Source organism: Temnothorax nylanderi, unplaced genomic scaffold (genome assembly GCF_030848795.1).
Source record: "Temnothorax nylanderi isolate EJ_2023f unplaced genomic scaffold, tnyl_v1.0 TNYL_tig0003_pilon, whole genome shotgun sequence".
NCBI lineage: Eukaryota > Metazoa > Arthropoda > Insecta > Hymenoptera > Formicidae > Temnothorax > Temnothorax nylanderi.
Genome location: NW_027249065.1, coordinates 1,042,075 through 2,195,507, shown reverse-complemented (window position 1 = coordinate 2,195,507; position 1,153,433 = coordinate 1,042,075). Strand labels below are relative to the sequence as shown.

Sequence of the window (1,153,433 nt, the reverse complement as noted above, 5' to 3'; positions counted from 1 at the left end):
GCCACTCACGCCGGCTGCGCGATTTTTCAACATTCGACACGATCCAGAACTCGCGCGCGGATTTCGCGCGCATTTATTTTTACTTCCACTCCGACGAGCACATGCAATACGCGCGGGCATGCAGAAATATTGTGTTGCGTCGGACTGCGATTAACGGCTGCTACGTAAGCAGTAATACGTGTATTATTGATGCGGCAAGTATCGTCGATTGATTAATAAACATGGCTTTGCAGGGAAAACGATTATTAATTTATAACCCCCACGGGAAGACGACAAGAAACCAATTACGTCCGCTGAATTTTTCCACGCTCCGGGATACGTTTTCCGAACTGGCGAAATAAATTAATCGGCCGCGCGCGCGCGCGAGTTTTTTGCGCTATTGAGAGGAAAGGAATGTACCGTCGGGGCGAAGCTCGAAGATGTATACCTTAAGTCATAACCGACGAAGTCGATATATAGAGATACTCGACAACTCCGGTTCTTACGGAGGCGGGTACGAGGCAATGAGCGGCGATGCACAATACGCAACAAGAACGGTAATCCGACTAACTTTTAAGTGACACTCCGCTCTTTTGCTCTAAATTGGCTCTGAGCAATTACGCTCCGAGAACTCCTTAATGAAACCGGGAGTGGGAATGCACGGAGAACTATTGAAATACAAACGTCGATTAAGCAATAGGACTATTTAAGTGCATCTCGCTCTCGACCTACATCGATCAAGATCAAGAGGGCTGACCCGGTTCGGCTCGACCGTCAATGAACGTACTCTCAGCATAAATTCCCTTCATCTTCGATCGTACGTTTATTCTCAGCCATTGTCCGGTCATCGGGACGTTCAAGTGGGAAAAGAAACGATAAAAGCATTGGAGAATGAAAAATGTAAGCGTGATCCTCGGGACGAGCTATCGTATTCCTTCCGGACGGCAATCGACGTAACTCTCCGCGCTCGAGAAAGACGCTCGACGTCCCGCGATCGTCACAGTGATAAGAAGCATCTTATCATGGCGTCATGTATCATATTTTTCTCGAATTTATTGTTCCCCCACATGCCCCCCCTTATGGATACTCCAATCCCTCCTCTCCGACAGTTCTCGTCGCACTGGACCCTAAGACGGCCGTTCGCGCCGCTCGGTATAGGATCGCTGACGGACGGACAGACGCGCGAGATCGGTAGAGGATACCGGAGACACGGAGGACGCCGCGACGCTGCGCGTCCCGCAGAATCACGATCCGCACTGGTACGCCATCGAGCGTTAGAGAAACTTCAGCAACCCTCCGACACATCCCGGCTCCCCACTCTTTCACTCACCGACCGAGTCGTATACACGTGCGGGGGCACACGCCTGTGTGAGTAAATTCGTACGTGCCACGCGTGGGCGTGTGCGTAGCCCCATCCGTTCGTGTACGAGCGACAGGAATACCCACACCGACGTAGACGCCATTCCAACGACGGTTCTCCAGCGATAGACTTCGCGCGCGCACACAGGGTTGGTCGAGGGGTATACGATCGGGTGCGCGAGCGCACCAGGGGCTAGCTCCCTTCCTCCATCGCTACCCTCCACCGCCACCACTACCGGCACATCGACACGCTTTCCGTCTTTCTCTCAAGCCCGACCGAACTGCGCGCGACCATCCCTTTTGCGCGCGCGGTGTTTTCTCCCTCATACCTTCTCTATCTTCCTTTTTCCTCCTTTTTTGTTCTTCGGGGAGAAGGACCTGCATGTGCCACATGACAATTTCGGATGAAAACATCGTCGAGTGGCTACTAATCCGTTCAACGATGGGGGGAGGGGATGCGGCAAGTAGCGGAGACCCGCTATCGGGCCGGTAACAAGCACGCAAACATCCTCAGGTTGAAAAGGCGACTCTAAACGACGTAGCTCTCCGGATATTTGAAACCGAGAAGAAAGCCGTCTCCTTCGACTTGGCCGGCGCGAAGTCGGTGAGCGACGACACGCCGGTCCACACCGGTGGTCGCCAGTATTCCGCGGCTGATTATCTACCGATGAGAATAAACGCGGGCGACAGTGATAAATTGATAATGACACGTCGACTCTTGAACCGCGATGCACACGGGCCATGTATCCCATGAGGTCGGGAATTACGCGGGCAAGACTTTACATCCGAGCGGAATAACAAGCGCAATAACGATAATAATAAATCAAATTTATCGCGCGACAAAGGCGAAGAATTTGTTAACTGAAGAGACAAAAAGCGAGAGAGAGAGAGAGAGAGAAGGAGAGAGAGAGAGAAAGCGAGAGAGAGAGAGAGAGAGAAGGAGAGAACGAGAGATGGCGAGGGGAAGAAGAAACGTAGGGAAATAAATCGTTCTCTCGCGGAACGTAGCAGCGGGCCTGGCTAACCGGTTACGATACGGGAAGCGCGGGATGTGCGCCGTGGTCGCGCATGCTGCTGGCACGGCGAATAAAACGAGAATAATTCGAGCGCTATTGGATAACGTATCGCGATGCCGAGATGGAGAACGAAGAGCGCGTACAGCCGCGCTCCATAGCGCGAGCCGTAGCTAGGAAATTGGAACTCTGGCTCGTCCACGGGAGTCGGAGCGAGGTCACGCTAGGGCCACCTAATCCAATGTTTTACAGGTTTACTGATTGCGGTAGAGTGCTGTACGACGCGACGCGGCCCTCGAGAGAGACAGGCGGACCCCCCGACCCTTTCCGACCTCGCTTCGATCTCATCCCGTTTCATTTACCCTCCTCGATGGCATCCTACCTGCATCATCCCCCTCCCCCTCGTCCCCATCTTCATCGTTCTGTCTCGCGCGCGGACGCTGCCCTAATTCTTCGACAAATAAACGCATCATTGGGCAGCCGTAGATTTACCAATCAAACCGATGCCTGCTTCCATACAGGACAGCGGAAACTCGATGCGGAAGCCGTGCGGAAGCCCGCACACGATTCGGAATAGCAATGAAAACAGACCTTTAAATCTGCCCGTATCTCGCTCGACATCCTCTACTACGTCTCGCCGTGATTCCCGATCGCCCGGATCTTTTTGGTCGGTCAACGTTCCATTAGTGACTCTACGATACGACCTGGATTCTCTTTTTCAATGAACTCATTAACATAAAGACACACACACACCTAATGCGTTACTGATTCAAATGCAAATTTGCACTGCTCAAGAAGCGAAATTGAAGTCAAAGAATTCTTTATCGAGTTTTTTTTACAGAAATCGAGATAAGAACGGGTCGATAGTAATGGAATAGCTAACAAATAATTAATCCGATATTATATTGATATTATCGAAATTCCTAATTAAATATCACGTGATGGATATTACATTGTGTAGTAATATTCTTCGCATCTGATGAAATATTATAAAGATACGTTTTTCTATATTCATAGATTGGAATACTTCGTTATTTTCTTAAATGCATCGCGTCGTCGCGTCTGCCATTGATCCCGTAACTTCTAATTCAAGAAGAGCAATATATTACTTTAGTCGTTATCTCTCTTTCTTTCTCCCTGCCTTTTGCTCTCGCACCGAACGATATTCCCTTCCATCAAACGCTCCACTGCGTACGCGGAACATCTCGCATCAAAGATTATTAACGAACGCCATCGGTGAAAGAGACGCGCTTCGTTAAACCCATCGTGTTCATTAATCCGATCGCGAGGGAGGTACGTGCGAGAGTTTATAATAAAACTCTTCTCCGGACAGGAGAAGCGGGGACTTCCATACAGGATAAGTGGCGGAATCTCGTTTCTATAAATTGAAAGTATCGAAAAAAGTGGAACAACGCGGGAACGCAAAAAGAAGAGAACGATAATGGCCGCTTCTTGCATCGCGCTGAACGCTGCGTTAAGTTCGCGGGTAGACGGGTGGCGGATAGATGGGATGGATAGATGGAGAGATGGATAGATGGATGGATGAATGGATGGCCGAACGGACGGCCTGGACGGACGGACGAATGTCCTTGCGCTATCGATTACAAGGATGGCTTGCGCGACAGACAAGGAAAGAGCGGTAAAGTGATGCAGACAAATGGTAATGTCATTACTTTTATCTCGGTGGTGGCGAAATACAGGCCGAGAAACGCGAGTACTTCGTCTAGAATGAAAGGGAGGAAATTATAACGCGCAGACACGAGGACGAGAATACGTGAAACCAAAATGTAATTATATATAACATAATTGATCCCAAGTTAGAAGATTACATTTAATTAGAGTATCGGATTGTATCGAATTTCTATAAATAATTTCCTATTGCACTTCTGAATAATATCGCTTTTAATGGCGAATATATATTTAGGAAAAGGATAACTTATATTCTTGGAGAGTGTTTTCTTTTCGAAAGAAATTTGATTTATAAATACGTAACGAGTGTTTATTTATTTCGGGTAATTACGGGCCATTTTTGCAACGAGGCAGGTATTAATGCTATGTTCATTTTAAAGGAGAAGAACTAGAGTTGTATATCATTTTGATGTCTCGCGGTTTCTCCTGATATGCAAAAATGATAGATCCCAGTGCGGCGGTTTACCCAAAGGGCAAAGAATAATATGCGGTTGGAATATATTATGAGCCGCGAAAAAAGCTTATAAAGCAAATCCTAAAAGACTCCATTGAATAACCTGCGAGAAGTCTCAAATAAACCACTTATAGTTATTATCGTAAATAATTTATAAAACGTTCACCATATGCTCGTTATTATAACGATGTCACACACAATACATCGGTAATAAATTTTCACTATTGTTAAAATATATAATCTTTCTCTAAAGCTCATTTTAAATGATCTATACTTTGCGTCAAAATTCAGGATAGAATTTTACTTATATAATACTTATATATTTTGTAGTATATATGTGCATATATATGCTCGAACATATATTTTAAATATATGTGTATTATGATGCTTTAAATTGTCTGTTGTCAAAATGTTTTTGCAGAGTATAAAATTATAGGTAATTAATATCTTGTCACGAATTATAGATTATCTAAAGCCGATTTCAAATGCTAATATAATAATGATTTCTATTATAAATGCTGTATTCTTCTTTTTTTACATTCTTTAAACAATTCTATTATTTCGTCTGCATCACGTATTGGTTTTCTTGATCTATCTGGCGAGATAATTATACAACTTATGAATAATTGATTACACAAATTATCACGAACAGAATCGAGGTCCTCTATTAATAATTGATATCGAGTATACGATTTGTATCACCTAATTGGATATGTTAATCGTATTTAGCCAACTGCATGAATATTGAAAAGACTACATTCGGTTAATGACACGTTTACATCGTTATTTATTTACGCGTTGTATTAAAAAGCCTGACGTTAATAATATGTCCGGAAGAGCAACGGTTTATTAATGCCCGTATAATGGGAGGCCGCCGCCGTGTACACACGCGCACACATTGGGTGTCTATAAATTATTTATAAAATTAACCGCATCGGTCCGTGTAGCGATCTCCTAAAATCCCCATGACGCGAGCGTTTCAGAGGATGTTGGGATCTCCAGATCTGCTCTCGGATCTGCTCCCGACCGGAAGCACGTCCTAAGACGATCGTCGCCCATGTACCGGGGCCGGATTAGGTTATTTAGGTTCCCCTCATAAACGTGAAACCAATTCATCCCCTTTTGTTACAGCACGCTGTCTAACCGCAAAACATAGTTTTTCACTATAAATTATTTCTTATGCATAATATCAGTGGAGGAATAAACGCAAGATTTTAAATAACATCGCATATTCAGGAATCAATAAAAGTTATTATGGAAATACCATATTCAATCAAATAACTATATGCTTCTTTTCACTAAATTTTTATATCCAAATCTGAACGCGTGAGTGTGTGTCTATGTATGAAAGAAAGATTGCTGCAATTTTATCATTTTAAATTTTAAAAGATAAAATTTCTTTCTGAAGACATCTTTTCAAAAACTGCAACAGTTTTTATGAACAAAAAAGATAAAATTTAAAGTGATCAGCAGTTGCAAATATTCCTGTGCATAAAACTATTTTTAAAATATATCGAGTAACGAAAATTTAAACAAGAGGTTAAATTTGTTTGCTCATTAGCGGGATACAGTTCATCCCTTATCGTTAACGAGGAAGTCATAGTATGTTCGTGCGTTGATTGGCAGTGCAACGAATTCGTTTATTGATTTGTTCAGCTTGCACTCCCAATATCAATATCGATATTTAATTGCGTCAATTATTTTATGCGGCATTCAGTTTGTGCAAAGGCGTACAAATTTTTTTTGTTTGTTTCTCAAACCTCTCACAAATTCCGGTTTGTTGATCACGCATTCGTTAATGAGCGGGTAAAAAACATAAAATGCCGAATCGTTATTTGTTGTCCGCGCGCACAGTTTTTTTCCTCCTGGTAGCAACAAGCATATCCTCGAGCAAAACAATTTATTCGCGCACGTAAAATAAAATGGACAATCCGTGGGTTTGGACGCCGCGAAACGCGGATACTTGCACCGATGCGTGCCAGCTACAAATAGTTTTTCATCACCGCATTCTACACGACAGACACTACGCTAATATACGCGACTTCAAAATCAATATAAAAAATTTGCACATAACTTTTAAATTGTTGCTGAGAGAAGAGCTTTCGCTTGTCATATCGCGAAAACTCTTCCGCTCGTAACAACTGCTTTCCTTGTGACAGTTGAGACTTCCGCTCTTTCACTCGTTGTCATGTGTCATTTTCTTCTGTTTTCCTATATCGACTGTTTTTAATTTATATACAAAAGTATACTTAACATACTGTGGCAATGGATAATTGGGCGTTCGATAGATTCGCTGCATCAATAACATCGTACCATTTTGGCGCAACAAATAGACGGGCAATTACCGATGCACCGATGCATTGAAACCTAACAAGAACCGGCCGGGGCCGATTCGTATTGCCAATTCATTCGCTCGTGGAGCTTCGCTCGTACGAATGGACGAATGAACGAATGAACGAACGAACGAGAGATCGGAGAGAAAGGTCGGCCAAGGGGTTCTCCGAAGCTATGTAAACTGCGGAAACGTGCAAATAAGTAACCCACAGCTCTCTCGCGGAGGTAGCGGCCGGGGGCTTCGCTCTCCAATAAATTGTTCTCAGGTCGGAGGTTAGCGCTATTTCGAAGGATGAATGTGCACTAATATGCGCGCGTGAATAACTCGGCGAAAGTTTTCCGTGCGTCGTGGGAAAAATTTTCTCGTAAACGCCCGGCCCGATCCGGGAGGAGGTTAGATGAAGTACTACTGACGAAACGTTACGAGTCTCTCCGGAGAACGGATTTTCGAAACGGAAAGTTACTCTCTATTTAAAATATATCTTTGCGTCATAATTAAGTATAACGTTCATTATTATATCATCCGCTAATCCTTTCAATTATTTTACAGAAAAAGAATTTTACTCAATTTTGCAAAAAAATATGAAGTACGGAACGGAAGATATAAGACGGCAAAAATAATAATTTTGAAAATTATTTAATTTTCTCGGCATTGGACAACTTTAATTTTTTTGGTTTTTTTCTATTTTTAATTATATATTCATATATATTTTTTTCATTTAGATTTTATTACAAATAAGAACAAATATTTATGCTATAATCGTTTAAATGGGACAATATCAATTTGGATGAAATAAAATAATAGAAAATATTACATCATGTATATAAATATGAAATAAACGATGTTTTGAAAATTGCGCATTCGATACGTATGTCTCTAACAACTTTAAAATATAATTTCAGTTATTTTGAAACTCAATATGCCATGATAACACAATAAAGTCGAGAGGATTAATACAATTATAAATAATATAATGATACTGTTGAATTCACGATTTTATGTTTGCAGGAGCAGTATAAATTGAGTTTGGATTTTGCAGTTAATTGAATCGTTCCCATAAGTTATCGCGGATTATATAGATGGATATGTGCATCGTAATCTCATAAAAATTTGTCAACGTGGAACAGCGGAAAGATCACGATATTTTCCTCGCTCGTAATGGTTAACGATGTCTGGCAAGGCAACAAAACGCCGCGTAATCTACGGGACAATACGATCGGGTAAAATTTAATTTCGCGAAAGAGAATTCTTCCCGCCGACGCGTCGCGCCGCGCCGTTGCGCGCTACATGGCGAAGGGTCGGCGAACGGAAGCGCAGATCTAAGAAGATAAAGGGTGTTCCCGTTGAAAGCGATGTTTGAAACGTAGTTAATAAAATCGCATGAATATTCAACGTCGCGGAAATCGAAGTCCCGCGGGATCGAAACAAAAAGGTCGACGCATATTTGCCGTTACAAGCTCTCCTGCCGCCCCGGAAAATTGAACTTTCAGAATCCGCATGGATCATTTTTTGCCCGCTTCGCCCGTGGGGCGATTCTCAAATTGGACTTTCGCGATGAAATTTTTCCACCACGCCGAGAAGCCAGCCCCATGATCGCTTTCATAAATATCGCTCTCAACGGCAGATTTTCTCTAAATTGCGCTAATAAATTCACGGCAAAATTAAATAATGCGAGATTAAATTCTCAATTAATGATCGCTTGTAATTAATTCCTTGTAACTAATCTATACTTATTCGAAGATAACATCAAATCGATTATTTTTAATAAAGTGAAGTTAATACTGGGCACTGAAAATATAACGTGGTTATTGATAAGTAACTCAAGTCTTTAGTTACTGTTCATTAGCCGTATTCTATAGTTCACATCTCGCAAGTAATTCAACCGTGACATTAATGCAATTTTATCGATCGACTGCTTTTAACATGTTTTGACTAATTGATGTAATTTTTCTACCACGGTTCCAATTTCAACCTTCATGTTCTCTCGATTATACACCTATGATCATGTAATCAAATTACACACCAACCTTCTAATTCGAAACTCATTTCATTTGAGGCTTTTTGTCCACCCAATTATGAAGCATCTATCTATATGGTTTAACGGAGAGCATGAGAGAAATAACTTTGATTTATCTTTTTTTACATCGCTGAAGATGGCTCAAAACGGAATCGAAACATCCGTATTATTGTACATTATTAATTACAATTAAATATAGTTATATTCTGATTACTCACGCACCAACAACCGCATTGTACTCTCAATACCCGCAGTATTAACTCTACTTTGTACTTTGATTTTATTATTGAGAGTCCTTTGTTAATTTTTCTTTTTATTCGATCACATTTGTCACGTCTCCCCTTGTGTGCTTCATTAATATATTTCCATTTTTTTAATACATATATATTTTTATATGTTCCAGCGTTACAAAATAATATTTAAAAATTAAATTTTACTCAATTGTATTATCCTCTAGATTACGCAGCGTATTGTTTAAAATTTTTCCACTGTATATGATTTATATTAAATATAAATATGATGTATTGAATATTGCAATGTATAAGCGAAACATAATAAAACATTAAATAATTTATTATACATTTTACACACCAAATCAATCGAATGTTTTTCAATAAATTTCAAATGTTTTTGAAACCAAATCAGACGTATTATAATCAATTAAATATTTTTATGCTGCAAGGTATGAATATCGAAATTTCTGATTCAGGTTAGACTCAGTTAAGTATATTGTTTGCAACCAACATTAATTCGCGACCGATTTACACGGGATCGTTTGACATGAGAGGTAATGGGTGGTAACAATGACGTGTCAAAAGTGTCGAATTATAAATTAACCGACGGGATCGTAAGCTGAAAGAAACTTCAGTCCGTTACTCATTGGAACGTTCAATATTCAATATACCGGTCGGTGACGTTCAGCGAAACATGACATCAGATCAGAATAATGGGCCTTCCAAATAATAAATTTTATTTCTATTTATTGTCAATTTGAATTTTTCATGTTCTCTATACATATCTTTACGAAATGTATTCAAGAGATTATCGGAATTATTTTTTATAAATATTAAGAATTTTATGTTATACACTAAAAGTATTTTCTCATTAGTGTGTGAATATCTCTGACATAAAATTGATACCTAAACTCTGAGAAAATCCATCCGAAAAATTCTTTTGTTTCGATGCGACGAAATATTTATCGGATCTTATACCATTTTATTTTCGTGGTATAAAATCAAATTATCATGACGGATGGGTTATAAGAGATTAAGGTAAAATTAGTTTATATTGTATGGATAAATATAAATAATATTCATTAGCGCGTTCTTTTTAATAAATTAATATTATGGCAAATACATTTTGTCCTATATTTGTCATAGATGTATTCAAAATATCTCTGAATATTGGAACTTTTTCTACTAACATACGTAATATTTAATTCGGGGAAGAGATGTGAAGATTAAATGCAGACCACAAATTTTATTAAAAAGATATTTGAAAAAAGAAAGAAAAAATAAATTAGCATCTTTATCAAATATTAATTAATTAATATTTACAATTTTTACATTACGTAATGTTACATTTCGTAATGTAACATAATGAGCTCAATTTTATAATAATTTATGTAACAAATGCATTCATAATTGATACACGATTGTATCTAGGATTCAATATTGATCTTAATCTGTTTAAACCCATCCATTTTGAAGTAATGGATCTATGTTATATTTATATGTTACTGTTAACTTGATAAATATGTAAATCTAGTTGCATTATATCTCATCCAATTATTATATTGTAGATCCATTATCTTAATTGAAAATAAAAGATAATTTGTCACTTACAGGTACAGTGCGCAACAGCGGACGTGTAACTGCATCGTAGCTACGTTGATCTGTAAAATAAAAATATATTTCAGTTATTAGGTAAGTACTCTAAGTTGTTAATTAAAATTTTAATAAAAAAGTTATTGCGTGTATCGAATTTTTCTATTCACTTTAAATAGAAATATTTATTAAAATAATTTATATCGTCCAAGAAAAATTATTTTACATCATAGAATTGTTGGAAAAACTTCGTAAATTTACAATATCTGATTCTTGTACAAATAAAAGATCAAGATTTAAGTATTTCAAATTTTATAAAGAATAAAACACCAAAAACATTTTCTGTGCATTATATTGCACAATGATGCGATATGATGATACGACATATGTCCGTTATGGAAGTAAGTGATTAATCCCACGCAAGAAAATAACAAATGATAAAATAAAATATTACCTTAAGGTTGCTCCGCCGTTGCCTGATGCCTCCCCGGGCCTCCTCCTCCTCTCAGACTCCGATTGAACACTCACTCCCGAAAACTTAGTTATTAAAATATGATAATTGCGCGCGACACTGTACGGCACTCCCGAAAATATTAAAAATCTTAATTAGTTAAAATGCGATGAATTGACCGCGATTCACTTATATTTCCAATATCGTTGAAAATAGACATAATGTTCAAATCCTCTATGAATCTTTCGCTGAAGTTATAAAACAAACTATGGTAATCTGTAACATATAAATATAATATTCAAATTATGCGATGTTCAACATAATTCATATTTTATAAAATAATTATTACATTTATTAAATTTTTTATTTATCCATTAGACAGATATAAAAAATTATATAACTTCTTTAAAGAAAATATTTTTTGTGAATATAAGCGCGTTTAAAATTTAATATAATAAATAAAATAAAAACATCTATAATTCTAAAATAATTGAAAATAATAAAATTAAATGTACCGAAATATGCTTGATTATATCGATCTATATAAAATATATACTATAAATATTTTATTAACTTTTGTAAAAGAGTATCTTGTAAAATAAAATATCTCTAAAATATTTTATTTACGTTATACAATGTTTCGTAGATAAAAATTTAATTCTTGTATATAATTAATCTAAATAAACGTAAATTTTGAGCGTGTTAAAATACTTGATGTTTTAACATGTATGTATTTTAGATTATATGTATTTTATTTTATTTTTTATTTTAAATATATATTTTTAATACACTCTAAAATATTTTGGATTATTTTGCAAGATATTTAACACGTTTAGTAAAACAGTAATAATATTAAATATCATAATAATTTAAATACTTTAAAATAATATAAAATATTTTGTACACGGAAAGAACGGTTTTGCTGAAATATATAAAGATCCGGCCAGATACAGATCTGAAAATGATTATGTTGGACCAACAAAATATTTATGTAGGACACTCAAGTATGATGATAATGCTGCAAAAAGTTTTGACATTCTAGCAATCAACTTGAGCGTTCAATGTAATTATTTAAATGGCCCCACATAATTATTTTCTAAACTGTATTTAGCTAATTTATAGATACTTCGACCGTTCTCTGCGTGTATTAATGGTAAATTTTTCATCAAGCAGAATAAGGTTCATTAGGCACAACTGTGTTCCTAAAGCTTCATTAAGCTTGTAAGAACTTCCAAAAATTAAATTGCGAACTTTAAAGTATTAAAATTTTGCAATGCCGTTGTCTCTCGTTTGATCGAGTTAATTATTTCGAAGTCAAATTTAACGAACTCTATTAAATATTTGTAACAGTTCTAAATGGATAGAATAAAATGGATAGAATAAAATTCATATCTTTATTTAATAAGTGAAACTAGACTGAATCTTTCAGTAAATTAGAGAAGATGCCATTTTCGGTCGAGCTGGTTCTTAGCCTAATAATAGTATATCTGTATAAATTTTGTATACTTTTTTCCAATTCATTGTTAGTAAAGTGAACGCCGATTATTTGTCAGTCTTAAAACACAGTTTCTTGTTGGAACGTTAAATCTATTATTTCTATATTTGTCACTAAATACATAAGTTATCTAAGAAAGTCATTTATATATTAGTCTTCGTGATAAATGTATCTCCATAAAGAGATTGTGAATTGATTTATTGTTTAATTAATGCATTAACATCTAATTATAACGATGAAGTTTAGGATATGTAAACTACACGCATTAATGAAAATGCAAATACAGTAAATAAATGCCTTTGCATAAATACGGTAAATTTATGCAAAGTGTGTAAAATATAGAGAAAAATTCGGTATCGTGCAAAGAAATATGGAGAACGCATAAAATGAGCTGTAGTATAATGTCTCATTCTTGCTCATATCCTAATTGTATCATTAATATATACATTCTTTTCTTTGAGGAAAGATATATTTAAAAATATGAAAATTTCACATTGTAATTATATAAAAATGTTATTGTCTACGTAAAAATTAAATGTAATTTCTCTTAAAAAAAGACACTTTATTTTTAATTAATTTTATATGAATTTTGCTGTCAGTTACCTGAAATTTTAGACTATTAATCAAGCTTTTTACAAATTAATTCTTTTATAATTTAAAGAATTAAAATGTATCGATCTTTTGTGTTTTATTCATATTCACCATATATCCACTTTTTTAAATAGCCTGTTGTTATAATACAGCAAGTACTTCACATTCTAAATTATGAAAATAAAAGAATATATCTCAGGTTACGGATTAATTATCAAATTCAATTTTTCATATCTATTACTTGTGTACATTCGAATTTTCGAGGAAAAATATATTATAAACAAGAGCATTTTTACATATAGTACATAATTCATTTATTAAGATGAAATATAGAATAATATCTATTACGTGTGGTATTTTATTATTTATCAAGTTAATAGGCATCGTACCGCGTACCGCATACAAAACAATTTTTATACAAAACAATTATTAGGTGTAATTTAATGAATATATTTTGCATGATGCCAGATTACATTATCAAAAATTAATGAAATTTATCGTTGTGTGTGCTTAAATATAAAAATCAAAGTTACTTTTAAATAATTTATTTTTCAATTAATTATAATTAAGAAACCCATTATGGAATTATTTATATGGTACGTTTACAATATTATATGTATGCTGATTGCAATATCAATTACAAATAATTCTAACAGTTATTCAAAGAACAAAGAACGGAAGAGTTTATTGACGAGATGAATGAACTTACCGACCGTATTCGTCCAATCTCGCCGGCACTACATTCAAGTTGACATCCTGAAGGACTGCTCCGAAGACCCGCGTCGATCAGGGAAACGCGGCTAATTACGAACACGCGCGAAATTATTAATAACGAACGCTCGACATTCCCCGGCTTTCGACACTACCGACACTCGCTCGCGATTCATACTTACCTCGGTATTCCGTATTCCCAATTCTCAACATTCTCCACTTTCGACATTTCCGTTCTGCGACACTCGATATTCCTTCGCACGATTCACATTTCGCTGCAGTTTCGATCGCTACTGATTCGATGTATTCACCGCAGGACTGTAACACATGATGATGACCAATCGTACGATTTCATTACACATGTAGATCGAATAACGTGAAACGGCCGAAAGGAAATTCCGACGTCGCACGTCGGGACGCAGTAGTGATGGGGTTATGGGTATATCGGGAGAGAGAGAGAGACACGCTTAATTACAATCGCGCATACCAATTGATACCGCGATCACTTTACGTAGTATCTGCCGCCGCTCGGTATGAGAGAATACACGAGACTGACACCGCACCGCATTCGACCGGCTATTGTATATATACGAGTGTTATGACGCGAGTATCGAACTATCGAGTACTCGGCGACCTTCGATCGAGAGTTGGATCGCGCCGGCCGGCTCGGCGGGTGACAACATTCAAAATACGCACACCTCATTACAAAACACAGCGCGCGATACACCGTATTTCATTGTTCTCTAATATCTTTTACGTTTGTTTCAAAATCCGCGGTTATTCCTCTGCGTGTAGTCGATGCCGAAAATAGCCAATAAAGCATGACATCGCGCACACTTTCGGAATTCTTTTCTTTAATATCTCTAAGTTTCTTTGAAAACTATAATACTGCAAGAAATAGCGTGTGTCGAGAAATATACGATTAGTTACAAAACGCTGCATACGGCACGATATTCTCCATCATTTAATATTTTAACGTTCATTTCGAAATCTGCGAAATTTCGAAAATATCACTTTTTAAAAAACCATCAAAAAATATGTAATTGGTTACGAAGCACGATGATATTATACACATACGTTCGCAAAATACTTTATGTATAGCTTTCAGTCTAAATTTCTTATTTTCTTCTAAATTTAATCAATTTAATTGAATAAATTTATTACATTTAGAATAACTAAAAAATCTTCTAAATTTATTTAAAAATCTGCGATGCGATGATTTCAAAGCACCAACGATATATATATTGGTATATATATAACGATATATTATATATCTAATTAAAAGTTCTTCGTTTTTAGATGGCCGACAACAGGGATGGAGGAGATTTCGGAGCTCGTCGAGAAACGAGCTGGAGCCGCTCCTAAGGAACTAACCAAAAGTACAGTTCTGGACACAATCGCCACTCTCTCACGAAGGGACGGGAGTCGACGGGAAGCTCGAAGGACACTTTCAATCTGCGTTCCGATTTACGACGTCAAAATTCCCTTCGTTTATTCGCTCCGCAAAAGACACATTTGCGAGAGATAATTTCGACGGTGTATATCACATATCTTGTTTTGTAATTGAATGAATATTTTCGGTTGACCGTTTCCCGGTATATTGTTGCGCGATGCCAAAGGTCGGCGGCGTAAACATGGCCTCGACACGTTGTTGGTCGTACGCGCCATAAAGTCGCACGAGCAATGCGAGCACATCAGTCTCGTTTTGACTCTCGTCAAGTCAAGTGTCGAATGTCACAATGATCGCGAAGACGATCGTTTAGCGCAGGTAATTATGTAACTGTGTAAAAGTGATTTCATATCGTTCTACGTCCTACGAGAAAAGAGCCATGGAGAACCGCGGATTGATTAAGTAAGCAATTGACCTGATAATTGGTACGTAATATTACATATTACGTGTGTTATATTAAGCTTTTAGCTGTCACTTATAGATATTTGCTGCAAAAGCGAATATGATTAATATGAATTTAAAGAACAATGAAATCAGCCAAGACACTTCTCGCGAATAATTTATATGTGGTGCCATTATTTTAATTTGTATAGAAATAAATTACAGTATAGAAATGAAAAGGCAGCGCGATCGGCTGCGAATTATTCAAACAAGATACATTCAAATATTGTCATTGCATATCACAGTGCATTTCTATTTTATTGACAATTCCACGAGAGCTTTATATCCTAGCTAAAAGGTTAATAAATATTGAATCCAAAAAATTATACTGGTTATATAAACATTTTTGATACTGGTTATTTTAAAAATTACTGTATCAAGAAATTGTTAAATGTGCGAATAAATTTTTAATGATTCTCCGAGATTCGCGTTTTCCTGCGATTTGCGTTTCTGTGAAAGCTGCATATCGTCGAAAAAGTTTGAAATATTACTGAATATTAATATGAACACGTTTAATATAGTGATATTACATTTTTGAAAAATAAAATTGGCAATGCCTACGCGTCTCGACACTGATTCGCGGCGCGAAATAACAATTCTATCGTATAAATAATAATAAATCATATGCCTGAGATTCGTACACGACGCATTGCCTCGATAATTTTCGTTAATTTTTATCATGCTAGACCTCGCGCTTTAAACGGAAAAAAAATCGAAACAGAATACATATCGTGACAACTATATATTTATATTGTTATATTTATACTGGTACATTGTCATTTCATATCAGTGCAACGTGACGCAAAATAAATAACATAACTTAGATAATACTCAAAACATTTCGCTTCCTCCGGATATTCCTATTCCCGGAGGTCGTTACTGACGCTAAAAAGACACTGGCTTCTTACCATTATCCGTGTCGCGTTGCAATTGCAATCGACATTTCCGACACTATCGCCGTTAAGTTCGCGCTTTCAAATCACTTTTTACGGGTAAAAGTCACGAGAGAAAACGCGCGGATTTTTGATACAGCCTTACGCTACACTACTGCTACAGATTCGCGACGCGAAATGGCCGGCTATCGCCAACGACGCCAACGCCAACGTCAAGTATCGTTCGCGTGCGACGCGTCGCGCCAAAACTTCCCTCGTTATACGTTCGCGCGCCGCGCTCGGAAATCTCCACCGTTTAGAGCTCGCTTTCCAGATACGATCGAAATGAGACACTTTCCTGCAACTTATTACATTTAATATCACCCTGCCACTCGATATTAACGCGACGCGGCGCGAAATACGCATCGCAGCTCGGACCGCGTTACATTATGCAGCTCATGAGCTCAGACTGCGCCGCAGATTCCGTCGCGCCGCTCGAATGATCGTTGCAAACGCTAAGAAGACGCGGCTACTCACGACTGTCCGTCGTACCGCGCGTTAGAGTTGCATTCCCGATACTCCCCCGACGTCTTTTTTACCTGCAAGTCACTTTTTACGGGTAAAACCGCGAAAAACGCGCGGACCGACTACTCGCCGCCGGTATACGCGAGCGAGAGACTCAGCGACGCGTAATGGCGGCTGAGCCGTTGAGCGGCTATCGCGTGAAGTATCGTTCGCGTGCGACGCGGCGACGCGCCGCCAACTTTACTCGGTACATCCGTGCCCGCGCTCGGAATAACCCTCTAGTCTACCGTTTACAGCTCGCTTCCCAGATACGCCCGAAACTAGATATTTATTGCAACCTATTGCACTTAATACTACTATTGCCGTTATTATATTGTAATAATGCCGCTAATATTGCTCGATGTGAATGCGACACGGCGAGATCGGCATCTCACAGTTCCAGATCTCGCTTTGAAAAATATATTTAAGAACGCTGAAAATAATAATGCGGCTACTCACGATAACCCCGGAGTTACAATCTACACCTCCGACGTCCGCTTTTACCTCGCCGATACATTTTAAAATTACGGAGCGACTTCGGTACCGATCTGGCGTCCGGGGACTCGCAGCTCGCAGCGCGAAATGGCGGCGAAAAGCGCGCGAAGCTATCGTCCGATTGCGCGCGTTCGGAAACTCTTAAGGCCGGTTCTACAATCAGTCGGAATGCAGCCGATGGTCCAATGAGAGAATTTCTTTTTCAAAAACAAATTTTCCTCATTGGATCATCGGCTACGTTTCTCGACATCCGACTCCGACATACGACTGATTGTAGAACCGGCCTTTATCATTTAAGACTCGCACCTCTCAGGCGTGATCGGAACAGAATATTTGTAACTTATCACATATATTATTGTTAATAATATCCGATATCAGCGCGATGTGACGCGGAGATGGACGTCGCGGCTTAAATTATGTCACCGACGAGACATTATTAACGATCTATACGTACATTTCCTTAATTAATTTCAAATTAATTAATTTCCCCTCCCGGGAACCTTGAATGTAATAGATCACAGACATTGCAGACTGCTTGAAATGGATCTGACATAAATATCTAAATGATTAACCTACAATGCAGTATTAATGATTATGCAGTTATAATCGCGATGATTTATGATTATCCGGATGTTTCGCAGATAAACGTGTACAAGCGCAAAAAATATTACATGTATCTCCGCAAAATCGCATTTTCGTTTTCATAGTTTTCAGTCGCATGGATGATCGGCCATGGATGAAAGCTATGAAATGCAGTTTCAAAAATAAATGTACAATATTCTTGCGTCCTACGTACGGGTATCTATTACTACGTTTACGCGAGCGTTACTTCTGTAGTAACTTACGTTATATCACTCGTTTACGCGGAGTAAATTATCGCAAGTTACTACAAAATCCCGTTTACGCGAAGGAATTATCGTAAGTTACTACAAAAGTAACGCTCGCGTAAACGTAGTACCTATATGAAGCATCGAAAATAATGATGAATCGTAAAATTGCCCCTGTATTACAAGCCGATCATTCAAATATCGATAGTCATGCGTATCGCCGTAAATCTTTAATCAACATCTCGTCGGTGATCGCGTTATTTTACATCGCGCTGCTCGAATAGTGAAAACATGCGGCTATTTACGATAATCCGACACGCGGTGACGGCTTTTAGCCGTTTTCAGCCGCAAGTCGCCTGTCACAAAAAAAATGTACGAAAAAACATATGGAACGATCGCGACCCGTTTCGGCGCTATAACTGGCCGCGGCGACGCGTAATGGCGGCCATCGCGCAACGCACCGTCCGATTCCGATTCGCGCGTCACGGCAAACATTTGTATTTGCATTATCACCGTTCGCAAATGCGCATGCAGCCGCATTAATTGATCGCGCTTATCGTCCCGGTTATCGCCGAGACTCGTCATTAATCGCGAACAGTAAAATCTACGAAGGAGAGGGAGGAGCGATTTTGTGCAATTGAAGAACGCGCTGCAGCAACTTCACGCCGACGCGACGCGACGTCGCCAATCGACTTTCGAGCATTCGAGCGCGCATGTTTGCCTCTGCAAATTGCATCTTGCGTCTGCCGATGACCGCGACCTGAAATTTTCAAAAATACGATATTATGGCTAACAGATTATCGCTACTTACATCTTGATGAGTACGAGATCGTCTGATATTCTCAATGGCAAAATCAGTCGATCGGGTTAAAAGCGCGTATCTCGATTATTCATTTTATCTATCGCCATTTTGGATGAAGGATGAATTGCCTTTTGAAATATAAATTGCATAAATATAATCACATTTATATACCAAATTTATATATCATTGTCTAGATTTATATATGTTATTAAATATTATAATATTATATATTATTAAATTTATATATTCATATAATTCATGCATCAAATTACTATCGTTGTCAGACAATTACAATGGCGGTTCCAAAGTACATTAACTTGAGGTGTAAGTTAGCCGTCGCGCAGATTTAATCTCGGGCGATAACATTCGTCAGCACACCGTCGCGTCGTCTCGCGCTGTATATCCCCCGTTCGACTTTATCGCCATCAAACACACTTCTTTTCTTTTTATCTTTCCCGTCGATCGGCCAAAAGAGCTTTCAGCTCGAAAACGCAGTGAATCAACATGGAGTCGATGGGTCACGATCAGGCCGTGAGAGAGGATTCCTCGATATATTAGACATCGGCTACCGGCGATCGACCATTTTGATGCACGACGGCGCTTCTTTGCTTGCGAAACAAACAGAGGCAATTTAGAGATCCTCCGCGAGACTGGATAGACTCGACAGAGAGACCGATTCTATATTCTCCCGTCCGCCGTTTTCCTCTTCTCCTTTCCTTCTCCTTCCACTTGGCTCCATCCGACCTAATCCCAATCGCCCTCCGTCCCTTTCTTTACGTTTTCTTCACGTCCGGTCTCTCTCTCTGAGATTCCTCCCATTAACCCACTGCTACTGTCCGAATTTACTTCTCGCATTTTTATAGAGATCCGGCTAGATCTCGCGTTTTTCAGCGAAGAAATTAGAAAAGAGAGGCGGATTCCTAAATATCTCGCGACTGTCGTGAATTAATGTTTATCTAATTGCAAGTCAGACTCGAGTCTGATCGCGCGAGGCTGATTAAAGCGTTGTCACACGTAGACAAAACCGCAGATTGTAGTTTCAATAATTCAGCACGCGTGCGAACGAAAACGCAGCAGCGCAAACATAAAGCGCATAAAAGCGTGATCCCACATACATAGATTGGCTTACTAGATTTTTCCCGCTTTTAAGAAAATAACCACTGAGAAAGGAGCACCGGTTCGGAATGGCTTTTCTACGCGCGACATCCCCCCGTTTGCTTTTTTTTTTTTTCACGAAAAATATAAGCACCAGCACCATTTTGCCGCGCGTTTAAGCTCGCGCCGGCTTACACCTCGAAATGTGGAATCCTGTGCGTAACAACGTCCGTTCTGGCGCGACGCCTTTCTTTTTTCGTCTCTCGTTCGCGGTTACCTAAAAGTAGCATAAACACTCGGGCGACCATTTAATTAGACTTCTGGCCCGAAACCCACCTTCGCTCGTAATTAAATTCATCGACCGTCGTCGTCGTAGTCGTCATCCTCTCGGAAGCCGTGGATAAATAATCCGGTCACGCGAGTCCATGCGTACCGCAAGAATCCCATCATGCCGGTTATCCAGAACATCAAGAGCCACAGCATTCTCTGCAACATAATTTTTAACACCAAACTGAGACGCCAAACTAATATCCCAGGTAGCAAGCACTCGTCATTTTGACGTCAAATGACGTCAAAAGACGTCAAAATGACAGACTTTTGACGTCAATTGACGTCAAAATGACGAGTCTTGCTACCTGGGATGATTTGTACGTGTACATAACGAGAACGCGAAAGACAAACGTGGCAATGAGATTCGAGCAGGGCTATTCGATTTATCTTGAATTTCATCCAATTTTCTATACCAACCGTTGTAAATTTCGATAGATTTGTCAGACTTGAATAAACATATTAGACTTCAGCAATTTAAACGATTCCAATTTAATAGCGCGATGTCGACCGTGGAGTGGTAATATTTTTTTTTTTTTTATTGCGTGTCCGGTATTGCGCATTTTACGCCGTGATTTAATTAATCGAAACCTCGTAAAACATCTGAAAGGGTACACAGAATGGAACGTAATTCAACGATTGCTTTACAAAGTTTACAGTCAAAAAAGGGGAGGGAGGGAGGGTTCGTTTAAACTGGTTGTCCGCGAGTTCTATATCGAGTAGGTGCGATATTTCATTTTGTTGTAAACGTTGTGCGGTGCGGAACCACATTTCCTGATTACGCGTATAATGGCGCGCGATTCGAACACGGCGTGAAACATTCGCGGTCGTCCCCCCCCCCCTCGATTCGCGGCGACGATTTGAGCGAGGAGATCGAGAGCGGAGAGACCGCCGTTTCCCTCGTAGAAATATTGTACGTAATAACGTGTCGCCCGAATTCTATCCGTGCTGCGCACGTCAGAGAGACGCGTACAAAGGGGGGGGGGGGGGCCAACGCGAATACACACAAAGCGGGAGAAGCTCGCGTCTCGCGACTCAAAGCGATCCCGCGATATTTCGCGGCACCATTTCGCCGCCACCGCCGCCGCCCGGATACATATGTAGGGACAATTTCGACGAATTTATATGCTAATTCGTCGTGCTCGCCGGGATTAACTTGCTGTTCTAGTTAACCATCGCGAATCCGTGAGCTCGGCCAAGTTGCCGCCCCCCTTGCGCTCCGCCGCGCCGGGCGCGCGACAAAGTCGCGCCTCGCAAACGAGTGACGTAAACACGACGGTCGTCGTGGTTACTCGTCGCACGAAATTCCGGCTCCGTCAATTGGACAAATCCGATCCCGGATGTCCCTTTTGCTGGCATCCGTCCCTTTCGAGCCGTTCCTTTCTGTCCAGACTTTCGATCCGGGGAGCGCCAGAGATTCGCATACCGCTCGCAATTAGGGGAAACGACCCCGAATCCCTCAGGAATTTTTCCCTTTTCTCCCTTTTTCTCAGGGAGAATGTCAAAGAAGCATGAAAAATATTAAAGAAGTCAACACAATACTTGCGTAGCTTGGACAAATTTGAATAAAATAAAAGAAAGACACGAATCAATCAGTTCAGAATAATCGCATAAAATAACGCTTTAAAAAGAGTCATAAATATAGACGTCGCGTGAATCTTTCGCTCGGCAAAACAATTAATCATAATTCTGCGATAATTATCTGAACAACCGAGATGTTAATCTCTCGTCAATCAACTTTTCAGCGTTAGCAATCATCGCGTTCTACGTGGCGGAACGTGAAAATGATCTACATCTACGTGATAAAAAAGCGACAGATGGAAAAGATACTTTATTGCTTCGACGTGTTTGCACGCGTCGAACGATATTAACGATTCCGATAAAAGACTTATTTCCCATAGGTTTTTTGTGGACGCGCTAAATATTTGAGCGGGGAAAAGCGTGTGATTCGAAGCGTTGCCGTGAATTAGGAGATACTCATTCCGGCTTTACAAAAGAAAGATCTTCTCTCCGAATCGCCTCTACATTACGTGTACATAAGCCTCGCAATACAATTTATTTGCGCATAAGAAAGTGATTTATTTCGAGAGAAAATAATGCGACAACATAAACTTCTTAAACGCATCGAAGGAGTCATGATGACATAGTGATGTAGAAATGGCATTAAAGTGATCTTTAATAGTCTAATCATTCTAATCATTTTAGAGTCATTTTGATACCATTTTGGCATTATGACTTTTTGTTCTGCTTGGACAATGCGTTGCGGTAACCTATCGCATAATTCTTCAAGCATTTGAATCTATACGCGATTATAATCGGCAAACTACAGTTTTGGGTGTCTCCGCAAATTTCTCCGAGTATTAAAAATTCCAAATACTAAAATATTAAATAATGTATCTAAATTCTTTAATATAAATTCTTATATATAAATAATGAAAATTCTTTCATTCATGTTAGACCAGTCGATTCAACGAAATTAAGGACAAATATTCATTCATTCATTTGCGAGAAGTTTAGACTACAAGGAATTAAATTAATTAACGATCATGAAATTTCAATCATCGGCGGACGCTTGCAATTTTCACGCAAAAGCGCGGTTCTGTCGAATCGCTCGCTCGGCTTGATGCATTTTACAACGCTCGCAAATATATTCGTCATCTCGTGGTGGCAAATCGTCGCTGAAAATAATTCGCGGCTGAAGCTCTCAATCAGCAGAGTTCGCCACGGATGCGATACCGCAGCCGTCATCTACCGTCGTATTTTCAGACGAGCCTCGGAGATACCCGTAGCATTTGTCGGTATCACAGAGGAACACCTAGCGTCCTCGATAATGACGTTAATGATAAGAAACGTAACGATAAAGCGTGATTAAATTTCCGACAGCAGTCCAATTTTGAAAATACAAATAATACAAAAAGCAGGCTCGCAATAAATTCACGCTTTATCGATTCACCGAAGAACGGAGTCGATATTTATGTCCTCGACCTATTATGTTCACGAGAAATTTGACGAGTTTCATTAGAGTCAACATATAATTCTAAATGCATAGATATATAGTTTTAAAAAAATGGATGAGCGCTGCGCGAAACAATTTCTCGAGAATCGTTCGACGACGCGCCGCGCCGCCGTGACTGAGGAATTGAGGAACGGCTGAGGAGGGAGATGCATGAAGACACCCGAAACCCCCGAAGTCTCGTGGAGACTTGTACTGTCGATTTTATTAGAGTCTACATCCAATAACAAAAATATATCGTCGTGAGAAGCGAAATTGAAGGTGGGATCACGCATTCCCGCCTCGCCGAACGTACAATAGCCACTGAAAGCGACTGAAACCTTCTTTTTCCCCTGTCAGCGTTCAAAACACAGGGGCGTTATCCTTCGCGTACAAGAAAAGCTCGTCGAACACGCAACGACGCGATATTTCACGTATTTAGTCGCGAATTTCATGATCGGGCCGATAATCTTCCAACGGATAATTTCTAATAACATTGCACATATAGACCTTTTATCGCTAATTCTACTTTATCAGGAGTGAACAGACACGTAAAACCGACCCCCGACAGCGGGAGAAAGGGGGAACGTGGCGATTTAAATATCATACGCGTAACGTTCCTATTTTGCAACAATAAAAACTCCCTGATACACGCCAGAACTTTTTTTTTACACATAATCGACACGCGATTACGTGCAATTACTCAATCGCACTCCCCTTTCTCCCTCTCGTTTTCCCCAAGAAACAATTGCTTTTGTTCTATCAGGAGAAAGTGTGCTCTTGCGATCGCTCATGGCAGATCTTTGTATTTGCAGTTTCACCAGCGCTTGTATGTGCGATATTTTATGATTTCGTTCTCGAGAGGAGAATTATATCTGGCATGCGACATACTTTAATTGGACGTCATCGGAAAAACCGTTGAATACACTCGGATAATTTTGCAATTATACTTTGCCCGCGACAACGCGACGCAAAGCAAACATAATACAGCTTCGCAATATCAATTAAGAAAAGTACAAAAAGGGAAAGAGAGCTCGCTGTTTCTTATTGATTAAATTTCCTCAAATTGTTCTTTTATACGTAAAAAGGATGGTTGAAGATAATGCGAACGTTCGCAAATTGCCTTCGCATTATACAGTAAAAATACAGTTTGCTTGATCTACGTATTATTTATTGGCTAAAAAAAAAACATTCACAATAATCTAAGATCTATTAAAGACGTAAGAAACAAGCTGTGGCACAACAATGTTTTCAACGTCGATTTTACCTTTTCATGGTGACGCGCTACTTAACAAATATAAGACTTTTAATCGTATATCTTATTATATCCGCTTTATAGAGCCTTTTAGCATATAACGTAGTTCGACGCGATAAGTTACAAAAATATAAGGTTCAATTACGTATAGAAATTTAGCGTAATACCAACAAATCACCTCCCCTGGGAAAAAACTCGAAGTGTAACTCTCCTTCCCACCTCGCAAGACTTTTTTGAGCGTTTCCGGCACACGATAAAATACACGTTTAATAATACACGCTGAATAAAAATAAATAATACGCTGAAAAATAAAATGGTACAAATCGGCACAATGTTATCCTAAAGAATTGCATACTGTAAGAGCCGAAAGAAAAAAAACACGGAAAAAACTAGTAGAGACGCTCGATCTCAGCTTATGTAAATGAATCACGTAACTGTAAAGCGTATTTAGATTGTTATAAGGGGGAAAAAAGAATACTCGTTACTACGCAATACAGTAATTCAATGCAGGTACGTTTAGTACGATTAATTCGCATTAATGCACACTTGCGGTAGAATCTTGGGCGATTGAATTCTGCACGCAGAGACAATTAACGCACGCGGTTGTTCCGTAAATTCTATGTAATTTCTAAACTAGCTTAACGAAACCATCCTGAGAATGGGATTGAAGTTATTAAAGAATCTCGTTCGAATAATAATCCGAATGGATCAGTAAATATCGGCCTTATCCTCACGCTCTTCGCGTTATTAACCAAAATCACACAGTGGAATCCCGATTTTAGAATCACTATGTACTGTGATGCGCGAGTGAACTCCAAAGTTAACTCCGAAAATGCATCGCCAGAGTCAAGGCAAACCGCGTTGAACGCCGGTGGAACGACTCGACACAAACGTCAACTCCTAATTTTATATCTCTCCTCCCGCGTCTCATGCATTTAGAGCATAATAATGCAATAAATAGCATCGCGTTTAGTCCGAGACGGATAAAAGTAGCAATGACGGCATGGCAAATACGTGCAACGTTCAACGCGGTTATAACTTAGCTCTCCTTCTACAACGGCGATATGTACTGGTATATACTGAACGTTAAAGAAGTTTCCATCATAAATTTTCCATCATTTCACAAAATTACCGACTTAAGAATTCTCAATCGACTCATCAACATACATTCCGCTATCTTACAATTCAAATATCGCTTAAGCGTCTTATTTTTGTTTCCCTCATCGGGAAGTTTGTGATTGTTAAAGAAAGTAGCTCCAAAAATAGTCGCTCGAAACGCACAGCGTACCATAGAAAGTTTCTATTATACATTACCGGTAACAATATAAAGCGTTTTATTCTAACAATTGTCGATAAAATTAACAGCATAGAAATTCTATGGGAAATATATATAAACGATATTCTCATAGCATAGCGAAAGTTCGAGCCGATAAAACGCTTTGTCGAGGCGGATTAAGAAACTGACTTTATAGCGCAATGAACGATATATTACTCTATAATCACATAGCTTTTGAAAGGCAGTACCGACGGTTCTCTGCTGTAAAAGCTGGTCACTTCCTACCATGAATACGAATCAGGTTGTAAGTGCGAGCAGGAACTATATGTAGAACAACGTGATTATTTGTCATAGATATATTCCGGAAAGATCTCATTTAGCGAAAAGTTAAAAAATGACATCACACGGAATATTCAATGCTAGAGAGTGAATATCGTAATATCTCTTTGGTGTGTATATTTTTACGTACGTACAATCTCGTCAGTTTTACACAAAAGAATTCTATGCCCTTCAAAGCGTAATTATCATGGTTCTATATTGAGAGAACGGTTGTCGGAACGTGTTGCTATTATTAGTAAATCGATAAAATGTAAAAACGATCGACGATGAATTCCCAGCATGGCTCTATGTCGTGGGTCCAACTCCGTCGTGCGTACTTCTACTGTTTCTTTTTTTTTCGAATCTACAAATGCACACTTCACACAAAGCGGTCTTTTAATTACATCTGTTGTTATTCCGCATATATGCTATTCCTATAGTCTGTCTCTTACTCACAAATATTTGTTCTTTCATATTCGTACTTACTCCCATTCGCACATTTATACACACGCACACAATTACCGCACACTAATATGCTCGCACAACATCCTTACACGTACATCACATTCACTTTGCACACTTGCTCTTTAAGGAATATACCCATTATTCACGAGTAACGCTATACAACTGTGTAATAATTTAAAGAAATGTATTATATATATGTATGAAGATTTTCGCGGAGCCATAGCAAGAGGTAGGACGACAGTTGTAGATCGTACCTTCGATATGAACTAGTGATAAATTGAACTGACAATGCACACTGATCACACAAGTAATTAATCGTTGTCCAGTTTTCCTATTTTACATGTGAATAGTAGTGTCGTAAACCTTCGACAAGTTATAATTAAATGTATTTTGCAACTGCAATAACCAATAATGGGTTTGTGCTTGAAAAAGTAATGTATTACTGAACGTAACATACGTTTGTGATAACACTGTGTTAAAATTTTATTTACGGACATGACACACGTAACTGATTTATTATCCTTTACGTCAAGCGCAATATTATATTGCAATCACAAAACATGCCCATTCTATAAATATTTATTACAAGTACAAATAAAGCCCAGTAAAATCGATTCAAACGGTAATTTGCATTATTTAAAGTTTTGTTTAAATGCCATGTAGCACATTCTTCTATTTCTATATGTCGATTAAGTACATCTAATAATGTAACATCATTGAATGACAAATGTTTATTGAAATTACAAAATAGAGTAAATCTAATCTATTCGTCTTAAACAAAAAAAGCCTTAATCGAAAAAAGCTACAATTAATCTACCCCCTCAACTATTTTGATATAGGTATCATTTCAGCTTACGGAAAAGAGCAAAAAAAGAATGATTATTTAAATCTTTCACTGACGATAATCAACTAAAATTCCGGTTATTTATTGATCGACTTGCTTATTCTACGATTCGATCTAATGTATATAGACATATTCCAGAGCATGCATTGTGGAATAGTTCAATAATAACTAGTATCGGGTATAGAAAAAAAAACCAACGATATTACTATACGAGCAAATAAACATCGGAAAAATATCGATATATAGACTATTCACTGATGAAATTTGGACCACTGAATTAATAGTTGCTAGAACAATCGGTTAGTAGAGCATTGGTCAAGTTACACAAAAGTGATTCCGAAGTTACGATGCATATCAAAGGAAATTTTCATTACTGCCCATGCTAATTACTGCCCATGCTATTTCCCGCCTTTTAATTTTTTTGTGCTCGACTATGTACCACCATAATTATTGAGATTATTAATCTCTAATTGTTTATACACAAGTATACAGTCGCCACTAAAATAATTAAGAACACATTCTTTTTATAGATAATATTTAAAAGATTATTTCTATGACTAAAAATTATAGTTATTAAAATGTTACCTTTATTTATTCTAATAAAATGTTAATACAATTTCCTATATTGTTGCGGAAATAACATTTTAATAACTATTATCATTATTCTGTGTAGAAATAAAAAACTTGAAGATATTATCTGCGAGGAAAAAAGAAAGCGTTTTAACTATTTTGATGCCGGTTAAACATTTTTTTTTATATGTAATAAATTATCATTTTAGTGCGCACATTTTTCTCCTTTTTCTGTTTTTTCTTCTACGTATAGCTAGAACGTCTCCGAATTATAATTCAAATTATTTGCTAATTATCTAGTAATTTTCTTAGTTGCTAAGCCGCGCACGAATAATAAAGGAAGTAGGTATCGACATAGCAATGATAACAGTAGCAATGATAACAGTATCAAGGCAGTTTTGTGTCGGTCGACTAGTTTTGCGCGTCTAATCGAACGGCAACTCATCGGACCAATCGGAATCGTCGGAATCTGAGAAGAAAGAAGGGATATCTTCAAAATCGAGATACATCCAACGAGATTCGTCCCTTTCCTCGAAGAAATCCCACAAGATTAGTTGCTGTAAATAGGGTAAAGCCGCTCTTTCACGTTCTGCGTATATATACAGAGAGTGCAAAGTATGTAAAGTATGTGTAAACGGATGTAGCTCGACTGCGCTCGACAAGAGAATTCTATATCGTTCGTTCCGACGACATTTTAAGTGAAACGCGCTTATCCGTGATCAAAACAAATATATTTTGACAAATTGTAAGTAAAACTCACATGCAGGATGTCGATATCGGTGTCACTGGTGTTGCGCCTCTGTCGAACCGGTGGACCCACGTCTTTCTTAGTCCCGTCCGGAAGTGCGTGAAGATAGAAACATTTATTACCGAACGGACACTTGCCGCGACCCTTGTTGAAGTACTTGCAATCCTTGGTGCTGTAAAAAAAAATATGACGAATTAAAAGGCGCTGAAACAAAGATATGATTATCGATCATCTCGTACCTCAAGGCGCCTTTATAATCTCTTATTAACTTTTCCTTCTCCTCCTTTGTGTCCACCCAGTACATACTAGGACAAACGAAATCTGAGGGAATACGACACTCTGGGCATGCCCTTATGATTTTGTTGTCGAACTGTTTGGCCTGGCGCCATTTTCTGATGCAAGTTAGGCAGAAGCAGTGATTGCAATTCGGCAATATACCGAATCTCTGTTCTCGCGAGGCTTTTTCCATTATTGTCTCGAAACAAACGCCGCAAGATTTCTCTTTACTGCGTTGAATGGCGAAAGATAATTCCATATCTGCTTCATGTTGTTTCACGCAAGCCTGTATAAAAATTAAAATTCAAATGTTATTCACGTGAACCATCCCGCATATCTTAATTTCAACAAAAAATATATAAGAAATATAGTTAAATAATTGTTTAATTTGCCTCTGATCTCTATCTTACGCAAACATTAAGGTAAACATATGAAATAAAGCATAGAATACTCAAGTTAATGCAATGTAATTAATAAGTTAACGACAAAGAAGTGGCCTTACATTTATATGTTTCTTCCTCAATTCTTCATTGTGTGGGTGAAGGGCCGCGCGGCTACATAAATCGCAAATGTCACCGTGTAGATATGTGCAGTTTGAATTTCTACAGATTCCAGTTGCCTCCGCATATGGACACAGAGGATCTGAAGGGCTCGAAGCTTGACCAGCTGGATTAACGGCTTGGGCGTATGAGACTGGCATCGACGTACTTGGAGATGTTCCCGAAGCAGATGACATACCGTCTATAGACGATGATCCAGCGACCGGAGACCCAATCGTAGGTACAAACTCAGGTGCCTTGACCCATTCTTCAGCGGTACGTTTGTTAGCTTTTCTATAATTACAGGTCATTATAAGTATGATTCAGCTAAACGCACGAGTCAACAACGTTATAACTGGATACCCGAACTTACTTATTTCTCGAACAGTTTGCTGTGTGGTGACCACCCGAGGCAGAGTTTTCCGTTGCGTTTGTTTGCGTGGCACTGCTGTCCGCGGTACCTGAGACGTGGCGGAAACGGCACTGACTACCGAACTTACACATACCCTGTTTGAAGAAGCGACAAGTGACAATATAAGCAGAGTTATGCGTCGACGTTGCCTCGTTGATACTTGCATTTGCATCATTTCTATTCCCTTGCACATGCCGATACCGGCAGTTACTCCCATCTCGACAAAAGCCATTCTTGAAGTACCTGAAACGAAAGCACGGTGATTCGCGACGGTGAAGAGAACAGGGTAGACATGTGGCCGTGGGCGCGGTGCTTGCGAGAAACACCCGTCGCGTTTGAAATCGTCGCGAGATTCGTAACGACACAGAGAGATGGGGGATATCCGCCGAGCGTCAATATTTATATTATTGTGTTCGAGGGTCGGGATCGAACGTTGCTGTTCCGTAACGTGCGTTCACGGCTAACCTCTCCATCTCGGTGTACGTAAATCTCGCTCGCGACGACATCCTCCCGCGGGGGCATCTTCCCGCGAAAGACGCGACGCGCGAAACGCCCGTCGCGGTCCCTTACCGGCAAACAGAATTCTGCACCCAACAGTCGGCCATTTTCTCGCTTCTTCTCCGCCGTAACGATGATCGACGACGCGTCGTTGCCGTCGTTCCTTGGATGATGAGCGCTCTCTGCGAAGAGGGAGAAAGAAAGAGACAGAGAGAGGGAGGATGGGGGAGAGAGAGAGAGAGAGAGAAAGAGAGAGAAGTACTTTCGGGACAGGCCGGATTCCGGTTCCTGCGATCGCGAGTGCCGCCTCGACGAGCACGACCGGAGATCAGCCCGCAACACACCCTCGAGTACAAAGAGGCACGCTCGATTTCGCGCGCCGCGCAATAAACACACCTCGAGAACGCGCGACGTATATGTCCTGAACACGAGTAGGTCGGGTACGTCCGCGCGCGCGCGCGGACACAGACGTCCGTCCGTCGGTCCTTCTTTCCGGTCCGCTCCGCGGTTCGCCTTCCCCGACTCGCTCCGCTTCGTGACACGCGTGTCACCGCGCGCTGTAAACGTCACGCGGGTCACGCATCACCTTGCGCCTCGGCTCGAGTGCCCGTTCCTCCTTTCCCGCTGCTTCCCCGTCGCTGTCGCCCTCGCCGTCGCGATGTATCCCGACGTATCCCGCTGCGGACGACCGGCTCTATCGACTCGCTCTATCCTCGCCTTTGCTCCTCTCCTCGATCCTCGTCCGCCTCGCGGCGTGAAATTTCCCTCTCGGAGCCGCGCGCGAGCACAGGTCCCGACCGTTTTTTGTCTCTCTGCCGGCGGTGACGCAATCCTCGTTATCCTCGTCGCCGGCGGACAAGAGTAAGATGCGGAGACTCGCGCGCTTCTACAACACAGTTATTTAAGTTGTTGATCCCGTACAAGCGACACTGTGTGGCGAAGAAGCACCGTCGTTCCCGAGCGGATCGTCGAGCGCTCGTCTCGACGGAGCGGTACCCACCTGACTGGCTCGCGACTCGCGACCTCGCGACACTCAACAGTCGCGACTGACCCCCGCTGCCCCGCTTTCCTCAGACCTCAGACGCGGGATCCCCTCATCGCACTCTCCCGTACATCGAGTCTCGTGGCTGCGAAACGGATCGGCGGAAACGCAAGACGCGCGCGACACCCACCGCGGTATTCGCGTATTTCGCGTGCGAAGTCTGCGAACACCTCGGCGCTCAAGAGCGGTCATTGAACTCGACCGAGCCGCCCTGGCTCGCTCGTCGGCACGCTCTCGCGTTTCCACGTATTCGAGCGTTAAAAGTCGTAATCGAACACGCTCACGCCCGCGCCGTTCGTTGTCGTCGCCGATGTCGCTCGTTATCGGCTCGGAGATCGTAAAGGAGGATCGTTTTCGCGTTTCGCGTAGAGAAACTCGACGGCTTCGGTTGGGATCCGCGATAACGCCGTGAAGTCGGGCGCACGCCGCGGTTCGATCGTCCAATCGCAGCGTCAGATCGCGTCCCCGCGGCGGCCTCCTTTCGCGGCGATTCGTTCGCTCGAATTGTTCTTTCCGACGTTCGAAACGACAAGTAAATCGGGACTGCTGGGTTTTATTTCGAAAATCACGCGCTTGGAATGACAAAGGATATTCTGTAGATATTCTGTATTTCTGTAAATATTCTTCTCTGAATTGAATGATATTTTTGACAAGATATTTCTTCAGAATAGATAGGATCTGGAAAAATGGAAAGAATTTTGGAAAATCGACGAAGAAACAAAATCGATGTACATGTCTAACAACGAAAAGTTCCATTGTTGATTTTTTCCCTTCAATTTAGCATTTTTTTTTTATTTGCGGTATTACTTTCGAAAACAGTCTGTCAATCATCCATCAAGAATCTGAAGATAATCTAACATTAAAAAATGTGGCACGTATTCGTTGCCAAAATGGCGGCGGTGCGTGTGTTAAGCCCGTGTGACACTACGTATCGCGGACGCGGATCGGATTGGGATTACGGATCGCGGATCGGAGTTCAGCCAATCACAGATGAGCTGCTCGTCTATGATTGGCTAGATTACGATCCGCGATCCGCAATCTCAATCCAATCCGCGTCCGCGATACGTAGTGTGACACGAGCTATACGGCTCTGTGATTGGTTCATAACATCTTGAGATTTGTACTTAAAGGTCGGCAGGAGTCACGGTGGAGACCTCTGTCGGGTTGGGTTAGCTGCGAGTCCGTATTTTATTTATTATAAATTTTTAAGAGCAAAAATGCAAAATCGGGCTCTTTAGCTGACTGCATTATTATATAAAGAGTATATAAAAAAAAATTCACGAATCTATGTACTTAACTTATTTTATAAGAAATCTGGATATATTATATTACGAATCCGTAATTCGACATGTCGGCCGGCCGGAATTACGGATTCGTAATATCCAGATTTCTCATAAAATAAGTTACATAGATTCGTCAATTTTTCTTTATATACTCTTTATATAGATAATGCAGTCAGCTATATAAAGAGCCCGATTTTGCATTTTTGCTCTTAAAAATTTATAATAAATGAAATACGGAGTTAAAGTGCAGTTTAAAGTGCACTTAGTGCATAAAGTGCACCGGAGTTCGGCCGTCACTCCTGCCGACCCTTAAAAGACAGTCTTATAAATATAAGATCCGACTATAAATATCGGCTTTAGTGCCACTGGAAAAAAAAAATATATATATATATACGTTAGTGTGTATGTGAGACTCGGCTGGATGATACCAAACATTTCGCACATGTACGTAGTTTAAAAATAAAACCGAATATTTAGCTCATTGATTTTCTAATTCCGAAATTGCAATTGTGAAAATTGTGGAAAGATGACGCTTGATTATTGTTGTATTCCGACATGCCGAAAAACAAGAAAAGATGGTGTTCATTTATTTAAGTAAGTAGAATGCAATATTATTTATGATAAATATTCGAGTTTCGTAATGTATCAAGGTTAATGTTGCTAATCAGAAATTGCAAATATTTCAGATTTCCTTGGCATCGTCTGGATATTCTCAAAATGTGGCTCAATGCCATTGGAATGAATTTAAAACTGACTAATGAATTAAAACTAACGAGGGATCACGTACTCTGTAGTGCTCATTTCGTAGCTGCAGATTGTACGATAAACGACGCGCGGGTGTGTTTAAAAAGCAATGCTGTGCCTTCAAGATTTTTGCCTTCTGCTCCTGTCGATACTCCTGTTTCTGCAGACGTCACTACTCCTAACAATAAAATTAAGCCTGATACTACTTCTTCCATTAAGTCTGGCACTACATCTTCGATTGAGCCTGGTGCTACTCCTGCTCCTACCTCTGCTACAATTATACGTGCAATTCCGCAGAAAATTATACTAAAACCGAAAGAAAATGACTCAACATTTTTCGCTTTAATTCCATCGCCGAGTACAAGAGAATCTGCCAGTACAAGTGCTGCTGTTGATATCAACATGCCAAAGTCAAGAAAAGTCGTGGACCGTCCGCTTTTACGTTTGAAGAAACAGAAAATAAATATGTATGTCCCAAAGCAGTACGTATATTTGATCTCGTACGTTCAGCTGTTTTGCTGTTTAAGTTTAAATGTTGCTGTATGTATATCCTTTCACTCGGGTGTACACCGGCGTCGTTCTGTCTTTGTTCAATTTTTAGTAAGTAACAAAGATAGAAACGATTAAACGATGCAGTTCGCATCCGAGTAAAGTTTTCGAACGCAGCCCTGACGATCCTGACTCTGATGCGTATCGTCGCCATTTTATTGTAAGGTCACGGCCGAGGCCGGAAATCCGGCCGGTCTCACAGCTCACGACTCCTCGGTGGCGAAGTTCGCGATCTAGCAGTGGTATAGGAATTTGTGCGGCGCGCCGAGCGCCGACTCTCGATAATTTCGTTTCGAACGTAATCGCGCGCTGCCCTTCATGGCCTTCATTCATCGTGTATGATCGCCGTAGTCAACGGCGTCGCGTCCGCGTCTCGCGTCACTTCGCCGTGTTTCCCGGCGAAGAAGCAGCGTACGTCCGTCTTACGAATGGACGCGCGGTATCGTCCGATACGCGACGCATCCGCGGCGCTTCGTCCCGTTGGAGTCTGAGATAACGACGACGTCGACGACCGACCCAGTAGCAGGTAGGGGAAACATTGAGGTTTGTTCGCGTCGCATGCCCCACCATGCTCCTAATCACTCCAACGCGCTCCAAAAACTCATCTGCTCCAATAGCCACCTTTTATCCGTGATCCCAAGTGCTCTTGGTTTTTATTGGAGTATGCGACGCGAACAAACCTATGGCGACGCGAGCACGGCTCTCGCCTAACCTAGACGTCACCCGCGTACGAGCTCGACGGGCTGTTGATATCGGGTTCATTCACGTATCTACTGATACGTTTTCGCTCACTTTCCTGCTCGTTTCGAGGATTACCCTCTCGGTGCACTGCTCGTCTTTAGTAGACAACAAATTTCTCCAAGATTCCTTGCGCTGTTTCGTGTTCACGTTCTTTTTCATAAAAGACATTAGCAAATAATATAACAAGAATGTGTATTGTGAGACGAATATTAATTTTGTAGTCAATTACAGTGTAAGATTTCTGCTTTAAGCGATGTAAAAAAATGATAAAAAGCTGTATTTTATTATTAAAATATATCTTGTGCATTTCTAGATATCCAAAGGATAAGCCAAAAGTGATAATGGATTCCACGGATGGTCCATTATCTTCGGACGACGCTGCCGTTGCATCTCAGTCGGAAGCTGTGAGCATTTCCGAAGATAAAGATAATACTGAAAGCTGCATCGAAGAGGAAAATAAAGAATCTGATCAACCACAGTTTAATAAAGATATTACAGAGGTGCACGATGAAACGGATGAAGGGGAAACTATAATAGCTTGTGAGAAAGATAAAGATATTACAGAAGTGCGCGATGAAACGGAAAAAGAAGAAACTACAATAGCCTGTGAGAAAGATGAAGATATTACAGAAGTGCGCAATGAAACGGAAAAAGAAGAAACTACAATAGCCTATGAGAAAGATGAAGATATTGCAGAAGTGGGCGATGAAACGGGAAAAGAAGAAACTACAATAGCCTGTGAGGAAGATAAGGATATTACAGAAGTGCACGATGAAACGGAAAAAGAAGAAACTACAATAGCCTGTGAGAAAGACTCGACTGTATCAAATATAGAAGCGAATGATTCTGTTGTATGTTTAGAAACCATCGAAGGAGACAATAATGCCGAAGTTGAAATAGCATTGCCTGAGAATGACAGTAAGACTGTAACAGTCGAAGAAAGTAATGCAGTTGAAAGTTCCTGCAAAGAGGATGCAGCGGTTCATGTAGATACAGAAGCAACAGAGCTGGATATATCTAACTTAACGGAAAAGGGCGCGGCGGTTCACGTAGATGCGGAAGCAACGGAGCTAGATACATCTAATTTAACAGAAAAGGACGCAGCGGTTCACGTAGATGCGGAAGCAACGGAGCTAGATATATCTAATTTAACGGAAAAGGGCGACACAGAACATTCGTTGACTCACGAAGATTCGTGTAAAGTTCCAGATGATAGTGACGGTGCGACTGTAAATGATGTCGCGAAATCCACCAACGACAATGTTACTGCGGACGAGTCCGAAACGTCATCTAAAGAAAAAACTAAAGATAGTGATATCCCAGATGAGTCGAGTAGTAACGCGGATGACGTGCAAATATCGCAGGGAGAAGCTGCGAAGAAGATAGATTCGGAATCCTCGGACAGTAATTTAGATAATCCCGAGAAGGATCCGTCCGAGAAGAACATCGAGCTCGAAAACACGGAGTTTATACAATTCTCTCATGACAAACAAGACGATTCCCAGATTGAGGGCCAGTCTATGGACGCGGAGGATCCGTTCGGCGGTGACAATCTTGCGTCCGAAAACGTGGAACAGGCGGAAATCGACGGTCTTGCCGAAAACGAGCTCAGTTTTAAAAAGTTATACGAACAAGGTGATAATTTGCAGGATGCGGTAAATGCTAGAAATAACGATTGTAATGAGAAGCTTAGCGTCGATTCCGCGTTAAACGATTCGAAGGATGCCGACGTCGATAAAGCCATGGACAATATTGCTGAAACATCGAGTAATGCACAACCTACCATTGATTCTCTCGAAAATACCTCAATGGACATTGATCTTCCGGGTACTAGTACGTCAGAGACAGGAATGGGAAATATATCTTCCACAAAATCACCCGGTGAACAAGATGAGCAGCCGAAGAAGAATATCGAAGAAATTACACCGATGGAAACGGACGAGGAGCAGACCGACGTATTGCCGGGACAAGATGACGAATTGTGCATTATCCCAGACAGCATGAAAGTAATAATACCGAATAAATCAGGTAAAACGGTAGAAGGCGATCAAAGCGAATCTGCACTTGCCAAAGATTCTAAATGCGAGGAAAAGTCACAGAAATGTAGCAAATCTAATTCCGAGCTTGAGAAGGATACTTTACCGGATGAATCCAAATCGGCAACTACGGAAAATGAAAATGAAGGAGAAAGTGCCGTAAAGCAGAAAGTGACTGTTCAAGATGAGCACGAGTCAACGACAGAAAACTCAATGCCAGCAACGGATGTTATTAATATCGATGACGAGTCGAAAAATTCAGAAGTTGAAGAGATTAGTAATAAAGATGTATGTAAGCAGTGCGGTGAAGAACGAGCATGCAAAATTCGGGTGAAACTCGGTACGGAACATTATCTTGTATGCTCGAAAACGTGTAAGGCATTATTTAAGGCAGCCCATCATAATAAAGCAATCGATATGCCGAGCCAAGGAGACAACTCTAAACAAGAGAAGCGTTGTGCGAGTTGTTTATCAGTTATAGAAGCAAATGACGAACGAAATCTTTCCTGGGAAACAATGGAATTCTGCAACGAGGAATGTTTGGGAAAGTTCCAACGGAAATACGGAAGTTTCTGTAAAAATTGTAGCGGTACAGTTCAAGCTGTGAGTTTAGGGAAATACTGCGTGAGATTCGGTTGTGACGTGAGGCAGTTTTGTTGCTCATCGTGTTTAGAGGAATTCAAAAAGGGTTTAAAAGTCTGCAGCTACTGTCAAAAAGACATAAGTTTTAGCACAGATGGCTTCCTTGCACCAGTCGGGGAAAAAGGACAGTTTAAAGACTTTTGTACCCAAGACTGTATGGAAAAATATTCGAAATTGAATTCTACCGTACCGCCAGCTACGGAAAAAAAGCCGTGCAGTGTCTGTCAGGAGGTAAAAGACAATTTTTCTGATCCTTATTCTTTAAATGTATTATGGATAATTTTTTAATATGATTTGTTTTTCTCATAGGAAAAGCTCGTACACTGCGAAGTTCAAATATACAATAGCACTCCAGTAGCTATATGCAGCGAACCCTGTTTCGCTGCATTTAAGTTTGTGAAACAAGTCAAACCTGAGCAATGCTCTACCTGCAAGAAATTTTTTGAATTACCAAATAAGCAAAATTTCATTGTATTTTATGAGAATGAGCCTCATACATTTTGTAACAAGACGTGCTTGAATATATTTATTATAACGAATAGGAAAATAGTTCCGTGTAACTGGTGCAAAGTAAAGAAGTATAACTTTGATATGATCAAGAAGGAATTAAAAACGGGACAAACCCTGATGATGTGCAGCTTAAATTGTTTGACGCTGTATCAGGTATAATATTTCATTACTTAAATTAATATATAACAACATGTGGAAGGTACAAATTTGTTATTTCTCTCGCAGGTTTCCATTAACGCAGTATCTGCAAAACGAATTAGCTGTGATTTATGCAAGGAATATTCCTTAGCGCATTATCATCTCACAATGTCAGATGCAACAATACGTAATTTTTGTTCGTACAACTGCGTCATGAATTTCCAAGCACAATACACTAAGTCACCTATAACTATACCGTCGAGCGACGATCCCGTGCCTACAGGCACGCCCAAGAAGACCACGTTACCACAGAGAAGTACGAATAAGCCTGTTCCCAGCGAGATGCAAAGTAAGAAGAAAACTATGCCGGTTATCTCCTCAGTAACGAGCCTAGCCTCGATAGGAAATGGACAAGCGAGTCCGACGTCGCAGCAAAGCAGTATGGTAATACCTGCGAACGCGAATCAAACGACGAAGATGGTCTACAAGCCACAAGTCATTACCAGACCGCCTAGTCCAGTAAAAGTGCACAACAAGATGACTCAGTGCAAGCCATTGGTGCATACGAAAGGAGTTTCTGTGCGTCCTCATCCTTGCACAAAGTCGACACAGACGACCGAAAAAGTTCAACAGGTGCTTGTACCTATACCAGTGCCAATTTACGTTCCGTTTCCAATGCATATGTATAGCATGCCTTTCCCAGTTCCAATACCTTTTCCATTGCCCATACCCGTTCCGCTGTTTATACCCACTACGAGAAATAGCGCTAAGGGAATTATGAAAGATATCAAGAAAATACAAGAGAAGATACCGGCCGATCCGTACGAAGCCGAACTCCTTATGATGGCCGAGATGGTAGCTACCGAAAAGAAGGCCAACGACAGCGATTCGGACTCAGTGGACGATAGGTAAGTGAATTAATATTGTTTACAAATCGCTTAAGTGACAAGCATCCTCAATGTTTAATAGCACCGCCTTATTTCTGCACGATATAAATAAATTTAAAATATAAGAAAATACATCAATACAAATTAATATCAAGCTGATAATCCATTCGGCGATCAAAGATATAAAATTGATTTGTCCTATGTTATACAAATCATATTTATTTCTTAAAAATTTTATTTCTCTTTATCTCACGCACCAAAAGCATATATTTTTGTTTAGGGAAGGTGACACAGCTGATCAAGACAATTTACATAGTGATGGTTTCAGTCCGGAAGCGGTTGATACCAGTAACACGTTCGGAGAAGACATGTTGCAAATGGCGTTAAAAATGGCCACGGAAGAATTAGACGAGCCAGCAGTCGATTTGGAAGCTGCCTTGACGCCGAACACGATTACAGCTACGCAGGCACCGTCGCAACCAGAGAACACTTTAGACAACGACGGTATGTGATATAGAAATGATTTAACGCGCGATGTATATGTATTAATAATTATGATATGTGATATTGAACTGTACATTGACGCGCACCGAGAACCACGCTCCAGTCGTGCCGATCTTAATATCAAACCTCGCATCTTTGATCACTTATTTGTTACTAAGTATGGTCACAACAACCACTGGACGAACAATACTCCATATCAATCTCACGCGTACGAGCTTACATCGGTGCCCCAAAAAGAGGAAGCGTTGCTACAAGGGTTCCATATAATCGCAAAAGATTAAACTACTTGCAAAAAGTCGTTAAATTACTTCTAAAAATCGATTTTAATTTCGACTATTGTAATTTGAATTTACTAACGATGAACCTTGTTATCGTATGTATTATCGTGGGAATTAATTTAAATTTAACTTTGACCATTGTTGATCGGACTGTTCTAGCGCTTCATTTATCTTTTTCATTTGTTGTTATTCCAACGCTTCAAATGTGACCTCCAACATTATATATTCTTTTGATGTATCATTATTTGACGTAAAATTTTTAAGCTCTGAGGAAGACCAAGTAAAATCGAAACGTAAACCTATTAAATAAATAAATAAATAAATTCATCCAACTTAAAAAAAAACATCCTATAATTTGCTCGAAAATTAGCCGTAACCATATACTTAGCTGTTGCTTCAGACGAGCGTTAATATCCTCTCTTTATTATTAATAAATATGTTTATCGTCCACTGTTAAAATTGAAATTATTCCTAACAATTCATACTTTTTTCAGTGCAATCGGACCGATTAATGGTTGCTTCTAGAGGAAGGAAACGTGTGATGCCATACAAGCCGCGAGCAACACCAACTAAACGAATGAGACGCGTCTCTGGTACAAATGACATGCCATTAATGCCACCACCGGAGTCACAGCCACCCCCGCAACCGCGCATTATGGAGCCGATGGAAAAACCTGACGCTAATATGGCGTTAAAATATACATTTGGCGTAAATGCGTGGAGGCAATGGGTTCGTAACTGCTTCCGTTTATATATACAACAACGAGACGGAAATATTTACCATGGATAAATTTTAAAAATATATAGGTAATAGGAAAGAATGCCGAATTAGAAAAACAAATAACACCAATGAGGAAGATAAAGTTGTTCAAGACAGATCTCTTACAACTTACCGCGGACGAGTTAAATTATTCTCTATGCCTCTTTGTGAAGGAAGTAAGGAAACCGAATGGTGCGGAGTATGCTCCCGATACAATATATTATCTTTGCCTAGGTAAATCAACTTTTGCACGATACGAGAGTCAGTGATTACAATTAGTCAGATATGTCCTTCATATACCTTTGTTTTAGTCTCAAATATTTTTTCATGAATTTGTTTCAGGAATACAGCAGTATCTATTTGAGAATAACAGGATCGATAACATATTCACGGATTCGTATTACGAGAAATTTACAGATTGCCTAAATGAAGTAGCGAAAAAGTTCTCCGTGCTGTACAACGACGCCCGTAAGTATGTCTTATCACTCGTCGTTGTGACCGCAAACTTTATTCTCACCATTTTGTCTTTTCAAACGTCATATCATCTGTTTTACAGAATACATCGTGACCAGGGTGGAGGAGGAACACTTATGGGAATGCAAACAATTAGGTGCCCATTCTCCGCATGTTCTGTTAAGCACGCTTATGTTCTTTAACACGAAACATTTCAATCTTGTGGTAAGTGAAAGTCCATTGAAATCGACTAATAAAAGTCATATAACTCGTTATCGTTAATATTTTATTTCAATACTAATAAATATGAGTGCTCATCGATATCTTTTAGACGGTGGAGGAACATATGCAACTTTCCTTTTCTCATATTATGAAGCATTGGAAGCGCAATCCAGCAGCTCAACCTACGGCAGTAGCAGGGAAAGTTCCTGGCTCAAGAAACGTCCTTCTGAGATTTTATCCGCCACAATCAGCTCTTGGTTAGTTATAATCTATCTATATGTTGTACTGTTGTACACCATAAAAATTTTACACTATCAACGCTAATTTATCGATATAAATTAATCTATTGGTTTTTTTAAGAAGCTAATTCAAGAAAAAAGAAAGTGTATGAACAACAAGAAAATGAGGAGAATCCATTGAGATGCCCTGTTAAATTATACGAATTCTATTTGTCGAAATGGTATGTATACATGTTATGACTAAACAAACATAAAATTTAATTTATTACGTCAGTTTTGATACTGTGTACTACTATCTTGCACTTGAAATATTTCAGCCCGGAAAGCGTTAAGACGCGAAATGACGTCTTCTATCTACTGCCAGAACGCAGCTGCGTACCAGACAGTCCGGTATGGTACTCGACATCGCCCCTCGCAAAGGAACAGCTCATCAAAATGTTACATCGTATTAAAATGGTTAAAGAAATTAATGTAGCTTTACTAACGAGTTAATTTCACCTATTGCAATGATCTCTTATGTCGTTAAGCCAATAATTAAAGAAAAGCAAAAGAAAGATTGATCTATTTTAACACTTTGACTGCCATCCGAAAATTTAAATTTAACTTTGGACTCAGCAATATTCCCCCCGACAATCTGTATATTTAATTGTAAAAGAACTCTTGCGGGTACGAATTAAATTTTGTTCTTAGCATGTCTGCATGGTGAATTTTGCCTATTGAAATATGGATGAAATGCATGCATATATATATATACAAAGTGTTAAAATGGTGCAGAAGAGTGGCTACTACAAAAATGAAACGATGCGATACAATATTGAATATAGAATTAGAGTTTTCCAGTTTCTATTGTATATTTTTCACTTCCCAATACAAAGAAACTTATTGATCATTAAAGTTTTTGAAATTGTGAAAAATAATACACATTATTTAAGCTTTATCCACGAAACACAAGTAACAACGCAGAAAATCCATTTATCTATTGTTGTTCTTATGTTTAATTCTATATATCTTTGTTAAAAAGAATTCAATTGTGAAATCCTAATTTTTTTATAATGATTACAATTGTATGATAGATGCTAATGGAAAGGATATCATTACAGAGATACAGAATTGTAACAAAAAAAAAACAAATATATTTATTTATTTCGTTCTATTTCCTTACATAGACTGAAAAATGCTGTACCCAATCAAAAGCTCATCCAGTTTTCTGTGGACGTATGAACGCGCGCTTATGTTTTTGTCTACGTCTGGTAACTTCCATTTCATGTAACTTTGTATACACTTCATTAAATATTTCGTTCTGATCCTCCTCGGGAATGGTTTCCCTAAATAAAAAGATGTAAATTAGAACGAATAATCTTAAAGACGTGAAGTATTAAAAGATGTTTTTGCTTTCTTACCGATATCTTTTCATTAGATCGTACTTCTCCCAGGGCTTTTCTGCAGCCTTGGCTTTTCTAACACGTCTTTCATTAAGTAGATGATCAAGCTCTGTTATACCTTTCAGCTCTTGACGTTCCCATTTCTCTAACCATGGACGAGGATTGAGCTCCACTTTGATCTCACTTACAGGTATCGATGCACCTTCTGGCAGATATTCCGGTTCCATGTCGAAAGGGAAGGTACTGTATTCTGCCGGTGCATCTCGCAGGTATCTTAGATGTGGATCCAAACTTTTCTCAAGCCTAAATATTTGTCGCAATTAGTACCATCGACACAAGAGAAACGATTCAAGACAATGTATGTAAAACAAAAACTATATTTACTTGAGACACTCTATCTTCTGTATCGCAGGATCGTATAGCTCGTAAAGCACTTCGATTCCTTGATGATCAACTACGTTTCTCAGCAAGCACGTGGCTCTCAATCCCCATCCTGCTCTCTCGATGCATATGCCAACAAACTTGTTGACCTTTCCAGGAGCGTGCGGTTCAGAATAAGTCACAGCTAATATGGAACCGACATAAAATTCGGGTATCGCTATATGCGTGCGCCTTGCTAGCATATCCATGCGCTCCAGCTTTTCTCGGAGTGTGTTACGATACTTGGGGTCAGGGTCCGGTAGAAATTCTGGGTAAATGAATCGATATCTGTCTGGGATCGTTTTCTTCTGCTCAACGTTTTGTTCTGGTATCTTTTTGTTATTTTGCGCTTCTTGTATCGAATCTTGAGCGGCCGTGGAGGAATTTCCCCTAACTGCATGACCTGAAAAGCAGACTTATGTAGTCTCAATAATTAAAAATTTTACATATATTTTAAGGAGACAATATCAAAATCTGCTTTGATATGAACAACCAGATAAAAGTGATGTTAATCTAATATAACCTACGTAGTACTTTCGTCGTTCGCAGACCGCCATAACCGCGAGAGAATATCCTTGAAATTACAACCATTGCTTTAATCTTCTATTATTATTCTTATTAAAGTCATTTAAACATCAAACATGTATACAACTTTCTCCGTGTAGAGAATTCAACTCTAATCTCGTAACCAAAGGGTGAAACTCGGTAACGGCACAGTATACCAATACGTTCAATTGTTCACTCAACCCAACTCAACCTTTTTTTATGGTTTGCGCCGATCCGTACTGCGCATCGACATTATTTTGACGGGGACCAATCAGAGGATTTTTGTATGTGTGGTAGTGCAAAGCAGTGCAAAGCCGGTATGACGCCATATACTACGTTTACGCGAGCTTTACTTCTGTTCTGTAGTAACTTACGATAAATCACTCGTTTACGCGAAGTAAATTGTCGTAAGTTACTACAAAATCCCGTTTACGCGAAGAAAAATCCTGTTTACGCGAAGGAATTATCGTAAGTTACTACAGAAGTAAAGCTCGCGTAAACGTAGTGTATCATATTTTTCTGTCATGTTTTATTTTTAAAACGGAATTGCTCTGATTGGCTAATCTCCAGGTGGGGGCTCTCAAGATGAGGTATTAGCCAATCAAAGGAATTACCGTTTTAATTCCGTTCCGCTATTTCTTTCTCCATGGGGATGCACCCTTAAGCCCCTTGCACAATAGACGACAGCGATTAGGGTAACTGAGCGCTCACTGAGCTGCTTTTTCCGCTCTTCTGGCTTCTGGCTGCGCCGCTGCACTTAGATGAGCTAGGCTAGAATCAGTGGTTATGTTTTCCGAGCGTCTGAAAAATGCTAGAAAGCGCAGAAAGATAAAAGTGATCCAAGATTGAATGCGAACGTGAGTTTCTTTGTTTTATCTCTGTAATTACGACATAGACTGAAAATACCGTAACATGTAGTATAAATAACCGATAATAACTATTACATACACAGAATAACATAATTGCGAGTACACGCCTGTTGGAGATCCGCGGGAGTCCTTTGAGGTCACACGACGACACGATGAAGAGATCGCACTCGCGAAGAGACGAGGAGGAGAGCGATGAACGTTATCGCAAGCGCAGGGACGACAAGCGTGGCGACGATCATAAGGAATCCAGGCATAACGGCGATCACCGGAGTTCCAAGCACCACGATGATCACAGGAGTTCCAGGCGCAACGACGAGCGCAGAAGTTCCAGGCGGGACGACGATCACCGGAGTTCTAGACGTAACGACGACCACAGGAATTCCAGGCGCGATGACGATCACCGGAGCGCCCGACGCGACGATCACAGAGATCGTAGGTACAACGAGGATCGTGAAGATCCCAGGGACAGCGACGTCGAAGCGAATGGAACACGGAAAGCCTCGCCGCGGGAGAAGATTGGCAACAGGTACTACGGGGAACCGGATAAACCGCGAGAGAACCCGGAGGACGCCAAGCAGAAGCGAACGGTCGATCTTCTGACCTCGAGGACCGGAGGCGCGTACATTCCGCCTGCCAAATTGCGAATGCTCCAAGCGGAGATCACCGACAAATCGGGAGCCGCTTACCAGCGTATCGCTTGGGAAGCATTGAAGAAGTCGATCCACGGATACATCAATAAAGTTAACACCAGCAACATCGGGATCATAACGCGGGAGCTGCTACACGAGAACATCGTACGCGGTAGAGGTTTGTTGGCGCGGTCCATCATTCAGGCGCAAGCCGCGTCTCCGACGTTCACTCCAGTTTACGCGGCACTGACGTCCGTAATCAATTCCAAGTTCCCGAATATAGGCGAGTTGGTGCTGCAGCGACTCGTTCTGCAATTTAAACGTGGATTTAAGAGGAACGATAAACCTTTGTGCATATCTTCGGGTACTTTTATAGCGCATTTAGTTAACCAACGTGTGGCCTACGAGATTATCGCCTTGGAAATTTTGACTCTGCTGCTGGAAACGCCGACGGACGATTCTGTCGAGGTAGCCATAGCGTTTCTAAAAGAATGCGGTATGAAGCTGACGGAGGTGTCGCGAAGAGGCATCGAGGCTATCTTCGAGATGCTGAGGAATATCCTGCACGAGGGACAGTTGGACAAGCGAGTCCAGTACATGATAGAAGTTATGTTCCAGATCAGGAAGGATGGATTTAAGGATCACGAGGCTGTGCCTGAGGAGTTGGATCTCGTGGAGGAAGACAATCAAATCACGCATTTAATAAGATTGGACGACAAGCTGGATGCACAAGATATATTAAACGTGTTTAAGTTTGACCCGGACTATCTTGCCTCTGAAGAGAAGTACAAGCAGTTGTGCAAAGAGATTCTCGGCTCGGACGTCAGTGAATCGGAAGGCGACGACGAGGAGGGAGAAGAGGAAAGCTCGGACAACGATAGCGGCGCGGAACAGGCTGAGGGAAAGGAAGGGCTGATACTCGACAACACGGAAACAAATCTGACCGCGCTTCGACGAACTATATACCTGACGATACACTCTTCGCTTGATTTTGAAGAGTGTGCGCATAAATTGATGAAAATGCAACTGAAACCCGGACAGGAGATCGAGCTATGTCACATGTTTTTGGACTGTTGCGCGGAGATGCGGACGTATGAGAAGTTCTTCGGCCTCCTGGCCGGTCGGTTTTGCGCAATAAACAAAATGTACGTTACGCCCTTCGAGCAAATCTTTAAGGATTCGTACAGCACGATACACCGCCTCGACACCAACAAGCTGCGGAATGTGTCAAAATTTTTCGCTCACTTACTGTTTACGGACTCCATATCGTGGAGCGTACTTTCGTGCATAAAGTTGAACGAAGAAGACACCACGAGTTCAAACAGGATTTTTATCAAAATTTTGTTTCAGGAGCTCTCTGAATATATGGGTCTCGCAAAGCTAAATGAACGAGTTAAAGATGTGACGTTGCAGTTTGCGTTCGAAGGACTGTTTCCCAGGGACGATCCAAAGAACACCCGTTTCGCAATAAATTTCTTTACGTCAATCGGTTTGGGTGGTTTGACGGACGACTTGAGAGAACATTTGAAGTCCCATCCAAAGCCAGTTGCTGTGCCCGCATTACCTGCCAAGGTAGAAGAGCCCTCAAGCTCCGACCACGAGTCTACCAGCTCATCATCCAGCTCAAGCTCGTCTAGTTCGTCGTCAACCGATTCTTCGTCTTCGTCATCGGAGGATGAAGATCTGGCAAAGAAGAAGAAGAAGAAGAAGAAGAATGTGCAGCATAAACGAAAAGAAAAGAAATCTAACTCAAAGAAGGAAAATCAGAAGGAGGAGAAAGCGCAAAGTAAGAAGAAGAAAAGCAAGACAAGGGATAAATAAAACAGATAGGAATTAAGTAGTATAAATATAATAAATCCTTTTTTTTATAAGTTAAATGTATGATAAATATCTATATATATATATATATTCTGTACACACACACACACACACACACACAAATTATATTCTACGTCTATACAAATTCTTTAAACTTCCAAGTAAGCGGGAATAATAAATCAAGATACAATATTTATTCTACTTGTATACTTTTTATTATTCGATAAAGATTACATTTAAGATTAGCTCTGGTTTCTTTAATTAATAATTTAATTACGTGTAGGAAAGCTACTTCTATCGTTCTCATCATTTTATTATATTCTGTGATGTTTCAATATTTCCAGAAGACGGGGCGAGAAGCGCCTGTGCATTTCCAAATAATTTTCTCGGAATTTAGCTAACGATCTTTATCGTTTTCACGACGCGCTAAGGACGGCGAACCGAGCTGGCTGCTCCCCGGAAAATGTGGAGAGCGCGTCATCGTCAAAGTCGACACCGGAGCCTCGTGCCGTCCCTGACAATGAACACAAGATGGCAACGATACCAAGAGCGCGCACGCCGTCGACCGCGCCTCCACGTCGTCGCTCGCGGATGCGTGTGCGGCATTGCCCACCGCCGTGGCTGCGAGTGTGTGAGTAACGCGCGGGGAGGTACGCCAGCTATTTTGACGGGAAGGTCACATGACTAGACGGCTGTCGGCGTCCGATTCACACAGACGCGTGCCGCCGACCGCGCGTCGTAACCGAGCTATGCGCCTTGCGGCCTACGGCCTACGTCGGACCGCGCGCGCGTGTGTGTGTGTGTGTGTGTGTGTGTGGGGATTGGTACACACGCGTATGACGCGCACACACCTGCTTTTCTCGGGCGTCGCGCGACGCGGCGAGGGGGCCGCAGGGGTCTGGCCAGGACCGTGGAACGGAGACAGAGAGAAATTCGTAATGGGTGATAAAGTTAAAATTGTTCTCTCATATCTGGTCTCCGCATTTTCTTATTGTTTATTATATTTTTAGATGTCGGTATGTGTCACGGCTTTGATGAAATCCTCTTTAGCGCGGAAGTCCTGGAAGTCCTAGATTAGATCAAATCCTTATCTGCCTTCTATCACTACATCCTCATCCTGGACCAAGCTGAGACAATAGTCCGAGTGCTCCAAGCAGGCTTCTTCCTCCTATCCTAAATACCAGATCCTCGTACGCGACCCATGTGTCGTAGGCGTTGTAGCTGTAGGAACAAAGCATGAGGCGACAGAAAAACGCCCGTAGGGACCAAGATCGCGAGGAGCACCGGTATATAATTCATGACAATTAAAATAAAATAATACGAGCGTTTCGCGTGGATCGTACACGGCGATGTAGTAACATCAGTCTGTTGTTTTCTTACTCCGGCACTGTTCGCGACAGGCGCGGTGGTGCGCAGTAGGTGGCCGGTTGTCGCGAGAAGGGGGAAGAAAAGGGAGGAGTGGCCGACGTCGTCTTCGTCGTCTTCGTCGCCGCCGCGGCGACGGCGGCGGCGGCGGCGGCCGCGATGCTCGTAGAGGGGAACGAGACAGGCATGCCGAGTTTACGGTGATTCTTTACCACCGAGCGGACGCGTGCGCGCGGCCGAGCGGAGCTCGCGGCACGCACACCAAGAGGCCTGCGTGCAGAAACGCGCGCGTGCACGTACCGGGTGCTCTGAGAAGTTAACGTAGGATTCTAATAGAAGGTTTGTCCGCGTCGCATGCCCCACCATGCTCCTGATCACTCCAACGCGCTCCAAAAACTCATCTGCTCCAATCGCCACCTTTTATCCGTGATCCAAGATCCAAGTGCTCTCGGTGTTTATTGGAGTATGCGACGCGAACAAACCTAGAGAGACCGCGATCGAGGATTCAAAAGGAGGGAAACCTCGAAAGAGCTATGTTCTTGTGTAAAGCGATCGGAGACCAGCTCTACGTTGGTCCGTCAGGTGGACGACGAATCCTTATCCTCTTCCGATCTCAAAACTATCTCAAATACAATTTGAACGATATTTAACGTCGGAAAGAAATGCAAAGAGACTTAAAAAGGTATCATGTTGCAGGCGAGCGTCAGTAAAGTAAGAGGCAAGTCTGCAAGCTACTTTCTCGCCACGCGGTACATGGAGCCGGTTGAACGCTGCACGTGTACGTGCGAAAAGCGTGCCCGTACGTGCGCACGCACACAGCCAGAAAGCGAGAGTGTGCGCGTGTATTCTGCATGAGAGGAGACAGTCTCTCAAGGGCTCCGCCGTCCGCCGTCTCCGGCTCTCGTCTCGTGTTTACGCGGTCGCGCGCGCATGTGTACAGCACAGCCGCGGACACATCGCCGAGGGAGTGAGAAAGATAGAGAGAGAGAGAGAGAGAGGGAGAGAAGGAGAAAGAGCAAAAAACGCGTGGAGAAGGGCCCCTCCGCTCGCGCGTCAGGGCAAAAAAGACTTCGCGGAGCGGGAAGGCGGGAACGGGATAGAAAGAGAGGCACGAGAGACTGAACATCCACACGGTCGTCGTCCACGAAAGCGCGGCGAGCGAGGAGGAGCGTGCGTGAAAAGCGTACGCATATATCGCGGAGGCCTGCCGTTGTCTCGTTAGCGTCTGTGCACGAGGAGAAACAGAGAGAAAGACAGAGAAGAGGGAGAGAGAAGGAGAGACAGAAAAATATTCGCGTCGCAGCTCGTGCGTGCGTGCGTGCGTGCTTGCACTCCCATCGGCGGATGGTCCATCGGTTTCCACGTCGTCGCCCGGGAACGGAATCGTCGTCATCGGCTCCTCTCGCGGCGCGGTAAGAAATATGCGTGCTCCCGCTGCGAGTGTCGGCTACCCGTCGTCGTCTCGTCCACGATCATACGGATCATACGGTGCGTGCTCCGCCACCGCTACCGCCGCCACCGCCGCCGCCGTCGCCGTCGCCGCCGCCGCCACCGCCGCCGCCGCCGCCGCCGCCGCCGTCGTCGCCGTCGTCGCGATCGATACGCCATTGCGTCGCGACGTGCCGACGGGTAAATCGCTCGTCTGACGATGCCAGTCGTGCTGGTGGTCGCGCTCCAGTGATGCGATAATATTTCGCCGGACGTCGGACGTATCATCGCCGACATCCTCGTTGTTGTTGGCCGCGCGCGCGGTGGCGCGGCGTCCCGATAGCGATCGTCGGCGACGCCAGTAGCGACGACGAGGAGACGAGGAGGTGGAGGAGGAAGAGGAAGGAGGTGGGCTCGCGTTTGGCGCGCGGCGGGGAATCGGGGGAATGTCGTCGACGGGACGGCCGACGCTGATAACGTGCACCATCCGCGACATCAGCAGTGCGCCGTGCCGTGGTGATGTGTGACGGACAGAGAGATGATAAATAGAAGCGCGCGCGCGTGTCTGCCTGCGCGAGTACAGTGAGCAACGTGAGCGACGATAAATAGACAGCAGACATATACATTATATATATTGCACATATAGTGTGTGTGTGCGTGTGTGTGTGTATATAAAACATGTGCCATTTCGTTGTCCGTAGATTGCGTTCGATAAGACTGTGAGACTTGGCCCCCCGCCCCGCTATGGATCGTTGGCCCGCCGTATCCGTGACCGTGCTGCTTTCGTCGCGCATCGAATTCGCGGCTGCGAGAACGTCGCGTTGAAAACCGCCGTCGCCGCCGTAGGAGGAAGAGGAGGAGGAGGAGGAGGAGGAGGAGGAGGAGCTGGTGGTGGTAGAGAAGAAGAAGAAGACGACAACGCGAGAGACGACGACGAAGTGGAGGAGGAAGAGGGCAGTAGGAGAGAACGAGAGGGGAGTTCGCGACAGAAACGGAGGGAACTCGCGAGGAGGAGGCTCTCTCGTTCGGAGGACGGCGCTCGCTGCGTACGATCTCCGCGTTAACGCGCTTTTCTGCCCGCGAAAGCGCGCGCGAGGGAGAGAAGCAGAGAGAGAGAGAGAGAGAGAGAGAGGACCGCGGACAAAGGGGACGAGAGAGACGGACGGCGAGAGCGGCTAGCGGCTTTATCATGTTGTACGTGGAAGTGGTGGCATCGCGGGATCGCGGGTCGCGGCGGTAGTCGCATCGTTGTCTTCGTCGGCGACGCGTAATGCTGCCGCGGCGGGAGGGGCGAACATAGGGAGGAAGGAAGGACGCGCGAACGGGTTATACGCGTGTAACTCGGCCTCTCGTGCCGGACGAGAGCGGAGTGAGCGAGAGTGCGTGCGTGCGAGCGAGCGAGCGAGAAGAAGAGAGAGAGTGAGAGAAAAGACAGAAAGAGAACGACCGAGGAGGGGGGGGGCCTCGTAGCGCGGGTTAGAGTACCCCGTTCGGCACGGAGAGGATGGACCCGTGTCTGTCTCGCGGCGCGACACGTCGATCCGCGAGCGAGCGCGAGGAACGTGGTGGAGGCCGCGCTGCTACGACGACCACGACGACGACGACGACGACGGCGACGACGCGCTGGGACCGAGTAACATGGAAGTGGAATCGCGAGGAAGCCGAGTTGTTGTCGCGCCAGTTGTGCTAGTGCCCGGTCCTGCTGTCTTGACATCCGCGACATAAATAAATTGCCGGATGGTCCGAGTGTAATACGGAATATATTGTGTACATCAACTACGTAAATACAAAGCGATATCGAATGTGCTGACTGTGCTGTGAGAGATCCGTCACCGTGCAGCGCGTGTTGGAGCATACGGTTGGAGTGGCGGTTGATATCGTTGCCCGCGCTCGTGCTCCGTTCCTCCCGTCGTCGTCCTCTTCCTCTGGGGGGAACACGCTTCTCGGATACGCGCGCACAATGGAGACGCTATTGCCCGGCAGTACCGCCGCCGGCCAGTCGTACAGTCCGCAGTTGAAGACCGTCCTCAAGACCTATCAGCTGTCGGCCGTCAAGAGCCTGCAGGGTCCCAGCTCGGCCCTGCTGGGCATGGACTGTAAGGCCCTGCTGCACGAGCAACAGTCAGCGACCTCGTGCTTCTCGCCACCCGCCGTCAGTCGTCAGGCGGCGGCGGCGGCAGCGGCGGCAGCGGCGGCGGCGGCCAACTGCGGCCTGGAGTCACCCGCGGAGTCGCAACCGCCCAAGAGCGTAGTCGAGAAGGAGGTTCGCGAGACGTCGGCGGCGCGCACGTTGACGCCCGTCCCGAAGGCGCCCCGCTCGTTCGAGGACTCGGACGAGGACCGTCCCGCGGCGGCGGCGGACCGTCCGAAGGTCGGCTGCGAGAAGCGCGAGCTCGAGTTTCAGATACCGATACTCACGGCGCCGGATCAGAGCTGCTCCGAGAGGTGCGAGACGATCCTCGAGGGCGAGAGGATCTCGTGCTTCGTGGTGGGCGGCGAGAGGAGATTGTGCCTGCCGCAGATACTGAACACGGTGCTGCAGGAGTTCTCCCTGCAGCAGATCAATCAGGTGTGCGACGAGCTCCAGATCTATTGTTCGCGCTGCACCCGGGACCAGCTCGAGGAGCTCAAGCACTCGGGCATCCTGCCGCGCAACGCGCCGTCCTGCGGTCTCATCACCCAAACCGACGCCGAGAGGCTCGTCAGTGCTTTGCTGTTACGGACAGAGTCCTGCGATCCCACCCAGATCGGCCCGGCGCCGGACTGTCTCGATAAGAAAACGTGTAAGAACGAGGAGGAGGAGGAGACGATTGTTAAGTTCAAAGTGTATCACGAATGTTTCGGCAAGTGCAAGGGCATTTTCGATCCGAAGCTATTCGAGACGGACAACTCTGTGTGCATCGAGTGTCTGGAGTGTGGCTATCAGTTTTCTCCCCAACGCTTCGTGAGACACGCTCACAGATCTCTGGAGAACCGCACCTGCCACTGGGGTTTCGATTCCGCCAACTGGCGGTCGTATCTGTTGCTCTCCCGTGATCAACAACACTACAACAAATCGCTCAGCCTCTTTCGGGAGCTGAAGGAAAGGCATCTTGTGTTAAACTCCAAGCGAAAGCTAGAGGTATTATCACTCAATGTGTTTTCTCTTTAAAAATAAGATGATAAATTTTGATGTTGACAAATGTGTGTATGTTTAAAGCGGCGAACACAAAATTAAACATAACGTCGCTTAATATATCTGGAGAGTATATGGACCCAAATATCTATTTTAGCTGCGACACGAGCACGAGAGATTGATTAAGCGCACAAAGAAGGACATAGGGAAGGACGACTGTGCTGGAATCTACAATGGCAACGGTTTGGCGATGTACCATCCTGTATCCCAAATCGCCACTGATTCCTACTTGCAGATGCAATGGGCGGTTTTCGAGCTCGCTGCCAGAGGCGCAGCTTTTCAACCTTGGAATGCTACGGGCAATTGCAAGCACAGGGACAAGTAAGTATGGCGATCGCATCGCCACAATTCTAGCTACATAGCGAGAATTTTTCGATTATTTAGAACTCTCGCTTTAGAAGCACATATATACACGTACATCCTCGCGTATTCTTAACAGCCGCGCACTCATATAGTAAAACCTGTTAGCGCGGAGAGGTAAACAATTGTAACGATTCTCGGAATAATCTAATATATTGTAATTAATTCTAATTTTTTTTTCACATTTGGTTGTTTCGTTAATGCACCTACATATGTTTTATCCGTTTATCGCATACATCAAATTCTTAGATCTTCGTAGCTCGGTCAACAGACTACACTGACAATCAGCTGAGTGAACAATCATCGATATCGTTGCTCGGAGAGTTTTCAAAACGTTTTAGAAAGATTCCGAAAGTCAGGTCAGATTCTACGAAAAGCAGAATCCGCGCAACCGATTCCGGGGAATGAGAATTCGATCGGCGAATGGAAACGACGTGAATAATCATGCTCTAATTTTATAAAATGAACGCTACATTGACAGATCAGACAAAGAACTTTACTCTCTCGTTCGGAGTCCGACATCACATTCTATATCACGTGAAATAAGTATCGTAAGACCGTCATACACAGTTTTGCATTGTTTTATGTGAGACATAGAGACCATATAATTAAAATAAAAATTGGTTTTGTTAACAGTTCATCGTTGGTGCCTGCTTATCTCAGTCGAGGTCCACCCGTACTGCAGCATCCCGAGCGAGTCATCCCGCTTTCGGAGTGTGAGCGTTTCGAGCCGCATTTCCAACCTAATGTGGCGTTGGCGCCTATACCGGCACCCGCACAAATAAGTCAGATACCGCCACCCTCGTCTGTTCATCAGCAACGACGGCATCATCACGAACATCGTCGTCACAGTCATCGCTCTTCGAGTCCCACATGTGAGAAACAGGAGCTGTTGTCGTCCGCCAGTGTTAAGATAGAGAAAACGTCGCCGAGTCAAGCGCCGGCTATTGGTTCTTATCCTCTGTACTATATGTCTGATGAAAATCAGAAGGAGGCGGCGCTGCCAAAGGACAGAAAGGAGAAGGAAGGCGAGGAGGAGGAGAGCAGCGCGGCGGTGACATCGTCCACTGTAAGCGTGGAACCTACACCGCTGGCGGCCTCCTCCGAAGTCGGGACCTCCTCGCCGTCGGAAAGCGATTCCGACACGGATGGTGCCGCAGCGGCGGATCTCGAGGAACGTTTGAAGGCACTGGACGTGCCGCAGGACGTGATAGAGCTGGCGCATCGCGTGGCGTTGGAGAACGCGCAGCTGCGACATCACCGGCGATCGGATGCTCGTGAAATCTCGAAGCTACGCAGTCAACTGCACATGCAGAAATTACAGCAGCAGCAGCAGCAGCAGCAGCAGGAATCCACTGCCGTCGTCGTCGACGATGAAAGTCAAGACAAGAAGGAGGATGCGACAGGGACGACGGCGACGGCGCCGCGTTCCAGCGCGGCCGACAGCACCGAGGGCGGCAACGAGGAGACTGACGCTGCTGCGAGTTTACCATCGAACAATAAAGAGTCTGAGCCCGCCAGCGTAGCGACTAATAACGAGTCGGATCAGTGATTAGGATAACGCGGAAGTTATTTAACACACATACACCCACAACTGCTCAGCGATTACCGCGACGACGCTCATCCGTTGGCCGAATAAGCATGCACTGAGTTTAGTTACGTTAGGTACATATATATATATATATATACATATATATTTACGATTCTAAACTAAACGATAAACTGTCTAGGTTTATGTGATACGCGACAAGCCTTTAAACGTTATCGCAGATAATTCGGAGTTTTTACTAGGTAAGTAAAACACGCGCTGTCCAACTCAAAACATCGGGCTGATGGAGTCCTCGCGCTTCATACTCATATCTCGTGAAATTCGAACCGAGCGACCGACCAACCACTGTCAGCGACGATAGCTTGCCTTCCATGTCTGTCGATAGCTACGCGCGATACGTCCACTTCCTGTTTGCATTTTAGCGTTCCGCGGATAACGAAAAAAAAAAAAAAATGATACACGTCCTTTTCCGAAATGAATTTCGACTTGTCGAGTCTATGGTGCCGCGAAGACAAACGTGTTGCTCCGTTGACATTTCGTCTCCCAACCATGGGTGATGTTAGCGGATTTGATGAAAGAGTGATACTCCCGGTGGGAGATGTGGCAAACCGATACCACGAGTTGGACAGCGACGTCAGGTATACTTGTATCGGTCGATTTTTTTATTAAAATCGAATGTAGATATTGTATTATATCGAAACAGGGGGGGTAGATTTAATGGATTACACCGCGCCAATAAAACGATTACATTTAAAGGGTATTATGATGAGACATTTCGTATATATTAAATATATACGAAGTGTAAAGAAAGATTTTTACTATATAATTCTGATTCTTGAACATGTGAGTGATAAGAAAGAGTGAGAGAGAAAGAATGTGCGTATGCGTGCGAGAGATTTCTAGTGAGAATGAATTTAGATTGCTTCCCATTCACATCTTGGTAGTCATGATCGCATAATTGTAAATACATTGTGGCATCATAGGTGTATGTTTATAACTAATTACAGTATCATGACGAAATAATGTTAAAGTACAAAAAACCTAGGTGCTATATTGTTATTCTAGGTATGCTGTAAGCATAAACCTGGGTGTGTTCCAGCAGCTCGTACTACATTGTAATTGCCCAGAACGTTATATACACGTTCCAAAACCGACTCGCTACGACTAAAAATCTTGTGATTAACGCGTATAACTAGGATCTGCTTTTTTATTCGACGAAAAAGCTCGGTCCAAGCCTAATCACGTCAATAAGAAAGTGAGGAGGGAAAAAGAAATTTGCGTTTTTTTAAATTATTTATTTGGTACCTACAGTAGGACCATAACTCGAATCATCGTTGATAATAACGTATTTTCGATTGTTTCTTGAATTTTCAAGTATTTACGTGATTATCGAATCGTTTAATTTATTAATGGCATAAGAAAAGTGATTTATACACAATAAGTCACTATAAACGGATCGTCGACGATCGTATAGTCATGTTGTTTTTTTCTCTTTTTTCAAAAATGTTCTAAATATTTTCTTAAAAATGTATATGCTTTTTTTTTTCGGGATCGCGGCTAAAAGCGTAACGGGAATTCTATTGATCGAATCGTACGTGTGGACACGTACTGTATATAATTTCTGTTGACTACAATGTTTTGTTATTAATATATGATATTTTTACGAAGATTCGCAGCTGGAGAACCCACATCTTTAATATATATATATATTTATTTTGTACATATATTATTGTTGATACATATCATTTTAGTTGTATTTAATATATATATATATGAAAAATGGTCCTACTGTGAGAGAGAGAACGGGAGATGGGCAGAAAATGTTGGCCGTGCTGAGATAGCGTTTCCAGTTTTGTCAACATCGAAAAATTACCTAAAGAGAGAAATATCTTAAAGCGGAGAGAGGAAGACGCTATCAGCTCTGGCCGCGATTTCTGTGTGTCTCTCGAGTTTTTAGCAGAGACCGAGTGTTAAATTATGTTGGACATAATTTGTCTGTATGTGGATTGATTTTTTTTTATTTCTATACAGATTCGAGAATTGATTGTTGGGACTGACGACACACACAGAAAGAAAGAAAGCACAGATTATTTTTCCTGCATGAGAATACTCCATATATATACGAAAATGTCCGTGTGTATCAAATTATATTATACGCAACAATATAAAGGGAGAAATAGATTTTTTTAATATATTCATACGAAGTATATATATTGAAGCATGAACAAACAAGCAAGATATTATATGCACGTGTAAAAGAGGATGTAGATACAGAAAAGAAAATACATATATACGAGATATTATATACGCAAGAGGGGTAAGTTTTATTACGGACTCTATGTTGTCATTTATTGCACATACAATCGAGAAATGCGTGATAGAGATGTTTGCCTTTTTATCCCTCATTATTTCTTTTTCTCTTTACTATATTACGCTATACTTTTATTTTGTCGTCCGAATATTTTGACGGAGTTCCCAGTGACACGATATAACAATCTTCGATTTAAATTAGACTTATCACTCGAATATATTTGTAAAAGTGGGTGTACACGAGCGAGCGATTGGCGAAGGTAAAACTTTGTGGAAATTTCAAAGATGTTCATCATACATAATGCAAACGGAACGGTTTGTTAACGTTGGTTTCGCGTTCGGACTGATTAAAGTAAGACGTTACGTCAAAGGAGGTGCTAAAGAAATTTAAAATCCTCACTCTTTCGCTGTTATTCGTTCGGCCTGTACCCACCTTAAAGGTGTAATCTTGATTTTACACTGACTGAAATTTTCTTTTCGAGATATAATTGCTTTACGTGTGCCCAAGTGCAGGATACGAGAAACTGACACGGGGATGGTATGATGGGCACGCACGTCCGTTTATACACGTCCCCCGCGGTCAGCGATATGATAGCTACGACAACCGCAAACCGTATACACTTGCATTATATTTCCATTGTGTAGCAAAACATGATGATTAAATACATGATTGCGTATCGAAAACATACACGCGTATATACACGCATATGCCGAGACTGCTTCGAAGATCTCTTATCGTACATGACATTTGTCTTTTCTCTTTATCTCTTTTCTCTTGTTTTTAAATATAGCTACGGCAGTGCCAGTAATTCTTCATCGGGAAATTTAAAAAAAAAAAAGGAAAAATTGGGGACGAGAAGCAGCGAGAAATTGATCATGCGTTTCCATGCTCATAGGAAAGAGAGAACGAGAAAAAGAAATGAACTCACCGCGGGTACTCGATTCTGAATGATGTGATTTGGAGTAAATGTTAGATTTTCAAAGCAATCTGTTAATATAAAGCTGACGATGTATGAGGTAATCGCGACGATGTAGAATAGAATACATTCATTATATATACATATATATATATATATAAATATATGCCCTATGTAACATTCGGTCAATATACATAAGATACGTTACATTATGTGTAATGTTACAGTAAGATAAGCATCCCACCTAAGGTATAAAAGAATGTAATAGTCTATGTTTTTCATACACACGTACATACATACACACACTCAGTTTATCGTAGAGTTTACCTAGGACGTAAAGAGTAAAAGATAATTCGTAATACCTAAATAATCATATAATACAGATCGGTTTTCGAATATACGTTTGAAGTCTGCGTATAATAAAAAGAAAAGGGAAAGAGGCGAATTTCGGTTTCGGCGAATCGTGTAAACTGCCATGACTTAAAAAATGTATTTCACTTTCGCAGGGACGATGTATTTTCATTTTCGTGACGGAAATATATAACTGACAAATTACAAAAAGAGAAATGGAGAGTACGTACGTACGATGCCCGATTCCAGGAGAGGGGAAGAAAGGGGATATATATATTAATTGGATCGCGTTACGCGGGCGATATTCGACATGCGTCTTGAATATATAATATATAATTATGACACGCAAAAACGCACGATATGTCGAAACATTGCTGACACCCGTTTGACCAGCGAGCTCCCGGGAGCAGACGTCGGAAGTGATTTTTATCGTACGCTTCGCTAATATTATCTCTGTTGTTATTATATGTTTAGTCTGACTTTCGAAACACGGTTTTGTAAAGTGCTAGCTGATACGACCTACACGTGTGCGTGCGTGTGTGTACCTCCTCGTATACCTATATATCTCGCTTCGCGATATAGTTTGCCGATTAGAAAAATCTCATCTCCCCCCGGCACATTCGTCGAAATCGCGCGGATTTTCGTCCAATCCGTCGGCGCCGATGACGCGCGTGTTATCGGCGATATCATTATCGTCGAATGTACGGCGCGCGCGTACACGTGCCCGACGTATACATGTACATGTACCTTGTCGTTCTATTTTCGACTTATTGCGAAAACAAGAGAATCGTAAAGGCGAGATCGCGCGCCCGTTCGATACAGAGAGACGTGGTATTGTGCACGCACACGCGTACGCGCACGCCGAGGAGGAAAATAAGCTATTTGAATAGACGATAAGGCGTATATGAGCGTTTGTGCGATAACAAAATAAACAGGCTGATGCGGAATATCGTTGTGTAGCGCGAAGGCGAGGACTTCGCTCCGCGACGCGCCGCCGTATATCTAAACTGCAACTTAGCGGAAATTCCAATAGCGACAAATAGTGACCTATAATCGGCGATATAATCTGTAAACGCGACAACACGAAATCTCTGCATTCTATGCGTTCTGCTCGGAAAAGCAATCCCGTATCCGCGCGCTGGTTACAGCCATTTCAGACTTCATAAATGTCCGCGAGAACGTCTTCTCGAGCGTACGAGATTTTTTCAAGATGTTTAGATATTCTCCCGAATGTCCTCGATCTTTGAGACGATCGTTCAAACATTCTCTGGGCGTCTTAATTTTTTAAGGCGCCGTTTAAACATCCTTTAGATGTTCTAAATTTTTTAGATATCGTTTAGCCGTCTTTCGGGCGTTTTAAAATTTTTCAACGCCTTTTAGATACCTTTTAAATATTCTTTAGAAACGTCCTAAATTTTGGAGGCGTTGTTTAGACACTTTGTAGACATTCTAAATTTTTAAAGTTATTTAATCACCTTTTTACGACGTTGTCTAGACAATTTTTTTGTCGTTTGGGTACGAGACGCTGTTGTCTGATATTGTTATCGTAAATTTATTTAACGGTGGAAATAGCGGAAATTATTTAATAAACGCACCAAGAACGCGTCGCGCGAGCTCCAAGAAGGCAGAAGGAAAGCTAACGAGATTTTTTTTGTACGCAGTATAGTTTATTTTTTCTCAATTTTTATATATATTTATATATAAAAGTTAAGAAAATCTCTCTATATATATATATATATATATTACAAAAATATATATTATATTGTAATGTATAATATATATTATAAAAAATATATATTCTCTTTTATTTATTGCATCGATCCGCGAAGAATTGTGTCGAGCATTAGAGTAAAAAGAATATCTCGCGACTGCGCTAGGATTTATAATTCTTAAGAACTCCAACGTGTCATTGAACTACACACAACAAAGTGCAATACGAAAGTACAAAGTCTGACCTCCTGTTCTCTCGAATTTTATAAATCCCCCTCCCACGGAGAGGGAGAGAGAAGACGAAGAAAGAAGAAGAAACGAAGAGAAATCGATCGATCGCTCCTCTTTAAAGTGTTCTACGCCCTCCGCGGTTGTAAGGACCGCGAGGGCATAATAAATTAGCGACGACGAGCGCCCCCCGGCTCTCTTTCGCGGCTTATACGAGATCTTATCCAATCGTGATCGTATCTGTGCACCGCGATAAATTTACCCCGATAATACAGTGGAACTTCATTTTATAAGAGCCCGGCCCGCTCGTTCTCGAAGTTTCGTCTTCGCCGTGGATATGTAGTTGCGCTGTATTATTTAAAAAAATAGGGACGATTTTGTACCGAATCGATTTTGTACCTATTTCACAGCCATACATATTACACACCACACACACACACACACACACACACACACACATACATGCACACACATACACGTACAAACGATCCTTCGTAAAAATCTCGCGATTTCTGTACGCCTGAAGCATACGAGTAGTATATATATAGAAGCATTTCTACGGTCTCATATTAACCGAAGTTAACGTTAATGGTACCTAAAGTAGTCGATCCGCAAATCTAATGACTAAATATTCGGCACAATTACGACATAATAACTGTACATATATATACGAATATTTTCCAGAAAGAGAAGACGAAAAACCAAGTAATACCCGCAATTGTTAAGCATAAGTCAGAAGAGCTCTGTTATATAGACAAGAACGAATATACCACCGTCGTTTATATTAATTGAATACAATAAAAGCAAGTTTCGAGCAAAATCTTCGTATGTTTTACCCTGTGTCGTCGCCCGTTGCTCTTCGAAATTTCATTTTAGTTCAATGAAAATGACATTCAAATTTCTTATATTATTTCGTTATATAATAAGATAGTAAACCCTTTCGTTAAACAAGAAATTTAATTGGAAAAAGATAATTATTAGGTACTTAGCCGTACTTATTATTTCCAGGTAGCAGGACGCCGTTTAAACGCGTCTTAATTACGTATTGTTGACGTTAGAGACGTCATTAAGAGTTATTAATACGTCATTTGACGTGACTCTGCTAACTGGGTTGCTTTCTATTTTTCATTTCTTTTTATTACATTATCTTATTCTTTATTCAGATATATTTAAAGAAATGCTACTAAATATTTGAATATACGAAAGACGATTTTTACAGCAAGATCATTTATTCTAAATAAAATCTTTATTTTTCACTAGGATTATAATTATTCCATTTCGAATTACGCTTTATATAGTATATGTATTTACGTAGCTTTTCTCTTTGTCTACGCCAATTAAGGAAGGAGGTTAGACGAGAGTTGCGAAACACGTGGCTCTCGATGCCGTCCAAAAATCGTCGAAGTTATCAGGAGAACAGAAAGGGCGAGGAGGTTACGAGAGGTGGCACGAGTCAGGTCCGATTCAAATTTCGCGCCCTCTAGGGAACTATAATTCGGAAGAGGTGAAGTGAGCTGCAAATCCGAATTTTGAGATTTTGAGGTTGGTTAACGTGACATTGGAGACGATCGAGGGCAACTTCAGTAGGAGCGCGGAGAGATTCGAATCGAATTTTATTCCTGCCACCTCTCGCATAACCTCCTCGCTCATCCTGTTATCCTGATAACTCCGGCGATTTTTCGAAGCTCGAGAGACACGTGTTCACAGCCTCCCTCGCTTAACCTCTTTGTCTTGGAATGAGAGAAAGAGAAAGAGAAGGAGAGGGAGTGAAAGGGAGAGAATTGAGAGAGATGAGTGGAGATAAATTTACATAAATGCAGGTATTCTAAAGCGCAGTTCATCTTTTTCCTTCCAATGTGGAGTGAAAAAGATAAACTCTGCTGAACAAGCGCAGAGCCAGTTCGGTAATAGAAAACAGACCCAAAGATAAAATGACATAATAGATATTTATCTTCTTGCATGTCTACATTTTCTAGGCTCTCCGAGTAAAAATCTAACCAGAACAGCCGAGTCAGTCGAAAATTATAGACTTTACAACGTCTGCTACAAATTTTTTTCAGTAGAAAAATTGTGGTTTTGATGCAGAACTTATGTGGAATATTGTCGGTGGAATTACAGCGAGAGTTATTGACGGCGGATTGACAGCGAAGATCAAGTAAAACAATTTAATTAACGGATTAACGGCAGAAATCTAGCAGTATGCGCGTTCAACGGATACTCTCGTTTGCAAGCTCATAGCTGGTAAGCTATAGTTATAATAAACTTATTATGCGAAGTAGATACCACTTTTTATTCGAATCTGCTTTCTACCTGTTGCAATTTGCTTGGGACTTATCAGTGTCTATATTTTTCTTACGAAGATGTCTATTTACAAATTAAAGGCAAAGCAAAAGGAAAATAAAAGAGTAAACTAAAAGAAAAGCATATTGCAGCCATTCTTGAACAATATAAAGATAAGATTCTTTTAAAGCAAATTCCTTGTTATTACCAATTTATATTTTCATTTTTATCTCTATCATTTACATATAAATTATTATTATTATTCCATTTGCCCCTATATACTAACGAGAGTACGTATTATATTTTTAGTGCCCACAATATCTTCAGGTCGTTTATCTGATGTGAGTCTTCTCTGGTCTTCTCAAGTCTCAAGGAGTATATGCTATGCTCAGCATAGTGTCGATCTCGTCCGAGTCATGAAAATTTAACGGGAACCGGCCACGGGTCTCATATCATCATCCCGTAGCGCTCTCTACCTGCCGTGTCCAGGATTAATTCGCGATTGTGGTGTCCTGGGCCCCTGAGGACCCGTGAGAACCCGACGGTGAACGGAAGGGAACGCGGAGAGCGCGTCCGATCGCCGTTGCGGAAGGTGTGTGCCTCGGTTCCAGCGCGGTCGCGTGACGGCCAGATTTCAGTTTCAACCTGAGACATTCTCCTCCCTCGGCACCGCGTCCTTCCGCGTGGATCTCCTCAGTGTAACACATACATATATACATATATATAATATATATATATATATATATATACAGCCGCGGCGAGAGATCGGACGCGCGCATTCCGCAGGAGGCGGATGGTCGCCGCGTTGGAGATGTGAGAATTTTCGGAGCGAGCTCCGTGAACGACCCGCAGAATGGCCTTTCTGTGCCCTGTACGCATACGTCGCGGAAAGAAGAAGAAACGTAAGTGAACGAGTCGCAGAAAGAGAGCGAGAGAAAGAGCAAGCGAGACGGAGAGTGAAGGGAAGACCGAGGGCATGGCAGTTCGGTCGCGAGGGCCAGTTGTCACATTCGGCCCGATCACCTGTTGCTCGGGACCGGTTATGCAGCTTCGGCCACGCCGTATAGCCTCCGCGAAGAGCGAGCCGGGCCGAGTTCATGCACCGATTACGCGCGACTTCCGATTTTTCTCTCCGTCGGAAAATGCGAGATCGCCTCCACGAAAAAGCGTCTATTTTAAAGTCGATTGCTATTACTGTCGCTTTTCCGAAGTGCGCCTTGTAAAAGCAATTTTCACATCGTGATTGAAATAATTTTTGTTGCTGTGTCTTGCAAGCATACGTCAGAAATAATTCTTCTCGTAATCTTAAGGATCCTTCTTTCTCTCTTTCAGATATAATTTTATTATTTAAAAAATTGTATGAAATTTTGTAAAATTCTTAGCGGCATCAATTTTATTTTATTTTTAAGTTGTATGTAAATTTACTTGCATTTATGATAAATTGCTAATTCCAAATAGCCGGAACACACAACTTTAATTTGGAGAAAGACTGTGGGACGGGAGGCACGGGACTTGGTTTGGGCACCAGAGTGCCATTGCCGCCTGGTCGGATAACTGGAAGCGCGAGCATTGAGACCCTTGTGAGGGTCGGCATTGAAAAGGAGAATGGACTCTCTCCGGACAGTAAAATGGTCATTGTGCATGACTTTACCCCCTGCGTGGACGATGAACTTCAAGTCAAAAGGGGCCAGGTCAGCGATTAATTTACAGAATTGTTCTCTTCTTTGTTAAATCACGTATTACAAGCTGTGTGCTATTTGTATACTTACAACACACGTAGCAATTTCTATAATACATGCAATTTTTTCACCTCACCTTTGCCCACATAAAAAATTATACAATCGCAAACGATAAAAACGAAACGATGTATTCGTTAGAAAAAAAAAAAGATAGTACTAATATCGGAACCTTTACGTTTCAGGTAGTAAACGTGCTTTACAGGGAAAACGATTGGGTGTACGTAATAGCGGCTGACACGCGTATGGAGGGCTTCGTGCCGCACTCGTATTGCGCCCCGTACACGTCGCAGCTGGCGGAATTGACGCTGGCCAGTTTGAACAACGTGAAGAAGAAGCTGCCGCGGTCCAGCGAAAACGAATGCGATCTTCTCAGCACGGGCCGTCTGCAGGAGACGCAACAGACCGATACCGGATCAGCCTCGGATTGCGAGAGCTACGCGCGAAATAACATCACCACCGCGGATGTCAACGTCAATCGCTCTAACATCACGCAGTCCCAGAATTCCATACAGACTATATCATCCCAGCCGGACGTACATCCCTTCTTCAAGGTAGTTGACTGGCCGAAGTACTATAAAAATGCCTAACGCCCAATTTAATATATCTCTCTCTCTCCGAGCGTTAAAAATATAAATCCGGATCCTCAATTAAAATTCGTATCTTCCCGATATTAAAAATTTTTAATTTTTTTGAATAAAGTATTGATGGTTGTGAATTAGGAATTCATTATGGCACTCGTTAATCTTGTTTGACGAAGACTCATCAGCGAGAAATTCTACTGTGCGTCCCGCAGGATCCATCAGCCGGAAGATACATCGTTCTTTACACGTTCGTGGCGCGGGACGAGAACGACCTCAGCGTTGAGAGGGGCGAATTCGTGACCGTGCTGAATCGCGACGATCCAGATTGGTTCTGGGTGCTCCGACATTGCGACGGCAACGAGGGTTTCGTACCGTCCGGTTTCGTTTATCCTGGTCACGTTCTTAATTCTTACGCCACCACAATGGCCACCACTGCCACTACAAATACAGCGTCCGCAGAGGCTCACAGTCCAGGTTGGCTCTTTATTGAATCATCGAAAAATAAATCTTGGAAAGATTTGCTAGGATATACATATAGATCAATGATAGACTTCGATGGAGTTTTGTAGGAGTTCTAGTAGGACTACAATTGTTATCGATTTTCCATAATTTCCATTATCGACTTGTATTAACAATATCCATCTTGCAGGCAAAGGTACGGGGGGCAATATACCGGGAGGCGAGTCATTGCAGCAAAAAGGAGTGCGAGATTTCCGGGACGAGACGACCGGCACGGAATTAGTGGTGCTTTACGATTACAAGGCGCAGGCGCCGGATGATCTATCGGTGAAACGGGCCGATTGGATATATGCAGATCTGGGAAATCAAACGGTGGACGGCTGGCTTTGGGCTTACGCGCCCAAGACTCGCAAGTACGGTTTCATTCCCAAAGCGTACGCGCGACCCCCTGCTATGACTAGTTTATAATTCGGACTGTTAGAAAAGGGAAAAAAACTTGCCTTTACTGCTTCCAGTAAGTTCGCAATACCATCCTTTTATCTATTGTATGTCATCAAGTATATGTAAAGAGCGAGAAAATTAATATTTTATTTAAATACCTACGACCAATGAGATTTCTGACCGGATGATGCGAAAAGTAAGGTGAATTTAGGCTAATGGAGGATATTTTTAAGAAATAAACGAGAGATTGCGCGTAATACGAAACGCAACGTTAGGTCTTTCATTCACTTTACCCATTTTTCCTGCATGTTCCTTGCAATTTATATTGGACGGGCTTACATTTTTTCAAGACAGTTACTTAAGACACAAGGATATATACGTGTTAACAAGTTTAGTGCACAATAACATTTACATTGAGACTGGTACAGCCGGAAGTGATATGGCTGATCAATCCCTCGTGGAGAACTATACAGTCGCCAGCTAAGAAGACGTCACGTGGACATTGGGCGGCTCTCAGGGAGGTCACAGGGCCCGTGTACGTAAGCGATCGGAATCCCCCGTTTTCGATGCTGTCGACGGCCTGTCAGTTAAACCATTCAAATGTCATTATCCATCTTTAAGCATTGATACGACGTCTTCGTCTTACGCGCGCGAATCGATCTAACGTATACCTGGATGCTACATCGAAGTCTGTCAGCTGTATCGCCGACGTCTAATCCCGCTACCCAGGCGATGATCATGTCTTTCTCACCCTGACCTTCTCCGCCGGCGTGCACTTCCTTGCAACACGCGTAATTACGACTGCTGTGCAAACGCGCTGCCAACACCGGCAGAGGCAACCGATTCCGATACTTGGGATTTATTTGAATGCCACCGAACAGTCTCGCTGAGGAATCTCTTATTGTTATAGAAATTTCTGCGATTAGTGATTGACTTAGGCGCTTTTATAATCAATATTAATCGCGAATATTATACGTTTATCGTCTTTCTTTTTTAATTTTAAATCAATCGAAAACCAATTCTTTGTACATTTTTTATTTAAAAAAAAATCATTTGTTTTAGGAAATATGTATATCGAATGCACCATCTCTGTGCAATGTTTATACGACGATATTTTTACTAACGAGAGCTTTCCGGACACCAGTAAGAGAGCTAGACATCGACTGGAATTGCAAGAGAGAGCTCCGTAGCTGACGATGAGCGTGCTCTCGGCGCCGGGCTCAACGCTGAGAATAGGCACCTCGGGATGGTCGAAGAGGAAGTGATGGGTGAGCGCTGAGAAGGCGACGTTCACCGAGCAGTCTAGGCGTGGGCAACGTATGGGTCTACGGGAGCAGTCGACGGAGGAACTTTTGACCTTAATCTCGGAAGTGTATCGATCCGCTGCGCTATTTCTCCTCGTCATCAGATCGCAATAACTGTGTTGCTGTTGGCACTGTCTTTCGCAGCTTTTCGTTTCCTCCTCCCGTCGCGAATTGCCTCGATCGCGACCGGCGACGTACGAAACGTCCGATTCGCAGTCTAAAGTCTCGTTATTCGCCTCGACGGGCGTCGTCTTATTGAAGTTGCAAGTCCACTGATCGCGACGCGGGTTGCACGTCCTCAAACGTATGCGATCGCCGCGATCGTTGCCTCTGCCCTGGAAGAAACTCGCGTGCGATCTTTGAGGCTGAGGCGGCTCCGTATCTATAAAGGGATATATCTTTCTTTTTAGGAAATGTTTAGTTTTTTTTTCAAAAATCTAACGACAATTAAGCGCATGTTTGGCGACCGTCTTGCGCTGATTAATTAGATATCGTCACTTGATTCATTATTTAGAAATGTTATGATATTCTAAAGATTTTTTCTTATTTTTTTTATAACATTGATTCTTCTTGCAACGCAGGAAGAAATAAGTACTGGCTGCAAGACTATTTGATTAAAGGTATAATTTTTTTAAAGAGACTAAAGAGACTGTTGTGTGTATGACGTTGATAGGAAGTTGAATAGAATATTTTCTCTATGAAAATCTTACAACTTTCTCTTACAACCTTTAGGTTTCTACATCTAATGATAGTTAAGATGGACATTTTATCGACCTGTTTGGATTGAAAAGTTTCGTACGCAACGTTGACACAACAAATAGCCCTCGGACCAGCGTGGATCCTGCTCAGAATCGGTGACGCTTCCTCCGAGATTCGCGTCGTCGATGATAATGTGACAAATCGCGCACTGCCCAATCTGCCCAGCTTCCTGCTCGTTTTCGTTCGCTTCTTCTTTTTCTTGGTTTGTATCTACTTTCTGAACTTTTGTATCTTCCTCCTCACTCCGGTCTTCGTCGACTCTCCGTTCTTCATCTTCCGCCTCATCCTCCGTAGCCTCGCTAGAGATTTCCTTTCTTTTCTGCACTCTGCTTTCGTTATCCGAATACTTTCGAACGAGATGAAGATAATTTAATCCCTACAATTCGATAGATGGAGATAAATTAATTCCTACGATATTTCTTTTTATCTCAAATGATAAGCGTTAATTTGGTAATTGTTGGTATATTCAAGCAAACAGAATCATTAATCTCGATTTGAACTCACAGTATTAATTACCGCAAATAAATTTATCAAAATAATTATTAATTTTATGTACAGTTAATATCGGTAAATAATTCTTTTGCAAAAAATAGGCTAGTCTCTCTATACTTTACAGAATTTACTTCTGATGTTAAAGGGAACTGTGTTCGTAATTATGATTGATTGAAAAATATGTTGGCATATTTGCAAAAAAATCTGTTAAAATTGAGGATCTACAATCTCCCTTATCGAGTGAATTCTGTGATAACCGATTGCGATTTGCGTCTTTGTTCGCAGTCTCGTGCGTACAGATATCACATGCCTTGCGGTGATTATTTATCACGTGGCCGTCGGCTTTGGCGGTTCTATAATCAACCCTCTCGTCCGTTTCTTCGCGAAGCATCTTCGGCCGCTCTTATCACAATTTTGATAACCTTTCGTCGATGACGCGTGTCTCCGCGATCGGCCGATCTTCGCCACGAGCGTCTGTTCGCGTGATGTGCAAAATTGTAATTTCCGGTGTCTGAAACTCGACTTGCGTCTACAAAACATATAATCTTTATGAATGCGCTTCTTTCTCTTGCATAAAATTATTGATTATTTTATATTTAGCAATGATCACACATTTCTCCTCGTGACTTCGTTATTTTCAACACATTACGTATCTTTATAATTAAACTCTTAATTAGAGCTAAAATTAATACCCACTTAATACTAATTGAAAAATTATAGTTTTATTATCCGTACTCGCTATTGTATTCTCAGATAACGTCGCTAATGGCCCCAAATTAGCCAAACAATTTGTCATAAAGCATTATTGCTTATCACTGAGCTTACCCAGATCCAACGAGCTAATTTTCTCTCCTTGACAATTACTGCGGAATTTAAAAGAGATTATTAAGATATTATAGGGGCGAGATATTGTAGACGGACTTTTTTGGATTTCCGAAGTGACTCGTGATGCAATGATCTATTTGACGACCGATTGAACTCCAATTGACAAGCGTTCTTAATTTCGCTGTAATTTAGTTCAAGAGAATTTACACTCGTCAGAGCCAGAAAATGCTCGATACGCCACGGTATTTAGATCAGATGTATAAGGCCATCTTGACGTTTCTCGGAACAAAGAAGAAACAAGCCGCAATGATATCTGCCGCAATATCGCTATAAGAAAATTCGACTCATCGTGCTTTCCTCCTGCGGGTCTTAAAAATCGTTCAGCCTTAACTTATATAGAAGTCTTGTTTTTTTACACTGGAAAAACGATACGCGATATAAAGCCATTGACCTTTAGCTTTCGTGCTCGTTGCTACAATCGATGCGTTCTGCCTCGATATTTATCTGCATGTTTGTGCGAAATATGTCCGATATGTAGATATCGGTTATCTATGATACAGCTCTCTTGAATTTATGAATTAACAGCAGGCCGATAATCGTCGCCGAAGCCTTTACATTGCGATCGTAAAAAAGCAGCGTATCTCGCAAAATTTAAAGTTTTTTTTTAATATACTAAATACCGCGAGAGTAATCGGTCGCGTGAATAAGGTACACATGGATGCTTGTTAAGAAACACGTGTTTTATTAAAAATGCACATATTAAAAGATTAGAAAATAGTAAACGATACGATGCGTACATCGCCTGGTCGATTTTTAACAGCAGGTAATATGCCTAATTGGGACTGAGCGGGTAGATTTATATTTAATTAATCCGTGCTGATACCTCAATGATCACATATTTTGATCGCAATGCTGTGATTACGTTTAGTTTCAATACAAGTATTAATAGTTAACTTAATACCTAACTAAAATCCGATTTGTATAATACATATCATTAATTAACGTTGCAGCATACATTCAATAACTAGCTGCTGTATAATCTACAGCAAAGCTACAGAAATGTCTTTCGTAACTCTTTGAAAACGCGAAATTGTTTCAGAATGTCGTTAGTTACGTTGCTACAACGTTTCATTCCTGCACGTTTCATTCATTTCCGAACTTCTTGTGAACGACAATAACAATTCTATACTTACACACGTGGTTAAACGCAGAAATCACTTATCGGTAAGTGATACGATATTTTATCATATTCTTGTACTTATTTCTTAACATTGCCCGTCTTCGCCTCCGGACAATCGTTGACCAACTTTTGCCTCACGTTCGCCAATCTCTCCGCGCTGATCGCCTGTATATTGCCCAGACGAGTGTTGTCCAGCAGCGTCTTCAGGTTTTGTTTACTGTCCAAATTGATCATGCTGCTACTCTTGCTTCTGAGCGCCGCTGATAACGCGGACGTTTGTCCGAAGAGCGATAGTAACGGTAACTCTTTAATACTGGCGGTATTACTCGCGATCTTTTTGGAAATAGAACCTTTGTCGAGCTGGTCCGCGCTCCCGGTATCCAAGGATCTGGCGGACGATATTAATAGGTTCTTTCGTTTTATCGGACTGGAATTGGCACTGCATGACGCACTCTTTTGCGGAATACTAGAGCTAGATCGTGATTGCAAGAATGCGACATCGCCCTGCGAGTTCGTCGAGTGTTGGCTGACGCCGGGAGACGCTGCGACGTGACGTCCCGATGAACTAGATTCCGCAGGCAGGAACTCGATATTAGAAACTTGCGCGATACGTAAATTCGCAAGTTGTACGTGGCTCTTATTGGCTAAAGTATCGTTCGTATTACTATGTCTATCTCTTCCCGGTTCCTCCCTCGTAGCATCCACGTCGGCATTGTTAGGGGCGTTAATGTCCCAGCTGCTCTGTGTTTTCCTATCCTTAATATTGAATTGAGAGATTCTGTTTGGCACGTATTTCGATATACCTGCGCTTCCCGCTTTCTCGGTGATCCTATTCTCGAAATTAGACGTACCTCTATTCACTGGACTACTGTTCAATGATTTCGAAGTATTGCTCTTTAAAGCGAGCGCCGACGCGCCGCGTAACGCCGTCGTCGAATCGATCGTCGAGCCCGATTTGAGCAAGTTCGATCTGCTAAATCTGTCCCTTTCGAAAGTCCCCGGATTTCCAGTCGATCTTGAAAAATGATTTAAATTACGCGTTTTAGACAGTTCGACTCCAGATAAAGGATCGTAGCACGTCCCGTTCACGGTGTTGACTTCAATCGTGTCAGATCGCAGATCGGAAGAACTTTGTGCATTGCGCTCCTCGACATGTAACGAATTCTCGATCGACAAGCGATTCAATTTTTCCACACTGGCTTGCAACTCGAGCTCCCATTGCGTGAACTTGCTCTCGCTGCCGTCGACGGATCTCTTGTCAAGATGTTCCGCATCATTCTTCGTCGAACAAGACTTCTGTAAATTTTAGATAATGGCGATAGAAAACGACAATTTTAATGCTTTGCACGAGATTAATCTTCATATATTTTACTCACTTCGATATCGTGCAGTTTTTCGTTGTTCCCGTTTTCGTTATATCTAATGGGAGATATTTTGTGACTGTCGGAATCATTAAACTCGTTCTTATACTTCTGGCGTGTGTCTGAACCAATGAGCTCGGCACCGACGCCAGGTTCTCGCGGTCCATTAGCCACGATATCTAAAATACAAATATTTATATTTACCAAAAAAAAAAAGAAGAAACTTTTATTTCATATATTTCTAAAATATATTTCACCCTACCGTAATCTCTTCGTTGCTGGTGTATCTGATTACTAATTTCTTCCAACGTCCGGAGACTCGTTGCATAATTACGTTTGGCTTCCTTAACAGCTTGCTGCAGGTACTCTACTCTGTCCTTCTGCGTCGCCAGCATCTGATCGCACTGGGTCTTCACCTCAAAGTACGGTCTCGCTTTTATTATTGCATTTCGATGCTTCTCCTCCAAATGCAATAGCCTTTTCTCGGCGTCGTGGAACAGCATCGCCCGTCTGTGATGTTCTCGACCGCACTCCGCCTTTTGATTGTCCGCGTCCATGACCTCGATAAAAAACATTATTTAATTTTATTTGCTATTATTTTTCTTGACGAATGATAAATTACTTAACGTGGAACAAAAATGAATAAATAAAATATAGGATATTTTTATCGTTCTAAATGTTTCGCAATACTTTCAAAATTACACGGTCACCGTGCTGTGCGTTCTAACTCTTATACTTACTTTAATAGTAGCATGATTGAGCATATCCTGCCATGCCTGGTCAAAATTCCACTCATGCTGATGAGACATGAATCGCGCTTCGGCCAGGGCGACTGTTTCCTTCGCCGCTGCGTGAATTTCGCTGGCTCTTTGAAATAGCTGCGCCTGCTGCTGACACTGCACCTGTAAATTGCAAGAGGAAATGTTTCATTGCTTCACTTACATAACAGTTTGGTTAATTGTAATTCAAATCGCTTAATGCAAAACTGGTGTTAATTTATAATGGCAGGTTACCTTAAACATGAAATGTTATGTTCAAACAATAAGATAATTATAAATTTCTCACCGTTATACGTATAAATCATATAAATGTATCAAAATTCATTAATGAGCTGTATTAAAATAAATAATATAAATAAGTTACAACTTTCGGTATATATTGAATTTATAAAGCTTTACTTTAATTACAAGCGCGATCCATTAAATCAGCACGAGAGGAATTTCAATCGGGCATAGCAGGATATGCTCATTCACGTCGCTATTAAAGCAAGCATCAGAGTAGAACGCGCAGCGTGTGGTAATCTCGCCATGCGTTCAATAGCAGTTCTCTTTGAGAGCATTGTGAAACATTTGAAGCCATTGAAAACATTTACTGAATTTACTAAAATTCTACATAACTCAATATATACATTTTTATACTATTATTTTGTGACACAATAAAATCAGATTTGAGACTAGACTCTCTACCTGAGCTTGATGAGCCATCTCCAGTGCTTCGTAATAACATCTTGCCTTTTCAATGCAGCTAGTGCCCAGTTTATCCGTAATTTCTTTCAGCCTCCTTGTTGTATCCGAAAGGAGCTGCCCAAAAGCAGTGTGGGCTTCCTAAAAATTAATTAAGATTAAATAAATATTGCAAATATATACACTGTTCATCCTGTACATTACAAACAAAATAAAATACTATTTCTTACATCCAATTCAGTCTCCAGCTTATTAATATTGTCTGCTGCATTGTTCAAGTTCTCCAACTCGATCTAGAAAACAAATTTATCCTATAAGATGTTATTTTATATACTTTATACATAATTTACATAATTTAAAGTACCAAAATGAGATCATGTCAAATACAAACTCTTCTAAATTTTTCTACTTAAAATTTACATCGTATGCTATGAGCTTTAAAGCTTTAAAGATCGCTACTTAATTACTGTCATTTATTTTAATTTGTAATTTCAATATACGAAAAGGCAATTATAACACTATATATCTAAATTAAGAATTAAATTATTTCGTTACAGAGAATAGAAAATTTCTAGTCATTTATTTCTCTTTTTTAGATTCTTCCACAGGAAAAATGAAACAAAGGAGGGAGGAGCGTCTCGAGAGATAGAACTTTTCCCCAATTGAATTTCACTTACAATTAGAATTTAAATTATATATTGTACTATAGCTTTTAGAATTCAAGTTCACTATTTAATTACTGTCATTTATTTCAACTCGTAATTCCAGTATATAAAAAGAAAGGTATTACTTATTCATGCTGTACCTCTAAATTAAATTATTTCATTACAGAGAAGAGAATACTTGTTTACGTTCACGTCATTTATTTCTTTCTTTAGATATTATACTACAGAAAAAATGAAACCAAGGTCCTCCTACGCGCCTCGAGTCTCGAGCTAGACTCTTCCCTGAATTGAATTTCACATGCACTAATTAGAATTTAAATTACCGTTCTTTATTTCGATTCTAATTCCAGTACATGAAAACAAAGACGTTATTTCACGCTATACCTAAATTAAATTGATATCTTTTCAATAAATAAATTCTTTCATTACAGAGAAGAGAATATTTTTACCCATTTATGTTTACATCATTTATTTCTCGTTTTTAGATGTAATATCCCCAGGAAAAATGAAACCAAGGAGGAACGTATTTCGAGAGATAGGACCCTGCCCCGATTGAATCTCACTTCCTCGCAAAACAACGGCTCCGTTGCTCCGTTCATCGGCAGGTGACAGGCGCGATTAGGTCATTCGCGAGCGAGCGCATCTCGCGTCTCTCAGCCACGTCCGTCCGCGCGAAGGAAGGAAAGTGAAAGCAAAGTGGGACAATGTACCAGGCGGTGTTAGGCACTGCGACCGCGACCGCGGCGACGGGACGGGACGGGACCTAACCTAAAACGCCACGGGCCGCACGGGCGTGGACCGCGGGCGCGCGGGAACGGGGTACCGAGGAGACCGAAGCGGAACGCGGGAGGCGTCTCCCGAGAGCGTCGTCTCACCTGGATGCGCGGGTCCAGCGCGGCCTCGGCGTCCTCCGCGACGTCCATATCTCCATCCGGCGGCTGGCGCGGGCGGCATTTAACGCTGGCGCGACGTCGAGGCGCGACGTGTCAACTCATGATCGCCGAGCCGCGAAATCCCGTCCCGCGTCGGAAGTCGGAAGTCTCCTCTCTCCCTCTCTCTCTCTCTCTTTCTGCCGCGGGTCTTCCTCGAGCTGCGACCTGCGACGCGGATGTGTTTACATCCCGCGACAGTCACCGCCCTCGCGAACACTGGCAGCCTTCGAGACCGAGACACCGAGACACTCGCGCGCGTTAACGAGCGGAACGCGGAACACGCACGACGCGACGGGAGTCTCTAGGCCTAGGCTCTCTCTAGGCGCGGACGGGAACGAGAACGTGGAGGGAGCAACCGAGAACGAATCGACGCGACTCGCGTCTGAACGTGCTGGCGAGGAATGCGGAGTGATGCGGAGATAAGCGTATTAGCGTACCGCTGACGCATCTCGATGATGAATTCTACATTCTACACCCGCATCATCATATCATAATGGAATCGCGCCTCGGTCACCCCCCCCCCCCCCACCCCGTCGATTGGACCGTCCCGTCCCGTAGTTTCCGATGGAATTCGCGAGCCGGGTGTCCACTGCGACGGGAGATCCAGCGGACGGCTAAGTACGCGCGAGAGTCGATTCGAGGAGTTTAGTTTAGAAGGGGATCGATTGTACTCTCCAGACATCGGCGGAGTTATCAGGGGAACATATGTTCGCTAAGCTCGGAGCATTAGCGGGGAACACCGATTCAAATACGTTAGGGTGACTCCAAACTTCGAGCTCCGCGACTCCGACTCCGATTAACTTGCGTTCATTTCTATAGTATTTCTATAGGTTTTTATCTTTTTCTAGTTCTGCGAATAATCAAAGTTAATTTTTATTGGAAGAAATGGACATTAACCGGTTTACTTTACTTTTTATTTTATTTTTCTAGTTCTGAGAATTTTATGTCTATTTCTACCAATGCAGATTAACTTTAATCTCGGTTTAACTTACTTTTTATCTCTCTCTCTCTCTCTAGTCCTGAGAATTAGAAACAGATTAAAAGGAAATTAAAATTAATTTATATTGGTAGAAGTAAAAATTAGAAACTTTAATTTTAACTGGCGATTAACTTATCAAGTAATACTTGTCTCGTTAACGTGACTGGAATTGTTTATTTATCGTTCGACATGTGGGAAGAGTAATCAGGTCAGAAGGTAACGAATTGGAAATTTTACTGCAAAAACGATTAGTTGAATTAATCGCTGATTAATTTCTTAAACTAAATAATACTCGTATCATTTTGTTGACCCGAAAAGAATTATTAATGTTTCCTTGTTTAACATATAGAACGAAAGATTGGATCAGAAACAATGAACAAATTATATAATTTTGTTTTAGGTAATTCTGCCGGTCAAATTAGTCGCCGATCAATTTAACCGGGATTTAAATCGACTCAAAGTTGCCCTGATCTGAAAAGTAAGGCGTGAATTTTGGAGGAAAACGTACAATCTTTCCCATTATTACAGAGCAACAAGAGGTTAACTTCCCGATTATACGTAAATTAGGGAAAATCATTTGGGAGAGAGATGAAAGTGGATGAAAAAGAAAGATTTTCTTTTCCCCTCGCAAACGCGCGGAAAACGTGGCAAGTGGCGTCATCTGGCACGAAGCCCGCGCACCAGCGACGACCGCGCGGCTCGCGCCGCGAGAGCGGCGAGAGTCGGTGGTCGGTGGGCCAACAAACATGGCGTCTGCCAAGTAACAACGCTCCACGCCGCGTAACGAGTGCCTTACGGTTTTTAGGTTCATGTTACCGCGTCGCCACGCGCGTCACTCCGCGTTCCGCGCCAGCGAGCCGTTTTCCACGTTTTTCTACGTGTAGAGCTCCCCACCCGAGTCTCTCCCGGGGAGATTTCACTCGGCGACGACAAGGTGCGTGCAACTAGTGCATCGCGACGGCGACGGCGGTGGCGGCGGCGGCGGCGGCGGCGACGGCGGCGGCGGCGGTGGTTCGCGACGGCGGTTTATCGCGGTGAGTCACAGAGACACTTGTACGTGCGTGCGAGCCGTCGCGGCTCCCGCTAATTGACAGCGGAAGGCGGGACACGATTGTCACGGATCCGCGGGCTAACCGGGGCGTGCGCGAAAAGAAGAGAGCTGGCGGCCGAGCGTCGGCCGACCGGTGACGATTTCTCGCTCTCTCTCTCTCTCTCTCCGCGTTCCGCGACTCTCCGTCGTCGCACTCCCTTTCTTTCGTGTGATTACCCAATTTCCCAGTCGTTTTTCTTGACCGCCCGACCGCGAGTGGCACGACAAAGCGGCCCCCCGAGTCGGAGGTGCCGCGCGCGTCGACTTCACTTCCGCGGAAGAGTTGGGTTCTTCGCATCGTTATACCATATCCGGATTATCAGCGGTTTTTTACGGTGATACTTGCATTTTTTTTTTACGTCATTGGTTCCGATAATCGCGACACGATAAGCCCGATGTGATCTTTGCCTGAGTTTTCTGTACTAAAATTGTTTGGTTGGATTATTATACTTTCAGAGTAGGAGACCATTGTTTCGAAAATGCCTACACAGACGGCAGAGAACGATGACATTCGAGTGAAAATTAAATACAATGGGTAATGCATGTTGTTATAAAAACTGTTTTATGGTTTGTCTTTAATTTTAAAAAGTTGATGTTTAATTTCTCACAAGTTTCAAGTCACTTATTTATTGTTATTGTGATCTAAAATTGTGTATCATATCCGTAACAAAATTAGTCAATATAAATATATTGAATTAATTTAAAGAAAGATAAATAAAGAGCTGATACTGAAGATGTCAATTGGGATTATGCAAATCAAAGAAAAACAATGATTTTAAGACATATGTGTGACGTGACATTTTTCCTGCATTAGGGATGTACATATCATGTACATCACTCCCGGGATTTCGGTGGACGCCCTGCGCGAGGAGATGCGAACGATATGCAGCTTCGGTACGGAGCAGTTCACGATGAAATGGGTGGACGACGAGGGCGACCCGTGCAGGATCGCCTCGCAGCAGGAATTGGATGAGGCGCTGAGGCTGTACGAGCTCGAGAAGGACACGGAAATAATCATACACGGTCAGTCAGGCTGTTTACGTTTGAGCAACTGAATGTTTTTTCGCCAATCGTGTCCCGCATGTTGCTTTGATTTTAGCGACGCATTAAACCGTTCAAAGGCTGCGCGTTGCGCCCGACGATAATCGCTTGCATGTCTGCACTTACATAATTAGGAGGAGTGGAGGACCGTACTCGTGATTCATGCACGTAGAATCAGCGCCCGGGTAGGGAAGGGCGCAATACATATATGTATGCGACAAAATAGGCTCGTCGGTTAATGTCCACCGATGTCTTTAATACTCCACGTTAATGGCCGCGCTGTTTAGATAAGAAGCCGTCCATAAATTACGCATAACCGATATATCTTGGCCGTGCATATTAGCGGTGGCGTGCTAAGTGCACGCTATGCAGGCGCTCCTACGAGCCCCGAGTATCGATACGCGCCGCGGATAACGGTATGTATGTACGTACGCCTCGATGCTCGCCTTATCGGTGGTTTATCGTCGATACGAGTCGGCGATTAACGGCGAAACAGCTTCATCGGCGTCTAATCGTAGCGCCGGTGTTTATTCGGTGTACGCATCGATCGATTCGACGCGCGATTTCCTCAAGGATGACAACATTCTCGGGCCGCGCGTGTTGCGTGCCCACGAGGATTCTATGCAGTCAGAGCGGCGTGTGATATGAAATTAGAAATTCATCAGCTCCGAGACTTCCCGAGATAATTCGATACGGATCTCATTTGTGCGACGGCAAGATGCTTCTTGGAAGGGGGAGCGTATCGTGATCGCGCATACATTTCCGGTCGGAAGAACTTGGCCCTCCCTGGCGTCTTCTTTCGCTCCTCTCCGCGCGACTTTAATGACGATCGAACCTCTTTGATAAGTACGAAACAAACCCTTCGAGCCCCGAAGATTAATGCTTCAAAGAAAAAACCAACTCCCTACACCGAATATACCTCCTTATTTTTGAACGAGATGGAATTAATTCGCGGTGTAAGAGGATCGTCGAAATTATCGATCGCGGACTTTCCAGAAAAAGATAATGAGGAACTGCAACTAATTAAAATACTCGATCTTGAAGGATTACAGAGTCAGGTTCAATATATTGTTCCCATAAATAACTCCCTTATTAAGCGTAGCTTAACGAGATTGCATCCTCTTTTCTGGAGCCTCGTGAAAAACCAATAATTTCCTAATGAAAACGTGACTCGGTACACGTGAACCTTATTCGGTACATGTACAATAATCGGACATCGTCGCACGATATCGACGGAATCTCGGTTTCTCGATGCATATAACGCGCGTCAATCTTTACAAATATGTACGTTAGCGCGGTATCGGTCGCAGTGGTAGCGGTGACTGCACGCTGTCACGAAAGAACGAGGAAGAATCGACAGGGCAGTGACCGAAGGAAATGCAGGATAATAACTCAAAGAGACGAACAGTCAACGATCAAAGTGAAAAATGGAAGAAAGCAAGAAAAATAGAGCAAAGGACAAAGTAGAATAGAGTGTATTGCATGTCGTGGGACGGAATGGTCCTCTTGGAATCCTACGTAAAAGCAGAAAGACACAAAGAGCAGAGAAATCGTTGAGACAGGAAGAAAATGGAGTTAACGAAAAGGACGTGAAACATGTACATAATATATTATAAGGCTGCGAGAGGCGCAAAGTTTACTTGAAAACGGTGACAAGAAGAATCGCCGGATAATCAGCGAGCAAACAGCAAAGGTATAAAAGAGGAGGAAGGGTGTTCGCGCGGGAGAGAAAGAGGTAGAGCTTGGGAGAGGCAGAAACTCGTGGGTGGATATAGGCGGGGGTGTAGGTCCGACACCAACGGGGGACGACGCGACGGGGGGATACATGTATCACCTCCACCTCGGCGCGATCCGCGTTTGCGCGATTCGGTCGGTAGCGTGCGCCGGGCGGCGGCGGCGACGGCGGTGGCGGTTAACGCATCTCGCCGCGGCGGTAGTCGATATCCTTGCACGGACCGATCAGCAAGGGCGCAACGCACACGTCACGCCGTCGCGCTACCGTCGACGCGAATCTGGCTGTGAGATCCCGAGATCTCGGGTCGCCGCAGGCGGGAGGAAAGAGTGTCGCGGGAAGAGGAAGTCAAGCCGGGGATCGGCCGCGGAGTTGCAGAGAACTCCCCTTCGTGACTAGCTAGCCTAGCCCACGAAGAAGGGGTTGCGTCATCGTGCGCCTCGACTACGGCGGCGATACTCGACTACGGTGGTTGTCGGCTCGCTTGGCTCGCTACACCGCGAGTGGAGAGAGGTCGCAAAAGAGGCGGTAAACTAGCATTGATCGAGGCTGGTGATTCGTCGCATGCTCATCCCGGCGGCTCCTGTAAGAGGTCGACGGCGGTGAAGGAGAAAGAGACGAAACGGGAGAAAGAAGGGAAGAACGGGGCAAGGGTGAAGGGGCGAGGCGAGGCGGTAAGGTAATCGGTATATACACATATATAGAGAAAGAGAGAGAAAGCGGGACAGAGAGCCGCGAAAACAGAGAGGCGAGGCGAGGCGATCGCGCGCGGTTGGAGTGAACAAAAGGGAATATACGTTACCGCGGCGATCGAGCAAGGCGAGGCAAGCACGGCTGGACTCGCTGCGGAATGGCGTGGGGCTACTGGAGCGCGACCACCGTCAGCGACCGGGGTCGGTCACCTCGCCGCGAGAAGGACAAACAGCATCAGAGCCTGCATCAGCATCAGCCGCCGTCGCAGCAGCAGCAGCAGCAGCAGCAGGCGCAGCAACAAATGCACCAGACGGAGCTGTCCGCGCAGAGCACTTACGCCAGCGTGCAGGAGCGAGAGCTCAGCGTGACCGGGCCCGGCATCGGGGTCGCGTCGGAGGAACCACCCTGCAGCATGATGATCCAGGGTGGTTCCTTCTATTCGTACTCGGCGGCGACAGCGGCCGCCGCGGCCGCCGCCGTGAGCCGGCGTATCTCGACCGTCGTCGAGGGTAGCGGCGGCGGCGGCGGCCCGTCCTCCATCACCTCTACCGGCATCCAGGTGTTGCCGCGGGAGCGCCACGTGAAACCCGGCACCAGCACGCATCCGCCGTCGCCGGGCAGCGGCGACTCGGCCGAGTACGAGCAGCCGCTCGTCGGTCACCTGCGCTCCGCCGACATCTCGCCGCCCCCCATCCTCATCGGTAGTCCGCCGCATCACCATCAATATTATCATCACCTCCATCACGACGACATTTTAGCGCAGCCCGGCACCTCGTCCAGGCCGACGAAGCTGCTCCAGTGCCCGCCGGACGCCGTCGAGGGTATGGACGAGCTGTCCGAGGCTGAACTTGAGGAAGTCGCGGCGAACGCCGAGCTGATCTACGGCATCGGGCCCACCGCGACGTGCCGGGTACACGGGCCGGGCAGCCAGCAGCCGCTGCCGCTGTCGCTGCCGCCGGAGTCCGCGCTCTCGATGACGTCGCTGCTCGACGTTGACCACGCGGGCCCGTCGCAGTTCCAGTTCAACGAGATCACCTGGGGTAGGTGCAACCGTGGGGAGGATACGTTTGAGGAGGAAGAGCACGTCTCTGGCGCGCGACCAGCTTCGCTCTCCTCCTCCTCCTCCTCCTCCTCCTCCACCTTCTCTTCCCCCTCGTGTTTCTTTGATCCAGCCCGTGATCTAGGTCAAAGTCTACCCGCCTGTCTACCGCTTGCCAAGATAATACTCGGCCACTCGGTTCTTGTGAGGGTGCGATTGCGTCCGGTGCATCTCGCTCGATGCGCCGGACGCGACGCCCAGAAAAACGCGTGTCTTCCGGCCGCCGCGCCGCATGATTCGCGGGTCTCTCGGCCGCCCTCCTTTCGGCCGGCTTTGGCGTTTGTTGACGGAAATCGTCGTGGCCCTCGAGAGAGACGTTTAGCGCATTGCAGTAATATAAAACTCTAAGTCGGTCACGTGAATTAATTATCGCGGCTTTGTCCTCGCTAAAAGTAAGGGTTGTGGTTGGTAATAGTTGCTGTCGAGTTGTCGCTCGGTTTAGTGCATCTTTTTTTTCCTTGTCGGGTATGATGGATGGAGAAACTTTTTTCCACGCTATATCAAATTTATTCCGCTTACACATACCGCGCTTTATCCGATCGCATTTTAATTGATGACATAATTCACATTTTCCACCTTTCGCATTAATTTCGCAGAATAATCGTAATAAATGTAGTCGGCAAGGTCCATCGGCTCTTCAAATACGTTCGTATTTTTTTTTTAATCTATAAATGTATTATGCATCTCGTCGTTGTTGTTTTATGATAGTTCACTCTTTGCGGCAGGTTAAGCGACAAAGGCGATTATCATCGGCGTTGCTTTGACGATAAATTTCATCTCTTTCTTTTCTAGCTCGCACAATCGAGGGCAACGAATGCATCGTTGTCCAGTATATTTAATTTAGAGCGTGAATTAGAACTCGGCCGCGTATCGACGCCCATCAGCTCACACGGCGATCCAGTTACGTGGAGGGTTCGAAGTTTCAAGTACGATCTTCGGTGTTGCCTTCTCTATAGCGCGTATATGCGCCGGTGCACTTATGCACTTACCATTATAGATCCATGCTTCTAGGATACCACGCATCGTCGTCGTCGTCGTCGTCGTCGTCGTCGTCGTCGTCGTGGTCGTAGTACGTGCACCCCGCATACAGCTCATTGCACGTATTCCCCCACGTTAGGGGTGAGTGTACATCGCATCGTCTTTATCGCCCGTGTCATCGATCCCCCTCCGCGATAATTAGTCCATGAATATTTCAAGGAATTGCGCTCACCTCTCGCGCCGTTGTGCACCTCGTTCCGGCATCGTCGATACGTGTCCGCGGTGAGAGCCGCGGTTCTCTCTCTCTCTCTCTCTTCCGTAACAAACGATTCGATTACATATATTGTACCAACGGGAGAGCACCGATGGCCTCGTTAGCGGACCCGCGATCGTATGACACGCGTCGTATCCACGCAGTCGTCGCGACTGCATCTCGTCTCGTATTCATGGATAGAGATCCTACAAAGAGTCATTTTAGCAAGACGAGCTAATAAATCCAGCCGATAGATACCCTGTCAAATTTAGTATTTAACGGATTTGATTTTCATAATTTAGACATTATAATTTTTGATGGCCTAATTGGCGTAATAGACTGATTATAAATTGATTTAAATCTCCGTTCTAAATGAATTAATACATCCGTTCCGCCCGTATAAATCTACATTATTCATTTATACATTTATTTGACCTGTGCACTTCAAATAGACGGGATCGATTTAAATTTATTTAGTCTCTTTTTGATAAATCTATTAACGAATTCGTGGTATTGATGTTCCATAGGTCTATTGTTCGTCAACCTACATCCATCGAGTATCGTTCGAGCAGAGAATCTATTCTGAAGGTCTGCACGATCGGCGCATTTTGCCTGTGTGATCGAGGCATGTGTCTCCAGATAAAAAAAACCTTTTGTCCGCTCTCTCGTTGTGACCTTCGGTAACGATTTTTTCGGCCTCTTACCTTCGGCCATTCAGTCTTTCTCTCAAATCTCGTCGCGAACCGCGATACATCAGCTGACTTAGCCGCCTAGGCTGGCTGGGTGGCCGCTTTAAAGCGTTAAAGCGAATAATGCGGAACAATTGGCGGAATAATGCGGCTTTAATTTTATTCCATTCATTAGCTGCGCCAACTTTCATTTCTTTCCTAGATTCTGTGTTTCATAAAGCATTACTCTGCCCAACGACACGCGACGCAATACACTTAATTGTATATTTAATCATCCTTCTGCTATACGTTACTGGGATTGTTCTGATAAAGGGCTTGTGCCTTCACTCGTCCTTCGCTAATTAGAATTTATACGGCGTTTGTGTGTGACTGCTCCTGGGGCGGAGGATTAAGCCGTCGCGAGTAACGAGATTAAAAACGTCCGCGGGAAAACGTCCCAGGACCTTCGGCTCTCGTCCGGAAGGTTTTCCACGCGCGCGCGGCTTGGTCGACTTCGCGGTTTTATCGGCGCAAAAGTTGCGAGGAAATTTAATCGCAATACGCGCCGTCTCGCTCGCGATAAAGTGATAACGCGGCGCTCGATGGCACGGATAGAATTCAGTGTTACTCGTTATCTGACCGTAACCGGAGCGATACCGAGTAGGACACACGGCAGCCAGTACGCACAGTATGTTGGACAACGAGCAGCGAATCTCGATCGGGTTCCGGTACTCGAATTGCTTCCCGTGTAAGTTCGCATTCGACCCTATCGTCGAGATCCCGACGTATTCCACCTAGACGGGATGAAGGCGGGAGTGGCGTCGATCGACGACTCGGCGTCTCGTCGGCGAATTAAATACGCAGTCTTAAATCATTGATCGCTTTGATATTAAGAAGTATGATTTCGCAGAATTTCTTCCTCCATATTTCTGGCTCAGCTTCGCTATTAATTATTAACGTAGCTCTATTCAGGCCATATCTCAGATATCGTGTGTCATAATCCATTAATCTTGCGGGACTTTTTTAAATTTAATCTCTTTTCATCAAATGTATGACGGGACGACACAGGAAATGGGAATTACTGTTTAACCGGACACGGTATAGAAAACTCCCAGATTCATTTCCATCGTATCTCTCGAAATTTCGTTTCGACGAAAGCCGGGGAGAGGAAATGTCACGTTTTGTGTCAGCAAAACGAACGTGAATTCTTTCTGTTCTGTTACAGTTTTTCCGAACGTGCCGCCCGCCCCCGGGATGCCGTGCCAGGGAGAAGACAGTGAGTGTTTACTGTTCATTGGAAACGTCTCAGCCATCTTCGCCGAGTCGCGCAGCTTCTCGCTTGCGCTCGATATATAGCATATTAGCGTACTAGCCAGCGAGTTCTAATTAACCGTCCGGTGGAAAGAAACGATTAGCGCGCGATAATAGACAGACACCCGTATGCGTAACTCCGTTACGTGCGGAAGCTGAAGAGCCGTAGAAGAAACATCCATTTCTCGCTCTCGACACCCCGCTCTCCACCAAAGCTCTCCCTTCGATACGTTTTTCAATCACAATCTTCATCGACATCAACGCCTGCGTTACACATCGAAAAAACCCCCAAGGCTCCCGATTCTCCGGTACAGTTACAAAAGATTGAACTTATAAATTGATTTTTTTGCGCATCACGATTTATATTCGATAAAGGACTCACAAGATATGTCTTCTTAATTTGTGAATTAACGGATAACAGTAAACTTTGATTAGTTGTAAGATCTATTTTTGCTGGAAATGTAGAATACGTCAAAATTAAATTACATTATAATATTAAAAAATAATTGAATTAATTTTGCTTTTTAATGGAAGATAAGAAAGGAAAAGAAATTGCGCCATTTATGAATATTGCTTATTCAATGTAGCCATGTAGCTGTAGCGAGGAACCAGAAACCTTAAGACACACTCGTTCCTTACAATGTACAGTCGCTCGATAATCGTCGAATGGCTACCAGCGATTCTATCGATGTCACGACAATCTGAAGAAACCTGGAAATCACCGCGTCAGAATGACTAGAACAAGCTTTTGCTTTGAGTCGCATGACTCAAGAGTGGGAATAGTCTAGTCCTCGTCGATTCTTTCTCAGGTCCCTGGCATCCGAAGCCGATATTCGTCGGTCACTCGTGGATAAAGCATGAATCAAATCCCGATCAATCGTAACTCTTTTCCGAATCCTTTAGAGTAGTAAGAACAAACTTGCCATAATTTCGGAGCGCGTTTTCACCGTCGACACAGCATGAGACACATTTCGCACGAAATATTGTTGTTTCCCGTTCGCATCGACTCGCTTCGTTCGTTCCCGGTGAAGCCGGCACGTCGTTCGATAACGCAATCGGTCGCGACCGGACGAAAGGAGAGAGGATGGTGGCGTGAAATCAATTTGCGAAGTTACCCGACGATATTCGACGACGAAACCTTATTATCAAAATAAAATTCCTGAACACACATACTGAAATCGAAGACTTTATATGGATAATATAAGCCTGCTATTACTCGTGTTACGAGATATTATGTAAGCGTCTTTATAAAGCGCAGAGAAAATATTTATCTTCGAAACTTGAAGCTGTATTTAGAGAGAACGGTTAAAGTTTCATTGTTTTTTCTTGGTAATAGATCAGTCACAAAATAATTCAATTAATTACTATGGAGATTAATATTAGTAGTTCAATTAATAATTGATTAGATGATGCTAAGACTAATTGGATTTGCATTATATAATGAGGTTTCATCGTCGTTTCGGTACGGAATGGATGGATCGCGGAAGTCGATCGCGGCGAATTCGATCGATCAAGTTGGTGCTTTCCATCATTTATGACATTTATGTTATTTCATTTTCCGAAGGAAGCATCTACAGACGTGGCGCTCGTAGATGGAGGAAGCTGTACCGAGTGAATGGCCATATTTTTCAGGCGAAACGATTTAACCGGGTAAGCATCATTCCATGTAATTATCATTGCAGAATCTTTACTTTATTCATCGCCCCTGTTTCTCCCCTTCGCCTCGTTCACCTCCTTCATGCACAATCTTTGCGAAAGTAGATCTGTCGCAGGTGTGACGCGGCCGGCGAAACCGACGTTGTGTGCAGAGCTCTCTCGTAGAGCACTTCCAACACTCTAAAACTTGCTGGCTAGTGACTTCGTCGTCGACGAAGGGAACAGAAGGGAGCGTCGCTCTCTGTCTTTTCTCCCTCTTTCTCTTCCTCTCTCTTTCTTTCTTACTATGTTGCTGGAAATGCAAAGTTGCCATCCTTACAAGACTGTGCTCACGCACGAACTCTCTCGATCTTGCTTCGCGCGTAATCCACCTGTTTTGTTCATCCCCTTCCTTCCTCCAGTATACTTTACTTTGCCCGAGCGCTTTCGGAGGAGCACTCGCTGCGTCTAAGACCGGATACTTAAACATAATTACCATTTGTTTCGACTCAGACTTCGGTCCTAGGACGTTTTAAAGCCGTAGCATTGCGTGCGTTATCGCTGCGTCGGTTTGACTTGCAGAAGGCCTCCTGCGCGTTCTGCCAGGATCGGATCTGGGGTCTCGGGCGGCAGGGATTCAAGTGCATCCAATGCAAACTACTCGTGCACAAAAAATGCCACAAGGTGGTACGCATGCCATGCCTGAGTCTGCAGCAGCAACAGCAACAGCAGCAGCAGGGCGCAGAGTCGCAGACAATCGACAGAAACGGCGACCAACAGCTTGATCCGTATCCGTGCGTCCCAACGACTCATCTCGAGGATGAGATCACGGGATCAACGATCATCGAGGAGCATTCGCGCGATCGTAAGATAACTTCAATATATTGATTACACGTTGTTCAATATTTTTTATAGCCAATGATAAATTATAATTTTCTGCAAAGATATTGTTGCAATAAGATTAATATTGAGTGCAAGGACATAATTAATTCATACTACTCTGTGTATTAAATAATATATTTTACGTATTTTTTAGTAAATATACTCAAAGGCGCATTCCTTTTATATCTGATTTATATTTATATTAGAAGACATCTTTTTAACTATTAATTTTTCTATACTACTGTATTTTCTTTACGCTATTAATATACTTTTCATACATTTACGATTTTACAGGAATCGGACATGAGGAAGGGGAAGAACTGCCTTTGGATACATTGAACGAGGGCGATATTTCGAACGATATGCAACGGCAGTACTCATTAAACGACTTCGAGCTGATCAGGGTGATCGGTCGTGGTTCCTACGCGAAGGTCTTGATGGTGGAGCTGAAGCGTACCAAGAGGATTTACGCCATGAAGGTAATCAAGAAGTCTCTGGTGACAGACGATGAGGACATCGATTGGGTGCAGACCGAGAAACACGTATTCGAGACAGCTTCAAATCATCCCTTTTTGGTGGGCCTGCACTCCTGCTTCCAGACGCCTTCGCGTCTGTTCTTCGTAATCGAATTCGTGCGTGGTGGCGATCTCATGTTCCATATGCAAAGACAGCGCCGTCTTCCCGAAGATCACGCGCGGTTTTACGTGGCTGAGATCAGTCTGGCATTAAACTTCCTACATGAAAAGGGTAAAACAATCTCCTCTTTTTTTCTGAACAAATTGGTAAGGGATGGAACGTATAATTGAGTTCGATAATCGTTCACTTTCAGGTATTATATATAGAGATTTGAAACTGGACAACGTACTACTTGATCACGAAGGACATGTTAAGCTTACGGATTATGGAATGTGTAAAGAGGGCATTCGGGAAGGCGACAACACCGGCACCTTCTGCGGCACTCCCAATTACATTGCTCCCGAGATTCTACGTGGCGAGGAATACAGTTTCTCAGTAGATTGGTGGGCTCTGGGAGTTCTACTGTATGAAATGTTGGCAGGCCGTAGTCCCTTCGACCTCACTGGTGCGGCCGAGGACCCAGACAAGAACACTGAGGATTTCCTATTTCAAGTTATTCTGGAGAAGACCATACGTATACCGCGATCCTTATCTGTTAAGGCTGCGTCTGTCCTTAAAGGATTCCTTTGCAAGGATCCCGCGGAAAGGTTGGGTTGTGGGAAGAGACCTTCTGGTTTCCTCGACATTGTCGCTCATCCCTTCTTTAAAGCGATCGATTGGGAAATGGTAAGTATCGTCTTGACGTAGATGCAAAAGTTTACATATTTAAAAAATACGAGTCTTGTTAACGATATCTTTCTTTTAATTTCGCAGCTGGAGCAGAAACAAGTTACGCCGCCTTACAAGCCACGTTTGGATTCCGATCGTGATCTCGCGAACTTCCCGCCTGAATTTACGGATGAGGAAGTGCGTTTGACTCCGGATGATCCGTAAGTTATTACAGAGTTCTCTAAATTTATGCGATTTAAAAATTTAAAGTTTAATTAATGAGAAAAGATTTGTATAAAGATTTATGTGAAGTTGCTTTACTTTATTGCGTCGTCAAGTAAATTTTGAACGCAATGTTCATGCAAGAAAATTTTCAGGAAACAAATTGAGAAGATCGACCAGAGTGAATTCGATGGTTTTGAGTATGTGAATCCTCTATTAATGTCACTGGAGGACTGCGTGTGACAAGAGCCACTTTTCATTGTGCATCGTCACAATCAAGATCAGCAGCAGCAGCAGCAGCAGTATCAGCTGCAGCAGTGCTACATGTACGAGTTGCAAGACAGACTCGCGAAACTTCGTATCGATCCCATATTCCCCGTTGTCGGCTCAAGCAATCAAGGTTATCACAATAACGTATTTCTAATGACGTACTCGGAGGAGAATGAGAACGACAATAATTATAACGAGCATCATCGGCTGTCGCCGCCCTACCCCTTCCGATACGAAAGCCCGGTGCTCTCTCGTTCTAAACAACGCCGGTCTGCTTACAGCCCAGGCAATAATAACGCGATCGTTAGCAATTACGATGAGAACGACTATGATGATATGGAGGATGAGAATCCGCGGAAAGGTCTCCTGAAACAGATATTTTGCCTTCCATTAAATTAAAGCTCGATCCGAGCTTTCTTTTTTAAAGAGAATAAGGTTGCCTCCGATTCGATTACTCGATATGCATTTTTGTAGAAATAGCTCGAGACCTACAATATCGTCGGACATAAACGTCCCGTGTAGTTACATAGTATTAAAAAATACGGAAAATATTTAATTCAACTTACACACAATTAAATATATATAGTATATATATATATATATATATATATATACATATATCTATCGTTAAGTTAACTGTTCTCTTTCACACATGGTGCTGCGAATAGACATGTTGATGGGTAACGTTACTTTCCGCAGCCTTTAGTTGGTAAACTAAAGGTGAAAACGTACCTGAGTGCTTTGATCAATTTTGTAGGTACTTTTACAGTACCGTTTCTTTTGCGCAGCGGATTGATATTTCCAAAGTATTACGTGATTAATCATTCCTTTCTCTACTATAATTAAAAAAAAAGGTCAGACACATTCTAACTGTATGATCATTCCAAACAATATTATGAGTTTATAGATTAGTTACATTGTGGAAAAGTCATAATACCAAACGTAGTAATAGCCTCTTCTCTTTTTCGTTGAATAGCTCTTACATGTACATTTTCACTGAAACTCGCGAATAAAAGATAATGCAGATAGTAATTATATCGAGACATTGCTTTTATACGGACATTCCTATTAAATCGATAGTCGTTAACACTGTTCACTTTATGGATCGAAGGACCATCGCGTATTGTAGCAACAGTTGTGAATTTCAAGCATTTCTTTTCTCATCGAGAAATTGTACCCGCTGTTAGGATAATACGCAGTAACAATAATTTTCTATGGAAACGTGGTTTTTTACTTGTAGGAACGTATTCTGGAAATATTTTTTACTCCGCAACAGTTGTATTTACACGTTTATCTGATAGTGTACTCCTCGTCCAAGTGTGAGAGAGTATACCGATTTCCTATAGCGTGATTAGGACAATTTTTATAGTTTTTCAAAGTAATATCGAGTAAACTTACAACTGGACAGTTGGAGTACTAAAGACTAGTTTACCTTCTTATTGTTAAAGTTACATAGAGATCATCGTGCACAGTATTCCCTGGATATTTATAAATTCTAATGAATAACACGTGCAGTGTCCGCTCTAACTTTATTCTAAACTAATCGCAAACAAATTTCGAAGCGTATTACGTCACAAGTATTAACCGTAGAAGTATTGAGCCTGAGAGCCGCGTGGGACATTTTGCTAGATTAATATATGACCCGTAAAGTTAACGAGTAAGAGAATTGAACGATAAAAGACGTTTTACGTTACGACGAAACGCGGAATTAAATTATACGTAGACGAGAATACATTGTATGTACATTAGAATTACTGCGCATGGTTTTTGTTCCGGTGATTTATAACGACGACTGCTATTAGAAAACGTTAAAAGAGAAAGATTTTCACAGAGTGACAACTGCGAAGATCGATATGTGGAGTTATCGTAAATGTGAAAAGTATTTAATGTAGGGGTGTCACACGAAAAAGTATTAACGAGACGAAAAGTATATACCAAATTCACATCACGTAAAAGAGAGAGATGTAATTAAATCTCATAGTTCTCTCCGGCTTCTCTCGAACGTATGCGAGTACGGTAAAATAACTTAGTTCCGATATTAGAGCTATCTTAAAAAAAAAACAATCGATGTTACACGATACTCTGCCCGACGTAAATGCGGTGACGTTTATATAAAGAAGAAAGTATCATGTAACTTGCGTTAGAGAGAATATGGTGCCAACACTCAACATCTTAATCGAATCGAACGTACCGCGTTGCAGAACTCACGTGATTTTTTTTTAGCGACGAACCACACTATTTTATCTTTGTGTTAGTTATCTTTTTCCGTAAGAACGTGTGGTATACATAGAAAACTTCATACATGAATTCCTATTGTAACATAGCGAATGAATTGAATATCGTGTTATCCGCTGTAAACTTAATTGTTGCAAAGGCTGCTATTATTTTATATAAACTACGGCGATCCGCTATTTTTTATAGGGACGAGTCGGACGACGAATCCAGGGGAGATAACTATAAAAGTATTCTAAATAAGGAGATCCTTAACGCTGATGGTATTGAACAGTATATTACAGTATATGGTATGGCAATGATATATATATATATATATATATTCACATACTGTTAATTTTCGGCACCATATACTGCAATTAATTATTTAAGAGCTGCTTAAGTATTGTTATATATAAAAATCTCTATATCTTCTGGCGCGAATATTGTCTTTCCACGAACGGAGCACGGTGTTTTTCGCAACAATCGATATCGTTGGACAACGGAAGGATATGGAAAAACACAAGTGGTGTTGTATCACCTGTGATCAATTGATTGCGCGTCATACCGAGCTCCGTTTACAAGTTTATAATATGCGGCACAGTGATGCAGAATCGCATGGAATATATTCCATACTTTGTATCGTATTTTATATTCTTTTTAAACGACCATACAGAGCGAGTCCTAGGAAAGAGTACCGAGACTTGCATCGTTTAGGCTTTATCATCATTGATTGTGAAACTTTCCACGCATTTGTATGCTTTTTGTTGTAGGAATTTATGAAATGTTATATAGCTATTTATATTCGGATACCCGAGGGTCTCGGATACTTAGACGAATGAAGAGATACGTATTCCATAAAGAGATATACGCGTATTATATATATATATACATTTAAGTTAGTGCTACTCAATTTAATTGAATCCAATATGTCGTCGAGAGAGAAGTTATGCGGATTTTCTGCACATCCGAGCCTCGGATATCCTAAATACGTTCCGAAAGTACGGGGAAGGAATCAGATCCACGCGAGCAGATATTGTATGAAATATAAATTTAGGAGAGTAGTATAAGAGAGTCAATCATCTTCGTACTTCCTGGTATGTGCGATCTTTTTATATATCATGCGCGTGTGCATGAAAGAAGGAAGAAAAAAAGAATCAACGTTTTATGAGTAAGAATTTATTACTGATTAACGTCAGATTTATTGGGTGATACATTCTTTCAGATCTAATTTTTACAGACATTTCCAGGAATTGAGAGTCTTGCTTTTCATTTTGTTCTTCTTTGCCATTTATCAATTTAACTGATGGATTTGAATATACACACTGGAGTTCTAAGATAATGATGAAATTTTTCTGTACTACCGCATAGCGTGATTTTCGGATTCTTATATATATATCCTAATCTTTCTTTGATACAATTTTATAATTTCTCATTATGCAATATAACGTAAAAATGACAGCTTCCTTTATCGTTCTCTTGATTATTTTCTTAGAACGTACCGCTATGCGTACTTAACGTGTACATAATATATTTATGCATGTACATAGTGTCAAAAAAATACAGGTACGTGTACTGATATAATATAACAGAAAAGTTTACGAGAAAATATATATATCGGAGCTGTAGGTATTTGTAATATATTAATTAACTATGAAAACCGACAGTGACATTTATAGTACAATAATTTCGAACACGCATCACTCCTAATGCTCAGTTAGTCTATCGTATGATTATGTGAATTTATAGTAAACGTAATCTATACGATCTGCCTTCTTTCTAATAAATCTTCCATATTCACGTTTCTTATCTTTGCTTTACGTACTTTGCTCCGGATTAATTAATTCACATTTGATTGCAATACACGTGTTCTCTATTTATATTGCAAGTACAATATTGCTTGATCGTATTTTATGGACGTAACTTCATTGAAAGAAAATATTTTAACGTATATACATATATGTATTATCTTCGCTGAAGAAAATATTAAAATTCTATACATAATTCTAACGTATTATTTCTGCTTGTAACTCGGCGATATTGAGACTGTTTTTATTTCAATGTTGAAAAGAACGATACAGTAAGATGATTATTATAATTAAAATTATATATATATATATAATATTTATAGATAAAATTGACGAGTGGTTGCATTTAATTGTTATAGAGTACAAGATATCAAAAAGCAGAAGGGACGCTTATACTTTAGGATTTGTTACACGATCTAAATGAGAATATAAATTAACAAGGTGCATTCTCTGTCCTCGCAGACAGGCCAGGAGAAATGTCTCAACGGAGTGGGCGGACATTAATTAAGTGTGTCTCGTTTCGCAGAATTAACGAGAATCGATTGTACGCGTGCCTTCCCTCGTCCACGACGACAAAGTGCCGCGCGTATGTTATCGACGTATTAACGATGGCCTCATAATTATTACTGAGTAATTGCCGAGTATATTTAAAATTGTATACGTTTATTATACATATATATTGCCGTTGATAGTATTTTTATAAGGCTTGACTTGCGTTTTCCGGACGGGAATATTATATTGCTTCTCAAATGCATTCTGTGTGCATCCATGCGAACGCATGACGGGCTACCTCCCCCATGACTGTAGCCACGATTATATCTCCGTGGATCCACGAGGATATGTGATTCTGTTCCTTTAAAGTGTTATGAATAAAGCAATCCCTATGTGCAAAGGAATTAATCAGTTACCTTTCGCTCCACCACAAAAACGCGACTTTGCTTTGCTTGCTTTTCGTGCATAAAAAAGTATAATTTTTTTTATCAAGGAGACTATTCTATTCTTCGTTCTTTTTTTTTTTAACGTAATATCTTTTGCCTTTTATATATCAACGATTTATATTTCTATTTCACTTGCACTTTTTAAGAGCGATATCTGTTAAAAGAATTTGCAATTTATTAGCAAGATAGAAGATGCTCTAAAAACCAGCGGTACATCTAAAAGATTCCAAAAACTTCTCTTCCCGCTTTGTACAAAAGTAATTCACTTTATTTCAATCGAGGATGTCAATTTCGCGTGGTGGTGGAGAAGAGGTACACGTTAGTTTTAATTCTATTGTATCTATTGAGATATGTAGCCTTGACGTTTGCAAACTCTATATCGTGAAATTAATCTCGTTAAAATAAAAATGTCAAATTATAATTGTTGCGACACTTGAGGCGACACGACCTCAGAGGAATTGTATTACCGAACCGGATAAACGATTACTCGATTATATCGGTACATTTTACAGTTATTACGGTAATGTTATCGGAGATTTATGTGTTGTCGAATTTTATAGAAACTAAATTGTAATCAAGAGTGTGTTTTTATTGCGAAAGATAGATATGTCGTTTTAGGTGAACCTCGAGTGGCCAACAACATGAGCTCAAGTATCGATTATGGTTTATGGCGCAATTTTTCATCGGCATACAATCATGCAGGCGTAACGATGCGCGTGCCTCGACGCGGTGAAGTCCTCTGTTTATTCGCTGTTGTGATAAATGGGGCTTCGCCACGACCGTAGGCGATTCATAATTTTCATACGAATCACGCGGGAAGCTTCCCGATCTATCCATCCGATCTATTCTAACATAAACTAATACATATCATGCGACATACAACTATGTACATTATTATTACATCTACATTATACAGGGCCAGTTCTGCGAGCGACTTTTCAGTGTGACTAATTCACTTTTCATTCCGATCCAAATATAGGATTAAAATAAAAAGGGACAGATTGAAGCACATTTTCGGTTCCAAATTTATTTAAACTTTGCATAAAGTGTCAGAGCGATTTTAGTCGTCCAAAGTTATCATCTCGTATTTGATCATGAAACTCGCAAACTGGCTCGTTCATATTCCCGCATGGGTAACTTAAGAAGTTATGCTAAACGATTAAAGTGTAAGTTAGCATAGGCTACATTATAACTAATTACGCGTGTATAGTGAAATAAATCAGGATCGATCGCTTAAAAGCATCAGCCGCAAGAAGCGAAAATTCTGTTCGGCGTCTATTTCTTTCAGGATAGACATGTTACGCTTCGATAGGACAGTTTTCAAAGCGGATAAGATATCTTCCCGGGCGATGCTCAAGTGCGATTAAAGGAAAAGGAGTATAGGTTTGTAATTATACCGACGGCTGGATGCGATCGCGATGAATTGTAATCGCGAATGTAGTTTCTTACGCAGTGATCGCAAACTGATTACGATGGAGTTTGTATAAATGTACATAGGGCGACATTATAATCGAGATGAGAAGTAAGCGAAGTCACTTTACGTTTAGTGACCCAGTGAACTTGATGCAACGCTGCATCTCTGACGCAGCGGGAGTGAAATTAACCAAGTACAGACTATATATGTAAACGCAACGTATTATATGATGATAATACTAATAATATAACAACAATAAATTAGATCGATTCATTATACGCACTTGTAACTTTCTGTCGGAAAAGATATTTTTTTTTCTTAGCCCAAAAAAGGGTGATGTTATTGATATTGGGCCAGCAGTTGCAGAATAGGCAGTGACACCAATTGCACACAAGACTTTCCCCATATGAAATCGTAATGATTGAAGTTGGCGCTAACGGGAGTCTTGTAATGGAACACGAGGTTGTTGAGTCTCGCAGACAAGAGTTCTACGTCCTAAAATGAGAATTTAATCACAGAGAAAGGATGATTAATTTTAACGAATTTTAATATATAAATTTTAGAAAGAGAGAAATTAACATTTAAAACTAGTTTCTACAAAATTTGATTAAATTCAATTCAATTTTTAGAAAAAGAACATGTTCTAATTTGGCATACCTTCGTAGTTGCTAGCCAATCGTTATCGCTACTGAAAAGAACGATCGGCGCTGTGATTCTTTCCAATTGATAGTCCGGCGGCGTCGTTGAATTGTATATCCGAAGATTTTTGTCGACGCTACCGTAGTCGTATTGTCTAAAACATCCTGAAACATTTTTTAAAGTTTACTCCGATTATTCATTATAATATATAATGTAGCACGTCTCAGCATATTTATAATTTTTCTTCTCTTTGTACAATTATGTTGTGATGTTACCTGGATTAATATATCCTTGACCATAATGCACGAGTTGTTTCCAAGAAGCTCCAGCGGGCACGTGGCCTATGATAACCGTCAGGTAGTCCTATCGCAACGAAGGAAGTTCGATCAATAACGCGAATAAAGAGGAAGAAGCGTTACAGGGAATCGAACACGTTATTTACTCTTACCGTGTTCAATTCCGCACGACTGAATCCGGTGATCAGAAACAGGATATTGCTGCAAATGACTTGCGTGGACGCCCCTCTCTGGCAGAATAGGTTCGACACGAATTTTCCCCATTCGGTCCGCGAGCGGAATTCTGGATAGCCGAAAGTCTCGCCGACCCACTGTAAAAGAAATAAAAGGGATCGTCGTCGCGAATTCAATCTCGCGATCGATCGAATGCTCCGATGAACGGATCTCTCACCACGCCGAAGTACGTCAATTTGGCGAGTTTCTTGATCGGTCCGCGAATGTTACCGCTGTAGGCTGCGGGCGCCAGGCCGATCATCAGAATGATTTTCGAATTGTACTCGGGCTTTTCTGACGCCATCACGAAAAACTGCGTCGTACCTTCCGAATGACCGACATAATAGATCCTCTCGTGTCCCGTCGCGTGTAAAATGTAATCGATCATCGCGGGAAGATCGTAGATACCAAGTTCGTGGTAACTGAAATATATACAAGTTTGCAATAATCTTCCTTATTTTTAATTTTTTAAATCTTTTTGTATTGAAAAAAATATTTCTTAAAAAAGTATAAAAGTACAACTTGTGACTCTTACATTATTTAACATTATTTTCTAGTTCGATTAGGGCTGCGGTCCACTTGACACTACAAATGCTTTGAAGCGTTCTTCTTCTCTTTCTTTCTTCATTAAAAGAAAGGAGAAGAGGAATACTTCGAAGCATTTGTAGCGTCAAGTGGGCCGCAGCCTAGATATCTAATATCAGATTTCTCACTTGAACTATAAAAGATAAAGCTAAACGTCACGAACATCGTAGCTATACAGTGCAGCGAGTTTTATGTGATTAACATTCTTCTGGTATTTCATGATGAAATTGCCACCAGCGCTTTATAACATTTCAGCTACCTGAAGTCCCAGAAAGCTCGATCTGTCAGCGACAACGAAGTGTGGTTTCTCGAGTAAACGTTGCCCCGGTTATTTCCAAGCCACACATCGTAACCCGCATCTGCTAATATGTACGCTAAAAGAAGTCCTTTGTTTTTATTACCTTATCGAGAGCGAATGTCATAATAAGCTTTACACTGATACCAGTACTATTTTTCACAGCTCTAAAACTAAGTAAGGATCTACCTAAGGACTTTCCAGGACCCATAAGGACCCAATCAGCAGAACTACCTGCTAGACCGTGTACCAAGAGTATCGGTGTTCTTATCCTGAATTTCGCTTCCTCCTCGTCGTCCTGGCCGCGCGGTATTCGATGCAGCTGAAGAGTGTAGCCGTCCTTCGCAACGATATCGTGAATCTCCAAGGGATATCCATATTTCGTCACCAGTTCCGGCTGCTCGACACACAAAAGAATGTATGTTTATTTGTTGAACGGCAAATTGTTGACATCAATTAAACTCCTCCGCTTTTACTTCGCGCGCATCAATTAGACAGTCAATAAGAATTTCAACAAGAGTGGGATTTCAGAAAATGATCGAGAGATCCTCCAAGAGACGTGTCGCTCCTCTTGAGCGTTATTTACTCTCGTTATTTTCTTTTCTCCAAGAACGCATCTATAAATGCCGAGATAAACGCGACGAAATAAGGAGAGGGTAATTGCGCAAGCTGTCTTTAACATTTAAGATCCATTCTTGCGGCGCGCTTCATTATGTCACAACGATCATGCCTGCGCGAAGAAGGTCGTAAAGGAGCGACACTCACCGTCGTGAGCCCGATGTCGGGATTGTCGTCGGGCTTGACGAACGCGTTCGCCAGCGAGAAGCAGCAGCAGCTCAGGACGATCGTCGCGACGAAGATCCGGCGTCGTCGGTCCATCGTCGACGGCAATGCGGCGCGGCGGCGGCGGCGTACGTCTGACAAAGAGCCGAAAATCTCGCTCACGTCGACATTTTATAGGGTATCGCGGGCGCGACGTGCAGGCGAGATCCACGCCGCGCGATAACGCCGCGATGTCTGCGCTCGCTCGCTTCCATCCTCCGCGTTCGCGACCCTCGATCCGAGGAACCTCGAGGCCCTCACCCGACACCCATTGGAGAAATGGAAAGTAACTTCGCACGTTAAATTAGTGGATATGGATGCGATTTTCCCGAGCTTCGCCGATATCGCGCGGAATCGACGAATGTCTTCAAGGTCGAGAGACTTCACGTCGAGAAGATCGGCTTCGATTCCTTGAGAAAATTGCCGCAGATCGCCGGCTCAAAACGCTAAAATATCAAACGATAAATGTCAAGCCAGAAAATGGTGAAGATTAAACATTTAAAAACCAAAAAAGTAAAAATGTCACGTCAGAAGATTAAACATTTAAATGCCATCAGATAATCTCATATATTCGGATAAGATTAGATCTTTTGAAAGACCTGAAAAATTTATCTGAAGAGATTCGTGGAGCGTATTTGATTTAACGTAGTTGTCCTTAATTGCGTTATTTGACTCTAGATCCTTTTATTTCAATCCTTTACCAAAGCCGCCAATAGAAGTGAGAAATTATATTAAGTTCCGCGAACCTGTAAAATGACGTTGCAGGTAAACTAGGATTAGGATGTGAAAAATGCAATAATAATTTAAAAATATAGGAATAACAGATATCATAACAATATAAAACGTTATAAGTTTAAATATAAAATAAATGTATTCTAATATGTATTATTCTATAATATTATAATATATAATATAATATAGGTATATCACGCTATATCATTTTATTTCGTACAATGTACTGAAATATCTCGGTATTTACGTAAACACGTCTCTCATTCCAAAAAATTGCACAAGAGGTTAGGCGAGACCTGGAACACGTGTTCTCGATACCTTCGAAAAATCGTCGAAGTTAACAGGAGAACAGGAGTCGCCAGGAGGTCAGCGGACGATTGTCCGATTCGAAATTCCCGCCCGGGAGGGGGGGGACAATCAAACTGAAATGAGTTGCGAATTCAGATTTCAAGAGCTAAGTTCGCGATATTAGGAGCGCATGATACGCGGGAGATAAAATAGCGGAAAATTTGAATGGGATTTGATTTACATCTCGAACTGGCGCGGCGAAAAGAGAGAAGTTCGCGAGCGCGCTTTTTAATGAGTAAAATTATGTAATCGTAACGCGAAATTGTATAATTAGCAAGTCAATTTTAATTCCTCATGAAAGCTTCGATAGAATTGAACAATTGTTATTAATTCAGAAGTTTAAACGAAGAATTAAGTGCCGACATCTTCTGATCAAATTTAAAAAACAAAAGGAACGTAATAATCGTCTCATTACTGCGAGACGATTTTAATAATAATTGTAACACAAAACGTAATAATTGAGTTTGGAATGAATCTTAATTAAGTAGTACTACGTTTACGCGAGCGTTACTTCTGTAGTAACTTACGATAATTCACTCGTTTACGCGGAGTAAATTATCGTAAGTTACTACAAAATCCCGTTTACGCGAAGAAATGATCGTAATTAAGTTTTACTACAGAAGTAACGCTCGCGTAAACGTAGTATAGGAATAATTTGTTCTTAAAAGATAATATTAATAGCTATGTGAAGGCTCTATAATTAAAAAATATTAAATAATATAAATATAAGTATTTCGGACATCCGCGGCGTCGCGCGGCTCGCCCGCCGCGTTAACTGGAGCATGCACGATTTTAATGCTCAAGTTTTGAAGGTAAACACGCGGCACTTCACCGAATCGGCGATCTCCTTATCTTCGGCGCGGCGTATTACGAAAGCGGCTGTTCACAACTAGGCCGTTGTGACGCGACGCAAGGTCGATTTCGTCAGCCCCGCGACTCTAATAACCTCGCGGAAGAAATTGGGTGGAAAGAGATTTTACACCGTGCCGCGGCTCTTTCTTTTACCGCTCCGATAAAAGGAGTCCGCGGTGTCGGGCTAATCTCGGGGATTGAGCAAGCGTAAAATCCGCGATGCCATCGCGCAAATCCCTGTCTCTCTATGATTTGTCAATCGTTCAACAAAAGCCGTCGAATAATTGCGCGTATCACTAAATTATTTTAATAAAATATATATATTTCTCGTTGCGATATATATATGATAAAATATTCATAATAAATTAAAAGTCACATAACTTATTAGAGTAAAAAAAAATTGGTAAAAACAATTACTCAACTTTCTCAGAAATTTTCTAAGAATTTCTCATGTTTTAGATTTATACAAAATTATGAAAAAATGAGTAAAATTTTTCAGAAATAATTGGATGAGGAATTTCAGTAACTGTGTATAAAAATTTCTGATAAATTGCGCGGATTTTTTCATATTTATTCAGATTTTTACAAAGATGCGTTGGTAGGAAAAATCTGAAATATTTTATTATTACTTTGTCTGATGAGTTATTTAAATATTTAATCTCCACATTTTCTTATCTGACTTTCTTTTTTAATTTTTCAGCGCTTTGAGCTGGAACTGGCGGAAATTTTCACAAAGAATTACAGCCCTTTGTAATAATAATAAAAATTAACTTAATCGGCGATTAATTCAACCAGTAGAATAGCTATTATAGAAACAAAATTTCTAACTATATAATTTATCTCTGATTTAATCTTTCCTCTCGTGTCGAACAACGAAAAATTAAAAAGAACAGTCTAAAGCAATTAAGTTTCTAACTACATAATTTGGATAAATTTTATGATCAAAATCTTCTATTAAACAAGAAAAATTAATAATATCTGTCCACATTAATATTTAATTAGTACTAATTACTTAATAATATCAAGTATTACAGATATCTTGAAAGAAACCTAATTATTGCCGATTAAATTAATCGAAGTCATCCTTATCCATGATTCTCTGAAGGGTACAGTTAAACGCCTTCTAGTTCCTCGGTCTCGTCGCGAGATGACCGTAGCCTCGGCGCAACGCGGAGCATTCGGAGAGCGCAAAGTGCGAAACGCTGGGTATTTAAAAATGGCGAGGCCCTCGGTGTTGTTGTGCATTATCAGCGCGGCGAGATTAAAGAGCGTTATTGAGTGTACACGTCCGCTGATATAAGCACTGTCGTCTCGCCGCGTCTCGTCGCTTCATCAGAAAGAACCATGGTTACCCCCGTTGTCATTTGCGTTACGTCGTTGGCTGTTGTGAGCCTGGGAATTGTTATGGACTGGACCTGCATCCAGTGTTGTTGCCTCTACATTGTATTAACTTGTTCCTGTTTGCTTGTCGGCCCGTTAATCATGATACTGATCAACATAGCTCTGTCGCCCAAGCACCAGACTGGTACTGGCGCCGTTAGAACTGTCGCAGAGCTGGACGCCTTCCATAACATGTTAATGGTACGGTGGCAAAGCCATAATGTATCGCTATAACACCTGTTATCATCGTTCGCTCACTGATTGTCGCCGCCTTTCAGAAAGGATACGAGCCCAAGTCGGCCAACAGTAGGAAGCACACGCGTTACCCTGTTGTCTTCACTCGTCTGGTGGATGGTGCCCTGCAGAATCTCTTGGATTTGACTTTTCAGGACTTCGTCGGCTATTGGTTGAACGATCTGGCTTTCGGCTCGGAACAGCTGATAGATAATATGAAGCAGGATGTGTGGGGCGCGATACAGAGCCTGCACGATCGCTTGTCGCGTGTCGATCACACTAAATTAGTGGTCTGCAATATAGTGAATAAGCTCACCTTTCACTTCGAGAAGATCAGGATAGCTCAAGCAGCTTCGTAAGCGTCTCTTTTCAATGGCTGGTGTTCGAGGAACAGGGCAGAGAAGCAACCTGATTTATTTGTCGCATTTAGGTCGGAGGGAGAAGACCCCGTATTTATTTTGTCGGCACATTTGATGTCGCCTGTCGCTGAGCTGGAATATTTAAGGAAGATCAGCGAACTTTGCATCCTGTTTTTGTTACCGCGCAGTTACTCCCTTTCTCCAGTAAAGTTTCTCTTAAGAGAAATTCTCACGTGCAAAAGTAAACATTGTCATTTCTTCACGAAGATACGTGATTTTAATTAAACAATTTAACTTATATTTCTCTTATTCATTTCAGTTTTAAAACCGGCAATAGATTTAATCACGGATCCCGATTACATCAATCAGAAGATCCTGACGTACATCGATCAACAGCAGCTCGCCGAAGCGATGCACAGGAAAACGTACGAATACGCGGAATCATTCGAGGATTTTATTCGTATGGTCAAGAGCACCAGGGATCTAGAGGTTCTCAGACATATCAGATATAATATCGTTACCGAGATCATGCAAGCCACCACGGTGCAAAACGTGAAACGAGCCCAAGGTTTGGATCTTGAAAATAACGCGCTCGGCAACTCCGATGCCATTCGAGCGAGAAAACTGAAGAGGTACATCAGCCAACTGACATACGCTAAAAATACGTGCGAGTGTCACATGCAGACGTTGGGATGGGATGGATATCCTCGCCAGGTTGCGTTGAAAAAAAAACAAAAAACTATTCTTCACGCGAATTACGGTGGCGCGACAATACTTCGTAATCATATCTTTCAGGATACAGAGATCTGCGACGCTGCTGAGATCATGGAAGGCAGGATATTTCCGCTGCAAGCGTGTCTAGATAACGTGACCGGTCGACGATATCTGTCTCAGTTTCTGGAGCAGGTCGCTAGTCAAGGATTGATCGGTTATTGGGCGGCGGTACAAGAATTACGCGGCGCAGAACGGTCCAGTTGGCATCAATTGGGAGCCGAGATCTTTTACACTTACATCAGATCACCCACCGCCGAGATCAAGGTGGATAAAAACGTACGAAAGCGGATGGAGGCCTTTTTGCTGGGCGATACGGGACCCAGTGTATTTTACGAGGTCCAAGACGACGTCGTTAGGACGCTTCAGGAAAAGTATTATCCGTCGTTTCTCGTTAGCGAGCAATATAAAACCATGCAGGAGGCATTACTCAATGAAAGAGCGGAAGGTCAGTATACATTAAATTAGATTTTATTTAGCGAAAAATTTATTTTAATTTTAACTGGGGTATTGAATAATTCAGAAACATGATTTTATATATTGCGAACGATATATTTATCAATTTTTGTGGTACAGGTTTAGTTGAAGACCGCGAGATCGTTGACGGCACATTGTCAGAATCCTCGACCTTGCTCGTCGGTGAACGATCAAATTACGCTCGTAGCAAACTAGATCAACTGCACGAAAAATTGAACAATAAGATGCAGGCATTGCAGGCGCTTAAATCCTCTCTCAAGCCCGAAAGCAAAGTGCTCAGTATATTAGCGAAAGAGGTCGAATGGCTGCAAGGTGAAAAGCGACAGTTGGAGGCGCATTTAAATCATACGGAAATGTGGGCTGAACATCTAGGTCATTGGAGAGCCGACGTACAGAGCGCAGGGGTAATATAGTGTGAAATTTTTCTCCACATATATTTACAGAAGGCTTTCCTTATGATTTTCTTATTGAATAGATGCCCGATAACGGGGATCCTCCGCAATTTGTACTGGTTGTCCACATGGCAGAGGATGACGAAAATGATGAAAGCATATCCAGCGGATGGGTGGTGTTGAGAAAACTGCAGGACTTTCAAGATCTTCACAGGAAATTACGTCAGTTATGTCCTAACGTTAAAAGCCTGGACCTACCGTCGCAGCCTTTGAAGTTTTTCGGAAAATCCGACAAGAGCACACTCGACAAAGCCAGGATGCAGATACAAAAATATTTAAATGTATGTCCTTGATTGAATGTGAATCTGGATTGTTTTATTAACGCAGTTCACCTCATCTATTGATTCTTGCAGTTTGTCTTGGAGGACGAGAGGCTTAATCAAAGTGAGGCATTGTATGCCTTTCTCAGTCCAAGCTCGGAGCACCTTAAAGCCGTGGTGGCACCATGTCCCAAGAAATCTCGCTTTTCTTTGTCCACGTTATTCAAAACGTACGCGTCACTAATTTCGTCGCATAACCATTGATCTATTTGCTGACTCTGTAAATCTCCATGGCAGATCTGTCGGTAGCAACGAGGTACGCGACAAAGAAGATGAAGAGGATTATTCGTTGTTATTGGACGATAGCGAGACGGGCCGTACCGGCACAGACACCTATCTGAATGCCAGCAAGGATGCGATCGCGGAACCGTTGTACACGCTTCTCGGAGAAGTTTTCGATTTAAGAGGAGTATTTCGTTGGCTCAGACGGTCTCTCATCACCTTCGTACAAATTACTTACGGACGTACTATAAATAGGTAAAAATATCGCGTGTGCAAAACTCTATTCGCCTTATAACATTTTTAGAATTTCTTTCTCTTTACTTTATTTTGTATAAATAGCTATCCATTTCAATTTTTTAATATTTTATAATTTAATAAGACAATATAGAGATATTTTTCAAGATGAGATTAATATATCATTGATTTGCAGACAAATCAGAGATACCGTTGCATGGGTGTTTTCTGAGCCAATGCTCCATTATTACATACAACTGTTTACGAGATCGTGGTGGCCGAACGGGCAGCTCGTGTCCGAGACAGTTCTTCGCACCGACGAGGAAAAGTTGAAGACGCGAGGCGAGGCGCGCAGGCAATTTCTTAACAATGTACCTGAAGTATTGACGAATCTAGTGGGAGCGCAAAGTGCTCAACGTGGCGCGATTAAAGTTTTCGATTCCCTGCAGAACGTGAATCTGAATAAACAGCTATTTTACGTGAGTCAATCTACTTGTAATCGTTTCATTTCGAAGTGTATGTATGTGTGTATGTAGGTATATAGAGATCTTTTTACACTTTTTTTTTTACTGATTCCTCTTTTTTTACAGGATATATTTGAAGTATTAATGTACGAAGTATTTCCAGAACTGCAGCATAAACAATGTTCCTTAGCGAAATAAAGTATCAATGTGATATACAATGAATACGCAACCCCGTTTCATTCCTTTTAGCGGATCTTACACTACGTAATTTCCAAACGCAATGAAATTATAGATCCAAAAGTAAATAGCGATTACGAGTAAAAAGAACATTGAGAAAGATACGTACGTACATGCTTCTAACGCGGATAACATACAATAAACTACACGCTTTATTAACAAACATTCCTAAATATATCATTTCTTTACAATCGAAATGTTTTTGCGAGAAACGTAACAAATGGGTATATATCATAGTGCACATCTCGCAAAATTAGTTCGAATATTGCCTATATCACATAATATTTACGACAAACGAGTAATAACTTAAAGCACTTTATAGTTACCGCAAAATTGATACGAATACATCGCTGTATATTTATAAAAATGCTATTAAAATCTATTTAAACGCGATAATATTCATGTAATTGGATGAAAGTCAAAGTACTGACCAGATTAACGTTATTAGGGTAGAAATATTAACTCCATGCGTCTGTTTCGTTAATTTTAATCTTCATATAAGGATATAAAGTATAAACAATTGAGCGCACATAATTTGCAGTTTCAATATTACGATGTATCTCCTGCCGCTGTAATACATGTTTGATAGATTCTAATAATACAGAAATATCGTATATAAACAATTTTCTTCTTGCAATAAGGAAATGTATATGTATAACAATATGAAGTACCTATATCTGTCGCTTTACGAAAAAAACATTACATATCCGAAAAAACATTACTTTGGCTGGATAAATGTAATATTTAAACAACATACGTATATGTATATTATTTAAATAATAGACATATATATGTATTATTTAAGTATTTAAAGAATATACAACCAACAAGAGATGGATACAAAAGTAAAGTAATTAGAAATAAAGTAATGGACGTATATAAATCTTGATAAGGGCAATTATTTGTTTTATAAATATAACACCTTTATCATGCTAACATTTGGGTTCGCGCTTATGAATATCGATTTTACGGTAACTATAGCGATAAAGTACAAATTCTGTAAGTAGACATGTGCTACTGACATTCAAATTCGAGAAATATGCTCATACATTGGCGATACTGATAAACATAGGGCGAACAAGCGACAGAGATACGCATTAGATACATAAACATATCAATACAGACTTATAATTCTTTTACGACTAAAAATAGCGATCGTCACAATATTATTAGTAGTTAACATAGTCAAACGCAACGAGAATCGCAATTGATCGCGATTTCGCAGTCATATCTGAGGAAATACAAATGATCTATCTGCTTGTACTGTGCAATACTGCTAAATTTTTGGTAACGTGTTGACTAGATACAAGCAATTTTGAGGAATAGAAAGAGTATTCCCGAGTTATATAGGAACGGAGGAAGTAGTAGTAGTATATAGAAAACTTGATCTATATTCAGAGAATCGATCCACCGTTCGGTGATCTCTTCTTCTCTCTTCTTCTATCTGCTATGTAACTTTTTATAATGTACTTTCTTTAACAATACTTAAAGACCAATCTAAAAACGTTAAAATGCGGGAAACTGTAAATATGTTTATAAATGGTACTTAGCATAAGTAATGAATATGTTTTGTCTTTATACAGGGTTGCGTCTGTGTCCATTCGAATCACAGTATATCCCGATGGCAATAATATTCCGTTGACTAGGCGAACCTTGTTCTTGATCACTTTTGCTGAAGTATAAAGGAGACTGTGATAACCTAGTAATTCTTTTTGATATACTTTTTTGATTATTTAAAAATTTACAATTTTTGAAAAGAGCGCGTCTTAATTTTCTTCTTTACCGATCTATCTTCACTCAAAATTCATGTCTCTAGGGTCATCCTAAAAAATAACGAATGTTTGCTTCAATTAAATCAATTATATTCAGGAGATGTTACTTCTTGGAATTCTTGTGTGAGCGTGAAATTTTAGACGTACACAATTGTGCAAAATTGCATTGCGCAATTATGTATGTCTAAAATTTCTTAGCTGCTAATCTACTTCACGAGTGGCTGTAATAATTACCTCCATCAAGCGAAAGCGATTTTTGAAACGCGAAAGACGGGGATAATCTTGAACAATTTTTCGACAATAAACTTGAAATTTCATTTTTGTGTCTTTCTGAAAATTGCTTGGCTGTAGATTCATCCGCCTTTCGATATATATTCCAAATGTGTGGATAAATTAAATCATTGTATTTAACGAATTTATAAAGTAAAAGTGGCAAATATTCTTTAAAGCATTCCAAGCAAACACAGTGCACTTGAGGACACATTTTTATATATAATAAAAATGATAGCTCATCGACAAATAAAAAATTTTTATCTTCGCCTTTAGGTAACTTCCCTTTATTACGGACTGTATGAGTGAAAATAGATAGATAATACATATCAAGTCCGTAGACTGTTGCAGCAGCAATTATATTGTAATTAAAGCATAAAATATTTGAAATTGCTAGCTCGTATTTATCTAATCCAATGCAGCTTGTGTTTTCTCTGTTTTCGTTCTGCATTATAACCTACGAAAAAAAAGAAAAAAAAATATAAGTATTACATTCAAAAGTACCATGCCTTTTGAAATAAAGTTTTATAAACACTACCAACAGCTAAAATGACATAAAATTTCAGTGCATCCAAACTTTTTTGTATACAAATTTTTTAAGAAATCAGAAAAAGGTATACTTAAAAATTAGAAGATGTAATCAGTAAAAAAAAATACTTACGAAATAGCCCAATAATGATTGTTTCTAGACGAAAATTAAATGATTGTACAGGACATGTACTTAGATTGTAAACAAGTAGCGACTGAAGCAATGTCATCAAGCAGCCAAACTCAAGACTTTTTAACGTCAGGAAGATAAACAGCATGTTCCAAGATATATGTCCCTAGGCGTAATAGTCTCCTCTATACGTCTAGAAAAAACTTATTTCTCCTCTTCTTTTTACTTGGCAGTGAACTCGGGCCAATAATTTATATAATAACGGTGCGTTAATCCTTCGAACAATCTATCGAGCCACATCGGTAATCCATCTAAAAGGTTGTCCTGATATAAAATGTTACTTCCGCCCTGTAACATACGCAAAATTGTTTGTCAATGTGAATTAGCTGCTAAAAATGAGGAAAATTCCTAACGTATTGTCATATACCTCGTCTTGAGATAGATCGGATTCGTTGGAACTATCAAAACCGATAAAAGCGCCTGCTTCCGGATCCTCAGGTCTTCGGGTAAGTTGTCTGGTCATCTTTTCCATACGCTATAATATAATACAATTGTTTGACTTCCAGATAATGTAGCTTTAGCGTCAAGGTATTCGAATACACACCTTAGAACCTTTACCCTTAGCACATTCTGGATGTTTGGCATGGTACATGCAGAAATACTTTCGGTGTCCGTTTAAAGACAGAACCGTGCCGACGCAGTTCTTGGCATTTATATTTAATTCCATTTCCTCGTGTAAAGTGAGAGATAATATTTCTTTATACCAATCGAGACCCCTTTCTAATGACATATGTGCGAACATAAGCGTCTTATTCTTTCTGAGAATGAAAAACGATTTACAATGACGACTCTCCTTTTGTGTGTACTTTGTTACATTATTAATTTTGATATGTAAAATTTCATATAATTATTATCGTATGCAGTATAAAATACTAAATGAAATAGAAAATGCTAATAAACAGCGCATACCTATAAGGCCACACAGCTTTATGAAAAGCTGGTAATAACTTTAATCGGGTTTGGGCGTCAACCAGCAGAATGATGGTTCGACATCCTGGTTTTAAAAGTCGAATTAATCCGTTGTATGTCTGCGCGCGTAATTCGTGCAATCGTAGTTGCGGCTGCGGTGGAAGCGGCTTGCCCTTGCACTGGGGACGTTTAGCCTGGACACTTGCTTCTTCTAATTTACTAGATATAAAAAGCAGAACAAATTCATGTATAAACATTTTAACAAATTGATATAATACGCATGATATTTCTTCGCACCATCAATTTTACATGTATATAATTAATGTACATGCTTCGAGCGGCTAGTAATTATTTGTTACTTGGCAAAATTATTTGATGGTTTACTAGTGCTTGATCTTGAAATGAATTCATGCGATGATTTAAATAAGAAATCAGAAATGTATTATATTACTCCGTATTTCAATTATACTCACACTAGGTACGACATTCCATACCCTGCAACTCCTATTAGCATGAGGGTCACTAGTACCGATATCAAAGGCAAAATTTGCTCTTTCGTCAGATTATCGGATATATAATCTACTGCTAATAATGCCCTTCCTATCAATCTGTCTACAGTACCCTGCAAAAGTGTATTGAATTTATAACATGGCATATTAATAATTTGCAGATCACAAAGGATATTATGATTACTGTGGATACATGCCTGTGCGTGTTCATCTGCCAATTCTCCTACGACAGCAGCGTATGGTAAAGCTTCGGTGGCGCGTAACAGCCTTTGTATAGTTTTCTCTAAATGTCTACGCGTCTCATTCCATATACGATCGTCCTGAACGACCTCAACCCACCCGTGAGGAAGCCACTCGTACTTCAAGTGATTGGCATCTCGTCTCCATATAATGACGATATGTAATAAAGGCTCCAGTGGACTGCCTTCACCAGTCGATAGTGCTGATACAAACTCAGGTTGCGTATCTTTGAATACGTATGCGTACCTGACCCGTTCCGTGCTGTAAATATTATTAAATAAAATATTTGAGAAACATACATATAGAAATTAATCATATATCTCGACTAAAAACTATATTATACTTAACCAAGATAAATTATTGATATTTTATGATTGTATTAAAATAAAAATTTACTATATAGACAATACCTATAAGAAGACTCTAATGCTGCTTGTCTAAATTTATGCCTAGCCACGTCGTGCAGAGTACTACTCTGCTGCGATATTAAAACGGCGCACAGTCGCTTCTGCGGCCTCAGCCATTCAGGCGGGCATATAGAATCCAGCATAGCTTGATTTGAAAGTCTCGGTAATACGAGGAATTTATTGTTAGCGATAACATTATGCATGGTTTCGCTGGAAATGTCCTTCATACTAACAGACGCCATAGGTTTCTCAGAATTCTCGTTGAAGAGCAGTAAGGTATCTAGTTCTCCAGAGATTTTGTATTTTGACGTTATGTTCTCAGTCTCCGGTATGCCAATCTATAAAGTATATTAAAATTAATGATTAAGAAATAACTTGAGACTTAACATTGATTATAATATTACAAGTTATTTACCTGGACAAAGCCGAAAGCTACTCGATCTCTGTGGTAAAAAGACGTAAGCAAATATCGCAAGCGGATAAAGTCTCTCTTCTCAAATATCAAAGCGCGTATTCGATTATCCGTCCAGCCCGACAGGAAATTGTCTACGTTGGTATCACTAATAGTACTTATTAATTTATATGGTAGTCTATTTCGTACAAATTCTGCAAACAAACAGATTTATCAGTCCCGAGACTTTGTAGACCGAGATAGGGAACAAGAGACGAAGCATATGACATCTTAAAACGTACCAACAACTTTCTGAATGCTAAACAGAGATTCTTTGAAGACACTAGTACGACCATCCACGGTAACGACGAGACAGGGAACGGAATGGATACCGAGTCTTCTCGCCAAAGTGGGCTCCTTGTTGGCATGCGCCGTAACCAAGCCGAGTCCCAATGGCTCCAACTCGTCGATCAATCGCCTCCAAGTAGACTCCGCTTGCAGACACATGAAGCACCAGTCGGAGTAAAACAAGATTAAATACGGCATACGGTAAGTCTTGGGTACTATCACGTTCTCGAACGATCTGCAATTTGCGAGGTATTTAATGCGACATTCGCAACGACAGGTCATCGTTTCGCGCGAGGGGAACATACCGATATGTGATGCTCATTTTATGGAACAGCGTGATGTCTCTCTTTTGATACTGGAACTTAAAATTACCGGTAAACAATTCTTCCCATGGATCGAGAACATTGAAGTGACTGTCGTCTCTCCTTTGCCTGGGGATACTTTCCTCCGTAATTCCATGATAATCAAACTTTCTCCTTCTTTCCGGATCTGTCAAAAGCTGAACAATTGGATGCGACAGTTAAAAATCTTCCCTCGTAACTGCTCCTTTTGCATTGTTTTATACAAAATATAGTTTACCTCGTAAGCTTTTGTTATTTCTACAAACTTATCCTCAGCCATCGGGTGATCAGTTTTATCTGGATGCCTGAGAGAAAATTGCGTGACATTTATTCGTACAGAGATGTCTTTTATACTTAGAAAGGACACTTTATATAGATTCTAGACACAGAGGTACGCCACTCACCATTCCTTGACGAGGTGCTTGTACGCCTTCCGGATGTCCTGCACCGTCGCATGCCTCGACACGCCCAGTATCTTGTACGGATCACCCAGGGATTCGCTGGCGATCACCGACGGTGTCAACTGGAGGGCGGCGATGAGGCTCAGCAGCAGGAAGGCGTGTTTCATCAACGAGGCGACTCGCGCAACGTCGCCGCGGGTCTGTCGCTCGCCCGTCATCGAGGAATCAATCGACATCATCATTTCGCGACGCGCAACGGTGGGGCACTCCTCGTGTGTGGGCACTGGCGTGCGAGCCTACCTCTCGCCGAATTGTCACGGGCGCGCGTGACCCGTTAACCGTTTCCCCTTTACTCCTGGCTGCCGCTCGCGCTCACGCCGCGCTCGGGATCAGCGGACATACTTCGCGCGCGGACCGTCGGCGTCGTCTACCTGTCGTCCTCGCGCGGACCGCGGAGCGTCACGTCGCTACCGATACCGTCGACGGGGAAGCCTCTCACATCAACACTCCCCGGGCTACGGCCGCCGCCATGTTGCTGCGCCGGAGCGGACAAGGCATATCGAAGGCGATACATATGGCAGTGCTGTTAAATCGCGGGACCCCCCCACCACTCGAGATGCGGAATGCCACTATTATTATTATACAGCGCATTGCATTATTGCATATAATGCATATATTCGTGTAACCGAAGCCGAAGCTCGCCGAAGCGAGCTTTTCAATTTTTTTATCTCAACTTTATGCGCTAGCTTTTAAGGTATTTACTTTTTAGATCGCACAAGATCCCCCTCGGAGGTACAGGCGATTCACAAACGGCACGGAGCCGGCGAGTTCTCATGTAGTGTAGCCTCCGGCGAATCAACGCCGGACTCGCCGGTTGTTTTTCTCGTCGCGTTCGCGAAAGTTTCAGCGCGTGCTTGCGGCCTGCTGGTTTCAAAGTGTTCAAACTCCTCCATGACAACATTGACAACCTCGTGTCGGCTCGACGCGGGCCGGCTCCTGGTTTAACCACTGCGTCGAACGTCACGGTATTTTGTTCCGCGCGCGTCACGATGTCACATCTGTGAGTTACGCTGTAATCATTACGATCTTTATCCGCGGCATGGTTAATTGTTTGGCTCGTAGCACACGTGATCTCCGTGTATTATCTCTGCGTTCGTTTTCTTTAAGGTGCGACTTCGATGGGACTCCGATTGTGTCAATGAGCGAAAGTTAATTCAACCGGCAGAATTGCTGGCAGCAAAATTTCTAACTACACAGTTTAATCTTTTTTTTTTTTCTCATTGAAGCAAAAGATCCGTAAATTCTGTCCATATCGACAAAATGAAAGTATGGTATTACTTGGCAAGTTAATCGCGTTAAGTTAATTCGGAGTTTGGTCGGAGTTACTCTTTTCGTATCGAATTCTCAGCTTTTCTCTTCCTTCAAATTTAGATTGAATATATATATGTACTAAACGCGAATATACATGAATACTAATTTTATTTATACATTAGTGACAGAAATAGATGCGCCAAACATTACGCCTTGTCATCTCGCTCCAACGTGGTTATGGACAGCTGAAGCATATTTCAGACAATCACGGAATAATCTCGAAAGAATTACAAATACCCATGAGAGAAGAGGAGATAAGAGGAATCTGTAGAGATAGCTCTGCTTCTCACAATAGCCGAAGGTCAGATTCGACAAACACAAATAGTTCAAAAGTACATACATACATGTCGAATGAGCCTGTAACACTGACGTCAATGTGTGTATTATAAGATTGCAAGGTAATGAAGATAATTACTAGTAATAATTTATCGTGGTAATTAGTATTGTGATAGTAATTCAATATTAATTTCTTGACACTTAGCATGACGTCGAAAACTATATGCGTCGCTCAAGAAGGACCTGCGAATGCCTTAGCTCTTAATAAAGATAACAACCAGGTTGTGATAGCCGGTCGCAATGGTGCGTACATTAGCTTTACACTAGCTTGAAATAAGTGGATATGCTATAAAATAATTAAATGATACATATTATTTATTACAATCTGATTGAAATAGATTGTAATAGGTATAACAGTACCAATTAATTAATATTATTGCTGTATTATGTATGAGAATTATATCGCGGTAATATTTTATTGCAGTTTTCAAAATATTTACATTGCTGGAGGACAGATTTGAAGAAGCCTGTAATCTTCGCGTGGGAAAAAATCTAAATCTGAATTTTTCCTGCAACGATGTTGCCTGGAATCTTAATGATGGTAATTCAATTGTTGTGACTATAATTTATATATTTTAAAATATCACATTTATATTGAATTTTATATTAAACAATTAATGATATTGCAAAAGATATACAAATACCTGAATTTTTCCTTATATCAAATCCTTGTGCATGTACTTAGTTTAACTACTTTTCTGTATGTCACACTTATATATTAACGTAATTTATCAGATTATTTTATATTACAATATTACATTAATTTATAGATCATATACTTGCGACTGCAGCAACAAACGGTGCAGTCGTCTTGTGGAACCTGAATAGGCAGTCTCGATCGAAACAGGATCATGTATTTGTAGATCACAAGAGAACCGTGAATAAAGTAAGCTTTCATATGACAGAACCAATGTGGTTGATATCTGGCTCGCAAGACGGTACAATGAAATGCTTTGATTTGCGAATAAAAGAAGCTATCAAAACTTTTTATAGGTAAAGCTATCTAAACTTTTGTAGGTGAGCTGCATGAATTCATGTTGTAGCACAGGCAATCTACACAACTAGTATATATGATAAAAAAATCTGTTTTTTTTGTTTCTTAAGATTTGTTTGACTTGAATAAAAAGACTTTATTTAATTTGATAGATAGTTATTATATAATTATATATTCGTGTCTGTAGTAACACAGAATCTGTGAGAGATGTTCAATTTTGTCCACAACAACCTCATACTTTTGCTGCTGTGTCTGAAAACGGTCATGTACAACAATGGGATATGAGAAAACCAGACCGTTACTTTCAGCATTTTACGGCACATAGCGGCCCGATATTTGCTTGCGACTGGCATCCAGAAGCTACTTGGCTTGCTACAGCATCCAGAGACAAAACTATCAAAGTATTTAATTTTCTACATATTAATGTGAATTTTTGTGTGAAATATGTAATTACAATCGTACATTCACATCGCTCTAACTTTACAGGTTTGGGATTTATCGGGTAAACCAAGTTGTGATTACACTATACACACTATAGCGTCTGTGGGACGTATAAAATGGAGACCTCAGAAAAAGTATCACATAGCCAGCTGTGCTCTAGTCGTTGATTGTAGCATAAATGTATGGGATATTCGTAGACCGTATATCCCATTCGCAAGTTTCAATGAGCATAAGGATGTTCCTACAGGTGTGGCATGGAGAGGCAACCCGCAGTCGTTTCTATCAACAAGCAGAGTAATACTGTCAACCACATTATTTGCTTTTTTATTACGTATGCAGTACGATTTTCATACTTATGCTTTCACTCTATTATAGGATTGTACTTTATATCATCATGTTTTTGACGATGCAGTAAGGCCGGCCAGTAAAGCAAATCCACAGAGTGTTGCAATAAATCTAAAACATGATATTACATGCGCTTCTAAAGTGAAATATGAACCAGCAAGTATCGCAAGACAGCTAAGTAATTTAATGAGGTGAATGTTTTTGTTATATACAAAGGAGTTGATTTTTTTAATTTTAATTTTATTTAGATTTGTTATATACCTGTTCTTTTGCAGGAGAACGCCTGTAACAAATGATGATACCTTTTGCATGGCTTCGAGTGTAATGCATAGATTTCGTGGATGCGTACGCGAACCGAATTGGTTTAAGATAGCCGCAGAAAATTATTTGCTTTCTGGAAATTTAAGTGAAGCCTGTGATCATAATGCACGTGTCGCATACGACTTTGGCAATTACGTTGTAAGAAGATACCTATATTTTCACAAATATATTGCACAATAGATAATATGTATATACAATAATTTCAATGTGCTTAATAATAATATTTATACAGGTTAGCAAAGCATGGCAAGTCTTAAAGATTATGTATACAGATCCGTTCGAGATACTTCAAAAGAGTGCACCGACTGCGCCTAAAGAAGATATAGCTAATACGTCGAATATAGTACCAGGGGTAACAAAGAGTTCTGGTATGGAACAATCAAATGCGAGTAAACAATCAAGTAAGTATAAGCGGAAATATCATGAACGACATATTAATATCCTGCTATTATATCACATTACTTCTATAAATTTGTTATTTTTCTCAGGTCACGAACAGGACGCGAAATCACTTCAAGGGGAAAATCCTACTGGCGTTGCTAGTGGCGGTGACGATGAAACTGAAACAGAAACAGAAGTGCCGGAGAATCAAAATATCATGGGACCATCGACTAATACGACAACTGTTCTGCCAAGGTACTATTACAATATCCTCACTGTCGCATAAATCCCAGAGTCATATTGTGCGCGCGTATGCCGAGAATAATTGATTTCTGTTGGTGTAATTAGAGCACTTGACATTATCTAATTACAGGAGACCGTTGCTCAGCGATATACCTTCAACATCGCGAGGCGACTTTATCTTCGGCGAAACTGAATATGAACCCGTGTCTTTGGAACATCCTGGCGAAAGTAGGCAAACTGTGATGCGTATGGAGGATGACGAGTGGACTAAGGAATTGCAGAAGGAAGCTTTTCCTTTACGGCACGAGATCAAGGATCGGTCTCCGCCTCCAGAGCAATTCCCCAACCATCCGCCTGATCTCAATGAGAATTCAGCTTCCGTTATAGTTGAAGATCAACCTCAGTTAGTAGTTCCAGTTCTACCTAAGCCTTTACCCTTTGATTTTACATCTCTCGTTCTGGACGGACTGCGCTTTCACACGGCAATAAGAGACGTACAGACGACGGTATCGATGCTTATCGTCTTAGGAGAAATAAGGAAAAAATTAAATATTCCCGTAGCTTTGCAAGAACATTGGATATTAGAATACTTGGACATGCTCGGAAAATTTAAGCTCTGGCATGTAGCTACACAGGTTTGTTCATAATTAGAGAATCCATTATATTATTACTTTACAACGACATTTTTTACTATATTTTGCAGAAATTATTGTTGAAATTTTGTTCTTTTAATTATTGCAATGAGATGAACATTTCTTTTTTGATACTTTTTACTCATAAATACATAAACAGATTTAATAAAGAATTTTATTTACAGATAATACAATTGGCGTGGATCCCTTCTATATCGCAATTGAATCAACAGTCGACTACGATACATGCATGTTGCGTAGCATGCACAAAATCATTGCAACGATCTGCATGGTTATGCGATCATTGTCATACGCCCGAACATGCTCTGTGTTCCCTTTGCAATCAGGTAAGAGGAATTTAACTCTTCTCATTTAAGCTCGTGAAATAATTTATATTTATTTAGAGTGAAATAAACTGAAATAAATACATAAAAAATTACAATGTATGAAATTACTTTTATCAAATGCGAAATATTTTATTTTGCTTTTATACAATACTTTTTACTCTATGCAATCGTTCATGTATATGAATCCTTCCCGAAAAATTTGATTGATTTATTATATGAAATATATATAATAATCTATATATATAATAAAAAAAGAAAAAAAATCAATGTAAAGTTAATCATAAATTTTTCTATCATTCATAACATCATAATTGTGTTATGATAATTGATTATAATTAATCTGAAAATTAATTGCATGTGATTACAATAAAATAATTCTAGTATAAAAGATAAGAATAAAATTGTTATTTTCGATTGCGGTTATTTTCATTATGATTAATTTTATAATATTTTTCGCGCAGGTGGTACGTGGTATCTATGTGTGGTGTCAAGGTTGTGCACATGGAGGCCATATAAATCATATGAGGGAGTGGTTTAATAACAATCGACAATGTCCTACTGGTTGTGGACATCTTTGTGAATACAACTGAGGAAATACGTCGACATTCGTTATAAATATTAAAATTGAATAATTTTAAATAAAGTACTACAATATAAGGATATCGTGACATATGAACACAGCAGAAAGAAACCCTGTATAAATTAAATTTATATAATAAGATATTATTTAGATACATTCTTTTGAAATTATATGTACATATATAGATATTTGTATATCTTATTTATCATTTCCCTAAACATTTTTTTTTATTTAATTCACGTAAATATATTTTACTAGTAATTCCGACCCGGCCTTCATCCCGCGTATACCTCTTAAATGTGGTCGGAGAGAAACAAAACAAAATTTTGATAAATATTCTGTTGGCACTCTCTCTTGGTGTCTTCCTCGTTCATTTTATATACAAAGCATTTTATATACAATGCATTTTATATAAAAATATTTGGATTAATTAGTAATATATTTTAGAGACATGTGAATACTGTGTAAATTTTTTAACTAATAAATGTCAGAATAAAAGAATTTGTGTAAACTTTTTAGTTATTTTAAATCTTTATTATATACCGATCGGTTTTGCGGCATCAAAAAATATATGTGACGCCGTTCGAACAAAATAGGTATTCAAAGATTCGTAATATTCGTATAGCACGATACACCGTCTCGACACCAACAAGCTGCGGAATGTGTTGAAATTCTTCGTACATTTGTTATGTACAAACTCCATAAAAAGCATACTTTCCTGTATAAAACTATCCTCGAGTTCCTCTTATAAGCGGTCTAAATACGACTAAAGGTAATAATCCATTATACAAATAACTTTCTTTGAATTAACTTTATCTTCCTCTCTTTCTCATTATAAGCAGCGAAACAAACGTCTGTGAACCAGCATTCGAATATGCGTCTTTTGATCCTCTAAGAAAGCGTAAAATTTATCAGGAAAACATGATGAGCGAGGAGGTTGCAAGAGATGGCACAATTAAATTTGATTTAAATTTCGCGCCTTTTAGATATCAAAGGTTTTATTGTTATCGGCGGTCGGTGAAGTAGATGATAAACTTATCGACCAGCCTATAATTACCAACGCGGTCTTAAGCGCGCCAAATGTAAATTGCGCGACTTCTTGTAACCTCCTCACTCGTCATATTTTTCTAATAACTTTTACGATTTTTCGAAGGTATCGAGACACGTGTTGCGCAACTCTCGTTTAGCTTCTTAGCCTAATCATCTCGGAGAAAGAATAAAAGTGTGAAAATGAAAAAGATCGTTAGATAAATTCCGAGAAAATTATTTAGAAACGCACACAGGCGCTTCTCGCAGTCTTCTGGAAATATTAAAACATCACAGAATGTAATAAAATGATGAGAACGACAGAAATAGCTTTCCTATGTAATTAAATTATTAACCAAAAAAACCAACCAGAGCTAATCTTAAATGTAATCTTTATCGAATAATAAAAAGTATACAAGTAGAATAAATATTGTGTGTGTGTGCGCGCGCGCGCGTGTGTGAGTGTGTGTACAGAATAGATATTTATCATACATTTAACTTATAAAAAAAGGATTTATTATATTTATATATACTACTTTCTTCGCGGGATTTTGTAGTAACTTACGATAATTTACTCCGCGTAAACGAGTGAATTATCGTAAGTTACTACAGAAGTAACGCTCGCGTAAACGTAGTAATTGTCAGTAATTAATTAAATATTGTAGCGATCGATTTCTCCTCTCGCTCCGTTCTCAAACCGCATATAGGATCCTATTGACTTATAGTGAGGATTTCTGTTAGAATATGCTGACTAACTTGTAGATTCAATTCAATTATTGCTTTGTCCATGAATAATTACTTTTTTTATGGCTCGGACTCGACTAAAAAAGTTTTGTCTATTTGTTTCTTCTCTCTCGTGCCCCTCTCTGATGACTCTCTCCTACTCTCATTCTTCCTGTTTCACTCTATCCTGTTAACTTCCTAAATTGTTACAATTCCTAACAAGCAGAGATTTAATTGATATATTATTCGCTGTGTGCGGAGAGACTAGTGCCGCCGCGATTCAAATGCAATTATGAAAAGAAGTAATTGATGAAAAATATAATTATGAAAAAAATGATGAAAATGAAAGTGATTTTTAACATAAAATTTAGAAAAATTTAGAAAAATTACAATTAAATACTACGCTGAAAAAATATATTGAGCTTTCTTTTATAAAGCAAAAAAAAATGTTTCCGCCCGGGATCGAACCGGGGACCTTCCGCGTGTTAGGCGGATGTGATAACCACTACACCACGGAAACTGATTGAGAGGACTGCTCTACTTGTAGCCTATTAAGTACACAGGTATATAAAATTTTAGCAAATTGTTTTCATTGTTTCCAAATTATGCTAAAATAAACTAATGTTAAATATTATTAATATCAATTGTCTTTCAATCTCTCTCTCTCTACGTCACAATTGGAATTTACCTAACATTGAACAAGTACTTGATAAAAGTTTTCTTATTAGCTGTTAATGTACAATCTTATTACCAAATTGCTAAAAGTTATTTCTAGAATTGTTAAAAATTACTTCTACAATTTAAGTCTTCCATGCAATTTTACAATTTTTATAATTTAAGTCTTACATGATTTATTTGGAGGTGATAAAAGCGGCGTAGTACTTTGAATTCTCGAATAATGCATCTCTCGATAGCGAAATATTATTTATTCAAGTATTATATAGCGGTTTACAATTTTAATGGAAATAATTAATGATGAGCAGCAGCTGCTTTCCTCATCTGTACTAGGATATTTCCAAGTTCCTCCCGCTTCCTCTTGGCACGGATGTGTGTACCCAACTAGAAAACAAAAAAAAATTGGGAATCTTTATTTTCCACCTTCTAAAAAAGTTTCGACGTTTTCTTGCTTGGCAATACTGATTCCTTCTGAAGCAGATGAGAAAATGTCAGGATCTTTTAGATCCTGTCACTACACATTTTTTACTTTTAGCTTATTACACAGGTATGTAAAATTTTGGTAAATTGTGTTTCCAAATTATGCTCAAATAAACTAACATTAAATATTCTCAATATCGATTGTCTTTCAATCTCTCTCTACGTCACAATTGGCATTTACTTAATATTAAACAAGTACTTGATAAAATAGTTTTCTTGTTAGCTATTAATGTACAAACAATCTTATATTACCAAATTGCTAAACTATCAACTATTCCATTAATCAAATATTCCATTGATCTATAAAGTAGAACGCAAAGCGTTACAAAATTATATGACATTATATTCCTGAAATCTGCTAATGGTCTGAAACTCGTGAGAAGACATTTACCCGTCTCTTCAAGAATTTCAAGGCGCGTTTATCCTTCGACACCTTCAACAACTCCATGGCACGCTTTTCGTAAGGGGCATGTCCTGTGACCTCCCGGATCAGGTCCCGCACGAACTTGCTGTGCTTGGTCTGCTTCTGCAGTGAGAAATTACGAATGGATTATAACACATGTAAGAGAAAGGATAAACATCGTGACGTTTCGTGCAGTAAATCACGGTGTACCGTCTCATTAATCGACACATCATATGCACAATAACAATGAGAAAGGTTATAACTTTCCACCCACCCCTTTTAGCCTGGACGGTCGCAGACAGACGGTCTTCTCCTTCTCGGATTTGCTTTTAGCCACGCGGATCTTCGTCGTTTTGTGACCCTTGTCGAGGCCGACGGCCAACTCGTATCTCGGAGCCATCCTGCGGACAGATATCGGGTCTTTTAGGTTATTTCACGCACGATGCTCGTTTAACGTAAACGTGCGCGAGTCGCGTCTGAATATAACAAATTGCAAATTCAACTTGAATGCCAGAACGAATACGTCGCTAGAATTTCTTTGATCGCGAACGGATTGCAGCAATATTTCGAGATTCGAAATTTTGCTAACCTTAGCGACGAACGTCCACGTTGAGAAAGATCAAAGAAGCTTTCGCCTTCTTCTCGCTCTTATACGCGCGCATGCGCGGCACAAGGCTCTAAATCGACGCTGATCTGCGTAGATTGACGGAAAAGCAGGACGACGAAATATAATGCTAATTTCATGCTATAATAATTTGCAAATTTGATGATAAGCCATTAAACAATTACATCAATTTCTATAGTATCAAATTTTTGAAATTAAAAAAATTATAATGTATTCTGAAAATCGCGCCGCAAATAAAATATCGCATTTCCGTTTCCGGTAAGATGCGCTCTAGCCATAGCGGGATTAGCTCCAAGGCCTCCAAGCTCCAACTCTTCGTCTTCGTTGGCGATTTATAACCTCAAATTGATCTCGAGAGTCTCGAGACACGTGTTTCCGAATAAAAGGACCGGCGGAAAGAGTGAAACATCCTGCGTCTTCCCGAAGGGAAGATATTTATTAAAAGAGAAGGGAGAAGAAGAATACGTTGCCTTTCTATATAACGCAGGGTGCAATAAACTAAAAACAAAATGGTTTTGTACAATTTCAAGAAAATCGCGGTTGTCCCAACTGCGAAGGTTAGTTACATATGTCGTTTTATATATTTATGTTATAATATTTTATTTTATCCTTGCCTCGCGGATGGACTTCCGTCCAATATAGTGTTTTACATTATTCTCTTATACATTTTACTCAACTGCAACTTATTTTACATTTATGTTTGCTTTTACCTTAACAGCTACATGCATTTTTCTTTAACATTATAATAATATTTTTATATGTTATGATACCTCTTTTCACAAAACTGACTCTTGCCCCCTTTGTTGTAGGACTTCATCGACATAATCTTGTCGAAGACACAACGGAAGACACCGACTGTTATTCACAAGAATTATAAGATCACAAGGATACGCGCTTTCTACACGCGGAAGGTGAAATTCACTCAACAGAACTTCCACGATAGATTGTCCCAGATAATACAAGAGTTTCCCAAGCTGGACGATGTCCATCCGTTCTATGCTGACTTAATGAACGTCCTGTACGATAAGGACCACTATAAGCTAGCTCTTGGACAGATAAATACCGCTAGGCACTTAATTGACAAGTAAGAAAACAACGATTTGTACGCAATGCGCAAATAACAAGATTTATACAAGATATGTTTTATGATTACAGTGTAGCAAAGGATTACGTTCGTCTCTTGAAGTATGGAGACTCGTTATATCGGTGTAAGCAACTGAAGAAAGCTGCCCTGGGCCGAATGGCCACCATTATGAAAAGACAAGCGGCCAATTTAACGTATCTTGAGCAAGTTCGTCAACACTTGGCTCGTCTGCCAAGTATAGATCCGTACACGCGCACAATAATTATATGCGGGTTCCCAAACGTGGGCAAGAGCAGTTTCATTAACAAAGTAAGTGATACGTGATGATAATTTTATGATTATGAGTAATATTTGATGTAATTCCACTCGATAGATCACTCGAGCCGACGTCGAGGTTCAACCGTATGCGTTCACGACGAAATCTTTGTACGTGGGGCATACCGACTATAAGTACTTGAGATGGCAAGTGATTGACACACCTGGAATATTGGATCACCCACTGGAAGAGAGAAACGTCATAGAAATGCAGGCGGTGACTGCTCTCGCTCACTTGCGAGCCGCTGTGCTTTACTTCTGCGACTTGTCAGAGCAGTGCGGTCATACCTTGGAGCAACAGGTGAGCTATGGAATACAATGTAACATTTGTGAGTTTAAACATAATATTATAATAATATTATAAACCCTGTTTTGTCCATGTATAGGTAAAACTTTTCGAATCCATAAAGCCTTTATTCACGAACAAGCCTTTGATAATAGTCTTGAACAAAATGGATATTGTACGTTTGGATGAGTTATCCCCGGAGAAAAGGGCTGTTTTGAAGCCGCTCGAGGACGATGCGAATGTGCCTGTGCTAGAAATGAGCACCGTCACCGATTTTGGGGTGATGGAAGTGAAATTGGAGGCTTGCGAGCGACTTCTGGCCTACAGAGTCGATCAAAAGTTCAAGACTAAAAAGGTTAGTTAAGTTTTTGGTTATAAAGTAGTTAATTCAAAAATCCTTTAATGTTGAAAAATTCGACACGCTGTCGTAATGCACGATTTGTAATAATTACAGGTGGAAGGGCTTCTTAACCGATTGCACATTGCACAACCGAGAAGAGTAGATCCTAATCGCGTGCCGTGTATCCCGGAGAGCGTTCTGAAGAAGAGGCAGGCTGCCGCGGAGAAAGCTGAGAGAAAACGCAAATTGGAAAGGGAGATAGAGGAGGAAATGGGAGACGATTATGTGCTTGATTTGAAGAAAAATTACGATATCGAAGGAGATCAGAAATATGATGTTATTCCGGAAATGTGGGAGGGTCACAACGTCGCGGATTACATAGACCCAGACATATTCGAAGTAATTGCAAACTTTACTTTATAGAATTGCGCGAGACTGCCATGGCAAAACGTGTTTCTATGCCGTTCTTCCGTTTTCAGAAATTGAATCAACTGGAAAGGGAGGAGCAGTTGAGGGAAGAGGCTGGCCTTTACGATTATAAGGTGCCGGAATTGTCGGAGACGATGCGCGAGATTAAAGAGCTAGCGAAGCAGATTCGCGAGAAGAAGTTCGTCATGAAGGACGAGGCGCGAATAGTGAAGGCTTCCACGAAGCCGATTATGCCGCGTACAGCCGCCGCCAGGACCCGTGACCGATCGGCCGTGAAGCTGAAGGAGCAGATGGAAGATCTAGGCGTGGATATGGAAGATACCGAAAACGTGAGTATCGCGTATATAATCTGAGTGTCCTCTCAGATCAGAGAAAATGGTTCAGGACAATTTTTCACATTTGTTAACTCAGTCACCGTTGTATTTTGGAGTATTACATATTATTTTATATTCCGTATCATAACTAGGCGCACTTCAAACGAACGAGAGCACGGTCCAGATCGCGGTCAGAACCATCTAGGAAACGCATGCGTGTGGAATCGTCACAGTCGCGTGCTCGCAGTGTCTCGAAACCGCCGCGAGATGAGATGGGTGTTAAAGATGTTGTGGTAAGTCAGAGATATATAATTATTTGAAACAGCTTCAGTGCAACGATGATCCAATCTACATCTCTAGGTTTTAAAAAATTTAATCTTAAATTGAAAAAATCAAATTTAGGTACATTAATTTACTCAAAAAGTGGACATTGTGCAGAATCCCTCATTTTAACTGTTTTCTAATTTGTGTGAAAGAATATCACACCTATTCGCGCAATAAATGGAAACGTAACATTATTCTCGTATTTATTGCAGATGAAGACGAAACTGAAAAACATCGCAAACAAGGCACAAAAGAAGAAGATAGCCAAGAAGGGTCTCAAGGGCGAGGGCGATCGTTTTATCGGCAACAAGATGCCGAAGCATTTATTCTCCGGCAAAAGAGGAATCGGCAAAACATCCAGGAGATAAAGTTTTCATTTATATCTTACACGTTACTTATACTTCTTCGGTTTTGTATCGTATATACGTCTGTGTATATAAAAAGAAACCATCATCTTTGGAAATGTAATTTTCAATCCAGATTGTGTTCGAGGTACTATATCGAATGTTACATTAACCGACGCTCGGATAACTGTCGCTAACCGATTTATATTTGATTTATGATCAATAATGCGATTGTAGTTTGTGAATGAAACTCGCGTTTCGCGTGTCTATTGAAGGAGACTGCGGAGAACGCTTTTCCGTTTCTCCGTCGTTATCAGCTGCTAAACAAGCATCTTTGACAATAGTATTTTTGTGACGGCCCAGCGTGGCATGAATGTGCGTGGTTGCATAATGCACACAAGGTAACCTTCGAACTCGAACGGGGTAAGCAGCGGCGTCACGCTCAATGAAACTTTATTGCTGTCGTAGCGAGATAACCCCTCGCGCCGATGGTAGATTTCACATTACGTTCTATTCATAAAATCACGACACTCGATTCGACTCAAAGTGTCGATTTTGTAGTTGTACGATTCTAATTTTAAAACATTTACATAATGTTTTACGAAGTTACAATTACATAAATAATAAAAGTGATAGAATATTAGTGAATTCAACTCTTAAACTGGACTTTGCTTTAATTTCATTACTCTAAATATTATTGAACCTTAATTGATAAGATATCGAATTAAAAACTTTAAAAATTGTGGAAAGTTTTCTTTGGAATTTTCACTGAAGATAATTATTCTAAGTTTACATGATTTTTTTCCATTATGATTTAGTCAAATACCAGTTTAAAGTGATAAGAAATAGAAAAAGTGAACGAGCTTTTTTATCGAAAACTATTAGAAATTATGTGTAACGATCATTGATTAGCGCAAATTTTGTATTGGACGTTTATTAGCTTTTTGGACTTCCGAAGGTTTCGAGTCGCCAATGATAGAAATTAATACAGGAATGTAAGAAAAAAATCTGTTTATATTTTGTAAAAATGTGTTTTGAAATTCGCGCCGTTTCGGACCTAAGTTTGCATTACTTCTTCGAAATCGTGTTCTCCTAATATCCTGAATTTAGCTACTGAATTTAAATATCTGAATTTGCATCTCCAAAGAGCGGGATATTTGAATCGCATTTAAGTTCGTTAACCTCTTGTCGCGACGTGCTCCTCTAATAATTTTGACGATTTCTCGAGTAACGAAGGACGCATGTTCCAATTCTATCTCTTGTCGACGCAGCAGTAGATTCACAGGAAGCTATAAACTAATGAAATTTACGAGAAATTTCACTAGTTGGTTAAACAAATGAGCTAATTTATGAAAATTTAAAATATATCCCAAATATATTGTTGAGATTTTCAGAAACGCTTCTTTAGGAAAAAAGAGGATAATAGAAAAGCCATCTTGTATTGTTTACCTATGAAGTTACAATAAAAATAAATAATATCTTAAAATCGTTAAAACGGATCCTTTACCCTAACACAATTTTATTTGTGACTTTATTTTATTAAGGTATCGATTCAAAATTTAAAAAAATTGTGAGAAGCAACGGTTTCCCTTAGTAGAAGATTTCTCCTAATTGTTTTCAAATTTATCTAGGTACCAACGGGCGGTAGGAGATGAAAGAAAAATAAGCGCGTCTGTTTTTTTTTATTGAAAACTGATAGATCATATATTTAAGACTTCGCTATAAATGGATCTCCAACATCAGATAAGTTGACAGTAATTAAGACGGACAGGAGTAACGATGGTAAAAGGGCGTCGCCGTGGGTGATTAATTAGATTATAATTTACAATAGTGCGCGATCATAAATTTCTATACAATTTGACATATCGGCGCGCTAGTAATACATTTTCTCATCTCGATCTTGTTGCGCGCTCGATAAATATACGATACACGATTATTTCATAGATAAAATGCGAATATATTATTATTTCACAGATAGAGCTTGAAATATGTTTACACATGCATGGAGATTAGCGTGCGGCGGCGGCCATCGATCGGCGGCGAATATCGCAGAAAACGCAATTTTATAATTTTTGCAACGACGCAACACGTGCTCGCGATCGTTAGACTGCATTCGCGGGGGGTGGGGGGGGGGGGAATCGAGAGATTTTACGGGGCGCTCGGAGATTCTAGTCGTAATACTCTATAGGAACTAACAAAACCTCGATACAAAACAAAAGGTTCGGTAAGAGCGAAGACTTTAGCTTGTGTCACAAATTACGTTAATAGACATCGACCAGCTCGTTTCGCGGGAGCTTACGCGACGGTAATAAATTAACAGATAGGGGGTATGCGTTATAGATACACGATGACATTATGGCGTTTCGTACGGGGAGGGAGACGCTCGCCCGGCTAAAAAGAAACGGATCTCGAACGCAATCGTCGTTGCCCATCGACGATCCGCTTCCTTTCAATCGGACCCGGAGAATGTCCTAATATTAAATATCGATCGCTATGTAATAAGGAATATAACGTGACAAGTAAATATCGTTAGTATCACAGTCGATGCGAGACCCTGTGCGAGCCGCAGGGTCTGAGTGTTCGGTGATGCCTCGGATCGTCCGAATCATATACCAAAAGAAAAAAGAGAGAGAGAGGAGTAATGGAAGTCTGAAGGAATCGCGGAAATGCACGAAAATCCTAAAGTCGCTCGAACGACCGTACATTTTGTTTACTTTCGTCATTATCAGTATATTCATTATTAGTAGTATCTTAACGCGATTATGTCGCGGCATCACCGAACCGCAATTCGGACGATTCTTTGGTGAGTCCTCGGTAGACTGTTTCGTTCTCTCTTCTTTCTTTCTTCTTCTTCTTCTTTCACGAGCAGGCGCACTCCAGCACCTGGATATTCTTCCAGTAGGACACCTTCAGCTGCGTCGAGTCGTTCTCGTCGAAGTAGACGATCATCAGCTGGTCGAGCTTGCTGGGCGCGCAGCACGGCTTGGGCACCCGCTTTCGGTCCTCCTTCCACAGCAGGCTCTGCAGCAGGGCGTGATGGTGCGCCGGGTTGTAGCGGGGCGGGCAACGGCCCTTGCAGTAGCCGGCGTCGAAGCCCTTCGGGTACACGATGAACTCGAAGCCCTTCAGGTCCTTGAACATCACCGTCAGCTCGTGCCGGCAGCACTTCTTGTTGTTGTCGCCCTTGCACTTGCTGCGTCGGCCCTTGTGCAGCGGCATCAGCTCCTCGGGGGTGGATCTCTTCCTCCTGCCGGGCTCCGACGTGGCGAACACGTTCAACGCCGCCTGGGATACCTCGCGCCGCGTCGGCCGGCCGTCGTGGAGGAACTCCAGCTCGAGCCCGTGGTTCTCCAGGCCGTGCTCGAGCCAGCTCGCGGCCGCCTCGGTGGTGTCCAGCTCCAGCCATCGGCTGGAGCCCGTCGTCGGCTCGGATCCCTGCGGGATCCCGCGCCGCAGCAGGAGACGCCGGGAGACCGGCGTGCGGAGATAGACCAGCGCCTCGAGATCGCGCGGACGTCTGTGGTCGCCTTCGAGGAGGAATCTCAGGGACGCGTGATCGACCGTGACGTCCTCCGTCTTGCCGGAAATCGCCACGGGGAAGTACAGGGAGTGACGGTGGTGCTCTCCCCTCCGGCTGAAGCCGAGGCTCGATTTGTTCCCCGGATGCTCTGTAATGAGAAAAAGACGCGGAGACACGCCGATTAGTATTGTATATCGTTACGTAAACCGAGAAGCCGTGAATGGAAGTCGGAAAATTCGCGTCGTAGCGTCATTGCTTCTAAACCAGGCGAATGACGAATTTTTGTGCCATTAGCCAAATTCTTACGATATATAATTCTAATTGCGCATTACGCTAGAAAATGTGTAAACGCTATTATATAGATGCGAATTATTATAAAATGATAAATTGTCTTTGACACTTATCGAGAGAAGACATTAACGTTATTAGTAGAATGTAATGCATCGTGTAATAATATAGTACCGTGTAATGGCAATATCGCCTCGGCAAAATGTAATTAATCAGCAGAGAATGTTGCGCGTTACGCAACATTCGCCATCGAAGCGCGATGCCTGAAACGAATGGAGGATAACAGATTGCAGTCTTCGCGTATTATAATAATTGGCGCGGGGGGAAAAACTCTGGTTCCGTTTAGGTGGCAATTGAATTCTCGCAACAATGACACGGAAGGCCGCGCAAGAGTTTTGCTCGTAATCGTGACTCAGTTTCGCTTCGTCATCGTTGTCAACGTGTGGCGTTTTGTGCCACCGCGCCACACACTTATATATACCTCGAGAGATTTACAGATTATATTCACGGTAAATTTAGAGCCCACCGCGGGCAACAGCTCGGCCATTGTCTACCAGAACGGACCTTTCCGTGACCCTTACACAAAACCAGACCACCGAAAAAGAAACGTGAACCGATTTAAATTCAAGTCGATGCCTCGATGTTGACATACGAGACGACGCTTTAGCACCGGCATTTATCGCTCTAATTTCCTCTTCCGCAAACAAAACAAACCAAAGAATTCTTCACATTTTTACGATGTTTTTCAGAAAAAAAAATTTTTTCCTCGAGAATCACGCTTAATATTGAATTTTTAATTAAAATAAAATATTGTGACGACGACAATAAATAAGTGATAATCTTGTAATACAATAATATATTATATTAATATATTAATATATTTAAAAAAAATTTTTAAATGTGATGCAAAATAAGACACGGTTGATAATTCGTGCGATCGTAGTTGCTCTCGCGTCCGAGATAAATTTCGACGGAGCCGGGAGGCGATTGACGAGGGAGTAGCCAAACGGAAACCGCATGTTGTGTCGCGGGGTTGCTTTTTAAAAGTCGCATTACATAAATGACAGGAACTGCTGAATTCCCGAGCGACGCGCGCTGTCACAATTGTCTCACGCGTATTTACGGGTGTGCAGATGCACGCGCGTCGCGTTCCGCGGCCGCGCCGCGCCGGGCCGCGACGAGCATTCCTGCGAACGGAATGGAAGATCTGCTGTTATACTCGCCTACGCGAAAACATTGGCAGAAGGATTTTCGCGAATCGCGAACCACCGCCGGATACTCGTCGCGCATAAACAAACACGGGCCCGCGATCTGAGTCACGGAACGGTATTCGGCCTTCCGACAAAATCGGCCGCGGCGCGCGAGACCCACGAAACAACCCGGAGATATATGCTTCGGAGATGATTTTAGGCGAGCCCTGAATTAAATCCCCTTCCGACGCTCGCGCGACGCAGCGCTCGACTCGACGAAAAAAAAAAAACAAATCTGTAACAATCTACACAGAAATAAAGAAATGTCAGATCAAGACTTATATACTCGTATATACGCAATAATCTATAATCTTGAAATGAGATATATTGCGTTAAACGAACGTCACTTGCTTCAATGAAAACATTTATATAGTTCAACCAAGAAAAAAAAAAGATTAAAAAGTTGAAATTCTTATAAGATTTATAGATTGTTGCGTATACACGAATATATAAGTCTTGACTTGACACTTCTTTTTCTTTCTGTGTAATAGCTATCTAATAGCGATCTAATCTATACCTTTAAATATAAAAATAACAATTCAGTTGTTTGTTAGATTTGTTCCGATAATATTCCTCCGCTTCCGCTCCGCGCGGGACTCTTATTCCGCGAGGAATTCGGCGTGCTTTGAATTTCGATTTAACGATGACGATCTGCCTCATTCCAAGAAGTAAAAAAAAAACAGAAAGAAGAAGAAAATGTCATTTTTTTATCCGCGATACATCACTTCTTCTCGAGATATTGCCGGGGAGAATTGGTCGCAAGCCAATATCGTAATACCCCCCCGAACGAACGTAATAACGAGACCGCTCAAAGGGAGGATTTAGAATTTGTAAATCGCTCGTTTCAGCGGCAGTAAAAGTCACACTCGAGGAGGGCGCGAGAATCTGTGGGAGGGAGATAAATTCTTCGGAGAGAAAAAGAGAAAGAGAGAGAGAGAGACAGAGAATCATCCTCGGCTTCGGTTGCCGGGGAACTGGGGGGCATGCATCCTCTCGCCTCTCTCCGTTCCTCCTTTTCACTCTCGGCGCTGATTAAGTCTTATATTTATGGGGCCCGCGAGGCTCCTCCAGGAAAACTCTCGCGTGGCCATTAATTTATCCACGACGGCATCGGCCGGCCACACACCGTTTTTCCCGAGCCTGTCGCGGCGCGTTCGAGTGGTTGGTCGCCGGTATTAAGAATGCCGCGATGATAATTACGAGGATTCGGGCAGGAAGAACGCTCCGTTAGGGACGAAAGGGTCTCGAGTGTATCCTGCGAGAGAAAGGGAGCGCGACGAACTTTCCCAGGACAAGGGGGGGGGGGGCGGCGATACGCCACATTTTCATCCGAAATAATTCCACGGGCGCATTATCGTGCTTTATCATCTGGTTTATCTGGTCGCCACTTAGATTTACAGCTGTAGCGATTAGGAGTTATCTCGATAACGGGGGGAATACGAGAAAGGAAAGGCGGAAACAAAGGACCCGAGTGAGGGCTCCATTTGATTTATCTCGAGAGGCACACGTGTAATGTGGCTAAACTGTAGCTCGACAATTTCTCTCTCACGTGAAACTCTTTAAATAAGCCGCGAGAATAGACGATCGACGGCATGCTGAGAGAGAGAGAGAGAGAGAGAGAGAGAGAGAGAGAGAGAGAGAGAGAGAGAGAATTGTGGAAAACAATGTTTATCCCCCATCGGGATTCGCATTCCGCGCAAAATTTCGAACGATCGGTCGGCGACACTTCTTTCCACACAGAAAAAAAGAAGTGTCAAATCAAGACTTATATGCTCGTACGTTCGTAACAATCTATTATCTTGGAAATAAGATTATATTGCGTTAAACGAAGGAAACTTGCTCGAATGATGAATGAAGTCATTTATATAATTTAACCGAGAAAAGAAAGTTGAAATAAAGAGTTGACATTCTTACAGGAACATTATAGATTGTTGTATATACGTTTTGATTTAACCCTTCTTTCTTTCTTCTCTCTCGTCGCTCGATCGCATTTTAATCGAGACACGTACGACAACGTGGTTATTCAGCGACGATAATTATGCGTGTAAAAGTGTCGAGAAATTGGGCGGTGGGAGAGCGAAGGTCCGAGCCTCTCCATGCTTCGCCGCGTGCTCAGAATGCGTCACTGATTAGCGCTCTTATTTATGGGACGTCGCACACGGGAGAGAGGGCATCACGAAGAGGGAGCAGACTGCGTCCGACTCCCCCCTTGAAGAAAATTCGTGAGACCCGAGCGACTTTTAGAGCCCCGGACATTATTTCCCGGTTATCACGTTCCTCGTATAATTCACCCGACGACAGGCCAACGCACCGGCGTCATTTCACGTTCGGTGAAATCGTATATTTTCAACTTTTCTCCTTACCCCCCCTCTCTCTCTCTCTTTCTGTTTGTTTCTCGTGGCGCCACGGGGTCCTCTGCTTTTAGAGCGAGAGCAATACTTAATCCTTCGTCCACCCCCGAGTGTATTTCTGCAAATAGATCCACATCTATTTCTCGCAGGTTTTCTCGCGTGATTGGATGAAAAATAAGATCTTGTAAACGTTTGATACACACGCGGAGTATCCGCAGAAAACCGGGTGTTTTCTTGTTATAGATTCTTCTGCCAATTTGCGGTCAACCTTTTCCTTCGCGAAAGAGGCGAGGAAGAGGATCATTATTTGCCGTAATTTTATATCTTTGTAATTACATCTGACAAATCAAAATTCTCTGTATAGAGTTCGCATAAAATTAAATAATAATTGCAGCTCTATCATAGATGATGGAATCATAGATGATGGAACTACTATTCTAAAATAAATTTTTACAGAAATGTCTTCAATATCAATCATCGATTCCAGCTCAACCGAGGATTGCATAATCGGAATAATTATGAGCATCTGATTTTGGAACCATATATAAAATACAAAAAATTATGCAAAAGATCTGTTTTTATATAAATAATAATTAAATTAATTACGCTACTCGGAATGCGGATCTTCGATTAATGTAGATTTACATTTACATGTCTCCATATCGCATGTGTGTGTGTGTGTGTTGCATGTGTCGATTGGCGAGCTGAGCTTCTCGGATCGATCGATCTCTTCAGTCACTCCGGAGAGACATTTCCCAGCGATCACGTTCGTCGAATAACCACGACGTACGTGCATCTCGCGTGTTCCGGTGAAATCGCTTGGGTTTGTTTTTTCGAGCTACGGCGCAAAGATCTACTTTTAGAGAGGGGCGGTAAGATACTTTTAGAGTTTGCGTTTGTGATGCATGTCGCGCGAATGGCGAGGCGGCACGATAACTTCGTTATGCGAGAACAAACATCACGATCAACAGCGATCGTGCGCCAGCTACTATAATCCACTGCCCAATTACAGTCCACTAATTACACGTAAACATCTGTACGATACGAATTCCGATATCGGACTTGTTTCTTTCTCGATTATTCGTCCATTGACACGACGTCGCATACATTTATAACTTTTTCGCAGTGGCATTGCCACTTAAGAATTTGCAACTTGAAAATTTATCGTTGCATGGACCGTATTTTACAATCTTTCTTTTTGGTCATTATAAATTGATGTAATTTGAAGCTTATATGACCAAAACCCATGGTCGAAACGTCTTGACAATTAATCCGACCAAAACCAATGGTCAAATTGTCACGACAATGATAGTCAATTGTTGTCGATTATAAAATAGAGTCTTTCTCGTTAATCAATTATTGGCGGGACAAAAATATACTTCTCTGTTACAATCTTTCATTGTGGCGTTTGATTATAATTAGCTCTCATTCCCTGTAGTTTCGCGTCATATTCCAAAATAAATTACACGTGACTATATCTGAATGATGAAAGCGTCAAAATCACGTTTATCGTTACTCCATTACTTTCGTTAACTCCCCCGGGATCAGGAATTTCAGGCGCGCGAAAAGCGATCGCAAATGCGCGAGAGGTGCGCGAACACAAGGCACCCATTCCGCGAAAGATTCCTCAGGTAATGGATTTCTATATCCGGGGGATTACGCGCGCGCGCGCGCGTTTTTCCCGAGAATCAATTTTCGGAGCACCTGTGGAGAACGGGACGCCGCCGCGCGCCGCGCGCCGCGCGCCGCAGATGCGCGGATCCCGCGGACGCACGTCCCGCGCGTGACGCGCCTGACGCACCGCGGAGCGGTTTCGTTCAATCAACCTCGGCCTCGCGCGGCGATGAATCGCGACAGCCGAAGACGGGTCCCGTTTGGCGGTTGACCAGATATCGGCGCAAAATAACCGGCCGATAAAGCGCCCAGGAATCCGCGGCATCCGGACCATCTCTGCGGTAATGATCTCCGCTCACGCCGCGCGAGCGAGGCGTGGCGAGGGCGGGCGCGTGTGTTGCCCCACGCGTATACGGGCACCCTCGTCACCCGACGAGAATTCGCGGGTGACGACGGGGGAGCGACGGGGGGAGAAGAACCGCGGACGCTATTATACCCCAAATAACATCCCGCGCGCACGCGGGTGCGGCCGTCAATCGCGGCCGCGGTCGGCGTGCCGCGCTTATTATAGACCCTATCGCACCATCACACGGCGGCACGCACCCGAAAATAGACGCCGCGTGCCGCGATTTACGCGCAGGTGACCCTTCCGTTGGACGCGGAACTTCTCCGAAATCGCGCCCCGGAACTGGGATCGGATCAACAGCGTCGTTAAGGCGAGTTAACTTGGGAGACGCGCGTGCCAAACGCGAGGACACGTAATCGAGGAACGATTCGCGATTGAGGTCCCGAGAGCTCTTCGAGAGATAGAATCGAAGACGGCACGTCTCCTGCCCGCGAGATTTCCGAATCATCGAGGATCAGCGATCCCGTTTGACGATGCCGCGTGATACCCTGCACTGTTAAATTCGTAGGGTATAAGTAAACTGACAAATACGTATGTATACATTTATTCAGAATTAGTCTAAAATCATAATAGTACCAATAAACACGTGTTGAAAAATTGTAGGGATAAACAGTACAGTTGTTGGGTACTCTACAATGATTGGCCACAGCTTAAAAAACTGAAGATTATAAAGAAATACTATTAAAATGTTTTTAATTACAAAAAACAATAATTATAATATTTTTATATTTATACTGTTTACCCCTATCATTCTACCATGGTAGAGTTTTAAACTTTACTTGGGGTCTCGGAGACCCCAGAGTGTATACCTAGGATTAACTAAAACAATGTTAATTTAACTAAACCAATAGAGTTATTAATACTATTTTGTGTTAAAATAATAAATTTCGACACGCGTGGTAGTTAGAAAAAAAAAACAAAATGTTATCTAACTCAAGGTATTGATTTAAATTTCATCCTTTGATATTTAACAGTGTACACGAGATCTATAAGACAAGCTGTCTTCAGATTCGAAGATAAGCTGAAGAGATATGTCAATCTGATAGGTTGGAATTACAGAGATAACTTAGGATTCTGATTCTCTCTCTCGATTAACACAAATTAGTCGAACAAGTCGATGAGGCGGCTTAATCACTCTGCCGTGTTACTGGCGTAATGCGACGCGCAACAAATAAGCTAGGCGATGATACGGCGCGTATTTTCAGACTAGAAAATCCGAAATTAGCCCAATCGATCTGACATGCCGTAATATTCCGAGGAATAACCGACGGCATCTGCATTTTGTTGCCCCACATTTAGCCGGCGTCACTCTCCGTAGAATGGCCGAAATGGTTCCACATTTCAGAGCTTATGCTTGAACATCGATAATCGGAGGATAATCGGCTCCATAAATTTAAAATTCCCATAAATTCAAGCTCGGGCTTAATCTCTCTCTCTCTCTCTCTCTCTCTCTCTCTCTCTCTCTCTCTCTCTCTCTCTCTTCTGTTTTACATTCACGTGCATCATTCGGGTTATAATGATCGCGATTAATAAGTACTCAGAGTATCTCGGGGTAATTGAAATAAATCCCGAGCGACGGCGGTTCAAGAGGTTGGAGCGCAGAGGAAAAAAGGGTCGGAACCGTGGAGGAGGGCAGAAAGGCAGTCCACCTCTTCACGATCCCTCGCGTATCGGCGCGGTATCCTCGCAACCGACGTCTCGCGGATAAAGCAAGGCAGACTACTTCTTGTTCCCGCGCGGTGCGTCTCTGCCCCGGCGCGATTCGTTCTTATTGCATTCGGAAACTCGTCGTTCGGCATTCCGCCGCGGTCGGAATTTCTATTTCATAATAACAGCCGTGCACACACGACGACGGGGAGAGGCCAGCTATCAAGAGAGAGACCGTCCTCCTCCTCCTCCTCCTCCTCTTTCTCCTCATCCTCTTCTTCTTCCTCTGCTTTGCGCACCTCTAGCCCGCTGCCGGTGTATAGACAAGTACCCACTTCAGACTGGTTTCGACTCGACGGGACGGACTCGAGCCCACTCGCTGTGTACGTGTACATACATATAAGTACGTGTTGTGTGCGGGCCGTACCACCCGGCGTAAAACCGCGCGCACACCGCGGTGGTCGCCGGCCGTCCCGTCCCATCCCATTCTGTCCCGTCCAGATGTGCGTGCCGACTTTTATCTCTTTGACCCACTATTTTCAGGGCGGCCGTAATTGAGCGGAGTCGCGCGCGCCGACGAGCCGCCGCCGGGATTCATTAGCTGGATCCACGTCTTAATTTGTCGGCGCGGACGGACCTGCGTCGCTTGGATTTCGCGAATCTGGCACGAGCCGATCGCCCGAGATGATTGACACGGGCGAGTGAGCGATCGTCTTACATCGCGAATGAACCGAAGGACTCGACGAAAGAATAATTTAATCGAGATTCGGGTGTATTGATCCTGAAGCCATGCGGAAATTGGAGATTAATTTATTGCTAATTATCACCGCGCGTTGCGTCACGCGATTAATTTGCCTCTGCGATTATTATTAATCTTATTATAAATTTAGATGATATAAGGAATCGCTTGGCGCTAAATAAAAGAATACTATTAACACTTACGTTGATAAAATAACAACTTGGAAAACGAAATCTCCCTGTTCCTTAATAATAGTTTCGAACAGTTCTTAAAACATCTGCGCTACGATCACATCTCGAAGCTGGTCTCTATTATAGGGTAAGTGACTTACAAATCGCGTATAAATAAAAAAGAAATAATATACGCGGACCAAGCCGTGGTCAGTTTGGTTTCGGGGTCGACAACCTCCGGCAAGCATTCTAAATGTTACACATCCTCGCGTATCGACCACCTCGATTGCGAGACGTCGTCGTCGGAACCCGGACGACGCGGACGGAGCCTTTCAGCGCGTTATTAAACTACCGCTCTCGCTCTTCGCAAAGTATTCTATGAGTCGGCCAAGTATTTTTCCTCGCACTCGGCGGCGCGCGCCGCGAGAGAGAGAAATTAGGCGGACGGCCAATAATAGCGCGTATATTTTCCTATCCTTGAAGAAACACGCTTTTAGATCTCGCTTCCGGCAAGCTTCTCTCTCCTCCTGCCGCGAGGGGATCCCCCGTTGCGAGCGCGCGATCGATCGATCGCGTTCCGATCTCGACGGCGAATACGCCGAACCGCCGATCCCCGTTTCCGCGAAACTTTCGCACCTCTTGGTGACCGACGATGCGAAACGCGGGACGAACCGTGAGCTCGCGGAAAAATCTCTCGCGGCGCGAGTTCGTCGACACGGGAAAGGTAAATACGTCGCGCGGTGCCGCGCGTTTCTCTCTCGCCGCGGCGAGGAGACGTCCCGTTTCAGCTCGGCTCGTTTTCCTTCCTCGAGGCGCGACTTTAATTGTCCATCCTTGAACGATCGATCGCCGGCGTCGCCTCTCGCGCGAGAGTGCCGCGCCGCGACGCGGCGCGGGCGCGGTGAAACCGAAACGGCCGCGCCGGGACTTTGAATGCGCGCCGTCGCTCGCGCTGAGCCGCGCGGTGACGTATCGACAGGCCGCGGCGGAAGACTGCATCGTTACACCTTCCTCCCGTCCCAACCCCGTTTTCTGCATTTGTTTTTGTTGGATACGCTGCGTGCCGCGAATGTGTTGTGCGCGCGCGGAGGTTTTTCGCACGCAATCGCGCGCGCGCGCGCACGGAGACCTAATTCGCGGAAGAAGCGGAAGAACGCGGTGTTCCGAGACTCTAAGATTAATCTAATTCTAAGATCAATCAATCGACGATTACGTATCCACTTGGTTTTACCTGGAAACCGTGAAATCACGTGATTAGAAACGATCCTCGCGCCAAGGATCTCGTGATCTTAGTGATTTACGGTCGCGCTGGAAAATCGCTCCCTATATCTATTGTATATTTTTACATTTAATTTGTTAAATGTTACGTTCGCGGTAATTACTCAAGAAATAAACGACGGTAGGATTATCGAGGCATACATAAGTTCGCGGGAAACAAGAGTACAAATAATCTCGCTTCCGCGAAAAGTGGCACGGCTGCGCGAATCCGACTTCCAGTTCGAGAGGTGGGAGTTAAAAGGTTGATCTTACCAGCGGCTTGGAATACATGGAGGTCCCGTCGCATTCTTAACTTCTTCTGCCCGTCGTGCGACAGCTGCATTTGTTTCAGGTACTCTCTGTGCGCTCTCTCGTACTCGGCCTGGCTCACGTTCGCCTGGAAGCAAAACGCCATAATGGCTTCCTTAAAGCCTCATCATCGGCTCAGAAACGGTACGCTTACGTAACGTTGCGTGTATAATAGCGGCGGGACAATTACAACGCACATATACGGCGCGAATAAGGAGTAACTACCGGAAGCGCGTTCTCGCTTCTTGGAACCTTTGATAGAAATTTATAGATGCGTCTGCGTTCGACGTTCTTGCCATTTCAAACGCGAACAAAAAGGCCGACAATGATTTCTTCAGCATCAATATAATATAATATAATGTAATATCCAAATAATAGACAATTTCAATAAACTTATACGTGCAGCTTATTAAAATTATCAAATATAACTTGTTTTAATTTTCAAGCTAAGACAAAACGTATTCGCGCGAAATGTTGATCTTTCAGAACGACATTCAGATTTCTCTCAGTAAAAGACTCTTCTTTGTCGAGAAAGAGCCTCAAGAGCCAGCCTCTTCGCGGAATTCAAAGATTAAAGGTAAATAATGGGAACCCCTCGCCGTGGTCCATTGCCAATTGTCACCCAAGATCGAGATTTCAGCTACCCCCCCGAGAGCGCGAAGCGCGCTTCACGAGGTCGCCTGAATTCGCCGGGTAAACTTTCGGTCCGTTTAATTGATTCCCGGATACGTCGAACTCGAGAGCGATAATTACTTCGCGGACGTGACATCGAAATTATCTAATTTTCAGGGGTCACGACGCCGCCGCGCTCCTCGGCCCGGTTAAATAACGACCCTTTTCTCGCCTCTCTCTCTTTCTCTCTCTCTTTCCTTTTTGCCGCCGTCCCATCCCTCGCGTTTTTTCTAGCCGCGTCTCGCCTTGCCCGATTCTTTCCTCGTTGCTGCCGCGTTCCTTCTCGGTCGGCTTCCTTGAGCCCACTCCCGGGCAGTCCCGGCTACTGTTTCACGATGACGAAACAACCGGCGAACCGCCCTTTTCCCTTCCCCGCTACCGCGATGAGAAAGACCAGACGACGACGAGCCGGCGCTCGCAAAATTAGCTCGTTGAGGCCGCGACCACTGGCGCGGTTCAACAGACGGAGGATAATGGACCACTAGAGGGTGTGAGAACTTCTCGTCCGCGCCGGGTTCAGAGCCCCGGATTCTACCGTAGGAAATTATCTACCTTATGAAGTGCGGTACTTAAGAGCCGCAATTTATCATTCTGTAATACGTGCGTATTATTATTACACAATTTTTGCATCGAAGACTCCTTCGATATTATCTTTTGCACAAAAATGAATATGTTAATTAGGATATCATTACAAATCTTTAATTTGGCAACTCGAGATTTCTATTTGGAAAAAGTCATCTGTACGCAGAGCCAGATGTAGCTAGATTGAATTAGTAAAAGCGAGTAAAATATGCTCGGAATAAAAAAAAACATCGAAAAAGTATCATATCGAAGTTTTTATATATGTTCTTTCTTTCTTCTTTATTACTTTATTATTTCAGCTTATGCTAAGAAGTAGACTTGATTTACAAGAATATCCTCATCACCCTCATATCTTCCGTTTTTATGCACGTTGAATCAGATCCCAGCGCAAAAAAGGCGTTATAAATATTACATGTTGGATTTACCGAATCACTTCCTTGTGCATTAAATTAAATCGCTCTTGGCTACCGTGCGTGATCTAATCATTCTAAATCGTCACGTTATCGCGGAATCTCCAGGACGAGACGCACCTCGGTCGCTGCACCAAGCGCAGAACTGCGTCGTCGTCGTCGTCGTCGTCGTCGTCGCCGACGGCGGCTTGCCATGCCATGCGGCGGCGGTGGCGGCGGCGGGCAACCGGAAGTGGCGCCGTCGAAGCGAGCAGGGGACGACGATGAATCATCGCGCGCGATCCGCGAAGAGACGCGTCGCGACTCGACGCCTCCGCAGTCCTTTTTTACAGTCACTTAACCGCTTGAGAATCGTTTAACCGCGCACGGCCCGGTTCCGGTCGCGGGATTGGCGCGCGAAAACAAATTTGTGGACCGCCCCGCGATCTCTCGCACGCGGGCGAGCGCGCGCCGCGCGCGGGAGCCGAGAATTGCGACGCGGAGCGAGCGAGCGAGTGAGTCACGAGAGAATCACGCCTCCTCCTCCTCCTCGACGACCCTAATTTTTTCAATTATTACAAATCGCCGAATTAATTTCCGCGATTGTCGCGAATCCCGACTGTCGCAAACTCGAATTCCCTCGCCGCCCTCGGGGGACGGAAGAAGCGGGAGCTACATATTTCTAATCGCTATCGATCTCGCGTATTGTATGCTAATGTCGCGGCCACCGCGGAACGCGCGCGTTGAAATATTAATCGCGTTGCCCGGTTTTGAGGGAAAGAGAGAAAAGAAATATATAATTATACAATATAACGGCGATTTACACGTGTCGCACGTCACATTAAGTCGAGCCTCTGCCGTTCGTCGTCGGCCGACACACGTGACACACATAAATCCGTTACGGCCCGGCCCGGCCGTCACGTCGATACTCTGCTGCCGCGAACTTTATGCTAATATTAACGCCCACGCGGAATTTCTGTCACTGTCGCGACGATTAGGGAAATCGGTATAACGAGTGATATAACGTTTCTTATCGCGCGGTAAAGTTCGAAATCACACGGCTCGAAGTCGGGGGACGTCGCCGTGTCGTGAGAACGTGGGAGTTGCGCGATCTGTCTCGTTATAAGTAATGATAATAAATAAGGCATTCGCGTTACGAGCGTAGAAAGCGCATTCTTGCCGACTGGTTGTATTTTAGACGAGAAATGTCCGCTCGGACTTGAGTTTTATACTCGCGAATCACGATAAATCCTCGGGGAATAATCCAATCTATATCGTGGTTTTTTTTTAATGTTCGATATCAAGTACGCATAAGAATTTTTCCCCTTCGATCGTTTGTAACTATTAGCGCCTCGAAATTATTCCAATCGAGAAGAAGCTGGACTATGAATTACGCGACGATTACGTGAACGTGCATCAGAAATTACATTTATCCGCTACGAGTTGCAATTTGCTGTATTATATTGCAAATGCCCGCGAGTTAACGTTAATAGGTACGCGATAGCGTTAATAGACTCTTGCTGGCCCTCTGACGTTGTGCAACGTTATCAATGCCATTTCTCACGTTTATGCAAACGTACATGTCCGCAACGTGACGCGAGGGACGAGCTTTCAAAAGGCGCGCGTATCTCCCGAGGAGATAAATTTTTATGTGCACTCTCGAACGACTTCTTGTACTTAACGGGGGCGGTCAATTGATCGTTTTGAACACGTGTGTTTAGCCGAGAATTGTGCAGAGCCTCGAGAGAATCCTCGAAGATACGCGATTCCCTACTCGGAATGCACGCATTGTGCATCGCGCGCGGTTTCTCCTCCTACGCGTCCTGTGGAGAGACGAATTTTGACGTTCGGATTTATTTATTTTGCATCTTCGTGCACATTCGCAAAATGAATGCATCTCGCGCGAGGCGTCTCTGGCTGGCGCGCCGCGCGCCGGTTCGCTGTCCTTCGGCTGCACTCGAACACAGGAGCCAGAAGCGCAGGTCTCAATTTTGTGCAACAAGTATGTCCCGGATGTCTTCAATTGCCGGGGCCTTCCGATTGCCGTATACGGCCAATGACAGATATCCGGATGCCCGGATAATGAACGTTTCAGCGGCGCGCCGAACGCCTCGGATGCAACGGATAATCGTAATGAGAGAGATACGGCCGCGGCGCGGTGATGCGTGTGTGTCTCGCGTTAGCAGTAAAACGATTATAGGCTATTTATACTGTTAATAAGGATGATCGTAAAGCGCGGCCGGAACCTCGCACTTCTGCCGGTGAAAAAGAATGCCGTGATTTCGATGAGCTTAGGGCAGTCGAACCTAATTCGTCCGATGATAATTCAAGTATCTGTGCAGCTTCATAAAAAGGATAAACAATAATATTTTTGTACTATGTAAGAAAATTAATTTGTATCTTGTAAAAAGGTAAATTATTCTTCTTTCGTAAGCACACCGGAAAAAAGAAGTGCCAAATCAAAACTTAATATATATTCAAATTAACTTAACGTTTTCATTGTTTCGTGTATACCTAACTTGATCGAATTACACATATAAAATGACTTCATTCAAGCAAGTTTTCTTCGTTTATAACGCAGTATAATTTTACTTCAAGATTTCCACGTTGAAACTAAAGATACTTTCAAATCAAGAATACGCTTTTTCTTGCGCAGAATCCAGGTCAGAAGAATTCGAGGCGCGTCGCCGAGATTTATTTATCGCGATTAATAACGATCACACAATAACAGTTATTACGATCGTAATAACGGTAATAAACGAGGGTCCTTCTCCGCTCTGTCCGCGTTCTTAATTATCCTTTATCTCATCTCGGTATCGGCGTTATTTAATCACTCGTCGTCGCGAGTCCTTCCACCGACGTCATGAAAACTGCGTGAGAAATTTTCACGCGGCCTCACGCGTTTACGCTTTATACGAGAACGCAGTCGGCGTGGCGTAATGCCGCGCGTCAATTTCCTCTTTTTTTTCCCCTCTCCTCTGTCTTGTACGCCCGCGTGTCGGAGAATGTACGAGGTATATATGACGTTTTGAGAATAAAACACGAAGGTAAAATGCAGCGCGCCGCGCCGTGCGATCGGCCGTGAAGGGATTAACGCGTCGCGCATTCCCGGGCTTCTATACGCGTGGCTGTTCGTCGTCGTCGAAAGCTTTCTCTTAAAATTTAACCTAATCATAAATCTCGTTAGCTTCGATTCTCTCTCTCTCTCTCTCTCTCTCTCTCTCTCTCTCTCTCTCTCTCTCTCTCTCTCAAACCGTGCGATCGCCGCGTTTATTGTCGCCCTTTATCGCCGATCCGCCTTTTGAATCATTTCCTCGGCATCGGGTTTTCGAGCTCGAGAGTCGAACGAAGGTGTCGAGCTGACAAGCGCATTACGGTTTATTGTACCGTATCGAAATAACGTACATTTTGTTAGGGAGTCATTAAACCGAAAACTGTGAGATCTCCGCGAGACGTCTTTACAATGCGACGATCGGTGACAACACGTTTGCCATGTTTATTCTTTCAGATTATAAATATTTAATTATGCAAAGTAGTGCAGTATTTACCTTCCTAAGCTAATAAATACTTCTTTCGAGGTATATATTTTTTTTTTAAATAGAAGTACCAGTCGAATAGTATTTCTCTGCTATAAATAAAATTTTGATTGACTAATTATATTATGCACATAAATTATATTATATGAATTTATAAATAATATAATAAAATATATTATCCTAATTAAAAGGTCTTTAAAGAAATATCTGTTAACAAAGGGGATGGTTTAATAATTCGACCCAACTGGTTAAGTCGAATTAAACCATCTCCTTTGTTAATTATTACTGTCGAAGAAAAAGACCACAAATATCTGTTAATTCGACGGCGGCTCGAGCCGGTTAATAGATTCGTTCATCGCGGGGTTATCGAAAGAGAGAGAGAGAGAGAGAGAGAGAGAAAGAGATATCAATAAAGATCGTGGCACAAGGTTTTCTCGCGGTGCACTAAGCCGCGCTGTGTAAATAACGGTTTAGGATCGTTAAGTTCTTCCCCAAACACCTTCTCCGTTCGTCCGTAAAGCGTGGAAATTTATTCGTCGGGGCCCTGTTTATTGGGACGGACTAAATCTCTCGATTCGTTCACAGATTTTTGGTTCTTACAGAATCCTTGAGAGCACCGATCGATTATTCCTCGCGCGATCTCTATCGCTCGGCGCTCGATAAAAGACAGATTTATTTGCGCCTCCCGCGGAAATTATCTCGCATACGAATCACGCAATTACGCTACGCAATTACGTAAGTATTATTTAGCGTAGTCCTGCTGCGCGCGAAATCGCCCGAATGATAACCGGGCACGGCTCCGGCCGGCGGATTTCGCAACTTTCTCGATGACTCGCGATATCCTGGGCCCCGTGCTTTACCGAGCACGACGACGACGACGACGACGGGATCGAGAAAAGCGTATCCATAGTTAATTTAGAACGGTCCATAGTTAATTTAGAAATCTGTGAGGCGCGGCAATTGCCCAAGTGCTCCCGATAAATCCGACGGAGCTGTCATCGAATTATCGCCCGCAGAAATCCCATAAATATCCCGATACTCGCCTCACAAACATGCCAGGCTTTATCTTTCGGAAATTTATGCGTTCCGCGGCCGAACGTGAGCCGCGTGAGATTCGAACGGACGATCGCACGTCGGCGTCGTATCAACGCGGCAATAATAACACAACGTTGCGTTACAACATAACATTGCGTTATTGAATTTCTTTCTTTTTTTTTTCGAGGACCAAAACTCATCGGACAAACAAGGCCCGCGTCAAATTGCGCGAGAGGAGATTATTTTTAAAAATTATTATTAAATTGATTTACATTTATTTCATTAACGTACTCGTTTCTCTCTTCGTCGTTATCGGGCGTGTTTCCCGCGCCACTTCATTAACGCAAAATTTATTACCTTAACGCGCGGCTCTTATTATCGAATGTGTAATCGCGTCTTGCGTATGATACCGCCGGTTTGGTATTACCCGGACGCACTTGACGTCCGTCCGACGCACCGAGCGACGTGCTAAAATTAAACGCATTTTTCCTTCAACAACATTGCGCGCCTGACGTTCGTAAATTCCAAACAAAGTACGCACCAAGATCACGGGGGACGTCTGTCTTAATGAGGTACGTTACACAACGTGCGGAGAGTGAGTCCGCGCGCGGCAGCGAGGAGGATCATGATAAATTACGATACGATACGACGCACGCCGCCGACGCGACGGACGCTTGGTAACTGGTAACTGGAAACAATTAACGGCCTAACGCGATTGACCGGTTTACTTGTCCGGCCGCGTCGCGCCGCGCCGCGCCGCGCCGCGCCGCGCCGGATGGAAGAGAGACGAGGCGAAATCGCGGGACAATCTGTACCAGAGATACGATTATGCGGGTTCCCACGATTCAATCTCTCGCCGGTTAACTGATTTGCCGCGCGCGCGCGCAGCTCTCTGCACTCTCTCGCCTTAATCACGGAACTGCGTCAAGGTTCCCCCGGACCGGATTTTACATCGTAGCTTCGCGGCTCCGGCCGGGCCGGCGACACCGCCTGCTCTTCGGCGGAGAATAATAAACATCGCATACTAAACTGTCGACGGTCTTTTAATCCGTGAAATTTAAACGGTGGCGTTCGCCCCCCGAGCGAGGAAATCAACGAGGCGCTCGCCCGCGCGCATTTCGACAGATAACAATGATATACGAGGCAAAATATTTTCTTAGGATGCCACCAAGTACCTCGTTACCCGCGCCTCTAAAGTGAAGTTTTCTATTTGTATATCTTATGCCCCTCTATTATCCGCATTATCTCGCCGTTTGATCCTCGCTTGACCGAAGTAATCCGTCATATAGTCTCTATATCCGCGCGCGTGACTTTTCCTATTTCCTGCTTTAGCGCTTGACAACCGAATTGACGTATTCAGCGTTCGTCATCAATTTTATTTTTATTCGATGTTCCTCTTCCTTCTGACACAGCGAGAGTTGCATCTAGTCATAAATAGATGTAAGGTGTGGATGGATGAGTGAGGATAAGAAAAGAATGTAAACCAAGTCCCTTCTTGGCTGTAAACGCTGAAGTAATAAATTCTATTCTTATTCTATTCCTCTTCCTTCTTTTACGGTATGTTTCGACCACAATTAGCACAATAATAATATACTGTATGCGCGCCATGTTACGTAATCTGCCTTGTAAATATCTGTAACTCGGTTTAGTTTTAGTCTTTTTCATATTGCAATTTTCTATTTTTATATTTTATATAGTTCTTTTCTAGCTTGAACGTTATCTATAGTTTTAATTTTATTGATTATGACATAATCCCTTTTATATTATTTTGTGTCGGCTGAAGAAGAACATCCTTGTCTTGCAAGTTTATTGTCCCTTGAATTGTCCACTTTGCTTTGCAAATACGAACCTGACCTTAGTTCATTAACTTGTAAATAATACAGGGTGTGGCATAAAGTCCGAATTTTGAGGACGAGGATGCGATGACGGAAAATGCGATGACGACAGATGATCTCGAATGGGCGGACCCTCTTTTTAGAGAATGGCCGAGCACGCGGATACATCCGGCACCCCCTCGTCGCGCCTCGCTCAGATTTCACGAGGCGAATCACGATTGGAATTTCCCAGCGACATTCGGATCTCACCTGCGGCTAAAAGTCACTCCTCGATCGGTCCAACTCCGCGGCGAAATCTTACTCATCACCCGGGATAACTTTCGAATCAACCGGGATACGCGCGATACACCTCTTACATTGTGACGGATCGCGCGAGCGTAAACCGGAATTTTATAATAGACGATATGAATTTTTCGGAGAAAGCGGCGCGGCGATTTTAATAAATTCGACGAGCGGCCGTTATTTACGGCGCGGTATTAATTCGCGGTCGTTATTTATGGTCGCCAACGTCGACGAGCGAGAAAAATTTACGTTAGCAACGCGCCGCGCGTAACGTATAATTATGAACATTCCATAGAGCGAATGATTGGCGAGAAATATAATTTAGAAATGATGATAATATTGAACGAGTCGCGGATGCGCGCGATCGCGAGCGCAGAAAGCTTCCTGAAGGCGGAATGCTCCGTGAGAGGTTTCAAAGAGGAGCGCGGATTACTTTCGCAAACTCGATGTCTCGAAGATTAGCGGGCGAATAAAAGAAAAATAAACGACGTCGCTCGATTTCCCAAAAGTACTTGAATTTGCATACTCAGATTTATACATGAGGTCCGCGAAACATTTCCATATTAATCGGGGGCGGTGAAAAATTGTGAGGCGCGACGTTAACAAAGTTCGGACTCGCCTGAATTGAATGGGACTAAATTTGGAGTAGCTACGACGCGCGCGCGCGTCGTGGAGCGATCATAAATCTTGCCATTCATCAATCCCTCGAGAAGAAACACGAGTATTAAACTCTCAACAGTACCAGAGGCGGCTTTGCAATCAATAATCGATCGGCGGGGAAAGAATTAATCACGCGCCGCGCGCGCGCGAGCATCGAAAGCCGTATAGGTATGCAAATCGCCGGAGATCGAATTTGAGGTCAGACGACAAATCGCCGCGAGCGGCGAGATTAAAGCCACCACCAGTGGGTTTATTCGCTAAAATTCGCTCGAAACTAATCGACGCTCGTATGACATCACCGTTCGCGAACGATGCCTCCATCATATTTTTTTTTTTTTTTTTTTAGGAGCGAAATCATTGGATTTTTGAGTCATTGGAGGCTCGTCATCGCTCGCGCGACGTACGCCGCGTGTGCATTTATTTATTATCTCTCCGCTTTTAGAAACACGCCGCGCAGAATTACGTGAACGATCTACATCTTGGGGATTGCGTCACCATGAGAATTGCCCGTCGGAGGCGAGGGAAGAAGTTAAGGCCCGCGATTGCGACACCCCGCGCGCCGCGCCGCGTTGACATACCGATCGCCGAGCGAGATCCGTCAAGTATTTCGCACCTCGAATACCATTGTGTCCCCGTCAGACTTCGTTTCGGGCCGTATTTGACGAGGTGAAATGGGCGTGCTTTTTCCTATACGCACGTGTCGCACGCGAGCACGCATACTGACGGCGTGAGAACGCACAACACGCCCGTCGTTGGGTAACGCTTGGTACTCAAAGCCCAAAGGTTAATCCTTTCGCGGAATCGTACACGATGTAACTGCCTGATACGCGTCTGCAGGATGCTGAATTGTTGTAATCCTTGATAGGCAATCGCGGCGTATCATGTAATTCTTGATAATGTCATGTGTGACATTTATGCGCGCGCGCGCGGGCGCGGAGACTTCCTCGCAGCAAGCGTTTCGACGTCTAACGGCGCCGAGGTGACAGTCGGTTGCATTAAATCTTTTACTTTGTCATTTGACTTCGCTGAACCTTTTCTGCGTGAATAAATATACCCCGCACACACACACACACACACACAGCATTCCCTCTCACCTCGCATTAATATACATCCCGCGGTGCACTCGTACAACTTTCGTAACAGGCGGTTTGATGAAAAGAGAAATTACATTAATATTCAAGTATTTGTATATTTATACGTGCTGCAATATATATTTTCCCAGGCGAAGTTACATATGCTCGACTTAGATATCAGCTCGATAGCTATACGCGCGACACCGCGAAACGCGTGTGTCTCTCATCAGTAAAGTTCGAGTTCATCTCATCTCGCAATTTCTCGGCGTCGCACGGTGCGGCAGATGGCAACTGCAGGCTGTGCGGTCTCGCCGGCTTTCACGTTTCACAATAGAAAGACGAGAGCGACGTCGCCGTCGTCGTCGTCGTTGTCGTCGCGCGGAACTGGTTGGCCGTGTATTAAATATCACCGAGTGCCGTTGCCACGCACGCACGCACGCACGCACGCGGCCTGCACAGGTATATGCACGCGGGAATGCGTGTACCAGCCGCGACGGCCGACGCGACGCGCACGTGGACGCTCCGGCCTCCGAGCTCTCGTCGTCGCTTTTATTATCGGCGAGAGCACCGGGAGCACCGGCGCGGCGCGGCGCGGCGTGGCATGGCCCGCCAGCGGCACGCACGTGCTCGTGCATGCGTGAGCGAAAGTGGGGCAAGAAGACGGACCACCCACGCGTGTGTCCTAACGCCGCACCGGTCCGACGCGAATACGCGTCGATAGTCCTGACAAGCCGCCCCGCGCCGCCCGCGTCGATTTGTTGACAGACTTTCATTGTCTCTCGTTGTTTCGGAAACGTTTTACCGCGCGCGTTTACTTTTGTGAATGAATCCGGGGCGAAAACCGCTCCGGATTCATTCCCGCGAAATGTTACGTTACTCTATGTACCCCGGCATTAAGCTTTTAATGTAACCGTTAGATTCGCGCTTCTGAAAAAGAGCGAATGATAAATTCTTCGATTCGAAGTCCGATGGCCAGATGCTTGAGGATTATAAATACATTTATAATCTCGGTAAAAATTGCCTATCACGTTTCCATGTCTTTTAATTTAATTAATAATTAATACTTGTAATCGCTGGCATTTGAATAAAAGAAATATTATTGACCGCGGGGAAAACCAACTTTCTTTTTTTCTTCCTTTTTAAGAGAGCTTGAAATACATCGTTTCATAATGCAGCATATTTTTGCGCTTTCTATAAATATCCAAGACGCCTACGCTCGATGTAGGAAGTCCTACCTGACTATAAATATCACTAACTATACGTAATGTAATTCTGGCCGACAGCGTCGACTTGAATTGTACGAATTCCGTCCCAATATCGATTGAGAACATTTGACAGCATCGAGATAATTCTATCTAAAGCCGGAGTAACCACGTGGATGCGTGACACCTGTTGCATGTGGAAGAGCAGCAAATATCGCGTCAGTGTGTTATATCTTCAATAATGTATACAAATTGTCGAGCAGTTGTAAAGTTATATTTCTCATTATTATCTTTATCTTATTGTTGGCAAATGTCTGAAAAATTTATGTCTAAAAAGAATCAATATCGAGATGTTAAACCACCACAGTTAAAATAATAAGGCATTTCCCCTAATCAGAGATAAATAATATAAAACTGGAAGGAATATGATAATAAAAAATAATTTTCAGGAGCTTCCACCGAAAATAGCAATAATCGGAAACTTTAGCTCATTAAAAAAATTAATCTTCAGAGGGAGGTTTCGTCTTACATCGAAACGGTCCATTAATCGCCTGACGTGGGAGAGATTCGCGTCATCTCGGGACGGAAGAGCGAGAGAATTCGGAGCGGGCGGAACGCGCCGCGCCGCGGCCGCTCCGCTTTCGCCTTTAATGCGCGCGTTCGGCAGCGCGCGCACGAAAGGCCGCGTGGAATAAAACGTCCAGGATTGGATAATGACAAGCCGCATCGCGGTGTAATTTCGCAGGAGGCGAGGACTATACTCCGGTCTGTCGACACACTCGACACATGCTACCGCCGCCGCGCCGCCGCCGCCGCCATGGCCGGGGCCCCAAGGAACGTCATTAAGCACGATGACGTACCGGGTCGCCACCGCCGCGACTTTCCCGCCGCGCAATAACACTGTTAATAATCGAAAAAAAAGAAAAGGAAAGAAAGAGGTTTTATCCTTTCGACCCCCTCGCGCCCGAGAAAGTTGCACACTCAATGGATGTAATTAGGGTAATCGCGGCGGTGTCGTTGGATGTTAATTGAAGGCCTTAACGCGCGAGAGTGGATCGAGCCCCGCCAATTTGTAAAACGATTGTGTTAGCAACACCGATCTCGGGAAATTTTAATTATCAAAGACATATTTATCGCCCCCCTGAAATCTCCGCCGTCACGACCGACGCGACCATGGCTCGTTCCCACAAATTCCTAGCCTGCATTAGAATCAATCAGACGCATTGAAGTAAACGAGGCTGATTACGGTGTCCGCAACCTCGACTTATTTCGACGATGCTCAATCAACTCCGCCGCCGCTCGCACACTCTCGGGCTTCGAAGGGCAGGACGGCGACACGCTGATGTCCAGGCTTGAAGAAATTACCGTCGGTGCGCGTTCCTGATTTATCATAGTTATCGCTCGCATCGCGCGCGCGCGAGAGTCACAGTTAGCCACGAAAAGGCGTTAGTTAATTGCGTCGTCTCTCTCTCTCGCCGGGCAACCTGCCGGTTTTCCCCTCCCCGAGCGTCTTCCCCGGAATGCGGTCCACGCTGGACCGCGAGCTGGAGAGGCGCCTAGGCGTATTCCTTGACACACTTAATTACGCGATGGGGATCTAACGACGCGACATGGATCCCCGGGCCTTTGTCTCCGCCACCAGCCCGGAGTGTAACGAGCGACTTCTCGCGTCTCCGCTTCTTTTTACCTCCGCCGGTCGGTCGACGGTGTGCGACACGTTGCGCCGGGGTGCATTTGCAGAACAAAAGCCGCCTATGCGTCAGCAGCGAGCCCTTCGAGACGGCGTTCGAGCGAAACGACGTGGAAGCGACGCGACGAGACGAGACGAGACGAGAGAGAGGCCAAGGAAGTCTCGACGGAGGTCGAACTTCTGTTCATTCTTTCTTCCACCTCCTGCTTTTCTCTCTCTCTCTCTCTCTCTCTCTTTCTCTTCTCATGCAGCTCATTATGCTCCTTTTAGCGAACGCGCGCGCCTTTTCGCCGAGCCGGCGACCGCTTCGGTCGCAATTTCACAGACCCGAGATGAACGGGACACGCGACGTGTCCCCGCGATTCAAAGAATGAGACAATGTCTGAAAGTGTATCCTCTCGAATTCCCAGCGTCCCGAATAGATCAATTTCAAAAGCAGAATGACGCAACGTCTCGAGGTGTTTAATCCTGAGACCGCAAGAATGGAGCGAAGCTCCGGAAATATATCTTCTTAAAGGATGCTATTATCCCGAGATATTTAATCTGAAATTCACGAGAGAGCGTAACAATGTGTCCTAAAATTACATGTATTATCGAGATGCTGTCATCTCGCAGCGTTCGATCACGGAATCACGAAGGAATGGGGTCAACGATGGACTGGAAATACATTCGGAAAGTGTCACTCTGAGGGCTCTGAAGCACATATCTAAACGTCTCCCGCGAGTCTAATACACGCGTCTCGGCCTCTCGTTCAACTCGCGCAATCTTCAACGCAACGTTGTACAGCATCGCGCGACGCTTCTTCTCGAAATTGAACTTTCTCCCGAGGCGCACAGTTAACTCGCTCGGGTCTTTCCTCTTATTTTTTCAGGGCTCCGGAGGGGCCCCGTCCTTAAACGGATGCGGTTTCAATGGGACGTAAATCAACGGCTCGCGAGGTACGAGGTACGAGCGGGTAACGTGGCAGAACTCGCCGTGCCACGTAATAGAGACGAGATGAGGCCGGTCCGTACAACGAAGATAAAGATCGCGCGCGCGTATAATCCGCCGCGGCACGACGGACGGCAACGGCGTTATCTGCGACAGGAACTGCATTCGGTCGTAACACTGTTTACCCGGGTCGGCAGGTCGGCACTCGACAAAGGGACACGGCGATTATTAGCCGCGTCTAGGCAAACAGCGCGCATATATGTGCCAGATCGCGAGTTCTCGTGGATATACGCGCGCCGCGCCGTCGTCGTGCGAGATTTTCGAAAGCCGGAAGGATCTCCTCTGACGAAATGCTCTTCGCGTGAAGATTAGGCGATTCTCAGCGGAGCAAAAACGCGAAAGCCGGAACCGGGAAGAGCGGCTGTCCTTCGCGAGAAGTCGAGAGAGTTTTCCTGAGAGGCTGCGACTTTTGAAACTTTAAATTTAAACACTCGCTCGAGAGATCTCCCATATACACAATATAAATGTAATATGCATATATTAACAAAGTGCGCGAATAATATATGAGGCGGAATGGAACGAAATAAATTGAAATGCCCGCGTGAGAGATGTGTGCGACGCGATATAAAAGAAGGCAAAAAAAGAAATAAGCGAGATCGAGGGATTAAGCGGGCTCCCCAGGCTTCCCAGGCGCGTTTTCGTTTCGTGCGGAGCGTTTTACGAGACTAATGATCTGGACGACCACGCGACGTGTCACGCGTCTCCCCCTGGAACGGGCATTGTCGTGCTTTTTCATCGCGCTCTCCGGACAGCCTCGCGTTTTCAGCCCCGCGCGAACGCGGGTGCCTCTATACGTGCGGAGAAGCTAATACCTTTTTTCAGCCCGGCGCCGATGGTCAACGAACCTGAGGGCTCTCTCTCTCTCCCCCTCTCCCCCTTTCTCCTTCTCGCCGCGAAGGTCCGCGTACTGCTCCCGTGTACTTTCGCGTGCGGACGTTAAGGTACGTTTCCCGTCTGATTTACGGGCGATCTATAAATACCGGTGGTACACCGCGGCGTACGCGAATCAATGGGGGTACTCCAACGTACACGCGGGTTTGGCGCTCCGCGGCCGCGAGGACGCCTGGATTTATACCACCTGACTTACCCTTGAAGAGTTTTGGTGCGGGAATACACCGCGTTAATAATTCGCGAAGTCTATTTTCGTACGGTTATGACGCTCGCCCGAGACTAACTCCGATCAAGGAAATCTTTAGCCATGCCTTTTTCTCTCTCTGTCTCGCGGGCGTAATTTTAATCTATAGGCGATATCGCGCTGTAAGCCCATTCGATCCGGACGATTTAAATATAGCTTACACGCACGTACGACAAGTAGATGTGTCTTAACTTGGTACTTATCAAACAAATTTTGTTTCACAAATAAGGGACGTAGAAGCGAACTCTCGATCATTTCCAGAACTTGTGAAAAAATCTCCCCGTGGATCGTATGAATTTCTGTCGTTACGAAAGCGATATAAAAAAGAAACACGAAACTCGTGATAAGGTCGCCGGTAAAGTTCGACTGTCCTCTGGCTAGAAAGCCGACATTTTATTCGAGTAATCTCGACAACGCGTCGTCCTCGATCAACGAACTCGAAGGCGCGAATGAGCGCGACGCGTCGTCACCGCGTCCGCATTTGTCTCTTATCGCCTCTGTAATAATTTAGGATTTATCGACTTTTTTTCACCGCCGAGACGCGGATCGTCGATACGCACAAGGCGAGGCTCCCACTTTTTTTTTGCAAGATCGATTTTATGTAGCCTGGCAATAGCGTTCAACCAACCGCTTTTGAACACTGTTTCTAGATCGTTTCGTTCGAACTTTGTTGATTTTTCTTTATCCAAAAATTCTGTCGGACGCCATTTCCTTTCTCGATCTTTAAATGTCTGTTATCAAGATTAAAATTACAAAATCGTAGAATAATTGAAATTCCTTTGAATCAGAGCCCACTTCGGTGTAAAATAGGATTTCGATATCTACGCGCAGCTCTAAAACTTATTTCGCAAAAGTGTCGTGAGCTTCGTCAGGTTTTTAATTTAAAAAAAATTTTATTGCCCGATTTTTATTCATGAAAAAATTCGAGCTATTGAAATAATCCGCGACTTATAAAAGTGCGAGGAATTTGGAACGCCTTATACATCGGTGATATTTTTGCATCGATTTATGATACTTAAACGCAACGCTACCTAAACGCAATGCCGCGCGAAGTGTTTTCGCAATAGGTACACTATATATTCTCGTCATTCGTTCTCTCTTCTTATATCATTCACACTGACGGAACTAACGGAAAGTATCATAATTGCAAATTTTCGGGAGAAATATTTCCGTTTTACTCTTTTCGTGCTTCTCTTCAAAAGATGTTCTGTCACAGAAAAAAAACAAGTGTCCAATCAAAACTTATATATTCACATATACGCAACAATCTATAATCTTCTTGTAAGAACTTCAACTTTTCATTTCAAGTTCTCTTTCTCGGTTCAACTATATAAATGACTTCATTCAAGCAAGTTTTCTTCATTTTACGCGATATAATCTCATTTCAAGATTATAGATTGTTTGTGTATATACGAGTGTATATAAGTGTTGATTTGACACTTCTTTTTTTTCTGTATATCGGTGACTGCGAGTTACGATAATTTTGCAGTCGCACCGGATGCTGCTCGACAAGGCCTACCTTCGAAGGATCAGGTATTCTCTGGAGCCCGAGGCCTTGTACGATGCTCCTCCTGATGATCTCCAGTTCGTCGTCACCGAGGCCGTTCCTCGCCGGCATCGTCAGCTCCTCTTCTTCGACGCCGCTCTCGAGGACCGACGACGACGGCGGCGCGGCCAGCACCGCGTCGCAGAGCAGGCTCGTCGCGAGTATTCCCAGCAGAAGAGCTCGCTGGACGAGGCCGATACTCGGCAACCTCCAGCGCGTGCCGGTCCTGGTTCGCCACGCCAGTCCGCCAGGATCGATTTTCGCGGGAAATCGCGACGTGCTTCCTCGGGATACCGTCTCCCCGACGAGAACGCACGGCCGCTTCTCGCGCGAGGATTCGACGATACTAATCTCGATCAGCCTGGCAGGATCGGTCCGAGGGTTCTCCGCGTTGACTCCGCTGTCGATCGGTTCGCCGATCTCGCGGACGACTGTCGACGATCCGCCGTTCACGTTACTCGTGACGTTGCTGTTTGAGGTACGTCCGTTGCACGTGGAAAAGTTCGTGGTGCCGATAAGTGGAATCTCGAGAAATCGATCTCGGTCATCCCGTCCTGTCGTAATACTATCCACCGCGCTACGGAATATCTGTTCGGAACCCGCGACGGGAGACCCGTCGCGATCCAACAAGGCGACATCAGCTTGCCGATTCTGTCGCTCGACGAACGACGGGCGTCCGGCGACGAGGTCGGCGCGCGTTACTCGCTCGCGGGCTCGCCTGCGCCGCGCGGGAAACACGGTCGCGTCGATCGAGACGCAACAAGTGCGGCGGTCGTCGTCGCCGGCGATCCTGACGTTCCAAAGTCCTGCCGAGTTCGTCAGGTCGCGAGCGCAACGATCGTGGCCGATAATATCGGTCCTGGGCGATCCGCTGGGGTCGCGAACCGTCACCCGCGCGGCCTCGCTCCTACTTCCCGCGTGCCACGTATTTCTGCGCGGTCGCGCGATCGCGGCATCCCGACGCCTCCGGCGCGCTACGAGATCGGTACGGGCGTCGCCGATCGGGTGCCGCGCCGCGTCAACGATCCCCGTGCGCCTCCGCGCGTATTCCTCTTCCCTCGACGAGCGCCCGCATGTCGACGCGATAAGAAATCGATGATCGCGATCGGCGGCAGCGCTGGATCGCGCCTCCGCACCACCGATTACCGCCGCCGCCGTTGTCGTCGTCGTCGTCGTCGTCGTCGCTCTGTTCTCCTCCTGACCGTCCGCCCTTGCGTTAGTGATACCACTTGGAGGGATTATTGGGAACTTGCCCATAGCCAGAGGGACCACGACCTCGTGGCCGGTCTCACGCCGGCTGCTCGACCGTCGGATGCGCGAGGTGCCGCTTTAAAGGCTTCCGCTGGATGACTCGTGGAGCGAAATATTCGTCCCGGACGAATTCTTCGACGAGACAAACAATATTCCCGGAACCAGTTGGTTCCAGCTGATACCAGTTACTCTTCCGCGTTCACGGCGATCTCTCTCCGCGCGTGTCGTCCTCAGGCGACACGTCCGCGAGAGAAATAGAGAGAGAACGCCGGATCTTGTTTCGCTGGCGCGCGATCGAGCAAGGTCTCCCCGATCGATCTCTCAGGAGCGCGCCGCGAGACGGAGATCGGAGCCGGATGTCCAACGGGGAAACTTCACGTCGTGCTTCCTCTTCCCGTTGACGAACGGCGACGTCATCGCGCAAGACGTTGTCGAGCTCGATTGATCGGACGGAGCAATTAATCCGTGGTGTAATTAATCGCGGGCGCGGGTTTTTCCAATTTTCCGATTTTTGCCGCCGAAGACTTCGCGTGGGAGATCGAAGACGAGCTAAAACACTTCTTCGAGTCTTTCTCTCTCTCTCTGGCTACTGACGTCGTCTCTCTTCTTCCTTTCTCTCCCTCGGCCGCAGGAGGAGGGAAGGAGAGCACGAGGAGACCCGTATCGTACGAGTGCCGCGTGTCGACTGCTCGCCGCTATGATATCGCGTGTGCTTGTATATATCCAGCGAGTCCGCTCCCGCCGCGCGGCGCGCCGCGCGATGCGCGCGCGAGGAAGAGCGAGCGAGAGCGCCCGGGGGAGCGAGCGAGCTGAGCTCAGCCGAGCCGAGCCGAACCGAGCATTCGAAGGTGTCGTCGAATGGGGTGAATAGAGGAGCCGCGTTTTCCACGTAGAGTAGAACAGGCGACGCGCGTAGGGCGTCCCGATCTCTCCGATCATCCGCAATCCCGCGATTCCTGGGAGACGTTCAAAGGACATCCGGATGTCACTTCGAAGATAACGACTATGAAGAGATAAATGCACTCGATAAAACGTACTTATAATATAAATATGTATGAATTCATGTAACATTCTCTTTGGAGAAGATGATGATTATCCCCTATCGTTAAAATAATTAATTATATATAATTTTGTACAGAATTTTAAATAAAATGTAATATTTCTCCATGTAAATTTATGTGTGTACAAAAAGTTACTCCTTTATTATCAAAATTTTAGGCGGCGCATAAAATTGGAGCTTGTCAAAAAGTACACATGTTTCTTAAATCGATTCTAGCAACACTTGTTCATCTCGTATAAAGCGAGTACGAAGGACTGTTGAGAATGTGTAAGATTTGACGATTCGATTCCGGTCGTCGAATCCCATCTTGAGATATCCGGTGGCAAGTCCGTCTCCATTCGCGTCTCGAGTGTCCCTCCGTTTCTTTTTTTCGTTCCCTCTCGCGATCGCAGAAACTCGTCTCCTCGCGGCGGGCCGGGTAAAGGGCCGGCGCTTCTCGGAATTTCGTACACCGACTGCCCAGCGGTCAAACGTGGTAGCCGACAAGCAAGATCCGAGAGAACGACTCGAGCGAGGGAACTCTTCTGCTTTCTTCCGTTTCTACCTTTCTTCTTTCCTGTCGAATCTCCTGTTCTCCCGTCGTCGCGTTGTCTCATCTTCTACGGCCTCTTTGTCCTGGACTTTTCTTCTTGTACCTTTCTTCTTCGCTGGATTATCGCCATTCCGAATTCCTTCTTTCACCTCTTTATCTCCGTTGAGACGCTAACTGTCCCGCTTTCACGATAAAAAAAGGATCTGCGCCAAATTTAGGTTTAGATCGTTGATCAAATTTCGATTCCTTTGGACTCGCCAGAGTTGTTAAGAGCTACGTACCTTCTGGCGCGTCGCGACGCTTTTAAGTGCATCGGCGTTTAAATTTCAATTACGCGAGACGAAGTATAATAAGGCGAACGAACCCGCCATCGTCCTCTCTCTTCGCGTAATTGTTCAATATATGTTCACCATTTGAAGTCTAATTACGAGGCGCGATCGGGAGGAGGAGCGAAGACGGAGAGAGTTCCGAAAGTGGAAATCAAAGCGGAAAACTGACGGGGCGACTCGCCCCGGCGAGCGTATACAAGGAGGTGCGGGATAGGAATTATACATCCGCGTTGACCTCCGACCCGCGATTATTCCAATCGCGTAACCCCGCGCGCGCGTCCGCGCGCCTTCGATTTTCTCGTTAACGTCCCACTTAGCGTTTCTTCCGGTGATAACGAACGCCAGGTCGCAGCCCCGGGCTTTCGTCAGGTTCTGCCGCACTTATCTTCCGCGACAACGCCGTTTTTTTTTCTATTAAAGTCTATACAGAGCTCCGTCGACGGGATGTCGTCGTCTCGCGACATCTCGATTCTCGCGTTTCTAACTAAGATCCAAGATCTTGCGGAGGTGATTTCGCAAATCGGCGATTTCTCCGTGGGATGTGACAGACGTAGATCGAAACGAGATTCCGCTCGGAAGGGGTTAACGCGAACTTTCGCTCTCCCGAAAAGACCCGTAACGTTAACGACCTCGCTGAAAAAGCTGCACTTTTAACGCGATACAAAAATCGTAAATATAGTCCGCAGCGAGTTTCCGCGAGGATGCATCTTGCCTCGATTCTCACACTGGACGAATCGAGAGGTTAAATAAATAAGTCTGAAATTTCTTTTACAGTCCGCTTTCCACAAAGATGCCCGATCGAAAGGCGGGTTTTATTCCGAGGCGAGTCTCGCGGGCTTTCGCCTGTACGGCGGACGCATCGTGCCGTCCAGGTTGTTAATCAGCGAGAAAGTCAGCGGGAAAATCAATCATAAAAAAGAGCACCGACGGAATCGATCGGCGTGCGAGGACGTGACGATCCGGGCTTTACGCGCGTCCTTCCCAACGGGGGTCGAAGTTTCCTCTCACGTGTGCGACGGCAGGGGCTGGTGATACCGGGGGGTGGCGATTCTCTATAGCCTTCTATCTTGCCCTCCCTCTGTCCCTCCGCCAGGTACACACCAGGTCGAACTAAACGAAAGCGTGACCGCGACGGAATCCCCGAATGAAGTCACCTCCCGGAAATCGCCGATCGATGCCGGGGCTACGGTCGCGCGAGCGCGATACGTGCGAGTCCCTCGCCCTTTTTCGCGGAAACGGTGCGATTTTCGCATGATAATACGTTAATCTCGGTGCATTAGCGAGATTCCGGATAATAGTCCGGGATAATACGTCGCCGAGGAGTGCCGTGGGGACTCCTCGCGATCTCCGTGGAAATCCCCGCAGAGGTAGACAATAAAATCTCGTACTCGCGCGAGCGAGTGTAAAAACTTAATCACCGTCGCCGACGATTTCGCCGAACTCGCTCGTTTTACCTTAATTACCCTCTCTTTCTCTCTCTCTCTCTCGTATGTGATATAATATTTATAACAATTCTCCGAGGGACTGTCCGTTACGGATATCGGATCTGAGATGCACGTGTCTTTCTTCCAGCGGAACGTAAAGCTGATTCCACACAGTTTCACGCGATGATCGATCGCGCTGTAGTGGAACGTTTTTCCCTTTACATAAATAATTCACGCTTATAAAATCTTTCAAGATGATCCAATTAATAAGTAAACATTTTAGAAAGAATGTTATTTAAAAAATCGCAATTAAGAGCATATATTGAATTCTATTTTTGACGATTTTTGGATTTGTATGTATATTAGATCCTTATTAAGATTTAATTGACTTGCATCATTAATCCAATTTTTTTTTGTCAAAAATATTCATATTTGTCAATCAAAAAACCATTGTTTCCATCTTAGAAAAAACTTCGCAAATATAATATGAATCAATACTATTAATTAAACAATCTAAAACTCTATTTTGATTGATTTAATATCAATTTAGTGTATAACATATCTTTAATTCTTATTTAATAATCTTCAACATATGTAAAATATTCGCAGGCGTTATCAGACGGATTTCTTTTACAAGGATCCCGAATATATACACACGAATACGCTGAATAGAGGCTGCTTCACGCACCTTAAGACGTTCGTGACGTCTACAAGCCGATCGCAGGTGTGAGAGCGGTTTAACGGCGAGACGGGTCCGGCCGGTGCTCCGCTCGTAAGGAAGACATCAGGAATGCACGATCACGACTATGTACGAGCGTCCGTGTGCGCGTGTATGTAGGGTCTCCGCTCGAGAGTGTGTGCGCGCGCGCCTCGTCAGCGTTGCGGTGAGAAAGGTCTCTCCTACGCGACGGAGGGTAGTTAGGTAGGTAGGTAGGAGATCCTCGACCGCAAATATGTCATAACTCACGCCGACCTCGTCGGGTGAGTACTTACACCCGGTGCACCGGTATGCACGTCGTCGTCGTCGTCGTCAGGCAGGGACACCGGGCCGCTTCTCGGAAGTAGGCGCAGCGGCGGATTGACACGTCTGACATGACGCCGCTGTTATCCGTGAGCCGTAATGCGGTAACGCGAACGTTAGAATAATGAATGGGGACCCGGTGGTACCCGAAAGGCGCTGACGCTTTCCGAGGAAGCATTAGCCGATGGAACCCGAATCTCGACTGCGACAATGACACATGCCCGCGATTACACGTGTGAGGTAGCAGTAACGTTATTTGTATCGGAAGTCGACAAAGAGATGTACTTAATTAATTAAATTATAAATAAACACGGTAAAATATATTTAAATATAATATAACTAGAAATAGGAAAATATAAAAATCGTTGCAGGTACTATATGTTCTTAATTACAACATTTGTTTGGTTTCTGGAACATTCGAGTGTAATGCAATATTAATGAATATTAACAGCGTAACTTTCTATTCTTGATCCAAACATCTATTCTTGAGAGTCACGCGAGGAATGATGTTTTGCTTCTGCATCCGATAATGCAAAATATTATCTCGCGGGTGGGGGGGAGGGGGAAGAGGGGGGAGGAAACTAAGCAGGAAAACAGGAAACTTATCGCCGCGTGTTTTGCGACGGAGATAAAACCATCGGCTCGTGGGAAAATATTCTCGGGAGCTGCTTTATACCGGAACCGTCAAATTAATAAAAAGCAGAGAGGAGGGCAGAAAAAAAAGGGAGGAGGAATACGGGTCGTTACATTTTCTGCCGACGGTAATTCGCCTGCGATCCTATGACGCATTTTACGGGGAAACCTGCGGATTCGCGGAACGGGCGGATAATGAGCGTGAAGAGTAATCGCACTCAGGTAGGTGGACAAAGAACGGCCGCTCCGATGTTGCGGCACTGTTACTGTCATACTTCACTACCCCCGCGTATTTCCGCGTCTCCCAGGATATTCCTCCGCGTGTCCTCTTAACTCTCTCCTAAATTAAAACACACGATCCCCGGACGCGTTGCCGCGTCCCACATAAATTTCGCCAGAAACGTCAGCGAAAACTAACGCGGTGGAAACGATACAATTAATAATAGTTTACGGATACTGCAATGTACTGTTATATATGTGTAGTATATTATACATATATTATATCACATTATAATACATTTAGATATTTTTTAAAAATATACCTTCCGTGAAGAATGCTCCATTTCTTTGCAGAAGAGATATTAATTTCAGTTATAATTATAAGTGGTGAGTGTACTGGCCAAAAATCGTTAAAATTCGCTCCACATCTTCGGGCGCAAATGTCGGAGTGGTATCGCAGATATCAGCCTCGATCTCCGCTTTTTCGACACCGCGGCTTACGAACTTCACCTGTCGCGTTATCTTCTCATCGTCGCATTATATTTCACGTTAACGGCGTGCGAAAGGGACCAGGGACGATTATCTCGAATTCTTTGGAACAAAGACAGATCAGGAAAAATGCTTTATCTGCGAAACGTTCTCGGATTATTAAGTCGCGGTACCGTTAAGTGGAAAGTGGAGGCAAATTGCCGTAAATTATCCGCAGATTAGTATCGCAGATATTATTCGTAGATTTACACAAAACACCTTTACAAATTTACATTTCCCAAAGTTTCGTGCTTACGTTGTACGTCATATTCTCCCCGATCACGTTTCATAAAGACGCTCCGCGCATTTCTAACAAAACAGTATTATATCTCTCTCTTGTTAAATCACTTAAGTAAATACGTACATCGATTTTGTATGTATCAAGCTTTTCGTCAGGTAATTTTAAAACGTGAAACATATAATTTTCCTGTAATTATTTTTTATATAAGTTGACATTAATCCCGGCTCAATTTTATGTGAAAGATACAATTCCATTGCGATTCTTCTTTTCAATATTAATCCCGATAATTCAATTTTCCTCCTCAATATTTCATTCAAGTTTCAAACTACATTATTTACTTAACTCAAGGTGTGACTTCTATCTCTCGCTTTTACAGTTCTGTGAATTCCGTTCTAAAAACCCACGACTTTCTCCGCGGCGAGAAGTTAAGGTCCTGCGAATCTCCGTTCCGGGAACTGCGTTCTACCGATTACCGCGAATCCCAGTTCCTACGAGAGCCGGTGTTCTCCCCATGCTGCCCGAGCAGCATCCGTGACACGCTGCACCTCGTTGCGCTTGAGGCCTTGGCGACCTTCGGCTAGGGTTGGCTGTCCGGAGGTCGCGGACACGGCGACGGAGAAAAGAGACGGAATAGAGATAGAGAGAGGGAGAGTGCATGTATGGAAGAGGTGGTATCGGAGAATCGGGCGCCGTGTGTGGGTCTCGGTTACGTGGGGTCGCGTGGGCGTCCGTGTGCACGTATACCCGCGCGCTTCCGACGGTTTCTCAGAAGTCGCGATCGCTTACGAGGTAAAGGTAAGGTTGCATGATTCACGAGCTACGTGACCTACAGTTACGTCCCCCACCCCCCGCTCCTTTTCTTTCTTCGGCCGGGGTGCATGCGTCCGCGAGCGCGCGTAAGCGCACACACACACACACACACACACACGGACACGGACACGGGGCCCTCGATATGTAACATCGCGGATGGCGAAGTGAGCTCTGATGCTGCCATACAATAACGTCCCGTTAATGTCCCGTAATGCCCCGTAATGTGGCCGCTGACTAAGCCAATTTCGCCGACACGCAGCTCCGGCGTTTGCCCAGCGGGGGGATAGGTAGGTAGGTAGGTGGGTGGGTGGGCTCCTCTCTCGTTCTCGCGATCGCGATCGCGCGCGTCCGCGTTTATGCGCACTGGTACGCCGCTCGGCTCATTCCCCATCACGGAATCGCCTCTAATTGGACTTCCAGGTAAGTCACCTGCGTCCATAGGAGTGCCCCGGGAACGATCCATCGGCTGCCACCTACGCTTCGTCATGATTCCTATCTCTCTTTCGCCGTTCGATCAACCCCGAACGCGGAGGTGGGCTCTAGCGAAAGAGATATATGAAAGTCTAGAGCTAACATTATGTCATAGTTCTAACATTATGATTATTAGATATGACGAAGCTCTTATATCTACAGTCATCAATATATTAATAACAATATAATCATTAGTATAATATTTTTCATGAGTAGAAATCTATTCGGCAGCATCTATGTGAATGTTTTATATATACGTTAAAGATTAAATATGTAGAATTAAAGATTATTTAATTGATGATCACGGATATTGTATTTGTAAAGTTTCTTCCAAAATTACATTAATTATTAATATATCTCAATCCATTAAATTAAAGTGTCTAAAGGTTCTCCCGAATAAATCAGATAAATAAAAAGAGACAATAAGAGCCAGACGCGGTAATTGGTGCGCAATAATTTATATTCTCAGTCAATACATAAAATTGATATTTTGACCCTTTTTTGAGTCAACTTCAGCGCAATATTGATAAGTTAAACGCGAATTACATCAGTCGAGGTTCAACGCAGTCAAATTTGATAAAATTATAAAACAAATTTATTGGTGCCATGCGGTCTTTCATAACGCAGAGTGTATGCTCCGACGAAAATCAAGCATTTTCGAAATGATACTCCCAATATTTATCTGACTAATCTATTAATATATTTATTAATGTCATATTACTAACAAATTTGCATTAATATATTAATAATCATGCGTTAATTAAAAATTGCTAATTATAGCACGTTAATCTAATTATCTTTATTTCAATAATAAAATATAGTTACTTATTTCATATTAATTTTAACAATATTGCGGTGAAAATGTTGTTTCTGTGTGAATACGTTCTCAAAACGGCGGAGATCGCTCGGGGACTAAACGGGACCAAGGAATCCCGACGAGGAAATCGCGTGGTAATCGGTCCCAGCGGAAGGAAGAGCAACGCCGTAGGGAAGCCACGCCGCGCAACCGGAAGTCGGCGGGACTGCTGGGCGAGATGCGAGTATCGGGATTTCATGGTGACAAGAGGCACGGCGAATGTCGGTGGATTACTAAAAATAAAGAAGCCCCTTCCCGATGAAGTAACGAACACGATCCCGGCCGGCCTCGAAGTCTTCATGAGAAGCCGCCGTAAAAAATTATTATCGGGATGCATGCTATTGCAACGTTTTTTCGTAACCGAGAAACTGATTTCCGCGCAGGAGTTGTCAAAAAATTTAGTGACGCCAAGAAAATAAAATCGGATCTTCTAATTCCGTGCCGTTGTTCCTACCTCGTTTGATTTATTCGCTATATCCTACCTACTTTTTGCAGGCTTTATAAATTGATCCGTTTCTCGATTAGCTTCTTCCTAGAATTTAATTAGCTTTCTTTAATAATTTTTAAATAAAATTTCTGTGAATTTCTCTTGATATCTGTAAAATCATAGAAGTAAGAGTTAACTTGAATAGCGATCTAATTTTATTATTGCAAAACGGAGAGATCATCTCGTCGCGAGCGCGTGCCATAAAACCGCGCCAAGTACCGCTGCGGCGACCCTTTCAAACGCCTTGCTGAAAGGGTCGCGTAAAATTGCACGCATCGTGCATATATATATATATATATATATATATGCACGATGCGTCGCCGGGAAAGAGATCGAGCCACTACCGCATCGAGCACCGGGGCCTGTCATCGTAAACTGGTTCTCAATGAGATTGCAATTGATCCGTTTCTCGATTAGCTTCTTCCTAGAATTTAATTAGCTTTCTTTAATAATTTTTAAATAAAATTTCTGTGAATTTCTCCTGATATCTGTAAAATCATAGAAGTAAGAGTTAACTTGAATAGCGATCAAATTTTATTATTGCAAAACGGAGAGATCATCTCGTCGCGAGCGCGTGCCATAAAACCGCGCCAAGTACCGCTGCGGCGACCCTTTCAAACGCCTTGCTGAAAGGGTCGCGTAAAATTGCACGCATCGTGCATATATATATATATGTATATATATATATGCACGATGCGTCGCCGGGAAAGAGATCGAGCCACTACCGCATCGAGCACCGGGGCCTGTCATCGTAAACTGGTTCTCAATGAGATTGCAATTGATCCGTTTCTCGATTAGCTTCTTCCTAGAATTTAATTATTGTAGTTTTCTTTAGTAATTTTTTAATAAAATTTCTGAGAATTTCTCCTGATATCTGTAAAATCATAGAGGTAAGAGTTAACTTGAATAGCGATCTAATTTTATTATTGCAAAACGGAGAGATCATCTCGTCGCGAGCGCGTTAATAGTGCCATAAAACCATATTCTAACTTCCATTACATGTTCACATATAATATAATAAGTTTAACGCGGAAATTAATGAAATGAGTCGCGCCTCTTCCAGGAAACGTATTTTCCCCTTATATCTATAACACACTTTCCTCCTATACGTGAACGTATACAGGCACGTATACACGTATGATCGAATGTGTCCGCGATTTCACGGTTACACGCCCCCGCGCATCGGAAGATCGATGTAACCCCGTTTCAGTTTGAGTAAACTATATGACCATGCCGACCTGTCGGCCTTTTATTACGTCGCGTCCGCGTCCCAGATCGGTGAAGGGACGCCACAATTCGCCGCCCTTCTCCCTTCGCGATCTCTCGCGAGAGCCTCAGACGTCGCGCGATGCAGAAAGCCGACAATTATCCTCGAGGCGGGGCCCCGCGCGGAGATCGGTCGATTCGTTAATAAGCTGCGGGCTCGGCGGGCGATACACCGGAATAATTCCACCTCGTTAACGAGGCGCGTATAGTCGTTAATTAAACAATAACGGCCTTTCAGATTCCCGATCACGTACACGGCGGCGCGGCGGCGCGGCGGCGCGGCGGCGCGGCGGCGCGGCGGCCGGAGATCGCAAAAGAACGCAACCGCGAGGTACTCGGGTTTGACTCGACCTCGTGATATTACGCGTCGAGAGAAACATGAGAGGCGAAACTTCCTTCGCGCGGCCTCTCGTTCCCATTATGCGAGGGAATCCCATTAGAGATGATAAAGAAAAATAAGCTTTTTAATTTAGAACGAGTCCCTCGAACCTCGAACGGAGTCGTGGATCGCGCGCCCGCGGGCCGGCTCATGAATATTTATCTATCGCCCACAGACGGGAATTTGTCGCGATCAATTTCCTCTGGCGTGGATTAATTAGGGACTAATTCGGGGACCTGAGAGGCGCGCAAACGTGATAATCGGGATAAATAAAGTTCAACGCGTTGTGCGTGCGTGCGTGCGTGCGGCGAACGCGCGCGGTCGCTCGAGATCGGCGACCGCGTGATTGCGAAACAATGAGATTAGAATGTATGTTTTGCGTCTGCTTTACGTGCGCCTTGTGTGCACATTCGCTTATTAAACACAACCGACAATTACCCCCCCTGCAAAACAATCGATCAATCCGCTCGTTAACAAGCCTACCGCGCTCAGGTATGAGAGAGAGGAGAGAAAGAGAGAGAGAAAGCCGCCGGATTAATAATTCCTCGTAATTTTGCCGAAAGGTTATCGAGCATTAACTACTTTTTTAAACATGAATATTCATCCGTAAAGGTCATCTCGCATAAATTCGAAAGGATGTAACGATCAGAAATGATTTAAAGACGTTTACAAGGATTGCTTAGCGATCACAGTGGCGCCCTTAACGAGGCCTCTTCGCCTTCATCAGATAATAATTGTTCAATAAATCGCAACAATCTAAAAAGCAGATTGAGATCGGACATTAAATTGAAGCGAAATTATTTTTTATCGCTTCTCCTTAAAAAATATGTCGAGGTCTTCAAAGTCTTGCAGTTTCCTTTGGTCACGCGTGAAAATGCAGCTTCAATTATCTCCGAAACATTATCTAAACAAGCTCTCTCTACATTATTGTCCTGGTTTCTCCGCGCTCTCACGTGTTTTACACTTGTGTAAGAGTATCGCGCGGGTACAATCTGAAAACTGCTGGACGCATAACGCGAGAAGGCAGAGAGATACCGCGAAAATATAACTGCAAGACGAGACGTTGCTGTACGTGACTCGCGTAGTCACGATAAAGAGGCTGCGCTTCATATATTATGCGACGATGCGGGACGCTGCCAGGTTGTCGGGGCCGTGGAGCACAGTAGATTGTCCGGTTTATTGAAAACTTCCTAGGCTGCCTCTCTGCACGCGTCCAGCGGACGGCCGCGTGTGCCGAAAGTTCAGCTTCTATCGTATTCGTAATATGTGATAAGCGTGACAGCACCCGGAAAAACCCGCTCGTGTCGCTAACTATATCACCTTCGGGCGTGACTTCGCTAACCGTGCTTTGGATTATGCTTTCAAATGTAATAAAAAAAGAGTTCATATATATATATATATATATATAAATAAAATTTCCTTATTACATTTATATTTTTTCCTTATTATACATTTATATTTTTTCCTTATTACATTTATATTCTTTCCTTATTATTTTTATATTTTTTTCCTTATTACATTTACATTATTACGCGGTACATATGTATATTATGTGTATCGCGGACGAGATAAACTTATAAAATACATTTATAAAAATTATTTTGAAACTTATAAAATACATTTTGATTTCTTAACAGGGTGTATCACCCTGCTCTCGCTAAACGCTCTTGCTTTTTCTGTAACAAATGGCCTGCCTATGATCATTACTGACATATTAGTAATTATTTTTTTTTAATACATGAATCATAACAAAATAATTTTTGTGCTTGCATTACTACGGAGGATTATGATTCTCAGCGCGTGACCTTTACGTGCCTTACGAACGATGAAAATGAGCGAATCAGTTCCTGGAGAACGAATTCTTCGTTCGAAGTATCGGCCGGCCCGCGTGAGTCAAGCTCCCCTTCGCGCGCGTCCGTTTAGCGGACGGATTACTCATCTAATCGGGACAATCGTGAACTTTATCATCGCGCCGGGCAGCGCGTAAGCCTAATCAATTTCATGCGCTTGAAAAGCCGCGCGTGCGAATTTTCGGAACCCGCGTGAGCACGGCCGCTCCGCGAACCGCACGCGGGAATCGCGGAACAATGCGTTGGTCGGCTATTACGGGCCAACCAGCTGGACAACCAGCGTGATATAGCTCGTGAAGGATATGTCAGATTCTCTTTTAAAGTCTCTCGCGAATTATATTGATCAAAAGATTCGGCTGGTCCCGGATAGGCACAATCATTGAATTTTATTTTGTTCATAATCACTTAATTATAATCGCTTATATCTAACATTTGATTTACTTATATTTAACATTGCTTAGATTATATTTTTAGTTGTTCCTTTCTCACGCAGTATGTAGTATATACTATATATTACATACTTTAATGAGATAATATTAGTATATTAAAATCCCATTAAAATTATAAAATTGTTATGTGTCCAGCGGTAAAATAGCTCATATTATTAACATATAACAATCGTCATTTAAAATATCATATGAATTACGAATACGCGTAATAGAAACGAGGATCACCACTCCAATACGCCGGGGATGTATTTGTCGATCAATTTCTCGTAGTAGGGCCACAGTTTCTCGATGTCCGGAACGGCGCCGCTCTTAGTATAAAGATCAAATTTGCTGTAAAATTTTTTGCGAATTAATCATCGATGTAGCTTTTTAAGCTTTTTAAGCTTTACAATATGATATAATTTATATTCAAATTTGATTACAAATTAGGTAATTGTTATATAATTTGTGATAATTTAATATAACGAGTTTAATGTGGAGCTAGTAATTTTTTATCTTTCTCTCATATTCTATTGCAATCTAAATTATTTATATTTTAACTTACTTAAATTCTGTGATCCATTTCAACATGTCTATATCTTCCTGGGTACAAAAGTGCATGTAGTCGCCGCTGGCGTGCCAGGGGTAAAAGGAATGGTAACGAATCATAGCCAGAGCCTCCTTCGGCAATTTGCTCTTGTTGTGTATGAGTAAACGGTACATGTATTCGTCATGGCCCCATGACATCATCAGATTGGTTATTCCGCACTGAGGTTTGTACATGCCGTATTTTGTACTGCAACAAAAATATCCTCCTATGTAGGTGCAATAATCTAAGTACAATTGTTTAGTTACGACATATTCAGATTATCTCTGCACTCTCTTCGCCGCTCTAAAAGACTATAAATTCTACGATCAGCTCTGCATTAGAATTTTTCTTAAAATAATAAATGTATGTTATAAAATGTATTTTCCTTACTCACATAAATACACATCACGAGTCACGAACTTTGAAAAAATAATACCTTTTTTATATTAGATCTTTTTATAATATCTTTTTTAATAACAGAAATTTCCGTTATCAAGAGGAAAAACTAAGAAAACTGGGACGTACTTGTAACGAGGGTCTTTGCCATCGGGATTATTGTCAAAGCTCGTCGCTCTGTGAACGATGGAATCGCCCCAGGCACAACCGACGGGGAATGTGTCACCCACCACCGCCCACTGGGGTTCTCCGTGAAATGCCATCACCTGCAATGTACAATAATTTGTTACTTGATTATAATAATATATTTATTGTTAACGTACCCATCTGAACCCAACAAATGGGGTAGCCATAAAATTGTAAAAAGAAATGAAAGAACAAGTTTGGAAATATACTGGAAACTGGAAACAGTAACCAAGTCTGCTATAAAGACGTTAAACAATAATAAACCGAAAATAGAATCGTGGAATTTTAAGATGTGTGTACACTAGATGGGTATTACAAAAAAAGGAAAGGATGCAAAAAATATTGTATAAAATTCGTTGGGATTTTTAAAAGAAAAAATGTAATAAAGGAGGCAGGTAGGGAAAGCTCAGGGGGACATACCACGGTTTGGCTAGGAAAAGACCGTGATTGACCGTGTCGAATGCTGTTTTAAAGTCAAGAACAATAGCGAGCTAGATCCCCTAGATCAGGGATTTAGAAAACGAACTCTCTTAACAGCATTCAGCTGTCTGAAGCATATTGTGCTCAAAGAATTAGGAGGGTAATAAAAGAGAAATGGGACGAAAAAGGGAAAACGAGAGTCTTAGAAATTAGAAAAACAATGGATTGTTTTCAAGAGGATAAAAATATTATATAGCGTTCAATTCACAAATTATTTAGAAAGAATAGAATCTTTTACTTTACATTATTTCGAAAGACAAAATTTTTTTGGACATCCTGCTTTTTTGAAGCGTACCCGAATAAGTTATTAAAATAAATCATTTATCGTATGTATTCTCCATATGTATTCTCACAGTTTTATATTTATATCTATTCGATGAATTCTCTTGGAGCTTTATATTTCGTCTCACCTTGCCGAGATCGTGAATTAACCCGGTAAGATGGAACCAGTCCAGGTCCGGATGCTCCTCTCTGATGGATTCCGCAGTTTGGAACGCGTGAACGATATTAGGCAGGTTCGTGTCCGGATCACTCTCGTCCACGAGATCGTTCAGTTTGAACAGGGCTTCTTTCACCGTCATTTTGGCTTTATCAAACTGAAGCCAATATTTCATGCGAGCTGTCGGAAAAAAAAGTGATTCCTTCACTCTCTTACCTTATCCTCATCTTTCTAATTATATCCGGAGCAATGCAAATAAATGAGATTATACAAATTCATTGTCAATTGTTTAAATTATGTGGAGATGAACTCTCACTTGTTGATGTAAATTATCTTTTTAACTGTTCTAACTAGTTCTATCTATTTATCGCCAAATATAATTATATATAATTACATATAATTTTTTGTTTTGACTAACATTTGACGAAGTCAACGGTTTGATTGGTGTGCATCTTTAAGTAGGTTTTGCGGACACGTTCCTTGATGGGATCGTCGAAATCTTCATCGAAATTGCGGAATTGACTTTTCAGCTTCCCGTCGTATATTGGCTCAGGTCGAAGCTGCTCCGATGGGTCCAGCAGCGCAACATGGCCACGGCTTTGTTGCTGTAGGAAATTAAATGTTTAACAATCCATAAAGAAATCTTGTTTTCGATTACTTCCTATTGAAAAATTATCGTTTAAAGAATTATTGCGTTTAAAGAATTATCACGTATTTTGTGTGACTCTTTTTTTTATTGAAATTGCAACACGAAGAAATTCTCAAGACACGTCTTTATTATTTTATATGTATATATATAATCTACTTTACAATTATATATTTATAAAATTGTATTCTCCATATTTTACAGTTATACTTAAAAAATTAGATTTTTAAGTATTCCTGCTTTTGACGTCTAGAGACGTCATTAAAACGTCATTTAACGTCACTGTGCTACTAGGGTAATAAGTCACCTAGTTTTGCGCTATTAAATATACTTTATTATACTTACGAATAAAACGGAACGAACATTGATAAAAATTCATGTTAATGAAGTGCTTTTCCTATTCGCATGAAGAAATCTATGGATTTAGTTAGATTAATGACCCAGTTAGATTAATAGTTACAAAAATGTTATGTAAAAGTTTCCATATATACCTTCAAGTGAAGAATGAAATAAATAATACATCCTTCATTGAATATCCTTCGCAATATATTTTTTGCCTTATGATCATGTAATGGTTCTCATTTATTATACGTATCTGTGTGTGTAATAAAAATTATAAAAATTGTAAAAATTAAAAGAATTTTAAAAATGACGTTGCAACATTCGATGCTTTTTTACTACACAAATATATGAGGTGGGACAAGAAATCGGCACTTTTCTGAGATTAATTGAAATACTGCGTTTTCTTTGTATCGCTTTATTCTGTACAAAAATAAATTACTTGAAAAGAAAGATTTTTCAGATCTAAATTTATATGACCTTTTTTATCCCTAAAAATGTAGAATGCGCTCCTAAAAGTTTATAACTATATGTTTCAACAACACTCAGTATTCGTAGGATATTCAAATTCATAATGTTTTTTTGGTGATTACGAGGTGTATCGTGAGAGATTGTGAAAAAGAATCCATTGATATGAAAATATCTGTCTTCACTGTGCGTCAATGCTTATCTATCTACATATACAACGGACTACATATTTGTGGAAATTTTCCATATGAGATTTGTGACGCGATCAAATTGTGATTAACTAATATGTATTGTGCAATAGTGCATTATCGGTCTCTCTTTCTAACATATCTTGGTTCGGGTCGCGAATTATGAAGCACGTGTGTCGCGCGAATTTCATAACATCTGTAAAACGAATCCTGTCTGAAAGAGAAGAAATTTCGCGTCTGCACGACAATTTTTTAATTACAAATTTAAAAAGGAGGTTTATTTGTTTAACAATAATTCCCACCAATTTACATGAAAAAGCAATACAGAGCGACACAATAAAATTGTTAAATGTTAGAAATAAGATAATAATTTGGTCGACTGTGTATATAAGCAAATGTAACGAAGAATAATTTATGAAATAATTGCTAAGATTTTTCGCAAAGTAATTTTACTCGCGTTATATTATTAAATCTTGAGTTTTCCGAAATTTTCTCAGAAACAAAGTCGGGATATATACTTACAACTGTCGTGGCGGACATTCCGTAGCTGTTTACCGTTCACTGGCGAAAATGCAACTGCCGTCTGTCTTACCCTGGATAGAACTCCGAGTTAACTTATAAAGTCGAAGACAATTCACCCTTGATCCCCGCATCGCCTGATGGTGGTGGTGATGATGGCAGTGGTGGTGGTCTCTGTCTGGTGGTGGTAGTGCATGCCACGGTCACACAAGCACAATGGTGTCGAATCACATCACCGCTGCCTATCGCACCCTCCCCTCTCCCTATTCCACAATTCCGGACTATTGTAAACACGAGTACCGCAAACGGAATGGATTACTATCAATTTTTATCTGATACCGCAATTTACAACGCGTTTAAATTGGTTCAGCGCGACCTGCGTTTGATGTCACGCGATAAAAATTGTTAAAGGAGCGCTTTCAGATTCTGGCAAAATTTCCAGAGTGCAATCAATTCAAGAGCTTTCTTAGAAAAGTAAATGCATTAAAAACAAAATGTGGCAATTATCGCGATAATGTAGAAATTGGACCGAAACCGATGTTGAAGGATATATCACTTATCGTCAGACGTGAATGACGCTCTTTGTGCAACGAAAGAAATCATGGCGCGGCTCTATGAGCGCTTTGAAAAAAAATTTACGATTGGGATTTCTTTATTTTAGCGATTTGTTTTCAATGAATGTCTTGTTCATATTCGCGTCTGTGCGACAGATACGCTCGGCGATTGCGAAAAGCGGCGAATTTCACAATAACGAGAGAGAAATAATATAATATAATAATATATTATAATAACGATATTCTAAAAAGCAAGCGGAAGTAAATGATAAATAAAGAAAGCGCTTTAGAATGCCTGATAATTTTTAATAGCTTCGACTAGCTCTCTCTTCTCTTTTTAAAGATCGCAGAACAAAATAAAACAATGAAACAAATAGACGCCAATAATAGCACACCTAAAAATAAATTTCTAAATTGTCTACTGATAAATCGGCCATGTGTAACACTGACGCACATTATAAATAGTTCGTTAAACCGCGTTAAACCGGATTGGCTTGCCGTGATGATCGGTTGACACGCGGCGCAACCGACGTGCGAATGATGTCAAATATATAATATAATTGTTACCATTTCGCGGCAAATGGATTCAATTGCCGCGCGTTTATGGGTTGCGCGTGTTGCATTCGGATCGGTTAAGGATTCGGCCGCCGCGTGAAAATGCGAAATGACGCGATGATGATAAAAAAAAAAAAAAAAAACGATAGCGTCAGCATTCCACCATTCGAGAAATAGTATTTGCAACGTGCTCGGTGCGTGGAAATATCCAATTCGATAACCTTTGATATTGCATATAATGTCACCAGCCTCACACGATCAAGAAATTTTTTCACCACACATTCGTATTATATTATCGCAATTTTTGCAAATCATCATAACATTCACAACCTTGTTTTTTTTAAACATATTTGTCTTGAAATAATAATATTTTTCATGTGCAACCTATTTCACATAGTGTCAAAAATTGATTTTGGAAAATAAAGGAATTTTTGTACAATATATATATATATATGTATATATAAAACATTGAATACATATAAAGCTCAATTTTTTATCGGACATCTTATCCCTCCAAACCTTTCCTTTTATATACATATGAATAGTTGGAAGAAATTCGGGGACAGGAATTCGGTAAATAGTTGAGCTCACAGATAAATAAGCAATTTCGAAAAATGATATCGGAAGAATGCGTAATGGAAAACAGAGAGATACACGTGTAAAAGGCGCGAGAGGTAGACTACAAACACACAAACATTGAAAAATTAAAGAGTAAATTTTTCATGTTTCTTGATGACAAAAGGTGTATCAAATTTGTCACAATACGCGATTATAATATATGTTATCTGTAATAGCATATATGTATATATACAACATTTCTTGATGTAATCTTATTTAAATAAAGCGAGGAGACATCAAGGCGAGCTGGAGTCCGAGTGGCTCGTATTGCTTTCCCGCCGTCCTGAATTGTGTCGGTGTCTGTGCGAGGGACTGCGCGAACGGGATCTGTGCCGCGAGGATGATTTCTTGCTCTTCTTGGATCTGTGCGAACGGGAGGAACTCGAGCTGTCGTAATTACTGAAACATACATGTGCAGTTCACATTTAAACAGACGAAATACTTTTAACAAGATTTTAGGTCATAAATCAAGAATTAAATAACGCAATTTAAAAGATAATATTTTAAAAGCGTGACTATAAGTGTAACTACAAACTTAGCAATAAATTATTTTAACAGAATGCAAGTTAAAGATAAAATTTAGCTGTAAGCAAATAATAATGTAACGTAATTACAATGGGTACGCATCTCTAAATAAAAATTAAAATTTTGAACTTTATGCTGTTATTTTTACTGCACCCAATTTTACAATAAAATAACTTCAATTACCTTCGATGAGAACTTTTCTTTTTCTTGTGCTTTTTGTGCAGCTTGTGCCGGTCCGTGCGACTTCCGCTCCGACTTCTAGAACGTTGTCGCGATCTCTTGCCGCTCAGGTCCGCGCCTTTCAATCGATCCATCAGGGAATTACCGCACATCTTCGTATCTTGCGAAGATTTGTCTTTATTATCCTCGAGGGACGGCGATGGCAGCGAGTGTATCTCGTCCGAATCGTCCTTTCGGGAATTTGGATTCACCGTGGTAGAACCGGTCTTGAGTGCTGGCGTTTGGATATGGCTGAGAAATATAGCAGCTCTCTTTTTTCTCTCGAGTTGCAACTGTCGTTCCCTGGAAAGTAATTTATCCCGCGCGGCCGCTGCCAGCTTATCCTTGATCCTGTCCTCCTGCGCCTGTTTATGCCTGATCTCTTTTTGACAATCCTCGAGTATATCGTCCGTCAAATCCACCAACTCTTTGTCATCGCTCTTCGGTTTCTTCTCCGATTTCGGTGGGTCTTTGTCCCCAATGGCAATCGAAAAATTCGGATCGGCTGTGCTGTCTTCGGGCGAACCGGGCTTGGAATTAGCATCCTTTTTGTCACTCTCCATCTCTTCGTCGCTCTCTTCCAATGGTAAAGCATTCCTCTTCTCGATTACTGGGCTCTCTCCATCTTTTGGTTTTTTGATGGAGAATGATACAGTGGTGATCTGTTTCGCCGATCCCGTGCTCTGCTTCACCTTCGTGTCGCCGCCGTTCTTCTTCTTCGCCTGTATCATTCTCACTCGCTTCTGCACCTCCTCCATTCGTTGTTGCTTCTTCTGCAGTTCCTCCAGCTTTTTCTGCTTCTCTTCCTGTGGTTCCTGCTTCTGCAATAACTGTTCTTCTGTCAACACCTTCGGATTTATCGCACCCTCGTACACCGTCAGCTTGTGCGCGTAGTAACCATGGTACTGATGCGACAACTCCAAGAAATTGAATCTAGAATCCCCCTTGTTCTTGACAATTGTCTCAAAATCGCGTCCATTCTTCGCCACGTAACTTGCCATCTTGTCGATGATGACCTGAACTTCCGCTGGTGGCACGATAAAAGATGGCCTGCTCAATGGTTTTTGGGCAGGTATCCCATACGGTACCAACGGCGTAGGTGTCTCCTTGGACGATACGGTTTGCGCCGTGGCCGTATCGTTTAGCATGGTTGGCATGACGAGTTGCGAGGGCGATTGCATTTGTCCATTTGACCCGTATATAACTGGACCATGTGAGTACTGCATGGGCGTAGGATAAGGAGGATAACTCTGAAAAAAGACATTGTAATGTAATGAAGAACAATGCAAATAATAAATCTAGGACTCTCGGTAATAAAATCAATAAAGTGGGGTTGCAATTTAGGCAATTGAGAGGGCAATGCGGTTATTAATGTGTAAACTTACAAGTTATAATTTACATAATAAACAGTTGCAAAATAAACGTTCTGTTGAACCTTTATTTAATAATTTACAAAGTTAATGAGGGACGTTTCGGCTCTGTTTTGAATCATCTTCAGCGTAGTCAAAACATTAAAAAATACAGTTACGTAATATGAATTTTTTCGCGTTCTCCCATTTGATCAATAGTTAATTTGATCAATAGTTTGATCAATAAGTTGCTTTGAAATTGAAGCGTTACATTGCATGTTGGTAGTTAGTTGACTAAATAATCCCTATCTATAATGTGATAATCAACAAGGAGATAAAGATACGGATATAAGTAAATCAAATTTAACTCACCATTCAGTCATAGGAGCGCGAAGGTTTAAAGACATGGAATACGAATGACATAATTTGTCACAGAATAATACATAATTGTCAAATTACGTGCCAAAGTTTAAAACAGATGTTAAGTCTATAGACGGTTATCGAATAATACTGATGTTACAGAGAATGAAGGTATCAATACCAGATGTGAAATAAGTCATTATAAATACAAGTCAAAAGTAATAAAACGAAATAAATAAACAAAGAGTTGAATTGGTAAACCCCACTTTATGAAAATAATATTAAAATGTTCTTCGATGTATCCTGCTATTAACATGATACTAGAATTATACCTGTGGTGGCACTGGGTGATAGTATCCAGCGGACGGCATTGCCTGCATCGTCGGGTCTAACGCTTGCGGTACCTTGGACGGTGGTGGTTTCCCTGTGATCTTGTTCACGAGCATGGAGTACGCGCAATCCGCCGACGGCTTATATTGTATACTTGGTATACTAGGTGCCTATAAACGGAAAGAATTTTCTTATAGTTCTGCATTTAGCTTATTTTAAATTAAATATCCTCTACGGTATCCATCCATTAAAGTAAAACTGGAAATATAATATATCCGGGATGCTATTATAGCTACGTTATATCTACAAACGCAAACTTTAGAAGAATAATTTAAAAAGATATCAGAAAAATATTTCAAAAAGCATATTTTTTAAAAATATATGATAAATTGTGATTGCAAATATTTAGATATAAAAAAAATCATGAATTTAATAATTGTATTATAACTTAAAAATTTGATTCTATTCACTTCATCATTTCTCTATTAATAACAAAGTGATAAATAATGCGTTTAATGAATTTTTTTGTAATATCGTCAATATATCGCACGCACGCGGAAGGAATTAAATAGAGTTTTAAATAGTGCAATAAATGAATAAATAAAAATATATGAGAATAGGTCCAATGCATACCAGAATCAGCCCTGGAAGCAGAAATATTTAACACATAAATTAGTGTTGCAGAGTAATATTAACGTTTCATCCTATTGTGATCCGTGTGAATATCGAGATCGCCATTCTTAAAAATAATTCAGTGTGGTCCAGCTAGGGATCTTCATATTTTGAATTACCCCGAATGCAAAATTCTTCTGCACGAGAGCGCACGAGGACCGCTTATGCATTTTTAAGAACAGATTAATGTACAGCGTGCAAAGTGACAAAATGTACCGTGTGAAACGTACCGCTTCGATCTTGGTAAGCGACGACGCGAGACTTGGATGCAGGTACGGTTCGTCATCTTGGTCAGACTCTTCCTCAGGTTCTAGCATTGAAAAAAAAAAAGGATAACGATGAGACATCACGCACACATCTCAAGATCATTAAGGTAGATTATGCATAGGTTACCAATTAGAGTATTAACAAAAATTTATGGCAATACTTACGGCAAGAAAAACTAAGTAGAATCAAAGTAGGTGTGGGTAATCAAATCCTGCTTTATGTCGCTTCAATTACTTCAACTCAACTTCAATATAATTACTATAAGGCATCGCTTGTTATAGAAAATGATATGCATACCAGATTCTTCTTTCTCAGGTTGCTTTTCGGGATTATATTTTCCACTCTTGATAGCATCGAGGACATATTTGTAATACTGATGGAGCGGCTCGTCTATCGATAGGAACGCAAACTGCGGATTGTTTGCCTGTTTCGTCTTTATCAAGATTTCCAACTGGCTTCCGTGTTGACTTATAAACAGCGCCGTTTTCATTATAATGGCATTCAGTTTCTGCGTTTCCGGCTAAACATTCGAAAAATTGACGTTATCTAATCACATTATCTAATATCTACAAATACAAAAAACAAATACAAAACGACATCTTACCAGGACCATTCCCTCGGGAAATGGTTCCAGTTCGGGAGGTGCCACGAATGCCTGATCTTCCTCTTGAGAGCCCTCCGATTGTTTCGGACTCTGAGACTCTTCGCCGGAAGCTTTATGACCATTTTCATCTTCATTGTAATTATATCCCACTTGATTGTACGAAGATTCGGAGTCCAGTGCTTGATGCAACCTCTTTATCTCCTCTTCTGCAATGCGAATTCGCGATTAAACTCTGGTAATGTGCACAAAAAGTACAATCAAAACGTTTTCGGGAAAGAGGATACGTTACCATGATTCATGGACTCCTCCGCGTCGTTGTTGTAAAGGGACCGATACCGCTCCTCGTCACAGAGTTGCTCTACTTTCAGTTCTTCCTCGGTAAGTATCGTCCGCTGATCGAAACCACCCGATGGTGGCTCGTGAATCCGTAAGTCAGCCAGAGCCCCTCGTCCATCGTATCTATACACATACAATACAACCGTTAGAGGAGGAAGACGATATCGTTTTAGGTGTTTTGATGTACAAGTTGGCCACGGCATCTGGAAATATTAAGTCAAGCAGTAAGTCCCACCAGAGCGATTTCTCTGAAATAGAACAGAGCTAAATAGAGGACGCCTCGAGTAACGTTTCTACCTGTTCTTGCTTTTTCATCAAAATATCAACATACCGCGATAACATCGACAAGTATTTTACATATATATATATATATAACCATTTTAAGTAACAATTATCTCGTTACCGTTAATTTCTAAATTACAGCATTACATTCGATTATGTTTATTTTAAAATTTACAGATACATATTTTGTCTTGTTACATTTACACGTTGTATACGTTATATCGTCGATGCAGATTAATTTGAACATACATGTGCACGTGGAGAAGAGCATGAAAGTCCATACAACTATATAAGCTTGCGAGTAAAAGTAACAACGGCCTGCGCGCCGCCCCGAGGCAAAGCCGAGTCTAATGTGCCAAATACATACCGTGCTGAGCGGTCGTATAAATACCTACAACCGTCAGCCTTGCCCGTTTGTCTCTCAACGCCGTGTCTCACCTTGCTGCTGCACAGACGGCCAGCCACAAGCGTCACGTCTCACCAGAGCACCCGCGTGCAGAGCGCGTAAATCGCGCTGCCACACACTGCGCGTTTCACAGCCGAGAGAGAGAGAGATAGAACACCTGCGGAAGCCTTAAACAGTCTCCAGTTTGCTTATCCAGAGATTAACGATGAGAAGGGGGACCCCGCTTGTTTTTCGCTTCTAAATGCAGTACTTGGTTTTGATTTTTTTTTTTTAATTCGGTTTCCGAATTTTGTGGTCTTTTTTTTTTTTGGTTTGTTTGTTTGCGGTCGAGGTCAGTCGTACTTTACGTTTTTCGTCGTCGGGGAAACGTAAAAACGGTGCGTGGTCATTATGCATGAGAACAAATATCCTAGATGAGAAATTTGTCTAGGTTAGAGAAACGGACCTGTCTATCCTCAACGTGTTATCGCCCATCCATGGTATCAAATGCTTTCCCTGATCAATCATTTTCGCCTTGTCATCATCGCGAAATAATTTGCAGCTATATCCGAACACCAACAGCTCCTGCGGTTCCTCGTCGCTATTCTTTTTACGCAGAATCCCCGAGTCTACCATCCACCGTTGGCTTTTCGACGACGCCATTTTCCCGACTGCTCCGACTCCGCTTCTCCGCTACTCCGCTCGACGGTCGCCGCGTATATATAAGCTTGGTAAAGCAAGAGAGAGAAGAGGAGGAAGGGAAGGGGAACGTGATGAATCGTCCCCGCTTCCGGGATGCGCGCGCGTCTAGACTCTGGAACGCAAGGGAAGTTCTCGCATTCATGGATATCCGTCGTGTTCAAACTTCGCGCCGTTTGGAGGAATCCGACGATTATCGCTTCGAAATCATGCCTGCCTAATATCCGGGAGTTGGTCGCCAGATTTATAAATATTTGAATTCGCGAGCTCACTTCGGTCGGGTTCACATTTCGCCAAATTCCTCCGCGAATTGAATTTCTTTCCTTTTGCATCCCTCCTCTCTTTGATTAACAGTTTAATTACCGTGTAATTCTTTTTAATTGACACAACTTGCCGTACTGTTAATTAAATATGCTGCAACGAATCGATAATGTAATCCGGATATTCGACAGCGAAGACATACAATCGTGTACAACTTCAAGCGGAACATTTTATTCCGCGCGCCTTTCAATTCCGCGTGAAGTTGGTGACGAATCATCGAGCAACCGCGCGAAACGTCAAGTTCACGTAAAACTTTTTATACACGGAGAGAATTTTCTCTTAATAAAATTTATCCTGAAATCATGGTAGAGTTGTGGGACATGTACCATCAAGAATTTTATGCGAGCTATCCCAAGTTTGTGGTAAATTTAAGGATAAAATATAACAAAAAATTCTCTCCGTGACCCGTGTATTTTCTTTTTTTTATAAACTTCGGAAAAATGCGACTGCAGGCCCTGCAGGCGGCGAGCAATTCGAATCGCCCGCCACGGCGCTGGCGACGCGCGGCCGCGCGGGGGCGCCCCGATCGATGCTGAGTTGCCGATGATCGCGCGCTTATTTATCGCACGGCATTTCGTTACGGGCGACTTTTATCCGCGATAAACGACGCATTACGCGCCCGCGGATCATCACGCACGACGGCGTGCGCGTCCGCGCACGATTGGCCGCGCGGCTCCACCGCGTTATACCCCCTCAGTAACGTTATGGAATGCGCGACGGACGGCTACCGTGTTACGCGGCTCCATTATATATGTCCTGTGCGCGGCTCCGCACGATGCCCGGCCGTAGAGGCACGCCAACGGACCGGAATACGTGCGGAATACGACGCGGCGGCCGCGGCCTCGAGGTATCGCCGCCCGACACCGGGCACGGTGTTACGCGCCCCTGCCGACGATCATCGCCGTGCTGCTGCTGCTGCTGCTGCACCTGCCGGCCGTCGCCGTTGTACGTCGATCGCGCGTCGTGCCCCCGTGTCATTTTTCGCCGCCGCCGTCGCCGTCGGTAGCACGTCGTATACGTGGCAACAGAGCGAGTGCGTGGCCGCTGCCGTGCGAGCGCTGCGTGTGCTCCTCCCCGTGGGTGTCGCTTCCTAGTCGCGACGGGATCATCCCCGAGGGATCCCCGATTCGGCGCGGCACACCGAAGGAATCGAGCGAGGCCAGCGAGGGGAAACGTTTCACCGCGTGGGCCCCCTCCTCCTCCCCCCCGCCCCTCCCCCACCACCTAACGTTCGCGCGTGGCCGTGCGCCGTGCGAACGGGGAACGTCGCCCGTGTTCAACGCGACGCGACGGGGACCAGGGACGAGGAACGGGGACGGGACGCGAAGCGACGCCGCGGAAGTCCCCCACGGACGATCGGAGGTGCCCGGAGCACGTTGCACCGCCGACAGTGAGACACACTCGGCGTAGTCGCTCACCCCGGTGTTGGGTGAGCTACGCTCGTCCCTCGGCGCGCGCGAGAGCTGCCATTGAAGGCGCCCCCCCGTCCTGGAAAGAGGCGCGTCGCGCCGATCCACGAACTCGCGGAATCGCGGGGCCCAGAGCGCGGTCGAGCGCGTCGCCGGAGGATACCCAGCTGCGCACGCGACGTCGTCCAGGAGCCAGGGGTGCAGAGCCCCCTTCGTCCCGCGGCGAGGATAGCTCGGTGGGAATTTAATGGTGTAAGTTTGCCCGTTGCCCACTGGCTTCTGGTGTTACACACCAGACATCGTCTACCGCGCTTCTGCCGTCCGCTTCTGGCATCCGGGGTGACCTGACGCTCGCGCAAAGGCGCGAATATACTTTTCTGAGCTCGCGCCGCGATAAATAAAATAGGATAGTGGTATAAAAATATAAAAAAAAATTTATTCAAAGGAAACGAAGTGTACTGTCGCTCGGTAACACTGTACGTGCGGGTAACGAGTCTTAATTAAAATTATATAAGGTTGATCCGTTTGCTATACAAGCTAAACTATAAAGTAATCATCGGCCGAAGGACGAGCAAGAAGTGAACTTAGGTATTAAATACCTACTCGTTAAATAAAGAAGAAGAAAATTAAGAGACGTACAATAACTGAACGTTTCGACTGTACCAAGTCTTTCATCAGTGGTGAATTATTTAAATATTTAATAGCGAACGTTGAATTTTGTTACACGATGTATCTAGGTTTGATATAAAAACTCGGAGTACAAGTCTTAATAATAGGTCTGTTTTTTATTGCTGAATTAGTGTACGCTCTCTGTAGTTAAAGTGAATTAGGTATATGTTTGCAATTTGGCGAAAGCGAGAAGGGAAGTTCTAGTGCAGCTCAGCGGAGCAATAAATGGAGTAATAAAAAACAGACCTCATTTCATCTTTCTCTTGTTTACAAATCTCAACGCAAATATTTATATGACTTCTCATAATAGGTATTCCCGATGGACCTCATCCGCTGACTACAATGGGCTGACGCAGAAAATGCAAGTGACTCGTGGGTACTCGGATGCTCCTCCCTCTCGGCGTCACCTACACGAGAGAGCTAACTTGACGAGTTAATGGTCGACTTGACGTTAATGGTGCATCTATCGTTGTTGTCCTCCCGTCAACGTAATGGAGGAGCCGGTTAAGAAGAAGCAGCGTATCGAGATTAGCGCGGGGGCCAAGAACGGGCTCGCCGACGTCGAGGAGTTGCAGAGGAACCTCCTCGCGCGATGTCTGTGCCATATGCCGGAGAGCAGTCTGCGCAAGCCGTTCACCAACTTCACGGTCGAGGAGACCGACGGTAGCATCCGTTACGCCGTGCTGTCCGACTGGGACACGGATCAGATTCTGGAGTATCTGAGCGCCCTGCAGCTGCTGTTCGACCTGGCCATCAGGCAGAACGCGAAGAATGTCATGTGCAAACGGGTGGCGGACGTCTGCGAGGCGGTGGCGCGGAACGAGCACGGCATCGTCGATCAGATCGTCGACCTGTCCTACACGACCAACAAGTTCGTGTCGTACGCGGCGAGTCGCGTGCTCGCGTCGTTCTTCATCGTCGCGCGGGACAACGTGGAGGCCGCCTGGCTGGAGAGGCTCACGCAATCCTTGGTCAACAGCCACTCGCCCAGCCAGATGTTGTTCACCCTGGACGTGGTCAAGCGAGTGGTCGAGCATAAAGACTGTAGTGTACACCCGTTGGAGGAGGGCGAGACGTCTGTGCCGCCGCCGGGCTGCAACACCCTCGTCATCACCGACTTCGACAGCACGACGGTCAAGGCGATGTGCGTGAAGGCGCTCGAGTCCAAGTGGACAATTCTCGTGTCCAAGTTCAATGACATTCTCGCGGCGTACACGCCGCAGCACGCGTCCGTGGTCATCACGTTCCTGCACCTGTGGGAGACCGTCATCTCGGTGAAAGCCAATCTTTCCGTCATCGACACCAAACCTTTCTACTCGCAGCTCAACAATCTCGTCCTGTTACTGAACGCCAATGTGCCGGGCGTGATCTGGCGACACTTGCTCGGGCTCTTCAACGAAGTGCTGTGCTACGGCAGCACCCTGGCGCTGCAGGATGTCCTACCGGACGAACCGTGCTCCCTGGCGCACCTCATCGTCCGCGCCGTCAAGGACTGGCGTCTGCTCGACGCGTTGCCGTACCGTCACGGTTCCGGTAGGTTCGGCGGCGGCACCGGCGAGGGCGATCGTCCTCTGCTGCAGAAGATGGTGCTGCTAGTGCTGAAGAGCGTCGCCGTGACAGTGCGGGAGACGCGCAGCGACTCCAGCGACTCGTCCCTCGGCTCCGAGGCCGAGGATCTCGACGAGGACATGGCGGTGATCGAGAGGAGCATCCGCGAGGTACTACGTCAGCTGGATCAGTGCGTGAAAGCATTGATGCCCTTCCATCCGGAGATGCCGCTGTCGCAATGGGTCGTGCAGATGTTCCACGACCAGGACGACTTCTTGATCGAGGGTATGGTCTGCTGTCTGGACGTCGCCGTGGGCTTATTCTATCGCGGCCCGCCCCAGAACGATCTGGGCCAGATGCTCAGCCCCACATTGACCTTTGTGCAATTCATCCGCGCCGTGTCACATGATCCGGATGTTCTGCTGGATCTGTTGGTCAGCAACGAGACCTGCTTCCTGCTGTATCTCCTGCGATTCCTCAAGTACATTAGGCGTAACTGGCTCGAGTTCGTCAGGTGTTGCGGCCGCGAGTTGGACGACACTATGACGGTACTGATAAGACTACGGTTGGCCATCGATCGGCTGGTGTCCAAGAACCTGTTCCCGTACAACATTAGTCCGGTTCATCGTTTACTCGAGAAATGCGAGTCCTTCTACGAGGGTAATGTGGAGAACGGTAACAACCTCGTGTAAGATAAGAAAAAAAAAGAACGTTCGGAGAGACTCGAAATGGTCATCAAGTGTGTACAAATTGTATGAACGTCAGTTACTCTCCGAGCTTAGCTAGATTTTGCCATGTGTAAAATATCACGTGTAGTGTACAGATCGCCGCATACCGTCCCGCATAGCGGCTGGACTGACTCCGCCGATCCCGTCTTCTTGAAAAAAAAAACTCAGAAGGACGAAACGCGTTTCTTATTTATTAGTCTTTAGCGAAATTTTTCAATATAGCTGGAATTGCAAGATGGAGAAATTTCCATTCGTTCACGGAATCAGTCGAGTTTTGAGAGTTGTACAATCGCGATCGAATCGGAGTAGAGTACAAAAAGAAAGGAAGACAGGGAAATTCGCGTTGATCGTCTCAAAACAAAACTGCATTCGTGTGGTGCTAATGAATTATGTTTCTGCCAAAGCACCAGAGAGCATACATATTGATGTATACCACTAGTGTAATATTTATATGTATACTTCGAGAGCTATTTGTACAATTTCCAGTCATATCTGTAAATGTAACTTTATTGTATTTTGATAAAATACCTGAGAAAAACTGTACATATATTTTACAAGCACATCGGAGCCGACTTTGCAATACCGAGTTTTAGCTGGGTGAAGTTACATATTCTTCCGATAATTCTGGAGAAAATTGAAAAAGAAAAATTTTATTACGGATTAGCCTTGCATAAATTATAATGAAGCAAATAAGGAAGACGTAGGAAATTATGTTGTCGTCAGATCAGGTACTCGTACAGTAAAAAGAGGTTTCGTAGCGTCAGTTACAAAGAATTTACTTTTAGACTTGCGGTTAGCATTTTGATACTACATTATGGACGAAAAATCATATCTCTTTGTGACATTGAAATTCTAAGTGGAAGAAAAGACACGATGCAGTTATCCGCAGTTGTTTCCGAGATTTCTGATGAAACGTAACTGTAAATAGTGACATTAACAACACTATACAACGCGCGCTACGTATTCAACATAAGATTTCCTTCTGTAAGTAATGTAATACACTAAAATTCTCACGTTTTTACTTTTATAATTGTGGTGTTCAATTTAATTCAATCTCCCCCTGTGATTGAGCGCCGTTCTCACGATTCTACATTCTAGACTCCACATTCTCGCGGGAAGATCAGATTTGGTGGCAGCTGGAAGATATTTCTTCTCCTTATATATATATTTTTTTTCAATCAAATATTTATTATCATCTTTCCCAAACGCAAGTCAAATACAATTGCCATTATCGAGACTTACGATTATAATGTAGCCCGGCAGATTGTCAGTGATGCCCCGCGATTAATCGCGCAAAGTGTCCGATACATTGATTAGAGCGACGTAACGCGCTTATCTCACCGGGACAAACCGTCCGGATATCTCCTTTTTTGTTTCTCTCCTCCTTTTATCTTAGAAAGACCCATTAGAATTAAGTTCGTAACTTTAGCCTTCCTTGGCTTATCTCCTTTTTTTTAATAAAATTACGCTACTCTCTATTTAGAATTTGCAAATATAGCTCTAATTATTTAAAATGTTCGATCGGAGCGCGATCGAGGAATTTTGTGTCGAGATGGACATCTTCCAGAAACACAAAAATTTTCTTACTAAATATTTATATTTGCGTATTAAATCATTATTTATATACCTCTGTACTTCGTCAATAAATCACTATTTCACAGCATCATATTCCCATTTAAAACGAAAACTTAGCGGTACCGTATGGTTAAGTTTTTTCCCCCTCTTTTTATAAATTAAACATTTAATTGCGATCTCTCTCACTTTCTCTATCTCTCTTCGGTTTGAAATGTCGCTTCGCTCGAAGTCGGTAAAACTATCGCATATTATACATTGATGTACGAAACTACACTAAACTGTACATACCTCGGTAAAGTTTTACTTGGCGCGGAACGGTAAAATGTCCACTGCTTTACTGTAACTGCAGCAAAAGTTAGTTCAACAAGCTCCACTAAATTAACAACAGAATCTAAGTTACGTAGCCCATTATTAGCGTGTAGTATTCAACAGTGTGGATCATTTATCGCATTTTATCTCCCCCTCTCTCTCTTTTTTCCTCTCTGCGTTTACTGTCTTGTTCGCTTTCTTTATTCGTTGCTATACGTATTCTCGCACTATCGATATAATAAACCGCTAATCGTCCGTAGCATACAATGAAGCATTCTTTCTCTGTACACGTTATTTAAATGAAAAATGTTCAATGTTCGTCGCGGCAAAAGCGGTTCAAGCGATTTACGTAACGACACATGCGCGAGGCATCAAGAAAATTAAAACGTATGCGAGTATCGTTAGAGACAGTCTTTCTTTCGTCACGAAAACATAGCGGACTATCATCCACGCAATCCCCGACGGTCTGCAGTGTCTACGCACGAGTATAATCTGCATCCGAGAAAGAAATCCCATCTCCTAAGTTTAAAATTATCGACTAATTTATTTTACCCGAGAATAGGTACGTTATATATCCGGACAATTCAAGGAGGCGATTAAAACGATTATGCAAGAAGAAAATGCAATTTGCGTTGGCTCGTCTAACATTCGCGCATGAACGTGTACGAACATGTGTTACACAAAAAGCCGCACGAGAAATACAAAGGACATAATAATTTCCGCACGTGTCGCACTTATTATCTCATTGCTACGCATATATATAATATATGTACTTATTTTGTTTCGACTATATGCCTATCGGTGCATATGAGGGTTACACTCAACGCTTTATTGCACTCTTACATCGAGCCGCCTCATCTTTTTTTTCTAAATGGGAAATCAAATGTACAAGCAATAAAATCTCACTACGGAAAAGGGTTTCGGAGCCGTGATATTTACTAAATTTAATTAAAATCAAGTCCCAAGTTTGCGTTCTCGTAAGGAACGATCTAAAAAAAGATACCTGCGGATTTAATTAAGGGAGAGTGTTCTTTGTGTGTGATAGAGATTATTATATTAAACAACACGCGCGCCCACGTATATGTATATCGTATAACGGCGAAATACAATCAGACCATCACGCGATCTCTCTACTACCCAGAAGCCTTTATACGCTCTACAGCAAAAGCAACGACTTTCTCTCGCGCGCTCTCTCTCTCTCTTCAGTCGCTTCACGTTTAGCCTTAGTAATTTAATTCCGCTCGGCTAAACCGATGAAAACTCTCGTCACTCCGGTATTAAGTAGTCGGATGATATGAGCTAATTAGCGCTGCGTCCACCGGCTCCATGCATGACGGACAGGTCAACGAGCGCAGCAACCAGTCGTCGATGCAGATCGCGTGGTAGGTGTGCATGCAAGGTAGATAACGCACTTCCTCGCCCACTAGCAGCTCCATCATGCATATCACGCACTCGCCCTTCTTCGCACCGTCGTACTCGCGCATCGGCAAGTGCTGTATCAGTCCTATACGCTTTGCAATCCTCACTTGTTGCTCCTCCTCGCTCAACCCGGCCGAGCCGGTGCTCTGCACCAGATTGACTCCGATCCCATGGCCGATGTTCAAGTTGGTGGACTGCAAATGACGTTCCCTCGTAGCGATCGACGGATAATAAGCCGCTTGCTGTGGAACATTGAAAAATCAATTAGTATTCAATCGTGCCGTTTTCTTCCGCGTCGCTTGCGGATCCTTGGAACTTGCAAAAGTACGTCAATATGTTTGTTTGCTTTTCAGAATTCTCTGTTTTGTTAGATGCCACGACTAAAATAAAAATTGACAAGTGAATATTTCTGAGATTAATCATCCTTTATCACTGATGAAAGCAATTGTAAAAAAAATACCGCATTAGACAGAATAAAATCGACACGGTTAATTGGCTCATTGTCAAAGTGCATCATAAGAAATCTGTCGTAAGAAGTCTTTCGCGCTACGGTTAATTACAGCCTCGGTGTTCGAGAAATCAGGGTCTAAATGTATTCAAATAAACAAGAAATGAAAGAAACGGGCAAAGGAAAGAGATCGTAGGAAGATTATAGAAGATTGCGATATAGCTTGGATTTCGGGCGACAAGGCAACAACGACGATAAGACAGCAATGGCGATGTACGTGAATTACGTTGTAGGGGATCGGCGGCCCGAGGCCCTCCTGCGAGGATCCGCTCGCGGACACGTTGGGCTCGGGATTGTTGCTCAGGAGGGTGGTATTGTCCTGTTGGTTGCCAGCGGTGCGCTTCAAACAGTTGCCCATGGTTCTCTCTTTCTCTCTCTCTCTCTCTCACTTTCTCTGTCTCTCACTAGCTAGCGGCGAGCTGTCAGCTTTGCAGGTCGCTCGCGCGTCGCATCCGCGCGTCTACCCCGATCCCGCTTTCCCGTTCCGCGCGAGCGATTACAGGATCCCGTGCGGACGCGGCAGCGACGGCGGCAGCGCGACAGCGACCGTGCTCCTTGTTGCCATTTCACCTGGACCGTCGCTCTCCGCGGAGCTCGTCGACTCGCGAGAGCAGCACGGGCGACGCTCGGCCAACGCGATCAAGATAACAACCGATGCCGTCGCAGTAGCCCGAGTAGCCGTCCAAACGCAGCCGTCACATACCCCTCGGTGCCCCTCACTAGCCCAGCAGCACTACAGCACTAGGCAGCAGCCGAGTCGTCACTCGTCACTACCAGCTGAGCGTCGCTATGATGCGCGGAGCCACGGCAGGTGACTCGTCCGCGCACAATGGCAGCAGGCAGAGCGGAAGTTGGTCGATTACGACGTGTATCGCCCCCGACTCGATTTCCTCGATTCTACCTCCGCTTTATTTGCGCGACAAAATTTGCGATTTCCTAGCCGTTCCTCTTTCTCCTGCGATCTCTCCGTCGACGTTGCGTTCACGCTGCTGTCTGAAACGAGAAAACGCTGGAAGAGAGGAGGGAAAGTGCAGTCAGGTTGAATCTCCGCGCTATACGCGGAGGTCTCACGATGCCGCGCGTCGACGGGCGGCCTCACCTGGGTTCCTGCATGGGTATCCCTAATCACGTCGGAGCGCGATAGCGAGTCATACTCCATGAGAAGGCACTTTCGAGCTCGCCCGACATTCTCGGGACGGATAGTAGCGGGATATCGCGACGCGTCGCGCGTCCCGACGGCGCGGCGCCTCGCTGCGATTGACGCTTCTCGCACCTGAAACAGGCGCGTGAGAGAGAGAGAGAGAGAGAATGCCGCTCTGAATCTCGCAGAAGGAAAAACAAGGCGAACACGTCACCGCGACGAAGAGATCGCAATCAGTCTTTGGGTTCGTGATTGTTTGTCATTTTATCTCCCGATCCGTCCTCTTTGTTATTCCTTTTGCATCTTTGGTGCATCACCTCCCCGCGTGACCGCGCTTTTGAAATTGGCAGCTCAAGTTTAGCTCGATGTGCTTCTGATACCATTCCGGCGTTCCGCTTCCTCGAATTCTTGTGTTCCGCGCGGCGAGAAGCGGCCGATTATCTTATTTTGCGTCTAATTAGACTAATGGATACTTCAAGATTTGTGCTGATTATCTTGTTAGATGATTTTTACCTATAGATATTATTATATATATGTAATATTAACACAGATAAATATAAATCTCTATTAGTATAAGGAGTATATAAATACATGATTATTAGATATAATAATTATATCATTTAGATAAAAATATTACCGTTTTATGTTTACTAACGCGTCATTGTTCTTAACTTTGTGCAAAAGCGCGAGAGGTGCAGAAACTCTGGGAATATCAATTCTGGACACTCCAAAGTGTGGATTTGTCGTTCGCAGAAATCGATTCGCAAAAGTGCACGGAAAGAATTATCTTTCAAAATTCGCGGCAGGCACAGAATTTAATTTCTCACTTTTAAATCATACTCTCCTAATATCTTGAATTCGGTTCCTGATATTAGAATTCGCGGCTCACTTCGCGTACGCGTCGCCGAAGGGCGCGAGATTCGAATTGGAGTTCGACTCGCGGCACTCCGAGCACCTCCTCGCGAGTCATATGTCCCTGATAACGTTTCTCGGATTTTTCGAGGATGCGGCCAGCGCAAATCTCGTTACCGCCGAATCATACATGTCCGCGCCTTTTCTCGCGTTTGCTCTCTTTCTCCCTCCGGCGCGGGTACAGACGGCGTCATTAATGCCTTTTCTCACCTGAAGAAAACCGCGTCCGAGTAATCGGTAAAATAATAGATCAAATAACGATATCTGTTATTCGACTAGACGCGGCTCTTTTCAAGTGGGAAGGATACATTGGGATACATTGGCTGCGTTCAGCCGATACTCCGCTAGCCTAGCAATCGTGAGCAGTCGCTCGTTTGGTAGCGGTTTTGATTTGCAACGACCAACCGCTAACAACCGCTAACTACTAGCGCTTCTGTCCAGCCAAATTTTTCCGTAGCAAATGGTAGCAAAGCGCTCGCTGCTTACGTGCGCTAGGCTAGCGGAGTATCGGCTGAACGCACCCATTAATCGCGTGTCGCGTTCGTCGCGTTTGAAGTTGCCGAAGAAGTTGGTCTCATTGTCAGTGTCAGGTGTCGCCCCCGGTCGCACTTTCGGAGAAGCGTGGGCAGCGTGGCGCCGAGTGACCGAGTGTCGTGTCGCGAGTGTCGTGACTGTCGTCTCGCGTCCGCACTTGAACCTCAAAAGGGACAGTCCTTCGCGCTCGCATCTCGATCTCAACCGGGCGGAGCCGACGCGCGACCTTGCGACGAGAGAAACTCCGGAGAGGTGCCAGAGGATGGACGGTCACCGGGCGTCACGGCTCCTGGCTTTCGCGGTGTCGGCGAGCCTGCTCCTGGCCGCGTACACGCCGGGCCACGTAGCCGGCTCGGGGGTGCTGCAGATACGCGGCATACCGGTGGCGAAGAACCCGCTCTACCGGCCGGACCGCGACTTCGAGTGCCTGGACGGCAGCCGGCTGATACCGTTCACGCGGGTAAACGACGACTACTGCGACTGCGGGGACGGTAGCGACGAGCCCGGTACGGCGGCGTGCGCCAACGGCTTCTTCTACTGCGAGAACACCGGCCACAAGCCGGCCTACATACCGTCGTCCTGGGTCAACGACGGCGTCTGCGACTGCTGCGACACGAGCGACGAGTACGCGTCCAGGGTGGAGTGCGTCGACAACTGCAGCGAGCTGGGCCGGGAGGCACGTCTGGAGCAGCAGAAGGCGGAACTGCTGGCGCGGGAGGGTAACAAGCTGCGCCTGGAACTGGTGGCCAGGGGTAAGACCCTCAGGACGGAGCACCAGTCGCGCCTGGCCAAGTTGCGAACGGACTACACGGAGGCGGAGATGATCAAGAAGGAGAAGGAGATCCTGAAGAAGCAGGCGGAGGAGCTGGAGAGCCTGGCGTTGGAGAAGTACAAGCCCGCCGAGACGGAACAGCTGGCCGCCGAGGAGGAGACCATCGGGGAGGAGGAGGACGAGGACTCGAGCGTTTCCGAAGCAGAGGATTATTTTAAAATATTGGACTCGGATTCCAGCGGTACGGTAACGACGACAGAGCTGCAGACCAGGGTTACGTTCGACAAGAACAGGGACGGTGCAGTGTCGGAGGAGGAAGCGCTGTATTTCCTCGGCGATAAGAAGGAAGTCTCTTTGCAAGAGTTTGTAGATAACGCGTGGGCAAACATAAAGCCTTTCTTGATGTTGGAGCAAGGTAGATAACGTTGAGACTTGCTTATCTTTTTTTTTTTCTGCGATCTATTCGCGAGCTATCAATTTCGTTATGTAATTCCAGGTATGTTCAAAGCAGCGACGGATAAGGAAGAGACCGACGAGCAGCAGCCTATCGAAGACCTGGATCAGGAGAAGGAGGGAGAAATTTCCGAGGGAGAGGAAGAGGACGTTCCCGAGGAGGAACACGAGAAGGAACCATCGGAACCGGAAGTTGAATACGACGAGGAGACGCAGGCGCTCGTCAACGAGGCCACCGGTGCCCGCGAACGTTTCCAGGAGGCGGAGAAGGCCCTCAATGACTTGCAGTCGGAGATCAGACAGCTGGAGGAGAAGCTGGACCGTGATTACGGGCCGGAGGAGGTGTTTGCGCCACTCGACGGCGAGTGCTTCGAGTACACGGACTTGGAGTACATTTACAAGCTGTGTCTATACTCCATGGCGACCCAGAGGTCCAAATCCGGTGGCAGTAGCGTCAATCTCGGCCACTGGAACGAATGGGTCGGACCGGTCGGTGCCAAATACACCAAGATGAAGTACGATGGAGGCCTCACTTGCTGGAACGGTCCGGCACGTTCCACGATCGTCACCTTGTCGTGCGGAACGGAGAACAAGATCATATCGGTAACGGAGCCGAGTCGCTGCGAGTACGCCATGGAGTTCTCCACACCTACGCTCTGCAATCCCAGTGCGGCCGAGTCATCCGACAGGCACGACGAACTATAAACTTATTCATTTGTTAGTAAAATGAAAAAAGCGCGGTCGGTTGCACGTACAATGTGAATGTCAAGCACTTACGCTCCTTCGGCAGGCTGCGAGACGAGTTGCAAGGATCGATAACAAATAACGTTAAAATGAAAAGAAAAAATACATCTCTCGCAACCATTTCCAACGTAATCGTGATTGATACATTAGTAACGTAGCTAGTAATCTTTATTTCGATGGATATCTGTCCTCTCGAGATCCGTTTAAGGTCCAATACCACTCTTACGTCTTTTTTTTCCCAATATATAGCTAGCAATCATTACCGTTACCACTTAGTTTCGCATATGTTTCGAGACGCTATCGGTCATATCTTTTAGTATCGAAATTTTGTACTGTCAAAAACAAAATCGTTATTGTGGATAAATTGGACAGATTGACCAATGAGTCTTATATAACAAATCGTGGACCGTTCGAAATCATTATATTCCATTGACGCGCTATATATTTTACCGACTATTATAATTCGCATATCATCGGTCCACAATATGTTAAAAGGTGTAAAAGTTTCTTGATCAATCTAACACGATATATGAATACATATTATTTAAACGGAAATAACTTTGGTAATTTGAAACAAGAATGAGACAAATGTATGATTAAGGCATTCCTGGTGTTTCCGCTAAAATGTGCCGCTATATACACAAATTACAACGATTACAATTGCGATCGATAATTCGCCCTTGCGTTCGAGAAGTCTTTACATAATATTGAACGAAGTTCGCCAGTGATAAAGTCCGAAGAGTAATTATCTTGAGTCTTATCCCGTTTTTGTGAAACCGCGGAGAGACCATTGTTACGCGCGAATTCATTGCCAACGTGTTGAAGAAAAAAAAAACTCGCTGTTACATTCCTCTTTTTGTACACGAAGCATTTCTACGTGAATCGTAAGAATAAAAACGAGATGTAATATAATATAATGACTAAATCGCCAAAAATCTGAATGAAACATACAAAGTATCACATAGTGCATACCTCGTACCGATAAGGGAAAAGCGAGTTCGAACCTTTTCCGGGATTTGATTAGCCACACGTACGTACATACGATGTCCTAAATGTTCCGCATTATACACCTAAGTCGATGATTTTGTAATTTTTTAAGGACGCGCCACTGTGCCGGCGCGATACTGTGGGATGTGCATGCAATAAAGAGAGAAAGTAACTTCTGTTGTCGAACCGTAATTTGCGATGGCAGCTTTATTTACATCAATGGAAAGAAAATCTGTTCATTGTAAATGCGCGCGTGTATGTATGTCTGTGTGTAGAATTTCTCTTGTTATTCTGTATATTATTACATAATATTACAATGACGTGGTGGTTAAATCCAGTTTTCTCTATTTACTCTAAGAGACGATCTTTGCATCTTTCGGGATCCGAAACGTACGCTCAACATCTGAATAACTAAAGGGGGGAGGGGGAGGTTGATATAACGTTCCCGCGTCCTCCTACGATCGATTCGGTTCCTCGATTGGTTCGGTAAGGCACTTGAAAGGCTACAAAAACCGTTTCTTTCTCGCGAAATTCGACGAGTATAAGAAGATATGCTCTATACAGCCTTTTTTTACGCCTCCTAGATCAGCAAGAAAAACGGGGGTGATCGCATGCTATCGCCGACTATCGACAATTTCACAATTTTCCTCTTATCCACTCTCCTTTTAACAATCTCCTATAGGTATTTAATTAAATCGAGACAAAGCATTAATATCACTTAGTGATAAGTTTCATCGACGAAAAAATGGTAGGCCCATTTTAGCGTAATTCGGATTACACTTTCCACGTGTAGGCAGCTTATGGGCAATTTGTGTGGGAGATTAATACGTTTCTTTGTGTAGAATAAACAATTTTTTTTTCGACAGTATCGAAAATATATAATTGCACACGTAACATTTCTTAGACCGTCGTACAGCTTAAACACCTCTCGTGTCTCTTCTACATTTATCAATGTTAATACTATGGTGTGTGTGTGAGACAAACACATTTATATATGTATATATATTTTTTTCTTCAGAATCATTAAAGTGATAACGCACAACTTTTCTTTCATATTTACATGATATGGGGTAATACACGATATATATATAAATGCATCACGCCGAAGGGATCACATCTTTGCTAAACTACTGTACAACTATCTGCGAGTGAAACAAAGCCCTCTACGAGAATGTATGCACATTCGCGAATGCATTTCCGTGGTGATGAGCACGTGCGCGATCAGGTATAATCTCAAGTGTCAGTTTTCAGTCGTGTAAAAAAAAAAAAAACACGAACGCGATTGTTGAAAAATGTCGTCGCGAATAGGACTGATTTCCCCAATAAATGCATCAACGACAAAGCACAGCCGGCTATTATCAATGTGAACTGAAAGCTTTTCTTCGACTTTTAAAATTAGAGATACCGCGCCGTGTGTTGTGATTACTTTTCGATTAATTAATATACAAACGTGCGAGCAAATTATTTAGAAACAATTTTAATACGTTCATTTTAGGTACTTCAAAAATTTTTACCTTTTCTAGATATATGTTTGTATATTTAAAATTAGAATATTTTCCGATTTGATACTTTTATTCGTACAATTACTCGTTGATTAATTTTTCATTATTTCGAATCTGATGATCAAAAAAAGTTCTCTATGAAAAATAATTATCTGCAATCTAATCCTCGATTTCCTTTGTTTTTATTCCGTTCGTGATACAAATAGTTCGAATAGCGAGAATACTAGTCTACAACATGCGTATTTATCAAGCGCTAAACGAGATCGTTTATCTTTTCTCACGTTTATCTTTTCTCGTGTCTTCATTTTCTGCATTAAGCATCGGCCGCTAACGAAGCGATCCATTAATCGAAAAGAAGAATCGCGAAAGAATGATTCCATATCGCTCTATCGCGGCGCGTTCATTTCCCAAGTTTTTCGAACATGATCAGTTTCTCCTTGAAGCTCTTAGTGTCGGTGGACACCTCCGATATGTTTCCGTTGAGCATGTTTTGCAGATCTTCGTCGTTCTTATTGCTCACTAGCAGATTGTCGAAAAGCATCTTCGTGTCCTCTTGCTTGGCTACCGGCGACGACGGCTGCGACGTGCTCATTTGCTTCTTCTTCGGATAGATGACGGAGCCGCGTTGATTATTTCCGTTGTCAGCCACCCTGGTCATTATTGTGATGGCCAACAACTGTTGGATACCCAAGTTCTCTTTAGATACCGGCTCAGAAGACTGGCGCCAGTAGTATTTATTGTCGGCGGAAATGAGCGACTTGGAGTCTTCAGTGTCGTCCCCCATCGACGTTTGATCGGAATCGGTCGCCGGTACATTTCTGCTGGACCAAGAATCCTAAAAGATTGTTAGAGATTAACTTCTGTCATCGAAAAAAACGATTGGGAAAATACTTGGAGAATATAGCTGAAAAAGCTACTTAACTTACACATAGTTCTTTCTAACACTAATAGCAAATTTTGTTATTATCTTGAGAGAGAGAGAGAATCCTGATAAAAAAAAATTAATTAATTCCAAGCAAGTTTATTCATTTCACTGGCGTAATTTCTTCTCAGATAAAGAAAAAAAATAGAAAAATGTTTTCTTAATTTATATTTTCCCTAACGTCTTACATTTTTTTCACGCCTATCTATCACGCTGTCCGTGATTTCTTCTTCCTTCCTGTCCTGCTCCAAGTCTTTCTCCAGGCTATCCAGTGTCTCGGTGCTCTCTGACGATTTGTTCCTCCTTTCCGAATCCAGAGTATCTGTGCTACCCAGCTCCGAGCTTTCAGAGGATTTCTGAAGTCTCGACGGCTTCCTGGTAGGAGTCGGTCGCTTCTCTCCCTCGTGGTCATCTCCGGAAACTACTACGTCCACTATACTGGTACTCGGTATTCTTTTAGGCGTTCTTCTGACCCTCCTGTTCTCCAGCCTGTCCTCCACGTCCAAATTATCCGAGCTCTCCGAAGACATTCTCTTGCTCGATCGTCTACCGCTCATCTTCGGCGTGTCGTCATCCAATATCACATCCGCCTCGACGTCGTCCTTCAAATCGCTCATATCGATTCTCTCGAAGCTCTCGGACGACTTGGAGACGCTCTTCGACAGCCTTCTTCCACGCGATAAATTGATGTCGGATACGCTGCTTCTCTTCTGCAACTCGTGGCCGATCTCCTCGTCGACGCAGCCGCTCTCGAGCACGTCAAAGCTCTCCGACGACTTGGACATCGCTTTCGAACTTCTACGCGCTCGGAAGTCAAAGCTACTTCGTCGTCGCTCCATCGAATCATCGCTGGCCAGCGGCTCGATCGCTTCTAAACTGTCTGACGACTTGGAGACGCGATCGGTGGACTTCGAGATCGGATTCAGCAATTGTCTTCTGACCGAAGCAACCGGTTTCGCGGTCTCTTCGTACTCCACCAGCTTGTCAAAGCCCTCCTCGGTGGATTTGGAGAACCAACAGCCGGGAGACGAATCCAGGCTGTCGGGCGACTTGGATAACCGGTTCGACGAAGATCTTCTGCGCGGTAATTTCGCTTCCAGCTCTTCGAACACATCAGAGCCCTTGGATATCCGGTTGGACGGCTTCCTGGCGACCGGCACCCATCTGACTTCCGCCTGCTGTTCCTCGGTAGTGGCGGCCATCTCGGCACTGCTTCGCGACGCTGTCGTAGTATCCAGGCTATCCGGTGACAACGACGTCGCGCTCGGCTTCCGCGGCAGCCTCAATTCCAACTCCTCGAAGATGTCGGAGTTGCGAGACAGTCGGCTCGATGACTTCCTCGTCACGCCGATGGCCCTGGGCGGTTCCGTCGGTGACGGCGCATTGCTGGTCGATTGGGGCTGTTGCTCCTGATGCTCCAAACTGTCCAGAGTATCTTCGGCGATGGTCGGTGGTATCGACGGCGAGCTGGGCGCGGCACCGTTGGTCGGCGTTGTCGTCGGCGTCGTCCGACGCGGTGGACGTCGGTTCTTCGGACGCACGGAGATCCGGTGATGCGCCGCTGTGTGGCTCAGGCTCGCGCTCTCTAACTGCGCTGTTAAGTGAAGAAAATAATTACGTTTATTAAGATTATCATTGGACGAAGTATGATAATATAATATTAATATAATACAAAATTGATCAAATGTAATATTTGTAATCTACATCGTTAACGTGATAATAATTGTTGATACTAAACGCATTTTTAAGGCATGTAAAATGAAGAATCTATAATGAAAGTTATTATAAATCATTTCGTATTATTTAAAACGGTGATTGGAATTTGAGTTCAATAATATTATTCGTGTAAAATATATCTTTTAACCAACTTCCTCTCACACTTTTCTATGTCTATTTAATCTAACGTTCTCTCATATTTGTATGTACCAATTTGTAAGATAGCTAATAGACAGTGTAATAAATCGTGATTATCTGAATAATTTGGCGTGTTGTGAAGCAACGAAATTGTAAGTAACATTCTATGGAACTTACGTAAATCTTCCTTGGCCACCGGAACGATCCGATCAAGCGAGTCTTTCGTAGATCTCGTAATCTATATAAAAAAGAATCAAAATCACTTTTACTATTTAATTGAGCTCTTATATTAAGCTTGTGTTACGCACTGCCAACGAATTTCATTCCGCGATTTCTCTGATTATCGAAAGTTCGTAAAGAAAACAAAAAAAAAGCAAAGGAGAAAGTTTGTAAAAAAATCTAAATTTTCGTGGATCTGCTATTTCTTAGCTAATATCAATTAATTAAAATTAAGCAATTTAGCAAGCAATTTTCCTGGAGCCTCTGCTCTAAGAAAATACGCGTTACAACTTACGGCGAGTATTTCCTTGTCCATTATCAACGAAATTAATTTAAGAAATTGATATTAGGATTGATATTGAAGTTGATATTAATTGCATTTTTTAAATCTCTTTTTTAGGTATGTTCCCATATTAATTTGTATCGATAATCTACGTTTTCGTGAATCTGGTATTCCTGGTCTAAGCTAATGCCAATTAAAATTAACGATAAACCAATATTCTTGGAGTCTCTGCTCCAAGAAAATACGGTTTACAAATTATAACGAGCATTTCCCTGTTCATTATCGATAAAATTAATGTGAATTAATATAAATTAATATAAAAAACATTCGAAGAAACGCGTGCGCTAGAAATGTCTCCGTGCAAGCTTCATAAAAATATATCTCTAATTGATCTAAATCTACACTGTTAAATATTAAAGAATGAAATTTAAACCAATATCAATTGAGCCAATATAGGAATTATTAATATGACTCAAATTGAGTATAATTTGACCGAATTTAACAGCGCGGAGAGTCCCAAATGCGAGCCCAATCATTTTCAATTTGCTAATTGATCTGCCTTTTGAACACAACGAGAGATTCCGTGCGACATAACGTGACTCTCGGCGCCGTTACCGGCGCCGATAATTCTCGACGGGCGAACCGGCCAGGCAGAGCACGTCGCCTGGTTGGTCTCTAACGGTATTGACCACCGTGCGAGCCGAGTCGCCGCGCCGACGGCCGAGTACGCGGCCACTTAACCGCGATCGGCTTCGGAAACCGGTCGCAGGTGCGTCGCCGCCTGTTTTCGGTGCCGAAGTCATTTCCCAAAAGAGAAGGAGAGCTGTCGCGCGCACACGCGCGTAAAAGAGGAGAAAGGATGAGTTCTCGGACCGTTCGTCTCTTTAACCGATGCGTAATTGCGCCGACGATCGTGCGGTTCACGCAATCCGTCGATCGTCACGTGGGTGTAGGCACGAGAGACGATAATAAGGCACGAATGGGCAGCGAAAGAACGTGGTTAATCCTCAACCCGTTAAAGTCATTTGTACGCCGAACACGAAGCTCAATGTAACATCCCGGAATATCAAACGACAACGCAGCCCTTTGTCAGAGAGCATGCAAATCAGCTGTAATATTTTAAATAATTTTACACTGTTAAATATTAAAGGATGAAATTTAAACCAATACCTTGAGTTAAATAACATTTTGTTATTTTTAACTACCACGTGTGTCGAAATTTATTATATTTTAATATAAAACAGTATTATTTTAACTCCATTTGTTGAATTAAATTACCATTGTTTTATTGTTAGTTAAATTAACGAAAAATTGAGTAGGAGCAGTGGCGACCTATAGAAATGGTTGAAAAATTAAAATTAAAATGATTCAAATTGAATACAATACGAATTTAACAGTGTAATATAAATTATGTAAATATTATATATATTATATAAAATGTAGATATCCCTCCCAGTCGCTCTTAAACATTAAATTAATAAAAATCTTACTTTTTCTTTCGGCGACATTTCGAAGAATCATTACAAATCTCACTTCATAAAAAATGTAAATCGCCATCGATCAATTCGGCAAATGAAACGTTCAATTAATTTTTCTTATGGAACATTCAGGGCAATATTTAAGGAGGTAGTCGCTACCGATCGATTACCTCGACCGTGTCCTCGACGCGAGGCTGTTCCCTCACGATCGTCGGTTCCCTCGCAGCTCGATGGATCCTGACGCTCGCCGTGGTATCTGGCTGCCGCGATCTTAGACGATCCTCGATCTTGTACGATGGTCTGATCGACACCGTCGATGCGTCCGCGACCTTGTCCTTACAGAGTTGTACACAGACCGATTACAATGATTATTCGTTTATTAGTCGCGTAATAGTTACGACGGGGGCGTTGAAACGCGATCGCGCTCGAGATCCCCGTCTACTTATCATACGACCGATTACCTCGATCGTGACGTCAATTCGAGCAACGTGCTCTCCTTTGATCGCCGCCCGTTGCCCTTTCGGTGGAGTCTTCGTCGGTACAGGCATCGTCGTCGGTCTCGCTCGGCTCTCATCCTTGTTAAGAGACGTATCCTTGGTGAAGGAAGTATCCTTGGTGAAGCAAGTATCCTTAGTGTAGCATCCGATCGTCACTATCGGCTGGCACTCAAACTTGCCCTTGAGTTTCCACACAGCTCGGATTAAGGATTGTATTATCCGCGTTCTTGTGCGATCGATCAATTTGTTCATACTTGGTTCGCGCGAAGATTCGATTAATGGGATTCCTCGTTGCGTTTAAAGCACCGAAATACTTCGCCACCAAAATCCAAAACGTGTCTACTTATAATCGACTTGCTTAATTAAAATCCCGTGATGCGATATGATATTAATAGACCGTGTATCTAAGGTGGCTAACGTGACACTTCAACTGCAAAGTACTTCTGATTAATATATTTCAGATACAGATGTAGATAGAGATGTACGATGTAGGTTTATCATATCTATCAGTCTATTATCGATTTAAGTATTGCATCGTGGAGAAATAGGTAAGCGAATAAATTACTGCCTCTCTCTTTCTCGTGAATATTAAATTTAGAATGAATTACGACCGGCGATAAATGGCGATTATCTCTCGATTAACGACTCGAAGCAACGAGTAGCCCAGTAAGCGAATCCTATCGCACGATCGCGATCGATATCGTCGGTTTTACCTCGTTCGCGTGTTCCGCCCGCGATTCTCTCTTCACCGGCGCGGCGGGCGCTTCTTTCTTCACCTGGCACGCGGAGTGCGCTTCCTTCTTCTGCGTGGAGAGTCTCTGCCGCGTCTCCGCCTTCGATCTCGACCGTTCGATCTCGATCTTGCGCGCCGCGATCACGGTCTTGCTGATCGGGCTCGGTATCTCGTACTCGGCGCTCCGGTCCTTGCAACCGTAAACGCCGATGCTGATCTTCGGCGCTTGCGACTCCACCACTATCCCGTCCGGGAAGCTCTTGCATCGCTCGTTGCCGCCCTGCCTGGTCTTGTCGATCAGCCGGCGTCTCTCCACCGGGTTCAGGTTCAGCTGCTCGATTATCGCCCGTATGTTCGACGAGATGCTGGACTCGCGATGTGACACCACCATGATGACGAGGCGTGTAACCGGATCGCGGTGGTCCTCTTCACGTGGTCGAACTTGCTTGGCCCGTCCTGCGATTCATGCGCAGCTTCCAGCTGCGGAAGCACGCGCGTTTCGTCAAAACGAGAGAACGTCACGACGGTTTCCTATCGCCGTAAATTCACTTCGGCCACTTGAGCGTCAATTAAAAATTTCCCTCGTGTCGCCACGACGGTTTTTCAACTGTCTGAATTTACGTCAAGCCCGTCCTCCCTACTTTTCAATCCATAACAATTAACTTTTCAATTGAATGTGTCGCCACGATTGTCTGAATTTACGTCAAGCTCGTACGTCCTATACTTTTCAATCCATAACAATTAAGTTTTCAATTGAACGTGATTAAAATTCTTCACGCGATTAAATCGCGATTGATTCACACTTAGTTTCCCATTCGATTATATTTTTCACGCACGACATCACGACATTTTCCCGATTAATGTTAATTTATGGCTTCGTAGTTTCATGTATAATTTCATTATAATTTCTAATTAGTTTCAATTAATTGTTCAATCGCGCGGCGATTGAATTCTTTATGCGTGTCAAAGGTGAATGACGTTTTTTAATTATCATAAGAACAGACTCACTTTGAATTTATACGAGTTCACGTTTTTCGATTAAGACCTCGCTCGACGGAATTTCCTACGCGATCATCTCGTGCCTAATTCAATTAACTCTACATTCAAGCATCGGCAAAACCTTCCACGCTTCATCTCGAACAGAATCCAACGGGGTCACCGTTATGCGCTTCCTAATTCCCACGGATTCATACCGAATTCGCAGCCCCTATACGACTTCATTCGTCATCTCGATTAACTTTCCGCACGGACGCGTAAGAATTCAATTTTCCACGCGTGTCTTCGAAGAAATGCACAAACGCGTCACGCCGCCGGCTCCCTGATTGCCGGCGAATCTATGCGGCCGGAGATTTACTCGCTATCTCGATTAGGTTTCCTATTTGAGCGTCAATGAGATTTTCTACCGTGCGCCGAGAACGCGCCAGACGGGTTGGATTCGAGCATCCAGTCGAGCCGGAACAATTAAGGCCCAATCTCTAACGCCTCGCGCGCGCTAACGAATATCCAACAACGGCGAGCGCGCCGGCCGGGCTACCTGGTTTTCGCAATTAGCCGCGCACCCTTTCACAGAACTTCACACGAGCAAAGCCAACCACAGGCAGCACTCCTCGTCCTCGTTTCCCCGACCTATAAGGATTCACCGCGATCCCGATCGCTTCCCACGCGATCATCTCTCTCGCGCCCGCGCCGTCTTCCTATCTTCGCGATCGTAAACCAAATCGTACGTCGATCTCGCACAAGATCTCGCGCATCTCGTCGTGCTGACCTCGAAAATTCTATAAAATATCTCCTCTTTCTCTCTCTCTTTTTTTTACGCTGCGTTAGTTGCCGACTCCGCGAATTGTTAAAAGTGCCGCTAATTAATTTCGAGACGTGCTTTCCAATTCGCGTAATCGATTAAGGAATCGATCGACCGCTTCTTTTAAACGCCGTTCTTCTTTTTTCTTCTTCTTCTAGGGGCAAATCTCGCGCGCGCGTGACGTTTTCGATTTTGCAACGCAGAAAGCGAGCGCCGTGAGAAAAACTCGAATTTCGATTTCTTCATTCCTCGACGGTCGAGAGGCTCGGTGCCAGGAGATAGACGGCACACGCCGTTTCGGATCGCGGGATCGACCCACGTAAATCGCCCACGTTATTTGCACAACACTATACCGTGATTCCTCTCTCGCAATCGCTAAACGCCGCGCGCCGTGCGTTCACATTTGTTATAACATTACGCTACGTGACACAATGGGCGAATCAAAATATCGCCTCGACCTCGGCTTGACTCATCGGATTTCACTCCGAACGGTCCTGCGCTCTTGAAATCGTGCGCTCTCATTAATTAAAATTCGCTTCTACAGCTCCTACAAATTGAATTGTTCTTTCAAAGCCGACGCAATCCTTCCATCTCATTAACAAGATAATCGCGTTATTTTCTTTGTTAATAATAAGGAATAAGATTTTTTCTAAAGTGTAAAACTTATACGGCATAGAAATAACGTGTTTGCCTGTGAAATGTGAAATTTTGACGTATGAAGGAATCCGATTTAAGCCGGTAAATTTACGGATCGACGACGCTAACTTAATAAAGCAATCTGACATCTCGGATCGTAATTATAGGATTCGTGATGAATACGTGCATACATATAAACACGCGAATCGCGTATACGGTCGCGTACGGTTCTCAACTATCCGCAGCTACGATATTCCGTAAACTTGGTCGCACCTATCCATCAATAACCGTTTACGCTCTATGCAGAGATACACGGAGATACGTAAGCAGCGCGCCTGCACGTGTCATAACTAACGGATATTGCGGAATACAATAATTTTTTACGCAGTCGAGAGAAAGTAGAGTCGATAACTCCAAGGAAACGGGCTAAACAAGGCAGAACCTTTTACGTTGTCGCAATCGATAATTACGGCAATTGCGTAATTCCAGCGTTTGTTAATCCTTCAGGCGCAAACGTTTCCGAGGGGGAAAATGTTTTCGTTTTCGATTTTGCATTAGCCGACTGGAAAATACCTCGTCGTTTCATTGCTGGTACAGCGTTAAAGGAAACTGCATCTCGATCTTTGAGATTAGATTTGGCTTCTGACACGAGATATTATAAGTTGGTCATATATAATCGTATGTACTTGATCACGTTTCACAAATAAAAAATAACTTCGCTTTGTTAAAATATATGTCGCATTTAAACAGACATTTCAAGGAAAATGTCTCACTTTTCAAGTCACCTCTCGTGACAACCGAGAAATATTGAGGAAATATCCTCGCGGTAAACACCGACGTTAAAGAAAAAAAATATAGCTTTCTTCGAAAAAATTCAAAACCTTTAAAATTTTTCTTAAGTAGCTGCGAGCGAGGCGTTAAAGATCCGCGAAGAAGTTTTAACTTTTATGTTCGAAGGCGGTCCGGCAATTAAAGGCTCAAAGACGAAGAGGCTACTTTACGGTCCGGCGACTCCGTAACTTTTTCTCTCGTTCGTCGACTTGATCGAGACCTCTACTTCCACGTCGGACTCGGTTTCTCCGTGCAATCGCGTTTGTAATTTGCGGACGCAGCAGTGCCTTGCAATTGCGAGTGCGCACCTGACGGATGCGCGGAGCCGCGCGCCTTCGGAATAAAATGCATTATTAATCGTTCCTGCAAAAATGTATTAGTTGCAGAAAACGTGATAAAATATATTAACGCCCGTGAAGAAGAAATACTCCCTCTCTCTCGTCGTTTGCATCGTTAGAAATAATTGCGCGCCACACGAGTCCGGGGGATCGCGAGAGATCTCATCGCGATTGTGATAACGAATTCTCTCTTTCAACAACAACCGGCGTGAAAGTCGCGTCGAGGAGCGGCGAGATATCATGCGGATGTTATTTATTTGGACAAGTAAAATAAAACGTGGAACAAGGAATCGCTACTACCGGCCACCTGCTTCGCCCGCCGTTATATTTATCGCCGCGCTTCCCGCGCGAGTCCGCGATCGGCGGGACGAAAAATCGCGCGGCGCGATCGCGATTGCGATCGCGAAGATAAGCATCGGACGATTTCTTCAGCTCGATTTTTCAAATTTTCTTCCTCGCTCTTTTCTCTTTCCTCTCCCTATCCCACGTACGTGGTATTTCGCGCGGAACAGCGACATGCCGAATGCGTGTCCGTCGAGCTGTGTGCGCGTGAGCGCGCGCGCGCGATTTTGCGTCACAAGAGAGGAGGATGTTGGAAATCTGGCACGCCACGCGCGAAAGCCGCGCTCGCGTTTCCGCGGCATTGTAAAACCCGGCTGAATCGAGGAGACCGGGGGGGGGGGGGGACGGGACGGGAATAAAATAGAGGCGGGAGTACCAGCTATGCGGGTCAATTGCGCTTGAAAGGTCGCGAAACGAACGCGCGTTAGATGGTGGACAGAAAACCTGGATTTCAAAATTGTACCTCCGCGAGGAATCTAAAGCTGCGTGTACAATGTGATGTGCTACGCTTAAAAGCGCGAATGAAAGTTGCAATAGTTGTTGTTATAATTTCTCCTCCATTATCTCGACGCTTGTAATTGCTACAGATACTGTTATTACAGTTATTAGTTCAGCATCAGCCACGGAAAATGCTAAATTGAAAAAAATAGTCATAATCTCTCTGTTTGTAAATTATACAGTATTTAAATAAAGTTATTAAAATGTACGTAAATTACCGAAGCTCGCGCTGCCCTGTCGCAGGGCAACCTGGTGGGGTTTTGTTAATGTTAAGGCGTCCGGAAGTGATAATAATTACAACTTCTATGCGCACAACAAAACGGTGATTACATCCTTGCGCCACACGGGCATGCATTTTCTTTTCCCTCTTTCCACGGTGCAGCCGCGGTCACGCTTCTAGCACGTCCCGAGAAACCCGTTTCTCGAAAGAAAGAGAACTTGCTCGCTAAGTGACACGCGAATACGCGCTTGAGGTCCACCTAGTTCTCACGACGCATTTCGCCATCGCTGCGCCACGACCAGGATTAATGCGACATTAATAAATCCAACGGTTCACCTGCTTTTTATAAAATGTATCCTTCCGCTCCGTTTCCTTCGATCTGTCAATTACACGTTGGAAAACGCATCCAAAATAAACGCCTTCTTCAAATCGAGAGAAATGCCTTATTAACTTATCTTTAGAACGTATCGAGGCGATTATTTTGATAAAATTATTTTAATTAAAGTAATGAGTGGTTATCTCGATAAATGCGATAAAATTATTTTTAATTATTATCAAGATTACTGTAATTGAATATTATTAAAAAATAAAATTATATTCCAGAAAATTTTGTCTATATACGACTTCCATCAGTTTCACGAATCTCTCTTTCAAAATTTTACATTATAGCTAATAAAAAACTAATATGTTTAGTTAAAGTCCACAATTCTTCGATGATTAAATATTGAAAAATAATTGAAGCCACAATGGTTTAAAAAATTGAAAGAGTTACATACATGTGTATCTCTATTAAAGAATCAATACCTTCTTAAGATAATATCACGGTATACCTTTGATGTGCCGTATAAATGCAGGATAAATCACGTTCGCAGAATCATATCAAATTTAAACGACGTCATTCGCACAGCTATACATTCGGATATTCGAGAAATGTGGTTCGCGTATTACTTTCTAAAAATATGCTATGCTTAATTGCAGATTATTCCTCTTTTAATCTCCAAACGATATAATCTTAAAAATTTAAGTGCAATCTGAGGTACCAATCGGGAGAAAAATAAATCGAATCGCCAGATAAATTATCAATATTGCGTCGCGTCGATTGGAGATAAACAAATATCATAACATCTGAAGACATGAATTTCCTTTCTTACTTTTTCGAGAATCTTGTAGAAATATATCGTGCAATTAAAGTCATATAATGCTACATGATATTTTACTAAACGAAAGGAAATACTATGTATATATTTAAGAACTTCTACGCAGTTCTATTTAGACTGCAAAAATATAATACACAGAATATTTTGGCGTGCGTTACTCGTTACTCCAAATTGCATGAAATTTAATGTTTTCTCGCAGATCGGATCTAGATCGGAATAAGATTGTTGAACGGAGCGCCGTAGAATCTCGTATTTTAAAATTAACGCGACCGCCCGACGGGTTCCTAATTTACACGCGGTCCGGCCGGTTTGTTAGCCTTTCCGGCGCATAAACAACGGGCCATTTCACGCGAGACGCATCCGCAGGAAGAAAGTGACTGACTCTCGCAGATCGCGCGGCCGCGATAGCGACGCGAAACATCACCGCAGAACGATTTACATTCCGCCAGAATTTCCCGCACGTTTGCGACGGATCCAGCAACGCGTTTTCGCCGCATACCGGAGACCGAGATATAGTAAGAGCGAGGAGAGAAAACAAAGGGAGAAAAAAGATTCGATTTGTTTGACGGCACTGCATGGATCAATTATAATTTAAGGCCGAGGGAAAGAGAGAAAGAATATGGAAAGTGAATTCGAGAGATTCCGCTTTCTGACACTTTTCATCATCGGCGAGAAATCGAAGGTGGGACGCGCATCCGTGATTTGGAGAAATTAGACGCGGCAGAGAGAAGAAACCGAGACATCGTGGAGGACCGTGAGGGATGTCGTAGAAAAGTTATCTTAAAGAGATATTGTATTAAGGTAAAAGTACCAATGCCGGGACACTTAAGAGTAGGTAAATGTACCAGTGCTTGGACACGTACTTATGTCTGGATACCTTTAAAAAATAGTATAAATTTATGGAAATAAATGTTTGGATACTATAACTAAAGTTTCAAACTGCAAGAAAAAATATTTTTATCTTTGATTTTAATTCGCGTTATACTTATAAATAATAAAAGTGTCCAGGTATAGGTACATGTCCGGGCATTGGTACTTTTACCTTACCGCGTGGTAGCTTGAAAAAGAAATTCATCGAATATTGAAAAATACCAACGACGCGGTATTGATTTGGAGAAAGTGGAAGGATTCACGTGGCTCAATAAAAATACTGCGGAACAGGAGTTTCGGGGAAAAAGTTGCATTGTTACATTTACACCTGCATCCGCCCTTGAGGCGAGATACGTATGTATAAAGAAAGTAAGTGGTAGATCGCCGGAGCGAGATACCGGCGATCGCAGTCGTTATATAAATTACGGACGAGGAGCTTAACTCGGGCTGCTGCGGTTGATACAACGAATGAACAAAGCGGCAATTAAACAGCGCTGCATTTGTGGCGGATAAAGGTTGTTGCACGGCGCGACCGTAAATGTTGTGAATTCGAAGAGGGTTTTACCGGCTCTATAGCTTGGCTGAACCACCTCGATTTAATAATTCCGCTTTGCCTTTAATTGCAAACTCGCGAGCGGCTTCGTGACGCGATAAGGTGATGTACTTCTAATAAGGCGCGACTCGAGTCCGAGCGAAGTTCCGCGGATTTCGTCTAATCTAATCGCATACGTAAGCGACTCGTATTATTCGCGAATGAGAAAACAAACGGGATTGAAATGGCTACGATTAATAGTTAGTCACGTCGCACTAATTATGGCAACAAAAGATCGAGGAACTCAAATAGCAAGGATTATTTGATAAAAAGAAAATATACGCTGAAAGGTTTGCGCGATTTAACGTCAAATAAAATTCGTAATTTATATATGCAATTTAGTAAAAAAAAAATTAACAAATTCAATATTAAATTAAAATTTGTAACACCATGTAATTTAATTAGATATTAACTCATTTTTATTTAATATATTTACTGCAAATATTTTATGAATAATTAACATATTCGCTAAAAATCTAATATTCTTTGTGATATTATTTAACATTATACACATACATCATACAAATTATACACATTATACACATTCGACATAATTTAACAAATTATGAAAGATTCTGCGCAAATATGTTCCTTTATCCTCCAAATTATCCTCATTAAAAGGAGATAGCGAGTGTGAAACTTTGAAAATGTGGCGTTCGTAAATTGCACAGAATAGAGCGGCGAGTGAAAGATGATGAGAAAACACGTTGCATCTTACATTTGCATACGGCGCGCGTGCGTGTATTGCAATTTGAGTCGGCAACACATCGAAGGAGAGAGAAACGAGTATTATCGAATACGGAGAAGACTCATGATCCCGCGGTTCGACCCAGAAATGTAAGAAATTGCGGAATTGCTCGACCGAAACGGAGTTAATGACGAGATATCGTTTCAAAATAAAGAAATGATAAAATAAAGATATAAAACGTATCAGTTATAATATAAATTAATAAAATTAAGTAGGACGTGGTGTGTGTGGCAAGAATTAAAACAGTATAAAGATGATCTTTGCAAAAACAGTTAGAAGCGATCTTCGATATCATGTAGGTATGTAAAGCGAAGATGTAAAATATTAATTAAATACTCAACTATATTACACGTTAAGTATATAAACATGACGATTAGAAAATTTCGTTTTCTCGTACTGCTTTAACCGTTTTCCTCTTCGGAAATTTTTCACGGAAGATTGATCCTGAAACGACAGCCTTAATTTTCCATTACACTCAATAATAATTTGACAAAATGCATTTGTATAAATCTTCATCTCGTTAAATACCGTCCGTTTGTGCATCTCGATTGAAAGTACGAATCAGGACGAGTCCGAGAGATAGTTAAAATGACTCTTAATTATCACCTTTCGTAGTAACGTAGTATCTTTAACGCGCATTAACGTTACCAAAGTGCAGCAGCGCAGTTTCTACGACACAGCGAGCGACACGACTCGTATGCGCCGACCGACTTGCGATTACTGAATTTGACACAAGGCGAGCATAATATAAGGGGAATAGTTGCGCGCGATCGAGCGTGCGGGAGATAAGATCCCAGATATCATTCCGAGTGTGCGTGTTGGAACGATCGGTTAAATGAAGGTGCAGGAAGCGCGGGAATAAGTGGGGCCCCTACGATCTACGGAATATCGATCTCTTCGTAGCATGCGAGAAGTCGTACGCCGCCGGAGAAAAAGAAAAGAGAACGCGAGTCTGTTCCGATGGGTGCGTTCGTTAAGCGATGCGAGAAAAGAGGAAGTACGAGAAGTTACATGCTAATTTCCATCGTTCGCTCGTAACGACAACGAGAGTTCGTCAGTCCGTCCGGCGATCGTTATTAAGACGATCGTTGCGTGGCTCGTACGTGTCTATTCCAGCTGCGGCTTGTATAACGAATTTCACGAGGGTGATTAATACGTTGGAACATCATAATAAGCGGAATAATAATTGCGCGATGTAATTGAGCGTCGACACATCTGAGTGTTATGAGAGAAAATTGACATCGATCAAATATACAAATATCTTATGCCAAGTTAATTCCAAAGGTTGCAAAAGTAAATGTAAAATTTGATATTCAAAGGACGGGCAAACGTTGAAAAATTGCACTTTGCGTTTATCTTATCGATTTATAAAGATATGGAGTGTACTCGAGGTTGCTCCAGCTAGTGGCCGCGAAATTCGGCGATAGGACAAAACCGATATTTATTTGCGGATGTCCGAACGTGTACAAACACGCACGTACAATTGCCAATTAGCTTTACATGCGTAAGACACCAGGAGCGTGACGGATCTGCGTGAAAAATTCCTTCCGGCGACACTTTTCGCTTCTCACGGACGTTAACGACTAGACGAAAGCGCGCACATCCGCCCTTCTGGCAGTAACATCTCTGCTCTTTCTCTCTTGCTGGCACTCTCGGCTCGAGATTATAACTGGAGTTATCGATTAGAAACGACACACCGAGAGAGCGGAGCGGCACGGTCTCGTTCCAGAGCGCGCGGCTCGTTCGTCGGTTCCGGCTGAACGACTGACACCGCCGACCTTCGGCCGATTGGGATTTACGTAACGAGAAGCCCTTCACTCCGACAGATGGTGACGGATAACGCGAAACGTGATTTCCCGAGTCCGCGCGTGCTCGTACCGCACGTGTCACGCGCGCGGAAAACGCGTCGCGGTGCGATACTGACTGAGCTGAGCCGAGCCGAGCCAAGCCGAGTCGAGCCGCGCGGATCCCGGCTTCTCGTCCCGCTGGAGTTCGACGGCAGTAGAAGTGGCAAGTGCCGGTCAGACCAAGTGGTGGAGGCCTCAGGAACGTACACGGACACGCTACGCGCCACGATTTGCAGCGTTTTCAGGTCGGCTTTGAATTTCGCGATCGTTAGCGCTATACTTCTCCTGCGTCTTAATACGAGGACAATTAAAGAGACACATGTTCGATTCGTGCTTGTTTTAATTTAAAGCTTGAAAGCTTTATATCGAAAAATGGTTGTATAAATTTTTTGATACATCTGTTAAGTTGATATTTTAACATTATATACGATAAAGGAAGAGAAATCTATGATGGAAACTGCAATTCTGCAATCCAAAATCTAACTCTTATTTTTAATCAAAAATGTAATTTTATATATATGTATATATTATACAAATTACAATAATGTATATTTTACAAGAAGCTTTTCTTGTAAGAATGAATCTCTCGACCTATAAGTAACATTGCCTTATTGTTCGATTAAATCCATATTCACTTTTAGAATTTAGAAATCCAAACATTTCAAAGACAGTTATTTCTGTTACATTATTTTAATCTTAACTTATTATATAAAAATTGCAAAACGTACAGTGGTTTTTGTGGCGAAATTTTCCGTAAGGAAAAATTGGCTCCATATTCAATCGAGAATCTATCGTCAACGAGCGAGGGATCAATCTTCGGGTCACAAGTGGTTTATGTGCCACCGTGTGATTTCTCCGGCGGACGGTGTCAAGTCCCGTACGTTCCTGAGCACTTAATGGCCCCTGACAAGAAATAAAGAGAGGCGAGGTACGATCGAGAAGGCTGATCTACGAGGAATCGGACGAGGAGCCGCGCGCTAACGGTGCTGCCCATCTCTCCCTGCTTGCCAGCTGTTGGCCGGAGCCAGGAGTACGAAAGCTCTCTGTCCCGATCTCCTCTTCCATTCGTCATCTCTCGCCTAACACACCGTCCGACACGGCAAGCGGAGGAGAGAGTAAAACAATTTCGCTCTGAAAAATTACCGCCAGCACAACGTGGAACCTTCAGAAGCGCTCGAGTTACCGCACGAGATTTATGTGCTTTGTCCCGAATTTAATTCGACGACGAGATAACGTACCGTAATATCGCGGAACTCGATTATACTACCGTGTAGTTATCGATTAGGTCATTAGGCGTTGGCGGCTTCCGAACGTTCGCGATTTGTTAACGGACTCCTTTTCTTTTTTTCAAACAGCTCGAACCGGTCGATTTTCGTGTCACGCTTATCAGAAAAGCTGTATCTCTTGCCGCTTGTTACGCACGAACGAAATTTAAAGTCCTCCGGCCGCGGCGTGCTAATATTAGCAACCGGCTAACCGATATGGAGCGCCGATCGTTTTACACGACGCGCGACTCTTGTTGCAATTAATGTTGCAAGTCGATATCTATTCTGCGAAACGGTCTATTTTCTTTTCGCCGCGCCGACCATTCACCTACAACCGCTCCTGCTCCTTTCTCGACATTAAAACGAGAGCCTTTCGTATAGCTTCGCAATTGTCGCGGCGCAACGATTTACAATCGCGAGAGAGCACGGATCATCGAGCACTGCGCTGCTCAACAATGTTTTATTTCCTCGTCGTGGAACGAATAAATGAACGTGACCGGAGGAGACGTGAGATTTATCAAAATCGAGTTTACTGAAACGAGTCCGATTCCTGATATAGCGGAATTCCTGTCGAAGGTGGAAGAAAAGTAATATAACACGGAAAAAAATTTAGCTAAATTTAGTCGTAAAATAGGGATAACTAATTTTTTTTGCAGCAAGAGTTATATTTTTTGCAGCGAGAGCTAAAGTTTAGCAATAGTAGCAAAACCTTTTGTTCTCGCTGCAAAAAATGTTAGTTATCCCTATTTTACGACTTATTTTAGCTATATAGTAGCTAATCTTTTTTTTCCGTGAACGTATCTTTCGTTTGCAAAATTAAATGGCAATAAATTTCGTAATGCCGAAGCATGGTAATAAGGTGTGCTAAAATGTACACAGAAAGTTGTCTCACATGTGCTGAATAAATTATTCCGAATGCTTTTACTGCTACTTGGCGTCAGGAAAGGTTATAAATCGCTGATAATCCAAAGAGTCTTCCATTCGTATCTGTTTTCCCTATTCAATTATTGTTCTTGCAAGATAATTACGTGATGTTTGACCTTCTAAATTATAGATTATTCTGACGAAGATAATAATTTCGACGACGTCCGACTTTCCTTCGAACTTTAGATCACCGGGATAAAGTAATATGTAAGAAGCGATAAATGCCTTACGGAATTTAGTCCTCCGTAAGGACTTGTGAGGATTCCTCGGCCTTGCCGGTATGCATGCATATGCCGTGACGACGCGAAGGCAGATCGCGCGATGCAACAAATGCCAGGCAAATACCAAACTGGCTTACGCCGACAGTCTGGTGGATTCGCATCGCGACTGAAATGTCAAGCCGTAAAAGCCGCGCGATTAGAGGCCGCGTGACCCTTATAAATCTCCCATCGATTATCCGAAAACCGTTCCCGTAATATGCATGAAACGGCAGGCACGAAAACACGGTGGCGTCTATTTTTGGCGAACATGGTTCACGACGTTTCCATTCGCGAAATGAGATAAATGACACTGGTAGGTAGCTGCAAATCTCCCGGACGAAATGATTCATCGCATTCGATTAACGATCCTTCATTGCTCGATCGTTGCCACAAGAGATTTAGAATGGCGCGACAGTGTTCGCGTCTAGTTAAGCCTTCGTTAGCCTGTATCTTAGCAGTTTCTGAGGGAAAAAGTGCCCAATTATTTATTTATGCTCTTAGACATCTCATCAAGAGAGAAATGTGAAAAATAATATAATATTAATACATATTATTGCATGCATATAATCTTCTAAACTGTGTCAAGAGTGTTCAAGGGTGATTTAATATCCGTGTTTATATGAAACAGAAATTGAAAGCTTTTCTTCACCAGTAAATAATTAACAGAAATAGTTTAGCTTCTTCGACATAGATTGCCAGTTGCATCGAAAGAAGCTAAACCGTTTCTGTCAATTTTATATATTTTACATTTTACATCTCACAATATATAAAATTAGAATTTGGTATACAGAATTAAAATTTCTAAACGCGTGCCTCGCGTCTGTTTATTCGGCATCTTCGAGTCTCTCTTCGGGGAAAAGGATCGGTAACCTGCACGCATCGAGTCAACGAACTTTGGTACTCGACGTGTCGACGGAATCCGCGACACGTCTCGAGAAAAAAAAAGAAATTTACATGAATGTTATTCAAGTGATAATGAAATGCGTTGAAAGTCGCTCGGTGACTTTTTATACCGCGATAACGGCCTTTATGGCACGTGTTCACAAAAGATTTCAGCATTTACGAGTCGAGCGTTGCAAAAATAAAATGAAACGGTCTCGGGGTTGCGGTACAATATTTTAATAGCATATTCTGGAAGTCGTGAATCATGAAAAAAGTCGCAGTCGCGAAAACGTCGAATCGAGGAATGACGGAGAACGCCTGACGGAGACATAAATCTATGATAGCGGTCGCGAAATAAAGAAGAAATATAACGATAGAGCGGCATCGCGTAATCGTCGATCATCGATTGACGGCAGAAAACAGAAAGAAAAAAACATTAAAAAGGCCGGTCAGCCCGTTTTCCACTTGCACAAGCGTTTACTCGCTCGAGTGCGTTCGGGACATCGTCGCGAACATTACGACGCTTTATGTAATTCCTGCCAGGAATTTCCTGGAAAGTCGGAAAGTCGATTTAGACGCTTACTTTTAAAAATTGCGCTTAACAGACAGAGAGAGGCAGAAAGAAAGACGCGTACGTATATCAAGGAAATTAATTATAATCAAAGGTCCGATGGTTCAATATAAGTTGCAGTTATTATCATTAACGTGAAGAAAGGATTATCGATAATAATATGACAAAAATCGAATTAATGCAAACGAAATTGTTCTTAAAATTGTTTAAGGTTTTTTTTATAAACATCAGTTCGGTACCTAGATCCATCGCGAAAGAGTTGTAATATATTTCTTCTGTTTGGTTTTTTTTTATTATTATTTTATTTCGATAGTTGCGAGGGGAATGATTCGAAAAGATAATTTTGCCAAAATTTTTCGAGGTAAGTCAATTGTTTGCAAAAAGGTTTATGATTTATGACGTTCTAAAGGAGATTTTATTGCGTCAAAATGGCGATTAGCCGCAAATCGCGATGGAAGGTGAGCTAGTTGAGAAGTGCTCTCTTGCAGCATGATGTTGTATCTGTTGTGTTTCGCGGCGATTTAAACGTACAAGTGCCGCCATCTTCATTTGCACGCTACAATGATAATGCTATTCTGAGTTGTTTTACCGACGCATGTTTCAGATGCTGCACCTCCTTATTGGCAATGAACTATCTGCCGACAGTGGCAATTAAATGGTAAATAATGGCGATTATTGTTCAACAACGTGCAATGTAAACAAACGAGATGCAATGATCTTTCAAAAATCACAAACGATTTTTCTGAAAATTATTAGCATTAATAAAGGTCAATTGTTTGCAATTACCCCTTTCACCTCAAAAAAAGATAAAAAATAAAAATTAAGTATCTATTTTATGTCTATTAAAATTTACTCCTACAAGCAATAATATCTGCTGATATTTGCTAAATAATTATTTTCATAGAAATTAAATGATACGATAGAGATGATAACTCGTGTGTGATTTACCAAGAAGGATCGACTTCGAATTGATAAACGACGGCTCGATGAAATTTATGCTATTGATGGATTCGCTGTCCGCGCAGCGGTATTTTTTTCAGGGGGATACAATTTATTGTATCGCCCCAATCGCCTGTCGGTCCGACGATGAAAGCAAGCCAGCGAGCGAGGGGCATTGAAACGCTCGGCGTGTTGATCCATGCGCCGCTGCCAGGCCACGGGCCAAGTAACAGTAAACTTCGTATCGTGCCCCCCGTTATTACGTGCCGTCCTCTCGCTTCTGCTTGTTTCTATACTCGCTATCGAAACGTCGTTTGCCCCCCCCCTCCCCCCGCATCCTGTGACTAATGCCACGTATCTCTAACTTTTGCGTCATTGAGCGAGCTAACGTGGAAGACATGTGTGCAAGAAAACGTTACCGATCCTTCGACTCGTCAAATCTGTTCGAGTCTCGACTCGAGCTTTATATTAAGATTTTAATTCGAACCTCAGCTTTTTCAAGTCCCGATGTCGAAAAAATATAGCGGCGACGTTACCCTGTTTATTTCGTGTCCTATCTGAAAATCTTGGGCGATGCTATTCGTTAAGATAATCGTTAAGATATTCATTAAAATATTTGTTAAGATATGCGTTAAGATATTCGTAAGATATTCGTTAAAATAGATGTTATGCTTTTAAAAGACTTATTCGCGCTTAAAACTGTTGCTCAACTCGTCGGATTCATAAATACCTATATAGTGGCTATAAATAGTGACGCTTTGATAACAATTTAATTGGCCACTGCAATCAGTTTCCCTTTCATTTCAAACGTAGAGCCCATCGACTTTTTCAGCGACGACAATGCACCATTGTAGCTACGAGGCTGCAATATAACGCAAACGCGTATTTTAATAGCTCTGAAAACTGAGTCAGTGGCAGCGACAAAGAACGAGAATTTTGCGGAGAGCGGCTCTCGGCCCGTATCGAGCCGAGGATATTGTTTTAAACGGCGTCGTCCATCACGAAGCCGGCAATAATAGCCGCGGACGGGGATTCATCACCGTGCGGACAGAGGAAATAATGGTAGCGGGCGGGCAAGAGAAGTTGGAAAACAACGGGGAGAACGCCGTAAAAGGGACACGGGACGCGTTCCCCGTGTTCGGCTTCGCGTTCTCCTTCCTTCTCCACCTCCTCCCATCTTCATTGTCTTACTATTTCGCGGGACGCTTGCTTTCGCGTCGAAAGTTCCATAAATGTGTCACGATCCAAAAATATCTCTTGTTTAGGCGCGGTGACAAACCCGGAGATCCCCGGAATAACTCTTCTCCTACCCCATCCCCTATTCAGCCCGTTTTATCATTTTCCACTCGTCGAATAAAAATAAATCAGCTTTTTTTTCTCCCACATTGAAAAATAGAGCATCGCCTCGGAGAGAATTATGCGATGAAATAGTAACGATGAAATAGTAATAAACCATTAACACCATTATTAAAATATCGAAATTAATTAGTTGATTATTACTAATATTAAATATTAATAACAATAACAGGTTCATATACTAACATTAATGCAAGAGCATTAAAATGTCCATGTTAACTTCACTAAACGTGCCAACATTAACTATTCTGTTACAATTTTAACGTTATTAATATTTCCTAAGATAATGATCATTTTTTATATTACTAAGTTTTTAAAATTATGGTTTATTGACCGTAATTAGTCGCACTAAAGAGTTTAGAGAACAATGCGGAGGATTAGCGCAAATCGCTACGTCGAATTTATCTCGAAGAAATAATAGTTAGAGAATATTAAGAAGAACTTTCAACGTAGTATAACGAATACAGGTTTTATCGTTCGTCTTGCTGAACAATGAACGCGAAATATCAGCAACATCCGCGGCATGCAGGCCACAAAGAACTTCCTGTTGGCAATTTTTCGCTGGTGCATCCACATCTTTGTCCCCTCGCGACAGATTACGGCATGCAGGCCACATTTTCGACGTTCCGAGAATTACAATAAATATACACGGTGCACCGACCGTCGCGTTGCTTTTTGACGACGTGCTTTATGACAGGGGGGGGTCAGGCTAACCCGGATACGTTTCAGGTGGATGGCACAAAGGTGCCGAGACGCACCGCGGGCGTTATAGCTTTTTCGGTCGTGCGACGACCTCGTCGGAGGTTCCCGTTACAAAGCCCGGTGTACCGGTGTCACCCGCACGCGAGGATGACGACGATAATGCGGCGGCACGGCGGTACAACGGACTCATATCTCGTAGTCAACAAACGCGATCGTTCCCACGTTATACGCGCGATTCGTTGGCAGCGCGCATACAAAGGGTTATCTAATAGCGAGAGAGACGAGATTTTAACGGGCTCCTCTGTCCCTCTCGCTCCCTCTCTCTATCGGGTTCGCCATTCGTCACCTGTTGCAGAAATTCGCCGGTTGATTTACGGCAGTCTGATTAGCGCGGTATTTCGGGGGGAGGAAGGATACGCTTTTCTCTTTCTCAGCACGCGGTGGTGCCGGGACGAGTGGCGAAACCGGTAGATAGAATGTATACACCGTATATGAATGATATATTCTTCAGATCGTGCACTCACCTTCGCCTGTTGGCTCTCCTCCGCGCCGCTCCTCTCCCCATGTCTCTCGAACACGGCGAAGCGATTCTAAAAATGGAGAACGACCCGATTAATTCGATTACGACGATTCTGGAGCACAATACGCGAAATATTCGATCCCGATGAGCGGTCTCGACGCGAGTCTTCCGGCGAGATAACGTTAAATCTCGTTCGCGGATTACGGATACTCAAATATGTATGTATCTAGCCGGAGAGACAGGCCGAGCGCGAGTGTGACGTAAGGAAGGAAAGTCGATGACAGGCTGTCACCTCGGCGAGATCGCGTTCTTTTTTTTTCCCCCGAGCGGCCGACGGAGAAAGTTTACATTAACTCGGAGTAATTGAGAGGAGACGAGGAGATTCCTCCTCTGTCCTCTCCTCCCCCTCTTACCCCGATTCTAGCCCTGAAGGCTGACACGATTGAGGACACGAGCAGGACTCTATTGAGCATCCGTCGCACAGGTTTCCGGCGTGCCGCATCGTTGCTCATTTTCGGAGACAGATCGCGCACTTGGCACACTTGTACACGTGTACACTGTCGCGCGCGATTTCGACAGATCGCCGTTATGTCATCTCACGAAAAAGAAATTCGAAGGATCGCGGAGATAAGAGACGCGCGGCGCGGAACACGCGAGACCACGCGAGACAGCGACATGAAAAAAAAAATCGGTTGAGACACACCACACTACCGCGATCGGTTTGCCACCGTCTTATAGCCGCGCTATCGGCGAGCGATACCGGACGGCCGCGTCGCGGATCGAAACTGCGGCCGACACAGCGCGCGCGGACGCCGATACGCCGAGAGTAAAAAGTAACGCTCGTCGCGCACACTTTATCTCACCTCGGTGGTTTCCTGCTGATACCGCTCGCCGGCAGCCTGAAACGCAAAAGCGAAACGTGACGTCACTTGTGTATGCGCGCCGCGTGTATGTAACGTATTAGGAAAAAATGGGTGAAACGCGCCGGTAATTAGCCGCGGCGGAGAGGAGCCTATCGCTCTGCCTGGCTTTCTGTCTTTATTAAAGAAGAGCGGCCCAGCTTTCCTTCGGCCCCGCGCACGCGCGTCTTGGAAAAATTTCGCGCCCGCGCTCGCCGCAAAAGTGAAAAAATTCACTTGAATTGAAAAAATGTAAATTAACTTTAACTCACTAAATTTTACGGTGCAAAATTTAATTATGACGAATAAGGCATTCGGCTGCAAGTATAGGCAACAGCGCGGACCACATTGCGTAATAATTGATAAGACGAGCAATTTTGTAATTTAGTACACAATAAATATTTAATTTTAATAACCCACCTATAGAATCTATTAAATGCAAACACAGGCAAAATTTTTTCTCATTTAAGTGAAAGGTTTGCGGACCGGATAATCACACATATACACAGACGAAAGTCGCGTTTCGGGAGATCGACTGACCGAAAGTTGTCGTTTGCCCTTTCGAGATCTGGACGAATTAATTCGTTCGCCAAATACTTACGTGCGCTATACTGGCCGTATCCGGCGAGGTCGCCGAGGCCAGTTGGTTCCGGTTCTCTATGACCGTTTTTATTTGCTCGAGTACCTACGAACGAACGATAAGGTGGCGGTCAATAATTATGCGCGCGGTGTTGCGGTGCTGTGTCATTTGCAGAAACTTTATCTGACGCAGAAATCTTATTTTTCGAGAGGACGGGCTTCTTATACTTTTCATCTTTTTTTCTCTCATTAATTGTACACTTGAAAGCGAAATATTCTCGCCGTATTGCAGAACGCGAATTTTATCTTCGTCATTATGTACGTCAGGCGTATGGAAGGCGACATTTTAACGTCGCGAAAAAGGGGGGAAAAATATATTTCCGACACAGAGAAATACGGCGATAAAGATTATTGCGCGCGTTTCGCGCGAAATGTCTATCGCTAAAAGTGCCGGCCTCGACTTGTAACGCGTCGATTTACGAGCCTTAAAAGTATGTTAAAAGCTTCCGCGAATTACCCGAAGGGATATCCGGTGCCTTTGTGCGACGTGATGATGATTGTACTCCTTGTGCTCGATGATCTCGTTACTCTTCCTGGCCTGCCTCCGCTGGAAAACAGAGAGACGAAGAAGCGTTCACGCAAAGTGAAACCTTCGAGTCCTCGCGGGTTTTGGGTTTTCCACGAACGTGAAAACTATTCGCGACTTTCCTCAAGTATCAGGACGGAACGCGCTTCTCATTTTTCTCTCGAAAATAGAAAGGATGGAAAGGATCGTCCCACATATCGCGTGGCATTCTGACATGAACTATCAAATAATTATCAATTCGTGATAATTGCGGCCGTCGGAAGACGCGCTCGGGCTATCATTATCGCCGTTCTAATCGAGATGCACGATATAATTTGCCGGAATATAAGTTTGCGAAAGCGGGAAGTGAATTCTATCCTTACAAATATTACGTTCCCAGAAAATCAAATTAATGCATATCGCCTACTATTAATAAAAATATATAGATAAAGTATAATTATACCTCTTATTCTAATCGAAGCATAAAATATAATTTATTGGCATATACACTGAGAGAACAGTATATTAATAGTTAATATACATGCTTTGTCGTTAATGTAAGAATTTTTTATGTCCGTCCCTAATAAATATTTCTTCATAATTAATATATGCTATATTGCGTATCACTGAATATAACTACATTTATCAGTATAAAAATAATATTACTGCATACCGCAGTCCGTGCTTTATTACAAAATCACGCAAATTGCTTATAAATTTGAGTATATTTACGTTTGCTTTTCAAGTATTATCCACAAAATTTTTATTATCTTTAATAATGTTAAACTTATAAGAAATTATAGTTTTACTTATACTTAAAAACTTCAAGTTTCCATTGAACTCCACATATATTCATAAACAATTTGTATACGAGTAATAATATAACATTGACTTTCTTTGTCATAAATAATGTATGTTTGCGTAAAATATTTTATCAATTTCGACAAATAAAATAATTTATTTGAGATTATTGATTATACTTATATTAATAATTAATATAAATTTGTTAATTACAAAGACATTACATTTAATATACATACAATTTCATATAAATTGATGGTATTTTTACTATACAGTTACGTATATTATTATTAAATATTACGAATTTACATTGACATTTGTATATTTCTGACAAAGATATCAAGTCTAAACTCATGGTATATTAATAATTAAAAAAGTATTTCTCTCAGTGTATATTTCGATATGGAGTGCGCTTTGTAAATTATTATATATTGCTTGTTTTAATCGAATTAATATTCGTCGCGAGCTGTAAGTCGATTAATTAAATAATTCTTATCACAATAATATATCACTACTAATATTACTGTGCTATTTTCGAGTGCTGCAATGAACGTAATATTGATAATCTTTTTAGGAATACTGGCACGTATATATACATATTTATTTTTTTTAGATTCTAATATTGCTGACAAAAAACAATGAACAATAATTCACCAGAATGTTTTCAATTTTTTTCATTCTTTTCTTCTTTATTGAATCGCCATGGATTTAAATTGAATGCAATGGATAAAATATAATTAAAAACAAAACGTTAAATTACTATTTTAACTTTAAAAATTCGCTCCTTAAAATAACTGTTATTACTTTCGTCATAAACGATACGTGCTAGAGTGGCAGTAAAATGGACGGAAGCGACGAAAAAAGCGGAGATAACGATCTACGGTCGCGCGAAAGGAAGAATAACGAAAGAGTAACGGTGTGCGACGAGAGAAAGAAAAAGTAAGTCGCGCATTTGTTCGAGGAAATACAGAACATCAGCCGCCCGCCGCGCCGGTTAATTAGCAAGCCTTGTTCGTTAATTACGCCCGCGGCGCATCGTCATTTATGCAACGTTACCTATACCGGTAACGGTGATCGGTTTACCCGGAGTAACGCGAGTGCGAGTGCGCCGCGATTCTACGCCGCGCCGCAAAGATTGGAAGACAAGTCACGAGCCGATCGCGGACATGTGTAATCGCGTAGGCTCGATTCGCGCGTGCTTAGAATACCTCGGATCTCCCGATGACCGCGAGATGAGACGTGAAGCATCGGCCGTTTTTGCAGCCGTTCACGCTTCACGCAGTGGCGAGCACGACTCGCGAATCCCCGGCGCACTCGCGTATATAATTCGCGGATATGTAAACTACACATACGACCGTACGTACTTGCGTCACGATTAACGGCTCTTATACGGATAATTCGAATGTCGCCGGGAGTTTCACCGGCCGGTGGAAAGGAAAACTTTACGAGCGTCCGCGCCTAGCGAATAATTGCGTGAATGTTGCATCAATCTTTCAAACGCACAGAAAATAACGCCACTAAATATTAATTTTACTAACGCTTCAATACTTTATCTTTTATAGCGATTGTAAAATAAATGAGCGAACTATTAACATACCGCATATTTACTTAGAAATTAAAAAAAGAAATAAACGTTTCTTTTTCTTTAATTTTGTGCAAGTTTGGAAAATTTTATCTTCAATATTTCTTTAGAAGATTTCCATGTGTCTCAAGCTTGGACTTAAATAATCTACCGGTTCTTAGCATACCCAAGTTTTCTTAAAAATTAAAAAAATATAAACATTTCTTTCTTTCTTCATAATTTTATGCAAGTTTGGGAAATCTTATCTTCAATATTCCTTTAGAAGGATTTCCATGTGTCTTAGCTTGGACTTAAATAATCTATCGGTCCTTCGTGACCAGTCCCCTGAGAAATACGCTAAAAGCAGTTCGAACGTTTTACAGAACATCTGTGACATCTGAATACGAGAATAAATACTGACCTCGAGCGTCGCCAGGCTGGCCAGCGAGGAGAGAGGCCGAGTGTGAGGAACTTCTCCCGGGAAAACGCTATCGTGGGACACTGACAATTTGCCGGCGCCTCCTCGTAACTTGACGAAACTATCCTCCACCCCGCCTCGTCGGAGGAATACGCTAAAAGGGCAGAGAGACAACGAAACGTTCAATAAAGTATGTTACAAGAGATCCTCTTATCTCGAACTTCCCTGATGGCATTTCATTTAAAAATAGAAATTTCGTGTCACATTATTAAATCGAATTATTCAAATTGAAAATAAAACTCATGTAAGTACGTGTGTCCAAAAATATATACAACTGTACAAGAAAATATATCGCATAAATAAGTAATTAAATAAAATAAATTAATAATCTATATAATATACAAAAGAATGTTATCCTCTCCTTCTGTGACAAAATTGTCGTTCTATAATTATATATTCATTGCAAAGAGAAAAAGTATATGCGCATATCGTTTAACGTAAAATTTACTCGATGCTATTAATACTCGTAATTGTAAGGCGATGAGTTATCTGCCAGGAATGACACACGTCAACAACGACAGATAATTATGCGGCCTTTCTGTAATGTGCGCTATCGCTCGAACGAAAGCAAACCGCGTCGCCGTTATACAATACGACGATGCATATCGACCCACGTAAATCATGCAGAGCACGCAAAACGCCCTCAAGTTTCGTGCTACTACGAGGTAAGCTACTACGAGGTACTACGAGGACAAAAATAAAAGCTGAACGAGAAAACGAGGCCAAGGATCGTAAATTGATAACGAGCCGAACACGCTCGCGGTTCGATTCGCGCTTCAAAAAGGCTATAAAAGTATTTTACATCCGTTTAAAAAAAAGAAGAAATCTCTCTTTTTGCTACTAGTAGTGTTATTTTTAGAAAAAAATTATCAGAGTTAAAAGGTAATATAAAGCTAAAGGTAAAATTGAATTATAAATAGGAATTTAAGAGAGAACTTTTGTTAGAAGTAACAACAGTAATTGGCGGTTACCCACATTTTAATTAAGTTTAAGCTCTTGTGATAAAACTACTTTAAAATGTAGATTTAGATTTTCATATTTGAACAAGGTCAGTGTTACTCTACGGCTTTTCTATTTTTAATCCTTTCATTTATAGACATTACAGGAAATAGCTAGTTATCAGTAGCTGATATTTTGGTAACATGACTAGCGCTATTATCTACGTTTGCCGTTATTTTCGGAGATGATAATTAGGTTCTCCGTGAGTTAAGCGACTGCCATATAACTCAATGATCTACTGGCGCCGAGATAAATTTCGTGATATTTACTGCTTAAACGATCCGCGGGTCTTGAAAGACGCGATGAATTTGCATCTTTTTGACGATCGGACGTGTCGTCCACTGAAAAGATTTAACATGGTATTGTTGCAAACATTAACAAATCGATAAATACAATGCTCTGATATCGCAAATCTGCTGAGAAAGATCTGCATAAATATTTCGCGTGCACTTGAAGTAATCTTTATCTTACGAGGAAGCAATTTTTAAAAAATTAAAGATATATATATATATATATATCTTGCGAAAAACCCAAGCTATCACTGTATCAATTAACTTTATATAATCCATTTTAGATAGTAATTTCTGGGATATAGAAACGATTACGAGCCGCATTTATTTTTAAATTTTTCGATAATTATTTTTAAAAAATAATATCGGTGAATAAAAAATATAGAGATTCTTTCGCGTGAAACCGATCTTTTAGATTGTCGATTTTTGCATTCATTATTTTAAGTACATTTTTAAAGAGAAATTATTTCCGAGATTGATAATAAAATATAGAGAGTTTCCTTACCTTTCCCGATCGCAGGAGTCGGTGAGGAGCTCGCTGGCGCTCCTGCTACGGGCTTCCTCGGGGCGTCCCGCAGGATGCCTCATCGTGATCTCCTCCCGTGGGAGGCGCGCCAATTCGGCATCCCGATCGGCAGAATTGGAGACGGACCGTGCATCGGCGGCACCGCGACTCTTTCGCCGGAAAATCTTCCGGAGACCGCGCAGGGGATGAAAACGGCGCTTCTTTGGTTCTGAAAGCGGGAGGCATGCGAAGTGTTCGATTAAATTCTCTTCAAGAACACTAATATACATATATGAACACCTTCAGTCCTTTTTTAATTCTAATATTCTTGACAAAACGAACAATATTCACCACAGTATTTTTAATTTTTTTTTCATTATTTTCTCTTTAATTGCTATGAATTTAAATTGAGTGAAATATAATTAAATAAAAAATTAAATCACTTCTTTCTAACTATTAAAAATTCACCTGAGAAGAGATTGATAATACTACAATAATTAAAAAGCAGAAATATATTACGAACCAAGTGACAACATACGATTATACAAATGTAACTTCTAATATTCATTAATTAAATTCTAAATATTTAGCGAAATGCGTGCCACACATTTGTGTTATTATCACTGAAAATAACAATTTTGATATCTTTGCGAGATGCACGATGATCGGGCGATATTTACCGAGGAAATCTACGAGCGAGTCGAGAGAAGGCATCCTACATGGAGCCTAGAACTAGAATTCGCGTATAGAATTCCGTTTGCACCTATTGCACATATACACCTGACTGATTTCACGGATAAATACGCAAACAAAATACACGGCGACGGTTGTGACATGATAAGATTACAAGCTCGGCCCCTCGATAATTCTATATCGGTTCGATATATCGTGAGCCAAGACTGCCGGGAGAGCCTCTCCTTATAAGGTACGAGCCTAATGTAGTGCCGGTATTCGATCTCTCTCTCTAATGGCCTTTACCCTCTTCCTGCCCCTTCTTTTCCGACCTGTCTCTGTCCCTGTCACTCACGAGCACTTCAACTTTATCGCTCGACGTGACGCATCTATCGATGTTTCTCGAGGAAACCTCACGATGCCTTCGACGTTAATGCATAAAGACGAGATTTCAGACTTTTAGCAGGCAGGTAGATGGGCAATCTCGACGAGATGGCAGATCGGAAAATAAAAACTTTAGGCAGCCATCACATACATTTAAGCCTGATCTACAATGTGTTCTTTGCTTCCTGTTTTCTGCTCTTAACCTCTTTGCGACTATCGGTATTTCGCAATTCCGTCGCGTAACGCGATGTTTTTTGTTCTCTGTCGCCCAAGATAAAAATTGACGAACTTCAGAAGAGACAAGAAACATCACGTTACGCGACGGAATTGCGAAATACGAGATAGTCGCAAAGAGGTTAAGAGCAGAAAACAGAAAGCAAAGAGCACATTGTAGATCAGCCTTTACGCCGCACTTCGCGATGAATCGAAATAGTAAATAAATGATTGTAACAAAAGTAATAAAAATAAAACTAGTAAAACTAAATAAGCGTAACCTATATTGATGCAGAAGAGTAAATAAATGAGGAGAAATAAAAAAAAACTTCTCGAAATTATCGATATAATTATACGAAAAACTAGCTCTCAAGGTTCCAACAAAATTACGACGACAGCAAAATACACATGACCTAAATAAAGTCTATACTAGTCTGTATTTTTTATGTATAAGAACGCAAATCTCTTTTGTAATGAATATATACGATAGTGGCCTTCGAATAATTCTCCCATTCTGGCCACACATTTAATTTTATGTATTCCGTAACAACAATGCAGAATCGATATTCAATATTAAGCAATATTTAAAGCCAATGCATCCTGATTCGTTGCTGCATACCCAATTTCGACGCGGCGTGATGACGTCGCGCTTAAAGTCGATCTACCACAATCTCATCTCGACGCCGCGCGATGCTGAGCTTAAAGTCGATCTACCACCGTGCCTATACGTACGTTCAGCGATCAAATACCGACCCACGCGGCCTTAACGAGACAAGGGGAGAGGAATGTACGCTTGATCGGGAGTGATCTTTACTGTGTACTTGACACTCTCTGAGCGCACTTTACACGCTTCAACGACGGCTCCGGCGTCGTTGAAGCGCGAAAAATAATGCTACGCCTCAGTCGCTCGCTCACGGCTGTCTATCGCACGTAACGAGAACATCTGTTTGTATACGATATCGAAGAATATAATGCACCGCAACCACGGAAATTCTTCAAATAGAAAAAACCGACGGATCTTCAAAGGCAAGATTATCTGAGGTGTAAATTATATATTGCAAAAGTCAAACGTGTTAATACAAACGTGATACGATAAAATTATGAAAAATAATAAAGTCATATATAAAAATACCTGTGGAAAATTATAACATTAGGCAGTTTTATAAAATCTCATTTCGGTCGAGATTAAAAGCAACTCTATGAAATATATCTCGGTTATTCGATGCAGAGTATTGTTTTATTGATATTCGAGGACTTTTCTCTCAATTAGAGTTTAAATTAAAATTTAATACAAGACAGATAAATTAAATTTTGTATGAGAAAAGTTAACATTTAGGTTCTCTCGAAAGTTAATGTATTAATCACGAAAAAATTTCGGTCAGGGCAATGACAAATGTCAACTAACCGAGAAATCACAAAGTTTCCCCGCTAATTGTGCCCTCGAGTCTAAAAAAATTAACTCCCGAGTTAATTTGCCCCCGCGGTCGCCGAGCTCTGCAATTTGCCGGGACCTAATCCAATGGCGATGGGGAGGGGGGAGAGGGGGTCGTTGTTCCGACCCGGAAACTCATCCATAATGACACATAACGCGGCTACTCCGAACAATAGTCACGGCGTACCGTAACGCAAAACGAGGAAAGAAAAAAAAAGAAATCACAGCACGCCGCCTACCGTAATCATAATTGTCGTTTTAATCTCTGTCCGCTCCTAATTAAACGTACGCGCTTCTTACTACCGCTAACGATGACCTCGATTCGCCATCCTTGCCCGAGATGCGAGGAGGACGTTCTCGCATTTGTACAGCCTTGCGGATTACGGACGATACCGTAACGCGATGCTAACTTGGGCGTAAACCTGGAGAACCGTTGAGTCAAAATTAATAATTTATCTCCTCCAAAGAAAAATCATTCTGAACTTCAAGCAAGAAAAAGATAAATAAAAAAATTTCAATCAATTATATTTCAATTATTTTTTTTTTTTTTAATAAAAAGTAATTATTATTTTTATTTTTATTAAATGTAAAAATGATCGAACTACATCCGTAAAAAAAAATACGAATAACTGCTGAATTAAGGGAATAATTCTGTTATTGAATTGTCGCAATGCGTCGTGCTTTTTTTTAAATAGAAAATCGGCATTTCGCGCAAACGTGACGTTCGACGAAATCCATATGTTTCATCATACGCCTCGTTTACCTGCGACTCGGAGTAATACGCGTCTCAGGAATTCGCGTGTCCCGAACGAACGCGACGCCGAGAATCCGATTCTCGGAGGAGAAAATGCAGTTTTTCCGACGGCGTGTCTAGACCGTCGCCGCCAGCGTTGTATTGTACCTATATCTACTATCTAGTTTCTACTATCATCTAAAATTTGACAGAGAACAATTCCCAGGGAAATTCATTCTATTTAAATAATGCAACGAATAGTTGGAAAATGCGCTCGGTAATCATCAAATCTTATATTAATCTATCCTATTGTTAATATTCTAACAATTAATATATACGTATATCTCATTGTCAGTGAATAATAGTATCGATAATGATGCATGCGTTATATGAATGATATTGTAAGCAGATGTCCTCGTAACCTCATAGAAAATCAATAAAATATTACATATTAACACCGATAATCACGTAATTGCTTTCAAAGCTAAAAAAGAGAGGTAAAACCGCAAGGTCGACCATTCTATCAACATAGAATTATTAGAGTTGCGTAAAGAAATTGCAAAATTATGATATGTGCTCATTATATTCTGTAATCGAATTGATAACTACTAAAAGATTATATTCTCAGAACGCTCTCGTCCATCTCGCAAGGATATATACAAACTGTCAAAGTATGCTAAGAGAATATTCAAATGCTGACCTTTGGGCAGAGGATCGACGCTGTGCTGGGCCGCCGGGAACTCGCCGAGGCCGAAAGTGCGATGCTGCTGATGATGATGGTGCTGATGGTGGTTCTGGGGGGGCGGCGAGGCCTCCCTCACGCAGCCCATCAGGCTGAGGGCACCGCCAACGCCTCCGCCACCGCCACCGAGGGCGGTGCTCGTCGACATTGTTCCGCTGCTCTGAAACACCCCGAAGAACCAAACTGCGACGTAGGACTCTCTCACGCGCTGGTACCATGCCGCAAGAAACGAGCTCTCCGACCTTTTCCAACTCTTCCAGCCGTCCATCTTTCCCGCCTCGAATTCCCGGACGTGTCTAACGCGACGTTAAAATACTTTGCTTCTCCACGCCTGCCACGTTTAATAAGCGCGGAACGGAATTAAAAGCGAAGGTGTGGTCTTCGTGAGGGGCTATGTGTTGCGCGGACGATTCGGGGAATATTGATTTCTATCAGCTGACCTTACTTTCGTCTCTCTCTCGGAACGACCTTGCGCGACTTAATTTGGCGCAAATAATACGCCTTGATTAGAGGATCATAATTTCTTTCTGACGATTGATTTAAAAGAGAAATCGATTGATTCTAATAATGTTTGAGGAGGAAACTTTTTACATAACTTATTATTTGGGGGAATATTTCGAGTCACAGAGAGCAGTTAGTGAAATAATTGTTATGTATATGTAATTTTACAGGAGTCAATTATTTTTCATTACCATGTGATTGAATTGATTAAACAACGGTATCAATCAACATTTGATTAACTGAGATAATTTTAAGCATATTTTATGATCAATTTTATTTTCAATTCAATTTTATTTAAATTTAAATTTAAAGTGACATCGATGTGTAGCGGTTTAAAATATTGTAATAAACGTTTCAATTATATTATATTTTCTCGCGTTGCTTCATGTGATTTTATACGCACTGTTTGCCCACGGATGTCTATTATCGCATAAGACGCGGCACCAAATGAACAACTCACAGAGACTCTCACCGAGGGGACACAATTGCACGAGGGGACGCGCGAATATTCTTCACAGCGCGCAAAGAGATTAAGTTCCCGAGCGTTCTCTTTCCCAAAGAGGATCGGCGCGTTCCGGACACGGGACAGGCACGCGGAAAAGATTCCTCGCAGCGGAATGTCGCCTTTAACGAATCGCAAAGAAGGGAAGGAGAGCGAGAGAAGAAACGCGGAATGCATTAAACGCGCCTTCGTCACTCGCGCTCGCGCCACTCCGCGACCGTACAGGATTGATACTCGATCCCCGGGTCCCTTCTCCGTGCGTCAACGGGCCGCCTGCCGCTCTTCGCTCTCCTCCAGGCAATGGGGGTCAGGAGAGACGGTCTCCATGGCAACTGCATCCGGCGAGGGGATGCGCGGAGCGACGGCGGAGCGGACGGTGCATCGATTGCACCCTCTCGGCTGGCGTGCGCGCGACCCTGACCTTCGCACAGCTGACGAGGATGACGGCGAGCTGGGCTCCGCACCGCACCGCCGCGCCGCTGCCACGCCGGGAGAGAACGTGGGGAAGCCCGCCGGAGAATTAGCGCTGCCGGTTCTTATTAAGCCCGCCGTCGCCGTTAGTTACGCGACGGTGGTATGTTAAAGTGCGATGTCGTCAAAAATACGCGCGCGAACAACCGCGGGAGAATTTATTCCGCCATCTCTTTGTCATTTTAAATTTCGAGTAATTCAGAATGGTATAGCCGAAAGAGCCTAAAATCTACGCACGGGTTTCGATGGTGCGGAGATTGATTGGTTTGTTGTGCAGTAATTAGGTGTTTCCTCATTATCTTTGGTATAATTAATTGAAAATTATTTTTCACATTAATTAATGAGTTTACACATTTGTAGCTTGGATTAACGTATGGATTGCATAAAAGGGCATTGGTATCTCTCTTTAACGTACCGCTAATTTGTTGCATCAATCATAATCAAAAGCGCAATTATTTTCTGATTGCTGACTGGAACGATGAAATAAATCACGACCGATAATTATTTTCGCTCCGTTTATTTCTGTTATTAATCATAATTATTAATTATTCAAAGACTATAAGCGTAAATCGCAGATTTTGCTACTTAATAATTACTGATTTAATTGTATTTTGCTTAATTCTGGCCTGATAATAATAAAAAAGTTAACATTTCTATTTACGGTTTCGTTTATAATACCATGTTTAACATATAAAATAAAAGTTAAATTACACTTGACCGGCTCGATGCTAAATGTAGTGTGAAAACTATTGGATTTCGAGTTATATCGCGAATTCGGAATACGCGATCGTGGGAATTGATAGCCTCGTTGCTCGTGAAATAGTTTTATCGATATAGGAGCAGCCACGGCCTTGACGCGGTTTCTGGAATGACGTGCGCTTACCCGGAATTACTATCGAACACCGCGCGTTTATGGCGCCCGTATTCGCAAATGTCGCGCTCGGGAATGCAGCCGGCGTAATTTCACTAAAGGAACCACCGAGAGATCTTGTGAGAAAAGTTCATATACGTTAAGGTAGTTCTCCCCGGTCCTTATACTAGAGAAAATCGATTTTCTCTAGATTTTCTTGAAACTGTGAATATACGTTAATTTAGATGTGCTTTATGCGTGGTATAAATTTCAGTACCTCTTCCGGTATAAAAGATCAAGATACTGAGCCTCAAAGTTTCAATTTTTACCAAAAAAAATTTTTAAATTTAATTTTTTTTAATGTTGACATTTTTTCCTTATAGAACTCGACAAGAGGAGCAACTTTGGTCCTCTTGGCCAACCTCGTATCTCTTACCGTTTGGTCTGGAAAACCTTTTCATTAGTAAAAGTTGAAACTTTGAGGCTCAGTATCTTTATTTTTTACACCGGAAGAGGTACTGAAATTTATACCACGCATAAAGCACACCTAAATTAACGTATATTCACAGTTTCAAGAAAATCTATAGAAAATCGATTTTCTCTAGTATAAGGACCGGAGAACTACCTTAAACGAGTTGGAACGGATATCTACGTGCCTTATTCCAAAGATCGCCGGCTGACTTTGCAACAAGTGAGCACCAGACCCACTAATGCTAATGTCACATCCACTAATGCTATATATATGTCATATCCATCTTTCACACTCGTAAAAAAACCTTTCAATCTCATTAAACTTCTTTTCTAATGTTAACTCGTTTGATCGAACTTGCCGAGATTTGTCGATCAGTGACATACACGACAATTTTTATTATCCAAATTATTACATAAATTAAAAGTAATAATATTATAAGAATATTGCTTGTTTAAATTTAAGTTTGTATAATTATGAAATTTTTGGATTTCTATATTTAAAAGATGCGATGATCTTAGCCGAGATAAGAACGTACAGATAAGATATATTTTGTTTATTTAGAGATATAAAGGGAATGTTTGACTTTTACGTAGATATAAAGAGGTTTGATTTTTACGTACACTGAGAAAAAAATGTTCTACATTTGAGTAAATATTAGTTTTTAAAAGAAAAAAAATTAAATTTTCCTGTTTAGGGATTAGTAGATATATTTTTTTCTCAGTAAATACACATATACTAAAAAGGAAAATTTTCTTTATTTTAGTAAATGGAGTCGCAGTTGTATGCAAACTGATATTTACTAAAGAAAATTGCAGAAAATTGTTTTCTCAGTGTAGATATAAAGAATATGTTTGACTTTCACGTATATATTACGTACATTTTAAGGAACAGGTTATTTTTATCCTACGTTGCGAAATTCCACACCTTCGTATCAAACGTCGACTAGACGCTAATCACGAGTAACTAACTACTTTTATCTCGTAAACGTTGAAAATGTTTGCGCACTTTCAATTGTCCGTGCAACACGGATACGGCTGGAATTGCTGCAAAAGCTGGGCGGCACACGCATCCCCCGGAATGCATGCAAAAGCCGTCGAACGACGGCGCACAATTTTCCATACGATACGTAGCGTAATTACGCGCTTCCGGTTTCCCGGAACAATTACAGTCGGGCGACCATCCGCGACGACGAGCCATCGATCCACCTCTCTCTCTCTCTCTCTCTATCCCATCGCGATGGCATCTAGAAGCAATGGAATGCGAAATAACATCGCTCTTATGCCACGATGCGTTTCGCGTGCATTTCGGAGTAGAACAATGCAAACTCTTCTGCAAAAGTTGCCGCGTACCTTTGTTTCCCGTAATTGGAAAAATGTTGCCGAGCCTTCGCTAAATGCTTGGCCATAAATCTCGCCCGATGATCGCCCGATAAACCGTCAAATGACTACGCCAGGAAGACGCAGTTATTACGGCAATTTAACGTACGATTTTATAGAGATATGTATCTTTCACTCATAGCAGAGCTAAGTAAGTTCTAAGCTACAAACTAGTAAATTCAAATGAGAAAATCACTAGCAGAATAATTTTTGAAACTGTATAAAACTATTAGTGTCGAAACAACAATGGAGCATTTATAGAAAAAATATTTTAATACAATTAAAATTACTAAAAAAAAAACTGAATGCGTTAATGCATCTCGAGAAAGTCGCAGTAAAAGTCGAATAAAAAATTAGTAGTTAAAGAAGACATTTTCCATTTCTTTTGCCTCCCTCAGTTCTGCTAGGATTAGGAGAATTGCGTCAGATCTGATTATAATGAAAAATGATCCATATCTTACCTTACAGAAGGTGTGGCATGTCGAGTCGTAGTTCGTACACGCGCCGAATATCTGTAAGAGAGAGAGAGAAAAACATCTGTCAAAATCAAAAAGTATAGCGGGAGCGAGAAATAATAAAGGGATAACTAGGTAGAAACGATGACAGTGTCGGGGTCACGGCGGGTCAATGAATAATATCCGACTTGTGTGCCGATCGTGCTTCGCGCGAACTTTACTACCTACTCGTTCTGCGAATCCCCGCCTGATTTATGCAACACCCCGATACCCGCAACAGAGAGCTTTCCTCGGAATTTATGCTCGGCTTAAATTTCAAACGTGTGTTCGATTCAAAGCCGCTCGATTCGACGCTAAGTCGACCGTAGGATTCGATTCGAACCGGCCATCAAGGTGCTTCCTGCTGAATTCACGAATAAAATACCGAATGTCGGATCTTGAAGTTAAGTAATCATGGAAGAATTATTTTCAACACTTGTGTGTACTTTATTCCTTAATTAATACAGCGTCTAGCATAATTAAGCCGCGGGGGTGGCTTTGGAAAGTAAAATAAAACATTTCAAAAAGTAATTAAAAAGTTAAAAAAAAAAACAAGTAGATGGAAATAAGTCTTATAGGGCGGCAGTGTGGTCTAGTGGTAGAGCGCCAGACTCGTAATCTGAGGAACCAGGTTCGAGTCCACTAGAGCCATGTAAACATGGAATGTTTTTCCGAAGCTGCGCCCCTCCGTGCATGATAGGCTCTTGTGCGGAGCAAACTGGGCTCCGTCTTTCGGAAAGAGACGTTAAGCCGTTGGTCCAAAAGGGTTAAAGTGAGAAAAGAAAGGGTAGTAGTGTAAAGGTTTGGGTAACGTTCCTTATAAAAACGACTTGCAAACCCTGCGGGGATAAGCAATAAAAATAGTTTTTTTTTAATGAAATAAGTCTTATACAGTCGGGCTGGATCTTTGTGCCTAATAATATCATTGCGTGATATCTATAAAATTTTCACCCTAGTTGTATTACCCACATATCAGTCAGATTCACTTATATAGTAAAAAAGATGTTCATTCTTTCGGAAAATAATTAAAATGTATTTTTGAAGATCTGTATTTCTGAACAGAAAAGAAAAAAAAAAGATGGACGATGTTCCCTCGGACTAATTGCGAGTTGACGGTCACAAGTGAAACGCTGTTATACTCGCGAACTAACGAGGTATTTCGGCAAGAAAAGCGAATGTTATGTGAAATAACAAGATGAAAGGGAATTAACGGCGGCGCGCTGGGACCTGGGACACGAGACGAGAGGGAAGAACGAGCGGATCGCGTTGAATGATGTATGTACGCGTTTCGTGACTAGGATCATCGTAGATCTCTCTCCTCTCGCGTCCTGCCACGCCCGACTCGCGACAGAATTTAAAGTTTCTATTTATAAAGAGTGAACGAACGCGATGGCAGCCCCGACACGACGCATCGGGTCAGAATGCACGCACACTCGCGCCGCACGCACGCACGCACGCACTCGCGATACGCACGCAGCTCTCGAGGTATTCCGTACTGTATTAATGCGGTACAGAGTACCGCTGACGGTCTACTTTATTTCGAAGCGATACGCCTTCGGATCTCTCGAGAAACGGACGAAAAGAGACAAAGGGAAAAGCGGGGTAAATGAAAATTTTAGAAAGCCGAAATCTCTACTTCGAAACGAGGCAACTTCGATAAATTGCGAATACGTGACAATTTTTATCTAATTCATTTTTATACATTTATATACATTTATATAAACATTTAAAAGTTAGTGGCTCTAATTCCCTGTAATATCATCACTCTTCATAGTTTAATAAATTATAAGTTGTATAGTACAAGTTTCAGTTCAATAATCTTATTGTTAGTGATTCTATTATTGGAAATTCACAGGAAAACATCGCTTTTTTCTGTGCTCGAGTCTAGCAGAAAGAATATCCATTGTTTGCCGCACAAAAGTTCTTTTCTAATACATTTTTTTTTTAATCCCGCCGTCATTATTCTCTCCCGCATTACTAGATGACGTTAAAAAGAAAATTGCCAGCGGGCTGATTAACTTTACGGGACGCGGAATTATTCTCTCGGTGCTTTGTTAGTTTGTTAGCAGTTGCTACGCCTCGTGTGGAAATTTCCTTTCAAAAGCGGAGCACCAGCGAGACGGAGAAAGAGAAGAGGGTTTGTTACGAAGAAGAGGAGCCCGGAAGTAGTGCACGAGACTAGTGTGTCTCTCGTTTCGGCAACGTGCGCGCATCCCCCGTCTCCTCCTCGTCTTGCTTCTTTTTTTTCGGGAACTTTTCCGCGTCTTATTTCCAGCGGCGTCCGCTCTGGAACTGTACGCCGCCCGTGTGTATTTTCGTCCCGTAGGGGATGAAAGAGCGGCGAAAAATAGTAACCCGCCTACTCCACCTCCTTTCTCCTCGGTGCGCTTCAAGGACTCTTTTGATCAGGGCGGCCGATTTTCTGAGATTTCTTTGTATTGTCCGTCTCCTCTTTTTCTTCTCCGCCGCTCCCTCGACGGCCATAATCAGGATCATGACCATAATCTTCGTGAATAGTAGACACATTCATCCCGATCACGCGACCCACGAAAGAAGCCCGATATTAAGCTTTCGCACACCTTCATTTATTTTCCATAGAAAGCTCTTTCGTCCTCTCGATGGTGAATATAAAAATCGGAGGAAAAGAAGTTGACGAAATACATCGTGAGCTGTCATTTATTTTTAATAATCTGTCGTTCGTGCACGATGTTTCATTCAATTCTTGTTATTGCACGCAACGCCTACTCGAGAGAGATATCACTTGGTTGGCGAGATAAGTCGCGGTTTAATGACCTAAAAACGCGCGAAAACAGATGAGGCGAATCGACGCGTTTTATTGAACGTGCTTTTGCGCGAAGTTAATTCATCAGGCTTTTAATGACGACGTCAAAACTCCAAGAGTGCACAAGAGAGTGATTTTCAACAGCTTATATATTCATTGTTGTCACCGTAATTAGAAATTTACACAGATATCTCATCATAAATAAGATGTATAGAATAATACACAGTTTCTTTTTTAATATATATTATTTTTTGAAATAAGTAAATATATATAATCTCAAAAAATTTTACCGCCTATAATAACATAGTATGTTCTACAAAAAAATTATAATTAAGTCTGTTAAATATAATTATTAATCCTTAATTGTAAAATTAAGTCTTTGGGATTTTTGCCACTCATTTTATAATTTCGATCAATTACGTTTTCTTTTTTTTTATAAGAAAAGCAAATAAAACTTGTATTCTCTGCACAATTAACGAGGAAAAATACAATATAATATGTATATGGATAAATTATTTTTGTTTCTTTTTTCATAAAAAAGAATAAAATGAAATTAGAAGTCCGTAGGACTCGACTTCCGCTATCTGTGTAATGTCAACGGCTAATTAAAATTCTCTCAAAGTTTTACTCCAGTTTCTTGTAAGTCGAGGTAAGTCAGCATATATATCGTTGCGACATCAATCATTTATCAAAATGTTTAAACTCGAAGATGACTACCATCGTACATATCGGGTTACACGCAAAAAAGAAACAGTCTACGTCCCTGGTGGACGACACTGTGCGGAGGTGAGAGACGCGCGCTTGCATGACTCACGTCTGTTGTCCATCCTCGTCCGTTCCCCGTCTCGACCCCGACAGGCCTTTCTCCGTTCGAATTAGCGGCTCGCACTTCGGCACGCGTGCCGGGGTTTCACGTTCGAATGGAACGGGAATTGGCGCGCACGTGCGTGTACACACGCACGCATACGCGCGCGGAACACGCGACGCGACACCGGCTCCCGGGTTTCACCGAAACGCAGCGGCGCATCCGCGGAATTTCTGACGGTCGGCCCAGGATCGTCACCGACGCGACTCGCGCACGTCAAGTGACTCATTCGGCGATCTCGTATTACGGTGACGCTGATTACGGTTGTATATAAAGCGTTTGTTTCTACGCGGCTGTGCGACGTGTTGTATCTCTTAAAGACACAAACGCGGTCTTTTACGTCGATACCTCGCAACTGGAACAGCCATTCGTTATATTCAGCTCGTCCTTCGACTCGGCTTCGGTGATAGAAGCCACTTTTGAGCCGGCAAAATGACACCGGTTGCATCGGCTGTCGACGTGGCTCCCGCAAAAATTGGCTTTCCATCGGACGAACGATCCCGACCTGTCTTTCCGCTGTACGAAAACTAATTTGTCACAGATGGTTGAGCGCGGGCCCCCACATTTTAATCGTACGGACCCATCACGATTTATTACGGCTCACTCGTTTTACGTCAATCAACGAAAATTAGATTTGCGTCACGGACTAGCGAGCTCGCTCATTTATTTCAGGGTCATCATTCTTGGGACACGACGGTGAAAAAAGAAATTGTGACTTCGGAATGCTATCGTACAGGGACGTGATTCATCGAACTCTAACAAAAATAATCGTACGATATCTCCGAAAGCGAAACTTTGTCCTCAACAAAGAAAATAAAACTTACTGAATAATCTTATCGCGGTCAGTCGATGTCATTTCAGTTACCAATTAAACGAAAAAAACAATATAAGAAAGTATGTTGTATGAAAATAAATTTAATATTCTGTGTCGTAAGTTTACAATTGATAAGAATGTTCATAATAACATAACAGTTCAGTAATAAAATAAAATAAGATTAATAAAAAATATAGAACTAAGAGAGCGAAAATTAACGCGATCGCCCTTGCCTCGTGTCCTGTTTTACAGAAGCTTGAATGTCGAATAAATTAAGAATTAAGTAACTCGGTCTTCCGGAGCCCTCGGTAGTTGAACCGTTTAACGTCACGTGGGTATGACCATCCGGAAAACCGGTAAGACGGTTAATCGATGAGCGCCGGTCGCATGAAAGATCGTCTCGTTTCGAGAGACGACGTCTCGAAATAAGACTCGGCGTAATCCGCACGCGAGCAGTAGGAAAGTCGGAGTTATCCGTTTCGTTCTCTCCCTTCCTCCCTCCCTCATCTTCTTTCTCCCCTCGCGGCGCGGAAGCAATATAGAAATTAATATCGCGTCTTCATCAGCCGCGCTTCCTCTTTCATTATCACGGATATCCCGCCAGGACGTCGGATGCGAAATTGAATCGATCTCGCCACTCGTGCGCTCATTACGCCTTCAATGCCTCTCGCGGATGCAATCGCGGAGGTATAACGAAGAAGGTACGCGGTTTAATTCGTCAGAAGCACACTCTTGACTAGTCATCGAATTTAATTCCAGCGATGGTTATCGGGGAAAAATATAACCATTTCACGTAGCACGTAAAAATTATTATTAGATATAAGATCCCGCCCAACAACCGAAAACCTCAATATTTATTTCGTATTCTACACAAATCGATTACTTTATTTATTAAAATTTTATATCTATTTATCTATTTAAAATAATTGTCAAGTGCTACTTTAACTTTACAGATTAACTGCAACGCGAAGATGCGGTTACTGCAATTGCGACGCGTTTCTCTCGTTATCGGCGCACCTTCGAAATTCGTCAAAGAGGAAATGCAAGAGGACGGACGACGGCGAGACGATCGACGTTAACTTCCGGGCGCCCGAATTCGGATTAATCGCCACAAATGGCCACGTACTGCTCGGCTAATTGGCACGTTAATTGCTTTCGACGAACCGCCAATTCCACCGGAACGCCTAGGATTGCTCGCGGCGTCGAAAGCCTCCCTATGTCCCCTCTAACACAGGGTGGCAATTAATGAGACTTCCGAATTCGTTTATCGAGAACTTTGAAGGGTGCGATGCGATTTAAACGATTAAGTTAGGGAACTTACTTTCGATTATTAATCTTTCATATTAGATAAGAAAAAAACTTGTATGTAACAATATATTCACAACCAACTATCTGAAAATGAAGGATCGATCTTTACATCACAGAAAGATTATGTTGCGTTTTTGCATTTAAATTTTCCCTCTGTTCATTTATTTATCATAAATATATATATATATAAATAAATAAATAAAAAGAAAATTTAAATGCAAAAACGCAACATATAGCTCTCTTTGATGTAAAGATCGATCCTTCATTTATCTCGAGAATGATTAATAAGAAAATTTAATGAAACAATGTTATCGTTTTACGTTAAAACGCTCCTTAATCGCCAATTCTGTGCGAAGCGCAATTGCGTCACGGACGCGGAATCATTTGGCACAGAGCGATACATCTAATCGTATAATTGACGTTCGATGTGATTGCCCGCGGAAATGTTCCGGCAGCACGAAAGATCGCATGTCGCGACTTTTGTCGCATGTGATCGGTCCGAAGTATTCAGTAATTAGTACACCGTTATTTCGTAAGTAACCCCCCGAGCGCACGAAAATTTCCAGATATTATCGTTATATTTATAATCATGTACTGACCCCAAGTCTATATAAGCAATCATAAAATAGAATACTTATGAAATTAACGGCATCATTTATTTTTGCAATAAATTAAGTCACGCAAATTCCTCTTATTAAAATAGCTAAACATCCTGTATCAAATGTATCACGTAAAACTCTATAATTTTGCTATCTATCCTATCAACATTACTTATAACTTTCATTTTTATTTGCGCCAATATGCAATTAAATGATTCAATTCATCGTCGACCTTTCAAACGCGCGTTGGCAATTCGCTATTGTCTCTACCTTTCACCTGTATGATCTCGGATTATTTTTAGGCTATCAAGTGTCGAAAGAACTATTCGAATGCTATCCGAGCACTCAGGAAGAAATAGCACATCAGATGGATAGGAATAGGGGACAGGAGTTCGTTACCCTCCGTTTTGGAATTCCTCGGAGAATTGTCGAATCAATAGAAAAAATTTTCATTCATTTAATTCACGTGTGTCCTCTCGGTTACGTAAGCGTTTAGGGATAACAATGGTATAGCTTACTATGTGGAAAAGAACATACGTTTGCAACTTTATTTTAATCATAATGCAAGTGGGATAATGCAAAGACAACATTTCGCGAAATCTCGATAGGGAAGTGATTAAATTAATCCGTGAAGAATGAGGGTTACTTTGATTAGTAAAAGCGGAATAACAGATTGAATAATGAAAAGGCAATATCTGCTAATTGTCTCTCTCTCTCTCTCTCTCATTCTCGTATTTCCCTCGCTTCGAATTAGTGTTCTTACCGTTGAAACCCAAGCAGTTGGATCGAGTGTTCGGGACCGCAATCGAGACGGTTCCGTGCCGCACGCGAGTATATATGCAAGAGCGATGCAAGAGCGAGCGGGCGCTCCGATTGCAGGGGATCGTCTCTTTCGCGCTTGATTGTGCGCGCCGAGATCCGATATGTACCATTAGTAGTACCGTCTGGGGATCGGTAAGGTGAGGTGAGACGCGGTGTGCAACGCGCGGGAAGAAAGAGAGAAGGTGCGGCGCGAAGCAGGAGGGAATAGGAAAAAGCCTGACGCGCGGGCGGGCAAGAGAGAGAGAGCGAGAGAAGAGGAGAGAGACGGACACGGAACAGCTTCTCTCGCGAGGCGTATGAGAGTTGATCTCAGGGCGGATTCCCACCGGAGGATCGGTCACGACTTGGAGTCGCCGCCGCTGTAAACGCCGTCCGCGAGAGCACTCCCGACGATTGGATAATGCGCGCGAGTTTCGCTATCGTCCTCCTTCTTCTTCTTCTTCTTCTTCTTCTCCTCCTTCCTCTCCTCCTTCCGATGTATTCGAGAGAGCCGCGATCATTACGGATCGCCATGTAAAACGCTAACCTATGACTCCGGCGAGAACACCTTTCTACCGTTTGTATTCCAAGTAGGGAGTAATTGGTACACTAGGATGGGCACTAGGTGGTTTCGAAACGTGTGTGGAAGGAGGTGCTTATTGAATAATATCATCGTGCGAGATACGGTAAATTACATCTGGACCGCGATTTATCACTTATGCTCGTGAAGGATGAATAAAATTCGCTTAGGACCAACGACGCGGGCGATTCGCTGAAAGACTTAATGTAACAATTGAAGACCACGTAACGACTTAAAAATTCATTATTCAATGATAAATAATAGTTCGTAACAAAGTGGCCATGCTAGTATTATTCTTCCTCGACAAACACATTCCGCATTCATTAACTCAAGGTTCGATAAAACATTTCAACTGAGATTTAACGAAATGCCCATAAATAAGAAAAACATATAAATAATTATGAATTGAAATCAATTAAGCTAATTTGAAATAATATTAAAATAAATTTCATGTACACGTATGGATCCTTCTATCCTATTATTGCCAGACTTCGATTATTATCAGAGTGGATTAGAATAGATTCCATTAAGGATATTTGAACGCGTCGCGAATGTGTCGTACAACGAGGATCTCCTCGGTTTAAGTCGTCGTCGGATTGCCGGGGCGCGCGCGAATATGCGCGAACGTAAACATAAGGAAGTCATTAATCGTGCCGGTACCCGCGGTGGCTATCTTCGGCCCGTGCAAAAGGACCGAGCTGAGCCGCATCCGCGGCTGATGCACGCACAAATGCGACTACGAGGCTTCCGTACGAGTTGTACCACGACGTGTCCCGAGGGACGACATTCCGTGCAGTCTCGTTTCGGAACGGAGCGAAGAAGAGATAAGATCGTATTAATTCACGATGCGATAACGCATCACGCACTAATAGGATATTAATAATGTCGTGTCACGAAACGCACAAAAAAATATACATGTATATGTATATATATATAGACACGCATAGTCATGTTCCATTTCATTTATTAGAAAATTGATCACGGCATTTATTATTAAATTTATCACTAATCTGTTATTAATTAGTGAATTGCGATTTTTATTGCAAATTTGTTAATTATCGTTTCGCTCATCATTTCTATTAAAACACAACTGAGGAATTTTGATTCTATAAATTTTAGCTTTCAACTCGAAACACTAATTTGATTACATTTTCCTTTCAACGCGTAAAAGATAGGGTTCAGTGTCGATGTTCTTATGCCGTATGCGGAACGGGGGATCTCGGCGAGTTGGAATCCGCGGGCAGGCCGCAGCAACGCTAACGATTATCGCGTCGGACGTAGAAATGAACGCCAACGCTCGAAAGGTAGACGCTCGGAACGACTATCGATCGTTTCTCCGGACTCTGGTCTTCGTCAGTACTGTCAGTTGAGTTTCGAGGTCGACGTCCTTTGCAGTTGCACGGCAATCGATAGTGCACGACCGGCTCTTCACGGCGATGGTAAAACCGCCTCTGCCACAATTAATTTACAATGCTTGTCCATTGTAAGCGCCGCTATAAGCTGAGCGGTTTACACTGCTTAGCACGGCCGCGAAGTTGGCGGCGTTATATTTGTAGATCCGGCCGTATCAAAGTTTGATAACGATCGTCGCACAGCCGATCGATAATACGTCGACCTCCTTTCCAAAGGCACGGCACGCCTGCCTTTCGAGACGCATGACACTTCGACATTACGCTTGGTGGAGCCAGCCTTCGAGATTACCTCGAGATATTAACGAGTCATGATCGGAATTACGGCCTCTCGGACGTCAAGTCGAAGATAATTAACCAGTCAGTGCTTCATTATTTTCCCTATTTTTACGCTTAAAGCGATTTACCTTTTTGCTCGGTCGCGTCCTTGCATTATCATATAAACTTGAAAATCTAAATTAACATAAAAATCATATACACAGTAAAAAATTTTGTGTCAATGGAAGTCCACTCTCAATTTTGTGTTAAAATAACTCATTCATCGTGTTATTTTTGACATTTAGAAATGTTATAAATGTCGATATAACATTTCTAAATGTCAAAAATAACACGATGAATGAGTTATTTTAACACAAAATTGAGAGTGGACTTCCATTGACACAAAATTTTTTACTGTGTATGTATGAAAATAAAATTAAAAAAATTAAAGAAGATATATGCAATATTAGAATAAAGGAGAATTCGCTGTAGGACAAGAGGAAATTAAAGTCAAACAAAAATAAAAACGGAAACTTTCGCCTGCCGTATCGATTTTGCGAATCGTTTCGTAAAGCTCTAATAATCCACTGCTAAATTAACTGTCAGTCCAAACGTCAATTTACAGCTCGAGTGCCAACGCTCAACGGGCTTTCTACGCGTCTCGGGACGCACCCCTGCAGATTAATCAGCCTACATTTTCAATGTGTTTCACATGTTGCTCACCTCGATACTCGCAAAAAAAAGAGGTACCCGGGGCGGGCGGACATGTTCCGCGAAGGAACACGCGGTGTACTACTATGCCGGTAAATATCATACAGGCTGCACAGAGAGACGAGAAAGGAAGACGAAAAGATTCGCCTCAGACCCGTCCGGAATGTGGGCGTGCAGCAGCGCTGCGCTGCTGCATACATATGCACCGACGATGTCCGGGAAGCCGGAGTCAGCCGGCTGATATGTACACTCGAAACTTTACCACCCTCGTGCTTTTTTTCCCCCTCGGTTATCTCGTTTCCCCTTCGACGCGATAATTCGCCCCACTTTCACGCGCGAGTCAACTTTGTGAGTCAACCCGACGTTTCAGGGAATCGCGCGAACCACGAAGACGTTCGATTTTACGCGAAAAATATTGTATTTCGATTCTATTCGGAAAACAGACATAGAATCTACGGAAGAATCGCTTCGACCTCATTTGGCTTTATTTTAATAAGAATATTAGAATGTATCGGAGACTTTTATATATAAGACTCGCGAAAGTAAAAATTCTACTGCTTTCACACACACACACACACACACACACACACACACACACACACATCTGTGTGTGAATGGAATTTTATTTTTCATTCGAATGCCAAGATGTCACTTTGTTTTTTACGGATTTCTGACTTTAATGTCGCACGAATTTTATTACGCCGACCGCACACGTGCGGGGCGAGCATTTTATTCAGATATTTTTCAACGGATCCAGGCGGGCCCTCGAACAAGCCTCGACCTCGCGATCGAAGGAGAGAGAATCCGGTCGGGCAACGCGCTCGGTGGGGAACGGCGGGGGGAGATCTACGTAGGGATCGTGACGATCAGGTTCGTCGGACCGGCTCTCTTGCGTAATACGGCCCTGAGCCATAGTCTTACAACGGTAATGGAAGCCCAACTCTCGTCGGGCTTCCTCTCCTACGATCCCAACAACAAAACCCGTTCCTTTCTTACAATTTAACGATCGGATGGACGGACGCGTCAGAATTCATGTAGCCCGAGCGACGATTCAAAAAAAAGAAAGAGAGAGAGAGAGAGAGAGAGAGAGAGAGAGAGAGAGAGGGAAAGGAGAGAAAACATCTTCCGGAAAAAGGGGACCATGTTACACAGGCCGACTAGCCTTGTTTCTCGAGAACCGTTCCTTTACTAACTTTACTAGTTTACTACAAGAAGATATCGATGCTCGCGGGAAATCTGCCCGAGTCGCATGGTGAATTTACGTTTCCCGACAAGAAACACCTCCCGCGAGATTTGGAAAAGGAGAGGAAAGCGACATCCCTGGAAAACGAAAATTTGTCGCGCGATCCGGATAACATATCATCGCAACGACAGATCGAAAAGAGTACCAATCGATCGTTTAAAGAACGCCCACGAATTTTCTGTCTGTTATGCATTGGAAAGTAAGTAAATGTCGAAGATCAAAAGCTATTCACGTCCGATATCGTAAAATCAAGCCAATAAAGATATAGAGAAAGTCGGATAGCGAAAAAAACGATCTTGTTGGTTACTCTTGCGAGTAGGCAATCGTCGTATTGGCTAAGTGACAGTAACTTTATAAATAATAAAAAGAAGTGGAGAGTGCAAAAGAGAAAGAGCGGTGTAATAAAACTCGTCATTCGGACGACACAATTTGCTTTAATAAGAACAACAACAAAACAGTTCCGGTAATTCCTTAATTATTGGATAAACATTTACCAAGTTATCACGGATTAAAAGTACATTTTTTGGTCATTAAATTAATTATGCCTCGTTCTTATTGTCAGTTTGAAAAATCATCAACTTGAGATTCAATGTTTGCAATAAACATGACGGTACGCGAGTGAATCGACGAAAATACCGTAAGTGCTAAACACTGCGCTCCGGATACCGCGAAGGATATCGACAAAAGTGGCGTTTTAAATCCAGGAGCAAGACGGAAAGAATCGTGCGGGATGAAGCCGCGGAGGAGAGGAGAGGACGCGTCATAATGAGTCGCGTTTGCGGAGGCAAGCAGAGCGTGGCGGAGCGGGCCAGTGAACATCGCATTCGCGTCCGCGATCTCGCCGCGATCTCTCACGTGCGTGTAATGTGTATCCGTGCTTCGTACGCAACGAACGAAATACGGTCGCGAACGCGAACGCGAAATCCGCGGACAGCTCGGTGATTCCGACTGGGATCATCGCTTTTTCGGGATACGCGATAGGCGATCGTGGGCACATCCGCCGCCGCCACCGCAGCCGCCGCCGCCTGACCCCAATACCGGTTTGGCCGCGGTTATTTATAGAACGTTATTGCGACGGTTAGGCGATCACTGCGAAAATTATGGCGTTATTATCGCACGCAAAAGATCCATGCGTTTCGCAATCGCGTTGATGATGAATCAACGTTAATCAGCGAATTTTGGCTCGATCGTGAACAAATACGCTCAAACGAGTAACATACTTGATGAAGTATAGACGAAGTATTTGACAGATTTAAAAATTTATATAAATTATAATTAATAAAATTTTGCTAGAAATATAAATAGTGGTTTGTTTTTTAAACCTACAGAACGCATTTTTCGAGTCTTTTGAAATATGGAAATTTATTTTAGCGATTGGAGGAACGCCCGTCGTTTGTGCGATGCAAAGACATTGAGAGCACTTGAAAGTACTATACTGTAACGGAGAAAATGGGCAGGGATGCAGATAGGCGGAATCGCTTTCTAAACACGGACGGACGAGCGCGTTATCCCGATTAAAGCTCAAGCAATCTGGAATCCCAACGAAGAAGTAAAATTCGCGGAAATTTTCACGGAGAGTCCGCGCGAGAAGCCAATTCTGTCCGCGTCGCGGATCGTAATGACATACAGTCGCGTTAATTGCACGGCTAATTGCGAGCGCACGTATATAGGTATAGGTGCCTGTGTGAGAGGATGCGCCGATCAAAACCTTCTTTATCTATTATCTCTTCAGTCTATTTGCCTGCGAGAGGGAAACCGCGAGTCACGGTGAAAACCCGCCAGTAATTGCCTGAGAATTTGGGTTAGACCACTTGCCTGTCTCGCACCTGCCGGTATGTCGCGCCTCCGCACCTGCATCGTGAATAACATCGACGTAAATTGACGGTAAACTGATGACGACACGCGTGTTTCGACCGGTGCGCGAAATAATAACGAGCAACAACGACCGAACTGTCAGACAGTTGCCATCACGTTGATAATTCGTGTCGCGCGCGGCTAATTTTCTTAAGATTTCTTCCGGAGATTTGCGAAATCTTTAAGAGTCCATAAATTAAATTACTAGAAATTAAATCCATAAATTAAATACCTAGCAATTCTATTTTTAAAATGTATAATTTTTCTAAATATTAATAGATCACGATGTGTCTCCAATATTATTAGCTTCGCAATTTAATATAATTTAATTAAATACTATAACGTCACGATTTCAAGGTGTACGTGATTTTACAATGGTACGTTTTTGTGATGCGTGAGATTTTTAAAAATCCGGACGGACAGAAATCTCGAAAAATTTTTCTATCGTAGCGTGCACTAAAAAAATATACTCGCCGGAGCAATCCTTTTTTTTTCCACCAAGGCATATCGGAGCTCGAAAAGTGGGGCATCCAGGCCGCAGAATGCGCAACTTTTCCAACTTCCACAGATTCCGCGGAGCGTTTCCGCGACCGTAATTACGCACGGACGCGCGTAACAAGGGCTCCTAATTAGCCTAATGAAATCTGCTAATGAAATACACTCGATCCCGACGCGCCGATTCGAATATCTATCGCGTTGCTCTAGAATCGCGCGCTGAAAATGTAAACACGACCGTTAATACATCGCTAATGTTAGGTATATACTATATATTGACCTCCAGCACTCGTGTCTACATTCAGCTTCCACGTAGTATTCAATATTCAATCGAGCCTTTTGAACGCGGTCTCTAGCTATCACGCGCATGCTTTTCCTCGCGTCTAAATAAATTACAAGCTGGAGCGTATTAATTTGCTAGGAAACTTCAATTAAGACTATATATAAGTAATAAAAAAGAAAGTATAGTCATGTAAGCTTGATTGATTGAAACACAGATAAAGGGTTAATTTACTGTTTCGCCAAATGGTGCGAAACGTTGATTAAATGATACGATCGAGAAGGTAAATTGAATTCCATTGTAGAGCTTCTGACGAAATGTAATAAAACTGCGATGTGGCAAGAGGCAGTTACGACACATCGAATATTTTATTGGTGGATGTCAGTTATCAGAGACGCCGCGTAATCGTAACAAATAAGTGTTATCCAATTTTTACTCTAATTCCATTAGTGCCTATTACAACGTCACGGCTGATAAATCGGAGTGGGCATAACGCAATAAATCACGTCTAGTGCGCACCAACGATCTTAATCCGCGCACATTTGCCTACATCCCGTTGCGTTACAATGATGCATCGCCGTATCACGAGCGCCGCGGAAAAAGATAGACATCGTGTTATTTCGAAGTGATCGATTCACTTGTCATGATTCATGGATCACTTGAGGAACATATCGTCAATAAGTATATTCAATTTTTGGAACCAAAGCATGAAGTCTCTTACAACGTTGCATCGATCTTGTAACAATTTTTATATAAACAATTCAATTTATATAAATTCTCCTTATTTGTAGTCCACCTTATGTAAAATACATACAAAATAAAATAATTTTTTAAATCTTTGAATTTTCGCTTATACATAAATGTATTAAAATTAATACATTTGTATCTTGTTGACAATTTAAAATTCTTTAATTAAAATTTGGATTGAATTTGAAACACTTTCAAATTAAAGCTTTCAGACTAGAGTCGAAAGAAAAATATGAATAATTGCAGAAATCCTTATTCATATACGAGCGCTGCGCAATTATCGCTTCTGATAAATATAACTTCTGATGCCATATGTTCATAATTAATTCGAAATCATACTTATTTGAATGGGAATTCAATCGAGTCTCGGGACTTTCGATTTAAGCATCGGATTTTATGTTCCATAAGAGCGCGTTTCGCAAGAATTTAATACCCGTGATCTCGAGGCGCCTACACACGTGCGCGAGTACGATTTCACCGTAATTTGCGCGGCCACGAATCCACGTGACAACGTGAGGAGAGGATGTCGCGCGTTCGCGAGGTCTTCCGTGCGTCAGTGAAAACGAAGACTGATCTCTCGAAATCCGGCTCGCACCGGCGCGGCGCGGCGCGGCGCCGGCGTTTCCGGAGTTCGGACGTCGCCAGAGAACTTTCTCCCATCGTACTCGACTCGCTCGCGTGCGTATGGAAATAGCGAAGCTCGTGCGTTCGCCGCTCTGATTTTCGATCGAGACATATCGTGTAACGTCGATCGCGTGCGTTTATTTTAATTTTGACGTTTGCGTCACGTCAAAACGCTCGCGGACGCTGCTCCGAGAACGTCTGACCTATTTCTGGCACCGTAAAAAACGACATGTTGCGATAAAAACTCGTAAAAAGAAATAGTTTTTTCCATTTCCATCTTTGATAATACCTACATGTAAACACACAAATAATCAAATGTCCTGAAAATCGTTATTAATTAAAAATAATTGTTGTATTAGCGACGAGATATTAACAATCGATAATAAACAGATCAGTACGGCGGAAGATATTATTCCTTTTAATGGGAATAATCGTATGTATCTACAGAAGAGATTATACTTCGTGTTACGTCGTACATCGGGCTAATTGCACGAGAACGTACGGTGCGTGCAATTAAAAATCATGTCGAGCAGAATAAGAAAATAATTAAGCCTGAGATGAATAAGGAGAAAAACATCCTGCGTATGCATTCGACGAGACACCAGGCTTACGCAAAGCCGTTTCCCTGATATTATCGCAACCTTCCGACAAGAGCAGCAGCGACGAGAAAGCTTTCTTGACCCGCTGTTAACTGATTCACCAAGGAACATCTCTAAAGGTACTAATCTAGATATAATGTACTCTAGCGTCGCAAGGGAAAATTAATAAGCTTTTGTAAACTAAAGATAAAAGTTCCGCGACAAAGTAAACAAACACCACAATTAAAAACTTAAAGACAGACAAATAAAATATTTTTACAAATTATTTTATGAACTAAAGATAATAAACTCCGTGACAAAGTAAACAAAAATCGCAATTAAAAGCTTAAAAATAGATAAATAAAATACTTTTACGAAATATTTGATAAACTAAAGATAATAAACTCCGCGACGAAGTAAATGAAAATCGCAATTAAAAACTTAAAGATAGATAAATGAAATATTTTTACAGGTTTAACTTGTGTGTTAAACTTATATATAATTGATGTAAAATACCAATGATCCTTGACATTCAATATTCTGATAGCCTGACACGGTAAATCCTTAGTGGATCTTTGTTTCTATCAGTCATTCCGCGGATCCTTAACGCAACCTAATTCTCGTCCTTTGTTACACCAAAGTGGATCAAGCACCATCGAAACGTCACGAGCATAAGTTCTCATTTTCACGACCCGTTTACGCCGCGGATCCTGATCTTCTCGTGCCCCGATTGTTTAGTATTATGCAATATCATCGAAATCACATTCAGTAATTCGATACCTAACAATTTCACATCATCGCAGATATCCTTGGCATCACGAGTCTTTGTTTTTACACGATCCATTTTTTTTTTAAATGGATTCCCATTTCCACGTGTCCCACGACGCGAATGTGGATTATGCAGGACGATTCTCGGTGCGGCTATGCTTAAATTATTTTACGGCCGACCGTAAACCTCGACGGCGACGAATGTGGCAAGAGCACGTGCATGTATACGCTAACCAACAGTGCGCGATCATTACCATCGCCGCCGCCGCGGCCAACACATCGTCATCGTCATATCAGCCGCGCTATTGCTCTCCCTCTCTTTCTTCTAGAACCACCTCTAGGCAGCGGAGCCTGCCGGCTAGCGTAAGGTTAAAGACCTTATCCGCGAACCAGTTTCGATCGGAGAAAAGCCGATGTATACCGAGACGAGGGCACGAGTTGCGTGTGCGTGTCTGCACGCGGTTAGATCCTCGATTCGATTCGATCGCGATCCGTGATAACTCCTTTGAGCTACGTGCTCCATTTTACTTCGTATATACTAACCACGTCGCTCCGACGCGGACGGCCGCGGCGCGACGATGAATCCACCTGGTTACCGGCGAAGGGCTTCCCTATCGAGAACGTGTGCGTGTGCACGCTCGTTAAGTAAATGCCGCCTAGACGAGTCAACCTGCGCCCGATAAGAGACGAGACGACGCATCTTGACAAAAAATACGTCACCAGATTCAGCGCTCTCGAATTTAGTACAGACACCATTTCGTCTACAAAAAAAGTAAATTTTTTTATATTATAAAAGCATTTATCAAAGTAATTAACATTCTGTGAAATAGGCAGAAAACTATCCTGGTAATCTTCTGACTAAATAAAAATACGCGCTCTTTAAGAATAAAATATTGCCCGTTTCAACAGTGATTTTATGGGCCTAATTGAACCTTATAACTTTATTCGCTGAATATATTGGCTTCTTTTCAGTTAAGACGCTCCCTCCTAAACTGCAAGTTGTATTATAATTGCGACGTAATAATGGGTTACAGATGCAGCTATTGAATCGCGATTAAAAGCCGCGCGATGAAGACGTTAATCTCCTTAATTGCGCCTCGCGATCGTTATCGAATAAGCGATTACGCGATGCTGAACGTCGACGACGATCAAGCTGGATCATTGTCGCGAGAGTAAACAGAAGTGGCTTACGAGTTTCGAAGTCGCGACAAAAATGCGATTAATTATGATCGATGGACGATAGAATCGGCGAAAGACATAGGCCCGTATTCTCAATTCACTTTTATCGGATAAAAGCGCACTTTTATTTCTGAAATGCTATAGTATGTGTAACGTAAACTATAGCCTCTCAGAAATAAAAGCGCGCTTTTATCGATAAAAGTGAACTGAGAATACGGGCCTTACACTTGTGACTCTGGTCCTCTTTTTTCCGCCCGTAGATAGAAACTGACGAATGACGAGCTTTTTTACGAGCACGACGATGCACGTGTGAAACGACGACCGTCGTTAACGACATTCCCGCGTGTTTATCACTTCGCAACCTGCTTCGGAATCCAAACGAATGATGATACCGTTGAGCAAAGTTTAAATATACTCGCGTGCGAGCATTTACGTAAAGCTCTAAGGTAAAGTAGATTTAGAACGCACGCAGAAATTTGCACGCGAGAGATTTACGAGACAGAGAAAATCTGTGCGAGCGCTATAAATGATAAAACTCACACAACAATCTTTGATTTACCGGAAATTCACAAACGAAAGTATGATTCACGAAATCAAAAAATCATATAAATAAAGATTCGCGGATCCAAGCAAAAATAAAAATTTATACTATTCAAAGATTTCTTAAATTAAAGATATTTATACAAATAAATACTTACAAACTTTTCATCTCCTTCTAATTCTTATGAACTAGAAAAAGATAAAAAGTAAGTTAAACCGAGATTAAGGTTAATTTATATTGATAGAAACGGACAATAGAGAAGATTAAAAATATCTGTAGAAACAGGCTTCCGATGGAGCAAAGATTGATAAAGATAAAAATTCGTGGTAACAAAAATCTATGAGATTCAAAGTACAATAGAAATAAAATTCTGTGTAATTAAAAAGTGATAGCTACAAGAACTTATGATACCAAAGAATTATAAGATTAAAGATATTTAAAAATAACTAACCATTGAAGTAAAAATTGATAGACATAAATTCGCAGCAATAAAGATCTGTAAGATCTTAAATAAGAATAAAAATATGTAACAAAGAAAATAATATAAGAATTTATGAGATTAAAGATATAAAAATATGTTTAAAAAAATAAAGCTCAATAGATATAAAAATTTGAAACAGCAAATGTTTCAAAATTTAAAATATAGGTACATAAAAATAAAAATCAAGAATCTGTGGTATTCGAGATCTATAAGATTCGAAGCATGTACATAAAAATCGATGAAACCGAAGATCGGGAAGACGCGAGAGAATCCTCGCTACCAAAGATTCGTGAGATCAAAGAAGACGATACAAATAGAAATCTACGGTATCAAGGGATCGTAGAAAGAGGCACCGAGGTACCGAAGTTCCGGCGTTATCCAGGATCTCGACGATATCGTGATAGCGAGCTACGACAGTGCCGTCGATACCGAAGCTCTGTATAGAGAAGGTGTTCCATTATCGATATTCGAGTATTGAAGGCTCCGATAAAACGGCTATGCGGCCGCACGTGTGGAATATATCGGAGTATATCGGCGTGGTGCCCGAGAGAGATGTGTACTCCGTTCACCAGCATCGGTGCCTGACATTTCAGAGGCGTTCTGCTTTCCTCACCGTGCTCAGCGTTCTAGCGGTTTAGAGGCACGCCTAAACCGGGTCGACGCGATACACCACGACTCTTCTTCGCGTTTCCTGCCTAATGCAACGTGTGCGCGCGTACCTCGTAATAATACCGTGTAATATCAGTTTGAGCGCGCCTGCCTGCCTGCCTGACTGTAAAAAGAGCGAGAGAGCGGGAGAGAGAAAAAGAGACAGACAGAGAAAGAGAGAGGAAGGCGGCCGTGTATTCCAACGCGCAGCGCGTTGCGTAATTCATTGTTTGGATGCAACCCAACGAGCATCCGCGCCATCCGCGCCGAAGTCCCAAAAGAGTCGGCAGGAGTCCTCCCGCTTTCACGTTTCATCATCGCGTGGACTTCGTCCGCTCGCGAGAGGAATAAAAAAAAGGTTATATTAAATTATCTCGTCCCTCTGAAGTATTCCGTAAAAAAAAATTCATTACGAAACACCGAATCTTATTTTTACTATTGAACTTATATCTGTCCCCCGACAACGACCGAAATAAAACGCGTATCGAATGTGTGATGAATTATTAATTAAGTGTGGGTCGATATCTAATCTCTCGTAATGTCAACAATTATCTCATTTGTGACGTAACACGAGTTTCTTCTTTTTAATACGCTTTATTTTGTTTAAGTGCAAGATACTGAGTTGTAAAACAAAGAGAACTTGTTGAGCATTTTTTGAGATATTTTTCAGTGATTTTAATCAAATGTAAATTTTTGGCAAGGCCGCATTTTCACGCAACAATTTCTCCCTCGTATGGCGATCTGGAACCGGCGTTCTGGAATTTACGTTACAATAAGAGCCGACGAGCCCGAGCGACGGAATCAACAAATGCCTGCACGCATTAGTACCAATCCTGCAAATCGCTGATTACATAACGATCCATTATTATCGGTCGGAGGCGCGATCACGTAACCTTGTAACCGTGCCCACCGCGATTACGCGTTCTAATTTTCGAGTGCCTTTTACGCGTCTGGAAATTCGTATACGTTTGTAAAATTTAGTTTTCGTAATCGGACGTTGTTCTCGACAAAAGTGTGCGCGCGTTTATAAATATTTATTCCTCTACTTTGCAATTTCTTTTCTTACGATATTCAACGCGAAGATACACCTCGCCAACATTTGTTCCTACACTTCTTTATCCATGATAGATGAACGTCATGAGACAATGACAGTTAAATAAAAGTTTTATATTCCAAAAAAATACCAAATATATTCTATAAAAATATATCTAGAGATATCAAATAAAGATATCAATTTTCTCTTTAACACTTATAGGTAGTATTATTTTACTTCCTTCCAATTTTTCTTACTTTTCACAAGCAGTAAGCTTGAAAATTCAAGTAATCACGATACCAAATTGATACTCAAGTCAATTCATTGTATCCTCATGATATTCTCAGTTGCGTTCTTAAAAATCTGATTTTTGTGTGCAGAGTGCTTGGCAAAAGAGATGGTAAAATTTTTGTCGGATTCAAAGAACGCTTTGCTAAATAAATTCTCTAACAAGCAATTACATCATTATAGTTAGTACATCGTAATTCACGATGATATGCAAGGTTGCTTTAGATGTAATATTTAGCCTCGCGATCAATGTCGACGCGAAAGTTACACGGCCCGGAAATATTCAAGCCGCGTTTCGAGACGTTCATCACTCGAGGCGAGGCTCTCGGTGAACGCAAATATTTTCGCGGAGCGAATCGCGTGCCGCCTGCGACGAATTAAACGATCGTTCGCGCGATTTTAACGGCCTCGTTGCCACGGGCCACGCGTGCGATCCTCGCCGTCAGTCACGCGCGTAAAAACGTTAAAGCACTTTGCATTTCAAACGACGACGTCAGGCGTATTTCTGCAACGCGTGTTTTATAAACATAAATATCGGGACCGACGTCAGGTGGCCCGATTTCGCGATTCCGCGGACTTCGCCGAACCGCGCCCGCCGTTCTCTCGAAGCGTCGTTTTCACGGACGTCGAAGGGAAAAGTAACCCCGGCGCGGTGTCGAGAGAGATAAAATAATCGCGGAAGAAAAATACGAGCGCGAGAGGAGCTGGCTGAAAACTTTGTTCAAATCCGACAAGCGTTATATCTCGCGAAGTCAAATTCAATCGGAATCTACCTCGCGAGGACGAAATTCAAGTTGGATCCGACCTCGAGCGCGCATTTCGAGGGAGATTTTATACAAGCGAGAATATACGGGCGAGAGAGAGAGAATATCCGAGAAGGCTCGTTTCAAAAATTCCGCGAATAAACGTCGAGATGAAAACAAACACCGGTGCGACGACGCGGTGCGAGCCTTGGCGAAACCTCGCGCTTCGCCGAGCGGATGCGCGAAAATACACGTCGAATACGCGATTCGAGAGATAAACGCACGCGCTTGGTGGAAAAATCACCGCGGATCGTAATTGCGACGTCGTAGTTACTCCCGCCATATCGTCTAATTCGTTTCTGCGAGCTGGTCTTCCGCGGATTCGTTACCCTCGGAGTTCCGTTATTCTCTAAACAACAATACGGAGTATAAACGGAATGCGAGTTCAATCGCGGAGGCACGTAGAAATTTTTTCCTCCCTCGATCGCAATCTTATTCTCGGCTCGCCGTAATCCCCGATAGATTCTCGTTCCGCGATCCGAGAAATTAAACAGACGTTCGAGTCTCATGCAACGCTCGCCGCGAGATATTTCTCGTGTTTAGCATCGTCGAGTTTTAGCGGTATTTGCACTTCGCTCGAGCGCAATTAAATTCGCAATTAAATTCGATTAAAATCGTGATTTCTCGCGAGCTCTTATTCCGCCTGAAATGCGCGTTTGTTAAGTGATTTACGCAAACTTAAAGGTCACAAACAAAGAGGAAAATTAAAGATACTAAGTGGTTGTCTTTTACAAGATATTTCTATTAAATTAATCTGACTGAAAGATTCTTAAATAAATTGCAAGCGGAATTTTCTTGAAATAACAAAGCGAGATTATGACTTTTAAATTGTCTTTGAAAAAATCACAGATAAAATGGAAAGTTAAAAATACTAACAATAAGTGAGATTGTCCTTTTCAGAAGATATTTCTATTGAATTAATCTGAGATAAGGATTTTTTTTAACAAATCGCAGATGTAATTTTCTTAAATAACAGAAGGAGATTGTGATTTTTAAATTATTGGCTTCGTAAGTTTAAAAATCTCGAATAAAGAGAAAAAATTAAAGATACCGAGTGATTGTCTTTTATAAAACATTTCTATTGAATTAATCTGAGCTAAGAATTTTTCAAACAAATTGCTGATGTGAATTTTCTCAAATAACAGCGAGTTATGGTTTTTAAATTATTGGCTTCGTAAATTAAAAAAAAATCACAAATAAAAGGAGGAAAGTTAAAGATACCAAGTTCTCTTTTATAAAATATTTCTATTGAATTAACCCGAGTTTTTTAAATAAATTAGACGCGACATTTTTTTTTAATAACAAAGGAAGATTGTGGCTTTTAAATCATCGGCGTTTGAGCATGAGAAGTCTTCGCGAATCAATTAAATAGCAAATAAATAAGCGAGTCGTCTTTCCTCGCTTGGCCTCCAATGCTCGTTAACGCGCTTCTAATCTTACGGCCAATTTCAGAGATACCTAATAGCGAAATACGAAAGATTATGGCGGATGATGTTTCCTCTCTCGCCAAGGTAAAACCGGATTCCGCGACAACGATTGAATTACTACGTACAGCTCCAGCCGTATAGCGAACACCCGAAACCGTCGCGATTCAATTCAAAATGCACGATCGTGGTCCGCGATTAAATGCGATTAAATAATAAATCCGGGGGCGCGTCTCCGCTGTACGATTTGACGGCATCGGCCGTCACGAGTCGTTGCACTTTTCCATGGCCAACAGGTGGTGGTGGCTCCGCTCCGCGAGCGAGAAAACGCGGCCGAAAGGGAGCCCCCGAAAGTACGACGCGCTCGCGCAATAATACACACAGGACTCACGCACATTTACGCGCTACATACCTCGAAAATCCTCCGATGAATCTCGGCGCGGCGGCGACGACGCTACCGATCCGACGAGGTCCTTCGGCTCTCCTCCGTCTCTCACTCGGCCGCTATGAAGTTAGCTCCGAAAAGAAGGACTCCCTCGGGCGATCCTCTTGAAGTCCGAGAGACACAGAATGTTTCACACGATACTCGCGGATACTCCGGCACGAGGACGACGGACACGCGCGAACCTGTCGCGCCGCGACGCGCGACTGTTACGGGAACGGGCGTTTCGTATTCGCGAGACGGAGCGTACGAAATCGCGCAACGCGACGGCGCGACGACGACGACGACGCAAGGAGAAGAAACGGTTGCGACCGACGCGACGCGAAGATGAAACACGGAGTGGGACCTGTGGGACAGTGGGACCGGTGGGACGGGAGAGCTGCGCAACGAGCGCTCGGCGGCCGTTACACGAGTGACGACGGAGATAGCCGAGCGCTAGCGGCGGCTCGGCGGCACGGCGGCGCGGCGGCGGCGCGACACGAGCGGCGGCGAAGATAACCGACCGCGGCCGACGATTCAAACGGCAAACGACTCGCGCCACTCGCGCGGCAGGCGCACTTTACTCCGAACTCTCTCGTACTGTTCAGCCCGCGTATCGGCGTACGGTTATCGGCGATTGATAAATGTTCTTCTTACATTAACTTTTGGCAATACAGAAAAGTAAGCAAATAAATCAATCGGCAGGGAAAGAATATTATCTCGATATTAACGAACCCGTTAACCGCAAGTATTAAATTAAGCAAGATCTATTAAAAGGATTAATGGTGTTTCTCTCTCATTGATTCTATTAAAAGGATGTTTCGGAATTGAGGTTATTATGCAAATTAGTATCTGTGTTAATATTATTCGCGTAATCCATAACGCTGTTTATTCATTGTCGTTTACAGATCGAAAGCTCGAAGTGACACGCGAATCACGGACAACGAAATGAAATGAAGTGAAACGTTATCGTTTGAAATGAAATTTTGTGTTTTTCGTAGAATTGTAACGCGTTGCGCACGAATTGTTATGCGATCGTTATATTCCAGCTAACAATAAATTTGCGTGTGATTTATCCATTAGATAATTTCATTCTCGCGATTTAAAACTCTAGTAAAATCTAATAAATTACATTTCATAAATATTCGCTCGATCGAGCGGAGCAGATTTCATTCTTTCAATGAATAACGCGCGATGATAGACAGTACGCATGATGTGAATTATATTGTAAAGTTAAATATTTCAAGGCAACAATAGTCCGGCCGGCACGCGGCCTCGGCGTTTGTTTACGCGCGGCGTACGCCGCGCCGCGCCGGTTTACATGTTATTAGATGCTTTCCATTTACATCAAAACTCAGATAATTCTCACTTGTGACGTCATTCTGTCTTTATCATTCATTATATAATTGCCAAAAAGGATAGTACGACGTCACAAATGAGAATTATCTGAGTTTTGATGTAAATGGAGAGCACCTATTGATATCACTTGGCGAGACTCGGGCGAGCAGTTAACGGGCTCGCTACATCGGCATCGTATTGTAGTCATTCTTCAAAACACAATCATCCCTCGGGAGTAGATAAGCGCGGATATTTCGCGAGCTCCGCTTATCTCACATAAGAATCGCAGTGAAGAACTGATAATTAGATAACCGATATATCTATGAGCAACAGTTATTTTATTAACAATTCTCGAAATATCTGCCGCGTCGCGTTTTGATCCCCTCCGCGCTCCGGTTTAAACTTAATCTACTCAATTATCATTTCCGGATTGACCCGTGAATCATCGAGCCGAATAATTCGATCGATCAGTTTAATATTAAAATAATTTAATAATATTTTGTGTACCTACTTTACGAGACACTTACACAATACATTTTCGGGAGTGCCATACAAAAAGTGCCGCGCGAACTCGTCTTTCGGTGATTAGGCGCGATCGTAATTAAGAATGAGTGCAACAGAAGTACGTTTGAAAAGGAACAGGAAGGGGAGAAAGACAGCTGGTCGAGAGGAAGACGAGAGGGCATCGGCATAGTTACAACTCTGCTGCGCATCGTATTGGTGAGTGCGAAATTATTTTTTATTTTATATTTCAAGTAATAGATCTGTGAATATTATACGATATCTCACAGATCCGTTGCTTCGAGATGGATGGCTACAATTTAATACGCGAATGTTTAATAAGGGACAATAAGTATATAATTGTCAATGTATTTCGGCGACTCAATGCATGCATGCAAGAATTCACATGTAAAAAGTTCATCGAATAAAGCTTGCTATCATTGACGCGTTATCTATTATTGATTGGCACATTTGGAAGTGCCTTATCGTGCAACAAAACGGCAATTTTGAGAACTGCACGAGTTGCTTGACATTTAAAAAAAATTTCAACTTAGGCATACAAGAAAGAAGAATAAAAAATACATAAAAAACGCATTTAAAAAAATGGACAAAAAACTCATTAAAAAACACATTAAGAAACGCGTTAGAAACTGCATAACATAACTTTTATCAAATAAATTTCTCAACTTTTCAATCTTTTTCAACGGTCTATAAAATAATTAAACACTAAAGTTGCATTTTTCCTATTTCACCGAATGTACCTTAAGAGCACGGTACACAGTAAGCACGTCGCTATAACGTGCTAACTCGTCACGTAACGTTACAGTGACGTCTAAACTAGAATTCGAAACGTGATTAACACGTGTCGCTGCCATGTAATTAACAGTCAAATTCCTGGTGACAGAGACGTTGCAGTAACGTTATACAATCGTGATTTTATGCATCGTGTTGAGCACCTATTGACGTCATTGACAACCTGCTTGACCGGTTTAAAAAAGTTAAGATTTTGTATATTATATACATAAAATACTCGACAGATTAAAATGCATTACTTGGTTGTAGTAAAAATTGAAACAATTTTTATATATAAAATATACAACATGTTTGTTCCAATTGTTGCTACAACCAAGTAATGCAATTTAATCTGTTAAGTACTTTATGTACATAATATAGAAAACCCAATCTTAACTTTTTAAAACTTGTAATAATACTTTTATAATATCTACTATGTAATAATTATATTTACATGATGTATATTTACACAATATTTCTTCTAATGTTTATTATTAAAAATAACATTGAAAAAACACTGCTAGAACAAGTACGGTCGAAATAAATGAATAAATATAATGAAATACAAGAAAGTAGACTTTTCTTCGCCAGTGAATAAATAATGAGGAAAGTAATGTTCGATGCTAACTGGGAATATAGATTTATTATGTCTAACGACGTTTCGACCGTAGATTTCGGTCCTTATCCCCCCATTACTTTCCTTATAATGAAATACGTGTGTGTTATGTTCAAATCTAAATTAAGAACATTATTAATTTTCATTATCTTATTATATTCCGAGATCTAGCAGCGCCAAGTTTTTTGTATTAAATATTTTATTTTAATTAAATATTATCTATATACATTTAAATATTTTCTATTATCTTGCTGAGTTAAAACAGTTTAATTTTTTTAAAACATTTATCATATTTCCTCTTTTTATTTGGCACAATTTCAACACTTTTTTTAAAAAACATTTTTAACATTTTTTAAATTATAAAATGTTGAACAACATTTATTATTTACCTAAACATTCTTCTTATGAAAATTAACACTATGTTGCAATGCTTAATATACAATGCTTAATAACAGTTTTTTATACTAGCACTATTTTTTGTATGGCAATTTTATACTTGGTGTTTCATTAGTACCAAAGTTAGACGCAAACGCTTCTTCTTACGAGAATGGTTTTTTCAGATGCGGTCACTCACTTATTACACGCGGACAAACAATTAAATTTGCCATACAAAATATGACTGTCACTACCCCCATCACGTTGATACACTTTTCAACAGGCCGATCGGCCGAAAGTAGCAGTTTAGTATTATATAAAAGTTAGTTCTCTTTCGTCCCGTTTTCTTCTAAAGCTCTTCTAGATACCTATATAGTTCGCTGATCTTAACTTCGGTCACAGTATCGTTGAAAATACACGATCAGTCTCGCGTCTCGTTCGCTCACGAATACACTTGGCACGAGACACTACCGTGTCTTTATAGTAACGAATGTGTACAGTTCTTTACTGTGACATAGTGTTTCGATTGTAATACATATAGTGAAAATAGATCATTTTCGATAGACGCTTTTTTTTAGCAAAGGTAATGTCTAATTATAGATTAAATTTACAACATAAAATTCCACATAAAATTGTTTAACGCATATTATTAAATAATAAACATTGGCTACGTTTACACCCAGCGACCTGATCGCGGCCTGACCTATATTGTGACCCGAAGTATAGCCCAGTAACTAGGTAAGTTTACCCTACAAAAGGTCAGGTAGTTTTGATTTTTGGATATGTTTTATACTTTGGGGTCCTAATGAAAAATCCAAGTTTTCGACCTTGGCGCACTTCCGCTCGCGCCGCCATCTTGAAAAAATGGAGCACAAAACCGGTTTTTTCGGAATATCTCCTCACCCGTAGGTATTTGGGCAAAAATAGTTATTATCAATTTTGTAGAAGATATAATTCCCTACAACTTTTGTCTGAAACATTTTGTCGTATATCTAATAGATAGCAAGCTACAGCACTGTAAAGTGTAGCAAATTATTAAAAATATCACAAAAGGCCCCGTTTTAAACATATTTTAAATAGAAACAATAAAAACAATAGAAACCTTTTATATTTTTTGTCGCTTTGATGGTCCCGGTTTGTTGGTAACTATGTCCTCACAAACAATATAACTTTCGGTGTTGTTTTGTGAGTCATAATTCTCGATCTCCTCGTGAATCTGCATAACGGAAAGCGTTTCTCCTTCTTCATTTTCACTGTCGATCAGAAGCTCTGGCACATTTTCACACGATTGTCCATTGCAAAATCCACAAATAATGGAGCACTTTAATCCAGCTTTCCTGCAGCCACATGTTCCTCTACATCCTCACACGAAAAATTATTTCGCGAGAAAAATCATCACATGCCTCGGTGATCGAATTGGTGAGACGCCCGCACGGTATGAGGGAGGTCCAGGTTCGAATCCTGGCTAAGGTGATATTTTTCGCAATAAATTCTTTACAGTAATATTTGGGGGGAGGAGATGTTAGATACGATGCGTATCAGCATCAAAAATTAAATCGATTATCGATTTAAAAATATGTAAATGTTCCTACAAGCATGCTGTGTTTCAAGACCGATAATTCAGTTGGTGTACAGTATTTGTTGGAAATAGTATTTACTAAAAATTCACACAAAAAATTATTTTGTTACTTAGATCCAAAAGCTCGGACTAGACGGCATTCTCACATTATATCGATTTTAAATCTTAGAGTCCTATTACTATTGTTAATAATAATAATAATTAATTTATATTATTAGAAATTAATAAACAATAATTATAATAAAATATGCTTAAAAAGGAGCCTTTTGTGAAATTTTTAATAATTTGTTCCACTTTACAGTGCTGTAGTTCGCTATCTATTACATATACAAAAAAATGTTTCAGACAAAAGTTTTAGAGAATTATATCTTCTATAAAATTGATAATAACTATTTTTGCCTAAATATCTACTGGTAAGGAGATATTCCGAAAAAACCGGTTTTGTGCTTCATTTTTTCAAGATGGCGGCGCGAGCGGAAGTGCGCCGAGGTCGAAAACTTGGATTTTTCATTAGGACCCAAAAATATAAAACATCCAAAAATCAGAACTACCCGACCTTTTGTAGGGCAAGACCTATTTTTTCCCCCCTGCTACTGGGCTAGTAGGTCTATAGGTCTAGTCATCATTCGTTTACACCGAAAGAGACCTAAAAATTGACGGAATCTTATTTGGGATCGCCCTGAATTGCAGCGAATCCGAACAAGCAAATAAAGCTTTTAGGATGCATCGCGCGTGATCGCGCGTTTACAATGTTTACATCACAAATGATAACGGCCTATTTCAGGTCGGGTCACTAAAATACGCGGCCTGACCTAAAGCTAGGTCCGGTCGCCTATCAAGTGTTTACAGCAGGCGGCCTAAATAATTTAGGTCGAAAAGGAATGTAGAAACAAGAAAACACGAATTCAACTGTCCTCCTCTCCTTCAATTTTAAACAGAATATACATATTTTTTAAATTTTCTTATGCACATTAAGGTGATGCTGGAGCCGACTGTATAACCGACAAAATTACCATTTTCTATGTTATCGACTATATCTGTCCTTGTATAGACAAAGATATAGACAAGGATAGCACGCTACATTGCACGCACACATACGCACGATACACATCGACATCATACTTTTATATTACGCTTCCAAATCTTGATTTAGGGGGTTTATCGATGTTTTTATTGTTGTGCAATTCAGGGAAACTTGTTTTCGCGTTCGTACCAATGGTATATCTCTTATATGAAATACATCTTGTGACGAGCTGACAGCTCGCCGCAACTCGAGACGCCATATTGGGATAAAAGTAGGATAAGGAAATCTGTACTTTCGTAATTTTTTCTCGTTTTCCATATAAAATCGGAGTTCCCCTGAATCATTAATGTATGTAGTGCAATTCTGGAGAAGGATTTTTAATTCTGTCAAATTAATACGACGCTACGTGCCGACAAAAAATGCCGGTAAAACAGACAGCTCCAGCATCACCTTAAAGAGATGGAATATACCTTCGGAAAAAATAGATTTTTATACTTTTAAGTGCATATCATCGAAAAGATATGTAAAAATTGTTTAAGTAAAACTTTTATGGTTTCAAAAACACTGTATAACGATGTATTTAGATTTTTTTGTAAATGTTATATTTTTTTAAATATTTTCATCGCCCGTTATTATTGTTTCTGAGACATTTGAAATAATTTTATAATTAAATTGAAGTTTATCTAAAAGACAAATTCAACTATATATAACAAAATTATTTTCTAAAGACACATCTTCCAAAAATGAGTTGCAAAGTATCTATACGCACGGCATCTTATCGACTCACTACTTGACAGCTTCCTTTTTCTATGCAATTTTTTGTAATATGAGATCTCACACACATACGCACGCACGCATCCATGATTAAATGTAGATATTCAGCATATTTATGAATAATTTTTATAATATAATAATAATAATAATAATAATAATAAATTGTGTTAAAATAGTAAAAAAAAATTCAACTAATAAATAGAATGTTAGTTTAGTTCACTCAGTTTTATCAAGGCTTTATCCAAGGACATTTGAAAGGATAAAGTTAATGGCTGCGTTTTGCCGAACCTCTGCTTAGCTAAGCGCAAAGTAGCAATTGAATGTGATTGGTTCCAACCAAGTGGAATTGGTTGGATCCACCTTTGGATCCAACCAATTACACTTAATTGCTATTTTGCGCTTAGCTAAGCAGAGCTTCAGCAAAGCACAGCCAATTATTGCAGAATGATAGCAGCATAATAGTATAATAAATGCATTGACGCAGTTGCATAATTTTAATCACATCTTTGCGCGTTGTAAACTAAGTTGTCATAAAATCGTATGCGTTAAATGTTTGGTGCGGGAATTCGTTCCATCACGAGTTATTGTTCACTGCAAATGAATATGAAAATACAGGTATCTTGAAAATTTCTCTATTATATTGTTACTGCATATACCTTCTAAATATTTTTATTTTTATCGCTTTATGTTAATGAAGTTTCTACATTAATTTTACTTTAATTCGTACAAATATTTATCTTCCTATTCTACTCCCTCCTTCCAAAAATGTTTCCCTGCCCCTCCCATTCTCTCACTCTTCCTGACTATAACAGCACGTCTCTGTTGCCTAGCTTTCATTATTTTGTAACAACAGACTGACACATATGTGTCTCTTACTGCCTCTCATCATAAGTGATTTGACGGGTGCTTGACGGGGTCAGGTACGAAATTGTTTTTTATTTAAATTTATTTTTCTTTATAGTTCTTTTTCTCATTTTTTAAAATCACCTAAGATCGGAATTTTAACTTTAATATTTCTCAAGTGTTTTCTGTGTCTAAATCTCCTGCTGGCTCGATTGTCAAATCCGCGTTAACAGTAACACACAGCATTACTCTTGGCATAATTGTGAACTATAAAGTGTGAAAAATGACGTTAATAAGCTAAATTTTGTTCTAAACATTGTTCGTTTTAGTGCAGTGTTTTTATATTTAAAATAATTGTCATAGTGTTAAAATATATCGAAGACTCCCATTTTGTTACAATAAATATTTTTTTTTATTTCAATTCGTCAGCTGTTAAATAGCTTGTTGTCGTCCTTGATTAGGTACAATTCAATTCGACATGGGTCATTTATTTATTACTCAAACAAAAGTGGAGTTTTCGGCATATTTTACAAATCTATTCTATCTATATATATATTATAATATTTATTAATTATTTAAAAAAGGTACATATATAACGTGTATGTCTATAAATAAAACTTTATGAAAGAAATACTAGTTTAAAATTATAATCGTACATGTAATCAATTTTCATTACCGAGATTTCAGAATATATTTAAACGTGTATGGTACAAGAGTAATTATATAAAAATCATAAAAATATAAATCAGTACAGAATTAAAAATACAAATAAATTAGCTGAAATAAAAATACATTTTTCTTTGAAGAGTTATTTAAAACAAACTTGCAACATTTAATTGCGACAATAATTGCTTGCTACTGCGTCGCTGCATTTATCAGTGTCATGTAACTGCGTCATTCTGATCAACTTTGTTATCCTCTCCAATAATATTACAAGGACTTTGTGACAGGAAAAGTAAAATTTACGTTTCTGACGTCAATGCTTGACGTATTTACTCCTCGAAGAGTTGCCGAAACTTGTCCATTTGTTTAATTGTCGATGTACGTATTCTCTGTTTGTTTCATTTGAATGTTTGTTGTGTTTTGCGTTATTCATTATTAGCGAGCTCCGTTGAGCTTTATAAACGGTAACGCGCGTGCGCGAAAAGATCAATAACGATCCGTTAGATATTAGATAGATCCATATAGGAGTTAGATTAGGAAATTGGGGAGGGAAACGGTGCACGCGCTGCCGTTAAGAAGCAAGGATGACACTTCCCTTCCATCTGTTGAAGCGGCTAGTCGAGGAATAAATATAAAGTATATTAGAGATTGTGAGATATAGTAAATTTATACAAAGTGTAAAATATTCTGTTAAGTTCAATTGTGATTGAAGACAGCTTAGTCGGAGAAGCCTGGTACAGTGAGTCAAAAATAAATTATATTTCTTTGCCTCAAGCAGTGATTGTAATAACAGTCTTGCAAATCCATTCATTCTACGGGTCCTCCAACGGAACCCCCCTTGTGACGTCTCGTGCGACAAATTTATAATAATATAACAGAAGAGTAATAATCGACGCTGACTGGCAATATATAAATTTATTATATCTCACGACGTTTCAACCGTCACTTTCGGTCCTTATCAAGTGTTCTTAAAGTTACATATCGCTTACAAACAATTCAGTCCTGGCATTGTGCCAACAAGCCAAAAGTCAAGAACTAAAATTATGAAAAATACAAAAAGAGAGATGAAAAAAAAGTATAAAGTATAAAACACCAAGTTTAAATAACTTACAAGTTTGCGCGTCATATGTAAAAGAAGTGGTATACGAGGGAAAAGCATGTCAGCAACCCACAAGTGACAAAGGCACACTGATCACGATCAACGTTAAATGTTCTTTATTATTATATCATATGTCCCGGTCAAATTATCCGTGTCTTTCTGTAGGTTAATTGTATTGTTGTTTTGTTTTATGAAGAACATTTCTGCGATCTCGCGTTTTCTGACTTGTTTTTCGCAATGTAATATCTCTGTTTTATGTCATTCAAATTCGTGATCATAAGAGGTACGGTGCCTACTAACAACGGATTTATTCTTTCTTGGTTTATAATAATATAAGTTTATCAGTTCTTCTAAAACTGATTGGCGCCCAATTTAATTATTTATTATTTATTGTCGAGCCATCATTTATTATCATTTATTGCCGGATAAATTAGTAGAGCCCTGTGTCAGCCGAAAGACCCCGGCCGCGGCAGGTGAAGGATGAAATAATCCTGTCTCAACTTCATAACTCATTTCTCTTAAAAATGCATTTTCAGACAATAATTTTGTTATCACAAAATGAGAGTCAAGAGGCTAAACTCGAGGAAAAATGTTGTTAAGACAAGATAAAAAATGTGAATAATTTATTGTCCAAAGATATTGTCCAATAACAACGTGGACGTTTCGACTTCACTTATAATCTTCTTCAGCACAATGAATAAAAATTAAAGAAGCATGCAAATTTTAAGAGTACATAGTATAAAAAGAGAAAAAACTAAAAAATATATAGGGATAATATAGTATAAAAGGAAATAAGAAGTAATAAATTACTAATAACATGAATCACAAGTGATATAAGAGACAACAGCAGAGATCAAGTACATAGTCACAGACAATACTTAAAAACGATGATTCTTTATAAACGCAATGCTTTTAGTCGATGGTTAAAAAGCATTGTTATACTTGTTTATAAGTCAATAGTGAGAATGTTGGTTCCATGTGTTCAAGAAGCTGTCCTGTTATAGTTAAAGAATTGTAGTCCAAAATTGTAGTTCAGTGTAAAAAGAAAATTTTCCACCCAATTCTGAAGTAATGTTCGTTTTTCAATGTAAAAAGGGAAAACCATATTAAGTATAAGATAGAATTTTAGATAATTTTAAGTGGTACCAAGGTTATAAGTTGGTAAAATTGGACAATAAATTATTAAACATTTTTGTAATAACCTTTTTTACTCGAATTTGGCCTCTTGACTCTGTCATTTTGTGCATTTGACGACCGTCTATTCTTCTTATTATAATTTTGTTATACATATATAGTTAAATACGTTTTTAAATTAACTTTAATTTAATAAAAAGGTTTTTAATTTTTCAAGAACAATATGGATAGTCCAAGCAAAGTGAGTGCCTTGATTGGTAAATGTTGAAAACATAGAAGATGATTAAAAATTAGATGATATAAATTTTGTTTTTATTACCGCGAAATTTTATGAGAAAATTGTTTCTTGTTATATTTCAGACAAAAATATCAGTCTACGATGCTTACGGAATGGATTGGGGCTCTCATTGTTGTTCTGAGTGCTGTATATATTTATTATAAGTATGTGGTATTCAGTTTCTGGCGCAAAAGAAATGTCTTTTATGTCGAGCCCGTTGTGCCAGCTGGTAATTTGACAGCTCTCGTGACTGGAAAAGTGTCAGTAGGCGAGTATCTTCATGTGATGATAAATGCACTTATTTTCTCTCACTTTCTCTCTCCCTCCTTCTCAACACTTATTTAAAAATTGCAAGATTAAGGTTACAAAACAAAATTACATTTCAAACAAATAAAATGGAGTTTATCTGCTTTTTTTACCATTTGTTGAAATTTAATTCTTTTCTAACTATACTAATAACTACGATATTAATAACCATGATCTTTGACCTACGATTATGTTCTTCGTTTTACGCACGCGATATGAAGTCATCTATTAAAATATTTCTACGCGATAAGTATAAGTTTCTCAGTATAGAAATAGTATACTGAATTTCTCAATTAATTCAGATTAAAATTATTTGAAAATTTTTTAAAATCGAGAGAAAAGTCCACACATTTTGTGTATAAAGATGATAGTATAAAAGTTATTAAAGATTACGTACATGTGAAATTGCTACGTTAATCACTCTCTTATATTTCACGAATCAATAAATTATTTTGGATTTTTATGAGATCAACGATTTATTTGCTATCGCTACATCATTGTATCTTCTGTATGTAAAAAGACGCGGAATTTAATAAAAGATTTATCAACAGGTGAACTCTTCCGTGATGCCTACTTAAAGTATAAGAGTTACCGCGCTTTTGGAATGTATATGTTTTTCAAACCAAATCTGATAATTGCCGACCCCGATCTGATTCAAATGGTGCTGACGAGGGAATTCAAGTGTTTCCACGATCGCGGACTGTTTTGCAATGAGAAAACTGATCCATTGACTGGCCATTTGTTTTGTTTATCCGGGAAAAAATGGCGGAATTTGCGTCTCAAGTTAACACCCTCTTTCTCTCCGGGAAAAACAAAACAACTCTTTATGATTCTAAAGGAGTGCGGCGAAGAGTTTGCAAAGAGTTTAGAGAGCGAAGTTCGGACGAGAGATTGTATTGAGATGAAGGAAATGTTTGCAAGGTAAACTTTTTTGTACGAATTCTTAAACGACCAAAGTATAAATAATTCAAATTTAAAAAAAAGTTGTTAGTGTAAAAACTGTAAATGTTCTGCAATAAGATAGTTAAGTGGCTATCTTTTTTATTGCTAATAATCTCTTTTGCTCAATCTGTAGTCAGTTTTCGATGAAACTGATAAGGCATCTTTTCGATTGATCGACAATTAGGAATAAGAAATTCTTGGCGGATAAAATTTCACAAGTTGAAAGATAGATGATAAAATTGCGCGCGCAATTTTCATTTATTCCAAATAGACTTATTAGAATACAATTTAAGAATTAATTAAAATAATGTGGAAAAATTAGATTTTCAACAGACATAATTATGTCAACGGCATTTGGAATCAAATCCAATTGCATGGAGCAGCCGAATAACGAGTTTCGATACTGGGGGAGGAAAGTCTTTGAAGAGAGGTCCCTTTTGATGGCTATCTCATTGTTCGCACCTCAAATAATGGACTTTTTTTCCCTTCCTGCATTGGACAGAGGCGTTACCAAGTTTTTTATGACACTGTTTCGTGATAATGTGGAATATAGGCGAACTCATAATATCGTCAGGCACGATTTTATGAATCTGCTTATGCAACTCATGGAGAAGGGCTACGTTGAACCTGAAGATGAGAAAGATATTAGCAACATATCATGTAAATACATATACTTTAATATTGATAACGTTTTTTTTACTTGTTCTTTTACATACAACTTCAAAAACCGTTGCGTCTTTAAAAATGGCAAAGTGTATGCGCATAACGAATTTAATATATACACAGAAGAAAAGAAGTGTTAAATCAAGACTTATATTCTTGTACGAATCTATAATCTTCTTATAAGAATTTTATTTCAACTTTTTATTTCAATTTTTTTTCTTGAATAAATTATATAATACCTTCATTCAAACAAGTTTTCTTCGTTTAACGCAATTTACATCTCATTTCAAGATTATATATAGATTCTTACTTATATATACAAGAACATAAGTCTTGATTTAACACTTCTTTTTTTCTGTGTATGTGGCAAAATACAATTTTATTCAGGCAATAACTGTGTAAATATATTATCAGTTTTTTTTTTTAGGAATGTTTCTGCATAAGATTACCATGAAAAATTATAATGTTTCATTTATACAGCAAACGTAAGTAAACTTACTATGTCGGAAGCGGCTGCGCAAGCTTTTATCTTCTACTTAGCTGGCTTCGAAACTTCTGCCACAACAGCAACATATTGTCTGTACGAATTAGCTTGTCATCAACACTTACAAGACAAGGTTTGCAAGGAAATCGATGAAATATTAAAAAAGCACGGCGAAATGTCTTATAATGCTCTGAACGAAATGACATACCTCCATAAAGTAATAAACGGTAATTACGGTATACAGTTTCTGTTTGTATGAAGATGTAATTTTTTATATGAATTAGGGATATCGAGAAAATCTTTATTATAAACATATTTATTCGTGTATATGTACATTTAAATTAAATAAACGCGTTTGATATATATAATCGAAATAATAAATACTTTTTAGAATAAATATATATATCTATACACAATATATCTATGTAGAAAGTATATAAATACATTTCCAAATATTCTTTTTTATCTTCTTACTTTTTGTAGAAACTATGAGGAAATATCCACCTGCACCTGTCTTGAATCGCATCTGTACCGAAGCCGTGACTCTTCCAACAACGAATATTCACGTGCCAAAAGGAACTTCAATCACTATACCAGTACTTGGATTACATCGAGATCCGTCGATATATCCAGATCCGGATAAATTTGATCCTGAACGATTCAACGTAGATACGATAGCAAGCAGACATCCTTATGCTTATTTGCCATTTGGAGAAGGACCACGGATCTGCATCGGTGAGAGGACAATCCTATTTAATTTACACATTATATTTTTTATTTATCAATTTCCCCATCATTGTTTAGAGTTTTAAACATATAATCTCTCGCAGAAATTTATCTTTTTATAGAGGTATTTAATTAAGTTATTAATTTCGTCTTTATATCTTTTGTACCTAAGGAACATACATACAGTAAGGCAAAGCTTGGTAAAGCTTGGAACGTAAGTTATATCGCTATTGTCTATATTAATAATTTTCAGGTATGAAATTTGGTTATATCCAAATAAAAGTTGGACTGGTGAGTCTTCTGTCAAGGTTCAAATTCAAACTCCACCCCCAAACTCCGGTCCCGCTCACTTTCGACGAAGCATCCATTCTAGTACTTGCGGTCAAAGGCGGTGTCCCTCTTATCGTTGAGCAGCGATAAAGCAATCACGCTCTTATTTGAATTAAATATTTCTATTTAAAGCATCCAAAAAATATTGTTAACTCAAAGTGCACAAAAGTTCTTTTAAGTGGGATTATTATATTATGCTTTACATTTGTCGTTATATTAGCGGAATTCTGGAAATTGTGGGGTATTTGATAGATATAAGTGATACAAATATATTTGAACTTGTAAGTTTTTGTAACTTTTATTAGAAGGACAATCATGTATGTAATTTTATCGTTAAATAGAAACAAAGTTGCAAATTAATTTATAATATATGATTACTGGAGCAAGTTCACATATATTTGAACAAGCAGTGAAAGGAGCGTCAATGCATATTTGTATATTTAAGTACAATATTAATTTTTATATATTTATATAAATTTTAAAACGTAGAGGTTGGTATTATATAATAGATTTATGTAAGACGAAAGCTTTGAATTAAAATTCTATTAAAGGTTACTTAAAACTGATTTATTAAAGAATATATAATAACTTGTTATGTATATTGCCGTACTATTTGGAACTTAATTTGCCAAAGTGTATTAATTATGTCAATGTTAAATAAACTAACCTGCAATCAAATGCGCGTGATTAAATATTTATTAAGAAAAAGTTAATGTCGAATTTGAACAGAAAATTATTAGAAAATCCAGGCGACTAAAGAATAAAATTAGATATTCTTCGAGAAGGGAAGAAAATGGATAATACGTAGTATTACGCTGAGAGTTAAAAAAATGGGAATAATATTTTATTGTACAGTTTGGCACGTGAACACACACTGACACACTGGCACTGGCACAGTTTGTGAATCTCATAGAATAGAAAAGGAAAAGAGGTGACTTGACCGCCGTTGCGCGCGCTACGTTGCTGGACAAGTATGTACTCTGCAAATCCAAGTGTATTATTTTAACTGAAGTTCTTCTTACACATTTTTTGCCGTTTTAAATCACATCATTTAATTGAACGTATTCACTTGTAATTTAATACGATTAAACGACGTAATTTAACACGTAAGAAACATGTAAAAAGAATTTCAGTCAAATGTGTTATTTTTAGACGTTTATGCGTGCAAAAAAACACACTTTGATTTGCAGTGTGCGCTCATTCGCTCATCAACAACTATTGCGAACTTTGCGAAATGGTACATGACTCTTCTTATCAGTTTAGTTTTATTAATCACCTTTCCGATCAGAAAAACGAACAAGATAACTTTAGTCATCATATTAAAGAAGTTACCTTTTTCCTTTTTCGAGAAATTAATCGAATTTCTCTTTTTCTTCAATGGCTCTACAGCTCAAGATTGAGCCCTGGCCTCTTGAAGTTCGGCCTTCATCAAATCCGAGGCCTCCCTTCTGATTTCGTAACAATAATTTTGCCCTAAATCTGAAGGATATTACACTCTCGGTGGGTTGCCATTAACACCCTTCCGAGAGGTGGCGATCAAATAAAAACCGACGATTTTTGGTCGGATTTGAACTCGGATCTTCGGGGTTCATTAGAGCAGCGCACATCTTTCCGCGCTATGATCGCCACCAATATATCGAGTTTACCAGATAACATTTCAGTTAAACTAATTGCTGTTTATTGACGACTTAAGTCGTCGACGTTTGTTTTTCTTATGTTAGTAGAAGTTCGACCTTCAACTAACGTTTCATTTACCGTAACAATCATGCATGCGTCTAAAATCTTCATGCCACGCATAATATCTGTCACGGAAACTTTCAACTCATTAGGCAAATTCGTTTGTCTTCTAATAATTTCGATGAAAGAATCAAAAACTGAAATATGAACTTCTCCAAGATTGAGATATATTACATGTAATCCACATATTTCCATCCAAAGTGCACGCAATCTTCTTCTTGAGACGAATTATGGCTCATTAGATCGAAATGAGAAACAATAGTTTACAATTTGCAGTTATAATGCACTTGTTCGCATACAATAACTTTTTATATCTGAATCACTATTTCGTTATATAATTCAGTCGTATATTATCGGAGCGAAACCGTGCTATTTCATTTATTGCAGTTTGAAAAGTGTAATAAAAATTGCAATAAAAATTCCAATCAATGTCGAAAATGTCGAGAATCGCGAAATGTTATGATAACCATAATTAATTGACAATTAAATTTTATTTTCATGATATATTAAAATTAGCAGTAAAATTTTTGATTTTATGAAGATTAAAAGAAATACAATTAATGTGTATTTATTATGTAAGCTATATCTTAATTATATCTATAAATTTTTATAAGATTAAAATAAAAATTTAACTTTAAATATTGATTCAATTTAATTAAAAATTTGTACTGTAATCAAATTAATTGTAATGTCTCGATTATGATAAGAGATAAATTTATATATGTAAATACCAATAATTTAAAATGTTATTTGAAATAAATTAAAACAATAGAATTGTAATAGATATATATATGTATATATTTATGACTTGTACAGTTATAATTACAAATGATTAGAGATTAACTATAAAATCTTTATATTCTGATCTCTCAACGACGATTATATTTCTATAACAGAAAACAATTTCCATGAATATGTCGTAAAGTGCTAAAATCGTAATCGGAATTCAATCGTAAATGTTTAAAAAATAATTAAAATGTAAATTGTAAAATGACGATACAATTTTAATACAATTTTCTTCTAGATAATTTTTACAAGATTTGAATCAAGGCATGCGGCAATTTACGTATGAATATATTAGGCTAATCGTAAACCCTGACAAAAGAATTTACATAATATGTGTTAAAATTTGATATTATTTTCAGTATTAATGCAGTGTACCCAACTATTTCTGTAATATGTATTGTAAATGTAATCTAATCGCCTTGGTATTGTAAATTTCACTGCGTGACACGATAAAAAAATATTGTATATCATTTTATATCTAACGCTAAAAGTAGGATATCTTAAAACGAACAATACCATAGATTTAGTTATTCGTTGCACATAGTTGATGATAAAAATGCCCCACGCACATTGACCCTACATAAAATTAATATGTAGAACCATAATTGTACCCAAAGAGAGATAAAAGAATCTTCACGATTTAAATAATACTTCATTTATCCATTTCCCTTTGAAGACATTTCTTGACGAGACTATATCGAGACACTTCTGTTTGTCATCACGCTGTTCACTTCCCTTTATATATAACATTACATTTTTGGTCCGTTTTATATTGCTGTACAATACTTCGATATCCGATCACCTCTTCTAACTGCATAGCCAATTTGTGAAGCTAACCATCGCTACGTAAATAAAACGACATATCTTTTACTGTAAAAGCGGTGGACGCTGTCTTTCTGTAAGTACTGCGTCGATACCGCGATCTTTCGTTCAAATTCGTTGGCATTTCTCGCACAGTACTATTCTAACATGCTAAACCTAGTGCTTAAAATAGGAAAAATCCTCTCTTTCATCTACATAACATAGCAAAAGTCCACACATATTATTTAATCTATTTAATATCCGTATAATCTATCTATGGTACGTATGATACAAATTCGCTCTCTACGTTAACTCGTCCGTGCACAGTTTTCTCTCCTCCTCCACTCGCTGCCGAGTGCGATTAAAAGCCTCCGTTTTCACGAAATCCACGGTTTTGTACACTGTCGTATTCGGGAGGGACTGCGCGAGCGGTAACGTCGAGGAACTAAAGCTTTCTGTCGCTTCCAAGTCGAGATCCAGATACTGCAGCACCACCAAGCGATTGGACGCCGGAATAAACGTGTTGTGATCTTGATAATAGTATATCTGGAAATCGAATTACGCACAGCATATGAAATCACGTATCGCGCCACGTCACGTGCGACGGCTAAGATTACGCGTGATTCTTAGAATCGTTCTACAAACCTCCTCTTTATCCTCGAAGGCGTTATTGTCTTCATCCGACGTCGATTGGTGACGTGTCGAATGTATATGCGACGGAGGCGTTGGACTGGGTGCCGCCCGCATTCTTCCTCTTCCAGGGGGAGATGCTAATTGTAGATGAGGTGCTGCGAGAAAAATTAAACATATTTCTTTCACGCATTTAATGTATTAAAAAAAAAGGGGGAAAGGAAAATAAAGAAAATCTTACCCTCCACCGGCGATTTATTTAATGATGGCTTCAACTTCCTGTTGATGCTCGGCGGTTCGGCCGGAGAGTGTTCGGCGGAGCTCACGTCGTATAGCGCTATTGTCGGACCCGGTGACGGTTCGTTGCTTACGACAGACATCGAGTCGCTGGTTTTTCTGCCTGGCTTCAACTCTCTGTACACCATCGGCGGAGGCGGCGCCATGGTGGTCGGTACACCGCTTGAACAACCGTCTCGCACGAGCGGGCTCGGTAGATTCGAGTACGTCGCCGTGGTGGAGTTTTCAGAGCGCGGACTTGACGGCTCATCCTCGTGGAAATCGTAGCGGAACACGTTCTGCGTCTCGTCGTTGATGGTGCTCGGCGCGGCGTTCGAGTAGAAGTGCTTCGACGAATGATCGACCGCCGCCGTGTGGCTCTCGACAGTCGTTTGCGCCGCTTGCGGTTGATGAGATCTAGGAAAATCGTACGACTCGTCGGTCACGGCGCCCGTTGCCGTCGTCGCGGCGGCAGCGGGCGTCGTCGGCGCCGGCGTTGCCGGGGTACTCGGTTTCGAGCTCTCGGTGGCACCGTCTAGATTCAGGTAATTGTGACCGGGATTCTCGGGTAACATATGAGGCGGTTTCGGCGGTCTGGGCGGTGCTGGTAACTTCTCCACGGCCGGTGGCACCGCGGAATCGACGATCCTGAGCTTGCCGAAGCGTTTTCTCACGCTCCATGAGCCGATCTCGTGGTCGCCCGGGCCGTGAGGTTGTCGTGAATCACCTGTCACGATTTCATTTCATTAGTGAAAATAAAAAAAAACCCGAATTGAATCACGCGCGCATTGTCACAACACACACCCGTTGAGGGAAGCGTGTCCCAGTTCGCGCTCGTCACAGACGTCGTCCATTCGTCGTCGGTGAAGACGCTCTCGGCGTCCGTCGTCGTGGGTGATCGCGGCGGGGAGGGTGCCAATCTTCTTGGGGCGTCGTAATGCTCGGGTCCCTGTCCAAGGGCTGAATTCAGGGAACTGGTATCGTTGAGCCGACGACCAGAAATGCACTCGCTAATAGGAATGTAGGGACCGGAGATCGTGCTAGTGGGCGAAGTTGGCGGGGATTCTTGAGACTCGTATTGAAACACTAAAAAAGGAAAATTCACGTGTGCTGCTGTTAAAGCTTACTTTCAACGATCTGTAATTGCGTCAGATTTCAGGATAGAACTCTACTTATATAATTTCATATGCATTTTAGTATGGATGTGTACTTTATATGTCATATGTGTGTATTCTGACTCTAGACGTTTTTTTTTTATTGCTTATAAGACTGTAAATAGAATCCAGATCTCTAACATGAATTATAGATCGTCTGAAGCATGTTTAATGCAAGAATGCATAAGCAACAGGGTAATACGAGATGGAAGTTAAAATTCCATTACTTTGTTGCTCTTCATCCTGAGTGTATGCCTTCAAGCCGCAAACCTGACACACGGCATCCACCCATTTGTTCATATCCGCTTCGTTCTCAGCAACTAAATAATAGATCCGCTTTGGCGTCTTCACGTTGAACATGTATTGATACTTCTGTTTACGATTTTCGAATCGAAGACCTGCGTCCACCTGTGACAAAGTACCAATAAGCGTCCGTAGCTCATGAGAACAGACTTTATAAAGATAATGCGACAAGCACCTGTTCGCACTGGTCCAGATCGATACGGCCCTTGAGTTTACGGCAGCGTCTGTCCGTGTAATACTCGAGAAAGTATTGACCGGGCAGCTCGCCGCTGTGACGAAGGGCAAACCATCGTTTTCTCCATCGCTATCAGAAAAACATTCAAGATAAGACTATTTACCTTCACCTCAAACTTAACCGCGATACTCCTATCAATAAAATTCCGATAAACGACCGATAAACTTGCTACGTCGCTTATCGCGAGAATTATACTTTTCCTCGAAAGCACGAGTCCCAAAAATCTAATCGAAAGTAACGGGAAGAAAAATCTCGCGTATAAATTCTCCCAGAATTAGGTTAGGTCGAGATATCTGTCGTCGCGGAATTGGCTCTCTCGACTTCTCGAACTCTCTATGGGAAATTAAGCGAACGTTCCGGAGCCCACAATCGACTCCGTCCGTAGACAAAAAGAAAAGGGGGGGGGGTCTGGCGAGGCCCAGGGCGGACGTAAACAATGATCACGCTCCGCTCCGTCTGGGAGCCTCGCAGACGAGAGATGCGAACGCGACGCGCAAATCCGTTTCGCGCTTGGATACCGACCGCTCTCCAGAGCTTCGTGGGCGGCGATTTGATGAGCCAGCCTTCGTGGACGATCTCCTGGGACGTCTTGAGCACCTCCATCTCTTCCTCCACCCGGGGGACGACGGTCAGAGTGGCGCGATCGCTCGCTCGCTCGCTCGTCAAGCGATATTATTCTCAGTGGCGCGGGGGCATCCTGGAAAACGCGCGCGAGGAACCACCGACGACGGAGACGACGACGCGCTCGTCGCCCATTTGTCTATTTTTGGCCCCGACGGCGCAACACGGAGAGACCGAGAACGAACGACAAGACGACAATCCCTCACGTACGCACACCGTCGACGACTGTCCTCCCCACCCCCCTCTCACTCCTTTCTCGAGCTTGCTCGCGCGCGCACGCGCGACGGTAACCGACTACCGACACGCGGAGAAACGGAGTCAACGGAGACTGACACGGAGACGGAGCAGCCCGCGACGGGACACTGCGGATCTCGCGGACCTCGGATCTCGACGCGGCGCACAAAGACGTACGCGCGCGCGAACGGCGACAGGACGGGACGGGACGACGGGACCCCCGTGTTCTCCGTCTCGCTTTGTTCCGCGTTTACCACCACCCGGCCGTCGCGGCCACGCGTGCCAAGGCTCGCGCGAGTGACATGACACACGACACGGCGCCCAGCGCCCACTCCGGCGGGGAGTCCGGGGCCCGTCCGCGATCGTCGCGATGACAGCGCAGTGACGTACGAGCCCCCGCGGTCGCCCGAATCCACGGATTAGGCGTTGCCTCCGCGTGCCTTCGATATCTCGCGACATCTCTCCCTCCGCTCGCCGATAGAGAGAAGGAGAAATTACATCGCGCGCCGTCGCGCGGTCAATCGAGGTTAAGAACTCAACGAGGGTGCAAAAACGGCACCGCCGCAAGTGTCGCGTCCGGAAGAAAGATTTCGCGCGAGGAAATCGAATCTGCGACGCGGAAAAAAATCACGTCATCAGACGGTCGATTCTTTCTGTCTTGTCGTTCGCCCCCCCCCCCCCCTCCTCTCCCGTCGATCGTCGGCAACTTCGCGGCGCCCGCCATTGCAATCGTTCGCGCGCGGCCGTATTCATGATGCTTAGGAATGAATCGGCGTCCCCCGCCCCCCCCCCCCGCCCGCCTCGCTTTCTCGCGGGGGGTATGGCACTGTCTCCTCGATATATTCGAGAAATGACGCGCTGCCGATGTTTCGTCATTGAGAGAAAATGCAGAGCATTCACCCGCACGCTCCTTCGTTTTTCCGTCTCAAAGGTTAATTAATTTAATCGACGATCGATTCAATCGGCAGAGTCGCTTGAAGAAAAATTCTCAATTGTAGCTCGTTATCCCTAATTTTTTCTACGTATTAAATAATTAAATGACAAAATAATATCTCCGTTAATAAAATAGTGTAAGGCATCTGTTGATAAGTTAATCGCCGATTTAATCGGAGCTTGGTCAAGGAAAAGCCGCTCTAACGCCGTGCTCCGATTTACTCCGAGCGAGAAGGAAGAAGCGAATCGATGACGAGATAATTTATAAGTTTCACGGTATTTAGGCAAGTGCCTCGGAGCGTCGAGTTCCGTTTTATCGACTCCTTTTTTCTCTCCCGCAGGTACCTATATGCCGCACGAACGCCGGAGCGCAACGGCGCGGATTAGCGACGACGCTCGCGGAAGGGCAATGCCGCGCGCGGCGCGCATAATGCGGGGAATAGCAGTTAATTTGCAATTCAATGGGCCCCCGACGCCGTAGACCGTAGGCCGATCGATATTCGAATCCGGTTCTCGTCCATCGCTCCCGTAATCCCGCGAATCTAGCGCGGAGAGCGCGATGAGAACGGACAAGCGAGTTTATCCGTTTACGATCGTCCCGTCCGCTGGCCGGGAAATCGCCCCGTAAAAATAAAAATTCAGAAAGGACTCCACTGGACGCTAAATTCCTTCCTGTCGACGTGTCCGTCGCGGACGCGCGATTTTTCTCGCATCGCGAATGATTGCTGCGTATAAACGGGAGACGTAAAAGATTTCACGACTTGCCTGGGGCCCGATGAAACCCCTTGCGCTAAAACGCGAGGGGGATATTAACGTCATGCGCGTGCAGGATAGATAGGAAGAAGACGGCGAAAGGAGAGATCAGTTTGTATGTACTCTGCATTATACGCTTCTTTATTTTACACGGTTTATGTACAGAAAAGAGGATACATAAAAAAAATACATGAAAAGAAACGCTAAAGAAACGGTAAAAGGGGCGGAGGGGGGAGGAGGAAAAACGCAGAGATCCAGCGACAAAAATATACAGCGAAGCAAAATCAGTCCGCGTGGAGGTGATAAGTATCTTAGCCATTAATCAACGTCGCTCCAATAAGCGAGGGTCAGATCCCCGCGGCGTCCGTCGCTTTCCTTCGGGAGTGAGAAACGAACGACGACCGGCGACAACGAAGACCGGGATACAATCATCCGTTGCTCAAACGCTCGTCCTCCCTCGTCTCGATTCCCCCTGGCGTGGAAAACCGCCTCTCCTCTCTCTTTCTCTTTCTCTCTCTCGCGCGAAGAAAAACTATTAAAAATCACTATATCGCGTAGGCTCAAAACGACTCGATAAAAATCGCCCCGATTTAATTCGCTCGGGTCCTTCAGGTCTTTCGGGTTGAACGCTCCCGATTTCGAGGAATAACGCAATTTTTCTTCTCCTTTTTTTCGTCAAATTTCTATAAAGAGCCTCTCTCTCTCTCTCTCTCTCTCTCTCTCTCTCTTTTTCTCTCACCGTCGCTTTGCAACTCGTACTAAATTCTAGTCTATCGTACATATTTTTTACATTGAGCGCATCGTCGGAGACGTCGACGTTCGCCGCTCTCCGCGATAGGTGTTTCGCGTGCAACAGCATATATCTCCAGATGGCAAAACGTCCCGTCGTATTTACGAAATTATTTGCGCAAATAACGTATAAATGTTGTGTGAGTATTCCCAAACGGTTTACTTTAATATTCGTTACGTTGCTGCATATACGTTATACATATTGATGGAAATGATTTACACATTATCGGTTTGCAGCAACAATACATCCTTGCTGTGAGAGCGCCATAAATATGAATCCTAGACACGAAGCTGCGATTCATGTTTATCGCAATGTTTTTGCGGCGAACAATGCGCAAATTGCTTTCACGCAACGATCTGCATGATTTTGCACACTCACGTTTTGCTATCCGGGATATCCGTCGCACGTGTCGTTCGCACGCGTGAGACGCGCGTGCACGTCCCCGAGGGACTCTGAACTTCCTCCCTTTCTACGGCGTCGTTATCGGCGCGGCGCGGCGCGCCGCGCGAGGAGCTAAAACGTGGTGAAAAAAACGACGGGAAAAACCCGAGAGCGATCGCGTCTCGGACTTTGGATCCTACTCGCGGAGAATACGTATCGCTTCCGGTTATCGAGATATCGTCTATATGCGCGCGAGCGTCGCGTATTATAGTTTACGCTAGATTTACGGTACAGGTCCCTTGCGCGATCGTAAAAGCGATCGTCTTTAGCAGAACGGCAGGACGCATCCTTCGGCGATTATACACGCGCGGGATAAGATTATCGGAGAGAGTATCTCAGCGTCCTTGGCAAAGTGTGTCAATTGGATTCATCCTTTATTCGGTATTTATTATTATCTATATCTCTAAGCGCTGGCGGCGGTTAATTGTTGGAGATCCACGGTTTACAAAGAATACTTCTCTCTCTCTCTCTCACTCATTCTCTCTTATTCTCTCTGATAAAAATGATCATCGCGATCACACGTGAAAAAGGCGTGTCTGAAAACGCACAGGTACAAACACATGCGGTGCCTCCGAATGACGATACGCAAGACTTTATTTCGTCAGATTCTCTCGCGTTTTGCGTTAACGGTATATAATGCATTTATGTATAAATATATACAACGTATGTATGTGTCAGTGTGTATGTATGTGTGTGCGTGTGTAAAACGCATCGCGATACCTTTCCCATCTCTTACGTTGCTACCCTCTGCAATTAAGGCGTTAAATTGCCAGCTACATGAAAAAAAGATAAGGGAGAAACAAGGACGAAGGGGGACCACAGCAACATACATGGCGAAGAACGAGCGGAACTAGGATCACTCGTCGCGAACTTTGGTCCCAGCTCGTGTTGTCGGCGAAGGGATTTCTTGCCTGTGAAAATGCCTAGAAGGAAAACCTCTCTCTCGTGGGACCCCCTCAAAATCGAAATGAAGGAGGAAGCGCGAGCGGGACCAAAGCGTGCGCGAGTAAACGGAGCTGTCGAGTCTGTTACGGAAATCGAATGGAAATTTGCAATCTTCCTTACAAACGGCTACCTTAGTAGCTTTAATTGAAGTCACAATCTTGCGACAACTAACTACTACCTTTCTTAATGATTTCGTGACGACACGAATTGAAAAGATATCGTCGCATTTACACCGAATTTATATCGGGGGTGGACAAACTTGCGACTCCACCGGGCGTCATTGTAATTAAATTGGGAACTAATCAATCGGAGACTACGACGACAGATCCGTTCTCGCTACAGAGCATATGATGAAAAAAACTATATAGTCTCCTCTCGAGTGTCAAACGCCAGCAGAAGAAATCCAAATAGCAAGTCCGCACAACGTGGGTCTTTCCGGGTTCTAGAGTTCTAAAAATGCGGGATGTAAAAACGACGTAAAGGGTGTGCTGTAAAAAAGAAAGCGATTGAAAGCGAGGGGCCCATCCTTCTTCTTTGCGCATCGAGTCGTCGCCCACTCTACGAAAGCCGGCGGAAAAATAAAAATGGAATGTATTTTCGAAACTCTTTCTTTTAATAATCATATAACAATACTCGTTATATTCACGATCAACATACATTACTCTTATCTATACGTTGCAAATGTTACATAAAAAAGATATCCGTTCTGCGTTTTCTAAAATTATAAAAACGACGGTAGCAAAAGTTTCGGAACCTGGCGGGGCGGTGGAACGTCGTCGCGTTCCCGTTATTTTTTTTTCTTTCCTTCTGTCTTGTATTAACGCTAAAAACGATAGGTAAAAAAAGGACGACGGCGGGAGGTGGGGGGGGGAGGGAGATATAAGTGTAACGTAACTAAAGTTTTTTTCCTAAGTCACTCTGCGGTTTTTTCTCTCTCTCTCTCTAGGACACGTGTCTAGGAGTCGTTCCGCGAGAACGGCCGAAATCCCGTCGGGCAAAAGGAAGGAACACACGCATATCATCACGACATTGTGCAATCTCTCATCACGAACGGCGAAACGCACTATCGGCGCGAGGACGAGAGTGCGGCGCAACGAAACGAGGAAGAGGGAGAGGAGCCGAGGAGAGATCCTCCCTCTCTTTCGCTCTCTCTCTCTCTATATATATATATATTCCTCTTGATGGTCGGGAGGGACGGGGGAGAAACGTTACATTATGCGTCTCATTAATCTTTAATTAGATCATTAGTTTTCACTATTTACGAAAAGTCATAATAAAAAGTAGTACTCTATACTCGGTATTTCAATAATATCGTAATAATAATTTTATGTATATATATATATATATATATATATATATATATATATGTATATTCCAATAGCTTTATCTATAGTTATCGTCTATAAATCAAATAATTGATTAATTCATAATGTATCGTCGCGCGCGTGTGTATGTATACAGATCGCGACCTATATTTCTCTCTCTCTCTCTCTCTCTCGAATACGTTTCATAAATATAAAAAAGAAAAAATCGTATGTAATATTCATATATATATATATATATATATATATATATAGCGTTGCATGTAGCATTCATCTCTCGTTCTCGTTCGTTCGCTCGCTCTCTCGCACTCTCTCGCTTATAATAGCAAATCTCGTTACGAATGCCTCGTGCACCAACGAATCCCTCTCTCGTGGCATCGCTCCCCCTTTCTCCCCCTTTCTCTCTCCCTCCTCGTATCTCCGATATTAATGTGCAACCATCCGAGAAGAGAAAGAGAGAACAATGCCCGCGCGTCTGCAGTTGTAAGCACCGTTGGTTGGTATTGTCGATCGACCGCGTCTCGAACGAGCCCTATAAAGGGCTCGATTTTCGCAGCTTCTCGCCCACCCTTGTTCGCGACTTTTGCGACGGCGGCGAGAGCGGAAGTTGACGACGAATGGCTACGAACGTCGTCTCCGAAGGGAAGAGCTCTGGCCCGATCGCGTTTTCTTTGTAAGATTTCCCTCTTCTTATTCCACGATTCCTAATTGATTAATCGGACGCGAGAGTTGGCACGCGCGGCGTTCGAACTGTCTGTTAATACTATTCAAGAGTGTTCTCGCTACCGCGAAGGTGCGCGCACCACTTTCAGATTTACAACACTGCCCTAAAAACACAGCCATACTAAGCCAAATACTTTTTTTGGGTTTCGTCATTTACACGATTACCTCATTCCTTCACCACTGAAATCGTTCATTTAAACATCTACACTCGATTACCGTCGTCTCCGTGCGTCTTTCCCTAACAATTCTCGCTCGTTTCTCACCGATTGTTCGATTAAAAAAAAAAACAAGGAAAAAAAAACAAAAAAAAGGATAAAAAAGGTGAGAAGGAAAGGAAAGGAAAAACCGCGTACACGGGATGATCGCCCGCGATCCTGTTCGATCTTCCAAAGCCTCTAGCATCCGGGAATGAAAAGCAAATCCGAATTGGGATGGAAAGAAAAGGCTCTCCCTTTTCGAAGTAGGCGGAGAAGCGAAAAACCGTCATGCGAAGCGACGCGACGCGACGCGCGTTCTTCCTCTGCCAAACGTAATCTACGAGGAGCGTTCGATAAGTAACGCAACACATTTACTCATTCAAGGCTCGTTTTATTGCAGCTTTAAACGCATCATACTTTTTCCCAATTCTTTGGCTATAAAAACCTACTTTTCAACACGGTCTTCATTCAATTCTATGGCCTTACGCTACCTAGATGCGAAGAAAGCCTGTAGGGGAACGGGGGTAGCCCCGGACAGTGGGTAAGCCCCGGACATTATTAAAATTCAAGTATACCGCGTGTCTATGGTCATTGTTTGAACATTTCTGCATATGTCGAGATACGCAGAAGGGCATATTAGAATGTTTAAACAATGGCCACAGGGCACAAGGTACGCTTGAATTTCAATAATGTCCGGGGCTACCCACTGTTCGGGGCTACCCCCCGTTCCCCTACGTCCTTGCGATGCCACCCTACCTCTCAGCTTTCACTTTCTTACTTCGGCTATGACTTCCTTGTTACTGCCATGTCTTTTCCTGCAGATTGCATCTTTCAGAGGACCAAGGAGATAAAAGTTAGAAGGTGCAAGATAGAAATGAGGTACGTCCACGTGATAACGTGCAATAACAAAAAAGTCGGCCAAAGTAAGAAAGTGATTGGGGGACCGCAAGGGCTCCGCATACAGGCTGTCACATCTTGTGGCGTAAGACCGTAGAATCGAATGGAGATTATGTATTTAAACCTGCAATAAAACAAACCTTGAAATGAGAAAAATATATGTTGCATTACTCATTGAACCCTTCATAGAAGGAATGTGTCTCGAATACCAAGTTTCCTTTTCTTTCTTTATCTCTCCTTCTTTCTCTCGTCTCTTTATCTCAATCGAGACTCGTCACGTTGCTCGGGGGGGAGGGGGCGCGAAAACGAAGTCTGGGTTCGCAATCCGCGACGTCGACGTTCGCCGGAAGTGCGGGCGAACGTCGACGGTAAGGAGTTTCGGAGGACTCGCGATTGCACTCGTAACGATCCGCCCGAGAAGAATCGGTGCACCCGATCAAGGTCGACCGCTGATCTTGATCGAGTTCCGTCAAGTTGGCTCGCTCTCTCTCTTTCTCTCTCTATCTCTAACTCTTCTCCCTACGTTGTTCTTTTCTTTCTTTTCCTCTACGCACCGTTAATCCCGCGAGAGTGACTTAACGAGGAACACGATCAAAGCGCGTGCCGCTGAGAGTTCAAACGAGAATTCGTAGCGCATCGGTGTGCTGTGAATAAACGTACGTCTTGAGCGAAGACGTGTACATATGCCGGCGTTACGCGTGTATGCATACGTTTCTCGGTGTAGCCAGTCGAGGAGTATCCGATGGTGTCGCTTGATAATTAGCTCGCGAGCCTAGGAGTCCCGATGATCGCGAGAATCGTCCTCGCGATCGCTCTCCTTTTCCTCTTTTTTTTTTTTACGTCAGCCTTGCTTTCACGCTACGGGTGTGTATGTGTGTATATGTACGTGTATCAGTTTTAATCTTCCCTTCCTTCCGATTTACGTTTCTATCTCAATCGTCAGTTGACTTAATTGTACACGATATAGCTATATTATACAAAGTATGCACTTCAAAAATATCCGACGCCACGGACCTTTTGAACCACAACATGCTCACGCACTCCCACGTTATTACTAAGTCGTTTTAAATAGGTGGCGAAGAAAAAGATGGGGGAGGGAGTGGCCGAGCGAAGGGCGGAGGCGGGGGTGAAGAGAGGGAAAGGAGGAGGAGGAGGAGGAACTTACACTTAGAGCTTTACTATGATACAACACTGGCAATAGTCATGTAATGTGGTTCGGTGTGTGTTTTGTACGCGGGCCAATCTGTAACCCGTGTGTAATAATAACGCGCGTGAACTCGTCTCTCTCGTTTGTTTGCAAATATTACAATAGATTTATGCATGAATTGATCATAGTAATAGATTAATGTTGATAATAATAATATATTATAATATATATAATAATATTAATAATAATTAATCAATAATGGGCAGGTAAATTAATAATCGTCGATAATAATAGTCTAGTATTTACAGAGCTTTCACGCGAGGGCCCGGTATTCGAATACGCACTCTCGTTAGTTACATTTTGATTGAACTGTACACACGCAGTGGACCCTCAACCGGAGAAAACTACGTCACCTCTCTTCCTTCGTCAAAATTAACACGTTTTTTTTTTTATATAAACCTTCCCGCGCGCACTAGCAGCCTGTTGTGAATTTCTATTTTTTGGTTACGACAACGTTAACTCGTCACATGAGGCCGATCCTCTCGACAAGACACTCGGTTGAACAGGCATCCTGTCGAGAGTATCGCCGTTTTTTTTTTCAAGTTCGACTTTTCCACATTCGAAAATGTGCTGAGTCACTCGCGATAAATCCATAAAATTTCAAGGTTTAAGGTACAACCTTCGGTGTGGCGCTTAGGAATTATCCTCTTAGTAACAAATTTTTTCCTTAAACGAACATATTACTTAACGTACGACCTAAATTATCTTTTTTTTTTCCCCGTACATACAACACTCTAATGGATTCTCCCTATCTATGTGTTATCGTTTATCTTTCATACAAGTCTTTATCATATACTTTGTATTTTTCGTTACGTTAATAATAGTAGCGGTATATAATTGCGTACATTTACGATACTAATTACGACCTAATAGTATTTGAACTATTAATTATTAATTAACGTTAAGTATACACAACATACATATATGTATATATATATATATATATATATAATGTATATATATATATATATTTGTACGATTTCACTCACCCTGCACGAGTAGCAGCGAGGAAGAGTGGTAGAGTCGAGGGGGCTCTGGAGGATACGAGGGGAGAATACGTAATAATAGTCTCTCGATAGTTTCGCTTTAGTTTTTCGTTCCTCCTCATCCTACCGATTTGCATTTTCTCTCTTTCTTCTCGACCAAGGACGAAAACAATTTTGAGTCTATTTGAGCCAGGCCGAGTAGAATTGAAAAGCACCAAACGTCGCGTTAATCTTTCCCTCTTGTCTTTCGACGTATCGCATAATGTAGAAAATCGAAAGAGAAGATATACGGCGTGCGCGCGTGAACCGAACGTCTCGTTCGCATCATTGAGGATCGCGTAATCAGAAACTATCCTACGGCCCTAAGGGAGTTCAAGCCCTCAGGCATGTCAGGCTCAACCGCTCGACGAAACTTGATGGAACGCGCGTTGTCAGGCTTTCACTTTCAGCTGCGCGAGCGCGAATTTCTCAAGATAAATTATCTAAAGCTCTCGTGATTTCGCGAACGTTTCGTATTATTTAAATTCACGCGACGCGGACGGTCGCAGCCGTCCGAGCGCCGCCGTCGTCGTCTCCGTTAATGGAAACACTTACATAACCATCGACCGATGTGATCGTCCGTAACAGTCACTACAACCCCTCGACGAATTTGGAGAGTTGGTCCTGCGGCGTCATTGGCGTCACCTCGTTGGCGTCTGCGCCGCCATTCGTGGGCGCCGGCGCCGGCGAGGGATGATGAGGCATAGCGGCGGGATGGCCGGTGGGCGCACCTGGACCGCCACCCAGCTGCGAGAGCATCATCTCGCTGGGACCGCCGCCGAGCTCGTGGGCCGGCGAATGCGTCGGCGTGCCGTGAGGCGGATGGTGATGCGGCGATGGCACCGGACCCGATCGCGGCGACGGTACCGGCTGATTACGCGGGGAAGGGACAGGTCGTGGCGAGGGGTTGGGCTGTGGAGATCGGATGGGCGGTGGCGAACGGACTGACTGCATCAATTGTTGCTGTACGGAGATCCCCGGCGGACCCATGACGCCTTGCGGCGAGGGCACGGGCGGTGGAGTAGGTTTTAGACCTGCCTGACCGTAGCCTTGTTCGTTGAAACCTCCGTAACCTAGGGAGTTGGGCAAGTGTTGGTCTCGAGATACCGCTCTACGTATTATAGCCCCACTGCTTTCTAAGTAATTACGATAGTTCATGTAATTACCAAGAAGAGATGGTCGTATAGGTCGTTGTTGACCATAGGGTGGCGCTGGCGGCTGAGTAAAGGGCTGCTGCTGCTGCTGCTGCTGCTGTTGCTGCTGTTGCTGCTGCTGCTGTTGTTGCTGTTGTTGTTGTTGCTGCTGGGCTACCTGCTGTTGCCTCTGTTGCATCTGTTGCACCAGCATCTGTTGCTTGTACCACGTTGCTTGCGACTGCTGCTGCACTGGCTGCTGTTGTTGCGCCTGCTGCGTCAGCATCTGTATCTGCAGTCTGCCCTGCTGTTGCTGCTGTTGCTGCTGCTGCTGCTGCTGCTGCTGCGGCTGTTGCTGCGGCTGCTGCTGTTGGGACATCATGTGCTGCAAAGGTTGTTGTTGTTGTTGGGGTTGATTAGGACCCAATGGGCCGCCGACTCCCCCACCATGCTGACCAGGTTGTTGCTGATGAACAAGCGCAGTCTATTTATTAAGAAGATCACAGAGTAGTCAAATCTGTGTAATAATATGGATACATTATATATATTTTTCAAGTGTTAACCAACTCACTCGTTGCTTGATAAAGGCGGCCATCAACGGTGGATTGCTCTTGAGTATTTGGAGTATTTGGTTCTGTTGATCGGGCGTATGTGGGCTCCTGAGGGTCTGCATCAACTGTTGAAGAGCATGCTTCTGCATATTGCTTGCCTGCGGACCGACCTGTCCAACCGGTCCGATCACGCCCGGTTGCCGCGGCATTTGCGCACTCATTCCCATCGGTTGAGGCTGATGCTGCTGCTGTTGCTGCTGCTGCTGCATCAGCTGTTGCGGTGTCTGCTGTCGCGCCAAGTTGGGATTTTGTTGCATCACCGCATTCGACTGATACCTGCTAAGAGAAGAAGAAACACGCGCAGGACTAAAAAAACGCGTTCTTCCTCTACTATAATTCGTTAGTCAGTCATTGGTGAGAAGAGTCATATAAACATAAGGAAAACATATAAGAAAAAACGTGTAGATTTAATAGATACCTTGCAGCTGTCCACTGATCCATCGGAATGAGATGCGTGCCGCTGGGATTCGGCATCTGGACCGTTGCCAACGGCCGCTGCATTTGTGGCGGCGGCATTACTCCGCCCGTTTGGCCGCCCACACCGACGCCTACGCCAACACCACCGCCCGGCGTCACCTTGCCGTAACTGACATGCGGTGCTTGTTGCCTCGCTGCTTCCTCTTGCACCTGCTTCACCACCTGTAGGACATGAGCGGGAGGCGGCTGCGTCCCGGGTTTCAATCCAATACCTTGTTGATGCGGTGTCGGCAAATTCGATGTGCTGACACCAGGTTTCATAGCGGCTCCAGGCGTCATAGCAACATTCGAGGTCTGTTGTCCAGCCTGCATTGCGGCTACAGGTCCGGTGGGCCTCGTATTCATCACAGCCATTCGCCTCCTATACGAGTAAACGCGAATATTGTCGAACGTTTTCGATAAAAGATATATAGATATAGATAGGTAGGCTTTATTTAAGTTTAAAAGTAAATACAAAGTAAAATAATTTATAACGATATATTATTCAGAGAAGAAACGATTAAAAGTTAAGAAATAAGTCTTAGGAGCAAATTAAAACGTAGAGACATGCGAAAGAGTAGAATATTCACTCGTCCTAGTTTAAATAATATTCTGCGTATTTCGCTATTTAATAAACATTGATAGGGGTAATGCAAAAAGGCAATAGAACATGTATTTTAATTTGCATTAGCGTAGTAATACATACACAAAAAGTCGATGATTCTACTAACCTGAGCAGTTGCGCCTGTTGTAATCGTTGCTGCAATTGCTGCTGCTTTATCTTGTGCTTGATGTTGGAACAGAATGGAACGAGACACTTGGTCTCTTGGCAGTGTTTCGCATGATAACAACACAGCGCAATCAGCTGTTTGCATATAGGACACCCGCCATTGGTCTTTCTCTTGCAATTCTTTGTATGCATCACCACTCGCTTCATCTTCTGGCAACTCGGTAGACGACAGTTAGCATCTCTGCACTGGCAGGCATGCACCAATGATTGAATGCACCTCTGTATCGATAATTTCCTGGCCTCCTACAGGTTGCAGAAACAAAAAAGATACGAGCACATTATAGGTTCATCGTAATTACAATACATAGATATTTTTAGAATAAGCCGACAAGTTACCTGTGGATTTGTTTGTTTCGCATCCGCAGGCGAAGAGCCATCATCCAAATCAAAGCCAAGTTTCTCCATCGGATGCGGGTGACCGTCCTTATCTTTACAACTTACACATAAATCGAAATCCTGTAATAAAGTCGGAATTACAGTAAGCACGAAAGTTATGAAAAGTAGTAAGAGTATTTTTCTCCAAAGCAATCTAATACGTACGTCACAAACTGTACAATGGTATCTGGTCTCCACGTGACTCTTGCAGTTATTGCAAGTGTAAACAAACTTGTCTTGGCCTTGATTATGTAATTCGTACAGCATAGACATGGAACTGAACTTCGCTCTTCTAAGAGATGAGAACTCGTAATGCCTCTCTCTTGCCATTGTGAGAAATGCGTCACGGCCGTCCATTAGATCACAATTGATGACGGGATCGGGATCTTGGATAGGCTGAAGATTTAGATAAGAATTAATAACGGGATCTTGGATAAGCTGAAGATTTAGATAAGAATTAATAATCGCATAAACCAAGCTTCCAGGGAGGAGAAAGATCTGTAAAATATTTAAAAAAACTTACTGCCAAACTGACTGCACTTTGAGCGCTGTGCAACCTAATGACGAAGAACACCTCCTTGTGTTTTTCCATAGTGGCAAAGATTTTTGCGGAAAGATCATTGCCAGTCTGAGGAGTATTCGATTTCTTGCTGTTTTTCCTTTGATTCGCTTTAGATTTGTTAGATTTCTTCGCCTTTTTCTGACCCTTCTTCTTACCGTCTGGAGTTTCCGCGTCTTCGGACAGCGAAAATATCTGAGGAGATACAAAGCCGAGAACATAAATACATGAGACGAGAAAGACGGTTATTGCGTGCAAATAGGGACATTTATCTTCTACAACTTACCGCGTTTGCCGCTGCAGCGGCTGCTTCCGCCGCTTCAGCTTGTTTACGTTTCTCTTCTTCTTCCTGATCCAATTCTTTAATACTCTCTTCCAATACGTTCGGCCAAAAGTCGCCCTCGAAGTATGGCAAGTCTGCCGCGGACGAAAGCCTGTCCTCCATGGCTTGTTTTAAAATGTCCTGTATACAAAAGTTTTATTTGTATTTGTCTCAAAATAGAAAAATGCATGCGCAAAAAGTGCATGTAAAAAAAAATGTCGTCTGCAAATCCTATGTTCAGTGCTATAAATGTAACAAGAACACTAGCTTTACCGCAGACATTAATTTAAGTCTCGTTTGACACCGATACGATATCGCGACACGTAACGGAAACACAAGAGACTACTCTAAAAATCCACGAAATAGCATTTTTCTACTAACCTTATAGTCGAGCACGATTCTTTCGACCATTCCCTTATCCAACATTTTCTTGTACCACTCCTGCAATCTCTTAGGCTTTGGTATTTTTTGTTCTGCGGGATGGCAGTGGAAGATATAATCGTCCCCTTCGGAAGGTGGACAAGCCCAAATGTGAGCCATTGTGTACCTGTAATTTCACATTTTCCTTGTTTCGTATTTTTTTTAATATACACAAAATTCATACCCTTTTTTTTTTGCTTAGCAATAAACTTACCCTAGTTGCTTCGCGTAATCGAGATATCCAAGAAGAATCTCGTGGTACACAGCCGTTCGAAATTGTCTAGGCCGGAAGAAGTGGACAGAGTCCAGATACGCGATATACACCCGTCTGGTGTTCGGCGGCGTGCATTCGCTTCCGTACTCCTGCACGTGCATACCAAAAAAGCAGACGTCGGTGCCGTCGACCTCCTCGAACGCAAATAGAGCCTTTGCGCGATACGGGAATTCGCCGGGCATGTCACCATTCTCGACGAATCTGCTGCGCATACCAGGTTTGACCTCGACCACTTTGTCGCTGGAAGCGACCACTCTGATCGCAACCTCACCGGCGCCCGCTTCCTTTTTCTTCAGAAAATTATTCACGCGCGTCTCGATATACGTGCCGAGTTTCGTTACGGGCAATCGTTTGGCATTGAACTTATTCTCTTTGCGTTTCTGTCCCTTCTTCTTTAAACAATTATCACAGGTAAATCTGTCAAGGAGAAAGTAACTTCTAAGTACACGAGTACATTTCATAGTTTTCTCAAATCTGGAAGTTGCAGACAGTAAATAACGTGAACATTTTATTTTAATCGCGAGAAAACATAATTGGTTTCTTGGTAAAATAAAAGAGAATTATTTACCCTAATGGCCAGATTGCCTCCATGTGGAGTACACAGATTTGGTGTACTCTTCTACCACAGTCAGTGCAGGTTACAAAAGGTTCCAATTCTAAGTGATCATTCTTCATTTCCTGGAACTGTTCCTTTTTGATGGCACTACGAGGAACAGAGACGTCTTATAAATCCATACCGGATCGTTAACAAGATTACGCGCGTTAATTATTTGATATCACTTACGTTTGAGGCTGCGTTGGATCGTCTCCCAACGTCACTGTGTCACCAGGAATGTCGTTGAAACATTTCTGACAGAAGGTGTATCTGTCGGAAAGAAGACCAATTCCCTTTAGACCGCTATTATATTGGCGCCGTGTGTTTTATTATGTAAATTCGATGTACGACGCCCAATTTATTCCAAATGCGTGTCCAAGTCTCGGCGTATCGATTTCCGTCAATTTCCGGCAAGTGTTTTTTTTATATATATATATATACATTCAATTTTTTCGTAATTACACGTGCATGCAATGGCCAATTGTTTCGGATCCGATTTTGGTTTCAAAAGATTGTGGAAAGACATCGTTTGGATTTTTTTTTTCAATTAGAGTTTTCCAAGTATCAAGTTTTTCGCAGTAGTAGAGTCGAAAAGAAGCAAGGTCGCAGGCAACACAAGAAGTAAGCGGCAAACAAGGATTTGTGTATGCGTGCGCAACCCATGGGCGAAGATAACATACAAAGAAGAGAACAGTGCCAATGTTAAAAAAATATCAATTTATACGTCATTTTCTAAATTCTAATCGCATATACCGAAAGGCTATGTAAGGCCATTTATATCCATCGATCAATAAGCTTTTCTTACAAACGCTTTAACTTTCCCCACGGTCTACTTTTAAGGCTACATTTTCTACTTTCAATAAGATACATATCCCTTAAGTATATGCGCAACTAATAAACAAACTTTAAGTGCGTGAGTTTAATACGAGAGAAAATTCGTACATGTAGCTTCGAAAAAGTGTAGCTCAGGGGACTGACCTGCTTTTGCAAGCATTGTCAAAAGCAAGTTAATTATCCTGTCAATTTAATTTAGCGTATTCAGCGACAGAACACTTTTATATTAAAAAGGCCTATGCAAGATGAATACGCGAAGATCACCGTTCTTCAAATGCCCTATAGTATAGAACATTACTTAAAATGTAAGTTGTCGCTACATTTTGTTACAAATATTACAGATGTGTCGCCATTGTGTCTTCTGATTACAGAAATTGCTCAAACTAAATGTAACATAATACTTAAAATGCCATTTCTCACGTACTTAATGCAGATTGAGAAAAGTATAGTGGATTAAGCAAACTTCGACAATTTGAAGTGAGAATACATCTAAGTATACAAATATATTAATATATTGATGTATATTCAGCATTAAAATATCTATTATATTTAATATTAACATTTTAAGCATTAGTATTTTCAAATAACGTATTATCTCTCACGTCAATTAAGTTCTATGCATCATAATTCAATATGCATTGAATGTACTGTGTATACTGACCTGTTCTGATACGAGTAATACTTTGCATCCCTAGGTATCGTGCAGAGCTGCTTGCCGTAGCAACAAAGCACCTGCGGGTTGAATGTGTATTTTCTGCCGCAACAATAACCAAGGTTCTGCATTACAGGGTCTATCTCCTGTTCAAACACTTCCGAGAGCTGTTTGAAAAAAAAAAAAAAACGAGAGTAAATTATACACGAACACGTAAAGTATGTTTGCGATAATGTCGTCAGATAAATATTACCTTGGTGCAGTATCTGTAGACTCGTGAAGTCTTGCGGTTATAGAGCCAGGCATTGTCGAACATCATCCATACGTCGTCGACGTACTCCCACGGATCGCTGTATTTCTCCGTGTCGAGTTTTTTCTTAATCGTCGACAGATCCATCGGTTTCTTCACGATGGTTGGATAGTCCGGTATACCCAACGCTTGCGGATCCACCGGTTGCCGAAATGGTATGGACTCGGGATCTTGTCTATACAGTTTCTCTAACGTTGGCATGAGTGCCTGTCGAAGATCATCGGGCTTAAACAAGCACTTCTTCTTGTCAGTGGATCCACTCGGTGGAATAGGTTCCAGTACCAAGTGCTTGGTGTCGGAAGCGGTCATGCTCTCTTCTTTAATACCGGAAGTCATGCTCTCTTCTTTAATGCCGGGTTCTTCCTTCACGGTCGCCTCGTTTGAGCCCTCTTCCATTGGTTCGGTCTTTGGCTCGGTCTTGATATTAATCTCATTGTTCACGCTCTTACCGTCCATTCTGTGATTCTGTGACTCATCTGATGGCTCTTGTTTGATCTCCATCTTTATCTCCTCTTTAATGGAATCCAACTTGCCCTTGTTGTTATTCATCGGCGGGCTGGGTGAATTGTCACGATCCAGCGCTGCCGTGATGGCAGCCATCTGCGAGGACATGGACGTGCTGCGTGGAGTGTTCAACGCTGCCCGTTCTTGCGAGGTCATACCCTTACCAAGACTCGCAAGGCCAGCAGGGGACGGTGTCGGGCCCGAATGAGGCGGCGTCTGATTTGATGCGGAAGAGACAGTTTGATTTGGTGTCATTAGCGACGGTACAAGCGGCGTGTTCGGCGTGGAAGTGGTTGACTGAGGCCCGTTCGTCGTACCCGTAGTTGTCGCAGATACACCACCCGTTGGGCTTGGTCCGCTGGACACGGGCGGTGGTATCGTCTGCGGTGTCGATGTCGAAATGCCATTGTCATTAGGCGTGGAAGCTGACAAAGGTCGAGTTGGGAATTGCTGATTCGATTGCTGTTGTGGCTGTTGCTGCTGCTGCTGCGCGCTTGATTGTTGCATGCCGCTAAACGGTGATGGTGCTTGCGGAATCGACGTTACCGGAGTACCGACCTGGCTCGGAGTACTCGTCGGTTGTGGCTGTTGCTGACTTTGCTGCTGCTGCTGCTGCTGTTGCTGTTGTTGTTGTTGTTGTTGTTGTTGTGCTGCTTGAGCCTGGACTTGCGCCAATCTAACTTTCATGAGGTCATCCCTAAACTGATGTTGGTTCTGAATAGGAGAACTGTTGGGTAAACCAACAGCCGTGCCATTGGACGTCGGAAATTGACTAGTCGTTGCATTGTTAGACGCAGTAGTGGTTGTGAGATTAGCCTGGGACATTTGGGGCTGTCCAAACGGGCTGAGTCCAGGATTAGGCACCATATTGGCGTTGGATGTGGATTGCCCGTTCGGGCTAGGACCGGGAGGACCGACCAGGATTCCTTGTTGCTGCTGCTGCTGCTGTATTTGCTGCTGAGCTTGGACCTGCTGTTGCTGTTGCTGGGCTTGCTGTTGTTGTTGTTGGGCCTGCTGCTGTTGTGGGAACTGCATCCTATTGTGCTGCTGAATGGCCATCGCTGGTATTGTTCCGAGTTGACCCATACTTGGTGAGTGACTTCGTAAGGTAGGTGGTACTGTCCCGACAGGTTTTGACGCTCCTGGCATAACAGTACTTACATTCGGAGGCGCGCATGGCCTTAGTCCAGGACCAGACGTACCCGGCGGTTGTTGCTGCTGCTGTTGTTGTTGCGCTTGCAGTTGTTGCTGTTCCTTCCGTTTTTGTCGCTTTTCGTCTACATCATTCGATAAATCGCTCTTAGAATTTAGGTACAGGTTAACTTAAAAAAAAAAAAAAGAATATGACTCTGTTACTTCTCAAAAAGTTAATTGAACAGTGTATGACTATGTGACATGTATATATTTTGTGACGTTTTCCAACGAGAATAGACGATACAGAATAACACAATAAATTTAATCCTTGTTTATCGAATGTTAAATAAGAATTAAATAATTCACTGTATTCTTTCACTTAAAAAAAATTTTTTTAAATAATATTAATAACGACAGATTTGGGAATTGACTACAAGACTGTGACTTTAATGAATCCTTCGATGTTGTTGAAATTACGTACCAAGTTCCTTTTGAATCTTGTAGATTTTCTCGGCCAGCAGATGATAATATTCCGACCGGGAGTTAGCCATTTCGTACATGTCACCTTCCACCTTCCTTGCGTACGCGACCAAGTTGTGCATTCTTTTATCGAGCATAGCTTGTGGATCGGGAGTCGGGAATATTGCTTGAACCCTGAGAAAATAAGCAAACACACATGCTGGGACACGAGTTTCAAATGAGTGCGCGCTATTATGTATAATAAAAGTATCACTAACAATTTATGAACGAGATGGTTCCTGAGATCTGGAGTGACGGACAGATGCCACTCCTTTGTTCCTTGCACCGGTGTCGCTGTGACTTGACCGGGTTGAAGACCGCCTGGAAGCTGTAGATTCGCTAATCTATTTTCCGCACCTATCACACCAGGTTGTCCGGACTCGTTCAATCCGAACAATGTTTGCATATTAACGGACTGCTGTATATTGGCAGCGGCCGCTGCCGCGGCAGATGTAGGTCCGGTCGTTGGTACCGTCTGATTGCCGGCTACCCCGACCGTACTAGGATCGGAATTTAAAGGAAGAGATACGTTCGGAGCGACTACTTGTTGTCCGGCACCGACTACGGATTGTCCCGGTGCAGCTGAAACACATATGGGCGCCCATCGCTTGTTGCTTTTCGCGTAAAAATCTATACAAATCATATTTTATATTTTTAACAGAATAAAAAAATAATATAATAAAATATAGTTTTACACACACACACACACACACACACACACACACACATATATATATATATATAATTTTTGTAAGAGGTTTTAGATTTAAAAAAAATGCAAAACAATTAATAGATTTTTTATAATAAAATGTTGTGCAACTCACTCTGTGTTTGAGGTTGCGCTAATCTAACGTTGCCCAATGCCCCTGGAGGACCACCCGTCATGCCGGGAGCTGGCATTCTAACGCCCCTACCAACGCCTTGACCGGGTAAAAGCCCCGGTGTTGTTGTCGGACACTGAATTCCTAAAGCATCATAAGCCCTTCTCATTTCGGATGGGCTTGGATTTGGCTGATTATTTGGTTGAATTGCGGGTGCTAATAAAAATAATACATACATACAACATAAATATACATCGCCGAAACATTAAGATGTAAGAGATATGTATTCTTGCACAAATACCTTGCGCAGAATTTGTCCTGTTCTTATTTGCTTGTTTTATCGGCAAGCAAACCGGACAATCACTTCGATTACAATGCTTCCAATGACTGATGATCTGCCTTGACATGCTACAGTGAGGCACGGTGCAATTCTTTCCGGCTTGACAATTCGTCATGTGATTTAGAACATTTTTCATAGTTTTGCAGTCCGGCAAGGTACATTGTCTCATCTCGCCGTTTGCTTGGCTTTCACGCCGTTGACATTTATGTGCATGCAAAAGTAGCACCAACTGTTGCTGGATGAGTCTACATTTCTCTGGATCAGGTGTCGATTTCGCGCCTAAACGCCCCAGATAAAGTTCGCATTGAGCAAAGATGTTACACAAGTAACACGATTTACAATGGTATAAGATAAACTTACCCGTTGGAGTACCAGTACCAGCCATTTGTCCTTGCGTAGCTTGCTGCGGACCTGGCTGTCCTCCGGTCGGCGCACCCGATTGTGGTTGAGCCGGACTTGGTGCTGGTGGTTGTGCCTGTTGCGCTGCCGCTCCACCTTCCTGACCACCCACGACGTTCGTAGAGCCGATCGGACCAGCAGTACCGGTAAATCTGCTGGCGGCGGCTGCCGCTTGCATGGGGCTCATATTCGTTCCTACACCCTTTTGCTGCGGTTTGACGACACCTACGGGATTATTGGTGCATACAGTTACTCCTGCTCCTGGTCCAATATTTGGAGAACCTGTATTATAAATTTTATTTTCACCGTTCTACCTCTACATCTATTTATCACACTGTTTTTTTTTTTTTTTTTTCGATATAAATATACAAAACAAAAGAGGATATATTTTATGTACCATAACTGTACGGATTGGACGCGCCTAATTGCCCCATAGTCGGTATATTTGCCATGTTAGGAGGAGCTTGCATCCTCGGACCACCCTGGCCGGGACCGACGATGCCGACTTGATGCACTTGTTGGTGAGGACTCTGCCCTCTCGCCGGACCAACCATATGCGCCTGTTGTTGCTGCTGCATTGCTACAGCCCTCGTGTTCATCATCCCGGGACCGTTTTGCATCGGTGTAACCCCATGAGGAGCACCCGGATGATGTATCGCTTGAGTATTAGGTCCCATCATGGTTACCTTTGAAAGATTCTTGGTCAAATTCAACTACTTATCTTTTTATCGGAGAAAACGTAGTTACTATAAGATTACGTTAATCAACGTACTGTATTTAAAGGTTGTTTGTTCAAACTGTTGGTTACTATCAAGCTTCCGCCGGCCATTCCTCCCATGTTGTTCCCGCTAGCGGAACTAGTCATCACTAAACCGGAGTTCATGCCGCCCGGCATCGACATCGCGGGGTTACTTCCGGCCATGCTCATGGACGATTGTAAACCGCCCATCGAATTCGCGATCGACATTTGATTATTCGCCAACGAACTGGCTATACTACTTGGTAGGTTACCAAGACTCACGACCATCTGCTGATCGACTATCCCTCCCTTGGAAACGGAAACGTTCGGTGGCGATTGCATATTCGGACTTTTGTTGCCTAACGTTCCCGCAGCCATTACTAAGGAATTCGCCACCAAGTTTTTGTTGCCCTGTTCAACGATTGTTTGTGAAATATAACGTCGTTTAACAAAACTCTAAGATCTCTATGTGATATAACGCATACCTGTTGCTGGATGAGATGATGAGAGAGTTGTTGCTGCTGCTGCTGCTGTACATGTTGTCTGAGTTCTGTATCGAGAGCACCGTTTTGCTGCCCTGGGCCAGGACCGGTCGCTGGTGGCTTAGTGCTCTCGGTCGTCGAACCCCAAGAACCAGATGACAGCAAGTCATCGGGAAGATCATTTTCAAGATCGAACATTTCTGTGTTAGAAATGTAATCTGAGAATGAAGAAGAGAAAGGAATTAAGAATCACCGTTCCTTAATACATCCACATCGTGTTTCCGTCGTGATAACAGACACTGGCTATCAGAAAAGTACATCTCTACATTTGTTACACCTATGCAAGTAAAATGTGACTTATGTATCTTCATTCATTACTTTCACTTTTACTGTTTCATTTTACTCGCATACCGTGTGTCAAAAATGGATTGACATTTTCGTCTGTTTCAAGCTTGTCGCGAATGCACATCAGCACATGTACTGTTTCCCGAGATAACCAGTTCGCAGATTTAAATGATAATAATATTGAAAATGATAAGTACCATAGATACCAAGAAATCATTAGTAATTTTACAAGGGTAAGATTTTAGCGCCGTCACCATAGCTTTTAGCATCAAAATTTTTAGCGGAGTATCTTTTCGATATTACAAATGTACGTGTTACATCATTATGTGCATAATGTATTATAGCCTTATATATACATGTATACACATATAACTGCATGTAAATATACATATATACATGCGTGTATATAGAGACACGTACAGGCAAAGAAGCATTCAATTTTCATCTATATTACAAGGAACTTCCGACGCTATTAACATCACTTGAAAAATGTTGGCGTAAACATTCCTGAGCAAATAAAGTTGTTGAAATTTACTCTCGTCTACCCACGACTGACCATACATTGACGGAGAAAAAAAGGGTGTACATATAAATATATACGGATACGTATATGTAGGTAGAGTACAAATGCAAAAGGAGATCCTATATATTAAGAAGAAAAACGGGGGGGGGGAGAAAAAAATATACAGAAAATTGTACGTGGTTGTAAACAAACATGAAAAATAAGACATGAGACATACACTGCATGAGCATAACGTAAAGGAGCCTTATTCTACAGCAGAATGAAATATTTCGGCACAATTAAATTAGTGCTAAACTAAACAAGCATCCAGCGAAGCTACCGAACGGCAAACTTTATATAGAAGAGAGTCATGCGAAGAAATCAGTCACTCTAAAAAATATCTGTTCAAGCAAATAATACTCCTGAGACGCGCTACGTTCGTATAATAAGAGTGCGTCACTTTTCTTCGTCCTAAAGTCAAATGCAAGATTTCCTCAAGAAAACTCGAAAGAAGATCCGTCCGCGCGCACGCACAGGTTGTCACTCTATTTACGGTTTCAGTTATAAATATCTGTAAAGGATTTAATTGACATAGACCTAGTCAACCCTTCCCCCCCCCTCCCACCCATCCCACCTACGCTATTTATTATCTGCGCCGTATCGTGAACCCTTTATGTTACAAGCACAGGGTTGCGTGCATATTTAATTTCACCTTTGCAATTCCTCCGCAAGTCCACGAGTGTGTGTCGCATGTCTATGTTACGTTTGATTCACATTGAGAATGTCTCACGGTGTTTATTACAGAAAAGAGGGGAAACTTGGCTTATCCTGAGAATCTTATGTACCTTTAGCAATCACCGATCCAATTTTTCTCCATTGCTATGTAAAGTGAATCAGTCCGTGATCAGAGTAAGACAATACTTAATACATCCGTATTGTCGGCTCTATATATGCTCTGCCATATATATACATATATATATATATATTTTTTTTCAAAGATAAAGATTTATCACGACATCCGTTTTTCTTTCACTTTCTTCTCTAACTGTGTCGACAATAGACAAAAGTTACTGAGGGAACCATAGTGACAATATGCCAAAACTACCACCCATCAGAAAGTACCGCAACTGGAAGGCGCGTCACTGAAAACCAGAGACTGAGACAAGTAAACTTTACGAGAGAAACGATATGGTACTATGAGATGATCGGACGGACAAACAAGATTTTAATTTCTTTCTTTTTTTTTTCTGCGCTGCCGGACTTAATGCTTTTTGTTTTCGAGATTGTCGCTTTTTGATCGGATAATGATATTTACTTCGTTTCTGGACGGTATTGTTGTTCCAGTGTTGCTGCATCTGATGCTGTTGCAGATGTAGTTGTTGCGGTGGAGCCTGAATTTGTTGCATGTTACCACTGCCACCTCCCCCGTAGTTCGTATAAGCATGGTGCATCAATAAAGGCGGCATACCCACTACTATATCACAGTTTTTCGTTTTAATTTAGAATGAAGGAGAGAGAATATACTTGTTGAAGCTTGTTCTCTTGGATTATTGGTACTCGTAAGTGGTAGAAACAGTTTGAGAATCGACTTTGCAATCGTTTATCGTCGACGACTCGTCGTCCTCGCGCGCCCGCGACTTTACTCCACGCGGCTCTCGGCGGGGTGAAATCGCCAAAAGGTGTAAAACCGAGCACAAACTGTTTCTGCGACTTTGTGACTCAGTACCCTCGCAAAGAAGCGATTCCGAGAAGTCTCCGCGTTATTACATCCGAATAAATGGTAATTAACAGCCGGTATAATATAGCGTTATGTGCGTATCAACTTCGAGACTGAAAACCGTTGGGGGATGATTAAGATGTGTGTGTTTCGAAGGGCTAATTAAAAACAAAAAAAATTTAAAAAAAAAGGGGGGGAGAACAAAGAGATATATTAGCGCATCGTTCATGCCAGCGAGATGTAATCGTTTAACATTAAAGTGTCATGCACCCTCATGCACTACAGGATCGCAACTATGTTTTTAAATCTAGAGTACGTCTAAAAAGAATGTACAGAGCTGCACGTCTCAGTATGCCACATTCGTCAAAAAAAAAAAAATAAATAAATAAATAAATAAATAAAAACAGAAGGAGGCGGTGAGCGTGGTAAGACGGAGGAAGTGAACGGACAGAATCGTTCTCCCGGAGCGAAACTCGCGAAACTCGGCGGCGCCGCGCCGCGGGCTCTCCTCGTGGCCATCCATCTTGCGTCGTCGCGTCACGAGGGTGTCGCGGAAACGACCGTCCCTCCGATCGGCGTCGCGAGACGACGGCGGCGGGGGAGAGACCGAGAGAGGTACGCGCGCCGTAAGCGCGTTAATTCCGCGTTCGATCTTGACCGGAGCCGCCACCGCCGACGCCGACGCCGACGCCGACGCCGCGACGCGCGTCTTGGCGCGCTCTGGATCGCGCGGCGCGACGCGGCGCGTGCCGCGATTTCGCTCGGGGATTCGGCGACGACGCCTGCGGGGGGGAGGATCCGGTCCATCGCGACGCGTCGCCAACGGACGTCGCCAGCGATGGCGGGTCAGCTGCGCCCGTCGGCGAGAATCCGGCGAGAATCGCGAGAATCGCGGAAAACCGCGAGCCGGGCGCCGGGTAACTCTTTTCTTCAGCATTCCGCGGAGCGTGCATCGGTAAACTCAGGAGCCTCTAAGGTTAGTCGTCGCGGAGAGAGTGCGCGCGGTTCCTGGAAGACAGGAAGAAAAAAGGGAAGGCACACGGTCCGTGTCTCAGGTACAAAGAAATCGGAAGGACAAATATCGGAAGTAGGGAGAGAGAAGGGGGGAAGGTCGCGCGCGCGGGGGGGGGGGAGGGAGCGAGGGACCGCGGCAGCGGTCGAGGAGATTGAAAGATTCAAGATCGTCGCTTGGGGCGACTTGGCCAAGAGCCGGGGGGGGAGGGGAGGGGAGGGGAGAGGGGGGCCAACTTACCCGTCGAGTCCGACGTTCCCTGGAACGGATCGAGCTTGGGCCGCTTCGGCGGAGGGCCGTCCACCAGGTGGTCGGCCATGGCTCCTCCGCGCGGCTGTTATCTTTCTTCCGTAATAACCTAACCTCTCGCGCTCTTCCTTCCCACTTGCGCCCGTCTCTCGCTGATCCTTCCTCTCGACCACCAGCGCGCGAGCGAGAGCGCGCGCGCGCGCGCGCACGCACGCACGCACGCACACACACACACACACACGCGCGCACACACGCGCACACAGGTAGCACGACCGCGTCCGGCCGTACGACACGGTGCGGCGTAGACCGAACGGGGCACCGCGGGTCTTAGCTTTGGGGGTTTGCAAAGCCCCGGGGTTGGCCCTGTCTCTCCTCAACTAGAAGACCACCGTCGCCGTCCTGATCGGCGCTGGCGCCGTGATTGTTGCACTCGCCGTGGTTGCCGTCGTTCTCGATTCTGTCACCAATGACGCGGTCGCCAATAACGTTGACGACGATGATCCACCGTACGCTTCTTCTTCCACCCGGCCGCCGGCGTGGCCGCGGAGCAACAATTTCACCGTACCGTAATCGCACTCGCGTGCGCGACAACAACAACAACGAGAGCCGCGGCGCGTGGAGCGTCCCCGTGTAGCATCCTGCGGTGCACGGTCAACCATTGGGCATCGTAGGGTTCGGGGTACGTCGAACCCCCCCCGGCGTCACACGGCCCGCGAGCAGGTATCCACACACGCGCGGTACAACGCACGAGCAACAACCGCCAGCAATTGCTGCTGCGGCACCACCACTACCACCAGCAACACTAGCAGCAGAAGCAGCAACACCGCGGCCGCGGCAGCGACGACGGCGGCGGCGACGACGACGACGACGACGGCGACGACGACGGCGACGAGCAATGTCTGATGCTGCTCCCTGTGTCTCTGTCTCGCTGTCTCTCTCACGCTCTTCTCCTCTCCGGCGAACGACGACGGGACGGCTGCCGCGCCGCGTCGCCGGCGGGACGGGACGGCAGATCAGCGCGGTTGGAAGCGAGCGGGCGACGACGGCGACGACGGCGGCGACGGCGATGGCGAATCGCGGCGGCGGCGACGACGACGACGACGACGACGACTCCGCCGCTCCGAACGCCGAGATACGGATGAGCGCGCGACGCGCGGCGGCCGACTCGAGTCACCTGGCGGATTGACTCGCGGCGGCTCGCGGCTCGCGACCCGCGACTCGCCTTCTTCTCGTCTCGTCGCGACTCGGATTCACCTCGACTCGCTGACTCCCGCGACTCCGACGCGACACCCCGCCGAATAATCTTCTCGCGGCAGTCGCGGCTCTCCCGCTCTCCCGCTTCTCTCTCTCTGGCTCTCTCACTAGTGCTCACTGGTTCTCACTCTCGCTCACTCTCGCCTTCTCCCTCGCGCGCTCTCTCGTCTCTCTCTCGTCTCTCTCTCTCTCTCTCTCTCGCTCTCTCACCCTCGCGGCACACACTCGCGGTTCTCTCTTCCGTTCCTCGGTGTAAAATACAACAATCGTAATGTATATCGCCCCCGCGATCGTACGTGCTCACGGCACGACGACTCGCCAAACGACTGGCTGCGCGCACGGCGCTAGCTCACGGCGACCATGTCGCTCCCGAGGCCCTCTGGTACCATCTTCCTTTCCTCTTCTCTCTCTTTCTCTCTCTCTCTCTCTCTTCCAGCCTCGGCACACACTGCGACACACGGGGCGCGCGAACGATCAGCGGGAAATGAGCGTTTATCCCCGTGCACTCGCGCGCGATATCGGGATCGCGATCATGCGAACGCGATCGCGGGTATCGGCACGGTCGCGGCCGCCCTGCCCGCCACAGAAATTCGCTCGGGAAAACCGATCGCGAGTACCTCCGTTACCGCACGAGCATCGGCTAACGTTAGCTAACGTAAAATGGCGGCCGCTGTTGACGAGTTTTTCTACGCTTGTCAGAATATGCCCCGTCTTCTGACTCGGCGACAACGGCCGTGGCTCTAGACCGCCCCGCCGATTGGCCGAGCCGGTCACGTGGCCCGGCCGGGCGTGCGCGATTGGCTTGCGCGGCTCGCCGAGGAACAGGAACGCCGCCGCGGCTACGTCCACGCCGCCTGTCGGGAAGAGAGCCTCCGTCGCGGACCGCTCGTTTCCGTGCGGCGCCCGCGCCGCCGCGCCGTGCGCGCAATCATGGCCGTTTACCGACCCGACCGCCGACCGCCGACGCGGAGGAGCGCCTCCGCCAGCGGGATATCGCCGAGATCCGAGATCGCTCTTCTCGCCCGACGGGGACGGACGGACAGTGCGCCAGCGAGTGCCAGCGAGCGCGATCGCGACTCTCTCCGCGTCTCTCGTCAATGAATTCGCCGGCGTTTCGAACGAGTTAATTCGCCGACACGGCCGTGGCCGTGGATCGTGCCGATTGCCGATCTGTCGGATCTGTCGCGGTCGCGGATCGATCGAGAGATCGTATTCTCGGGGAAAAGAGTGACGCGCGCTCTGCCGATCGCGATATCATTTTTTTTCGAACGACCTCTCTTCCTCTCGCTCTTCTGATCCTTCCGGAGTAAGGCTCTCGCGAAAATTATTTTTAATCGCGCGTACGAAAGTTTTGTAAAAAGTAATTATCCTTTTCTCAAACGCGAAAATCTGTGCGATCAGGTTTCCTTCGCGATGATTGATGCGTGAATCAGTTAAGTTCCGTCGCAATTATTTCTATTCACTGTATTAAAGAACACCTTTACCTCGCTATTATCCCAGAATAAGGAAGATAATAATGTAAAATAACGCATGTTTTGTATCGAACATCGATTTTATTAATCCTTTTACAAATGTGTTCTTAAAATTACGTCGCGGCAGACATCTCGCGCGTAATCTTTCGCGTTATCGACGTTATCGGAATTATCGTATTCGTCTTCATTACGTTATAACGCAGTATATAATTGTGTAATATAACGAGATAATTGGCGAGTGACTTTAATAATGCCAATAAATTGGCTGCACGCGTGAGAAAATCTCTGTCGATGCAGATCTAGAGTTACCGAAGTAAACCGCGTTATCCATCGCCGGAGTTGCCAGAGATTTGTCGCACGTGGTTTTGTAAAAAGAAATATTCGACGATCAGTAATTTTTATTTCTAACGTAAATAACAGACTTGTATATGACTGTTTTCCAGCAAGTTACACTGTTACGCAAAGCTAATTTATTGGCCGTATATGTTATCTTAGATTAGAAGGTGTTTTAGATAATATGTAGCCAATAAAATGCCTTTGTGTAACACAGTCTAACAGTGTTCCTTGCTGGAAAACGGTCTATATTAGAATTTAAGTCTGGCAATTAAATTTTTCGACAATAAAGAATCTTGCGTTATACAGTTGCATCAAGGATTTGCGAAAACGTTCAAATCTCGTTTCGCTAAAACTCGACGGTATACAGAAATTAAAACTCCGACGTAAAATATATATGCAAAATGGTTGAAGCTTGATTGAATTAAAATGTTAAAAAATAAGCCTTAAATTATATATTTTAAAATGTAGATAAAAAAGATTGGAGAAGGATTAAATTTTTCGACAATAAAGAATCTTGCGTTATACAGTTGCATCAAAGGATTTGCGAAAACGTGCAAATCTCGTTTCGCTAAAACTCGACGGTGCAGAAATTAAAACTCCGACGTAAAATATACATGCAAAATGGTTGAAGCTTGATTGAATTAAAATGTAAAAAAATAAGCCTTAAATTATATATATTAAAACGTATGAAAAAAAAAGAATGGAGAAAGGTTGGAGGAACTTGACGCCACGTTTTCGCAAGCGCGCGCCAGCCGCTCGTCCGTCGATCGCAGTGAGCGCAGTGATTCATCCGCGATTATCCGCGCGTTGTCCATTTCCGCGAATCGCGGGTGTCCCCGGGACGATCGGCGTCGTCGCGAAAGTAACGCGCGCCGGCACGCGCCATGTCATTTCTTTCTTTCTTATCTGCGATCACTTTCGCCGCCGTGATACACGTCGCGTCCGTCCCCAAGGGGACGTTTCTCGCGCGCGTCCCCTCTCTCCTTTTCTCTCTTCCGATAAAACCCTCGTGTTTCTCTGTCTCGAGATTTTGGAAAAAAATTCGGGAGAATAAACATCGACGGTCGCAAGATGGCCAGAGGTGATCTATCTATTTCTCTACGCCTCTCCCTCTCTTTCGCGATCGAGCCGGAGAGGAACGGCCGGCCGCGAGCCGCGAGCCGCGCACCGCCGCGCGTACAGGGGGAGAGGGCACGTTGCGCGGAACGTTCGTCCCGTTCCGTGGAGAGTCCGCGGCTGGCCGCGCGCCGCGCGCGCGGGACGGCGGAGGTGCGAACGGCACGCGACCCGACGCACGCATCGCGCGTGAACCTGTCGGCGTCTCCCTCTCGCGCGTGACGTCGGTCGTCTCCGTCGCGGCGGCGGTGGCGGTGGCCGCGACGAGGAGAGCGGAAAAGAAACGGGTGAACGCTCCGACGGGCGCGGGGGGTGGAGGGGCCTTTCAAAATGGGACGGGAATCGGATGACGGCGTGGCAGCAGCCGCCTAGCCACCCGCCTCGGTGTGACAGCGGCTCTTTGTATACCAATATCGCCCGCACGGCACGTACTTATACGCGGCCCGTGTCCCGTCGCTCGCGGTTCGCCCGAGACGACGAGCGCGGCCACGCGCTCTCCGCGCTCTCCTTCCATATTTCTCTTTCTCTCGACCGAAGCGACGAGGAGGTGTAGGAGAAAGGGGGAGAAGGGGATAGAAAAAAAGAAAATCCGCGCGTATAGCCCTCGGCGACGGTGATCCCGTTTCCGAGAGAAGACGCGCGGCGGCGAGGACGCTTTGCCGGGCACGCCGCATCGCTCGAGTCGTCTCCGTCACGTGACGATCGAGAGGACAATCTCGAACGGGATAGATCGATATGTCCGTCCGCGCGCGATGGTATATATTCGATAACGCGAGGGATGAAGACCCGCGGATTACGCGTGTACGTACAAAACGTCGCGACATGGGGGCTAAGGGGACGCGCGGGGAGGGCCGCGAGGAGGTGATCGCGCGAACCATTATTCGATGGCGGTTACGTAAGTCTCCGTCTTTGCTCGAAACACTTCGGGCGGAGGTGGGCCGCCACCGGCGACGCCGCCGCCGCCGCCGCCGCCGCGGCGGCCGAAGCGAAGCGTTCTCTCGCGCTCTCGCCTCTTCACTCTTCACGCCGCACGGAATTCCGGAAAAGCGTAATCGATCGTTGCCGCGCGAGCGCGCGGCCGCGGCCGCGCTTCGCTCACGCCGCGCGCTCCGGTCGCATCGCGGCCTCACGATTTATGTCTGGTCTGGTCTGGTCTGGTCTCGCGTGCACACGCGACCGCTACGCGGTGCATCGACCCATCTCTCGCTCTTACGCTTTACGCTTATTCGCGTCGCGATGCTATACGCGCCTCGCGTACTTATCGCGCGCGTCGCGAGGTGCGTCTCGCGAAGGATTTATTGTCCACCTTGCTCATCGTCCTCTTCCTTCTTTCCTTTCAGAATATGCCAAACGCCGACGAAAACTAGGAGGAAGATCATTGGGCTCTTTATGGTATAGGAATTGTAAGGATTGCAGAGGAAAATCGAAGGAAAGCCGAGGTCTTCGTATGTTGCCAGTCGTTTACGCGAAAATCATGAAACTCACGCGTCTGCATTAAGTCATCTACGTCATTTACATAAAAACTCGTTATTGCCATGTGTCTCTTTCTTTCTCGTAAAGCTCACTTTAGATGGTTTGTAAAAAGAAAACGTGACGAATTTTTATTCTTTTTTAATATATCTAAATACATGGCGTATAAAATTGTAGTTCTATCCTGAATTCTTGTATAAATTGTGAATCGTCTGAGATAATCTCAGGTGAGAATTGATTGATTCTACTTGTGTTCTCGAATGACACGCGGTCAGTAAACTACAACCAGTAACTGTAATTAGATTTTGTCGCTTTAAAAAAAAAAAGACTCTTGCCGAGGATCATGAAAAATTTCGTCTCCGTTGTCGCAAATATGCGCGAGTCGCTGGATTAAAATAGACAGCGAAATACTTATAGATAATAGAATAAATAACAGATCAGCAAACTTTGATACACTCCAAAAAAATTGAGCCAATCCATTTGCGGCTCCGTCATCGGAGCTAATTAAGATACCGTAAAAGAAACTACTGTCAGCTTCTACCTTTTATCTTCTCTTATTTCGTTGTTCGCTACGTTTATTTATTTCGCGGCAAGACACAGCAAGAATCCGAGAAGTTATAGATCACATTCAGATTCGAACCCTACGAGACTTTATAACGTTGAACATTTCTCGATCGCTAAATCTGTAAATGACGTCGAAGTCGATAACTCGCGGCTTCCTGGAAGAAAGTCATCATACGAGGCACAGAAAAATCGACGCTGCCGCAAATTCATCTCGGATATTCGCGGGTTGGTTTTCCGCGATCCGAAAATTCCTTCGTTCGCGACAGTAAATTCGTTCTCTCTTAGAATAACTCGTCGAGTAAAATCGTTTTGCTGAGCAGAGCGCGTAATTATCGCGAGAGCTCTATCCGTTCGGTTTGCAGAATAATTTCCTGTTAATGGGGGATGCTATAGGTACCTGATTGCCTATTCAGCCACGCTCCACCCCTCTCCTCCGTTCAGCTCGCAGAAAGTAACGCTTTTGGTGAAATAAATAAGTAAATAAAGAAACACGCGAAACTATATCTTCTTAATCTTTCTAGGCTGTTCATGGATCATATTGGACCTATCACAAAATTTATTAACTTCTAAATTTCTAACAAAACAGTAACTTCCGTCGCCAGTAAATAATTCAAAACAAAAGTCGTTTTAGTTCGACCCAACTGGCCAAATTAATATATTATTCATAAATTGCACAACGTTTCGGCCGAATTCCGGCCCTTCTCAAGTGAGCTTCATTGTTTGGTGACTGCAGTATTGAAAAATCCTTCGTCACGATGAAACACCATTTCTCTGGTCCAAGGTGTGTGATAAAAACAAAACAGTAACTTCCGTCGCCAGTAAATGATTCAAAACAAAAGTCGTTTTATCCTTCGTGACGAAGGATTTTTCAATACTGTCACCATCAAACAATGAAGCTCACTTGAGAAGGGCCGGAATTCGGCCGAAACGTTGTGCAATTTATGAATAATATATTAATTTGGCCAGTTGGGTCGAACTAAAACGACTTTTGTTCTAAATTTCTAATTAAAAATTAAATTATTTTTTATCATCAATATTTCTTGACACCATTTCTGTAACGGAATATAATTTATTTCAAAAGTTTGGATCTTTTAAAAGGGTATATGCTTACAATAGACACTGTATTACACGTGGATCAATTTGGTTTTAGCGCAAAATCAGTTTTAACAACTTACCTATGAAGATTAAGGGTGAATAAACTTCTAATAAAAAGTAAATTATTTTTTAGCGTCAATATTTCTTGATTCTATTTCTATAACATAATATAATTTATTTCCAAAATTTGGACTTTTCTTTGACGGTAAATCCTTACAGTAGGCTATGAATCAATTTGCGTAAAGTCAATTTCAACAGCCTAATGAAAGTTAAAGGTGCACGAACAGGTGATCATGTGATTGCACAATTTTACACAATTGATCACATTTTTTAATAGATAAAATTTAACTGCGAATTTCACGAGAGTTTAATAAGTAAAATTCCGTTTTATATATTTTATTCCGTTTCATATTTTAGCTTCATCTTGAAATTTTAGCTATACGGGGGAGAAACTATATACGCCACGCGAGAGGAAACGGTTACTTTGATGCAGGCTTATCGCTCTCGCGCGATAAGGAGACCAAAGTTTTTGTAATCTAGCCAACCGATACGTTCCTCCCCGATTCGTCATCAAAACACGAGACAAATAAACGGCGAGCGTCGCGTGACTTCCCGATTTTCTCGAACGAATCTCATTTTTTCCGTCCAGTCGACGAGACGCCTCGCGAATTCAAGCCCCCGCACGTCGACCAGTCGACCCGGTCGGGGATGATCGAGACGCTCTTCTTCTTTCGTCGACTTCCGGAAACGAAAGATTTCTTTCTCCGGGACCAACCGGAGAAGGTTTCTCGGTTGTCGTCCGGTATATCGGATGCGCTCCACACAAAGCAAATTCTGAAAAGAAAGCGGATTCTTCGCCGCTAATTGCAACGCTCCGTGAAAATAAGTTCGTCTGTCTATCGACGATCCTGATCGCCCTCGACGGTATTCCACGAGTCTAAAAATGTATTTCGGTGCGAATTTGGTGCCCGAACGGATTCGTCCATTGCGTAATCTCCAATTATGCCCGTCGTGGAGATACGCGGCTCTCGAACAATTCAACCGTAAACGTGAAGCGGTAATTGGCAATGACTGATTCTCGATCTCACAAGAGAACCTCGCAAACCCGAAAATTCTGAAAAAATGATTAAAAAATTTTTTTTTCGAAATATTTATAATGTGGTTAAATAGATAGTCTCTTATCGTGAAACTTTTGTATAAAACATCTTTTGATATCTCGAATACTTTTCGAGATATAACAGCGTATATTGCACTTTCTGTCTCTTGCCGAACTTCGATTGATGACCGATTTTCGATCGGGAGTAAAAAAAAGGACAAGATCGAATGCGTTTACTTCCCGCGAGCATACAAAACGAGGGTACAAAACGGGTTCTTCATTCTCGGGATGAGTCGCGATTTGAGATCACGTGACATACGCTTCCGGAACGAGCTTTTCGCAAGGGAAGCTCTCAGGGATGCTTCTCGGCGCGGCGTTTTCGCGTCACGCTGGCTCTTCCAGCCGGCGCGACGCTTCAATTAGAAACGCCTCGGCCTTCGTTCGCCGATCGAGAATCGATTCTTGATTGCGCTGTGCCGCAAGCAAGGTTCTCGTAGGGATGTCCAGTCGACCGTGGTACACGACGACGCGGCGCGTAATCGCCGCGTTTACGCCGTTGATTCGGGAGGCAAGGTCGGAGCCTCGCTCGAGTTCGGTCGCGCGTTCCAAAATGATTATTACGAGACGAGATGAACGTCCGACCAACTCTCGTCCTCGTAAACCAAACGTGCCCCCCCCCCCGCTCTCTCTTTCTCCCTTCCGTCCGGAGGAGTCGAGCGATTTCTCGCATTTCAAAATACCCCAAAACTTACCGAGACCTAAGATCAATGTTTCATTTGTTGTAGATACGATTCGCGTAATGGTGATGCTTTAATCGATTAAGATATTAGGTAGAGAGGTCTGGCAAGCGCGAGCGGCCTGGCAGCGTTGAATAATTCAAATGCAAATAGCAAACGAAGCATCATTTTTCGTCGTTAGGGAACAAAGTCGAATGTTTCGTCGCAGGTTGTCGAAAGGATTTCTATTTTCCATCCCGTATGCCACTGGCAGGATCTCTCGACTCGAAGATCTCGTCATCACGTCGATAAGACAGCGAGCAGGTGGCGAACAGTGACGAGCGAATAAATAACATTGCTGTGCTACCATCTAGTGGGAATGGAGTATACTGGTGCATTTCAAAAGATAGTTTACATCGGAACTTTGTTCTAAAAAAATCATGGACCTGTTCTTTGCAACTGCAATTTGTTATAATTTCTGCACTTAAAAGCAGCGTGATTAGATATACCGGAAAGATAATGGAAAATATAGACGAAAAGAAAAGCTTAGCTGCAAAGAACAAATCTATATTGATATTTTGAAGTTAACATTTACTTCGAATGGTTAAACTTGCCGCGACTTTTATTTCGACTGCTTCCAAAGCTACTTAATATATTCGCTCTTGGCGGACTGCAATATTAATTACATCTGTCAAGCAATACATTCGTGTGATGAGAGTAACGGTACTGCTCGAGAATGGAGAGGAAGTTCTTTCCAAAATAATTAGAAAATAAAAGTATGCATAAAATATTTTTATACGTCAAAGATAACATTTTGATGACATCACGTATTCACGTTGATGAATAAGGCCATTAAACAGTGGGCGGTGATACAGTCTGCGACGTCGATGTCGCAACACAATTGTCATTAAGCGTGGAAGCTGACAACGACTGAGTTGAGAATTGTTTCTGTTGCGGCTGCTGTGCGCTTGGTTGTTACATGCCGCTAAACGACGCTTGCGAAATCGACGTTACCGGAGTATCGGGTATTTGTTGCTTGTGGTTGTTGCTGCCTTTATTGCTGTGATGCTTGACAACATAGATTGGGCCCACTGCCCTCGGCCTGTGTCAATATAACTTTCATAAGATCAGGGAACTGATATTGATTCTGAATAGAACTATTGAGTAAACCGGCAGCCATGCCATTGGAAATTAACCAGATGTCGCGTTCTTAAACACAGTGACGGTCGTGAGATTAGCCTGGGACATTTGAGGTCGTTCAAATGGGCGGAGTCCAGGATTAGGCACCATATTGACGTTGGATTGATGTGGATTGCCCGTTCGGGCTAGAATCGGAAGGATTCCTTGTAGTTGTTACTGGATTTGCTGTTGGTGTTGGCTGTTCTGCTGCTGTGGGAACTGCATCCTGTTGTATTGCTGAATGACCATCGCTGATATCGTTCCGAGTTTACTCATACTTAGTGAATGACTTTATTTTGGTCAGTCGGGCAAATAGAGCCCAAATTCCCTGCGACGCCTTCTAGACCAGTCGTACCCGGGAGTTGCTGCTGCTACTGTTGCTGTGTTACGTCTGCGGTTCCGTCTTTCCTCTACGTCATTCGATAAATCGCTCTTAGAATTTAGGTACAGATTAACTCAGAAAGAAAAGAATCTGACTCGGTTACTTCTCAAAAAATTAATTGAACCGTGTACAACTATGTGACGTGTATACATTTTACGGCGTATTCCAACGAGAAACAGACGATACAGAGTAACGCAATAAATTTCATCCTTGTTGTTTATCAAATGTTAAGTAAGGATCAAATGATTAACTGTATTCTTTTACTTGAAAAAAAAAGTAATAATGACAGATTTGAGAATTGATTACAAGACTGTGACTTTAATGAATCTTTCGATGTCGTTGAAATTACGTACCAAGTTCCTTTTGAATCGTGTAGATTTTCTTGGCCAGCAGATGATAATATTCCACCCGGGAGTTAGCCAGTTCATATATGTCACATTCCATTATCCTTGCGAACACGACCAACCTCTGCATTCTTTCATCGAGCATAGCTTGTGGATCGGGAGTCGGGAATATTGCTTGAACCCTGAGAAAATAAGCAAACACACATGCTGGGACGCGAGTTTCAAATGAGTGCGTGCTATTGTGTATAATAAAAGTCTCACTAACAATTTACGAACGAGATGGTTTCTGAGATCTGGAAAGACGGACAGATGCCACTCCTTTGTTCTTTGCACCGGTATCGCTGTGACTTGACCGGGTTGAAGACCGCCTGGAATCTGTGGATCCTCTAATCCATTTGGAATAACCTGTATACCGACAGCGGCCGCTGCGTCAGTGGCTGTAGGTCCGGTCGTTGATACCGTCCGATTGCCAGCTACCCCTACTATACTAGGATCGGAATTCAAAGGAAAAGATACGTTCGGCGCGACTACTTGTTGTTTGGCAAAGGCTACGGATTGTCCTGGTGCAGCTGAAACACATGACGCTAATTGCTTGTTGTATTTCGCGTAAAAATCTAAACAAATCATATTTTATATTTTTAACAGAATAAGAAAATAGTATAATAAGATATATTTTTACATATGTATATAAATTTTATAAAATGTTTTAAATTTGAGAACAAAATCGCAAAGCAGTTAAAAATGTGCAACTCACTCTGTATTTGAGATTGCACTAATCCAACGTTGCCCAATGCTCCTGAAGGACCGCCCGCCATGCTGAGAGCTGGCATTCTAACGTCTCCATCAACGCCTTGGCCGGGCAAGAGCCCCAGTCTTGTTGTCGAACATTGAATCCCTAAAGCATCATAAGCCCTTCTCATTTCGGATGGGCTTGGATTTGGCTGATTATTTGGTTGAATTGCGGGTGCTAATAAAAATAATACATACATACAACATAAATATACATCGCCGAAACATTAAGATGTAAGATATACAGGGTGGCCCATTTTAAAAGAGGCAGGCAAATATCTCGAAAAATATGAAACATACGGAAAAACGTTTCAGACAAAAGTTGTTTGGTTCGAAGGGGGACATAAGATGGTGTCATTGGTTTGACCTTGGATGGTCGTTTAAAGCTCACGTAAACGACACCTTTAATTTCTTAAATGGAAACCCCTATTTTTCAATGCATATTCTTGTAGCTAATCTCGAGAGCTTTTCAATACACTATAATAAAGTATTTTTTCGTTAAGAACTTTTGGAATTATGAGGCTTGAAAGTTCTAGTATTTTGACATAAAATACAAAATATCTTGTAAAACATTAAGTTTTCGGTAATGCTATCTTAATACTTTTATGCACAGAATAATGAGACGAATCAATTGGTATGAAAAAAACACCTAGTTGCTTTTAAGAAAAAGTATGCAGATGCGTGTTGCAAATTACATATTTTTTCTTAAAGGAACTATGCCTTTTTTCATACCAATTGATTCGTCTCATTATTCTGTGCATAAAAGTATTAAAGTAGCATTACCGAAAACTTAATGTTTTACAAGATATTTTGTATTTTATGTCTAAATACTAGAACTTTCTAGCCTTATAATTCCAAAAGTTTTTAACGAAAAAATACTTCATTATAGTGTTTTGAAAAGCTCTCGAGATTAGCTACAAGAATATGCATTGAAAAATAGGGGTTTCCATTTAAGAAATTAAAGGTGTCGTTCACGTGAGCTTTAAACGACCATCCAAGGTCAAACCAATGGCACTATCTTACGTCCCCCTTCGAGCCAAACAACTTTTGTTCGAAACGTTTTTCCGTATGTTTCATATTTTTCGAGATATTTGCCTGCCTCTTTTAAAATGGGCCACCCTGTATATTCTTGCACAATTACCTTGCGCAGAATTTGTCCTGTTCTTATTTGCTTGTTTTATCGGAAAGCAAACCGGACAATCACTTAGATAACAATGCTTCCAATGACTGATGATCTGCCTTGACATGCTACAGTGAGGCACGGTGCAATTCTTTCCGGCTTGACAATTCGTCATGTGATTTAGAACATTTTTCATAGTATTGCAGTCCGGCAAGGTACATTGTCTCATCTCGCCGTTTGCTTGGCTTTCACGTCGTTGACATTTATGTGCATGCAAAAGTAGCACCAACTGTTGCTGGATGAGTCTACATTTCTCTGGATCAGGTGTCGATTTCGCGCCTAAACGTCCCAGATAAAGTTCGCATTCAGCAAAGATGTTACACAAGTAACACGATTTACAATGGTATAAGATAAACTTACCCGTTGGAGTACCAGTACCAGCCATTTGTCCTTGCGTAGCTTGCTGCGGACCTGGCTGTCCTCCGGTCGGCGCACTCAGTTGAGGTTGAGCCGGTCTTGGTGCTGAGAGTTGTGCCTGTTGCGCTGCTGCTTCACCTTCTTGACTACCCACGACATTCGTAGTGCCGATTGAATCAGAAGTGCCGATAAATCTGCTGGCGGCGGCTGCCGCTTGCATGAAAGCGGCGGCGGCTGCCACTTCCATGTAATTCATATTCATTCCTATGCCCTTTTGTTGCAGTTTGACAGCACCTAGAAAACAATTGGCCCATCGTAATCCCTTGCACAATGCTAGACGATAATGATAGCGATAGCGATAACTTTTCAACCTATCGAAAGCTGTGTATCAATGCTGTAGCTTTGTCAACAGATTTGTCGCTATCGCTATCGCTATCGTTATCGCCTAGCATTGTGTAAGGGGCTTTATAGATTTAAAAGAAAAATGCAGAAAAAAAATAGTTAATAGATTTTTATAATAAACGTGTAATTCATTTTTTCCTATATTGTATTTAACGTACCCCTTGGTGGAAATATATATCTTAGAATTTTTCACATCATTAAATCAGTATTTCTATAAAAATTTTCATATTTTCTCAGAATACTCAGAATATTTCAGATCTTTTTATACGAATTATTGGAAAGTTTTTCAAGAAAACTCAGACATATTAAAAATAAAATTTTTGTCGCCAATATTTTTGTAGAAATCTGATTAAATATGAGAAAATCTGTAAAATTTATCAGAAATTTTCATACATGCGGATACTGAAATATTCCGAAAATCTTCATCCAATTATTTCAGAAAATATCTGAGAAATTTTATATATTTTTTCCCAACTTTTTATAAGTTCCAATTCTTGCAAAATTTCTGAGAAAATATGAGAAATGTTTTCACCAGGGCCGTTACCCCTAACCTTCTCAGGTTTTTTTTTACACTTCTATTTTACTCTTTCCGTTTCGGGGGAGAGGTCGCATATTCTTCGCGCGTTAACTTCCTTTCTTTTAATTACTTACTTATATTATACAGCCTTGGTTGAACTATATTACTGTGCCTATTTCTCCTAGCAAGATTCACTCGTGCAACGTGCAACGTGTAACTTACTCCGTGTTTGAATTTGAGGTTATGTGTGGTTATGTGATATAGGCTGCGGTCCACTTGACGCTACAAATGGTTCGAAGCGTTCGATTGACCAATCAGAACAGAGAATTTTACTAATTGACCAATCAAGGAATACTTCGAAGCATTTGTAGCGTCAAGTGGACTGCAACCATAGCATATAGCGAGCAGAGCGAGCGAACATGGAGCTGATGGAGCGAATAAACATTTGCTGTGCTACCATCTAATGGGAACGAATCTATCGATACCTTGAAATGAATAATGGCCGATGCTATCCGAAAAGGAAATACATGAGCTATAAACTAGAAGAAGAAGAAGAAGATATCATGAAATTAATGGGAGCTTTCCAGCAAGCGGACACAGGTCGACACAAACGTCGTTCTGTATTTCTTTTTTAGCAATGATAACAAAGACAAAACGACAATTGTGTCACTTGCTTGAAAACTCCCAACATTTACTTCAAATCAAATGATTGAAATGCACGTAAACTTGTCACGACTTGTATTTCAACTGCTTCTAAAAATAAGCTACTTATTACATATATTAACTTAGTCGCTCTTGTCGAATTGCAACACTGTATCTGTCAAGCAATAAATTCGTGTTGATTTGCAGAGTAATAATGTTGCTCGAGAATGGAGAGGAAAAATTCTTTCCAAAATAAATAGGATATAAAAGCATCCATATATTATTGGTATACATTATACATCATGATTCATATTTTATTGATAAATAAGGCCATTAGACAGTGAGCGGTGATACAGTCTGCGTCGTCGATGTCGCAATACCATTGTCATTAAGCGTGGAAGCTGACAAAGATTGAATTGAGAATTGTTTCTGTTGCTGCTGCAGATGTTGCGGCTGCCGTACGCTTGGTTGTTACATGCTGCTAAACGATGCTTGCAAAATCGACATTATCAGAGAAATACCATCGACATGGCTCGGAGTATTTGTTGTTGCTGCCTTTATTGCAGTCGCTGTGCTGCTTGACAACATAGATTGGGCCCACCGCCTCGGCCTGTGTCAATCTAACTTTTATGAGATCAGGGAACTGATGCTGATTCTGTATAGAACTATTGAGTAAACCGGCAGCCATGCCATTGGAAGCTGGAAATTAACTAGGTGACGCGTTCTTAAACATAGTGGTGGTCGTGAGATTAGCCTGAGACATTTGAGGTCGTCCAAACGGGCTGAGTCCAGGATTAGGCACCATACTGACGTTGGATGATGTGGATTGCCCGTTCGGGCTAAAATCGGAAGGGTCGACCAGAATTCCTTATAGTTGTTACTGGATTTACTGTTGATTTTGGCTGTTCTACTGTTGTGGGAACTGCATCCTGCTGAATGACCATCGCTGATATCGTTCCGAGTTTACTCGCATACTTGGTGAAGGACTTCATTTTGGTCAGTTGGGTTTTGTGAAAATGGAGTCCATTTTCAATGAGGTGCCTTCTAGACCAATCGTATCCGGCAAATGCTGCTGCTACTGTTGCTGTGTGACGTCTGCTGTTCCGTTTATTTCGTCTACGTCATTCGATAAATCGCTCTTAAAATTTAGGTACAGACTAATTCAAAAAGAAAAGAATATGACCCTCTTACTCCTCAAAAAATTAATTGAACCGTGTATGACTATGTGACTATGTGTATACATTTTGTTGCGTATTCCAACGAGGGACAGACGATACAGAGTAACACAATAAATTTCATCCTTGTTGTTTTACTGAATCTTAAATAAGAATCAAATGTTTCACTGTATTCTTTCACTTAAAAAAACTGAATAGTATTAATAACGACAAATTAGAGAACTGACTACACGACTGTGACTTTAATGAATTGACTTCAATGAATCTTTTGATGTTGTTAAAATTACGTACCAAGTTTCTTTCGAATCTTGCAGATTTTCTCGGCCAGCAGATGATAATATTCCGACTGGGAGTTAGCCATTTTGTAAATGCCATCTTCCATGCTCTTTACCAAATACCAGTTATAAATTCTTTCATGGATCATAAATAGTGAATTGGAAATCGGGAATATTGCTTGAACCCTAAGAAAATAAGCAAACACAGATGCTGGGACACGAGTTTCAAACGAGTGCGCGCTATTATGTATAATAATACTCTCACTAACAATTTATGAAGGATATTTTTTCTGAAATCTGGAGACAGATGCCACTCTTTTGTTCTTTGCACCGGCGTCGCTGTGACTTGAAAGCGCTCAGGAAAGCCCCTTGAAAGCTGTCGATCGTCAAATATATTTAGCATAACCTGTTTATCGACCATTCTAACGGTTCTAACGTCTCCATCAACGCCTTCACAAAGCATCCCTAAAGCAAAATAAATCCATTCCGGATCCTTATCCATTTCGGATGAGCTTTGATTTGGCTGATTATTTGGTTGAATTTCAGGTGCTAATGGAAAGAATATATACATACAACGTAAATATACATCGCTGAAACATTAAGCCACAAAATATATATTCTTGCACAATTACCACGCGCATAATTTTTCTTCTTATTTGCTTGTTTTATCGGCACGCAAGCCGGACAATCACTTCGATTACAATGCTTCCAATGACAGATCATCCACTTTGACATGGAACAGTTAAACACGGTGCAATTCTTTAAGGCTTGACAATTCCACATGTGATTTAGAAGATTTTTTATAATTTCGCAGTACTGCACGTTACATTCTCTCATCTCGCCGTTTGCTTGGCTTTCACGTCGTCGACATTCATCTGCATGGAAAAGTAGCACCAACCGTTCCTGGATGAATCTACATATCATTCGATCAAGTGTCGATTTTGCGTCTAAATGCCCCAGATAAAGTTTGCATTGAGCAAAGATGTTACACAAGTAGCACAATTTACAATGGTATAAGATAAATTTACCCGTTGGTGTACCAGTACCAGCCATTTGTTCTTGCGTAGCTTGCTGCGGACCTGGCTGTCCTCCGGTCGGCGCACCCGATTGAGGTTGAGCCGGACTTGGTGCTGAGAGTTGTGCCTGTTGCGCTGCTACTTCACCTTCTTCACTACCCACGACGTTCGTAGTGCCGATTGTTCTTTGCACCGGCGTCGATGTGACTTGACCGGGTTGAGGACCGCTTGAAAGCTGTAGATCCTCTAATCCATTTAGCATAACCTGCATATCGACAGAGAGTTGTGCCGCTGCGTCCGTGAATGTAGGTCCGGTCGTTGATACCGTCTGATTGCCGGTTACTCCGACTGTACTAGGTTCGGATTTTAAAGGAAGAGATACGTTCGGCGCGACTACCTGTTGTCCGGCAAAGACTACAGATTGTCCTGGTGCAGCTGAAACACATATGACGCTTATTGTTTGTTATTTTTCGCGTAAAAATCTATACAAATCATATCTTACATTTTTAACAGAATAAAAAACAATATAATATGATATATTTCTACATATGTATATAAATTTTATAAAATGTTTTAAATTTGAAAGAAAATCGCAAAGCAGTTAAAAATGTGCAACTCACTCTGTGTTTGAGATTGCACTAATCCAACGTTGCCCAATGCCCCTGGAGGACCGCCCGCCATGCTGAGAGCTGACATTCTAACGCTTCCATCAAGGTCTTGACCGAGCAAGAGCCCCGGTGTTATCGGATATGGAATCCCTAAAGCCTCATAAGCTCTTCTCATTTCGAATGGGCTAGGATTTGGCTGATTATTTGGTTGAATTGCAGGTGCTAATGGAAAGAATATATACGTACAACTTAAATATACATCGCTGAAACATTAAACCACAAGATATGTATTCTTGCACAATTACCTTGCGCAGAATTTTTCCTGAAACATCGTTGTTTTATCGGCGAGCAAACCGGACAATCACTTCGATTACAATGCTTCCAATGACTGATGATCTGCCTTGACATGCTACAGTGAGGCACGGTGCAATTCTTTCCGGCTTGACAATTCGTCATGTGATTTAGAACATTTTTCATAGTTTTGCAGTCCGGCAAGGTACATTCTATCAACTCTCGGCTTTCAAGTCGTTGACATTTATGTGCATGCAAAAGCAGCACCAACTGTTGCGTGATGAGTCTACATTTCTCTGGATCAGGTGTGAATTTCGTGTCTAAATGCCCCAGATAAAGTTTGCATTGAGCAAAGATATTACACAAGTAATACGATTTACAATAATATAAGATGAACTTACCCGTTGAGGTACCAGTATTAGCCATTTGTCCTTGCGTAGCTTGCTGCGGATCTGGCTGTCCTCCGGTCAGCGCACCCGATTGAGGTTGAGCCGGACTTGGTGCTGAGAGTTGTGCCTGTTGCGCTGCTACTGCACCTTCTTCACTACCCACGACGTTCGTAGTGCCGATTGAATCAGAAGTGCCGACAAATTGGCTGGCGGCGGCTGCCGCTTGCATGGGATTCATATTCGTTCCTATGCCCTTTTGTTGCAGTTTGACAGCACCTAGGAAACAATTGGACCATCGTAATCAATGCACAATGCTAGACGATAACGATATCGATAGCGATAACTCTTTCAACTTATCGAAAGCCATGTATCAATGCTGTAGCTTTGTCAACAATTTTGTCGCTATCGTTATCGCTATCGTTATCACCTAGCATTGTGCAAGAGGCTTTATAGTTTTGAAAGAAAAATGCAGAAAGAAAAAAGTAGTTAATAGATTTTTATAACAAACGTGTAATATATTTTTTTCTATATTGTATTTAACGTACCCCCTGGTGGAAATATATCTTAGAATTTTTCACATCATTAAATCAGTATTTCTACAAGAATTTTCATATTTTCTCAGAATACTCAAAATTTTTCAGATTTTTTATGCGAATTATTGGAACGTTTTTCAGAAAAACTCAGACTTAATAAGAATAAAAATTTGTTCGCCAATATATCTTTGTAAAAATCTGATTAAATAAGAGAAAATCTGTTAAATTTATCAGAAATTTTACGGATACATACGGATACTGAAATATTTCGAAAATCTTCATCTAATTATTTTGGAAAGTATCTGAGAAATTTTATATATTTTTCCACAACTTTTTATAAGTTCCAATTCTTGCAAAATTTCTGAGAAAATACGAGAATTGTTTTCACCAGGGCCGTTACCCCTAACCTTCTCAGGTTTTTTTTTACACTTCTATTTTACTCTTTCCGTTTGGGGGGAGAGGTCGCATATTCTTCGTGCGTTAACTTACTTTCTTTTAATTACTTACTTATATTATACAGCCTTGGTTGAACTATATTACTGTGCCTATTTCTCCTAGCAAGATTCACACGTGCAACGTGCAACGTGTAACTTACTGTAACTTACTCCGTGTGTGAATTTGAGGCTATGTGTGGTTTATGTGGTATAGCCGTATAGCGAGCAGAGCGAGCGAACATGGAGCAAATAAACATTTGCTGTTTAGCAGCATTTAACCTTCCGGACTTCCTGCTTATTTATATTGATGCTAACGCTATCCAACCGACTCATGCCTATCTCTATTTGAAAATTGTACACTGCGCATCAATGATTCATTTCCTGGGATAAGGGGGGAACATAAAAATCTTCTATGTTCCCCCCTTACCTCAGGAAAGGGATCATTGACGCGCAGTGTACACTTATGTCTATTCGAAAATCTTACATATATTAACTAAGTCGCTCTTGTCGAACTGCAATATTGTATCTGTCAAGCAATAAATTCGTGCACAATAGATATGCACAGTAATAATATTGTTCGAGAATGGAGAGGAAAAATTCTTTCTAAAATAAATATAAAAGCATCCATATATTATATATTATATTATTATATATTAGTATACATTATACATCATGGTTCATATTTTATTGGTGAATAAGGACATTAGTGGACGGTGATATTGTCTGTAGAGTCGTTGTCACAATACCATTATCATTAGGCGTGGAAACAGGCAACGGTTCAATAGTGCGATTCTGTAACTCGTTATGCGTCGTTATGTTCTCAACGACAGTTGCGCAGCTTTTTTATTATATGGTATACCTGCGCAACAGTCGTTATAAATACATAACGACAGCATAACGAGTTACAGAATCGCACCACAGTTGGGAATTGTTTCGATTGCTATTGCGGATGTTGCTACGGCTGCTGCGCGCTTGGTTGTTGCATGCCGCTAAACAGTGATGGTGCTTGCGGAATCGACGTTACCACAGTATCGATACAGCTCGAAGTATTTGTTGCTTGTGCTGCATTTGTTGCAGGTGTTGTGCTGCTTGACAACATAGATTGGGCTCACTGCCTCGGCCTGTGTCAATCTAACTTTCATGAGATCAGGGGACTGATGTTGATTCTGAATAGAACTGTTAGGTAAACCGGCAGCCATGCCATTGGAAGCTGGAAATTAACAACTAGTTGTCGCATTGTTGAACACAGTGGTGGTCGTGACATTAGCTCGGGACATTTGAGGTCGTCCAAATGGGCTGAGTTTAGGATTAGGCATCATATTGACGTTGGTTGTGGATTGCCCATTCGGGTTAGTATCGGGAGAACCGATCAGGATTCCTTGTAGCTGTGTTTGCTGTTGGTGTTGGCTGTTCTGCTGCTGTGGAAACTGCATCCTGTTGTATTGCTGAATGGCCATCGCTGATATCGTTCGGTGAAAGACTTCATTTTGGTCAGTTGGGTTTTGTGAAAATTGAGTCCATTTTCCATGAGATGCCTTCTAGACCAGTCGTATCCGGCAGATGCTGCTGCTACTGTTGCTGTGTTGCGTCTGCTGTTCCGTTTTTCGTCTACGTCATTCGATAAATCGCTCTTAAAATTTAGGTACAGACTAATTCAAAAAGAAAAAAATATGACCCTTTTACTCCTCAAAAAATTAATTGAACCGTGTATGACTATGCGACTATGTGTATACATTTTGTTGCGTATTCCAACGAGGAACAGACGATACAGAGTAACAATAAATTTCATCCTTGTTTTACTGAATGTTAAATAAGGATCAAATGATTCACCGTATTCTTTCACATAAAAAAACAGAATAGTATTAATAACGACAAATTAGAGAACTGACTATACGACTGTGATTTTAATGAATTGACTTCAATGAATATTTTGATGTTGTTAAAATTACGTACCAAGTTCCTTTCGAATCTTGCAGATTTTCTCGGCCAGCAGATGATAATATTCCGACTGGGAGTTAGCCATTTCGTACATGTCACCTTCCACCTTCCTTGCGTACGCGACCAAGTTGTGCATTCTTTCATCGAGCATAGCTTGTGGATCGGGAGTCGGGAATATTGCTTGAACCCTGAGAAAATAAACAAACAAACATGCTGGGACACGAGTTTCAAACGAGTGCGCGCTATTATGTATAATAAAAGTCTCACTAACAATTTATGAACGAGATTGTTCCTGAGATCTGGAGAGACGGACAGATGCCACTCCTTTGTTACTTGCATCGGCGTTGCTGTAACTTGACCGGGTTGAGAATCGGCTGAAAGCTGTAGATCCTCTAATCTATTTAGTATAACCTGTATATCGACAGCGGCCGCTGCGTCCGTGAATGTAGGTCCGGTCGTTGATACCGTCTGATTGCCGGCTACTCCGACTGTACTAGGTTCGGATTTTAAAGGAAGAGATACGTTCGGCGCGACTACTTGTTGTCCGGCAACGACTACAGATTGTCCTGGTGCAGCTGAAACACATATGACGCTTATTGTTTGTTGTTTTTCGCGTAAAAATCTATACAAATCATATTTTATATTTTTATAAGATATATTTTTACATATGTATATAAATTTTATAAAATGTTTTAAATTTGAAAGAAAATCGCAAAGCAGTTAAAAATGTGCAACTCACTCTGTATTTGAGATTGCACTAATCCAACGTTGCCCAATGCTCCTGAAGGACCGCCCGCCATGCTGAGAGCTGGCATTCTAACGTCTCCATCAACGCCTTGGCCGGGCAAGAGCCCCGGTGCTATCGGATATTGAATCCCTAAAACCTCATAAGCCCTTCTCATTTCGAATGGGCTAGGATTTGGCTGATTATTTGATAGAATTGTGGGTGCTAATGAAAATAACACATACATACAACGTAAATATACATCGCCGAAACATTAAGATGTAAGATATATATTCTTGCACAATTACCTTGCGCAGAATTTGTCCTGTTCTTAATTGCTTGTTTTATCGGCACGCAAACCGGACAATCACTTCGATTACAATGCTTCCAATGACTGATGATCTGCCTTGACATGCTACAGTGAGGCACGGTGCAATTCCTTCCGGCTTGACAAATCTTCATGTGATTTAGAACATTTTTCATAGTTTTGCAGTCCGGCAAGGTACATTGTCTCATCTCGCCGTTTGCTTGGCTTTCAGGTCGTTTACATTTATGTGCATGCAAAAGCAGCTGCAACTGTTGCTGGATGAGTCTACATTTCTCTGGATCAGGTGTGAATTTCGTGTCTAAATGCCCCAGATAAAGTTTGCATTGAGCAAAGATGTTACACAAGTAATACGATTTACAATAGTATAAGATGAACTTACCCGTTGAGGTACCAGTATTAGCCATTTGTCCTTGCGTAGCTTGCTGCGGACCTGGCTGTCCTCCGGTCAGCGCACTCAATTGAGGTTGACCCGTACTTGGTGCTGAGAGTTGTGTCTGTTGCACTGCTACTTTACCTTCTTCACTACCTACGACGTTCGTAGTGCCGATTGAACCAGAAGTGCCGACAAATTGGCTGGCGGCGGCTGCCGCTTGCATGGGATTCATATTCGTTCCTATGCCCTTTTGTTGCAGTTTGACAGCACCTAGGAAACAATTGGACCATCGTAATCCCTTGCACAATGCTAGACGATAACGATAGCGATAGCGATAACTCTTTCAACCTATCGAAAGCCATGTATCAATGTTGTAGCTTTGTCAACAATTTTGTCGCTATCGTTATCGCTATCATTATCACCTAGCATTGTGTAAGAGGCTTTATAGTTTTGAAAGAAAAATGCAGAAAGAAAAAAGTAGTTAATAGATTTTTATAACAAACGTGTAATATATTTTTTTCTATATTGTATTAAAGTACCCCCAGGTGGAAATATATCTTAGAATTTTTCATGTTATTAAATCAGTGTTTCTATAAGAATTTTCATATTTTCTCAGAATACTCAAAATTTTTCAGATTTTTTATGCGAATTATTGGAACGTTTTTCAGAAAAACTCAGACTTAATAAGAATAAAAATTTGTTCGCCAATATATCTTTGTAGAAATCTGATTAAATAAGAGAAAATCTGTTAAATTTATCAGAAATTTTACGGATACATACGGATACTGAAATATTTCGAAAATCTTCATCTAATTATTTTGGAAAGTATCTGAGAAATTTTATATATTTTTTCAGAATTTGTTATAATTCCCAATTCTTGCAAAATTTCAGAGAAATATGAGAAATGTTTTCACCAGGGCCGTTGCCTATTTTTTTCAGGTTTCTTTGTACACTTCTATTTCACTCTTTCTGTTTGAGCGGCGGGGGTGGGAGGTCTCATATTCTTCGCCCGCTTACTTTCTTTTAGTTTCTCCTAGGAAGATCCTGGAAGATCCACACGTTCAACGTGCAACTGTGCAACGAGTTTACTGCGTAGTGACCGTAGTTCGTTTTTGATTTGAGGTTATGTGATATAGTGAGCAGAGCCGAGAGCGAGCGAATATGGAGCGAATCAAATATTTGCTGTGTTACCATCTAGTGGGAACAAATCTATTGCTATAATTTATATCTTGAAGTTAACATTTACTTGAATGATTGAAATATGTTAACTTGATTCACGACGTTTATTTCAACTGCTTCTAAATAAGCTATTTAATATTATAACTGTCAAGCAATAAATTCGTGTAGATTTGCAGAGTAATAATGTTGCTCGAGAATGGAGAGGAAAAATTATTTCTAAAATAAATAGAATATAAAAGCATCCATATATTATTGGTATACATTATACATCACGATTCATATTTTATTGATAATAAAGGCCATTAGACAGTGAGCGGTGATACAGTTTGCGTCGTCGATGTCACAATACCATTGTCATTAAGTGTGGAAGCTGACGATTGAATTGAGAATTGTTTCTGTTGCTGCTGCAGTTGTTGCGGCTGCTGTACGCTTGGTTGTTACATGCCGCTAAACGATGCTTGCGAAATCGACATTATCAGAGTATCGATATGGCTCGGAGTATTTGTTGTTGCTGCCTTTATTGCAGTTGCTGTGCTGCTTGACAACATAGACTGGACCCACCGCCTCGGCTTGTGTCAATCTAACTTTCATAAGATCAGGGAATTGATGTTGATTCTGAATAGAACTATTGAGTAAACCGGCAGCCATGCCATGGGAAGCTGGAAATTAACTAGGTACTAGGTGACGCGTTCTTAAACATAGTGGTGGTCGTGAGATTAGCCTGGGACATTTGAGGTCGTCCAAATGGGCTGAGTCCGGGATTAGGCACCATACTGACGTTGGATGATGTGGATTGCCCGTTCGGGCTAAAATCGGAAGGGTCGACCAGAATTCCTTGTAGTTGTTACTGGATTTACTGTTGATTTTGACTGTTCTACTGTTGTAGGAACTGCACCCTGCTGAATGACCATCGCTGATATCGTTCCGAGTTTACTCATAACTTGGTGAAAGACTTCATTTTGGTCAGTTGGGTTTTGCGAAAATGGAGTCCATTTTCCATGAGATGCCTTCTAGACGAGTCGTATCCGGCAGATGCTGCTGCTACTGTTGCTGTATTGCGTCTGCTGTTCCGTTTTTCGTCTACGTCATTCGATAAATCGCTCTTAAAATTTAGGTACAGACTAATTCAAAAAGAAAAAAATATGACCCTTTTACTCCTCAAAAAATTAATTGAACCGTGTATGACTATGTGACTATGTGTATACATTTTGTTGCGTATTCCAACGAGGGACAGACGATACAGAGTAACACAATAAATTTCATCCTTGTTTTACTGAATGTTAAATAAAGATCAAATCACCGTATTCTTTCACATAGAAAAAACTGAATAGTATTAATAACGACAAATTAGAGAACTGACTATACGACTGTGACTTTAATGAATTGACTTCAATGAATCTTTTGATGTTGATAAAATTACGTACCAAGTTCCTTTCGAATCTCGCAGATTTTCTCGGCCAGCAGATGATAATATTCCGACTGGGAGTTAGCCATTTTGTAAATGTCATCTTCCATCCTTCTTGCAAAATTCCATTCATGCATTCTTTCATCGAACATAGATTGTGAATTGGGATTCGGGAATATTGCTTGAATCCTGAGAAAATAAGCGAACACATGCTGAAATACGAGTTTCAAACGAGTGCGCGCTATTAAGTATAATAATACTCTCACTAACAATTTATGAAGGATATTTTTTCTGAAATCTGGAGACAGGTGCCACTCTTTTGTTCTTTGCACCGGCGTCGCTGTGACTTGACCGGGTTGAGGACCGCTTGAAAGCTGTAGATCCTCTAATCTATTTAGTATAACCTGTATATCGACAGCAGCCGCTGCATCCGTGAATGTAGGTCCGGTCGTTGATACCGTCTGATTGCCGGCTACTCCGACTGTACTAGGTTCGGATTTTAAAGGAAGAGATACGTTCGGCGCGACTACCTGTTGTCCGGCAAAGACTACAGATTGTCCTGGTGCAGCTGAAACACATATGATTATTGTTTGTTGTTTTTCGCGTAAAAATCTATACAAATCATATCTTACATTTTTAACAGAATAAAAAACAATATAATATGATATATTTCTACATATGTATATAAATTTTATAAAATGTTTTAAATTTGAAAGAAAATCGCAAAGCAGTTAAAAATGTGCAATTCACTCTGTGTTTGAGATTGCGCTAATCCAACGTTGCTCAATGTCCCTGGAGGACCGCCCGCCATGCTGAGAGCTGACATTCTAACGCTTACATCAAGGTCTTGACCGGGCAAGAGCCCCGGTGTTATCGGATATGGAATCCCTAAAGCCTCATAAGCTCTTCTCATTTCGAATGGGCTAGGATTTGGCTGATTATTTGGTTGAATTGCAGGTGCTAATGGAAAGAATATATACGTACAACGTAAATATACATCGCTGAAACATTAAGCCACAAGATATATATTCTTGCACAATTACCTCGCGCAGAATTTGTCCTGTTCTTATTTGCTTGTTTTAACGGCAAGCAAATCGGACAATCACTTCGATTACAATGCTTCCAATGACTGATGATTTGCCTTGACATGCTACAGTGAGGCACGGTGCAATTCTTTCCGGCTTGACAATTCGTCATGTGATTTAGAACATTTTTCATAGTTTTGCAGTCCGGCAAGGTACATTGTCTCATCTCGCCGTTTGTTTGGCTTTCAAGTCGTTGACATTTATGTGCATGCAAAATCAGCGCCAACTGTTGCTGGATGAGTCTACATTTCTCTGGATCAGGTGTCAATTTCGCGCCTAAACGCCCCAGATAAAGTTCGCATTGAGCAAAGATGTTACACAAGTAACACGATTTACAATGGTATAAGATGAACTTACCCGTTGAAGTACCAGTATTAGCCATTTGTCCTTGCGTAGCTTGCTGCGGACCTGGCTGTCCTCCGGTCGGCGCACTCAATTGAGGTTGAGCCGGACTTGGTGCTGGGAGTTGTGCCTGTTGTGCTGCTGCTTCACCTTCTTGTTTTATCGGCAAGCAAACTGGACAATCACTTCGATTACAATGCTCCCAATGACTGATGATCTGCCTTGACATGCTACAGTGAGGCACGGTGCAATTCTTTCCAGCTTGACAATTCGTCATGTGATTTAGAACATTTTTCATAGTTTTGCAGTCCGGCAAGGTACATTGTCTCATCTCGCCGTTTGTTTGGCTTTCAAGTCGTTGACATTTATGTGCATGCAAAATCAGCGCCAACTGTTGCTGGATGAGTCTACATTTCTCTGGATCAGGTGTCAATTTCGCGCCTAAACGCCCCAGATAAAGTTCGCATTGAGCAAAGATGTTACACAAGTAACACGATTTACAATGGTATAAGATGAACTTACCCGTTGAAGTACCAGTATTAGCCATTTGTCCTTGCGTAGCTTGCTGCGGACCTGGCTGTCCTCCGGTCGGCGCACTCAATTGAGGTTGAGCCGGACTTGGTGCTGAGAGTTGTGCCTGTTGTGCTGCTGCTTCACCTTCTTGTTTTATCGGCAAGCAAACTGGACAATCACTTCGATTACAATGCTTCCAATGACTGATGATCTGCCTTGACATGCTACAGTGAGGCACGGTGCAATTCTTTCCAGCTTGACAATTCGTCATGTGATTTAGAACATTTTTCATAGTTTTGCAGTCCGGCAAGGTACATTGTCTCATCTCGCCGTTTGTTTGGCTTTCAAGTCGTTGACATTTATGTGCATGCAAAAGCAGCACCAACTGTTGCTGGATGTGTCTACATTTCTCTGGATCAGGTGTAAATTTCGTGTCTAAATGCCCCAGATAAAGTTTTCATTGAGCAAAGATGTTACACAAGTAATACGATTTATAATAGTATAAGATGAACTTACAAGTTGAAGTACCAGTATTCGCCATTTGTTCTTGCGTAGCTTGCTGCGGACCTCGCTGTCCTCCGGTTGACGCACTGTAGCCTATTATTTTTTCACGTTTTTTTGTACACTTCTATTTCACTCTTTCCGCTTCGGCGTGCGGAGGTCTCATATTCTTCGCCCGTTAGCTTACTTTCTTTTAATTACTTACTTATATTATACACCCTTGGTTGAAAACTGTAGCGCTTTGCTTGTTTCTCCTAGGAAGATCTACACGTTCAACGTGCAACTAGTGCAACTTAACTCCGTAGTTCGTGTTTGAGATTATGTGATATGTGATATAGCGAGCAGAGCCGACTGCCTCGAGCCGAAAGCGAGCGAACATGGAGCGAACAAATATTTGCTGTGTTACCATCTAGTGGGAACAAATCTATATATCTTGAAGTTAACATTTAACTTGAATGATTGAAATATGTATAAACTTGTCACGACTTTTATTTCAACTGCTTCTAAATAACCTATTTGATATCTGTCAAGCAATAAATTCGTGTAATCCAGATATGCAGAGTAATGATGTTGCTCGAGAATGGAGAGGAAAAATTCTTTCCAAAATAATTAGAGAATAAAAGTATCCATATATTATTCGTGTACATGACGACGATCAAACTGAACGTGCACTCTCGCCGTTGGATTAATATAAACAATAATAAAACTTTATTTGCCACAATCAGTACTATCTAAGCATGATAAGTTATATACACCATTTTTCAAGTAGCTGACACGACGCGTGGTATACAATAAATAGGTTTTTCTTGTCACCTTTAAATGCCAACAAGACGTAAAATACGATTTATCTTACGCTGACGGAGTTTTAATTATATAGGAAGTGCATGCAAACAATTTACGTGTATGTAGAAATATATATATATATATATATATGTATATATAACATAACTCTAATATTAATCTTTATTTATAAACTTATTCTCAGGTATAACTATTTACCAAAACCATATTTTTATTGGTGAATAAAGCCATTGAACAGCATTAATAAATCGATGCGTCGAGGTAAAACGCCACGCGGAAGTACGTGAATATTTGCGAATGTAACATCCTTTTTGTGCCCTTGTGTAAAGAAATTTTACAATGCTAAAATGCACCACAGAAGTCTTATATGTTTATTACTTTCGTACGTGTAAAACAAACCGTTAGAGATGCACGCGTTTCCGCTCGGTTTCCGATACTATTTCAGCGATTAAAAAAACTTTTACACGAAAAATGCGATTTGTCTGATCGAACGACCTTCGAATCGGTGTCTCTCTCTCTCTCTCTCTCATCTAATAATAATCACACGTTCGATACGATTGCGTATTAAAAATGTAACATAAACACAACTCTGTGTTTAGCGCTTTGTCAGAATTAACGAGCGCCAAATCGGATTATTCGCAAGCGTATTATTCCAAAGTGTACATCTTTGCGCGCGTGATCCCTCCTCTTCTCCCGCAAATTCGGTATCGCGATTCTTTTCAATCGCGCGAAATTGCACGAACGCGAAGTGGACTTACATTCCATAGGGCAGACTTAAAACTAAACTCCAAAATGCATGCCGTACTCGCCGTACTCGTGCGGGGTAACGGATACGAGGGCGCGTACCGTCACCGCGCGCGTCGTACAGCGGAAATACAAGTAATTCAACGAGAATCTACAATGGAATATATACGTTGTTATCTGCCACTGATTCGGCTCTTGGCGTTTTCTGTAGAAAATCTTTTGTACATATATAAAAACATTAAAAGACACGAAGCGCCCGCACGCCGATCGGCGTGAGTTGGACGCTCAAACAAAGTCTTCACGCGTAACCACCAGCTTTTATTTATTTCGGAAATGTATTTTATGTTGCTTCTCGACGCGATTAAAAGCCGGCCTTTCGCCTCCTTATCCGATTATCGTTACGAAGTAATAAAATATTCGGCCGAACGTCCAGAAATATATTCATGAGCGACAATTTCAAGGATTTCTGTAACAACAGCGTGTGCGTAGTGGGCTCCTGAAACAGTTCCGCCGTCGGGATGCGATCACGCGGTCAATCGCTCTTTGACTTTCCGGCGTTCTCGCTCTGATCCGCTTTCTTCTCCGTATCGTTCTCCGATTTCGCTTCGGTCTCCTGCTGGCTACCCTCCTCTTCTTCGTCGGAGTAGTTTGTCGGTGCTTCGCCAGGCTTCAACAATTTCCCGACGTAATCGTATCTCTCTGCAATAAAAGGGGAAAAAAAGACAAACGTATATTATATCTTTTCGGTCGCTTTTTAAAATAATTCAGCCACGTGTCTCAATATTTATCTCAAGTTTCCATATCATATTCATAGGCTAAGACGGATGTGTGTGATAAAAAAAGCCTTGAACCATGCCCTCCTGCATTATTCATGAGACTCAAAGCTTCTGTGTATTAGCTTGTGTCAGAAATAGAACTTGCCATCTCATACAGGCGAAGAATATCATTAGGAAGAACATTGTGTTTATATGTAGAATTGAAAAAAAAAAAAAAAAAACATCCATCTCGTCTGTACCTTATCAATAGGACTTCACGCTACTAGATCTTTTTACTATAATGCCCTACGCGGATAACATCTTCAAAATAAACTACAAATGAGTATTAAATCAAGATAAGATCGAGCCTGAAAGAAAACGTTCCACTAATGAGTACCAACTCGAGATAAGATCGACCTCTGTAACAATTTCTTATATAAATTACGTAGATACATTAGCGTGGCGTCGCGAAGCAGCTCGCTCTGTCTACCGTCATAATTTTCCCTTCTCGCTGTCCGGCAGCCACCATCGTCGCCCACTCGAAATGCGCTCACCTTTGAATTGCTCTTCCCACTCCTTGATGGAATTCATTTCCGTGGTGTTCAGGTCGCTCAAATCGTCGTACTTGTCCGTCGCGGCGTCCACCGCGAACCTCGCGAGTGCCCTGCTGGCATCTCGGCCGCCGAACGCTTCGTAGGGTCCGCCTGTGCAACAGGTATAACAATAATGAGATTTTCAAAGGGCATTTGGGCGCGTCTCGTCTACAATATCCTTCCTGATCCCGGCCCTATTTACCTTATTCCTAACTAGGGAAATCATCGACGATGTGAAGCAAGAGAGAAAATTCGAGCTGCACAATCGTCGCTTATCTATTCGGAACTTTATCGCCACTCCACTCGGGCCGGGGGCCTTATCGATTCCGAAGACAATTCGGATTGGAATTCTCGAGAGTCTCGCCGGCCTGTATATCCGGCCGTTTCTCTACATATTTAGCCAGACCTTCTCGCCCGCGACGACGCACGTCACGGAACGTGATAAACCGCTATCGTCGGCCGCCGGGTATCGCGGCGCAATTGGACGGGGCACAATTGCTCGTGACGAGATCGGCGGGGAACTTTCGCGATTTTATTTTTACGCGCGCGGTAGCATGATATCATCGCGGGCACTCCTTGCGGGGCCGCAAGCTAATAAAAAAAGGCGACTAATGAAACGCGGCCGTCGCGTCGGGAGGAGAGAGAGACGGAATGAAAAAATCTCGACGGGGCAGGAGGAAGGGGCGGAGGAAGAGACGGAGGACCAAATGTCACGAGCCGGGGAAAATGGTTCGATCGGCTAATACCCGCGACGGAGCAGAGATCGGCGCGGATGAGGGAGAATTGATCGCCGATGACGACGCGCGCGCGGGGGAGAAAGGCGGGGCGGTGGGGGGGGGGGGGCAGGGGACGGGCGGTCCCCCGGCGCTCCGGACTCACCAGGGCCGTAGAACTTGACGCCTCTGGTGACGTCGTAGACGCTGCCGTTGACGCCGACCAGTATCCGGCCGTCCGGGCCCTTGCCGTCGTACTTCTTCAGATCCTCGACCGCGAAGTCGCGGCGCAGCTTCGGCAGCTTCTTCACCTCCTGCACGGGCTCCTCGGGCCGCGCGCGGCTCTTGACGATCTTGTAGACCAGGATGGCGATCACGCCCACGAGGGCGAGGTTCACCGGGCTCTTGACGATCTCGGCGATGAAGCTCGACAGGAACTGCGACTGCTGCTGCGGTTGCTGCTGCTGCTGCTGTTCCTGAGCCGCGGCCGGCGAGCCGCTCTTCTCGGCCATCTTGACCAAAACCGAAACCGACCTTATCTGTCTACCCAGCGGGCGAGGAGTGTCGCTGGTCGCCCTGCGTCTCGCTGTCGCCGAGGAAGACCGTAGACGAGAGGTTACGGACGCGCCGGGAGAGAGAGAGAAACCGAAACGGCGTGCGCGCTCCCGAATTCTCGTCACGATGTGCGTGCGCTGCGGCCGGGCGCGCACGTATGACGCCGTTATGCGTGGCGTGTGGCGCGTGTCTGACGCGGCGTATGTACGAGTCCGCCGGAGTCGTACGACTTTCCGCGCGGGAGAGGGCGGAGAAACGGAGCCGATCGTCGGAAGCCGCGGACTGATATATCGCCGACTAGGCGCCGCTCGCCGATGACGACTCAACACTCAACGCGACGCGCGCTTACGCTAACGCTACGATACTCTACTTTACTCTAGATGCACCAACGACGCGCGTACCGGTGCGGTTGCGCGTGTAAACGAGCATATACGTAGCGACGTAGTCCGCCCTGCTGTGTGCTCCCCTCCTTTCCTTTCCCGCCACCCGCGTGTTGTATGTGTGATACATACGCGCGGCGCAGAAAGAGAGACGAGAGACGGAGATTTGAGCCACGTTCTACGTGGCCGCACCGCGGTGGTGCGTCGCAGGGCCGTGCATGTATGTACGTCGATCCCGAAGACTGGCGGGGTGGAGGGGCGAGGGGGCACGGAAGTCGTTTTCCGAAAAAGTATGCGCGACTTGTTCGCGATTATTTAGGTCTTCGCAAAAATTAGTCCTCTAAGTTTATAAATCAGCCAATTGAGTTGTAAATTGTTCAATTAATTAATTAGTCAATTTGGTTCATTAATTAGCTAATATTTTACTACTTTATTAATTAGTTTTAATTCTTCTTCTCCCTCTATGTCTATCCTCGTTTCTCTCGAGACTATATACGCATTCCATCGAAGTTGAAGTCTCATTCCTGTCGCGACGACGATTGCGTTGCGTTAATAATGTGGATGTATTTAGGCAAAAAAATCGAGACTTTGCATCCTCGCGTGATCGTCGGCGTAACCGGTGTCTATGTACAACGTAGTTTGCGGCATGAAATTCAATGACGGGGCTATTCCAAACTCCAAAGCCTTTCGGGTGTCGTCGGTGCCGCGACATTTTTGCCGTCCTGCTCATCCTCTATATTTTGACACTTCACATTTCGTCGATCATTCGACGTCCGTTATATCAACATACGCAACATGTATTCGCAATCGTACTCATTTGCTCTTCCGCAATAAGTTAGAATGTACCGTTTTCGCTTCCTCTCTCTGCCTGTCGAGCGAAAAACAGTTAAAGTATGTCGCGAGAGGAAAAAGAAAAGATTATACGAGCCACGCGGCCCCGGAAGATTATCGTCCTCCCCGTTCAAGATTCACGGAATCTCCGTAATGGAATAGGAAAATCGCCTCACAATATCGCGAAATGTCCCATCCCCGGGTTCCCCGGTGATTCGCGAAAGGAAAAAAACCTACGATCATGGGCGTCGATTCTTCAAAGTCATGCTACGCAAAGTCACGTGTTTCAGATGCGCGTATCGCGTACGTGCGCGCATATGCACGGACGAGCGCTCCGTCGTCGCGAGCCCCGCCGCGATTGCGACGGTCACGGGACCGAGCGTACGCTGTTGTGATTACGATAGGATCCTCGTTACTCTTACCCTTTCCTTTTTCACACCTTACGTAACGCGAGACGCAACTTCGTCCCGTTCCAAGGCCCCGCTTCTAGATTTTTTTTTGCAGATCATTGACGCTATAATTATCAGTCTCTTTCGATTCAAGAGACTTGGTTTTTATCGCACTCATTTCCCTTCTCGCTGAATTTCAAATATATTTGTTTCACTTTAGATACAGCGAGCGCGTAAGAAGAGTTCGGTATTTGTTCTTTGCAGCTGAATTCTTTCCTCCTTTCCCTCCGACATGTCTCGTTTCAAGTGCGAAAAACAATGCAGCTGCAAAAAATAGACTTAATGTTTTGTTATGCAAATTTGGATGTACCATGTATCAGTCATTTTTTATTTCACATATATATATATGGCAATCTACATGAAAACGCAGCTCGGTGTAGCAAACGACACCGAGTCTTTTATACATATAATCTATATTTGTATATCTATATATATAATTAATATAATCTACTTGTACTTGGATAAATTGTACTTAAAATGGACGGCACTGTTGTATCGAGAATACTGACGCTTTGTCGCTTCAATCAATCGGAGCGGTCTATTTACTGTCGCTATTGTTTGAAGTTGAAGGCACCGCGCTCTACTTTCCGTCGCGTTTGCCCGAGGCACGCGATAATAACAAGGCACCTCTGAATCGTGCAGCACAGATGCAGATGTTTAGATAAACATCCTTATCGAGTGCCTAGTTTGCGTGAGCCAAGACATAGTTTCCTCTCGTACATTAACGAATGTTACTCTACGCTGAAATGTGTAAAAAATTGATTTTACACGTTTAAACTCTCGTTATCTTTTAAGCCTTTACAATCGCCTTTGCCTCCTGATAGTCGAGGTACGGACGGATATCAGTGACGGACGACACGGCCTCGGGATTAACTCTCTCCGAGCACATCGGACAAGATTCTTCAGATTCCACGATTCTAGCGCAACAAATTAAAATTTTATTGCAACAGATAATTTTAAATAATACTCGCACTTTAATTTCTTGTGATATTTAAAGTACATTGTGATACCTTAGAAATTCACTTCTGATGGCTGGGAAATCACACTGGGGGCATACCGTAAAATCATCCTCCACGATATGTCGTCCCTGTAAGCACGATAGAAACGAGAGAACTTTGTTGGCGCGCTCTTCTCGTTAGTAAGCGATAATTAACGGGTCTTACCGTTGCAATGCAAAAAGGTATGGTGTTTTTACACTTATCACAGGTTACTTCAGTCTCGGGAACTCTGCTCTTGCAGTACGGGCACGGGGTAAGGGGCTCATCCTCGTTCTCGATATCCTTCGTTCTCGGTGGTTTCCTAACGATCGCCTCGATCTTCTTGCTGTACTTCGCGTCGACCTGTCCCCGATACTCGGGGCGCATCAGCATAGCGGCGAAATTGAAAGCCGCGTTTTTCAAGCCCGCTCTATGGCATTCTATCACGGTCGAAGTTAATATCGGTACGATGTCTGAAACGTAAAACGTACCGTTGTACCGTAAGCCGATAATTAATTCATTCGCGTTAATCGCCGCGGAGAACGGCTTTCGTCGTACTAACGTGATGGAAATTTCGATATGTTGTTGGCTACTCTTATAAGCATCCGAGCACCTCGTAAATGATCGCTTCTCTTCACGTGTAATCTCACCAAGATGTAGGAATGCAGGAGTCTTAAATTGGTCTGCATCTCCAAGGGTATGGTGTTCTTATTTCTCTTCAATTCTTGGTACATGCCGAACAGGACGTCGTGAGCGTTTCTGTAGTTTCCTGAAGTTAAATAAGATCCATCACTGTAGCGTTATACATTTTTAGTATGGGCATAAATATACATACCATTAACTTGCTCCTCGTTTGCAATTATGATCGCCGTTTTAGCCGCTTCTTTATATTGCTTCCTAGCCATGTACAATCGGAACAGATATTTCGGGTCCTAATAGGGAATACGAACACATTAGAATCTTTCTTCTTAAGCGTTAATTTATATATAAATATAATAATAACCTTCGGTAATCCATCGCCACCTAATAAGAAATCTATCAATTGATTAGCTAACTTATCATCCTTCGCAGATGCGACAGTATCTATGGCGTAGGTAATCGCTCTATCGTCATCTGGAACCAGTTGCGCAGCTTTCAACAAATGTCGTAGAGCCTAAAAAAAGAAGCCCGTTAAAACGCCGCTATTATTTGCATGACCGAACTTGAGATTTTGCAAAGATATTGCAAATTCACCTTCTGATATTCCTTAGCATGGAAATAGTACTTTCCAGCTAAGAGATTATTTTTCTGAGACTCGAAATGCAACGCGAGGCTTCTAAAATCTTCTTTCCGGACATTGGTATCATCGATCGTGTTCACCAAGATTTCCCCGTACAATTCCATTTTGCCGTGTTGACTGGCCAATTGAAAGGCTTCGTCGTGACAATTTGATAAAATCAGAAATTTGATAGCCGAATTATAGTCGTTCATCTTTTGGAAATATTTCGCAACCATCTTTGCACCTTCTATGCTTTTGGTTTGTTGAACAACTTCAACGCTGCGAGCTGTGGAATAAAATAATTTAGTCAAGTATATTATTTACTAATACATCCTGTTGTGGGGTAACAAAACACAAATACAAAATTATATTTACCGGGATTATTTAAATGTTCCAGATTAATTCTGATTATGTTATCGTAATCCTTGGCGGTTTCATACGCTTTGGCAGCTTCTTCATATTTACCCTCAGATTCTTTGGCTTTAGCATATTGTATGTTAATTTTCGCCGATGATATTTGCGGTAGGAGCTGTCCCACTTTGTGCCAATTTTTCAATTTTATATATGCGGATGCAGCCTTGTCGAAATATTCGGCCTTTTCGTATAACTGCGCAGCTTCGCTAAATTGCTAGAGATACACAAATATTTATGCAATTAACTTCATACAATTAAACCTTCGAAATTTAGTAGAAGTGAATATACCTTCATTGATTCTAAAATCTCCGCGCATTCTTTCCGCAATAGCCTCGAACTTTCGTTATCCATGGCTATCCCGACGCCTTTTCTGCTATCACCGCATCTTATAGACATTCTCGCTATTCCTGCTAAACATTGAGTTCGATGGTGAGGATTTTGCGCAGCCAAAGCGGACGTGTTGTAATCAACTAGACCGCGTTCGTAATTTGTTAGAGCTTTTGGGTAGTTTCCTCTGCGCAAAGAGATACATTCATTTAATAATTATTTGCAGTATACAAGAAAGTTGTTGTGTATGTTTTTATGAGATATTTTGTTGAAGATAAGTAGTTGGATAATTTATAATCGTTATATATTATCACCATATAAAATCTGATTTGTTTATAATGGATTATACTTAATAGGATTAATATAAAACTCTTACGTGAACTCCAATTGTTGGGCATACTCTCTGGCAATAAAAGGGATCTCGTCGGGTTTTAATTTTTGCGCCAAACTTAATGCTTGTTCCCACTGCATTAAATCTCTCCTCAGATACAAGGCCTGCACGGGCTCGGAAGATTGCAGAAAATACTTTTCGGCTTCGTTATAATTACCTAGTAATATACACGCGTGTCCGCATAACAAAGCCAATTCATCTATATTTTCCATATTTTGTAACGTCCATACCATTGCAGCATCTTCCATATGCCGATATACGCGAATAGCTGCGTACAATAAATTTTATGTAATATATATTTTAATGTCGTAATATAAAATTGATGAAACGTGCCTTACCAAATTCGACATTTAAATTTGCAATGGCGCTTTGTCCCAGTTTTAGCCAAGCATCTTTCTCGTTTAATTTTTCGCAGCTGTTCCATGCTTGCTGGAATCTAACAGATAATCCAAAAATGTTTCTTTTTTTTCAAATATTTTGTACACGGTTCCTTATTTACAAATTGGATTGTATAAATCTTACCGTCTGCACAAAATTTGATTATTAAAAATCTCATTAATTTTTTTCGATTCCACGATATTCCCTACTTCTTCGTGGGATGTTAATGTTAATTGTATTAATTTACTACCCATTGTACGCAGCGTTACTTCGCCAGAGTACATTAGTAAAGGCACTGAATCCGATGGCAGCTTGGTCGTACTTATTTTTATTACTTTGGTACCTGTTCACAATGTAATCGAATATGTGAGATTTCGCGATGAGATAACACATAACGCTCATTCAGGTCTCACTTGCCTTCAACGAAGTATTTTACAAAAATGTATGTTACAATAACGCTTTTGTTGTACACTGCAAATATAGCACGTTCAAATATGTTCTGATCCCAGAGAATGCCGTCAATGTTATCAGGACAATCAGGCACGGCAGTGGCCGCTTCGTTTATCGGATCAAATACATAGACATCAGACTTATTGTCAACGAAGCACAATTGTATTCCATTTGCGTCCAAATGTAACTCTTTTATTCCATTGTTATGTATAAATTCGGTACACTGTTGAAATGTCTCCAAGCAAAAATATATAATATGACCCATCTAAAAATTTTAAATAGGCGCATTTTCAAATTTTCCAATTTATAACATTGTCCAAAATTATCTCAGGATAATGCTGACTTACGTCATTACCATAAACCAGGAAATCCGAGCAAAGGGCGTGACACGTTATTCTACTGTGGGAAGAATTCGAATCCGGGAACATCTTTGTATCCTTCCCGTTATCTATTAGAGTCTGATCGGATTTAATCTGCACATAAAGTAGAATCAGCAAGCTCGTCTTGTGCGATTCTCACTATTGGTTCGTAATTAAATTAGAAACTCATACTTACCGAATGCAACTGTAGTTTCCCGTCAAATAGCGCCGATACATATGTCTCATTCAAACGGATGCTATCTATCGTAGCCAAATAATCCCTCTCGAAATGTATTTTGTCATAATTGCTTATAGATAAATCCCAGAAGAGCGCTCTATTGTTTAATCCTACTGCTAAGTGTGCTGGACCCACCGCTAATATCGCCGGTTCTATTATAGTGTTGATTACTTGCGGGCTCGGTTTGTCCTGAAAAACATGAACATTGGTGAAAAGGTCCGCTTTGTCACTTTGCGTCGTTGAAGGTACCTTGTCTAACGTATAAAGATGTACAGTCACTTCCATCAGGCTCGTCAATAACGCTATTTTGTTGCCGCAGACGCTGGTTAATTTCGGAATCTCTATCAAATAAATTAAAATATTGCCGACGTAAGTCACGACTGCCAGCATCGTTCCGTCCGTCGACCACTCGATACTGCTGATTCCATTCTCGTTGGTCACCGTGATCAACGTCTCGGTTTCCTCGAGATTCTGCAGACTGTGCACTTTCAGCGTATTGTCGCCGCAAGTAGCCACTTTCCCGACCGCTTGACTCAACGCGATATCCGTCAGAGAATCTCTGTGGTTCTTGATTTGAAATAATTCTTGACCAACTTCCTTTATGTGCGTCGATATCGCGATAAAGAAACCAGCCTCAAATCCTACCAGTATGTAACCATCGCCATACCTGTAAGATAGAAATGCACGCGCATCGTTATCACAGTACAGCGCGTTAGAATTATTTCGTATTACTAGTAGATAATTACCACTTGTAAGTTACAATTAACCCGTAACGTTTCTGAAAGGCCAATTCAATAGGATTGTCCGGATCCAGAATGTTGTACAGGAACAATGTCGTTTTGCTAACGACGAGGGATACCTAAATACATATTTTTGCACACATAAAAGTAACAGCTCTACGTGAATATTTTGTGGGTGTTTTTAACAGCGAGTGTCAGTGAAATATTATACCGTGTTTTCACCGCCTAGTCTGTGGTCCATTTTCATCTCGCTAAATTGTATATGAGACGGATCGCCTTGAAGAGTTATCTCTCGGCGAGTATCGCCCTCGCTCGTGCTGATAGTTAAAACCTTGTCCTCACTCGCCAATGCGAGAAGACCGTCTGCCGACCACGCGCCGGATAAAATGCGCTTTCTATGTTTTCCCAGAATAGGTATCCGCCTGTGCGACGCAGAAGAATTAAATGGAGTAACTTTAAAGCATTTTACATTATATTACAAATTATGACTCGTTTTGTCCCGTCTTTGGGCTGATATCGTACTTGGCATTTATATGATCGTAAAGCACCAGATTTCCCTTCTGCGTTCCTATCGCCAGCAGACAGCTCTTCTTCGCCCACATCATGCAGGTAAGCCCGTCCCTCACGCCCGCGTCTATCTGGGACTTTTTCCCAGTCGTGGCGTCCCATAGAATTATAGTCGACGAATTCTGCGATATTATGGCCAACAGATCCCCGTCCGAGTCCCAGCCGAAGCCGGTGCACAATCCGGAAATTGGTATCCGCTCCTGAATGTCCCCTTGCCTGTCGAAAATGGCAACGGTGGAGTTGCAACCCGTTGTGGCCAGATGCGTGCTGTTACCAGGACGCCAGGAAATGTAGACGTTACCGCTGCCATGGGGTTGGTCTAATCGATAAAGGACCTGTCGTTAAAAAATTGTAATTAAAAATTAAACGAACATTTTCCTTTGCGTGCAAAAATAGAGGAAAAAGCGTAAAATCTACGTAGCGGTAGATAAAATGAGACGAATAGATTAAAGATTTGATAAAGTAGAACGTATTTTTCGCACTTCGTATCGTTAACGTTGATATTTTTATTAAACAATTTCGCATAGAGTAGCGTCTGTCGACGCTAACATAACCTACCTTCTCCGACGACATCGTAACGCGGAGAATTTGTCTCTGACGGGGAAATTGGTCAGTCCGCGCATTTAAGTGATATATCTATACGGCATTACGATGTGCATAGCTTAAATATTGATTTATTAAGCAGTGTCGCTTTCGCGTACCGACATATCTCCTATGTCGGCCATATTGTTTACCTTTGTGTTGCTTTGCTTGTGCCGATCGATTTGCATCTGTACGTTGACGAGGAAAACTGCTAGCTAATATAACTCGATAGATAAAGTAGTGATAACAATAAACAATATAACAATATCATCGACGGCTAGTTGAGAAAAAATCCGATTTGTCAGAGATCTCTATAATTACCTCTTCTATAAGCTTTTAATTTTGTTGGTGATTTCGATAATAATTTTTTTAAGCAAGCACGAAGGATAATTCAAACTAGGCCTCGTCAAAACTATTATTGCCAGCCAAATAATAATATATCAGTTAAATAATAATTATTATAACAGCTAAATAATAATAAATAATTTAGCTAAATAATTAATTAGCTAATTAATAATAATCAGCTAAATTGTAATCATGTCAGCTGAAATTTCTTCGGACTTTAATGACGTTCGTAAACTTACAGAAACAATTGTTGATTTTTTTAAAATTTGATTTTTCAAGATTTTACTTAAGTATCCTGCTGCTGATTTCTTTAGACAGAATGCATCATTCAACTGTAGAAGGGAAATGATATCGAGAACGTTGAACGTAAAAGAAAAGGCGTGTACATGTGTAATTTCGTTAAAAAATATATTTTGTAAAAAGGATTCTTTTATTTGAATATTAACTTATTTTGCGAGTAATCGTGGCAATCCGCTATCACATCCATCAATATCGCGGATTCATATGGGAAGATAAATATTAATCACACAAATGACATTACCAAAAACACGTTTCGTAGTACCAACCCTATGTCATAATTTGTATATACAAAAAGCCGATAGTTATATTTTAACTGTATTTTATGTTACATGCATATCAACAGTTTTTTAAGTATAAAGTATCGATAGCATGGTTTTGTCGACCGAAAGTACGCGAACCCTCGTAATTGCATCTGGATTCATACTAGCTGTCGTTTCGCTCACGACGCTTCGTTCGAACGTCATCAGCTTAGGGAGTAGCCTTCGGTTTCAGTTCATCGTAACATGGTCTCAGGAAGATCTGATTTTTCTTCGCCGGATTGTAGTACTCGTGGCCCTGAAACATTTGCAAATCGATTATGTTACGTGCAGACAATTTGACGATTAATTTGCTTCGAACGACAGCAAGTCGTGGGATCCACACCTTGGACCAATCGTAAGAAACGGCGTACGCAAATATCTGCCCATTGTGATTGAAACAACAACGTGTGATGGGTTGCTCCATCGTTTCGGAGGATTTCAACTTGGTACGTGCGTCCTTGTCCCAAAAACCAAAAGTACCATCGCCGCCTACAGTCGCTACGGTGCCATGCACCGGATGGAATGCTATGTCGTTTACCTGTCCGCGAATTCGATAAGTTATCGTGTTTGTCCAAGAAAATAAAGGACGTATTTAATTTGATTTGATTTTAACTCTACGAACCGCGTAGATGTCTTGGTATCCATTGGGCGTGCCGTTAGTCCTGTGGCATTTAAACGTAAAGTTCTCCTTTGTGCTGAGATTCAGATGATGAATCGCAACGCGTCCTTCCGTGCTTCCTATCGCAAAGCCGGTCGGCACCTTCTTCTTGTCCCTGAAGATCGCCACGCAACGATACTGATATTTCAGGCTCAATTCGACAGGTTTGTATTCGCGCGGACTGCCCTCCAGTTGATAGACTATTAAACCGCGTCCGGCCGTTCCCACAACCGCCATGGGATAGTCCTGTTATATCATTAATGTCAATGGTACTGCACAGCGTCATGTATTTTATTATATACTTGCTTGCACTTACAACATCCGAGCAATAGCATCTTTCTGGTAGGTTGATAGTCATCGCCGGTTTAGGACTGCGCAGATCCCAGAACTGAAAATTTCACATTTTGGTAACAAATTTCAGGCGTATTAGAAAAATATTTTAATAATAATAACAAATATGTTAAGAGAACTGACAGACTAGTAGGCAAAAGAATTTGATGAATTATAAAATATAACATTAACTCTTAAAATAAGATTGCAAATTGAATATTAACCCTTAGTGTCTTATCCCAGGAACCAGTCATCAGGCAAGAATATGTAGATGCCTTTATCCAGTGACATGTTCTGATCGGCGCGTCGTGAGCCGCCACTTGTACGCTCTGATTCGTAGCTAGGTCCCAGCACTTTGCCGTCTTGTCACAACCCGCCATAAATACTTTGGTTCCATCCTAACAATTATCACATAGTCATTATTACATTCCTTCATGCTGTTATTTATCCACAGCTGTGTTTGTTATATATAATTACATATTATTATTATCATTAACAAGGGACTTACGTCACTCCAGCACACATCCAAGACCGGCGCTGCCATACTCTGCATGGATTTCGGTACCGTCTTGCCGGATTGCTCCACCTCCCAACAGCGAACGTTGCAGTCCCAGGAGCCGGCCACTAAGAAATTCTGCGGTATGGACGCCGGGCTGAAGGCCAGGCTGGAAACCGAGTCGTCCGGCGGCGAGACAACCTCGAAGTCTTGCATCGGATTCGACGTGTTCGACGTTGCCGTCCTCAACGAGTTGCTCTGATTGAACATACTTGATCGGCTGGATCTCGATCGTCTCTCTCGAGATCTCTGCAGGGAAATATATCGGTGACGGACAGATATTAATTTCCCGCGTGCCGTTCCCTCCTCGTGCGGGATGTAAGTACGCGATATTACCTGGCAGTTTACGTCACGCAGGCGAGAACGGGGAATCTCTACATCATCCACGCCCGAATCAATTCTGAACGAGATGCTGAACGAAATACGAAGCAATACGGATACGGAGCAACGCGGAGTGCTCGCGGATTTATGAATTCAATCAAAACAAAAGGCCGACGTCTCGATATAGTTCTCAGCTTCGCGCACGCGTTGCAATACGACAAGGAAAGTAGATGGTACTGAGATAGGAAACTGACAGTAAATATCGGAGCGCAGCCAGCATTTTCAAGTGATGATCAACGATTGGCTATAAAATAGGGAAGTCCACGAGTCTCTAGAAATTCTCTATTCCATACCAATTTGAAAATCATTATTTGAATTATTTAGTATTAATTTAATATTATTTTACAATATAATATTAATATACATAAACCATTTTTTAAATTGCATGATAATATACAGTATTTTAAGTTACGATTGTAGACTGCAAGGCAGATAATTTGTTTCAACAAGCATTTAATTAATAGCCAATATTAATTTATTACATATTTATTGTTATAATCATATGATATAAGAGTTAAGAATGAATTAAAACTCTTATTAAAAAGGTTTTCTTATTTCACACAAAACCGTGTATTTATTAGAAAACTGTTACAACAATAACACAAGAGAGAATCTTAATGATTTATACACAACAAAAAAATTAAGTTATTTGCATGTTACATTAGGTCTTATAGCTTTGAGCAGTATCAGATTCATAAATATGATTATATTATATATTTATTATTACAATTATAATCATGATATAAGAGTTAAGAATGAATTAACTCTTATTAAAAAGCTTTTCCTATCTCACACAACCGCGTATTTGTTAGAAAACTTGGCGTTACAAAAATAAGATACGAGAGAATTTCTTTTCAATAATTTGTACACAAGAAAAATTAAGTTATTTGTATTTTATATTAAGTCTTATAGCTTTGAGCGGTCCCAGATCCGTAAGTACGATCCCACTCGATGTAAATGTTCAGATCCGACTGAGACACGCTGGGTCGCACGTTGATCAGCGCTTGCTCGAAATCGCGATTCGTTATGTGCCTCACTTCCTCCATTCTAATATCCTCGAGCTGACTGAAGGGGATACTCCGGATCGGTTCCATGCTCGCTTCCTTGCAGAGATTCGTCATGTCGGCGCCGGAATATCCCGCTGACTTCTCCGCGATCCTCGCGATTTCCTCCTCAGCGAGATCGTGGTGCACCGATCTCAATAAATTGTTTATTATCTGCTTACGCGCCTCGAGCTCCGGCAGAGGTACGTACAATCTCTTGACGAGACGTCTCCGCGCCGCCTCGTCCAACTCCTGAGGCCGATTGGTCGCGCCGACGATCAGAATGCGATCGTCCTCGGACGTCGCCGCGCCGTCCAGCTGCACCAGGAACTCCGTCTTCAGCCGTCGGGAGGACTCGTGTTCCGTCTCCGAACGCTGCGTCAGCAGCGAATCGATTTCGTCGATGAAGATGACGGACGGCTGATGAACCCTGGCCACCGCGAACAACGCGCGGACCATCTTCTCCCCGTCGCCGATCCATTTGGAGGTCAGCGAGCTCGCTGAAATCGAAAAGAACGTGGACTTGCTTTGCGAGGCTATGCACTTGCCGATGAGGGTCTTTCCCGTGCCGGGTGGGCCGAAGAGCAAAATCCCTTTCGGCGGACGGCGGAGACCCGTGAAGATGTCCGGCCTCAACATGGGGAACACCACCACCTCCTTGACGATCTTCTTGATGTACTCGAGCCCCGCGATGTCGTCCCACGTTATCGTTTTATCCGAATCCATAATCTCGTTCTTTATCAGCTCGATCATGTTCGGATCGATGTTCTTCAGCCTCTCATCCTCCACTTCCTCCCCGCTCGCTGTGCCCTGTGGCGCACTGTTACTTTGCTCTTCTTTGTCGCGTTTGAACGGGCAGATGAATGGAGCATTGGCCGCTCCTCGACCGCCCAGAGTCTTCTTCGGTGCCGATTTATTCTTCTTCATCTCCTGGATGTGGAGTTCGTCCCTGGCGCTTCTGAAGGAATCGAGGGCGACTTTCTGCGTTTTGGCGTCTTCGCTGCTGGACTGTGGAGGAGTAGCTGGCTTTAATTTCGGTGCATGCGGATCTATCGGTTTGAGTCTGTGCGAGTTTTTACCGTTCATATCACTATTGTTTAATTTAGGAGGCATTTTTTGCACAAATTTATCCAAATTCGGATAAGAAGATTGGCTGTTTGATTTTACTTTGGGTGTATTCTGTTTGGCGTGACTTACATGCTTATTAATACTATTTCTAGGAATATTCGTGAAGTAAGTAGATATTTTCTGTTCACTGTTAGGCTTCAATGAGAATTCTTGACTCGAACTTTGGCTAGAAGTTGCTTGTAACTGCGGAGAGATTTTTCTATTTCTCTCTGATATATCCTTCTTCTTCGAACTGTTTATTATTTTCTCTATATCCCTATCACTGTAAGATCTTCCTTTGCAAGGTAGAGTATTGAGCTTCTGACAAGCCAAAGGTTTTATCAAATTCAGCGTGGCGTTCTCATCGTCCAACTTCGACTTCCACTTCAACGGATCGTTTTTTACATCCGACAGTTGAGATTTAATCTGTTTCCAGTAATTGTTTACTCCAGTCTTGTCTCCCACCAGAGTATGATAGTCTTCAAGACCCTTTCGAAGCAGCCCCGCCGCCGTACCTTCCGAATCACTGCGCAATAGTTCACAAGAGTAAATAGAAATGTGCGTGATAAATTTAACATGACAGAAAACTATGATGTGCACGTATGTACTTTACTTACAACAACTTTGTCGTCATGTACTTCACAGCGAGAGACCTGCGTTCGATGTCTGCGACATCGAAGCAATCCTTGTCTTCCTTTGAAAATTTCAGGGTATGATAGGCAGCCAAAACATTATTCTTCTCCTCCTTCGAATTTTGTGCAACACGTGTCTTCGCACCGGCAGAATTTACATCCTTATCCATGCCTGATATACGTCAAGGTATAATACAATGAAGTACCAGAGCAGAATATCTTTCGAGCGTTATCGCAATTGAAGCGTCATCGCGTCTTAACAAATCATTTGGCGCTAAGATTGAATTATCTCAAATTATCTCTGACACGTGATAAAACAACAACTTTTACCTTACACCTGTTGCGGCGCGAAATATCGCATACATTGAGTGCACACTCGCTCCAGAATGCGTTTTGGATCACGTGTTTCACGTCCGCTGTTGATTGGCTGATCGCGGAGGCCCGTTTCTGGTCGATTTTCGACGTCAGGCTGTGGTACGTCGCGTGTCGCGTAACCTCACCTAACTTCAGATCGAACCTCCGAGTCTCGGAGACGACGAAGCTCGGAGCTCGGAGTCGGAGGCTTCGACGAATACGCAACCCTTTCTCCAAAATTAAAGTATCATCCTAGTTCCATCCGATCCGTAGATAGAATTAAGTTTGTTTAATAGCCAAGATAATCCATGCGAAGCGACTTGACAGGATCGTTGGAATTTGCCAACGAGGTATATTATCGTATTATCGTTTGACAATTATCACTGAATTAACATTTCTACACGCGCGACTAGCGGCACCGAATAAAAATGGTGGGAAATAGTGAGAAATATACTTCAGCTCTCGCGTCAAGCTTTCGAACGGTTTTAAAATATATCTTACGTGTTATCAAAATTCTTGATGTTGTATTGTTTATCGCAAAATTATTACTTATATTATTAATTGTATTGTTAATTATATAAATATTATTAGACATTATATATTATTTTTCGCGATATAATAATGGGTGCGATCCACTTGCAGGCGCTCCAAACGCTCTTGCGAAAATATAAAATAATGCTCTGAAGCGTTTGAAGCGTCTAGTGGATCGCACCCAATGTTTTATAATATATAATATTATATAGAAAACAATAGAGAGCAATTAGAATATTTAAATCATCTACAGTCTAAATAATTGAAAACGCTAAGAAGATAAAAATTTATTTAGGAAATAACTGCATTGAGCATTTTAATGATAACTTTATGCTCTTGTCTGTTTATTTATTTTTAATTTTACAATTAAATTAGATTAATTAGATTATTTTTTTTTAGTTTAATAAGATTCATATTATACTTTCAGTTTTATTCATTATTATTATGTAATATAAGGGTTCAATTAAATACTAAAATCCATTTAAAAAATTAAAATATCCAGCAAAAGGAAGATTTTACTTTTTCTTATATAAAGGAGTACAATTATATTAAAAAAAAATTATATTATAATTATCCTTCCTTCGCTTTCGATTGCATTTCGTTAATTTTTTACATTTCCAAACTTTTATAACTCTATGGAAACTCACATCATTTGCGCATCTAATCTCGTAACAATAATAAATATATAATGCCATTCAGCTCATATAGTTATCTCTTCATAACAACGTCTATAATTCATAGTGCGAGCAATGTATACACAGTCTGAATCGGAATAGCACCCGCGGCGCGCACCAGTTTCGAAACATTTAATTATTAGCTATATAAACTTTGTAACACGTCCGTTTATGCCTGCTCCCCCCCGGCAAAGCCGTAATAACTACGCGCGGTAAACCCGATTCGCACCTCGCAATGGATTCTAGATTCTACTTACATACGACAGCGAAATGTCAAATAGTGAGGCAATCGGGTAGTATCGCGAACGAAAACGAGGATTATTGTTTCATTAACACGTAATATTGAGTAATGTTAATGCAAAAAAGTGAGAGAACGTAAAGTTACCCGATGGCGTTAAAAATAACAAAACTACGAGATAATCACACTGAAAAGAAATTTATTATTTGCAAGAAAATAGATTTCTTTGAATTTTTAGTTTCCTTAATTCAAAGAAGTATATTGGGTAGATTTAAGAAAACATTTTTCTGAGTTTATAAACTCACAAAATAAAGGAGAAAGTAAAATGAAGGTTTTTATCCTACACTGAGAAAAAAATACTTAAAAATTTATTTGTGGAATATTACGATTTATTTCTGTGAAATAAACCTTATATTATTTCCGTGAAATAAACCTCATATTCTATAAGTAATATTTATTTCTGTGAAATAAACCTTATATTCCACAAATAAATTTTTAAATATTTTTTTTCTCAGTGTATAGATTGCATGTATCGCTTTTCTACATATATATAGAAATGAATTTTCTCCCCGATGCATTCCTGTTTATCCATCGATCTTTTTCTAGCGTCCGGACGGTCTCGGAACTCTCGGACTGAATTCCCTGCATGACCAGCCACGACTGTTTGCCATCTCGTTATGGATCGCGATGATGACAGGAACGATCGCCGCGGAAACTGCTACGTGGTGAGTATATGGGGTTACATTGTTCCCCATTGGGGTTACATTCGATCGCCGTCGTGACCGCATTTGTGTTCGGGGACCATAAGACTATCGGACACGTATAGGGCGTTTCCAATTCCACGTTTATCCCGTATATTGCCGTTAAATAATTGCCGTTAATCTGAAATCAGCTTTTGCCAGAAGCTTTATTAATTATTTAATTGCGAGGACTGCTGCTTAAATTTTTTGCTAAGGCAACATTTTCTTTGAACCGGCTGAGGAGAGACGCTTGCGAAATTAAAATCTGCAGCTTTGAAATATTCTGCGAAAACGTATACAATGTGTCGCCTAAATTAAAGTGCCAGCGATGCAATTGCGACGAGCAAAATGAGTTTCGCGCATTAAGATTAAGCGCGTTCCTTGCGATACGTGCTTGTCGCGCTGTGTAAAGAGATAACATATTCTACTTTCTTGATCGAAGCTCAGCGATGTTTGCAAAAATGTATCTTGTCTATTATTATGAAGATATTATTATTTAGCAGACAATTTAACGAGGACGTTAAAAGTTCTGAATTATAACACAATTCTTGAGAAAGAAAGAGAGATAATTATTTTATCCACGCTTTTTATAATAATTATACAGTATCTTTTACATAAATAAATTATTCCGCCTTTCATCTTCAGAGAGACTCTCATTCAAGAAGATAATGACACGAATAACATCTTATGCAATTAATTATTGTGAAAACCATCGATATTTTAGTCAATCCATTTCAATGCATTTGTTTCCGTTTGAGAAATATAGGGAGATGCTCGGGGAGATGGATATATAAATAATATACGAAATTAATTTATCATATATTTATTTACCGTGTTTTTGCAGTGATACGTTTTGCTCGTTATAAGTATACATTTGCGTATAAAAATTCATGAATTTTGCACGGGCAGTGATTTATTATCGAGATGTGAAGCGAATAAACAAGGTTTACGTAACGCCGAAACGAGAGGGAGAAGTTTACAAGCTCTCGGGAAAAGGAAATATCTAATGATTACGCGAAGATTCTTCATGGTTGAGTCAGTTACAATAAAGTTCGAATTTAAATCACAATAAAAGCTGTCCATAAAACTCGTGAGAATTTCGCAGAGCGCGTGCATTCGAGTTCGCAAACACGATAAGACAGTTAAGACTTGACGTATCAAGCGTCAATAGTGTTCTCCCGACAGTAACTTCTGTAACAAGCTTACGAGAGAAAGAATGACATCTCTCCTACATTGCAGACGTTAAGCGTGCTTCTAAAGTATTGAATTTGCGAAGCGAACAGGATAGAAAATATTCAAAGATATTGAAGACGACAGTTTATCATTTCCTTATTGAAGTTTTCTTATGAATAATACATATTGATTTGCATTAAAAAAATATATTACTTAATTCTCTTAAAACAATTAAAAAGATTAGAAAGGTGTAAAAAAATAATTTACCTAATTTTTTCAGAACTTTTCAATGTCTATATTAACTCTTACAAAACTAAATAAATTATTACTAGAAAATAGAGACTTTTTTATTTCAAGAAAAATAAATAATTTATTATAACAAAGAGGAAAGCTAGGCTTTTTTATAAAAGAAAATCTAGAATGAAGAGAAAGAGTTTTTTTTAGAGAGAGGTATAAGAATAATTAATTTTTTGAATTCTGAATATAATATTTTAATTATTGTTAAAGGGGTAAATTATTAATTTGTATTTATAATAAAAATAGAGAGATATACATATATAGAGAGTGATACAAAAGATATCGAAGGGTTGTTGGCAATCACTTTCTCAAGTCGGATCGAAGGATCAAGTACGATCGAAGGTATTAGCGAGATTGGTAGGAGCTAAAAGCTAGAAGAGGAAACTGTGACGTAAATCGCGCTATTTCTTCGAAAGAAAACCTTGATCTTAAACAGTTGATCTAATGCAGCTTACTCAACTTCCGCGAATGGGCTTTTAACGATTGCTAGACACGCTACGTGTACTTAGTGTGCAAAATATGCTCGGTGATTTCTGTGATTAGTGGCGATCAAACGTCAATAATGGTGTTTCGGCCCGGTTTACTAGTCTGGAAACTCCCGTTCCAAAATTGGCTTAATTTCCGTTGATTAATTTTATCCCCGAGCTTCTACCTGCCAATCTATAATGCTCTGTTGATGTAGTGGATAAACTGTAATGCCGCTGTATAGCTATCGACTACCGCTCCAAGAGAATTTATGAGCTTCTAATTTCAGTAATGTCAGTAGGAATGAATGTACAGGGAAACTGGTGTCATTTAAAGTAGAGAAACCTATCAAGAAATCCTGCAAAATAATTTTTAGGTATCTGCAAGTTTAATAATCGATGGGAATAGTTTAAAATTACAAATTAAAAAGAAAGAGTTTCTTTTCAACATCTTTTTCTGTTTAGTAATTTTATTCTAATAATATATATCTTAAAAAATATTTAACTTCACACATTTGTTGAAGAATTTCTATCTGCTTCTCAATTTTATATCGCTTATGTCGCTTAGTTTTTTAGTCATTTTTTGCAACAGAAGTAATGTTCTGTGAACTGTGTCAAATTTACCGAACGATAAATTCATTCTGTTATTGTGCGTGTTATTATATACTGTTGTGAACTTTTCTATCGTACGACCTGTTGATTCGGAAATATCGAAATGAATTAGTATAGGATCTTGCAGAGGAATGGGTTATATAATTTTAATTCTTCGATTAATGTATTATAGAAAATAGAAAGAGTATTTTTAGAATTTGGTAACTTATTTTTATTATAAATTAATATCTCATATAATTATGTTGAAAATATTAATATGAAATAATAATACGAAAAAGATATTATCTACAAATTGAATATAAAGCTTATGTAAGCCTAAGATGCGGATAAAACTTGGAACGATAAATTTTTTTTCATTTTTTTCTACTTCTCTCATCTGCGTGCAATTTAATTTTTCGTGCACGTTGTAGACTTCTAGCATCCTCAATTTTAATCTTTATTAAGTTTCTCATCAGTAGGTGGATCTGAGATAAGAAAAAATAAGAAAAAAAAGAACCCTTTTTTCTATTCAAAGACTCATTAAGTTCAAGATTGCGACACTCTTGTAGGATATTTTGTATTTCTCTCTGCACTCAGATTTACTTAGCCCGGTATGTTTCCCGCTTTCGACCCGCTCAAGCGTTTTCAGTGAGAACAAGCGTTAACGGAACTATTAAACGCCGAGGAGGTCTTAATTACGAAGACACTCAATCGTATTGATGACACGCCGACCTTTCCGACAGTCGGCGATTGGCGACTTGGGAGTTATTTAGAACTTGGTAAATTAACGAGCAACGAAGTTAGTTGCCGCGGCACTCCGACGCCGAAGTCCCGACTCCCGCGGGAAGTAATGATCGCGCAATTAAATCTTTTGTGACAGATGCTACACGCCGACCGGTTTAATCCGATTAATGACGAGAACTGTTAGGGCTTCGAGGGCTCTTACATTTGCACCTCATTTTACTCCGCTGTTAGGTAGCGATTACGAACGAGACTTTACGAACCGGCACAAAAGTATGACGGAGGAGGAACGTCGAGCTTGGCAGTTGCGAGTTGCGAGTTCACGAACAATATAAATCCATCAAGTGGATTTATATTGTTCGTAAACTCGCTAGACGCAGGAAACTTATGCCATCAATATTCCTCAAGTATTTACAACGTTATTTTTATTGGTACACTGTGGATGTTCACTTGATATTAGAATGACGAACAGCATATTTTTAGCATTTTTCCGACTTTTTTTTTATTTCGGAGTTTCTCAGCTAGTACGTAATTCTTTTTCCTAGGGAAGTGCAATTATAATAACATAATGAACATAAAATAATGATTTTTTTATCTCAGGATTTCAGTGAATGAATTTACTCGGTGGTTCTGTGTCCACCGAGAAAGATAATCAAGAAAAGTATTATATAATTAAACTTCCTTTAATTAAACATGCGGAAACAATACGAGAAACAGCGATGCTCAGGATGCTCTTGGAGAAATTCCGCGACTCTTAATCCAATCTCTTTGCATGCGTTCCACCTCGAGCGTAAAATTTAATACCTTGCCGAGATAACGTTACCAGTTTTCTAAAAGATTTCTTTTGGGGTTAATATTGTATAAAACAACACCGGGCATGTGCTTGTTACAGCATAATTATTTGAGATCAAAGAATAACGTCATGTCATAATTATACTCGTAAAGATCTAAATATGTACACCGTTTGGAACATCTGTTTGAAAATTTATAGCAGAGCGTTGAATGGATTGTTTGCTAGATAAGATCATTTAATACCATGTCAATTAGACATTTTGACAAAATAGCTTTAGAGGTAATCCTATCATGCTTGCGTCATAACCGCCGCATAACAAGTCTAATACGCTTTCCGCGAAATATCGTTATTTCTAATGCTAAATTACAGTACAAGCGCACGCCTTTTTCAACTACCTTGACGTTCTGTTGCAATATACTTACCTTAGGATTGTCTAATTCGTATTTCTCATAATTTCATGGATCTGATAACTTTGAGAGAAATTAATATATTCTGAAGAATATTCTTTACACAATTTGGTACGCAATCGGAAACATTTGAAACGTTAATCCATTCGAGGATAATTCACAATTTTTATTTAAAAATAACTCGAAGTTTGCGATTCCTATAATTTTTTTTGCAAATGACATTATTGCAGAATGGTAAATTCTGCAATCATATCCCGTTTTGAAACTTTAATTTTACTATTATTTATTCCTATTATTTACTACTTATAGTTTCGCTACGTTTATCGAAATCTCGCCTCATTGAAATAAATGACGTTATAGTGTATCATCTGCGAATTAATGGACAAGCAGCGATTACTAGAAAGCAAAGTTTTATTTGTCACAATGCATCTCGTTACATTCATAATATAGGTACAGACGATTAAATCGGGCGTACCCGCGCTCGAACGAAGTCGATGCAACGTTGATCCATGCTCGCGAGCCGCCGCACCGGCGGTACTTTTTTACGTAAAAATTTTCAATCGAAATCCCGGGTTTGTCGCTCACGGACAAAGAGAGAGAGAGAAAGAGAGAGAGAGAGAGAGCTAAAAAACATTTTGCGGCCGGACCCCGGATCGTCCGTACGCGGGTTTATGAGCGTTCGTCTCGATAATCGATACATCTCGGCGACAGTTTATTTCACCCGGGTTCTGGAAATGAAAATTCCTCGATCACATAATGAAGCCTCCCGCAGCGGCCGCGCGGATACGAACGAACTGCCGATTTTGGTTTTATTTCTTTTTACCTTTCTCTCTGTCTGTTCAGTTATCTCTTGCCCGCTCGACCGCATTTGAATCCTTATTGCACATCGCTCACTTTGTACCTGAGGCACGAAAAGTAATTCCTTTGCCGGCGTTCCCTCAAGATTACCCGCTCGCAAGCAATCTTCTGCACGAATACATTATGAAGTCCCTTTTCTGCATACGTTATCCGTACGTGTACACACACACACACACACAGACACACACACAAGCACGCACATTCGTACGCACATATGGATATTTTTTATCCTTCCCGAGTATAAGGTGATGAACGAGCTCTTTTTTTCTGAGACACGAGCTTTTTTTTCGGAAACCACACCTCAGTCGCGAGACTTCCCGTCTGATTAACCTGTGAGAGCTTCATTCAATTCGAGACGCGGTCTCCCTTTAGCGTTACATTACACATACGAAAGGCGCTTATCAAACGCGCTGTTGATCGAGTCCACAGAAGTTGCCCGAGACGCGTGTCCTATCTGTCCCGTAAGTCCCGTTGGCAGGATATGTCGAAGATCCGATAAATATCTGTCTATTCCCTCATCGACAGAGAATCGAGGATTTCCGAGAGAAATTCCGCCGCTCTTCCCTTTTCGCATCTCATTATCGAGCGTTTATTTTCCCGCGCGATATATTGAGGTCTCCACGCGATTCCTTTGAATGATGTAAAAGTAGATAGCTCTTCATTGACGCATCGCTCGTGTCGTTTTGTCTTTTTAGACATCATCCCCTTTCCGTTCACTGTTAGCTCTTTCACACTTGCACATCGAATAATTGTCGAATGACCGCACAGGCAAAGCGTCGATAGAATTTTCAATTATCTCGCAAAGAAATTTTATGAATGATAAAATAGAGTTATAAGATGAGAAATAATGATTTTGATAGATTAAAATACGCTGCTCGATACACAATTGTAGAGAATCTCATTAAATGTAGAAAGAGATAATATGATTTAAAAAAATCTTTTTTTCAAGAAAATTATTTTACTTGTAAAAGTTTTTTTATCATAAATATAAAATGTTAAATAAATATATTTTACATTGATTAGAGTTACGATATTTTCTTGAAGCTATTGATAAAATAATTGATAAAGTAATTATTGAAAAATTATTAGAATTAGAAATGTGTCCGAAAATGTGCATGATCTTGTTAATACTTTGTTGAATTATAAATTATACATTAAGATTGTAAGGCTATATGTTAATTTATGAATCTCTGTTATGGTTGATTATATGTCAATTATTATTACATAAACTCCGAAATATCTAGCGATATATTTTTCTTTACATCGCTTTCGGTCTTCTGTACTTGGAATTACATACATTAGATTTCGTCTTGTAACTTGATTTTGTCATTCATATATTTTTTTTGTTAGCGCGAATTTACGTATGAAATGTGCCTTGTATTAATTAATTAATTAATTTGATTACGCGCGGAATGCGATTAATATTTCGCGAAATATTCACTGGCGATTGTAACGTTCGACATTGTAGTAAATTAATATTTAACATATTAATATTGCCAAACTTTCTTGGTTTGATTTTTTGTCACGAGCACTTCACGATTTCGTTTATTTCAGTTATTTAAATGCAATTTTCCACAAAACTCGACTCTTCGTCCTGACTACGAACACTCCCCTCGGACAGGATATCGCGACACGTCTGCCTGCGGGAAGTTGTTCTTCAACGCAGGATAATGCACAGCAGCCACATCAGTTTCGTCGCGTACGCGGAAACGGCACGATAGCTTCTTGTCAAGGATGCAAATGGTCCTTATGATCCTCGCGCCGCAGCATTTCTTCCTTTTATCTCCGGAATAAACCGGAAATCAGATGCACGTCTCGTTCGCCACGATCGGTGAGATGCCGTCTCGCGTTTCTTCGTTCGATCGATATTTGGTCCTACCGTTACTCGCTGCGAAGGAGGATCTCCTCATATCTTGTGGCTGCGTGTCGGGACTGAGGAAGTCGCACGGCATCCTTTCCGCGTCGCAGTGGCTCACGTCATCGTCCTCGTCGTCGTAACGTAATCTTATCGGCGAACGAAGCATCGCGCTTGAATGCGACACGTTGCATCTGAAAATAAAAGAAATTGCATTTATTTTAATTGTATAATAGCGAATTGATAAATAATCCCAATTCCGGGATTGTTTAACGTTGGCAACAAGGAGCAATTGCTGAGAAGATTGAGCCTTGAAATGATAAGTAACAAGAGTTACAAGAATTTAAACGTAACTGTTAGTAAATGTAATGTTCATATCTCGAAACTATATTGAAAATGTTCTGAAAAATTTCAGAAAAAATTATGGAAAATTCAGGCGTACTTTTTGACAAGCGAATAATCTTGATACTGATAAGATTGACAAGGGAGGGCAAATTAAGGTGGATGTGCTTACTTGATGCTACGTTGGTAGTGTACACTTCTCACGCGAACCAACTGGGACCCTCTTCTGGATCCGCATCTGCACACCGTGGTATCTCTCATACTACTGAGATCGTCCCTCGTGATGATGGGACTCGTCGGCGTGCAGTACAGCGTTCTCTTGAACGCCAACCTGTACTTGGCGCTCATCACGTTGTACAGAATCGGGTTCACGGTGGTGCTGAAGTAGTACAGGCAACCGCCCAGCGGATATAGCCATTCGTTAATGTCGTTGAAGGCCGACACCTGATACACGTACATTAAGCGTTGAGCGTGAAAGGGCGCCCAGCAGATAAAAAATGTTATCACGACCGCACCTGTGGAATGAAGCCATCGGTATCTTTCACGTAGCCGTATATCATTGTCACCATTTCGAGGATTAGACAGAGAGAGAGCGAAGAGCGTCACGCAGGAGGGATTATCGAAAATGATATAAAACTTGAAGCGCCCCGCGTAACTTTGATTTGTTAAAAACAAATTTAATTCCCGACCGAAACTGATTAAATAATCCATTAATAAAATCTTAAATCAAATATTTGCTAAAGGAGGATTTTTGTTTAATTAAATAAAATTCATGAAAAGAAATGACAAGATAACAGCGCCTGGAAACATTTTGATTTGCCGAAATCTTTATCCATAAGAAGAATTTTTCGCGAATCTAAAAGTATTCTGAGAACATAAAAACGTGTCATCTCTAATTAAATTCACCAATTTTTACTCCATTCCGTGATACCTGGCCATAAAATGCAGACACTCTCTAAATCTGAATCAGTGACTATTCATTGATTCAGATTTAGAGAGCATGGAAATGTCGCTTTATTGCTACCTTATATCGATTATGGAAATGTATTCACGTGATAAAAAAAGATATGCTCTCTGCTCCTGTTCTTTGACGTAGCGAGACATTTATAGACACACAAGATATGGAAAGAATTCAATATTTATTACCATCGAGTATTCCAAATTGTTTAGAATAAAAAGTGCGTAACAGTGATTGAAAACTGTCTATCAAATAAGAGAATTTATGCGAAGCGATACTGAGAATGTCATGGGAACGACGGAATACAGACGTTGGTGGAAATTTAAACGATACTTTTACCATATCGTGCGACAGGCTATTCAGGTATTGCCCATAATTTATTATATCCTCGCGCTTGAATGCTCTACGAGCGATATTCCGCTACCGTGAATCGGCGACTTTGCGTCGATATAATACAACCATACAACCTTACTTCTTGTTAGATTATAACTGAACTACGGTATCTTTGTGGCCATGGAAATAGGAAATCGCAGCTCGATAATTAATAGATGCTGCAAACGACTCTTTCTTATCTTCGCAGGAGTACTTTACATAGCTGTTTACAAGCGCGACATAAAAGAATGACATCAACATCACAATGATGTTGATGATGCACGGGCGATGCTTGCGCAAAAGAAGAAAACGTTCTTCCGGGAGTAATAAAACTAGGAAAATAATTATTAAGCAATTAAATCCCACTTAATTTGAATTACTTAAATATAATTTAAATAATACATTTTCAAATCAAATAAAACATTTATTACTTGTAATAATGGTTGGAAGTAAGTAAAATTTGCCAAAAGTAAGTATTTGCCGCAGAAATTCCATATTTTAACATTTAAATTTATTCTTCTGACATGAACTTTTTCCCTGAAATATTCAATGAGAAATTGAGGATATCAGAAATGTGAAAGAATTCCTTCTTATGTTATACACCGCGATCGGCAGTACTTTCATTTCTTTTTAAAGGACTATTTTTCAAGAGTAACATTTTTCTCCCGATTCACGACGAGGAATAATATTAAAAATTCCACGTTGTTATATACGCCGTATCTCTGAGAAACTAAATCAAGGAACTACTCGCGTTATGCAAACATCACTTTTTCTAACGACGTGGGATAAATCTTTCACTGATATAATTGCCCATAAACTTTAAGTTAATTTTAGATTGCATCGACTGCAGAGCCGAGTGGCGGCGCGCAAATGCTTCATAAAAAAAGTAAAAAAGTAAAAAGCGGGATTATGACGGAGGATAAAAGTTTCTTTCGTTAGATATCTTGTCATGAGGTTGATGTGAGAATAAGCCCACTTCGGGCTAATGACGCAGCTTACCGCGTTGGGAACTATCGCGATATTACGTCCTCAATGTGTTACAGAACTTCATTCGCCGTCATGAAACATGCGAGCGAATACGAAAACCGTGCGATTATCGTATGGAATTTCAGGAATTTTGACACCTCCGTAATAACTGCTCTCGAAAATGGCACTCGCAATATGACCCCTCGCAATTTATCGTACGTCAAAAATATTAAAGCACGCTGATACAGGGGCTTGGACAAGATTTATGTAAAGGAAGAAAAATTGCAACTCTTACGTACTATTTTTATCTTTCTCGTTTTGCTCGAATAAAATTCCCATACATTTCACGCGCAGTTGCTTTCAACTTTAAAACGATATTGTCGATATTATATGTCGATCAGAAATATACACGCGATATCTTTTGCAGCATTATATTACTTTAGAAACACAACTTACGTTCGTTGCGCGTCGAGTTAGTCGATTCTTCGACTTCGTGCCTTCTAATAAACGAATACCGTCGTGACGGAGATCGACAGTGATATAAAATTCCATCGCGTGTGATTTATAAAACATACGAAATTATGTCTGACGGCCTCGGGGGTGTAAAAGAAATGCGATCGAAATAAAACGCGGCGTTGTCGCGGCGCGATAAATTCGATGTGGCGTGTCGCGCCAGTTCTATGTGTATGTGTGTGTGTGTGTGTGTGTGTGTGTGTGTTTTCTCTGTGCGGAGAGTGAGGTATTTTGATGTTCCGGAAAAGACGGAAATTTACTGAGCATTCGGATGATGGCTTTTCGTGATTGAGCCTGCCTCGTCTCTCCGTGAACGGAGCCCTCGATGCTCTGCCCGAGACCGTTGCTTTGTATTCGGAGGCCCATCCTCACGTAAAGCACCGCTATGGACAACATCGGCACGAGGAAGAATATGAGGCAGCTGAGCTCGTAAAGCGGGAACTTTGGCATGTTAGGCAGCAACATGGCACACATTGCCGACTCCTCGGAATGACGACCGGATCCTGCAAACAGATGCGGACAACACACGTCCCTCTTCTGAACTTCCATCTCATTATCTCCGGTATTCTATCTTTATAGATGATATAAACCCGACAAAGGGCGGGGGACTTTATTAAACTTTTCATACTGATAATGTTAATAATTAATTGCCACTTGGCAATATTAAGTCAGGATTTATTTTTTCCGTGAAACCAAAAAGTTCTAATTTTCGGAATGGTATCGGAATCGTATCTTAAATGAAAAATTTATAGCATATAACCGCTGGCAATTAAAACCTGTGACTTGGGTTTTTTTTATAAAGTTCATTGCAGTTACACGAATGATAAAAATCTGTCACAGACAGCCATAAATTGTTAAAAAGCTTTTAATTCGAATTTTAGGGAATATGCTGGTTTTATTAATATCCAATAATCTGAAATACAAATTCTCTTGCAAATGGAATTTCGTTATAATCTGTCAGCTACATATTGCAATTGTCGGATTAAAAGCTTTAAATCATATCAGTACAGAAGCATTATAATATGTTCTAATTAATTTGCGATTGTATAACCACTTATCTGTGCGATGTGTAAAACGGATTTAAATATTTGAATTGGGGTTTTGTTAAGTATACAATGTTTGAAATAATAATTTGCATGTTTTATGATCACGGAGATAGAAAAAGTTGTTCTTGCAAACAAATTCATAAAATATATAAATAATTGATTTGTAAATATCGATTTAAATTAAATTCAAATATTTTTAGATCAATAGTACAAAAATTTGAAAAAATGCTCCAATTATTCCGGAGAAACCAAAGTTTTAATTATTTTACTCTATACATATATATTCAATGAAAAAATTAATTGTATCTTACTCCGTTTTGCATATAAAAATCGTTTCAGTCGATCGTGTCAAAACTGAGAATATAATTCTACTTATAATTTTACGTGTTACGTAACATGAAAACATTTAAAAAATTGAAGAAGGATCTTTTAACATTATTACGCAAGTTTCAATTTATTAAGCAAATAGTTAATTATGCAAATATTAATATTATTTATATGATCTATTTTATATCGCGCGATTCGAGTTTTAAACATAAATTGTCCATTATCATTTTCGGATTTTGAGGGTTTGAAGTAATATACGAATCGCCGGGATAATTTGAATAACGATATAAATTATATGCAATATATCAATCGTTCATCGATAATTTCGTGTATTTCGCGAGATTATGCGTTGCGTATAATTAACGAGCAATATCGTGCGTTTATTTTTACGTCCTATATTAAATGAAAAAATTACAAGAATAATTCATAATATTACAAGTATTTTTAAACAGTTTTAAAATAGCTTTGTTTTAATATAAATACAATACACTGGCATAAAGTTATATAATAATAGGTTAATTTGCATAAAGAATTAAATACTATCTCGATCAAATAGAATAGATGATATTGTTTTGAATAAACGTGAGAGAGAGAGGATAATCCTTTTATCGAAAATAGGTTAAATTGCGTGGGACAGAATACATATGTTGAAATTATTTTGTAAATTTAAATATTTCGTAGCGACAAATCCTCCCCCTCCTTCCCCAGGCCATTCACCAGCAGATCGGTGGGCGTGTAGCCCTGGGGTTTGTTATTGTTGCGTACCGGGTCGTATTTCCTTTCCGACACTCAAGTAAGCCGGCAGTGGCGCGTGCCGCTCCGTGCAATTTACATTATCATTTCTCAAAACAGGATTATTCTTTACGAACGATACAATTTGCACGATTGATTGATTAATTATTACGATTTGTATGCGACAGATATTTATTGACGCGGTTATTTTACGAGCTTACTTTACTCATTTTACGTCGGAATCGAAGCAATAGGAAATGAGAGTTGTATATCATTTTATTGGCATATTTATTGCCGGCAATTATTCCTTTATTAATGACTCTTGCGAAACGTCGCATTGCTCACTAACTTCTTCGGTCGATTAAAATGCGGTTTATCAGTTATCATTCCCGGATGAGAGTGCAGAGTAATACACGAATTGCCAGTTCGGAATATTTAAATAATGAAGAACCGTCCTGCGCGAACTATTTATTGGTAGTGTTTCGTATTTATTGGTAATATTTTCGCAAGAATGCATATCGCATTTGATGTCGGGAGTGCCGTGCAAAATGCCGCGCGATCTGTATTTCGATTGTTATTAATATACGTACAATTCTAATTAAGTGTAATCGAAACCTGGATCCTTTATATAGGTACAAACAGGAGTTTAAAAAAAAATGCAATTGAGAATACCATGATATATTAATGATATTAATAATATAATATTTAGAAAATTTTACTACTTAAATGTACCGTAATTGATTAAATTTTATCGCTTTAAAAAATAAAATCGTGAAATTAAAAATGCAAATAAAGATAAAATAAAATTACAATAAATAAAGAATATATTGATATATCGAATTGGGTTCTCTTATAGTCTTTTTTTTTTCTCTCTTTCTTTTAGAGTTAAACTTTACATAAGAGAATGCAAGAAAGCAATATTCAGAATTTTTATTCAATTTGTCTAATTGTGAGTTTAAGTTAGAAAATAAACAAGAAATATCTCACTGTGTTAAAGTATATTCTGCACAATTTATTTAATAGAAAACGCACGAATGAGTGTAAACTGTATTTTTTGTATATAGAATATAAAAAATTATTTGCATATCAGTTAATTTAAATGCTCGATATTAAAATATTATTTTTAAATGTTTTATATATTAAAAATAAATTTGATAAAATATTAGCGTTATAATGACGAGATATTTATTTTGACATAAAAGTTCAAAGCGTAAAAAATTTATGCTTATATTGAAAGTATGCTGATACATATATCGATTATACGGAAAGTATTTTAACATTTCAAAGAGGAACATGTCTAGCACATATCTTCTTGGAAACTGAGACGTTTATAAAGTAAGACTATGTTCCGAAACTTCTCTAAAATATTCAAAAATACAGGAGCCCGAGAAACCACAATGTCAGAAGCATTCTGAAGTTGCCTTGTTATTTTCATGACCATATCGTGTAAGGAAGAAAAAAGGTATATGAATTATAAATTTATTGTAAATTGTACTGTAGTTTTTTTTTAAATAATTGAAGTACTACATAATTAAAAATTATTAATTTATGTACTCGTACATACGGAATATTTTGATTTAATTTAAAAAAATTCTTCAATTTTTATAATATAAAGAATATAAAGAATCGATCACTGTTATACATGAAATAATTTATCTAATCTTTGCACTATATATTTGCAGTATATAATCTTTACAGTATATATATTTTTCCTTCTATAACATAACCTATGCAAATAATAAAATATAATGGCAATTGATTTGTATGTAATTTCAAGGTTATATTTTAGTCTGAAAGAATTCACACTAAATCTCGCTTTAGGTGATTTATATGTAATACTAGCTTGAGCTGTCCAGCGTTGCCCGTCGAAAAATATGTGAAAACACATTTTACCCCTTTTTACCCTGTTAGGAGTCGAATTTCTAAAAATCCCTTCTTAATGGGTGCTTACGTCATAAAAGGAATATACTCCCCGAGTTTCATGTTTCTAGGTTTAGAGGTTTGGGCTGGGCGTTGATGAGTCAATCAGTCAGTCAGGGGATTTTTGTTTATATATATATATATATAAATTTAATATTGAAGAATATTAAAATATACAATGTACTACATATATAAAATTAAATTGCACACATATATTAAAAAATACACATATAAAATTATGAATAAAACTCCATTATGAAATCTGTTGCGAATTATTGTCTAAAATGGGCTTTTCACTATCTGTTATCCAGTTACATGAAATATAAAACGTGACATTAACATGGACGCTGAACAATTACAGCGATTTATAATCTTAACGATGCACATTAGGTGCATTGTTATACCTAATGTTAGTACTGTTAGTATTATAAAGATTATAAATCCCTAGACTTTAAGATGATTTAAGATTTAAGATTTTAGCAAATTAGTGAAGTTTGCGATGAAAATTAAATTCTATACAGATGTATAATGCGCGTTTGCACTTGACGAACACCGCTATCATTATAAGGGTAGGTACTATTTCATTTGTCGTACGATTTGGCGTAATTCATTTTTTACCCATTTTGCGTAAAAAATGTTAGAGTAAAATATACGAAGACATATATTTTTAACATTATCGTCACTTTCTTTTTTTTTTGTAGCACAGCATTAAGTCCGCGATTGCCGAATTGTACATTAAAACAGAGTCATATATATAATTATTTGTTTTATTGATAATCCTATGATAAAAATATTATATAATCACGAAAATGACATGATTACAAAATTTATTGCATTAACATGAGAAATACGTGTTTCTTGATGCCGCTAAATTTATATTATTCTTCGCACTGCCGGATAATAAGTTTCTTGTGCGATCTGACGCAGTTGATAATCGCGATTTTCATCGGTTGTTCGTGATAATAAACGTTGATGAGCACCGTGAAAAGCCCCTCTTTGTGCGATATAATTGCGCTCAGTATATCATCGTGATGAGCGTCGCTGGTTTCTCATTGAATATCCGAACGCGTTATTATTATCACGTCGCGGCATATGATGCGCCTAAGAGCTTTTATGAAAATTAAGAATCTATCTCAATTTTCTCTTTCGATTTGCTTGTACTCTCTGGGTAAATGCAACCGAACGTCAAGTGCGAAATAGGAAGGAATTTTTTCTCGATACATTTTATATCTGATATCTGCAAGGAATTTCGTTAACTTGTGTAGATGCCTTTGATAAAACTTACAAATAAATTAAACCAAAAATAATATATTTAAATCGACAATAATTGGCAAAAAATATACATAAGAACTTCACAATGTTTTAACCCAACAAATAAATTAAACTAATAGAAATTAATTTAAACTTATTTAAGGACGTTCTCCGGTCCTTATACTAGAGAAAATCGAATTTCTTTAGATTTTCTTGAAACTGTGAATATACGTTAATTTAGGTGTGCTTTATGCGTGGTATAAATTTCAGTACCTCTTCCGGTATAAAAAATAAAGATACTGAGCCTCAAAGTTTCAACTTTTACTAATGAAAAGGTTTTCCAGGCCAAACGGTAAGAGATACGAGGTTGGTCAAAAGGACCAAAGTTGCTCCTCTCGTCGAGTTCTATAAGGAAAAAATGCCAAAATAAAAAAAAATAAATTAAAAAATTTTTTTTGGTAAAAATTGAAACTTTGAGGCTCAGTATCTTGATTTTTTATACCGGAAGAGGTACTGAAATTTATACCACGCATAAAGCACACCTAAATTAACGTATATTCACAGTTTCAAGAAAATCTAAAGAAAATCGATTTTCTCTAGTATAAGGACCGGAGAACGTCCTTAAGTACAATTAAATAGATAGATACGCGGAACAGAAATTAATAGGAATTAATTAAAAAAATATATATTAAAGGATGAAATTTAAACCACTACCTTGAATAAAATAACTTTGTTATTTAAACCACTAAATTTAAACTACTACCTTGAATAAAATATTTTTGTTATTTTTGACTACCAAGTGTGTAAAAATTTGTTGTTTTAACACAAAACAGTATTATTTTAACTCCATCGGCTTAGTTAAATTAATGGCATGTTTTGAGTAGAAGCAGTGACGACAAATGATTCAAATTAAGTATAATTTTACACCATTGGTTAAAATTTTACACTACGAATTAAACAATGCATTTAAATATAATTATATAGATATAGATACGCCGAACAGAAAAGTTTAAAAGCAATCTCTAATTTTGAGACTAAAAAGCTCGTATCTTCGTGAAATAATTTCTTATCGGTTTTCTTTTAAATTTAGCTCTTTGCAATTTACGTACGTTGAGTAGATCTCGAAATGGTCGCGTAATGTTGCGATCAAGGCTAGAGATTGATTTACTGTTGATTTACCCCGAAAATCTGTGGCGACACGGTCCATTTGACATATTCACGCGACCACAGAGGTGTTTTACATCACCACATGTTGCAATTTGGAAACAGCTATTTCCGTGATATAACATTCAATGTCTACTCGCGATCAAAACAATTCCGACGGAACATTGTGTTCCGAGATTGAAATAAATGCTCATAAATTTTAAAGAAAACGTTCTAACCTTTTGCTTCTATTGCTACTTTTTATTGTCTTTTTAATGCAGATTATTGGGTTTGTCATAAAATTTTTGTAATCTAGTTTTACTTTTAATTAATCTTTCCTTTTTCTTTGTCAAAGGAAATTAATGGATTCTATCTAACTCTCTCTCTCTCTCTCTCTCTACCATACGCGGTATCGATTTTAATTATTTTGTTTTTTAATTATGGAGCTCCGTGATAACTTTAGTAATTATTTGTAATAATACAGCGAATCTCATAACCGCGCAGAATTAGTTCAGATATTGATTATTTAAATTGAGAGATAGCTCGATGGTGTCGTCTTAATATATTGTTTTATTATTATTTAAATGAGCGATATATAGATTTAATTTCTATTTATTTATTTTAATTCTTCCGAAATGTTTTAGATATATTTCTTATAATCTCTCTTCGTAAATTAATTTTTTACGCGACTCGTTTAGATTTTTTTTATATAAAAAAGAAGTCACTTTCGGTTAATTATTTTCCTTCGGTTAATTATTTTCTTGTGTCTACGATCATTGAAATCAGAGAACCGATGAAAAATTCGTCGCAGAGATAATTGAACGAGCGTTTGCTTTAAGTGAGTTTACTCGTCGATAGTCCACAAGTGTACTCACGGTGAGCAAATAGACCAGCAATAATTACACGTAGAACGCAAACTCGCTACGTTCGTGCATCTATTCAGTTCTCTTCCTCAATGATCCCTATGCGGTTAACATATTATTTTTGACTCGGCCTATTTTCACAAGGCTAAAAATGGCAGATTTTCTTGAAGAGAAAGTAAAAATAGAATAGAAAGTAAGAATAGAATAAGAAATAATAATGGAAGGAGAAATAAGTAAGGAAAGATGAAATAAAGAACGAAGATCAAGCAGAATGAAAAGATTACAGAGGGATAAGAAATAAGTGAATTAAAGGAAGATCGAATGGAGGTTGCGAATGAAGAAGATTCAAAGAATTAGAGAAGGCGGATTGCAAATGGTAAATTATAAAATTAGAATGCAGAAATTTAGGAGGATGAAAGGAAAAGTTAACGAAGAAAATCGAACAAAGTGAGTGAATTAAGAAAAAAAAAGATGAGGGGAAAAAAGGGAACAGGAGAGATATAGATGAAAGGAGGCTTGGCGAGGTAAGCTTAATTAAAAGGAACTGTAGAAAAGGGAACAAAGAAAAAGAAGTCAGGAAAGCGGGAAGAAGATCTAAAACGGAGGGGAACAAGAGGCAATTAAAGAAAGAAGATCAAAAGGAAGATTAGAGCAGAATTCCAATATTATTCTGTACCCATCTAATTTAATATTTAATTCTCTCTCAAGGGCTCACATTTGTGAGCTCAGGTTTGACAACCTGAGGTACCCAAGCCGTTCAGGTGTTTGATCAGATCATCTTTAATCCACTTTAGATGATTTACAATTTATGAAAATTAAAGACAGAATTCTATTTATAATTTTATAGACTACAAATCTTGCGAGTGCTTTTCATATTTTGTAAAGTACTTACTTAAAATTATAAATAGAAGTAGTAAAAACTATATGTACATACCTATATTACAAATTTCTGGGGTTCGTAATTTTCTTTTTTCTTATCTCGTAATCGGTGATATTATTCTTGTGTTATAGTTCTCGTGAAAAATATAGAACTTTTATCTACGGCACTCATATCACTGAGCACTCGACCGAATATGAGTAGCTAAGTTATTAACACAAGAGATACTCACTTGGCGGATACTCGATGTAATTGACGGTGGTGTAAGCGGCGAAGGGTAGGGCGAAGATGAGAGCTAGCAGCCAGGCACCCAAGATAAATCGTATAGGTCGTTTCAGTCCGCTCATCGAGTACAAATGCAGGGGGTGGCATATAGCTAGGTACCTCTCCAACGAGAACACCACTATCGTTAAGACCGACACGTAAGATGACCTTAAAAAGAACACATAATTTTATAGTGTCGTTACACGGACACCTATTCACACGAAAAAAATTAGTATTATTAAGAAACATGTTATTAACATCGGACTTTAAATATATTCTTCAATATATAGCTCTACTCTTCTCACTTTTATCTAAATTTTTGGATATTTCACAATTTTCTTATAATTAAAACATTTCTTAATTTAAATTTTAAAATGTATAATTAAATTTTTAATTAAATTTTAAAACGTATAATTAAAAAACTTGAAACTATAGTCTTGAACGCAAATCGTAAGATATTTCTAAATTTTATTGATACATATTTATGCAGTTTCTTCTAGTAAAAATATATCTGCAACAAGAGAGATGTGTAACGAGCTTCCTAAGAGGGAAGATTATTTCAAAACAAGTTTATGTTTTGTATGTACATAAATGTTGCAAGATCTTATTAGTTTCAGTATTATTCATGTATTTCTTAAGGTTATTGCATGGGAGATCTCATATGCAATCTAAATGCAGGATAAACATGTTTCGGGCAACTATACGTACTTACTAATACCTTTAAGACTCCGTGTAGTGAGCTAATTTATTGTACAGTTATATACTTTGTGCATCCTCCTCTTGCATCCTCTCTATTTCTAAGCTCAATTATCTGACATTTATTTTGGAATACAATTTATTTTGTAGAAAAGTTAGCAAAATTTATCTACGCACTTGTTGCTTAGTTTTATCAAAATATTTTTTTTCTTTGCTGTTCTTCTTATTATAATAAAGTATAAATTATCAGCTGCATTGCGTTAGAAATTCTAATATAGAGTTTGCAATTAAGCTGTTAAGTTTGCCTCTCTGTTCTTCTTATTTTTTCTTTCGTTAGTTTTTTATTGTCTGAAACTTACGTTTCTGAAACGTACGCTCGTATTTTGCACAGACCCACTCCAAATGTCCACGGATATTGTTGCCAAAACACGCTTAACTCATTGGGCAGTCCTGAAAGCAAAGTAAATATTGTCGATTATTGTATCATATGTATGTATGAGTCCGTAAATATGGATTGGAAAAAAAGATTGGCATTGAAAAGGGGATTGTGTGGTGTATACGTGTATTACGTTGTGATTATAATTATCTGTTATCCCCATACCACTCTTTTGCAAGGCGATACTTAAAAAAAAAAAAAACTACAAAAAGTCCAAATTATTGCTCGCAAAAATCTATAAACGTTACTTTACACACTTTTCTCTGGGATTATTAATTACCTTTATTGATATACAAGGAACGTGAAACGTCCGCAATTTGTAAATAGAAAAGTATCAAGCGACATAAAAGCAAATCTTCAGAGTAATATTAGATTCTTTGTTAAAAGCTAGCACAGGTATAATTGTACGAATCGTAACGAACACGCGTAAACGAAAAGACACAGAAACAGGGCGAAACAGAGATTCAATTGTCATATAATTTATGCAGAGAGCCTCTCGCGACCAATCACTAATTACAAAGCAGCGAGTACAACTCGCGTTACAATTTGCGCTCCGGTGAATTTTCTATAAATCAATTTTTGCTGTTGAAATTTAGAGTTTGAGAAACTTTACTTTCTTTATATAAGTATAAAAGAAACTTTCGAAACTTTCTTTTCGGGAGTTCTCTAATAATTAAATCTATTTTATAGCAGATGTATAATGATCATTGCGTGTGTATGCATAATTCAAAGTCGAGCATTGGCACATACATTATTTTTAGTTATAATAAAAAACTAATTAAAAAAGTGATATTCCACATGACAGAGAAGAGCCTTGAGCTACATTATTTTTTCTCTTGCGTTGATAACAACTGAACGAGATTCTGGTATTAATTGTGTTTACAAGCGGTGATGCCGCATTGCAATTACCTGTCACCGCAAATTACTTCATGACTCGCTACGCGTTATTTATTTCCCGCGCGGGACGCATATGCTAAATTCTTCTTATATTTTTTTTTACAAAGAAGAAGAAGAAGTCGGTTTGCCAACCATGGAACGTAGTACTGATTCGCATCGTTTATTATATCCGGTTGTTGCATATGCAAAATATGTTGGATTTAAAATGAAAGTAAATATTTTCTCTCGCATTGTTTTTGTTTCCCTTACATTATGTTAAAATGTAACAATTCTTTCACACTTCGCAAAAATATGCTCCAATTTTTGCGAAATGTTTGTAACTTGCAAGTTACAGTAAATAATACTATTTTATTATTTTACTGTCCAGTATACTGTCATGGGATTAGTCGAAAATATAAATCTTAATTAAGGGTGTTTGTTACAGGACTCTGACAGGAGTAAAAATGAGGAAAAATTTGGGGAATCGTAAAAAGCTCGTACTTCTGTTAATTTACAACTTTTTATGAACTCCTCGAATTTTTTCTAACTTTTACTTCTGTCAGAGTCTTGTAACCTCTTAAGGAAGAAAAGAAAATGATGTGATAAAAGTGAATCGTTATCTTATGAAGAAGATGAGGATCTATTAAAGTTGGCGTTTTATACCTTTAGATCTTTAGTTCTTACAATTTAGTTAATCGATAAAGTTTTGTTGAAACAATTTTAAAAACTAATTCTTTATTAATAAGTATGAGACTATAATTCTTTATTATTTTATATAAAAAAGTATTAACGTATAATTATTAAAAAATGAATATTGCATAAGATATTTTATATATGTTACAGTAAAGTATGAAATATATATATTGTAAAATGTCAATTTTCGATTATTTCTGCAGGATCTAAATATTTTTGCAAAGTAACAAAGAGAATCGATTTATATAAAAAATACATGGTTCTATTAAAAAAAGACGAGAAATCTTCATGGCAGATAGTATTCCATTTATTCTATAAAAGATACAGGTAAATTTTAAAACGTCAAAAAAGAATTTATTGTATATCTATTTTTAATAGTCCCCGAAAAAGACAGCCTATAACGCTTGTATTCTGGTCCCCTGGAGATCACGTCGGAAAAGTGTTGATATAAAACCAACATTCCTGTACAACGATCTGATATGACAAATTAATATATATAGCAAAAAGATTATCGCAGACGATAATCTACCGCTTATTTGACAAGCTTCGCCTTTATGGCGAAAAAATAAATCTTTGCGCTGATCATACGAGAGGGAACTGACAATATCCGGCGGTGAACTGACAATATCATGAAGTAATGCCTATTTAATATGCACATCGCCTGACGCTGATAGCTCCGTTTTTTATTTGTTTTGCGCGTTGATATCCACGTTTTCGATATGCTATTTATGGATTCCAAAGATATGTAAAACATGTTTATAAATAATGCAAGAGACAGCGTAAAGGCGACGTTTTATTTAACGATTTATCCCAATACTTGGTATCGGGTATCACTAAAACGCATCTGGCGTCGTAAAATTACACAATTCAATGGTGAAAGTTTTAGCTTTTCGTGGCGGCATTAATGCCGTGCCACTAAAACTTTGGACAAATCCCAATATATTCCCGTATATATTTCGTATTCGGATTATGGGATTTGGATATTGAGATTTGTCCAAAGTTTCTAATACACATATATCAATATTCGCGCCGCAATTTTCACAATTGATGGTCTTCATCCAGAATATTACGAAAGATTTTTATCTTTTATTAAATGTATTTTTCTTAATATAGTGTTAGATATCGTATAAAGCAAATTACACAAATCACAATATCAAAAGATTCTGCAATTATATTCTAGAATATCGGAAACTTTTTTAAATTTAAAATTCTGGAAATTTTTAGTTCAATAATATCGCGCTAAAATTTTTACTTTTTAACTAAATAAATTTAAAAAAACAAATCTTCAAACTATTTGGAAGCCTTCTTCTGCATTCCGGTATATTTACCATGCATTTCCGGTATATTTACTTGCGCACCGCTCTCTTTATTTTTCATTAAGGATTTTGCATTTAGTTTACCTTGCTCCACTTTACCTTTACTTTATATATATACGTGCCGAAAAATAAAGCACAACAACGCGCGGATAAAAAACTTAATAAAGCATTGATGCATATTGTTTACGGGGGCGTTGGTTTTATCGGGTTTCGTTCAATCACTTTGGATACTTGTGCGCGCAATCGAACGCCGATGCGAAGTTGTAAATCGTAATTAATCGAAGGCCCGGCGGAATTGCATTAGCCACACCGCACGGAGTTGCCCATTTTATCCGACTTCGGAGATCGACAAAATCCATTAACTCGCAGTTAATATCGAGTACGTGACGAATCCTCAAATCACGTGATAGAACGTGTTCTCGCATAGACATTGGCTTTCACTAGGCTCAATGACGGGCCCTTATTAGCCCATCATTATAATGACGATATCGGAAGATTCGTGTTTGAGAAGTTTAAAGTTCACAATTGAGAGCTCAAGGCTCAATTATATGAACAACACAACTCTCCACATAAACTTGAAACTTTTCAGGCGAATTTGAAACTTTCCATGTAAATCTAATAAAAACTCGTTGCTCGTCAATTCCTCTTTGCATTCTTTTTATTGCTTTGGAGAAATGTTGAGAAAGAAACAATAAAACAATCTGTAGACTCGTTCATTGTGCTTGTGCGTTTCCGTACGCTCAAGATGAATATCTTTTTTTTCACCGTTTAATTAAATTTCCAATTAATTTCTTTAATTCTAAGTATTCTTTTATTACGTAAGATGCAATATAATGTTATAGAGATCCGCGCGAAATCGACGTTTCGCCGTAAAATTGAAGTTTTTTAAGATACGGAGTTCCCGTATTTTCCTGGCAATCTGATATGTGATCAATGAAAGAGAACGTCGAAACGCAATATGTACGGCGTAATACGTATATATCCGGATTCTACACGAAGATCCTTTTAGCCAGAGATATATATCAATATATCGAAACGCAGAGTTCTTCTGGTTCTTAAAAGTTAAGAGCTGCTGAAAATAGAATGATTTTTATGAATCAAGCTTCAGTAAATCAACTGGAAAGTATTATATCTCTTGTCAGGAAAGCATACGCGGATAATCTGTGAGACATCCTGTAAGTTCAGACATCAGTCTCTACCTAGAGTCACGTCGTGAGAAACGGATTATCGCTAGACCATATATAGGTATTCGGAACACATATGTGTCTGTACAGGCGAGCTTCTTGCATTCAGATGAGAAACGATACCTTTCCAAGACGTTATTTTTCATTTGCCGCCTTTCCTCGCTGCGAAAAGCGACTTTCGCGGTACTAGTTTCCGAGGCGCACTGATCTACGCGGATTGTAAGGATGACCAGATTCTTAATCCTCGCGATATAGCGCGAGCTTATCTGAAGATGTCACTCTAACTCTGCAATCACCGAAGAATTATTAAAAGAATTTCGCAACTTTATTCATTAAGCAAATTGTGAGGATTATAAACTGCAGTATTCTTGTGCGCTCAATATAAAATTTTAATTATCCTGCTACATTATATGTGTATGAGTCTTTTCTACGCTTCCAAGAGAAAAGATATTTTAAGGAGAAAAATACACCGAGAAAAAAATTTTCTGCATTCTAGTAAATATTAGTTTGCATACAACTGTGGCTCCATTTACTAAAATGAAGAAAAATTTTTCTTTTTATAAGTACAGTGAGAAGCAAAAATGAACTCACTGTACATGTGTATTCACTGAGAAAAAATATACTAATAAAAAGGAAAATTGTTTTTATTTTAGTTAATTTTAGTAAATGGAGTCACAGTATGCAAACTAATATTTGCAAAAATACAGAAAATTTTTTTCTTAGTGTATTGAGTTTTATGCTCTCTAAATCTGAATCAGTGAATAGTCACTGATTCAGCAGTACTATTCACTGATTCAGATTTAGAGAGTGCCAGTCAAAAAGAAAATATATTATTACGACCGCAAAAAATGTTAAAATAATCTTCTGCTCGATTTTCACTCGATTCGGGATATCTATATTGCGTGAAAATGTTCACTAGCTTCAAGCTCTCATTTCCGAAATTCGTAAAGTACGAAATCAAGTGGCATATCAAATAAGGCCAAACAGTCACGAGATATGCCGATTGCAGTAAGGGCGGACAGTGTTTGAAACTTCGAGTAGCCGCTATCTATCGGGATGGAATACTCGGCGCTCGGAAAGAATGGGAAAAAACGAAGGACGCGCTGCATTCGAGCTCAATATCGGTTGCGTGACTAACGTGACTTTCATTTCAAAGTTTGTGATTATTTCTGCGAGTATTTTATCGTATTTTATTGCTGACGGACGGGACGTTACGCCATTGTTAATTACGAGGCGAAAATATCGACGTTGATTGTTACGTTAAAAAAAGAATCGTTCGATATGCCTATTTTTAAGCCTCGGGAAGTCGACAATAATATTATTCATTGCACTGGAATATTCATTAAGCGACGAGCTCGCATGTTCGTTTATCTTCGTCTTTGGTTAATTAATCTTTTAAATCTGATTGGTAGAATCTCCGCTCATTGTTAATCCCTAAAGAATATTTGTAACTCCGGAATTTATAAAGTGAAATCTCTGGAAAGGTCGTTTATCGCGTATTCAAAAATTGGATTTGCAGGAGGGAAATAAAATCGACCAAACAGTATTTTCGTGAAAAATCCATGTAGCGTGAAATAATTGTTCCGCAATATGTGGATGCCTGATCGTTAATCACTTTTATATATCTGACAGACATAGGATCCGTTTATTGGAAAGTACTATATGTCCGAGTTCATGAAGCAAAAGTATCGGATCACGTTGCAAAGGGAACAGAAACATTACACTACCAATAGCGATCAGAAACCGGAGAAAATAATTTGATGCTATTATTTCTACGTATTCATTCTGCGTTGAGTATACAAATTGTTCTATAATATCAGAAAGATGTTTTTCACATCATTTTTGTATCATATTTTTACATTATCTTTATAAAGATGAGGCTTCCATTTTTTAGCACAAATTGTTCTATAATATCAGAAGATGTTTTTCACATCATTTTTGTATCATATTTTTACATTATCTTTATAAAGATGAGGCTTCCATTTTTTAGTACAAATTGTTCTATAATATCAGAAGATGTTTTTCACATCATTTTTGTATCATATTTTTACATTATCTTTATAAAGATGAGGCTTCCATTTTTTATTCTAAACAAATATTAATACGATGGCACGACACAGGCATTTAGTTAAGTAGTCAGAAAAAATGGAAATAGAGAACAAAGCGTACACAGCATTGTTTTGTACACAGCATTAAAGCGAGAATATTCTTGCATTCGCGTTGATTTCAAAGATCAATGATTGTGGTTAGGATGAAAATGATATTTTCTCTAATGAATATTTACTTTATATTTATGAGGGGGATTATGATTATTTATTCATCAAGGATCGATACCGTGCAAATCAATATCCGGATTGTTTATTAATCACTGGCAGATGACGCTCGTAATTCTGACAGATAAACTGTTCAAGACAGCGCGCGTTGGGAAAATATCAGAGGGAAAACGGAGGCATTTCGAAAATTGCGAGCGCGATTTATTCACCGAGTGAAGGAAGAGCTGTCGATTAACGTCGACGTCTGGGATCGTCTGTCGTATGCATTCTTCTCTTTAAATACACGCGAGGGAAATATTCCTTTTGCGAGAGATTTCTACGAAGAGATAATAAAGAAATACGATTATTGGTCCCCTAATGGCGATCGTTTGACGGACATTCGCGATAAATTCCTGCAGTTCGCCACGTTCATCGTCGGAATGCGAGTGACAGATAGCCTTCTCGCTCGAAGAAAGCATATTGAATCCGAAAAAAATATATATAACACCGGAAAGGGAAGTTAACGAAATTGAAATGAAGAAAACATCATGAAGCCAAATACATCACGTTTAAACTTTTAAAAATTACCATAGAATTGTTTAAATCTCGGATTATATTTGATTTAAATTAGTGTATTTTGTAATTATAATGTATTTAATGTATTTTATTAGTGCATACCTCTATTAATCGATGCAAAAATATTGAAGATAAAAGGCGACGCGTTAAAATTTTACGCTGTTCCGCGATACCATATGATGAAAATATCGAAATTAATCCTTGGCACATAACCCTCAATCGTGTAATTAACACGTAATGAATAGGACACGGTGCTGTGTATACCTTTATTATCGCATATGTGGTGAGATTCATTACGATGATTATCGCCTGCGCGAAGAGACAATACAATAGTTAGGTTACAGTAACTTTGTTTCAGAGTGCAGCGACATATGTGCCTATTCTTCAGCCGCCCCAAGGTGCGACGTTTTGATCGCGACAATATCAATAGCTGATTAAATTAATCGTCGCCGGCTAAAGCGCACTCATTACGCGTATAATAATCTCGATCAAAAGCGCGTATAATAATCTCGATCAAACGATAAACAAAAGCTGACGATTCTAAATTTTCAACGGGTCGCGGTATAAAGTAAACCATTATGGTCATTAACAATTTACGTACACGTACGCGTTTTTCTCTGCACTTTTATTGTTAGCCGTTATTGCGAAAGCCCGTAGTATAAATACTTAATACGATTACTGCTAATTGGATGGGCAAATAATTATTACGCTCTGGGTGTGAAGCTTATAGCCAACTAATTAGGAAATGGCTGTAGAATGCGATTAATAAAACGTAAAGCCGAATTACTAACGCCACGCAACTTCTGCAGCGAAAACTTCGGCGGGCGCGGAACAGACGCGCAATAGGAAAACTCAGATAGGAAAACTTTAGAGCTTAGACTGGTTTATAACTGCATATCGGATCGAAATACCAAGCGAGTCACACTTCCGCCGATATTATTCTAGCTGCGCGCACGGTGTCAAGTAGAACGAGACGAGATAAATCAGACGCAGGGCGAAGTGGTGATCTTCCGACGAATTCGAGCGCACTGAACAACTTAGAACTATGCCGGGAGGAGAAAATTTTCAACAAGCAGAGAGAGAAATTTCTGTAACCCGAGAAAATAACTCGTACTAAAATTTAACTGATTACAAGATGCACTAATTTCAGGGAAGAAAGCAATTTTCCGAAAGCAGTTATTAAAATCTGAGTAAATAATTTACACAAATTTACGCACTTTAAATAGCAGTAAAAAGTAAGAAAATGTTGTGCTAAATAATTAAAATTTCATTTTCTGTATAATTTAACTACCCAAACAAATAACTTGTATTATTTTGCCGATTTTAAACAAAAAAGAGATTTTTTTATATCTTATAATTTATGTAAATAGCTCGTATCGTATTAATTAACTCATAATATAATTTATGTAATGTGTACTGTATTAGTTAACTCATATTATGCAATTTAATAATTGATTGCGGTTAGAAAATTAAGTCAGAGAACATGATAGTGTGTTATGAGGAAAATGTGTGAGAAATATTTTTATAACTCGGTAATTATTTGCTAAACCTTAAGTGACATTTACTCTTTATTAGCAAAATTAATATTGTACAATTTTCACTTTAATAACAAATTAATAAACGGTGAATACAAGTTAGGCGCGGTACGTGGTGCGCAAATAAAGAAATTAATAGTTACAGAAGTAACGAATTATAATGTATATAATATATACATATATATTCCAACTTAATAAACTGTAATAAAATTTCACTTTAATGTTTCACACATTCCAGAATGCGTTAAAATTTTAATTATACAATTATAACTTTTAAATGAAACATGACTGAAACTTTAAATATTTTAACTCGTATGTTGAAAATATAAAAATAAAATAAATTTTATTGTAATACTATAATTTTATAAGCGATATAAAAATTTATTAAATCTGTCTTTTAATTCGAAATTGATTTCCGAAATCTAACAATAATTTATTAAACAGTTATATTGACGTTATAAATATATTTATTGTGCAACAAATATCACATTTATATATTTTCCCAAATTATGAAATATTACATTTATATATTTATACATTTTCCCAAATTTATGAATTAAAATAATTAAATAATAAGATATATTGCATAATATGCGTACTATCACAGTCCGTAAAAGCATAAAGAATGGAAGAATCTCAGGAATTGCGTACTTCGATTTAGAATTGGAGTTGAAATTCGCAGTTGAAAAGAGAAGATAATTGACAGGAAGCCTGGACTCACCGAGAATCAAGAGAAGCAGGTCGGATATTGCTAGATTGAACAGATAGTAATTGGTGGCGGTTTGCATGACGGGATTTCGCCTGATGACGATGCAGGTGACCACGTTTCCGAACACGCCGGTGACGAAGATCGCGACGTAGACGAAGGTGATCGGCAACACGAGCTTCAACGGCAGGTGTTTCGGTCCCAAGATCGACTGCAAGTACTCGGACTCGTTCAGGTTCATCAATTCCGTGATGTTGTCGATCTTCACGACATATCGGTCCGAAAATTCCATACTTTGCGCGTTTCTTCAGCCCGATCGATCGCTTTTCCCCAGTCAGTAGTATCACCGATCGAATAGGAATGTCCGCCCTTCCTATCCTGGATAAGGAGGCTCGTTTCTTCTTCTCTTGACAGCCATGATTCCGCGCTACATTAAAATTCCAATCAAGCAATGCACAGAAACTTAACGTAGTCGATCGTTCTCTTGATTCTCAACACGTTAAATCGAACATCGCGCAAGCGAGTCGCTCGTAACTGACTCATTGCTCAAAAATGACGGTCACTGATCGATCGATTTCGATCGCTCGGTTTCATAGATATTTTCGAGAATGGGCTCGTGTTTTTTTCCGGGGGGATAATAGCCACGATACGCGCGAGAAATATGTATAACGGGGTGAAAAGTGCTCCACTCGACAGACCGTGAACAAGTGACGACCGCGGAGCGCTCCGGTCTTCGCTATCGGACCACGCGCCCATCCACCACGCATCCAACCCTTAACTTCAACCCCCTCGAGAGAGCACGCTGCGCCACCCGTCCAATAGAATCCCGCTGATCGCCGCGTGCAAAATATTCCAGATATTCGACGCATATTGTACTAAACGATGTAGCGATATCTTGGAAGCGATTTGGGTTAGGTGATATCGAAAGGTTTAGTTTAATCACACGGTCGATTTATCCGAAGGATTTTATATACGGTGCTCTGTTACTGTCAGTAAAATCGAGAAGTAGTCCTATGAGTTGAAAATGTGCAATTTTCTGTACATAAAACTTTATTTATCGGAAAATTAAATCGGAAAATCGAGGCGTTAGCGATATTCATTTAACATGTTAAATAGAACGATTATATCAATTCTTACGAACTTTCCTGGAAATCCTATTTGAAATCGCGTTGAACGTTCTTTAGAACTTGTCACGCGATGTTTGTGCGAGCAAAAATGATTCGAGACTGCCAAATGGATTTTAGAAAAGGAAAATTCCGTAGATTTCTCAACTCAACGTGGATTTCTTTTTAGTCCATATTTGGCATAAAATTCACTGAATTTCTGATTTAATATATCTCCGCGTTTTCCAAAGATATTAAAGGCAGTTTGATCGTGTCACTTCTTCGCCCGCAGATCTTATGTACTTATTAATTCTATTTATTATACACACTTAAAGCTCATGCTTTGATTCTTAGTAGCAGCAATAAATTATTGCAATAAATTATTTCGTTTATCATCTCGGAGAAAAGATGTAATAATTGATAATACTTTCTATTCCACATAGAACCGAAAAGAGAGTGAAAGGTTTTAATAATGCGGGGTATAATTTTATATCATATAATATATAATTCTTTTAATTGGCAGCGATTGTGGCAAAATGTCTGGTCAATGTAATCGAATTGGCTCTATTGTTCCATAAACGTTTCTCATTTTGTACAGCAAACTTCTGCTTTCCTTGTTGCTTCGCTTTATTTACAGATTGTTTAAAACCGCTCCGCTGCACGTTTCGTTCATTTGTCATATTATTCATTTCACCGTGTTGTTTTTCACCTGTATTATTGCCTTTATTTTAACGCGTGAAAACAACTTGCCATATACATGTGTGTGTGTGTGTGTGTGTGTGTGTTGTTACTACATATATATTATTACTGGTTTACTTCTCTATCTGTAAAAATTATATTCGCAATTTCGATACGGTTTAGGTATAATTTATCAAGTATTACTCACACGAATTCTGTAATCGTATATTACGTTGCGCGGCGTTCATTATCAAAGTGATTTCGCAGATAATGGACGTTTTAACTTTCAACAACACTGCAAGTCCAAAAGTGTTATTTTAGCTGAAGCGCTTTTTACAGTGGACACGTACCTATGTCTGGACACCTTTATCATATTAGTCCTTAAATAAGTATAGCGAATTAACGTTTGAATATTATAATTAAAGTTTCAAAATACAAGAAAAATATTTTTATCTTTGATTTTAATTCGCGTTATACTTATTTAAGGACTAAAATGATAAAGGTGTCCAGACATAGGTGTCCACTGACTGTCCAGGCATTGGTACATTCACCTTAAATCATGTCATTTAACACGATTGAACGTATTAACTTGTAATTTAATACGAATAAACGTGTTAAACGACGTAATTTAACGCAAGAAATATATAAAAAGAACTTTAGTACCTATCAAATGTATCATTTTTAGACATTTATGCACGGAGAGAATTTTTTGTTATATTTTACCCTTAAATTCATTTCAAACTTGGGACAACTTGGCGACCAAGGCATTTTTAAAATATACAAAAGACATTTTACAAACAACGTGATAAAAATTACCAAGCAGATTGGTAAATTTTGAAAAATTATTGAAATTTCCTAGATATATTTTAGTAAAATTAATCAAATACATTTTATATTTTAATGTAATAGATATTAATAATTTTTATTATGGTGGATATTAATCAGAATAGCTCGCATAAAATTCTTGGTGGTACATGTTGTCCCACACTACCATGATTTCAGGGTAAATTTTAAGAGAAAATTCTCTCCGTGTGCGTGCAAAAATAACACACTTGGATTTGCAGTGTGCGCTCATTCGCTCATCAACAACTATTGCGAATTTTGCGAAATAGTACATGACTCTTCTTCATCAGTTTAGTTTTGTTATCATTTTTCCGTTAAATGGTTTGTCAGAGCGTGGAGACTAACTTTGTCATCAGCGAAGAAGTTACCTTTTTTTTTCGAGAAATTTATCGAATTTCTCTTTTTCTTCAATAGCTCTACAGCTCAAGATTGATGGCTTTTTGAAGTTCGGCCTTCATCAAATCCGAAGCCTGCCTTCTGGTTTCATAACAATAATTTTGCCCTAGCGCCCGAACCTGAAGGATGATATTACACTCTCGGTGGATTGTCATTAACCCTTCCGAGAGGTGGCGATCAAATAAGAACCGACGATTTTTGGTCGGATTTGAACTCGGATATTCGGCTCATTAGAGCCAGGGCACATCTTTCTGCGCTATGATCGCCACCAATATATCGAGTTTACCAGATAACATTTCAGTTAAACTAATTGCTGTTTATTGACGACTTAAGTCGTCGACGTTTGTTTTTCTTATGTTAGTAGAAGTTCGACTTTCAACTAAAACGTTTCATTTATTGTGACAATCATGCACGCGTGCTAAATGACATGATAATACGATTAAACGTGTTAAATGACGTGACTTAACATATGAAGAAACATGTAAAAAGAGCTTTAGTCAAATGTGTCATTTTTAAACGTTTATACGTGTAAAAATAACACACTTGGATTAGCAGCGAACGACGAGCGACATTGCGCGCACAGATCATTAATGAACATACCGTTTGGCGAATTTATGTCGGTGCATAAATGTGATTAGTCTAGACTGGTATACGATATATCAAGACCTGTTTTCAAATTTGATTATACCTTACAATTAGACGTACTTGTAACCGGAGCACTCCCTTTCGTGGTGTACATCAGACGCACGCGTTAATTATGGAAACGTGTTAAATACGTTATCGTAACCCACATTCTGCAATTTCTCCACGTGATATTTTCTGGAACCTACATTTTATACAAAATGCATTTACGACTAACTGTACCTACTAACAGTTAACTGAAATTGAGAATTACGCATTTTTTGTTAATTATAATTGGCAATTATTTACGCTTTAGACCGACAATCAGGAATATTACTTTTGACGTTAATTTTATTGTATCGTTATTGAAATGTTCTGCTTTAAACGCATTGAAAGAAATTGTATCCCCATTTCTTAAATTTATTTTTGCTTAAGTGTTATATATGTTTATATTTGTGACTATAAATATATTGCATACTGCACTATTTTTTCGATGGTGCTTTACATAAAACTCCTATTTAAAACTGCTGAAATAAATGCAATTTTATTTTGGAAAATAATATTATTTTTTGCATTTAAATAAATATTTTGAGAAAAACGTTTTATATTCCGCGCGAGTTACATGCGATACGATCTCATATCATATATAAAATGACTAACTCTCGTAGTAACTAAAAATATACTACAAACGTTAAATAGGATTTTAAAAAACAGGTTCTAAAAATCGAAGAAAAAAGGATTCGTATCCATTATATGATTTTATTCGAGGTTTGATGCAATTGCTAGAGAAGTACGACTGTTTCTTTCTTTTTTTATTTAGAATAATTTCTTTTATGTGCCGAGTAAAATATGGCACTGTAATTTTAATGTCGCGCGCTTCACAACGGAATACTCAGATAAACAAATGTTTCCCCCAATGATATCGGGAGATATTACATGCAGGACTCGTACATAGTTTATGCATTTCAAGATTAAGTTTACAAAACTAGGTGTATAGCTACGTGAGTCCCGATCCGTGAAACGAAGTCCTGGTTTACACATCGCGAATTCGCGGAACGTCGCCGACCGTGAGAATAAGAGAAGTAAATTATGCGGAAATGTTAATTTTCGATATTTATGCCGCTGTGAACGTGCTGCGAATTTATGAAACTGTCTAAATTTACTCGGACGACGGTCCACTCTGCGTTTTCCGCCTATGGATACACATAGCATGTCGTTGATTGTGTAATAAGGATATTTTAACTCGAGGAACAGAGCGCTTTCGAGATCAAAGTGCCAGTCGCTTCTTTATGGAGAGGCACAGATCAGATTTGTTTTTTAATCGCCCCATTTATTTTCATCGTGACCTATTTCTAAGAAATTCTATTCGCGCGGAATGAATTATGTTCGCTTACAGGTCTATTTAGCCAGATAAAAGCAATGAAACCGAAATGGTTTCGGTGAATTAAATCCTCCGTACAACCGCAAAAAATGTTCCATTCTCCTTAATTACTGCTCTTTTATTACCGCTATAAGTGAAACGCTCAGCTCAACAATGGCCCGTATTAATGGAGACTTAATGTGTGGAAAAGATAAAAATAATTTTTTAGTTTTATCTGATTTCTCTTTATTTTGTCTTTTTATTTGTTGGAAAAAAAAATAAAAAAAAAAGATCTCTGAGACGCTGTTCATAGATCTGATATAAAGTTTTGCTATACAAATTCAAAACTGTGCTACTTTCTTGCTTTTGTGTATCGCGTCACTGTCGCGGCGAACAGTTTTAATATTAAGTATTTTCGTCTGTTTGTGACACATGCGAAATTTAAACTCGTCGGTTTCAACAATTGCGTTGTCACATCGAAATGTGATCTCGTTGAGATTTCAGTGAGTTTCAATTTCTGGCATAAAATTATCGTCCGCGTGTTAATCAAAGTAGCTATCGCGGTAAGCCATCGTGATTTTGCTCGTCGGACAATACGTTTCGTCGTGCAGCTTTTAGTCCTTTGAAAAGACCCGAGCCAGGGTCTCTTGTCGGTTTAAATGGCATTCTAAAACCTCCGGAGGAGCCTTATACCACACGCATGACCGTTCTTTCCATTCGTCTTTACACCGCTCAGTGCATTCGAGCGGATTTCTTCTTCAACCGTGTGTCCGCAAACATTATACACTCCAAGAATTTCCGCAAGACCATCGGTAAACCGTGAATATTATCTCTCCATTCGCTGCGTATTTCTGCAAGTTATAATTAGACAAAATGAAACTTGCACCTAATAATAATTTTATAGAATTTATAAATGGCGAGTAGAGAATAGGAAAAATTAATATTGCGCATCAATTAAGAGAGTTAATCGATATCTTTACATCTTGTTTTTTGATCGTAACTTTATTTTTTATTATTAAAATAGGGTAAATGTATGCAACGGTGTGCATGTATGTGAAATATGTTTTTTTTAATAACATGATTATTCCAAAAATAAGTCTCGAGATGATCGGAAAGATTGATGGAAAAAAACTGGCTCAATGGTGGCTCAGCTTTAATCGTTTACATAATATCTGAAGTTTGCTCTAAATCCCGTCGCACGTGTCTGGAATATCTATGCTCTAATATTTAAATACCTTGCCTTGCGCCAAGAAGCCATTTTTCTATTGATTAATAATAAAAATCGCTTTAGCATGAGGGACATCCTAATTTTTTTGACGTCAGTCCGAAAAATGTTAAACTCCATTTAGGACAGCTTTTAGTCTGAAAGCACGCGAAGATCAATGTTGACGCGACAGTTACGCAAAATATCGAAGTAGAGAGGCAACTTGCGATGCTATATCGTTACTTTTCGTTATTATCGAGCTATTTATCAACTATGAAATGAATCACGTTCTTCCGCCGATGTCTCGCGACGTCTTCCAAGAGATAGGACATTCCTCTGCCGCGTGCCTGCAATGCCATCGCTTCCTCCGGTAAATACACTTGATGGTAATGGCAAACGCCATACGTACTTCTCGTGGGAGACAATTTCGTTGCATACGAGTCCAGCAATAGAAATATCGTGCCGAATAGGTAAAAATAAAACGCGAACTGCAAAAGATCAATAACATTTTATTGCTATATCGCACTTTGTTGCTATATCATACGTCGACCGGTGAAACAGATAAATCAGATCGTCGATTTTCAGAGGAAGATTGGAAGGCAAAAAGAGATAACAGACACGCATCGCGCGAATACGATATCATAAAAATATAACGGAAATATTGAACTCCATAAAAACTATCAAACCACGTGAAAAATAACGTTTTGATACAGATATCGCTTCCGAAACGATCTCCCGAACGACGCTTCCGAAATGATAACTTTTAATTGTCTGCGTATATTTTATCAGATGTATCAGTTTTGTTAACATTTAATATCAATTTCATATTTTACGGCCGATTTAACGGAAGATTGTATTTGGTACAAAATATTACTGTACAAAGGAAGGTTCGATATATGTTTTATCCTATATATTTCTTTCGTAACATTAAATTAAATCATAAAAGAATATCCAGACTTATCTAACTACGTATATAGTTGTTGAAACTTTATCTCTGAAGTTAATATATTGTAAAAGACACGATTTTTATTCAATATTAATAATTGTCTACATGTATCGGACAATTTGATAAAGTAAATTTTTTAATAAATGTTGTGCAATTTAATGTACATAATGGATATCGTCCTTCCACGAAAAGTAAAACGTCATACAAAAATATTCAGACTCTTGAAGAAACGATTTACAAAGATTCGTCTCAGAAAGTCTACTGTTTAATGCGCGATTACGTATTTTATTTATATGCAAATCATGCATCTGCAGTGCGTCATTTTCCTTATATATTCGTAAACTTTAACGATCGATAAAATGCAATGCGTGTTTTAAGTAGACGGAGAGTAGACGGAACGCCGTATATATACATATTGCAAAAATGTGCCACGCAAAATGTATTTGCACGAAACATTTACGGCCACTAATGGCTAATGAGCATTCGGTATTGATCTTTAGGCAAGTGCAACATGGAACCTCAATTTCGAGAGCTTACAAGTCCGTAATCTTATTAGTAATTAGTGCAAAGACGTATCGTCGATCTACTTTATTTAGATTGACGTACCATTAATTACCAGCAATAACTTGTCGCGATTGGATCCATAATCTCCTTAACGGTTGTAACACGTGACGTAATATACGTTCACGCATCATCACGGTTCACGGCGGATGAATGCGGGCAAAAACGGGAATCGTTAAGCACACTAGAACATAATGCGAGCGATTATAGTATTTCTTTGTCAAGCGTTTCTCTCGCCATTCTTTTACTTCCATAATTAATGCTTACCGTGATAACGATAACGAATGTGTCGGATTAACGTTTCTTCATTTTTGTCCTTATTCATGCCGTACAGAGAGAAGAGATTCGCACGAAATAAGATAGCGAGACTAAAGAACATTTCGCGCCTGTAAGGAGAAAGCGGGATCGATCAAACAGGTCATTTTTCAATAGGTCGTTTCGCTGCAAATCATCGAGGCTTTACCCATCGTAAAGATCTTGGTCCCGTTAATTGAGCGATCACTGTCGGCAGCACGCATTTTATGATCGTTGCGAAGGGTTGCGCTACAACGACGACGGTCAATTCTTTCAGGCATGCGAGAAACTTTACGAGAGTAAAATTTATCATTTCACGCCGCGCCGCGCCGGCCGGGCCGGTCGAATTTACTCGCGCAGCATTTCCGCACGAGCGAAAAACAATGGTTCAGAATACATCTGTCACGAATGTTGCTAACGTAGGTTACATTTTGTACGAGAGGAATTTATCGTGCTGCCTAAACACTGTAACAATCTGAAATGTGTCACGTAAACAACAAAACAAAAAACGAACTTCTGTTGGAATTATATCTGTTTTTTTTAAAGTCACGCTACATTTTCTACGCATTTAAAATGAAAATAAAATTGCTAAGAAAAAGAGAGGATGAAAAGAATACGTATGTATTTTATAACAGACAGACTTATTGTCTTCCAATTTTATTTAAATTTGGGCAATTTTGTTTTAATAGGTGCAATTTTATGTTTATTATTTGAATTCGAATCAAGCTATTTTCACGATGACATGTATGCATTTCTAAATAATTGTATTTTGTTCAGCTAATCTCATTGGATTAGTAATTATGCATAATTGCATTTGTGATTATGTGCATTAATTTATGATAAATCAGCTTGGAGAGAGAACATATCATTTTATTATACAATAATTAGTTACTTCACAAAGATGTCAGAATTTATCGCTTTGTGTAATGGTAACGGTTTCCAAGATATTAATGCTGGACAGATAATCCAAATTATTTTATTTTTCAAACATCCGGATATTCGAAGAGAAAAATAATGAAGGAATAATTCAAATATTTGAAATTCGATAATTCGGATCTCGATATAATTCGGATAGTCCGGATATTGAACGAAACAGAAATCAATCTAACATACAGTAATTATTGTTAATATGCCGAAAAGTAAATATGTAAGTGGTTTTTTTAAATTAATTATTTCCTACTTCTGCATTTAGAACAATTTTATAGTTTTCCTGAATATTCGGATTTTATTCGAATATTCAAATAATGGATTACACGAATATGTTATGACGTCATTATTCAGATATTCGGGTAGTCCCAACACTACAAGACACTCTTAGTCACAGCATTTTTCGAATTTGTTAAATTTATAAAACACGACACTTCCCCCTTCTGGATAATTAACTAGACCGGAAAAATATGAAGATGTAAGGGAAGCGTGACGCAAAGTAATGCGGCCATTTCTAAGAGAGATAAGATGTTACGGCGCGTCAGAAAATACCCTCTTATTTTACTTGCGGCAATCCGCGACCCGTATCTTCTTCTGCATTCGTGAAATTTGCACAAGTGAGATTTTGCGTATTACCTCGGGGTATTATACACAAGTATTCGCCAGAATTGCAAGCGGCACACATTACTGTTGCCATAATTGCGCAGTTACTACTTACGATTTAAGAGTAAGGGCCAAAGCACATGTGACAATCGTAGTCGTGGACGTAAGTAACGCACAAGCTTTGGCGTATCCTGATCTGTCAGGTCGGGGAATACGACCGTCGTATATATCGCTACGTCATGTTATGTGCTTTGGTCCTAAGGCTGATGGCAGAGAACGAAATATAGGCTCTTACGTCTATCGTAGTCATAGACGTAAAGCAAGGCAGAGAAAATCGTATACGTAACTACGTTCGTATCGTAACGTATCGACACGATAGCTTTTCATGACTTTACGTTTAGTCCGGGTCTACAATAGGTGTTTTAAGCCCTAAGCCTTAAGAAATTGACCAATCACAGTCGATTATTCTCCTCAAATTCGAATGTGATTGAGCAATTTCTTAAGGCTTAGTTAACTTTCAGCTAGCGATTCGGAATAAATCTTCATCGATCGTTTACGAAACGATAGCATGTTCCCCGGTCCAATATATATATGATTACGGCGCGTCTGAAACTTCGCTAATTCGACGTTTTCTTTGTGAGAATCCATTCGTAAGGGGCTTGTTTGTATTTGAATGTCAGATTTAATGGGTGTTGCAAATGTCACCGCGAAGGAAATGTCACGCTAATGTCGTCTCCTCGGCATAGTACAAATCTTATGATTGGTATCAAAAATATATTGTTTTATAACGGCGATAGTGATCGATAATGATTGTATATATAATTTCACATTTTTGTTATCGTAGTTTTATGCATTGTTTAACAGCTCAAAAGAACTAAATCTTGTAGCCTTGCGTTCAAGAAATTTGTTTGGAATAAGCAACGTAGATTTTTCGCGAATTTTTTCTTTCGGCATAGCATTTTTGGAAACGAGTTTAAAGCTAATTTCTATAAGAATTTTCTTAATTTTTATTTAAATAAAAATATTATGAAATATTTAATAGTACATACGATAATGTGAGATCACAATGCGGCCGTATTTCTCGAGGAGGTTTTCTCAAGCTCTGACATAATTTCTTCTAAACTTTTGTAATTTAATTTGAGTGTTTGTCGGTATTTTTATGCTTTATAACTTAATTATTTATTGTAATCGGGAACGAAAAGAACCGTATAAATTATTTTTGCTCTTATATTGCTCTTATGTAAGAAAGTTGTTGATACACAAGTATATTTACCTTTAGTCTCTCTTCATGAAATTTAATAATACAACTTTTACGCCTTTTTCCAGCAGCTATGGAAACACTGGCAAAAGTGGCACTGTAAGGATTTTATTTTTGCAAAACTTTAAGATTTATTGCGAGGAATGTTTAAAATTAAAAATTTAGATGAAGGAGATTCTACATCCCATTAAATTCTCGATAAAGGAAAATCGATTTACAATTAGTATTAGCTGAAATATGTACAAGACGCCACGTGTACACTTCATTTATAATTAACACGTTAGCAATTTGTTACCGGAAAGTGGAACCAAACACGGAAGCTCCCTACGGTCTATGCAGTCGTGATTAATGGTCGTGTAAAATATAGCCAACGGTTGTAATAAATCTATTTAGTGCAGCTTTCGCCGAATGCAGGAAACCGATTGATCCAGGCCTCTTCGATTCAAGACGGAAATTAATCTATCCATAGAAGCTTAGTGCGGCAACAGAAATAAACAATATATTTCATAACAATAGACTAAAATTATTATCTTATACGTACAACGTTACGTTAACATATTGTTCTCACGATCGGATTTTTTCTTTATCAAGGAAAGAATCTAGATTTTCCGGATAATTTTCATTCTAGGAGACTTTTGGTTTTAATCCTAAGGGAAAGACCTCTGATATATTTCGACCGACTCTACAGATCTGTTCTTTGTGATGAATTTTTTATACCGTTTATCTTTCCTCCTTTTCACTCCACATTAGAGAGAAAAAGAGGAAAGATAAACAGTGTAAGAAGTTTAGCTGAAACAAAAAACAGACCTTATATATAGCCGAATTACTAACTAGAACTTATTATCATTTGTTTAATATAGGTACGTACTATGAATTTACTTAAAATTCAATGAAAATCCAAGTGTGACGGGGATATCAAGTGATCCTAGAAATCTAATTTAGCAGAAGGTCTCCTAGCATTAAGAATTTCTGATTATCTTTGAGACGCGAGACGCCTTTTGAGCGTGGGGAAAATGAATGTACACAGATTATACCGGTTTCTCATATCTTAAGTTGCTTTATATATAGCAAAAAGTCATCATTTACGACTTGTCTACGCGACTTTAAAGCTACGGATGTGTAATTAATTGCACGGCGCTGAATATTCTCCAAGTTCTTATTGACGTCGAGACGCGAAAAAGCAAAGGAGGGTGGTATACGTTATGCATATAATACGCATCTCATTTAAATTGAAATAAATGCATGAGCTACGCCACTTGAATATAATGCAAAGAAATTATTGCTTGAATACGTCTATCTGTTATGCAAAACTTGGGAAATTAAATAAAGCGAGGTATTGTAAATTAGAGAAAATATTTAAAAAATTGATATAAAGGAATATTATTTTCTCTGTGTAGAAGGATATTAATTGCTACAAGTAACGTTTTATTTATGCAAAAAAAAATACGCGTTACATGTCGAGAATTGATCGGGAACAAGCTGATAATATTACTGCTGAAATGAGTTGGATTGACAATGGAGCTTTTTATTAAAAACTCACTTGAATCATTATTACTGCAAATTTATCTTTATTAAAGTATAGCTCGCCGATGTAAAGCATATCACGATTTGTATGGAAATAATCGTATCAGCATTTTGACGAAAATTATTATTTTCGTGCCGGGGCCTAACACATTTGTCGTTCTAAAATTGCATAAATTCACGAACGCGTAAAATAAACATCAGGCATAATATGTGTAAAACTTTATTCTCGAATAAATATAGTATAAAATAAATTTTGACGCATTATAATCGATAAAAAAAATAATTCGGGCTATCTACCTATTTACAATATAGTAAAGCCTCTCGCGCTTATAATCGATACCTCAAACTGTCTAGTTTTATTTACAACATGCGCATTATATCTGTTTATCTAAATAAAAGCGAGTGAAAATAGATCACAGACTGCTTTTAGCTATGGAAACAGTATCTTCTGATCTTTTCGTGGACGTTGTGCTTTCGTTGCTAGGCTGCTGATAAGCGAGAAGATGCCCTCGTTCAAAGAGAAACGTCGAAGATGAATCTTCCTTTTGTGACGAGTAAGCATTTTGAGAAAAATTGCTTGCATTCCCATTATTTCTGTTAATATCCTTGATACTTTCCTGTCGACTCGACGTAAAACAAAATATCTCTTTGGCTTGAGCAATCGTATACCTAAAGAAAAAACGTAAAATTGTTATAATATATAGGGTCTGTTTTCTATAGCTGAATTGGCTGCACTAGTTCAGAGTCTTTTTTACTTACTTACATCGGAAGGAAAAAGATAAACTCTAAACTAGTGCAGCCAGTTTAGCAATAGAAAACAGACCTGGTGTCTGATTTAAAAAAAAATATTGATGTTTAACAAATACGTTCTACTGTAAAATATAGGATAATTATGTAATATTAAAATTATATTTATCTTATACATATCGAGGGGTAAAAGCCATAGTGGTGTAACTAAAATTTTTTAAAATATTGACTCGTGTGCATAGATGCAATCTATAATACAATATATAAATTGCATCTATGCACACGAGTCAATATTTTAAAAAATTTTACTCATCCATATATTGATGTGGTTATTATATATATTACATCTATGATTCTTTTAAATCTCTGGCATGAAAAATTTCGAACTTTCATACCTGACAGAGCATACAACACTTCGTTCGTTCGAGGAATCGCATCTGCGCGGATGAGATTCCTTTGCCATTAAAGATTTGCTCGTCGGCCTTCTCGTTCTGCAGCATATCGTTTGTATGAATGCTTGGCGGTATTTGATGCTCATCAAATTGTAGAGTATCGGATTGACGGTAGTGCTGAAGTAATACAGACAGCCACTCAGAATGTAGAGCCATTCGTTTAAGTCCGGATAATAATCGGATTCCTGTGCGTAGATGTAAAGCAGACGCTGGGCGTGAAACGGCGCCCAGCAAAGGAAGAACATGATAACGACCGCGCCTGAAATTAATCACGTAGAGAATTTGAAAACTTAAGGAGTAAAAAAACAAAAGTGGCCTATGAAAGTCAAATTTAATTACTAAAATTTTTATATTAATTTACCAAAATTTTTAATACAAAAATGGGGGAAATAAAAAGAGAGAAAGGTACGCGAGAATTGCTACCAATAAAAATTACAGTGCGATTATAAAATTCTACTTAGCCATTTGGCAACTTTTGAACTGGGCGCAGTTCTGCAATGCGGAATCAACGCCGAAAGTTGTTGGGAGCTTTCCAGCAAGCGACACAAATCGACACAAGCATCGTTTTATCTTTGTTACTCATTGCCAAAAAAGAAAGATAGAACGATGCTTGTGTCGACTTGTGTCACTTGCTGGAAAGCTCCCTTTTTTTTCCGCTAGAGAAAAAATTTCGCAGAACAGTAGAAATAAAATTCTGCGCCAACGTTATCTCAAATATAATGATCGAACTATAATTCTTCTCAAATACAATTCCATATATTATATGCGGTTTTAGAAATTCTCCTGTTCACGTAAAGTATTACGAAAAAATAGGAGCGTTTTAATTTAGCGCTTCTAATGGCGCATAGTTCCTTATTACATAACTGCATCAAATTATCGCTACAATTAAATTATTAGAAGGAGACTAAAGATTATGATTATCGTACTTAGCATTCTGATGACGGATTTTCTGGTTTGAACTTGTCGATGGTCGCCGTGAACGTAGGAACCTTGTATCGGGCCAAGCGTTTCTTTGGTACTGCTTTTGATCTTCAGTCCCATCCTTGTGTATACCACAAGGATCACGAGCATCGGTATCAGAAAGAATACGATGCAACTGAGTTCATAAAGGAATTTTGGCATGTCGGGCAGAAGCATCGCGCAAATCGCCGAATCAGCCGAATAATTCCCCGATCCTGAAAAGAGTAACTTAACGTTTGAACGTAGGTCAGACCAATTATATAACTATTTTAAATAAATTTGTCTATTGAAACTGTTATAGTATTTCAGACTATGAATATATTCAGAATTAACAGAAAGTAATCCTTTTCTTCGCCAGTAATAATTAATTAACAAAGTGAAAGTTTAGTTCGACCCAACTGGCAATTTATTAAATAGCAATGCTCACATACACAACGTTTCGACGATAGTTTTTGGTCCTTATCAAGTCTAATCTAAGTCATAAATTTAAAATGTGGCTATTCTACGAAACATCTTAATAGTTCTAGACAAAACTTCATAATTATTAAGATGTTTCGTGGAATAGCCACATTTTAAATTTATGACTTAGATTAGACTTGATAAGGACCAAAAACTATCGTCGAAACGTTGTGTATGTGAGCATTGCTATTTAATAAATTGCCCAGTTGGGTCGAACTAAACTGTCACTTTTATTCGAAATTAAATTTTGAATATTTTGGAATAGTTGCATACAAGATAAAATTCTGACAAGATCTTAACAAAAATTAAGACTTGAGATTGCAAAATAGCATTAAAAGACTACATAAGATTTGAATAAATTAATTATCGGATATTTACGATAATCGCAAAGAAATTAATGTGTCTGCTTAACCTGGCGGATATTCGACGAAATTGACCTTGGTATAAATCGCGAACGGTATGGCCGAGACCATTGCAATCGACCAAGCTGCAAGGATAAACTGTGTCGGTCTTCTGAGACCGCTGATCGAATAGACGCGCAACGGATGACAGATGGCCAAATACCTTTCCATGGAGAAAGCCACGATTGTGAGAACCGACACGTAGGATGACCTGTGAAAAGTGATGCTCGGGTGTAATGGAGCATGCAGATATCTCTTCGCGCGATAATAAAGGACCAGACGAGATGGAAGATGGAATTTCTTACATTTCTGACACATACGCCCGGATTTTGCAAAGCCCCGTGCCCAGGGCCCACGGATATTGCTGCCAGAACACGCTCAGCTCATTGGGAAGACCTGAAATAATTAATTAGCGTTTAATAGATCGATTAGAAAATTATTCCAACAATGTTATACATGCTTCGTTAAATCTTCGATAAATTGACTCGAAAATGCCTAAGATTCCGTAGAGGAAAATACAAGTGGTCTGAAACATCCTGTATGTTCCAAAAATACTCATTGCATCTTTTTAGAAGTAATTAAACTTATGCAAACACATGTTTAATTAAATATATTTCCCGTAATAAAAAATTATACAGAAATTATACGTGCCGTGTCACTTTTAAGTTTTGCTTTTCTTTCTCGCCAAAGGGACACGGTACTCGATTTTTTGCTCTAATCTCTCCGCGTTTTCATTTACTTTAATGCACGTCGGCATCAAAGTTTCGTACGACATGCTCTGGAGTAAAACGCTTGCGTAATTCTTCTCTCCTCTTCTCCGCGCGGGCGTAAATTAATTTTCCGAAAAGCAGATTTACGACTGACTTAAGCCTGGCTGGTAATTAGTGCGAAGGCATCATACCGTATCACATTATGACAATATTAACGAGGTTGCGCGCACTCCGTGCGCAAATTAAAATAACTTTCACGCATTATCCTCCGCTGTGGAAACGAGCTGAACATTCGTCGCGTATTGTTGTGACTTGAATAAATTCAATGAACGCCATTCGTATATTTGTGTTTTAATTAATGATGGTGTCTTTCAACAAAAATCTTTATTCCGCCATCTGGTCGTTAATGGAAAGTCAGTCTTTTTCTATTGCTTTTGTATCAACTTTTCACGTTTCTTCGTTCTCTCCCTTTTATGTTTCTTTCTCTTTCTGTCTTTCTTTACTTTAATTTGAACTATTTTACAATGTAAATTTTAATTCTATTTAAATTCTAATGAATATTTTAACTCTCATGAATAAATATAATTTACGTATACGTGTATGAGGTTAATGGAAATCAGAGTACAGAGACCGAAAAGTGAAAGAGATTAAAAGGAAGCAGTGGACAATTCTGTTCCCATAAATTAATGTCTCAACTATAATAACACTTATCAATTTGCATTAATTCTCTTAAGCGATTTTTTTGCTAGCGCACGATACAAAGATCGTTCTTCTAACGATAATCTAACAAGAACGAAATTCTAAGCGAAAGCGTCAAGAATAATATAACATCTTATAGAGTCCATGCATTAGAAATTAATTGAGAAATAAAGCACGGTGTAATTTTTATTAATAACATTAAAACTGCACTTTTTTCGGTATTTCTCGTCGCGATGTAAGCCGGATTTTGTACTTTCCAATCATTTCCCAAAGCATGAAAGCTGTCCAATATAGTCATCCGATATGTAGTCGTCCTGCACGTTCGTCTTTTTGTAAAGCTTCAAAATGGGCACCGAAACCCTCGTAAGTTCTTACGGAAGTTGATGTGAACTTATCGTGAATGGTATAGCTTCCTCGAGTAGAAACCCTTCGGTGGTCGTTCCTATTGTGCCTAACGTTTTCTAAAAGCAACGCCCATGTTATACAATATAATATTCGTCGCCTAACGAAGCGCGGAATCTTGTATTGTGTTGCAAAACCGCTTTTTACTCGTCAACTCTATGAACACACGGTCGCGATTATTTCAGTCTCTCTTTCTCACTCTCTCTCATGCCAGAACCGACAACCGATTTATAATTAAATTCTTCTCGTGAGTGGCGCATCCCTCTCAATATTCCCGACCGTTTGAATAGTTTGCACGTCTGCTGCTGACTTTTTACGATATTTTTCTTTACAAAGAATTCCTATATTTTAATTTCAGCGAACACGCCAGTTTTAATTTATTCGTGAGACCGAAATCATATTTATCTGTACCTGTCTGTTTTTAATACTAGAAATTTTGGATTTTCACTAAATCCTTATTTAGCATATCAAATGCTGTTCAGGTATTATTCAAGATGTTATTCAAATTAGTTCATATATTATGCGACACAGGCATTGACTTCCCTCGCAGTTACACGCATTAAAATAGTGAGCTATTTAAAATAGCGAACAACAATAGCCTGTCTCTCAGAGCTTTCGCGTAGAATTGTTATCATATCCAAGTTTTCAGTCTCGCGGATTCCTCGCAATGACGTAAATACGAACGTCGTTGTTACCATCAGCAAACAGACCACCGTGCAGATAACAATCGCGATTGTACACATTAAAACGGAGATTAATTTCAAGCTTTTATCTACTTGCGTCAATGCTAGGAAGGCAGGAGAGTATCTCGTGTCAAGTTGCTGTGTGTGTGTGTGTGTGTGTGTGTGTGTGTGTGTGTGATCGCGATAATACAGATAACACACAATAATTGATTTTATTTATCCTGATGAAAGATCGCCTGCGTCGTGTTTTGAAACGCTCGCGTCGTCAAGCGTTACTAATGATACTGTTAAAATTAATCAAAGTTATAAATTACTTATCTCTCTAAATCTGAATCAGGGAATAGTCACTGATTCAAATTTAGAGAGTATAGACGTGAAATATATATTGGCGACTGAATACTTCGGCAGTATCGATGAAAACGATTTTAATTGCATCTTTGAGCACATTCCCAGTTACAGTCGTTTCCCCGTAGTATTTCATCAACAGCTTTGACAAAGGGAACACTTATATTTATCTAATATTCAATATTTCATTTCTATTGTAAATGTGATAAAAATGTGCGAATAATACTGAAGCGTTACAGTTTTACAATACCTTTCATCGATCGATATCGTTCGTTAAAATTACGTAAATTGCTAGGGATTCTCAGTTTCATTTGTCACCACGCTAAAGGGATTGATCCCATTTTGTCATTCCATCGGCTTTAAATCCGAACCAACTTGTTCCTCTGATGGCATTTGACCTCATTCATAATTAAGGCCTTTTTGCACCTTAACTCTGCGCTAGGAATAGCCCGACGAAAGTTATACATTTTGCAGACAAGTTCTCGACCAAATCGACACCGCAGCATATCTATTATTCCGCATTATCCAAACGAGAACGGTTTAGTCAAACCACCTATCGTTATCAATCGCTTTACCAATTATCAAAATCGCATTATCAGCGGGCGAAGTGCCAGTTAACAAGCCGTTGATTTGCCAGCCAGAGGCGATTCGGTCATCGACGTTGCTTTGTATCGATCCCCGATTGAAGCGAGAGCGATAAGCGGGGGGGGGGGAGACGAACTTTCCGCTCGCGAATATATAATTCGCGTTATAATTCACGTATAAGGTTCTACGCATTATGCGAGATAAAGAATATATATGAAACGCGAACAAAGAACGCGGAGTTGCGTGAAACGCGAAATAGCTTAGACCGTGTCCCATTAAATCTTACATTTATGTCATCTGCTATTTTCAGAATGATAAAGAGGAAAGACATTTTGAAGAAGGTGAAGGCAGAGATTTCGTTTGTATACTTAGGCAAACATCTTATTTAAGGCTCGTATTTTATTTAAATAGCAATAAGCATGTAGTATCATATATGTTCCTATTTCTTTCGTTTTACATTATAGAGGTATTCTTTTATTAAAGTCGTCTGCGAGCGTCTTTCATTTTGCTACCATTAAAAGTTGTTTAAACATTGATTCCGCATCGAGTATTAACTTACTAGGAATGTTAGATCTGTTATATCTGATGCTATCTACCTTTATTTATTACTAAAATACTCTTTTACATTTTAAAAGAACATTGTAAATTCAGTTGCTTTACTTAAAACCGAGCATTTCATCTCGTTTGAATTCTGCGTTGAGAATATTTATTTTGTGCAAATTATTTTAACAGTTTTATTATCAGCAATTATGGTCATTATATCTGACAAGATCATCCTAATCGAGACATCACTAACATGATTTCTTTTTACTGGTTCTCACTGCGCTGGTGAGAGAAACGAGGTATAATCGCGTCAAACAATTGATTAAGATTAAAACTTGAGGAATATTGGTCTACAAATATAACGCTCGAAGTGCACAGAAAAAAGAATATTCTTCATTTGAAAATATATTTAATTTCAACATGAAAATCTTGAAATGAGATTATATCGTGTTAAACTAAACGACGAAAACTTGCTTGAATAAGGTCACTTTATATAGTTCAACCAAAAGAAAGTTGAAATTCTTATAAAAATATTATAGATTGTTGTATATATACGAAACAATAAACGCGTTAATTTGAGCATATAAGTTTTGATTCGATACTTCTTTTTTTTTCTATGTATACAAAGGCAACACGGAGAAGCAATTGCATCCCGACATTTGCGTGCCATCCTTTGTTCGCTCACCAAGTATGAGTAGAGTGAGATCAGATATGGCCAGACTGAAGAGGTAGTAGTTGGTGGCGGTCTGCATGGACGAGTTCCGGATGATGACCGTGCACGTGGCGACATTGCCGAAGACCCCGGTGATGAAGATCACCACGTAGGCGATCGTGAGCGGTATCACCAGCCTGAGAGACAGGTACTTGGGCCCCAGCACCTTGCTCAGGTACTCAGCCTCGGTCAGGTTGCTCAGATCCCAGTCCCGCCAGAAATCGAGCGTGTCGTTCTCGTCCATGCTCGACGTCCCCATGCTTCGAAACTCTCCTCGCGAGGATGTCACACGTTGGTTCGACTCATCGCGACGACACCTTCGCGTATGCACATTCTGATTTATCACAAGTCTCAGTATCGCGCGCGCAAACAAAGAAACGCCTCGATAACCCGTCAGCAAACCTTCTTTCGCTGATTGTTAATGGGTCACTCACTTGCGACGGTAGAGGCTTCTTCTCCCAGAATCCTTCCGGAATAGTGGAAGGAAGCTAACGCGAAGCTGATAAGGTAATAGGCACTCGTGCGTCCTTATTATAGCTTTTCCAACCGAATCCCAAGACTGCATACGCGAAAAGCAATTCCAAATGCAATGTTCGTATTAGTCCTTTGAGGACGATCTCGCAAATTGAGTAAGGTGCTGATAAAACCGTGAACACGTTTATTGTTGTTTGGCAAAATAAACGTTTCCCCTATCCATTCGCACTATTATGAACGAATTATTTCACGCTCCAATTTAGCTCAAGTTTCGCTGCCAAGTATCGCAAGAATTATAATCATAATTTAATTGGAATTAGATTATCATTACAATTGTACTCGAAGAGTCAATAGGCAAATGTCACGCTTTCAATTGCCGCTTGAATATTTGCGCAGCGTTACAATCCGCGATCGGCCCCGTCACTACACAAATTTCGCACATTGCTACGGTTTTCACTTTTGTTTTTTTTATTATTTTTTTTCACATACTCTCTCGAATTTCCGACGATGAAACCGCAATATAACCGGGAAGCTTGCAATATTGCAGTGATCGAGTTCCACTTTCAATAAATCGTTATATAAACGAAATTCGACGAACTCCGGCTCGTTGCTGGAAGACGCGCTGTTTACAATTTAGCGTTCGCGAGCAACGTTCAGTCGGAGCAACATCAACTCGAAAAGCACACGAGTGTTTGTAATCTCAAGTGAAACACGTGTCTTCGCGGCTTATGCAAGGTCACCGATCCGATTGTTTGGGCATGTCAATCGGCGCTATCGATCTGATACCAGCGAAAGTTAAATCGCGTCTATCGCGAGGAATATGTTAGAACGAGCCGTCATCCGCGATAGAACGTCGCCGAGTATGAACTGAACGCGATGATCTCGATGATACCACCACAAACACCTGTCGACTGCTCTGTCCGTAGATTCCGCTGATAGCGAATTTCCTTCAACGTAGCATCGGATCAGATCTCTTTCTGAAGGTGGTTATATCGCAGAAAATTCCGCGTCACTGGCCAGTACCGTTTTAATATTCGATCATTTCGAAGTTCAGAGGCAGTTTCCAGAGAGTTCCTATCGAGATGACGATGGAACTTTTGAGTGCAATTTTTCCCGCAAAGAAAAACATGCGAATTTAATGAGTCATTATTTTTTCGAAGAGAAAACTTTTCTTAAAACCTTAAAACTTAATTACATACTTTTTCTCGATTGTTTCGAAGTTCTATTGAAATCACTTTAAAATTTTGGAAGCAATATGAGCATTTTAGATTAGGTTTTTATCAATTCGACTTGCAAGCACGAAAAAGTTTTGGATAATTTAATTTCGCAGTTAAGTTGTTAAAACACTCCTGGCGGCCTTTCCATTCTGATAATTCTGTGTATATAGGAGATCATTGTTATCAATTAATTAACTAGTTAAACTATATAGTTTTGTATTATAATTTTATTTGCAGATCATCTTTTTGATAGTGGAAAAAGTGCATTGTTTAATAAATACTACACGAATGACAGAAGAGACAATTCCATAATAACATTATAAAGAATATATATGATTTATAAAAAAAAATATAAACTAGTTTCATGCTTGTCATGAAATAAATTTTTACAGTGGATGTTCCGCTGTGATAATGCTTACGTGTCCGTAACATGCGCTTTTTTAATTGTTGAAAAAAATCTCGGTCAAACCGCGCAACCATATTTTTTTCCCCCGAGATACATGAAAAATTCGCTTTCCAATCTAAATAAAAAAAAAAAAAAAATTAAAAAGAATAATAAAATCAATGTGTACGCGTTACGAAAAATTATTTAATATACAGAAAATTAAACTTAATCTACTCTTTAAAAAAGGTACATAAAATTGGTACTATCATGTACTCGCATCTAATTGTTACTTTTTTCCGAAATTGGAAATGGAAAATTAAGAAATTTTAAAACATAAGAATTCAAAAACTTTGAAATTTAATTCATATATTGTCCTAGTATGTTAAAATAATAAATATTATAAAATTCACATAGAAATATTATTATTAGACTACTAAGATCCAACCAATAAATAGCATTTTCTCTAATTGATTGTATATTGTATCGGTCCTGTGTCACACACACTTATTATTATAATAAATATTATAACTCGGCTGGTTGTTATTTTCTCTCGTTGAATCTCTTTTCCACTTACTAGAGAACATAAATTTTTGTTTCTTCCATGCTACCAGCATTTGTGTAATATTTCTCCCTTTCAACTTTATGTTTGCTCCACGTCAAAAGGATTCAGCCGAGCCAAAGCCAGTAAATCATCCCTTATCTGTGCAGAAGTGTCTTCTTAAATCGAAATAAATCGTTTTTGCTAACGTCGCTAACGCCTTTCTAATGCGAGCCGTAACACAATTTTTTTGTATGTCATAAACAGAACATTTCGTCGCGTAGATTTTGCATTCATATTGTATATATCTATCCTCTTCAAAATGAAAAATAAGAGAAAAACTCTCTCGCGTTATTCTAAGAAATCTCGGCGAAAGGAAAAGAATATTTTTCAAACAGAAAGGAACAGCGGACTTTTATTAATAACTCTATCCCATTGAGTCGTATCCTTAAAAATATTCTTAAGTTTTTAAATATATAGTTTCTATAAGTCTGCGAAATGTCCCCGCGGAAATCTGTTGTTAATTTGATTCGTACATTGTCCCTGTTTAATTTAAAATTTTTCCACGTGTCCGGTTGTTTTTAATTTGTAGGAAATGACGAAGTAAAATTGAACAATTTTAAAAATTGTTTTTATAATTAATTAATAAGTCCAAGAGAATTAGCTTTTGCAGAGAAAATGAGATAGGAGATAAAATTGATTTTGAAAACAACTCTTAATTTATAAACTTAATTTCACAGAATCAATCCATTAGAATATCCTTCTATTCACTTGTTTTTATTGCGAGAGTTCCGTAAATCCTCTAGTTTAATAAGAAAAATTGCCGCAAGCAGACATCAAGGAAACTTGAGCATTATTCTCACGTAAATACGGTAAATGACATCGTCACAAGTTCGTTTTAGCTGAAATGGATGAGTATGTCATTCTGTCGAAACTTCTGATAGATGCAGCAAAAAGCGTGGCGTAACCAAAACTTCTGATGGACGCGGCAAAAAACGTGGCGTAACTTTTCTGAAAACGCGTAAATCGAATTTAGCGAGTTGCGAGTTTGCTGCAAAGATGTGAACCGTCGCCAGGACAATATCAATTATGTGCACTGGATACAGGAAACTTGATAAAAAAAACTGGGTCAAGTATACGAGTACGTTTTAAATCTCTCAGATTTCCTCTACTCCTTGACTTCAATTTCCTCTTCTTGAATTCGCTGAGATGGCAATCGAGTAATCTCCTTGGTGGAGGAAATAAGCAGCTTTAAGATTGCTCAAAAAGTAGTAAGCCACTTGATTGAAAATAATGAAATGAAATAAATGCTTAAATATTGTTGCAAAAAATTCATTTTGATTTAGAGAATGTAAGCTATAAAAAGAATTTTCAAATTCTTTGCAAGAAGCTAGTTTAAATTAAATTTTACGATAATTCTGAGTAGGATAGAAAATCAAGTTCGATGTTGCAAAAATAGTTTTATTATTAACTATATTATTAACTATATACACAGCGATAGTAAAAATAGAAAAAGTACTTTTTAATTACAAAGTTATATATGTATATCAACAGGAATAGGCAGACGACAGCGATGAAAATGAATTATCTGCTAGATTATTTTTCAATATCTTTAACATGGGCCCTTAGAATTATACAGCGCCGGTTAATTTCGTCGCTGGTGGTATCCAACAAGCAGGAAAGAGAAGGAAGACGAAGAAGAGATGCGGCAGACGAAGCTCGAGATGAGGTTTTTTAATTTTTTAATGTAAACTGATTCTGTTCTTGCTTGATATTTATTGAAGTATATATTCAGTACACTACAAATAAGGTTTCGTCTGCCGCATAAAAGACATGAAATATATAAATATAAACAAAACAAGATAAAGTGAAAGAGCAAATTAATAGAAGAGATATTCTATATTTAGATGGGATTTGAATATGGTAAAGATTTAATCGTTGAAAATTATGAGAAAATACGAGAATTAACAACAGCTATAGTTAGGATTGGTAATTTTGGTGGTAACAGCAGAAATGTTGACAAAATGCGATATTGAAGAGAATATGGCAATACCTCGTATACTATATTGTATCATATTAATTATTTATGTATGAATTTATTAATGAATCACTGTTCAATATGTTTACTACATGTTTTAGTTGATACTGTATGATTGCGATAGCATAGAACTTGCAAATATGAAGAGGTTGTATTATTTTAACCGTATCCAGGTCGGAGTAAAGTGGAGATAGTAGAAAATACGTTGCACCATGTAAATCCTTCTATTAATTTGCTATTTTACTTCGTCTTGTTATGATTTATGAATAAATTACTGCTCATGAAATACCTGCAGCAACAATTTAGCATTTAATGACCTTTGTATGCCTTCCCAATTACCCATTCCGCTTTTCATCAGCAATGGATTTATTTGATTGCGTTTTTTACGCAGACCCGCGATGTCGCTGTCCAAATTCAAGAAGGACGGACATAATATGAAACTTATATTTCAAAAAGAAAAGTCACGAGCTAATGAGAATCAGATTCACTAGAATCTGAATCACTTTCATTGTCACTTATTTTCTGATTAGTGGGGCACCTATTCGTATTTACGAAAAGCTCTTCGTCGTCGCACTTAGTGTAATTCGTTGGTATTGAATGTCCATTCCTCTTTGGATCCTCATCGAATTCCGGCGGCCAACAATTCTGTGCACGATACCATTTTATGTGATCCTGAAAATGCATATATTTATTCATATTTATAAAAGATGGGTCTTTTTAACGCTTGCAAAAAAATCAATTTGAATCTTGTTCTTATAATAGAGTTAATATATTTAAATCAGAGAATATTTTTGAGACGATAAACAGAAGGAATAAAAAAAAATGATATCGCTAAATATGTATATGTAAGTATTGCTAAATTGCTTTAAGACAATAAATTACCTTTGTGAGTATCTTAACAATTTCGCCCTTGACTTTCTTGCCTTCCATGATTGGTTCGATAACAATGTAGTCACCTCTCTTCACCCAGATATTTTGCCTAAATTTGGTGGGCATCGAGACGATGAACTGTTCTCCGGTAGGCGTGACAACTTCGTGAAGATTGTGGCCGCGCGCCTGGACAATTCGTACGATGCTTTGTGAATCCGTGGGCAGGGTCATATCGTCGAGTTCTTGAAAAACGTATTTACGCTTCGTTGCAGACGACATCGTGATCTGTAAAACTAAATTAAAAATACCATTAATTTTATTCTCCCTTCACTGATTTTCCTTTTATTTGAATATTGAGACAAAATTTTACATTTTTGAAAATCGCGATACGAAATGGGTTTTATGATTTCCGTTTAAGTAGCTTTTTGAAAGACCGCGGCGATTTTTCAGCGGTGAGATCCGCGTCTGATTTAACTTTGCGACTTTTCGCATCGTGCCAATAGCCTAGCGAACCGCCGGATTTTTCCAAGGTGGCCCAGACATCTAAACTTTCCCCGGGTAGTACTTCGTATCCGTTTTGTAAGCCGTGAGGATTCGACGGGGTCTTGCAATCGTGTGTGGACTCTTTGCGAAGGACAGTATCGACTTCCACGGCAGCAAAGAACGCCACCGACATCGGCAAATCTCTCATGCCTAGTCTAGAAGCGCAGAACGATCTCGTCATCAAGTTGGTCACGTGCATGGCCAGCGCAGCGTTGTACTTGTACCTGGATGGGATCAGATATCTCACTTCATCGTGAAACGACAGGCAGAATCTAGCGTTATCTCTCATTAGCCATCTCATGGAGACCAGCATCAGGTGAAGGAAGTCTACCGCACCACTCTGCACCACCCAATTAATTTTGGTGGGCAAGAACTTGTCGTCATTGTCGGTATTGGTGATCTCCAGGGCGCGGCTCAATCTGGCGTTGAGGAACGGCGTGACTGGATGTTGACTACCGGCGATCTGTTCCAATCGGTTGAACATAGCTGATTCCGAGCCGCCTGTCCACTCGCTCTTCTGGAAAATGTCCTGCAACCCTTTGCCGTGAGCCTTCGCTAACTGATATGCCTGAGAGGAAGTGTAGGGAATATCCTCCAAGTCATCGTTGACGAATTCAGCCTTCAACCGAAATTTCTTCTTACCCTTGGTAAGAGCAAACATCTTGCGTGACTTAGAAGTGGCCTCGGTGTCCGTCATAGACGGATTGAACTGTTTCAGCAGTCGTTGGGCAAACTTCTGGCCGGCACCGTAGATGCGGGCGTAGTTGATGACTTTGGCGTGATCGCGCGAGATCCCGATGGCCTTGGCAGTGACGCTGTGCATGTCGGTGCCGTTGGACTTGGTACCAATGAGGGTCATCCAGCCGAAAGGCGTCGCTCCGTGAATACGCTTGTAGTGCGCATCTCCGATGATCGAGGCGATCCACAATTCCTGACTGTCCACGTCGGCGCCGACGATGTTGTATCCCGGCGGCGCTTGCACCATGCCTCTGAGCTCGGAGCCAATTCGTTCGACGTGCGCGTTTGACGCTGTCATCCACGTGGGCTCCACGGCGCGACGCGTCAAGGTACCGGAAACAATCACCTGAGGTATTATCGCGCCGTAACGCGTGTCCCGCTTCGTTCTCTTGATAACGCCGGGCAAAGAGTGATCGTCTAGCCATATCACCATCTGCGACATGATCCTGTCGCGATTGTTACGCCAGTAGGACAGCATACGAGCGATCTTCAGCACCTCCGCGGCGCTGACGTCCAAGCCGGCGAGTACATTCTCGGAGAACTTGTTAAGGAAGTCCTTGGCGAGCGGATTGCCGACGTTGTAATTGGCACCATTCTTGTGCGGCAGCTTGAAAAAGTAGCAGCAATTGTCGAGATCGACGTTGCACCATACGCCGGTGCCCTTGTACGTTTCGTTGTGCGACTCGTTCTGCTTCTTCTTAAATCGCCAGAATTCCATCTTGTGAAGATCGTTCTGCACGTCGGTGCTCAAGGTTGCCATCGCGTCGTCGGAGATGTCCCTGGACGGACTGGACGCTGGCAAAGGACACTGCGCCAAAAGATTCTTCAACGGCAGTTCAGTCTCGATGTCGGGATCGTCGTTGTAAGGCACCAGAATTCCCCAACCGTGATCCTTTATGTAATGCAACGGATACTTCTCCCACGTCAGATTCAGCAGCTTCGGAACCACCTGCATGGAAGTGCTAATATTCTGCGGACCTGGCGCCCAGTCTTCCTCCCTTTGCTTGGGACAGAGCTTCCTATACCACGCTGGATATCCCGGCATGTGCGGCATTCTAGCTGGTAACAAATGCCTGGTTTCCTCCAAATACGCGAATTTCTTTGCCAAAGGATCCTCCTCTTCTTCTTCGTCATCCGATAAATACTTGTTAATGTCCGACTGCTCTTTCGCTTTTTCCGCTACATTTGTTTCTACGCCAACAGGCTTTATTTTCGAAACTTTGCTTTTTATCTTAATTTTCTGCGTGCTCCAATCTTGATCCCACATCCACAAATCTTCCTTGTATTTCTCGTCGTGCATGAGATGGCAAACAGCGTCGGCCCTCTTGGCGAGAGTGAATTTCGCTTCGTAGTTCAAGTCGTCGAACGTCGACTCTGATTCCTCCAAGTATCTCTGCCAATTAGAATTCACCGGCAAGTACGCCGAGCCGAGTTCCAACATTCCGGCCAGCGTAACCGGATGGGGGAATCTCTCCTGAAAGAGCGGGAATAGATTGCGTAGTATATTGTGAGTGGCAACTGCATCAGAGGCACAGTAGGACATTAACATATTGAAATTATTCTTAATATCTTCAATAGTACCTTCGACGAATAAATCTCTCGCCTCTTTACTTATCTCGTAGCCACAGTACAACTTATGCACTTCTTTCAAGCTGTTTAACGAAGTGGTGGACTGCCAGATCTCCTTCTCCGTGTTTGCCTTTTTGGATAACAATAGCGCTCTTTGGTAGCTGTTGAGACCGCTGACGCACACGTGCAACGACATGGTGTCGAGGAAACGAGTACCCGTGGAATTCAGCCAATACTGCTCCTTAATTCTACTTCTGTCGTACGACACATTATGACCTACGACAATCTTTGGTTTCTTCTGATGTTGATTAAGTCTACGTCCGTATTCCTCTCTGTTACTCTCCATAGGAACAAGCATACTTGGTGCGAACTGTGTGTCAAACGTTTGACTGATACTTTGCGCCAAGGAATTCGACACCCAACCGTACCAGGCTTCATTACTGACCGCGGTAGCTAGAGTAGGCAAAGGGCCTTGTCTCATGCAAACTTCAACGTCGAAAATTACACCGTCTTCCAGCGGATAATCTACGCTTTCCGCTGTACCGTCCGCCGTATATCTGGTCCATCCTTCTTCGAAGAGCCATCGCGTCGGCACCTCGGGAATGTCCTTCATAATGTCATTTATGATTTTTAAATACGGCTTAGCTTGCGCTTTCCCAATATTATAGAAATGCTCCTCTATATCTTTTCCTTCTAAAGCCGGTAGCCTCAAGTTCACGTCTGGCAATCTGGTCGCGTCCTCCACATTTATACCGTATGTGCCTAAATTTCTCTTCACACTGTTAACTTCCTCCTCGGAGAGACTGTCTTCTTTATCGTCCTTCCTGAACAATTGGCGGTGTAGCGCTTCAGGCAGCATTTGCATATTTACTTCATTAACTCTAACATTATTTTTCTTCGGATCTGAACCATCATTCACATCTGAACCATCATTCGAATCAACATCCGTATTATTTTCCAATTTCCTTAATTCTCGAGTGTCACTTTGATACAGCTGTGAATCCGATCCAGTCATTCGCCTGTTTACATCGTGAACTTCAATACTTTTAGATACTATATTTGGATTTACATCTAGTTTCGTCACCGACCTCCTCGACACCGGCGTACTGACGTTCGACTTGCTCGGTGCTCTCTCAGACTCTGTGAACAACTTGAGGAAGCCCGCTTCGAAATTAACAGGTATCACAGGCGAGTTATAAAGAGAGCTCGTGGTAGATTTGCCGCTCTTGGAGGTTAGGCTCTCCTGGTTGGGTTCCGCGTCTTGGGCGCTCTTCAGACGCACCCTCCTCCATCGAGTCCTCTTGGAAGCTCGGACGCCGTCCTGCGCGTCCATGCACTTGTGCCGAATGCAAATATTAATCAAGCGAGTCCTCAGTCTCATTTTACCGGCCTCGCTCCCCGCTTCGAGTACCACGCGGCTACAACGAGACACGTGCTTCGACAGCCGAGGCTGTCGAAGCCGTGCGCATTACGAAGATGTCTCGCTAGCAGTTTCAATAAAGGAAAAAAAATAAAACGAAACAAAATCTTACCCGAACCGGCGCTGACTCAAGCAAATCGCGTTTTCTCCGGGAAAAACAATAATTCGATGAATTATAAAAAATTGTATCTTGACGAAATGGGAGAGATGCATTCGAGATGCGCGTCACCGTCACGTCCAACGTCCAATCCAATCACGTCTGAAGTCAGGCGTTTTCGGGTAGGTTGGCCATCCTGTTCGAGCCCCGCACGGGCCTAACTTCAGGCTGAAATACGCAGAGCCGCCATATTCCACTCTCGATCACGCGATTTGAAAATCAATAGCCGCGGACGCGCCTATCGCTTCCTATTTTTAATTACAACCGCAGAGGTTTCTCTGCAACAATTATAAAAACAATGAAACTAATACATCAATGTAATTAGCTAATTTAAATACATCCATAGTTCGCTGACAAAAGCAATTCCAATAAATTCGAGAGATCTGTTTCACACACACAACACTTTGACTGTAGAGCACAAATATCATATATGTGTGCAATTTGTCTATATATGCATATATATAAAGGCATCTCGTTCGAAAATCTCTCATATATATCGATTCTCGTATCGTGACCGCGACGACATCTCCACATCTCGGCGTCCGCCAGTTTGTGTTCATCATGGCTTCGACGGGTTAGTAATCGTCGCGGGATCGCCGCTTAATTTTACGTCTTAATTTATTTGCCGCTTGGCGACGGCGGCACGTGCCGCGGGCGAGAGATCGCCCGTTTCGCGCCTCGCGTGTCTGCCGGCTTTTCGTCGTGCCAGCGCGACTTTACTCTCACAATTCTCGCGCTCGTTCAGCCTGGCTCTGGCTCTGCCCCGTTGTTGCTGTTTTACGGTTTACACGCGTCGCGAACTCCCGCGGATCGTGCCTGCGTGATATTGACGGCTCCTTTTTCGTTTTCAGAGTCTCCGGTGTGCGACACTCTCGACCTGAGCGGCCAGGGCCTCAAGAAGCTCAGCCGGTGCCCCTCGGACGCTGATATCAGCACGCTGATCATAGACGACAATGACCTGCAGCGGCTCGAAAATCTGGAATCTTACCACAGAATTACGAAGGTAAATACAGGCAGCCTCAAGTGGGAATTGTCATTAATTCGTTCGTATAATCGCAAAGTTCTGTACCGGAGCGATATTTCTTAGCTCTGCGTTCAATCCCTTCGCTAAGTTATCTTCATCGATATTCCTGCGTTTAAGAGTGTATTTAAAACTGTAAATTTTATATACAGTTTTAATAGAATAGAATTATGATAATTAGAGATGTAAGATTGTAGTAACAATTTGATTTAAAGCATCAAAGTTGATTCAAAGTTGTTCGTTTTGCGTAAAGATAGTTTGTTATGTTGAAATACATCTGTGTCCTATAGTTCTATTGCTTTCAGCTTTCGATAATCAGAAATCAGCTGCTACGGATGTACGGTGTGTCGAAGTTGCATAATCTTGTTACCCTCAATTTGGCGAACAATGGTATACTCACGATAGAAGGTATCAAGGACATGACCAATTTGCAGACTCTCTGTTTAGCCGGTAATAATATCAAGGTACGATATATACGTTACTTTATATAACACATGTAATTGTATAATTGTAGCATATATTTATACCATTACTGTTATGTAATAATGGTATTTTACAGTCCATTGAACATCTACACACAAATACCAAATTGGAGCATCTGGATTTGTCTGAAAACAGCATCAGCCACGTCTCAGATATATCTTATCTGCGAAGTTTGAAGGTACATTTATTACATTTGTTTAACATTTTGCATAAAATTGTTTGCATAAAGTATAGTGATAATTAAATGCTTTATCGACTAGTCGCTTTATTTGATATATTGAGTTTACAATTGGTGTATTTTTTTTGTATTTTTACAAGATAAATAACATTTTAGGAACTCTTTTTACATAACAATCGCATAATAACACTGCGCCAGTGTGAGCGCTACTTGCCCACATCCCTGGAGACGTTCACATTAGCAAATAACAACATTACTGACTTGAATGAAATGTCGCACCTGGCTAATCTAAAAAATCTGGTGAATTTCTCGATTGCTAACAATCCGTGTGTCAGCATAACTGGTAACAGTATGTATCCTTTTTGTAAGCGTACGCGCGCGTTATTATTCCATCTAGAAATTAGCAGACCTTTCTCGATGTTATTTTTTAATATTGATTATAGTTGCAAAAGAATTTTATCGTTACTCTGATATGGTGTTATAGTATTTTTTCCTTTTAATTGTCATAAGCATTAATTTTTCTGCCAATTAAATATAGCTTTCACAGTTACTATAGACATAAGAAAATTAGTTTACATTAATCGTAGCATTGTTACAATAGCATATTATTCTTAACAAATGGTCTATAGCGGGTTTGACTATCGGCCTTTTGTTATTAATTGGTGTATGAGCTTAAAGTCAATCGACGGTTATGCGGTTGATCCTCTCGAAAGGTGGGTTTTCTCAAAAATTCATTCTTACATAGTTAATACTGTATGAAAATTAATCCGTTGGACATCGACGATCGAAACTGATTGGCAACACCTCACTTTGCTTAGCTTGAAAGCAGAGTGGCTGTATTCTCAGGGACGAGGTAGACAATTCCGCGTTGGTGAACACGCCTTACTTGCTCAATATCTTGCGTCTGTCTGCCCACTTTCGGGCGAGTCCTTAGAGAACGAGACGGACCGGAAACTTAGACTTATACTGAGCAAAGCTCAACATCACCAACAGCAGTTGAATCAACAGAGCGATACCGGGAGCGTGCACAGCTTGAGTAGCGTGGCAATGAGTCCTTCCCCAGCTGCTAGACGTAGACTTAGCCAAAACAGGACAAATTCTCCCAGACGACCTAGTGAGTTCAATAAATCCATCGTTTTTTTGCGTAGTGCCATAAAGACTGTGGAATGAATTCATTTTTCGAGGATTCTTAGAACTAGGTTTTACTCATAGTTGCGACAAGTGGTTTAGTAATGATTTAGATTGTCCAGTTCTTCTGTCAAGTTCTTCAATACATACATCCTAGTTATAATCTGTTTTCTCTAGTGCCAATGTTGAGATACTATGAAGATAAATACTTACAATCACCAAAATTTTATGAAGCAAAATACTGTGTCTGCCATATTCCTTGTCCAGGTATCCAAGGCCATATTGAGGATTTATCATATATTGAATAAAACCACATAGTAGGAATGTGCAAGAATCTAAAGACAATTTTTTTTTAATCATGCTAAATAAAATTATATATTTTAGTTAATAAAGTTATATTATTATTCACACACATAACAACGCAAATTAAATTGAGAGGAAGAACGAGTAGGATTTATTTATATATATAAAATTTATTGCATTAAATATGTATAAATATTCTTATGTTATATTTTTTTCTTTATATATTCTCACTTTTAATAAATATTACTCAATTATTCATAACATCATTAAAATATAAAGGAATCATCTGGTTCGGATTCATGCACATACCTGTACTCTAGCTCTCTTCATGCATAGTATTTTCTAAAGCAATTGCTTCTTTAAGCTTATAGTGCGAACGACCATTGTCCGATGAAAGCAGTTAAAATATCAACACTGAGGCGCTATTCTTAGAAGATTTCATTAGCATATTAGCATAGGACGATTGAAAAGACTTAATCTTTTTTTGAATAGTATTTAACTTCGATTAGTAGACTATATATCGTTTGCATGCTTTTCCTAGCAATGCTAGCGTCAGAAATTTCCCAAACACAAATGGACATAAATGGATATAATATAATTTTGCTTATTGCATGATAAGCGTTGATTGTAGTATTAAACAATATTTTGCCAGCTTCCTCGAGGAACCCCTTGAAAATGAAATCGCCAGACCGAATGGTATCCAGCTGTCATACTGAGGCCATGGTTTCTTCATGTCATGGTTTATTGAGTGGTGATCACGAATCGACTCTGATGACCCAAAGCTTAGATCCTAATATGCTCTCTGGTACACTGAGCAACAAAACGTTAAACAATAGTTTGCAGGACGTGGAAGGTAAGGCAATTGTACAACTGACTGAATCAGATTAAACGGAATCAGATCATGATAAAAGATATTTTCGTCCAGAGACATCGAGCCCACTGCAAGCGGCAACGAAATTAGTACCGGTGCCAGAGTCTCTGATGAGTCCAGACTTTCGTCCACCGTCTGGCCTTTCACGAATTTTACTGAAGACTCCCACGTCGAGTAAATTAAACTCTCCCTGTCAAATCACAATACCTAGTAAACCATCCATGGACGGCGACGGAAAGGCAATTCCGATCATAAACACCGTAAATCCAATGGCAAAAACGAATCTAAGTGCTGTAAAGGCGAATGCGCTTGTGAAAAGTAGTTCCGCGACAAATTGCAGCGTCGTGAGACCGAGCATAGCGAAACCGATCGTGACGTACGCTAACAGTAAGTGTCCACACAGCGTGAAGATAAACAATTACGTTCAGAGCAAGACCTTGCCTGCGAAGAGAAGCACGAGGAGTCCAAATTTAGCTAGAAGCATACAGCGACCGAAGAGTGCGAACGAGAGACTCAAGAGCAACTTGAACAAAGACGAGAAAGACGGCGACGCTGGAATTCAGAGCAGCGACGAGGATAGTGAGGTGTGTCAGGCGAAATTGGATGGTATTCGACATAGGGCTATCCAAAGAAGACAAGAAGACAGTAATAAAGGTAAGACATTTAAAATATTTTGAAATATCAGGCGCAAGTATTAATGAACACTCTGTATTTAACGGATATTTTCTTGCAGATCAAGATCAGACAGAAAAGGCTGCTATCTGTATTCAAAGAATGTGGCGAGGCTATCATGCAAGGAATCTTAATAGAAAAGCTACTAGTATATTAAAAACGATCGACATGTTAAGAACGAATAAGTACATCCAGTAAGATTTCATCTTTTTCACGCGTAATATTTTCTTTATAGAATAAGACGTATACATACAAAATATTTTACAGGAAACTGTCGACAGACATGGAAGCTACGAGAACCGCTCTCGAAAGCGAGCACAAGTTACAGTTATTGCAGATGCAAGCGATCAATGCATTGTGGAAGAAAGTGGTCAGTCTGCAACCGGGCGGCAATCGAGAAAACACCTTCAGTGATGCGGACAATGCTCTGCAACCAAATGCGGACGTAGTCAATAATCTCGCGCAAACATGCAATCTGCTTCATACCCAGGTAAGTTTTCAAAAAAGATTTTTACATCTTGCCAAAGAAAATGTAAAATTTTTCCAATATCTTACTTTTTTTTTGTTTGTTTTTCATCAGGTCCAACAGTTGCAAGACTCGATGACCGAGATAAAGCGTTGCATGTCCAGCATGAAGCCGAAACCTGCTCTCGTCGATAATGGCGTTGCTACTCAAACAGAGATATCTGCCGTGCATACACCGGCAGGCGAAGAGAACACGTTTCCCTATGGACGTCCTAATAGACCGCAAAGTCTGCCGATACATCAAACGATACACGAGGGAATCGAGAACAAAAGTTTTGCGTCGAATTTGGTGGACAGCGTGCTGAAGAAAGTGTCGCACTCCACCGACACAACGGATGACGAGGTCAATACAGATATCTTGAATTCCAACGAAAATCCTGAAGTGTTGAACGAGAATCCCGAGATGTTCAAGAGTTGCGAGGAGATAATAGAATCCGACCTCAAGCAAGCGGTTGAGAATGAGACAGTGAACGACTACGAAAATATAATCGAGAACGCGGCGATGGACGGTGAGGTATGCGAGGAAATATTGTGTAAGGAGTTGCATAATTTGATTGAAACGGAAAATGGAGCAGACGCTTACGGAAACCGCGATGATAACGCGGTTAATGGGGACGACAAGGAAGTCTGCTAGATTTGACTTTGTTAAATCAAATTTCCGCACCATATGCCTTGTGAATGACGCAATGATGGTAAAACGGTACGTGCGAAGCGAAGGAAAGCGAACGTCTAAAAAATGCTCACTGTAAATAACAAAAGCTAATTGTATTCGTAACAATATTATAAAATGGAATTTAATTTTAATCGTGAACCGTTTTACTACAAAAAAAAAAAGAGAGATACTTTGATCACGAACAACAAGCTGCCATTCTGACCGAATAAAGTATCTATGTAGTTTAAGTAAAACAGATTGATAAGAACAGTGCAGTATAAATTATATCAATGACTATAAAACGTTTGTCAGCTTGTGCAACTTTCGATTTAGATTATGAAGTATATTCTGTGAAACATTCGCATTACATATTTGCGTATTGTGAAGAATTTCATAAATTTTCCGTCCGATTTTTGACGGTAGTATATACAATCGCATAAAACATATAGTAAATATTTTATCAGACTGGCCATTAGAGTTTTCAAACATTCCATTAATTTTATCTGTAACTAACTCACTTACCTCAATAGAATAGTTTTACATTCTCCCAGGAAGTTATATTCAACATTTTGAGAAAAAAATTTTTTTTATTAAAACACCTGCACCAAATATATATTTATTATCAATTAAGTATATCTCTACTTTATAAGTTTCTAGCTCTTGTAAGTCAAATTTGGTATTTAATTTATTTATTTGTCTACATATAAAGAAGCGTTACTTTTAAAATAGTAGATATATTGAAGTATTGAGAAAGAATAGCAAAAATATGATTGAATCTAGTCAATATAGAGTAGCTTTTACATTTAGATACAATGTAGATATTCCAGAATTGTTAAATAGATACTACTCAACGTTATAAAATAAAACGTTCATTTCAACCTATTACATCGTTCAACAGCACGATTGAAGATAAAAATGTAACTGCTTTTCTGTAACTATCAATTCCATAATTATTTATGTGCGATAAATAACTGTTGATTGAGCAATTTAATATTCTGCGAACTACGCACACGCGAGCTTAATAAATTAATACTGTACATCAGCTGCAGCGTATTATTCTATATACAATTGAATCTCTGTATCATTATTCTTAGTCATTTTCCCTCTTACACTATGCGTGCTTCAAATTTGCTACGTTATCATGTATGCACAGAATTAAAATGTTTGCGTGATAATTCTAAATCAATTTGAAGTAAGAATAAAAAATAGAGATACAACTGATAAAATTTTGCTCATTTTGAGGTACTCTCGAAAATTTATCTTATTAGTTAAGAAAATATATTTCAATAAGGAGTAATGAGTTAAATACGATTCACTTTATGCTCTCCCGAAATAAGTTGTTTTATTTCTTATACGTTGTTTTAATATCGAGACTCATTGAAATTCGAATTCATAACTCATTTCAATTTCTTGATATCGCCAAAGTTATCGGAATATATTTTAGGCATAACTAAATCCGATTAGTCTTACAAAAATTGTAAAAATTACGCGAAACTTCGAGGTTGATTTTTAGGTAGGTACAGATTTTTAAATATAAATTCTTTTACATATTTCTATATTGAAATGTTTATCAATGATAAATTTTCGGGTGTCTGAAGTTAATATTCTTAGAGTATCTGTTATAAAAAAAATTTGTTTTACACATGTATGATAAAATAGGATGTGCTTAGCTTAAATTTATATTTTTGTGATTCTTCGAAACATATACGACCAAATAATTTCCTAATGATAACAAGTTGGACAGACTTAATCGTGAAATAAGAATGTAGAAACGTAATTGTAATGTATTGTATTTATTTCATATTTCCTAATTTACAAATTATAAACAAAATAGCATACTCTTTCTTACGATTACGCATTATTTACATTGCATTTTAAATTGATATCTAATTGTCTTAAAAAAATATATACACAGCCAGAGTTAAATATATATATTATTGCCTGAATATTAACATTCATAGTTTTTTTGGCCATTTTTATTGCATTTTTTATAAAAACATATTTAAAAAGACATAATAATTACAGATAATTAATTTTGTTTGTATATTTAAGTACTATGACACATTATGCACTGTTATATAACACATCTGAATATTAATTTTAGAATTTATTTAAATTGAACATATTGATTAATTTAGAAATAAAAACATGAAATAATTCGTTTAAAAATTTGTTTCTTTTCCACATGATTCCTGCATTAATAAGAAGAACGATTCGGGATTTTCTGATCAATCTCATTAGCCATTGGAGTTCCATAAAACGGTAAATTGTGATTCAATTTAATTTACATTACTTATGTCTTTGTTATGAAGTTTACATACTTTTATTATCTAAAAAATAAAAATGTAAAAATTTATATCAAAATTATAAATGAGAAGCATATTTAATGAAACATTTTCTGATACGTTGTTTTTTCTAATTTTGAATAAGATTTTTCCATCTTTTTTACTTTGTCTATTTGCAGTTCGATAACCCTGTCAGGACACATTTTAAACACCTGATGGAGATCATCTAATCCTAATTTATATTCGTTCAAGGAAGTATAAGCTTGTCCTCTTCGAAATAGCGCTTTAGTATTCATATTATCCGTTTCCAGAACCTGAATTAAATAACATGCTAAAACATAATGCAATACTTGTGATTTTCTCACAGGATCCATTTACTTACCTCATTACAGAGATCTATGGTTTTACGATACTGTTTCTGCTTTAAATGTACAGCAGCTAAATTAAGTAACAAAGTTAATCTAAGATCCGCCAGTGAGGCATAAAACGTATCTGCCATGTTTTGCTGTTTGCTCATCCAGAGATAATATCGTAATGCTTTCTTATACTTTCTACCAGCGTCCACAAAGTTCTGCTGTGCGAAATAAGCATTTCCAGAATTTTTTATCTTTTGTATTACCGCCTCCATGAATTGGTGCTAAAAAATGAACGGATCCAAATTAAGGTACAATTTCGCATATCAACACTTAATAATTTTCAGGAATGATACACAAATGACAATTTACAGTGAGCCTGTAATGTGTGATGGCCTGTGACGGAAAATCCCAATCTTCCGGATACGGTGGAAAAACATCCTCAGATCCGTCGTCCTCCTCCAGTCCCCAACTCTCATCGTTTCTCAATTCTCCACAATCAGCTATACTTATTACCTAAACAAACCAATCGCGAAACTAAATAATTGTCATAGATTCAGGAAGCTATTATCTTTGTGACTTGAAAGATATAGCCTTACATCAACTGGAGTATCTTCATTCGTCTGCACTTTATTGATCTCTGATACCACGCACATTCCTTTCACGACCTTTCCAAATACAACGTTGGTGTCATCCAAATGCTTGGCCTGTTGAACGGTGATAATAAACTGAGAACCGTTGGTGTTTGGCGTTCCCTCGTTCACCATGCTAAGCAGCCCAGAGTTGTCGTGCAACAACGCGAAGTTCTCGTCATCGAAGTAAGGACCGTAAATACTCTCTCCTACACTAGTGCCGTCTAAATTGACAATATCACCACCCTGGATCTTGAACTGGGAAACGACTGTAGCAGTATAATAATACATATGTATGCTATTTAATTTTCATCCTTGCATCTTTTCGCAGAAAAAAGTGTCAAGCGTCAATACCCTTACGTAGATGTCTGAACCTGCTGATCGCGCAGATTTCAGCGTCAAGATGCTGAATAAAATGTAGCTACCGACTAAGGGTCTGTTTCCTATAGCTGAACTGGGGCTGCACTAGTTCAGAGTTTATCTTTTTCCTTCGAATGTGGAGTAAAAAAGATAAACTCTGAACTAGTGCAGCCAGTTCAGCAAACAGATCCTAGAATTAGCGTCAAGACGCTGAAATCTGCACATTTAGACCTCTGCGCAAGGGTGCTGTGCAAGGCTGGTTTGACGCACGACGCTACCATGTAATGGCACCTTATGGGAACTTTTCAGCAAGTGACACAAGTCGACACAAACGTTCTTTCTTTTGTTTTTGGCAATGAGTAACAAAAACAAAACGACACTTGTGTCGACCTGTGTCGCTTGCTAGAAAGCTCCCTATTTCTATTCATTCTCAAAAGAAATCTAGACTCTATCCAGTCTTAAAAAAAATAAATAATCTAGATTTCAACAGGTACTGGCTGCGACGATGCAAAATTGCATCACAACGTGCGTACATAACAACTGAATCTCTATTCATCCTCAGAAGAATTCCAATTATATCGCAGCTTCGACAAAATAAACGAGTGATCTATATTCAAGGTAAAATCTGGAAAATGCGCTTCTGTCGTAACAGACAATCACTGACGCAGGGTGTTAATACAGCCTGGAATGAAAATACATGGAGCGAGAGGAATCGGACACTCGAGATAACGCTCACCTTTGTGGAAAATGGATCCCTTGTAGTGTAACCTCGCGGCCTTCGTCCCGGCGCCCATCTCGCCGGTGCACAACGCGCGGAAATTCTCCGCGGTTCGCGGCACAATATTCTTGAACAGTTCTATAACGATTCTGCCCACTGGAAAACAATGGAATCGTGAGCCGGTATTCGCGTAATCATAACCTCGCGCGAGGACGTACCTTTCTCGGAGTTGATCGTGATGTCCAGAAAAACCACGGGATTGTCCGGATTAGTGAGAGCCCTTCTCTCCCTCGAGAGCTGTTCCATCTTTCCTTTCTCGTTGCGATCACCGTGACGAAAATCTTTAATCTCGCAAGCTCGAACGTATGCGCGACCTTCTCGTAGCATTCGTAGACGTCACCCGCGTCACCGACTCGCCGCGACCCGCGAGTCCTTAACTTTAACTGCTCGCTTGGGTTGCTTGCCTGCTCTCGAACAATGGGTTAATCATCTTAAATGACCGTACCCGTACCTCGGCTAAAGACGCAACTGCAACTGGCAACAGCAAGAACATTCGGGAATTTCGAGACGCTGAATTATACAGGGTGACTCATTTTGTTTTTACTCGCGCGTTTTATTTATAAAAGAGATATCTATAGTAATTATTTTAACAGTGAAACGTCTGTATTTATGTATAACTAGCTCGTGAAAATAAGAGATTTTTCAATATAATCGAAATTCTTGTGAGGAAATAACTCTCGACACGTTTAATAATTAATTAAGTAATAAAAGTTATACCGCACAGGAACTGGAGCAAATAGATCCAAAGCAGCGTGAAAAATATAACTTTTCAAGGGATGATAGAGCTTCCTGATTTGAATTCGAAAATTATATATATTCGTCTGTTTCCACAAACGTCTTCAAGGCTGCGGTCCACTTGACGCTACAAATGCTTTGGAGCGTTCTTCTTCTCCTTCTTTCTTCATTGAAAGAAAAGAGAAGAGGAATGGTTCGAAGCATTTGTAGCGTCAAATGGACCGCAGCCCAAGTCAACTGAAATCATGACCGTTTGGTATTAATACGCACAAACATGGATCATATGCATAATTCAAACGTGTTGTACCCAAGGTTGTACCTTCTCCGTTCTGTTTAAATCGACAAGATTTCCGATTACTTCTTAAATCGTCGTAAGAAACATAAAGTCCCAATAAATTTGATATATAGCGCATACTTTCGATTTTTCTAACATTTTCGAATAAAAGAAAAAAAATGCCATCTTGTATAATAAAGCACAATCTTTAATTATTTCAAGCAAATAATTAAAATTGTATTTACGTGAATTATTTAAGTACTATTATATTTGAATGTTGACAAAAAAATAGATTTGCACTTTCAAAAAGTTAGGTCCCACCGAGATTTGAACTCGGATCGCTGGATTCAGAGTCCAGAGTGCTAACCATTACACCATGGGACCTTTCATTTACCACCCTCTTGGGCAGAATGTACTTTACCTACTGGTTGTTGCAGAAGTCTCGACCTCGCTCAGCAGAAATTTCAACCCCTTTAGTGGAGACTCGAACCCCATATTAGCAAAGACTCGAACCCCACTTACAATTAGCAAAGATTCAAACCTCATTTAGCGCAATCAAGTCTTCTGAAAATTGCCCAAGTATCAGGAAAACATAATCGGCGAGGAGGTTGCTCCATCTAAAATTCCAAACATTTTCCGAAATTTTCGAGAACGCTTGCATTTCCGAGAATTTTCTCAATTTCCAAGAATTTCCTGAATTTATAAGAATTCGGGATTTTAATTCGCGAAAATCAAGTCTTGAAAATCGACAAAGAAAATATAAATCGACGAAGAGATTGCTCTAGCTAAAATTCCAAGAATTGCCTACTTTTCTGAGAATTTTCTCAATTTCCCAGAATTTTTTTGCATTTTCAAGAATTTCCTGAATTTCTAAGAATTCGGGATTTTGAATCGTAAAAATTAAAAGTCTTAAAAATTGACCAAGTATCAGGAGATCGGCAAGGAGATTGCAAAAGATTTCAAGAATTTTCCGAAGTTCCAAAACTTGTGATTTTTGCAAAATAAGGAGGGGAATATAAAATTCTGAATGTCTATCTCTCCGTTTTATCGTTATAATAAGTATAATAATGAAATTTCTCACAGAATGACGTGTAATCGCATATCGCTTTATATAATAAATTTTAATACATATACGTAATATTTATTATTTTTTATTTATATCTAAGAATTCTCTTTCGATAAGAATTCTCTATATGTATGTATATATATAATATTTATTCGCTTGGGTATACTTAATTCGACCCGATATATATTTATATTTTATATATAAATTATAGTACTATATAAACAAGCGGGATATTAATACACTTATCATATTTAGTAAGTAGTCAATGTCTAGAAGCTTGTCTAACGCTAGAATATATTATACTATCAGAAAACTGTTGTTCATAATTTATCCGGAAATAATAACGAATCGTATATTTTGTCTCTTTACGCGATTTATTTTGACTTGTCAATTTTGCACAAATTACGATTTGACATGCGCTCCACACGTTTACGTTCTTCAGTGATCTGCATTTAAATGAACAACGCTTAAAATGAATAAGAGTATTGACTTAAAGCATTGTTCATATTATTTTGAGCAATAAAAATGTACATTTCTTTTTTTCCCATAGCCTAACATGTATAACATTACATAAAATAGCGTTTGTATGCCTTCCATATGTATGTATATGCGAAAAAGGGACTGATTCTCTTTATCCTTCTTTTTATTCGTATTTTTATATCCGTTTCACGACGAATTTGGCAAATCATTTTAAAGATCCTGCTGTTTTCGTACTGTATATAGATAGATATTACGATCTACACGATGCTCTCCCTTAAGAAAATCGATTATATATTATACAAATATGACCCCACATAGAAATGCTGTTTGCTATAAAGCCAAGTTGAGTAAAGAAAAAAATGGTGCAGATTTAATGATTTTTTAATAGAAAAAAAGTAGACGCTCCTGTGCGCTCCCGGACAGTAGTCTCCAACCACGTTTGATGTTTAAATATTGAATGATGGCACGTACGCAAATTAGAACCCCTGGAACGTAATCGTTATATTTTACCTTGTTGTAAAATATCTTTCGATTAAGTTTCTTATTACAATTATACAAACCGAATGCCATTATCAACCACCACAGCCATGAATTCTCTCGCGAAGCAAGGTCGGTGGAGTGTTTAACAATGAGCGTCCACTTTGTCAGGGACAATCCGAAGCCGGCTAGCGCACCGTAACGAGAAGCAATAGTGTGACAGAAACACATCAGTAATAAAAATCCGATCCAGTTGAATAGGAATGCGACTATAAGAGAGACACATTAATGCAGATGATTTTCACTGTAGGGGATTATTAGATTTTGTAGAATATAAAGGCACCCCACCAAGAAACGCTGTGAAGAACATAAAATCTGTGCCCAGCAGCCCGCTTTCTGGATCACCCTCTGCAGCTTCGGTATCTATAGCCAGTATTGTCAGAGGCTGCTGTGGTGGTCTAATATTTCCTGGCTGCAAAGGAAAGATTTAGAATCTATTAGAAAGAACACTATTTACAGTCCAGATGTTGGAAAGATTTAGAGCCCTTCAGAAATACAACGTTTCGAATTATAGAAACGTCGCGTACCATGTGTATTTGAGGCTGTGGCTCGCCCTGTAGAGTCTTTTCACGCTGAACCTCTTCGTAACTGGGTAATTTGGTGGCTACTTCGTAAGGAGGAGGTGCGGAGAAGTCTAGTTTCGGAGGTGGAATCTCTTCCCCTTCAACCTGAATAATTTTACTCAGTTAATAGTTATTCAAACCATAACGTTGTATCTATCTTACATAGGGTGCGATCCACTAGACGCTTTAAACGCTTCAGAGCATCATTTCGTCCTTGTTTAATATTTGATAAACAACAAGGATGAACCGTTTCCAAGAGCGTTTGGAGCGACAAATGGATCGCACCCATAATATTATGTAATACTATACTGTTATAATATATTACCATTCGGTTTGTCGTCGTAGCCAGCGCAGCAGTAGATGCTCCAGAATGGCCGAGCATGTCGACTTGCATGAAGGGCACTGCTACAGTGACTGCAGTGACTGTAGGAACTTCGTTCTGAATCGACGTTTCGCCATCGGTATTCGCACCCGGTTGAGGCGGCTGTGGAACAGTAAAACAGATCTCAACAAATACGTACGATTTACAAAATATCATTTCTGCCGTCGGCAAGAGTAATTACGACGAAAAATTCTCGGAGTCAAAATGTACATCTTTTTCGCCAGATCAGATAACAATGTCGTTATCTTTTTGCGCACAAGATGATAAAAAACAGCACGACGAGCAACGGAGCAGGAATTCGACGAGTCGGGGCAGACTACGATCGCGCGAGGAAACACCGACGAAATATCGCGCGAGGCGCGTCAGCGTGCTCGTGACGGCGGAATATATTTTACGGGGGGGGGGGGGGGCGAAAAAAAGGACAATGTCCGAGGGGCGCACGACTAACGCGAGACCGTTCGCCGTTCGTCGCAGGTGGACGTACCGTGTTGTGACGGGCGTTACTGTCCATTTCCGGCCAGATTTGCGCGGCGCGGCTGAGAAACGGTATCGCGAAAACTCTCCCCGGGGGACGGTGTGAGCTTGCGGGACGCGAGACGCCCTTGCCCGAGTCTGAGACAACTGTAAAAAAGGGTTCACAATCGATGCCTGACAGCTGGTAAGTCGTAACCGACGTGACTGCTGGCGGTCGTTCTAGCGCGACGTCTGTGATTCTCGAACGACGGACCGTGGACTCCTTGCTCCTTTAGGCTCCGATCGCACCGGCGCGATCCGTACGAGCGATCGTTCCTCGGTGGAAAAATGCCTAAAAAATATTCTGAAAATTCTTATTCAATTATTTTTTAAAGTAACTGAGAAATTCGACATATTTTTTTTCAGAATTTTTTATAAATCTAAAATATAAGAAATTCTTAGAAAATTTCTGAGAAAATATGAGACGTTTATTTCTTTCGCAAAATTATATTTTTTTTTTCACAGAATTCGATGTGGTAATAAATTGCACTTCCCAGGGACGAGCCTTCAACCTGCATATATGTAACATGGAATATAAATTTGGAAATTTTGGCTCAAAGAATGGCAGATTCCAGAATGTAAAATCTTGGGAAAAAGTTGTAAAAACCTATATTACAGAAAGCGACAAAATTACGACGTCGCGTTATTCTCCTCCGAATTTTGGATCGCGAGGACATTTTGGAGCGCCGAACGGTGATTGGTCGACCGCAATTGCGCGTTGCGAATCGTCCCTTAGGACGGGAACTTAGCCGCCGGAAGTAGCGAGACGCGCCGAAGCGCAAGGTTAACGATCCCAAAGCCTTCCTCAAAGTTCTTTCGAGCAGCCTCGCGGTGTTATTATTCGCGGATCGCATTCGATAACTCTTTATTTCAACGCGTCGCGCGTAGAAACGTTATCTATTCGCGGCACGGTCGCTCGCTCGACCAGCCGCGCAGCGACGAGCGGTGGGGGAAGCTCGAAAGGGGGACGGCGCGTAGGGGGAGCAACTGCGCTCACGTCGTCGGCGTCGTCGTGCATAAACGACGCTTCGCACGCAAGTCAGTCGCTCGCTGACGTTCGAAGGCACTGGTTGATTTGTTCTCGTCGTTCCTCGCGATGTCGGAAGTATTCAAACTGGGTGATCTAGTATGGTGCGTATTTGGAGTGCGACGACATAACGCGATCGTGCCAATCTTGTGTCGACGCATAACCTAATTGCTCCCCGTATCTTTTTTTTTCTGGCTTTCAGGGCGAAGATGAAAGGATTCTCGCCGTGGCCCGGCCGGGTAAGTGGGTACCCCCCTCCCCGCCCCTCGACTCTCTAAGCTCATCGCAACGCGGGCTCGTGCTCCTCTTCCCGTTAACGTCGCTCGTGTGTGTGTGCGCGCGCGCGCCCGCCCGCCTGTCCTCGCTCGTATTTGGCGGTTCTCGCGTCGTTCCGCCTCGTCAACTCTCGCCGCCGGGACGGAGCGCACCAGCTGTCGACGCCACTGGCCGCCGGGGGCACCGCGGCGCATCGCGTCGTACACCGCGCCGGAGATCGCGCCGCGTTGCGCCGTCTCCGGAGGCGGCGCGGCGCTACCTCCCGCCACACCCGGACCTTCGAATTCAAATTGGCGCGCAATCCGCGGCGGGCTTATAACCTAAATCCCCCGATTGCGATCGCGAGTCCTCCCGCTCTCTCGCCTCGGCGAGCTCCCTCCCCCCCCCCCTCGTTCCCCGCTCCGCGGCGGTTTCGAAATTTCTCAGGAGGGAAATCTCGAACGCGCGCCCAGTGCCGCGATCCGCTGAGTCGTCGAGACTTTAGAATTTGTCCCGCGTAATCCGTCTCCCCGTTTCCGATTGGCGGAAACGCGCGTGACGTCAGCGGCATGCCGGGCGAGCGGCCGCGATTACGCCTCGACACTCCGAGGTTGTCACCGACGCATTTTTCGACGTTCGAAGCGAGATAGGTCGGTATCCATGGTCAATTTTCATATTCAAGATTGTCTTAAAAACGATGAAATGCCGTACAGTTTTTCACCGGTCGGACGGTGCTTTGAGATCGTTCGTAATCCGATTTAAAACGATCTTGAATAAAAGATCGGATTAAATGAATACCGCCCATGGACATGTATTCAATCTTGCGGGAGAAGAAGGGGGGGAGGAATAGAGTAGGAAATGTGGATAGCTCGCAGTTCCTTCAAGTGCGTTTACGCGGCAACCGCCGGCAGGGCCGTACGAAGATCGGGGACCGAGGGTGATTTATGAATATGACAGCTCGAAAAATTTCGTCCTAGTATGAAGGAAAAGAACGTAATTGTAAAACGTGTACAGACGACGAATTATTGAACAAAAATGTTATTTGATGAAATTTATTTTTAATGTGTATTTTTCTGCATTTTTTAAATCATAAAAATACGCTGAAAAATACGCTAAAAGTTTACAGTTGACGATTTGTAAATGAGATAATTGTGTCGCATGTAAAATCCTTTGTTAATGTCATCTTCTGGCAAACATCTGCTTTTTATTTTGTTTGATATTATTGTTGATGAAATTGCTTCCCAAGTGGATTTTGTAAATTAAATTGGAATTCGAGATGTACATGAGAAAATAAATGTTGCAATTATTCTTGTTAGTGCTGTATAGGTTATATATATTAATTTCATATAATGGCATGCAAAGGTGTCGGTTCCTTCAAAGGACTTGAAGAAGCCTGCGAACACTAAAAAGGGGCCAGTACAGTGTATCTTCTTCTTTGGGACAAACAATTAGTAAGTTCTACTTATGGATCGTTTATCTTATTCATGGAACGTTACTATGATTTATGATCCTCGACAATGTCTTACTTTTGTAGCGCATGGATAGAGGAATCCAACATTAAACCCTATCAGGAGTATAAGGATACTTTAGTAAAATCTAGCAAATCTGGCGCGTTCAAAGATGCAGTGGAAGCTATAGAAGAATTTATCGCCAAAGGAGAGGTAAACAAGATTTTCATGTCTTTGATAACTATCTATGCTTAATGTATCTGTGGATACATTAAGATAATTAAGATAATTTAATATAATATTAATAAAGTAGTTATATTGAAATAATATTCTAACAACTATATTATCTATTAATTTAACTGAATATTAGAAGAAAATTAGTGACACATTTTATGTCTATATAGGACTGATCTAAAAATGAAAGCTAAATATAAAATAAAAAATAAAGTCCATATTTTGTTATTGAGTTAGACATTGATTACATTGAAAATGATTAAATCTTCTGTATTGATGCACCAGGTATTCGAGGATGGCTTGGATCCGGATTCCTTGTTCGACAGACTTAAAGAAGAACCTGTACCCGAGAAGAAATCTGTTGTCAAAACGCCAAAGCCGCGTAAGGTTAGCAGTGAATCTATCTTCCATTTGTCAGCAGCAACTGTTAAAAATGTTTTTTAATTGCGTTTTATATTATACATGCAAACTGAGAAACTGTTGCTACAGGAGGCTACTACCAAAACCACCAAGCGTCTAAGCGACAGCGGTACGGGTGATCGTCGACCGGCTAAAAAGCAGCGTAGGGAATCAAGTACCAGCAATAGCAACAGAGTGGGCAGTGTCAGTCCTACTATGAATCATTCTACTCCGGCTAGAAAAACGGGCTCACTTCTAAACAGACCGGCAAATATCGCCAGACCTGTAAGTAATCTTTTTCATTGGTCTAAAAGATTTATTTACCCTGTCTTGGTTATTATTAACACGATTAAGGTCCAGCCGATAGACAATAAATGATCATTTAATGATGACACTATTAGGCGACATAAACCTGATTTCAATATTGAAATATAGGTTCCCAAAACGGGTTACCATCTTGTACCATCGCCTCCTTCATTTACAATCCTTAATTTTTCAACCTGTTATAAAATCGAACTCGGGATCAACTATAAGTCGATCGCTAATAATACACAAAACCATGTGTCATCCTACCTATATATTAAGTGCACAATATTTTGATACACATAAAAAATACAAGTTTGTTCCTGAACATTGGAGTTCTATATCGCGCATTTAGCGCTAAAATGTAAAACCCTTTGAGCTCAAGTTTCGTTCATTTAATATTCGTGCACATTATGTTACCATAAGATCAAGAATCAAGTTAGTACACACGCGCGAAATGTCTACACACTCACACAGACACACATGTACACGTACACGAGGACGCTGCACCCCAGTACCGTAGTTAGGCATATGGCGATCCCGTTACCACCTGTTGGTTCCATAACCTTAGCATTGATGTGAAATATTAAAAAATTACAATTATAAGAATGTCTTAAAAAATCTGAAGAATTAAGATTTAATTTTGTATTTAAATGAACACTATCGGAATTATGTTTAATTATATTCTCAGGACAGGATTTATCTATAGGCGCAATCTGCGAACCGCAAACAGTCAAGGATCCATCTAATTCTTCTTAATACTTTTTAACACTTTCAAAGATGCATCTAATTTTTCTTAGTGCCCTTTGATACTTTCAAGAATCTATCTAATTTTTTTAAATATTTTTTGATACTCTCAATAATCCATCTAATTCTAATTTCTAAAGTATTTCTAATTTGAGAAATTTTTGCTGTTATATTATTAATATATTATTTATTTATTTATTAATATTTTTATTATATTTATTATGCTTTTGTTCACCTAAATCTACTATAAAATAAAAATGAGGTAAATTTTATGCATGTCAGAATCTTATCTAAAAGAAAGATTCTTTTTTAAATATTTACAGCTTAATAGTTGATACTTTAATTATACTTAATGATTGATACTTTAAAGTCAATTTCGGGACATCCTTTATGTAGGATATCTTAAAAAGATATCCTACATCTTTTCCCAATTGCAGATTTCCCTTTAAAACGTATATTTATTCATCGAAATTTTTCAAAAATTTTTAATAATTTTTTATTTTTAGTGCAAATATTCTATATAATAACATTAAAGAATTTAATAAAAATTCTATTAAAATGAATTCTATTAAAATGAATAAATTCTATTAAAATGAATTTAAAATGCAACTAAAATTACAATAAGATTTTGTTACTAATTTTTTTTGCTAGAAATTAATAAAAATAATTACATTAATTTTTTTAAATTAGTTTGTTAGAAAATCAAGGAATTAAATTTATTTTTTATCTCTGATAGATTACACTGTAATCATTATAGTTTTAGTTCAACTTACCTACAATCTATTGACAATTTGAAGATTTGGATTAATTAAATCGTCTATTATAGAAAGAACATTTATTATCGAAAAAAGATACATTTAAGGAAAAATGTAGAATTCGTAAAGTTATTCCTCTTTACAAAGAAAGTATCAGAATTAGCTGCGTATTATTCCTTTCCCGTAACATTCCTTTACTTTGTTCCGCAGATTACGCCGCCCTTAGACGTCGAAACGATGTCGCAAACTCTCAAGGAGAAGAATATCCTTCCGTCAAATCTGAAATTTGGTTTTCTTGGACTCGGCATTATGGGCAGTGGTATCGTGAAAAACTTGATCAACAGTGGTCATAGTGTGATCGTGTGGAATCGAACGCAGGAAAAGGTATGTACCGATATTTCTTTTCTTTTTTTTTTCTGTAGATTGCGAAAGATTTCTGCCAATGGCGAATACAGTGTATTATAATTAAATTCTGATAAAAATTTTATTATTAATTAAACAATGAAAATCTTGAAGTAGTTGTATATTTACCATTAAAAAAGAATTAATGCAACGATAGTATGGATTAATACGCGTTGGATAACATACATATATATATAATTTTTTATCGATTACGGAGTTATACTTTGTTGTAATTAATTATGTTTGCCTGAGCAATTTTTAAATGTGGTATGTTACATTTTGATAAATAATTACGTGCTACAAGTCGTTATGTGCGAAAGAGGGTTGTTGAAGGAAACCAAGAGTACCACAATAAACAATGAGATTTATTAACTTTGAGAACTATGGTAGAAGTTGAGCAGATTCGCCGACGTCATCATCTCGGTCGGGAGAAATAACTTAGGATTATTTTTACAAAGGCGAACTAGTCGCTTCATTACAAATGGCTTTAGATCTTTTACATCGCTCGGTCGGAACATTAAAGCGATTTAACCGTACGGTATCTCCTAACTTTCCAACATGATTGCTCGAATAGCACATATAGATCGTTTTTTTTTGTGTTGCTTGATCTGCAACCCGCAAGTTTACGTCGTAGGAAATGACAGTTTATACCGTCGCAGTTATTCGCCAAAATAGTTTTTCTTTTAATACATCCGTTAGAGTATCTCGGACAGAAGAATAAGAGATCACCAACGGGAAACTCGACAAGATACTTTTAAGTATTAAATTTTAAAAGGTTACTCTTGGCAAGTTATATGAACGGTGTCAGATAACTTTCTGCGGAGATCACCGTAAGAATTGCTTTGGTCATTTTAACGATCGTCAAAATCAATGACAGCCTCGATAATATGAAAACTGCGCTTCAGCGTAAAAAAGAGTTTGCGCGTCAGACTTTCCTTCTTTGGTACCCGGTTTCCAAAGTTGAATTGTAACGCAAGTAGCTACGTGTGGTACAATAGTCGATATTTTTTAATAAATTCAAGTGACTGGCAAACATCACTTCGTGGAACACTTGCTAAAGTTTTTTTTACTTTGATTATACATAATTTATTTTCAGTATTGTTGCAAATAATTAAAATCTATACAAACGAGTATAATTACGTACTCGGAGTGATTATTACTTTCGTAGTCCGCTCCAAAGAAAAGAAACTTCTCTATTGAGCGCGACTTGTGCAATTTATTATTGTACATCCAATAAACTTACTGGATAATATTATTGCAAACTCTGTTCTACATCAATTTACATTGCGATATATATCCTTAGAAAGTTTACAAATCACAGCGTTTAAAAGACTCGTTAGATAATGTTACACCGGATGTCCAAACGTACGGTCGATAGACTCAGGACATCTCTTGCATATTAAGAAAATGAAGTTCCTCTCACTGTGTGTCACGTCACTAAAGATACACATTTCTATATAATTCTACAATACAATATATAAATTTTCGCTACAAAATTATTTTTTTACATTATTTAATTCCGATGAGAGAGAATGTTGCTCGCGAAGTCATAGATGGAATAAATTCTATTATTTATTATCTATGATAAAATATTCGATTTACAGTGGCATAATTAATTTTTAATACACTAACACGTTTCCGGTTTTTAAGAAAAATAACGATAAAGCCTCCTCTTCCATCGCTTTATATTTGTAAAATTAAGAGAAAGTAATGCAAAAATTTATGCATTTTATGTGGAGATATTTGATCGACGAAATATTCAATCAACGAATAGATTTAAATTTTAATTTTATTCAAGCAACGTCTTAATTCTTTTCGAGAACTATTAATCTCACCGCTTACTTGCATTTAACAATAATTATGCCGCTGTCGATATAACATACTGGAACGAGAAGTCATTTCTGGAAAGCATCTACGCGCGATTCAATTACTTTAATTTTTACACGCCTCAATCAGTGTCACCGACAGCGGTTTTTCTTGCATCATTAATTTTAATTTACACGCCCCGCACATGCGTTACCCCTCTCTGTTAAGGCTTCGCGGTTTAAAAATGACGTCGTATAAAAAATATACATGCTGGAAGCATAAGTACGAGCATTCGACATACCAAGGAACAGAGAAAAGACTTTCTCGTCTAAGATTCGATGTGCCGCGACGAGAAGTAGCTCTAGTTAAAGTTTAAACTATTCTCTAAGCGTAATAGATTTCCAGTTTTCATCATTCTGTCGTTCCCAGGAACGTTCTGGAACGGCGTAATAGATAATCCTCTTACATTCTTCCAAGTATTTATATAATAATGTTAAATCGCAGAATAACGTAACATGAAGGGACTACGAAACAATATTGATCTATCCGTAGTCGAGCGTTCATGGATATGAAAAGATTAGAAACTGATTTCAAATAATAATCATCAAACTTATATTAAAGTGACGATTATTAATTGAACATTAATTTCAAATACTTTCGAGGTTGATTACATTTGCGCGCAATAGTGGTTCCTTCGATGGTATTGAACGCAAAAGAGCAATCGAATTGCTCTGTAATAGAAGAGCCAATAAAAGTTAAACCACCGGTGACATAAATGTGTTAATAAATTGTTTTATTTTTAATCGGAATGATAATGGGTGCCCTCGTTGCGATACGGATATTTTTCTGATGTTTTTTTTTTTAATTAATTTATCGCCAAGATGGATTCACAGCGGATCGATAGATTTGACAAGCATTAGAGAAGCCAATTATATTGACGTGGACTTTTATATCGATGCCTATAGAGCTCGACTTTTATTTGCTCTTCTAGAGATATTACATCAAAGGTCCTTTTCGTTTTTTTTTTCATCGAACTAATTAGATAGTTCGGTAACAGAATGATAGGACTATCGAGATAATATATATGTAGGAGGGAGGGATAAGAGGATTTTAAATAGAGAGTAATTGTAAATTGACTTACGACTTTACCAAAAACCTCGACAAAGATACCGACAGAATTATTTGGGACAGCGTTATCAGAGACTACCATTACTTACTCAATTGTGCCACTTTCGGTGAATTACAAATGATATCTTCTAACGTTTGCCGCCTGATCTATTTTATATCATTTGTGATACACCAAAACTGGTAATACACAAGTACTGCCTTTGGTGAATCTGATTTCGAAATAAAGCTCGTTAGCAAATGAAAAATAATATTAAATATCAATTTGTCTAAATTCTTAATAAAGTTGCGAATCGTGTTTATAATTACAAAGTGTATAATCTTGTTTGTAGTTACTACCAATAATTCTACGTAAATTAGAGCGAAAACAACCTTTATCTGAACTAGCGCACGCGAGTATCGACGAGATTTATGAGACCGGCTACAATTAGGTTGATCGATTATGCTACTTGTATAGTGCTACCATCCCGATTAGTCTATGGCGAAATGCCAGGTGTATCTAAAAAGTAGGGAATCAGCAGTCAAAAAAATGTTTTGATGAATACGGAGATGTTTCTTAGTAAAAGCTTGAATGAACTTCTCTATTAAACTCTGAAATATTCCAAAATAATCTCGGCGGTTATATGTATCTAATGTTTATGTGTAATGATTAGGTTTCCCATGTGAAATTTAATTAATCCTTTTAAAATGAATATTATTAAGAAACTCTTATTTAATTAACAATTTTTATGTATAAAAATTTTATATAAGATATTATATAAATAAAAATTCAATTTTGATATTTTTGAAATAAAGATCTTTTTGTGGAATGAGGATTCAATTTCTGTTGAAATAGATATTACATTTTGCATTTTTGATTTAGATATATATTAGAAATTGCTTTACATCTGACTGAAATAATATATTTTTTTTATTTAGCAACGTATAATGAAATTCGACAACGTCTAGTTTGCTCTTACGACTTCGCATTTCAAATTCTTACCATGTTCATACGTGTTCTTACATATTTTTACGTGTTTCAGTCAGAAGCCAGAAGCTGTTCGCGTAATATTTTTATATGTTTGCATTGCTGTGAAAGCCGTGAGAAACACCACGGTAATTATAGATTTGCGTTATAAATGTTATAATATTGCAACATATTCACATAGCAAGCAGAACTCGACATTCACAAAACTGATGGTTCTGATGACGAGTTATCAATTTTAATATAAATTTTTAATTGATTTATGTTAAATTAAGATTTGAAATACCATTAAACGATTATTTATATTGAAAATCATCTATTTTTACCAATTAATTTATTTAAAAATATATTACTATGTAAAATTACATGACGCAAGTTTGAATTCTGACAATAGCAAATATTTTTTTATCACTTACATATGTATATATTTATTAAAAAGTTTTCTGATTGATTCGTAGAGTCTACCAATTTGCGAGACATGAATAACGTGGAAAATAATGCATTTGGTTGCTTTATGATGGACTACGCCGATTAATTATATTGAAAAACAAATTTGGAGACTTCATAATTATGCTTCAACTTTTCACTGAGGAAACATTCACTCCAGCTTCATCAAATTCGAGTTTATGACAACTTATCGATTCCCACTTCTTCGGATTTAGCCCGGACAGGTTTCTCTCGACATAGAATAGGATTCCCCTTACGATCTCACCACGATACCGAGACCGACTACATGCTTTCCACCATGGTTCTGCTTCGTCTTGCGTATCCCGTGCGCGGCTTCCCCCTCCGTCTAACGGAGGAAGCATGATAACATTTTATCTCTCTCGCTGACGCGATCCAAAAATAACGACAACGCTCTCCTGGCCGCGATTATTTTCCTTATTCTGTTTCGTTCCATTGGTATCGTGGTGACTCAGTCATTTCTGCATCGGCAGCAGTTATTTAGAATATTTAGATAATCGGTACGCGCGTGTCCTTTTATCACGTGATTTTTCCAACTCGAAAGTATTGCATTCTTGACGATCCGATCGAGACGATTTATGAATTCCAAAGTGAACCAAGTCCATAAATATCTAAATTTAAAGATCTCAAGATTTTAACTATAAATTACCTTTTACATCCATTAGAAAAATTAATATTATCATGAGGTATATTCGTATATATCATTTAAAACAAACGTCTAATTTGTTGACTATAATTATTGTTTTTAATCAACTTCTTTTATATCATAAAATTCTAAGAAATTATTTTCATGAAATAATTCTAAATTAATCACTTATATATAAAGCCACTTTTCATGAACAGAATTATTTTCCCCTGTAATTGCGCTGTGAATTTAAATCTAATAAAATCTAGATTTGATAAGAATATGAAATAAAAGAAGTCAAGTTCTACATAAGAAATTAGTTCGATATTAATTCTTTCTAGGGCAATCTCTGGTTAAAAAAATATATAAAATAAAACTTTTCTTACACTATAAAAATAATTAGTACATTTTTACTTATTTTGAAATTATTATTTTATGTTTCGAAGGTTTACTATTAAATTTTTTACAGAATTTGGAGCTGAAATTTTTGTTTTTTTTGTACAATCCGTTAAAGATTTAAATCGGACAAATTATAGATTATTCTAACTGTTCTTATTCTCTTTCAATCGTCGCTCTCATCTTTCCAACTCGATTACTAAATGATAAATATATTGCGAAGATGTTCTCTCGATGATTAAAGTCCGCGTTAATTGAATTTTTTACAGTTAGCAACTTCACTAATTAGCAATGAGCTAATTAGCACGGTTGATAGTTCTTGATTTTCTATTTAGCACGTATGTCTTAAAAAAAAAAGAATGAATTAAGTTTTCAATATATTCTGCAAAGTTTGAACACGAGATGGAATTTGGATAAGGGATTAAGACAGATGCTTGGCGACGATTCGTCAGGATTTATTCAACAAAGGGGCGCATCTTGTAAAATTTGTATAAGAGCAACTTGGTTGCAACTAAATCCGTACATACAATTTTCTTTCTCTGAAACGCTGCCTTAGGTCGAAAGATCTAACAGCCAATATAATTTTTCTTTATTACAATTTCCTCTCCCTTTAATTATTTTTCGCGCGAATGATAAGCCCGACTGGTTGGAGATGTATTGCTGTAATGATTAAAAAATTAAGTACGTACGTTGGTTATTTTCTGGTATGTTTCCTTTTTTTCTTTCTTCGATAGGCATATACTTCTATGTCTCGAACAATATGTAACCTACTGCGCTAAACACAAGCGGTTAAAAAAAGAAAAAAAAAAGAAGAAAAGAAAGGACGCGAGCACGATCGAACGCTGATGTTTTTCGCCGCTTTTTATTCACGAGAAAATCGAGACGAAGAAGACGAAAAACAAACGGACGATTGCTGGCGTGTCGATCTCGCCGCCTCAGTCTTTCGCAATGAGAGGATAATCCGACTTTTTCTCGCGGTATCACTGATGCATAAAAGTTTCACGCCTATTTACAGGAAGGATTGAGAATGATTCCTTACGGAAATCGCAACCTCAAGACTCATGGAATTGACAACTAGACGAAGTTACATTTCTTCCTCGTCCCGCTTTTAAAAGGAAATTAAATTTACAGCCGAGTTGACGAGGACGCGAAATGCAATTCGCGTCTTTCTCTTTATTCTCTCGGATGATGGTAGTCATCCAAAAACGATGACACTGATGAAAAAGCACACGTTGCTTAACGAGAGACGGACAGGTTGCAAGGTCGACCATATCAAGAGAATCCTTGGAAACTGCCCGTTAATTTGTTTTTGTTCTCCTAGATTAGCACACGCACACACTTTTCCTTGCGATCTCGACAGAGGAAGGATCTCCCGTTTCTTGGCACTGACACGAGTTTTTCTCGAACTGTCTTTTCTAGGGCACTCTCCTCGAATCAGTTGTATAATCAAAAGCGGAAGAAGCTTCAAGCGATCTCCTCGATATCGAAGACGCGATTCCTACTTATCAGACGCAGGATGGCGATGATCCTTCCATTACGCTCCGCTGCCGTTGATTGTCCGAGAACAATCTCTTCCCCCTTATGTTTCTGATAACTTAAATGATAGTAGGAACCCATTCTTGGCCACTTTAACGCGCTTTAATTTCTGTCGGCTAGAGTTTAGTCTCGCGTGGAAGATCAGGTAGACTGTTGCTAGGTGCTAAAAGCCCCAAGACTTCCGGTGTCTTTCTCCGGGGCTCCTTAGCCAAGACTGTACCGTTGGAGCCTTTGAAGATCGGCTTGTCATGCTCGTTGTTCTTGTATGCGGACAGTGTGCTGCCGTATTCGTCGATACATTGCAGTACCACCGAAGCAGGGAACACTGTAGGCGGTCCCAGAGGCGGCGGTGGGCCGCTTTCCTCGATGTAATTGATATGAATACCTTCCATCGGGTTCTGGCCTTGCGGGCTGGTCGACGATAGCTCGGTCGGCGTGTAATACTCGCTGTTGACGTCCTCCAGACTCGCTCCCGCCACCAGATCGTCGATCTTCGCCTTGAAATAGGTGTTCATACCCTCGAAGTCGTCCTTGGTAGGATCGAATACCATGGAGTCGCTCTTGCCACACGAGCCGCTCCGGCAATTATCGAAGTACAAATTGGGCAGGTTCTCCAGCACCTTGGACAGCGTCTGTTGCTGGTACTTGTAACTCTCGCGTAACCGCAACACCTGATGGGCGCTGAACTTGCGGATCTTGTTCCGTTGGAAGACGTAATTCTCGCGCACCCAGTTCAGCTGGCTGGTGGAATAGTCCCGCACTCTTTTCACCTGCGAAAGAGTAACAAAATAGACGCGGCTAGATGCGTATCTATTGTATACGCGACGATATCTCGCGTTATCTCGTTATTTGTTTGGCCTCGTTATGTTTGTTTTCTCTCGACGGAGAATCGTTTCGCCAATGTCGAAAAGCGACTTGTGCGCAGTGATGTGTCTAATAAACTTTTTATTACTTCGCACGTAACAACTTTGCGCGTTGTAAACAGATTACGTAGATCAGATAAAAAGCGAATACGATGACAACAGAAATTGAGTCAATTATGACGAACACAATTTCGCGGCGTAGAATTCTCACGGTGTATCGTACCTGATCGTAGTACTGATCTCTCAGCGCGGTCAGGTGAGTGGTACCGTAGTCCCGTATGTCTCGTATGTGCTGTATTTGACCCTCGTAGCTGTCGCGGATCCATTCCACTTGCTGAACGCAATTGTCCTTAATTCTGTGTACCTGCTGCGTGTAGTTCTCCCTCAGTCTTTCGAGCTGCTGACTCTTGTACTGCTCGATGTTGTCGAGCATCTGGTAGATCTGCTTAGCCCGTGGCGTCACGCCCACGCGTCTGCAGCACAGGCACCACCTGATGCATCCGCACCTGCGGGAGATTCGTGTGGGGGAGAAACGTTAACGAGGGGGTTGCGAAAAGAATATAGAAAGTCGTCGGAATCGTCAGGTGGAGTTATCGATCGCGTCCTGACCTTCCGCTGACTTGCTCGCTCTACTCATCAAAGTTGACGCTCTTGACGGTTACTGTCACTCGAACTGTTAACGGCTCTATTGACCAACAATATGGACGTATACGTATGATATTTTGACACAATCCCAAGGTGTATATACGGCATACAAGAAGATTACAGCGGGTATCCTTAATATTAATTCTACGTGTTGCGGTATGGATACTCACCTCACGAAGATGTATCGCAGCAGTTGCAACGCTAACGTCATCAGAAGAAACGTCACGGCGCAAATCGCGCCGACGAGGATGCTAAAGATCTTGATATTGTGCAAGGTAACCGGATCCATTTGCAGCGTTATGTAGACGGTCTCATTGGCAATCGGGTTGACCGCCGTGCACTTGTACTTGCCCACATCTTGCCGCAACAGCGTCGCGATGTAAAGAGAGCCGTTCTCCAGGACGCTAATGCGGTTATCGTTGACGACTGGCCGACCCGTCAGCCAGCTGTGCACCTTCGGATGTTCGACGAAGGCGTCGGGGAAGGTTGGATCCGGCACCCAATGGAGCACCAGACCGCTCGGGGTCACCCAGGTCAAGGAGGGCGCGGGATTGCCGCTGAACTCGCATTCCAACAGCACCGAACTCAGAAGGAGATATTGCTGCGTTTTGGTAGTCCGCACGAGAATCGGCGGACTGCATTCGAGGTAGCGCAACGTCTGCAGGATGTCCACGGTGCCCCTTTCGTGGCCGCACTTGAGCCCGCTCTGGAAAGCCGCACGCAGATGTGCCCTGCTCTCCGCCCACTTGACGAACCAAAACATACGACAGTCGCAGGCCCACGAGTTGCCCTGCAAGTGCAGCTCGTCCAGGAACGGTAGATTCGCCACGTTCGCCGGCAGGAAAGTCAAGTCGTTGTCACGCAAGTCGATTTTACGCAGGGACGGGGTCTCGTTCAGAGTCAATTGGCCGATCTCCCGTAACGTGCCGTTCGTGATTTCCAGGTTCTCCAACTCGGCAAGACCGGCCAGATTCTTGTTCCGAAGGTTCTCCAGTTTGGTCCCGGATAGCAGGAGGGTCCTCAGCCTGCTGACAGGTCGCCAGATGTCACCGGGCAGCGACGAGATCGGCGAACGACTCAGATCGAGCCATCGCAAGCTGGCGAGGCCTTGAAACGCGGTGTCCGAGAGACGCGCGATCGGATTACCCCCGAGATCGAGGTACTCCAAAGCCGTGAGGTCGTTGAAGAGGCCACGCGGCAACGCGTCGATCGCGTTGTCGGCGAGATCGAGCACTTTCAGTTGCGCCAAGCCGGAGAACAGCCGCGACGGCAGCTTCGTCAGCCGGTTGCCGGCCAGTCGCAGCTCCTGCAACTGCCGATTCGGCTGAAAGCTGTGATCCGGCAGGGAGACCAGCCGATTACGACTGAGATCGAGCCGCACGAGCTCCTTGGCGGGCGCGAACGCCTGATAGGGCAGCACCGAGAGCAGATTCGCCGCCAGACGGATCTCCTGGAGGCGGTTCAGATGGCGGAACAGCTGCTGCGGCAGCGCGACCAGCCGGTTCCCGGTGAGGTTCAGGTACTGGAGTTGTTGCAGTGGATGGAAGACGTCCGACGGCAGGTCGGCCAACCGATTATCACCTAGATCGAGTCGCTCGAGGCGCGCGGTGGCGCGGAACGCGCCGGCCTCCACCCTCTCGACGCCGCTCGACCACCAGGCCAGACTTCGCAGCCCGGTGGCACCCTCCAGGACGCTCGCCCGGATCGCGAACTCCCGGACATCCCTCAGCGACACGCTCGTGACGTCTCGCGGCAGGACCAGGTCGGAGGAGTCCCGCTCCGCGCATTTCAGACTGCCACCGCTGTCGGTGTCCGCGCACTTGCACCCATCCGGACATTCTACTCGCGACGACGAGGACAACGGCAGCGTGTCCGAAGACGCACCCGCGATCTGCACCACCGTCACCACTGCGACCAGAAAGAACAACCACCTCAAGCGCGGACCATCACCTCCCCTCGCCACCCGCACCCGCATTCCTAAAACCTGCAATGTGACGATTTGCACGGGTACAGCGATCTCCCATGTCCTTACGGGGGGGGGGGGGGGCGCCTCTCCTCGCGAGGGACTTTCTCAAACTACAGTTCCGTTACGAACCGCGCTTTTCTCTCTGCCCGACGGCGTCGACTTTTTATGCTATCGACCAACTGAAGGACAAAGATTTTATTTACCCGTAAATAGACTAATACTTTTTCTTTCTCTCTCTCTCTTTCTCTCTCTCTCTCTCTCTCTCTCTCTTTCTCTCTTTCTTCTCCACACTACCGGTAATAGTTTAAATGTATCGATCACACGACCACGTGCTCGCGGCCCTAAAAACTCGAGCTCTCCGCTCCTTCCACTCCACTACCTACCTGCCGAGAATCACGGTCGTGTTCCCCGCAGGCAACTCCGAATCTTTCGCTCCGTGGAACGAAACGAGGGACGGGCGGAAAGGTGAAGAAAGGAGTCATCGAGGTCTAACTATTCGCGAGCGGTCCGGCGGTGCGGCGCCCCGCGACGACGTCGAGATGTCTTCCGACGGTGACGGTGCGTGGGTGATGATGCTGGGCGGCGTGTCGTCGTCGTCGTCCGTCGGTGCCGTCGCCACGTCGCGCCGGTAACATAATTGCGCCCGCCGTTACCGTATCGTATACCGTGTCGCAGCTTCGAGCAGCTTCGAGAACGCGTGGGAGAGTATCCAGTCTAGGTCTATGGAGAACGTTAAACCGATGATCTCACGCACGCACGCACGCAAGAACGTTCCTTTTCCCCTCCCCTCTATCCCACCTCCTTCCTTTCTCTTTCTCTATCTCTCCGTTACTCCTCTTTCTTTGTCTCTCTCGTCTTCTTTCTCTCCTCTTTATTCTACCGCCGCGCGCGATAACCGTCCCCGTTTTCGTGTCTGGTGTGTGCAGCAACGCCGCGGCCGCGCACCACTTGTCACGCGTGTCATATGACACGCTCGTGCATATCGCGCTCCCAGCGGCCGGCCGCGTCTGCCCGCCGCGCGTCAGATGCAAAAACCGACTATGGAACGGAGCTCCGGCCACGGCTCTACCGGAGCGGGGTCTCTCCTCGTGGCGAGCACCGGTTCGAGCGAACCGGCAACACCGCCGACTCCCCAGTCGGTCGGCGCCGACGCAGACCTCGCCAGCACGTCTCTTAGCGAGCAGGACGTGAGCGAGAGAGAGAGGGGGGTGATACCGAGGGTGGGAGAGAGAGAGAGAGAGAGAGAGAGAGAGAGAGAGAGAGAGAGAGAGAGAGAGAGAGAGAGAGAGAGAGAGAGAGAGAGAGAGAGAGAGAGAGAGAGAGAGAGAGAGAGAGAGAGAGAGAGAGAGAGAGAGAGAGAGAGAGAGAGAGAGAGAGAGAGAGAGAGAGAACCGCTGAAAGAGCGGCTCGACGAAAGGAACGGACGAAGCAAGAGAGGGGGTTTTGTGTAGAAGGCAGCCCCCTCGGCAACGGCTGTGTCGAATGCTCGGTGAGAGTTTGGGATTTCTCGCAAGCTGCTCTACCTGGTGCTCCGAATCCATCGAATGCCCACCGAGACTCGCCCCATTTAATTTGCGTCCTCGTGTCATTGGCGCGATGACCGAGTCTATTTCAGCGTCGTCGGGTCCGTCGATTGTATCCTCGAAGATGCGCCCGTTCTATCATCTAAACACCTTGGCTAGAGGCCCCCAAGTCTATCGCGATATCGCGATTAACGGTCCAAAATAGTTTCAAGTTCAGTGCCAAATTATTAGCTATCACCCGTTTGCTAGAACGCAGACACGTTTGCGCGACCGCGGAACAATTGCGTTTTAGCCTTGATTAGCTCACTTTTATTAGCGAGGTTTCGTCTGCTTTGAGCTCTATTTCCAACAACCAGGAAGAAGGCTATAAAACCTATTAGCCCACGTTAGCTGACATTGTCAAAGTTAAACAAATCCAAAAACCTTGATTTCGGATCTAGAATTTATTGTACGATTAAAAACGCAAATATCTTGTCCCTTCTGGGATTATAAATAGAAATTTTCGAATAAGACTATAGAATTGGAAAAAAAAACTTCTTAGGATCCAGAATAAACATAGAATCGTGAAGGAAATAATTTACTCCCAGGTGGATCGTGAATAGTAACTACCAGGTAGGGACGTAGAATCGTAAATAGAATACCGTAATGGAACTTCTAGAGCTCTTCTATAATGGAGAAAGCTCAGAATATATAGGTTCAAGAGAAATATTCCACACTTTCTTGTAAGATTATAAATAGTCACCACATGTAGTGCAACTATACTTAACGAATTGAATATTTTACGAATATTTATCGATCTGTTTTCAAAATCGGAGACAATACGCCTTATTACGGGTCGCTCTGACGAAGATAAATGCAGAGAGATAAAGAAACTTTCGGCAACCGCTATGCTAACGGACAATGCCGGTCGGCCTCGAGTCTGCTCTACGGGACCTTAAACTTTGATTCTCGTTAATGGAACCGGTCGTGCAGACGGTAGAATTTCACGAGCATCCGGACTAAGAGGATGCTCCCACGCTCTTGCTCGCGTTTAATCAAATCTATTTCGCCACGGTGCCTCGACGTCTAGCCGTCGTGTGAATCTCTCTCTCTCGAGAGAGAGAGAGAGCGCCGATTCTTTAAGAATTTATTCTAGAAGACCCACAGGAGTTAAAATTCAGCCACACACACACACACAAGGTCTCACAAAATATCAATTACATATTTTTGAATGAAAAGCTAGAAAATCATTTATGTCCATTTCTATCAATGTAAATAAACTTTAATCTCGATTTAACTTTTCATTTTTTTCTAATTCTTAGAACTGAAAAAGGATAAAAAGTAGGTTAAACCGAGATTAAAGTTAATCTACATTGGAAATGGACATTAGTGTTCCAAAAAATTATATGCTGAATTTCTAATAATAATACTCATTAGCCTTAAAAATTAATCTAAAAAATCGTAGTATTGTTAGAAGTTAGAAATAATGATGCGGCATAGGCACAATCCGCGAATTGCTATCTAGGGTCTAATTTGAGATTTCCTATGCACTTTACACGAACGTGTAAGTAGATATTGCGCGGATATCATTAGCACACGTCGATAGGAACTGTCTATTCTGACCGGGAACAAAGGTATCAAGTCTCATCGTTGCAATTTGCGTTATCGGACTATGAACGTCGTGACGTAGTCCAGCTGCCTGAAATATAATAGCAGTGACGCAAGCGAGAAACGAATGTGTTTTCACTTTTACTTCGAACTATGCTGTCACGCTTTCCCCGTGGAATCCGCTCGTTCGCTTCACGATTTTTACCTCGTAAAACCTGTGCCTCGTAAAAGCAGCATCGACTGCGTCGTCGAAGAAGTTATTTATAAAAATATCGCATGCGGGTCCGGGGTACCCGGTGAAGCCTCCCTTATGCGCTCGCTGCCATTTCGTTGATTTCTGCCTGAACATGAAAAGCGTATCGTGGCGCATTTGAACGAGGGATGGAGGCGGGTGTCTCCCTTGGGGGTCTCCCACCGTGCAACATCGATCCGTGACCTAACTTTGTTCCTCGCTTTTGCGATGCATTACGACATACAGGGTATTTACAGTCAAATCGACAAACATCGTTCAACGCTGTTGCCAAGCTTAAAGCGGAGGTTTGGGGTTTAATCCGAATCCGAAATCGGGGTTTAGAAAGGCTTCTCGCGGATCAGCGCTTCAATGTTCTCGCTAACAAGGACGAATTTAATCTCCCATCGATTCTGGAACGTACAAAACGTAGCAAGAGTGCGTTTCGAAACATGTACAAATGTATATTTTGGATTTCTGTTATTCGATGAATTTTAAAATGTTTGCTGTTGGAACAGAAACGCACCTTCGCAACGCGATTCTTACGTATTCCGTAACAAGCAGTTATGTAACGCGACGCTCATTTGCAAACAATCGACTTGATGGCGGGGACTGTGGCAGATATACGACATCGCTTTGCGACCCGAGTGGCAGCTCGGTTATAATTGCGCGCAACGGTAGCGCCCGCGAGGAAAACGATTTCGCGGCCGAATTAATGAGAACGAACGTCGCGGCGTTGCGTGGCACGTTTACGGCCGTAATGCCGCTTGTTGCGCGAATCAGGAGCACCCATTTGTTAATAAACTACGCGGCAATGACGATTTCTATGTTTGCCCCACCGGGAGTTATCTGGTTATCTCTCATGCCAGGCGCGTCTCGCGAATAATCGAAGCTGTTCGTCCCGTTAATAGATTCTTCTTCTCCGCCGCATATAATGAAGGTCAATAATCCGATAAAACTATTTGTGTGGCGAAGAATACGTGACAGTACGCGTTATTGGAAGCATCGATCGTCCTTACGCAAGTCAACCATGAGGGTGAGACCGCGTCGCACCCTGCAATATGCGATATAACGTTATGTTCTACAAAAAGGATTGTAATCTTGCAGTTTCGATTTCAATCTGTAGCAAAATTGCGAGATCTATTGCTAGAAACCAAACATTTTGAAATCTCTTGTACCAACATTTTCTTCTCGCTCTAATATAGAATTTTATATTTCAATCTTTTTTTCCATTCAATTCGATATTCAAAGAAATTTGGGATCAACGTAGTATATTGCTTTTTTCAGAATTTTTGTAAAATGCGGCAGCAATCGGTCTCTTTGTGTTAACAACAGATATTTTTGTGCCGCAACTGTGTAAAAATTTGCGTAACAATACCGCCTGCGTAATTTTATCTGCGCTATCGAAAACGCATTTTATATCTGCACGTAACTACGGACTATCGCGATTTGGCCCGAATTATTCGAAGATTATATGTCGCTGACCTGAGCTGCGCAGTCGTTCCGATCTAAATTATTGATTCCTGCCTTTTGTTATTTCCTTTTTAACAGAGAGGGCAGATGGTTTCGTGCAAGGAACGAGCGTCTCGCATTCGCTCGTTCTAAAGAATCTGGAGACTCGAGGCCGCGTATTTTTAGCGAAAATGAGTGTGAAAATCACTCTCAGATGTTATTTATCCAGTAGGAGTATTTGCAATTATTTAACACGTTATTTAACTTAGCTCGACTGCTGGTCGACTAGCCTTTCTCTTCGTCACGGAAACGACAAAACATTTGTAAGTGCGCATTATCATTATCGAGACTCAAGTGCGTGTTTAGACTTAGGCTGATGATGTTTGCAACGTGACCTACGCCATTTCGAAGATAAATGCCTCATGTGTGCGTGCGTAACCGTTTTTCGTCAAATATATGTGTAGCGAGGCTCTTCTAAATTAATGCGCGACGTTTGCGGGAAGAATTAATGGGCAACCCTCCGACCTACTCGCAGAAAAGGATGGGCCGCTTAAACTTTGTGGGATATCGGTGCCATTGCTCATGCGGCACATTGATCGATTGCGCGAGTGCCGATATCAGGCACTCGGAATTATCCGCAAACCTATTAATACTTTGATTTATCGCTATAAAAATAACTGTGTAACAAGATAATGCGCAGGAAAGACGAGAGATGCAATAGACGACGGTAGTAGACGAGAAAATGTTCTTCTCCAGTCGGCTCACTAATTTTTAAGACTTATTGTCAATTCTCGAAGTGTATAACGATTCTATGAGAATCTTGCTTTTGGATGTGTAGCGATTCGTGCGATTTACGAACGTTGTTGAGATTTTTCAGGATATTTTTCTTGTTTTTCCGGGACTATGTGTATTCTTTCTGATAGGATCAATAAGAAAAATCTTGAAACTGGATCCTTAATTTATGTTGCACGCCGACCTTACGTTGACCACACCTCATACATTGATTCTTAAACCGGAATCTCCACACTTTGTGTGTTCTCAAATATTTTCAGACAACGTTTCGAGCCGCTGTCACTTAGCACTAGTTCCGGCACGTTTCTCTTTCAACGTTTCGCGCAAATAAGGAGGGTGGAAAAGGACCTCGAGAAGCCGGGACGGTCTTGGGCGTCGCCGTCGCCCTCGGCATATAATTTCGACCGCGCTATGGTCTAAAGAGCCGATCGGGCAGGGTGGGAAATGCCGCGAAAGGACACCGTAAACTTGAGCGGTGCTATGTTTCAAATTGTACGCAAAGAACGTTGACGGTCGATAATAAAATTACGTAACGATTAGTAAAATGCGAACGGTGGATTAAAATTTATCAATTTCGAGAGAACAAATAAACATTTATTTCTGGTCCCATATATAGACTCAATAATTTCATTACGTTTATAAACGTTTCATAATAATAATTAAATCTCTTCTTATTATCTGTTTTGTATTTTATTACTATCTCACTTCTGAGAGTCTAAAGGTTTGATTACTACTCTATATAAAGAAAATTGATTACGAAGTCTGTCCTGAAGAAGTTAGCGAGATTTCCTTTGTTCGCTTCCATAAATATTTCGCTTCCCAGCGTAAGAGTTGCAATCGAGAAGGGGTTGAAGGTATCGCTTGCGATCTGACGTCGGCGAGGCCGGACTGCGACCATGAGTCAGGTCGGTCGGGCCGAGGAACGTGATTGCGTACTCCAGTTACCTAATAATAAAATCAGACCCCGCCCTCAATCGGCAAAGTTTTTGTGGGTTACGGGAAGGCCGCGCGAAAACTCCGCTTCTCTCTCCTTCGCGTCCTTGCCTGCACGTCGTCGCCGTCGTCGGTCACGGTCAGGGGCAGGCTCCGTAGGAGGGGAAGGGCTAGGGTCATCTTTTTACCTTGATATCTCTTTTTCCCTCTTTTTTTTCTTTTTTTTTCCATTCATTTATTGTTTCTCCCTCTTTCTCTTCCTTTTTTCTTTCTATGGACCGGAACATTTCTTCCTGGTCATACGTTAGCTACACGACGGCAGATTACTGTATAAAACGTCGCTTTATTTGGAAGTTCCAAGTTGGAACGTGCTTTTACCGAGTTTCGTATCGATCTCACGACTTTCGTCTCTTTTTCCGTCGCGCACGACGGGGATGCGGAAATCAGGATACGGAAATGTGGAACTTACCGAGTGCAAAAAGAAGGACGAAAGAACGCTCTTCTATTTTGCAGACCGAGCCGAGAGGAATTTTTATTGCCTGGTACCCGGTTCCGTACTTTTTCGAATCTTCCTCATCAAATAGAGCTCAGCCACTTTAAAGTAGAGACAATAAACTACGACTGTGGAATGGAGAGTTTCGCGGAAGGTGGTTATTTAAAAAGTGAGAAGGGTAGCAGAAGAGAGGAATTTATCTCTTCCCAAACATCTATTTCACTTGCGCCCCTTCCAGTTTTTATGTTTACCTCTAGAGCTCTCCGCTGTATCTTTATGTGTCCCTGTTCAGATAAAATGAAAAGTGAGGCCTCTATCGCGCATAAATTTTAAAGCGACCGATCTCGACGCTTAAATAATTCAGGAGCGATCGTGAAAAATGACACGGACGTCAGCGAGTTTCATGTTCTCGAAAGAAATAAGAATTTGGAGGTACGTCCCTTTTGAAATACGCGACTTCGGAAGTCTAAGTAATACAATTTATTAATAACAGTAATTTTTGAAATAACTGCCTAAGCAGTCCCACAATTATCTTGCGTAATATCGCGAATAGGAACGGCGATACGAATAGCTCGAGGAATTCGTTCCCGAAAGATCGCGCGCCGCTTTTGGCGGCACGCTGCATAATTCATCGAACGTTGAAAAGCACGTTTACCCGAGGCACGAGTACAAGATCAGTTTCTGCGCGTTGTTACGTAACGATAAGTAGAAGTCGGGTGTGTGGGTATCCTTTCGACGGGGAAGGGTGTATCGAGGAGGAATCGATTGCACCTATATAGAGCGTCTCATAAAGATCTCGTTGCCGACGATACAATAACCGCCTTCCGGTGGAACAGAATTACGTGCAATAATCGCGCGGATGAGGCATCTCTGCCTCGAAGAATCTTAAACTGCAATTCGCATAAAGTTACACGCACATGTATCTCCCGTTCCAGTAATTTCTATAAGCACTCTGGATGCGGCGCAAAATGGCCGCGCTCGGGAATTATAAAAATAAAGGTGGCAGGGTATGGAGTTGTGTCTCTCTCTCTCTCTCTCTCTCTCTTCAAAAGACGCGATTTTTCGGTCGCATTAATTTTAGGCGCGTGTCGCCTACTCGCTAACCGCCTACGCTTCGTTCGCAAAAAAAAAAAAAAATATATATATATATATATATATATGTATATATCAGTTATGTAACGCTCTAAAAGGCGCTGTCAAGCAAGCAGCAGGGAAGGAAGGATTCGGTCTTCGTATCAAAGTATGCTCTCTCGCGTAGCGAGAGGAAAGGAAGAGAGGGAATTGTGTGCGTGTCTTCGCTCCTCTCTCTCTCTCTCTCTTTCTCGCGAGCCGATCGTTCGCTTGGATTCGGGTAGGCATATCGTGCCTACCGCCGTGCATATCGTGTTTCCAGCCGCACGAGTGTAACGAGGAGACGCGGTTCTCGCGCGAGCGAGAGAGAGAGGGAGGGAGGGAGGCAGCCTGCCGGAGTCGGGCAGAGTCGAGCGGAGCGGAGCAGAGCTCCCGATCAGCTGGGAGCAGCGCGACGTTGCCGGCTCGCGCGCGCGCGTGACCCTCGGCCACCGCGGATCAATAGTCGGCCGATCCGGCAACGGCGCGCGCTACCGTCGACTCTTTATTTAAACGTGCCAGTCGCTCAGCTCGGCGTGCCGCTCCGCCGACCGTTTCCCTGGGTTCCTTCTCTCCCTTCTTGCATTTTGTCGTTCTCCTCCTTCCTCTCCTCCTTCCAACCGCTCTCTTTCTCTTTCGATGCATCTCTTCTTCCTTCGCTCTCGGCGCTTCGCACCGGTCGGATTGACATTTTTGAAAGATTGATTCCCGTTCGAATGCGCCACGGGGTTCGAAAGCTCGCTCCAGCTATTGTGTACTCGCGATTATAAATACTTTGCGCGGGGGAGAAAGGGGGGGATCAGGGCCGTAGATCCCAGCCGCGGCCGTTGCACCCGGGTGTTACTTGAACGGACGTAACTGTTGCGGGTCACATAACGATGTGAAAGCTTCATTCGAGAAGCAAAGTCTGTTAATTGGCCTATTAATATAAATGTCGATGGAATAATCTGTTTACAAAAAAATTCACCCAAAATCTGACATTCTTACGTTAAGAAAATATTCAATTTCCAAAATTAGATTTTTATAAATTTAACGAGAAAATTATGCGATTGATTTTTGTTTAATTATATGTTTCACGTACGTTGACCACGTGTATCCTTTTTTTTTGTCGAGAAATGGCCTGAATGTGAAACCGATATTTCACGCGACCCAGTAGGTATTATATTTATATACGGCCTTATTTTGTGAACGTATGTACAACACTGTCGGCGATAGGTTTCCACGATTCGTCGCTAAACCGGGGAAGTACACAAAAGCGGGTATTTCGACATCGAGAGCTCCACCGACGACAAAGTTTACGCGCGTTCGCGTTGCTTGCTCAAGAGTCGGCCGTTTGCTCAAGCTTCCGGCTGGCTGGTCGACGATAAGGCAATGGACGCGTGGGAAGGGTTCGCGTTCGCGCGGGAAGGTGAAAACAAGAAAGTCTTTCAGATCATGCACTTTCACGCTAATCCGATCGATTGCTCTCGCTCGTGACGACCGCGACGACAAGGAGATGAACGCGCCAGATGATTGCGGCCTCGAGTAAAATCAACTTCCTCCGCCCTATAAACGTTATCCTGACCTGTCGCCCGTTCCGTGACCCATTTCCCCCCGCGGGGAGGAAAAAGGAGGATACATCCCGCCGCAAATAACCGTAATCCGCCGCGAGGTCGTTACGAGGATTCTCCAACAAAACGAATTGCGCCGGGCACTCGTTTGCTATTTTTCAGGAATCAAGCCGCGCCGTCTCGCTCCGCCTACGCACTCTCGTTGTTTGCTCTGATAACAAGTTTCTTTCATTTCCCTTTTTGTTATAAAATATTTTTAGAAGAAGGCGTATAATTTCAGCAGTTTCTCCGTACTCGGCAAAGCGAAGGAGTTCTTCCAACAAAAACCTTCCGCATTTCCTCGAATTCTTCTCTTATCCGCGAAATTGTTTAAGCGTTCTTTATTCCTGAAAATTTCGCGGTCGTTAAGTAGTCAATGACCGAACGATTTTGTTCCATCCTTTTGCTGGCTTCGTCGGTTTTGCCGCAGCCATTTGTTCCGGGCTTTCGCAACGCGGCTCGCTAATTACTCCGCTGTTTAACATACCCCGCTAACGTCCCGCCTCTGCATGCTCCCTCCCGTCCACCGTGCGCATTCCTGCCAGACCCGCTGGTATCAGCAGAGCTGGGTCAAATTTAATCGCCGGACAAGTTTCCGCTCGGACGTCTGCGGTGTCCGTATGGCGCCAGAAAAGATCAGAAACGTAATTACTTCGCGCGACGATCGACACTTTCGAGACAATGGCGAGGAGATACGATGTGGGAGAGATGTGCATCGACTCGCGCGACTGTCGACTTTCGCATAATTCTAATTGCGATGACGTTTAATTAAGTGCACGGCCGCACGCAATCGGCTGCGCGTTTAATTTGTACGGTTCTCTCTAGCGCTGTCAATCGAGATAAAAGCTATTTCATATGCCGAACGAAACAATTTGATTATCGCCGGATCGATATTTATGGGCGCGGAGATATGTATCTGTGGCTTTGATAGAGCGCTAAGCCACGCGAGACGAACACCGTAGTAGCACCGAAGATTACCTTCTTGCTGGATTTAATCTTTTAAGTGTTTGCTTTCTTTTATTTACGAAGATTTTCATCAGCGATACAGTTTCAATGATTAATATTCAGGGTTCGCCCAATTTTAAGTACTTCCCCGCGTCGGAAACATTCAATCGCAATCGTCTGCATTTCAACAATTGCGCGCTCAATTTCGCAATCTTTTCAATCGCGGCTGTTCCGCTTTCGTCGTAAACACATGTATATCCCACGGTTGCGATGGCACGGCGAATGGTACGGCGATTGCTCCTTGACCTAAAGGAGAAAGCATTATATATTGATGATTAGAAGCAGCCCATTTGCAAATTAAAGAAATTAAATTTTCAAGTTTAATCCGTAAGCTTTTCAATCTCATCGAATCTTTTCACCAAGTATGATTAGAACGGTTTATAATGTCAGCTTGAATCGAGGGAGGCACCGAAATGTTGCAAGATAAACGACGCGATAGCAATATAATAGGAGCGTTAAAGTTCGAAACTTTGCAGATATCGCTTCTACTTGTAAAAGTTAAATGAATACGTGATCGGAGTGCTTGAAGATCCCAGCGACGTGGATCGAAGAGACCTTTTCGTGCGTTCGAGATCCGCGACACGGATGAATAAAAGCGCCAATCTCGTTGGCAAATACTTGGCCTGATGAAGAGACGATCGCGCGGAGTGTTGCAAATGCACAATGGGCGCGACGCGGCAGCAATGGCAAATGGTATTGTCCACTCATCGGCCATTAAAGCGGACGCTAAACTGTCAGTATCAGTGTTAGGCAGTGTTAGGCAAGTGCAGCTGTCCACCCACGCGCGTTACGTAGGTCCAAACGTGCGTGGTGCGGAGCAGCGAGTATATTCCACTTTTGTGTAAGGTCACGCGTGAAGCGAACTGTATTCGAAGACGTTTATAATCGTATCTCCTTTCTTAATGCGCGATCTACGTCTGAAAATAAATAACCCTTAACCGTGGATACATACTTTTATTGTATATACATTAGCGGATGCGGAGCCTTAGGGAATCCTACTTTTAGATATAAAAATACGGAAACAAAAATAATTGCTTTATATATATATATTTGCTGCTGTATATTCCTGGATTCTTGTTTGCGTTAGTTTGTTTTTAGATAAAACTTGATCCTGTAGAAAATTGACGGAATTCCAGAGGTTTCACGTCCACAATTAAGAGTTAAAAATGTCATACATCTAATAAAAAACATATAAATCGCTTTTATGTGCTGCTAATAAGATAAGAATATAATAAAATAGGTCGAGAGTGAAAGGGAAATGCAAAAAATACAAAACAAGAGAAAATCTTCTATGCTTAATTAGCATCAATGTTTAATTAGAGCCATAATCGCGTAGGCAGAGTGAACATTTATGGACGTAATTGCACAAGATAATTTTCCATCGCATGAATCTCGTGGAAATTGAGTTAATAAATCAACGCCTCCATGGCGCAAAGTGTCATGTAAAGTAGTCACACGATCGCTATCCCATTTAATATCGTTTCTACTGCACACACACACACACACACATTTAACTTTATTAAACGCTTTATTAAATGTTTCATTTCTATAGGACGATTTATGTGAAACTACCACTTTGAATATTTCTTTTATGCTTTTCAAGATAGCAGAAGAGACGATTGCGTTGTCACGCCTCTTAAAATTCGGAAGAAGCAAAGAGAGTTCGTCTTTCTTGGACAGATCACATAACTGGAGCCTGAAAAATATTGACTACACGTTCAGTCATTATCCGTCACATCTGCGACGACGTTTCGAGGCGGAGAGCGCGTTATTGCATCAACATGTGTGATATCGGGCATTGCTGACTTAATGCCGCGATACGTCAGAGCTATTGCGTTGCGATTATTGCGAGTTAAACCAGAATCGATGTCGCGACATCGATGTTATTGCGACGCGAAGTGCAAACGTGCGCACGTGCGCGTCGCGTTCCTCCTGGAAACCGTTGGATTCCTTCCATCATGGAAGCCGCACGGAGCTGGCCAAGCTGGTTCAAGGCCGTCGCGTGGCACACACACACACGCACACACGCATCCGCACGCAGAATTGCCGCGACTTGTCGCGACCGCCTCTCCCTTCCGTCGATCCTGTTTTACTTATTTGACGATTTGATCGCGAGATCACCTGGAGACACATATACCCGCTTTTCCTACGTTCCGCGCCGCGAGATTGGAATTTTCGCGTTAGACGGATGATCGCATGTGTGTGTTAGACGTCATAAATCATAAATGTTCCAACTAGTGCTTGATAACGAATTCTAAAGGCTACTATACGTCAAATTATTTCATTATGAATAATAACATAAGCGTACGTGAGCATACCTAATCGATATCTAATTCGATATCATATTTTTAGCTGAATGTGTGATGGATATTTTATCGATCAAAGCACTTTAGATTGTATTTATGCAATTGCAAATCTTTACGTAGCAATCTCTATGTAGAGTACAGTAACGCAGAGGAGTACAAGCAACCGAATTCGATGCGGAATTCGCAGATGCATCGTGAAAATTAAATGAGATTTAAATTGAGAATAAAAATAAAAATAAAATTCAGGAATTTTACACTTCACTCTTAATTTTTTCTTTATAACTTATATATTATGTATTATTTTAATATACATATATTATCTTCTATCATTTTTATCTTGACTTATCGCACTCGTCGAATTGATTAGATATCTTAATCCTTGTATTATATTTAAACACATTTAAATCACTATCGAGGAAATTCAATTTGTGCAGCTGTTGCTTGAAGAACGGTTCTATCAGATTGCCGGTTGATTTATTGACGAGGATATATGGAATTAGCGGGAGAACGGCTCTCTTCTCTCGCTGCGGTCCTAAAATAACGAGAGTTCAACGGTAGCACATTTTGCAATTATAAATGACGCTGTTTTCGTCGCGTCGAACGAATCTATATGCACTTCTCCCGACCGCACCGAATCCGGGAACCCCGGTCGAGGATATTTGTTCCCTCGGAATGTTTTCGAGAGTCATGTGATAAGCATCTTCGGTGGCGACGTTGCCAGGCGATCGATACTTCGCCAAGAAGCTAATGATTAAATTTAATTTAGTAAGAAGCTTCTCCTCTCCGTTCCAATCGAATTTCACCGCTTACACTTAGCTGATGATATATATGTGCACGTGTCTTGGAACAAACGCTGCAAAATGCCGCATTCTTGAGTCAACCCGGAATCGAGTGTCCCTCGCAAAAATGAGGCAAAAATAAGGCATCATTTACGTGTCGTAATCTTGAGCGGGAAACGTCTTTGAGGAATATGGAAAATATTAATATAGACTTATTATATCATCTAAATTTAAGGAATTTGAGAAATAACTCGTCAGTCTTGCTCGGTTCGGAAACGCGTCGGTATCTTCGTCGAGGAAGCGCCGATTCTAAATCGTTGGAAGGATCTCCGTGGAATACACAGGGTGTCTTCGTCCGGAGACACCCTGTATAAGTATATTTAATGCGCAATTGAAGATGCACGCGTGATCGCTTTACGACGCTGCGTCGTAATACGTGTCACGCGGGAAGAAAGAAACGAGGCGACGACGACGGTTCTTTGACCATTAATCGCTTAGCACGATTCTCGCCTCGCTCATTCAGCGCCGCTTCCGTCTTCGGCACAATATGGCGGCGAACGAAGGTCGAGCCGTGCCTCCGTATACGCGACCATGTAATAAATTTTACAAGCGCAAGCGCGTCGTGTTACATCGCGCAACGAGCCCGATGAGCGGGAGTAAAAATATACGTCGAGGCGATCGGAATTAACTCAATTCCCGATTCCGCAGTCGTGGAATGTCTGCTATTGAAATAAAAAAATGAGACATTCGAGACTGATGAATCGCGTGAAATTACGCGTCGTCCTCGGATGCCGGTTGTCCTTCTGTCGCTCTGCACGTCTATAATCTTGCGGATTATATATACATATAATTTGTAATCCTTTCTCTCTTTCGTTTCGCAATAGAATTCCTCGCGTCGGCGGATGCGTTGGAAATCGTTCGAAAAGCTTCCAGAGGTTTATAAGTGGGGATTAAGTGGATTAACCCTTTGCAAGTCGAGCTGGACTCGACATAATACTCTGCCTTTCGCATAGTTCTCTGATGGTTCGAGTCGATGCATGATATAATCGTCAAACTACATTTCTGAGATCTCTAGAAATTCTTTTAAATAATAAAAATTCTTGAATTTATATTATACTTTGATTGGATTTAAAAAAAAAATTAATTCTCGCTTATCTGGAAGAAATAAATTGGACTGCAAAAGGATCAAGTCAGTCGAGTTCGAACTATATTTCTGAGATTTCCATAAATTCTTTATAATAATTCTTCGATTTCATATTATACCTGCTGATTATATTGAAAACAAAATATTCGCGTCTCGTTCATTTGTGAGAAATAAATTGGACTGCAAAAGGATCAAATCGGTTAAACTATATTTCTGAACTCTCCATAAATTCCTTACGATAATTCTTTGATTCATATTATACCTGCTGGATAGATGGAAAACAAAATATTTGCATCTCGCTCATTTGTGAGAAATAAAACTTGGACCGCGAAAGGATTGAGTCGAGCTCAAAATTCTTCTTTCGTTATTTCTACGCGTCGGCGAGATCGGCGGGAATGCCAAATGCGTACGTTGAACGCAATTCTCGAAGTAGACCGTAACGACGGGGGTGTTACCGCGCAAGAAGTTGGCTTCCCGACGAGGAAGAGGAACTCGCCGCCACGACGAGAGCGGACGAAGCGTACGTGACTTCGAAGAGACTCGGTCGTGCGTCGAATTTAATCTAATCAAACGATCGTTTACGTTTACAAGGTCCTAAGCTCGCGAACTGACACGATCCATCTTCTTTCTCGGCCGCCGAGAAGCTCGACGCTCCGTCCCTCCTTCCCTCTCTCTTTCTCTTTTTTTTTTCTTTCTTTCTCAAACAATGCTTTGTGCCGGGGATGAGAGTCTCGTAGCTAAGACACGTTCGCGTATCATACAAGAATTGTATGTTTATCAGCGACGATAAACATATCCTGGTCTGGTTTGTCTTATGCTCTCTCTCTCTGTTCCGATATTGTATAAGTTTCATCAAATCTGAAGGAAATTGATATATCCGACATGCAATCTATGATGTTATTTAATGTACGTTGAACACCAGGCCGTGTTTCGATACGGCATGCGATAGGATAGGACGCATATTTGATACGCGAGCTGAGTCACCGGAAAGAGGAACGCTCGAGTACCTTATGCGGCTTGGAAGGCGCAAGGAAAATACGTAGAGCATACAATTCGGGTGGCTCGGAGAAAGACGAATGTTAGGAATGTTATTTCTGTCTCCCGAGAGAAGAGCAAGCCCGAAATGTCTGTTCAGGCTTACGGGATAATTAACGCTTCAATGACATGCATAAAATAATACTTTTTATATGTCGAAGGATCATATATCATTCTTGTGCTCAATCATGCACAGTCATGCACAATTGTCTCGAGGTAGCTTCGAAAGGAGAAACTTTGAACCGAAGGACGGAATCTTCTTTTATGAAGTTGTTGGGGATCGTTAGGAACGTTTCTCGGAGAAACCTTCGAGTGCTTCGTCACATTCATTCATCTGATTCATCTGACTTCGGTTCCGGGAAAGATGCTCGAATATTCCAGAACGGAATCGTTCTGTACAATATCTCATTAAATCTCATATTGTGGCAACTCGACGTCGAAGTTCATTTCTCGGCCTTTGCCGAGTCGAGTCGAGTCGAGTCGCAGCAATATGGTGTGACGAGCACGTTGCGAGAGACATGGCGTCAATCGTCGACGCCAGAAAGACCCCCGGCGAGCGATTACTTGAGTTGCGGTTGCCGGCCGGAGCTCGGCCGTCGTCGGCGTGTAAATTTTGCAGATGCTAACGAGAGCTCGTCGCATCGTATCGACTTTGGGGTGGGGAAAAATGCATCGTGGCGGCAGCCACGTGACGAGATCAATTCGCGAGACACGGCTAGTCGCGTTGTTGTCGACTCGCCGACCTCGTCCCTGATGAAAATCCACCTAGGAGATCGCCTACGCAATAAACAGCCGCACCCTGAACCAGTTTATCATAGGAGGCGCGCGAGAAAATTCTCGAAGACGCTCGGGCTAGCGGAGAGCTAGAACGGAGAGCCGACACACGCGGCTCGTCCGCCATTTTCCGTTACATTTTCGAGATTTTACGGGACGAAGCGTCGCGAGGCGGGAATTTCCGCCGGAGATCACGCCTCGCCCGCGACTCCCCCGGGATCCTCGTCGGAATTCCGTCGAGAAATTCCGCACGGGGATCCGCGACGGGTGCCCGCCCGGGATTCTGAAAAAAAAAAAGTCGCATCTCTCGGCCGCAATGGCGTCGTTTGCTGATGTGGCCGGCGTGCCCGAGAAAACGGTTGCTCGTTGCGGCATGTGCGACGAACGGAACGACGCGAATGGAGCGCGGTTGTACGTGGTGCCATCTGTCGGCGGCAGGTGATACTAAATATGACTGCGCCGCGTCGCGTTGGATGGCGCCATGATACTGAATTTAATTCGTAGCGTCCGCATGATTATACAAATCGATTATTTCTTTATAAATAAATAAATAAATAAAAAATATATATACATACAATTGCTAATTATTGTGTAATATAGTTAAATATTAGTTACATACAATTTTATATATAAATTGCATATATTAAATATATAAAATTACATGAATAAATTGTAATTAGATATAAAAATATTTAAAAATCATATTTTAATTCCCTGTGCCATAAATATTAGAAAAAACTTGTATAATTAATTACAGCTAATGAACATAAAGGAAACAGCGAATTTTCGAATATTTACAATAAGCTCTCTAAACTTAATAAAATTTTATTTCAGTTCCTCGATCTCTGTCATTGGTTTCGTATTTTAGTTTTTCAAATAGTTCTTTAAAATTTTCGCAAACTGGAGATTTTGAAGATCATTAAAGATCTAATTTGCACGTTATGTATTTTTTTGCAGTGCACGGATTTTGTGAAGGCAGGAGCGGAGCAAGGCTTGACGCCATCCGATGTCGTCCTGGCCGCCGATATCACTTTCTCGTGCGTGGCTGACCCTCAAGCAGCTAAAGATGTAAGTATTCGAAAAGTTAAAATATTACTCTCTAAAGATAATCTATCTTATCCTCCAACATAGCTGTGCTAAGAACTGTCGGGAATATGTGCGGAATTTCACGTCATGTCACGTTAAAACTGTTTTCCAGATGGTTTTTGGTAATTGCGGCGTCTTGACGGAGATATCACCCGACAAGAGTTACGTCGAAATGACCGGTATTGACGCGGAGACATCTCAGGACATCGCCGAGGCGATAAACGGCAAGGGTGGTCGCTATCTCGAGGCACAAGTACAAGGGAGCAAAACGCAAGCGCAAGAAGGCACTCTGGTCATCCTTGCCGCTGGAGATCGGTCGCTCTTTGACGATTGCCAATCCTGCTTCGAGGCAATGGGCAAGAACAGCTTCTACCTCGGCGAAGTCGGCAATGCTTCCAAGATGAATCTTGTACTTCAGCTAATGGCTGGTGTCACTCTGGCAGCTCTGGCCGAGAGCATGGCACTCGCGGATCGCGCTGGACTCCAGCAAAAGGACGTTCTGGAGGTTCTGGAGTTGACATCTCTGGCGTGTCCGGCAATTCTTGAGAAGGGCAAAGGTAAACGTCGATTTGTCTCGGCCAGTTGTTTCTTCCACGTCTGCGTTAATCCTCACTTGACTCGGCACAACGATAATGCACTTTCTAGTAATTTTAATAATAAAGATTCTATCTCTAATAACTTTATTATTTTAATTATAACAATAATATAATTTTAACGATGCTATATTCCTTCTTTACCAAACTGATTGAGAATTAAGAGTTTACGTATCGAACTTGTAATTAACATTACTCTGATTTTGCTTCGCAGCGATTATTGAAGGCGGTTTCCCTACTCAGTTACCGTTACAACATATGCAGAAGGACCTGCGACTGTCGTTAGGCATGAGCGACCAGTTGGAGCAACCTTTGCCGCTTGCTGCCGCGGCGAATGAAGTATACAAGCACGCAAAGCGTCTTGGATATGGCGAACACGACGCCTCGGCCGTTTATATTAGGGCTAGGTTCTAACGCAGCATGCGCTTCGTGTTGTTGTCACCGAGCTTCTTCATATTTATTGCGATACCTGACGTTGTTTCCCGCCGCTAAGAAAGAGAGAGAAAAAGAGAGGGAGAGAGAGAGAGAGAGAGAGAGAAAGAGAGACAGAGAAAGAGAAAGGAGAGTACATATTACTGTATACATAAAAAATATATTCGTATATTTTTTGTTTGATATAAGTTGACGATTTCGAAAGATATACACGCCGTCATTTGTGTAAACATCTGTGAGGTTTTACGGAAATAGAGAATTGAAGTTAAGCAACGAGGAAACAAAAACGCGGTAGCAAATCGTAGAAGAGCTTTGTCGACGCGCGTCGCGAAGAAAAATGTTACAACTATTTGGAAAAAAATTATTTTTTTTTAAATTTTCTCACTATGACAATGATTTGGATTATCAACTATGGCAATATTCTTTTTTTCTGATATCAAAGCGATAGTTCCCCGTGCGCATGTCGATGAAAGGAATATTTTTCTTCGCACGCGGACGGAGGATTAGCGTCGGTTTGATTAACAGTCGAGCTCCTGAGTCGCGTTTCGGTTTCGATCGCGCGCAAGACGCCCACCTAACTCGGTTTCGAGAGATTCGGGACGTGTCGAAAAAAGAAAAATGTGCCTTACGATACCGATTGAGGGAAAAGGCTTAAATAAAACGTTGCGCGAGATAGCCGCATTGAAAGCGGTTCATGATAAACGATCACACTGTATCGGCGTGAGATTATGTCAACGACAGGGAGATCGACGAGCTCGATCACGACGGTGACGGTCACAAATGTTAATGACAGTAGCCACGGAGAAGTGTAGAGACCGCACGTTTTACGTGGTGCAATTGTAAAGTTAAAATTACGCGAATATCTTAGAAGCGTTCGCCAATCCGGAGCGATAACGGCAAGGGGTTGACGACTGATCCTTCCTTGCATACTTTCGTCTTCTTTATGATCTAAAGGATAGCTTTTAATGGACTATTTTATAGACGCACTTTTATTTTCATAGCTTTCTCGAGTTTGTATGTCACACTTTGTACAACGAACAGACGCACATGTGTTATCTTGCGCTGTTTATTAGTAAATTAGCAGATCTAACTAAAGGATTAGTTATTTTTCTGGAGATTTATCGGCAAACCCACATGACAGTACCGTCATCAATTCGTCCGTGCAGAAAAAAAATTCTTATGAAATCGTGAAGTTCGACGTTTGAATTGGAAAAGGAAAGATATTAACGCTCGCATTAACTTGGTTCACTTTTACCGACGCTGCTGTTAATCGACAAGCTGACGTGCAGCGCATTATAAATTAATGAAGATACAGAGGGACTGAGAAAAATGTTATTTAGAATAGATATATGTGTATATTATATGTTGCGTTTTCTTATCTCCTTAACAACGTTAACGATATCAGCTTTCCTCGAAGGCCTGGCCTTGAAAGTAGTAGTAGAAATTGAAACTGTACGTCCGCAGATATTTTGTACTTTTAGTCATTCCACAGTTTTGAAAAGGAAAGTTTCAAACTCAAAGTCGCAAGCCGAGCATAATAAAATCTGAATAAAAAGTACACATTGATGAATGATTTTTGCGGGTCACTTTCCCAAAACTTTCCCTAACGTAATTCGTTTAGTATACCGAAATTTGTTTACAAAAGCGAGTCGCGTGTTCGACGGACGTCGAATTCTCGGAACGGTTCGCGATAACGTACTCCACTACCGCGTACGAGTCACATGATCGCATGATCTCCGCGAGAAGAGAATCCTGAGGAGAGAGAGAGAGAGATGAATGAGCGAAGGAAGCGTTTTCGTTTTCCCAGGAATATGATCTCGTGGGCGACGCGCGTCGAAATCGAGAGTGACTGCAGGATCGCGAATTGGCCTGCGTGGGAGACTCGGTCGAGGAACCGAAAGAAGAAAAAGATGCATGAATTTCCCCCGGATGTGCAAGAAAATATCGTCGGCGTTTTAAGATGCATGAAAATCCGTAGAGAGAATTTCTTCACGTCGAAATAAATTTGCGCCATTTATATAGAATTTTTTATCTTTTCCCTGCCAAATTATTGCAAACTTTTTGTGAGAGTTCTTGAACATTGATTTTACAGAGCTCAGGCGATGCCCGATAGAAATGCGTGAAGTACTTTCTAAACTGTTGTCTCTGATATATTTTTTTTATATTCTTAGATTAAGAACTGCAAATTTTTACGTTCAGCGTTTAACTATGATTTTTGTCGGAGAAAATATTTAAAGAAATGATTAAAAAACATGGAGAAATTTTCTTTTGGCGGAGAACCCAAGCGAGATTATTTCCGCGTCGAAGAGTCAACTTTTTTTAAATGTAGTTTCCATTTCTCTTCAGGCGGCAATCCTTTCAGATCACCTGCACTCTTATCTACAGATATTCCTCGAAATCGAATGGATAATTGCGTCATTCACGCGGCACAGATCTCGAATTTATGTAAGCGCGTGCGGGAAATTGCGTAGCGTATAGCTGAAATAACAGTGGCTTGGCGCCATATCACGCGCGACAATGTAATTAGACACATACACAGTTGACAATTAAATAATAACATCGCGATGACACATTGTATGTGTATGAACCTGCAACCTGTGGGGCAGAGATAGAAAGAAGGAATATTATATTCTACTGCATTAAAAAAAAAGCATAAAGGAGGATATATTATTAGTAAATATTAAGTTTACTAAAGAAAAAAAAACAAGCAGAAATCGAAGGAGAAGGAGGAGAGTAATGTGGGAGTAATTAGTGTGAGTGCGAGCGAATGAATGAGGGTATACGTTATGCGCGTTACGTCGGCAACAGACGTTATATGTTTTGTCACGGATACACAATGGTTTTTAAATAAATATCTATTTGACCTATGAATTTTATCTGTCCTGCCCCTGAAATTGTCATACTTTTCTTTAAGTGACGACTTCGTCGTCTACTTCGTTTACTTGAATAATTTGATTTATATCAGGCGTTGTCCTTCGGACTTTTGTTCTTCAATTAATTCAGCAAATATGTATATTGATTTTAGATTAAACGTTCAGTCTAATACACTTATATTTTGGATTCTCATAGATATATCTTATTAATTGTATTTTATATTTCTATCTTCTAATAGTAGCAATAAGAAAAGGCGGACATTCGGTAAAACAATCGTCTGAGGCTTAAGACTGTTGTATCTTTACCTTCTACCTTGTTTATTGTGAAAACGCTTAAGCTAGACATCTAGGTAAGTGAATAAAGCGCCTTTGCTTGCTAAAGTTCAGAAGTACTTCTCGAGCAAATTTAGACTTGTTTTAGTTAATGTACGCCATTTTAACGGTTGACCTACATTTATTTTAATTAAAATTTGTAAAGAAAACGGATATACAAGTATTTATGTTATAATACACATCGCAGAGTGTGGATCTAAAAATACAAATTAAAAAATAATATTGGAGTGTTAATGACCACACATTTTTTGTCGTAGGCAAGTTCGAAAAATAACTGTCTCAAAATTATTCTTCTGTGAGAATCTGCTGAAAATGCGTTGCAAATAGCCAAGTTATGCTTAGCGTTTGGAATTTTGCAACGGCAGAACACCGAATTTCCTGCTTGAACCTGCAATTATTCGGATCTTTTGATGTTATAGATTAGGTATACATATATATAATTTGATTTGATTCGATTGATGGATCTGAATTCTAATGAAATATTAAAAAAAGCTAGGAAAGAAACAAAAGCTTGTTATTTTTGTTTGCGGTTTCGATATTACTTTCACTCCCTTGAGTCTTCCTTTGTTCGAACTGTCCGAAGAATCAACCATCGATTGTGTTGATTATTCATTCCGTTCGAAAAACAAAAACTGCTCAAATTTAAAGCTCGAATGTGTTCTCACATACGCTTCGAATTGTTTCGAATAATATGAAATATTTTAATAGTATATTCTGGAAATTAAAATAACAATTCTAAAGAATAAATAGGACAGGGAGAAATTAAATGGATTTAATAGGACTTTTGATTGCGATGAATTTTATAACATTGATGCTATTAAAATATTGTGATTGCAAAACGGTCTATCTGGTTTTAGAAAGACATGGATTAGAGAATGTAGAAGTGACAAGTTTTTTGACTCTAAATAAAGCAATAAATATTAAGTAAAATGCAATTGATTATTTCGTTATTCAAAGACTATCTGAAGTCTGAGAATACTCTTAATTTTCCACCGTAAAGTAATCGGATCTAATATCTCTGAACGCTGAAATTATTTCATTAGATATTGTACGAATATTTAAAAAAATCTACATATTTCAATGTGTTCGTCGATGGTAATAATTTTCGTTTCAAAAGATATACATATATGGCAATTTTCGCAATAATTTTTTGACTTAGAGGCTACACGTACAAGCTGCCACATCTAAATATTGCTTTCTTTAATCAATTTATAATGCAAAAGTTCCGTTATTGTTTCCCTCAACTTCCCTATTCTGAAGAAAAAATAAATAAAATACAGCTGGCCGACAGGGTTGGGCATTTATGCATAAAATATAATAATTTGCATGTACACAATGTAAACTATGTAACGTCAGGTAAACAATGAGTCCATGGAGCATTCATATTTCACCAGAAATATCGGAAATTTGTTTTGTTTGCAATTTTAATTTTAGTTACTGTTACTTAGTTTGAGCACAATTTTTAACATGCCACGAAAAATTAACAGAGCAGATCAGCGTAAATAATATTTCTATATTAGTATCATGTATTTTTATATATCACTCTACAGTTAATTAATAAATAAATTACAACTGAAATGAATCTAATTTAATCCAGTCTAAAATTATTTTTATTTTTTAGGACTGTTTGTAAAAATACAATTTAAAAAAATCAATTAATCAGTTAATTTATAATAATTTACATTGATTAAAGAGTAATGTACGTGATAATTGGCCAACTAAATAAAAAGATATTCTAACCAGAAAAGAAATTTAATTACGTTTTACGTCGCTTATATTAATTGTCTACATGAAAGAGATTTGAGTAAACCTAACGTAAACAATATGTAAACAATGCATGTAAATGCAATTTTGAAATTTGCAGCACAATCCTGGTTGCAAGTAGATAATCCTCGGCTCAATTTACACGTACGCACGCGCGTACATGTGTCAACGTTAAGAGAAGCGACAGAACCGCCTCCGTCAATACACACTTACGCGCGGCGAGGAAGGGACGAGGCGAATAGTGGGGACCAACACAGCACTGCCAGCGGTGAGGAAGGGGGGGGGGAGAGACGGGCAGGCAGTGACGTACAAGCGGACGAGAGGGAAGGGACGCTCACTGCCGTCAGATGACACCTGTGGCTCGACCCCCACGATCAGTACAGCCGCGACTCTGCACGCGTTGCTCCGCCGTGTTGTTTTTACGTGCTCTCGCTTCCGCGCTCGCGCGCGTGCGCGCACACGCTCACTCACCGCACTCACTCGTGTTCGCGCACACCTGGTCTCGCACACACGTAAACACACGAGCGCGCGTAGCACGCCCGATAGCGAGAGAGCGTCGCGCGCGTACGTACGCACGCACACGCGCTCATCGATCGCGTGCGTACACGCGTGGTAGTAACTAGCAACGAAACGCGGGGTACACGTGTTGCGTCGTGCATTTGTTCGTACCACGTGCACGATTGTCGGCGAGCCGCGGTCATGTAGCCGCCGCGCTCGAGGAGAGAGTTCAGGACGGAGCGGAGAGGAAAAGAAAAAGAAAAAAAAAACGGTATTTGTCTCTCAAAATGTTATACACGTATATACCGCGCAGCGCCGCAGCGCTCACGGGAGGGACCCGGCCGCGGCGGCGCTCCCGATTTCCCCGAGTTCGGAATTTTTCGGTGCCACGCGAAGACGGGCCCCTGCATTCGTTTGTCGCGCGCGGTACGCGAGCACAGAAAAATCCTTCCCTCGTCCGCCCGCGTGCCCCCCTGGCACGGGCAAACACGTGTGCCCAGTCTGCCAGTGCGCGGCCGGAGCGACTCCGGATTGAGAGCGATCGATGACGTCATAGGTTCGCCTCGGTTCACGCGGGCGCCCACGTTCGAGTCCGAAGTTTGGAGGATTCGGTTTCGATATCTTCTTCAAGGAACGATCTGAATTTCACCTCGATCGAAATTAGCTAACAGCGTCGCGAATAATGGAACGAATCCATCGTTCGTTCCCATCGGGGCCCGTTCCCACCGTCTCGTCGCGAATAAAAGGGGGTCACTTATTTTGCGTTACGCGCGGCATCGGAACGTCGATCTCGTCGCTTTCGAGATCCTGCGCGAAGGATCTACACTATTTTACAGCATGCAAATTAACCGTCGGGATTCGGGCTGCGGCACGTGGAAAAACTTAAGCGTTAAGCAAAATGACCGATAAGTAAGTAGCTATTTTAAGTGTTCGAGAATACTCGACTGTGATCGGTTAGTTTGCTTACTTGCTTAAGTTTTTCTGCACGTGTCAGGGCCCTTACTTTCGTCCGTGGGGGATTTCGAGCTCTCGCCCTTGTGCCCGCGCCGAGGAGAAACGCCCCGGCCCGGCCCGGCTCCGTCGTCGACGACCGACGCACGCGACGACCGCGACGTCCGTCACGACCGTCACGTTATCTCGCGGGGGGGGGGGGGGGGCGCGGGGGCCCGAAAGCGGGCGATCGGTCGCGGATACGCCGAGCCGAGCCGAGGCCGAGATCGACGCGGTGGCGGCATGTAGATCCTAGGAACAAGGTCGTCGATGTGGAGCGTTACTTTCTAGACGGCGCGGCGTTTCCGACGCAACCGAGAATTATCGAGAATACACACCGCCGCGCGCCGTTTCCCACCCAGAATCCGCGGGTGGGATATAATAATAGAGAACTTATCCGTTGAATATACAATATCGTTTTCCGGCTCCTCGAATTGGCTACCTGGAGCAGTCTGAGAAATTAATATAGGGATTCTGATGTAATATTGATTTAATCTGTATCAGCATCAGCGAAGATCCTTAGGTCGAGGTTATTTTATATATTCGTTATTTTTTAGACTAAAGATTTTTTTATTCGACTAACTAGCTATCTTTATTAATTATAATCGTCACGACCATGGGTTTCGGTCCTTCTCGATCGATAAAATCATCGTAAAGAATTTATAGCGAAAAATGTAAATAATAAAGCGCTTTTTATTCAAGATTTTTCGGAAATTGCTCATCAAGTAAATGCCAGGCCTTCGACTGCGGACGGCGTTGACGTATAGGATGTTTAGCGAAATGCCGACAAAGATCTACATACATAGAATTATCTTTCTCGAAAGCCGTTTAATCAAATAAGAGATGTATATATTTATCTTGGATCTTTTATCGGTTCTTTTGCGATATATCCGGCGTACGATCGGCGATAATCGAGACGTTTCTCGCGGATAAAAGAACGGGTGAAATTCCAGCCAAACGTGCGAGTTCAGGCACGCCTGTCGATTTACGAGGCCGTCATCTTTCCGCCGATTAATACGGAAATAAATCGGGGCAATCGTATCGCAATTTGCGTTGCGGAGTCGCGCGCCGCTGGGCTGCCTCGTTGATAATTCCAGCTTCGCGCGTCCGCGATTAAAGGGTCAAGGCATCTCTCCCCGTCGTCGCCTCTCTCGCGCGCACAGTGGCGCACACCTTTATCTCACCCATATCTCGCGCGATAGGCGTGTCGTTTTCGTAATACGCGCATCCTCGCCTTTTATTCTCGCGGTCTCGCTCGCGGCGAGAAAACGGAGCGCGGCCCGCATGCCCGCCAATGCGAGACGGAGGCACGTTTCGCCGGCGAAGAGAGACACGCGAAGAGACTTCGGAAATCCCGTTCTCGGCGGCGCGGCGCGGCGCGGCGGCTCTCATCTGCATGGCGGGCATCTCGAAACGGCCCCGGCGTCGATTACCGATCGATATACCATACCTCGTCCCGGCGGAATCGTACGGCCGAATCGTGAGACGGGAGGAAAAAAAAAAGAGCGGAGCGGAGCGGATTCCGCGCGCGCGACTTCTCATCGACTTCCATCTCGAGAATCGTTGCAACTCCGGCCATGCAAAACCGTCGCGTTTCTAATTCTCGAATTCCGGCTGTCCTGGGCAAACGTTTCACTCATTCTGATCCTTCGGCCAGTTTATTTGGATACTCGATTTTCATCCTCGAAAGTGATCGTTGCGCGGATCTGTGATTTTTGATGACGTTAAATATTCGGATGTAATATTCGGAAATCAGAAATTACTCAAAGTTTACTTGAAATCGAACAAGGACCAAGACTGTCCGACATCTAATCTCACTGTCTATGTGCTTTCGAAAAGTTTTTCATTGCTTGCTAAAAACTGCCGGTTTTCCTACATTTTTCTTAAGGAAAGATTGACCATTCTTTCTGCAATACAAATTTGACATTTAACGAAGACTTCTCTTGGTAACGATCAAAATCTCTAAATGATATTAAATAGGTATATAATCTTGAGATGTCGTTGAGATTGATTAATCATGTTTCGAACCTTTTTGAACGTGAACGTTTTGTCTTATAAATGCTGAATTTTTAGCTTTTTAATTTTTTTCGTGCAATGTGCTGTCGTTTTCGAATTCTTTTCATGAATTTTTTAAATTTATGCAAATTTTTACAAGACTGGCTGGAGTACATTGGAACAGAAATCTCTTCAGAGCATATAATTCAGCATAAAAATTTTTCCATAATATTTAAGAAGAGTCTTCGTTTTTACGTATGATTATTTACGGAAATAATCCAACACTTTGAAAACTATACAAAATTTTTTGATAATAAGGAGATCAGTTAAATGCGTTAAAAAATTTGTAAAACTATAACGTTCATTTTTACCAATGCAGATTAACTTTAATCTCAGTTTAACTTACTTTTCATCTTTTTCCAGTTCTAAGAATTAGAACAAGATAAAAAGTAAGTTAAACCGAGATTATAGTTAATCTGCATTGGTAGAAATGGACATTAGCAGAATTCATGAGCTTTTAAACGAATTATTACTTTTATTATTACTCTTATATTAATTTTTATTTTTTATTACTCTTTCTCGAAAATAAATGGAATAGGTGCAAAATGAATTCTCTCGATGCGAAAAAAATGTGATTTTTTTCTGTCAAAAAGATTTTATTTTCCAAAAGCCTGTTCGAACGCTCGCGTCTCCCAATCAGTCCGGATAATGGAGATTCTACTGTAATTTCATTGAATTCAACGGAAGTATCCTATTGACCGTGCGATGACAAAGCTTTTATTGAAACAACAAAATGTTCGCGTCGTGTTGACGATACTTTACGGACGTGGTCACGTTCGTGAGCGTAACGCGCGTGTTCGTGTGTGAGGTATCGGTCGATGAGGCGATCTCGGGGAAGAGTGAGACAGAAAAAGAGAGAGAGAGAGAGAGAGAGAGAGAGATGCGAAGCCGTCTGTGGGGGAAACAGCGTGGACAAGATTACGATGGCGACGTCGTGCCGACGAGTCCAGTCAAGTCGAGTCTCTCTCTCTCTCTTTCCGTAACCCGAAGCAGAAAATTCACCTCGGTTCGAGTATCCCCTGGAGATTAACCCTTTCCGGCCGAGAGATTTCAATCGTGCGTTCACGACGCATTGTGTCTTACTTTAAGCATATTTGAACGCGATCTTGGGAAAGCTGCGTCATTTTCTTTGAGGTTCTTTTTTTTACGACGAAAAGACTCGAGAGAGGAGGACCTAAAATACGATAAAAATGTCTTAATTAGTTTAACCTGCGCGACGGTAGATAGCAATTGCTTTGAATAATATACGCGACGGTCATTAAATTATGAAATTGACGTGTGCTATGTTAAAGCGGTGTAAATGCGAATATTAGCAGGGCGCGTTTTCTTTTTGAGTTAATATTGCTGAACGCACACAGTTCATTAAATTCGATAAAACGAGCTTTGCCGAACCTGGACACTCTTGCAGCACTTTGACACGTTTCAATTATTGAATTACTGATAATACAGAGACCATTATTAAACCGAAGAATATTTGATTGACTAATTATAATTATTAAATTACGAGTTATACGCAGGTATTATTGTATCAAAGAATATTTAATTGTTAATTATAGTTATTAAATTACTAATAACAGACGTTATTAACGCAGACATTATTAAATGAGTCTAACGAATCGTTCAGGGAAATTCGACGTGGCTGTGGGGAAATCGGTTAGGTGGACAGGTTGCGTTTGTGCTAACAAGTCGAGTCTCGTCGCCGTGCATTCCAAGGCGTGGATTCCGGAGCGGTTTTCTTTTAGTAGAGAGGGAACGAGAGAAAAAGAGAGAAAGAGAGAAGTGGAGCGCTTACGGTACTGATTTTCCAGCGTACATTTAATGTCGCTTGACTCTCTTTTCTTTTTATCCTCTGCCAGTTTTCGTTTGCGCAACAAGTGAAGGTCTGACATACGGGGCGGAATATGCAAAGCGTAAACCGAAAATCGTCGGTAACGCTATACAGAATTTAATTTCGTCTGGCCGCGATCCGCGATACTAATCGACCGCGATGTTTTCATGCATACATAAATATATATTCTAATATATATTCTAATTGCATCTTTTTCGAAGGACAGCGAGGTTAAAAAATCCAACGAAAGGGGAGTCATATATTCGCATGTAAATCTAATCGGCAATTGCAATTATAGAGGTAGAGAAAAAAAAGAAATATGAAAGAAAGAAAAGATGAGGAATAATAGTACTTTTTTAAATATAAAATCACGAGATATTCTTTTATTATTCTTTCCGTCTTTGAGTTTGGAGCTCGACAACTTGACATATACAAAATTTCCTCTCTCGTTTAACGCAGTTTGTCAGATTTGCACGTAAAAAAAATAGATGAATGTACTTACGAGACACGAAATACGGTTTATGTATTATGCCTGGGAAGAACACGACCGAAAACGAGATCTCGTCGCATCCAGGGTACGGGGATTGCTTCTGTCACGACGACGTATTACGTAAAAAGCGCAAAGCGCCCATTTAACGGCCGGTGAAAATAACAGCCATGGTGCCGCGCCGTGGAAAATAGGGTAAGGCATCCGATCGGCGGCGGCCCGCTCAAGTCGCATCGCGATAAATTTGCATCGCATTGTGAATCGCGCATTTCAATTCGAGCGAAGACCGGAGGAGCGCCGCGCCGCCGGCCGATTCGCCGTTTAACAAATCGCGACTCGCGAAAATGTCAGCGACTCGAGACTCGAGTAGGTCGTTTGCCCTTGTAACACGCCGGATACTTTCGACTTTGGTGAGAACGCTGTGTATCAACCGGTTCGTGTAAAAGGATCTCGCTCGCGCTCTCCGCGTTCGGGCCGCGCGCATGTTTCCCTGATTATTATGGCGTTATAACTTTCAGAACGCAGCCGCGCGCTCGTCTCTCGGAATATTTCTTTCTTTCGTGCCCCCGATTTTGAGGAATCTTTTCTTTCTTTTCCCCGAGCCGCTAATCGCGCGTACCGCCCCTGGGGACCGTCCGGTCCGTGCAATTTACGCACTTCCGAATCGTTTCCTTTAAGGTGTGTACTTATCGGCTCGAAAGTTATCGGCTATTAAGATTTACGAGCCTCGAATTGGGACCACTTTTGCTGTTAAGTCGTTTCGCCGTTTCCAATCGACGGTATATTCGCCCTATCTTTAAAGCAAATTATTGATGCCCCCCTTGGAGTAACTTGAAATTATCGAGTATTCAGTTTGGATTCGATTCTAACCGCGCGGATGGGGATATGAAAGATTTAATAATTCGACAAGTTTCTTGTTAGACCTTTCGACACATTACGGCCTCTTCAACAAATTTTGCGAGCTCGCTAATAAAGGTTCGAATGTTTCCCAGGTTCTCCTGTGGCAGTATTCGTTTTTTTCTCAGGTTGCGGCTGTGCTTTAAAAAATAAGTCTCTGAAAAAAATCACGAAAATCTTTTCAACTCGTAGATTTAACACGCCTCGCGTCGACGAATCTCGTCAAGATGATACAAAACTGTAAAGTCGATCGCGGTACTCTCAATATCGCGAGAACGGTAACTCGAGCACGCGAGCGTGGATTCTCCGGGAGCGGAGCGGAGCGGAGAGAAAGAAGACGCGCACGCGGTGAAAGTGCATAGAGACGAGGAGGCGGCAGAAGCTGTGGGAGAAAGGAATAATTACGGTTTATGACACGCCGAGTGTCGTAACGGGAAGGATTCCTGGCGGCCGTAACGCTTCTTACGCGTCCTTCGTTATCCCGTTTAGTTCCGCACCGTTGTAAATCGTCGCAGCGCTTAGGCCAGAGGCTGAGCCTTAAAGCACTCGTCGCGCGTTTAATTTTTATGAAAGAAAGACGGTCCCTGCCCTGCGAAAGGAAGAAAGATACGCAGCTTTGGTCTGCGAGTACCGCAGTGTCATTATCTCTTTGTGCGTAGAGGTCCTTTTAGCGGAAATGTCAAGGGACGCCATAAATTTCGTTTATAACACTTTTCCTATTTTTCGTACCGCATACGGTCGCGAATCTTTTGTTAAAGTTTTAACACAATGTCCGTGCGAGATTGAGAAATGCTGGAAAATATTTTGTCATTTTCTCTTCCTTTGTAAAAGCCGCTTATTCTTGATTTCCAGCTACGTCTAAAATTCTAAATTGGATATTTCCATTAAAGAAAAATCAATTCGTCACGGAATCTATTATGAAACGTGCTAATAAATTTCGTTTTTTTGTGGTTCAAAGATTTCATTGTTCAAAAATCCAATTTTCGAAATCGATGCCAAATGATGTTGGCATCTTGTGTTACATATTTATAGAACAGTTGTTTCATGAAAATTCGGAAAGCGGAGTCTTGGGGAAAACCGAGCGGGATTTTGTATTTGAGATACTTGGAACTTTAATATTGATAGAGTCGACTATATATATATACATCACCCCAGTTAGCAGCTCTTAACTGGCAAACTCGATTGTTAATCACGTCGGTTTACACCGAGATTATCGTACCGCTTCTTGTTTACGCGCTTTTTTTTATCGCGAGCGTTAAGATAAACAAGTAGCCTCGCACTTGGCGCTTTATCGGGATTTGCAAGAACGGCGACGGTTAAATTCTATTAACGCCTGCTTACCGGGGAATAATGTAATTCGTGCGAATAGAATTAGTAGGGATTATTTCGCGTTAATCCTAGAATGCGAAGATTTCTTTGAGACCCTGTAGTATTCGTTTTCTTTCACGGTATTACCAAAATCTTCGATTAAATCTTTTTCATATATGTCTCTACTTTAATTATCACGAATTTTTATTACGAGATCATGCAGGGTTAAGAATGTAAACGAAGGTGGACGAATTAATCATCTCATTTTCTTGAAGATAACCGATTTTTTAAAAACTTTTCGTGACTTGTTCTAATTTTGTCATCGATAATAATTCACCCTTAAATGCGCAATTTTTCGTGGCATTTATTTTTAAAATGCCGAATTTTAAAATAAATGATGATTTTCTGGGCTTTTCCATTCAGAAAATAAAGAAGGCCCAGAGAAGGCCCTTTAGGTGTGCAAAGTCGCGCGTTTTCAGTTCGAACTTCATAAGGGACACGGAGCATCGAAAAGTCACTTTGCATATATGCAGAGCTGCGCACTTAGGGTTAAAGAACAAGACGCGTTCTGCTCTATATATTTATCGTCTTGCTTTAAGCTGGAGATGAGCCAACAAGAGCTAGACCGCAGATGTCGGTGCATAAATATTAATGCCAATATGATTGCTTTTGTAATAATCGCCAAATGTTTTGATTCGCTTTGAATCCTTCTCAATGGCAAACTAAATGAAAGTAACATCAACGGAATGTCCACACTTCATATGTCCGTTGATTATTATCGAAGCAATTGTATGTACATATATCGTCATAATCAATTATGCATCAGTATCTACGATCAATATTTGCTATTTGATTGGCTCTTTTTTATTAAAGATGTTTTATATCGAAGAGTGCCTTTTCATTGTTTCTATCCTTCTCATTAAAAATTCTTATACTAAGAGTTCATTATAACATCACTAATAGTTTATCTTAATGTTATCTTTTGCATCAGTTCGTTATAACATCGCCAATAGCTTAGCTTAATGTTATCTCTTGTCTCATTAACAAAACAAAATATCGTTGTTAATGGTAATGTTGTCGCTTATGTTTTATCGTAATTTATTTTAATAGCGTTTACGCAAAAGAGTGAGTCATTCGAATGAGTTATGCAGCAAGTACACGCAGCATATAAAGTGATTTTGATAATGGAGATAGTGAGAAAGTATATACAAAAATTTCGGATAATTTTATTGGGCAACTTTGGACTTTTTTTTTAAATTATTATTAATTAATTATAATTAATTAGAGCCTTGGTATAATATTTTCGTCTCAAAATGATCACACAGGTGACAGAAATTTGTCTCATTAACGGATGTCCAGTCTGGAACACCCTGCATATCTATCTTATATAATATATAAATATATTATATATTTTATATATGTATTATTTTATTATATATGAAACATCTAAAAAATACACATCTATTTCAGCAGATCGAGAGAACAAAACGAGAGAGAAAGGTCTTAAATAAACGCGATAAAAATTTGGAGCTTGGATATCGAAGATCTTTCAAAGTGGGCATCAATAATTGCGTGAAATTACGCTACGAAATAATTATACGGTCTAAATATCATGAATAACTTCTTAAAGTAATGCAAATGGAGGTCTTGAAAGTTTAACGGGTTTCGCGCCCGGCTCGGCTCGGCTCGGCGAGCCGCCATATTGGAACAGTCCAACGCGGCCAATCGGACAGTCGGACGCGCGGTCAGGTGACTTGAGACTTCCCGCGCGCGACGAGCTCTCCGCGGTTCGCGAAACGCGATACCGGACGCGCGCGCGTTCCTTTCCTCGGTTCTCGCGACAGTTTATAAATAAGTTTGCAATAAACTTCGCCGGAGCCCGACGCCGTCGCGGCTGCACCGCGTAGCGCCTCCGTCGCGCGTGCAGATCGTCGGCTTCGAAGAGGCTCGCTCGCTCGCGACGAGAGGAACGCATCGAGGAACGTATCGAGGGATGATCGTCGTAATGGCGTCTCGTGACGACGCGTCTCGAGGGGCGATCGAAGGTAGGTGCACGGGGTAGCGAGCGAGACCGTGCTCCGGAAAACGGAGCATCCTGTAGTTTGCGAGGACATTCCACGGTTAGAAGGATGAATATCATGTTCGAGTAATAATTGCACTGTAACGAGGTTCTCTGGTAATCTCTGCGGATTTCTATACGTGTCTTCTTACGACTTTGCGAACTGTATAGAGAGACCTGCGATTTCGTATTAGAATTGTTACATATTACTTGCTGAACGAGCTTATACGTGCACTTTGAGTTCTCAAAAGCGTTGAGGCCCCAAAATGTATCTTGAACCTTACGACATACGCATAGCTAGTTCTCTGTAGCAACGGTATCTGGATAGTTCCAATATGGCGTCGGGTGAAGCCGGGCGGTTTGAAATTGAGGGAGGGATTATTTCACGAGAGATCGATTCACTCTATATATCGATTGACAAAACATACAGCGATATCTTGTTGTTCTATGGCTGCGTTCGCTTTGGGCGCTTTCGTCCTGAAAGCGTCAGTCTATCTTTATTGCATGCTCATTACATGTTGAAAAAAGATGGAGTGATGCTTTCGGCACGAAAGCACCCCAAGCGAACGCAGCCTATATAAAATAGGATTAGAGGGAAGGCAAAGAAAGTTGAAAAAAAAATCCGATCGGAACGAGGGCAATTAAGACCAATTCCCGTAAGCTGCCTCTTAATTAGTTGCGCGTTTGGCGTAAAGAGAGGATTGCAAAACATTCCTGGCTTCCGCTTTTACGCTCAACTCTCTTCGGTTTCAATTCGAACGCGCGGATACGTTCCGAGCGGCGTGAAACACGTAAATTAGGCTCAATTGCCAGCGGACCGAAACCGAAGGACCGTGTGAATGGTTATAAAAAAAAAATCGTTCCGCCGAACAGGCCTTTACTTTCGCGCGACGCGCGCCTCCGCGGGAATATTCCGTTTGTTTACGTCAACGGCAGCCTTCGCGCGCGGATTGCAAGCAAGCAAGCGAGCGAGCGAGCGAGCGAGCGAGCGACCGAGAGAACAGTCGAGTGACAGAAGGGGAGAGAGAGAGAGAGAGAGAGAGAAAGAGACGGGAGATCGACTCGAGCGACTGTCGGCTGCATTCGGCGCACTTTCACTCGGACGATACGAGCGAGGCGCGAGCGCGAGCGCGAGCGCGAGCGCGATTTCGGCGGCGTTGAATCGCAACAGATTTCGCGCGGAAGATCGACAATCGCGGGCTCGACAGGCGGTTCGCGCGTTGTCGCCGGTGGTAATCGGCGGTACGAAGCCGGAGGGAGAGTCTCGACCGCGTCTCGAAATGTAGAAAACGCGCGAGCGAGCGTCGCGCGAATCGTGGAAAGATCCGTCGCGCGTCGCGTCTTCTGCTACTGGGTGGGGGGGGGGGGGGGGGGGATTGACAGACGGCCATGTTTGGTAGCGGCGGCCGCACGCACGTGTCGAAGCGGCCAGTCGCGGCCAGATGGTGCACGTGCGCGCACGTGCGTAGACCGAGAGAGAGAGAAAGAGGGAGAGAGGAAAGTTCTGAGAACCGTCGAATTCTGTCCGCAGGTGTAGGCGAGACCGGCAAGGACGAGTGGGGCTGAAGGTATTCCGGGGCGAGTCGACGAGGCGACGCCGCCGTCGCGACGCCACATCTGGTGATCGCGAGGCGACGGGAAGAGCGAGCGAGCGAAAGAGAGAGAGAGAGAGAGAGAGAAAGCGAGCGAAGTTGGAGAGGAAGGAGACCCCGCGCGCGCCGCGTTCGCGCACGCGTGCTGGCGCAGTCGATCAGTCAACCGGTGGCGAACGTCACCCGCTTCTTGGAATTTCTCCGGCGGAGCCCCGCGATCGAATTCCATCCGAGTGTCGAATCGTGTACACGCGCGGATAGTGTCCTTCGCGGCGGCGAGTTTGTTTGTTTGTTGTTACCGCGACGCGCGGTATACGCCGTCCGTGTTGAAAGTGCCGCGCGCGGACTCGCCGTGACGATCGTCGCGCGCCGCCGATCAGTCCACTTCCGGCGTTTACGTTCGGCGCCGAGGGAAATTGGAACGAGCCTCACCGGGGTCTTTAAACGGACGTTACATATGCGCGCGACTGGATTTCTCGCGGAAGGGACGGAGACGCGAAGTTCGTCGGCGATAATCGCGGAGAAACGACACGCTAGTTTTCCAGAGTGTTAATTGTTGAATTGTTGACAGAAAGAGACTGAAAGAGGAAGGCAGCAGAGGCGGGGACTTACGAAAGAAGGTACGTGCATCGATACCAGAAGAAGATAAACCTCGAGGTTACTACAACGAAGAGGTCAATGAGAAAAGAAAGCAGAGTACGATACGAGGAAGAAGAGTGAGAAAAGAGATAAGATACCGACCCAAAGGAAGAAGAGTGACTATTCCTCGTATTCCTCGAGACTTTCCGCGTGTTTTTCCGTTCGGCACGGGATTTGATTTTTCCGCGGATTTGTCGGTGAGTCGCGATCGCACGCGATCATTCTTGTCTCGCCAAACGTCGTCGTCGTCGTGGCGCCTGTTGCTGTCATTGTCGCTGGGACGATGTGTCGCGCGTGTAACAATCGCCAAGGTAAAACGTCGTCCCGACTACCGGTAGTAGATCATCGGCGGTGAATGGAGAGCTAACGCGGCGTGGATCAGATCGCACGTACAATTAATGCAAAGTGATGCAGTGCCGTAGTGTCAGTGACCAGTGCCACGTGCCCGTTGTTTGGATTACTTGAAGATGCCTTCGAACGGCGGTGGATATTATGACGACAGGAATCCTCTGCTCAAGGGCACCTTATCGAGGTGAGTACAGGCCTCGTTTCCTCGATCGGCTCGAGATCGATCGTAACGCTTTAAACTCGGCAAGCTCGGTACTCTGCCATTTTTAAATAGAAAGTTGCCAGGAGTCATTATCGCTAGAAACGATAACGGAGATTTTTTTGGATGGAGATTACGTTACACGTCTAAGCAGAGGATGAACTTCTAATTGATACCTTTAAAAATTAAAATTTTACAATATAATGAAGTTTATATGAGATAAATTTTGGAATAGATGACAAATTTTATTTGACCATAAACAATTGTGAAAATGGTAGACGGTGATATCCGTAATACGCAATAATGAATGGTTAAATTATTAAAAATAAAACTGTTATTATTATAATATGTATGAATCTGAGTTTCATTATTAATTCTCATAATTAATCTTCACAATCTGATTTCTCTAATAGCCGAATGATAATGGAAAATCATGGTAGTACCATTGCCGTGTTTAAAATGTTAATTTGTAAAATCCACTACCAGCTGCTTAATTTTATGGTCATTGATACGTACATCCTCCTTCGATATCTTGTTTTCGCGCATTTTCGAAGCGGAAGAGCGCGAGATACATTTGATTATTTTCTATTTAAAATGTGCATAAGGAGAGAAGCAGCACTGAGAAAGAGAGAGGGAGAGAGTCGCTTCTTGCGATCGCAGAGTGAAAAGCACGTTCCCGCAATAGATGTGCAGGTTTGAGAGTTAACAAACTAACGGTCAGCATTCTCTCAGTGCACGTTCACACACGGTGCGCTATCTAATACAGCACCCTTATTTACACGGTATATACAGCGTCTATGTCCCCGGTAAAATTTAGAATTTAGACAGAGGATAAAGAGCCCACGCTAGCAGCTATAAACGAGAACGCGGCGCAAAGTGTCAATATCATTTGCATACGCCTGTTGAAATTTTCAATATTTTCCCAATATTTGAAAATATCCATATCTCCTTTTATCACAATATACCACACCGCTATGATCGCGCAGTAATAGCGGTAAATCGGTGACCAACCTTTGCTTATCGACTTTTCAATTATCGTCAATAACAACTATCATCGACAGACTGAAATACACGGCATGCAAGCTGTAGCTCGGGGCTTTATATTTACAAGAAGCTGCGAGTCAAAAGTGCTTTCTTTAATATTTAACATTTATTCTCTAATATTTAATATTTAATATTTAATATTTAATATTTATTCTTCATTCTTTAATAGTTATGCTTATCTGATATTATTCGAAAGATAAAACGTCTCGTCGACATCGCAGATAGCGCCGGAAAGCCACACGATGAATTTAAATCCGTTACTCGCTACGGCAGTTTGCAGGCCGCATTTAGATCGCGTTCAGCATTTACGTCCGGTTTCGTCCAACATTTTCGGCGCACGGTTCTTAAAAACACGACGACGGCCTCGATCGGCGCGATGCACGACATCGCGTTATGTCGGTGCATTCGCAACCGTTGTCCTTGGCGCGGCCCTGTTAAATGCAAAATAGCGAACGAAGGGCAGTTCGTGTCGATATCCGACTTGTGTCTGGTTTACGCACGTATCTCTGCCGCACGTGTGCGACTTGTGTGCGCAGCCTCGATGCACCACGGTCGAGCACGCATGCATGCGGCCTTTAATTTATCTCTGAAATGTCGAAAATCGATTCGTACAGGAAAGTGGAGTAAATGAGGTAATCAGTTTAATAATGATCAATTATTATTAACAGATAGCGAGACTATAATTAAGACGAATAGCAAAACAAAAGGTTAAACGTTCATAATCATCAAGATAAATAAAAAATAAATAAAAAATAAATAAAAAATGATTAAAAAATTAAAAGGGGTAATGCTTAATAATATAAATAGTACATTAAATTAAGTGTAGGATACAAACAAAAGATTTATCTTATCTATAGATATATTATAATATTATTTATGAAAGACATCAATTTTTCTTTTTTTTTTTCATTCCTATTTGATCGCAATTCTTTGTCGATATGGATACTCGCGTGGTATAAGTCTAATGCTCCGTGTAAGTAATGCAAAATGTGTATCGTGACTCGTCACTCAATGAATCGTCTCGTAAAGCGCGTGATGATTGCGGTATCGCCGAGTGTCGGGTTCATATACATATATGTACGCACATTTCGCATGTCGGCTCCGTTGTTAACGACGAGATACTCGCAATACGATGTGCGCGCAGTATCAGCCGGCATGGCACTTGGAACAATACTCACGTAAGCGTCGTCACGGCTGTCCTCGAATTTCACAAAATAACACGGAGGCTTTACGCGGTGACTTATATTCAATGTAAACGTAATTAACGACCGCGCAGCTGGTGGAATAATAATTTTGCTGTTTGCACGCCTCCCTGCTGGAAATATTCGCGCCCGGAATATCGCCATGGCGGACTCGATTACCGCCATAGGTACCATATGCTCCTCGTTGATCCTAGACACACAGTTGAGTCTATCCACGTGTAATCGATTTCAAATTAATTAAGAGAACATCGCGAACGAAGGTTTTTTTCACCGTTAAAGAACATTCTGTATGTGTTTAAGTTAATACCAATTTTATAATGGTTTTCTGTTTAATATTAATAGAATTTAATAATCGCATTAAATTATCATCAATTGATTGTATTATTAGTGAGAGCTGCTATCAAATGCCTCCGCTATTAATTTAAATAATTTAATCTGAATTAATAATGGCATTTACTATTAAATATGTAGATTTCACGAAATCGATATACGTATAAAGATTTCTGGCCGGCGAGTTTTTTTTTTAACTTTCTCGATGTTAGATAAGTTAGTGAGATACCGATAATTCCACGACTCCGTTGAATCCTCAAATCGTCGCGGTGGAACGGAGAGAAAGTTGGCTCGAACGAATCCGGCCGATGACAATAATAACTCAATAATGAGACAAGTTCGAGCGAGTTCTATTCCCGATTCCGCCGAAAGAACCGTTTCGAGTGACGCGCCTGTCAATAGGAATCGCAGGCGTGGAATTCCTTTCACCATCGCGCGATTATCGTTTCGCTTCGAAGGAGGTTCCTTTGAGACGACTCTCGCTTAGATACGACGTGGATCGATTTTTCGCGGCACAATTAACCCGTTAAATATCAATCGAAATCGAATTATTAATTACGTTGATTGGTAATTATCATGGTCTCCTGCAACATATGCGCGATGCATAGAAAGTTTGATATACATTCTATATCCTTTCTTTGCATTATTTTAAATTTAAATAATTATTATTCACGTATTTCTAATCTAATTTAATTATCGATTATTTTATTTTTATATAGGTTTCATTATGATGTCTGATAGAGATGCATTTGGTAAACAAGACCATTGAAAATTGAAAAGTAACCTTCTTTCTACCAGAAAATTTAATTGGATGTTCTGTGCTCTTCGTAACATTTTGAAATATTAATTAAATATCTTGGTGCAATAGTATTGTCCGGAAGCAAAGTTCTATTAAAACTTATTTAAGATTAGCTGAAGAGCAAGGCTCTTATGCACAAGTATTTTTAAATAAACATTAAATTGGCAAAATCCAGTAATCATCAATATATTAATTTATTAGATATAATTAAAATTTATGAGAGCAATATAATTGTAATTAATACAAGATATTTCCGTTACTATTATACAACATTTTAACAAAAGCGATCTCTTCATATTAACAAGTTGATTACGATAGCAAATTGTTTTTATTATTATGTGTAAGTTATTTAAATTTGTGTATCACAGAGAAACTTTTCTGTTTTCTGTTCTTTTAATATATTCAAAAATAAATTCTCTTAAGTAATTACTTTTTTTATCTTTTAAAAATTTAAATTATGGACATCTAATAGTGAACCTTGAATTACAAACAACAAAGATAACCGAAAAAGATTGTTCATGTCTAACAATTTTTTTTCAATGTACGCTGATAACGATAATTTAATCCATGAATAAATTAGTAGTAACCCATGTAGTAGCCGCAACGAAAATAATTGATTTTTTAAGCAGAATTTACTTGAGATATTATTTCTATATTCATATTAAAAATGCTCGATTTTTCATTGATTGAAAACATCGTAAATACAAATTTTATGTCCGCTTAATAATAAAGAATTAATTATAAGCGATTGTTTGTAATTTAATTCTTAGTGTTAGTCACTTACAATTAAGCACTTATGAATTCTGTATTTGTTAGTTTTACTCGAAGAAAAATCGAACATTTTTTACACAGACATGGAAATAGTATCTAAAATTAATTTCACTTAGCAATCTATTATTTTTGTCGTGTCTGTGGCTTCATTTATATTGTAGTACATCAATATTATATTATAGTAATACAATACATCAATATTTGAAGTTCGTGAAACGTTATTTATAAACACTTGACAGCTTTCCGACAAATTATATTTTAATCGGCGAAAAATTTAAAGCGCAATGCAAAATATTTGACTCTAATTTAAGCACCGTTAGAGAAATATTTATCTCCCCTAAATATCGTATAATGAGACAGCCAATTTATAATATCCATATATTCTCTATCTCTTTAATTTCTATTTTAAATACATAAATGGAGCTAAATATTTGCTTTTCGATAAATAACCATCACCGACTCGATATGTTTATGAGTTATGACTTATAATAATTGGAGATAATTAATCTGCGCTAATAATCTTTGATCTGTTATCATAGAAATAATCACGTTTGGTATCGTCTGATATTTATCGCAATCGCGACGTTTAAAAGAATAATAACGTTTGACTTAATTGACATTTAGACAGAATCATTTAATATAAGATGTATTGCTGCGAAATGAAGTTTCTTTTTTTAAAGCGCAAAAATTAGGAAAAATAAGTGATACATAATAAATCAAGTTACGTAAATATTTTTGCGATTAAAATAAATTATATTCCTCAAACGAATACTAGATTTGACGATATTCTTTAAGTGGAATTAATTAATTAAATATAAACTTTTATTACGAAAAAGAATTAAATAATTTGCGTGCAATCGTTGAAAAATCTGCTGGTAATAATACTTATTATACAAGATATGCATTACACTCATACAGATACACACGTATATTCATATACATACGAATCAAATTGTGCCAGTGTGCCCGTCGCATCGAGATTCACGTAACGATTTCTCCATTAGTCTTCGAAATCCAACTCTCGAGCGGAATTAATCATCTTGGCGACGAGTCTTCGCAATACGAAGCGTAACGTCCGCGATAATGACTACATTCCGAGGAGAACCGAGTATATTCGACGTGTATAAACGTGTATTTCCCGTCACTACACATAAAATATTTCGTGGCGGCCGTGTTTGGCTGGTACGAGACTCTCGGCACGGAGTTAAAGCCCATTGTTTACGTTACGCGGTTGCCTTGATGTTTTTGCGCGACTCGCGGCTCGCCGGGCGAGCAGGTGGTGGGGGGCGAGCCGCGTGACGACGCATTATCCCTCGAGACGTTAGAGCGACAAGGTGCGAGAGAGCGCGTTGCGATATACATCTCAAACGCGATCGCGTTCCCTATGCGAAAAGTCGACGATGATCGGAACGCGCGGCCGCCCGACTCTTCCGCGTTCGACGACTCGTAAACGTTATCGGGACGGTCGTTCGTCGAGACGAATGTATCTCACGCAATTGATCTACTCGAGGCATAATAGCACGCCTATCGTATTGAAACTCCGGAAAACGTGCGAGTCGTCGGATCGAGAAATCCTCAAGTAACGAAAAGATGTGATACGCCGATCGTTGACGGAATTTACGCGTTCGAAATGTATCGCGTGTGCGATATTGAATCTCGATTAAAATTTGTCGAATGGTCTCTTTGTCTTGTGTGCTCGTCAACTCGACTTTATGAATCGCGTTGCGTGATATCCAAGGTCCTGCGCCGAGTGATTTTTCAGTCATTTGTTCCGCTTGAGACTCGAGATTCGTCTAATTCACGAGACGACGCGACGTCGCGGATGTCGAGCGATCGTACTCGCGTGTGATCCTATTTCTTTCGTCGTAAGATAATAAGATGTGCTGCGTCACGTGCGACTAACGTCGGGAGTGCCGCGCAAAGCGCCGAGTGATCTGATCTAATTAGCGCACGCACAATCGTAATTAATTCGTGTTTTCGCGAGTGTTGTGGGAGTGCAATGAAGACATCTGAGAGGAGGAGCTGGCCTGGGAGGCGTCGGGCGGCGGCGGCGGCGGCGGCGGAGCAACGATAAGGTAATTATTTGTTTTTTATTTTTTACTTGGATTATTGATATAAATTAGATTTTTCTATTTATCGAATTTCACAAAAGTTTATATTAAGAGATTTTTTTTCGAAAATCATAGAATTATTTTACGCGTACGGTAATTTTTTATCGCCGATGTTAACTTTTTGGACGCTTCTATAATTTGCATATATCCTTTATTTTTCAGTTCAACGCAGTTACTACTGCAACACTCCGCTGCTTCGCGTTGGATCGGTGAGTGCTAAATTTTTTATTTGGAGTAATGGATCTGTGGAAGTTAATTAATTTAAGATGTATTCAAATATATGTATATATTTATTTATACAATCAGATAGATATAATATTTCACAGATTTTTTGTTGCGAAATGGATAGGCTAGGACGGATTAATATTAATATTCAATTCTGGAATGTGCGTAATTATCTATCGCGATTTGTGATCTCTACAAGGATGCGCATGTTTATATTTATTAACATGTTTAATGTTCTGTAATGATAGACACTAATTGTAAAATTAGTTTGATTAGAATAAGTATGAATATAAATACGATACGAAATATTCAACTTACAAACTCGACAAAAAAAGTAATGAATAATGGAGTAGCGATTTTATTCGCAAAGAAAAATTGTTTCTAAATCTGATAAAAATGTTACATCTTATACTTTTTGCCAAGCATTCTATAAACTATTCTAAACAGGTGAAATTTTAGTGAAATACGATTGAAAGCACTATGAAGATGTGATAATTAATAATATTATTTTCTAATATCAAACGTATATAATAATTGATTAAAATTTTTTAGTTTATTATCTAGAAAAATAATAAAATAGAATGATGGAAGAGAGGAACTAAAGTATATCACGAATAAAATACGAATATTTTTAGAATATAAAACTTCTTCATGGTGTTCATATCTCATAGGACGATATACTATTTTTCAGGGAGTCAGAAGAAAATAATTACGTTTTGCGTCTATTTAATAAATAGAAATATGTGAAATAAAAATATATGAAACAAAATTAAATATCTATGAAATACGATACAGGAAACGCGTGTTTTTGAGTATGTTATTTTCTCCTCCCAAATATCGCTTTAATAGACTTCAAAGTCTGCGTTTGGTCTCTCTGTACTTTGGTCCAGGATTGAATATTATACAAACTGTTGCAGAAAATTAATACTCTTGTCAGATAGTATTTTCAGTATACATTTTACAAACATATATGAAAGAACAAGCGTGTTTCAATTAATTTCTTTAATAAAAGGATGTGCTAACAGAGTTATTGTATCTATCTTCACAATTTTATTCTAATCTTACATAGCCTATCCATTCATATTTATTAATAATAATTTGACTTGACTATCGTTCTCACATTTGTTCGAAGCAGAGATAAATTATATGAAACGTGAGAAATGTTCGCAGAACGCAGAACGGACTGATTTTTCGCGTACGGTATCGTGTCTTTTTCTACGCTCAGTCCCGTAATGACGGTCGATGAAATTAAATCCTCGGCTGCGCGGAGTGCATTCTCTCACTCGGCTAACGAGCTTTCGCGTTTGTTCAATTTCATGCGTGCGGAATATGTCGAGCGTATACGCGCGGCGGTAGGTACCTACATACATACGTAGATAGAGAACGCGAGACCAACGAAGGGGGAAAAGAGCGCGCTGGCGCCGCCCTTCTGTTCTCATTATCGTGCACGGCGATAGGGCGCCAAGAGGCCGCGGGGACCCTTTGCGGCACTTTCTCTATTTAATGCCCCCTTCGGACCCTCGCAGGCCGTATATACATTAATATCGATTCGCACATTCGCGGCAAATTGCAAGGATATAAGGTAATTGAACGAAATTAAGGGGTGGATAATCGAACGTCCAAGTTTTCAGGAAATTACGCGTGATTCCCCTCCGCGGCCCTCGAGTCTCTCGACGCACACTCGCGTAAATCGCACGGTTTATTCGTCGCCGCGTACAAAGTTGCGCTTTTTTTTTTTCATTCGGCGAAATTAAGAGGCGTATAATTTGAATGAGCTTTTTATGCGGCCTCTCGAGACGCGCGCGAGAGTCTCAGCATATTATACCCGCGAAGAAACCAAGTCTGCTTTCTCAGCTGCTCTTTCTATACAGCCATTTTTTTTGCTCTAAACTGCACGCCGCATTTACTGTATGCAAACATAAGCGCGACGTTGCGGTCGTCTCTTTTAGGATTTTATATATGCGTAATGTATTAATGCTGAACATAATTAAAACACGGGGATATTACAAATTCTTGCTTTTAAACTTTCCCTTGGTTCTGAAACTAAAAATATATGAGGTATTTCATCTTCGAAAAATTATGTATACGAGACACAATGCGCATTATCTCTTATAGAATTCCATAAATAGATATAACATTTTTATAAATTCATTTTGTGAAACAGTTACGTTATTTTCCACTTTGCGCGTTTAATACCAGGCGCGAGTCAAGCGTGAAACGTGGAAAGAGGGGAAAACGGAGAGAAAAGACGGGTGGGAGGAGACGACGACGGCGCCGTGTTTCTTTTCTCATTATCGTAGCCGCAGGGTTCCGACACTCTGAAACGCCGTTAGTACGTTGACCTATTTTCCGCCCTCTAATCTTTCTCGTATCTCCGCCATCGTCGATTGTGTGACAGTTTTAACTGAATATCAGAGAATTATTTCGTATCATAAAAAGAACTTTCTCGTTTTGAGCAGGAGACATCCTGTAATCGGATATTTATCAATGGACATTCACCATCTTTGTTTGATTTGTTTCAAAGAGTTTCGATGTTATAATAGTAATTACAAAATTAATTATATTTATTTCGGAACAATTGAGAGTTGCTCAGAACATCGTGAAAAGCCGAAGCTTTTTATTTCAGAAGCGATTAAAAGATGATTTAATAAATAACAGTGTAATTTTGCGATAGTCTGTCGCGACGCAGTAATTTCTGCTCGGAGCTAAAATATCACCCGCGATATATCCTGCGTGCGGAACGCGACTTTATAAGTTATTGCACAAGAATGCGCTTTGATTTCTCTTTTTTATTATCGCGTGATGTCAGGACGCGTTCTCGAGACGTTTTCGCCCGCTATCGGGTCGGTGGTGGAGGAGAGCCGCCGAGCGGCAAAAGTGATCGAGTTGGCTCCGACACGAACGCAAACGGGCGACACGAGAAAAAGAGATTTTTCCTCCTGACTTGGGTCAGGTTAGGAGTTAGTCGAATAAGGGGCGGGCTTATCGAGCGCACGCATCGTCACGCTTCGGGCATAGCTTCGAAAACTTCGACCCCCGAGCCCGAGCGGCTACGCTCAGATTAAAGTTATTTTCCCTCCATACGTGACAATTATACGAGATACCGTCTTATAACTTTACGCGTCTTCGCGTCCAATTTGGAACGATATTCTTTAAAACGATGTTCCGCCTTGAAGCAGCTACGAGCAACTACGAGTTCTTTAAGTGCTTCGCGAAGTTTCTCCGAAAATTTGTTTCTCCCAAATTTGATCTCTTTCTTCTTTTTTAATTGTTTTAATTAATTAAGGAGATGCGTTGTGTGCACAAGCATTTATTTATGGTCCTTTTATGAATCTCTTTACTACTCGGAAGTGTTTTTTTTTTTCTATACTATTCTAACGTTGTTCTTATCTTTTTTGTCGCGACGCGAGTTAATCATGGCAATCTGCGTTAAAAATTCCTAGCCGAATACGCAACTTCGACTGATAAGTACATACGAATCGGGGGGAAAAAAAGGAAAAAGAACTCGTATGCATAATCTTATCTGGGGTTCGCGGTAACACATACAGCGATATATACGTGCGCGTTGATTCGTTGTAAATTGCTTCGAGAAAATATATTCGGTTTGTTAGCGTGTCGGTTGTAGGAGCGAGGTAATTGGAGCGACCGAGAATTCTTTTAAATACGTTAATTATTTTCCAAGCTGCTCGAGTGGTTAATTAAATTTCTGGCTACAATCAGATGCGAATAAAAAAAATTATTTGATTCTCCGACGGTGAAACTAAACTGAAAGTGTAGTCTGATAACAAAATCGGTCTCCTTGACCCGCAGAATTTTTCCGAGCGATAATCAGCATTCCTGTATAAATTAAAAGGAGTATTCCTCTATAATATACCGTATAAAACGAGTGCAATTTTTACCTGTTATATCTGTTACTTCTATCAGTTTTAACAATTGTTTGATGGTTTTTAAGCAAAAACCTTACTCAAAGAATGCTTAATTGACAAGACATTCTTGTCTATGTTAGGAAAGATATTAGAATTTTTATAATATGTAAATTAAAAGTGGAAAGTGCGCGTCGATCGAAATTGAGTATTGATTTTTATGCGGAAGGAAACTCGTAATTCTTGCTCCAGGTTATAAAAATCGCTATTTAATTTCAATCGGCTTTCAATTTCGGTTTTATATAATTTCTACGCAACGCTAAACACGGAAGGAAATAACGTCGTCTAGTCGTACCTCATCGAATTGACAATGATTGAATAAAGCGAGGCACTCGTGCGCCATCGATAATTCGTAGTCGAAGAGAAAGGCCGTGTAGGCGCTTTCGCCAGTTACTCACCGGTTCCTTCGACTCCGTTGCAAAGTGCGCCGAAACAACGAGACCGTGCAGTAATCCTCTTCGAGAAATGAAACGGCGGCCAGTCGAGGCCGTCGAACTCGTGCAGACGATCGTGCGACCTTGAGCTCGTGATAATCGTTCGTTGATAAAAGCGACAGAACGCGATCGCGATAATCATATCGTCGAATTTTTAAAGAAGCTTTAACGTCTTTTCTCGAAATTTGCATATATTGATTACTGACCGCTTCGATCGAATAAAAGCGAAGAAAATCCTCTTGTTAAAAAGTTAGAGGAAACTTTTATTTATTTTAGAATAAATAAAAGCATACAAAACATAATATATAACTATATAGCATCTTTTCTACTTAATTATGTAATACATGTTTTGCATGTTGATTAAGCTGCTCTTATCACGATATATTTGTCTTATATTGAAGTATTTTTACGAGTATTTTTATTTAAACAACATTTTTCAGATAGACATCAGTAATCTTTTTCAACAGCGACGATATCATATAATTATATATGTCTAATACATATAATTATATAGATTATGTATAATTATATATATTGTGTGAAAAATAGTGTAAAAAATTGCTCCATTTTTGAGTAACGCAATATAACATTCATTTTCCGATAACGTGGTTTCTAGACTTTGCAAATCAATTCTTACCTTGTTTTTCATTATTCTGAACGAGCGATGATTACTCGTCACAATCCTGTAACTTGACATTTCCTAGAACCTATTAATACGGTGTATGACTCTACGAGGGCTGATTTAGGGCGACAGCTTCGAGAATATCTCGCAAAATTGTGCGCAATACTGTACGGTGGAGAATATATAATTCGCAAACAGCGCGCGCGAGTGCACGCCCTGTCTCGGACAATGTCGCAACTTGGACGTTTGTAACTAAGCATTAACCGCATAACAAATAAGTCCAACGTATTGATTACGGACGCGTTATTTTCCTCGGCGTTTCCCTCGAGTTACGCGAATACCCCGGCGAAAATTGTTGCAAACGATCGTCCTTTACCGTAGCAATGAGACTGTAACTGACATGAGACTTTCTGTCAGACTGCTATTAACCGCACGCGATTGATTTCTTCATATGTACGCGCTGTATTAATTATGCAGATGGCACAGCTGATTGATTGGTCTTCCTCCGGAGTAAGTCTTTGAAAATGTCTTTGCCTGCGGCAACGCCGCGAGTATTGACAATTAATCGTACAATTTTTATCTGCTTAAACACGAGTCTCGCTATATTTAGAATTCTGTACAATATCCCGGAGCTATTGATTTCTTCTCGATTTCTCTCATTTGTGGATTTTTAGATTAACACAGATTTCTTCCTGACGAAAATTGGAATGTAACGTAATTCGCGCAATGCAAATATGCACGATAAAAATCCACAATGCCGTAATGTACCGTGCGTTGCGAGACAGAACGCTTGCCAAAGATTAAACGAAGATTACAGTATTTGGTCGAAAGTCATTAAAGCTTTCTCAATGCGCGTTTAAAGAAACGCATTTGTTTACGCTTGCAGTTCGCGATAACTTTGTGGATAGCTACCATATTATGCGATTATTGGATTTACTCGGCTTTCACAAAGACCGACTTTACTTTTATTCTCGATCGATTGCATCAGACTCTGAAATTTTAGTAGAGCTTATTGTGTGTGCTTTACTTTCAACTAAAAAAGAACTTACAAGATGTAAGTCCATTTTACTTTGCTCAGCTGAGTTTAACGGCAATCGGATGCTCGAACCGTGGCCCTGGCATTCGTTCGCGTTTCAATGAATCTTATGTGACGAAGATTTGGCGACGCGAATTCCAAAATTCGTTTCGGTGCTCATTTCTGTAATCGGGGCTACCTGCTCGCGCGACGTAATATGTAGAAGGCATCGCTTTACTTGGACATTCTAACGGTCGTTAAGTTTGTGCCACGAGAAGCTGCCGTGCAAATCCAACACTTTCACCGGCGGATTTCTAACGTGGACTCGGCCGTCTTCGGTTGCGTTCACAACTGACGAGGCAACCCTCCGATAATGCACCACGCAATACGATTTTTCAAGTACGCGTTTTGCGTGTGATATATTTTTTTCATTAGCGAGTAGCATAGTGCACAAGTAATTAGTAAAACGGGATCGCGTGTATTTTTTTAATACGGGTAACCTAACTTACTTTCTTAATCGCCAGTAGTACGTTAACCGACTTAAAATTGCAACTTTGCAAGTGACAACAAGTTTCTTAAACGCATTTTTAAACAAGTGCCGATTGTCGATAGAAAATTCAATTTGCGTACAATTTCCGGTACCCATATATTTTTCTATTTACAGCTGGATGTTTTGCTAGTGAAATTGTAACTGCATGATGCAACAGGTAGAAAAAATAGCAGGGAAGATCGGGATGAATGATTTGTTGCGTGACTTTGTAATTTTCGCCAAGTGATAATTTTGTTTTCTTTTATTCTAGAAATAAATTTTCAACTCAAGAAATAACTTGATGAAGTTGTTTCCTGGAAAATATCTTGATAATCTCTGTGCAGATTGATATCTGATATGCTAAATTCTTGAATTAAAAGACTGAAAACAACTTGAAGATTTATCCCAGAAGTACAAAAGTAAATAAAATTATTTTATAAGAATTATAAGATTGTATGACAAATTACTCATTTTAATCTATTAGTATCTTTTGTGCACTGCAGTTTCTCCTTGTATATCGAGCACAGCTGTAACTTACAAAAAAACTTTCGAAATTATATTAATATAATTATAATTTCGAAAGTTTTACTTGGGAGGGAAAAAGAGGAAGCTAATAGAAACCAAATAAGACCATTTATTTCGAATGATAGTTCTTTATGTCAATCATTTATTATTTATTATTTTATAATCGTATAAGGAAAATATATTTTTGAGATCGTCGAATGGCTATTTTATAAAAAAATTGTTGACTTAGGCAAAAATATTGAGAATGCTAAAAAAAGTTGTTTCCACAGTCATTATTTTCTATGAGACTAAGATACATCGTACTTAAATATAGACACTGATAACAAATGACACGTGTTTCGCATATGTAATAAATTGTGTTTAAAACCAGAAATAATATTTATTCTCGCTTTGCTGCGCCAGTGATAAATAAGTTGTTGACTAAATACCACGGTTTTATATCATCTTTCTGAATTATTCTATAAAAAAGTGACAGATATCTATTATCACACGGTTGATCGCACGGTAGGTAGGCGACAAAGTTTCATAGCTACGAAATAACAGCGCGCGTTTACTCATAATATATTTTTAACGTAGGTACATACAGAGTGCCTTTTGGATTTTCTCGCATTTCCTTACCATTTAATTCGTGCACGAATCCTCGAATAAACTCGAAGCGGATTGGTCGTCGGCGAAAACTAGCGGTATATCTCTGTCACCCTGTATATCCGCGGTAACAGTTTAGCTGTTTACTCGAAAGCGGGTATTTATTCATAACGTAAGACCGTTTGACAGTCGCTTCGCTGACCTGCGTTCACTAGTAAATGTAAACCAGCTGATATTATCGCGCCGCTGTCAACCGCGTGCGATCGCGTCTATTCACATAGGTACGTTTTCGCGGATTATATTGCATCACGCTCGCAATAAAGCTCGCACATAATATCCGGCGTTGATAATCACTGTCGATAAACATATCCAATGAGACCATTAATAGTCGAGAAAATCCACTTCGTTATTTAATTCTGATTTATCGCGTACGCATGAAATTACACGGATTACCGTTTTATTTATTTGTCAGTTAATGATTGATGCAACAAGGCAAACCGTTATACATTTTACATTTAATTATCTATTTGCTATATTTCGTATTTACATAATGTATATTGCTCAATATAATAATAATTATTTAACGCAACCAATTGAAATATGTTTGGCGAATTTCTTGTTTCGGGTTTCGGGCCAGCCTCGATCGATTCGCTTTAACGCGAATATTTCGTGACTTAACGAGAATTAACGAAGGACGATCGCGTTCCGGCGTCGACGGTGGTGAAAGTTACGATCGCCTCCTCGTTCGCGTGTAGATACATACGTGGCCTCGTTCGTCGCTCTCTTACAGGCGCGGTGTGAACGTCCCCTAACACGAGACAGTAGCATGGCAGTGCAGAGCAGGGACCGTGTCCGAGGGACGTACGATAGATGGCAAAGTGAGAGAAGGGAAGAGGGTGAAGATACCGGCTAGCCTTACCTCGATAAACGGTTTATACTTACGTCTCACAGGACACCTGAACTCGTGACAATATATCGTCTTGTGTTCTCAAAGCGAAATGAGCGTCTAACGAACTTACACAATAATTTTTTATTTATAAAGATTCCATTTTTTTTCTTTTATATGACCAATTAATTTTACCTAGCGATGCTAGATTAAATCTTGATAATTAAATCACTCGTGAAATATTGAGTCTCCGTTGAAACGGCGCGAAGTGAGACACATATGAAAAACGACTTAAATCAATAAAGAATTGAAGCCACTTCGAATTGATTTATAGCAAGTACTTGTACAAATGGATTTTACATTCGTCAGATTTCACTCGGTGCATTTGATAAGCGCAGATGAGGTAACAGATAAGAGATTCGCAATCCCATCGACTCGCTGATTGCTCGGCGTTGTGATAAAGAGAGCAAATACTGTCGGGAAGAATAACAAGAAGGAAAAACTTTCCTCTTCATGGCGTTCCGACTGAATGGGCGCGCGCTACGTTCGGCGCGATGGTAACTTTCGGCAAAGTTGATAAATTGTCGGGCGCGGGGTGGCGGAGCGGGCTTTAAAAGGTAAATGGCATACTTCGCGGCCGAGTTATCGGCGGGATTAGCCGCTTAAGAAGCGGCACGAAGAAAAGAAGTTTGACGGCGGCGGGAAGGAAGCTCCGCGTTGAAAGTAGGTCTCCCCGGGGAGCAGACTGGTCCCCGCGTAATACTGTCTCGCAACGTTCCACTGACGATATTTCCTAGAAATATGAATGGCGAGATGCGCCGGTTATACGGTTTTCTGCATGATATAGAAAAGATTACTCCCTGGGAATAAAAATATACGCGCATTTTGGTAACTCCCACGATAGAACGAACTGTACAATTCCAACGAGGTGGATCGATAACATTCTAAATATCGCGTCTAATTTTCTTGTGACTATTCTCGTCTGCACGATTTGCCCGAATCTGAAATATTCAAGGTGTTTCATAATTCGTAATATTAATTTTTGATAATAGACCCCGTTTAGAAAATTAGGAGTCTACATTCTACTAATTGTGAACATTATAGGAAATTGTAATGTAAGAAGATATTAATTCCTCGGAATTTCTGTTAAACCTTAATTTCATTTTGATTGAGGAATAGGTAAGATATAGATATACGCGCGTGTATTCTAAATGATTAAAACTCAAGACGATTATTATCAAATTATTAAGATGACATAATTTTTGTATTAAGCAAACCAGTTATAAGTCAATGTGATAAATTACGGGATATGCTGACTAATTTGACAAATTATGGTATGCTGACGCTCGCGTTGCTTTGAGAAAGATATTCGTTCTCGGTTGAAATAGTTTGATGAGCAAGCATTAGGGCGGAAACATATGCGTAGAAATGCGTGGACATGTGCTCTGGCCGATCATTTTTAGAACTCTTCTCTGCGGGAGTGCTCAAGCTACTCCTTTGCCGCCCTTTGCCGTCCGTTCTCGCCGACCCTAGGGTTTCATTCAATGCGCTACCCGTTTGCAACTTCCGCCATCGTGTTAGGACCCCGTCGGTTGAGCCTGCAGAATACAGGACCACCTGCTTCGAGAATCGTCGGTTTAATCTCCGTCGTGTTTCTAAACTCTTCATTCCTCTAACTCTTCTCTCTTCCAGTTTTTAACTCTTCATAAACTTCTATTGAACCTGACGTCTTTCTCATCGATTGCCACTCAATTCGGTAACATATAATAAAGTTTATAATCTTTAAAGTTGCAAATAAAAATGTTTAGTTTCTATTGGTATCTTAATTTTCGTAGATCCAAGTAAAAGTACAACAGAACATAAAATGATTCAGGACGAGATGGAAACGGTAAAAATTTCTCAAGGTCTTTCAAAAGAAACAGAGAACCCGTTACATTCGGCCGGGCTCTATTCGACAGAAATCGCCTTGCATCCGAATCCCGCCATGGGTACCGTGTATCTTTGAGGTCGTTGGCGTGGTCGACGACCGCGTGATCATTATTGTTTAAGCGTTACTGTTACTAAGGCGAAAAGAGGTGAGCGACCGAGTTGAACAAATGGCAGAATGCATCGTCAATGACAAAAACGCGTCGGTGTCGTATCCGCTCTGTCTCGCATTCGAGGTCGCTATTTTGGCTGAAACTGCGAGAGGACCAGTTAGCTCGTTATGAACTCGGGGTAACTTATTATAAATAAAATGAGGGATGAATCCTTGGGAAAGACAGGACATTAATTTGATGCGACAAGTCATATAATTAAACTCGATTCTTAAAGAGGAATCTTCCCTGATTTCAGGATACATTTGTAGCATTAATCTTTTATCGATGTATTAATATTTCAGTCTTTATTAACTTAGCGTCCTCGACGTTAGAAATAAAACTATAAGGATTTATCGCATTATTAGATATTAATTCATTATTAATTAGTTACCCTAGTCTCTCAAAGTTATTTCTTCCTTGCGAGGAGAGAAGCAATAAATTCGAGATTAGGATAAATAATTAATATTATGAATTAATATTAAATAACTAATTTATATTACATTTGTGGAGGTTAACTCGCCCTTATATTAGTACTCTGAAATTTTATTAATTTTTTACTAATGTATAAAAGCACTAAGTTCGAGAATAGGATAATCACTAATTAATTAGCTTCTAATGATATAATATATCCGAATTTGATTTCTACTGACGACAGTGCAAAATTAATCAAGGTTTCATTTTGCATTGTACTTTTTTATGCAATACAGAAGCAAATAAAATATCATTATAACACAGAATAAAAAGAATCATTTTAAAAAAATTAACTAATATAAAAATGATGTAACTAGTTACGTTGTCATTCGTGTAACAATCATTTATGTGACATCGTGATTTACCATCAGAGACGTTTAATAACCTATTGACATTATAACATTGACATTTAATAAGTATTCTCTAGAAATAACCGAGTCAGGTGGACATAAGATTAGGCTAAGAAAAGAGAATTCATTGTTACGAAATAAGAAAGAAAACGAGAGAAAATAGATTGAGAATTAGTTATTATTCCTGGGCTTTTTACCCGGTATTCAAACGAGGATAAGTGATCGTTCGCGACTGTTAATTATAGACCCGTCGTCGATCGACGTAATTATTACGCCACCGACACTCCTGTCTCCGTTTTAATGTTATTATTTTTCTCGTCTGTGTATTCCCTTCGTGCTGCTTGGCGACTGCGTTATAGCTCCTTACCCAATGCTGATTGCGCCATTGTAATCGCGACTCTCCGACCGGGTACTTTTTCATCGTATGTACAATTAGCGACCGAAACTTGAGACGCAATCGCGATTGCGCGGAAACCGACACAATTTCTCGATTCCGCCTGTTAACGTCGCGCGACTTCCGCGTGGCAGCCGACCGTAAAAGCTTCGAACATTTATATATATAAAAATGTCTTACTTTATTTCATAATCCAGTAGTTTATCGTTGCTTTCAGTATATACGTTGCTTTCTCTGTCATTGTCGTCTATTGCATTAAAGTAATATAAGAACGCTATGTCATTCAGGCTTTTGTCTGGGATGAGATTCATAAATTCGTGAGAATTTTGCAGATATTACGTAAAGTTATAAATAATAATGTATTTGCGTTGCAATAACATATTTCAAGGCATGTCACGGAAAAATATATTTTAATGCATGGTTAATAACAAAATTAGGATCCTATTATATCCTATTTGAAATGGTTTATTTCTGTCTCTCCGCATTTATTCGACAATGAATTTTTTACATTTTGACAATTCGAAGGTGAGATTAAAGCGAGACGTTCCTCGCATTTTAGTGACGTCAGGTTCGCGTAGAGAGAGTCCCGTTAGGAACTCCTCCGTCCCCGGAGCATTGTCGGAATCATCCGGTTTGAGCCTCCGCCGTTGCCTCTCTCTCTCTCTCTCTCTCTCTCTCTCTCTCTCTCTCTCTCTCTCTCTCTCTCTCTCTCTCTCTCTTCTCTCTCTCTTTCGTCGACATGCGAGAGGCGGCGACCTCCTCCACCTCGGTATTCTATCCACCTGCTTTTCAACGACCTACCTACCTACGTGCATCTCGCGCACGTATGTACACATACACATACACCGCTCTTCGCTCTCGTTATTTCTGCCACGTTTTATCGGCGACAATTGCTGAATCGAGCACCCCGCCGAGATCAGCAAAGAAATTTCCGCAAATTTCCTCAGGATAAGCGAAAATACAGGATGTTTACGTAGTACTGCGTTCGATAAACAGGACATCGTTGCGTTGCAAACGGAAATGATTTTTTCTGAATAAAATGTTGATTCGATACATATCGATGATCTTTGAGTCGCGAAAGGAGAGATCTTAATGGAAGAGAGATTAGATTTTTAAGAATTTATCCCCTTTACGAAAATTAAAATAATTAGTTTTCGACAAAATTGCAGTGATGCATAAACATTCTGCATAGCTTTTAACCGCGCGATAATCGAATCTTGTAAATAGAAGAGAAAAATGCGAACGCGGCACTTCGCGATTTAATATTTTCACATCGGCAAATTAATCTACGTGGCGTCGTGATATGCGTACACATACTGCGAAAGATAAGATATTTATACGTCGCGACCCGAATGCATGTGTTAGCAAGTATGTCAGCTGGCTATGAACGGAATGTTTCGTCTTTCGTTCAAGAGTCGATACCTTTCATAATCGTGTCTTATAAGATACTTGTAAAGTAGCTGATATCGAAGTGAAAGAAGAACAGGTTTTTCGGATCTAATATCTTAGAAAATGATTAAGAAATGGAGGATGTCGCATTCTTGATCAAAATTATTTTTTCTCAGACATGTATTAACGGTGCGTGACTTAACAATTATCTGAGGAAGAGAATGATAGAGAATGAAGTTTACTGTGTTCTAGAATAAATAATTCTACAAGATAGTAGTGCATTATAATTTTGCAAAATATGAAGAAGAAACGATAATATTATAATATATGTTATAAATATTATCGGGAAATAATTGTCGATTGTAGGAGTATGAAATAAGATGTGAAAAGTGCAGATCAAAATGCATATGGGATTTTAGGATTTAAAATTTATATTATGAGATTAATAACGACAGAATCAAAAGCGGACTGAAAAAGTAATCAGTAAGGAATCCGCACAAGTTTAGACAGAGAATAAAACGAAGTATATCCGCGTACTTACCACTATTCTGTCAAACGCGCCTGTCATCGAATACCCTTGTAGGAATGAATCCGTAGAAGTAGCTAAACAAAAGAAAAACACAAGAAATATCGCGATCATTCTGACGTTGATTATACACGTGCACGTCGCGGATTCTATCGTGGTGGAGAAAGTTGGGATGGGGAAAGGGAGACACACGAGAGGAACCGAGTTGAAAGACGGAGAGGAGAAGGCGGAGGACGTGATTTGATAACACGGCATCGATCCAGGGTTCCCAGAATGCCTCCTCTACCCTTCTCTTTTCTCTGCGTCTCCGTGCGCACCCTTGCCCCTTGCTCCCTTTCTCTCGCCGCGTCACCCCCGCGTCGTTTCTCCGACTGAGTTGCCGCAACCACCCAGAACTGTAAATACCGACGATGTTGGTCCGTCTCGCTCTCGAGAGCCACCACGAGCATTTTCCATCCTTACCCCCCCCCTCTCTCTCTCTCTCTTCAGCAGAATTCCCGATAAATTCCCGTCACCGGGGTTATTCCGACCGTGCCGCGAAAATATGCGGCGCGCGTGGCGCCGTTAATAAGTGCGCTATATCATTGCGAGAGATTATGCACGGCTCACATCTGAGCAAACATCTGAGGCAGTCGAGCTCGTGCTGCAAGATCTTCGATCATCTGAGTCTACATTCTCAAAGATATGTATATTTAAAAAATGCTTCCGACTGCAATTTAGGTAATAGAATTAATGATAATAATTTATTTTCTTTTTTTTCCATCAACGAGGTGAACCTAAATTGGTGGTCAGTAATTTAGTAATTAGCCGAATTATAATAAAGTAAATTGATAATTAATATAATTAATACAATTTGGTAGCGAGTTGTGAAAATACTATTCGTATGCATTATACACACATACGTAAATTTGTATAATTGAGGCGCGAGCTTTAATGAAATGTTTATTAATTGCGGAATGCATATTTGAGAAGTTATAAAAATGAAATATTATCTGAATATTTATGCTTTTATTTCAAAATTGAATTAAAAGTGTAAGATAAACACGAAGTAAATTAACTACAAAATAAGTGGAACCACATTTCTGTTTCATGTCTCTTGTCAGTGCGATAAAAATTGCTTATATTTCACTTGCTGATTATCTTCGACAACTGAGTGACTATTATTAGTCAACTAATATCGATAAGACTGACTAATAATAGCATAAAGTCTTTTTAAGGCTGTGCTTAATGAACTTTAGTATAACTTCGCTTCCTACTTGTATTAATAAGGCGTTCCAAATCTACCGCAGGCGTGAATTGAAAGAATACATCATTGCAGTCGTGCGGGAACCGGACGCGGACGTAACCGGGGTCGTATCGCGCGGAATACACATAACCGGAATGTCTCGAGTAGTATCCTCGATAAATTCCCCGTCGCCGGAGTTATTTCGGACGTGTCGACCCCACGGAAATATCCGGCGCACGTGGTCGTCGGTGCCGTTACGTCGGACGTCCGTGTCCGTGCGGCCGGCGCGGCGTTACGTTCGCGACGGGCCCCCTCCTGGTTCGCCTCTTACGAGCCTCGCGGGGCCCGTGCAACCGGCGTACCACAGAAGGGAGAGGAATCTATTAATATATGGTTGCGGGAAACCCCGGCTTTTCATTTCCTGCTCGTTATCCGCTTACGTCGCCGACCGCGCCAAAGCGTCCGCGCGAAATTGCTTTTATCTTTTCCCGTCGCGAGAAAATAGAAATGCGTACCTACCTTGCTGAGTTGCTAAAAACGTAGCAACCTGTCGAGCGGTTCAGTAAAGACGGAATGTAATGAAGACCGGATAGTATACGGCGAATGGGCAAAAATGCAGTAGATAGAATGTTTTCAGATATACGGCTGCAGCTGGAGACCCGTGTGGAAATTGCGTTAGGGCTTTGATAAGGCCCCTGTTAATTTTCCCTAACTTTGTTTGGGCTCTAATGTGGAAGCCAAATAAGAACCCTTTAAGGCCGGTCACGCTTTTTCACTGAGGGCCCTTAGAGGCTAAATAATCAGGGCCTTGATAATTGCCTTATGAAATCTCTTATATTCTTTTAAGATGGCTCTATCATTCCCAGGAATATACCCGCTTTTTTGGATGTATGTGGATGTATATAAAATCAATACAAAATTAAATAGAATTTAATTTATTTATTAATACATATTAATGACTCGATTGACATGAATATTTACGTAAAGCAGACTTATAGTGACTTAATAATACGACTATATAACTTAATAATAAAAATATTAGACTTATAATTTATCTTATTGATGAAAACGAGGTCAACAACGTTTTTACCTCCAAAAGTAATATGTATTATATCGATTCTTGAAGAGGGAAAAATAATGGTAAAAACATTGATCCTTAATACTTCCACTGTTATTAGTACTAACATTCCAGATAACGTTGTGCTTTTGAGCAATGGATATGTAGCAAAAATTAAAAAAATTTTTGGATACAATGAATCTCAAGACTCTCTGTTCATTGAAGCAAAAGCCTGGGAAACAAAAACAGATGTATTTACTTATCCGACACAGTCACGTAAAGTCTATGTATGGAAAATTGAAACAAAGACTTCCGTGGATGTTGTTTGCCCAATAATAAATATCGAACAAAAATTAGTTGCATTAAAACTCTCAAACCAACCTAATGGAAGAGTTCACACATATGTACCGGCATTACTTCATGTATAGTAGAATATAATAATAATGTTATATTTAAATGTTTTAAAAAATTTTTTTAATGTATGAAGAATTAAAATTGTTTTACGTTGATCGAAATAACCTTGAAGAGTTTTCAATTTATTTACGCCCTGATGTTTCTTTTCTATCGAAATCCCGACTAGGTTTTAAAATAAATATAATCTCTATTTTAATAATCGCTACCTTGATCAAGTCCCACCAAGGCCCTTATTGGGTTTCCTTATTCAGGCCACACATTAATTGAGTTACCCAAAACTGATATCGCCCTACTGGGACCTAGCCTGGCAATAATGTGGAAATCCTTATTAGGGAACCCACGTTTAAGCCCTTAAAGGCCCCGAAGCTTATTAAGGTTGCCTTAACAATTTTCCACACGGGGACATGAACTAATGATCCGAGTCGAGGAAATAGAACTTTGTGGTATCTAAATGTAAATATAGGTATAAATAGAATATCTCCGTGTTTTACACCAACGAACAATGTCTGATTAAACGGATTAGAATTCAAGATAAAGTTTAATTATATTACGAAACGGAATGCTGAAAGAGAAACAGTCGCGATTTTACGTAATACGTAAACGAGAGTTTCGTAAGCAGTTTAATGAGGTTAGTGATTTTATGAGTAAATTGAAACGCTGGTGCCCATTTTTATACGTTATTATTAATGAATACGATCCTTAAAATGTAATCGCATCGATAATGGTACATAAGATACAGAATTGTACTTTATATTGAACATGCGTATCAGGAAGTTGTGGAATTAATAGTTATATATATATGCACGCGTCATGCGTCAGCTTTTCGTTGGAATTTTTAATACCAATGTAGATTTATTTATGGCTCTCATATTTAGAAGATAGATCACATGTGTCACTTTGAAATCTGCTACATTAACGATAAGATTTGTAACTTGGACCGTCGCGGCTCTAAAAATGTACAATCAAGGCTCGACGGATAGTTGCTAAGTAGCAGAATCTGGTAGAGTCACAAAAATCGCTTATCTTAATTCCCCTTCTACGTGGTTATCGCGCTGTAATTGGCCATACAAGTGGCCGCTGTCTACAGTGTGCGATATAGAATTATCGGGAAACACTTATATTTTATTAAATCGTTATTTGCGACGAGAGCGGCGTATTGCAAGACCAAACAGCGAGAGAGTGAGAGAGATCTGTGCCGAAAGGAGTAAATATTACATGTGAGCGAAAAGAATATTCAGAGAGTTCGTTAAGTCGAATAAACAATTCGCGAGATGACTTGCTAATTATAATTACCACACAATCGTATCATTAAGGAAATTCCAACATTGCTACTTTCAATGACAAATAAAGCTGATAGATATAAGTTGTAATACAAAAGTTATACGATGATCTATGAAAAGTTGAAAATTGGAATAATATTGTCGTAACATTTTCCATTTTCCAAATTTTTTAAATGACGATCGGACAGTTTCCAGCGAAAGGAATTGAGACTGTATTGGTCATATAATCGAGACACTTTGTTTAATTTCGTTGAATGATTGCCTTTGAATGACTTCTCAGCAGTGTTCGTGGTGCGGCTTCCGAAACCCTCGAGAGCATCTTTTTCCCCCCTTTTTTTTCGCTATCGTGGTTAGAAACGTAGAATTAGGTAAACCTAATCACGGCAAAGTCGCGTCGCGTGCGCAGCTGTATCTTGTTTTACATTTGTTATTCGAGTGAAAGTTCCCGCTACCCAGCTACATTGCAGCTTCATGCATATACATATATATTATATGCTCATGCGACTAAGTGCATACTTGATAACGGCTAATGTAGCGAAGTGAATCTCAATTTATGTAGACTTTCCTTGGACTCATATAGGGAAAATATTGACTTCTAAATCTATTTTAAAATTTAATTATCAGCATGATGAGGAGACGCAAGATCTTTCTAAAAAATTATTCTTCGTAAGAACGAAATGTCGAGAAATGACAAAAAACTACAAGTAACTGTTCTCCTCTTTGCCATATACCGATACAACACTCTGCCGCGCACATCTCGCGTCGTGCAATAACTCTTGGTTTTCTCGGTGCGAATAAATCACGAGCCAAAAGAGTGTCGAGCCTACCGCAAAAATGCTCGCGACGGGCGCGTCTCTCGTCCGTGCGCGCGATAAATTGATTAAGGGGTGAGGGGATAGGCGAGGATCGGCGGGCCGTAAATTATGGCCGAGTTATTAAATTATCATCCGGCGAGACAACTTGCGTTGCACGCGGAATGCCAGCGCACAGGGCGATTGCTTTCAAGGCGACAAGTGGCTTGGCCAATGAACCGACTCCCGTTGCTTGCTTCGAGTCGCTTACAGAAAGAGAATAATATCGCGATGATCCTTTAGAGGTAGCCGAATACTGAAGATAAAGATTTGAGGGAGAAATAAATAATAAATAATAAAGAAATAAAAACGAGTAACGAATTTGGGTCGTCTAGTATAGTCGGTTATATGATAAAACTATTCTAAAAAAGTAACGGGCAATTAGGTTTAATTAATAATAATAGCTTGACAAAGTCAAATCAGGTATTAAGTATAAGAGATATTCGTAGTTCTTTTATATAATAATAAAAACATGATTTCAAATACTTATTATGAATTAGATTTTAAAGAGAGGGAGAGAAAAGGAGACACATTTAATAGAATATTTTAAGATATTTAATATAATTGTAATTAAAATATTTTAAAGAGAGAAAGAAAGAGAGAGGGATATTAATAGAATATTTTAAGATATTTAATAGAGAGAGAATTAAACTTAAAGTTCTAATACTTTATGCTTTACTTCTGAAGTATTTCGGATTTAACAAATGATTTACGATGAATAAACGGATAAGTAAATAATTCATGTTTCTCTTTGTTTTATGGAATTTGAGGCCCATTGGCTTTGCATAAAAAAACGTAACATGAGTTGCAACGTAAACATCGATTACTCGATTATTCATATTAATATTATTCTATAATTAGATTGGCATTTTATTTTTGATTTACCGAACCGTCTGTCAGAGAGCGTTCAAGTATTTTATTATCATCGTTTGACGTGGCTATAACAATGCCACGGCACGTTTTCACGGCGATAGGAAAACGCGCATCGATCCAATCAACTTGCGTTACATAATCGACATTTCGCTGTTATCGGAATACTCATTGAGGTGCGAGTCACGTTTAAGCCATTCGATCCAAATTGCGAATACTCGATTCCCTCTGATTATTATCTATTCGAAATTTTCCTCTTACAAAAGCGCGTGTTTTCCTGTTGTTTTCCTTTTAAATGCGGAAGAAGAGATTACATCTGAAGGCTGACGCGACAAAAACAACCTCGAATTAGACGGTCGTATTTAGCGCTAAATGGACGCTCCTTACGGGGCCGTGGATAACGACAATTTCGCGCTGCATTTCTGCAATTTTCTCCTCGTGAGACTTCACGCGAATCTTTTCGCGAGATATATAATCGTATGCGAAGTCCGTTTATACCTGCGGTCGGTACGTTCTCTCATGAACATCAGGCATCAGGTGAAGAGAACTCGATCGTCGATTAAGACTCGGGTTTTCGATTCGTATTCCCACCGCAGAGTTAGCACTAAACGTATCCGACTGATTCTAACTTGTCTCACGCGGAAATTGCATTCGATTGAAATGTAGAACGAGACTTTGACACTCATATTGAGCTTCTGAGCACAAAGTGCACAGAAATGTATGTCACGGATTTTTTATGTATAGTCGAGGAAAAGTATAAAATATGCTTCTGAAAACAGAATGAAAGATCTCTCATGACTTGCGTGCGTATGAAATGACGTATTTTAAAAATTATGACTAAAAATCCTTTGAAACGGGATAATTATGTCTTAAACCTTGTACTATTATGATATGTAGAATAATCTTTATCTATGGTTCTCAATCATTGTCGCACAGTGTGTCGCCGTAAAAGGAATCGTTTTGCTCGGCCTTGGTCGCCATCTGCCCGCTCTGCGTGCTCTCGTCGCTTCGTGTTCGATGATTATGACCTTCCTCGCTGTATTTTTCCCGCACACCCGCGCGCCTTCCTCGTTCCATTAACTTTCCATTAACCGGTTGGGATTTTGTAATTAAATGCCGGCGGCGCGAGCTTCTGTCGCGGTGCAAAACGCTGTCGAATTAATACGGGGGGAGCGATAGAGAGAAATTCTAGTCTGGTCTGTGTAAAAATTGTGTAACTAACGATGCTTAACGAGGTTCAACTAGATTAAAATGGCATGAAGTGTATTTTAAATCGAGATATTTTAATGCATTTTTAGAGGAAGAGCTTTCTAAAATCAGATAAAAAATTGAATTTCAACTTTGTCAATTATTTACACGTCAACATAAATCTTGCAATTTTGGCTAATGTTTGAAGTATTCCTGCTGCCTGTAGAGTTAATTAAAACGGTGTCGATGATTTTGATATTTTTTAAATAAATTGACTGCACGCTTTGTGTGTAGTACAGAAAATTTTATCAAATAAAAGCGGAGATATTATATTTTTTTCATAGAATTTATGTACAGTTTGAGAAAAATATTAAGTATCAACATTATTTTTTACTGTATTTTACATCGAAAAAACGTAAGGTAACTGTACCGAAAAATTTATTTATCGATTTATTTTTATCGTGTAACGGCGATCAGCGCGATCGGGACAATCGCGTTATCGGTCATGAATTATCGCGCGCGTATTCGCCCGTGAGAATTAATTATGGCCACCTCGTGGCTACTCGATGCAATATGGAAGACTGCATTGTGTACTGCGCACAAAGGGAACGGACGCCGTGCACCCGTTAAATTACCGCAGCGCCGTCAAAGGGTTAACGCGCCGAGCTGAAATAGAAATACGCAGTAGATTTCCGCGCGCGCAATCTGCGCAGCGCGCACGGTGCACGCGTTTTCTCGAATTTTCATTGATTTACAATTACGATTCAATTTTGTCGATTAGGAAGAAGCAGAAGTACGTTAGAGACGAGTAGAAATCTGGAACGAGAGTACAACTTTGATATATCGCGACACGGACGGAGCGAGCGAGATATTTATTTGTAGCCGGGATAGAATGAGCGGATTGAACCGCACTCCGTAAAATCTGGTACAAACGACCTTTTGACAGGTTTACATTCATATGGAAATTAACGCAGATTCGTTTTGCATAATACAGGAGGTATTATTATGCGCGCATGCGAAATTCGGAGAATAAAGAATTGCAGTTTCTCGAGGAATAAATTTAGAGTAGAATTTAGAGAGACGACTTGTGAATGTGGAATGGAAATGTGCGATAAAGAATTTAGAAGGATGAGCACATTCTGGTTAGACACACGTGTTCGGAAGTACTTAGGATGGGAAGTATCAGGCTATTAGCATAGTAAGGACGAGTACCGACACATCGTAGAACGGCCTCGACCTCGATGTCACGAGATTTTCGTTAAGGCGCGTAAATAGCGCGGATATAACCGGCCTCGCCGGCGAGGCCAAAGGTCCCGACGCGACAGATTGACGAATCGATTGTGGGGGTCGTTTCAGGAGGAGGCGATGCCCGTTCGATCGTCGAGTAGAAAGAACGTGGGAGAAGAAAAGCGGTATATACGGGGTGCCAGACTTGACCTGTTGGCGTTAACTTATCTGTAATAGAATTTTGTTGTGGCATCACTTATCTCCGCGTTATGGGCGATCGATATAGATGTTTTTTGTAAACTAGACTATCGGAATGCGAATACATAAAGAAAACTTATCGTCCAAACTGACTTTGTATTATCAGAAGTTTACTCACAAAGATATTACACATGTTACAAAGTTAACGGGGAATCTGATAAAAGAAAGCGCGGAGAACTGCGTGTTGGAGCACCCTATGTGCGAGAAGGGGAAACCCCGAGGGAGGAAAGAGTGGAAAGAGACAAGGGGGAGAATGAGCTACGGCGGGGAACTCCTTTTGCTTGGAAGGTAAATGAGCCTCTCAAGGAGAGAGAAATGCTCGTGACTCCGTCTTCATCGCTTGCGTTCCCCTCCTTTTCGCCGATGTATATTTAGCGAGCGCGCGGCATTTCGCGACCCACATACTCAACGGGACGCAGAATGTCTCGGTAAGCCCCTCGTAGGTCGTACTCCGCCTGTTGACGACGAAGAAGGCGGTGTTGCTTCTTCGCATCATCGTGATCTTCGATTACGTCGGCGCGGCGCGAGCGGGATACACCTGAACCCTTTCACTAAGAAGGGTGACAGTGAAAAGTCGCCACGACATAATTAACACGTACCGTGCTTGGAATTTAGATCTGTTGTTGTACGATAGAGGATATTTGTCAGCGCGTGTGTCTGATCTAGATGCGATATAGAACTGGGAAGATTGATTTTTATTGATAAATACAGAAATCATATACATATATGAGAAATATATTGAACAGACATTTATTTTTATAAGTCGATTTTGTGTTTATTAGATCGTTGTGTAGTCATTAGGAAACTTGATAATTGCAAGAGATAATTGATTAGAAACATAAATTTTTAAGAAGAATTTAAGCAATAGATTAATAAACACATCTGGTTTAGAGACGAATTAAACAGACATCTATTTATCTAATAGATTACATTTATTAAAAAATCGTTTTTACTAAAAACCTACAAGAAAGATTTGGTAGTCGAAAAGATGAAATTTTATATCTTCGCTGCTGTTTATCCTTGTAAAATGCTATAAAATCTCTTTAACCCTTTCGTGTGGTAAATCTCAGTTGGCGAGCTGAAAATTGTGCGACTTCATGTTTCAGAAGTAGCGCTTGTAAATCATAGCTTACCGTATCACTACTCCGATCGCTTCGGCGCACTAGATGCACTTACTGAGTAGGTATTGTATTTGATGGAGAGAAGAAACAGTGACTCATTGTCGAGGGGAGCCCGGGTAACCACCACTAAATCACTCTACGGTAGCGCGTATACTGATGTAGATGCATTATCTTGCTGACCCCTAGTCACTCGTTTTGCGCATCTGTGCGTGACTCCGATTTACGGGAAATCGATAAGGGCTATACAAATTTTACGTAGTGTGTCCGCGAGCCTCGCGAAATATTGCACGAACGTGCGCGCCGCGCCGCCGTTCCGCTCGAGAGTGGAGGTTACACACTCGCGGCAAATCTATTTCGTTGAATTAAACATACATTATGCACGGTCGAGCGAAATCGCGATACCGTGATGATACCTATATATTAATATTCATACCGACGTATATTAATCCCATAATTAATAAAATATTCTATAAGATAGTCTGCTCGCATACATTATCGCTTAACGATGTAAATGAATGGATATTATTAATTCCACTAACATTAACGCGCTGCCATCCAAGTGTTAAATTGTTAACCAGCGCGAAAGGCGCGTGCAAATGGACGAAAATCTATCGGGCAACGGCGTCGACATAAATCGCGAGTAAATCAAACTTCACTCCTCGACAATGCGCCTCGTTTCGACGCGATTACGTAAAACACGTCCGTCGTGTTTCTGTCACGAAAATAGTACAGATTATATACATTGGCGCGCGCGCACGTTGGGTTAAAAAAAAATGTTAACAATAAACGGTGCAACAATGGAATGGGACAACACAAAGCGTCCATCGTGAAATGGACGATTTGATTCGACTCGCGTATGACCGCGACTCATAAATACGGGTCCATTGTTTCCCCGTCGAAATATTCCGTGCGCTTCCTTTAATTGATTTCCCACGCATCTGCCGTCTGTGTGTTGCGCCGGCCAACGTAAACCAATATGGGGATTTATCGGCAGGAGACGCCGCGCGCCGATTGCTGAGCTATGCGGTGCCCTAAACTATTTAAGCGCGCCGCCACCAACTGGGAATTAGATGCTCCCCGAGCAATCAAACTCTCGCGTACAATTCAAATTATCCGGTCACATCGCGCTGATCATTTTTTTTTTCGCGAAGTGACGCGAACGCTCGAAACTGTCGCGTTAAATACGGGTTGAAATGCAGCGCGAGAGCAAATTACCTGGAAAATAGAAACTCTGATTTCGGGTGATATTTTAAACAAGAATACCAAGTTCTGTCGCTTTTTATCTAACGATACACACGCGTTTAAAAAATATAACAAGTTTCTGAATTTTAGGATTGCGGAATTTTATCACTGAACACAATCAGATCGAAATATAAATAGGTATAATAATGAATATAATGATAGCCCGCGGTTGATGATACATAATAAAACAAAGTTTACTCTTGCATTTGCGGTAAATATAACATTTGATGTAAACAATAATCAGAATTCCAGAGAAAAATATGTCGCGTTGATGTTCAGCTTCTGCTTTCCGTACTTTATTTCTTGGGAAATTACTGTAATCGATGAACAGCATTCCGAGAATCTTCTTACATAACTGCGCCCAATTAGGATAATGATTTTGTAGAATCGTGGAAGTACACGAACGTTTACATCTATCTCGTGCGCGATCTATCTCTCGTCACATTGTGCTCCGATGTGATTGACACAAATCTGCCGAGAGGTAGCTGCATTAATTGATTTCCTAAGCGAGCCACGCAACGCCGATAACATCTATTATGCCGCGATGATGTAGGGAAAGCGGGCGAGGGCGGTCGATTTAAATGATATGTAAACCAATTACTATAGTTAACAGCCGAATGTGTAACCGCTGTTGATTTCTCTGCGTGTTCCGCATGCGTGTGTGCATGTTTATCGGCAAAAGAGATTTTGATCGCGCTGTTTTGCGGTTGTTACGGATGAACGCTATTATTATGGAATTCGATATTATCGTTTACAACATGTTTCCCATTGCGCTCTTTCGCGCCATGCAAATACGACTTCCACGTTCATTCTTCCTTTTCATTCCTCAAAATATTGAATAGCGAATTTGAACTTTTTATAAAAATATTATAATTAATATAATATTAATATAATTAAATGTAAATAAATATTACATTTAATTATATCCTCATAATATCCAAATATTTTTAAAAAGTTATCTCTCTTTCTTCCTTGATAACATAAAAGAATCATGCGTTTATAAAATTATTTAGCAATTTAAAAGATATATTTATTTTTTGTCAAAATAATCAAGTATTATTTAGATAAATTTTTACATTTATTTATACATTTATAATGTGAGATATCAGGCACTTTCTCATTTGTAATAGTTAAGCACGATTGTATGGAGATATACGTGGGAAAGATTTTATCGATCAGGATAGCTTAACGGAAGTATCAAGTATATTAAGTAAATATTAAAGACCACGTTATCTTCGGTAAGCGGCAGCCGGTACTCTATACCTATTATTCCACGTGATTAATATTGGCGATATATTGTGGTCATTGAGGTGTTGGAAAGCGCGAACGAGCGGCGAGAGGATCGAGGTGCGGATTTATGGCTTATGTCCTAGAAAAGCTCTAAAATTTGCTATTTACGGACCGATGATACGCTTGCAATCCGCGTGTGAAGATTCGCATCCAGAGGATAGTCCCGATATTATACCTTGACGCCTTGATACGGATAAAGTTGGGACGATAAAGCCACGGTCGAAAGAGAGGAAAAAGCGCGATGGAATCGCAGTCGCAGTTCCTTCGAGTGAAAGCCGCGTTTCGCGTTTCGTCATCGCGACGAATTTCTCCGCGACGAGGAAATTTCACGGGTTTAAAGGTTTTAAAGGTTGACCCAGTTAAAATCGAGCCTAGAACGATCCAATTACGAGGAGCCTATAATCAGCCGCGTAATCGCATTATAGACGATCGCCGCGATCCAACGCGTGTGCAGATCGGTCACGAATCGTTGCGTAATCGTCTAAACGTCGTCTTGTCGGGCATCTTTCTAATCCCCAAGAAATCGGCTACGCGCGTCGCCCGACCGCTCGACAGGCATTAATTACCCCGCTTAAGCTCCACCGAGATCGTATCATCGATGCTATCGAACGAGGGGAGACAACGGTATTGCTATAGAAATAGAGTAGAATAACGCTTATTGTACGTTTTGGACGGGAATGATCGTTCGGCTAAGGACGGAAAAAATTACAGAAATTGAAACAAAAAAAAAACTTAGTGGCAGGGCAAATAATAAGGAAGGTAAATAGACTTCGACTCCAAGCAATCAGGGAAGTAAATCATTGCGACAAGAAATTAGTTATTTAATTAGTAAATAAGGATATTGGTTATTTAATTTTCAAGACATAACGCGGTTAAAGAAATCGTTAATACAATTATGATAAAAATATATGGAACATGTTACGATAATTATTGGCATAATTATTGCCAACGTTATTATTCAGTATTTCACGGTGGGGCTCCTTTCGCTCTCCTCGCCGGGGTATCTCGCCGATATCGAGAATAAACGACGGCAAGTACTGCACCGAAAAAACGTTATCGTCATTATTCCGCTTATTATACGCATATTACATCACAGTGCCAATATTACGGGGGTACCACCCGTAACCGGCGCGTATATGATCGGCGTCGGCGTCGCCGCCCGGCGCGACCGATACGTCGATATCGGCGCGGCGCGATTACAGGTCGCGTAGCGGCGATAGTCGCGTGTCGACGCTACTGCTAATAATACTCTCGCCGTTTACTCTCGTCGTGGGCAGGTCTGCGGTGATACTACTACCACCACTATCGCTGGTACTACGGAACTGCCGTGCGACCAATACGACGAGAGTGGTTACCGCCGTCGCCGCCGCCGCCGCCGCCGCCGCCGCCGCCGTTGCCGCCGCTCTCGTTCTCTCATCGGCACGTTGTAGCTACGCCGTTTACTACCGCGAAGCTTCGACCGGCTCCGAAGAGCGAGCAGGATGTAGGACAGGTCCACGGAGGAAGGGAGACAGAGAGCAGGCCAGTCGAGAGAAAGAGATAAAGGGGCGAGATAGGCTGAGACGCACATAGAAGACAGTCCCTGACGTTCTTCTTCGGTTCTTTCTTTTTTCTTCTCGCTGAATTTTTTTTTTCAATTAAATGTGATTTTAGTCGTCTCGATTTTATCATCTCGAATGTACCTCTGCGTTTGTATCAGCGTACTTTGTACATGAAATTTTGCTAACTTTTCTGGATTAATTTGTCAATTTTATGCCGCGTGCGCCATGTCTGATCTCGGTTTAGATTTTTCACTTTTACAATGTCATCTTTCGACAATATTATCTGTTGCTCTATTGTATTATTATGCGTGTCATTAACTCGACGGTATTCATAAATCTTCTCTTCTCTTTCTGAGCTCGTGTGATTTATGAGGAATTTAGGATTTACGATCGGACAACTCTTTACTGACTTGAGTTTTACCGAACGACATTTTTGGCTTACACGGTGACTTATGCGCTTCTTTGCGCCGTATAGAAGGCTCATTCGTCATACTTCTCGGTGACCTTCTCGTTCGGACAGCAATTGTTTGCTAAATTATCACGGACTCGTCGAAGAAACGAAGAAGGGTGGCAGAGGGATGAAAGAGACGCCACGGAGAGACGAGCCGATACCTAATCCTCCCTCGGTTGGCCCACTCTCGGCCCACTCTCGGCAGGAAATCAATAGAGAGGGACTTTCGCGTCTCCCTGCTTCCCGCTCCCGTTCCCTTTCCTGCCCCATCTGTCCTTCTCTCTTTCATGTTCTCCCGCCATTCCCACTTTTCTTCCCGAGTTAGTCAGACTGCACAAAGGATCCCAAAGGGAGAAGGGAGGGAGATAGATAGGTGCGTTTGCCCGCTTCCATCATCGAAGGTTTTCTTAAGATTCAAATCTCAGAGACTTAACTTCATAATTTGCTGATTATTGCCAACGCAGATGTTTGCCTGCTCAAATAATATATTTAGAAATTCAACGGAGACGTACAACTGTTTATCTTTGTGAACCTATCGATCTACTTTGTATGAACATTATTGTGACCTTTTAATTTAAAATATGAAGGCTTAGCCCCGGTCTCCCCTATATGAAATTCCGTCTATCTTATAAAAATCGATAATTTTATTAATATAAAAATAGTGGTCATTGGATTGCTCACTCTTGTGCATCGCTACTTCAGATTGCACGAATACGTCCGATCATTTATGATGATTCATTAGTTACAACTCTCGTCCATCCCACGAGATTGCTCATAACTCTAAATAACGGCACGTGTTTCTAGAATTCCCGTCGTCTTGCATCATCGCGCAATATTTGCCGCCCACGTAAATTAATAATCGATGCGATCGGACGGTATTTACAGTAAACGTCACCGGACGGTGACGTTTCGGGGGAGAGGGTGGGGGGAGGGTTGTGCACGGAGGAAAGTGTGTACGTCATCGAGCGTTGGCGCGTCGGTGTGACGTAGCGGAAGTCATGCGTCACCGCTGACGTAGCGACGTCGGAAGAGGAGGAACGTCCGAAAGAGGCCATTGACGAGGACTTGTTGCACGTCCTTTTCTGCATGCGTCGCCGGCAAAACCGCGAGATTACCGCGCGCCGTCGCGTTGCGGGCAGAATCTAATCAGATGTATGAAATCTGACGTCACACGATGGAAAACTCGTTCTTATACCCACGATCTTTCTTGCGCGTTAAGATAAATGTCTAACAACGACGGATATATCGCTATCTCTTGTTAATCGACAATGATGCAAAGTATAAGTTGCTCTTCTATGAAAATGAAAATAGGCTCCTTGTCGCAATAATTTTTATTGTTCACGTGACGAACAGATGTTGACCATTATTAGATAACGCAATAACACTTGTTAAATTATTTTCTGAGATCAGCCTGAAGTCAAGGAACATCCGCGATCGAGACACGGAGCCTTCGTAGACTGACGTTTACTCGTTGCATATCCGCTTGCACATACCTTTCTCTTTCTCTATCTGCCTCTCGGCGGCTAATAGTAAAATAAGAACACTTGAAGATAGAAAATCACATATTGAATATTGAATCGCGTTTATCTAAATGCACATGTACATGGCAGTTAATTACATAAACGGTATCTCGCTGTGCAGACTTCAAAAGAATTACATTGATGAAAGATAAAAGTGTATTAATATGTGTATGTAAAATGTTGTATTAATTTCATTTGTCGTTTATTTGCGTGATAATATGAAATATCATTGTATTAGCATAGCGACATTTATACGTTGATTATTCCGTTTTAAATAATATTGTATTTTATATTTTCTCGATAATATTTTTCTCCGTTAATATAAATTTTAATCGCCCATTTAGCTTTTCAATATTTAGAAGCAATTCGGTATTAACGGAATTATCGCGATATCACATGAAATCGTTACGGCGAGAAATTTTTCCGGTTGCGTCATAGCGCCGCCGCTGCATCAGCGGATTTTTCACGGATCTCCGCAAAGCTTCAATTCAGCTTAACTCCACTTTGATCAAACAGCTGTATCTACGTTTAATCAAGACGATCCCGTCGCACAGACTATATGGATGGGTGGGTATTTCGATTAGGCAAATTGTGCCGGACTGTAAATTAGTAATTTTCCGCTCGATGTAAGGATACACCGTGACGACCGTCGCGTCGCTGTCATTTGCATAATCGTTTACCATCTTGTTTCACATTTTTGTTATCGCGACGCGCGATAAGTCGCGAAAAAGTTCGGTCGATTGTCTACGAAGGAACATGGGATAAATAAATTTTCTAAGCAGAACACGCGCGTGATAAAAGCTAGTGGGCGGTAGAAAAGCAAATGAAGCCTTTTTACGTCAAATTGAGAGACAAGTTTAAAAAAAAATTTCTAGAAAAAAATATATGATGCATATAATATTTTATGATACGAAATAATTTTCAGTAGGTGTATGAATTTCTATCTGTCGCATTTATAATTCTTGAAGTGATTTCAATGAAAGTCTTTGGCATAGAAATTAACACACATTAAATTTTTTCACTCAGTCACTCATTTTCAAACTTTCTATCACGCTGACGATTTGAAAACGATTGAAAAACGAATAATTTCTGGTCTTTTGTTATCATCCGAAATCGATATCTAAATTATTAATCGCGCGTACAATTGCGACATTGCGAGCGAATTTCAATTGGAGGATTGATGGAACAGCGGGGCTGCGATAACGACGACCCCCGACAACTAATGCAGCGATAACGACGATCGCGATAAACAATCGTGCTCGTTATCTGCTCGTGACGTTAACATAACGCCGGTTTGTGCAAATCGAACGTGTCTTACCGCATAGATTGAAAAGCGCACTTGAATTTTTCAAGGACAAATTTCTTTAAGTTGATAAAGTCCCGATGTGTGTGTATGTGTGTGTGTGTGTGTGACTAATAAATCGAGAGCCAGAAAAACAACTGTGCCCACTATACACAATCGCTGCACGCAGAATATCGGAAAATATGCGACCGTCATACGCAGATTACACGATTTACTGGAATTATGTTTCGAAAATAATCGGACATTTTTCATATATGCTACATGTATGAGAAATAATGAGAAAATATGGAAAATTTCCGCAGCGTTAAATACCTCGGCGTTACTTTCTAGCATTATTTTCTGCGCAGATCCGAAACGGTCTACCTAATGCGTTCGGCATTAATAATATCTAACAACAGCACGCCATTCGCGCGTAATTGGCTGTCGCAATTGTCTTATTGATAAAGTGTTGTAGCTAGCATATGAGGTCGCCATATGTCGGGGATACAGAAGCTGAACCGCAAAAGAGACGGTGTTTCCTGTTTTCTCGTCCCTCTGCGGTAGCGAGGTATTTCCTGAGCGCTCGCGAAAGTAGGCACATTTCTACCGGTTTTATTTCACGCGAAATACATTATTATGAGACGTAACAGGAGAAACGTAATTAATTCATGATAATCTAACGTTGCCGAGCGGGCTATATTGTTGATTAAACTAACATATGATAAAAATATCAAAAAACAAAACGTGGAAAATTTATTAAACTTAATCGATTAAATTATATTGCTTTCGGTGTATAAAAAAGATCAAAGAGTTTTCATTACAATGAATTAAAAGATAGAGATTAATGTTTAACAATTACGTTATTTCGCTCCCCGGATTACCAATTTGATTCAGTTAGGATCTCTTTTCGGCTTATACGCACTGGGACGATTAGAATGCAAAATTCATTAAAGTATGAAAAGTTTTCCCTCGCGCAACTTCCCTCGCCCGCGCTACTGATAAACACGAAAATCGTGTTTACCCTCGCGGTAAATGACAGCTCGTCCGCGTATCGACCTATATTCCGCCGCCGCAACCGCGGAAATTTTCTAATCTCGTTCTACTTGGCGCACCGGCAGATCCGTGCGACAAAGTTGTGCGGCTTCCTGTTATCCTTTTGTTTTTGTTTTGCTGCGCCGCAAAACGAGTCTCCGCGGCGCGTGGCACGATCGATCCCCGGTCTCTCTTTCTCTTTCTCTCTCGACGATCGGAACAACGCGATCATTGTTCGATAATGGTGTCAGTAGAAAGTTGGACGGGCTTATACAGGTGATCAAACGCCCTGACTAATTATCTAACCGGTCGAGGGTTGGATGGACGCGATAAGCAATTTATGCGCGGGTAGTATAGTACGGCTGATGGACCAAGTGTCCGTCGTAGGCGGCCATTATCCCCTGCGTTTAACCCTCTCGTACTTGAATTATTCCTAAATGTCAAAGAGAATATCGGAATACCTTTCTGTCTTTAATAATATATGTTATTGTCCTAATCGCCTATTAGGCATACGACAGTTTATTGTCATTTGTATTTAGCACAAGGAGCAATTTTCTATTTCAATTCAGAACTTCGTGACTATATCACGATAATAATAGCACAATGCCAAATATAGAAGAATAACCCTAGGTATACACTCTGGGGTCTCCGATCTCTACCATTGGTAGAATGATACAATTTTTCAACATGTTTGTTGATATATTTATTATGATTTTAGATTAATTATCAATAAATATACGTATTTTTTTAATTACGAATTTATTTACGATCAGAAGAAAAAAAGAAGCAGGAGTTCTCCAAACCTCAGTGTAGTATCTATGTAAATAAGCGAAAAAATAAGTGCATATACTTAGGGTTAAATTTAGCATCTTTATCACATTATTTTTTAATAACAAATCTCGTTGGTGTAAAGAAACTTGCAAAGAATCAAATAAATAAAAATTTATGATAACGGGCCATGAAAAACCTAACGTATTACAAGTCTGATGTATTTGTGTTATCATAAATTGTTATTTGTTTTAATAACAGATTCTCAGGATAATTTGAGATTTTGTAAAAAGAGAAATCATTTTTGCTCCGTCATCACATTATCTTCTCCCGAGCGTCTTTTAGCGCAATCGTTGTGTATAATGTGTATACGATTCGTGGCGCGGATCGAGTAATTAATCGCTCGGAGAGCTTGAAAGTCACGATTAAACGGAGGAAGTAAAGGTCGCGGCGGTGCATCGGAAGCAATGCGCCTACAGATTTGCGTCGCGTATTGGCATGGGTGGTAAAACAGAGTCAGCCGGGCCGGGCCGCTCACGTCCGCCCGCAGATGTCGCTCGCGTTGCCAGGTGCGTTCGACCAATAGGCGAGCGCTCTCGTCCCCCGTCCCACCGTCGATTGGCGCTCCTGGTAGGCCTGGTAGAGTGGTAGCAGCAGCACGGACAGTGATCGCAATATGGCTTCCGCCAGCGCCAGCGAGTGAGAGTACCTCCGATAAAGGTGACATCGGATCATGGCGAGATATTCGGGGACGCAGGTGTCGTCGCGCGCGTTGAAATCGCCGCGCGTCAGTCTCGCCATCGCGCGAATTCGCCCGGTAGCGTAATTGGTGCCGCGAGCGGTTTGCAAGTGCGGCAAAACAATCGCTACGTGCGAAGGGAGACGGAGCGAGTGACGGACACGGAGAGTGAGAGACAGAGTGTGCGAAAGAGACAGAGAGTGAGAGAGAGGGGGGAAAACGCGACGGAAGATCACTGTGCGCGTTTCGCTCCGTTCAAATCGAACGTAATCTCGATTAATTTCGCGCGGCAAGTGAAAACAACTTCGCGGCGGATCGTAAACGGCGTAGCGACGCTGCCCCCCCCCCCCCCGCGCGGTGCTCGCGCGAGGGAACGCGCTCGCGGGTTCTCGACGCGTCGCGGATCCGTGCCGATTGTCGCGCGCGAATCCGAGCCAGTATCCGAGCGAGTAGCGAGAGACGAAAAGAGAAAAAAAAAGAACAGGATTGAAATTGGACGTTTGTGGTGAGTGTCTCGAGTTCGGCGATCGCGAATCCGAGTCGGCGGCGCATCACCGGTGTTCGTGCGTGCGTGCGTACGCGCGCGCGCGCGTGTGTGCGAGTCGCGTGCGCGCAGGTAGTAGAAGTTGGTGCACGTTCGGGCGCAGGGGACGACGAGCGGACAGAGCGGTGAATGAGCGGGAAGTTGCGATCGCACGGCCAAGAGAGAAAGAGAGAGAGCGAGCGAACGAGGGACGGGTGAGAGAAAGAGAGGGGCGAGAGAGAGAGACGGTACACGCGGGGTGTATGACGGCGTTTCGGTGCGGCGAGGCGACGTTGCCAGAGTTTCCCCCCCCGTCGCGTACTCCGCTGTTACACGCCGCTATACTATACGGCGGCGCGAGGGAGACCGCGACGACGACGACGACGCTGACGACGACGACGGCGACGATCGCGGTGGTGTTGGTACCGCGGTGCCTCTGGTAGTGGTGCGTGATCGCGTCGTGCCAACGAGAATCTAGACGCGCGCCGATCCGTCCTTCCCCCCTTCATCCCCCCCGCCCCCTCTCTGCCCCGCGAGCCTCCCGAGAAGCCGCGACGAGAGGATATACGCCGCGGATACCATGGAACGACGCCTGACGACGTACGTTCGCAGCGACACGTGACATGCCGAGCCACAAGCCAGCGCAAGCCATGAAGAAGCCGCCACGGTGAGTGGAGAGAGAGTGCCGTTTTTTTTTCTTCCGAAGTAGCGAATGTGTTAGTCGTAGGTAGACACTTGGGCGTCCGTCGGGTGCTTTTTTTTTTAGTCTTCGAGCGTCCTGCGGGCATCTCCGATTCAAAGATATTTTGCGACGAAAGAAACGCGAGGGTCAAGATAATCCTCCTGTCAGATTAGGCCGGGTTTAACATCCGGTTGAATCGATCCTAAAGACTCTCGGGACTCTTTTTCTACCTGCGTAGTTGGGAAGTTCTTCCCGACAGTTGTCGTCGCAACCTGCGAACCGTTCGAGGGAGGAAGGGTTGCTCTCGTCCACCGTCGATGGTGCGGACGTTTTAAAGGCTCTCTCGAATGGCGTTTAAAGGCTAATTCTCCAAGTTTTTCGTCCACCATTCGACGTCGGCGTTTTAAAAGCTTCGGAATGGCGTTAACTCGTGGAACTCTCGGGGGGTAGCCTGGGGGTAATTCGGGGTAACACTGATACGTCACTGCGGCTACGGAGAGAAACGGGTACACGTCCCCGTGGTGGTGAAGCGACGCGATTATGGGGGGATGAGTCACAGAAGATTGACGCCTTGCTTATTGATCTTGACGCCAGATGCATGGCGCTTGTTATGGCATCGTCGTTAGTTTATTAGGGCCAAAAGGTGTAGCATGAATTTTAACGATTCGAGGGTCGTTAAGACGATTATCTTAAGGATTTTCCTAAAGAAAAGCTCCTAATCCGCCGACCGCAGCAACCTCTGTAAAGCTATAAAGAAAAGTTAATAGCATTTTATTTTTATTCCTTTGGGTATTAATTATCGGAAGCCTTTTTTGCACCGTATTAAGAGAGCCCGAAGTTTGTCAGTTATATCGAAATCTTTTGAAAATCAGGAGTTAACTTCTAAGAAGTTAGCAGGCGGTTTCTTTGATTTAACTCGACATCAATCCTCCCCTCGGTGAAAAATGTCGAAGGTATTTATCGTTTTTCAATCTTTCACGTTATGCATTTCTATAATTTAATTCCCAATTAAATTTCTGTCAAAGCCACGTTTACTTATAATTAACCGAGGAATGTGATTTGATCTGGTTTCCAGAAATCTTTTATTTTCGATTATTAATTATGTGAAAAGTAGTGATGTTATATTTCCAGCGAGATAGAAACTACTCGAATTGAAAACTAATAATTTTGTTTTTCCTTGTATTTCAAATGCGTCATTTATCAAGTAACAATTTACTTTTACTCGTTAATTATTGTAAAATTATTGATACCGCAATATCTTGAGGGAAGATTAACTTTGAGGATTAGCCAATCGTCGACATGATAATAATAGGACACCGTATATGTATATTCGCGTATGTGCGAATGTAATTTCGCACGCGGAGAATCTGAAGCGTACTGTGTTTTTTTAAAGAAATTCATTAACGACGTAGAGAGTGATTTAACCAGGGAATGTTTGTCATGGAATACGCGTTGCTTTGAATTAAAACAACAGATATACAGGGAAAAAACAGCGATAATGTCGAGGCAGGAAGTCGCTTAAAAAATGAAAGTGGAGAGATTTGAATTAAGCTTATAGAGTAAGAATAACAGATTATAGGCAACAGCGAAATAGTACAAACTGTATATTTCTTGCTCGCGTACAAAGAAGTTACTTCAAAGTTCAATTAGCAACACGGAATTATAGCGTCTTCCCCCGAGAAGGGATTCACACCCTCCGAGTTTTTTTTTTTTTTACGGGGCATGGAAATTTTGCTCCAACTGGCGCGCGTAACAAAAGTTACCAATTCGAAATACTTTAGATCCGCGCTATACCAGCAGTTAGCGCGAAACTTGAAATCCGAGCTACTCGCCGCTCGTTCATGGGAATGAATTTAATCGTGTCACGAGTTTTATTCCCGAGCCAACTTTCGACGAGGAGGAAAGCGCCCTCGATCGCGCGGTTCTTCGAGCCGGCGAAGTGTCGAAGAGATGAGCACGACGTTTAGGAATTCGAGGGTCGAACTCGGCGCAGCGACGAGAGAACGTTCCAAATACTTGCCGGTCGTCGGCGTCGGCGTCCGTCGACGAAGAAGCTGCGTAGGTCGCTAAATTATGGAGCAACGGGATAAAGGAGAGTCAGGGGAAATGAAGGGAGAGAAAAGAACGGCTGCTCGGGTCGTATCGTTGACGCTGAATAATTCTCCGCCCGTTCAAAGGCTTTAATTCGCGATCGTCGTAGTGAAAATTTAGGTACTTCGCGGATCCGACGTTTTTCATGACGTGGCACTTTTCTCCGTGATTTTCCTTTGCGCTCAAGTTTTGTTGCATTACTTTTGTATGTAAATCGTGGTAAACAGAAGAAATGTAATAATATACAAACTTAACTAAGAATTTATTATAAAGACAGATTCACTAATACATAATATGCATATATGTAATAAGCATTCATATATGCAATATGAACGCTATCGTATTAATATATTGCTTAGCCTATCTATTTATTACACATGTATATTAATTTCTTAAAGAAAATTTGATAAATTTGATACGTCATTTTGCTACTCAAATTAAAAAAAAAAAGAACATTATTTTACATATACATTAAATCGTACATTATACAATTATATATACGCATTTAATACGTTTCAATCTTTTTACGAGATGCAGATTGATAATATCCATTATTCGATAATATTTCAATATTTTTTAAATATTCAAATGTTATTCATTCCTTGGATAATTATCTTCTTACACTTTTGTACAATCTTCTCATTAATTATTCTGCACTTGATCTTATTATAATTCTGTCCATTCTCGATGCATATCACGTGACATTAATCTTTGCTTTCTGTATATCTTTTATATGCTATTTTTTTCTGTTAATATTCGCGCGAGCGTATTTTCTTCTTTATTATCATACAATGTTTTAACAGGATTATATGTTCTAAGAACATACACGTGCGATAAACTGCTTTCTATATTACTTGCTCTATGAGATGCGATGGGGAAAACGCTTGGGAAACCTCAAGGTTTCCCAAAGCGACTCGCGCGGCATCGCGCAATTATAAATCTAAGCGCGGTGTCAATTACTCGTAACCAGAGGCGATCACTTCGCGAGAGAGGCGCTAACGAGTCGACGACTGCGAATCCTTTCGCGGCCTTGAATGCGACTCTTCTCCTCCGTCCTCGTCCCGAGTCCCGACGCGTTGTTTGTGCAGCGGCGCGTTATGCATTTGCCTCTGCGGGAGTGCCTCGTGTAAATAATGGAACGCGTCGGCGAAACGTTCGATCCTGCGCATTGGAAAGATGCGCCGAAACGCACGCGGTCGCAGGAGACCGCGCCTTCTCTTCTTGAGTATCGTTTCGCGACATCGCGAGACTCGGTAATCAGATTGATAACCGATCTCCCATCTCGCTCCAGCATAGGGTTTTAATCCATTTGCTAATAAAGGATCCGCTTAAAATTCTCCAAAGATCTTCCAATTCTCTTTTTTCAAAATTTTCAAAGATCCAAAGATTTCCAAAGATCATGAGGATTAATTACTACAATATTAAACATTACAAATTAAACTGATTATTATTTTGGGTTGGCAATTATATTAATAATGTTATTAATTAACAATATTATTTTTTTACTCGATTTACCCAATTGGCCACTTCATTGATTATAACCGTTATGACGTTTCGATTATTGGTTTTTCTCTATCGATTTTACTTTTGATGCTAATAAGCATCCTTACTTAAATCACTATAAAGTATTTGTTGCGAAAAATATCACCCCAGCTAGGATTAGAACCTGGACCTTCCAATTCGACCATATGATTGTGAGGCATGTGATGATATTTATCGCAATTTAATTAGTAAATGTTAAAAACTTTTTATTTTAAGACGTGGATAAATAATGTGATTGTGAATAATAACGTGGATAATAATGAGATAAACGGTGTAGATTAAACAAAATCATTATTGTTAATTATTTACTAGTGAAGCAAAGTTTCTGATTAAGTTTTTGTTGTTAGTGGTACACGTTATTATCGAAACACGTATCTCGTTATTGAAAGAGGACTCATCTTTCGTCATCCAGCTATCTGTTCACAACTTTCTTAAAATAACATTATATTTGAAACCAACGTTTCACTAAAAGTTTTTCTTTTGAATCATTTCTCTCTTCTCTCGACCCTTTTTCCTTTCATAATCGTTTTCAGGCATTTTCTCGGAAACTTCGACGCAGCAGGTAAACATCATTGTTTCCAATAGAGTATCTTAAGTGTAAAAAGATTATAAAATGTGTGCATACTTGGAGCATTTGAAGTATGCGGCCAATGCCCGGTTCAGGAAAAAGCGGAAGGAACCGAATAAAATATGTAGAAAACGAGCACCGTTCCACGCTTGATTTTATTGCTTATTCACCCCGTATGCTTCGTATCCCGCGCTCGACGAACGTGTTTATAGGGTCGATCTCTACTATCGCGGAAGAGGTATCGCGAAGAAGTGAGCCCATAAAATCCGAACGCGTTATCGCAAATTTCACGCCTCCTATCCGATTTAATCCTCGTACCTCCCCGTGATATTGTAAATTGGTCGCTCGACAGACTCGTCGATTAACCGGTCGCTTCTTTGCGCCGTTTCCGTGATGTGGCTTAAGCCCGGTCTTATTTTTATAAGCATATCCCTCGGTAAAATTACCTTTCCCGCGCGATTTGCGTTACACTTTCTTGTTCCCTCGTGGCTAAAGTTATTTATTTTCTGAAAAAAATTGCTCTTTGACGGTAACAAGTAAGGAAAGAGGTTTTTGACACTTACAGTCTTAAAAACTTGATCGATGAAATCTTGCGTGTGAATAAATGTAATTATATTATGTCACAGAGTTATCGATAAATTATTTCCGTGTTGAGCTGTCCTGGACGAGAGTTGTATGAAAATATGGCAATAATGCATGATGAAAATTTTACAATGCGACGTGATAGATGAGCTCATTTAACAAATCGAGAGAGAGAGAGCGATAGAGAGAGAAAGAGAGAGAGGGGACATACAACTCGTAGTTTGCGGAGCATACATTTGCACGTACGCGCGCACACGTGTAAGCACTCTCGCATTTCCGGCCGATTTGTAACGCGGAATAACGCGCTCGGCTGCTTGGCGCAAGGCTGCATTACCTATCTTTGTATTTGCAAACACGCTGTCGAGACATAAACATTGGCCGTGCATACGCGTATGCGCGTGTGTGTGCGTGTATTGCCCACGGTGCAACGGTCGCGGGAGGGAGAGAGAAAGAGAGAGAAAGAGAGAGAGAGAGAGAGACGCGATAATTACGGAATGGCCGACTTACGTGCACTATCGACAATGTCAATACTTGAAAGGCATTTCAAGTCGATCGTTATTCAAGATACTTCCGATTAGAGGAGAGAAGGAGTATCGATTCGAGAAAATATTAGTTTATCAATGTTCGCGCAGAGATGCAAAAATAAATCTTCGATCATCATTCATTTTTCTCGAGAAGCTTGTGATCGATAATTGGACCACTCGTTTTAAAAATCTCACTCTAAAAATATTGAAACAGGCTATATCACAATACGTAAAATTTTAAAATGTATTTTTGCGTTTCTTAAAAATAAGGAATCTTTGAATGATTTAGAGGCAATGTCCTTTTTAGAGCAATCAATGTGTCGTATCAGAAGTTAAATTGCAGATTATATTTATGTCTCAATGTTATAGTTATGTCTCAGTATTTATTATCGGCAGCTTCGAGCGAAACTGCTTTAGATGATTAATATGTTTGATCGTAACATACTTATCAGATGTGTTAGACAATATCGGTAATGGTCCTATTACGAACGAGATTATAGTCTCGGCGGCAATAATTATCCTAGGCTATTGGTCCGGTCGGTGGCGAGTTGCCGCTTCCGCGGCATCGATTTACGAGATAAAACCCCACGTTCTCGAAGCGTATCTCGCTCTCTCGTTTCGAGACGAAGCAAAGTAGCTCGCTTCGCCAAGTGGATTACTTAATCGCTGTTTTGAATTTCATATTAGCGCTAATAGGCGTCCGATCGTTGGTTATTAAAAATTTATTAGTTCACGCATAGCCGGTTCTCTGAATCGTCAGACCGTTTATGTAAAACTCACTGGAGCTTCCTCTTTGGACGAGACAATTAAATTATCGAAACGTCTACTCTTTATCGCAGCAGGAAAGCTGAACTAGAACGAGAATTCGTTACGCGTTATGTCGTCATTAATTGCACGTTTTTTTTTTTTCTCCGATCAAAGACACGCTGTTTATCGAGGCGTACGACGGCGACAAGGCATCGAAAAGCATTGATTCGTGGTAAAAACCGACTTTTCTACTATTTTTTTTACGTATGCGTTCTGTATACGTATACTCCTTCTATCTTGCTCGGGCCGTGACGTTTGCTTCTCTCTTTACCCCGATAACTCGACGATAAAGGCCGCGGCTGACAACCCATTTTGATAAAGGCCGTCCCGACTATCCGTCGGACATTGTTGTCGTCCTCCTCGCCCTCCTCGTCCTCGTCGTTTGCAATTTCAGGAACTCAAAGCCGCCGCCGCGACTGCCGCTGCCGCCGTCGTCGCCGCGCCCCGCAGTGCTCGAACCGTCGCCACTGAGCCAACAATCGAATTACATAGCGATACTATCGAGGCACAGGTTAATGGAAGAATCGTCGTCGACGTCGTCGTCGTCGTAGCCATCGCGATCTTTTGATTAACGCGATCGATCTCGCTATTATCGGAGAAATCACTTTCCACATCGAGTCGAGATCGACGGTCGATGTGCTCGGTGCATTCAGGGAAAAATGATGCGATCTATGAATTTTAATAAAGTTACTCGGATATGGAAATTTTAAGTTAAATAAGATTGTATTCCTTCGTTCTGATAATTTTCAAAATTTTCGGCACTTTATCAACGATCCGATACGTTAATTGGGAATATTACCGTTTCTCCAACGTACGAAATATATCCGACATTTGGAAATCTTTTTTATTCGTTTACCTCACACGAAGTAAAAATCCGATCGCGTTGCGCGGGAAAAATCATTAAGAATCCGGCGAGAACGTTATCGCGGGATCTACGGGTGATTCGCGGAAGAAAGACGACGCCGGTGGCGGTGGTGGCGGTGGCGCGACGTGGCCGCCTTTTTGAGCGGTATTTCACCGCGGGAAAGAAATTCTAGTAAAGCTGCGAAATAGAGTGCAAAGGGACGGTTTATGAGAGAGACGCCGAGCGAGAGGGAGGAAAGAGAGAGCGACACGCGCGCGCACATGATGCCACGAAGCTATAATGGAACTGCCTGCCGTGGTGGCCGCTACTTTATTATCAATACTTTATCATCTGATATGAGGGAGGAAAATCGATAGGTACCTTTCGAATTTGCGGAACGAAAGTGCCGATACGTCGCGATGGGAAAATCGAATTAACGTCGCTGCACGGTAATTTGATCGAAAGCCGGCTCGCGTCTGGCTGCGACTTTGCGTCTTTGGGAATTAGCATGAAGCGGAGTACGTAATGTAGAGACGATTTTTGTTAATGCGAGATACATTTTGGGATATTTACTGCGTCAATTGTTAGGACGAGAATCGCGAAGGATAGACGAGATGAATGGTGAAAGCGCAGCTTGAGCCGGTATTGATTCCGCGCGAGACATTACGCCACGACAATTATGGATATTTTATTTATCTCAACCTTTCGCTCTCTCAACGACTATAGTATTTGCGAGCTGTCGTGCGCGGTGCGTGCAATTTTTTCTACACGCCGTCGGGGGATTCCCGCGTCTTTTTTTCCCGTCACGTTCGATGCACGTCGACTCCCGGGTTTTTTTTTTCCTATCGCGCGGTATAACTCGTCTCCTTTCCCTCAATCGAACTAATGCAGATTGTCATGCGAAACTTCCGTGGAAAAAAAAGGGGACGCGTCTCAGAGGCGGACGTTGTAATATTGTAGCGAGATTATGCGAACGACCCCGCGGAAGCGTTTCGATAGTATACGCGGTAGTATTCGCGGCGGTTGCGTGCCGAATTATTTGATATTCCCCGATATTGTTCAGAAATCGATTATATATATTTTACATGACACTTAATTTTCCCTTTAATAGTCTGAAGGGTATTGAGAAAAATAAACGTATAATGTGTAATACAGTATACAGTTCTTTATATGAAAGAAAATTTATTCAATTAAATTGTTCGGTTTATTGAATACAAATTTCTTCCATAAAAGTACTAGTTTCTCTTTAATATGAGAAGACTGAATTTATGTTGATCAAAGAAAGCCGCTTTAATTGTCAGCGCTTGTTTGACAGGCTTAAAAAATCTTCCGTGTTTCAGGCAGGAGATAATTCTGTATAGAAATTTTCGAGTAGAGGATTAAGAACTTTTTCTCCCAGCAGGCGGTAAGTCAACAATTATGTCAATCGAGTCCCTTTCTCTTGTGAAGGAACTTTTACTTCGGCCAGAATGATTTTTTTTTTTTTTAGAATAATCCTCTGAAAGCCTTTTTGAAATTCAGTAGCCTTTTGCCGCTCTTGAACTTATTCTTATGTCTTCTAACATAGACTTGAACAGTGGCTGAAATAATTCGAAAATCTTACCATGTCATGAACAAGCAAATAATCGATTAACGGATAATGGAGATTTTTCACGCTGAGAAGATTCATTATTTCGTCGTGTAACGACAAGGTCGAGAACGAGACTTGACAGGGCAAAAACGGAAACTTGCCGATCGAAAATTCACATTTTCGATTAGAATTGTAAATAGTTTCGTAATAGATTACGCCTTCTTCGGCCAAGGCGTAGGCTGCGAAGGTCGATACGACGATGCTTCTGTAACCTTTAACTCGCGGATGCAGGAGAGGAGAAGAGCATGATTGCAGCGGCACGTGGATTATCGTGTTCGCTTTCGAATGGGCGTCCCCGAAACATCGCGTCCCTTCGTCCGCCACCATGGGATCGATATGCGCTCCGTTTCGCTTCCGCCATCTCCTTCTCTGCCCCTTATTACATAGTATATTACAACTTGATCGTAATTATCGCTTCCGCTCTTGCGCACGTTATTATTCACGTTGTCAGCAGTTCGCAGACTGCGAAGTTTGTTTCTGCGATAGAGGCAAATCTGTTTTCTAAAGGGAATTGTACATATTAGTTAACAGCTTTGACGAAAGTGATTTATTTGTCGAAGATGTATAATGTGTAAAATGAATTCGAGAAAAACTCATTAAAATTCCATGTTGCTAAATAAAGAAATTCCGTAGTTTATCGCGCAGCGTGTGAAATATGATAAAAAAAAGTGATGAATTGTGATATCATGGAATATAATTATTTGCAGCTGTCTGAATAACTTCGTATAAAATTTGTATGTAGGTAGTCTCTGCAAAAATATCTTTTCTTCGGCTTTTTCACGGCCTTTGTCCAAAATTGTTCTGACAATTTTTCTTTATAAAGAAAGGACTTGACCTCGGACTTAATAAAACATGAAACGTTAGCCTGAGAGGTCATTGGCATCTTTAAAAATAGAAAGAAAAGTGAGTTTACCTACAATGACACGTGTTGTTACTTTGTTCCTCTGTATCCTGATTTATGGATTAGTGACATACCTATATTGGCCGCGTTCAGCAGACACAACTGTTGAGTGTCGTCTTATCAACACGCTACGTTGATTTGTTGGGTCTAAAAGTAAGAGCCAATCACGTTCGATTGCTACTGAGCGGTTTGTTCTGCTGAACGCGCCCATTGGCTTTAAACCATAGGCATGAGGTAGTCGAGAGAGGGGAGACGTTGTAGACGAATAGGAAGATCTCTACTTTGTCCTCGGGTACGTTAGGTTCCCATTTTTTGGTCACTTCATACTGGGAATCTCGTTGGAGCCGGTAGGTCAAGTTTCCTTGTGTGTTTTAACAGTGTTGTGTTACATTGCATGGTGTCGATAATTATAGTCGGTAATTACATCCATCAAGTGTGTAACGCGTTGCCATGTCATTAATGTTTCCAGTCTAGAGATAAAAGACTGGATATGGAGTGGACATGGAAAGTTCGACCTATCCTCGAAACACGCTAGTACGTATCGCATTGTTTAATGTTTGAGTTAAGACGCGTGTTTTAACAATCTGGTTTATACGTTATTTACTAATACGTGCCCAAATCGACTCTTGGTTAGAATATCGATTGGCAAATAAGTATTTTGCTGGATTTGTTTATAAATGTAGTCGGCGCGGTCAGGTGCTCGCGAGAAAACGCGTTTGCCTAATTGGTTAGTGTAGTGTATCGAGCTGCCGTCTTGGTAAGGGTACACGCTATAAGAGCCACTAGAATACGCCAATTTTTTATTTGCGAAAATTTTACTCTGAATTTTTCTTCTGTTTTTGATCTAGCTTTTGATCTACCTCTTTTTGATCTCTTTTTGATCTACCTCTGATCTATCTTCGTTCTCCTGCCCGTCGAAGATTTTTATTCTTCTCGAATGCAAGTCAATCGAATTTGAGTATTCCTTACTAAACCGAGAATATTCTCTCTTGTCATCTTTTGTCTTTTTCACTCAAGTTTTTCACTCGCGAACTGTATTTTGCTATTTCTGAAACTGTCAATTTTCCGACTTTATTCCGCGGGAAATGTATCTCTGTCGTATATCATTGACAACGACGTGCAGCAATCAATAGGTCTGTTAATCAGATAACAAAAATATAACACGGAAACAATAGGTATCTGTTCTAATCGCGTAAAGCGTATAAACTACGTGTAGCGCGAGAAAATCAATAACTTCCAACGTAACGTTGTATTCCTCGCGAAATCTCGAAATGGCGAGGCGATCTTTGCAGCAGTCACCAACGCTCTTAATTTTCTGACAAAAGCAATAGGGACGCGTTCGACGCGATCGTCTGTGCCTTTTCCAGGCAAAAACTCGGAAAGCTCGAAAGGTCCTGTGAATGCAACGGCTTTTTCTCGTAATTCTTTTGACAGTCGCGATGTGCGACGTGCGACACGATGCATAATGTTTTAATTGGATCGACTGTTCAATATGAATTGATACGATGTAGCGTCGCGTACATATTGCATTCGAGGAGGAAGCGAATGAGATGCTTATCTTTTCATTAGTATTTCGATTAATCTGAAATACTCGGAGTCTCGTCCGTCATTAAATTATTATTAACCATTTTGGAAATTCAAATAAATATTTAAATATTTGTATAAGAATCAGATTATATTCAATTAAGTCTTTCTATTATTAATTACATTAACGTAGTTATTTATTGCTATACTCTGCAAAACTAGTTAATGCATACGCGAGGGGGCGATTTTGCAGAAAACTGATTATTAAATCCCGACACCGAATGTCGATTTTAATATTACTGGCAGGCTGTAAAGTTATAAGTAGGCTAGCTGATGCTTTGATTTTGTAAGGAAGATCTCTTTTCTCCCTACGACGGGCGAAATAAGCCTCGAAATTTGCATCCCCCTTGAAATAAACTCGTTAGAACCGTGACTCGAATTCTGTGTAAACCGAAGCACGTTTTCTATATTCTATTTGCTCATAACTGAAATCCGATTATCCGCGTGAGGCCACAAATGCTCGGAACTTAAGAATTTAGATTCACCATCCGATTGGATACATAGTATCTAAATGAAAGAGGAACGTTTTCGCGAAATGTTTGTCGAGATTGCCACAAAGCATATCTATTTTTTGTCTTTTTATATTATTATTTACTACGATTATCTGTTAAAACATTATTTTTTTCTTTAATATTGATGCTACTATATTGCATAAATTATTTTTAATTTTTTATTTTAATGCAAAAACTTCTTTTTTATGATGTTTTCTTTAATATTGAAATTTCGTTTCCATTCTGCTGAAGAAAGCTTACCATTTTATTATAACTATTGGTGTAATTTGAGATGTTAACTCTGCTGAAAAAGAGTTCGGCCTTTCGAACGTTTTTTTAGTTCTTCTGTTTTTGTATGTTTGACGTTTAAGAAATTGCAGGTTGCTCAATGACATATAATTAATCATTCTTTCCTTCAGGTCAATGCGGAAATTGACCATCTAAGATTGAGAGAAATTGTATTTCTTAGCAATAGTCGATAGTGTATTCTTATAACTTTCTGTCTTCCCCCTTTTTTCATAATAGAATAATTTATAATAAGAACACAGGTAGAAAAATTGGCGGTATTTGAGATATTGACTTTGATGACAAAGGGGTTCGGCTTTTGAACAGCTCTTTTAGTTTTCCTGTTTTTTTATGTTGGATGTATGAGAAATTGCAGGTTGCGCAATGACATATAATTAATCATTCTTTCCTTTGGGTCGGAATTTTCTTTGCGGAAATTGACAATTTAAGACTGAGGGAAATTGCTCGAAAAACCTATATAAACCATTTTACTTTTAAGCATGAGCGAGGGATGCAAATGGCTAATTAATTTTGATATATTTTACACAGCAACGGCAATTTTTAACAATGAATAATCGTCATCATCCGTAGAAATGTTACGAGTTTGAAGTCGAATTTTGTCTTGCTTTTATGAATAAATTTTTATTATTTATTATCTTTCCTCGAATCATTTTTGACATTATTGTTAATTAACTGACTAGCAATGACCGGCTATAGGAGAAACCATAAGCTTTAAAGCGCAGTAATAAATTTCGATGATTTATCTCTTTTCCTTGGAGCACTTCGAGACAGGAAAGAATTATTAAGATAAGATACCTCTACTATCGTATAAAAGAACAGACTAAATCAACATTGTTACATGAATTCTTTGAATACGTAGAGCACTACTTCCGTACAGGTTTTGTTCTCTTGTAAAATTTTTCTTTTTTTTTAAGTAGATTTTACTTATTAATATAACAATTAAAATTCCATTTATTTTTGTCTCTATTGGAATACGATACTAGCTTGCGTGTTGTTTCCATTGGCTTGTTTGTGAAATGTCTTGTTGATAGAAGATTTAATAATTTCACTAAGTAGTCGCGACGTATTGACCACGCTCATGTCCCCCTCGTGGAAATTGCGTGCTCCTTAGGATTATCTTGGGGGGTTCCGCGCGGAAGATCTCAAGGCCGAATTAAGTGCGAGTAAAGGCCACTAAGCCGGTCAATTATCTTTACGAGGAATCTCGACGCTTATCAAATAACAAGCCCACGATTCGAATACAAAGAAAGGGAAATATCCATCTCCGCTTGATATCCAGCGATAATATTATTGCCTCTGTTCTCTCGTACGAGTTTCCGTTTCCCCCCATTTTCCCCCATTTTCTCCCGATGTGCAGGCGATGCCCATCGGCGAATCGTGCAAACGATCTCTCGTTTCATTTGACTAGCCTGTATTATTATGTCGCGAGAGCGTCGCGACGTTTATATGAGAGGCGCAACAGTTTGGTCTTAGGAGGCTTATTACGGTCATTTAAGTCCCCTTCGATCGATTTTAAATATGAACGTACGAAGGAAAAGCTGCTGCCACGATATTCTTAGCATTGATATTTAGTTTCATGGTGCATCCTTGATGTCGCATGGCAAAATAAAAATTAGAAACGGTTATCAGATAGAAGAATTTTTGCGTTTAAGGATACATTTATATGAAAATCAGGAGTGTTGAAGTAATCCCCACGGAGCCTTTCTCCAGTTTCTTAATAGTTTCGTTAAAAAATGTTCTTATAAGTTTGGAATTATAACGCTATTCGACATGAAAGAAATATTTTCCGGTTTGTGTATGTGGTGCAGGTAAATGTTCTACTAATAGTATTTTTATATTATGAAATAAAATATTTTTTTAATTGAGATAGATTTAATTAAAATTGTATAGAATTTTAATATTTACTTGGAATAAAATGATATTGTTTAATATTTATTATTATTAGAAAAAATACAACTTTTATTAAAATTTGTAAAACATTTTTAAATATTTATTGAAGATTTATAGATAACTTTGTATAAATAGTTGATAATGTTATATAAATATTCCAGAAAAAGTTACGAAATCGGTTTTAATACATATAGGAGTAACTTTTATAGAGCGTAACTTTCAAAGTTAACTCTTTCGTTCGAGCAATAATGAAAATTACGCATATTTATCCTATGTATATTGGATTTACATTAATCAAATATAACACAGCGCGCGAAGGATCTCTATATTTTCAATTATTATGATATTACGTGAAATGTGTAGAGGAATGTTACAAGCATTTTGACAATCGTCATTCAGGTTAATCGATTTCTAGTTAGGTCCTGATGGTTGATCTCTGGAGTACTCTGAGCAATCTATTGCGCACCCGTCTCCCCCTTTTCGTCTCACTAATCTCCAAACTGGGACACTTGTTATCGAGAAAGGGGTTCTCTTTAGCGTTTCAGAAACCTATCCTATTCGTTGTGCTTTCAGGCAGCTCGCTGATCGCGACGACAGTTTAGAAACAAGTGACCTTTAATCAACTTTTCAGCACCGTATGTACTTTGTATACACAAAACGAACGTTTCACATAGTGTCGCGTGTACGTTGTCCGTACATCTAAATGTCAGGTAAAATATGGGAACAAAACGCGCTCGAGATCTTTCATTAAATTTCAACGCGACGGATTAACGAGATTGCAAGACACTAAAATAATTACTTTTCGCTTAAGATGCATCGCATTATGGGTGCACGCACGTGCCTCGTGCGAGCCTTTGTCAGGTGAATTAATAAATAATTAATTATCAATAGCCGTGTAACCAAGGATGACTAGGTACTCGATAGATTCAAAGCGATATTACGCAAGGGGATCGTCAATGTAATGAGAAAACTTATCCTTTTCTGTCGTTGACGTTGACGTAGACGTATTCATTTATTTCTACGCCGATATTGTACGATACTTCCATTTTCTAATCTATTAATTTATTCATTAATGCACGCTAGATAATGCCGATTTTGTTTAAATATGCGCATGATTCTACGTTCTATGACATCAATTATTCAGACCATTATTCATTATAAGAGCTCTGAAAAGAATTTCGATGTTATAAATTTATATCTTATCTGGTATTCTTTTTCTCTGCTTTAATCATTATAGGAAAATACCGTTTATTTCAACGATGGCAATAAATTACACGATTCTATCGATCTTTCTATTTCCCCGATACACGCAACTCCGGTAGTTTAGCCCTAACTCCGTTGCCGTTATAGCAACGAAAAATATTACTTAATAATGAAAGGTAGAATCAAGAAACGGGCACGTTTGCCACGGATACGTAATAGCGTAGCTGGTGTTAGTTATCCTCCGGGTAGAGTTATCCTCGGTGCTGGCTCCCGTAACTCGTTCATCGTTTCGAGTGGGACGACGATCGCCGCCCGACAAAAAGCTCGAGGAGGCTCGATTTTAATTAACCGCCTTGAAGAATCGCTCGCTCCGCGTCCGCGAGGGGGGCACGTGTGGCGTGCATCATGTGGGGTGGCGCGACGCGGCGCGCAGCACGTGTGAGTGCAGCGAATGAATGCACTTAGCCGTAAAACTGGCCCCCCGAGCTCGTTTCTACGCTCAGCTCGTGCTGGACAGCGGGAGCGCGGCGAGCTCTCGCACCCGCCGGGCGATACTGTGGCCGATAAAGCAACCAACGCCATTATAAATATATAGTGTCGTTAACGTACGTATGTTGCGCCGATAACGCGATAACCCGTAAATAGCCCGCGCAAGCGTCGGCGGCGCTCGGGGGTGGAAAAACACCCCGTTGGCATTACGGCGGCGGATTCTCTCTCTCTCTTCCCTCCCCTCTTCTTCACCGGTATGAAAAAGAAGTTGCGCGTGTTGCGTTTTACGTGCGGAAACACGCGGTAATTCTCGACTCGGCTACAGGCAAAACGATACACGATGTAACTATGTACACGTATACGAATACGCTATTCTGTCATAATACACGCGCGCTTCTCTCTTTACGATGCACCTCGCATATTGCAACGGATAATACCGCGAGTACATAATTTTCTTTCCTCATATTTGCTGTAATCTCTTATCACGCATCGACAAGAAAAACATGCTCGAGCTCGAGCTGGGGCGCGATTTTAATCTACGTTCTAAGAGATTAATCGGGGAATTAATTTCTAGTTTTTTTTTCAAGTCACACACACATGTGTTTATGAACTTATCATGAGTTTTCCGTAACTTGATAAAGCAACCCCAGTTTTTTTAAACATGGATTGAGAAACGAGCTCTTCAAGATTGTTAGAGGGAAGCTTTTCCTAATTGAATATATATATTGTTATAAATACCTATTTGTCAAAGCATACACACATGAAATATAACAATATTTTCCCGAGTTGGCAATTAGAATTAAAAATATTTTTGAATTTTAATGTGTAGATATTTTTATCTTATTATTATTCTGTTGTAGTTTTAAAAAATGGGTCACAACAGTAATACACAAAGGAAATAATACGTAGATTAAATTAAATCGAATAATTTGCATTGAATACAACTGCAGCAATGCGCGTAGATATATAATTATTTCTGCGTCTCCCGTCTCAGGTTTTGTACGTAATTAACTCCTTCCGCGAAACGAGCTAAACCGGGCGTCGTCGGCGTGAAAAGGTTCGGTCTGTCCCTGGAGCATAAACAAGATGGGGTTGTGTCTCGTGTATATTCAGCAACGGTGTGCGGTGTAACCCTCGTTGTAATTTATAAAATAAGAGGCCGCGCGGTTGTCGCGGCTTCCAACTTGCTTGAGCTCGCCGCCACCGCGAACAAATTTGCCGGCTATATATTTGCAAATTATTATCGACCTCTTGCGCGCCAACGAGGAAACAACACGTTGCGAAAAGTGCACGTAAATGCGCCGACACCGCTTTCCGCGATGCGAGGCAGTATCTCAATAAAGGATATTATATCCGTTGCTCGGGTTTTTCGCGCGCGCACGCGCGCGCGTCATGCAATAAACATGCTAATATAATATAATATAATATATCATGTACTTTTTATTATTCAGAATTTCTTTAGACCGGTAATTGTTTAGAGAATACGCTAAGCGTATTACATTTATTGAAAGACACTCTAAAAGCTAAACTACTGAATAATTATGATTTAAAATAGTCAATATTAAATTTCCTTCTTTTACTTCAATAAGGATATATTTTTTCAATTTTTTTTCTGTATTTTTGCGACGAAAAGACACTTACAGCTTAGTTTAGATATGACCATATGGTGAAATTTACATTTCAAAAATATTCTGTCGAGCGACTGAAATCATTCAACGATATATATCTTTCTGTCTCGCGATTTTCGTAGAATTTCTGCGACGTGCCTGACAAGCCAAACCCGTATCTAAGATTTATATTATTTAACGTGGCGATTTTTGGTCGACAGTGCAGCCTGGCACTAACAATTCCGCCGCAATAAATCATAACGGAATGACGGATCGATCAAGTCGACGCCAGTTAAAATCGTTCGCTTCTAACAGCGAAGCTCGGTCGTTTTCGCTTTATCGGTCGGCATAAGCGTCCGCACACGCGCCGAAACATAACTTACTGCACATCCGTTCGACGAACCGTTCCGCTTAATGGAGGAGAAAGTCATTTTCGACTTTGGTGCATCCTGCGTTACGACACTGCTTCATCTTGCAAAACTAATCGACATGCCTTTTTGGCACGCGGAAATGTCTCTTTGCCGTCTAAACAAAATAGAATGAGCCAAAAATACGATTCATTGTACTTTCTAAAGTACAAACATTACATTAATAGATTTGAAGTGATTTTCTCATTATATCTCCATTAATTATTTTCCGAAATCTTGCTCTTTTCGCAGTGCTAAAAAATTCATTTTTAAAGCAAATTTGCAAAAATTTTATAAGGAGATATCATCTATTTTGTTCCAAACCTTATATCTAGAGCATTTATGATACACGTTATAAAAATTATATAGATTTTTTAATCTTCGAAATTATATATGTATTGATCGATATTTATATAATTTTAATGTTTTGATTGTTTATTACAGAACATTAAACATTATTATTAAATATCCATCGGAAAGATTTGTTATTGGCGGTACTTATGACAATTCTAACTTAGAAAGTAACGATCTTTCATTTGTTTGACTGTTTCCCATTTTAGAAACAAGTTCTCCGGCTTCCGTCGAAATCCGAACACGCGCTACTTTAGGCGGGATCATAGTAATTTCGCGATAATTACGGAGGAGTATCGTTAGTTTCCCCAAGACTGTCGGTTGAACTCGACGCAGGAACTTTCCTCGGGATTCATCGCGATAAACCAGCGTAAAATCTCAACTCATCCAATTCCGCAGTGGCCCATAAAACTTGCTGCTCCCGTCGACCTATTATACAGCGCGCCCCGAGAAGTATCGGCGATATTTTCGCGGGGGCTTTAGCGTCGACAGGGACGAGAAATTTTATATACGCATTGCCGGTGGCGTCCTCGCCTAAGCTCTCGCTAACGTAAGAGGCCATTCTGCTTCTCCTCGCGAAGGAGTCGCGGGGTGTCACGGGGGTGAGGCAGAGAAGGAGTGCACGCGCGCGATGGGTGGGGTAGCTGGTCTTATCTGGGGCATTGGAACACAACCACACGCCTGTAGCTTCTTACCGGCGCAAAACTGCATCCTAGAGTCCTAGAGTGCAACAAAAGTGGACACCGCCGCGACGCGCCAGCTTGCGCGAACCGATCGGAAAACTTGCCGCGATTTATAGGCACGAACTCTCGGCAAGTGCTCTTTCTGCTCGCGGATGTCATAATGCGTCATTATGCGGTCGCGCTAATCGTCCGCGAGTTTTCATATAATCGTATATTGGATGTCTGCTGAAGAAATAATCGAATAATTATCTTTTTCTCTCGTGGATTTGTAATAAACCGTAGTCTTTCTCTTTGATTGTTTGTTTAATCTTTAATTATTACTTAATAATTATAAATATTACAAGATTATATGTATATTTGAGTTGTGCGTGTGAGAGTTAACCACATCGCTTATAATGCTGAAACGCTAAGTAATGCAAGCAGCAATATCGAAGGAAAGACTCTTCTAAATCTATTTGCAAAGAGCGTCCCTGAAAAAAATTGCGAAGATTGTGCGATGCTCTGTGTATATATATGTAATCATTCGGCCATGTTACACATTTCATCTAAATCGATCGGATAAATTGCGTAATTTTGATATTGAATCCAATTATCTCTGGATGTTTTTTTACGTAATCGCTCGCGATCGAGGCTCGTATAAATGTTGTTATTATCGTTATCAGGAGCGTTGCCGTATCAAAATTGTCTCATCTGGCGATCTCGAGTATACGCCGTGTGTTTTGTCAAATCAGCTGGCTAGTTACGTCCAAGGCCGAAGGCAGGGAGATATAAATCGCTGTAGAAACCGCCGCGCCGCCGCGTTCAAGCGAGGTGGAAAATGAGATTCGTCCCGCTCTCGCGCGGCGCGCAGATAAAAATAATCCACTGACTAAGATCTAGGTTTCGGCGGCTCTATTATTACCTCGAGTCTTACCATCGGCGGCAGAAAGAAATCACGCGTGCCGTTTACGTGGAAGCGCTTCTTCTCGTGAAAATGACTCAAAGATGAATCCTATAAGGGATATAACATTCGCGCGTCTCTTGCGAATTGCATATTTCTCTTCGTTTATTTGTGAAAGTCGGCCATCCCGCCTGGCGAAAACAACTGAGAAATGCAGACCCGAAGGTCTGTTGAATTATTAGTTAACGATAGATACTAAAAATGATACTCTGACAACGACTCATGCGAACTTAATCACTGTAAGAGCAATTAAATGAAATATTTTCAATCTCTCTACTCGAAATGTATTTGCATCTCCGAATACTTTGATTTAAAACTTGCAAGTTAAATTTAAAATGTGTGGGAAGAGCCAAACGTTGCCTAATTATATTTTGTTTTCATGTACATGTCAAATATGTTTCTGACGAGTTTATGTTAATTAGTATTAATTGCATTTGCTCGAGAGAATCGTATAGATTGAAAACATGAGTTAACGAGGGAAATTATTAAAAATTTTGTATGTACAAAAAATTGATTTATTAATTGAATAATAACAGATTTACACATGAACTTGACATAAAACGATTAAATTTAAAAAAAAAAAAACCGAAAAATTTCGACACGGATGTTCGATACATAGAAACCCGATGGCGAGAGCTGACGGGCAAAATGTTTGGCGAAAATATTCAGCGCGTTTCCGAAACTCGCGAAATTCATTGCGGTCGAAATTTTTTTCCGCTGCCAGAAACGGGTTTATTCCAGGCCGTAATTGCGGCAAGGAGAAGCGATCCTCGTTTTGGTCGGCTCCTTTATTCGCGACGTTGAATTTATTCCGCAGCCCCGCGCATTTTCCACAGATACCGAGAACATGGCGTAAATTATCTCTCCTGTTTCGCGCTGCGAATTTCCATAAAGTCGCGGCTGTTTCACATATTTATTTCATGTATTTTTATTGGTAGCACGCATTGTATCTCCAATGGTAGTGTAATCCTACTAAAAGCTTCTAATATTTATTCGTCCGACTAATTACCGGCCGCAACTATACTACTATTTTACAAAGAGGACTCAATTACAACATGATTTTATATACTGATCTTTTCGAAGACTATATTCACATTTGAAATGGATAATTGTTTATCTGTGATTTTCTTACACCATTCTATATAAAACTAATTAAATTAATACTAAATAATAAATAATATCGCAGCAGTTCTACGTTGAGATAAATGTTTAATGGAAATCTTATCGCATGCAAACATAAGAATTTAACACTATATTTAAAATATATTTTTATTGAATTTAATAATTTAAATGTATCAGGTATATCGAAATACCTGACGGAAATGCCGCTGATGAGAATAAATTTTATCACGATGCCGAGGAGCTTGAACGTTCAGTAGACCTTTAGCGCCCTAAAAAAAGCGACGTGCCATTTTCCTTGCTGTCGCCGCATTTATCGTTAGCATTTAACTCTACGACTTAATAGCGTAAGAAATAATTGTCCCTTTAAAAATGTTTAAGCACCCCCGCGATTCAATAATTACTTCGACAAGATGACGAATAGATCTCAGCGGCCGCCGATTAATTCACGGAGATATGATTTCCACGATTTTCCCTCTTTCTCTTCTTGCATGAACGCGGATTTGCATTTCCCCGTAATCGTTATTTAATTCCGTGACGCAATACCTTCGATATAATGGCTTCGAAAATTTTTCCACGGCTCGTGTATTTTTACAGACCAGCTTTTTTGTCATCTCGTCGTTACTCCTAATAATTAAAGTCTTCTAATTAATTGACGACTATCACCAATGGCTTGTTGGAATTTATATATGTTTTATTCAGATTTAAATTTTACATATTAGGTACTTTATATAACTAAGAAAAAATGAGAGAGGCTGATTTACCAAATTATGCAAAACGTGGTATATCATTTTTATCTACAAAAAGAGTAGATAATTTAGTGATTAATTGACCAAGTTTAAATAAATGCAAATTATTTCTTAACAATGAAAATAGTTTTGCGGGGAAGGCCACTAATTTCGAGAAAGAATTATAATGGGTATAATTTTCGTGTCGTGGACGGTGACACGATCAATTCTACCGTTGTACAACTTTGCTCGTCGCTTGTCATCGGAGCCGTACAACCTGATAAAGACCATTATCTCGCAACATTGCTGCTTTTTATCTACATAGAAAGAGAGAGAGAGAGAGGACTCTATTTTGTTTCTTTCTTGGCGACAGACAGGCGATAATTTGAAGCGTTATTGTCTCCTTAATAGATAACAAGCGCGATAAATCAGGAAGTTACTCGAGAGACGAATACTGTTCATCCCCTTTTTCTTTTATCTTGACTTCTCACACAGCTTTCACATTTTCTACACTTAACAATGTAGAGACAAAGAACGCGAAAAACGAACAGTCATTGATTGCTAAGCATGCCATAAATTGATATAATTTAAATTCTAGAATAACAATTATAAAAATATTTTAAGTATAATGATTCAAAGAATATTTTGCATTAATGATGTTCAATTAGTGATAAATAAAAACACAAATAATCCTATTTAATAATAAATTTTATTTTCTCTTGTGCCTAATATGCATACGTATAAATATAATATTTGCAGAATAAAATTAAACGTTATTTTTTAATTACTTGTGAATTATCACAATGGGCTATTCGTGATGAGAGAAGTTTGAGAAACATTGATCCGCACAGTATTCTATATCGTTAGATTGCTGTTATTTATTTTGGACTTGTTATTTATGAACGCGTAGTGATTTCTAATTTAACGAGACAAAACGTTGTATTTTGCAGTAATTACTTAATTACAAAATGCCGTCTATACTTAAAGATAAAACTTCGATGCGAAGGTTAAGATGATACAGCGCGCAGCGGCGCGGTCCAGGCATAATCGATTACTCGAGATAATAACGGAGCGGCGCGGCGGATGGCGGTCAAGGAAAAGTAAACGGAAGTCGCCGAAGAGAAAAGACAAACAGATCTAGGATCTTTTTCTTTTCCCCTTTCTTTGTCCTGGTTTCCGCTCTCTTGAGAACAACAGAAAAGTCGCATTCCGAGTTTAGTTCGAGAGAAGAAATATTTTCAAGTAGAGGGTTCGAATTAAAATACTAAAGTAAATGAAAAATTAATATTATTCACATTATTGTAAAAATTTAACATTATTATAACATAAGTCGTAATCGATACTTTTATAAGGTAGGTACTGATGCAGATTAATGACAACGAATATTGACGGGCGTTGAACAAAAGCAAACACGATCGATCCTTTCTCTCCCTCGAATTTCTCCCTCCTTCTCTCACTTCCGCCCTTTCGGCGAAACGGACAACGGCGAAAGCCGCGGCGTAGGTCAGGGCATCAGCAGCCAGTCACTGAACGGACTCTGGCGGTTGTTGCGATTGTCAGCGCGAGAGATCGAGCCGAACGGTGGAACCGGCGCGGCGGGATTTCCTCGGCACGCCAATTTAGCGAAGTGATTGACAGACGGCGGCGGCTTGATGGCGTTTGACTTCAAACTCGTCCGGTAGTATCAGCAGCGATGAGTTACTTCGACCGAATGATTTTCCACTCGAACCGCCTTGAACTGCCGTCAGCGTTCGTTCGACTGTTGCATATCGCGATAAAATTCCCGACTATCTCTCCTCATTATTCAGCAATTATATCGCTGGAAAATATATGTGACTTAAGCGATTGTTACACACACAACGTGTGTGATGTGGATAATTAGAAAAAAATGTTGCAAGAGCATTCTTATTGTTGGTTATGCGAAAAATCGAACAATCGCGTCGAGATAGTATTAAAAGACTGAAGATAAAATCTTTATGTCGACTTGTAATAGGTCGGCTAGACGTGTGAGAAATTTGCAACTCGAAGACTCGACACACAAAAGGGACGACCAGCATTTTTGTTTCACACGATCCAAATCGGTCCGTATGCAGGTCCAGTTTTATGAATTCAAATTTAGTCAACCGTTTATCCGATGTGAAAGAAGCCGCAACTACTTTTAGTCTCATATTTTATATTTTATATTTGGATTGGAAATACATATAATATATTTTAAACAGAATAAGGATCGATAGAAATTGAACAATATTATATATCGCGTTTTAAAAATAACTATTAAAATAATAAAATAATAAAATGGAAAGAATCTAAAGAAAAGTATAGGAAAGAAGATTGCTATTTACGATTTATGGTCAAAGTAAACGAGGCGAGTATTTTAGAACAGATATAAGTTATTAATTTTTTCGAAACAAATAAATATCCCGAGATTTGTAGTTATAACACTCACAGCTCTTTTATGTCGAGTCTTAATCAAATAGATTAGATCGAATTCGGAGAATCCAGCCGACGCGTCACTTTTAGGGAATACAAGCCATTTTCAGGTACTCCTGTCGTCCGATTCTCGCCTACAATGTATAACGGCGATTGTTACATTTTCGCATTCGCTGTGTGCGGGACCGCGCGTGTATCGATCCGGTGCATTATATGCAAGACGGTTTTCACAGTCAACCGCCCGCCGAAACCGACAGACGCCGCCGTCGCCGCTTCGCGCCGGGCACTGTTTTCGCTGTAAAGCGCTTTGTTTGGAAATTAATCGTGTAAGTGAAATCAACAAATACATCTCGGATTTCAAAGCGAGTTTAACGCGATATTATGCACTCCGTATCGAGCGACAGGGCGGGGATTGCATCGCAATTGACAATTTTAAATCCGAGTCGCTCGCGTCGTGTCGTTTCCGCTTGACCCCTCGCGGAATACTAAAAGATCTCGCTGGGGGAGCTTTTTTTTTGTTTCTGCGACGACGTAAATACGTATGTATTCAATGTGCGCATATACGCATAGGCTCATACATAGTAAAATCAGCCACGTGCAATTAGAGTTCCCCTCCTCAGAGGGGAGCAAATTAATTGACGCCGTCTGATTTTTTGCGATGCCGTTGAATTATTTCTGCGTTTTGCGTTACATTACGCGCGACATGTTAATTATCGTAATTACGAATCGCGCGCGCAAAATGCGCGTGTATAATACAGGTGTCTTGTCGTTCGTGGCAATATCTCAAAACAAATTGCCGCCACGCTTATTACTCACAAACGGCGATTAATCGTCACAGCTAAAACAGTGAGCTATCTGTTTTTAATAATTATTTACATGCCGGCGTAAATAGGGTTTGTCGTGGATGCAAGTTGATGCAAATCATTATTAATGGAGCTTTTTTTTTTATATATTGATGGAGTTGAATTCAATTTCTCTTCAATAAAAATTCGATAGGAGAGTTTAATTCTAACTATAACTATACATTATTTGTTAGTGAGACTATTTTACTTCGTCTCTATCCTTTTTTTAGCGTCTCTTCAATTATTACAATTTAATTCTATCAATTTAGTTTAATTTATTATTTCGTTACGTTTCTCCCGTGATTCTTAATTAGCATTCAAGCCCGTTATTTTTCTATCTTTTCGCAATAACTTTCGGCCACAAAATCCAAGTGTCTCGTTGAACACCGTAAGGGTTCTCCTTCATCCCGACTTGGCGCGGACGACGACAGCTACTGTTTCCATCTCCCGCTCTCTCACTCCGCCGTTTCACCGACTTATATACATTACACCGCATCGAGCACGAGCCACTACCACCAGCGGCCCGCGAGACTGTCACGATAGTCCACTATACCATTATATCGGACGGCATTGCGCCTGGCGGTTTCCGCGTGGCGCGGCGCGGCGTGGCGCGGCGTGCTCGGACGAGGTGGAGGAATAGCGGCGTAGGAATAGAGGCAGTGGAGGTGGCGGAGGAGCAGGAGGAGGTGGAGGAGGAGGAGGAGGAGGACGTGGAGTAGGTTGCGCGCGCGGCCATTTTGATAATCTCCCACTCCTCCGTCTCGCTCCCTCCTCTCTGTGTATGTATCTCTCCGATATAACTCTCGCTCTTTCCCTCTCGCGGTTTCTCTCGTTTCAATCTCTTTCCGACTGCTCGTTCTCTCTCTTTCTTTCTCTCTCTCTCTCTCTCTCTCTCTCTCTCTCTCTCTCTCTCTCTCTCTCTCTCTCTCTCTCTCTCTCTCTCTCTCTCTCTCTCTCTCTCTCTCTCTCTCTCTCTCTCTCTCTCTCCCCCTCCCTCCCTCTCCCCCGCGTGCACGCACACGAAAATCACCGGACGCGTACCTACTCGTGCGCGCACACGCGCTCGCTCGCTCGCGCGACTTTTTCTCCTCTCCTCGTGCTCTCGGTCTCGCGGCGTGTGCACCAAGCTCTCGTGATTTCCTCTCTCTACATTTGTCTCCCTCTCTCTTTCTTTCTCCCGCGTTCACTGTTGAAAGAGCGAGGAGTAGCAGTCGGCCGTCCCCGTGACGGTGGTCGCTAGTGTCGCGGATTTTCCCCTCCGTCCTCCTTCCCACCCCGTTTCCTTTCCTCTTTCCCACTCTTCGCTCTTCCTCGTTTGGTCTCCATCCCTCTCTCCGCGCGCGCTCTCTCGGATCGCCCGACACGCGCTCGCTCCTCTCGCGTACCGATACACAACGGGGCACCCACATACGTACGTGTGTACGTGTATATCTCGCTCGGCGTGCGCGTCTATCTCGCTCCCGTCCCGCGCCCTCCGCCCCGTCTCGACCGGAAGGTGCCAGTTTCTCGTCGACCATCGTCTGGTGCGGAACGCTCCACGTTCGCGCTACGTTCGTTTGCGATTCTCGTAATCTCGTCTCGATAACCCGTCGTCGATTTTCAATTCGCGCGAGTGTGCGTCTTTGTCCCTACGTGCGCGCGTGTGTGTGTGTCGCCTAGAGATAATCGCGTAGAAAGGAGAGAGAGAGAGAGAAAGAGAGAGCGAGAGAGAGAGAGATAATCGCGTTGTCTCGCGCGAGACACGCAGTGTGTCGGTGCGGATATCAGGTCCCCCCCCTCTCTTCCGAAGTGTTTTCCGCTTATCCACTTTCAGCCGTTGGGTTTCCCGTTTCTATCTAGCATTATCGGGATATGTCATCGCCGCGAGTGCGCGACGTAGTGTCCGCGGAATAGTTGTCTCGTCGCCGCGAGTGTTTCCTCCCGAAGGAGGTTTGCCCCCCTTCACCCCGATTTTTCCCGGTGACGAGCAGGAGCGCGCGCTTCTTGGATTAGCCGCTCCCCTCGTGCCGCATACGTCACGGCGCGCGAACGTCTCGGCGAAAGAATGAGAGTGCCTTCGCCATTGTTGACGAGTGCCTCGTGTGATTACCCCGGTAATCGTAGTGATAGCCCGACGTCGAGATCGCCTTCGGCCTGCGCGACGACGACAGCAGGCGTCATCGTTCCTCGCTCCTCCTGAACACGCACGGTGAGCCGAGTCCCTCCTCTCTTTTGCGAGCGAGCTGGCCAGCTAGCTCGCAGCGGTTATTTCGTTGCGAAACGACGCGTAATCAGCCAACGCTGCGCGTAACTCTATCGCGGTGCATCGCACGGCTGCATCGCGCCGCGCCGTGCCGCGCCGCGCCGCGAAACATCACGCCAACTTAATCCTTGTTACTCGGAAGAGCTGGTTCAGAGCTGGCGATCTACAATTTCTTAATAAGTTATCAGGTTGATTAGGTCGCAAAACTGAAAAACGTCGAGTTTTCATTCAAAAACTTTGATTTATGCAGCACGCGTGTTAATGACAATTACGTCACCCTGTCGAATTATTTAAGATGAGAAATTATGGAAGCTATCTGTTTTCAGCCAGCGGTTTTCAGTTTTGGGAAACGTCACGTTTATTTACACGACAGGTGGTCTTGTAATAATTTGTTTAACGTCGAATGACGCGTAAATAAATTATTACAAATTCGAGATTGAAAACCTCTCGGTGCTTCTCTCGAATTGCGTCTCTCACGAACGTGGTCGGATTAGGAACCGATATCCGTGTAACGGTCGATTTCTCAGTAATCGCAAAATGATGCAAGAGCACTGAAGAACTCTGCGCGTCATCTCGATGCGAATGTATCAAAAGGTAATCGTTCGCCTATTTAAAAACATTGCTTCAATTAAGCGAGGGTTATTCCGACGTTATCACACGGAAATATTATGTTGCGTTACCTACGTTTACTTTAGAATACAGATAAAAATGAGTCCGCCTACTGTAATCTACAGATATCGAGTATCATCTCACGGTAGTGAACGGTTGCATCGAAAGCGTCGTCCAATAATGTTGAACGTTGTCTCGAGATAATCGATCCGGCTCGAAAAGTCAGGGTCGTCCGATTTGCGCTTTCAATTCCAGCGTTAGATGAAACGCCGATCAATCGGTCGATAGCCGACACGTGCAACGAGATGTACCTTGCACCTTAGCTGGCGACTTCTTATTTTTCTCACGGCAGGAAAACCGATGATTAACACGCGTGAAAAGTCGCGACAATGACGACGGACGACAACGACGACGTTGCTCGTGATTATTATCGCGGTCTCGCTCTCTCTCCTCGCCGTATCTCGTTTCAGTATATTGCGCAAGTGTTTTCGCGATTATCCGCTACTTCACATTTTTCAGAACGACGTCTTCAGCAGATTGCGTTATATTATAGAGCGTACGCTCGATTTAGAATCTGTAATCGGTAATTCTAAAAGAGACAGCACTACGTTCTATAGTTCGTTCCACTTTAAAACTTTTCAAACATTTTTTTCCGGAATTTCCCAAGCTTGTTATTTTTGGCACATGGTAGTTGTATTTGATACACGAATGTCAGGACCGCTCAAAAATCCTGCCGTGTAAACGCACCGCCATTGTTTGATTCGACGCTTCATTTACGCGACAAAAGCAGAAGTTCCCAAAATAGCGCGCCGGAAACAATGCGCCCGCGGCAGCCGTATGTGTGATTCATCTTGCGGCGTTAACATTGTCAAAGCTCCGCTTTTATGAATCATGTTTGTCCAATGTGCGCTCGCCGTTCCGACGGGAAATCCGCCGTACGCGAAGAAAGCAATTTTCTTGCCGGCGGCGCGGGCGTCCGTGTCGTCACCGGACGATAACACTTTGTCGTCGGGGCGACGTTGCAGCTCCGGCGCGGCGAGTATTCTCGCTCGTATTTTAATGCCGGTTGTTTACTGATGGAGGATAAATCTCCGGTCGAACGTCGTGCTTCGGTTGCCTCGGTGTTTATCTAATCTTAAAAGCAGAAGTCTCATACTAGTCCCTATAGTTGAGAATCGTGAAGTATGTAGCTGAGAATTCGTATAAGACACTCGTGCTTTGTTTCTGTGAAATAGAAAGTTGGTTGAAAAATATATTAAGAAAATGTACCGTGAACTCTCGTCGAGTTTGTTTAAAAGACCACCCTGTAGGTACTATAGTTCTGAAGTGACGAGAAAAGCAACGGTTTTTTCTTTCACAATGCTGTATACGGAGAAACGGAAAATATCGGAAAGTAATTGCTTGGGGATAATTCAATAGCGTCACGTGTTAAATTTCGACAGGTATCGTGGGAGGTCATCCGTTTAGCTAGCCTGTGGTTGTCCTCTGCTATTCAGCTCGGTCTTTGAAAAATGAACACTTGTACGTTAAGTAGTTTTATACACATACATGAAAAAGGAATAAGCAATAACAAGAAATATATAATACTAGGAATAATTTTTAATTAATTAATTTTATTTATTTATATGACTTAATTGACGGTTTAATTTTAGCTTTATTACTGTTATTTATTTACATAAAAATTTCCGTGTGATTCTTATATTCTTATATAAAATGATAATATTAAAGTTTTACCGTGCTTTTGTTAATGTTTAAGCATATCTATTAGCTACAAATGATGGGTTAAAAAACCGCGTGGATGAAATGTTGCGTAGCTTTGAGGAAAACGCCGAGGATATTAGGGGCCGCTTTGTGCTACCGCGTTGCAAGAAGCAGGAAAAACGTCACAGGTCGTTCCGAGCGACGTTTTACGGCCGATCCATCTCTGTCCATAAAATAAATCTCGTTATTTTACGAACCGGCCGCGTGTCCCGGATTTTCTCTCCCGAGACTTTATCGTTGTCCAAGGACGATGAATCTTCTCCGCTTCGGCCGCATTTTTCTCGGAGCGTAGCAGGTAGGGTAGGTACGTTCTTTGGTAACATCATACAGAAGCACGAGGTCAAAGGCCCAATTGTGACGAAAAACGAGAGAAAAACATGAAGAATAGGATATATAAAGACGTTTCTTAACTTCATCGACCAAGTTTTTTATTGGTCTCTTCGTGTCAATTTTTTCTTTGACAAAATTTTGGACGCTGCGCTTTCCTTATACTTTTTAAATTACCAAATAACTATTCTTGGTAACTAAGCGTCAAACTAAAATTCAATTATTTATCGCAAAATAAAGACTACAACGAAATGGTATATCGGTGCATTTTATTGTAGGTTGTATTCTCATATTTATTTCACGTTGACGTACAATTTTTATGTCTTTTCGCGTTTCTACATATGACATTGGCGAAGAAAGAAAATGATTCAGTTAGCGGAATTTTACGATCTTGAAACTGGATCTTGAAACTTCATCTCAATTCGTCATCCTGTTTCGCATCTTCTTGCTTCTTCTACGGAGTACGGTGTCTCGCTCGGATTCTTTCGTTGCGCCATCCGGTACACGTGTGCTATCGTATACACGACTCGATCTCATTAGTTGTCTTCTATTTTTCATTAATAATAATGCGTTGTGTCGACAGAACTGCTCGACGCAGATGTTTATTTTTTTTTTCCGAAGCGCGGTTACGCTTTTAGATGTGTCGATAGTCGCTGATTAATTATGCCCGACTGAACGGAGTGTTGACGTCACTACCGACGTTATTTTTCTCGGAACGCAAGACATCGTAAGTATTTGTCGTCTCCTGTTACCGATAACTGTTTTGAGAAAGTGCATGAATAATTCGAGGAAAAAAGCGGCCTATATGAGAGAAAAAAAATTATATGTATAATTATAAAATTTCTTCTAGTATATTCACTTTTAGTTTAAAAAATTATCTTATATATCTGAAAATTTTATTTACATACATACACATACGCATTGTGTTTAGCGTACAATTTTTTAATTTTTCTCAAGTGTCCAAGAATTAAAAATTAATAACATGAGCTTGATAGGTATTTTTTTTGTTCAATCAAAAGAAACTGTGGCGATAATCGAAACACATTCTTCACTGACTTCTTTCTTTCTTGCTCGCCATCGTGTGTCGTCGCGCTAACTTCGGTGTTACATAAGCGAGAAGACGAGGAGGAGGAGTAGGACTACGAGAGGAGGGGGAAAGATCTGATGCTAACGCTGAGGAGTCATGGTTGCCTTTTAAAAATGGCCGCGTGCATCAACCTCTGTCAAAAACATCAGGTCGCTGAGCATCGCTATTACTGTCTTATACACATTTTATGCATTTCACAGGAAATCGAAGTCTACACCGAGAGATACATAATATAACATTTATTTTTCAATTACTATAATATGTTTAAAAAAAATAGAAGCGGTTTTGTATTAATAGTTTTAAAAAACTCAGGATAATTAAAAATAGAATGAGATAATAGAAAAATTTCATAGTTTGCATAAAATATTGAAGAGATACAAGAATTTTATATTTTTTGAATTATATTAAAAATGTGTCTATAAAGAAACTCTCTCTCTCTCTCTCTCTCTCTCTCTCTCTCTTTCTCTCATAATTTTTCTTTGAATTGAACTAAATAATAACATAACTTGTCATATTTTTCGTCATGACAAAATTATTTGAAACGCTTTTCGAGATTGTAGCGATTTCCGTCACAGGACATTTGAAATGCGCCAATGATTTACGAGCGTGGGTCTCCGGTCTTCGGGAGGGAAATGCAGGGAAATAAGCGAAAACACTTTAGTATACTCGATAGGAAAGGAGATGCAACGAGGGCGATAAATTTTATCGGCGTTACGGACGCGTGCGCTATCTCGTCTCGCAGAAAATTCAGGATCCACGTGAAGAAAGTCTTTTATGATGATCATTAAAAGAGTTCGGTATGAACGGGAAAAATCCTGCCGTCGTAAAAGTATCGAAGAATGTAGTAGTTATGTTGCCGGACGGTGAGACGACGACGGTTCTCGAGGAGCCAGGAAGAATTGTCGTCGTAGCGCGGCCTCTTCGCGCGCACAAAGCTGTTGCCGTAGGGCGTTCGACTTCATAATAAAATTACGACTTCGTGATACGGCCAACATGAATGAACCCGAGTTTGTTTCTGTGCGGCTTACGAAACACCCTCTGCTCGCCGCGCTGCGTCAGGTGGATTTGATTTGATTTGAAAACGGCATTTGAGAGGCGAATCGTGATATATGCCGACGGCATAAGAGCCCTGATAATGTTCGATAATGTGCACCCGCCCGTCGCGATAATGAACGCGAATGAATTGAGTGCGCGCCTGATGAGTTTGAGTTTCTGATATATGGAGTTGATGAACGATTTATTATTATTATTAGCGCCGTTTATTTAGTACTCCGGGGTTAATTCTCTCCATCAGACTATGTTCGAGTATAAGCTCGAGTAGAAATTGGTTTTTAGATCTTTGATGATGCGATGTAAATTCGACTCGATTTTTCGGTTACTTTTTAGAGAGAGAGAGAGAGAGCGATTAAAATTGTATAATTCTGTCAAAGTAATCGAATTGTGGTCCATTTTAAAATAACGTCCTATTCGAATATAGTGCCATTAATTCACGCAATCATGAAATTATAATTTATTTATTATATTCATTTGCTTAAAGCAATGCTGTATTTAGTATGCTGTATTTAAATTCTACTACTTTTCCAAAAATTCTCGATAACATTAATATGAAAAAACTCTCGATGTTACAACAATTCGTTACCTGCTTCCGATTTAAAATGATTTTTTAAAATTTGTTTTCTCTGTCGACGAATGTCTTCTGCTTTCTGCGAGCGATAAGCACATTTACACATATACATAAGCTCAGCTCGCCACCAACCGTGTTGCCGTTGCCTACATTACGTAATCGATTATGCCCACAATGAGTAAGCCGTAACTGGACGTACGGATTTCAATTGTGCCGAGGTAATACGAAGCTAAACGCGCGTTGGGAGCTCTCTTTGGCATTGTGGTTAGGTGCGTTCAATGCCAACGCGATGGAAAAGAAAATCGAAATCCCGACCTAGTTGAAAGAACCACTGCTTGGCCCATGAACTCGGTGGCCGAAATTTCAACATCGTTATGTGACTATTTTTGAGGACAAAATCCTAGCCACAACAGTCTCGATTTTCATGCGTATTTTGCATCGCAATTTATGCATATTACATTTATTGATATTATTTCTGTTATTGTATAATTTATTAATAAATTGATCATTTACGCATCATTTAATGATAAATGCTACAATTAAATATGCAATATAATTGAAATGACTTTATAAATAGTGAAAAGTTATTTATTATTATTAATTCGATTGTTATCAGAAAGATAATGTCATCAGAGAGAGAAAGAAAGAATTCTTTTTATTATTTTTGTGAAATAGTTTAATATTATTGATTAGGAATCTAAAATAGATTCTATGGACGCACGACGATCGATTATCGATTATCGATTATCGATTATTTTTTATTGAACTTTAATATCTTGTTAATAATTGCATTGTTCATTAAAAAAGAGATTGCTCTAGAATGATACGACGATTTATTATCGATAAAATTGCAATTACATTACACCGCATAAAGTATATAGATAGGTAATGCATTTGAAAGCGTAAAAACGCATTTGTGAGCTGCGCAAACGTTTTGGATTACTTCCGCGAATGCAAGACGGTCGGGTCGATCTCCAGGTTAAACGAGTGCAATTGACTTCTCGCGAAAATCCGTATATTCAAACGAAGCTATACTGTGGCAGCGAGACGTATTCCCAGGAGAGGCGGCGTTCGCGGAACAGTCTCCCGCGGCCGCGTTTAATTTCGCGCGAAACGCCAAAGTGTCGACGAGCGGTTTGCGCGAGTGGCTTTAAATCGCTTTAATAAGGAGCATTCAAGGAGATTAGCGACGAACGGCGGACGGCAAACGGCTACGAAACGAAACTCTCGGCTTTCGAAGGTCGTCGCGCCATCGGCGTCTTACTGCCGCCGTGCGAAACGATGTCAGTGTGTCAGTGTCAATGGAGGCGAGTCATCGGGTCCGCGTCGTGTGTCGATTGTGATTCGACGGGAAGATTATTTCGCTAATCCGCCGTAATATCGGCTCCTATCCGTAACGGTGTCAGCAAGCGAGATAGAACGAGAGAGGGAGGGAGAGGAAGAGGGAGGAGAACGTGGGCAATGCATCTCTCGCCCGTAATATCTACATCATTAGGAGATTGAATCCATTTCCGATGCCTCTGTCACATGCCTACGTCGACTCATGCCACTGTCGCTACTACGAGCGCAGTTGATTTGGGTTATTTCGGGTTTCTGCCACGACCTCGATACTCTAAAGATACATTAACACGTGCGAAATCACGTGGAGTATTTGTAACTCGGTAGATAGAGCTTAAAAATAAGATTTTATTTGTGATATATTGCTTTTTAAAGCATGCGCGACGAATTTGATCGAATAGCTATTAATATCTCGATTTGTAGTAAATATTTATTTGCTTCTTCCGAGAAATACAATACTTTAGTTTAAATATCACGAGACGCAAACATCTTACGTCGATATTTCTCCGCGATTTGTAATACGAAGCTATAAAGTTGAACAAACAGAATTTCGAAAGCGGGAGTCTCGAAATAACAGATTCGCTAATATTAAGTCAGCTATTTTCTAAGCGTTTTTGATTATTCCACAAAATTTCCTGTCCTTTCTATCACGTATACGCACATACATTAAGGTTTATATCGCGACGTGAAGGAAATAGCGAATTCAAATGCGTCATCAGCGGATGATAAACACGTCGCTGAGACGCAGAGTGCGGTAACAGCGATTATTCCGCGTCTCCTCCGTAAAACGACAATCGCGCTGTTCGAAATGCATCTTTCCGCTCTTGCGATTATATTCTTAGCTGCGCACACACAAACTGTGCGACACCGCTTATTATCATAACATATTAATAGCGTACGTTAACGCGCGTGGAAGGGCGGAAGGAGAACCGGGACGTTATCGGGAAGGAAGGAGAGACGCGCGAAGCGCTCGAGGAGAGGCCGCCGAATCGTCAGGAATTCGCAATCCGCCGTTTAGCCTTCGCGCCGGGCTCAAAATAAACGCGACAACTCACTTCGCGCTCGCCTCTCCCGCCTGCCTTCTTTCCTTCTTTCAGACTTCGCTGTATATCGTCGTCGTCGTCGTCATCGTCGCCGTCGTTTCTCGATGGTTTGTCCTATATGTTTATGCAACATGTCAGTGCAGCGTCGATGCGTCGCTGATCTTTTGCGATGAGCTTCTTTCATGGAATTTTATATATAGATATATAAAAACGTAGCTAAAAGTCCATGAAAGATATGTATACGCACACGTTTATATCTTTATGGAACTGTATATGAGGTTTCACGGGCTCTCTCGCAATCGATAAAATGGCCATGTGTCAGTCGATAAAATGCTTTCACATTTGTAACACGTAAAATGCCGTACATTATATTCCAGTGAGTCAAAATGAGGAAATTTTATTTTGGTAGAATTTTAATGCTCGATCACCGGTATATTTACAATCGAGTTACAGCAGAAAACGTAACACACACAATTTTCGTTGATGACTATCGATTCCGGAAGCTTTAACGAGGAACGGATAGATGAAATTTGTAAGAGGTATTTAGCATTCCTCCCATTGTAATGTGCTATTTTAACTAGGAGCGACATGGGTTTCTTGACGAGTAACACAGTCGAGATCTAAAATGGACGTCGTTCAGAGTCCTAGTTCGTGTTAACCGGAACGCTCTTCTCCCTCTCTTTAGCGCTCGCTGAGTAGTTAACGAAGCCCGCCGCGTACAGTCGCGTGCGTGTGCGTGATATCGTGTGTACGTGGTACAAGCGTGCCGTGCGGTCTCTCACGCGTGCTCGCTCGCATAGATGAGCGGCTCTTTAAAGTGCGTACAGAAGGCTGACACCGCGCGCGCGAGAGAGAGAGACGAACGGTTCTTGATCGTTTTGTTAGAATTTTACCCTTGTCTTTGTACGCGTCGCGAGCAAGAAGTCGTGCGGCGAATTGCAACACGTGCAAATTTCGATTCGACACATGCAAATTTCGCGGATGCAGGAAGATGTCTTGACGGTAGCTAATATCTTCCTGCGAAGAAACGGCGATCGACAATTTCGAACGGAGTTATATATGCTTCGCGAAAATTTTGAGATTAATGAAGGTAATTTTTATTAAGGCAACTGATTGTAGGATGCAATTTAAATAGTTTATAGTTACTGCGTAAAATTGTATCTTTGTCTCTCGCGTTAAATGTTAATGTTGCCTGTAATATGTGTGATTCATACTCATGGATAGATACATGTATTTGATTTTGTAATATTACTGAAAATTTTGAAATTATTACAGAAAATATTGACTTGAGCGTATTATTTTCCAATTTAACTCGGACTTTTTAATTGTCGCTAATTGCGTATATAATCGACATATTTAATTTTCTAATTGTCGTTAACATTTGTAATATTAATTATAGTAAATTTGGAACCGCGAGGTACATTATTCGGTGTATAACGCAGTATATTTATCTTCCATAAATTCGCTTTATCCGCCGTAATATCGTTTTTTTTATATCTATATTGTAGCGCCATACGAAGGAGACATCGAATTGCTATAACGGGCGAATAAAATCGTCTACTTCCTTTCACATCGTCTCCTCCCAGTCCGATCGCTATAGGGAAAATGATCGCGCATTAAATCGCCGTGTTATTCGACATTCGAACGTCACGCTGACGTCGGCGCGTGCGACCAAGCCGAGCTCCTTCGTGGAAGCGTCACACATTTCATCACATGGCATGTCGTAACCGGCTGTCCTTATCGCCAGCTCCATTTTCACTACACACACTACACTACATACTACACGAAAACAAGATTATTTCCATCTAGTTATTGATTCTACAATGCGTTAACGTTACCGCACTTCAAACATTATTTCTCGACAGCCTTCTTCGTCTTATTATTGCTCTTAAATTTCCAGTTAATGCTTAAACATAAATATCGCTGAGATCGGAGACTAGTAATCCATTGTATAATTTTTGGCAATTTAAGGTATATTAATGAGAATTCTTCCCCTTAATTTCGTTTATCCCCGCATTTTTTGGTCATTTGTGTTTGTAGTCGAATTATTTCGTCTGTTCTAAATCGTATCGCGACAAAGTCACGATGGGGTTGCAAGGGTGCGCCAGTACATGGAGCTCGTTCGACGTTTACAAAGTAGCGAACCAAGCGGAAAGAGCCGTGCAACGCGCTTGATGTCCCTCGTAAAACATGGCCACGGTGTTTTATTGGCCGACCGAGAAGACGATCCCTTCGTAGTGGGTGGAGTCGATAACGCAATAATCCTTTATCGCGCAATTGAAAAGGACGGGGTAGGGTTGCGGGGGAGGGGGAAGAGAGCGGAAGGATATTCTTCGGTCATCGAACGACCCGGGGACGATGACGTTTTTACGGACTGACGACATAAATCGACTTGCCCGCGAGTTGGATAAGGAGTACGAGAAAACGGTTTTATCCGCTCGAAGCACCACTAGTGATTCTTTTGACGATATAAGTTTCCTTTGCATCCTTTTGCCTTCGGAGGATTCCGCGGAAAAGGGTCAAGGGACGGAAGAATAAAAGGCCATCGTGTATAAAATACACCGAGACAACAATTTTCGTGGCTGTAAGATACACATTTGAATCGCGTTATGTTATATAAATTTGGATAAGTATCTAGGGGACTTGAAAACCAGTTAAACTGGAACCAGTTTGTTATCTATGAATAATTAATATAAAATTACTAGTAGAAGCAGACAAGTTATAAACAGACATTATATATATAGGATTATACAAATAGAAGAAAATAAATTAAAATTTTTGCATTGTAAACGCTTTTCTCGTTCGTTAAAAATATCTTTTTATGTCTCTATTTTTCGACGTTGCATCAATATAATTCATAGGAACGGAATTTGCATTCTGAAACGCAGATAAGATAGACGATTTCGTCACAAGAGTCGCGTGGAAGCTTATTGACAATGTTGTGGATTATATAACGCGAGAACGGTCGATAAATCGCGTTGAACGGAAGCAAATCGCGGCATCTGCCGATGAAAACGGCGATAGCTGAGGCCGGTCTATTACGTGTAATCCGGGATTTAAAGTCAAGACGATGGATCGAGACGGATTAGAAACTCGGAGTAATAGACGTCGAACGGATCGGCGAGGAAGAGGCGTGCGGTTAAAGGCAGATCAAGTCGGCTTTTCGTTTCGTGTTTCGTTTATTCAATCACCGTTTATTCCGCCTTCTATATAATACATTAATTTCACTTTCGGCCGCCTTTTCATGGCCAGAGATAACGCGCGTTTCCTTTTCTGGTTTTTTTTATTCTACACTTTTTATGCTAAACTTTTATAGAGATAACGCAGTTGTTAACGTGAACATATTTGAACTCTTCTTTTATTCATTTTTTATCTTTATACACGTGATATACCTATAGATATCGAAATACTTATGTTGTATCATTAAACTATATTAGATTACCAATTAGTGTATATTTTGTTTCGTCCCTGGAGGTTTCGTTTATCTCTCTCATTTCCTCTCTCGCTTTATGTATCTCTCTCTTTCTTCTTATCGGCGAACTGCGAATCGCAGCTGGCGGGGGCCGCTTTAAATCATCCCTTTCTCATTACCATTTCAAATGGGCCGCGATTAACGCGAATTAATTATCTACGATGGCAATATCCCGCCTCCGGGGCGGATCGGGGCGCCGCGCGCCGTGCCGCCGCTGCTTAAACGTTCGCTCGAGCGACGAGGAGAAAAATCCACCTCGCGGTACATTCGCTCTCCCGATATTGAAAAAATATCGGCTAATTCGGCCGCTACTACGTCGGTCGCGAAAGAGGCGCGAATTAATCCACGGAGGATTAAATCGATCGCGACGCTCGTCGGGAATTGAAAACGCCGTCAGAGAATAGCTGGTACTTAAAAGTACATTAATCGAGTAAAACAAAACTCGGGATACATGCACACCTTGCGAACTAATGCGAACTAAACGATAAAAATAATGGACCGCAATAATGATAATAAATCGTTTATTCTAAAAATGATTTATTATGGTCAACTAATGGTTCCTTTTAAAATACTGGAGTATGAGGAAATGGAGTTTGGGAATGAAAGTATATCATATATCTCTTCTTGAGAGTTTATTATCATTTCTTGAGTACATTATCAATATAATACTGAAATGTTGCAACAGGTGTTTCCTAATGAAAAGTGGATTCCATATTTGTAAACTTTATCGTTAAAATTTTAGAGAGTCGTAAACGGAAATACCCATATAAATTGATGAGGCGACATATTGCATATAATCTCTCCGAATATGAGAGTTAATTTGCTAGTCAAGCTGATGGTGCGAATATACATCCTTACTTATTCCCCGTATATCCATAATGGACCATCGTGCACGCAAATAACAATCGCGGGCGCAAGAACCGATACCTATGAAAAATAGCGAAACGTATGGAAATCAAAAAGGCAATCGATTTCGTTGCGAGAGCGAGCAGTGATTTCAGTGCGCGGCTCTCCAACGGTAGACGCCACCGTCGACGGCTGATTGTGCCGGATTGTTAAACGAACATTTTTGAAAACTGTCCGATCCATTTCTCGCGCGGCGACCATCCGGGTCTCGATCGTGCAAATAACCGACAGGGAGTACGCTCGCCACTTGTCGAGAGCGGTTCGAGCTCGTTAGCTCGATGAACTTCGACCGTTCTGTGACAATATTCCCAGATATTCAATAAAGCCGAGCCGACGCCGACGAGCCGACCGATGTGTGTTGGCTTGGAATTTCGCTTCCTCGCGCGCGGATAGAGATGTTTTGATATCTTTCGCGTTTTTCCACACGAAGAAAGAGCGAGTAAAAAAAAAAGAGCTGACTAAAGAGAATTATCTCAATTTAAATATTTGCGTCGATTTTTGTTCAGGATGAAAAAGCACGGGTTAATATTGTCGAATCAATAGGAATTAAGTTATATCGGAACATTGTTAAATTTTAGGTGATTAGAACTAAAATTCCTTTTTGGAAACGTTTTAGTCTGAAATAGGATAACTATGCAATTATGCTAATGTTGAAGATAAATTTATTCTTCTAATGAGAGTTTTCATAGAGAAATTCACATTCGTCTCGCACCTTTATCTCGGAACGTTACGAAATCGCGATTAACGGCAAGCGACTTGGGAGAACGAGCAGTCTGGTTTTTTTTCTTCTGGCGTCGATTTAGTTAAGAGTATACTTTCTAGCTGATTTAACGACGCATGAAGCGGCGCGGCGAAAAGAAAATGAGAGAAAGAGCCCCGACGACACGCGGAGGGACGGGTCGGGGGTATCGGTCGAGAAAGTATCGCGACGCGACGAAGGAGACCGCATTCGGCCGTGGAAATACCCGCGCGACTAAACGTGCCAGTGCCATCCGAATGCACGTGCCTGTGTGAGTGTGTATGTGCGCGCGGAAAGGGATTCTGCACCGGCGGCAATGGGATAAATGTATTCCAGTAGCGCAAGCGCGTGCACACCCCGGGACAAATAGAGTCGTTCTTAACTTCGCTCGATTATATTACTCGGTCTCGAGAAATTACCGAGTCGCTTACATGCACGACTGGGGACGCGATTAAACTTTCCATCGGATATTTCTCGGTGTCACGAATAATAAGCAGGCTTGAATTAATAAGAGGGAAGGACGTTCGTCCAAGAGAGCCCGAGGGAACGTTAATTATAATTTGGAACTAATTCGTTATTTTAGCGAAACGGGATTATATGATTTTTATTGTGCGAGACGTGCGCACGACATGCCCCGCAAAAGTTTTCATGTTTTTATACTTTTGGGTATGTGGGAATTAATATATAGCATCGAGATAATAATATTAGAACATTTAATTGATCTCATACGTCTGAAATGTCAGATGCGGCGAGAATGAAAGTTCGCGTGCACAGGCCTTTCTGAAGCCAGGAATAATCCGGGAATGGAGAAGTATTGAATACGATAGTGTAGTTCCTTACTATTCATCCGCAATTAAGCGGTCGCGGCGAACGGTGATTACTGCCGGTACGTTTAATTTGCATGACAATGCAGCGATTCGCTCATCGACATGCACGTTTCGTTTCGGTTCGTGCGTTTCGACTATCGAGAAAGTATCGCCGCGACGATGCGAGGATCGCGCGCCTCGGGAGATCGACTCCTAATCGGAATACGTGCTCGCTTTATGGAAGACAATCCAGGCTTCGCCATCGTTATCTGAGCTAAGTTAAACGTTCACGCTGCAAGTGTCAGGCAGGCTCAGGAAAAAGATTGTCGTTTTCCGCTCCAAAAAATGACACTTAAACTTTTATGATATGAGATGCGCAGATTCTTTCCTCGAGAATAAATCTCTTGACATTATATCGAATAAATATGCATGTATTACGAGTGTGTATACATATATATATGGTATTAACAACTTTAATAAATGACTAGTTGATATCTTTCGCACCTGTAATAATTTATGTATATGAAATCTTTATTTCTTACTGTCTCGCGACTTGGTAATTTATTTATTTATCGGAACACGAGCTCGCGACCTTTTGTACTTCGTATAACACGTATTCCTTTCCTTTATGTCTTATGACGTATGGCGTTTCCTGTCAAATGTTGTGCACGTGCTAAAAACATACTTCTTGATTGTACGTTTTTTTATCGTATCTATCGCACTCGCCGTGGAGAAAAGTCTCTATCTCGATTAAAAATGAGACCGTACACTTTGCGGCATTCCCGTGCTCTCCCGCTGCGCGTGCATTACTTATGTTAATGCATTTGGAAAAATTCTGCGGTAAACATACCAGGGCGCGCGGCGGCATTAGCATCGCTTCTTGACAAGTCGTTCAACGTATGTCAGATAACGCACGTACGAGAAGGAAAGCCATCCCGACCGACCTTTAGACGTCTATTTAAAGCACTCTTCGCGCCCCATACTCGCCATTTTGATTGCCTTACATGCTGCGAGTTGAAATACAAAAAAAGCGGATAATTTATACATGCGAAAAAATACTTCTGGAAGAAAACATTGCTATACGATTTATAAAACGGTCTTATTTCAGAGAAGAGAAAGTAAATTTTATTTTCACACTGATACATTATTTTGTTATACAAGTAATGTAAAATTTTTTAATTCAGATTATTGAAGTAACCAAGTTTATAATTTAATCTTCATTCTATAAATCAACGATGAAGATTCATAAATAAAAATCCATTACACTTAGAGATTTCTACATAATCTAATTCGTAATTATTAATTATTAATTTAATTATAATTATTACGATCGCCTCTGCCTATGAGTGGCAATAATCGTTACAAAATTGTAGCGTTTCGTTCTATATGTAATATCGGCGTCACCGGAAACGCGACTAAACAGGTGTTTGCGCCAGCTGCGATCACCCTCGCTATGCCCCGTCACGAATCCCTTCTGTCTCTGCCTTCGTCTTCGTCTTGTCTCGACTCTTCGTTCGTCGCTTCCATCGGTGCTTCCTAAAAGACCGGTAGTTATTCTCGGCACTGCGTCATATGAGTGAATTCCACCTCCGTCATATAAAGCGAAGTGAATTCGCTTTCCGTGAAAGACGAGGACATTCCTCGTCACAAAGCACCGATGTTCTCTGACAATTAATATGCGGAAAATTATGCCTGATAACAATAAAAGTAATCCTATTTTATAATTTAGAAAACTCGACAGAATAAGAATGACAGCAATTCTGCCGTGTGGGCGTATTGTCAACAATTTCCAAATATTAGATTGTAGGAGCATATAGTGTACAAAAGCGATTATAAAAGCTTGAGCAAAGATTAATTCTGACACTCTAAAAAAACGCCTTGTAAACCCTACGGGGATATATACACAATAAATCTACATACATACATACATACATACATAATTCTGACACTCCGTTACTTTTCGTTGTGGGAACGTTTTACTCGCATTTTACGTGAATATATTTGGAATTAATCGAATAATAATTTTTTGGTTTTCAGCGTGGATCGGGACCGGCTTCGGGAACGAGAGCGACAGGCCCGCGCGGCGATGTCGGTCCAGGCGGAGCAGGCGGCTGCGGGAGGTGGTCCTGATACGAGACACCATCATCACCACCACCATAACCACGCGCATCATCATCACCCCAACATACATGTCTCCACGCCGAACCTCTTCCGTGCCCCCGTCAGGGTGAGTACATATATTTCATTTATTCTGTCTCGACGATCGGCGAAACACCGTTTTTTCCCCACCGCCACTGTATGTTTCGGCATGCACTCGCGTACGGCGATATTGATTATCTTTTTTCGCAAACACCCGGCGAGCATTCACTCGTTCAAAAAAATCGTAGTAGATATTCCATCTTTTTTCTAAAATATTTATGGAAAATTTCGAGTTATCCGTTTTAAATATTACATCATTATTCATTGTTGCCGGTATTTATATACATTGATTTTCATGTGAATAACATTTTCTAAATATAGCTACGCGAGCGTTACAGACTTTAATCTAACTAACGCTATACCGTGATAAAATATTTTCGCAAATGGAAATTAAAACAGCTGTTGTCCGCCAGCCATTAATTTATTGTCAGCCATAATACTTTTTTTCTCTCTCTCTCTCTTTCGATAAAGAGAACAGCGTCATGTGTCAGTTAAATTGACACACCGAACACATTTTGCGGTCTTTTTTCTCGACGAGATGATGCCAAAAATGTTTCTGTACGGGGAAATGAAAGTAGCGACGAATACCGGCCTGTCGATCAATTTCGCTGCACACGATTGCATCTCGCTGCGCGCATTTAACGGTCATACCGCGTTCTAAAACGAGTATGAGTCTATTTTCCTTTATCAAATGGCATTTTATTAAGCACGATGCTTTGCTATTCGCGGTATTGCAAAGTCGCGAATAATTAATGAGCGAAAAGGCGAGAAAATCTAATGGCTAATGTTCATTTCTTACCGTTTCTCTCTCTTTCTCTTGTTTCATATTTATTTAAGCAGAATCCCAGCCTCGCGTTGTCCGATCGCTTAATTTAATGGATCTTTCTCTTGCGTTTTAAGAGCCATTTCGCCCTTTCTCACCCTGTCTTTTCACTACCGTTTAGTTAGTAATCGTAGGTACCTACCTTGCCAAGTGGATTCACTGACCGCTTCAATTAACGTTAACCGATAGCCGTCTCCCTCTTTACTCTGTGTATAAATCCACGGTAATGCGCAGAGCGCTTAATGAATTTGCCCTCAATCACAGTCATTAACGCTACTCAATTTATCCATGAATAAGATATTCGAATTTTCGCTTACTCGGGTATCGAGGATATTAATGATTATATTATTACTATATAGCATGTATAAAAATTGCGAATTTCACGAATGATGGTTAAACATTATGTCACAGCGTATTTTTCAATATCGATATGTGGAAAATTTCAGTTATTCACTTAAGGCACAACTTTGTGATTACAGTAATGCGATTTATCGCGAACATTGCTTCCGTCGTTCGCCACGAAACGACTTTGTAACTCAACAAGTCTTTTCACGGCCTGGAAAAATGAGCAGTGTATTTATCTCAGCACCGAGATCCTTCGCCTTCGACCTCGAGAAGTCCAATTCGACCTTTGCGACAGCCATTGTTCAAAATGATGCCTTCGCGTTACTCATTACTCGCGTTACTCAGCGTTACACATTACGTAATGCTGTCGTAGGCGTTAGCGCATTTTAATTCATTTGTTTCGCAAGAGGGTCGGTTTGCCTCCCTTAAAATTTCTCTTCATAAACTTTTCTACGTCCTTCGTGAAACATTGAAGAGCATTCTTGAGTAGCGACATCCATGGGTCCTTAACCTTTAGAAGACGGGCAATTTGTTTCACGACTTTTTGTGATTTTTATGTGTTAAAATGTTATACTACGCAAAATAAGCGACCCGCGTGGAGCCTAAAAATAGGCTTCCCGTTCTCCACAAGTTAAGACCTTCCGACCTCAAATCTGGCGCAGCTGTAGCTATCTTAAGGGCCTACAGGGAAACCTCACACGGTCGTTATGGCGAAGTCAAGGATCCGCGTTGGATCTTCCCTGTCACTCGTAAAGATGACCTTCTTTTCCCTCTTTCTTCTCTTCACTTTCACCCTTAGCTCTTGTCCGCGCTGTTCTCCACCGGGATTACTCTCGTCGAAATTTATTTCTAATCTACAATGCTTCAGCTGGAAGAAAGGGATAATGTCTTTTGGGGAATCGTGTCACAAATATAAATTGAAAAAGATCCTTGCCCTTTAACCGGTTATTACGAAAGAGATTACCTCAGATCACGCTCGTTTTGACGGTCCTTTTACTCTCGAGAGCAGTTCTGGATAGTAAGATTCTACGGATAATAATTCTTAGTTCCTTTTCTACGGACAGTCGTTCTCGAGAGTAAAAGCTCTTACGTCGAACGAAAAGTGATCATTTCATTAAAGCGACGGCGGGTGAAAGCATCGATAATGATAACCGAGATAGAATCGTACGAATTTCCGCGCGGTGGAAATTTTCTACGATCCTACAACCGGTCTATGACGTGACATTAAAATCGCCATTTGAATATTAATGACTTCGGAATCGTTACACTCTCGTCTCTCTCGAGCGAGTGTTTTTTATTACGGCGAATAGAAATGAAAGAAATACTCGGCTCCCTCTTCGGGTTGTTAAACCGCTTAATTACATAACAGCATTCTCTCATTACGCTCGCGCGACACCGCGCCCCGGCTTCGGATCGCTAATACTATTTCTTTCGCAGGGTGCGAATGAACCCCGGCCATGCTCCGATTGGTCCTTTCGCGTACTCAACAGGTGTTTTCTCGACTTTTAACCTTCCTTAATGAGTATTTTAACGTTCCTAATGAGAACGTGATGAGAGCGATCTGATTCTCTTGAGCATCGCGATCAACGAGGAATTTCTTCATTTTCAGTAGAGCAATCATTCGTACGCATTTTGATTAGTGGAACAAAATCTTAATTTTTCTACGACTTCAATAATCGTCCAGATATGCCGGAATGAAGAAGAACTGACACACTTATTAACTCCTTATATATTTTATTCGCGTCTTTTTATTCACATTGACGTAATAATTTTATCTCAAATTCGTTAAAGTGGATGAGAAGATCAAAGGCAAAGGGGCGTATGCATCGGTTTCTAAACACAGTTATTACAAAGAGAGACATGTCGTCCGTTTCTTCGCCGAGCGGCTGAGAAATCTGCCTGATTGGCTCCCTAACAATCATAACTGTAACCGCGCGTTAGTAACCGTACGATGAGTTGCGAAGCCGCTTAGCGTCTTTGTCGCCCAAGCGGAACGTAGAGGCAGAAACGGGAAGCTCGAGAGGATGAGGAGGGAGAAAGAGGGAAAGCAAAGGAAAGGAAAGCGGAGGGACGTAGGCAGAAAGGAAGGAGAGAAAATGGCGCCGGTTTCTTACGAGTTCGATCAGCTTTTATGACTTCGGGTTCTTTTTCTCATTCTCTTTTTCTCTCTCCTGTCTCTGTCCGTCTATCTATCTATCTCCCTCTCTCTGTCTCTCTTTTTCTTTCTCTTTTTCTCTCTGTCGCGCTTTTCTTTCTGACGGGAGGCGCAGGCGCGAACGGAAAAGCGGATTCTGCGACTTTTTCCCCGACGCATCACGTAGTTCGTCTACCACACGGAATACCGTATCCGGATAGCGTCGTCGCGCGCTGCCAATATCGGGGACGCAATGATGCACCGCGCGGAGTCGACGTGAAATATCGACTGCAATCTGTAGGATTATTCACGCGCTGCGAAAATATGCATGCTGGTTTGTTACGCCTCGTAAGAACAGTATGTAGCTCGAATTGATTAACGAGGAAACGTATTCGGATTCCGGTGGTTTAAAATAACGTAAAAACCGAAGAGACGTTTAAAAGATGTCCGGAAGATTGCGATGCGCTTCACAGACTTTTGCGCTACGTGGAAAGTTTTCAAGAAAGTTTCAAAGTGATATCATAAATATTGAGATTTCTAATTAACTAAATAGATGTCAGTAAGCAATTTTTGTATGCAACGTGTAATGTTGGAAAACTAATGTTGGAAAATCGCGTTTTATTTTCGACACATTGTCGTTTTCCTTTTTCTTCACTTCACCGTTTTTCTTTTGAACTTTACTCCTCGAAATAGGAATCTGCAGTTATATTTTGCGCTGGTATATATTTTTATGTCTATGGAAATCGTTATCCCCCGGCTTGTCCGTCGCGAAAATTCCCTCGAGTGCGCGCGCGCGCGATAGTTTATCGTGTTCCAGCTCGGTGTTTAAAGTTCGTCGAGATTAAAGCTCGCTAGTTGGGAGATTACCCGGTCCGATAAATAAAGCAGTGCGCGGATCGACCTCGGAGAGACGCTATTAGTTGTGTTTTCCTAGCAAAGTCGGACACTATGGGTCTCTAATAGCGACATTAGCCGCGAAAGCGCGGCTAGAATTTTCCTGTATCTTTTATCGGTGCGACCGGAGTAAATTGATTAAATAAGAGTGTTGATAACGTGTCCCGGTATACATTTATTAAATGAAATACTCGTGCGCGCGCTCAGAAAGAGCGCGATTTATCACGTCCGAAATCTGAACTCCGGAATATACCGGTTTCAATCGCCGGGTTCTCCACCTCGATCAGTAACATTCGTCGCGAGATATCGTTATGGAGCCTCGTCGGAATCTCGCAGATGGAGGCACTTCGGCACGCGAGTCATTCGCGCGCGGGCGGAAATAAAGATGCTGTACGTGCGGCGAAAGAGGGACGTTATTGCGCGAGCGTGAGGTTTCGACGCTGTGTGCGTCGCAGCTGCAATGTTAAACGGATGAATCGCGCGTATTTATTACCGAGATTAACGTGCGCATTTGCATTCTCTCGTATCCGCGAAATCCGCGCGCGGAGAAAATTCGCCACGTAACGTGGGCAACGCTGCGAACATTCGGCTAAGAGGGATTATGATGATAGGGCCCTTGTGTGCGCATCTGTGTGTACATATTATATATTTCTCGCGAACGTGGCTCATGCGTAATAACGATCGAAAGTTCTTTGCCCCCGAATCTACTTACATTTTTCGCGATTACTTAAATATGATGGCGTAGTCTAAAAGGATATGTAGTCTTTTAGAAAGAGTAATTTTTTTACTGTGACTATTATAGAAGTATAATAACAAGCAAAGAATATGAAGAATATATTTTATAGGTGTATTTCACTGCCATTTGATGTAACTCCACGGCGTTAAGATTTGGAACATTTTATTTTTATTCTGATCGAATATCTCGTTGAAGCTATACGTACGATAAAACTGGTATTATTATTATTATTAAACTAAAACTCTCGGAGGAAAGAAAAATTCGAAGACGAAGATACTTAACTGCATCATATATTATCGTGTTCAGGAAATGACATTCTGTTTATGTGTATTATAATGCCGCCGTAAGCCGGGAGTGTCGTTTTTACGGACGGTTCTTATTTTATCTCCGCTCGCGGACATGATTTGTCAAGACTCGCTCTTTACACACCCGTGGATGTCAGCACGCGCGATAAAGTTATTTGTCGTTCTTCTGCGGGAAAAACGCATTCTCCGCGACACAACGAAGAATGCGTTTTATTCCTTTGCGCGGCAGATAAGAGAGCTCGCTCCCGCGGATTTTCCTTTCTTTCCCTCCGTGTTCAAACAGAGACGACCAAGGTTGAAGTGTCTTTCTCTCTCTCCGTCACCTTTGAAGCTGCTGCAACGAGAGCGCCACTTTTTTATTTGCACGAACACCGCATTTGCCTGGATTTAGGAGCGAGGCACAATAGAATATAAGAACGAAGGGTACACATGAAAAAACGCGGCTATCCATAGTACTCGAGATTAAATTCTATTCAATTAGCAACTAAGAAATTAAAAACAATTCATGTTTAGTCGATTAATGTAAAATGTTTCCTACTTTTAGAACATCATGCGGGTCTAATTTAATTTTTTCCTGATTATTAACAGCTGCGAGCGCACGGAAACTGCGCATTTCTTCGAGTCGCAATACGTTACTCGTTTTAGATTAGAAATTTTACAAAAAGTTTACTAACATTTTGAATAAAGCGATACTTTGGTCTTGCTACATTTTCCCCATTAAGCGCGTACGTTGGTACACTCGAAATTCTGCGGGGCGAAGTGCAGAATGCCGAGCGTTTTTGTGGGACGGATCGATTGCGACATGCTTTTTCCGTCGGGACGGCTTTTTTAATTCACGTCGAACGAGAGGGTGGCCGGCTCTCGCGTTGATTACGTGGTCACTCCAGTCGGCCGCAATGGGTTCGCGCAGCCTGCATGCATCCTGGTCGAATCGTAATTCCCTTTTACACGCGCGAACGGTATAATTAGCCGATCGTAAAAATATCTGATAAGAAGACGGACTGTCCCCGCGGAAAAATCCCCGGGCTGAGCGACTTTCTTTCGCGCGCACATAAGGAAGCTGAATCTACCCCGGGCAGAAAATTCAATCGAGCGGATAGCAAAGTCCCTCTCTTTCTCGACATAGCAATTCCTATTCATCTCTCTCGGATTCCGACGAAAGCTGGTTTCATCGGAACCGCCTTCGGTTCTGCGATTTCTATCCAAACTTCTCGGATTCGTTGGTTTTAAAAGGGGGGCGTTATCAACAGCTATGCGTTGTGAAAACGCGAATGGAAATTTATGGAAAATTAACGAGCTCGCGAAATTAATAGAGCTGGATATTGACGGGCGAGAGCAACTGTAGGAGATAAGAGGTGCAAATTTATATAAATCACAGTTAAAGGTTATTCGGTTAATATTACTACCGAATTTATTACGTTTTATTAATTTATTATCTATGTGTCGTCCAGATTTTAGTTTCATGATAAACAAGGACTTAGTATCGGAACTAAACTACTCGCGACATTGAGTATCTCCAAATGTTAGCTTTGAATATTATTATTCGTCAGAAAATGAATCGCGGATATTTTATTGCGCAACGCGGTGCGGCTGTAATGGCGCATTTATTACATTATGAAATACGAGACATGCGTCGCGAGAATATCTCTCGCAGCCATAAAAGCGCATTTATGTGACTAGAAACTCGCGCGCGCGAGCACATATGTATTTATATATATGTAAATATATATATATATATATATCTCCGTCACGTGCCGATACCATTCTTCCGGCATGACGTCGCGATACGCTTCTGTTAAACGCGCCGGAACTAAAGGGGCCAAAGAAACATCGCGTCGCATCGTGGCGAGGATCCGCGAGCAACAACGTATCGGAGAGATATCCTCCGTTTCCTTCGTGGGCGAACGGCGGGGAGATTCTGTCTGTATCCTGTCGGATATAGCCCGCGTCTATATATATTGACTTTACGTTCGAGCGGAGCCGCATCGTGAAAACTCGAATAATAAGAGAACAGGGAGAACCGGAAGCTCGAATTTTCTTCGATGAACGACCAGGCGGAAACTTGGACTCGACACACCACCGCGGGCGATCTCGCGAATCTTTGTACTACAGTATACTTTTGCGCTGTATAAGTTATTAATTATTTCTTTGTCGAATGATCTTGTGGAAAATTGGAAATGTCAGATTTTTAAATTGTTTAATGGGTTTTCCGACTAAAAAGAAAATCAAGAGAGAAGATATATTTTTGAAAATATGCTTATATTTTGTACTTTTTCTCATTACATATCTTTTATCATTTTTGTATTCTGATAAAGATACGAGATTCGATTGGAGTTAATTAAAGGAATAGTTAACTCCAACCTATGTAGATAAAAGATGAAGATTTCTTTTTAATTTAAAGTATTTTATCTAATATATTTGGATATTTTTTGACAATATTTTAAATTGAGAAATTTTTCTGAGTTTGTTAAATTCTGCACGGAAAGAACGATTTTGCTGAAGTATCTAAAAATTTTGGCCAGATCTGAAAATAATTTTGTTGCACTATTAAAATAATTATAGTAGGTCGCTGAAGTATGATGATAATACTGTAAAAAATTTTGATATTTTAGCAATCAGTTTAAGTGTTCTACATAATCATTTTGATGGTGCAACAAAATTATTTTCAGATTTGTATCTAGCTAAATTTTTAGATACTTCAGCAAAACCGTTCTTTCCGTGTGACTGAATTGAAAAAGTTAATATTTGTTGCCACAGATATTTCTTGTCCTCTTTGTTTTTTCGGGAAACTGTCCACTGTACATAATATAAACTCCGCTCACACGACTAGAGAATGTTATGAGTTACGCAATACGCCTTTTGTTGCGCCTGGAAATAGCAGCATCCCGGCGTATTAGCGGATGCCTTTAACGAGTCGTTTCTTCCCCGTTGAAATCTCGATTACTCTCGAGAAGCATCGCTTATTAATACACCGCAGATGAATGTCATTGCTGCATTTGCGCGCGCAGAACCGCGCGTGCAGTAATTAAACACTCCGCGCTCATAATCTTGCTTTTGAAGTGATGATGATTAAACCCGATCTCGGGTGTGAAAAGTAATAGACTGCGATAAAGGCGTCGACATTTATCCACGCGAGTTTCCGTCTCTTTAAATCAACTATATATATATATGTCTTATATTTTGCATAAATGTTAGGCCAACAAATTTGCGATAGATATATTATTTTTTAACTTATACATATATTTATTTTAGAAAATATTTTATTCTTTATATATCAAAAACATTAAAAATCTTGAAAAAATATGTCTTCCGTGAAAGACTTCTCAGATAAGTAATTCTATTGCACACAAAGTATATAATAATCCTAAAACACAATGAGCTGATAACGCACACACGTATGGACTTTTGATATTTGGGTATAATACAAAATCGATAGACTTTAAATTTATCGGATTTTAATTCCGAAACATCAATTAACATGACGCGTGTGTAATACAGCGGTATTGTTTTCTCAATGATCGTTTATCCCTTATCCTGCGAAATATCGCGCTTTCAGCCATCTGTGTCGAAACATTCGTGATAAGCTCGTGTATCGTATACACCAATAGGCGGATTATGCAATCCGCTCCGCTCGGTTTTAATGGCAATACATACCGAGAGAGCGAGCGCCAATGACGGCGACAACGATGACGATGACGGTGCCCGGCAGCGATGATGGCAAACAACGATCATTTCTCGACATGCGTTCGCGTATTGGTAGGCCGGGAATTCATTAGGGCTTCCTGCAGCACTCACGCTAAAACCAATCGACCGATCGCCATTGCTTTCATGCAAATTGTCTGATCCAGTTGTTACGTCGACATGTACACACCGATATTCCAAAACTTTGTGGAAGCGTTTAATATGAAACTGATTTTATTTGCGGAAGCACTTCTCGGTTAATCCTTGCGCGGCTTATTAAAAGTTTGATAAGAGTCTTTATTATTTAATGTTATCGCTGTAACATTATTAAGATGCAATATTAATTCTCGCATTTATTTTTTCCGTCGTTATTATTTACAGTTATTTGTTTAGCACTAGCTTTGACTAGTTTTGACGAGACGTTAAAAAGTTTTCCGGATAGATCGGATATTACTGAAGATTATTTATGCTAAGCGTATCGTGTAAGGAATAAGGATACGCATAGCAATTAAGCTTAATCGCCGAGTAAGTAATACTTGCGAGTAATAATGACATATAATACGTTTGAAATGCTCATTGAAGATCGTTGCAACGTAGCATGCGAGATACAGCGATATACTGTTAAGGATCAATTTCTCAACGCGCTAATCCCAAGGCAATGAACGGAACTGGTATATATGATTATTCTTTTTTCGTATTAATAAATTCTGCACGAAGCAATTTTCTCACGGGTATGTAATCCAGGGCAAAAAATTTCAACTTTCTGCATGAATGTAATTTATTGTGGAACGCGAAACATATTTTACATGCACGCAAAACGGCAATTTAACTAGTTGGAACGTTAATTAAGTTATCATTACTGAACTGTTAACTGAATCAGTAAAGTCTATACGGGTTCTGAATTAAATTAAGTTAAAAAATTTTAATTAAATCATATTAATGCTTTGTTAAGCGTAATTTATGTTTTAAAATGCCTCTTGCGTTTCAAACGTACTTTATACATCTCATTTCTTTCTTCTTTCTCGATAAACAGTGATGTTGATAGTTGCAAATTTCAGGTATTCGGAATAAACTCAGAGTTATGAATATCAATTTAGGACAATGTAGAACAGATATGATACAACCTTCAAAAATATTATTAAAAAGAAATAGGAGGCTAGACGTCGGCATATGTTCATTAGTTATGCGCGACGCGTGAACGATCAGTCGCGTAAAATTGGCGCCGGCACGGCGAACGTGTTTAGCAATCTCAGTTCTCTTTGTCCGCGTCTCGTTTTCGCGTGTATTAAAGGCAGACAGGCTTCGGGCCCCACATATCGTTCGCTAATTCGCCGTTCGCTTCGGCGAATCCGCCTTTCGCGAAATCTGCCGCGTTTCTGCGCGGCTCCAACGGAGTGGAGTTTAGAGATCGCGCTTTTGCGAACCGAACGGAAAGCGAAGCCCCCGCGATTTGTAGGTCGTTTGATCGCGTTATACCCGGCCTCGTGGCTTTACGTAATCCAGACGCGCGCGCTCCGCGTGTGTCGCGTACGTGTGCATCCCGTCGTCGCCACCGTGTGCATCTCTCGGTTTGTGCGCGCGCGCGTGCGGATACACGTGCGGCGGCGATCGGAGTCTGTGAGTGTGTGTTGTCGGGTCGCGCGGCGTGTGAGCGAGTGTGTGCACGTGTATACGTGCCGTGTACGTTCACACGCCGTTCCGTCGAGTACAGACACTGGCGCCTACGTGAACGCCAGATTATAGACTGGCTAGACCCGCGGGGACGAGTGCATTCTCTGTTCGCTTCTCGCTCCGTTCCGTACGTGTGCGAGCGCGAGAACGTGTGTGCGTGCGTATCTCCGCCATGCTATCGGCCCTCTTCGTCTCTATCTCTCTCTCTCTTTCTCTCTCTCTCTTTCTCTCTCACTTCTCGCGAACGGCGCACAATGAGATATAAAATGAGACGCAGAGAAAATAAGACGTAGCATTACCACCGCATAATAAAGTACTAACTATAAGAAGCAATCAGTTGGCGAATGCGACCGGTGCGACAAAACATACGAGCGATTTTAGAAGTCTATTTTCTTCTCGGAGTTATACTTTCCGTACTCGGAAAAGCGCCGGTAATCCTGACCCTTCGCGACGAAGGCAACTTTCTTTAAACCGTGGATTTTCCAAAAAGTTTAGCGAGTAAATCCTTTATCGAAAGGATTATCCGGGAATTAATACACGGAAATTAGATAACAGTCCGTTTGGTAATCTAACGTCTGCCAGTAATCTAGGCTCGAGAAGCGAAAACATATGAATTAATGACAGCTAGAGGAAAGCATGGGAAGTGTGGCGTGTAGCGTATGAAATATAAAACAGCTCGGCGCTCGCAGAGAGGAGAATACAGGGGGAGGGAGGAGGATATCCGCGCGCACGTTATGCGGGGGGAGGCTTTTGTAGAATCGGCGACGGATAGCAGCGGGAATATACGCGTTTACTCGCACGAGATCGTCGGATTATATTGTACGTTAAAGGCCGGCGTCTCGGAGCTTCGACGCGACAAGCGTCGTCGCACACCTTCGCCGCCCGTGTTTCTCTTTCGTTCCGGCTGCTCGATCGAGCGTGCCGCGTCTCAAGGAGAGATCGCTTTATACATTTTGCTCGCTGCCCGAGAGCGCTGTGCGGGCTCGAACGCGCCGCGCAATAATGCGCTTTTTCGCTCGTCCTCGTTTAAGGCCGAATCAGCGTAAAAAGCCCGGCGCGGCCGTCCGACGCCTGTCGTCTAGCAGCAGCGCTAAACGCGATCCATTCAACTTTTTGCCGGGTAATGTGTGACATTTACTCGGGTTCGACCCGTCGAATCTGCATAAGCGCACGTGCGTGCACGCGCGACATACGATCGATGACACACGCATCGGTGATTAACAGCGGACAGCTGTGCTGACCACTGAGTCAGTTTTATAAGCAAGTTTTTTCAATGACAGCCATTTATATATTTATTTATTTCGGAGTCTGTTTTTTTTTTATATTTGAATTGTATATAATGTTTAATTTGCAAATGCATTTACATATCTCATTAATATTCATATAATCTGAACAGCGAAGTCGATAAAATGCTTCTCCCTTAGATTTACGATATGTTCACTAAAGTGGAGGGGATGATATTCGAATGATTTCCATGGAATTGTGTGTCGACCACGCGCGACGCGGCTACCCAGGTAAAAAGAAGTTTTTTTAAACGAGTCGAGGCGAAATAATTTCCGCGGGATTATCGTATACGCGCGTGTGTGTGTTTTGAGTCGCGAGGCCTCTCGATGTACGTGCCCGATAAGCGTCGTGTCGAATTTCGCCGTTGCACGCAAAATCTAAGCATGCCAGTGATACGGGAACGAAGAGGAACGCGAGAAAGGTCTCTCGATAAGCCACCTTAATCGTTCACGAAGTCAATTACATGATCCGTCGAGGCATCGTCGCCGGTAAATTCATTATCATGGCAATTGCGAATTCATACATGCACAGGAAAACAAAGATGTGTCTTCATTAACGCAATCTCCGACGTTATACATCTCCGACTCCTAATCTAGTTAGTTTTAAAAACGACCAAGGACGTATAACACTTTTTCAAGCGGATTTTAAGAATGCATTTGATCGCGATTGTATGTACGCTTTTTTTTTTAGAACGAAACAACGCGCCGAAGTGGACACGATTCGGCCTTGCGGTCAGGTAGATCCGCGGCAGAAATAATCGCGTTTTCTCCTTAACCGAGAAATTCCCACGGAAGAGGCGCGAGAGAAAGAGTCAATCCTCGCGCGAGCACGAACTCCATCTTCTCTCATCGTCCCACGATACTATCGGCGATTCCCGCGCGCGTTTATTTCGCTCTGTCTCTCGCTCATTTGTCATTCGCCATTATACGTCCGACCGGAGAGAATTCTAGCGTTGGAAGGACCATATTTACCGGGGCAATTTATGATGCGGACAGGAACGCCGGGAGGACGTTGGTAATATGGGATCGATTGGCCGAGCGGAATATATCTATTTTCTCAAACGTCGCTCAAAACCGGTAGTCTTGAAAAACTATTAACTTGTCATTTACCAGAGGATTGCGCCGGGAAACTTTTCCATGGGATAACGCAATTTTTTAAACAAAAGAGGATTTTTTTAAATAAAGGAAAGAAAGTCACGCTTATCAATATGCCCCGTGCCGCATTTTTACTGTTTATAAAGTAGTACCTTATTGGCAATTAAGAAAATAATCAGGTTTTGATTAAAGCGAGTCAGTATCACTTACTTGATTTCATCTATCTTTACTGTGTTTGATAAATTTATTATATCACATATAATAGATATAAATAACATTACATGGATTATTTTATACATTTGAATACGTTTAATTGACGTTTATTGCATGTTAAACGTAATGCGTTTGATATATTTAATCGAGAAGCTGACTGAACGAAATTAAATCGAAGGAAAAAACGCGTTAGTCTTGCAACATCCCGAGTTGCGTTCCTATTTCCGAGTCGTTGAACGACATTGATCGTTCCAGTTTCAGATAGATATCGACGTCTCTTCGACTCGTATACGCGAATGAAAGCAAGCGTTTTTTCAGGACGCGGGCTCGCATGCGTGCGGCGGAAGCGGCAATATCGAGGGAATGATCCGTTCGTTTCGACGTACCGTAAGACGCGTGTATGTATACACACGCGAGCATGCCTATAAATTCTCGCGTTGTGTCAAGTTAAATCGACTGTCGTCGAGATAACGAGGCTCGAGAAGCACCTTCCGGGTGTTGAGCCTTTCGAATCGCTTTTAATAACCTTAATGCCCCGTGGGGCAACTATCGAGAAAATCCTGGAAACACGCCGTCACCCTCCTCGCCCGTTCCCCGCCCACCTGGCGCCCCTTTCGCCCTCGCGGCTTTTAAGTTTTGGATTTCAGACGGCGAGGGGGAAATGCGGAACGCGTGCTTTCTTGGCCATCCTCTCGTCGCCTCCTGCATTATTCAGATCTGCCCCGAGAAGAATACCGGGTTGAATTTTAAGAGGGATGAAGAAGTCGACGAACAGCCCTCCCCGTCGCCCTCTCGCCCCTTTTAAAGCCGCTCCGATTTTCGTGCGGCTCTGCCTCGCGTGATTTACATATGTCCTGTATCTCGCGAATTTGCATCGCGCGTTTTCGTTTCGCGCTCGATCTCGCTCGCTCGGTAATCCGCCCGGCGATGCCATTGTCGCGCACGTTCGTCGGTTTCTCCGCCGCGCCCGCGCCGCCCCGCGCCGCGCCGGTCGGATTTTCGCGCATTCTGCGATTAATGCGAGACTCGCTTTCGCCGTCTTTGCATATTCGGCCTATTCGGGTAGACTCGCTGAACAATTAAGTTATATATATGCACACGTAACAGCGCGAGTTGCAAGTTGTTAACGACATTTCACGACTTTACATTGTTATTTTCAGGAAACTTAATACGACTCTGTCCAGCCTTTTTTCCAAACTTTTAAAATTGAGAACGATAAATTTACATATACTTTAATTTTATGTTTGCAAAAGAAGTTGTAAGAACTTGGGCAAAATCGATATTAAAGAAATTAGATTTAATCTATCTTAACAAGTTAAAAAAAAAAATTATTTGATAGCTACGTTAAACCTCTCAATTGCTAAGAGAATCTTTATATCAGCGAACCGTTTGCGGTAAAATCGCGGGGGAGATAAATCGTAAACGAGTTAAATAATTATATATCGTCATGTTATTACTGCGCGATAAATCGCGCGCTCGTTTGGCAGCGGTAGAATCACGGTGTGGGTTTTATAATTAACCACCAACGGTAATCAGAAAGCGTTTATATTACTTTCGCGCGTTATAATAATCGTTTAGATGAAAATGCACTCGCCGCTTCGATGCTGCGCGCGCGCTCGCGCGCCATGTAATAACGTCATGACGATTTAGCCGCGACGCGACGCGGCGATTTCCGTCACAGAGGCGCGTTTCACTCGAAGGACAGCCAATTATTGCACAACGCGCGACATAATTAATTAACCTCCCTTTTCCCCGTTTTCTCTTTCGCCAAAAGCGTTTATCCGTGAAACACTTTTCACGTGGAAACAATTCGGCATGCGCTCTCGGCGCAATGAACGCGTTAATTAAATGTATAAGCTCTCGATTTGCTCTGTTACGACAAAATGTGTATATGGCATTTAAAATGCATACATCTACGAGTCGTCCTATTGAATTGTGTATAATTGATCGAGATTCCACGTACAATGCAATTATGTAGTGCATACAACGGTGATGAGGTTTTGAAATTTTAATCCTTCATTATTTAGTACGCCGCATCCGAGACTGGGGAAATACCGCGCTTTAAAAACTCTTTGTTGATCGATATGGAATATACGACGAATTAAAATCGTTCGCAACGAGTATTACCTAAAATGCGCTTCCGCCCGCGAAACTTTATTTCACGTGTGTTATCTTCGACGATATACCTCGTCGGCGGTTTTACGCACAATATCGCGCGGTAATGAAATCTTTTTACTCCGACCGATTCAGGATTAATATTTATTCTCCTCGCCGTGCGGGGAGATTAATATTTATATGATTAACCAATTCGCACATGCACACGTGTCGGCATATTTGTGTACGTAAGTATACACGCGTTAAGTTGAAATTTACCGTCAGCTGGAATAGTTGGGTGGAATACGGTAGAGGCGGACTTTTAACGGTGCCGTTTACAACATTGTCATTACACGGGTTACGTTTCCGTTACGCGTGCTTGCGTATACGCGTATACATGTTTGTGTGCGCGCGCGCATACATGCGGTGTGTTACACGCGTGCACTATGCTAGCTGCTATTTAGTGCAATTTATTAAACTGCCCCTCTCCCTCGTCGGCCTCGTCTCTCCTCCCCTCCCTCTTTACATCCCGTTTTCCTCTTACTCTTACTCTATCGGTTTCCCTTCTTCATCCCCTTTTCGCTTTGGCTGCTTTGACTGCGCTACGCCGAGTGCACAGAGGGGTCGAGGGGAGGTGCGCTCGGTGGCTAAATACACACACAAACGCGGCGGCGGGCGCCGACGTGCACGTACACGTGCCACGTACACGCTCACGCCGCCGGAGAGAGCAAGCCTGGGTCTCTCACGGCGGGGGTGGTATGACGGAATCAATACCCGGTGTGTGGGAGAGTGGGATAATGCGGTGGCGGCTTGACGAGAGTCGTAGGTAGTAAGAGCCGGAAAGAGAAAGAGCGAGAGAGACAGACAGAGACGGAGAGACGGTGAAAGATGGGGAAGGGTAGGATGCAGATGGATGGGGGTGAGATGAGGAGACAGAAAAGAAGCGAGGTGGAGAGAAAGTCGAGGACTACTAGAGGAAATAAACAATGGTTCGGTAACCCTGCCCCTCCCCTTACTCGTTGTGGTATATGCTGCCGGAAAATTACCCGAGATATCCGAATAATGGCGAAGTGTGCGAGTGGGCGAATTTTTCATCCCCCAACTCCTCCCACGCATCCGTATATTCTTCTCGGCATTTTGTTCTTTTCTGTTTTTTTTTTAAATATTTTTATTGGAAAATAACAATCACGGGCATTACAGTGTGTGGCGGTTGTGGTATATACTCCGCGTACTTTTGTTTTCCCGCGGCTTTACAAGAGCGGGGGTGGGAAAAATAAAAGCGAGCAGTAAACCATGTAGATTGGTTTGCTAATTGTGCGTTAATTCAAGTGGTATTAATTTTGATATCAAGACTGGAGGGCTGGTTTTAAATCTTGCCGAAAACCGTGATCCATCGAATTTCCTTCTCATTTTCTTCGATAGAAATAGATGAACAGAATACATATCTGTAATATCCATTAAAGATTGCTTAATTTTGAGAAAGCTGCAAATAGTGAATCGATATTGCGGAAACTGGAGCACGCCTTACAGTAACAATGTTAATCGCATTAGAGTGAACGGCGCGGGTTCGTGTCCGTTCTTCGAAGGAAAATTTCTTAATCAGGAAATTAGCAGGAATTATATAGATGGCGGAGAGAAGATATATGATGTCGTTTTGATAATAAAATCAACTTGCACGTGAATCTTCTATGAAAATAGAGACTACGAGGAATCTCTTAGAAGATAAGATTATAGAATCTTATCTTCTATAATAGATTCCTCATAGCATTACTAAGCGTTCCGTGCACTTTTACAATCCACGTTGATTATTTATATCGACTTCTATTGATACGCTCTTGCGAAAACACATTCGTTAGATTATGACAATCGATACCACATCTATGTTCATGCGCCATTCGGTATATATTGGTTAAAAGAAGAGAAAGACGATTCGATTAAACTTATGATTATTTAATGTTCTCACGAGAGTTTCTGCAATGACGATTGCTCATTTCCTCGATGTGCGGCATTCCTCGATGAAGTCATGCGTCTCTTTTTCATTTTCTTTCCGCTATCTGACAAGTTGATTCGTTTGATTCGCGCTCTATTCGCATTGCGACCACCTCGAATAGTTCGAGACGTCCTTCTCGAAATTCTCCCCGGCGTGGCGGGAATGTGTACCATCGAGGGGGCGGTTAATTAATCGTACTCTTGGCACGAGTCCACGGAGTTCGAATTTAGCCATAGCGGCCGCTTAACCTCGGTAATGTCCGCCGTGAATTTGGATAATTCCCTTCCTCCGTCTGTCGCGCCCTCGCACCCTCTTTCACTCTCCGTCGCGTTTAGTTTCTCTCATTGTCGTCTCGGCGGCACGCGATTACCCCTTTGTCTCGATCGTTAACTATTTGAGGCCGCGCCTCCGTCGCATACTGATCGCAATTTCAATCACGCTGCTTTCCGTGTTTAGAATTACGCGGACATTTATTGAAATTCAATTTATTTTGTAATGCAATATTTTTTTAAACAATAATGTTCTATCCAAGTATAATTTTAACTTTTAATCATAAATCCGCTTACATATTTTTTGCGATCACTATTTATAATACGTATCTCTCGTCTTAATCTGATTTTATCTCTCTCCTTTAATGAGGCGTGAGTAATCACACAGGAAGAAGCACTTGACTTCTCTTTGTGTTATTAAAACTTTTTTTAAATACAATTTGCTTCAAATAACGATTAAATATGTAAGTGTATATGAACCGAACAAGTTATTAAGCTTCCTTTGCAATCTCGCGTGTGAAATTCGCATTGAAATGATCTCTCGCTATAACGCAATTAGTAACTTGACTGTGCTCGCTGTTTAACTTTTTATTACTCCGGTTTAGTGCTCCTCGATTCTGATGTTCGATACAGGCGGCGCCGGCGCGGCGAGAAAACGTTTTCGCGCGAGCGCTTAGTCAGTGTTTTCCATCGTTTTCCACCGGCGGACTTATCTTTCTACCGACATTTTCCGGTGTTCTTCGCGCGCGGGCTCTCTATCTCTATCTCTTTCTCTCTTTCGACCATCGTATTAACGCAATATCGACTTTGTGCCGAGCTTTCGATATTTCCACCTTCGCCAGTCAGCAGATATGAGAGATCGGGGTAAAGTGGCAGCGCGAATATACTCGGCAGCCGGCATGTGCATCGTATGCACTGCCACAGTAGCGCGAACGTGAACGCAGGAGTCAATGCACTTGCGGCGCAACATCGGGGAGCGAGGAAACAACGTCGTCTTTATGGCACCCGAGACCCGCGGCAACGAGATCGTCTATCAAGACATTAATTGATTCTCGAAGGACAGAAGTCAGAGATAATTTCATTTTATTAACAAGATGTAGCATATAAATGTAATCTATACTGGACATAACTCGCAGAGTTTATGAGACGTTTGATTGTACGATTACTTGAGTTTTGAATGGTTTTATGTAATATATTGCAATTTTATATATATTTAAAACTCAAACATGTAATTATTTTATATGTATAAATGAGGATAAATAATTATATACATCGCTCGCGAATAAGGAAGCAAGGAAGCACACCGCGGCGCAACGTTTACACGCGAGTGCGCGCGGTTTGCAATCCGCGCTTTATGCGCATCGGTGTTGCCTCGACGATTGATACTTGACACTGGATGCACCGGCAATAATGCAAATCAGCGTTCTGTCCTACGACGTATAACGGTGCGATGTAGAAACGCATCAGCGAGCCCGGAAAACTCGAATTAAACTCTCTCGACACGGTCATTTACGTTTTACACGTCGTGTAATGACAACGTGTAAAGAAACGGTTCGCTGCACCGGTGAAGGAGGAAACGATCGGGAATTAGGAGCAATGGCGTAATGATAATAAAGCGTCGTTTGAACGTGAAGGACGGCGACGTTAAGAGTCGCCGAGAGTTGCGACTTTGAATATATAAGCATTAATCTGATGCTATCTCGAGCATTCGAGTATTTGCGTTAAGGATATCGATTATTTGTATATCGCGCATAATGTAATGTTTTACGAAACTCTAGTAATATATCTAACATTTCTTTAAGAAATACATCCTACATACAGCATGTTATCGAGACACGTGATAAAAATTTCCAAGATAATGCATTAGTTCTCTATATCTAAATCGAGAAGGTTACGAAGGCATGATATATCTGTCAATCAATGGGAAGAGTTGAATGAATTATCAAAGAATAAATATCTCTATCAACGATAAATACCGGGGACAATTTCATCGGGTGAAACAGAAGTATCGTTAAATATGAGATATCAGATTGCCTGACCGCGTTGTAAACGTGTGCAGAGTATCACGTTCGGTTTGGCTTTTAACGTTGATAAGGTCGACGGTAATCTGAACGGTTGCGTTTTTGCTTTTACATGTCGCTTTTGTCTTTTAACTGGTTTCGGTCGGTTTTCGGGAAGGCCCAAGATTGCCGGGCCGGAAGAACGGACGGCGCGCGCGAAGGCCAGCGATGAATTATAGTAGGAGCGGAAACCTCGGTCTATTAGTCCATCGGTTACGGAAATTGATTCTTATTACTTAACGTGAACACGCGCGCGTCACGGACGGGACCTCCCTCGTCTATCCCCGTGCCGTTAGGTAACTTCTTCGCCGCGATGTCAATTGCGCATTTAACCGTCCGCCTACGCGACGTGCGCGCGGCGCCTCGTTAAAATGTTTTCCCAGAGCCGGCCAATTAATTTCATTGATAATGAATTTTCTGTAAGCTCGTACGTTAATTTGACGAGGTAACGGCCGGTTCGCGACTCGTTCGCGGAGCATCGAGCGTTCTTTGTATTCGAAGAAGGGACGGGAGGACGAAACAGAATGGGCGACATTCTTTTTCGAGACAAGATATTATAACGGCGAGCGAATAAGATCAGGGGATGAAGCGATTCTTTTAATTGGAAACCTGTGCTCGCCGATTCGACCTCGATTCAGTGTCCGTTTTCACTCGTCTCGATTTACTCCCAACCAACTTTTTATCGCTCGCTGACGAGTGAGCGTTTCCGCAACAATCGGAACTTTTCCCCGAGGGCGTGAGTTTTTTTTTTTTATTAATTCTAATCCGATTTCGCTCCGCGATCTCATATATCTTTCCGCGCTAAATATTTTCTACGCAAATTTATCGTTGATAGCGCGTTATATCGTTATCGATATTCGCGCTATCGCAATACTATTTTCGTTACGACTCTGAAAGCACTACGGAAATCTTCCGAAACTCGAAGGAAACATTATCGTACTCCATATCCGGAACGGACGAGTTTTTAATCTCTGTTCTTAGTATTATTATTACATATTGGACTTACAATTAGTCGAATCGAGAAAATGATTCTCTTAGTGATGTAGGTATTCTTAATTAAGTTAAAGTAGATCGATATTCTGCCTTTTTCGAGCCACTAAATTCCAATTTTATTCTCTCCCTGTCCAATCTCGTTCATTCGCCATTAAATACATAATGGGGCCAATGAGCTTATTGTTATAGATGTATCGCGTGTCAAAACGGTATGCATACTGTCTTAATGCTATTTCCGTCACGACTCTCTGCCTAGAAGGCCACGGCGACTTCAACTATAAATACATGTACACGAGCGGCGTGCGTGATCGGTCCCGATGTAATTTCGTCCTTCGTCCTTCCTCGCTTTCGTCGCTGATAGGCGTCTAGCGTCTGAGGGTTGCGCAAGGATGCCGGTACGAGATTGCGAGAGATCGAGCTCGCCCGACGAGAAAGCGAGGGTAGGACGGAGGGTACGACATCCCAAAAGGGCAGGCTCGGGGATGAAAGAAGATTCCGTAGTCGTGTCTGCGCGTGAGCGGGGGATGGGGAAAGTGGGCAGTCGGTGAGGAGAGGGTGGATGGCAGACGTTCAGGGCGCGAGAGGATAAAGTGGATGCCGGGTGGTTAAGGGGGTGGAAAAAGGACGAAGGATGCCGTCGCCATGAGCGGAGTAGATCGTCGCGAACCGACTGGAGGCGGCGATGAAAAAAAAAAAAAGATAGCCCTCGCTCGTGATGAAAGAGAAAGAGAGAGGGAGGGGAAGGGAGGGGATGTTAAGAGATAGACCAGAAGAATAATCGCGCGACTAAGTGGAGCGATGGATGGTGAACGCTAACCACTTCACGATGTCTTCAAGAAGTCACTGTCGTGATTAGTGACCTTAACGTCTTGCGAATTGCGGTACGATTCCTCGAATCAAGGGATTGAATTGTCAAAGGACGTATCTGTTAGGGAACGAGAAGTCAAGTACTCGGAAAAACTGATTGGTTTATTTTCTAAAGATATTTACAGTTTCTTTTTAAATTATCTGACTATTATTTCCAACCAAATAGTATTGCTATCGATTAATTGTATAGAGACTTAAGAATTAACTGATATTATTGCTGATTAATAGCAGTAATTGTCACTACTAAATTATTGTATCGTCGTTGCCGCGTCGCTTAATCATTGATATTCCTTACTATTTTTAATACTATAATTATGACTTTGCGCTCAACTCGTGTTATCCGATCTCGTACTCGCGACCGGCGCGTTTTACCTCGCAGCGATGAACCGCCTCGACCTTGTAACGTGATCGGTGTGTAGTTACAGTCACGGTCGTCCGGTAGAGCTTGCACTACTTCGGTAGCAAACGTACGGTGGCGTAATGATGAGTGGGCCGTTTGTCTCTCGTCTACCCGGCCCATGATTACTAACCTTCCGCGGAATATCTTCTACGCTTTACCTTCGACGTTTTGGAGTGATTTATCGCGCGAGCTGTACGGCAAACTGTATTCCACTTTTTTCTCTCTCTCTTTCTCGCTGGCGCAGCCGAGCCGAGCTGTCCGTAATACCCCCTCGGCGTTCACATCGACGCGACGTCGCAATACACGGCGCGACGGACTTTTTTTCCTCTTTATCTCACTGATCGAGGCTTTGGCGATTTGTATCACGGAGGGCGTTGCGTCGCTAAGCTTTAAATGTGCCGAGAACGATACTCCGACGCGAATCTTTAAGAAATTCCATACTATTAAATACAAACGTTTTTATATAAGAACTTGTTTCTGTCGGGATAAAATGATTTGGTGTATATATGTATATATATATATAAAAAAAGGAAACGCGAGATAATCTCGGATTGTGCAGCTACTTTATACCCATTTCTTGATTTTGAGCACGTACCATGTCGCTTATGTGCGAACACGGGGATCGTTTAACAGGTGATACCGTGCGGAAATTGTGGTTTAGTTTCGCGATACCGATAGAGCGCGGCTCATCTTCCGGGCTTAGCCCGGGTTATGGAGCTGTTTGAAGAGAGAGAGAGAGAGAGGAGGGCGAGGAGGGAAGCTCGACGTGTATATCGAGATGCCTCCGAGTGCCGTCACTGTTTAGTGTTGTGCACCGTCTTCCATTGGTGGGGTCTCACGAAGCAAGCCATACGCGCGTCCGAGTGGTCAGATCGCTCGCGATTGTGATCCCTTCACACAAAGCGATCTCGATATCCCGAATTAATTCGCGCTCCGATCACCGCACCATCGCGTTTGCATGGCAAATTGTCTTCTTACAATTGTCTTGTTAGCCATTTCGGTAAGAATGATTGTGCATTCGCAATAGGCATTATTATGTTTATGTCAATCAATTTATTCTTTGCATAAACAACCGATTACATGTTTTTTTCTTGAAGGACAAGAGATACATGTGCATAAAGAAATAACGCGCACGAATAATAAATAAAATCGTGATGAATTTATTTAAATATACATTATTATATATTTTTTAAATATAGATGGGAAAGAGAAACGGAGGGAGGGAGAGATAAAGAATAGTAGTGACTTGCGACGATCACGTCGGTTTTATGGCTCGTTAGTCGAGCGTTAATTGGAAGTGTGTAGCAATCTGGGCGACGAAATGTTTGCGGACCTTAGTGGAAGTAAAGTTGTAAATTAATTAGTGATGAGAGAGAGAGAGGGAGAGAGGTAGAAAGATCGCGTAGAGCTGTTAAGCCGTTATGGATGTCTCGACGAAGCATCTCCTAACTCAAAACACTCGTACCGAGAGAGTTAACCCACCCTTGACAGGCCGAGAAATCTGTCAAACTACGGCGGTGTGCGGCTTGTAGACACGTCGTTAGAAGCAAAGTTATAAATTAATTGGAGTGCGTGCACAGCTTCTCCGTGTCCACGATTTTCGTGGAAACCGACCGTAAAATGACCACGTCATCCAGTTAGACGAAGACAGCCGAGGGAAACGGTTATATGACTCTGCGACTGGATACGAAGATCTTGTAGCTGGTACGAGGATCTTAAAACATTTACATTTTACTTATGTGTTATAAAACGAGGATTTTACAAGCGTCATGCAAAAGTGACATGTGTGAGACTGTAATGCGATTTGCGAATGCGCTTGTCGACGCGACAATTTTGTATGCTTGTACAGACACTACAGACATCCGATATTGAACAGACGTTTTGTTATCGGAGATAATACGATGCCGGCCGTCAGTACACAGTCCCCAGGCGTTTGTTCAGGCACCCCTTTTTCCCCCTCCCCGGAATTTTTTTCTTTTTCTTCCCTGTCGGCCTGTTTGTAATAGTATTTTGTTGTTCCATCGAGGCGATCCGGTGTTTTTGATCTCTTGATATCTATACCCGTCGTCACCGTAATTCAGTAATAAATATCGAACTTCTCTCGGAAGTATTTCATTCGACATTTATCGCGACGTCGGTCGTTGGCTGTGTCAAATTGGCTATTAAAATAGACTCGCGGTGAACTTCTAATTTCGGCGGCAGCGGTCGTCAAGAGGACTTGTCTCGATATATTCGATAACACGTAACATTTTTTTTATTTATCAGTCGCACGCGATGTGGCGTGAAAACTAAACGTCGGTAGGCACGTCAGCAACGCGCCTCGTATTAAAATTACGGATACAGATCGGTGACGAGTGGAGTCGGTGTCGAGTCGCACGAATACCAAGCGATTTAGCCCGAATGAGGAAAATAGAGGAAGAGAGCCTCCACTTCTGTGGATTACTCACCATCATCTTACGATCTGCGAATCTACGGCGCCAGTCGACGTCGTAGTCGTCGTCGTAGTCGTGCCGTTTCCGTTGCCGTTGGCCGTTTAATGCGAATTTCACATGCATGGAGCGAGACGACGACGACGACGACGACGACGGGCAAAACGCGGGAAAGCGATGCCAGGCACGTATCATTTTAGAATGGAAAAGAGCTTGCAGAGGGGTGGAAAGGGGGAAGGAGAAAGAGCACCGCCGCGCAGACGGCAGCCCTTTACGTGCAAAAGCTCTTCTTTTTTGCACACCCCTCTCTGCCCGCCGTCCTCTTCATTACCCCTTGATTTTTTGTCCCGCCCCCCAGTCTGTCGACTTCCATCCACTAATCTTTTTTTTTACCTTTTTTCCTCACCCTTTTCTCGCCGCTTGTACGTTCTCGCGAATACGGCGCGAGAGGACAGGGTTTGAGGGAACGGGCTCGAAACAACGGAACGCGCGAGGGGGCGATTTTAATACCTTACTCCGCGAGCGCGAGACGGCCCAAGGTGGCTTTTATTAATTTGTTTCGTGTTTACGTTAATTCGCGCACAGCCCGCTAATTTGCACCGAGTCCATTTTCATCAGACTTCGCGTTTCTCCGCGTTCGCGACGCTATCGGCCAATTACGACTGTTTATGTTAATAAATTTTACCGTTAAACTCCGTAAAATATAGCATCGTGGTAGATACAGAATTCTTCTTTGCCGAGAGATTTTCGAAGCTAGTTGCCGATAAAGAGAGATAATTCTTTTATAAACACAATTTAACTTCTTAATGATATTATCATAATTTAAAGAAGTTGATGTGCTCCGATACTCTTCCATGTTGTCTTCTTCTCTCCAGAATTAAATAAATAACTTACCATAAATTTTTCACACGCTAGTTTATGCTCGATCGTATATAATTACATATATCGATCGCGCGATTGAAATAGTCTCTCAATTATTGGTAACGATGATTTTATGATGACGAATAAAATCTTAAATGCGCCTAAATGTTGCTGCATTTCGCGGGGTAAACTCGATCAAATTGAATCGAGACGATAAAACATTTGCATAAGTAATTGCATTTGCGCGCGATGAGCATCGAGATCCAAACGTACAAGTTTAGAGATACGGGAAATATTTTATATCTCTCGAATATTTTTTATTATCGTCGACAATCTTCTAGACATGCGTGAGTCACGCTTCGTATGCGGTTCTGCGGAAAGTCGCATTAAAAGCGAGCGGAACGGCGAGGCGTATTACCGGCGTATAAAGAAGCGAGCGCATAATCTTGAATCTGTGCGCGCAGCGTTCATACTAATGCGTTAACGACCGCTCTCACTGACGGCGAGATTGAGATTTCGGTCCTCCGCCGCAGAGCAGCTGTCAGATACTCGGATGAACCGACGACCGACGACGGCGCGCGCGGTGGAGCTTCGGCAGTAGCGCATTGGTGGGTCAGCGAACGAGTTGGCAAGTGCCGTCGCCGTCTCCGTTGCCGTCGAGCGAGAATATATATGTATATATATATATATATTTCTCTTGGCGAGCTGGAGAGAGAAAGGCCGAGAGGAGGGGAAGAAAGGCGCGTACGTGCCGCGGCTCACGTAATCTCAAACGAGACATCCACCTGCCTCGTTGTCGAATTATTGCTGCTTTTTCGTCGCTCAAGGCGAATTTACACGCCTCGCGTCGGCACCGCCGTTACGGACGAATTACTCGTCGGGAAAGTGAATTGCCTCCGTAAATGTTCTCACGAAAGACGGTCAGACAATTTTCGGGTGACAAATGACGCGTAAAGATAGATACATGACTGTTATTGATTCTAAGATTATTTCTCCACAGTTGACTATTAATCATATTTAATTATCATATTTGGTACTTAATTTATTTATCTATAATCCAAAGATTCACTAATATAATTTATTTATCTAACTCTTTAATCCGTAATCTTTTAATTCGTCACCAACGCGTCATCCGGTAAATTCTCGGTTTTCCTTCGACCCCGGTCGTTTTGTATTATTTAATATTTTTCGCCGGCGCAGACTACAACCACTGTGCGGTACGCGATCTCTTCCATTAAAAACCGCAGAAAATGACATTCCACCCTCCGCGAACGGTTCGCTGACCCTCGCTTTGGCCTTCCTCCCTTTTTCTCTCTCCCCCTTTTTTTCGTATACTGGCCATTATACTTATGCGGATGTGTGCGTGCCGTGAAAGAGGGAAAGTAGGAATAGGAGAAGCGAGAAAGGTCGTTTAAATCCTTCTTCATTCCCTCCGCGAGTCGCAACCCCGACGGTGTTTTTGCCCCCCTCGCGATGCCGAATTCCTGCCGCATGATATCAAAGACAAACACGAACGTTCAGAAGAACGGAACGAGTCTTCAAAATGTTTTACGGTCTTTTTTTCAATTAAATTGTTTTTAATCTTCGGTATTTGTCTTTGCTTTATCTTTTTGAGCTTTTTAAATATCCGACTGTATCAAAAAGACTCTTTTCTAATTAGAAATGTTGATATTAATAATTACACAGGAGCATCTGGAGTAAAATTAAAATAATTAACGAATTATAAAGTAAATAGAATAATGAATACAAAATGAAATAGAGATAAAGTTGGCTAAGTTAAATAAAAAAAAAAAGGTGTTTTAAACTACCAAATATCCTTGAGTATTCGCATATAAAAGCTTCCTGCATCAAGTATTTTTTGTTTGATGAGAATTCTGTGTAATACCTTCCATGATTATGCGGCGCTGGCGAATAGCTGAGGCTTTGTCGAATTTCTTCGGGAATAAGAAGCTTAACTCGAATGCGAACGTGTCCAGGTTTTTTTTTTTCGAGTTTCTCTCTGCGAGGAGCTACGCTCATTTATGGCGCAACAAAGCATATTGTGTTGCAATGGATCTTTAGCGGTACTTGCAGACATAGTCGGCTGCTTTGTGTCTAAATCGTATTCAAATGATACTCATGCATTCCGATTGTAGCTATCAATAAATCGTAAACGTAGTCGATTTTCATATTTCACGTACATATGTATAACTCTATTAAAAAAATCTTTAGCTAAATTTTACGAGATTGTGAGATTGCAATTAATAATCTAGCTAATAATTTTATTGCGTTATTACACAGTAAAAAATTTTGTGTCAATGGAAGTCCACTCTCAATTTTGTGTTAAAATAACTCATTCATCGTGTTATTTTTGACATTTAGAAATGTTATAAATGTCGATATAACATTTCTAAATGTCAAAAATAACACGATGAATGAGTTATTTTAACACAAAATTGAGAGTGGACTTCCATTGACACAAAATTTTTTACTGTGTAATCATTTAATAATCAAGGTTTTGGATATTATTTTTTTTTTCGCTGCTAAATCGAAACGCGTAGGTGAAACACAAACGTACAAAGAGATAGAAAAAAAAAAGAGAAAACAACCTTTCATAACGTTGCGATGAAACGGCGGCCGCGAAGCGCAATTTTCACGCGCTGGAACATGTCGCACGCAACGAATGTGCGTTCGATGGGGGCGCGATGTGTCAGTTAAGTGGATCAAAGCTCGATCGGACATCCGCTCTCGATCGGAGCCCGCGACGCTCGCGCGAGAATCGCTTTCATACATTCGCGTCGAGTCGCGAGTTTGCACAGACTCATAAATACCGCACGACCGCGCGTGTGACGGCCGGGTATTTTCGCGTGCAGGTACCGTGACGTCGATATTTGCCTGGCACTCGCGATACAGAGAATGCAGGCGGCCGGGAGAGAGAGAGAGAGAGAGGGAGAGAGAGAGAGATCGCTCGTACCAACGTTTGTACGTGAGGAGAGAACCGATTACCTCGCGCAACAGCCATCTTCTTGGCCGTTTCTGATTTTATATTTCTTTGTTTAAAACATTCATGGACGGATTTATGTATCCATGAATACATACGAGACGTTTGTAAAAAAAAATCGTTGAAATAAGCGCGGCGTTGGAGATTCTCTGAGAAACTTCAGACAGGCCGATATTTTCGAATTCCTAAATAAGGTTTTCGCTACGAAAGCTCGTCATTGCGTCGTAATTCCCAATTTCAATTTTCCCATTAATTCCCATCGGTTATGTAATCTGTTAATCTATTGTAAAGAAGATTCTTGTGGAATTCCATCCCCAGTAAGAGTCATTTACTCCACGTGCTTGAGCTTAGTGGTCTCTCGTCGGCAAGCAGAGCCAGAGGGTTTATCGATTTCCCCGAGCGCGCACGGTTGTGAGCAATTTTCATCGCCGGCCGGTATCATCTTTCGCAATATGGCGTTTACGTTATACGGCGCGCTATAATTACGGGCGTTTTACGACGTTGTCGCCGATACCGGGACGCCGCGCCGCCCCGTGTGCGCGCTTTACGAGTCGTACGTGTTGTTTAGTACATATACGCACGGAGTACGGCCGCTGGGTGGCACACGTGGAGCGTACCACTCGACGACGGCGGAGGTTGGCGGGGGTGGTTGACTGACTGGCTGGAGGCGGAGACGAGATTGAGCGAGGTCAGGGCGGATGAAAAGTCCCTGACCTGGTCACCTACGCTACATCTTTTTCTCTCTCTCTCTCTTTTTCCCTCTTGCGTTTTACGCTACCGCAAACTTCGTGGGAGAAGTGGCACCTCGGGGCTTAATTAGCGAGACAGGTCAATGTTCTGTCGCGCCTTTGGGATGGAGACTCTACTGTAGGATGATTCGGGAAAAAAGATCAATGCTTGAAGACATACCTATTTTTGTGGCAATTTTTATTACTTAAATTGTATAAGGAGAATATTTCTTATATTAGATATTCGCGCTTCTTTGTTTATCTTAATTACTTTATTGTCTGGTTTTTGATGATTATACTCATATTTACTTAACGGCGGTAATCTGCTCGCCGCTATAAGATTGGTTGGATTAACAATCGGTCTTTCAACGATCCCATTGTCCCCTGTCATCGTCGACGCCATTATTCTCGCGTAAGTACGCGCGCCGGGCTGCTCCTTTCCGAAATTCCTGCTCGAGCGCATCGCGTCGAGAGCCGCCGCGCCGAGCGCCTTCATTACAAGGACGATCGGCGCGAAAAAGTCTTCCGGCGCTAACAAGCGGACGTGATTTATAGCGGCGCTCATTAATCACGTTAAGTTTCTCCCTCTTTGCGCGCCAACCCCGGCATTCGCCGACCTCCTTATTAAACCGCGATTCGATCTCATTGTCCTTAACGGACAAAGACGAAACGCGCGGTTGTGCGCCAAGCGCGGAACACGGCGAGAACAGCGGTTGTATTATTGCGCACGTACAACAAACGCGATTCATATTAGCGCTACACGCTAAATTACCAGTCGAACACTGGTGTGTCGTAAACTCGGCAGCCGCCTGCTCCTCGGCGCATTAATTTTTGCTAATTGCCCGTGCAATCAGTGCGCGACTGAGAATGTATGTATATGCAATGTACACGTATACACACACAAACGTATATATTTATATGTACGTTTATAACGTCGCGTATATACGCGTACACGGTGTGTTATAAACGATGTGTGTTCGCCGACGGTATCGGCGACTGCGGCTTCGATCGTTGCATCTCGCTGCGTCCCCGTCTCGCCGATCTTTGTTTGATAAATGACTGGAGCGAGGCGCTGCTTACGGTGAGCGCCACCGTGACATGATTGATTCGTTATGTACGTCGTCACCCTTACATTACCCCTCGACGACCGTCGTGTTCCATTTAGACGCGTACCATCTGAGATGTAACTTGTCACCGCGATTTCCCGGGCGGCGAAATGAATTTCTCCCGGCGAAAGCTTAAGCAGCAATTAGCAGCTTTATGTGGAATTCGTTAAGTTAATTGAGAACTTCCCCCCGTGGTCTTCTAATTAAAAATACGCTAATTGGTGACTCGTTGAGGGATCTTATCGCCGGGTATTTCGCTAGTATTTTATCTTGAGATACTAGCGAGACACTCAACGCGCAGCTGTGTCGTCGTTTGCAATTATTAACAGCGAATTTTCAGTTGACAAATCTAGATTATACGAAAATGCGTTATCTAGCTCTTTAATATTCATATTAATCTTTCTTAAGTAACGGGCTGATTATTATATCTTTTAGTTTGAAGCGTTCAATGTCAAGTGATAGACAATAGTTATCATTATTACGTAATGGTATACTTCAAAATAATCTTAATCTAAACTTTCGAGTTGAAGTCGAGTGCTGGATTTGCGACGTAGGACGTAATAAACCTCGTCAAGTAATATTTGTCTACTCTTTTTTGTTTAGGTGAATCCTGATCCACAAATCCAGTCCAAGCTGGGCAACTATTCGCTAGTGAAGCATCTACTCGACCAGCCTAAGCGCTTGATCGGCATCGATGGCATCCCGCCGAGTCCGGCGCCCTCGCCAACGCCCTCCGCCCACAAATCAGGCACGGATAGCTCCGGCAGGAGCTGTTCCCCGTCCTCGGGACAGGAGTTCAAGAAGCCCGGTGGGCTACGGGGCACGAGCGCCGCGTCTTCCTCGTCGAGCGCGAGCCATCAGAAACGAGGCGGCTTCGTCAAACCCGCTGACGGCAAGCCGCCTTACAACGGTCGGGGTGGCTACCCCGGCCAACCAGTCAAGCACGGCGGCGGCAGCAACGATCATCGCAACCACGGTTTGCTTCCAGCTAAGGGCCCGCCGCCGCCGACCCAGCCCTCCTCCGTGGGGAACAACGGCACGCTGCCGATCGGCAATTCCGGCGGAAGTGTCGGCAATCTCGGCGGCAGCGGCGGCAGCCTCGCGAGCCGCACTCAATTCGCCGGCCGACTGAAGCTCATCGAAGTTAACGTGAGTAATCGATCTTTTGCACCTCTTTATCCTTCGCGCGTGTCGATCGTCGGTCGGGTGACTCGAATCGTTTTGGATACGGTTTGCATGCGCGATGGCCGTCCGTTTCCCCGAGAGTGGACGATAATAGCTTTTCGGAGGTAACGGAGGTTTGATCGTTTTTGCTTCGAGTGGAGATTGTTTGAACGTGGGGTGTCCCGGAAGTCGCGTGTTTCCTGTAACATAGATACCGTGGGGACGAAAGAACGGCGATAGCGATCGAGAGGCTTTGATATAACAGTCAACGTCAAGAAAATACGATAAAAAAGGCTTCGTATTTTTACCGTTATTGGCCGGAGTTATGTTCTGTGAGAATCTGTCACAAATATAAAAAGATTAGAAATAACGAAAAGAGAAAACGATTAAAAGATTAAGGTATAAAATATATAAGGTAAGGATATGAAAAGATTAAGATCGGATAAAGATGTATAGTGAGGAAATAAAAAAGACTGTTATATATATTTTTTAAACGTGAATTACAATTATTTTTTCAATTATAAAACGATAGCATATTTAAAGTTTTTCTCTTTATCGATTCTTTCGCTGTCTTTGTTAACTCCACCGCGAAAGAGTGAATTCTAGACCGACAAGTATGAAAAATGATCGCAAGTACCGACCCGCGAACATGTGAATGAAGAATGCTTGTACATAATTCCTGGAATATCTCGCATGCACGTCGAGGAGCGAGAAGATTAATTTGAAGCTTGAAAGCGTTCCGGTGGTATTGAGAAATAAATAATCGTCCAGCAATTTCTGTAATTGATGCGTTCGACGCTGAAGGAACACAAGCGCCGCGCCGTGAATGCTACCCTGAGTAGGCAGTTTTGAATCTTTCGTGCTATTTTTAAATTCTTTATTCTGATATCAGCTTCTCGTGTCACGTACGTGATAAAGAATTTGCGAAGGCTTTCGCGGATACGTTATTTATTAAGAGTAATTGATTATTGTAATGAAGAAAGCACTTTTTATCAACATTAAAACTCGCGAGTTAAAGCATTGTTCTGTATAATGTATCGATTTTTTGTTTAACGCATTATCAAATTCACACGATATTAGCGGGCCCTCGATAAGTGCGCTAGTCGCGGCGGTGACGTCGCAGCGATGCCAAACTCACAAAGTCTCGAACTACTTTAATAGCACGTCTCGCCAAGAGTTGCGATTATTTGTCACGTAAGAAGATTAAGAGCGAAGTTTCCGCGGCGGCCGACGCTATTGTCGCGCGTTACTAAACGAGACACTGTCGAAATTAACAAGTTGCTGGAAATCATTATGCTTGCCGATAATCTTTCCTATGTACTTCTAATTACTCTTTAGAGTATGTTATAATAACGCGATGTTAATATTGAGAATCTCGATTTTTCAGTATCGTTCTCTGCAAAATTTTTAAATTTTAATTGACCAACGATTCAATATATGTCAAGTGTGTTAGCAGTTCGTGGAGAATCCGTGATTGGTACAATAAATAATTGTTATAATAAATAAAAATAATTGTATATTAATTAAAATTAATTAATTAAAAATAATAATTATAAGAATTTTAAATATATGAAAGCTACGCGTATTAAAAAAAAATTAACGATATCCCAATTGTTCGGTTATATAATATGTATATATACTACATCAATGTCTTCAATTATATTATCGATCACTCCTCGACGTCTCGAGCGCTATTCGTTTCCGCGTTTAAACGAGCGAATCACGACGTGCCCTCCCCTCGATCGCGAATCGCGGGAGGAAGATCAAGCAGCCATGGCATTAATCACCAAGGAGCCATAATAAAGAGGTTATTATTATCTCCATTCTCTCCCCTCCTTCACGCCGACTTTGAATTTCTATCCCGGAATCATCCGGCGGGTATCAAACGAAACCAGTTGGCTCGACAGGCTCTCGTTGACAGAGAACGAATTGCTTTTCAATGGAAATCTAAAGCTGGGCAGGGATGGTCCAGATCGTAGGGGAGGGATAAAGGGGCAAGGGGGTCGGAGTTTCGGCGGGTGCTATCACGTCTAGCTCCTCGAGGTGCAAATTTCATTGAGATTGACTATCGATCGTGTCTCCTTCTTCGTGTCTCCTTCATCCCCCTCCCTTTTCTCCAGAACACACGTTGCCCATCTTTGGAGTACCTCTCTTTCCCCGGGTGTACTTATACAATTAGAACCGATTGGGAGGGGGTGAGGCGCATCCCGTTTCTCCTCTCTTCTTCGTCTTCGCCCGGAAAATTGATCCCCGTCTGTCCCTTCGCCGCTCCCTCCACTGTTCTGGCATTTTTTCCCTCTTTGACAATGGGTGGCGGATCGTTCGCTGCCGAGTCGTTGGCCATTCGTCCTCATCCGCGAAATTAGTTTGGAATTACGCGTAAGGAAAGGTAAAAGGGGAAAAGAAGGATGTGGTCGTAGTGGTTGTCAACCGGGGATAAATTCGTAACCTAAGTATCGCCGTTAATGAAAACAATGTATCTTGAGTTTCTCTTGCGTCACTCTTTCTCTCCATTTTTTTCATTTTTCACTTCTTATTTCGATTCACTCACATTCTTTTTTGTTCTCTCATAAATACATATATGCATGTTTAAAAAGTAGTTTGTTTTGCGTATTTTTGTTGGAAAAAGTTTGAATAACTGTTGACGCAGCGCAAAAGTAAATTACACATTCTATTGAATAACTTGTAAGCAGGTTTGAATAAGGTTCTTTTAAATCCGTAATAATTTTAAACATTACTGTATATTCTCTATTTATCGCGCCTCGCAAGCGTGATAATACAAATATATCTCTGCCTACCTTTTCTCGCTTCTCGTCTCTCTCCGACTTTCCCATTTTTCGCTCATTCCTTTTCCGTGATTATCCAGTCTCGCCTGCCTCCGTTTTTCGCCCCGTCCCCCACGACGCGATGTCCTCCGGCTAAAAGTTAGTAGACATTCTCAACCCTTCCCTCGCATCCATGTCACCCTCTCCCCCCCATTCCCCCGTCATCCGGCGCTTCAGCTATTCTCACGCATTCTCCATTGTTCCCGCGTTTTCTTTCCGGGAATGACTACTCGTCGTTATTCGTAATACCACCCTTTAGGACGTGTCCTTCCCGTTCGTCTCACTTCTACTTACACATTCTTTTCAATGCCTCCCCTTCTCGGCGATGTTGATTAATGATCGCTTGAGGAGGCTCGTGATAAATCGCGGAGGAATTCCGCGAGGAGGGCGCATTCGTCTGTATAAACCAGTCCCGCGACGAGACATTTGGAATTTTGGTCCTCACGCATACGAGAAGAGATCAGTTCAATCTCGAGAAAATGAATCCTGTTTAACTGTGCGTTGAAAAATAGTCTAAATTCGAATAGCGTAATTTTTCTTCACATAGTCTTTTTACTGTTCACTATTTTATTCTACCAGAAAGAGATCTTCGTTATTTTTCTTTAAATTAATATTTATATCAATGTTTATATCTCGATGAAGATGATCGTAACTAATATCTTTTTAATCTTCTTTTTTCAGGGGTCTAACTCGAGATCATTGATCGATACTCCAGATGTAGAAAACATCCTGAAGGTAAGTCCTCCATGAAAAGTCAAATCATTATATTTAAATAATTATCGCGAAGTTATAACTAAAACGTACGATAAAGTTCCTTTGTCTCCCACGTACGTAGTACGAAATATTGGATAAATCAATTTCCCGATAAAAAATATATATATTGTGAAACGTAATGCTCACGGAACATCAGCGGCTCGGTCTGAAGACTGATTGACCAACACCTGAACACCTTTCCGCGGACAAACACGAGATCAGATGTTGCGAGACGCAAGATCGTCGGGCTGTATCCAATGTCGAGTTTCCTTCCCCGGCTCGACGAGAGACTCATGCTCGATCAATAAGTCAATCTTCTCACCGATACGCAAGGCTATCTCGTATAGAATCGATTTACCATTCTTCGTTCACCTCCGGCGCGTCCGATCTTCGACAGCGATATTATGTCACGCCTTCGTGAGATAAGCGGTCTTGATTTCCCGTTAATCGAAACTTCACGAGAATTGCGATACACGATTCTCGTGGACGACAGTCACGCGCGCGAATTTTCGTTAACGACGGTAGATTCTAATACTTACGAACGCGAACGAATTCATCTCGCTCTTTCTCTTTCTCTCTTTCTCTCGAGTCTCTTTTATCGCCCCCTTTTTTTACGGAGATTAAGCAAAGAAAGACGTAGCGAGAATTCTCGGGGAGCATCTCGCGGGAGGGAAGATCGCGGTGGTCTCTTTCGCGAAACCCGCGTTCGACTTCTGTCGATTTCTAAGTAAAAGCCTCGGAGTCCCTCCTCCGAGTTGCTCTTCGTTAATCCAGAAATTAAGAAAAGAGATTGCATTTATCTTACTTGCCGGTGATCTTTCCGCTTTTACTGGCGAACTTTTTCCCGACGCGCTTCCTGTGCAGAAATTCCTCGGAGCGAAAACTACGACGAAAGCGCCGTTATCGTCGCTCGCGGTTTGCGGAGACTACCCGAGTTTCTTTAGCTCGGTTATTAATTAGTGTTGATACGGTTAAATGTACCGCCCGTTGTTCGCTTAATTATTAGTCCGAATAACTCGGAATTTCAGACTGAAGAATGCGATTAAACATTTCAATGGTTCGATGAAACTTTTATATCCGTGTATCGATCCAAGTCGCTTTACTGTCTCCTATGTGCGTTCAATGGTGCTTGTTAATAGAAAATTTATTAAAGCGTAGCCCATGTGGACATTCCCAGGCAGTCTTGTCATACGAAGAAAGTAGCTCGGTTCTATACGTATGATTATATTTATTGCATGATTTTTGTACACGTTCTGTGACACGCAACGCAATCAGTATCAACCCCCTTTGAATATTAATCTCAAAGAATTGTGTTATAAACAGTTTCGGCTTACATTTAGTAAATTATTTTTTCGTAAAAACTCGCGAATTCGTCGCTGTTTATTGATTTTAATCAACCGTAAGTGGCAGAGAGATAAAGCAACGAGGAGCGTGATACGTCGTTTTGTTTACTTAATAGATTTTTTTCATCGCGTAGTGAGTAAACAAACGAGAGAACCGTTATTCGCACTTGAACGATACGATTATGACAATCGCCTCACGCGAGATCGTAAATATTTTCCTAAACGCCAACGGCAAAAAAAACTGCAGCCGCGCGAAAAGCAGCCACGGCTGTTTGCGCGCCGTGAGAAACGGAATTACGGTGGTAAAGAACGCGTCTTTACGCGGAGTGCCCCAGCCCCAGCCCCCCTCCGGACTGCGCTCTCCGACAATGGGAATGCTGCGCACCTTCCTCGCTTCTGCCGCACCGTGGAAAGCGTCTTGTACGTGCTCGTTCGCGATAGCATCGGCGGCAAGACACGCGAACTTGGATTGCTTCTTCGAAGCGGGAAGAAGCGAAGAGATAAAAATAAAAGATGAGCGACTCTCTCTCTTTCTCTCTTTCTCTCTTTCTCTCTTTCTCTCGGATTAATTTGTGCGAGTCTTTCGTCAAATTAACGATAGATAAACACCGATGGTGCTGCTTTCATACAATCGAATTATCATTTTTGCTCTCGCTTGGATCGTGAAATTGATTGTTTCGTATAGAGTGATGTCTTTTGTTTTAAACTGCTCCTCCAGTTTAGATTCAGCCGCGGAGCGTTAAATTAAAAACGCGGAAACGCGCGGCGGTCGCGTTAATTTCCTCGAAACACGGTACAACGGGTAGCAACAATATTAGAAAATTGCAAATTGCAGAGAGCCGCGGATTACGGAGCTACGTGTGCGTGTGTATATGTGATATCAATATAAATACAGCTGTCGACTAAATTATCCGGGATAAGTAATTACGGTCGTAAATGCGATTCAGCGGCGGCGGAAGGGTAAACGTTTCAAAACGACACGTGAATTTATGGCGCCATTCGCGCGCGGCGCACGTGCGCGGCGCCAGGGCACGGCGGTCTACGCGAAATTTCCACGAGTGCGGAAACGAGGGGAGAGAGAGAGGGGGAGGGGGTCGTCCTCTGACACGCTCTCTCGGCGTGTCCGACGACGCGATGATTCACGCCGCCGCGCCGCGGCCGGTCGTCGTGTCGCTTTCCCCGGGCGCGATGTATCGTCGTGACGTCAGCATTAGGCTGAAAATAGTCGCATCCCGCAGGATTCTAATCCTTTGATCGCCGACGAATCCTCGGCGCAGGAGGGATAATTCCCGACGCGCCGCGCGCATTGTTCTCTGGATTCGACATTCGAGTATATAACGGGATTTCAGTAGTCTACCGCTACCGAGAGAGAGGATCAGCCAAACGAGTTAGGGGTCGACGGGATCGTATGCTAATTTATGGATATGGTTTAATGGCGATTACGGGATCCGATAACATCGAACCCCAGCAGTCGTAACGTTGTGACAGTGTCAATTCCTCTACCCCCCCCCCCCCCGTCTAGATTGACGTCGCTCCGACACTTCGTTTTCGCCCGTGATTGATACTTTCGTCTGTAGGGCGTTCCACGTGGGCGTTCGCGTGTAACCGGTTAGGGCTTCACGAAATGTCAGTCGAGTCACCAGACAAAGTCATTTAACAGGGAAAAGGAAGATAAACTTTTGACGATTTTAATTAATTCCGGTAAATTTAGAGTTTCCTCTGACGATGGTTTGTGTCCGGTATCTCACATTAAGAACTCGAGAATCACAAAAATTAGAGGCAAACACACGACACGAAAGAGCGGACCAAGGTGGCGGTCGAAAACGCAATATTATTAATTCTTTCAAAAAGGGAGTAACCGCTAAAAAGAGAAGCCGCTGTACATCCCCATTTGTTTAACGAGCCAGACTCGTACAGAGAAGCACCGCCGCCTCCTCCCTCTCCCCCACGGATTTTTCCACTTTCAGCATGAATTTATGACGATGCCCGGCCTGTACCGAGTAGCCGGTACAGTTCTGCCTCTGAAATCTCTCCCTTCCTCCTTGTCTCCCTTGCCCGCTCCTCTTCGTCCCTCGTCCCTCTCGTCCGCGGCAGCCGCGGGTTCGGTGCAGGAGCAGAAGCCCATGAATTATTCTCACGGCTCTGCCCGTGGGAAAATACGGGAGTTGCGCCAGTAGGCATCGTAAATGTGACTGCTAATTGCGCTTGCCTACTCCAACGACGACAATGACGACGACGACGATCGCTCTGGTTGGCTAGCTCTGAATATCACATTCTTCCATGACCACCTTCCATTTACTTCGGGATGTTTTTGTCTCCGGCATGGAGTCACTCGTATCGTTTCTACGTCTAGCACTTTTAATAATAACGCTTATTTACATCGGACACGTGAAAGGATTATTGTTGACTGAGAGTTGTAAATTCGTGAATTTTGGGGAAATCTCACGTTAACGAAATTTGAACCGAGTATACAAGTTTCAAAAGAATCGATTTGCGAGTATCAGTTCGTCGATTTAATGAATTTGTGGAAGAAATTCGATTCGGTCGAATTTGTTGAATCTTATATGAAAACGAACTTCCGCTTTTGGCTGCACGCCAATTTCCAAGCCTCTTCCGAAAGCGTTTGGGTATTAATTATTACTTGATAGACGGTTTATCTTCCGCGAGGCTGCAGCGCAACAGCGAAATCTTGGTGGACCTAATACAGCGATTTATCGCACTTCGGACGGTGCGAAAAGCCGTGACCTAGATGGGCATAACAGTTACCTATCCAGTGACATTGAATTAATAATCGCCCTTACGCGTGATAGAGTTGTTCGTACGGAACGAGGGTTGGGGATGCATTTTTTAAGGGACTTTACGACACTCGCGCGATTGTAACATACGGCTGAACAGTTTTTCCCGCCCAACTGTCATAGTGTTACTCGACCTAAGCGTCGGATCGATAAGAGCTTAACCATCGGCGCGTTTGAGCCAGTTATCGAGAATGTGGAAACGTCAATCGTGGAATATGTGCGTTGCGCACACGTCGATCGACGACATTTGTGCGATAAATTATATTCACGAGACGGAGAGAGACTCGCGGGAACGAGGCGTGTAAAACAATGACGTGCCGTATCCTTAATCGGTTGCCGCTTAAACGTGCACGCCGAGGATTTAGGTCGGGCGTTGTTAATGAGGTCAATTCGACGTCGATTCAGTTAATTTAAGACTTTTATCGAAGCTACGCATTTGATGCGGGCAACTGGTTTCGATATAATTACGAAGTTTTCTTTTTTATGTTCTCAAGCTATTACTGCCGTAAAAGTGGATGAATAGATAACTTTTTACTATGTAGACACATCTATATTATACAAAATCTTGTCTTTTTTTTAAATACAAAAACAAGATAAAAGAGACGATATGAGCGAAAGAGATATGAGCAAAACTCACATATCTCCACTTCCTGAGATTTATCTTTAAAGTTTCCGATACATTTTAGATAAATCGCCTGAGTTTCCTTCTATTTCGAAATACGAGTAAAAAAGCAACGTTAAATAATTACAGCTTTGCTGCATGATTACTACATAGATACGGGATAGAATTGCGCTTCCAACACAGTACCGTAAAAAATTGCGGAACGCGAGTTTCGCTTCCGTGCCCATCGGATAGAGGTATAGAGATTGTTATAGCTGGTTTAGACAGCGCGAGAGAGCCTTAGTGAGGAGGGTTCCTCGCGAAAACGCGGGCGCGGGGAGGCGAAAGGGAGAAGGCTGGAAGACGGCAAGTGCAATTCCATCGCAAGTGCAGTGCCATCGGCCTGGCCGCGCGGTAACGGGTTCTCGCTCCTTCTCGCGTGCCTGGCATAATTACCGGCATTACCTTCGCCGTACGTAAGGTACGCCGGTAGTTACCCCCGAGTGTCGGATTGCGAGAAGTTTTTGTCGTCGCGGATGAATTGCCAAATTACCGGGACTCCAGGTTGTTCTGTCGTCCCTCGCGCCAGCTGCCGTTGTAGTTTTCAACAATCGCGAGGAAATCGCGTCCCGCTCGCCGCTTGTAATTTCCGCCCGTGTAGTTGTCCCCCTCGCCGAAGTGGGCCGAAAGATTTAGGGTTGGCAGTAAGGTTGAGCGAACGAAATTAACTTGTCTAGAGCGGTTACGATCATTTAATCTAAAAAGTTAGAGAACGACTTTTGGCGAATTTCACTTCAAAATCAAAAGAATCGACGAAATATATTTCTACCGCATTTTTTCGGTTGATTTGAAGGGGAGTCTAGTTTAATCAAATTTAACTCGAGAGTTCTTCTTTCCCTCTCGGCGGTGATCTTTGACAAGTAGATAGAAATAAGCCTTGTACAGTCGGGCTGGTTCTGTTATACCTAATAATATTATTCGCGTGAATTTATGTACATTTTTTCGCTTTAGCAAGATCTTTGATAGTTTTCAAATGCTGTCTCGGGGATAAGAGCAACTTTTTTCCTGTATATCCACGACAAGAAATTGCTGCGTAGGCAGAGCGAAAGTTCCGTTGCGAAAGCTGGGAGTTACGTGGTAATCCCTTAATACGCTAGGAGGGATAGACACTGCGCCGCGTAACTTATCAGACTGGTAAGAGGTGCATTAAAATCGCCCTTTAGCGTAACGAGCGGGTGCGACTTGCAAATTTCTCGCCGCGGTCGAGTTTCTTTCTCGTTTTTCCCGCGGGCTCGTTGCCCGCCGGCTTCCTCTCGCGTGTCCGGCATAATTGTCGTATCGTCGGCTGGCTTCAAAGTCTCCGTGAAGTACTCCGGAGAGCTTTCATCTAGTTAGTGGGTCATGAAGACGTTTAATGATTAAAAGAAAATTGAATTAAAGGAAATGAACACACATTATAATTTCCAAAATAATTTTATTGCGTGTAATATAGAAATGTTAGATTTATACAAGCTTTATACAGAGTTGAGGGGCAAATCGTAAGATTTTTGTAAGAGACGGAGGTCTCTATCGCGGGTACATTCTCGATTCTCCCTAATCCGGAAGCGATTTCTCTCGCTTTATTTTTTGTCACGATGGCCGCGTCCATTATTCATTCGCAAATTCGACGTTTATTCGCTCGATATCGTGCCGCCGATAAATTCCTCATTCGTAGCGCGTGCAATTTGCATAACTCGATGTCGTCCTTCGTGCGTCGCGCGGATATAAATTATTGGCCCGTGTAAATCATCCGTATACGAAACGCCCGCGAGAGAGCGAGAGCGAGACGAGAGATGACTCAACCCTTGGGAATTTCTTTCCTCTCTCTTTTCTCCTTCCCTCTTTGGATTGGCATGCGAGTCTCTTCCGTCAGGCTCGTCTTTAGGTATGCACCGACGATGCAACCGCACGCGCTTCGGCAGGAATAACAAGAATGATTAATTCGATAAAGAAGCAGTTTTATATTGAACTCAAATGTATTATCGGTCTTCTAACTTGCCCGAGGGTATATTCTAGTTTCGTATTTTAATCGAGTATATATAAAAATAATAAATCGGAAAGATTATTTTACAGATTAATTACAGTGGAAAATAAATATATTTTTATGAGAGGAGATGCATTACACATTAATTAATATTAGATTTATAATATTTTTCGCGCTTTTCCGCGTTTGGATATTTTAATGGGTTTGAAGTCAGGAAAAAAAAGAGCAGTTTTCTTTAAGCAAAATCTCTTATCTGAGTGCACTCTCATAGCATCAGCAACACGCCAATGTCGTTCAAGTTTTCCTTCCATCCGTTTCCTGCGAAACCGTCGACTTTTATCGGCACGTCGGTGTCGTGCGTTGCGTTTCCATCGGAGTAACAAGTTTCACGGACCAATGGATCTGCAGTCGAAATTAAATTGCACTCCGGGGAGTTGGCGATTACTCACTTTCTGCGCGATACTCTGCGCGCGACCATCGCCTGTCGATAATTGAGTATCGGTTTTGTACGTAATAATAGCGAGAGGGCTTACATAGGGAATGTATACGTGTGTACATTTACGCTCGCGCGTGCGCGCGCGCGTGTGTATATGTGTGTGTGTACAGGTGCATAGCTGGCGCCGAATAATTATGCGTTACAATGCCGGCCGCAGTTCTGCAATTTAATATTTTCGGAATATCGAAAAGAAAATCCCACAAAATAATCGATACACGTGCACAGTTGAAAGCGAATATATAATACACTTTTGATCCGTTGCAGTTTATAAATTTCGTTCGTATATGAAAGTAATTTTCTAATCAAGTGTCTCGTTGGAGTCGCGTGCGCGCCAAAAAGGCGATCTTAATTCTATTACTGCCCATTTCTATCAAGATTAACTTTAATCTCGATTTAACTTACATTTTCATCTTTTCTGGTTTTAAGAATTAGATAAAGATAAAAAGTAAAGTTAAATCGAGATTAAAGTTAATCTGCATTGATAGAAATGAACATAAGTGATTTATTCGGGCATCGATTAATGATAATCTCTGCTTTTGATTACCAATCAAATTTTCATTGGCAACATTGCGCTCGCTGTTATTATTATCGATGTTCGCGGCTTATTTCGCGGTTTTCGAATAATTTGACGTTTTACGTCGGGACTGACAGGGGGAGGATGCGCATCCAGAGCATGAAACGCTTGTTTCCGTTTCGCGGCAGATACTGTCGTTGCTATACTCCGCGAGCCGTACTAATACGATACCCACGCATTTGACGAAATTACAGGGCAATTTCCATCTAGAACAATACATTCTCTTGAATGCGAGACATTATTGATATTATCGTGCCACGTTTTCTTACAATTCGTAACATAATGTTTATTATGTGACCGGATCGGGGATCTTTTCTTTACGCCGCAAGCAGCCAAGCATTAAATTGACCGCCGGCGGTAAATTGCACGGTAAAGAAGCCCGAGTCTGAATCACCGTGAGCATTGGACGGAGGAGAGTTAAGAGACTATCTGTCGTTTTTATCTCTGTAATAACAACATAATCAAAATCGATGCGCCACGACGACGTTATGAAAAAGAGAGAAGGCTAAAACATGAATACGGCACCGCTGCATGCTGCTACATCGAATTGTATTACGTTTATCGATTCGAGATTCGAGTAATCGCATTTCCATTAGACTTTCAAATCTATTTTGAAGCGAAATTAATAATTCTGGCGAATCCGCGGTACGGGGAGCGTGGTACATAGCTGAAAAATTAAATTCGCGGGGCACCGAGTATTCGATACGTTTATTATTATTAATTTATCACACATCAGATATCTCGTAACGATTTGGCTGGTGCGAGACGCTCGGCGCGGTGCGCGGCCTATTATTTACATTACGCGGTTACCTTGATGTTTCGCGCGGCGCGACCGAGGTTGCGGCGGTCGGGCGCGCGGGCAGACAGGTAGATGGAGTGCCGCGTGACGACGCATTATCCTTCGAAACGTGAAAGCGACAAGGTGCGAGCGCGATACGATAGGTACGTCTCAATCGTGATTATTCCTTACGAAAACTCGACGATGATCGGATCGCGCGACGACTCGTTATCGAAGTGATACGGTCGTTCGCCAAAACGAATGTCTTATTTCGCGAAATTGATCTATTCGAATCTATATAAATCTAGCTCGTCTATTACTTTTGTATTGAAACTTCTGAACGACACATGTCGGATCGAGTAACAAAGAGATGTGTGATGTACCGGTTGTTTAATAATAATTGGCACGTGTTCTTTACGGGATTGCGTACGATATTGAATATCCAAATTCGAATAGTCCTTTTGTTTTATGTAATTTTTAATTCGACTTTATGAATCGCGTCGTATCGTGTGGTACAAACTGTTTTTTTAATTTTTTTGTTTGAGATTCCGTTAATTTACGAAACGTCGCGAATGTCGAGGCTGTAAACTGCGACATTAACAGTTTTCGAACTGTAAACAGAGCGGAAAATAAAAAGTTTCTCACGGATTAAATTTTAGAGATAGACCTTTCTCAATTCGGAATCGTAATTTGAAACTTTGTGTTGTCAAAAGAAAGTATATATATTGAAATTTTAAAAGTTGTGTGACAAGTGACTTCTATATCCTCATTGTAGAATTCGACTTAAGTTTTTACAAGAATCAACGTATGTTCGACACGAGGTAAGCCGAATATTGATCCGGAAATCGCGAACGCGTACATTATACGCATTTCTAGATTTGCTCGTCTCGATTCTTTTTTTTTTTTTTGCTGGTGTTTCCGGCTTTTAGGGCTTTATTTTCCGCGAACGTCGAGTGCGCGCCGCCGATCGCACGTAAGAACGTAAGCACTTCGCCGCGAGGGCTTTTGTCTCGTCGGCTCTTTGTTTCCCGTCGACGGGTGTCTCCTCGGCGGGTCAATGAATCGGCCTGCGCGCCGCGACGACGCCCGCCCGTGGAAATGCATTTCGTTCGATGCTTCGGGAACGTGGCGCATTGTTCGACAGTTTGCGACTTCGTGCCGACGTCGTGTTGGTCGTCCCCCCTATCGCACATCCATGTATACGTGGGTTATATGTGTGAATGCGTTATATTAAATTGTCCCTGAAAATGTTCAATCTTTTCCAACACATTTTATACCCCTATTTTATTCTGTAAGTTTCTATGGCTATATAGAGGCATAATTTTGGTTTCAAAAACATTAAACGTTAATTTTTTCTACTATTTATTTTTTTTAACTAAAGTATAGAATTTTGAAGAAAAATTATTCATGTTTAAATATTTAACTAATATTTAATTATCTTCTCCGTTCTACTATAAAATCCGTTTTTTTTTAAATAAAAAATTTGAAACGCTATCCAATTTATGCTTTTTTGTTTTTCAAGCATATTAACATTTTGGTATAATCAAGCTGAGTACAAACTAAAATTCTGTTTCAAAAAGTCTAATCGAAATTAAACGGAGGGTGGGAATTTACCGTCGCTTGCAATTTAACTTTAGATATCTAAAAGTCGCCACCTGCTGTAGGGCGTGTGTGTATGCATCAATAGGAGGCATTTGCGTTTGGATGCTCGCACACTCGTGTGGAATTCGTCCGGCGAGGCTCTGTTCGTGGACATTGACGTAATCGTGTCCTAGTTGCACCAGTCGCTATTACGCAAACGTGTTGTTGTATCGAATCGCGACCGCTTCTTTCTCTCGTGCCTCGGGAGAAGCGCGAAGAAATGGGGATTCGTCATCCCTTCGTGAATCACGCGTCAGTTATGCTGATATCTTTCCTCAATATTTGCACATTGATTACCATCATATGTTACAATGTAATCTCGTCATGTATTATCATCTTCTGCCGAGTAGCTTAACTTTAGAATGCGTGCCCTGTCAATGAACGTTTGCTCGAAAACTCAAATAGCGAGAGGGTGTTTTCGATAAGTTTAAATCGAGTACTGTTGAGAGATAAAAGCGTTTAAAGTTTACTTAAAATTAACGTAGAGAAAAGAAAAACGATTTGAAAGTGTCGAAAAAGATAAACGCAAGATCTTGAGGATCGTTATACGCATTCTAGGATTAATTGAGCCGATTCGTTAACTTACGAGACAAAAAAAAAATAGATCTCACGGAATTCTTTGACCATTCTTCTCTGACCATTGTTTTTTTTGTCGTTTCAGGAGATGGCTGTGCCACTCACGCCATTGACGGCGATCGCACAGACACCGCGGAAGGAGCACGAGTCCAAGTTCACCTTCAACCCCCATCTGGCGAAGGTAAGAATCAATCGATACATCCACCCACTCACTCACCGTAACTGGCTCTTACATCTCGCCGATCAAAATAGCGAACGGGGAATCGAGAGTAATCACTACTCCGTTTGAAAAAGCGCTTTGACATTCGCGATTGCTAAAGAGGACGCCTTAATCCTTCTGTGTTACCAGCTATTTCATAGAGAGAATATTTCCGGTTTAGTGCCAAAGAGATTTTTTTCTATTGTTACCTTTTTTGCGATGTTTTATTCGAAGTAGTAGTAATAAAACGGAAGGTACAAGAATGAAGCAATACAAGATGCTTTTAAAAGCTATAAATAAATGTTTTATTTAGTTCCGAAGTGAAACGTTCGCTTTTTGCACGGCGGGGGGAAAGAGTTACAGTTTATCGATCATGATATTAGAATTCAAACGAAGCAGAGAACCGTGCGACGTATATATCGCGGTAACGTTTCAATCAAAATAGCGTGAACGTGAACTTCGTTGTCGAGAGCGCACATATTTTTGGGAAAAGCGAGAGGGACGAGCGTGCAAAACGGGGCGAGATTGACTTCGCGCCTGTCTCTCTCTCTCGCGAGCGTGATAACTCACAAGCGTTGATATCGATCGAGCGGCAACATTTCGGATCGTTCGTGCCACTTGGCATGATGTCAAGCGTCGCTCGGTGTGTCGGTGTGTCGGTGTGCGTACGCGTGTGTGTAATTCCGCACGTGCACGTGTGTATATATGTAAAGACAGCGGGTTTTGTCGAGAGAGGCAATCGCGTAATGTCTTATTTGCGTGAATTAGCATTTTACGAGTGGCTCGAACGCTAATCTCGCATTAAATCACAGTGATAACGCAGAGATTCGCGATAATCGTACGCGATGTAGTCGAATCTACGCGTATACGTATACGTCGCACACATATATTACTACTTCCATGAATGATTGGTACCAAGAAGAGAGATTTTGGTATTACGTTTAATTAATTGTCGATATGTTTATCACTTCGCAATTAGCATATAATTTCTAATGACAAATTTGAATGAAATTATTGGCGCGTTGACATTTGCGGAGATGTTTAGCCGATCGTCTAATTGAGCGTTTAATCGATCGGAATTCGCGTTCGGTTACCGTTGTTGAAACACCGTTTTGACGGGCGGAACATTTGATACCTGCGGGCGAGTAATTCTGGAGCAATCATGTCGGCCGGGTGGGAAATGTCTCGGATCGCATTAATTCGAGCTAGGTCCCGTGCTACTTGGCAACGTATCAAGCGTTCGCTGCTCTCAAAAGCTGCAGCGCGCGGGCCATAACGCGCGGCGCAGGGAGGGACGGGGTTGAAGCGGCATGGTCGACTGACGCTCGGTGAAAGAGAGAAAGAGAGAGAGAGAAGGCCCGTAAGAGCATCGGTTTAATTCGGGGTACGTTCTTCTCGCAGCGGCGTCTCTTTTGCGGTGATACTCATCCGACGTAAAAACCCCGTCGCTTGACCGCGCTGCGAAAAACGGTGTTACTCTGTAAATAAAACTGCGGACGAAACTAATCCGTCCGTTCACTCTTTTCAGCCGCTTGATAAAAATCTTATCGCGATAACATTTATAAATAAAGCGGATCATTTACCTTCCCGATATGAAAATCTACACTTTGTGTGCAATCGTTTAGATACGAAAGAAACAGTTAAAAATATTTTTAATGGACGAAATGTCAGGATTCTCTCAATAAAATAGTTTATCTTATTGTCAAATATTTAATTAAATGCATTGTCACGAAGTTAAATTATTAGATTAGATTAAATTTTATTCGATTTTATAGTTTATATCTTTTCAGCATATTTTACGATAATAAAATTAAAAAACCATAAAATAGGCCGCAAAAACAAGAAAAAGAAGCTTATATATAAAAATTAATGTACAAAGAATAAATTTGTTAAATACTGAGTTTAAAAGAATAATTGCATATTGATTGAATATTGAACAACATAGTACCCCTAATAAGGAAGAAGAGGAAACAAAGGAGAGACGGAAAGAGAATAAATGCATTTACTATTGAAAGGTCTAATGATTGCGTAAAAATTAGCTTCTAATTTATGCACGTTATTTATCAATCGATCGGATTTCCGAAAGCTTTTATACTTTCACCGGCTTTTACTCACCGTTTATCACACGCTGTAAACGATTTATAACGTCTGGTAGGACTTTGCATGATATTTGCAGCCCAACACGCTGCAGAAGACCGCATTGCGTATTATAAATTTGTTTCTCCTCCTCTCCTCGTCCCGCCTACGAGACTGCGGAAGGTTTGGCGAAGAGCTGGGGAAAAAGTGCGCGCGATAAAAGAGGAGGGAAAGGAGACGCGGGACGGACGAGACCGGAGCGAAATCGGCCTCGTAAAAGTGGATTAATTCGGACCGCCGTATATATGGTGTACACATATATACCTTCCCGCCCGGGGGATCCTTTTTGCGTGCGCGAGTAAATTGTAATAATGGCCGAATGCAAAATCGCTGCCGGCGTTTTCTACGCTCAAACGTCGCGAGAATTACTCGCGGACTTACCGGGGAATGAAATAGCGCGGGCGCGTTCGCGAAATTGCGTAGCGCCCGGCGCGGTGGTTTCCGACCGGTGGTCAACTTCGCGCTCTCGCAGATGAAAGGAATTGTTACGCAGTATAATACCGGCTTTTTGTAGACGGTATAATTACCATTTAGCAGGTAACTTAAGCAGGTGCGTGCGCTTTGTAATTCAGATGCACGCGTCGCGTGTGAGAGATGGAAGTTTATGCTCTATCTTTTCTAATGCTATATGTCGCACGTCGCGTAATATAGTAACAGAAATAATTATTGTTACTCAAATTGACGAAATGTTTCGTGCAACGTAGACTATTAACTATTCAATTGCAGTAGCAGTGACAGTAATTTGTCTTATAATAGCAATTGTCGTTAGCCTGATTTTTTTGTACGGTATTTATTTACGGTAGACCCTTGGTTGCACGGGTGCAAGTTGATTATTCCGCGTGAAGTTTCGCGGTGGTACCGCCGAGACTGAGATGTTATTTCATTCGCGATTACAAGAATGCACGTAAAGGGCCGCAAAACCGCGCGATAAATTTCTATTATGCCCCGGGAGAAGGGCTCCTTGGGTATCAAGGGAGACGCAGGGACGCGTTGTAAATTACTCGATGCGGAAACGAGAAGCGAGGAGACAAAGTACACTCTCGCGGTTCCCTTTACAAATTTTCCCAGATCCGTTTAATTTCCCGCTGTTGTTTTCACGACAACTTTCCTCCTTCGCTCCCTTTTGCAACGTTAAATCCTTACCGACGTTATTTGACAAACTATGTGTAAACTATGCCCGAGCTATTTGCCGCGTGCCATTTTGTAGAAGCGAATATAATTCCCAGTAGGTATATGTGCGCGACGACGTCTCGTTTGACGAGCTAGTTTCTAAGGACAGTAAATTGAATTCTGCAAGAAGGAATTGACCGAACCACGGTATGATCGGTTGATCCTTTCCGGCGGAATACGATACGATCCTAAAAAGCCTGATTTTCCTGAGTAAACTCTCACGAGTTTTGAATTTTTCTTTTGCAGTTGACGGAAGTCACCCCGCCAGAGCCTGCGAAGCCTCGTGAGTATCCACTTAAAGCTCTTTCTTTATCTCCGACACTTTCTACAAACTCTGCGTTGGATAAGTCATGTACACGAATGAGAGAGCGTGACATGTTCTCCCCGATTGTAATTCCTTCGTGGGAATATTACCGAGAAAAAAATAATAATTTCTTTTGCGCATTACGCAAGCGTGTAACGAGAGTCATTTGCATCGACGTAATTGGTATACAGCCTCTCGTTTACGCGCACTTATTTTCATACGAAATCACTTGTTATATGTATATGGGAATATTTAATGATTATTATCGCATTTTTTTTTTCCAAAATTGGACGCGCGGCAGAATCCTCGTCACGCACACCGCTGCATTTTCAAGTTGAAGTTTTATTAACGTCAGCTCTGAACGCGTCGCTGTCAACTTTCGAGCCAGTATACCGCAATTTTTCGCGATAAAACACACGTTGTGTGTCAGAATACAGAATATAGGATCACCGGCGGAACATAATTTCTGGTAACTGTCCGCTACATTCGCCGACGATCAAAACGCGACGCGCCGCGTATATTGCTCGAAATGATATTTTAAAGTCATGCGCGCAGTTGAATGGATATTAATCGGCGCGTCTGTAATTCGCGCGTGCAGTATCGATATGGAATTCGCGGGTCGATGCGACAGTTTTAAATACATATCCGCTTAACAGCGTGTTTTCATAAAAAAAAAGGTGGAAAAAGGAAGAGAAAAAAGATCGGGAGAAGCTTTCGTTGCAGCGGAACGCGCGCCACCGAACGTAAAACCTGTGGATTCCGCGCAAAATCCCCCAATCGTCGATTTCGCGTGTGCGATTTCATGAATCAGCCATTCGACCTCTGACATTCGTTCATTTAGCCGCTTAAGCGCGCGAAATACGCGTTATTTATTTCGCTCGTGCGATCCTCGCGCGACTCATTATTTATCGCGGTTACGCGGGCCGCTTCGCACGAAACTCGGTTCTCTATAGTTAATCTCGTTTTCTTGCAACGTTTATATCACTGTGAATTCATAGCCAGATGTTTAACTTAAACATCAAACACTTCAGAATAATCTTAATTTTATTACAAATAGTCTGAGTGAAAGAACTTCTCTATTTTTAATATTTTATTGGAACAAATAGATTGAGTTTTAATGGACATGGATACCCAAATATTAGAATTCGCATTATAAGAAGTTCTTCGCATAAAAGATTGTGATAAGGAATAACGGATTTTCACGGAAATACTTTTACGTCGGTTGTGTGCGATAAAAGGGTAACGACGGCTTGAAAGCGTAATATTCACATTGGAAGCATTTAAATATTTGACATCTGCTCGCGAGTACTACCGCAGCGCACCGGAAACTTTTCGGAGCGCGCAATACTTTTATATACATTAAATTCGACGTTAGGGAGACCCCGGGGGATACGTTACTATTAAAAGTAAATTAACACTCTGTGTTAATACTCGCATTAATATTAATGTTAATGTCATGATTCACTAACATGATATGTTTCGTTAAACGAATAACCTGTTTATGCAGGAATTAATTACAGACCCCATCGAGAGTTGCATTCATTACAGCAAAATAGTAAAATAGGCTTTGATCGATCAAACTGATTAGCGCGCGAAATCGATTTTCGCGTCGAGCGAATAATTTTCGAAGGAATCGAAATCTTCAAGAAGATCTACGGCCGCTTCGCTTAACGAGCACGTAAGATCGCGAGAGAAAGATCCGCGGATTCGTTGATATCGCGGCATTTCGAAACGTGGCGGAAAGGGTTACTGTTTCATGAATTAACCATTCCCTCCCCGTCCGCCTCCTCCCATCGCCGTTTCCTGCCTGATACTCGAATGCCAGTGGCCACTTTACAACGACTATTATCAGGGTTACAACCACCCCTCGTCAACGATCGGGAGTCGGGACGAATTTGCTTCTCGTTGGATAAATTTGAACTAGTTCCCCCGCGATAAGCCTATTTCGCGCCCTTTACACGATTGTATTGTGTGCGAAAATCGCGTTGATTAAAGGAGCCGAGATTTGATTCTTAAAAATAGGATGAGCTATTACTGACAATGAGTATCTTTTTTAAAATTTTTATTACTGTATTTTCTTTTATAAATAGAGAACATATTGAGATGACAGGCAGTGTATGTATAATATTTTAATATAGATTCTAATAATATAGTAGAATTATAGTAGTAATAATAATGAAATTCTTTTTATATTTTATAAAAACATATGAAGTATAAATAAGATATTTTAGTGATCATTCTAAAAATGATCAAATGATAATTATTCTAACAGAAGATTAATGGTTGCGCAAATTTTGGTTGATAAAAATTACTGTTTTTGAATAGCATGAATAACAGGTTGCCTGATGGAAGAAATTGGAATTTTTTATAAATAACGACATTATAATCATCTCGTATTTTGCATATGCAGTTGCGGTTTACAAGTGTTTTCTACGCAATTGCATTAAATGAATGACATTTCTCCGTAACCGTAAGTAATTTAGTCGGTGAGAGCTGGAAATTGTAGGGGGACGCCAGATCTTCTGGAAAGAGACAAGAATATCCGAACGAACGCCCACGTTCCTTCCTTTCTTCATCGGAATTTCGCGGAACGGCGTCGTATATACCGGGACCGCGCGGCGCGGCGCGGTTACGACTTATCAATTTATTTCTCTCCGGAATCACGAGGTTGACAGTTTCCCGTTAACGAGGTCCGGTATATCTTCCGCGAACTGCAACAAGGATTCTTCCACCGAAGAATCCATTCGTGCGAATTTTCTCCTCGGTCGAGAGGGCCGCCCTCGCAATCGGAAAATATCGCATTCTCTGAAAATTCGATTCGGTGCGGGGGAGATATATATACTTGGCAAGTATTACTTGGCGGAAAAGTTGGAAGTAGACTTATATCATTTTATCCTCCTCGTTATGTCACCGAATATCAACGAGGTATAACGAGAAACAGGGAATTTCGATGTTGTAAACGGATAGCTTTGTATAAGTTTCGCGCAGACGAAGGAGAACCGTCAATTTTACCGTCTATGAATCCGGGTTTGAATTTCGGTTGAATCTTCTCGCGTTTGAACTCGTTGCCGCAGTGAGTTTCGATCGGGTCTGTACCTCGACGCTCCATTGAGCAAATTAATGAGGACTGCGCGACATTATTGAGCCACGCAGGCCGCGCACGTGTAACATCGTCGGCATGTAATACCAAACGTTGTATCTAATACCGTGATCTGTGAGCTTGCAGTGAACATTATTAACGCAGTGCAGATTGCGCAAACGTTATATCGAAAACCGCTTACGATTTTATTACGTGCAAAATAGACTTTAATTTTCAATTGACAGGTTCTTCAATCAATTTGGGATCGATTTTTGGTCAGCGTTCCTTCCATGTATTTTATCTATTGTAATTTAGAGTTGGAGTTGATTTAAATTTGATTTTAGCTAATTAAAATCTTTTTAATCGCTTTATCTATTTATCGTGAACAATCTAAATTTAGAATTCATATGGAGTTTATTTTTTACTTTCGCCAAAGTTCTCCCAGTCGCTCCCAACTACGTTCTACCTGTTCAGATCTCGAAACTAGTTCACCGCGGGAACTCTCGGTGGAAAATTCCCCGAGGGCTGCAGTCATATTCAAGTACTTCGTGGAAAAATCCCGATGTTCCCTTAATAAATAAGGAGCGGAGAAGACTTAATTCCGCGAAGCGTATCGCTTCTTGATTAACGCGCGAGAGGCAAAAGGAGTCGAGGTCGTGTCGAGCTGATTAAGAGAGGAGGGAGACGCGTTAAACACTGGAATCCCGACACGCGTGCGATACCCACGCCCACGACTCACGACGCGATGCACGATGCTCTCTCTCTCGCCTACCTGCCTGCGCACGCGTGCCCACGCGAGTTAAACCCATATCCACCTCTTCCACCGAGGGTGGCGTCGGTGTTAATGAGCGAAGGCGCGATCGCGTGACCGACGACCTTTGACGAACCTCGGGCCGTAGATGCCGCCGGGGGGCGGGGGGGGGGAATGAGGGATGAACGACTGTGCCGAATCGTTCATTCTTTATTCACCCCAACGATCAAACAACTCGACTATCGCGCGTGAAATTTCTTTTCTATAGGGAGTTCTCGTGATATCTTACGTCGAGCCCTAATGTGGCTAGTAAACTTCTGTATTGAGAATCTGAAATATTTAGGGACCTGAATTCTACATCGTCCTAAATCCAGGAAAATTAAAATTGCATGTATACCTTTGCTTGGAATTTTTTTAACACATTCACCGCCAATATTTTACGTGACTTTCACGCCAATTGAATTATTTTATGCTAAAATGAACAATTTAACGTTTAATTTGTAGTATTAAATTGCACAAAAATATAATACGTGACGTATTTGTTTAACTGTCGTCCCATGCCGGTCACCGATGATGAGGCATAAATGAAAAATCTCAATGTCGATCACTGATAAATGTGTTAAATGAAAGAATATTAATTGCAATAAATATTTTACGTCTTACGAAAAAGAATATGTGTCTATTATAAGTTACGGTATAAAATTAACAGTGCAGAATAAAAATAGCTAAACGTGTGCTAAATTTTTCTCTTCCAATTTGTGATTTTAGAATTAACGTAATTTAAATGTTCTGTTATAGAGTTGTCGGGTTTCTCTTTAATTTCAGGTCCCTAGATCTTTACGATGGGAAAGATAATATAAAAAAAGTTTCAATGAATTTTTTGGAAAGTTTGGAACGATCAGAAATGGTTAACGCATCGAAAGCGATATCGGCGAATATGCGCGAGTCGTAAAAGTGTCCGGTAAAACGGGATTTTGACGAACGTCTGCGAATACGCGCGAACCGGGCGGAACGGGATTACGATGAATTACTACGTGCTTCGCGGAGTCATCGCGAAATTCAAGAACGGACGTCGATCAATGTCGGGTTGGTTCAACGCTCGACCTAGTGAGGAGCTTCGGTTTCCGGTTCCCGGAAACTTATGCATGTTAAGGGACTTTTGACGTAACAGACCACATCCTCAATCTTCAGGTACACCATGTACGTTCCTTCACAAAAGATCATATCCCTCAGAGAGATCATCTCTCTTGTTTCTATCACACTTTTCCTTTCCTCCCAATATTATTCTCTCTTTTTTTTTTAATCTGTCGCATACTTTCATCCCTCTTTTTTTCGCAGCTCTCGCTGTCTTTTCTCGCGCATCCTCCTTGTCATCCGCTAGACTCTCTTTCGCCCTTTGCGATCCCATCTTCCTTCTCGCGCCTCTGTCTTTCTCACTTCCTGGTCTACCGCGCCGTCACCACCCTCTCCGCTCTCCCGACCCGTCCTGCCTCGTCCTCCCGCGCTTCCGCCGTCCGCGATACGTCGAGTAGGATGAGCAAGGGCGACGAGATGAGGAGGTTGGTTGGTTTCCATGGAGACCAACCAGCTTGCACTGGCATCTCCCGGTTGAACCGCCGCCGTCTATCGCGCCGCGCCGCGCCGCGCGGTGCTGTGCGCTCTCGCTCGCCTCGCGAATCGACGTGGGACGACACGGCGGTAACCGGCGAAACCGAACCGTATACGCGCGGAATCCGGCTCTTCTGAATTTCATCGGGCGCCGTCATCGGAGAGGGGACGGCACACGGTGTCCGTCTATTTTCGAGCGATAGTTATTCCCTCCCTCCCCGCCCCGGAGAGGAGTGCTTTCGTGGTCAGGGATCGGTTAACGGATGGTGAAAATGTTTTTGGCTAGATAGACACGCGGATATAGGGAGAGTGTATGTATAAAATTCCTGCTATTTCCGTCCTCTCTCTCGCTGGCGTACGTCTCGAATTTATCGCCGCTTCTCGCTAGAATGGATGGTTATGAGGATATTATTCAGTTGCGATACGAAATTATCACTCGAGCGTGGATAACATAAAGCCCACTCTAGACAATCTATTAAATTGTGATTCTATTTATAACATTATGTGCTCTGTAATATACGAAAAACATTAGGAGAATTAGAAATGTCTACATACAATAGATCACACATATCTACATGTATCCCGAATATAATTCTGCCCTGAATTCTAACGTGAATTTATAGATCATTTAAAAGCGAGGATATTATTTAACTGGGTGTTAGGTAATAAATATGCCATTTGTTTCGATATTTGTAGTTTATTTATTTACTTGCTTTATATCTATACAACGTTATTATTAACTTGCAATCACATGTCTGATAAATCTCCGCTTAATTTTTCAAATACGTGAAGCAATTCCAAACAAACTATATTTTTAGTATTTTCATAAAATTTCCCTCGAATAATATAAATTGTCATCTCAGTCTACGTTGACAATATTAAAATAAGAACGAAGGCTGCGTATTGACTTATTTGTCGATTAATTCAAGCGGCAAAGGGTTAGCTCGCAGGGTTAGCCGCTTTCAAGCTTTATTTCGCTTCGGTGTCAGGCGGATTCGCTCTTTATAGACTCGTCTACCAGATAATCGTAATAATTATCCAACGGATGAGAGAGACGCGTCGCGTCGCGTCGTATCGCTTCGCGACGGGGCTACCGCGACACAGGGAATTTCAGGCTTGCGGCGGTAACTCCGCCACCACCGTCACCACCACCGCGGTGCAATTCCCGTGACATTAATTATTGAAATCGCCGTCGGCGTCCCATCCAACCATCTCGCCGACCTCCTTCCCGTCCCCGCCACGCCGCTGCAATCGCCTCGGCCGCGATCTCGAACTTCTCTCGAGCGTTTCCGTCGCCTCTCTTCCACCGAGCTGCTCCGGCTTATCCTCCGCTAACCGACAGCCCCTCCGTTACCCCCTTCCCCGTCTCGCAGCCTCGTTTTCTAGTTCGGAGGAAGTCCCTTGGGTTAACTTCGCCGAGGAGCAGCCTAGAGACTGCGCCCGCTTAATATTCAATCGCCTCCGACTTCGGTCTCGCCCTCGCTCTCTTACTCGCAAGCGCCTGAGACCTGAGACGCGCGCGCGCGGACCAACGAATGTGAATTGGAACGCCCGTGCCCGCGAGAAGATGGAAAGTGTCCAACAAGATTTTATTTGTAATGAGATAGGATGTGCCGTGACTTTTTATTACGGCGCGGCGGCGCGTTTTCCATCTTGTGTCCGTAATCGTCGAGCGTGCGCTCGCTCGAATGTAGAATGATAGAAGACCCGGACGGGGTAAGAAGTTCCGATAGGATTCACATTTCCCTTCTTGCGCAATCTTCACTTGCCGCTTTTTGATTTTGCTGCAAGCCCCCGGCGTTCACGAGTGGCTTTAATTCATTAAGTGACAAGCTAATATCATCCATCAACCGTGGCGACTTTGAAATATCGTTAGACGGTCTGACCCACGCGAAGGGGGGAGAGTCTACTACAGTTTCGTGTTAGGCGCCACGGAAGCCGGGTGTATCTCCGATCTCGCGTAGCCTCGTTATCGTTCCGTTTGAACAGGTCTTAACGTCGCGAATCGTTGTTTTCCTTTCCCGCTGCGCCGCGCGATGGAAATTTCGCGCGAGCCGGAGAAGCGCCGGTCGTGTATGTGTTTTAAATCAATATTTTGGATAGCTCACAGCGACGCGATTCGAATTTCCGGGTGGAAAAACGATGATTGGCCGACGGGGGGAAAATGCGACGGAAAATATACGGCGGGAGTCGCCGCGTATATTCTTTGTCGGACCGGATCCGCGACAGGAAATGATACCGTCCGCGCGCGAGCGAGCGAGTTGTCGAAATCGTTGCTTCGAAATTAGATTTCGACGCAGTTTGCGACAGAATACAAGATGAAACAAGCGCTTGTGGAAGGCACTTCGTATTCGAGGCGGCGCAGTTAAAGAGGCAAGTAGATGAAGGAGATGTGTTACGTTCCTGCGAAGTTGAATTATCGCTGTGAATCATGCTTCATTAAATTACATATATATATATATATATATATATATATACATATATAAAATTATATATATATATGTGTGTATAATCAATCTCATGATATATAGTGTTTGATAGAGTCGAACTAATGGTTCTTGTTATCAGATCAGACTAACATGATCACTCATTGAACTTCGAAGCTAATCTTAACACGGTATATCATCTTGCCACATTAATTTCAATCAAGTGTACTTTTTCTCACTAGTCAAGATTGTTCGGGGATATTAAAAATTTCACGAGAGAGTAAATTAACTCACCAATGTTGACGACGATGATTGAAAGCGGCAGACAGGTGCATCTGTATTCGACATCTGACGTTCACGATGTTTCAGGTCACTACAATATACAATAATAGCTTCAGTCTCGCGAAGTTTTTTTTGTCGAGACTGTCATAACGAGGCGAGGGGAGATAAGAAAATGTTATGGAATATGGGTCAGTTCGTTGAGACCATAATTATTATTTATTTAGTTAGATTGCCGATCAGAGACGACATTAAATGTCGCGGTGATAAGTTATTCATCGCGATACATTTTGATTATTTCGAGACGTAACGCTACCCGCAAATTGATAATATCTAATCGGATTTTCTCGCTATACCTTGAAGCGATATAACTTCGACAGGTCGTTTCGACCGGATGTATCTTAATTATTTTTATTCCAATGAAGAAACTATGACACAGTCGATAACGCGTTATACATTAATCGATATGTTTTTGCATTTTTCGCGCAATTTTTATGAAATTTAATTTAATTTATTTAATTCGGTAAATTTTAACGGACTTTTTAATTTTTTAATCCTGAAAAAGAATAACAAATTATATGACATTCAGTTTTTACATACGTGATAGCCGTACTTTTTTTAAAAAATCGATCCTATCCAACCGCATCAATTTAAAACACACGGATGATTTACTTGCCACTCTTTTTATTACGGTAGAACAGCAGAAGTTCCTATGGAGCTCTCTCGGAACCCATGCGTCGCCTCGCGTGTAATATTTTATTTGACGTTTTGCTCGCGTGTTTTTAGACGATCTTAGGGGCCCGGCCGGCGCGGCGGTGTCGCGCCACGGCGAGCGATCGCAATCTAACCATGTGAAGGCTATTTAATATTACACGTGGAAAAACTCGCTTTAACGGCATTACACTGATAAGCGGTCTTTCGGGAGATCGTTCAATTCCTGCAAATTAAAGCACGCCACGCCGTCCGCCCGCGGTTTCCTATCCATTTCTGTAACGTCGCTCTCCGCGCGTAAGGCCCGATACTTTTATTCAAATTTCCCATCGGCTCGCGAGGCGTAAGCGTGTGGTGGAATGATTACGCGCGTTCGGCGGGTAATGGCATAAAATTGCGCGCGGCGAGAGAGGAGACGCGCCGCGCGGGTTTTACGGGCGGCCAATCTACGAGAATGTATTGACGTAAGTATGCCGATAAACCGCATCCTGCGGTTTGTTATTAAGCCTTAAATGCGCGGCGCGTCGTATATTTGTCGTGTTCGCTTTCGATGGCGGGCGCGTAGCAGCTTTCCTCGTCGCGGACTATTCCGCGTTAGATATTCGCGCGCGATACACGTGTGCGTGTCATCTGTCTCAGGGGAAAATTTCCAAACGAAAAACTGGATATCGCGTTTTTCCTGTTCCCATTCTCATTTTAAACGATTCATCCTCATGACTTTTTAGACTTTTGGACTCGAAACTCGTTTCTTCGGGGATTTCAACGAGCCAGCTTTGCAAAGGTCTCGAACGAGATGATGGAAATTCATCACTCGGGCTGGATTCAACGCACGTTTCGAACGGTACTTTATCAGATGTCCTTGGCAATCAATCCGCGGAAAACCGGGCTGTACTTATAACTCGATTACATAACCGTGCCAATGCGCGTGGAATCCGGCCAGAAGGTTGTCGACGTCGCTGCCATTTATTTGCTCTGCAATGCGCGCGGGATATTGTGTCGAACTACGGGCGGGTATTATAACTAGACGAATTAAATTTTCATTCATTCTGTGTGGATGCCAGAGGTCGGCGTCGTCGTCGTCGTCGTCGTCGTCGTCGCCGGGCTCCTAATGAATTGCGAACACACGGTGCGTCACACTTGGCGCGCGGAAGTTATATTTAACGCGCTTGAACGCTGGCAATTCTCCGGTGTTGCTCGCTCACGCCTGGAATGATGTGTGTAATCTCATCGAAAATAACGACGTATCGGCGACGATAACATAGATGCATATGTTAGCGTTTGTATATAATACGCTCGTTAAAATCTTGGGAGCCAGTCAATTATTGCTTCATTTATGGAAAACGTACCTGGTTAAACTGGATTATTTATCTCACATAATTTGCTACATTTTTGTATAATACCCCGGAGGAGTTACTATTAGTCCGAGTAAAAGGATATTAGAGCTAGTTACAGAAAGCTGTGATACTTTCTTCGAATAATCGTCGGCACATAATCATTAGCGTGAAAAATATGGTATACGTGGAAACGGTTGAGCAACACCTCTCGGCACTGTTATAGTGCTCGTCTTGCACAACCCGTATTCCATAATAACGTCCGCCGCGTCCCGACAATCCCCGTGTTCCCTTCGCTGCCTCCGCCGACCGGCGAGCGCTTAATATCACAATTCCGTCATTAATTAGCTTCCTGGCCGCTAACCGCGGATATAAATACGACCGGAAGACGGCGTGGAAAATATCGCGCGTGTTATAAATAAACATGCATCGATGTTTACCGAGACCGCGAAAGTAGGGAAAAAAGTCATCTACGTGTATTACATATCGCATATATAAAAAAAAGATCATTGCGTTTGAATGTACAATATTTTACATCGGACTGCGACTGTGCGGTAAAAAAGTCTCGGTGTATAAATGATGTAACATTTATGCGCGATAATTACAAACCATCATACGGGAATCACATAGCTTAATCGTGGCCGCTATCAAAGTTTCAGAGATAGGCATCCTTAGAGAGCGTCAGCCACGCAGAGTTTCGTCATGCCGGCAAGAAATCGAATATCGAAACCGCAAAAACGCGCGTCTCGCGCGCGAGTTTATAAAGTCCCAGTCCCTGAAGAATGCGAGACGGGTGATTCCCGAGTCTGTCTTTGATCATCCGCGGGGATCATAAAGCGCACCGGTTCGAGGGGAGCCATAACCCGGCGTCGGAGGACGCCGCAGATCGTTAAACGTCCACCTGCATCGACTGCCGCACCTCGCGCGAATCCTTTTATGACAATGCCTTGATGCGCGCCGGTCTTTTCTCTCCGTCGCGGCCGCGGCGGCTCGGTTCTAGCCGTGTGGAGGAGGTGTTAAGGCAGCGAGCTCATAAAATATTCATACAAGAGTTACGGCATTTTAACGGTACACGCTGGCGGATTTGCGAGGGCTTCGGGCGGGTATTAAGTACCCAAGGAACGAGTCGAATCAAAAAGTTCTCTCGTACGAATGCAAAATATCCTTTTATACTGCATTCAGTTCACGATTTCCTTTATTTTCACGGTCATTTTACAAATTATTCGTCGTTATCTTCTATCTTAGCGAACATTTCTTCAGTGTCGTGCGATGCTTGGGAACATTTTAACGTGTACATACCAACATTAGGGTAATATTAATTGAATTCAGTATCATTGAATTCAATGTCGATACGGATCTCTAATGAATACAAATTAGAAGGGAGCCCCGATCGATCGATGTCTGAAATTGCACGTGCGACAGGCGAATTGTATAGGGCTCCCTCTCGCGCAAGGTCGTTTCGACGTAAAAGTGCATCCGTTGAATCAATGCTGGAGTACGCATGGCACTCATTCGTTCGGTATCTGCTCGTAGTATTGCGTGGCGTCCGTTTTGCGCACCTTTGCTATTCCATCGGAGATCGATACCTGTTGAGTGCGACCACGCATTCGCGCGCGTACGTACCTACTCGCGTGTATAATACATTCATATATATACACGGTTGCATATGCGTCGACGTATGCGTACGCGTCCCATTCTGCGAGATTATGCCATCTCATGAATACATACGCGCTACAACTGTCGCCGGATGATTGATAAATCTATACCACTCCCGGCTCGATATTATTTACAATGTACAACAAGTTGTCGGCGGATACACGCTTCCGCTTTCGGCAGCATGAGAAACTGATTTCTCGCAGTCGCCGAAAGTAAAGTTTAAAGGGCGATATCGATCGTGGGCATTTGCGACAATGAATACGCCCGCTGTACTTTTCGATAATAATAATTGTTAATGCGTATTATTAATCGAGCCAATGATTTATAACAATTAATTTTCCAATTAATAATGAAATTCACCGCTGTCATTTTTAATGGCTTTACGATGAACATTAAATCGATGCCTGTCGCGTGCGCGCGCTCTCGCGCTTAATAATTCCATAACTATTTTATCGTTGGATATCGTTAACATCGCGCTGATATATTTACGTTCACATTTATTACAATGGCCGCAATTGATCGTACAAATTTGCAGTAATTTCGTTTCCAATAATTATCGACTCTTTCGCTTCTGAATTTTCTCTAATGCGATATCTGCGTTGTAATGCCTATTGATAAAAAAGGACCAGATTGCGATTCTCTCGCGGTCGAACGAACGACGGGATCGTTCGAGAATAAACCCAACGGGCGCGGTGCTAATCGGCTTAATTATTTATCCGTTCTCGGTCTTAATGAGACGAGGTAAAAATCGGAGCCGCAAATTTTCGTGCGATTATTATCGGCGCCGACGAGTTTGCCTGCGCGTTTGCATTCGAGTCGGCGAATTCAATGTGGATGTACAATGTGACTTAACGGATGTAATTATCTTCAGCTCGATTTTCCATCACTCGAATTATTCGGGCGCGATCTACCGGCGGCATTCGTCGCGGTCCATCGCGTATCCGCGCGTGCAATTTATTGCGCCGTATCACGTCGTACATCTGATTTTCACGTCGGTATATCGCCGGCCATTAATTTCTGCTATTATCAGTATTATCGTTGATCGGTGTTCATAACGTTCTCAAGTTACGGTAATTACCGTATCGTCGAGTGCTATTAATTACGTTGGTAGATCGATGAGCATTGTGCGCGCGGTTGTCCTCGATAGCGGTGATTTAATAAATTGGCATCGTCGGAGGGGCACCACCGTTAAAAAGCGAGCGTATAGCCTTCGGTGAATTGGCATTGGCGTGCCGAGAATAAAAGAAAAAAAAACCCAAGAAATACGGATGTTTAAAAAATTAGCGGTTTCAGAAAGAGCGGTATTTTCAGAATGATGTCGAGGTCGCGTTTTTTTCTCGCGCTGCGTTTATTATTATCCGCACGATAGGACCGATATATCTTCCTACGTACGTTTCCTCAAATATTGTTTTGCGTTTCGGTTTTCACGTTGTCCCACTCGTCTCACGGAAGTTTGAATAATAGCGAACTTGTGTTGGAGAGCGTTACCCGATCCCCCCCGGGCTTCGTTTCCCATCGTTCCGGTTCTTATACGCGTCTGCGTTAGGCCGGATAAGTTTTCGCGGAGGGAGATACGGAACGGGTTGCATCACCGGGACACCTCCCCCGGGGGGGGATTTGTACACACAGCGAGACAAATTAAATATTGAATATCGATCGCCTTTCTCCGAGTCTCGAGCTTGGCGTACACTCATCGCCGATTGCATGACCCACTTGCCCAATTACGCTACATACGGTGTCGCGGAAGTGCTAAATCATCGCGTAGTCTGCGGCACTGCTGCACTGTAATACTTCGCGGGTAATACGGTCGGACGTCGCTTAGCATATTGTTGTGTCATCCGGCCTGATCGTCGGCCGATTACGTCGCGTATTATTTCAAAGTCCGGGTATAATTTCCAGGTATAACTTTTCCGGGATAAGTAGCGCAGAAAAGAAAAATTGCTCCGCTTTCGGATACATGCCGAAGGGGTGGAGGGGAGAGGAAGCGACATATTAGGGACATTTAAATATGAGATGAGTAATGAGTTAACGACCGAATTATAACTTCATTTCACGCCGAGAGAGAGAGAAGAACGCCTTTTACCCGGGCTTCATGTGCAAGAACTTTCGGAGAAAAAAAATTCCGACTGTTTAAAATGTAATTCACTTTACTCCGGGGGTACTTGGCGTGCTCCCTGTTTTCAAGCCGCAGAATGGCATTTATAATTCCAGTTACAAACTACGAAAGAAAAGAAGTAATACTATACGCGAGATAAGATGAATATTTTACCTTATCGCATCCACCGCGCTCGGCGGCACGATAAACAACGATCGTTTCCGTATCTCGGCGAGTACTCGCGCGTATAGCGGCACACGCCATTATCCGAATCGAAGGGTGGAAAGATATATTATGCCGTCTCACGGCTCTTGCCTCCGTTACCGAGGAAGTAAATTGTCGGCGGCAGGTTGGCCCCGACGTCAAAAAGTTCAACGTCTGCGAGCACGGGGAGGAGGAGGGGGGGCGGTCTCGGTGGCAAGAGGGTGAGAAAGAGCGAAAGGGTGAGACGCGAGCTGGAACGAAGGAGCAGCAGGGCAAGACGCCGCGCGCAGTTTATTGTGAGCGAGCGCGAACGGTAGGAAAGAAGACAGGGAGAAGAAGGTCCATTTTCCTAATAACGTCCCGGGTTCAGCCGGTACGCCGAGGAAGGTTAGGTAGGTTCTCTCGCCGCGCTGTTCTATCCTGTTTCTCTACCCTCTTTGCCACCTTTTCCACCCTTACGAGCCCTTCTATCCCCTCTGCCACCGTAGCTAGCCTTCCTCGTCTACATCGCGCGCCGCGTTTACAACGGGTTTCTTTCTCTTGTTTAAGACCGTCCTTTCGCCACCCCGTGGCACGAGCAGCGCCTTTTCTAACCCGCCACCTACTGGAGGGTTGTTCCGGGGTTGTTCTTCCAGCGATAAATAACTAGACAAGGATGGATAGGACTGAATCGCGCGGGGGTGGAGGAAAGGGCACGAGAGACCGCCGGAAAATAAAGAACCGCGCGCATCTCGCGCGTTCGTCTTTGCGTTAGCGGCTGGGCAAACATCGCCGTGCTTTGATTAATTAATATCACAGCGAGAAAGGATGAGCAGAAATTCGTCGCGCAATTACTCGTTAATTTTCCGTGAGTCGAGCCGGGTAAATCTTGCTCGTGTAATTGTGATTTTTCTGTTACGTTGAAACGAAGATGAGAGACTAAAAGAAATATCACAAAGTTGTTACAAGACTTGAGTTTCACAGCATCGTTTTAATAAGCATTTTTAATTAACGCATTCGTTGCTTTATATTTATTTCGAAAATCATTATACGACGATGAAGATTAAATGGCGATCGTTAATATCGGAGGCGAGATATCTCGACGAGATCTATCAGTTATACCGGTCTAATCGAGTGAGCAGAACTCGCAGAATTTTTTTTTTTTTTTAGAAGCGTAAATCATTTTCCTTTATAAAGATTCCAGCGGACGACCGTGAAATATACAATTCAATCTCGAATAGTTTATTCATGCGACGTGATTGATCGATAATTAATTATCTGAAATTATCGAAGCCCCTCAATGGCAGACGCCCCTCCCCGTCCCTCTCCTTCTATATACGTGTCAGGGAGTAACGTGATACTCTCCATGATCAATCGCGAAACTCGTTTAGCGGGGTCGACGTATGACTTTCTCGATTATCTGCCGGGGAGCGTATGACTGCCAATTAATCCGTCGAATATGCTGACGCCGCGCGCTGGCGCTGGCGCTGGAAAGACGGGGCAAACCGTTTAATGGTTAAAATACGTGTGACGCGAGAAGGAAATGGCACGTGTCCGTGTGCACGTGTGTGCGCTTACGCGCGCGAACGTATACGTGTTGGTCACTGCTAAAAGGCCGGCGAGGTGGAGTGTAGGAGGGTCGATAACACGCTCTCCCACTCTCTTTATCTTCGAACACCCTTCGCTCGCTCCTATGCGGCCAGGTCGGAGTTACTTAACGTGATTAAATCCACCCCTGCGATCCCGCCCTCCAGCTGTCCGCGTATCCATCCCTTTATCCCCCCTGCCCTCCCGCTCCTCTCTCTCTCTCTTCCAGCTTGTGCCCTCGTTACGTCTCTCGAATCGTTCCACGCACGTGTGAATAACCGTGCGAATCCATGTATTAACCGATTCGCGCCATCGACCGGTTTGCGTTTTATTAGCGGCGCTTTCACGCGCGCCGTTTCTCGAGAACCCTCTTCTATTTTTTTCTTAACGCGTTTAGTTAACGCTCTCGTCTCGGAAGTTTGAAGGAAACGCAAGAATTGCCGTCGCGCACATTGTGCTGTTAGGTAGTTTTGTTTGACTGATTTATTACGTTAATCGCGATTCGATACATCGGAGGATTTGCATGTTTTATCTGCGTTCTGTATTTATTATTCACGTCCTCGTGAAAATTTCCACGTTAACCGTTTAAAGCGGTCCTATAAATCGCGGATTTAAATTTATCGATGATTTAATTAATTTAGGTTTATATGTAATAAATTGAGGGGAATGCGAGGAACATTGTTACGCATTATGGTTATTAATTGATCGATTTCTGCGTAATGAAGTACGCTAAGGGGAATTGCATGTCTTTCTCTGCGCGCGTTTTTTATTGTCGGCCGTTTAATAGGTTTTCAATTGCGAGATTGAAATCATGAAATCGTTTTGATTAATTTCCTTTTATCGCGATATTGCACCGAATGTGTACCGATATTCTTTAAAGAGATATTTTTCGAATTTTCAATTATCTCACTCTTGTGTCGCTATTTAATTATGTAACTTGCGTTCAATTATTTTTGCGTGTACAATGCGCCGTGTGCTAACAGGAGTGGCGTAGTTGGATCCGCGCTTAGTTATCGTAAGCCGTGTAATTTCCTTTAGATCGTATTTCCGAGAGTTCCCCGCTGAGTCACGTAAATTCAAGCGAAATGCTCGACCGCCGGGATTACACCCTCCTTAATCAATTGCCACGCCGAATTTACCGCCGGCCGCGACAAACGGGAGACGCGCGCGGTTCGGAGGAAAATCGTGAGTAATATTAGCCACGCGAGAACGCGGCTCGCGTGACTCACTCCGCGCCGAAATTCTCCACTTGAAATTCTTCGTCGCGGAACTCGACGCGGAACGGCCCTCTCGAAGGATTCGTCGGTGCGCACCGGGAGAAGGGAGAGGGCCATTTCCGGAAGGAAGAGGTTAACGGGGCGAGACCCGCTCACTCTCGCCGAGTCTCGTGTGGGATACGCGAGCACACGAATGTGGATGTATTCGCGCGCACATGTGTGCGCTCGTTGCGTCACATCGAGGAAGTCGATGACCCACCTCCACCTCCTCTTCCTCCCTCCCTTCTCCGCTTTGTCTCTTCTCTCTTTTTGCACCGCGCGCACCGTCGTTGTGTGTTCGGATATTCCGCCGAGTAAACCTTTGATAACGTTCGCGTACTTTCCGTATTTTCTCGGCGCGTGTGCCTGTGCGCGAGGAGGAAAAATTTGTGAATGATTTTTGCGTAATTGTAAAGTCAAAAAGGGTCGAGAAAGAAAGAGAAAGATAAACATTGCCGCATTATTAGGTTGGTCGTGCGCTGGAAGATGGGACATGCGGGTGAAAGACGGAAATATGAAAGATACGAAAAATTTTTCTAGAAATTCGCGTGCGACTACGAAGTACTCAATCACTCCCGAGTGGATTTATTATACTCGACGTCGCGTTATTGAAATTCGGACTTTTCTTATTTAGTTTAAAATAAGTTACTTAGTTCAAAATAAGTTATCTTTTACCTTTTTTTTTTAAGATTAAAGTTAATTACGTTAATTAATTAGTACTTCCCTATTACTATTAATTATTACTGATTTGATTGAAAATGTAATATTCATAATACTGGAGACCGTAGTACCGCTATGTTAACGGCACTTGTTCCAGATGACACAGCTATTCCTATTACTATTATTACTACTAAACCATTTATTTTATCAATGTCGATATGATATTAAACGAAATTTACACAATACCACAATTACATGATTGAATTGCGATCAAAAGCACGTTCATATTACTATCTTTAGGCGATTAGTCAAGATTATGGCGCTTGTATTTTCCGCGACCTGTCCTTTATCCTGTATTGTCGCAGAATTGTGTTCTCACGATGGGGATTCTTCCGTGAAGGGGCCGCAAGGGGATTCCAGCCCCTCGTCGGTGATCCGACTCGTCGGTGTGGTTATTCATAAGGTCGATATCGGGGCGACTGTCGGATGCAAATCGAGCGGAAGTCAACGACGAGGCGAAACGACGTCTCTAACCAAGTCTTTTGCTCCTCTGACCGAGAGAGGACGAGGGGGTGGGGAAATACGAGGGGGGGAGCGGTAGTAGCATGAACGACTCGATTAAAACTCCTCAGGCTTGTTTAACATTCTCCCTCTCGTCGTCCGTTCGCTGTTTTGTTTCGAATCCCGGACGGCGGTAGTCATTGCCGTAATTTACCAAGGATCTTAGCGGGGATTTTGCCAAGGATTCGTTTCCTTTTTTTCGCGTAATGCAAAAAAAAAACATCTTTGGTCTGTCCCTGCGTGATGAGAATTAGCGTTTGCGGAGTGATTATAGCGGTAATATCGCAAATGATTCGTTCACTAAAGTTCTTGAAGAGACACAAATAAAAGTGCAATGTTACGCTACAAGTTTACAAGGTTGTGCTCAATGAAGGAAACAATTTTTCTGAACTCGAGTAACTTTATCTCTCATTATAAATGAGGTACCTGAACCGATTTGTTACCCGGGCAACATTTTCTAGTGGAATGGCGTGTAATTACACGAGGAGAATTTAATATCATGCAAATCTGAATCGGAACATGCCGCGTGCGCTAAACAACCAGTTACTGACATTGATGTCGAATTACCGAAGCTTGCTGCCGCGAATGATAAATAGCGCGTGTACTTGGGACCGCGCGACGTAACGCGAGGCTGTTCGGCCCGGGCGCTGATTATGTAAGCGTTAATTAATTAATTATCGGAGGATGTTAATCGTCGAGGATCGCCTTCCGCGATAATTTCGCGGCGGCGAACGCCGGCGGAGACAATGATATTAGCGATACGCGAAATAATGGCTCCCTTATGAAAATCGTTCTCGCGCGCCGGTAATTGCTTCAAACACGTATAATTACTGGCAAAGCCGCGCGCTCTCGCCGGCCGCCGCCAGCAGCGTTCGGGGTCTCGCGCTGATGAAGGGGCGCGCAAATTAGCGGAAAGGGCCCCGATGTAAATGAGCCGTTTAAGCATTCACGGCGTCGCCGTGCCGTAAAAACGCGCAGGAAGAGCCTTCGTCGTCCTGCGCCGCGCCGCGCCGCGCCGCGTCGCGCCGCGTCCTGCCATTTAACGCTCTCCCGCCGTAGGTTCAAGGCCGACGAACCCAGACTGACCCGACTCGCCGTCGGGTTTAGGCCTAAGTCTGTAAACGTCATCGTGTGACCCAGTTTGCATAAGCCCGCGCCGTAGACCTCGCGTGTACGCGGCGCGTATACGTGCACGCGATTCCGTGTGTGCGCGCGCGCGCGCGCGACAGCTAACCCCTCGAGCTCGAGGCGATCGAGTCGGCAACGCTACGCTTTTATTATTCACGAGGGAGGGTGCTTGCCTCGGCATCACTGACATCAACTTTCGGAAGAGTCATCGGTTTTCTTCCCAGAGATACGGCGAAGGCTTCGGGAATTACGTTTGACTTAGTAGCTGTCTGAAAATATGTGAAATTTAGCGTAATAAATTCCGTTACCCCGTTACGCCGTGCATACTGACGCAGCGATCGAAAACGCGTTCGTAAGTATAGAGTTGACTTCTTTTTCTCTCCTACATCCAATCAAGCATCTCTATTTACTTTGAGTATTTTTATTTGCTGTTTTCTGTAAATGAAACTTTCACGCGTACGTGTTCTTGATGTTAGTTAATTCTCAGCGAGAATCACTTCTTAAATAGGAACTGTAAAACAAAAAGTTGCAAAGGAAAAGTATCTTTCGTGTTCACGAAGACACCGCATGAAAGTTGCATCCAACGAGATACAATAAATCAGCATCGGCCAACATCGGTCGTACAAATTAATAATGTATAATAAAACCGGCGAAATATCAAGTCTCAATTTGGTCGGCATGGAATTCTGCGAAATTCTCTAATATTAACTAACCATGCCACGATCTCTCATATAACTTGTCCCATGCTTCAGTAATCGAAGCGTTCAACCGGCCCGGGGCCGTCTGCTATGGTTTGCCGATCGATGGCCGATGGATACACACGCGATGGTTTCCTGCAGGAAAGCAATCGCGTGGCCGGGAGGGGGTGAAGGGAGGGCGAACGAAAGAATTACCGAATATAACCGGAGATGCCGCGAAGGCGTACGACCTTCGCCTGAGTATCGATTATTAGCGGGCTAAGCTCAATGCCAGGCCGAGAGCGATCCGCTAATCCGCTATACGTCGTATTGTCAATCTGGGTTACTATCGGATGGTAGCAGTGTTAGGGGAAGACGCCCGAATTCCTTTTCCCATCACGTGCCTAAGGGACTTCGCCTGATAGGGTGAAGTTCAAGTAATTATTTATTCATTTGCGTAATATGATTGATCAGTTTTGATTTTCTGAATCGTGTGATTGAAAAGATGAAATTGTATTGGACTAAACTTTCTATGTACATTTTTGTAAAATAAACGTTAATAGGAATTAAGGCCGTATTTAATGTCGACACATTTCGTCACTTTTCAAATTTTGTAGGCGTTAGAGCTTTATTTATATAATCTTAATCTTATGTCACGAACGTACTCTAATTCTGCGTAGTTACTTCGCGTATTTTTTTTTTCACTTTATCGCTACTCAGCTTCCATAAAAAAGGAGTAGTCGGCATTCGAGTCGCGCTATTAATTTATTCCGACAGTAGCGAAAAGACGGTAGGAGAAAAGGTAGACAGGTGACGGGTTACAGCAAGTCCGTGTTTTCCAGCGGAAACTTTTCACTTCGGTAGAAACGTATAATTCACTTTTGCGCACGGACGGGATTTTTGTTGAAAGCCGCGCAAAAGCGCGAGGTAGTGGCCTGAGGTATTTCCCGTTCGAATTTTCCAGCCCTAAAGAGAGCAAGCAGCGCCATGCAATATTTATATGCCGCGAAACTGGAAATATATGTGTTAAAAATATCCACGGGGTTGTGTTCGGCATAGCTACCGAACTTTTAAAATTTCATGCATTGCTTATAGCTGCGTATGCAGAGCCGCGTTTTACATTCTGTAAAGTATTTAACGACGCGGTGAATAATTACAGAGTCGCGTAATGTTCGCGTAAATTCCTAGCGATTTCGCGCTGCAAGTAGTAATAAGAATAGTAAATCGACTATCCGTTCATGGTTTTTTTTCCAACGTTATAATTTAATTCGCTATTTTAGAAAAAAAGGGCAATATTCAAAACTTATTTTTTTAATATTTAGAAAACCCTGAAAGTCTATTTCTGATATTTCAAGGGTAGAACTTTTTCTAAAATAAATAATTCATTTTACATCTCGTTCCACTCACGATTGCTTTGCTTCGAAAATTGCTGCATTTCTTCCTAATCCTCAAACGCGGTTAAAGCTTCATTATCGCATTCAGTATCAGCCATATATGTTTACCGCGAACATTCTTGCTCGGAACATACTGCGCTCTCGATCCGGGAATTGCACCGCGTCATCCTGTCGCAATATGTATCGTTTCTTTTACGATGCACTTGCGGCGAACCACGTGCAACGGTGTTGAATTTGCAACCTCGTTCACGTCGTGCGCGGGTCAGAAACCATCAAAACTCAAAGTGCTCCAAAGGATGAGAGAGGGATGGAGGGAGAGAGAGAGAGAGAGAGAGATAGAGAGAGTTATCCAGCAGCCCTCCTCGAGAAGTTTCCGAAGTCGGGATAACTTTTGCCTCCGACCGACGAGAACTCCCGAGAATATCGCGTCGTCGCGCTGCGCAACCCGTTAATAACTATCCGCGTTGACGTGTGCCACGGTCCTGGCCGACTTTGTGCATCGTCATTCGTTGGCCCGAGACGACGAGCACTATGCACCTGGCGGGTGAATGAGCCTCAGCACATTCTCCTACGACGCAAATGAACGTAATAGAAACACGCGAGCATCACCGTGTTTCGCCGTGAACGATTTTTAAGTTTTATTTTTCTTCGCAAATCTCTATTGTTTTTCTTTTTTATTGATGCATGCGGAAAATATTAAATGTTTTTTTTTCTAAATTGATTTTGCCCGAAGTAAAAATTTCCACTTTTCTCGCGGGATATATCGCGGTTTATCGCGTTGCGTCGTAACACGAAAGATTGGACGAAGCAAGGGACCAAGTGTCTCCAATAGATAGAATCCATTTCTCTGTCGAATGCCGGACCCCGTTCGTTTCGCGATTTTACGCTCGCTCGAGAGATGGCCCCTCGAAAAACCGAACCTAACCCGACGACGACGCAGACGGGACATTTCGCAATTGCGGGCGGGACGACCCGGCCAAGCGGAATGGAGATGCAAAGCCGCTCTAGATACGTTTGGATAAGCTCGAAGGAGCCGCCCGCCGGTAGCGGTATAGCGTTTATGCAAGTCGATTCCGCATCGGGGGACGCCCTGGAGTGCCGGCAAACTGGGTCGTCGCCATGCGCCGCGTCTCGCGCCGCGCCGGCCGGTGGCACATGTCGACTCACGTTTTTCCCTCGCATCCCGCCCGCGTATATGGCGCAGCTTGCCCCATCCTTTCCGACGTGATATTCCCCATTCCCTCTTTTGACACAAAAGACTCAGATTTCGCCGACCGTATGACATTTTACGTATTCTTGTACAACCCTCCACTCAAAAACGGACGGCACGTAATGTTTTCCTTTAACCCGTTTTAGAATCGAGTTATTTTAGAAAAGTCACAACTCCCTCTGGGTGTTCTCTCTCTCTCTCTTCCCCCTTATCGTGGTCTTGGATCTCAACTAACGCGCTGCAACATCGTTGTTAGAAAACAAAGTGACAATGGGGGGTAGGTTTTTCAGTGAATAAGAAACCGTTTGATAGTTTTATTTGACTTTATTTTACTTGTCTTTTATTGATAAAAAGAGCGTATTTCGCTCATGCTTTTATTGCACTGTTTATATATAACAAAGCTGTCACGCGTAGCTTCGCTTCTTCTGCACTTAATAACGCGAAAAAAAAAAGCGAGAGCTTTTTACAGGTAAACTCGAATAACCTGCCAATAAATGCGAGCTGCCCTTTGTCGGACAACGGCCCAAAGTTTCTTTATTGTCTACTCCATTTTAAAATTGAAAAAATAACGTTCAGCCTTTTGTTTGAAGTAATGCGATAGATTGTTCCTTGCGTAAATCAAAAGGAGTCGCGAAGTGGAATGAAGTCAAGAAAATTAGTAAAGGACATTATTAATTAACATAACAATTGCAGGTCTCTTCTTTTCTCAGCAAATTGTAAGCTAATATATTTAGAAGTTTCAGAATTTAGAACGGAAATGTATCCTCCCTTTTTAAATGTAATTGCAGATCGCGTTCGCTAGACAGTATAGAACGACATTACATAATTACATCGTTCCGTTTATTTGCGGGCGGGAGGGGAGGGGGAGGGGAGGGGGAGGGGAGGGGGAGGGAAGGGGGAGGGGTCGCATTTGTTGTCGGCTCTTCTCTTTTGATATTATGCCTCGGTAATGCACTTCTTCGCGTTTCGCCTACGTTTACTTCGTCAGCACGCCGCTCTTTCCTGCGGATGCAAATTAAGCGTTACAGTCAAGTAATTCCCTATCATCAGCCGGCCGAACAACAATGAAAGGTATTGCTTAACATGACGTCGTATGCGAGGAGGCAATCGGTTACCTGGAAGTGACTCAGAATTTCGTAGTGGCACCACGGACAAATCTAGGTCACGTTGACAACTTACGTTTCTCGGCTATGCTGAAGTAATTTTGAAACGCCCGTGTATTACCCGCAACGATGTTCCTTTTTAACAAGGAGCGACATCGCCTGTAGTAATATCACGAATGCACATTCCGGTATTTCAATAAAATAGCGAAGTATTGTCGAAAACATGAAATAGTCATGTTAAACACAGCTCGCTTCCGTGCTTATGTTTATTTTTACCAGCCTTATAATCAAAATGTTAATTCGTCGTTCATTTTATGCGACTGTTATATTGCAAGTGGATCAAAATTAAATAAGTTTCGTAATTGCGGCACGACATTTTGCGATATTCGATCGGAAGAATCCAAGTCACGCTATCAGCTTGTGCTCCCAGCTGTGGTTAATTAATTTCGAAATGCATATGTTGGTCCGCAACGTTGTTTCTTCTCTTAACACGGCAGGTGACATCGTGGAACGCTGGTTACGGTATTTCGATAAAATACGTTGTCAAGAACTTTGAGATAATTCTTTTAATAGTAAACAAAGGAATTGACACTTGTTATCTGTTATCAGCACTATTACCAGTGACAGCCTTGTAATAAAAACGTTCGCTTTTGCAAGTCATGCTTTCTACATCGTGAATATGTCAAAATTGCGTGAATTATATATTAACAGGATGACATTTCGAAATATGACTCTTCATCGACGTTGAGGCTCCAAAGCTCAATTTAGAATTCTTTCCCGCACATGTGATAGGAGATATTTACTGTTAACTTCCGATAACATTCCAATCGATGATTCGTCAGTTCAGAATAGAAGGTGTGATGAAAACACGCTTTTAAATAGCAACTTCTGCGTTAGGTTTTCCCGTGCACTATTACTACGCGTGGAAAAGGCAGGAGGTGTGGGTCGTAGATCTCTGTCGAGAATGACTTATCGCCATCATCGGCGGACTCTATCCGCGTCATCGCGATAGCGGCGCGCAAACAATTCGTCGTATCGCGCCAATAAACGTAATGCGCGTGCCGCGCGATGCATCGCGTTGCCGGTTGCAACGAAGGAGGCGAAACGTAATCAATTATCGAAGTCGGATATCAGTAGGCGTAATTAATACGCACTATAGGATCGCCCATATGGGGCGACTATAAAAAGAAACGTCTCGCTCGGCTCGCCGGAGATACAAATGAATTTTCCATCGATCGCGTCTCGCCGAGGTTGAGAATACATTTTTGCCCGACATAAGAAAAAAATAAGTATTTAATCGGCGGATATTTACGAAGATCGGCGCGGAAGGGCGAGTTCGGGGATTTTTATTCCCGGAATAACGTCATCCCCTCGTCATCAAAATAACGAAGCTTGGCCGCCAAATCGCTTGCCCTCGGGTCATATCGACGTCTGGTCTGCTTTCGGGGACCTAATTTCGGGAACGAGGCCGCATAATGCGTCACGATTTCTCCTCGTGGATTATCCTATCGAGACGCGGGAGCGGGAGGAGAAAAATACTGAGAATTATGACGGCTGATGAAGACGGAGGAGGACGAGAGAGAGAGAGGGCGGCGAAGACGGCGGAGCGCGGAGCGAAAGACAGAGTTGTGACGGGGAGGCAAGGTGGTCCAAACCAGATATCCTTTTGGTCAAACAGGTGCACGCGGAGCCGCCATACGCCGTCCTGGCGTGTGCCGGCTCTAACTATACGCCTTAATAATACACGGACGCGATTCCGTTCACGGCCGGCACGCACGCACACATTAACATAAACACAGGTCGTGAATGCGTGCGCGCGCGCGCGCGCACCCGGATGAACACATCGATCGATACGCGTGTACGAGCAACAACTGGCCATCGAACATTTCCGTCGAACTTTTCATTTCGTAGTAGCATTCAAGTAACTTTCGAGGCGCTCTTTCGGAAAAATTCCCGTTTGTGTAACGGCGCAAAAATGATTGTGCAAATATAAATAATTCTGGATTCGCAACGCGGAGTCGTTAGTGATTTTTTTGCATAATTCTCGTTGCTGTTAAAAAAATATTGGTTTTTTTATCTGTGTAGGAAAAATAAACGCAATGTAAGTAGAAATTGTTAATTTCATTAGTTTTTTCAGATTTGTTTGTATAATTCTGCATGCGTATTAAAAGCTTCATATTGGTAATCCAGGATAATTACGGTGGTTAAATATTGCAACGCAATCGTTTCTGCGTCGTGCAAACTTTATGAAATGGTACGCATTCTACCGGTTTGAAAACGTATTTATATAAAAATTCGAAGTTTATCTCGAGCCGTCAATTTGATAGGATTTACGTAGATAATTTGAATATTAATATTCCACGGCCTGAAACACACTCGCGTCGTTTTAATTAACAATCCGCTCGGGCCCGCGTCGCCGGTGAATTTCAAAGCCCTTGTTATACGGCGCTTCATTTTCGATCGAGCATTTAGCGTTTAGCGTGTCGTCTCTGATGCATATCGAATCGCGGGGCGTACGCATTTCCGCACCCTCGCACTCTCGACCGAGTCGAGAGAAGGAGGAGGAGGGGGAGAGGGGTAATGGGGTAAGGAAACCAGCGGGCGCCTCGAGAATGCTTCAGGTGTGCGTCGAGTAGGCCGGCAAGCACGGGGAAAGGCGAAGGCCCTTATTCGATGCATCGGAGTACCACTTATACACGATGCGCTCTCGTCGGGCGTGTGTGTTGCATTCGCGGCGCGACACACGGCACGCCTCGGATTCGGTGGGTGTAAAGGCACACTCCACCTCGATGAAGAAGGCGCACGAGCGCGGCCGCCGCGGCCGCGTTGTAACAATATTTGCGTCCCGACAGCGCGGTCGCTTTTTAAAGAGAGCGAGAACGCTCTCTCGTAATTATCGTTATCGGCCGTTCGCATCGCGCGATGCATCGCGCACCGTCGATCGCTGGTTATTCATTGTTCCTTCGCTCCGGCTCGTTCCGGGGCGATACATCACCGCCCCGGCGTGCGCGCGAAGCGTTTTATCGTTACGAGGCGTCACGGCCCCTCCCGGCGAGATCGTCCTGAAAAAGCTCGGGAAATCGAAGTAACGAGCGGCGCACATAATTCAACAGCGGGAAGAAAGCAGACAATCTTGTTTCGGAACAACTTTCTCGCGACAGATAAAGAAATGTTATAAAATATATATGTATGTAGAATGAAGTGGAAATGGGAGAGAGGCGTAAAATGCAAATTTCGGAACGTTGAAATATGATTGAAGTTTTCTAGAAAAATATAAAGTTTTGATACACAGCGATATATGGGTTCGCGTTATTCCACGATACGCAGACTCGATAGCGATCGCAAAAATATAATTCGGCTCCGAATCGTTGTACAAGCGTTATTATTTATAAAGTCTATAGTGAAGGAAAATATATTTTAAAAATCTTCCCAGTTTACGGATTTATATTTCTAAATAATTATCTCTAATTTATTCACTTTCTTTGTAAGCCGTATTGGTTTTAATGCTGTCAACTCGCATAATCTATCAGGTGGATAGTCGGTATAAACTGGAGCTAGTTAAACAAGCAATTGCAGCGCCGATCATCGATGAACCTCGCGTCATTGAATACATTAATTCGAGCCGAGTTTAGTCACGTCGCGGCTCGGATTCCGCGATAAACTTCCACTGCTCGTAAAAGCCGTAGCGCAATGAAATACGAGAGTAAGTTGTAAGGGCCGGGGGAATGAATGCAGAAATCCAAGCCGCTATAAACAGTGTATCGGTACACTATACGCGAATGTCGGAAACATACATTCCCTTCCTTATGCGATAAACAACGAGTTATAGCGAGGAGGAGGAACTTAACAAAGACAAACGCTCGAAAGATTTTCCGTGACTTCGATTCAATTATTGCCCTCTCGGGGTAAACGTTCTCGTATTCGTCTCGAAAATGGATCGGCAAATTAAGACCTGCGAATCGAAAGTCACGCCCAGAATTACATGTTGAGAGATTTTTTTTATCCTCCTAGTAGTATTTACCTTTGTATTTCACCCCGTGTAAGAGTCAACGACGAGCGCGCGGGATCGTCGATAAATCCCGGGGAGAAAGGTTTCCCCTGGCAACCTAAACACGCATAAATCTCTCAATCGAGCCGAGCTTCCCGCTTGCCGAAGTTTCCCGCTTCCGAAGGAGGGTTCTTCAACCCCGACGACAGCAGTTCGACGGCGCGCGATATTGCGAACGGTATATAGGCGCACTCTCGCTCTTGCGTCGGCCTCGCTCGTAGGGCCCCGACGCGGATCCCAACGGGCCCCGTCGTCGCGTTGCCCAAGAGGGAGGGAGGGAGGGAGGGAAGGGGGAGATACGTAACAAAGCCCTCGGTTCGCGCAGGTGAAGCGACCGTCTGCTCGCCAAGCTGCGCGCGTTCGCGTTCGCGCAGGGGCCCCTCTCGTTGGCGCGTGTTCCGGGGCCCGTTTACCGTACCACCGGCGCGGCGCGGCGCGGCGCGCCACCCGGCAGCGAGCAACAGCGGCGAGCAGCAGCAGCGGCGGTAGTAAGCAGAAAATCGTGCCGCGCGGCGATGCCGCCCGACTAGAAGGGGCCCCTTCGAGCTTCAGTCAACCGACGCGCGTCGCTAAGACCGTACGCGCCGCGCTCGCGCTGGCGCGATTTAAATTTCTCTACCGTCGCGGTCGATTGTATTGCTGTGAAACGTTACCGGGAACCCCGCGTGAACCCGCAGTTCTAGACGATTGAAGTTTGCGAGTGCGACAAGAAGAAGCTCTTCGTGAAGGTTCCATTAATTTCTACTTGGGCTCGCTCCGATATAGCGAGACCACATAGCGACGACGAGTCGACGAGGATTCCTAAGGTTGCGCCGTTATAGCACCGATCGATCCGGGCGAAGTCGAGGGTGAAAAGGAGATTGGAACCTTTAACCAAGGGGTTTTTACTTCGTCCCCTATCGATTGCGTAATACGCGAACGAGAAGGCACGTCGCGTGTCATCGAGCCTGGCGTTGTGACATTTGAATCTGCGTCGGCCAAAAGTGTTGACCGTGCGATTTGCAAGTTTGCGCTGTTATCGATCGTTTCACGAGTGTGAAGTGTTTCACGGTGGCAAAAGCCGTGTGGGGGTCAATTTGACGGAGAGAGAGCGCGAGCGACAACAAAAGCGGAGATGCGCGTGCGATCATCGGGCGTATGCATGCTTGAATTAATCAACGTGCGTGTCATCGAGCTTGAAGCTCATTTAAATTCTACTCGCCGTGAAATGTTGATGAGGAGGTGGGGATTACGTGCGGACAAAGTTGTGCGCAGTATCGATCGGTGTTGAGTTTCAAAACGAGGTTCAACTGACGGGCGCGTCCCTATTGGTTCGCGGATGAAGTATATCGCGTGACGTTCTTCATAAAGCGTCCTCCGTTCTCCGCGCGCATATTTATCATTCGCTGTCGTCAGCGAGTTATCACCGTCTCATTAAAATTTGTTTCGCGGCGATCAATTGTATACCGCCGCGCCGTGGCGACGTTGACGAGAAATTACGAGGAAACCTGTGTCATCGATCGGAGTTTGGTTTCGAAACGAGTTTCGTTCCCGCCGAGGCTCGAGCACAAAGGAAAAGAATCTCTTCAACGACTTTTTTAAGTCGCTCACGTGGCGACCGCATTCCGCGACTCCTCGCGAAGCGACATCGAGCAATATCGCGATCTACATTCGCGCATCGTTGCGAAAAGCGAAAAAAATTTGTAATTAAGATTTCCGGACTTTGTGAAGCGCAGTAAGGACTTTGCGCGCCTCGTACCGTGCAACGTATTAATAAACGAGTGAAACCCCGAGTCACGCCAAGTGACGCAAAATCGATAATTTCAGAGCACATTCGCCGGAAGTTTTCGAGGGGGGCGGCGATCTGAATTCGTGGACGTGACGCTTGTTGTTCACGGCCGCTGATCCGTTCGCTCGGCGCGATTAGTCGCGTCAGCGAGAGTGTCGCGATCAGTGCAGTGCGCGCGTGAAGCCTCGACGCGCATCGCGTTCCCCGAAGATAAGATCCCATTTCACGGGGGACCGCGCGTTCTTATTGACCGCCTTATTGTCTGCCTGTCATCGTACGCGTGCTCACGCGTGCGTCACCTTCAGTCGCGAACGTCGCCGGAATGACAATTACTTCCTTCCGCACGCAGTAGGAACAATTAATCGACGAGGAGGAAGCAGTGCCGAAGCGATCGGACTGGTACACGTGTCGCCAGCGCACTCGTTTTTCAGAGCTCACCCCCTCCGAGAAGAGGGGCAGACGTTGCGCGGCCGCGCCAAGTTCCGTAAAGTGTGTACATAGATGACCCCGAAGAGAGGACCTTTTCCCAGCTGGATTTAGTCGGGTCTGGGTCAGTCGCTCACGTGGCTCACGTGTAAGCGAGCCTCGGGGAGGCGTGTTGGCGCTTCCGGCGCGAAACGTGGATCCACCCGCCGCCGACCTTGAAGAGGGGTCTCTCCCTCTTCTTTTTTCACGCTGCCGTACCCGTGATACCGCGCGCTCCGTTCCCTCTTTTTTTTTTCCCGACGGCGCTGGAAGTTAATCTCAACTTTCCGCGAGCGGGACGCAAGTTTTAACGAAACGCGCCCCGAAGTTCGCGCCGAGGGTTTCGGAGCCTCGCAATTTTGCGACCTTGAAGAATTTCTTCGCGCGCGCCGACACACCTGTCTTCACGGGCGAAGCGTTTCCTCGCGATGCCCATGACGTGGATATCGAGCAAATCGGCCGGCTTTTGGAGAACGCCTCGCAGCTGGAATAGAGTTTCCGGTGGATCTTGATCTGACGTTTCCTTGACGCAACCTTGAAGAAAACTTTTTGCCCGTTTTTTTTCTACCCGCGCAACCTCGCGTGTGTGGCGCGAGTTTCGATTCGTTCCTCGCGCGCGCGAGCGGATTTTCAATGTCCCGCGGATAATGTGAGCTTTGTATTTAAGTGCGCTGAATGCTCCGCTTGTGTGCGGCAAGCGGACGCCTCTCGCAATTTCCTGAGATAAAGCCGATTCCACGCTGGTGCACTGTGCGGCGCGATAACAAGACTATCCGTAATCCACTTCGATAACAAAAAGAAAATATCTCTTAAAGATACAGCTCCGTTTCGTAAACGGAGTCGTGCGAATTCAATTCAGCCCACCGTTAAAATCTAATTACGAAAATCCAGGACTGATAATAAACTCAATTTAATCTTGAAGAATCGACGAATTATCTTGAAAAATCTCGCGAGTGCGGAATTTAACGTGATCGGACGAGAGTCGAGTTCCTTCGGGGGATTCCTAAGCACCAGTAGACGCATCTTGACGCAGCATCCCTGGCAACGTGCTGCCGGACGACCGCGTCTTACTCGCGCAGCGAACAACGTGAGTAACATGAGACAGAAGCAGCAACGGCAGCGGCAGCAACGTGGACGATAACTCATGTTCAGCAGGTTCGAGCTACTTCAGGGCGGTGTCAGCTATCTTCTGTTATCATCAGGTGCGCAACATCGAGTCGTTCGGTTCGCCCTCGCTCCGTGCCCGTTCGATTTGCTCGATCTTGATAGGTCGATCGATCGCAGACGACGACGACGACGACGGCAAGTCGAATGGCTCACGGACCTCGCCGCCGCCGGAGATAACTCGACGATGAATTCGCGGCGCATTGTTGCACCGGCGCGGGCGCGCGCATTGCACGGGTTGACCCGACGTCGACATTGTTACGCGCCTGGAGAACGCCGCCGCCTGGCAAATTTCGAATCTCGATGATCATCAGCACGCCAGCTGACTACGAGCGGCCGGCCGTTCCCCGCGTTTCTGGACCGGTCGCCGCGGCGGGGGGGGGGGGGGGGGGGGGAGGGATCGGTCGGTGATTTTATAGATCGCGCCGCGCGTGGATAAATTTAAACGTGCGAAATTATTCATACGAGTCGCATTCGCGCTCGTCTTTGCGGCTGGTCGCGCGGAAAATCGCGGGAAACAACACCGCCCGTATTTCTAGACAATTATTAAATTACGCACAGACACCTGCCCCTTTCGTTCAAGCACTTAATATTTTATTTAGACACCGGGTGAGAATTACGGAGGCGTAAACTTTCACGTTGAGAGATTTAAGCGGAGTCAACGCGACTCGATTATTGACACACGTGTGCTAATAAGATACGCAACGGCCTCGTGATACTTCGGCGCTAATTCTTTTCCTGGACATCGAGAGTGGCGGCTGTTGCGCGTTGCGTCACTGATTGATCGCAGTCATCCGAGTCGACCGCTGTGGATTTGCAACGTGACGAATATTGATAATTAGTCGGAAGGTCGCCGGATAATTTCGTACCTATTGTTGAAATGACGGCCATGACGGCCGATGAATAATACCTCGGTGTGCAATTATACAATCATTTATTGACATTATAACCGAGTGCCTTCTGATCGTGAATATAAATTATTTAATGTGCGCGCAACAGGAAGACAATATCTTTACAAAACACATTTCCCGTCTATTTAAAAAAAAACGCGCAAAAGTGTATAAAGAGGAGAAAACGGCAATTGTCTGACGCATTTATTCGTTGAGGCTCGTTTAACATATTTTATGTGACATAAAGAAAATTATTCAGTGTTTAATGCTAATACGAATCCAAGGGGGTGGGTAAAAGATCTCTCGGTCGTACATAAGGAAACCCTTCCTCTTCTCGCCGGAATTATTTCCGGCTGCCGCAGCAATTTCTTGCGTGGCTTCGTAATAACGTCGAAGCACGCGCTTCCACATTAGACGAGCGTGGTGGTAAAATAAGGGTGATAAAATACTACGGCGCCCCCCGTAACGACGGGCGGTGTATGTGCGCGCTGGCCCCGGTGTGTTCAGCCCTCTATATTTCGAATTTAACGCCGCGTATACCCTCCGCTCTCTCTCTTTCTCTCTCTCCGCTTTCATGCCGCAGAGCGACTCGTCCGGGGGCTCCCCCGAGTCCCTTTCCCATGACATGCGTTGTGTGTGCATGCGTGCACGTTGCGTGTACGCCATTGTTTACGCAATGCCGGTCGCCGGTCGACCCGCGCGCGCTCTCTGCTCTTCCACCTCTTCCTTTCATCGTTACTTCCTCTGCCCCCCTCCCCCTCCTCCTTCTGTCGCGGCAGCAAGCAGGTCATCGAATTTCTAAAGGCGAATTTCTCGCGCACGACAGACGGTCCCGGTTCGAAAGACCGTGTTGCGTCGAACGACAAACCGCTTCTTCATACATCTACCTACCTACATTTTCATCAAACCTACCTGGATCTCTTTTCGCCTTGTCCCGAAGTCGTTAACCGCACTTCCCCTGTTGAATCGCACGATACTTCGGGTCACGGTGATTCTGACAATAAACTATCACTATGTGCTCACATAAAAGTTATATAGACTCGTTAGGAAGTTGTCTCTCTCCTAAGAGCGCAGACTTAACATCTAAAATTGAAGAAGAGATTCTTAAAACTGAAAAAGAGATTTAATAGGTCTGTTTTTTATTGCTGCACTAGAACTTTCCTTCTCCCTTTCGCCAAATTGCAAACATATATCTATTTCACTTTAAGTACAGAGAGTGTACATTAGTCCAGCAATAAAAAATAGACCTAATTATACAAGACCGTACTTGAGTCTCTTTTATTCTCCATTACAAATGGAGGAAGAAAAACGTTCGCGTCAAACTGACTTGATACGAGTTTACCAGTTAGACACATTGTTTATTCAAACACATTAATTATTCGCTCACCGGACATTCGGTTTAACGTAATGCATGCGGCCGGTAATTAGACAGACTACAATAAGCCTCTACACTAATTTTGCTAATTTTGCCGTTCTTATTTTTTCTGTTGCAGAACGCCAGCACAACGCCAGCAGACTGTCTGCGTAAGTACATTGACCTAACGACTTTCATGTTAAACATTTTCTTACCTTTTCGCACGAAGCTCCCATAAGTAACTTTATCTGTTCTCATTTCTTAGTCGAGACCTCACACACACACACACACATTCAAAGGTACTTTTTACTTTAAAACAACGTGTATTTCGTATGCGTTGACGACGGGAGCAGCGCGCACGATTAATTATGTATTCGAGTCGGGTAATCGATAACTTTTTTCCTCTCGCTCTTCGCGTCGGGCAATTCGCGTTTTCTTAACAGTGCAGTGTTTAAATCGGTAATATCGTAGTTACGTCGGCCGCGAGGCAAACCGCGCGCTGATTTGATGGAATAATAAAATAAAAGAGCGATTGCAGGATGCGCGCGTCGGTAAACATATACTGGTTACATTGTAAACTGTAAAGTTTACTGCAGATTCTCGCAGGGGTTTTTAATTAAACCGTGCAGCGCGCCGTAATTTTTCGGGACGTTGACTATTTTGCCAAATATTTTGTTTTCCGCCGCGCGCATGCAAACACATCGTCACGCGGTCTCCGCTGTTTACTCTTAAACAAGCAGTTTTAATCCGCGCGGAAAAAAAGTGCCGCGGAATCCCGCGGGGATGAATAAAATTACGAAAGGCGGGAGCGCGGACGACGGGGATTGTTCGACGGTGACGTAAGTGTCTTTTATCGGGCGTTACGTGCGCGTATGAAGGAAAAAACAAAAAGAGAACGGAGTCTCGCGAAGGATTTGGAAAGGAAATACACGCGACAACGAGGAAGGAGTTTGGGCAGCACGTGGACGCCGCTAATAAAGATGTTTCGAAGTTTCTCACGTGTCATGGGTTTCTTGCCTTCGCGGCGGAACGGTTAGAACTTTCTTTCTCCTCTCGTAGAAACCCTTCGTACATTTTTATGACGGACTTACCAGGGTCTTCTTACCCCATCGTCGCCTTTCTTTCCGACCGTTCCCTGAAATTCCCTCGTGAACTTGGGAACCTCCCGCGGAGAAAAACTCCTCGTTTACGATGATGCGATATATATCGCGCTTGTATCTATCTCGATTCGGCAAATCTGCCGATAAATAAACGGTAAATAGATCGTCATATATTATTAATTTAATCGCACTAAATAAAAATAAACAGCTCTTGCTGGGCTTGTCTAGTCTTTTTAGTTACAGCTAATTAGTCGCGATTTAGAACTGCTTTATTTTTTATCGAAATTGCGTATACAACAAAAGATAGTAACACTTTTGTTACCGCAATTATAACAAAGAGTTTGACAACAAAGAGATCGCTTCCAAAGGCAAGGTAGTTTATCGCTCTTCATCGGTACACTCTGCCTTTAGCGAGATAAACTAAAACGTACGGATGTATAACCGGCGAAAGTATCGCGCGGGGTTGCGACGCACGTAGCGACTCGTAAATTGAATTCGCGGATGTCGGTGGATTTTCGGGAGACGGGAATTGGCGGCCGATCCGGGTGTTGTGTGCACGACACCCGGAATCGGGGCGTTTACGCCACCGCTGGCACTCGCTCGCGGGCGAGAGAAAGGGATTAACGAGCCGACGAAAAGGGTAGAGAGGCAGGACACGTCTCTCCCACTCTCACGTCCGCTCTTTTCCAGGGCTTCAACCCCTTCTATAACGATCCCTCCTCCTAATAACCGCCATCGCGCAACGCTTTTGTCCGATGGAGAAGTAGGTCGCGGCATCCGCGACTGGACCGCCTTTTTCCTTCGTGTTTCACGAAGCTCCTCTCGAACCGCAGAGTTTCGGCCGATCTTTTATTTGTACGCGCCGTATGTTGTTTGGAAGGGGTGCATAATCGGTGCCCTAAGCGAAAATTATTTAATCGCCCGCCGGCTGTCACCCGTCGGCTGACAGGGAGAGCTAAAAGCGCTAATTGATCCGTTAATACCCGGTGTTTTCTCCGACAACACAAGAATGAATTGTCCCGAGAATTAATCTCCAAATGAATAAATCAATGTGTTCCTTCAAAGGATACACGGTTCCTTTTGCGCTTGCGCCAGCTCGCACCCCTTTTTCTAGAGGTCGATCTCGATATTCCTCCGCGGGGATATCTTCCTTTTTCTCTGGGCGCGTGATTGACGCGGGCAATTAAATTTCAGTTCCCGCCTCATAAAAGTCAGAATAGACCGCAAATACACCAAGTACCGTGAAAAAACACCGGGGCTTATTCCATTTGCTTAGTTTGCAATATAACCAGAGACTCTAGTGCGTTATCAGGCGAGAGCGGCCTGTGGCCTTGCGCGATCCGATAACGCGCTTAAGTCACATCGCTCTCAAACGAGCTGATAACGAGTTTCGGTTATTTGCGAACGCTCGATAATAACGTGTACATAATATTTCCGTTACGAGTCTTATATTTTTGTAATTCTCCATTTTTATTAATTCTCAACTAATAGCCTCGGCGTTGTGTCGGCTTGACTCATTCGTGACTATCTCAGTTTATAACTGGAGTATTGAATCTCCCGAGTCTCTCTCTCTCTCTCTTTTGAACTCGAGAGCTGAAACTCTCAATATCCAACTCCTGTTGCATGCGGATCACGATTGCAAAACGGTTAATTAATAATTACTCTTCCCGCGCACGTTTACGTTCCGTCCGCCGATCACGCGCGAAATTTACGAGCGCGTCCGATCGCTCGATTATTTCGTGCCTTGTCGAGCGTCTTCTGGCGCACGGCGTGCACATTGTATATCGCGAATCGCGATAACGGGTTATCGGGATACCTATCTGCGGTATGTGCGCGAGTTGCAGACGTAAGCAGCATCGTCGACATAGGAAACCGGCTGCGCGCGCCGGAGATCTCTCGCTACAAGCTTTTCGCGCCCATACTTCGCCATTACCAGCAACGGCGGTGCTTGTATTCGGGAATTCAGTTGGTTTACCCGCAGTTTCCTCGATATGAGATTCGCGACAGCGAAGTCCAAATTGCACGAATCGTAGTTGTCTATCGCGATGCGCGTTAGGATTGGAAACGGAAACGTACGCGAATAAAAATAATTAAATTGTAATAAAGTAAATAATCCAATAATTTAATAATTATATTATATATATATATATATATATATATATATATGATTGATATATTATAACTGCATCATGCGTAATACCGGTAATACTTTCAGAATTGAAAGATTGAGAGAGCTATAAAAGTTAGGCGAGCCGAGACACATTAAGAACGACAAGTTATTAAGTGTGAATTGAGAGTTACGAGCTGGGGGTTAAAATTTGCGCGTCGCACAATTTGAAAAATTTTATTCGTTGAGGACAGAATGAAGTGAATATTCATGTACTTTATTGGCGGAATAAAACGAGAGAGAGAGTGAAGAACCAAAACTCCGTTATCAGGGCACTTGAGGATAATTTATAAAGCTCTTTATAAACTTCTTTATCGAGTAACAATTTATGTTCAATGACCGAAAATCCTAGTCGCGATTCGATCAAGATTTAATTAGGCGTAATTAGGTGTAATTAGGTTCAGTTAAGTGGGTATTGTAACTAGAAATAGAATAATTATTCTGTTTAGTAAGCGCGTCTATATATATATTCTATCAATTATACTCTCCGCGATTTAATCATTTCGATTTGGTTTGAGCGTCAATTTATTGATTGGTTCTATAAATGTCTTTTTCGGTTGTATTTCCTGAGCTTCTCTGGCAGTCTACGATGTACTTACATCGATAGCACTTACAATACGGCGCCACTAAGAGGGTGGGTGTCGAATGGCACCGCAGGCATCGCCGATCATCTTTCGCAACTCGATCGCGACGTGCGAACGACGGAGACGTGTGTAATCAGAAGGGGGCATACGCGCGCGCGCGCGCGCGCGTGGTTCGACCTTATCTCGCGAGAGTAATGAGAACAAGAGTTTGCTTCGCGCCTCAAATCGAAGATGCCGCACGGATAAACGCGGAGGTAGAGAGAAGACCGGATTATACGAGTGAAATAAAAAGACGCGCGCCGTGCCTGGCGTCGCGACTTTTTCCAACTGCGATTGCGACGACGATGAAAAATTCGCTCTAGATTAAAATCGCCAGGTCGGAGGAGTTCAATGCCGCTCGAGAAATGCGTCGCAGGTATACTTCACGGTATATACGAGGACGCGTTTAAGGATTATTCGACGCGCGCGAGTAAATTGCCTCTCTATGTACCTATAAGTACTCGTTTTTGTTCTATCTCGTTCGCGACAGTATTAGCCCTGAGAGAGGATCTCAGAGAAATGTTCCTGCTCGTGGATTGTGGAATTTGAGAAATTTTAGTATAGTCGCGCTAATAAAAAATCTAGACGCTTTATAATTCGAGCGACGATGCTGTGGAATTTTGCTTTATTACTTCTTCGCTATACGTGCTTTATTCGTCTATTTGAATTTTGTGTATAATGCATTCCCATAATGCTCACAAGTTTGTTTAACGCCGTATTAATTATAACGAAAATATTCGCGCGATAGGATACGCGTAGGAGGACTTCGGTGAATATTTGTTTCGCCGTCTGGGGGACAGTCACGGGAATGTTTCGGGCGTGGGAGAGCGTCCTAAATTCGTCACTTTATGAATCCGTGATGGGCGTATCTCGTGTCCCGCAGATTTTCACCTCGCCCCGGCGCTGGCGGCGGCGATACGCGATAATCTGCTCCGCGGATCCATCTGTAGATTAAGGAGCCCACTCTAAAGCGGGCAATCTCATTACCGCGGCCACGAAAAGTGACGGCTCGAAATGGGCGAAACGGCGCGTCGGGAATTTCTTGGCGTGGTGGAAACGTAAAAGTGGAGAACCGTCGGCTCTCTGGCTCACCTCGCGCCGGTTATGTGCTCCGGCGTTTCCACCGGCGTTAACTAAGCCGCGGGATTAAATCGGATGAGACGTCGTTAACCGGAGCAGCTCGTCGTCCTGTATGTGCGTGTGTGTATATATGCACACGCCTGTACGCGTGTGGGCGTGAGACGCCCTATGTCCGCTTCCGACTCCAGTTTTCGCGACGCGCCGGTTCGCGTCGCGCGAAGTGAACGACCTACATCGCGAGAGCTCGTTACGGGCACACCCTTTGTTACTCATCTCGTCGTTTTCCTGCCGCAACGATATTCCGCAGTACGCTCGTGCATGCGAGCGAGCAGACGGACCGCCCGGAGTTCGTTCTGTCGCGCGCGCGTTGCCGCGCGAGTGACTCCTGCCCGTATAATCGCTTTGTTGAAACGGACGTGCGCGAGCTATTAACGGTGAACTCTTGGGGAGAAAATCGCGATCGGAGTGCTCGCGGAAATTTTTCATTTGCGTCGAGAATGCGCGATACGCGAAAACGAAAGAGCAACACGCGAAGAGGGGGAAAAAAAATCAATCGCGCAATAATCGTGCTTTAAAAAGTGATTTCCACGTTTCTGTGAAATATTTAAAAACCTTGCTTCTCCGCACTTGCGATATCCTTGTTAAAAGGAGGTTTATCCGTTACGGCGTGCTGCGCGCGATGGGTATATTCTATGAATAGCGACGCCGACGGCTCGCGCTGCGAATTCCTCCGAGACGTCTTTTTTAACGTCGCGACGTCGCGTCGTCGATCGACTAGAACGGGATTAACGGCGTCGCCGTTTGATTCGGCGTCCGTGTCTATTTTCGAGAGCCTAACAGAAACACCAGGTGCTCGCCGCCGGACCAAATTAAACCGTTCACTTCAAAGCGAATCGCTGGTCGGTAAACATAGTTAGCGAAAAATAATGCTTGGAGCCGTTCGATTGTTTTTCAACTATAGCGAATTGTTCTAAACGATTATTCGATTAAAAACCGTCGAATAATAATGTCGGGAATAATTGAATTTGAATTTAAACCCCATTTTGCAGAGATAATTTCAAATTATTCATTTCTTTGTTTTTAACGCTTAGAAAATAGAGCTTTCTGCTTTCAAAGAGAGTCTACAGCAAAATTCCATTTTCGGAATAAGTTTCTCTTTGAAATGAGTGGTACAATTAACAAAATTCGGAGGACCGAGATCTATTCAAATTACATCGTTTGCCCTTAGCGTGGGAGATAAAATCGCGCGAGTTTAACATCGCCGCGAAGCGGAAACGAGATCATCTGGCCGGGAAAGTTCGTCGCGGACCCGCCACGTGTGCTCCGCGCGACCCGCCGCGTATCGCGTCCGCGGCAATCGCCAGTAATCGCTTTATTGTCGCGCAAATTCGTCGTGGAGCCGCGCGTTTATCTTCTCTCGGATACCGCGGTGCCAATATTTCGTCTCCTCTTCTTCTCCCTTCCCCTATAGGCTTCCCATTTCTCATCCCCGGCTCTCTCCCGTTCGCCACCACCGCTGTCACGCCGGAGGCGCAAAATTGTTCGCCCTCCCCCGCTTCTCCCTCCTTCCCTCCCTGTCTGTCTGTCTCACAGTTTCCGTTTCTCTCTTTCCCTCTTTCCGCGGCGCGTAGAGGTGAAATTATTGCTGATGCTCGGCCGTACGGGTGCCTTTCATCACCGATGCGCCGCGATGTGCAGACGCGTTTCGTGCCGCACAATCACGGACGCACGTGCAAACTTCGGCGTACACGCACACGTAGGACGGTAGTGGAGACAGAGTGGTGTATAGCACGAGTCTTTTCCCAGAGGGAAACAACTAGAGGTTGAAAATGGGTTAAGGGTGGAAGAGAGAGAGGAGAGCGGGGTGCATCTCTCACCGTAGGGTTGCACCCTGCATGGCATTCTCCGCGAACTTACGAGTGGAAACCTGGCGAAGAGATTGCGAAACGCGCGTCTCGCAAATTTAGCCGCCAAGTGGCCGGCTAAAATTATCCGCTTCTTTGCCAGTCCGATCGCTTCGACGCGTCTGCGAAGTAGAAGTCAAATAGAGTGGAAAGTCGATTTCCTCTCGCTCCTCGGAGGATAATTAACACAGCGACGCGCCGGATTGCCGTTTATTAATCCTCAGAAGTATTTTACCACTTAGCAGGAGCATATTACCTGTTATTTGACTTTCGTTCTGCCGGTTCGAAAGAAAAAGCGGTCCGAATCTCGTTTCTTTGAAAATAGAGAGCAACGGAGCGTTAATTAACTTAACGTCTGCCACGAATTGACGCTCGATTCAATATTTTTCTCTTTCTTCATGATGTATTTGTCATCAATATTAGAGACATGGATGTTTTTTTTAATAAATTTGGAATGCCGACTCTCTAATTTGCGAATAACACGTTTTCCCTCGAGACTGCGCGCCATCGGAGTGCTGCCGACCAGAAGAAATTCCGTCGAACTAATTAAAAGCGATGACACACGCGTAATCATATCGGACGTGTATCCGTAGCGCCGCAAATCTGCCGGAAATTCACTCTGTCAGACACAGGTGTTGCGCCCCGCATCGAGCCAGCCCTGCGCGGCGGACGTACGCGCGTACACGTGCACTCGCGCTCACGCACACAGACGTTGCACGTTGCACGTGTTCTCTCGCGAGATGCATCGATGGTGTGCACGCGGATACAGATGGCGTGTAACCAGAAGCGGTAAAGCGAACGAGGAGGGGTTAAAGAGAGAGCCTCACGCGGGTGGAAGGGAATGCGGGACTCGTTGAAAAAGGAGAGCGCGAGGCGAGAGAGACCGGAACGCGTCGCGTTGAAGCGAGATGGAGGCAACCGTGGGTTAAAGAGGTATCCGCGATAGAGACAAAGGCAAAATCCGTCTTTCAAGGGGGAAGAGGGATAGAACGATAGGATAGGAAGAAAATAGAGAGAGAAGGAGAAGACGAGAGAGGGAGGGCGACAGGAGAGAGTCTCGAAAGAGGATCAACTAGCGAACGAAGTGGGCTGCGTTGTTAGAGAAGGATAGAAAGAGTCAGGAAGGGAGAAAGCGGATGAGGGAGAAAGAAGGAAGTAGTGATACACACACAGGCTGTTCCGTCGCTACCGAATAGCCTTCCAGTGGTAGATTATTTGATAAAACTGGTCTCTTTCCTCGAAGAGAATGTCTTGTGGCGAATTCGAAAATCTGGAATAATCGGGAACGTTTAAAATCTTTTGTTTGATTTTTTTTTAAACAGAAAATAATAGAGGATTTGTGTGAAAGCAACCATAATTAAATGTAACTTCTTAAATGTAAAATTAATTTCATTAAGTAAACTAGATGGCCATTGCAAGATTGCGCATTCGATCAGGAATTCCTTCTTACTCCTTCTTTTTTTATAACATACGAATGTTGATCTTGCGAAACGGCGAAGCCCGAGATCCGCCTTCGGGCTTCGCCGATTAATTAATAACATATACATCCATTCGGCAACGCGCGCACACCGACTAGAGAGAGAGAGAGAGAGAGAGAGAGAGAGAGAGAGAGAGAGAGAGACACATCCCGGCTCTGAATTCTGATACACTCCGTATACCATGGCGAACTTCGGAAGTTATTCGCAACAAGCGGCTTGCTAGCTAGCTGCCTCGTGGAATTCTACTCACAACTACCACATCGCTATCAGTGCCATCGCCAGTACTCACTACCACTATCGCGTTACCGCGCTGTTGCCTCCTCCGTCTTGTCGTCCGATGTCGTCGGCACCTCTGGAGGTTCCAGCGAGAACCAACCTCCCGCGCGCCTCCCCCGTCCCAGACCACCTCCAGCTCCGCGGTCTCCCGTATTTCCTCTCCGCTTCTCATCGTCGTTCCTCTCTTTAATAGCAAGCAGAAACTTACTAGCGCCAACTCCGTTGGCGTATCACGTGTACGTGTATATATACATACATATATAATACGTGTCGCGCTCGCGCGGTATAGAACGATGAAGAGGAGGATTAGGGTTGCGAAGCTAACCGACGCGGATATTGCCTTTCGTTACGTCGCCAGAAATAGAGAGTTGCGCATTAGTTACGCCGATTAATCCATTAACTTCTTGCTACTTCTGTGCTCTCCTACTCTATCTACATTTATCTTGATTCCACCGTGAACATAAAATTACGTTCCCGGAACGGCCTACCGCACTCTCGCGCACGTTGACATTACATTTCTTCGCGAGATAGACGAGCGTTCGATGTGCGCGCGTTAATCGCGTAATACTATGTTTATTTTTTCACACTACTGTACGTGGCATTGTTGCCTGGTTTTTCTCTTTCAACCTGATTGCGATCGCGATGTCGCGTCCGCCGCTGTAAAATCACAGTTCGGAAGTCGGCTGTCACAATTGTAACCGAACGGTAAAAGCGCACGTGCCGCGGATGGCGAACAAACACGACGATAGCGAGCGGCAGAGATGAGATAATAGATAATAGACACATCGAGAGAGAGGCCGATTGTTCGCGCAAACGCTTTGAATAGACGCCGCGTGGCAGAAGCTCGTAAACGAGGCTCCTGTGAACTTGCCCTCGATTAAGATTATTATCCTTTTTGCGCATTGCGCCGTTTACCTTGTGGCTATAACAGAGTCCTGTTACTCCGTGCACGCAGTCCATCCATCACATACACACACACGTACACGCGTCAGAAAGTATAATATAATTAATCTTTTAATTAAAACTCTTTAATTGCGCCGCGCGGCGGCGCAAAGAATTTTAGACACAATAAGCGTAATAAAACTTAAACAATCGGTTGACACTCCTCTTTATTGATTAATAATATCATTTTACAATTGGTAATAGAGAAATAACAAATATAGACGGTACGTTGTATTGTACAATTTATTTGCCGGTGATTTTGAGAGAAAAAAAAAGAGGGAGAAAGGAATTTCCAACAAATGTGGAATTTTTACGTGCCGCAGGGTAAAGAATTAAATTTCCGCTAAAATGGCAGAATCGCGAATAAATTCCTTCGCGATTGGAGCGCTCCGTGTGCAGTTTTTTTTTCTCTCGTCAGCATATCTACGGGAGTATATCGTGTAACAGTGTGCCAATCTCGACCTTTCTCCCCTCGTCGATTCGCTCTTATCAAACGAGGAACGCTCATTCACGCCTTTCCCTTTAATGAAACGGACGGCGGACCCTTGCCGTCCGTTTCTCCTTGCCTCCCTCCTTCCTCCGCGGAAACGTTTTCCACTTGTTTTTACCGCGGCCGACCAGCCGGACAAGTGCGTGTTCTTCCTCGTTACGTGCGTCCGCACTCACGCACGCACGCACGCGTGTACAGGCGCACGCTGCTCGCGTGGGAGTGCATTCGTGTGTGCAGCGCGCTTACGACACGGCGACGGTTCCGTTGCACGCCGGAACGTGAGGTTAAAGGAACGCCTCGCGCGAACAGGTTCCCTTCCTTTTCCACGACCGCCGACCGCCGACCGCCGAAGGGAGTAGCGAGTTGCATCAGCGCGACGACACAGTCGGAGACTGACAATGGACCGCGCGTTCTCACCGCGCGTATGAGCGTTAAACGTGAAGGATCCCCGGGGAACGGTACAAGTGAATTTCAAATTACGAGAATGCGAGGTTTCTGCTAGAAAGCTACTCTGGAATTTATTATTAAATATTTTATACCTGGTATTTGATATTAGAATCCTCTATTTCAAAGTGACAGTGCGAGAGGTGTAACTAACAATGAGATATCAAAAATTGCAATGTATTAAGCTTGTCCGATTTTACTGAAAGAGAAAAATCTATAAAGTACAAAAGTTTCACGATTCACCTATAAAATAGCACGTATTTATGTCATTGCTGAATATAATTGTTCAAATGGAGATAAGACCGGGCACAGAGAGCGGGTTTTCTCCGCTTGCAGGATTCTGCCTCGATAGAACGATACTTTATAGAATTTTTCCGAATATACGCTTCTCGTTACCGACGAACGTGCGCTTTGATAAATCGCCCGCGTTTGCCATTAGTCGTCGTTTCCCGTCCCGATGAAAAATGCGGCTCGTGCGCTAATAAACAATACGCGAACGTCGAATGCGGCGCGCGGCCGCGCCGCGCCGCGCCGTTCTAAAATTGTGAACGTTCCCACGAAGCCCGAGTAATTTGTACCGTTCGAGACGCGATCGTTAAACTCTTTCGTGCGGCGATTTAGCAGGTTTCTTGTTGGCAGCGGTGCGGCGAGCCGGTCAGCAGTCGCGGCAAAGGCTTAGACGTTCGCGTAATTCGAATCAATCCGTGGCTATTATTAACTCCACGGGACAATACGGCTGCACGGTTACTCACGGCATTGATGAAATGCTTTACGCGTTCGATACAATCTTTTTTTTAACGGAGGAAGAGCAGGAGGGAAAGGGGAACAGATATAAGAATTTATGTAGCTTTTTAAAGACTTTATTGCTATTATTACAATGTCTATATATGTATATATAAAATATTTAAAAAATATATATATCAGTTAAATATATAGGTAATAGTCATTTTTATTTAAATAAATAACAATATACAATAAATATACAGTTAATAATAATTTTTTAGAATTTTCGCAATACTTTTGTGATACATTATTGATTTCATAAATCACTGTTATCCCTGTGAGTTTCCAATATGTTATAAATATAAAGAATAACAAAGAGCTTTGAAGCTGTATCGAGCAATCAAATTAGAGTAAATTAGGTTTCAAAGTACAATAGAATATCCCACGTTGCTATCAACCGCGAAGATTTTGGTGTCGCGAGCTTTTGTAGATCTCGAAGCTGTTGTGCTTCGACTAAGTGAGTTTTCCTCCCGGTCGGATCGGTTGTCAACGAGTCAGGTGCCAGGCAGAGAGGCGAGAGAGCTTAGAGACGGCGCGCCGCGCCGCGCCGTTCGCGCGCACGCAATCGGCGTGGCAAAACCACAAGGCACCGCTCGCACAGAGCGCGCGGACGTAGGACAGTGCATTTAGGGTCGATGCCCTCTCCTCCGTGCGCCGTCGATGTTCGGTGCTCTACGTATTTTCTCCTTATCTTCTTCTTTCGCTCATTCTCCCTACACACTCCGTGTAGGGGCTTTCCGCCGCCGCTATCCTCCGCCTCGTCCCCCGGGCCGGATACTTGTTGGACGGTCCTTAGAGGCTCGCATGCCTCTTCGCGATGATCGAGAGAACGAATGGGCCCCCGCGCGTTTCACTCTTGCCGGGGGGAGGGAGGGGGAGGAACGAGAGAGAGAGAGAAAAAGAGCAGAGCGCTTATAAGTCCAGGCGGCACGCGCGATTATCCTTCTTATTAAATTAAACGCGGCTAATTCCAAGGGCAGACTGATAAACGACGTAGGTATTTGCTTAATGACATAGAAGCAGGTAATTGCGATCGCCGTATAACAGTTTGTCCGAAGCGTTTCGTCGAGAGCGAGGTAATCTCTGGGAATCGCGCGACGTCGCCCGAGCTTTACTCGGGAGCCAATTACTTTGGCCATTCTGCTTTTCTTCATACGGGATCTCGGCTCAAATCTCGACCGTTACGTTCGCGAAAATGTTTTTTTTCTTCCCGCGCCTTATTTGTCGCGCGAAAAGTCTTTAAACGTTGAAGAGACATTAGAACCTAAGCATATAGGTAATTGTGTGTATGTGTTGGATCGACCGTAAAGGAATCTCATTTTTTGCCGTCTGCATAAGCACGACCTTGTCCAAGAGCTGTACGCTGTTATTATCCACTTTATTAAATTAAGCGAGAGCGATACAGAGAGAAGATAATGAAAGACGTGACTTGGAATTAATATCCCAACTTTTTAATGCATTTAAGCACTCTCAAAAAGCAATAAATTATCTCACGTGTAATTTAATACAACGTTGAAGTAGCACGCGTTATATATCCCACCGCTTTTTAACCATCCCGGTAATTTTTCAAACCTTTAGTTGTCTTTAAAGCGCACAATACACTTCGCACAAACTTCAAACGAGAAATTTCGGTAATTCGGTGCGATTTTCCTGCGTCTTAAATCACTTGCTACGATAATAACGTGGATACATTTGTGTGTTTTTTTTACTGTCCTAATTTGGAGGGTTTGATTTTGGTCGTCAAGTGAACTTTATTTTGGGATTTTCCTATTTTTCTAATCTCCAACTCGAGTCCAATCGAAACTCCAGCCTTGAGCTTTTCAATGGAGAACGACGGAGAGAAACCCTAATGGATGGGAGAGACGAAGTGTGGTCGCGGACGCGCGAGAACGGCGCGCTCCGAGGATCAATGAACGATTGTTCCTTAATACGCGGTGCTCCACAGGTTGCAGTCGCGCGTGTATTCTTCGCACGCATTTCCCTCGCTCCGACTCGGATTCTAATCGAATGCACTTCGCTCTTGATATCAAATTATCTCCGCTTTCTGCCGGCTGCTACCGTCACCGTCGCCGCCGCCTCCTCCGCCCCGTTGAGAATCTCTCTCGCGTCCGTAATCGCGTCGAGCGGGTTTCCTTGTTTAACGAGTGGGATTTCGCTCGAACGATTTCAGAGGGATCGCGTTAAACAGCGAGATATAAATCCCTCTTAGCGTTCGCTTCGCTAAGGCACTTCGGTGAATCACACGACTCAACGATTCTCAACCTCGGAATAAAATTGAACGGCGCTTTCTTTTTGTTGCAGGGATCTCGCGCGGGATCTGAGTCTGTCGGATAGCGAGGATGAAGAGAATAAGGTAACGTATCTCAAGAGATATTCAATATTTTGTTAGGTGCGTGTTATTAAATAAATTTTATTATAGATATTTCATGCTAATTATGAAATTAAGTGAATTATGAATTAATATTTGTTACTAAATTAAATATCAATCGTTTAATATTGTAATGAGAAAATGGGCGCTGTTAACTTCAGAAGCGTAATTTTTTAACTATGAAAGCTGAACGCGATTAGCTGCACTTTCGCCTTCGAGTTTGTTTTTTCCGTTGGCTTCTTGCGATACCGCAGACCACTTTCGCAAACCGATACGATCGAGTCGCGTTTGACGAAGAACTAAATGGTTGTTCATCACAGCGAAGAAAAATTCCGTTCCACTTTATTTCACGGCGAAATTACTAATAGTGGTCTTCTTATTCCCAGGAAATATCGTCGAGGCCGACGAGAGCAAACAGGAGTCCGGATCTCACGGTCGTGTAAGTATCTGATTTTTGTTTACAGAAATTAACTAGGATTATAAGCAATTAGAGATAAAAAAAATACATATCCTCAATTGTCGAAATTGTTTTTTTCTTTTATATCCAGAGACTTAAAAAAGGGAGTTTTGAAATTCTTAAAACGTTTCTTCTATATCTCATGATTTCTTCAAAATCATGCTTTTGGCCCGAATATTTAAATAGATATAATATTTTAAATAATTGAGTGCTTGTTTCTTCTCACGCGCTTGAAAAAGAAATCAGCGCTGTCAAAAATAGAAAAATAATTTTTTTTGAAAAATTCCAAACCTTTCTTAAGTGCCTGCACATAATTTTTTCGAGTATACACGCAATTTGAGTACACTCGAAATTTCACGGTCTCAAAATTTAAAAATGTGCTAGAGCAATTGGCCAACGAGAGATTTCTACGATTTCCAGCGTTTCGATATCTTTATCGAAAATCACGGTGTCCAATATAGAGCATCGTTTGATCTCGCGTCCTTACAGTCTATCGACGCCGTTGATGACGTCGGCGCCACCGCCTCTGACACCCATGTCGCCCATGGTCATGTCACCCGTGGGCCCGTTGTCACCCCCGCGGCCGATCAGCCCGCCCAGGTACCCGTCACCGCCCCCGAAGCGGGTGACGCCGAAGCGAGAGCTGTCTCCTCCACCTGTTCTCAATCATCCCCTGCCATCCGCGTGCTCCCCGACGAATCCGGTCATAGTCGGCCAGCCGTCGAGTCCAGCCGAGGCGCCGCAGAGCTCCGGAAGCGCCAGCTCGAGCTCGGACTCCGGCTCGGATTCCGGCTCGGACAGCAGCGACGACTCCGAGGACGAGGATGACCTGGCGTCGGCGCCACCGCCGTCCAAGGGGCCCACGACGCCGCCCTCGGTCTCGCCGAAGCAGGAGAATTTGGTCGAGGAACCGCCGCCCGCTGTGGAGGAACGTCGCTGGGATCTCAGTTCTTTCTTCAACAAGACGGCGGTGCAGCATGGCGAACAGAACTCCGAGTCGAAGCCGGCTCAGGTAAGATTAGACTATCTGCGCGGATTAAAGTGAAGCAGTATTTTGAGAACCAATATATCGGAAAATTTCGGGAAGTGACACTTTGAGAAAGAAAGTTTTAAAGCTTTTTAGTATAGTTCTTACATAAAAGTAGATATGTTTAAATTATATAATTATAAGAAGTTATGTCAGGGAATTTTCTTTGAAGAAGGAACTGCATTGTTTTGCAGGATAACGCCAGGCGGGAGAATACGCTCGAGATAACGACGGAGACCAGCAGGTCGCACAGGGAACAGCCCCGCGATTGGCAGCTCGACGAGGCCTTGAAGAGGACTCACAACATGAGTTCCCTCAGCGACAGCGATCATCACTCCGATCAGGAGAAGGTTCATAAGCTGGTCGAAGATAATCGCGCCCAGACGGAAAAGCCGAAGGTGGCCGATACTAGAAAACGACCCGGGCGACCCAGGAAATCCATCAAGAGCCCGAAACGCAGTCATCGGACGTCGGATGAGAGTCTGAAGAACGGCAAGCCGCGCAGCCGGACGAGAACGGTCGCCACTTCCAGAAAACGGTCGCCACTCGTCAAGAAGAAGCAACCGAAATCGAAGGAAATGGTGCCCACGAGCGACGACGACAACGACTCGAGATCGCACAGTGATTCCGACAGCGATCGTCGACCTACCAAAGTGTCGGCCGTGGCACCGACGAGAAAAGAAATCGAAAAGAGATCGAGACTGAGCGTGTCGTCCAGCGACGATGAGAGTTCGCCACCGAACAGGAAAAATAATCATAGTGCCTCCGAGGACGACGCCGCGCGATGGACAAGAGTTCCCCCCATCAAGCGGAGCAATCTGTTGGACTCGCCGAAGAAGCAAGACCAGAAGAAAAATTCCGCCAAGGGCAAGCCCAGGCAGCCGAGGTCGAGAGTGACCAACGTTGTCGGCGGTTCGGACTCCGACAGCGAAACGGAGGTGTCTGTAAGGAGTAATCGCATCAAAGTCGCTAGGTAAATGGTCTTCACAATTTCAACGCATTAGCTATCGATCTTTTCTTGTGAACATTTGCAAGATTTTCTTTCTAAAAAAAGGTGTTATAAATTGTAAATGTTTTTCCATTTTCCATCGAGGCGCGATGGAATTTATAACATCTTGCAAATGTTCACACTTAATTTTTTAATGTCTTGCTTTTGTTTCAACGAAGATATAAATAATTTTTGCAGTAATAATAACGCAACACTTTCTGTTCTAAGATATGTTCATCAATATTTAAGATTTAAATTAATTTTCAAACTTTTCTTTCTTTCTTCTTTCCTCTTTATTCTGCTACTTACGTTTTTTTTTGTACGACAACGAGACTAACAAATTAAATTATTGATCTAAGTATTATAAATATCAGAGTGCCACCCAGGCCGCGAGCACCACCAACGAGGACGACCTCGCCTGATAACTCTGATAGCGATAACAGCCCGGCGTCGAAACTGCAAGAGGACGACGCCGGCAACGTACAGGACAAGAAGAAAAGCGACACGCTGCGCCACGTCTTCTCTACGTCGAAGGGCGGCGGGAAGGGTGGTGGAAAAGGTGGGAAAGGTGGAAAAGGTGGTGGTAAATGCGGTATCTACGTGGAAGAGTACACGAGTAATTCTGCTACGCACACGCCGACCGGCGGGGACAGCCCATACAAAAGACCGTCCTCGCGGACGTCCAGTGGTGGAAACAATATTCTTCTGCGCTCGCCTCCAGCACTCACACACGTGAATGGCGTACCGAGTCTCGTGTGCAAGATCGATCTCGCCAGGATATCCTCGCAATTACTGCAACTTTCGAGAGGGCAAGAGTTACGACAGCGTACGGAATTGCCCGACACCAGGCCGTCTTCGAGGCAGAGACCGTCCTCTAGCTTGGCGACCTCGCAACCACCGAGGCCGTCCACGCCGGAGGAGGGTGAGATCATAGACACGCCACCCCCGCAGCAGCAGGTCGTGTCAGATCGCGCGAGGATTCACCGTTCTGACGGACTGTTGGGCGAGGGTGACGGTAGGAGTTCACGTTCTGTGATCAAAGGCCAGCCGATATCGTCGGACTCGAAGAGCGGCGGTGCTATTCTCGGAGGTGCTGGAAGTGCCAGTGGTACCGGTACGATCGGTAATGCACTCAAGAGGAAACGTAATCCGAGTTGTAGTTCCGTGTCCAGTTTGAGCCCTGTTCAGTGTTCGATGGACGCGAAAACGAAGAGTTCGTCCGAGCATAAGGACAGGAGCCGCAAAAGACAACGGAGGCATGTCACAAACGACGGATTAATGTCCAGTCAGGTATAAATATAAGACAAAGTTAAGTACTCAATTGAAAAGTATTACAACTTACGTATTTAACTTTAAGCATTTTTGAATGTAATTATCTTTCAACTTTTATTCATATAATTTTATACTTAATATGCTTTACTTCTTGATATTGTAATCGACGAGCGAAGAAATTGAGAAGAAAACGGTTATATAAGTAATTCTAAAAGTAGTTGTCATGTTATAGTTGTAATACTTTTATTACTTAATTTAATGCAAGCATGCTAATGTGTCAAGCATGCTGCTAATGTACCAATGCTAATTTTCTGGATAATATATTTTTTTTATAAAAAATTTTATAAAAAAAATATACTTAAAATAAAATTAAGTTAATTTTTTAATTATGTATTGCAGTATAATGGAAAAACTTGTACATGTTATATTTTAATTTTGAACAGAAAAGTGATATTCAACCGACAAATCACGAGAGGGACGAGAAACAAGATACGAGTTTATTACCACCACCACCTCTTCCAGCTCAGCGCGTCTACTATTCTTACTTCGATCCTCAGAATGAAATATTAGAAGATCAGGATAGGTAAGCTGTTTGTTTACGCACGATGCTCAGGGTTTATCATAATCGAATTTGAATATAAACTAAGCTCAAATTAGATCTAGCATGATATAATAGTATTTTTATGCTTTTCCTCATGAACTAATTGATTTTTTTTATGTATGACAGCATATATATATATTTCAGGGACCACGACCAGTACCTGACCGAAGCTAAGCGACTAAAGCACAATGCCGACGAGGAGAATGATCTTACGGCACAGGGCATGATGTATCTGGAGGCCGCTCTGTACTTCCTTCTAACGGGCGACGCGATGGAATCAGACCCAGTTACGGAAAAAGCCTCGTATACTATGTACAAAGATACTCTTAGTCTCATCAAGTAAGTACATTTCTAATTAAGACGCGTACGCGCATGACAAAAAATAGGAGAAAGCTTGCTAATTAAAGCGATTTTCCCTTTGTTCCGCAGATACATCTCGTCGAAATTCAAGAGTCAATCCAACAACTCACCCGAGAACAGTATACACACTAAGCTGGCCATCCTGAGGTGAGTGTACCCGGCTTCCTCTTTGAATCGTACAGCATTGCATAAGCGGACACGTCTCAAAATTGCGATTTGTCTTTATAGCCTTTGGTGCCAGTCACGCTTGTACTCCAAACTTTATAATATGCGCAAACAAGAGGTAAAAGAGGTTCAGAAGATCGTCAACGATTTCAATCAAAAGGTGAATATTTTTTACTACCTGGATCATCTCACTTCACATTCAATACATTAATTACTTCAAACATATTACAATTTTTATTTTATTACAATTTAAATCTGCGCGTGAGTTATAACTGTTGAAAAAATTATTTTAGCAATCACAGCAATCAGCAGCTCAGACAACGCCTGCTCAGGGGGAGGGACAAGGTACGCCTTCTCTTTCGCCTACACCGTCGCCCGCCGGTTCTGTAGGTTCCGTCGGTAGTCAAAGTTCCTCCGGATACAGCAGCGGTGGACAACATCCGGCAACATCGGTCAATGGCCAATACATTAGCGTGCCTGTGCACGTCTACAATGCAATGATAAAGCAAAATCAGTATTCAGGTTTACTTACGAACGGTCATGACCTCTGGGACCAGGCAATAAAGCAGGCGAAACAGGAGGAGAATAGAAGTACGTAGAGAAATAAGGACTGAATCCAATGAATCTCGTTTCGATTTTGTAATGGCTGTTTTTTCTCGTGCTTTCAGGCTTTTTCATCGACTTGGACCGAAGATTGGGACCCCTGACATCGTATAGCTCGCTACGCGAGCTCGTGCGTTACGTTCAAGCGGGTATAAAGAAGTTACGAGCTCTCTGACCACAGTGGCACAGCCCCCGACCACCCACCCCAAACTACATTACTTCCCTTCCTCAAAACATAGTCACTTACCCGACCATGTACACGTAGTTGCGTAGCGTCGTTGCGTCAATCATTGTGACGTCAATCAACAACCCAGCGATGCAGGGAGACGTGAGAAACGGGAAGGTGCGATAGCGGTGATATAGCGAAATCATGGACTATTTTCTCTGCGAGAAGTGGTCTCGGGGGTGCGATCGAATCGATAACGAGGGTCACGGCAATGTAGAAAAAGGAGAGAAAAACGGGAGCAGCTCGTGAGCAGGTCTCCTTTAGTCGGACGACGTGGAGGCATTCTTGATATAAATTTAGCAGCAAGTTTATAGTCAATTGCAAAGCGCGTGCCTGAGGGGGGCCAGGGGAAAAGGCGGCCGACCGATGGAAGGGAGTCGCTTTATCTTACCACGGTGCATAAACGAACCTCGTGCACTTTGTTTAGAGCACGTGTTACTTACTCTCGAGGCGCAGTGGAGAATCGTCGGGCGGGGGGGGATGATATCGAGACGCTCGCGTGCGACGATGCGAGTGCATTAGATTTCTAGCGAGCCGTGATAACTCGTGTCTATTTTTCCGAAGTGTCCGCTTTTGTAAGTTAACGCATAGATATCGACGCGAGTTCGGGAGGGAGGGGGGAGAATCGGAGAAGAATAGGAAAGAGGGGAATAAGTGAGGGAAAGATAATGACCGAAAAAGGAAAAAAAGAGAAAAAAAAAGTGAAAACCACTAAATGGGTAGTAAGTGCCACGTAAAAAGCGCCCGTGTGTTCTCGCTTCACGGTGCGCCCACAGCCGACGTTACCTGAAGCATGAGTATCGTTTCGGCGATTCGAGTGCGATGAATATAAGGGATATATACATATTTAATATATATATAGTTTATTACCTATATAAATATATATAAATAGTTATAAAGATAAGAATATATTTAATGACGCGAAGAGAGATAATGCATCTCGCGCGCCGGCGCCGCGTTTCAGTATAGGGGAACAGACGACAGTTGTATTCGCGAATAGGAGAAGAAATCGTGATAAAATGAGAAAGAGGAAGAGAGCGGACACAGGATTAGAGTGTTTTTCGGTGGAGAGATGCGCGAGCAACAGGATCAACAACCAGGATCAAGCGATGTGCTATAGTTAAACTATAGTCTAACGTTTGCGTGCGAAGCACACGACTCTTTTTTGTAGATAGATCACGGGGGAAGTAATTTAGATTAGAGTAATTAATATGCAAACAGGAAAAGCAGTAAACAGATGCGACTATACCAATACATATTATTTACATTATCTAGAGTTAAAACCGGGAGAAACAAGTAGAGGTTCTAGTGCGATTGAAAAGTAAAGAAGGAAAAAATAATGACATACCACATACACGCATATACCAATAGCATGATTTAATGAAACGCAAGCGAGGGAAGAACAAAGCGAAATGAAACGCATGCTAAAAGTGCGTGGTGAACGGTGTGCCAGGCAAAATGTATTCGCGAATAATAAGTAACAAATACAGTATTCGAGATTGCTGATCGCGAATGAATTTCGCCCGTCTACCGGATGCCGAAGAGGTGAACATCCTCCTGCGCGCACGGCATGAGATGCTAACGATGGAAAACAATGAGAAAAAGAACAAGCGCAAGCGGATAAGCAAGTTGCTCATGTGTATATTTTTGTAAATAGATATTTGTGAGTGCCGCCGTCTTGAGGGCGGTCTACCGTTGTCGAGTTCGCGGTAGATCGGCCCGCCCCAATTTTTGCTACCACAGATCTTGTCCAGAATCGGGTAAGAGATTAACAAATAGGAAAAAAGAGGGATATGAGAAGATGTAACGAATCAATACATGACGAAATGTCCGTTGAATTTAGTTCCGAAAGAAAAATATGCTCTCCGCGCTTTCTTTCTTTGAGAATGGCCCGTTCGTGCATTCACGTTACTCTCTCAGACGAGTTTTTCGATCTGTCCCCGTTCTTACGATCGCTTCTCGATCATCGAATCGTGTCGAGAAAAATTCTGAACGCGTCACGGCAGCTTCGTTATTTCGAGTTTTACCAGTGATTTGATTCGCCTCATGTCTCAAACGCATCTCTTCCCCCGCATTCAATTAACGAATCGACAATGAGTGGATTGCAGCGGGAAAGTACGTACTCTGTAATCGTCCCGAGTTTCATTTTCTCGATAAAATGCCGAATTTGACGAAACAAACTTGCGAAATCCGAATTCACGAATCGAAGGGATTTTTATCAAATATAAGATCGAAACACGATCGCGTAGTTTTAATACATATCCGAAATCTAAATTTAATTCTCTCTTAAGTGATTAACGAACGTTACTCAGCCGAAGGATAACCGACAACATTCTCCGAAACCGTAGGACCAATTATCATTCGTTTAATTTACAAAATCGCGTTGTTGTCTCGTTGCTGATGTGCTCTGTTAGCAACATCAGGAAAGATAACGAAGAGAAAACGCAGGCGGATTGGCGGGATCACGACGGCCCATAGTTACTAAGCGCGGTCCAATGGTTCACGGGATACAATTTTATATTTCGCGAGTGCTAAAGGATAAAGAGAAGAGACTAAAAGTTAAAAGTAAAAAAAAAAAAGAAAAAGAAGTCTATTAACGAGCTTCAAGAATATTTTCGAGACACATTTATAGCAGATACATATATCAGGCCCATTTTCCCGCCAGGCCGACCGCCCTAAAAAAAAAAAAAGAAAAAAGAACGAACGCAAATTTGACGAGACACCAAGTCGAAGTTCGGCATAATTTTCAAGAAAATGAAAAACGGTGGAATTTTTATTTACGAGCACATGCAAAGAATTGTTTTTATGACGTGCGGAAAAGATGATTATCGGTTTTTAGATAGATTTTCCTTTTTATAACGTTCTTTTCGATGATTTCGGGCTGATGTATGTTCCTGTATGACTTCCAAAGATACGCAAAGGGTGCTGTCGCTCCGTAGGGCGCCGCAGCGCGAATTTCGATCGGAAAGCATTCGCCACTTTCTGGTTCTTTTGTAGGTTCTTTACGTTTCCTTACGTTTCTTTTTCTTTTTCTCCCCCACTTTATGTATCAATCAACGTGGTTGAATCGTGCGATGTTTTTGCTATTATTCTATTAAGCTATTATTAATATCATCGTTGCTGTTATTGTTAACACTGATGATATTATTGGCGCTAGACGATAACAGTTACAATCGGTAATAATAATAATAATGATCGTAATAATAATTATAATAGGCATAGAATTAATAATGGTAACAGTAACGATGTGTTACTATTTTTTACTGCGTAATGATTATTACGTTACGAATAATATTATGCTGTTATCCTTTTTTTTTTTTTCGAGATATTTGAGTGAGAGAACGTATAAAGACGAGGTGAAGTGATGCGTGGAAGGTGAAAAGCGGAGACATACATACTGCGCGTCACACATACATACTGAAGAAATGTAAATATTATTCCTACTTTCATCGCGAAGCTAAGCTGGGGTTTTTCGATCGGGCAGGACACGGTCGCGCAGAGACAGATATCGCCCTCGTATCTGTAAAGGACCTTAATAGAGAGAGCTTAATTAGCGCCGTTTGATTTTGGTCTTCTTAGCCCCTACCCCCCCCCCCTCACACCCTCCCCCCTATCACACACCACACTCCTTGTAAAATATTTATACATATATATGTATATATACATACAACACACAGTACATTGCGTGTATATACATATACATACACATATATATGTTAAAGAGACGAGAGGTATACACATACGCAATCTTAATTACGATTATATCATATATTATTACATTATTGATAATTATTACATTGATGATTATACGCGATAATTATTTTCCTATATTCGTATGGGACGTATTGTGTACTATCCAATTCTCCGAATACAAACGGACGTTTTACCGCTGCGAAACTTCCCTGTCCGTCGCGATTGTGCCAAAAAAAAAGAAGAGGGTGAAATATTGCGCGCGACGCGAGTTCGCATCTTCGGATAGCCACGACATCGGTTGATTTTAAAGCAAGACCTCGCAGATTGACCGTATTATTCCTCGCATACTCTCATCAAAGTCCTCCGATAATGTTCTCTATAATAATAGGTGGAGTTCCTTTGATCGTCCTTTTTGTTCACGACGCTATTCTACGTGAAAGAGCTCGGTTTGAGACATCCCTGTCTGCGGAAACGGTTTTCACGGTCAGATAAACCATAAATGTAGAATAGTCGAGAAATTGCATATATAATTTTATGTTAATATATTATTTATTAATTATAATAAAATTATTAAATTATTAATGTAATTAAATATAATAAATTATTAATATAGTAAACAAAAGCTAATACAATAAATTTAATAAATCATTGGATTTATTGTATTTAGCTTATTTAAAATTTTAATTATATTAATATTTAATTACGTCATACGACATTGTAATTACGTGTTATTTATATTATATATATATATAACATTACGTTTTCCGTTAGCGATTGCTGAAATTGTATTCTTGTATTCCGTCGCGATAAATTTTAAATCGTCGGGTACTTCCTTTTTCTCTCTTATCCGGGACGCAGTCTGAAACCGAGCTCGTGCGAATAGAGCGAACCGACGACGCGGCGATAGTTGCGGACGCTATTTCGCGGACGGACGAGCGGACAGGGTGGTTTAACGGCGGAGCGTATTCCGAAGTTGGCGAAGCAATCGTATGCTGTTGGTTGGTACCGGAGACAATGCACAAGTAATCCGACTAATTGCGTCGACTAATGTGCGTTCGTAACGGCGACGCGACGCGACACGTATACCACACGGACGCGACTCCGCGTACGACGGCGAGGGTAGAAAAACGCAAAAAAAAGGGGGATCTCCCCATTACCGAGTTATCATTTATCAGCTCGCCGTAGGCGCTTCCAAACGCGTGCCCGTCACGCGCGACCCGATCGACTACTATTGAAACGTTACGGGAGTCGGATATTTTTTTAACGCGGTTACCTCTCTCTTTTTTGTTTTTGTCACGATATGTGCGACAAAACGCTTAGAGCGATCTACCCTCCCTTCGTGCGACGCGGAGTTTCGCTGACAAGCCGAGCAAGCAATATACGCGACAGACGGCCGTCTCTAATTGGCATTACGACCATGCGACAAACACGTGCTGAGATATATATGTATATATATACATATAGATATATATATACACACATACGAACACGCCACATTGACTAATTACACGTTCGCTGGGCATACTTAACAAATCGTTTAGTGACAGGCAGACAGACAGATAGCCGGAAGGGTAGATAGAAAGCGAGAAGTAGGCAGAATTAATTAGAGGATTGAGAGAGACGAGGAGAGTGGAGTCGGAGGACACGTGAATGAGCAAACCGCACCAAGGAGAGACCAAATTATATCGCTTAATGAGATATAATTACCTATTTGCTTCGTATTTATTTTTATCGTTAATTAATTATTGTATTTATTGGCGCGGAGGCTGACACGTATACGCATAATTTCCGGGAGACACGTTAATTACACGAAAATTAATTACACACACACGTACACGTACATACAAAATGTGCCCGGTCGATTCATTGTTACTTAGATCATCCGAAGATTGCAAAAATTGTTAGAAGTCTTTCAGTTGTCACCTAAAGTAGCTCTGACGCTCATTCTCGAGCAAAACGACTCGAGCGGAGAAAGAACGACTGAAGAGATATATTCGCGTATGAAACATCCCCGACCGAATCTCTTCTACTTTCTTTCTACCTTTCTTTTTACGTAGATATCGATTGGCATCGGGAAAAATTGTCAAAATGCGTAAGAAACAAGGATTTATGTTAAAAACGTATACTAAAATTTAATATGCAATTGCAACAGTAATGCGACTGAAGAAATTTACGTTTTTCTACAAGCCGTCTTTAATGTAATTGTCGAAAATTCGTCATTTACTTGTCAAAATTTGGAAAAGCGCAATAGAATTTGATTTATTTCGATGCGAACTTTACTTATGCAATTTTTGGATCGCATTATAATATCGCGTTAATCATGTGAATAATAAAAAAAATGCATCACATTTAATTATGCGAATCTCTCAAAAACTATCTTAACGATATCGTCAACGATCAACGTTTTTCGGCCGTGCGCATTGTCCATCGTAGCAATACAACTTCCTCGTTAATTGCGGATTATTTATTTAGTGCACGCAAACACGTACACACATCTTTCGACATGTAGCGGAGGGAAGGAAGTACAAAATTTACACATAGCGGACGCACGAAGTGACTTGTAATATTCCTTCGACAAATGTATCTCGTAAAACGTTCCAGATGCCTCACCTTGTACACCAAGTAATCAATATAAAAAAAATGCAGAACTTTAATAGTTACACTATTCCATCCCCTTTTATTACTCACGTTGCCAAAAGAAGCTCCGTGCAAATTGACATCGTAAATTAAAAAGAGACGAAAGGACAATCGCGTCGAGACAAGACATTCTACGTCGTACTCTTCTTTCGTTTTCCTTTCGAGAGATCTCGCCAGTTTATAATTTTTCAGTCGATCGGACGCGAGCCGAGATAACGTCCTTCGGCTCGCGTCTTAATTTCGCTCTATGCGCGTTTGATCAGTTGATGTCTTTCGTCACTTTGCACGCATTTCGTTTTTCTTTTCGCTTCTTTCGCGAAACGCGCATTTCCTCGACGAATCGGTGCAGCTTTTGACTCTTACACCATACGCAAAAGAGAGGAAGACAAAATAATGATGAAAACGTATCACGTGAGAAAACGGCGACAGGGGAGATAAAACGTGGGAAGAGAAAGACCCGTGACAATATATACATATACATATATATATCTATATATTTGCGAGATATTTTGTGAAACAGGGCTTTTTTACCTATTTTATAGTAATCTCAGCTTAAACGGATTGAGAGAGTGGGAGCGAGAGAGAGCGAGCGAGCGAGAGAGAGAGAGAGAGAGAGAGAGAGAGAGAGAGAGAGAGAGAGAGAGAGAGAGAGAGAGAGAGAGAGAGAGAGAGAGAGAGAGAGAGAGAGAGAGAGAGAGAGAGAGAGAGAGAGAGAAAGAGAGAGCGAGCGAGCCTTTACTAAAAATAATAAATTAAAGTGATGTGAGACGAGGATGTCATGAAATGACGTATTAAGCAGTTGATGAGCGGTCTGTAAATGCGTACATACATAGCATAAATGCCGTCGTTTAATGGGGACGGTTTCACTATAACGTGTACCCTATATTTTTGTTTATGTTTTGCGCCTTAGATTTAGCATTATTACTATTATATTCTAATTATTATTAATTATTTTGATTATTATATATTATTATGTTTAAGATTCTTATTAATTATTATTATTATTATTATTATTATCATTGTGTATATGGTATAAATTGTAAAAAATGGAACATATTTACTATATCATATTCATTTTACGGGGACACTTCCCCGAATGAACAAATTGTTTAAACTAAAATGAAGGAATAAATAAAATATTGACCAAATTAAGGGGGGAGTTCTTTTCTGCCGACGACCTCATCCATACCTCCATTATCCCACATTCGCAGATGTATCTGCATACATATACATAAGATATGTACATTAATAGATTATACGAGATCTTTCAGATCAATTTTTATTATCTAGTTTGATAAGAATATGCATACGAATTTAATTACTGATGTTATATAATTTATCGTCTCTATTTTATACTTTATAATTATATTCTTGATTTTTAATAATATCTCGATGTTTAAAGATATATGTATGATCACATAGTCTTACTCATAATGTAAATGTAAGAAATAAATAAAGATATTTTTTGAATTGAAACGCTTAAAGTTATGATTTATTTCACTTTGTTCCTGATTATTCCTAATTATATTGCAATACTTTGTCAATTTTCCAGACTTTTGATTTTCACGAAAGCCGGATTTGAAAGCCCGAATTCTTAGAAATTCGAGAAATTCTTGGAAATGTAAAATATTCTCGATAATTGAGAAAATTCTTGGAAACTGACAAAATTCTTTATGTTGATAAAGTTCTTGAATTTGACAAATTCTTTATGTTTATAAAATTGTTAAATTTAATCAATTCTTTATGTTGATAAAATTCTTAAATTTTCGGCAACTGACCAATCGCATTGGCCAATTGCCGAATTGCTTAAATATGATTGGTCAATTTTTTTTCTCCGTCCGAGATCTCGAAGCGACTTCTAATATCGTTCGAACACAAAGCTTTGGAACGCTTCGTTTGTTTTTCTGCCCTTCTGCTCACCTTCTTATAAGCACAAGAATATGTACGCACATTCGTATATAAGGGAACGCTTAGGAATTTGACTGCCAGTTCTCTGTCTGTACGTGCCGGTTGTGGATTGACTCGCAGTTATAACGGTCTTAAAACAATTTTGACTTGTGTAGCTTCAGTCGCCAAGAAATTCAGGAAACATGTATCGGCTCTTTGTGACGATGACGGTAATCACGGTAATCAACTTCGCGTCAATCAACGCGGAGTCGTATAGGTGAGTACATGTTATATACAAACGATCCACATTTATATCGACACGATGAATTATAATACCGTATAGAGATCGTGCTTCCAACTATTTGGAATCGCCGCAGAATTCGCGATAAATAATTATCAAATCAATTTCAAATACCATAATTGTATCAAATCTGTAAGAAAAACGCATTTTGAAAGTCGGAATAAAGTGAGCAAACTAATTACAAGAGATGCTTCGAGGATTCCTTCGAAAATCTTATTTTAAGTGAGATTAGCGTCGTGTGATATACTCTTTTCATGATGTGACACCAATCTCACTTAAAATACCTAACTACATTCTAATGCGTAATGCAGATAGCATTTATTTCTTAATGCCAAAATGTTGAGGCTTTAATAGTTTTTAAATAAAAAGTGCTTGAAAATGATCAAATAAAATATTTGAATTTCATATTTATGTTCTACGATATATGTACATACATTCGCGTTTATACGATACACATGTACACATATAATATAACGGAATTTTTTTTATGTTGCTTCAAGTATTCCGTTATACAAGACATCGTCAGTTGAAACATTTTCGACGTCTCCTTCGAGATACCGACGTTCGGATCCGATAGTATTGATTCATTACAAAGAACTCGAATACTATGGTACTATCAAAATTGGAACTCCACCGCAGACATTTAAAATACTTTTCGACACTGGTTTCTCAGATCTCTGGGTACCATCCATAGACTGCAACGTTAGCCAACCTGCTTGCTGTAAGTATATCATAACATCGCTACCTCCCCGACATTCTATTATTCCTATATGTACATTTTTATTTAAAAAGCATAATGTTTCAAGTATTAAAATAATCTTAATAACTTTTTTCTCGTATAATGATTGATATCAAGTAAAAATATAAGATAAAAATAATGCTGTAGAATTGTATCTATTCCATTTACATTTCAAGTAAAGTTATAAAATCTTTAAAGCAACCGTTTCAAAGATTCGAATCAGTGGCAAGGTAAATATTATGTAGCTAAGTTCCATACTTACATACTCTCTTATTTACATTATTTATCACACTTATTTTAAAGATACAAATAATTTCTTATACAAAACAGCTCACATGTTAAAGCAAAAAATATAAACATAAATATATTTGATGATTTAACTACTGTTAGTTATATATTTAGATTAATATAGAGAAATTTATATTTCTAGATTCTTTAATATTAACTGATTTAATTTTATTTACTACTTTTTGCAGTGAAACATAATAAATATGATAATACAAAGTCCTACGCATACGTGCCAAAAGGAGTACTGTTTGATGTTCCTTACCGTAATGGCACAGTGCACGGGAACCTAGGTATTGATAACGTAAGGGTAAGTCATCGTCAGTAAATGATATATTTAATTCTAATCACAGTCATAATCTATGAAAATTTTCCAAAAAACACATGTTGCTATTGTTCTCCGAAAAAAAAAAACGCGCGCAATTATACTTTATTAATAATATCAACGTTTCGTAGCTTGCAGGTGGCCTTAAAGTCACATCACAGAAGTTCGGTGAAATAACACATATATATCACAGAATGATTTATTTGTTCTTGATTACGAAGATGGCCGTGTGTTTGGGTCCTTGTCTATACTGATGTAGTAATCGTAAGTCATCGTCAAGTAAATGGTCCGACTTAATTCTAATTATAGTCATAATCTATGAAAGTTTTCTAAGGAACACATGTCGCTATTATTCTCCGAAAAAAACATACGCGATTATATTTTATTAATATCAACATTTCGTAGGTTGCTGGCCTTAAGGTTGTATTCCAAACATTCGGAGAAACGACGGACTATTCGGCAAGATCCCTCTCCAATTCAAAATTCGACGGTGTCTTGGGGATGGGTTACCCCTCGTTATCTGGCTTTCGAAAGATTCCTGGCTTTAACAATTTACCTGTCTTTAACAACTTACTCGAACAACACAAGGAGTTCTGACACGTTTTTGGTTTCTATCTAAATCGGTATGTATCTCTCCGTATGTCTCACGTGTGTTTAAAACTATTGTTTTAATTATATACTTTGTCTTTCCATGCAATGCAAAATGCAAATGTACAATACAAAATTACACAACCTGTACAGAGATTTTTCGTCCGCGATGGGTGGTGAACTGATACTGGGTGGCTCCAATTCCGCTCATTACGAGGGCGGGTTTACGTATGTTAATGTTACTAAAAAAAGATTCTGGCAATTTACCATGGATAAGTACGTATTCTTTCGAAATTATACGTATGGCGTTCACGGACCATATGTCAGCTAATTGATATTGCTATCTCACTATATACGGTTCAAATAAAAGATAATAACTTATGCGCGAACGGCTGTCAAACTATTGTCAACACGGGCACCTCCCGGATAGTTGGACCACCGTTGGATATCGCATGCAGTTATTAACAGAGAGATCGGTGTTAATAATGGAACAGTAAATAATAGATCTTTTTCGTCAATGGCAGCTTTCACAATTATCTTAAATAAATTATTAAAATAAATTAATAAATGTTTGATAAGTTACGGATTATTAATATGGATTACTAACATTAACCTTCGTTTAAAGGTGGACTGCAACGAGATTTCTAATTTGCCTTATATCAATTTCGTCCTAGGTGGTAAGACATTCAGACTCGCTGGTAATGATTATATCTTTAAGGTAAAGAATATTGCTATATAAAGATATAAATTGTTCTAGAATAGAAATATCATGCCAAGTTTAATATTTCGTAGTCCATAGAAAACGGTATCCCAAAATGCATATCCGTCTTCGTTCATCATTTTGAGACTGACGATGGTGTGGAGTGGATTTTGGGCGATGTATTTATTTGTCGGTACTATACTGAGTTTGACATGGAGAAAGACCGAATAGGATTCGCCTCTGTAAAATAAATGTTGATTGCCTTCTCATTAAATTATCATTAAATATTAGAAAATTTAAATGACAATCAACAAATAAGCCACAGTTTTTTAGAATGTTTACTCGCATGTGCCTATTGGCTTGTAATTTTTATTTGTTATTATTTATGTGTTATGTTGTTAAATGAATACGTATGTGAAAATTGGAACAAAGATATGCGATATTATTTCTACCAACGATTTGGTACATCTTGTTCTTTCAGCAATTATCCAATTATTATAAGATATTGTGAATACAACTTGTAAATCTATTAAAATAAAGTATATATTTTTCACACTGCAATGTATATTGATTTCATATATCGACCCTTCAATTTTATTTGAATATGGTATCCCGAAAAGTATTATTTCGTATATAATATAAATTTTCTGCTTAAATACAAATACAAGATATCGTATAAAATTCTGCCTATATGAGTATTGCATACCGCATTTATATTTAATATTGTGTTTTTCTATATTATTTATATACACACAAACGTATAGGTACACGTAAATCTTTTGCTTATTAATAATAATTATGTAAAATTTTCGACACATAGATACCAAAATTATTATGTCGTATTTATTCTAATTAATAAATGTTATAAAATATTTAGAAAACTGGTTTAGGCGTCTCACTATTATTAATATTAGAAATTTGCATTTTGAATTTGTTATTTTGAAAAACTTGCGTACTGTACTAACTGCTCGTGTTAAATAAAATGTGATACACGAAGGGAGGAGGTGATAATCGGGTGATTTTGATGCATGTGTAAGAACAATAAAGTTTTTCGGCAATACACGTTTACAAGAAATTTATATGATTACAAGTGTCAATGTCCCTACAATAGTAAAAAATGTCACAATATATATAAATAATAGTAGCTTAACATCTTGTGTGACATGCAACTAACGAAGCATTTTGTTACCTTTTTTGCAAAAGTTAATCTATAAAAGAAAAGCTTCAAGAGTAAATCGTACGAAAAGTTGATTTCTTAATTCCAAGCTAACATTTTCGGGATTTTACTGCTCATTCCAGCTTTTTGTTTCTTTTCTGTATTCTTTTTGATCATTTGGTTCTTAGGTCTGGGTGCAGATCGACCCGCTACTAATTCTAATATGAAGGCTATAGTGGCGCAAGTGTATCCTATTATGAGAAAATAAAAGCTGAATGCAAGCTGCTTCAGCAACATTACTTTGAAGTCTTTCCTCTTCGCAATTTTCCTAGCTCTCTCACGTTTTACCTCCGCGATAATGTCGGCTCGGGATTTAAGGATCAAGCCAGCCTGCATCATCTGTTGAATAATATCATTCACCCGTTGGTACAATGGCCAATTTTCGCGAGTGACATACGATTGTGTCATCTCAATCAGTTTTCTCGATCTAATAAGGTCTTGACCCTTGATCCTGTAGTAGAAGTGGTGACATTCCCCAAAGCACACAGCGGTCGTCGAATTCTCAACGAATTTCTTACACTCCTCATACGTGACCGACACGTAACGCGATTCCAATACAGGATCGTTTAACAACATTTTCAACTGTTGCGGTCCGTATATGGTGTAACCGGATTTCTATAAAAAGACAACCAAAATAATTGACTTATCAAATATATTATTAATAAACCTGCACACACATGATGGTATTATAGATACGTGATGCCGCGAATGTGTGTGTGTGTGTGTGTGTGCGCGTGCGTGTGTGCGTGTGTGCGTGTGTGTGTTTACTTATCTTTATCTTTTTATTATAATAAAATATTTATATAAATAATTTATAAATTCGTACCTTGAATGGCGTATGCCAGAGCGATAAATACAAGACAAGCTAACCCACGCATCTTTGACTGTAGATTTGATGCCTGGAACTGAAGCAAACAGGGGTTTTTATATTATGTTTCTAAAGTAGTTGAAATAAAAATATTTATCAAGTTTGTGACACTTTTCTAAATTTTGCTCAACGCGGTATCGCTATAAAACACTGATATTTACAATTTACATTATGCATTTCTTAGAAGAATTTGTATGTACGTCCATTTATCTGGTGGTAGCCTCATGGTCAATTTCCTCTTATCGATTACTTATATTTTGTCAACTATATTCGAGTCTACAGTATGAAAATAGATTGCGTGTTACATGCTTAGAAGTCAATGTGAATCTTGCAAAGAGAATCTTATAAAGACCTACAAATCCATCTGATCAGATTCGAATAAATTTATAGATAACAAATAAGAAAAGAAATTTTATTTGTGAATAAGTATTACATCTTTAATAGAATCTCGAATACAAGTTGTTTGCATGTTAAGAGAATAAATATATCATTTAATGAGTATTGTATTAAACACTTTGACTGCCATGTCAGTCATGTTTGTCGCGTGAATTTTTGCAAGGTTCCCGTAAACTTCTGTAAATATTGTGGTATATGTATATTTAATATAAACATATATATACCTCTAAAAATAATTAATTATTTAAACATGATATTTTTTACAAAAATGTCAGACACCAATAACTTCAATCGCGAATTAATTAATTGTGTAAACGGATCTAGAAGAATATTTACATCTCTCTACATCGTCTCATACGTGTATTTTAACTTAAGAAATTAATGTGACGCCAACGATAAAATTTGTACTGAATAAAAGATATCTATTTCAAATAAATCTGTGACTTTTCCGAACCAATTTGTGGGTGACACTTTTATTTATTTAAATAGAAATAATTCTGTTAACTATTTATAAAGATATAAAAAGAAATAATAAAATATTCTTAAAACACAATATACCAGGAGATAAATGGGGCTAATAAACCGCACACATGATGTACGTGGTAATAATGTATTACACACACAAATTTCTCTTTTTCTCATTCTTCCTAACTAACAGCTTGCCTCTGTTTATACCTTCCACATTTACTCTATTACAATAAATCGACACACACATCTCACACCATTATTACTCTTTAAAATTAATTTAACGTTTGATCAGGAAACAAATTAATTTGCTTTACAATTCTATTACTTTTATTCGTAAACGTAAACTATTATTTACTGTATATCCCCGTAGGGTTCACAGTCTAGTATCTTACGGCGTTTTTGCAGGGACGTACCCAACCCTATCCCACTCTCATCCATTTCCTTTGGACCAACGGTTTAACGTCTCTTCCGAAAGACGGAGCCCAGTTTTTTCCGCACAAGATCTTATCTTGCACGGAGGGCGCAGTTTCTTCGGAAAAAAACTTTTTCCATACTATATGGCTCTAGTGGACTCGAACCTGGTTCCTCAGATTACGAGTCTGGCGCTCTACCACTGGACCACACTGCCGCCCTTATTACTTTTATTCTTTGTTCTTATTTTACAATATAAACCAGCACTAGAGTTTTTTAATTTTAACATTCTCAATTTTTCCGTTCTTAACAAAAATCGATTTCTTTACAGCCTATATTTTCGTATTATTCTAACATTTATATCACGATTCACCATTCTTAATGATACGTCAAGAGTACAGAAAGGTTTAATCCAGACACTGTGGAATACAAATGGCATTTATTATTATAGAGTTTTACCTCAACAATCTTTTTTTTAATTTTTTAAATTTGCCATGATCCATGTAAGGAAACTTGATACTCTTGTGTGAACGTTTGGATGTCCCATTGCGCAAAGAGAAGAGTAAGAGATGATTCCAATTTGAGTTCCATTGGCTACTAAAGGGCTTCCAGTATCATAATAATCACCCTGAAATAAAGATGCGATTATTAATAACAAAATGTTAATATTATAAATAACAATAAATTGTTTACTATTGCAAATTGTTGCTATAATAATTTCAGTATTAAGCTATAATTAAAATTGGCATATTATTAGATGCTATTAATGTAATTTTTTATATTATTAATATTTTTTCGGTGTTGTAAAACATAATAAACATATATGTATCAATTCGTTTTATAATATTAATAATTGACAGTTTACGTTGCACGCTTCTCCTTCTCCTTCTCTTGTCAAAGTACACAATTGAGTATTTTTTACACCCCATAGCCTTTCGCACTTTTCCTGCGGATATACACTCAACTCAATTTCTTGCAAGTTATTCGAAACCTCTCCATCATTCTAAAAAGGATAAATGCGTATTTGGACATTCGAAAGAAATGACGAACAATAAATAATTATTACATATCTTCTCACTTGTTACTTTCAATTTGTTATATTATATATAAAAAGAAAATAATGAGTTTTTCTTTGAAAAGAGTGCCTTATTTTAGACATTGAACTAGAAAAATCCGATATCATGAGTTCGATATTACCTTTGTATAATCCCATTCGGATAACGTGCACGACTTGCCCTCGAGATTCTCATCGCTTGTCATAAGACTTATCGGTTGCACTAGCTCGTTGTAATTGATAGGAGTTTCAAGATGAACCAAGGCGATATCATACAGTCGAATTATGCCGCCTAATATGTGATCTTTGTGGAAGCTAACACTTTCTATGTCATAAACATCTCCTGATTCGTTCAAGAAGTTTGTTCCGACATGAGCTTTTAGCTTATACAGCTCATCTGTATATCTAATGAGATAAAAAGAGCATATATAAGTATGTATATGTATGTATACTTAGTTTCACATATTATGTCCATTTGACTTATTAAAAGACTAGTGTTATAATTATATTTCACTAATACGGTATTGTGACATAGATTTAGAATGTGTAACATACCCTACGACACAACCTGCTGCGGTTAATATGTTACGATTATTGATGATAGATCCACCGCAATAGTGTTCATCGTAATATCTCAATGAAACTTGATACGGAAATTTGCCGATGGGAGCATACTTTCCACCGATGATATAAGGTGATGGATCTCCTTATTGACAAAAATAAATTAATCATGTTAATATACGCCGAAATTAATATTTGTAACATTACTACATACACTTTTAACAATAATAATAAAACATTGTGTCAATTTTACGGCTAAATGAGCCATAATATGCTCAGGAAAGTTACAGATTTATTTAGAATAAAAATCTTTTATTGAATAAAAATTTTATCGTTTACGCCATATTAATTTTTAACGTTAAAGTTACACATTATTTAGAAAATATACAGAGATACGTATGTATTTTTGTATATCCGTTTATATAATTAATTAATTGAAGACTGAAGTTATTGATATTTGAAATTTAAGATGTAAAAAGTACTATTTTTTTTATATAATTAATTATTTTTAGAAGTATTATACGTGTATGTTTATATATTTATATATATATTACATATGCGTACAGAAATGTTTACACAAACTATAAATGCTATAAAACGGACATTTATGCTATTACTGATAATTTTGCTTATGTTGGAAAGTAATTATTTTATACTATCTATATGTATTATTAGAAAGACACGTAGTTGTACCTCTCTCTATATCTATCTCTATATCGCTTTTTTTATTATAGAAAAATATTTATTATAATAATTTATGAATTCGTACCTTGAATGGCGTATGCCAGAGCGATAAATACGAGACAAGCTAACGCACGCATCTTTGTAGATTTAATGTCTGGGACTGTAGCGAATGGATGTGATACGCAAAACGAATAAGAGGTCGAGAGCCGAAGTCTAAGACTGTGACTAACGAAGCCAAAAACGATGTGTTAGAGCTGAAGTTAAAAACTATCTGTGTCTTCGCGGCGTTTTCCGCTCTATTTATACCCGAAAATGGCCAGAACCCCCCGCACGAGATTCTCACCACTTTCTACGCGTCTCAAGGGGGGAGGTTTTCTAGAAGCTTCTAGAAGCTTTTAGAAGCGTAGTTTTGGGCCCCATCTGGGCCTCAGCTTATCAACGGCAGTCCGATAACCGTAAGATAAACTAAACATTTACATTGACGCTCGGAATTCCGAGCTAACGTGCGTTGTCTAAAGTGTTCAAAATTTCAACGTGTCGTCCGAAATTTTAGTATAAAATTTCCGTACGTAACAATAACTTAAATGATAAAATTTTTATAAATTAAAAGATTTCTATTTTAAATAAATCTGTAACTTTCCTGGACCAATTTGTGGGTAACGGTTTTATTTACCTAAATAGGCATTATTTTACTAAGTATTTATAAAGATATAAAGAGAAACAAAAACGGGCACAGTAACAACTGTGCCGCAAACAACAACGTAGAACTACGTCAACTGTCACTATTTCATGTTAAAGTATTCAGCGAAGGAAAGTAGACGTAGGGCTACGTCAACTATCACTATTATTCAACGAAAGACAGTTTGCGGCACAGAGTAACATTATAGCAAGTCTTCAAAAATAATTTCAGTGATTCTTTGAAGCAAGAGGATTAAAATACCGGAGATATACCTAAGAGTACCGTAAGATGTTCAATCATAGGATTAACTAATGAAAAATGACTCTCAACTCTAAATTGTGTTTCTCGAAGCGATTTCTTATAATATCGTTCGAACACAAAGCTTTGGAACGCTTCGCTTGTTTTTCTGCCCTCCTGCGCTCACCTCCTTAAGCACAAGGACATGTACGCACATTTGTATATAAGGGAACGCTTAGCAATTTGACTGCCTGTTCTTTGTCTGTACGTACCGGTTGTGGATTGACTCGCAGTTATAACGGTCCTAAAACAATTTTGACTTTTGTAGCTTCAGTCGCCGAGAAATTCAGGAAACATGTATCGGCTCTTTGTGACGATGACGGTAATCACGGTAATCAACTTCGCGTCAATCAATGCGGAGGTGTATAGGTGAGTACATGTTATATACAAACGATCCACATTTATATCGACACGATGAATTATAATACCGTATAAAGATCGCGCTTCCAAAATCGCCGCAGAGAATTTGCGATAAATAATTATCAAATCAATTTCAAAACCATAATTGTATCAAATCTGTAAGAAAAACGCATTTTGAAGGTCGGAATAAAGTGAGCAAAAACTAATTACAAGAGATGCTTTGAGTATTCCTTCGAAAATCTTATTTTAAGTGAGATTAGCGTCGTGTGATATCCTCTTTTCATGATGACACCAATCTCACTTAAAATACCTAACTACATTCTAATGCGTAAATATATGCAGGTAGCATTTATTTCTTAATGCCAAAATGTTGAGGCTTTAATAGTTTTTAAATAAAAAGTGCTTGAGAATGATCAAATAAATTATTTGAAATTCGTATTTATGTTCTACGATATATGTACATACATTTGCGTTTATATACGATACATATACGCATATAATATAACGGAATTTTTTTTATGTTGCTTCAAGAATTCCGTTATACAAGACATACACATCCGTTGAAAAATCTTCGACGGAGACTATGAGACACCGACGTTCGTGGTCGGGTATAACTTTGATTTACAAAAATCTTCAATACTACGGTACTATCAAAATTGGAACTCCACCGCAGGAGTTTAAAATACTTTTCGACACTGGTTCCTCAGATCTCTGGGTACCATCCAAAGACTGCGACGTTAGCCAACATGCTTGCTGTAAGTATATCATAACATCGCTACCTCCCCGACATTCTATTATTCCTATATGTACATTTGTATTTAAAAATTATTTAGCTGTATTTAAAAAATTAATGTTTCAAGTATTAAAATAATCTTAATAATTTTTTTCTCGTTTAATGATATCAAGTAAAAATATAAGATAAGAATAATCTTGTAGAATTGTATCTATATTCTATTTACATTTCAAGTAAAGTTATAAAACCTTTAAAGCAACCGTTTCAAAGATTCGAATCAGTGGTAAGGTAAATATTATGTAGCTAAGTTCCATACTTACATACTCTCTGATTTACATTATTTATCACACTTACTTTAAAGATACAAATAATTTCTTATACAAAACAGCTAAACGTGCTAAACCAAATAAATACATTTGATGATTTAAACTACTGTTAGTTATATACTTAGATTAATAAAGGGAAATTTTTATATTTCTAGACTTTTCAATATTAACTGATTTAATTTTATTTATTACTTTTTGCAGTGAAACATAATAAATATGATAATACAAAGTCTACCACATACATCGAAGAAGGAAGTACGTTTAATATTTCTTACCACAATGCAAAGTGGCGAGATGTCAAATTGTACGGAAAGTTATCTTTTGATGACATAAAGGTAAGTCATCGTCAAGTAAATGATATATTTAATTCTAATCACAGTCATAAATCTATGAAAATTTTCCAAAAAGCACATGTTGTTATTATTCTCCGAAAAAAAAGCGCGCGCAATTATACTTTATTAATAATATCAACGTTTCGTAGATTGGTGGCCCTACGGTTACAACACAGATATTCGGAGAGATAACCAATTTCTCGACAAACTTTTGGGACTGGTCACAATGCGACGGCGTTCTGGGGATGGGTTATCCCGCCTTATCTCTCTTAAAGGCGCCTACTGTCTTCCAAAACATGATTGATCAACACGTCGTGTCCCAACCAATTTTTAGCATCTATCTAAATCGGTATGTATCTTTCCGTATGCCTCACGTGCCTCCTGTGTTTAATACTATTTTTTAAATTACATACTTTGTCTTTCCATGCAATGTAAAAAATATACAACCTATGCAGAAAGTACGAGAACTCCCCTTACGGCGGTGAACTAATATTAGGTGAGCCCAATCCTGCCCATTACGAGGGCGAGTTTACGTATGTGAATGTTACCCGCAAAAAATACTGGCAATTTAAAATGGATAAGTATGTAGTTTTTTTTCTAAATTAGAAGTATGTTAATCGCGGATTATATGTCAGCTAATTGGTAATGCTATCCCACTGTAGGATTCAAGTAAAAAATTACATTTCTTGCTCGAAATGGTGTCAAGCTATCGTCGACACGGGCTACTCTATGATAGCTGGACCACCGCTGACTATCGATGTTATTTACAGAGAAATCGGTGTTGTTAATAATACGGTAATTTATTATCCCTTTCTGCAATGGCAGCTTTCACAATTATCTTAAATAAATTATTGAAATAAATTAATAAATGTTTGATAAGTTACGGATTATTAATATGGATTACTAACATTGACCTTCGTTTAAAGGTGCCATGCGACGATGATTATATTTCTAAATTGCCCGATATCAATTTCGTCATAGGTGGTAAGACGTTTCGACTCACTGGTCAAGATTATATCTTGAAGGTAAAGAATATTATTATATAAAGGTTTAAATTGTTTTTAGAATAGAAATATCATGCCATATTTAATGTCTCATAGCTCGGCGCTGAATTAGGAGGTAATTGCATTCCCGGCTTCCAAGCTGTTACTCAGTTTGATGGTATAGATTGGATTTTGGGCGATGTATTTATTCGTCGCTACTACACCGTGTTCGACATGGGAAACGACCGAGTGGGATTCGCCCTTGCAAGACATTAAATCTTGATTGCCTTCTCATGAAGTTATTATTAAATATTAGGAAATCTAAATGACATTACTAAACAAATAAGTCACAGTTTTTTTAGAATATCGACCGACATATGGTCTGTAATTTTATTTGGACTTATTATATGGTATATTTTTAAATTAATACATATGTGAGAATTAGAAGAAAGATATGCGATATTTATTCTACCAACGATTTGGTACATCTTGTTCTTTCGGCAACTATCGAATTGTTAGATATTGTGAATACAACTTGTATATAAGTCTATTAAAATGAAGTATATATATTTTACACTGAATATTGATTTCATATATCGCCCTTTCAATCTCATCTTAATGTAGTATCCCGAAAAATATTATCTGGTTTAATCTTATAAATTTTCTGCTTACATACGAGTACGAGATATCATATAACATTCTGCTTATATGTATAAGAGTATGACATACTGCATTTGTAATCAATATATAACTTTTTACATTTCTTATGCTTACACAAACGTATATACGCATAAATCTTTTGCTTATTAATAAAAATTATCCAAAATTTTCGACACATAGATACCAAATTGTCGATACGAAAATTATCATGTCGTATGTATTTTAATTAATAATTTGTTATAATATTGCAAAACTGGTTTAGGTATCTCACTATCGTTAAATATTATAAACTTATATTTTGAAATTGTTATTTTTAGAAACTTGCATATTGTATTAACTACTGCTAGTGTTAAATAAAATATGATACACAAAGAGAGATTATCGAGTAATTTTGATACATGATTTGTAACAACGATAATATTTTCTGGCAATACACGTTTGCAAAAACTTTATATAATTACAAGCCAATGTCTCCACAATATTAGGAGAAAATATCAGACTATATAAATAATAGTAGCTAAACATCTTGCGTTATGCAATTTATGCAACAATTTATTATACTTTTCAAGAGATCTGTAAAAGAAAGGCTTCAAGTCCTACATAAAATTGATTTCTTAATTCCGAGCTAACATTTTCGAAATTGTATCCTTTATTCCCGCTTTTTGTTTTTTATACTCTTTTTGATTATTCTAAAATCTGACGAGATCGACCAACTATTTCCAATATGAAAACTATAGTGGCGCAAGTGTATCCAGATTAAATTAGTGAAAAGAGCTATTGGCTATTAGAGGCGTTAGAATTTTTAAAATTCTTTGTTCGCTTTACTGCCCTCCTCCTTTTTGTTATTATATTAGACACAAAGAACGTACACGCATCTGTATATGAGCAGCGACGGGAACGCTAAGTTTGATTACATTCTTTGTCTATTATGCGTACCAATTTGAGACTGATTCGAAGTTATAACGACCTTAAAACCTTCTTAATTCTCTCTTGTAGCTTTAGTCGCCAAGAAATTCAAGAAACATGTATCAGCTGTTTGTGGCAATCGTAGTAATTGACTTCGCGTTAATCAACGCGGAGTTACATAGGTGAGTACATGTTATATACAAACGATCCACATTTATATCGACACGATGAATTATAATACCGTATAGAGATCGCGCTTCCAACTACTTGGAATCGCCGCAGAATTCGCGATAAATAATTATCAAATCAATTTCAAATACTCTAATTGTATCAAATCTGTAAGACAAACGCATTTTGAAAGTCGGAATAAAGTGAGCAGACTAATTACAAGAGATGCTTTGAGGATTCCTTCGAAAATCTTATTTTAAACGAGATTAGCATCATGAAAAGAGGAATTTGCATTTAAAATACCTAACTACATTCTAATGCGTAAATATATGCAGGTAGCATTTATTTCTTAATGTCAATATGTTGAGGCTTTAATAGTTTGTGGTGACCGCGCGCGCCCCTATCAAGATGGCAACACGTTTAGGCACGTTTTCTCACGAGCGCTCGACCGCGCCGACTTAAATATATAAACAAATTCGATAACAATATTCATTGCCCTGATCGACACTCTCACCGACGATCTCATCGGACGACAAGAGTTAGGCGGCATATAGTGGAGGGGCACCATCGCGACTCGCAGAGAGTCGCATGGTATTTTTGGGGACGTTTCCTCCACATACCATCGTTACATCCAACCATACACTCCTCTCCATCACTTGATAGTCGGTCATGGAATCATCCATGACCGACATCGACATCCGTATCCCCAAAAGTTTTTAAATAAAAAGTGCTTGAAAATGATCAAATAAATTATTTGAAATTCGTATTTATGTTCTACGATATATGTACATACATTCGCGTTTATACGATACATATACGCATATAATATAACGGAAATTTTTTTATGTTGCTTCAAGAATTCCGTTACACAAGACATCTGTTGAAAAATTTTCGACAGAAATTATGATACGACTCCGTTCGGGTACGGCAATCGTACCTCTGATTATAATTATGACAATATACAATATTATGGTAATATCGAAATTGGAACTCCACCGCAGACATTTAAAATACTTTTCGACACTGGTTCCTCAGATCTCTGGGTACCATCTAAAAACTGCAACGTTAGGCTACCTAATTGCTGTAAGTGTGTATCATCGCTACCTCTCCGATATTCTATTATTTCTCGATGTACATTTGTTTTAAAAAAATATTATTGTTTCAAGCGTTAAAATAATCTTAATTATTCCTTTTTCTTTTGATATCAAGTAAAAATATAAGATAAGAATAATACTGTAGAATTGTGTCTCTTCCATCTCATCCCTGGACAATACGGCGCCTGAGAATCCCTGAATTTTTTTTCTTCTCTCTTCCTTTGTCACTTTTTCTCTTTTTCTCTCTCTAAATTGCTACGTAACCGCGACTACTTCACGGCAACGTGATTTCGATGTCACGAAAGGCCCATTGGAGTAATGAATAAAGTTCTACGTTTTATAATATTAAATATTTAGCCGACTTACGGATTCGCTGGACCCCGGGTGGCATATAAGGGTTAATAATGACATTCCAGCAAATAATATAAAATAAAATTATAAAATAAAACTTGTGGAGAGGATGGCTTAAAATGGATTTGCTGAAAATTTGAAAAGTTCCAAAAATTCTGTTTTTTCCCCACACAGAATTATGAGAAATATGAATGAGATATGAATATTACTGTTACCTGATTTATTATATTTGAATTAATGTCGCTCTAGGTTATTATTATCATCAGTATAATTATTTTTGAAATTTTCATCTCTATGTTCATTAAAAGACCGCGGTATTGGATATTGGATATAGAAATAAACGAGTCATTTTTTGAGAGACATATATTTCAGAAATATCAAGACGTTATTTACAGATATGGACAGGTATTATGGGTAGGTATCGAGCATAGAATTTATTTTTTTAAATTTGCAATGATCCATTTTATGGAACTTAATACTCTTGTGTGAACGTTTGGATGTCCCATTGCGCAGGGAAAAAAGTAAACGACGATTCCAATTTGAGCTCCATTGGCTACTAAAGGGCTTCCAGTATCATAATGATTACCCTGAAATAAAGATGCGATTATTAATAACAAAATGTTAATATTATAAATAACAATAAATTGCTTACTATTGCAAATTGTTGCTATAATAATTTCAGTATTAAGCTATAGTTAAAATTGGCATATTATTAGATGCTGTTAATGTAATTTTTTTGTATTATCAATATTCTTTCGGTGTTGTAAAACATAATAAACATATATGTATCAATTTGTTTTATAATATTAATAATTGACAGTTTACGTTGCACGCTTCTCCTTCTCCTTCTCTTGTCAAAGTACACAATTGAGTATTTTTTACACCCCTTCTCTCGCACTTTTCCTGCGAATAACCTCTCAACTCAATTTCTTGCAAGTTATTCGAAATCACCTTTCTATCACCATTCTAAAAAGTATAAATGCGTATTTGTACATTCGAAAGAAATGACGAACAATAAATAATTATTACATATCTTCTCACTTGTTACTTTCAATTTGTTATATTATATATAAAAAGAAAATAATAAGTTTTTCTTTGAAAAGAGTGCCTTATTTTAGACATTGAACTAGAAAATTCCGATATCATGAGTTCGATATTACCTTTGTTCCCCATCCGGATAACGTGCACGACTTGCCCTCGAGATTCTCATCGCTTGTCATAAGATTTATCGGTTGCACTAGCTCGTTGTAATTGATAGGAGTTTTAAGATGAACTAAAGCGATAGTATACCATCGAGTTATGTAGTAATCTTCGGGGATGCTAACACTTTCTATGTCATAAACATCTCCTGATTCGTTCAAGAAGTTTGTTCCGACATGAGCTTTTAGCTTATACAGCACATGGCTATATCTAATGAGATAAAAAGAGCATATATAAGTATGTATATGTATGTATACTTAGTTTCACATATTATGTCCATTTGACTTATTAAAAGACTAGTTTTATAATTATATTTCATTAATACGGTATTGACATAGATTTAGAATGTGTAACATACTTTGCGACACATCTTGCTGTGGTTAATATGTTACGATTATTGAGGATAGATCCACCGCAATAGTGTTTATCGTCATATCTCAATGAAACTTGATATGGAAATTTGCCGACGGGAGCATCTTTATGAAGGAACGGATTATTGACAAAAATAAATTAATCATGTTAATATACGCCGAAATTAATATTTGTTACATTACTACATACACTTTTAACAATAATAATAAAACATTGTGTCAATTTTACGGCTAAGTGAGCCGTAATATGCTCAGGAAAGTTACAGATTTATTTACAATAAAAATCTTTTATTGAACAAAAATTTTATCGTTCACGCCATATTAATTTTTAACGTTAAAGTTACACATTATTTAGAGAATACAGAGATACGTATGTATTTTTGTATATCCGTTTATATAATTAATTAATTGAAGACTGAAGTTATTGATATTTGAAATTTAAGATGTAAAAAGTACTATTTTTCACATATTGTTGCGCTGCGCTCCGCTAATCTCAAGCACTCGCGTTCGCGCCGCGCACTCCCGGATTCGCGTAAGGAAGGAAGCACTCTTTTGAAAAGGAAGAACTCAGGTTTATTCAAGAAATACAGAGGAAGATTGGAGAACAGGTTCGAACGGTTCGAATCTCCAGATAAATCTGACTAATCTGACAGGAGATAATAAATCAATACATTTATATGTGTCCCGTTGTCAAGGGACGCACTTCGGTTTGAAGCTACTCATGAGCGAAGTTCAGGCTTCTCGTGAGCGAAGTTCAACGGGTGTCTCAGCACGGGCGCAACAATATATACATATATATTACATATATATTACATATGCGTACAGAAATGTTTACACAAACTATAAATGCTATAAAACGGACATTTATGCTATTACTGATAATTTTGCTTATGTTGGAAAGTAATTATTTTATACTATCTATATGTATTATTAGAAAGACACGTAGTTGTACCTCTCTCTATATCTGTCTCTATATCGCTTTTTTTATTATGGTAAAATATTTATTATAATAATTTATTAATTCGTACCTTGAATGGCGTATGCCAGAGCGATAAATACGAGAAAAGCGAACGCACGCATCTTTGCAGATTTAATGTCGGGGACTGTAGCGAATAGATGTGATACGCAAAACTAATAAGAGGTCGAGAGCCGAAGTCTAAGACTGTGTGACCAACGAAGCCGAAGCTATAAACGATGTGTTAGAGCTGAAGTTAAAAACTATCTGTGTCTTCGCAGAGTTTTCCGCCCTATTTATACCCGAAAATGGCCAGAACCCCCGCACGAGATTCTCACCATTTTCTACGCGTCTCAAGGGGGGAGGTTTTCTAGAAGCTTCTAGAAGCTTTTAGAAGCGTAGTTTTGGGCCCCATCTGGGCCTCAGCTTATCAACGGCAGTCCGATAACCGTAAGATAAACTAAACATTTACATTGACGCTCGGAATTCCGAGCTAACGTGCGTCGTCTAAAGTGTTCAAAATTTCAACGTGTCGTCCGAAATTTTAGTATAAAATTTCCGTACTCTCTAAATCTGAATCAGTGAATAGTCACTGATATCAGTTATAAGTATACCACTTTCATGAATCAGTGGTATACTTATAACTGATATCAGTGACTATTCACTGATTCACAGTACTATTCACTGATTCAGATTTAGAGAGTACGTAACAATAACTTAAATGATAAAATTTTTATGAATTAAAAGATTTCTATTTTAAATAAATCTGTAACTTTCCTGAACCAATTTGTATGGATAACGGTTTTATTTACCTAAATAGGCATTATTTTACTAAGTATTTATAAAGATATAAAGAGAAACAAAAACGGGCACAGTAACAACCTTGCCGTAAACAACAACGTAGAACTTTTAATTTTAGTTTATAAAATTAATTTTTATTTTATTATTAATTTCTTTTAATTTATTAATTTAATCAAGAAATATATTTTTCACATATTGACTGATATCTTTCGGGAGGTCGTATCTTACACAATTCGAGGTCGATTTTACATAATTTCCGGTTTTTATGCTTAAACGCTCAGTCAGGCAACCCCGAAGCTAAGTGTCTACATCCTATCTTGAAATAGATTACCAAAAATGAATTATAGTTGTTGAAATTTTCTCGTATTTTCTCGTATTTGTAGATACGACAAATTTGCACTTCAAAATTATAATCAAATGAACAAGATACGACATATTTATTTTTAAATGACAATAATAAATGTTATTTAAAAATAAATACGTCGTATCTTGTTCATTTGATTACAATTTTAAAGTGCGTCGTATCTATAAAAATTGCGTTTTTGCGTTTGTTTCTCACGAATAATATCAAATTAAACAATAAAGCTGTATTTTAATTCCAAATCACTATACTTTTGAACAGTAAAGCAAACTATCTTGTTTGTTGCTTATCAACAAAACAAAAATTTACGAATCCTGTAAAGTGACAGTTTTTGAGATACGACCTCCCGAAAGATATCAGTGTCGATATACGATAGAAACAATAAAAAATATGAACAGGAAAAGATTTTGTCATCGTTGAAATGGAATTCGAACTTGTGAAGATCTATAAACGACAAAACATTTATGTTATTGAGTTATTGATTATTTTTACTGCCCAATCTATTGTAGGGTATATGCAAAAGTTAAGTGAAAAAGCAAAACAAATGTAATGCGTTAAACATATTTTAATGTACGGTGCTTTTTAGTATTATATTTAGTGTTATTTGCAATTGGGAACAAAGTTCTTTGGAAGTTTTAAACATCATCGCAGGTGATGACCATTACATGATTTATAGGGAAGATAAATATAGGAAGATTTTTCAATTTTAAAATATTTATTGTTATTTTATAATAAAACATTACATTTACATTCTCTCACTTTATGAGATTTTACATTATTTTATATCACGTTTCACTTTATTGATAATTGGATTTGCCACAAAGAACCCTGTCTATTTTAGAACCCTCGCGTCTAATAACGAGACTTTGCTAAAATAAAAAATTATTGTTAGAGGATCAGAATATTCTACAGACATAATCCTTTAAGTCGACATTGTTTAGAGATACACTCTCTGAAACATTAGAAAAATATACTAATATAGCATTCTTTCATTCGATTTCTTGGCATCCAGGACATTTCTCCGTGGTGATAGTGGTAATGGATATAATCAATTATTTTTAATATCCCTGACTCACATTCAGAAACTTGCAATTAGCTGGATCAGTAGTAACAAATTTATTTGTATAAAGTACTTCAATTGATATATTAAAATAGTTTATTATCCGTCATCACAGGGAGGTGCCTAGGACGTCGAAAAATCGAATAAAACAAAGTTATTTCGTACATTTTTCTAATTTTTCAAAGAGTGTATCTCTGAACGGTATTAACTTACAATAAAGGATTATGTTTATATAGAAATATTTCGATCCTCTAACAATAATCTTTCATTTTAAGTCTCGTTACTAAACGCGAGGGGCCTAAAACCTCTATAAAAATGGGCAAAGTTCTTTGTAAGTGAGTTTAATGCCAAATTGGCAACAATTTGCTATTAATTTACTTACTGGATTATAAACACGCTGCTGTATTACAGACGGGTTGCAATCATATCTACCCATTAGAGAATAGATATTTTGTACTCTAAACGGTAAGATATAAATGCACCCATGTGCACATATGGGTAGCAATTTACTCCATTTGCACGAATTCTTGTATGAACACAGTGCACAAGATGACACTAATGTAGATAGATGAGCGATCGTATATTTTATTTGCACATTATAAACAGCGCTAATAAGCGCAGAATGCATTTTGACAGTAGTCACTGCGGCGAGCGCAGAATGCATTTTAACAATAGTCACTGCGGCGAGCGCAGAATGCATTTTGACAATAATCACTGCGGCGAGCGCAGAATGCATTTTGACAATAGTCACTGCGGCGAGCGTACAAAGTTTGAAAACAAATGGGATATTCAATTTTGATATCACGTATAATCATCGATAATTTCGAGAATTTTCTTCCTCTGAAAACTATAAATTTCCTTCAAAAATTAGTTATTAAGACTGTATATTTGACATTAAATTAATATAATATAAGAACGCCATCAAGTCCGAGCTAGGATCTAAGTAGCAAATAATTTCCGTGTGAATTTCTAATACTATTTCCAACTAAACTGCGCGCCAACGAATTGTCGGTCTTGAAACACAGTTTTTTCGTTAGAACAGTAAATTCACTTAAATAAATCGCAAATCGATTTAATTTTTGATGCTAAATCGTATCTAACATCCCCCCTTTCCCCGAATATTACTGTAAAGAATTTATTGCGAAAAAATATTATCTCAGTCAGGATTTTTTCGCAATAAATTCTTTACAGTAATATTCGGGGGAAGGGGGGATGTTAGATACGATTTGTATCAGCATCAAAAGTTAAATCGATTTGCGATTTATTTAAGTAAATTTACTGTTCTAACGTACTGTTCTAACGTAAACTGTTCTAAAGTCTGTAATGTGATTTAGTCCGGACTCAATCCTAGGGGCAAAGTATGTCGGTAATCAAAGCACGGAAATGCTGGTCTCGACTTTTGAGGGGCCATTGGCTATCTGTCTATTAATCTGTGCTTTCAAAGATCAATTTCACCTTATTAATCATTAAACTTTTTTAAGTACATTGAGTTGCGCTAGTGAAATATTTACGTATATGCAAAACGCAATTTTTAGAGTCGATTGGGATAGTGAAAAGAGCTCTTAGGCTCTCAGAGAATTTGTATAAACTTTAAAGCTTTTAAGCCTTGTGTCCACGATGCTAGAAATCGCTCCGAAAATTAACCAATCGCATTGGCCAATTGTCGAATTGCTTAAATATGATTGGTCAATTCTTTTTCTCCATCCGAGATCTCGAAGCGATTTCTAATATCGTTCGAACACAAAGCTTTGGAACGCTTCGTTTGTTTTTCTGCCCTCTTGCTCACCTTCTTATAAGCACAAGGCCATGCACGCACATTTGTATATAAGGGAACGCTTAGGAATTTGACTGCCTGTTCTTTGTCTGTACGTACCGGTTGTGGATTGACTCGCAGTTATAACGGTCCTAAAACAATTTTGGCTTTTGTAGCTTCAGTCGCGGAGAAATTCAGTTAACATGTATCGGCTCTTTGTGACGATGACGGTAATCACGGTAATCAACTTCGCGTCAATCAACGCGGAGTTGCATAGGTGAGTACATGTTATATACAAACGATCCACATTTATATCGACACGATGAATTATAATACCGTATAGAGATCGTGCTTCCAACTATTTGGAATCGCCGCAGAGAATTCGCGATAAATAATTATCAAATCAATTTCAAATACCATAATTGTATCAAATCTGTAAGAAAAACGCATTTTGAAAGTCGGAATAAAGTGAGCAAACTAATTACAAGAGATGCTTTGAGAATTCCTTCGAAAATCTTATTTTAAATGAGATTAGCATCATGAAAAGAGGAATTCGCATTTAAAATACCTAACTACATTCTCATGCGTAAATATATGCAGGTAGCATTTATTTCTTAATGTCAAAATGTTGAGGCTTTAATAGTTTTTAAATAAGAAGTGCTTGAAAATGATCAAATAAATTATTTGAATTTCGTATTTATGTTGTACGATATATGTACATACATTCGCGTTTATACGATACAAGTACGCATATAATATAACGGAAATTTTTTTATGTTGCTTCAAGAATTCCGTTACACAAGACATACTCTGTTGAAACATTTTCGACAGAAACTATGATACCACTCCGTTCGGGACGTTCGGTTACGGCAAACGTATCTCTGATTAATTATCTAAATATTCAATACTGCGGTACTATCGAAATTGGAACTCCACCGCAGACATTTAAAATACTTTTCGACACTGGTTGCTCAGATCTCTGGGTACCATCCAAAAACTGCAACGTCAGCCAACCTGCTTGCTGTAAGTATATCATAACATCGCTACCTCCCCGACATTCTATTATTCCTATATGTACATTTGTATTTAAAAAGCTTAATGTTTCAAGTATTAAAATAATCTTAATAATTTTTTTCTCGTTTAATGATTGATATCAAGTAAAAATATAAGATAAGAATAATGCTGTAGAATTGTATCTATTCCATTTACATTTCAAGTAAAGTTATAAAATCTTTAAAGCAACCGTTTCAAAGATTCGAATCAGTGGTAAGGTAAATATTATGTAGCTAAGTTCCATACTTACATACTCTCTTATTTACATTATTTAGCACACTTACTTTAAAGATACAAATAATTTCTTATACAAAACAGCTCACATGTTAAAGCAAAAAATACAAACATAAATATATTTGATGATTTAACTACTGTTAGTTATATATTTAGATTAATATAGAGAAATTTATATTTCTAGATTCTTCAATATTAACTGATTTAATTTTATTTACTACTTTTTGCAGTGAAACATAATAAATATGATAATACACAGTCCACCACATATATATCACCGAATACTTCATTATTTTATAAAGACGATGCCGGTGTGTATGGGTTTACATCTATTGATGACGTAATCGTAAGTCATTGTCAAGTAAATGATATATTTAATTCTAATCACAGTCATAATCTATGAAAATTTTCTAAAAAGCACATGTTGCTATCATTCTCCGAAAAAAAATGCGCGCAATTATACCTTATTAATAATAACATTATTAATAATAACGTTTCGCAGATTGCTGGCCTTAAGGTTTCATTCCACGAATTCGCAGAGATAACAAATTTCGCTACAAACTTTTGGGACTATGCAAAATGCGACGGCGTTCTGGGGATGGGTTATCCAGACTTATCCCATTTTAATAGGCCTAACGTCTTCCAAAACATGATTGATGAACAACTGGTGTCCCGAAACATTTTTAGCTTCTATCTAAATCGGTATGTATCTTTCCGTATGCCTCACGTGTGTTTAATACTATTTTTTTAATTACATATTTTGTCTTTCCATGCAATGTAAAATGCAAATGTATAAAAAATGTAAAAAATATACAACCTATATAGAAATCTCTCGGACGTGATCGGCGGTGAACTGATATTGGGTGGTTCCGATCCCGCTCATTACGACGGCGACTTTACGTATGTTAATGTTAACCGCCTAGAATACTGGGAATTTAAAATAGATAAGTATGTAGTTTTTTTTCTCTAAATTATACGTATGTCAACCACGGATTATATGTCAGCTAATTGGTAATGCTATCCCACTGTAGGATTCAAGTAAAAAATTACACCTTTTGCTCGGAAGGCTGTCAAGCTGTCGTCGACACGGGCGCTTCTATGATAGGTGGACCACCGCAGACTATCGCAGCTCTTAACAGAGAGATCGATGTTAATGATAATGGAACAGTAAATAATAGATCCTTTTCGTTAATGGCAGCTTTCACAATTATCTTAAATAAATTATTGAAATAAATTAATAAATGTTTGATAAGTTACGGATTGTTAATATGGATTACTAACATTGACCTTCGTTTAAAGGTGCAATGCGACGATGATTATATTTCTAAATTGCCCGATATCAATTTCGTCATAAGTGGTAAGACGTTTCGACTCACTGGTCAAGATTATATCTTGAAGGTAAAGAATATTATATAAAGGTTTAAATTGTTTTTATAGAATAGAAATATCATGCCATATTTAATGTCTCATAGTTCGGCGCTGAATTAGGAGGTAATTGCATTCCCGGCTTCCAAGCTGTTACTCAGTTGGATGGTTTAGATTGGATTTTGGGCGATGTATTTATTGGTCGGTACTACACAGAGTTTGACATGGAGAACGACCGAGTGGGATTCGCCATTGCAAAAAATTAAATCTTAATTGCCTTCTCATGAAGTTATCATTAAATATTAGGAAATTTAAATGACAATTAATCAACAAATAAGTCAAAGTTTCTTTAGAATATCGACTCGCATGTGCCTATTGGCCTGTAATTTTTATTTCTTATTATTTATGTGTTATGTTGTTAAATGAATACGTATGTGAAAATTGGAACAAAGATATGCGATATTATTTCTACCAACGATTTGGTACATCTTGTTCTTTCAGTAATTATCGAATTATTATAAGATATTGTGAGTACAACTAAGTCTATTAAAATAAAGTATATATTTTTCACATTGTATATTGATTTCATATATCGACCCTTCAATTTTATTTTAACGTAGTATTTCGAAAAATATTGTTTCATATATTATAAATTTTCTGCTTACATACAAGTACAAGATATCGTATAACATTCTGGCTATATGAGTATTGCATACCGCATTTATATTTGATATTGTATTTTTCTATATTATTTATATACACACAAACGTATAGGTACACGTAAATCTTTTCCTTATTAATAATAATTATGTAAAATTTTCGACACATAAATACCAAAATTATTATGTCGTATTTATTCTAATTAATAAATGTTATAAAATATTTAGAAAACTGGTTTAGGCGTCTCAGTATTATTAATATTAGAAATTTGCATTTTAAATTTGTTATTTTGAAAAACTCGCGTACTGTACTGCTCGTGTTAAATAAAATGTGATATACGAAGGGAGGTGATAATCGGGTGATTTTGATGCATGTGTAAGAACAATAAAATTTTTCGGCAATACACGTTTACAAGAAATTTATGTGATCACAAGTGTCAATGTCCTTACAATAGTAGAAAATGTCACAATATATATAAATAATAGTAGCTTAACATCTTGTGTGACATGAAACTAACGAAGCATTTTGTTACCTTTTTTTGCAAAAGTTAATCTATAAAAGAAAAGCTTCAAGAGTAAATCGTACGAAAAGTTGATTTCTTAATTCCAAGCTAACATTTTCGGGATTTTACTGCTCTTTCCAGCTTTTTGTTTCTTTTCTGTATTCTTTTTGATCATTTGGTTCTTAGGTCTGGGTGCAGATCGACCCGCTACTAATTCTAATATGAAGGCTATAGTGGCGCAAGTGTATCCTATTATGAGAAAATAAAAGCTGAATGCAAGCTGCTTCAGCAACATTACTTTGAAGTCTTTCCTCTTCGCAATTTTCCTAGCTCTCTCACGTTTTACCTCCGCGATAATGTCGGCTCGGGATTTAAGGATCAAGCCAGCCTGCATCATCTGTTGAATAATATCATTCACCCGTTGGTACAATGGCCAATTTTCGCGAGTGACATACGATTGTGTCATCTCAATCAGTTTTCTCGATCTAATAAGGTCTTGACCCTTGATCCTGTAGTAGAAGTGGTGACATTCCCCAAAGCACACAGCGGTCGTCGAATTCTCAACGAATTTCTTACACTCCTCATACGTGACCGACACGTAACGCGATTCCAATACAGGATCGTTTAACAACATTTTCAACTGTTGCGGTCCGTATATGGTGTAACCGGATTTCTATAAAAAAACAACCAAAATAATTGACTTATCAAATATATTATTAATAAACCTGCACACACATGATGGTATTATAGATACGTGATGCCGCGAATGTGTGTGCAGTGTGAGCATCAGTGGATTCTACTTCAAGACGAAGATAATTTATATTAGATTGCGAAAGGGATTTGTCATGTCTGTCAAATAAAGCTTAAAACAAAATTATAGCGAAATAAAGCGAAACTGATGCCACTGGTTTCAAAATTATTTTCTTTTTATTTAAAGAGGTGGTTATAGTTAACCATCTATATTTGAAAAACTCCATCTCAGCTTTATAGAAGAAAAGAGCTTTAAGTTTATTTTCCTAAATGGAGAAAGGCGATTGTATTATAGAAGTTATATAAAAATATCTAACTTTCGTCAGCGTGTGTGCGAAAAGTGAGCGAAAGCGAGCGGTAAAATAAAGGTTTATTATATTACCCTGATACTTTCTATGCTGTCGATATTGCGATAATAAACCGGCACGGTGAGTAAGGCCGACAGGTGGCTTTGGAATAGAGCGTTTATGTTGAGGAACAGGATCAATATCATGCATATGAAGATCCTGGTGGAGCTAATTCTGGATGGATGTAGAATTCCTACGCAGACCATAAGTCGTATCACTTGTAACCCGGCTTTTACATAACCTTCGCTCTTCGTAAATACTATGTAAGTCAGCAGACACATTATCACCATTCCCACTATCACTTCTGACGACATGAACTTCATCAGCTTGGTGAACTGAGAAATTTCTCGGTTCGGTTGCGCTATCACACAGAGGGCTGCTCTTGTATGGGGATATGTGTATCTAAAAAATAACTACTTATTATTATTAAATATTATTTTATATTAATCTTTTATATTTAATACGATATAACGCGATATTTATTACATATCGATATTTGTTACAAGGCTATGATGATACAATTTATTTCTATCGTCTCACACTTACTTGACTCTCCACAATATAAGCATGCTTCTCGCGTTCATACCAATATCTATTCTGCCGTCGCTCAGAGGGGCCATCAAATCTATCAGAGTGCCGTTCGGTCCTATGCCGCCGAGCGCGTAGATACTGCCATTGTGAAGATCGACGCTCAGAGACGCTCTCAGTTTGATCAAGAGTATCTTGATGATCTCGCTGTTATCGCCGCGAAATTTCTGCAGATCCGGCGCGCTCAAATTGACTTTTATAAACGGTTCCATCTCGACGGCGTTCAATCGGACCTCGTAGCCTTTCAAAGTGGTCGTTTTATCGAAATCCAGATTTTTGCATATTTTGTCTTTGTCTAAAAAAAAACTACAGTAATTGCCGTACAAATTCTTCAAAAAATGGCTAACGTTTCGAAATGAGATAACACGGAATTTTACAAATAATATTATAAGCTTTTCTACTTTTGTACACTTATTGCTTATTATTAGCTTATAAAGCTTCGTCCTGAACCCTGCTTTTTAATTTATTAAATATATCTAATGGATTTTATCGCGTGCTACGATAATTTTTTCTAATATAGCTTTCAAATTTAATTAAAGTTTTAAATTATTATGCGATTTATATACTTGTAACATTCGCGCATAATTAATAATATATTTTTAGCCGTCAGCGTAACATTTCAAAGCGTTTTTCAATCATTTCTGTAATATAAAGTAATGAAGTAGGCAAAAAAAATTCCATTTCACATTAAGACACTCAAAAATGAATTAGTTTATAATGTGTTTTATCAGACGGAAAGAAAATACCATTTTCATATTTTTTCTTCAATATTATCCAAGGATGGCCTTTACGTCCTTTGAAGCGGTCTACTTCGACCCAATCGGTCGGCGTATTATTAGAATACGGATTATATGTGTAATAGACGATCCCATCGTCCGGATCGATGCACGGAAATATAACGGAGAGCAAGTCGAATTCCCAAGCCGTCCAGAGAAAAGAGTAAGCGTTTATACAGCCTCGAGTCTCGGTCTCCTTGTCGACTATAATATGAAATCCGTCCGAATTCGCCCACGGTGAATCTTTTGTTCTCTGTTTAGGAATGACGAAACTGTTATTTGTATTTAACGAGGCTAATTAATATTATTATGAAAGAAGTATTGAGTTAAATTTTTCTTAAAGGAAATTCTACTTTCGATAAGGAAATCTAAATTAGTCAAAAATTTAGACGGAACTAACACCTGCGGTTAGTTTTCAAGGCTTCGTAAAGCCTTGATAAAGGATGCAATTTCTACAATAAGTTAAAATCGCGCATTCGCGTTTAACTCTTACTTCAAATCGTCTATATATTATTTTTCACCTGCAAAATAGATCGCAGCAACGGTTGGGAGGATGCCACTAACACGAAGCGGTGCGATTTCCGAAGGAAATGGATGAACTTGTAGCTCACGTACATATGGTAAGAATATCTCGTCAGGGCGAACTTTTCGAGGGCGTTAAATCGAGGACTCGTTTCCCCTATTAAGGCTACCGGTACCCAAGCGAAAAAAGCTTGTCTGAGAAATTCATTATAATCTCCGCCTAGCAGTAAAGTTAGTTCAGGCTCTTTTGGTCGACAATGATATAGAATTCTTACCTACGAAAAATTAATACAATATGATTTCTGATTTCTTTATAAGAAAGAAAGTTGCATAGAAAGTTTTTAAACGATCGCTTTTGTATCCTTAATAAAAGTAAAAAATGGCTTTGACGAATTATTTTAAGATAAATACAAAAAATGTAATTCGTTATTATATATGCGCATAATATATGTATATAATATGAATAGAATCGCGTTTCTAAGCATTGGCACTTTATTTTACACACTTATTTCGGAAAAACTTACCGTTGCAGTGACTATGTCTGTGTAGGTAAGCTTCTCTTCTGCCGCAGTATCATTATTAATAAGACCGTGAGAAGACACATTTACGATTAATAGCGAGAGGAGAATATAAAGAGATACGTTCGACATGCTTTTAAAAATTTCACTATGAGATCGTTGATGTTCCAATGGGAAATGATCGAACGTTGGACCTGCTGTACAATATTGCTTTTCACAATAAATTTCTTTTATTTTTATCAGCGTAATCGATGGATCACGCTCAGATAAGCGCGTGCCACATTTTTATTTTCGTAATGCGTTTTTACGCTCTCTCCATTTGGGTAGGAAAGATAACACAGGAATTTGACAAATTATTATTACATAAGGACATTATAACGTCGAAAGGAATAATAGCTGCAGTAACATCGTTCTTCTTCGCCGTGAACACGATATGATACGATAAATGAATATGTCAGTGTTGCCTCGGTGTAATAAACGGCTTAACCGGCGACAATAGAGTTTAACGCGACGGAACGGACTGAAAGATATTTCACTTCGCTCGTTACGCACTGTTTAAGTCTGTATTCATTGCACAACAATATAATTCGCATGCCCTTTTTGCGAGTCATTTCATTTTATTTTTACGTACTTCAATTTGTAAGTTAAAATTACACTCAAACCTCGGTAAAGATTTTTTATTGTTTGCACGCAAGTTAATTTAATTTCAATTTCTCTCTCTCCTTTTTTCTTACAATTGGAAAAAAGTATGATGGTCTCTATGACTACTTTATTTTTGCAAACTTATCTGAAGCTATAAAGTATCTTTAATCATTTAATGTTACTGAATATTTTCAACGTCTCTAAAAAATTGTAATTTTATTGTAATAGTTTTCTTGAAAATAATTAAATAATTTTACGTTACTAAAATTCATCTTTCTCTTGCTTGAATAAATATTCCCTATTTTTATGTATCGGTTTTCTGATTTTTCACGCTAATGTATTTGTCCCATTATTTTTCACAGTGATCGCGTGATGACAAGCGCGATTAATGCGCGTTTTCACGCTTTTAACTGTTTCCGATAAAGGAAGATAATACAGCGTGACATATCGGTGGACGTTGTTACGTGTCTAAATACATATTAACGCTCTGAATTGCGGACACGGGGAAACAGCGATAATATCTTGTCAAAACAAATGGAAATATCGTGCAATAATTCCGCGATGTAAAAGCGAGGTATTATTATTGCGATAGAAGTACAAATCATATAAGAAGATTGTAAAACATTCTTTTAGGAGCAAGAATTCTTGCGCTAAGCATACTCTTGCTTTTCTTATTTAAAAATATTTAAAATTAAATAGTAAATATTAAATATAAAAAATATTTCAAATATAAAATATTAAATATAAAATAATAAATATAAATAATAAATATAAAATATTTAAAATAAAATAAAATTTAATTATTTTGTTGCGTTGCAAATAACGCGTTACAAATTATGCGAACAAAAGAATTGAATTGGCGAGTTCTATCACACAGTTCACGAGTTCGGTTTAAAGAACTCGAGGTCAAGTAGGGATCTTGATGTAACCGGAGACAAGTCGAATCCTGCACAAATAAACGCAAAACGCGGTATATCGTGCGGTACCGGACAGTTTTAATTTACAGACATAACGCGACCACTTAGCACGTGGCGCGAGCGAATTGATGATCGGTTAAATGGCGAGGAGATCGTCGTGACGAATGACGAGATGAACGGAGATGATTCCTCAAGGTGGGAGGTTCCCCACTATTCGCATCCGGAAAAAGACGGCTCGGAACTCTCGGAAGAGAGCCGAGCGGAGAAGATAGTTTCGAGCGGCCGATCGCCGCACACGCGTCTGAGATCCGCGTTTCGCATTCTCGAGGAGGAATCGCGAACCGGTTCCACGGGAAACGCGACGCGTCCAAAAATAAAAAAGTCTAAAAAAATCTGGTCCGAAAGGAACGAGAACCATGCGTCGTCCATCGGGAATCGTGCAATGGACATCGTCCCTGATTCTGCTGTTTGCGGTCCACGCGACTGCGACGAAGCAGCCGCATATTGTCTTCATTTTAGCGGACGATTTGGCAAGTTTCTTTCAAGGTTTGCGATAAATTATATCCGGCTACAGGACGCTTCAAAAATAATGAATTGTTAACAAAAACGAAATGAGGGCTCTATCAGGTGATAATTTCTATCTAGTGATCATTTGTCGCCGGTATCTTGGAAAGACGTAAAGAAATATGCCAGAAATGTTACACCTAAATAAAGACTGAATAAAGAACCTCTCAATGACAGATTCGACATTATGCAAAGCCAAGTATCTACTTGATTATAGTTTATTTAAGTATAGGACGAGTTTATCGGTGACGCATCAACGAAATGCGTTAATAATAGTCCGTAATATTTTTCTTTTTATCGAAACGCAAACTCGCAAGTTATTCACATTTTTCTTGTATTACAAAGATTCTTTGGAATCAAATAAAATAATTGTATGTAATGTGTCTCTTCTCCTTTACAAGATATTATAAATTTATCACGTTAAAAAGACAAATTATAGCATGGAAAAGTGTTAAATTAAGATTCAAAAGAATCATATAAAAGATATCTTAATAGAGTTACATTTTAATTTAGCCTCATTTTCATTAGGGATGGAACGACGTCGGCTTTCACGGTTCCGGTCAGATACCAACGCCGAATATCGACGCGCTGGCGTACTCCGGACTGCTTCTTGACAGATATTATGTCACCCCAATCTGTACACCGTCCAGAAGCGCTCTGATGACCGGCAAATATCCTATTCACACTGGAATGCAGCACGGTGTAAGTGGTGCTCTCGCAACGTCTCGATTGCTTCATTCTTTATCAGTTTAAACATGCAGTTTAAACGTGTGATATTGATAACAGATAGAAGAATCAAGCAAAAAAAAATGAGAACAATAAACAATGAGTCTAAAGCAAACTTACCTTACAACGCGATCAAACTTGCTCGCTTAAAGCCCAAAGTCTTCTTTTTTAAATCTCATGAGTCGCTTATTAAAATCGCGGTAGTTCCCTAGTTTATCAGTTTCTTTTAGCTGCTGTTGCACCTGTCAATGAATAAACGCGATTGAAAGTTATCAGCTGGCGGAAATGTTGTTGTTCTGCTTGCAGCACACGGTACAAAAGGGGATATTGTGCGCTTGCACTTTTGCCTCGTTGACCTGGATAGTTCAATTGGAAATTATCATACCGAGCGATAGACGTTACTACTTTATTCGCATACACGTTTTCAGCGCTATACGCGCATATATCCGCGCACAAAGCCGACAAAAGCCGCGTGCGCCAGTTCGATGCGTCGCTTTTATTATCGCGCAATTAATGACGTTGAGTGAATAATGCTTCTTTACAATTTTTCTAATTCGTATTTTAAGATAACGGCGAAAATAGTTTCTGTAACTTTCTAAAAATCCAGCGACATTTAAGATTAAACGCTCCTCGTAAATATATTAATGTGACTGACGTCAAGTTCGCCGAGAAACGGCACGTTATTATAAACGCAGGAATTTCTTGTACAATATTCGGACTTCTTGAATAATTCAGGTTCTCAAAGGTGCGGAGCCGAGAGGATTGCCACTCCACGAGAAACTCTTGCCGGAATATCTGCGCGAGCTTGGATACAGCACGCACATCGTCGGCAAATGGCATCTAGGATTTTACAAAAAAGAGTACACCCCGACTTACAGGGGATTCGACACCCACACTGGCTTCTGGACGGGTCATCACGATTATTTCGATCACACGGCCGTCGAAAACGTGAGCGACTACACAAATAAACAGGGTCTTTATTATTTTATGTGATAACGTGGTAAAAATGCAGCCTTATTGGGGCTTGGACATGAGACGGGGCATGGAGCCGGCGTGGGACCTGCACGGCCAATATTCCACGGACATTTTCACGAAGGAAGCGACGAAATTGATCGACAAGCACAACACTAGTCGACCCATGTTCCTATATCTGGCTCACGCAGCCGTGCATTCCGGTAACCCTTATAATCCGCTTCCGGCGCCGGATGAGGAGGTCGCCAAGTTCAACAATATCTTCGATTACAATCGAAGACGTTTCGCAGGTAATCGATAAGTGAGACAGGGACATTCAAAGGGAGACAGAAATTAGAATTATCATTAATATAAGATTAGATAGACCGTCGATTTTAAAGAGAGAGAATTTATTATTTAGACTGAAATATGTACTAATAGCATAAACAGACTGATAATCTTAGAATTCTACTATATAGGTATGCTGAGTAAACTAGATCAATCGGTGGGCCAAGTAGTTGAAGCTCTGCATAAGAAAGACATGTTACGAGATAGCATAATTATCTTCTCGACGGACAACGGTGGACCTGCCGCTGGATTTAATTTGAATGCGGCGTCTAATTGGCCACTGAGAGGGGTTAAAAACACTCTTTGGGAAGGTAATTTCATTCGATTATTGATAAACTAAATTAGACAATTATGCAAATTTTTCAATATAATTGAGACGTCTCGATTGATGAGCAAAAGCACTTATCGACTCGGCAAGAAAATATCTTTAGAATTGTGTTCTCAACCATATACTTTTTATAATTGTATTTATAATTAGTATATCCATATTTTTAAGAACCTGAATTATTTAGAAAACTAAGATTTTATTAGACGAGTTAATATCTTCTAAAGATTTAATTTTAAAAAATCACGTTTTAGAAGCTGTTTTTTTTACGACATTCGTAAATGAACAATCTTTTCAATTATTGCAGGCGGCGTCAGAGGTGCAGGATTAATATGGTCACCCAAACTGGTGCGACCTGGCCGAGTAAGCAGGCAGATGTTACATATTACCGATTGGCTGCCGACGCTTATAACAGTCGCCGGCGGTGATCCATCGAACTTAACTATCGACGGCATGGATCTATGGAATGCGCTTAGCGAAGATACTGAATCACCGCGCGCGAGCGTTCTTCACAACATCGATGACATTTACGGTACATCCGCTATCACAGTCGGTGACTGGAAGCTCATTCAAGGTAAGAGAGTTTCTAGGGACTTAATAGTAACGTTCTGCTCTATAACGATCTAAATTTGGAAACCGCGAGGAGTGTCTCTTTTATCAGTTCGCTCTTCTTATTATTTCCACATTCATTGCAGAACATGATAAATATATGATAATAAATATATATTGATTCAATTTCTATTCGGTCTTTTATAGGATCTACTTATAAAGGAGAATGGGACGGATGGTACGGTCCATCCGGTAGGGAATGGGTCTACGACGTGGACAACGTGATCGGCAGCACGGCGGCGCACGCCATCGCCAGTGTGGGATTGGCTATTACTACGGAAGCCGTTCGGATGCTGCGCGAAAACGCGATGATCAAGTGCCCGCCGCGGAATGACAGTCTGCCCGTCTGCAAACCGTTAGAGGAAGCGTGCCTATTCAACGTCTATCAGGATCCTTGCGAGGACAATAATCTTGTTAGACAGTGAGTGGAATATGACTTCGATAGAGTTTTATCGCGAAATTTTATTTTATTTTAACTTGCGAGCGATTGTGATCGTAATTATATCATCCTATTTCTTTCTTTTGCGTCAAAAGGTTCCCAACGATCGTCAGGAAACTGCAGGACGAGCTGAAGAAGCTCAGCAGCAGCGCGCTTCTACCTGGAAATCTCCCGTGGGACAGTAAGGGCGATCCGAGTCTGTGGGATCATACTTGGAATAATTTCGGAGATTATATTAATGTTAGAGTAAACGCTGCAACCTGATCAATTATTGTAATCTCAAGGATTTTATTTTCATTTTTCTGCAGAGTGATATATAATCCATATAAGGATTACACCAGAGAATGTGCTGCTCACGTTAGCCCATATTTGTTACATTACGAAGAAATCTATACTATAAAGATATTTAGTCTTTGTTTTTTATCTTCATTTATATGCATCGACAATAAAAAAAAATGTACGTCATCGATAAAGTATAAAAATATCTAGCAACGTTAAATTAGAGATGGTATTTTATTTATAATGCGATTTATCGACCCCATATTTTATTGCTCAATTTTTTAATATAATTTTAGAAAAGAAGCGCACGTGTATATAAAGAACTTTATTACAAATAAATTGAAATTAAAAATTAAAATGGTGACTCAATTTTTTTACTCATTTCTTAATGTACTATCGAATAATGACAATACTTCCGTGTCATGCAGGATAGGATTCTTTGCATGAACCATATTGCATTATCTTCCTAAACAATATCATCTGCACTCTCAACAATAATATCATCCATATTAGATTGTTCTAATTGATTCATCTCCATCACCTTGGCGCATCTGAAATGCGAAAGTGCTTTATAGTAAGTGCTAATTTTCATGCGTATTATTTTTTAATATTATTTCAAAAATCAGTTATGTGTTATACAAGTTTTTCGATACCATGAATCGCAAACGTGTCATTTTGTTGAATTCGTTATCGATAATTATCGCTACCAAGGAACAAAAAAGAAATAAACTCAATGATTTCAATCCGCGCTACTGAGAGCTTTGAGAACTTGTTCTCCTCGTAATTGTTTTACCTGCAACGAGAGGAAACCCATTCGAGCCCACTTGAGCAACTTTCTTCTTCTTTGTTGCAAGTGCACTTGCACGTTTCTTCATCCCAAACCATCTGGCGCCCTTCATCGCACTGTATTCTATCCATGCATTCGCACGCGCAGTTATCTTCTGAATATATCTGATGGACGTTGCAATCACTTTCCTTCACGCTGCAGTAGCATCTGCAAAAAATCATATTCTTCAACAGCGAACGTAAGACGCTGTAAAAAATTAGTTTTGATAATTTTGTGCTTTATGCGGTAAGCGTTTTATAGTTAAAAACGCTTCCACTTGTTTCTAGTCTTTTTAGCCGAATGTTCTATCAAAAATTTAATTACAAGAAAAAATATAAAGCTTTAATATGCTTGAAATTAAAGAAGTTTATTATTAATTAATTAAATATAATAATCTATCTCTCTAAATAGAATTGAAACTCCAGTCCAGGAATTACGGATAATTTTAACAAACAATTAAAATGTAAAATTTTTGTACGCGTTATTTATGCGATTATATTACGTTCTTTTTTTATCGATTGTCAAATAATAAGCATTTGACTGAAGAAGCGCGTATAGTTAGAACGGGAGACTATCTTACTTGCACTTGGTATGCTCCTCGAGCAACACGTGATAACACTCGGTCGAGTTATAGCCGTACACTCTCACGGCAATCTTCTTGGGCTGCGTGCGGACTGGCGTGCATGACTTACTTCCCGGACAGTAACCGCCGCACTTATTCACCAAGGCATAATTCGGATAAAAGGTGTAGCCCGGTTGCGGTATTAATTTTTCCATGGTAGGCCTTGGCACGCACATTACCTTTTTCATCTGTATATCACTTCTCCCGCATTCTAAAAGTATAATTAAGGAATTCTCTCTTAAAAATTTATTCAGAAAGAATCTGCAGCCACACACCTGTATCCGATTACTTAAAAAATTAATAAATGGATATAAAGCACTCTTTTATGTATTTTACCGCTTTGATAATATTGCGCTGTTGCAGCAAGAAAGAGGTCAATGATTATCAATCTGTTTACAATAATGAATGAGTTCTGATAACTTTGTTAACTGATAACCACCTTTTCCTCTTAATAGCAAAAAAATAGCTCTATACATTAATTATTAATATAAAGATACTAGCAAATCCTTTCTTAGTGAGTGCTTACGTCATGAAAGGAATATGATCCCCGAATTTCATGTTTCTAGATTTAGGAGTTTGGGCTGGGCGTTGATGAGTCAGTCAGTCAGTCAGGACATTTGTTTATATATGTATATAGATATATTATAAATATATATAAAGATTGTATATTATTTCCAGTGGATACAACCAAGAATGATACTTCTTGTGAAAAGAACAATTAAAAGACATATATTTTATCAACTGTATTGTGTAAGTTTTGTTCTTAAGAAAAATAATTTTATACACGAAGATATAATAACGCGCGTTTATGTAAGAGTCTGATATTGATCGGTGAGGAAGAAACAGACGACATTCTTTAGAATAAAAAATGCAAATCCATCTCAATTATGCATTACCGATATCGCGCGCAAGATTGTAATAATTAAAGCGTGTATAAATTATAAAAATAAAAAGTCTATAGATAACATGAAGGCAAGATCTTTTGCATCAAATTTAACCAGTTGTAATATCGATTATGTGAAAACGTGTAACGTGCATATGAATAAAAAATGTTTTACATTTTTTGCTTGCAATAGATAAATGTTCTCACCAAATGTAGCATAATTTAATGGACATTTTCTAATTCCTAAAAACGTAATTTTTAAAAGTATTGGCTATTCTAAAACTGTTATAACATGCAATCGCCGTTGATGGAAATGAATGTCAGAAGCTTTTATATAAAAATAAATTAGTAATGCTTTTATATAAAAATAAATTAGTAAATTAGTAACAAGAAACTTCAAATTACTTGTCATCTCTGCCTGGTGTGGACGTAATTCATCGTACGACATGCCCTTGGTGATGCAAATACATACGGTCACTAAAGCACACACTACTATAAGAAGTTTCATGATTAGCTTATAATACGCAGAACGCGAGTAAACTAGAATTGCTCGCAACGCGGCGTGTCACTAGATAATGAGCATAACGAAATTTCTCTCTCATTTATTTATAACGGCCGGAAGATGTAGGGGAACGTGTGGTTGTAAAACTTCGGCCGCAAAACGTCTACTTTGGCAGACTGGGAAGGAAATTGCTACAGAAGGAGTACCGCAAATATCGCGCCTGATGTAACCGTTTCCGCGAATGTGAGGATAATACTTGATTTATTACAGCAATCTAAAAAATGCATGCGTTTGATAAACCAATTTTCATTTAGTTTATCTTGTTCAGACATCAACATTGCACGAGGTTGAAGAGCACGAAGCTAAAAATGCAATTTTATTATCTCTGCATGATAAAACATTCCTTTTCGTTTTTTATTTCTTTTTTAATCTATTTTCTACTCTTTCTAGTTTTTCTTTTTATCTTTTCTCTTTGTTTCCTGCCGGAGCATATATTTGCATTTTTAAAAAATGCAAAGATGACGCGTTTTTAAACTACCATAAAGTAAAACTTGACTTGAATTAATCAAAAGGGAATCACAGAATGCCATCACACACTGCAAAGCGGTGAGATCCAGAGGATTTGCAAATAATATTTGATTTATTATTTAAACTATACATCATTATATTCCTTGGGCCACAATTGTTGATATACGTACAAAGTAAAAAAAAGGAAAGTATTGAAATTAGAAGTGGAATGCACTATACTGTCAGCTAGAACGTTAAGATAGGTCCTTCTCGGTGATCCAGAATATCTACAACAGAAATTATTACGGTTGAAGAAAATAAAATTGAAAGATTTATATCATATACAAGATTTAAATTTAATTTAATTCCTCAGATTAAACGAAAAAGATTTTATATAATAGCACAGCGTAGTCAAAAAATTTTTAGATATTCCATTTAAATATTAAAAAATAAAAATATTGATATAATTTGATTTACCTTTGGCTATGCTCCACCATGGTAACGTAATGTACGTTAAAAAGGCGTTCAAAGGTACGGACTGCGCTCGCTTCGTCTCTTTCCAGAAATGGAAAGTTTGGGTGAACCCTCGCATCGTCCAGAGCGGATTATACGCCCCGTCATCCAACTCTGAAAGAAGAAAGACATTATTAATTACAATACTCGAATGCTTGCAGCATATCTGATGTCCTGCAACGGTTTGAGTCGTTCGATCGACGGGATGGTCGTATGCGTACAGGATACACATTCATTCGAGCAATGAAACACAGAGTAAGATACAAGCTTAGAGCCGTGGGATTAAATGCATCCTTGATTAGGTTGTTACGGACCAGTTGAGCAGATGAACAAGTTCGAGTGTGATATGATGTACAGATTATGCGGGAAAAAAAACAGATATGTAAGAACAAACAGAGTAAAGAATATCAGGATACATCAACTTTCGTTTTTACTCTGAAAAATGTATAATGATAAAGTGCGTCCAAGTTTCTCAATGTATTACGTATATAGAAATGGCATTATGCAAAACACAGAGACAGGTCCGCATTCGCTGAAAATGAATCGTATACAGTTTACTTTAAGAAGAATTAGTGCCTAGATGTACCCTCTTTTTATGAATTCTTACAGAGAGCGTGTATTGAAAAGTAGAAGTAATGTTACGCACAAAACGAACTAACTAACTATCTACCTACTTTTGATGACCGTGCTTATTATCGGTGGTGAAATTCATGATCGAAAATCATTACGAGCATCCGACTAAAAGTCTCTTTCCAGACAGACGCTTCCGATCGTCGTTCTTTCGCCCGCAAACCGTTCGCAAACCACCACCATCACTACCACTCTCCGTCGTATCTCGTTGCCATTTCACCATCCCATAAACACAGTCATTTTGATGACACAGTCAAACGAATGCTTTGGGTTCAGGTAGCGCACGTCTACATTACGCACAACGATTTAATACAACAGAAATGATAATTAGTGGATTGATTCCGTCGAGGACGGGGGATAGAGGGGTATTTTTTATGGGGGGAGGGCGCAGGAAGGGTAGGAAAAAATTTACCCTGTGAGCCGGGGCGGCGCGGGAGCTCGCACCAGTAGTAGATCGCGGTGCCGTCCGGCGTGACTCGATGAGGGGGCAGGGGGTTACCCGCGAAGCTGCCCGAGAGCGCCCTTCGACGTCGTCTTCGGGGCAACGTGGCGCTCTGCCGACGCATCGACGCGACCTCGCCGTTGATGCGCGTCACGTGATGGGCGTTCGCGTTTTTGTCTCTGATCTCGTCGTTCTTGTTCTTGTTCTGCCCGTAGGCGTAGTCTTCGTGATCGGAACCGGCGCTACGCAGACGACGACGGCCGTCGGACCGTCTCACCCTGAGCAGCTCGTCGTCGCTGAGCCGCCGGCGCTCCTCGTCGTCGTTCTCTACACCGTTATGATGATTGAACAGATGCCCGGCGCTGTACGGACGTCGTTTCCGGTTATTGTCCTCCGTAGCGGTCGCCACGTCGTAGCCCAGCGGCAGTTCCTCCTTGCCGTGCACCAATATCGCGCCCGAGTCTAACTTCTGCCGGACGTTGTCGTCCGTCAGGCACCGGCCGGCCGGCACTAAGATCTCGCTGCCCACCTCTATGTGTTGGTGCTGGTGGTTCTGCTGATGATTGTTCTGCTGGTGATTGTGGAAACCTGCCGCGAGAACCACGTCGTCATTTAGACGGCGATTGCACCCGTGTCGCGACTACAAACGATCGTGCTCCCGGTCTCTTTTCACGCTTTGTCCTCCGTGCATTTATCTAAATTATTCTTTTTTACGTTACGGTGCAACTTGAAAATTTTATCGACACAATGCTTTGGCTTTACTTCAATTGAGTAACAAAATAAATATATATTTAAGAAAGCTTTTTTGCTCTCAGTTTGTATTAACAGCGTACATTTTTGTCAAAGCTTAACTCAAAGACACGGAACACGATGGCACTCGGTAATTCGGGAAGGAGACTAACACAGAGTTTCTACTAGTCACACAAGAAGCAAGAACGTCGGTCAAAGCAGAGACAGGAGAGACTGATCGGACTGATCGTTTTCAGCGCGAACGAGCACACTCACCGTGTGTCTCGCGATAGTTCGTCTCCTTGCGTATCGACGAGTTCTCATTCGTTCCGGGTCGTTCCCGGGCATTACGTTGTCGTTGCTTGTTGTGGACGGGGTGTTGTTGTTGATGTTGTTGTTGTTGCCGAGCCGACGGCGATCTTCGTCGACGGAACGAGCAGGGACTCCTGCGGTTTCCCGGTGAGCCCCGGCCGCCCCAGCTGCTATCCTGTACATCGGCTACAAAGGAAAGAGCCGGCATGGCACGTGTCAGTGATTAGAGACAACAAGAAACAACTCTTTCGTTTGTTCGTTCATTAATTTTTTTTCTGTCATCTTTCGCAACAGACGCGACAACATTCGAATCGGAAGTTAGAGTGTGATAAATAGTTGTAGTGGTGGTAGTGATGGTGGTGGTTGTTGGTGGTGGTTGGTGGTGTCGGTGACGGTAGAACTGAATCTGTTCTTTTCTCTTGTATTTCTATATCTTTCTCTCGCTATTTCATCTATTCTTAACATTGTGCTAGTGCTACACTAAGTTTGCCTGAAAAATTCTGAATACTATCCGATCTTAGAGAGACAAGAAACGGGATACCGTTTCGAATAAAAGATTTTCTTACTACGGTGCATTAAGTTGCACCGTTTAACTGGTAAACGTATACATGCGGTCGCTTCTATCTATCGCGCTCTAATGCAGTTATGATTCACATCTTCGCGAAAGTATTTAGATCTATCAGCTTCAAGTCTATATAGAGTCTGCCAGCATTGAGAAGTATTGCCGAGAGGTGGAGGCGTCTCTATGCCTGATAACATCAAGACAATTGTGCATTACACAGATACAACACAGGAGCATGCACAGACCGAGAGTGGATGCGAACGAAATACATTGAGAAGAGAAAGATACTAAATGCCATGTCCATATCCCATGTATTTAACGCTATGTTATACCGCAAATAAACGTCGTCTGAATTTTGCGGTCGGCTCGCGATGACATTGTCCGTATTTAACGCTAAATGCAGGATATGAATACCGGTCTAACAGTGTAAAACTATAAAAATCTAGTAGGAGAGTAGCAAAATCTGTCCTCGTCTTCGTTTGTACTGCCGTCGCTGATAATTACCATCTCGAACGTCACCGGCCTCGATCTCGCTGAGACCGTTCGCCATCGAGTCAAGACCCTCGTTCTCTGATCGCGCCTTAGTGGCCACCGAGTCCGGCTTCGTTCTCCAGCCGCCGCGTACGAAGTTGTTCAGATTCGCGCTGGGATCGGACAGTCTTCGTTGATGGCGATACATGAAAAGTTCCTCGGCGTCGTCCCAGTCAGTGTCCCATAGGTCGGTCGCGCAATAACCCGGCTCCGATGTCGGCGTCTCCGCACCGGAACCCTTCGGTTTTGTGACGGCCATCTCCGCGTGTCCCTTGCCTGAACGATTCCCGTGAAATTAAATTTTTATCGTAACTTATATCACATCGAACTTCTATACTTTACGCCTTGCCGTATCGATAAATATAGAAATTCTATTTTCCATCTTTTGCGCAAGCGATTACGTCATGTTAAATAATCAAGGTGAAACCCATTCTTGCGTTAACACTTACGTCTATGTTTTACGCTTAACTTTTAGATTATTTTAATAATGAGTTATTTTTTTCACTTATACTCTATTTTTCACTTATATTCTATTATCCGTGACTTATTACGTATAAAATGAATTATTATTAAAATTATATAAATAAATTAAAGGAAGTTAATCGAAAGAAACAATATTGATGAAATTCTCGCACGTACCACGTGGTCCCTTCATTCGCACGAATTCTACTCTTTGCGAGGCCGCGCCGGAGAAGAGGCCGAACGTCATTCGCTGCGCCATTTTGGTGCTCAGGCTCGACTAAAAGTAAATACGACTGTAATTTCACGTACATAAGCTTAAAAATGCGCTACGAAGGGACTCACCCTGGCGTCGTAAACTTTTTTCAAAGCGTCGTATCTGATCGAGCCGAGGAAAATGACGCCCTGAATCGCGCCCTCCCGATCGGAGGCGACCAGCTCCACGCACACCATCTCCCCATCCCTGACTAAAATATCACAGAAAACTTCGTCGAAATTGTCCACCATGAAGCATATGTGCGGGTACGTCATTTCCTCGAGGTCACCTTTGGCGTCCATACGCCGTCGACTCGGACTGGCGTATACTTTCTGAGAATGCCTTCGCAATACCTAAAAAAAGATCGCTGTGCTAATTCGAGGTTCCGATTGTCAGTTCTACAATAGCGATAGATGTAAAATAAATGATTAAAAATCACACGATATTATAACGAAGATGGCATTATCCTAAATCTTCGAAAAGAAAAAATAAAAAGGAAGAAAATCGATTTGAGACATTCTGTATAGATCTCCTATAGCATTTTTTTTTTAATTCTTCTCTAATTCAGTCGAGTTAGCGCCACGATTCTCACTTGCAATTCCTTGGGGCTCGTTCTTGTGCAGATCGCCAACGTGAGCGTGTAGTCGAACTGGTGCACGACGAGATTCAGGTACACGGTTTCCTCCCAATCGATGTCGGGATCGCCGATCGGCAGTTTCTTGCTGTCCTTGCGAAACACGTCGACCTCGGTCTCGAACTTGGGCAGATACCTCGACGAGGTCTTCACGTGTTTCTTGCGGACGAAGAAGAGCAGGTCGTCGCCGTCGATGGCGTGCTCCGCTTGAAAGAGGAAGTGACGGACGAACAGGTCCGTCCAATACGTTGTACCTTGCAGTACGACGAATCCAGAGTCTGATAGAGACGAGAAAGTTTATGTATTTAAAGACAGCGATTCAAAGTGTTTGGGAGATGCGCTTTTAATTTTTCCGAGTCGACGCGATGTTTGACTGATATCGAATTCACCCCCGATCGATTCGACGTTAAGCGCGAAAGGGTGTACCGGAAAAGGGGGAGATACAATAATGAACGTAAAAGGAGGGAAATATTAGGTAATCGATACCTGCCGTTATGACGCGATTATTAAAGGTTTGGCTAAGAAACTGAGCTGAATAATTGATACGTTTTAACTCTAGTTTTGTAACTCTCCGTTCTATTCAATCTCAACGTTCTAATCAAATACATCATGTATTAATTGTTAATTATAGTATTTGGACAAATGATTGTCGAGTACAGTAGATCCCCATATAAGACGGGTTCATATAACATGGATTCGTATATGACACACGACGGAAAGATTTTAATATTTGTTCGTTTTAAAGTGTGTTTCAAAATAAAAAATATTTTACTATAAAAAATAAGTGTAACAGGACCGAACAAAAATATTTTACTGTTACATCTTTAATATTTATTTTACTTTTTTATAATAAATATTTACAGCTTTTATAAATATGTGTTTCCATATGCGTAATCTGTATTGCATAATCCATATATGTATAATCTATGTGACTCGTGTAACACGGATTCGTATAACATGGAACGCATCCCTTATGTTATATGGGGATCTACTGCATTTCATTAAACCGATGTCCTCATTTACCTAAGCATTCTCTAAAGAAATCTTTCGATTTCTGAAAAGAAATAAAAGTATAATGTTGTTCCCCATATTTGGTAAAAGATGAAAATTGTGATCACATAAAAAAAGTAGAAATGCAAATCAATATGAGAGCAATTAAAATTTTTTAAATCTGTTATATGGTTGTGTTGTATTTATAAATTTATATAATAATATAATTCGACGTTCCTAATAAAGATAAAGAGAACAAGTGGCGTGATTCGCGTGATTCACGGTATGTATATTTGTTTGGCGATCATAAACTGATTACGATACATACATCATGCAAGTATAAATACTCTGCAAATATTCCTATGACTAACAGAGTACGTAGTTAAAGTGATTAGCGAAACATTTATTAATCTCCGTCAATAACGAACACAAGCAAACTAAATGAGGCGATTTTCATTATTGGAGCAGACGGATGAAGCTATTACGTAGCGCTAAACAAGCCTTGAAGTATTTTCAAATTTTCTGTGTATATCATTATATATTATTAAATTATTTCTAAAACTTTTTATTTATATTATTTCATGAATTTTGAGAGCTCTAAATATTGAAATAAATAATCGCAATAAAACGTTTAAGTCCAAATCCATATTTTTTCCATCATATATTTAAAATTTTTAGGAAGTAAATTAAAAAGTTTGATATAAACAACAATAAACTTATGTGAACGGCTTTTCTGAGTGTGCAAAAAATATTATAAAGTCTCAAAATAATAAAAAATCAAACAAAAAATTGAAAATAATTTTGTTTCTTCAAAGTAGTTCCACCAAGCGAGACGATTTTACATTTCCCATCGGCGGTCAACCCCTTTGAAAACGAAACACCCTTTACATAATTCGTTGGTTAAAGCACACCCTAACTCGCGCCGTGTATAGTCTCACCCTCACCGTACGTGTATACGCACACATTGTCATCCCCCCCCAACTCGACAGATACGCCGAACCGCCTTACTCCGGCAGCAAAATCGAATACGAACCATCCTTGAGCATCTGCCTGAGCTCTTTCGTCCTCTGGAAATTGATCTCCTCGAGCAGCTGCTCCAACATCGTCGGGGCCCTGGTTAGGCCCGCCGACGATGAGCTGCTCGCCAGGCTCGCCATGGCCGACGATGAGCTGCGTGCCCCGTCAGCCTTCTACCTGGGATCGCCCAGGTTCCTCTCACGTTTGTCACTTGTCGGGGTTTTCCACCTGTGTGCGTCTGTGTTTGCGAACGTGAACGTCCTTGGCCCCGTCGAATCCAGGAGCGGCGTATGCCTGACAGGCGGCTGTGCCTCTCAAGGGACCGGCGCGCGACGACTTTGCGCGGCACGCTTGGCGAACCGCTCCGGCGATGACGATGATGATGATGACGGCGGGCGGTGACGAGATGATCTCACGACGTTCCCATTTCGAAGTCGAAAGTCGCACCGATCGGAGAAAACGCAACGGCGTTTTGCGACGTTTGGAGTCGTAGGCGAGCGGAGCTAGGTGGTCTCGCAGCGAGGAGAAACGTCAAGTCGGAGCTCCTCGCGCGGCGCGGCTCAGCCGCGACTGACGAGCACTTGCCGTGGGCTTTTGTCGATAATATAACGCATGCGTGTGTCCCATGCCGTGACTGTCATTGTTGCTAAGGCGCGACATTCGAACGACACCCGGTATAAGAACCCGGAGATGATATGTCCGGTGCGTTCGACGCCGGCTGAGACTTCGATCGATTTGCCCTGAAGCCCAATCGAAGATAATATCTTCCCCGCTCGTGTTTTGCATCCCTGGCGAAAATGTTTAGTGAGAGATTGTGGTTTATATTTGTTTATGAAGAGTTTTATCATGGTTACACTATTTATGAAGAGTTTTATTGATGTTTGCACTGTTTGGAAGCATGTCGCAAACATTTGGTTAACTCTCTGCTAGCTGACAAAACATTTTATAAATACTTAGAAAACTGTAATGGAAACGTTTAAGACCACATTATTAAACGCCACTTGGACATTTCATAAGGAAAACGTAGCCGCCCAGTAAGCAAGAAACGTCAAGAAACATTTTAACTATATTGCATTAACGTTACAACGTTGCTGCAATGTAGTTAAAATGTTTCTTGATGTTTCTTGCTTACTGGGCGTGAACCATCTCATAAACAATTTAATAAATGTTTTAAAAAACTCAAATGAAACATCTACTCAACACTCAAGCAAACATATCTTATAAACATATTATTTTCGCCAGGGATCACGAAATGAAATAAACGTCTTTCCAACGTTCTCGTTATCTCGTTCGATTTATTCTTCGTTAACGTAATAATTTGTCAAGCGTGCACGTTCGCGTTTTATCAGATGAGGCATCGAAAGAAACACAGCGCCGATTCGTAAAGATCCACCGGTAATCTGGGGTGACGCGGTCGCATCGAGATTTCTCTTTGCCGCTGGTTCCAACTCCCAAGAGAAACCGCGGATGTACCGCATTAAATATATTCGCGTATCTTCGCGGCCGCGCCGCTGGCGTTTATCGTCGCCGTTTCCGCATTATCTCGAGGCGATACACGCTGACTCAAAACTGACCCCGTGACCCCCCGATAAAATCCTGGCCGGTTCACTGGAAACGGAGCACACGAACATCCGTCGATCTCTCCGTCAGTGTCCGTCGATTTGGCCAGCGAGAATATTCACGGGTGTCTCGAATCCGCCGGTGAGTAATTCACTCTCTCTGCTCACGATTTGCTCACGATCGACGAACGGACGTGTCGCGAAATGCATCACGTAGACGATTCTGTGACTAATCGGTCCGGTTGTTGAAGCTCGATTATGTAATTAACATGTTCGCAAACATGCCGATCGTCCTCTCTGCACTAATTGTGAATTCAAATGAGAATCTTGGTCGGGCTGATCGCAACGACCACTACGATTAATTTCGTGTATAGTGATTAATGATATGTTAACATTATGGCATACATTTTACATGCGTAATATTTAATGAGATCATTTAAATACACGAAACATAATATGCGTGACATATTGATAAGTTTTGCTCAGTTTAAATTTTAAATACTTCTGTCTAAAAGAAATTTCAATACTTTTTGTTGTTTTTTTTTTAAATTTTCTTTTATGGGTATTATATATATATATATATATATATATATATATATACTATCTGAATAGTTCATTTAAACCTAATTATTAGAAATAGCGAAGATACCAAATAATCTCCGAAAATTCAAATTTAATGGAGCCTCCTCTTAATCAATGGTCTGATGAGAGTTACGATAACAAATTATCCCGCTGTGATAGTTGAGCAATCAGATTTCACCGTGGGCGAGAACACCCCGAAGCCACAAAGGTATGCAATGGTCTGCAAGCGCGTGAAAGGACCAACGGCATCATAAAAGAAGCCTGTGATCCGCGACGTCCGCCATTCCGCAAATTATGTTCGTCGAAGATCCGCTCGGCAATCGCGCGAGTTTCCGATTTTTCTTTCGCTAATGATACACGAACGCGCCTTCCAAGTTTCATCGCTCGTATGTGTTACACGCGTGTATTAATCGTACAGTGAGCAAAGTACGCTTTGTACGAACCAAGGGACCGATGCATGGCAGTACGGTAAAGTACGTATGCATATTGCAGTGGCAATGAGATTAATTGACGGACTCTCAATGGGAGGTTATTAGTGTTTAAGTTAGCTGCGGGACGCCTTAACAAAACGGCTGTAGGTGATACCGATTAGCGTCCACCGCGAAATAGCGTACACGTGAATTAATAAAACGTCGGCGCGCCGCTTTTATGGGCCAAACGGCAAACGCAATTTTCAAGGTGGCCTGTTCAAACAAATTCCCGAGAGCTTCCGCGAGCGGAAATTTCAACAGATAAATTCGTGCTAGTTAAAGCGACTACCGCGGTAAATCAGTGATCATTGCATGGCAACGCAAACATAATAGACTAATTGAACGTGACCAACTTGACGCGATATCGCATGATCACGCACGATAATGATTTGAAACTGCGCTGCGTAATGAACCATAGGCTGGGGAGCGAGTTGAATAACTATGTTCATTTCTATTACGGCTCGTTAAAGTTGAAAGATGGTCAAGTACGAGCAATATAGACATCGGCGAGCTCTGCGGAAGACATATGACTCATGAAAATTTAAGCTACGTCAATTATCATGGCAACACTAGTAGTAAAATAACTAATTAGATATATTTGTAATGAATAATCTGTTTGAGATTGAATATTACAGAATCTAGAAAAATAAAGACATTAATAAATAATTAATAAAACAATTAATCTCGTTTAAGATGATAGATATAATTTGCTAAGTCAACTTCTAAAGATATTATAAAATATAAAACTGTAAAGAAGGCAAAGATACAAATTAATTAATCACACGGAAAATTAATTAATCACACGTCATCTAACAGAATTTGCCAGATATGGAATACAATCGAGGTGTACCGTAGCTCGTCGCTCTGTGTCCGTACCGTTAATTATTTCGCTAATTGCGAGCGTGGTGACACGCGTAAACTCACCCACGTGAGTAGTTGCGGGTAGGGATATAATAGAGGGTACGAGTTCGACTGTGCGTCATATATGCATCAGTTTTCACGCGTGTGTACACATGGAGCAGCGATCGTCGCCGCCGTCGGCGAGCTCCACGATAATTTCGACGCGAGATTCACGAATAATGAATATACGAGCGTTCGCGGGATGAAACCGTGAAAGTGAATATCGATCGCGGGATAGATTACGAGCGCTGCTAAAAAAAAAAGCAACGAAGGTGGGATCATGAGGTAAGAGAGCATAGTGATATAAATATCTCAACATTTTCATCGCGGAAAACGATAGTCGTCGTGCAATGTCCTTAATGATTTTTTTATCGTTTGGCAGAATGGAAATTATGTTTAATGGCGATTAATTTTATAACGGGAATTAAGTGGGGCGCTTGACACGCACGAGAAGTCTTTCACTTTCTCAATCTTCTTAAGTAAAACTTACGACTGTCTACAGAAACGGAAAGAACGGAAAGAATTTCGCTGAAATATTTAAAAATTGAGCTAGATAGAGATCTGAAAATAATTATACTGGACCATCAAAATAATTATGCAGGACGCTCAAGCCTGATGATAATGTTGCAAAAAGTTTTGACATTCTAGCAACCAGCTTGAGAGTCCAATACATTATTTAATTCAATATAATGATTCTCTGTATTTAGCTAAATTTTTAGATATACATCAGCAAAATCGTTCTTTTCGTGTATGCATTTCATCACGTCCTCGCGTATGACTTACACGAGATGTGTAATCTCAAGATTTTAAGGACCAGGAAATTCTCGAATCTCTCGTATACCTTGGATTTCACGACAGGACGGAGCACTTCCGTATAATCCGAAACGCGCGATAGACGGAACGGCTTGCGCCACGTGCCGAGAGTATGAGAGAGAGAGAGAGATAGAGAGAAAGCACATCTCTCGAGTGCCGCGCTTTGCAATTTCCGGCTCCGCAGAGGGTCGTGCACCGTGCGCGCTGCTCGCTCTTTCTCGTCTCGTCCCGTCTCTCGTCCGCCTCGCCGAGCTAGCGTTCTAGAAACCTATAGCCACCTACGTGTCTTGCGAGTGCCGATCTCGAAAGCCGGTCGAGGCGGATTGGCACGAGTCCCGACCCAGTTCTCCCAGCTATTCGACCGTAATTGTAATCGGATGCGTCAAGCGTGGAATTTGCGCGCGAACATATGCGGCACGCGCTTCGACTCCGCACGTGGCTGCAATAACGTTTCAAAACTCATCTGAGACACTCGCACATATCTTTTTTTTATTTTTAACACACTTGGACTCATGAGATTTGTGTCACATAAATCTTTTAAAACATAAACGTGTTATTTTATTTTTCGTCGATTAATCATTATCTGTTTAATCATTTTTCTTTTATTTGTATTCCAATAAATTGTTTTTTTTTTATATAAATATTTTCTCCACGTATTTTTATACCTTTCACTTAATTGTTATTCATGTTCAAACTTTTATCATTTTTATTTATTGTTATCAGCATCTTTCTGGTACAGCGAAGATGTCTATTAATTATAGTAATCAAGTTGTATGAGCGTCTTGACCAAGCATCTTGACACTCAATCTCAAGCGTAATTTAATCTCTCACGCGCGATCGTACTGATCATAAAATATCACGGACTTGTGCGCAGAGGGACGCAATCATTCAATAAAAACAGATGAAGTGAGAGCAATTCGATGTTGCCCGATTATTAAATATATCGAGACATAATTATAATCAATCTCTTTTCTGTTTCGCAGAAATTGCTTATGGAAGAGTCTCGCAGGAGACAGTAATTAACATTCTCACGATCCCTTTTCTGTGATACGAAAAAAATTGCTTCTCCATCGCTGAGAGAATCGAGTATCGTTAGCCGCGAATAATTTATGCAATAACTATTATATTATGTCGTTGAATCCGCACGGTCGGTTTTGAAACTATTGCAAGAATCGAAGAGATCTAGTTCTAGTTCGCACAATCTATCAGAACGATTTTATATAAATATTAATAAAAGGAAAGTAATAATTTTAGTTTATCAGTTAAATATGTTGCAGTTTTATTACTTGTAGAAAAATAATCCCGATATCTTTTATTCAAGAACTAAAAAATTTCCAGATCTTCTCTTCCCATCCGATCTTCGTTTGCTCCTATAATCTGGCGATATTTCTCAATTGCAGTTCAGTCGCGATTACAATACAATCTCCGTTCTCCATTCGCGATTGCGAAATCATGCCCGATCCGCGATCCACTCGCGATTATCCATCTCTGCTTTATGGCCCTATGTAGCACAAGGTATTCCTGCGGCGATTTATCGCTTCAAATCGAGTTCAACAATAGTAGTGGTCGGAAGAGATCGGCGGGATTCGTTCGCGTTTGGATCATACGACTCGTTGCTTTTCAGACGAATTCTGACAATAGCGCTTAAGAGATCAACTGAGATTCGCTCGGTTTCGCGGCGCTGTCAATTGCAGCAATTTTCTTCCTGAGCAAGCGAGGCGTGAATTCAAGGACAAAATCGCTGGAATGTCATTCGCGTATTACGAATCTTGCACGAATGTTAGATAATGGTTTTATATAACTGTTACGTTTTATACCAACTTTATATAACTTCTAAATTATTTATACTGTATAATAATGATTAAAATGTGTCAGAGTTTTCACAGAATACTATGTGATAAAATAAAGAAATAATAATCACTTACATATCGTAAAAATGAACATCGTTGAGTAATTACAGATAGCTTTTACGAATTTCAAATGCATAAGACGCTAAGTCACTTTATGCATTTAGAATAAGTTGGGGAATAAATATAAAATGTATGAAATGTTACAGACATTCCAAAATGTTATTTTTAATACTGACGGCGTGTCTCCTCGCCGTGACTCACGCCGGATGTCCTATGAGGCCAACGGTGGAGCAAGCATCCGCGAGCAGGACGGTGGGTGACGGTGGTTATAGACTTCTCATCAGCGGACAAACAAACGGATACATCCCGAATGCAGTTCACACGATTAGCCTGCAAGGTTGTATACACCTAAAAGATTGTTTTAAAAAATTAGTAAAATAGGGAACGAGATAAAAAACGTAAATGCGAGATTTCTGAAAAAAAATTTCGTATTAACTATGTATCGTTGTTACGGATGATCGATGTACGTGACTATTCTAGGATCGCAAACGCATGAGAGACTGCAACAATTTACGCGTTTCACGCTCACGGTGCATTCGCAGCACGCGCCAAGTAATCCTGCGGCTCGTGTCGGTTACTTCCAGCTGTTTCCGGATTCCCTGACTACCTTCAACGAGGACTGCATTAACACGATTTCCGAAGCGACCGATTACCCGAAATCTGAGGTAGAAATACAAGCTGATATATGCGTGGCTCCTATAAAAAAAAATATATTATATAATATTAATCTCTTCTTTGCTCCTCCGTTCATTTAATAACTCATTTTCTTTTGACAGATCCAGGTGATGTGGCGGGCGCCACAGGCCGGCTCCGGATGCGTCATTTTCACCGCGATGATTTTGGAGAACAATGTACGATGGTATGCGGAAGATGGTGCCCTTACCAAGACCGTTTGCGAAACGGTAAACACGGAAATCGAGAGTGCTAACGAGACCAGATGTTGCGCTTGCGACGAAGCAAAGTACTCGGTAAGTTATGAAATCTTTCGACAAGTTCGACAGAGATTGATATAAGAGAATAGATAGCACAATTTTCATTTTTATTTTAACTTACATGTACATTTTGCCGAAGTTACGATGGCCGATGAACAAGGTACAGGCCGCTAATTAGTCAAAGCGTCTGGTCGCACATTTTTTCAGTTAACTATGGAGGGTATCTGGTCGAATAGAACTCACCCGAAGGACTTTCCGTTTTCTGCCTGGTTGACCCATTTCAGCGACGTCATCGGTGCATCGCACGAGCTGAATTTTTCCTTCTGGGGTAGAGATCATATCGCGACGGACGGTTTTCGACAACTGGCCGAGTGGGGTTCCGCGACGGGCGTGGAGGCGGAATTAAGAGAGAAATCCAGACACCTTAGAACGCTTATTAAAGCCGCCGGTCTTTGGTATCCTAATGTTAATACAAATACGACGACGAGCTTCAGGTAAACATCACCCGCTTATAAAAGGGTTAGATTTTTTATGTGTTAAATTCGATTTTAATATTTTATAGCCTCTAATAATCACTATTATTCTATCAGTTTTTTTTTTTCACGATTTCTCAGGGTAGATCGAAAGCACCCTCTTCTCTCGGTGGCTTCAATGCTGGGTCCGTCTCCCGACTGGGTGATAGGTGTGAGCAAATTGAATCTTTGTCAGAAGGACTGCACGTGGACGAGGAGTATGATAATCGATCTTTATCCTTGGGACGCCGGAACCGATAACGGCATCAGTTACATGTCGCCGAATTCCGAGACGAAACCGCGCGAGAAGATGAAGCCGATAACGACCCTCTATCCAGAGGATCCGCGGTCACCGTTCTACGATCCGTCCGGTAGGCCCATGCACCCACTGGCCAGACTGTATTTAAACCGGGAGAAAATTATTCCACGCGGATGCAGCGAGGAACTTCTGCAGCAGCAAGTAACCGAATTGGAAGTGGCCGAGAACACCGAGGACACGTCGAGACGTATGCATATTATGCCGTACAAATATTTTTAATAGCCGATCTTTTTAAAAAGCTATCTAAGGAATATTTCTTTTTAGCTTTGTCATTCGCGAAGTTTTATAATGGTGTCAAGCGTTAATGGAGATACTGAGCTACTCGCAATTAAGAATTATGAGCCTAATTTAACTTTATCTCGCTCTAAATTTCAAGCGGAGTGCCACACAACGGATTATTCGCCGTGGTCGTCGTGTTCAGTGACCTGCGGTAAAGGCTTAAGGATGCGCACGAGGTCTTACAGAATGCCGGAGAAAGCCGCTATGTTCAACTGTAACAGACAGCTGGTTTCGAAGGAGATGTGTGTCGCGTCCATTCCCGAATGCTCGTGAGTGGGTTCACAATTTTTTATGTCTCAATAAAGATTAAGAAAAAATTGTCGAAGCTCCACGAGAGTCAAACTGAATATAATATATTTTACGGATAATCGCGTTAGATTTAATTCTTCGCATAACGCGATCACAGACGCCGGGGTGTTATTTCAGGGGCGAGGAGGAGAGCGACGACGACGTGATTTCGTTGCGGGTCGACCCGCTTTGCGAGACCACCGAATGGAGCGAGTGGTCCGAGTGTTCGAGCACGTGCGGGATCGGCCTGAAAATGCGAACGAGGAGATTCCGCGACCGTCGCGGCCGCAAACGGTGCACGCACGTGTCGCTCGTCGAGAAGGAGAAGTGCATGGAGCCACCGTGTCAGGCGGGAACGGAAGAGCAGCTCGATCCTGTGTGCAGGGTGCGGAGTTCGAAATCTATTTGCCCGTGAGAGAGATTAATTGTACGATAATTTACAACGTTCGACGGCGATAATTTAAGGTGACGGACTGGTCCGACTGGTCGCCGTGCAGTGCTTCCTGCGGCAAGGGGGTGAAACTGAGGACCAGGCTGCTGATAGTCGACCCGTCGCTGCAGGCGGAATGCTCCTCGCGCGTGGAATTGCTCCAGCAACGGCCGTGTCTCGTTCAGTCGGACTGTACATTTGACATGGCAACGGCAAAGGGTAAGGAACATGAGAAATTTTTATGTCCGGAGAACACAGAGTTCTCTTCCTTCGGCAATTCAGATTAATTAATAATCTTACGGCCATTCATCCATGTCTCTTTTCAAGTTGTGTGTATGGAGGAAGCAGATCCCGGCCCGTGCAGGGGCTACTTCCAGAGGTGGGCTTTCAACCCGCGGAAATTAATGTGCGTGCCCTTCGCGTACGGCGGATGCCGCGGCAACCGGAATAATTTCCTAACGGCGGACGAGTGCGGCAATACCTGCGACATCGTAAGTATTGAATGTTTTATCGAAAATCACACGCGCGCGAGCGGGAATAGGGTGTCATCTAAATTCTTGTTTCCAGGTGCGAACTGCTCTTACCGGCCAGGCCTTTAACGAGACCGTAAACCGAGATCAAACACCTATCGACTCGCTGAGTCCACCTCCTCCTCCATCTCCCCCTGTGGATTGCGTGGTAACCCGCTGGTCAAATTGGTCGCCGTGTAGTGTCACTTGTGGTGTTGGTCGCGTCACAAGTTACCGTACCGTCGAGGTAAGCTAATTGGCCTCGGGCTATTAAGTACGCGCATGTTATTATTTGCGGAATTTGTGGTATACGCGGCTCGCTGAAATAACATAAACTGTCGCGTCAACATTATTAACGAAATATTACGAAGCTTTTGTACATGGCATTACTACGAGACCTATCTGCTCTAATATCTGACGATATCTTGTTCGCGCAATTAGCGAGAGGCTGCAAACGGTGGCCGTCCCTGCCCGAAGAAGCTGCATCGTCGTTATCGTTGCGAACTGGCGCCGTGCGAGTGACGAATCAAGAAGAAGCTCTACATTCGATGACATTTAAATTAGGATATACGTAGTAGAATAAGGATTACTCTCAGGCAAAGGATCTGTCAAAAAAAGATAGTTTAATTACATCTGCAAAGAGGTAAATCTCTGTAAATTTTTAATCTTAGAACGTACGAGACCTAAGCCATATACACGAATGCATAACGTGGATTATTGTGTCCCGTGCGCAATTTGATTATTTCTTAATAACGAAAAAAATAATTTGATTTAAAATATTTAATTGTTAAAAACATTTTGGATTAGCGTGTGTATTGGAAATGAAATATTTCAACACACCCCACTTCACAAAGCGATCCACGTTGAACATTCAAATTAATATTAATCGATGGCTTTATAGACTATCAATGTACATTACTGCCAGCCCTCTATTGCCAATATTTGCCTCCTTTTAAATTAATCGCGTTATAAATACTGCGCTGTGCTCTATCCCTTCTACAAAATGTTTGATACAGAATAAACGGATTATCAGAATAAATTATATTTTATTAATGGTCATTTCGTTTGCTGCCTGCTGATTCCCATCGAATTTCAATCGATACTGTGAAAACGTGGAGTCGACGTAGTTGTTTTATATCGGCTAAAACATTTGTTTTTCGTAATATATCCGTTCAAATTTAATGTATCCGAATTCCGTCGTTTGCAAATTAATATCACATCTATCAAACGCGAGACAGTATTAACCGTATAGTATTAAATTTCTGACACTACCGATCGAGTGGAATGAAGAGGTCGTTTGACACAATTTGTTCGTGTTATGTCACAAATAGAAAACGCGCTTGGAATTAAATTCGGAGTTAGATATCCAATTGATTCTCGCCTCTCGGTATTCTCATGCTTTTGCAGCTACACGTTTTTGAAACGTGGCACGTCGCCTCGATCAACATACGATTTCTCGAGCGATGCCGCAGCTGCTACGCTTGTTGTTCTTACGTAGAAATTCATGCATCTATAATTCACGGCGGATCCTGAATTGCAATCAGCTGTCTTTGGAAACTGTCCAAAATCCGCAACTCTGAGGTGATTTTCGACACCGCTACGATTTTCCATTACTCATTTTCCATTCTCATAACGCGTATGATCCATACGTTTTCGTAGGAAGTACGAAACGCATGCGACATACTCATGTGGCTAATATAAAAATTCCGTCACTTTCATACACTTGTAATCTGTGAGAAAATTCGATCGGATTCGCAGGACTGTCATTTCATTGCAAATAATTCCGGGCTCTATATCTCGCGCCTATTGAAATCAGTTGGTTCAATTTACATTTCGTTCGCAGTACTTTTTTCCTTTCCTTTCACAACAAACACTCGCTATTTATCACCAACTGGAAATCTAACTTCACACAGTTACATTAATAATCTCATATAAATAATACACGTAGGTGGTATAATGATTAATAAATCACTATACATCTACCAAGAGCCAAACCATATACTTTTTTTAAGAGATGATACACTAGCTCTCTATATAATATCACTCGTTAAACAATAAAATTTTCATTCATAATGCAACATTGTATAATTTTTTAAATTTATCAAATAACTCCTATTAAAAATTTACCTTTACTTAAATCGCTCCATTAACTCGCTCTAAATCCTATATTTTATTTAAAGAAATATTACTTCGGCGGTTTGATCCGCTTGGTAAATATATAGCGCTTCAATAATGACTATATATCTCTCTTACGGCATTATCGAGACCGCGGGAAGATCCATGACGAATAGGGGGGGGGGGACGAAGCGAGCGAGCAATTGGACAGTGCGCCCTCAGGGCGATTTGCTTCTCAGGAACTTACCTGTGGTGCTGATCGCGCGATTCGTTCGACATTAACGATAGTAATAATTGTTATTAACGTACATACACGTAATATCTAGGAAATAGTCGTAATATCTCTAGGACTCTCGTTTCCTTAGGCCACTACTCGACTATGTACTACCGGCGTGTTCTTTGGTCGTGCCACTTTGCTTCCTGCTCTTCTCGCGAGAATCGATTCGGCGTCTCTCGCCAATTTGACTCGACGTAACGAAAGATTTAACTGTTCGATAGTCCAAATACAGACAGAGAGTAACGCGTTGGATCGTTAAAAGACGACTCGTCAGCAGTTACAAGCTTACAATTAACGAGCAATTAATTCTATGTCGGAATTTTGCAGAAATGTGAGATTTTAAGGATCCAGACGTCTCTCTTTCGCGCAATCTATCGTGCATGTCTTACGGAAGAATTATTATATAATTGATTCTCTCAATACCTGTGCGTTTGTGGCCGTTCTAAAATATTGTAGAATAAAAAATAATAAAAATCGTCCGTTGGCAATAATTGGTTATCGATTAGTTGTGACTAGAATGGGATAAGTAGATGGAAGAAATAAATCGTCGAAGAAACGATCGCTTGGGAGGAGCTAGGAGGCTATGAGTTTCGTTCTTCAGTAGATCAGCTCTCTGAAGATACGACAGATTCGACTTTTGTTTGAGGTAACATAATTCGTCGCGTCTCCCTCCACAAATAACTTAATAATATAATAATAGCTGTTTTTTTTTTCACTCTTTTGTTACGAGATCTGGATGACTAGTGTTGACTAGGCTACTTGTCACCGACTCACACATGCCACTTCCGTTCTGGCAGTAGTAGTAATAATAGTAATTCTCAGTACAATCTACCGTCGATCGTCGCTCAAAGACAGCCGTGCGAGAAGGTACCGCGATCAATCATACGTGATATTTCATCATCCATGTTAACTTTAAAATTGATTAAAAAATACAATGTCGTGCAAACGACGCAAAATACGACTTTATATACAGCTGCTGTTCGAAAAAAGTTTAAATTGGGAAATATATATATATATATATATATATATATATATATAAATTCACTAGAATAAAATCGTGGAAACTTTCTCTTTTTCCTGTATAAAATATAAAAATAAATATATATAAAATATAAATAATAAATATAACGTACCAATAATCTTGAAGGTCAATTTCGAGCCATTATCTTATTGAAGGAAGTGTCCGTAGTAAAAGGATTGGTGAAGGGAAGAGGATAAAAGATCCTGATGAGAGATGGAGTTCCTTCGAGATTTTCGATCGACGTCGCTCTTACGTTTAATCGGCATGGCGCGTCGCGTCGCGAGAAAGGCATCATTGTGCGTCTGCCGACGTCAGGACGATCGTGCCGCATGCGTGCGTGCGTGCACAATCGTCGTCGACGTCGTTCTAGCCTCATGGCCGTTGTAAACGAAGCTCGAAGCTGAGTTCCGACTGATGCTTCCTGTGTCAGCTGGTCGGCCGCCGCCCGTCGGCGACACATCCGTTTCCTCAGAGCCAGCCGGCGGACACGTCGTGGCCGGAAATCGGCTCGATGCCGGGAAGACGTTGCAGCTGCGTCGCCGATCCGTTTCGCTTCGCCGTGATCGACGTCGAGCCGCTCGCCACCACGCTCTCCTCGGTCGTCGACGGCGTTAATGGAACGATACCTAAAAGAAAAAAAATAACGATGGCCACATCGTAAATGCCTTTCGATTTCAAATGTTGCATTAAAAAAAAATCACTTATAAATTTTTTTGAAAAATTGTACACGAAATTTTTATATGCAAAAATTAAGTCTAACATAAAATTAATAAGATATTATATAGACATTTTCACAAGTTTGAATAAAAACGTTAAATGCCCACATATATCTTGTTACTCAATTTACATTATATTCTAGTTACGAGCTTGGATAATTACTCCCAGCCAAGTGACGAACAGATAGTTATGTGCACAATAATGCATGTTATAATTGCTTCATCCTACACGCTCTCGTGAAATAATATCCCGCGTAATAATATCGGTTCACCTTGCTGCGCGTTCATGCGCTCGTTGATAGCGATCTCGACGACATCGAGGCTGGGCTGCTGGCTCTGCGTGACCTCGTGTCGCCGTGACGACATTATTGACGACTGCGGCGTTAATTCGGGACCTCGGGTGGGCACGCTGCTGGCGCGTTGCAGCTGCTTCTTCGAAGAGATTCTGGCTGTTAGAACAGTGGCGACCGAGGACGTCGTGCTTGAGTCTGCGGGATTCGTGTTGGTGCTGCTGGTCATCGCAGGCGTAGATACTCTCGAGGCGGAGAACTTTTTGCGCTTCCTCCTCAGAGCAGCCAGAGCCGGGCCCAGGCCGTGAGTAAACATGTGATGCGCTTCGTGATGATGCGCGTGATGAGAATGAGAGTTATGGGGTTGCTGCGTGCTTTGTACATCGTGACCGGCCCCCTCCAAAGAGGACTTCGAGTCCGAGGAACCCTCGGAACGCGAGCCGCCATCCTCAGACGCCGGTGAATATACCGAGTCCTCCGAACGAGATCTACCTGGGAAGAGAAAATGACATTCGTTTATTTATAAAGTGACTTCATTATTATCGTTTCGTTGAAATAAGTAAAAAGATGTATATGAAAGAGAGATACAAGTCACAAAATTTCTGACAACATTATGAGACTGTCCAATCACTGGGAAAATAGGAAAAATAAAAAATATATCGGTAACAATAGGTACATATCGTAACTTTAAATAAAATGTATAGCTTCAAATTATATTTCATATTTAGATAAAGAGCGTACTATTAGTGACTACACTCACGCGTTCATTTAATAAATTACGAAATATTATTGCACAGATATCGAGAGATTCCGTTGAGGGTTTAACATAATTAGCATTAAAGTAGAAATATTAATGCGAGGAAACTTTCGCCTTACCGATCAATCTGGAGACCCGTCCGGCTTTCGCAGCCTCGATCAGAGTGCCCCAACGCTTTTTCCGAGAGCTAATTCTGGTGCCGTGGCTTTGTCGCGACCCGCTGGCCAGTCCGGGCACGCTATTAGTACTTGTATGATGTGGGCTCTTCTTCGAGGTCGTGCCCGGCCCGAATATGCCGCTCATGGTCGAGCCAAATAAGTCATGATGGGAGTTCTCATGCTGCGCTTGCTGAAGGGACGCGATGAATTCGGCCACGGGCGGCAGGGTGCCGCTTCCGCCCGGCTGCGACCCGATGTTGAAACCCTTCATTAACCGCCGCTCTTTCTGGCGGTTTTTCTTGCCACCCGCACCTAAGGACAGCTCTTTAAGGCTACCGTCTAGGGGACAAACAGAAAATCGACGAGCAGCCTCAAGCGATCTACTAAAAAACTCAAAAGAACTTAAATGGCTAAGAAATAAAAGAAAACAAGAGATAATCTAGGTTCACGTAATATCCTAATAAATCATAACTTAAATAAATCATATTCGCTATTTGATGCATAATGTACGTTACATTAAATATCAATTGCTCGATGCATAACAGATAATTGCAGCAGATACGGGAATAATATCAAAAATATTAATTAAACTTTTTCTTATTTTTTTGTTGCATTAATAACAAAGTAAAACAAAAATAACTTCCATGCTGTGCTTCCCAAAATCTTCTAAAATTCTTTAAAAAACTTTCTCCTTTTCAATGCAGTTTGTGAAAAAACAAAAATTAATTTGGTTTGAATATTTATTATTCAGGCTAAAACGATTATAGCTATTCAGCATAGAATTGAGAAAGAGGGAAAACATGTGCGGGCCACGGGTAAGACATTAATTTATACATTTTCTCGTTACAATTAATTGGAGATTTAAGCCGACGTGATACCTAGAAAATCGTCGGGCAAATTTCTTAATTAGAGTAATTAGCCCCGAAAGTTCGGATGAATAATCGCGCTTTCTTTAGCTTCAATTTACAAGGGGTTACTCTTGCTCGGTAACTAATGCGTTATTGAGGATAAAATAATGATTGGTATTCCGAAGCGGAATCGCGGAGTTAAATTCAAAGTTTCGATGCTCCGCGTGATGCGATTAACAATTTGCGGATTACCCAGCAATTGCGCCGTCGCTCGTATAATTCTCATCGTTAACTCGGAAACACATCCGTTCGTCGCCGCGACGAATGTACTTTTTGTTTTAGTATCGGAACAATGTTTAATTACACAACTTCAAGAGACGAGGGATTAATAATTTTATTCCGTTCGCATATTACGGATATTCGTTTCGCGAAATAAACCCTACAACAATATTGTTTCAACTAAACGAGAATCCGTCACTCCTTTCAAAGGAAATTGAAAACACTTGCAATCAATATCTGCTGTACATACATTTAACTTTTACGTTAGCAAACACTGTGCAACTGAATCGATGCTTCTCATGCGGGATATACGCAAGGCAATTTATTCCCTTCTCACTTCTCGTTTTAACTTACCGGTACCGCTGCTCGCTGCAGTGGAGGTATTCATGCCGGAATTCTTCAATATCTCGATAAGCTCGCAACGAAATGCACTGATGTCTTGTTTGATCTCGTTCACGTCGTCTTCCGTCACACCTTCGTTTTCCGCCTTGCGTTGCTCGACGGTGACGTATCGTCTTACCAAATTTCTCATGATACTCTGATACCTAAAGTCCCGCTCAGAAGCCTGCTTGACCTTTCGCTGAGACAAGAATCAGAAATCGAAACCCTTCAGTTTTTAAAGTTTTCGTTACAAAGTACATGTTACGATACGCTTGATATAGTACGCCCCAGATTTGTCGAGCCATTACATCACGGATTCGTGTACTAGATTTTTCCTTAGCAAAAATGTCGAACGTCGCTATGATTTATTTTCAATCTTGAGTATCATGTATCTAAAAATTATTTATTACCTCAAAGTGCAGTATATATAAAACATCATACCAAGTTGCGTAACGATTAAAGATCAAAGTTTTTAAAACAATAAAACTAAGTAACACGTAAAATTTTGCTGTACTCGAGAAGCTTTTATCTTTAATCGATTACAGCTTGACAAGAAGATTCCTCGTTTTTTGTTGAGAATTGCTTTTAAACCCTTTAAAGAATCTGCAGATAAAAGTTGGTAAGTCTGAAAAACTTTGTATATACTTATGCTACGATCTGTAGATACGTACGATATAGCAAAACGCGGTTGCGACTAATAACGACAAAACTTTTCCTCCATTTAATATTCCTGACAAGTTTACAAAAAAAAAAAAATACACAAACTTCTCTTCTGACACTTGAAATTCCTCTCTAAATATTCTTGCTACATAAGAACCTAATTTTAAAATCCAAAACGAAAACGGACAGCCCCGGAGAAATACCCCGTAAAAAGCATCCCTCACGATAGAATACATATGTATTTCAATATCCTCCAGCGCTCCCGAATCCCCCGCGATACCGTAGCATTGACATCTTATTCCGCAGCTCGCTGTGCATTACGCAAGCGATAAAAATTCAGGTTCGAAAATTGAAGGAAGATCGACTCTCCGGGGAATATTCTTACAAAGGCAACGGCGTGCATCGCGGATGCTATTCTGGTCTTGCGAAAAATCCGAGAACTGTCTTTCCTACCCTGATTGTTCGCATGTGTTCCTTCTTGGCTGCCCTACTGTGCCCACAGAGCTTCCGATATACCCATTGTGCGATGTACCAGGCGCTCTTCGGGGTCGGTATGATGTTGAACGGCGGCGGAACGGTACCACCCTCCTCGAAATAGCTGATCCAGAGTTTGCTTCTCGCGAACTTCCACTCGACGTCGGCGCGTTCCTAATTACGAGCAGCGAATCACCCGGCTAATTAGTTTTGGCTAGTTATAGATGCGAAAAGTACAAGGTACGATTTGCCGTGTATTTTCTGTCTGACGTCGTATTTCAAAGATCTCGCGCTCATTTAGTTAATTATCAAAAAGAATAAATGTCACCTTCATTGTATTATTAATCCATTATCCATTTAATGTGACATTTAACTCGAGTAAAGTTTAGACATTTCTCTTCTCATTTTCTTCGTCTTTCTTTTATGTTTTTAGTTCAATTATACCTCATATATACGATAACCCTTGCAAATAAATTTCGCGAAAGCTACTGCACTTACCGAGATTAGTTGATAGGAATGATTCATCATGGCGATCAGGAGATTCAGAAGGACGACGATGTTAATAACCGAATAAGTACCGAACATCAGCATGCCCCAGAACCTGGTGAACACCTTGATGCCGTCCAGTTCGAAGCTATCGAGGTCCACCAAGCCGAAGACCGCCCAGAAGAGCGTTTGTATTGTCTCAAACAGACTGCTCGCGAAATTCATATTGCGTATTACCCGAAATAGATCACAACGCGGAATAATAAAAAATAACTCTATATATAGTTATAAAATATAAAATATTCACCAGCTTTATGTCATAACTATAAAAGATCTGATTTCTAAAATAATGTATCAATTTTTATTCCCTTTCTCCTTTTATTTCAGAAGAGATTTCAATGAAAATTGAATTCTAATTCTATATATTTTTTTTATAGAGAGCAAATATTTATGTAAAAAGAAAGTCATTGACTCATTGCGTACTTTGCGAATCGGCGCCAAACGGTGCACGCGTTGGGGTCAGCATTGGTGGAGCTAAAATTAGCCGAATGCGCCATCGCTGAGGGACATTGTTTTTTCTCCATGTCGGCGTAATACCAGAGAAGTTGATTGAGACCTGCGATAAACACATTTTCTTTTACATTAATCTTCATCTTGCGCGATATATCTTATTGTGGTCACTTTTATTTCCATTTACCGCACGAGAAGGCGAAGAGCACCAGCACGAAGAGGAAGAAGAATTTCATAATGTCCATAACCATTCTCGACAGGGAAACTTGTAGCGGACCGAGATGAGGATTCACAGAGAATATGTAGACGAGCTTTAGCGAGCTGTAACGCAACAATATTCGCTGCATTTAATCTGGATAATACCGAAGTAGTTAGTAATTTCCTACGTTAACTTCCCCGGTGTAGCTTCTACGTTCTGTCGCTCGGCCGCATCGGCTCTCCGACGTAATCAAAGATTCATTTGCACTTTAAGCGCGATGCACTGCATGGTCATTCGCATTCAAAGCACGTTCTAAACGCGTTCGCATAAATTTTACCGCTATCGCAACTAAGGACCGTAATTGAGATATATCACGGTACATCATAATTCGTTTTATTATCTTGCGGAGGTGAGAGAATGAAAAGATTTAGTTTGACGCTTATAAGGTCTATGGGAAGAGATTAATCGTGTTTCCAGCTTATCGCAATTCTGAGCTTTGTACACGCCGACGACGGAGATGCACGATCGAACGCTCTCGCGATTTATTACCTGAAGATGTTGGCGGCGGAGAAGAGGCCCTCGGAGATGAGCATCGGGTCCCAAGTGTCCCACTCCTCACGCTGGAGCGCCGGGATCTCCACCCCCGGCGCCTGATTCTCGTTCTCCTTTTGCACCCTGTAGTAAGCCACGACCCTGAGCGCCACCGTGGCTACGTACAGCGAGTTCGTTACGAAGTCGATCACGTTCCACATATCGTTCACGTACTCCTCAAGGCCCACGTCCCACAATTGTTTCACCTCCGACCAGATCAACCCCGACACCCAGGACAATATCAACCTGCGATTTCGGTCATCTGGTTTGGATCTTGTCTTTGAACGAGAGGAAGAACGCGGCACGCCAGGTCGAACTTGTTCGCGCAATTTATTCAACGAATTCCGTGCCTTGAAAATCGATTGGATATCATCAGAAATTTATTCGGAGAAGTTAGCACCTTTTCAACTTTTTGATACCTTTCGTTCTTTTTCTTTTTTCTTATTCTTTATTCTCTTTCGCCTCTTTCACTCTTTTGTTATTATAATCGCTCGCGCCTCTTTACTTATTGATTTAGTTCCGCGCGAAAGCAGAATCTCGGTGACGTCTTATCAATAACGTGCCAAATTGAACGCGAAATCAGTCTGCGCGTTGAGACGAACATAAATTTGTAATATGACAGGTCTTGATCACCTCATTTCGATCTCGTCATCGTAAAAGGAAAAAAAGCCCTTCGAGATTGCACGCGCACCTCTGGGGTTTATCTCGTTTACCACCGACTTACTATGTGTGTAACGCTTCCACGTTCTATATTACCGTCTTCCACACGAACGGAGAGTGCCATGAGCCGGTAGATATTACATGGATTTTACCCAGCTTTTCCCGCTTTACTTCTCTTCTTTCTTATTTACGTATTTTTTGTTTCACTTTTACATTTTTCCATCAAAATTGCTTGTATTCCTCGCGTATAGAATCTCCCCCTCGCTGTTATACGCCTCAGCGGAAATACGTATAATATAAAACGCGTGTCTCGAGTTTACGAATAATAACACGCAATGCGAATATGAGCGCAAAATTGAAGGAAGGCCTTACCATTCCACGATCGTTGGCGCGGCACCTCTTTTTGTCGGTTCGTGCTCCGGTTCGTGCTCCACGACATCGTGCCCCATCCAATTACCGATCACGCTTTCTATCCGCTGACTAGCCAGAATTAACATGACTGCGCAGGCAAAATTATGTGCATTCATCATCGTTAAAAATTCAGAACAGTCGTAATTCGAACGTAGGGTCGTAACAGTAATAATAGATCGTGCGACTTGATTCAGCGGAGATAGAATTCATTTCAGCAGAGATTTAATTCGCGATTTAATATCTCAGACATTTAATGTTGGAAGTTAGAGAGCTGCGATAAAGAACGGTTTCTTACAAAAATTGTCTTCAACAAAAAAGAAGTGTCTACATTTTATATCCAACATGATTAAAAGCATCTAATACAATTTTCTACGTTAATGATGTAAATAATCAGATGGTGTTGGATAGCGGTGGCCAAGTCAAAGATGTATCGCTCGTGGACGGGCGAGTAATTAATCTTGGGACAGTAATGTTTCTTAGCCGTCTGAATTCCGCATTGGTGCACGACTATTATTGGTAACGGCACCGAAAGGTTTTTGTAAACTGTTTGACGTTCGCCACGTAGATGTTTGATCTGCCAACGTGCCGGGAAGTTAAATACGCCGTAAGAAACGCTGTTTGAGGTGCGTGTCACTCTTTCCCAAATACTTCCGCAGGATGAATCATATTGCAAACGCGTAAAATTATTGGGTCGTTGCATATGAAATGTCGGACTCGAAAACCTTCAGCTTATGTCGTGTTTCTCTTTTTTTCTTTCTCTGACAATGAATATTACATATCATCAAAGTGATTCTTTTAAAAGTATACTTTTGTGGAGATTCTACGAAAATTTTACGATATTTCAAGTCATAATAAATTTCAATCTTTAAAAAATTAAGGAATTTACACAATATACTGTATGATTTTAAAATCGTAGTTAACAACAAGCAAAAACAATTTAAAACAAATTTCTCACATAGAAAAAGAGTCATATGAAGAAATAGACAATAATATACGAAATTTATAATATTCAAAACTCAAAACATGTTTCTGAATTTTAAGATTTTTTTATCTCTAGATTTCTCTCTTCCCATTTTTTATTCAAATAAGGTCATAAAAATAATTGTTTATCCTAAAAAACGGAAATATTTTTTAAATCATATTCATTTTGTTGCCTCAGATACTACTTGAAAATTATTGATATAAAACTATGATATTTTATCTGTAATGACCCAATAACATATGTTCGTTTGTATGTGAACCAGATGAAAATGCATTCAATCAAATAATTGCTCTTATTCTCCTTTAGCAGATAGAAAATTTAGCTGCTTACAAAAACAAGATTCACGTTTTGTTAGTTTCGTGAAAATTTCATCGCGGAATTACTTGATTATTTGATTAGTAAGATAGTGGCGGAGCGAAAGTTTAATTGTCTCATAAACTAATAAAATGTCGTGACAGAGAATGTAAAATAATAGAAGGTACAAATATACAAAATTTTCAAGAAAATATTTCAGAAACAGTAATTACAATAAGATATGATGATTACTTGAAGTAATTTTCACGCATCGATTAGAAATCAGTTGTCCTGATTACTTGAAACGATTGGATTTATGTATCGATTTCGGAGACGAATACTGTTTCGTGTAGCCGTAATTGGAGACCGGAAAGAGAGATGTTTATAAGAATGGGTGGTAAATATCAAGCTGATTCAGCGGTGCCACCGATATTTCCGGAATGTACCGGATATTTGGGTCACGCTGATCAAGTGTGGCGAACAATCTAGGAAATGGCAGGTTACGGCCGGATGTCGTGCCAAGTGGTTAGATTTAAAGTGTGACATGAAATCGCTCTGACTGAGCGTGAAACGACCGGCCTGTTATCGAAATGTTTCATGTGTTTCGCATGCGTTGGCGTAAAGATTAATTTATCTTGCTCTTCTTTGAATTCTTTGACATACGGTTAGTAGATAGAAAAGCGATTTAAAGATCGCAACATAATTACTTCGTAAGGGATAAGGGCATACTTACATAGAAAAGTGAAATACGATGCGGAATGACAGATGAATTTGATAAATGGTTTCCTCATAGTTTGGCCGACCATACTGTGAGGTGCGATGATATACGCTACGCTAAAGAACGGGAAAAGGACGCCGATCCTGACGATCTCCAACGCCTGGAGGAACATGTTCTTCCTTCGAAATCCCGGCAAGCCCTCGTACCAAATCGATGCCAGTAGCTGCTGCACGTTAGGATGCGCCACGAACTGGAAATATCCAGGTAACGCGATATTGACCGATAGTTTCCGGTCATACGACTGGGAGAAGGTGGCAGCCTCTCACGCAATCAGAATTTGAACTGCAATTAGTACCTTCCAACTGTCCACTCCTAATTATCATACATTAACGAACGTCTCCTGCGTCTCTATTCCTTAATTTAATTAAAGTTCGGTCCTTACGTCAGTAATGCTCCAAAAGTTTGCGTTAACGTTGTAATAATTAGCGATAAATTTGCGATATAATTGTCAGACACTTTACATGTGTTTAAAATTATGAAAAATTTTTCGATAGATTTAAAAACAAAACAGCGACCATTTAAATTTTTATAAAATTTAAATAATAGCGCTCGCAAATGCGGCTTCCATTATCGAGGGCAGCAAAAAATCTATTTCTCGTAATCGGGTATAATTTAAAAAATTGTAGGGTCTCTCTTTTCTGCTAAAACTCCGTACCTTCTTTTGCCTCAGCTTAATGGCTAATTTTAAGCGGTTAAGGTGCATCCGCTCTCCGTGCTCGAAAGCTGGTCCCGTTGGGTCATGATTCAGCAGGACTTCGAGCTCGTAGGAACTTCTAGTGTGGTCCAGCAATGCGGTCGCGAAATCTTGGCACTGTCTCCGGAGCTCCTGAAATCGACGAGGGTTGCTGCCGATCACAACATCGTAATGCAATTTCGAAAACACGCATCCCCTCTAAAGCATCTAATTTCCTAAGACTGGCTAAAAATAATTGTCCTAATTTCGTTCGGAAATCTCGGTCGCAATTTCTCGATATTCCTCAAGGAAATTCGGCGGATTCTTCACGTTATCGCTTTACGTGTCGGGAATTGTGAACCGAGAAAAAAATTCGCGCGCTTGATAAAGCCAACGGCTGATCGAGCTTCCAGGTTCTCTGCAAGGTCGACAAGTGCTCGAGATCCTATCCTAATCGTTCGCCAATCTTGCCTCGAGTCCAATTGAATTCTCGTCACGTACTCACGCGGATATAACAATTTCTGTGATGTGTCCCGCATTGTTAGCCGACATAAACCGAGAATCGCCGCAGGAAGTTATATCCCGTTTCATAAGAAGGCAAAGGTGATGAGAAAATCGTTCGGCTGTAATCTACTTTCGTTATCGATCGCCAGGCAAATGTGGCACGTACATCACCCGCCGGTTGAGAATTTATCTTTTAGAATATTTCGCATTTCAAGTACAACAGTTTTCGAATGATTCGAAAAATTGTTCCTCCGATTGAGCGATTCAGGTTTTCTTATTCGTCGTTATTTTTTAGTTTGATATATGCGTGATACAAAAAAAGCCAAAGAACATAGCCAACGAACGAATAACCGACGTGATTGTAAGGTTACACATTTTCTATCTGGAGAAGACTACTGTTACTCCAAATTGTCTGCAACATCAAGTTACGCGTCTTCCATCTCAACGATATCGTAAACTAGATTTATCATATGAGACACGAAGATACGCAATATGATATGTATAACGTACGCTTCTCAACATATTCATATGACACGATAAATATGTCTCTCTTCGACGTACGCTGCCATTACATAAAGTTTAATATATTTAACCGATAATTACGTTTAAAGTGAATAAGAGCTTACAAACATAACATAAAATTAACTTCGAAAATAAAGAACAAATAAGGATAAAGTAAGAAAGAGTAGAAGAAAAGTGGAGAAGCGTTCCCGGCAATTTATTAAGCTTTATTCACTTTACTCTCAAAGTCGTCTTCATCGAGTTATTCGTCAAGATCGACACTTGAGATGGAACGGTATAACAGCAAAATGAGAGCAAAAAAGGCAGAGTTTTCCGAAGAAAAAGTGGGTGAATGAGGAACAGAGGGTCAAAGAAACGAGGCTGATGACGGCGTCTGAAGGGTATGAGAAGGGCCAAAGAGGAAACCGGAACGTTAACGAGAGGGAGAACAAAGGGCGTGGCGGAGGGAAACTATAAAGCAACTCAATAGCGCCGCTTGCTTGGTGTATTGCTACTGCGAAGTGCGATTTATGCGCGTATAAATCAAAAGTTGTTCAAGCGTGGTGAGCACTTAAACTTTCGCCACTTAACCACCGAGGAAAGACGAGCAAGAGAAAGAGAGAAGCTAACGTAGAGCTCGAGGAACACGCTCGAAGCGAGCTTGAGAGTCGAAAGGAGAGCGGTTGTACATCTGCACGACCGTTAAATTAAAGGAAAACACGTGTTAACCGCCGTGCCTCGCTAACCGAGATAAATTTGTGTTTTGCGAAAACAGGATACCGCTGTGCAAAGAAAGAAATATAGCTGAGAAGCAACGCGTGTGTCTTAATCCGCAGCTTGGAAAGCGAGCTACTTGAAGAAATTTTTATCATTTAACTGCCATATATTCGTGATGTACGAAAAGTTGTGATACGTAATTTTAGTGCGGTAGCTCGTACGTTCGGCTTCTTTTTTTTTGGCTTTTTTCTCTGCTTTCGAAATAATCAGTGCAAGAGACAAGTATTGTTTTCTGTGCATTTCGAGTAACAAAAATTATAAATAATAAATAAAATATACGCTTTTCGAGAACATTAATCGATGATGAATTCGTTGGAATAATAACTATTAGATTCTTGCACATAAAATATTAATTTTATATAATCTTAGAGTAATATCTGAGAAAGTAATATATGTATATGTACGAGTAATTGAAGAAATTTAATGTCGCATTTTTTAGAATAAGAAATTATTTCGTAATCTTGCTTTGATAAATTGTAAAAGTTTAAAAGTAAAAGAAATTATAAATCATATATTTCCAGATTCATATTTTAAACGTTAAATTTTCTACACTAATATTTATCTTTTTCCATTTTCCTAAATGTAAGATTTATACTGCAAATTGTTCCTGTAACATTACATCTGACTTTAACCCTTAAATGCCACCCGGGGTCCAGCGGACCCCAGACCCTTTAGAATGATATATTTTCAAATGTTCCCGCCAAATATGGAGCTCATATTTATTTATTTATTATTTTTTATTTTTTTGATTTTGGAGCCAACATTTTAACTGTTGGCGATCTTAATTTTTTATACTATGTTGAAATTGAAATTTTAACAATATAAGCATTTTATTCTCTTTTCTAAGCCTTGAACAACATTGAAAATAATTTTCATAACTAAATATCAAAAAATCAATAAGTAAGGAGACATTTTTCATGCTGGGGTCTTTTAGACCCCATGTGTCATTTACGAGATTCTTGAGAGGTGTGGCATTTAAGGGTTAAGATCATATAATAATGTTATACAAATTTCCCAATTTTTTTTCTACATTTTCGCAAATTTACTAATAAAAAACCGCAAACATTTTACTGCAGCATGCTTTTATAAATCAAACATGTCATTCAATGTATTTATTTTATAACACATTGCATTGGTAAAATTGAAATCTCTGGCACCTGACATTTCATATGCAAAAATCCAACGGACAAAACTATATTGTTCACGAATAATAATATTCACGAATAATAGGGAACGCCAATTTCTTGCCTGATACTCGCACTTGAATTCGTGCTCCAAGAACGAGAGTCGTCGAAGTTCCCAGGAGAGCTCGAAAGCAGTCAGGATGGGATCCTTAGACGACAGTGCTATCAAGGACGGCGACGCCAGCGCCCGATAGGCGTTTAGTCGGCTCCTCGAATGCCTCAGGGAATCTTCCATCCTCGATGTCACGCATTCGTCGCATCTAGAATAAATAACAAATAGCAACAACAAGCCGGAACGAAAACAGCTTGCTAACTGCCCGGCGTCACCGTTTCTCGAATTTCCCAGGGCGGCCGTGTGTCTCACGATGTTACATCATCTTTTCGCCAACTGAGATCTCTTTTATCAACATTTCGACCATTACGCGCGCGAGCGATGGGGAATCTAGTTTCGAATCGGGAAAAACTTGATGGCTATTTCTTTTTATGTCCCGAGTTTATGAACAAAACAAATAGTTTTAAACGTACAAAACGAGACGGCTTTAAACAATATTTTTCGCGTAAATTTTGAAAGAACGCTATTTTTCGAACAAAAGTTCGAAATGTTATGGGTACTGAATTTAAGTACTCTGCACTCGGTACGGCTTTTGTCCGAAAAATGGTACCTCTTCACTCGAAACTCCCACTAAAAATATTGTTGTTCAAAACTGTTTTGACCAAACAAACGATATCGTTTTCATGTAGTATATTATGTAATATAAAGTTCTTCTCCTGCTTGTTAGTTACATATATCAATCCGGAAAATTTTCTGCAATTTCAATGCGGGACACGAGACAAAAAGTTACGAATCTTAATGTAATGTGATTATCACAAATTAAATTTTCCCTTAGAGAGTGGTGATGAAGGTAACGCGGCGCTCATGCGCGCTTAGCCTAATTTAATTAGCTTTTGTCGCGTCTGCACAAAGGGATAAGACGATAAACCGGTCGAGGGAATTAATTAGCTCCAAAAAGAGCGCTTCCAGTTAGGGATCAACGACCGGACACTTCTAAAGCACTTGTACAGAGATTAATTAATCGTATCGTTAAAAGAAAAATTAACTTTGCTGAAAGAGTTATCTGAATTTTTAAATATTTGCATAAAGTATATTTTTACCTATATTTTTATAATTTATCATCAAATTTTTATCTTCAGCTTAATAAATAAATAAGATATCTCAGGAAGGTTACGTTATTAAAACAAGAACCTTGATTTTTTTATCGTAATACCTATATAAATCACACGAAGATGCACAGAAACTCTATTAAAATGTTTAGAATGTTTGATAAGTAACCCGCGTAAAACATGCAAGATAATGTGAATTACAATTTATAATACAAGCAAAAGAACAATTTAACGTGAATTATTTTCTTCATTTCCTCTAAGCTCCCTCGAATTTCATAATCATAAAAGTGTTTAATTAATTTTTCGAGGTCTTACCCACAGCGAACGTCGTGTGGCATCGGCAGAGTGGATCCACGATCCAGGAGAATCTTTATAATTTCGTAGTTGTCCTTGTGGGCCGACAGGATCAACGGTGTAATGTCGGGCGTGAACGTGGCTGTATCAGGAGGTAGAGCCTCCCAGCTCTAGAGAATTAAGCCGCAAGTCATTACTCTCATAAAATCCTGTCGCTTGAGAGTCTCTCTCCTACGCGCTTATACAAGCAATCTTTTCTCGTTTAACCCTTTTCATATAAAATTATTATTATTCACAAATCGCTTTTTGCAGTTATCGTTTTTTCCACTCTTCGTCGAGTACAATTGACATTTGATCTCAATTGTAACGAGTCTTTTTAACGAGCTTTCGATGGGAAAGAAATAATGTCAAATGCCAATGATAACTCGACAATGAAGTAGAGTAATAAGTCGACTAAATAAAGAATATATTTTTTTTCACGTGAGCAATCGACAAATAATCTCTCTCGGTGCAGACTCGCGCTGCCATTGTACCAGCGTGATCGACTTAATCAATCATCGTCACGGGTGGTAGCCCCTTTCTCTTCACGGGGAACCAATTCTCCCCATATAATGAATTCGTACGGCGCTTTCAGACTTCGGATATCATTCCGTTGAAGTTCTGCGTAAGCCGATTTCTTGCTAAAGCCGATTAGAACTCTGTTCGAAATTTCGTATTCTTCTACTTTTTCGTATTGCAACCTACCCGGATACCCGGTCTCCCTCGTTGCCATCGCGAACGACTTTATACTTTGACGAAATCGTCTTTATGGAGAGGGAGAAACCACTTGATGACGAAGTAAAATACAGAAAAATCGCTTGTGAAGCGACCAACACGAGTAATCGATTTACGGACTTTAATCAACTTTTATCTACATATTTTACTTTCGCGAGTAACGTTTGTGCTAGATTATACCATTACATGCAGCACGATGCGACGTAAAGCTCGATCATAAAACTAGATTATGAAATTTTGTATGAAACGTTATTCCACATATATTCCATGTAAATCTGCAATTACGACAACATCGTTGGCTGTTACTAATTTAAAAAATATACGAGCAACATAATTTAAATGTAATACAAAATAATTTTCATATTTTTTTTTAGAATCTCCAATAAAACTGACTAATAAGTTATATTATATATAATTATTATATTCTCTCTCTCTCTCATTTAGAGATATAATGTGCATACAGACACTTACATGTGGCTCGCCATTCCTGTGAAGGGTCTCCTCATGTTCTAAAAGGACCTCCACTGCCTCAACGAATTCCTCGGAGATAGCGTGAAGAAGCGCATCCTTGGTATCGACCTTGTGCTCTATTAAAAGCTCCACCATCTCTAGATTTTCATTATCGATCGCCATGAGGAGAGCCGATCGTCCGAGAGGATCCACGCAGTTAACGTTAACGTCGGCCTCGACGGCTTTTTGGAGCATTCTGCAGTGACAGGAGGATATTCGGAAGATTGATGAATTGCCGTTTAGGATTCGTAGATGCAAACACTTGTAAACAGAAAATCCAGAAACTACCGGATCTCTTCAGCTAATATGGAGACCATTTGGAGAATAATTTTTCTAAACAATGATATCAAACGGAACATCTTTTATCGGACCTTTTCAATGTTTAGCATTATATATATTTGTAAAATGTTTTAAATTAAAATTCTATTAAATTCTACTTAAAATTATCTGTAAAATGTAATTTTATGTCATTTATTTTCTTCTGAAATTTAATTTATTACGTGCGTGTTTTCCATTACTCAAAAAAGAACTTTGATATTTCCATTAAGAAAAACTTTATTCCAAGTCAGTCAAAATATCTGTAATGAGAATGTCCGATAGTTTCAAGACATTCTGTATAATATTAAAATTTATTTGATAATATAACTTTGCTGAAAATTAAGAGAAGCTGTCTTATTCAAGTGAATTCAACTGCTTTCCGTTAAAACTGTAACCCGCTAAAACTGTAACAGAATAGCGATGTTAATCTTAAATTGTGACAGAGAAATTTCGCGAGAGTGAGAAGTTAATCATAGATAGTAATCAGTTTCAATTAACATGAGCATAGCAGAGAGAATTCCTGAAAGTTTTCGAAATCGCGCGAGCAAGCTTCATAAGATAATTAATTAGAAGATCATGTGTGCCGCACACACGACCGGCGGATGTTCATACATTTGAAGAATGTGAAGTAGTACAAGAAGTACAGTAATAAATTAATCTTCAAAATAACATCATGGAATGAATTGATCAATAAGAAATTAAGAAAAAAATTTAAAGATAGTACTGTCACCTTAATTCTTTTATGTCTTATGTATTTCTAAATATTGAAATCTTCGAAATGACGAGATTAAGTTAGATTATATAGTGATAAATGTAAGAATTTTTATATATAAATTTATGTAACTGTATATAAATGCAATAAATGTATATATTTTTGCAGAACATGCACGCTAAAGTTAAATTAGCGCCATAAACTGTAATAAGATTTGTCCCAGAAAGTTTAAGTGAAAGAAAATTTCGCGTAACGTTGCGACGCAGTTAGCTCCCTTGAAAAAGTTTATTGCCATTAACTCGTATTTCTTTATTTGTACGGAAGAAGTTTCCTTTCCTCTCTGGGTACCTGCTCGCACATTGAATTCCATGTTCGTCGACACGATTATCTATCTTTACCAGCACGTGCACGCGTATGCGCACGTGCCCGCGTATTTCTCATAACAGCCTCTATTAGGTTAACGTACAATAATGGTACTCTCTTAATTCACGAAGGAATAAAAGGATAAAGAGATAGGGAAACTCGTAAGGATACACGTGTACACCATCTAAGGATACACGTGTATGAACGAGATGCAAACAAGATGAAACTCACGTTCCATATTCGTATATAAATAAGCTATTTCTCTGCTTAAATAAATATTTTATATCTATAAACAGAATTATTTTCTTCTCTCTATCTCTTTTCCTCTTCCTTCCTTTTCCGATATACACCTGCTATATTCCTGAACTGTCAAAAGACAGCATATCTACCTGGAAAGGTCTTATCTTATAAACATTTCGCGATGCATCCATCAATGTCGAATGAGATTCATGTTAAAAATAAAGTATGTCTGATTAAGCAGAAAATTTATTTGTTTTTTTTTCACTCTATATTCCTCTTGTACCAATACGAAAGCCAACGGTATTCATACATTTTTAACTATAAATTTCAACCGACCTTCTAACGGAAGCCACGTCTCCGCGCTCGACGGCGAGAAGATATTTCTTCTCTTGAAGCGACAGGCTGGCCATTTCCTGATGAGGTCTCACGACGTTTTCTTCCTCCATCATGCCGTGTATGCTGTGCCTCTGTAAGCGAAATAATTTTATCTTATACGTCTGAACTTATACATCTAGGCGTACTTCCTATAACATTGATTGTTAACTCATAACCGCTTAAATCCGGAAGTTAATAAACATTTCTTTCGCGAGAGATATTAGGAGCGTGACGTTCCGGTGTACTGTTAAATGTAAATTTTGCTAGGGAGAGAGTTCTCCTGGAAGACAAACAGCGTTTTCTAAAAACGTAATTTCCGCAGCCACCACCTACGCGAGAGGCAAAGTCGGTCATATTTCTCGGTGTTACATCTTCTTCCGGTGTTTCTTTAGCAGTTTAGCACCCGTGTCTCTAAAATGTTTTCGCTTCGGTTTACAGTGCGTCGCGCCATTATCGCGCTGTGTTTGCACCAAAACGCGCGTTAAGTTACACATATTTTGCCGGTCTAGTGGCCCCCAGCCTCGCTTTCCGCCGTCATTGTAGCGATCATGCACGATTCAACACTCGCTTACGTGATTTCAACACTCGCTCGCGGCGCTCACGCGGAAGTTGCATACCGAATTTGGAGCGAGCGTATGCATTCGTGTGCAAGAGGTAGTTAACGAGGTGAAATGCACCCCAGGTCCGAGGATCAATTGTAGTCTCTCATAACAGCGCTCGTGGAATGTACGTAACATTGCATTCTGCCGATGCGTGCCTCGCATTGCGATTAGTCGCTCTCTTTGATCTACGGATCGCCCGAATTTTTAATTATTCAGATATTACAATTAAAGATTTTGTAGTCGTACGCGATCCCTTCTTACAATTTTCTTTTCAATATCGGACATGATATATCGCAATTACAGATTTAAACTTTGTTAATATAAGTTTGAAATTAAGCTAAAATTAAACGCATTATTCTCATAATCTATTTGCAGCCAAAGATTCAATTCGTTAACATCATTTTGTTGTGCTATTAAATTATTAGGTGCGAGAAATATTTTGGGACAGCTTGAGGTTAATACTGAAATTACTAACAGGGACGGCCTAAAAGTTTATTACCAAAACGTATACCGAATTATCGTCGACCGTACAAATTATGTTTCATCGTTGACGCGTATAAATTCCATTTAATCCTATTTCGTGTAAAGGCCATAAATATAAATACGTGCTTAGCAGCACATTTTAATTGTCGCTCTCGCCTGTTCCGTTTGTACATTCGATGCGCAATCAATTTTACATTGTCATAAACAGAGATGCACCGAGGCAGATATCAGGCCGTGAATTAGCTGTTTTATTATCGATTATCGAAAGTTTATTGAAACACACCGCGTCCGCCGATACGTACGCGAATTTCCTCTCGCAACAAATTCATCCGTCGTGATATCTGCCGTTCGACAAGATAGCGTTTGTATTATATTGTTCGAAACTCGATCCATAAATGTCGGACATGTGTGCGACGTATCGCGGACACGCGCGAGCGTGTAACTCGAACGCAAATCTTGACCCTACATTGGTATTCCGCATGATCGGGAGGGTTTCACCTTGATCGGAATCCACTTTTAAGAGACGAATGCGTGGCGGTTATGGCGAAAAAGGGTCACGCGGGCCTTAGCGGGCCGTAAAGGCATGTGTATGATAGACGGTGTTTGTCGAGGGTGCGCCGGTTCGACAATTAAGGTGCGCCCTTAGCAAACACTCGTTGTCAGTGTCGGCCTTCGCAATATTATATTCTAGCTGTCTAGCATCTCGAGTGCGTCGTTGTCTTAGAATGTATAGCTCTTTTTTTCTTCCACTTGCGTCTGCGTCTGCTTTCGCGTCTCCTCCCCCCCCCCCTTTTCGCCTTTTGTTATATAAACTATAATCTGCGTCTTTGCGTACTAAAAATCTGAGCGCATAAACTTTTATTATCTTAGGAAGCTTGAAAGCTGAGATATGAAAAATATATGTTGTAGAAATCCGTAATTATACGAATATCTTCTAATTATAATCTTTCTCAGTTATAAGGAGCATATTTAAACAGTCCGGGAACGTTTTGCCTAGACGCACGTTTTATCTAATTTTAAATATCAAATTATTTTTTAATTGATTCTATTTTCCTGCGTTCCCTTTGCTTTAAATTGTGCGTTTTCCTAAAAGCGCGACTCAAAAGCAAAGCTTTTCGTAGCCCCTGAATCTTTCTCAAAGCTCTAAAATGCTTTCAGATTTTACGGTATTCTGTCGCAAAAATATTAGAGAGGACTTGGAATACACGGAGGAGAGCAATCCCGCGTCGCGCGTGAATTGTATCGACGTCCCCAATCTTAGATATTGATTTTCACTTTACGAGAGGATCTCTCTCATCAATTTTTCGAGACATCTGTTTTCATAAGACAATGCAGATCCCATGAAAGGGAGGTTTGCGAGCGAAACCCTCACTCGGTTTCGCGGTAGGATTCTTTTCCGGGTACTTTTTTCCAAAAGTTGTTTTTGATGGTTAGGTTTTACAAACAGGATTAAATCCGCCGGCAACAGGAAAACGCAGTCACGCTCGCCAACCATAGAATTTCATCTCTGCCATCGTGGATCAAATGCTTCGCCTCAATGCCTTCGTTATGCAGAACACCGGAAAGGATTTCGTGTCTCGGCGCGGCGTACTCTTGGCAAGCAGACATTTAACATGGTCTATAAATCCTACGTCATTAAGAAATCATTCGACTTGCGACGTACGTACGGCTCTAAGATTTGATGCTATAAATTTTACAGTCACGGCAATCAACAGCGTATGCATTTATTCCGTTTGAAAAATCTTATTTGGAATTCAGGAATCTAAATAATAGTTTATATTTTAGATAATTTTATAGGAATATCTATCTTATGATGTATTTTTGTTACTTTAACTACAAAAAAATATTGGTAGCACTAAAATAAATAATTTGTCTCTTTATATTAACAAAAAATCGTTTGGCATAAAATCATTTATTTTAATGCTAATTTAAACAACCAGTTTTTTTTTTTAGATTTTTGCATCACTTAATTAGCTGTTATAGAAAAATAAAATTTTTATTCTTTGCCTTAATTAATGCAATTGTAAACAGACATACGTGTCTCTAATCACAACCTATTTTGTGCATATCTTGTGCAAACTGTATTTACGGTCTTTAACGTCTATTTAGCTCACTACACCCATTATCTGTATTCGGACTGTATTTCTACTGTCCCAGCATTCGACTGTCTCCGTATGCACTGTCTCCACATGCAGTATGTAACCACTGTCTCTGTGTCTGACTAAACTGTCTGTATCTACTATTCGCGCCTTGCATTCGCGACGGCCTACACTGGCATCGGTGATATATGCGCGCTCTCTATAGTGACATATTATATTTCTATAGCGATCTTCTATACAATGAACGATCTATTGTCGAGCACAACCGTATTGTCTATAACTGTTGGAAGAACGTGTGAAAAAGAAAATAAATTTCCCAAGTACCCCTATAAAAATCAGACCAAATTTTTAAAAGAAAAACAGGAACGAATCTTCATTAAAAGCGGAGCATTTATAACCGTTTATAACTGCAATTAATAGAAGGCTCTATATACGTATTATGCATAATGCATCACGCAATAAAAATTACCCGAACGAAAATACTTCGGCTGCCGTAATTAAGAATTGAAAGGTGGCGGGTTTGAAATCTTTTCTTAACCAATGCTATGTATATATAATATCATCAAAAATTGACTGCTGTGTTATTCGAGGCTCAATGAGGGTGGGCATGAAATTCGGTCACGTAATACACCAGAATGGCTGCGGTTTCGCTGCGCGAGCTCACTCGAGGACATTTACGAGGCACTAAAAGATGAAAGCAGCCCGCTTGCGTTCTCTCTCTCTATGGAGCTTTTCATCCTTAAATAGATTAAACGTGTGTCCCACGGCGTATGTAAAGTGCGTGTTACGACGCGGGCAGAGCGTTACGAAAGCGCAATCCTGGACGGTGATCCCGATCCTGGGAAATGCAAAGTCGGAAGATCGAGGAGATCGTTGAACGTCGCGTTCTTATCCTTTTAGGAAATTCAACCTACTTGCCGTTTTACGACACGATAAAAACGAACGCTTCTGCTAGCTACTCAGCATAAATGCTCGAAAATGCACGCGTGTATCTTGCCTCGTATTTCACCGCGAGTGTCTTCGACCCGGAGAACGATATGAGAAAAACAAAGTTTTCCCCAAGCGGCACGCTTTTCCGATCTATCCGAATAGCTTATGCCCTTTATAGCCATTTTCGCGTCTTCCTTCTTCTCGAACGCGCGAGATGATATAATTAATTATCCATAACCGCGCCGCAGAAAGCGATGTAAAGACCAAAGCTATTTGGAGATCCGCCTGGCCGCTAAATAATGCAATCGCCAGCGAGGCAAACGAGAAATTCGGCCGAGAGGAGTTTGGCCTTATTCGAAGGCTTAAATGTCTGCGCCATCGATCAGTCGCGCGTCGAGAGTATATACACGGGCTGATATATTAAACATCTCTGCCAATCCTCGCAACCCTATGCAAAAATAATCACGCCCAGTCTATCGCGTCGTCGTCTGCGTTAAACGTGGTTATCGAAACGGCATTAAGGTTTAATCTAACTTGACCCGACCGGCACCGGCTGCGACACTTCGTTCCTTCCTGTCGACAGGCGGGCAACAGCAAATTGAGGAGAGCAGAGGCAAATCGCTATCGCGCGCGGCCAACATCCGGCGGCGAGATTCAATAAAAGAACGGTGAAAGAGAAGAGCCGGCTCTCTCATTTTTCTCTCCTTCTCTCACTTTCTCTCACTCTCCCGTAATTCTCAAGCCGCGCACAAATTGGATCGGCATCGGAACGTCGTTATCGACTGCCGCCCTTTCTGTTTCCGCTTCCGTTTCTTTTGCCGCTCGTCAAACTCGAGTTGTAGTTTCCCCGTTCTCCGGCGAGAAGGGAATTTATGCGGACGGAAACCACGGCGGTGCACTCGACTTATTCCCAGCCCTCGGAGAACCTACGACCCAATAACCTTTTTTGCCCCTTGCTACATCATTACGGTCGGAATCGTTTTGAATTGGTAACGGTACATCTGTTATCTCGCTCGGTATTTATTATACCGAGAAAAACGAAATCAATAAAGAAAATAATATATAAATCAAAGAGATTCAAATGAAGGAGGTCACGACGCTTAATTATGTAAAGAGATCCGTTTGTTTGAGGAAATACTAGAATGCTCATGTATACTAAAGATTAATTTCGCTTAATTAGATGCTGAACTTAATTAAAAGTAATACGATCCTAACTACTCTCTGAAATGTTGCGTTATTTCGCAAAATGATGTAGATGAAAGATTAATTAATTCATTCTTGCTCGATGCCACGCTCGGTAACCCTTTCGAAACGATACACGTCAATTTTGTATTTGTTCGTTACCTTGACTTTCTTGTCAATTTCCGGTCGTTCGAGCAGACAGGTCGTCTGTACAACGTGTATCGGCGGCAGTGGAGGCGCCTCGGGGTCGAAGTTCACCTGCCCGGCGCCTCGCAGGAAGCCGCCGGCAACGGCGGTGATTCGACCCCTCGTTGTGTCGGACGCCATTCTCAAGGGAAAGTTATCCGTGCCACCTCCGCCTTGACCGTCGTCCTCGTCACCGACGATGTCTTCACCAGGGGTTGTGCCGCCCCTGGCGAACTGCTCCTCATCTTCGTACGCGCTTTCTGAAATTAATAATGTCATCGTTATCACGTCAGATCATAATGTGTATATCATATTGGGTTACGCATATTATTCTAACTTCGAAATATTCAGTTTTACGACATGCTCTTGTAACATATAAACCTGTTTCAATAATTAAACATTTTTATTTTCTAGAAGTATTTTAATTTCAAAGCGACATGATTTTTGTTAAGAGTATATTTTAATTTTTATGGAATTAACATCAGAAACAAAAAATTCGTATAATTTCAAAATTAGATATGACTGTATAAACGAAGATATTTCATACGGGAAAACTTGATAAAAAATACCTCATAATCAACGAAAAACAAGAGTTGTTTTTTGTAAGGTTTTAAAATTAAATATTATTAGAACGTCGAGCAATGAATAATATTACATATTGTAAGTTATTGGAAGCAAAGGGTTATATAATACTTGGGACTTAATTAAAAAGGGGGTAAACTATTTTTCTAATTAAGTTGCAAATATAAAAATTTATTTATATTAGACCTTCGTTGGAATTTTTTATTTTTTGTTTATGACGTAAAAAAATCGACTGTTTCGTCATGTAAATACCAATTTTGCGCGAGAAATATTCACCGGTGGAACAACGCCACGACGCAAGATTGTCCCCGGTGAACTATTCGAAGGAATGATGGATCGGGGAGCGCACTCTCTTTTATTAGCCGCGAGCAAATGCACGCACGCGAGCCGGGCAGTTGTATGTCCGCCTTTTACAGGCGGATATACATCGTCGTGTAATTTTCGGAGGATGGTGCAATCGACACGCAATAATGCCGATGCAACGTCACCGGTATTTTACGTCATCGCGCTCAAAGCGGAAAGTTTAATGGCGGCAGTCAACGATTATTAACGTCAAGCTGACAATTCCTCCCGGCTGCGACAATGGAGTTTAAAGATGCGTCAACGCCATGATTATACCGGCAAGCTGTAAAACGAGGTCTACGTCTACTGCCTTTCATCACGTATCATCCACGTGATGTCTGCACAGCGGCCGGCTTTCCTCGCGTCAATTATAAACTATGTAAATTATGCTTGCCAGCTGTGCTTCCTGCGGCATGCCGTTTGCGCGCCTCGCGAACGCTTGAACCGCGCAAATCGTTGCTGGCGAAAAAAAAAATACCACAAAAATAGCACGTCATTCTTTAAACTAGTGCAAAAGCTCTTTTTCGTGTGAAAACTACGAGAAGGAGAAATCAATGAAAAGCGAAACGCAGTTGCATATCATTATTTATAATAACTGCAAAGTCAAGGATATAAAAAGGTTCTAAGAACATCAAACGTTTTGGCCTGCTTCTGATTCTCTTTCTGATTCTCTGACTAAAAAGAAAAGAGATTTAAATTCCTCTACTATTACAATTTTAAAAAGGCAAAACGTGCGATAGTATTGAGATAAAATGTCTTTGTAAATTCACTTTTATTTCGACGAATGTTTCGTAAATCGATTTTAATAAACAAATTGCGATACAACCACTCGGGATTTGGACGAAACGGTTATCTCGTCGAATCGACGCGCATCGATTAATCCGCAGAGAAATAATCTCGTCGCCGTGCACCGCTTGCGCGCATTCGCGAAAAATGATCCGCGCTATTTATTGAGCACTAAAGTTGCATGACAGTTGCTCGTAAATTCAGGCCAACGACTATCGAATTCGGCGGGTGATACCGAGAAATAAGCACCTTCGCTCGATTAATGAGCGCGGATCGGCGGGCGGGCGGGAAAAAGGACGATTTTACTACTGCTCAATTGGCAAAAGCGGAATAATTGTACGTCGCCGTAAATTCGCGCTCGTAATACGAGCCATCTCAATTTCTTTGGACGCTATTAATCTCGATTGCGAACGCGCTTTTATAGGGGCAACAAACTACCATCATTACCCTGCTCGCGCCATCGCGGCGCTGCTCTCAAAACGAGATTATTAAAGACAAGATAATTTGTATAAAACCGCGGGAGCGTATGCTCTGTAAACACGATAATGAATTTGTACAATTTGCTGTCTCGCATTTGAGTCAATAGAAATGAGAATACTCAAACAAGAATCTCTACACTATAGCAAAGGGAATAAAACGCAAGAAAATCAATTATCTGTGTTCCATTGTATAAATATTATACGAATCGTGAATAAAGTCAGATAGATGAACAATGAATGGCAAAAATAAGAAATAATAAAAGAGATATTGCATTATAATGCATGGTAATAAAATATTTTAAACATAATTGCACTAAATAAAATTTAAGAAAGGAAAATTACAGTTGGATGTTATTTTAGCAATTGAATTGAATAAATAAATAAATTGTACCGATATTGCTAATGAGACATTATTAAAGTCAGACGTATAATTATGATAATACTACTAATATTCAAAATAATTGCTTTAGATTATGCTCCAGATAAAAATTGAAAAAATGAGGATAAAATATGAGATGGAAAAATGAGCTTACAATAAAATAAGGTTAGCAAGAAGTATTGATTGCACTTAAGTGTACATGCAAAGATCCATTTTGTATGCAGCTAATTTATTTCACAATTCTGTGACTGTACATGTTCAAGCTCTGAGAAATCGCTTCAGGAACTCAATTCTACAAAGGAGTAGCATCAGATTATCTGCCAGAGTTATTGCCTAGCGTCCGGCAGAGAGCAAGTTACCAATGTTCTTTGCTCATATTAGCAACAAATAGGTTTTAAGTTTTTAAACTTAAGTCTCACATCCCCGAGATGAGGTCATATCAATATACGTCAAAGCGCTTACATCACCAGAACGAGTGAATACGTATTAAAAATTCATGAGGCGTACTACATTAATATTTATGAAAGTTATTATCTCCCTGATGCGAAATTTCGATCGAATTAAATGTTCATCGCGAAGTCCGTTGAAATCGCAAAATTACAAGAGTAATTTTTCGAGCTAAATGTTTTATGGATGTTTCCTATATTTCCTTGTTATAAATAATTTATGGTTTGCATTATAACTCATACAGAACACATAACAATGGATGTAAATTCCCGACAGTTTGCCGTCTAAGCTTGCCGTTTTCTTGATTCTAAATTGTCAAGGAGGCTTCACGAACGTCTAATCGCTTATTTAGCGTCTTTACCATCTCCGAACGAGAAACGTGAATGTATTTCATTTAAGATGAATAGGAATCCAACTAATATTCCGAGAGCGTATTTGGGGATGTTTTTCAATCCGCTTTTGTAATGCGACGAGGGCGTAAAAATTGAATTGCAAAGCATAAGATTCAAGAAATGTCTCTGTTCGATAAAATAAGGCTACGAATTTCAAAACATGCAGCAATCACATAAAACAATATTAATATATTGTATTGTAAAAGTATTGCGAAATAAACGGTTAACATTATATATTAATGGAACATATTACAATACCGTATATCAATATTTCACATAACTGGTGCATATAAAATAATCTTAAATATATTTTATCGAACAGAGACATTTCTTTTTGTAACAACATACAAACTTTTATCCAACAGGAAATTCCTTTTTCACGTTTAATTCTTTACACGTACCATATGTCGGACCAGTGGCTTAAGAGGTTTATTAAAGGAGAGTTATTTGATCGATAAATTACACGCACCGCGGGAAATAGAACACACCATGCTTAAGCTTTGCGGTTCATTGACAAGTTGGTAATGGAATTATTCGGCCAAGTTTCAAAATCTGTCACTTAACATGAAATGGGAAATACCTGAATCTACAGTGGTATACAAGAAATGCGTTCGTAGATTACGCAATCCGTCGAACTGTCTAAAATTCGATCGAAATTTTTGTTAATCATGTAGAGAGAGAGAGAGAGAGAGAGAGAGAGAGAAATAATTTTTCTGATATCATCGCATCCTAAATTATTATTTATTAAATTCTACCTACTTTAGGAAATTTGTTCCTTCTATCATTAGTCGCGATTTTATTGTAATTTTCAATATTTTTTGTTTCGCATAATTGTGATAACCTCGGAATTGTTATTTGAATAGTGGAACGGGAATTATTTTACATTCGATATGCGAATCAGAGCAAGAGACTGAAATATATCGCGAATCTGAAATTAGAATTTCAGCTCCGCTGACTTTGGGAAGTAAGTCGACGTTCCGGATATGTCGAGATTGCTGGAAAATTTCTTGATTACTCGGCGGTGAATACCCGTGCTCAAAACCGCACTCCGGTTCACCGACGTAAGTTGATAATGGAATTACTCCGGATCGAGTTTCGAAATCTGCCACTTAATCGATGATCAGGAACAGGTACGGAACTGCGGAGTAGTAGCCTACGCTGGTGATCGACCTCCCGTTGCACCTGTTGCACGCCATCTCATACTTGTACGATAAATAATTTTACAATATCGACTATTCACGTATGTCTGCATGAGCATTACTGTTCACCAAAGGTATCTCATCAGATAATATACTTCGCGTAATTTCCAGTATTGGAAGCAAAATAAGTATCTATATTTAAAACATATTTTAACTGTTAAATGATATCTAAATATACAGAACTAATGTGAATACTTGTAAAGAAACTTTTTACACAACTTTTTACTAACAGTTTCATAAAAATCTGCATACTTTTTGAAAAATTGATTAACGGAGATTAATGTTTTTGTTACGCTAACACATTGCGCATTAAAAGAGAATAATGTAGTTTTGAAAATGAGCAAGAAATTACATAAACCGTGCGTGGGTGCACGTGTTCGCGAATTCCAAAAAAAAAAAAATGTGATACATCGTGTTTGCATAGGTTATTAATGAGTTGAGTCGAATACTGAATTTGCGTGTATGAGTAGTACAAGGGTGGTCTATAACCACACGCAAGGCAATTGTCGACGCGAATGATAAGAAAACGTTGTTAATTACAGTGAAAACGACTGGCCAGTTGGTTTTTGCATCGTTAACGTCCGTACGCTGATTTAGGTATCGCGATACCCAGAAAGACGCAGCGGCATGCATTACGGAATTTCTTGTATTTATTTATTCTCTCCGTTTTATTCCTGTTATTTTTCGCATTTCTTTTCTATTTCCTGAATTGCCTTTTTACGTTTCGCGTCCTTTTCTTAATTTTTTTTTTACTTTCCTCCACGTATTTCATACGTTTTCTGGTAAACTGCACGTGACAGATTATGCATACTTCTCATTTATAATCTGTCGCGGTTTTTATTTTGCAAACAGACTCCTCTGTATACCTTAGGGGATTAAACCTCAAAGAGTATGATAAATTTCATCCACTCATTCTCATTCTCATATTCTTTTCCTTTCTTCCTCTCCTTTCGCCTATTTATTTCTTGCTGCAGAGGGAACTGCAGAAATCGCGTTTTCGTGTGCGAGTTCGATTTTATGGGATGAATTATCGGAAAGCTCCGTTAATGAGACTTCAAAGAGAATCGGAGAAGAGAAACGGAGCAACGCAAAATTTATCGAAGGCATGGACTTTTTATTTGCGTCGATTGACTTTACGGTCGAGTTTTCACAATTCTACCGCGCTGGCGTACACAAACGGACTGTGAAACTTTAATCCGGTAAAACAAGAAGAGAGTGTAAAAAAAGTCGTTATTACTTTAACGAACGTTATTACTTAACGAACAACATTAAATGCAAGCGACTTTACTTTCAACCAATGTAAACTAGACGAAAAGAGAGACAAAAAATCTTTTAACCTCGTGTTGCTTGATATTCATCGCGATGCCGTGAGTATTTATGTCAAAATTAAATTTCGCTGCCCAGTCGATTCACAATGGTATGCAAAAAATAACAATTTAAAAGACAATGACTTAATGTTTCACGGAGAGAATTTTTTGTTATATTTTATTCTTAAATTCACTACAAACTTGGGACAACTTGGCAACCAAGGAATTTTTAAAATATACAAAAGACATTTTACAAACAACGTGATAAAAATTACTAAGCTGATTGGTAAATTTATTGGTAAATATTATTGAAATTTCCTAGATATATTTGAGTAAAATTAATCAAACATATTTTATATTTTAATGTAATAGATATTAATATTTTTTATTATGATAGATATTAATCAGAATAGCTCGCATAAAATTCTTGGTGGTACATGTTGTCCCACAACGCTACCATGATTTCAGGGTGAATTTTAAGAGAAAATTCTCTCCGTGTTCACTTCACTGTACTAACTTTTGAATATGTCAAAGAAATGACAATAAAACCAGTGAGTCTTATATAAAATAGGTAAAAGAGAAATTATATGTACTAATTACATACTTAAATATTCAAAATATTTCAAAAGGAGAGTGTGGTAATATAAAACAAATTATATATAGATAAATTACGTTATTTCTCCAGAGATTAAAGCTTGCTATGAAAGAAGATTGATTATTTATGCTATAAATTATCTATGTAATTAGATTCTGGAATTCATCAATCTTTTACAGCAAACAACGTGACATTATTCCAGTACAAGATCCAGGCTTCTGAAATTATTGGCACCTAAATTGAATTACTCGGTTGTGTGTTCTCGTTTCCATTCCCCTGAGCACGTTAAGATGTAATTACAATATAGAAGTTATGGTAAAGCAGTATAGGTCACACACATATTACAGAAATGTCTCGCATTTTCTTGCGGCCCTTCCAAGGAGACAACATTTTTCAAAAAAGGAATTAGACGTGCTTCAAAACGTGCACAATTCATACATTATATTTTAATTTCATATCTGTATTAAATGTTTTTTGCAACTAAAAAAGTGCTAATATTATGTAAAAAATTAAATATAAATAAATTTTACATTTCCTAAATATTTTTTCATGAAGAATTATTATATTTTCCGTCCAGTAGCGCTCCCAATTATGGGACATCCTTTATATCAAAAATAGGGACGTACCACAAAATTTTTTTCGCTAACAATCCTCGTAACAATATCGTTTCACAATACACGCGTTTTTAGCCGCCGATAATGACGATGGTTATAAATCGCGAATACGTCATGGGAAGACGTTGAGAAGGGGAGATATTTTCTCTTCTTCACGAAAATCCAAGAACGAATGAAATATCTCCGTGAGATCTGACCGGGAGATCTACAGGGAAGGAGGTAAAAAAAGACAAAAGGTACGGGAAATTGTTCGAATGGGAGCGCGCTGGGCGAGAATAAACAGACGGCGGCTTAAATGTACGGGGCTTTTACGAGGCGACGTTCTTCATCCCGTCCGGGTACTCCGAACTCGGAAAAAGAGTGACGAGATGTAACGTGACACCGTGAAAGGCGCGATCTCTCGAAAGCCGTTTAAAAGATACTCGCGAAAGAATTCTTCGCGCTTCTCTACAAATTTATATACGCGCAGGACACTTTGTCAAGGCCACTGCGGCGTGTCATGCGGATGTGCAGGATGTTTAAAAACAGGGGCGTGATGCAGTTATGCGGGAATATCGCGAGTCCTCAAATTTTTAACCCGGAGACGCACGAATCGATAATTTAATCGTATATCTTTTAGTTTTCTATCTCTTCCTTTCTTCCTCTACTACATTGGTGAGTGTAATGTTTCTTTGCACTTAAAAGTTAGGAGAAATTCAAAATAGATGTAAGTCAATGTGTTTGAGTTTTTTGTAACTTTTCCTAGTTCGCGATAACAATACGTTAAGAAACGCAAATATAGTGACCCAATTCAAATTTAAACTTTAAAGTTGCTGCGAGACAATTTAGTGAGTTCCAAATACGTAAATCCGGGACAGATAGTAGATAAGAAGCAAATTCTCGCGTTTCTTTTCACGCGTATATCTTTTACAATAAATAATAATAAAAACGGGACAGTAATTATTCGTTGAATAGCATGTGGTCAAATGCAGATAATCTAAACGTGCTTATTTTTGTTTGAAGTTATTCGCGACTGAAGCAATCAGTCCAAGTGTGATCATATGTGCACGTCTACGCTAAAAAATAATTATTGCAATAAAGCTGATAATTATTACAATTATTTTTCGTATTTTACTCCCACATTTATCGAACCATTTACTTTACTGTACGTTTTATTACACCTACGTTCGTCGAATATCCCTCGGGTCTCCTTTCTCAATCGCACTTTATTTTAACGTCACTATAAAACGCACGTTTTGAGTGGATATCTACAAAGATATTCGTCAATATCGCATGTCCTATCGCGTGTCCCCATCAGTCGATAGGTGTTCATTCAAAATTGAAATCCTGCCAGACTGCAAGCTTCAGCACGTTCCATCGTTTTGCAGAGCGTCCCCGATTCCGCGGCGTTCATTCTCGTTCCTGTAGTGCTCCTGTGTGCTATATCTTTCCTTTTGAAAATTGATATTCGTTAATCTGGACGATCGTTTTTTATCACGTACAAAGGCGCGCGCTGGAAGTTATTACGACACAGCACGTAACACGTTGTGTTTAAATAAAAAAAAAAAAACAGGAAACGAGGATATGTTTTATCGCAGTATCACGATAAATAGTGATGAAAACGAGACGCGCGATATTAGTTTTTATTATGCTGCTGTAGTGAATGCAAAAATTAATCAACGTTTCATCTTTCACGTGGTATTAAGGATATTTCACGTGGTATTAAGGTATAATATTAAGGTATCTCGCATTACACGGAGAATGGAAATTAGATGCGCAGCTATCGTATTAAACATATAGACGCATGAGAAACCATCTTTCCATTTGCTTCCTGTGTAATGATAAATCGCGGCACATAAAAATTAATAAAATAAATTATACTTTTTTTTGTATCAGCGTTGAATTTATTGAAGCCATTGCCGTAACGGGAATTTCAATGAGGAAGGGAGGAGGGCCGGCTTTTCCTAGGTGGCTCATTTGTAAATCAAACGAAAAATCGATATTTATTCAATAAATCAAACTGTGTCAAGCGACTGACTGATTGATTTTGCGAGATACACATGAGAAAGAAAAACAGAGAGAGGGAGAGAGAAACGTAACTTTTGATTTTGCATAAAACACAAACTGTTTGCCACAACTAGATTACTAAAATATTTTGACATCTCAAATAACGAAAAATAAAGTTTCGCCTATATATAGAATAAATAGAATTCTAGAATCGATTTTGTAGTTTTTGATATACCGATTAAAAAGAGCGCAGTTTTCAATTGAACAGAATTTCGTTTCTGCATCGAACATTATTGCATTATAATATTAAACTAAAATTTACGACAATATCGCGTTGGTAACCTCCATTTCGAAACCCTTTTCGTGCACACGTATGCATTTACAGGTTCTACGTGCCGAAATTAAACCACGCCCGCTATAAAGCACGGCGTAATATAGCGTGCGCCGACACAAAGCGCATATTTTAAGTGAATCGACGCGGTAATCCGAAAGTATAAAGACTGCGAATATTCACGCGCGGTCTTTGATCTTTCGCAGCTCGGCGCGCGAAATTTCGTCGTGCCGTGCCGTGCCGTGACTCGCCATAATATAACGAGCGAGTGGGTAAGAAAGATTGCCAGCCGTGAAATGGATGTAACTGCATTATGCGCGATAGACGAATGCAATTTGCTGTGGGCCAACTCCATGGATAACGGCCCACCGTTTGTATGCGAACAATCCCTTATCTCCCTTGTTCTCCTACGGAAATTACGTGGCCCAAAAGAGACCATATTCCGCAAAATCGTATAGTAAAAATTACATTACGCGATTAAAAAAGTATGAAAATTCGACTTCCATCGCTATCAAAATACGTGGCTCACCGCGGTTAAGCTCGAGACACGATGATTAATTTCGTATTAGTCTTTACATCGCAAAACAGCTCTCGAAAAGTCGGTGAGCTCAGCTATCTCTATTCCGCTCCTTTGTGCGCGATAAAGCTCGTATAATTAATGATCCACCTAGTAACCTCGAAGAGGAACGTGTGTCGCATAGAAACAGACGAATTTAATTTCGACGATCGAACGAAGCTCTATTCGTCCGGCTGTCCCTCCCCCAATTTTTTTCCTACTATGACCCGATTGCTTTCGGCGTCGTCCGAAAAAATATAGGTCGTTCGGCAAAGAGAGCATTGGATGGACAAAGCTGTTCTAGTTGACTCGCGCTAGAAGGACGGAGGGACACGAACGCCGCAGAATTCCATCGAGTTACGAATTTTAAATCTGACCGTCCTGTTAGGCACGGATGATATATCACGTGACACGTCACGTGTCCGGAACACGGAGATGATAAAACTTGACAGATTTTACTGACACCGCTTCCATCCGGCACTCTCTCGAATGGATCGGACACCTTGATCGCGTGCCGAATAATTTTCTGCACGTGAAATAATCCTCGTGCCACTCTATCGTCGTTTTACTTCGGCGTGACGGCATGAAAAATATATCGGCGACACAAGACGATTACGTTTCAGTCGCTGTTATAAACTTCGGATATAAATGTATAGGATATGTGTTATCAATCGTATTAAAAAGTTGACAATATTGTACTCTATCAAAAACAAAGAAATGTTAGAAATTTTTTGTTAAACGCTATAAGCGGAAATATTAAATTAATAAATAAGTTAATAATATACAACAGTGTGAAAAGATACACAACAAAGTGATGTAAGTCAGTTTTCGTAGAAACTGTTACATGCGAATATTTCCAATTTTCTGCTTTATTTTAAAATTTAAACTATTTAAAAAATAATAAACTGCTCAGTATACAGCTTGCAGATTTCTGCTTTCTATAACTTCAAATGTCTAAATATTTTAGAATAAAGAAAAACTGTGCTTCTAATCCTTCATATATCTTCTTCATATTTACTCGCTCCTTTAGATATCCTTTATAGATGACGATTTATGTTTGTTTCCGCGATAGCGTGCCAAATGAAGAACGAGGGTAGTGAAGGGAATATGATAACGAGTTATATGAACGAGTTGCAACGAACATTCGCGCGCACAGTGAATGATAATTTATCGTGTCATAAATGTCTGAATTGCTTTAAAGGAATAATGCCGTTACGGAATTTCACGGAGTGTCTCGCAACGACGCCTTCTTTTCATACGACCAGATTCCTCCTGATCGCACAAACGGAAGAATAAAAGAAACGTTATGAGAAATTCCACGGTTGATAATATGACTCGTATATTCTCGCTCGCACATTCTCGCTCGGAAAACTTAATTTCGTTCCACCCGGTCAAACGTCGGGCACGTTCTTCCGCGGCTACTTTCCCTTTGCGTTTTCCTGCGAGTCATTTAATCCCGAGCCATTGCAAAGCGCCGACGCGAAAATGACGCTGTCGTCCTGATGGCGTATAACGAGGAAACATAGCTATCTCATTTATACAATGGAGAGAAAATTACAATAAAGAAAATTATAGCGCAGAAGAACGGGTTTGAGATACGAGAATAATGTCTACTTGTCCGTTATATACCGCTCATCAAACCGAATAACAAAACAGTTCAGAATTTCCAATTTTGCATTTTGCATGTGTATCTCATCTATGTCATGGACAATCTTACTTTAGTCAGGCGAATGTGATAAATACACTATTCACGAACTTACATATACCTAATCTCCAACTTATTCCAAGTATAACATTTGCGCTCGCTGTGCGCGATAGATAACGCGTATCGAAGATACAATCGAAGGACTATTCCACGGTGAGTTCGCGCCTAACTTTGTTGGAAGGATATCGAGAAATACTCCTTTGAAGACAATGTTATTCATCGGTTTATCCATTTCCCGTGCGAAGCAGCCTAGGAGCATTCCGCGTATTTGCAAAAGGACGCTTTTCCGATACTGCAAAGTTCCTGTCGATCGCAAAATAATCTTGCTGTCTCAGTAGAATTGTGCTCCTCGAGTGCTTCTTTGACCGCGAGACCATATCAAATTTATGTAAATTCGAAAAAAAAATTCCGACCGAGAAGCAAAAAAATGACAGTGGATCAGTCAAATAATTAAACTTGGTATCACTCGAAAACTGCACGATAGTAATCACAATTCGCGCGCACAATTCAGCGCGACCCTGGGGATTACAATGGCGATTAGTTTCCCTGCATTGATTCCTTTTCTTTCTGCTGGCTAATTATACAGGTTCGCTTACACGGTCGTCGAAATAAATGGGTACCATCCGTCGGCCGTGACTTCTGATGGATTGTCTCGCGTGAACATGCGTACGGGCGCTCGCTTGGCGACCAGCCAAAGTCACCAAACGTCCTCTTGTGCGACGTGCCCAACGGGATATTCATCAGATTTAACGCAACGAGGCGGCGCGGCGCTTCGTCTGATCGGTCCGCTACTACTACAATCTGCGCGATTTTATCATCTCTCTTTTTTTCGTGCCAGCAATTTGTCTGCTTAATTGCAGTTTGCAGAGTGACTTTCATTGGATTAAAAAAAAAGCAGTTAATGAAGCAAATCGAAAGGCCATTTCTCTTCGTTACCGTCTTTTACAGCGATAGCGTTAATAGCTACACATTAATTTGATATTTGCGTATGTAATTTAATTAATCTGTCAAATTAATTCGTTATTTTTACTGCTTTAGGCTTGTACTGCACATATTTTGATTATATATATTTAATGTAATGGCATTGATTAATGTATTTTTATGCAGAGTTTTTCGCTGAAATATCGGAAAATAATTTAACAGCAGATTGAAGTATTCGTCGTTAAAATTTTTCTATCAAAGATTTCAATCAAAATATTCTATCATTATGCTTACCATTATGCGATCCGTGAATGCAATGACGAAATAAAAGCTTGTCAAGCGGTACAGCTAGGCGCAGCCTGGTGTGTGCCTGCTGTTCGTAATGAACACCAATATGCGTAAACGAACATGGGCCATTAGTGCGTATAATGAAAATGATTAACGGCGATCGAGAGAAATTTTCCGGCGCCCTTATAAATTGCGAGCGCATTAAAGTGCATTGAAATTTTACTTTTTACATCATAAATCATCAAATATAATAGTTGTGCCATTATTTCATCGACAATGGATTAAAATTTTATGTACGATAATATCGTGTTGATTACGTTGAATCTCTTAAGTCTCAATATCGATGAAATATACATTTCTATAAAGTATAAATGTACAACAGCTGTGTGTTGAATTGCATGGCGCAAATAATGGGATCAATAAAAATAGAATTAATAGAACTGATAAAAGATGAAGCTCTCGTCTATGGATTGTCTATGAAGACGTTTATGAGATTGCTCAATGAGCTCGAAAATCGAGAGAGCTGTCTAATATGACAGTAAATCTATCCGATTATAGCATACGATCCCGCCTACGTAATAGTCGTCCTATTATAGATGCCAGTAGAAACTGACAAACTAGCATTGCAATAGTGAATTATTCAACAATTTATAACGATTATACATACAACACTGGATTATTTAACTTATGAGGGATAAATCAATGCAATAATTACCACGGTCAACAATCCGGACAGTTTGTACAGTTATTTATCAATCACTAAGAACGCGGCTTTAATTGGATGATTTCAAACGCGATACAAATTTTCTATTCAAAAAACTCTGCGGTTAAATTGTGTATTAAATACTTATTTCTGTAAACTTTATAAGACAGAAATTTACAAACTTTTCAATAAGCCGAAAAAGTTTTGATCGGTTCTTAAGAGAGAAGACTTATTTTCGTTCTATTTATCCCTGAATGTCTAATAGAGGCGTCCTCAATGGTCAACTCGCCCTCTACTTCGAGTAAACTTTCCCAATTAAGATCACACGCTACCCCTCAGAAATAGCAAACTCGATTATTATCTCGTTAACTCGCACAGTCGATAGAACTCGGTTTAATCTGCGTTCAATTTGTCGTACAATTTATCACTGTGATCCGATGCCCGTCAACGTATGTGGTAAACAAATTGCAAGAAACTTCTCGTCTCGTCGTCTCTGTCCCATTTCCCGTTTCTACACTGTTAAAGGTTAGAGGATGAAATTTAAACCAATACCATGAGTTAGATTTATTTTGTTATTTTTAACTACCATGTGCGTCAAAATTTATTAGTTTGAAACAAAATAGGATTATTTTAACTCCATTGGTTCAGTCAAATTAACTACATATTGAGTAGGAGCAGTGGCGAATAGTTAAAAATTACTCAAAATTGAGTTTAATTTAACCCTATGAATTTAACAGTGTAGGCTAAAGGCGATATTTAACAATCCAATAGATCCGTTCGAGTCACGGCTGACAAGAAGCGACAGGATGCGAAAGCGACGTTGATGACGTTGCAGCTCGATCTTACTTCTCCGAATTGTGGCTAACTCCACCCGCGGTTAAGCTAATGGGGAAATCGCGTTATATCTCGGGAACATCGAGAGGCAGCGGCAGAAATCGATTTTGGGAATTCGCGCACCGGATCCCCACGGAGAGAACTGGCGCATCTATCATCGTCTGACTATTGCTGACTATATCTACTTGCAGTGCTTGTTTAGCTTTCAAGGAAGAAACAGAATTTGCATTCCTGCATCTGAGGAATTCCTTGCGAGATACCGTGTTTGGTTCTTTACACAATGTAACATTGCGTACAGCTTTATGCAAACACACTCATTGCTTTTTATTCACTAAAAAATATATACTAGAAAAAACATCCTATCTCTACAATTATTCTATGCAGTATTCTATATATACGATATATACGTTGCAAGCTACACTTTTAGAAATATATATGTGTGGAATTTTAAGATTGATATTAATAAAAAAAAAACATCAGACCCTTTGAGACATCCTTTGAGAACATGTGTATCAATATACGTGACAAATTAATTTCGCAAGAGTCGAAAAGAATTGTATCAAGCTATTAGACTAACGAATATGATATCGGCTTATATAGAGGAAAGCCCCCTATTATGAGATAGGATCCTAATATGAGATGGCGGAGTTTTTTCATGGTGGGATCAACAGATGGGGCCTATATCCCACACAGAGCATAACATCCAACAGATATTTAATGGATATCTAGATATCCAATGGCTATCCATTGGATATCTAGATATCCATTAAATATCTGTTGGATGTTATGCTCTGTGTGGGTATAGGGCCTTTTAGCTTAACATATCTCATATTAGGATCCTGTATCATAATAGGGGACTTTCCTCTATTAATAAATATTTTAACCTACATTACACACATATAACAAAAATTTCAATTCATAAAAATATAATTCAGCATTAAAGTTAAATAAACTGATAAGTTTTCGTTGTTCAAAAATTCGATCTTTAGAAAATAAAAATATTAACATTGTTCGATAGTTCAATAAAAATCTAATTTTTTATAACGAGTGAGATTATTTAAAATTGTATTGCAATCTACTTCTTACATATTAATTACAAGCTTGGTAAAAGTCAATCTCAGAAAATTAAACAAGCTCAAAAACAATAAAATTAATAATATCTATGAGAGATAAAGATGGTAATCCCATCTGTAATAGAACCGGAATTTAGAAATGTAACTCTAAGAAGAATGTTTTAAAGTAAAACTAGCCAAAAAGTGCATTAGCCGCGATGGAAAGGGTAAGTGAATGGAGAGCCGAACACGGCTGGCTAAGTTTTGATCATTAGAAATCCGATAGCCGGATGTCTCTCTTTCTCTGAACCATCGAGTAAGTTCCCGTTACAACCTCACTGATGGACCACTCCGAGGAAAAAATTTCGAGGGATAATGCGCGGGATAATGTTCGGAAGCGCTCGGGCGTCTTCCTGGAAAAACTTCGGCGAGGATTTTCACGCGGACGGGAAACGTGTGTCAGGAAAGACAGAGGTTCTTGCATTTCATGCAGGTCTGTCGATGTTTTTCTCTATTGCATAACAAGAAAAACCATAATGTTGCATCTTTGTACGACGAGTTTACCGGAGCGTAAGTTTATGTATATTCAGGGAAGGCTATTATATGTATACAGATATCTGCCTTTTTCTCGCTTTTCTCGCAACGAGTCTGTTTCCAGCCGCAAAAAATCACCGTGCTGCATTAATAACGCGATGTTTTATTCTGTGAAATGATCATTCGCGAGGTAAAGTACTGGCGAGGCTAAAGTTTCAAATACTTTATAATACCGCGCAATTTGTGCACGTCCGCAATTTGTAAAACACATAAGCGATCATATTGGCGTATTCTTCAAAAGCTTTCAACGTTTGTTCTGTTTTCAAAAGTTTTGCTTGAATCGATAATAGAATAAATCTAATTGATAACGCATTAGATAAACTTAGTGTGTCAGATAAAATTTGCAGAAAGCGAACTTTTTGATGACGGAAATCCGCACTTGTTTTGTATAGTCCGAGCTCTAATCGCCGTACATGACGTTACAATTAATGCTCCTGACACATTCGTCAGGGTCAATTGTATTCGGGCATCGTGAATGTGTAACATTTCTGTGGGAGAGTACGGCAGTTAGGCGTTCCTGCAATGCCAGTGCCATGTTATCCTTACCAGCATGGGTATGCAAAGTAGCAATTCACAGGGAACTATGTAAACAATCGTCGGAAATAGAAACCGGTCGGGGCGTGATCCTTCGGCTTGTATGTCCGAATGTCCACGCGCTGAGCAAATTGGAAGTCAACCTCGGGTTACAAAGCTGCGGCTTTAGAGGCTAACGAGCGGGTCCATCCACCGGAAGCCAGTTCAAATGGCTCAGAATCATGTCGCGAATACCATTAGTATTCTACGCGGGCTCATCCTTGCGAAATAATCATAAATCTTCGGTAAAGCGATCATGTTCCTTGATCATGATATTTAGAGCGCAATTATTCGCATATTTTAGTAACATCCCGAGATAGTATTGGACAACAATTAATTACTTACGATAAAACGCTCATGAAATACATGTAAGAAACGCGTTCAAAATTTAATTTCTACGCGGTAATTAAAAATGTTTGTGTTTATAACATATTTATATTAATTAATATATAAATTTTATACAGGACAGTTTCCTTATTATTTTTCCCAGTACTTCGTTAATTTAATAAATGATTATTTATGCAATGGCTCATTATTTTAATTGCATTTTACTAAAGCCTGTTCTGGAACGGATTAAAAATTTATTTACATATTTTTTCAATTACCTTTACGTTTTCACCTAATTATTTTGTAATTCCGCAATTGCGCCTTTTATTATTTCACCACGGAAATTAATTGCTTTAAGAAATTTGTTGGAGATATTGCATAATTTTTTTCGTATAATTCAATAATGTGATTTAGATTTCTTTATTAATTTTATTTGCATTTTTTAAACAGAAAACTATGTATTTACATTATAGAATCTATTACGTTGACACAATAAAAATCTCATTATCTTAACTGTAACTTTTTCGCAGAAACTGATAACAGTTTCGCGAGAATACCTTTACCTCGTCGTCTTATACGTTCTTTTTTCTTAGTTTTCGTAGCGTCTTCGATATGTATTGACGTTTCTGACGAGATATCAGGAATATAATGGGGGCCTACTAGGATACGAGACAAATGATGCGTGAATAACGAGGACGGTATCGCGGTTGAACGAACCATTGTCAGCTGTCGACGCGTGAATATTCGATGGCTATGTACACGCGAAACATCCTTTTAACAAGCGTATCGCGAACGAAGTTAATAACGTTAGCAAAGTTATTAACGTTAGTTTCTTTCAAATAAAAAAAAAATGGGTCTCCGCAATTTCCTGAAAAAAAGGCGCTTGAAATAAATTTAAAAAAAAAAGAAAATATAACCGCAGAATAAAGCGCGGTAATTATCTTATTCGAATGCCGTCATCGCAGCGTAGAATTCCTCCGAATTCTAATGAGATCCAAGCAGAGCGGAAGGGAGATTTTAATAAATGCGCGAACGAGACCGCTGAAGGAGATTTCCCACTGAAATATTTCCGCTGATATTTCTTCGTCGATCTTGGAAGTAATTCAGACGCTCGATACCGCTCCATAAATATTTTCGTAAGACGCAACGGCTATTTTCCCCGCCTGCCCGTGTACGGATGATCATTCATTGTGATCAACGACGTGTACAAAACACACGAAGCGGTATGTTTAAAGTTTCCTGGCTACGGGGAATAAGAATGTTGAACTTTCGATGCGATAGCGACGATTTATCATCCGACGAATCTCTTACGGCGAACCGAAAGTATCAAAGATTTCTCTGCCTACGCGCACATTCCCTCCGCAAATTGATCGTCCGCTGCATGCCGAACGCAAAATTTATGGAGATTGATCCTACCGGTTAATACCGTAATAATTCCTGAATATGCATGTCGCGCCGGTACAACTCTCATGTGGCCGGTTATTGGCAATATGTAAAGCCGGTGGCTGATACTTTTAAATTATGCTAAGTGCGTTTGACGCGGGAAAGGCCCATCGCTTCTTGTTACTATGACAAGTAATTGACAGTTATATCTCCCGTATATCGCCTGCGATATGTATTTGCCGTGTCTGTTATAAATATTTTCATATTATGTTAGTTATAGCATAAATATCGTAAACATTTTTATAATCGTATTTCCTTTTTACTAGAATTAATTTTCTCTTTATTATAGAATAGACTATTCTTTTGTATTGATAATTTCGTTGTCAGACAATGCAAATAATCTTGACGTCGGCTCATTTAATTCTGCAGTAATAAAAGTTCGTACAGCAGCAAAACAAAATCTTTGAAACAAACTCCAAGCTTTAGAATAATATAGGTATAATCTTACGAACTCAATTATAAAAAAGCTAATGAATAAAAGAGTGAAATCAATAGAAACTATCACTCTACCTGTATACTCACCGATCTCCGGTATGTTCCTGTCATGATCGCCCCCGGCTAAAAACTGAAACATAAAAATATTTTATGGTCTTACATACAATGCTCAAGTGTCAGATATGTAATGCTCCTGAATTAAAATTTAAAAAAAAATTACACGAGACGGAAAAATAGAAAACAATTAAAACTTTGGATTAAATAAAATTGTATCATATTATCGCATATTATAATTTACAATATTTAGGCCTGACTTAATTTTCTCTTCTTAATTATTGAATTATCATAAACTTGTTATAATGCCACTTACGGCGGCCGCAGTTAATCCCATTATCAATCCCATTATCGCAAGCCGATATTCGCGAGCTCCTAAGATTAAAAATAAAAATTACTTCTCGCTTCCGCCAAATGAAGTTTGTTCAGGATAACGGAGATCTCCAAGAACAGCAGAATAGTGCACGGTCGAAGGGAGGTGCTTTCAGTCGACGACAGTGAAACCCGGCGGAAGAAACTTCTGGCGGTGACGCGAAAAGATCGCCAGTAAAATATGACACCGCTGTTTTTCCCGGAATCTAACAAATACTGTTACTTTTGCTTCCCTATCCGGCGAACACGACAACAAACGGATCCATACGTTACGTCAACTCGCTCTGTAACTTTCATAGAGAACTTTCGCTTTACAGAACGTACGGCGTACTCAGAAAGAACTTCCCTCGCCTATTGAAATCTGACAAGGAATCCGAGAAAAACTGGGTCTCTCTATATTCTATTTATAAGTTGGAAAATTTAAAATTGTAAAAAAAGTTATTTCGGAATAGCTTTTTTACGGTAAACTAATCAAGCAATTCCGACCATTTAATAAAATTTTCTGTATATATAAAAAAGTTAATATATAAGACCAATTAAAATATTAGAGAAATACTATATTATAAAATTATATAAAAGTTATAAAAATTCTGACATAATTTTGTATCAAATAATTTCCATGGTTTAATAAGATGCACAAGATTTCTTACAATAAGTAAACACCGAATACAGATAATAATAAGTGCCGCAGGCAAATTTTCAATTAAAAACTGTCTACATTATTATTTAATACGTCTTATCTCTTGTCATATACAAATTATTTCTGTGAATTAATATTCTGTTACACGCTGTAACCGTACTTCACGCGGTAAGTAATTAAAAAATTTACACGATGTGCAATTTGTCAAAATGAAGTGAGATGCAGGGCGAGTGTGTCGACGATTAAGCAAAATATTCGTCGCAGCTGGCGGTTCTGACAATTAAATTATGCGACGTCGTGAAATATGCACGAGTGTCTTGAGATGCAGTCGTAAAAAGGAAATGAGACGCATAAGAAAAGGAGGTCCAACTCTTCGCGGTTCTTTTTGCAGTTCCTCAGCTTGCGAGGCCACCTTTCCCTGCGGTTTCCGCGACACATAAACCGGGTTTATTCAAGAAATCGTGACTTTCCTGGGAAATAGAAACCGGCAAAAAGATATCCCGCGGTCGCTTCTTTTACCGCGAGAGAGAGAGAGATTCCTGGTAACCCTCCACCGCGCTTGCGAGAGGCAAATGGCGAGAGGAACCTCTCGAGGGAAGCCTCTTCCTCCTAGGTTAGACCTTCCGGGCTTGGGAAATCGATAGACCCTCCCCGCCCCCTCAGTTTCCTGCGATTCTCCTCGATTTGGAGCTTGAGACCGTCCTCGCGTTCATGTGTCGATCGAGAACCCAATAATGTCTCACGTCGCGTCGGAGATTGATTAAAGGTATGATTGCCGTTACTCTCTGTATCCGTATTACGACATTTTCCGCATTGATAGGTTCCTAATGTCAGTAATGTAATATACTAAATTTTGTCACTTAAATTATTATTACTTTAAATTAAAACTCATTATTTTTATATTCTGTTTGTGCCGTAGGACAAATACCCAAGAACATCTTTTTGAGTGTCTTTTTTGTATTCTTTTATACTTTTTCTGATATTTCTAACACAATAAATATTGAAAATAATTACGTACTTAACGCAATTAATTGACTATTGTATTACTACCATCGCATTGCTTCGGGTTTTTTTAACAAAAGAAGTTTTTCTACAGTGGCGTTTGAATTGATCCATATTGTTTTTGTAAACGAAAAAACGATATACGAGTTCTCTTCCCCATTAGTTACTATTTTGCATGCGCGACCGGAAATGTTCGGAAATCCGCGAGACCAAGCTTGAAAGCCGTTTTGCGATGGAAAAAAAGAGAAGAAATGGATACACTCGTTGCCAATTTTATCTCGTCCTTTGCGCAGTTAATCGGACGATTAATAACTACGTGTTCGCGAAAGGATTTACCGTTCTGGCATATAGGTCGCGCACAGTGGGAATCACTCGCAACCTGTACTTCCTTGTCGCGAGGTGCGTTGATCTCTCGAGATGAAAATGGAATGGCAATTTATTTTCCGCGTTGATTCGACACGCAGCCTCCAACGCGAACATTCCATGCAGACCTCCGCCCAAATGGCAGGTCCTTTCTGCTCATAAGTGCCGCACTTTCGGAACACCACGAGCCGGAGGATTGATGGAAGCTCGGCTCCATCGCTGCCTGCCCGCAAAAAAGGAACCCTGAGCTTCACGTGAAATTGATAAATACGTGAAATCCGCGGGAGCTCTCGTAACGTGGAACACGAACGGACACAATCCTGTTTCATTCGCTTTGATAAACTTTTGCGGATTTGCGAAGCTAGTCTACAAGTTTTCGTTTGCATAATGTTTCGTGATGTCATGGCGGGCACCAGGAACGAATGAATGCTGTAAACAGAATGTTTTGCAAAGTTCAGCATCAGAAGCGTATTCATTGGAGCTAACTTCGACTTTGTTTGCTGTTTAACGGCAGAGTCACGAAGTTATTTAAGATTAAAAATTAATGACCCACCGCGAAATGAGACTCTTACGGGTCACTGCATACAATAGGAAGTTTTTACAATACCGTCTTTCATCAGATACCGTAACTGTATCTGAATTATTCAGAAACATTCACTATGTATCTGAACAACTGAGATACGGTTATCGTATCTGAAAGACGGTATTGTAAAAACTCCCTATATTATCTTTTATTAAAACGTTAATTTTTTAAAAAAATTTATTTCGATAACACTTTATGCTAACATTTATAAAAATTCAGTTCCTATTAATTATTAAAAGTTGTAAATTTTGTTAAGTAACGATAACTTCCTTCAACATTTTAACGAAATTACAATCTAAGAAATAACGTGGCAAAAGTAAGATATCTTGGAGCAAATTCTCTTCCTCTCTCTTATTCAATGGACAATATCAAGGAAACTTTACGCGTAATTTTAACGAAGCAATGACGAACAAACATTTCCACATTTCTTAGAATAAACTGCCACAGTACTTTTACATAGGAGAACTTCTCCCTTTTATGTCGTTATCTAACAGCGGCCGTGAAACCAGCGATCAACGTGGGCCACGCGGAACGGCATGAGTTCCACAATGTTTGCCAGCTCGTTGAATTTATCTCAATTCCATTAGTCCCCTATATTTAGACGAGCCGCGCAGACCGGCGCTTTGCAACATTACCGTCTGTAAATCACGGACACAACCCTTCCCTTTTGGACGTTAACGAAATCGCGACGATCAGACATTGACGTAATTTTAATCCGCTTGTTTACCCTAAGTAATTTTCGGCTCAAAATAGCCAAATAAATTCATCCGCGAAAATTCATTATTTGCGAACAATTTATCTTCCTCGGCAACGATCGAATCTGATTTGGAATATTTATCCAGCGGAAAATACTTCCGATTTGCTGGAGAATTAAAAAGATAAAATGTTGACTGTTCGCTGTTCTCTATATCTTTATATATCTTGGGAATCTAAAAAGCTACAACTTTTATTTAAATATCCGGGAAAAAACATTGGAAACAAGCTATTAGGAATGCTGATACGTACGACAAACAGGAATAATATTTTATATTTGTGCGATTTCAATATATAAATTTCAATATACCTCGCACTTTTTTTCCACGTTTAATTAAATATTCCCAATATTTCACAATCGCGAACTTCTGACAAGGAATATTGAACGGCGGCTAAGCGCGGCATGCACTGAAGAAACCTGAATTTAATATCTTTAAATCAGTGCTTGCACTCGACTGGAAATTAATAATATTCAGAAAATGAACTTCAAGATACATAAAAGTGCGAAAAATTTCGATATTGCATCAAAAATATAGTCAAATATTAATGGCACAAGTCCGTACGGAAGAACGGCAAGATAAAAATAGCGTCGGAAAATTGCAAAATGCAACCAAGGATCTCTCATGCATTTATGAAGACCTCCGAGATCTCTCGTGCTTATCTTCTATATTCTATCGATGGCTGCGAGCAAAATTGTTCTCTCTCGCAAGAGGACGTTCTATATAGACCGTTGGCTGCCTTATCGTTTCTTATCCGTCAGCCTGGCATGGTGTAGGGTGTCGATAACGCGGACAAAGAACGCGCGCGATCGCGAGATAAATGAGTGCGGCGCGAACGGCGCAGAATTCGATTTCCTTCGGTTTTACGCGGTCACCGGAAAGTTGCCTACGACAATAAACGTGTGTGTAGCGGGAGGGAGGAAAGTTCGGGATGACGAGGTGACGTTCACTTCGTCATTAACGACGATTGAACGGGGACCGCGATTAAATCGCGCGGGAACGCGGTCAGCATTGATTAAAGCGGACGAGGAGCTGTCAGAGGGAGTTTGAATCGCTTCCGCGAAAACGCCTACCTCGTCAGATTTACATACGAATGTAAATACCGATCGCGCATCCGAAAATAGATCCATGACTTCGCAGCTTTTGTGTTGAGCGATTATTTCGATCGGTCTTATGACTCGGCGCTTTCACGTCGACAATCAATCGCTACGACTGTTCGATTGCTTATTCACACACAGCGATATTTGCAGTCAACGACTATATTTGGCTACGAATCGGTCACGAATTCGGGACAATTCAGTAATTGCCTAGGGTGATTACATGTTATACATGCTGTTGTATCCAGGGATTGAAACTGTCACAATTGCGGTGAATACAAATCTGGATGCGATAGATACATGAAAACGAGCTGTACACTTCTTGTTTCTGACACAAAATACAAGAAAATATAAAACATATATTTTTATAAGATCACATTTTTCGTTGTATAGAATTAATTTCTTTTTTTCTCCGAATAGAATTCAGCACGCACAGCTAAAACACGAATTCTGTACATAACTAAACGCTAATTTACAAAATGTTTTTTATACAAAATGAGGAAAAATATCGGGATTTTCAAATATATTGGAAACCACGCATTTTTTGAATCACATTTCAAGTAAAAGTTTCACAGTATGGTGCAGGAAATTGTAGAGAGAATATAATGCATACAATAAAACAAAAGAAATCGCTTTTTCCTCACCCTATATAATCCTTCGCGCGAAGAAAACTTTCGTGAGGATAAATGATGGCGTGCGTTAAGAACGAAAGGATCGGATATCCTGTCGTTCTTCATCCCTTCCGGACGTTCTATTTTTTGTGTCGTATCGTTTGTTATCAAGCTGTCGATCCCGGTGGGAAGTGCCAAAGCGACTGCAGAGAATTGATGAAACGCCATGGATAATTAAGAGTTCTGTTTTATATCTATATGTGACTCTCTCAGTATTCGTTCCGTTTCCGTTTATGTATGAGAAAATGATTTTTCAAAGCAAGTGACTTAAGAACTGAATAAAACTAAAAAATTGACTTCGGAATATATACAGAAAATTAGTGACTCATTGCATAAGTTGTTTTTTTAAGCACTGAGGGAATCAAGTTGTTTCTCATTTTAAAACATAAAAACTGATCAACAATATTCAAAATGAATATTCACGATCTAAATTCATTATTGATTAAAGTTAAACGGATGGGGCATATATGTTTTTATGAATAATAAATATCAGCTCTCTCAATATCAGAGATGTTAGTAGGTCAGAGTATTCACGATCTATCACGTGCCGTTCGTAATGAGGCGTGTATTAAATTCACGAATCTTCATATTCGAGATATTCAGTGTACAAAAATCTTATAAAAAGCATCAATAGAAAGCCGCATGAAAATAAAGAAGAAACATTTTAATGTAAGAATTTTTCACAAGTCACATTTGACTTTAAAATCATAGATTTATATTATATGAATGTTAATCCCTATTTTTTCTATGTTTTTCTACAAACTTATCATAACTAAGAAAACATTTAGCACAAAAATTAAAGCATATTTTTATAAAAATGATATCGCTTTAACAAAATGCATTATACTTCATTATCAGAGAATGTTTTGTATTTAGTAAAACTGAAATTTTTGGAAAATGTTATATGGAAAGAGCCAGTAATATATGTATATATGTATTTTGAATTATAATATAGGAAAATGTATTATATACGCAAAATTGATTTGTCACGCGCATTGATCATCGAAATTCGTTGGAGACTGAGCTATTTTTGAGCCTTCAATATAAAAATATCGTATCCTTTGTTTACGGCAGATTTCGAATTCACTTCTCGTCGGTATCGATTGGCGAGCGCGTATGTCGTACGCGATGGTCGTACGAGTTTACGGGAGGAAAAAGTTTCTCCGGATACGGTGCGAAAAACCGCGACAGCGAGATATTCGTCACAGCTCTCGGACGTTTTCCGAGATTTGTCGCGAATCCGTTGGTATATGCAATATGCCAGCGCGACGTGTACCGGCACTACCGGTAGCCTGCGAATATCGAAAACATATCCTCCGTCGAGATATTGCACCCTCACCTCGACCCTCATTTCTGTAACTTCCGCGAACGAGACGGCGACGCCGACGTCGAGAGCTCTTCAGAAATGGAGGCTTTTACGACTCTTACGAGCACGGAAATTCGAAGGGACATTCGTCGAGTCGGAGGGAAACATGATCCCTCGCAAACTTTGATCCACGACCATGCTATTTTCGCTCAAAGCATCACGCTAGCTTTCGCTCGAAACCAGGTTTATACACGATTTCGTTTTACTTTCTTTTTTGCATCTTATTCTGTTTCGTTTTCGGTCACCCTGCCTTTTTCAGTCGCGATTCTAAATTATTTTTTCTTTTTAATAATACATTTACAGAGAGTCTTCTTCTTCTCTTGTTCTCTAGATATAAAATTTTACATAGATTAAACTCATATATTTTTTATAATTAATAATTTTATTATAAGTATTTTGCATATTTGGCTCGGACTATATCCTTCCAAGAAGATTGTAAAGATACGATAACGAATCTATTGTGAAAAGCGCGAAAGCTGAAGGGAAGCTCACACAAAAACTCGAATTAAATCTAATTATCTTATCCATTTCTCAAAACTCTGATGGCTCTTTTCGCCAAGTAGATAAGCAGAAAGACTTCTCTCGTTCTTATTTCGAAACGACAACGATTGATGATCACGTTGAAACGAACGTAACGAATGACTTCAGCGAGATAAATGTGACGTGTTATTAGACGAAGAGAAGAAGAATGGCTCGAGAATAGGTTTAAAAAGGAACAACGCAGAGTCGATCATAATTACAATGCAAATTTCCCTAAAATTGGCTTGTAACGAAAACACCGCGCCACGTACAAAACAGGTTAATTGCATTCAAATTCCAAACTACAAAATGTAATAAACGAAGCGATGTATAATAAATATATTCAGCGATATACTCCGAATAAACAAATTATAATAAATATTCGAGTAAAAAGACCATCTTTTTCCGTCGTATAATCATGTCGAGTGACTCGCGTGACGGAATACTCCGTGATTGCGGCACAAATTAATAATCGTCTAGGAACGAATGCAGCCTCCGGCTAGTCGTAGAAATGAAAAACCGCATATAGGATGACGGCAGGATGTTCCCGACGTGCGCGGAGAGGCGCGGGATTGTGCACGAAAAGTTGAACGAAACTGTTGGGGAAATTGCAGACCTAGGCGGGATGTCGCGTGCAACGAGTGCATCGTGATTTTTGCATCACAAACTCGACCATTGTATCGAATTCATTGTATCGAACAATGGCATTCTCTCAGGAACTAACAATCGAATCGTAAATCTAAGAAGAGAACTCGTAACGCGCGTGTACAATGGAATCGTTCTCTCTTTGACTGAAAGGTCTACGGAATAAAATTTTTGACAAAATCATCGTTTCTAGAGGAAATGACCTTTTCAAAAAGAAATTTCAACACGATTTCACTGAAATCAGTTTAAAATTGTCGCTTTCACGTCGCTTCAACTCTGCATCTAGAGAGAATATCTTCATTATTTTTTCGCCTGTCCGATATGCGGAAGAAGATACATAGGAAAAAAATACGCGGGAAGAAAATAAAGGGACGCTTTAGGGGCGGAGGGTATTCTCATTTCCTATGACGGATGACTACGTCATTGACAGGAGGGACCAGAAACTATGCAACGACGCTTTTTCAGCGGACTCGTACTCGAAACAATGCAGAGACGGGACGTGACTTCCGAGGAATGCCATGTGTGCGGCGTATCCACCGCCGTAAATCACGCATTACCGAAACGACCAATCCAGTATGGCCGGACCGATAAAGGCGGAGAGAAACGGGAACAAACGACGTCGTACTGCCGCTCTGATATTTACCACTAGCATCAGCAGCACAGCAGCAGCAGCTGTAATAGCCGCGGCGTCCGGGTGTTCCAACGGAAGAACATGGCACTTGTCCCGGTGCCCGAATCAATCGTACGTTCGCTGCCGAAGACGCGCCTATGCGATGGAAAATGAAAATCCATCGCGCCCCGGGTGTAGGCGGCAAATTATCGACCCGCCAATTTCCGGTCTGAAAATTAATGGCCTTGTTTGCGCGAGGAGCAGCACCACGGGTCCGGTCTTGTTACGGAGCGGAGATACGATGTGTTCCTGAGCACTTCCGATCGGCCTTTTTCGGTGCCAGCGGGCCTCCCGGAAGCTGTTCCGACTTTACGCGAAACACGTTGAAAATTTTACCCCGCACAAATAGCAACAATCTCTCGAGCTCTGAAATTCGTTTCGCTGATGGAGGAGGCTTTATCGCGACGTTGACAAGCGAGCGTGATTTTGGCCGCGTCACGCGTGAGATGAAATGACTTTGCCGCATGTGCTCGCGGCGATAAAATAAGAATAATATATAAGATAACATTTAATATATACCTACGCGCACAATATCCTCTTCTGCTTTCGCTACGCGATAAGATGGATTTTACTGCGCGAAACCCGCGTGATATTGATTCGCCAAGCCATGAACGTAAATTATCCTGATAGGATTCGCCGCGCGTCTTCGTCGCTCGTTTCTTGCGGGTTCTAATCGCACCGTGGCTTTTTATAGTCGCAATTTATACGCGTAGCAGGTCGCGAAACTCGGATTATCTCCGTAGATTACTCCCGCTTCATTTTACGAAGTCCGCATCGCGAAGATCGAAAGTTGTTAATTTTCTTTAAACATAATGTACTGAATATTGAAGATATGAAATTGCATAAAGAAATTATGTAACACGAGTATTTATGATTATTTCCTTCAAGACGTTTAGCGATTCTCTTATGTAGCTCTCTATAAATAAACGTATTTTACATCATTAGCAAACAATATACATCGTATATCTTCCCGATTTCTCCTGCAATCGCGTAATTCTGTCCTTTCATGCGACGTTCGAGCAAAGGAGCATAATTGTGCGCAAAATAAGGGACTTGTACGCATGTTGAGCGATTTTCCGCGAAAGGGCCGCACACTCAAGTTCGAAATCAAATGAACAACCTGTAATTAAACGCTCGCGGGTGGTTGCGGTCGAATTTGCATATAATTGGGATTAAAGCGTTTCACGATGGAGATTGGGAAAGGTGTCGAGGTGGAAACGATCTGGCTTTAGTACGTACGCCGAAATTTTCGTCACGTTTTATCGGCGTTTTTCACCGTCGCCGCATCGACTTAAACCGCCGGCCGTGCACCGGTAATGTATGCATTCCTTTACCCTCCGCGATAATGTATGCGTCCCTTAATTTTGCATTTCCGCTGATCCCCGATGCTTCACGTTCCCACGTTGATTTATTCAAAATTGATCGTACCCGCGTTTTCAGATATTCAACCGCGACCCGTTTCGCCAACATTTTCGCGAACTTCGCAATTCCGCGCGCACAATATATCATTTAATAATAAAACAATAAAATAAATTGTGATATTTAATAACGAAATAAACGTTAATAGTGAAACGGATTTTGGCGCAGGCTGCGTTTCATCTCGCGGTTGTCGGGACGTTCTGTAATTATTCTCGCGCGATGGCGTGAACTCGTAAATTATCGTCAATGCGACACCCGTGGTAACGGGTGGCGAACACTATTGCGTCGATCTGCTTCGAGACATTTAATTGAATTTGGGGAAAAGCGAGGCGTAAACAAGTGAAACATCTGCGCTATTTATACGAAGCGAGAAGATATTTTATTAACATTTCTATTAGCGCGATGTATAATCTTGACGCAATAGTACGGTGAAATATTATTGCGGATTAATTAATTGTTTAATCGAAATATTCAACGTTATGATAACGTTGTTCGTACCTCCGCTTTGATAATAATTCGCAACATTAACGTTCCTTTTGCGCCGATTATTTTCCTACTTTCCTACGTGGAAAGCGTCTAGGAAAAAATAATATGTCCTATTAAACACACAATTATAGAATTAGAATTAATGTTTTAATCGGTAAAAGTTCATTTAACATTGAAGATTCAAAATATCAAACGTTTTGTTATCTAGACGTCTTGTCAGACTCTCATTTTTTATATATTCGACGACGCTGCGGTTAATTAAACTCGTAAAACTATACATATACAAATTGAATTAGATCAGTTGTGCACCGCCAGATTACGGTATCCAATTTTACAGCGTGGCGTGCACGGCCATAAAATTTTGTGTTACGTCATGACGGGAATCGAGATAAGAGGTTTCATAGTGAACATATTAAAACGACATGTGCGGCATGCATATTGTGGCGAACGCTACGAGGGAAAAGACGAAACATACCGACTATTTATACGTACGGCTGTGGATTGGTCGGTTTCAGAGGTGGGCGAATTAGCAATAAAGCTGGTATCAAAATATCGATGTCAGCTGTAATACGCTGTAAAAGCTCGCGGTATCGCTCGCGGTGGCACATGAAATGACTCTTTCAGCGGTCCATATCGAGCTGTGTCTGTCATCGACCTAGACATTTGAGACTCAATATATAAAATTAAAAAAATATATATATATGTAACATTTCAAGCGGATCGTACAAACGAGGCTTGACAGTTTTGTGGCAAAAATAATTTACATGATAGCACGATTATACAATTACAAAGGGAGTTTATTCGCAAAATAATTAATCGCGCTTTTTAATTAGTCACGCGGCGCGTTTTCATTCTGCCTTTTTCGGTTGCGCCGGAAACAAATTTGTCGCGTATAAAGTGCTCCAGACAATATTGTGAAAAACAATGGCGGACGCGAAAGAGAGAGAGAGAGAGAGAGAGAGAGAGAGAGAGAGAGAGAGAGAGAGAGAGAGAGAGAGAGAGAGAGAGAGAGAGAGAGAGAGAGAGCGTATTAATTGCCGGCGATTTAGCGTCGTTATTTGAGCGTACATTCGCGACGTCGAGCTTTACGGCTGCGTATCACAAATCGCATCAGAGTGCCTCGGTATACGTTGATGCCGGGTTTTTAATCGGATTCCCGACAAAAATCGGATTAATGACGAGTCTCTGTAGGCCATTGGAAATTGCACAAGAATGTTAAAAATTCCGGATTTGGTACCGCACAGCGCCGCTCGTCATTTCACTCGCTTTTACGTGAAACCGTATTCCAGAGAGGAAGTATAAATAATTTGGAGCAATCACCATTTTCTCGTTATTTCACATAGAATAATAACAATAATAACGATAATAATGATCTTCGCATTGTAGCACGTTTAACAAATGAGGGGCAAAAGAGAAAGATTATTTAAATTTTCAATGCTATCCGAACTTTTACGGACAAAAACATTACTTCTAATGCTAACTCGTAAGTTTAGAATACACATATTTCTCCTCAGAATCTCCCACATGAAAGCGTCCGTAAAATGGCGTCAAAAAAAAGGGCGAACATTGCGAATATTGCGACCGCATATACGGAATTACATTTCCCGGGTCAATTTATCAAAGCGGGGCGGAAAGTATGAACAAAGTTAACTTCTCGGATCGCGGGGAAAATTCCTCGTAGCAGCATCTTCGTGCCGTCCTCGAAGCTTTGCAACTTTTCCCGGCGGAGTTACGTGCCATCCGGATGCAGCTGTGACTTCCGCGAATCTCGCGCGATCTTCTTACCTCAAACAGTTTAATATTCACGGCGCGCCGTAGAATTGCGCGAATTACAATTTGTTAAGATCTTGCGGAGCTTCTTACGGCATGATTGTGAGAAACGCAATTGTCTGGAATGTTTTCTGCTATCTAATTCCGTAATCGCTTTCTTAAAAGTAAATTACACGTACTTATTAAAATATTCTCTACCAAATATTAGGTATATATTAAAAATTGATATAAAATTTAATTGCAATGCCTCTTTCTAGCCATAAAATTAAAATATATAAACTGTTTTATCGCGTATATTTTTTTAGATCTTTCTGTGTATATTTATTAAATTCTTGTGATAATAATATAACAAATCATTCATTAGCTTATAAGTTAATTTATGATCTATAAAGATAAATATACATCTATTGCATAATCAATGGACTTTGAATTGGGAGCGATTCAGGAATTAATGTTTCGAATTGAATTAATTCTCTCTTCATTAATTTTTATATTCTTCGCATCGGATGTGTTCGCTTTTCGGAGCGGCAAATTTGATTGCCAGTAGTGCGAAAATGTAAAATTTTATAGACGAGCTAAACCAAGCGCATTCTTGTGGTTTTCATGAAGGTGAGGGAACTTTATAACAAAGGCTCAATTCGATATCGGTGCGCGGAAATTGCCGCGAACGACGATAAAAATGTAACCGCGCGCGAAATATCGCGGCATCATGGCTTTTTCTTCTGGTACAGTCTGCTTGCGAGTTTCTGAAGAAGCTTTCGCGGTGTGATCGATGTCCGCAAGCTCGTTTCGCGCAACAGCGAGATGCGCTAAATGAAAGGAAAAAAAGGAGATAGGAGAAAATTTAAAAAATGTTGCAAACTTGCGCGTTTCATGGCATCAATCGAGACAACTCAATGTGATTTCCCTTTCACGAAGCCACCACGGACAAATCGTTGATTCCGGCGAAAATCGCGGCGAACGTTGAATCAGCGTTGCAAAAACAAATATGGGATCGGCACCAGACTCAGATCTTTTTCCGGCTGTCTTTCCGGTTCGTCTTTCGATCTACATACGCAATTTTCTATTAACCCGTATACTCAACTGCGTGAGTCTCGGTTATTTTGATCGTAACACTTTTTCGCGTGATTAACAAATGTAAAAACGTTTCAATAAATCAAGGAAAAGCATTAATTGTGTACATTTCTCGCATTAATTTCTAAGTTGCTTCGTCTTAAAAACTACATACTTTTCTTTTCTTTATACATATATATAGAAATTCGTGTAAGATAATATTACTGAAATAGAAAATATAATCTGACAATTTGCACAATTAAATAAAGTTAATATGAACTGGTATAACCGTAGACGTAATAACGATAACGATAAAAAAGTTAGAAAAAGTATACGTTTAAATCCGATATAAACCCTTTTAAATTTAACAGATATGTTGATTGAATAAAAATACGGACTTATCTAGAAAACAAATGCTTATACAACATTAATAGCAAGTAACCTCTAACATTTTGGTAAAAACATACAAAGAATATTACGATTCAGAAATCCATTAGCGCAACTATGCGATTACGTGGCGACGCGAGAATTCCAATAATTTTACTCACTGAATTTTTTCGCGATAGAAAGATACGAGTGATCGTATTGATCTGTTCATCTCTATCTGTATTTCCCTAAAATCAAGCCAATTTCTGTTTTATTTATTGCTAAATATTCTGGAATTTGACGAATAATTTTATTAGTTTTATCGTAGCAACTTGATTTTTTAACATAAACGCGCGCATTGCACTTTACAAATTGCTACAATCTTAATAAAGTTCAAATAAGCGTCTTTACGCAGTTTTCTTTACTAAGTACACGCTATTAAAAGAAAAACCAAGGTAAATATACATAGAAGGAGAAATGTGAGAACGTTAATAAAAAGAAACGAAAAATGAAGCAGCGCGGCGCGGCGAGGTGATCGGTTCGCGAGTTTATATTATTTATACTGCATAAACTTTCAGCAAGTAGAAATGGAATTCCATACATTTGGCTGCAAACGCTTGCTTTACTTATAATTTAAAACAGAAATAACACGAGTTCGCTTTTTGCTATTTCAATACAATGATTCCTCCCCTAAGAGATTTTTTCACTGGTTTTTAAATCAATTCGAAGTATCGCACATTACGTCTATATATGGAGGGGTAAAAGCCATAGTGGTGTAAGTCAAATTTTTTAAAATACTGACTCGTGTGCATAGATGCAATTTATATATTGTATGGATTGCATCTGTGTACACGAGTCAATATCTTAAAAAATTTGACTTACACCACTATGGCTTTTACCCCTGCATATTGAAAATCAAATCTTATTTAATTGTACAATTTTGTGCGATCCTGCTAAATTATCTATCTCGGTGATAACGAACGTAAGTTTAAAATGAGCAAAGTTCACAGTTCTTTAGGAATGCTAATGAATGCGGCACTTGATTCCAAGTCGGTTCACGTTGCACACGAAATGTAGGACTAGTGGGATGCGCGGAGTTTCCACCGGAAGTGAATCGTAAGACGAAGGATCGCCTAGAATCTCTGCAGCACTCGACTTTGTCTACCGAAATGTTTCAAGAGCGCACAGAGAGCGCACACCGAGTTCGAGATAAAGCAAACGTCTATTTTCTGTTTTAGTTCGTTTTCCCATTTCTTTCTCTTTTCTTCCATTTTTAATGTGACTTCTTCATTAGATCTCTTACCTCTACTTTATCCAATTCTCGCAGGAACACCAAGAATATATATTCTCTCTCTCTCTATTCTGCTTATTAATATTTATAATATTTCAAGATCGAGCAGCCTGGTGATAAATTGATATGGCATTTGTTAGCAAGTTAACATGACAGGTCTGCGTTATCTTGACGAACGTGGCAAATAATAATAAAAAATAATTTAAGAAAATTGGTTTTTGGTAAATGGATGAGAGAGCTATTCTATTGGGAATGGTAATATAACCAAAAAATTGTATTTGTCACAATATTGTATGATCGATAGTTTCGAAGTTACGTTTCAATATCGTGGAACCGAGATAGTTTCGTAATTCTCGGGAATTGAAAATACATAGCGCTTCTCTCGCAGAGGCGAGAATAGGTTTTATAACAAAACCTGTATATCTCTGAATAAATTTCTTCTCGAAAAGCAAACGTCTTACGTTATAGTTTCGTGAAGTGACGAAATAAAACGACGTGTTGATATCTTATTCTTCTGGCTACGTCGGGAACGCGGAACGGCTTTAAATCGTAACGCGATATCACGAGAGAAGCCTTTTAAAGCGTGGCCGTCAAGTACTTTTACGGACGTACGAAAACGGCTTTTAGAATTCTATTAAAATTGTATGAACGGTCTACGTTTTCGGGATACGGGCATTCTTAACCGACTCGCCTACCTCTCCGCCGTTTTTCCCGTTAAACTGGCACTCGAATCGATCTCAATTAACGCTCGACGACAGACTGGGGAAAAGGTTCGACTTTTGTTTCGATCCGCAGCGGACAAAGTGGACAGTCGAAGAAAGGAAGGACATCGGTAACTAATAGCGAAAACGTGAGATTTTGTTGACACGCCGGCGGCACCGATAGGAAATCGCGAGAGTGAAAACAAGCGCAGACAATAGAGAGGAACTCTTAAAGCGAGTGACGTAAGCGCGAGTAGTCAATCTCGGATTTTTTAGTTCTCAATCGCGAGGATAATTTCATCTCGATCTAATTCCTCGTGCCCTTTGTCCCTTTCAATCCCTCACACTGATACATAACACATCGTCTCGAAGCGACATTTGCGCTTCCCGAACGATTGTCCCTTTGTCATTTTCGCAATTGACGGAATCGCTCTCCTCTCGCAATCATCTCTCTCTCGATTCTCCGCCAGAGGGAAAGCGGAGGCAAACACTTGAAAATTTCTACAAGCGAAAGTCACGTGACAGATATATAAAATGTCTTTCTACACAAACCTTTTGATCGATAACCTAATGCCTTTGTGTTCCCTCTCGTTTTCTCATCCCATTTCCTTCGATACGAATTTCTCATTAATTTCACGCGTCGAGAACTCATATTCTCGAGCACATCTTGGATTTCTCCGCGTTCTCGAGAAGATGCTGCACTACGACCGAATGAAAGAAAACAGATAAGAATTGCTGGAGGGGAGAAGAGGAGATGAGCCACTTCCGTTCCTTCGAGATGGCGGAAGCGAGAGCAAGCTGGAAATTTATCGTGACCAAGAAAGATCCAGCCGTGTCATGGATGGGTATTTCGCGTGCAAGCCAGTGTAAATACCCTCGCAACATGGAACTTACGCATTTAGAGCTCTTAGAGAATATGTATTCTGCAAATGTTGTTGCGAAACGCGGGACAAATGACCGAATTTGCGAAACGTGCATACGTGCGGCGCAATCTCAAGGGAATATGCATACCGCGGTCAAGACGCTTCGTTTCAAACACATACGTGGCAACAGCGTGACAAATATTTTGAAAACTAGTTAAATCTATTGTAAGGAATATTCTTGAATACTGCATATACATGAATTGCAAAGAATATTCTCATACACATGAATTTTTATACATTATGCATAACAAAGAAAAAATATGGGAATGTAAAAAAGACATTTACAGATATAAATTAACATGTATAAAATGCCTACAAAATAATTTTGATATAAATTATCAAGGGAAATATAAATTAAAAACAGAAATATTACAAGTTTTTAATGGTTTCAAGATCAGTATTTTTTAATAGCGATTTACTAAGGATTTGCGGAAGTTTAAAGGATTAAGTTAACGTTGTCCGAATGACTTTTTGTTGGAAACGCGCACTAACTCCATAGATTAAGATTTATCGACGACCGTTGCGAGTGACATTCAACAACGAAGTCGAACAAATCCCCGACGGCGGCGAAATTCCAGTTAATCGAACGAATTCCATTTCAAGCGGCAAAATAATTTCAGGTTTTTCTTTGGCAAAAATCGATACACCTGTGCGCCAATAGCTGCGGAAAGCGGTCCTGTGAAATTCTCAATTCGTGAATCTTTGAGAAAATTTCACGGAGATTTCTCTCAAGACATGATATCAAGTGTAAGATCGTAGACCTTTTACACGACTTGTACTTTTCATCCTCAAATATATGAGACACGAATTCAATGAATGCAAAACGATGAATCGGATAAATAGCAGATTATAATAGTAGACGCAGATTTTTAATGTGAATGAACTTAACAGAATATTTTTTTATTTCCAGTTTTATGTGTAATTAAATTTAGTAGAAATTTAATATTATGAAATAATAACAATTTTCGTGCATACGCTGTTAAGTATATGCAACTACGCTCGCGAACCTAGCTTCGTTCAAAAAAAAAAATTCCTTCGATATTTAATGTATCTGAGACACTGAGATTGCACTTTCTATTAAAAAAACAACTCCACGAGAGAAAAGACGCCTTACGCTGATCGCGAGGAGAATTTCGAGAGGAGAATTCTGAAAAGAATATTATCCGAGAGGCATCAAAAGAGCTCACGAGATATCTCGCACTACGAACATTACCTCTTTGAACGGCAAGAATTAATCGCGCCCTTTTTTTTTCATATACCCGTCCCCCCCCGAAATTATTTCTAGACAATACCTTTGTCAGAGCTCGGCCCCATTCATCGGATCAACCCTCACGTCCTCGCCTCACCTAGAACACAGAACGTCGTATCCGTAATTAGTACCCAGACCACTTGTGTAATTAAGGGAATGCGACCGACAGCGTGTGTCACGAAGTAACCAGTTACGACATAGATACTATCTCCCGTCAAAGTATTCTGCATTACGTACAGTAAAATAGTGCAGACCTTTAAAAACCCGCGGGACTCGATGCTTTTACATTTAATATTTTCCTTGCACAAAGCTGAAAAGTGCGTTTGATTTATAACTCATTTCATCGTTAAACTTCCTGCATTTGAATGAGATAGTGAAACCGGCTTCTTCTGGAAAACGCGAAAAATCCTACTAAATTTCTTTTAGTTACACGTATGATACGTGACGTATCTCGTTTTTTTTTTAAATAACTTAAAAATCATAAAGATGATTTTTTCACATTTTACGAATTAATAAATAAATATTTTTATTATCATTTTTTAATTTCAACGTATGTTTACTTCTCTTTATCAAAAGTAATATGATTTTAATCGTGTAACAATTCCACGCTAAGCTTGCTTTTATTGCACCTGCCTTTTTACGTAAAATTGCTTGAATAATACGTTCCAGGAACTTAGTGGATGCGTGTCTCAAGGGACTCTTTGCGTTCACTATTTCTCGTCTAATCGGAATGATAGAACACGCAAAGTGCAAGCACGAGCTAAAGCCGTTATTGCTTCGAGTGTCCGCAAACCACAAGTACCCACACTATCCGCTGGAAAGTCTCGCCGAAGAAACTTCGCGGTTCATTCGCATTTATTTACGAACTTGGGAATTCTCGATTGACCAGGCGGTCTGCGGAAAGTGTCCCCAAAATGCCAATTTTCTCGGACTTCGCCGATTCGATTGGCGAGTCGTCTTTACTGTTATGACTATCTCCGACGACAATGGCCTCATCTTCAAGAGGCCATTCCTAGAGGGACGAGGTGTATATACAAACTCATGGATTGCTTGCAGCTGTTGCCGAATTCACGAGTAGCACCAAGGCCGCATTTATGTGGGAACTAATCAACCGAAAATTCCCACGGAATCAAATGTTGACAGACAACGTTATGCTTACTGACAATATGATTTTCGTTCTCTCGATAAAAGCAGATGATATTTTAACATATTTTTGTGTATAGCGGTTTTGAATTTGCCATTACTTTTATAAATATTACAACTATGGAGAAACGTAAAAAAATATTTATAAGCAAAAGAGATTAAAATAGAAAGTTTAAAATTGTTAACAATTTAAATTTGCATTACCAATTATTGTATACAATTATTTATTATATAATGTATACAATGCAATAAATAAATATTAAATGTTTCCTTTGGGAATTGCATCCGATAAAACATTTCGATTTGCATTTTCTCTAATTTCTCTCTCTCAAATTATCTAAACTATTTAATATCAATTAATAAATAAAAAAGCTTTTTGCATTTATTTTCGTATTTTGAAAACCATCTAATAGTCTTTTAGGAGACGTCTAACAAGTACGCGTTTAAAGACTTGAATGTTCTATGATGAATTGTTTTTCTAACGGCGGAAGGGTTAAGTCCTGGATTCTCGTACGCGCAAAGAGCACACAGTTTCTCGAAGGCTTTATCGAAAGGGAGGCAATATTTGTCTGGCGAGTTACTCCGTCCAGCTGGGAGAATCCTAGTGTTCGATCAAACATTTATATTGGACCGCGCTGGAGGCGCTGGATCTCTCCGAGTGCGAGAATCGAAGAGCAACCTTGAGGGTCCGTCCGTCGTTTTTGCTGGCATACGAGGCTCGTCAATACTCCAAAGCAAATACACCTAGCCTTAAACCGTCGTCGTTAATTAGAGCGGAGTACAACTACATCGAGCTAGCATACGCAGCTGAGAAATGCCTAGAGTTCGTCGGATTATTATGACAAATAAATCATCCCTCGGAACTTCCTGCCTCTCTAATGCGTGCAAAATCATATTTAGGTCAGAATACCGACGAAACATAATGCGCGCGATTCTGAGCGATCCTTACTTACAAGTTATTGTTCGCGTTGACTGCCGAGCAAACTTTGTGCATTGCCGCTCATTCTAAAGATCTAAACGGTGCTGCGATGTAACTTGAATCCTACCGCGTTCAACGTGTTAAACGATGGATAATAAATATGAGAATTATACGAAAACGTTGCGGATGCGACTCTCAATAATTGTTACTACCACAGCAAAATAATGCATGCGAGAGCGTGTGCAGAATATAAATTCTAATATTGATCAAATTGTAAAAAGTCACTATCCATTAATTTGCCGCTTTAATTACGCATATAAAACTTACACGTATAAAAATCAATTCTACGAAAACGTTGGGGATGCGGCTCTCAATCATTGCTAATGAGGGAATGACCACAGCAAAATAATGCGTGTGAGCGTGTGCAGAATATTTGTTCTAATATTGATAAAAGTGAAAAGTCACTGTCCAAATAATTTCAATTACACATATAAATTTTACACGTATAGAAATCAGTAGGTTCTTTTATATATTTGTAATATAATATTACTGTGAAGCACGATTTTTGTCTCTACTCCTGGGTCACTGCCTTTCTTGTCCAAGATAGGATTTGCTTTCGAGAGTCTTTATGGGAGTTATCTTATCTCGTATCACGTTCCGCTATATGTAGTTAATGTAGTTACGAAACCGCTGTATAGTTTAAAGTAGACAGGCAATGACGTCCTTTTGTTCTCAGTACAGGGATTAGATTTTCCTTAGGTGGATATTAAATGAGCGGTTACCGCATCAAGACGACGTGGGTGGCGGATCCTACGTGTATATGTGCTTGCGTAAGGATTATTATAACTCCGATAACGGTGTGTCGGTTAACAGCGAGAGACTATTTACACCGACGTCGATATTAAATTCTATTTTTATAAGTTCGCTCCGCGCGGAGTTCGAACTCCGCGAGCCTACAATCGACGTTTCCCGGATGTTTCGAAATGGAGGAAAAAGGATTTTTCCGCGAAGCGACAGATGGTACGCGATTTTCTCGTTCGTTCGCTTGTCGGTTCCAATTTCGTGTAATTAACGAGACAGGATTAGCGACAGAATGACAGAGGGGGGGAAGAGGGGAAAAACCGATGGAAAGAGCGAACAGCTGGAGACAAGCGTCCAGATTAGATTTTGAGGATTTAATTAAACGAGCGATGACTCGCGAATTTAACAACTTTTACATTTCTCTTTGTGCAACATATTTGCGTTTAACTTGTTTTTTTGTTTTTGTATTTTGTTATATTGCAGTGTATAGAGCGTTCCGCCATAAGTGGCCATTCTCTTTTATTTTCTCTTTTATTTCAACGGAAATAATTTTAAATTTCGAGTTGTATTGACTATCTTTCGGTTTAGAACGAACGTCTATTTAACGTGCAAACGCAACATATGTTATGTCGAAGTGCATCTTCTCGGGTATTCCTTTGCATTTTGAATTCCGACTTATTGTTAGATGTCAATTCACTCAATTCTAGCATTTGGAACTCACCGATCAAGAGACAGAACTCAGTTAATATCCGGGGCGATCGTATCTCCTTCATTCAACAACAATCGTGAAGAAGATATCGGAGACTGAGGAAATCAAAAGCACATTGCTTCGATCTGATCGCCGAATAAATGCACATTGGATTCCTCGTATCAATGTCGCTAAATCTTATGTCATTCGAAAAAAATGTAACGTTAAAATAGATTTACTGCGCTGTTTTCCTGCCTCGCTTTTTGCCTTTAAAGATACGCGGGCACATTTTATTATCAGAACGCAATGCAATTTTCTGACTCAAGTAATATTTTAATTTTCATGTATCTTATAAAATTACCGGATTCTGTATTTGTATATGTTAAAGAATACGCTCTTTACATTTTATAACGAAAAAAAAAATTATAGCGATCGTGTTTACCGTCTATTTCTTCCAACACTCTCGTCGATATTCATGTCTATCTGTGTTGTCGATATTGGTAGGCACATGCATTCACACGGGTGAACAAATACTGACGAAAATAGAAACGCGAAATCGACGAAACGAGAGATAAGATTTCCATTGTCTCTGAATTGAACGAATATCTGAAGTTTCCGAAGCTCTTGTACTAAAACTTCTTCTATAAAATCAACTGCAATTTTTTACGCATTGTTAACCAAAATTGTGCTGGTTAAAATAAACGAATAATGAAAACATATGAAATATTTTGAACTGTTTAGAGAAAGCATCTTTAACTTTTAACTTTTCAAAAATAATAATTTACTATTTTCTTTGTACCATCCAATATGTATAAAAAATATATAAAAACTATATTGTGGAATATACACGTTTCAAATAGTATTCAATTTCAAATAGAAAGAGTAACATTCGAATCCAGAATAAGATCCATTAACAATTTGTCCGTTCCATTTACGAATGCATCGATCGAATGAATAATCGCGGTTGTTCTGTTGAGCAGATTTCGGAGCAACAAGTCGCGCGCAATTCATTATATACAGACTTCAAGTATTTAAAGCTTGATAAATAATCATGAATTCTATCATGACGATTTATTTCATTATTGAAAGAAATACGCATGTCTACAATTATAACAGGCGATTCGTAATTAACCGATAAAGAGATATCGCAAAAGCGTGCAACATTACATGGATGTGATCGTAATAATTTTTTATATTTAACATATATTTTTACGATTTACAAATAAAAAGATAGATAAATGCAGAATAGTAGACTGAATTTGTACTTCATTACGGATGCTGTAATGCTGCATTTTACGAAAAGAACGTTCTTGACATTGAAGTTCTACGATGCAATAAATACAGCGTAAGCTACGCGGAATAGCACACGGGTGAGTTTTAATAAGACCGGATTAGATATTTCACAGGGCAACGGAAGATCCAGTGCGAAAGGCACGGTGGACAAGCAATTATGGCGGGCTTAGATATTCAGTCATTGCGGCCGGATGGGCCCACTAACGCCTGTGTTGCTACAAATCCCAGTTCTCATTATGGAGATCGATATCACGGGTTCTGACCTATTATTGTTTACGCGTGTAAGCGTGTGTAACAAATGTACACACGATATCCATTGAATTACGCTCGAAATTTCAATTTCGCATACGTCCGTGGGAGGAACTTATGATCGTTCGAGATCGCCTCGATCGCTTCGATCGTAGACCGATTCAAAAAAAATAAAATATATGCATGTAATTGAAAGATTCAGTAACATTTCTCGGAAGAAAAAATTATTTTTATAATCTCGCATCAATCAAATGTAAAAAATTTTTAAGTAAAGAAAGGGATACAAAATCAAAAGTATAGTTTCAACTTTATACTGCAAATATTAAATTTCTTAAGTATTATTATTCATCTTTTTATTCCTCTTCTTCTTCTTCTTTTCTCCTAAGTATGTAATTTATATAACAAATCTTTTAACATACTATTCAACTTTAAAATTATGAAAGAATATTATAAAAAACTTATAATTCTTCTAATGTTTTCATAAATTGGCTGTAACTTGAAAAATCTTAAATATTTTACAAAATTAGCATAGTTTAAAAAGAATTATATTGCTTTAATATAATATGTAATGTTTTACTATTGGAAAATGTTTATATATCTCCTATAAAAACGTTTCGTGAAAATGAAACCTCCGAAATTCGATATCTAATTTATAGCGATGCGGTACTATAAATTCAGTTATTAACGATCGACATTTCATTTTACTTTATTAACATACAAAATTCGATCATTATGATCTGTTTTTATTACAGAGTTGTGAAATTCAAAAAGAGAAAATAGACAGGTATTAACTTTCATTATAATTTTTCTGATTTATGTAAACAAAGTTAGTATATAAAGAAAAATAACTTATCTCAAATGTTTATTGCCGTTAATTTCATTTTATCGCTCTAGAATTATGAAACAATGCTGCATAACGTGAGAGAAAAATTGTACAAATTGTAAAATGTAGCATAATGTCAATGATGATCATTATGATTACATGCAAGCAGGATTACGACATAATGCCGAAGATTAAATCGACGAAGTAACTTTATGACGAATGAAAAAACTGGAAAATCGCTCTCTTTCTCTCGGAGTGTTAATAATATTCCACGTGGATGTCGCGTCAAGATTGTCTGGAGCGAGTGATGCTCGATCCGACGTGTGTCGAGCAAAGAGAAACGCGGGCCTTGATGACAGAATCGCCCCGAATGGGCGGAGGGAATCAATGAGGCGACGCCCGTCCGGGGCGCCGATGCCTGGCTACGCGTCGCGACGCTCCTCGAGTTCCCGCACGAAGCGCAAACATTCGTCGCCTCGTGCAAAAAGGGAAGTCGAAAGAGTCGAGAGATCGAGTCCACGAGATCGGCTCGGTGACTGTGCGTCCGTGCGAGATAAAAGCCTGTCTCTCCCTCCCCCTCTCTCTCTCTCTCTCTCTCTCTCTCTCTCTCTCTCTCTCTCTCTCTCTCTCTCTCTCTCTCTCTCTCTCTCTCTCTCTCTCTCGGATAAGCGCGGTTAATTCGCAGTCAAAGTAAAATCCACCAGCGGATCGGACAGCACGCATCGGAGCGTGATCGATTACGATAAACCCTGATGGGTGTATCGCCTATCAAAATTTCCGCACGCACACACGCGCGCGCGCGCCGTGCACGAGATCTCACGAGATATACTTCGCTTATATTTACGCCGTCGAGTCGCGCCGCGTTCTAATCTGCATTCGCATTGGACCGCGATGCAAATTGCGAGCATGCAAATGGCGACAAGATAGCCGCATGCGGCGATACACACGTCCAATGCAGAAGTAAATCGGCGGTAGGAGCAGTCTCGCATAGAAACGCGATGGAGTGGAATAACGTAGATGCGCCCCGGCCTTGTCTATATTGCACTTTACTCATCGGCCGCGGATTGTTTCTGCCAATTGCGAGCTTGCGCGGACTCCTAATCCCGTGGATTTCCCCAGGCGAATATCGTTACGCGCGATACAACGCGCACATTACGCATGACTTAATTACAAGAGTCATCCGTGGGTAGAATATGATCGCGAAGGATAAAGGACGCGCAGAACGCGCGTAGAAAACAGCATAATACTTTAGACGATCTGTGATACTTCGTGATAGAATTCTATCAATAATTTTGAATATAACGTCGTGTATTCTGATACATGTAAGTGTTTTGTGGTTCCTTCAACGTTTCATTACATGATATATAAAATTCCAAATAGAACTCTGTTCTAAAATCTATCGCGTATCGTTAGTTTCTTAAAGTGTATTTAAATTAACAAGATAAAAAAAATTATGTAATAATATATATTGGAAAAATAAAGTTTTACCTACCACACTGAATCTTAAGGAAATTATATACATATGACGTGAGATAACTTAAATTCAACAAGTATAAAATAATCGATTTTTAAAAGATCACACTGTCAACTTCAACCACATATATTGTCTCCAAAAAATGTAATTTTTCACCAAAGCAATTTAACTAACTTTTCATAATCTATGAACTGTTACTCCAATCGACTTGAAAATTTTATATCGCTTCTCTTCGATAATATATACGAGTTTAAATTGATTAAATTTAGACGATCATAAAAGCACTTGATATATCAAAAGAACCGAGTATTTTACATACATTTTTACATTAAACTGGGTTGCTCTTTGAAAGTCTCGAATATACTGTTTCTTGCTAAAAAGTAGCTCTTAAACGACCATTATTATAAACGGATATCGCCGGCGACGAGGTGACATAGCGCGTTTATGTAATTAGTTTTACGGAACGGTGAACTCGATTACGAGTGCGTCGTTAAAATCGCGAAAGGGCTATTTATCGCCGTTGAAATAGCGAGGACGTTCTCGACTTGTTCAATGACACAAAAGCCACTGAAACGGGTCCGGATGACCCGAATAATTGAATACCTAGATAACCCCGATTCCATATTCGATGAAGAATTACGGATATAGGGTAATAAGAAATTTCCAAGTGACGAGTTTCGAATTGAATGGAGGAAGCCTCGCGACCATTTAAAAAGAGGATTACAGTGAAAATTCTTGAGAAGAACTTCGAGCACGAGTGCGGTGAACTTTAACGAGAATTTTAATATCTGCCATCGTTAGAAAAGTCGATGTGTCCTCGGGCTTTTTGAGAGAGAAAACTTTGCTGGCGACGAAGATTGTAATTATAGCGATCTCTTTGTTATTTATTTATCCTACGTTCTTCGGTCTACGAGAAGCTTGGTCCTCCTGCTTTAATTAAAATATCCTTCTCTTTTGGTACACTTCTCGGTAATTGCGTGTATTTTTATTTTCACGAAAGTGTGAGAGCAACATTTTATTCGGTACGTTTTTGTCGGTGTATCTTAATTCTGTTACACAAAACATCGCTTTCCGCAGTTTATCCTGCAACGGTTATTTTTAAATAAAATTATAAAGTTTTTCTAAAATTATAAAGTTCTTCAGTTTTTAGAGAAATTAATTCATGGTATTTCACGCAAAAATGTCTCGGTATTAATTAAATATATATATAAGATGAAACCTCCAAAGTTTTACTTTCAAAAGCTTTTTTTGAAATTAAACTTTTATTTTGGTTAAACTTTTATATTGAAAGCTAATGATACTTTGATAAGAAAAATGTTTAAATATAGTTTTACAAAGTATTTTAGCAGAGAGAGGGAGGGAGAAAGAGAGAGAATATAATTTATTCGCAACATTTTAAAAATATTTTCAAATCATATGTCCTTGGTATATTTTTCTAATATTCAAATGTTTGAACTAACAATGAGATGTACATATATAATTTGTTGAATACTTTGATTGAAAAAAAGGTTAAAAAAAATTTCCCAAGTGGTTTATACAAGAATCAAGTAGCCCTATTCCATATTTTATGAAGAAAAGTTCAAGCCTCCTTCCGAAACCGGAAAGGCGGGTCCGCTTATGCCAGTCATTCGAGTTAAACTTCGGATGAAGCGCCTTTTTCTTTTTTACGACTTTACGGCAAATCGCCCAGTACGAGAGCGCATTTTACAACAAAGTTTACGAACGTCATCGGAGCTCGGCTGCAACGTGGAGAAATGTCGCGAGAAGAGGCGATAAAGTCACAAAAGTGACTGATGGCGTGAAGACAGAGCTACGCGCGACTCTCAGGACGCATAAATGAGAGTTGCGCTTATAACACGCATTATTTGCGAGAGAGTAGAGACATATATTAAATCGTATCAGCCGCTTTAATCGCGTCGTAAAATACCAACGGCATGCGACAAAGTGTAAAAATGCGCGCGCGCGAAGATGTAAGCGGAATATATAACGTACATGGTTACATTATCCCGCGACATGTAAATTTGCGAGACACGCGAAAATCCTGCAAATAAAGTGCTATAAAACCCAACTGGAAGGATGAACGCGACTGAGCTGCACGCTGGTAAGCGCAAAAATAACGAGAAATAATGGAATAAATTCTATACAAACGTCCGTCTTATTTAATTCTTTGTTTTCGAATTTACGTATATAGACGTTTCATGTTTCAATAATACTCGCTACTGCGAAATTGCAACGTGCCAGTACTTTTGAAAGGAACGTCGGGTAGCATCGATACTAATAATATTCACAATGCAAGGTGAGTATAAAAATGTCAATATCTTATTAAATTTCAGCATCCCCGCAGTCACGCGGCGCGCACCGTCGAATACACGTGCAGAGCTCAAAGGAAGAAAAATCCATAAACGAACACTTTTGCCGGAAATGCCCAGATGCATAGATCCCTTTGGCTTCGGGCAAACATGTCGAAATCGATCAAACGTATCTACGCGGATTGACGTGCAAATAAACAAATCGATGCGTACGATTCGTTTCGATTATCTCGAGAAGGATAAATCATGGATGCGCGATTCCCATTACCCATATTTTTAGTAGTTCTTGACTTCATTTCCGTGACCGTGATCGGAAAGTTCATGTATATTTTGCAAGATTCTTTGTAAAATTTAGTTCGCGAAAGCGATATACATATTACATATAGTAGAGTTACAAGAAGCGGTCCGAAAAACATGTACGTATGAAGCAGATGTCGTTAACGGCACGAAGAGAGATACATGTCCCTTTCACATATTGATGAAAATAAATGGTTGCTTTCTAACAATATGGATCTAGAATACATTTTACGACGTAACGATAATTATTGTATTTCAAAAAAAGTATATTTTCGTTCACGAGCACACAAAATCCTGCGAGAAGTTTTTAATTTCTTTGCTTTACCGAATTTATAATCGAGGTTATAATTGCCTTAATACTTTAGTTTTATTACTTTAATATTTTAAGGTAATAGTCACATTAATTCATAAAGACGTGCTAATAAAAAAGGATTAAACGATTAAAATTCTTACAAGAATTAATAGATAGGCAATAGAACACATTATTCTCTAGTTGATTCCTATGGAATCTTATCTTAACGAGTTTCGAGCAGATTAAAGTTTAATTGTCGAGATAATTAACGCTATGAAGTAAAAAGTTGCAATGACCAAGTTAAAACAATGGCCTTCCGTCACTTTTACATAAAGAAAAAAGTCGACTCCAAGTTTATCAAAGAATCCGTAGTTGGAAAGTGGTGCTACAATAAATCTTGAATACTGTATATACCTAGAGTATCCCAAGTACACCTTCTTTCAACCACAGGCTTTATTTGGTCATTTTCTTGCCGATTTTTCATTAATCGACGTTTGACCGAACTCCACACATTTTCTTCCACAAATTTTTAATATTCCATTTAATTTCAAATATCTCTCTTTAAAAACTAATGTTTCCTGATAAAAATTCTATTCAAGCGAACTATATACTTGAAATTAAGCGGGAGATAAAATTTTTCGTTTATTTGCATCTTTAAAATTTAAATTGAGAAAGTATTAAATTTTTAATTGCATTATATATGTTAAATTTTAAATTAATTAATGGATCCGCAAATAAAAAAAAGACGAGGAAAAAATCTGAGGCATCCAGATTCCGGTTTCGCGAATCCTTCGTGTTTCGTTTACATCGTACGTACGTTCCTTATTCGTCATCTCCCGAGAGCGATAGGTGTGTAACGAAAGGCGAGGTAATTAAATGACATCGGCTTGAATTTATGACTCACGATTCCCCCGTGCGTGTAGACCATATTTTCACCAGTGGGAAATTGTGCTGCGTACTTGCGAATCCCACGAATAGAGATTGGCGAACATTACGATGCAAAATTAGCCCGACGTAATTAATGTTCGCGGCATCATTGCTTTACATTATATACATATACAGAATACTTTCAACAGTAATTTACGTTAGAAATTTAAATATTATCATGATTTGTTATACGTATTTTACTGTTGATATATCAGAACACCTTTATGACTCTAACTTTATAGATTTACGCATCCATGATTTTGTAGAATATAAAAATTTAATAACTAGTTTAAAATTAATATACATTTAATTTTCATAGAATATGATCGTAAACTCAAAATGAGACAACGCATAAATGTTAAACACTTCTCTTTTATAATTACATAATTAATATACTTTTTATATTCTTGATGACATGATAAATAAATCACTCTTCTTTTCTCGTGCTTAAAAGTCCGTTACATGTTTCTTTTCACTTTTCTATCCATAAAAATAACACATATTCAATTTAATTGAAACCTATTTCCAATTTATTGAATGCTATCTTCAAGTAGCACTAACATCGTTATGCAATCCCAAACTAGGAATTCAGAATTCAAACTCCTCCTGACAGTTTTCCTGACAATAAGAGCATCCTCGACTAGCAAACCGCCTGAAGTTAAATTAACTTTCCTCGACACTTCGCAGTAGTATTGTCTCTTTTGCCGGTAGTTCGATCAAATCCCACATGAGATACTTCGCAAGATTTTTCCTCCGATGTCGATACATCGATATATCGAAGGATCAAGAAAACGACGAACGGCGCGAAATTACCGGAAGATTACCGGGAGGAACTGGGAGAGAAGGAAGCGGAACGCCTGAATGTATCAGGACACGATTTCGAAAGTTGTCTGAAGATGAGCTCTAACTAAGTTGAGCCCCGCAAAATTGTCCCCGTGACAGGAACTTTGGAAGAACTGCAGTTATGAACGCGCGACCTGGCGATGTTAATCAAAGAAGTTACTACGACGAGGTCGTAAGCGTCGCGGACCGGTAATCCTTTTTTGTCTCTACGCTGTTCCGCGTGTTGCCCGATAAAACATTCAAGCAAGATAAAAGTCTATGCGGAACGTTAATTTCAAAATTGTCGAAGATTCCGCCAAGTACTTGCATAAATCACGAACACGCAATAAGGAACGTGCTTTCGCACGTTCATCTCGATAAAAGTAATGATCATTCAAATGATTCATCATAAATGATTTCGGATCACTCGATTAATTCTCTCCGGGCAGGATTTTATTGACTCTGCGTTAATCAAGCTTATCAGTCAACGTAAATTAATTTTCGAAATAATTAGCGATTACATTATCTACGTGTATAAATGTACTGATCCGTCCGTATATATTTAGATCATATTACCACAAATATGCTATCAAAGAATTATTATTTAATTCTTCCGACATGTACATTTTTTTATATACATAGATTGTTCGGAAAGTAGTGCCCGTTTTAGAATTAAAAAATGATTAATACAGATTTTTTGAACAAAACTTTTTATTTTACATCGTACATATCTCAGGCTTTAGGCTATTTTTCTACGTAGTCACTGACTAGGTCCGGGCTGTAGGATGGATGGTCCAAAACTTCCTAATTGAAACTGTCAATGAGTCGGAAAGTTTTGGATCATCCACCCTACAGCCAGACCTAGTCTCCAGTGACTTTTACCTTTTCACAAAACTAAGGGATTTTTTTGGGAGGACAACGCTTTGGGAATGAGGAAGAAGAGAAAACAGTCACTACGTTTCCGGGCGGACTGGTGGCAGAGATGTGATGAGAGGATGCAAAAACTTGTCACACGGTACGATGAATACCTGAATGTCCAGGGTGACTACGTGGAAAAATAGCCTAAGGTGCAGTGTACAGTGTAAAATAAAAAGTTTTCGTTCAAAAATCTTTATTAGTTATTTTTTAATTCTAAAAACGCGGGTACTACTTTCCAAACGATCCTCGTAATTTAAAATGTGTTTATTTATTTCATATTTAAATATATAAATATACTTACAATGTTAATACAAACAATTTTATCGCAATTAAATTTGCTGCAATTTTAATTTGTTTGTAAGATAAATGACAAACCCCTAAAGGCTGACGGTTTTCAGATTTAAATAATCGCAATTGTGGATGCAAATGGGTTAACATGATTTCGTGAGGCGTAATACCTAGAGATTACGTGATGAATCCACAGGGGTTAATAAAACACGGTGTAATATTGATCGTTGCTAGTTCTACAGTATTAAACCGTTAATGACAGTAGTCTTGATAAACGCATCGCGTCAAACGGACCTCGGGAAGAAGATCGCGACTGGATTAAACAATTAATACCGCGAGAGCTGAACATCTTGCGCGCCGTATTTAATGTTATGGATATTGCAATGGCGAGTGAATAAGGGACTGGGAAGTAAACCGGGATATTAAATTAAGAACTCTCTCACAGTGACCCACTTCCACTCGCTCGAATTTACTGTGCTAACTCTTCGCGCCGTCAAAAAAGAGCATCTCTTATCCGCCACCGCTATATTTTCTCTGAGACGCGGGAGCCTCGGGGTAAAAAAAAAAAGGAAAATCCTATAAAACGATTCGTGTTCTCCTCAAAACCCATTCAACGGGAGTCAAACGATTCAACATCTCGAATCTCGTTCTTGGGTTTTTTCCTATTTTTTTCTTTCTTTTTTTTTCGTGCTCCAAAAGATCAAAGATCGCCTTCCAGAGAGTGACTATTAACTCTTTCTCGGAAACGGCAACTGTAAATGGTGCAACTTTAATTTTGACGTTTAACCGGGAATCCCCGCGTTCGCTCCGCATACGCCCCGCACGGCTCTACACGCGTGCACGCTGATGCTGCACCGCGACCGCGGCAGCAGTACTGACCTTGACTTTCCGACATCTCCGGGCGGCGATGGATCTTGACTGTCTCCTGAGCGCCTCCAGAGGAACGCGTTGCCTTCAGGATCCGCGCCGGCAGGTGCACCACCACGACACAGCGGCACCACCACTACTTCTCCCCCCGCGTTAGCTTCAAAATCAAAAGATAAGACCTGATAACTAATTTCCCAATCCCGCTCGCGTGCAGCCGATCGAACGCGATCTCGCGAGCGGGAGAGGCGATCACTGACAGTCGGGAAGCACGGGGAACGGGGTGACGCGAGAGGGATTGCGACCGGCAGTAGTTACGGTGCATTCGACGCGAAGAGATTACATGCGGGGACGCACACTTCTTTCTCGTTCGTTCTCTCGCGACGGCACGGCGAATCGGTCGCGGCGCGGCTTGGGCGGTGACTGAGCGCGAGGACCGAGGCGTCCCGACGCTCTCTCGGAGCCACCCCCACTTCCACCCTCGTCTTTCCGCGATATCATGCGGACAGATAGATAATATATCTGCCAGAATTCCCTCACACTCTCACACCCCCCCCCCCATCCCCCGTTACCAACTAATTCACGAGATCAGAAAGTTTCCCTTTCGCTGCTCTTCGTAGGCTACTCTTAACCCTTTTTCCAGATACTTGCGCCAAATATTTAGCGCTAACAGTAATAGAAAAAACTTTATGTTTTCTATGTGACATTACTTTATAGATCCATCGAATAATTTTCTACTTTAATTTAAAAAGTTATATAATAATTTCCGTAAAAATATAATAAAAGTAATTCTTTTCTAAAAAAAAAAATTAATTTTTTCCAATCTGGATAAAGGGTTAACAGATCATTTTATAAATTGAAAACAATTTATTTAAAAGAACTAGCAATTCAGAGATTCTTTATTATAATACAAACAACTAAACCTTGCATCTTTCTGAATATAAAACATACAATGCTGAATTGCGTAGTGTAACTCTGTTTCTCAATTTTTTTTTTAAATTAACATAAATTGATATTAAATGCCAATATATTATGCCACTTTGTGTTTTAACCTGAAACTATTAATATGTCGTTGAAGTTATTGAATTATATAAATTTATATAATTCAATTTATATTAATATAATCCTGTAAATCGTATAAATATATATTCAATAATTCTCTCTTAAATTATATGCGCGATATATAGAGCTAAACATTACAATTAAATAAAAACTATAATCACTTACGTAATCCATTATTAAATTTAGAATTACATTAAATTATTCATTTCATAATTGCGATGTATCTGTATCTATTAATGCATCTTTATCCTAAAAATTATACACATTATACATAATATGAGCTTTCATCGTAAATAAAAAGCAGTAAGACCGAGGTGTGTCGTATTTTTTCATCAATATGTTCAGTCATTTTCATATTTGCAGCTTTTAACTGAATGAATATTTTCATACAAATATTTTTAAAATATAAATTCGAGTAATAGTATTACCTATGTAGAAAGTTTTTTCTGAGAAAACTGAATTAAGTTCCCAGAATTTTACTTAGAAATATCTGTCACGTCTAGCAAACCCATTGGTCTTTGTCAGTATAGTGACCGACCATATTCACTGCCGAATTCAATATTACTCTACCAGCTATTAATATATAACACGACGAGATATTAATTTTTTACGTATAAATTCGTACGAGGAACTTTTCGTGTGTAATATAACATCAACGAGATGTTATTAAAGACCACTAGTCCATAATAAAAACATGAACGAGATGTTATTAAAGATCGCTAGTCCATGATAAATTTTCACTGCTATCAAGTGAGGTCGGAGATAATTCAAATTATCGACTGTCTTTGATTAATAGAATGCAATTTTAGAAATAAATCATGCAATAGATATGTATAACTACGAAATATCGGAATTTGTAAATTGTAAAATAATTACCGCAATATCCTAAATGATCAGATATTTACATTGGGTGACCGAAAACCGTTGGTAATATCAGTGCTCTTCAATATCTTGAAGTAAAATATCGTTCAATTATGGAGGAATATAATATAACACGTCCAGATTGAGTTATCTTTAAATATAAAATATATTGATTGATTGAGCCTTACAAAATTATACTTAGAATTTCTGTTGTTAAATTTGGAATGCGTAATCTATTAAGCGTATTAAATAAAAACAAATATCTTAACTCATTTTAGTGCCGATAAATTATAAAAATTAATTTAATTTTACATTAAAAAATTTCAATATTTTAAGTATTTTAAATATATATTTCAGGTACAATTTACACATGTCATTAATCAGCTTTATGAGATAATCTATTTAAAAACTTCTTTCTGTTCCGCAGTAAAATATTTGTTAAATCCACGATATTTTACTTCGTTTCGAGCCACATAAATCAAGTTACCAATACGTATAGATGAATACGCTATAAAAGATTAGAATAAAATATCATTATAAGAATAAAAGCAGTAAATGAACGCATCTCTCTTTTAGATAAAATAATTGAATACCCTATATGTAACGATAAAATATGTACTGTTCTTCTTTTCATCTTGTAATATATAAATATTGAAAAGATCTTTTTTACTTTTTGCTTCGTGATTTCTTTTTCTATACGAAATATTTTCTATCACTGTTTTGTACTTGCAAGTTTATTTTATAAATCATAAGCGACTAATGTGTTTCGTAATTAGTATTCTATTAAGAATCGAGTAATAAAAAGAAACTGTGACAATAAATAATGTAAAATAACACAATAAGCTCTATTTTGCATGCTTTGTGCGTATACGAGTGCATTCTATTCATAATAAATCGCCGGATAATTTTATTTTCAGAATTAAAGATCCAAAATTAAAAATTTATTCTAATCTGTTCTAGCCCATCCATTTTAAGACAAATGAATCTGTGAGATATTACATTTTTTATTACTGTCAACCTAAGATATAACATCTAAATATATCGTATTCGTGCAATTCTTTTTTCACAGATTCTTTATCTCATTTAAATTAAAAAAGCACTCACCGGTACGATGCGCAACAGCGGAGTTATAAACTGCTCTCGAAGCTACGTTGAACTCTGTAACATACAAATATATTCAAATTATAGCAATTAATATAAAATAATTAATATTTTTAAAAAGTAATTGTTACGCGTATTAAATTTTTTATTTATCTTTAATAATAGATATTTTTAAAATTATAATAGACTTTTACAAAAACAATTATGCAATTTCTGAAAAAAATCTTGTTTTTTAATATATAAATTTCTTGAAAATATCAAACTTTTGAAATTTTATAAAATAAAGTTTGATTTTCATATATAAATACATAGCGTATGTGTGTATGTATGTGCATAACTAAAGTACATAACATCAAAAATCTTTCATATGCATGGCATCATACATAATGCAAAATGGAGAACGATATATCATATCACCTTTCGGGAATAAATTATTAAATCCGCACATACACATACCTCGTACGCAAGACAATTAATACAATAAAAAGCAAATAATACATAAAATAAAATATTACCGCATGGTTGCTCCACTGTCGCCCGATGCCTCCCAGACCTCCTCCTCCTCTCAGATTCCTTGGTTCCTGACACTTACGTAACACTCACTAATTACGATCGCGAGCAAACTAATTATCGCAAGACGATGATCGCGCGAAACTTTGTACGGCACTCCCGAAGTTGAAATTACGCGAAATTGAAAAACGCGATGAATTACACGCGATTTATTTATACGTCGAACTCTTTCAATTGTTTAAAAACGTAATGTCCAAGTTTTTTCTTGAAACTCCACCGCGGTAGTAACATAAATTATGTCGATCTGTAATCACAACAGAAATAACATCCAAATTAGAGCAATGCTCAAAATAATTGACATTTCAAAAAATAATTATTACGCGCATTGAATTTTTTATTTGTCTTTGAATAAATATTTATTAAAAGAATGCAATCTCAAAAAAAGTCTTACATTAGCTTTCTAAATTACAGAGTTCTTGAAAGAATCAAAATCTTTAATTTTGCGATAAAGTTAAGATTTTTAAATCTTAAACGTATTAAAAATATGTTATATAAATACGTGTCCACCTACGATATTAATTTTACATATACTGATTTGATAACAATAAAATACAGATCGCGCGGCACTTTACGCAACGTCAAATGTGCATATACTTTTCCGCAGAATATACGAAATACCGAATAAACAATTCACACGTGACGATATTTCGTTGCTTAAAACATTCGACCCGGCAATTCGCGTTGCTCCGTATTCTCAAACGGTAACAGACGGAATTACCTTCAAATCAGGTGAAAAAGTTAATGCGCGATGCGAGGTATCGTTAATTAAAGAACTAATTACCGGCAATAAATGTGCCAATGAAACGGTATACAACTTTCATTTCCTATCGCTTCGATCTCGTAACGTAATGGACGAGTGAAGCTCGCGAAATATCCGCGTCGATAAGCAGCCGTCGCTTGCAGACGTTCTGCAGATCGTTTTAATTGTATAACAGTTAATCGCGCGGGTTGATACTCGTGAATTGTTCGCAAGGAATAATCGCGTTTTGTAGGGTAGAACGATAACGCGCTACGACGCGATGCACGGCTGCCGGTCGGCTCGAACGTCGGCGCGTGAATGATAAGCGCGGTGTAGACAATAGCGCGCTCGTCGTGCTACGTCACAAAAACAAACCGCCAAGGCCGCGCGCCCCAACTGATTTTTATTGTCGCTACGAAATATTCAATTCTACGAAATAATTTTACTTACACCGAATATTTTCTGTTTCGCGAAGTTCAGGCCAACTCCGAAGGGTGTATTATCATCGTGCGTTATCTAACATTTATCTGAAAAGTAAAATCTATACTTTATATGATTGAACAAGGTAATTATGCAAATTAATGGATTATTATAATTTTACACCGAATTTTTGTATCCCAAGACGAATACAATTATTTTAGAATTATTTAAAAACGATGTTATTAAGTGAGAAATCATTTCTGTACCTACTCTATTCAATAAGTAAAATAAAAATTAAGTTTATCGTCTAATTACGATTATGCGCGAAATTAAAATGATTGCATGGCAGTTCCGTACCGTATTAATGCAATGTTAATTATACGCACAATATCTCACAATATACATGTAAAATATTATTGATAAAAGGATATTACATATAGATATTCATTATTTAAATCATTTTTCTAATAATTCATATGTTACTTTGTAAAAATTAAATACTGTTTAATATTAAATATTAATTATTATTTACAAAAAGATATCAATTATCATAAATATCTTATTAAATATTCAAAGTGCCTTAAAAGTACGCAAAATAATTTATATTTTTTCTAGCTCATTATTTTATATTACTATTTTTTTTTATTACTACTTTTTTATAATCCACGAAATATAAAATACGAATGGCGCACAGAATGCGATTCGCGCAGATAAACGTTTAATTCCAAGTGATAAATAATAATTACCCGTCCGCCTTTCCGCTGTCGCCCGATGCCTCCCAGGCCTCCTCCTCCTCTCTCGCCATTGCCAGTTTTTCGTCCGCATCACCTGCTCGCAAAAACGAGTTCATCGATTACAAATACGGACGCATTAATCGTTCGACTACAACGACCGCACGCGAGACACGCTTTATCGCGCCGCGACGCGATGAATAACGCGAGAAGGGTGTACGAATTCAACGGACGCTCACGTTCCGTGAATTAACGCGGCGAGAAGGCGTCCAAAAATGGCGAGGCAATTTCGCAAATCGCACGGGTGACTTCACGCGACATCAGCTACGCACTCGCGCGTTTCCCGCGCCTATGTACAACAAACGTCTGTTCTCTGAACAATGAATAAAATACTTGGCGGCGATTACTTTCTCGTAACGACAACGCGAACGACTGAATGTGATCTGTTATAAAGGCTGCGGTCCGCTTGACGCTACAAATGCTTTGAAGCGTTTTTCTTCTCCTTCTTCCTTCATTGAAAGAAAAGAGAAGAGGAATGCTTCGAAGCATTTGTAGCGTCAAGCGGACCGCAACCAAAAAATCGAAGGTGGATACCTCGCGGAGCGCGGTACGCGAAAAGGTACGATCGTCGCCTTGCCGTTCGCTCGCGCCCACGGACCTCGATCGGACTATTTCGCGCGATACGCGAAGCTTGGACAAAATCTCGCCGTTTCGCGAGCGAATCCGCGCTGCGAGTTTCGAACATTACGAGATATGCGTAAATGCGAGCGGACGACGATTATGCTTACCGGTTAAATGCGTCGCGACGCTGCTCAGCTCGAGGCTCGATCCATCCCGCGTCGGCCGCGTTCCGTTAATGATGACGATGACGGCGGTTCGAAAGTAGCGGCAACTTCAGCCTGGTACGACGCGAGTCGAGCTGACGCCAGTGACGCCTGGGACCCCGTTACTCAACTGAAAATCTATGTTCGAAAGTCGACACTCAATTCTATTTGACAATATATTCTGAAGGCATAAATCCTCTGAAAAATGCATATATTTAATTATGATAAATAATTTTAATATTACAATCCCGAAATACGTATATTAATTTAATTTAATAATCATGATTATCTTATCCGCTTATCGCAATGTAAATTATCGATATACATAATATTGCCATTTAATTCTTAATAAATTTATTGAAAAAAATTTAATTATCAATGTATCGAATATTTATAATTTCATGCACTTTATCGTTGAAACGGGTTCAAATATACACATCGACACACGTTGCACGTGTCAGTGTATGCGTAATATGTGTATGATCGAAGCCAAATGTCAACACAAATAGTTTGTTGTTGAACGTTGAATGAATTGAATAAAAATAATTTAGATATCGGGATCAAATTTTCTACAAGTGATTTGCCTTTTGTAAATCGAAAGGTTTCCTAGGAAAAAAATGTTTGAGACGAAGATACTCGATTCGAAGTACAACGCGCTGAAACGCGGGTGAGTGTGAGGTTAGAAAATCCGGAGTATATTCTTTTTGTCAGATAAAAGATAACTATTCCTTCCATATATTCCAGAGAACATCATGTTATTCTGCAGGAATACAATGACATTGTTGAGGAGCTTAAACGGGAGTTGGAAATGTGCAAAGTAAGCTTCCCATTGACAGTCCATTCAATATTAATGCGATACATCTTTATCTAATTGTATCTCGTTCTTAAACTGACTGTGACAATTTTATACATGATACGAATACCTCTTACAGACGGAACAAACCGGCCTTCGTTCCGAGCTACAAGCTTTGCACGTTGAGAATAAGAATAGCAGCGATGCTGTACGCGATTACATTTCTCGCATCCATGCGGAGGAATGTGAGAGCGAGGATGCGCACAATAAGATAATTAGGAATTTGAAGGAGCACATCGCGGCCCTACAAATGGAGAAGGATTCCGCGGTCCAACTGTGGCAGGTGTCGATGAAAGCTGTGGACGCTTTGGAGCAGGAATTGAGAACTCGCTCGGTAGACAATAGAGACGCCAAGTTTTATGAAGAGCAATTGAGGGACGTCAGGCAATCATATTCGGAAGCTATAAAGGCTTTGGAGAGCAAGTTACTTCAGGCTAAGGAAAATTTTGCGAAGCAGCAGTCCCTGTGGATGTCGAGTAAGGAAACGATAGAAAGTCTAAAGCGAGAAAAACAGGAAGTAGCGACAAGATTTCAGGAGTTCCAACAAGACAGTCAACAGAAAGGTCGGTGATTTATGTTAGTTTTATTTAATTTGAGATACGAAAGGGAGAGAAAGAGAGAGATAGTACGTCAGTAATTTTGTTTAAAAGATAGGAATAGTCAGCAGACGATACAGTCGTTAACGGAAGAATTGTCTGCCGCGAAGGCAGAGATACAGAGGATAAATCACTTAAAGTCAGACTTGGAGAGAAGACTGAACGAGAGTAGACGAGCGGCCAGCAATATTGTGGCGAAAAACGAAGAAACTAAATGCAAGATGGCCGAAGCCCTCGATCTGATAGAATCTGCGGTAAAAGAAAAGGACTTCGTACTTCAAAGAGAGGCACAAATTGCAGAGCAAAACGCCAGGTTGGAAACTCGATTGGCTACCATTGCCGAGGAACACGCCGTTAAGATGCGAGAGGAGATCACTAAATTGAAGGACGCTCATGAGCACAGTGTGAAGAAATATTTATTAGAGATCAAAGAGCTGAAATCGGAATTGCGGGAAAAGGCGACGTTACTGGATCGATCGCAAAGAGAGAGCAGATTGGCGGAGGAGGAACTGGAGAAGACGCGTCGGGATTCCGAGGATTTATTGGAAAAATCAACCGCGAAGATTCTGACCTTCGAGCAAGCATTGAAACAGACGGACTCCAAGTTGGAGGCTTGCAACGAGATATGCAAGAGACAATATAATTTAGAGGTGCAACAGCTGCGAGAAAAGATTGTTAATTTGGAAGAAAAGTTAGTAACTTCGAACGAGAAGCTGAAGCAGATACAACAGCAGAACTCTACGGATGTACGAGACCGCATCAAGTTAGCTGACGAGAGGACGAAGGACGCGATTGATCGCTACATTAATTTAGAGGGCCAATTAGTCAAGGCTACAGATGACAAGGAATCTCTAGCGACAGAATTGAAATCGCTGCAGTCGGCTTTCGATCGCGAGATACATAAGAGAGATTATGAACGAGGCACATTGGAAACTAAGATTCGCGAATTAGAAGCGAATCTTCTGAAAGATAATTACATAACGGAGGGTAAATCAGGCATCAATTTTTCTCCGATACAAGTTCCCACGCAACATCGGGCGGATACCAGCAAACATACTTTGGATATACGGTAAATAATTTTATTATACAACATTTTAATACATATATCTATATACTATACTTACTTAAAATAAATAACTCTCTTTCGCATTGGGTGTGCTTAAAAGTCTATGTTCTCCAGAGTTGAAAATCTGGACCACAATTGGCAGTCTCTGTTAACTGAGCAATTGAGTAAGCAACAAGAACATTTTGATAAAAAAATAAGAGAGATGACGCAGCATGTGGCAATTCATCAAAAATTAAGCAGAAGGTAATAAAATCTATCGCTATATAAAATCTGGTTGAATGACAAAATCTGATTTATTTCATTTTATTTTAAGATGGAGAGACGAGGCGAAATCTTTGACGGCACGATTCCAAGTAAAGTCTAAGGAATTACGTGAAAAAGTTAAATCGTTACGGAAAGAGAACGCCGAATTACAAAAAGCTTTCCTACTTTGCAAACCGCAATTTACTCCATTTAGAACAGATACTATTCAACATAGGTTTGTACTGTACAATCTTAGAGAAATTGAGTCGTATCAAAGTGGCATTTTCTTTTTACCTATATTTCCTTCTCTCTTTTGTGATTTTAGTTATGTACAAGGATCCGAGGCCAGGTGACAATATCTTCTGCATATAGGTCGATCGCGACACATCTCAGATGCTGTAAATATTATAGAACGACTGGCTTTATTTACCAAAGAGATACGCACCTTTAGAAGCAACGTTAATACTTTTTTAAAATTATTTCCTACCTATCTGATAACAATGTTAACACCGAGTTTATTCTGTGGAAACGATGCAAGCTGTGAATAAACTAGGAAACCAATACAACGTCTCGTCCTCCGCTTGCTTGTCCAACCAAGCTAATCCTTCCTTCATCATGTGGTCCAGAGCCTTCTGCGCTCTGTCCTCCTCCCACCTTAATTCTTTGCACAGAATGGACTTGGAGACGTAGGCGTTCGCGGAGAGACTAGCCTGATGCAACACCGCGGTGTGGTCCATGCTGAGTTCACCAGGTATCGACTGCACCAAATGCTTCCCTCTGCCGATGGGAACTACGGAGAAGCCGTTACCGAATATCTTCAACTTCTTCGCAGCTGCTAGCAGATCTTCATTGGTGATCTCCTGATGCTCCTTCCTGCGTCCTCTGGCCTGTATCAGACGCGTTCTCAGCTCGTCCAGAGAGATCAGGCCGCCGTTCTTGTAGTTGGTCGCCATGCAGACCTCGACGATCTGGACAGCGAGCTCGTAGTAGAAGTCGCCGATTCCCAGCACCGACCAGAAACCCTTGCCGGACGCCAGCGGGTCTACGCCTATCGAGGCGCACATCTCCGTGAACTGTCGACGGAAACGCGCGTTCTTCTTAATCTCGCTCTTGTGCTTCGAGGCGAACTCCTCGAGATTCACGCGGAACGTCTCCATGTGCTTGGTCATCTGCTCGAACTGGTTCTCCTGGATCTCCGTGCCCTTGTCCCGGTACTTCTCCTGCTCCAACTTCTGCTTATGTATCGCGCCCACTCCCGCCTTTCGTCTCATCCTTTCCGCGACGTTTCCCTGATTGTCAGGCTCAAAATCAACTCGACGAGACCCGAGACCGACTTCGTCGGCGTCGAATTAAATATTTTCAGTATTGAGTATTGACAGATAGAAGCCTGAGTGAGAGTGGACTCAAGTGAACGTGAACATGATCATGTTTGTGTCCAGTGGCGCCTTTATATGCAAATGTAAGCATCGAACTACGTAGCCACGGATATTTCCGGCAATTCCGGCAGGTAACACATAACGTCGGCGATTCTGTTCCATACAAGACTTTCGCAATACAAAAGAGGCCTACGTCCTTGACGTTTATAACTAATTCAAGCCTAATTTAAGTTGTTCCATTTTGACTGAATATAATTACAGATTTGCAATAAAAACCTTGACAGAAATTTACGAATTTTCCTATTATACAACAAAATACAAAAAAAAATCATATCGACCTATCAATAGTTGCTTTCCATTTACATCAAAACTCAGATAAATCTCACTTCTGTCTTTCTTCAACATTCATGTTGAAGAAAGACAGAAGTGAGATTTATCTGAGTTTTGATGTAAATGGAAAGCACCTAATAAAGTCAAAGCTCTCCGGGCCTCCGGACTCCGGAGCCGGGAGCCGGCAGCACCATTAGTCGAGAAATTACCCGAGGTTGGTAGTTTTCAATACCTCGTTGATGGAAGATCCAAGAAGATGAGGCTAGATGGCGGATCCCCGTATCGCTACGAAAGAGGCGTCTCCCGCCTCTCCGCACTCCGCACAGTCCGCACTCTAGCGCGTCCAGCGGGGGGCCTATATACATAACCAACAACAATGTCGTCGGTCGCGTCCAAGGGAGACGCGAGAGGCGCGAGAGCCGAGTGAGGATCGCGTGCAGCGCGGCGACGATGCCGAGGTAGTCGCCGTCGATTTCTCTCTCCTCTCTCTTTCTCTCTGTGTCTCTCTCTCTCTTTCTCCCTTCCTCGCAAGATCGCGAGAAGGTGAGCCGTGGAGCGCGCGCGGCCGCTCCGTCCATCCGTGTGTGTGCGTGCGTGATATTCGGCCCGCCGACCGTCTCGACGGTCGAGGTGAACGCTTGCGGAAAGTCGGCGGTGCCGCGGTCGGTGTCGGGAGCTGTTGTCCCCGCATCGCACGGATGCGCCGTCCCCGTTGAGCGGGAGACTTGCGAGCGCGGACCCCCGCCTCCTGGTGCCGGACAGTGGCCCGCGAACATGGAGGACTACAAGTTTCTCTTCAAGGTCGTGCTCGTGGGGAACGCCGGCGTGGGCAAGACCTGCCTGGTGCGACGATTCACTCAGGTGCGTCGGCGACTCTCCTCTGCCCCCCTCCCCCCTTCCCGCCGAGGGTCGCGAAAAGCTCGCCCGAGGAAAGCTCGCGAGAGTCGGTCTCGTGGGACCCCCCCTACCTTCCTCCGCACCCCGCGCGCCTAGTTCACGCGCGAACGCGTTTCCCGGAAGGGTGGAAAGTTTGTTATTTATGCATCCTGGATATGATGTCATCTACATATGTGAAACGTTACCTCAAAGCTGATCTAGCGTAGTCCGTTTGGCCTGCGACGTATACCATTTGCATTGTAGTTTCAGTCGATGTCATTGCCTTGTTTCTACGAAACTTTCTAAAGTTTATTCTCATTAGGAGATCCATTTTTCATATGACTTTATAAACTTGTAATCTCTTACTATAGAATACATTACATTTATAACAAGGTAACAGCTTTCACATATGCTAATAAATGATGAGAGAATGGTGAATATAAAATGGCTAATTAAATGAATAATTCAATGACAACCAAAATTATATCTATTAACATGGCCATAATTTTAGTGAAAATTTTAAAATTTACAGGGTTTATTTCCACCTGGACAAGGTGCAACGATTGGAGTTGACTTTATGATTAAAACTGTCGAAGTAGAAAATGAAAAAGTTAAGGTATACAGTTTGTATGTGACGTGTGCGTTCGGTACATATGATTTGCGATCTAATGTTGTTTTTTTTTATTTATTTCAGTTGCAAATCTGGGATACTGCAGGTCAGGAAAGATTTCGTTCCATTACTCAAAGTTATTATAGATCAGCACACGCATTGATATTAGTTTATGATATTTCTTGTCAACCTACGTTCGATTGTTTGCCAGATTGGTTGAGGGAAATCGAGGAATATGCGAGTAATAAAGTTCTTAGGATATTAGTAGGTAAATAAAAAAAATATGAAGATTATAAACTAAGAAAATCTCTCTCTCTCTCTCTCTCTCTCTCTCTCTCTCTCTCTCTCTCTCTCTCTCTCTCTCTCTCTCTCTCTCTCTCTCTCTCTCTCTCTCTCTCTCTCTCTCTCTCTCTCTCTCTCTCTCTCTCTCTCTCGTCGATCACCTCGTGAATCAATTCTATATGTTTTCTATTGTTCTGTCAGGAAATAAAATTGATCGAGAAGATAGAGAGATACCGACGCACGTAGGAGAAGATTTTGCGCAAAGGCATGGCATGTACTTCTTAGAAACGTCCGCCAAAGAAGCGGAAAATGTAGAGAGATTATTTATGGAGATAGCAGCTGAACTTATGGAGGTAAGCGAACGTATTTTTATTTTAAGATTATTTCGTTTAGAACATTTTGCAGTGCTCGTATGTTATTTTAGCAAGCACGCAGTAAGGAATTACCTCGGTATGAAACGAATACAACTTCAATAAACGGTAAAACGACGTCAATCGGTGATAGTAGTAATTGCGGTTGTAGCAGACTCTCCTAAGTAATTTTTGTATGTTATACCTTTTTTTATAGACACGGTGATTGAAATCGAGCGTATCAATATTTGATAATTTAGGAAACGTATAGTACATGTATATCTTTGATACACAGTGTTATTGTTTAGTGTTATGATATTATATGCTACGTTGCTTTATACTATGTTGTAAGATATATTTAATATGTAAAACATATTTAAACCAACAATTTAAATATGTCATTAAGCACTCTAGCTTATAGGACATTAAATTTTTATAGATATATAGCGCAATTTTACGCTCTATTCGCGTTTTGATTTCATTGAAGTAACATTGCTTGATGTTAAATTGTTTAAGCATTTATTTCCATTTGCGCAATGGAAATTTTATTTTATATAATTGTAGTGTTTTCTTTTTTTTTGTTACTTCGAAAGTACAAATAGTTATTATCACAATGGATTTTGGTAACGCGTCCAAAATCTTATTAGTAATAATAAGATTTTTACAACACGTCACAAGCCTACGATGTATAAAGTTATTTCTAACGTGCAATATTTACATGTGTTTATCACGCTATTTTGAAGAAGGCAGCTCACAATGTGCTCATAACAGCATGTTAAAATTGAGGCATAAATGACACTGTAACTCTCTATACAATAATCAACGAGAATGATTTTTTATTTTAATGGATTATTATGTAATAATCTAGAAAAGTGATAACAAGATATTTATGACATTATTATAAAGTCTACTAGCATTTACATGATCAGATCTTGTTATATTTACTTTATATTTATAATTTATGAATCTTATAAACGATATATGGTTGATTATTAGTTATTCTGTATACATTTCGTATATAATGTTAAAATGTCTCTAGTCTTTTCACACTTTTTTAATACTTTATATACACCAATATACATAACCGTTATAAATGATATGTATTTTGTTATAAATTTCTTGTTGGCTGAAATTTTCTGATTTTTTTTAAATAATCCGTAGCTTATTAGTATTGATTGTCATAGATTGTTTCTTTTGTACGAACTGTATGATTTTATTGAGATAAACATTCATCTCCCTCGCAGCAAAAGAAGATTAAATTAGAGCTCGGAATTGTTACATTTCTATTTTTAATTTTTTTTTACTCATCTATTAATACTCAATTGAATTTGTATAAATTCTGCCAAATTTCTGCAATTTGTATAATTTCTGCAAATTCTTAGAAAAATCCATAACAATATATATGTTAGATGTTAACATAAAAGTTATTGTATTTTACTTTTATCGATACCTGCAGTTAAGATCTTTTTAATACAGTTAGGTTTATGCAAACTATTCAGTTTGAATTAATCCAAAGGTTTTATGTTATATAAAAACGTTTTGTTATAATTATATAATGTAAGTTATTAACAATGCATAATATAAAAAATCGCAACTTGTAATAAAAACTATATTGGTCAAAACACATCAATTTTCTTGGTATAAAATTAATATTATGTTATTGTATTTTAATCATAGACAATTATATATATAGATTAGAATATATAACAATGCACGCGCTATACACGTGCCATTTGTCCCTGGTTTACAGATTTTGCCAACATTAAAAAATTATATAGTTAATACAAATTTATATCGTATTTCTAATATGTAAAAATCAATCAAAATTTATCAAAATTAACAATAAGTTACGCACAAGATTTATATCAAATATATTTTCATTCAAGACTTTCGCACAAGTTTTTAAATACTTGATTAAATGAGTTTCTGTATAATATACTTTTGTATAATATTATCTTAATAGAAATGTGTGCACCAAAATATAATCGTACTGCTACTTAAAATATTAAATAAAATATTTTATTTATATATATTAGTACTTATGAAAATGTGTGTGTCGCAACAGTTGCAGAGTTATAAGCGATTGAAGTTGAACATTAGCATCGAATAAAGTTCGCATACTCAGGATAATTACGCTTAATCATCAGCTTGTACACGTGTGCATTCTGATTCACTTCATTAATTTTCACAGCTCTGTTAACATTTTTATCGCTCGACAATTAAGTATCTTTAGATCGTTATGTAGATTTTGCATAAAGTATATAGCGATAAGAAATTAAAATCGAATTTGAATTTATATTCATATCTTTTTAATTAGTTATAAAAAACTTGAGACTTTGAAACTTGATTCTTCTTATGGACCACTTTAGACACGTAAGACGAAATATTCCTGCATAAAGGGAAAAACCTGCCAAGATATCCGCGTTAATAGTTATTTACAGCGCAAAATAAAAAAAATCGGCATTATAAAGAAAGAACAGTGATAAACTGCGAATGTTATTTTTTAAAGAATAGATTTAATATTTATATTAAAAAATCCATTAAACAACAGTAATAACGATATTATAAATCCTATCTCTCTTTTACGTCATAACGTAACAAAAAACAGGAACCTGGGACAATTGCATGTTTTACATCACACAAAAGGCTTGTTTTCTCATGTATAGACATTTACATTATTCCAGTAAAGAATAATTCAGCTAAAAGGATTATCTTCTTTAGGTCTTTCTAAAGTTTATCATCTGTCATCTTTTGCCGATTTTCATACATATTCTATGATGTGTGCGTAGTCGGTTATATTTTTTTTTTCCTCGCGGTTAGAATTAGAATAGACGATATTGCACGAGTCTTTTAAGTATGAAAAAATACGCCAATTTTTAATACATGTTTATTAAAATATGTATGCATGATACATGCAACAACAAATGAGTCATTTATCAAGATATAAAATAAGCGATACTGTGTAACTTCTTTACAAATATTGGAAGAAATCTTTTAAATGTGCTTGTTTTAAAGATAATTCTAACAATCGTTCTTGGATTTCCTCCTTGAGTGCTAACGGAGGAACAGCAAACTCTTTGCAATTACTGATATATATCCCACCTTTTCTTTCAATATCTTTGCTCACTACGGCATATATTATTGAAGTAGCTCCTTGATCAGGTGTCTGCAACAGACGTGTAATTATAGAAACGAATTGATTGATAATAGCTTGGAAGAATTGGAAAAATTTGATAGGATATATTGTTACCTTCCATGTAGTCATAAGCCATTTGTTATTGCCTAATAAGGCGTATTCGTTGAATAGATCTGTTTTCACTACACCAGGATGCACGGCATATACTAATACATTCAATGATTTGTCTTTTAAGAGTCTCTGCAATATTATCGTGGACATTGTCTGTGCTAATTTACTTGTTCCATACGATGCATGCGTGCAAAATGTTTCCCTGGTACAATCATAAAATAATTGTTTGAATTCCGAGCGAACATCACACGTCGTATATTAGCAAATAATCGTAAGTAAATAATTGAAAATAAATGAAGAAAGCTAGCTCAACGATATTTTTTATGGTTACTTGGAACAATTATTGATGTTATCAAAATCTGTGGTGCCAAGCTCATGAGCGCATGAAGTGACGTTAACGATCCTGCTGGATTCGCCAGGACGCCCACCGGCTTTCAATAACGGTAAAAGAAGCGACGTTAGTAAAAAATGTGATAAGTAGTTCACCGCCCATTGTTCTTCGTAGTGGTCTTCCGTATCTTTATAGGCGCGAGGAAACATAATACCGGCTGAAAAGAAGCAAAAACACGTTCACGTTTTCTTTCATACACAGGAATCAGCGTTCTGTATATTGGAATGAAGTTGAAGTGATCATTCCCTTACCATTGTTGATTAATATATGAATTTGATTATAGTTTGCTTTTATTTGCTTAGCGAATTCTCTGACCGATTCGAGAGAGGAATTGTCGAGCTTATAAACCTTTGCCCGTCCGCTGGTAATACCAGACTCTCTAATTTCGAGGATGAGCTTTTCACCTGCGCTGATTGTCCTACAAGCTAATTATATTTCGGTATATTAACATGTTATAGGGATGCGAGTAATGACTGCATCGAGAATAATTTATTGTTAGCAAATAATTCACCGATTATAACTTCCATGTCACACTGTAATAATTTCCTAACGACTTCTGCTCCTATACCTCTAGAACCACCAGTTACGATTGCAACTTTGTCCGGTTTTGACGGTAAATCTGGAAAAAGACAGAATATAAACGAGATACAAGCATCAATTATGTAATACCAGAAATTTTTCTTCACTTAGAGCCGATTTCACTAACGTCGGTTAACTGTAACCTTCGGTTAAAATCACTCTTCATCTCTTTCTAACTTCCTCCTTTCTAACTGCCTTAGAAAGAGACGAAGAGTGAGTTTAACCGAAGGTTACAGTTAACCGACGTTGTTGGTGAAATTCGTCCTCAGTCGCATTCTTTAATTTTGAGAAAGCGTGTCATAAACGAAAAATTAAATGCTGTATCGTTAGATATTGTCCAATCTCGCGAGAAATCTTATTTTTATTTCAAGATGATTTTCATGTTTTCATGATTATAAGAGAATGAAGAATTTTGTATGTCGACATAATTTTTAACAATAAAAGTTGCAATTGCATACATTGTATATATATATATATATATATATATATATATATATACATACATATATTCATATTTATTAATGCAACATTGTGGTCTCTAAATTGAAAGTTAACGAATGGTTATTGACGAATGTATTATTATGGCGATTGTATCTTAAGCGAAGTTTATTTTGACGACCCGCGCCGGGCACAAGGTCAATCTAATTCGTGTCACCAAACCAACCGTCAACATTAAATAAATTAAGCCCGCATTTGATAATTTGCTTGGCAATTCCGGACCACTTCCCCATTCCCGACTTACAAGAATACAATATAAATGTATAAGAATTTATAAAACTATGTGTGTATCTGTGTCTAGGTTTTTTCTTACCTATCTTATTGTATCTGGCGTTGAACATATCGTGACAATGATATGCCGCTCCAAGATAAAAATATTTTATATGGCAGAGCAAGCACTTTGAGTAGGCGATGGCGCCGACAGCAATAGAGGCACAGACTATTATTGCTTCGAGTAACATTTTCACGTGAAAAGTCGTCAATTAACAATCGTAGATTCAACTTGTCGCGACACGAATATTTCGGATCGAAGCGCCAGCCACAAGCTCAAGCTGCTACGACTACAAGAAAACCTCCTCTTCGACCAAACCGATCACCGTTAGGCACCGCTTTTACTTGTTCCACATTCGTACTTTCCAGCCGCATCAACCGTTATGCGTACGATCGTTCGTGCATACGCTATATATATGAGGAACGACGCCTTTTACGAAATGGTACTTGGTCCGTTTCCCCTCTCTAACATTCATGTCCTTCACGAGGGAATCTTCGGTCTTCATGCGTGACGAGAGTAACAGCTTAGACAATACGTTCCCAAACGACTTCTGGAAAATAGAATAACTTTAGATTTATCTGCGGTTTTCACAGTTACTTGTGTTTATTCATTAGACTTCATTCTTATTATATGTTATTTCACTGATAAAATAATGCGTGCTACCAATATCTTATATCAGTTATTAGATATCGGAACTCGCAATTACTCTTATACATTTTAACGTGCCCAAACGATTTCTGGAAAATAGGATAATTTTAAGTTTATCTGCGGTTTTCACAGTTACTTGTGTGTTTATTCATTAGACTGCATTCTTATTATATGTTATTTCACTTTTTCAGACACTTTTTTTATGCATAAATTTAAGCTACATATTTTATTTCTACGCATTATATAAAACGTAGGCAACAGTCGTCAAATAATTTGTGCAATTACCGAGAAATAAATTAAAGCAATTATATCGAACGAATTATATCGAAAAAGTTATATTAAAGCTATTTTGTACAATATCGCAGAAGATTTAAAAAAAAGATGAAACTTTTTGTGGAAAAAAAACTTTATCTGAATAAATTGTATAATTTACTAAAAAGTAAACAGTATCTATAATTTGTTAGTAGGTATTATAAATTATGTAATTTATAGTTAGTATTATAAATTCCATAATATAGTATATAGGTACCACAATTTATTTGTATAAGTAAACAACATCTTTTTCCGGAAACGTTTGTTCTTTTACCTTTATCTCTTTCATCTGTTAATCATAATATGGTATTATAAATTATTTAATATTGTGTGTGATAAGTTATATAGAAATACATTTCTCTCATTGTCAAAATAATTTACTTTGAAAAATTGAAGATGATAAAATAATGTAATAATATTACACAATAGACATCAAGATTGATATTACATTTACATAACTAGTTTCAATTTCGATAATAGCTACGCATACCTACATGAATCAAATATCCCAAGTGTCACGTTATCAATGACACTTAGATAAATTTATCTCATTATTAATCTCTGTACGGTTTACTGACATATTTATTAATGAGCGTTTCATCGGAGTAAATAACATTTTACATATTGTAGTAAATAATTTTTTGTCAGTGAATAATATTTGATAATGATTAGTAAAATCGAAAAATTCTGATCGATAGTGCTTTAACAATAATAAATCTTGTGAAATATTTTGCGACAATGCATTTGTTATAACGCTAGGAATACCAGGTAGTGCCTGTGATACTCCACACTAAAACTAGTCTATTTTCGAGCTATTGTTATTTAAATATATTCGTTTTTTAAATGTAAAATGTCCGCAGTCAGAAAAAAACACGTAAAGATATAAAATGAAGTATATCGTCGACAAGTATATGTTTCTTATTGTCACAACTCTTTTTTTTTAAACTTTTGTAAATCTATATTTTCAATTTAGATTAAAGTATTCCTGCCATTTTTAGACTTTAATTTATTCTTTCTTTATCTTTTGCTTCAACTTTATTTCAACTGTTAATCGCATTATTCTGGGAAAGAAAAAATTTTCATTTACATTTTATTACTTTTATTCATAGTTTCTTCACAATTTTTTAAATGTCGATAACATGACGTAATAACATATCAATGCAAGTCGGACGTGTTTATCTCAAAACGAGAGGAACGTATTAAGGAGGTTCAGTGGCTACAAAAAAAAATAATTATTAAAGCATAAATTGCTTGATTTTTCGTCTGCTAGACTGTCACGGTCGTGAGCAGCAGCACGCACTATACACGCGACGACCAATCCCCTTCACTCCCACTACTTCAAACGCTAGTGCGCTGTTGTCAGAACCCCCGCGTCCCACTACTCCCCCCGATGAAGCCATCGAACCTCCTTAAAATATTAGAATTATAAAGAGGGACACGTGTTTCTTAACGTCCTTTTCTCCCCATCTGTCTCCTCAATTGATGGACTTTCGCACGAAATGCCACGAAATAATTAATAGCCGAATAGCGTCAGTTATCGAGAGATCATCCTGTATAAAGAAATAAATTATTCATTTGGCGATTTAATTGCGAAACGTATTTTCTCTCGTACATTTCCTTCACATCATTCTATAATATGATAATGAATAATACGGTATAAAAAGAATAAAAGAGAGCTTATAATTCTTCAGTTCAAAATCGAAAGACTTTTATCGCCAATAAAAAATTCAAGATTAAGATGGATGTTGCAAATTATAATGGAAGGTATATTTTCAATTAAAATTAAAACGTCGAATTTTTTGTTTCATTTTAAAAATATCTCTAAAAAGCCGCGTTACTTATGGAGGTGACTCAATTTCTCCTTCACGTCTACTTTTTCATATATACTTCTTTGCGTGTATTTTTTCATACATATTTCCTCTTCACGTGTATTTCTTCGTGCGCACGAGACTCTCTTCGACAATTTTTAAACTGCAATAAGATTTCTTCTTTTTTTTTTTTTAATAAATCAAAGAAAAAAATTACAGTCAGTTTAACAAAATTTCTTTAACACGCATTATTACAGACATTCAGATTTCACCTCAATTCAGTAATTCACCTGTGTCTTTGGCTCGGATTATCTCTCCACACGTTCACTCTTCTCTTCAAACACATTCACTTCACCACTATATCTGTCATTCACTTACATCTATTATTCACAAGAGTGTATGGGCGAGCGAAACACGTGGATTTGCCAAGTTTAAATGACTGCGCGGAGTAGTTATCCTTGGGAAGGCAACAAGATAGATTCTAAAACGACCGGCTTCGTTCTACTTGCACTTTCCTCGCGTGCGGATTCCTCGCTCTTTCTGACATGTCGGCAGTAAAAACAAATAGGCCTGCTATCAGCTGATGCAACTGGCGCATGAGCATATCGTGCTTCAGTTCCACGTGATAAACTAGGGCTTCGACATGTTAATTAGCTCAATCGAAGCGTCGAAGGATAGGGAGAAATGAAACTTTACTCGTTATACTTTTGACAATAGCATCATTCATTACATGATTTTCACTGAAAGTTGACTCCTCTCCTTCCACTTCCTAATTCCTAACATATATATACATAAATCGAATGTCGACTGAATCCTGAATCTAACAGCGACCTAACGAAGGTTCGATGCAACACGAAACGCATATATATGTTTCAACCCACGCAATTGCAATTAAGTAAAGCAAATCGGACGTGTATGGGCGAATTCGAATCGACGCTTGAGGAATTTCAGTGCTCCCATTTTTCATTCTTTTTAGCCAGGGTCGCGAAAGTCTTGTCTCGTCCCTGCCTCTGTGCCTTCTGTTTCCTTCTGAAGATAACTCCAATCAACTTAATTGATAATTATACTTTTATTAAATCGATAATTGATTTCGTCAAGCATCAGTTAATTATAACGTCAGTTAATTAGTTACGTCAGCTGAATATATAATTCTGCCGGCTGAGTCGATCACACATCGGTCGAGTTAATTACCATATCTCTTGTTCAAGTCGCTGTGGAGTTTCGGCCCGAGGTGGCACCATGTCGCGGACTCCACGCGACATCTGCGGACGGAGCGTACGGAACTTTACGGAAGTCGGATTCGCTATTCGCTCGCCAATAGTCCCGGACCCTCGGCTCGTTTAGACACGTAGATGTCCGGAATAGGTGGACCCGCGCGATTGTTTACCGCTGCTGTCATCGACGTGTAGATCGCCGCGGAGTATCCTGTGCGTCGTCGTGCGGAGCGTGGAGCGCGTAAGTGTACGCACCGACGTGTCCCGTGCGCGACGTGTCCGCGAACCGATTCGGCTCGCCCGATTTTAGACATCGGCCACGACGGTGGTGTTGTACGTACGACGGTGTCATCCCAGGTGACGATGTAATTCATCACGGCCGAGTCACGCGATCCCCGTGCGTCGTGCAGCTACGCTACGCTGCGCTGCGTGCGGCGCGGAAAAGTGCTTACGCACGCTCGTTAACGTGTTTTTTTTTTGCCCCCCCCCGTCCGGCCCGTCCTCGACGGCCGTAGTTTTCTCGGCCGAGGCAGAGGAGACAGCCTTCCCCGCGGAAAGCGTGGACCACTGGTGGCCACTTTCACTTTAGAAACGCGTGACGTTCGTGATACGCAACACGCCATGTCCTTTTTTTTTTTGCCCCGCGCAGGCCCACTTTCGGCCGCCTAAACATACATTTGCATAAATTATACGAGTTTCTTCCGAGATTCGATTAACATTTCCGCCGAGAGGAATCGAGAGCGTAAACGAGTATACAAATTAGTACATTAGTGTTTTTTTTTTAATCTTAAATCGTTTCTCCGTTTTTCTTTCTTTCCAGCGTTCAGGATGGTGGACACCGCAAGCAGCGGATCCAGCGACTCGTCGCCGCAAGTCGAGAAGGGATGGCCAGCTTTGAAGCAGCATATTATAGACAATAAGATTAAATTTGGATTGTGGGTCACTAGGTTCTTCACCCTAATCTTCACCGTCGGCTACATTATTCCTATATTTGGGTACTTTCATATACATTTATCTGAACTTTACAGAGTCAGAATAACGCCTGCCTTTGCCAAGTTTCCTTAAATATTGCTTTTCTTTCCAGGAATCCCTACAATATATACTATAAGGTATTAATGAATAACGCGGCGACCAGCGCGTTACGTCTGCACCAACGAGTGCCGCGTGTTCAGCTCACGAGGCAGTTTTTAGAGACGTTGCTGTTGGAAGACTCGTGCCACTACCTGTTCTACTCCTTGATATTTTTGTATGCGGCGCCAATTACATGTATCCTTTTCATTTACGCATATTTACGCATATCCTCTTCGATCTCTTAAATGTTCCATATTTTAACAAAATTGAATCCTGAACTGATTCGTGTACAGTGGTGCTCACGCCAGTTTTTCTTTTCGCTCTGATGCACCTGGCCAGTTACTCTCTTACATTGCTAGACGTAAGTAAACAAATTAATATTGATTATGCGCTACATACTATATAATACGTGTGAAGAAAATTATACCTTACGACTACCTGCACAGTCATAAGAATGTAAGTTGAACTTGTGATCTCTACAGTGTCTAGGACATAACAGCTGGTGGGGCGCTCGCCTGTTGATATCCCTGGTGGAATTTCAGTCGCGGAATATCCTTCGCCTGTGTGCTCTATCAGAAATCATCATCTTGCCGTTTACTGCTGTTCTAGTATTCACGTATGTATTGTGCACGATTGTCGTGTCATAACCCGATAATAGAGAAACATTAGCGGCATATTAAATATCCTTTTCCTCTTTTTTTTTTTTACAGAGGACGAGCCGGTTTGCTGACTCCCTTCATCTATTATCAGTTCTTGAAATTGCGTCTTGCGTCACAAAGAAATCCGTTCACGCGTAACGTATTTTACGAGCTTAGAAACGGATTGAGTTCGGTGTCGAAAAAGCCGGCCGTGCCGGACATCATTCGAAAGATCATCAACGGTCTGCTTTCTCTGACCCAACAAATGGCGCCAGTGCGTCAATAATATCTACGATATTGAATTTTTCAATTCTTTCTCAATATTGTCTCTCAAAGACAGATCTCCTAGGGTTCTAGGGTCCACTCAGCAACACTTTCATGAATTAGTGTTAGCGCAAAATGAGTGCCGACATCAAAATTCATAGTGAATGTTATGTGAATTATATAATATATAATTTGGAATATCTGTGAAAACAATCAAATCATATGAACGGTTCCTTACGTTAATAATGTGCGATTATAATTAAACTGAAGAGACGTACTAATCATTATCGTATAAAGTTTACAAGTTAAAGACAATTACGTAACTTGGATAATAACGTTTTTTGTTGGATTCTATTTTTTAGGTTCTTAAATTTTATATTTAAGAATTATAAACTATGCGCATGTACTAACTTTAAGATTTTACATATAAATTTTGAGCCATGAATTTGTAACGAGTAGATAATGATGCATAATGGAGTTCACTGGTTAATGGAGTTTAATGTTGATTACGTAAACTATTTTTTGTTTTTTGATTGATTTCGCACGGTTTTGCGGTATTAGGGAATGTGTATAATATATATCTAATATATAAGTTATAAAATTTATATATATTTCCGAGTCACACGGAATGGTTGACTCGCCATCTTTTTGGGATAAGCTCTGGAAATAAGTTTAATTTAATGCCTATCATGTGTTTGTTCTATCAGTTGTTAGTCTAGCATAATTTCGTTTATCTTCTACCTGATATATTTGGATATTTATCATATATAAAAGTAATTCAGAATGGTTTTATAAATGAAAATAATTATCGGTATACTGTAGCAAACATCTTAAAACACATTAATAAATCTTTTTAAATAAAAAGAAAAGTTACCTGAAGATATTCTTACCTAGAATTATTCTTTCTTTTAGTATTTCGTACATTAAAACGTTGAGAATAAAATGCAACGCAGATCTTATTTTCCGTTATTTATTTTCTAAATGCATATAAAACTGCATTTAAATCAATTGTTATACAACGAGAGGAGTGGGTTGGGGTATATCTTTTGATGGCTTCACCTCGGAGATTGGAACTGATGGCGGTACTTCTTCTTTCGGTTCCACGATCGATACATAGTCAGGAAGAGGTTTCTTCGGGCCGCTCTTGCCATTGGGATCCCATGGTAGCATAATTTTAACTTTGATTCCCAATACGCCTAAGATATATTACAAACATAAGTAATACGAATTGCAATACATATGAACGACCATAAAATAAATTGAATGTAATATAAATTTCTGGTAGTTTAAAATAATTAGTTTCTGTGAACACACTGCTATATTAGTCAAAGTAATTGCCATAGTAATAATCGTACCTTGCCGCAGGAGTACATGTCGGGTGGCAGCATTCACGTACTCGTTAGTCGGCTCACCCGAGTGAATCATGAGACCATCAACGAACTTCATCGATTTCGCTCTTTGACCACGTAATTTGCCGCTGACAACGACCTCGCAGCCTTTCGCACCGGATTCCATGATGAAACGCAGAACGCCATAGCATGCCCTGAGGTATTATAATAAAATAATATTTAATGAAAATTGCAGAAGGTGCAATTAGGACTGACAAATAGTGAACGGCAGATAAAACTCCGATGTACCTTCGTACAGCAAGACCTCCAATTAGCTTGTAGCGAAGAGACTCTGCCTGCGCGATAGCGCACAAACCACGGGTGGCTACTTTTTCAGCGTACAACTCGACATTCTGGTCCTTGAAGTCGAAACGTTTCTGTACTACAGACGTCAGTTCCCTGATCCTGCGTCCCTTCTCACCGAGCACGCTCTGCGTGTGGGTGGCTAGTAAAATAATTTCAGTCCGATTTGGCGTCACGCGGACTTCCACGCCCGAATAGCCATCTTCGGCGAGCTCACGAGTCAAGAACTCGTTCAACTCGGCTCTGAAGACACCGTCGCCTACGAACTGAAAGCGAAAAGAACCAAATAAATATACATTTATAAAAAATCTCTTGTATCAAATATGACTATGTAATTTGATTTATCCGTAGAATATAATTTATTATAGAAAAATTGTTTTATTATATAGATTTATATTGAGGAAGCTCGTGCAAATTAACGTTATCAGGTGCATAATAGCCAATTAATGAAAATTTACATTTATTGAGTTCACTTTTTTAGGTTATTATCATCAAAATATATATAAATTAAATTATTCAAGCATTAAATACGTAACACCAGGAAATTACAGAGAAGACTAAAATACAACAAATTCCATTTAATATAAATGTGTACAGTTTAAATAATTTTGAGAAAGGATATGTGGAATTGTAAAATCCACGTGAGAACGATGCCGGAATCCATGTCATCCGCAAATCGCGGGTATCGCATTCGTCCGATTTTCGACGAAATATCACCCCGGGAGTTCCCAGCGTTGCAATTTAAAGAATATTTTTTACGTATTGCTCATGATAGACTTTTGGAGATTGCTACCTTCCTCTTTTTAGAAATCGAACGGTTCTCCATCACTGCCTCATGTTTTAGCGAAGTCAACAAAGAGAAAGAGACCTGTCTAGGCCGACACAGCCGAAATGCCAGCGCGCACGCGCGATCCACGCTGGCGCGTGGAATTTCGTATTTCGAACGCCGCGGCGCGGCGCGGCGCGGCGCGGTGCGGCGCGACGGCGACCGTCCGCGATTGATCGAGCCTCGAGCCTCGAGCCGCGAAAGGGCACGCCGGCTCGAGCCCACGGCTTCTCTCCGGCTCGGCCCCACTCGTCCGTGGCACCGCGCAGCGATTGAATGCCAAAAGGTTGCCGTTGATCGAACGAAAGGGTCGCCGCGTCGATAGGAATCGATTCGCCTTTAATTCGCAAAACGAAATCTTTCTCCGATCGTCCGCGATTGCGTTTATCACGGTGGAAACATTCTAGATGCAAAAAAATTTTTTTCAAATATATTCGATATACAAGCACTACGACTGCAATTTACTTCGTAAAATTATTATGTCATTTTTAGGCCCAAAAAATAAAACAATTCCTTTATCAATTCCATTTACTTCAATTTTCATTACTCTATTTTATTAGAATTTGAGAATGTGCGACTATGAGATTGTCTTCCACACATTCCAATTCGCAAATGGTACAGTTACATAGAATATATAATAATGACATGACAAATTTAGAGGCAATCTCCTGTGACACAAACTTAATGAGGTTTCAAGAAAATGTTGCCATTAGTGAAATAATTTATACATGTCGCGTTATGTAACATAGAATATATATATATACAAAAGCGAAAATATTCCGCTGTTCCTTTAAATGGTGCTCCACCGTGCCACGATATGATGCTTTTAAATCAGTCCAACCAGAGACAAAGAAGCGACCACTGATTACGTCGTACTTCGCTGTATCTTCTCCAACAACATCTCTATCCTGCCTTTCATGACAGGTTGTCCCTTCCTGGTCTTCTTTGATAACACCTTGAAGTTACGCATCTTCTTCTGCCTATAATTCTTCAGAGCTTCCTCTCGTTCCGCTTTTACGCGAACGGCTTCCTCTTTCCTCCTCTTCTCCTCTTCCTTCTTCCGTCGGTATTCTTGCTTAGCCTTGAAAAAAGCGTAGCTCTTCTTCCCCAATTTGCTGTTCACACACATTCAATCAATATCAAATCTGAAATTATGGATTCTGAATCGATTCTGCTTTACACACCTCGTCTCATCTTCGTTCTTGGACGTATGATTTAAATCTGACGACGTTTCCGCGGAACTCTGCTGATCCTTCCTGAGCTCCTTGTAGAATCCGCGTAACACAGCCTTCTTCCTTCTCTCCTCCCATTGATTAACTTAAATAAAGGCAGGCAGGTGTTGTGAATAAGCATGTAAACTTAACCTATACGTTGCATTATTCCGTAGACATACTTTTATACTTATTGCTGTACTTCTGTAATCGGTACTTCTTCTTGTCGAACTTCTTTTCCCGTGGCTTATCTTCATCGCCGCTCTTATCCGTTCCACCTTTGGCTTTGACATTCCTCGCGTTGTTCTTCATGGTCGACGTAGCGCAAGTAATAATATCGTAACCACGTGTTTACACCTTTGGCGACGTTTGGTTCGCGATTTAAATCGAAAAATTCTCGCCGTGCGCTAACGCCCCTCACGGCAAACGTTATAACTAGAATAAGGAGCAAGCAGAACATATGGTAAAGATGTTTACAAAAAAGAAAGTAAAATATCGAGTTTTTTTTAATACGTTTTTAATGTCAGGTTTTGGATATAATTTTAAAAAGAACATGCTTGAAAAATTAAAATATGCATTTTAAACACGTTTTAATGCAGCACACACGTGCGCGCGCGCACGGAATAACAAAATTATGCTATTACAATATCTACATATACGTGTGTATAAAAGAAATTGCGTGATTTTTATCGGAGATAATTTCTGTTTATTAATATACGCGTATTTATCCGGTTTCCAACCATAGAAGAAGAAACGTAAAATTACACGTTTACGGAAATGAATGACGACAGCGATTTCTTGGGAACTCGTGGGAGACGAATACACACACTTATATGAGGATGTCAATTATACAATTCTTTATTCTCGATCACCTGTCACCGCGTTACGTGTGAGTTTATTCACGGCGGTGACATTGGATAATCGACCGTGTTAATTTATAGACTCGATGATCGATCGGCAATTAGATCGGAAGCTGAACAGCATACGCGGCGATCGCTATGCGCGTACGTCGTCCAACAACTCATCTCTCTTGACGACGCGTTGTCTTACACAATTCCGTGTTGCATTCGCAGCCTTGCGAAGGCCTTGCATTGACACATCCACCGCCAAGCGTACTTAAGCTGATTTTCCATTCACGACAATCACGACGGATTAATAATGATTATATTAAGAAGAATAATAAAATACTTAATTTATAATATTGAATTTATAATATTGAGTTGCACAAAGTGATATATAATAGATATATGTAAAATGATACATAACATGATATTTGTTTGACAGTCGCCCAATGATTGACAAAACCACGAAGATTAGAGGTTCTCTATATGAATTTGAAAATTCTCATTGAAATTGAGTGCCTGATGTTCTAACAAAAATTCTCGAAATTTCAATATTTCAATAAAGAGATCTCTCTCTCTTTTGCGTTCTCGGCTCGCGATATCCGCGTACGTCGTTTAGATCTTCTCATCGCGCGTTCGACGACGCTGAAACACCGCGTTCGGCGAGAGATTGGACAATTATTCATAGCCCGGCACGTAGACGAGGAAAACAAGCAAACTGACGTCGAAAAGATAGTAGCTCTTCGGTATGCGCTACCGGGGGCTATTATTAGCTGACAGAATCCGAGACGGGCATAGAATCCGAAGCCAGATTCGTTCGAGGGCATTCGTCTGTCCAATTCGATTTCTTCGACCGCCCCCCAGCCGTCCCCTCGCGATTCAATGTCGAGGATACGACGACGAGTAAATCACTCGCGTGTCGATTTTTTACTCCCCTCCCCCCACCGCGCGAAAATGTGAACCGAAATAAAATATATGTATCTGTGAAACATATGTTAGAAAAAAATAACATTTCTATTATATTTAAATCAGTAGATTTAATATAGGATTTTCTTATTGACGTACTGAGTGTAATAATGTAACAAATACGTTCTGTGTATCAGAATCTTGCGCAATTATGGAAGAGATCGATCGAGAAGTCATTATTACTTAAAGTGACCTTATCTTCGATCCATATTAGGAACCGCTGTGACGCCTCTTATCGATCGGCGAAACCCTCACGGAGATGACGTCACGTCGAGTCAGGTTCTCCCACATCGATGGCGGCTTGTCCGGTCTCGTCGACGTTTCAGAAACGGGAAAAGAAGTCCGTCGCCCCATAAAGAATCCCGTCTGGAAATACGAGACCGACGACATTGACATACTTTAGCATCAACCTCGATGATCTCGTTAATCGTGATCAGCATCCTTTATTCCCCCTTTGCTGCTGCATACGCGATCTTTAAAGAAACGCTTCTCCAGGCCTTTGTATGGGCTTGTGACGAAAATCATCTCGAAAGAAACGTTATTTAAATATTTAGCAACGTTACCCCGAATTTGTAGGGCTGATGAAATTTATACCTTGAATAAGAGACATTTACTTCGCCAGAAATTAAGACAATTAAGAATTCTAATAGGCTGTTCTGTAGAGGCCCTCCACCACCCCCGCTGATTCCAATCGGCGGTCCTCTTTTTTGTACCTATGTGTTTTTGTGTTACTTTTTTATTTATATTTCATATTTTTTTATTCTATTATTATCCATACTCCATACATATATTCGCATACAAAAATACAATTTCTTAATCTTAATTTTGTAATTTTTAATGCTAATCCTTTATACAATTTATTATACAATAAAAAATACAATAAAAATTAAATATATGTTATTTACAATATATACACAATAATATACAGTACATAATATAATATAACATAATACATAATATAATACACAATATAATAATATAATACAAAATTATAAAATGCTGTTCAAAATACATAGTAAAAAACTATTATTAATAACCCAATTATTAAGGACCCAAAGCACGGGTCGAAACGTCGTTTTAATACATTGAATTGATTGCCAGTCAGGCCGACAAAATCTCGTTTTTATTATTAATAACAATAAAAAATTGTAGAAATGAGGAATTACACGCGGAAAACGACCAAAATACGTATGATAACACGAATTTTACTAGATACATAGCTGTTACTATGTATCATACTGATAAATGATAATAATTAAGCTGTATTTATTTTTAATCGTCAATTTGCGACAAAGGAGGGGTGTCAATAAGGCCGTTTTTTGGACCACGTCAGAATCGCTCCAAACTGTGGTATTTTCTTCCTTTTTTTTTTTTGTTTATTGTGGAGGAAATCTTCAAAAGACTCCCCGCCTCTCGGGCCCGAGGCGGAATTGTGCCGGATTCTACGGGCGCTTATCGCAACTACGGGGAATACTCCAGGGAGGCCGAAGCCCCTCTGAGCCTGCCCCCAGCGCGACGTCGCCCATAGCCTACCGGCTAAAACCTCCACACTGTCCCTTCTAAGCGCTATATAAAAAACTGATAAAAAATTAATAAGTGGGTGGCTGAGGGGGACTAACCCCAGCCAACCACCCCCCCACTCCGGGGGTGCTGACCCATCGGGGAGCGCCGAAGCAACCAGTCAGGGTCAGCTGTGACGCGTGATGTTAGCTTCGCAGGATTCCCTCGCTGCTCCGATGTCACCTTCTGCGTCGTTATTTTCTGAAACATTCAAATGAACGATTAGATTAAGTAAAGACAGAAGAAATAGAAAATTTGTGACATAAATGACATAGTACGTGAAAATCAATTACACTCACCACCTTCTTTTAGGCTGCTCGGGATGACCCTCGTGTTCCCTCGATGCGAAGCAACGTTGCTCCTTCCCGCGTGGATATTTTCTGTAACATAAAAATAATCGAATCGATTAAATAATTGTCACGCGCATCGAACATCTTATTCGTTATTCAGATTAATATTATATTTTAAATTACTTCTTCGAAAAAAATCTTTACGTTAGAATCAACTTGAATCAAATTTTTTCAAAATATTTCTTTTTACTAATTTAAATTCCGAAACACGATTTAATGTAGCAACTAAATAAGCACAAACGAAAAGAGAGATTCTATATCTTTAGAAAAAATAAAAAGTAACATTTACCAGAAGTGTTGGTACGCCGATGCCCGATGCCTATCCTAGGCCTCCTCCTCCTCTCAGGCTGCTCGGGATGTCCATCGTGTTCCCTCGATGCGAAGCTGATGGTCCTTCCAGCGTGGATATTTTCTGTAACATAAAAATAATCGAATCGATTAAATAATTGTCACGCGCATCGAACATCTTATTCGTTATTCAGATTAATGTTTTCCTAAATTACTTCTTCGAAAAAAGTCTCTATGGTAGAATCAACTTGAATCAAATTTTTCAAATTATTTCTTTTTACTAATTTATATTTCGAAACACGGTTTAATGTAGCAACTAAATAAGGATAAACGAAAAGAGGGATTCTATAATATCTTTAGAAAAAATAAAAAGTAACACTTACCAGAAGTGTTGGTACGCCGATGCCCGATGCCTATCCTAGGCCTCCTCCTCCTCTCAGGCTGCTCGGGATGTCAGCTTCGCAGGATTCCCTCGCTGCTCCGATGTCATCTTCTGCGTCGTTATTTTCTGAAACATTCAAATGAACGATTCGATTAAAGGTGCGTTCGGGGAGACGCTATTAGCGCTGACAACGTCATTCCATCTCTGTTACTTACTGAAAGTTGAACAAAGACAGAGCACGCTTATAGCGCTAAAAGCGCGCTCCCCGTAAGTAACTTTGTAAGCGTGGTGTCGTTCCGCAGACAACGCGACGCGATAAGTTTGTAGCCTAACTAACTTTCGAAGCCGGGGGTGTCGCTAAGCAGACAATAACGCGACGCGACGCGATTACTTAATTTTAGCCTAACTAGGCCGTGGGTGTCGCCAAGCAGACACGAGACGAGTTCGATGTTTAATTACCCTAACTAGCTCCCGTGGGTGTCGCCAAGCAGACACGAGTTCGATGTTTAATTACCCTAACTAGCTCCCGTGGGTGTCGCCAAGCAGACACGAGTTCGATGTTTAATTACCCTAACTAGCTCCCGTGGGTGTCGCCAAGCAGACACGAGTTCGATGTTTAATTACCCTAACTAGCTCCCGTGGGTGTCGCCAAGCAGACACGAGTTCGATGTTTAATTACCCTAACTAGCTCCCGTGGGTGTCGCCAAGCAGACACGAGTTCGATGTTTAATTACCCTAACTAGCTCCCGTGGGTGTCGCCAAGCAGACACGAGTTCGATGTTTAATTACCCTAACTAGCTCCCGTGGGTGTCGCCAAGCAGACACGAGTTCGATGTTTAATTACCCTAACTAGCTCCCGTGGGTGTCGCCAAGCAGACACGAGTTCGATGTTTAATTACCCTAACTAGCTCCCGTGGGTGTCGCCAAGCAGACACGAGTTCGATGTTTAATTACCCTAACTAGCTCCCGTGGGTGTCGCCAAGCAGACACGAGTTCGATGTTTAATTACCCTAACTAGCTCCCGTGGGTGTCGCCAAGCAGACACGAGTTCGATGTTTAATTACCCTAACTAGCTCCCGTGGGTGTCGCCAAGCAGACACGAGTTCGATGTTTAATTACCCTAACTAGCTCCCGTGGGTGTCGCCAAGCAGACACGAGTTCGATGTTTAATTACCCTAACTAGCTCCCGTGGGTGTCGCCAAGCAGACACGAGTTCGATGTTTAATTACCCTAACTAGCTCCCGTGGGTGTCGCCAAGCAGACACGAGTTCGATGTTTAATTACCCTAACTAGCTCCCGTGGGTGTCGCCAAGCAGACACGAGTTCGATGTTTAATTACCCTAACTAGCTCCCGTGGGTGTCGCCAAGCAGACACGAGTTCGATGTTTAATTACCCTAACTAGCTCCCGTGGGTGTCGCCAAGCAGACACGAGTTCGATGTTTAATTACCCTAACTAGCTCCCGTGGGTGTCGCCAAGCAGACACGAGTTCGATGTTTAATTACCCTAACTAGCTCCCGTGGGTGTCGCCAAGCAGACACGAGTTCGATGTTTAATTACCCTAACTAGCTCCCGTGGGTGTCGCCAAGCAGACACGAGTTCGATGTTTAATTACCCTAACTAGCTCCCGTGGGTGTCGCCAAGCAGACACGAGTTCGATGTTTAATTACCCTAACTAGCTCCCGTGGGTGTCGCCAAGCAGACACGAGTTCGATGTTTAATTACCCTAACTAGCTCCCGTGGGTGTCGCCAAGCAGACACGAGTTCGATGTTTAATTACCCTAACTAGCTCCCGTGGGTGTCGCCAAGCAGACACGAGTTCGATGTTTAATTACCCTAACTAGCTCCCGTGGGTGTCGCCAAGCAGACACGAGTTCGATGTTTAATTACCCTAACTAGCTCCCGTGGGTGTCGCCAAGCAGACACGAGTTCGATGTTTAATTACCCTAACTAGCTCCCGTGGGTGTCGCCAAGCAGACACGAGTTCGATGTTTAATTACCCTAACTAGCTCCCGTGGGTGTCGCCAAGCAGACACGAGTTCGATGTTTAATTACCCTAACTAGCTCCCGTGGGTGTCGCCAAGCAGACACGAGTTTAATGTTCAATTACCCTAACTAGCTCCCGTGGGTGTCGCCAAGCAGACACGAGTTTAATGTTCAATTACCCTAACTAGCCCGTGGGTGTCGCCAAGCAGACAATTAACGCGACGCGATAAGTTTTTTAGCCTAACTAACTTTCGAAGCCGGGGGTGTCGCCAAGCAGACAATTAACGCGACGCGATAAGTTTTTTAGCCTAACTAACTTTCGAAGCCGGAGGTGTCGCCAAGCAGACAATTAACGCGACGCGATAAGTTTTTTAGCCTAACTAACTTTCGAAGCCGGAGGTGTCGCCAAGCAGACAATTAACGCGACGCGATAAGTTTTTTAGCCTAACTAACTTTCGAAGCGTGGGGTGTCGTTCCGCAGACAACGCGACGCGGGAGTCTGGGTGGCCGAAGCCAACGACAGACTCCTAAGCAGGGCAGCCGGACCCCCGGTTTTCTGTCAGGGTTTTCCTTCCCTTAGGTCGGTTAGGAGAGCCTAAGCTCCTCCCTCACGGCTCCGACCAGCCGAGCGGACTTTTTATAGAGGCCGCTTACCTCGCGAGTCCTTAAAAGGACTCCCCGGTCCACGACAGACCCGTAGGGCTGCCGTAGATTACGGTACTGGTGTGCTCGGGTACTCCGGGTGCGCAAAACCCGCAGTGGAGGGCTCCCCCGTGCCCCTAAAGGGTCCGGGAGGACTCCCCCACCCCCTGGAAGGAAGATTTATTACACGCTTTACTTTATCAGCGTGATGTCTTTAGCAGACAAAATATTTTACACGCTTAATTTTTTTCAAGCGTGATGTCTTTTGCAGACAAGATTTTTTACACGCTTAACTTTATAAGCGTGATGTCTTTAGCAGACAAGATTTTTTACACGCTTAGTTTTTTTCAAGCGTGATGTCTTTTGCAGACAACAATCTTTTACAATTTACTTTACAATATAATAATATAATGTACAACATTATAAAAGAGTTATTACAATATACATAATTTAATTACATAATGTACACAATTTATACAGGATACACATATATAATATATACATAATAATTACATAATATTTACAGTAAAATGCAATATAATACAATTATGTATAAACAATTGGTATTATTTAAAATAAAAATTGATATTTATTATAAAATACTAATTTCTAATATAAAAATTAATATTATTTAATATTTGTTTACAATTTTTTCTATTGAATTTAATCCCCTTGTCCTTGCCTACCCGAATCCTTACCTACCCGTATTCCGATCTATAGTCCTACCTATATCCATTTTCCTACCTATCAGTTTTATAATCTAATATACAAAACATTAATGAAGACCGCGACACGATTTATAAGGGGCCTGATTTGTTGGTTATTTTAGTAGGATACCTGATGAACGAAATATCTCCAAGTGACACGATCACTTGAGATGTGAGAAAAGTGGAATTGGGAGTTCTAACACGCGCTCGATTGGGATTTAATTGCGGCTTTTCCAATCTCGCACTTATGCGAGAAAATATAGAGAAGATAGCCCTTTGGGGCAAATAAATAAGTAAATAAATAAATTATATATATATATATATATATATATATATATATATATATAATCATTTTACATGTTACCTTATTTCACCATTGCAATGTGGTCAATGTTGACCACTTACCTTTAATGGCCAGATGGACTTACCTTTGTCGCTCCTGCACACAGAAAAATATATACTACCTACAAGTTAATATTACTTGCTTCAAGTATTTGATAAGTTCATATATGAGCAAATCTACCATAAAGTCGTCATAAGTATCACATTTACTCAAAACATATTCTAGATCTTAGCAAGTTTAGTACTTGAAACAAGAATATTAAATTAATACGAACATTCTGTTTACTTACAATATAGAGTCCATGGAAGAGAAGCATATACTTCAATAAAGATATCACATTTTCTTGAGAGAAGTTTATCCGTTATTTGAATCAAGTAAAAATTTTATTCATCTAGAATAATCGTTTACTTCAAAAAAGAATTTGTATTCTTGATGATTACAATTAATATTATTTTTATTTATTTAATTTTCTTTAATTCTTTAGTTCCTAAGTGGAATGTAGGTTAGGAGGTTTTCGTGCGCGGTGCGGAGGGGTACAGTTTAGAATATAAAAATTCCTGTCCTCAGGTGGACTCGAACCCGGTTCCTCGTGGTTATGAGTCTGACACTTTATCACTAGGCCACATCTCTGATTATATTCTTAGTGCTGCAGTATCTAGTTTTGACAGAAGTGATTCATTGATTTCAAGTATTTCATATTCTTACCTAAAGAATCAGTAAATATTCAAATCAAGCTTATGTGGCTTTTCTTAGATAAAGTTTACAGAATATACTTGAAATCAATGAATCACTTCTGTCAAAACTAGATACTGCAGCACTAAGAATATAATCAGAGATGTGGCCTAGTAATAAAGTATCAGACTCATAACCACGAGGAACCGAGTTCGAGTCCACCTGATGACAGGAATTTTGATATTCTAAACTGTACCCCTCCGGACCGCGCACGAAAACCTCCTAACCTAGAAGAATGTTGTTCTATACAGCCAAGTATTTCATATTCTTACCTAAAGAATCAGTAAATATTCAAATCAAGCTTATGTTGCTTTTCTTAGATAAAGTTTCAGAATATACTTGAAAGAAGAATAAATTCTTCTTTTAAGCACATAATGATAAGCTTTTCTAATACTTATGATAAGTATATCTTAAAACTAATATTAAGAAAATATTCTTTGTTGAAGAAAACTATTACTCAAACCAAATAAAATAAAATGAGTAATTGCTTTTCTTGGCTGTAGAACGATATTTTTCTGTGTGTGGCCATATGCAATCTAGTCACATTTCGACCAGATCAAAAGGAAGGAGAAAAATTCCTTGTTTCCTTCCTTGTCGGATCATTATCGCCGAAAGATAATATTATGTTCGATTCGAATTACACGCGAGCATCGATTGTATCAAAAACAACGAGAAGATAATTTAAAAAATATATATGTATATTAATTCATAAAACTAACTAACCTAACCTAACTGTACAATAATTCAATTGAACATTGAGAAATATTTCTATCACTAATTCTGTTATCTACTTGAGAATATTGAATAACCGTTTTTTAAATTTGGAATTGTAATCAAGTACCTACATAAAAAAATTTTACTTCACGTTATATATGAATACCTTAATTATATCTCGAAAAAAATTAAAATTTATAATGCGGACAAAATTAAAAAATTAATAATCGGAAAATTTCTCGATAAAAACCGACCGCGAAAACCGACCGATACAAACGGAAATACAAAGATGCGTGATTGTGCATGTTCATGCGACACGCATACCTATTGAATGAAAATGTATCAAGTAAGATACATAAAATAAATGACGTAAGATTCGAAAAAAAGAAAATTCCCGCAGAATTGATATTATAATTAATCATTAATCGCGTTATTATAATTAAATAATATAATATGATTGCAAATCTTTATAAACTTATATATCGATATAAATATATCTTGTCATATTTTTCATTTTTTACCAAAATTATTTTTTATATAATATATTCATATATATTACTGTAAAATTGAATATATATAATTGTATTATATATGATCGATTCTAAAATAATTTTAAGTTTCAGCGTTTCTCGACAAAATATTTAGAATCTCACGTCATATATTACTTGACCGGCATAAAGCCAATTTCTCAATCAAAAATAGATGGATAGGTTACAAAAAACATGCGTGGACAATTTATTAGGAGAATTATCATACAACTGTAAAAGTTGTATAAAAAGATATATAAAAATTTCATAGAAAGCCAAGGAAATTAAAAAAAACTAAGGAATCTTTTAAAGAAATCTATGAAAAGAAAAAGAAATAAAGTCGTAATCTCATGATAATTACAACTGGATGTTACGAGTGAAATTTAATGAAGGAAATTTAATTAGGGAAGAATATTTGAATTGTAAGAACTACGTCCGAGTTGAAATTTATGCTTGTTTGTAATTCGTAATTGTTCAGGTGTACGATGTTTCAGTTATCTGATGATCGAGCACATTAATATTCAACAGAATCGCATTACTAAAGCAAACAAAAAACGGAATAAAAAGAGTGATTCTGATTTTTCCGTCGCGATTCTTCTAGCAACGAAATTAAGATAGGAAACTTTTATGAAGAATACATATTTAAATACATATTAAAAAAGCGGTAAAAATTTTGAAAACATTTACCAGGTGAATTAATACTCAATTCTTCATTCCACAAGCTTGATGAAGAATTTGATGTAGAAGCTAAATTTAGAGATGTAGGCAAGTTCACTTGTTGTATTGCTTGAGACTTTGGATGTTTCTTTTTATAATTAGTAGTAGTTTTAAATATAAAAAAAATGGTGCAAGTAGAAACTTGCACATTGCTTCCTCATAGAGGAAGCAGAGATTTCGTCCAATCATTAGTTAACGTGAGAAATATATAAAGAAATATATATATATCAAAATCTATGTATATTACGTTTTTCTATAAGACCCGTATTCAAAAAGGAAATATAATCTGTGAAACAAGCAACTTATTCAGTCATTTTTTTAAATTGACAATTAGAGATATCATTTCTAAATGCTTGTTTCACAGATCAAATCAATCGAATATGTCGAAACATTTTTATAAAAAGAACCCTATTACCAATTATCGCCAAATTCAATACCAACCTTTCTTAAATGATACTCTATCAATTAAAAAAAAATTCAGCCCGATATCTCAATATTTACGAAAGTTAAAACAACCACGGCCATTTCTAAAAAAATTCAAAATTTTTTTAACTAGAAGTTTCTCGTCCATACCATCATCTAAAACTATTTAAAGAATATATTATTGTTTATTTAAAAAAATTAAATTATTATTTATTAAATTATTATAATTATTATTAATTAAATTATTATATCTATATAATAACTTATTAATTATTACTTTTTCTAACTTCTTCACTCATTTCATTCACTTTGTTGTTAAAATTTTCCATTTCAATAAATATAAACGTTAAATATCTTTTAAAATATATATTAAAGTACATTCAAACGTCTCGGTGACAGATTACTAAAATGACTGACATATAATATGTGAAATTATCAGCTTATACAGTCTTTTTTGACTGATACTCTATATAAAATTACATATACAACTTATACATGTAACTTTTTGAGCAGAAATCCATAACTCCTTCATCGATCTTCGCCAAATCTTAAAGAACAATGTGCAAGTTTCTACTTGCACACTTTTTTTATTGTGATTTTAAAATTTGCAAAATTTTTTTAAAAAAGAACCCCTTTACCATCATCATCACCACAAAAACAGCTCGATATCTCAATATTTGCGGAAGTTAGAGCAACCACGGACATTTTTAAAAAAATTCAAAATTTTTTTAAAAAAGAACCCTTTTACCGATTATCGCCAAATTCAATACCAACCTTCCTTGAATGATACTCTATCGATTAAAAAAAAAAAACAGCCCGATATCTCAATATTTGCGGAAGTTAGAGCAACCACGGACATTTCTAAAAAAATTCAAAATTTTTTTAAAAAAGAACCCTTTTACCGATTGTCGCCAAATTCAATACCAACCTTCCTTGAATGATACTCTATCGATTAAAAAAAAAACAGCTCGATATCTCAATATTTGCGGAAATTAGAGCAACCACAACATCAAATGTGCACATACATACATACATACACACACACATACAGACATTTTTTTTTAGGCGATATTTCGACGTTTTACAACAATCTGAACATATTGGCAGAAAAAACTCAAAAACCAATCTCTTCGTTGGTTTCTTCTACCCCTATTTCATATATAATTTTTTTAAATTTGGTTGACTAAACCCAACTTAAACGCAATCGAAAGTTCATATACGAAATTCATGAAAACAAAGCTTCCTCTATGAGGAAGCAAAAGGACAAAATCTTTTCTCAAAACATACTATTGAATTAATTCCACGACCCAATTTTAATAGTGGTCGTCGTTGACTCATTGCCAAAATCATTACTCCCGAGAACTGCCCAGAAAATCCGGGATTAATTCCGACCCTGCAACAAGAATCCTCAATTTTTAACAGGGCACCGAACTAGACTTCGCGAATGGATTTCACAGAAATCGACGAGGAATCTCTCCACGGCGAAGATCATTTCAACTTCCCACCGGTACGAACCACACATTCGCTGGCGCCCACCTGACGCGAGGGACAGCGATGAAGCCCCATCGCTGAGACTGTGATCGCACCCAAGAACGAAAGAAAAACGCGGCGTTCGCAATTGCTATTAATAAATATATATTCATTAACGAATATTTCTGAATGTAATTTAGAAATAATCTAAACATAATTTTAAAATATTTATAAATGTAATTTAGAAATATTCGTTAAGGAATATTTAAGAATTTCAAAACTAAATATTTATCAAAGGTTAATAATGAACTTCTTGTTATCATACGCGTTTCGTCAATTTCATATAATTTACATCATTAACGCGATAATTTGGTTTACTAAGACCAGATAAATGTTAGTATCAATAGATATTAAAAAATATATATATATTTAAATGTAGATAATTTGATAATTATTGTACAAAAATAAATATTATGGCATTTATCTGTGGACATAGTATTACATAAATTTTACATTACATATATATTTAATATTACATATTACATAGTTTACAACTGTATACAATTTAACAACAACAAAAAATCTGCGAAGGCTAAAAATTTAGAATTAATTAATTTTAAAATTAATTAAAAATTGTTTAGTCTTCGCAAAATTATTTGTAAAATTAATTTTAAATTTCATTCAATTTTTAGCCCCCCTTTTCAGTCATCAAATGGAATTGTAATATCCCTATATTCTTATCTGTAATTTATTAAGTAATTTAATTATATTCAATTTTAAAAATAAAGTTTAACTTCGCGATCGCGGAAATTTTATGTTTTATTAATTGTCATTTATATTGGAACATTTTAATTTTCAAAATATTAAGTTATTATGTTTAATCCCTACCTACCCGTATTTCTATTCGTATATATTTTCCTGCCTACCGTATTTTTATTCATTAATTGTGCCTACCTATTCGCGTATTCCTACCTACCCGTATTCTTACTACACAATTGTAAAGTAAAGCCGTGGATAGAGTAGATATCTAATCGTGTCCTATCGTGTGTTAAATCCTGAGGAATCACCTAACCGCGATTACACAAAATAATAGTATATAATAATTTAAGAAATATGGGCGCTCGCAATTTAATGCGAGCAAATTAATTACCTTTCAATATGTTATATATTTCACATAATTGCATACTGTCTCTCACAAGTATGCACCTACCTTACATATCTTTCATTTTGGTCAATATAGACCTTACCTTACGTGATGCGTAGTTCCTGTGGTTTCTTCTGGCCAGATTGGACCTACCTATTGCGTTATTTCTGGCCAAATCCATGCTGGCTGTATATCAGCCAGAGAATGAGAAGGAGTCAAACTCCTTCGATACCGGCTGATTATCAGAGCCGGCAGATTATAACGTTACGGTCGATTACGAATCGTTACGATCGTTAACAAAAGCGCGTTAATTATATAAAAAAAAATAAATAATCACGTTAATTAATAAAATATTAATTAAATTTAACTTAATTTTGCATTTGATTTCTCAATTTTTCTCGATACGCGTAATTAATTTTTCCGATCAAGAAATATATCGAAGCAATAAAAAGCAAGAAAAAATTATATATAAAGACTGTAAGGAATTTTATATTAACTGCATTCTCTCTCTAATTAAAATCGTCGCGTGTAATCTCGAACGCGAACATTTAAATTTGAATACTATAATGTAGCAACATGAAATAATCAAAATTTAAAAATTAATCGATGAATAAATTAATAAATAGACAAAAAATTTTTAATACAATCCGAATCGCGAATCGCGAACCGCGAACCGCGAACCGAACCGCGAGAATGAATGACGTGAGATCCAAAAGGGACGATAATTTCCGAAGCAATATATTCACGCAAAAAGTATCAAGCAATAATCAATATACCTAATGAATTTATCGTATTCTCGCGCATGTGACATTTATCTTTATAAATTTTCACATATATCATGTATATTCATATAAACATCTCGTTATTTTATTGTAAAATGTTATTAAAATTATGTTTAATATGATATATGAGATATGTGTCATCTCAAAAAACTATCAGTTTTGAGACATTTCTATGTAAAGAAACTATTCTGTCCCGCGACAGAATATTTATTGGATCTCACGTCATTTTATTTCATTTATTGATACAAATAACTCAAGCTACTAGATGGATAGACTATAAAAGATTAGGATAAAATTGGCGCGTTATATATATGTATATATAATAAAAATAAATATGCAATTAACAATTATTAATGTGACTTATATATAACAAGATTTTTCAGAAAAATATGTGAACTAAAATATTTTTTGATCTTTTTTATTCATCCGTGATACATGCATGTTAAATTTGTTTAAACATTTTGCTTTCTCACACCAATTTTTGTAATATTTAATCCTGGAGGAAAGGAAAAGGAAAAAAATACATTTGTGAAAAAATACAAATTGCTGTAACAATAATTTTTTTTTATATGTAATGGTTTGATTTATTTCATTTTATTGAACCTCTCTATTTCTTATCTACAGATATTTCTCTTGTTATTTTTTATTTCTTTAATTACATGCAAGCTATCCCTATCTATTTGCCTATCTATAGAAAATTTTTTTACTTATTATTAATGTATATCTAAAAAAAATATCTAGAAATATTTTTAAAACTTTATTGTCCAAAAAATAAACGTTAAGGAAAAACTGAAGTGACGAGACAGTAAAAAAAAATCACTCTATTTCTTGTAAAATTTTATTTTTATTCTTTGTCTCTTTCTATGTCTATTTCTCGATAATTATTTTAAAAATAAATTTGAAAATATAATTAATTTAATAAATTTAATTGATAACGATTGATAATAAATATACTCGATAATAAAATATATATTTCAAAAACTCCAATAAATCGCCTATAAATTTCAGGCGACTTGGTGTGTACTTGGCGATTAGTGTTCTATGCGATAAACATTAGACGCATCAAATAAATGATGCGTCGACATAACGAGCTTTGTTGTGAATTCGGTGTGTGCTAACGCGAGAGCATTCTCGCGTAAGCACAATAAATTAATATAAATGACAGAGTTCCAGGATTAATTATTTAACCTAGTCTGAATTGTAGTCTATCCATTTCAGGGCAACGGATCTGTGACAAGTCGCATTTATCTGCATTATTAGATGGAAATAATACATAAATATACAATCTAATATTCACAGATTCGTTACCCCATTATAAAAAGAAAAAATTCGTCACTCACCGAACGATGCGCAACGGGCGGAGTTATCAGCCACGTAGCTACGATGATTCTGCAACACAAAATAAAAGATTCAAATTAAAGCAGGCGCTCAAAATAATCAACGTTTCAAAAAATAATTTTTACACGCGTCTTATTTGTCTTTCAATTAAATTTATTAATATAATTATCTATTTTCCGGGAAAAATCTTTACGAGAATAAAGTTTTATAAAATTCTAGATGGTTCAAATTATTTCTAATTTTTCGAAGAAAACGGTCCGAATAAATAGGAAAGAACAATAAATTTTAAGATAAGAAATATAATAATACTTACCCCAAGGTTGCTCCGCCGGGGCTCGATGCCTTTGCCAGGCCTCCTCCTCCTCTCAGAACGTCTGGGTTGTCAGGCCTCATCCTCCTCCTCCTCCTCCTTCCGTTGCACAGGACACTCACAGAACCACTGTCCAATATTCCGCGATCGAGAGCGAAATAACTGTCGTAATACGACAATCGCGATACTTTATTGGACACTCCCGAGATGAAACGATCGGCATATCACGGCGCACTTCCATCATTTAAACGCGACAATTCACCGAGCTGCTTTCTCCGCTGAACGCAGCCAACTTCGTGCCGACGCGACGCACGACTGACATCGCAGCACTCAAAATCAGTCACATTAATCTCACGATGATCCGACGTACGATTCGCCGCATATTGTCACACGATTCGCGTTCTAGAAATGCGAAAGCGGCGGCCAGATTATTCCCAAATTAACGAATAACACGGAACAAGTTCAAGTATCCTCCGTGAGACAATCGTCGCCCGTTAAATAAATCGCGACGAATGTTAGTCTAGTCCCGATCGTCTGCTCACTTTTATGCGCGATAATAGCTCACTCGCCGAAATACAAGAAACGAAATATTCGGCGTACTTACATTAATTCTATATTCGTCTCACTCGATTTCTGTAAACCGCGCAACAACCAGCGCTTCGACGCTTTCATGCGTGTCGCGAATGGCGAGAATCAGCATCGATCGCACAAACGGGATAATCCGACAGTTAATAAAGAACGCAGCATATCTTCTTAGTACCTGAGGTATCATCGTGAATATGTACTTATCGCGGGACGTCCCGCAATGTGATAGGCTTAATAGCAAATAGCGGTACGCACGGAGCCGCTCACTCGGCTACCTGTCGGCTCGAGCATCGAGACGTGAGTGAAAGGTGAAAGCGGCGAGCGGCGATAGGGGGGTGGGGGACGCGCGCGCGCGACGTACAGTGCCGGCTGCCGGCGCGGCGTACGCGAAAACAAAAAACAAAGTCGAGCACGCGCGCCGGCAATATTTACCTGACGATAACGTTTAATATACTTAGCGGGACAGAATTAACGTACGCCGAATATTCCGTTTCTTGTGTTTCGATGAATGGGCTGTTATCACGTATCTTCCGAACTGTTACGTGGACCCATATTAGCGCATTGCCCGAGACGATAATTCTTCTCTCAATAAAATTTCGATTTGAGCGAGAAACGAGCTTTTAAAGCATCAAATTCTCTTTTTACGCGGCTTTTTCCACGTTTTGTTCTAAATATTAACTACGTTTTTTTAAATGTTTTCTAAGAAAAACGAAATAATTATTCCGATCGAAATCAATCTCGATCAGCTTCATAGTACATGTCCAGATTTGATTCTCCGTCGGGTCTCTGTCATTAACATTTTTTCATCGTACAATTCCAAATTCAGTTTTCGTCGCCTCGTCAAAAATCCGTGCAACCGATTCGTTTAGTTCGACGCGAAGAGACTTTTCGGCGGTGCTCTAATTCACGAGGCGAGCGTGTAATACAGTATCCTTGTGACGAGAGCGAACGGCAAGGCTGTATATGTCGAATGGCGTCGTGTATGAGGAATATACGGGGGCGTAGAAGTGACGTGCCGTTCCATTGAGACACGCGAGAACGACGCGGCTCGTGACGACGCGAGGCGCCGAAATAGCGTCGGCGTCACTCACCGCGGGACTCGGTTTCAATACCGTAAAAGAATTCTCTCGTGACGACAGTCCTTTACCGCCACATTCTCGGCTCGATGACGCGTCGCGGTCGTCGCGGAGCGATTGCCAATTTTTTCGACGGACGCAATGCGGGAAGAATGCGTCTCCCGATCGACTTTTGTTGACGTTGGGAATCCGCGCCTTCCATCGATCGCGCGAGTTTCATAATTTGATTTGCAATATTGTTTAAAAATTAAAAAGATAATCAGACACATATGGCTGTTATACCGTGGCAATGTAAGCAATGTCTTCAATTTATAAACTAGGCGACGATTTTACTACGAAAAATTTTAGCTCTGTTACTCGCCGCGCGAGAAAGTTTTAATTTCTTTCAATTAAAATTCTCATTGATGACAATTGCAGCCTCCGTGAATGCATCACCGCGTTAAACGATGTATTGTCGATCCTCCGATGAGTTATTGACTTCGTCGGGACCTTTTAATTACGTCTAATTAAACGATCAGCACCGTAAAAATTATATCATCCGCCGTTAAGCAACTTGTTAAGCGTCTTACGTCATCTCGAGCCCTTTTATCTTCGGCTTACGTTTTCCGACGCGAGTGTAATCGTTCTCGTCCACGACGGTGTATAAAAACGAGGTTTAAAGGTTCTAAATATTGCAAATCTTTTCGGAAGAATTGTGGGAGCCACTATATATGTGTATAAAATGAAAATATTATTTTTGTGTACCCAGCTGCGATCACTTTATTTCCATCTTTCCCGTACCGGCCGTGATAATTCTATCACGGACGCGTACTACATGAAATTCACGAGATTGTTCTTTCGCGGGGGTCGTTTATAAGGAAATGATCGCGCGAGTTTATTAGTCATGCACTGTTGCGCGGGCAATGACGATTCGTTTTGTGCCGTTCTCGACATCGCGCCTCTCGCCCACGCGCGATTCTTTATATGAACAAATTCTAAGAGCGCGGCCCCGCTTTCGCGTGACGTATTATTTGTTTTAACACGAGAATAAGTCCGGCCGCAATCTACCAGACAGTTAACACGTTGGCCTCAATGGAGGATTTCCTCGATGGGAGGGGAGTCGATTCTCTTGAATTCGTCAACCGGTAATTTATCCAAAGTATATGTATCAAAATTTAATCGCCTTTCTGCATCTTTCTTTTCTTTTTTTTTTTTCTTAAAAAGAAATGTGTCAGTATTTATTAATACATTAATGACTGAATACATCAATTAAATATTTTAAAATTATTTTAAACGATTAAAAAGACAGGGCAATCCTCCATCTTGGGAATTTTGGGAAACGAAATTATGCCGAATTATTTCGTTTTCGTCAATCAACGGCATTCGGTAAACGACAAAAAAACGACCGTGTTCTTTCGCGCGGGATGTAGGCGGCGACGCTGCCCCAATTCGCGTCCTGACGGACACTTTTCGCTAACGACGCTGCCGCACATTCGGCGATTAATGTCTAATTAAATTTAGGGTCTTCATCGTGCATGTCCAGCATAGGGAAGAAGCTCGGAGAAGTCGATCGAGGCGCATGCGCCACGTGACGAATTATCTGACGATTGGCAATGCCTGGATAAGATCGAATACCTATTACATGTTTGTTTACTGATAGAGCAGAGTAGTAATTAAATATCATTTTAATAGATGGCGCCACCGATATGATTTGGTTCGCGCGTGCTATATATTTTTTTTAATAAAAAAAAAAAGATCAGATCGCATAATCGCCTTAAAACACGTAATCTCATTAAATGCTCCTTATTAATAAATAATAAAACGATGCATTTTCTAATACTGTTTCTTGATTTATATTTAATTTTTGCTTAAAATGAGCTAAAATTCAGAGTTATTAATAATAATAACAAGAAATAGCTATTTTAACTTCTTTAATTAATTTTTTGAAAATTTTCTTTGACAAAAATGTCGAAGAAGATATGATATAAATTACACTTATTACATTTAATTTGACGTTACAATGTTAATATTATAATATTTAATATTATAATTAATTTAATTATCTAAATTCTGAATAGAAAATTGATAAGATAAAGTTTTCAAACTGTATTTGAAAGAAAACATTTAAAGCTGAATTTTATTAAAGACTTGCATTTCGTTATAATTTATTTAGTTATAAATATCTTATAAATACAATTTCCTTTAAAAAAATATTGATTCCAAATATTTTCAAAGTAAAAGAATCTGTTTCTTTTATTATACAGGTGTGTTAGAGCTACGTTGAAATCAATCCGCGAGAGTATTAAATATCACCGTCATTTTCGACCTAGCGTCCAGTTGTGTCCAAGCACTCCAAGGGCTTACTCGGCAAATCTTTAAATACCTATACTGGCTGCACTCGTTGCCCACTCTCCACTTATTATATCGTGTCTGCGTCGTCTGTTGCGTGACAGCAACGCGAACGCACATCGTGAACGTGCGAACGTGCGTTCTGCGCCGTCGTGCACGAGACATGGAGTGGCGAACGGTGGTGGTGATAGTGCTGGTCGTGAGCCTTTGCTTCTTTATCGTACCGATCAGAGTCGGGCCCGATAAAGCTGTCGAGGAGGACGCGGAACTGTTCGCGAAATATGCAGCCCGATACAATAAATCCTACAAGGATGAGCCCGCGGAATATAATAAGAGATTCGAGCATTTTCAGGTGAAAGACGAGACGATTTCTTCTTTCTTCTCCAGACCGATCGTGGGGGATCGCGAATCGCGAATCGCGATCGGTTTAAATGGTTGCGCAACATTACATTGTTCTCCTCGGACTTGGCTCACGTTTATTTCATTTATACGTCGACACGTTATAATTTAAATATAAATTTCGTTAAGAGATTTAAATCGTAAACATAAATGTTACGCGCGCTCGCACGCGCGTATTATGAGTCACTCGTGTTTGTGTATGACTTGGTGCAAAGCACTAATTAGCTTTATCGGCACTGACGGAAGAAGAAGAGTAATGATAAAAAGCGTTAAACTTGTTTAATTCTATAGAGATTTGTTACAGTTTTACCTAGACATTGACGTTCCGCTACATATTCACATTTATCGATTATTTTATTCCGAAATCTTCTGAAAATTAAATTTATAATGTCCGGAATGTGTAACTAAGTGCAATAATAATAATAATTATATAATGCAATATCAAAAGATTCACATGGTAACATTTAAGTTAGAAACATAATTAGCGTTGCAAATTAGCGTTGCATGTAGATGCAATTTTCTTTTTTTTTTTACAATAGTATTATATAATAAAGAAATTAAATCAATTGCAGAAATCATTGCGACATATCGAAAAGCTGAACGGTTTACGATCGTCGCAGGAAAGCGCGTACTACGGGCTAACAGAATTCTCCGATTTGTCCGAAGATGAATTCTTGCAACAAACGCTACTCCCCGATTTACCTTTGCGGGGTGAGTTTAATTTTGACTAAGAAAAATAGCGATTAAGGCCCAGTTTCACAAGTATCGGTTAACAATTTTAATCTTAGATTAACTCACTCTTCGTCTCCTTCTAACGTCCCCCTTAGAAACAGACAAAGAGTGAGTTAATCTAAGATTAAAAGTTAACCGACACTTGTGAAACTGGGCCTAAGTTAATTAAATGTTTAAATTTGAAATACAAGCAATCACGAGATTAGAGCAACAGAATCAATGAATATCTACAATTCTGTTTTAGTTTTGGCGTACAACATATTTGCTTTTGAAAATATGTCTGTTTATCAGTACACAGCATGTTCGCGATAATATTTGTATTATTATATTATTTGTTTATTATATTATTATAATTAATACATTAATTAATTTGTAGTGTGTACAAATACGCGCCAAAGAATAAGTTTTACGAATAATTATTTTGTTTTAATACTAATATGCTAAAGACAAACGATCTTAAAAATTTTCAAGATTTATTAAAATTGAGCTTGCTATATCACTTAAAAAATGACAAAGAGTTTCTCGAGAAAGCTCGATTCACAACGAGAACAATAAATTATTTTATTTCAAGACTAATGCTGAAGACGAAAGATCTTTAAATCTTGGATATCTTTAGGATTCATTAAAGTTAAGTTAGCTATATTATTTAAAAATTAACAAAAGTTTCCCGAAAAACTCGGTTCTGTTTGCAACGAGCACAATTTAGTGTTGTAATTTATTTCTTGATACAAATATAACAATTTTGTCAATTAGGGCAAAAACACATGATAGCGTCGTATTATCATCAGCATCTTACGAGCTCGGTTAATCGTGTGAAGAGATTGACAGGTATACCCTCTAAGTTTGACTGGCGGGACCAAAAGGTAGTAGGACCAGTTGCGAGCCAAGAGAGTTGCGGCGCGTGTTGGGCGTTCAGCACTGTCGGGGTGGCCGAATCGATGTACGCCATCAAAAACGGAACTTTGTATTCCTTTAGCGTGCAGGAAGTAGGTCGTTATATTCCTGACACGCTTTTCTATTTGCAACGCGAGGGAGCCGCTCGAGGAAGAGACCCCGCGTCCCAAAACGCAAATTTTACGGAAGTGCTTTCACGGAAGCATCGTCGAATAAATTGGCCGTACACATTGATGGACATTAAAAGCAGCTGGGTTCTTATTCCAGCAGCTCCCTCTTGATCTTTCAACGTAGTCTTTGAACGCTTATACTTAGGGAACTAGAAAAAGTTTTGAGATTTAAGACGCACGAGGTTCTCTCAAACACTCCGAGAAAAAAAAAACCGATTCTTTAAGAAGTGAATATATCTTGAAAATCTCAAAGCTTCTTTAGACGTCCCTATATATTAACTCGTCAGCCGATTATCGGTTTATCCTCCGACATTATGCAGATGATTGACTGCATGCCAGGCGGTAACGGATGCCAGGGTGGTGACATATGCAGTTTACTCTCGTGGCTGTCGACGTCGAAAACAAGAATTACATCTGAGACTGATTACCCTCTCACATTGCGAGCTGATACGTGTAGATTGCCTAAGTACGTTGCATACAAATTGCGAGGATGTGTTTTTTTTACCGAAGGACAAAAATATCATAGGACTTGATCTTTCAGAATAGCCGCGAAGCCATCGGGAGTTGGAGTAACGGACTTCACATGCGACAGGTATTCATTTTTTGCTTATGCATTATTATTTATAATACGTTATTTTTTCATTATTACTTATATATAATGCTCGTTATTATTTAAAATGCTCCATTTTTTTCTTACACGCAAAATAAATATCGTACACACGCATTTCTTTCTTTTGCTATGTAATGCACGTCACTTGCCAAGTTGTTGATTATGTCGGCGTTAACAAAGGGTGAAAGCCTGAAGGCTGGACACCGCGCTGTGTCCAATGCCCCGGTATTCGCGAATAATCGAGTTTGTTTCAGCTTTGTAGACGCAGAGACTGAACTTTTAACGCAGCTCGTTACTCATGGACCCATGGCGGCTGCTGTGAACGCCATATCTTGGCAGCATTATTTAGGCGGCGTAATACAGTGCCACTGTGATGGTTCGTTCAACAGCTTGAATCATGCGGTGCAGATAGTGGGATACGACACGGCAGCGAGTATACCGCATTATATCATCAAAAATTCGTGGGGACCGTCCTTTGGCGACAAAGGTTACATTTACATTGCGGTCGGCAAAAATTTATGCGGTAAGATCAATGAACAATAAGCAGCGTGCAATATTTCGCGTTAATTGTATTGAGTGCTTATTTCTCTTTAACGGATAAACGAATATCTTGTCGTGTGTTTGCAGGTATAGCCAATCAGGTCTCGTCGCTCGAAGTTGGTTAAACAATCAGAATTTTAAATCGTAGCGTTTCTAATTTCTGACGAAATAAATCAAGAAGTATTATGTTAGAAAAAATTGTGTCTTACCTAATGAAACATTTTATTAGGTACACGACAGCGTTAATTATATGTTTTCCATACCATATAATGTTATGTCAAAAGTCTACCAAAATACGATCACCTTAATAAAAGACGATCCAAGAGAAAAAGATCTTTCAGAAAGTGAAACAGTGATATCTACAATCGTTAAAAGTTATACACAGCTATGCGAGCTTTTTTTATATAATAATCGACACTATAAACAAACGAGACCTTAACTTTTCTTTGGATTATTCTGCCTAATCTATATTTACTAATTAGTAATTAGTAATTTTATTAATTTTAATAATTAATAAATAAAATAATTTTCAAACATTTGAAATTTTAGTTTCTAATTTTAACGCTATCGTAAATTAATGAGAATTATGCGTATATATACTAAGTGCTTTTATAAATATCTAGTTCCAACGCCAAAAAATCTTAAAAAGAGCACTCGCCTAACTGTAATATCTAATTATAATATCTAATTATATCAGGGTGAATGCATAATACACACTGACTACGTTAATAAAACTTATTAGAGTTTTATGAACTTTGCTGTGTGACGCGCTAATTTACGAGCTTTCTAGAGAATCCACCAATTCATCTTGATCGTCCGAGTTCCAATCGTACGAGGCGATTGATAACTTCTTTTTCATTTGCTTCGTCAACGGCGGGATCATATGACGTGGTATCAGGAAGGTCGATAGGTTGAACAAGTCCAGAAAGACTTTGTATCTATCGCTATTCGCCAAGACATATAAAACAACGAAATTTTTTATTAAAAACATTTGCATTTGCAAAAACTAATCGATAAAGTATTTGCCGTTTTATGAAACGCGATGAATTTCTGACGTGGCGTATTGAATGATAATTGACAACAGTTATTTAAAATTTAAATGATGACTTTAGTTAAAATTATCGACAAATAAACGATATATATCTTAATGACTTATGACATTACAATGATAATTTGTGCTAATGATAAAAACTCGCGATAAATAAGAAATGTTATTCGCGATATTATTTCCGCTGCCACTGACGTATATTTTCAGTAAATAAATTATTTCGTATTAATTAATAATTTCAATTAAGGCTCCTGGGTCGTTCGTTTTACGGCTGTTTATTAACTGTCAAGGGAAAGGCGTAGACTTAACTTCAACTCGGAGTATTTTCGAAGTGTGCTGAAGTGATCTGTAGTGTTATTTTAAGCAAATATCTTTTTATTTGGAAATACTACGCAAGAATTCTCAACGTGTCAATTCTCAACATTTCTCGCTTCTGACGTCACATCTCACGATATGTCGGGAAAGAGCCCAGGAGCCTTAATTAATAATAAAATAAATAATTTTGCGTTGATAATTTCAATTAATTTTTTTCATTAATTGAAGCAGATAAGTACCTTAATGTGGACTTCAAATATTGATAGCCGGAGGAGCCACCAGTGCCTAATTGTTGAGATCCGATCATTCTTTGTACCATGATAACATGGTTATCTGAAAAGTAAAAGAACATTCTACTGGTTGTATAAACAAATGAGATTACGATATGACGCACACGCGCGCCTTTCAGTTAGTAATTATAAATAATTTAAAACTAATAATAGTAATTATGTACAGATAGCTATCAGTGAAAAATAAGAGAAACATTCTAACGATTGTGTAAACAGATATATAAGATTATGTTGGACGCATACGCGCATTTTAGGCAGCAATTATAAATAATTTAAGACTGATAAGTAGTAATTATGTACGTACGAGGGAGTTCCCAAAAAAGTTCCGAAATAATTTTTTTTTAATATTTAAAGCGTACTTACAGGTCTGAAACATCAATCCCTTTCAAAGTACTCTCCATGTGACTTAATGCAACAATCCCAGCGCTTCTCCCACTTCAGGAAACACTGTCTAAATTCTTCTTCCGGAATACTGTTACGGGCTGCCAGCGATTCTTGTTGAATCTTGTTAATGTCAGCAAAACGACTTCCTTTAAGTTGCTATTTTATTCGTAGGAAAAAAAATTATTGTCACATGGAGAGGGGATTAAAGTTTCGAAGAGGATTAAAATTTCAGACCTGTAAAGTACACTTAAGATATTTTTTAAAAAATAATTCCGGAAACTTTTGGGTACTTCCTCATGTATAATATGTACGTATATAATATAATTAATATATAATAATAATTATGTGCATTTGTATGTGAATGCATACGTTATAAGAAAATTTTAAAAATATCGTATTTGTTCTCGTGAATATTGTAAGAAAATTGAAAAGAAATTGTTAAATTTTAGTCAAATGTAAACGTATAAATAACAAGATATTAATAATAATTTTTCTTACACCTCCATTTTGTGATTAGAGAGTCGATGTCCATTAACGCCGTGAGGATTTGATGCGGCTGGCTGAATCGTGCTTCATCTCGATACAGGGTGATCATTATTGCTCCCTGAAGAGCAGTGTGTGAAAATCTGCGTTCCCCCCGTGACACGAGGCCATTATGAAGCGTCTCTTTGAAGATGCTGTCGAAAAGTGCTTTCCGCGAGCGCACATTGGTCAAATGATAATTTTTGACGCATTCTTCTGATATTGTCTGAAAATTTGATAAATTGTATGAATAGCAAATTGTTTCGAAATTCAAAAATAAACGAAGAAAACAATGTTGCATATATTTAAACGGATTTCTTTACGCTTCTGTTCTTTGTAACTTTAAACTTTGCAAACTTGATCTTTAATGTTAATTATCTTCATAATCGAGCTTTAAATTAAATTTCCTAGTGAATGTTTATTATAATATATATATTTAGAAAGCAAAGTTCTAATTTTTTTAATTGTGTTGTCATTATTTCAGATTTTTCTAGAGAGAGAGAGAGAGCTCATCGCTGAAATTGTTGAAGAGATACGAATATAACTTAGTTATCTTTACAATATTATGAGTTAAGATTAGTGGCCTCGGGCATACTTACATTTACAGTTTGTTTTTGCTCGGCCAACATCTTCTCCACCGATCGCTTGTACTTTCCCCAGAAATCGAAGTCGTGTGTCTCTAGCCCTGGTGTTCTGCTCAACCAGCTCTGAACCAGAGTACTGAGACTGGGCTCCTCCTCAGATCGCTTGATCGCCTCGATAGCTTTAGGATCTCTCCCGAAGATCTTTAGGTAATTAGATTTGATCCTGAGTTCTTGTTTCACGCCCAGTTTGTTCTCCAGTAGACGGAATTGCAGCGATTGGAAACCCGAGGCCGGACACAATAAGTCTCTAAACGCCATGAAATCCAACGGTATCATCGTTTCCAGAATCGTCACTTGGTCCACCAATAACTGAAGATCATGATATTCATTTGTAAATAATTTTCGGCATTTTGTCAGTTTGTTTAAACAACAAAAAAAAGGAACTGACACGACCAAATTGTGCGAAGATAAATTACATTGTTAAATGTACACGATACTGTTGTTTTCATATTATGCTTTCTATCATGTTAGCTCGATCGTAATAATCATTAAATTAAATGAGAATTGACAATTTAAATTAAATAAAATAATTAAATTAATAATTTTCATTTTAATAAGAAAAAGATAATTTCGTAAAATGCGTGATTACAAATCTCGTAACTGTGAAAGAACATCTTGAAATGTTCTCATCGATTTGTCAGCGTGGCTGCATTCGCATTTCTATGGGTGCCGGTGCAAGCAAAGGGTGCGTGAACGACATAATACGTTATTACAATGCGTTGCAAGGTGTATCTGGAAATAAGTATAGCTTTAACTATACTCTTTAGAGAACGCAAGAATGATTTTTCTTGACAAAAATTTGACATTATCTCGCAATTTGTGAATCTTAATTCACTCGTGTATATTGCATAGATTAGATGTCACATTTTACATATCTTCCGAGCGGTATTGTATACTAAAGACAGTAAAGACAAATTCAATTATTGAAGACAAGTTGCTCGCGCGTGTTACTCGCTTGTAATTCTATTTCGAGACACTCGATATTACGTGCTCGTGCGTATCGAGAATACAGTATCACGGAGAGACGTTTTATCGAATCAAAATAAAGAAAGGTACCGACCGCACCTTCTGCGGTATTGAAATAGAGTAACGGGTTTGTTACCTAACGTAACTCTTCTCCGTTCTCCCTTTAATGCACGCACAAGCGCCCGGTATCGCATATCGTCTAGAAATATTATCTTACTGAGCCCCCGCAGGATTCCTGTGCGGTTCCCACAGTCTGTCTTATTTATCACATCGTGCCTAAATCAGGAAAGAAAAATCGTCGCGCGCGTCACGCACTTGATACGCCGATCGTTACGAAATGTTCGACCTAGTTTATCGTAATGAAGCAAGTTACACAAAGATATCGAAGCATATATTAATACAGCTGTAGCGCGGGGTGTTACGTTCGATGTTTTCGACACATGTAAGAGGATGTAAAAGAAAGTGTCGCGGTAGTAAACAGCTTTGTCTGGCGAGACAGAAAAATTTGATTAAAGGGACACGCAGACTGTGGCGAACTAATCGGCTTGTAATTAAGGGCCGTTCACCTTGCATCACCATCGCCATTATTGTTAAATAAGCGGATTTCTGTTCTGACATTTACTCAGCGTGTCGCTTTATAATTATATTCTATTATTAGACGACATTACATAAAATCGCATTTCGTATAAGAATCTTTCTTGAGAGAATCGCCTTTACGTAGGTACGTCGAACGTACCTTCAGAATAAGCACAATGCGATTCAATCGTTTGAGAATGTCCAGGGTTTTCGACTCGTTCAACACGTGAGAAATTCCATTGCCCCGGGTGGCGGCCAAATGATCGTTAGAAGACCCGTTGGACGCATTGCAATTGTTGGATTCGGAGCTGAAGAGCGCCCTAACGGAGTCGAGCTCGAAAATAATTTGCTTGAACCAAAGCTCGTACGCTGCAACAATTGCGATGCAAATTAGATTAATATAAAAGTTGCAATAAATACCTAACTCATATAAATTAATAAAATAATTATCAAAATATAAGAGCTATAATGAATATGTACAATGACTCACAAAACTGATTAAATTGTACCATTTGTAAGAAATATGTATATATTTCGGTAATGTGGATAAGCACACTCAAGAAATATGAAAATAATTTAATGCCAAAAGGAGAGTGTTAAAGAAAAGTCCGAATTTATTTTGCTGTACAGTAATTCTTGGGTCATCGCGACCAAATTTGTCTCTCGCTGTACTTCTGACTTTTTCGAAAACTCGAGATCCTCTCGTTAGTCTGATTCTTTCTCTCTCCGGATATCATTTCTTGCTTAAATCGTCGACTCTTGTTTGTAATTGTTTCAAATCTATATAGCTCTAGTTATTGACCTCATAATTCTATTTATGGATTGCGTGTTTATAGGAAGCTCGCTTTTCGTCGTCCCAACAGTTTCGACTACACATTGTTAGGAATTTCTTTTAAAAATTCGTTAACAAAGGTATCTGTCTTGTAACATCATAGATACTTGTTTGTATGTCAATATTGAGAAATTTCAGCAGTTGCCTTTTTTAAATCAGTTAATCGTAGATTTATTGTGTAATACATTTACAGAATTATTGTAATATATTTGATCAGTTTCATGAGTCGCTGTATGCTATTAATCAAATTATTATTTAAAAAGTTGCAAAACAATTTTAAGATTATATACTTTATTTTTATAACTTTCTTATATTTTTACGTTTTCCATTTACTTTAAGGAACAAACTGATATATTTGCTGTTTTCTTTTTCTTTAAAACATTATTTAAAATTTTGGAAAGAGACAATGTATTAAATCACTGAGCTTTCGCGCTATTGAAACAAAATTTATATAGAACGTAATGAAGAAATAAATAAAGATATTTTGCTGCTTTTTTCACTGCTTTTGTTGTGGCATAGAAAAAAATTCAATTGCCAGACTATGTATAGAATTAACGTTAATTATTAGTAAGATACCTTGATGAGTGACAATAAAAAGATGCTCGTCGTGAACTGCATTGCCGTATTCGGCACTGAGAAGCCTTTGCGCAGATAAGATCTTGTCTAAACACAGATATTCGCTATAGTTCAACGCCGGTCCTTGCGTGAACTCGTTTCGCTGTGCCTGATCGTTCCGATTATCCTCTCTTCAACAGATACGCCATTGATTTATACGCGATGACATTTTAAATGAAAGAGTCGCGTGACCGGTTACAATGTGATGAAATCGAATGATGATAAGCTGCTTAATGTAATCTGTTTTGACGAATTTGTCATAAAACGCGCACTTTCGTCATAACTTTATCATAATTAATTTAAAAATATAGACTCTTCAAAATTATGTGAAAACACTGGATTTGAATTTATTTGATGTTTGTTCTGAAATAGAGCTTTTATTTTAGAGAGTACCTATTATGTTTTAAAAAGACCAAATCGCGTTTTTTTTTCTTTTACATCGAAAGGCAAAATAAAGTTAAGAAATTACAGAAAACTTCAAAGTATAACCGTGCTTTTTTCACACACTAAAATATTCGCTATCGCAATCTGTAATTTTCTGTGATAAATAATAATGGAGATGTGTCTTTGTCTTTATGTATCTATAAAGAATATTAAAAACGTGTTACTTACTCAATACTGCTCACTGGGCAAGACATTCCTCAAATGTGTTTCCCCACGTTGATATAAGAAGTAGATAAAGTAACACTTTGAGATTTCACACGAAATCGATATTTCTTCTCTTCGTTTTAGTGAATGGAGTAATTTCTCGAATTCTCTTTTAATATAGGTAACAGGTTGCAATTTACTTGGAATATCCGATTGAGATTCCTTAAAATTGTCGAGAACCGCATTTGCATGTACGAGAGACCACACGCAACACACGTTGTCGAAGAGGTGGATGGCGCTCGACTAACGCTCGATTCGACCTTTAGAATTTATCTCTGTAATGACAGTATTGTTATTGAAAGAACTTCAGAGCGGAACGCTCTTGCGATAACGAATATTATTTCGTAATAGACAAATTGTTGAACGTTAGTAAGTTAGTAAGTTAATATTTAGTTCTTCAAAACGGATTATTGGAGTTAAAGACACCTTTACCTTTATTTTTACGGAAGACATTCCTATTTTTAACAAGCGCGGCCCTACAAATAATAACAAAAAGAATTTTATTATATAAATTTCATTATACAGTTTAAGTATATGAATATTATTAAATAAACGAGAATTACTTCGCACGTTTCTCCACAAGTGACATCAATGTAAATTATTGTTATTAATTATTATTACACTTGATTAAATTACATATTTTTTGGATATTTCTTATGGATATGTATGAACAGTTTAATGTATTATATAGTTATTATAGTTAATAATTCTGAATATATAGTGAATAATATATAACGGATAGCATTTTTAATGGCAAATAAAAAATACATCAATTTAAACGTATAGTTTAAATACAGAACTAGTAACTTTTTAGATAATTGTATATATACATACATATACGTATATACATTGTGTATATATACATACATGAAATGTACATTATCGTGTGCGAAAAATGCCAGAAGACATATTTTTAAACATAGTTTATGGACATTTTAAGATAATAATACGAAAATGAAATAATACAAAAGGTTTTAAATATCCTTTTACTCATTCATATATCTATATATATGTATACGTAGATAATTCTATGTACATATAATGTATGTTATATGTATACATAAAATTATAGATTATGTAGAAAAAAATATCAGACTGAAAAGTTTTAAACATTATTTACAAATATCAAAATAAAAATATAACAAGACAATTTTCGATATCCTTTTTAACAGTCCTTATGTAGTTTCAAATTTCAAAATTTTTATGCTAAAATCTTAATTTTAATAATATTAGCATATTTTAGTTGATTTTTGTTCAGAATGTTATTGCAAAAATTCAATTAAATATTATCGGCTTGCAAACAAAAGATTATTTTAAAAGTGAACAATCAAACGCGCGCGAATCGATTCTTAATTTAAGCAGTAATTTATCACAGGTAAGTCTATCTGTCTATCTGTCAGTAACGTCAAACTGTTATCCATTGAACGATTTATTACAAAATTCTGCAATACTGTCTACCGCGAATTTCTTTTTGTCTATCCTGACTCTTCTCTCAAATGGCAGATGTCGCGTCGTGTACGCTTTATTGCTTTAGTTAAAGCAGTAAGATTATTAAAAATGGAAATATTCCAAAAGTAAGAAGAAAAAGATATAAGATACATATATGAAGAAATTCTCTCGGCATTTTAATTATTAATTAAATTAAACGCAATAACGCAACTTTGTATTCATTTTTTATTTATAATAATTATTATAAATAATAAATATAAAATACAACTAACAGTCGTTGAAATATACAGGCTAAAATCTCTCTCTCTCTCTAATAATTTTTAGATTATCAGATAAAAATTACTTTAAGAATTATGCTTGCGATCACGTAATGGAAAATTACGTTATAGAATTGCAGCCGAATAATAACAAACAATGCCGAGATAAATAAAGTTTATTAATATATAATATATAATTATATAATAATTATAATGACCGCGACAATCCTGGATAGCAATAAAATCCGTTCGTGACATTTAATCGTTGACCGGACACGCAGTTTCCCGGAAGTATTGATAACTCCGCATCACTGATTATAATTTTCTTTGCTTCTCTCAGAGCATTGCTCCTTTTCATCTATTTTTCGACCACGTGATCTATCGGGCTACATATAGTACACGTAAGTGAAGATGCTCTACATTACGAAATTCTAAGAAAGGTAGCTATCTAATTTTCTATTCCAAAAACATATACGATAGACTAATCTCGAATAAAGCGAAGAATTTTTAAAAATCTAATATTTAACAATTTTGCGTGAAATTTCTGTATTCAAATGTACTTGAATCGCGGAAGATTTGACAGAAAAAAGAACGAAATGTAATACATGCAGATAAAATGCACACATTGAAGAAAATATTTTTAACGGTGAATAGCGTTCCCTGGAAAAAGATATATACTTTGCGAATAAGTTTTATGCTAGAAAGATGTAACTGTATATTTATTTCAAGATTTATTGCAAGATTTCAACAGTCCGATCAACATGTCGCACTGCAGTCGTGCGCCGATAGTTGCATTTATATTTAAGTATCTCCCCGATCTATTACCATCTTGTTTTGCAGACGGTGTCTCCTTAGGTACGGCGGTTGCAAATTACTTGGAGATCCTCAATGATTCTACATGTCACTGCGTATCACTTATTCCGGGGCCGGAAGCTCTGTTCGATAATATCTTCAATGACGTACGACGCTCGTTTACGTAATTGTGTACCATCGAGAAGTGTTTTGACATAATTACCAGGAGTGTGCACGAAGGATATGTTCATCGGACGCGTTTACCGCTAATTTCTGATATTTCGCTTAATGATCGCGGGTCGTTAGATTACATTCTGTATCGCGCAAAGCGCAAGATTGTGAGCGAGCCGACACGCGCGGATATCCGAGTAGAGAGATAACATGCAACTTAATTACCACGATAAATTTAATTATTCCAGTTTCAGATTAATATCCAAGGGCAGTATCCAAAACGATATCGTAATCAACAAATAATCGATTTCACGCTACATGATTTCTATGCATTTTGTTCATTTATTTAAATTTTTCCATTGTTATTGACTTTTTTGCGTTCGCCAGTATCCGGTAGTTGATCTCGGCCGTAATTTACACAATGTAATACCTCGTATTTTATCCCGGTTTTTCTGTTTAGCGCTCGTTATTACGTTTTCTCTCGAGAAGAAGACGGCGGAGATCTGTTCGTCGCGTGTAACAATTTCCTAACGGGCACAAAAAAAACAATGACACACTTTAAACAACAGCTGCGCAAAAACGAATGTAAATATTCGTGCGACAAGTGTAGACGGTACTTAAGAAGCGATATAACTTCTCGATTATATAATTAAGTAAGAGAGATGGTAAAGTAATGTGAGATTGGCTTTTGATAGCTGATGCAAAAACTAAGCTTGTACAGTGTGTGCGAAGAAGAATATATCGAGACGGAAGCGCGTGCTAGAGGTTTAATTACGATTCCAGGCTTGAGATAGCGAGATATATTCTGCGGCGTTAGTACGTCCACCAAGTATATTCAGTCAATTCTTTTTCCAAGCGGCTATACTCGCGCAATCTACGGAATTTCCGTGGAAAGAGAGCTCGTTCTCTCGCAATCGGGTGCAACGACATAAAATGAAGATAATGCGCCGCCTGATTATTTGCTCGCAGTTTCGTTAGTGTTTGAAAGGTCGAGCCGGTTCATTGAATCGCGTACATTCCGTTTTAAGAATTAAGCTAAGAGTCGAGGGAAAGAAAAGTCGCTCGATTTCGCATACTTCTCTCCTATTTCTCGTCTCTCCTTTTTTTCTCACGATTACGATAACCCACTTTTCACGATCGCTCATTGTATGAATCGCTCATAGCTCCGTTCTTTCCAGTGTTCCATCATCCTCCGAGCGAATAGAAGACTATTTCGAGAAGGAGAGAGTGGGATAGATCGCGCGTGTAACGCGTTAGGGTTGCCGTTCTGTGGGGAACGGAAGGACGCGAAATGCCGCGCCGGAGTCGCGGATTACGGATTTATGCAATGCCTCCGACGTTAGTCATCTTGGAAGTATCTAATTGCCAATGTGGAGTGTCCGGTAAATTACGGCCGGAAAAAACATTTCACAACGGATCGGGGGAGTACCTATCGTTCAAGCCGCGGCGCTTAATACGACCGTCGCGTTTCCCGGTCGCGTGCCGTGTATTTATTTCGAGCGAATTTTGTCGCGCGCGGTCGTATTTCCGTTCCCAATTGCGCCTCGTAATCGGCCAAGCGCGAACAATCGATGCCCGCTATCGCGTATCCCTGCAGCCCTATTGATCTGTCTCACGACAAAACTCCCGTTCCGGTGCCCGGTTTAGCTTCGGCAGGAAACTCCCCGTTACGGGACTTGGGGGAACTTGAAGTACGGCAGCAATAACAAATATCCATAAATCTGAATATCGCAAGACATTCGGATATCTAATGCGCGTCCTGGAATATTTATTGGGTATCCGTTCTCCTTGGGTGTCTCTTCTTCCTCGTCGTAACTTCTCGCGCCCTCGTCCGAGCGAAGTGGCTGCAGTCTCCCGAGGACGGGACATCGCAGAGATTGTGTCGAGGCGGGCGAACCGGCGTGGCTCGCTTGACAAATTGTCGGGAAATTTAATAAAATCGGTTGCTCGCGAAGGAATAATACTCGCGCCGTAATATATCAACTTGATATCATCAAGCGGACACATCGCAACACACGCGCGGGCTGCGACCGATCGGTGCAACACGCGGAACATCTGACGCCATCGCGGAAGCACGTGAGAAGTCGGCTAATGAGATACCATTCACCGCGACTATTCGTCTTATCCTGGGTAACTCTCGGTGACTGCGTGCGTGCGAACGCTTATGGGAAGATCTGGGGTGGTGCCTCGTAATATTTCGAGCAAATAAATGACTATTGTCTGTATATAACAATTGTTGAGGTGCATCTCCGTGAAACACCTCCCGTAGGTTTTCCGTTTCTATTTTTTATACAAGGATAGAATGTAAGAGAAGAACTTTTGCAGCTTTATAGACGTAATATCATTATCGAATGCCGGTACTCGATAATAACACATTATATACGTAAAAACATATAGTGTTATTATATCAAGACAAATATCGAGTTCATCTATGCTATTTCTCTTTTTTTTCTATTTTGTGAATCGTGCAGAGAAGTAGGAAGCTAATTAATTTAATAATATCCAGATATTCAATAACAGCTGTAATATTAATATGAGGTTGTATAAGACAACATCATATCGGTATTTACAGCAATCAATTCGTTATTATTTGTTATTACTTTATTACATAAAAGCAAAATCTATTTTTAATTACCGATATGTAAATAATGTCTTTTTCATGACGGTTTCAATTTCCGTTTGCTACATAATTATTTTAATAATGAATTCATATTATAATGAGAATTATGTCGGATATTATAATGCGAATAAATTAATTCAGAAGCAGATATTTTACTGTAAAGCGGCTCTATGTAAGTTAATATAAAAAATTTACAAAATTACATATTCTTATGAAAATAAAAGAGTTTCACAAACGTGTGTCTCTCGTGAAATTTGTATTTTTTTGACATGTCCCATTCTCTTCTGATAGTCAGATTATCATCGACTCGTCAACGATTTATAAAATTATCATTTATTCACGTGCAGTGCGTTTTCGCGTTGCACCGCAAACGTTACATCCCTCTCGCGGCCGCTATCGCGACACGATAAATGGTACCTTAATCATCTAGTAAATTATGTTTGCTATGCTGCCTAATGGTGCCATAATTAACGTTACGCCAATTTACACGTAAACAATTATTGGTTATTATGTAACACGCGCACGTACGCGCGCACGTGGATACGTGATCTTCGCGAATACGAGTGATCGAGAGAAATCTTATCATTTTCAATTTCTCAATTTCCATCAGATGGAATGTGATGTCCGATCCGGATTCGCTCTCGCCAGACGGGTTTCCGCCTTTTTGCCCACTTTTTTTTTCAATACGCCAGCCCTATTTTTAGATGTACCCTAAAAAAGAGCGGGATTCCCTCTCCTTTTCTATTCTTTTTCTCATTCAGCCACAGGTAGTCGGCGTTCTGTCTACTCATGCGTTATGCGCCGCGGCCCAACATTTCTCTCAGCTCTAAAAGTAATATAAAAACTTTATATCTCCCAGAACCATACTGGTTATAATAATTTGACAATTTTCGTAGAGAGCAAAAAACTTCCCGGTAATTTTTCAAAGATAACGTTCTATTTAATGGGAGGCTCTCTCATTAAAGAGACCGAGGATATATCAAATTTATTGCGAACATTTTCAAGTTTCGTGGATTACTTTACAATGACGTGCAAACGGTAATGACGGAAATTTAATCATAAAAAGTGCGTATGCAAAACGACTTCGAGAGAGATGTAATTTTTCATCAGAAATCTAAAGGTGAAGTACGTAGACTTTAAAGAAAATCTTTCATTAAATGCCGCATTTTTATTTTTCGCCGATGTCATTGATTAATTACATCGGGAGTTACGTACTTTGAATTTAAAAAGTCCTTCTTTTTGCACGCTTTTCTTTTGTCTTCGAGGGTAATAAGTACATGGTGCAGCGGAACTGCACCGATAACGAGCATCCTGTGACAATAACATATACCACTTCTGCGCAGGCAACGTAAAATAATTATTCTTGAAATTGTAAAAACGAGAAAGTAAAAAGGAAGTGTATTGTGTTATTGTCACGAAAAAATCTAAATGATTATCTATCTATATATTTATCATGCTTACGATAACTTTGATGAAAAATATCTCTTCAAAATGGTGATTTAATTAACAATGCGCATGTTTGTATAATAGGAACTATACAAAATGACGTGAAATCGGTGAGCCTTCAAACGATCATATTATGCCGCAATGAGATTTCCGTATAATGCATATCACGTATTATGCATATAATTACTGTAATTAATTCAACTTTATTCTGACAATTTAATTAATTATTCATGAGAGCGCTTTGCCTTCTGATAACAAAAATTTCTAAAAGACAGACGTGTAATGTCATTTTATTACATCTCGCGTCTTTTAAATGTCGTTTAAATGCTAAATCATCATCGAATGGCCGCACCGTCGTCATTGTGGAAATCGCTATTACCATAGTCTTCGGGCAATCAAAAGGTCAGTTGATTGATCCCGCAGTTGGCCTTCACGATTGTTTGATAAATAGATCGCGTTATCGCTTTTGGAACCAAATATTTCTTCGAAATTTGATCGTCGAAACAATTAGGTTTAACAAGCCGTATACACGCTGCAGTACACTTTTAAAAACATGCCGCTAATTCATTCGATTTATTGCGCTAGATACTCCGATGTACTTATAGATTAAACGAGAGAAATTTGATATTGAGAATAATGTCGTTGTGGGGGGTACTCCATACGAGATCGGAATGTAGAATTCGCCATTTTTCTCACGAGGATTTGTGATTTCTCGCACGATTCTGCGCACGTACCGAGATACGTGTGTTCGGAAAATCACGACGATATCCATTCGTTTTTCTCCTCTTCGAAATAATATGTTATTATCGTGATTAGATAAATTTCCGCATGTATGTCATTAAGATTCGACTGCTTTTTTGTAATCAGTGGCCTAAAGAATATCTTTATGTATTCATCAACATATAATCAACGAAATAACTATTACGCATCTACTATTTAGATTAATCAGATTTTCGCAATCATTACAAATAAAAAATTCTCAGGATGAGAAGTATCATTAGTTATGAATCAAATCAATCAGTCAATTTTTTTGCAGTGATTAGAAAAAAAAGAACATTTCGAGATGCATCTTTAATTATCGATTAATGTGATCAGGGAATCGAATCTTCTTCTTCCATTTTATTGTCTCTAACATCTTCTCTGACTGCTTCGCGCGGACTCAATCGATCGATCAAAGAACGATTCACGATCAGGCGTTCGCACGCTCGCTCGCGGGTTCGCTCGTACTCGTCTTATATACAAAGCACGCACACAAGCGGCAGACGAGATGGTGTGTGGGACTCCGAAGGTCCACGTGGTCGTGGATCACGGTAGTGGTAACAGTCGTCCCCCGGCCGTCGTTCAAGTGTGCATGAACGTCGGTCATCATCTCCGCCGGCCGCAGCCGCTGCCGCCGCCGCCGAGAGAGGAGAGTAGCTGGGAAAAACGCGAAACAAGAAAACAAGCTGGGACAAGTTCGCTTTCGTTCGTGGATCCGTGTGAGTTTTGCGCGCTGACCGCAACGGGCAATTCGCCGGTGCATCTACGGTGCATCCACGGTGCATCCCGCCGCGAAGCGAGTTGTTCTCCAGTCCAGTTCTCCATTATCCGGGGTGTGTGTGTGTGCGCGCGCGCGCGCGCGAGTCCGCGATGTGCTCCGAAAGGGTTGCCGAACTCCGCGGGGATCGTTGATCGTGATCTGTGCTACGCGACCAATTGTCCGTGATTTATGCAATCTGATCGATCGCGCGGTCCAATAAGGATAAATCATACGCCGTTGTTTATTTTAGCTCATTATAGACTTTAGGAAAACGTGGAGGCAAGGTGATCAGTCGTTTCAAGGCTGTAAGTATATAACGTATATTTTTCTTCGTCGCGTTTAAGAGAAAAAGAGAGAGAAATGCCGAAATTCACAGCTTTGTGGCATATAAAGTTATTGAAATTGTCGTTCCTGAAGAGGCCATTATCTTGTGCAATGAATTAATTTTTTACTCGATAATTACACAGCGTTTCTTTTTATTGCTACACATTAATCGTTGATATAAATATAACTACAGGCATGAATTGCTGATCGGTAATATTGATTATAAAGTTACAAAAGTTGACAGCAATCGTAGGCAGTAGCGGAGGATTTTTACTATCTCAAACTATTGTTTTGCAACTATTGTTAGTTGCAGGAAAATTAAAATAGAGATAATTGCTATCTTTGAAGAATATCTCACATTACGCGCTACTAAACAGCGGTACGATCAATTATTATGGCCTTAAGATTTCTAAAGTATATGTACGTAGAAATATTACTTAGATATTCATCGAGCAGTGAATCACGTGAGCAATTAGTGTCCTCGCAAAAAAAATCGTCTCGTCTAATCTTGCATAATCCGCTGCTAACAATTTGTACTTTGCTTCCGAATGCTGCTTTAAAGAACACGTTGCACAGTGTTCGCGGAACTAAAAATTCCCATCGTAGGCATCGTGTTCTCGCGGAAAAACGCGAACGAGCTTCGTTCATAGCGAAAGGATTCTTCTCCAGTATCGCGCTCCTCCTCCGAGGATCCTCGTCGAGAGACGGCCGGGAAACTTGCTCGACCAGCTGCCACTGTCGCTGCCGGCGAAACGATCGCACGACGTTTCCGAGAAAAGCGAGGATGCATTTCTTCCTCTTCGTGGTTACTTCGTGCGATCGCACGCGACCCTGAACTTCTCCGCTGTAAAGACTTTTGCCATTCACACGCGACGCATGTGTACGCCGCGAGAGCCGTGTTCACATCTGTCAAACGCAGATGCGAGGGCAATCAACGACACTCGATGAACGATTTCTTTTTCTCTCCCCACCTTACACAGCCCGATCGTTCTTCTAGATTAATTGTCATCGCGTTCGCGCGGAGACGCGGACTCCGGTCGACCTGTATCGCACTTTGTCTAATAACTCTTCCATCCGACAAGTCTGATTCATAATCCTCGTTCCGCTGGAATATATGCTCGTAAGAAATCCACTCGTATTCTTCACTTTTTACTTCTCAAACGTAATCTGTCTCTTTATTCGAGAGGCGTTATTTAAAAAGTGTTTTCTTTTTATATCAAACGCCTCGGGTATCTCATATTTTATGTAACTTTATTAGCGACCGTGAACTTATTTCTGCCCCTCGTGAAATAATGTGGTGATGTTTAAGCGGAAAAAAACTGCGGTTTAGTACTTTAAATCACTCCTCCTCCTCCTCGCATCTACTTCATTTGCGATCTCACTTGTTAGACACAATAGACATAATATTCTATTGTTTAATTAACGCGCAAAATGTCAATGTTCAAGATCGATAAAGACTAACGAAGTAGGAAAGAAAATAGAGAATTTATTGCGCACGCTCGCTACTTTTTAATGCATGCAATCTGAAGGCATGACGACGTCACGTTGATTACTTAATTACGTATAACCTGTCGGTATAAATATATAAATTTTGACGTTTAATGCAGATGTCGGCAAATCTAAATGACGGCCTTTAGCAGTTTTATTTTGCATTATATGCTTCCGTTTTTATATCCTTTTCGCACGTCTCGATAAAACACATTCGACATTTATTTTAAAAAACGTGTTAATACCGCTTAATACCCACTGATTACGTACTACAATCGTAATATATTCACAAATCTGGTTTACATAATGTTACGACACGAAAGTTGCATTTATATGCTCGATTCCTATATGTATATGCTCCTATTAACCTTGCGTTTTGTAAACACAGATTTTCTTAGAAGGCTCATTCGGTAATTTCTCACCTCGACGAGGACTGCCTCGTGAGAATTAATCGCTCGACAACAAAAGGAGATTAGTCTGCTTAGTCACGATTGTCCCTCGATACTTGACGTCGGTGGCCTTGAACTTTGAACCCTGCTTGACTTCGAGATCTTGTGTGGAAACTTAAAAGTAGACGGAGACTTATGTACACGAGACATTTGTGCAAGACAACAGTTTGGCAAGATTGAAATAAATGCCAGTTTGGCAAGATTGAAATGAATTATTCCTCGAATCAATTTGACATCTTGAGACTCGAGGGGAAAAGGAGTGGGGCATCGTTTCTATAAATATCGTCTTTAAATGCATTCACATTTAATTTTAAAAGCGCGGTATTAATATAATTAATATATTAATCAATAATATTTATTACTTCAATGTATCAATGCATCCTGATGCGGACTATCTGTAACTGGATGAAAGAATAATTATAAAATGAAACTTACGTTACTGTCTTGCAGTTGCGTTATCCCGTTGTCGCAACAACGGTCACTGCCGCGTGTAATAATTACGTGCCAACGACACTCGCATATTCGGACTACAGGCCGCGCCGCACATATTAATAATCGGATCGCGGATTTTCACCTGGAAACGCATCGACACATAGCATGGACTGCGCTCAGGTACAGAAAAATATGACCGGGTGACTCACCGGTCGAAGAAAAGAGATAGTTACTGGTAGAGGTCGATCAATTCTACCGGACACTTTTTGAAGGCTTTCATGTGGTGATCGCGTAGTCCGTACCTACTATATATGTATGTCGATGTGGAAACGTGAGAAGAAGTGACGCACGCTTGATGGAACTCATTGTTGCAATCGCGTGTATTGATGTTCAATTTGACAGAAGAATTTACGTTTAGATTTATTAATTTATAATTTGATTGATTGCGGTTGCGCCGACACTGTCTCATTTTTATAGCTTCGTGACAAAGTCTCGTTACTTACTGGTCGATTATTTGACAGGCTGTTGGATCGCATAATAGATCATTATTTTTTGTTAAGCCTTTGATATATTGAAAAAGGTCACGATTAATGACTTCTCCGCGTTTAATTGTTTCCACTGCGCTGTAGAAGTGATGAACTTTAATCGCCGTCGGCAGGACAGGCGGGCGCTTTGATTTACAACGCGGTGTTTTTCTTCAAATGCGCATAAAAAAAGGTATCACTAAGTCTACACGTGTCGAACGCGGCGATTGTTACGAAATGATTCGAGTTTATTCGGGCGCCGTAACCGCGACCGTAATCGCATAACTGTACACCGCACGGAACCAGTGAAAGTGCGCGTTGTTCGCGGAGTGTTAATAAACGAAGCTCTGGGCGCGGACCGGTATGCCTCTTTTTTGCACGATTTTCCGCAGAACCAGAAGTTCGCTCGCGCCTCGGCGATATAAACGGCAATAACCGACTCGTGATTCATGGTCACTGAATGAAATCCAAAAGAAGTCGTATTTCGCGATAATTATAGCCGACAAAAACTATGCAAATTAATTTCTATTAGCGTCATTATCATCTCGATTTGTAAAAAATCAAAATTTGTTCCGGTTGCTTATGTAATTGCTCATTTAAAGAAGAAACGTGGATGAGTAATACGTAATACGTTTTTCAGACATAAGTGAACCAAATGCCGCGTATATCATAAACATTCTCGATAAACACCTCGATGAATTTAAATGAGCTGAATCGAATTTTGTAGGAGCTGTATGTGCTGCTGCATTAGAATTGCGTTATTAGGCTGCATCTTTTCGCTTTTGTGAGACTTTATGTGACAAAGGACGCCATCTGAGGAACACTGTGCTTTAGAGAGAAGGCGTATAGATAATATTGTAGTACATGGCTTTCGTCTGATTAATTATATATTTGCTAAACTTTCGACGATACTATCTCGAGCCTCATCGGGAAGTGTCCCTCCTGTACGTTTGTGCTTCGTTAGCAGTAAAATATTATTTACTCACATATAATATACAAATTGTTGAATAAATCGTGCTACAATCTTTGAAAAAGACGATTTCTCGTAAAAGAACAAGTAAGAAATAAAGAATAAGTCATTTTTTTAATTGATTGAATAATAATTCTATCGAAAAATGATTCTAGATACTCTAGATAGAATAGTAATATGCTTCCTTTTTATTTCTTCCAAGGAATGATTTCCTTACTGATTGTATTACAATTGCCTGGGTACCATGCATTTGCACGGGATGCAGACTGCATTGCAGAATATTTAAGACGGCGCGCGGCGCACGCTTGTACTTTTGTGCACCGCCAATCGTATTACAGCCATGTAGTTCTTTGTAAGTGCAGCCGCATCGTCTCTGCGATTACGTTAATGACATATTCCTCCACGGGATTAGCAAATCAATAATTACGACGGATCTTCGTTATCTCATGAGGGACTCATGTAATCGTATACGAATGACTGGTCGTCGTGTACGCGACTGCGAATGCTGATTAATTTGGAGGTCACGCGATTAAGAAAGAAGGAGCTATTGACAAAAATTCTCTTGATAAAACGCGGCATTGGATTTAATTGCCTTCGTCTGCCGTGATATGTAATTTCGTCGCAATTTCTGTAACTTGAGCCAAATTATTGTGACTGTTCGATTGTTTGTGCATAATTATGCAGTAAGAAACCTTCGTGAAAGAGAAATAATATTTGTGTTAATGTTATTTTTTTGCCTAATATAATTTCTCTTGCAATGCAGACTCATTTGTGTGTGTGTGTGTGTGAAACGTTCTATATTATTACTAATATATACATTATACATATATTTTAATAATTTTACAACGGATTCGTTTATAGACTGAAATTAGTTGCGACTAATAACCAGAAATAAATGTTCTCGTATTTCTTCTGGTCTTTGCGCACACGTTGCTCTGCATTTGAAATTTCTCCCCGGAAAAAGATTGATGCAGACAGGATATTTATTTCTGATACGCATTTTATCCTTGCACGAGAACCGCCGCGCCGCTCGGTTCACTACTCCATATCTCTGTAATGCATCCTGTCGTCCAGTGCAGCACGCGACAGAACAGTACGCACTTCCGGCTGCAGCTGCATCGACAGACACGCAAATTAGTCACGCTGCTCATGTATATATGCATGTGTATTTGCGTTGAATCTCGCAGTAAAATGTAAACATTCTATTTTCGATATCGGTAGATTAATCATAAATTTTATCCCCCCACTTCCGCGAGGCACTGCTTCTGTGGCACTTTTTTTGTAACTGACACTTTTTTTTGTAACGTTATTTTCTTCGAATTAACATAACAGGTTCGAACTTCAGCTGATTAAATGACGCGAACGCACGTTACAGTACGTAGATGCTAATCTTTGCAATTGCTTCGCGCAATCTTTTCTCAAGATAAAATAACTGTACATTCGGATAATTAAAACGGACCCTTCGTGGAACGCGGACCCTTTCCGAGAGATTCGGACGAGACCGTGAAATTCGGCCGTGTATTCAAAGTTTGGCAAATAGAACTAGTCGAGTTCGGGTCGTGTGTTAGATAGGACGACCGGCAGAGCGGATCTCCGGCGAAAGGACAATAGACAATTCACGGGTCTTATTGAAATATCGGATTCTTCCCGGAGTGGAACTAAGCGGCAGTGTCGATGGGACATTCGCAGGCGACTGAGGCAATCTGAGCAGAAAAATAGCAGTAAATATAGAATTTTTGTTTTCGCAAAAATTTAAAATGTAAAATATGTATCTACATATATGTATAATAGTATAAATAACTAGTACCGCGTGATAACGTCACGATAAGAGGATAAAGTACGCGTAAACAATAGATTTCGTTTCGCAATGTGAATATTGGAATATAAAATATATTTCTGCGGACGTCGCACGGACATTTAATTTTAATCGGCTGTCAGTGTCCGATCTCTCACTCCGTACCCTTTGCGCGACGGGGGAATTTCGGAGTGCTATTTATCTCGCGTATCTCCCCGAGCCTGAATTCCCAATGAAAGTGGATTCGCCGGTGCTACTCGCATGATTGCGCTGCTTAGTAATGGATACGTAAGACGTTGAATGCAACTCTGCAACGGTGAGAAATTTTCAGCTGTTTCTTCATGCGGCGATAAAATTTTCTGATAGGTCACCATTCACCGACAGCATTTTTCCGAGTGCACTCGGTTCAAGTGGATTCCACACATTTCGAGCACTCTTAAGACGGCAAAAGTATACGGCGTGGCTGCACGCGAACTCGCGAAACTTTCCATTGTATCGCGCGAGGTTTTCGGTACAGTTTTACAAGCGAGATCTCGTTGGGTCGTAAACGCCTGTCGGCTATCGTCAGGAATTTTTGCGACTTTACGTAACTTTTTTTAACGTAACGATTGGATTGCATAAAAAATGTCTCAATTTGTAATATGCAAATAATTGGATGTATTTGTTAAATAGCGATAATATTTTATTATATAGCGTTCAATTATCCGGATATTAATTTTTCTGAGTATTGAGATACTTAATTATATTCAGATTATTATCGCTTGTTATTATATAAATATTGGTTATATTATTTTATCTATTATTTTTTAATTACCTTTCTCTCTAAAGTTTCGAATAATCAATAAACCGAATAATTAATAAACTGAAATAATCGAATATATTATTATTTCTTCAAGCTTATTTACATAATCGATGCCTCGTACATAACAGGCAGTAGTTGCAAGGTCATCGAGATAGATTCCAAATATAAATCGATAGATTCCAAGTATAAATAGATACAGGAATCCGTGGAATCGCGTGAGCAAGACGATTGTACATGTAAAGAATTTTGCAGAAATGGATAAGGGAAAGATGTTTTATTAAAGGTTAATTATTCACCTTTTTCAGGATAAAATTTAAAAATCAAGTCATTTTATCATTCATCTTACATTTAATTGCAATCAGCTTGTTTAGTCTACTAAATACCCCTCGAAATAATTTGCAGCGCTAAATATCGGCCGTTCTCCATTAAAAATGAAGATCGATCAGCTCGGGCTTCTTCTTTGGAAGAACTACATCATTCGGAAGCGACAACCAGTAAGTTTGTCGATTTAACGAAATGTCTGTTTTCTGCTTCATCAAGTACATCTAAATCACATGAAATAATTTCAGGGAATTCTGGCCCTAATTTTTCTCTGGCCAGTAGTGGTTTTCATGATTCTCTACACGGTGCGCGACAATGTCGAGCCGGAGTATCATCCGACGTGTCAGTTTCACGCGAGGTCGATGCCACAAGACGGGCTTCTGCCTTTCGTGCAGAGTTACATATGCAGCGTCGGAAGTCCCTGCGATCCGTTATCGGAATATGAGGAGGTGCCGTCGTACAAAAACGCCACGTTAGTTTTACGCAACGGCTATATATATCTAATCCATTAAAATCCAGAAAAGCATAGTTCATTCTCTTTTTCTTTCTCTTTGCAATATTAGTTTAGGTCCTTTAATCGTGGAACTGCAACCGATGGTCAATAACAAGACGATTATCTCCGCTGTGGAAACACTGCCGCAGAGTATCCAATTGTTGAAGTCAATGGCACAAATACTCACCAAGCCGGAAATCAAGGCTCTTTTTGGTACGATTATACGGCAAACGAGTTGAAATACAACTTTGATATTGAATTCGATAATTAAATATCTGAATGTGTCGATAGATAGAGGAATCCGTTTGGGCGACTTGTTCAACAATCACGAGGAAATTAAGAACTTACTCAGATCTCATATGCCGGGAGCAAGGGAGGGCTTGATTGACGGTTTGTTCGAGTCATCCGTAAAATTAATATACGTAAGTAATCGCATTCGTTTAAACAGATATGCCACTAATTATAACGATACATCTAGTAATTTCTTCTAATCTTGCATAAACATTAGCGGTACATCTGTTTCCTTAAGTTTATTTCTGCAGCGCAAAAAAAAATTAGTTTTATCAATTTTTATCTACAGTTAATTCAAACTTTCGGTTCGTCTAACATCGACGGGGTCATTTGCTCGCCGGAAAGCCTGAAGAAGTATTTGATTCTACCCAAAGAGGAGGATTTCGCGGAGATCTCGAATGTCCTTTGCAACATCGACCCGCTAGCAATCCCCGATATTTTGGAGAATCTTTCGAAACACCTGGACTTTACTGGTTTACTGGAGATGGTCGACCGCGCGATGGCGAAGTTTCGCGATTACAATTTCTTCCAGGATCTGAAACGGGCGACGGAGACCATCCTCGATTTGAATACATCCAAGAAGTACATACCGGAGTACTTGAGGATCCGTGAATGGCTGCCAAAAATAATCTTGGTCTTTCAAAATGTAAACTTTAAGGAAATTGATCTGGATTTGTAAGTCTGTTCGCGATGTTTCGTCCCCACAAACCTATTTCTTCAAGTTTCCAATTAAATTTCTCGAAGTTATATCAAAATATCTCGCAGAATATGAACGTGACGTTCTAATTTCCAGCATCAATAAAGCCCTCGTGGTTCTCGATCCCGTATTTGCATACGAACGAGATTGGCCGGTCGCTCGAAGCGGATTTTTAAAAATAAACAGACTCCTGAAGATGGTGAAAGAAGTTGTCAAAAACCGCGAAGTCAATTCCACGGATGATTTCTTCAGCGTGATGGATCGGTTGCGCGGGGCGATATCGGCTTTCTCCTCGAATCCGGATAATTATGAAAATATCACGCAGATATTAGATCTGTCTTTTCAGATCATGCAGGATGGTATCAAGCTCACTAATAAACTACTGGATCGCCACGTGGATGATTTTGAATTGTAAGTATCTTTTTTTTTTTAAGGCAAACTACTAATATTCAACTGTAATATTACTTGATTTTTAATTCCTAGAGCCGCTGAAGTTTTCGATGGTCTCAGAAGCTTCTTCTCCGATAATATAGTAAATTCAGTTACATACGTTATATCATTGATGGATAATATCGTGCAAATGATCCATCATGTTGCTATCATTCACGAAGAAACTTTGAGACGATTATACGAGATCTCTAAAAGACATCAGAATTTAGTTCAAAAGATATTGACAAATTTCCAACCTACTGTGTACAAAACGGTTATTCGGTCCTTCTCCCGATTAGATTTTGTGGAGGTTTGTTATATTTATTACACGATATGTGTTATATTCTTATTATGCTTTCCTTTAAACATTCATTTCATTGTGATTATCATTAAATCAAGCTAATAAAATTATGCTTTTCTAAACTTTTCTTATAGCGTCTCGTAAATGATTTAAAAAAAAGAAAAGTCGAAGAAGTGCTTTGCCAAGAAGACACAATGAAAGAGATATTCGAGAATTATGTTGAGTTTCAAGACAAATCCAAAGAAATAAACGAATTAATCTGCGGCGATGACGGAAAGAAATTCATTACCGACGTTTATGACAGTTTTGAGTTCGAGAAGTTTGGGAAAATCGTATGTACAACAATTGATTAACGATAAAATAATAACTTGAGTTTTAATTTTATAATTAAAGGAATTACATTTTTCAGGTGACAAATACTTTATCGACCATGGTCACTATGGCATTCAAACAAGTAGTCAGGGTTGAGAATTCAAACTTAACGTCCGTTGTGAGAAATGTCAAAGGATTCGTGGCTTATCTGAACGCGCGAAAAGTAAAGTATTTAAATTGGGGCATTTTTGAAATCACTGATGAATGGAAAAAAACTTTCAACGAGATGCAATATCAAGGAAGATTAGATGTGTGAGTAGAAAAAGAACAAATCAAATAGCAGATACAAGCAATATGAATTGTATTTATGTACTTGTTTAGATTAAAGCTGTGAATGTATTAAACAATACCTATAAGCAGATGTTCTTCAATTTACTCGTTTATTTAGTGCTTATATTAATTATATTTCCGTACACAATTATTTCTGAATAAAAAGTGATCCAATTTGTGCATCCAGTATCTCACAATCAATTTATTGTTTTTACTCATAAACCACGAAGTATTCTAATTTGCACTAACTTGTCTTTTATGTTTATTTAGCTTGGGAATTCACCTGAGCATAGCGAAGATGCTGGGTATTCGCAGTTTATCGTACATGTCCGTCAAACCGGATCTGGAAAATATGGATTTGATAGCTGAAGTAATTTTGCAAGACCTACGAAATAATCCTACCAGCTGGATCGGGGAAGTGCGCCGACACGAAGCTGAGTTAATCGAATCGTTTTACCTTACCATCACGGATAAAGAAAAGGTCGGTTCAATCTTGTCTTATTTCTCAGACTTTGTATAATATAATCGATTGTATATTCCGTTTAATTATATTCCGATTTTAAATCTCAATGCGATTTTCGTTTAAACAGGCCTTGCAGATCCTGGAGTATTCCAATTTCACGCGTACGTACTGCACGGAATTGAATCCGCCGAATTTGCTGAATTTTCCTAAGGAATCGAATAGCACGGTTCTGAAGGAATTGACGTGCTATCTATCCAAAATTGTGCAAAGGAATCTGGAATTGAACGTGACCAACATCGAAATCGAGGAAGCCACTTACAGGCTGAGGGAATTTAATTGGACGGCCTTCAACGAGAAGACAATCGAGATTTACCAATACGTCGATACCGTGGTGCGCCAGGAGGATCAGCATTACGATTTGAAGAAATTGGAGGAATTGAGGGAGAACTTTAAGATTTCGTGGACGACGAACGTAACGACGAAAGATGCGTGGGAGATCAGGTAAGAAATATGTTCAATGCGCTTCAATTCGCACGCACAAATCTTGTGCTGTCTCTTGCAAATTCATTGTCGCGCGTATGCCATGGGATTTGATCGCAATATGAAAATGATCAGTAACACATTACATATGTCTGCAGCGTAGGTTTAATCTGCAAGGTCTTTAACGTGATGGAGAGTCCGTTGTTCGGAATCCAGACCAAGAAAAGTTGGAAGAATATTTACGGGCTCGCGTGGGTGACCTCGGTGATTTTCGACAATATCGAGAAGATCGTGGATCAGATCCAGAATCGCGGCCACGTGGCGAGGCTCTCCGACGTTTTGCAGGAGATGCCGCAGACCGAGATACTTGTCGGCACGTTCCTAAGAAATTTATCCCCGGTCATTCTCGATATAGTCGACATGATAACTCTGAGGCCGGTGCCTCTTGTAAGTGACATTTTCCAAATGTATTTGTTTCATTAATTTTGAGCAACCACAATTGCTCCACTCCGCGAAAGATATCGTAATAAATGCCCTTTGTCATTAGATATCGGCTATTGACGATTACAAAGGACGTGAAGTAATGTGGCCCTGCATCATAAACGAAAGCGTTGGCGCTGCATTAGAACTAAGAAACGGAAGTCGGGAAGTCGTTAGAGAGATTGAAAGGATCGCTTGCAACCCAACTCTATTTATCAAAGAGTGGCGAGAGCAACCGGTAATAATAAGGGTTCGAAAAATTGTGAGTTTATACTCTATTTAATTATTTATTTATTTATCTATTCCTTTATCACAAAGAAACAGCTTTTACTGCCGATTAAAATGTATTACAAAATATAAAAAAAAAATAATAATATAAAGTAACATAAATCTTGGGTTACTAATTATATGGGAATAGTCACATTGAACACGTGTTTATTAATTTTTAGTTCGAGCATGATGAAAATGTAGATTTACCGCCATTCAACTGGACTCTGGGCTATACGAAATTTCGACGATTAGTGACAAAGTTCAGCGATTTGATAAATGACGCTAAAGATGTTGTTTTGGCGGAAGAACCGAAATTGGAGAAATACATAACGACACTCGTGACAGAATCAGACAGCATTATAGAGGAAAGATTTCCAAGCATGCAAAATGATTGGAGGTAAAACTCATATTTTATATTACTTAATGAACGATTAGCGTAATAAAAATATCGTAACTTTAAATTTTTAATATAGTCAGAAGAGAAGCATACGAGATACCTTTTTATTTCCTTATTTTTTATTTCAGAAATACCTTGGATCATATCGACCTAGAGATCGACAAGGCAATCGCATCTTTCGGGAGTGACCTTTCTGCAAGTAAAGTTTGGAAACCATCAGTCAACGTTACTGATCGCGTTCTTATCTTTTTGAAATATGCTTCTAACGTTATTCACAAAAGCGCACGTGTCGTGAGCGGTATATTGAAAAGCGGTAAATAGATTTTTGAATAATAATAATTATTGTAGAAGTATTAACGCTTGTGACTCTTCGACAATTGATATTATTGACTATTTTGATTTTTTAATTATTTTTGCGATTCTATTTTTTAGGCACAGGAAAAATCAGTTTATTATCCTTGTTAGGATTCGATAGTATCTCCCCTATTACTATTTTCCACAATCAGTTACCTTTCATCCTGTCGACGCTGGTGAACGCGATATCCGATCCTGAAATAGACGATCGTATTGTCACAGCATTGGAAAAAAACACTACAATCACGTGCTCGATGATATTCGATTGGTTTTCGGATTTTAAAGTCGGTCTAAGTGTCGAGGAGTACAGGACCTTGAAAAATTTCACTTGCGATCTCGATCCTGAGAACTTCAACGTCTACATGGATCTCTATGTGGCGGAAATGACGATCTGGGATAAACCCGCCAGCACATATCGATCTTACGTAGCTTCAATAATCGGCGATTTGTACGATCTTGCCCAAGCTATTAGCACCACAGTCAAGCACAACGTAATTATCGAGCCGCCGTTCTCGAAGAGATATTTGGACCATATGTTGCAGATGATGAAAGAGAGTCTAGAAATCGGGAGCGAAAAGAGTCCTTTGCACAAGGTAAATATGGCTAAACGATAATTGTCATATCTTTTTATAGAAGCAAAAGTTTCAGATTTAATCGAATGATTCTCGCACAAAAATGATGCAGCAAATGACTGTCCTTTTTCAGGAATTGAAGCTAGGTCAAGGATGGTCGAATTACAGATTACTGATGGAGGGCGTGTCGGAGGTTTTGATCCACATTGGCAACGCGTTGAAGAGTGCCGCGATGCACGACAACAAATTGGAAACTTGGCAATTAGCGGAGAATGGCGATACGCGTCAAATGCTGAAGATTCTGGAGGCTCATCCGGAAGAGACTATCGCGTTAGTTGCCACCCTTAGCACGTTCAACGATACGACCAACGAGTTTATGCCCTTCAAGGATATCAGGAAGACTATGTGTACCCAGCATTTTAATTCCGATTATTGGTCCACGACGAACAGAACGCGCTTTCTACAGGAAGTGTGCTCGTACGATCCTTATCAGTTGCTGAAGACCGCCACGAGCGACGAATACCACGTACGATAAAAGCAACATAATTTAAATGATTCGCTTAATCTAACAACACGCTTATTAGGTCTAAATCTCTCTAAAATATTTCTAATAATCCATTTATATTGTTGCATGTTTTTTTTCTACAGGATCTTATCACCGGCCGGACGACTGCCTTATCGAGATCGACGCCGATAATTATGTCGTTAACAAAATTATTGGACATTGTCTCGAATTTTACCGCGGCGTCGCCAGGCGCGAGTCTCAGATCGAACATCTTCAACGCGACGACGTGGGGGAGTCTGTCCAACGAAACCTGGGCCCTGATCCTGAGGTCCGAGAAATCTTGGATCCATCAGTACCGAAACTCCGCGTGGTACAGATTCAACATGACGTCATACCGTACGGATTACCTTGTCGGGGCCAGGAAACTGTTTCAGCTCCTAGACTACGTGGTCGATCTCGCGTCCGGCGGAGATATCTGGCAGAAGCTGCGTGTCATATCCGAGACCTCGAAGTACAAGTCGCTGCTAACACTCGCGGAGGATGTGCCTAATCTTTTTATCACCTTCGCCGATACCTTCGTCTCGTCCGAGAGGCTGGACGACTTCATACAGAAGCTCCTTCTCGGCCAAGTGCACCCCTGCGATATCGATCGATACCTGATCCCACCCAGCTACGTGAGGAAGAGGGGCTTGCTGACCAGTATTACGAACTTCTGTCAGGATCTGTTGCTATTCAATGGAAAAAACAACGTAATGTCCGATCGATTGAGTGATGATAGCAATAAATACTAAGTTAAATTTCAAATGTTCTTTAAATTAATTTGCAGGACAGCACCTCTACGCCAAATATACCTCAATCGGAAAGTGTTTACGAAGCGCAGCTGTTGCAAAAGGTGCAGAAATTTCAAACCACTTTGATTCGCGTTTTGTCAGAAGGCTTCAAGCAGCCGAAAATTCCTGCGTGGTGGACGTCATTCGAAGAAGGCACCTTAAAAGAGTTCGTCGCGCAATATAAGAAAAAGGTAGACACCAACGACAATCTTCACTCATTTATTGAACGTTCTCTATGTATATGGATTAGTAATTTGTTAAGCACAAGACTTCGTTATTTAAATTTTTCTAATAAAATACGTTTGCAGGACACGAGAACTCTGGCTTATGCGATGGTGAAGAAGTCAATATCGCTTTTAAGAAAGTTTTTGGAAACTCAACCTAACACTGCGTAAGTAAACATGTCACTAAGAAATGACGATTTATCAGTTAACAATAAAAAAAAATTAACAATACATGCAATTTTACGTTTTTAGAAATTGTACGTGGTGCGTTACGCTTCCACTGGAGATTTTAAATTCTCAATTGATGCACCATAATCTCTACTCAAAATTACTTTGTAAAATGAATCGATTAAATATATCGGAAGTGCATAACATCTTGATGAATGACTTCAACTGGAATAAAACAGGCAATATGGTAAGAAATGACGATTATAAATTGCGTGGAAGAGCATTAGCATCAGTTATTAATTTGAATGAAACCCTATCAGGTCAAAGATTATAAATATCTGAATAAGAAGAAGACGCTAGACGAGTTCTTAGATACGTTCGAAACTACTTTGCATTACATCGCCGATATCCTGATCGATTTCCAAAATGAGACGTATAGTAATAGAGTGGACGAATGCTTTTACAAATTTGTCGGCGGTCCTACGTATTCTAGACCAGGGTTGTAAGTATTTTCATTCTCTTATCGTAAATTACGCGAGCGACAAATGTCTTTACGCGCCGTGAAGTAATATACTACAATCGTCATTACGTTCAAGGTATGTTACGTTCATTCTGAGTATATTGGACATGCTGGAAAAGAACGTTTACATTCTGGACTCGGCGACCATTCACGAGGGTATCAACAACTTGACCAGATTAGCCGAGAAACATGTGTCGATTTGGAAACCGTTGCGCGACGTGGTGAAAAAGTCCGATCTCGCCGACATCGACGCCGCGCTACCGAACGCCACTATCAACGTGAACGCGATTCTAAGCGACCTGAACACGACCCTGTGCAGGACAAAAGTTGACTGCCAAAACGCGACGGTTCTGTACAATTTTCTCAGCTCGAAGAGAGCGGCCAAGGTTTTCCGATACGATCCGAAGGCGTCGAAATATCCGTCGGTATCGGACATTTCGAGCCGATTGGCTCGCAGTCTGGACGTGGATCTCATAAGTCGGCAGCTGTCTTTCTGGCGCACAGAGGCTTCCTGGAATCTCGTCTGGCTCAAGGAGATCTTGCTTCATTTGTCCTCGATCCTCGGAGAAGGCGGAAATCTGCTGGACGTCGCTAGTAAAATAGATCTCGACGACGTCACCAGCGTTCTCGGCGTCCCCGATCTCGCCGAGGGCATTGTCAATATATTGAAGGATAAAACAATCGACAAATTATTCGACGGGTATATATTTCGATACCATTTTATACATGCCAAACGACAAAATGTGTGAATGAAAGGCCACATTCCCCGATAATTTATAAAATTCATCTTCTCAAGAAAACTGGATTCAAAATTATCCATAATTAAAAAATCTATAACACTTAACAATCTGACACTGTATATTAAAAATGTGTCTTTTCTTACAGGATGAAAGAACTTCTCGAAGATGTGGAACCGTTCATAGGCGATCACGAAATAATCGATGATTTACATTTACTAATCTCGACATTGGAATCGATGGAGATCTTTAAAAACCTGGGACTGCTGGATATGAAATGTATTGAATTCAAATTCAAATTTTGTTAGGTTACACGGCGACTTTTCTTCGAACTAACAGTTTACATTTTACAGACGTTGTCAAAGAAATGTTCGACAATTGGGACTTCGTGCAAACTTATTTGATCGACAGAATTGATATTACCAAAGAGGTCGCTCTCACCTTAGGCCAAGCTAAGATAGACATGATTTCAGTCTTCATGAAAGAACGCGGCATCATTAGTCTAAAAGATAACATTTGTTCACCCGAGAAGCTTGGCGATATGTTGCACTTCGATAACAATGTCGTGACTGCCGAAGAAGTTAGCTCCGCGCTCTGCCAATTGGAGGACTCCCAGACGCAAAATATCGCTATCGCATTGATGAAGAACTTGAACTTCGATTATATTTTCAAAAACGTAACTAAAGAGTTTTACTTATCGATTCTAAATATGAGAAAGATTTGGATAAATGTTTTTCTTCGTTTTAGTTAATGAGCGCTAATGTGAAAAGTATATTGGCTAACGCAAATTTAACCGAGACCGAAGGGAAAATTATATTGGACAATCTTGGCGTTGTTGCGGAACTATTTCCATTCTTCAAAGACAAGCTATCGGCGAGTTTTTCTTTCGGAAATGAAACGGAACAAAGTGACACGGAAGAAACAGATGAAGAACTGTCCAGTAAGTCGTGCGACGTAAAAATCAGCACTATCTTTAAATCCAATCAAATTCAAATAAAATTGTCACTTTTTTCATCAAATTTTGTAAATTCTTTTAGATTCAGATTTTCTGAAGGACTCTAGCAAACTGCTCTGTGGTAAAACATTGTTCGACCAAGACGAGGGACAAATTTACAAAATTATTTCCAGCTTGAAGGACAGTAACACGGCATCCGATCAGAAGGAACTCGATTCTTTGCCAAGTAAGAGATAAGTGAAAATTACAGAACGATCATTAAATTGTTAAATAAAACAATTTAATGTAAAAAAATTATTTTCTTAATTTCAGATGACGCCTGCAGAGAAACGTATAAAACTGTGCTCGCTATACCCGCCGGAAAGATTGTCTGGTCGTACGTTAAGCCTCTGTTACGCGGACAGATTCTTTACGCACCTAATACTACTGTGATCTCCGAGATCATGGCGTTGACGAACGAAACTTTCGTGCAGATGGAACACTTCAGCGTGCTGATGAACAGTGTCGAGAAGACTCTCAAGTCTGTGGCCAATCTTACAGAGATGGGCGACAGTTTGAAGGAATTACAGAGTCTAATGTCCTCCGACGTCATGAAAGTTGCGATCAAGTCGTTGGGTGGTGGCAATTTCGAAGGTATTATCTACGTTTCAAGCTTTGCCATTTTAAAAATAAACTTAAAAACTGCGTTAAAAAAAATACGAACAAGTGTTCTCAGTTAGTTCAAAAAACATTGTCGTCACGTAGGTGACTTTCCCGAGTTGAATCTCAGCGAGATCGCATGGCGGCTGAAAAAATCGAAGAAGCTGATCTCGATGATCGGCATGTTAAACGGTATGATGGGATGCGTGCTGGTGAATAGGACAATAGGATTTCCCACGGAGGAGGAGCTGGAAGTAGCGGCCAGCCGCTTAACCGACACGAACGAGTTTCTGGCCGGGGTGATCTTTTTGGACGACGCTTCTTCGCGTCCGGCGAAGAGATCTCTGGATCACGAATTACCGGACGATATCACCTATAAGATCCGCATGGACGTGGACTCCGTGCCGTCCACCAGGCGAATGAAGAATCAATTTTGGATCCCCGGGCCGGAAAGCAGCTTCATCGAGCATCTCAGGTATCTACGGGGTTTCATTCAACTTCAGGACTCCGTCGATCGCGCGATCGTGAGGGTGAAAACGCGCAGATACGATCTCAACTGGAAGACGGTGACGCAACAGATGCCGTATCCGTGTTGGAAACACGTACCGTGAGTAATCGATATTCCGTGTCTCGAGATAAGAATCTTGTAACTGTCGAGAGGAAGTGGGGATAAATCCATTAGAAATTATAATATCACTGTCTATCATTTCACTAACAATTATTTACAGTTATTTGTTAACAAGAAACATAAATGTTATAGATTCCAAACGACACTTTACGAATCTCAAGGTTTGCAAGTGTGCTTCTTCTTCGCGTTAATGATGTGCGTTGGATCGGCCGTCAGGCACATCGTTTGGGAAAGAGAATCACAAAATTCTATGGTACGATTGTCAATATATAACGTCTGTTTTTAATTATCTACAATTCATGTCAGAGTTTAAGAGAGAATTTATAATTTTACCATGTAACATGGAAGACATTTGAAAAATCAAAATACAGGTCATAAAAAATTATAAATAAGATCCGACACGAATTATAGATCATTTAAAGTGGACTCTACAAAATCTTGACATTTAATTTTTAACCGAGAAACGCGACGCTATAATTATCCATCCCTTGCAATTAATTTTTCAGGTAATGAGCGTGATGGGATTGAAGCCATGGCGAAACACTCTGGCCTGGTTTATCACGTCTTACGTGGAGCTGTCGATCGTGATGATTACCATTTCCATAATTTTACTGGCTGGAAAAATCCTTCCACGCTCGGATCCTCTCGTGGTGCTTATTTTACTTTTCGATTACATCTTCTCTATAGTGACCTTCTGGTAAGTACCTATAATATTTATATATTTCCTATTCCTTATATTTCCTATTCCGGAGTTAATTACTGTAAATCTTAATCACATTTCAGCTATATGCTCTCGACAATATTTAGCTCCGCCAGTCTCTCCGCTGTTACCACGGTCGTCATGTTCCTGTTAACTTACATGCCGTACATCATTGTTATCGCCATGGAGGCCGTATTCGCATTCGGATACAAACTTTTAATCGTGAGTCGAGCCAACAATCTAATCATATTTAGTTTTGTAAAGCAAGAGTGCAACCAAAAATATTGCGGCAATTAAACGCGTGACACTAATGTCAAGTCATACGCTTGATGAATGATTCGTTCTATCGTCAAGAATGTCGTAAAATGATTTATTTCTCAGTGCCTGAGCATGTCAACGAGCTTCTGTTACGGATGCCTATACGCGGTGCGAAAAGAAGTTCAAGGCGTCGGTCTTACTTGGGCAAACATGTGGGAGGAATCGAGCCCTGGTGATTCGATGACTTTGGGATTGCTGTTGATAATGATCGCTTTCGACGGTTGTCTGTACGCCGCGATCGGTTACCTCATCGCTAGATACACCGATTCAGGTATAAATCCGACGCACCTCCCGTCTACTTTCGGAAATAATTCTGGTGTAGGTGTCAAGAGTACTATAGTAGAGATTGGCTAACACTGACACTATTTTTCTTCCTCGTGCGAGACCGACCGTGATTGGTAATCACGCGAATACAATTCTTTATATAAAATTGATTTTGTTAACGAGACAATTTTTCGTGGAGTTCTTGATTTTATCGGTGTAGGTGGTATCTCACATACGATTGTATATCTCTATTTCTCTGTGTTTCAATGCCCCATTTTTGTCACAACTCTCTCGTCGATAACAATTACTAAAATCGTCAGAGCTATGCGGTGGAATTATGCGGTTGAAATAAATTATAACAGTGATTATATATATATGACTATTCGCTTTTTAAAAAAGAAGTCAGAGATTATTAATTCTAATAGCTTCTATAATTTGTGACAAAAATGCAGAAGTTATTTCAGATCATAAAGCGTTTTATACTTCATTCTAATATAAATAATACAGTTGAATAATTATTGGATTAATACTTAATTTTATTAATTTAGTTTAATACGTTATTTAAATATTTTATAAAGTTAATTATCCTCTGTTTAAAATTATTTCATAGTATTTATGAAAGAATTGTAATTGTAATTAACTAGTAACAAGAAAAAGTGGGCTTTGAAAGTAAAACATGGTTAATTGTGCGTGAATTAACTTTATGTAACATTTAATTAATAATTTCTTACAAATTATAACTCGTACATTTCGGATCTACTTTGAGCCATCTTCAGCGGTGATGATGGATAAATTAAATAAACTTAAGCTCTCCAACGAACATAAGGCTATATGCTCTTAAATATTTAAAATTTAAATATACAAAAACAGCATAATTTTCAAGAGGTTTTAAATTAAAGAGAAAGGAAAATTAAATTTTTTATTGTATCAGCTGATTTCATGATACCAAACATATATAATTGCTTCTCGTAACTCAGTTTTATTTCGTGGCTTTTTTTGTGTAACGGCATTACTGATTATTTCCCAGCAGTTTTCTAACGAATAAATAATTTTCAAAATAATGCAATAATTAATGCTAGTACTGAACCAGATAGATTCATAGATAGATTTTCTGCAAAATATACGGACTAGACATTGAAACTAACTGGCAAAGAGAAACCATTTACTATCAAGTTCAGAGAACTTAAGATAATTCAATTATTAATTAAATATTACATAACGTTAATTCACGCATAATCAACCGCGTTTGACTCACTTTTCCTTGTCACTCATTAATTTTAATATCAAAAGTCTTTAGTTAATTAATCATTTATTTAAAAAATATTTTAACGCGCCTCTCCCGCGTGGCTCTCACACAAAAAAATAATAAGATTACGCATATCATCCTGATATGCGGTACCATCCCATTTTCATAAACTTTCCACACGTACATTTCACGTGATATTCTCCTGAGAGTATAATCACGAGATGCACCTGCGAGAAAAATCCAGGAGAGCGGATTCGACGTGACGAGAGAGAGAGAGAGAGAGAGAGAGAGAAGTCGCGTCGTTTAAGAGAAATCAATGAAGAGACCTGGTGAGTTATCTGCGAAACGGACGAGCATTACCGATAATTTTCCAGGTAGGGGCTTTCACGGTTTGAGGTCCCGTAGCTTATGGTGGGCCGACACACGGTCTCTCTATGGCAGGCCGAGCTACCTCGCCTTCGTCAACAACCTCTATTTCACTAACGACGTTCTCCACCCCTCAGCCACTTACCAAGGTATCGCACTCTTCCCTGTGCACACGCATGTCACGAAAGTTTGTTTTCAGCTTGCTTCTCGCGCTGCACGCCGACGACGAGCTCGCATGTCGACTGATACGAAGGGCAGGAGCAAAAAGAACGTTTTGATGGACGTAAACTGGGTTAAATTTCGTTCCCGCGGTAGCGATGGAAATTATCGTCAACAATTTGGTGTTTATAACAATCTAGAACTTCGGCGTTCGTGTGAAAATTTTCATCGAGAAAATGACTTGTATTTCACGAGCGATATTGTTTGTGTTCTAACATTATGGAAGTTAATTTTTTTATAGCTGTATAGTTGTGTTCTTTTTATTCTTGTCATAATATGTGAACGTCATGCTTTTCATATTTTTTATCTTGTGACGCTTTTATACTCTCGATTCGGTGTTTAAGTATGTAAATACGATTACATCTGCATGAAGTACGTGTGAATGTTGCATATCTTTCGATTTTCTTTTCCCGGTCCCATTTCATTATACTTTTACAATCGGCAAGTATTTTAAGGTCAGGTTATCGTTCATATATTCTGTATCAATTATATTCTCTACATTTGGTTTATACGATATCTGCACGTATTGCACGCGTAGCATGATGGAGCGTAATTTAAATAAAAAAGAATATTATGTTTGTTCCTGGATTCGATTAAAGGTATCGCAATTAAGTTTAAGAGAGATATTCGTACTTATTGGTATGTATATGGAATTGCTTTTTCTTTGAAAATAATTTTTAAACTCGCTTTTTTCGACGGTGTTACCGTGAGATCGGTAAGAGCTTGCTTTCGATTATACAGGCGTCATTATCGTAAACTTGATATAAAAATGAACTACCATTTGTTGCCGAACGTAGATGACGAGAGCGATCTCAGTAATTTGACGGTGACAGAGAAGCAAATCGGCGTAAAATTCGAGGGTGTCAGGAAGGTCTACCCCACCGAACGAGGTGACGTCGTCGCCGTGGAGGACTTCACTTTAAAGCTCTGCGAGGGCGAAGTAACAAGTCTGCTTGGAAGAAATGGCGCAGGGAAGACTACTATTATGTATGCTAATCTCTTTTCGGATTATTATTTTTAATGTACTTCGGTATGTCTTAAAATCGAACAAATTCGAAGCGACATCCGTCAATTTTGCGTCTATTACAGCAAGATGCTAACGGGAATGGTGGCGCCGACCAACGGCGAAATTTGCTTGAACGGCGAGGAAGGTTGCAAGCCCGACATAGGAGTGTGTCCGCAGGATAACGTACTCATCGGCACTCTGACGCCGAGGGAGCATATGGTCTTTTACTGGAAGCTTAAGAAACCTAATGACGATAATAACAATATGCAGAGGAATGTTAACAAGTAAGATACTAAATTTTCAATTTTTTTCGCATAACATAATTTTGTTACGCGTGATTTTTAGAAAAAAATGTCTTTTCTTCTCTTAGCTTCTCTGGAAAATCGTTTTGTAATAGTTACGATCTACCAATTGGAGACAAGTGTTACGGGTTCCTTTGTTTTCTTATAGAATGCTGACCTCCTTGGAACTCGGACGGCAAGAACACGAGCCTGTGTCGCGTTTGTCAGGCGGTACACGACGCAGGCTTTGCGTGGCCCTGGCCTTCCTCGGCTCGCCACGTTTGGTGATCTTGGACGAGCCCGGCGCCGGGGTGGACCCTGCGGCCCGACGACGGATCTGGCGACTGATCGACCAGCACAGAGTCGGCAGAACCGTGCTCCTGTCGACTCACCATCTGGACGAGGCCGACATGCTGAGCGACACGGTTGTGGTGATGCACAAAGGGAAGATCTTGTGCACCGGATCGCCACTGTCCTTGAAAACGACGTACGGCACGGGATACAAACTGAACGTGTCTTTCCCGGCCAATCACTATGCCAACGGGGAAGCGGGGATAGGAGGGATAACGGAGACGGTCGACAAAAAGAACCTGAAGGCTCTTCGTGCCGTGGTCGAGGAAGTTATACCGAACACCATGGTAAACGAGGTCTCCGAGTCAGAGGTCACCGTAGCGTTGCCTTTTCAGGGAAAAAATGGCATTAACAATGAGTAAATATCCGAAGTATTAACTATACGCATCGTTGTTAAGTTAATTAACTTTGTAATTGAGTACCGGGTTGAATTTTCCTAATTTCTTTTTCCGCGTACGACTCATGTAAAAGAACTCGCCTAAACACGCATAGACGCATGAGACGCCGTAGGATTTAAGAAGAAAGTATGAAATAAATTCTGCTTATTGGACAGTGATTTACGATAATGCCTGCTTGTAATTTTCGTACCGTCTTGGCAAATATTTGACGTTTCAAGCCTCGTGATTTATCTTAGAAGGAATTGTTGCAATCAGACTAGAGACAAAATCGATTAAACATCTGCGTTTGTGTTTGAGTAAAGCCAGGGATATTTCAGCATCGCGCAAGTGGCGAAGGCGTTGGAAGACAATCGTAAGCTCTTGGGATTCTCGCACTTCTCATTGGAGTGCGACACTCTGGAAAGAGTCTTCTTGGATCTTTGCGCGCGGGCAGACAACGGATCGAGCGTTATCAGAGCGAGCCAAGATAGCGTCATTAATGTGGAGCACGTCGGTGAGAAATGTTCCACGTGTATGCTGTGGCATGCATAAAATCCACCTTCTTAATTAAAAGCTCTCTTTCATTGTTTAGATTTTTAGGGGATTTAAAGAAAAAAAAAAAAAAAGAAGAGTAAGAAAGAATTAAAAATAGAATAGGTAATAAATCTGTAGTTTTTTGTAAATGCAAAACTTAGAAATTAGATAACATTAACAAATTTGGCAATAAGAGCCGTATAGGCGTGGTAATTAGTGTGCTATATAATTTATTATAATCTAAACCAATTACCACGCCTGGCTCTTATTTATTATAATTTAAGCCACTTAAATAAGATTAGCGTTTCGACCTAAAAAAAGAGTCGAAACGTACGTTAATCTTACTTAATTAGTTTAGATTATAATAAATTATATAGCGCACTAATTACCGCGCCTGACTCTTATTGCCAAATTTTTTACATATTATCTAATTTATTCAAGAGAATCTTTATACATTTTTATTTATTAGAAATTGGTTTCATAATTTTAAAGCTACAATATATTTGACAAAAAAAAGAACCTAAAGAAAAAAGAAATAAAATAAATAATAAATTATTAATTATTACGTTAGATTGTACCACTCAAAATTGCTATTGCTTGGATATTTAATTAAGCAAATGTCCAGATTGAAACAAATTAGATTTATTATTTTGCAAGGACAGAAGTTTAGTTTAATTGGCTTTCAATCAACGTAAGTGTATAGAGAAAAATAAAAATTTTTGATTTGCATAGAAGTTCCCGTATTAGACGACAACATCGATTTAATTACCGATACAGTACTGAAACCCTCGCCAATTCGACAAATGAAAGCCATGATAAAAAAAAGGCTATGGCATTTCGCGAGAGACTGGAGGGCGCCGTTATCCGCGCTCGTTTTACCAACCTTGTTCGTTGCGGTCGCTATGGGATTTTCTCTGATACGGCCACCGTCCGAGAATGAGCCGCCTCTGGCTTTGACTCCCAAACTTTATGACACCCATCCGACTTACTTCTACAGGTAGGAAAAATTTAATAAAAAGGTTTTAATAAAAAGAAAAAGGACAAAGCGGGGCAAAAATCTCGTTGATATAAAAATACTAATTGTACGATTTACTTTATTATATTATTTATATTATACTATTTATTATATATTATATATTATATATGATATTTATTATTATATTTATGCAGATTAGAGCTTTAAATTCGATCAAACTGAATTAAATTAAATATTTATTTTCTACCTAATATTCTTAACGTTTTTTTTTATATTTTATCTTGCAGTATCGACAGTAATGACCAGTTCCTACAACATGTATCTATGCAGCTGCACGATCGCTTCGGAGATGATTATGCTGGTGCATGGCAAACTTTACCTAATGTACGAACCAGTGATAATTATTTCAAAATTTATGAGAACTTCAAATAAGTTCAAATTATAAACAACGCGCATTTATCTCAAATAATTCCATAGGATACCGGAACCTGCGAATGTGTGAACGGTCAACAAACTTGTCGAGGCGTTTCTAAACCTGTTGAAGGTCTTCTTCAAACCCTACCTGGCCGACCTACTCTGGATTGGATAGTCTCAACGCATCAGGAATACATAGAGAAACGGTAAATTTCGCTAAAGCGTTAAAATGATGGAGTCAGGGGTATTGAGATCCGATCGAAATTTTCTGAACAAACAACGACTCGTAGATACGGCGGGTGGTCTCTGACGCACTCCAAGGAGGATCCCCTTTTTATCGTTTGGTACAATAATAAAGGTCACCATTCGATGCCGGCGTATCTGAACGCCCTCAACGAGGCAATCCTGCGAGCATCCGGGGTGCGAGGACACTTAACCACACTCAATCACCCCTTGAAGCTATCGAGCGATCAGCTGAATCGAACGACACTGTAAGCGTTTACCTCTAATGTCGCGACAAATCGCGGGAAAAATCTTTCTCGAAGATATTTCTCGTTACGCAATCGTTATGCGCGCCTGCGTGATTAATTAACTACAAAATTTTACGCGATGGGATGCGGGCGGATTCCTTATCAAATGGATAAGCGTTTGCGCGCGGTTCGAGGCTTTTGAACCCAAAAGGATCGACGAGCGAAATATCCATAGACGGTTTCGTTTACTTTTAATTAACGTACCGCATCATTCGGTATTCACTGCAGCGATAGTTCGCCGCTCGGGGCGCATGTTTCAACGTTACATTGCAAAATTCTACTTGTATCGTCAAATCACCAACTATACTATACTTTCGTTTGTTTTTCACGTTTAATAAAATCAAATACGTGTATATTGTAGAGGTATACCCGCGCAATCGTTCTTTAAATCGTTCATTGAATTTTTACAGTAATTGGATCGTATCGTTTAAACGTCATTTCAGGAACAGAAATTCAGAAATTTTATTTCGTTATATTTTATTTCTTCAGGTTGCAACATGTGTCGGACGTCGGCATAGCGTTGGTACTTTTGATAGCTTTCAGTTTGGTTGGAGCTCAGGGAACGAAGGAGATAGTCAGAGAACGATTGTCAGAGGAGAAGAGAATACTTTACTTGGCTGGAGTTCATCCTATCACGTACTGGACGACAATTTTAATTTGGGATTTCATAGTGAGTTATTAGCTTCAATATGCTAAAAGCGAATCATCTTTTAATACAACCTCAAATATTATTATTTCTTTTTTTTAGGTATTCATTTGTTCTATCTGCCTAGCGGTAATTGTTTTCGAGATCTTTGGTTTATCAGCCTACGTTGCGAAAGATAATCTGGCCGGTGTCTGTCTTCTGTTAATTATGTTCGCGTAAGCATTCGCGTTTAATTGACCGCTATAAAATTGATACAACGTAAATATCTTTAAAATATTTATTATGTTAGATGGGCGGCGTTACCGTTTTCGCATCTAGCCGAAAAAGCGTTCGACGACTCGAGCCTGTCCAACATGGTGCTCTTCTGCGTAAACACCTTCATAGGCGTGGCTTCCCTAGCGACTATTTTAGTCCTCGACATCCTGGGCAGAAGTAAAACGGCCGAAGACGCGCGGAACATCCTACATTACATTCTAATGATCTTCCCGCAATATACCCTCGGCGACGGGTTAGTCGAGATCACGAAGAACGACATCACCGCCGAATTGTTGCAAAGATTTCACATGGACACTTACAAGTCCCCGCTCGGCTGGGATCTCCTCGGCTTCCATTACGTCTACCTGTTTGTAATCGGGGCGATTCTATTCGTGCTGAATCTGATAATCGAGTGTCGAGTCCTGCCTAACCTGAGGCAGCAGAAGATCGGTTACGAGGCGGTGCAGGAAGACGAGGACGTTGCCAGGGAGAGACTGAGAGTTGAGACGGGAATGGTTGACGACACCCTGAAGACCATAAAACTGAGGAAGGAATACAAGAGCGTGTACGGGACAAATGTCGCCGTGCAAAATTTAAGTTTCGGCGTACAGGCCGGGAAGTGCTTCGGTCTCCTGGGGGTGAACGGGGCCGGAAAAAGCACGACATTCAAGATGCTGACAACGGAAATCATTCCTACGGCCGGGAAGATTATTCTGAAGGGGAAAGAGATTGGCGGGAGACCGTTGTGTAATGGCGAAGTCGGCTACTGCCCTCAGAGTGATGCCCTGGACGGATTCCTCACACCCCACCAGTGTTTGACGATTCACGGTGAAGTCTGCGGGTTGAGCAACGTTCCTAAGGTAGATGAAAAATAAATGAACCTAAAGAGAAATACATGTATTACATATAAATATATAATTTTTGATTGAAACTCCACTCTGTTGATCAAAACTTGAGAGAATTTTTAAATTAATATCTATATTTTATTTGTGTTATTTTTGCGAGCTTCCCTAAATTCTTTTGTCTCAGAGCTGCAGAAGTTTTAAGAGTTAAATTTGCAGGCGCAAAAGCTCGGAATTGGAGAATACCAGGAATTTCATTTATTATTTCAGGCTGTGGAGATAACGCTGAAGAGGTTCGATCTACTCAAGTATGCTCATAGAAGGGTCTCCGGTCTCAGCGGCGGTAACAAAAGGAAGCTGTGCGCCGCAATAAGCGTCATGGCTCCTGCCGCAGTAGTTCTCATGGACGAGCCCACGAGGTACTTGGCATAATTTTACAACTACGTTAAACGATTGTTAATCTCACGCAAGAGTTACTTAATTCCGTTAATTTTGTTATTCGCTCGTGTGTATTAGCGGAATGGATCCCGCGACGAAGAGTCTCGTGGCCAGAGCCGTGAGACACGTGACGAGGAGTCAGGGATGCGTCATATTAACGTCGCACAGCGTCGCCGAATGCGAAAACCTTTGCACGAGGGTGGGCATCCTCGCCAGAGCCGGTCTCAGGTGTATAGGAACGCCGCAGCATTTGAAGCACAAGTAAGATTACATCAAACTTTCTTTTTCGTAGAATAGCGCGTCTCTTTTAACCCCCGGATATTTCCCAGCAGACTCATAAACCGTGCACAGAAAGCTCCGGCGCTTTTATCAGTTCTGATTTTCCGTTTCTGTTTGCAATCCTTTTCTCCGGCCCGACTGGTGAACTTACGACGGATCCTTACGGTCCCGTAGCTTAACGAATGTATTCTTCAATTGAAATCTCTTATCTTTATATCATCTCATCTTGTTGAATAATCCTCTTGAGAGAAGTAAGGCGATACAGTGGAAACGTGGAGTGGGAAAGAACCGATGGTTGTGGTTCATTAGATGGCCGGTACGAAGTCACCGGCTTAAACCCACAAATATTTTTCCCTTAGTAATTTAATCAAAGAAAATTTTGAGGAGTTACCACAACGCATTTAATTAGACCGCCGGAGAATTTAATTCAATCTAACTTCTCTCGCGATGACAATGCTCTTACGTTTGAAGGTTAACCTTTCGCTGATTTTGATTTCTTAAAAATAGTGTAACAAAAATGAATCTTACTCGACATTATCAATAATGAAATAACAAAGCCAGTCTTTTCGGTTAGTTATTCTAACTGAAATCTGACTGAAATCGATTAAATGTGCATAAAGGAATCTATATTAAACGCGTCATGATTTATTCGGAATAATAACGTAGCGTACGAAAAATATTTAACTGCTAAGATCCTAAAGTGCCCTCGGAAAGGGGATCCCTCTTCCACCTCCTTACCATACCGATTCTTTCCTTCCCGCAGTGTTTCTCGCCATCGAGGGTAGAATTTACGATATGGTCCTGTCTACGTTAGTAACCTATCCTGCAATCCGCTCTCGTATGTTGCGGAGAAGTACGTTGAATGATAAAGAATGCCGAATGCACTTTGTTACGATATAGAGAGCGCAGTAAAAGCCAGTCCCCCCCCCCCTGTGTCCTTCGTCCAGGCCGAGTTTGAAATATAGATCCGCGTCCCCCGCGATCGAAGGCAACGAGCAAAGTGAATAAATCGTAAATTTAAGAATGCTAATAAAACCGGTTTCTCTCTTACGACCGCTGCGATCTTTATAACGCGTTCTTGCGCTCCAGAATAATTTTTGCATCGCGATTTCTTTATTGCGCGGCCATCATAGTTAATTCAAGTGCCAATTGAAACGTGCGTCGCCTTGAGAACTGTAAAATCGATTTGACTTTTAGATTCGGCGAAGGATACATCGCCTTCCTGAGATTCGGCCAGCCAGTTTCCGCCACGGATCTTAGGAGGGTTATCCTGAAATATCTGCCGCAGGCGATGATCTCTTCGAGGCAAGCAACGGCTGCTCGGCTTTTGCTACCACGGAGTCAGGACATGGCGCTCAGTGTGAGCTTCAGCATGCTGAAGCTCCTGGCGGAGGAGCTTAAGGCCACGGACTACACACTCACACAGAGCTCGCTGGATCAGGTCAGTGAATCCAATTCAGCGATACAGCGTTTCGTGGAATTCTTATCAATTTTGATTTTCAAATGTCCCGTCTCTCGTGAAGCTTTACAACGTATTATCTCGAACGTGCTCCCGGGATTGAAGCACGCTATTGTCGTCGTACGTGAAATTACGTCAACGTCGATCCCCGTATATATTATATCATTTCTGAAATCGTGCTGCGGTACGCGAAGTCTAAAGTATTTAAGATAGACGTATACTTGCCGAGAGTTTACGAGCGCGATATTTAATTCTTGCAACGTGACCTTCGGGTGAGCATCCGGCGGTGAATACGCATCGTTGGCGCGATATTCTAAGGGGTTGTCTTCAGCAGATGATGCACCGCCGCGGCGCCCAGTACCTCTTCCTGTCGTCCAAAGACGATCCGCCGTTTTCGTCCCACCGATCCTGACGGATATTAATGGATCCGCCCCGTCTCGTACTTCGCTTACATACATCCCCGCGATGGTTTACAAGCTGCAGAGAGGCGGGAAATTCGCCCACACCGGCTGGTTGCCTCTAAGCTCGCCTAAATGCTTTCCGGATAGCTATAACGCGCTGTACCAACCCTTTCTTCTCCCTCCCTGCGAAAACTGTTGTTAATTAACCGCCTCCCCTCCCCCCTCTCTCTCTCCCCTTCTCCCTCACCTCGAAATAATTCACCATCTGAATAATGAAGCCCGAATCTTGTCGAAATTGTCGAGTATAAATCTTATGCACACGATATGCTTTCCCGCATTCCGCCCCGCATTCGAAGCCCTTGCGCGTCGTGCGTTGCAATAACGATTGTCTTCCACGCTCGCTTCAATGCGAGCGAATTGCGAACGTTTCTCGGTAAATGCATATTGTTGGCGTATGCAAGTCAGCGCAACGGTAAATGCACATCAAAGCGCCGAAGTCCCTTCCGCGCGCATTACTCGAGTCGCGTATTTAACGTCATTATTCGCCGCGAACGCGTCGGGACGATGCAATTGAGGCGCAATTAAATTAACTGCAATGAAATTAAAATCACATGACGCGCCGGTAGCTTTCTTTCACGTTTGCGCGACGCCCGCGTTGCCGTGCGTGAAGAATTTTTTTGCCGTCCCGTTCGAATCTCTGTCCTCGCGTGTCATTCCAGTAAATCCAGAGTGTGTAACTAAGCTTAAACGAAATTGCACATAGGCCGCCCTATCTCTCTTTCTCTCTCTGTTACTCTCTCTCTCTCTCTCTCTCTCTCTCTCTCTCTCTCTCTCTCTCTCTCTCTCTCTCTCTCTCTCTCTCTCTCTCTCTCTCTCTCTCTCTCTCTCTCTCTCTCCGATATCCGTGAACTTACGGACGCTCGCAAAACGTGCCGCGCTTTTTCTCTCGCGTTTTTAACCGGGAATTATATTTTTTTAAAGCGACGCAACTGTCGTGTAATTGAGTGGCTTGCGTGTCCAACTTACGGACGGACAAATTATGTCCAATGTGGCCGTTTGTCGCGGCGAGGGCGGCGCGCCGGGAGAGGGTGTATTTGCACGCGGAGGGATGCACGCGGGGCAGCCGGACGCTGAAATTTGCATTTCGCGTAGCCACCGTCTTACCGCCGAACTTCCGCCGGCTCTTCGCGACTCTTTGAGAAATTTACCGCGCGCAAAGCGGCCGCCGACTCGCATTTGCATAAGCCGGTTAATAAAGAAAAATTTTAATTTTGAGGCTAATTAAAAAAAACTTCTTACATATAAATCTTCATAGGTCGTACGAAGACGTTAGCTTTAATTAACACGCCCTCACACACGAGGGGTAACGTCACGATATTACGTCGTTATTAATTATTTTCGCAAATTGTGCGCGCCGCATCCGACCGGATAAAAATCTGAAAATTGCAAAAAATTCAGTTGTGCGAGCGCGCGAGGAGAATTCCCGGCGACGGCGTGATACGAGCTTTAAAAAAAATGGTCATTACGACGGCGCATAAAGCTTGCAATCTCCTCGCTTTGTTTTTCTCAAATTCAAGTTTTATATAAACCGTTGCCCGGCTGAGAATAATGAAACAGGATTTAAATAAAACTTTACAGCGAAAGCACTATTTTATATTTACGCCGTAAAACTATTCACAGCTGTTTCCTATCCATTCCGATTTACGCGCTGGAATAATGTAGCGGAGTCTATTTCACTCGCGCATCGTGAACTTTATTGTGCCATATACGAATGCGAATTAGGAATTTATTGCATCACCAGACATGCAAAAAAAATCCTCGAAATAACATGAAGTTATGGAGAAACGGCATTAACAATAAAGATTTTTTTCTACTCATTTTGCAACTCTTTTCGACAATACATTATTCAGTGTTTCGCGACTTGGTTGCGAGCGACGATCGTAAATCACGCAACGGTGAGTTGCGCGACAGCGAAATCGCCGGTACGGGTATGTAGATCTTACGGTCCTGAAAAGTGTGTGCGCGATCCATTTCCAACTATTCTTCACAGTTCTACGGCGTCTGAAAATTCTAAGAAGCGGTTCCAGATCGAAATGAACCTTCGGCGCTTGAGGGAAGGCGGGAATTGAAATCGTTGCGTTGAGTGATCGATCGATCCCGATGAAAAAGCTGCGATTTTTATTTCGTGGAATGAGAAACGTGAATTGCAGCAAAGAATGCACTTCTAAAAATTTATTTACTTTTTTCTTACATTTCACTAATGCGACGATCATTATAAGCTATTATTCGCGTTATTAAAAATTTGACGAAGGATTCGGACAATAGTAGATTTCGTAGATGTAATATAATCCATTGGGAGATTGAGACAAGAACGCTCGCGAATAAAATATCAATATCCACTGTGAGAGTGAAGTAAGACGTGCGAGAAATTTCAAGAGGAGCATTATCGAATGCGATGAATAATGGGAGCTTAATTGATCACTTATAAGGCGGCGCGTTGGCAAAGTGAGAGAAATTCAGTACTTGAAACGAAGAAGTGGTTTTATGAAACCTTTTTGTCATCAGAAATAGAATCACCTTTTCAACCAATAATGCGAACGATCTATCAGCCCGCGACGTTTTGCAATTTCTACGTAATTGGTTCATTCTGAAAATATTGACGCATGCGACAATTTACCGCACAATTGCATTTCGTTCTTCTTCGAATTCGGGGAACTCTTTCGGGATTATCATTGCTAATTGTTACTAGCGAGAAGAGAAGTTTACGCTCACCGTTTCCGCGCCGGAAAACACTGTCATCCGCCCTCTCCTGAGCGTATTTAAATCGTCATTAAATACAAACTTGCGTCACGTATTCATCCCCGTTTCTTGAAACTTGGTCCATACGAACATTAAGGGCTGCCATGAACCCCCGTTGTTTTGTAAGCTTCTCGAGTAACGACAATAGCAACAGCTCAAGTTAGCGCGGTTCGGAATATAAATTAAGTCCTAAGTACGGTAGTAAACTGGGTCGGGTCGAATCTAAGAACTTCTAGATTACCGCAATACCACGGAAAATGATCTGCGCGGAAGTCTTCTTCTAAGAGTTTCGTAACCGCGTGCGCTCGTCCTTCGGAAAATCAAGGGCACTTACATAAATAAGATCTAAAATTAAAAATTGTCAGTACGAATTATATTTGGGAGCAAAATTAAAAAAGTGGTGGTTGCCACAATGCTAAAGAATAAATTCATCAATTTATTGAGAACTAGCATTAAAACGTTTTGGCAAATTAAATTACTCATATTATTTTATATTCTATCAAGAAATATTACACTTAAATATAATGATTCAGAAGTAATTGCGCATTTAAAATTTGTATTTCATGCAAATAATATTAATGCACATTTCATTGTATTATTAATAATACTTGGCATTTTTTTTCGAGTTAGGCGCTCAACTTGTTTCTCTTGTGATAATTACAATACAATCACAAGCGGTAAATTTTTAATATCAAGCTATCTAACGATAGCCAGCTCGGCCCGTATATTTTCCAAGAAAAAGATCGTTCCAAGTTTACCCGCGGCGTCAGGACATTATGTAAATGCATTTCTCACCGTGACGCAAAGACGGTACGGCGATCTCGCAAACAAAGTGGGAATTTTTTGCAGTATCGCGGCGTGTTTGTATGTAAACCGGGGGCGAACTTGGCCGGTCGGGAAAGTTTTGAGATTTTTATGGGTCTTCGTTGCAAGTAGAGCCCTTCGTCCTGCCGCCCACCGCACGCCGTTCGCCCATCGCCGTTGTGAGAACGTGTTTCAACGGCGAAGCACGCACGAAACTGCAGCGACGCAACGACCCAAAGTTTGCACCCAGTTCTCGGTGGAACTTCAGTTTTGCGACTCGCAGCCGCGATAATTGCAGGCGCGAGTGTTACGCGAGGTTTGATCGGCAAAGCAAAATTGCGCGTTCCATAGAAGTACCTCCAAATGTTGCAGACATTTGTTACGAAGAAAAAGAAAATTATCCGCCGAAAAACTAATATTACGAATAAAGTTTCGTCAGTTCACTTGCCGTTGGAACTTTAATTCCAAGAGGATACGGGACACATTCCATTATAAAGTCTAACGCGTTAAAATTCTTTCGTCCTTTCTTTTTACAGCGGCCGAGTTGATTTTTTATGATAATTAGCCCGCGGATTACGCGTCACATAATCTGCTGTGGAATGTGCAGGTTCTGGTGACTTTCTCGGAGGAGCTGGACGACGAGGCCGTCGACGTGGCTGTCTTCGGCCAGGGCAGCAGGAACAGCGTGCCCAACATGTACTCCAGCATGGATACCATTCACATGGATACGTTTTGAACGTGTGCCGTTTAATTAGGCTAAGCTTCGGAAGCCTTTCGCTCGAACTAGACGCGCAGAATTAATTAAAGTTTTACGTTTTCACTCGGTAAAGCCTCTCCTATTCGTCGTACTCTAGCGGCGCGCATTTTCGTGGCGATTACTGTGATAGTTTGCCTTTACGTTCGACGCCACGGCAAAACGCGCGATTCTTACGAGTTTAAAGAAAAAGAAAGAAACATCTTGTGATTTTCTTACACGGTTTTCTCCGAGAGAAAAGATCCATTTTTTTGGACCGGGTCTCAGAAAAGAATTCGCGACGAAACAGCTTCGACTCAGTCTCGGATTTAATTTGTAAATATCATATTTTCCTGGCAATTATGATTTAGTAATAATTCTAGAATTATTAGTCTCTTTTTAATAGAGTGTAAATGTGTGTAAGTACGTTTTTAGAATTAGAAAATTAAGGAATATGTATAGTAGGGTTTTAGCAATAGATATTCTTCGCTGCTAACAGAATGGACGTCCGTGTTGGGAATCAATGCATGATTTATTTAAAATGTATATTTGTAAGAGCGAGAAAAATATCGAGTGGCTGGTAAGGGTGATTGGTGAGGGTGTTTGGTGAGGGAATTGAACTAACTAGAAACATTTCGTATTCCTTTAGCGAAGATTGCAAGTATCAGTAAAATCATTAAAAAATATCGATAATTACATTAATTTTATAGTATTTCGAATAATTGTGACAGTATTCCATCGTATCGCTATAATTATTAGCGGCCCGTCTATTTTACACGATATTTTGTATTAAGTAAGCTGTCGGTAAATATCGCTCAAGCAATTATAACGGAATATTAGACATCAATATATCTTTTCACATGCCAACTTATCTAATGCCGCTGCCTATATTACAATCAAAATATTTTATATGATCAATATACAATTATACACGTTGACAAATATATTACATAGCTAAATATACTCGAGAAATAATTGTATGCCACTCAATATGGAGAAATTTATTAAATAATTATGTAAATTTATTAAAATTCCCATTAATTGAGTACGCGCGCAAATAATGTAATTATTTGTTTAATTAAAAACGTATAGACATAAGGGTAAATCAATTTTATCGGGTAGGAGAGACGACCACTCGTACGTCCGCGTTTCGCTTCGTTTTCGTTCATATTTTGCCGTCGCCCCAACATTGCAATTTCGAAAACAGAGAATCCCACGGGCGACGATACCTCTCCCATCAATTTTCGCCGAAGGCGATTATCGACGAGTACGTTTGACACACCCGAAGTGACTGGTTAAATATTGCCGGCGAGAATCGTGCCCATATGTACAAGCCCAGGGCTTTTATTTGTCGCGCTTGACGATGCGACATCGACTCATAGAAACACGAAGATCGATGTTTACGCGTTCGCGAATGGCGTAAAAATTGAAAGGAGACGCAACAATAAAGCGCGAGACGATGGAATTTATTGCCGCGAATCGAAGGCAAAGAGCGATCGAAGGGGATGAAAGCACGTGCTTTCAGAATGAAATACGTATACGAGGTAGGTACACGTCCCGAGTTGTCCAAACTTCAAATATAAAGTGTCGTTTGGAATAGAATTTTTCATTAACAGGAACGAGATAACGATAGCGTTGAGACCCAAATGTTATTGAGGGAAAAAGCAACAATAAAAAATTCAGTGAATTACGGGTTAAATAAGTTTACAAAAAATTCATGACTTTCTGATACATTGTTTCATACCATCTCGGATTCGCTATGGTATGAAATTTTATTGAAATTATTTAGTATATATATTTTAATTCCGAATTTCTATTCGAACATCATTTGATTATATTTATCAAACGTTTTTGTATTTCGTATGAAATGTGAGCAGTAATAAAAACAACGAATTAATTAATATTTATACCATTTGAGATATATAATAAATCGAAAACGATACTTCACGCAACGAACTGCTGAAACGCATCGAAATTGTTCCGTGTTCTTCATTAATTTTTATTCATGAAAAGAGAGAATTGCGAATAAAAACGAATATCAGAAGCGCGAAATATTTGTATTATCATTATTAATCACGTAAATTTGCAGATTTAATGTGTAAAATGCGATATTGTGTGTATTAAAAAGTTCGCGGCGGCGATGAATTGATATTAACGTGATAATTGCGTTTTATTCACTCAACATAAAGATCGAAGCGATAGGGAATGGAAAATGTAAATTATCGTTCCGCTAGGATATCTACGATTATTATTTCCTTAACGATATGCATTGTGTTCTAAATTTTCTCTTCTAATATCAAGATTAGAATGCAATGTACTTACAGTCAAGTGGAGAGCACTGATAGTAAGTCACACACACTATGTCGGTTTGGGCAATTCAAGTAACGACGAGCCCCGTAATGGGCCGCGACACATTGAAGAAAATATTCGACGTATTTTAAACGTAAAGTAAACTTTACAAGGCATTAAATGTTTCGTAACGGTTGACTTAAATTTCAATGTTTGGCATTTGCCTACGACGACGCGCTGGTTACGTAAGGTCACCGCACTATTATTCACTAGCCGACACTAGCTCGAGTACACAAGTAGCGGCGCGAGGTTTTATTATCAGTCGACCAAGAGACGTGGTAGTGCCTTGCGTGAAGTACATCTTTAGTTAATATTTTACGAAACGCAGTAATATTTTACAAACGATGAAAGACTATCGGCTCGCGGGAATAATTAACTCTTCCGATCAACGATTTGCAAACGATGAGTATATATCAAAGCGAGTATTTTCGCGCTAGATATTACTCGTCTTACACAGAGTCGACGCGCAATTATGAATAGGAATTATTTAAATTACCGTAATATTTCGCGTGTACATTGCGGGAACGCGTCTTAGATATCAGGAGTCAGGAACCACCTCGCGATTAGCATACGTATGATCGTATTAAGTGTGAGTGCAACGGAAGAACATGAGAAAAGAGTATACTTTGGGAGGCCATTCTGTTACGTATCGTACAGGTAAGTGCTAATTATTTATTATTTTAATTTGAAATGATAGATCTGTGAATGTAACATCTGATAGATTTTCTATCTTCTTGAACGGGCTACGAATATTTAGTCCTGGACTGTGTTTAATTTTCCGTAACGAAAAAATGTAGTTTTAGAAATGGATAGAATAAAAAATACTTGAATAGTAAAATAAGTTTATGTATAACTTTATATCTGAAAAACTATATGAAACCAGAACAAATTTTCAATTTTTTATATTTATATATTCCATATATATGTCTACCGCCGTAAAACTCACCATTTTGAACGGTATGCAGCACAACGTCCACCGTCCGGCTTGATCTGAAACACAAAATCGAAATATTTTTTTTCAAATAAATTGCATTTATTAGGCCCTGATAAAGGCAAATTTTAACCTTTTGCCTTTCCATCTATTTTATTTAATTTGAAATATATTTGAAATATATATGTAATAAAATATCCAGCATGCGCATGTACATTATTATATAAAATTCTGTGAGATCGTAATTAATCATGTTTCCTGCCGGTTTAAATGTGATTTGACCATCGTTATTTCCGGATCAAGAACGGCATATGAAACTGCGGAATCAAATGACTCAAACAAAGTTGTGTATCATTTATCAAGCATTTATCTCATTTACGGTTAGGAGTATCATGAAAAAAGTAAATGTAATCGGAAACGTTGGAACGACGAAGCAAGTTGATAAATACGAAAATAAAGTAAATAAATTTTGAGAGGTCAGAAACGAGAGCTGAAGTATAGGCTCGTAAATTATACCGCCCTGAGTGCACAACATTTTATTCGAATTAAGGATGTAATTACGACTGTTATATAAGGAAACGAGAGACAGTCCGCGAGAGAATGTTTTTAACATTTTCTTAGAACGGCATATATTCGCGGCCACGAAACGTATTAAAGAGAAGTTTAGTCCAATCGTCTACGTGTCCGGAATGTCCGGAAGTTTTTGCGCTGGGCGCAAAAGGCCGCGGCTGCAGGAAAAAAGAAATTAAGACGGAGATTAAGTTGCCGTAATTTTGCCCGATACGGCATTTAACTTTGTCCCCCCCAAGGCAGGATCACTGCTCGTGGCACGGAAAGAAAATAAATCGCGGTCAATTATTCCACAACGAGGGATTGTTTCCGGTTAACGATTCTGGCATTTCGCGAAAGAAGGAAAAAAATAAAAAGATTGTGTTTTGGCGTTAATACGTTTGGCGTGAAGTATAAACGAAATACAGAAGAATCCTATTTCTCTTCCTATTTCTCGCGAGTCGATTTTCGCCCCTTTTCGCTATATTAAAGTGGGATCTATAAATCAGTGCGAGAGAGATCAAAGATAGCTTTTCGCGCACCTAGGAAGCTATTGGCGATAAATTTAGAGCTTTCCGGCGCAGCAGTCCCGATTCCTACTTCGCGTTTCGCACGGACTTCGCTTCGTGAGGGATTTTCGCGATCCGCAATACCATTCTTACATTAACGAGATCCTCCGTTTTATTATAACACAGAGAACAAAATTTAATGGAAAATTCGCACAAATTCGACATAAATGTCGATTTAATATTTTGTTTTGTTTTATTATTATTATCATGCTTCTTTATCTATATTTCGTGATGCCTTTATTATTTCAGTATGCGCTGTAAAGTTCACCTAATCATTTTATTTACTTTATCCAGCTACGTTGCAAATTTAATCCTCTTTCGGAAACTTTGCTTTGACGTGATTAAATTTTTCCACACATTTCTGTTTCGCTTGCCTTAAGTCACTTAAACCGCATCGGCATGATAATGGAATAAATTTAGCTAACGAAGGGAAGAGACTGTCTCGCCTGGCGGCTTTGCCGTGCGATACACGTGGCGATTATCGTACGTGTGTCTTCTCTCGCTTCCTCCGACGTTGGTAGACGAGCGAATTAAGAGGCTGAATACGTTCCGCAGCTTCGGATAAACTTGGAAACAACTGCTGTCATTCGCAGATGCGCGCGACGACGACGTCGGCGGAATATGCGCCGCTTACTTTGGGCCGACGAGCAGGCAACGAAAGGCGGTAAGCAACACCGGTTGTGCAAACGTACTCGAAAATCTTTTGTGAAGCGCGGAGAACGCGCCGACTGTGATTCCGCGAGGATTAAACGAGCGCGCGCCCGCCGCGTCTGTTACCAACGTATTCCGGCTTGTTAGCGTAATTATATCCGCGGCAGACGTTCGTATACGCGATTTGCGCGGGAGCGGTATATCAACGTGTCGCGTGTGCGGCATCGGACGATTACGGTGTCCCTCCGGGAGGAAAATTTTGCAATTCGCGTCTAAACGTCGCGCGTAATCGGGCTCAACAGTTTGCCGATATTATCGGAGCGGAAGCGATTCCACTATAATTGGCGTGATTAATCGGCGATCGGTCGTCGATGCGCGCGTGCACGAACCCTTCCGTTCGTTTATTCCGGGGGACGCTCGTGTTAATTACACACCGCTTGTCTTGGCAATAATCGCGCGCGTCTCGGGAAATATCTGAAATTCCGCGCGAGATAAATGACGACGCGCGTCACGCGACTGCGATCTCCCCCAGCATCCTGCCTGCGGTATCCTTAGCTCGGCAATCATCGGCCAACACAATGCGGACAATGCGCATTCACGGGAACACGGCCGAGATAGCCTCCCCCCCCCCCCAACCCGGTAACTCGAGAGAGCTCGCGAGTACCGCTACTGGTTACAGGAGGGTCTCCACTGGCGAAATGGAGATCCTTTATCAGCATCACGTCCCTCAAGTGTCTCCGCGAAGATTCCTCTCCGGCCGGAGAGTGAGTTAGATCGGTCGAAATAAATCGAGAGGGTTTAATCCCCCCGAGGATTCGGTGCGGCGGGGCCCTGCCCGCGATCGCGGTTCTGATGAGATCCCACTCGACATGGAGATTCGGGATCAATCGTCGGCGAAATTAAGCTCTTCATGCCCCTGAGCCAGATAATACTGGATGAATAGGATAGTTTTTGTATCTCAATGAGCAAGGAATACGAGATACTTCGTCGCGTTGTTTTATTCCCTCGGAATACACAATCGGGGCACATTAAATCTGCTGCTCCTCGCGTTCGAGTTTGCTCGAACTCGCATTTAAAATACGAGATACTCTCGTGCGATAAGATTTTCTTATCTTAAGACTTAACCATAATTTGGAACAAATATAGTAAAAGAATTGTGTTCGATTAAAAGGAGAATTTATTGTTAAACGTATATGTTCGAAAACCGAGCAAAACGGCATAGTTGGAAGATAACTTTAAAATTATCTAATAAAAGAATAATAGAAAAGTGATAAGTATAGACACTATTATCGAAGTTTCTAAATTACTTTCTTGGATATCGATATAGATTTTAGAAGCTTCTTTCTATCGGCTTTCTGTATTATCATAAATCTAAAATATATAATAATACTAAATGATGAAGTTTCCCGATGCAAAAATAATTTCCTTTTAATAAAGTTCTCATTTAACATTATTTTAATAAGATGGAGAAAAAATATTTCTCTCGATAATGATGTATATTCTCGGGATTAATACATAAAATAATGGCGTTATTATTTTACGAGAAAGTTAAAATACACAATTGCTTTTTTAATAACAAGATAGATTGGTTCGAAACGGTTTATTTTTGGTAATTAAATATTCACTACGTCGATGGGGGAGAAGGGGTCGGACGAGGCGGGTTTTATCGCGCGGAAAATTCAGAGATACGCGATTAAATTCGTTCGCTTATCCAGTAGCGAGCTTACAGTCTGGCGGAAGATAACGATAACACGTCGGACGGGATGCTCTCGCGTCATTAACAATGGAAATTTCGAGTTTTCTGCTTTTTGGTTCTCTGAACTATAATAATATCGAGTGCGTCGGTAACGAGCACGAAAAAAAAAGGGGGAGATGCAAGTATCGAAGATAGCAACGATCGGGTTGCGCGCGTGCCCGCGCCAAATAAACAATGATTATATACCGTGTATGCTGCAAATTTCTATTTGCGGATCATACGAGCTGATATTCCCGCGAATATCAATTTATATCTTTAATATCGAACGAACATAGGAATGTGGAAACGAAAAAAGGAATAATAGAGGTAGAAGTACTTTGCGCGTGCATAATAATTACATATTCTCGGCTTTCTGAGAAACTATTAAGTATATAATATCGTAGACTGACGTAGACAGAAATGTAACGTATGGAAACTTCCTTCCACGAAGTTTGCGAGCGAGCGAGCGACGTTTTTGCGAGATTAGGTTTAACGCTGCGCGTACATAACGCAAATCTGTTCACCACCTCGGTTCAATCAACACGAATGCTCCTTGTCTCGTAGCAATTGATGAAGGCGTATCTAATTAGATCGATTCCCGCAACTAAATCCGTTCTGAGATAATATAACGTCGCTGAGACGCGGCAATCCATCTTCCATAAGTTTAAGTTATGTAACTCACTCATCTGGCTGGATAAACACGTGATGTAACTTGGAACTTCCGTTATGCGCAATAATATTCTGTTAAATAAAAAAGAAAATCAATTGTTCCGCGTCAGTAGGTGCAATATAAAGTCAGAGCATTATACCAATTCATTCTTTCACTGTCGGAAAACACGCGCGATCAATCGCGAATATCAATTTAAAATCAAGAAAATTCGCACGAGAGACAAATTGTAGGGAAAAGACGTAAGTTTATGTGATTTTAGACGATCGTATTGTCGCAATCCGCGACACAATAACGCGGCCCCGTTGTCGGAGCGCGACGCAATCGGAATATTCTGTTGACGCAAATCTGCATACCTCAATTCAATCAGTTCGCATCCTCCCGACACGTCTTGTTCCACGCGCGACCGTGCGTGTGCTTAATTAGATCGATTCCGCCATGCCGAATTCATCTTGGCGCAGCCTCGGTTCGCCAAGACGTAACGATCCATCATGGCCTCGATAGGCGCGTTCGCCATTTAACCCGATTCCCGCTGGATCAAGGACGAGAAGACGAGGCATTCCTCGGACGAGGGTGCCGCCGCCGCCGCCGTTGATCAAGATTAATCGTATGCAAATTACGCGCGCGTCGGCTGGAGGATTCCGCGAGTTTTGGAGACTTCCACCGTCGTTAGAAGGAAGGCATGACGGAAGGAAAGATCGAGCGTCTCGTCGAGATCGTGGCGGTAATTGAAAAGACACGGGAAATTCTGTTAGATGCGAGAAATCCCGTTTTCACCGATAAGGAACGGCGCGCTCTTGATATCGATTTTTCGAGCGACGTGATACTTGGGGAATCATATCCGAAGAAATAATTCCCCAAGTATTTCGGTGTAGTCTTCTTCGACCAAGCAGATTTATCAATTTTTCATTGTTCTTTCCGACTGAACGCAAAAGATCTTCCACGGGGAAGAACCGCGCTCTTTTCACTTCCGTTCTAAAAATTTCATCAGTGAGAATGTATGACATTACGTAAGAAACTAGTTGCAAACAGCAAACCATGCGTATTCTTCCCTTTAAGTTTCTGAACGCATTCTATGCAATAAGCTTAGCGTAAGAAAAGAATTGTAGTAGATGTTGCTCGGTAGAATGTTTATTCTCATAATGTAATTGGCCTTTCACTACAAATAACCCTCCCTTTAATCAATGAAGAAATTTCACTGCAGTTGGAAAACCTTCAACGTTTAATGCAAATGCGACTGTCCCATATTCACGTCTTTTGTTCGCGCATTTTCTACATTCACGGTTTGCTAGTTTTCGTGGAATTAAGATTATCGCTTATTCACAGATTATTTTTTGAGAAAAATAAAATGAAATAATCGGGGAAATAATGGATGAAGACAAAACTTTTGAATGTTTCCTTCTAACACTTTGGAATGTAACTCGGGGTTTTTATATAGTATTTAGTATAATCTTTGATTATTTACTGCTGGCTTATTTGACTACTAGTCTCCAAGAGTTTCTTAAACATTGCCTCATTGCTATCAAGACAAGTACATAGGTACAGTTAAACGCTGGTTTTAGACCATTAGCGTCATGTGTTTTATCGTGTTTGTATATACAATTTGGTTCAAACAACTGTGTACGGAAAGAACGATTTGCTAAAGTATTCAAAAATTTAGCTAAATACAAATTTAAAAATTATTTTCTTAATTATTTAAATAATCACATTAAGCCGCGTCCAGACTTGTATCGTATCACCGTATCATGATATTTTCTTATCAAAATACGGATATGCTGGTTATAATGATATGCCAAGGTCTTTGTTTTCAATACGTATTTGTATCCCGTACAGATTGAAAAGAAAGACCTTGGCATATCATCATAACTGACATATCCGTATTTTGATAAGAAAATATCATAATATGATACGGTGATACGATACAAGCCTGGACCCGGCTTTAGATTAATTATTTTTGATTTGTATTTGACTTAATTTTTATATACTTCTGCAAAACCATTCTTTCTCCATAATAATAGAAAAACTCAATTCTAAATTAATATAATTATTGATAATAATTTGGATGTTTTTATTCGAAAAAAAATTTCAAATTCCTTACGGCATTTCTTTTCAGAATTCCAAAACATCTGAACTAAGTTTCTTTTAAAATATCTGACAAAAAGAATCGTAAATTTTATTTTTTACTAAAATTTTGTGAAATTGCAAGATGCACACATAATGAATTTTATAATAAGTTAAAAAATTGGATTATCTTATCTTTTTAATTTTCCAATAAAATATGAACATTTTTTTCACTGTAGTTATTATCTTTCTAAGAAGTCGCGTAACCTTGATCAGAATTAAATTAATTGTTCAATTCACACAATATATTTTTTCTAAATCATCATATAAAAAAAACGTCTAAATGAAAGAAGGATATTGAAAGTTCTGTGTCGGACAAAGACGTCTAGGTCTGCCAGGTCATTGTCGACGTGTATTGGGTGTAAACTCGGCATTAATGTCTACCAAGACCCGGACAGACGTAAGTAAGCGACCGTCACTACGGATACGCACTCACACAAACTCAGTCACGCAATGTACGTAGTAGACGGTGATATACATAGAGGTTCTAGTGGCACAGAGGGGTCAGTGTAAAACTGCCTTCTGTCCGTAACGTGTCGAACCGTAGTCGGTCGAGTGAACTGTCGCACAGTTCGACCGACGAAGTCCTTCTTCAATCCAGAAGAGCCCTGTAGAGAAAGCGCGACGGCTCCTATATCTGAGAATTTCCTTATCGCGAGGAGTTACGCCAGACACCAAAACCCTCGAATCCCTCCGCTCTTTCCGTACAAGAAAGTAAGTGCGACAATCGATTTTGACGATCCAAAGTGACTTTAGTAGACCGTTAAAAATAATTTTTATTGTTACACCTCCGAATGTTATTTAATGTAGGATTTATATAGAATTATGTAGAATATAATGCAGCAGATCTTTCGTTTTATTTGTCGTTCATAACGGATCTCTTCGTCACGAGAATCTAGATTTAACGTTGCACGCACGTGATGCGTATCTGATGCAACCGCATCCATTCAATTAACACGAATGTTCCTTCCGTGTTCTGTAGCAATTGATGATTGAAGGCGCATCTAATTAGATTGATTCTCGCTACTGAATTCAACTGAGATAACACGTGGTTAGACACGACATTTGGCTTTGGGAGCTTTAATTAACGATTGATATGATAAACTGAATTAATCTCGCTTTTGAGACCGTTAAAATATTATATATATATCGAAAGTATCATAAAAAAATTTGGGAATATAGGACAGAACGAGTGCAATATCACTAGATTGTTAAATATAAAATTTCTAATTGTCAACATGCATTTTGTTCCATTTCGCGTCGACAATCGGTCTATTCTCGCGTAAGCCAACTAAGAAGCTTTAGGTTGTTGATGGGAGAGAAAATCAATACGAGTCCACAGGGCGGAAGTCATTTAATCTGCATTTTCTTTCTACCTGCGCGTGATCCTTGCAATATGGGTCACACGGAATATGGAATATGGGAGAAAATATGCGAATTTATGCGTGCGGAGGACAATGCGGATGCCGACAGGTCGCTGAGACTTATCGGCGGGCATTATCTGGCGCGATATCGGGAAGTGGACGGAGGCGTGAGTCGGTCAGACCGCGATTATATACGTACGTGACCCTGGAAAATCGTATGCCATAAATTTGCTGGTTGTACCCCGAGGCTACAGAGCGCGCGCGTTGCACGCGAATAAATCAAGGCCAGCGGCCAGCTTGCGGCGAAAAAATTCAATCAAACAAATGTGTCATCGGACGAATGTGCGAAACGATTCGTCGATGGACTTACAAGTGTCTGTAGATATTCGACGAGAACAATTTGGTTTTAAATTTATTGATCGAAGGCACAGAGGGGTTGAGGTTGAGAGAGACAGAGAGAGAAAGGGGTGGGGGGGGGGGGGCAGAGAATGTGGTGTAGAAATAATCAATGTTCACTTAAGTAATTAGGTTAATTAGATTGAAAATTCTCCGTCTATTAATATTTTCATACCATATGATACATCGTTCGCAAAAATATTGTTATATAAATCTTAAATTAAACTTCAAATAATTTTAGAAACTGCTAAGTTCTATTTCGCTATTTATCTGGGAAATGATAAAAAGTCGCTATTCTTAATATAACAAAATATTAAAAAATTACAATTTTTAGATTCTAAAATCTCTGCTCAGAATAAATATTTTAGTATTTTCATAGAAAGACCGTTAAATTTTAATCAAGCTTTAATTTAATCAAGATTGTCAATGACGAAATTTTCAGGTTTCATATTTTTCTCATTTTTAGCGTAGTTCCAATTTTTTAATAGGTCTTCAAATAAATATAGAAAATAAATAGAAAAAGTTTGCTGGTGGAAATAAGTAACGTGCGGCGCGCAAATTACTCGAAATAATACCATAATTAATCCTTTGTCCGTTAAACCGCGTAACATAGTCCGTGCGACTAACTGTATGTAGTTTTCCATCGGATACGGAAACTTCGCGAAAATATGGAAATAGCCCCTTCCAGTTTTAGTTTCACGGCCGCATTACGTACGTTTTACGTTCACGCCTTGTTACGTGGTGGCCTTAAAATAGCGACCACCGGTTTTAGCCCGCGCAAACCAGATAACCGGCGTTTTATATTCATGCTTCTTGCAGCGAAAGAAGTTTTCCATACACATACGCCGGCGTTGCGCCAGATTGACATCGTTCAATTAGTAAATCGTATTTAATTTCCCGCCCGTGCATTGTACATATAACGCGCGCGTTTAACCGAATATTTTCTAATAAAACCACATTTCTAATTGGGTTATAGATATCAAATATTAATTAATTGACGGTATGAATTGTGCCGGTAATGCGCATAGCAAATCACGCGCGACGAGAATTGATTTGAATTTGATTTTTGCATGAATTTCCATGCAAATTTACTCGATTGTCATTTCGTCAATAAATAATTGATAATCGAAATTAATTATCGATGTAATGGTGTTAATTTCCCGCGCGACTCGTAGCTGGGATCGACTTTTCAAACAACGCGTTCGAAATCATCGGCGGCTAATTCCCGTCGCGTATTTACAGAGGGCAAACGCATTTTTCACGCTGTAGGCTTCATCGGAAAATGCGGTTGCCCGCGGGCGGGGAAAACTTCGTAAAAACGAGCCGCCAAACGAATTTGTTTTACCTTGTCGCGTGTAATCGAGCGCGCTTTTACCGCGTTGCGCTCGACGATCGCGTTCAAATATCAATCGCGAATGGGCGCGGACTGCTGTTTATGCAACTTTCAACGCGGTTCGCGAAAAACTCGTCGCGGTCGGACGTAACGCGCGGTTTTTCTCCCTCGTCGCGTCGGGCAGCGTGCTTTTTCGTCTCTATTAGCGTCGAAAAATGCGTCTGAGATCGTGGTCGAGCGACGTCGTATTAGCGAAAGAAGGACGCATGCCGAAGAGGAGGATTTCGGAATCGAAAGGAAGCCCGTCGCTACGTGACGTTTCCCCGACGTCTATCGCGCGCGTCTTGTCCCCGTTCCCCGTGCCTTCCTTCCGGATCTGACGCCCGGTAGTTGGCCCCTTTCGAGATCTCCAGGGGAAACGCGCGATGTATGTGTCGCGTGTGCTTAGGGAAGTCGAGGATCTTATTGAATCTGCTGTAATCCGCGGCCGACCGACGTGTACTCGGATGCTTTTGACAGCGCTACGCTTTGCTCTCCTGGCTGGATTATATCGATTATATGACGCAACGCCCGGCTTTCGCAGAATAATATCGATTTTACAGCGTCCCGTCGACGCCATAGGCCCGACGAGCGCCCCGATAAGCGAGCTTTGATAGCGGTAGCCAGAATTTCGTGCGATCGACACCCTACGTTTCGCCAACGTAATTATCGTTGAGTCGCCCTCTTGCAACGAAATAATATTCTAACTGGCTAAAACCAATGACTATTTTCACGTGTCGAGATATACACCCGTTATCCATAATTATTATAAGAAAAAAAAAAGAACAAAGAGCTCGTTGTACGTTTGAAGTCGCGAAAATAACCGTTTCGGCTGTACATATTTCGTCTTAGGCCTTGGACTTGCAATTAGCGTGGGTAATTTCGAAAGTATCGATCCGTCGGACGCTCCGCCGAGCGTGTTGTAACGGCGTGCCGATAGGCTTACCGCAGTACACGAGGAAGGGCGAGCTGTATATAATTCGGCGATCTATATATGCCTAAGTGGCAACCAGAAAACAAGTTGGCAGAGAATCGGCCGGCCGAACAATCCAGTCAGACCTGTGCGTTCGCGCGACTCGGGTTCGCCGGCGGGGACTTTGGGTTTCAGTTTCTTCTCGTCTTCGCGTCCGAAACCATGGGGAATTCTTCGGAACGAGTTATCGATCGCGGCGGCTGGTAGGTATCCCGGCAGGTGCGAGTGAATCCGCGATATTTCCACGGACTGATAACCGATATCGCACTAGGGATTCTTTTACGGTATCGTATTTTTATATCTTTATGATATTGACATGGACATCGCGGATCTCATAATACTGAGACACGATGTAATTGAGCTCGGGCATTGTGAAAGGAATGAAGGCACTTCGCCTCTGCGAATTCGTTCTTTAACCACTTCAGAGTCGATTTCTGAGTATGCTCTTATATATATAAATACAAAATATAAATAAATATTAAAACAAAATTGTAAAAGAAAAACGATTCTGCTCTTCAGATATGTTAACACTAGACTAACACTAGAACTATCAAAGTAGTCAAAATGATTGGCTTGTAACTTTTTTATCAAATTTATAACGGTATAGATTTTTTCTGAGATACTTCGTGACTTTTGTTGCAATGTGTAAATGATTAATTTCATCAATTTACTTGCTCTCTTCATTCCTTTTTTCAAAGATATAGTATATTTAAATAGTAGAAATAAGTAGATACATAAATCTCGTCTGTAGTTCTAGTATTAAATTCAAGACATTGGGTTTTAAAATTGTGATATTGACAGCTAGCTCATTTGCAACTTCTGATATCACATTCTTAGTTTTCTATTGGTATTGATCGATATTAGTTAACAATGTTAGGGTGCTATGTAATAACGCTCCAGTATGTTATACACAAGGAACATCGCTCACCTTCATTAACGCATTCTTCAAATTTCAAGATAATTATGTATCTATTAAATATATATATGTATATATACAATATATAATATATATGTATATATGTATATATATAATATGCCCGTGACAATGATAAGAACACTACGATGTGGATGTATCACAAAGCTATTAAGGTGTGTGCTCATGGACAAGCGCAAACAACACTCCTCTGTCTCTGAAACATTTCGAAGGAATGTAAATATTACGGTTATATCGCCTTATCGATGTTACATAAAACGCCCCGTTAATATTTTATATTACGTATCTTACCGAAAATACAGAAAATAATTCTATACGGAGAATTCTCTGTATAGAGGAAATAAATTTCATAATTAATAAATAGATAATAGATGACAGCAATTGATATAAATCGATAATCTTAATAATTAATGAAGTTTCGCTACTTATTAGCTTCATTATCCGTAACCTTATTAAACCTAAAAATTGATACTCGTTGCCATTAATGCAATATTAATAACCATGTAGCAGAAAGAATGATGAATCAAACATATACAAAGCAATAAAAAAACTAATGATTAAATAGAATTTTATCGAATAATTATGTACCAATTTGAATTCTATTTTTCGCAATAAAGCCTGTTTACCCGTTATCTGCAAAATTAGATTTCCTAGATTAAAAAAACGTTTTAAATTTAATATTTAATATTTATATTGAATAATTTAAAAAGGCTATTTCTTAAATTAAGGAAATTTTTTAAAAAATAGACAGCTATTATCTCGATATAGTTCGCATAAATTCGGGAATAAAATATCATCTATGCAGCATGATTTTTTTTTGTAAGACATTCGATGCTTTGTCCCGTCTTCACGTATGGTGGCGTACGTATATCTCTTTCAGCAAAAGGATTGAAAGGGGCGAGAGAGAACGGAGCTCATCGTCTTGCCCTCCGCGTTTCTACGAGATATCGTCGCGATGAGAAAATGCGCCAGGGTTACGGAGACGCTGATGGGATACTTTTATTGAACGGGGAATATGACGATCCGGCAATATCCCGCGTTCCGTCCATTTCTTTAACCCGTTGACGAGCATTATGAGTTTCACCACCGTAGCTTCCTCCATTTTTATCTGATAATATCGTCCGTTTTTATCCGATAATATTGTCCGTTCCCAGGATCAAGCCAGGGTCTTTGTGACGAAAGAATGATGATTAAAGGGCTATACGTACGAGCCACCTGCTGATCACATATAGAATTTTGTCGCAGGAACGATTACTTATGAAATCGGAATTAACGAGTTTCATTTAAGTGCAATATAGCAAACGTAGAGCGTGAGAATGTTAACTCGAGAATATAAACAATGCGCTCTTCGCGAGAGATCTCTCGAGGGACTTTTCGCAACGTCTTCCCGGTCCAGTTGGATCTCGTGGAGAGATTCCGCTCGCGAGACTTTACTTAATACTCGCCAACATCCGGAAGAGAAACGATCAACAATGCCGTAAGCCGGAACGGATGGCGCGACGCGGCGACAAAAATTGAAAATGCGGAGAATGTCGCGGTGTGTTTCGTCTGTCCGACGAGATTTCTCGGTCGCGATGTTTAACCGAGATATCTCGAGATAAAGAGGAGGAATCGCTGCGCTCTGCATTTTCTCACGAAAAGATCCCCGGCGTCTAGGCGCGCATCCCTCACGTATTTCACGGACCCCGGGGGCGTTTGCGGAATTCTTGTTTGCGACGGGGAGGGAATCGGGGGAGGAAGAGAGAGAGTGAGAGAGAGAGGAGAAGGAACAGGCGGAGGAAGCGAAATTCGCGCAAAGGAGGAATCATCGAAGACTCGTCGACCTCTCCTTCGCTTCTTCGCGCGCGGGATGGCGCAAAAGTTCGGAATACAGCCCCGAGGTGGCGAGTAACGGCAGCGACGGAGATGATTGATAGCAAAGAACGCGCGGCGCGACTCGCACACCACAATGGGGACCAGAAATATGAGATCGGAATAAAATTCATAGCCGTTGCCAGGGGAAACGTTAGGCCGCGATTGAGATGCAAATAAGAGCGAGACACCCGGTAGCGGCGACGACGGCGACGACTTCGTGGCATCTCCGTAACTCCTTCGTACCGACGACAGAAGAGAATTTTTTATGAGCTCGGGGGAAGTTGCTATCTGCGCCCGAAGTTTTTCGGCGACTTTGGAAATTTTTTCGCGGATGGGTCGGACGCCCGACAAGTATCTCCGTTCGTATCGCAAATCAACTGTTTATTTGAAAGCGGTGTAAAGAATATTTTAGGAAAGTAGGCTACGCGAGATGCACAGAGAATCAATAACAATGAACCTATTTTAACCTTTAACCGACATGCGACAGTCTCAATTTCCTTCGTTCCTTTCTTATTCCAATTCAACCAAAACGTGCGATTTTTGTCATGTTAATAATTATTATTCCTTGCTCTAATTTAATAAAACAATTTTACGGAATAATCACGGCGGCGAGCTTACAATTAACGCACAGTTAATGAAGCACGTTCGTTAATCGTTGTAAGAAATTTTTTCAACACTAGAATTTCCACGAAAATAAAATTGCTCCAGGCTATAGTATGCTGTAGTAACTTTAATTTTACGTATAATATGTATCCATCGTTATAATGTATTTATATGGCGTCTTCTTTCATTAATCGTAGTACGACCTTTTCTTCTTTCAGTTAAATTTAACGGCGGACGAGTATCGCTATCATCTCGCGGCTCGAAGGGCCATTAAAGGTATTATTCGATCCGCTAGCGTGGAAACATAGCCCGTACCTGATGAGTGTGAGTATCGTTTTACTCAGAACATTCGTAATTCCGTTAACCGTTCATTATCCAATTACACGCGATCATTTTCCACGAGATCGCCATTGTTCCGACCGCCCTGGCACGTCGCGATTTCCAAAAGTGATTCGCCTGAATGGCGGATTTCGATCCGCGGAATCGCGCAGCTTTGTTTCCGCAAAGCGGATCAAGCGCGCGACAATGGTTTTTTCCACCCTTACTTATCGCGATTGCCACCTAACGAACGGAACGGTGATTCGCAGCTCTTTATCCGACGATTACGCGCGCGGGTTTTGTGGAAATCGATCGCGGGTGACTCATGAAAGAGTACGTAAAAGGGGACTTGGCATGCACGTGCACCTTTCTGGTCTCATTATCGCGATTGTGTCGTCGCGATTCCGCAGAACGAATAAAATGCAACAAAAGGGTGAGAGCAACGCGAGAATGTCGCTACCATTAGCGGTATAGACCGACCGACTATATATGTAAGGTGCGGTGTGTTGCACGTACCTGCTACGTCCGCTCGTTCCTTATTGATCGCTCGCGCCAGGGCTCCTAAGCGCCGTAAGAAACTACATAAATTAATCACGAGACGAGAGAGACTTGCCGTGGGCTCTTAAACGGATCACGTCACTCCTGGCGGTATTAGAAATTAAGGATAATTAGGAGAATCAAGATAGAATGTTGGCGCGCACGCGATTCGTCGGCTCTTTCGTTTCCTTTTTCTTGAAGACTTATTTATTTTTCTATTTAGCGGGACGAGCGTCTTCCCTAAATGATTACATCATTTCGGGAGGGAAGGCAGATTACGCGTAATAAATATATAAGTGAATTAACGCGAACGAGAAAAGAGAGCAGCTGCCAAATTCGGAGAATGTTAAGAAATAAACGATACTGCTATTTATATGTTGTTTCATTTTTTAGCTGCAAAAGCAGCTAGATGAAAGCTATAACCTCCACCCATCTTGAACGCGATTTCCCGTTAAACAGTGTGAATGATAAGATCAGGAATGAAGCAATAAATTAGCACGTAAATTGGAGTAAATAGAACTTGATTGGCGACGATAAGAATTTCAGCTCAATATAGCGTATTACGGCATCTGATTATAACTGTCGTTTTTTCTACGTTTCAGATTCGATGGACGTGCGGACATATGGTGAAGCAGAGAAGGTTTATCGGGAATACCAACAACAAAATGATCAATATACGGAAACGTTCGTAGACGTCTTAGAGGGATAATTTAATTCGCCCGGTCCGAATGTGAGAAACGTTGTTCCTCATGAGTTAAACACGAAAGCAGGTCTTGCAGGTTTTGAAGCTTATCAGGAATATCACGGAGACAACTGTTCACATTGCGGAGCTCGAGATGTGTTGTTGCACGTTGTAAGAAGAGTTATATAGATTCGTCGATCGGGTCGCGAAACATATTGGCAGGTTTCCGCGAGCCGGAAGACGAGTGCTTGATCCGTCACACGGATCTAGATGTGATCGCACTTGTGATTCTATTTCCTTTGTTGCATTTTGTCCAGCGAGACTTTTTAGAGAGACTTTTTAAAGAGATTTTTTTACTTTCTTATTACGGTGAGTAAAACACGATACTATTGTTTGTTTATTTCTCTCTTATTCAAAAATTTAGCGTAATAAAATCAAACGAAACCCGTACCTCCAACGGAGCGTACGCAATCGCGTGAGTTACGAGCTCCACACCAGAGCGATCGTAGAAAGTTTCCGGATATGTGTGTAAAACAGAGAGAACATTTTTCGATTGCGTACGGTCCGCGTGTACCAAATTACCATGCTGCGTGGAACGTAATTGCGAATTCGTAGTGGGAGCCGTTTCGGAGCAGTAGCAGTCATGATATACAATAAATACGGTCGCGTATATTCGGTATTCTAAAAATTTTATATGAACGAGAAGAATAGATTTAATATTCAAAATGTAATAGTTTTAAAACTCTAACGGGAAAAAATAGAATATATAAAAATAGTTACATATAAAAATATGAAATATATAAGAATCTAAAAATATAAAAATAAGTTTCTGTATTTTATGTTCATGAAAGAATACATTAAATATACGCTCGCTTATTTGCACTTACAAGAAATGATTAGAGACGAAAGTTCTGACGTAATGCACGGCAATTTTAACGGATATCCAATAATAGAAACGGTTTTAAAATGATGTTATCGGCGGGCCGGGTCGGTCCATGTTACAAGAAACAAGGAATTGTGAGGCAATTCATCAAAGTTTACGGTGGTATTGTCACGAAGTAGTAAGACATTTACAGCGATCCGCCTCGACAATCGAACGGCAAACCACTTGATCGTTTAAAAACAACTTGATCGAGTTTAACGTGTAGCCTATATAACAATAATTTGTCTGCGTATCGCGCGCGTTTCTCGAGCAGGTTGCTGTCGAACAATCATTGAGACTAATCGATTATTCAGAGCGGTCTTTCCTCGCTCGCGAATGCCGCGGGGAAACAAATGGCATAATTTAATCGCCCTTATTCTTTCAGATTTTAGATACTATCGTTCATTTTACGGAGAAGGAGGCATAAGCCAAAGTATAATCGAGAGTATTATCCGCAGTATTCATTACGTTTGCTCATAACTCTCGCGGTATCAATATAGAGGAAATTAAACAAATTTGCATATTGCAATTGAGAAAACACGTGGTCGAACTCTGTGGGGAAAAACGGACGGTGTATTAATTTGCAAAGCCCAAAACCGAATTTTCGACCCTCGTGCGCCACGCCGCGAAGCGGAGTTTCGTCATAATGGTGAGTAATATCTGTGCACATTATAAATTAATTTGTGCTTTTCTGCACGCAAAAATATAAAATCTCATTCGTTACATTCGCCACTAAATCGTCGTTCGCTTTATGTAACTCAATATACATAACGAATGCTGCGCTTATTGGCGCACGTAACCCAAATAGTATATTACGTAAGCTCGGCGAGTGACTCGCCAAGTCGATAACCTTGGTCACGGTCGACCGACTTACGAATCTGCCTGGCCACTCACTCCAGGCCACTCCAGCCCGAATTGTCGAACGAACGGAAATTTCCGCTCGGGGTTCCGATTGCCCTAAAGATTTACACCCCGCGCGCGCGACCGCGTATTGTCGCGCGCGGAATTGTATTGTCATCCATGCAAATTCTGGGGAGCGAGCGGAGGATTACGCTCGCGGAGTTCCTCCCATTAATCAACGTTTCCTGTTGCACTTAGGAGATCAGCTCGCGTGGCTCGCACCACCTCAACTCCGCAATCCAATTTATTTCTCGCGTTTCGGACACGTGAAAACATCCGCGACTTTCCGACGAGAAATCGAAGGATGCGCCGCGTTTTTTTCTCTCCGTTCCGTTGAGCGGCAATGTCGATATGGTAATCTAGAGATTTGATGCATGACACTATCGTTTGCATATGTATCGTAGGATAATCTCGCGCGACTGACATTGAAAATTAGCATGTAAGATCGGCCCTGTTATGCAGATCGGCGTACGAGCGTGATGCAACAGGCACGTTTCGTACGTATCGCGAATGCGAGAAAGCGTTCCGTTCCGGTTCGTATCGTAGATCGAAGGTATCTCGAAATATCCCGCGGGTTCATCGGCTCTCGTAATAACAATCAAACACGAGGCGCGGTATCCGAGAGGGGTATAACGGAAACTCCTTGTCCGACAGATTTCGGATTGTGTTACGTATATCAGACTGGAGAGATAATGTTCCGTAATTGCGCGCTTCGCAAATACCGTCTCGGGTAAATACCGCGGTATCGCACGTAGCGAAATTAAAACGCGGTGTCGCGTTTTGTTTCCGAGTGATAAGTGGCGCGGCGTTGGCGGTAATGGTTATGAAAAACGGCGGATCGAGTGAATGAACGTTCCCTCTAACGAAAATTAATGCGTGCGAGAGAGCGCCGGGCATTTAAGCGTGCTTTTAGCGGCCGTTCCATCACCGCGGCGGAGAATATTGAATAGTTCTGCAGATAGCGACGTACCATCTTTATAAAACCGGTTCCGTTCCTTTCTTAGAATGCCATTCTCTTTCCTTTTAGAACGAATCAATCTCAATTGTCCGTTTGATGTAATTATCGGCTCGATCGATCGCGATTGCGTTTCGATGTCGGCGCGCGAAGAAGCGCGGAGGGCGTTCGCGCGTAAATCTGATTCGGGATTAACGCGACGGGAAACAAAGGGCGAATAATGCACTCTCGATTTCCGAGCGAACCTCTCTTCCGCCGTTGAGGCGCAACGTAAAGATTCGCGTCTTCTGAACTTTCTTTCGGTTGATTCACTGGGTAATCAGAGCGGCCGCGGGATATTCCGTTGTGAATTCCACGACTTGGTGGCTCCTGCCCGGGGCCGGTCTTATCTTCCCCGCCGGAAACGATGGGTGCGCGTTCGCCGCTAACGCCCCGGCTCTAGCAATTAATCGACTTTCATTTTATTTTCACCGACTGCAACTCAAATTAATTACGAGAAATTTCATCTCGCGCTCTTCTCGTCACGAATGGAAACAGCGGTGCCGATATTCTGGACCGCGAAAACTTCCTTACTTCGCGAAGGTGAGCGTTCGATGCGTTCGATGCTGCAGGTAGAAGAAAAGTTTATTCCACGCGCAGCTTGTCGCCGTCGCAAACTTTGCGAAATCGCAAACGACCCAGATTTGAACCTCTCGCTGTTTAATTATGCAGAATTATTAATCGGAATTATTAAACGAGAAATAATAATTAACACGCTTCGAAAAACAAGCAGTGGATTACGAAGAAGAAGGGTCGTTTCTGCCGCGATGGTATACCGTAATTGGCGCCACTAATCGCTCAGCTGATAAAACTGCAAAAAAACACTCGTGCAAAAAACTCATCCTTTGTTATTATTCTTGAGATTACGCGACGTGTGAGAGACGCTTGATTAAAAAATTATCGTGCGCGACGCCCCGGGAAGATAAGGGAGACGAGCGATACGCGTGCAGGTGAGGCGCGTAGGAAAGAAGAAAAGAAGCTATACTTGGCCGAGGTATACTGACCGTGACTAAGCGGTCGAGCGCGAAGCCGACCTTGCCACCGTAACGACGGCGTTAGTAACGAACGTACGAACGCACTCCTGGTGGTCAGTAGCGTGACCCCTTCTGCTTTTTCCTTTTTCTCGCGGCGGCGTTTTTCAGCGACGGCAAACGGGAAAAGCAGTTACGACGAGAGGAGGGCAGCAGGACGCGACGCTCTTTCTCTATCTCCCGAGTCGTGGACGAGCGCAAATGAGCTCGCCTCTCTTTCTCTCTCCGGGCCGAGGCCGGGGGTTTAAACGCGACCACGTGGAAAGCTCACGTGCGTCAGCGGTTTTCCGTATCTCTGGCCCTGATTCTGTGTTTTCCGCCGCGCTCGATTAAGCGCCCGCGCGTTCCCGTTCAGAGCAACCGCGGCAGAATAATTAGCGGTAAAACGGGTAGAGACCACCGGGGAAGGGGGGGAAGAGGGGGGCGGAAGGATCGCGGGCATCGGTCTGTCTAGTTATTGGGGCGTTTCATATAGGGGCGATAAAGCGAGCTTTATCGACGATTCGATGCAAAGAGAATATTTTGGGTTTTATTCGACTGTATATTTAACTCTGCGGCTCTTTGAATGAGATTGCAACGTAGTACTCGGTATCGAATGTCCTGATACAGGCAGTCTCGTAAGTGCGATAAACTGGCATTGATAAAGCGGCGGCATTCTTTATCGTTAGCGATACGCGAGAAGAATATGTTGGACGTCGCATTAATGACGAGATGAGTGATGGATTATGACTGCATGATTATTGAACGAGAAAAATCACACGTAATTTATTCATGCGAGAGAGATGAAATCGCGTCCCTTTCATTTTCACGCGCCGACATTCGTACTCGATAGTACAAGATCGTAAAAACTCCGTCCTCCGTTCATAAATTAATAAATTGCCGAATTGAATCAACTGTCTGAATCACAACTGTTACCCAATTCCGCTGGAAACAAAGTACACGTGTAAATTAAATTGTATCGCAATTTATCAAGGAACTCTTCCGTAGATTTTATCAGCGAGCGATGACACATGAAAAACCAGAGTGCCTTCGATATATATATATCACAAAAAAATAAACCGTATAATTTTTCGCTTTATTCGACGCGCAATGCGATGAATGAAACGGAGAGAAGTCGTAAGCACGACTTCGAGCTCCAATTTTTTGTTTCAAGTCTATTCTCGGAGGATGACGCAACGGTGTTAGGAAGCGCTTTATTTTTGCCGATTTAATCAAAGAGAACTGCGGAACATAGAGGCGTCATGATTTCAATTGTGAATCGGGACTGACCAAGTCAAAGTGCGCTACCGTTTAACCGAGTGCCATATGTAATCGCATCGCGTGTCGAAACCGAAGTGAGGCGTCTAAACGGCTCGTTGTCGATCTCGCGTTCGTTACGAGAGGTCGAGCTATTGACCCTCGTAGATACGTAACTCCTCGTTGAGGCGGATAGTTCTGCTACTTTGCAGCTCGCTATTTTCGCCAGTGATGGCACGGTCGAAATCGTCGGCGCGAATCACATCGAGGAGATTCCGCGACTGCCTCGACGCGAGATGTTTGCGCGGCGATCTGTATGCTCCATCCAATCGTTCGATCGTATCGACGCCGGGTGAGTCGAGGTAGCAATTTGCATTGTTAATCGTGAATCGGGAGATTCACCGATAGGCCGTACATAATGAACTCGGGAGAGTTCGTTATACCATACACGTATGATTAATCGGGGTAATTGCGGCGAACGGGGCAAATGCAACGCCGCAATATTTTGCGTTACGTGTGCTCACCGAGTTAATTATTCAAATAGACCACGTCTCTCACAACGCCGGGGCGCCCGCGCCGTTGCCCCGCAGTTTTCTAACCGGCACGTATATGTTTTAATAAGATAACGCGAGCGCATTACATATGACCCTCTCGTAAAGTAGCAATTCCGTACGTTTTACCACGCAATCCTTTCAGCGTTTCATCGCCGTGACGAGAAAAAGCGGAGGATCTTCTCGGGCGGGTTTCAGAAACTCCGAAAGAGAAAAAAGACGTAAAAATATATATATATATATATTTCGCCGTGTAAAATTTTTCCTCTTCGGTGTGTTTTCGCATCATCCGTTTTCATTTCCTTAATTTTCTTCCGCATTACTCGGCTGGCGAGAATTTAAACGAGTTTAGTATGGTCGCGCTCGCGTTCGAAGGAAGGCGTGAAATTTTCTTTCGTTCTTTCATCGGTGCATTTCAGAATTGTTCCCGGGATTATTTCCACCGAGTCGGCAGCCATTTTATTACCGCTTATATCCCGACGTCTCATTTTATTGAGATGTGTGTGCGCAAGCGTGCGTGTCTGTGTAGATGCTTCCTTTATGACGCCTGCATCGCGAAGCAGATTGCAGCCATCTGCGGAAGGATTCGCGCGGCCGAAGAAAAGATCGAAAAATCGACTTTCTGATAATTGCGCGATATATATAATTGGTTTTTTAATTGCGATTAATTACGCTGCAACTAACGGTGCGATTTTAATTGCAATAACATTTGACATTGTTTCAAAATTAAAAAAAAAATAAAGACGATACGACTTAGAATCTTTTAAAAAATTTTTTAAAGTTACATGATCGATGTATGACATTATTAGAAATATGTATTAAAATATGTATTAAAATAGATTAAAACTTCCTGAATACAGCATTGAGTTGTTAAAGGAAAGCCCTGGAAAAATACTATTGCTCTATATCAGTGTAGAACAACATAACGTCATATCATAAAAACGATATTGCGCAATAATAAGTTATCAATGTTCCAAGACATTCTAAGATTCTTTTATCGTAATATAGAGGAAGTGCGGGGAATAGTGGAGTAATATAAAATACTACGATATATTATCTAGTCTATTAAATGTTACAACCTCGCTGACAGTAGTGGAATTAGTATCTGCTGGACCCCTAACTTAACGTACAAAGTGTAGTATGAGGTGTCATGTAGTTAGTACGTGTAATTTAAGATTTTGTGTATCGCTATACTTGCGTAAGGTTAGTTTATGAATTTTGAATATAACATTGAACGTACTGTAGATAAACGAAATTTGTTAGAAACATGTATAACAAATACTTGGCATTATAATGAGTGAAAACTGAGTTGAGTTATTTTTAACAGTTTTTAAGTTATCTTAAAAAGGGCTTAGGGTATTCCACAATATACCCGCACTTTCTCTATATTATATATATCATATATATTTAGATATGAGAATGTTTAACTAGTGTGAGTATAAGTGTAAGATGAACTACTATCGCGTACTAGATGTTCAAGTTAATTAAAGTAAAAAATCTCTCTCTTCGTAAAAATTCGCGCGCGGTAATAATGAAGAGCCCGCCTCGTAATTCGAATAAAATTTGATCTACGATATTTCGTGCGATATTTTTAATTAAGGACTATTGTTACCGCGCTATATTACGATTATTACCGCACGCTTACTACGACTCAAAAATAGCGCGGACTTCCGTTTCTACGACGCGTACGTGTACGTTGGTAGGGTGTAGTCGCGTTGTAATTGTATTGCGAAAAATTTATGATCGCGCTCGGATATGTATTTACGGTATAAATATCTGCGCGCTTATAAGGCCCTGGGAAAAATACAGCCTCCCGAAAGAAACGCTCGCGTCGGACGCGCGGCTATAAATAACGGTCGCCCGCACGCTGCAATGGATACGTTGGTTGCAATGGATTTCCTCTTGTGATTCAGAGAGATATTTCCCTCCTTCCTCTTCTCTCCCTCTCTCTCTCTCTTTCCATCTACGCAATCATATCGTGTATTTCGAAGAGATTAAGCCGTAATGAGTTTTATTCATATTCGTGCGCATAAAGAAGGGGATAAACATTCATTTGATAGCAGCCAAATTGAAATTTTCAAGTTTAACAGGGCTTTTCCACCGCGGTTTTTCACGGTAACAAGATCCCGCGAGGTTTTTATGCACGTTAAAGTACCTTGGACTTCTCTGGAATCGTGCGTTCCATGTCGGTGCGCAAAAAGCGTCGTCTCTCCGCTGGCATTCCGTTTTATCGTGAACGGCGGCTTGCTCGCGTATCAACGACATTGATCTACACCGACGGGATATCGTCATTTAGCATTAGCTAGTCGCGTTTAGGTGCGAAACGGGTCGGGAGTATTCCCGCATATGATCGGCGACACTCTAAACCCCGGCTGATTGCGAAACGCGGCGTGCATCGTCAGCGTATCCTTCATTATCGTTCCGTGTTTGATTTCGGCTCCGGCTACTTGGCTCCGGCAGTCGCGGTGTGTTTACCCATCGGCTTTGCCAAAAATATCATGCCGTATGTGTATATTTGCGATTAATCACGGAAAGGTGGATGGTTTAATCCTTAACCGGCAGCAAAACAGATGCAATATGTGGAAATTTCTTACGACTTACATTAAGGACACATTATCGAAGAGAGAAACAAGCACAGTAAAGTGTCAGTTTGCAAAATAAATTAATTTCATTTTATCATGCTCCAATCGTTCTTTTAATCGTCAAGATCTTCACGTATATGTGTAGTGTGTAATATTTATTAATGTTATATCATTATAATTATATCATGATAAATGAGTTTCAGATAAAATTTATTATATCACAATCAAAATCTTGTGATTGTATTACAATTGTTATTACGTGTACAAAAATTACACGTAAGCTCCAAGGATCGATTCAACGGCACATTGTCAACACACGTGTCGATTGTGCGTCGAAACATGCGCTAAAATGTACAGTACTAGGTACAATCTCGCGTAATAGTTGTGTGGAACGTTAAAGTGAGCTCGTTTCGCAGCGCAACAACGTTCGGCCGTCCGTACAATAGCAAATCAAGCGCGGGCGGAATATTCCCGGACGGAATGCGTCGACAGTGCGTACACGCAGACGCGCGGCGTACGTTCGTAATTCCCAAAGCTGAAGGAATTCCTCCTCTTCTTTTTTTTTCCTATTCTCGTATTAGATGCGAGTCGATCGTGAAACGAGTTTAACGGGATAAAAATCATCCAGCGTCGTCGTCGCGTTATCCGCTTTTCTTCTCACAAGAGAGAGAAAGAGAGAGAGAGAGAGAGAGAAATGTGGAGAGAAGATATTAAAACCGTAAATTCCCGCGTTCCAATGCACCTTCCATTTCAACATTCGCTTTCTTCCCGAGCAGCGGTCCGATTCGTGTAGAATAGTCTGCCCTCGGCAGACCCGTGTCTCTTTTCTCGTGCGAATGAACAAGCAACGATCGACGCAGGGATGAGAAAATAATTAGATTGAAAGGATGGTGATATATATATTTAGGCAAGCTTGAATGTAATTAGGTCCGATTACGGCCTAAATTGTCAAATTAATAGATAGTGAGACAAATTCGAGACTATGCGATATTTTGTAGCATAAGCATATTAGCATACATGAATGTGGAAATACAACGTGTACTAACTTTCAGTACGATTCGATTTCTTACGTCAATGAAGAGATACAAGCAGAATTTCGCGTACTTATTGTTAGATAAACTTCAGGCGACACTCTCGCCCTACGAGCAGGAAATCCTGTGCCAGGATGAGAATTTGCATGCTTGAACTGCACCGCGATTATATCGAGACGACCGTGCTGTTTAAAATTATTAACGATAGAGTCCTCGTGCTCTCGATGCTTCCGTTTTCATGCATCACGTTTTTCAAATTGATTCGAGCTCGGTTTTTTTTTTTAGCAGGAAGTGAGAATTAATCAATACACTGTGCGTTTTTAATTGGATTCTCTGATAAATTTTCATGCAATTCGTTAAATCGTAAAAAAAATGTTATGTACGCTATGCCTAATATTTCTTTAATGCAATAGGAAAACAATTGCATTTTGCATAGATTGCGCGATAGTAAAAAAATATTTGTCAACAGATATAGCAATCAAAATAATTAAAACAAATGGAAAGTTGTATGATACCAAACCGACCATTAATTTAAACAGATTGTAACAACCAATCGTTTCTGCGATGAGAAATACTGTAATGCTACTTCATTTTTTTATATACATACATTTCTAATTCAGAAAGTATTTGCAGTAAAAAGTGCATCTGAATATTATAAATAAAACCGTGTGCGATAGGTAGGAACATATATAAAAAAATATAGAAAAAGCACAGAAGTGTAAAGAAACGGTAATACTTGTTTTTCTCGCTCTTAATGGATTTACTTAATCAGATTAATATTATCTATTTCATCATTTTCACAAGTATCAGCGTACTTAAGACGTAATAGGTTCTGATAAGCGTTTCATTAGTCCGATAAACCCAGCGGCGTTATTAGAATCAATTCTAAAGAGGAGCCAAATAATTCTTTAAAATCTTAATACTTGCTCTTCTATCAAATTGGAGGTAATTGAAGAATCGATATGATCGGAGTTATGTCAGCGGAAAGAGCGGCAATCAGGTTCGCAAACTTCTTTGAGATACGATTCGAGAAAATTGAGGTGTAATTACCTATAATTAATCACTAAGCTGAGAATATTGACAGCGGTCGATTATCTATACGAACGATTTGGCATGCACGTGCGTTTACATTAATTCTTGACAGCCGTCGACTGCTCGCGCAAATAATTTGGCACATTCGTACGTTCTCCATTAATTTAATTTGACTTCATATCGCTTTTAGTTTAATGCAATTTCGTAAAGCGTCTCACGCGACTGTTTCGTGTCTCGAGATCGACATTGGAGTCGCTCGCATATTTCGCCCAAAGCACGACTGAAGCACACCTATGCACGGTCTCGGTGTCCACGATATTCATGGGATTGGTTCAGGGGTCTCTTTGCCGCGTTCATAACCATTAGCGAGGACGCAATTGCGGTATCAGATCATATTCCGACTATTGCGGTAACCGCGAACCGAGAAGACTCCGTTTCCAGTTCTCCGTCGGCGAACATCCCCTTTGTCATTCGAAATTCTCTGCCGCCGCCGCCGCCGCCGCCGCCGCCACCGCTCGGAAGCCCCGATGTGCATATCCGTGTTACCCTATCCGCTTAAGACGGCTATAATCGCCAATTGGAAAGTCGGATGACGGACGGTAATAGAGACGATCAGCGTAAAATAAAACGATCGGTGCAACGATGTTTTCAATCGATGAAAAAGAAAGATCAGAAACTGGAACTTATTTTCCAGTATCGGATAAGTTTTCTAAATTTTCGCCTTATCTAGCACAGCTTTCATTCATGTTTCGCGACACACGGCCGCTGAATTGTATAATGTATATATTGCGAGACAAACAGTACATTATACTTGCATGAGACTTTACTCCTATTTCCGAAAACAAACATATTGTTGTGCTGAGTCATTGCTGCGCCTCGAATTCACGTTGAATAACAATAAAGCGCAGGAAATCCCAATGACACTAGTCGTTATCGTCATTTGTCAGCGTTATTTTTGGCAAGAATTTTGTCGCCCATATTATCGCGGATCACCTGACTGATTGCTTAGCGGATTTTAATTTTGCGTTACTGGCCTCCGGACGGGGGAGCTCGTCTTCACGCCCGACTGGCACCGTCGGCGACGTGACGCGTCGCGTGTTGCATGTGACAGCAGCAGCGGTCTGTCACTGACAAATCACTCGGCTCAGCTTCGAAAATGTAACCCCCGCCTGCACGCGTAATAATACGATAATTCTGGCGGCCGACAACACGGCAGGCCGCCGCTGCAGGCTCGTTGTGAAACACAACGCGCGGGATGTTGCGGAGTTAAATGCACCCGTTTGTATCCGGACGAATCGTCGATATCCCTCCAATTTAACCTTCGTTGCTTGAAATAAACAAAAAAGGCTAAACAGAGCGTGGCACGCGTATATCGATACGATATTACCTCGTATAACACATCCTCGACGAATCAATCCCCGTTCGCAAGCAACAAGTGATATACAAATTTCGCGAAAGAATGAAACAGCCTCGCGTTGACAGCCTGACGTTATCGCGCCCTCGAAAACGAGTATTTTCGAGGCGAATCTCGTCTGATTTCGCCTCGAAAATACTCGTAAGTGCAACGGGCGAACATTCGCGGCGGTTCTGAGATAATAACATCCGGTGTCGTTCGTAAAAGAGATCAAAGCTGAGGGAGAAACGGAAGGGGAAAACGGATCGCTCCGTCAATTCGGGCGAATGGATCTTCCTCGATCGCGTGCACCTTGTGCAGCCGCAGCTGCTGCGGTCGCTCTGTCTACGTCACATGCAGTATACCGCAGGAATAATCGATTTGCCGCCGTTTTGTCCGACGAACACGACGTCGTCGTCTGTCCGGCTCTCCTCAAATCCTCAGGCGCATTTCGATAGCGTTTATCTTATCGGCGTCGTTCGCAGCTCGGATCGTTCTAAGCGAAAATCGAAGACAGATATATGTGTGCTTTGGCTCTATTCATTCATGAAGTCTACCCACAGAATCTCCTATTATAGCAATTCATATTTACCTCGGTCAAACTGTGCTTTTCTGACTAACGCCGTGATCCGTGGATTAAACGCGCCGCGGTCTATCCATTAATTATTTCAAAGTTGTTCATGTTATGCCGCCGTTCCAAGTAGTTACACAACATTACGTTACACACGCAACGAGTTCATTCTCCTCCGAAATCGCGAGATTGCGTTATTTTGCGAAAGGAAAAGTTGCCTGAACATTTGTAATATTTCGTAATATTTAGCGATAATCTGGTAATAATCATTTCACACGCCAGTTTACATTAAAAATGCTGACATACACACGTTTGACACTATATAAAGAATGGTCTAGCTAAAGTATCTAAAAATTTAGCTAGATACAGATCTGAAAATAATTTTGTTGGACCATCAAAATAATACTGACTCCTATATTGTCATGATACACTAATAACGCTGTAATCGGTTAAAGTGTCATCGTTGACACCGAGAAATTTTACAAACAAACGAACAGATTTCGCGAACGAACGGATCGAATTTGGAAGCGTTTCGACGGCCAGGAGCGATACCATCGCGACGTTTTCGACGCCGTTCATCTGGTCCGTACCGGTTGCGACCAGTTTAACGCCTCTCATCGATTAACTCGTCAACTACGGCCCCATGCTGGCAAACGTCAATTTCGCGAATGAAAAAGAAGAAACCAAGGCGTCGTGATGTTGCGTAAGCGTCCCGACGTCCAGGCGTCGCGACGTCAGTCGTCCGAGAGTCGCAAAGGGGGTGACAGCGCGCCAGAAAATCGTCGATCGCGATCGTACGTTCGACGTTTCTTCATGGTCATTTGTAAAAATTGATACCGACAGGTATCGCTTCAAAATCTATTTCTTATAAGATCGTCGGAATCACGAATCGTCGTCTGTTTCCGGGGATTGTGCGAGCGTATTTCTGGCGAATCGAGCTGGACCGATTTCTATTTCGAAATCTCAAGGTCAATAGCATAGTTAGTCTGGCCGAAAAAGCGCGGATGCTACGCCGATTGTCATGGTATACCTAGCATATCTGTTTTTAATTGTTTTCGATATTTCCGAATGAGAAAGTTTCCATTGCGCGCAATGTCTGTCGGCGCAACACTATCAATGAGTCATTACTGTTGCTAGTGACCGGCATGGTGTGTTATCTTTAGTGTGTATCTCCTGCAGCGTGAGTCCTTTGTCTAAAAAAAAGCTTGAAATTAAAGATCTGATTAAGGATGACATTGAAGATTACGTTATATAACAAGAGATAGCATCCGTGCTCTTGAGGGAATCACAAATGAAAGAAATAAATCAATAAAAGCAACATTCCAAATTGGAATTTCTGTTATTTCTGTTATTTCGAATATTTTGAACTTTTTACTGCTCCCACGGATATTGATTGAGAAAAATAAAATAACAGTTGATGTATTTTTATTTAGACCGGTCAGCCTCGAAATTTGATTAGAAATATGCATTGTGATGGAAACAATTATTGTCCTAAAATTCTAGATAAAATTACAATATAATTGCTAAATACATGTGTCAGATATGATAACTGTGACTGTAACGTCGTATTGAATTCCATGAGCGTTCTCCTTTAAAGACGTCGTGTTGCTTTTCTTCCTTGAATTCTTTTACGACATTTTCTCGTGAAATTCTCGTACTTCCTGTAATTTACACGACGCGAAGAGAAAGAACGTCGTAAACAGTCTTTCGTAACGGACGTGATTAAATTAATGTAATGCTAAAGGAAACCTATTTAATTACGAGACTTTCGACCTTTTCAAAAGTTTTCAATTTCATAAATACACGAAAAATTTGTTAGTTGATTTCATTGTAAGTCGGTTATTCGCCGATAAAAATTCAAATGTTTTCGCTGATGTCTTAATTAATTGTAGAGTTATTATACATATGTAGGGAACCTTAATAATCTTTTTCGAGTGGTATTTATTCTTACGTTGCTGGATCTAGAAATGCACTTGTCTACGGTAAGATCGTACGAGGAAAAAACAAATTAAATGGAAGTCGCATCATCGCCGATTTCGACACGAATTTCCCCACGTGTAATTACCAATTCTAAACTCCGGAAAATTTTCCACTTTAGATTTGACGCGAGATTACCATAAGCCACTCTTATAAAGATATTGATTTAGCATCCGTCGCAATTATCCATTATTTACATGTCGATTTAATTATTCCGTTGTTCATGTAATACCTCGTTTCCAAAGGAGGAAATAAATTTTCCACACTTGCCTAAACTGTTGTAATAAATCATATCGTGGTATTGCAGATAATGTTGCGCCGTGTTGCGCGTATTTGCGAAAGGGAGTGATTAATGACTGAAAATCATAGTACTGCCACCGATTCTAGGCTCACGTCCAAATACATTTCTAGTCGCACTTGAGTTGATGAAAATTGGCTTTAATCGCTTTCGGAGCGATGCAAACCCGTTTCGGTCGCTCTATTAATAAATGGAATTTATAGCGCCACAAAACAAGTAGATTACAAAGTTCTGTTATTATCTTCCTGCTATTATCAATGCTTACTGAGACATTATTTCGGTTATGTGAAATCGATTTTTCTTGAACGATAATGCCCGAGTGTATTAATAAATCTTGAATGATAATGTCGAGAGTATTAATAAGTCTTGAATAATTAACAAATGAAAATAAGAAGATATTTGCTTCAGTAATATAAATAGTTAATACATGTGAAACCATACTCTTCCGTTCCGTTGCGCACATTTGCGAAATAATGTAGAATAGACTTTATGCTTTAAGCTTTCAGACAAGACTTGCTCTTTAAAAAAATTTCAATTTAAATACTTGGAATTATAAAAATATATGTAACTTTAAACATGGAGAAGTTTGCTCGACTATTTGTTGAGGAAAAATGGGTTTTAAATTAACAATTAAAACAATCGGATTTTAATTGTTCACGTGACATAATGTCCAAAGATGTCCTATACATTTTAATTTTTATTATCCAAAAGAAAATGCATTGAAATTGTGTAATGAGCTTTAAATAAATCTTACAAAGATTATTTAATAACACTTTGCATCTCATCGAAAAAAGATTTATAGAATATTTTCCTGGCTGGAAAAATTTCTGCGTTGCGTCTGATTAAGGATACTCGTGTCTGCTTTCGAAAGGCATGCAGCCTCGATTGATCGACTAGATTGCAAATTAGAATCTTGCATAAATTTTTTGTTCCGTACATACAATTATAACCATAAATGTAGCCTATAATGGGATAGGAAAACCGGTTCCCCGCAAGCAATCGTACTCTGTATCAATCTCCGTCCCGTCTTATCTATACGCTGCTCGCGACTATAAAAGACAGTATCTCCGAACGATACCTTTAGTAATTCGTGAATACCAATCGCACCGCGCCGCACCGCGACTTCTCTTCCTTGCGCGTTCCTCTCAAAATGTTTGTATCCACTAAGGATAGTAGAACGGGATAGAACTGTGCATCGAATTCATCACAGCGATTCACGTGTTTCCCTTAATCGAATAATCGTGCAGACACGTGTGATTCACTGTGTCTTGTGGACGTACGAAAGGGAGGAAGAATTCGTGTGTGTCATCGCGGGACCAAAGTGTTGGTAATCGCGCGGGACGCTTACGACGGAGTCTAGTCGAAACCATTGCCAAGCACGTGAAATATATTATTTAGAATATTACGTGGAAGCAGTAGAAAAGAAAAGGTGAGTCCCTCCGCCCCCGCTCGTCGCCGAGGGTGGCGAATTCGCGAAGGGCGAAACGTCGCCGAAGACATTCCCGTTGATTAGATCGGACCGGATGACGGGGCGATCGGTCAAAATATTTTCGAGATCCACCTGGAAGGATTCGTTTACGTGACGGTTATGAACGAGGCGCCTTCTAAGTGAGTGGTTCGTTCGTTCATTCGTGCGAAGGGACTGAACGTATAGTCGGAGGGGTCGCTTATACCAGGCGTATGATCGAATCTAAGTCTCGTTATTATCGCTGACGCCTGGTATCAGGTGGTCGCGGTGTTTTTACTAAATTGATTCGATATCGCGCGACCGGAATAACTAATATCTTCATAGCCTGAAAGTAAAGAAACAAATATTCCATACCTGAAGCGAGACGCTTATCTGTTTTCGTTTCAATTAATTATTTTGACCACTTTCTATTTTTAAGACGCTATAACTTCGTTAAATTATCTTCACTAATTTTGCAGAATAATAACAGTTGTCTCGATTATTTGATTTCTGTTTATTTATATTTATACATTCATTCTTCTTTTATTATCCTATTCGTTGAACGAGAATTATATTTGCTCTCCGACATTAAACTTCAAATACCGCCGATATCCGTAATACATTTGAGACGTTTCATCTGACTTACTCACACTCTCTCTCTCTCTCTCTCTCTCTCTCTCTCTCTCTCTCTCTCTCTCATACGCTCTAATTATGGACTACGGCGTACATCCAGCGAGTAAACAAGCAAGACCGCATGCGTAATAGGAGTAGATGTAATAGGAAATCGAGAGCAGCATCAAAGACCAATGTCTGCCTACAGCCTGTAATCTGTAGTCAGGTTAATCAGGTACCTTTGATATCGCCCGCACTGCGTTCGCTCTCTCTCCTCTTTCTCCATCTATTTTTATGTACATACATAAATTACGTTCGACTGCACTGCTTCATATTTCTATTGGATAGGGAATCATCCGATATCGGGTACCATGGCTCGCGATTCAAATGATTAAGATTGTTTACGATTATTCGCCTCTATCTGATACATTTCGCAAATTAGGAATTTTCGCGATTATTCGAACGCTCTCGAAGAGCACTTAGCTCCTCTTCTCGTCGTCGCGATAAAGTCTGGCTATTGCCAGGCAACCCGGATCGATCTATTTTTATCGCGCCGCTCCTTCGACGAAGAAACCAACGATCTTTTAACCATTGCTGCCAAGTTTCCCGGCAAAGTTTTCGATTGAATCCGCTTGACGCACAGCACCGTCCTCCTCTTTTTTGTATGTATAACTTTTAAAAAGGAAGTACCAGCTGGCTCCTAAAAATAAATTTGTTGATGTGTGAGTAAGCGGGTAATACATTTATATCGTGCACTCAAGTCCTCTTGAGAAACTAAATTACAAACACGATACTAAAAAATATATAAAGTGCTTTATGACTGTACGATTATATGATTATTTTGGATAACTCTATAAAATTCTGTTTTTAGATTGTTATAAAATAATAATCGAAGCTATCAAAATGTATGCTAGGCGTGTACAATTTCTATTTAGATATTTGTTCCTTACTTATCCGACTTCAGCAAGTCTTTAAAGCGTTACAAATACAATATTTATTAATCACGTGGTATTAATTATGTTTTCATATAAAGAAGATTAATATTTTAATGACAGAAGTATTTTTTTGTTCGAACATTTGTCTCTATGACGTTATAGAACTATATTTTGAAGAACTTCTGATGATTCTGTTAAGCAACGTTGTAAAGAAGAAGTCCACACTTTACAGTTTCCGCCTACTGGATTGTATTTGAGAGTGAATTGACAATGATATGTCAAATATTTGCCGGAAATAAAAATAGCAAGATCGTTGATTGCGTGTGTTTGATTGTGAAATTATCGTGAAGCAAGTATACGGCTTCCACACTGTACAAACGTTATCAAGAATTCGCGATTTCGCAAAGCGATAAACGAATTTCATCACGATATTGTCTATCTCATGAGAGCCTGTTTTACGTCGCAATTGACACGCAAATATATACAGGGTGTCCTAAGTTTTTCCGCACAAATTTTAGTAGTATGTTCTATAAGCAGAAATAAATAAAGATAAAAATATTACGTAAACATAGGTCTCTCAAAGTACTTTATTAGAAAGTTATAGCCAGAGTTAAAATTTCGTATTGAAGAAATAATAACAGTCTTGCTATAGAAAAGTGACACGCCGTATACATAAGTGATACGTCGTTCAATGATATTTATCTTATCCGCTTCCTCTAGTCGTGCTTACTATTTGAAATGATTGAAGGTGATCATAAAAACTTGTATACATACTAGTAATCGGCAGTACCTTGCAGAACATTACTCCAAAATGAATACATGGATATTTATTTTGTGTACGGTTTATGTATAGAGAATGCAAAGACTTCTGTTAAAGAATATCAACGAAGATTCCCTAACAATAAGAAGAGTGCCGTATCAGTCTTTACCAATGCTCATTTGCAATTACACTTGACGGTTACACTAGCGGCCTTTGCTAGCAATGCCATCATTATTTTCGTCATTATAATCGCAAATATATTTTAATTTATCAATTATCTGTCTTTAGTATTCAATAGCATTATATAATGTGATTATCAAACCCGCGTATTTTTGTAAAGTGCTCTCTAGTGTTGCGTATAGCTTTTTGTCTGCATACGTGCGCGTGCAAATACCTCTGAGCATCAAAAGCAATTGAAATATGCAATTCTATTTTTTTTATCAAACTTAATTTTCCATCCGCAATTCAATAGTCACTTATTCTCATTCACAGAAACTCGTGATAAATGGTTGATTTGTTAGTGATGCATAAACATCGCGTAATTATCTGAATTAATCTGAGATTTATTGATGATTTTGACATTAATCTTTTCTTAATTTAATTTTCTTTATCGGCAACATTCTATTAATCGCATTATATAAGTTGCGATCGTATCCACTTTAAACTGCGACTTTGCGCAGACCCACTGTCAAATTTTGATAAGATAGCATAGATGAAATCTACTTTAGAGTGACTGTCCAAATGTTAGTAGTATTTTTTTCCGGCCTAATGACTATCAGAGTTTATCTGTTAACAGTATTTCCTGCCTCTCTTGCAATGCAATAGGGATCAGTTTCTGGATTTTTATAACCTCTGATGAAATTTACATGAAATTTGAATTCTGAATAATTACAGAAGTACATTCGCAAGGAATTGAGATTGACAGGGTCCATAAACTTATTTAAAGCTTTAAAAAGAGACGGTACGTTGAGCACATCTGTCAAAAGATTTCGTGACAAGCAAATTCGCACAATTGGTTTTCTCTGTTATATGAGTATTACGACTGATAGTGACACGTGGATCATGATTACAATTGTTAATAATGTCTCTTAATCGGCAAGAGATACAAAATCGTGCTAATTAACATAACAATCGTAAAGATAAAAATAACTCATCAAAAACATAGAGTTATAAATAACCACATTATATTCAACATATTCTTATGATTTCAGCAGATTTGTCATTTCGACAATATTATCAATTCTTTATTATATTACATCTTGTTTCTCATTTATAATATAATGCATATTTTTCTCGTTCTCTCTCTCTCTTTCTCTTTCTCAATCTTCTCAGGATCTTTTGCATAACCGATGTTCTGAAATTACTACTACGGGGAATTCGATGTTAGATGTTCTATATAAAGATAACGTTCAGACTACCAGCATGAAACGAGGAAGATTCTTGTGGACAAGTCTGTTTCACGTTGATTCTTGTAACAGTATTAAACTGGGAACTCTCGTAACGGGATTGGACGGTCGACAAGTCAAGGATACTTAGTTGCAAGTGTTGAGACGAGGATTTTGAGCTTTGTTACTGACGAAGAGACTGTACGGCTCTAATCCCCTTCATTAAGCGAGCGCTTTAATTTCAATGCCGCGATTGCAATCGTCGCTGTTTAGTTCATCGTTAGAAATTGAACGTAATGCAGAACAATAAAATCTCCTTTAAGAAATAATGAGATGAATCTTCCTTTTTTCCATCTCATTTTCGTTAACTCGTCGCGCGTTTCCAACTTGACTCAGACTGTAATTAAAGTTTTAGTTGTCGTCTATTTTTCTCTTTTACCGAATCAAGACGAAGGAATAGACGTTATTGAATTTATCAAAAAGTTTTCAAGTTTTCAAGTTTTCAAGTTTGACAAGCATGTATTTATCTCGCGATCGGAGAAACGCTTGCGCTGCATTTATTTTATTCACGATGCAATGGAGCATCGTTGGCCGGAGTAGATGGACGTTACTTCTCGAATGTCGCACTATTTTCATCGATTTTCACAAAATTTACCACTCCGCTCCCGTATCCAACGTGCGGCTGACCCGTACGCGTTAAAACTACTGAGAGAGAACTCGTTTCACGACTTTTCTCTCCATCGTATTTCCGAGGCGCGGTGTCTCCTGGGATGAAGTCAGTTGTTCCTTTCGCAGGTTACATCGAGATACTCCGCGTATCCCGGCGGATAAAACCTCGCCTTAGTAGGGATGATCCTGCGAAATGGTCCCACGGTGGCCACGAATCGATTAGCTTCTGAAAGAACGTTGCCGGCACAAACCAAATTTCCTACCCCGTTTTATCTCGTTATTTCGAAACGTTAAAGTTTGCAACGCGTACGTCCTTTCGTCGCGACGTACGCTGAAAGAGAGAAGTAAAATATCTCGAAAACTCCGTCGGGAAGAAGGTTCTTCGTATATCATGTCGTCTTTGTACGGCTGTAGTCGGAGTAAAATTGTGAGTGTGGCTGATGCTTTGATGTGCACGTGAAAATTAAATTAAATGTCTCCTGCGTAGTTAAAAAATTAAATTAGCTAATTTATATATATAGTTAGGAAATTAATATCTTCCTATGTATCTATCTACGATCCATCCAGTTTTGTACGAAGTTCTGTTTCCATCTGCGGATCTATTTGTTGCGCGATTACTTGTTCCTTGTTATGGTAGAAACTCGCAATTTTCCGCCACATTTCAACATCAGTTAACGAAGTTCATCCAAGGCATTTCCTTTTTCCTCGCACGTGGAAGTTCGCTCTCCCTCTCTACCGAAGATATCAAATCTTAGATTAATCTCTGACATGATGTATCACGCGGCCATCGATCTTCCCTTCGCCTTTCGTAAGTTGCAACATCCCCGCATCTACACGAATGTATTATGAATAAAGAGACTCCCCGAGGGTTGTATAATTCGCATGCTGAATTCCCCGTGAAGACTTTGTGACAACGAATTTGGCGTTAAAGCTAAACGTGGAACATTTAGTCGGACGATAATGGCGAGCCAGTTGACTCATATAGTTAAGTTATTGCATTACGGCGAAGCAAATCGAATCTAATCTCGTCTTGTTTAATCGATAGCCACTATCTGACCTGTACTATTATAACTCGAAGAATCACTGGTCAGATTAACGATTAATGATTGATAACATCTCTCGTGATTTAGCTTTGACAGAAAAAAATGTTTAACTGTTTAATCACGTGCGGACTGTACTTTTTTAGCTACATAAATTTAATTCAGTGCTTAATTATTAAAAAATCTGCTTTCGAAGAGCAAGAAGCTGTAAACAAGTTTTTGACATTTCGCAAAATTTCCGCCGGGAAAAAGTCAACTCCTTATCCGTTGAAAAGCGCGCAGCCGAATGATTCAAAGGCGATCAAAGTCGAAAACGGATCGGAAACCCGGCGGAAAATGTTGATCGTAGATTCTAGTTTTCGCCCGTACGGTTCGTGTTCCGCACGAGTCAGACATTGCGCGCAAATACTTTCTCTCTGACTCGTTAGATTTAATTTACCGCTAAGCGAATAACCCGTGTTACGTTTTCCTCCGCGGCTTTGGCACTTCCACGTCCACATTTTCTGCCCCCGTGGCATCATCTCCCATTTGGAGGAAGAGGGGAGGACCGACGAAACGGATGCGGAAGCGCGGTCGTGAATCGCTGCATTACGAGCCCGGCGCACTTCGTAACGCGGCGCATTCACTGGCGAACCGCAAGAATCGCGGTTGGGTTTGAAAGTACGATGGAAATTAATTTGCCGAGCTTAACGAACCCCAAGGCCCACAAAGCAGCGGTAGGTACTGACGGAACGTCGTGTTAATTACATTGAAACCAGCAAGAGTAGGCAAACGGCGAAAACAGATAGCTCATTTTTACGAGCAGAAAAAAATATCGCGACGCGCATTCGGGATCTGTTATTCAAATTCGCTTTTTGCCACCAAAAATACATACGAGAAATACCAGTTACTTAATTGGGCAAATTTGACGAATGAGTAATTAGAGATAGCTACAAAATATTCTCAAAATGTGGTCATATTCTTCTATTTATCTCTTGTGTTATTTTTATCTCTAAAAAGAACGCAAGGATACTTTTGTTGAATAATCTAAGTAAATATTAATTGATAACCCTGCACGTTCTTTTTTTCTCTGACTATCCGTGGAGAATCCGTGGAGAATGTTAATTCTTAGTTCCTATCTCGAAGAGAGGCTAATTTTTATAGTAACAAAGATTAATCCGAACCATCCTCGCGAGTCGTAAAATAATAAATTGCCGATTCCCTGGACACGTGTCTCGAGAGTCGCGGACCGCAGAAGATTACAAGACAGCCTCGCGCCGTTGGAGGTCGGCTGGGAAATTAGTTTCCGAGCTTAATGGAGTTCCGTGAGCGCGAAAGATGGGCACCTCGGAGGCGACGACTACCGACGAAAGTTTTCGCAACTTTCGCAATTTTTTCAATTAGCCGCGATTTTTCAACGGCGCGACGGAGCGCGCGACGCGCTGAGAAATGAAAGCGGGTTTACGTCCCCGTGTTTGTTGGACTCCACTCTCTACTTTGTGATTCCGTCCTAACGACGTTACCGCGTATATTGGGAAAGTCAAGCGACGTTATGAAAGTCTTAGTGGCCCGCGCGCAAAGTTCTTTATTCCGAGAGTCTGTGAGTGCCCGACGTCCATTCTTCCCGTCGACAATAACCTTTCCGTCATTAATGGGCCGTATTGTGCCGCGCTGTATCGCAGACGAGCGACGAAATGCGGCAAATGCGTCTCGGTATCTCGGTGACGGCTACCACCGTCCGACTTCCGTTTTGATCGATGATTTACGAGTTTCGGAGGAGACTCGAAAAGGCTGAAAATTGTGCGGGTACTTTTGAAACTATCGCTCGCTCGAGTCTGCGACTCGTTCTTTAGGGCTTTAGGCACATCTGTTATTTCCCCTGTTTGATATCTTTTTTGATATCTCTTTCTCCATTTCTTTTATTTGGATTCCGACAGCGATATATCTATAGGTAGGCACGTGTTTTGCACAAAAAGTATCACAGGATATTCGCGATTGATATTTTAAGGTTTCCGATGGAGTTGTAATGGTTTCGAGAGCGAAAGAGAGTGAGTCGCATGAACAAGACAATTTATTTGTCGGAGCCAATAAGTCGGTCGTGTTAAATCAACTGGAAAGAGGGTAAAATTTTATCAACTCCTCCGCGCGAAGCGGAGGTTAAAGCGACGGAGGAAAAAATCCCGTTCGCCTGAAGGTGAGCTTATTGAAGGTCGAGCGAGAGACAAATGAAATCGGAAAATCCTACCGTGAAATAGGATAATCTGAAACTGACGTCGCTATCCTCTTTCGCGAGCGCTTAAATACCCTCGACTTTTCAATATTTCGAACGGGAGACAAAAAGGGAGCTTCGTTAGTTAAGGAAACAAAGATGAAGTCTCTCTTTTAGCGCGACAGATTCGGCAATTAATTTTCGAGCGGTGGCCAATAATTCATCCGCGTTTCGTTTTACTGCGAAATGCAATCACGAGACTGCGATCGATAACGATACGGCGATACGAGACTAATAAAGTCCTAGCGACAAGTATTACCTCCATATCGAATAACGGGCGAGGGAGGATCGCGATTACATCTCATTCGATACACGATGATTTAGTAATTTAGTCTAAACGGGGTGATTTAGTCTGTGATACTTGGCAAAGTGATAAGAAGTTTGTTTCGAGTTAATTGGAAATGAAGATAAATCATGATAACGAAAGTCACGCCTAAAAGCGTAAATAATTCTATGGACCCTAACGCCGCCCTAATTTTGAACACGTCACCACAAAGATAACATAATTCTGACTATATATGACTATGATAATGACCATATGGTCGCGGCAAATAAACAGACTTGTGATGGTCATTTCGTAGTCCATTGAAGACAGATCGGAACACGTGAGACATCTGAATAAGATACGAGGAGAATGTTGGAAACAAGATTTGTATAATTTCGAGGAATTAAACTCTTTCACCCATATTCGCGGGCACGAGGGACATTATCAGGAAAAAGTCCGTAATCGCGCGATCACACGAGCGCGACCATCGCAATCCGTCCGATCGGATCGGTCGAGGGCCGCGTGAAACGCCCCTCGTCAGTGCTTTTTCACTGCTCTAACGAGGTCTTGTTCGTCCGCGCTTTTCATCGCGTTCTTAAAAGCTTCGGCGAGCCTTAACGTCGTTCCTGGCCGACCTTTCGCCCCGATGTCGTCGTCCGTTTCTCTTCTTTAACAGCACGAACCTGATATCCTGTCTGCATATCGAAAGAACCATCGATCCGCCCGCGCCGGCCGGATAAAGTTTCGTTTTATTCGACGTATCGAAAAAGCGAATCGACATTTCTCTTTTACAAGGGGGCCGTGTCGCGCGTGACCGACGGGGAACAGGATATCTTTAATAGGATGGAACGTAGAGTGAATTCGTCGTTGCTGTTAATGCAGCTTGTAGCGGCCGATCGATTAATTAACGTGGCTAGCGCGGTGTCTAATCATTGTTTAGACTGAGGTATTTCGACACGCAAACATATGATATAGTGGATAATGGCTGGAGTAAATAGGGGCACTATTTGCGTCACCGCTAGCATGACTAACTGCGTGCGATGCGTTTGATTTCGAGCAAACTGTTCATCTCCGAGTCCGATATCTCAACGATGAGATTTCTCTTTGCTCGACGTTCGCATAATTAAAGATAAAACGTTGAGAATGTAACAAAAAGGCAAAAAGTAAAAGAGGCGAGAGATTAAACGACTTAAGAATCAATTAACTGTAAATTCGGTTTTTGTCCGACTCAATTAAAGGTTTAGATCACTGCAAAATGTCTTCACGATTTTCGTTCCTTCTTATGATTGCAGAGTCGTTAATTGAAAATGCACAATGACGCAGCGAATTTATCCGTTATCCTCGAATCCCCGCGAAGGGTCACCGGATATCCAAATGGAGACGCTCATGGCAAATCACTCCCCCCGCCAGGGAAAGATCCTCTCGAGATGTAAGTATTTACATTGTCGGATATAAACTCGTTTGCTTAAAAGTCAGCTTGTTATTTGATGTGGAGTTAAGTTACGAACGATCAGTTATCATTGTTATCAATCTGGATTCGCAAATGCAGAAATTTCACAAATTAATTGAAAATCCGATCGTTATAATACTTAATTCCATATCGCATAACAATATAATGTACAACTTGATCAAATTTGAGTGCTTTATTTCAAGTGGCTTGAGATATTACTGTGTGTTTGCTTCGATGTTTGTAAAATGTTTTTTTCATATTGCACGATTATAAACTATCGATGTAAAATAATTCAGTTATCATCGTATTTGTATTTAACCATAGAAGAGAAAATCTGTTATTATTAATTTTTTAGATAGGAATGAAAAAAAAATCAGTTTGCATTCAAACGGAAATGAGTAATTGTTGCTGGATAAAAAACTATTTTACTAAAAAAATTGTAAAAGATAAAATAATTTCAAAACTAGCCTAGAGCGAAAAATCATACAGAAAATATATTGGATTATTATGCTTTTTATCATGATCATAGACACAATACATATAAAGTATTATGCATGTTATTCTTCGCGACTATAGTATGAATAGAAAACCACATATCTTCTCAAGATAATAAAAAAGTTCTCGTTGAAAATAACTGTCCTACTGCTCACTTTTAAGTGAATACATTAATGTATCCAAGTACAAGTTCGGTGGATCTCATTTAAGTTCTGCGATAAAAGTGAGCTACGAATTATTCAATAAATCTACGAGGAAAACGTATTTAAGAGGCACTAAATATCTTACTGTTGAAATTCCCAGGACTGGCATTCGTTTTAATGCTTTCACGAGAGTCGCGACTAAGAAAGTTTTTCTGAGGAACGATCGGTTACACAGACCCCGTGAAGTATAGAGGTTGTGAGACAGTGTCGTAATGAACCTTCGAACCGGACGTGTAATTAAAATCCAAAATTGCCATTAGAAATTATCATTTTATCCTAAGCATTTTATTATCATATTTATTATTATTTTATTTCAATGAATTCGCAATAAACGCGGGACAAAATATTCTTAAGTGAATACGTGTTTTCCTTACGAGAAGCAACAAAATAATAACTCGTTTCCTGTGCTTCCCCCCGCTAAAGATCTGCCTTCAATAATTTCTAGAATAAATTTTCGCAAGTTTATGCTCGACGCGGCGAAACCGTAGACCTGACGAATTTTGCGCGAAAATACGCTGACGCTAATACGTCCTCGAGTATGCGCGGCGCTGTTATTACTTCAGGTGGCAAAGCTTCCTATATTCCGTGCCGATCGTAGATTTGTCGGGGGAGTTTCTAACAGCAATTACGTCGCTAATGGAGCCCCCACGGAGAGACGCCGCCGCGCCGGTCGACTTTCGCCAAAGTCTCTCATCCAGGACTACTCTTCTGGTTCCTGGGCTTTGCGACGACTATGTCGAAACTTCCCACGGATCCCGATAGTTTTTGCGCTCCCGCCGAGTTACCCAAAGAAAACCCTCCACCGCGTCCTCATTGGTCCTTAAATTGTCGATTTACGAAGATCCTCCGTTTGATTCACGATTTCTAGCCGAAGAGACCACTTTGGATGATTCGTCGAATTATTTTCTTGGAACGGCAATAACAATCTCTAAAAATGCGACCGCGATCAAGATAGATAAAGCCACGTCTGCTAATGGCTTTATCATTTCTTAACGAAAAGCGTAATAATCCAGCTGCGTGACGTGTGTGATATGTAATTCGAAAATACATAAAAGACATTTAGAATCCCGTCAATCTCGCCATTGTCATGTTATCTCGCGGTTAAATGCAATAAACGACGGTGACACGTTATTTGCAGCACGCTTTGCATTTAAATGTGTCTGTGGAATTTTTTGTGTGTACGGTATCTTGTATATCTCATTTCAGACACGCTACAAGACAAGGAGAGGGATAAACACGAAGCCGAATACATGCTATGGGAAAATGGCAAAGAAATGTACGAATGAACTTGTTACAGATTGTGACGTATATATCTAGAAATAAATATACGGGACGTAGAGACTGAATAATGGATCATTGTGCGCGGCAGGGCTGGCCGGCTTATTAACGTTTTGATACGGCCAGAGGAGGCTCGCATAAAACTTTTACGGACTGTATATGATTTCGTACGGGGAAACGCATATGTGCTTTTTACAAGGATGCTTTCGGCATCAAAACCTCCTCGTTCTTTTCACCGCCTCGTAAAAATAACCGTGTCACTCATTTATCATTCATCCTATTTTTTTGTGATTTGTATGCGATTTCAGATATCGCGAAATGTCCTCTGGTACGATGGTTCCTAATCCTTCGGATGTTCGACACTCGTTGGATTCTCCTAATTCCTTTCCCTACCACTGCGAAAAATGTGTCCAGTCTTGTTATTTGTGCCCGAGTCAACGGACAGTGAAAATAGACGAGAATTTATCTGGGTGCATTTTTTGACAAATTTAAAATGAATGTGTCACACTCTCCCGACTGAGAAATTTGAACGAAATCCATAGAAAAGTATGGGAAAGATCGGTTCGTTGAATAAATATCGAATTTTAATCTCAAGGATTTCGATTAACGATCGATTTGCATCTTGTGTCGACAGGGAATTCATACCATCGGAAACGAACGCGGAGGAAAAGGAGGACGAACCAGCGTCGGAGCCGTCATCGCTGCCACCCGTGCCATACCACAAACTGGTAAGTTTTCCCTGTTAGAATAATTTATGAGGGTGTCCTCGGTCGAAATTCATGCGCGACATTCCCTGCGGCGGAGGCCGGTACATTTGAGAAATCGAGAATATACGGGGTGTCCGTCCCATACCGTCCTCCACTCTTCCGAAAGGAAGAGAAAACTCTATTCTTCATCGAAAGTCGAAGCCGCTTTTCCAAACGTTCGATTGCTCTACAACTCGGAAACTATATTAGCGTGTCAATATTCCTCTAAAGATAAGTCGACTCTAACGAAGCGGATGAAGAGAACGCGAATGGAAATTCGGCACACCGTACACGTTTTTCACGCGACGTTGCACTAATATAAACGAAATGGAAGCAAGACGCGCATTCCGGGGTGGAGTGGATCCGCCGGCGAAACCGTTAAGAATGTTACTTCTCTCCCGATTGCACCGACTGTGGGGCATCTCTGGACGCGCGACAGTGATTAATGACACTGCTCTCTGTGATAAACGACAGTTAATGACTCATTGCCGGGATACATTTGTATAATTTTCCGCATTATAATTCCCCCATTTAATAGACCGTGAACTCTCTCGCACGCTCGGGAATTAAACTCGAACGATATTTTTCGCGACGCCGTAAATTCGAATACGTTTTTCGGTCAATTATGATTGTTCTTGCGGTAGAAGTAGGTTGCGTGGTCGCTCGTCAATCATGGTTAGTCGGGTATTAATTTTTTGCAAGCTAATCTCTCGGAAAGCGCGAATCCGCGCTGCTGAATCATTCAAAAACGCGCGAGTTCGCCGCGCCGAATAACTCGTAAACGTGCTTGCGAAACTTTTGCGAAAAAAAAAAACATTCCGCGCTTTAAATACAGAAATCGTGTTCTCTTTTACATTCTTATAGACACGCGTATCTCAATACATTCCATATAGTTGCGCTATTCGTAAATTTTGAAGCGCAATAGTAATATTTACGACGGTAAAAATTGTACTGTAAGTATGGCTAGTAATATAAATATGTTACAATTGTTTCAAATTTATCAGTTTCGATTTGCGACGTGGGGCGAGTTGATGCTGGTCTTCTCAAGCCTGATACTGGGTGGCCTCGTAGGCTTGACCATTCCAGTTTCAATTATTCAATATGGTGAATTCAGCACTCTGCTATTGGATCGCCATAGGAATGACACAACTACACCAACCATCATAATGCCATGGTTCGGGGGTGGCAAGATTTTGTAAGTAACATTTCATCTCTTTATATACCTTCAAGAATTGATAGTCTTCCCGCAAGATACATTTTATAACGACAAGGAGAACATGTATTATGGTGTGACAGATTCCTGAAAATAAATTCCCTCGAACGCCGGATCGGGGGAAGCAGAGTGTTATTTTATTGCGACGCTAAAAAAATGTTATTTCAGACCTGCTAATGCAACTCACGAAGAGAAGATGGACGCTCTTTATGACGATTCGGTGGCTTTTGGCGTCTCCTGCGCGGCGCTATCGGCGATTATGTTCGTCCTATGCATGACCATGGTCGACTTGCTCAATCTCGCTGCCTCTAGACAAATCTCCAGGATACGCAAGATGTTCCTAAAATCCGTTCTTAGGCAAGACATGTCGTGGTACGACACGAACACGTCGACCAACTTCGCGAGCAGAATTAACGAGTGAGTTTTCTCCTTATCATTGCGCTTATGTGTCGTATTGTATCACAGACAGATAATAGGGATCGATCGCAAAATTCACCGTGACAAATGACTACGCAGTGTCGTTCATCAAATGTTTAATCAGCATCAGTAGCATTAAATCGCTGAGAAAGAGCTGTGATTACAAAATACAATTAACAACAACAATCGGATCGACTCGTTAAAAGGGATATTATTTAAAAAATACGAAAGCTGCGCAAATTTTTCGATATTCGAAGCATCTCGGATGACTCTCGATTGAACAAGAATCCAATAGAGATTAACAACTTCGACGGTATGATCTCTCTTTACGAAATAATGTCAGCGGGGACAATATTCGTATCTTCACGCGTCGATGCGTCCTCAAAGGAAAGACGACGTTGTACCTTCGATTTTCGAGACCGTCAATGTAAACGCGGGACGGATGCGGGGAGCAAAGTTCAGGAGGCGAGAACCTGTGTGTTCATCAACAGGTGGGCGTTTGCTCGAAACTCGAAAAGCCTGTTCCCACACTATCTCTGCCTTCGCTCGCATTACACCGTATAGTAATTGGATGAGCGACTCTTATTAAGTTATTAGCCGTGTAAATCGCAAATATGTTAATTTTTATCTCGAGATAGCCGGTCTCGTTAGTCGGTCACGATTCCATTTTTCTACATCGCGATGAAGATAGGGAGAAAACGCGCAACGAGAGATAAGCTTTAATTGCGCTTTAGCGTATATGTAATTAGCCGCATTTATTGTTATTACAATTACAGTTCATTGCAGACCGAGTGTCTGCAATAAACATGATAACAGCAATGTCGCTCAGTATTTTGTTATCTAAAAAAATATATATCTAGTAGTAAGTAAAATATACAGAAATTGATTGCGTCTACTTTCCATTGATCGGCTATCGATTGTTCAGCAATATAGCCAGCGTTACATAAAGATTTTTAATCTTGTGGCAGATGGGCTGTGGAAAAAATATCAGATAGCGATAACGTCGCCAATGACAGACGCTGATAAACGTTGATCTCGATCAAAACTCGGTTCCGGAGCTTCGAGCACGTGCTTGCTTAAAAGCTGAATCTAGAGACTCACTTTCGATTATGTAAAAAATGATATTAAGCCGAAATAGGATCGCGAAGGGGATCAAAGGATTTATTTAGCTATTACATCAACGGATATACGATAAAATGACGATGTCGCCTATCTTTTTGACAGCGATTTGGAGAAGATGAAGGACGGCATGGGAGAGAAGTTAAGTGTCATCACGTATTTAATGACCTCGTTCTTCGCTTCCGTCATCATCTCGTTCGTGTACGGCTGGAAGTTGACCCTGGTCATGCTAAGCTGCGCGCCGATCATAATAATCGCTACAGCCTTTGTCGCCAAGGTGCAAAGTTCACTCTCGGCTAAGGAGCTGGCGGCCTACGGTCAGGCCGGTAGCGTCGCCGAGGAAGTTCTCGCCGCCATCAGGACCGTAGTCGCTTTTAACGGCGAGCAGAAAGAGGTGGAAAGGTACTCGGAGAAACTCGTGCCCGCGGAACGAACTGGCATCAGGAGAGGCATGTGGTCCGGAATCGGCGGCGGCATCATGTGGTTTATCATATATCTCAGTTACGCGTTGGCGTTCTGGTGAGGATGCGTGTTTATTATCGCAAAAAGCATCGCGTTATTCGGCACAAGGCACAAGCCTATCCTCTGTGAATATTTTTTTAAAATTCGATAACTTATTGTTAGATGAGATATCAGAAGTATGTCACGCGTGTCGTAATTGAAAATCTGGTTCTCGTAATAAAATATATGTCCATTTTTACTAAATGAGCTATAATGAACGTCTGATTGTTCTGACGTTGTTTTGTCTAACGTAATTATTTCGCTTGAATTTTGTATCTATCATATTTAACAATATGAATAAACTCTCATCTTTCTATAAATGTAATATAAAAGCCACGAGATAGATAATTGGGCACTTACGTATAGAATAGTGCCGTTCCTTTTTACGCAGTTCGAAAAAAAAAAGCTTTCCCGAGGACGTGTCACGCTCCAAAACGGCAAAAAGTAGATTTTCCCTTGCGCGCAGGTACGGGGTGCAATTAATCCTGGACGACCGCTCGAAAGAAGTAAAGGAGTACACGGCAGGGGTATTAGTGATCGTGTTCTTCGGCGTTTTAACCGGCGCGCAAAACATGGGCCTGACCTCGCCGCTTCTCGAGGCATTCGCGATGGCGAGGGGTTCCGCGGCCGCGGTATTCAACGTCATCGATCGCGTGCCGTCGATCGACAGCCTCAGCAAGGAGGGTCGCCGGCTGGACACCGTCAACGGTGAGATCGAGTTCAGGAACGTCGCGTTCCGCTATCCGGCGAGGAAGGACGTTCAAGTGCTCAAGGCGCTGAATCTGAAGATCAATCGCGGCGAAACGGTGGCGCTCGTAGGTGAATCCGGATGCGGTAAATCCACCTGTGTGCAGCTCGTTCAACGGCTCTACGATCCCCTCGAAGGACAAGTCAGTAGCGACTTATTATTAATCGGATTCTTTTTTTTTCTCGCCAGAAAGAGTATTCGCTGCTTCGTCAGAATTATTGATTTTCATCGCGTACAACGCACGCAGTGCGGAGCAAAGAACGCGTTAACTTAGAGACGTAAGAATTTTGGATACCGCACTTCATTCCTTTGTTTACGCGAAAGACATATTGTAAACCGGTTTATATGCAATTTTTTAATGGCAAAAGCGTATAAAGATAGAGAGCGGCGCGACTCGCGCACTATGACGGGCGTTGTTATGTGGGGAACAAAGTTAATAACAGCACATATAGCGCCATAAATGTCCAAGTGACGTTTTTATCCCTCGCGAAATTACAGTGACGCTGAATAAATGGCGTTGCGCTGTGGTAATTTACTTTGGCGTTGTTCGGAAAATAATTGTTTTACGGTCATCATTCCCGTATTACATTTTCCATTATTTTCCGTCGAACGTTTTCGAGCATCGGTCTTATCGTACGGTGTCGGCTCACTTATCCTGTTTATGTTTTCACAACGGGGAAAAGTCGCGACGGGAGAAAATAGTGGGCTCTTTCCGCCACGCTTTCACGCGCGAGAGAGAGAGAGACGATCGGTGTCGCTAGATTCTCATACGATCGAGATCGCGCGCGGTGAAGAATGTCGTTACAATTTTATAACACAACAGCGATTTTTACGGCGCCAAAGTAGCTGTGGGTATAGTAACGCAGCATCCTGCGTGTAATAAACATTTTATATTTTATACCCTGCGGCTTTTTACCGCGCCCTATTCAACGGATGTATCACGCGTGTGTGTTCGATAAAGTTGCAAACTAAAAGTTCGCTTTTAGTTGTCGTGTAATATTAAAATGCTGCATACGTGCAGTTTCCCATAGATCGTTTCCGTGGTACACGCATATAAAAATATGATGACTATTTCTTTCGGCGTTACGTTATTTATGTACTCTTTTAATCTCACGTTTTGCTTTACAAAATTTTGTTTTGCTCGTATTTTTATTTCATAATTCTACCCATCTCTAATGATTGCTAATATTTTAATTTTATTGTTATTACGATTCAAAATTGCGAAAACAGTAACGCTCAGCAAAAAAGCAATATATACCTAATTGTAAGATATATATGTGTATTCTGCTTAGAAATTATATTATTAATTCTATGGCTATTTAAGAAGTCTATCCTGCCTAGCAATTATGTAACAGCGACGTTTATTTTCAAACGGAGTTCTCCACGTCATTATCGTTCCACTCAACTATCAATTCTCATTTCGCGCGAAATGTTAGCACGTTATACACGGCATACGTGTGGGTACATAAAGGGAGACAATTTCCAGGAGTTCCCATATTTTCCTGTGCAGGTCCTGCTGGATGGGGTCGACGTGTCGACGTTGAACGTTCAATGGCTGCGCTCGCACATCGGCGTGGTCGGTCAGGAGCCGGTGCTCTTTGACACAACGATACGCGAGAACATCCGTTACGGAAATGACAGCATTACCGAGGAGGAGATGATCAAAGCCGCGAAGGAAGCGAACGCTCACGACTTTATCAGCAAACTACCGGAGGTGAGCACCGCCGCCCTTTTCTCGTAGTCCAGCCGCGCCCTTTGCCCGTCCGGAATTATAGCTTCCTCTTGGTCGTGCTTCGACAGCTTCATCGGGAAGTCACAGAGCCGGCGAATACGTCGGCGCTGTCACTCGATTGAAAATCGAACGAAGACATTGTATCCGTTCGACATCTGTCTCTTCTACCGAGACTCATCAGCACGTTTGCACGGAATATGTTGAATCGATCGTGGAACGAACGTAATCGCTAATAATGATAACTCTTATTTAGAATCACAATGATGACAATGCTCAAACTTGAAATTGCAAAAATGCTTGAGAACATTTTGATTTTGATTTTGATAATTTTGATAACTGTAAAAATTTTTTCTTCATACCTCGGTCGAAAGTACGTACTTTCGTCCCTAATAGCAGGGACGAAAGTTTAACATTTACTCCCTGTGAGAAGTACACGCGCGCCCTCTATAACCTTAAACCTTAACGCCCTTTAACCTTAAAAATAGTCATCAATATTGTTCTGTCGTCAGTTAATTTAATATTAAAATATTATTAAAGTCAATTCAATAATCTAGCAAAAATGAACAATATGTCATCTGATGAATCCGTAGACGAGGAAGAAGTTATACGAAATTTCGATGCAGAAGCGCGATTGATAATAAATACAGATACGTTGCCAAAGAAGTCTGTTGATCGATACAATCTTGTTTACAACACGTATAAAAAGTGGCAGATAGAACACAAAACTTCACTGTCAAACTGTGAAGAAAATAATTTGATTGTGTATTTTAAGGACCTATCTAAAAAATTAAAGCCGTCAACTTTATGGAGTGTTTGGTCAATTTTGAAAAGCACATTAAATTCAAGAGACAATGTTAACATAGATAATTTTCAACAAAATATGACAAGACTTGACTCTTCGAATGTATTTGATGCCTGCCCCCACGACCAGCAGCACTCGCTTCGCTCGTGCCGCAAATGTCGGGGGCAGGCATCAAAAACATGCTTATTAACATTTAAAGTTAAAAAAAGTAAAATTAATAACGTACTTTCGACCGGCTATGAAGAAAAATCGTATACACTACGCGGGCCAAAAGTTGAAATCTCGGTCCTGCTCGTCATGATGCCCTCGGCTTCGCCTCGGGGCATCATGACGCGCAGGGCCGAAAATTCAACTTTCGGCCCTTGTAGTGTAATATACTATATCACCATGAGAAATTGCGCGATTTCGAAGCTAATCGATGAAATCTCATTAAACGGGAGTTAATTAAAGAGGAAAATTAATAATTAACGAAACGAGGGGGCGTGATTTTCCCAAATAATTCTCCGACTGGATATAACCGTTGTCATCGCGCGTTGCGATGTGTTAACAATAGTCTCAGGTGTGCCTGGCAGTCCGCGCGCAAACAGGCGATAAAACACGTGTGTTAAACCGTGCGCGGAGCAAATAACATTACCCGAGATTGCGCATGTGTCAACTATTAGGTGTTTATTAGCGGATTATCGGTAGGTGAATCGATAGTCCCATTGGATCGCTGTCCGCGTTTCCACACACATTTCGGGTTTATCCGGTTTATACGTTCGCAAGCGCTACAATTTAACCGCGCAGCTTCCGTATCGTTCGAAAAATGAGATTTGCACGGGCATCTCGGTGTAAGTTCATCAGAAATGTAATCAGCGCACCCCATTTGCATTGCCGCGATAATATTTATGGACAGTGACTGCGTTATCTGTTAAATCGCGTCGAATGTACATGGATTTAATCGACATATCGTACAGCAGGCGTTCAAATACGGCAGGCTGTAATAGAATGTAATAGAATGTAATAGAATAGTAGACAATTCGGATGAATTTCTCTCGATTCCAAAAATTAATCTTTTTCGAGACACGTTCTGCGATGTCGCATCCCAATGTCAATTCGCGCACAAAGATCGGAACGATGAAGCGGCCGGTTTGTGAATTCAGGGATACGATAGTCCAGTGGGCGAGAGAGGCTCTCAGATGTCGGGTGGACAAAAGCAGAGAATCGCCATCGCACGTGCGCTGGTGAGAAATCCGGCGATTCTTCTGCTGGACGAGGCGACTTCTGCATTGGACGTTCACAGCGAGGCGACCGTGCAGAGAGCCCTTGACGCGGCAGCGAAGGGAAGAACGACGATTATAGTCAGTCATAGACTCTCCACCATCACGAACGTCGACAGGATCGTGTTTATTAAGGACGGGGTCGTCGTCGAGCAAGGGACCCACGAGGAATTGATGGCGCTTAAAAAATACTATTATGGACTGCATTCCGTCAACGTGGAGGCCGCAGCTAAAGGTGCGCTCTAGCTCGTTTATCCGTGAACGTTTAGATACACGATTAATTTTCCGCTATTCGTCACTATATATAGATAGGGCCACTGCTGCCAAGAGGACTGCTGTCAAGCTCGCAATGTCCCCGAAGATGAGGAAGAATCCGCCGTTGAGCAAACAATTTTCCACGTTATCCGCACACTCCCATCGACTCTCTCTCGCGAGATCCGATTCCTCGGAGGAGGATTTGGAAGAGTACGAGAAACCTTATGACGCGCCTATGATGAGGATATTCGGATTAAACAGGCCGGAATGGCCATTAAATTTGACCGGTAATTTCTAGCTAACGGGAACAAAGATAGTAGTGAATCTGTTGACAGTTCAGGCCTTATGAGATCATGTAAAAAGTACAAAAAGAATCGAGTAGTAAAATATCAATAAAAGAAAACTATAATTTACGTTCCATACGATTTCTTGCAGGATGTATCGCAGCAGGGGTAGTAGGCGCTTCCTTCCCAGCCTTCGCTATCATATTCGGTGACATTTACTGGGTACTGAATCTTCCTGAGCCCGCCGACGTCATGAATTATACCATTTTCCTCTCGATACTCTTCATTGTCATCGGCGTGGTCACAGGTATCGGTACTTTCCTGCAGATGTACATGTTCGGCCTGGCAGGCGTGCGTATGACGACGCGAATAAGGAAGACGGCGTTCAGCGCGATGCTGAAGCAAGAGATGGGCTGGTACGACGAGGACTTGAATAGCGTAGGCGCGCTCTGCGCGAGGCTCTCGGCGGACGCCGCGGCCGTCCAAGGCGCGACCGGAACTCGCATCGGCTCCATGCTCCAGGCCTTCTCGACCCTCGTGATCGGAATCGGCATATCCATGTATTACACCTGGAAGATGACGCTGGTCTCGGTGGTGTCAATCCCGCTGGTGCTAGCCGCGGTGTTCTTCGAAGCGCGAGTCATGGGCGGCCAGGGTATGCAGGAGAAGAAGAAAATGGAGTCGGCCACTCGGGTAGCCGTCGAGGCGATAACCCACATACGTACGGTCGCCAGTCTCAACAAGGAGGACGTCTTCTTCAAGAGATACTGCGTGGAACTGAACCGCGTCGCCCAGGCAACGAGAATCAGAAACAGGCTGAGAGGTTTAGTGTACTCGTGCGGTCAGACCACGCCGATGTTCGGTTACGCCATAAGTTTGTATTACGGAGGATACCTGGTGGCCAGAGAGGGACTCGAGTACGATAAAGTCATCAAAGTGTCGGAAGCGTTGATCTTCGGCTCGTGGATGCTCGGACAGGCGCTCGCCTTCGCGCCGAACTTCCAAACGGCTAAGATCTCGGCCGGCAGAATCTTCAAGCTGCTCGACAGAGTTCCAGAAATCACTTCGCCACCGGGCTCAGAGGGAAAGGATTTAGACTGGGTGAGCTCGCTTTGAGATATTCCGCATATTCGGTTTGTAAACTCGGCTACGTAAAGTAGCCCGCGAGTACATAACGCGTTTTGAGCACTGCGCACTTTCTTTTCGTTATACACATGTATTTAGTTGCGGTCATTAAATGAATAATATTTGCGAGATTCAAATTGCAGCTGGCTTTGAATCGCCAACATGTGAAATGTAAAATAATAATAATGAACGAAAGATAAGACATGTAATTAAATTTTGCTAAGAGAATAGAAAATTTGCGCAAAGAACGTAAAGTAATAAAGAGCGGGACGTGTACATAATTAGTTTTAACTTTTAATTAATCTCTTACAAAGTTAATCAAAATTTACGCGACACTGAACATAGCATTTAAATTGGCTACTGAATCGTAAAATTATTAGCCTTAATGATTTGTTTTAACACACGTGCCGAGTGTCATTGGACGCCGACGTGATTCACGTGTTTCATTACGGAATAATTTCCCTTGTAAATGAAGTAAATGAGTTCCCAACTGAATAATCAGACTAACAAAATCGAATTGATCGAATTGAAAGCGAAGAAACGTTTGAATATTTTTATGTATAAAAAACAAAAAGAGAATTCGATATAAGTGAACTTGACCGATATGTGATATGTAACACAAGTAGATAGAAATAAGACTTATACGGTATTTAAAAAATTCGTATAGATTTCAAAGATAGTTTCGAAGAACAAAATTATCAACAGTCTGTTTTACAGTTCTCCGAAATCTTTGTAGAAGCGCTTTTATCTCGTTGTAAGACGCAAAATCAGCGTAATGCAAGATTTATTACATATTGCACGCTAAACAGTACTCTATTATTTAATCTATTATTAAGGAGATTATTAACGAGATCTCTAACGGAGCCACATAATTTATAATGCACTCGACAAACTGCTTACGTAACCACGTTGCATAGAGCGCGCAGGGATCGCAAACAGTTTTGACGATTCGCGCAACGTGCGCGGCGGACGCGCAAATTAATCCGATAATTACCGCGACGCCTTGCCGTAAATGCCGCTGATTGCCGGATGCAAGTTTAATCTTCGCATCGAAACGCGGTTTTCCGTTTCGTTTGCAGTGCATATCGTGTTTGTAAACGTGCCCGCGCGCGCAAGTCGGAACACCTGTGCAAATGATATTACATCCGTTAGAAATTTACGGCTGTTTGATAGCACTGCTCCGAGCAGTGTCTCGTTAATTACGTTCAAGACGCGAAATTGATTTCGTTGAGAACCAACACCGGTATCTGAGAGTACTTGGCGTAAATTAAATGAAGCGTACTCCGCGTTAAATATCTCCAAATCATAATCCAGTTGATCGTGCCGTTGCAATAATTGTCCCCTTACAATAACTCCGAAGAAAGAAAAAAGAAATGAAACGAGCACCTCCGCCTCCTCTGCTTTCCGTATCGCGGGATTTAGAAAAGGCAAGCGACGCGTAAATTACGGGATTAACGCGAGTCCTCGAATCGTCCCTCCCCGGCTAACGAGTCGCTTTGTGTTTTTGCCCTCGCAGAAGGCAGACGGCTTGATACAATATTCGAAGCTCAACTTCCATTATCCGACGCGGCCGGAGATGCCGGTGCTCAATGGGCTGAATCTGATCGTGAAACCGGGCCAGATGGTGGCCCTCGTGGGTCAGAGCGGCTGCGGGAAATCCACCTGCATTCAGCTGCTGCAGCGGCTCTACGATCCGCTCTCCGGCACCGTGACATTGGATCGACGTGACATCGCCTCGGTTTCGCTGGGCAGGCTCAGATCGCAGCTCGGCGTCGTCGGGCAGGAGCCGGTGCTCTTTGACAGAACGATCGCGGAGAACATCGCTTATGGCGACAACAGCCGACAAGCGTCCATGAACGAGATCATCGAGGCCGCCAAAATGTCAAACATCCATATATTCGTCTCTTCGCTACCATTGGTTAGTTTGCCGATGTTATACAAAATACTCGCGTATGAGATACGCGCAGCGAAAAATCTGCAGGAGTATATTTTTAAAAAAGAGAGAAACAAGAGCCTTTTGTACTGCTACGTGTAATAAAAATACCACGAGAATATATATAAATGTAAATGTTAACATTACAATAGGTTTCAAAAAATTTTTTAAAAGTTACAATTATTCGAAAGAAAAGAGAATAAAATATAAAAGCTATGGGGAGAGAATTAATGTATTAATATTTTATTAAAGTATTATTAATACTTTGTAACCATTTCTTCTATCTCTGCGATTAAATATAATCCCGTTTCTTTTTTCTTTTTTGCTTATTTAGGGTTACGACACGAGGTTGGGATCAAAGGGCACTCAGCTTAGTGGTGGGCAGAAGCAACGAATAGCAATCGCACGTGCACTATTGAGAAATCCTCGAGTCTTACTGTTGGACGAAGCCACTTCAGCCCTCGATACTCAGAGCGAGAAGGTGAGAACGCTGCTCTCCTAAAAGAAACTACTCGCGAATAATTTTTTCCTTTCTTTACCTCAATGTCAGAGAATATGCTTTATTCTCGAGTCCGAATAGTGCTCGGAAATATAAAATAAGAGCGATAAACGAGCCCATGACAAAAGTGATTGCATCTAAAGTAAAACGCGTCCATGAATTGTTGTGCAATATTAGCAGGAAGTCGCTTATTAACCGTACAAAACGTTCTACGCGAGATTCGCAGAGCGGAACAATCACTATTCGGACGTGTCCAACTTCCGTTTTTTTTTTTGCACGGTGTAGGGTGTACGATTTCTCGATTAACGGTGTATCATAATTCCCGAGATTGCACTTCGGCGCTGGAATCACGTCGCAGGCCGCCGATGACGAGATCGACACGGCGAGATTGGAAGTCCGATTGAAAATTTTCCGAATGGGCACGGGGCCGTTATCGTTCTCGCGAAAGACCGACCGGCGACGGGCAATCGAGTTAATGGTCGTCGGAAGTGACGGAGGCGACGGTCTGTTTCGGCCGTGTGTCTCCCTCGGGCGTCATCCGCGGATTTTCTTCAGCAAAATTTCACCGGCGGAAACGCGTACTTCATAATGCCCGGCTGCTATACTGTTGTTAAGAACGTCTGTTGCACTCTCGCGCGAAATTTCGCTGCTTCAGTCGACAGGAAGATAGCGCTTGCACATGGTGCTTGTTTTTTTTCCCCCATTCGCTCGTAGGTTGCATTAACTCCGAGTCAGCATCGAGTTTTTAGGTCAATCCATTTTAGCTACGTTTTCCTTTACGCTGCACGAAACAAGTGTATATTCATGTTTTGTATGAGGAAGGAAACGAAAAACGCAACGAAAATACAAATGGAATAGACAGACTTTACAAGGAAAAAAATCTAAACTTTATTTTTAAGAGTTGTTTCTACACAACTGGAATCTCTAAAATCTTGTATGAAAATTGTCCCATTTCAAATTGCAAAATAATGAGAGATTAGAGAAATTAGAAATGACGCTTAATTAATTTCTCGCGCACGATCCAAGCGAAGCGATCCGCATTTTTAATGAGAGACAGAGAGAGTGGGCGGCTATTGAATACAAATACAGCATAATACACGTATAGCACGTAAACATCGCGGAACTATTTCCGATAAGCAATAACGTGTGCGATAGTCGGCGGGATCGGATAATAAATATCTGAGTATTTATACGGTGTCCACTGTGCAGCGGAGCGTCGACTGTGCGGCGATTTCGCGGTGATCTAAACTATCGCGCGGTGAGTGCAGCGCGGCGAGATGAATATTAACGAGACCCAGGTGAATTTAGATGAAAAATACAGGTAGAAAGTGCGAGTCAAAGAGCGCGCGCGGCGAAATAATGCCCGCATATTATGCGGCTGTATGGCCGACACGCGTTCTGTATGATAATTCCGGCGTGTTCGATTAAAACCCGGTGATACTCCCGCATCGGCTCTCTGTCGCAGGAACGGCTCAAATTGCATAGCCGCGCAATCACATTTTTTCCATTCCCACACGTAAAGCAATTTCATTAATAAAAAAAAAAAAAAAAAAAAAGATTTTCACGGCACACGATAATCTGTCAAACAGCCTGTAGATCTCGACGGCGAGATATATTTCTTTTATTTTCTCTCTCTCTCTCTCTCTCTCTCCCCCCTGATCCCTCATTCTCGATGTCGAATTGCCGGATGAACCGGCTGCCGCGCCATTTCCGGTATTATCGGCGCTAACAATCGGAAATGTTCGGTTTTACGAGCAAGCGGTTGTTGCACCCCTGTCGGGAAACGACTTCGTCGCGGCCAAATGAATTTCGCGGCAATATTGTTTCCGTATCGACCCTCTTCCCTCTTCCCCCCCCCTCTCTCTCTCTCTCGGGGGGAACACGATCCCACGACGTCGCCCATCCCTCCGTTTGTCGTCGGGTCCCGTAAAACGGGAAAGTGCTTACGTTCGATTAGCCCCTCTAAGCGTCGCGCCCGAATCGCTTCCCTGATTTAAATTGTGTTCCGCGTTAACACGGCCGCTCGCGCTAATTACTCAGCGTTTACGGGATTAGTTTTGGGAAGATGTACTGAATAATTTATACCCCGGGAACGCACAAGGAACATGTACGCGCGACGTTGTATTATTAATGTTAATTTGTTTTTAACACTTCTACACTACCACGCGGCACGTCCCGCTTTGCGTAATGGATGTCATATATATGCAACGCGCGATACCGAAAGTTAAAATTTATAGCATACTATTTAAAAAATGAATTGCATAAGCAGTGAATAATTTTTTATATCGCGTTAGAGACATAAATTCTGTAAGGGGAGATAATTCTCTATTTATATAATGGTGGCTTTTTTAAATGATACAAGAGATACATTATTCCAACGCAAGCGATTAATTCTCGGGTACACCTCGATATTAATTCGCATAAAAATATACTGGAACAGAAGATTTTTCCTAAACGATTATACGAACGATTCTTTATTAAATTCCGAGAACAACATCTCCATTTTAATCTCTCGTGTGAGATCTTTGCCGATGAACAAAATGTATAAAATGATAGCCAACCTAACGATCGTTTACATATTTATATTCTCGTCGCCGTTGTCGACGACGTGTCCCCGGGAAACAGCCTATCGCATTAACCGATATTTTCTGCGTGCAGGTCGTGCAGGCGGCCCTGGACAAGGCCATGCAGAACAGAACGTGTATCACCATAGCCCACCGTCTGGCCACTATAAGGAACGCCGACGTGATCTGCGTGCTCGATCGGGGATCCGTGGCCGAGATGGGCACTCACGACGATCTGATGGAGGCCGATGGTCTCTACGCTCACTTGCACAATCTCCAGCAGTCCGCTATACAGTAGTAGAAGAGCGACCAGGCGTCGGATTCCTTCGCTTTTTCCTTCTTCGCGCGCGACTCGGCCGTCGCGGTGCATCGGGCATCTTGAAGGCGCGTGGACCGAATCGGAAACGCGGTCGAGCGCGTGGAAAGCGGAGGAGAATCAAACCGCGCGAAGACCACAGAGCGGAGCTCGAGTGGCCCGCCGTCGCCACCACCGAGAGGCTCGTCGGCCACGAGATGTCGAGGAACACAAGCGACGTTCAAAGGAACGGATGCGCCAGCACAGAGGACGGATCTTGTAGCTTTACGGAGGTTTCAATGGCTTATCCACCGATTCCGCGGCAAGCACGACAGGCAGCACCGTTCGCGGTTGAGATCACTGATCCAGGAGTGACTTATTTGCGACGTAAACTCAGTCGCAAATCGAAATCCGGGCTTTTATTAATGTCAGAATTCTTGGATTTAAGTTTCAGCGCCAGTGAGACACACGCGGTTTGAATAATCCTATCAACTTATCGCTCTGCATTCACCGTTTTACACATGTCGATACGAGTAAATTACGATTACCGCGACTTTTTTACGACTGAAATACGCATTTGCATATTTTGATAGATATTTCATTAAGTTAGCGCGTGTCTTACAATTAGATAAGTAGTCCTCATTGTTACTAACTGATGAAGGCTGACGAAGCGAATACAATGAATATTCGCCCACTCTTTCCCTCCCTTTTCCCCCTCTGCATTTTCTCTATATGACCATTTCATCCGTGCTTATCACTTCTTCTCTGATAGTTTTATAAAAAATGTTTTTGCGGCTGATAGACTTAAGTCCCCTGTCAAAAGCCTTTTACCGGGGACATGCACGTTACTTTCTCCTGGCGGCCACGTTACTTCATTAGGCATTGTACCTCGCGCACCCACGTAACGATCCATCCTTCTAGACGGCAAAACGCGTCACACGGCATTATTCATAATGGCAAGCGACATAATAGACTTTACCGTCCCTCCATCCCGCTGTTATTCGTACGCGTCGACTTTCCTCCCCGAGGCATTTTCTCAGGTAATAATATTTCTTCGTGCGCGCGCACCACGCGGAGTTCCTACGATCTTTGTGAGAGCCGTCATATCTCGTGACGAGTGCTAGGAAATTTGGCCGTTCTTCTTTTTATGTAAGAAGAAAAGACACCAATCGGGTAAAAAAAGAAAATATACAGGATTCTTTCGATGACGTTAATATCAGAACCAAGAATTTATCATCCACATCCGCTATTCTATCCTGCCGGTCGAACGAAAGATCAGTGCTTTGGTCTGAATAGATGCAATTAGCGTAATTAATGTTATTGATCTACTACGCCCCTCTCGTGTCCCGCTAGATTAGATAGACAACGTAGCCGAATCGATCGATTTGCGAAACGTAATTCGTGTAACAAGGCGTGAAAGTGGCGACAGGTGTTCAAGGACATGACATAAGAGTACTCCTCCATCGCCGTTGTCGTCGTCGTCGTAATTTCGACAGCGCCGTAGCGGCACTTTAAGCGACGTAGCATAAAAAATGTATAAGTATTTCTCCAGGAATAATATACGCTCCGACCGCACCCGACCCTACGCGTTTCCTCATTTCTCCTCTTTTATCTGAAAAATTCGGATGTTCATCTTTATTCTCTCGCGCAGTAAAAGGAGGGGTTCTCTCCTCACTCGGATATCTGATGTTAAAATATAGCGAATTCACCCATGGGACGAAACGTCGAATATAGAAAATTCGCAGGAGAGACGTAATAAATTATCGCCGCCCTTTTCCCCATCAGTGCCTTAATGACTTAGTTTAACGGACTCGTTGTTACGTGACGGACAAGTATAACGAAGATAACGAGGTCGAGCAGCGACGAGGGATGACAAGGGATGCGTACAGGGTATTTGTTGGATCGTGGGAGGAAATACTCTCTTTCGCCAGAAAATCTATGTGCTCGCGAGCATGTGCTGAATTCGATCGAGAGGAATTATGTAAAGCGGTGCTCGTGTGTACGGGTAAATTTATTACCGCAATAACAGTCAAATGTGTACGATATGTACGGCGAGGAATAAATAAAATGAAATAGGAAATATATATTTACGAGGAGAGACGATTCCGGCGTGTAAGGGTCCGGATTTCTCTATACGCAAACGGCTTCCTTCGTGAGAAGCGAAAATCGATAATCGCGAAACAATCAGCGGTCCATGCGGTAGAATGGCGATCGACTTTTCGAACGGGCAGCGGCTATCATAAATTATACGTCGCAGCACAGAGTCATTTCCCGATTATATTCTCCCGACACCACGGGTGCCTTCTCTCCTTAGGCCTTAATAACAAGACTCGCCGGCGCGAAGGCTTATCGGCTTTGGCGATGATATACGCTCGATGGCGAAGGGCGTGCGTGTAAAAAGGTCCGGGACGATTTTTCAGAATTTGCCCCTTCGGCTTAAGGGAGCTGCCGCGTCTCAGACATCGTCGCGATCCATTAGTCGGGAGATAATGTTGTGTAAACATGTCGCGCGGCCGGATGCAAAAGAGCGATCGTTGCTAATCGAGATACAATGAGACAAATAAAGGGTGACTGCTAATCGCACATGTCAGAAATAAGGACTAATCTTTGCTTCGGAGAAGAGTTCTATAAAATCTGTATCTGTTTAAAATGATTCTAACTATTCTCTCAGAGTATTTATATAGAAAATTAAAAATTAACATTAGTTTAGATTTATATTGACAAAAGAAATAATTATGTAAATATTATCAATTATATCCGTATACACGTTTAATTACAATTCTAAAAAAATGGTTTAAATCAGAAAAAATGATGTGCTCTTCGTAACTCTTCTCGATATTCGTCAATCGTGAATAACTACTTAAGATTAAGGCCGTCGTTTAAGAACTTAAGAGATCTTGCAATTAATTAAGCGAGAACAGAGAATAAACTACCTCGTTTTGGATGTATAAAAAAATGCTAGAATCCGAAAATTACGTATGATTTTATGAAACATGCATATCGAACTGTCGTGTGCATCTCCAGTGATACGAACATGAGGTATTAAAAGCTTTTGTTATAAAAGAGAAATATCATTGTAATGTAATAATAAAGAAAGCTACAAAACAGAAAAGAAGCTCGCGAGAAGAACGCGATCTAATTACAATTCCTTTCTTCCCTTCTTCGATGTCTTTTTTTCTCTCCGGCATTCTGCTCTGCATTATTGTACGCGAAGGAATTAATTAATCAGATGAAGATGACGTTTATAAAGAATGTTTCAGACATATTGGCTCATCCTTCATAATTCCACGATGAACTTAGGGTCGACTTTTCCTTAGGAAAAATTTGACGGAAAAATCTAATTACGAGAACGCTTAAAACTTGAGAAGCTGTAAGAACCTCTAACAATTAAATAATAATTTTTTCGCGATAAGCTGAATTATCGGATGGAAAGTGTCGATCTTAAGTAGCGTTGATCGTCTCGAGAGGCAATATCAACTTTTTATATCGTATATATTATACTTTTATGGCGTAATTTATATTATGAGACAAGAAAGGCCACGTCTTTATCTTGTCTGCCGCCACCCACCGTCTCATCGCAAGTATATCTATTTTTATTACATTTTTATTTATATTACCGGCGTCGATATGAGAAAGGGGGAGGATATGAACGAAGGGCAAGTTACCGATTAACAAGGGCTCTGGCGCTGAGAAACGAGGGCTCTCTGCCTCGTTTCTCACTTGAAGCAGCGCCAGGCCGAGGTGAAACTTATCGGAAATTAAATTATCATACCCGTCTCACTCCCGTTAGGATCGTTATTTTTTATTTCGCCGGAGATCTCGTCGAAATTCATCCGTAAAAAGTCTGTAAACTCTCGTGCGCGCAAAGGGAAGAGAAAGGCGATCATTTCTATTTTATTATCGTTGTCGAAATGTCATCGAAGAGAGAAAGCTGCGGAAGGTTTGAGGATTATTCAGAAAGAATATCAATTCAGAAAGCGAATATCAAGTTCGATGGGTGGTGACGACCCGAGAGACAGGTATTGAAAGAGAAAGAGAGAGGGAGGGAGATAGAAAGAAAAAGGCAGAGTTCGTCACAAAACTTGAGTGAATTTGCAAAGTTACGAGACTGTGCGACGGCTGCAATGGCTATTGGAGTTTTTAAGCAAACTTCCGCTGATGCCGCTGTACAAATTCCAGGGGGAAATAAGTCGCACGTCTGGTCCACGTTTTATTTCACGTTCATCAGTTAAATTGATATAAAATAAGTAAAATAAATTACAGTCTCTCTCCCTCTCTCTATTTATACAAAGTTTATAAAATGGTCTTTTATTTATTCGATATTGACTGGTATTAATTATGGCGAATGGGGCGTAATTTAATTATTAATAACGAAATATTAATTATTCTAGATTGCCGGCTGAGAGTTCTGGCCTGGTTATGCGTTGAAATTCTATATCGGAAAGAGGCAAACAAATATTTCTACATTATGAACGAGATCTATCCATTATTATTCTTTAAGTCTTCAATATTGAAAGTATTGATATAATTATTTTAAAAAATTTAAAAAAGTAATTGTATTTTAATAATTTGAATTTCATATATATTGTATACACATTTTAAATATATGCTTAGTACATATAAGTACATATGTTAAAAGAGAGAAAATAATTAGTAATTAAAGCTGTAATAATAAATCAAATTATAATTATGCTTAAATTGCAACTGACTTTTCCATTAAAAAGTCACGTTTAGAAATATCTTGAATTAATATTCGGCAAGTTTGCAGCGAGGCTAATTCGAGCAACATATTGAACTAATAATAATGCTTAGCTGCACGACGCAGACGAAATTTTGGGACAGAATTTAGCATAGGTCGTTGTGGTTGGGTGTCAATTAGCATTCAGTGAGGAACGTCGTCCTTTGTTGTATATGTACCAAGAGAACTGGTCCGGGCGTTTCATGGGGGATCGTGCCAACTAGGTGGATGGCGTAGAAATGGCGGTCGGGCAAACGCCGGGGTGGATGTAGACACGTTTGAATAAGCACGCGCGGCAGTGAAGAAGAAGGGATCGTGTAAACAGATACATATCAGTAGTAGGACACGAAGAGGGTCGGACGGGCCAACCCATCTTCATTATTTATTGCTGAGACCGCAAATGTGCGTGATGGCTTTATCATTATTAAAGATTATCACCGCGAGCTTTTTCCCCAAGCTTTTTCCCCAAGAATCGGGTGCAAAATATCACCCGGTAAGGAAAACAGCGAAAAAATAACGTCCGTTTGCGGAGTGAGAATAATAAAATACAACGTTACCGGTATTACTTTAAAAATTTTCACGTGCGAAGTATTTTGCATAGCTCAGTCGAGATTGTTTTTCACGGAATGCATATTTCGACATATAAAAAGGGAGGGAAATAGATTCAATAAAAATACCGACATATTATTCGAAGCTTCACACGAAAGAGATGTGGTAAAAATACGAAGTCCGGCAATCTCGTTAATGGTCGGTGTTAGTTTCTAGGTCCTAACTAACTTGCAATGCGCGACGATAACAGTGCACATAGGTATAGAATTAGAAAACAAAGTATAAATAAATCGAAATATATATATATCCATAAAGGGAAGGTAGAGAAAGAGAGAGAGAGAGAGAGAAAGAAAGAGGGGGAAGGGAGGGAGGAGAAGAGAGATAGAAAGAGACAATCGGGTTGCGAGCGCCGTTGTAGGTTCCTACTGCAAGCCGTCGCGCATATAAATCAGCATAAATTGCAATGCAGGGATTCCGTAGTCGCTGCATGCATCGTCTGCGTTTCGTATGTACGCGTTTAGCAACAGCACAGGTGCGATACTCATGCGGGATGCTGGCCGTGTGCAACCAGCGGCGGTAACCGGAAGAAACAGCTTCGTTGACTCGCCGTAACGACGAGACAGTTTGCTCCGATTTCTTTGACACGTGTAAATATCTCCAAATTCTTGCTCACCGTTATCACGCTACTTACTGAGCGCGAATAAAATCATCCGCATCCTGTGCATGTTCGATGTTGAATAATTAATATTAATACAAAACGATAAGAGAAACTATTAGAATAAATATTTGATAATTAATTTAAAAATGTGAGTCATTTCTATATATCTATATATCTTCTTACATTTATTTGTCGTGTTTATTATTATTTATATATGAAAATTGTATGTGTAATAGATTACGTATCCAAAAAGTTTTCTTGTTAAACACGTCAAATGTACACAATTTTATTTGTATTTTTAATAAGTAATCTAGGAAGTGCAAGCATAAATATTGCAAAGCGTGTCCATCACGCGTATGACATTTAAAACGAAGTGCTTTCTCAAAATCGTCCCACTTACTCAATAATACGTCAACGATGTAATAGCTATAATTTCGTGCAGGTTTTGAATATATCATTCAGGAAACGCGGGATATATCGATCATGGATAATGTCAACATCCGATGTGTGCAGAGTTGTCGCGAAAATGTTTTTCTTGGGCAAACCTATGAGCAGGCGGTGGTATTGCGTTTTCAACGTCACGACTGAATCAGTCTTTACGGACTTTCGTTTAACTTGGCGGCTTTAGTACGGCTTTGTTGCCACGCTGTAAGATACTTTCATCCACCGGTGCGTTTTCTCAATGGCGAAACCGCAACGCGGACTTTTCATATCTCGGATTTCTGTCGCGCTAGACCCAGGATCGTTCCGAGGATCACCTACCTACCTGCCGGATAACCGGTCGCCCTTATATCTCCCGTCCAGTCCATCCAATACCGCGATTCCGATAAAAATCTTGGCGAACTAACCACGCGCCAGAAATTTTTTTTACGATATTCTCCATTCGACGAAAGCAGCAAAACGCGGTCATTGAAAAATTTAAGGGGGACGTAATTCAGGAAACCCTGAAAGAACTCTCTTTCTGTCTATCCTTTTTCCAGTTATTTTATTTAAACCCTTATATTTTGTGCAAAAAAATGAAATAAAATTTCGGTATATTCCTGCAATTTAAAGTGAGGCAAAAGATCTATCTCTATACAATGCTTATATCATTAAGCCGAAAAACGTGACATAAAATTTTGATAAAAGATATTTGTACGTACATGTGGGCTGCAGCTTCGTAATAACATTTTTCAACTTTGAATACGTATATTATTGATATAGTCTCCTAAAATATATCACCCGCTTTAAAAAGCACATCTTTATGTCGTGTCGAAAGAAAACCTCGGATTTTTATAACATTGGAAAAATGTTGCATTTATAATATTGAAGAGACAGTTGGTGCATGTCATATATCACTCGATAACATAAGCATGCAATAACAAACAAACTGACTGGAACGTCGTAAATATTTCAACGCGCGCTCGAAAGCGTGCGCTCTTGAATCACGATCGCGGTATCGAGCTGTCGCAACGATGTATCTCGGAAGCGGAGACACATTTTCGTTTATCGCGATATCGATCGCGCAAGCGGCGACTCGAATTCGAATTTGTAATCAGCCCGTACGTTCCCGGCTCATCGCGATCCGCGTCGACGGGGTAAACCGCGAGCTGTGTGCGTTCGCGAAAAAAAAAGCCGACGAAAAAATACGACAGGGAGAGATTATCGACACACCGATAAATTCGACAATTTTATGGACCGTTTATTGATACCGTCGTTTATACTGTGGCGAAAACGCACACGTCTGCCGCGCGCGTGCAGATAAGAGCAAAAATCATCGGCGACACGCCGAAAGAGAAGACGAGCCTAATGGAAAATGCATATAGGATCCAACGTAGGCAGGCAACGTAAATTTACGAGCTTATGTCGCTGGCCAGAAACGAGTAATTCTTCGGTTCGAACTGAAGGACGTTGGCACGTCCAGCTTGCGATCCTTTTGAGGATATTATATGCAAAAACAGCGTCGCGACGTTTTCCTCCTCGCGTATAGCGAGTTACGCATTTGTTTACGCAAATATTGCTAACGATCCGTGAAATTCAAGAAACTTTTATATCCGGCACAGATTTATTTCTTAATTGTACACTTTTCTGTGTGCGCACGTATCTAAATGTTATAATTTATGTAAAAAATTCGAAGACTGTTTATTTTTGCAGAAATAAGTATCTTATTGAGGGAGCTAATATAAATGTTAGAATTATTTCTTATTAAAACATTATAAAGTTATTGAAAATTTTATATTTCAATTTTCTAGAATCTAGAACATAAATTTTTAAAATACTATTAAATTTCAATAAGTTCTTTAAGTTTTTTCATTAATTTTATTTGTTTCCAGCCATCTAATTTTTTAAACAAAATATTTATAAGTAATATTTCTATTTCAAAAAAATTTTTAAAGAATAAACGATACTAGCAGAAGCAACAGTTTCGCATTAATTGAATTATGTATTCTAACTATCCTCTGAAATACACAAATTTTCGTCGCCACATAATACAATAACTTTAACCAAAAATTACTTTTTTCAATTATTACTTTATTATATTCACTTGGCGTAAACCTCTTAATTTCATTATTTTGTAAAAAATACAAATGGAATACAGTTAATACAGAGCGCGTACACTTGGCGTTTGTTTTTACCTTTTTTGAAGAAGGTAAGTTTCATACGGATTCAGATTACTTTGGGATTTACGCTCGTATTTTTATCCAACGGATTTGCCATTTTGCCGTAGATTAACGATGATAGCGAGTATAAAAACAAAAATAATAGCACGGTAAAAATGGAGCACTGGCATGCGAGGAAAAAATTTTTCGTAGAAGATTACTCTTGTATTTTCATAATTGATTTTGTTGCTTGTTATACTCTAATTAGTTCGAGCTGCAATAATTAACAGGATGCGGTCGAGCATAATGTTTGTGAAAACTCTTGTTGATCAAGCACAATATATTAATTTGTAAATACTAATTGATATTGACATGTTGACGTAACAATAATAATATAGTAAAAAAGATTTAAGTTAAATTGTTATTAAGATATGTTTTGTAATTTATTAAGCTTTACAACTTATTGTTAGATTCTTCCATTTTCTTCTTACCATTTCTAATAAAAGTATTTTTCAATACCGCGAGTATCGATGTATTGCAAAAATATGTATTCATCAATTATCAGTATTGTGCTTTTGATGTAAGGGAAAGAAAAGTAGTTTAATATAAATAGATTTTACATGTTTTAAGTCAATTTCAAGTAAAAACTTTTAAGTTTTTAATAAAATCTGTAATAATACCTTCGATACAGTTTCTGTTATAGAAAAAATTAATTATTTTCTCGAAACTATATATTCAAAACTGTCTCTCGTTTATTATTTATTCATAATTTACTTATAAAACTACTTCTTTCTCTCTCTCTCTCTCTCTCTCTCTCTCTTTCTCCTAATTATTATAATTAATTTATTCGATACTTTTCCCTTGACGTTTACTTCTCACTCGCACGACAAATAATGACATGTTATATTACTTAAATATTTTCGAGAAACCGGGAAAGTGAAAGCCGGCGATTCGAAGTATCGAGGGGGAACAAGTCCGATGATGAACAAGCGCGCGCGCCTGAGTTATTATTTTTTTTTTTTCGTCGTTGGTTGCGTGTGCATGCAGCCTGAGGGTGAAATCCGATTTTCCGTGGACGTGCCCGCATTGTGCAGCTTTGCAACGGTGCAGTATAACGCCGTTGTCTCATATCCCTGCATCCTGTCGCACTTGCGCATATCACAGTGCATCTCACGATGCAAGCGCAAGTAACGAACGTGAGCACGAACAACGCTAACAACCAATACCCTCCTAATGGCGCTTTAATTTTAACGGATGTCGCCCGATAGCTGAATCCTTTATAGGTAACATTCATAGCTATTACGCTCCTGTGTCATCTCCATTTATCCCCTTTCTCTTCGAAATTTCTTCTGTGATGTTACATTTTCATCGCTCGCTCGAATATACGACAGCAAAGTACGATAGCGAAACTCGCAAGATAGCAAAATGCTTCCTATTTTCTCGATATTTAAGCTTATTGGCCTTATCGCACGTGTTGGTCCTTACGTTCCAAACGGGAAAGGCACGCAACTAATAGCTACAGTACGCTATTTATAAAACAGAATTGCTACGTGGAGCTCGTGCTTTATAAAATGATAACGGTAGAAACGGTAGAGGTTGGTATTTAAATGCTATTTGACATAATTTCGCATGAATTGAGAAGTAAAAAGGACTAATTAGAAAGTAACGATAATATAATCAAGTAGAATCCTTTTGCCTTCGCACACGTACCTTGTCGCACGAAACATTAAATAACATTCGCATAAAATATACTGAATTCGATAACTTTGTCTTTCTGCAATAATTAATTAATACTTTTGTTTCAAAGCGGAGCTGTCGCTAATTAATAGAATTCAACGAACGAGGGGCAATGGACGAAATTACGGATTGCCAGTGTCTTTTATCCCGGGCGTCGACTGTAGAATTATACGAACCTCGAAAAGTGATAAATGATGTTAACAATTTTACCTATTCCAGAAAAGTGCAGCCGATTAATGCCGCCTCTCTGACAATTCACATCATTAGATTTTATGTACCGTAGAGCACAACGGGGCGCGCGAAACGGGTAATTACAATGGAACGATGGCCGATGCGCATCGAATAAACGTGCTATTAATGTAATTTTATTTCATTTATCAAGTACTAATGATATTGATGATTAACGACGAAACGATTGAACTTATTGTATAATGGGAAAATCAATTCGTCATAATGCGTCGCGCGGTCTGCAGGAGCTTTAATTATTGCCAATTGCATATATTTGTTTGTATTGCCGCAACGAGTAAAATATATATCCTAAATTTAACGCGCTATAGCACTTTGCAATAATCCATATTGCGGTTCAATTTATTGTCCGATCATCGCTGTTTGAACTGTATATTTCAAGTCGCAGAGTTATTATTTTTTGACGAGCTTATAATAATCGTCAATTTTATCATTGCCATTACGCTATTGCATTTTCTCTGTTTATTGTTTAACCTCAACCTATTTCGCGAAGATATTAGTCCGTTGCGATTGAATTATTATATCAATATTAAGAATTACACGTACGTGCGTGTAGGTGTAGGTAATAGCTAATACGAACGCACACTTTACGATATTATACCAGCATACACGAAGTTACTGTCAGACTATGTACCCGGGACTATATATATGCGGGACGTGTTCCGTCTAGAATGTTGGCATTCGCGATTTCCAGCCGTATATATGCGATTCCACGATACGACTACGAGCCGGAAAGCGGAGACACGCATTCCGGAAGGAATTCCAATACGGCGGCGAGACACACGCGGCGCGATATTTCTGTAACGCCGCAGCGTGGCGATGTACTGTATGAGTTCTCCGCGGTAATTGTCGCGAATTCGGGGGGGCTCGTGACGCTCGCGGTCGGCCTCGATATCGCGGGACAATCCTATAACGGGCCGCACACTGCTAACTGTCCAAGTTGTCAAAGGTGGAGGAGGTCGGCCGATCTGCCTGGAGGTCGGCCCCTGCAGGGACGAACTTTCAACGGCTTCGTCGACCATTGTTTCCTAGCACGTGCGCCGGTAACCGAGCTACGCCGAAGTTGAGCAACGTTGGCGACTTCCGCGTCGACTACGCGAGATTGAAATTCTCCGCGTATGTTCCAGGAGGAACGTCGCTGTTTGCCTAAGATATTTCCAGAGTCGCGACAACGATCTCCGCCGTGAAACGAGGGCGCGCCTCAGCGAGGACGATGCCACCCTACGTGTTTTTTCCGAAAATTGCACGGAAAACTTGTGCAAGAAATATATGTTTGAGACGTTATTTTACGCGCTAAAACTAGATAACACTTTTTTTAAGTTATCTTGATGAAAGAAGAAGGGTTCCCACATTTTTGGCCAGTTTGTACATGAACTAAATTTTAATTCAGATAATTACTTATTTTTTAATAAGAAATTTTTTAATAATTAATTTTATTATTAATTAACTCAATAATAATACAAGATATATTTGTTTTGAACAAATTACTAGGTTTTACAGTTGGTCATATTTTATAGAATATTTACTTTAGCGTTTTGATGTACAAATATATTTTCAATCGATAACAATATTCTCTGTGTTTATATTACATATATAAATCTATAACAATTACTCATCTAGATGAAAAAATAAATTTCAAAATTACATTATTTTACAAAATTAAAATAATTGAGTTAATTAGATAGTATATCAATATATATTAATTAACAGAGATACGCGTTTACGTGAGTTAATTTTAATTAATTAACATCCAGTGCAACTTATTAGTAAGAGTTTGCTAATAGGGGTTGACCAGACTCCACGCAAATAATTTATGGTCTCTCTCTCTCTCTCTCTCTCTCTCTCTCTCTCTCTCTCTCTCTCTCTCTCTCTCTCTCTCTCTCTCTCTCTCTCTCTCTCTCTCTCCCTCCCTCTCTCTCTCTCCTTGCATAATAGAATGGGCGGTGTAACTATGTATGTAAGGGCTTTATGTCGTGTAATATACCACGCCGCTCCAGAACATTAGGCTCAAACTACATTAAGAAACATATATGCTGGTATACGCAATAATGTCAATTAAAACCAGCTTTTCGTAAAACAAAATTTAGTGAGTTACGCAGTAACGAGGTTTAAGCGCGATAAACATCTAAAAACAACATATCTCTAACAAAAAAACCATTAATCATACATAAAGCTTCGCTATACGTTCGCTAAATGTTCGTCGTTAGACTAGCAGCAATCGATGTTCTTGTGCGAGGATACGCTTGGCCGTAATCGTCCGTAAAATGAAGAGAAAAGGCCGGGCGACGATTGACGGAGGAGGTGGGACGGAAGCTGCGAGTGATGGAGAATTACTGGAGAGATTCTGGAGGGACGCCAAGCGAACAAAACGTAACGAGAAACCACTAGTTTTGCGACTTGCCGTTAACCCGCCCGTTAATAGAAATGTTCGCATATTCGTTCGTACATAGCTCATTTCCTGTACGGCCCGCTTTTTAATATTCCGTCAATGCGCGCTAATTTTAATCAGCAACCTTGAGCCCAAGCCTCGAGGTAGGTCAGAGAGCTTGAAACCGGCCGGGTTGATCCCAGGATAGAGAGAACGTTTCGCCGTTGTTGGATATTTCGTGAGCGGTAAGCCCAACTTCCTAAACTCGATTACTCCCTACACCGCGAGACTGCAAAATCCTTGCCGTTGGTATTGCCGAGCCTCGCTTGGCGAACGCCGCGAGCGAAATGCTCGGGTCTGTCACGTTCGCAAAATTAATCGTGCAATTGGCACTGGAGATGGTATAAACCGCGCTGGCGCCCGGGAAGACGGGAATCCCGAATTGCGTGAAACACGCAAAAGTGTCCCGCTTTGCCAGGAATAACGCGTTTAGCGTTAAAGAACCATTTAGTATGTTACTTCCTCATCTCCGCGTCGGAGAGACGACGCCCGATTACGCGTGCATTATGCAGATTGATTACGTTCACTAACGTTCGCTAACTGAATCTGCACCGAGCTATGCCGCGCGCTGTTATTGCACAACACGCAATTGTTTTGATTCCGGGCAGTAAGTGGGTTAATATCTCCACCAGCTTGAATAATAGGGCTCCTCGATATCCGGGACAAAAACATTTCTCGAGGTAACGAAATTTCATGGAGCGCGGCACGGTCGAGTTGGCGAAAGTTGCCCGTTTCACAAATTCCAGGACTATCTTGGAATTGCAAACTCCTTCGCAACGAGGGAAGGTAATCGCACGGATTGCGCGGTTAAGTCATTTTTGATACAAACTCGGATGTAATTCAATTAAATAAATTACGAAACAAATCGGGGAAAACCAACTCACACCCCGACATGCTGAACTTTCGAGTTTAATATACGTCTCGAAACAACCAGTAAAATGTTCGTCCGTTTATTACGACACGTACCAGTAACAAAATTAAAAATAACAATCAATCGCGGAATAATGAAAGTAGCCCAAAATCGTAAAGTATTTTTTGGTGGATTAGAAGAAATGTAATTGCGTCGAGCATATACGAGCTTGACATTAGCGAGCCTTATGTCGAAAAAATGTTTTGTGCAATTTTTCTTTGAGTAATATCTGCATGTACAAAAATCTTTTTTGTGATAAACCTTCAACGCAATATATTTAGTTCCCTCGCTCGGAGATATTACGCAATATATTTTCTTATTTATTTCACTTATTAATCTATTTATTCTCTGTTAAAATCGCACGGGATTGTTTAATAAAAATAAACCCGGGCGCCCTGTGTACCTTTGTAGAAGCGCGAGATGATAGTTAACAAAAATGGAAAGTACACACAATTACCGGCAACTCCTAACTCCCTCCCCGCGCCGTTCCCGCCCCCGCATATTTGCCCGAGCCGTTCTCGCCCTCGCATATTTGCCCGAGCCCCGAGCCCCGTTTATTCGTGACTTAAAATCGCGTTATCCGCGCCTCGGCGCGCTCAGGAAGACCGATCGAGACAATCGAGGATACGGCGGGGTTAATTCGTAGCGCAAAGTTTTCCCACCTACTCGTCGCCGCCCCGTTCGCTCGTTAAATTGTTCGTCGATTAATTGAATTACTGGGAGCCAGTGCCGTTAAGTGCGATTTGCTTCGGCAAAGCAGCCTCGCTGCTACGAGCCCGTATGTCCGTACAGCTTCTCCGCTTGGTTCTTCTACCTATTCCGCCCCGGAATCTACCTCATCATCCTCCGTTTTCGCTCAGCTTCCATCCTGTCTCTTCCTTCCGTTCGCCGCTCTTCTCCGCGGCCCCTCACCACTATGTTTCTTCCCCACAGTCCTCGCCTCCTAATGCGAACCCCGTTAAAAGCACGGATACATAAGTGGTGGACGGAGCTTTGCACGGGAAATGTATTTAAGCTGCGTTTTCACATCCGTTGGCTACACACCATCCGCGCGACCCGACCCGACGCCGCCGCCTCCGCTTCGCTTCGCGCGGCGCGCAACAACGAAAATATCCTCCCCTGTTATTTCACGGTGCGACGTCTACGTGGGTCATCCGATGCTTTTAGCCGGCGCGACGCAGAGCCTTCGCGTTCGATCTGGATTACTTCGTCCAACGAAAGCGACACGGTTCACTCATTTTTTCGCGCGCTTCGTTTGCATTAAGTCAAGTCGTGCGATAATGGATTCGCATACATATCGAATAACATCCGCGCGATAAATCTCTTCGAGTTACCACACAGTGGTCCGATTCTCCGATTCGCCGGAGATTTAATAAAAGCCTATAGAAAAATTCACGATCGAGGAAATCGACGTACGCGGTGGAATTAACAAATTCGTTGAATTACGGAAAGCAAGAGAAGCGTGATGCCGTAAACGGTAAAACGCAGTTTTTGTTTGCTGTCGAACTCACGCAATACCATACGCGAGTATACTTGTTACACAGGAAATTGCACAAACTTGGGAAAGAAGAAAACATCGCTGAGAATCGGGTTACGATTATGAACCTCATTGACATAAATCGAGGATGCTAAAATGAAATTCCCCGCTTCGGGATTCAATATAACTGGTGATTTTACAGCGCGTCGTATCGAGGTGGATTTCGGCCGTGAAAAGACGGAGGGCAATATCGAAACGTCATCTCGGAACTCGCGGCGGAATCGGATTCGCTCGATGATCCATCGAAAAGTTTTCAAAATGTCAAGAAAGTTGTCCCGGCGGAACGGTAACGCTTTCCAATCCCGCTCATTTCGCTTCTCTCTCGCGGCGAGCGAGGTTCAGTCGCGAAAATTTCGGCTCATGACTACGGGTCGGTAAACAAATAAATCAGCGACTTTCTGGTTGCACCGTTACACGCTGATTTCGCAGTTTCTTCCTCTCGCTGTTATGCCGCGTTCGCCCGGAATGAAACGACAGAAGATGAAAGTATCGTTATCGATTTATTAATCTGAGTTATTAATCTGATCTAAAATTCAGAGAGGTGTTTAGCAAAAAGAACCTTCTATCTATTTTTTTTCCGTAAATCCGCGACTGATTCCGAAAACTCAACGCTCGCTGATGGGTGTACTTGATCATTGTGATAATATTCTCTGTTAACCAGAATAATTTTTTCTTGACAAAAATTAATAAAAATAGAGCTTTGTTAGTAAAATCTTACATATTTTACTTCAAAAAAAAGAATTTATTTTAATAGAATAATAAAAATAATTAGAATATTTTACTTTAGGTTTAACAAATTTTTGAAAAACATGATGTAAAATTGAAACTTGTACAAATTTACGTAAATCTAAGAAATACCTCCCCAAAATTAACAAAATAATCTCAAGATATGAGAACAAAAATGATTGCGGCCTGTCAGGTAGAGCAGAATATAAGTAAAGAACTGTGGAGAAAAGATGGAAAAAACTGAAGAGCGTGAAGAGAGCGTTTTAACGTAATGAGATTGTGTAATAGAGAAGAAAGGCCGGCTGTAGTTAGGTATTAATAAAGAAAGAAGCGTGGGAGAGAGATTTATATCGTTGTAGTTCTGGAAGTCGTTTAATGAGATTGGCTAACCATACGATGTACCTACTGTGCCCCTCTAAACGTCGCGGTAGCGCATCGAGTTCGCGCACGAGATTTCGTGGAAGTGACGCGGATAATAAAATGCGACGTTTACAAGAAGCGTATAAACCGTCTGACGACAATAACGCTTTCATTTAATGAGAGTGCATTACATTCTGGCGGAACGGCTAAAGAAAATTACTGAAGAAAGAGGAGTCCTGGCACACAACGTGGCGTAAGTACGTAGAGGATTCTACCGCGGAATCCGGAGTGCGCCGTGGTCGGAAAATAAAATCGACGGTAGACGACGACGTCGACGACGACGACGACGACGACGACGACGACGCGACGATCAAATAGAAAAATATGTTCCGAAGGAAAACTGATGCTCGAGATAAAGAGACGAGCGGGGGGAGATATAGCAGAGCAGAGAGAGAGTAGCGAGAGAAAAGAAGATCAGATAACATGCTCGTGTGCGAGTTCGTATGCTGACGTAACAATGTAGAATTGAGTTCAATCTATATGTATAGTCTCACCGAAATTATGTAATATTATTCCGACGTAAAAACTGACGCATACGATGAAATAGGGAATTAAAAAGGTGTGACATTAAAAACGCGAATGGAGTTCGCTGAGACGCGCCTCTTCGTTTACGATTTTTAGACTGTAATGGCATTTCAGCGAGATTTTTAGGACGGGTGAGGATAAGCAGGGCGCCCTGCGTCATCCTCGTGCGAATTCCACAGCAACGCCCGTAAAATTCGTCCGACCAGTAGTCCTCTTTCTTCGCTCTACGCGCGATGAGAAATCTACTTCTTCTCGCCGACCGTAATATCCACCCTTCCGACGTCGCTGACCAGCAGCGAAGGGATGAAAGGGCAGGAAGCTGGGCGGGTCTTCAAGCAGGCAGAATCAGGACATCCGCGCGGTGGATAATCCGCTGGATTTATTCCGGCACTACTTTCTCGCTAAGTCACCCCACGCGAGGGAGCCGTCTTAAAGCCGGGAACGCATAGTGGACTCCGGGGAGTTACATTTTTGCCACTTTACCCGTCCCTCGCAGGACCATATACCCCATTCGTCGAATTGGTTTCTGCTTTCACGAACGCGACACACACGCTTCCATTAGGTCGCCGCATATGAGATATCGGTTTTATACCAACGGTTTTCGGATAACCTCCGAAAAAGGACGAAGTATACGCGGTCGAAAGGATTCAATAACGATTTAACTTGTAGGCAAAGAAGATTAAAAATGTTTTTTAAATTAATATCGCGAATTTTGCATATAACTTACATAATTTGTATATGACTTTATATGTATATCGGTAATTCTGTATTCATTTCCATCGCGTTAACGCAATTCTTTTTAAGTGTGAAATATATACTATACGATAAAATAGTAATGTCATAAATTTCTCAATTCTTGATAAATCACGAATTTCGTAAAAATTAAAATATATTTTTAGATAAAAGAAATGTCATTTAAGCGTGATACATAACGTTTCGTTGTCAGAAGATTTATTTTACGAAAACGTTTTGTGAAAACTGAGACTTTCGGAATCTGAAATTTCATATGCGACAACTCGATATTTCATTTCTCCGCCGATGGCGGAGCTGGCAGACAAAGAGATTTTTCAAATCGTCGTAGAAGATTTGATTGGATTTTAGGAAAACGCCAGACGTCCAACGGAAACGTCCAACTGCGATCTAATGAGGGGAAAAATTTCCGTAGACGGAAAAAGGAATTTTTTCTCAGCGCGCGAAGCTCTCGCCGATAAATTCTCCAATGCGGGATCCGAACGAGGAATATACTCTCTCAATTAATTACCGCATTTTATCGTCGAACGCGACAGCCGCGTTACCGGAAAACCGGCACGAAGCCCTCGTTCGCCTAATTAATTGCGCGCCTTACCTTTATTCGCGCGAATAAAAAAGAATACTCGGACGCATCGTGAAAGCAGTGAGAAAAAGACTTGCAGCTCGAAACGCCGTGATATACGAGAACAATTAAAGCGGCATTAAAATCCACTGTATACGGGATTATATCTCTGGCCTCTCCAAGGGGACGGAACTAAGTCGCGTTTAGCCGAAACGAGATCAGTGAAAGTTTTGATCGCCATAAACGCATAAATTTCACAAACATTACGCCCGTCGGGCCACTTCTTGCGACATATTTAGAGTTCGTCGGAGTCTTTGATTGCGTTAATGTCTCTCTGGCACGTACGCATTTCGCGCCGCACGTTCGAGACGTCTGACAGCGAGTGTAGCGGCGGGGCAGAGAGGCATTATTTACGAGAACACTCCCGGCGTATTTCCACGACAGTTTTCACGCGCGCTTTGACGTACTGCCGACGTGAAAGGTCGCACAAGGGAGAAATCACGCGGGCTACGCTCGTAAAAATTTCCTATGGGGACGTCCTGTTGTATCCGCCACGTGTGAATATGGATTTTACTTTGTATGTGCAATCCTACGGTTTCCCACGGGACGATGGTACTATGGAACAGTTCGTCCGACGTCTTCGGATTTTGTCGCCAGAGTCGCGTATACATATGCTTTGAATTTTATAGATCGCACACTGCCAGGTAGAACCGCATTCAATATTCCCTCATAAGATTATCGATACGTGGATTATGCGCATCGTATTTCAATTTATTTAACCCTTTCGCCACCGCGCCTTCATTTAGCAAAGGGAAACTCTGAATTTTTCAAGAGTTGTTTCTTTATGGTTTCACATGAATTCCTGTGACGTTTCCAGTAATTTTTCTAGAGTCACGATAATTAATCAACTTTCCTGATTCGCTCGAGTATGTACAGAGTATCATATTTTGACTGGAATAAATTTACCCGTTTTGTAGACGAGGCAATGACTCTTTTTGACGCTGCTTAAAAACATTACGATAAAACAGATGTTCGAACAACATGTATAATGTATACTTTAAATGACGTCTCTTTTAGGACTTTTTGAAAAGACATCTAAACGTTCCATACATAAATCTTCTACCCATTAATAATAATCATATAAAATTTATTTAAAGTATAGCAGGAGTAATATAATACAAAAAAAATTCGACACTCTACGACATCAGTTTTCTGCAAAAAATTTACGTGCTTTTAAAGTAATGACGCAAGAAGCAGGCAAGCACTCACGAGCGTGAAAACCGACGATTTTACATCGCTCGCTTTTACAGATCGCTGTCCATCGCATAGCGTAAAATCGCGCCGGTTACCTGTCAACGATTAATCCGCGCTTGATGCGGAAAAGCTCGTCGAGCGTCGATCTTCCTAAAAGCCCCTCGACAAGATACTGCTTTTCGCAGCTGCGAAACCCGCCGCTGTATTGTTCTTGACGAACGTATCGCCTCTCGGCATTGTCGTGAACGATGCGCACGACAGCTCGAGAAACGATGCATTCGCCGATATAAACTCGAAGAGCGCAATTTTCTTGGCAGCTCGGTTGCAGTCGATACGCCGGTGCATTCTCGGCGCTTCTGCACATTCGCAAGCTTTCGCGCGGTATGTCAGCCGTGTTTTTCCAGCGACGTTTCACCGTTCAAGGATACCAAGAAAGGAGAGCCCTAAATCCAATAGAGGCGTTTCCGAAACGCGAACGAGCGAAGACAAAATAAACCGTTCATCATCAACCGAAAAATCGCACGAATTTATAAATTTCTATTTAATTTATCGACATCTTTTTTTTACCTTTATATTGTTAATTGTCGTATATTTATTTCTCTTTGAATCCGCCAGAATTAAAAATACAAAATTTGTATACTATCCTCTCACATTTGCTACAATTTTATTCAATGGGGATATTTTATCGACTACGCAGGTTTGTGATAGGTTTGTACGAAATTTTTCTTTGAATTAACGAGGAAAAGTTTTACGATGGTGAATTTTAAGTTATTCCTCCCAACTTCTCGACGCGTGCGAAAAAGTGTTTCGCGAGGCGAAATTTGCTGAAAGCCAAGAGTTCGTTTCTTTTACTTCTGCTCGTTCGTTTCCTTTCGTATTTCCAAATTTTAAGTCAGGCGATACCGTACAACGTAAAGGTTATACAGCGAAGGGTTTATATATTTGCGCGCGCGAAATATTTTCTCTTATTTACTGCTTCATGTTCCTCGTATCGGTTTTCAGCACCAAATCCTTATATTAATAATAAGGTAAATCTAAGGATTTTTCTTTCATCAGAAATATTTTACAAAAATAGAATAGGTATTTTTAAAAAATTGATCTGTTGTTGAGTACAAATAAAATAAGTAATAAAATCGATTGCCCACACTCGTGTAGGACACTCAAGAGATTTTAAAAGAGTCGAGATTTTAGAGTTAATTTTTTTATTTACCGCGTAAGCACGTACGACTACATTGTTAGCCTATCTACATATTAGCAATAACATATTTGCGCGTCACGTCGGGCAGATTTATGCCGCAACCGTGGAGAACGACGCGGATGGAAGACGAGTATTCTTCCGCGGCGAAGAATTATTGCGCGCTCACTTGGGGAGGCATTCTTCACTTTTGTAAATGCGGGAATTCGCGAGGGCCGCTTTCGTAGCACGCGCAATATTGCCATAACCGCGGCAGCGGTGCACCTATATGGCGTTGCATTTACATCACGTGCCATTTATCACCATCCATAACTTATCAAACGTATAAAATAATTTTTGACGTAAAAAAAACAAAATCATCTATAAACTTAAAGCAAAAAAAGTTCTGTCTGCGTTAAGTCCCTGCTCCTCCCGTATATTCGTATTTTTCGTTTCACCGTCTACGAAGACCAATTCCGCGGAGTCCCTGTCTGTTTACTCGCCTGTTTGTTTGAACGTCGCGCAAAAACGACTGAGCCGATTCTCGCGAAACTTCCAGCGTCTTACGATCAAAAATCAACTTAGAACTTGGACTGCCTGCTGCTGCATCAGATATTTATTCGGCCGAAAGTACTTAAGGAGGAACTCACCTCTCACGGATCAGCAATACCCGCTTACTATCGATTTTATCAGACCACAAGTTACGATGCGTAGCATTTAAAAAAGTTTTCTTATCGTCCGTCACGAAACTGTAGCGAGCTACTGATATTTAGAAGTGTATTTTGCTATTGCACGGAGTGCGGAATTTTTCGAGCTCCGTAAATCCGGGTTCTTTTGCCCGCACCGAGATAAGAGTGGTCGCCAGGGTAAGAGAATTCAAAATCGCCCTGCCAACACGGCACTTTTGGTCTTACGGAGGCACGTATACCCTCGTGTGGGCATACCGGCGAATATTTATGCGTTTCCAGCGTTCGCCTACGACTGCATAAACCACGTGCACGGTCACCTTCCCGCTGCGCCGGATGCATAAAGCATCGGGACACGCGCCTGTTTTTATGTTCATCGATTTCGGAAACGCATATGTTCCTCCCGAGGACGATACCTGCCTCCGTTACGCGGAGCTTTACATTCTACCCCCGTATACCGGGGTGATCGCACTGGTTTGAGATACGAGAATCCGCGTAAATATATTCTCCGATGCATTCGGAAGCGAACTTCCTCGCTCAGGGGAATGTCAAAGTCAACATTTAATTAGTTGCAAAGTTATTTAACGTTGTAAATGCGAGATATCGGTACAAAAATAACAGAAAAAAGGCAGACTTTTAGCGGCAAATGAATTTTATTTGAAGTTGTCGATAGATGTGCTCGTGTTTCCTCTCGGTTTCCCTCGATAATAAGTCGCGCTGGTCGCGACCGAGAATGATCGGATTTGCCAAAGGGATTCGGCGTCCGCGAGCCTTTCATTTTTCCGATGCAGCTGCAGCCCGCCTCGTTCCCTTCGAGATCGACCGCCGTTATTAAGTAATATCGGAAGATTTCGCCGGGCGGTTCGATGCGTCGATAAAATTTTCATTTCGCGGTTCGCTGCTTGTGCTCGAGCCAGACCGACGAAATTCGTCTCGAAAGTCATCCTCTCGCGGCTCTCCTAACTCCTTTCATGCCGTGGGACATATCTGTCGTTTCGACGAAGTCTGATTTATCAATTATGACTTTTCATGGAATTAATTGGTAAATCCATAGAATCACGAAGATTTTTCATCGCTATTGTAGATAATGCAAAGAATACAAGCGGTCTAAACAATACATATAAGAATATTTTCTAATAATATAATATAAGGTTTTTCAAACAAGTAAACTCTACTACTATTAAGAAAACTTAAAGAGAACCTTATTATAAAAATGTTATAACAGCAATTGAAAAAGCATTTGCTTCTTTAGATACAAAGTTTCGTTCTCAAACGTGATTGTTTTCTTTAAACTCACGAATCCTCATTAGTCTTTCGCCTTACAAAGCGACATTTAATTTAACGGTCTCATAAAAAGGGTAATGTACGACCGGTTCGGCTATAACTCACGAGAAATGTGCATGTGCTTTTAACGATCGAACAATATTTAATCGGGATGGAAAAACAATGTCAGAATGCGCGATTTGTTAGGCATGCTCTGCAAAATGTATTTTTGAACATTAAGCCGCTTTCAAATTTAACATTTTGCAGTACGCTACATTAATTACATATTGCAATATGACAATTGTGTTTATTTATAGTGTTTTAACTTCTATTTTAATATTTTAATATTTAAGTACTTATAGAAAGAGAGAGAGAGAATAAAATATTTCTTTAGAGTTGTAAGTACATTACATTATTATATTTTATATTTTGTATTTTAATTCGAGATAAAATATATCCGGCTCTTTAAAAAAATTGTTATTCATGAACTAAGTTTTCAAATAAATTTAACGTTTCAAATATCTTATTTTTTAAATATATGTAATAAAAAATAAAATTATAAAACAAAACTAAGATAATAAAATTAATGCTTATTATTTGGAATTAACAACAAAAAATTAACGAGTAATAAAGGTTATTAAATTAATAAAGAAAATTTAAATCACGTAGTTAATCATCAGTATTTCTCGCGATAAATATCAATGATATTAAGTCGCTGTTCGTATTTTCGTATTTTTGTATGCCAATAAAGCGATCAGAAGCATTCGCGGTATATTTTAGATACGTATTTCGTTGAAAAATGCAATTTACTAGTCAGAAAGATATTCTTTTGTTCTCGCGCGAAAAAAACAGTTTTACTCTCAGGAGCCTGCCTTACAAATTGATCGAAATGCCGACGTATTGGTTTTTTTACTCGTTTTCTGTTGCCGTGAATGCGATGTGTGTGTATACGTGCGTGCGTGCGTGTGTGCGTGTGTGTGTGTGTGTGTCTAGGAAAAAAAAGGAAAAAATATTTTTCGCGAAAATTTTATCCCATCCCACATTCCAACCGATTCGCGTGTCTGGTCAAAGTAAACTGCATAACTTCCGCCTGAAAATTGTATACGAGCTAAATGCTTTGCTTAAAAAAAAAAACGAGATGTTATTGAGTTCAGTTTCAGTCGAATCGTAATCAGGAGCAATGAACAAAAACTATTTCGCGCTCTGATGCGTGCTCTGAATTTTCGAAGAAGAGCTAGTCGCGGTGGATTAGTTGCTACAGCGAACGGCACGCACCATGTTCGACTTAACAAAGGCCTAATGATCCAATTAAAAGGAGATTGCCCCGATTGGAAACTAGCTGGAATCCGATCAAAATCGCTCGTAGTAACGATCAAGGTACCCCGATACAGGTTCCGAGCCTGTAATACGTTCGTAATTTGCCTCCGGGATCCGGCAGCTATCGACATAGCTTATCCACGCCGCTCCGTGAAACGAATGTACGATATGGTCAGCCGGGCAAATATGCTCGGCGCAAAAGCACCTGTCGATGGATTTTTCCGGCGGGCTTAATCTCATCCCGCGCGTTTCGTCAGTTCGCTATTAAGTGGTCCTGTCGTCGAGTCCTTCGTCTAATCCTGCCGAGGATTATGGTATAAGTGGATCCCGTCTAGCTCTTTATCTTACGATTTCACGCGCGCGCCTCACGCCCTCGTAACTGCAAGGTTTATCGCTCCCTTACGAAGCTAAGTGGACGCAAATTCCGGTGGTTTCATAAACGGGGAAAGGGCCGAAATTCGAGAGAGCGAAGCCATTTTACGAGTTCATCATCCACCATTCTCCCATCCACCACCGGCGGCGGCCAATTACGTGACGCAAAATGCTAGCCATTAAAGTATTTCGATCAGCGTCGTTTCTTTCTCCCATGCTCGCTTCGACGAACGGGTTAATTGCGATCTGATAGTTTCGTAATGACACCGCCCGTGTCGTCCATGTAACACGCGTTTGCCCGTATCCTGCGCACGACCGCATAACAATCCGCGAGAAATAATCGAGTTGCACTCGAATCATGCTGCACACAGAAGACAGCTGATGAGGCTGGTCGGCGAGTCGGAGATTTGATTCCGCTTAACTCGCGGCAGATCTGCCTGGCGAGTGTGCAAAGAGCAAAGAGTCCGACATAATTATCGCGTTCCGCTCGCGGCGGAGTAAAACCGTGCTCCCGTAAAACGCGCGATACCGAAAACCGAGCGACTAACGTTCCGATCCAGTCTGCCTTACGCTTAAAATTTCCCAGACTTTGCGCGAGTCGCTCCGCTTAATGAATTTCGTTAATTAAACGCGACTCGTAGTCGCGAGCGATAAGGTGTAAAAATACGTTTTACGTCGGATCTTGGCAGCTAGCTTTCAGAAACCACGACGACTCTCTTTCACAAAGAGTCGATACGTTTTTACGATACGGAATTAGGTTTTTAAAAATTAATCATTTAGAAATCATTGTGTAGAATAAAGGAAAAAATAATTTTCTATAATTCTTATTTCTTCGATAATAGAAAAGCTTCGCTCTCATTTCCATGTCACTTAATTTGAGAAGAGAAGTAGAGTTTCAACCATGAATTTTTTTCTTTCTTGGCTAAAAGGGAGTCGTGGGGACTACGAAAATTCTATTTTCATGGAGAAGGTAGACAGTTTGTTTTCCGACTGCAAGTCGGTTTTGCACACGGCGCAGCGCGGTTTGAAGAATTTCGCCGACCGGTACACTCGTTCCACCATGCCTGTCGCTGCACTTTACTCGAGAAGCTTTCGATTCAAGTGGAAATCCAATCAAGGGCCGCTGAGTGTAGCGAATAACGAGTTTCGATGAAATTACCACGCCTTTTTGTGTACCGTCCGGCCGCGCCGGTCTGGTTGCCGATACCGTCGAGTTGCACAAGGTCGTTGCACACCGGCTAAATCGATAACGCACATTGTGCGCGCGTAATCCTGTTTACCGTGATAAAATTCACCGTATATGTTTACGTATTATTACACGTATCATGCAAAGAGCAATAAAGCGTATCACACACGCCGCTTGTCTGTCGTACATTCTATATCCGATTTACCGGAGTATTATGCTTAACGTTGTTATTAACGAAAATGTTCGCAGTTTAATATCTCGCTGTCTTTCACGTGGGCGTACTAACAGAATTATGATAAGCAATTTGACGATAAAAAACTAAATACATACAATTATACATATTCACGGCTAAATTCACGGCAAATATGTTCTTTCTTTTTAATCAAGAATTTGCTTCTTTAATTTTTGATGTTATATGAGACAACACAAAATTTTAAAATGACAATGATTATAAATTCCATATGTAAAGAGGAAAAAACTGTAAAAATTACGCTTAAATTACGCTCGACGGCAAAGATGAATACTTGACAGATTAGTAAAGAATCGTAAAGAATTACGATTTTTAATTTTATTTATATAAGGAACGACCTTTAAAAAATGGTGGCGCGATGATAAACGTATAATATTCAATTGATATTAATTGTGTACACGAGCAAAAATGGCAAGCTTGTATTATATATATACAAATATGTTTGATTAACAATATAAATCAAACAATGATAAAAAAATTATATTCCTCTATAAATCCGTGCACAGTTAATATTTGCAAGATAAGGAACGTGTACATCATTTTTGTTCGAGACACGCGCAGTCTACGCTACGCTGTTAAATCAGTTAGAGATTGGTAATTTTTCTCGGCTTGAAGGTCCTGCCGACGATTTACAGATATCAGAAGTCAGCCAGTTTGGCGCAGGTGGTCCTTAACATAAATTCGCGGAGGCGCCGTCGCCGCCGCCGCCTCCGGCGGAAAGTGCCGAGAGCGAATAGCATAATTCCTAGCGAGCAAGACTGCATACGTACACGCGCGTGCGCTTATTTAAGCGGAGTTTAAGCGACGCGGTCGGCCCTTGCTCGCGGCTGCACCTGCTCGTAATTGTCCTGATATTTGCCGTGCTTCCCGCACACCGTGCGCCTCACCCCGTTCTCCGGCAGCTCCCGCCGCGACCCATCTGGAGCTTATTTATTAATCGGCTCTAAATTCAAGCGCGAAAGTGCATCCCGCCCGCCGGGAGGCGGTCGCACACGCACACACACACACGTATGCATGCACGCACGCACGCACGCACGCGAAAACACGAAACGTGAAAGTTAAGCGCTTAGGATAGAATCGCTACGCTGAACCGAATTCATCGATCGACGAAATAGCGATCGTGCGGTCTACTCGAAATGACTTTTTCATGGACGCAAATGCGTTCGTTCAAATTAAAAAAAAAAAAAAAGGATTTAGCCTGGCGCGAAATTAAACTGCCGAATGAGCGAAAGCTCATTATTGCCCGAACGGGTTTTCGTTAATTACGATATCGCGTCTCCCTGCGTTTCTACATACCGCTTTCGCGCAGTAAAATCGCGCATGATAAATTTCGGTCGGGTCAACATTCGCGCGATCCCGAGACCGCGGTCGTTAGAGTTTAGCCAGCAATTTTTAATCCTCGCCGAAAATCGGTTCGATACGCAGATAGCGCAGAGATCGTGCAACAGCCAAGATAAAGCGGGATGGTTTCGAGGCGAATCAATTTTGATTCGGGTACAGATTCGTATTGATAAGTTCGTACATGTACCAGCTCTCGTGAATGATGGCGATGGGAAGTAGGTCGCCGTCGCGAGTATCAATATCGTTCACTTGCAAAACGGTATTCAAGATACCCGTTTTTATTCGGGAGAATTATTTTCGGACGGGACGTACGTTCTGCATATGGTTATGCAAGGCTCCCTACACATCGCTTCAGAGGGTCTCGCAGGGTCTCTGACAAATTTCGAATCAATTCCTGCAAAAATTTGATAGCAGCTCGTCGTTTATCACGATATTTTACAGCTTACAATGTTAAAAAAATCTCTATTATCTTGCGGATCGCGGTGACTTGAGAGGAAATTTAATGGTAATGTCCTGCACGTATCCACACATGCGGGAAATGCTGTAGAAAATTTTAATAATAGTCCACGTAATTTAACCGAACAAGTTTTACAAAACATTTTTATTAAATATATTTAATTTTGCGTTTTATATATTTAATTGCAATATTAAGGCTTAATTATTATTAGTTGCAATGTTTTGTTGTTCTACTTGTGATATATACTAATATTGTAATTTGTAGATATGTATATACACAATGTACATGTACAGAGATTATATGTACCTAATATGTACACACAATACACAATGTATAGGTACATAATATGTACATAATATGTTCTGTAGCGTGATACACGCATGTAAGATAGAACAAATATTTAATAACACTCTAAATATCACAGATAAGTTTCATAAAATTTATAACTCAATATTTTATATTTAACTGTGAAAAATATTGAAGAAACATATTCTTCTTCGAAATGTTTCTATTTAACTCAAACACATGATGTTTTAGTGAAACATCAGCCTAATGTACGCTGTAAAAATGTTTAATGATAATAATACTCTACACGAATTCACAGACAGATCTTGTAAATAATTATTATAATAGTATGTTACATTTCGTGTTATGACGCACATAACTATTATTATTCAGACAAAATATTATTATTCAGAGATGTCGCTCTAATTATAATGCCCGGATAGCATCGCAATTTAGCGAAGCGTCAGGCCGTTTGGATATTTAATTAAATGTCTCCAGCGACGAGAATGTTATTAGAGCAGATTAAATTCCGAAAGAAGGAAGAGAAGAGAAAAAAAAGAATCATGGCAGTTTACGTTGGGTGCGCCGAGGCGCTTAAATATAACAGAAGAATTTACGTCGGGGACCGTATTCCCGCGGGCGAAGCCGTGTAAACGGCATTATCCTGTCCCCGGGGAAGGGTAGCTGCCGTCCCTTCATTCCGTAAGATTCGTTTGCTCGTTAGACCGAACCCTCGCCCTTCCCACGCCGAGAGCCTCTGGGCAATGATGACCGGAATCAAGGATCGAGTAAAACTCGTTACCGGGTATCTTGCGAGTTTGCGCTTCCTAATTCGTAGTTTGCTCCTGCGTTTGCTCAACAGATCATTCCGATAGATATTTTTGAACGTCCGGTAACGACGACTCCCTCTTTAAGGACACCAACTCGACTTTATCACAATCCCGACGACGAAATGTTTACTTGTTAAAGACAGTCTCTCCTCTTCGTGTATCGAAGGGAAAAAAATAGTATTGGGAAAATTATTACATACGAGTTAATGTGCTGATAAAAAACAGTTCTAGATATACATGCTTTTAATCGTACTTCGTGTATTAGTTTGCCTGACAGCCCTTTAAATCGAGCAAATTTGTTAAGCTTTATTTAGCCTCACGGTATACACATGTGGATTTCATGTAACAATAATAATATCGCATGTTTCATGTGTCTGACCATGTTTCTGTCCGCATGCAATCGCGATTTGCAAACTACGATGTACTTTTGCGTAACAATGGAGAACGAAGTTGCACGGGCTACGCGATCAATAAGCAATTACGTCCCGATCGCCAATGCCAATAATGTATCGGCCCCATTATTGCCGCTTTAAGAGTCGGACGCGAAACGCTGTCGCGACTAAGATCTATTATCCCTGTGTACGCGGTGTCACGTGTCCGGTGTTACGGCCACGAACAATCCCGTTCCAGCCCCCATTGTCTCTGGACGGCGCCGCGATCACGGTTCAAAGGATTCTAATCGAGTTCGTCCAGTGGATCCGCGCGCGATCCGTCATCGAGGGACTCGGGTTATCCCGCACGCACGAGCACTTTCGATAATCGCGGCGGGCGCAGGAACGCCACTATTTGCGCAAGAGAGCGCGGCCAGGCACCAATGTGGGATCATCCTAGTTGCGTGGATGGGCAACCGATTCCGCTAAATCGATTTCAGAGGCCAGGCCCGCCACGGCCTCCTATTTCGGAAAACCGTCCGGCCGAAAGATGCATCATGATTCCGATGAGTGGGCGATGCTGTTGAAGCGGATGATGCTCGACGCAAATCGATGGCAGTCCCGTGAATTCCTCTCTCTTTCTCGCTCTCTCTTTTTTATATAGAGCCTGCTGTTTCGAGAGCGAATAGGATGAACGAATTCAAAGCTTGGTAATCACTCTCATAAGCTCTTTGAACAGAAAACTATATTGGACACTACAATTTTTATTGTAGCTACATGCGCACGAAAATATATCATATTCCCTATATTTTTAAGCGAAGAGAGAAAACTGAATAAATCAGTTTATTATTCATTTACATTGTTCAAGATTGAATTTTTACTATATGTAGCTATTTTGCAAATATAAACAGCAATGAATTGTATGTACGAGCACAATTGTGATACTCGATTCAATCGCGTCCAACGTAGCAATCGATTCCTTCAAGGATGAGTGGATATTTACGAGCTCTATCCGCAATCGTAATCCCGTAAAGTACGCTTCTCTGTGTACATCACGTTAAGAGAGAGAGAGAGAGAGAGAGAGAGAGAGAGAGAGAGAGAGAGAGAGAGAGAGAGAGAGAGAGAGAGAGAGAGAGAGAGAAGGAGGAAAAGGGGGAAAAGGGAAGAGAGAGAGTCACGTTTGCTTGCATATCGAAAGGATTTCTCACAGAAGAAGGAGCAAGACCGGGATAATGCAGCTGCAAGGGAGAGTTGCGCTGCATGTCGACGAGTAGTTATGATACGATTGAATCAGACGTTGCGCCCCACAACAGAACGGCTTCCATAACCAAAGCGTCCTGCGTCAGGACGTAAATCCGTTTCGCAGAATTTCATCTCTGCGCTCGCAACGTGCATGCAAATATTTGGGCTTCCCGGAAGCGCGCGGATGTATAAAATTCGCTTCCGCTGTTGAAATTTTTACGGTTTTTCCGAATGCCCTCGCGACTCTCCTTTGATGCATTAGCGTCTACGGAAGGATAGCGAGAGCGGTGTAACTCCGAAGTCTCAAATTGGAATATGACGAAATGACATTGGCGCGACTTGGAACTCGCTGGATTTTCGGCGATCTTTGCACGTCTCGTTTAACGATGCGCCCGCGACGCGACGCGGATAAAATTATTTTCAAAATTAAATTCTGCAATCAGCTTGTAACTATAATTTCTCGGGGTGTCGTCAATTATTTCCCCGTCACGCGCGCGGACGACGCGTTATTTACGTCGAGATACGTGTTCCTACCCTATACCATAGGATTTTGTCATGGCACGTGAGTGCTCCAATCTTCCGTCGTCGTTCGATAACACGCCGATCATAAATTTCTATATACGCCAAAGGTACAGCTGAAGACACCTCTCGAGGATATCCCGATTCGTTCGTTCTCAGATACCGGGGTGAAAAAAGGGAGGAAGAAACGCTTCTCGTGATACTCACTGAGACATGTGTCTCGTATCAGGAGCATCGTATGAAAGCAGCATCTTGGCACTCAATTTCGATATTTTGCCGAGCTGAAAAACTCGTGATTACATGAACTTTAAAATAGCAAATCGCAATTTTTCCTAAAAACGCACGCCTGCTGATTTTCGATAATGATAAACCACGTGAGAAAAAGACGCGTATAATTCCTATCTTATTATCGTTCACCTAAAATCAAGTTTTTTAATCACTACTGGAAATAATTGCGTGTTGAACCGCTCAAATACTTTGTAATCATTGAATTTCTTGTAAATTTACAAGCCACAAAACAATACTAGATCTTATTAACAATTATAGCTTCTGTCGACAGCTACAATTTGATTATATAAGTTGTTTAATGCGATTTAACATGTTATTATCTTCATCTGCGCGTGCTTTGCCAAAGTTTGTTTCTGCTTGCTCTTGGTATTCCGGTATTCTTATCGGTCCGGCAATACGGCACTGTCGTAAGTTTCGAGAGATCCCTGCGCAGCTTTTCCGCAGGAAAGAAGCCGAAGGGGGGGTGAAATTGCGTTGTACTTTCGCGCCGTCAACCGTTCTTAATACCGCGATACAGAAAACTTCGGCGGTCCCTATCCGTTCTTTCTTGCCTCTTGTCCCGTCCCTTTTCCCGCTCTTCGGTTACGCCTATCGTCGAAGTGGGCAAGAGTCGGAGCTTTCAACTATGTGGAAATAATAAAAGGGACAAGAAAAAGGATACGAGGTCCTTCTACTTTCCGATACCGGAGGAAGAATCCAGCCGTCGTGAACACCACGGCTGTAACTTTCTCTCACCGTTATCGGTAAACAACATTTATTTCCTGCCCGTTGTTTCCTTTTTCTTCCTGCGGAAGGAAGAGCGCCTTTGTCCCGGAAATTTAATTACGCGCCACATCGGCGCGCACAAGCGTGTAACGATTTTTTTTCCCGCTCGTCCGTCTTTCTTTTTAATAATAAATCACGCGAAAATTTATACATAGTGAAGTTTCACAGCGCATACCCAATGAAAATTAAACGTCAAATCCGCTGCGTAAAATCAGCTGCAGATCAAGAGACTAGAGAAAGTTATCAATTTCAAGCATTCTTTACTGTTAGACGTGAGAGAATGCCTAAGAAAATTTAACAATTTTGCAGAGGATTCCGCACGTAACTCTTGGCACAACCATAATTTTCTCAAAGTTATAATAACTTTAAGTCAAAGTCTCATCGAGTCAAAGTACTCGTTTCTTCTCATGCGTGATATCTCATCGGTGTTACAAAGTAAATTTTTTAGTTAAATTAGTTAAAGAATGTTTAATTAAAGAATTTTAATTAAACTTTTTTCTCAGGACCCAAGATATTCGACTGTTGTACGATGACGCGAGTGTAAAATCAATATTTAAACATACGCATTTTATTTTCTCGTATAATGAGCCGTGTATTTTCCTACGATTAACTATTTTAACACCTGCGCTCGATACTCGTTACAGTTTCCTTCCCCGTCTGTCGAAAGATACGACGAAATGAATTCTCCAAACAGCATCGCTTCCGGCGATGGCCGGTCGTGTTCAGGCCGCAACAACGGCTGTCCGGATGCATCCTTTTCTCCTCCGCCGCGAACCAACGTGCTCAACGAGCGCGGTAGATTGTTCCGTCGGCGAAAACTTTTCAATTCCAGGCTCGTACGCTCGCTTGCCTGGTGGTATACGGGTAACGGGTGCGCCTCTCCCTTGTCGGCCGAGCCCTCGTCTCGCCGGCCCGCACGGAATCAATTATCCGCGACCGAAGCCGCATGTCGTAGCTCGAGGACACTCGAGGGAATCTGCCAGGAGTTACACGCGAGTGTCCCGACCATACGCGCGGAAGTGTCAGCGCCATCCAATTTGCGCATTGCGGCGGGCCCGTCTATCGGACGCATCGTGAGAATCGAATGCACCCGCGCGCGATACAACGAAGAAGGAGAGACGTGCCACCGACGGCTCGCGATCGCCGTGTGTGCGAACGCGTCACGACATCGGGCAGCACAATTAATAGCGCTGACACAAAAGGCATTCCCCGATTGATGGCGAACTAAAGTTTCCTTGCAGGCACACACCGTCGCGATAGATACGTTTCATTTTTATCGTCAAGTCAATTTGCAAAACTCAATTTGTAAGCGGTGCGTATATCGACATTTGACCGCAGATACGAGGATTAAAAAGATCGGCGATTGCGATTGCTCCGGCATCGAGATACGTGGCAAATAGAGAACTTCATAACAATTTCGTCGGCGATATAAATATTCGACGCGCGACGAAACGCTTTTCAGGCGATTTCTATCGACCGTCTTCGAAAAGGGACCGTAATTGGCAAAGAGAGTCGTTTCGCAATTGACTCGATGCAAATGTCGATCGAGTTTACATCGGTGTAAACCTTCCGGCAACGTGCGCCGATCCCCGAATGACATGGCCCGCGTGCAGGTAATTTTGATCACAACTTGTACGTGAACGAGGTCGCGCCATCGCGAGACCGAAGTGTCCACCTGGGGGATGGCGCGCTGGCGAGGGGAGATAGCGTGTAATAACCAGCCAAATCCACGTTCCTGTTAACGGCCCTGCACGCTGCACGGCCCGGTTCGCGGGTTCTGTCAACGGTCTATTCGGCCTATACAGGCAAATACAGCACACGGCCGGACAATACGCCGTTTAATACCGCAATTGCGACACTCGCGCGACACGACGCGCTTCGTGCCGGTTCTCGCGTTGCGAAGAATACGTAATGCATGTCTCAATATTTTGCAACAAGAAAGAATACGCATTCGCCGATCTAAAATTATAAACAGAGACGCTAAACCTATGTAGGAAAAAGAAATAATTTATTCGCCGAAAAAATATTATATATGTATAGATGTAAAAGGTATAAAAATATTATATCTCTCATGCCGCCAATCAATGAAAACACTTAAAGAAAACATATGTGAGTCTGGATCGCAGCTGTTCTCGCGTATTATTCAATAGAAACAGTACAGAATTATAAAATTATACAATGAACAAGCAGATCGATCTCCTCAGACTTTCTTCAGTGATAGAAGAAAACGCAAAGAATATCAGAACATCTTGCGAACTACGAACGCAAATAAAAATAACAAGAGATCGTAAAGAATATATATGTAATAAAAGAAGAGAAAAATATGAAGAAAGCTGAAAACAATCCTGCCAGTACAAGTCTTTCGAGTTTTGTCGTAAATATTTGTGCGTGCTTTTGTTTATAATGCTGCGGTACTTTTCCTGAGTTATATGCAATAACAACTGCGACCCGGGTTTTTCCATAAGCCTTTACAAAGCCTTTGTTTTCATTGAAATCATTTTCGATATCGATTCCTCTTTAATTAAAATATCGCAATTCTTTTACGCGCCGCGGATGAGGATGAGCTTTCATCCAATTCGGAATAAAACTCTGACTCTTTTATTTTAACGGACTTGTAATTTACGTTACATGTTTCGTGCTGGTGGTATCATATTGATCAATTTTACGCAAATATACGCGAATGTTACGAACGGCTAAACAATACGCGCGAATTTTGGAAAGAATTTGTATACATTTACGTGTACATCTTCTCGTTTGCACCCTTCGTTTTACAGCTTTGTTTCGCATTTTGCCGTGTTGAAACGAGAGTACTTGTAGATAATGGCAAATAGTGTATGAACAGGCAACATGCGCCTGCACTTGATTCCTAATTGCACTAACCGCGTGACATGCTTCTACGCGCTATATGCCCGATATGCGCAGCGCAATGCCGACATACCTTCTTCCAATTACGCAAATGTTACGACTCTCTGGCAAAAAGATAACACGCTGGCAATTAACATACAAATGATCGCCAAATTCATTCACGGGAATAACGAATGACCCGCGAGCTTTCAAAGCTCGTTACCTTTAAATTCGTAAACAACGGCTCATTAACGCGTACCATTTGCGCCGGCAATAACGTTTAATTAAATTTGACCCAATAATCAACTCGATACATCGGCAGTAACATTAATTACCGAAAATTCGAGGAACAACTCGCATTAAATATTCATTTTTAATAGTGTCGCTTTGTCGCTTCACTCAATTAGTTTGCGCTTTCGCGATTGATTAGAATTTTAAATATAAACAGACTCTGATTCAGCGAAAAACAATGAGATTACGCTGACGTATAGCGCGACTCTATCCAACGTGCGTACAAGGCCAGTTTCAAACGGCATTACAAGCGGAACAGTCGGCATTTCGTGTCAACGTTGTGTTTATTCATCCAGGTTAAACGCAACGAGTACACGTTTGAGGTGATTCCGAAGTCAGCTGCGGTAATGTTTTGGAAGAAGGATCGTTGCAGCGCGTGTATAGCGCGGCGTACGAGCGATACACTGTATTTTGCACGCAGCCTCATGTAATTATTAAACAGAAAGCTCGTGTCCGCCCTAAAAAAAAAGCATGTAAAAATTCGATATATTCGGATTTAACTGTTATCTCTTTTCCGCGATACTAATTAATCATCTTGATCTGTATACCATACGTTACTTCGTATCGTGGGAGACAGGCATAGAGTGTTCTGATAGTCCCTTTGAATTAAAAATTTTAGATAAAAAAATTTCTAGTTTATGTCAGTTTATTTCTTTAGAGCAGTCTTTTACCTGTCTTAATCCCCCATTTCGACTCATTCAAAATGTTAGTTACGCTTCAGATAGTATTCTCCCGATACCTGATACTACGCGCGCGTGTATAATTACCCGAGGCGTTCGTTAGCATACGGCGTGCGAGAACTGAAAACTGTAGCGAACCGCTGCATTTGTTCGAATTAGTTTCGGCCCCGTGGTGGGGCAATTAACTTAAACTATCGCTCGAAACACCATCGCAGACAGCCGCCGCATTGACCACAGCCCACGCTACTGTTCGCTATTATACGCAAGATGGAGCATGCAAATTTCTTAATCGTACGAAGTTTGTAGGATGTTATCCAAAAGATACCCTCAGTTATAGTCGCGACGCATCGCTTGAGATGAAAATAAAGACGGTGCCGTTATAACGCGACGGTGGCCAGCATTATCTACGAATCACATCGATATCCAAGTTTTTTTACGAACACGTTCTATGCTGTACAATGGATATTACATTACAATGTAATATCCAGCTGTGCATTATTTAAATACCACATATTTTGCCTGGCAATTATTTTATTAATGCTGCATAATGCGGTATGCATCGAGCTGCGAAAATTAAAAGATTATTGATGCAATTAATAATAAACGTACTACAATTATTCAGGGCTGATTCGATCAATATGCCGTCCGCGAAATGAATATAAATAATAATCCGAGCGATCTTTAATATTATAGTTGTTTAACGTTTCAATAAAATATAAAATGCGAAATATGTACAAAGAACAATAAATATGATGAAACATGGTGATAAATAATAGAGATAGATTCAAAATATATTTCGCATTAAACGCAAAATGTTGTGTCATTTAATAAAATTGACGTAGTCGAGCTCATTGCGGCGGTTATACCTTGCATTACGAACGGTCGCAGATGATAATTAAAGCTAATAATTCATTTCGTACCCTTGTATGGGAGCAAAGTGTTGTCTCCGTTGTGAGTAATGAGACGCCATTGAACGCTCAATTAAAACAAGCTATCGTCGTACGTAGCAGAAGCCAGCGTAACTACGTTACGATGACCGACAACCGCCGGCAGACAAGATGAAGGATGCATATTCCTTAATCGTTCATCGTCAAAGTTTGTTAAGATCGGTCGGCGTGATAGGCAGTTTGACACATCTCATTGTCAAAGCGCGTTGCCCGACGAGAACGCTTTTGTAACTTGGTGCTAATTAACCGTAACGCGCAACGGACTATGACGGGAGTTATTGAAAGGAAAACGCAGTTTTAACACGTGTCACCCATCGGGGACAAGTTGGTTGGACTTTGATCGAGCGCGGCTGCACGGTCGGACTAAACCAACTGAGGTAATTTCAAAAGCAAAATGTAAACCTGAGATTTTCTGGAAATCAAAGGAAAACGCGCTTTGAATTGCTGAGAATGTTGCTACTGAAGATTACGGCTTCGCAAAGTAAATCTTTATTAAGTGCAAAGACTTCTTGCGCTTACTTTTAACTGTCACCAGTTAAATATGATTTCTAATGTTATCTTTATAATAAGTAAATTGTTGGATACTTTTTTCTCATCTCAACTTACAAATCGTACATTAATTATTTTAAGAAAGATAAATATTTAAATGAGAGAGAGAGCGAGAGATAACACACAAGGCTTTTGTTTCTGAATAAGAGAGTATAGAAATAAACGAGAGGATGTTGATCTTATGACTTATCGTTTTCAATTTTAGTCCGAAATTCCGACAATACGAGGGACATTGTTTCAGCACGCAATGCAATTAAGTCAAATCCACGTTTATATAATAGATGTAGTGCTCTTGTGGGAGTTATTAATTTAATGCGACAATAGCTAATGAAACGTGTAAACTACTCGAGAATATAAATTTTGTTGCACGCTTTATTATGGAAATTCTGTGATATAGTATATTTAGCTAATGCATATTAATATTGAGACAATTGTTTACACAAAATACGAGCATTCCAGTTTATGCAAAGTGCAAGCATTAAATATTCGCAAACTAAACTAACCTGTAATTTGTGCATTAGAAAACTAAAAAATATTACAGGATAGCGCATATAAAACCGGCCTCAAGCAAAATATTGTTTTAAAGTTATATTACGTATGGACACTCTCTATATTCGACGCTGTCGCGCCGAATATGAATTCAGTATACCTCCACGTTACTGGAGACACTCTGCGTCTGTGTCGAGTTCCAGCGCGATATGCACGCGGAAATACGAAATAACTTTAAAACTGTATTTTGCGTTTGGGGCCGGTTTTACGTGCGCCATCCTGTATTTGCGTACTCGAAATAAAAATTAAATACGCAACGTTGTAAAAGCATTCCAGTGCAATGGCAATAAATGCATTTTCTTCTTCTTAGATATCTCTTTTATTTTCAGAGCGTTGTTCTTATTCAGGTATTATTGTCATAATATTATACTTATCATAATGTAACAATAGGTATTAAAATATTTAAAATTTAAAATTCTTTGTAACATGTAAATTTAGAATTATTCGTAACGTGAAAAGTAAGATATCTCTGGTATTAAACAGATTATATTTTAAAAAATTTATAATGTACCTATATAAATTTTACAAAAATAAAAAACAATACTTGAATTTCATGAAACTCGACAATTGGAATGTTTATTTTATATTTCAATTGTATATTAAGCAAATATGGTCTAAGCGAAACGAACGCGATAGTGTTATCAATTATTACGCGTTAATAATATCACGGTATATGTATTTTCAGGGTTTAATGCAAAAGCTGTAGAAACCGAAATTCACGCTTGCTTGATACGTCATTTTGTGCAACGTGGCGTATATCTAGTCGCATTGCTATTGTCGGAAAGTTCTCCCTCTCTTGCCGATTTGCTCAAAGTGCAACAGATAACAAACAGAGCACAAACTTAGTTTATAGAAGCCTGCTTAATGTACATAAACTTTGGCGGATATGTGATAAACTAATTATAAGTTTCGCCACCGCGAGTGTCCAAAATAATGCACGCGCGCACGGATTCGGACAGGATAATCTAATTGCGTTTCTCCTTTCGAGAGAAACTTTCCCTCTCTCGGATTTAAGTGCAGTTTCATTGTTACTTTCACCTATGTTGGAGCACGGTTAAATTTTTTACACAAAATACGAGCGGTTTTTTTTTGTTTTATCTTTTTACGCTTTGGAGAGAATCGCGGACGTGCCTCTGGTGCTGCGATGATGTAGAATACGATTCTCAGTTGCGCGAGCTCGAAACGCGTCCACGGCGTTCGCGAATTCATCAATGTCGCTGCTTCCGGTACATGTAGTGCGCGACGGTGACTCTTGTCGTCGAATCAGCCACCAGAAGCTAAATCTTTCGCGACACGAATGCGCTTCCGGTCGCTTTTAGGAGTGATAGTACCGCGTGCCGCGAGACAGCAGTTTTCCGAATCCCGGAAAATAAACGTGCAAGGCAGGGACCCTCCTCTACCTACCGCTTTTGTCCGTCGCGATTTATTTATCGGCGCGTAAAATCGACGTCGACGACACGGAGCCGTCTGATGGGCGCGGGTTTCTCGACGTCACTCGCAGGTGTACGTAATGGGAAGCAACAGCGGCGAGATGTTATTCTGCGGAAAATTATCGCAATGAGATCATGTCGGAGGTGGAAATTCCGTCGAGCTGCAGTTTAATCAACATGTAAACATTTAATTAACATTCCCGCGTGTTTATTGACCACATTTACATATCTTGTTATCCAAGTAGAATAATAAATATGGATAAACATGTACTTTTAAACGCGCCTTTTCGTTTTGCTCACGTATTTACATGTATCTTGCAGCAGCAGATTAGAAGAGAAGGAAGTTGAAGTTAGAAAACAGCTTACAGCTGTAATTCCTGTTTCTCGTGGCACGTAGTCGCGAATCTATGATTAATTGCATTCTCTCGAAATAAGCCGCGCGCCTGAAGAGTCAAGAAAGATTCCCTAGAATGTAGGATGTAGAAACAGCGAGGCATGCGAGACATCGCGTGAGTATAGCGGAAACCTAGAGAAAAAGCGTACGAAGGAGCGACCGGTAGAGCCGGCATAAATCCCGTTTACGAGAAAATGAGTAAGAGCGGGAGACAGAGAGGAAAGCATAAAGATTTATCGCGCATCCACGTCTCGAGTATATCCGTAGGATATAAAATCTCGCGTAATTACGGGCTCCGAGGGTGTCACGCGAGATGCAATAAAACGTGATTATCAATAGCGTTCGGTTGACGAGCGTGAAACGTGCAAACTGCGGTGCAGACGAGACGTTCAGTAAAATACGCTGCTGTCAATCAATATTTATCGACTTTGATCCCTGTAATGGATCGCCTGAATTATCCGTTTAGCAGTAAACTTATTATATCCTGCCACCGCGGCGTCTTTACCACGACATTATCCTGCACGCTACAGCCACAAATTCTCTTAATTAATTTTTTTTTAATGCACGTGGACCCGGTGTTTTTCACACGAGAGTATTTAGAATTTACGAGGGGCACACAGCAGTGGGAAAAGAAGAAAGACGGAAGCGAGCAACGATGTTTTCGTGTAACATCGTATGCGAATATTTATTCCTACCACTGATTTGTTGTTAAGAAGCTTACGTATTACGAAACTTTTTAACTTCTTCGCTATGGCATTCTCCTGGGAACGCCTCGAGGTTTCGATCAATATGAACGCAATGTTTCATGCTCGAATTTGAAGAGCTTATTCGACTTAAACACCTGTTCTTTTTTTTAGATGAAAATTATTACAAAGCTTTTCGTAAGCTCTCCGTAGCTTCCTATAATCTTAATTTTTTTTTAAATGTGGGTGCAAGAGGATTCAAAAATAAGCTTTTTATTTGAGAGACCTTTTTTTCCTTTTTTGTATCAGCGAAATAACAAGCGGTTTTAAAAAAACATTCTTCCGGCGGGTTTAATGAATAATTGGAAGGCTGATACGTTAACATTCGGTTCTTCGTGCCGAATCGTTCTCTGCTGTTACATGCGCTTACCACATCCCTTCGCCGCTGGCCGTGTTTAACCCTTCGTTCTGCTACGCGCCCACATCCCTCATCCCCTGCTGTTCGAAAAGCGCCGAACCGAGTTAGGGGCTGGGTCTTGTTTAAGCTACTCTCTGTTTTATCACTCCGCCCTGACATGAGTCGGCTGTCCATGTCGCGTATCTATCTCGCCTTTCGTCGAATTTCCCGACCCCGGCACGTCCGACGGAATTGAGTTTTCGCGCTGCCCAGCGTGAGTTCCTTGATTTTCCACTTTAAATCCGTAAAGGTCCGTTTGCATTGCGATCTTTGAACTGTGCTCTATATGAACAAGGGGGACAGTTCGTACACATTGTCCTCTTACAACGAAGAATGAACTTAAAACGGTCGCAGCGACTATGTAAAATGTACTATTTGTGACAGACAGATTTGTCAAAATTTACTCTCTAAATGGATCCGGAATCGATTCTCAGCGATATAACACCGATTTATTGACTTTATCAGTGCCGTCACACAGAATTACCCCATGACTTGCTCGAGACCCATAGTCACGTATATGCATCTGGCGTGGAAAATGTATCTGGCGCCGCGAACGCCCTTTTTAAATCGCGACGTCGGACATTTTTCGTGCTTTCGTGCCTCTCTATAGAATTTGTCTCGCCCAGGAATGAAAGCCAACCGAGTGTATTGAGTCGTTCGCTTGAGCTCTGATTTCTGTGGTCGCTCGGGACCAGAAAAAAGCGAGCGGAAAAAGAGAGAGAGAGACAGACAGAGAATGAGAACCATTGGATGTGCATGTGCATATACGTGTGCGTGTGCGCGCGTGTATCGTGCGCACACGGATTATATCCTGCGCACCGAAAAGCCTGCAACGCACCATGTCACTTCGCGGTATGTACACGCGTGCATGGCGACGGACGGGGCGCGATGACTGATTTTTGTTCCCGTGATCCTTTTTTGTAACCGCGCCGATGAATCGTCGAGATCAGAGCGCGAGAGAAAAAGAGCACAGAGGTGTCGCGCGTACGAGAGAATCATCGCATTCGTTCCGCGTTATCTCATTCGCGAGCGTTGGACCACGAATTTCATTTGTCAGGCAGAAATATTCTCCTTTTTCTGAACAACACGCGCACAGGGAGACGTAACGGTGTTACGCTCCCATTCCATATTTACCCTTTTTTTTCTCCTTACTTTTTTTATTTTTACGGGGGTCGTTATTAACTCTCGAAAGGCTCGCCGAAATGAAATGCGACCGCTACTCGTATCAAATATTCTAATGATATATCTAGGCTTACGTATACATTTAACGAACGCTTGAATAGTTGAAACGAAAAGACAACGAGGGATCCGTACATCCATTTTTACGATCGTCGAATCAATTTACGCCGACTACACAACTTAGTTTATTCACCACGCAATCAAAACAGGAACTGTTAAGGCAGTTTGAGTGAAATCGTTTGCATAACGGCCCGCACCAGTAACATTACGGATGCAGATGAGACAGCTAGCGTAGTTATATTAATGACTGAAGAAACTGAAATATAGATTGGAATCGGTACGCTCATTACGAATACTGATATATTACACATGAGAAAATTAGACCTTACTAGATCGTAACTATTAAGCGCAGAACTATGATTAACTCGTCGGGAGAAAGGACTGCATAACGCATATCGGACTCGAGAGCGAACTGCAAATAAATCGCGCGTCCTTTCAGTGCTTCGCGTTACATTCTCCTAAATATGCCCCTTTGGCGAATCGCCTTTGCGAATCGACGCTGCACAAAGAGCTCTAGGAAAGCCTAAAAAGAGACGATGGGAACCTTTGGCAATCGAGTCCGGAAAATCCCTCTCTTTAATGCTCGAACAATATGCAGACTATTTACCTTCGGAATACATCCGACAATGGAGAACCCGGGAGCAATATGGCTCGAAAAAACAGTCTATATAGTTTTCCTCTCTGTGGATCTATCTGTCCCCCCTTTTATCTGGCAAATGCGAATCGTATACGCCGGTCTTAAAGGATTTCGCGTGTCGTTACGCTGTCGTTCAGTAGAAATTCAACCTTGCAATTATTCTACTTTTCATATTCATGTATTACACACATACAGGAATATTGATCGTATATCTTCTTTCTATGTATCTTGTCTTCTCAAAAAGTAAGAGGAATGCTTTCAAAAAATAGTTTGGGTCTCTTAGAATAATGATAATTACGATGCAATCTTCTGAATAATAATAAATAATGTAAAATAGTTTAGGGTTTTTACGACTTTTTCTTATGGAGATAGAAATTAAGAAATAGAAATTAGCGATTCAAATAATTAAATAGCGCATAATAGAGTTACGTTAAGCTCCTGAATATCCGCTACGCCGCGCCGCGGCGTTTAATAAACAATTTAGAAAATGTAGAGGAAACAAAGTAGTTCTCTCAAGTTTTCAAGTCACATCTATCCCCTTAAAAACTACGTGAGAAAGAGTTTAAACGCGCGCACTTCATTCGCGCGATAGAAGCAATTTTTCCCGCGGTCCGATATCCGCGCGGGTGGCGCATTTGTTATTCAACAGTATGTATCGCGGAGGCAAGTTCCATTTCTGCGGCCCCCTTTTTCCGTGACACGTAACGGAAGGATAGCGAAAATGCCACGGTGTAAAATTCGACACGGCGCGAGTGTGCATCAGCCGTCGGGAGCGGCGGTTGTCGGGACCGATGATGGCCACAGGATGGATATTCCTCTCGCTCCACTGGGATCTGGAGGCGTCACTCGTCGCCAGATTTCCCGTGGCGGTCGTACTTCATCCGAAATTACCTGCGAGCCACGTCCGGCTGATTCGTCTGGAGCTCTCTCTGGTCAGTCTCCGACGCAACTGCACAACTAGGTTTAGGCGAGCATAAATTATTTAATATTTGTAAAGCTTTTCCTGAGTTCCGTAATAGAAAATATATTATATTAATCACTGACGTCTGTGCATGTTTTTTCATTTATTAAGTCAGTATCGTGATGGTTATTTGAAAAGCATGCTGCAAGGTAAAATTAAAATTGCGATTTAATTTAAATTTATCGATGCTTGTATATTGCGTATTTAATATTTAATATCTTAAAAGGGTAAAAATTCAACATGAAATTGTACTTTAAAAATGCGGTGATTTTTATGCCGTTTTTTTATATCGTTTGCAAGCGTCAGTAGAGAAAGTTGAAGGATGGAGGAGATAAGGCGGGATTATAAAAAATGCATTACGGCATCCACGTGGAATGAGAACGAATGCAATGGCGACGCGCGTCCTCCGTCTTTATTTCTCGCAGATTTTCCTTATCGCGCGCTTTCTTCTCTTTACAGCGTATCGGACGTATAACTGTGATTCATTATTACAGGTTTCCTAATGCAAATGCGCGAATAAATATTTATTACATCAGCGTACAAAGTTCTCGGGGTATTGAGATTACCCCGCGAAGGTATTCCGCGGGTATTATTATGCAACATCTGGCATCTCAAATTTAAATTTTACAAAACATTACAAGTGTCTCTCGGCTGTCGCGGAACTTTCCTGATGCCGGAAGGTGAGATGCACTATCCGTAAACATCATGTTTTATTATACCGCAACCCTTTATTGCGCGTTGTTGAATTTATAAGACGTGGGAGACACCCGGATCGACGACCGTTTCCGGCGTACACACTGCGACCGGGGTATTTCAGCCGTGGACTCGGCCCTCTTCTCCAGGGAGCAACAAAGGAAACGGCGAGGAAGAAAAGTTTATCGCGCTGTAAAGGAATGGGAGGAGAAAAAAGAGGAGGAAACGGGAAAGTAGTAGCGATCGAAACGATCTGTTTCTACGGAGAGCGCGGAATGGAACAGAAGCGGAAAAACGTGTGGCATGGATCGAATGCAGATGAATTGCTCGATTCCTCCCATCGAGTCGAAGAGCTTCATTTTCGTGATGCGGCGGTTCTCGTAATATTGAGATATTGGGAGAAAGGAAACGCTGCGCGAGACGAAGTTACGAATCCGTTGTACGTCTCTCGCAGTTGAAAGAAAAAAAACGGAGATGGATCGACACTATCTCTGCTACATTTCGAGAGTAATAATTCTCTTCGTTAAACAGTCCAAATGAATAACGTTGAAAGTACCGATCCGTCTTAAAAAAAAATCTCGAATATCTCAAAGATAAACGTATCATACCTGCCAACGTGATTTGTTAACTTTACGACGCACTTTCGATACTGAAAGCCAGATAAAGGAACCGATGACGTTACAAAGTGTTTTCGTGTGAGAACCTTCATCATAGCGATCAAGATTCATGTGAACATCTACGCAAGAAAAAGATAACAGCGCAGCAAGTGGACCAAGGGATATCGATAAATTTTAACAAGGCGCATTACGGAGAAACAGAGGCTGCATGCGAATCGCCGCTTTTTCTCGGTCAATCGGTTTTCGCGACACATCCTCTCACGACGCGTCGATATCGTGCGAAGGAGGAAAATGAGCTACGAGAGACGGAAGCGACCGACATCGCTTGTAGATATATATAGCGTATATCTGGCGCCGATGATGAGAAGCGAGAGAAGGAAAATAGGGAAGAGGAATCGCGACAACTTAATCAAGAAGAGAAACGAAAGGATCTCTCCACCTTTCTCTCCTCTCTTTCCACTGTACCTTACTCTTCGATTCTGACGTATTTTCCGGCGGAAAATAACGAATGATACGTGAGGCTCGGATAGAGCAACAAGACTAGATGGCAAAGAAGAAAAAGGTAGTAATAACGGTGACGAGAGAGGGAGACTTGAAAGAAATAAGCGTTGCTTGGATCTAAAACGAATCATAGCGCTCGTTATTCTGTTTCGCGATGCACTTCGTTATTATATCCGTTAGCTTCACTTATTTTCAATTGCTTAAAAAACTAACCGGTATATATTTTACCTTTGTTATGTAGTCATCGATTTCTTTTAAATATTTTTAGATAAAATTGCCATAACAATTGCTGAGAGAATATCTATAAATCCGAGCACATAAATATTCAGAGATGCAAATTAATGTCCTTAAATTAGCAATGAAAATTTTTATAAAAATGATCTCCATTATTTAACTTTCCTCCAACGATTTAGAAACTCAAAACTGAGCTTGCCCGTAATCGAAGTAATTGCGTAGCGGAGTTAAGCTCGGCAAAACAATTTTGTGTTCACACTGACTGTAATTGGAATTTAAAGAGGGTACCCTTTCTAAGTAAAGTCTCTCCTCTAGAGTCTCTTTACTTATGGAATTGGATCGTTGCTGTATAATGATCGAAGGCGTTGGACTCTCGTGCACTCATTAGTGGATTAGAATCGAGATAAAAGTCAGCCATCTACTTTTCCGAGGAAGAGAGAGAGAGAGACCAAAGATCAATACAAAATCTAGTATTACAGTATTTCCGCAACGCGTGCGCTAATTGTTTATAATTTCGTATTTCGCACCTGAAAATTGTATCACTCGAAAGTATCGATAAATCGATACGATAGAATATCACAGTTAAGTCACGTAGTTAAGTTTAAACCTAGAATATCGTTCATAGAATGTTCCACATTCAAACCCGCCATTCTATTGTTATCTCCCGCGTGTCATCATTACTCGTTGTAACATTTTTAATTTCGCTCGGGGAAACTTCTACCGCGAAAGTTCTTCGCGCACGTTTAAGGGAACGACCGGCATTGGTCTGGCGCGGTGTCGTTTTGCTTCCGCCATTTTTCTCGATCTTTTTCCCGCTGCAGTCTGCAAGATCCGCAGAAAAGTCTCAGGAGCGCCCTTAATACGTACGTTTCACGCTCCCGCAGCCGTCATAAATACGAACGAGTTTCCCCAACCGCTACGGCACGACCGGCCAGGATTTCTTCGAAACAAACTTCGGATCTAACCGTTCGTAATATCGAGTCGCGGCCAGCGCCGATGAAAAGCAGAGATTAAAATTTCACTCGTTTACCGTCGGACCGTTCTCGCGACGTTCCGATGATGAAGTGCTTACTTTGGCACGTGGCCGTTGTGAATTTCGTGTGTGGAATTTATGGCGCTTGTTGGCATTCGCGCGAGTATATCATACTAAGCATTTCCCGCTGGTATAGGACATTTCGAGCCGATTCATATAATATGACATTCACGCTCATAGATCACGATCATCTTGTAATATTGATTAATGTAGACGTCAGAATCGCATTGTACAAGTCATCCGGCGTTTATAAATTTATACACTAGTGATTTGATCTCTCTCCCACCTAAATAATATTCAATTTATTACCAATAAATGCAATTTATTAATTAAAATAATAACCTTTGTACGCTTTTACGAAATATAATTCATATACTCCTCCTAAATATTTCTGCACCCAACAATTTCTCAAGAGTTTTTGGAGGAAGATCTTACATTGCAATTGAAATTATATATTAATTATTGGAGCTTGCCCAGGCCGCAATTAGAGCTTTAGCTACGTAGACGGTTGTCACTGTACTTCCATCTAATTTCGAGGCGAAAGTAAAATGTACTGTCGGCGCATAGAGTCGTTTATATGGGAAAAGCCTAACGAGCAAAGTACTCGGGATTGGAAACGTTTACTTTACGGCGCGCGGCGTGCCGCCGTAAGTATGGTCCGATATCGAAAGTCCGCCGCATGCACTTCCCAGCAAAAGTTATACCTGCGATATACTCAGTCGGCGCAGTATACCCGGACTAATGACGTGACTGCGGACATTTGTATGTGTCAGCTGCAGCTTCCGCGGCGAAACTATCGGCCCCGTGCATTAATAATGCACCGGTGGCTTCCCGTCGACGGACATAAATTGGCCTGCGATCGTCGTAGGTACCTCGTCGAGCGATTCCTCTACATATTTCATCGTGACCCAAACAGAAATCGAGAGGCCCGTAAGTAGAATAGGGTGTCGATTCGTCAGGCCGGCCGTCTTTTTGCGCGCCGACCGATGTTTGGTGCACTGCCGGGCGAAGCGATTGACTCTCACCACTCACGCGTGTCCCCGACAAACGGCCGCCCTTTCTTATAACGCTATTTAATGTTTAAGTAATCAAAAACGGTATTTCGAGATAATAACAGGTTTCTGGACCAAAAAAAATTGTGGTTAATTTTTGTATACGCAATTTTATATACACTAGCTTAATTTTTTATTTTTTATTCTTATGTGTACTTTTTAAAATTAAAAAAATAATCGTCTTTATATAATCCTCAATTAAGCTAATTTATAAGCTTTAATAGAATTAAGGGATGATACTTTTTTAGCACTTTACAACGCTTTATAAAACTCACTTGATATTTATTAAAGGTAAAGTGTGGCTCTATACAAAAGCAGCCGACTCGTAATCAGCGAATCCCAGGTTCGATCTCGACAGTTATCTCATATATGCTTACTCCGCCTGTGTGACGAGTGAGTGAATAGGGGCGTCAACACTGTTAATCCCAAGCTCCAGACAAAGGAGAAGGATTTGTGGGCAAGATTAGCCTATCCACGGTAAAACAAAAATAAATGTTCACAGGACCAACAATAAGCTTCGAAAGAGATAAAGTTTGAAAAACAGGCTCAAACTAATCTTTCTAATTTAAGAGGAAAAAGAAGATTTATTAAATATTTGTCATTTGAGTAATTAAAAATTAAACTAGCTTAGGTTTTTAGTCTTTTTCGTTCATATCTGAATATTTTTGTAAAGATCAATAAAAATAAATACAATAATTAGAAGTTGTATAGTTACTTCTGCTCCAATTCATAATTGATAGTATCACAAATAGATTAATATTACGTTACGTTTTAATAATATGTCATGTCAACGTTATTGGATAATTTAATTTGTTCCGCTAATCATTTGCTTATATCGAAACTTCAATATTGATGATTAGTCAATTATTTGATCATGAATATAGTATTTCGCCATATTTGTTAGACAATTAAAAATACAGTTTATCACGATGTCTGTGATTGCGACTATAAATATTTCAGCCCCAGAATATCGATCTTACTTCTCGTTTTTGCAAGATTTATTATCTGAACAGCAATAAAGTGTCGGTGTCAATACCAAAACGTCGCTATACGTTTGAGTGCAGCGACATAATAACAGCGATAAAATAGCAGTTGTATAACACACAATTCAAAAGGGGGGGGGGGGGCGAAGTCAGGTGCAGCTGTATAGTAGCGGTCGGGCAGCTCCAGGAGTCCGGATGAAGGATCAGTGGCGGAGACAATGCCAAGGATGCGAACAAAAGGATGAATGCCAGGCTCGATTGCAGACCGGTGTTAGGGTGTTAGGGGTTGCTGACGCGTTGATGTGTCACGAGGCTCCCGCGAGAATCGTTAATACTATACGGGTGTGGGACTGCAACGGCAATTTGGATCCGACTACCAAGCTGGATAAAACGTATTTATCGCCGGTATAATCACGCGGGACACATTGAATCGATAATTAGGCATAATAGAAACAGAATCAATTTTATGAAACAGTTGGACGATGTGAATTAATATATTAATCCAAGCACTAAATTGAATATCTTTAGCTACCAAAGGTTCCGCCCGCCATAAATCCCGTAACGAACGTTCCTAACAGCTTTGATGTACGCGCCCCGTGAAAAAGCATTGTACGTTCCAGTAATACTTTCCACTTCCCGGTAACACTTTCGTATCGATATAACGCACGCTTGTGTAACTTATCTCGGTTTCATATTGCCGGTGCGATATCGCAAGTTCACGTACCAGATCCTGGCGCCAATTTTATCCCATTCTATTTCCCGATAAAGAGCACCGTCGTACGAGCCACGCTTTGATGTCAGAACGAGACGCTGTTTCCGGTACCACTGAGAAAATCGCACCATTAAAACCTTCTTGCTCGACGCTGTCCCCGTGCACGTTCGTAAATCATGACGACAGAGACATTAATTATTTCGCTGATTAAGCCCCAGGATATATTTCTGTTAAAATAGAGTTAGAATGTGAAGTTAATTAAGAAACATCCTATTATCTCCGCTAGTCCATTTGTTTCTTCTACATATTTCGCGTGTCTGAGTTTAAATGAACGTCTGTACAATTAAAATAAAAAGTATTTGCTTTTCTTATAGTATGTTTCAAGTAGGACTGACATTCAACAAAATCCAAAAATAATTCTAAAAATAATTCTGAAGAAAGTAGAAAATTCCATTTTAGAAAACAATTTCCAAAAATATTTTAAACGGTAAAAACTCGTTTAACTAATTGTATCGCTTGACAAGGAGATTACCTCGAAGTACAATACCCATTAATTAAAACGTAGCCGTTAATAATAGCCATTAATTAAACAAACATAACTTTTACGAGGGCATTTCCCGAACATTTAATCACCCTAATTCGTAAAGAATAATTTAAAATTGAAAAACTGATAAGGCTACGAGATTTATAGTGATTTATGATACTCGACAGTAGAGGCGAGCATTATTTTCGCGACATTTCACATGACTTCCATATCGAAAACTCGTTCGTCGCATGCTCAAAAACAATTCGCGCAGTCGTTCACTATCGCGGATACCGCTCAAGCAACCGTGCGAGTGGAAAATTGACTTCCATCGGATTAAGCGACGGCGAGAAGGACGCAGGGGCGTAGTTTTCCCGGGGATAGCCGGTCGGTCGGTTACCCAATCGAAACCCCGCGATGTTTCTGGGGTTGGCGTTTCGCTGGCGGAACGTCAGTGTCGGCCGTAAATCTGTCCGGTGACGGCGAACGACTTTACGAGCCGACGACGACGTCGTGAAAATGCGCTACTAGCGACGAAAAAAGGGGGCCGAGGATATTTCGCGTCTTACACCCGATAAAAATTCGCACATGCTCGCCCCTCGGACGAGGGTTGGGAGACGCGTCAACTCGCCGTTAGCCGGATGCGCGAGGTCGTTTACGCGTATCGCACGTCCCATATGGGGTGAGCTGGATGGATACGATCACGCGGGCGGATGGAACAAGGGTGACGTTTATGGAGCGGTATGTTTATAGATGATAACGCGTTTTCACTGCTCAGTATGTTTGGGGTAATTTACTTTCATATCTCTCACGTACCCGTGCGACAGTCAGGGCACAAAAGCGTATTTTTAGCAAATTTGAGTGTAACTTTCTATGATTTATAATGCGCCGCGTGAACCGTAACGAGGTCACAACGAGCGAGAAGATAATGTATTTGAGATTGCTGGACAGACGTAAAGTGTACCGAGACATCGCGTATAATTACAATCATGAAAAAATATCATTACGACTAGATTATATTCAAGAACATTCTATGATCGAACGCGGGTACATTTGGTATTAAAATACCCCTAACAGGTGCTGTATCTCGTGTTCACTTGCTCGCATTGGAAGAGAAACAGAAACGTATAACCGTTATGAACGAATGCGCTCCATATATCCTAGATAATCGTAAGTTAGCTGCGCCGAGGACGTGAAGGCGGGGCGGGTAAAGGCGATTCCGAGCTAGAAATTCCAGGATCCGGCTTAGCCGGTTGTTGTTTATCAGCCGTTGTGTCGCACGGACTCCCCTTAAGCCCGGTTAGACTCGTTTCCTACGGTGGGTTTCACAAACGCGGCCGTCCCTCGAGAACCAACCGCGAGAACGAAAGTCTGTCCGAGTATATCGTTGGTGTACCACGTCGTCTCCTTAATAATATTCCCTTATTTATCGAGTCCGTAAAATGGGCTCGCGCGAGAATTCCCGGCAAAATGTGTTGAATACGCAAGATCGAAGCCGGAAACGGAACGCAATTCATTAGCGGAAATATGAAAATAAATGCTCCCATATTGACGGGAATTAACGCCAAGTGTAAAGAAGGTATAAACGATCGAATCGATAGAACCTGTTTAGGTTTAAGGATTAAAATTGAAACTTTTGACGCGGCTTTTCCTCCGTGAGTAATAACCGAGAAAATTAACGTGGTGGCGCGTAAGACCCGATGTTAGCTCAGAGGATGAAAAAGTTACGTTACGTCTTGAGGATTAATCTTTCCTATGGTATCGTAGATTAAGAGGTTTATGGTAAGTACGGGATAAATGGGACGCGAACGAGCGAGTGAATCGATGCGAGCGCACGAGCCAAACGGTCGGCCCGAGACGCGCTCGTTATAATGAAGTCATTTGCGTGTTCCTCGAGGTGAATCCGGGAGGAATGGAGCCGCGCTGTGTGCTCGTAGGTTTGTCAGGACATCGTAAGGAGGGCGGAAGAACGTTAGAAACTCGGGGTTGGCTCGCTGCTGCGTCGCGCCGGTGGAACGACGACTAATTTCACCCGCCGCTTCTCGTATAACAAACAACCGACTAGCGTCGTTGTTCTCGTAGTTGAGAAAACTCACTTGCGCCCGCTCATGGAAAAGGAGGCAAAGTAAAGGTAATATGGGCGCGAAGGATCGGGGGGCAACTCTCGCATCACTCCGACACCTGCGACCCCCACGGGCGGTGCGGTTTCCGCAACGAGTTCCTGCCTCCCGATTAGATTCCCATGATCCGATTTGCAGAAGTAGAAGCACATTGTAGGAAGTGCCATAGAATAATTGAACGGGTTTTCCAAACCAAATGTATCCACTCTTAATAAAAAAAAATAAGCCGATTAGTATCGATGTCTTTAATTATTAATTAATCAATCAGAATAAATAGATCGTGCAATTTATCTTTCGTTTGTGGATTCTTTGACCAATATAAAGTTTTCCTTAGTGGAAGAATCAAAAGAGATTTATTAACTTATTTGTCAAGTCTTCATTTTTCAATACTAAATCTATTAAATTCAATATCAAACATAAAGTCTATTAAGAAGGCCATACATTTTCAAATTAATTTATAACTTATAACTTATATAATTATAATTTATAACATAACTTAATTTATAACTTAACTATTGATCTCCCTTAACGTTTTTCAAGGAAAGATCGATTCCCAATTAGTCCATGTTATAGCATATATAAATGCTGATACGATACATCTTACATTACACTTAATTCACTTGGGGGTAAGTAATTAGTGCAAGGGGATTTTCTCAGAAAGTCTCGAAGTTCCGTAAATTCGAGCGGTATATGTCGAGCGGTAACCGCTCTGAGTAGAGAACCGTACCGCTGAAGAACGTAATTCGCCGTAGTTCCAGCAATTCCCAAATACGCTGTCGGGAGGTCTTGTAGACCTTGGTTCCCTGACCGAAAGATCTCGATGCTACGATAATCCGATGTTACGGCACGATCTCGGGACCGCAGCAAAGGCGCCGTGATAGAAACGACTGTTTCGGGAGTTGCGGGAGCTCGGCGCGCAGACAGCAAACTTCATCGTTTAATAGTATTAAGTTGTAACGCCGCGTGGTAAGACACTGTGTCCCGCTTGGATTTAATTTCGAGACGAGAGCGCGACGAGAGAGGCGACGCGATACGTTGTGGTCGCTCAAAATCGGAAGTCATAGAAACGTCGAGTAAATCGACTCACGACAAAATTGCGCCGCTAATAGAAACTGCGAGAAAGCATTTTGCTCGAATAAAATTCCGTTTATTCGATTACATTGTTAATATCCGCTCATAAAATTTATAGCCTTCCGCAGATATTTTTTTCCAAGCTGTCGATACGCGCTTTCCCCCTCCTCTCGCTTCGCCGGCATAAGCTAATTGCTATTCTCGGCTGTGCAGCTCGCGGAAATAACATCTCCATAAATTAAAATACTTTGATATTTGCAAAATTTTTTGTACGCCAACGGCGAAAAAATTTTTTTCAATTTACACGCTCGCGAAATGATCGCACGAAATTTGAATGGGCTGCGTGTAGAAAATTTTGATGTTGGCACTTAACCGTGTACAATTTCGCGCTTCAATTATGTCTACCAACGCAATTCGTAGTCGCTCCGGGTCAGCTCGTGGTAGATGGAAATCCTTATTAAACGGCAAAGATAAGGGAAATCACGCCGCCGGTTAAATTTACATTCCGGACTTGTCTCGCTCGACCAGCATTTACATTTTACATGCGGAAGCGTTTGACATGCAATAACTCCAAAAAGACATCGCGACGGCGCGCGGCGGTTAAAGTCACCCTCGTAAAATAATTTCTCCTGGCGATACTAGTTCCGTCGGATATCCTTCATCCCTCCTAATCAGGTCGGACACTTTTCACACCGAGTAAAGCCGCGGTATAGTTATAAAGCGAGCTCCGCTTGATCATGATTGATTGAAACGTTGGAGTCGTTATCGCGACATCCGCAACATAGAACGTATGTGAGAGAAACCGGGCGTGTCTAGCACGCGAGGAAAAAAAAGCTGGATCAGCTCGTGTCAATCAGCATGATACTCATGTAAGTAATATCGTTTTTTCGTATCGCGAGACACGTTGCACGCACGCGAGATAGACGTGTATCCGCTTGGACGTCGTACGTCGTGCGCCGCACGTGTCAGCGTGCGGATTAAGAGCTCGGCTCCTATAAGATAACGCAGAGTTAATTCAGCTAATTGCATTGCGGGGAGAAGAAAAAAGCGCACGACCAAGTGCGGTTAGTGGATTAATATGGTATTAATCAGAGTAATTGCATATCACGTCGCGGCAGAATTACATGAAAGCGCCCCGCGATACGTGTTACATAACCGCGCCCCTTCGCAGGGGGCTACGATGATATATTTTCTTTTCGCGTGACGAATGTGGACGCTTCACCTTTTTACCCTAAACCCCTGCTGGGCGTGTTTTTGCCCTCTTCCCCTTTTTTCCTTCGCGTACCCTGCCCGCGACAAAGTCGACCCGTGGCACACTGGGCCATTACGAGATATCGATTTGCAACGGATATCGCGCTATTTATAGTGGCGGCGAGAATAAAGATTATAACGAAGTCGACGAGGTCACATCGGAATACCTGAGGATAATCGATCAGTTGGTTTTACGATATAAATGTCTCACCACACGTAATGGGCACGTAGTGGCGCATATTAAATATCAATAATATTTTATAATGCTTATATTTAACGATCATGTTTAAATAGAGATCAGAAAATGTGACAGATACCAGGCGACGTCATAGGAATCAATACGTCCGATTTGTATGTACATAGTTAACACATTAAGCGGCTTTGATGGCAATAACCGTCATGGTCGATAGACATGTCGCATCTTGCTTGAAATTCTGTTGGCTACATGTTACATTTCCATGATGACTGTAACCATTAAGATTATTACATATAATTACTTGTTAAATATTAATGTTCTCCCATAAAATGCAATTCTTCTTTGAATTCGTGAATAAAAAGAAACTTTTGCAAAATAATCTATAAAATACTTTTCAATTTGTAAAATTTGCCACTCCGGAATGTTCAATTAATAAAAACCAAAATGACATAACACAGGGCGACCGTGTAGTTTGGACATCGCGACCTAAATCGCACGTCTGCTTTAAGTTTCAGCATATTCGAAAAATTACAACGTCTCCCGACTCTCGAAACTCGACAAGCATATTTTATTCTCTAACTTCACCGCTTTAGCGCGGGATATAAAAACGCGAATTTATCGCGTGGGTCTGTGTGCTGGCAAAGTTGGCGGTGACCGTGTGAAAAATGAACACCGCGTATGTAGCGGTGGTCGTTATCGATTGTATTGAGTGCAAAAACGTAAACCAGCCACGAGGGACATTCTTTATCGATGTTCCTATCATGATGGAATTCTATAGTCCGAAAGTATTTACCGAATTTCACAACGTAATATCTCAGTCTGCCTCGTCTCGAAACGGAAATCGTGACTGGGGATAGTAAGAGGTACATAACTTTAATGGGAATCTTTCGAAGCTTGAAACGAAATCGCGTTCTTCTTACAAAGCAATAAACGGGCTGTAATAACGTGATTAATTTTTACGCAGGTATTCGTTTTATTGGCCTCATAACAGTCATAACATTCAATAACACGGAGCCAGTTCTGAATCTATCGATTGGTCTGACATCGAAATTTCAGCGAGCTATCTTATGAAATAGAATTACCAGCGAGATTTACGATTTGTGTTCAACTTTATTAATTGTCATGCGCGCGCGTCATTGTTATCGAAACGAGATAATTTGGCCGCATGCCGGCGACGTTCGTACGACGATAAAATTTCGAGAGTCGCGAGGCAGCCAATTGCGACAGTTATAATCTCGCGGAGACGATTACCATTACCGTGAAATTGCCAGACTAATGCAGTCGGTCAATGCAATTCGCCGGCTGGCTGGCGTAATACCTCCGTATTCTCGTTGCTAATTAGAGTTGAGACGGACACGGCTTTAACGAGTGATACAAGACACGGGGAGTTAATGCGCCGGCCTGCAAATGGAACCGTTAATTTCTGTCGCTGCCTGTCACGGCTGACACGCCGCGTTGTGCCTCGACGAATTACAGAGTCGTCCCGTTACCGGACAGCCGTGATAGCCACGATAGCACACGTTAAATATGGTAAAATGAGAAACGTATCTGTGTTACATCGTTTTTTCTTTTTAATCGCAAACGCGTCCAAAATTACGATGACGGTTAGGTTCGTGTGAAGGTAACTTCACGCAAGAATCGCGCGGACCTGGGGAAAAAACCCGGAAAACGCGAGGTCGACGCACTCGCGATACAGTTCTCGCGACAACACGATTTTATTGACTCATACTACGCGTCCGGTCGAAAGTGATTCATAATGGCTGATCATCCAACATTATTGACGACGGATTGCTAACACGAACGATAAATGAAATATTCATTGTATTCCCTAGTATAATACAGACATAAAAAAAGAGGGATTCAATAGAAAAGTTTACATTTTACACAAACCCTCTAAAATTTGACGGAACGTTATAATTACTTGACTAAACAATTTTAGCGCACTCAGCCGTTCTGCGGAGTTGCAGTCGTTGCGTGTTAAGCTACGATATTAATTAGATGCAAAGAGCGGTACTTCTAATAACAGTTTGCAAGTTGCTCAGAAAGCAGGCCAACAATTCGTAAAATAACGCGGCGAATTTCGTTCTTGTTGCCCCCGGGAAACGAACTGAGAGAAAAAGGAGGATGCGTAACACGATTAAAGTGTTTCCCGTCGGAAGGGTGTGGCGACGATCGGTCGGTTTCCGAGAAGTGGGTCAACTTTCTGCAGGAACGTGTGCCCCGCTGGATGATATCCATCTTGTCGACTGCTCGATCTGGGTGCTCGCTCGATCGAAGACTCAGAAGAGCTCACTTACGTGCTAGAAGAAAAACAACGCAGGACAGGGGTACAAGTGAAAAGCCGACCAGATGTCAAACGGAGGTGGGAAGGATGGCGCCGGGTTACTCGATCGTCGGAGAAAAACTACGGCCAGCCACGGCGAGATAAACAACAAGCAAGGGCAAATCCATCCTTATAAATCAGGGGGTAGTTGATGTTGTCCTCGGTGTCCCTTCTTTTTTGCGTGCCGAAGACCTCCGGCTCTTTTCCCCGTTTTTTCCCGACACTCCGTCCCACGTGCGGCATCTACAAAGCGGAATCTTTATCGCAGCTCCTTGCCTTCGCGCGTGAGCTATCGGGGTTCAGGAAGCTCGTAAAGATAGCGATCCTTTCGCGGGACGTGTGGCTTGAGAATCCCGATGATCGATATAGAACGAACGAGGACCCTCAGAAGTAATTTAGACTTCGGAAGGTTTATAACTTAAATTTAACTCTTGTACGTATAACCAATCGATTCACGCTCGAATTAAATTAAACGTAAACGGGTTTCAGGGTCGGCACGAGAAGCAAGATTTACGACACGGCACGGCACGGTCATGAGGGATCAAAGAAATCAACGAGAGTGTGCATTCTCATTCTCTAAATCTAGGGTCATTCCTCAACTGGTCGTATCACTACCGCGTGGATAATAAATATTTTATCGAAATAACCACATGCGAGATACGACCGCGAGGACGTACGCGCTTGGTCCGTGCGAGCACAATGCGTGACTATCCATATTTAATCGTTCCTCGAGGAATGGAACGAATGGCAATTCAATCAATTCAGCGAGTGACATGACGCAATTATTTACGTCGATAGCTTAATAGAAAGGTTTATGTTACAATTTTTACAAATCATATCTGATGTTCGTTAAGTTATCACGCTGTTTTTTTTCCAGAAAGACATTAATCCACTGAACATTTTTTTATTGACACAAAACAGTGGCGATAAAGCACTCCATATGACTGAGCTTATTGTATTTCTAATTAAATACCACTAAAAATAATAATTAATGGTATACACGCATATATCCGTTTCCAAATAGATGACGCTGTAGCAAGAAAATTAATAATCTACCTCGCCATGATATAAGCGTTCAACCGGCTCAATGCGCTTCTAAAGAGAAATAATAGAAGAAATAAAATGTAAGTTATACGAGGTTTACGACTCTATAAAAAAATCTTTATAGCAAAACGTACGATGACGCGCGATCGCGCGCAAGTCACGAGTTTCTCCTTAAGATTTATTATTTATTGCGAGCGCGGGTCCATTGTCGTAACACCTAAAATTGAAGTCGAGTCTTCGTTTCCTGCCGTTCTCTTCCGTTTCATAAAATAGACGGGATCCTTCGTTCCTTACGACCCTCGAACTCAAGGCGAAGGAGAAACGCCGCGAGCTATTCGATCTATCCCTCGTAAAGCCCTTTTATCCGCGGGCCTTTGGAGAAACGATTCAACGTTTAGCTCTTAAAACAGAGAGAACGATCGAGAGAACCAATTGGCTTCTGCTGTCTAATGATCGAGCCTCCGCTGTCGATTGTTCGTCGAACAGCGGAATTCGTTGCGTATCGATGGAGTTATACTCTTGTAAAAAAAAAAGAGGGCGAACATGATGAAAATGCTCGTAACGCGTAACGAAGAGGAGAAAGCGCGAGGTTACAGAGGACGGAGTGGCGAGCGCTCTCGATGAAGGGCGATGAACGCGATTCCGATCGACTCGTTTCGCCACGTCGATTAAAAGTTGCAAATTACGCTGGACGCCCAGTGATTTACGCGCAATAATTCCGGCGATCGCACCTTCCGAAAGGGATGATAACTAACTCGGCTAACACAAAGTGAGTTTATTAATCACGCTAATATTGTAATCGCTTCGAACGCGTCGACGTTTCCATTACGATCGCCGTCGATACCGTCGGGAAACGTAATAACTTGCGCATGACGTGCCGCGCGTGTTTAATTTAGAATAAATCCGCTATAAACGCAAAATTCGCCGGATCTGGCGTATCGATTACTGCGTCGTGCTTTCTCAAACGCGCAAACCTTTTATCGCGACATAAAAGTTGCATCGTTTGTTCGACTACGCAACGGAAGCGTCCATCAACGGCGTTGGCGGGTACGCGGGTATCATCGGACAAAGCGAAATTCGGATATGCATTTTGCAAACAAGCTGAATTATGCCCGGGCAGCGCGGGTCAAGATGCCGCGCGACCACAGGCGAAATCGAATTTTGCATATCTTAGCAACGGTATAACTAGCCGATCGTAGCTGGCGAATAGACAATGAACGTCGAATATCAGCGGACTGCATACCTTAATGAATTATATAAACCACTTGCACAGAGAGTGCTCTATAAACGCAGAACTTGCATATAATCGTCTATCATAAGGATCAGATGAGAGTTCGTCTTCAATAAATAAGATGGGATGCCATAATTCCTCTTAAATTTTAAACATTGAATTATTTGTCAATAAGCGTCTTAAAATTTTTTGTTAACTATTTCTGAGAGCGAGACGAATTCACCGTTATATTGTGCGATTTTGCACGTATATATCTTCGCGTGATTTAACCCTTTAATTTTTTCGCGGACGGCTGAAATGTTTTTACCACTTCGCGATCATTATGAGGAAAGGGGAGTCTGTGACCTGCAGAGCTAAAATGGCTACCGACGAGCAGCGATTCGTCGGGTAATTGCGTTTTCATCGTGGAACCGGTGGTTACAGCAAAAACCCGGTTAGAGACGCTCGAAACCAATCGCCGATGAAGGAGCGCTTTCTCCAGCTTAGCAATTAAACTTCCGGTGAATCTCGGCGTTCGACGCGTTATTAAATGTTTTCTCGTGCCGAAGCCCCACTATGATTACGCTGCAGCGACTACTTTCGGAAACTGCTGTCCGCGTAAGAACATCGACCGGGAAACAATTAGATCAGCGATTTCTACACTGATACACTTCACCCGCATCCGCAGATTTCCAGAGTATAATTGGCAAAACACAAATAATCGCTGTAAGCGAGAGCTTTTGTAAACTTCTGCCTGAAAGAGCAAATTATCTCTGCTCAATACTCGGTTTTATTCCCACACCAGTCAAATATAATTTCTTATCATAGATAATAATAAACGATAAAATTATACAGCCGTTACAAAATTGCATGAACATTACTCGATCAATTAAACTTATGAATACATAATCAGAGTAATTTTCCGCTTACGTCAATGCTCGCGTTAAACAACATGCGTTTTTTTTTAACGATCGGTTAAAAGCGTCAGGTTTTTTCCGCGCTATTTTTCCAGAAGTAATCAATGAGCACCTTTCAGCGCACTTTTTTACAGCCGAGAATAAAATTGAAGCGCGAGCTCTTTTCAATGCGTTTATTTTGATATTATATGGAAAAATGAAGGCTAAATATTTTTCAACGCGCTAACTGTGAAAATATCGGCGAGCACTGCATGGGAATCGTGCGCGATAATCCCGCGATTGCGGTATCCCGTGACTCAACGTAAAATTTTCAATCCCGTAGTGCGCGACGTCGATCAAGAGGATCTGGCATTTTGGGCGGGCTTCCAATCTACAGTCCATTTACCGCGGATGATAGTAATTCGGTAACTGGGGAATATACCGACGATTTACCCGAAGCGACACCGTAATCGCTCGCGGAATTACAAAAAAATCCTCTACACAGTGTCCCCGTCATCGCTCATAAAATATGCCTTGGTAGCCGATAAAAGTTTAACGCAGTCGCCATGCAATCTGCTTCTACCGTGTCCTATTACCGGATCAAACGGCCGGGCCGCAAGAAAAATACATACGCAGATAAGCGTGCTTGAAAGGATTAGATCTTCTCTAAACGCGGTATTATACCGATTTGTGTATTTATCTTATTATATATAAGCAAGCCCGTCTCCAACTTCCGTCTTTGCGTCTGACAAGTTTGGACACAGTCATAACTCGTATTGTGGTTTCCGGCTGCTCGAGAGACCGTATTTCTTTGACCGAGGTGCTTGACGGTTACAGTACAATTAAACAGATAGACATTTCCATAGAGCTTCCGCAATGTGAACTATTAGCGAGCCAAAGGGGTAACATCGTGAACTTCGCGGTCGCGTCGGACGTATACGTCCCGTCAACATCGCCAAAAAATCGAATAAACTCCTGTCCAAGTGGCTCAACAAATTTCAGTTTCGCAGGTCGAGAATTTCGTACTTACGTGACCGGGATGCACTATCGTGGCTTCCTCAAATCTCCCGACAACCGCCCCCGGGGCGCGCAAGTGGTTCCGATCGTGTCGCCCGCATTAATCTCAGTATCGGAAACGTTCCGTGGGGCATCGCATTATGTAAACGCGGAAGAAAAAAGCAAAAGAAGTACAAGGACTGATACTTCGCGCGCGCAAAATGCTAATATCAGCATAAATTATGCAGTTCATTAAATAATCGCGGCTATAAAGTAACGTCGAAGGAGGCTTTAACCCGCCTGCCTCTTATATCTACGTTATTGAACTTATTCGATTTATAATATGAATATTTAGTATTTGCGAAGCTCGTACGTGCCTCTAAAAATATTCCTTCTCACGTCGCGGAGTGCGTACTATCTCTGTGTAAAAATATTTCCAGAGAATGCACACGCAGAGAAACTACGTACGCTTGCGATATTTTAACGATTCTTGTCTGGTTGCGCTGGCAGCGTCATTTAAATGAAAGAAAAATCCATGCGGGAAACGCGAAACTTTTTAAAGAAACAAAGATACTACGGGTTACGTAGCGGCATCTTGTTTTCAGAGACTCCGGTGGGAGACCAGAGAGCGACGCACCCCTAGCAGAATAGTATTTACTCCGGGTAAACACACTGGCTCGTGTTTAATCATCCTCGCTTCTGCACGATAGCAACTGCTGCAGACAATACGCGTTGACGTCTGCACTTTGATTGTGATATTTGCTCAGGTTGTCGGGACAGAGGGAAGGCGGCTTCAAAGAGCAACGCAAAACTCCTTCAAACCGTCCATCTTGGGTCGATGATAATCGAAAGCTGGAGAGATGTCGGAGGCACTAGACCACGAGATAGGCAAATAAAGACAAGAAATACTTAGAAACATTAATTCGCGGCGCGAAGAGATGAGCCGTTATTGAGATAAAATGACTTCGTTAATGGATGTCTTCGTAATATTGCGGACCTCGAAGGGTAGGGCAGAACTTAAACGAATAACTCGGGTCGCGAATAAAACGAAGATCTTTGCGAAACTTCTGGTCGGAAGAGGGAAACTTTCGAGCTATCGAAAAAGAAAGAGAGAGAGGGGGGGAGGAAGGAAAAAAACAAAGAAAGCGAAGAACGTGAGGTACGAATCGATGAAGCCTTTAGGGACACCGCGAAGAGAGTAAGGTGAAGAAAAAGGTGACCAAGACTCGGAAGCCAGAGACGAGAAAAAGAAGCCGGTGAAGTTCGGTAGGCTCGGAAGAAACGGATTATGCAAATCTTCGACGACACGGTGCTAAAACCGAGAAGAGATGGCGGTGCTGATAAAAAGTTTGTCCTTTGGTGAAAGTAAGTACTAGTCGGGGATATCAGTAATTGGATTTAGCGGTCTCTTATATATTCTAACAAATCTCTCCCACACAGATCTCTTGAGGCGTTTTTAGACCGCGCTTGCAGATTACAGCGTTAGAACAAGGCAGAGTAAAAATTATTCTTATCATCGTTATTTCCAAAACTGTGCTCATAAATAATCAGTAGCGCTTGTTTACGCGGAAATACATTTTATTCGTTTTGCAAACATGAAAAATTTTGAACGCAATTCAATATTGTCGCTTGATAATAATAATTGACGTGAGACAATATTGGATCGCTTTGTGGTAACATGAAAGCAAGGAGGGAAGGGATAGCATAAAGCTTTCGAACAAATAAATACGTGTAAGGGATATAAGTCATCCATTATTAATCTCGCGTGTTGAACTTTACCCGTTATCTCGTAAATTCTCATACATCGAAGTTGCTACCACAGGCGTTCCTTTCTTTGCCCCGCAATTCTCTACTTTCGCCCATCTCCTCGTCTGCTTCTCCTCATCTTCTTCGCCAACGCTAGTTACAAGATGCGCGTCCGCAACTTTCATAACTTTGTCGGCGACCAAGAGTATCGTACTTGCGGGGACATAATTTATTTCTCTCTGCTTCTTGTTAAGATAAGAAGGGATCGATTAACTTTGTCAAAGCGGTCATAAGCAAGTCATCGAAAAAAGGGAGGTAACAAAAACGTAGATTAAGAGCGTACATTAATTGCTATTTTGAAAGTTTATTTCGTTATGATGAAGAATTAAAGTTTTTCAATTTTCTCCAAAGTTTTTCTTTCTCGATAAAAATTTCATATTAATAACTTTTAAATTATAAAAATACATAATGAAAACTTAATTATAAATTATAAAATTTAGTTATACTATTATTAATTATTTGGAGTTATTAATTAATAATCAATTACTAGAAGAATGGGGCACATTAAAAATAACACTGCGTTTTAGTTTATTTAAAGATTTTAAAGAATTTAAAGAAATACAGCTTTAGAGAAAAAATTTTCAAATCACAATTGTTTTAAAAGGTATTGCGTAAGGACTGATCAAATATAAAAAAAAAATCAGCAGGAGGATGTGTGAAGGATAACCGAAAGGATCAGAAGACTGAAATACATGGCGCTGAAGGTTCTTGTAGCTTCCGTAAAAGATCCTCGGGACAGAATACGTAATCGCAGCCTCTTATAAGTAGTGCAGCCTTGTTACCGGGGGATTTTTCCCCCTTGGAAATCCGTGGAGCGAGACTTGCGTGACACCAACGACGTGAGAAGGATCTAAAGGGTCTAAACGGAGCGCGTGATTCCGATATTCTCGCAGCTTTGCAAACGGAATCGATTTCTCATTTAGAAAGAACCATCTTTATGAGTCAACGCGCCGCAATAAATAATTTTTCATCGACATTTTCTGTTTAAATAAAAGACATATTCTATCGCCAAATAAGAATATTTTACTTTAAAGATTATAAAAGTTTATGATGTACAATAAAGGAAAATTTCTCTTATCTTGTAATAGCTTATATTGGGAATAATATACTTTTAACTTGACAATATAGTTATATCATGCTAGAATAAAATAAAAAATAGCGCGATTCGAACCGCCACATTTTTATATACTTTACAATGTCAAAACCGTTTAGCCTTAGAATCGTGAGGTTAAGGAATCCAGGTCCTTTCAAAGACCTCGGGGCAGACGACCTGCGTGACGCCAATGACGTGAGAGGGATTTAAAGAACGCGTATCCTTCCATTCACTGACTGCCTCGGTAAACGGATTTGAAATTCTGTTGCAGGACTTTCGATAGGAAAAATATTATGATCGCGCGACGAAACTTGATGTCGTTTTAAATGTCGTTGAGCGATTTCAACCTTTTCTATCTGCATGGTTATCGCGTATCATGTTACCCCGGCGTTTTCTCTAATATCGCTTTATGGTCGCGGAAAACGCTATAAATTTGTTAGAGATTTTTCTTAAGGAAAAAATACGGGTTGCATGCCGGGCAAGACCGAGCGAGGTTTGATTTCGCCACGCTAAATTTATTCGTCTCGCTCATCTGGATGAGCGGCGAGATGTGTATATCCCTCTATGAAATTGTGCGCCGCCGGTCCGCGACCTCGTTTGCACTTAACTACCAACTAGGATGTCGCATGATATTGCCATTTCCGCAGAAAGATAAATAATACAGATGCACTCGGGAGACGTTATTTCGACGGTAGTCAGGTTGCAAAGAGATTTTCTCTTCAAGAGAGGCTACATATTCTTACCACTGAAATATGAAAACTTGTCGGAGGGAAAAACAGGAGAAATATATCATTAACATCGTCAACGGTCTTAAAAGGATCTTCTTGTAATTGCGCGTCCGCTTTGCGATATAAGGATACCGGCCGGAGGCAGTAATAAGAATTTTCATAGATTTAATAAGCGTATGAAGCACGATAAAAACGCGTTATATATTCGAGCACGCATGAAGTAAATTTTGCCACTCGGAAAGATCGGGCGATCTTGACTTAAAGTTACAACAACGTCAATTATAAAGTCTACCCTCGTCACTCGCGGGAATTAAAGTTGTGACGCTTATTAAGAGGCCGCTTGTTAACGGCGTATGGATAATGAATATTTACTCATCAGCGCGACCTTCCGCGTTAAGAATATTCAAGCAGAATAAAAGCTGCTGCATTTTAAGCAGCAAAGGAGTAAAAGAAGTGTGTCCCCTGATGGAGACATAAATCACAATTTATCACATATTATACATTTCCAAGAAATATCCTCAGATATATTTAAACTGAAAGTGATTTAAATTAATTTCCGATTCCTTCATGAATAAAACAGGCAATCTAATTTTTGTAAAAAATTTTATAAAAATTAAATTTAATATAATTACAAAACGCCATAGTACGTGGACTGAATATTCGAAAATCGCGTGGCCAGAATATTAACAAAAAAATTAAAATAAGAGGAAGGACCAGCGAGCCAAATGAATATTGTACATATTTGCGGAAAAAAATATGTTGCAATGGAAGTTTTAGGAACGAAATATTTGCTGCCGTGAAAATCAGCTGAAGCGTTTATTACGGATGTTCCTCCGCGTCCAGTTTTACGCCAGAATTTTTACGCGCGGAAGTGTGTTTCGCTCCGAGCGACGGGACGCACGAAAACAGTATGCATGCGCGATTAGCATTTCTGAACTGCCTTCACTGCCGCTGCTTCATATTCAACTTGCCGGGGCCGCAGCCAATCAGCACGTGCTCTCGGTGTGTGAATGAAAGATTCAGCGCGTCGGCAAGCGTTTCAACACTTGTCTTGTGTATAATCCACAGTGGGCGCAAATGATATTCAGTTTTCACAGCCCTCCGGGGATCAAAAAGCTAAACTAGTTTTGCATCTAATTTTCTCCGCGAATCTGTGTCCCGAATTAAATCTAAATTAAACGAGTCGACGAAATGGCAATCGAAATGAAATTTACCGCGATTTCAGGAGCGCCAGGTAAGTCAAGGGCGAGAGAAACAAGCGTGTGCCGGGAGTTTGCCAGTATTTAATTCTAGCCGCGATAAATCAACATGCTATGCGTCCGCAGTATGCAGATAATTACAATTTACATTTCGGCAGGGCTTTGACGCAAATACGTATTTATTCTGGATAAATAAAGACCACTGAATTCACGCATAAGCGATCACATATCCGACTACACTTGAAAGATTCCCGTTCGACACGCAATTATTACCTGCTGCATAAACGAACAAAGTGATTATATTTGCCTCGATATTGTACACCACTATATAGGCGTAACAATGCTGTAACGCAGCGCAGCTAATCATCAAAAAGGCATTAACTTGTTTATTCAGCGAGACTCGATAATCGACACGTAAAATCGTCCACAGAGAGCTAGATAATTATTATATAGAATCGCACGATTGGTTGTGAATAATAGTTGCAGCTTTTAATTATGCAGTTAAGGATAGTTATGACACGCGAGCCGACATCTGTGTACTCTTGTTTTATGGAATCGAGAGTAATTAAGAACGAGAAGAAAAAAGAAGATTGCCCAGATGAGGTGGGAGAGGGGGAGGGGGTAAGGGGTAAAAACCTAACCCGGCATAATCGAGTTGCCGGGCAGGAAGACGAAAGCGAACGGGCGAATAGGAAATCCTACCGGTTGGATAAAATACCGGGCCGGCAATCGGCGCGCGCGAACGCGTTTGCAACGTCTCGCAAAACACCCGCCCGGTCGGCGTTCCCGGCACTCGGCCAGGAGAATGTAATTACCGATTTAATTAATTGGACTTACCGGCGACGTAGAACAAAGTGGCTCGCACTAACCCTCCCTCTCCCCCTCGCGCGGCTCGTTCGGTAGCCACGCCAAGTTACCCCGGAGTGGACACTGTTTGGCGATGATAACAATGGAAGTGTATCAATTATGAGCGCCAGCATTGTTGCCCGAGCGTATATACGCTCGCTCTCGCCGCTTTCGCAAGTAATTCTATTGTATCATCGGAACCGACAGAGAAGATCCGTTCGCTTCAGCCGTTTATATAACTCTCCCCCTCCCCCAACCGCGCGATAACGATTAATCGCGGCAACGCACTGCCAACTCTCGCACGGTCTCTCAATTCAAACGCAACTTTAGAGCACGCTTTTGTACATTTGCCACGGTGCTTCTACGGTAAATAATTATTTAAAGTTTCTCTCTCTCTCTCTCTCTTGTACCGTTTTCGTCTAAACTCGAAATTGCATCGGCATCGTGTAAGAAAGTTGCGAGTAAGCATTTCACTTCGTAAATTTATGAATTATAGATAGAGTTGACGCTGTCAGTTTTGCATTTTGGGGCATGCTCGGTGAATATATTGAAAGAGACCAACACCTGCGTTAAAAGGGGAATATATGCTCCAAAAACAAGAATATTGAACAATTTTTGTGATACAAGTAACTTACCATAACAGACTATGTTTATATTAGCATATATTTTTTCGTTTTAGCAACACATGAAAACGCGTACGTAAAAGTCTTCGCGCAACGTTCCAGTTTTATTCTCGTTCCATCCACACTGTGGCCGCCGCGCGGTTCGCGATCTCAATAATAAATATCATCAATAAATATCACTTAAAAATCTATATACCCAGGTATCTCGTTAAAAAAAAATTCTTTTTGGTGGTGGCAAAAAAGTTCCATCGTTTTCTGTATTTTTTCCATCAGGACTATCAGGAGAAAAATACCGGCTCATTTTTCACGCCTGGCACGCACGAAACCAAGTACCGACAGCGAGCAGGGTGGCTCTCGGATAATATTGACATACGAAGGGTTGGATGAAGTAAAGAGAGACAGAGAGAGAGAGAGAGAGAGAGAGAGAAGGAGAGAAGGAGGGAAGAGGATGAGAGACAGAATGGCAGACAGAGAGGAAAGGGGATGGGGGCGAACGAGCTGCGCGAACGTGTCTCATGCATGTATTTCACACGGGGGTGTTTACATCGGGCATCGTTGCTTCATCGTCCCTCCCATGGCTGTGAATTAATGTTGATGTACACGAAACGCGAAGGACGCGAGCGTATACGTTTCATTAATAAAAACTATCACGCCGGAGATTAATTATTATGGAAATTCACTTTTAATTAGTTTTACGACCGCGCGAATGCGTCGCCGCCTGTGTAATTTTTCTCTCACCTGATACGCACCGTAAATGGCGAATCCGTCGATTCGCAAGGGACATTATTAACAACTGAATAACAACAGTTACAGACCGATCGATCACTTGGCTTCGACTGCATCTGATCAAATCGGTTCGACGTTGGAGTCGTCATATTATTTCAACGACATAAAAGTGTCATCATAAGTGTCACGAGTAGTGCTAATTTTATTTGATAATTAACATAAATCAGAATATTATTGCAAATAGCAGATAATTAAATGCAATTTCGATCGAATAATCGGGCATTATTAACGGTCAATCCCCGACAATGGGTGTTCCGTGTTCGCATAAATTCCACATTAATTTAATGGCTCCGAAGCATTATCGCGCGCATCCTAGACCGTCGCTGCTCGAGGGTGATCCTTCGAGTGGTAACGGAGTAATACCGGTAATTACAGTTCAAACATGCAATCGGCTTATAAGGACGTCGATCAAACAGAATCGCGTTTGATCATCGTCGATTGTACCCCTCCTTTCTTCCCTACCCCCCGTCTTTATCCAACCTGTTATTAAATTGTTAGGAGCGACACTCGTACTCCGATATCCATCGACCGAGTATCTCCGAATTCTCTGAGGACTCGATAACGAAAGGGTTAGACAATGGGGAAGACAAAGGCGTTTCCTTGTCCGTAACAGTGGCATAGACCGATAGCCCTTTGCCACTGTCTGAAGAGAGGGATCTTCCTCCTCAGGTTTTCGGATAATATTGACACTGGGCAGAGGCTCCGTCGTAGACGGACGAACGACGTATAATTCACGACCAGGGTTGGCTGTTTACGTGCGCGCTGGTGCTAACGACGTTCTCACCCCGGGTTTTAACAAGTCAACGAATAATTCAGCGCTTTAATTACGACGTATGCCCCGAGGGTAGCTCAATATTGCAAGCGGCGCGGCGTGCCTGTCGGTAATGCTTCTTCGTCGGTTAGGCGGGCGTAAACACGTGTACACGTACACACGTGCATATACATAGATAGATTCGTATTTGGCGAGAGTCCCGTGTCAAGAACATTCGTTCCAACTTTTCCCATCCTTTAACGCCGCCTTCTCTACTCCGCTCGCTTTATCAAAGCCGACCGACTCGAATTGACTCAAGGATCGCGAGAAATATCGTTTCCCAGATCGAAAGTGCACTGTTTCCACCCCGACGATATGTTCCGGAAAACACAACAAGCCCGGCATTTTCTTCGCGAGACAAGACAAGTATCTCAAAATGTTCACAAGCTCGATATCAAACGACTTAACAATGTTCCCTCATAATTTCAATATCTCGGTCCGACTGTTTCCTTCTGCGAAGAAATATTGCAAGGGCGACAGGCAATGATTATCCTTATATTTACCGCGTAAATAGCCTTGATGCACGGCCAAAAGTCAGGGAATCATAACTTCTCTACTGTATAAAGGGAAATTTCGACGGCACGTCATAATTCTCGAGTCTCTCGAGCCGGAAGTGTTCCTAAATTCGGCATTTGGCCGTCTACCTAATGTACCTCGGCGCAGTCATTATTTACAGACGGTGCCTTCATAAGCACGAGAGCTTCGAACCTTGCACATCCTGCGAATCGTTATTCAAAGTCGACGAGATTTCCGGTCTGCGTGTAATACCATGCAAATGATAATATTTTCTGCTGAAAAAGTCTGCGATAGCAATCTATGAAGTTATTCTAAATCTTTTCCATTTCTTTTCTATAATATTTTTCGAAAAAATCATCCTTATTTTCTCTCAATACAACTAAAATATTTTTTTTCTTATTATTGATCCTCACAAAACGTAATCCTTTAAACCTAATGAACATCCGGCAGGAAATTTGAACGCGACGCGAAGATAGGAGAGAAGATTATTCTTGTTATCGATATTCTTGACGCTAGAATTACGCAGTCGATATAGTTCTATTCTGTAAATCTACACTGGTCGCCCGCCACTCTTTTTGCCGACCGTCCAATTATTCTCGATAGGGTGGATAAAATGCACAATCGCCGACGTTGTTCATTCAGAACGATCTCGCTATAGCGTTATATCGCATCTTAACGATGGACACGATGGAAGGAATGTTCAAAGAGAATACAGATCGATTTCAGATACTTTGGCAGCAGCCGAAGAAAATTCTAAGAAAACTCCGGAAAGAATAAGATAACTAAACGAAAAAAACGTGCCGGAAATCAGGAATAGAGATCAAATACATTATCGTTACCTCGATATTCTACGACTCTACGTGATAATGAAAAAAAATAAAATCTCTGCGCTCTGCGATCTTTCAGTTTTCTTTCAATTATTAGATCTGTCAATTTTTAAATAAAGTAAAGATATCTTTCTAATATAATGTTATTAGCTAAGTCCATATGAAATGTCATATTCTGAAAGCCTGTTTATGAAACTTTCTTATTAAGTAAATGTCTTCTATGGTAATCAGATATTATTTGTCATGTTACATGATTACATTAAGATAAAGTGGTTATTCAACAAGAGAATAACTCAAATGTTCATAATTTTCTAAATTAAAAATGTGTATTACCCAAATTGAATTTTATATAATATAAATAAAAACTAAAATAAACATATCATGAGAGAAGTATGATATTATCTGATAATGGTTAGTCCTTCTTCATCCCTAAATAGCTTATTCCGAAATATGGTACATATAGCTTGTACCATTTTTTCATTTTTTTTATTGCGCCTGAAATTTAATTGGGAGCTGTCTACATATTTTCCGCCATTCAATTATTCTCGATCGATCGAACACGTCTACATCGTCGCTCCCCCAAAACTACCTCGCCGCGGCGTGCCGCGTCACTCTCCCGTGGCATAAAGTCCTCCAGGAAGTCCTGATTTGAATCTACACGGCCTGTAAAGTTCATTAGATTTAAATATTTATGAGGTGGGCGCGCGCGGGCCGCACAGGGGGCACACGGGCCCCGGGTCAATTTGGTGGCGTAGAGAGAAAACGACTTCGATTCTTTATTCCCGCGGGGAACGCGATGCGGCGGCGGTGCGCGGTGGCTGCATCTTTCTCGAGCGAAAAGTTTTCCAACCACGGATTGCGAGAGGGGGAGACGACCACCCCCGAAGACAAATGGCGAATTTAATTGGCCGGACCGTTCCACGAATTGGAAGTCTTGCCAAGCGTCGCGCAAAACAACCGGCGTCGGCCGGATTGATTGCATAATGCGTGCGGCCGATTTTACTTTCAGATCACGTATTGTTTATTCCCCGTTCCGCGCGTCCCGCAACGCCCGATATTCGTTTTCCTTTCTCGTTATGCGGCTTAGCAATGATAAGCGAGCTCCTCGCTTATCGATAATACAGTGATCGAATTTCGTAGTCGGCGTCGATCGATACTTCACTTCGTCCGTCGCGATGCAGCGGAACAACTTTAATCGAAATACCGTCATAATTTTTCCAGCTTGGTGAATTATTGGCGATGCCAGTTGACGGATCGGGAATTACGAGGAAAAGACGATACGAAAAATCCCGGAAGCGCGGGAATTCGCCTCAAAGCGACGATCCCCCAATGATACGAATCGTGTTTACGACCAATCTGAAAATGAGACTATAAACGGTGGGTGGATATGAAATTGCAACAAAAGGAACCGGATCGGCCGTATGGATACTTATGAGCGGGCTGGATATAAATTTGTCTCTACTCAGGGTTAAAACACGGCTTCCTATACGTGCCGGATCCCACGAAACCCGTGGATTCCAACGCCCGTGCCGGAAGCTCCCGCACGGATTCCCGCGGGATTCGATCGCCAGCGGGAGCGCGGTTTGATGGACGGGGCGATAAAACTTTGGCAGCGGCGTAAATCAACCGAGATCGGGCTCGGAGAATACCAGCAGCTCGGAGAGCCTAATGCGGACCTTTACTGGGTTAGGACGACGTAGTGGTCAAACCCCGGCGAGATCTTCGCTTGCCCCCCTCCCCCTGCCCCTCCCCCTCCCGCCCCTCCTCGGCCGAGATCTCTTCGCGTGAAAACTCGGACCCGGAACCATAGATCTCTTAGGCTTCTCGCCCGGGGGACTCGCGTTCCAATTTCACGGGGTCGTCGGTCGCCGGCCAAATAAAAGCTTTCGGAGTTCCTTTGCTTTGCCGCTTTTAACGCAAGCGGAGAAATCGATTGAGAGATGAAACTTACCGGCACGGAACTTCGGGAAAATATAATGAGGTGTTGCGTTACCACCAGGGCATATCTTAAGACGATACACCATTATAAAGTATCATTATCGGCGCTTGTAATCATTAGTCGTAGCAAACTTATCATAAATCACTCTTCTGAAGTTTTCATCCCTCAGCTTTTTTTATATTCTCGTAATAATGATAGCGCGAGGTATATTTTATAAATCATTCACAAATTGTCATGTAATCAATAATATGTTAATGATCTATTCATGTTCCAAGTCAAGACGAAGTCAGCGGACGAATCATTAGAAATCGACGATACCGACTCGTAATTATCAGAGATATTAGAACTTCAAAAATTATTAATACGTACGCATATGATACCCAATAAATTTTGAGTCGCTAGACACAGAGCTCAAACTGTGTCTTTTTTCTTCATTTAGATTCCTGAACTGAATCGCGATTACAAATATAACACATATTTAACGAATATTTAATTCTCAATAAACTGTACTTTTCGAATTCTTTAACAGAAACGTGAAAATAGCTACGGATTTAAGTGACTACCTTTCCGTTCGCTTCTCATAAAGTTCGCTCAAGCGGGAAGAAATCATCATCGAAACAAGGTTGAAATAAGGCGATAACTTTGACGATCACCACTCGACACGCTTTCGCATAAATATCGATGCAGAAACTAGATAGTTGTTGAATTGTTCGGTACTTTTTGTCTCTAGTCAATATATACAATGTTAGATAACTATAGATAATTACGAAAGACAAGAAAAGAGTTAGAAAACGAAAGCGGAAATCGATCTCGCTGTTAAACTATTAATGTAACAACAAAATGTAAAATATATTTTATAAAATCGTACAAAGATCTATGAATTTAATTACAATGTTTATCAAAATACCTGCTCGCACGGAAAAATTAATACAATCTGCGAAAATTATGTTCAATATATAGATTCACTTAATTATAATACACTTTTCCTCTAACTATTTGATTAAACTTTAATAATTTAGCAAAGATTATAAAGTCTGCCGAACATTCTTTAAAGATTCCTTAAACTAGCAAGCAAAGTGATCGCAGATTTTTAATCACTTAGGTAACAAATGATCGTCCGCGCTATTCCATGGTTAGATAGGAAAAAAAAGGAAAAGAGGAAACCAAGCGAATCGAGAATAGACACGAAGAATGCGCGTCATGGTGGGAAACACCATCGGTAAAATTGGCGGTAGCTCCCGCGTAACGAAAAGACGCGCCAACAGCGACGTGTGGGAAGGGAGAGGTACGGATCCCGGATAAGAGGAGGAAAAGAATAACGACCACGTGCCTTTATACGGACGTGTACCGACTGTCGCCCCTTGCCAATAAAACCCGCCAGGATTTCGAGGCAGAGCGGAATGAAATCCAGCATTCCTACGGAAACGCTCCACGACCGTCTTTTCCGGGACCGCATAGACGGCGGCGGCACAGCGACTGAAATAATCGCGTCCGCCAGGACGAGGGGAGGGATGGAATTTCCATCCTAGAGAACGGCTAATGGTTTTAAGGCGGCCGGCAATCAGCACGGTCTGCACGATGGCGGCTAAACAGCGGTTTCTGCAGCAGTACCTCCTCCGTCTCCTCTTATGCGCCTTTTAAACGCATGCTTCAGCGTTCCCGCCGCGTGTTCGCAATGGAATAGTCGCATGCCGATGAAATTTTACGAAGCACTTAAAAAAAAAAGAAAAAAGAAGAGAAGACAAAAGCTCGTAAGTACTCTGAGCGCGAGAGCGCGAGAGATGAAAGTTAAAATTGAACACAATCGCGGACGAGTGGGAAATGAGACGCCCGCGTGCAAATACGAGCGAGAAAAAAGAGAATCGCCGTATGCATCGCACGGCCGCGTGATGTTTGTTGGGCCAGGGCGAATTTATGGCGCCGACCGGTAAGTCGGGATTTAGGAAGAAAAATGCTGCCGAGACGCGTATGATTGCGCGGGCTCGCGTTTAATCACGCGCGCGCACAACGGAGCGCGTACGGACGAATTTTTCTTCCCAAAGCGGATTAGTCGCAGATACGAGCCCGTGGCAATTATCGCACCGACCGGCGATGTAGTGGCTTATTATTGTGTAATGCGTAAACTTCGTGGCCCGTAAATTACTCGAGAAAAGAGTCGTAACTCTTGCGCGGCGACCGAAAGTCTTGACAAATCTGTAAGAATTTCTGCCAACTGCGATAAAAATGCGATATAACTTAGCGCGTAATTCTCCGCGCCGTTAAAAAGGATATTAGTAAAGTTTTGTTCAAATTTCAAAATAAAAATTGAAGAATGGGTAGTAATAATAGCCGGCTTTATGCGTAGGCGCATCTTCGCTGTTAACCGACGTATTCAGAACGTATTCATTTATCAAACTTTGAATCATTCTTCGTGGGGAAACGCCTGACAAGGCGATGGGGTCGAATTTGTTCATAAATTCGTAAGTACTTATGATTTGTCAGGCGTTCTTCCCTGTTTAACGCGCGACTCGCTTCGAACTTGCAGCGCTTCAGAAGCGAGGACGAACAAATTGTTCGGAGCTCAAGGCGAAGCGCTACGTCTTTGGAATGCAAATTCCGCGTTTCGAGATACGGCAAGGGCTTTCATAATTTAAGCCGATTCTTAATTCGTAAGAGGTCGTTGAGACAACAGACTGGTAAACTTCGAACTTCCGCCTTATTCCGCGAGCTGGCATCGAAAAGAGGCGAACAAGGTGGTTGGAGTAACGAAAGAAGAGAAATAGAGTCCTCGTTATCGCTTATGATAAATGCGCTCTTCTGATAAAACTGCTACTTTAATGTTGCATTAAATAAGCAATGATAAATATAATCATAAAAAAGAGTAGATAAAAGTGTCTGTCACGATAACACTAATGCACAATTTTTTGCTGACATATACTTAGTTATACGATCATCTATACAAACGTCCATCATCTCCTCTTCCTCGTATCGTCCCCTTTTTTCGTACATCAATGACATTTTATTATTATTTTTCCAAGAGAGAGAAACAAGTATAATCATTTACCCACACCATATGTCTCTATTCGCAAAATGTCGTCTGATTCTCGAAACCCTAAGATCTACCATCTCTCGGGGCAAAGGAGAGAACTGCACCGCAATCGAAAGTGCAAAAACTCATAATTTTCTCAAATGCATTCGCGAGTGGGCGTTGCGAGTGTGCCGAGTGTTTGTCGTTACTTTCGCTTGCAAGAAACGACCTAGACTCTAAGAGGCACGCAATTATCCTAGCTTCCCTCTAATATACCCGGTAGCGACTGGAAGAAGATGCAATAACGCAAAATTTCTTCGTGGATATGCCAATAATAATTGTTATCATTGAAGAGAACAGCGCATTCTCTCGAAGGCGGAAACCCTCTTCTTTCCTCTTGCTTGCAGCGTCGTCGGTCCTGAGAACGACAGGGCATGACAATGGAAGACGAAACGAAGGTGACGAATGTCGGAGAAACGACGCGCTTCCGTGCCAGTTGTTTTACGAGGGTGTATCCGGCGTCTATTTATCGTACTTTTTATCCCCACTTCTGTCCCACTCGTTCTCTCACCCTCTTCTACCGTCCTTCCGTCCCTCGCCCCGACGGCTGTTCATCCCGGACTTCTTTAGCGGTTTTACTCGTGCCCCTTACTGCTGTTCCTGCCACGGATGAAGAATAAATGATGTTGTACGGCATGACGTCCCGACGCCGTCGTCGACGCCGTCGTTTTTCACGAGATATCCCCGCGCCGGAGCGTCCTTCGTTTCCGATTAACTCGTCGTTATTTTTGGCGTCCACCCTCCCGTACCCTATTTATTATGCTTGCTATGTACATCATATAGTACTATCGCGTGTCATTATTTCCGGTTATAATCGCAAATGTTAAATATTAAATATATGTATACTTCTCGCGTGTGTAAAAGTTGACCTATGTATAATGTACATGTGTATAGGGCTAAACGTTTTCAAGCCAACTTGATTTATGCTTGTTTACGCTTCGTATCGATTATGCTCACCACACTCAGCTGATCTGTGTATGTTAACGATAATATATGGACGAATTACTAAACATTAAAAATAGCACTTTGATTAATATTGGCAATACATGACGGCGCTTATAATAGCGCTTTGGTCGACAACGTGTTATAGCGAACTAACACTTATCTAGAACTCGAGTGACCTAAATTAAAAATTCATTGTTAGAATTCACGTTTTAAATAAAGCCGTGATACACTAGGATGCAATTATATCGCATAATATACATAGTTATAATATATTATAGAAATTATTATTATTATATCTTCTTGCAATGCAATCTTTATATTATCTATAAATGTAAAATAAAAAATTAAATTTAATTGTTACGAGATGAACGATTTTTCTTATTCTCTTTTTCTCCGTAAAATAAGAACCGTGAAATGCTAGGTGATCATAAATCCTTGTACGACCATTTCGTCAACACAAATGCAACCGGCTTTGTACTCTCGGCACTCGTTAGCGAACTTCTTGCTGATTATTCAGAATTCCTCGCCACGTGCTAGCTTTCTTTCCCGTCTTTCCTCCTGACCCTCGAAGGCGTTAACAAGTAGGCGGCTTTGTGGCGGACAATGCGTTGCACGATGGCGCATTCTTAACGACAGTCCCTGCAATTCGTGACCATTCGCGGCCACGGCAAAAACGCGGTCGCTGATCTTCACTGGCAGCACGAAAAACCAGCGATTTTATTTTTTATTGCTTTCTCGAAAAAAATGAAACATTCGCGAAGTACATTGCATCATTCCTTTTTATAAAACAGCGTGTTATTTATACGGAGTAATTTAAAAAAGGTTGAAAGATTTTCAGGCATCAGGTATTTGCAAAAATAGACAACAGGAAATGTCTGTTTAATCAAGATAAGATAAAATGTATTTTTATTTCAAACTGGGTTTTCATATTTCCGTCTTCCACAATAGATATTATAAATATCTTTCGTCTCAAAATAAAATTGGAGATTTTCGTAGGATTACGTAAATAAAGATCTCGAGATAAATCAATCTTTGACCTTATTTTTCGTTTTACGCCTGTCAGAATTATCTACTCATTTTTATGAACGCTACGTAATTATAAATTCTTTTGACTTACCTTTAGAGCAATTCATACATTTGCCAGTACGTACAATTACCGAATTGTTTGCCTTCTATCGCATTCCGTAAATAACGTGGATAGCATAACATGTCAAAAACCCAATTCCGTTAAACGCGCAAAACAAGCTTCATGCACCGCTAATTTTTGCAACAGAATGCACATACTTTTTTATATTGCTCGATGCTGCAACGCGATTCTGCCTTGAAAAATTCAGGGCATCAGCGAGATATGACAGAAAACGGGCGCAAAAAAGAAATGCGAGTAGAGAAAATTCAAAAGCTGCGAAATGCAAAATTGCCGGCGATGCATATCGCATGAGTTGCGACGCCGTCATTATTATCATTACGCCTACTGTCGCGATTATTGTATGTTCACTGAATAATGAGGCTCTCTCCTATTTTCCATGGATTTTTATTCCGTTTGAAACGCACAGTGGATATACCAAACTAATCATGCGTTTGAAATAAATAAATGGTCGGGAAAAATGAAGCGTCCGCGAAGTATTGAAAATTAATCTTACAGATACGATTATACGTCGACGTTGTAATGATCGAAGGAACAGAAAGAAGAAAAAAAACTAATGGCACGGAGCTGATAGGGCGCATAAATGGCCGTTCTATTATCACAACGGGACGCTAATGCTTAAATCGATAACGCCGGCGAAGATGTCAAGTCAAAAAATTTCCCTTATCGCATTTATGAGACATTCTCGCGTCGATGTGTAACTCGCTCTGTAATTATCCTCTCGCTACCATGCAATTGTAAAGGATGCTACGCCGGAACGACCCGAATTGCACGAAGAGTTATACCGTAACGAACATCTCGATCGATTCGGAGATCTCGTTTGTTTCCTAAATTTCGACGCGGCGCCATATCGTCGAGAAAATCGTGCGGAAATAATTACCAGACCGCTGGTAATGCTACAGCTTCGAAGATGGAGAGGAGGCAGTAGACGAGGAAAGCTTGCGGCTTGACTAATAATGCCTCCCCTACCTCGGCTTCGCTCCGAGCCCCTTCTCGTTCCACCCTTTGGTACAGTCACTATCTGGCTGTGCATTAAACAAATATTACGTTTCCCTAATCGGGAAACTGGGTGTACTAAAAGCCCGCAGAAGTTTCTACCAAATCGAAATCGTGTACAATCTAGATTTACGAGTATCGTAAGAGGGTATTGGGAACCGTATATAGATATAACAGATTTTAGATTACTTTTCATTGGACTCGAGACGGAGCGAGTACTACAAGAGTTTACAGACTGTTACATCTGAGAATTGTACCACGAATGAAAATTTTCTCAAATGTAAATGTAAGAGTCCAGAGAGAAGGTAAAAGAATCTCGCAATAAGCTTAATCCTAGAATGTAGACGTTATTAAGGTAGTCCTTTCGCAGCACCTAGTCAAGTAACAGTCCGTCATGAGGTAATTGAAAACAAACATATTGCAACATCCCAATAATTATAATAATATAAAATATGATTTTACACGCACGATTTAATCGTATTTAATTATTTACTAATTAAAAAAATATCACAATAGTAGTGCGGTTGGACTCGATTTAGGTTAGACTAACACGATTAAATCGTGCGTGTAAAATCATATTTTATATTATTATAATTATTGGGATGTTGCAATATGTTTGTTTTCAATTACCTCATGACGGACTGTTACTTGACTAGGTGCTGCGAAAGGACTACCTTAAATAGCATTATATCCATGTAAATATTACATATAGCAAAAAGTAAATTAATTCCATGAATTTCTTAACTGAATTCTAACTTTAATTAAGGTCGGAAGATTAATTGACATACGGAAGAGAAGAATGAAGGAAAAACGTTTTAAAAAGTTTGGCATATTCAATATGATGTATATGAAATTCACGTACGACAACATTCCAGAGTTTAAAAAACAGAATGCATCACGCAGAGAGAATCACCGTAATAGTGGCGGAAGAAAATCGGGTGGGGAATGACGAAACGGAGACCATCAAAGAATTATGAACACTACGACGAGTTAGCACGGAGCTCGACGGGAAATAAGTGTTTTACGAGAGAACTATAGAGTTGTGTGCATCGCAATTGGCCGCACGAGTATAACGTTGCCACGTCGGGTGTTTATCTTTACTGCCGTTTCACGAGAACGTTTCACGTGATATCTGCGATAAGGAAACACTCGCCGTATGTTGACAATAATCTCTAGACTATTAGAGAATTCTAATGCACTCGATTCAACTCTCGGTCGCAGTTGCATGAATGGAAGGAGAATACTTTCGAAATCTCGAAACCGTTTTTCGAAGCTCGTCGCTCGTTTGTGCGTATTATTTGATCGCTAATAACGATGTTCTGCGAGATAATTGGCACAAATAAATAAATTCGACCGTAATAAACCGTGCGCGAAATATGTGATATCGAGTTATCACATATTAACTCCGATAAATACCTACTGTAATCGAATATTAAATATGTGTTATACTACTGCAATAAATATTATGTCAATAAACACTTCTTCGTGTGATATCATTTTGTTCGAGGGATGAAATAACGAATTAATATATTTAAAATATATTTCGCCGCTGGCACGTGCTTTTAATTAATTTTACTCCATAATAACTTGAGATAAAGTTTGCTTAATCCATCACGTCGTAAGTACATTATCGGATGCATTAATATTAATGGTCGTCCCCGAGCGTTCGTGTCAATGAGAGTGACGTAGGAAGACACTACAGAATTCGCCTTATTGAGTAAACGTTACTAATTTAGCTCAGTCGTGCGCATCGCTTGTTTCATTTCTAGTTGATCGCGTTACGTTTAATATGCGTATTGAACACTCTATGCAGCGCGAGTGCTGTCATTGCCCTCAAGGGACGCGAGCGGATATGAAAGTGACGTGAAAGCGGAAAATTCGATTAGTATTACAGAAACGAGTAAAATTACGACAATCGCTGGCGGCAATAATAGATCCTTAAAACGCCGCTGATCGCGTTTCGCGTCCGTCCGTTTATTTCCGGTAATTAAGAGCTACTACTTCCTCTTAAACCGGGATAATTGGCGCAACTGTAATGTACTCTGTTATTTCGCGGATAAATTTTTGTACATGCGATATAAATATCGCGAAAAATTTAAATGCAAAAAAATCATATTTATTCATACACGCATCCTCATTCGGACATATATCCACTGTACGCTTTATTACCGTTGCACAAAAACAGTGCATAAAAATTCATAGAAATTATGTGGATACTTTTGCATACAGAAAAAATAACGGTATTTCGGTATGAAATTAATTCGGACGAAATATATCATGTTGCATGATATATTTTTCTAGAGATTTGCTGCAATGTGTCAATCGATATTCCTACATCGTCGATATTACCGAATGGAAGGTGATCGGCACTTCCTCGAGCTCTTCTAGCGCGGCGGAAATAGGTTCGAATAGGAACAATCATTAGGCATGAGTGAATTTCAACGATTGCAATAGCGATCGAAACCGGTCGCGGTCCGGCGGGCATTATGACGACAATTAAAACATTAGGCTCCGTCGTAAACGACATTGGTGCTTAGCACGGAAGAAAGTACCGTGAGTTAGGTGCTCTCTATAAAAGTACGTAGTCACTCAGTTTTGGCATCTAGTTGTTCGCTGGCTGCACCCGCCAAGATAACGCCGACATGGTTACGTGGGTAAGTTTCTCGCAGTTCCCTCGGAACGTTTCTCTTTAGTCGGTGAAGTAGCTGCGGGGCCAAGTGAATGAAGTGCGCAAAGTTTGTAATCGTTTCTAAAGTACTGCGTACATAATACACAGCGTCGAATACAGACTCATCGACGAGTAATTCACCTTTAAAGATAAAGATCTGCCTCCCTCGCACGCTCGCCCCTTTCATCACTTTGATTAATACGCGCATTACTCAGCTTTTAATATCACGATGGATAGTGGCCACTACGTGATACAAAGCTCCAAATTTATCGTTGACATCCGTTTGGATTTCAGTCCGAATGTATCCGGCGCGAGTTTGCGGACAGTTGTGACGTACAAATGTCACAGATAAAAGTCATTAGGACGTCCGTCATCGATTGCGAGCAATGAAACATTTGCGGTTAATTGACGTGCGCCTGGAAAATTTCGCGTTTCGGAAGCTCAAACGCGTCCCTCTGTATCGTGTTAATTCGGCTAAAAACGTGGCCGGAAGTTTGTAATAGAGAAAGACGGGGCAGACCGCCCCCCACGTGCAAAACACGTCTCGCCGTTTCTGATCCTCATCGCGGACGGCGCCGCCCGCGTTCAGTTGACGTCGGGCGTCGTCGTCGTCGTCGTCGTCGTCGTCGTCGTCGTCGTCAGCATCCGGAATCTTTTATATAAATTGCTTTGTCGCTGATTAAATCCCGAGTTATTAAGCGCCGGAACATTTGCATTTCAAGAAGAATATATCAGCGCTTCGCACGGACGCCACCGCCAGCTTGCTGCTACTACGGAACGAGGAAATTAGCGGCGGCGGAGGCGACGGTGTCGCGACGCCATGGAATGAGATATTGCGGAAGGAGAAACGATGGAAAGGGAAACCGAGATTCCGACTTTCTGAAGTTCCCTCGGCAGGACTCTTTCTATTCCAATTGGATATAGCGTTTAATTATCCCCGCATCGAAAGCATTGAGTAATCGTTCTGAAAGCTTCTTCATATCGTTCAACGTCGGTCTCGTTTGCAATTGACATACATTTGGCGATATTATCCGTTCTAAAGTTTACATTAGACTTGAGAGAATAGAATTCACTGGGTATTTCTGAATTTATAATTGCATTTGGGTCGGTTGAATCTATAATTGCGTTTGTTGGTCGCAGACTTCCTATATTTTAATAATTTCTTATTTTCGAAGCTTTGCATCACGTATTTAATTTTATAGTATAAAATCTGAAAATAGAATTCGCTGTAAATAAAATTCACCCCGTGTTAAAATAACATAGTACAATTTCCGAGCGCAAAATAGATTAAGAAAATATACATTCGCACGGTAACCTAATTTTCATTTCTATAGATCAGTAATGATAGCTAAGAACAAAACGGTTTATATAAGTAAGAAACCCCGGTTTGGAAAACCGCTCAATTAAATAAAGCCGGAGAAAATAAAGCGCGAAATCGCATCATAGATTCAATCTACTTTCGTCAATTTCGGCCGAGTATAAGTTCAATCCCGCGGGTAAATCGCAAAAGCGGATTTCTAAGAATGTAATTTGATATCGTCTTCGGCTGATTCCCAATTCCTACGCGCGTCAATCCTACTGGAAATTCGAATAAATCACCGGCGAGATTATATTCGAGCGTGATTAATTGATTTCTTGCGGCAAACATACCGCCAGCTGACCACGCTGATTTTCCTAACGGCTCGAGATGTGATTTCGGTTCTCGTTAGTCGAACGATCTCTCTCCCTTTCTTCCTGCAGGGAATCCGCGGCAAGAAGACCGAAGCGCGATAAAACGACTCCCCGACGATTTACTGGATATTATCTCCGGCTCTTCCGCTCGAGCGTGCACGCGTACACGTGTGTGCGACAAAACTGACTCTGTCTGATACGACACGCTTTATATCTATTGGAAGTTAAACGCCCATTATTCGGGTCGTTTCTTTAGAAGAACTATCTCTCTATTTAGAATGCGATTAGGTAATGGACAATAGGCTTACAATCTGAATCGTCATAATTCAGGTATAAGAACAAATTATAATAGAATTATAAAAGTAAATAATTATATCCAAGATGTCATATTCTCACGTGCTATAATTATTACAAATAATCAAAATTCAGCGCTAATGATAAGTTGCTACTAGATTAACAATCCAAAAGACATCGCCGTTCCACGAACAGGTTCCATTTACCGAGATCGTCTGTCATCCTAGGCGTGGTTTCCGGTCGTCGGTCTGTTGCTGGCGGCAGCGACCGGCCAGGAACCTAAAACACGAGATGAGATTCGACCGCAGGTGTCGCCGGCCAAGCAAGAACTGGTCGGCTCCATCAACCTGCCGGGACAATTGCAGCCGCCGCGGCCGTTCGTGCTCGAGAAGCTGCCGGGCATTATTGCGCCGGCCGAAAGAAATCAGAAGAAACGACAGCTAGCCGATCTCGGGCTAACCTTCCCGCAGCCATTGTTACCGTTAAATGGCCAAACTCCACTCCCGCTTCTCGAAACGACTTTTGGCGTGGGTCTCGGTGCCAGCATCGTTCCACGAATCACTCCGCAACCCAAGCAGATCATAACGCGGATAACCGAGACATCGCCACCAATTGGTCACGTCACCTTCGTGACTCCACCGGTCGTTGAATCGCAACGCAGAATTCACGATTTCGACAGGGCGTTTCACCATAAATCCCATTCCTTCCACCATGGACATCATCACGGACATCATCACGGTCATCATCATGACCACCATTCACATCATGACCACCATGCCAAGCACGGCCATCATCATGGACATAAGCATCACCATGGTCATGAGCATAAGCACCACCATGATCATCACGAGGAACATAAACATCACGAAGATCATAAACACCATCATGATGAGCATCATCACCAAGGGCACCATCATGATCATGGACAAAAGCACCATGAGGAACATAAGCATCATCATGGTCACGAACACAAACATGGACATCACCACAAACACGGCCACAAGCATGGTCACGAGCATAAACATCATGGAGAGCATAAGCACCATCATGGGCATCATCACCATTCGAAGCATGAACACCACGAGGAACATAAGCACCAGTCTGAGCATCACCATCATCACAAGCATCATCATCATAATGAGCATCATCATCACCATGACCATCATCACGTTAACGAGCATCATCATCATCATAGTCATAAGGAAACTGAGAAACATCATCATCACCATGGACACGAGCATAAAGAGCACCACAAGCATGGGCATAAAGAGGAACATAAGCATCATCACGGACACGAGCACAAGCACGACCATCACGAAGAGCATCATCACGGCCACCATGAAGACCATCACCACAAACACGGACATGACCATAAACATGGCCATCATGAAGATCATAAGCATCATCATCACGAAGACCATCATCACAAGCATCATCACGATCAAAAGCATGACCATCATGAAGAGCATCACCATGGCCATCACGAGCATCACAAGCATCACCATCACGAAGATCATCACCACAAGCACGGCCATGAACATAAACACGGTCACAAGGAAGACCATCACCATGGCCATCACGAAGATCATCATCATGGTCACCATGAAGACCATAAGCATCATCATCATGAGTCCCATAAGCATGGTCACCACCATAAAGAAGATCATAAGCACGGCCACGACCATAAGCATCATCATGATCATCATGGGCATCATCATCACCATGAGGATCATGATCATCACGAGGGACACGACCATAAACATCATCACAAGCATCACGAAGGTCATAAGCATCACGAAGACCACCACCATAAGCATGGACATGACCATCATCATAAGCACCACGAGGACCATCATCACCATATGTTTGAAAACCACGGTCACGGGCATTTCAAAAGCTTCGGCCACCACTTCGAATCCCCGCCCCTTCATGAAGAATACATACTCTCGGAAGGAAGCGCAGCGATTTCAGTGACACCGCCCATAAAAGACGTTCTAAAGATCACGAAATCACCGGATGTGAGGAGGCTCACAAAGACTGTGTGAATTTAATGCATGAATTATAACGCGAATACACGACAGGGTTGCTTAGAAGCACAAAACGTATAAAAGAAGTTACAATATACGTCAACAAAAATTAAGAAAAAAATATCTAGTGGAGCAATTCATGAAAGCATATTGAAATAAATTACATAATGTTTGATTTCCTTTTAGATCACTTTTTTAACGAGTTTTTATTCATATTCCATATATTCATTAATTTAAAAATAACTGTAAAATTTTATTAATTAAAACAAATTTAACTTGAGAGAGAGAGAGAGAGAGAGAGAGAGAGAGAGAGAGAGAGAGAGAGAGAGAGAGAAAAGAAATACTTAAAAATAGGTCATATTTAATCATATTTAACGATACATTAAATTTATAACTCTTTAAGTGCTCCACCTTGGCTTTTTTAATTTATTATACGACGAAATACGGTACTCATTTATTTTCAAGCTAAACGTACGTCGCATTAATTTTGTGTTAGCATTTTACCTAAATTCGATATTTTAAGAAATGTAATTTGTACTGCTTTTAAACTAAATATTGCACATAATCGACGAAAGTCACGTTTTACATTAAAACTCTGTATTCTTTAACCCTGTCGTAGGAAACCATCCAACTGAATACCGTTCTACGTTACTCGCTTTGTATTTTCTCGGCGATGGCGTCGTTCGAGAAAACGATTACGGCTCGATCGTGGCGCAGGCTCGCAGGTATCCCATTAAGCGTTGTTTCTCGTTAGTCAGACATTACTCGAGCGTTGTTGACACCTTTGAAATATAAAGTTTTCACCACTTTACGATCCTTTCATTTTTCCACCGCCCTGGCCTCTTGGTATAAAGCCGACGTAAACGACGGCTCGTTTTTCCACGGAAGAGAGACAATATTTAAGGTTTATGGCAAAGAGCGTATTTTTATGCTGCTGTGCAAGAAATTTTATCCGCGAGGATATAAACAAATAATGGGGGAAAGGATAGATTAAAGTACGGACATGTTAATTGCGCCGAGATGACGGTATCAGCGCGTTAATATTGGGAAAGTTCGACCGTACTTCAGCAGAAAACTTCACGCAAATATATAAATCTAATTTAAAAGACGATCCAAAAGTTAACTTCCAATGTAATTCCTTAGGTACCGAGGGTCGTGGTCGTAATTCTTCGACTTAAGAATAATTTACAGACGGTACTAATTTCTCCCGGCAAGCTGCAATTCATGAAAGCAATTTCTTAGAAGCGAGGGTTAGGACGTGTGTGTACATTGAGAAATCCTTCGATACACCGAAAGCGATGCATCTATCTCGCGTGCTGGATAATGGATCGATTATTCAGGGAGAATCGATTTGGCTTTAGGCATGAGCACGCGTAATCCGTTAATGCCCTCGAGGATCTTCCACGACGTTGTAACTCATTCGGCGACAACTTGTCAACGTTGGACGTTATAAACTCGACTTTCAATTTACTATATTGATCGGAACTTTTCGAGGGTTTGCAGTAGAATCGCGGAACGATACAGATCGAACAATGGTAACTCTGGATAAGCGTCATTTCTGGAAGATCCGAAAGAAAAAAAAACACTTTAGAAATCTTCGGGGAGCATCTCTCCGTCGGAGAATCTTTCCGCACGATAAGAAAATCGAGGCAGACGAGAGATCTATGGGCGGGGATGAGAGGCAGAAAGGAGATGGGACGATAAATCCCGTTTGTGGATTGAATTGACGCCTCTATATCGTTCACGGCGCGTTTCGCTATAAAGGTGTTGCCATGCTTTAAGATTAAAAGGACAGATATGTCCGTCTCCGATAGCGCGATAAATTCCAGAGAAAAAGATCTGATTAATTCGAGAAATATTTAATCAAGTCTCGGTTGGTATAACACGGACATAAAAAATTAATAAGAAAATATTTTTATAAATTATATTGTTAGCAAAAAATGTTTTCTGAAATAAGAACATATGAAAGGATGAGCGATATTGCGGACATACATCACTTTGAAAAAGGCAACAAAGTGAAAGTCGTCCCGCAGACGTTGGTCCATCTGCAGTAAATCGTCTTTTAGCGTGATAAGTGAATCAAAGGGCAAAAAGGTTCAAGGCTAAGAGAAGCAGGAAGGACAGACCGACACGGTAAGAGAACAAAAGGAAATAAATTGTATTTGCGAATCGAATTATCAGTCCCATCTTCCTCCGTCGCTCTGCGTACCTTCAAATCGAAATGTTACACCTTTGATTCTAGCTTCATGACTGCACAAAAATACGATGATAATCAGAAGTTATACAATTCGACATTTTTTTTACTTCGGAATAGATCCTTCGCGAGAGTTTTGAATTGAAATTTTACATTTTAAACAGCGCAGTAAATTGCTTAGGAGTTACTTTGAAGTTTCAAGCGAGCGGCCAATGAAACATTTCGGAATGCTCGTCCATCAGGAAATTGTCTCTTTGTTGAACGTGGGAATCACAGGGGAAAGACAAAGAGAGGTGCGAGAGACAAAATGAGGATACGCGAGACGAGTGAGCGGGCGAAGATAAATCCTGTTTGCGGATTGAATGGCTTGCCTCGACGTCCCCATCGTGTTCAACTTTGACCTAGAGCAACTTCCGTCTTTCCACAACCGCAAACTTGTTACCGTAATGTGCCTGTAAGTCGGTCTCACTGGTAGTTCTCGGTAGTTAATTAATTAATACAATTAAGCGGCGATGGTACCCGATATAAAGTTGTTTTCGAATAGCGCGCAAAATATGTCGCCAGAACGGGGATAACAATAGGTATTCCAAGAAAGTGTCGCTGCAAAAGGCGATAAGGACAACGCCGGAGTAATTGCGAGTTGTCCCTCCATTAGCGAATTATCCCGTCGTCGCGCAAGGAAAACAACGAAGGAACTGAATGCAACAATGCGATAGGAAAGCGAAAGACTACGTGTTTTCGCGAGTCGGAACGTTGGTCACATCGTTGCCGATGCAATTGTTCCGCAGTCGCGCTGGCTGCGAGATAAGGAAACTAACGACAATGACCATCCAATCAAGGAAAAGTGCAAACGCATCTGTATAAAGTATGCTCCTAGATAATAGACGAGTAAGTGCTATTGTTTATTCTCGGCGCGATAATCGAAACTAAGAGCTTTCTTTAAAAATTGCGCAGAGCGCACCGATCAACCTGTTTAAGGGTGATATCCGTAAGTTGATTGTAAACGTTAATTTTCTAATGCTAAGCAAACTATATAACTCCACTCCCCTCCTTCTCCCTCGATAAACCTGTTAATATAATGCAACTACGGTTTAGCGATACAACGCGTAAGTAAGTAATAAAATTATACGAAACTCCGTGGTTAGTTTGCAGTACCGAGATCGTGCTCGATTTACACCTGCACGCAAGCTGAAAATTACTTCCACTATACGCAAGCTGTGCAGATCGCAAAGTTCCACCGAGATTTCCGACTTTCTATTATTTCGTTCGTCTTTCTTATCACAGTACATAAAAAGATATCACAGTACATAATCGTTTAATAAATTTCTTTAATTTAATTTGCTGCTGTTACCTTAAATTATCGAGATTTGCAATTTATTTGATTCGACTGTTAATCAGCGGAACTCTTTCTATAAACTATAGGGAACTCTTAATCTCTTCGAAATGAAGTAGAAACTCAGATCAGAACTACGGAACTTTAATGTTGGGGTGCTAACTTCACACGTCCCAGATTCATACCTTATGGGGATACAATATTAAAATATAAGAGCAGGTTACTTTGATGAGCTGAAAATAATCATAAAATTTCGATTGTCATTATTCTGAAACATCAAACGTCCTTCACCCGGGGATGAAGAGATATCACGGGGAAAGACAATGGCAACTGCCTGACGTTAATTTAAAGTGCGCTACGAGTGCGCAAAGTGAGGATACGTACAGCTTGTATCTGCACACCGATAATAAAATTGTCCGATCTGCCATGGAGCTAAGCCACGCACTCAGCCGCTGTCGAACAGACTGGCGCACGATATTTAAATCAAGTCGGACACTCGCGCGTAGCTAACACTCGCATATTCCGAAAACGATCGAACTATTACTCGTGCGGGGAGAAGAGCGCGCGGAAGGGGGGCCCCGGTGCGGTACGCGAATGCTCGTTTGGTTATCTAATTCTGCTGGAAGTTAGGCACCTATCGCGCCGCATGCAAAGTGCATTTGAGAGGGTACAGTGCGGTTAGTTACAAACGTACGGCAGATCCATCGCTGATTCGAGGCAGATTTGTTGAGGTAACAATGCACGCGTACAATCGCACGGACAACGCGCGCCTCCCCGTTGTTGATGCACGCAGCGTGCACCGGAAATTCCTTTACGTCAAACTATGCCGTTGTCTGCTGACTTGCGATTAGAGTGAATTCCGGAAATGCAAAGAATATTTCGCGTCTGGGCACGATGGGAGAGTCTGTCAATTTAATATCTTACGCTAGATACGTCAATACATGTCTCTTGCAATTAGATAACTGTTGCTTTATTGATAATCTCCACAGCGCGAAGAAAGGTGAGAAAGATTTTTATTAACGCGATCGCGTATTTCTCTCGTCCGATTAAATTAACGATTTCGCAGATATTTAATGAGATTTCATATTAACGAGATTTAAAATAACTTAGGTATGTTTGAAATAGTCTGAGATGAAAACTAGATTAAAGTTCATTTCTAGCCGTTACCGAATGCATAAATTACCGAGGAAAGATATTTGAGTACCTGCATTCGTAACGTGGGAATGAGAAATGCGTGTTCTCCGGAAAGAGAACGAGAGAATTGCATTATTGTTTAATGCATATGCAACTCCAATTTAAATATCGGAAAGCATCAGAACGTGTGAATCATACGCATTAATAAAAATGTAAGTATAGTAATGCCCGAACGTATGCAAAGTACGTAAAGTATACAGAGATTTGTTGTTACATAAATAAATATAAACAACGCATAAAAAGTCATAGTACAATATTCTAAGCAGGGACCCGGACCGGACCGGAACCGAAACCGAAAACCGCATATCGTAACCCGTGTTTTTGTCGGACCAGAACCGTAAACCGTATGGAAATTTTATAAAGTCTATAATAAAACCGGTACCGTTAAAAGTCATTATATCTTCAAAAAAATTAAGACCAGAATATGAAAACATTGAAAATAACGAAGAAATGACATCTACGTCGAAATAACATCATTTATTGAAATATATTATTAATTATTAAACATATTTTATACAATCCGTATAAATTAAAATAAAAAATAAAAACATGTGTATGTAATGTAAAATAAAAACATATGTATCAAGAATTAAGATTTACAACTTATAAGTATATATATATCCACCATACGCAGTATGCATATGTAAACAATTTAATTTAATAAAAATTTCAAGAAAATTTTAATGAACCGGAACCGGAAAAAAATTGTAATTTGCGCAATACCGGTATTTTTGTTAGCTAGAAAAACGAAATCGAAACCGAAACCTTTATTAAGTATCTTAATGGACCGAAACCGGAACCGAACCGATATCTTCATCCGGTCCGGGTCCTTGATTTAAAGTGCGCTACGAGTGCGCAAAGTGAGGACACGTGCAGCCTGTATCTGTACACCGGTAATAAAATTGTCCGATCTGCCATGGAGTTAAGCCACGCACTCAGTCGCTGTCGAACAGACTGGCGCACGATATTTAAATCAAGTCAAAGAGGAATAGTGCGTATATATTAATGGAATCATAATTGGGTCTTAGAATACCGGGAGCGACCGGGAGAGTAATACGCGATTTACGGTGGCGCGTATTACGCTATTCAGCGAAAACGTAGTACAGTAATGATTATGAAGGTATTTTCGTACTATTAAAGTACGTTTCCGTTAACTCCTCATACATATTCAACGAATGGAGAACGTGCCTAAGAGGCGAGATATATCCGGCATTAATTTCGGCTTATGTATAATACCAAAACTTCTGCATTTGCGAAAATATGAAGTCGCAAACGTTTTCACTCGGCGATTAAAATAGAAATAATAGCAAATTTCTCAGAGGGCTTTACGCGGCAAACTTTATATGTAAATATAAATTGTGCTCCGCGTTCCCCTACAGTTTTGAATTAATTTAGTTACATATCCAATTTCAGTGAAACGATGTCGATTTTATCTCGCAATTATCGTTATCGTTTTTCCGCGATGATGACTGGTTACCGATGGCGTATCTCGCGTACATAAATACGCGAATCACGAGTTCCGTATTGACAGTTCGACATTTAGCGGTTAAATGTATACTGCGTAAAATGATCGATTGAAAGCAAGTAAAAGTTAAAAGAGGAAGAAAAACGCGGAAGAGAAAATGGAAGCTCGGGAAATGCAAACGGAAAATTTGCGTTAATGGCCGTCTCGAAAAGTGTTTCAAGCCGGGGAATGATCGCATCGTCGCCTCGAGACGCTCCGCCGTCTAGTACGACAGAGGTGAGTCGCCGGACAAAGAGAACACAATTTTAATTAAAGGATTAATTATACGCGGTACCTGAAATTACACACGTGGAATTATATGCGCGCTTTGCCCAAGTACATTTTATGGATAGTCTCGCGCACTCCTCGAACGGTATAGCGCGAGTGTCTCGAGGATGCGTGCGTAGCCCACATGAAACAAAAGGCTTTACCGGCATTTGGTCACACTATCCTACATGGGCGATCCAATGGACAAAAGGACTCGGTCTCTCTATGCACACAGGAAGTCTCATTGTATCTGTTTAGCCGACCAGAGTACACGTGCATTTGCAGATGGCTTACCAGCTCGCGAGCCGCCTACTGCTAAATTTATCCCTTTCAACACGAAATTATTCCTTGGCAAACGTCCTTCACCGGGAGATGAAGAGATATCACGGGGAAAGACAATGGCAACTGCCTGACGTTAATTTAAAGTAAGGACCCGGACCGGAACCGGAACCGAAACCGAAAATACCGTAACCGGTATTTTTGTCGGACCGGAACCGTAAACAATTTAATTTAATAAAAATTTCAAGAACCGGAACCGGAAAAAAACTGTAATTTGCGCAATACCGGTACTTTTGTTGGCTAGAAAACCGAAATCGAAACCGAAACCTTTATTAAGTATTTTAATGGACCGAAACCTGAACCGAACCGATATTTTCGTCCGGTCCGGGTCCCTGCCCCGATCTATTCAAAATTTAATTAAACCTGACTTTTCGTAATTTGCAATCATAAGGTAATAATTGTCAGATTTGCAATGATAATTTTAATCATGGACTTGTAACATGCAATCATAAACTTGCAATCAATGCACGAGATAAAATTGGCCTACACGTCGTGATAGGTGCATAAGTTGTACGACAAAGGCGAGTAAAAGTCTTACAATATATAAGTAATCTACTCACTTTTTAAATTCTACCCTAGAGAATAAATCGTTACGGCTGAAACAAGTAACTACGCCGATTTCGTCGCCATCAACGAATACCAACACGACTCTGGCCGCCGGCCAAATTCCGCGGGCACTTTTATGAATTACTAACAATTTTCTACATGTCGTCAGATTTTCCACACTGATCATATTTCCAAGCTCAAAACGCGTATTTCCAATAGCTGTTAACTTGAAAATTTTTTACATTATTAATACAGCGAAGCTGTGTCTTGAAAAAATAGAAAAAAAATATTCAATTTAACGCGAACAGAACTGTGTGAGTACGTATTCATAAGTTTCAATAATAATTGTTAATGAGGATGGAGTTTATGTTTCAGTAACATTAATTATGTTGGGCTGCTTATTCGGGAGTACTTTCAGCCGGCTGCTTTTTTAATACGCTTTTATTTTAACGAGCGAAGTATTTTATTCATTGACGCAAGCTCTGCTAATGAGGAACGGTAATCAACAAAAGCAATGGGCATTAATATTTCTGTCAGTCTTACGATGTTAAGTAAATTTCAAAATAAAAACTGCGAGTTTTTAATTCACAAAAGATGAGTAATTAGTTACAAACTAAAAATCTACGCTCAACACAACCATCAGAAATTTTCTACAAAAATTCACCGTCAAATTTTCAGAAATTTGTCTGCAATTTCAATAAAATGGTTCGCGAGATACGCAACGAAAATATTATTTATGCCCGAGTTCTCTGGTGTCGAGATACCGCGGGCTATCCATCAGATCGCAAATATTCTCGCTGGGAAAATGGCCGGCATCGCAATCACGAAAGCTCCGCCAGAGCACGAAGACGGCGGGGGCTCGTTCCAACGTGGAAAGTTATCGGTATCTATCTCGACGCGCGAAATCCTCGAAGTTCGCAATGTCTGCCCGTGAAATGGGTTAATAAATCGTCCGGCGTGATACATTTAAGCCGCAGCGCGGCGGCTGAAGAAATTGTTGCAACGCGAAGGATCCAGGGATCGAGGAGCATGGATCTCTGGCAAGAGCGGAGGAAGAGGCCACCGCGGACGCCATCGCGGGATTTAAATTCGTCCGACGGGTTTATCAGCATGCATTGGCCGGCGCGCACTTGGTCCGGCGCGAATGCTATTCCTATCCTTCGTTTTCGTTTCCTTCGCAGGCACTGGAGATGCGAGAGATAAAGCCGCGGCGAGAAGAATCGGCAGGGGCCCGGAGGAATCTCGCGAATATGGGAAGTGGATGAATTGCGAGCGCTGCAGGCGAAAGGGAGAGAAGGGAGCGATCATAACTCACGACACGTCGAATCTGACAAATGGATCTATCGTCTTGCGTGGTGATACCACCATATCATTATGCAGTTATGACGCAAAAGCTGATATCGTATCTGACAATGAGTCGATTTGATTAAGGAGGATCCAATGCGGATTATCTAGAACTTACTTCTTCACGGATTCTTAAAATTGCATTCACGAAAGAAGAATTTCTACATCGGCGGAAAATCGAAGATTGCGCGCGTACATTCCTTTTACAACTGCACTAATCTGCCGACGAATATTATCTTCCCTCAACGAATATTATCCTGTCCCATGAATTTTCCTTCAAGACCGTATCTCGAAATTTAAGCGGAGGAAATAGCCGTATCTGTGCGGTGCAGTTTACAGATGATAACGAGAAGAATGTAAAAGGTCGAGGGAAACAGCATTTAACAATTAGGAACAATTTCTGCTTACCCGTAGAACTTGTTCGCTAGCGGCGTCGTTGACTATCTGGGTCAAAGTTGGAACAACAGGAAAGGTGAAGAGCAACTTCACGAAAGTAAAGAACGAGCATTTCCTTTCGGCCATTAACGAATTCGTATCGTCAAGAAAAAAAACAGAAGATTCTTGTTGTTGAGCGCACGGATCATTGTAGCAAACAGTAGGATGTTTTTCGCATGAAGCGCATTTGCATGTAAGTCTGTAGTGACTCTCGAAGTAGTGACTAACTTTGAAGAAAACACGCACTGCTCGAGGCACCCTCGAGCTAGACATGTTTCATTAATTACGTCTACATCGTTTTTCGTTGATTAAAGTTTCAAATATTTCTTGATGCATGAAGAGATCCTGTCGACTTTTCAAACATGTTTTTATTTCTTCCTTCTGTAGATACACTAAAATTTACTCCGAATCATCCTTCCTTCTACACGCAGCTTCTCAACTTCATTGTTTTCAAATAATCAAACGGAAAATTTGATCGGCGATAAGTGGAGACTGGTGTTGCAGCGCAACGGCAGAAGTGAAATTTCTCGCAGCGTAAAGAAAATCTATAAATCGTCGCGCCGGTCTATTTTTCTTTCCCGTCGTGTTAAGTGACTGGAAAGAATCCAGTCGGCTGCCATGTGAAATGTCGGCACCCTCCGGCTAGCTAACACTCCCCAAAAGCTAAAGGGAATCTATATAACGTCGTTCGGGACCGACCCGCGATTTATCGATAATTGATTGCATGTTACACCCGTAAATTGCATTGTAATGTTACCTGACGTAAATCCTATGGATTATAGGCTTTCAATTTAGTCTGACAAATTGCCAAGATAGAATTCTTAATTTGAGTTAGCAAAAAGATAAATGTACAATGTGACATAAGCATGAATTAAATTTTGATTAGAGCTCATTACTTATCTCTACTGCATATTCAACGTTGAACGTAGCGCAAATTATTGCTTTAAGTGGATCACTCAAAAATGTAGGGCCACTTGAATTAATAAAGAAATCATTCGCGGCAATAAACGTAACGAGGCTTGCGCTTTTATTAACCTGATTGTGCGACGGTTTGCAATAAATACCGAAAGAGAACTCGCGGTGCCATTTATTACGATTTCCAAGATGCATCTATCTTCGCGCCGAAGATGGTTACGACAGCGCCAGGCCGTTAATCGGCGCTGAAGAGGCCGCGTCTAACAATCAGACCATCGGGAGCATTCCACGAGGCATTTATCGATAATCGATCGTAGTAGACTCCCGAATCGCAGACGGTTCCATTCTCGTCCCGGTTCTCCTTTGCCCTCAATCCCCCATCTACCACCGACCGCCCTGCTTCCTGGAGCAGGTAAAGGTGCATTCACAAGCGTACGCGCGCGGCAGGAGCACTTAAGCCGTTAGACTCAAGAAGGATCTTGTTTCGGGCTCCACGGAGCTGTCACGAGCACGTTGCGGGGCAGGCATCGACTTGTGTACACGGGCACGGGAGTTATACACAAGGGAGCTTCGTGTGTAGGGCCGGGCCACGCGTGTATATGGAAATGCGTCGTTAGACAGGTGCTTGAGAACCGCACCGCATGCCACTAGGTAATTTCTCATAGGTGCGACACGTCGACTCTGCAGCGACGCAATCTGCCACCTGCAATGGTCCGCTTGCCCCGTCTCTGCGGAGGTTTGCATCGTACGCAAGGAAATAAACGCCGCTGCGCCCTTTTGCCTTCCGTCACGCGGCGGCTCCTACAGATAGATGAATCGCGCCCGAATAAACGACTTTTCCAACGGATATCCCAAGACCCCCGTTGATAAAACGGTGAAACAAAATCACCGTGGGATGAAAGCAAATGGTACAATAATTTATGAAAACTTGGTAGGAGAAAATTTTCCACAAGAAATCTTCATTCTTCATAAATCAGCTGAGCGACAATCGGAACCTTATATTAATTTCGGCTCTTAATTTATTGCAATATTCGAGAGCGAATATAAATCTACATGATCGATCTACGTAATCCTTTTGACGAATTACTTTTCTTACTCCACACTGTCGCGGCTCCAAAAGAATATCAATCTTTATTTTTGTCTCGTTAAAAGGCCAAAATAAGAAAGAATACCGTGAAATATTTCGTTGCGATACAACTCGCTGTATCGTCAATTATCGTGCTGCCACATTACCACGAATATCCATTAAAAAATATCTTACTATTACGTCACATACGAGATCAACGACGCGAGACGAGGCGGGCCGAGTCTCTCCTCTTTCCGACATCGCAAAGCTGTCCGTTTTAAGTACGCGATTCGGAAACCGTTCGGTCTACATTCACACACGAAACATTTTCATCCCGGACTCGCGACTTTTATGCCTATCACGACCGATGAATAATTCACGCGCGGAGCGACATGAAAAATCGTCGGCGCCTTGTATTCTCAGTTACAACCGTTCCGTCGCTCCCTCCCGGAATTCATCGAATACTCTCTTCTAGCCGCGCACAGCGGGTCAATCGATATTCGGTCGATGAGACTAATGGTAGGTATCGCGTAACGCCCGGCCGATGTCGTTATTACGTCGAGATCGCCACTTTGGGCGTGGACGCAATTTGAAGAGATAGCCCCGGTTGTAGCCGTATATTATGAATGAGCCGTGAAAATATCTGCGTCGAAGTCCGATTCATCATCGGGTATTTTAGTGACGGCGTGGCAAGCGGTGCCTTTTTCCATTCCCGTGCATGTACGTGCGTGAAAATACGCGGAGTTCCACGCGAAAATTGAATAATTTTCAATATCGTTGATCAATGTAAAAATAAAAAAATAGCAGATTCTGTCGTTACAAATTGTTACGGTTCATCGATAGCGTGATCAAAGAGACAGAAAATTCACCATCGAATCGAATAAATTCGCTAATACGTTTACGCTTTTTACGATAAATTGCACGATTTCGTGCCCCAACTGGCGATCGATGCAAAGCGTCTTTTGTGTATTGGTGCCTCCCGGTCTATCGCAATAAATTCTAATTACAATCGAATACTCGAAGATACGCCGGTAGTACCATGCGAATCGTTGCACAATACCATACAGATGGTGCAATATATGCCCGGCTTTATTCATATTTCTCACGCTATTTCTCCCAATAATCGAGTGTCGCCTGCTATCGCGAGCAGTTATTCCAGCATAATGGACGACAGCTTATAATGGTACCTACCTTATATATTAATCGTACGTTGGAAAGTATTATTTACTTGCTATAATTATTAATACATATTATAATTATTGCTTGCTATAACTGCATGAAAAGCCAAGGCGCAACATTTGTCAAAAGAGAGATTTTAAGATAAATGAACTTTATGTAACTTTTTTAAATGCCTAACCAAGTTAATAAAATTTATGATGTTTAAATAATGCGATACGTTTTGAAAAATTACTTTTGAAAGACAAAGAAGATTTATCGACGAAAGAAAGAAGACAGCTTGTACCATTATTCTACTCATAGATTTTGATGTAAGAAGCTTTGAAGCCAGAAAGCCAGTTCATTTTTCCGCATTCACCAGGTACCACACCGAGCATCTCAATTAATATCCGTTACTTATATAGATTCAATATTTCGATTACTTTCTTATATTTTATTAGGATTTCCAAATAAAATTATGATCGGTCTCGTAAACTCTTTATCCAAAGTGAATAAATAGCAATTCAACATCGGCAAAAAATGAATAGAAATTCAAAACGACTCTTTGATGAAAGAAGTCAAATTCCGTAATACCGATTGCTGTTGCAGAATTTATCACTCGTGTCCCTTTGCATGCAAGCTCCTCGCTTACCATGACCCAATATTCGTACATTCGTCGTCGCTTTTATTCTCTACGCCAAAATTGAATTCGATCCGATAACGCCCACCGCTCTGTATATAGTCTCACACGAAACGCAGCGTCGATCGAAAGCCAGCTAGAGATACCTCGTACCAGGCGGAATTTCTTGCCGGTTGTATTATATTTTCTCCGTCTTTTATCTATACTTCTCACGCTATTTCTTCCCAATAATCGAGTGTCGCCGCGGTTATTCTGGATCGAGGCCGGTTTTGACTTTGTGCGTCGAATATCACGTTTGCCGGCTGACGTTAAATTGAATCGGATTACGAGAAAAAAAAGAGGATAGAAATTATAAGACAATTCCTGCATTGTAAATCTAGCAATAAAAGTCTGCTACGCTATTAAAGTGATGAGCGGAAGGGTATGTTTCCGTTACAATTGAGTCTGACGAGCAAATCTTTCCAAATCAACAGAATAAATCACTTTTACTTCGCCAGTCAAATAATAAACAACAATGGAAATATTAATCGACTCTACTGGCCATTATAATCGCCAAGACAATACGACCACGATTTGGTTCGATTATCGTCTCACAAGACGCTCTTTTAACCAATATAAATTGATTAAAAGAGCGTGTTGACGATAATCGAACTAAATCGTGGTCGTATTGTCTTGGCGATTATAATGGCCAGTATATAAAGTCGATTAATATTTCCATTGTTGTTTTCCAAATTAAGTTTGTTAAATCAAGTATAAGTTTTCATTCTGCGCATTTTATCAATTTTACAAAAAATGTTTATTAATAAAATTGCAATTATTTAATACAATAAAAAATGAATAGCAATATAGGGAAGATATTGTTATAGAATATGAATATGAATGGTTTTCTAATGTCTCAGGGGCAAGCAAGCATATTCTTTAAATGTACGTCCGTTTTGTATTTTTGTTTTTTCACTTTTTGAAATATTAGATAATCATCGAAAGGCGAGACAAGTAACAATTTCAACGAGAGAACGTCAAAAAGCCGTAGGCGACCATTCCATCTGATTATCGTTATCATAATTGCAACGACCGCAATTGCGATGGACTCGGGCGGAAAAGAGGGCAGTGTGAGATTGTGATGACGGCGCCTGTTCAATGTGACGTGCACATAGAACGCATACGACTTCGATTAGCCGACGGGCAAGCCTGAATAACGTTAACCTGATTTATGGCCAGAGCCGAAGGCTTTTCGAAATTTGCATTGGGCCAATGAGAGACGAACGAATATGCCGACGATTATAGAGCCAGATCAGAGAAAGAAAAGAGAGAGAGAGAGATGGAGGAGCTGGAGAAGCGTGGCGAGAATCATGGTTATGAGAACGGGTTGTGGTAGGAAGCGGAGATCGAGAGCGTAGCGAAGAGGCGATCAAAAAAGAAGATTAGGCCAAGCTAACGAAAGGATAACTCGATAGAGGTGGCGGGATGGCTCGGACCGAATAAAGTCCCGGCGAGCCAGCCTCCATCTTCCTATCGCTCAGGTAGATCCGTTTATCATCGTAATACACGCGAAATTAGATCCGTCCTCTGTAAACTCTTCGGTTCGTTTTACGGATTTTCGGCCGGTCATCCGCATAATCTCGATTGGAATCTAAAAAAGTTCTTCATTCTCTCTGAGATTCGTGTAGCACTACTATAATGGTCTAAAATGTGTGATTTCTTTCTACTGTTCCACAAAAAGTTAATAAAATATTGAATCATATTTTGTTGCCTTGACGCGTTGCCCGCGTCAAAGTATTTAGCAGTCTTCCATTTTGTCGCACCTCCATGAAGCTATCTAAATATAACAATAATTCTGTCCAGTCTTCCCCAGGGAAAAAGAGAGACAAATATGCGAAATTATTTCTCGGCATATTTTCCTTCCCTCCTACAATGCAAAAATTTCCCTTGCTCCGTTATTATCTATGCTACAAAAGCTCGCGCAGCGGTGTAAAGTAATTTACGAAATTGTAGTCCACGCAGTTCCCCCACGGAGACATTAATGAGCAGAATCCTCCTACTTCTCTACCTATGTTGCTCTGTTCTTTTTCGCGGACATTTTATTCTCAAGGCCAATCATTTTGCCACTAACGCAGATATCGCAGTACGAAATAGCATAGGCATGCGGAAGAAAAATTCAAAAGGGAGAGTATCGAAATCTTGTAACCACGGCAGTGTTTTGTAACTACGAGACAGAAACCCAGCGTATCTTGAACTTGGAAAAACTTGGCGGGTCCTTGTTTCACATCGTTCAAAAAGACAACACGCTGAGACGAAGTAAGATACGAATGCGAAACGTCGAAGAAGATATTTTCCGTGAAAGACGTGTGCGCATTTCGTTGAAATAAAAGCTACAAAAACTGCGCGCATCCTGTATCCCAGGGAAGTAACAGGACCATTGGCGAGACAGTATATCGCGATGCGTCGGAAGTCGAAGGAAGATACGATATAAAGTTGCCGCATGATACATAACAATGACGCGAGGACCTGACAACTTTCCTTGCAGAGAACTTCCCCGAGCAATAATTCCCGACGCGCTGTCCGAGGGGAAACTTAGAATGAATTCGCATAGACTATATAGAGCGACAAATACATTCGCGATGTCAGCATCGCGCGCTCCCGCTAGAGTGAAGTAAAATAAAAACGTGTTGTAACTTACGGATGCACAGATGCACTCTGCGCTCTCCTGCGTTTAATTAGACCCCCATCCCGCCGCTCGGGACCGCGGGTAAAAGTTCTCGTTTGGCAGCGACGGGTCGATATAAAATTGCGAGGTTACAGACCCATCTTCGGGAGTGCCGGTAATTCCGCCAAGGAAAGAAGACCAGCTGAAACCCGGACGTAAAGGGCGACCGCACAGTGGCTTCTTTTTTTTTCACTACTTTACGCGAACGAGTAAGTCTCTACGCTGTAAAACTTGCATGCGTATATACGATAGAAGTTTGACGCGTTTGCTCAGAAGGGAAGAAATTTAATTTCAGCCAATCCCAAGTAATCTGCAAGAAAATTCACTAATTCGCTTCGCAAAAATTCAATGAATAAATAAAGCGTTACTCTCCGCCGAAGGATAATATAAATCTCCGAAATAAAATTGAAACGCACGGAATAGCTACTTTAAACACACGCGGCATTATCTGTTTTGGCAAACCGTATACACAATCCTCGCAAAATCCGCTGCTCTATTACGCGAAAGTGCAATGATAATAAATAAAGCGTTACCCTGTCGCTAAGAAAATAATAGTATCGTAAATATCGTAAATATCTGAAGTGAAACTTCGTCAACACCGGGTAGCGCGAGTTTAAGCACGCGCGAAGCTACTCTGTGCTTCGGTAAACCATGTATACAATCTTTGTGACATATGTGTTGTCGGAGCGCACGTATGCACCCTCGCGCGAGAGTTCAGCAAAGATAGCGGAAAAAGAAGGTGGCGCGTGCTCAGCCTAAGATCGCGCGGTGTCGAAGAGAGTAGCGACACTTTGAAAGGTACCAGCGACATCGGAGATGCGCGTCGCGGGTACAGCGCGGCGCGGATCGGCGCGATGCGGCGCGGCGCGGCGCGGCGCGGCGCGACGAGGCAGCCTCCGTGTAACGGAAGAAGATAGCAGAGAGACGCGGAGGCGCCTGCGCTCTCGAGTGTGCCGGAGTTCCTGCGTGCGTTTCCATCAGTCGGGTCTTCAACTCCGGACCGCGAGCAACGGCACGATCCGCGCCGTCGTCCGCGTCGCGACGCACCCACCCGACGGAACCACCCCATCGGTATATCGGTCGTGATTGCGCCGATCTATCCCACCGCACGTCGCAGAAGAGAGCGAAATAGGATCACGTACGAAATTTCGAGGGCATGCCGGATTTTGCCGGAGCATGTCCTAACATCCCGTTTCCACATCCGTATACGCCCGTAAACAGGATCTCGTAATCTCGCTCTCGTAAGGACAAAAACTTATATCGAAAAGCTTGGGAAAAGTTTTGCGCGGGCAATCGCGAGGAAAGTCGCGTGGAGGATCTTATATCGGGAAGCACTTCTGTGACTTTTTACGACCGGAACAGATGCGCCCTGCATCCGCGCGCGGACTTTTATGAGACGTGAACCGTCCCGCGGAACGACGACCGGAATTTTTGTACAAGAGTGGAGAGAAACGCCCGCGATAAGATCTCGCGGAGAAGCGTCGCGTTTATTTAAATAACACCCTTCGTTGCAGTTGCGCGTAAGAAAAAGATTTTAATACAAAATATTGAAATATTTGCATGTGAGTTGCGAAGAAAAATTGTGATGCGATTACTCCGCAGAAGAAAGATAGTTTCGGGAGATAATTCATTTGCTGTACAAATAGATTACAGCGATGAGTGATTTCGCATAAGTTCGCATATCAGCCTAAAATATCATTCGCAGTTTCACGGTGCCCCCATTCGTGTTTGACAGAAAAGTCTGCTTGCGTAACTCGCGCGGAGAATAAGTAGGACTTCTCTTTACGGACGCAAAGTTTCGCCGAAAGCAATTCCAGCAACTTCACGGTGATTCGATACGTTTTTGAAAGAAACGCTCGAAATGTCTACCGAGAAACGCAGCTGTCAGATGCATCTCCATCGATTCGCGTGTTCGTTTTGCGGAAAAAGTCTGCCGCTATCAGCGATAGCTGTACATCTTACCGGTCGCTAAATTAACTTGTCACTTTTCCACGTCACGCTAAAATATGGACGTTCGCGCGCGTCTTCGAATATTAAACTCACGGCGTCGACGAAGTTCCCTCGCATCAATTAGCGCCGTCGAACGTGCCTGGTTGTAAAAAAAATATACTCGAACGGCAAATAAAAAAAAATCGAATCACCGCGATGACCTGCATTCGATATGAGAAATGAAATTTTGTTGAGTTTCTCTGTGTGACATCAGTTTTTCATTAAAAGCTCGAATAGACACGTAGTTTCGACAAACAATAACAGATGCTAGATAAATATATCCGTTATACAAAAAAAATCTAGAATTATTCCAAACTTTTCACCGTGTTATCTGCCGTATTTTTTCTATATAATAAAAAACGTTACTAAATTAATTAACAAGCATATGTATGATTGATGTAGGCAACGCTTGTTTTAATTAAATTCTCGCACCGATCATTATCTCTCAAACTTCGAAATGTGTTCACCGAGCGAATAGATATTTCAAAATCCTTCAAAACGAACGGAGGAGATACTGAAATTCGTCGTATTAAAGGGCACATAGTACACAAACGTGTGCCGCAGCTGTTGAAAAGACACGATCGTTAATGCCGTTAGCATTAATTAATCATCGGCATGCAGATAAATACCGTGTATCACGGCGGTAATCAGGCGTGAGCGGGCGGCCGCGTCTGCCGATAATTATGAACAAGCTAACTCATTAGTCGCAATCGACGTTAACGGCCTCGTTGTTGCGAGCCATCGTCCCCGCTCCGGTTTTGTCCGGTCTTCTATAAGCTGTCGAATTACTAACCGCACTCGTGTTAAGAAGATTACGCGCCCGGCGTGACGGACGCAATGAGATTACGTGTCAAAAAAAAAGCACGGTTGGAAATGATTACGGGGAATTATCATCGTGACGTTTGATGTTACGATAACTCGAAATGTTGCGATGGTAATACCTACGGGAACAACAGTGACGAACGGATTATAGTCATCAATTATATCGTGCACCGACTTGATCGCCTTTCCGTAATCCGACGCGATGCTAACCAATCTGGTCTCTATTAATTTTGACGAGAGTAAGACATTAATGGAGGAGATAATCATATTATTGCTACAGGGAGACCGAAAATTCTACTCGCTTCGCTCGGGAACTCCGAGTAGCATTAATTTCTCCCGGATACAAAGCAGCATAGTCGCAATTCAAAAGCCAATTGTTAATGGGAATATTAATTTTTAATTACGTCCTTTTGACCCACTATCGATTTATTCGGGCTATTGCGCAACGCACTGGCAAACAAATTTTAAAATGCAATTTGATCAAGTTGATAATTTCCGAAAATAACATAAGATATTTACGCGTATTTTAAAACTTTGCGATAATTTTAATTCAACTATCAATTCGCGTGAACTGCCAATTCGCCGATCTGAAATAATCTTCGTTGAAGATTCCTCCACGCGATAATTCTTCACAAGCCGGGCTACGAGTTAGAAAAATCTACCTCTTACAGGTCAGCGGAAGTTAGAAAATATCCGGACCGAATAGCACGGCGATCCATTTCCGACTGACAACGAAGCCGTTGGCCCCACCATGAGATGCATCCGCCCCATTTCAAGTGCGTAATTAATCGCGGAACTTAATCGAGTGCCGAATTAATCGCAACGGATTTACGGGTCGCGTTGTGTGACAGTGACATTCGCCGCGCGGTTATGAAACACCGATGCAAGTGATTTAGTAACAACGAAGAGGAAAAAAGGACTGCTTCTCGAAAGAGAAAAAGAGAAAACCGTGCGTCACGAGGATACCGGAAGATGGATCGCGTATCAGAAAACATGCCGGAACACTGATCCCCGACCGCGGGAATAAAGAAAGACACGAGGAAAGGTTTTCGCGCTCGGGTAACACGACATCTTCGTCTCACCGCTCTAATTAATCTTTATAAGGACGTAACGAGCGGACCGCCTGTGGGATCCTTAGTACAACACCCCCGGCAAGGTACCAATCCTGTGAAACTCTCAGCTGTATAAGGTGGCACGAGTTGTGAGTATAGCGCGATTTAGACAAGACGGTGAAAGACGTGAGAAGATTCGACATTCGAAATGCCGCCTTAATTAACAGAACTTCGACTAACTGGAATTCAATTTCCTTAAATACACCCGTTGCGGGATAGCTCGATCAAAGCGCGTCGAGCACGAGCCCAAGGTTGGTGCCGACGTAAATTAAAGACCATCGACATCGATAACCTCGCTTAAGTGGTTTCAACCAGCGGCACTTTACATTGGCGAGGATCGCGGAAAGTGGGCGACGTGTCTTCGATTACCGATCGGCTTTACATCTCTCGAGCGCCGGCGAAGAAGTCGATAAGGGCGCTACTCGGTAAGGGGGCCTTCAATCCTTAAGGGCGGATAGAAAGACGACGCAAGGAACGGGGGAAACCTCTGAAAGCCTGTCTCCCTGATCAAACTATCGAAGCAAATCCCCGAGGCAACTCGATGCTTCGAAAAGTCATCTTTGCCTTCGAAGAATTTGCAGCGGGTGAGGTCGAAGTGAGAAAAGCATAAGAAGTACATTTTACGAGCGATTAAGAATAGTTTGATCGAAGAGGAGCTCGTCGAGTAATTGATTTCTCGATCGACCAGGTGAATGCCGGCGAAGAATCAACCTGGAAACAGTCGAGCGAACGGCAGCATTGACAAACGGCGCGTTTCAACGGGACGGAAGATTAATTTCGAAAGTGGACGAAAGAATTTCGAACTACGGCAGGAGTTGGATGAATCGGTTAAAACGCGGTGCTGTGCTCAAGGACCGACGACCGCATTAAAGACTCGGCTTTGCAGCGCGGAGATATTAAATGGTGGGACGAGTGGCACGCAGTTGGACAAAGAGAGCATTCCACTCGGGGAACAAGAAAGACGAAAGGAATAAGAAACGCGGAGCGGCTGCATCGGACGGAGTGTATGGCGATGAGATCGGAGGGTTAATCTGAAAGGTTGGGGATAGAACGAAGGCAGGGAGGGCCCCGAAGTAGCTATCGCGACAGCGGAAAAAGTGGACCTTCGAGCCCGCTGAATGTGAGAAATTGGGGTGGGCTCGAGGATGTGTGAAGACGAATGCGCCGAAGATAAGAAGCGCCGGTTGAAGAGGAAGGCAAGCAGTGATCCTTAAACTCTGTTATCCTAGCAAGAGAAAAGAAGTGTCTCCACGTGTGGGGGGGTGATAAAATCGAGTGCGTGGTTCCGGCCGATCTTATCAATGAAAAACATTGCCGGATCTCTCCCGAATCCCGGAGAACTCACTATTAAGATCTTACAGAATAGTCTCCGAGTTTGAGAGAAAAGTTTCGAGAAATAAAGATAAATCTCTACCCTTGACGAAGGATGCGTTTTAAAATTATCATCGATTAAGAATATGGTCACGCTGAATAACCCTTTCGGGAAAGTTAACTAGACGCGCAACTCGAAGCGAAGGATCCACGATCCTATTACATCCTGGCCATCCTGCAACCCGGTTGAAGGAAGTGCTGCGGGTGAGCCGGTGGGTTAATGGTGATGGCATGAGGACATTAGTAAAGACGCGTTGCGGGTCCAGCGAGGAGGAGGATGAGGATGGTGGTGGGCGTGATGGTCCTTGGTCAGCTACTGACGAGGATCTTGCTCGCGGCCCACGCAGGAGATCGCCTCGCGGCAGCTCGAAGAATTCTAAGGGACGTGCCACTGATAGATGGGTAAGTTAAGTTTCGTATAAACTAAGATATCTCTCAATAAATCAAAGATATCTAATGCAAGTTATTGTATTAGAAAAAAACAACAACAAAGCAATTAAAGCATAAATATTATATAACTTTTCATTTAAATGTTTCGGGGTTTTTAAAATTAATTTCATTTAGAAAATATATGATTACTTAAACGAGATAATTGACATCATTTGTTACAAAAAAATTGAGTTGCAGTGAGCATCTAGTAAATTTTTTTCATAATTTGTATTATCGTTTTAATTTATCTGTAATTGCGAACTTGTGAACAGTAGACTTGTGAATTGTGTATATTTTTTGCCCGCAGCCATTTCCGCTTCGCAATATTTCATAAAGCAGTTACAAGCGGAAAATATATGCGCCAAACTAGCTAGTATAATTTGCGTTCGCGAGGAAAATAGAGAAGAGAACTCGCACGAAAATCTGCGGGCCGCAGCTCAGGATGTCAGAAAGATGTTTCAATTAGCATTATTAATATCAGTCTTGAAACAATGCATGTTCGTTAATGACGTGTACGAATTCAAGGTATCAAAGCGTTTTGTTGTGCTCGGCAAAAATCTTTGACGTCGGGTTCAAAAACGAAATAACCGAATTCTGTTTCCAAATGAAACAAAAGTCCTCGTGAAAACTTTCGCGATGCAATTCGCGAAAGCCGGTAGTAGAATGCCGTCTCGCCTGTTCTCGCACATCTCGCTCCCCTTTGTCACGTTGACGAGCGGCAGCGAAAAACGCTGCGTCGAAAATTCAACGAATAACTTGAATCCCATCGTATATATAATCGTTAGCCCTAGTACCGCGAGACACGAATTTACAGCCGGCGAGAACAATGTCGTCGTAACGATGCGCATGGTCGACTTTGTATGGCCGGGCGTGACTCTAATTACACCGGGAATTAAACTTCAAAGGAACGTCCGTCGTGTCCGATTTGCTACGATGCGTTACATCCGTTCGTGCTTTCACTACCGACAATTCTATTAAGCAAGCATTCTATTAGCCCATCTTATTAGTAGAACGCCACGTCATATCCAGTCATATTCAGCGAAAATAAAATGAGTTTAGATATCTGACATAATAATCAATATAATCATTACACGTTTACGAGATGATATTAAAAGTTAAAAGTTATAAAATATTAACGCCAAAATAATCCAGTTTGTTTTGTAAATAAATTATTTTGTAATAATTTATTTAAATCATTCTATGAAACTATAAAGCAATTAATATTCTAGAGACCAACAAGCTAAAAAGAGAAATGCGTAATAAATAAAAAATAAGATCAGATTCGAAATGCAATGGGAATTAAAAATAACTGAACAATACTACGTAAATAAGATTCGCCTATCAGGGTCAATACCCAGGATCGCTTCCTTATTCGAAACAAAAAAAACCAATTGAATCGTATACTCAGCCTGAGAAAGAGAGTCGCGCATTTTCGCTGAGATAATGAGAAAGTTTTGCGAGCGCGGAAAAGAAAAGACGTTAATGGAAAGGAGCGAATAAAAAAGAAACTCGAGAGAATGGGGCGGAAGGTGCACCGGCAGGGGACGCAAGGAAGATAGAATTTACTCGAGAGAGAGAGAGAGAGAGAGAGAGAGAGAGAGAGAGAGAGAGAGAGAGAGAGAGAGAGAGAGGGAGAGGGAGAGGGAGAGAGAGACAGAGAAGGTGGACCATGGATGTTGGTCCTCGGGTTTCTCGGGTTACCCCGGAGGATAGATACGAATTTCCGGTGCTCCTGCTTCCTACAAACTCGTGTATCTCTTCCATTTTCTTCCGTGTTCGCACGCGCGCGTATCTGTGTACCTAAGTACATACACTCGCGTCTGCTCGCGGTAAAGAGTATCTGTATCGATGTATCTAATGTCCAACATCTTTTGCTACTTTGTGTAAGAATAATTTCGTAGTCAACACGGTATCAAATTTACGTATCATCATATTGTGGCGTTATGACGTTGCTTTCGATTTAAATATTTTAGCATTAGCATTTCATAAATGTATTTACATAAAGACAAGAATATGGAAAAGAATATCTGAAAAAAAATGTGGAAACTATATTACAGCAATATTGTGTCGAAAAGTCAACCTAAATAAGCCCTAAGTAATAACCAGTAATAACTTTTCAAGCTGCAAAACGTTGTGAAAACCCGAACTCTGATTCCGCTCTTTGGTCGCCAATTCCACGAGCAAACTTCGAGAAACTCTCGAAAGTAGCTCTGATAAAGGACATCGAGGAAGAGGAGGCGCACTAGCGATTTCCTCGATGTCGGCGAGCCAAAGGTAGCTCGTTACCGATAACGAGTGAAAGCCTCGTCGGACGTATAGTACGCCGAATAATAGTCCGCCCTTCTTGCTCCGGCTCGAGAAAGAAATGCCTCGTGTGGCCCGCGGGCCACGTGTCGTTGGTTGGTAAAACCGGGGGGAAATCGTACGCGGAATTTCCAAGCGAGAGAGCTGCCGAGCTTGCATCTCATGCAAATAAACGACCCCAGATGCGATAAGCAAATTCGGCCGATTGTACTTAAACTGCGCGATTATCTCGATTCGATTAAACGGGTTAACGTTTAAAAATCCCCGCAAATGGACGCAGAATACGGGATGCGGGATGCGGGATGCAGGATGCAACAGCGGTAACGTGCCGTACGAGGACTGCGAGGCAAGTCGGTTTCGCATCCATTCCCCGTTCTACATTACAAATTCGCGTCGGTTTCCGTGGAGCTTAAACTCTCAAGTGCCTAATGCATATTTTATGCACTCTCGATATGTGAGTCATAATATTCGAATAATTCTCATAACAGATTGCCGAAGGGAAAATAATTCTCTCTTTCATTTTAAAGTCCTATTACATCCATATTATATGAGATCTTTATTTCTTATTTGACTGGCGCGGTTGAGGGTTTACCGTTAATTATTCCAAGCGAAACATAATAAGAGAGTATAAAATAGAGAATATATAAAACAGAGAGAGAGAATATAAAATATAGAGGAAAAGCGCGGTTAAAAATTACAAGAATGGCGCTGCAATTATCTCTACTGTTTATTATCTCCAAGAACCAAAAACATGGTTCTTAATTCCGCTGGCGCCGTCAAATATATTCGGCCTGTAATTGAAACAGCTTAATGTGGCGTCATCGTATAATTAAGCCGCGGCGACGAGTTTCCCGCATTGGAAGGAGGATTCCGCGACAGGAGATCTCGGAAATACCGTTGCCGTAAACCTGATAACCGCGATGGACCAGCAACCGTAATTACCTCGTTACATCGCCGCTGTTTATAGCTTTCGTCGCCGCGCGGAAATATTTAATTAACCACCTTCCTAATTTTCCGGCCGGACCGAATCGTGTCGCACTGAGAGAAATTAGTGACAACAAACATTTTGATTTGCTGCGGGTAGCAACCTTTTGTTGCAATAGCAAAAAGTTCGCTACCCGCAGCAAATCAAAATGTTTGTTGTCACTATAATGACAAATATTTGCTAATACAGCAAATCCTTTTTCTCAGTGCGGTGGGATTACGAGTTAAAAGATGAAGGTACGGTTGAACGAGGAATCCCAACATTGCCATTACACGCCGAAAGATTTCTGAGTGTTGTTAACGCGAAAAAGAATTGTGAGAATCAGTCCCATGTTAGCAGCATCCTGGCTCTTTAGCTCGACCGAAACATTCTCGAGGGTCTTTCGGGAGTGCCACGACAATGTCCCGAGTGATACTAATTATTTGCAACTAGATTCTCCATGTTCTCTCCTTGCTGTGACAAACAATTGTTCGCGCGATAGACGATATCGCGTTTTCTCACATATGCGGAAAATTTCGTGCCGAAATGTGATCTATTTAATGAAAATGTTATCCCCTTCTTGTCGAGTAATACGCTCGCAAAAGTGGGACGCGCGTTTATACTATAATTAGAAGCATATGCTCGCGGTAGCAGAATTGAGGTAATGTCGTCGAAATAATGAAAACGAGAGCCATTTCCACTGGTATATAACCACCGAGGAAAATTTCACAATATCAAGTGAAATGCTTTTATATTAAATTTATTCCTAAATTTTTATTCAGCAGAATAAAACGCGGTAATACGTACGGTAATACGGTGAATAAATCAGAGAAAGAAATATCAAGACACTAAAAGAGTTCTTTCTAAACATTTTCAATAAAACACAACACTCGAGCGCTTTGTAATCGACGTAGCGAGGAACTGAATACGCCGCTTCTACGAGAATGATTTTTACGGCCCGCCAGCCGGCCGGCTATCAATCGAGCACAAATCCCGTAGCGAATGTAGGACCGTCCCATTGCGTTATAATATGATCTCACGGTGGCCTACTCTATACAATTCTTCCTTACAAATGAATTCAGTCGACGGTACCAATAATTCGTCTCCATTCTTCTTCCCTTGAATTACTTGGTACAATGGCGGATTTAAAACGAGGATACGAAAGAAAAGGGAACTTCGATCGTTATCGGACAGAGGCTGAGCCTCCTTTCCATCCGCGTTCGGTCGCTCGTTCGTGCACTGTTAACGAACGGCTGCCTGACGAAAGGACTCTCATCCGAGTTCCGCAAGTCCGATGACTTCGCGGCTCGTTAATAAAATCAATTATAACCAAAGGAGGCAAAAAATTAGCGAGATCGTTTGAGGATGTCCGCGGGAATTTTAGATTAACGAACCTGACATCGAACTTTTGTGTCTTCTAGGCTACTATTGCACACTAGTTTAAACTCAATGTTTTTTTTCCAAAATAAGATCTAAATTCGTTCATATACTTTTGCGTTAACATTTCATCGTAAAAACACACAAAAAAACATTGCAAGAACTCACGTTACCAAGAAAACGAAAAATCTTCATAAAACCAGTACGGAAGCTTCCTGGATCACCTAACTTTCACAAGTGGCTCTGTTTGCCTTTCTTTATACACACGTGCTGGCGCCGATAGCGCTTTTAGCGACAGGACCGAGAAATTGAAGGAGACGAAACTAGACGCGAGGACGAATTTTGGGCCCCCCACCTTACCAATTTGTTTACAAAATTTAATATTTTTATTAAAAAAATAGTTTACCTCTACAATAATTTTATGATTATAAATTGAAATAATTTATCTTACTAAAAGTATTGTGTTAATCTTAATATGTATTTTCGGACTCTAATCTTAAGCCGGAGAAAGGATAACATAAGAGAAAAGATATATCCTATCTTCTTAAGCTCTCTTTCGAGGGATGTATCGTTAACTCTTCCCGTTCCATGGCTCCTGTTTTCGATTCCTTTCTTATCTCGATGCAGGTATAGCCGCTCAAAAAAGAAAACACCCTTATTTCCCCACCCCAGTCCACATTCACGAAAGTGGAACAGGCTCGATGGCTCGATTGTATTCGATGAAATCGCTTGCAATCGGACGACGAGAGAGATTCGAAGTAAATTGGAAATGTCCCGCGGCTCTTCTGATTTTTATTTTCGTATACAAAAGTCGTATCAACCAGGTAGATGAAAGCAAGCGAAGGACGAAGACTCTGCTATATACAAAATAGTTCGTTATAGCAATGATTTTCGAATTTTCTAAAGATTTCGATCGCATTGTTCGAGATACAATAATCAGATATCGCGCGACTACTACGGCCGCGTTTCGATAACGAATTTTTACGACAATTGAGATCGTGATCACTCTCTGTTGAATGTCGGGAAAAAAGTTACGATCTCACGCATTTGACGATTTTACATTCACACCATATATGAGAAATAATATTTTTCTTGGTATGACATTTTCTTGAGAACAATCAATCAGAAATTCGCGTATCGATAAAAATAATGTCGTAAAATTAAAAAAACCGTGTTAGCGAGGAATACTTTATGCTACAGCGCGTGCGAGAAAATTTCAGATAATATAACAATTCCGGCGTATTCAATTCCTCGCTACGTCGATTACAAAGCGATACAATAGCGGAGATGTCACCGCGGGCTCAATCAAATAATTGGGAAAAAAATGTACGAGAGGGGAGATATATCGTGCGCAGCGCCAAATGGAAAAAAATGCGCATTAATCAAAATCAGTCGACGTGATAATTAATTAAGTTTCTTCCGAGAGATGTTTCCAAGCCGCAAATTTCGCACGGGACGGAAGACAGATGGCGGCGTTCATACCGAAGGTACCTCGAAATTCGGACAAAAACACGCTAGGTACTAATCCGGGATCTCATTCAGCCAGGATACTGAGTGGTAGACGGATTAACGGAGTAATTTGCAGCGCATAGGAAGTGCCGAGAGAGTAAACGATAAACTGTCCGGAAGACGGATAAAGGGAGGAGAAAATAGTTACGGAGAACGGTTACGAAGTAGCAGGCAAGAAGCGAATTAATCTAACCATATGTTGGTATATGTACAGGAACTTAAAGAATCAAAGAACTTAATTTGTGCGAATCCTAATTCTAATTCTGTGACCACTGTCAGATGGAAAATCAAATCGGAGTAGATATAAATACAAAAAAAGAAGGGTGTAAGTAAATATTCGTGTATCTAGAAAAGGAACGAATATACAGACGAGTGAATTTGTAAATGCGCGAGACAAAGGGATGGATGCTCCGGCAAATCTACGATCGTCAACGGCGAATGCGGTGAGACTAATTTTCGGTACCACACGCTCGTCGGGGTCCACGATATATGTGTATGCGCCGAGAACTGACAGACACCAACTTCCGGTGGAGTTAATGTAGCAGCAACGCGTAACTCGATTTCACGGAGTTGCTCGAACGCGTTCGGCGCGGCGATCCCGGGGACCTCCCGGGGACAGGATCCTATTCCCTGAAATCGGATCTGGATCTTGGATCCCGAAACGTGACTGAAAACTCTCGGATGAAGTCCGAGAATCGGGCGAACCGGTGGGACACGCGCGCATGACGAAAATCAGGCGACGCAAACTTTTGCGGAACAACTGTCGCGAAATTTCATTGATTCCGCTCCCGTTCACGGTTCGAATGGTAAATTGGGAAAATTTGCTTACCCCGCTTCGTTAGTACAGCCAAAGTTCGCATCCTGCGCAAAACGTCATCGACGGAGCTTAATTTTCGTAATATTCCGACTTGTATCATTTGATCGAAAATTGTGAAGGCTAGGGAAGGGGACGGAATATATGAAAAAGCGTGAAATAAAATAAATGGCAAGAATTTGAAGAAAAAAGATGATTTACCGATTAACTGATTGTTTTTGTCTTCGATTATTAATCTGAGTCTGTAGAAACTTCAAACGTGTATAATAATAAAATTGTCCGAAACATCAGGCAATATGCTCAAAATTTTTTAATCTTCTACACCACAATGTAGCCTGTTCCTCGCGAGTTTCATGAATATATGAATACATGAAACAGGCCGTAACGTTTGCGTACGCTGAAGTTAATAAAAAAGTTAATAACGTAATAGAGATGTAGCACGCAAATAGCGCGGGGTCGCGAAATAAATTGTCACCGTTACGGGGAGTATCAACCCTTAAAACGTTGCAAGTTAGTTTCATGAGAGTAACTTTAAAGAGGTACTAACAAAGTTTACTGGTAAGCCCGCGGTTAGCATGATGAATCAGAGAGCTCATGGATCAAACCGGAATGGTCGAGAGCATCGAAAAAGACATTGCAAAATAATCGTCGAACAAGTTAAAATATTAAGAAAGAGATATTTGCATGCATGATTTTGTACAATTTCTCTTTTTATTCGTATTAATCAATCTTTATGAAGCCTTTCGATATGGAATATAGCCGTTGCGGCGGGAAAAATGTTGCTAACGTTGCTTAACACATTTGCAGCGTCGTCTCGCTGACATTTATTGATAGCGCAACCGTGAAATATATTCCGCAAAGCCAACAACGCCAGCGCTGACGCTTAAGTCATGGGAAAAAATCAGTCGACGAAGAATAATTCCGGTGTTATAGTGAAGCTCGGGAAATGCGAACGGAAGATTGAGCGGTAACAGCGTAGTCTATAAACTGATCTATTCAAAATTCAATTAAATTCAATCATAAGATAATGATTATTGCGACGATGATTAATGGCAGTTTATAATTATCGCGTCAATATTACCGCATCAGAGGCAAGTGCCTGCCGTTTTCTAGTCGCTACTATTTAAATCTGAGCTCTCGAATAGCGGGGGTTTTAAACGGCACAATTAATAATTGCAAAGGTACCCCATGCTTTTAAACTTCGTCCCTTCGTGATCACCTCATACATATTCAGGCGAGGCAATGCGTGTTTAAGAACCGAGATAACTCCGGTGTCGATTTCGCGAAACTACCGACGAATTTTCGCCGTTTGTCGAAGCGACATAGGGGAGGGTTACCGGCGGATCGCCGGTTAAGAGATGGTAGGTGGTGTGAGCCGGTGGTTAATTGGCAAAGCGCGATAAGGTGGCTGGTCCCGTATATGCATATGAATGGCGAGTATATTCCGTTTGCCTGCCGCAGTTACGTTACCCGGCATGCAAATAAGTCTTCCGATCGTGCGCACCGACGCAGTTCGGATCTATTGCCTCTGCTGAACGAGCAGCGAGTTTAGCGGTCGTTTCCAAGGGGGTTACTCGAATGGTCGTTCTTTCCGCTTAAAGTTTTCATTAAAAATAATCCGCTAAAGATCAACGCCCGTCCGTTTTACAGCCGCTTCTGCGGATGCACGCGATTTATAACCGGTTTTTCGCGCACGAGATATGTTTATGTTGACAAATCGTCGTACCGCTCGCTCTTTTTGGGAGCATCAATCGCAGAGAGATTGAACACTGAAAAAAATATTTAGATCCAAGAAAATATTTATTTAGATAGTGCCAATGACTTATTTACTTAATATAATACACATTTATTTAGAATAAGATATTTTTACTTAATTTAAGTAAAGACATCTAATTCTAAATAAATATGTGATTATATATTAAGTAAATAAGTAATTGGCACTATCTAAATAAATATTTTATTGGATCTAAATATTTCCGGTATCTACGCCAATTAATACAGGGTGGGACGCGGGATGCATTGGCGCTTAGTAAAACATATCATGCGATATATAAAAGATAATTTGTCACTTACAGGTACGATGCGCAACAGCGGAGTTATAACTGCATCGTAGCTACGTTGATCTGTAAAATAAAAAAATATCCAAGTTATTACGCAAGCGTTTAAAGTAATTATTATTTTAACAAGGATATTATTGTTATGCACATTTTGAATTCTTTTATTCATTTTTGAATAGATATTTATTAAAGTAATTATGTAACTACTATAAAAAGTTATTTTTAATTATAGGAACGATATCAAATTTTATAAATTAAAAATTTATTTCTCATATAAACATGAGAATCAGATTAATTTTGATACTTAAAAAATTCTATAAAATATAATATCAAAGATATTTCACAAAAATAAATGATTAATTCCATGCAAGAGGGTATATCAAATGTTAAATAAAATAAAATATTACTCACCCCAGAGTTGCTCCGCCGTTGCCCGATGCCCTTCCCGGGCCTGCTCCTCCTCTCAGAATCCTTTGAATCCCATCCTCTATATAATCAGGTTCCTCTCTTCAGATTTACACTTGCACAATACTCACTGGCGAGCACACGGTTAAATCACGATCGCATTCGAATTAATTACCGGCGTACCATGATCGCCGATGCTTTGCACGGCACTCCTGAAACCTGAAATCAATTAAGTTATAAGATGCGATGAACGTGAATTGTCGCGACTTGACTTTTTGCGAATTCAAACATTAAAAATACGACCGTCGGCTCAACAGGCTTTAAAAATCCGTTAAAAAAATTCCTCGTTATTCCCTCTCGTACACTCTACCGGCAGGAATGCCTGGACATAATACATAAACATATATGTCATATCATATCAAAATGTCCAGGCATTCCTGCCGGTCAGTGTACATTCGCGCTTTTTCACGCCGATGCTCGCACAGTGTCGGCTCGCAGAAGTGAGGTTAATGGTCGCGCGACACTTTGCACGGCACCACCGATTGATCACACGCACACTTTTATGTCAAGACGGAAAAGCAACTCGGAGGAACTACCCTACGTAGACATTACCTTACTATTATCGTCCGCGTCTCCCACACTCGCGATGTCTCGCGAATTCGCACGGTATGCAGTCGGCGTTGATCGGCGACATCGGCGTCGTGAATCCGCAGGAGATGGCGGAGAGGGCGGGAGAGACGAGGAGCGTTCGGAAATCGCGCGGCCAACTTCATGCCGGCGCGTCGCGGCGACGCGGACGCTACATCTGACGACGTTACCGCTGACTCCAATTCAAAAAATTACCGACGGATAAACGATACACGCACTTCGGAGCGACGGACTTATCACGACAAAAGGGACGCGCGAATACGAATTGCGAATAAATCGCGCCGTGCGATATCCGGAAATGCGAAATGCGATCGTCGCTACGTCGCGAAGGATCTCGCCCGGCGAACGAACCTCGATCGTTCGAGCACACAGCACACATACCTCGCGCAATGCGCGATTTCAGAGATCACTGGCACGCCGCGAGTTCGTGCCGCGCAAGATAACGAATCTGAGAGAACACGGGTCTACGTACGTCTCTAATTATGACCGTTACTCACCAAGTAAACGCGTCGCGACGTTTACGCAGCCCGGAGCTCCGGAGCGATCCGTCTCACCCGTCTCACCTCACCGCCGGCCGGACGAAAATGGCGGCGGCACTTCACTCCCGATACCGCGCGATACTACGCGAGCCAACTTCACACCTGATCAAAACGCGACGGACCGTTTAAAAATATAAAATCGACGCGCGGCACTGCAAACACGCGCGATACATTTCGTATTCCGTAAATCCCGTCGAACATATGCGATATTAATGGACACTCGATATATCACTGGCTTCCTGCTTTAAATCGCGTTATTCGGAAATTCGATAAAATCCGCACTTCACGATCCGAAAATCACAGAGTCCACAGAGAGCGAAATGTACAAAGCTCGATACTAGATACGTCTTGTATTGCCACTTGATCGTTAACGAGGATAACTGTCGGCCTTAAACTGTCGCCACGAGACGATAATATTATTTGCACTTCTCAATCGGCGTCGTTTCGATATCGATCATCGATGCTCCTTCAACAATGAACAAGTCGAGCGCGCGATGATACACCTGCGTATCTTCGGTGAACAATGGCCGCGTTCAGGAAACACAACTGTTGAGTGAGCGCTCATTATGATTGGTTCTTACACTTAGATCCGGAGAAGAACCAAAGGTAAGAACCAATCATATTAAAGAATCACTGACCGCTCACTCAACAGTTGTATTTCCTGAATGCGGCCAATGATACCGGAGTGGGGAGCGGACCGCGGCGCCTCGATAACACGAGTGGTGAGAGTGGGGGTAGGGTGATTAGGCACGCGGCGCGAGTTGTTTACGCAGGAGCTTGCGACCGTTAACTGCCGTACGTTTAAACGTGCCTGCCGGCCGGCCGCGGCTCGGGGCAAATATTTTTCAAGTACGCGATTGATAAAAACAGATGATCACGTGTCACAAACGCGCGGTACGCGGCAAGCCGACGTCGCGATTGTACGTATCTTCTCGTGCTAAGCGGATATGTTTCAATCTCGTATCGAGTGCCACTGAGTGAACGATTGCTGTAACAATTAGCGCGCGTAATCAACGGGTGTCTCTTCTACGATACTCTACGCCGCGACGTCCGAGCTTCCTTCATCCATTCACGAGAGAGTATGAAATATCGATTGATCGGGTAACCAGCGATACATGTATGTATATTATATATCGCACCTTTTAGCTGCGAGCGTAACGTTACACGTGCGAGCATTGAGAGTATTGAGACGTTACAAAAGCAAGTAAAATAAATTGAGTGAATAAAGTATCTCGCGCTGTGTTAATTTATGATATTATTTTATGTTTATTAATGCGAAAATATTAATATGGAAATCAGAAGAGCACGCTGTAATTGTGCAATTACGAATCGTTTAAATGAGATTTATTCGAATATTGTCATTAAATACTACGATGCATTTTATCGGTATTTTTTTAAATTAAAAAATTATATTAAGATCTTTTATAAATATTATGTTTCTTGTATTGTCAAAGAATAATCTTTAAAAATTTTTTCAAGTTCTTAATTATGCGACAAATATATATATGTAATATTCTAATATTAAATATCAAAAAATTCCACTTTCTAATAAAATATAAAATATACTTATTTCGAAAGAAAATTTAATATTCGGCACGTCAAAACGAATTAAATTCATATCTCATCTCAACAAGAATGCAAATGCATTCTTGTTTCCATGAAGCATTCTCTGTAACTTCGCGGAAAATAAGTTTGACACAGCTACCGAGTCCACCTCAAGTTGGACATCAGATAACGCTGTTATAAAGGCCAAACTTTGGCTATCTAGAGTTTCTTTGGTGATATTGTAGAACGAAATTACAGGACATCGAATTTTCTCGTTTGAAGTATGATTAACACCGGGAGCAATTAAGTTTAAGCTGTGAGCTCGAACAAGAGATGAGAAATGAAATAAATGCGTCTTGCATAAGTTGCAAAATTTTTTGCAAGATAGTCTGAAATATTCTGTCAATGTCCAAGTTTTTAGCCGTTCTCTTCACAAAGAATCGCGTCGCGACGCTTTGTCTTTTTGGGAAAACTACGAGCGCGTCCGTGTGAAACAATTTTATCGGAGAAGTGTTTGATAGGAGTTTTCGCGCGCGAAATATATTCCGTGTCACACACGCGTAAAGAATGTGTATTCCGCCGGAATAAGTTTATCCAACTGTTTTACAGCGGCATGTCATGTTTAGCTTAAGAAGTTTAAAGGGTGGAAAAGTCACGGGCGACGTGTATGCGCATATATCGATCGATATCGTTTCTTTGCAGGCACAACGACCTACCCTGGAACATACGGAAGTTCCTGAAGAACCAGCTGAGGGAGTTCAGGTTTGATGACCTAAGTGGTATTCATCCCTGGTCACGGAGCGCTTGGAGCCACACAGATCTCAAGAGATTGAGGCAGGGCATGGTTGCAGCGCAGGTGAGTTTAATAATAACGGTAGCAACAAGAGTTCGTCAAAGTTATTGTTGCGGCTGCAGTTCGCTCGATCTATCGCGTGACTGATTGAACGTGCGGAAAATTTTTCGTTGAATAACGCGCAGCTTCGTTAACGATTAATTGCTGTCGATATTTACCTACATAGAGCTCGAATGGCTCAATTTTTAAAAGTAAAATCTAATAATTCGTTGAATGACCTGACTTTTACAGAGATACTTCACGAAAATGAATAAGAATACCCCCCGTAAAACTCTTAAGAAGATTATTGGAAAGCTGCTTATCAAACGTGATTTCTTGAATAATATTAACTACTTGATCAGGTTTTCATTGCTTTAATTATATACGTATTAGGCTCATGAGTGTTTTTATTGTTTTTTAAGATTGTGATTTTATATTAGGGATTTTGAATAAAACGTATAAAAAATAGATTATGATTATTTATTGCTCGTTAGGGAAAATGCACATCGTGCTGCCACGGGAGATAATCAAATGAAAAAAGATAACGTTGTTGCGGATTAATCTAAATTTCTCTCTCGGTTTTCGAAAACAGACTGGCAATTAGTCGAGCTTAACATGCGATTTTCGCCAACTTCGTCGCAGCTCGCGAGTGAAAATTAAATCCACGCGAATGAGGGAATCGCATGTCACCTTGAAGCCACAGTACCGCCAAATTGCAATTAAATGTTCGCACGTAGAACTCGACCTGCAGAGTCATCGACAATTATAACTAATTTAAAGTCGCGTTAATCCAGTCTGATTTAAATTCAAGCGGTTACCGACTCACAGAATCGCATGCAGTTACTCGTTCACCAATATTGTTACGAAATGTTCGGCGTATCCTAAAGCCTGTTTTGTTCGTGGCAAGCAGGAATTATTAATTTATAGCGTGCCGTGTACGTAACTCAGCTATAAATCAAACAGCAGCGGTGCCGCGCCTAATAGCAATTAATCGATTTTACGAAGATTTCACGCCTACGTTAAACATGAATGCGATGACGCTCGCGACATCGGAGCGTCCCAACGCGCTGTGTGAATTTCGTGATTTCTATCACAACATTAAATATTCAAAATTTCGCGTTACGTGACGTTTCCTCGCAGAGAGGAATACATGCCGCACAAAATGTACGTGTCATAGAAAAGAAAAAAGGCTGTATATCGAGCGTATTACAGTAATAGAAAAATTAATTATCATCCGTGTTACATCGTGCGGAACAACCTCGTGAACGAAATTTGCCGACTAACGCGGACACCCGAAATTATCCAGCAGATCCGATCTTCCGTGAACCGTGAATTTAACGAATATAAATTTGATCTTTCCGATCGCGCAGTTAAAGCTTTCACGCGCGACGCTTCCGCCGGGCGATCGTTAATAACGGGGATTAATCTAAAATCGCAATTAAGATCTGACCGTAAAAAATCGCCTCTCGGTTCAATTAACGGCGGAAACGGCTCTTTAACGACCCGAGGAAAATCGAGGCGAACTTGGGCAATTAATTTCCTTCGGTTGCCCGCCGTGCTTCACGTGCCGCCGAAAATTTACCACGACACGATCGGTTTCCTCTCCCCTCTACCCCGAAATACCTTCGATTAATCCCGCGAAAATCCCTTTCCGAGTGGCTCGGTATCGTATCGAATAAACTTCGGCATAGCGCGCGAAACTTTGCACGAAGTCGGAATATCTACCGAGCATTGACTCCCAAACCACATCCGGGGTAGCCTAAAGTGTTCGTTAGAAATAAGAGAGCTAAAGTAGGAAAACAGCAAAAGTAACAAAAGTAAAATTTTGATATACTCTGATAACACGTATTTAAAGGCAATTTTTCCAGAAGAAAAATAAAAATATGCAACTAGTCAAAAAAAAAGAAAGATTTACGTATCGATTAGAATTAAATATATTGCTCAAAAATTAAAATACGCTGTAAATAACACGAATACTCGAGACCGTTCCGGTTGGTGCTATGTACATTCCTTTATATGAAGATTTTCTTCAACTTCAAATGTTCTCATTATCAAAAATTACTCCCCTTTGTGCGTCGTAAGCTTATTGCATTTAAAGTAACTCTCAAAGGAGAGCAAAGGCTGCGTGGAGAATTTATTTACGGTACTTGAAGCGCTCGCACAGAACGTGCCTCTGAAGACGCAAAGTGCATAGTCGAGAGTTAACGTAGAAGGGAAAGATAAAGACGCGTATATACAGTCGCGGTGTGCACGCAAAGTAGTCCGGCGAAAAGTTTCGGGACGCGTGCAGATAAAGATATTCCTCGAAAACGTGTTTGAACGTTGAATTTGACGTGCTGCGCATGTAGGTCGTCATACATAGCCCGTGGTCCATTCAAACGAGAATCTCGGCTCGTGTTAAATAAGTGATTGTGACTCACAATCAGTAATAGCGTGGTATACCGGTCATAGACTCTATACGATACAGCGCGCGAATCCATTTAAGAGCCCGATATCGAACGGCCTGGTCGGCGAGAACGAAGCGTGGCCCGTATACGCGCGCGTTCCACACTATACATTCTTAAATGCATTGAATCTCGGATTAAATCGGAAGGAGGATTACGGGAGGATTTCGGTCTCGCGAATGCCGATATTCATTTTCGAGGTGCCGCGTGTGCGTCCCTCCCCCCCGCCTCCCCGCCTCCCCGCCTCCTCCCTTTTCCGGTAAATCCACGTTTTTTCAAACGGGGATCCGAGGCACACGCGCGTGCGGAAATCGTTAAAACGCATTACGAATTAACGGGACTGTTACTCGCGCTGGAGATAAGTAAATAATACATCGCCGGAGATTACACCGACGTGAAACTTTTAGTTACAATGGAACCTGTAACCGCGACGGGATGCAGAAATCGAGCGTTCCCGACGTCGCGTCGAATGAAAGCGTAATGTCGAAGATCGCCCGATGTATTCCTACGTCGCCTCGGAGGTGGGAAGGAAATTTCTCAAGAGACCTTTGAAAATACCATCGTTCTCGTTAGCAAAGACAGTCTCGGGGTGATCCCAGCTATTAAGCGTCCCATTTCCAGACCCATTTATGGTGAGCGAGATACGGTGGGTCGCGATAAAGGGGTTGCCGCGATTCGAAAAGTCGTGGGGGCGCAACGTGGAATAAGGCATCTTTGAAAAGGATCGAGGGTCTTAGTCGTTCACCTTAATGTTAAGGTATCCGCTTACCTTTTAGTACACGAGACGGGGGGAGAAGCCAAATGAGCATCCACCGAGCTAACGAGAAGACGTGTAAATGCGCGCCATTTACTGTTGCAAGGTAATGAAATCATTAACGTTATTAAATGGAATATTAATTCGACGCATAATGAGTGGAGATGCTAGTAAAACGCATCATGTTTATCATGCGCGCGCCAACATACCGCCGTGCGTTACGAGCAATTTTTCATAATTAATGCCAATCTGCGATCGCGAGGTTTGCGAGTAATAACGAGGAAAAATTACGAGGATGATAGCTCAGCGCAACAATGCCCGGATAATTACGCGAGAACTTTTTCATAGATATCATATTTTTATGCAAAACAATTAATAACGCAATTAAAATTGGAATGCGGGGTAACGCGAGAATTTTGTAATTATACTATATAGGAGGCACGTAACGTGAGATATCGCATAGAACGTCATTAATAATAATAGAAGCATGCGCGATCGCATTTGTGCTGTCCAATCACATTTATACTTTGACTTTCGTTCAATTTGATTAATAACTGAAATTTTATTAACGATATAATTTAAAAAATTTTTTGGATTATCCAATATACCAATCTTACATTGAAACTTACAATATTAAAAAGCGGAACCTCTGCGGCGATCGTAGAGTCTGCATCTCGGATTATGTTCCGACCTCGACAGATCCCTTAAGATATCCAGCCTGCCAACATCAGGACGAAAGGGATAACCACTCGGTTATGTCCATTGGGACGAAGGCGCGTACACATTCATGTAACATGTACATAACGCGTACACCGAGTGTATACGGCAGCCAAACCGAGGCTGCCGCCTCGATCTATCACTGTCCTGGTTAATTCAGACGAGCTGGCAGTAGCCACAACGGAAGGTTACTCGCCATTGATCGCGTGCCGTCGACTTGCATAGAATCTTACATGGCATCGTGGCGTGGACGAGATTTTTCATCCTTTCGTACGATCGCTTTTTCGATCAAACGCGCGACAGAGTACAGAGATTAATTTTGCTATTACAACATTAAAATTTCACTATTAGATAATACTCGAGATTTGTTAATTCTTGTATGCAGCATTTTTCCAACATTTTTCAAGAAAGGTCTTATTTATTTGGAAAGACCATTTCTCTTGTATAAAAAAAAAAAGAATCAAAACATCTCACTACATCTCCTCACGCATATAGTCGGCATAGTACACTGACGCACCGCAGAATGCGAAGAATACGTGTGACAAATACTTTCGTTTGAACCCCCGGGCTGTCTATCTCGAGAAACCTTCGGCACTTCCGGTACATCACAAAACGCAAAAGTGCATTCCAACTTGAGATGAGACGAGGCTCTCCGATTTATCGCGTCGGTGGATTCTCGGTGGGAATTTGCGTTACACTTTCGGTGACTTCGTTGCGAGAGAAGCAATTCGTACGAACGGGAGGAAATTTAAATCTCGCATGGTTGTTTCGGAATTTTAGGTACGAGGAGAGAGACCGATGGAAGATGGAACGCCAACGGCGAAACACAAATTCCATTTTCTCTTTTTTTTTTCATATAACTGCGACCAAATTAAATTTCCATTATTGTCACGATCTCTCCTTATATATTTTCACATCCAATAACTGAACGAACGGCAATAAAAATGCAATTGTGTCATGCGTATCGATTGGATATTTGAACACGAAAAATTTTAATAGCCAATTTTTGCTTCAAATTTCTTTAGTACTATTATCTTATGTCATGTCCAAAAAGCACGAGTAATAGTGATTGTTCGAGCGAACAGCTTAAGCGCCAATCGCCCGCATATTAAAACCATTATTATTAAAGTGCAAACGTTTTGTCATTTAATCTATCTCGAATCCCCACAGATGGTCAATCGTTAACTCCTTACAAGTATCATTTCATATTTATCAAAATACTTTAGTACAGTTAGTATTATAATATTATTAATTGATGTATTTTGTAATAAAGGCTAACATGCACTTTGAATTATTTATATATGAATTATATGATAAAAGTTTCGTATTATTTCTAATATTATTTTAAACCAGAAATTCTTAAAGATTTGGAAAGCTTGTAGCTTTAAAAGTCAGAAAATTTTTAGACATTTTGAAATTTTTTAGAATTTTAAAACATATTAGACATGTGTGAGAAATTGTACTGTTTTATAGTTTGTTTTTTAAAGATGATAAAAATATGCAATAATATCAGATTTGAATAAAGTTATGGTTTATATAATTTAATCACAACAGTAATTAATCACATTTATAGTAAATGATATTTTTTACTCAGATGTTGATATAATTTTTACCGTTTATCGAAGTTTTTAGTATTCAAAACTTCCAAATTTCGAAAATTTTTAACAATTTCGACATATTTGATATAAAAACCATTAAATTGCTCAAAAAGCTTTCGAGATTTTTTAGCATTCATAGAGTTTTAAATGGTACGTAATTAAAGTTCTACAATAATCATTTAAAAACTTATGGAATAAGAATGATATACAATTATGTTATAATACTTTAAGAAATGGAAGTAAGCGACACCACCCTTACAGAAATTTATTACTGTAAGTGATTATTTGGCTAGTGATTAATTACTTATTTTGAGTATTAAAAACTGTGCTGTTAATATTTAAAATAAGTAATTAATCTGCACTAGCCAAATAATCACTTACAGTATTAAATTTCTGTAACGGCATAACACGACACGTTTAAAATTTATACGACGCCCAGATGTGAGAATTAAAGTAACGCGATGAAAAAGAAAGCAATTTTTTAAATCGATTTTCATGCGCGGTCCTTCGCGAAGTGGTCTGGCCGGAGTAAGTTAAAACGGCCGTCTTAATAGCCAACTCGCATCATATACAGCCACAAAATTGCTAAAACGTACATAAGAGAGACGGCCCTTACAGTTCGCCTTTAAGTGGAATCGCAGACGCGACATATGTTCTATACACCGAGAGGAGAGTATTTTTACGAACGTCTGACCTAAAACTCGCCGTGACTACTGCTCGTTCTTGTGCGAGGCTGAACTGGAGGTGCGGAAGGAAAACGTATACATACGTACACACGCGCGCACATGTACCGAGACACGTTCTGCCGAGAACGTCTGACCTAAAATGCTGCGGTAACCGCTTCCTTACAGTGTCCAAAGAATGGAAGATGAAAGGTGATTGTGCGCTAATACAGATGTCAGTAATATTCCGCTTAATATCCCTGCATTTTCTCCGATGCAAGATTAGCTCTGTTCTTATAGTCTTGTAAAATCACGTTTCTTCCACCGTGACGTTTGAAATTAAGATTTCGCGTTTAAAATTGAGATTGCTGATAACGCGACTGCGAATACGGAACGGAACAGTGTCCGTTTGTGTATCTTCTCCGTATGAACATATCTTCTGTCCCATATAAAAGAGTAAGAAAATTATAATATCAGCCATTAATATCAGTTAATATTTTGTCCATTACTAAACAACTCCAAGGATAATGCTGAAATAGACACCATTGAGAATTCCAAGTCTTTTCTTTTTCGATTAAAGCGCCGCAAGTAGTTATTTAGCTATATGTATATGAAGGCAATTAGAAGTTGGAGTTAGAAGCTCCCGTCTTGCTCCCGTTTCCGTTTGGCGCACCGACATTAAACTGAGCGAGCGTAGGCTGAACTTTCCGCTGTCGTTGAATTATTTACTCGTCGCAATTAGCCGCCTCGCGGAAGAATGTCGCGGAAGTATTCGAAACACAGACGTCTCGAATGTAATTACGACCGCTGGCATCGCGCGCGATTAAAGCCCGTCACTATTAGCGGGCGTTGCGACTCGCGAGAGTATAATTTCTGTCGGCGGCAGACATCGAAGCGGGGCCTGGGGCCGGGGGATGAGCACGAAGAAAAACCGGAAGAGCTCTCGCGCCTTCTCGTGTACGTTGATTTACGGCACCGCGACGGTAACCTCACGCTTCGGACATAAATTTCGTCCGCGTTGTTAAATAAAACTTCCCGCCGACGACGCGCGATGCGCGCACTTGTGCATAATGCGGAAAATTCGCGGCAAAGTAAGACACCTCGGCCTCGGTTCCGACCGGGCGCAAGAACTTAATGTTTCTCATTTCCAAGTTCCGACGGTGTCGTCTGACGGGACATCAGCCAGCGGTCTCTTGATAAGAATTTATTAACTTCGCTTAATCGCGTTTTCTCGTTTTCTTCGAGAAAAATATGTGTACGGACATGTAGTGAAGCACGAAAGGCAAGGAAAGAAATCTAATCACCGGGTTGTTTAACTACAAATGATAAACGTCTAAAATATGCGCATAAATTCCCTAATGTCAAACGGATGTCGTAACGAGTAGGAGAAACTAATTGTATCGCCGTACACGACGATCTCGCGTGACGGGAGAAAACAGAAATCGCGATCTTTGCATCGCGTGCCTTTTTAAAATCGCATTATTATTTTTGCAACGCCAAGTACATATCGTGCATGGAGCGTAACCTTAAGAGACAGCACATTCAGAGAATTCAAATTATACCAAACCGAGCCGTTACATTCTTGTTTTAAACATTGCATTGCAGAGGGACTCTTAAAGTTTTCGTTATTTATGATCGTCGTCGATATCAGGCTATAATTTAAAATGCAAATAACCCCCGCGTTTGTAGACTGTACGTAATACGCATTTAATTATTCCTAGCGTTATCAGATGTTGGATTAAAGCGGAGCATTATATGTGTCAGAAAATATCTCGTATAATTAGAATACGAATGCGATTAATGCTATCGTGTTTTAAACGCGAGTAAGCCCACGAGCCAATATTGAATAAAGATAATCCTTTGCAATAAATCGCGACATTTTTATCGATTTTAGCTTTAGCATAAGAACAGCCTACTTTACATTGCAGTATCGTTATAAAATATATCCATTAACATAATAAATTCCATAAAGTTCGTCGATGCAAAATTTCCATGTTTTTGAAATAATGAAATAATAATCAATTTTGAATTTGTATACTCGTTGTATATAAATTAGAATAAAATATTAGTGTATTATACGATTTTCGCGTATTAAATATTAAAAAATTAGGAGCGCCACTCAACGTGTTTACGGATTAAGCAATAAATTGATAAGTGCGATTTAACTCACGTATTTCGCCATTTTACTGTTGCAGTTCTGGTCCGCGTACGTGCCCTGCTCGTCGCAGCATCTCGACTCGGTGCAGCTGGCCCTGGAACAGATTGATCTCATTCGACGATTGGTTAACAAGCATTCGGACAGTATGGTCCTCGTTACTACAGCGGAAGGTTCGTACTTTTATCCACTCATTTACGAGCTCGCGAATGCGACGGTAAAATTAATAATACATAAGACATCAGGAATGTTAAATGCACCGCGAGAATGAAGATTCGCCTCGCGATACATTTGGCGTACGGCCAGTTAGATTCGACCTCAGCTTCGCTCGATACTTTGAACACTTTCAATTGAGTTCGCTCGGGGTCGGCACTTCACCGCTCACAAAAATATGTGGGCGACGGTCCGCGGGAGAACTTTCGAGAGCCATCAATTTAAAATACCCGCTATTTTTCAGTCGACAGAAAATTTATCCACCTCGAATTACAACGAATATTCCACTTAACCCTTTAATGCCGGCCATATTACTTGATAATCCGAGTTTCGCCCGGAGATTAATGTGTTACGCGGCGCTGGATCAATCTTGCATAATTGCTCGCTATATCAATCTACTCCCCTACCTCCCCTACCGACCCGGCTAATGTTTAAAGTTACAGAGACAAAGTCCACGGTATAACTTCCCCTCGTCCGTGCAAACAGATTTTTAGATCCATCCTATGAAATTTTTTTCCCCGGCCGTTATCCGCATTCTGCACCGACCCTTTCCTGTAATCTCCGTGTCTCGCATGTTTCGCATGTTGATGGATATTCGCGAAAATAAAAACATAACTGGAAAATGTCGTCCTCGGAAATGTGTCGTCTGCAGCACGTGTGTGCCGCGTTCCCGGCGTCTGGAGCCAGCGAATCGCTACAGCATTAAATTTTCATTGTCGAATCGTGTTATCTATTTCCCGCTTCGACATGTTCGAGATCCCGTGACACTTGGAGGCAAGCGAGAAATCGTCATTTTCCATTCCGCGCTTCGTTCTCACATCCTCCCATCATCTTCGCTACAGATTCCTTCTCTCAAAAATTTAGAATGCACTTTAGACTGCGAGGAAGAAGCGCTATCCGGGAAAACGAGCAATCGCTTTTCCAACGTAAGAAGCATCTTTCGACCTCGTCGAATCCATTTCAGGATGATCCGTCGAACAGTTGAGTTTTCCAGGTGATGTTACACTAAAGAATTGGAAAAAAACGAGAGTGTAATAAGATCGATCCGGGAGAAACGTTTCTCTCGCATCAGTTCTCCTCTATTTTTAAAAGCGAAATTCCCACACAGAGGATGAGAGTCTCTCACGCAGCACTGAACAAATTTATTGATTCCATAAAAAATCTGATGATGATCCAATACACTCGTATTGGTAAAAATGTAACATAGTATTTTGACGCTTTTCGAAAATTTCATTTATACGATGAAATTTGTATGCCACTTTGTTCCATATTCGTTACTGCCGCATCGCAACAACAAATCGTTATAACGTTTTTCATTTGTTTTTTAAAAGACCTTTTTTTTAGAAAGGATTTGAATTTTTGATAATAATATTGGCTTCTCTTTTGCAAAAAGATTAAACAAATGTTAGTTCACTGAGATTTCAATAAAAATCAAAGAGATATACAGAAAAAAATTAAAAGATTAGGATGTGGTTCAGACACATTTTTATTTTAGAGATTTCAAACATACCGTGAATGAGATTTCAAACATACCATTGAATCAGTGAAGGAAAGAACAGAAAAAGTCCAATACAACATGATAAATCTGCGACATCATAAAAAAGAACAAGAAAAAGAACATTATTCCTGGTAAATAGCATTGCTTTATCGATTATCATGTGCATTTCTAAGAAAAGAAGGATTCGCGTTACAGAGAGAGTTGGATATTACGGGAAATAGTCATTACGCTTCTGTTTCTCCGCAAGCATTATATGAATAGAAATTACAGCCCCTGGGCAATGAAATGAATATTTCAACCAGACACGAACTTAAGCGATATTGACGTATCGCATTATATTAAATTTTTACGATATTTATTCAACGAAATCTCTGATAAAGTTATTCGAAGAAGTTTAAAGCGAAGGAGATTGAAGCGCATTTTGCTAAATATAGATTCGGGATTATCCGGTATATAGAAAATTCCATACAGATTCCTGAACTCTAATGGAATATGTCGAGTTTCTTTTTCGTTTTTTAATAAATAACATAAAATTCCTTCCATAGCTTTTCGCCACTACGGTTGCTATTGTTTCTCTCTTAACGTTCCGTTGCTTTCGATACTATTCCTCTATCCTTTTCCCTCTCTCTCTTTGTTATTTTTAATGCGTCTTATTTTGCGAGGATGTGTACACGTCAGACGAATTCCTAGAAAATTTCCTATATTTGGGGAGCAAATATTTGCTCCTGGATTTCGCCGTCCCGCTGTCACAATGCGCGCTGTCTAAGCGTAACGCAAATCCGATGGGAAGATGATAGAACACGAGGAAGATGCGCCGGATGGTAAATTCCGACTGGATTGGAAAAATGTCGGTCCGGCGCTGCCGACCGACGTGCTTCGTTCGATAACCCCGAATGTCGACGACTGCACGTCGCCGCGCCGCGCCGCGCCGCGCCGTATCCATATGTAAATGAACATAAAATACGCATATGTACGTTCATACATACGGACAGCTGATTGTACCGAAACCGACAGCTCGTCCACGTATTCTTCGCGTCGCGAATTTTTTCGCTGCTGATTAAAAAAGGCCAAGGTATCTCAGAGAAAGAGAATACAGACGCTCGCCGTAATTCTGCGACGTTGTTCTGCATTTTCGTGCGATATTTTCGAGTGTCGAATCTACCTCGAGGAATGACGTTTCTGGAGGAAAACAATTTTGCACGTACCGCCTATATGACTTCGTGTATCTGTCTCGACGGAAAAAGAAGGTCGCGTTTAATTTTCGGAGCTGCATTTGCGTCTCCGCAAAGAGAGAATCACGTACTTCACCGTACGCGCGCAATCTATTCTCGATTCATATTTTTCGAGGCATTACCTCCGCTTTACTGGCAGTGCGTTATGCGAGTGTTGATAGAAAGATAAACGATCGTATGTCACCGTAAAGCAAACCGCGTGCCCGTCTTTTTAAAAATATGCAAATTTCATGCACGTTACACACACGCGGTAGCGCGTTATCTCTCCCGGCTGGAAAAGGGGGTCGCGCGAGGAGAGTTCGCGAGCGAGAAAGTACAAAATATAGCACTTTGGGGAAGCAATCTGCCAGATGGAAGAAAGGGCGCCGCTAGAACGCGGAAGATGAGAAATTCCACGAGGAATGGAAGAATGTTCCTGAAACCATGGAGCCCCGCCGTAGCTCCTCCGATAATGTCGAAACGCTGGTCTTGGTATATACGTGCGCGGGCACGTACATACATTCGCATGCACTTCGTGCAGAATATATACGTGCATATGTACGTGCAGGGACACCCGAACCGATACACTCGCAGGTTCAAATGTATCAGCGTTACGTGCGGGCGGGTGCAAAAGTATAAATCGCGGGACGCACTAAATCAGGGGACCATCGACAGCACGCGTTTTATTCGCGTCACTCCTTTTTCGTCCGTTCGTCCATTAGAGAAGCCGTAATACAACGTAATCGCCGGCCGCGTCAACGGGAAAAATTAAAGCCGCGACAAATGACGTTTTCGCTATGACGCACGCGATTTATTTCAGGAAATGCGAAAATGCGGTCGGAAGAAGTGCATCGTTAAGCTTTTTGCCGTTTACAAGTCGGGGTTAGGAAAGGGACTCGTTGAGGGTCGAAAAGAGTCGGCGCTAAAGCGATCTTGAATAGACACGTCAGAAGTTTTCGTATTGAAAGATGGCTTCCGCGATCTGTCTTCCTAAAACAGGATTATACATTTAAAAAGTATGCAAATTGTAGTACAGGCACTCTCCTACTTACGAACTTTCGTTTCACAAACTTTCGCGAGTACGAACAAAATTATAATTCGTCAATGCCAGCGCTGTGAGTCGCTTGCATGAAAAAAAGATGTAGAACAATTTAATCTTGAAAGAATAATTCGTGCTTTTGTAATTTACGCAAATATATTTTGTATGTTCTTTTTTAAATTTTAAATAGAATAATAATTTTAAGCTTTACAAACGACTTTAACCTAAAACTGGCGTGTCCTGAAATCGTAAAATTGAATTTATTTCCGAAAACTATTTGTCCTATGCAAAAGCTCTGTCTGCATGAGCTCTTCAATTATCGATCGTTCGGCCGGCACGCGAGAGCGTAAGCACGTTGAACGTATTAAAAATATACACCGGTATACATCGTAACGATGCAACACAGGTCGTTATTATGTATTCCGGTTACTGCTTTTGTGATATTACCTCGCTGCGGAACGATATTTTTAGAAGCGCGATAATCCGCCGTCGGCGTCAAGTGTATTACTTCCACCTAGCTGCCGTGAATTCTTTGTAATTGGATGATAAATTACACCGCGCACTTTTTTCCCCTTTTATCGGACTCGTCCGTAAGCCACCATAAGCCGACATCGAAGTATCGCAGGCGGCCAGTAAGAATTCACATGGGGGAGAAAAAAGCGTTATAAATATATATTCGCGCGTATCTATGCAATTTTACGCAAACGTATTGACAGCGAGACACTTCGCGGACCCCCAACGCGTATCCAATAGGGTATTTTAATCAAATCCGCAAAACGCAGACCGCGAAATTGAATTTCCCGATACCGCCGACCAGATCTCGCGCCGCGCCGTCGAATTCGATTAAGCGATTAAATGTCGCAGATCGAATTCGCGGAACGCTGACAAAACGCCCGATTACCGACTGATTAAGAGCTCCGGCACCGTAAGCCGAGCTTTTCTTCGATCGGCTTGGATTTCGGGCTTTGGGCGTCGTACACCCGTCACCGGGTTAATTAACTTTTATTTACACTGTGTAATTAACGATCGTCGCGATGAGACATTCCCGATAATCACGGGCAATTTGAAAGATTTAATTAATCCGACGATCGGAGACATCGGATAAGCTCGCTTAATTATGATCCACGTGCATCGCACATTGTGCACGTAATTGAATTTTACACTCGCATCGTTCACGCTCGAATTGCGTAAAATAAAAGGGGAACATGGAAGTCGCGAAAAGATATTACGTTTAACTAAAGAATTTTTCTCCGATGGCACTTTCGTCCCGGACACAATTCCGGAACGTAGGTACATACATACGTCCATCGGGAGCGCGCGTTTCGGCGCGACTTCGTCGTTGTTTTCCGATGTTGTGCAAAGAGAATTTGCAAACTTCGCAGATCCACTTACCATCGGTATTACTTATCGAAAGCACGGCCGGAACTTTGTAACGATGTTCCAGCCGTTATTAGATTCACATGTCATTCGCGTTACGTGCAAAAGCTCGCAAGAATAAGATTATTCCGCCGAGAAAAGTTAATGGACGATGCACGATTTTAGACGAGACGTAAAAGAACTTCTTTCCGCTCTTTCGTAATGCTAAACGGTCGCGAGGGTTAAAAGTGCATCGTATGCGGGGTTTATCTGCCTGAGACACACGTCCGAAACATCCACCTCCGAGTTATCAGGATCACGTAATACAAATCTATCGTCCTGTCAGAGCAACGGTCCGTAATGATGACGAGACTCAGTTCCAGATTCTTGCTATTACTAATGCATAACGGCAACAGGAGAGAAGGGATAGCGCGAAGTAAGTTATAATACATGATTTCAGGTATCGAGCGGGCGCACAAAGAGGCTAGATTAGCGAGCTTAATAGGGGTCGAGGGAGGCCACGCTGTTGGAGCGAGTCTGGCGGTCCTGAGGATGCTGTACGAACTGGGCGCCAGGTATCTCACCCTCACGCACACGTGCAACACGCCTTGGTGAGTGTGCCAGCGCAGAAATAAGAGTGTCGGCGATTAGGTTCTAAAACGATGCGCAATGGAGAAGCGAAAGCAAAACGCGTTACACAAACGACCGGCGTCGGCGGCGTCCCGTTACACTCGTATCGCGCAAGCTACAATTTCGTTAGACTTCCTTATAGAGTTATATGTACATAAACTCAAGCTCCAAGTCAAACTCAAACCCGTTTTGTTCAAATCAAAGCGCCAAAAGCACTAAAAGCGATCTGATTAAGGCGAAAGATTGCTCGCTACCGCGCATGGCAACTTTCCAATGCTAAAACCGATCTATCGAAGCTCAAATATATTCCATTTTTCACAAATATCTTTGTAAGAATTCATCGTTAGAGCGTTACAAGATATCAGGAGCATATATCTAGCGAACGAAAAAGAGTCGTCGATGAAAATGGAACTTGCGCGCAGCGCAAAGTTTTCCCCGCTCCATCGCGGTTGGGATAAAAACTGAAATAAAAACGTATCACCCGATCTGCGTTGATGCGTAAATAGCGATTACAGTGTGGAATTTTATCGTCCGGCTAGGGAAAATGGGCCTTAAAGCCGCGCAATAACGCCGGTCATTGCGGCAGATGCAATCGCCGGTGCCTTTGCAGACAGGACCTTTCATCCGCGTTGCCCAGAGCAAAGCACATGGCCGACGGTAGTAATTTCGAGCCGTACAGTTTCATTCATTTCCCGTGCATTAAAAGCTATCGCTTTGAACGCGAGCAGTAAAACGTTTAACGTAAACGGATTAAAGTTCCTATATAATAGTTCGCGCGCGGACCGTAAGAGATCAACGGCATAACGTTACCGCGCTGTGCGTTTGGGCAGTAATCCGCAAAATTCACAGCATAGTTTTACGGTATTACCGTGGCCTTTCAAAGCCACGGCCGCATAGAAAAAAAAAACGGTAATTGCAGTGTCGAAGGATCAGTTATACAGGTTGTTCGATTTTGTAGAGTAAGCTCTTTATACTCCAAAAAATATTTCGGCTATTTCGTAAAGTTTTAATTTTTATAAAATCAACTTGTAAGCGATCAAACAATATGACACTTAAATCAATCTCATTGTAGAAAAAAATTTCGAAATCCTTATTTCTCAGAAAACACGAGAACCTGCGATAGCATAATTCATTCACATAAATATTCAATTATTATTTCGTTCTATTGCTTCTATATTAATGGCCAAAACTTTATCCAGCATTTAAATGTGTGTCTACATAAAAAATGATAGATGTAGTAAAAAGGAAGATAAATGTTCAATATTTTAGGAGAAAAAAGTAACTTCGACCCTTCTAAAAATTTAATTATACAATATTATCCCAGTCCTCGGTAAAGTTTAAGTCTTTTCCCGCACGTCGAACTGTTTCGTTTCGCGGATAGGGAGAATAATGTCGAGCGGGGATGTGGGATTACGTGAAGATCGTGCGGCCCAGCTGGTGCCGCGGCAAACAGTGTCGAAATATTGCCGTGCGACAAACAATGGACGCATTCGCGAGCGGCAGTGAACTTTTACGAGACGTCTCTCTACAGCTGCAAGACGAACGCGACAGAAAGCTTTTCGAACAAACTGATGTATCGCGGGAGTATCGCGCATTTCGACGCGCCATTCTCTTACAAAGTGGAATGAGCTCCGATCGATCTGTCTCTCCCGGTTTCGGCTTCCGATTTTATAGTGTCGCGTTCTGTTTTACGACGTCGCGATGAAGAATCGCTGCTCTATTATAGATAAATTTGATCGCATTATCGCGTTTATGGCTGGAATGGATTTATATTTTTCTTCCGAACTCTCTTTTCGCCACCTCATAAAGTTTCTCAATAAAGATTTTTTATCAAAACCGATGCAACACAAATTTCCGGTTAATTAGTGCGATGGCAATATTTTGAAATTTTTATGTGACGTTCCCTGCAATTTAATACTGTTATTTACTGATTACATCCAGATTAAATTCACGCGTTTTCGTCTCACTCAATTAGGTAACATGTTCATTACACACTCGTTATGTTCGAAATTACCTGAGGGGTAATTTAAACAAGAGGTACGGTTACGTAAAATATCACGTTTTAAAAGTTTCCTCAGCATTTTCGTATAACTAAGAATAAAAGAGAATTTTAGGCTATTTCGAGTAATACCTTCTTTATTACGCGATGTAATAAGAGACACGCAAGACGGCAATCAACGTGCTCAGCTTATTTCACGAGTATATTTAACCCGGTCTAAGGATACCTCCACGTTAATGAAAATACACGCAAAGCGCCGCGTCGATAAAAATCATCAAACAATAGGAGCGTTGCCAGGCATTGCCAGGCGCGATTTATTTCCGCGGCGATCCGGTATGCGATGACTGCAGTTATATTTCACGCGTCCCTGCTTTGTTCATCCGTTGCTTTGCAATTAAATCTCGCGTGTAACATGGTAAATCCCGCGCGGATTAATATATATTGTAACAATATTATACGCGTCCGTCGAACACCCGGTATTTTACGATAGATAGGGCGATTACGACGCACGGTCGAACAAAAATGCGGCGGACCCGTTGTTGCTGTCGCGCCTCTCCAGGCGCGCGACCATAAATCCGCGAAATCGCGTTTGCGCGCGCGACAGGTGCCCGATCGTTGAGTCCCGCGCGATTAAGTTCGATACGGCGGGAATGTCCACCGACGGAACCGTGTACAGCTTCGATTGGCCACTCGAAGCGAACGAGAGGGAAAGCCGCGAGATTTAATGGCGCGTGTCCGTCGCCGTCGCCGTCGTCGTTCGCAATTAAATCCGGCGATGCGGCTAGAACTTGTGGAGCCGATCTCGATAGTCGAGTCGAGGATAGTAACGCGACGGCCGATTATGGCTCGGTTATCGATTATCGCTACCATTATTGCCACCGCATCATTGCTCTATTCGCGACGGCTTAAGAGGATACGGCGCTAATGCGCACGATTGTCAGCGTGGTATTACCTCGAGTCCTCGAGCTGACGCCTAAAGCACGTCGTACATCTCGCATAATCCCATCTACATAAGATATTTAACTTCCCTTCGCCTCCCCGACGACGGTTGTTATCGCGATTAGTTGTGTGCCCCGGGAGAATTGGAATGGCGGTTATGTGATATGTGGACTAAAAGACATGTATACCGAGGAAAATGACTTCTAGAGAAAGCATTAGAGAAACTTATTTCTCCACGTTGACACGGAAACCGGTCGCTTTCTTTCGCATAAAAGCCATCCAATTCAACGGGACGTAATTTACTTGCGCGTTACGTGACAAGGTCCAATTATCAATATATCACGCTGCAGGAAAATACACTGTCGATCTCATCGATGATCCAAAAAGAGATGTTTATAATTATGTACTTCAAAATAGAACCGCAAAAATTGCGGATTAATATAGTCTATGTCAATTTTTATATCTAATAAAGCCGAAAGACGATGAAGTTTTTATAAAACTATGAATTACTCTCTTACAATTAGTCTATTCAGTTTTAAAATATCCGAAGATAGATAGCGTGTAAAATTTTTATCTAGTAGCCCGCGATCTGTCTACATGAAAATTTCTCTATTGTCTTTTCTATAAAATTGGGAAGTTGAAGGTATCGGTAATGAGAACTAAATTTAGGTTTACTTCGCAAAAGCATATATCGGTTCCAATAAACACCACTGTATAATGTAAACTCAATGAAGTCGCGTACCAGAATATTCCCGAGATCATTTGAAATAGAAATGAGTTAGTTGCGGTATGATTGCGAACTAGCCATTGTAGCTCGCCTCGAGCTACTGTCCTGTGACTAATTCTATTGCCGTATTATCGTTAGCATTACGGGGGCGTGGAAATCTATGATTAGAGGAAATTCTATCGCAATAACATTCACGATTGTAGCTACTGAGTTACTGACCTGTTGGTTCGTTAGGGCAGACTGCAGCACGGCGGACGAACCCGGTCAAGTGCCTCAAATCGGTGGTCTCTCGAATTTCGGCAAGGTGAGTAAGAAAAACATGTGCAAGCTCATATGTTAGCTACTTCAATATACATTGCGGTGCAAATTCTCATATTTGCAGTGAAAATCAATATCGAACAAGAATATATTGCGTGAAAGATAATAATGTACTGTTATTCATATGATAATATTCGTAATATTCCATTCCTTCTGAATTCTTCGCGAAGTTGTGAGATTTTACGGAAACCGCAAATGCATATTCCGATTATGGCATCGAGCACAATTTCACTATACGTTCCTCTATAAATCTATCACATTCTATAAAATTATTTTCGCAAAAATGTCATGCATCTCCCTTCGTCATACACGCGATGTAAAAAAAGATTGCAACCAGTGCTATCAATCCCGCTTGCTATTATTTATGACGCAGCCATACGTAAAATGGAATTGGAAAAAAAACAACATAGGTGTTCGCATATTGAAATGCAATACGATTTGATTGCGTTTCTTTTCGAAACAAATCTCTCGAAATTTTCCGGATTAACAGCTGTAAAGTTCGATTATGGTGTCAAACAGAATTAAAACGCACTTTCTGTCCGCTCTCTGCTCGTTGCGACAGAATGACCGATTTTGACCGCGTCAGCCATATTCAACTGAGAGTTTAATCGTAAATCTGGTGTGCTCCGCGCCGCTTGTATCGACGTGTCGTCCATAAATATACGGATTTCAATGAGAATTTAAACGAAAAATGGTTTCACCAAAGTGGAACCGAAATGTTTTTGGTTCAATCGGAGATCCATCGGGAACTGTGATATCGGATTTATTGCTGCGGCGATTTCGCGGGAGATCTGTGCGTATGCACAAGAAAAGCTCACGTTATAACGCAGTAATAGCATCGAATCTTATAACCATTTCCTCGTTGCACCGCATATCTCGGTCGCAAGAATAATAAAGTTAATGTTAATGCGATGTGTGTTGGTGTCGTATTTTATACTCCGGATATCACTGTTCACTAATGGAACATTAGACAGAAACCGTCAGTAGTTTGACATTGTACTCTTAATGGAATCATTATATATTCCTATTACATATTCCATATAATGAGCAAGTGATTATTCAATGTAACTGTCTTCAACGTTTCGACACTTTAAAAGTGTTTGTAAAACAAGCACTAAATTTCGGAAAACTCGATTTCGAGCAATCTACCCGATCGAGCTGATCCTCTGAAAACTACTAAAATGGATGGAGCATGTTTCGAAGTTCTACGGCACCATTGTTCGCTTACATGACGAAGGACGGTTAGTCCAACGGATTAGTGGTCGTTTCCAAATTTACTTCAACTCCCTGATACGCCGGCTCTGTCCATTACTGTTAGAGTAGCTACTTAACTTTTAATATGTAAATTTCATCGCCGAGAACTTTAAGAGCATTATATCCTTCTCTTCATAAAGGCTGAGGGATATTTTGCGAAAGATATATATTTTGAATAACTCGAGTTTATTAAAACGCTTTACAAGATACACCGGAGAAAATATTTTACGAGAATTCTGCATTTTCACAAGCAGCGAAATGCGCTCTCTCTCGAGAAAATCGTACGGTGATTAAAACAGTGGTGACTTTGACGACTAATTGCGCGAGTGGTAATATAATATCCGGTGTTAGTTTGAGGGTTAACTTCGCGCTACCAGTCCATTCGTAAACGATGACGCCATTCCTAGGCAATCACTTAAGAGCAATGCCGCCTCTCACCTTTCAAGGATATATCTTCCGCTTGTCAAACTTTAAGTTTCTCGCGAAAGTGTCACGTAGAAGGGTCGTTGCGAAACTTCACGCTAGGGAATAGTCTGAGCAACAGGGATGTCACTCGACAGTCTTCATCGATTTGGATGAGCTTAGGAAACAGCAACAATAAACTTTCCTCAGCCATTTCCAAGTTACGAAATTGCCGTAATTGATCCAGTTCCATTTGTGTCATTAACGTTGTTTCCGAGTGGCTCATTGAATTTATTTCGATTAGCGAACTGAATTCACTGGTAAATTGGCATTATAGGCTCTCTCTCGCGAACGAGCGAAGAAAGCGCGCTATAAGTTTCTCGAATCGTTTTTATATTTTTATATCCGTAATTAATTCAATATCCATTTAACTCGCTCGAAGTACTTTCACGCTGCTTTCCAATTAATCGATTTCTACGTAGTCTTAATCACCGTAGATGTTCCGTAACAGAAATTTTGATTGTGTTTGCGACAGTGGTATGGTTAAGTCCTTGCCGATCAAGGAGGAATTGAATTTGCACCACGGTGATGCTTCGAGCTGTTAGTTGCACGCTCAAACAAAGCTCTAAGAACTTTATCGCCGTGAGTGCGGGGAACTACCCACGATCTTGTTCCATTATCGATAGGGCTACGTTAGGAACAATGTTTAATGAAATCGTAACGTTTGTGCGAGATCTTTCTTTCATTTCTGATCAACTTGAAAAGCTTTGCGCATATATTTCATATATAAATTTATTGTCGAGCTTTGTATTCAAACAGTACGCTCTTTCATATTTTCTACGAAGCAGAATTAACTGCTCTAATTGTTTAAAATTAAACTTACTGCTTAATTCACGCCTACGGCATGCGTCTACGGCATGTCTACGGAGATAAAATACGCGTCACTCGTTGCAAACAGCGGCGAAGGAATTTTCTCAAGTTCTTCCCGCGAGAAGATGCACTTGCTATCTCATTCATATTTTATGTGTAAAGTAAGGCCAGTCTTTCCCATTGCGCGTTTATCCGTCCGTACTGACGGATATCATCCGCGGCGTCGTTCTTCAATGCGCGGCAAATGGTCAGGAGCAGGAAATAGAAAGCAGGAGAGAAAGAGAGACGGAGAGAAAGTCGCAGACGATCCCAAGGGCATTTTTCGACGGCCGAAGACGCATGCGAATGACTTTAGGGATGTGGTACAAGTGTAAACCAACCGCGGACGTAGAAATTGCTCAAATATTCAGTGGAAATGGCGCGACGGTGCACCGACCCTTATCCTTTTGGGACAAAGAGAGATTTATTGTGTCTTCATCGCGTCTAACTCGATACAAACGCGCGTCAAGACGTAAGTAAAATCTCGCTTAAGATCTGCATGATGATTTTCGTTTTATAATGGCTGAAAACTGTGAACTAGAAGATAGATCTATTAAATCTAAAGTAGATAGGGATAAAGAGATTACTGTGCGAGTGTGACATACCAAAAGGTATACCAAGATATATATATATATTTTTCCATTTGCCTTTTAGATTTGCAACACGCTATGCAGCATAGATTGCATTTAGTCCAAATTGTCGGAAACGAAAACAAACGGGATTGCTAACCGTGACAGATGTTGCAAATACGTAACGCACATACTCTTTGGTTGACTCCTTTGCAATGAGCATTTCGTGTCACGTTCTCATGGTACTTTAACGGTATTCTGTAGATTCGCATCTTATTCCACGTGCGGAACGTAAGGTGGAAAATCCCGGATTCTGGTAGGCGGTACCGCGGACGTGCACGATTAAAAATTCATAGAAAATCTTCGAGTCGGTACGATTTTACGGAATCTTGGATTTACCCGAACTTCCGGAAAAAGTTCAATTGCATTAGTTCGATTGTATCGCTATGAGAATCGGTTTCGTGCGCAAAACTTCCTTGATCGCTCAGAGACCATTTCGATATACAAATAAATTATTTAAAAAATATTATCTGTTATTTTTTTACGAGTCGAAATACCGTGAACTTCTGCAGGTATCATAATATTGCAAAATTGAATAGTTTCCTGGAATCTCTTACAAATACCACAAAATTACCATGACATTGTTTGGGCACTCAAGTGAATTATAACGCCCCATTAAAAGGGTTAAAGTAGAATTGCGTGTAACTTTTTTCTCGCGGTTTGCGGCTCGAGTTTACAATTATTAATGCGAGTGAAAGGAAACGTTAACCGTGACGAATCCCCCTTTGTTCCTAAAAAGCCCGCCACTTCTAACGGCCAAAGCCACTTTCGTCCCGCCATTCGGGAAAATACCAACGACGTGCTTCCCAGACGTTCGTCGAGAGCCGCAGCGTATTTTCGCGGCGCAGAGGAATAGGGGGAGGGGGGGGGGCACGCAACTGCAACTGAAACGGAGCACTTCCGTCGACGTGCGGAATTTACATCGCTCGCATATTCGTAGGCGAGTTAACGCGACTCGTCGTTGTCGTTGTCGTCATCGTCATCGTCGTTGTCGGTGGTTCTCGCTTTCGCCAGTAAAACAAGACGAGTACGACGCGTTTTAACGGCGGTGGCGATAACGTAGAACGGAGTAGAACCGTGCGCCACACTGTAGTAGAACACATTTCGATAGCGAATTTTTTTCAGGAAAAAAACGAGAAATGCGAAACTTTGATTGCTCCGTGACTAATGCAAAATACATTGATATTTGTTGATGCAATATTATAGACGTCAACGAAAAGGCTTCGCTATAGAATAAGGTTTTTAATTAAAACAAGGAAAATTAATTAGAAGAAACCTCCACTTTCGCTAAGGAAAATGTATAAAATTGTAGATATATTTTTAGAAAAAAGGTTATATTAAATTTTTGCGCGAACTTTCATAAAATTTCATTTAACTACGACTTTTTGGATTACTTATTTTGCAACTAAAAAGGAAGATCACGGCTGTGGCCAGCGCTGTTCGGACGAGTTTTTGCTGAGTTGTATTCGTGGCATTCTTGAAGAAAATATGCAAACGGCCGTCACGACGTCTCCTTTATTTTCGAGATATTTGCAATTCAAAGTTTGCAATTAACTTTCGCATCGACTTATAAGCAAATATGAACTATATACATTCTTATCATTGTCAAATATCTTCTTAAACAATGATGATGATGTGATAAGGATTACTTGAAGTGACCTGGAGATACATATACCTATATATAATTTTGTAACGCTTCAAATCCAATAATATCTCTAAACTATTTTGTAGCATCACCAACAAACAATATAACGTCGTAACTCACGTTTCGCGTCCAATATCGACGCGACATCAACGAGATGGAGGAATTTCGAGACGAAAATTCTTGCTCGCGCCAATACACGATTCTCTGCTTAGCGAGCTGACTTCGATTCTCCAAGTATCGACTGCAATTGACCGGACAGATTCGTGCGCCATTCGAGCGATTCGGCCTGCTTCTGACACGTTAGCTATTTACGTTCGCAAACTCTCTTGTTTCACCTCGTCCCTCGTCCACGCCACACTTGAGCCTCCTCTACTTCAACCCTCCATCGTTTTAGGCCCTTCTCGTTTCCCTTGAGGGTAACAGTTTTTGAAATACTGCGAAATTTCACGGATGAACTTCATGAATCCTTATTGCCGAATCTACTGCGAGGCACAGAAAAGCCAAATCGCGAAATGGGAGCTCCAAAATGAAACGAACACAGTGCGTTAAGAAAATCAAATTACAATCTTCGCATTCTCTTCAGTGTGAACTAGATCTTGATTTTTGTCAACGTTGTATTGGTCCCTGGATGAATATTTTTTTTGTATGGACGCGTATGGTGGTGCAAACATTTTATTTTGCAGATTTAACGACACGCACGTGCATTTCGTTGCGTTCCCAATTCAATGGGCCACGGACTTTCCACCGTTTTTCATTCGCAACATGTACGCGTGCGAAAAGCCAGAGTTGAAATTCCTGTTATTGACAGGTCGAATTTTTAATATCGTGCTCTCATACTTCGTGAATTCCAAACTGCAAAAATAATTGCATTAGCTCGATTTTCTACACGCACTCAGTCTTTCTAATAGATTTTTGGATATAACGCCGAAATAGTTTTAGCGAAAGAAATATTGTCAAAACAATTCATTTTAAGCCATTTGAGAGCGGACACTTCTCTAAAACTATTAGCGAAGGTATGCAACGCAATATCAAATTTAAATAAAGGCTATAGATTTTTATTGCGAAAGGCCAAAATTTGTAATGCCTGATATTTTCTATAACATATTTCTCATTCCACGGAATTGCTCCGCATCTCTCCACATGATCTAATCCGTAAGTTTATCTTATTCTCGTTTCCTTGTTTCTCGCGGTTCTGTACTCTGCTCTCTTTCTTTCTCTCTTTCATCTTTTTCTTACACCATCACTTCTTACGAGCGGTGACACCACGAGTGTAGCGAGACCGGCGGAAGCCATTTCCGTGGCACAGCCATAATTTACGTAACTGCATAATTCTTCTTGTTTCCACTTATGCAATAGGAACAACGGCTGCGCCGTGCTCGTAAAGATAAAAAATTGTCACCAAGCTCCCGAGATTGCTGGGCGTCCGCGGTAGTATTTCACTTTTACGGAGTCTCTCTTCACACGGCTAACCGGTGATTCTCCCGCGTCCCATCTTCTTCACCTTTCCCCTTTACCTTTCATTCTCCATTCGCGTCTCCGCCTTGTGTCCCCTTTCACGATATCGGACCGGCTTTAACGCGACGCCGATTAAGATCTAAAGAGCCCTCTCGGCGTGTTTCCATTTCCTCCGAAGGAGATCTCGGCGAGCACCCTCATCGAGAGACGTTCTCCTTCAACATGATCCACGCGCATACACCGAGCTTAAATCAGACAACCACTTCTGCCGGGTGTTTGCCCTCGCAGCATCAGCAGTGAAATCATGTAACATGGTAATCGCGTTGCACGGCATGTATCTATTGTGCTGGGGGAAACGGCGATGCCGAGCTACCTTCAGGGACGATTCGCACAATAATCGTACGCGCCGCGCATTTCACGGGCCGGGTCCCAGTAGACAATCGGCGGAATAAAGGATTCCGATCGAGCCGGTAAACTGCGTTCCGATAATGACTCTGCCGATCGCAGTTATCTTATTTTTGAAATTGCAGCTCCGCCGCGTAGAATGGGGCTGGTCGTTCCGATGCTTGTAGAACGGAGAAAGGAGGAAGTTTAATAGGAACTCGCGGAATGAGCGTTGGGACCGCAGCCAAATAGCGAGGTCTCGATTATATTGATGGCGAGCATAAACAGGAAAAAAGTTCCGTACCATCTTATTATCTTCAGCAACTAGATAGATGACAAAATTATTTTTCTAATTAGTTCAAAAAAATCGACGAAAGTTTTTATCGTATTTTATCTCAACGTAAATAGCGTTTGACAGTTTAATATTTCAAACTGAATCCAAATTTTCTCTCGCGTCAGAATTTAAACATCAACGACGCATGCCTCGGGATTAATCAATCGATCTTTAAAACTTGGACGGATCGTTGAAACATACACATCTGCGACAGTTTATTTATGTACGAAAGTTCACGCGGTGTCAGCCCGTCGTCGCAAACGATCCAGATTGGGTTCGTTCCGGGACATCGATAACCGGCATTAAACCTTATATCGATTCGAGTGTGTTGAAACATCTGGTCCAGCAAACGTTCAAAACTTCCATGCACTGGATGTAGACGGTCTCTGTCAAGGGGCGAACTCGACACCGATACGATTCGGTGCCCAGGATGGTCGAGGGCCCCTCTCCAACTCAGCAACATTCGACGCAATCAATTCGGTTGGTTGGCTGGCTTAACTGTTCCGATATTCCGTCATCTGGGACAGTGTCGAGTCGACGTGTCTGTTTGGAACAATCAAACTGGCGCGATTTAATCTACTGAATTTGTCGATGAAACTGCCGTCGTCGTGTTCGACGGTGTAAATGATGTTTCCTTCGCATACCGAACCGTCTCACCGCTTGATCCTCGAAATCACATAAACGTTTTCATTTATCATCGACGAAAATCGAATGTCCTCCTCTTCAAATCATTCTTTTCTCATGTCCCTGCTCATAACTAGCGTGGGATGCCCATGTTATTTCCAGTGACAATTTTTTGACTACAATCCATTATTATAAATAAATAATGCAGAAAAATTTCTTCTACGTCTTCCTACGTCTTAACAGCATATATTAAATTACATCCGACAGGTATTCGCGAAGCATTCGCGAATATTTAGGGCTTTTTGAATATTCAGGTACTTGAGAATTCGTCGACCTCTTTCCCAGTTTCTTCCGCAGTGCTCTTTCCGCTTCTTGACGATGAAAAAGGGATCGACCTAGCTGCACGCTGGCTAACTGTGCCTCCGTTGAACCGAAAGTCGGGACATTATAAATCTTCACGTACCGTGAACCAGCCGACACGCTACTAAAACCGTGAGAAGTGATGCGCATTATCTGCAAGACTACGACAGATTTTGCCGGTCCTCCTATTGCCTCTCTTTCTCTTCCTCCCGCACGACCCATTTACGTCGCGTCTGTCTTATCTATCGTATCGACACGATTTCGAGTAAATAAGCTGACGTTCTGCGCGCCAGTAGAAAAGGAATCGGGCGTTTCCCGCTTCGAGTCACGGATTACAGAAAGCACGGAGGATCCACTCGACCGTAAAAAAGCTCGCGATCAAGATGGATGGATGAAGTAGAATGTTTCCCAGGGAGTTTCCATTTGGAAATCTAGCGGAATAATTCAAATGTAACTTTTTATGACGCGAAGAACAGTCATTTCGCAACGATATAAAGCGCACGAACGGTACGGCATATTTATAGGAAACTTTCTTTATATCCCAGAGAAGAAAATATGTATAAAGAGCATTCCTCGGAACGATCATAATTTTAATCATTTTTCTTCATACATATGATTAACGTACAATTTACTCACACAAGTTGATCTGATATATATCTAATATATATCTTCCATTCGTTTTAGTCATTTAATCGACAATTTTTTATATTTGCTTAAAAAATATATAAAACGCACAATAAATACTAATTTTGGTATGTCCGTTTTTATACGTAATGTTCGTCGAATAAATTTCGACACGTGTATCTTTTACCCTCGCGCGTAACAATCCAGAAAGAATATACTCCTTTTCCGCCCCGTTGCCGCCCATATTGCAAGACCCGTCTCGCGGTAGGAGCTTTATATATGATCCCTCGCTTTTCTTTTATGCCTCGGACCGGTATCCGCATCATTTCTCACCTACACCTGAGCAATAAACAGGTTTTCAAGCACTCGCTGAAAATTCCCGGCGATACTTCAGAACTGGAGTCTAAAAAAGAAAGCCGTCGAATCTCCTTACTTCAACGCCATAAAAGAACATAGGCACTCTTCCTTTTAAAGAACGTCCCTCCGATCTCTTTGATGTATACATTAAACTTTTTCAATATTACTTTCAAATCGCTACTTAACTCTCGCGTTATGGACAGAAGCCCTTATTATATAACACGCCCTTATTACTAGTTACCGTCGCTCCTTCTCTCTTTTGTGCATTTATCCTTTGTGCAATGTCTTAATTGTCTTAAAATGAAATTCCTTTATTATATAATAACTGTATCCTTAATACTCGATTCAAATATATTTTCATATCACAAATAAACCTGTGCTCGTTCCTTCTTTTTCTTGTTCGTGTATACGTGTAAAATATATTAAGAGACATATCGTACTATAATATGGAAGTCTTGCTCGTCTAGTGAGCAATGAAGCAGCCGTGTGTATGGAAAACCGCTGAGAAAAGTAACAGGATCCGATACCTAGACCGTTTCATCCCGCTCTCTTCCAGTCCATTCCCCTCGACCAGGACTGGGGATCGTTCTAGTGGGAAAACTTTCGTAAAAGGAAAACGCGGCTACCACGACTCACGTTGCAATAGTATGAGGAAATACGTAAGCAAGTGTCAAGCCGTTAAGGAAAAGAAAGTAGAAGGGTTGTGCCTTTATACGAGAAAAGGGAGACGTTGAACATATACGCAAGTATCTTCGGACATTTAATAGAGCGTTGCAATTTACAAAATCCTTTTCTGTAATTATTATCCGGAATGATCTCTCCGAGGAAACACTCGTCTCGCTACGGAAAAGCGTCATCAGATTCAACGTCGCGTAAAATGGATTTCCTTGAATAAGTACAGCGAGCCAGCAGAGACAATATTTCATTTGCAGCAGTTTATTTAATTATTTTCTAGCATATTCGATTAATATCCTCGCGTATCTCTACGACCTTTTCGAATAGCGCATTCTCGCGCGTATTCCTTCACACGTTTTTACTTTCAACAGCGATGCCCTCGACAGAATGATTATATTATTTACGACTGCGAGCGGTGAAGGAAAGCGTTTCAAATATGCGTCAAAAGGATGTAGAGAAATGAAACTTTAAAACTAAATAAGATGTTAAACATGAAACCGTGCGCCTTTATTGATTAGAGCATTTTCACGGCTTGCATTTTATGATGAAGAAATGCCGAAAATTGAAAACTACGCAAATGCTCAATCAAGCAAAAAACGAGGCCAATATCGCTGACGTGTTGAATTGCATCTCACTTTACGCGCTCATAGTATGGAAAATTAACTGGCGAAGCATGAAAAATCCGACGACGAGTCTGATCAAATCGAAACGACTCCGTTATAAAGCCCTTCCCGACCCCGTTGCATATGATTGCATAGTCGTATTTGTCGTATTTTATTTATACGTAAATGGATCCGTCGCAAAAACGATTTAAAATATGTCCTAATTTCCAAAAAAAAATTTTTATTTCTTCTTTATTGGCTGGGAATTGGAAATCGTGTATAAAACAAAGATCTCTCGTTGTAAAATGACGGTAGAAAAAAGCCAATAAATACTGAGGTTATTGGAAACTGGGAGAAATATCGAATTGAAAGCGAAATTAAATAATCCGCTTCAACTTGTTTTAAATTACATTAATTTCCTATCTTTTCAGCCGAATGTTTTATTCTATTTAAATTTCACATAATCGGATAAACTTAATACCGCGACTTCTTGGTAATATCTCAGAGAGTGATCAGCATTCACAGTGCTTTTTAGTTTTCGGGTTGTATCGTATCAAAAGTGAAGCGATTTAATCAGCCATCCACAACAGCGATATCGAAAGAAAATAGAGGATAAGTATCGCGCTTCCATGATACGCCACGTACACGGGCGGAAGATAGCTTCGCTCGGTGGGCTACGTATCGCGGAGGTATCTCTTTCCCTGTTACAATATATCCCGAAGCTACGTTTTCCAACCTTCTACGTGACCCTTTGTATCGACGCGACGTGTGTGGATCTTGACGTGCACTTACACGCGCCCACGTTCGAGAGCGATCCGTCGAATCCGATTCGCATCTCGCGTGCATGCGCACGCCAAAAGTGGCCGATATCTACGGATCGTTGCTACACCGGCGCTAAAAGCACACTCAGTCACACCCCGATGCTCTCGCTTAATTGCTTCGGCAAAGCCCTTACCTACCGAAAGCGCGGACTAAAATCACGGGAAAGGAGCAGCCCATAGGAGGATCACACGGGCCTGCATCAAAAGTAGGACACGCGCAACTCTTTTTCGTGTGTCACTCACTCTCGACGCCCCGAATGCTCTTGAGCGCTTTTTTTAATATTGTGCGAAATAATGTTAAATAATACACGACGTCTCCTTATGTTACGCACTTGAGTATTACATTGAGTGGATACATGAGATTCCACTTCGATGTAGGTTGCTGTTAAGATGCAACTTTACTTCTTCGATGATTAATCACTTTGCGGAGTCCCGATGGAATCGAATGGGATTGTAATAAACAAGATAAAAACTTCAGCAAAAGAAGAAGGAAAAGAAGAAAAAAGAGGAAGAGAGAAACAGAAAAAGAGAGAGAAAGAGGAGAGAAAGTGAGCAAACTGCAGATGAGTGATTTATTATGCCGCACTATCCCAGACTTCCGAGGACAATAGGTTAATATTTCGCGAAAAAAGAATAAGAATCGAGAGAAATGGGTTATACGTGTGAGGAATAGTCGATATTTCTTTCGCGAGATCATTTCTCAGAGGCTTCGACATAAGGGCATTAATCGCCCCGTCGAGGTACTTGTCTCGCATCGTGCCCCCCCGCCCCCCCCCCCCGGTGTCCCCGCGCCGGACGGGCATTAACTACTTACCACGGTCGACTTCGCGACGTTATCAATATTGCAGCTTCCCATTCCCTTAATTTCATAAAGTTCGCGCGCTTTAGCGTGTACGCGGGCTATATCGGGGGCTCTTTAAAACTGCATTATCGTTTCCTCTCGGCCCGCTCCGATCTTAATTCCCGGGATCCGCGGACTATCTCGTAGGCGCCGCTGAACTTTCGAACACCGGCCCTTTATTAACTTTCTCGCTTTTTACCCCCTTGTCCCTTATCCCCCGACCGCGCGCGCATTCGGTTCTTAACCATCGACAAACTTTAGTGAGCTGTTATCAAAATCGATTTTCACTCTCGCGCTCGGGATATACAGATAAGACTTAATCCGTTTTAACGTAGCAATAACGTGAACGTTGGTACTCTCAATGTAGCTGCAATGCTGTATTGAAATATTATCGGAAGTCTTGGAAATGACGTTATTAGTTTTCTTCAAATCAAGAATAAGATGATTTATTGTAGACTTGAGAAATATATAGATAACAAGAATATTATATTACTCAGTTTCACCCGCATTTTCACAACTACATTCACTATTGCACAATAATACGACAGTGCAACTCGCGATTATTCCGTGAAACGGAAACTATATGAAACTTGCGGCCAATATGGCGGCCCGTACATGTCGACTTATGCAGAACGTCGCGGATCAAAATTTCGCGAATTGAATTCGAAGAAAAGCTGCGACAGCTCTCGTGGCAGTTTCTGAATTAATTCGTCGCAACCGAACGCCAGAAGAGCGACACGGATGTCCAGCGAAGTAGCAATATGGCAGTACAGCTGGCCGATAAGTTTCCGTTATGGGTTGACCGGCCGCCCTTTTGAGGCCAGCTGCGTGCTTGTTGTAGGAGTTGGCGTCTAAATAGTCGCCAGGATGCCGACAGTTTCGCAAACTGAAGTTGGACGATAACGGCGGTCGTGGGCGACGGCAAAGCGCGGATGTCGCAGAGGGTAAATTTCAACCTTTGAGAAAGAACACGGGATGACCAGCCGTCCCGTCCCGCCGTCGTCGTCGCCAACTTGAATCAATCAAAGTGTCTCGCGTTCTCGCCGCATATATCCAGAAGGTCCGCGTGTTTTCCATTCCACTTGCTCTCGGCTCCGATTCGCTGGGTCACTCATCGGAAAAACTTTCGGCATTCCGAATCGCGCAATTTCCTATGCAACCAAAGCGAAACGTCATTCACTGATCCTCTGTCTCCGCGAAACGAGCGAGGAGACCAAATCTTGTCTGGGATTTAGGCAGTACGTTTCGATCGAGCGAAAAATGCATTTCCGGAAAGCGACGTTAGAATTGCAAGGGATTGAAACCAGTATAATTTCGGAGAATACAATTTTGAATGCCGCCACGTATTCGCGAAGGGAACCTTGTAAAATTGACAACGCGCGTCTCAATAATATCGATAAACAAAATGTTTGATAAATAAGTCAACATTATTTTACAGAATTTTTATATAATTCATTGTATATGTTTTATTTATTATTAGGAAAATTATTGTAGATAACACAAATCGAATAATAGCTATTGTGGAATTTTTTCTTGTTAGAATTATAGCTTCCAAAAGTTTTAAAATTTCATTATTATAAAAGATTTATATATAGGCAAAAGTACTAAATGTATCGAAACTGCCTAATTTCTATTATTTATTAAAATTCGGTTGGAATTTTTATCTTAAAAGTTTCAATAAAAGAGATTTATTTGAAATCCTTTATTATAAAAATAAAAATCTTATATTTTATATGAGAGAAACTAAATAAAGTTTTATGTTATACAGTCATTCTAATAGTATGCAACAATAAAAAATATTAATATAATAATATTAATAAAAATTCTGTAAAAAAAACTTTATTGAGAATAAAAAATTTTAAAATTATTCCGCTGAATAAAGATTAAAATTTCAAATTTAATTTTATTTACTGTAATTTTGATAAAGTGCATTATTTATTCATATAAAAATTTCCTTTGTGAAGGAATATTTATTCAAACTGGAAAATATATCTCTTTCTGTCTCTATCTAGTATTATTAAAAGACCGAAAAATGTCTCTATTATACGCATGACGTTTATAACGCCAGTTCGTAAAATAAAATTCCAATGAAATTGGGAATTGGGATGGTAATAATCGATAATATTCCATGTAAAATATTCTATCACCATTTCTATTAAATAATATAATACATTGAGGAAATCGATTTTGATTTGTCAAGAATAATGAATACCAAAACTGTACGATTGCGGTGAATTAGCTTCGTCTCGGAGTCAAAAATCGCGACTAGGAAAAAGATTAGACGCATGGGTGAAAAGAGAATAAATAAAGGGGTCCCCGACCCCTTCCTCGGTTTTCGCTCCGAAAAATACCTGAGGGAGCAATGAATGGAAGAACGTATCTATGATACGAGTGGATACCTTTCAAAAGGACTCATGGGAGAATGAAGCTTATTCGTCATCCTGTCGGCCGATAGGTCGTACCAGCCCCACCACCATTGCGCCACCTTAACACACCCCGAAGATCCTCGAGGGTGGATTCTTCCAATAACCAAAAAAATATATATATATATCGTCCATCCTCCGAAAGATATAAATTCACTATGAATGTGCTGGTAATGAGTTCATAGATTAGAGTAATAATGTATCCCATAAAAGAGACCCCTACTAATCTTCATCAATCAAATATTCATGTACAAATGTATTTTGCCTATGATTACTCGCTATTTCATCTCACGACGTCTTATAAATGGCTTGTAAATATATTCGTCCGCGAGAATAAAAAGATACTCTTTACTACAAAATCGATACAATAAAATTTATAAAATAATGCATCTCCTTGATCAAAGTACCTATAAGTAGAAACAGAACTCTAAATAATCAATCGCGATTGTTTCTTCTTTCATTAATCCGCTATTTTTATTAAAATTTACCGTTTCCAGGCAAAGGGAAGGTAACTATAGCGAAAAGTCGGAATAGGTCGCGAATACGCGGAATGCCGCTTCAGAAAATAAATTGCTTGAATAATGGAAAAGAATCGCTTGAGCCAGGCTTACGCATCTCTCTGATCTCTTTCTCCCCTTTTCATCAAGGCTGCTAGCCAACAAAACCAACAAAACACTATCCTATCGCGTGTCACTCGCACGTGACCAATCTCAATTGCACTCTTCTCTTTCCATGATTTTATGCAACATGATTTTTCTCGAGTTCCCTCTGACTTTATTGTAGTCTTATTAAAAATGCATATAGTTTTTTCGAAACATAAGTTCGTTATAAGAAAATCTGAAGAAGTACATAGTAATAAAAAAAAGCAAAGGTTTATCACATGCAAGAATTTGATTAATAAATTTTTTATATTTAAATCTACATGTTTCCCAACATTATAATTCTCCATTTAACGCGTCGCTCAATCTGTTACAAGATTTACACACACGTGAGAGTTTTCTCTATTTATCCGTCACCTCGAGAATCCTCTCGTGCAGCTTCCCTTGTGCCTGAAGCATCCACAATGAAAACGAGACGGAAGTCACGCTAAGAATCCGTCACGACTTGAGAGAAAAAAAAGCCGAGGCACAACTATGGCAAAGCCGTGGGGAATAAGAAAGCTGAGAAGGAATCCTAAGACGTTCAGTTTATCACGTTGCCAGTTTAACAAAGCATTCTCGTTTAACGGAGATAACGTTCACCGCGCAGGAAAGAAATCGGAATTCGTGCGACAACTTGGCTCCTAACAAGGATGACTCTTCCGTGCCAAAGAATTCAGAGGGTTTCAATTTTCATCGTTAGTTTTACGAGACTGTAGATATTATTGTTAACAATACGCATATGCATTTAAAAAAACATGGTTTTTGACCTTATCTCTTATCAAGCGTTAATATTTCATGTATAATAATTTTACTATAATTATGCGTTTTCTAATTTTAACATAAAATCGCCCCAAATACTGTAAGATCTTAATTTTTTTTTTCTATAATAAAGATAGTAAAAATTTTATTTCACCGAAGCTGTTTTGTTAGCTTTATCAAATAGTTGTATAAAATATCACGTTATGTTCTGCGAGTAATACGAGTTGCAAGCTATGCATAAATTAGATACGATTGTTATCTCTTATGCATATTGATCGGCGAATGCAGCCATAAGAAATCCGACTTTTCGATTTATTTTATGGGCCACTGCCCCTCGCATTGGCATTCTTCTCGAGAAGGTTGCAGCTCCAGAAAGAATTCGTTCTGAAGCTCAATCCGACTCGCGCAATAAGTGTCACTGACCTAACGTGCACGTACTATAAACCAGTCCTTCTGTTCCACTACTAACACGAAATTTAATTCGAAAAGCAACTCGACAGATACGTATAACAAACTCTCAGTTCGTTCTACTTTAATCTTAAGGAAACAGCAACAATAAACAAGAAGTACTCTCTTTCTCTCTCTTCCGAATGGCTCGTCCAAACAATTTATCAGGATCATAATTATAAATTTGCGAAAAAAATAATTTATAAGAGGAGTTGTGTAATAATATGTACATTATATTACCCTCGAACGAATCCCGGTGAATCTCTGCGAGTCCATGTAATCCGGATTAGTCGGTTTATCGCAAGAATATTCGAGAGTTGCATCGGAATGTTTTTCGGCGTTAACGCGAAGTCCGAGATTCTCCAAAGTATTTTAATCCGCGGTGCCTCGATGCCATTATCGTGAGAGCGGGCATCCGCGAGTATCGAAACTATTTAACGTTGCACTGTGAAACTTTGCAGAGTGTCGTGCTGGAGATGAATCGACTTGGGATGATGGTGGACCTCTCTCATGTCTCGGTGCCCACGATGCTGGCCGCCATGACGACGTCGAGGGCACCGGTGATTTTCAGTCACAGCAGCGCTCACGCTCTTTGCAATTCCTCGCGAAATGTGCCTGACCACGCGTTGCGACTTTTGGTAAGCTCGTCGACGACGAAGCAGTGAAAGATAACGAGCACGTGTTACGCATTAATTCAAAGCATATATTACGCGATGACCTAGCTCCGAATAATTTGCCTCGTAATTATACACTGTTAAATATTAAAGGATCAAATTTAAACCAAATACCTTGAATTATATAACATTTTATTACCTTGAATTACCATGTGTGTGTTAAAATTTATCATTTTAACATAAAACAGTATTATTTTAACTCCTTTAGTATATATAGTTAAATTAACATTGTTTTAGTTAAATTAACGAGAAACAATGGCGATCTACAGAAATGGTTAAAAGTGACTTAAATTGAGTATAATTTAGCACTACGAATTTAACAGTGTATAAGCACTAAATTTTCAAATAGATAAATAATTTCTTTTATATTTTATCTAATTCAGCCATTACGCTAATTGTAAGAGGAATATGAATACTTTATTTACAGGCGCAGACCGGTGGTATAGTTATGGTATCCTTCTACCCCCATTTTATCAGCTGTGGCGAAAAATCGACGCTCGAAGATGTGGCAGGTGAGCTGTGATAACTATTGTTTCATTTTGATTATTAATAGATTTGTGATCGCGAAACCTGTACCCATAAAAAGGGATGTTACACCATCGGTTTGTTTGCCCCTCGCAATGTATTAAATAAAATTTCATGAAATCCAATCAGCTGTAAATGTTTGTGTGGACTTGAAGCTCGATATTTCTCTACCGAAATATGTGATTATTTTTTAAACAACACGTATGCACACGTAATACAATTCAATATTTGATAAAATCAGCTATTTCCCGCATTTATATTTCCGTATTTTTTCCGGAATATGTAGGAAACAAATATGGCATTAATAAAAATGGCAAATGTTTTGCGCAAATGTCTTTTTCAATGATATAGCATTGCTCCGACGTGCTTTCATTTTTTGTACCTTTAAGCACGATAATCGTTATTCTTCTCTGTTCCAAGATAACTAATTGAGAGGGAAACAAAAATCGTGTGCAATTAGTCCATTCTTTTTTCGACTGACGTACCGCAACTGAGCGGCTTTTAACGTCGCCGTTGACGTTGCAAAGAGAATATTCGAAGCGTTTCTCTGCTGAAGCGACCAAATGAGTTTTCACGTTAGGTGCCAATTCCCACGGGTTGCTATCATATTTGCATTATTACAGAGCGGCTCGAAGTTCCGAAAACATTAACATTTCATACCGCGCCGGTAATATAAACAGCTATGTATATTCTTGATACAATTAGATATATACGAATCATGGGAATAGGATTTAATCTAGAATGTAGTTTCGAAAAACACTATGTGAAATTAAATTGAAATAAAAAATATTTCTCGTTTGAAATGCGAACTAATTATTAATTATTAAATATTAATTAAAGAAAGAAAAATGATTAATATAGACAGCCTGGAAAAAATAAAATTTTGTTGCAAGGTGATATAACTTTCCAATAGTATTAGTACGGTATAGTGTGCTGCATTTTATAAAGTTAACTGTATACCCTTCCGCAGCGAGCGAGATCGATCGCGAAACCGAAGCCATCATGTATAGGGCGAAACCGTAATCTAAAGTTCACACTTTTTGCGGCCAAACCGCGGTTCAAAGTGCATCCTGCGAAGACCGAGTGTTTCTACAGGCAAACGTGATAAAAAAGCGAAACGTTCGTGACATGGGAGCAACCAATTCCATTTGCGGTATTGTCAAACTATGTAAATTTTTGTAGACACGAAAATGAATTCTGATCCATAAAGCGAATCGTTATCGTTCACTTTCTTCTCTGTAGAAGCGGTAGAATAATTAAAAATTATCTGTAATTCATAATCCCCATGTAGATAATAAACGCGAGATAATAAATTCTTTAATTTTGTCCATTTTTCGTCCGCTAATCTCCGGAATCTCGCGTGCAAAAACAGTCTCGACTCGGAACCGCAGAAAATTTGTAGCTTTCCTAGAATCGTGATAATCTCCATGTCGCCATTACCCAGTGTTTCCACGTGCTTTCTACAAAAATAAGCGGATACGGTGTACAGTAATGTTGTCTTGCGGTATAGAATTTTGGCTCGATACGACGATTGTAAATTTTACGGTATCGCGCGCGACAATGGAAAATCAGTCATTGCAGCACGTGCATCTCGGATAATGCGTCGCGACCGTGTAACAAAAGAAAGAACAAGTAATAATTGCTGGTCCAGATGGCCGCGCATCGGACGTAGCGTAATCGGACGTAGCCGGGTGCCTGAATAATCGCTTCCTTCCGCAGGCAGCATCTCTAATTGTTTTACATCGATGGCTACCGAGCCGCGGAGAAAATTATGTCCGCCGAGGGAGAGCGGGAAGAAAATTATTTGAAACGGGAATTGTGAAACGGGAAATGCGTTAAATAGCGGGCGCGCAATGATAATTTCAGTATTATAACGCGTTTCTCTCTCTCTCTCTCTCTCTTTGCCCGTGGCCATTGGCGCCAGTATTACGCCGATGATTGATTCGAGCGCGCTTTCGCCACACATTCGCCCTTTTCCCTCGCCCTATCCCACTGCCCTTTCCAACAAAGCTGATCCCATGGTGACCACCGCGTCACGCGCGCAACAATCGCCCCGAGTTAATAATAACAGCGCGAGTCGCGCTATCGCAGCTCGCAATTCCCCGCATTACGTTTGCCGAATAACTCCTTCTTTGTTTACCGCGCGTGAACGCAATTTTCTCCATTTGAGCTCTGTCGATGAAACCGCGACCGAAAAGCATATCCGTCTTCGCCGACGTACACGTATGTCACAGATGTTGCGGAAATTATTTTCGATCCGCGTGCTGTTTAAACCCTTTGCACTCCGGCGTTCAACATCGCATTCGCATTCGAGCCTCTAAATTACATTCAACAGGCTTCACACATACGCGTCGTATTCTCTTTTGATCCATTGGCAAAACAATCATAAATTTTAAATTACAATAGGATTGATTTTCTTCGTGCTGGAATATGCGCCGGGTTCGTCGCACAACACAACTCGCTGGAATACGTTCCGTTATATAGCGACTCGTCGTTTACGCAACGCTGTTTCTTCATTCCCACTTTGTAGGACTTTGTATATTCTGCGCGTGTTTCGCGTACGGAGCATTAAAATGCACTACATCCCGAGAGACATTTGCACGTTATTCTACCCAAACAAACGTCAACCGCGCTGTTTACGTCGTACATGCAAATCGAAAGATCTCGCAGCAACCTGCTAATGGCACAACCGTCACGACTCACGAGATGCAATGCAAATGCAACCTCCTCCGTTTATGGCAACATGCAGCAGTCATGCGACAAAGTCACTCGCGTCCCTTAACGGAAACACTTTACTCTCTACGCAAATAGTTTTCATCTTTTGTTTTTTCATTTCCTTTCGCAATCAATACTCCGCTGCGATACGAATAATTATCTACCTTCGATAAATACAGGAAGAATTTTTCTCAAATTATATTACCTACGTGTAAAATCTCGTTAAAAGCAGAATTTCCGATCAGCGGGGCCGCCCGCTCATCTCCTTACTCACCATAACGTGATTTTCTAGCCGCGCTTGACAACGACGTGCCCCGTTGAATCGTGATCAATTTTGAAAGACCGCACCGAGCCGGCCGACATATAATTTACGATATAATGGAGATAACGCGGGAGCAACACGGCGCAAATATGAAAATCGAAATTTGTGACGTTTCTGATATGTTGTTCCGCATCGCGCGGCAACTCGAGCCCGAACAAAATTGCGGTGCAATGAGGCGCGCCATTATTCTACAGTCTGATCGGCTATGAATTATGTCATTTAGCCGATCGATTATGCATGTCGTGTCTGCGTGATTGACGTGCCGTTATCCATTATGTACACTAAGCTTTGTAAATGCATTAAAATTCATTAGACAGGCACTTTTCTTGTTGATTTTTGGACGCCAATAATACGTCGCGAAGGAGAAAATAGCTAACGACGATCGGTAATCGATGGCTAACGCGTATTATATTCCACAAAGTTAAAGAGTGAAGTTAAAGAGAGAAAAAATCGAGAGTTACGTTTTCACGTGAAAATGTTCGACGATGTTGTTTACAGAGATCAATCTAAAGTTAATTGCATCGGTATCGATCAACTGCGGTTGTTTAAATTAAAAATATACAAAATAAATACAGAAGTAATATTTTAATTAATTCATTTAATATAAAATAATCCGCTTGCATCACTCAAAATACCTATCACTTAAAATGTTAAAATATATTAAATATAAATATTATCCCCTGTAATAATTCACGATGCAACAAGCGATTGAATTTATTCAATTAGCCGAAGATTGAAATTCGTTCATATAATTCTGATAAGTACGTGAAATTGTCTTTTGGATTTTGCATTGCTGCGGAGTGTAAATTATATATCGTGATGTATCACGTTACCGAGGTGTAAATTATATCCGTGCGCGCGTGCGTAACCATTTCCGAGTTAACAATAACATCCGTCTGACGGATATGCAAATTTTCATTGTTTATGCGCACGTTCATGATCTCATTGTACCTGTCCAAATTATTATTCGATTTTATCCATCTTCGGCGGGGGAGGAGACACACTTCGAAGCTTGCCTATTCACGGGAGAATTGCATTTACAGATACGATTGCCGGCAATAAATAGAACGTAATCCGTCTGCCTTAATTCCGGTTATCTCGACTGGAAGATTAATACGCTTCCGCGAACCTTTTCCTTTTGGTTTTTTGCGATTCGCGCGACCGCGCTAATTGCAAATGAATTTACCGTCCCTTTCGATTTTATAAATCAAATAATAAATAGGAAGACGAGTCCGCGCAGCATTAACCGATTACTTCTAAGTTATTCAATTCGCGAGCGCAATATTCTCTTCTATTAAAAGTAGGAATTAATTATGCGCATCGTGCAGTATTGTGTTAGCAATTATGACTAACTAGGCAGTCGCAGGGGACGCAAACGCGACTGCAGTGGACGTACGACGTTATACGTCAAATGTGTGTGCAAAAAAAAAAGATAAATATGCGTTGTGCTGGCGGACAACAATGGAAACGGAGGAAATAATACATAATATAAGTGTAGGTAATTTTCTTTGCGGCTCTCTCGGAGAGTAGTAACTCACGGTGTTATTAGTCGCAGTTGAAAAATCGTCCGCACTGCATTCACGGGCAGTCCGAGCTTGCTAGGCCAGCCCGCGGTTAGGGTGGCGAATGTAATTTTCCTCGTTATATGGCAAATGAGCTATACGGGTTCCGTATATATATCGTGGTACGCTAAGCGCAGCGGTCATTACTACGATTACGTAATACATGCAATTTTCGTGATATGTTACAGCACACATCAATCACGTGCGGAAGATAGCCGGGGTGGATCACGTCGGCATCGGGGCTGGATACGACGGGATCAATTTGTAAGTGTGACGTATTCGCAATAGCGTGAATGTAATTGTATGTCAAACGCGGCAGATATACGCAGAAGGAAATATCTCGTCGAATGCCATAATTAGTTACAGATGGAATGGCACACGATCGATTAAAAGGATCGGCGGTATAAATCCGGTTGTTTCGACAATAAAAAGTACTTTAATTTCAAGCAGCGGTTGCATTCGTTCGCATTAACGATACGACTTTCCTGCCGAGCGAAAACAATGCAAATTCGTAAGCGCGTACCAGTTCCGCCGAGCTGATTGCGAACTAGCACATGCAAGCGTAGAGAAGTTTTCGGTTACCGTTGTATGTAGTACAGGGTATAGATCAATACGTACAGAGCTACCGATCACTTGCGGTGCTCAGAGACAGTTGAAGTCCCTTCCCAAAATTTATGAGAGGAGATTACTGGTTCGATTTCGGATGACCATCAAAACGCTCGGTTCGATACATCTCGCTTATAACCCAAGAGTAGGATTGAAACGGAAGGTAAATAATATACGATGGGAATACGTTTAGTTGCGAGGCGACTTCATGAATATCATTTGAAGCCTATCGATTCTCCACAAGGGAATCTATCGTACGGATGCATTTTTAAAGAACCCCATACATAAAATTGGTCTCACGAAATACCGAATGATATTCCACTGTTTGTTAAAGAACAACCAATATTATTTCGTTCTGTTATTCGCGCCTTTGTTATGCTTTTCATGCGGTTTCTTCAGCACGGAAACGACGCGCGGAGCTCTTCTTTGCCCGCGATAACTCGATATATAGAATCTGCTAAGTAGACGTGGGAATCGGCGAGAGGGTATAAACACATGAACACATCGACCAACCCTTTTTGTTAAAAACGTCGACCCTTTGTGGCGCGTTACTAAAATTGCGGCCCCCAGCATTAAGCTTAGTGAAAAAATTGACAGAGCATGAAAAAGAGAAAGAGAAGGAGGGAGAAAGAGAATGAAAGAGAGTAGGTAGAAGGAGAGACAGAGAGAAACAGCTCTAACCGCGAGTAAATTGAAAGTAAGGGGATAACTAAAAAGTTGTTGAGTTTCCGAGATCCGCATGAAAAACACAGATGGCCGCGTCTGGTGTATATGATACAGGATTGAAAAACAGTATGGATGCATTGAAGCGTGATTTGCAGACCAAACGATAAAGAAGAAAAACGACGCGCGTAAAAGATACGCCGCTGATCGAACCGTCGCGATATACGGTTTTTCTGTATTTTCATCGGGCGACAATATCGAATACAAATGCAGGGAATCGGGAAAATAAACATGTAGCCAGATATTATATACGTCGGTACTGCGAATTATTAATGTTTATAAACATTTTCTTTTTTCTTTAGGAAAATGGTAAATTTAAGTTTAAAAGCTAAATAGTCAAATTTGGGGTGCTAATTTCCGATAAGGTAGATAACATATGTAAAAGATAAGGAAGAATCTATGTGTTCTGGTCTCGAATACAACTATCAAACACGTGCTTTCATTTATTTTTCACAAGTAAATAAATGTAGTCAAACTCAGAGAAAAACCACGAAACGAACAACAAAAATTAATAAATGAACATACCGATCATTAATTTATTGATAGATTGGAAATCATATTAAATATACAGAATTGTTTTATACATTATTTCTAGTTTTTTCGTAGAAGTAATTACCGCGGCTCCAAAATGAAAATAGGAGTATATATATCTCGATATCGAATTTAAAATCAACAAAACATATAAATTTCACATATAAATAACTGCATTTCCAATAGTATAGGTATTGATGGAGTTTTACCACATGAGAATATTTATAAACAAAACAATGTGGAAGATGAATTATGATCGTAATTAATCACACTCGACTAACAAGAATATTGAAGACTAAAATCTACTAAACTTTATTAATTTTTATTAAGTTTACTAAGTTTTATTGAATTTGTAGTGGGAGAGAAGCGCACAAAAATTTTCAATATTTCCAATACTTTTAAATCTTCAATTGATATTGTACTACCATTTAAAACTTATCAACCTCAAACGCAAAACAATCCACGCGTTCCATATTGTTTCATTTAAATTCAATTTTTATTTGCGGTAAGAGCGTTGGACAGATAAAAATTTTATTAAAGTGGTTTTTTCACATCCAATCATCGTAAATTAAAATTGATAACGCAAACATTGTATCAGGCACAATGCGCGACGCTGCGTCAGTCATTTATTTTATTACATCATCCGCGTAAAGATTGTTCTCTCGTCCCCATTCTTAAAGATTTCGCAGCTTCTTCACGAAGTAAAGTCTGAGATTTCTGAATGCGACGATTTCGAGAAGAACGACGCGAATGACAAGGATGCACTTTAGTGGCGTTATACGAATGAAAAAGATGTCGCACTGGAATGAAAACAATTCTCGTTTCCTCCGCATCCAGTTTCCAGCTTCTCGCGTAACGAAAGAAAGGTGTTTTAATATCTGCCACGGACATTCAAGGTTTAAAGTTACGCCACTCGTGTTAGAAAAAAATTTGAAACAGCTACCAAACTTTCAACATATTTACGCTCGGTTGGAGAGCGCCGCTTAAAACAGCAAGGATGTCACAGAAACTCGAGAAGAAGGAGAAAAGCACCAGTCTGTTATTCACATACATACACTATTGTCTTTCTTTCAAGCCTTTCGCAACGAGCGTATATTGGAACTGAAAACTAACAATATTGATGGTATATAATATCTTCTTTCGCGAGCATGCGAAAAGTAATCGATCAAATTTTTTAGGCAGGAGAGACGCATTTTATCCGCCGCGGGGACTTTTATACGAATTCGCGGCGAATTCGCGGCAAATAAATTCGATAACGTGCTTTCATTGCTGACAAAAACCGTTCTCTCGCAAGTATATTTAATTTCGGAGATAAAACGATGTTATTTCCGTGTCAGAGGGATCACGTACGGCGAATCGTACGGTGAAGCGTTTCAGCTAACATTCGTGGTCGAAATTTCAACGTATTAATCGCAATAGCCGAATATCAGTAGAAATGGATTACTATAAAACATTTTTCTGGAAAATCCATTTGCCGTCATATCGTACCAGAATTTGCATAAATTTTCCTAATTTTTAATAAACATTTTCTCATGTGCGACTGCAATGATATAAAAAATTCGATATTTGCATTTCTCGAAGCCGGAGTAAAATCTTCAAAATCGACAAGTTCTAAAAATCTTCGGGAATATATCCATGGACGTGAAAAAAATAAATAAATCTTTCGAAAAGTCTTGTCAACCTATAATTATAAACTCATCAAGAGTAGTCGCAGTAGCGATCAACAGTAGCAATAAACAATTCAAAGAGGAGGCACGTTTGCAAATTTGCACATCAGCTATTTACCAAATTAATCAGCAATTTGTCCCGCGGAAAGGAAATTACGCGGTCCTCGAATTTCATGCAGAAACCGTGCCGACAACTGCATTAGAAACAGTCATGCCTGAATCCACGACAGAAACGCCGCGTTCTTAATTGCACGTTAAATTAACTCACCGGTTGACAGCGCGTGGTTAAAATTTCAACGAGCTAATCGGGGGAACCGTTCCGCAGGGAAACCCTCGATTCGTGGATAACGCCGGCTAGTGGCTCATTGCCTCCACGTAGGAAATTGGTCCGAAATACATGAAAGCCGAAAGCACGACGCTATTTATTCTTCGGCGATCAATGCGTTTATTGCTACGCCCGTTGCATTTCCACTTCGTCAGCCGTTTCAGTTCGTGAATTTTACCATGTCCACGTTGCGACACGGCTACAAATAACTCCATTGAAGCAAATAACGAAATAATATATAATACCCGGTCGACAAACTCACGCTGTGTTGCCTGAAAATCGAATCGACTATAATCTGCGACTATTATGATATGCGAATTCTAAAAACAATATCAGTTTTTCATAAACTTCATTCATCAATAGCCTTTATTTTTATTCGACCAAGCAAAACAAGTTAGAAAAAACATTCTTCAAATTATCAATATTATTATAATAATATGGTAATATATATTAAATATATTATCGCAACATTATAATAATTTCAAATCCAGCAAAGGCTCTTTTATTGCAAAAGTTCTGAGCATTCCAGCCAAAGTGCAGTCATATGTCTTCCATTTAATATCTAGAAAAAATACTGGCATTGGAAAATTTCAGCCAGTTAATCGTAGAAAGTATCCGTCTCATCGGCTATACAAACCGGTAGCTCTCATATGAAAGCGAGAAGCGACGGGAATATTCGTACGAGATGGGTCGGAAAAAGCGTTGGAGGATGTGTTTAATTATTTCTAAAAGTGGAAAGAGAGAGAGTGGGTCACGCGCGGAAATAGACGACGAGACGCGCAGGAAGTACGGGGGCGAGGAGGTTAAAACTGGCAGGACGTGGGGGCTGCTGATAGTCCTGCCGGCCCCAATAAGCTTTTACGCCAGATTAAAATTCATATCGGCGCCTTCAACGGCCGGTTACAGCATCCAAGTACAGTATCCAAGAGCCAAGAGTAGCCGCTTATATGGACGATCAAAGAGTTAGCGCATCGCGCATATCGTTAGAATAAAGATGATGTGTCAAATCTAAAGTTCTAAAGCGAAGAGAGAGTATATATAGAGACTTGAGAGAAGGTTTCTTTCAAATTACAAATTAATTTCTTTTCTAAATTGAGAAACTAACTGCTTTTTTCACAAATTAGATGCAAATAGATGATAAATTTGATTATCTGTTTAATTTCGATCGGCCTTCATTTTGATGGAATTTCAATGCAATGTTCAATTAATATAAAAAATTAAAAATGCATAGAAACATTTGTCGCTAAAGAATAGTTTACTTGGAAGTCACAGAGAATTGCAGATATAAAATTGTGCAGCATCCTATGCCTGCGATAGCAAAAGGTAAATGTTACGTCCAAAGTCTTATCGTCCTTTAACATCCAAGTCACGATCGCGAAAAAGGACGAAGCGATCGTCGATGGACACTTCCTGCCTCGGGTTTTCTCGGGGGAACCGAGAATCCGCGTGTCGTTCCTTTCGCGGAACGATCCACCGAGCTTCGTGCTTTTCATCCCCGTCCATAAATCACTGTCACTAGGTTTGAGCGAAACGTATTTTCCCGCGGAAACGGCATTTTTGAATTCGATTCGGTCGCACCGACGGGCAAATAGACGAGATACGAGCAAGACGGGCAAAAAGTAAAAAAGCGAGCCTCGCGCCCGAGAAAGGCGAATCGATGCCCGCTAACCGCGTTGTCGTTGTTCGATGGCGTACTTTTACGCGCTCCGCGTTGCGCGGACATACATTTTTACTACGGATTTAGCCCGCATAAATTCGCCGCCAGGTATCTCGCCGCGCGCGGCGAGAAGTATTCGCGCGGCGGAGAGAAGCGGTCGCGCGCTCTTTCGGTCTCAATCGACAAAGAGACGGCGGACAGGATTGGAAATTTCGCGAATTGGAACAACGTTTGTGACCATGCTGGTCAGTCAACAGCTCTCTACAGCGGATCCTCGGACCGTCACGTTTTGGACCGGCTAACATCCACGAGTCACGACGAACGGTCGTGACATTTGCGATAGGTCAATATTTTCATCAGTGCACAATCGCCCGAAGCACAACTATTTATTTGTAACTGTCGTTACACAACAAATTCCACGTATACCGTTCATTCTCTATATGTACAGTGTACATATGAGTAATTTATGACTGTACATAATCTTACTTTCTTAATCATCATTAGTGCCAGACTAGAGTCAAGCTCAACAGGGTCTTCTTTCCCCGCTAATTTTTCCAAGCCCGTTCCCTTGGCAGTGGTTTCGCTTAGTTTTCATCATCTTGATAGTCGAAATTTTATTGTATATATATATATATATATATATATATGTATATATATATGTATATCTATATGTATATAAAATTCTACCCGTTAGTAAACAACAGTGTAAAAATATAGCGCGATCCAGTTACATTGAATATTGTACCCTTTGGGGATGCAGTGTCTATTTGTTTTCCCGATCATGGACGAAAGAAATCAAAGTGCTGGGCAAAAAGTTTTGCACTTTTAATAACTTTTAAATAAAACATTTTTTATCTGTGCTTCACGAAGCTCTAGGGAATCTGTAAGTAAACTTTATTAACTGTGCTAAAAAGTACAGCTTAAAATGAGTTCATATATCATGTCGAATATATGCATAAACTGAATATTCGTAGATTTTTTGAAAATTACTTTTTATTTCGAAGGAATTTATGCTCCAGAAAATAAATAAAATAATAATTGCTATTTTTAGATAAATATTATCGAAATCGTATCTCGCGCCTACAATTATTTCCAAAAAGCCATCAACATCCTAAATCAAAATCGAATATTATTATTGGCGATCATAAGCGCATTGTTCTCGGATCGCGTGCGATCATCTCGCGTTTACAGTCAGTGCATGATGATGGACATACTCGATTTGGAAATTTCCGAAATTGGAATAACGACCCTCTGGATGCGGTCGGCCGATGCGTACAATATACAGTTGCATAACTGCCAGTTTCAGCCGGGGACACGACGCGCCATGAATAAGTCTCTAACCGCTCTTGTTGGCCCGACATTGTCAGCCGAGCAGCTTTCGACAGCTCATCCCCCTGCTTTCCGACCCCCGCACTGTTGTTGGGTCTTCTACGAGCTCTCGTTATAACGCCCGTAATGAGAACGTCGAAATTCAGTCTAACCCCTTTTATCGGCCCGTCCTCGCTCGCCGTCAGTAACGCTAGGCGATTCAATGTATTATATCTTCGTGGCACGAGAGAGGTATCGATTGCGCTCGTTCGCATAACGATTCCGGAAATAAATTAACGGAACTGTAGACGAAGGACGACAGTCGGTGCTACCCGAACATTACTGCTTCAGTAAATATATAAACGCAGACGAGCGATACTCTCGAATCGCCGCAAATTCGAGGTTCGAGGAGATATGATCTTGTCTTTGCTAAGAATGAAATTTAAATTGATGACCCTCTGATGCAATTGTAATTCAGACAATTCGCAAAATGATCTCGACAATCTTTAATGCCATGCTTTTCGGATGTACAAGGCGCCCCGAGAAAGATAGAAAATCGGACATTTTTGAGCTTCGAGATAATAGCTCTCTTTGTTAAAATAAAAACCCGTAACTTCCTTTTCTGTGATTTTAAAAAATATTTTTCCGCAGAGTATATTATTCTCAATCTCCGCGATAGCGTTAAATCGGGTCAAGTGAATTTTGGTCTCGTAGCGCATTTTCGCCCTCGGCTTATAAGCGAGGATCGCATAAGGTAGGAAGGCGGACCCGCTTTCTCGGCGTGCCTCTCTCAGCACAGTAAAGTAAGTTCGCCGCAGTCACCCGGCGTACTGGTAATTAAAGTAATGAAGGATAACCCGCCCGAAGTAACTCGTGTAATTTATCCGTGACTGCTTCCCGACTAGCTCATTATTGTACTTTGTGACCTTCCTCCGCACGAATTTACCTCTGCCCTTTCCGCCTGACGCGCGGAACGTACGTCCAATTTTTACAGCTGCGATAGTCTGCAAATAATTGTTTTGTACGAAATTAGTTTATATACGGTCGAAGGAGAGCGGGAGCATAACGCAACGGTTGAAAGCATTACTCTCGTATCGGGGAAACGCGAAGAGACAACCCGGCCGCGTTTCGCAAAATAATTCAAACTAAACATTTGTTCACGGGAGAGAAATATGTCCGAGATAATACGGGGAAGAATTTGAATAAATAATATTTAATCAATAATAAACACAAGTGGTTTGGTTTAGCATTATTATTTCCAGCGCCTTTCATGAAAGAGCTTACTGCAGGTGGCGCTTACTCCTCTCTCGACAAAGAGACACTCTCTCCGGAGAATAGCGTAATAAAAGCTGCATCATTAATCTCGCGCACGCACATATTAATTTACTTTTTCAATTCGCGCCGCTTGCATGCATAATAGACGAGAGCTTTTTATAATGTGATCGCGTTAAGGTCGTACCTATACACACTGAATAATTCAAGCGGACGGAAATATAATTCACCAAGTCGCGGTGCAATAGATAGAAGAATCGCACGTGTCGTAAAATTACCGCGGTAATACGCGCAGTCCTTTTATAGGTGGACCCATAAAAGTTTCAAGCAGTTTTCTAATTTAAACCCCCGATGCTTTCTGCTTCATTAAAGCCCTATCTTATCGAGCGGAAATATTCATGTAAATTGTGGCCTTGGTGCGCACCGTACGTTCACAAGCTGGCGCTCCACGGGACGGACATTATTTCCATATCGACTTTTATGGCGCGCACGGCGACGAAAATTTATCGCAGCGCGAGGGCGCAGTGTTTTAAAACAATATTTTCGCGGGGATGAAGAGAGACGAAATCATTTTCGTCCCTGTTCGCGGCTCCATCGGATGCGACACTAAGTGTTGACAAGTTGCCAGCTGTCATTTCACCACAGTAACAAAATTTCGTTTTCTATTACTTTTTCATATTCTTTTTCAAGAAAAAGAATGAATTTTTTTATCAAACTAGTTTGATTAATTGATTAGATTGAAAAGAATGTAATGCTATTTTCAAACATTAAAGTAGACGTATCAAAAGTTTGTCTGTAAAATTCATAGACTCAATAAAAATATTAAAAAAATTTTTATTTCTTCCAACTTAATGTTAGCAACGTGAATCCCGATAAAATATTATAATTACACATTTTGTTTTATAATTACATCTCCGAATATATCTTTAACGTCCTGGAGCTTCGAAATTTTCACGCCTTAAAAGAAGACGCAGCTCGATTTTTATGACATTTCTATTCTAATCGATCATTTCGCGGTCTCATCTGCGAGTCTCAATAAAGTTTCATCATAAATTCTTTGCTTCAGGACACCAACGGGTCTGGAGGACGTCAGCAAGTACCCGGAGCTCTTCGCGGAATTGCTAGCGCGTGGATGGTCAGAGAAAGACATCCAGAAGTTGGCTGGTCTGAATCTTATACGGGTGTTCAAGGCGGTGGAGCAGGTAAATTATTCTCTAGTCGAAGAGGGAAAAAGAGAAGAGAGGATCATATCTCTCTCACGTTCTACTTCTCGCATCGCTTGATGAAAAGAGTGGACGCGTGTCGAAAGTGGAAAAGTTGCATCGATAAAAGGAGGACAGAACAGAGAGAAAGAGAGAGAGAGAGAACATAGGAGAGTGCTCGTTTCTACCATGAAATAACCGATGGCCTGGTTCGGGTTAGCCGAGTCGACCAATATCGGATTTAATAAAGCACACAAATCATGCATCCGGCCTGCGCGCTGCATCGTCGGACGAGAGAGAAGCCGCTCGGGCGGACCGTGATTTTTGTTCCCTTGGAGTGCTGCCAGTCGTAAAACCAGCTGGCACCATCCGCCAACCCATCCGATGGGCCCCTTTCTCTCTTTCTCTCTTTATCTTATTCACGCTTATGACGTACAGCCACGACTACATGTGACGTGTGTATTAAAGCTCTGAAGTATCGTTCAGCATCGCTCAACACTGACGTTTCATAATATGAGTACACTTCGCGAAAGATAAGCTCGGACGTTCGAGAGGGAGAATCGTTGCATCTGGAACCCTCTTTCGCTCGTCAACGTTAATTAAAACTCAACGCGGCGCTGTTACGTATGAAGTTACGAGAGCCGCAATTGTTCTCCGCTTAACAAAAAGGAGAAGTAATTAGCAATAACTTTTTATTGTCTAGTTTTCTATCGAAATAATGATGAAGGAGAATATCGACACAAACGTTGCCGAGCCTTAAAGTTGCGGTGTCTAAAGGATTAAAAACGATTAAATAAAACGATAAACTTCTTTGTTCATTCATTTGTAACATTGTGTCGATATTTGTTAATGGGAAGCGTATCGTTAAAAATTCAACTCATTATCCCCCAAAATGCTTAATTGAAATTGAATTAAACTTGCTCTAATTTAATTCGGCTTCTACACTTTGGCCACTCGATTAATGTCTCGTATATTTCAATGTTAAATGCCCAGTTTCGCGAAGTGCAGTCGAATGCAGATCGTCCTACTAGAATTCCGGCGCACCTGAAAATGTTTCAGTCCTGATATTACCCGGTGGTACACGCCCCGACAGGAATGATGTGAGAAATTATGTGCGCCGGATGTTCCGGATGTTTGAGGACGCTCAGGATGGCCGTTGTTGAAATTACTGTGATAATTTAATTGCGGTGCGGTGTGGTCAACGGAAACGCGGGTTATTCGTCCAAAGCAGGAGTCGTTTATTATATTTAGAGAAGAATGTGTGTTATACCTGTATATATCTGTATATACATATATTCGAATCGTAATGTAATAAACGCGCCACGGTGAATTACGCGTAAAAGCGTAAATTTTGCATTCGCGTGGCAATTCTCGAGCGTCGGTTTCCGTAAGAACAAAGACATAGCGACCGCGCGCGATCGCACACTGGCTAACGGATAGCCGGGGAATTAAAATTATCCTCTGAATTCTTCGATGATTTATTATCGCGTCGCGAAAAAATACGTCGCGCTCGCGACTTTGAGGGACGCGCGAGAAAACTGCGGGACGTTAACCCGCGCGGCACAATGGAAGCCTAATGGACGCGTATTACACGTAAGTCTCTCGCCGCGCCGCGCCGTTTTAAATTATTCCAATCTAACTCGGCGGATGCAATTTTCCAGATCCGGTCGCGGAGAATATTATTTGATTATCGGAATATGAAAATTGTAATTTGTAGCGCGAGTCACGTGGAATTTCCGCGCTTATGAATCCAGTTTCTTCCGGTTGGGAGACGGCAACTTGCCATTAATTCTCGATGTGCAAATTCGCGAAGAAGTCGTATCTTCTTACCTGAGACGCGCACGCGCACACACACACACACACACACATACACATACGCATTTGCGCCTTCGCTCTTCTCATCGCGATGAAGTCGAGGAGGTTGGGCGAAGGGCAAATCCTTTGAGCAATTCCAACCCATCTCATCGCCGTTTTCCACCGTCCCACCGTCGTTGGTGGTGGACCGGGTTACACAGCAGGCGAGAAACGTCGTAATTGCTGAAATAATGGTCGTGCCTACGGTACGGCGCGGCGAACAAAACGGTGGCGATTACGTTACCTTGAAATTCAATTTCGCTATTGTTCCTCGCACGGAGAGGAACGGAATTCGAAGGAACTTTGATACTGTTTCGTAAGACCACGGTACTCCCCCCCGGCAAACGCTCGCCGTAAGGAGTACGTCGTCTGGAAACAGTCGTGCAAATTCCTGGGGCGTAATGCAATCAGTGTCGTGTACACTCGCATTATGTATATCACCGTGCCACTTCGAAACGTGGTAATGTGTCGGGCTTCTTTTTTTCTTTTCTTTACTCCCCTCTTTGTTCTTTAAGATAAATTGTAATAACTGTGATCTGCATATTTCTCTTTGAGAGGGATTTATTTTAAAAATAATGCGAAAGAGGTTTACACCGTATGCATGCTGTTTTCCTCTCCTTTATAAACATGTACATTTGCGTATAGCGAAGGCTTTACCTCTGCCGTTGTTGCTTATAAAAGCAGACTTAGAAACAGAAACAGAGGAATAGAAACAATGTGATAATAGAAATAACATGAATAAATTTATAATAATGCCCTTTCTAAAATAATTTATTCAATTTAAAAAAAAAAGTAATAATATTTTTCAGAAATTGCGAGTATTGTTTTCATTAGATTGATTTGCGGAAAGCGGAATTGAGTTTCGGTCTTTTTTCTTAAGACTATTTCCTTTTATCAAATTCCTTTCATTAGCGAAACCACTGATGAACAATCATCAAAGTGCGCACACGCAATATTGCAATTAGCATCGCGCATACCGTGCCATTATTGGCTTGCTGCGTATCGATGTTTACCACTGTAAAACCTTGCTGAAAACGTGCAATCCAAATTCTGTCCTCATTTCATCCGCATTTTATCTCGTCGAAACAATTTTACGTATCGTAAATATCGGAGTACGTAAAATATGTCTCGACAAGTATGATTTACTATAATCCGCCAAAGTGTCTATTTTCAAGAAATACGAAACTGTGATCAATATATGAGTATAAATATGTATATTTGTGATACACAAATTTTTGATGTTTCACAAGTATAAAACTCAAGTATTAAAAGTTACAAGTATTAAACTCAAATGTCACAGTTCAAAAATAATTTCCATTTTATGATATTTAATTTCTAAAATAAAAATTTACAGCTTTCAGCTTTATACAGTTCTCTCTCCAAATTGAGAAAAATATGAACAGTAACAAGACAGTCTGCGCATTTATGAGAAAAATCCTTCAACATCCATTAATTTTTAATCTCTCAGTCACTTTTCTTCGAGCGCCTAATATTACGAAGGAAAAAAATATCAGTTTTAAAGTAGAGCATATGGAGAAATTGGCTAAGAGAAGGCTATTACACCTGTGAGACGTCCATATTGCTGGCATTTATACCGCAACGTTACGCGCCCGAGGCATGAAAGCGACAATAAAGGAGGATTTGATTAGACTGTCGACGTTCTCCTATATCGCCCTCTCATTTCCTTTTCTGCGTTGTCTCATAGCCGGAGATGCGCGCCGCTATATCGCTCTCTGTATTCCTTAATTGGAAATTCAGCGGGGCGGCAAAATGAAGCTTTACATACATAGGGTTTACGTCGTGGAGTGTTGAACAAAAATGAATATAAATGTCTAACGTAACACGTGATATGTGCATTTTTCTAAATTACTTCTCATGTTTATATTAAAATACATAAAAGAGTGAAAGAGAGAGAAATAAAAACATTGAGCTAGTTACAATTTTCGTTTTATGTTAAATGGTATCGAAAAATTATCTTTGTTTTTTTAAGTAGGACTATATTTCTTATTTCTATTGATATAAGAGAAAAAGTTCAAAGCTTTACAATGGTTCTTTTATCTACAGAAATTATTGTAGGAAAATTTCTCTTATTACACTTTTTTGACAATAGTCATATGCTCTTCTATCTCCTTCGCACAATATTGGTTTCTCGCTGCGTATGTAATGACCGAAAAATTACAGTTGCGTTTACGCGGCGTAAATATTTGTGATAGAACGCCGTCTTTCTGGGACGCTCGTTTAATTGAAAAACTGCGGGGTGGATTTCGGGCGAGAGTGAAATTTACGCCACCGCCATCCTAATATGTATTCCGCCGGGATCGACCCCGAATAGAGAACGTCGTTTTCTTACTTTATGAAAGCGAAATAAATTTTACAAAGCGTAGAAAAAACGTGGCCGGCATTTCCAAGTCAATAAAAGCTTTTTACATACCGACGCTGTATCGATAAATTATTTCCGTACAAATCAGGAAAACTCTCTTCCTCTCTCCACGCTATAAAAAATATTTTATACTTTTCGAAGCGTCGGGAAAAGCGCAGGAAGGATCTCAAATCTAATGACATTTTTTTATATCTCTCCTCTATATGAAACATTCATTTCTTTCATTTCTCTTCAAAAAATATTGCAGATGCAACGTACTTTCAATCTGTTTAATGAAGGAACATCTAGTCAAGCCTATTAACCAGCAGAGTATAACGGAATTCTTTATATCTTTATAATTAGTCGAGAAAGAAGTAAAAGGATGGAAAATATCACAGCAAATAACGAAAAATCATTCGAAAGGCATGAAGTTTCTTTTTTTAATTCTCTTATCATCGATCTTATTTTGTTGTTAGCACCCGTAAATTGCTATCGATATAGCAAACTACAAATGCGTTAATCTCTTCTCGAGATAGCGACTTTCGATTCACGACGTTGTACATTGCGGCGATTTTTCGTCATCACGCGGAAAAGGGCGGCATGTCGCGAGCATCGCTGACGCGTTCGTCAGCCGTCGAAAGCTTCGTTTTCGGGTAAAGGCCCGTGGAAGGTTAATGGGCTTCACCGAAAATTGATGGGCGCCGTGCAGCCCGTGTGAAATACGTACACCGCGCCGATCTTTTTTCCCTGCGCGCGCGCGCGCGCGCGCTCAGCTTTGCCTTTCATGGACGCGCTCGTTCCGGGAGGCGCGCGGGCCTTCGACCTTTTTATTTCACCTCCTACAACGGCAATCGCCAGGCGCGATTTTTCCTGAGAACATTCGCGAGACGCGCGCGGTCTTCCATCTTTACCGCGCCCCTCCGCCACGCGGGTTTCAGAAGCTCGACGCGGCGTCAAAATTCATCGGCTTTTTTCACGAGCCACCGGAATGCACTGAAGAAAAATGGGGCGAGCCGGCTTTCAAGCGCGCCGCGACGAGCGCGCTTTGCAAACGTATCGATCTGCTCACTGTGATACGAGCAATTTAATCTTCTTACGTGCATCTAACCGTTTCAAAAGCTATTTGTATTTTCAAATCTAGGAGTACTGTTAGCGTCGTCCACTTGCGATTCATATGGACGTATATAGGTACGCGGATTAACAATGAGTGATCGACGGCTATAGACTATGATTGGTAGTATTGTTCCACGAACGCCAGACGCTTCGATGCAGGTCGACGACCATGGTAACGCGTATCAAAGGGCTAAACGTATAAATCAGCGTAAGCCACGCTTTAGCAGTCAATAAATCACATTTACTACATCGTAGCATTCTCTATGTGTGTGCAGATTCGCGACAACCTGGCCGCGCAAGGTATGGAGCCGCTGGAGGAGGAGATCCCACAGGAGGATATAATCGGTCGCGATTACTGCCGTTACAACATAAAGCGTTTGATGGCGCCTTAAGCTGTCGGAATCCTCTCGGCGAACGCCGCGAAACGTAACTCGCAAGCGGTCAAGTGATCGAAACGGAGAGATAAGTACAGAGGGAGAAAGAGAGGGAGACTGAGAGAGAGAGAGAGAGAGAGAGAGAGAGAGAGAGAGAGAGAGAGAGAGAGAAAGAGAAATAGCAGGACAGAGAGAAGCGAGAGCAAAAGTTCACTGCCCCAGCGGGAGTAAAACTCACCCTTTATAACTTTACTCCTAAGTTCGCGACCCCTCGCATCTCCTAGAGACGACACGGTATCCGCTGCACATACAGATATGCACACACGCTCTCTCTCTCTCTCTCTCTCTCTCTCCCTCTTTTTCTCTCTATCTTATCGTTTTCGATCCTTCTCGACGTTACTCACGATTCTCATCTTTGTACGTAAGTAGGTAGATAAACTCGATTTCCGCCAGGGATGCCGCAACCGTGAAATGCGAGTGTTCGCAAAGAATATCGAGACGGTCAGTGGAAACGTCAGTACCGACTAAAGGCATGATGCCGTGAATAAAAATTGCAGTTAGATTGACCAGACATGTCGCTAAGTTCTCTCTAGAGATAAAGTAACATCTCTCTCTAACTTGCAAGTTTTACTTCCGTCTTTTAGCTTCTATCGCTCGATCTGCTTCATGCGTGTAAAATTTTCTGCGTTATAATTATCACGCATCTGTTGTATACAATATGTATAATCTATGTTGTATATTATACATGATCTTCTCTTATTACATATTAATTATTGTTACTATCGTTGGAGCAATATTCAGAACAATAATTCTCATTATAATTAATAAATATAATTAATAAATATTTTAACAACGCCAACTCGACGTCTCTCGAAGAAAAATTAGAACAGGATTGATTAATTATGCCTAATTGCTTCTTTATAGACTTTTATAGATTAGAATGTCATTAAAAAAAAAACTAATTTTAATTTAATCGACTTGCCTCACATTTGAAAAGATCGTCATATTTATTAACCGTGTCGCAGTCTAATCGATAATGAGCAATAATAATGGTGCACCGTGTATTAATAAAGCGATGGCCCATTAATTTGAAACTACCACGAGTAGTGCTATTGTAGTGCTATTGATTACTCGAACGAGCTATTGGTGAGCCATTGTACAATTTAATTACTTACCCTAGAAGCAAAATCAAATGTACGCTGTATGATGAAATGCATGCAGAATTACGCTAAGTGCGCTCGATAACACCAACGTGCAAGCTTTATATAGTAATTCAAATTAGTGTTCTTGTCCATCGTAATTTATTCGCTCATTTGAATCATTCAATTTATTTGCCTGTTTACTTCAAAGAACAACACTCCGTACAGCCGGGATCAAACATTTGGATAAATTTTAACAAATAAGAGAGTACGATTTTGTAAAATGATTGAAAACCACCGGTATCCGATTACAGTGTTGCGGTACTGATACATACACTCGTCATGCGATAGTGAAATGAGAAAGCGTGCCTCGCGTGCTTTCGTCGGTAAAAGAGCCAAATTGGCTGCAAGTCAAGCTGTTAATGCGGCTGGGAAATGACTAAAAGCGAAGGGCCGAAATATCCGAAACTAGCACGACGATGGGAACGAGGCGGAAACATGCACTTTATCACTGCGATACGAAGACCAACGCGTTTGTATAAAACGTTTAACAATTTAGCCACACGGGCATACTCGATGTTAAAATTTGTACTCAGCGATTTCCTCGTCGAAGCCGGAACCAAAAAACTGTCCTAGTCAATAATTATGCTATGTATACATCACGACCGATTACTTACGACGAAACTGTCGATTATTCAAGTACGAGTGAACGATCGTTGAGAATGTAAAATCGTGAACGAAAGAGAGACGCGTGCTTTTGCGTGTGTGTGCGTGCATTGTCTGTGCGTGTGTGTGAACTTGTACATATGGTACCTGAAGTCGAAAAACATATTATTCCTCCAACACGTCAAGCCGGCCATGTTGGATCGGAGAATCAGGTCACCGAGTGTCCTCGATCCTTTTTAATCTAGACGCAAAGCGCACACGAAGTCGCGTCGATGGGTGGCTAAAAATTTAAAATCGTGTCTCGATTGTAACTCTCGCGGTATTTCTTTTTTTTTTCTTTTTCAAACCTGACCTTTTTCAACCTCGCCGACTGCGATTCCAGATGGTAGGCTTGACCAATCGTGATCATCGGGGAGCTACGAATGGGGCTAATCGCGACGCAACTCTCTAACGACGTCGACTAAGTCGAGTACGTTGCTCGATAAAATGTAAGCCTTTCCTACGATTTTACACGATCGAAGTTGACGTTGTATACACGTACATATACGTCGGCGCGTGTCGCGAATTGAATGATGAATTTTTTAAATTCTATACCGTAATTATACCGCACCGTCGTATGCGATTCCGATGAGTCGCAAGATATTTTCATCTCGTGCGGCTCTGCTTTCGCATAAACTGTTTTGCACCTAAATTTTATCACAGCGGAGAGAGAGCTCGATGATTACATCGGGGCCTCGAATAAACGCATCGATTTCCCTTGTGCCACGACGATATGGTCGTTAATTCTCCATTGCGTGGCAAATTCTATTTCAACGCGAATCGTTTAAAAAAAAATAGAGACAAAATGTGTCGGAAACAATATTTGCAAGTTACGTTTTTTATTCGAAATAAATAACAGAAATTTAATTATGTTTTTACCGGGCAATATTACGCTTTACGAACGGTACGTGAAATATGTAAAATTTCAGATTTCATTTATTTCTATTGATGAAGGTAACACAATACAATCGAGAGTTAATCGAGTCGATCCCTTGCGCAGAACGTTCGACTAATTTAACGATCATTTTCATGCGAACAGAACGGGATCGACGAAACGCGAGTCTCGTAACTAATATCCTATAAGGTTTCGAAAGTTACTGGTATCTAAATAAATCCACGGCAAATCGGACGCCGTCGTTGCAAAAGCGACCGAGTCCTCATTTATTTCGGTCCTTCCCCACATCTCTCGGTAAGTATCATAGCATTAATAATTTGCAGTCTAACTTGTACTGACGATCTGCGGGTTACGATATTTTGCGAAAATTACGAATTCCAACCAAAAGTGTAAGAATATTAAAATAAATCATATTGAAAGATAAAGATTAATTATGTAAACATCAAATTTGATGATAATCAATTAACATTCAGTAAAAAAAACGTATCTTCTTAAATCTCATATATTTCACAAAGACATAAAATCAATAATGTTAATATTATATCAATAATTTGTCATTTGTGATTCTAATGTCTCAAACAAATTTAATTTTCTTTGGCCATAATCTTATAAAGGGAACTAATTTATGTTCTTCCGTAGGAAACAAAAAAAATCGACGATTACCGAGCGAATTCACGTGTGAATGCGTGGTCATCGAGCGAGAACGGTAAGAAAATTGAAAAAAAAAGAGAGCGGGAGCGTCATATGCCCATATAGATGAGCGGACGACTTTTCAAGGATAATTAATTTCCCGGTCATTCCCAAGAACCCTAACGAGCTCGTTAAAAAGTTTCGACACGTTTAGACCCGGATTCGGCCATGGAAAAACCATTTAAGCTTCTTTTCACCGTCGGACTGCGGAGCTGAATGGACGACCGGTTTCTTCGCGCACCCCACGGCCACGTCTCGGAAGCAACTACTTTTTTCCCCCGTTTTCCAATGTCTACCTCGCGCCGTTACGACCCACCCTCTCTTGCACCCTATCTCAATCCCTCGTCTCGCCATCCGCTTCTTCGTCGTTTCACCTCGCATCCGTTCCCATCACCTCGGCAGCAGTTTTCAGCCTTTTCTTGCCGTCGTTTGGCTGACATTCCGCCGCAGAAACATGGAGAAGACACGAACGGGGATAGAGGGAAAGATAAAAAGGAGAAGGAAACTAGCCGTGAGTAAAGGAACGTTGCGGAAGGTGACGGAAACGAAGGGGCCACCACCGAGAGAGAGTCTCCGGCGAAGGTGGCGAGTACCAACCTCTGAGAGGAGCCCACTCTTTGTTTCGCCTCCCGGCGAGATATCGGCTAAGTTTACTTGGTGGAAACTCGACCTATAAATTTCATCCCTTAATACGGGAACGTATAATATGAAACCGTCGAGTTATACCTCGCGGCCGTTTTAAGAAACGCCTGACGGCGTTATTCACTCGGCCCGCTCGCGTTTCCCTGGACGGAATTTGTTGGATTTGCAAAAAGTTCGCGAACGATATTCCTGAGTGCTCCGCAAAGTGAGCACGAGGCGCGGAGTAAAAAGAGGTCTTGAAGTTAAGAAAATTCTATAGCCGCATCCCTCGTGTACAGAGAGTGCGAGGCAGAAAGGGAGGAAGGGAAAAGAAAGCACGTGATGCATTATTTTACTTACACACGCTCGAGCTATCACTCTTAACCAGAAATAAGCTTAGGATGGCATATTCGCATTAAAGATTTGTTCCACATACAATATACAATGAATTGTTTAACTGATGAAAAAAATAATTGTATTAAAAGACCATTATTCGAAAACCCGCGTAATTATGCATGATTGCTAATAATTCGGATAAAATAAATATGAACTTTTATTATTCAAATAATACAAAAATAATTTTGGATAAGGTAACGAATAATTATTATATTTAAATATAAATGATTCAGATAGAAACAAAATTATCCGAATAATTATTCAGACAAACAATAGCCGCGCTGGCTAAGTTATTGAAATTATTCTAATCCTGCTTCATACGAAAATATCTCTTAAAGTATCTGTGTTAAAAAAATTTGCAAATTATAAATTTCACATGTATGATTCTAATTTATATCTAATTAATAAAAATGCAAACTTAATAATGGAATTATTATGTAGACACGATTCGTTACACAATAGTTTCACTGGTTAACCAATGCGCTCTGTTTGAAACAGTTAAGCGCACGGAAAGCGCCTAAGGTGAACTAAGATTAGCTAGTCTCTCTCCTTAGGTGGATCAAGTATATCTCTCCGAAATTTCGGACTTGGAGCGATACAAATATGAGTCCTGAATCTCTACATTGCCTCGAGGTGGCATCGTGAGATACCGGCAAACCTGTTCACTCTGTAGAGCGCGGCGATGGAATTAATGCCGCATTTGTATGAAATTTGGCCAACACTGGCTCGGAATTCGGCTTATACGATCAAGGAATCGTACCTTGTCGCGGTGGAAGCAGGTTTACGATTCGGTCAATCGTAAACCTTGATTGCTCGGTCCTGCTGAGAACCTTCGTCCCGCAATGTACATAACCGCCGTTGGTTATCGCGGAGGAGTAAAGATATAGAGACCAACTCGTTGGTCATTGAAGCCGACTCGTCCTCGTGAATATTATATATATCGTAACGTGATCAGTACAAGTATCCTCGACTTTATCTCGGCCTATCGTAACATTCATAGTCATCTTACGAAAGCAAATACGCATCCCATCCGTCAAGAACTAAAAACGAAAGATAGATCGATGTATAATTTAACTGCGCTCATGCTAGCTATAGAAATTTTTTATACCGAGGTAATATATCTAAATTAAATCATTAAAAAAGGAAGAAATGCCAGATTTCAAGAATTACGAGACGAATTTTATGAATAGCTTTAGGTAATTTAATTTTTTCCAACATGACAAATTTCCGATATTAAATAAGTGTAACCAAATTAAATTTCCATATATTAAAAGCCGATTCGAAATTTGAGAGGAAATAAGCTCGTGAGGCTCGACGAGTTTTATAAAATATGCTGTATATAACCTGTTTAATTATTCAACGCGATCTTTGCTATTCAAAAGATGAGACATCACGTATGGTCATGTATTCGTATACGTCGCTGCTTTATTTCCTCGATAACTCCGCTTTGTAAAACTTCATACATAAAGGAAAAACAGAAACTTCTCCGTAAGTCTATATAATTTCATACATAATTTATGCTGTGTATTCCATAAATAACCACGCGTACACTTCCGTTGTAGACATTTATATGCGATATTTGCGTTCTTTGAGCATCAGCAGAATGCATCATGGGAAATGTTTTTAACGGACCAGTAGCCAAATACAATTCCGTTTATTTACCACTAAAAAAAACGTTTATCTTCGGTAACATTTGGAAAAAATAAATTCAGTCTAGAGATATATCTTCCGCGACACGATTGACACTTTGATATATATGTGGGAAGCGTCAATTTTTCACGGTATACGAAGATAGATGCACGCGGAACACATCTCGATCCCTTCGACATCGAGGAAATGGCCTACCTAAAATTTTTGGGTAAAATTTTCTTACAATGAAGTAAGTATAGGTCCATACAATATCTTATGAAGGCTGATCGCACCGTATATAAAGATATGTTATTATTCAAATACAAGCTGCAACAATCTTGATATTTCTCGAAAGAGCTATTCTAGAGACGGTTTATCTTCTAAATTTTTTAACTTTTCCTAATGAGAATAATCTTAATTTTTCAATGTAAAAATTCAGTGTATCTCGCATTCCGCATACCACCTTGTTTGTAATATCTTCGTGAAAAAGTGGTAATACTGCTTAGAATAACCACAGCAACGCGATAATATCCGCGCGTATCATCCTTTCGAAGGCACATTTCTTTGAGCAAATAAAGAAAAAAGAAGAAGAAAGAGAGGGTAAGAGAGACGTGAAAATGGAGTTTTCTCTCGTTTCTCAGCTCACGTTCTCGGGCTTTGCGCGTCGCTCACTTTGGAAAATAGCTTCCGTTTACTTATTCTTCTCTTTTCCGCTTTATCGACTATACGTCTACCGCGATCTCCTTAATAAGACAAACCTATCGATGGATTGGTGACTTGACAAAATCATCGTTCCTAGATTTAAAAATTTATCGCGAATTTGGAGTTAGTCCTTTCTTAGTAAAAATATCGAAAAAATGTATTATTTGTCGTAAATATTTAGCGCTACATATTTTAATAACTAAGCCTTAATTAAAATCCTGTTGAGAATGTAAACTTTATTCGAAATTAACAAAAAATTTTTGAAGAAATAAACTTTAAATTAACAGCAAGTCTACATCTGAAAGAAGCTTAGCTCTACAAAAATTTCTTTTCTCAATCATGGTTTGAAAGCTATTGGTAGCCTGACATTTTCACCGGAGGAAATTCTAGATTAATTCTCTAAGTCAGAGAATCAAAATTAAAGTTGGAAGACTTTAATTACCCAGAATACGCTATAAATGCAAAGTGCAACGAACCATCTCGCAGCTCATAATTACGTTGCATCCGCTAAGCAAAAGGTACTGACCGAAAACATTTTCGAAGTATCGGAATAAATTTCGAGCGGCGAGAGAAAAGCCCGGGGTCGAGAGAGCGCAAGCCACAAGTATTTCCTCGCTCCGCCGGATAGCCATATTTTTTCTCCTTATTTCCGCATCCCCAAACGTGGCCGCTGTTTTTTCACGCCACAACGCTACACTTTATGAACTCTGCGCCCGACACGTTCGTCCGTCCATCTGTCCGTTCATCCATCCAGCAAGAACACGCGTTTCCCGCGGCAACGAAATTGAATGTCCGCGGTTTATGACGCACGGAATTGCGTATCGTTAACTGACGACGTAAAAGGTGGGTATATGTACATGGGCACATCGCTAGTTTTTTTACGATCCGTGCTAATGCTCCTCGCAGAACATCTACGAGGGCCTGAATGAGCTTCGAATGAGATCCGTCGAGAACAACGCAGAAAATGCTGGGCAATTATGCGCTCAACGCGAGAAAGATTTTTATGTCTTTTTAATTCTACAAATGTAACGCGGAATATTATGTATAAAATGTACAAATATGTCTGGTTATTTATAACAGCTACAATTTAAGGAAACAATTTAAAAAAGTTTAAATTACATATCTTTCACTAAAATTTTAATTTAATAAATGTAATAGCATTACTAGATATACATATAATTACACGATATAATTTATCAGGAAGAATCGACTCATATAACGCCTCTTATCCGGAAGATAGTTATTTTGTACTCAGGCACACAACGTGTAGAATATATCATCTCCGGACACTGTCACAACTAAGGCCATCGTGCCAGGAAGTACATTATGTACCTACTATACAGCCAGCTTAATAACAATGCGAAGCACTTGGTTCTTTGCTCGGTACTTTAGTGCAATTTGATATTTACGGAGCAATATTTCAACTTTACACTCCGCCTAACACGCTGATTTATTGCGACCATGGCGAGAAAAACGAGAGAGAGATGAGTTTTCTTCTCTCTTTTGTTTCCACTTCCGCTTTATATACCAGCAAGATTTTCCTACGTTTCGAGTGTGAGGAACGTGGTAAAAATCGATATTTCTTTCTTAATAGGAAGGTAAAGTCTGATTCTACGTGCGTTGTGGTTTGTGGTTAGACGGTGATTTATGGACGTGATATTTGGCAAAAATTTTATCCGAGCTACGTATACGAATTTAATCCTCGCATTTTCACGTTACCTGTCATTTCGTTCGTATCAATGGCAGCTTTCGAAAAAACAGAATATTTCGTGCAAAAATCGCTTCGAAACATTTCCATGTAATAGCGAAATATCACAAAGCTAAATATCTGAATAAACCGATTCCGCACACTTACCCTCCATAAGCTACCAAGTGAGCAAAAAAAAACAGTAATTCGCCTGAGGATCGAAAAATAGAAAATATCATTAAATCAGTATTCCGTACAGGGATTACGCTCTTATTCGTGACGTTCAGTTCAATCGATGCCAACGTTTATAACATCGTTATCGTCGCAATTATTACTACACGGCGATATTAAGCTCGTTACTGCTCGAGTTGATTAAAAGCTTCGAGCCAAATTGCGTAACAAAATTCGTTTCAAATTTCCGAATGTAATCGCGATAACGGCGATATCGAATTCATCAATTTTTTCTTCTTTTCAACGAACCGCCGAGCGAACGCAAGAGATGATATCGTCTATGGACGCATCCGCAA

At 40.9% G+C, this 1,153,433-nt stretch overlaps 65 protein-coding genes, 3 long non-coding RNA genes, 2 other non-coding genes and 2 pseudogenes across 153 annotated transcripts in view; 26 read left to right on the top strand and 46 right to left on the bottom strand.

Annotated features, from left to right (window-relative positions):
• Nucleotides 1–10,745, bottom strand: part of LOC139771745 (putative receptor-type tyrosine-protein phosphatase mosPTP-1) — a 266,144-nt gene extending 255,399 nt beyond the window's left edge. For 3 of the 6 annotated variants that reach the window (XM_071704740.1, XM_071704785.1, XM_071704768.1), the window contains exon 1: nucleotides 428–1,210. The gene's annotated coding sequence lies outside the window, so the exon portion shown is untranslated. Of the gene's footprint in view, nucleotides 1–427; nucleotides 1,211–10,690 lie in introns of those variants that run through there. The other 3 variants (XM_071704777.1, XM_071704749.1, XM_071704758.1) reach the window with 3 other exon arrangements.
• Nucleotides 10,746–16,538: 5,793 nt separating this feature from the next.
• LOC139771769 (probable E3 ubiquitin-protein ligase makorin-1) lies at nucleotides 16,539–32,171 on the bottom strand. Of its 4 annotated transcripts, none has more exons than XM_071704807.1 (7): nucleotides 31,059–32,171; nucleotides 30,450–30,731; nucleotides 30,040–30,370; nucleotides 29,501–29,823; nucleotides 29,274–29,433; nucleotides 20,803–20,952; nucleotides 16,539–19,329 (listed from the first exon to the last, which is right to left on the bottom strand). In XM_071704807.1, the coding sequence occupies exons 1-6, from the start codon at nucleotides 31,091–31,093 to the stop codon at nucleotides 20,821–20,823; spliced, it is 1,263 nt and encodes a 420-aa protein (XP_071560908.1). In that variant the 5' UTR covers nucleotides 31,094–32,171; the 3' UTR covers nucleotides 16,539–19,329; nucleotides 20,803–20,820. The 4 variants fall into 4 exon arrangements, with proteins under 4 accessions (XP_071560908.1, XP_071560917.1, XP_071560923.1 ...); XM_071704816.1 differs by lacking the exons at nucleotides 16,539–19,329; nucleotides 20,803–20,952 and adding an exon at nucleotides 23,985–29,070 and having other exon boundaries at nucleotides 30,450–30,583; nucleotides 30,653–30,731; nucleotides 31,059–32,162; XM_071704822.1 differs by lacking the exons at nucleotides 16,539–19,329; nucleotides 20,803–20,952 and adding an exon at nucleotides 23,985–29,102 and having other exon boundaries at nucleotides 31,059–32,167.
• Nucleotides 32,172–34,825: 2,654 nt separating this feature from the next.
• Woc (without children) lies at nucleotides 34,826–43,175 on the top strand. Of its 4 annotated transcripts, none has more exons than XM_071704662.1 (12): nucleotides 34,826–35,130; nucleotides 35,659–38,254; nucleotides 38,333–38,686; nucleotides 38,759–39,579; nucleotides 39,887–40,062; nucleotides 40,835–41,070; nucleotides 41,148–41,334; nucleotides 41,443–41,568; nucleotides 41,657–41,778; nucleotides 41,885–42,032; nucleotides 42,136–42,235; nucleotides 42,332–43,175. In XM_071704662.1, exons 2-12 carry the CDS (start codon nucleotides 35,687–35,689, stop codon nucleotides 42,504–42,506), a joined length of 5,013 nt encoding a protein of 1,670 aa, XP_071560763.1. In that variant the 5' UTR covers nucleotides 34,826–35,130; nucleotides 35,659–35,686; the 3' UTR covers nucleotides 42,507–43,175. The 4 variants fall into 4 exon arrangements, with proteins under 4 accessions (XP_071560763.1, XP_071560757.1, XP_071560738.1 ...); XM_071704656.1 differs by having other exon boundaries at nucleotides 39,839–40,062; nucleotides 42,139–42,235; XM_071704637.1 differs by having other exon boundaries at nucleotides 39,839–40,062.
• On the bottom strand, nucleotides 43,138–44,590 carry Mrpl19 (mitochondrial ribosomal protein L19). The gene is made up of 4 exons (XM_071704703.1): nucleotides 44,344–44,590; nucleotides 43,781–44,219; nucleotides 43,415–43,699; nucleotides 43,138–43,339 (listed from the first exon to the last, which is right to left on the bottom strand). Exons 1-4 carry the CDS (start codon nucleotides 44,405–44,407, stop codon nucleotides 43,210–43,212), a joined length of 918 nt encoding a protein of 305 aa, XP_071560804.1. The 5' UTR covers nucleotides 44,408–44,590; the 3' UTR covers nucleotides 43,138–43,209.
• Nucleotides 44,591–45,067: 477 nt separating this feature from the next.
• Nucleotides 45,068–47,874, top strand: Ncm (pre-mRNA-splicing factor nucampholin). Its single transcript, XM_071704689.1, has 2 exons — nucleotides 45,068–45,219; nucleotides 45,315–47,874. Exon 2 carries the CDS (start codon nucleotides 45,384–45,386, stop codon nucleotides 47,679–47,681), a length of 2,298 nt encoding a protein of 765 aa, XP_071560790.1. The 5' UTR covers nucleotides 45,068–45,219; nucleotides 45,315–45,383; the 3' UTR covers nucleotides 47,682–47,874.
• Nucleotides 47,875–48,684: 810 nt separating this feature from the next.
• On the bottom strand, nucleotides 48,685–52,326 carry LOC139770081 (uncharacterized; annotated as a pseudogene).
• LOC139771707 (uncharacterized) lies at nucleotides 50,749–61,891 on the top strand. The gene is made up of 3 exons (XM_071704676.1): nucleotides 50,749–53,592; nucleotides 53,744–53,967; nucleotides 54,643–61,891. Exons 1-3 carry the CDS (start codon nucleotides 52,432–52,434, stop codon nucleotides 55,556–55,558), a joined length of 2,301 nt encoding a protein of 766 aa, XP_071560777.1. The 5' UTR covers nucleotides 50,749–52,431; the 3' UTR covers nucleotides 55,559–61,891.
• Nucleotides 61,892–62,610: 719 nt separating this feature from the next.
• On the top strand, nucleotides 62,611–66,835 carry LOC139771669 (SH3 domain-containing protein Dlish-like). 3 transcript variants are annotated; one of them, XM_071704623.1, is made up of 8 exons: nucleotides 62,611–62,891; nucleotides 63,048–63,312; nucleotides 63,661–63,943; nucleotides 64,104–64,253; nucleotides 64,810–65,042; nucleotides 65,273–65,641; nucleotides 65,848–66,145; nucleotides 66,321–66,835. In XM_071704623.1, exons 4-8 carry the CDS (start codon nucleotides 64,205–64,207, stop codon nucleotides 66,596–66,598), a joined length of 1,227 nt encoding a protein of 408 aa, XP_071560724.1. In that variant the 5' UTR covers nucleotides 62,611–62,891; nucleotides 63,048–63,312; nucleotides 63,661–63,943; nucleotides 64,104–64,204; the 3' UTR covers nucleotides 66,599–66,835. The 3 variants fall into 3 exon arrangements, with proteins under 3 accessions (XP_071560724.1, XP_071560717.1, XP_071560730.1); XM_071704629.1 differs by having other exon boundaries at nucleotides 62,613–62,891; nucleotides 63,661–64,253; nucleotides 65,884–66,145; XM_071704616.1 differs by having other exon boundaries at nucleotides 62,611–63,312; nucleotides 63,661–64,253.
• A 32-nt stretch (nucleotides 66,836–66,867) lies between these two features.
• LOC139771664 (uncharacterized) lies at nucleotides 66,868–70,589 on the bottom strand. The gene is made up of 5 exons (XM_071704602.1): nucleotides 69,437–70,589; nucleotides 68,650–69,010; nucleotides 67,696–68,257; nucleotides 67,243–67,468; nucleotides 66,868–67,151 (listed from the first exon to the last, which is right to left on the bottom strand). Exons 1-5 carry the CDS (start codon nucleotides 69,515–69,517, stop codon nucleotides 66,963–66,965), a joined length of 1,419 nt encoding a protein of 472 aa, XP_071560703.1. The 5' UTR covers nucleotides 69,518–70,589; the 3' UTR covers nucleotides 66,868–66,962.
• An 81-nt stretch (nucleotides 70,590–70,670) lies between these two features.
• LOC139771640 (uncharacterized) lies at nucleotides 70,671–76,038 on the bottom strand. 2 transcript variants are annotated; one of them, XM_071704573.1, is made up of 7 exons: nucleotides 75,496–76,038; nucleotides 74,186–74,248; nucleotides 73,959–74,096; nucleotides 73,233–73,394; nucleotides 72,755–73,052; nucleotides 72,508–72,671; nucleotides 70,671–72,427 (listed from the first exon to the last, which is right to left on the bottom strand). In XM_071704573.1, exons 1-7 carry the CDS (start codon nucleotides 75,541–75,543, stop codon nucleotides 71,210–71,212), a joined length of 2,091 nt encoding a protein of 696 aa, XP_071560674.1. In that variant the 5' UTR covers nucleotides 75,544–76,038; the 3' UTR covers nucleotides 70,671–71,209. The 2 variants fall into 2 exon arrangements, with proteins under 2 accessions (XP_071560674.1, XP_071560679.1); XM_071704578.1 differs by lacking the exon at nucleotides 75,496–76,038 and adding an exon at nucleotides 75,070–75,187.
• A 1,206-nt stretch (nucleotides 76,039–77,244) lies between these two features.
• Apkc (protein kinase C iota type) lies at nucleotides 77,245–89,805 on the top strand. Of its 5 annotated transcripts, none has more exons than XM_071704542.1 (10): nucleotides 77,245–77,565; nucleotides 78,078–78,156; nucleotides 78,436–78,644; nucleotides 85,311–85,361; nucleotides 86,961–87,046; nucleotides 87,614–87,896; nucleotides 88,208–88,660; nucleotides 88,743–89,215; nucleotides 89,303–89,418; nucleotides 89,575–89,805. In XM_071704542.1, the coding sequence occupies exons 2-10, from the start codon at nucleotides 78,101–78,103 to the stop codon at nucleotides 89,660–89,662; spliced, it is 1,815 nt and encodes a 604-aa protein (XP_071560643.1). In that variant the 5' UTR covers nucleotides 77,245–77,565; nucleotides 78,078–78,100; the 3' UTR covers nucleotides 89,663–89,805. The 5 variants fall into 5 exon arrangements, with proteins under 5 accessions (XP_071560643.1, XP_071560657.1, XP_071560651.1 ...); XM_071704550.1 differs by lacking the exon at nucleotides 77,245–77,565 and adding an exon at nucleotides 77,605–77,956; XM_071704556.1 differs by lacking the exon at nucleotides 78,078–78,156.
• A 4,766-nt stretch (nucleotides 89,806–94,571) lies between these two features.
• LOC139771654 (lipase 3) lies at nucleotides 94,572–100,581 on the bottom strand. Its single transcript, XM_071704589.1, has 8 exons — nucleotides 98,854–100,581; nucleotides 98,278–98,485; nucleotides 98,053–98,167; nucleotides 97,387–97,630; nucleotides 97,148–97,306; nucleotides 96,975–97,062; nucleotides 96,718–96,863; nucleotides 94,572–96,555 (listed from the first exon to the last, which is right to left on the bottom strand). The coding sequence occupies exons 1-8, from the start codon at nucleotides 98,965–98,967 to the stop codon at nucleotides 96,400–96,402; spliced, it is 1,230 nt and encodes a 409-aa protein (XP_071560690.1). The 5' UTR covers nucleotides 98,968–100,581; the 3' UTR covers nucleotides 94,572–96,399.
• A 1,456-nt stretch (nucleotides 100,582–102,037) lies between these two features.
• LOC139771571 (sorting nexin-25) lies at nucleotides 102,038–105,977 on the top strand. Its single transcript, XM_071704450.1, has 11 exons — nucleotides 102,038–102,423; nucleotides 102,501–102,811; nucleotides 102,887–103,056; nucleotides 103,135–103,529; nucleotides 103,611–104,034; nucleotides 104,163–104,467; nucleotides 104,539–104,796; nucleotides 104,869–105,005; nucleotides 105,073–105,312; nucleotides 105,488–105,770; nucleotides 105,882–105,977. The coding sequence occupies exons 1-11, from the start codon at nucleotides 102,187–102,189 to the stop codon at nucleotides 105,951–105,953; spliced, it is 2,832 nt and encodes a 943-aa protein (XP_071560551.1). The 5' UTR covers nucleotides 102,038–102,186; the 3' UTR covers nucleotides 105,954–105,977.
• A 486-nt stretch (nucleotides 105,978–106,463) lies between these two features.
• On the bottom strand, nucleotides 106,464–112,838 carry L(3)80fg (dnaJ homolog subfamily C member 16 l(3)80Fg). 2 transcript variants are annotated; one of them, XM_071704460.1, is made up of 13 exons: nucleotides 112,302–112,838; nucleotides 112,136–112,202; nucleotides 111,862–112,055; nucleotides 111,511–111,791; nucleotides 111,233–111,423; nucleotides 110,821–111,155; nucleotides 110,368–110,671; nucleotides 110,135–110,283; nucleotides 109,662–109,880; nucleotides 109,297–109,510; nucleotides 109,120–109,227; nucleotides 108,696–109,040; nucleotides 106,464–108,491 (listed from the first exon to the last, which is right to left on the bottom strand). In XM_071704460.1, the coding sequence occupies exons 1-12, from the start codon at nucleotides 112,538–112,540 to the stop codon at nucleotides 108,915–108,917; spliced, it is 2,427 nt and encodes an 808-aa protein (XP_071560561.1). In that variant the 5' UTR covers nucleotides 112,541–112,838; the 3' UTR covers nucleotides 106,464–108,491; nucleotides 108,696–108,914. The 2 variants fall into 2 exon arrangements, with proteins under 2 accessions (XP_071560561.1, XP_071560569.1); XM_071704468.1 differs by having other exon boundaries at nucleotides 106,464–107,664.
• Nucleotides 112,839–113,197: 359 nt separating this feature from the next.
• Nucleotides 113,198–118,475, top strand: Wdr24 (WD repeat domain 24). Of its 5 annotated transcripts, none has more exons than XM_071704491.1 (15): nucleotides 113,226–113,358; nucleotides 113,466–113,624; nucleotides 113,792–114,067; nucleotides 114,151–114,248; nucleotides 114,430–114,546; nucleotides 114,776–114,998; nucleotides 115,187–115,400; nucleotides 115,486–115,734; nucleotides 115,816–115,976; nucleotides 116,061–116,244; nucleotides 116,339–116,507; nucleotides 116,595–116,742; nucleotides 116,861–117,365; nucleotides 117,548–117,709; nucleotides 118,171–118,475. In XM_071704491.1, exons 4-15 carry the CDS (start codon nucleotides 114,152–114,154, stop codon nucleotides 118,297–118,299), a joined length of 2,358 nt encoding a protein of 785 aa, XP_071560592.1. In that variant the 5' UTR covers nucleotides 113,226–113,358; nucleotides 113,466–113,624; nucleotides 113,792–114,067; nucleotide 114,151; the 3' UTR covers nucleotides 118,300–118,475. The 5 variants fall into 5 exon arrangements, with proteins under 5 accessions (XP_071560611.1, XP_071560583.1, XP_071560592.1 ...); XM_071704499.1 differs by having other exon boundaries at nucleotides 113,466–113,639; XM_071704510.1 differs by lacking the exon at nucleotides 113,466–113,624 and having other exon boundaries at nucleotides 113,198–113,323.
• Nucleotides 118,476–120,485: 2,010 nt separating this feature from the next.
• Nucleotides 120,486–120,558, bottom strand: Trnav-aac (transfer RNA valine (anticodon AAC)). Its single transcript has one exon. It is a non-coding gene; the product is annotated as a tRNA-Val (tRNA).
• A 387-nt stretch (nucleotides 120,559–120,945) lies between these two features.
• On the bottom strand, nucleotides 120,946–122,335 carry Rpl36 (ribosomal protein L36). The gene is made up of 4 exons (XM_071704434.1): nucleotides 122,186–122,335; nucleotides 121,871–121,997; nucleotides 121,585–121,719; nucleotides 120,946–121,097 (listed from the first exon to the last, which is right to left on the bottom strand). Exons 2-4 carry the CDS (start codon nucleotides 121,994–121,996, stop codon nucleotides 121,008–121,010), a joined length of 351 nt encoding a protein of 116 aa, XP_071560535.1. The 5' UTR covers nucleotide 121,997; nucleotides 122,186–122,335; the 3' UTR covers nucleotides 120,946–121,007.
• A 217-nt stretch (nucleotides 122,336–122,552) lies between these two features.
• Non1 (nucleolar GTP-binding protein 1) lies at nucleotides 122,553–127,143 on the top strand. Its single transcript, XM_071704425.1, has 9 exons — nucleotides 122,553–122,778; nucleotides 123,031–123,305; nucleotides 123,377–123,614; nucleotides 123,679–123,921; nucleotides 124,007–124,261; nucleotides 124,361–124,645; nucleotides 124,726–125,004; nucleotides 125,142–125,282; nucleotides 125,526–127,143. The coding sequence occupies exons 1-9, from the start codon at nucleotides 122,731–122,733 to the stop codon at nucleotides 125,679–125,681; spliced, it is 1,920 nt and encodes a 639-aa protein (XP_071560526.1). The 5' UTR covers nucleotides 122,553–122,730; the 3' UTR covers nucleotides 125,682–127,143.
• A 177-nt stretch (nucleotides 127,144–127,320) lies between these two features.
• Nucleotides 127,321–157,951, bottom strand: Mav (TGF-beta domain-containing family member maverick). The gene is made up of 3 exons (XM_071704413.1): nucleotides 155,809–157,951; nucleotides 139,173–139,296; nucleotides 127,321–129,325 (listed from the first exon to the last, which is right to left on the bottom strand). Exons 1-3 carry the CDS (start codon nucleotides 157,090–157,092, stop codon nucleotides 128,517–128,519), a joined length of 2,217 nt encoding a protein of 738 aa, XP_071560514.1. The 5' UTR covers nucleotides 157,093–157,951; the 3' UTR covers nucleotides 127,321–128,516.
• Nucleotides 157,952–169,559: 11,608 nt separating this feature from the next.
• On the bottom strand, nucleotides 169,560–174,028 carry Miox (Myo-inositol oxygenase). Its single transcript, XM_071704378.1, has 6 exons — nucleotides 173,874–174,028; nucleotides 172,129–172,315; nucleotides 171,682–171,890; nucleotides 170,735–170,871; nucleotides 170,186–170,416; nucleotides 169,560–169,971 (listed from the first exon to the last, which is right to left on the bottom strand). The coding sequence occupies exons 1-6, from the start codon at nucleotides 173,889–173,891 to the stop codon at nucleotides 169,863–169,865; spliced, it is 891 nt and encodes a 296-aa protein (XP_071560479.1). The 5' UTR covers nucleotides 173,892–174,028; the 3' UTR covers nucleotides 169,560–169,862.
• A 1,655-nt stretch (nucleotides 174,029–175,683) lies between these two features.
• Nucleotides 175,684–181,632, bottom strand: Su(w[a]) (suppressor of white-apricot). 4 transcript variants are annotated; one of them, XM_071704279.1, is made up of 9 exons: nucleotides 181,393–181,527; nucleotides 180,980–181,104; nucleotides 180,213–180,382; nucleotides 179,924–180,129; nucleotides 179,617–179,839; nucleotides 179,283–179,362; nucleotides 178,383–178,550; nucleotides 176,306–177,591; nucleotides 175,684–175,996 (listed from the first exon to the last, which is right to left on the bottom strand). In XM_071704279.1, the coding sequence occupies exons 3-9, from the start codon at nucleotides 180,220–180,222 to the stop codon at nucleotides 175,834–175,836; spliced, it is 2,136 nt and encodes a 711-aa protein (XP_071560380.1). In that variant the 5' UTR covers nucleotides 180,223–180,382; nucleotides 180,980–181,104; nucleotides 181,393–181,527; the 3' UTR covers nucleotides 175,684–175,833. The 4 variants fall into 4 exon arrangements, with proteins under 4 accessions (XP_071560380.1, XP_071560359.1, XP_071560364.1 ...); XM_071704258.1 differs by lacking the exon at nucleotides 180,980–181,104 and having other exon boundaries at nucleotides 181,393–181,632; XM_071704263.1 differs by lacking the exon at nucleotides 180,980–181,104 and having other exon boundaries at nucleotides 176,306–177,561; nucleotides 181,393–181,632.
• Nucleotides 181,633–182,504: 872 nt separating this feature from the next.
• Nucleotides 182,505–187,330, top strand: Lin (protein lines homolog). Its single transcript, XM_071704306.1, has 2 exons — nucleotides 182,505–183,607; nucleotides 184,335–187,330. The coding sequence occupies exon 2, from the start codon at nucleotides 184,516–184,518 to the stop codon at nucleotides 186,262–186,264; it is 1,749 nt and encodes a 582-aa protein (XP_071560407.1). The 5' UTR covers nucleotides 182,505–183,607; nucleotides 184,335–184,515; the 3' UTR covers nucleotides 186,265–187,330.
• Nucleotides 187,331–187,465: 135 nt separating this feature from the next.
• On the bottom strand, nucleotides 187,466–191,100 carry Rnf11 (Ring finger protein 11). 2 transcript variants are annotated; one of them, XM_071704392.1, is made up of 2 exons: nucleotides 190,329–191,100; nucleotides 187,466–189,845 (listed from the first exon to the last, which is right to left on the bottom strand). In XM_071704392.1, exons 1-2 carry the CDS (start codon nucleotides 190,467–190,469, stop codon nucleotides 189,462–189,464), a joined length of 525 nt encoding a protein of 174 aa, XP_071560493.1. In that variant the 5' UTR covers nucleotides 190,470–191,100; the 3' UTR covers nucleotides 187,466–189,461. The 2 variants fall into 2 exon arrangements, with proteins under 2 accessions (XP_071560493.1, XP_071560502.1); XM_071704401.1 differs by having other exon boundaries at nucleotides 190,338–191,087.
• A 1,689-nt stretch (nucleotides 191,101–192,789) lies between these two features.
• Nucleotides 192,790–195,987, top strand: Gcs2beta (glucosidase 2 subunit beta). Its single transcript, XM_071704292.1, has 2 exons — nucleotides 192,790–193,885; nucleotides 193,967–195,987. The coding sequence occupies exons 1-2, from the start codon at nucleotides 192,961–192,963 to the stop codon at nucleotides 194,626–194,628; spliced, it is 1,587 nt and encodes a 528-aa protein (XP_071560393.1). The 5' UTR covers nucleotides 192,790–192,960; the 3' UTR covers nucleotides 194,629–195,987.
• On the bottom strand, nucleotides 195,828–259,914 carry LOC139771442 (uncharacterized). Of its 5 annotated transcripts, XM_071704224.1 has the most exons (13): nucleotides 259,483–259,914; nucleotides 235,925–235,975; nucleotides 231,250–231,451; nucleotides 227,116–227,344; nucleotides 226,590–226,661; nucleotides 225,265–225,415; nucleotides 222,434–222,523; nucleotides 221,939–222,022; nucleotides 221,302–221,337; nucleotides 220,443–220,508; nucleotides 200,110–200,170; nucleotides 198,267–199,672; nucleotides 195,828–197,991 (listed from the first exon to the last, which is right to left on the bottom strand). In XM_071704224.1, the coding sequence occupies exons 3-13, from the start codon at nucleotides 231,437–231,439 to the stop codon at nucleotides 197,557–197,559; spliced, it is 2,820 nt and encodes a 939-aa protein (XP_071560325.1). In that variant the 5' UTR covers nucleotides 231,440–231,451; nucleotides 235,925–235,975; nucleotides 259,483–259,914; the 3' UTR covers nucleotides 195,828–197,556. The 5 variants fall into 5 exon arrangements, with proteins under 5 accessions (XP_071560325.1, XP_071560306.1, XP_071560317.1 ...); XM_071704205.1 differs by lacking the exons at nucleotides 235,925–235,975; nucleotides 259,483–259,914 and having other exon boundaries at nucleotides 231,250–232,511; XM_071704216.1 differs by lacking the exons at nucleotides 226,590–226,661; nucleotides 235,925–235,975; nucleotides 259,483–259,914 and having other exon boundaries at nucleotides 231,250–232,511.
• A 7,427-nt stretch (nucleotides 259,915–267,341) lies between these two features.
• Nucleotides 267,342–274,635, top strand: LOC139771496 (probable cytochrome P450 6a14). 7 transcript variants are annotated; one of them, XM_071704335.1, is made up of 8 exons: nucleotides 268,571–268,730; nucleotides 270,447–270,486; nucleotides 270,590–270,774; nucleotides 271,364–271,733; nucleotides 272,077–272,414; nucleotides 272,898–273,128; nucleotides 273,385–273,636; nucleotides 273,881–274,635. In XM_071704335.1, the coding sequence occupies exons 3-8, from the start codon at nucleotides 270,609–270,611 to the stop codon at nucleotides 274,045–274,047; spliced, it is 1,524 nt and encodes a 507-aa protein (XP_071560436.1). In that variant the 5' UTR covers nucleotides 268,571–268,730; nucleotides 270,447–270,486; nucleotides 270,590–270,608; the 3' UTR covers nucleotides 274,048–274,635. The 7 variants fall into 7 exon arrangements, with proteins under 7 accessions (XP_071560455.1, XP_071560465.1, XP_071560436.1 ...); XM_071704345.1 differs by having other exon boundaries at nucleotides 268,571–268,735; nucleotides 270,447–270,470; XM_071704326.1 differs by having other exon boundaries at nucleotides 268,571–268,735.
• A 1,833-nt stretch (nucleotides 274,636–276,468) lies between these two features.
• On the bottom strand, nucleotides 276,469–281,175 carry LOC139771486 (uncharacterized). The gene is made up of 7 exons (XM_071704303.1): nucleotides 280,402–281,175; nucleotides 279,820–279,948; nucleotides 279,569–279,749; nucleotides 278,992–279,273; nucleotides 278,153–278,914; nucleotides 277,927–278,069; nucleotides 276,469–277,827 (listed from the first exon to the last, which is right to left on the bottom strand). The coding sequence occupies exons 1-7, from the start codon at nucleotides 280,480–280,482 to the stop codon at nucleotides 277,585–277,587; spliced, it is 1,821 nt and encodes a 606-aa protein (XP_071560404.1). The 5' UTR covers nucleotides 280,483–281,175; the 3' UTR covers nucleotides 276,469–277,584.
• A 1,357-nt stretch (nucleotides 281,176–282,532) lies between these two features.
• On the bottom strand, nucleotides 282,533–306,713 carry LOC139771314 (CREB-binding protein). Of its 6 annotated transcripts, XM_071704046.1 has the most exons (25): nucleotides 306,053–306,713; nucleotides 304,399–304,557; nucleotides 302,240–302,454; nucleotides 301,788–302,165; nucleotides 301,413–301,701; nucleotides 300,977–301,297; nucleotides 300,578–300,895; nucleotides 300,280–300,492; nucleotides 299,674–300,085; nucleotides 299,418–299,590; nucleotides 297,242–299,079; nucleotides 296,998–297,155; nucleotides 295,692–295,805; nucleotides 295,476–295,610; nucleotides 294,848–295,324; nucleotides 294,595–294,760; nucleotides 294,178–294,354; nucleotides 293,856–294,086; nucleotides 293,498–293,728; nucleotides 293,294–293,413; nucleotides 292,899–293,200; nucleotides 292,130–292,549; nucleotides 291,672–292,041; nucleotides 291,134–291,584; nucleotides 282,533–291,040 (listed from the first exon to the last, which is right to left on the bottom strand). In XM_071704046.1, exons 1-25 carry the CDS (start codon nucleotides 306,129–306,131, stop codon nucleotides 290,559–290,561), a joined length of 8,229 nt encoding a protein of 2,742 aa, XP_071560147.1. In that variant the 5' UTR covers nucleotides 306,132–306,713; the 3' UTR covers nucleotides 282,533–290,558. The 6 variants fall into 6 exon arrangements, with proteins under 6 accessions (XP_071560147.1, XP_071560117.1, XP_071560126.1 ...); XM_071704016.1 differs by having other exon boundaries at nucleotides 282,533–291,584; XM_071704025.1 differs by having other exon boundaries at nucleotides 282,533–291,584; nucleotides 295,692–295,772.
• A 9,244-nt stretch (nucleotides 306,714–315,957) lies between these two features.
• Nucleotides 315,958–320,596, bottom strand: LOC139771417 (histone acetyltransferase p300). The gene is made up of 7 exons (XM_071704169.1): nucleotides 320,465–320,596; nucleotides 319,415–319,705; nucleotides 319,016–319,333; nucleotides 317,840–318,052; nucleotides 317,351–317,654; nucleotides 317,095–317,267; nucleotides 315,958–316,769 (listed from the first exon to the last, which is right to left on the bottom strand). The coding sequence occupies exons 2-7, from the start codon at nucleotides 319,671–319,673 to the stop codon at nucleotides 316,660–316,662; spliced, it is 1,377 nt and encodes a 458-aa protein (XP_071560270.1). The 5' UTR covers nucleotides 319,674–319,705; nucleotides 320,465–320,596; the 3' UTR covers nucleotides 315,958–316,659.
• A 633-nt stretch (nucleotides 320,597–321,229) lies between these two features.
• On the bottom strand, nucleotides 321,230–326,091 carry LOC139771366 (uncharacterized). Of its 4 annotated transcripts, none has more exons than XM_071704117.1 (9): nucleotides 325,767–326,091; nucleotides 324,739–325,002; nucleotides 324,352–324,657; nucleotides 324,059–324,268; nucleotides 323,451–323,873; nucleotides 323,055–323,369; nucleotides 322,692–322,971; nucleotides 322,439–322,608; nucleotides 321,230–322,129 (listed from the first exon to the last, which is right to left on the bottom strand). In XM_071704117.1, the coding sequence occupies exons 2-9, from the start codon at nucleotides 324,962–324,964 to the stop codon at nucleotides 322,119–322,121; spliced, it is 1,941 nt and encodes a 646-aa protein (XP_071560218.1). In that variant the 5' UTR covers nucleotides 324,965–325,002; nucleotides 325,767–326,091; the 3' UTR covers nucleotides 321,230–322,118. The 4 variants fall into 4 exon arrangements, with proteins under 4 accessions (XP_071560218.1, XP_071560202.1, XP_071560194.1 ...); XM_071704101.1 differs by having other exon boundaries at nucleotides 321,230–322,088; nucleotides 325,865–326,088; XM_071704093.1 differs by having other exon boundaries at nucleotides 321,230–322,088; nucleotides 325,767–326,087.
• Nucleotides 326,092–326,318: 227 nt separating this feature from the next.
• On the bottom strand, nucleotides 326,319–330,215 carry LOC139771407 (histone acetyltransferase p300-like). Of its 2 annotated transcripts, none has more exons than XM_071704146.1 (7): nucleotides 330,074–330,215; nucleotides 329,063–329,326; nucleotides 328,664–328,981; nucleotides 328,371–328,580; nucleotides 327,903–328,206; nucleotides 327,647–327,819; nucleotides 326,319–327,301 (listed from the first exon to the last, which is right to left on the bottom strand). In XM_071704146.1, the coding sequence occupies exons 2-7, from the start codon at nucleotides 329,286–329,288 to the stop codon at nucleotides 327,063–327,065; spliced, it is 1,470 nt and encodes a 489-aa protein (XP_071560247.1). In that variant the 5' UTR covers nucleotides 329,289–329,326; nucleotides 330,074–330,215; the 3' UTR covers nucleotides 326,319–327,062. The 2 variants fall into 2 exon arrangements, with proteins under 2 accessions (XP_071560247.1, XP_071560257.1); XM_071704156.1 differs by having other exon boundaries at nucleotides 329,971–330,127.
• A 246-nt stretch (nucleotides 330,216–330,461) lies between these two features.
• Nucleotides 330,462–334,379, bottom strand: LOC139771353 (uncharacterized). Of its 2 annotated transcripts, none has more exons than XM_071704073.1 (8): nucleotides 334,097–334,377; nucleotides 333,590–334,015; nucleotides 333,083–333,508; nucleotides 332,684–333,001; nucleotides 332,391–332,600; nucleotides 331,911–332,208; nucleotides 331,660–331,829; nucleotides 330,462–331,315 (listed from the first exon to the last, which is right to left on the bottom strand). In XM_071704073.1, exons 1-8 carry the CDS (start codon nucleotides 334,119–334,121, stop codon nucleotides 331,170–331,172), a joined length of 2,019 nt encoding a protein of 672 aa, XP_071560174.1. In that variant the 5' UTR covers nucleotides 334,122–334,377; the 3' UTR covers nucleotides 330,462–331,169. The 2 variants fall into 2 exon arrangements, with proteins under 2 accessions (XP_071560174.1, XP_071560182.1); XM_071704081.1 differs by lacking the exon at nucleotides 330,462–331,315 and adding an exon at nucleotides 331,331–331,356 and having other exon boundaries at nucleotides 334,097–334,379.
• Nucleotides 334,380–334,690: 311 nt separating this feature from the next.
• Msbp (membrane steroid binding protein) lies at nucleotides 334,691–338,661 on the bottom strand. The gene is made up of 3 exons (XM_071704191.1): nucleotides 337,854–338,661; nucleotides 336,936–337,085; nucleotides 334,691–336,325 (listed from the first exon to the last, which is right to left on the bottom strand). Exons 1-3 carry the CDS (start codon nucleotides 338,197–338,199, stop codon nucleotides 336,159–336,161), a joined length of 663 nt encoding a protein of 220 aa, XP_071560292.1. The 5' UTR covers nucleotides 338,200–338,661; the 3' UTR covers nucleotides 334,691–336,158.
• A 1,548-nt stretch (nucleotides 338,662–340,209) lies between these two features.
• Oseg6 (intraflagellar transport protein Oseg6) lies at nucleotides 340,210–346,737 on the bottom strand. The gene is made up of 20 exons (XM_071704059.1): nucleotides 346,560–346,737; nucleotides 345,957–346,336; nucleotides 345,646–345,856; nucleotides 345,441–345,553; nucleotides 344,944–345,361; nucleotides 344,653–344,883; nucleotides 344,445–344,570; nucleotides 344,065–344,362; nucleotides 343,792–343,990; nucleotides 343,608–343,705; nucleotides 343,255–343,537; nucleotides 342,840–343,065; nucleotides 342,513–342,765; nucleotides 342,113–342,423; nucleotides 341,883–342,032; nucleotides 341,715–341,811; nucleotides 341,442–341,648; nucleotides 341,066–341,352; nucleotides 340,913–340,989; nucleotides 340,210–340,819 (listed from the first exon to the last, which is right to left on the bottom strand). Exons 1-20 carry the CDS (start codon nucleotides 346,572–346,574, stop codon nucleotides 340,693–340,695), a joined length of 4,107 nt encoding a protein of 1,368 aa, XP_071560160.1. The 5' UTR covers nucleotides 346,575–346,737; the 3' UTR covers nucleotides 340,210–340,692.
• A 580-nt stretch (nucleotides 346,738–347,317) lies between these two features.
• Nucleotides 347,318–349,620, bottom strand: Rae1 (ribonucleic acid export 1). Its single transcript, XM_071704180.1, has 7 exons — nucleotides 349,408–349,620; nucleotides 349,024–349,320; nucleotides 348,740–348,913; nucleotides 348,502–348,573; nucleotides 348,150–348,431; nucleotides 347,871–348,065; nucleotides 347,318–347,783 (listed from the first exon to the last, which is right to left on the bottom strand). Exons 2-7 carry the CDS (start codon nucleotides 349,279–349,281, stop codon nucleotides 347,697–347,699), a joined length of 1,068 nt encoding a protein of 355 aa, XP_071560281.1. The 5' UTR covers nucleotides 349,282–349,320; nucleotides 349,408–349,620; the 3' UTR covers nucleotides 347,318–347,696.
• A 374-nt stretch (nucleotides 349,621–349,994) lies between these two features.
• LOC139771393 (fidgetin-like protein 1) lies at nucleotides 349,995–352,621 on the bottom strand. 2 transcript variants are annotated; one of them, XM_071704133.1, is made up of 3 exons: nucleotides 352,220–352,621; nucleotides 351,693–352,128; nucleotides 349,995–351,503 (listed from the first exon to the last, which is right to left on the bottom strand). In XM_071704133.1, exons 1-3 carry the CDS (start codon nucleotides 352,402–352,404, stop codon nucleotides 350,352–350,354), a joined length of 1,773 nt encoding a protein of 590 aa, XP_071560234.1. In that variant the 5' UTR covers nucleotides 352,405–352,621; the 3' UTR covers nucleotides 349,995–350,351. The 2 variants fall into 2 exon arrangements, with proteins under 2 accessions (XP_071560234.1, XP_071560229.1); XM_071704128.1 differs by having other exon boundaries at nucleotides 349,995–352,128.
• A 7,009-nt stretch (nucleotides 352,622–359,630) lies between these two features.
• LOC139771310 (neuropeptides capa receptor-like) lies at nucleotides 359,631–384,491 on the bottom strand. Its single transcript, XM_071703993.1, has 6 exons — nucleotides 383,810–384,491; nucleotides 374,580–374,670; nucleotides 373,493–373,692; nucleotides 365,362–365,604; nucleotides 362,465–362,807; nucleotides 359,631–362,144 (listed from the first exon to the last, which is right to left on the bottom strand). The coding sequence occupies exons 1-6, from the start codon at nucleotides 384,084–384,086 to the stop codon at nucleotides 361,898–361,900; spliced, it is 1,401 nt and encodes a 466-aa protein (XP_071560094.1). The 5' UTR covers nucleotides 384,087–384,491; the 3' UTR covers nucleotides 359,631–361,897.
• An 11,825-nt stretch (nucleotides 384,492–396,316) lies between these two features.
• On the bottom strand, nucleotides 396,317–405,268 carry LOC139771279 (neuropeptides capa receptor). The gene is made up of 6 exons (XM_071703940.1): nucleotides 403,784–405,268; nucleotides 399,437–399,527; nucleotides 399,143–399,342; nucleotides 398,238–398,486; nucleotides 397,255–397,570; nucleotides 396,317–396,781 (listed from the first exon to the last, which is right to left on the bottom strand). Exons 1-6 carry the CDS (start codon nucleotides 404,067–404,069, stop codon nucleotides 396,526–396,528), a joined length of 1,398 nt encoding a protein of 465 aa, XP_071560041.1. The 5' UTR covers nucleotides 404,070–405,268; the 3' UTR covers nucleotides 396,317–396,525.
• A 2,601-nt stretch (nucleotides 405,269–407,869) lies between these two features.
• LOC139771307 (probable RNA-binding protein EIF1AD) lies at nucleotides 407,870–409,611 on the bottom strand. Its single transcript, XM_071703977.1, has 2 exons — nucleotides 409,345–409,611; nucleotides 407,870–409,134 (listed from the first exon to the last, which is right to left on the bottom strand). The coding sequence occupies exons 1-2, from the start codon at nucleotides 409,609–409,611 to the stop codon at nucleotides 408,931–408,933; spliced, it is 471 nt and encodes a 156-aa protein (XP_071560078.1). The 3' UTR covers nucleotides 407,870–408,930.
• A 121-nt stretch (nucleotides 409,612–409,732) lies between these two features.
• Tam (DNA polymerase gamma, catalytic subunit tam) lies at nucleotides 409,733–413,842 on the bottom strand. Its single transcript, XM_071703913.1, has 3 exons — nucleotides 413,715–413,842; nucleotides 413,271–413,632; nucleotides 409,733–413,201 (listed from the first exon to the last, which is right to left on the bottom strand). The coding sequence occupies exons 2-3, from the start codon at nucleotides 413,561–413,563 to the stop codon at nucleotides 409,733–409,735; spliced, it is 3,762 nt and encodes a 1,253-aa protein (XP_071560014.1). The 5' UTR covers nucleotides 413,564–413,632; nucleotides 413,715–413,842.
• A 384-nt stretch (nucleotides 413,843–414,226) lies between these two features.
• Nucleotides 414,227–420,634, top strand: Cep97 (centrosomal protein 97kDa). The gene is made up of 12 exons (XM_071703927.1): nucleotides 414,227–414,333; nucleotides 414,611–414,762; nucleotides 415,086–415,244; nucleotides 415,340–415,441; nucleotides 415,598–415,794; nucleotides 416,071–416,154; nucleotides 416,260–416,555; nucleotides 417,525–417,725; nucleotides 417,798–418,397; nucleotides 418,477–418,609; nucleotides 418,683–418,905; nucleotides 418,996–420,634. The coding sequence occupies exons 1-12, from the start codon at nucleotides 414,321–414,323 to the stop codon at nucleotides 419,572–419,574; spliced, it is 2,739 nt and encodes a 912-aa protein (XP_071560028.1). The 5' UTR covers nucleotides 414,227–414,320; the 3' UTR covers nucleotides 419,575–420,634.
• Nucleotides 420,635–421,369: 735 nt separating this feature from the next.
• On the bottom strand, nucleotides 421,370–424,507 carry Cyp40 (Cyclophilin 40). 3 transcript variants are annotated; one of them, XM_071703956.1, is made up of 7 exons: nucleotides 424,159–424,506; nucleotides 423,959–424,096; nucleotides 422,830–423,131; nucleotides 422,603–422,746; nucleotides 422,260–422,514; nucleotides 422,042–422,191; nucleotides 421,370–421,922 (listed from the first exon to the last, which is right to left on the bottom strand). In XM_071703956.1, exons 1-7 carry the CDS (start codon nucleotides 424,325–424,327, stop codon nucleotides 421,872–421,874), a joined length of 1,209 nt encoding a protein of 402 aa, XP_071560057.1. In that variant the 5' UTR covers nucleotides 424,328–424,506; the 3' UTR covers nucleotides 421,370–421,871. The 3 variants fall into 3 exon arrangements, with proteins under 3 accessions (XP_071560057.1, XP_071560065.1, XP_071560052.1); XM_071703964.1 differs by having other exon boundaries at nucleotides 421,370–422,191; nucleotides 422,830–423,086; nucleotides 424,159–424,507; XM_071703951.1 differs by having other exon boundaries at nucleotides 421,370–422,191.
• Nucleotides 424,508–425,321: 814 nt separating this feature from the next.
• Trnaq-cug (transfer RNA glutamine (anticodon CUG)) lies at nucleotides 425,322–425,393 on the bottom strand. The gene has a single exon. It is a non-coding gene; the product is annotated as a tRNA-Gln (tRNA).
• A 701-nt stretch (nucleotides 425,394–426,094) lies between these two features.
• On the bottom strand, nucleotides 426,095–428,732 carry Ndfip (Nedd4 family interacting protein). 2 transcript variants are annotated; one of them, XM_071703892.1, is made up of 6 exons: nucleotides 428,522–428,732; nucleotides 427,981–428,139; nucleotides 427,620–427,760; nucleotides 427,381–427,504; nucleotides 427,116–427,301; nucleotides 426,095–427,040 (listed from the first exon to the last, which is right to left on the bottom strand). In XM_071703892.1, the coding sequence occupies exons 1-6, from the start codon at nucleotides 428,546–428,548 to the stop codon at nucleotides 426,937–426,939; spliced, it is 741 nt and encodes a 246-aa protein (XP_071559993.1). In that variant the 5' UTR covers nucleotides 428,549–428,732; the 3' UTR covers nucleotides 426,095–426,936. The 2 variants fall into 2 exon arrangements, with proteins under 2 accessions (XP_071559993.1, XP_071560003.1); XM_071703902.1 differs by lacking the exon at nucleotides 428,522–428,732 and adding an exon at nucleotides 428,248–428,397.
• An 816-nt stretch (nucleotides 428,733–429,548) lies between these two features.
• Nucleotides 429,549–466,244, top strand: Ndf (Nucleosome-destabilizing factor). Its single transcript, XM_071703880.1, has 10 exons — nucleotides 429,549–429,681; nucleotides 429,780–429,816; nucleotides 431,195–431,283; nucleotides 431,367–431,493; nucleotides 431,800–431,901; nucleotides 432,004–432,198; nucleotides 433,929–434,102; nucleotides 462,220–462,330; nucleotides 462,461–462,905; nucleotides 463,156–466,244. Exons 1-10 carry the CDS (start codon nucleotides 429,647–429,649, stop codon nucleotides 463,353–463,355), a joined length of 1,515 nt encoding a protein of 504 aa, XP_071559981.1. The 5' UTR covers nucleotides 429,549–429,646; the 3' UTR covers nucleotides 463,356–466,244.
• LOC139771235 (uncharacterized) lies at nucleotides 434,468–445,604 on the bottom strand. Its single transcript, XM_071703868.1, has 4 exons — nucleotides 444,895–445,604; nucleotides 442,716–444,529; nucleotides 442,124–442,406; nucleotides 434,468–441,807 (listed from the first exon to the last, which is right to left on the bottom strand). Exons 1-4 carry the CDS (start codon nucleotides 444,991–444,993, stop codon nucleotides 441,154–441,156), a joined length of 2,850 nt encoding a protein of 949 aa, XP_071559969.1. The 5' UTR covers nucleotides 444,994–445,604; the 3' UTR covers nucleotides 434,468–441,153.
• On the bottom strand, nucleotides 455,210–456,969 carry LOC139771231 (uncharacterized). Its single transcript, XR_011717886.1, has 2 exons — nucleotides 455,735–456,969; nucleotides 455,210–455,470 (listed from the first exon to the last, which is right to left on the bottom strand). It is a non-coding gene; the product is annotated as an uncharacterized lncRNA (long non-coding RNA).
• Nucleotides 466,245–468,737: 2,493 nt separating the features above from the next.
• On the top strand, nucleotides 468,738–674,280 carry Lilli (AF4/FMR2 family member lilliputian). 8 transcript variants are annotated; one of them, XM_071703782.1, is made up of 19 exons: nucleotides 468,738–469,112; nucleotides 479,997–481,228; nucleotides 564,564–564,753; nucleotides 595,286–595,831; nucleotides 599,353–599,406; nucleotides 610,337–610,432; nucleotides 614,003–614,039; nucleotides 647,584–647,614; nucleotides 661,033–661,084; nucleotides 661,486–661,538; nucleotides 661,977–662,568; nucleotides 662,778–663,556; nucleotides 663,946–664,861; nucleotides 665,287–665,426; nucleotides 665,571–665,783; nucleotides 665,874–665,951; nucleotides 666,033–666,129; nucleotides 666,263–666,560; nucleotides 666,638–674,280. In XM_071703782.1, the coding sequence occupies exons 2-19, from the start codon at nucleotides 481,164–481,166 to the stop codon at nucleotides 666,745–666,747; spliced, it is 4,347 nt and encodes a 1,448-aa protein (XP_071559883.1). In that variant the 5' UTR covers nucleotides 468,738–469,112; nucleotides 479,997–481,163; the 3' UTR covers nucleotides 666,748–674,280. The 8 variants fall into 8 exon arrangements, with proteins under 8 accessions (XP_071559883.1, XP_071559912.1, XP_071559893.1 ...); XM_071703839.1 differs by lacking the exons at nucleotides 468,738–469,112; nucleotides 479,997–481,228 and adding exons at nucleotides 487,291–487,464; nucleotides 487,663–487,709; XM_071703811.1 differs by lacking the exon at nucleotides 468,738–469,112 and having other exon boundaries at nucleotides 479,884–481,228; nucleotides 662,046–662,568.
• Nucleotides 674,281–675,024: 744 nt separating this feature from the next.
• Nucleotides 675,025–678,506, top strand: LOC139770077 (cathepsin D-like; annotated as a pseudogene).
• A 6,138-nt stretch (nucleotides 678,507–684,644) lies between these two features.
• LOC139770071 (lysosomal aspartic protease-like) lies at nucleotides 684,645–687,895 on the top strand. Its single transcript, XM_071701753.1, has 8 exons — nucleotides 684,645–684,956; nucleotides 685,479–685,702; nucleotides 686,208–686,341; nucleotides 686,488–686,687; nucleotides 686,794–686,919; nucleotides 687,001–687,133; nucleotides 687,265–687,363; nucleotides 687,439–687,895. Exons 1-8 carry the CDS (start codon nucleotides 684,883–684,885, stop codon nucleotides 687,595–687,597), a joined length of 1,149 nt encoding a protein of 382 aa, XP_071557854.1. The 5' UTR covers nucleotides 684,645–684,882; the 3' UTR covers nucleotides 687,598–687,895.
• A 3,039-nt stretch (nucleotides 687,896–690,934) lies between these two features.
• Nucleotides 690,935–693,151, bottom strand: LOC139770065 (chymotrypsin-1-like). The gene is made up of 5 exons (XM_071701740.1): nucleotides 693,100–693,151; nucleotides 692,059–692,176; nucleotides 691,661–691,910; nucleotides 691,326–691,466; nucleotides 690,935–691,087 (listed from the first exon to the last, which is right to left on the bottom strand). The coding sequence occupies exons 1-5, from the start codon at nucleotides 693,149–693,151 to the stop codon at nucleotides 690,935–690,937; spliced, it is 714 nt and encodes a 237-aa protein (XP_071557841.1).
• Nucleotides 693,152–697,077: 3,926 nt separating this feature from the next.
• LOC139771185 (lysosomal aspartic protease-like) lies at nucleotides 697,078–700,223 on the top strand. Of its 2 annotated transcripts, XM_071703768.1 has the most exons (9): nucleotides 697,078–697,113; nucleotides 697,178–697,278; nucleotides 697,789–698,024; nucleotides 698,519–698,634; nucleotides 698,791–698,990; nucleotides 699,114–699,236; nucleotides 699,320–699,455; nucleotides 699,588–699,686; nucleotides 699,761–700,223. In XM_071703768.1, the coding sequence occupies exons 2-9, from the start codon at nucleotides 697,205–697,207 to the stop codon at nucleotides 699,917–699,919; spliced, it is 1,143 nt and encodes a 380-aa protein (XP_071559869.1). In that variant the 5' UTR covers nucleotides 697,078–697,113; nucleotides 697,178–697,204; the 3' UTR covers nucleotides 699,920–700,223. The 2 variants fall into 2 exon arrangements, with proteins under 2 accessions (XP_071559869.1, XP_071559872.1); XM_071703771.1 differs by lacking the exon at nucleotides 697,078–697,113 and having other exon boundaries at nucleotides 697,120–697,278; nucleotides 697,833–698,024.
• Nucleotides 700,224–700,438: 215 nt separating this feature from the next.
• On the bottom strand, nucleotides 700,439–704,448 carry LOC139770059 (uncharacterized). The gene is made up of 6 exons (XM_071701726.1): nucleotides 704,323–704,448; nucleotides 703,798–704,073; nucleotides 703,247–703,529; nucleotides 702,459–702,795; nucleotides 701,948–702,314; nucleotides 700,439–701,488 (listed from the first exon to the last, which is right to left on the bottom strand). The coding sequence occupies exons 1-6, from the start codon at nucleotides 704,446–704,448 to the stop codon at nucleotides 700,913–700,915; spliced, it is 1,965 nt and encodes a 654-aa protein (XP_071557827.1). The 3' UTR covers nucleotides 700,439–700,912.
• Nucleotides 704,449–706,144: 1,696 nt separating this feature from the next.
• On the top strand, nucleotides 706,145–710,474 carry LOC139771174 (arylsulfatase B). The gene is made up of 8 exons (XM_071703741.1): nucleotides 706,145–706,405; nucleotides 706,968–707,141; nucleotides 707,901–708,113; nucleotides 708,178–708,427; nucleotides 708,596–708,775; nucleotides 709,097–709,363; nucleotides 709,546–709,819; nucleotides 709,933–710,474. Exons 1-8 carry the CDS (start codon nucleotides 706,292–706,294, stop codon nucleotides 710,099–710,101), a joined length of 1,641 nt encoding a protein of 546 aa, XP_071559842.1. The 5' UTR covers nucleotides 706,145–706,291; the 3' UTR covers nucleotides 710,102–710,474.
• On the bottom strand, nucleotides 710,366–713,189 carry LOC139771180 (uncharacterized). The gene is made up of 4 exons (XM_071703755.1): nucleotides 712,853–713,189; nucleotides 711,523–711,775; nucleotides 710,910–711,110; nucleotides 710,366–710,667 (listed from the first exon to the last, which is right to left on the bottom strand). Exons 1-4 carry the CDS (start codon nucleotides 712,953–712,955, stop codon nucleotides 710,583–710,585), a joined length of 642 nt encoding a protein of 213 aa, XP_071559856.1. The 5' UTR covers nucleotides 712,956–713,189; the 3' UTR covers nucleotides 710,366–710,582.
• Nucleotides 713,190–713,570: 381 nt separating this feature from the next.
• LOC139771163 (uncharacterized protein KIAA0930 homolog) lies at nucleotides 713,571–721,567 on the bottom strand. Of its 2 annotated transcripts, XM_071703720.1 has the most exons (9): nucleotides 720,548–721,567; nucleotides 718,483–718,802; nucleotides 717,980–718,243; nucleotides 717,815–717,914; nucleotides 717,149–717,451; nucleotides 716,047–716,268; nucleotides 715,012–715,629; nucleotides 713,934–714,083; nucleotides 713,571–713,743 (listed from the first exon to the last, which is right to left on the bottom strand). In XM_071703720.1, exons 1-9 carry the CDS (start codon nucleotides 720,669–720,671, stop codon nucleotides 713,703–713,705), a joined length of 2,142 nt encoding a protein of 713 aa, XP_071559821.1. In that variant the 5' UTR covers nucleotides 720,672–721,567; the 3' UTR covers nucleotides 713,571–713,702. The 2 variants fall into 2 exon arrangements, with proteins under 2 accessions (XP_071559821.1, XP_071559830.1); XM_071703729.1 differs by lacking the exons at nucleotides 715,012–715,629; nucleotides 716,047–716,268 and having other exon boundaries at nucleotides 720,548–721,525.
• Nucleotides 721,568–722,078: 511 nt separating this feature from the next.
• Fat-spondin (extracellular matrix protein f-spondin) lies at nucleotides 722,079–731,093 on the top strand. 2 transcript variants are annotated; one of them, XM_071703708.1, is made up of 12 exons: nucleotides 722,079–722,232; nucleotides 726,912–727,102; nucleotides 727,246–727,430; nucleotides 727,542–727,733; nucleotides 727,905–728,191; nucleotides 728,312–728,715; nucleotides 728,905–729,076; nucleotides 729,234–729,480; nucleotides 729,561–729,744; nucleotides 729,853–730,016; nucleotides 730,093–730,281; nucleotides 730,476–731,093. In XM_071703708.1, exons 2-12 carry the CDS (start codon nucleotides 726,922–726,924, stop codon nucleotides 730,554–730,556), a joined length of 2,286 nt encoding a protein of 761 aa, XP_071559809.1. In that variant the 5' UTR covers nucleotides 722,079–722,232; nucleotides 726,912–726,921; the 3' UTR covers nucleotides 730,557–731,093. The 2 variants fall into 2 exon arrangements, with proteins under 2 accessions (XP_071559809.1, XP_071559800.1); XM_071703699.1 differs by lacking the exon at nucleotides 722,079–722,232 and adding an exon at nucleotides 724,304–724,327.
• Trpgamma (Transient receptor potential cation channel gamma) lies at nucleotides 730,639–808,192 on the bottom strand. Of its 3 annotated transcripts, none has more exons than XM_071703669.1 (20): nucleotides 807,774–808,192; nucleotides 793,695–793,748; nucleotides 775,747–775,789; nucleotides 756,766–757,049; nucleotides 751,269–751,399; nucleotides 749,261–749,495; nucleotides 748,037–748,185; nucleotides 746,625–746,820; nucleotides 743,577–743,747; nucleotides 742,877–743,111; nucleotides 740,829–740,955; nucleotides 739,755–740,042; nucleotides 739,194–739,327; nucleotides 738,980–739,112; nucleotides 738,509–738,704; nucleotides 737,990–738,184; nucleotides 736,850–737,075; nucleotides 735,330–735,707; nucleotides 734,436–734,945; nucleotides 730,639–734,073 (listed from the first exon to the last, which is right to left on the bottom strand). In XM_071703669.1, exons 4-20 carry the CDS (start codon nucleotides 756,928–756,930, stop codon nucleotides 733,916–733,918), a joined length of 3,627 nt encoding a protein of 1,208 aa, XP_071559770.1. In that variant the 5' UTR covers nucleotides 756,931–757,049; nucleotides 775,747–775,789; nucleotides 793,695–793,748; nucleotides 807,774–808,192; the 3' UTR covers nucleotides 730,639–733,915. The 3 variants fall into 3 exon arrangements, with proteins under 3 accessions (XP_071559770.1, XP_071559787.1, XP_071559777.1); XM_071703686.1 differs by having other exon boundaries at nucleotides 735,330–735,680; XM_071703676.1 differs by lacking the exon at nucleotides 793,695–793,748.
• Nucleotides 808,193–810,647: 2,455 nt separating this feature from the next.
• On the bottom strand, nucleotides 810,648–812,619 carry LOC139770210 (uncharacterized). Its single transcript, XR_011717693.1, has 3 exons — nucleotides 812,542–812,619; nucleotides 811,298–811,596; nucleotides 810,648–810,839 (listed from the first exon to the last, which is right to left on the bottom strand). It is a non-coding gene; the product is annotated as an uncharacterized lncRNA (long non-coding RNA).
• Nucleotides 812,620–814,516: 1,897 nt separating this feature from the next.
• LOC139771114 (uncharacterized) lies at nucleotides 814,517–817,390 on the top strand. Of its 2 annotated transcripts, XM_071703645.1 has the most exons (7): nucleotides 814,517–814,733; nucleotides 814,811–814,883; nucleotides 814,999–815,482; nucleotides 815,570–816,584; nucleotides 816,696–816,824; nucleotides 816,895–817,059; nucleotides 817,150–817,390. In XM_071703645.1, exons 1-7 carry the CDS (start codon nucleotides 814,684–814,686, stop codon nucleotides 817,175–817,177), a joined length of 1,944 nt encoding a protein of 647 aa, XP_071559746.1. In that variant the 5' UTR covers nucleotides 814,517–814,683; the 3' UTR covers nucleotides 817,178–817,390. The 2 variants fall into 2 exon arrangements, with proteins under 2 accessions (XP_071559746.1, XP_071559738.1); XM_071703637.1 differs by having other exon boundaries at nucleotides 816,895–817,390.
• On the bottom strand, nucleotides 816,579–818,234 carry Lsn (vacuolar-sorting protein SNF8). The gene is made up of 2 exons (XM_071703655.1): nucleotides 817,312–818,234; nucleotides 816,579–817,220 (listed from the first exon to the last, which is right to left on the bottom strand). The coding sequence occupies exon 1, from the start codon at nucleotides 818,093–818,095 to the stop codon at nucleotides 817,340–817,342; it is 756 nt and encodes a 251-aa protein (XP_071559756.1). The 5' UTR covers nucleotides 818,096–818,234; the 3' UTR covers nucleotides 816,579–817,220; nucleotides 817,312–817,339.
• Nucleotides 818,235–818,850: 616 nt separating this feature from the next.
• Nucleotides 818,851–825,653, top strand: LOC139771100 (ras-related protein Rab-30). The gene is made up of 5 exons (XM_071703610.1): nucleotides 818,851–819,391; nucleotides 819,939–820,022; nucleotides 820,101–820,284; nucleotides 820,500–820,651; nucleotides 820,723–825,653. The coding sequence occupies exons 1-5, from the start codon at nucleotides 819,305–819,307 to the stop codon at nucleotides 820,831–820,833; spliced, it is 618 nt and encodes a 205-aa protein (XP_071559711.1). The 5' UTR covers nucleotides 818,851–819,304; the 3' UTR covers nucleotides 820,834–825,653.
• On the bottom strand, nucleotides 823,522–829,728 carry LOC139771054 (polyprenol dehydrogenase). 4 transcript variants are annotated; one of them, XM_071703545.1, is made up of 7 exons: nucleotides 829,594–829,728; nucleotides 825,677–826,184; nucleotides 824,798–824,905; nucleotides 824,538–824,711; nucleotides 824,227–824,443; nucleotides 823,899–824,097; nucleotides 823,522–823,814 (listed from the first exon to the last, which is right to left on the bottom strand). In XM_071703545.1, exons 2-7 carry the CDS (start codon nucleotides 825,822–825,824, stop codon nucleotides 823,620–823,622), a joined length of 1,041 nt encoding a protein of 346 aa, XP_071559646.1. In that variant the 5' UTR covers nucleotides 825,825–826,184; nucleotides 829,594–829,728; the 3' UTR covers nucleotides 823,522–823,619. The 4 variants fall into 4 exon arrangements, with proteins under 4 accessions (XP_071559646.1, XP_071559629.1, XP_071559619.1 ...); XM_071703528.1 differs by lacking the exon at nucleotides 829,594–829,728 and adding an exon at nucleotides 828,675–829,168; XM_071703518.1 differs by lacking the exon at nucleotides 829,594–829,728 and adding an exon at nucleotides 828,693–829,168.
• Kr-h2 (Krueppel homolog 2) lies at nucleotides 829,716–832,468 on the top strand. Of its 4 annotated transcripts, none has more exons than XM_071703558.1 (6): nucleotides 829,716–829,857; nucleotides 830,437–830,611; nucleotides 830,701–830,882; nucleotides 830,981–831,048; nucleotides 831,170–831,303; nucleotides 831,398–832,468. In XM_071703558.1, exons 2-6 carry the CDS (start codon nucleotides 830,445–830,447, stop codon nucleotides 831,609–831,611), a joined length of 765 nt encoding a protein of 254 aa, XP_071559659.1. In that variant the 5' UTR covers nucleotides 829,716–829,857; nucleotides 830,437–830,444; the 3' UTR covers nucleotides 831,612–832,468. The 4 variants fall into 4 exon arrangements, with proteins under 4 accessions (XP_071559659.1, XP_071559667.1, XP_071559687.1 ...); XM_071703566.1 differs by having other exon boundaries at nucleotides 829,832–829,973; XM_071703586.1 differs by lacking the exon at nucleotides 829,716–829,857 and adding an exon at nucleotides 830,137–830,358.
• Nucleotides 832,469–832,545: 77 nt separating this feature from the next.
• Rps3 (ribosomal protein S3) lies at nucleotides 832,546–834,228 on the bottom strand. Its single transcript, XM_071703597.1, has 4 exons — nucleotides 834,074–834,228; nucleotides 833,227–833,546; nucleotides 832,945–833,132; nucleotides 832,546–832,785 (listed from the first exon to the last, which is right to left on the bottom strand). Exons 1-4 carry the CDS (start codon nucleotides 834,104–834,106, stop codon nucleotides 832,601–832,603), a joined length of 726 nt encoding a protein of 241 aa, XP_071559698.1. The 5' UTR covers nucleotides 834,107–834,228; the 3' UTR covers nucleotides 832,546–832,600.
• Nucleotides 834,229–834,616: 388 nt separating this feature from the next.
• LOC139771108 (uncharacterized) lies at nucleotides 834,617–835,698 on the bottom strand. Its single transcript, XM_071703623.1, has 3 exons — nucleotides 835,500–835,698; nucleotides 835,291–835,423; nucleotides 834,617–835,221 (listed from the first exon to the last, which is right to left on the bottom strand). Exons 1-3 carry the CDS (start codon nucleotides 835,627–835,629, stop codon nucleotides 834,972–834,974), a joined length of 513 nt encoding a protein of 170 aa, XP_071559724.1. The 5' UTR covers nucleotides 835,630–835,698; the 3' UTR covers nucleotides 834,617–834,971.
• A 2,268-nt stretch (nucleotides 835,699–837,966) lies between these two features.
• On the bottom strand, nucleotides 837,967–840,132 carry LOC139770196 (uncharacterized). Of its 2 annotated transcripts, XR_011717689.1 has the most exons (5): nucleotides 839,921–840,132; nucleotides 839,707–839,831; nucleotides 839,325–839,447; nucleotides 838,985–839,065; nucleotides 837,967–838,886 (listed from the first exon to the last, which is right to left on the bottom strand). It is a non-coding gene; the product is annotated as an uncharacterized lncRNA (long non-coding RNA). The 2 variants fall into 2 exon arrangements; XR_011717684.1 differs by having other exon boundaries at nucleotides 839,707–840,131.
• A 15,402-nt stretch (nucleotides 840,133–855,534) lies between these two features.
• On the top strand, nucleotides 855,535–858,876 carry LOC139771048 (cathepsin O). The gene is made up of 6 exons (XM_071703505.1): nucleotides 855,535–855,880; nucleotides 856,500–856,638; nucleotides 857,413–857,645; nucleotides 858,044–858,189; nucleotides 858,265–858,315; nucleotides 858,588–858,876. The coding sequence occupies exons 1-6, from the start codon at nucleotides 855,692–855,694 to the stop codon at nucleotides 858,874–858,876; spliced, it is 1,047 nt and encodes a 348-aa protein (XP_071559606.1). The 5' UTR covers nucleotides 855,535–855,691.
• Vermilion (Tryptophan 2,3-dioxygenase vermilion) lies at nucleotides 858,319–1,085,810 on the bottom strand. The gene is made up of 11 exons (XM_071703469.1): nucleotides 1,085,650–1,085,810; nucleotides 1,085,255–1,085,304; nucleotides 911,681–911,724; nucleotides 866,146–866,189; nucleotides 865,678–865,988; nucleotides 865,027–865,196; nucleotides 863,779–863,987; nucleotides 862,032–862,385; nucleotides 861,409–861,658; nucleotides 860,476–860,569; nucleotides 858,319–859,817 (listed from the first exon to the last, which is right to left on the bottom strand). The coding sequence occupies exons 5-11, from the start codon at nucleotides 865,701–865,703 to the stop codon at nucleotides 859,649–859,651; spliced, it is 1,272 nt and encodes a 423-aa protein (XP_071559570.1). The 5' UTR covers nucleotides 865,704–865,988; nucleotides 866,146–866,189; nucleotides 911,681–911,724; nucleotides 1,085,255–1,085,304; nucleotides 1,085,650–1,085,810; the 3' UTR covers nucleotides 858,319–859,648.
• On the top strand, nucleotides 873,703–910,540 carry Ldd (lipid droplet defective). Of its 7 annotated transcripts, none has more exons than XM_071703400.1 (51): nucleotides 873,791–874,272; nucleotides 879,727–879,875; nucleotides 881,154–881,245; nucleotides 881,321–881,544; nucleotides 881,636–881,778; nucleotides 881,857–881,987; nucleotides 882,146–882,531; nucleotides 882,650–882,964; nucleotides 883,037–883,292; nucleotides 883,418–883,615; nucleotides 883,693–883,907; nucleotides 884,196–884,406; nucleotides 884,516–884,889; nucleotides 885,027–885,315; nucleotides 885,416–885,610; nucleotides 885,798–886,015; nucleotides 886,144–886,328; nucleotides 886,448–886,962; nucleotides 887,075–887,467; nucleotides 887,590–888,195; nucleotides 888,273–888,467; nucleotides 888,585–888,667; nucleotides 888,753–888,915; nucleotides 888,989–889,170; nucleotides 889,265–889,888; nucleotides 890,074–890,204; nucleotides 890,279–890,601; nucleotides 890,673–890,865; nucleotides 890,963–891,106; nucleotides 891,193–891,513; nucleotides 891,625–892,126; nucleotides 892,280–892,400; nucleotides 892,654–892,844; nucleotides 892,931–893,069; nucleotides 893,229–893,436; nucleotides 895,050–895,190; nucleotides 896,058–896,247; nucleotides 896,350–896,550; nucleotides 896,717–897,256; nucleotides 897,599–897,789; nucleotides 898,542–898,806; nucleotides 899,073–899,169; nucleotides 899,263–899,405; nucleotides 899,490–899,690; nucleotides 900,219–900,399; nucleotides 900,478–900,590; nucleotides 900,665–901,490; nucleotides 901,743–901,891; nucleotides 901,989–902,171; nucleotides 903,387–903,630; nucleotides 908,260–910,540. In XM_071703400.1, the coding sequence occupies exons 3-51, from the start codon at nucleotides 881,183–881,185 to the stop codon at nucleotides 908,386–908,388; spliced, it is 12,231 nt and encodes a 4,076-aa protein (XP_071559501.1). In that variant the 5' UTR covers nucleotides 873,791–874,272; nucleotides 879,727–879,875; nucleotides 881,154–881,182; the 3' UTR covers nucleotides 908,389–910,540. The 7 variants fall into 7 exon arrangements, with proteins under 7 accessions (XP_071559456.1, XP_071559446.1, XP_071559467.1 ...); XM_071703390.1 differs by having other exon boundaries at nucleotides 879,723–879,875; XM_071703355.1 differs by lacking the exon at nucleotides 879,727–879,875 and having other exon boundaries at nucleotides 873,703–873,926; nucleotides 897,614–897,789.
• Mdr49 (Multi drug resistance 49) lies at nucleotides 918,476–972,902 on the top strand. 6 transcript variants are annotated; one of them, XM_071703411.1, is made up of 18 exons: nucleotides 918,476–918,671; nucleotides 925,672–925,777; nucleotides 926,911–927,359; nucleotides 928,298–928,561; nucleotides 952,162–952,298; nucleotides 954,224–954,293; nucleotides 954,930–955,023; nucleotides 956,046–956,236; nucleotides 956,423–956,671; nucleotides 957,896–958,309; nucleotides 958,758–959,181; nucleotides 960,550–960,753; nucleotides 962,716–963,067; nucleotides 963,141–963,374; nucleotides 963,523–964,472; nucleotides 966,013–966,414; nucleotides 966,764–966,910; nucleotides 969,587–972,902. In XM_071703411.1, the coding sequence occupies exons 5-18, from the start codon at nucleotides 952,184–952,186 to the stop codon at nucleotides 969,788–969,790; spliced, it is 4,050 nt and encodes a 1,349-aa protein (XP_071559512.1). In that variant the 5' UTR covers nucleotides 918,476–918,671; nucleotides 925,672–925,777; nucleotides 926,911–927,359; nucleotides 928,298–928,561; nucleotides 952,162–952,183; the 3' UTR covers nucleotides 969,791–972,902. The 6 variants fall into 6 exon arrangements, with proteins under 6 accessions (XP_071559512.1, XP_071559540.1, XP_071559550.1 ...); XM_071703420.1 differs by lacking the exon at nucleotides 918,476–918,671 and adding an exon at nucleotides 922,145–922,265; XM_071703439.1 differs by lacking the exon at nucleotides 925,672–925,777.
• On the top strand, nucleotides 1,071,482–1,147,435 carry LOC139771040 (dipeptidase 1). 2 transcript variants are annotated; one of them, XM_071703483.1, is made up of 11 exons: nucleotides 1,071,482–1,071,731; nucleotides 1,073,973–1,076,186; nucleotides 1,089,078–1,089,231; nucleotides 1,097,578–1,097,710; nucleotides 1,103,315–1,103,465; nucleotides 1,107,384–1,107,453; nucleotides 1,124,115–1,124,291; nucleotides 1,124,755–1,124,839; nucleotides 1,129,640–1,129,715; nucleotides 1,138,607–1,138,742; nucleotides 1,144,344–1,147,435. In XM_071703483.1, exons 2-11 carry the CDS (start codon nucleotides 1,076,062–1,076,064, stop codon nucleotides 1,144,458–1,144,460), a joined length of 1,224 nt encoding a protein of 407 aa, XP_071559584.1. In that variant the 5' UTR covers nucleotides 1,071,482–1,071,731; nucleotides 1,073,973–1,076,061; the 3' UTR covers nucleotides 1,144,461–1,147,435. The 2 variants fall into 2 exon arrangements, with proteins under 2 accessions (XP_071559584.1, XP_071559594.1); XM_071703493.1 differs by lacking the exon at nucleotides 1,071,482–1,071,731 and adding an exon at nucleotides 1,071,745–1,072,010.
• The last annotated feature ends 5,998 nt before the right edge of the window (nucleotides 1,147,436–1,153,433 follow it).

What these genes read in the sequence shown, in the direction of transcription:
- LOC139771769 (XM_071704807.1), bottom strand. Translation starts at nt 31,093, where the DNA reads ATGGCCGACTGTTGGGTGCAGAATTCTGTTTGCCG. An exon ending in GTGCAGAATTCTGTTTGCCG is followed by an intron (nt 30,732 to 31,058) that starts GTAAGGGACCGC and finishes CTTTCGTTTCAG; the next exon opens with GTACTTCAAGAATGGCTTTT. An exon ending in CCGATATCGACATCCTGCAT is followed by an intron (nt 20,953 to 29,273) that starts GTGAGTTTTACT and finishes ATTATGTTGCAG; the next exon opens with AGAATGCTGTGGCTCTTGAT.
- Woc (XM_071704637.1), top strand. Translation starts at nt 35,687, where the DNA reads ATGGATTCCACGGATGGTCCATTATCTTCGGACGACGCTGCCGTTGCA. An exon ending in ATTGTTTGACGCTGTATCAG is followed by an intron (nt 38,687 to 38,758) that starts GTATAATATTTC and finishes TTTCTCTCGCAG; the next exon opens with GTTTCCATTAACGCAGTATC. An exon ending in GAATTCTATTTGTCGAAATG is followed by an intron (nt 42,236 to 42,331) that starts GTATGTATACAT and finishes GAAATATTTCAG; the next exon opens with CCCGGAAAGCGTTAAGACGC.
- Mrpl19 (XM_071704703.1), bottom strand. Translation starts at nt 44,407, where the DNA reads ATGGTTGTAATTTCAAGGATATTCTCTCGCGGTTATGGCGGTCTGCGA. An exon ending in GCGAACGACGAAAGTACTAC is followed by an intron (nt 44,220 to 44,343) that starts GTAGGTTATATT and finishes TCTGCTTTTCAG; the next exon opens with GTCATGCAGTTAGGGGAAAT. An exon ending in CAGAAGATAGAGTGTCTCAA is followed by an intron (nt 43,700 to 43,780) that starts GTAAATATAGTT and finishes ACAAATATTTAG; the next exon opens with GCTTGAGAAAAGTTTGGATC.
- Ncm (XM_071704689.1), top strand. Translation starts at nt 45,384, where the DNA reads ATGAAGAGATCGCACTCGCGAAGAGACGAGGAGGAGAGCGATGAACGT.
- LOC139771707 (XM_071704676.1), top strand. Translation starts at nt 52,432, where the DNA reads ATGGAGACGCTATTGCCCGGCAGTACCGCCGCCGGCCAGTCGTACAGT. An exon ending in ACTCCAAGCGAAAGCTAGAG is followed by an intron (nt 53,593 to 53,743) that starts GTATTATCACTC and finishes TATCTATTTTAG; the next exon opens with CTGCGACACGAGCACGAGAG. An exon ending in AATTGCAAGCACAGGGACAA is followed by an intron (nt 53,968 to 54,642) that starts GTAAGTATGGCG and finishes TTTTGTTAACAG; the next exon opens with TTCATCGTTGGTGCCTGCTT.
- LOC139771669 (XM_071704623.1), top strand. Translation starts at nt 64,205, where the DNA reads ATGGCCTTTCTGTGCCCTGTACGCATACGTCGCGGAAAGAAGAAGAAA. An exon ending in TCGCGGAAAGAAGAAGAAAC is followed by an intron (nt 64,254 to 64,809) that starts GTAAGTGAACGA and finishes AATTCCAAATAG; the next exon opens with CCGGAACACACAACTTTAAT. An exon ending in ACGTACATCCCTTCTTCAAG is followed by an intron (nt 65,642 to 65,847) that starts GTAGTTGACTGG and finishes TGTTTGACGAAG; the next exon opens with ACTCATCAGCGAGAAATTCT.
- LOC139771664 (XM_071704602.1), bottom strand. Translation starts at nt 69,517, where the DNA reads ATGCTTCGCGAAGAAACGGACGAGAGGGTTGATTATAGAACCGCCAAA. An exon ending in TGATAAATAATCACCGCAAG is followed by an intron (nt 69,011 to 69,436) that starts GCATGTGATATC and finishes ATCGAATTGTAG; the next exon opens with GGATTAAATTATCTTCATCT. An exon ending in CTGGTGTCCGGAAAGCTCTC is followed by an intron (nt 67,469 to 67,695) that starts GTTAGTAAAAAT and finishes TATAACAATAAG; the next exon opens with AGATTCCTCAGCGAGACTGT.
- LOC139771640 (XM_071704573.1), bottom strand. Translation starts at nt 75,543, where the DNA reads ATGGACGTCGCGGAGGACGCCGAGGCCGCGCTGGACCCGCGCATCCAG. An exon ending in AGCTGGAGACTGAATTGGAT is followed by an intron (nt 74,097 to 74,185) that starts GTAAGAAATAGT and finishes ATTAATTTTTAG; the next exon opens with GAAGCCCACACTGCTTTTGG. An exon ending in AAAAACTGCACGATATCGAA is followed by an intron (nt 72,428 to 72,507) that starts GTGAGTAAAATA and finishes TAAAATTTACAG; the next exon opens with AAGTCTTGTTCGACGAAGAA.
- Apkc (XM_071704533.1), top strand. Translation starts at nt 81,245, where the DNA reads ATGGCGTGGGGCTACTGGAGCGCGACCACCGTCAGCGACCGGGGTCGG. An exon ending in CGAGGAGCATTCGCGCGATC is followed by an intron (nt 87,897 to 88,207) that starts GTAAGATAACTT and finishes ACGATTTTACAG; the next exon opens with GAATCGGACATGAGGAAGGG. An exon ending in AAACTTCCTACATGAAAAGG is followed by an intron (nt 88,661 to 88,742) that starts GTAAAACAATCT and finishes GTTCACTTTCAG; the next exon opens with GTATTATATATAGAGATTTG.
- LOC139771654 (XM_071704589.1), bottom strand. Translation starts at nt 98,967, where the DNA reads ATGGACCGACGACGCCGGATCTTCGTCGCGACGATCGTCCTGAGCTGC. An exon ending in CCGACATCGGGCTCACGACG is followed by an intron (nt 98,486 to 98,853) that starts GTGAGTGTCGCT and finishes TGTGTCGAGCAG; the next exon opens with CCGGAACTGGTGACGAAATA. An exon ending in AATTGACGTACTTCGGCGTG is followed by an intron (nt 97,307 to 97,386) that starts GTGAGAGATCCG and finishes TTTCTTTTACAG; the next exon opens with TGGGTCGGCGAGACTTTCGG.
- LOC139771571 (XM_071704450.1), top strand. Translation starts at nt 102,187, where the DNA reads ATGGTTACCCCCGTTGTCATTTGCGTTACGTCGTTGGCTGTTGTGAGC. An exon ending in TACGGACGTACTATAAATAG is followed by an intron (nt 105,313 to 105,487) that starts GTAAAAATATCG and finishes ATTGATTTGCAG; the next exon opens with ACAAATCAGAGATACCGTTG. An exon ending in TGAATAAACAGCTATTTTAC is followed by an intron (nt 105,771 to 105,881) that starts GTGAGTCAATCT and finishes CTTTTTTTACAG; the next exon opens with GATATATTTGAAGTATTAAT.
- Wdr24 (XM_071704510.1), top strand. Translation starts at nt 114,152, where the DNA reads ATGACGTCGAAAACTATATGCGTCGCTCAAGAAGGACCTGCGAATGCC. An exon ending in GCTATCAAAACTTTTTATAG is followed by an intron (nt 114,999 to 115,186) that starts GTAAAGCTATCT and finishes TCGTGTCTGTAG; the next exon opens with TAACACAGAATCTGTGAGAG. An exon ending in TGTGTTCCCTTTGCAATCAG is followed by an intron (nt 117,710 to 118,170) that starts GTAAGAGGAATT and finishes TTTTTCGCGCAG; the next exon opens with GTGGTACGTGGTATCTATGT.
- Rpl36 (XM_071704434.1), bottom strand. Translation starts at nt 121,996, where the DNA reads ATGGCTCCGAGATACGAGTTGGCCGTCGGCCTCGACAAGGGTCACAAA. An exon ending in GACCGTCCAGGCTAAAAGGG is followed by an intron (nt 121,720 to 121,870) that starts GTGGGTGGAAAG and finishes TTCTCACTGCAG; the next exon opens with AAGCAGACCAAGCACAGCAA. An exon ending in TGAAATTCTTGAAGAGACGG is followed by an intron (nt 121,098 to 121,584) that starts GTAAATGTCTTC and finishes TTTGTTTTCTAG; the next exon opens with TTGGGTACACACATCCGTGC.
- Non1 (XM_071704425.1), top strand. Translation starts at nt 122,731, where the DNA reads ATGGTTTTGTACAATTTCAAGAAAATCGCGGTTGTCCCAACTGCGAAG. An exon ending in AAAAGTTCAAGACTAAAAAG is followed by an intron (nt 124,262 to 124,360) that starts GTTAGTTAAGTT and finishes TAATAATTACAG; the next exon opens with GTGGAAGGGCTTCTTAACCG. An exon ending in ATATGGAAGATACCGAAAAC is followed by an intron (nt 125,005 to 125,141) that starts GTGAGTATCGCG and finishes TATCATAACTAG; the next exon opens with GCGCACTTCAAACGAACGAG.
- Mav (XM_071704413.1), bottom strand. Translation starts at nt 157,092, where the DNA reads ATGGGCAAGTTCCCAATAATCCCTCCAAGTGGTATCACTAACGCAAGG. An exon ending in GAATACCTGATCCTTCGAAG is followed by an intron (nt 139,297 to 155,808) that starts GTAGGCCTTGTC and finishes TTTTGCTTCCAG; the next exon opens with GCGAACGTGAGCCAGGCCGA. An exon ending in CCATGTATTCCAAGCCGCTG is followed by an intron (nt 129,326 to 139,172) that starts GTAAGATCAACC and finishes TTCTCATTACAG; the next exon opens with AGCATCCGGGGAACAAATCG.
- Miox (XM_071704378.1), bottom strand. An exon ending in AACCGTTGACTTCGTCAAAT is followed by an intron (nt 171,891 to 172,128) that starts GTTAGTCAAAAC and finishes TTTTTCCGACAG; the next exon opens with CTCGCATGAAATATTGGCTT. An exon ending in AAATGGATCACAGAATTTAA is followed by an intron (nt 169,972 to 170,185) that starts GTAAGTTAAAAT and finishes AAAATTTTACAG; the next exon opens with CAAATTTGATCTTTATACTA.
- Lin (XM_071704306.1), top strand. Translation starts at nt 184,516, where the DNA reads ATGGAGGAGCCGGTTAAGAAGAAGCAGCGTATCGAGATTAGCGCGGGG.
- Rnf11 (XM_071704392.1), bottom strand. Translation starts at nt 190,469, where the DNA reads ATGGGCAACTGTTTGAAGCGCACCGCTGGCAACCAACAGGACAATACC. An exon ending in TCCCCTACAACGTAATTCAC is followed by an intron (nt 189,846 to 190,328) that starts GTACATCGCCAT and finishes AATGTTCCACAG; the next exon opens with CAAGCGGCTTATTATCCGTC.
- Gcs2beta (XM_071704292.1), top strand. Translation starts at nt 192,961, where the DNA reads ATGGACGGTCACCGGGCGTCACGGCTCCTGGCTTTCGCGGTGTCGGCG. An exon ending in TTTCTTGATGTTGGAGCAAG is followed by an intron (nt 193,886 to 193,966) that starts GTAGATAACGTT and finishes ATGTAATTCCAG; the next exon opens with GTATGTTCAAAGCAGCGACG.
- LOC139771442 (XM_071704205.1), bottom strand. Translation starts at nt 231,559, where the DNA reads ATGGACGGCTGGAAGAGTTGGAAAAGGTCGGAGAGCTCGTTTCTTGCG. An exon ending in CCAGCCTGGCGACGCTCGAG is followed by an intron (nt 222,524 to 225,264) that starts GTCAGTATTTAT and finishes TCTGTTTTCCAG; the next exon opens with CGGAGGCAGGCCAGGAAGAG. An exon ending in ATCAGCAGGAAACCACCGAG is followed by an intron (nt 220,509 to 221,301) that starts GTGAGATAAAGT and finishes CTCCATTTTTAG; the next exon opens with AATCGCTTCGCCGTGTTCGA.
- LOC139771496 (XM_071704354.1), top strand. Translation starts at nt 270,609, where the DNA reads ATGCTTACGGAATGGATTGGGGCTCTCATTGTTGTTCTGAGTGCTGTA. An exon ending in AGATATTAGCAACATATCAT is followed by an intron (nt 272,415 to 272,897) that starts GTAAATACATAT and finishes TCATTTATACAG; the next exon opens with CAAACGTAAGTAAACTTACT. An exon ending in AGGACCACGGATCTGCATCG is followed by an intron (nt 273,637 to 273,880) that starts GTGAGAGGACAA and finishes AATAATTTTCAG; the next exon opens with GTATGAAATTTGGTTATATC.
- LOC139771486 (XM_071704303.1), bottom strand. Translation starts at nt 280,482, where the DNA reads ATGGAGGTGCTCAAGACGTCCCAGGAGATCGTCCACGAAGGCTGGCTC. An exon ending in ATCTGGACCAGTGCGAACAG is followed by an intron (nt 279,750 to 279,819) that starts GTGCTTGTCGCA and finishes ACTTTGTCACAG; the next exon opens with GTGGACGCAGGTCTTCGATT. An exon ending in TCAGGATGAAGAGCAACAAA is followed by an intron (nt 279,274 to 279,568) that starts GTAATGGAATTT and finishes TTCCTTTTTTAG; the next exon opens with TGTTTCAATACGAGTCTCAA.
- LOC139771314 (XM_071704007.1), bottom strand. Translation starts at nt 306,131, where the DNA reads ATGGCCGACCACCTGGTGGACGGCCCTCCGCCGAAGCGGCCCAAGCTC. An exon ending in CAATACCGTCCAGAAACGAA is followed by an intron (nt 302,455 to 304,398) that starts GTAAATATCATT and finishes CTTCATTCTCAG; the next exon opens with ATTACATTTCTAACACAGAA. An exon ending in CCGCCTTTATCAAGCAACGA is followed by an intron (nt 291,585 to 291,671) that starts GTGAGTTGGTTA and finishes CTTAATAAATAG; the next exon opens with ACTGCGCTTGTTCATCAGCA.
- LOC139771417 (XM_071704169.1), bottom strand. Translation starts at nt 319,673, where the DNA reads ATGAATATGAATTACATGGAAGTGGCAGCCGCCGCCGCTTTCATGCAA. An exon ending in TGGTACTGGTACTCCAACGG is followed by an intron (nt 319,334 to 319,414) that starts GTAAGTTTATCT and finishes TGGGACGTTTAG; the next exon opens with GCGCGAAATCGACACCTGAT. An exon ending in CACGATTCAAAAGGAACTTG is followed by an intron (nt 316,770 to 317,094) that starts GTACGTAATTTC and finishes CGAATGACGTAG; the next exon opens with AGGAAAGACGGAACCGCAGA.
- LOC139771366 (XM_071704101.1), bottom strand. Translation starts at nt 324,964, where the DNA reads ATGAATCCCATGCAAGCGGCAGCCGCCGCCAGCCAATTTGTCGGCACT. An exon ending in CAGGAAAAATTCTGCGCAAG is followed by an intron (nt 324,269 to 324,351) that starts GTAATTGTGCAA and finishes TCTTTCCATTAG; the next exon opens with CACCTGCAATTCAACCAAAT. An exon ending in GAAGAAAAATTATGCGCGTG is followed by an intron (nt 322,972 to 323,054) that starts GTAATTGTGCAA and finishes TCTTTCCATTAG; the next exon opens with CACCTGAAATTCAACCAAAT.
- LOC139771407 (XM_071704146.1), bottom strand. Translation starts at nt 329,288, where the DNA reads ATGAATCCCATGCAAGCGGCAGCCGCCGCCAGCCAATTTGTCGGCACT. An exon ending in AACAATCTCGTTCATAAATT is followed by an intron (nt 327,820 to 327,902) that starts GTTAGTGAGACT and finishes TTATTTTCTCAG; the next exon opens with GGTTCAAGCAATATTCCCGA. An exon ending in CAAGATTCGAAAGGAACTTG is followed by an intron (nt 327,302 to 327,646) that starts GTACGTAATTTT and finishes CGAATGACGTAG; the next exon opens with ACGAAAAACGGAACAGCAGA.
- LOC139771353 (XM_071704073.1), bottom strand. Translation starts at nt 334,121, where the DNA reads ATGGCGAATACTGGTACTTCAACTT. An exon ending in TAATACTGGTACTTCAACGG is followed by an intron (nt 333,509 to 333,589) that starts GTAAGTTCATCT and finishes TGGGGCGTTTAG; the next exon opens with GCGCGAAATTGACACCTGAT. An exon ending in TAATACTGGTACTTCAACGG is followed by an intron (nt 333,002 to 333,082) that starts GTAAGTTCATCT and finishes TGGGGCGTTTAG; the next exon opens with GCGCGAAATTGACACCTGAT.
- Msbp (XM_071704191.1), bottom strand. Translation starts at nt 338,199, where the DNA reads ATGGCCGAGAAGAGCGGCTCGCCGGCCGCGGCTCAGGAACAGCAGCAG. An exon ending in CGTCAAGTTCTACGGCCCTG is followed by an intron (nt 337,086 to 337,853) that starts GTGAGTCCGGAG and finishes CCTGTTGCACAG; the next exon opens with GCGGACCCTACGAAGCGTTC. An exon ending in GTGGGAAGAGCAATTCAAAG is followed by an intron (nt 336,326 to 336,935) that starts GTGAGCGCATTT and finishes CTTTTATTGCAG; the next exon opens with AGAGATACGATTACGTCGGG.
- Oseg6 (XM_071704059.1), bottom strand. An exon ending in ATCTTTATACGTTAGACAAG is followed by an intron (nt 344,884 to 344,943) that starts GTACCTTCAACG and finishes CATGTTTTTCAG; the next exon opens with GACAAACCGAGCCCGCAAGT. An exon ending in TCCTGGTTTATGGTAATGAC is followed by an intron (nt 344,363 to 344,444) that starts GTAAGTCAGCAT and finishes TAAAATTTTTAG; the next exon opens with ATGGGTCATATTATATATTT.
- Rae1 (XM_071704180.1), bottom strand. Translation starts at nt 349,281, where the DNA reads ATGTTCAATCAGAGCAACTCGTTGAGGACGGCAACGTCGAACACGTCG. An exon ending in GATACCAAGACATCTACGCG is followed by an intron (nt 348,066 to 348,149) that starts GTTCGTAGAGTT and finishes ATTCGCGGACAG; the next exon opens with GTAAACGACATAGCATTCCA. An exon ending in TTTCTTACGATTGGTCCAAG is followed by an intron (nt 347,784 to 347,870) that starts GTGTGGATCCCA and finishes CAAATGTTTCAG; the next exon opens with GGCCACGAGTACTACAATCC.
- LOC139771393 (XM_071704128.1), bottom strand. Translation starts at nt 352,404, where the DNA reads ATGGATAAGGATGTAAATTCTGCCGGTGCGAAGACACGTGTTGCACAA. An exon ending in TACATGACGACAAAGTTGTT is followed by an intron (nt 352,129 to 352,219) that starts GTAAGTAAAGTA and finishes ACTATTGCGCAG; the next exon opens with TGATTCGGAAGGTACGGCGG.
- LOC139771310 (XM_071703993.1), bottom strand. Translation starts at nt 384,086, where the DNA reads ATGGAATTTTCGGACCGATATGTCGTGAAGATCGACAACATCACGGAA. An exon ending in CCTGCTTCTCTTGATTCTCG is followed by an intron (nt 374,671 to 383,809) that starts GTGAGTCCAGGC and finishes CTTTGCTTTCAG; the next exon opens with GACTGCCCAATGAGTTAAGC. An exon ending in CGAGCGTACGTTTCAGAAAC is followed by an intron (nt 373,693 to 374,579) that starts GTAAGTTTCAGA and finishes GTTCTTTTTAAG; the next exon opens with GTCATCTTACGTGTCGGTCT.
- LOC139771279 (XM_071703940.1), bottom strand. Translation starts at nt 404,069, where the DNA reads ATGGGGACGTCGAGCATGGACGAGAACGACACGCTCGATTTCTGGCGG. An exon ending in CGGGCGTATGTGTCAGAAAT is followed by an intron (nt 399,343 to 399,436) that starts GTAAGAAATTCC and finishes CACTTTTCACAG; the next exon opens with GTCATCCTACGTGTCGGTTC. An exon ending in AGTGTTGTATGCTCTGTCAG is followed by an intron (nt 396,782 to 397,254) that starts GTATGAAAGTTC and finishes TTTTTTCTTTAG; the next exon opens with GTATACGATTGCTCAAGCCA.
- LOC139771307 (XM_071703977.1), bottom strand. Translation starts at nt 409,611, where the DNA reads ATGTCGTCTGCAACGAAGCGTAAATACGTTTTTCAAGAACTCGACGAT. An exon ending in TTGTTAAGATACTCACAAAG is followed by an intron (nt 409,135 to 409,344) that starts GTAATTTATTGT and finishes ATGCATTTTCAG; the next exon opens with GATCACATAAAATGGTATCG.
- Tam (XM_071703913.1), bottom strand. Translation starts at nt 413,563, where the DNA reads ATGAGACTGAGGACTCGCTTGATTAATATTTGCATTCGGCACAAGTGC. An exon ending in AGTACGCCGGTGTCGAGGAG is followed by an intron (nt 413,202 to 413,270) that starts GTCGGTGACGAA and finishes CGATGTAAACAG; the next exon opens with GCGAATGACTGGATCGGATT.
- Cep97 (XM_071703927.1), top strand. An exon ending in TAGCCGGTAATAATATCAAG is followed by an intron (nt 415,245 to 415,339) that starts GTACGATATATA and finishes GGTATTTTACAG; the next exon opens with TCCATTGAACATCTACACAC. An exon ending in GCAATCTGCTTCATACCCAG is followed by an intron (nt 418,906 to 418,995) that starts GTAAGTTTTCAA and finishes GTTTTTCATCAG; the next exon opens with GTCCAACAGTTGCAAGACTC.
- Cyp40 (XM_071703951.1), bottom strand. Translation starts at nt 424,327, where the DNA reads ATGCTACGAGAAGGTCGCGCATACGTTCGAGCTTGCGAGATTAAAGAT. An exon ending in CACGATCAACTCCGAGAAAG is followed by an intron (nt 424,097 to 424,158) that starts GTACGTCCTCGC and finishes ATTGTTTTCCAG; the next exon opens with TGGGCAGAATCGTTATAGAA. An exon ending in ATGAAGATACTCCAGTTGAT is followed by an intron (nt 422,747 to 422,829) that starts GTAAGGCTATAT and finishes TGGTTTGTTTAG; the next exon opens with GTAATAAGTATAGCTGATTG.
- Ndfip (XM_071703892.1), bottom strand. Translation starts at nt 428,548, where the DNA reads ATGGACAGTAACGCCCGTCACAACACG. An exon ending in CTACGACGACAAACCGAATG is followed by an intron (nt 427,761 to 427,980) that starts GTAATATATTAT and finishes AAAATTATTCAG; the next exon opens with GTTGAAGGGGAAGAGATTCC. An exon ending in CACAGCCTCAAATACACATG is followed by an intron (nt 427,505 to 427,619) that starts GTACGCGACGTT and finishes TTTCCTTTGCAG; the next exon opens with CCAGGAAATATTAGACCACC.
- Ndf (XM_071703880.1), top strand. Translation starts at nt 429,647, where the DNA reads ATGTCGGAAGTATTCAAACTGGGTGATCTAGTATG. An exon ending in AAACTGGGTGATCTAGTATG is followed by an intron (nt 429,682 to 429,779) that starts GTGCGTATTTGG and finishes TCTGGCTTTCAG; the next exon opens with GGCGAAGATGAAAGGATTCT. An exon ending in CGGCAAATATCGCCAGACCT is followed by an intron (nt 432,199 to 433,928) that starts GTAAGTAATCTT and finishes TTTGTTCCGCAG; the next exon opens with ATTACGCCGCCCTTAGACGT.
- LOC139771235 (XM_071703868.1), bottom strand. Translation starts at nt 444,993, where the DNA reads ATGACTCCTTTCTTCACCTTTCCGCCCGTCCCTCGTTTCGTTCCACGG. An exon ending in ACGACCGTGATTCTCGGCAG is followed by an intron (nt 444,530 to 444,894) that starts GTAGGTAGTGGA and finishes GTCACATTGCAG; the next exon opens with GTTTTAGGAATGCGGGTGCG. An exon ending in GAGATCAGTACTACGATCAG is followed by an intron (nt 441,808 to 442,123) that starts GTACGATACACC and finishes ACTCTTTCGCAG; the next exon opens with GTGAAAAGAGTGCGGGACTA.
- Lilli (XM_071703782.1), top strand. Translation starts at nt 481,164, where the DNA reads ATGCCTTCGAACGGCGGTGGATATTATGACGACAGGAATCCTCTGCTC. An exon ending in AGTCCGGATCTCACGGTCGT is followed by an intron (nt 661,539 to 661,976) that starts GTAAGTATCTGA and finishes TACGATTTCCAG; the next exon opens with CGTTTCGATATCTTTATCGA. An exon ending in ACTAAGCTGGCCATCCTGAG is followed by an intron (nt 665,952 to 666,032) that starts GTGAGTGTACCC and finishes TTGTCTTTATAG; the next exon opens with CCTTTGGTGCCAGTCACGCT.
- LOC139770071 (XM_071701753.1), top strand. Translation starts at nt 684,883, where the DNA reads ATGTATCGGCTCTTTGTGACGATGACGGTAATCACGGTAATCAACTTC. An exon ending in TGGCAATTTAAAATGGATAA is followed by an intron (nt 686,920 to 687,000) that starts GTATGTAGTTTT and finishes ATCCCACTGTAG; the next exon opens with GATTCAAGTAAAAAATTACA. An exon ending in TCGGTGTTGTTAATAATACG is followed by an intron (nt 687,134 to 687,264) that starts GTAATTTATTAT and finishes CTTCGTTTAAAG; the next exon opens with GTGCCATGCGACGATGATTA.
- LOC139770065 (XM_071701740.1), bottom strand. Translation starts at nt 693,151, where the DNA reads ATGCGTGCGTTCGCTTTTCTCGTATTTATCGCTCTGGCATACGCCATT. An exon ending in TATCCGGATGGGGAACAAAG is followed by an intron (nt 691,467 to 691,660) that starts GTAATATCGAAC and finishes TATACTTTTTAG; the next exon opens with AATGGTGATAGAAAGGTGAT. An exon ending in GAGAAGGAGAAGCGTGCAAC is followed by an intron (nt 691,088 to 691,325) that starts GTAAACTGTCAA and finishes TCTTTATTTCAG; the next exon opens with GGTAATCATTATGATACTGG.
- LOC139771185 (XM_071703768.1), top strand. Translation starts at nt 697,205, where the DNA reads ATGTATCGGCTCTTTGTGACGATGACGGTAATCACGGTAATCAACTTC. An exon ending in ATCAACGCGGAGTTGCATAG is followed by an intron (nt 697,279 to 697,788) that starts GTGAGTACATGT and finishes TGTTGCTTCAAG; the next exon opens with AATTCCGTTACACAAGACAT. An exon ending in TGGGAATTTAAAATAGATAA is followed by an intron (nt 699,237 to 699,319) that starts GTATGTAGTTTT and finishes ATCCCACTGTAG; the next exon opens with GATTCAAGTAAAAAATTACA.
- LOC139770059 (XM_071701726.1), bottom strand. Translation starts at nt 704,448, where the DNA reads ATGTCGAACGTATCTCTTTATATTCTCCTCTCGCTATTAATCGTAAAT. An exon ending in TGCTGCGATCTATTTTGCAG is followed by an intron (nt 703,530 to 703,797) that starts GTGAAAAATAAT and finishes ATTCCTAAACAG; the next exon opens with AGAACAAAAGATTCACCGTG. An exon ending in CTTATATTGTGGAGAGTCAA is followed by an intron (nt 702,315 to 702,458) that starts GTAAGTGTGAGA and finishes GTTATTTTTTAG; the next exon opens with ATACACATATCCCCATACAA.
- LOC139771174 (XM_071703741.1), top strand. Translation starts at nt 706,292, where the DNA reads ATGCGTCGTCCATCGGGAATCGTGCAATGGACATCGTCCCTGATTCTG. An exon ending in ACACTGGAATGCAGCACGGT is followed by an intron (nt 707,142 to 707,900) that starts GTAAGTGGTGCT and finishes TGAATAATTCAG; the next exon opens with GTTCTCAAAGGTGCGGAGCC. An exon ending in ATCACACGGCCGTCGAAAAC is followed by an intron (nt 708,114 to 708,177) that starts GTGAGCGACTAC and finishes GTAAAAATGCAG; the next exon opens with CCTTATTGGGGCTTGGACAT.
- LOC139771180 (XM_071703755.1), bottom strand. Translation starts at nt 712,955, where the DNA reads ATGAAACTTCTTATAGTAGTGTGTGCTTTAGTGACCGTATGTATTTGC. An exon ending in GAGGAGCATACCAAGTGCAA is followed by an intron (nt 711,111 to 711,522) that starts GTAAGATAGTCT and finishes GATTTTTTGCAG; the next exon opens with ATGCTACTGCAGCGTGAAGG. An exon ending in TGGGTTTCCTCTCGTTGCAG is followed by an intron (nt 710,668 to 710,909) that starts GTAAAACAATTA and finishes TTCGCATTTCAG; the next exon opens with ATGCGCCAAGGTGATGGAGA.
- LOC139771163 (XM_071703720.1), bottom strand. Translation starts at nt 720,671, where the DNA reads ATGGCGAGCCTGGCGAGCAGCTCATCGTCGGCGGGCCTAACCAGGGCC. An exon ending in GCGAATGAAGGGACCACGTG is followed by an intron (nt 717,452 to 717,814) that starts GTACGTGCGAGA and finishes GGAATCGTTCAG; the next exon opens with GCAAGGGACACGCGGAGATG. An exon ending in GCGCCGCCCCGGCTCACAGG is followed by an intron (nt 714,084 to 715,011) that starts GTAAATTTTTTC and finishes TTCTTCTTTCAG; the next exon opens with AGTTGGATGACGGGGCGTAT.
- Fat-spondin (XM_071703699.1), top strand. An exon ending in TCACACGATTAGCCTGCAAG is followed by an intron (nt 727,103 to 727,245) that starts GTTGTATACACC and finishes TGACTATTCTAG; the next exon opens with GATCGCAAACGCATGAGAGA. An exon ending in AGCTCGATCCTGTGTGCAGG is followed by an intron (nt 729,481 to 729,560) that starts GTGCGGAGTTCG and finishes CGATAATTTAAG; the next exon opens with GTGACGGACTGGTCCGACTG.
- Trpgamma (XM_071703669.1), bottom strand. Translation starts at nt 756,930, where the DNA reads ATGGCGTCCGACACAACGAGGGGTCGAATCACCGCCGTTGCCGGCGGC. An exon ending in ATCGTATTTCACTTTTCTAT is followed by an intron (nt 740,956 to 742,876) that starts GTAAGTATGCCC and finishes TTGCCTGCGCAG; the next exon opens with TCATGTTAATTCTGGCTAGT. An exon ending in GCGCATGAACGCGCAGCAAG is followed by an intron (nt 734,074 to 734,435) that starts GTGAACCGATAT and finishes TTTTTCTTTTAG; the next exon opens with GTATCGTTCCATTAACGCCG.
- LOC139771114 (XM_071703637.1), top strand. Translation starts at nt 814,684, where the DNA reads ATGTTTGAGACGAAGATACTCGATTCGAAGTACAACGCGCTGAAACGC. An exon ending in AAACATACTTTGGATATACG is followed by an intron (nt 816,585 to 816,695) that starts GTAAATAATTTT and finishes TATGTTCTCCAG; the next exon opens with AGTTGAAAATCTGGACCACA. An exon ending in CATCAAAAATTAAGCAGAAG is followed by an intron (nt 816,825 to 816,894) that starts GTAATAAAATCT and finishes TTTTATTTTAAG; the next exon opens with ATGGAGAGACGAGGCGAAAT.
- Lsn (XM_071703655.1), bottom strand. Translation starts at nt 818,095, where the DNA reads ATGAGACGAAAGGCGGGAGTGGGCGCGATACATAAGCAGAAGTTGGAG.
- LOC139771100 (XM_071703610.1), top strand. Translation starts at nt 819,305, where the DNA reads ATGGAGGACTACAAGTTTCTCTTCAAGGTCGTGCTCGTGGGGAACGCC. An exon ending in TGGTGCGACGATTCACTCAG is followed by an intron (nt 819,392 to 819,938) that starts GTGCGTCGGCGA and finishes TAAAATTTACAG; the next exon opens with GGTTTATTTCCACCTGGACA. An exon ending in TAGCAGCTGAACTTATGGAG is followed by an intron (nt 820,652 to 820,722) that starts GTAAGCGAACGT and finishes ATGTTATTTTAG; the next exon opens with CAAGCACGCAGTAAGGAATT.
- LOC139771054 (XM_071703545.1), bottom strand. Translation starts at nt 825,824, where the DNA reads ATGTTACTCGAAGCAATAATAGTCTGTGCCTCTATTGCTGTCGGCGCC. An exon ending in CGCCAGATACAATAAGATAG is followed by an intron (nt 824,906 to 825,676) that starts GTAAGAAAAAAC and finishes GTCTTTTTCCAG; the next exon opens with ATTTACCGTCAAAACCGGAC. An exon ending in TGACATGGAAGTTATAATCG is followed by an intron (nt 824,712 to 824,797) that starts GTGAATTATTTG and finishes AAATATAATTAG; the next exon opens with CTTGTAGGACAATCAGCGCA.
- Kr-h2 (XM_071703558.1), top strand. Translation starts at nt 830,445, where the DNA reads ATGGTGGACACCGCAAGCAGCGGATCCAGCGACTCGTCGCCGCAAGTC. An exon ending in ACTCTCTTACATTGCTAGAC is followed by an intron (nt 831,049 to 831,169) that starts GTAAGTAAACAA and finishes TGATCTCTACAG; the next exon opens with TGTCTAGGACATAACAGCTG. An exon ending in ACTGCTGTTCTAGTATTCAC is followed by an intron (nt 831,304 to 831,397) that starts GTATGTATTGTG and finishes TTTTTTTTACAG; the next exon opens with AGGACGAGCCGGTTTGCTGA.
- Rps3 (XM_071703597.1), bottom strand. Translation starts at nt 834,106, where the DNA reads ATGGAGAACCGTTCGATTTCTAAAAAGAGGAAG. An exon ending in GGAGGTCTTGCTGTACGAAG is followed by an intron (nt 833,133 to 833,226) that starts GTACATCGGAGT and finishes ATAATACCTCAG; the next exon opens with GGCATGCTATGGCGTTCTGC. An exon ending in ACATGTACTCCTGCGGCAAG is followed by an intron (nt 832,786 to 832,944) that starts GTACGATTATTA and finishes AATATATCTTAG; the next exon opens with GCGTATTGGGAATCAAAGTT.
- LOC139771108 (XM_071703623.1), bottom strand. Translation starts at nt 835,629, where the DNA reads ATGAAGAACAACGCGAGGAATGTCAAAGCCAAAGGTGGAACGGATAAG. An exon ending in GTACAGCAATAAGTATAAAA is followed by an intron (nt 835,424 to 835,499) that starts GTATGTCTACGG and finishes CCTTTATTTAAG; the next exon opens with TTAATCAATGGGAGGAGAGA. An exon ending in AAGAACGAAGATGAGACGAG is followed by an intron (nt 835,222 to 835,290) that starts GTGTGTAAAGCA and finishes GTGTGTGAACAG; the next exon opens with CAAATTGGGGAAGAAGAGCT.
- LOC139771048 (XM_071703505.1), top strand. Translation starts at nt 855,692, where the DNA reads ATGGAGTGGCGAACGGTGGTGGTGATAGTGCTGGTCGTGAGCCTTTGC. An exon ending in AGAGATTCGAGCATTTTCAG is followed by an intron (nt 855,881 to 856,499) that starts GTGAAAGACGAG and finishes AATCAATTGCAG; the next exon opens with AAATCATTGCGACATATCGA. An exon ending in GATACGTGTAGATTGCCTAA is followed by an intron (nt 858,190 to 858,264) that starts GTACGTTGCATA and finishes TTGATCTTTCAG; the next exon opens with AATAGCCGCGAAGCCATCGG.
- Vermilion (XM_071703469.1), bottom strand. Translation starts at nt 865,703, where the DNA reads ATGTCTTGCCCAGTGAGCAGTATTGA. An exon ending in TCTAATCACAAAATGGAGGT is followed by an intron (nt 860,570 to 861,408) that starts GTAAGAAAAATT and finishes TTTACTTTTCAG; the next exon opens with ATAACCATGTTATCATGGTA. An exon ending in TATTTGAAGTCCACATTAAG is followed by an intron (nt 859,818 to 860,475) that starts GTACTTATCTGC and finishes CTTGGCGAATAG; the next exon opens with CGATAGATACAAAGTCTTTC.
- Ldd (XM_071703345.1), top strand. Translation starts at nt 873,716, where the DNA reads ATGGTGTGTGGGACTCCGAAGGTCCACGTGGTCGTGGATCACGGTAGT. An exon ending in CACGTGGATGATTTTGAATT is followed by an intron (nt 882,965 to 883,036) that starts GTAAGTATCTTT and finishes TTTAATTCCTAG; the next exon opens with AGCCGCTGAAGTTTTCGATG. An exon ending in CCATCACGGATAAAGAAAAG is followed by an intron (nt 884,407 to 884,515) that starts GTCGGTTCAATC and finishes TCGTTTAAACAG; the next exon opens with GCCTTGCAGATCCTGGAGTA.
- Mdr49 (XM_071703439.1), top strand. Translation starts at nt 952,184, where the DNA reads ATGACGCAGCGAATTTATCCGTTATCCTCGAATCCCCGCGAAGGGTCA. An exon ending in TGGGAAAATGGCAAAGAAAT is followed by an intron (nt 954,294 to 954,929) that starts GTACGAATGAAC and finishes TTGTGTCGACAG; the next exon opens with GGAATTCATACCATCGGAAA. An exon ending in CCGTGCCATACCACAAACTG is followed by an intron (nt 955,024 to 956,045) that starts GTAAGTTTTCCC and finishes CAAATTTATCAG; the next exon opens with TTTCGATTTGCGACGTGGGG.
- LOC139771040 (XM_071703483.1), top strand. Translation starts at nt 1,076,062, where the DNA reads ATGAGGATGGTGGTGGGCGTGATGGTCCTTGGTCAGCTACTGACGAGG. An exon ending in CCTCGTTACTACAGCGGAAG is followed by an intron (nt 1,097,711 to 1,103,314) that starts GTTCGTACTTTT and finishes ACATGATTTCAG; the next exon opens with GTATCGAGCGGGCGCACAAA. An exon ending in ACCACGCGTTGCGACTTTTG is followed by an intron (nt 1,124,292 to 1,124,754) that starts GTAAGCTCGTCG and finishes CTTTATTTACAG; the next exon opens with GCGCAGACCGGTGGTATAGT.